The 1,153,433-nt window shown below is 39.2% G+C and overlaps 2 protein-coding genes, 1 long non-coding RNA gene and 1 other non-coding gene across 6 annotated transcripts; 1 reads left to right on the top strand and 3 right to left on the bottom strand.

Annotated features, from left to right (window-relative positions):
- FGF12 (fibroblast growth factor 12) lies at positions 324,431–937,485 on the bottom strand. 3 transcript variants are annotated; one of them, XM_005675116.3, is made up of 6 exons: positions 937,374–937,485; positions 937,082–937,224; positions 564,335–564,445; positions 521,772–521,875; positions 351,452–351,650; positions 324,431–329,089 (listed from the first exon to the last, which is right to left on the bottom strand). In XM_005675116.3, exons 2-6 carry the CDS (start codon positions 937,092–937,094, stop codon positions 328,971–328,973), a joined length of 546 nt encoding a protein of 181 aa, XP_005675173.1. In that variant the 5' UTR covers positions 937,095–937,224; positions 937,374–937,485; the 3' UTR covers positions 324,431–328,970. The 3 variants fall into 3 exon arrangements, with proteins under 3 accessions (XP_005675173.1, XP_005675171.1, XP_013819254.2); XM_005675114.3 differs by lacking the exons at positions 937,082–937,224; positions 937,374–937,485 and adding an exon at positions 612,028–613,073; XM_013963800.2 differs by lacking the exons at positions 937,082–937,224; positions 937,374–937,485 and adding an exon at positions 575,117–575,287.
- On the bottom strand, positions 522,512–522,583 carry TRNAC-GCA. The gene has a single exon. It is a non-coding gene; the product is annotated as a tRNA-Cys (tRNA).
- Positions 845,011–853,130, top strand: LOC106502093. Its single transcript, XR_001295670.2, has 3 exons — positions 845,011–845,032; positions 849,625–849,747; positions 852,846–853,130. It is a non-coding gene; the product is annotated as an uncharacterized LOC106502093 (long non-coding RNA).
- MB21D2 (Mab-21 domain containing 2) lies at positions 999,187–1,128,787 on the bottom strand. Its single transcript, XM_005675249.3, has 2 exons — positions 1,128,017–1,128,787; positions 999,187–1,002,248 (listed from the first exon to the last, which is right to left on the bottom strand). The coding sequence occupies exons 1-2, from the start codon at positions 1,128,225–1,128,227 to the stop codon at positions 1,000,984–1,000,986; spliced, it is 1,476 nt and encodes a 491-aa protein (XP_005675306.2). The 5' UTR covers positions 1,128,228–1,128,787; the 3' UTR covers positions 999,187–1,000,983.

Below are 1,153,433 nucleotides of genomic sequence, written 5' to 3'. Positions count from 1 at the left end.
TCCTTATTGACAAATTCAGACTTAAATTGAAAAAAGTGGGAAACCAATACACCATTCAGGTATGACCTGAATCAAATCCCTTATGACTATACAGTGGAAGTGAGAAATAGATTTAAGGGACTAGATCTGATAGACAGAGTGCCTGATGAACTATGGACAGAGGTTTGTGACATTGCACAGGAGACAGGGATCAAGACCATCCCCAAGAAAAAGAAATGCAAAAACGCAAAATGGCTGTCTGAGGAGGCCTTACAAATAGCTGCAAAAAGAAGAGAAGTGAAAAGCAAAGGAGAAAAGGAAAGATATAAGCATCTGAATGCAGAGTTCCAAAGAATAGCAAGAAGAGATAAGAAAGCCTTCTTCAGTGATCAGTGCAAAGAAATAATAGAGGAAAACAACAGAATGGGAAAGACTAGAGATCTTTTCAAGAAAATTAGAGATACCAAGGGAACATTTCATGCAAAGATGGGCTCGATAAAGGACAGAAATGGTATGGACTTAACAGGAGCAGAAGAGATTGAGAAGAGGTGGCAAGAATACACAGAACTGTACAAAAAAGATCTTCATGACCAAGATAATCATGATGGTGTGATCACTCACCTAGAGCCAGATATCCTGGAATGTGAAGTCAAGTGGGCCTTAGAAAGCATCATTATGAACAAAGCTAGTGGAGGTGATGGAATTCCAGTTGAGCTATTTCAAATCCTGAAAGATGATGCTGTGAAAGTGCTGCACTCAATATGCCAGCAAATTTGGAAAACTCAGCAGTGGCCACAGGACTGGAAAACTTCAGTTTTCATTCCAATCCCAAAGAAAGGCAATGACAAAGAATGCTCAAACGACTGCATAATTGCACTTATCTCACATGCTAGTAAATTAAGGCTCAAAATTCTCCAAGCCAGGCTTCAGCAAGACGTGTACCGTGAACTTCCAGATGTTCAAGTTGGTTTTAGAAAAAGCAGAGGAACCAGAGATCAAATTGCCAACATCCACTGGATCATTGAAAAAGGAGGAAAGTTCCAGAAAAATATCTATTTCTGCTTTATTGACTATGCCAAAGCCTTTGACTGTGTGGATGACAAGAAACTGTGGAAAATTCTGAAAGAGATGGGAATACCAGAAAACCATACCTGCCTCTTGAGAAATCTATATGCAGGTCAGGAAGCCACAGTTAGAACTGGACATGGAACAACAGACTGGTTCCAAATAGGAAAAGGAGTACGTCGAGGCTGTATATTGTCACCCTGCTTATTTAACTTCTATGCAGAGTACATAATGAAAAACGCTGGGCTGGAGGAAGCACAGACTGGAATCAAGATTGCCCAATAACTTCAGATATGCAGATGACACCACCCTTATGGCAGAAAGCAAAGAAGAACTAAGGAGTCTCTTGATAAAAGTGAAAGAAGAGAGTGAAAAAGTTGGCTTAAAGCTCAACATTCAGAAAACAAAGATCATGGCATCTGTTCTGATCACTTCATGGCAAATAGGTGGGGAAACAGTGGAAACAGTGTCCAACTTTATTTTTCTGGGCTCCAAAATCACTGCAGATGGTGACTGTAGCCATGAAATTAAAAGACACTTACTCCTTGGAAGGAAAGTTATGACCAACCCAGACAACATATTAAAAAGCACATTACTTTCTCAACAAAGTTCCATCTAGTCAAGGCTATGGTTTTTCCAGTGGTCATGTATGGATGTGAGAGTTGGACTGTGAAGAAAGCTGAGCTCTGAAGAATTGATGCTTTTGAACTGTGGTGTTGGAGAAGACTCTTGAGAGTCCCTTGAACTAAAAGGAAATCCAACAAGTCCTACCTAAAGCAGATCAGTCCTGGGTGTTCATTAGAAGGACTGATGTTGAAGCTGCAACTCCAATACTTTGGCCACCTCATGTGAAGAGCTGACTTCATTTGAAAAGACCCTGATGCTGGGAAAGATTGAGGGCAGGAGGAGAAGGAGACAGAAAAGGATGACATGGTTGGATGGCATCACACTCAATGGACATGAGTTTTGGTAGACTCTGGGAGTTGTTGCTGGACAGGGAGGCCTGGCATGCTGCAGTTCATGGGGCTACAAGGAGTCAGTCATGACTGAGAAACTGAACTGAACTGAGCAATGAAGACCCGTTAAGTTAGCTCTTTGCTATATACTTTTATTCCAAAATTATAGAATGCTTTTGTCAGGAATGACAGTTGAATTAGTTAAATACTTTTTCTGCATTTTTTGAGATATCAAGAGTGTTTTATTATTTAAGCTACAAGTATGGTTTTAAACATAGATTCATTTTCAAATATTAAACAAACTGCATTTTTGGTTGTTATGTGTTTTAACTTATATTTGTTTTTGTATTTGATTTGCTAAAATTTTGTTCCAAATTTTTAGTCACGTTGTTTCAGGAACTTTTTCTGACCTTCTATATGATTATTTGTTACTTGTGTATTTGTGAGTTATTTAGAGGGGTATTGAAATCTTTAACTATAACTGTGGATTTGTATGTTTCTCCTTGTAATTCTGTCAGATGCTTCCTTTATCTGGAAGCTCTATTAATGATATTCAGATTTATTATCTTGATAAATTTGCTAACTTATTATTATTGAATAATTTTCTATTCCTGGTAATATACTTTTATATATAATCCAGTTTTATATTAATATAGCCATCCCAGCTTTCTCTTGATTAGTGCCAGCATATCTTTTTCTAACTTTTTGCTTGTGTCTTTAAATGTGAAGTATACCACTCCAGTGTTCTTGCCTGGAGAACCCCAGGGATGGGGGAGCCTGGTGGGCTGCCATCTATGGGGTTGCACAGAGTTGGACACGACTGAAGCAACTTAGCATACTTCTTGTAGGTTATTTATGGTTGGGTTCTGCTTTTTCTTCCAATCTGACAGTTTTTGCCTTTTAGTTGAGGCTTTTAGTCCATTTTCATTTAATGTGTTCATTTATATAATTACACTTAAATCAATAAACTGATCCTTGTTTTCTCTTTGTCCCATCTCTCTCTCTCTCTCTCTCTCTTTTTTTTACCATTTGCTCATTTCAACCTTCTTATCAATTAATTATGTCTTTATAATTCCATTTTCTCTCCACTTTCTTATATATTCTGCATCTCTTAAATTAGGTATTGCTTATGGATTTATAGTTTACATCTTTAACTTATCACTGTCTAACTTCAAGTGATATTATACCACTCTGAGCAGCACTCATTCTATCTATTAATTACCCATCATTAAAGTAAGACCCATCTGTGTGTTCTATCTAATGTCCTGTAGATTTCCCATTCTAGCTGGTGAGAGATAGCAGTATTCACAGCTGTGTTGAACACTGGATATTATTTCCTTTAATCCTGTGGCTGTTTCCTCAACCTCAGATATTTTTCTTAAATACATACACAGATCAATTCTAAGCTGAATGCATAAGGGGACTCTCTGCAGAGATCTGTAAATCTTTATGTGTCCAGCTTTCTCCTATTTAGGAAGTTTAGCTACCTTGGTTTTCCTAGTCTCTCAGGAAGTCTGAGAGGCTCCTTCTGGCTTATCGATTTCCTGTTGCTACTATGGGCTTCCGAGGCACTAGTGGTAAAGAACCTGCCTGCCAATGCAGGTGACATGAGAGCCAGTTCAATCCCTGGGTCAGGAAGATCCCCTGGAAGAGGGTGCAGCAGTCTACTCCAGTATTCTTGCCTGGAGAATCCTATGGACAGAGGAGCCTGGCAGGCTACAGTCCACAGGGTAGCAAAGAGTCGGACAAACCAAAGCAACTTAGCTAAAAAAAAAATAAAGCTACGAAAGCAAATATCCACAAACTTGGTAACTTAAAGCAACACAAATTTATGATCTTATAGTTCTGTAGGTTAAACGTCCAACATGAGTGTTACTGTGCTAAAGCCAAGGACTCAGCAAGGCTGAGTTCCTTTCAGGTTGCTCCAGGGAGAACCCTCTCCTTGACTTCCAGTTTGTAGAGGATGCCCAAATTCCTTGGATTATGTCCCGTTCTTCCATCTTTAAAGCCAACAATATTACATCTCTATTTCTTTAGCCATTTTCCCATAGTTACATCTCCTTCTATCTCAGAACTGAACTGGGAAATTTTCTGATTTTAAAAGACTCATGTGATTAGATTTGGCTCATGCAGATAATCCAGGATTATCTCCCCATATTAAAGTTCTTTATTTAATCAACATCTACAAAGATCCTTTGCTTGTAAGTTAATATATTCACACAGATTCAGTGGATTAGGAAATGGACATCTTTGAGGGCAACTACTCAGAGGTTAAAGCATCTGCCTGCAATGCAGGAGACCTGGGTTCAATCCCTGGGTTGGGAAGATCCCCTGGAGAAGGAAATAGCAACCCACTCCAGTATTCTTGCCTGGAGAATCCATGGACAGGGGAGCCTGGTGGGCTACAGTCCACGGGATGGCAAAGAGTCGGACACGACTGAGTGACTTCACTTTCACTTTCATTCTACTAGGTTTTTCATCACTACAAGAAGACCTAGAAACTTTCTCAAGTCAATACACTCGAGAAGTAGCTCCTGTGGCACCCATGTCTAAAGACTTAATGTCCTTCATTGGCTTATATTCAGTCTTTACACTGAAGTATCTTGTGCTTTGTCTGTTTTTTTCACTTGTTTCATGAGAAAGTAAACCCAACCTTTATTATTCCATCTTGAGTAGAAGCAGAAGTCCTTCACACCTTACTGTTTTAAACTAAATTTTCTTGATTTCTCATTAACTTGGGTATTTTTTAGTTCTCTTTTTCTTTTGTCTATTTGCTTTAGTGAACTCAGATTTCTTTTTTTTTTTTTCTTTTGCTTTTCTATGTGTTCTTTTGATTTTTCTACTGAGAAGTTTTTCTTTTTTTCCTATAGCTTTATAGAAATTATTGATATGCATTGAATAATAATTTTATCAGTTGTGTAGAATATACATATTTTCTTCCAGTATATGATTTATTGTAGCCTTATTTGTTTATGGAGAATTTTTATTCAAAGAAAGGTTTACTATTATTATAAACATATTTATCTTATTTTGAGGATCTGTATTTGAGACATCTTTCCCTGTCATGCAGTTGCAGAGAAATGCTGCCACATATTTCTCCTAAAAAGTTAAAGATTTTTTTTCACATTAGGTCTTTAATCATCTGAAATTTATTTCTGTGGTATGAAGTAGAGAGTCCCATAAATTTTATATGAATAACAAACTATACCATTTATTGACTAATCCATTATTTTCATAATGATTTATGAATCTTATTGCCATTTCCTTTAGTGTAGTCTCTTGGTGATGAATTCTTGCTTGCTTGAAAAATACTTTGATATCACCTTCATTTTTTAAAGGATTTTCCATCAGGTAAATAATTGTAGTTTGACAGGTATTTTCTTTTAGCCATTAAATATGTCATTCCACTGATTTCTGATTTTCATTGTTATTGTTTAAAATCATTTATAAAATTCTGCAGTTCTTTTGATTCCAACTTTCTTGTCTCTGGCTACTTTAAGGTTTTATTTTTGTATTTAGTTTTCAGAAGTTTTGCTATGATATACTTAAGTTTGATTTTCTTTGTATATATTCTGCTAAGCTTAATATAATTTTTATTAATTTTGAAAAATTCATGGCTCTGGCCTAGTATCTCTTTTTTCCCTCTGTTAATCTTCAATCTTATATGAACCTCTTTCCCATATTTCATTTATCTTTGGATTTGTTTTGTATTTTGCATCATTTCCTTTGTCTCTCCATGCTTTAGTCCAGATATTTCTACAATCCTATCTTCCACATCCCAAATTCTTTTTATCGACTGGGCCTAATACATTAGTATGTCCATGCATGGAGCACCAAATCATTATATTTTAAGTAATGACTTCCCTGGTGGCTCAGACGGTAAAGCGTCTGCCTACAGTGTGGGAGACCTGGGTTCAATGCCTGGGTCGGGAAGTTCCCTGGAGAAGGAAATGGCAACCCACTCCAGTATTCTTGCCTGGAGAATCCCATGGACGGAGAAGCCTGGTGTCCATGGGGTCGCAAAGAGTCAGACACAACTGAGCGACATCAGTGCATACAACAGAATTTCTGAATAATTCATTTTTTTATAATTTTTACTCAACTCTCATGACTAGCTCTTTAATTTATGAAATAATTTGTAAACATTATTTAACATATAAATAATTTTGAAGTATAGTTCTGATTTTAAAATCTAAATTTCTCATGCATTTCTTATTATTATTTTCTCTTGATTATCAGTCAGTTCTGTATGGCTGATTATTTTTTATAGAGTGCTAGAAAATGTGGATAAAATTTTAAAAATTAATAAGGCTCTGAATGATGCTGTCTTCCTCCATGTATAATTTACTTTTCTTTCTGGAAGATAGTTTAAGCCATTCGGGAACTGAATTAGCTACTAATTGAGCTTCAATTCCAGTTATTCATTATAGAAGAAGATGGCAAAATGCACCCCCCAAAACTCAGAGTTGAAAGGCAATAAGCATTCACAGGAAGTATATACCTATTGGAGCTAAAAAATCAAGAACAAACTTTTTCGTGAAAGAGGTGGGCTCTGAATAAGATCTGTATGAATGGTTAGGAGTTTGACATACATAGCTTAGAATCATAGATTGAGGAAGGGGAAAAGAGATAAATGGTCAGAAAAAGTGACTTTAAAAACATACTTAGGAGATTAATCTAATGTATTAAAACACATAGATTCCTTTGTTGTGCAGAAGCTTTTAATTTTAATTAGATCCCATTTGTTTATTTTTGCTTTTATTTCCAGTATCCTGGGAGGTGGGTCATAGAGGATCCTGCTGTGATCTATGTCGGAGAGTGTTTTGCCTATGTTCTCCTCTAGGAATTTTATAGTTTCTGGTCTTACATTTAGATCGTTAATACATTTTGAGTTTATTTTTATGTATGGTGTTAGAAAGTGTTCTAGTTTCATTCTTTTACAAGTGGTTGACCAGTTTTCCCAGCACCTCTCATTAAAGAGATTGTCTTTAATCCGTTGTATATTCTTGCCTCCTTTGTCAAAGATAAGGTGTCCATAGGTGCGTGGATTTATCTCTGGGCTTTCTATTTTGTTCCATTGATCTATATTTCTGTCTTTGTGCCAGTACCATACTGTCTTGATGACTGTGGCTTTGTAGTCGAGCCTGAAGTTAGGCAGGTTGATTCCTCCAGTACCAGTCTTCTTTCTCAAGATTGCTTTGGCTATTCGAGGTTTTTTGTATTTCCATACAAATTGTGCCTTTGGGATGGGAGAAAACAATAGCAAATGAAGCAACTGACAAACAACTAATCTCAAAAATATGCAAGCAACTCCTGCAGCTCAATTCCAGAAAAATAAACAACCCATTCAAAAAATGGGCCAAAGAGCTAAATAGACATTTCTCCAAAGAAGACATACAGATGGCTAACAAACACATGAAAAGATGCTCAACATCACTCATTATCAGAGAAATGCAAATCAAAACCACAATGAGGAACCATTTCATGCCAGTCTACAAACAATAAATGCTAGAGAGGCTGTGGAGAAAAGGGAACCCTCTTACACTGTTGGTGGGAATGCAAACTAGCACAGCCACTATGGAGAACAGTGTGGAGATTCCTTAAAAAACTGGAAATAGAACTGCTTTATGACCCAGCAATCCCACTTCTGGGCATACACACCGAGGAAACCAGAATTGAAAGAGACACGTGTACCCCAATGTTCATCACAGCACTGTTTCTAATAGCCAGGACATGGAAGCAACCTAGATGTCCATCAGAAAATGAATGGATAAGAAAGCTGTGGTACATATACACAATGGAGTATTACTCAGCCATTAAAAAGAATACATTTGAATCAGTTCTAATGAGGTGGATGAAACTGGAGTCTGTTATACAGAGTGAGGTAAGCCAGAAAGGAAAACACCAATACAGTATACTAATGCATATATTTGGAATTTAGAAAGATGGTAATGATAACCCTGTATGTGAAACAGCAAAAGAGACACAGATGTATGGAACAGTCTTTTGGACTCTGTGGGAGAGGGAGAGGGTGGGACGACTTGGGAGAATGGCACTGAAACATGTATAATATCATATAAGAAAGGAATCGCCAGTCTAGGTTCGATACAGGATACAGGATGCTTGAAGCTGGTGCACTGGGATGACCCAGAGGGATGGTATGGGGAGGGAGGTGGGAGGGGGGTTCAGGATTGGGAACACATGTACACCCTTGGTGGATTCATGTTGATGTATGGCAAAACCAATACAGTATTGTAAAGTAAAATAAAGTAAAATTTAAAAAATAAAAAAAGTAAACTGAACTTTTCGTAAAAAAAAAAAAAAAAACACACAGAGAGAAAAATAAGCTTTTTATTGTCATCCTCCTGTTTTCTGTTCAGTTCAGTTCAGTTCAGTCGCTCAGTCGTGTCTGACTCTTTGCGACCCCATGAATTGCAGTAAGCCAGGCCTCCCTGTCCATCACCAACTCCCAGAGTTCACTCAGAAAGTGTTCTAGTTCATCGAGTCCGTGATGTCATTCAGCCATCTCATCCTCTGTCGTCCCCTTCTCCTCCTGCCCCCAATCCCTCCCAGCATCAAAGTCTTTTCCAATGAGTCAACTCTTCACATGAGGTGGCCAAAGTACTGGAGTTTCAGCTTTAGCATCATTCCTTCCAAAGAAATCCCAGGGTTGATCTCCTTCAGAATGGACTGGTTGGATCTCCTTGCAGTCCAAGGGACTCTCAAGAGTCTTCTCCAACACCACAGTTCAAAAGCATGGATTCTTCAGCGCTCAGCCTTCTTCACAGTCCAACTCTCACATCCATACATGACCACAGGAAAAACCATGGATAAGCTAAAATCATTCTTGGAAATAGACATGGCTTGCCTTAATCAAGTGAGGAATAAGATGCAGTGGTTTTCTTACTATACTGGTTGTCTTTCTATACTGAATATACTGAATACTTTATAATACTGCCATTCTTAATGTGAAGACCATTGCTACTACTATTCTGCAACACATTATCTCAAAGAGGGAAAACTTTCTTTCTACATTGAACACATGATTTTAAACATTAACTATTTAAATCATACCAAACCTTCATCTCAGAACCTGATAATTGTTTTTGTTTAAACAGAACCTAAATCCTGAGAACATGTTTAATAATAGAACATGGAGCAACTTTTCCTTCATAGCTTAGAATATCATCTGTAAAATTGGAATTTAGTGATTTGTCTATTTATTAATTATTAACACAATATCTTTATGCACCAGATAGTTTCCTTATAACATAATAGTACTTTCATCATGGGAATGTTGTGAAAAATAAATAATTTTATATAGGACTTGCCTCAAATGACTAGCATTAAAGGCTTCATAAATGTTCAGTTATTTTATTGCTAGCCAATTTTTTATGTAGAGATTTGTTTGATTATTCATTTGTAAAGTACATGGAAGTTCAAGAAAGAGAAATAAAGATGTTTTCTGTTTTGATCTTATTGAAGAATTTAGGAATATTAATGTATGAAATCACAATACTTCAGTACCAAATATTTACCATACATATGTGCACATACACAAGTTTTTTCTCACTTTATTTTCTTCTCTTTCTTTTTTTCTGAATGCCTAAGACGGCAAATATATCATATGCTTTGCCATAATAAATGATACTTTATAGGAAATATCTCTCATGCTCTGCTTAATTATGGAGAAGTATTTTTTATCAAAAGGTACAATTATGGAGGTTTAATTTACTTAGATCTCTTGTTCTCTAGATGATACTCCCTATCTCAATTCCATGTTATCTACAATGTCTTATTAGCCCAGATTAGCTCCTGAGATATAAGATTAATGTCATGTCTAGAGATGTATGTGCATGCATGCTAAGTCACTTGACTCATGTCTGACTCTTTCTGACCCTATGGATGGTAGCCCACCAGGATACTCTGTCCATTGGATTCTCCAACTAAGAATACTGGAGCGGGTGAGTAGGTTGCCATGCCTTCCTCCAGAGGGTCTTCCTGACCCAGGAATACAACCCATATCTACTGCAACTCCCGCCCTGCAGGCAGATTCTTTACCACTGAGCCACTGGCGAAGCCCAGAAAGGTGTACTTAAGATATTTTATCTACTTAATCCCACCTTCTAAATATCTGATTCTTATTTGCTCAGAATTATTATCTTTATTTCATTTCAGAGACATCTCTTTTATTTTTCCATACCCAGAACAGCTGAAATTTTTTCATACTTATAAAAGATGGCAGACAGTATCAAGAAAAAGGCCTAGTAACACAGTTGAATGCTCTTCTAATATTTTCCCCCTGGAAAAACCAGTGTATCCTTAACACTAGGAAAGATCTATTGTATTTATCTGCAATGATCTCCTGACTATAGCATAACAGAAAGTGAAAGTGTAAAATTTCATTAAAAATTCTCAACTCTTTACATAATTTATTTTATATCATTCTACCTTTTAGTTCTAGAAGGTACTGCATTTTTAAATTTTTATGTTTGAGATATCTGTGACTCTCAGATAATCAAGAACTTATGTAGATTTCAAATAAAATATTTATTGATTTTCTACTACTTGGTAAGTACTATGATATGCTCAACAGGGGACATATGGATAGCCAGACATGATTTGGTCCTGTGGGAATGCAAAGTCTTGTGGACATGCATTGGTTTATGATACTCTGCCTTACTGTGTCAACCCCACCCTTATATGCTTTCTTTGTGATGTTTTCACTGGGCTGTGCAAGTCATGTTTCTACTTTGCCTAGATGTCTCCCTGATAGATCTGCTAATGAGGAGTGCTAGAGAAAAATGAGGAGCTGAGTCCCACAGCGTGCTGTTCTCTGTTCCTGTCCACACATGCCAGCAGCATCTGTTTAATTCTGGCAGTGGCAGTTGATAGCCACTTTCTAGTTTTCTCTATTCACTCCAGAATTGATCTTATTGTGCTCCCTTAGAAACAAAACCAGTAATTTGAGTGCCAGCTTCACATTCTCTCCTCTGAGATGTTGACGTCCCAGCACAGCTGAGCAGCAACTTCTCAAAAGAGGGCTAAGCCCCACCTCTGAAGAGCCTTCTTCAAGTTGTAGAGTTTTTTCTGGTTTTTTTTTTTTCATTTAGGACCACAGTTTAGTTTTTTTTTTTCTAATTTTATTTTTTTTTATTTTTTAAATTTTAAAATCTTTAATTCTTACATGCGTTCCCAAACATGAACCCCCCTCCCACCTCCCTCCCCACAACATCTCTCTGGGTCATCCCCATGCACCAGCCCCAAGCAAGCTGCACCCTGCATCAGACATGGACTGGCGATTCAATTCTTACATGACAGTATACATGTTAGAATTCCCATTCTCCCAAATCATCCCACCCTCTCCTTCTCCCTCTGAGTCCAAAAGTCCGGTATACACATCTGTGTCTTTTTTCCTGTCTTGCATACAGGGTCGTCATTGCCATCTTCCTAAATTCCATATATATGTGTTAGTATACTGTATTGGTGTTTTTCTTTCTGGCTTACTTCACTCTGTATAATTGGCTCCAGTTTCATCCATCTCATCAGAACTGATTCAAATGAATTCTTTTTAACGGCTGAGTAATACTCCATTGTGTATATGTACCACAGCTTTCTTATCCATTCATTTGCTGATGGACATCTAGGTTGTTTCCATGTCCTGGCTATTAGAAACAGTGCTGCGATGAACATTGGGGTACATGTGTCTCTTTCAATTCTGGTTTCCTCAGTGTGTATGCCCAGCAGTGGGATTGCTGGGTCATAAGGTAGTTCTATTTGCAATTTTTTAAGGAATCTCCACACTGTTCTCCATAGTGGCTGTACTAGTTTGCATTCCCACCAACAGTGTAGGAGGGTTCCCTTTTCTCCACACCCTCTCCAGCATTTATTGCTTGCAGATTTTTGGATCGCAGCCATTCTGACTGGTGTGAAGTGGTACCTCATTGTGGTTTTGATTTGCATTTCTCTAATAATGAGTGATGTTGAGCATCTTTTCATGTGTTTGTTAGCCATCTGTATGTCTTCTTTGGAGAAATGTCTATTTAGTTCTTTGGCCCATTTTTTGATTGGGTCGTTTATTTTTCTGGAATTGAGCTGCAGAAGTTGCTTGTATATTTTTGAGCTAAGTTGTTTGTCAGTTGCTTCATTTGCTATTATTTTCTCCCATTCAGAAGGCTGTCTTTTCACCTTGCTTAGAGTTTCCTTTGTTGTACAGAAGCTTTTAATTTTAATTAGATCCCATTTGTTTATTTTTGCTTTTATTTCCAGAATTCTGGGAGGTGGATCATAGAGGATCCTGCTGTGATTTATGTCTGAGAGTGTTTTGCCTATGTTCTCCTCTAGGAGTTTTATAGTTTCTGGTCTTACATTTAGATCTTTAATCCATTTTGAGTTTATTTTTGTGTGCGGTGTTAGCAAGTGATCTAGTTTCATTCTTTTACAAGTGGTTGACCAGTTTTCCCAGCACCACTTGTTAAAGAGATTGTCTTTACTCCATTGTATATTCTTGCCTCCTTTGTCAAAGATAAGGTGACCATATGTGTGTGGATTTATCTCTGGGCTTTCTATTTTGTTCCATTGATCTATATGTCTGTCTTTGTGCCAGTACCATACTGTCTTGATGACTGTGGCTTTGTAGAGTTTTAAAAACATCTACCCCTTCCCTTTCTTTAACCTAATTTCTAAGAATGGTTGCTTCCTCCAGAAAGAAATAGCTCTTTATTATCCCAATGTTTTTTGTTTTGTCTTTTTAATCTTCTAATAATCAATAACCAAATAATTATGTACATTTTTTCTGTTAAATATTTGGTGTGTTTTACATTTTCTTGACCGGACACTAATTGATGGAGAGCCACAGATACTTACATTGTTGCTGTTCAGTCGCTCAGTCATGTCCAGCTCTCTGACCCCATGAACTGCAGTATGCCAGGCTTTCCTGTCCTTCACTGTTTCTTGGAGTTTGCTCAAACTTATGTCCATTGAGTCAGTGACATTTGTATAAATGATTCTAAAACAAAATAATCAGTAGTAGATGTTCTATGATACTGATTATAACATATAATGGAAATAAAAGGATGAAAGACAATTTCGTGGCTACAATGGTTCGTGGACGGTTTACAAGACTTTTAGATTCAAATCAAGGCTGATGCATAGAGAAGAAATTGGTGAAGCATATATGAAGCTTGTAGTGTGAAAATATAGGGCTTTCAGAAAAAATAAATTTAAAATAACTATTTAAAATGGGTATTAAGTGCTCTCATATAACCGGACTATGAAGGCATAAGAAGGTATAAGAAATTACTGGAAGAAAAGATTTTTTTTTTAATGTGCACAAATTAGCAGCATACTATTTAATTCAAAATTAGCAATGATGATTCTGGAAAAAGAAAAGATTTTTTAAAGATATTTTGGTACCAACTTGTTGAGCTTAATGTTAAGCTAATGAATTTGTACTTACCTTGTATTTAGTAGGAGCTTCGTATTTAGCAGGAGGGCATTCAAGCTTCTTGGACAAAGTCACATATCCAAGTCTATAATTTAGAATGTTTCTCCAGGCAGCCACTCATGGATTGAATATTGAAGGGTTTGACTTGTTTCTTTAAGAAAGTATTGCAATAGTTCAGGGGATAGATGATGCTTTAAACTAGGTTAGCAGCAGCAGAAGTTGAAAACTCAGCAGAAGCAAAGCTAGTTGCATAAAAATAAAAATGCTACACAAGCTCCCTGAACTTCTGAAATAAACGTGTGTTAAAAACTTTTTGAAAAAGCTGTTTAGTATTATAGAATAACAAAGCAAAGATGATGTCTTTAATCAATATTCTATATATGACAAAGACTTTTTTTGTTGTTGGGAAGTTCCAATTTCTGTTTTCTTTAAAAATTTTCTTTCCCCAGACAGTGAAAGTTGTCTTTATTTTTGTTTTCTTTAGTTTGAAGCTTCAGGCCAATAATTCTGAACTCATAGTTTAAAATAACACTAATCAACATAAAAGTCACATTTTTAGGATTCAGCTGCTATGAGGACTCAGAACACTAAAACAGAGTCAAAGGTGAGATATTTTCTCTCTCCTCCACTGACTTGGTGTCTTGCCTTAAGCAAATAGTTTTATGCTTTGTATCCTGTCTATAAAGTAGGTATATTAATAACTTCCTTCACCTCGATTTCTTAGGAGTTTTAGAACTAAGTAAATGCCTGTAGGAATATCTCTACTCTCTACAGAAAATATATTTTTTCTCTCTTAAGTAAGGATTAAGTAACAGATTGTAGTGTCTAATGTCATTAAAGTAGGTTGATTTATATTGGATCATCTTTGCACAAACTTTTAAAAAAGTAAAAAGGAAAATCAAACAAAACAAAACACTTGTTCCATAAAAGAGAAATATGACCCAGCACATCTGCATTATTTTTAAGGCCTGCATGAATTTTGTTTTTGTTGTATTTTTGTCATGAAGTGATAATTTTAAGATTTGAAGGAAGCTTAAAGCGTTTATAACTATCTGTACTCTAATATCCATCTCCCCTCTCTGCTGCATTCCTTCCAAATGGTCAACTGGAATTTGCCTGCAATCTTCTGCTTAACAAGAGTGTAAGTTTTCTCCTAAGGCTTCCCTCTATCTTTGAAGCACCAAGGGAAGTTTGTTTGTAAAACAACCTACTCAATTCCTCTAAATTTCCACTGTTTCTTGGTGGCTCTACCTTTTGCATTCCAAAGAGCAAATGTAGTTCCTCTTCTACACAAGAGCTTTCAAGTCTTTAAAAACACAATTTGCATGTTCCCTTCCATTTCACTCATCAGTAACCCACTATACACCTGGTTATGTTTCTTATCTCGTGATAACTATCTCTTTCATTTGAAGGATGTGTGATATATTCCATGAATCTCTTACTGGTAGTTGTAAGGGCTTCCCTGGTAGCTCAGATGGTAAAGCGTCTGCCTACAATGTGGGAGACCCAGGTTTGATCCCTGGATCAAGAATATCCCCTGGAGAAGGAAGTGGCAACCCACTCCAGGACTCTTGCCTGGAAAATCCCATGGAGTGAGGAGCCTGGTGAGCTATAGTCCGTGGAGTCACAAAGAGTCAGACATGACTGAGTGACTTCACTTCACTTCACTTCATAGGCATCATAAAAAAGAGTCATATCCTTTATTTTCATGTCAAACATATCTTCAAAGCACCCTTGGCACAAAGTCATAATAACAAGTTTATTGTATAGTAAAGAATACATTAAATAGCAATTCTCTTACCCAAATATGACCTTTGTAAAATTCTTTGTCTTTGCCATCAAGTTCCAAACTTTTATTGTCCTTCACTTCTTTTGTAATGGTGAAAATTTAAGATCTCCCTTTTTAGATCTCATTGCCTTTGCAGTGTGTGTACATCTTGAAGCTCCCATACAGATGCTCTTTCCAGTTTCATGAAGCCTCATGTAGGTGTACTGCTTCTAGTTCTTTTGAGGTCTGTGCCCACCTGTGGCCCTGGAATTTATTTAGGATTCTTGACCATTCCTCTGTTATTGTGAAATATCGCAAAATCTTAGCACAAGCAGAAAAATTTAGGTTTCCTAAAATACGTGAGAAAAATCCTAGTACCTTTCTCTTGCTTCTATCTTTTCTTCTCTCTGCTACCACCATTGAACTCACTCTTGTCCTTCCACCTATACACACCCTCTACTCAACAACCTCATAGATTTTTGCTATTATAAAAAACAGTACTTTTGGCCTATCCTGGAGGCATATGTTTGAACATGACCCTGAGGCAGAGACAGTCATTGGTCTAAATATTTAACTGCATACCTTCCATAGCACCTGTCATTTTCCAACTGGTACTACTACGTGTCCCAGTCTGGCATGTAATCAGGTCATATGCTCTCTAATGAAATGAAAATAGACATTATAGGTACTACGTCCTATCCTGAATCATAAAAGTTCCCTCAAATTTTTCCCCCTGCTCTTTTCCTCTCCCTTTGGCTAGATTGACAATAATGATAACCTGAGAAGACTTAGTTGTCACATATCGAAGACAGTAGACTTCCCAGGTGGTGTAGTGGTAAAGAGCCAGCCTGCCATTGAAGACATGGGTTCCGTTACTGGGTCAGAAGTTCCCCTGGAGTAGGAAATGGCAACCCACTTAAGTATTCTTGCCTGGAAAATTCCATAAAAAGAGGAGCCTGGTGGGCTACAGTACCTGGTGTTTCAAAATGTTGGACATGACTAAGTGAATGCGCGCACACACACTGAAGACAGCAAAGCTTCAGGCAATATGGGTCCTGAATGACTATATAGAACAGTATCTTTTTTCTCCTTGACCCTGAACAGACATTATGAACTATTTTAAAAAAAGCGGGGGTGAAGGTGGGGGGGTGGAGTTCTAGTGTATTGAAATCCTTATACTTTTACTAGAGCACGTTTATTTATAACAACAATGCCAGTCCTGACAGTAATTCTCTGGGCCAGGTTTATTTCAGTGTGCATCACTGTAGGAAAACTGACAGTAATGTGAAACTAGAACATTTCACTGTTGTCTAATTTGATGCTCATAACATGTCCAAGAAATAGTTGTAGATTGTTGACCTGGAAGGAATTGTCAAGTTTAGCGGTTTCTAAAAGTTTTAAGCTGCCGAATCCTCTCTTCGAATGACACTTTGTTGAGTCCTGTATAGAGAATGGATAAAGGTGAAACATTAATGGTTAAGATATTAGAAGAGTGAGAAGTGTATTGGTCTCAAATAAATCAACAAGATTCTTTCCTTGAATAGTTGCCCCCCTCTCCCAGTTTCATCTGAGGCCCTCCTTGGACCTTCCAGGCCTCCAAAGAATACTGTTTATAACTCACTTATGGGTGAGATAACTGAAGCTGTGAGATTCAGTTTTATGAGACAAACTGAATTGATTTTGTATCACACTTGAATTATCCTGCCTTTGTGCTATTACCTATCCTCCACACTCTGCCTGGGATGCTGCCTCTTAATCTTTCTCTCTCTCTTCTTTTTTTTTTTTTTTTTTTTTGGTTGTCCTAACCATATATCAAAGTCCATATCCTTGAAGCCAGTATTAGTTTTCTGTTCTGCCACAAAAAGTTACAACATATTTAGAGACTTAAAATCATGCAAAAATTTAACTTCACAGTTCTATGGGTCCAAAGTCTTGGATAGATCAACCGGATCCTCTGTTCCAGGTTTCCTTAAGCCAACATCAAGGAGTTGGCAGTGTCGTATTTATCACTGCAGTCCTTGAGGAAGAATTCACTTCCAAGTTTGTTCAGGGTGTTGGTAAGATTTATTTCCTTGAGGTGCTGATATTTGCTCCCAGAAGGCACTCAGCTTCATGATTTTCATGTACCCACCCCCAGCAAAGATGGGTCACACTTTGAATCTATTTGCCTTCCCTTCTGCTACATTTTTTCCTCTCCTGCCCTCATGGTGCAGAGATAGCTCTACTTTTAAGAGCACATGTGTTTACAGCAGGCCCATCAGAATAACCCAAAATAATCTCCCCAAATTAATGCCAATTGATTAGCAGCCTTAATTACATCTATGAAGTCCCTTATGTTCATATAATATAACATAGTCACATAGCATAACTCAGGGGTGGGGCAGGGGATAAGAAGGTTCATGTAGCCAAAATTCTGCCTACCACAAAACTTTTCCTGGAAAACCATTCAAAGTGAGATTATCTGCATTAGAACTGCATCTCTCTCTCAGTGTCTCTTGTAGTGCACTTACCTTAATCCACCTCTATTACAGTAATTTCTGAAATTGCCTTCATTTTCTTATGCAATTGTAAGATCCATCTGATGGCGGCTAGTCATAGTTTTACCCCTTTAGTATCTAATATAGTTTGGATACTATGAAAATTGGATGAGTTGAATTGAATAACCCAAGTCACACAGTAAAAGCAGAAATGGGGCTAAAATCAGAGCTAGAAGAGGACTTTGAATACAGTATTTTCTCTTTAATACTAAGCTGTCGCTCAAACGTAGGTGTGCCTTGCTCATTTATTTCAAACCTGTCTGCATAAACACTGTGTTTTGTCTGCGTACATAAATGCTAAACCGAGCACATGGAAAAGGAGTGACAGAAAAGAAAACATGGCTATGTTGCATTCAACCCTCACCCCCTACTCAAGAATTGGCCATTATCTATAGACATGGATATTTTTATTAAAATTTAGGGAAACTTTATTTTTCGGTAAAGGAAGAAGATATAGGCTTCTGTAATGGCCTTTTATAATCTTGAATTATCTATAGTCAGGGCTGAGCAATCTGGTACTCTCTTCTATAAAATGCTTCAGTGAGGAGTCATGCTCAAGTCCCAACAAATTCCAAAGTGTTTCTTAGATGCCACCTTCATTTTGAAACATGCCTGTGCTCTGAAGGCTTTTTCTCCTTTCCTTTTTTAGTTGCTGTCCTGCCAGGATCCTATTTGTACATTCTAGAGGAGAATTCCTCATTTTGGTAGAGTGATTCTGCTCCTATGTGTGGCTGACACTGGACCTTTCAAAATGTAACAAGTTGGTCTTCTGGGACTGAACAGAAACAGTAGAGGGGCTGACAGATGTAAAAACCATGGCTTTGCTGTAGAAACCATGGCAAACAGAGCCTATCTACCACTTTCCCACAGTAGCAACGGCAGCAGTGTGCTATCCTAAGCCCTGAACCAGAGTAGGAAGGTGGGGAATTCAAGAAGTGGCCCTGCAGTCCTCCTCCTTATTGACCTTTGGTAAATTATATACTTTCTCAGCCTCAGCTACCTTAGTCACAGAGGGAAACATACTTATTCAGGCTTACTTGGAAAATGAAATGAATGTGCTTTGTGAGTTATAAAGTACCAAGAGTACTTTTATAGAGTAAGACCCCATTGTCTTTTAAGTGTACATGGAAATATAAGTAGCAGCAGCATCACGCGTTTTCCAGAGAAAATTAAAGAACAGGTAGGTTCCAAGCAGCAGATTAACCAAAGACTGAAGGTGAGACTTCAAAAGGTCCTGATTCCCATTAGACTCATTAATTCCCTCTTGTTTCTGGGGCCAGACTGTTTCTCTACAAGATTACTGCCAATAGAACATGATGTGTGTCATAACTGTAATTTCTTTACGTTTTCTCAAAATTAAGTGGAGAGATTTATTTATTCACTATTTCAAGAATATTTTTTAAATGTTCTTATATTGATCACATCTTCATATGTTAACTCTCACCAGTATTTATGACTTCTGATTAGTCTGTTGATGAAGTTTGCCTCAATGTTTGATCTGAGGAGAATTTCTTACATCTGCTAAATTTTTATGTGTTTATTCATTGATTGAAAAAGGACATTTTTGACAACTATTGCCTTAATCTGGGACTGGTGTTAAACTAGAGCTGATCACTTTAAAACTATTTTAAGAAACACATGTTTGTTTGTTTTTAATCTATAAATATCAGACTTATATAATGTGTGCTTGCATTCTCTCTCATGTCCGACTCTTTGAGACTCCATGGACTGTCGCCCACCCAGCTCCTCTGTCCATGGAATTTCCAGACAAGAGTACTGCAGTGAGTTGCCATTTACTTCTCCAGGAGATATTCCTGACCCAGGGATTTTACATGAGTCTCTTGAGTCTCCTTCATTGACAGGGAAGTTCTTTACCATTGCACCACTTGTGAAGCTCATAATAGTCTCACTTAAAACACAACTTACTCTTTACAAACAAATAGACAAGCAAAAACTGCTTAAAAGAATTTCCTTCAAAATAATTCAACTGGCCAAGTGAGAGGCCAAAGAGAATAGGACAAATAGAAAATGAGTTGTAGATGAAACAAGATTGTTCAAGGAACTAATAATTGATGAAGCTGGGGTTTTTTTTATACATTTTAAATTGTCCATAATGGATGCCAAGGAAATCTATCTTATAATAAAATTAAAGGTTAGTTCAGTTATTCAGTTTTATCTGATTTTTGAGCCCATGGACTGTAACATGACATGCTTCCTTGACCATCACCAACTCCCGGGGCTTGCTCAAACTCATATCTATCGAGTTGATGATGCCATCCAACCACCTCATCTTCTGTCATCCCCTTCTCCTCCTGCCTTCACTCTTTCCCAGCATCAGGGTCTATTCTAATGAGTCAGCTCATCACATCAGGTGGCCAAAGTATTAGAGTTTCAGCATCAGTCCTTCCAATGAATATTCAGGACTGATTTCCTTTAAGATTGACTGAATTGATCTCCTTGCAATCCAAGGGACTCAAGAGTCTTCTCTAATACCACAGTTCAAAAGAATCAGTTGTTCAGTGTTCAGCTTTCTTTATGGCCCAGGTCTCACATCCATACATGACTACTGGAAAAGCCATGGCTTTGACTAATAGACCTTTGTAGGCAAAGAAATGTCTCTGCTTTTTAATATACTGTCCAGATTTGTCATAGCTTTTCTTTCAAGGAGCAAGCATTCTTTCCATTTCATGACCACAGTCACCATCTGCAGATTTTGGAGCTCAAGAAAATAGTCTGTCACTGTTTTCATTGTTTCTTGATCTATTAACCATGAAGTGATGGCATCAGATGCCATGATCTTCATTTTTTGAATATTGAGTTTTAAGACAGCTTTTTCACTCTGTTCTTTCACTTTCATCAAGAGACTCTTTAGTTCCTCTTCACTTTCTGCCATAAGGGTGGTGTCATCTGCATATCTGAGGTTATTGATATTTCTCCTGGCAATCTTGATTCCAGCTTGTGCTTCATCCAGCCTGGCACTTCTCATGATGTACTCTGCATATAAGTTAAATAAGCAAGGTTTCAATGTTCAGCCTTGAATAGTGAAGTCGCACAGTCATGTCCGACTCTTTGCAACCCCATGGACTGTAGCCTACCAGGCTTCTCCATCCATGGGATTCTCCAGGCAAGAATACTGGAGTGGGTTACCATTTCCTTCTCCAGGGGATCTTCCTGACCCAGGGATTGAACCCGGGTCTCTCGCATTGGAGGCAGACACTTTAACCTCTGAGCCACCACAGAAGCCCCTATTCAGCCTTGATGTACTCACAAATAAACATTGATATAATTTGAGAGTATAAACACTTGATCTTAAGAATGCCTGTGCCAGGTTATCAACATGGAAATACTTTCAGCAGTTTTAAATTGCATCCAGATGAAAGAGCCACTTAATTCTTGATAGAGTTAATAAATGGCAAAAATCTTCTATACAATTAAAAACTTAAAGGTTAGCAACTAATCCTGAACGTAGATCTTTGAGCTCAGAAACCATCTTGGTTTATGACCTATCTTTGTCCTGGTATCTAGATGTGAATATCATTTTCCTCTTCTACAGTCCATTTTCATGAGGGTTATTTTGTATTACTTGGAGACTTTGATGCTCAAAGAGTATCATAATTTAACCTACTAATGGATAAAGATGGCTTGGCGTTGGTTTCTGGACTTAGAATTTATTAACGTCTGTCTTTATTTTAAGACTGAATTTCTTTTTGCATGAGTGATAAAAAGAGTTCTAAAATATATATACATATTTAACCAGTTGCAATTTCTTTATTAAAGAAGATGCCGAAAATTTTGACAGGAGTTATTTTCATAGTCTCTCTTTCAGAGCCACATTGATCCATCTTTCTCTGTGTCCTGCCCTCTAACTTTCGCATCAATTCTTTTGCAAGATGTTTGATGACAATCAACTGCTCTGCATGAGCTGCAATAAATTCTCAAATATAAGAGTAAGCAGAATTGGAAGTATCACTCTTCCAGATAAATATGAAATGTCAGTGCTTAAAAGTCTTGACAGGGTACATAAAATGTCTTGGGAGACAGTGTCCCCAGAAGGAAATCTTAATTTGATCATCATGTAATGTACTGTATAAGGTTACAGCAAAATATTTTGTATAACCATATCAGTAAAATACTGGCTACCACACAGAGACACAGATTAAACATTTTTCAATCGGTATTAATATCAACTCTTGGGCCTGAACTTTTATTCAGGAAGAAAACATGTGAAAAAGTCTTAATGTTTATAAGAGATTTCATTTTATGTGAGAAATCTCACATTTTATTCTCCTTTTCACACAAAAAGCCTAATGATCACAGGTTGCTGTAGCAGGCAGATGATGGTCTGTTGTATGTTAATTTTTCAAGTTTGATAAGAACAAAAATCATTCAGACGTCTTGAGGCTGAATCACCACAGAATTCAAATAGTTTTTATACATTATAAATTCACGACTTGCACCACAAAGATTAAACATTTAACACACTGAAGAATCTGTACATACTAGAAGCAGGTGGTCAAGCAGTGACTTAAATCACCTATACAAGCTGATTCTGCAACTGCAGGCAGGTGTGCCTAGAGTCCAGTGAGTACAAATTGCAGTCAAAATTCTGAGAGTGTCCACCTCAAAAGCCTTTACCACAATTGGTTTTCCACTACAGGGACTCTGGCAACTGGGGACTCATTACTGGATATTCAGAATAGGTCGGTGATCTTAAAAGGGAAGACACATACATGAGTTGCCAAGTTACCATATTTGGGGTAAAAAGACAAACTATCCTGAGACAAAAATAAAAAGAGAAAAGTAAAGGAACTCTTGCTATGAAGCTAGACTTCTGGACCTTCATGGGACTCATTTATTAATTAATTCATTCACTTATCAATTCAGAGTGTAAACTAACAGGAGAGGCAAAATTTCTGATTCGGATTTTGCAGGTCAGACAGAGAAGGAAAAGGGCAGAGCTTTTTTTGTTTTGTTTTTTAAATTTAAATTTATTTATTTTAATTGGAGGCTAATTACAATATTGGTTCTGCCACACATTAACATGAATCCACCACGGGCGTACACATGTTCTCCATCCTGAACCCCCCTCCCACCTCTCTCCCTGTACCATCCCTCTGGGTCATCCCAGTGCATCAGCCCCAAGCATCCTGTATTGAACCTAGACTGGCGATTCATTTCTTATATGATATTGTACATGTTTCAGTGCCATTCCCCCAAATCGTCCCACCCTCTCCCTCTCCCACAGAGTCCAAAAGACTGTTCTATACATCTGTGTCTCTTTTGCTGTCTCACATACAGGATTATCATTACCATCTTTCTAAATTCCATATATATGCATTAGTATACTGTACTGGTGTTTTCCTTTCTGGCTTACCTTACTCTGTATAACAGACTCCAGTTTCATCCACCTCATTAGAACTGATTCAAATGTATTCTTTTAATGGCTGAGTAATACACCATTGTGTATATGTACCACAGCTTTCTTATCCATTCGTCTGCTGATGGACATCTAGGTTGCTTCCATGGCCTGGCTATTAGAAACAGTGCTGCGATGAGCATTGGGGTACATGTGTCTCTTTCAATTCTGGTTTCCTCAGTGTGTATGCCCAGCAGTGGGATTGCTGGGTCATAAGGCAGTTCTATTTCCAGTTTTTTAAAGAATCTCCACACTGTTCTCCATAGTGGCTGTACTAGTTTGCATTCCCACCAACAGTGTAAGAGGGTTCCCTTTTCTCCACACCTTCTCCAGAATTTACTGCTTATAGATTTTCGGATCGCAGCCGTTCTGGCTGGTGTGAAATGGTACCTCACTGTGGTTTTGATTTGCATTTCTGATAATGAGTGATGTTGAGCATCTTTTCATGTGTTTGTTAGCCATCTGTATGTCTTCTTTGGAGAAATGCCTATTTAGTTCTTTGGCCCATTTTTTGAATGGGTTGTTTATTTTTCTGGAATTGAGCTGCAGGAGTTGCTTGTATATTTTTGAGATTAGTTGTTTGTCAGTTGTTTTATTTGCTATTATTTTCTCCCATTCTGAAAGCTGTCTTTTCACCTTCCTTATAGTTTCCTCTGTTGTGCAGAAGCTTTTAACTTTAATTAGGTCCCATTTGTTTATTTTTCCCTTTTATTTCCAATATTCTGGGAGGTGGGTCATAGAGGATCCTGCTGTGATTTATGAGTATACTACCCAAAGCAGTCTATAAATTCAATGCAATCCCTATCAAGCTACCAAAGGTATTTTTCACAGAGCTAGAACAAATAATTTCATAATTTGTATGAAAATACAAAAAACCTCGAATAACTAAAGCAATCTTGAAAAAGAAGAATGGAACTGGAGGAATCAACCTGCCTGACTTCAGGCTCTACTACAAAGCCACAGTCATCAAGACAGTATGGTACTGGCACAAAGACAGAAATATAGATCAATGGAACAAGAGCAGAACTTTAACTTAGAAAATAATGATAAATAAGAGGGGAAGGCAGGGAGGGAGAGTGGGAAAGAGAAAGATTTTAAAAGCAATGAATTTTTAGTGTAATAAAGAAAGTATATTAAAAGTAAAAGAAAAATTACCTTTGTTTAACATAGGCAGCTATACCCAGATTTTGTTATTTAACTCCTCAAAAGAAATATAACATTCATATTATCTATGAATTTAATATGTGAACTGCCTTTAGAGCTTACAGAAGATGCAACTCCACCAAGCTACAAGCTGCAAAGATGTTTTCAAGCTATTTTTCTGTCCAGCTTTTAAAAAACTCTTTAATAGGTTATCATAATTAATTCATAATGCAGTAACTATTTTAAATAAATTGCACTTATCTACATTAATTACAGCCTTTCAATTCCTGCAAATCTATTACTTGGATAGAAAATTATAGATTGTCTTATGTGGCCTTAGGGGACAGAACTAGCTACAGTAAAATTTGGTTTAATATAAGAATAGCCTGCTGAAACTTCGGTTGTCTGACACAGTAATGAGCTACCTTGGAAGCTGTGAGATAGCTGCCATTAGAGTTATTTATACAGACTGAAAAATTGCTTTGTAGGCTATGCTGTAGGTTTTCTACAATATGTACAAGAGGTACCTTTCCCCTTAGGTCTTACCAATAATTTCAGGGTTGTATAACATTAGAAAAACATCACAACTCAGCCACAATTGCAATGTAAAATTTAGTGCTCCCTGACCCCACCTCACCTTACCAGTTTAACACACTGCATTCTGCATTAATGCAAAATGCAGCACTAGACCCTTTAAGCTTTAGCTTTAACCAGTACAACACATTTTGTTCTGATTTTGGAGATTTAAGTCCTGAAAAGGAACTAAAGATATCTGATGTTAATTGGAAGGTTAGTCATAGTCTAAGAATTTCTAATGACTAAATAAAGTTAAAGATTCAACCCATTCTGATATGCCTTCTCAGAAACTCTTTGGTACATGAGAATTTATATTTACATATGATATATGACAAATGACCAGTCTCCACAGCTTACTGCAAACTAGATGACTGATTACAGAATCTAAATCCACTGGAGACTGTCCATGAAGACAACATGTAAAATTATATACTGTGTCTTTAAACCAGGACCTAAGGCTCAGAATTGCCCTTGACTTCAAAATTGTCTGAGTGAAAGGGATCAATATTCAATTTCGCAAAGATAATGCAATACCTTGGGGGGGAAAAAAGGTTTATCAGAAACTTTCCAAAGTATAAGATTTGGGGATATGGAATCAAACCTTGAAAAGTTAAGCAGCTAGAAAGATTTTAGGAGACAGCTGCTGGATTAAAGACAACTTCATTGAGGCAACAATCACCCTGAATGTTGCCAGGTCATTTTGGGTTCTCTAGTCTCTCCCAAAATACAGAAAGTACTATATACAATTGCAGAATAATGACAGCCAGCCCACAAATGAATTGCCTCTTGAAATGACACAGGGCGAATCTTTATTATAGGAAGCCAAGTCGTTCCTTCTGTTATTCCAAATATAAAATTAAAGAAAGGACAATGATTTGGCTGACATTTTAAAATAACTTTAAAACATTTCAAATAAAATGGGACATGTGTATGGTAATGTTAAATAAATGGTACAAGGTAAGGGATAACATTTTTAAATAATTTTCATATTTAAGGGGTTGGGAAGATGTGAGTAGGAATCTTCCTTGGTCAAGATTTACAATAAGAAACTACAGTTTAAAAATCAACCATAGAATTTAGAATTTCGGGCTCAGAAAAGGCATGAGATTGATTGGTTAAATGTTCTATCTAGTACCACCTTCACTGTACAATTTGATGATTAATTCCAACATGCAATAATGTAGAACTTTATAAGCCTCCAAACAGTAGTTAGGCCTTTATAAATCTTTTATTTTTATACAGCTTTAATCAAACCTATGGTTCTATGATGGAGAAGGCAATGGCACCCCACTCCAGCACTCTTGCCTGGAGAGTCCCATGGATGGAGGAGCCTGGTGGGCCGCAATCCATGTGGTCGCTAAGAGTCAGACACGACTGAGTAACTTCACTTTCACTTTTCACTTTCATGCATTGGAGAAGGAAATGGCAACTCACTCCAGTGTTCTTGCCTGGAGAATCCCAGGGACGGGGGAGCCTCATGGGCTGCCATCTACAGGATTGCACAGAGTCAGACACGACTGAAGTAACTTAGCAGCATGGTTCTATGAAGACCTATAAGACCTTCTAGAACAAACACCCAAAAAAGCTGTGTTTTTCATTACATGGGACTGGAATGCAAAAGTAGGAAGTCAAGAAACACCTGGAGTAACAGGCAAATTTGGCCATCGAGTACAGAATGAAGCAGGGCAAAGGCTAACAGAGTTCTGCCAAGAGTCACTGGTCACTGGTGTTTGCACTGGTCATAGCAAACACCCTCTTCCAACAACACAAGAGAAGACTCTACACATGGACATCACCAGCTGGTCAACACCAAAATCAGGTTGATTATATTCTTTGCAGCCAAAGATGGAAAAGCTCTATACAGTCAGCAAAAACAAGACCAGGAGCTGACTGTGGCTCAGATCATGAAATCCTTATTTCCAAATTCAGGCTCACATTGAAGTAAGGGGGGAAAACCAATAGACCATTCAGGTATCACCTAAATCAAATCCCTTATGACTATACAGTGGAAGTGAGAAACAGATTTAAGGGACTAGATGTGATAGACAGAGTGCCTGAGGAACTATGGATGAAGGTTCTTGACATTGCACAGGAGACAGGGATCAAGACCATCCCCAAGAAAAAGAAATGCAAAAAAGCAAAATGCCTGGCCTTACAAATAGCTGTAAAAAGAAGAGAAGTGAAAAGCAAAGGAGAAAAGGAATGATATACCTATTTGAATGCAGAGTTCCAAGGAATAGCAAGGAGAGATAAGAAAGCCTTCCTCAGTGATCAATGTAAAGAAATAGAGGAGAGCAATAGAATGGGAAAGACTAGAGATCACTTCAAGAAAATTAGAGATACCAAGGGAATATTTCATGCAAAGATGGGCTCAATAAAAGACAGAAATGGTATGGACCTAACAGAAGCAGAAGATATTAAGAAGAGGTGGCAAGAATACACAGAAGAACTATACCAAAAAGATCTTCATCCCCCAGATAATCACGAAGGTGTGATCACTCACACTCACCTAGAGCTGGACATCCTGGAATGTGAAGTCAGTCGGGCCTTAGAAAGCATCACTATGAACAAAGCTAGTGGAGATGATGGAATTCCAGTTGAGCTGTTTCAAACCCTAAAAGATGATGCTGTGAAAGTGCTGCCCTCAATATGCCAGCAAATTTGGAAAACTCAGCAGTGGCCACAGGACTAGAAAAGGTAAATTTTCATTCCAATCCCAAAGAAAGGCAATGCCAAAGAATGCTACTGCACAATTGCACTCATCTCACATGCTACTAAAGTGATGCTCAAAATTCTCCAAGTCAGGTTTCAGCAATACATGAACCGTGAACTTCCAGATGTTCAAGCTGGTTTTAGAAAAGGCAGAGGAACCAGAGATCAAATTGCCAACATCTGCTGGATCATTGAAAAAGCAAGAGAGTTCCAGAAAAACATCTATTTCTGCTTTATTGACTATGCCAAAGCCTCTGACTGTGTGGATCACAAGAAACTGGGGAAAATTCTGAAAGAGATGGGAATACCAGACCACCTGACCTGCCTCTTGAGAAACCTGTATACAGGTCAGGAAGCAACAGTTAGGACTGGACATGGAACAACAGACTGGTTCCAAATAAGAAAAGGAGTATATCAAAGCTGTATATTGTCACCCTGCTTATTTAACTTGTATGCAGAGTACATCATGAGAAACGCTACGCTGAAGGAAGCACAGGCTGGAATCAAGATTTCTGGGAGAAATATCAATAACCTCAGATATGCAGATGATACCACTCTTATGGCAGAAAATTAAGAAGAACTAAAGAACCTCTTGAAGAAAGTGAAAGAGGAGAGTGAAAAAGTTGGCTTAAAGCTCGACATTCAAAAAACTAAGATCATGGCACCTGGTCCCATCACTTCATGGGAAATAGATGGGGAAACAGTGGAAACAGCAACTGACTTTATTTTCTGGGGCTTCAAAATCACTGTGGATGGTGATTGCAGCCATGAAATTAACAGACGCTTACTCCTTGGAAGGAAAGTTATGACCAACCTTGACAGCATACTAAAAAGTAGAGACATTCCTTTGCCAACAAAGGTCCATCTAGTCAAGGATTTGGTTTTTCCAGTAGTCATGTATGGATGTGAGAGTTGGACTGTAAAGAAAGCTGAGTACAGAAGAATTGATGCTTTCAACTGTGGTATTTTAGAAGACTCTTGAGAGTCCCTTGGACTGCAAGGAGATCCAACCAGTCCAACCTAAAAGAAATCAGTCTTGGGTGTTCACTGGAGGGACTGATGTTGAATCTGAAACTCCAATACTTTGGCCACCTGATGTGGAGAGTTGACTCATTTGAAAAGACTCTGATGTTGGGAAAGATTGAAGGTGGAGGAGAAGGGGACGGCAGAGGATGAGATGGCTGGATGGCATTACTGACACTGGACATGGTTTTGGGTGGACTCCGGAAGTTGGTGATGGACAGGGAGGCCTGGCGTGCTGCGGTTCATGGGATCTCAAAGAGTCGGACATGACTGAGTGACTGAACTGAACTGAACTGAATCAAACCTATCTTTCAGAAATTTTTATCATTGTTTATAACTTCAGAATAAAAGCCCCATGTATGAAATCCAATACCTCCTCTATATGTCAGCCTGTCTGGTTTTCTTCTCCCAGTGCTAAGATCCTCAGTCTGTTCAGGATTGTTATACTTGTGTTTGCCTCTCCTCACCCTGGTAGGTTTCCTCATGGCCCTTTCTGGATTGTTAGCATCCATCCGTGGAGAAGGCGATGGCACCCCACTCCAGTACTCTTGCCTGGCAAATCCCATGGACAGACGAGCCTGGTGGGTTGCAGTCCATGGTGTTGCTAGGAGTCAGACACGACTGAGCAACTTCACTTTCACTTTTCACTTTCATGCATTGGAGAAGGAAATGGCAACCCACTCCAGTGTTCTTGCCTGGAGAATCCCAGGGACGGGGGAGCCTGGTGGGCTGCTGTCTCTGGGGTCGCACAGAGTCGGGAATGATTGAAATGACTTAGCAGTAGCAGCAGCATCCATCTGAATTGAAGGCTAGCCACAACTTCATAAAAACTCTGACCAGTTCAAGGTAGAGTATGTTTTAATCCCAATATTCTAGATCTCAATTCTATGGATGTGGTCATACTCCCCTTGAAGCAGAGACCATACATGAAAGTGAAAGTCACTCAGTCATGTCCAACTCTTTGCAACCCCAGGGACTATACATTCCATGGAATTCTCCAGACCAGAATACTGGAGTGGATAGCCGTTCCCTTCTCCAGGGGATCTTCCTAACCCAGGGATTGAACCCAGGTTTCCCTATTGCAGGCAGATTCTTCACCGGCTGAGCCACCAGGGAAGCCCACATGGGTGCAAACAATCCTTTTACCTTTTCTCTCCTTGCCACATAGCTAGCTGCATTTCTCAGACTCTTCTGCAGTTAGGTAGACACGTATGACTGAGATCTGACCAAAGGAATAAGTCTAGAGGTCATATATTTCTTCTAGGTATGACCTGTTCTCACAAGATTCTTGTGTACTCTCTCTTCTGTCCCTTGTTTCTTGTCTGTGTGTTAGTCACTCAGTTGTGTCTGACTCTTTGCAACCACATCGAGGGTAGCCTGCCAGGCTCCTCTGTCCATGGAATTCTCTGGCCAAGAGTACTGAAGTGGGTAGCCATTCCCTTCTTGGTCTTTTGGTTTAAGAGAAAGCATCCCACAGAGTCCTCAGAGTCCATTGGGATGGCAAAGGTATAAAAAAGAATGACTCTAAATCTTTGAATAAAGTTATACAGAAGAGACTCCCATCTCACTGTCTACCTTCATCAGACTATTAGAGAGTGAGTAATACACTTTTATTATGTTAAGCCACTGAGAGTTTGGATATTCTTGTGAAATTTGAACTCAGATGGTCTCAATACAGAACACACATGTTAATACGTCAACCAGGGAGTAATTACAGTGCTTCAAGTGGGGCACTGGTTGACAGACCTTTTCTCTTCAGCTTTCCTTGTTGAAGATCTCAAGAGATAAGAGTAAATTATGCCTTAATCCTAAATGTTTAAAAGCTGATGTCATCAGCATTTTGGGTGTCATGACATACTTTCTAATTCTAGAATTTGTGGCAGCATCCACTTGAAGGTGTTAAAGACCCAAGTCAGCAGCAAACAAATCAAGTTATTATGATACAATCACTGTAAAAGATAACAATATCTCTCAGTGTCTACAAAAGCTTTGCCAAGCATCACATAACTTACTTATCTGTTCTTCTATGTTGTGCCTCTGTTTGAATAAGTTTCCTTATTACTCTCAAGCTCTCCTTAAAAACGTTCACATCTTTCAGTAAAGCAGTCTATCTTTACGACTAGGGTGCCAGCTTCCACTTGTGTTGTGTTCCTTCCTCATTGGTTTTGAGATATTTTGTGTGACAGGGACTTCAAAGATCGATATTCTGTATGACAGATATTGTCAGTTATAGTGAAAGTGACAGTCGCTTAGTCATGTCCAACTATTTGTGACCCCATGGACTGTCTGTGGAATTCTCCAGGCTAGAATACTGGAGTGGGTAGCCTTTCCCTTCTCCAGCGGATCTTCCCGACCCAGGAATCGAACTGGGGTCTCCTGCTTTGCAGGTGGATTCTTTACCAACTGAGCTATGAGGGAAGCATCTTGTCAGTTATATTAAGTTGAAAAAAAATAAATTTTGCACATTGATCTAAATTTTACAGAACATTTGTGAAGGGCTTGCCCTACAGTAAAATACCACAGCATACCTGCTAAGAACAAATTGAGTTGGGTAATATTTTCTGGGTAATTTTTTCTAAAAATGAAAAAAAAATTGTCTCTCTGTTGAATAATCCTTTTTGCACTTTGTTTGTAGCAATTTGAAGTAGACCCTGCATATTACCAATATAACAAATTTTTACAATTACATGTATGTAATTTGGGTATGTTTTGTGTATGTACATGTATGTTGCTCAGAGGAGACCAGTAGAATGGCTAGAAAGTTGTAATTATTTTGTTAAAAATGATTTCACTTAATTTCAATGTCATTTGTATAAACTTATGCTCTGCCACACTCTCACCCAGGAATGAAATAGCTACTTTCAGCTTGCAACCAGCTCAGCCAGGCACTGTATCTCACCTACCCCATTAGTAATGTTGCATGTGATTCCAGAAGCTCAAGAATCACTCCAAATGTTGCACATCCTGGAAATGTGTTTGACCTCTTCAGGCAGTTTGTCTGACTTTGATGGATTGATACTAAAATTAAGGTCCTCAAAGATCTTCAATATTATATCACTCTACACTCGGCCACATCTCATCATGTATCTCTTTCCATTACTTTAATACCCATGCCCAAACCACATCAAACTATTCACTCTTCTCTTTAGGCTGTCTCTTTTCACCTCTGTGCCTTGGCATCTGCTGAGATCTGCTTATAATACCTTCACCTGCACTGTTTTATGCAATTCTGCTGATTTTCCATTATCAGTAGAAATGCCTTCTTTTTTTGTTTTCTTATTTCTTCCTTTGTTAGAAATTATTATTTTTGCCCACAGATTTCTTTGTTGTATAGCTCTTACAGCAGCACTTACAGTATTTTTTCATGTGCTGGATTATCATTCTTACTGGATAGTAATATACACAGGATCAGGAATCACATTTCATTCTTCTTATATGGTCCAAAGAAGTTCTATATAGATGTGCTCAATATATGGATTATGAAGCAAGTGAATGCCTAGACAATTATAAATGTGTCAAAATGTGTGTTTGGAAGAATTTTCAAATTGCATTTTAGACTTATTCTAAAGTTTCAAGGAAAAAATTAATAAGCCTAAACTGATTTCTAAAAATGATTTGGATAATTTAGATGGACTGAAAAAATTCAAATTGTTTTTAATGAAACAGCCAATTTTATTTAAATTCTCCAAACATTATACTCAATATGTTCATTGTTTCTAAAATGCTTTACTTTTATATAATGGCTTATTTCACCTATATTTTATAGTTTTTCATGAGAAAATTTGAATTTATTTTTTGATGCAAATTTCTTCCTTTAAAAAAAATAGATGCTCATGTATCATCATCAATAATCAATAAGATCTCAGTCTTAAATCCCAGAATTAACAGAAATGAAGTGTAAATGGTAGAGGTGTGAAGTGTTAATGAAATGGTAGAAACTGTAAAATAATCTGTAACACTTTTTTCTGGATACTCACATGGATTATTTTCTTGACTTCTGGTTTCTACTCAGCTTTACCTATATAAAATGGTAACTTCTCCTCTCCGCAATTTCTAAACCTTATAGGAAATTCTATTTTTGTTATCTCCATTGCATTGATTGTCATCATAGGGCATACATATTTACTTTTATATTTGATTACTATTTGTCTCTCTTTATTAGAATGGAAATTCTCATGAGGAAAGAGAATATGCCCTTTTATTCATTTTTGCATCCACATTACCTTGAAAAGTACCTGAAACCTAGTAGCACTCATTATATTTATGTTGAATGACTACATTGATTAATTTAACCCCAGTTCTGGATCACTCCTTAGCTAACATTTACATTATTCCTCAAAAACAGAAATAAATCTAAATAATCATTGAAGGCCCATTAGGTGACTTTAAGCAGAAATATGTTGCCTAGCATAAACATTTATAAATGTCATGCATTTAGAAATATTACTTAGCTTTTGAAGTTTTAAGTTCCCCATCTATCAATACAATGAAAATCAAGAGCCGACCTTTAAGGTCCAGTACGGAGCTAATTGAGATAATATATGTAAAGCACATAGCTCAGTGCCTGCCACACTATAAGAGCTTTACAAAATTAATTCACACCTCTACCAGCTAGGGACTGAGCAAGTACATGGGGACAGATACAACCTGGAAACAGTACAAAAGCATATTACTAAGTGCCAACCATGTATTATATATGGTGAATATTTTGGTGGGAAGAGAGAGAGATGGAGACAGAGAAAGAGAACATAAAGTGAAAAAGGTATGGTATCTTAATCCAAGAACCTTATAATGTAGTAGAGAAATGGACACGTGATTTACACTAACTTCAACAAGCCTAAAAAAAATAGCATAGTGTGGGAGAATATATTGGATTTGGAGGCATAAGACATTACTTTGAATCCCAGTTTCATTAATTACTTCTTGGGTCATTCTGAGTAATATATTTTTACTTCTCTAAATTTATTTTATCAACTGTAATAATTTAGTTGTTAATAATACTGCATTTGGAAAAGTTGGGAGAACCCGGGTCTCCTGCATTGCAGACAGACGCTTTACCGTCTGAGCCACTAGGGAAGCTCATTAAATGAAGATGAGTTCTTGGAGAGTTTTTAGTAAATTGCAAAACTCTCATGAATAAGGTTCAGTATATTTACAAGAAACATTGGGCATCCTTTCCATGGTACTCCCACTGTGTGTATTTCCTGTGTGTTTATTAGCAGTTATCTTGCATGATCACACATTAGTATGTCTCATCAGTGAAGTGAGAGTTCTCCAAGGGCAGAGATTATTTTATTCATTTCAGTTTTATGATGACTCTTTAATAAATAAATTTTGAAGGAAGGAAGAAAATGTAAGAAAAATGAGTAAATGATTATAATAAAAGTATAAGCATGAGGGAGGGAATAATAAATGTCGACTTGCATGGAGGAATAGAAATAGAGAAGACTTCTCAAAGGTGGCATATTTGAATTGAGTATTGAAAGTTGAACTGGCTTTTGACAAGCAGAGGATAAAAGAACATAATGTGCAGTGAAGTTTCTTCAGCTGGTTTTAAAGGATAGGCTTCTAGGGACTCATAAACTAATTATTTAATTTTATGTGTTTATGCATTTGTTTCCAAGGGACCATAGTTTTCTTCATACTCTCAAGGGTATCAGTGTCACAATAAAAAATTAAGAATGACTAAGGTTGAGGGAATAAGATGAGCAAACACAAGTTGTGGGACAGCCAAAACAAAATTAGGAAGTAAAAATTTGTTATAATTAGTTTGCTCACTCTAAACTTTAACATCTAAAGACTTTGAAGTTTAAATTTTCTTCTGAAAAATACGTAACAGAAATTGTCTTATGCTTCTAAACTCAGTACCAACTAGCTTTATAAATGCCACTGCCTGATCTGTTATTAAAGACAGTGTAAGTATAGTCCAGAGGGAAGGCAGATAAAAACCATTCATTCAAAAGTGCCCATTTATTGATTCACAGCAACTCCTGAAGTTTTCTTGATTCTCTGATTCTCACTTATTTTTAAACAGCAGGATTTTAGTCTCTGATTGTTTCCAACTGAGTCCTGGCCTCCTTCCCTATATTAGAGAACAGCTGGTTGCCTCTGGTAATCCCAACTGTAAATGCTGAGCTAAAGATGAGCTATAGAACACCATGTTTGGAGAAAAGTTAGATCCTCATTTTAACAGAGTCAGAATTGTTCCTGCTGTTGAGGATGGCAGTGATTACTATGCTAATTGCAATTTAGAATGGCTTTGATTTTTATTTGTTTTGTTTTCCTTATAGTCAAACAGCATTTAGATTTCTCCTTTATGCAATCTATTAAATCACTCAGAATTACATATTCTACCACAAATCTTATAAAGAGGACATGATGTCTAATGGGAACAGCCTCTTTCATATAAAGGTCTCTCCAAGGAATAGTTTGCTGAGTCATCTGATAGGCCCATTATACTCCTTATTATTAATATATACTTGGGATAGGTTTATCGGCAGTATTACTTGCATTTTCAAAAGTAGTTTCATAAATTGGAAAGTCCAGTTTACTTGGTTAGCAAATTGAGATGTTTCACTTTTAGCCTCAGATAGTTTCACTCATAGAAACATGTCTTATCTTAACTTCTTTCTGCTGAGTGAATGAAGATATACTGTAGTAAAAGGATAGTCAAAAGGGAAGAAATGATACATTTGGCATTGAAAACCCTATACATTTTTGTAGCAGTTTGTAGTTTACAAAGTACTTTTGCAGAATGTGACATACTGCAAAGTGGGTAGAATTTGGATTCAGAGAAATCTGTATTTTATTAGTGGATTTAGCTTCCCAGGTGGTGCCAGTGGTAAAGAACCTGGCTGCCAATGCAGAAGATTCAGGAGACTCAGGTTCAATCCCTGAACTTGGAAGATTCTCTGGAGAAGGAAATGGCAACCCACTCCAGTATTCTTGTGAGAAATCCCATGGACAGAGGAACCTGGGGGGCCACATTCTGTGGGGTCACAGAGTCAGACATGACTGAGCATACACACATTAGCACTAGCACTAGAGTTTATTAGTAAAGTTACAAATTCACTTACTCATAAGCTTCAGTGTTATTGCCTTTATAAAGAGGATCATCCATCTGTCTCCTCCATCTATCAGCTTTATAGGGGGAATTGACTGGAATTAAATAAGACATGGTAAGTTAAAGCACTGATAAACTCTGAATACATGCAGAAGTTAAACATCATCATCATCATCATCATTTCTTTGAAGCTATTTAAGAGGCTATAATTTCATATTAAATTAAGGTGGAAGTTAAAAATCATTGCATATTTTTCTTATGATAAGCAAATATTAAATATGCAACTAAATTTTTCATGCAGTTTATTTTAGAGAGCCCATATTAGGAGAAAGTAAGAAAAAGAATCATCAGTGAGATTAGTGTCTTGAAAAAATAAATTAACTCAGTGTGGGAAAAATAAAAACTTACCTTGCTGCTTGCTGCTAAGTCACTTCAGTCATTTCCGACTCTGTGTGACCCCATAGATGGCAACCCATCAGGCCCCCCCCCCATCTCTGGGATTCTCCAGGCAAGAATGCTGGAGTGGGTTGCCATTTCCTTCTCCAATGCATGAAAGTGGAAAGTGAAAATTGAAAGTGAAGTCGCTCAGTCGTGTCCGACCTTCAGCAACCCCATGGACTGTAGCCTTCCAGGCTCCTCTGTCCCTGGGATTTTCCAGGCAAGAGTACTGAAGAGGGGTGTCATTGCCTTCTCCAAAACTTACCTTAGGTGTGCAAAAATATACAAGTCAAGGCCTGAGTTGTAGGAAAAATAAGGCATAGAACCAGAGAGTAGAGAAATAATTTTTTCTGCACTGATATCTCTTGATGAGATCAGATTAAAAAGCTTGGGAGAAGCTCTATCTCTAGTTGTCAAGATTTGTGAGGGATAAAACTATCAACCATTACTATTCAGAGATTGTTATTTTCTAAGATTGAATTAAATAATTTAAAATGTTAAGGATTGGGAATATATGAAGGGAAGTAGAATATAGTTGATTTATATGACTATGAAAAAATTTTAAATAGTTGGAAAAATATCCAAAATTTAGAAATAAGACAAAATATGATTGCGTGTCTTTTCATTGTAATACTAGAGCATTGTCTAACAGTCCTTCATAGTAATTTTTTAATTACCTAGCAGACTTTCCCTTTTATTAGTGTCCATATTCTGAGAAGTTGCCTATCATTTTTTATTTATCTTTTAATTGAGTAAAGATTCAAATGAGTCTGCCCTGTAGAAAAGATAACTCCGTATATTTTATTACCCCAGTGGACCCTCTAACTTAACAAAATTATTCCAGTATGAATTTCCCAACAGATTATATAAATCTTGGTTCCTCAGGTGTTCTTTGAACCATGCTATTAATTCTTCTATTCATGTATTAAACAATGTCTGGCATGCATTACTCTAAAATTATATGCAAATTTTTGAAAAGTTTCTTTTTAAATGGCACCTTTATGTTTTGTTTTATTTTTGTACTCAACATTATCTGCATACTTTTTCCCAAACTTCAAGCACATGACAACAAATTTGGCAAGTCTGTGTGTTTTAATAGAACTTGACTTGTACTTTGCATTTATATAGCATTATTTTACCAATTTTTTTCACCCTAATCTCATTGACTTGACTTTTGATAATAAGTGGAATTATTCTCACACTTGACTGAATGAAGTGATCAACAAAAGTTTTAAAATTTGGATGATATTAAATTTTAAACACCACAAAGGATATCTGCATAAGAAAAGCAATAAGGATTTTTGACAAGATGGTGATTAATGAAATATACAGGCTCCCTTCTCAAATTCCAACTTAGGACACACTAACAATTTAAAAGCAGTTGAATATAAATTAATCTAATAAACAAATTCTTTAAATAAGTACCAATACCCTTGGATTGAAAGAAAATTTGTTCCCAGTCAGTGCTGGAATGATGCTTGGTAGAAGCCTGAGGTGGTTAGAAAGCTGCCATGCAGGACGTATCAAAGAAAAGCAAAAGTGAACTAGGATAGTTGTTTTTTTGGAGACAATACAGAGATAGAAATAGAAATTGATAAATGTTTTAATTAAAGTTCTCCTGAGAAATAGAACTAATTCTCTAATATTATGATATCAGTCTCTCTCACTTTCTCACCACCAAATGGTGGGAGGAAGGAGGAATTTTTCACGAAATTAATTTAGAGATAAAAGGATAAGACTAATAAGAGAAAATATGGGCAAATATCCCCATCACTTTAATATGACAGAGAAAATCATCTTAAGAATCCCCAAAATACAAACTGTAAGACACAAAAGAAGGGACTATTATATCAAAATTAAGAACATTATGTTATTATAGGACAGCATTGATGGTGGAAATACAGAAAGGCACAACCACTCAGAATACTATATGACAGTTTTTTAAAGCCAAGCATAGTCTCAGCCTATGATCCAGCAACCAACCACCCCACTAGGTATTTACTCAAATGAGTTGACAACTTATGTCCATATAAAAACCTGCAATGAGTCTTGACTCATAATTTTCAAAAACTGGAAGCAACCAAGACGTTCTTCCAAAGGTGAATGGATGAACAAACTGCTGTATCCATATCACAGAACATTATTTCACAGTTTAAAAAAAAAGTGTTATAAAGCCAAGGAAAGGGATGGAGGAACTCTGAATGCATATTGAAGAGTCCATGTCCAATCCAAAATCCTGTGTAATATTTAAGTCTTGATTATAAGCAATTACAAAGCCTTTATCTTGTCCTCAGGAAAGAAAGCTGCCCTCCTCATATCAGTCTTAATATAATTTAAGGGAGTTGTATTCAAGTACTCAGGGCCTGCCCATCTCCACCCTGGCTGGTCTGCTCTTAGATGTATTCCTGCATTCCTACTCTAAATGCCTAAAGTTTGAGACCTGCTTATATGGAGGGAGCCCTCTGCCAAAGCCTTTCTCAGATACTTCTGCCAAGACCACCTTATTGGAGGGCCTTGAGACGTTTTTATCCACTCTGACTCTGTATTCAGTACTTTTCCATTCCTAGCCTCTTCTCCCCCCTCTGCCCCAGCAGGCCCATAAAACAGCAGGAACTTGTTCAGGGCTCCCATGGTGGATTCTCCCATCTGCACTAATACATCTGACCTTCCTCTAGCACAATTCCATGGGAAAAATTTAACTGTAAAGGAACTGGTGTTTTATCCCGGTTAGCCTCTTGCTTTCAACTGTACTAAATGATTAAAGGCATGACTGTTCCTTTCATTTTGGCTCTTTGCCTTAACTGAGCACCTTAACACCTGGCAGCTCAGCTTTGTCCAGTTCACCTAAGCTCAGTTCTTGACACAAATTGCCTAGTAAAACACACCATACTGTCCTAAAAAGGCTATGTACATTCTGTACAACTCCAACTATATGGCATTCTGGAAAAGGCAAAACTATAAAGGTAGTAATATATCAATGGTTTTCAGACTTGTAATGTGATAGCATGGCTGGGTGGAGCTCAGGGGATTTTTAGGGCAGAAAAACTGTTCTATTGGGTTGGCCAAACAGTTCATTTGGGTTTTTCCATAAGGCGTAATGAAAAAACTTGAAGGAACTGTTTGGCCAACCCAATATATATATAATACTGTAATGATGGATACATAACACTATGTATTTGGCAAAAACACAGAAGAGTATAACACAGAATGAAACTTAATGTAAACTATGAACTTTATTTAATAATAGTGTATCATTATTTGTTCATCAATTGAAACAAATGTACCATGCAAATGCACAGTGTTCGTAACAGGGTAAACTGTGAGAGGGTGTTGATGGGTAGGAGAAGAATATTTATATGGGAATTCTCCTTGCTATTCCCTCAATTTCCTGTTAAACCTAATACTGCTCTAAAATTCTTTATTAATTAAAACAATTATGACTACTTTTCTAATTTTCCCTTAGAGCTGTCATGTAGGGAAACCCTGGTGAGACTATAGTACTAGATAGACTGCCAGACCAAGGTTTCTTCTTCCTGAGTCATTGGTCATAAGGAATATCCCCTGAGACCATAGATGCGAATTAATAGAGAGGAGATATGGGGCATGAGCTCAGGCCATTGGCATCTCTGCCATTTTTTCCCCATTAAACTTATGCCTTTAGAACTTTCTCAAGTCTATCTCCATTTGATGATGGAATGCTACTGTGTACATTCAACTTTATTACTTGGTAGGTCAGAAAATACTCAATTTGCAATGAGCATCCCAGGTCACATGGTAACATGTGGGCCTAGTGAGCCAAAACACTGTTTTTCAAAAAAATGGTTAAATGTAGAGGACTATATAGCTTTTCTCCAAAACTGTGAGGTCTGTACCATGATGAACCTATAAATGCCTGTGAAATTATCCATACCCCATTCATATTTGTCACAGACAGTCCAAGACCATCAAATTTAAACTGTTATGTGGCCCAAGCGTCAGAATAACTTGCCTGGCAGCCTGGACCTAGTGCATATATTTCTCTGATTCTGAACCCTACTCAAGACTGGCAGATTTTTGGATTGATTATTTTATCAAAGCCTAAGTAGCATCCCAAATGAGGTATATTTTGACTCTAAAATCCAAAGAAGGTCATTAGATGTTGTACCTTTTTTTCTTAGCTGCCAGATGCAAGAACTTCATTTCTTGGATTGAATGGAGGATTTCAACATGTCTCAGATCACTAATTTCCTACAAATTTCATCAGCATGGAAGTTTTCCAAATTTTTATTGGATTTCATGGCTCCAAATAGTCAATTGATCTCTTAGAGGAATTATATCAGATAGAGACCCAATATTGCTTTCTATCATTAACAAGTTGACTATTTAGAAGCAGATGGAGCTAGATATACTTCATTAGTAGGAGTCCATGCTGTTGGACCTATGTGTAGCTTCTGTTCTGCCTCTGTGACCACTCTATTCATGTGACTATCAATCATGGTAGTTCTAGGGTGTATAGGTATATGTGTGTGTTCAGTTAATCAGTTGTGTCTGACTCATTGTGACCCCATGGACTGTAGCCAATCAGGCTTCTTTATCCATGGGATTTTCCGAGAAAGAATACTGGTACTGATTGACATTTTCTCCTCCAGAGTATCTTCCCAACCCAGGGATCAATCCCACATCTCCAGTGTCTCCTGCACTGACAGGCAGATTCTTTACCACTGAGCCACCTGGGAAGCCCCTAGTTCTGAGGTGGCTAATGATTAATATTGGATAACATCAACCAGGCAAGTCATTTTAACCACTTGATTGTTAAGTGATTCTTTTATGATGGGTGTTAAGAGGTGGTGTGAAAACTTTATGCTTACCCTTTTGAGTCCAACCACATGGCTTTACCTCTGTGGTAAAACCACATACATTTACCTTGTCACTAATTATCTAGTTATTTACCTTCCCACTCTTTAACAGATGACCAGGCCCTTGATCACTGTCAGGAACCTATGCACAGTCTCAGTTCAAGCTGCTTTTACTTCTGCACAAAGCAGAAGGTACACCAATTGCAGCTCTTCTGCTTGGGAGCCACCATCCATTTTTGGCTTGTACCCAAGTCTTGAGCTAAACTATCTGCAAATTGAGTTCAAGTTCCTTCCTCCTCTTTCAGCTGCTCTTACCATGGCTACTGATTTTCTCCAAGTCCTTCTGCTATTTATGGTTTGGTCATAACTATTTTCATTCAAGGTTTCCATGGGATATTCTGACTCCTGGACTCAATGATTTCACAGATTCTTTTACTTTACTATAATATCTGTACTTTTTGACTTTCAAGAGAAATTTAGCAAATGTAAATATTGCACTGATAGTTTAATCATATTGCTATTTTCTTTTTATTTTGTCAGAATCCATAAAGAAAAGAAAGGAGATGGAAACGATGGGGCTCAATTGGTTTATGGTTATATTAAAGGAGATTGTAGTACAAGTGATGGTTTTATAAGGGTAGAATAATTTTAGAAATGTTTGTGTCTCCTATGAATTATTATGGAAATTTAGTGTCTCTGTTTTTCTATTGAAAATATATAACATGGAGACAGTAACTAGTATTTCTTCCTAACCACTTAAGTGATCAAATATAAGTGACTATCACATGAAAATTCTTCATTTAGCACTCTAGACAAGAGTGAAATTTATTGCTGAAGTTTTCAGCTTACCAATTTTACAGTATAGACACTTTGAGAAAGCTTATATACATCTAATACCATTTTATGAAACAAGGGCATGTTAATGAAATTCAGAAAGCATATAGAAAGATGTTACTTGCCAAATGTCAATATATAACTTAGCTCTGTCACTGACATTTAAAAAAAAAGATATGCAGTTTAATTTGAAATTGTATAAGAGTTCTCTATTGTGTTCTTACAAGATGAACATTACAGATTATTTCACCAGAAGCCTTTTTTTTTTTTTGAATCATGATGCTTTGAACAAGTTTATAGAAATCCTTCTATTCAATCACATGCTCATTCAGTAAAATTTGTACAAGTTAAAAGGTCCTGGGACAGCAGAGGCAAGGAGAGTATAGTTTCCTTTTAGAAGCAGTCCAGTTTAGGAGTGAAGTCATTAAACAGTAAATAGTTGAAAGCAATGTGTTAACTACTCCGCTGCAAGTACTTCATTAAGAATCACTATACTAATTCTCCTAATTCATCTCCTACTTCTTTTCTTCTAACACGTGACTTCTCATATGCTCACCTCAAAGCCAGTCCTTAGACAAATCAAACATACTCTCTTCTCAGGGACTTTGCATAAGCATTTGTACATAAACACTTGAAAGTCAGGAAAGAAGTATGGGCTGATGATGGAGATTTGTAGAAGGGGAAAATATATAATAAGTAAGATGTTATGTAGAGAAATAAGAATATATTATATAGTATTAAAATAGAGCAATGGTAAAACTATGCTTCAGTATCCCAAGAATAAAATCAAAGACATCGATTAATAAAACTAGGGAAAGATATCTACAAGACCAAAGGCTAACTAGGGGAATGTATTGGAAGTCAAGGAAAATAACTGATGATTAAATACAAATGTAAATGCCAGAAAGCCATTATTGAAAAATATAAACTCTATTGTGCCAAGAAGGAAATTTCTAATTACTTTTAGGCAAAATTACAATGGGACAGCAGAGGTAGAGTCCATTTTGCAGTGAGTGGAAGAATGAATGAGCTAGGAGGAAGTGAAAATTGAGCATAAGATTTTCCTTTTAGAGGCCTGGCTCTGAACAGAGAGCGGAAAACAAGGCAATAGCAAATGGTGATTTTCCATGAAAGTAATGAGCTAAAGCTTGGGGGGCTACCATTCGCTTGGATCCCCTGAGTGCAGGGCATTGCTGAGAGGTATAGAATATTCTGTGCCAGTTGCAAAATGGAACATTTCCATGTAAACACTTCTTATAAATTCCCCCAAAGATCTCAGAATAAAAGACCTGAATATTCCAGTCCTTGTTCACTGTTAGAAATTTATGTTTTTCATAACAAACACTTATTTGCACCTAATCTTATGTTTATACTTTTCTGTTTTTTTTTTTTTTCTTAAAGAAGCACAAACTATAATAAGTTTCAAAGCTTCCAAAATCTAGGTCCATCTAGCAGTGGTAAGTAATAGGAAAGAGTTTTCCTAGAGTTTTGTTTTTTTTTTTTAAAGCATGGTAGAAATGTGACTGTACTTGCTGAACTAAAAAGAACTTAGATGCATCCCGATGTTCATAGCAGCATTATTTACAGTTGCCAAGACAGGGAAACAATATATGTCCATCAACAGATGAGTGGATGAAGCAGCTCTGGTGTGTATATATATGCAATGGAATACTACTCAGCCATAAAAAATGAAATTTTGCCATTTACAACAATATGGCTAATTGAATTGAAGGGTATTATACTAGTTGAAACGTCAAACAAATAAGAAAAATACTGTATGATGTTACATATATGTGGAATCTGGAAAATATAATAAGCTAGTGAATATAGTAAAGAAGAAACAGACTCATAGATAGAGAACAAACTAGTAGTTACCAGTGGGGAGAGGAATGAGGGGAGATGCAGTATAGGGGAAGGACAGTAAGAGATCTAAACTATTAAATAAATCCTATTTCCAAATGTCACAATTATAAGATTACATATTCAATATGAGTTTAAAAAAGAAAGGATTAGAAAGTTAAGAGTTGTTGAAGACTTAAAAGAAGAGGAAATGGCAGTGCTTGGACATTTAAGAAGCAATATATGGGATATAGAATAAAAGCAATGAAAGGTACCGTTTCCTCCTTGCTTTCCTCAAAGCAAGATTCTTTGCTTGAACAAACTTTAGTTAAGCTCCTTAATTTCCTCCTAGAGCCACCTGTGCAATTATTTTAAAAATACAGTTTTAGCAAGAACCCTGGTAGGAAAGTTTAACAAGAACCCTCCATCTTCAACATGTGATCAGTCATTGTATCTGATGGGATTTCTTATCCTCTACCATCTTTCAGTGATGCCTGATCACCCTGGACCATCTTCAGCAAAGAATTCTATTAGGTCAGTTTAGATAGAATCTTGCTTCCCCTGATCTTCTTGGTAATTTTCTAACCTCTGGCTCCCAGCCTGCTCCTTCATTACAAATTGTCCCTTGTCCATGTTGTATTTGGAGTTCAGTCCAATCTCTCTCCATCTTAGTAATGTCCCTATACCTATCATGAGGGTCCTGAATGAAGTCTGTCTTACCATCTTTAATAAATTTCACCGACTATTTCTTTAACATTCTAGATCTCATTAGAAGGAGACAAGGAATTGTTAGGATAAAGGTAAGATATGCTGAGAGAGTTGGGGAAGGGTAGTCTTGGGCAAGGTAGTCTTGCCTTGCTCTCTCAAGGATAAATGGAGTGAGATTGAATAGGGAGAAGAGAGTAAGAAATAGGGTAAATTGAGGAAATAAGAGCTAAAAATGTATTTTAAAGTTCATCCAATCTACTTTTTGTGTTTTTTTTAATCTTTGATATGAATCATTTTTGAAGTTTTTATTTAATTTGTTACAATATTGCTTGTTTTATGTTCTGATTTTTTGACTTTGAGGCACGTGGGATCTCAGTTCCCCAACCATGAATCAAACACACACCCCATTCATTGAAAGGTAAAGTCTTAACCACTGGACCATCAGGGAAGTCCCTACTTTTTATAGTTTCAGAAGACAAAACTTAAACTCAGAATTAGACCTAGAAAACCAAGACCATTGTTAGCAACACATACTCTGGAGTTAATCATCTTTGTAACAATCAAAAAAAAAAGAGAAAGAATATTTGTAGACATAAGCATAATAGAATTCAGGGTGTATTATCATTTAATAGCTAAGAACAAGAAAGGCATTATTGGAAAATATCTTTGTTAGGATTAGTAAGTGTGACTTGGTACTAACTTCATTTTCCCCCAATATTTACAGCTTTTTAAGTAACAGACATCATTTCAACAACAAATTGAAGTCAACTTCTTTCATTCACAGATATGCAGAAGAACTGTCCATGTACAAGCTGATGAAACGCCCTGCACTTGTGATGCAGTGGAAGGAATACTGGACTTACAGGTAACTATCCATCTTGGAATCCTGGATCAGCTACATATCTTTGTGTGCAGTAAATGCAAGTCTTTTGCTAAATACTTCCACATATTTTAGATATTAATTAATTATATTCAGGAAATGATTATACTTGCCTCAAATGATATTAACCAATCATTTATTACTTACATTGTGTGAAAAATTAGGGATAGATTCTAGATAAAATTTTAAAGCATCCAGAAAAATAAAAAGAAACAGGCCACTGAAAAGTATATCAAGAAATTCTGCTGCAAGATGTTGTACTGATGTTATTGATACTTGGAGTCAACAGGCCTAATCTCTAACACCTCTCATGTCACGTGGGCTTTGGCAAATCAAGAAAACACTGTGAGTTTTAATTTATTCATTTTAAGTGTTTGGTAATAACTGCCTGGTTTAATGTTTAGTAATAAAAAATAAAATTAAACCATTATTATGCATTGTTGCATCAAAAATTTGATATTGGGTGTGTTCTTTGGGGTTAATTTGAAAAGCACTGTCTATCTATAGTCTCTGCTAGTGCTCACATCCAATTCTGAAGAGTAACAGTGATTATTGTCTATTTTATTAATTCAACATCAGGTTGGTCTTGATTGTGCTGTTATATATTCTTCTACACATATCCTATTTATTCTGCTAGACTGTGAGTAAATTGAGGACAGATCCTTGTTTGATTTATTTCTTTTAAATTCCTCATGTTTGTATAAGAGTTGGCATATACTATAAGTTCAATAAATGTATGGAGTTTTGGTCATGATGATGAACAGGAATGGAAAAATATTGCATCAGCTCTAATAGTTGCATTTGTCCAGAAAACTGCAATCGTGATTTTTCTTTTTTTTTTTTTCAAATTTGAAATGCATGTAGTAGATTATAGTGCACCCCACCACTCATTCACTTGTTCAGTGAGCATCTATCAAGCATATTTATAGGTGGTATAGCCAATGCTGCAGTTCAGAGTGTAGAAATAATCAGATACAACTGATAAGGTTATTCACATATTTTTCTTAACACAAAGAAGAAGACATGCATGTGTCAAAAGATACCATATATGTCAGAAATGAAAGAAAGTATTAGAAAAAAGAGACTCAATTTCCAATTTCTTGACATAATGTTATATGTTGAGAGTGATGGAGAAGGGTAGATTGAGTCCTGCCTTACTTTCTCAAGGATAAATAATATTAAGACCTAAAGAAGGGCAATTAAATTTCTCATGATAGTATATGGTAGGCACGAAAGTAGAGATAAGGCATGTGATCTACAGGGAATAGCAAGTAGAAAAAATATGTGATAAGGAACTCAAAAAATAGTGGAAAGAAATTAATAATGATGCATCACAGAGACTTGAGATTCTACTAAAGAAATATTTAAATTGTACATATGAAGGAGCCAGTTTGATTTTTTGATTCAGTATAGGATATGGTAAGAATTATTCAACAGTATCCATTGTCTAAAACGAAGGCTTGAAGAATTGTGTCCTATTCTGAGGCAGCACAATATTCTTATTTTCATAAAATTCTTTAATGTATAAGGTGCACAAAAATTGATTCTAAATTTAAAAAGAATGGTGAAAAAATAAGAGGAAAGAGGGAAGTGGAACAGCACTGAGTGTTGAAATACCAGTTCATTGTTTTGACAAGTTTTTTATGTTTTGAAGATTTACTTTCAGGGAAAGAGAATCTAGCACTACCAATATCCAAAATAGAGATGTGATTCACTGTCTTTATGGAAGCATTTGTTTTTGAGATTTCCCAATTACCTTGGCTATGTTTCATTTTTCATATCTGCGCAATGAAGATTCTTATCAAAACTCTATTTCACATAAATAAATATCCACCATCAAAAGACAAACTATCCTTCATGTGTTTGAATGTCATTCTGGCAAGTTTTGAAGGATTATCCATATTGATTATTATAAAATAAAAGAAATGAACCAGAAAAATAAATAATAGCCTTGCCCAGAATGGTGAGAAATGCCAGTGTAAACATTCAACCATAAGAAACCATGGTTACTTTGGTCAGCACTAATGACAAATGAACAAGGGCACCAAACAAAGAACTCAAGCTGCTAAAATTTCAGCACATTTAGAATTATATCTTGTCCTATAATGCAAATTAAATGGAAACTTTTGAAATGCAACTATGTAGAATGATCATTAGACAACACCAACATCTGTGCCTCTATTCCATTAAAAATATTTAAAATATTACTCAAAGACAAAGATATTACATGAAGTTTGCAATGTACAGTACCAAAATAAGTGCACAGCCAAAACCACCATTTGGTAACTTATTCTAACAAATAGTCAAGCTTGCTTGTGAGTACATTACACAGTCAAGAAGGCTGTGCTTCCTGGCTCCTACTGGTTTTCTCTGACATTTCTATCCCAAGTACTAGGCTTGTTGTTACTCACCCACCAAATGATCTGTCTCTCAAGACCTGTATATTAGATGCCTTCAGTGTCCCTGTTCTCTTCTGGAAAGCAGTTCTCTCCTGATAGTGTTTCACAACAAGCACACTGTTGCTTTCTCCCCTAGAGCTGTCCCTCCAAGCTCATTCTGGGAGGGCAAGTGAGGCACTGAAGGAGAGATTTAAAACTGCTGAGTGGAACCCTTGGCCTGTTACAGACATAAGCTGAGGAATAAGAGATCCTACTGCCTATAATAATCACAGAAAACTAGTCAGTCTAATCAAATGGACCACAGCCTTGTCTAACTCAAAGAAACTAAGCTATGTGCTGTGGGGCTACCCAAGAAGGGCGGGTCATGGTGGAGAGGTCTGACAGAATGTGGTCCACTGGAGAAGAGAATGGCAAACCACTTCAGTATTCTTGCATTGAGAATCCCATGAACAGTATCAAAAAGCAAAATAATAGGATACTGAAAGAGGAACTCCCCAGGTCGGTAGGTGCCCAATATGCTACTGGAGATCAGTGGAGAAATAACTCCAGAAAGAATGAAGGGATGGAGCCAAAGCAAAAACATTACCCAGCTGTGGATGTGACTGATGATAGAAGCAAGGTCCGATGCTGTAAAGAGCAATATTGCCTAGGAACCTGGACTGTGAGGTCCATGAATCAAGGCAAATTGGAAGTGGTCAAACAGGAGATGGCAAGAGTGAACATCAACATTCTAGGAATCAGTGAACTGAAAAATGGACTGGAATGGATGAATTTAACTCAGATGACCATTATATCTACTACTGTGGGCAGGAATCCCTTAGAAGAGATGGAGTAGCCATCATGGTCAACAAAAGAGTCCAAAATGCAGTACTTGGATGTAATCTCAAAAATGACAGAATGACCTCTGTTCATTTCCAAGGCAAACCATTCAATATCACAGTAATCCAAGCCTATGCCCCAACCAGTAATGCTGAAGAATTTGAACGATTCTACGAAGACCTACAAGACCTTTCAGAACTAACACCCAGAAAAGATGTCCTTTTCATTATAGGGGACTGGAATGCAAAAGTAAGAAGTCAAGAAACACCTGGAGTAACAGGCAAATTTGGCCTTGGAATATAGAATGAAGCAGGGAAAAGGCTAATAGAGTTTTGCCAAGAGAACACACTAGTCATATCAAACACCCTCTTCCAACAACACAAGAGAAGACTTTACACATGGACAACACCAGATGGTCAACACCAAAATCAGATTGATTATATTCTTTGCAGCCAAAGATGGAGAAGCTCTATACAGTCAGCAAAAACAAGACCAGGAGCTGACTGTGGCTCACATCATGAACTCCTTTTTTCCAAATTCAGACTTAAATTGAAGAAAGTAGGGGAAACCACTAGACCATTCAGGTATGACCTAAATCAAATCCCTAATGACTATACAGTGGAAGTGAGAAATAGATTTAAGGGACTAGATCTGATAGATAGAGTGCCTGATTAACTATGGACTGAGGTTCTTGACATTGTACAGGAGACAGGGATCAAGACCATCCCCATAGAAAAGAAACGCATAAAAGCAAAATGGCTGTCTGGGGAGGCCTTACAAATAGCTGTGAAAAGAAGAGAAGTGAAGTGAATTCGCTCAGTCGTGTCCAACTCTCTGTGACCCCATGGACTGTAACCTAGGCTCCTCCCTTCATGAGATTCTCCAGGCAAGAGTGCTGGAGTGGGTTGCCATTCCCTTCTCCAGGGTATCTTCCCGACCCAGGGATCGAACCCGGGTCTCCTGCACTGCGGGCAGACGCTTTAACCTCTGAGCCACCAGGGAAGAGAAGTGAAAAGTAAAGGAGAAAAGGAAAGATATTAGCATTTGAATGCAGAATTCCAAAGAATAGCAAGAAGAGATAAGAAGGCCTTCCTCAGCGATCAAAGCAAAGAAATAGAGGAAAACAACAGGATGGGAAAGATGAGAGATCTCTTCAAGAAAATTAGAGATACCAAGGGAACATTTCATGCAAAGATAGGCTCGATAAAGGACAGAACTGGTCTGGACCTAACAGAAGCAGAAGATCTTAAGAAGAGGTGGCAAGAATACACAAAAGAACTGTACAAAAAAGATCTTCACAACCAAGATATTCACGATGGCGTGATCATTCATCTAGAGCCAGACATCCTGGAATGTGAAGTCAAGGGGGCCTTAGAAAGTATCACTATGAACAAAGCTAGTGGAGGTGATGGAATTCCAGTTGAGCTATTTCAAATCCTGAAAGACGATTCTGTGAAAATGCTGCACTCAATATGCCAGCAAATTTGGAAAACTCAGCAGTGGCCGCAAGACTGGAAAAGTCAGTTTTCATTACAAACTCAAAGAAAGCAGTGCCAATGAATGGTAAACGACTGCACAATTGCACTCATCTCATGCGCTAGTAAAGTAATGCTCAAAATTCTCCCAGTCAAGCTTCAGCAATACCTGAACCGTGAAATTCCAGATGTTCAAGCTGGTTTTAGAAAAGGCAGAGGAACCAGAGATCAAATTGCCAACATCCACTGGATCATGGAAAAAGCAAGAGAGTTCCAGAAAAACATCTATTTCTGCTTTATTGACTATGCCAAAGCCTTAGACTGTGTGGATCACAAGAAACTGGAAAATTCTTAAAGAGATGGGAATACCAGATCACCTGACCTGCCTCTTGAGAAATCTGTATGCAGGTCAGGAAGCAACAGTTAGAACTGGACATGGAACAACAGACTGGTTCCAAAAAGGAAAAGGAGTACGTCAAGGCTGTATATTGTCACCCTGCTTATTTAACTTCTATGCAGAGTACATAATGAAAAACGCTGGGCTGGAAGAAGCACAAGCTGGAATCAAGATTGCTGGGAGAAATATCAATAACCTCAGATATGCAGGTGACACCACCCTTATGGCAGAAAGTGAAGAGAAACTAAAAAGCCTCTTGATGAAAGTGAAAGTGGAGAGTGAAAAAATTGACTTAAAGCTCAACATTCAGAAAACGAAGATTATGGCATCTGGTCCCATCACTTCATTGGAAATAAATGGGGAAACAGTGGAACCAGTGTCAGACTTTACTTTTTAGGGCTCCAAAATCACTGCAGATGGTGATTGCAGCCATGAAATTAAAAGACACTTACTCCTTGGAAGGAAAGTTATGACCAACCTAGATCGCATATTAAAAAGCAGAGATATTACTTTACTAACAAAGGTCCATCTAGTCAAGGCTATGGTTTTTCCAGTAGTCATGTATGGATGTGAGAGTTGGACTGTGAAGAAGGCTGAGCACTGAAGTATTGATGCTTTTGAACTGTGGTGTTGGAGAAAACTCTTGAGAGTCCTTTGGACTACAAGGAGATCCCACCAGTCCATTCTAAAGGAGATCAGTCCTGGGTGTTCTTTGGAAAGAATGATGCTAAAGCTGAAACTCCAGTACTTGGCCACCTCATGCAAAGAGTTGACTCATTGGAAAAGACCCTGATGCTGGGAGGGGTTGGGGGCAGGAGGAGAAGGGGATGACAGAGGACGAGATGGCTGGATGACATCACCAACTCGATGGAAGTGAGTTTGAGGGAACTCCGGGAGTTGGTGATGGACAGGGAGGCCTGGCGTAATGCAGTTCATGGGGTTGCAGAGTCGAACACGACTGAGCATCTGAACTGAACTGAACTGAACCTCCTGTCACTCAAGCAGATAATTCTGTACCATATATTTTTGTAGATTTCTTAAAAGGTCGGTGGAGAAACAAACCCCTGCTGCCCAGAATGGTGACATTAATACTAAATCCTTATTTATTTATTTATTTTTTCTCTTCGTTTGCTGCCTCCCTCTCCCAGGAATTCCACTATGGTTCTCTGGAACTGTCTTGAACAATTCATCACAAATCCTTTTCTTAATCTCTGGTCTGGTGGAAAACCAAGCTAACAGAGAATCTTTGAAATGTGTATATGACTTCTGCCTTCCTCAAAGCTTTCAATACCCCCTAATTCCTGAGGCAATATAGTCCAGGCTTCCTGTGTGAGGCATATAAAGTCTCTGATGGCATGGATCTTACCAAGCATGTTTGTGTCTTCCTCCTCAAAAGGTATTACCTTGGAATACTGGATTGCCAGCAATAACACTTGATGTCATGATGATGTATGCATCTACCCTTCACTTTTTACTACTCCTAGGATGTTTTCTTCCACCCTCTGGAAAACTTATGCACACACTTTGTTTAGCTTTTCTCTACTCTTTAGACACCATATCTCACTTATTCCTTTGTCTCCAGGAAATTCTGTTGCATTTAGCATGATGGTGTTTAATGAGCTTGTGTGTGTCTGCATTCCCTATACTTTGCTCAGGTCCACCCAAAACTGATCCTTTATTCCATTTTTAATTCCCATGCACTCTGCCATGTTTGATTCATAAAATGTAGTCATAATCATGTATCACCAGGTAATGGTTGATATATGAGTTTCACACCCTCTCCTGTTTAGTGAATCAATGTGTCACTTTCTGTTGATATTACTAACTCTCTTTTCAAACTTTACAAGTAGACCTCTGAACATGTCTCCTTCAGTAACTCCTGAGATAGCAGACATTCTGGATGATTGCAGAAAATGGTCACATAGTTTGTGAAGAAGTGGAATTTGCCTTCTCTTTTATATAAGTAAAAGTAAATTGTACATGCCAGGTAATAAGTGATATATTTGTCTGCAATGCTGCTTTTTGAATACAGGCAAGTGGAAAGCTCGCTTAAAGGAATTAGGTTTAACATTAGAGTGAACATAATTAAAATTTAACTGACTAATGACACTGATGCAATCTTTGTTGTTTGAATTTTTATCATCATAGAGATGTTGTCCATATTTAGAGTAATACAAAGACATTAATTTCAAATTCACAAGATTCTAGTTTTTCATAAAAGGAGATGAATTGGTAGAGAAAGTGGGAGAAAAGATATTTCCTAGAGGCTCAGACAGTTATTCTAACCTGAGGTGTTTCCTTTCGTTTTTATTTATTACAAGAAGAATGTCTTAAGGAAAGATTGGCATTAATTTCACTGATTTAACTAACAAACTTGGATGCCAATTAGTGATAAGTGGAAGTGAAAACAATTGGAGTCACATCTAAGAATTCACAAAGTTTTGTGAATCACTTTAATCTTAAGACATGAGCCAAACAAATACCTTAAAAAACAGCAGACAATTCCATTTTAATTTGAGTTTCAATCATAGTACTGCCCCCCAAAGCTCTTTAGATCTTTAAAACTCAGGTTTCCATCTTTCATCTCCATATGGGCTTAGTTTATTATTTAGAATCACTTGAATAATTTTAAAAATTATTAGAGTAGGAAAATTCTCATATAAACTAAAATTGCTAAATTTTGTTTTTAATAGCACTGTTTGCAATAGACTGAAATGAAAACAAATAAAATATTCTTAAATACTAGAAGACCATGAAAGAATGAAAAAATGAATTTTGTTAAAAGCAACACAGACTAAGGTCATAGTCATTGTATTGAGTAGAGAAAGGCAGACATGAGCATAAATTGTATGATTCTATTTACATATTTCTCAAAGGAAATATGAAAATAACAGAATGCAAAACTTAAGTATATGACACTTCAAAATATGCACATATATATAATTGCAATCACAAAATGAAAAGGAAAAGAGTAAGGATAGGACAGGAGTACTTGAGGAAATAATAGTCAAGAATTTTCAAAATCTGATGAAATTCCTTAGCCCATAAATTCAATTATATCAGAAACCCCAGGCAGCATAAATTCATATAAACCACATCTAGGTACATCAGAAAATTAGAAATTAGGTAAAATGTTAATATACCAAGAAAAACAGGGAAAAGAAAAAGGATCATAATCTATGACTAATTATTCAACATAAGCCAAAAGAAAATTAACTTCTTAAGGGTAACAAAAATATGTGAATCTAGAATTTTATATTTAGCAAGATCTTATTTACTAGCAAGATTAAAAGCAAAATAAAAGTGCCATCACACACACACATCCACACATGCACATGATTCAGTCACCAAGAGATATACACTCTGGGAAATATTAAAAGGATCCTGAAGAAAAATAATCTCATATTCAACCATGGGGCTGAGGAAAGTATTGAAGTTTAGAAACGTTAAACATATGGAATATGAAAATAAATATTACTTATTTAAAACAATAGTATACTAATAATAGTGATATGTGAATTTTGAACACACATACAATATAAGCAAAATATTATGAGAAAACAAGAACACTAAGTTCACAAAAGTAATGAAACAGTGAAAATAAGATAATCTTGTTATGTTGAGAAAATTATAAAGTACAGGTTTAAAGCAGATAGTAATAATGAAAAACGCATATAGTAATTTCTAGAATAACCCCTAAAGGAAGAAGAAAAAGCAGTATAATTTAAAAGAAAATCAAGAATGAAAAATGCAAAAGTAAAGTGATTTATAAATTCAAAATATGAAAAAGGAAGAATGCTAAAATAAAAAACAGATAGCCCAATGATGAGCTGAAGTCTAATTACACTGGTAATTACATTAATTGGAATTTATTTATATACATCAAACAGAAAATAAAGAATATAAAATTCTACAAATGTTTAAGAGAGAACTACATGCTGTTTCTTAGAGACATACTTCAAATGTAAGAACAGAGAAAAGCTGATATAAAAAGTAGAGAAAGACGTACCAACTGTAAGAAAGCTGGTATAACTATATTAAAATCAGAGGGAAATAAAATATAAAAAGGGACATTTTGTGAAGACAAAGTAAATTCAAAAGAAAGATTTAATAATTCTAAATTTTATTCTATCAAATAACATTGTCAACATATTTGTAACAGAACTGAAGGAAATTTTGATAGAAGTAAAAAAAGAGATGGACAAATCAACAATCCTAGTAAGGGATTTTTCACATATATCCCAGAACAGATGGAGATTTAAATGAAACCACGTAGTTTACATGTCAAATGGCAAAATTTAATGATGATACAGAAGTACAAATTAACCAATTTGAGCTATTTGATGTGTATAGTAAAATTCATCCACCAACTACTGAATACAATTGTTTGCAAATATATAAAAAAGCCATTTGTCAAAACAAACCATATTCTGGACCTGAGAGTTAGTCTAAAGGAAAATAAAAGGGTATCTTCATAATCATGGGGTGAACAAAATTTTTTTATAAACAAGATACAAAAAGAAAAGATCAATAAATTGAATTTTATTAAATTTACATTAAGTGAGCAAAAGGCAACACAGAGGTGGAAAGAATGTATTTTTAATACACATATTCAACAAAAGACTTTTCAGAATGTACAAAGAATTCCAAACAATCAGTAAAGAAAGGGTAAACAACCCAATAAAAAAGGACAAAAGCAAAAAAAGAAAAAAGAAAAGAAATGGGGCAAAAATTCTTTAATAAGGCACTTTACAAAGTAGGATACCTAAATAGGTCAACTCTGAAGTCTTCAGGGAAATAAAAATTAAAACTACAGGAAGGTACTCTGAGAATGGTTCTGATGAAAAAGACGGAAAATACAAAAAGTGCTAGCACAAACAGGACTGTGTTAGATTGCCGATTTGAGTATAAGTTTGTAAAACTACTCAAAAAAAAAAGATTTTTGGCAATATTTACTGAAATTAAAAACATGTATGCCTTCAGTTCAGTCGCTCAGTCATGTCCGACTCTTTGCGACCCCATGAATCGCAACTTGGCCAGGCCTCCCTGTCCATCACCAACTCCTGGAGTTCACTCAAACTCACATCCATCGAGTTGGTGATGCCATCCAGCCATCTCATCCTCGGTCGTCCGCTTCTCCTCCTGCCCTCAATCCCTCTCAGCATCAGGGTCTTTTCCAATGAGTCAGCTCCACATGAGGTGGCCAAAGTATTGGAGTTTCAGCCTCAGTATCAGTCCTTCCAATGAACACCCAGGACTGATCTCCTTTAGGATGGACTCAGTGGATCTCCTTGCAGTCCAAGGGACTTTCAAGAGTTTTCTCCAACATCACAGTTCAAAAGCATCAATTCTTTGGTGCTCAGCTTTCTCCATGGTCCAACTCTCACATCCATACATGACCACTGGAAAAACCATAGCCTTGACTAGACAGACTTTTGTTGGCAAAGTAATATCTCTGCTTTTTAATATGCTATCTAGTTTGGTCATAACTTTTCATTTCATGGCTGCAATCACCATCTGCAATGATTTTGGAGCTCCCCCCCAAAAGTCTGACACTGTTTCCACTGTTTCCCCATCTATTTCCCATGAAGTGATGGGACCAGATGCCATGATCTTAGTTTTCTGAATGTATGCCTTAGAACACATCAAACTAAAGAGGAATAAGTGCTTATATCCATCAAAAGACACATGCATGCATAGCAAAGTATTATTCACCGTAGCCCCAAATTAGATAAACACAATGTGCATCAGTGGTAGAATAGATACACCATGGTATATTCATTCTATGGAGCAATGGAACATGATGAACTAATCTTATATCCAATAACATGAATAAATATCCTAGACATAACCTTGGGCAAAAGAGGCCAGACCCAAAATATTAAGATAATAGTATACATAAGTTCATTTCTACAAAGTTTAAAAGCAGACAAAAATAACCTATGATAATGGAGGTCACCATAGTGATTATCTTTGGATATCAACTAGAATTAAGCATGAGGGACATTTCAGGGTTGTTGGTTATTTTATTATAATTGGCACATAAATAATTTATTGAATTTAATGTGTTTGCATTTTCACTGGATATGTTTTATAGAATAACATAGCAAATATATATTAGAGAAAAGGCAATGACAAATGTGTAATATCTTGCTAGCAAAACTCAATTATAATGTTTTATATATAAGTAGTTCTTTATATTTTACAGTCCTTTCCCAAACATTACCTAAATCAAATCCCCTCAATAAACATGTGAGTTTAACAAACTATCTTTCTGTCTTTTTTTTTTTTTTTTAAGGTTGAAGCTAGGCAGATGATGCATGGATAGTAGGCTGAACATTTACATTTGGGAGAAAAAAAAACTGCAATATTTCTGAGTTATAGAGTAGTTTTACACATCAGCAACCAGAACCAGAACTAAAGTCATATGTTTTGACACTGAAGCTTAAATATTGGCCTCTATGCCAAATCTTAATCATAGAACGTAGAAGTCCTGAGTCCTATGTTAGCTTGCAAATGCTCATAAAACTTTTCCAATTTTGAGTTCAAGTACTTGCCATTTGCTTGATGACTCTGAACAAGTCATTTTCTTTCTCTGCTCATCATCAGTAAAACAAAACTAATTTCATGTTGATCTCAGATGAAAGTTAATGTTGTAGTAGTATGAATAAATGCTGCATAACATTTAAATCCAAGGAATGCTTCAAAAATCATTTTTTAGATCTTTGTTAAAAAAAAAATCCAACTATTCCTCCAGTTCAGTTCAGTTCAGTCACTCAGTGGTGTCCAACTCTTTGTGACCCCATGAACCGCAGCATGCCAGGGCTCCCTGTCCATCACCAACTCCTGGAGTTTACCCAAACTCATGTCCACTGAGTCAGTGATGCCATCCAACCATCTCATCCTCTGTCATGCCTTTTTCCTCCTGCCTTCAATCTTTCCCAACATCAAGGTCTTTTCAAATGAGTCAGCCCTTTGCATCAGGTGGCCAAAATATTGGAGTTTCAGCTTCAACATCAGTCCTTCCAATGAATATTCAGGGCTGATCTCTTTTAGGATGGACTGGTCAGATCTCCTTGCAGTCCAAGGGACTCTCAAGAATCATCTCCAACACCACAGTTCAAAATCATCAATTCTTCAGGGCTCAGCTTTCTTCACAGTGCAACTCTCACATCCATATGTGACTACTGGAAAAACCATAGCCTTGACTAGATGGACCTTTGTTGAGAAAGTAATGTCTCTGCTTTTTAATATGCTGTCTAGGTTGGTCATAACTTTCCTTCCAAGGAGTAAGCGTCTTTTAACTTCATGGCTGCTATTACTATCTGCAGTGATTTTGGAGCCCTAAAAAATAAAGTGTGACACTGTTTCCACTGTTTCCCCATCTATTTACCATGAAGTGGTGGGACCAGATGCCATGATCTTAGTTTTCTGAATGTTGAACTTTAAGCCAACCTTTTCACTCTCCTCTTTCATTTTCATCAAGAGGCTCTTTAGTTCTTCTTCACTTCCTGCCATAAGGGTATTGTCACCTGCATATCTGAGGTTATCGATATTTCTTCTGGCAATCTTGATTCCAGCTTGTGGTTCATCCAGCCCAGCGTTTCTCATGATGTACTCTGCATATAAGTTAAATAAGCAGGGTGACAATATACAGCCTTGACGGACTCTTTCTTTTTCCTATTTGGAGCCAGTCTGTTTTTCATGTCCAGTTCTAACTGTTGCTTCCTCTATTTCTCCAATCTATGTTAATAAGATTATCTTTAAAATTAAAGATAAGTATAAAACTTTTTTATTCATTCCTGAAATAGACATTTAAAATTTTCCAACTAGTTGAATTCTTGGCTCCTTAAAACTTATGGTAGCAATAGTTTGGGGGATTTTGTTTTGCTTGCTTTAATTGCTTTGATATTAAGATTACCCCTGTGATAGAGGGTGGACTTAACCTCAACTTCTCTTACAGACATCTAAGTAGAGCAGGAGAGAATATATCTAAAATTTCATCTTTCTATTTACTGCTAACTTCTGATGAATATTAGGAAATCCTTTTATCAGTATATTTAATTTCTTCATTTTAATAGGACCATATCAGGAAAATTATATGTAGGTTATATGAGGATCAACTTGATTTTTACCCTGCCAGACATGTTTATCCATACATATTCATATTTCTCTCTCATGACCTTCTAATTAGACCTTCTAATGTTTGGCCTCATATTTAAAAAGTAGATGACTTGACTCACCATCAGCATCTGGTATTTCTTAAGAGAATTTTTCATTAATGATTTTTCATTAGGTTTTCCATGTCCTTATTTTAGTCTGTGAAGTATTCAGATGTTCTTATACTTTGTGTGCCAAGGACTTTCTGGTAGACAGAATAATGAATGACCCCACCCTACTGAAAAGATGTTCATATCCTAAAATCCTGAACCTGTGAATATGTTAATTTAGGTGGCAAAAGAGACTTGGCAAATGTGATTACATTAAAAAATTTTAAACAGTGAGATTATCCTGCCTAATCACATAGATCCTTAAAAACAAGCATCTTTTCTGGCTGAGATCAGAATTAGAGGGAAATATGACTATGAAAGAATGGTCAGAAACATACAACACTGGTGTCCTGGAAGATGGATTAATGGAACCATGTACCAAAAAATATGGGTATCTTCCAGAAGCTGGAGGAGTCCAGGGAAGGGAGTCTCAAATAGAGTCACCAGAAAAGTGCACAGCTCTGCCAGCACTTTGGTTGTGGCCCAGTATTCTGACCTATAGAACTGTAATATAATAAATGTGTGTTGCTTTTTCAGTCCCAAAATTTGTGACAATTTCTTAGAGTATCTATAGCAAAGTAATAGAGACTTTTCTTAGTAAGTGTGGTAAACCTGTAAAATGTGTAACATAATACTTCATACATGTAACTTCTTATAATACTTTAAAACATGTAACATGAAACTTCTTACAACACTTTAAATATGTAACATAAAATAAATAGATATAAAAAGGATACCAAAATATGAAAAACCAGCTACCAAATGTTTTGAAAACCACATTTGTGATAAAGTGATACATACATATACAAATGTATACAGTATACATATATATAGTATATATGCTATGCTATGCTAAGTCGCTTCAGTCGTGTCCGACTCTGTGCAACCCCACCAGCCCCACCATCCCTGGGATTCTCCAGGCAAGAACACTGGAGTGGGTTGCCATTTCTTTCTCCAATGCATGAAAGTCAAAAGTGAAAGTGAAGTCGCTCAGTCGTGTCCGACTCTTCGTGACCCCATGGACTGCAGCCCACCAGGGTCTTCTGTCCATGGGATTTTCCAGGCAAGAGTACTGGAGTGGGGTGCCATTGCCTTCTCCAATAGTATACATATTAATATATTTATGTATGTATATCCAATTATTCATAATCATGTATATAAGCACAAATCATGTTTTCAATATCCAAAGCACTTGTAGTACAGTGTTACAGATATGGTCATGTTATAGATGTGCTAATTTCACTATGATGAGTTAATTATATTCCTGACAGAAAAATTCTGAGTAAAATATATTTCAATTAGAAGTTAATGAAAGTAAAGTGTTTTTTTTTTTTTTTTAATCACACCCAAGTTTTTTGGCCCTCTGAACTTTATTCATGGATCTCTTGCTAAGAATACCTGTTTCATTGCTAAGGATCAAGAAATATTAAGTTTAAACTTAATAACTTAGATTAGAAAAGAAAAAGATGACCCTGATGAAGTGTGATTTTGCTTGACTCTTTGTGATCCCCTAGACTCTAGTCCACCAGGCTCTTCTGTCCATGGAATTTTCCAGGCAAGAATACTGGAGTGGTTGGCCATTTCCTACTCCAGGGCACTTTCTGACCCAGGAAGTGAACCCATGCCTCTTGTGTCTCCTGCAGTGGCAGGCAGATTCTTTACCACTGATGACCATGGATGAAATCTGATAAGGGATACACAAAGGAGACTGACAGTCATTCTTACCAAAGTTCTGAGCTGGTTCTTGAAGGACAGGTGTGACTTTGCTTTACTCAAGGCCTTTCTCCTAGAGTCACTGAAATTCTCATCTCTACCCAATTCTTTAATTACAAGTCTAGAAGATAGAAGGAGTCTCAGAAGCCTTAGCTTCATTAGGCTGTGAGAATTTGTATCCTATCATGTTCATCCAATCAGGATTGTTCCGGGTATGGAATAGATGGTTAATTTTAAGACTCAGTACAGCTATCATTCAAACTAATTCCTAACAGAAAATCCTGCTGAACTTTTGACCCAGAATATGGAAGTTTTCTTCTCCTAATTTCTGAAAGAGTGAAGGAGTTTTACGTCATTCTACTCAGAGGTTTTTTTCTCTGGTCCTTTACCACATGTAACTTAAGTTTTGTCAAATCTCTTGAGGGAAAGTTCAGTCAAGGATTTATCCTTCCTCTAATGATCTTTTTGTCTAAGTGACATAAACTACAGAAGGACTATTTAAAAATTATTCTCTTCCCAGTGTGTTATGTGAGCCCTGAAACAAAGTAAATGTCTCGTTGTCAGAACTTGACGCACATTCAAAGTCCCTCCCATTTCCATTGCATCACCGCAACCCAACATGACCCCTAAACGCTTGACTGGTTTCTCCTTCTCACAGTCAGGTTCTTCTGCCAAAGACAAGTCTAATCCTTATACTTTAACTGGGATATATATATGCCCAGAAAAGAAAATACCTAAGGTTTACTCATCTCAGAAGGGCCCTTTTTGTGTGTGAAAATTTAGGAGCCCTTGCTCCTAAAACTTTCCAATCCCCTAAAACTATAATCCATGTGATTATTCTTCAGTTTCTGGTTTCACAGTGAGACTGTTGGTCTGCCATGGCCTATGACATCTTAGGCAGAAGGAAAGTCTCCCTGCTATGTCCTTTCTAAAGGTGTACCTTTCTTTCAGTGCTGAACCTTGCCTACTTGTAAATCTAGAGCCTTTGGAAGCATTTTTTTAAAGTAAGCTTTACGTAATACTTAGGTAACAACTCCCAAGGAACACAGTGCTGATTTAAGTGATCCTGTTATCTCCTGAAAGCAGGTCCTATTCTCAAGTAGATTAGCACTGCAAATGCCTATGAGGAAACTTTTATGTTTATAAGAGATTATCAGTGGGACTCCTTTCCTAGCACATTCCTAGCCACATCTGGGACATTTTTATGTAGATTGCATATAGCGTATGCAATCTGTATCTAATGTGTATCTAATAGTTTGATTTTTTTCATTAATATCTTTTCCAATTCAGAGACCATTCATTTGTCAGCTGCTTTAATGCACTAAAATTTTACAGTTTATTTGTTTTTTTTTATTTCAGATCTTTTCAACTTTATTTCTGTCTATGGGTTAGTTGGGCTTCCCTCATAGCTCAGATGGTAAAGAATCCACCTGCAATACGGGAGACCTTAGATCGATTCCTGGGTTGGGAAGATCTGCTGGAGAAGGGATAGGCTACCCACTCCAATATTCTGGCCTGGAGAAATCTATGGACTATACAGTCTCAAAGAATTGGACATGACTGAGCGACTTTCACTTCACTTCATTTCATGGGTTAGTTGCTTTCTTAGCTTAAATGTATTCATATGACTCTTCTCTCAAAGTAAAATTTATTAAAGCTCTTAGAGTCAAGTTATTGAGCTCCCTGAAGTCTATCTGCTCTGCTGTGTTATATGATACTATCTGTTTAGATAAGAGTTTCTATTTGATGTTCAGTGTTTTTATTTGAATTATTCTATGTAAAAGGATGATTCTCTTCATTAGAGAGTCCTTTAAATGGTGAGTAGTCAGTACTTGACAATGACTGTTTTTAGCACCTGAAGTCATTGTAGTGGCAAAAAAAATATTTAACTTTAATACACTTGGATTATGCCATATTATCAAGGGATATGATTTTGTCTTTGCCTACAAAGGGTTTCAGTAGATAGAATTGGAACTTAGTAATAAAGTTTGGTTACCATGCATGCAAATTAATATTCAGATCATTTGAAGCAAGATCACCAGGTAAAGCCCATACAGGTTCTAGATAAAGAACCTAAATTAATGACAAGGCCAAATAAAATGTCAGAAAGATAGCATTGATTGTTGGGGACCGTGGAAAACTATTGCATCTGTAATCTCTTTTATTGGGCACAGCATCATTAGAATTTCAGTAAATTGTATCTGTCTAGAAATGCAGATCCAATGTTAAAGACCCTCAGATTTTTCTAAATAAGCCATATTTTTGTGTCATATCTCCTGATTATTTTTAAAGAAATGGGCTCAATTAACACACACACATAAACACATATGAGTCATTGAGTACTAGCTTCTGTTTTAAAATAATTATCTGTATTAAATTAGACAATCAGAACAAGCAGATCCAGTACCATTGAAAATTTGTTCTACTATGTGTGCATTTATAATTGATCAAAATTTTTAAGGCCCAAAACATTATAATTCTGAATGAGTTTTTAGTTTTAATCACAATTTTTTGTCATATTATAACTAATTTAACTTCCTAGACCCTCATATCTTCAGCCTGATCTTATTCACTCATCCTGTCCATGTTTATTAAATAAATTCTATGTGAAAGCACTGGTGTACATGACAAGGATACTTTATAAACAAGGAGACCAGTCCTACCTTTAATAGTATTTACATGTGAGCTTGATCATTAAAATAGAGGTCTATATATGCTACATAATTAAAGTAACTTTTTTTCAAATAAAAAAGTAAAAAAAAAATCATGAATACAGATAATTGCCAATGCCTTTATTGTTAAAAACAGCTAAAACCTTCCATTCCTTATCTGAAAAAGAAATGCACTTATCCTTTCATAACATTTCAATCTCATCTAGTAAATGTAATTAGTAAAATTATTTGAATTCTGAGACTGGAAAAAAAAAAAGAAACATTTCTTCAACATGAAAAGATCTTCAAAGTCACTAGTGTTACGCTTAAGAGTTTCTGATGAAGCTGTAGAGTTAAAGTGAAAAATTAGAAAATACTTTGTGACTTTAATGTTGCCCTATTTGGGTTAATTTGTGCCTACATTGTAAAAAAAAGTGTGTTCATCATTCAGTTGTGTCCAGCTCTTTGCAACCCTATGGATTGTACAGAGACCTTAACCCCCCTGGATTGTAGAGATCTTAAACATAGCTTCTTACACATTGGCTGAAGATTATTTCTCTTAATATAACAAAATAATGCATCTCTGGAGAATTAAGACATGTGATCTGTTGAAATAAATGTTTTAAAGAGATAAAGGCAAACTAACATCATTTACTTCCTGTCTTCCCAGTGTGTTCAGTTAATCTCTAATAGAGTTCAGACAGGCAAAATATCAGGATATTGGCTCTTATTGGTCTTTATAGTTTGTTTGTTTGTTTGTTTTTTCCCTATAAGAAAGTAATGGGGGTCATTGTTCTCTATGCCCATGTGCTCTCTGCTTTTGGGTAATGGCCCTGTTATTTCAGAGCAGAGTCAGGCTCAACAATTCCGTCTGTCTTAATAACACAAAGCCATCTTCCATACAAATGGGTATGCTTTAGGATTGGTTTTTCTGGCTAGTGGTTTGTTCCAAGGCAAAAACACTTGGCACAAGTTAGAGAGGATATTGTTTTCAATGGACAAGAAAATAAAGGTTGAGCCTGTCACTGTCTTTTATATAATATTTGTTATAGTGTTGAATGGCTTGCAGTTGATGGGCCTTCATGAGCTACAAAACTTGGACAAGTTAGCACAGGAAAGACAGGTCCACTCTGTGATTCCAGTCAGCTGTGAGTTAATGACAAGGGAATCGGGATGTGATTAAGGGGCTTTGATGTTCTTTCGTTGAATCTGCCTATTGTGCCTTGTGAATCCTTGCATATATCTCATTTTTTGAACCCAAGATCACCGATATAATTTATAGGCCTAGTGTGAAATGAAAATGTAGGACTCCAAGTTCAAAATTATTAGCGATTTTAAAGTGGCAACAACAATCAAGCCAAACTGAGGATCCATTTAAGAACAGGATCTGTGCAGCTGCAACATCATATGCCCATGAAGTTGACCATACTAAAAAGATATGGTATTTATTTATAAAATCATATTTACAACCGTGTGTACCTATTCTGAGCTAGAATGATTATGAGGCTCATCTTGAATTTGATATATGTTGCAAATTATGAAGAATAAATAAGATAGCATAAAGAGTTGCCAAGTTTTACTAGATAATCCAATGTTGTATATTTCCTTATCTGTGAGGACTAGATTACCTTCAGTACTTTCTTCTAGATCACAGTCTCATAAAAATTGATTAACAAGTAATTGCTATATATTCTGTAACAGATTTTTTCTTGAAAGCCAACTGTATTTGGAAACATACAGGGACTGTTGTGAGTGTGTATCTAAAGGGGAAAAAAAAGCAGATGTGAATCAGAGATATACACTTGCAATAGTGAATAAAAAGCTCATATCATGGGAAATATTAAGTGAAATGATTAAGGGATGAATGAGTGAGTACTGACAGACTGGCTGATGAACTTGTTCCACAAGATTAAAGGAGGCTAACAGTAAATAAATGCTAGAGAAACAGAATAAACAGAGAATTGCACCAAAATTACTTTTGATTTGTTGTGATATATTTTACCATTCTGAAATAATGCTTCATCCCAAAATTAGATGATATGGTCTGAAAAAAGGGAGAACTGGAAGAGAATCAAACCATAAATAAGATAAATGTGGCAATATTTTTCTTTACTTTTACTACTTTGTTAGTATGTTTTTCCTCCTGTTTTTAATGTTTATAACTACCTAGGGTATCGGAAATTTCAAGCCTTTGAATCACTGAAATTAAAACAAAAAATATTTTTTTAATCTATCCATTTTTTAAATTTTATTTATTTTAATTGGAGGCTAATTACTTTACAATATTGTATTGGTTTTGCCATACATCAACATGAATCCGCTGCAAGTGTACACGTTTTCCCCATCCTGAATCCCCCTTCCACCTCTCTTCCCATACCATCTCTCTGGGTCATCTCAGTGCACCAGCCCTGAGCATCCTGTATCATGCATTGAACCTGGACTGGCGATTCATTTCACATATGATAATGAGTGATGTTGAGCATCTTTTCATGTGTTTGTTAGCCATCTGTATGTCTTCTTTGGAGAAATGTCTGTTTAGTTCTTTGGCCCATTTTTTGATTGGGTCATTTATTTTTCTGGAATTGAGCTGCAGGAGTCACTTGTATATTTTTGAGATTAAATATTTGTCAGTTGCTTCATTTGCTATTATTTTCTCCCAATCTGATGGCTGTCTTTTCACCTTGCTTATAGTTTCCTTTGTTATGCAAAGCTTTCAATTTTAATTAAGTGCCATTTGTTAATTTTGCTTTTATTTCCAATATTCTGGGAGATGGGTCATAGAGGATCCTGCTGTGGTTTATGTCAGAGAGTGTTTTGCCCATGTTCTCCTCTAGGAGTTCTATAGTTTCTAGTCTTACATTTAGATCTTTAATCCATTATGAGTTTATTTTTGTGTATGGTGTTAGAAAGTGTTCTAGTTTCATTCTTTTACAAGTAGTTGACCAGTTTTCCCAGCACCACTTGTTAAAGAGATTGTCTTCTTTCCATTGCATATTCTTGCCTCCTTTGTCAAAGATAAGGTGTCCATAGGTGTGTTGATTTATCTCTGGGCTTTCTATTTTGTTCCATTGATCTATATTTCTGTCTTTGTGCCAGTACCATACTGTCTTGATGACTGTGGCTTTGTAGTAGAGCCTGAAGTCAGGCAGGTTGATTCCTCCAGTTTCATTCTTTTTTCTCAAGATTGTTTTGGCTATTTGAGGTTTTCTGTATTTCCATACAAATGGTGAAATTATTTGTTCTAGTTCTGTGAAGAGTACCGTTGGTAGCTTGATGGGGGTTACGTTGAATCTGTAGATTGCTTTGGGTAGTATACTCATTTTCACTATATTGATTCTTCCAATCCATGCTGCTGCTGCTAGGTCACTTCAGTCGCGTCCAACTCTGTGCGACCCCATAGATGGGAGCCCACCAGGCTCCACCATCCCTGGGATTCTCCAGGCAAGAACACTGGAGTGGGTTGCCATTTCTTTCTCCAGTGTATGAAAGTGAAAAGTGAAAATGAAGTCACTCAGTCATGTCCAACCCTCAGCGATCCCATGGACTACAGCCCGCCAGGCTCCTCCGTCCTTGGGATTTTCCATGAACACGGTATATTTTTCCATCTATTAGTGTCCTCTTTGATTTCTTTCACCAGTGTTTTATAGTTTTATATATAAAAGTCTTTTGTTTCTTTAGGTAGATATATTCCTAAGTATTTTATTCTTTTTGTTGCAATGGTGAATGGAATTGTTTCCTTAATTTCTCTTTCTATCTTCTCATTATTAGTGTATAGGAATGCAAGGGATGACAATATGTAAGACGAATGCTAACAAGTATGAAAGGGGAAATTAACAATAACACAATAATAGTGGGAGACTTTAATACCCAACTCACACCTATGGATAGATCAAACTTAACAAAGAAATTAAACAAAGAAACACAAACTTTAAATGATGCGATAGACCAGTTAGACCTAATTGATATCTATAGGACATTTCACCAGAAAACAATGAACTTCACCTTTTTCTCAAGTGCACATGGAAACTTCTCCAGGATAGATCACATCCTGGGCATAAATCTAGCCTTGGTAAATTTTAAAAAAAAAATTGAAATCATTCCAAGCATCTTTTCTGACCATAATGCATTAAGATTAGATCTCAATTACAGGAGAAAAACTATGAAAAATTCAAACATATGGAGGCTGAACAACAAGCTGCTGAATAATCAACAAATCATAGAATAAATCAAAAATGAAAACAAAATATGCATAGAAAAGGATGAAAATGAAAACACAACAACCCAAAACCTGTGGGACACTGTAAAAGCAGTGCTAAGGGGAAGGTTCATAGTAATACAGGCATACCTCAAGAAACAAGAAAAAAGTCAAATAAATAACCTAACTCTATATCTAAAGCAATTAGAAAAGGAAGAAAGGAAGAACCCCAGGGTTAGTAGAAGGAAATAAATCTTAAAAATTAGGGCAGAAATAAATGCAAAGGAAACAAAAAGACCATAGCAAAAATCAACAAAGCCAAAAGCTGGTTCTTTGAGAGGATAAATAAAATTGACAACTCACTAGCCAGACTCATCAAGAAACAAAGGGAGAAAAATCAGATCAGTAAAATTAGAAATGAAAATGGAGAGATCACAACAGACAACACAGAAATACAAAAGATCATAGGAGACTACTATCAGCAATTAAATGCCAGTAAAATGGACAACGTGGAAGAAATGGACAAATTCTTAGATAAGTACAACTTTCCAAAACTTAACCAGGAAGAAATAGAAAATCTTAACAGACCCATCACAAGCATGGAAATTGAAACCATAATCAGAAATATTCCAGCAAACAAAAGCCCAGGTTCAGATGGCTTCACAGATGAATTCTACCAAAAATTTAGAGAAGAGCTAACACCTATCCTACTCAAACTCTTCCAGAAAACTGCAGAGGAAGGTAAACTTCCAAACTCACTCTATGAGGCCACCATCATCCTAATACCAAACCTGACAAAGATGCCACACACACACACAAAAAAAAAAACAACTACAGGCCAATATCACTGATGAACATAGATGCAAAAATCCTTAACAAAATTCTAGCAAACAGAATCCAACAACATATTAAAAAGATCATACACCATGACCAAGTGGGCTCTATACCAGGGATGCAAGGATTCTTCAATATCCACAAATCAATCAATGTAATACACCACATTAACAAATTGAAAAATAAAAGCCATATGATTATCTCAGTAGATGCAGAGAAAGCCTTTGACAAAATTCAACATCCAGTTATGATAAAAACCCTCCAGAAAGCAGGACTAGAAGGAACATGCCTCAACATAATAAAAGCTATATATGACAAACCCTCAGCAAACATTATCTTCAATGGTAAAAGATTGAAAGCATTTCCCCTAAAGTCAGGAACAAGACAAGGGTGCCTACTCTCACCACTACTATTCAACATAGTTTTGGAAGTTTTGGCCACAGCAATCAGAGCAGAAAAAAGAAATAAAAGGAATCCAAATTGGAAAAGAAGAAGTAAAACTCTCACTGTTTGCAGATGTCATGATCCTCTACATAGAAAACCCTAAAGACTCCACAGAAAATTTCTAGAGCTAATCAATGAATGTAGTAAAGTTTCAGAATATAAAATTAACAGATAGAAATTCCTTGCATTCCTATCTATCCATTTTTATATATGCTTTCTTTATAACTGACTACATATCTGATTACTACATTCCAGAACCTTTAGATGTCTCCCCAGTGTTCCAACAGTAAACTTACTCCTACTTGCCATCTTTTCACTGCTTATTGGATTTTCCAAACTTCTGCCTAATTAAGCTTTATAGTATCCAGGTCTGTTCAAACCAGACATAATTTAAATCTTGTTTTACTAGCCTACAGATAAATTCAAATTATCATTAATATTATCTACAGCTTACCTTTTCTTCATCTTTCTGTATTTTCACTCAATCACTTCACGTCGCAGTCATACAAAACTACTCACAATTCCACAAACACTTCATGAACCTTCTAGTCCCCAGACCTCTGCTTAGAATATTATATTCCAGTTCACCATTCCACTTCATCATTCAGCAACTACCTTTACTCTAAAGAACACACAAATATCACCTCCTTTTTAGGTACTTCCTTGATGAGTTTTGAAGAAGAGCGAGTCCTGTGGTTTTCATGATAATTGTACTAATTTCATCTGTTACTAGTCAACTTTGCTGTGGAAACAAACAACCTTATACTTCTTTTTTTTTAAAAAAAGAAAAACAGTTTCTGTTCTTGCTCATATTTTGTTAGGGTTGTGAATTGTCTGCAACTCTACATCAGGCAGCAGTCTGTTACAGACCTACCCTCCTTGTCTTCTTCCTTTAGATTTCAGGGAGTTTGTTTGTTTGTTTGTTTCCATAAAGAGACTGGAAAATGTCCATTAATGGAAAATTAGAGTTAGTTTACTTTAGAAAGAAAATAGTAGAGTCCTTTCTGAATGGGTTACTTGTAAAGCCAATATCTGAGGAACAAGGATGAGCCATCTTTATGAATATGGATGAAAAACCATTTCAGGCAGAGATAATAATGATAATAAATATAAGAGTTCTAAGACAGGAACCAGCCTGGACTGCATCACTGGAGAGGAACAGAATGAGGAGAGTGAGAGATGAAGTAGAACAGGTTATTAAGGGTCATCCTCTTCCTCCCTCCTTCTTTCTCTCTCCCTCTTAAAATCAGAATAAGGATTTTGTGTGTTATATTAATTGTGATAGAAAAGTATTGGATAGTTTTAAGCCAGTGTGATGAATGTGATGTATGTTTAAAGAATATGTTCTATATGTTAAAGAAATACTGGCTACTGGGTAGTAAATGTATTATGATGGGGCAAGAGAAAGGCAAACATGTAGAGGCAGGAAGAAAGCAGTTAGTAAGCTATTGCAATTGTCCAGGCAAGAGGTAATCGTGGCTTATACTGAAGTGTTGGCAGTGGACCTAGAGCATGTGAGGAAGTATGAACCCTTGACAAGAACAGTTCATCTTCTTCACTGAGAGAAGGGTGTTATATATACTGGTTGTGACAACATGGGGACCTTCTCTTACCAACTGCTTGTACTTTCTAAATTATGTGACAAAGTCAACAACTGAATGTCAGTCAGAGAATTTCTTCAAACTAGAAATCCAAAGAAAGAGAAACATAACATAGTTACTTTAGGGAGAAAGAAAAAAATTTCAGGGAAGTGTACCAGAACTGCCAGGCAGTGTTCAAGACTCATCTGAGGTTTGTCACCAAGAATCTGCAATGAAATAAATCAATGTGGTTTTGTGTCTTTCATCATCAAAGTTTAGTTTTCCCAAAACTGATAATTCCAGGCTTGTATAAAAGAGGAAAGAAAGGTGGGAGGGTTAGAAATATTTGCAGAGGAAGGGATTAAGGGAGGTGAATAACAGTGAGGTGCTTTTATCCATTCAGGCTACTGTAACAAAAATACCATAAACTGGATAGCTTACAAACAGGAAATGTTAGTTTCTCAGAGTTCTGCTGTCTGAGAAGTCCAAGATCATGGAGCTGGCAGATTCAGTGTTGGGTGAAAAAGCCATGTTCCTCACTGGCTGCTATCTTCCCATCATAGCCTCACATGGTGGAAGAGGGCAAGAGAGCTTTCTTGGGTTTCTTTCATAATGGCAATAATCCCACTTATGACTGCTCTGGCTTCATGAGCTAATCACCTTCCAAAGGCTCCATTTCTGTATACCGTTAATTTGGACATTAAGAGTTCAACACATGAGTTTTTGAAAGGATACAAATATTCAATATATGACAAAAGGAAAGGATAGGATTAATTGATTGCCCATATCAATGGAATTTTTTAAAAGTTGAAAAAAAATGCTATACCAGTGAGCTAGAAGACTAGGAGGTATAGGTCACAGTGTTGAAGGTATAAATTTGAGACTTTTCTAGTAGTAAAGCTATTGGGTAAGCCATCAGTCAGTGAAGAGAAGTAGCCAGAGGGTGAGAAGGTGAAAGTGACCATGAGGCAAAGCAGATGGTTAAATCTCACAGCATTGGCTTTAAAAAAGCTAAGAGAAAAGAGTTTGGAAACAATTTTTGAAGTCGGAGAAGGAAGGCAGGAGAACACTGACTCTCTCATCCAGACCCTGAGGCACGGGGAGCTTAAGGAAAGAAATGATCATCCTCATAAAGAATTGCATAGAAAATAGTAACATTAGGAGAATGTTTAAGAAAATAAGGGCTATTGATGATTATAGGTCATGAACTCAAAATAATAGTGGAAATATTCAGAAGGGGGAAAAAAGTCTGTGAATAACTAAGTCAGTGAAGTCAGTGCCTAAATAATCTTGAGGGTAGTATTATGGCACTGATACTTCAAAATATTTAAATAAAGAAGGATTTAGATATTTGACAGTGATTAGGGACCTGTGGAATCAGAGGAGGTAAAACATCTTTCTAGGGTTCCTAATCTGTAGGTTTATTGAACTGACAAAGATTTAGATTTTTTTACCCATTATTTTGGAGAACTCATTTGGTTATGTAACAGTTGATTATATGTCTGATTTTTCCACATGTGAAGTTTAGGATGTTTCTTAAAGGGATCTTTTGGGTTGGGTCATTCTGTATATTTTCCAGTAAGAATTTCTATTAATCATTTTTTAATTAATATGTTCTAATTAATGCACCTATCCTTCTTGAATGACTGAATAAAAATTATTTAGGATGGCAGAAATCCTTCACACATCTCAGGGCTTTGCTGTAACTTTCATGATGTCTGAACACAGACTTATTTAAAAGTAAGTCAAGCAGTCAAAACCAAGAAGACAGCTGGGTCTACTAAACACTTGCAGTTGCATTTCAATAACTCTCAATATCTAAAACATAGTGTTTCAACAAATTCCAGATGGTTTACAATCTGTTTTTCTTGTGAATTATTTTTTTAATTTGGAAATATTTTAAACATATAGAGATGCATAAAAAATAACATACAATAGACATGTGATTGGTTTCTCCATAGATTTAACAGTTATTAACATTTTGCCCTACTTGCTTCACAGGCTTCTCTTCTGGATAAGGTATTATAGATAAAGCTAAATACTCCCTTTTCTTTTTCCCCAGCCTTACTAATATGTGATGGACAATAGCATTGTGTAATCTTCAGGTCTGTAATGTAATGATTCGCTACACATGTTTTCTTTCAAATATTTAGCACAATAAGGTTAGTTAGCACATCTTTCAGCTCACATAAGTACATTTTCACTGTTGCCATGATGAGAATATTAAAACTTTATTCTCACAGCAATTTTAAGTATACAATATAGTATTATTAATGATAGTCACTATGCTGTAACTTAGATCCCTAAAATGTAATCATTTTATAACTGACTGTATCGATAGACCAAAATCTCCCATTGCCCTAAACCTCCACCCCTGCCAACTACTGTTATACTCTCTATTTTTACGAGTTTGGCATTTTTAGATTCCGCATATAAGTGAAATTATACAGTATTTGTCTTTCTCTGATCGACTTATTTAACTGTTTTTCCACACTTTCCTTCCTTTGTTCCTGTACCAAACTCTGTGTGAGGTCCTGGAGCTTTAGAAATGTCCAAGTTGCAGTTTCAGCCCTGAATGTGCTGCACAGGGTGTCACTCTGCAGGAATGCAAGAATCAGGCTCATTTGGATTTAATTGCCTAATCTAACTTCTTATGTTTACTAAGGAGTTACAGCAGTGTCATTTCTCACCCCCACTGCTATTTTCAGTTAGCCATTATTCTTTTCGAAATCTTTACGAAATCAATAGACCTTTCTGAAGGGCCATTCTTCTTGGTATGAAAACAAATGCATCTCCATTCCTCTTGAAAATGTTAAGATTTATCTCTAGAAAGTTATTTTAATGTGCTAGAGAGATCTTTTAAATCAGAAACTATTGGATTTTTCATTCCAAATATTTTACTTGTTAAGCAAAGCAATTCCACAAAAATTTCGGAAGAAAAAAAAAAAAGCAGTTACAGTTTTATGAATTGCTTAATTCAGGTCCAAAATCATAAAATCATAAATGCAGTGGCAGGAAAGTACTTCACATTGTTCACAGGTATTAACAGATGTGATGGATAAGACCATCCTTTTTTCATGTGATCAACCATTGTTGTTGTTTAGTTGCTAAGTCGTGTCCAACTCTCTGTGACCCCATGAACTATATAGCCTGCCAGGCTCCTCTGTCCATGGGATTTCCCTAAAGGAATACTGGAGTGGGTTGCCATTTCCTTCACTAGGGGATTTTCCCAACCCAGGGATTGAACCCACATCTCCTGCATTGCAGGCAGATTCTAAACCACTGAGCCACCAGGGAAGCCAGTGATCAACCATAGTTTGCACATATTTTCCCCTCAAAGCTAATTTTGTTTATATGCACAAGCAAGCATAAGCAAAAGATTCTCTCACAAGTAACTTTATCTGGACATGAATAGACATGTTTGGACTGCCTTGGTTTCCCATCTAACTTCCTTAAACTTACCAATATTGGATTTCAGCTTTCTCTCTTTCACTCCATTCTCCAAGGCAGTATATTTATATTTATGTAAATATACAATCTTTGTATTTAAGATGAATGTTAAACATTAATTTCCCTCAAGACAAGCTCTCCTGATACTGCAAGGTTTCTGTTTCACTTTATTATCTCCTTCCTCTCCTTTACCTCCAAGTGTTCTCTCTACTTTGGATGTTTCCCTCTGTTCATACCAATCCTCAAGTTTTGCCTTCCTCAGCCAAAAATATAAACATGCTCTGTTTTGAATCTGTACCCTTCTCCCTCTGTGGTCATCACCCTTGTTCTCTTTCTCTTGCCAGTCACGCCTACACTTTGAATTTCTAGTAATCCCCACCCCTCTCCCAACATTCCACAGCCCACTTGGTGCTTTACCCGAGCTACCCTATTGAACCAAATCGTTTTCATTATGTCAACAAAGGCATTTTGTTGTTGTTCAGTTGCCCAGTCTTGTCCGACTCTTTGCAACCCCATGGACTGCAGCAAGCCAGGCCTCTCTGTCCCTCACCGTTTCCAGGAGTTTGCCCAAGTTCATGTTCATTGAACCGGTGATGCTGTCCAGCCATCTCATCCTCTGACAACCTCTTCTCCTTCTGCCCTCGATCTTTCCCATCATGAGGGACTTTTCCAATGAGTCATCTGTGTGCATCAGATGACCAAAATACTGGAGCTTCAGCATCAGTCCTTAATTGAATATTCAGGGTTGAGCTCTTTTAATATTGACTGATTTGATCTCCTTGCTGTCCAATGGACTCTCAGGAGTCCCATGTACTAAGGCATCCCATGTACTAAATTCAATGAATTCTCTATAATCCTTGTCCACATTGACAGTACTGGACTCTGGTGACCAGTTTTTCTCTCCTTAAACTTATTATTCTGTTGAGTTCAATAGCATCCTTTCTTTTTCAATTTCCATTTTAATTATTCACTCTAAGCCTCGGTCATTAAATTTTCTTACTCTGCCTACCCTTGGTATCCTTCTGAGCTATTTTCCATCTTCTATGCTTTTCTCACTTCTGTTCCATTTCATAGTTTTAATGAGGATCTATGTATAAATGACTTTAAAATCTGTAAATTTAGCCCCGACATTCCTCCAAGCTCTATCAGTTCAGTTCAGTCGCTCAGTCGTGTCTGACTCTTTGCGACCCCATGAACCGCAGCATGCCAGGCCGCCCTATCCATCACCAACTCCCGGAGTTCACTCAGATTCATTTTCATTGAGTCAGTGATGCCATCCAGCCATCTCATCCTCTGTCGTCCCCTTCTCCTCCTGCCCCCAATCCCTCCCAGCATCAGAGTCTTTTCCAATGAGTCAGCTCTTCACATGAGGTGGCCAAAGTACTGGAGTTTCAGCTTTAGCATCATTCCTTCCAAAGCTCTATACACATGTACTGTGTCCACAGGATATTCTCAATACTCCAAAGACATACTCATTTCAGAATGTTCAAATTATCAATATACTTCCCTTCCTTATTTTAAAATTAATTTTTCATTATAATTCTCATATGAATGATCAACACCACCTAGTAATCCAAACTCAAGCCTGAAAATTATTATTTACTCTTTTAACCTCTTACCTCCATACTAAAACATTTATTCATTCTGATCAATTTTGTGTCCCCGATTTTTTAAAATATATTTATTTTTGCCATTTTCACTGCTATTTCATTGTCACCACTGCTCTAGAAATGTGTCTATATCTCCAGTGCTGCTTGTTTTAACATATCACAATTTTGTGTTTAAATGCCTTTATCACTTTACCTTCCTTGAATCTTTTGAGCTATCATCAAAGACTTATTTCTCTAGCCCCTGAAGAACTTCCTCTATGTTTTCCGTAACAAATGTTGCTAAAGTCTTGTACTTATTGACAGAATCTTCTCCTTTTTATGATGTAATAACAAATCATAATTTAAAATACATGTTAAGTTACATGTTGCATAAAGACCTGTGCTAAATTGCTCAGCCTTTTGCCTTGAGCTGTGTTGTGCCTGGTTTTGCCCGACTCTTTGCTGCCCTGTGGGCTGTAAGCCCACCAGGCTTCTCTGCCCATGGAATTTTCCAGACAGGAATACTGGAGTGGATTACCATTTCCTGACTCAGAGATCAAACCCGAACCTCTTGTGCCTCATGCATTGGCAGGCAGATTCCTTACCACTAACACCACCTGGGAAGCCCCTCAAAGACCTATAGGATATAAATATACATGAAATTGCAAGATTTTAAAAATCTTATATTCAGACCTACTAAATTCACAATTCTAATTACCACTGCATTAATATTTGGGAAATGTATTTATATTCAGCTAAATTTTAGGTATAATTAAAGAATGGTTTGGAATTTTAATTGCTTTCTACCAAAGAAATAGGTCTCCTTGATCATGTTTCTGGGTACATATTGACACTGCTTCCACAAAGGGTGTAGCAACAGAGTGACAGGAGAGCTGCCACCCATTGCAGAAGACGACTCTTCTGCTGGTTTCTGAGATGTATATTCTTGGGAACAATGGGCTGTTGCTCTGACACAGACAATCCCATATTATCATTTATTCAGAAAAATACTATCCACAGCAGGAAGAAACTAGAAAGAACTAATTACAGTTATGAGGCCACATTCTAGAGACAATTAGCACATCACAGAGCATGGGGAGGGGGGGTGTGCGTATATTGTACATCAAATGCCTGATGGGGTAATGGGAGAAGCCTTGCATTCGAGAAATGCTTGAGAAAAGTTTGAGAAATGTAAAGTTCATCTTTTTATTACCTGTATTATCTCAAAGGTAAAGTTTAATAAAATGGCAGAAGTCTTAAGAGTTATAAATGGTCACTTAAAGTGGCCTTTCTTTAAAAGAAATCTTAATAACAACAAAAAAAAGGAAACATGAATATAAGAAAGGAAAATCTTGTGAGATCTTTGGATAGAAAATCTTAATATATAGTAAACACAGAAACATGAGAAGACTCCTGCTTTATTCTAACCTAGTAATAGCACTCTTCATTTTACTGAAGTTTCAACTATAAAAGTAACAATAATATGAATTGATAATTATATACGTTATATAAATCACCTTTACCTTTTCTCATCATCCTCATAGCAAACCTGGAGATTAAGGTAAATAGATAGATAATAGATAAGGCAGATATTAGTTACCTGGATTATAAGGATTTGAAGGGAGAAAGACAGCCTCAGAGAGATTGAGTATTTTGGTCAAAGTCTAGTAGCTTATAAGTGATAGAACTACAACTTGATTTCAGTCCTTCTGACCCCCAATTCTATGCCCTTGTTCTTTCTATTAAGTGACAGAGCCTGACTAACAGTTACCTTCAAGGCTTTGTACTCTAAGAGAAAATTTAGCCTCATAAATATTTCTCACTCCAAGGAATAGCGAAGGTCAGCTGATTCAGTGTGTTCTGTTGATCTAACCTGTCAGCATATTACCTGAGTGCTTCCAAATCTGAGGAAGCTTGACCATAAATAAATAACATCCCAAACAAGGCTTACCCAAGAATGGCTTCTCTAGACCTCTAATGATGCTGATGCAGCCAGTTATGGAAGAGACTCCTGCTCCAATGAAATGATGTTCTTCTTTATTATTATTAAGATAAAGCTACATAAGTGATACCTCATGGCACTAGTAGTGAATAGATTACATGCTGCTCTAAAAAAATTCACAGCAACTATTTCTTTTTCTTTCTTTTTTATATACGCTGCTTATTTAGTGTGTTTGTTTAATTTTTGGTTGGATGACATTATGGATGAACCACACTGAATTTGATTCTTGTTTCAAGTGCTCATTCAGTTCAGTTCAGTTGAGTCGCTCAGTCGTGTCCGACTCTTTGCGACCCCATAAATTGCAACACACCAGGCCTCACTGTCCATCACCAACTCCCTCAGTTCACTCAGATTCATTTTCATTGAGTCAGTGATGCCATCCAGCCATCTCATCCTCTGTCGTCCCCTTCTCCTCCTGCCCCCAATCCCTCCCAGCATCAGAGTCTTTTCCAATGAGTCAACTCTTCACATGAGGTGGCCAAAGTACTGGAGTTTCAGCTTTAGCATCATTCCTTCCAAAGAAATCCCAGGGTTGATCTTCAGAATGGACTGGTTGGATCTCCTTGCAGTCCAAGGGACTCTCAAGAGTCTTCTCCAACACCACAGTTCAAAGAGATGTTATGGGGAGGGAGGTGGGAGGGGGGTTCATGTTTGGGAACGCATGTAAGAATTAAAGATTTTAAAATTTAAAAAATAAAAAACTGAAAAAAAAAAAAAAGCATCAGTTCTTCGGCACTCAGCCTTCTTCACAGCCCAAATCTCACATCCATACATGACCATTAAAAAAACCATAGCCTTGACTAGATGGACCTTAGTGGGCAAAATAACATCTCTGCTTTTGAATATGCTATCTAGGTTGGTCATAAATTTTCTTCCAAGGAGTAGGCGTCTTTTAATTTCATGGCTGCAGTCACCATCTGCAGTGATTTTGGAGCCCAAACAAATAAAGTCTGACACTGTTTCCACTGTTTCCCCATCTACTTCCCATGAAGTGATGGGACTGGATGCCATGATCTTCGTTTTCTGAATGTTGGGCTTTAATCCAACTTTTTCACTCTCCTCTTTAATCAAATGCTGCAGAATTAGTCAGTGGCAAATATTACTCTGTTTTTACCAGGATATGTGGCCCTGAAGGGCAAGAGGAGAAACTCCAAAATCAAGAGGGGCCTCCTGGATTGTTCAATTTATTATACTAAATAGTTATATCCTACTGGTTAGTTTTTTCCAATTTCTCTAAGATTCTCTTCTCCTATTTCAAATGTTACCATGCAGGTAAAAATCACTGACACTGCTACCTTCCTTGTGAAGTAGTCCCATATTTCCCCATCATTCTCTGTTCTACCCCTTCACCCACACATACCATGCAGATTTCCTGTATAAGAGAATATGTTCATTATTACTTGTGTCTGCACTTTCTCTGCTACATTGATTGATTGAATTATGTCTGTACCTTTATATCTTCAATACCTTCTGTGGTAATCAGTCCAGTATCATGCAAGTTGTTGATCCTCAATTAATGTCTATTGTGTGTGTTAAATGAAAAATGGTGTCATACTACTGGAATATATGGCTATTACTTGAATCTAAACTAGCCTGATTTATATCTCTGTTTTTATTGATGAGATTTATGAAGGATTTCTCAATCCTTTCTTAAGGTTCTGTTGTTTTCCATTCAGTTCTTAATGTGTACACATCATTTGAGAGAACCTTTAAAAAGGCAAGAATAAGAGGCAAAAGGATACAAATGAACTTATTTACAAAACAGAAATAGGCTCATAGACCTAGAAAGTAAATTTACGGCTGGCAAACAGGAGGTGGGAGGAGGGATAAATTAGGACTTTGAGATTAACAGGTACACACTGCTATATATAAAATAGATTAAAAGAACAAGGACCTACTGTATAACACAGGGAACTATGCAGTATCTTGTACTAACCTATAGTGGAAAAGAATCTGAACAATATTCTTTTACATATAACTTAATCACTTTGCTGTACAGCTGAAACTAGCGTTGCAAAACAACTGTACTTCAATTTTAAAAATTGTTTAAAAAAGAATAAGAGGCACACACATTTGACTAATTCTGGAGACACAAATTCATATTCTGCAGCTCTCCTTGGTATATAGTACCCTACAAGTTAATATACTACTTATTGTTTTTGCCATCTACCATATCAACCTGCAACTCTGTAATTTGTACATGCCATTAACTCTTGAATGAAGCAGTTTTCTTTCCTCTCCTTTCAGTGGTTTTTCTATTTCAGAACAGCTCAGATATTACCTCCTGTGCAAAATCCTCCTTAATTCCTAAGAATTAAGGAGTTATACTACTCTTAGTGCTGTCAGAGCACTCTGGAGGTGTGTCTATTATGAAATTCTTTTATATTTTTTGTTTTACATGCATGCCTGTGTCCTCCCTAGACTATGAGTTCCTCTGGGAGTTATAGTCTTTCTATCTACAATGTCAGGCTTTTCCATTGGACTTAACACAAAGTTAATACTCAGTAACTACTCATTAATAATAAATTGGTTAGTTTTAATAACAGAAATTATTTATCATGTTTACACACAAAGCATCTTACCAAGTACTAATAGAAAATAAAAATGACTCAAACAAAGCCAAATTTTGGTAAAATTTTCATTAGGGGGACAAGGGAGATGAACATGGAAAGAATAATCAGAACCTGATGTGTGCCTTAAAATATGACAATTTCCATGGACAGAGAGGGAGTGAGGAGAGGAGTGGCAGAGACAAGGCCATTCAGGAATGAGCAAGCAGCAGGTTACCACAGGAAACTTTCCTAAAGTGAATTAAAGATAAACTCTATGTAAATAAAGCTGCATGCCTTAAAAGAAACAATGCATGAAGGATTAAAGTAGATTAAAATTAGAGACTACCCTCTGAGAGCCCAAATGTGCTTAGTGTTGTTCGAAATTAACTTAATGTACAAAAATTGAAATACGTGTCAAGGAAAAGAGAATAGCATTTGGCTGGCATGTTTTAGCCTCTCTCATTTAAAACAGCAAGTAACTGGGCATACAGTCACCCTGTAGCATGAATTTGTGTTATTAATTGTACCCATAATTCAGAGTTATGATTAGAGCTTAAATTGAATGTCTGCAGTGGAATTATGATTCACACTTAACCTCATCTTTTAAGCACTCTGTAGGGTGGGAACCTCAGTGAAGGGCACGATGAAGTTTCCCCCTTCCTCTGAACTTCGGAATGGTACAATGACTAACTTTCTGATCTTCTGGAGAAGTATAAGTGCTTGCCATGGCCAGGAGGCATCAGAAGATGTAGGTTACTGACACATGGAAGTATCAAAAAATGATCAGCACATTGTACATCAGTGACCTAGTGGAGAAACTGCAGAGAAGGTCCCAGAACATACAGAAAGTCACAGTAGAACTTAAAACATTCTGCATATGGAGAATATAATGAGGTAGAAAAGCAGGAGTCAGAGAGTGACTTCAGAGAACGGTGGATCTAAAAAAGATTGAGACATTGGATAAAAACTTCAACAGAGCAAGTGGAGAAGGAGCAACTAGAAACTGTTCTATTGGGGAGCTTTTCCAGAAGTCAGTCTCAACTGCTATGTTAGGGTACACTTGCTGCTGCTGCTGCTGCTGCTGCTGCTAAGTCGCTTCAGTTGTGTCCGACTCTGTGAGACCCCATAGATGGCAGCCCACCAGGCTCCTCCGTCCCTGGGATTCTCCAAGCAAGAACACTGGAGTGGGTTGCCATGTCCTTCTCCAATGCATGAAAGTGAAGAGTATGCCAAAAATTGCTACCAGTAAAATATCAAATTATTAAGTTATTTGTTTTGTAAATAAAGTATATATGTGTGTGTGTGTTTATGCTTAAAATAACATCACACTCAAAGATTTGCCTTCTAGTAGTGTCTTAGTGGGCTTCCCTGGTAGCTCCTGTAATGCAGGAGACCCCAGTTCTATTCCTTGGTTGGGAAAATCTACTGGAGTAAGGATAGGCTACCCACTTCAGCATTCTTGGGTTTTCCTGGTGGCTTAGATGGTAAAGGATCTGCCTGCAATGCGAGACCTGGGTTCAGTCCCTGGTTTGGGAAGATCCCCTGGATGAGAGCAGGGCAACCCACTCTGGTATTCTTGCCTGGAGAATCACCATGGACAATGGAGCCTGGTGGGCTACAGTCCATGGGGTTGCAAAGAGTTGGACAAGACTAAGCACAGCACAGGGTATCTAGGATAGAGGAAGTGCTGCCAAATTATACCTGGAATACTGCTTTTAACTGTATTGGCGGTTCTCAGTGTGAGGTATTCAGACCTCACTGAATGAGTGGAGCATCTCCCATTGTTACCCATCAAGGTCCTTTGACTCCTTAATCAATAGAAATGGATAAAAGGCCAGACAAAGAATTCAGGCAAAGCTTTACTACAACTCTTGCTGCAATGCTGCAGCATGAAGGAGAAACAAGTGCCCTTGCTCTCGCCAAGAGGTGAGGTGACCTGGTCCCTTAAATGTGGTGAAAGGGTAGGGGTGGATTGGTGGGCCAGGGAGGAGGTGTGGCTTAGGTGGTCTGGCCACCCCCTTAGACATACTGTGTTCAGGGATCATGCACTGTAACCTACTTTTGCTCTCAGCATCTCAGAAGCAGCAGTTGCATTTTGGTCTTTTTGTGTCTTATTGTTCATAATTCACCCAACTGCTCATACATGCAATTATTTTTAGTCCCTTATAGTTTCTTTATATTCTGTTCTTAAGGAAATGTTTGTCCAGGTACAAGTAGGGTAGTAAAGGGCCCAGGTCCCAGGTCCTAGCCTGTCTTACCATCACCTGGGAACTTGTTTAAAATGCAAATTCTCAGGCAGATATTATGAATAAAAATGTTAGGAATGAGGATCAGCAATCTATGCAGTAATAAACCCTCCTGGTGATCCAGATGCAATAAAATGTTTGAGAACCATTGATTTATAAGTCTGTAGGCAGTGCCTAATGTAGATGTACATTGACATACCTGTAAAGCAAACTGTTTTTGAATTCATACCCCAAATTTAAACATATAACAATATTAGTTTTATTTCTCTGAAGAATGCAATTATGCTTCTTAAAACTCTGGATAAACCCATGCAGACAGCAGCCCCTTTTTGTGTATGTAACTGAAGTTCACTATTCTTTTCTCTGATGAAGTGACCCACTAAAGAACAAGAGGAGGAACATAGCAATCATGATTTTCTGGTACAATTATCTCACTGAACACAAGGACAAGTTGCCATTAATAAACCTAATGGCATTAGAGGTCCAGGTTTTATGAGTGGGCTCCTCAGCCAGTTCCAGAGTTCCAGCACTTAAATGTGCAAAACAAAACATGATTAATAAAAGGGGTTTTATAATATTTTAATGAAAATCTTCCAGTGAAAAGTTTCTTAAAGCTTTCTGATTAGAAAACAAAGAAAAAAAAATAGTCTCCAGAAAACCTGAGGCTTACTTCAATTATAAAATCAATTTTTTCCCTTATCTAAGCAACTACATAAAGCCAAAGTCTGATGATGAAAACCAAAAACTAGTATGGCCTAAAAAATTGAGCATGCAAGCATAGGTCTATGTGAGCAGTAACACAGGATAGCAAACACATTTAAAATTCCATAAAAGTTTCCTGTGGGTACACTGTGCTAAATGAAGTCAAATGCTAAATGAATCTAGTCCCCAAGAGTTCCATATAACTGGAAAACCTACAGTGTATCACTGCAGTTAGAAAATGGTTATTTTAAAATTTGTCTATTGAAACTTTACTGACTGTGTGCATGTAAATCCCATTAAAGTTCATAGATGCTGCACATACAATCAGTGAGAGACACGCAACCCCCTAATGTTTTCTGTAATGAACTTGGACTCAGCAGGTAGGGGCTAATAATTACACAGCACAGAATCTGTATTAGATTGCTTGCTCAGTTTATGACTATCTGGTAACGGTGTGACACAGTGTATACCTTCTGTTTGAAAATGAGGGCAGGAATAATTTTGCAGATTGAAATTCAAACGTGGAATTAAATTCGTAGTCTATTTGTAGTCAGAGGATATGACTAGATAATGCTTCCAAAGGAAAAGCACAAGGTAAGTCAATATCTAAAGATGACACAAAATTTTAAAAATAGAGTAGCTGTCTTTTAATTACAGTAAAATCTGATAAAATAATATTAATATAGTTAAGGCTATAGGAATACCACCATACTATTATCCTATGTAACTTTGATAGAAATTTGGCTTTCTTTATGAGAAAAGTTCTGACAATATTGCATTAAAAACTTCCAAGTATTTTACGTCTTTCATTTAGAAATTCACTATCAGTAAATTATCCTAATAAATATTTCAAAATTATTTCCTAATAAATAGATAAATGTATGCATTGTATTGACGTTTTGACCATATCTTCTTAATGCAGAAAGACCAGTTTTTATTCTATAGGCTTTTTTTGAAATGTAATAGAGAGAAATGGAAATATAAAGAATATAAAATGTACTTAGGTTCATTCAGTCACTCAGTCATGTCCGACTCCTTGTGACCCCATGAACCTCAGCACACCAGGCCTCCCTGTCCATCACCAACTCCTGCAGTTCACTCAAACTCACGTTCATCCAGTTGGTGATGCCATCCAGCCATCTCATCCTCTGTCATCCCCTTCTCCTCCTGCCCCCAATCTCTCCCAGCATCAGAGTCTTTTCCAAGGAGTCAACTCTTCGCATAAAGTGGTCAAAGTATTGGAGTTTCAGCTTTAGCATTAGTCCTTCCAAAGAACACCCAGGACCGATCTCCTTTAGAATGAACTGGTTGGATCTCCTTGCAGTCCAAAGGACTCTCAAGAATCTTCTCCAACACCACAGTTAAAAAGCATCAATTCTTCGGCGCTCAGCTTTCTTCACAGTCCAACTCTCACATCCATACATGACCACTGGAAAAACCATACCCTTGACTAGACAGACCTTTTTTGGCAAAGTAATGTCTCTGCTTTTGAACATGCTATCTAGATTGGTCATAACTTTCCTTCCAAGAAGTAAATGTTTTTTAATTTCATGGCTGCAATCACCATCTGCAGGGATTTTGGAGCCCTAAAAAATAAAGTTTGACACTGTTTCCACTGTTTCCCCATCTATTTCCCATGAAGTGATGGGACTGGATGCCATGATCTTCGTTTTCTGAATGTTGAGCTTTAAACCAACTTTTTCACTCTCCTCTTTCACTTTCATCAAGAGGCTTTTTAGTTCCTCTTCACTTTCTGCCATAAGGTGGTATCATCTGCATATATGAGTTTATTGATATTTCTCCCTGCAATCTTGATTCCAGCTTGTGTTTCTTCCAGCACAGCATTTCTCATGATGTACTCTGCATATAAGTTAAATAAGCAGGGATGACAATATACAGCCTGGACGTACTCCTTTTCCTATTAGGAACCAGTGTGTTGTTCCATGTCCAGTTCTAACTGTTGCTTCCTGACCTGCATGTATGTTTCCCAAGAGGCAGGTTAGGAGGTCTGGTATTCCCATCTCTTTGAAGAGAGGTGAAAAGCAAAGGAGAAAAGGAAAGATATAAGCATCTGAATGCAGAGTTCCAAAGAATAGCAAGGAGAGATAAGAAAGCCTTCCTCAGCAATCAATGCAAAGAAATAGAGGAAAACAGCAGAATGGGAAAGACTAGAGACCTCGTCAAGAAAATTAGAGATACCAAGGGAATATTTCATGCAAAGATGGGCTCGGTAAAGGACAGAAATGGTATGGACCTAACAGAAGCAGAAGATATTAAGAAGAGATGGCAAGAATACAAGAAGAACTGTACAAAAAAGATTTACACCACCAAGATAATAACTATGGTATGATCACTCACCTAGAGCCAGACATCCTGGAATGTGAAGTCAAGTGGGCCTTGAAAGCATCACTATGAACAAAGCTAGTGGAGGTCATGGAATTCCAATTGAGCTATTTCAAATCCTGCAAGATGATGCTGTGAAAGTGCTACACTCAATATGCCAGCAAATTTGGAAAACTCAGCAGTGATCATAGGACTGGAAAAGGTCAGTTTTCATTCCAACCGCAAAGAATGACAATGCCAAAGAATGCTCAAACTACTGCACAACTGAATTCATCTCACAATGGCACCCCATTCTAGTACTCTTGCCTGGAAAATCCCATGGATGGAGGAGCCTGGTGGGCTGCAGTCCATGGGGTCGCTAAGAGTTGGACACGACTGAGTGACTTCACTTTCACTTTTCACTTTCATGCATTGGAGAAGGAAATGGCAACCCACTCCAGTGTTCTTGCCTGGAGAATCCCAGGGACGGGGGAGCCTGGTGGGCTGCTCTCTATGGGGTCGCACAGAGTTGGACATGACTGAAGCGACTTAGCAGTAGCAGCGCACGCTAGTAAAGCAATGCTCAAAATTCTCCAAGCCAGGCTTCAGCAATATGTAAACTGTGAACTTCCAGATGTTCAAGTTGGTTTTAGATAAGGCAGAAGAACCAGAGATCAAATTGCCAATATCTGCTGGATCACGGAAAAAGGAAGAGAGTTCCAGAAAAACGTTTACTTCTGCTTTATTGACTATGCCAAAGCCTTTGACTGTGTGGATCATAATAAACTGTGGAAAATGCACTTAATTTCTTATAAACTGAGCACACACATATAATCAACACCTATAGTAAGAAACACAAGACACACAACCTTCCAAGTCCCTGAGAAGCTCCCCTCATTGCACAAGATTAACAACTGTCTTGACCTACAACACACTTAGATTTCCAGTTATTTGTAACCTGAAAAAAAGATTAGTATTATTTACTTTTTTAAATGAATTCATTTTGTCAGTTATGTAGTGGTATTACATTTGGCTTGAAATTGCATTTATTTTATGACTAAATATTGAACATGTTTTCATTTGGCTATCTTCTTTTGTAAAATGTCTTTCAAGTCTTTGCTTATCATTTTCCTATTGACGTCTATTGTATTACCATTGTTTTGTTTATATATTCTAAACCTTATATATGGCCTTTATCACACTTAAAAGATTGGTAAATATTTCTCACTCTATTTTTCCCTTTCTCATTATCTTCAAGTTGTCTTTTAGTGAATGTGTGCTTTTTTGCTAAGTTGTCTCCAACTCTTTGCAACCCCATGGGCTGTAGCCAGCCGGTCTTCTCTGTGCATGAGATTTTCCATGCAAGAATAATGAAGAAAATAGGTTATTCATTTCCTCCTCCATGGAATCTTCCTGACCCTGGGATTGAGCCCATGTATACTGCATCATATGCCTTAATTTTAACTTGTCTAATTCATCTATTTTTGTTTACCAATTTTTGTGTGTCTTATTTATGAAAGCTTATCTCAATTCATTAAAAAATTCATCTACTTTCTTCTAAAATTCTTTTCATATTATATTTATATCTGTAATTTATCTATAATAAGTTAGTATTTGTATATGACTTGGAAAACCCAATTGTTTCAGAACTATTTACTAACTGAAAATCACCTTTCCTTACTATACCATAATGTTACTTTGTCATAATTTAGGTGATGATATATATTCTGGACTTTCTATTTTTTGCCTATTTATCAGTTCTTGTACCAGGAAAACACTACTAATATAGCTTTGTAGTAATTATTGATATTCATTAATATAAATATCCAAAAATTTTTTGTCTTTAAAATTGCCTTTAATATTGCTATTTGTGTTTCCACATAAACTCAAAATTACCTTTTAGCCATCCCACACTAAAAATAACTTTTGGGAGTTTTAGTTTCTTATTGACATTAAATTTTTAATCTGTATAGCAATTTATTGTAAATTGACAGTTTTATACATTGTGCCTTTCCATCCATGAACATAGTATTTCATTACATTTCTTTAGGTTTTCTTTTGTTTTTGCTTATAAAAGTATGTCATTTTCTGGTAAAAGTTTTGCATATCCTTTGTTAAATGTACCCCTGAGTATTTTTATGATATTTAAAATAACATTCATTTAAAATTTTCAACATGATTAACTTTTAATAGACTTTGTGTCCAACAATCTTACTACAATTTGCTTTCAGTTTTAGTTTGTAGAATGTTTATACTCATTTTTTTTACACTATTTTATTTTACTCTTATAAAAACCTTTTTTTTTTTAACAATATTGTATTGGTTTGCCACAAATCAACATGAATCCGCCACGGGTGTACACATGTTCCCAATCGCGAACTCCCCTCCCACGTCCCTCCCAGTACCATCTCTCTGGGTCATCCCAGTACACCAGCCCCAAGCATCCTGCACCCTGCATCGAATCTAGACTGGCGATTCATTTCTTAAATAATATTATACATGTTTCAATGCCATTCTCCCATATCATCCCACCCTCTCCCTCTCTCTCAGAGTCCAAAAGACTGTTCTATACACCTGCGTCTCTTTTGCTGTCTCACATACAGGGTTATCATTACCATCTTTCTAAATTCCATATATATGTATTAGTATACTGTATTGGTGTTTTTCTTTCTGGCTTGCTTCACTCTGTATAATAGGCTCCAGTTTCATCCACCTCATTAGAACTGATTCAAATGTACTCTTTTTAATGGCTGAGTAATACTCCATTGTGTATATGTACCACAGCTTTCTTATCCATTCGCCTGCTGATGGACATCTAGGTTGCTTCCATGTCCTGGCTATTTAAACAGTTCTTATATACGAAATGGTATTTTATGTTATCCTTAAATGACAACAGTTTTTTTTCTTCTTTTCCATTTGTATGTCTTTTATTTCCTTTTCCAATTGTAATCACTAGGATCTATAGTAAACTGTTAAACAGCAGTGGTTATAGCTGACATTATTGTCTATGGGAAGCTTTTAATAATCCATCACTGATATGATACCTGCTATATATTTTTAATATTCTCTTTATCAGATCAAAGTAAGTGTTTTGTTTTTAATTTGTTAAAAAATAGTTATCATGATTACATAAAGTTGACTTCAACTTTACTACATATAGAAGTTTAGAGAAAGCAATGTGTCATGGAACTTCTCCTTTGAGAGGTTTCTAGGTGTGTAAAAAATAAAATCAAAACTAAAAATGTATGAATTTATGACATTATAAAGGTAAGATGGCATCCGGCCCCATCACCTCATGGCAAATAGATGGGGAAACAGTGGAAGCAGTGGCAGACTTCATTTTTGGGGGCTCCAAAATCACTGCAGATGGTGACTGCAGCCATGAAATTTAAAGATGCTTACTCCTTGGAAGAAAAGTTATGACCAACATAGACAGCAAATTAAAAAGCAGAGACATTACTTTGCCATCAAAGATCTGTCTAGTCAAGGCTATGGTTTTTCCAGTAGTCATGTTTGGATGTGAGAGTTGGACCATAAAGAAAGCTGAGCACTGGAGTATTGATGCTTTTGAACTGTGGTGTCAGAGAAGACTCCTGAGTCCCTTGCACCACAAGGAGATCTAACCAGTCTATCCTAAAGGAAATCAGTCCTGAATATTCATTGGAAGGACTGAGGCTGAAGCTGAAACTCTAATACTTTGGCCACCTGATGCGAAGAATTGACTCATTTGAAAAGACCCTGATGCTGGAAAAGATTGAAGGTGGGAGGAGAAGGGGATGACAGAGGATGAGATGGTTGGATGACATCACCGACTCAATGGACATGAATTTGAGCAAGCTCTGGGAGTTGGTGATGAACAGGGAAGTCTGACGTGCTGCAGTCCATAGGGTTGCAAAGAGTCAGATACGACTGAGCGACTGAACTGATTGAAAGGTAAAATTGCTAGACAGTAGTCTAGCAAACTAATGTTATTTATTCCTATGGAGGTAATTTAAAGTAATTTTGCTGGTGTTATTTTTCTAACGTTTTTCTAATTTTTATTATTGAAAGAGGTTTTTTTTTTTCCTCAATGTGTTCATTTTTATCAGCATTGAAATGAGGGTCCTCATTGACTATGTTTTCTATAGAGTAAAATTTATTTTCTTATGTTTGTGTGTGCTCAGTCATGTCTAATTCTGTGAACCCATAGACAGCATCCCCCATCCAGCTCTTCAGTCTTTGGGGTTTCCCAGGCAAGAATATTGAAGTGGGTTGCATGCCCTTCTTTAGGGGATCTTCCTGATCCAGGTATCAGACCTGCATCTCTTGTGTCTTCTGCATTGGCAGGCAGATTCTTAACCACTAGTACCACCTGGGAAGTTGGGTTGTTTTTTTTTTTTCCTTCCCCACTCCAATACTCTTGCCTGGAGAATCCCATAGATGGAGGAGCCTGGTAGGCTGCAGTCCATGAGGTCACTAAGAGTTTAATACGACTGAGTAACTTCACTTTCACTTTTCACTTTCATGCACTGGAGAAGGAAATGGCAACCCACTCCAGTGTTCTTGCCTGGAGAATCCCCTGGACGGAGGAGCCTGGTGGGCTGCCATCTACGGGGTCGCAGAGTTGGACATGACTAAAGTGACTTAGAAGCAATAGCAGCAGCAGCAGCAGCATAGTAAATCTATTTAAAGAAGATAAGAGAAGATCAATTCATGTAAGACATAAAGTCAGATTTTTGGAGTCATGGAAACAAACTTTTGCATAATAGACTTTTATTTAAGTTGATTTACATAAGCAGACAATTTTTGTATCACAGATGTAAACTGAATTAATTGTTGCCATGAGATTTAAGATTTTGCTCTAAAGTAATTCAAAACTGAGAATTCATCAGCATATAAGCTTACTATGTTGGTTCCTTTTTGCCTGCTTTATAATACATAATTCAAAGCAAATTACTTGAATTTCAATGAAATTCCAATTTGCTGTGACCTTACCCTGGTGATTTTCAAAATTACCTTGGCCTTATGCCAGCCTAAAAGTGCTTATTAAGTGGCAGACTTTCCTGCTCAGCAACACTAAGAATAAAAAGAATCATTTGTTGATAGATTTTTGATGAAGAAAAAGCTAGATCTTTATCTTGTTTGGATTCTTTTATGTTTTCTAATTTTATAGATGAAGTAACAAGGTAGCAGAGAGACCAACTGACCTCTGCAAGGTCACAAAACTTGTAACCTTCACTAAATTTATTAAAGTAATAGCACTGGGATTTTTTTTTTTTTTTTGCTACTCAGAGAATCCTGATATTTCAAGATATAAAACAGTGTGAATGTTTATTATAATTCCAAACTCAGGACTTGAACTGTAGCTATTGCTTCTACTGAAGCAATGCATCCAGTTACTAATAAACATACACATATTCAATTAAAATCATGTGGGAGATAAGGCCAAAGGGAAGAAGGAAATGTGGAGAGAAATGATGAATGTTAAATATATTGAAATAAACTTTAGTATCTAAACATCTAATCCTCATTTCTATTCTAATTCAATGACATAATTATAAAATTAACTTCCTAGCTTATAGGCTTCTCTTAATTGACTTTTGCAAGATACTTACATGTCTGTGCTAACAGAAGAATGAATATTCACTCTATAACAGCCAACATTTTACTTATGTAGATTTCAAAGACATACTATCTCAATTAAAAGAAAAAATGAGATCCTTAAAATCTTAATCATTCAAGATCAAATTGAAGTGTTTTGTGGAGAAGAATAAGACTTTATGGGATATAAGATAATCAGCTGATCAGAAATTAATCAGTATTTTAATATTTTATTGCATATTACAGTGAAACACTTCAAGGAGAACCTTTATGCTATTCTTCCAATCTAAGGAAGGCAAGTTAGTTGAAAACTGAAAACACATTTTCCTACTGAAATATTTCCAACATTATGAAACAGGAGCTTGCCTTACATAACACTGATTATATACTATAGAAACCTTTCAGAACAAGTCTAACACAACCAGATTATTTTTATGAGTTTCCTCCATCTACCCTTGCTTTTAAAAATGTGAATAGCATATGTATAAGAGTTAAATATCAATAAAAATGATTAAAAGTAGATGATAAGGTGAATTGGTTAACAACCCAAATACTCAAAATAAGAGCTTAACCAGTTTATGTGTTATAAAATGTATGCAAATATCTCAATAGAATTCTCATGCAAACAATAAATCTAATCCAAGAAGTGCTACTGCTAACGTATAAGTGGTACAATTCCGAATTCCCATTATGTGTTTCCTTTTAATAGGAAGTAAATCTATGATTCTCCTTTAGCTTGGCAGGAATTCCCAATTAACAAAATTAAAATTGTCCCTAAGAATAGACCCTGTTGATCTGTTATAGTTGGCCCAAAATGAAGTGCATTTAGTTTTTCACTGATGCCAACTAAGAAATAAGTGTTTATTCTAATTTTCAAACTCTTTCAAACTGAAAACATTCAGCTAAGTACTAAGAGCCAATCAGATTATGGTCAATTTGATTTAAAGGGCTGTCCGATGGAGTCAACCAAGATGACAACAAAGGAATGTCCTGAATTTTTCTCCTACAAGGATACACTGATTGCATAGATACACATGGAACAATCAAGAGATTAGCTGAGAAAATCCTACACATAGCAAGAAAGAGAAAATAACCACATTAAACATGTAGGCAAGATCAAATCATGAAGAGATTGAATATCGAGGAGATTGAATCAGTAATCAAAAGTCTCCCAATAAACACAGGTCCAGGACCAGATGGCTTCACTGGTGTGAAAGTGTTAATCACTCAGTTGTGTCAGAGGCTTTGCAAACTCATGGACTATAGCCACCAGGCTCCTCTGTTCATGGAATTCTCCAGGCAGGAATACTTGAGTGGTTTGCCATTTCCTTCTCCAGGGGATCTTTCCCACCCATGGATCGAACCCTGGTCTCCTGCTTTGCAGGCAGATGCTTTACTCCCCGGTGGAGTCTGCCAAATATTCGTAGAAGAATTAGTATGACACCTTCTTAAACTCTTCTGAAAAACAGAAGAGAAGGTAATATTTCAAACTCATTTTATGAGGCAAGCATTACCTTGATACCAGTGCCATTAAGGACACTATAAGAAAAGAAAACTACAGATAAATATTCCTAATGAACATAGATGCAAGATTGCTTAAGAAAATATTAGCAAAGTGAATTTAACAATAGATTAAAAGGATCAGGCATCATGATTCAGTGGGATTTATGCCAGTGATGTAATGATGGTTCAACATCCACAAATCAATTAATGTTATACACCACGTTAGCAAAAAATAATAAGAAGAAGCTTCATATGATCATCTCAATAGTGCAAAAAAAAAGTATTTGACAAAATTCAGCATCCGGTCTTGATTAAAAAAAAAATTTAAAAACTTCTTAAACTGAGTATAGAGAAAATATATCCCAGAAAATAAAAGCCATATGCGACAAGCCAATACCTAACATAATAACATGGTGAAAAGCTAGACACTTTTCCTCCAGGTTCAGAAGACAAAGATGCTAACTCTTACCAGTTTTACTTCACATAATACTAGACATCTTAGCCAGGGAATTTAGGCAAAGAAAAGAAAGAAAAGACATTTAAATCAGAAAGAAAGAAGTATTGATAGAATTGTCTATGTTTGCAGATGACATAATATTATATATGGACTTCCCTGGTGGCTCAGACCTTAAAGAATGTTCCTGCAATGTAAGAGACCTGGGTTCAATCCCTAGATTGGGAGACTCCACTAGAAAAAGGAATGGATACCCCACTCCAGTGTTCTTGCCTGGAGAATCCTGTGAAGAGAGGAACCTGGCAGGCTACAGTCTATATAGTCTCAAAGAGTCTGAGGTGACTGAGCAACTAACACTTTCACTTAATTCTGTATACATAGAAAATCCTAAAAACTCCACCAAAAACTGTTCAGTTCAGTTGAGTCGCTCAGTCATGTCCGACTCTTTAAAAACCCATGAATCGCAGCACGCCAGGCCACCTGTCCATCACCAACTTCCAGGGTTTACTCAGATTCATGTCCATCGAGTCAATGATGCCATCCAGCCATCTCATCTCTGTCATCCCCTTCTCCTCCTGCCCCCAATCCCTCCCAGCATCAGAGTCTTTTCCAATGAGTTAACTCTTTGCATGAGGTGACCAAAGCACTGGAGTTTCAGCTTTAGCATCATTCCTTCCAAAGAAATCCCAGGGCTGATCTCCTTCACAATGGACTGGTTGGATCTCCTTGTAGTCCAAGGGACTCTCAAGAGTCTTCTCCAACACCACAGTTCAAAACCATCAGTTCTTCGGTGCTCAGCCTTCTTCACAATCCAACTCTCACATTCATACATGACTACTGCAAAAACCATAGCCTTGACTAGATGGACCTTAGTCGGCAAACTAATGTCTCTGCTTTTGAATATACTATCTAGGTTGGTCATAACTTTTCTTCCAAGGAGTAAGCATCTTTTAATTTCATGGCTGCCGTCACCATTTGCAGTGATTTTGGAGCCCCCCAAAATAAAGTCTGACACTGTTTCCTCATCCATTTCCCATGAAGTGATGGGACCAGATGCCATGATCTTTGTTTTCTTAATGTTGAGCTTTAAGCCAACTTTTTTCAGTCTCCTCTTTCAGTTTCATCAAGAGGCTTTTTAGTTCCTTTTCACTTTCTGCCATAGGGGTCGTGTCATCTGCATATCTGAGGTTATTGATATTTCTCCCAGCAATCTTGATTCCAGCTTGTGCTTCTTCCAGCCCATGTTTCTCAAGATGTACTCTGCATATAAGTTAAATAAGCAGGGATGACAATATACAGCCTTGACGTACTCCTTTTCCTATTTGGAACCAGTGTGTTGTTCCATGTCCAGTTCTAACTGTTGCTTCCTGACCTGCACACAGATTTCTCAAGAGGCATGTCAGGTGGTTTGTTATTCCCATCTCTCTCAGAATTTTCCACAGTGTATTGTGATCTACACAGTCAAAGGCTTTGGCATAGTCAATAAAGCAGAAATAGATGTTTTTCTGGAACTCTCTTGCTTTTTCCATGATCCAGTGGATATTGGCAATTTGATCTCTGGTTCCTCTGCCTTTTCTAAAATAAGCTTGAACATCAGGAAGTTCACAATTCACATATTGGCAAAGCCTGGCTTGGAGAATTTTGGGCATTATTTTGCAAGCATGTGAGATGAGTGCAATTGTGAGGTAGTTTGAGCATTCTTTTGCATTGCCTTTCTTTGGGATTGGAAAGAAAACTGACCTTTTCCAGTCCTGTGGCCACTGCTGAGTTTTCCAAATTTGCTGGCATATTGAGTGTAGCATTTTCACAGCATCACCTTTCAGGATTTGAAAGAGCTCAACTGGAATTCCATCACCTCCACTAGCTTTGTTCATAGTGATGCCTTCTAAGGCCCACTTGACTTCACATTCCAAGATGTCTGGCTCTAGATGAATGATCACACCATCGTGATTACCTGGGTCGTGAAGATCTTTTTTGCATAGTTCTTCCATGTATTCTTGCCACCTCTTCTTAATATCTCTGTTTCTGTTAGATCAAGACCATTTCTGTCCTTTATCAAGCCCATCCTTGCGTGAAATATTCCCTTGGTATCTCTAATTTTCTTGAAGAGATCTCTAGTCTTTCCCATTCTGTTGTTTCCCTGTATTTCTTTGCATTGATCACTGAGGAAGGCTTTCTTATCTCTTCTTGCTATTTTTTGGAACTCTGCATTCAGATGCTTATATCTTTACTTTTCTCCTTTGCTTTTTGCCTCTCTTCTTTTCACAGCTATTTATAAGGTCTCCCCAGACAGCCATTTTGCTTTTTTGCATTTCTTTTCCTTGGGGATGGTCTTGATCCCTGTCTCCTGTACAATGTCACGAACCTCAGTCCATAGTTCATCAGGCACTCTATCTATCAGATCTAGGCCCTTAAATCTATTTGTCACTTCCACTGTATAATCATAAGGGATTTGATTTAGGTCATACCTGAATGGTCTAGCGGTTTTCCCTACTTTCTTCAATTTAAGTCTGAATTTGGAAATAAGGAGTTCATGATCTGAGCCATAGTCAGCTCCCGGTCTTGTTTTTGTTGACTGTATAGAGCTTCCCTATCTTTGGCTGCAAAGAATATAATCAATCTGATTTTGGTGTTGACCATCTGGTGATGTCCATGTGTAGAGTCTTCTCTTGTGTTGTTGGAAGAGGGTGTTTGCTATGACCAACGCATTTTCTTGGCAAAACTCTGTTAGTCTTTGCCTTGCCTCATTCCGCATTCCTTCTTGACTTCCTACTTTTGCATTCCAGTCCCCTATAATGAAAAGGACATCTTTTTTTAGGCGTTAGTTCTAAAAGGTCTTGTAGCTCTTCATAGAACCATTCAACTTCAGCTTCTTCAGCATTACTCTTTGGGGCATAGACTTGGATTACTGTGATATTGAATGGTTTGCATTGGAAACAAACAAAGACCATTCTGTTGTTTTTGAGATTGAATCCAAGTACTGCATTTCAGACTCTTTTGTTAACCCTGATGGCTACTCCATTTCTTCTGAGGGATTCCTGCCCGCAGTAGTAGCGACTGGAGCAGTAAGCGCAGGCGGCTGTAACCGGTGCACTAAGCGCAGCTGAGAGGAGCTACCCCACGTCAAGGTCAGGGGCAGAAGCCGGGCGACCCCATGCCCATAGGGCAGTGGCCAAGTAGAGTAACCCACGTCCAAGGTCAGGGACAGCGGCCTAGAGTGCCAGGCTGTGGTGGTGCAGGAATGGCCGAGAGGAGCTGCCCCGCGTCCAAGGTCAGGGGCGGTGGCCAGGAGGAGCTACCCCTCGTTCAAGGCCAGGGGCGGTGCCCGAGGCCAGGCGCAGCAGCCGGGAGGAGCAACACCATGTACAAGGAGTGGTGGCTGCGTGGGCACAGGAGGGCCTAGAAGAGCCATCCCACATTGAAGGTCAGGAAGGGTGGCGGTGAGGAGACACCCCTCATCCAAGGTAAGAAGCAGCAGCTGCACTTTGCTGGAGCAGCCGTGAAGAGATACCCCATGTCCAAGGTAAGAGAAACCCAAGTAAGATGGTAGGTGTTGCAAGAGGGCATCAGAGGGCAGACACACAGAAACCATACTCACAGAAAACTAACCAATCTATTCACACTAGGACCACAGCCTTGTCTAACTCAATGAAACTAAGCCATGCCCGTGGGGCAAGCAAAGATGGGCAGGTCATGGTGGAGAGGTCTGACAGAATGTGGTCCACTGGAGAAGGGAATGGCAAACCACTTCAGTATTCTTGCATTGAGAACCCCATGAACAGTATCAAAAGGCAAAATAATAGGATACTGAAAGAGGAACTCCCCAGGTCAGTAGGTGTCCAATATGCTACTGGAGATCAGTGGAGAAATAACTCCAGAAAGAATGAAGGGATGGAGCCAAAGCAAAAACAATACCCAGCTGTGGATGTGACTGGTGATAGAAACAAGGTCTGATGCTGTAAAGAGCAATATTGCATAGGATCCTGGACTGTGAGGTCCATGAATCAAGGCAAATTGGAAGTGGTCAAACAGGAGATGGCAAGAGTGAACATCAACATTCTAGGAATCAGCGAACTAAAATGGACTGGAATGGGTGAATTTAACCAAAAACTGTTAGAATACAGAAATTCAGGATACAAAATTGCAGGATACAAAATCTACATACAAAAATCATTTGCATGTCTATGCATAAATGATAAGCTATCAGAAGGAGAAATTCTAAAACAAATCCTCCTACTATTTGCAGTTGTATCAAAAAGAATAAAATACTTAGGAATAAATTTAATCAAGGAGATGAAAGATCTATACAGTACTATAAAAGATGGATTAAAGAAAATGAAAAGAACACAAATATGTGAAAAATGTTCCATGCTCATGAACTGAGTACATGCAATCAAACACACATCTCGCTAGAAAGTTGTTGCTAATCAGAGGGAACAAATGTTTTAGTCAGTTATTTTGTGCTTTTCTAAGTATGGGAAGATGCAGGAAATCATAAAAATTTCTCCTGAAAATATCTAACTATCTGAGAGACTGTTCTGTCAGTTTTCCCAGAACACAGAGCACTTCCTTCCTCATCATTGCCCTGAATCTCTCCAAGGTTTACAGTAGGTCAGGGACTGCAGTGGCTAATAACTCACTTCTGGTAGAACCAAGTGGTGAGCGACATTCTGTAGCTGGCATTTGTCAAAGGGTACAAACTTTTAGTTGTAAGATGGATAAGGTCTGAGGGTTTAATATATATCATGGTTACTAGTTTAATAACAGGATTATTCATAATTGAAATTTGCTAACAGAGTAGAAGCTAAGTGTTCTTATACACATGCACAAAAGGTAAACATGTGAAGTGATGTATGTGTTAGTTAACTTGATAGGGAAAATCCTCTCAGAATACATTATTTTCTGTGTGTTTGTAGCAGAAGTTTTGTTACAGGGAAAAAGGAAAGAAGACTTCTGACATAGACGTCAGAAGGGGGATGAAGAGTGACCCACTCTCTAGTCTTATCAAGTCTTATACATATATATGTATATATACATACATATTTCATACCACCACACTGTACACTTTAAAAATCATACAATCTTATTGATCAAGTATATATCAGTAAAGCTGGCGTAAGCAAAGAAAAGCCAGAGTAATTTAAGGCTTTCTACAGATTTTTACATATCTATATATTTATAGTAAATGTTGATGGATTTTGCAGCAATTTAATTTTGTAATACACTAAATCGGCTATGGTATAATGGTTCCATACCAATTTTTATGCAGGATTTTCTCCTACACTCATGGGTTTGTAAGAGGCTAATGCTACCCAGAGACACCAGCCTGTAACACTTTGGCTTGGTAGAAGACATAGACATCCTCCCCACCCTTGACAAAGTGTCCAGACTCTGACATTGTGGAAAACTTGAAATATTCCTTACAGAAAGAGCTGTTACTTACCAATACTTTTACTCTTCAGCCTCCACATTGTCACCGGAACATTTTTTCTAGAGTACAAATCTGATCATTGCAGAATAAATGTAGAGCAGATCAAATCCAGAGGTGATTATCAGCTGTATTGTTTTCAGTTCTTACCTCTTGTGTAGCTACACTAAGATCCCTGCATGCTTCTGTGCTTAGCTGCTTGAGTCATGTCTGACTCTTTATGATCCTATGAACTGTGGCTCACCAGGTTCCTCTGCCCGTGGCATTCTCCAGGCAAGAATACTGGAATGGGTTGCCATGCCCTTCTCCAGGGGATCTTCCTGACCCAAGATTGAACACTTGTCTCCTGAGTCTCCTGCACTGCAGGCAAATTCTTTACTGCTGAGCCATCAGGGAATCCCCACAGAAGGTTTACCATTTCCCTATCACCTGAAAGAACCATTTTTTCTACGAATAGTTTTGCCTTGTTAATGTAAGTTATTACTTTTAGCATGTATTCTGAGTGTTCTGAAAATTTGTGCATTAGGAGTAAGTCAAAGAATAGAAGCAAAACTAAAGAAAGCAAAATTAGGTTACTTTTATGAGTAGCAATACTCCTATAGCAAAAAAGAAAAAGTACATCCTTTCTAATTCAGTTTTTATTTATTAACATGATTGATTAATAAATCTTTTGGCTTTAATATTTCAAATAATCTTCATTTTCACTAAAGGACAAAGATGACTAATTCTTCTCAGCAATGAGTCTAGGAGTGATAGAAAGTCATGAATCAATTATTTTAGTCCCATCTCTCTTGCTGAGTTGGTCTGTGACCTTCAAACATTTTTTTGAATGACCTGATTTATCCACTTATAAAACAGATAATTGTTTCTTTTACAGTCACTGAATTTTAGATTTTGTTATGTTATACAAAAATTTTAAAGCATCTTTATGAAAAGTATTTTTTAAGACACTCAATTCAAAGGAAAGTTGGGTCCTATGTAAACTTGGGTTCTGTTCTTTTTCTGAGCAACATTAATAACAAGATGTGAATTGATTCCTATCACTGCTTTTCCATATTATTCATTCTTCATTTCTTCACTCCCTTTTGAAAATGACTGCTCTCAACAGCTCATCTTATGCCATCCCCCATATGCACCTCAAGAAATGAGCAGTTTTCTCTTGGCATTGTATCTTCAATAGTTTATGATAGTGTCTGCTATGTTAGGGAATTCACTGATAAGTATAAACATTAGTGGAGTCCTTTGCTTAACCTTCACTGTTTTTCCAAGAACATTTATCTGAGAATTGTAGACTGAGAACTCAATACTTATTTGATGAATTGAATTACATGTAGATTAATAGATTGAAATACTGGAAACTTCGAATTAATATGAAGACAGATTCTTTCTCTTAAATCTCCTCAGTTAGCTGGTGAAGCAAACAAGTTTATTTGATATTCACAAACACTTCATTCTGCTGATTGTATATCACCCAAGTCATCACAAATACAAATCCTCTCAGATTTAATGATGTCTGTGAATAGAAGATGGAACATGTAGGACAGGGTAAGGAGAGCCATTTACCCTCAAAATGGAAAGCCATGAAAATAAAGAGAAAGGAGTCTTCAGTTCAGTTCAGTTGCTCAGTCATATCTAACTCTTTGCGACCCCATGGACTGCGGCATGGCAGGCGTCCCTGTCCATCACCAACTCCCAGAGTTCACTCAAGCTCACGTTCATCAAGTCGGTGATGCCATCCAACCAGCTCATCCTCTGTCATCCCCTTCTCCCACCTTCAATCTTTCCCAGCATCAGGGTCTTTTCAAATGAGTCACTTTTTCATATCAGGTGGCCAAACTATTAGAGTTTCAGCTTCAGCCTCAGTCCTTCCAATGAATATGCAGGACTGATTTCCTTTAGGATGGACTGGTTGGATCTCCTTGCAGTCCAAGGTACTCTCAAGAATCATCTCCAACACCACAGTTAAAAAGCATCAATTCTTCAGCTCTCTGCTTTCTATATAGTCCAACTCTCACATCCGTACATGACTACTGGAAAAACCATAGCTTTGACTAGAGGGACCTTTGTGGGCAATGTCTCTGCTTTTTAATATGCTAAGTTGGTCATAACTTTTCTTCTAAGGAGCAAGCGTCTTTTAATTTCATGGCTGCTGTCAGTGTCTGCAGTGATTTTGGAGCCCAAGGAAATAAAGTCTGTCACTGTTTCCACTGTTTCCCCATCTGTTTGCCATGAAATTATGGGCCCAGATGCCATGATCTTCGTTTTCTGAATGCTGAGTTTTAAGCCAACTTTTTCACTCTCCTCTTTGACTTTCATCAAGAGGCTCTGTAGTTCTTCACTTTCTGCCATAAGTGTGGTGTCACCTGCATATTTGAGGTTATTGATATTTCTCTCGGAAATCTTGATGCCAGCTTGTGCTTTATCCAGCCCAGTGTTTCTCATGATGTACCTTGCATATAAGTTAAATAAGCAGGATGACTATATACAGCCTTGAGGTACTCATTTCCCTATTTGGAACCAGTCTGTTGTTCCATGTTCACTTCCAATTGTTGCTTCCTGACCTGCCTACAGGTTTCTGAAGAGGCAGGTCAGGTTTTCTGATATTCCCATCTCTTTAAGAATTTTCCATAGTTTGTTGTTGTCTACATAGTCAAAGACTTCCCTGGTGGCTCAGAAGGTAAAGTGTTTGCCTACAATGTGGGAGATCTGGGTTCAATCCCTGGGTGGGGAAGATCCTCTGAAGAAGGAAATGGCAACCCACTCCAGTATTCATTCTTGCCTGGAAAATCCCATGGAAGGAGCCTGGTAGGCTACAGTCCATGGGGTTGCAAAGAGTCAGACACAACTGAGTGACTTTACTTCTTCACTTCACATAGTCAAAGACTTTGGCATAGTCAACAAAGCAGAAGTAGATGTTTTTCTGGGTCTCTCTTGCTTTTTTGATGATCCAGCAGATGTTGGCAATTTGATGTCTGGTTCCTCTGCTTTTTCTAAATCTAGCTTGAACACCTGGAAGTTTATGGTTCACATACTCTCGAAGCCTGCCTTGGAGAATTTGGGGTATTACTTTACTAGTATGTGAGATGAGGGCAATTGTGCAGTAGTTGGAACATTCTTTGGCATTGCCTTTCATTGGGATTAGAATGAAAATGACCTTTTCCAGTCCTGTTGCCACTGCTGAGTTTTCTAAATTTGCTGGCCTATTGGCATTTCCTAAAACAGAAACCAACTGTCATATTTATAGTGATTCATTTTTGGATTTCTTAAATCAGTATTTCTCAAAGTGCAGAATCTGTAACATCAGCATAAGCCCCTCTCCCCAGTGCTATTGAATCAGCCACTGAGAGGAAAATCCAGAAATTTGTGTCTGAAGCCCATTAGATGGCTCTGATGTAATTGAAGTTTAAGAATCCTTGTTCTAAATCATACAGGTAACCAGTTAAGAGAGTTAGGACTTGAACCTAGACGTCCAAGGTCAGGAAATTTAAATAAATAGAGCAAAAATCATACTATAAAATGTTGCAAGCCAACTAACCTTGTGCTTTTTAAGCAATACCCCCTCTTTGAACCATTCCTGAAGCTATTCATTTTAGAAAGACCATTTAGAAAAACATAATACTCTAGCCACTATGCATGTGTGCATGCGAAGTCTTTTCAATCATGTCTGACTCTTTGCAACTCCATGGACTATAGCCCACCAGGCTCCTCTGTCCCTGGGATTCTCCAGGCAGGAATACTGGAATGGGTTGCCATGTACTCCTCCAGGGGATGTTCCTGACACAGGGATTGAACCCACACCTCCTGCAGCTCCTGCATTGCAGGAGGATTCTTTACCTCTGAACCACCTTAGAAACCCTCTAGTCACTATACTCCCTGTGTCATTGGCATACTAGTCATTTCCCAGAATAAATTATTGACCCGATTTCTCATGGCTCGCTATATCCAAACCCATGCTATAGCCTCACTATGGACAGAGAGTGCTTCTCTGCCCCTTGACTGTTGCCTTGGCCACATGGCTTACTTTCTTTTGCTAAGATAAATGCAAAAGCATACTATTTGTGAGCACAGGCCTTAGGAGACATGTATGGCTTTTCTTGACCTTTCCTGCTTATGCCCGTCTTGTGAGACCATGTTCAGTTAGCCTGTTGGTCAAATTAGACACAGGAAGCTGGTTGCTCTGCTGACCTCCTGACAGTGAATAAGCATAGCCAGGATACCTGCCCAGTGTGAAGCAGAACTAGGTCAGCCAAGCTTCAACCAACCCAGAGATCTGAGTGTTATATCCTACTGGGATTTCATAATTATTATGCAGAAAATGCTATCCAATAAGCCCAGTAGAGAAATTAGAAGGATAATGGTTTTCCAAATGCCTCTGAGCTCTAGCTTTTAATAATTTGTGAAGTACTCTTTAAATGGTGAATTTAGATGTTCTAGTAGAAGGTAAATAAGATAACCATCCTCTAAGAAAAGTATATAATGATACATCAAACTCCACAGTTACTGTCAAAATATGTTTTAAAATTGTCTATGTTTCCAAGAGTAAAAAGATTTTTATTAATATGGGCTCTTCTTTCTAATTCAGGTGAATCAGAATATCTGAAAGTGTATACCGGGATTTTTTAAAATTAAAAATATATGTACACTAGTGACAGTAATAGAAAATGTTAGCATTGACCTCTATAATCATTGAGTCCAGATATAGAATTTCATGGTATATGCTCAACACATTCAGTAGATTACTGTATCAGTAACATAACATTAGTATCATAGCATCAGTACCATAACATTGTTATGCTAGCAAGTTCTCTAGTTCAGCACTTGTTAGTTTCCTGGAACATGACAACTGTTATTTCCTGCTTGTATTTAAATCAAATAAATTTCTGGTACTTTCATGTAGAAGGATGAGTAAGAAAAGTTTTTCTACCTTTGTGGCTCTAGGGTTTTTAGTTTATAATGAAAATATTTTAAAAATAAGGTTAAGGCCTACAAGTTTCTGGAATTTGACTACTTTGCTTCTCTACCGTATTTTTGTCTTCATTTATTGAGGTTATTATACAACTATGTTTCTTTGCTCAGTTACTGTGTAAATTGCATTGTTTAATTAAATGATGTTAATTCAATTTTACATTCCTGGCATAAATTACATATAGTCACAATCTGTTGCAGTTTTTAATTCTTTACTGAATTCAAATTTAGAGTATTTTATTGAGAAATTTTATGTTTAGACTTCTGAGCATTCAGTTCAGTTCAGTTCAGTCTCCCAGTCGAGTCCGACTCTTTGCGACCCCATGAATCGCAGCACGCCAGGCCTCCCTGTCCATCACCAACTCCCGGAGTTCACTCAGACTCACGTCCATCGAGGCAGTGATGCCATCCAGCCATCTCATCCTCGGTCGTCCCCTTCTCCTCCTGCCCCCAATCCCTTCCAGCATCAGAGTCTTTTCCAATGAGTCAACTCTTTGCATGAGGTGGCCAAAGTACTGGAGTTTCAGCTTCAGCATCATTCCTTCCAAAGAAATCCCAGAGCTGATCTTCCTTAGAATGGACTAGTTGGATCTCCTTGCAGTCCAAGGGACTCTCAAGGGTCTTCTCCAACAGTTCAAAAGCATCAATTCTTTGGTGCTCAGCCTTCTTCACAGCCCAACTCTCACATCCATACATGACCACGGGAAAAACCATAGCCTTGACTAGACGGAACTTAGTCAGCAACGTAATGTCTCTGCTTTTGAATATGCTACTAGGTTGGTCATAACTTTTCTTCCAAGGAGTAAGCGTCTTTTAATTTCATGGCTGCAGTCACCATCTGCAGTGATTTTGGAGCCACCCCCAAAACAGTCAGACACTGTTTCCACTGTTTCCCCATATATTCGCCATTAAGTGATGGGACCAGATGCCATGATCTTCGTTTTCTTAATGCTGAGCTTTAAGCCAACTTTTTCACTCTCCTCTTTCACTTTCATCAAAGGCGTTTTAGTTCCTCTTCACTTTCTGCCATAAGGGTAGTGTCATCTGCATATCTGAGGTTATTGATATTTCTCCCGGCAATCTTGATTCCAGCTTGTGCTTCTTCCAGCCCAGCGTTTCTCGTGATGTATTCTGCATAAAAGTTAAATAAGCAGGGTGACAATATACAGCCTTGACGTACTCCTTTTCCTATTAGGAAACAGTGTGTTGTTCCATGTCCAGTTCTAACTGTTGCTTCCTGACCTGCATATATCTTTCTCAAGAGGCAGGTCAGGTGGCCTGGTATTCCCATCTCTCTCAGAATTTTCCACAGTTTATTGTGATCCACACAGTCAAAGGTTTTGGCATAGTCAATAAAGCAGAAATAGATGTTTTTCTGGAACTCTCTTGCTTTTTCCATGATCCAGCAGATGTTGCTGATTTGATCTCTGGTTCCTCTTCCTTTTCTATAACCAGCTTGAACATCAGGAAGTTCACAGTTCACGTATTGCTTAAGCCTGACTTGGAGAATTTTGAGCATTACTTTACTAGCATGTGAGATGAGTGCAATTGGGCAGTAGTTTGAGCATTATTTGGCATTGCCTATTTTTGCGGATTGGAACACAAATGGACCTTTTCCAGTCCTGTGGCCACTGCTGAGTTTTCCAAATTTGCTGACATATTGAGTGCAGCATTTTCACAGAATCTTCTTTCAGGATTTGAAATAGCTCAACTGAAATTCCATCACCTCCACTAGCTTTGTTCGTAGTGATTCTTTCTAAGGCCCACTTGACTTCACATTCCAGGATGTCTGGCTCTAGATGAGTGATCACACCATTGTGATTACCTGGGTCGTGAAGATCTTTTTTGTACAGTTCTTCTGTGTATTCTTGCCTCCTCTTCTTAATATCTTCTGCTTCTGTTAGATCAAGACCATTTCTGTCCTTTATCGAGCCCATCTTTGCATGAAATGTTCCCTTGGTATCTCTGATTTTCTTGAAGAGATCTCTAGTCTTTCCCATTCTGTTGTTTTCCTCTATTTCTTTGCATTGATCACTGAAGAAGGCTTTCTTATCTCTTCTTGCTATTCTTTGGAATTCTGCATTCAGATGCTTATATCTTTCCTTTTCTCCTTTGCTTTTTGCCTCTCTTCTTTTCACAGCTATTTATAAGGCCTCCCCAGACAGCTGTTTTGCTTTTTTGCATTTCTATTCCATGGGGATGGTCTTGATCCCTGTCTCCTGTACAATGTCACGAACCTCATTCCATAGTTCATCAGGCACTCTATCGATCAGATCTAGTCCCTTAAACCTACTTCTCACATCCACTGTATAATCATAAGGAATTTAATTTAGGTCATACCTGAATGGTCTAGCGGTTTTCCCTACTTTCTTCAATTTAAGTCTGAATTTGGTAATAAGAAGTTCATGATCTGAGCCACAGTCAGCTCCTGGTCTTGTTTTTGTTGACTGTATAGAACTTCTCCATCTTTGGCTGCAAAGACTATAATCAATCTGATTTCGGTGTTGACCATCTAGTGATGTCCATGTGTAGAGTCTTCTCTTGTGTTGTTGGAAGAGGGCGCTATTCATTGCTAAAAGGAAATAAACTATTAAGCCATGATAAGACACAGCAGAAGCTTAAATGCGTATTACTAGGTTAAAGAAGCCAATCTGAGAAGGTTCTTCACTCTATTATTTGGCAGCCTGGGAAAAGCAAAACTATTGGGGCAATAAAAGGATCAATGGTTGCCAAGAATTGATGGGTGAGTGGAAGGATGAATAGGCAGAACACCGAGGATTTGGGGGCCAATGAAAAAATTCTGTATGATAACATAATGATGGATAAATATCATTATCCATATACAACAACAAGAATGAGCTGTAAATTTACACAATGAACTTTGGGTAATTATGATATGTCAAAGTAGGCTCATCGATTGTAACAAATACACCACTCTGATGTGAATGTTGATAAGGAGGGAAATTATGAGGTGGAAGGGATGGGAAATCTCTGTACCATTTCCTCAATTTTCTGTGAACTTATAACTGCTCCAAAAATTATCTGTAATAAAAGAGTTCAGTCTCTCATGAACAGCAAGAATAATAAATTCATATTCTGAATGTTTCATTCCACTCACAATGCTCTATTCTCACTTGTTTTGTGCTGTTAATTTTCTATACAGAAAATGACCTATTCTGACATTTTTTTGTGTTAGATAATAGGATCATTGAGGCTAGAAATTCTCTGTAATTTGGCTGAGACATGAGGGACACACTTAAGTCCCCATCACTTGAAAGGTTACCCACCTAAAAGCTATTATTTTTGAACTATGACCTCAAATTCATTATTTTTATAGGCTGAAATGAGAAGGTCTTTATGAATACTCCATCCTTAAGATTAAAAACTCCCTTCAAGAGCTCAGGAAATATGTATTACTATTTTATAAAAATATTTTAATTATTTTTGGAGAATAAAGAAATACATATAAGTGAAAATACAATAAGGTCCTTGGGAAATTTTCTAAAATTTTGTAATTTCTCCATTTACCTAAGTAGATACTTACTATGCAAACATCTATTAAAAGACTACTATATACCAAACATTAAGATGCATGCAAAGATAAATTCATCCTAATCCCTATCACTAGTGAGTTCTCAGTTAGTGGGTGTGGGGTGAAGCAAAGTATATTTATATCATTAACTACAGCCATAAACTTATAGGAACTGAACTACAGGGAAGAATTAAATATATGATATAACTGGTTATAGGAATCATGCTCTGCTATAAATGAGAAAACTCTTCTGATTCCTTGAGTTACAAATAGCATGTTAGCTAACTTGGCTCATAAATGTCTAAGCATCAGACCACTGGAATTAGAAATGGTCTTGGAATTCCTCATTTAAGACCATTCCACCTTTGATTTTTCTAAGCTAATGCCAAACTTAATATAAGCAGTTACTTAATGCACAATAAAAAATTCATTGTAGTAAAAATCATAATACAATTTTAAAAAGAGTAGCACGGGCTGATATTGATTCATCTCCAAGAAACTTACAGGCACCACGCTAAGAATTTTGTTGTTCAGTTGCTCAGTCGTGTCCGACTCTCTGCAACCCCATGGACTGTAACAGGCCAGGCTTTCCTGTCCTTCACTATCACCTGGAGTTTGCTGAAACTCATATCCATTGAATCAGTGATGCCATCCAGTCATCTCATCTTCTGTCATCCCCATCTCCTCCTGCCTTCAACATTCCCCAGCATCACATCTTTTCCAGTGACTCAGTGCTTCACATCAAGTGGCCAAAGTATTAGAGCTTTAGCTTCAGCATCAGTCCTTCCAGTGAATATTCAGGACTGATTTCCTTTAGGATTGACTGGTTTGATCTTGCTGTCCAAGGGACTCTCAAGAGTCTTCCCCAGCACCACAGTTCAAAAGCATCAGTTCTTCAGTACTCAGCCTTCTTTATGGTCAAACTGTCACATCCATACATGACTATTGGAAAAACCCCATAGCCTTGACAATACAGACCATGGTGGGCGAAGTGAAGTCTCTGCTTGTTAATACTTTATCTAGGTTTGTCATAGCTTTTCTTCCAAGGAGCAAGATAATACTCAAAATCCTTCAAACTAGGCTTCAAAAGTGCATGAACCAAGAACTTCCAGATGTACAGGCTGGATTTAGAAAAGACAGAGGAACCAGTGATCAAATTGCCAACATCCGTTGGATCATAGAAAAAGCAAGAGAATTCCAGGAAAACATTTATTTCTGCTTTACTAACTACCCTAAAGCCTTAGTCTGTGTGAATCACAACAAACTGTGGAAAATTCTTAAACAGATGGGAGTACCACACCATCTACCTGCCTCCTGAGAAACTTGTATGCAGATCAAGAAGCAACAGTTAGAATTGGACATAGAACAATGGACTGGTTCAAAATTGGAGAAGGAGTATGCCAAGGTTGTATATTGTCACCCTGCTTATGTAACTTCATGCAGAGTATATCATGTGAAATGCTGGGCTGGGTGAAGCTTAAGTTGGAATCAAGATTGCCAGGAGAAATATCAATGACCTCAGATATGCAGATGATACCACCCTTATGGCAGAAAGCAAAGAAGAACTAAAGAGCCTCTTGATGAAAGTGAAAGAGGAGAGTGAAAAAGCTGTCTTAAAACTTAACATTCAGAAAATGAGGATCATTGCATCCGGTCCCATCACTTCATAGCATAGATTGAGAAACAATGGAAACATTGACAGACTTTATTTCCTTGGGCTCCAAAATCATTGCAGATGGTGACTGCAGTCATGAAATTAAAAGACGCTTGCTCCTTAGGAAAAAAAGTTATGACCAACCAAGGCAGCATGTTAAAAAGCATTTTATATTTTTTATTTAATTATCACAATGGCCCTTTGAGATAGCTATTAATTTTATCACCTCAATAAAGATAAAATGAGGGTTAGGAAATTAAATCACATGCCAAAAATCACACAAGATCAGCAGGTTGGAAAGAATACACCCCAACAGTCATCTTCCAGAATCCTCATTCTTCCCAAGACCAGTCCTGTCTGTTATGTATGAGAGGGGAGGACTTTCACACTCAGGCTGGATACCTTTCTGCATTTCAGACGTTACCCCAACTGCACCCTTTACCCTATCCAGGCAGCCTATAGTACCGGTGTTACTGAGTCTAAGCTCACTGTGCTTACTGCAGAACAGACCAATAAATCTGAGAAATAAGGTGTTGAGGCAAGGAATATGACTTTATTAGGAAAGCTCACAGACTGAGAAAATAATAAATTAAGTCTCGAAACAACCATCTTGTTAGGAGCTGAATGCTGAGTTCTTTTATAGAGCAGATATGAGTGGAGGTAAGGAAATAAATGGCCAGCTTGTGGAAGGGATGTGTTAAACTTGTCTTTCCTGCAGACATTCACAGGTGGGCAGGGTCAGATTATCTCTCTGTGATCTGAACAAAAGGCACTTTTGTTAAACAGTAAGGCAGAGGGGCAGGATTCTCGGAGGCATATCATCATATATGATCATAATAACAAAAACAAATAAAAACTGGTAAAAGAAACATTTCCAACATGGACTCAGAATTGATTCTTCCTTGTAATACTTCCTTGCAAAAAAAGATCTTCATGACCCAGATAATCAGGATGGTGTGATCACTCACCTAGAGCCAGACATCCTGCAATGTGAAGTCAAGTGGGCCTTAGGAAGCATCATTACGAACAAAGCTAGTGGAGGTGATGGAATTCCAGTAGAGATATTTCATATCCTGAAAGACGATGCTGTGAAAGTGCTGCCCTCAATATACCAACAAATTTGGAAAACTCAGCAATGGCCACAGGACTGGAAAAGGTCAGTTTTCATTGCAATCCCAATGAACGGCAATGCCAAAGAATGCTCAAACTACCGCACAGTTACACTCATCTCACACGCTAGTAAAGTAATGCTCAAAATTCTCCCAGTCAGGCTTCAGCAATACATGAACCCTGAACTTCCAGATGTTCAAGCTAGATTTAGAAAAGGCAGAGGAACCAGAGATCAAATTGCAAACATCTGTTGGATCATCAAAAAAGCAAGAGAGTTCCAGAAATATATCTGTTTCTGTTTTATTGTCTATGCCAAAACTTTTGACTCTGTGGATCACAACAAACTGTGGAAAATTCTTAAAGAGATGGAAATACAAGAAAACCTGACCTGCCTCTTGATAAATCTGTATGCAGGTCAGGAAACAACAGTTAGAACTGGACATGGAACAACAGACTGGTTCCAAACTCGGAAAGGAGTATGTCAAGGCTGTATATTGTCACCCTGGTTATTTGACTTATATGCAGGGTACATCGTGAGAAATGGTGGACTGGATGAAGCACAAGCTGGAATCAAGATTGCCAGGAGAAATATCAATATACTCAGATATGCAGATGACACCACCCTTATGGCAGAAAGTGAAGAAGAACTAAAAAGCCCCTTGATGAAAGTCAAAGAGGAGAGTGAAAAAGTTGGCTTAAAGCTCAACAATTCAGAAAACTAAGATCACAGCATCTGGTCTCATCTCTTCATGGGAAATAGATGGGGAAACAATGGAAACAGTGACAGACTTTATTTCCTTGGGCTCCAAAATCACTGCAGATGGTGATTGCAGTCATGAAATTAAAAGACGCTTGTTCCTTAGAAGAAAAGTTATGACCAACCTAGACAGCATATTAAAAAGCAGAAACATTACTTTGCCAGCAAAGGTCCATCTAGTCAAAGCCATGGTTTTTCCAGTAGTCATGTACAGATGTGAGAGTTGGACTATAAAGAAAGCACAGTTACTTTTGAACTGTGGTGTTGGAGACGACTCTTGAGAGTCCCTTGGACTGCAAGGAGATCCAACCAGTCTATCCTAAAGGAAATCAGTCCTGAATATTCATTGGAAGGACTGATGCTGAAGCTGAAACTCCAATACTTTGGTCACCTGATGCAAACAATTGATTCATTGAATAAGACTCTGATGCTGGGAAAAATTGAAGGCAGGAGGAGAAGGGGATGACAGAGGATGTATGGTTGGATGGCATCACTGACTCAATGGACATGAGTTTGAGTAAACTCCAGGATTTGGTGATGCACAGGGAGGCCTGGTATGCTGCAGTTTATGGGGTCACAAAGAGAGGGACACAACTGAGTGAACTGAAATGAACTGCAATACTGGTAAGGGCATAGACTTCAAAGACAGATATAACTGGGTCCAAATGCCTTGCTGCCTTACCCGCAGCTTGCCATTTTACCACTTTACAAGTAATGGAGATAACCATTTTATGTTGTTGTGAGACTTAAATGATATATAAAAATTGAATTATAATGAAAAGGATCATGTTACCTCTGTTTCTTAAATATACTTGTACTTCTCCAGTTTTAGGTCTTTTCTCACCTTTTTTCTTCTGCCTGGAAGATCTTTCAAGTTAAGTCATTTCTCAGAATATTCTCTATGTGAAAAACATTTTAAGCTATCAAAATTCAAACCATCCTTCAAGTTCCAACTTATATTTCACTCCCTGTGTGACTCCATGACCCATCTCTTCCCTGAGGAATAAGCCTGCCTTCTGAATCCACAGGTATTATTCTTAACACTTACCATAGTTTGCCTTATATGAAATGGATGGGCGTATGAAGCACCAAGACCATAGATTCTGTCAGTTTGTCCTCCTTGTTCTCCCCACTAGAGCCTTACATAGTAATTTGTTTAGAATAGTTACTCCATAGAGGTATTGGGGCTTCCCTGTGGCTCAGACTGAAAAGAATTTGCCTGCAATGCAGGAGACCAAGGTTTGATCCCTGGAAAGCACCCTGGAGAAAGGAATGGATACCCACTCCGGTATTCTTGCCTGGAGAATTCCATGGACAGGGGATCCTGTCAGGCTACAGTTCATGGGGTTGTGAAGAGCTAGACGTGACTGAGTGACTATCACTGATTCAGAGGTTTATTGAAGTGAGTTGTTTAGATTTAAACTATTAGAAGTTTGATATTCTATGCAGAAACACGCAAATTAGGATGTTCTTATCCCCTGCAGAGACTGTAGCTGACAGAATCAATTGGATGACAGCTCTTTACTGTCTCTCTTATTTTGTGCACTTAAATAGTACAGAGGAACCTTGTCTACATTATGTTGTTATGTATCTTTATTGCTTTTTACAGTCTATGTAGACAGAAAAGGGCAAATCAACAGTAAGGCCTTTTAGACAAAATAAGGTCTAAGCTTGTCATGACCTACTCACTCAGTCATTATTCTGAGTATTCCACAGACTCATCCTGCCCTTTACAAAATGTGGTTATGCAGTCTATTGTCTTCATAATATCATTTTATTTACAATATTTGCTGAACAGTGCTACTAATTAAATGTGTGTGTGTGTGTGTGGTGTGTGTGTGTGAACGCGTGCGCGTGCGCATGCGCGCTCGGAAGGTATAACTATGATAATTTCTCTTTTTGTTAAATGTAAGTATCATGATAATTTCTGAGTGTTTGCATATAAAGTGAAAGACAGTGAAAGTCAATTAGTCACGTCTGACTCTTTGCAACCGGATGGACTATACAGCCCGTGGAATTCTCTAGGCCACAACACTGAAGTGGTAGCCTTTCCTTTCTCCAGAGGATCTTCCCAACTCAGGGGTCAAACCCAGGTCTCCCACATTGCAGGTGGATTCTTTACCAGCTGAGCCACAAGGGTTTGCATCTAAGATCCATAATACTTAGTAGGACTTTAAATCTACTCAACATTGTAAGGTTTCTGTGCCGGGAAATCAAACAGCAACCTGCTTAAAAATCTATAGAGAAAATCATCCAAGAGATAGCCACTATTAAGTAGCCTTTGAGACAGACGGATAGCATCTGCCACACACCGATCTTTATGTTTTCAGCCCCATTTCTCAGTATTTCCTCAGATGAACACATAGTGCATGTAAACTACTATCTTCACTGCCAGTTCTCCTGCGTTCAAGCCTTTGAATACACTGCCCATCAGGACTGTCAAAAAATAAAAATTCCATGGGCCAGTTTAATTACTGCCTCTTGAATCCCTCAACATTTAATAATAATTTTGGTCCTCTGCCTGTATCTCTTTAAATCACCCTTATTCTGTCTCTCACATATTATTAATACAAAAGGGATAAGCATGTTAAAAAAGATTTTACTTAATACTTATATTGACCCAAAAAGAAAATAATAATATTCCATTTGCCTGGCAGGCTACAGTCCATGGGGTAGCAAAGAGTCGGACGTGACTGAGCAACTGAATACACAATATTCTATTTATTTATACTAAAAAATGTGAGGACCAGAAAGGTCAAATAACTTGCCCAGTGGCACCTAGCTTGAAATTGGCAGAGGTGGGATCCAAGCCTAAATTATCTGTCTCTAGAGATCAAATTGTTAACACTGCTCTACTGACATCCTTAAAGTGACTTCTATTGTGATCTGTATGTTTTATCCCTGCTACTAGACTCTGTATTGCTCTGCGGCAAAACTTGTGTAAGTGGTTCTTTATATATAAGTAATTTGTATTCTTCATTTGTAAATAAATACTTGCTCTCCATACCAAATTATAACCCTATTAGGATTTCCTGTTGGCTCTCAAAGGCTGCAAAGGGAAATAGGGACAAACAAAAGGAAATGTTCATTAACTAAAACTTTGGATCACAGAAAGAACACCTAGTCTCCCATAGTTTCTAAAAGAAAGCCTAATTATTGCTATTCATTTCTTACCTTAAATGTGTATTAGCATAGTTAGAAATTTCATTTTCAAAAAAAGATTAAAAACAGCAGAAAATAACTCTAAAAATTGATTTAGAACATGCTAACTCAATGTTGCTAAAACATAACTTTACTCAAATGGGCGCAGATATTAAACATTTAAATGTGTATATTCACTATATTCTATAAATATTTAAATAATATGATAATGTTAGGTAGATCATTTTAATATGGAGAATTAAAATTGGGAAACCAGAGTTATAATAACAGTAGAAGCATATTACTCACTATAGGCTAAGTTGTTGATTTTTTTTTACACCACATATATTGGCATAAATAATTCAGAGAATGTTTTATTCAAGGACATAGGACATAAACAATAAAAATTTGAAAAGGGACATAGAAAATAAGAGCCAGTGCTAACAGAAAAAAAAATTGGTATTATAATTTATAAAGTATCAATTGATACAAAATCCTGGTATTTTGTGCAAAAATCAAAATAAGAATATAATAAACTCCTAGATGTTTATCACAAAAAGGTACTAACTGTGGCTTTAAAAAGGATACAGGTTTTACTAAAATGAAATTTAAAATATATTTTATTTGGCATGTAATATCTATTTTTGAGAGTAGAAATTCTCAACCACAAATTTGTAACAAATATGAAATCTGATTTATTAAAATATTTAATGATTTCTGTGAAAGTGAAGAATACATTTAAAATAACTCAGTGGAGGCTTCTACGAGAAATATGAACTGAGAGGAAGAGACCAATCCATTTCAAATATGTAAACATACATCATATAATTTGAATCAAATTAAAATTTATAATGTATAGAAAGAGAAACCCCTTAGGTAATTATGTCTAAATATTACATTTCTCATTTTAATTTTTATTAGACTTTTCCTAATTTATGCCTAGCTAATTCTTCTACATCTTTTACTCTAACCATCATCTTATAATACAACCACACAGAAATATTTGAAATTCTCTCAATATGCTTGTTACTTCTTGCCTTCGTGCTCTTTTACATTTTTTTTAATAGAAAAAATGTCTATTCTCCATATCCTATAGGATATTAATCAGAATCTCTTTGAAAAATCTCTTTAATGCACAGATAAAAGATCAGTTTGTTTCTCCTCTCTGTTTACACATTTTAATAATTGTTAAAATAATTACTTTGCATTGGTTTCTCTGAAAAGATCTGTAAACTCAAGAGCATGGGATATATTTTGTTCACTTTAAATTAATATTTTATATATAGGATTTATTAATAATTCTATGCTGAATAAATGGTCCATTTCAAACCATCAGAAACTGGACAAGTGATAGAATGCATTATTACCGAAGAGTGGATATAATGTTAATCTTTGAAGTAAAGTATTAGGTAAAACCAAATGGTTCATAAAAATAGTTATAAGACAGATTTTTCACACTAAACTTAAAAGAGTGATTCTACTTGTAGGAATTGCCCAGGCCACACCAGGGTGTGGTGGTGGTGTTGTGTAGTTGCTAAATCATGTCTGACCCTTTTGTGATCCAATGGACTGAGCCAGCTGGGCTCCTCTGTCCATGAAATTTCCCAGGCAAGAGTAGTGGAGTGGGTTGCCATTTCCATCTCCAGGAGATCTTCCCAACCCAGGGAACCTTAGCAGGCAGATTCTTTACCACTGAGCCACCTGGGAAGCATACTCTACCAGATAAGGGAAAATGATCGATACATTTTGCTGATTATACATTCTAATCATCCACCCAATAAAGAATTTCTCTCTTTTTTTTTTTTTTTTTTTTTTTTAGTTTTTCAAAACAGTTCAGTTCAGTTGCTCAGTCATGTCCGACTCTTTGCAAACCCATGGACTGCAGCACGACAGGTTTCCCTGTCCATCACCAACTCCCAGAGCCTGCTCAAACTCATCTCCATGGAGTCGATGATGCCATCCAACCATCTCATTCTTGTCATCCCCTTCTCCTCCTGCCTTTGATCTTTCCTAGCATCAATGTCTTTTCCAATGAGTCAGTTCTTTGCATCAGCTGGCCGAAGTATTGGAGCTTCAGCTTTAGCATCAGTCCTTCCAATGAATATTCAGGACTGATTTCCTTTAGGATGGACTGGTTTGATCTCCTTGCAACCCTAAATAATTAGAATGTTGACACTGTACTCAAGTTGTTAAAGAATGATTTGTATAGAATTTCCAGATACTCCCCAAGAGGAAAACACATTGGGAAATTCCAAAGGCTTATACAAGACAGACTTTTAAAAGCAAGCAGCAACTTCTGTCTGCTCAAGTTCTTGCCTGTAAACATTGTAAGGAAGGCAAAACAACAGAAATAATATGAATGGATTGATGGAGAAATAAGTTTCTTCATGTTGCTTGAAAATGCTTAATTCATCTGTTTAGTTATTCCCCTTGCTTGCTATTATCTTTAGAAGCATTTCTCTCCTAAGAAATAACCATTTTACTTATAGTTTGTGATCCTCCTTTTCAAGGATCTGCATTTGTCCAAGTCAGGACAAGGCTCTAGTACATTTAGAATAGTTGGCTTTACTTCTCTTATTCTCCATGGGGTATCTTGATGATTAGGAATTGTTGATTAACTGCTTTCAATGTGTCAAATATACTTTTTACTTTATTTTTTCCATTTAGTTTAATTTTTATTTTATATTAGAGTATAGTTGTCTTATAATGTTGTGTTAGTTTTAAATGTATAGCAAAAAGATGCAGTTATACATATACACATATCCATCCTTTTCCAGATTCTGTTCCCATATGGGTTATTACAGAATATTGAGTAGAGTATCCTGCTGAAGCACTTTTTAGAGATGAGTGCTATTAATACACAGCAGATGCTCCATAAAAGTTTCAATACATGGGAACTTGAGGGAGAAGACTCAGAAATGTATTGTTTTGTCAGATTATTCTGAAGGTCATATCTAAGAAGCTACTATTTAGAGGATTCCTTAAATAAAATGGTTGAATCTGGCATTTTAAGATTTATATTTTGAGAATATTTTTGGAAATAAAACTCAATAATAAGATGAACTATAATATTATCCTACTTTTATAAGCATACCAAGTAATTGGTTAAAATTTTATTGGCAGTTAATAGTCAAACAGATAAGTGAGACCCCAAATGTCAAAGGCTAAATGTCACTCACTTTCAGTTTCAGTTCTAATAAAATCAATGCTCTATGTACTACACAAATCCTTCCACCATCTACATTCTAAAATGCTTGTCTCCACACAAATAATTTAGTATGCATTATTTTATATCCTTATAAAGCTTATTTCACCTAGAGCCAGACATCCTGGAATGTGAAGTCAAATGGGCCTTAGAAAGCATCACTACGAGCAAAGCTAGTGGAGGTGATGGAATTTCAGTTGAGCTATTTCAAATCCTGAAAGATGATGCTGTGAAAGTGCTACACTTAATATGCCAGCAAATTTGGAAAACTCAGCAGTGGCCACAGGACTGGAAAAGGTCCATTTTTTTCCAACCCCAGGAAAGGCAATGCCAAAGAATGCTCAAACTACCACACAATTGCACTCATCTCACACACTAGTAAAGTAATGCTCAAAATTCTCCAAGCCAGGCTTCAGCAATATGTGAACCATGAGCTTCTAGAAGTTCAAGCTGGTTTTAGAAAAGGCAGAGGAAACAGAGATCAAATTGCCAACATCTGCTGGATCACAGAAAAAGGAAGCCAGTTACAGAAAAAACATCTATTTCTGCTTTATTGACTATGCCAAAGCCTTTGACTGTGTGGATCACAATAAACTGGAAAATTCTTCAAGAGATGAGAATATCAGACCACCTGACCTGCCTCTTGAGAAACCTATATGCAGGTGAAGAAGCAACAGTTAGAACTGGACATGGAACAGCAGACTGGTTCCAAACAGGAAAAGGAGTACATCAAGGCCCTGCTTATTTAACTTTTATGCAGAGTGCACCATGAGAAACGCTGGGCTGGAAGAAGCACAAGCTGGAATCAAGATCGCCGGGAGAAATATCAATAACCTCAGATATGCAGGTGACACCACCCTTATGGCAGAAAGTGAAGAGGAACTAAAAAGCCTCTTGATGAAAGTGAAAGAGGAGAGTGAAAAAGTTGGCTTAAAGCTCAACATTCAGAAAATGAAGATCATGGCATCTGGTCCCACCACTTTATGGGAAATAGATGGGGGAACATTGGAACCAGTGTCAAACTTTATTTTGGGGGCTCCAAAATTACTGCAGATGGTGACTGCAACCATGAAATTAAAAGAAGCTTACTCCTTGGAAGGAAAGTTATGACCAACCTAGATAGCATATTAAAAAGCAGAGACATTACTTTGCCTACAAAGGTCATGTATGGATGTGAAAGTCGGACTGTGAATAAAGCTGAGGGCCGAAGAATTGATGCTTTTGAACTGTGGTGTTGGAGAAGACTCTTGAGAATCCCTTGGACTGCAGGGACATCCAACCAGTCCATTCTAAAGGAGATCGGTCCTAGGTGTTCTTTGGAAGGAATAATGCTAAAGCTGAAACTCCAGTACTTTGGCCACCTCATGCGAAGAGTTGACTCATTGGAAAAGACTCTGATGCTGGGAGGGATTGGGGACAGAGGATGAGATGGCTGGATGGCATCACCGACTCAATGGACGTGAGTTTGGGTGAACTCCAGGAGTTGGTGATGGACAGGGAGGCCTGTCGTGCTGCAATTCATGGGGTCGCAAAGAGTAGGACACAACTGAGCAACTGAACTGAACTGAACTAAAAGCTTATTTTACTTATTCCCCTCAAATAGATTAAAAAAAATATTTATAGTTACCAACACCTAGGAAATGGCAGTATTATCTTCTGCAGGTTTTTTCACTAGTTTTATAAAGTATGCAAAGCATACCCTAAGCTATCTAATTAATAGGATTTAAAGACATCTTAACTTATTCATATATTCTAATCAACAGATGCTTACAAATATATAATCAAGGGCAATAAAATCCTGTTTAGTCTTAATATGATTGTGAAAATGCCTTAAAAAGAGTCACCATTTGTTTGCCACTTCCAAACGTGATCCAAAACACTTGACCGACTAAACTTTCCTCTTCTGCATGCCCTTCTCTTACTTCTGTATCCTATCCAACATCAGAGGAGAAAGCAAGTGTTTTGTCTGTTACCTTGAAGTCAAGCTGTTAACAGTTCTGTGTGCCTGGTCCCTCAGCTGTGACGTATCCTAAGGCAGTTTGAGAAACAGAAGTAACAAATAAACAGGGAGGAGAGTTAGGTACTATACTAAGAATTTTCACATATGTTTCACTGCTGCAGTGACAATGCTCTGAAAAGCAAGACAGTTCTGAAAACAGGTTGCAGAGCATCCATTTGCTTCCCCAAAATGTAATGACTAAAATTTTTATAGGAACTTGTTTAATATTTGGAGGAAGGTTTTCTAGTCCATGATGAATGCCTATAACTGAGGATCAAATCTAGAGATTAAGGATCCACACAAAATGTTTTACTACAAATAAAATTCCCTGTTAGTGGAATGAATAATCTGTATTTATTTATACCTTGCTCGTGATCATTTTGAAAGCTACAAATTCAGCAGTGACATATGGTACATCCAAAAGGCCTAAAAAATCTAAATTTTTTTGACAGAGATGTTCTTTGGCTTTTTCTCACTATTCATGTTCTAAATACTGCTGTGATAAAACTACTTTTATGGAATCTCAAAATAAAGACCTAATAAAATACTACACTGTCTAGAAGTTTCTATAATACTATAATCTGTCTACTACATCTAGACATGTGATTCCAATGAAAAGGTATATGATATAATATATACTTGCATCCCTCAATTTTAACTAAATTTAAATTCCAGACTTCTTTGCTGGAGTTTGAAACTTCTACTTACTGCCCTGGTTCCTCTCTGTAAACGCATCTTAGCAACAGTGATTTTGAGATAGCTATTCCGTTGAGATCTCAGATTATCAGAGGGTCAAATCTGACCTGCTATCACTGTTATTAATCTTCCTTTCTCGGTGACAGCACTCCTTCTGGCAGTCTCTGAGTGTTACAGAGGCATTGTAGTTCAATCATCCAAAGGGAGTTTCAACTTTAAAAATATATCCTTTTAGTGCAGTGGAAGAATGTACTGTAATTTAGGGCAAAGGAAGGCAAGCCATTTTCTAAAAGGTCATTTCAAATGGAAATCATAATAAAAGTGTGAAATCTTTATTTCAGCTCTAAGAAACATCTTTATTTTTTTATGGCTACAGTTTCACAACGTTACCAATATCCTTTTTTATTCACTTGACAAGCATTCAGATGGTAAAGAATCTGCCTGCAGTGTGGGAGATCTGGGTTTGATCCCTGGGTCAGGAAGATCTCTGGAGAAAGAAATGGCAACCCACTCCAATATTCCTGCCTGGGAAATTCCATATACCAAAGAGCCTGGTGGGCAAAAATCCATGGGGTTATGATGAGTCAGATACAACTGAGTGACTAACACTTTCACTTTTCAAGAAAAAAATCTTTATTATTTGTGGCTACAGTGTTGCAGCATTACCAATATCCTTTTGTATCCATTTGACGAGTTTTAGTAAAATTATGAAAAGCAGCAAATCATCTTGGAATTTTAGAAAACATACTATATTGGATAAGGACACAACTTCTCCTCAGTATGGTTCCTAGTCTCCTCCTTCTCCTATTTCTTGCTATTCAGTTGCTTATTTTATTTCAAAGTGACTTTCATGGAATTAGAGCATATTGAACTAGAAAGGAATATTGAAAGCATCATGCTGCTGATAAGGAAATCAAAGCATAGAGACTCGAGTGATTTAGCCAAAAGCAGACAGAGAAGTAGTAGAAGTGCCTGATTTTCTTCTGGGTTTTGCTGCTTTATATCATTAAATGATATATGTGCTGCTGCTAAGTCACTTCAGTCATGTCCGACTCTGTGCAACCCCATAGACTGCAGCCCACCAGGCACCTCCATCCCTGGGATTCTCTAGGCAAGACTACTGGAGTGGGTTGCCATTTTCTTCTCCAAATGACATATATGCCTGTGATCAAAATAACTTCTGGATTTTAAACAACAATAGAACTGCTATTATGTGACTAACAAAGGTACCCAAACATGCTCAAGCCATTTGATTTCCTCACTGTTATGCAGCTTTCCTAAATTATACATTTACTCTATGTCCTTGGCAGTTTTTTTTAAACGTTTCAGCATTCTCTACTCAGTGTCTGTCCGGAATGTCAAAAAGCTGGCAATTATTGGATTTTTGGCATCGTGAACAAATGAATCAATGTTTTCTTTATCTCTCTCTTATTTGGGAAGCAACAGAGAGATTTAGCGACAGACAGGCTTCCCTGGTGGTTCAGATGGTAAAGAGATCTGCCTGCAATGTAGGAGACCTGGGTTCAATCCCTCAGTCAAGAAGATCCCTGGAGAATGGAATGGCTACCCATTCCAGAATTCTTGCCCAAAGAATTCCATGGATGGAGGAACATAGCAAGCTATAGTCCACGGGATTGCAAAGAGTGGTACATGATAGAACAGTCTAAGAAACAATGACTTGGAAAAATTCTATTATTATTATTGTTATTATCCTACTATAATTATTATTATTTATATTAATTTTTGATCAGTAAATAAATGTGTGGAACCAACATCATCCCTTGTTGATGTATTTTTAAAATAGGAGTCATTATACCACTTTCTTTAACCAAATTTTTGAAGATAAATTTTAACAAATTGTAAATACATCTTCATTCTTAAAGCCAATATTCTGAAGTTAGAAATAATAATTCCACATAATTCAACATTTTTTCTATTATTTTTTTTGAAAATACTTTGTTTTGATACTTATTTCATATGCCAGGCAAAATACTAATGAGTTACAGGATCCAAAATTGAATATAATATGGTTCTACTCTCAAAAGAGGTTTCATCTATTGTCTAAATAAGAGACATTTAAACAAATAAATGGCAACCCACTCCAGTACTCTTGCCTGGAAAATCCCATGGGGAGGAGTCTGGTAGGCTGCAGTCCATGGGGTCGCAAAAAGTCAGACACGACTGAGCGACTTCACTTTCACTTTCCTGCATTGGAGAAGGAAATGGCAACCCACTCCAGTGTTCTTGCCTGGAGAATCCCAGGGACGGCGGAGCCTGGTGGGCTGCCGTCTATGGGGTCGCACAGAGTCGGACACAACTGCAGCAGCAGCAGCAAATAAAAGTAAAGTGTTAAATCAGGGATGATATGAATACAGAATGCTACAAAAAATGCGTTATAATAATATGAATAAAATAATGTGACTGTAGTGTGGGGTACATAAAGTTTTGTGGATGGAACACTCCAAAAATATTTATAATAGCTTATATATTCTCAATACTTTCTATATGTCACATATAATGCTAGGCACTTAGCAAATGGTATTTCCTAATAAGAATAATAATCCCCATTTTGCAAAAGGGGAAACTAAAGACTATATAATCAGGCTCACATCAAAAGGTTATAGAACTTATCCAAGAAGATGTAACATAAATGACAGAAGTAAGATCGAAGTGAGTAGAGCCTTATTCAAAATCTGCATATACAACTATATTTGGTGAAACAGACATAGCTTTTTCAGAGCTAGTTTGTAGATGTTCATTGAATTTTACATTAGAAAATTTGAAATTTATTTAGTAGTCAAATACTGCATACAATATCATTTACTTGTTATGTGATCAACTAAAAATTCTAATTTTGCAGCTCCAACATTGCCTTACAGAATACTCTGTATTCCAACTCAAAATTTTAAAGCAAGAAATATTATCAAAGATATGACACCAAAAAAATAACGTTCAACTAAAACTTTTTTATAATACAGTTTCATTTTGTCATGTTTCCTTGCAATGTTTCTTTTTTTTTAACAAAATAAGGTGACATCACTTCACTATTATTTTTATTTAAATTTTAATCAAAATTAACTGAGATTATTTTAATAATCCAATGGTACAAGGAGTCTCATAGAAAAGCAATAATTCACTACCCTAGCATGTATTTTTACCAGTCTTGCTCCACAGAGGTAACCAATAAACCTAAGTCAAAATTTTATTCTATTATATCTTAGTTTATGAATGTAGTCTTTGTCTCTTAATTTTATGCTAAAAGGTAAGAGTTTAGTTTACTTGTACTATCACCCTATCTTTTTAAGTCCAGTTTTTATGTCACTATTCTAATTTCTTGTCATTTCAATATTCAAATAACATACCTACACCCTGATTTTTTTTTCATTACCCATAGACTCCCCATGTGCTTCCCTATCCATAGATACCCAAATAGCTCTCTATTTAGCAAGCAACCCCAGAAACCCTTCCCAAGGTCTGTCTCTTAAACATCCCTATACGTTTTTAGAGTGATTAACATGTATATTCTACTTGGAAACCATACCCATCTTTCAAGATTTGACTATAGATTGATTCTAAAACTTGGCAACCAAAATCACATCATTTACATTTTATGGTAATATAATTTTTTTCTACTAAAAACTGAAAATTTGTGCTAGAATTATCTTTCTTCTCTTTGACTCCAACATCATAATTCCTATGCTTCTCTGTTCTTACTGCCAAATTTCAAAGGATTCTTCTGATTTATGCCAGCAGCCCTGAATTAATTTGTATTCCCCCAAGCTAGCTCTAGGGTATTCCATATGACTATGAAAAGAGAAAAAAAAATCTTACTTTTTGAAGACTTTCAATTACATCCCCTGTTTTATTATCACATGTTACCATCATTATCTGGCTCATTGTCTTCTCTGAGTCCAGAGCCTCACTGATGTTCAGCAAATCAAACTGACTCTCTCAGCCTTCAGTTTACCTTAGGCATAGTCCATCTTTTATCTTTCTCTGCTATGTATCAGTCAACATTTCTTCCATCTTTATTCTGTCTACTAATATGTCTACTTGAAATCTTTGGTTTATTATTTCTCTCATTAATTTTCTTATCTTTCTTTTATTTTAAAGCAAGAGGAATGATATGCATACCACATTTCACTATCATGAGTCAGGAGAAGTACTAAATTTGGGATTAATTGAAAACATCTTTTCAGATTTTGCTCTTTTCGTTTAAAGCTTCCACACTCTTTACTTATTCTATAGTTGAAACTTCCTGAAATGACTAATGCAAGCAATGTCAGGACTGATTCAGATAGTATTGCTATAAAAAAAATAAGGATACCAAGAAATGGTTATAGTTTTCCAATGGTTTTTAATGAGAACGCATTCTCTCCCCCACTCTTCTTCCTCTACTTTCTCTACAGTATATCAGAAGAAGTCACACGAGTCCTAACGGTTTGCAATTTGTCTCCATTTAAAATAGACTTTGTTTTTTAGAAAAGTTCTAAGCTGACTGGATAAATGATCAAAAGAGACAAAGAGTAATCACATCCTTCTACCCCTACATGGGCGCAGCCTCCCCCATGATCAATATTCCCCCAGGAGTGGTAAATATGTTACAGTCAATAGACCTACATTGTCACAACACAGTTGCCCAAAATTTACGTTATGGCTCACTCTTGATGTATATTTTATGGATGTGGATAAATATCTAATGACATATATCCTTATGGTATCATGCAGGGTATTTCATTGTCCTGAAAATACTCCATGCTTCACCTATTCATCCCTCCACCCACCCCTAAATCTTAGCAATCACTGATTTTTTTATTGTCTTCATTTTGTCTTTTTCATAACATCACATTGTTCAAATAATACAGTATGTTATCTTTTTAGATTGTTTTATTTTACTTAGTAATATGCATTTAAGACTTCTTCTTAAATGTCTTTTCATGCCTTGATAGCACATTTCTTTTTAATGCTGAAAATATTCCCTTATCTGGGTGTACCAGTTTACCCATTCTCCTACTGAAGGACATCTTGATTGCTTTCAATTTTTGGCAATTATAAATAAAGCTCCTATAAATATCTGTCTGAAGGTTTGCAACATTTGTACTTTTTCTTTGACATAAATCTGTAATGTACGAACATTTATTTATGATGCAAAATACATCCAGACTCTGAAATTACAAACCAATAATGCTGAAATACATTTATTTCAAAAGTACAGACTTGAAATATCCTACATAGGCAAATATACATACTTTAAACCTCTAGGTATTCTCATGACCTCCTTCAGCTATCAAGTAAAATTTTGGCAATTCTCTCAAGCAATGTCTGGCATGAATTCAAAGTGGCATATATAAACCTCTTTGGTACCACTGGAAAATCATCAAAGAGGTTCTCCTCTGTTAAAAAGACCAGATTCATCTAAATTGGACAATAAATTTAAAGTGTTAATTTATGGATTAGAATAATTGTATAGAAAAACTCAAAGCTAGGTTCTTTTTTTTTCCCCCAAGGTCTCCTTGAGTGCAGTTTGTTAACTATTCAGCCATTTGATCAATGTTTCAGCTACATACTGACAATTCCATTTCACATTTTCATCTATCATCTTTGGTCAGTTTCTTCTGGGTTTTAAGACCCTCACATATAATCACTTAACCAAGTGGGGCATTGCAGCTCCCCAGTTATGTGTTTGAAAAAAAAAAGTGATTCAGTTTATCACGCTCCCTTTGTGTCTATAGAATTTGTATAACTTTTCATTTGCTTCTATAGGATAGAAGATAATTGAGTCTAAAATCTACCATTTTTCTAGCATCCTTAAATTCTTCAAAATAATGGCATAGTATTCTCCCCTTATCCTATGGGGATGCTTGTAACTCTATTTAGTTACATGAGTCCACATCACTTCTAGTAAGTCTTCAAGTATAATTTGGTTTTGGAAACAACTTTTGAGATCTCTTTCCACTTTAATATCCAAGATTCACACAAATATCCAGTTCTTTCTAATGTTGTCATTGTGTGTGTGTGTGTGTGTGTGTGTGTGTGCGCGTGCATGTGTGCGCGCACACGCTCAGCATGTCTGACTCTTTGCAACCCCATGGACTGTAACCTGCCAGGCTCTTCTGTCCATGGAATTTCATAAGCAAGAATAGCAAGGGTTGCCATCACCTCCTGCAAGAGATTTTCCCAGCCCAGCGATCAAACCCCTGTCTCTTACGTCTCCTGTATTGACAAACAAGCTCTTTCTCACTAGCATGATCTGGGAAACCCATAACACTTCTCCTTAGGATGTCTAAAAATTTATTTGTAAAATAACAGGAGAGATACTTTCTATTTCTCTTTCAAACATGGAATGCTTAGATCCATAGTCCTAAATCTAATCCTGTTTCTTTGTTGACTAATAATTACCAAGAGTTACTTAGAGCTCTATCTATAAAATCTACCTTCTTTTTCTCTCTGAGATAAAAGAGTTGTTTTGGTATTGTGAAAACAAATAGAGAAAGGTAATTTCAGCTCTCCATTTATTTTGATCACACTTAAAAGCCTCTCACAAAATATTACTCATTCAGGCATGGAGACCTTGCTATTATAGAGCTTCCTTTTAGCTCAAGAGCAAATTATTTATGTTCTGATTGAGATGGTGAGTTTCTGGACTAAATCAAACACTGCTTCTGTGGATGGAATTCTACTTATCCTCAGTACTTTGGAGAAAGTCTTCCAAATCTCTCACAGATGAGTGCACATAATTCTAATAGCAATAGATTGAAGTATTCACATCTGCTCAAAGAAATATAAAAAGTCCCCCAAAGGACATATTTCTACCCAGGAATAATAAAAGACTTAAACTGATTTGTCTTATCAGGCTGATTGACACATTTATTATTAGCTGTAAAGCAGGATTGTTTTAGGATGAATATGTTGGATATCTGTTTGTTCTAGTCTTACCATCTTCCTTTTCTATAATAAAACTCTATGGTGTAAAAATTCTAGTGTATGAGAGTGACTATCTTCAAAACAGGTGATTCTTAACTTCAATAATTTGATGTCAGTCTTGTCTGATAGGTTTTGAAATGCATTGAAAATAATGTTATTAATGGCAAAGTTTATATTAAAAATAATTTGAAAGTTTCAAATTATCACAATAACCATTTTATTCTACTTGCATTCCATTCTGCTTTACTTGAATGAGAGACAAAGAAGAGAGAAGTACTAATAACACAACCTGTGGAATTGGTTGGAATAGAGTACACTCTACAATCTATGTTACAGTCAACAGTGAGCAACTGTTATTCATGTACTATATTTGTACTTTAATTTCTTTTAAAATCCCGTATTTGTTTCATCAGACTGAGGGTATACAGATGGAATGTGCTTCCCTATGTGTGCAAATTGTCATATTTTCTCTTTGCCTATTTTGATTCAGAATATCACCTCCTTATGCTTTCTTGTGGATTCAAATGGGTCTATCTTTCCATTTCTTCTTTGCCTTTAGCTTTTAACAGAAATGGTATGGACCTAACAGAAGCAGACAGTATTAATAAGAGGTAGCAAGAATACACAGAATAGCAAGAAGGTAGCAAGAATACAAAAAAGATCTTCACGATCCAGATAACCATGATGGTGTATCACTCACCTAGAGCCAGACATCCTGGAATGTGAAGTCAAGTGGACTTTAGGAAGCATGACTATGAACAAAGCTAGTGGAGGTAATGGAATTCCAGTTTAGCTATTTCAAGTCCTAAAAGATGATGCTGTGAAAGTGCTGCACTCAATATGCCAGCAAATTTGGAAAACTCAGCAGTGGCCACAGGACTGGAAAAGGTCAGTTCTAATTCCAATTCCAAATAAAAGCAATGCCAAAGAATGTCCAAACTACTGCACTATTTCACTCATCTCACACACTAGCAAAGTACTGCTCAAAATTCTCCAAGGCAGGCTTAAATAGTACATGAACCATGAGCTTCTAGATGTTCAAGCTGGATTTAGAAAATACAAAGGAACCAGACATTAAACTGCCAACATCTGTTGGATCATTGAAAAAGCAAGAGGGTTCTAGAAAAGCATCTACTTCTGCTTTATTGAATACCCCAAAGCCTTTAACTATGCAGATCACAACAAACTATGGAAAATTCTGAAAGAGATGGGACTACCAGACCACCTGACTTGCCTCCAAAGAAGTCTGTATGCAAGTCAAGAAGCAAAAGTTAGAACTGGACATGGGACAACAGACTGGTTTCAAATCGGGAAAGGATTATGTCAAGGCTCTCCCAGGACTCGGTGATGGACAGGGAGGCCTGGCATGCTATGGTCCATGGGGTCACAAAGAGTTGGATATGACTGAGAGATTGAACTGAACTGAACTATATATTGTCACCCTGCTTATTTAACTTATATGCAGAGTACATCATGCAAAATGCCAGGCTGGATGAAGCACAAGATGGAATCATATTTGCTGGGAGAAATATCAATAACTTCAGATATGCAGATGACACCCCCTAAAGGCAGAAAGCAAAGAACTAACAGCATCTTGATGAAAGTAAAAGAGGAAAGTGGAAAAGTTGACTTAAAGCTCAACATTCAGAAAACTAAGATCATGGCATCCAGTCCCATCACTTCATGGCAAATAGATGGGTAAACAATGAAAACTGTGACAGACTTTCATTTTGCAGGCTCCAAATTCACTGCAGATGGTGACTATAGCCGTGAAATTAAAGATGTCTGCTCCTTGGAAGAAAAGTTATGGCCAACCTAGCTGCTGCTGCTGCTAAGTCACTCCAGCCATATCCAACTCTGTGCGATCCCTACCTAGACAGCATATTAAAAAGCAGAGACATTCCTTCGCCAACAAATGTTCATCTAGTCAAGGCTATGGTTTTTCCAGTAGTCATGTATGAATGTGAGAGTCGGACTATAAAGAAAGCTGAGCACTGAAGAATTGATGCTTTTGATCTGTGGTGTTGGAGAAGACTCTTGAGAGTCCCTTGGACTACAAGGAGATCCAACCAGTCCATCCTAAAGGAAATCAGTCCTGAATATTCATTGGAAGGACTGATGCTGAAGCTGAAACTCCAATATTTTGGCCACCTGATGTGAAGAACTGACTTATTGGTAAAGACCCTGATGCTGGAAAAGATTGAAGGCCGGAGGGGAAGGGGATGACAGAGGATGAGATGGTTGGATGGCATCACCGACTCGATGGACATGAGTTTGAATAAGCTCTGGGAGTTGGTAACAGACAGGGAAGTCTGGCATGCTGCAGTCTCTCAATTAGATCCTTGTTAGCAGAACTGAAACATGCTCTGGGCTCTCCTTTTAAAAGAAAAATATAAGTCCCAGCAACAATAACCAAAATATCTTCCTTTGAATCAATATTTTCTCTGTTTCTTCTCTACCTATTTAAAGCCATTTTTGAAAAACTTTAGTTTATACTGCACTAGTAATTTCTCACTGTCTCCTAATTATTGTTCAAATCACTCCAGCCTAGTTTCCATTACGCCCTTGAAACCAGTGTTCCCTAAGGTCACCAAGGAGTGTCAAGTCACTAAACATAATGAACTATCTTCACCCTCTGTGTAATATGAATTTTGGTGGCATTTGATATAGTTTATCACTTGTTTATTCTAGAAAATATTGTTTCCATTTTCTTCTATGATCCAGCATACTCCTGAGTAAGTCCCTCCCTTTCTCAATTATGTGCTCAATCTGTCCATTAAATATATGTACTTCTTTAAGGCTTACTCATGTTTTCTCTTTCACAATAAGCATTTTTCCTAGAGAATTTTGTTCAGCTACCACACAAATGCAGAAGTTTTTCAAATTGATATTCCCATCCTAGAACTTTTCATATACTTGTCGTCTCCACTTGAGTATGTCCAAAACCAAAATTATAGTCTTCTCTCCATTATAACCTACCTGGTCATATCCTATTGCCCCTATCTCATTGTAAGATCCCATCATTCATTCAAGTCACATAAGTTGATATCTTGACATTTCCTTTTTCCTCAACCACTACATCTTGTTTCCAAGTCATTATTAACTCTTGTCTATTCTACCTTATAAATATCTTAAATCAACCCTCTATTTTCTAGCTTTTAGGCTACCATTCTAGCCTAAGTAATCTACCCATATCTTGACAAAAACTCCATCATCCATTCTGGTCCTCATCTATCTAATTTTTATTACAGACAGTGCTAATTTTGAATCACAAATCATATTATCTCTGACATATTCTTAAAAGAGTTAAACATCTTTCTATTGTGTTCAAGATAAAGGACAAACTTTAACGTTGTCTGAAGGATGCTATATGGTATGACCCTGTACATTTTTAGCCTCATTCTATAGCTTTTTGCCCTCTCCTAACCACTCTACATAGAGCACGCATCAATTTTCTCTCTTCCAGGAGTGATAATTCATAGAATCCTTCTTGTTTTTCCACATGGACTATGCAATCACTGCTCAGTTTATCATAGTGATCAGCACTGTGTTATGCACAAATGGCAGGATTGTTTTTGTCTTCATCTTTTAGGATTCCTCATCTTATAATATAACTACTTCTTTTAGATCTCTACACATCTTTCTACATAGTTGGTTGGCTTTTGGGGCTTCTCTGGTGGCTCAGGTGGTAAAGCATCTGCCTGCAATGCAGGAGACCTGGGTTCAATCCCTGGGTCGGGAAGATGCCCTGGAGAAGGAAATGGCAACCCACTCCAGTACTCTTGACTGGAAAATCCCATGGATGGAGGAGCCTGGTAGGCTACAGTGGATGGTGTCACAAAGAGTTGGACATTACTGAGCAACTTCACTTTTATTAATTCCCTTGGACTGCAAGGAGATCCAACCAGTCCATTCTGAGGGAGATCAGCCCTGGGATTTCTTTGGAAGGAATGATGCTAAAGCTGAAACTCCAGTACTTTGGCCACCTCATGCGAAGAGTTGACTCATTGGAAAAGACTTTGATGCTGGGAGGGATTGGGGGCAGGAGGAGAAGGGGACAACAGAGGATGAGATGGCTGGATAGCATCACGGACTCGGTGGACGTGAATCTAAGTGAACTCCGGGAGATGGTGATGGACAGGGAGGCCTGTCGTGCTGCGATTCATGGGGTCGAAAAGAGTCGGACACGACTGAGCGACTGAACTGAACTGAAGCTCATTTATTTAACAGGCACTTAAGCACTGGTCAGTAAGAATTTTTTTTTTTTTTTGAAGTTCTGACATCAGGGAAAGGAAGTCAGAGAGCAGAGCCCAGGTTTTAAAAACTGATTCTGCTAATGAGGTGGCGATGAAGAAACCCTGTGTAATGCTCTGACTATCCTCATGTGTTCCATGTATTCTGCAGTCCAACTGTGCAGGTTTCAATCAGGAAAAAAAAAAAAAAACCCAGAAGATTCACTTTCATATTCCCCCTTTACTTTGCTTTTATCAAACTTCACCCTTGGTAATCAACATAGTATCTTTTAAATGTTTGAAAAAATATCACTTTTGGAGAATGTGATTAAAGGGAGAATTTGCTTCTTACATAGTAGCCCCACTGCCAGCATTAGAGCCAGCTTCAAGCACAAATAAAATAGAACCTCAAGCCGAAAGCACCGACTATCTATAACAGAATCATTTAAAGACCATTATAAAATCTTGTTAATTATACATAATTTTTTTAAGCTTTATGCTCTTCTGTTAATTTAGTGACACTACTAATTTCCAAGCCCCCATTGTGTCTCGCCTTCTGCACACTGATGCTGCCAGCATTATCTCAATCTTTCTCTGGTAAAAAAAAAAAAAAAAAAATCTTTACTGCTCTCCCAATGTACCAGGAACTTTCCACAGATTGATATCTTTAAACAGGATATTCCCTTTGTCCAAATACTCTTTCCCTTCTCTTTCTTCTTTTTTCTCAGACTCTTCAAAAGTGAGCACAATGGTCACCACCTGATGATGCCTTCTCCATGTCCCCCAGACAGAGTTAGTCATTCTTTCATGATTATTTCCAGAGTATACTGTTATTGCTTGGGTGTAGCACTGTTGTTTTTAGTGTGTTCTCATTAGATTATAAGTTACATATGGACAAAAACTGTGTCTTATTCATCTTCACAAACAAAATACATTGCCTTGCAAATAGTAGGCATTCTCTCTGTGTACCCTGACTAAATGCAAGATAAGGTATAATAAGATGATTTGAAATATGACATGTTAAAAATTGTATCTAACTTTCCTAAAGGCAAAAAAGCAAAAATAATTCTTTTAAAAATAGAAAATTAAGTAATAGCAACAACAACAACAACAACAACAACAAAAACCTCTCAGATTAAAAAGGTACAAACTGTCCAGCCACAGATCTAGTACCAGCATACATTACTGAGAAACTACTGAAGAGGAAGGATCACATGTAGATACTCCCTGGGGATATGTGGCTACTTAGAGAGACACCTGCCAAAATGCTATGGCTGATCTTCCCTTTTGGGAAAATTAAAAAAATAAACTTCATTTGACCTGTTTCAGACACTCATTTGAGCCCTACATAACATACCTAAGCAGTACCCCAATTTTTCTGCCTAGTTTCTTGCCAGAAAAGTCAGGCATTCCTTTTCAAAGTGAACCAACTAATTTAATTTGAAAGTGTTCAATCTTTTCAACTATGGAAGAACAGGAGATCTAGTAAAAAATATGCAATAGTTCTCAGTTTGTAACCCTTGCATACACTGAAATAAATATAATTAGTAAAAAAGTAATACAAATATGTACAATAGTTTACATTCTATGCGTGGATTTCATATTATAGGTCTCTTCTATGCATGAGAAAAGGGAGTTAAAAGTGGTTTATTGAAGACCTACCTATTAGTTAATATTAGAAAATAGTTTATTAAATTTCACATCCAGTGCTTTTCTTCTAGAAGTTTATCGTTATCCTTCAGATCATGGAACACATATTGCAGAGACCAGAGTTAAATATCATTTCTAACAAATGTTTTCTAAATGTTGACACAGATAAAACAAAACACCACATTTCTTATAAACCGAGCTTTAATTTCTCATAAACTATTTAAGACTTTTAATTTGGAGGTATAATTTAAAACTGTATGAAACACTTTTTTTTTAAAAAAGTAGGAGATAAAATTTAATAAGAACATTATACAGATGTCCTACAAATTATTTTCTGAATAAAGTGTATAACCTTTTATTTAAAGTACACATAAATGTTGGCCTTGATCCTAAAATATCCCATTATCTTGGACTCAATATAATATAAAAAAACATTATTTCATTCATTATACTTCTGAGGGTTGTTTCATTGAGAAGACACAGTATCAGTATCAGTTCAGTCTCTCAGTGGTGTCCGACTCTTTGCGACCCCATGGACTGCAGCATGCCAGGCTTTCCTGTCCATCACCAACTCCCAGGAACACCAAGGAGGCGATGCCATCTAACCATCTCATCCTCTGTCGTCCCCTTCTCCTCCTGCCTTCAGTCTTTCCCAGCATCAGGGTCATTTCCAATTAGTCAGTTCTTCACATCAGGTGGCCAAAGTATTGGAGCTTCAGCTTCAGCATCAGTCCTTCCAATGAACTCCCAGGACTGGTCTCCTTCAGGATGGACTGGTTGGATCTCCTTGCAGTCCAAGGGACCCTCAAGAGTCTTCTCCAACACCACAAATCAAAAGCATCAATTCTTCAGCACTCAGCTTTCTTTATAGTCCAACTCTCACATCCATACATGACTACTTTAAAAACCATAGCCTTGACTAGATGAACCTTTGTTGGCAAAGGAATGTCTCTGCTTTTTAGTATGTTGTCTAGGTTGGTCTTAGCTTTTCTTCCAAGGAGCAAGGGTCTATTAATTTCCTGGCTGCAGTCACCATCTGCAGAATTTTTGGAGCCCCAAAAACTAAAGTCTGTCACTGTTTCAATTGTTTCCCCATCTATTTGCCATGATGTGATGGGACTGGATGCCATGATTTTAGTTTTCTGAATGTTGAGTTTTAAGCCAACATTTTTCCTCTCCTCTTTCACTTTTTTCAAGAGGCTCTTCAGTTCTTTGCTTTCTGCCATTGAGAGGAATAAGTAGCTTTAATTAACTCCTTGGTTGAGAAGTAATTGTTTGAGGCAATGTACTGGCTTTGGCTCAAACATAGACATTAGTACTATACTGGGGAAAATCAAAGTAATTATTCTAAAAGTGAAAGTTTAAGTCGCTCAGTCATGTCCCACTCTTTGGGACCCCATGGACTATACAGTCCATAGATTCTCCAGGCCAGAATACTGAAGTGGGTAGTGTTTCCCTTCTCCAGGGGATCTTCCCAACCCAGCAATCAAACTCAGGTCTCCTGCATTGCAGGCATGTTCTTTACTTGCTGAACCACAAGGGAAGCCCAAGAATACTGGAGTGGGTAGCCTATCCCTGCTCCAGGGGATCCTCCTACCCCAGAAATCAAACTGGGGTCTCCTGCATTGCAGGCAGATTCTTTACCAACTGAGCTATCAAGGAAGCCCTAATTATTCTGAACTTGAGAACAAATATGAAAGCAACAAAGATATGTTATTTATTTATTTATTTTTTAGTTTCCCTGCCTTCTTTTGATGTTTGCACCTTGAAAGCTAGATCCCCTCTCTTATTGCCCTTCTTGAATTGTATGACAAGAACCTTTTGATCCAATGACATCCTTCCCCCAAACCATCTTGAGATATACATTTTCACTTGATTTTTACTTGCAAGATTTGTGTAAACAAATATGAGTGTCAATTATTTTTATAAATTTGCCTAGACCCAAAAAAGAGATTTATTAATCTGCAGTCCTGTCCATATTTGGAGTGTTCCAAAGAGTTAGACCATTTTTGACTCTGTTCAAGAAAAAAATAATTGGTTCACTAGAATGATGTGTTATCTCTGTTCCATTAAAGTTGACAAATATATTCTTAGCCGATTGAAGGGTATCTTATTTGATGGTTTCTCTCTTCTTATAAACCAAATGTTTCCCTTTAGTACCAATTACTATGACTTTTCTCCTTCTCTGCAATAGAATGGTACATTAAATGTTTTCCTCAGAATTACATAGGGATACATTTTATTTATTCAAGCTAGACTATGTCCCATTACCATCAAAAAGTGCAGACTAGCTAAACACAGGAAGATATTGTAATGGTTTGCTTTTTATTTGCTTTCTTCCAGGTTCTCCTCTAGCTAATACATCCAAGATTTTCTAGAACATGTTTTTGCACATATTAATATACTGCTATGAGAACTTCATGTGCTGTTCATTACTTATAAAATCAATCCCAAGTTACCAGCTTGTCTTTGCAGTCTCCCTGCAGCATGTATAATCTCTTGCCTATTTTTAGCTAAATTCCTAAAAGACAGAATTGGAAAATTTAAACACTGGCCATTATTATTCATGCAGGCATGTTTAATGAAAAAGGGTGCACTGAAGATACTGGAGATTTTCGTTTATTATTTGCTTTTAAAGAAAAATTGTATATTTTTTCAAGCAATGTAATGCTGTATGGATTAGACCTGATACTCTTTTTGAAGTAATTTAAGGCAAAAATCTTCTAGCCCAGGAGCTGAGACTCAACTAATTCCTCAGAAACCATGGATCGCAAATACATGGTCAAGGATACAGTTAACTTTTGTATATTTTCGCATGTGTTTAAAAAGAGTGTGGTGCTTTCCAGTATTTTCATGCTATTTGTATAGTGTACAATGACAGGGAGTACCATTCATATTTATTTGATGAATGTAGACATTTGTAGAGCTGTGTGATGGCTTGGCTACACAATTATATGTGGTGATGCTGAAGTTATTGTGTTCTGTGTCCAATACATATCCTTGAAATTTATTCTGTTGATGTCGATCATGCTGTTTACAATTTTGATATCCTTACTGAAATATTTATTCATTTTATCAGTTACTGAAAAGGTATGCTAAAGCTCTCCACTGTGATTTGTCTACTTCCTCTCATAATCTTGTCAATTTTGGCTTATTTACACTGAAGTTACATTATTAAGATCTTACAAATTTAAACTTGCTATATTTTTTTGGTAAAAGAAATCTTTATTGTTATAAAATTATCTTTTTATAGTTAAAGAATACTTTTTTCCTTTAAGTCATTTCCTTCAATTTCAACATAGTATCAACTTTCTCAAAATCGTTATTTACATGGGAAGATTTTCTTCATGTTTTGCTTTCAGTCCTTCAGTGACTTTATATTGTACATCATCTTTTTAAAAAATTGCAGTTACTTACATTTTGAATTTGTTTTCAGTCCAATATAATAATTTCTTAATTTTAAATAAAATACTTTCACTTCCATTTATTATAATGACACATATTGAGTTTATAGGTATTATCTCAGTCTGTGTTTTTTTTGCATGTTACTTTTTACCCACTCCAGTATTCTGGCCTGGAGAATTTCATGGACTGTGTAGTCCATGGAGTCACAAAGAGTCAGACGCGACTGAGCAACTTTGTGTATGTGTTTCATCCTTTCTTGCCATTTATGTTTTTTTTGCTTTCTGGATTGATCCTTTCATCATTACTGCCCCATTGTTTCCTGTGCTGGTTTGGAAGGTATGCATTTACTAATCATTCAGAGATACTCTGGAAATTATAAGATACGTAAATAATTTACCAATACATAAAACTAATTTTCTCAACAATGTGAGAACTTGAACGCTTTCATTTCTCACTCACTCCTGACCTAAAACTGTGCATTTTCATTCTGTAATATTTAACACCTAAAAAGCCATTGTTTTTGTAGTCAATGTTCCACTGAAACTAAAGTTTTATCTACATATTACCATTGAGATTCATTTCTTCTTATATTTCAAACAATATTCCTAAAAATGGATATTGTTTTATATATCATGTACAGAATTGGCTAAAATTCTTGAATCTGTGGATTGGATTATTTCATCAGTTCATGAAAATTCTTAGCTACTCTCCCTTGACTTAGTAATAATCTCCATCTTATTTCCTTCCAAATATTTTAGAATATCTCACTCTTAATCACCTTTTATTTTTTGCTTTCTCAGTTCAGTTCAGTCGCTCAGTCGTGTCTGACTCTTTGTGACCCCATGGCCTGCAGCATGCCAGGCTTCCCTGTCCATCACCAATTCCCAGGGCTTACTCAAGGAACACCAAGTTGGTGATGCCATCCAACCATCTCATACTCTGTCATCCTTTTCTCTTCCTGCCTTCAATCTTTCCCAGCATCAGGGTCTTTTCTAATGAGTCAGTTCTTTGCATCAGGTGGCCAAAGTATTGGAGTTTCAGCATCAGTCCTTCCAATGAATATACAGGACTGATTTCCTTTAGGATGGACTGGTTGCATTTCCTTGCAGCCCAAGAGACTCTCAAGAGTCTTCTCCAACACCACAGTTCAAAAGCATCAATTCTTCTGCACTCAGCTTTCTTTATAGTCCAACTTTCACATATTGCTTTCTATGCCAAATTAATTCACAAAAACTTTCTTTAGCTGTATCTAAACTCCTATATAATTCTTCCTATTGATTTTTTTAATTGAAGTATAATTGACTTGGGCTTCCCATGTGGTGCTAGTAGTAAAGAATGAGCCTGCAATGCCACCCACTCCAGTATTCTTGCCTGGAGAAACCCACACACAGAGGAACCAGTGGGCTACAGTCCATGGGGTTGCAAAGACTTGGACACAACTGAAGCATCTTTGCACAGCACATAATTGACTTACAAGGTATTAGCTTAGGTGTACAACACAGCAATTCAATATTTCATATATTACAAAATGATCACCACAATAAGTTACCAGCTGTTAACATATGAAGTTATTAAAATATTATTGACTATAATCCCTGTGTTAAATATTACATCCTTACCACATTTATTTTATAACTGGAACTTTGTACCTCTTAATCCCTTTCCCCTATTTCACTTATTTCCTAACACCCTTCCCTCTAAAAATCACTTATTTTTTCCTGTATATGGGTCTATTTTGTTTTAATATTTTTTTTTAGATTCCACATAGTAGTTAAATCATATGGTATTTGTCTTTCTATGTCTGACTTACTTCATTTAGCATAGCACCCTCTAAGTTCTTCCATGTTGTTGCAAATGGCAAGATTTCATTCTTTTTTATAGCATGTGCCATTGAATTCACATTGTGAATAATGTTCCATTGTGTGTGTGTGGGTGTGTGTGTGTATCACATCTTTATCCATTAATCTGTCCATGGGCACTTAGGTTGCTTTCATACCTTGCCTATTGTAAATAGTGCTGCAGTGAATATAAAATCACAAGTGTCTTTTTAAAAAATTATTTGTTTTTATTGGAGGATGATTGCTTTATAATATTGTGATGGTTTTTGTCATACATAAACATGAATACACCACAGGTATACATGTGTACCCCATCCTGAACTCCCTTCCCACCTCCCTCTCCACCTCTGTGTTTTCCCTAGGACTGGCTTTGGGTGCCCTGCTTCATGCATCAAACTTGCATTGGCCATCTATTTTACTATTGCACACAGTGAAGCAAGTCAGAAATAGAAAGACAAATGCTGTATATTAATGCATATATATGGAATTTAGAAAGATGGAACTGATGATCCTACATGCAGGGCAGCAAAGGAGACACAGATATAAAGAACAGACTTTTGGACTCAGTGGGAGAAGGCGTATATCTTTCTGAATTATGTTTTTGGTTTCTTCTGAAAAATACCTAGAAGTGGAATTGCTGTGTTGTATGGTAGTTCTATTTTTTTTTTTTTAAGAAACTCCATACTAAAAAAAAAAAAAAAGAAACTCCATACTGTTTTCTATAGTGATTGTACCAATTTACATTCCCACCAAAAATACATGAGGGCCTCCTTTTCTCCACATCTTCATACCACTTGTTATTTATTGTCTTTTTGATATAGCCATTTTGCCAGGTGTGAAGTGATAACTCATTGTAGCTTTGATTTTCATTTCCCTAACGCTTACTCCTTGGAAGGAAAGTTATGACCAACATAGACAGCATATTCAAAAGCAGAGACATTACTTTGCCAACAAAGTTCTGTCTAGTCAAGGCTATGGTTTTTCCAGTGGTCATGTATGGATGTGAGAGTTGGACTATAAAAAAAGCTGAGCACCGAAGAATTGATGCTTTTGAACAGTGGTGTTGGAGAAGACTCTTGAGAGTCCCTTGGACTGCAAGGAGACCCAACCAGTCCATCCTAAAGGAGACCAGTCCTGGGAGTTCATTTGAAGGACTGATGTTGAAGCTGAAACTCCAATACTTTGACCACCTCATGCAAAGAGTTGACTCATTGGAAAAGACCCTGATGCTGGGAGGCATTGGGGGCAGGAGGAGAAGGGGACGACAGAGGATGAGATGGCTGGATGGCATCACAGACTCGATGGGCATGAGTCTGAGTGAACTCCGGGAGTTGGTGATGGACAGGGAGGCCTGGCATGCTGCGATTCATGGGGTCACAAATAGTCGGACATGACTGAGCAACTGAACTGAACTGAACTGAACTGAAATATTAGTGATGTTTTATTTGGGGTTCTTGAAGGTTTGTATTTCTGGAAATTCCAGTGGTTTTGTGAGTTTTCATAGTTTTCTATATGCTTTTCATTGCTTCTAAATATGTAAGCTTAGTAAACACAGTTATGTAATTACCTGGGCCTAACTATGTGAAGTATTTCAGATCTGTTTCTGCTGGTTTTATTTATGGTATATGTTTTTTTCCATGGGTTTAGTTATGTCTTACACTGAGCTGCTTATGTTGGTTGAATATGTTTATGGGACTACTTGAAGACCCGATAAGCTGACTTTTCTTCTTCAAGTGATCTAGAACCAACAGAAATCACTTTAGACAGATTGGTTTTGTTTTTCGTTTGTTTGTTTTTATTGTTATTTTCTGTTTTGTTTGTTTGCTTTTGACCATCCAGGTCATATGAATTTGAGTTGTATTTCAGCTTGGTGGCTGACTTTATTTAATATGTATAACACCCCTGGGATAGATATGGTGGGTTTGTTCTTTCCTTCTTTCTTCAATGGGTACCAAGGAAATATTTCCTTGGATTCTGTTATGATTGAGCTGAGGAAGGGTTATAGTTGACTGATGTTGTAGCCTTTGGATTCCCAGGTTCATATAACAGTGTACTTAGGAGTTCCACCCCAAAGAATCATGGGCTAGACTTGAAAGGATTGCATTTACACTCTTCACTAAAAGTTCTGAGTTCAAAAGTTTATTGAGTACTCTTTCTACTGTGAGCTTTACACCTTCATTTACACCTGTCCCTAATAATTCCTATAATCACTGAAAACAACTTCCCATTTGAAAAGTCTGTAATTCCATAATTAACCATGGACTCTCTTGTGAAACTCTGCCTCTCAAAGGTATGGAAACTTAGACTCTTAAGAGTTGGCAGCAATCCTTACAGTTCTTTTAGTATAATAATGCTTTAATATTTATACATGCATTTTTTTTTAGGCATGCATGTTTTCATTTCTCAGAAATGTCATTAAGCACCTCAAAGGTAGAGGGGTTTTCTCTTTCATTTCTGTTCTCATCAGTAGGGTTCTTGGTGCTTCATATGTACAGATTTGGATTTATTTTAATGTGGTAGTCTGAATTTCCTAAAGATATATTCCCACTCCCTAAGAAGGTGAAAACATTAGAGCAGATTCAAAAGGCCTAAACATATCAAATTAAGCTATTAAGACATTTGCTTTAATTATCAAAGATGCAAATGCAATTTGATATTTTCTTTAATCAGAGAAAATGAACACTTTTAAAGTTGGTTCTATATTTTTCTCTAACATTTAGACTTGTCCAAATATTTCTAAACTTCCATCTTGTGAGTACAGCTATACTTTATTTATGTGTCTCTTCTTTATATATCTATCTAGCCTGCTACAATATAACCCAAAACATATACACACACAAGCACGAAAAGACTGTTTTGCTTAGAATCAAGAAAAAAAAAATCCTATCTTGGTTGTTTTTTAATTTCAGAGAAAATAAGAAATTTCTTGAAAGTTAAAATGTAATGAGAGACAGCATAGATAAGCAGACTGGAGTTTAGAGACTTAAAATTTTAATGCCAGTTATTTATGTCTGTCTTCTAAGATAAATCTGCCTCTAAGACTAATCTGCCTCCATAATCAGGGTATTGGAATATCGTGGGGTGTTTTAGGAATAATGAATAAAAATTAAGTAGTAATTTATGTTTGCAAAGTATTATATAAATGCTAAAATATACAAATCATTTGAAGTGCATACTTAATATACAATAAATGATATGCCCTATTTTTACCAATTTATGATTTTTTGCCTCCTAGTCAAATAAAGTATGATAAAAATTTCCACCAGATCCATGGCCCACTTGAGAAGGAGAGTCTTACAGTAGAGAACATCTGTGGAAATTACTAGCTTGAAATGTATTGACTTTCAGAAGCTGGAAGGAAAGTCTGACCTTTGAAGGGTTTATCCTAATGGTGTGTTTAGAGGGATGCTCCACAGAGTTCAGTAGAAATCAATACAAAACTTCATTAGAGTTTCTTTTCTCCCCACTGGCAACATATTTCTAAATGTGAAAAGATAAAATAATGCCCAGCTCCCTAATGATTGCACTAATCTGAATTCTCAGGATAGGCTTCAAATCTTCATTAGCCTTACTTGTTAATCCACTATGAATACTGGTGATCCTTGGACTGCACAGCAGTCAGAGGAAGAATCATCTTGGTTTACATCTTGACAACTGAAAGTTGCTAGTAAATTTAGACTGTATTTGTGGAAAAAAAAACATTTTTTTAAATCAGTTAAACTCACTTAAATTTTGAATAGATTTAAATTAATTGATGTGCTCTGCCACTTTTTAGTTAAACTTTTCTTCTAGGTCCAAAAAGGCAATAATTATAAAATATATCTTAAAATATTCTATAGCCATATAATAGCCAGCTGATCTTCAGATAATGGGTTAATGATGACTACATGAATGAAACAATATTATGAATGATAATTTAATACTTATGGTTTATTGTGTGTGTTGATTTTCTCTCTTTCTTTCTTTTTCTTTTCTTTCTAGAAATATTTAATACAGACTAATACAATAATCTGAAAAACCTGGATCAGTTAAATGTCTGACTTCATTGCCCACTGGATTCAATAAACTGAATGGGGTCTTGTACAAATTCCGGAAGGGATACCTGAATAACTCCTGCTCTCATGGAACACCAGGTTTAAGAGAGAAAGAAGGCATGTGTGTAATGACTATAGCACAGATCTGAAAATAATGATCACAGAAATGGTGGTGCAAATATTTTGAGAGTTCAGAGATGATAGGTTGCTTTTAGAAGTGACTTAAAGTGATTTCAAACATTTACAGGAGGAGAAATAGCTAGAGAGTGTTTCATAGATAAACTAAGTAACATAAAAACCCCACAGAACTAGAAAAATGCAATTTGTAAAGGTAACACACGTCTTTGGGTTTTCAGTGGAGAGTGGTGCTTAGGAAAATTGAACCAGAAAGAAAAATAATCGTTACTTTGAAAAGTTGATGACTATTACTTTTATCTGTACTTAAAATTCTTATTTTCAGTGTTTAAAGAAGTAAAGCCTGTTGTGGTTGCCAGAGTGGAGGGCTGGGTATGGGCAAAATGTGTTAAGTGGGTCAAAAGTCACAAACTTCAAGTTTAAGTCATAGGGATATAATACACAGCATAGTAAGTGTAGTTTAACAATGTGTGTGTGTGTGTGTGTTTGTGTGTGTAAGTCTCTTCAGTCGTGTCCCACTCTTCACAATCCCATGGACTATAGGCTCCTCTGTCCATGGAATTTTCCAGGCAAGAGTACAGGAGGGATTGCCATGCCCTCCTCCAGGGGATCTTCCCAACCCAGGGACTGAACCTCCATCTCATGTTTCCTGTGTTGGTAGGTGCATTCTTTACCATTCGTGCCACCTGGGAAGCCCTTTATGTAGTATACCTGAAACTAATAAAAAGTTATATGTCAATTATATTAATAACTCAAGAAAAGGAAAAAAAATAGAAAGCAAGCCTGTGGACTTAAAATTGCAGAAAGCAATCATAATATGTTTTCCCTTTCTTTGCTCCTGGGGATAGCCTTGATAAAGTATACAATTTAGTATTTTTCATGTCTAAGTTTAAAGATTTTCTGCAGTGAAAGTAGGCTGATTATTTTAGTATCAATCAAAAGGTTAGATATAAATTATTGATATTGTGGAACTCAAAACCATTTGGAAGTGGAGCCCATGAAAGTCAGCTGTAGGTTTAAGGTCAGGCCTTGGCATCAAAGAGGGAAATATTTGAAACTGACTTGTATACAGCTGATTGTTCAGGCAAATCCTCTGCGTGGGACATGATAAATAAAGCTGGCTTGCTCTTGGCTTGTGACAGACAATGGCAGACAGTCTGAGGAATCAGTGTCTGTTTATCCTCCATCGTTATATGGAGTGGGTCTGTCATGCAAAACAAGAGGTGACATCGGGATACTCACAGGTAGGTAATTGTCAGCAACAAACTTCATGGTGTTATTGTGAGTATAGTGGAAAGAACTTTGGACTTTGGATGAAAAAAAGGATTTGAATGACAACTCAGCTTTAGTTGGAATGACAGGTCTATCACTAGCTGTGACCTTGACCAAACCTGTGAATCCTCTGGGATTCAGTTTCCTCATCTTTCAAATAGAGATAATAATTCCTGGCCTATCTCAAAGGATCAAAGAGATGACTAGATGGAATACAGAGTGTTTTGAAAAGTTTCAGCTGCTAGAAGGAGCTGTAGTTATTTCAGAGTCCTCTATGTAATTTTGAAAGCCTCTATTAAAGAATACCTGACTTGTGTGATGGTGATGTGGGCAAGTTTCTTAAATTATTGTGCTCCAGTTTCCTCAATTATAAAATGGGAATAATAACATTATCTACCTCTAGGGTTGTTATGGGAATTAAATATATATATGAAATTGCACAGTGCTTAGAAGAGTACCAGACATGTAAGTTCCATTTAAGTATCTGTTTAAGTAAATATACATGCACATAAATATATAAGTACATACATAAATGCACATCAATCAATAAGCAATCCATCTCAGGGTGTTTCCAACAGGATGTAGAAGAGAAAAATCTTCAGATATAACAGAGATGGTAATAGGTTAAGACAAGCAGGAAGAAGAAGAGTCACCTCTTTCCCCTCTGTACTTCATCTTGAGTTTCCCTCTTTACCTTTAGAATGCTCTTTTTCTTTCATTTTTTCCTCTCATTTATTACTTTTCTGGGCTTTTGTACTTTTCTTTCTTTTTTTTTTTTTTAATCTTGTGGAGATGACCCCATTGAGAGCAATGGCTACAGGAACATATTTTAACTCCAGGTGATAGAGGCATCCAATGGGTCTTTAATAACCAAAGTGATTTAATTAATTTTTTATTTGATAAGGTTCACACAAATTTCTCCTAGACATAACAACCAGTATTCACAGAAGCAAAATCTCCCTGAAATAAGCTTTTCTGGGCTGCTAGATAATGTTGCGGAGAAGGAAATGGCAACCCACTTCAGTATTCTTGCCTGGAGAAACCAGGGACAGAGGAGCCTGGTGGGCTGCTGTCTATGGGGTCACACAGGGTCGGACACAATTGAAGTGACTTAATAGCAGCAGCAGATAATGCTGCTCTTATCCATAGTAAAATGCAAGAAAAGCCACCTTTCTGGACAGTTCAGAGAAAAAAGCCCATTCAGAGTTTCATTAAATTCCCATTACATCACCTAAACTAACTGCTGGGTATAGCACAGTGTTCTCAAAACCAATCACATGTCTCAGTAAGACTTTATTACAATTACTCCTTATTTCCCATGTGTGTAATCACTTAGTGCATGTGTCTAGTGGATCCAGTAGCTGAAAACTAGGGTGAAATGTGTGTCTTCCGATGTTTTAGCACTGAAAGAACTTTCTCATTTGCTCCTCTTCTTCTTTACCCTATCGTTTATAACAGAAGTGCATGTGGGAAAATCAATACTTTAGCACTGAGGGCTAATCGCCAATTAGAATGTTTTTCATTCTGAATCTGGAAAATATGTGGAAAACAGGAGAAAATGCAACGAAATGTAAATTCTAAAATCTGCCATTTTTAAGTCTCAACCAAGCAGTAAATTTTAAATCAGTGTTCTGGGCAAATTTTCTTCACGCTTTTACAACAAATATTTTGTGCAAGGCCTTTGGAAAGCATCTAGCCCATCTGTTTTTATACTCAGTTGTTATCAAATATATTTTTTTATCAATTGTATTACAAGATTACAAGTCCAATTATCTATCTGAAAGAGACACATTTGATGTAAATACCACATAATATGGAAATTAATTACTTCAATTGTCTTTATAACTAACTTAAAATGACTGTATCATTTGTAGGTACCAGCAACATATTGATTTGTTCTTTGTTTTATAGGATTTTTTTGTTAGATATTAGAAAACCTGTATTCCTGAGACAGAATGTTTCAGAAAATAAACTCATATTTCATATGATTAGCTGGGAAATATCGACACTTTCAGTATTTCCAGATTCTTGTATTCTTGTTCAGAAACTACCTTTTATATAGTAATTAGTGCTGAACACCATTCTAAAATTTAATAAAAAGTTTGAAATGAAGATGTTAAAGTAAAATTTTTCATAATGCCTTTCTAGTTATTTTGCGTCTCCTTCCCACTGGTTTTTCTCCCCATATTCTGGTTTAAGCTTCATTGCTTCTCATGGGAATGACTGAGACTACTTCCTCACTAGGTTCTCAGTCTCTATACATTCTCCTCCCCTTCAGCCCACACAACGTACGCCTGCTAGGATACTTATCCTAAAACATAGCCTTTGCTCAGATTCCCCCTGGTACAAATGACTTTAAACTCCACCATTTGCCAATAGACCCAGATTCTACTTCCCGGACCTGATTTTAAAGTTACTGTTTTATTGCAAATAGACTGGACTATTCACAATTTTGTAAACATATTTTTACTTAAGTGCCTTTGTGTCTTTCTTGAATAGAATTTCTTGCTGGCTGGCTTTCTTATCATTCAATTCCTCCATTTTTATGTGGTAAATCCTACCTAATTATCAAGTGTCACTTTTATGACCTCTTCTTAGATGCTCCTCCACCGCTTACCACCTATGTTATATAGATTTTTCATCTTGCACTGCATAATTGCATCTAAGATGCTATGTGCAAGGTTCTGTGTGATGTTACCTGTGTTATAGACTCCAAAACTCTGAAGGACAGTAATCTGCCTTAGTTGTCTTTGTGTAAAACACAATGCCATGAAACATAGCGTTCATTTATTTGTTCTGCTGTTAAAGATATGTTGAGAACCTCTCAAGTCATTTGCTGTGGTAAGCCATGAGACTATAAAGATTTACAACACAGAATAAGGGCAGTAAGCCTATGAGATAAGAATTCTAAGTCTCTGACATCAGACAGTCAAGGTCTCAAATCCTATTACACACTATTTGTATTAGGGGACACACTTTTTGTATTAGGGGACACAATTTGAGTATTGTGACGGGGTTTGGGACCAATAATAATTTTATATTACTAGGATTTATTGAAGTATTCAGTTTAAAACTTCTGGTACCTATGATTTGCCCATTTTCTTCCTTTCTTTTTCAGTCTCCTTAGCGTGCATACAGCTTATCAGGGGAAGCAAAGCCAAATTAAAAGGTTAGGAAATAAGTGTCAGTTATCATAATAGACCTCTGTCCAACACAGTTTCAGAATCAGATAAATGTAATTTCTAAAATTCTGACCTGGATCAGAGAAACATTTACAGAGTTACATCTGTAGCTTTTCTTCCAAGGAACAATCATCTTTTAATTTCACGACTGCAGTCACCATCCACAGTAATTTTGGAGCACGAGAAAATAAAATCTATCAATGTTTCCACTTTCTCCCAGTCTATTTGTCATGAAGTAATGGGACCAGATGTCATGATCTTAGTTTTCTGAACTAAGCTGAGATTTAAGCCAGCTTTTTCACTCTCCTCTCTGACCATCATCAACAGGCTCTTTTTTTCCCCCTTTGCTGTCTCCTATTAGAGTGGTATCATCTGTAATTCTGAGGTTGCTGCTATTCCTCCCACTAATCTTGATTCCAGCTTGGGATGCATCCAGCCTGGCATTTTGCAAGGTGTATTCTGCATGAAGTTAAATAAGCAGAGTAACAATATACAGCCTTGACATACTCCTTTCCCAATTTTGAACCAGTCTGTTGTTCCATGTCCAGTTTTGACTGTTGCTTCTTAACCCACATACAGGTTTCTCAGGAGGCAGGTCAGGTGGTCTGGTATTCCCATCTCGAAGAATTTTCCACAGTTTGTTGTGATCCACACAGTGAAAGGCTTTAGTGTACTTAATGAAGCAGAGGTAGATGTTTTTTTCTGGAATTCCCTTGCTTTTTCTGTAATCCAGAGCATGTTGGCAATTTGGTCTCTGGTTCCTCTGCCTTTTCTAAATCCAGCTGGTGCATCTGGAAGTTTCTAGTTCATGTACTATTGAAACCTAACTTGAAGGATTTTGAGCATTACCTTGTTAGCATGTGAAATAACAGCAATTGTACAGTAGTTTGAACATTCATTTGCATTGCCTTTCTTTGGGATTGGAATGAAAACTGACCTTTTCCAGTCTTGTGGCCATTGCTGAGTTTTCCAAATTTGCTGACATATTGAATGCAGCACTGTAACAGCATCATCTTTTAGGATACCTCTGGATAGTTTAGGATATTTCTAAATTTTCTTTTTACTAAATTGCTGCAATATGATTTATAAGTATGCATATATCCATTCATCATTAAACTTATATGTCAGTATTATTATAGTAGAAAGTTGAGTTAAAATTATTGGATTTAACAGATAATGCCCAATTGTTCTCTGTTGTAGACTGAGAACAGTCCTCCCAAATTGAAGTTGAAATCCTGATTCCCAGTATGATAGTATTAGAAGTTAGGGCCTTTAGAAGTAATTAGGCCATTAGAGTTGGGCACACATGAATGGGATTAGTTCACTTATAAGAATAATTATGAGAGCTTTCTCTCTCTCTCTCTCTGCCATGTGAAAGTACAAAGAGATAAGGGCAACTAATAGAAAAAAAAATTACCAAATTTGATAAAATTACCAAATATTTACTCCTTATAAATTGTGGTGAATAATTTCCAATTATAGTGAATCAGAACAATTAAAAGGAAGAGGAAAAACAGGCATATTCTGCAGATTGCATAGAATGCTTTCAAAAATGTATTTTGTAAGTGTAGTTCTGTAAGTTGAGGTAATAATGTCTTTATTAAAACAGCAGAGTCTCAGAGGCACACCCAAGTGTGAAACTCCCAAGGGCACATTCTGCATTAATGATTGGCAGAGACAAGGGGCTACAGCTAAACTGCTCAGACAAGCAGTCTTTCCAGATATTAGATTTAACTGTGCCAGGAAAGAGAGAAAGCTGTGAGTTCAACTTAACTTAGCTGTTATTAGTGACAGTCAGCTCAAGACAAATACAAACTAAATCACATTAAAAAAAAACTGGCATATATTAATAAGTTTTATAAGAAGAAAAGGCTTCTGCTGAATATTGATACACTGAGGAAAGATAGTGATGAGAGAAATTGTTGAGAATTGATGAGAAATTTCTGAAAAAATTGGTGATAAGAAATAATCATAAATGTGAAAACATAGCATTAATGCATTTTTAATCTAAAGATAAATAAGAAAGTTAAATTACAAATAAAAAATAGTTAAATAACAGATTAGAATAATTATGCTAAATGCAGAAGCCTGATAATACACATACTGAAGCTTAGGATATTCCCTAAAAGAATTTACACGAGATCAAGTGAACTTCACTCAAGAACTTCACTCAGAGTTCACAGAAGCAATGTGAACACCTTATGTGATTTTTGCACAAAGATTTTAAATAATTCCTTCATTTAAAAAAGAAATAGAGGACATATTGCTCATCTTAATTTTAAGCCAGTTTCATAAATTAATTTCTAAGAATTTTTCCATTTCAGTGATATTTTCACATTCCTTACAAAAGATTATTTTCACATTAAAAAACAGATTTTTAAAGTAAAATTGGCATACAATAAATTTCACATTTCTAAAGTATAACATTTGATAATTTTGATGTATTAATATATTATTCCTCAGGCTCCTTGAACTCGGCACAATTATTTTGGGGTTCATCCATATTGTTGCATGTGTCAATAATCCTGAATGTATTGTAATTTGTTAACCCAATCAAATATGGACATTTGAATTGTTTCTAGTTTGGAATTATTATAAACAAAACTGATTTTACACATCTTTGTATGAACATAAATTTTCACTTCTCTCAGGTAATTAATAGAAGTGGAAAGGCAGGATTGTATAAGAAGCATATGTTTAACCCTTTAAGAAACTTCCAAGCTGTTTTTTAAAACATAGTATTTAACATTGTTTACCAGCACAGCATGAAAATTTCATCTTCTCCATATTCTTTTCAACACTTGGTAAGAGCAGGCTTTCTAATTTTGGTCACTGTAATACATATGAAATGGTATTTCATTGTGATTTAACTTGTGCTTTCCTATGACTAACGTCAGGGCTTAATCATCACTCATATATATTCTTTTAAAAAATTGCTAAAATCTTTTCCCCAGTTTTTAACTGAATTGCTTAATTTCTCAATAGTGAGTTTTGAGAATTCTGTCTATATTATGAAAAAAAGTCTTTCATCAGATATACGGGATATAAATATTTTCTCAAAGTTTGGCTCCTTTTGTCTTTTCCTGTGATGTATTTTATTTACTGTTTTGAACTTCCTGCTTTTTGAATTTTTTAAATATTTTTTATTGAAGGATAGTTGCTTTACAGAATTTTGTTGTTTTCTGTCAAACCTCAACATTAATCAGCCATAGGTATACATGTATTCCCTCTGTTTTGAGCCTCCCTTCCATCTCCCTCCCCATCCCACCCCTCTAGGTTGATACAGAGCCCCTGTTTGAGTTTCCTGAGCCATACAGCACATTCCCATTGGCTATCTATTTTACATATGGTAATGTAAGTTTCCAGGGTACTCTTTCCATACATCTCATCCTCTCCTCCCCTAGCCCCATGTCCATAAGTCTATTCTCTATGTCTGTTTCTCCATTGCTGCCCTATAAATAAATTCTTGAGTACCATTTTTCTAGATTCTGTATATATGCATTAGAATATGATATTTATCTTTCTCTTTCTGACTTACTTTACTCTGTGTAATAGGTTCTAGATCATCCACCTCATTAGAACTGACTCAAATGTGTTCCTTTTATGGCTGAGTAATATTCCATTTTGTGTGTATATACCACAACTTCTTTATCCATTCATTTGTTGATTGAAATCTAGGTTGCTTCCATGTTCTAGCTATCGTAAATAGTGCTGCAGTGAACGCTGGAATACATGTGTCTTTTCCAATTTTGGTTTCCTCAGGGTATATGCCTAGGAGTGGGATTGCTGGGTCATATAGTGGTTTTATTTCTAGTTTTTTAAGGAATCTCCATACCATCTTCCATACTGGCTGTATCAATTTACATGCCCACCAACAGTGCAAGCTGCTGCTGCTGCTAAGTCACTTCAGTAGTGTCCAACTTTGTGCGACTGCATAGACGGCAGCCTACCAGTCTCCTCCGTCCATGGGATTTACCAGGCAAGAGTACTGGAATGGGTTGCCATTGCCTTCTCTGAACAGTGCAAGAGTGTTCCCTTTTCTCCACACTCTTTCTAGCATTTATTGTTTGTAGAGTTTTTGATAATGGCCATTCTGACCAGTGTGAGGTGATATCTCATTGTAGTTTTGATTTGCATTTCTCTAATAATGAGCAATGTTGAGCATCTTTTCATATGTTTGTTAGCCATCTGTATGTCTTTGGAGAAATGTGTCTTTAGGTCTTTTTCTCGTTTTTGATTGGGTTGTTTGCTTTTCTGTCAGTGAGTTGTATGAGCTGCTTGTATATTTTGGAAATTAATCTTGGTCAGTTGTTTAATTTGCTATTATTTTCTCCTATTCTGAGGGTTGTCTTTTCACCTTGCTTATAGTTCCCTTTGCTGTGCAAAAGATTTTAAGCTTAATCATGTCTCACTTGTTTACTTTTGTTTTTATTTCCATTACTGTAGGAGGTGGGTCATAGAGGATCGTACTTTGATTTATGTCATCAAGTGTTCTACCTATGTTTTCCTCCAAGAGTTTTATTGTTTCTGGTCTTACATTTATGTTTTTAATCATTATGAGTTTATCTTTGTGTATGGCGTTAGGAAGTATTCTAATTTCATTCTTTTGCATGTAGCTGTCCAGTTTTCCCAGAACTGTTTATTGAAGAGGCTGTCTTTGCCCCATGGTATATTCCTGCCTTTTTTGTCAAAATTAAGGTACCCATAGGTGCATGGGTTTATTTCTGGGCTTTCTATCTTGTTCATTGGTCTATATTTCTGTTTTTGTGCTAGTACCATACTCTGTTGATAACTGTAGCTTTGTAATATAATCTGAAGTCGGGAAGGTGGATTCCTCCAGCTCCGTTCTTCTTTCTCAAGACTGCTTTGGATATTTGGGATCTTCTGTGTTTTCATATGAACTGTGAAATTTTTTGTTCTAGTTCTTTGGAAAATGCCATTGGTAATTTTATAAGGATTGCATTGAATCTATAGATCATGTTTGGTAGTACAATCATTTTCACAATACTGACTCTTCCTACCCAGGAGCATGGAATATCTCTTCATCTGTTTATGTCATCTTTGATTTCTTTCATTAGTGTCATAATTTTCTGTGTACAATTCTTTTGTCTCCTTAGGTAGGTTTATTCCTGATATTTAATTATTTTTGTTGCAATGGTGAATGGGGATGAATCCTTAATTTCTCTTACTGATTTTTCATTGTTAGTGTATACAAATGCAAGTAATTTCTGTGTGTTGATTTAGTATCCTTCAACTTTGTTAAATTCACTGATTAGCTCTAGTAATTTTCTGATACTATCTTTAGGGTTTTCTATGTGCAGTGTATGCCATCTGCAAACAGTGAGAGCTTAACCTCTCTTCTGATCTGGATTCCTTTTGTTTCTTTTCCTTCTCTGATTGCTTGTCACTAGGACTTCCAGAACTATGTTGAAAAATAGTGGTGAAAGTGGACACCCTTGTCTTGTTCCTAATCTTAGGGGGAATGCTTTCAGTTTTTCACCATTGAGAATAATGTTTGCTGCAGGCTTATCATATATGGCCTTTACTATATTGAGGTAGGGTCCTTCTATGCCCATTTTTGTTGAAGAGTTTTAATCATAAATGGGTGCTGAATTTCATCAAAGGCTTTTTCTGTATCTATTGAGATTATCATATGGTTTTTATCTTTCAATTTGTTAATATGGTGTATCACATTGATTGATTTGCGTATATTGAAGGATACTTGCATCCCTGGAATAAATCTAACTTGATCATGGTATATGAGCTTTTTGATGTGTTGGTGAATTCTGTTTGCTAAAATTTTGTTGAGGATTTTTGCATCTGTGTTCATCAGTGATACTGGCCTGTAGTTTTCTTTTTTGTGTCGTCTTTATCTGGTTTTGGTATCAGGGTGATGGTGGCCTCATAGAATGAGTTTGGAAGTGTTCCTTCCTCTGCAATTTTTTGAAAGAGTTTTAGAAGAATAGGCATTAGCTCCTCTCTAAATGTTTGATAGGATTCTCCTGTGAAGCCCTCTGGTCCTGGGCTTTTGTCTTTTGGGAGATTTTTTATCTCAACTTCAATTTCAGTGCTTGTAATTGGGTTGTTCATAATTTCTATTTCTTCCTGGTTCAGTCTTGGAAGGTTGAATTTTTCTAAGAATCTGTCCATTTCTTCCAGATTATCTATTTTATTGCCATATAGTTGTCCATAACAATCTCTTATAATCCTTTATATTTCTGCATTGTCTTTTGTAACCTATCCTTTTTCATATTTTATTTTGTTGATTTGATTCATCTCTCTTTTTTTCTTGATGACTCTGGCTAAAGGTTTGTCAATTTTATTTACCTTCTCAAAGAACCAGCTTTTATTTTTATTAATCTTTACTATTGTTTCTTTCATTTATTTTTCATTTATTTCTGCTCAGATCTTTATGATTTCTTTCCTTCTATTAACTTTTTTATTATGATTCTTTTTCCAGTTGTTTTAGGTGTACAGTTAGGTTGCCTATTCATTGTTTTTCTAGTTTCTTGGGGTAGGATTGTATTGCTATAAACTTCCCTCTTATGCTTTTGCTGCATTCCATAAGTTTTGAGTTGTGTTTTCATTGTCATTTGTTTCTAGAAATTTTTTTAATTTCCCTTTTGATTTCATCAGTAACCTATTCATTATTTAGAAATGTGCTTATTCTCCATATGTTTGTGTTTCTTACAGTTATTTTTTTCTTGTAATTGATATCAACTCTCATAGCATTGTGGTTGGAGAAGATGCTTGATATGATTTCAGTTTTCTTAAATTTACTGAGGTTTGACTTGTGACCCAAGATGTGGTCTATCCTGGAGAATGTCCCATGTGCACTAGAGAAGAAGATGTATTCTGCATTTGGATGGAATGTCCTGAAGATATCAATGAGATCCATCTCATCTAATGTATCCTTAAAGACTTGTGTTTCTTATTAATTTTCTGTTTTGATATCTGTCCACTGGCGTGAGTGGGGTGTTAAAGTCTCCTACTATTATTGTGTTACTGTCAATTTCTCCTTTTATGCCTGTTAGTGTTTGTCTTATGTATTGAGGTGCTCCTATGTTGGGTGCATAGATATTTAAAATTGTTATGTCTTTCTCTTGGATTGATCCCTTGATCATTATGTGGTGTCCTTCCTTATCTCATGCAATCTTATTTATTTTAAGGTCTATTTTGTCTGATATGAGGATTGCTACTCCAGCTTTCTTTTGCTTCCCATTTGCATGGAATAGATTTTTCCATCCTCTCACTTTCAATCTATATGTGTCTTTAGATCTGAAGTGTGTTTCTTGTAGACAGCACATATATGGATCATGTTTTTGTATCCATTCAGCCAGTCTTTGTCTTTTGGTTGGTGCATTTAATCCACTTACATTTAAAGTAATTATTGATATACGTGTTACTATTGCCATTTTCTTAATTGTTTGAGGTTGATTTTGTAGATCTTTTTTTTTTTTTTTCTCTCTTGCATTTCTTGACTATGTAAGTCCCTTTAGTTGTAAAGCTGGTTTGGTCATACTGAATTCTCTTAACTTTTGCTTGTCTGAAAAGTATTTTATTTCTCCATCAATTTTGAATGAGATACTTGCTGGGTACAGTAATCTTGGTTGTAGATTTTTCCCTTTCAGTACTTTAAATATATCTTGCCATTCCCTTCTGGCCTGCAGAATTTCTGCTGAAAGATCAGCTGTTAAGCATATGGGGTTTCTCTTGTATGTTATGTGTTGCTTCTCCCTTGCTGCTCTTAATATTCTTTCTTTGGGCTCAGTTTTGTTAGTTTGATTAGTATGTGTCTTGGCTTGTTTCTCCTTGGGTTTATCCTGTATCAGAATCTTTGTGACTCTTGGACTTGACTATTTCCTTTTCCATGTTGGAGAAATTTTCAACTATAATCTATTTAAAAATTTTCTCATACCCTTTCTTTTTCTCTTCTTCTTCTGGGAGCCCTATAATTCGAATGTTGGTGTGTTTGATATTATCCCAGAGGTCTCTGAGACTATCCTCAGTTCTTTTCATTCTTTTTCTTTATTCTGCTCTTCAGAAGTTATTTCTACAATTTTATCTTCCAGCTCACTGATTCATTCTTCTAGTTCAGATGTTCTGCTACTGATTCCTTCTAGAGTATTTTTAAGTTTAGTAATGTTGTTGTTTGTTTCTGTATGTTTATTCTTTAATTCTTCTAGGTCTTTGTTAATTGATTCTTGCATTTTTTCCCATTTCTTCAAGGTTTTTGATCATCTTTACCATTGTTATTCTGAATTCCTTTTCAGGTAGTTTGCCTATTTCCTCTTCATTTATTTGGACTTCTGTGTTTCTAGTTTGTTCCTTCATTTGTGTAGTATTTCTCTGCCTCTTCATTATTTTTTAAAACTTATTGTGTTTGAGGTCTCCTTTTCCTAGGCTTCAAGGCAAGTTGAATTCTTTAGTTGAAGAAGGTTTAATTCTTTCTTCCTTTTGGGTTCTGCCCTCCTAATATTGGTCCAGTGGTTTGTGTAAGCTTCTTATTGGGTGAGATTTGTGCTGAGTTTTGTTTGTTTGTTTTACCTATGATGGGCAAGGCTGAGTGAGGTCATAATCCTCTATGCTGATGATTGGGTTTGTATTTTTGTTTTGTTTCTTGTTTAGATGAGGTGTCCTGCATAGGGTGCTACTGGTGGTTGGGTAATGCTGGGTCTTGTATTCAAGTGGTTTCATTTGTGTGAGTTCTCACTATTTGATACTTCCTAGGGTTAGCTCTCTGGTAGTCTAGGATCTTGGAGTCAGTGCTCCTACTCCCAAGGCTCAAGGCTTGATCTCTGGTCAGGAACTGAGATTCCACAAGTGATTTGTTAAGGCATTAAGTGAGATTAAAACAAGTATCCAAAAGTGAGAAATCAAAGATGAACCACAGACAAATGGCAGTTACAAAATCACCCAAATAATAATTAAAATAATGGAACACACACACATACACACACATATATATATACTCATGAGCAAAGTCAACACAGTCCAACAAAAACAAAGTAAGTAGATTGACCCAGTGAACAAAGGAAATCAAAAATTGTATTTACCAGTTGAGAAGAAAACTAACTAAAGCACAAACTGGAAAACAAAACTAAAGCAAGGTGCCAAGTAGGAAATAAAGCAATGAAAATAAGACTAACAAATATGTTGAGAGGAAAGAAGAGAAAGAAAGAATAGATAAGCAAAGCTAAATAGAGGTAGATGAAGAAGATTTATATATGTTAAAAATTAACTGCAAGGGGAAAGAACAGTAGGAAAAGCAAAAGGAATAAATGTAGAAAAAATAATAATAGGTTTTAAAACTTAAAAATTAAAATAAAAAGAGAGAGGGGGAAAAAAGGAAAACTCCACAGAACTGCAGAAGCCCAGCATAGAGGCAGATGTTTATAACAATAAAAAATGTGACTGAGAAAAAAAAATAAAAAACACTCAAAATCTTAATTGGATTTCCTAGTGCCAATAAAAATGACAACTACAACAGAGGCGGGGCGTGGGGTGGGGGGAGGAAAAAGAAAAATATTCCAGAAGATTCTACAAAACAAGTCAAGAAAATAAGAATAATAAATGTTTTTCTTGAGTCACTGTTGTTAGAGTCCTTTCCCTCACTGGGAGCCACAGTCTACCACACCTCGCTAAGATGTCCTCCAACACTGTGCTGATCTCTGCACTTGCTGTGGGGGAAGCTTAGATTCTAATCTGGTCCTACTCCTGTATGTTCTTTCCTCCAATGTCCACAGCTATAAGAACTAGTATGTTTTCTTTTGTGGGAGTTTGGGGCTTCCCTGGTGGCTCAGAGGTTAAAGTGCCTGGCTGCAATGTGGGAGACCTGGGTTCGATCCCTGAGTCAGGAAGATCCCCTGGAGAAAGAAATGGCAATCCACTCCAGTATTCTTGCCTGGAGAATCCCATGAATGGAGGAGCCTGGTGGCCTACAGTCCACGGGGTCGCAAAGGGCCAGACACGACTGAGCAAGTTAACTAGCTTTAACTTTCAATAACCTTTTATGTATTCCATAGACACAGAGCCTGCCTAGTTGATCATGTGGATTTAATCTGCAGCTTGTACAGCTGCTGGGAAGGTTTTGGGTCTTCTCCCTTAGCCACACTGCCCCTGGGTTTCAACTGTGGTTTTATTTCCACCTCCACATGTGGGTTGTCCACTGGGGTTTGCTCCTGAGGCTGCCTTGGAGGACTTGGGTTTGCCTCTGTGAGGGCCAGGTGTGGAGGTGGTGCAGCTGCTTGGGTTGCAGGGGTTCTGGAAGCACCAGGTCATCAGGGGAGTTGGCAGCTAGGGAAGCAGGATATACAGTGCTCTCATAGGGTATGGCAACCAGTATTTGCCAATACACTTCAGTATTCTTGCCTGGAGAACCCCTCTCCCTGAGAGAGAAGCCTGGCAGGCCACAGTCTAAAGGGTCACAAAGAGTTGGACACGACTGAAGCAACCCTGCATACATAGAAGCAAGAATTTTTTTGCCTGTGGCAGCTCTGCCCCAGTGAGAGTTGAGCATGAAGGTGACCCAGCTGCTTGGCTTATGGGGACCCTGGAGGCACCAAGTGTGCAGACACCCTCTGCTGCTGCAGGAGTTATGCAGAGTCTATCAGAGTCTTTTTCTTTCTTTCTTTCTTTCTTTTTTTTTTTTTTTTTTTTGAGTCTTTTTGTAGCTGACAATCAGAAGGCCTCTTTGGTTAGTCTTTCTCTATAGCTTCACCCATTCAGGCACTTAGAAGGCTCTTTTGCCTAGGGTCATTCTCTGTTGTTTGGCACATCAGGCACATAGAAGGGCCCCCCTGGCTGGGGTCCTACTCTGTAGACCAGTGTGTCAGGCGTTTGACGGGCCAGCCTCTCTAATGTTCATCTGGCGTCGTGAGGAGAGAGAGGCTATGGTGATGGCTCCACCCACTAAGCATGACTCAAGAGTATCCCCTTGCTTCCATGGCTGCCCAGCTTTCCTCCACAGGCATTTCCCCTCACAATCTCCTCCCTCACATCCCCTCAATCCCTCTCTCTGCCATCAACAACAGCCCTCACCCTGGGATTGCTTTGCAACCCCTAAATTCCAGCTCCCAGCCACTGCACCTTCCAGGGAACCAGCATTTCTGTTCGGGGTATGTATGGCTCCGGCAAGGACTGTCTGATTCTCATTCTGTTTGAAAGTGAAAGTGAAGTTGCTCAGTCATGTCTGACTCTTTGCAACCCCGTGGACTGTAGCCACCAGGCTCCTCCATCCATGGGATTCTCTAGGCAAGAATACTGGGGTGGGTTGCCATTTCCTTCTCCAGGGGATCTTCCTGACCCCGGGATGGAACCCAGGTCTCCCACATTGCAGGCAGATGTTTTAACCTCTGAGCCTATTTGAGGTCAGCTGATCAGATCAGCCTTTCACAGATCAGCTGTTTCACTCAGCCTTAAATGTTTCTCTTCTGACTCAGACAATTGCCCAGATGTGGGGATCAGACCCCTGCTTCAGTTCCCCCACCGCTGAGGGCAGGTCCAGTCCTACCAACACTCCTGTTTTCCCCCCTAGTTCCTTCATCCTATCGAGTTTTGCGTGGTTCTATATTATTTTTTTCCACTGGTCAGGTACTCCTGTCTGCTCTTAGCTGCCGTTCTGCATGCACTTCTGTGTCTGAAGGTGTATTCCTGATGTATCCGAGGACAGAGATGTACTTCACATCCACCTACTCCTTCACCATCTTGTTCTCTTTGAACTTCCTCATTTTTTCTTCTCTTAAAAATGTGATTTAACGAACCAGAAACACAAGCCTTCCAGTTTCAACTCTGACATGTAAAGTCCAGAATTGTCACTCTCATTGTTACAAGAAAAAGCTGAACAAACTGAAAATCATTTTTTCAGATGAATCAGAGAATTGTTTGTGGACGTGTGTCATCAACTAGCTCCCAATTACATTTTTCTATTAGTACTAATAACATATTTTCATATTTATTCATTAATTGGAGTAGTTCTATTCTCTACAATTTCTCCTGTTCGTTTTTCATTTTATTTTTGTCCTTATTAATAAATTTACTTCAGATATTCAAATTTTTAATTCTTTGCTAGATTTATATGTTGAAAATATCTTCTCCCATGTTATGACTCAATATGCATATTTTAAGGCATTTTTTGGATTTTAAAAAGTTCATAATTTTAATTACCAAATTTAAGTTATAAATATTTTCCTTTATTGTGTGTGCGTGTGTGTTTGTGTGTGTGTGTTGTGGCTGTGTGCTTCATGTAGAAAACACTTTCTACACCAAGATGAAAAAATATTCTCCGTTTGATTTTTTAATCTATTTATAGTTATATTTTTTATATTTATGTATTTAATGTAAGTAAAGTTGATTTTTACATAAAATCTGCAATATGGGTTCAATTTCATTTTTTAATTTAAATAGCAAATGGTCTTGTACTGTGTCGAATCTCATACTGCTTACCATGACAGGATAATAAATCAAGAGTCAAGATGTTGGGGCAAGGAATAATGACTTTCTTTGGAAAGCCAGCAAGCCAAGAAGATGGTGGACTATTGTCACACAAAAACCATCTCACTCTTAGAATTCAAGTTTCTTTTATGTTTAAATGGGAGAGAATATGGCTGGTTGTTATAAATTTCTTGGTGCCTGAATCCTTTGTTCTTACAGCTGTCAACATAGGTCTGGTCACAATATTCCTGTAAGCCTCCAACAAGACAAATGTTTGGCATTTGTTCTGCAATTATTCTTCCCTCAGTTCTCCAATTTTTCATCTTATATCAATGAAATGAGTTATACCTTTAAAGGTCAAGCCTGAGGGCCAGATCTGTGAGAATGGGCTATCAAATGCATTTCAGGCTATATAGTCACCATTCCTTTACAAAGGTGTAGAACCAGCATGACTAAGGCACTAGTAACAGAGCACAAAGGTTAGAGCTAAAGGATCTAGTATGAAGTCAGTTTTGTTCTTCTCTATTACATTCTCATTTAAATGCTCAAGTTCAACCTTTCACCAATGACCTGTTAAACTACCTCTATCATATCAAGTACCCACATATATGTAATTCTGTTTCTGTGCTGTTAATTCTGATCTTTTGGTCTCAGGATCTAAACTTAGCTTAATAACACACTGTTAATTACTACAGTTTTATAGAAAGTTGTGAAAATTTGTGAGGAAATTTGTTACTCATGGTTATTTTGACTATTTACATTTCTTATAAAATTTAAAACTTTTGTTAGATTGTATTGAATGCTTCCCTCAATGGGTAAAGAATCCACCTGCAATGCAGGAGACCCAGGTTGGATCCCTGGGTTGGGAAGTTCCCTGGAGAAGGAAATGGCAACCCACTCCAGTCTTTTGGCCTGGGAAATCCCATGGACAGAGGAGCCTGGTAGGCTGCAGTCCATGGGATCTAGAAGAGTCTGACACGACTAAGCGACTTCACTTTCACTTTTCACTTTCATGCATTGGAGAAGGAAATGGCAACCCACTCGTGTTCTTGCCTGCAGAATCCCAGGGACGGGGGAGCCTGGTGGGGTGCCGTCTATGGGGTCACACAGAGTTGGACATGACTGAAGCGACTTAGCAAACAGAGTTCAGCAAAATTTCATAATTTTCTGTAGGAAATCTTATGTATTTCTTTCTTGAATCACCCCAAGTAGTTTACTTTTTATGCTATTTTAAATGCTATACTTTAACTTAAATTTTATTTTATAACTGTTTATTCTTACATAGAAATGAAATGATCTTTGCAGTGATTCTATTGGAGAAAATTTCTGATTTATTTTTCTTAATTGGTATAGTTTCTTAAATAACATATTTTATTAATTATATTACTTCAGTTCAGTTCAGTCACTCAGTCGTGTCTGACTCTTTGTGACCCCATGAATCGCAGCACGCCAGGCCTCCCTGTCCATCACCATCTCCCGGAGTTCACTCAGACTCACGTCCATCGAGTCAGTGATGCCATCCAGCCATCTCATCCTCTGTCTTCCCCTTCTCCTCCTGCCCCCAATCCCTCCCAGCATCAGAGTCTTTTCCAATGAGTCAACTCTTTGCATGAGGTGGCCAAAGTATTGGAGTTTCAGCTTCAGTATCATTCCTTCCAAAGAAATCCCAGGGCTGATCTTCTTCAGAATGGACTGGTTGGATCTCCTTGCAGTCCAAGGGACTCTCAACAGTTTTCTCCAACACCACAGTTCAAAAGCATCAATTCTTCAGCACTCAGCTTTTTTCACAGTCCAACTCTCACATCCATACATGACTACTGGAAAAACCATAGTTTTGACGAGATGGACTTTTGTTGGCAAAATAGTGTCTCTGCTTTTGAATATGCTATCTAGGTCGGTCATAACTTTCCTTCCAAGGAGTAAGCATCTTTTAATTTCATGGCTGCAGTCACCATCTGCAGTGATTTTGGAGCCCAGAAAAATAAAGTCTGACACTGTTTCCACTGTTTCCCCATCTATTTCCCATGAAGTGATGGGACCAGATGCCATGATCTTCGTTTTCTGAATGTTGAGCTTTATGGCAACTTTTTCACTCTCCTCCTTCACCTTCATCAAGAGGCTTTTTAGTTCCTCTTCACTTTCTGCCATAAGGGTGGTGTCATCTGCATATCTGAGGTTATTGATATTTCTCCCGGCAATCTTGATTCCAGCTTGTGTTTCTTCCAGTCCAGCATTTCTCATGATGTACTCTGCATAGAAGTTAAATAAGCAGGGTGACAATATACAGCCTTGACGTACTCCTTTTCCTATTTGGAACCAGTCTGTTGTTCCATGTCCAGTTCTAACTGTTGCTTCCTCACCTGCATATAGGTTTCTAAAGAGGCAGGTCAGGTGCTCTGGTATTCCCATCTCTTTCAGAATTTGCCACAGTTTATTATATTACTTAATAGACTTTAACTTTTAATGGTTTTTGATTTACAGAAATAGTGAGCACATAGTATAGAATTCTCATATTTATTCCATCCTCTACCACCACACACACACAGTTTCCTCTATTAACATTTTTTATTAGTATGGTGGATTTATTAACTAACACAACTAAAGAACAAATATGTTATTTGCTGAATCAGTAGTTTACATTAAGTTCACTGTTTGTGTTATACAATTCAATTGGGTTTTGATAGATACATATCATCACAAGTCTACCATTATGGTATCATACATAATAGTTTCACCATCTTAAAATTCTCACCTCTTCCTCTCAAAGCTTTGGCAAACACTGCTCTTTTTATTGTCTCCATAGTTTTGCCATTTTTCAGAACAGCGAATAGTTGAATGATATAGTATGTAGCCTGTTCAGATGGATTTCCTTCACAAAGGAATATGCATTAAATGTTCCTTCAGGTCTTTTTGTAGCTTGATAACATATTTCTTTTACTCATTGAATAATACCCCACTGGATGTAACACTATTTGTTTTTCCTTTAACCTTTGAAGGACATTTTGGTTATTGCTTCCAAATTTGGGTGATTATAAATAAAGTTGCTATAAATATTAGTTTGCAGATTTCTGTGTAGACATAAATTTTCAGCTCAGTGGAGTAAATATCTGATTGTTGTTGCTGGATCATCAGGTTATGCTATGTGTTTCATTGTGGCAGACTGCCAAACTTTCTTCCAAAATAGCTGTACTGCTTTGCATTCCCACCAGCAATGAATCAGAGTTCTTGTTGCTTTATATCCTTGTCAGTATTTGGTATCATCAAGTTGTTGTTTTTCTTTTTTTTTTTTTATTTTTTTAAAAATTTTAGTCATTCTTATTTGTGTGTAGCTGTATTTTATGCTTATTTTTGTTTACAGTTCCCTAGCAATTTTCCCAGTGACAACAATTCTCAGCTGGATCTAAAAAGAGTTGTTGGTTTCTAGTTTGTTCAGCTGTCTGAAAATGTGAAAATGAAAGCGACTACTTCCAAACTCCTTATATATCAGGGCTGCAACCAGATGTTCTCCTGATTTGTTTTTAATAATTAAAAGTCACATTCAATATTTACTTTTATGTCATAGTCAATCATGAGACATTAAGTATATTCACTATCATTTCATTTATTAATATTATCTATGTCCTGTAGACATGTGTGATCTTGCATTTATTCACTTAAACATTCTAAGACAGGCTTAAGTATTTGGGAAAAAATGAAGTTTTTTTTCCTTAAAGTAGCATCTTATACCTTCCAATGGATTCTATCTCATTTTGGAAACAGAAATAGTAGTTTTATTAGCTACACAAATCAACACAATTTTTTATTCAAGGGGAAAATATGTCTTTTTATAGCCTTTCTCTTCTGATAAAGTGTAAATTTCCTTTTGTAACTGCAGAAATAACATCACTTTATTTTCATATCATAGCCAACCATGGCAGAAGCTCTCAAAATGCAATATGAAATTTAATATGATTCAGTCACTTAAGAAACATGCAAAAATACCTATTTCTGCTAAGACATAGAAACAATTAGAATTATTTTAAAACCCTTCAATGTGAAATTTAAAAAAATTGAACAAATATTTATAAGAACTTTGGAAGTAAATTGAATTTAGAATCCAATCTTGGCTCTAAAAGTTGTTAGATTCAGAGATTTCTAAATCTCATTTCTCTAAAATATGAGCAATTAAAAAAAATACTAGCACCTTCAGATGACAGGGTTTCCAGAAGAGTGAAATGTGATAATAGGCTAGGAAGTTTATTGTTATAAATACCATACTAAGTATATGCTATTATACTCAGTTCCCAAAGCTATTATATCCATGAGAAGGAGGGAAAAAAGAGCAGGATGAGGTGAAGAGAAGAAGGGAGGAAGGAAGAAGAAAAAGAGTGAGCTTAAATATTTTACCAGTTTCTAATGACCATCATAATTAAAACTAAATTCTTCACCACGCAAATAAATACCTGTAACATCATGTAATGGCCCCCAGATGATTCCACTTCAAATTCCAAAGATATATCTTTTCCTGGATGAAGTTTTCACTTCAGTTCATAGGGAAAAAAATACTGGAATCAGATTTTCAGGGTTATAAATTTAATATATGGTTGTGAAGATAAAGAATGCAAAAATATTTTTTCTATCTGCTTGATTTTCTCATAATCATAGCAAAGAGCAATCGACTGAAATGTCTTCTGTAGAAAACAGTTCCCAGAATAGTAAATGGCACACCTGGGCAAAGCTAGGCATAAAAAAATAGGAAGAATCCTAAATATACATTCTTATATATCTCCTAAAAAAACAAATATTTGTTTCATAATATCAATGTCATATTCACATCAAAAAAGATGAACAAAATTTCTAAACATTCATTAGGATATTTCCAAATATCGAAATAACCATTTGCATATTTACAAATATTCAAATACCCATGTTGAAAATTGTCTAGTTATTCCCAAAGATTATTTATAGTTGGTTTATTCAAATTGGGATCCAACAGTCACACATTACATTCAGTTGTTGTATCTTATTAGTTTTCTTATACCTAAAAATCACTTCCAAACTTCTCATCTTTTTTAATGATATGGACTTGATGAGCCAACTGTCAAATATTTGATTTCTTACTCACTTAACTCGCTCCTTTATTGCCTAGATTTCCAATGAAATAAAGATTAGCTCTAATCAGAGAGATGTTGTGGGGAGGGAGGTGGGAGGGGGGTTCATGTTTGGGAACGCATGTAAGAATTAAAGATTTTAAAATTTAAAAAATAAAAAAAAAATGAAAAAATGAAAAAAAATAAAGCTTGAAGATGAAAAAAAAATAAAGTTTTGAGTTACATATATTCAATTTTAAAATGTTGGTGAGAACATGTCATTAGTGATGGTATATAATTTATGTTGTATCAACTGAAACCACACCTGGGAAGAATTTGTTTTATTGTGTGATGTTTAATTTTTATTTTGTCTTTAGACATGTTTATCTCTAGACATACTGAGTTTAAGGTGCTGTGGGCATTTAGATGAGTGGATCTGATATATAGTTAAATATTTAGATCAGGAACTATGGAAATTTATGTGAGTTAGAAAAAAAATGATAGATTTAAGACATCAAGATATAACACAATCATGCAAGGAGAGCATAGAGAGCAAAAAGATAAGGGCACCAAGAAGGGAAGAAGCCTAGGAGGAGCCATACTTAATAGAAAGGCAGAAGATGAGACAGCAAAAAAAATAGAAGAGCATGGAAACAGATAGCAGCATATCTCCAGTACTTTCTTGTTCCTAGAATAATATCATGAGATTGGATTGTTCTGAGGGAGAGGGCGTGGTTAAAAACAGTTTTATTAAAGTATAATTGATATACATTCAGTGTAACATTTTAATTGCTGTATTATTTGATAGCATATGTACAATAGTTTGTACATATGTACTTTGACATATGCACAAACCTTTGAAACCACCATCAGGATAGTGAACAGTTTATCTTTCCAAAGATTCCTTATTCCCTATTCTAACTTCTCCCTCCTACCTCTCCTGACCCTCTGACTCCTTAGCTAATTACTCATCTGCTGTCATTATAGATTAACTGGTATTTTCTAGAGTTTTACATAAACAGAATCATATAGTACGTACTCTTTACAGTCTGGCTTCTTTTTTCAGCATAATTGTTTTGAGATTTATCCATACTGTTGCATGAATAAATAATTCATTCATTTTTAGTGTGAAGTAATAGTCTATACATGACAATTTGTTTATACATTTACTTGTTTTTACAACAAAGTGAAAAGTGAAGCTGCTCAGTCATGTCCGACTCTGCGACCCCATGGACTGTAGCCTACCAGGCTTTTCTGTCCATGGAATTTTCCAGACAAGAATACTGGAGTGGGTTGCCATTTCCTTCTCCAGGATATCTTGCTGACCCAGGGATTGAACCCAGGTCTCCTGCATTGTAGGCAGACACTTTACTGTCTGAGCCACCAGGGAAGTCCATAGTAAATCATACTACTGTGAAAGAAAGTGAAGGTGCTAATTGCTCGGTCATGTCTGACTCTTTGCGACCCCATGGACTGTAGCCCGCCAGGCTCCTCTGTCTATGGCATTCTCCAGGCAAAAATACTGGAGTGGGTAGGCATTCCCTTCTCCCCAACCCAGGTGTTGAACTGGAGTCTCCTGCATTGCAGACAGATTATTTACCATGCGAGCCACCAGGGAAGCCCAAATTGCTTTAGTCAAGCATGGTTTGAACTCCTACCATTGTCAGTTCAGTTCAGCCACTCAGTCGTGTCCGACTCTTTGCAACCCCATGAATCGCAGCATGCCAGGCCTCCCTGTCCATCACCATCTCCCGGAGTTCACCCAGACTTACATCCATCGTGTCCGTGCTGCCATCCAGCCATCTCATCCTCTGTCTTCCCCTTCTCCTCCTGCCCCCCCAATCCCTCCCAGCCATCAGAGTCTTTTCCAATGAGTCAACTCTTTGCATGAGGTGGCCAAAGTACTGGAGTTTCAGCTTTAGCATCATTCCTTCCAAAGAAATCCCAGGGTTGATCTCCGTCAGAATGGACTGGTTGGATCTCCTTGCAGTCCAAGGGACCCTCAAGAGTCTTCTCCAACACCACAGTTCAAAAGCATCAATTCTTTGGCACTCAGCTTTCTTCACAGTCCAAATCTCACATCCATACATGACCACTGGAAAAACCATAGCCTTGACTAGACGGACCTTAGTCAGCAAAGTAACGTCTCTGCTTTTGAATATAGTATCTAGGTTGGTCATAACTTTCCTTCCAAGGAGTAAGCGTCTCTTAATTTCATGGCTGCAGTCACCATCTGCAGTGATTTTGGAGCCTCCAAACATAAAGTCTGACACTGTTTCTACTGTTTCCCCATCTATTTCCCATGAAGTGATGGGACTAGATGCCATGATCTTCGTTTTCTGAATGTTGAGCTTTAAGCCAACTTTTTCGCTCTCCTCTTTCACTTTCATCAAGAGGCTTTTTAGCTCCTCTTCACTTTCTGCCATAAGGGTGGTGTCATCTGCATATCTGAGGTTATTGATATTTCTCCCGGCAATCTTGATTCCAGCTTGTGTTTCTTCCAGTCCAGAGTTTTTCATGATGTACTCTGCATATAAGTAAAATAAGCAGGGTGACAATATACAGCCTTGACGTTCTCCTTTTCCAATTTGGAACCAGTTGGTTGTTCCACGTCCAGTTCTAACTGTTGCTTCCTGACCTGTATACAGATTTCTCAAGAGGCAGGTCAGGTGGTCTGGTATTCCCATGTCTTTCAGAATTTTCCACAGTTTCTTGTGATCCACACAGTCAAAGCCTTTGGCATAGTCAATAAAACAGAAATAGATGTTTTTCTGGAACTCTCTTGCTTTTTCCATGATCCAGTGGATGTTGGCAATTTGATCTCTGGTTCCTCTGCCTTTTCTAAAACCAGCTTGAACATCAGGGAGTTCATGATTCACGTATTGCTGAAGTCTGGCTCGGAGAATTTTGAGCATTACTTTACTAGCATGTGAGATGAGTGCAATTGTGCGGTAGTTTGAGCATCCTTTGGCATTGCCTTTCTTTGGAATTGAAATGAAAACTGACCTTTTCCAGTCCTGTGGCCACTGCTGAGTTTTCCAGACTTGCTGGCATATTGAGTGCAGCATTTTCACAGCATCATCTTTCAGGATTTGAAACAGCTCAACTGGAATTCCATCGTCAGACACAGAGCTAATTACTGAATTGGGATAGTGAACAAGAGACAAGCTCTCTGTCCTTGTGGAGTTTATAGTTAAACCCAGGAGAAATAAAGCATATGTCCATGCAAAGACTTAAGTACTAATGTTCATGAAAGCTTTACTGGTTTTAAGCTCTACTCAATGTTTCTTTCTTTCTTTTTTTTTTTTTTTTACCAATAAGTAGAATGGCTGAATCATATGATAGGGTTTAAGAAACTGTCAAACTGTTTCCTAATCTCATTGTACCATTTTACGTTTCTGCCAACAATATATGAGAATGTCATTTCTAATACATCCTGACTAATAACTCATATGATGTGAAAGTTGCTCAGTTGTGTCCAACTCTTTGTGATCCCATGGACTACACTGTCCATGGAATTCTTTAGGCCAGAATACCAGAGTGGGTAGCCTATCCATTATCCAGGGGATCTTCCCAACCCAGGAACTGAACTGGAATCTCCTGCACTGCAGGCAGATTCTTCACCAGCTGAGCTATCAGGGAAGCCCTAATAACTCATATTGTCAGTAATTTTAATTTTAGTCATTCTAATTGGTGTGTGCTGCTGCTGCCTAGTAGTAGGGTCTCATTATGGTTTTCATTTATATTTACCTAATGGCTGATTATGTTGAGCATTTTTTCATGTGATTATTTGCCGTCTGTATCTATTCTTTGGTAGAGTCTGTTAATCCCCTTTACTGCTAATTCTTATATCTGTGGCAAGTCTGAGTCAGTTTCTATTAATTGATCGTTTTCCTTATTATAGATCTTTTTTTTTTTTCCTACTTCTTTGTATGCCTGACAATCTGCAATAGATGTAAGTCACTGTGAACTTTACTTTTCTAGGTAGGTATTTTTGTATTCCTACAGATATTCTTGAGCTTTGTTCTGAAATACAGTTAAGATACTCAGGAACATTTTCATCCTTTAGGTTTGTGCTTTTATGATTTGCTGCTGCTGCTGCTAAGTCACTTCAGTCGTGTCCGACTCTGTGTGACCCCACAGACGGCAGCCCACCAGGCTCTACCGTCCCTGGGATTCTCCAAGCAAGAACACTGGAGTGGGTTGTCATTTCCTTCTCCAATGCATGAAAGTGAAAAGTGAGAGTGAAGTCGCTCAGTCGTGTCCGACTCTTAGTGAACCCATGGACTGCAGCCTATGATTTGCTAGTTGGATCCTAAACAGTATTCAATCTGAGCTATTTGATCTCATTACTGAGGCACAACGTTTCTGAGTACTTTACCTAATGTTACCCCCATGATGAGATTTTCTGATCTAGCTGGTAAAAAGTCATAGTCCCTGGCCTGTTTGACCTAGGGTTCTATCGACCCCTAATTCTTTTGGTAATTTCTTTCCCCAGCCTCCTGTAGTTTTTTCATCCATAAGTAGTGATCATTACTCTACTTAATTATTAAACAGAACACCCTACAAATCTCAAAGCTCTGTCTCTGTACAAATTGCTCTTCTCCATTACTATACCCTGAACAGTCTCATGCCCAGGAGTCTCAGCTCTGTTTGCTTAACTCAGATTTTCTGCAGAGTCTGCCTTGGTCCCCCCTCCCTGTGCCAAATCCTAGAAACCTCCTCAACGGGTCAGTTGGGGGATATAAAAAATTACTGTTTTTACATATTCATCTGTTTTTCATATTGTTACTGGTGGGAAGGTAAGTAAACTTCCTGCCACTTCATCATGGCTAGAAGTAGATGTTCTGGCTCAGTTTTTAAATTCCTGTTGTCATTCCTTTTCATTAAAAAGAGAATATCTGGCTCTTTAATTATACCTCTTTTTACAACTTGGGGGAACTACTATGTCCATATTTGTAAGGAGTGCTGTTTTTACATCACCCTAAGTTCAGTCATTAACATTTCCATGACCATAACTCAATTAGTTAATCTCTCATTTCACTTTGAAATTAAAAATTATAATGCTATTGAGATGTCTTATGGACTCACCTAATACCAGCAGGGGAAAAAGTTAATCTTTAATCATCCCTTATTTTTGGACATTTTGCTGGAAAATTATTTGCCTTAACTGATTTTTAATATATTAAAAATTATCATATCTTTCTAAATAATTCAACACATCCAGTATTACTTTTTAGTTAAATAGTAAACTAAATTTAAGGAGATTTCTAGGTTACGTGACAAGGGAATTCGGTAGAGCTCTGCCCTTGTTCCTATAAAAATGCTTATTAAGAGAAACAAACAAAGAAAAGAGCCACAGAACTATAAACTAAATATGGAAGAAAACATATGCCAAAATCCAGAGGGACTTTATCCTAATTACATTAATTATGAGGAAAAGTTTAAAAACACTATCATAAAATAGGAACCGTATGCTCCATCTTCTGATAGGAAATTGTATGAACAGCATCAAAGAAGTTAGAAAAAGACATTCATTAAACTCTATTGTTCCCATAATTCTGGGATGGGAAGGCTTAACTAACCTGAGAAATAAACTGCAGCTCTCTAATTGCATAGGAACTCTCTAATGAGCACAGGAGCTCTCTAATGAGCTCATTTCCAATCTAGTCCCCTTACATTCATCATCCTTCTCTTTCAAAATCCCAGTGGAGATTGCAGCTCTCCAAAACATGAATAAATAAGTAAATGCTGATCATAGAAATATATGAAAGGTGGCACATGGAGTCTCAGAACACAGAACCAAAAAAAAAAAATTACAAACTAGGATCATTGACAGGAGGAATTATAGAAACAAGGCACACGGAGAAATAAAGCCGAGGGTCTTGAGTCCAAGTTCCAAATATCTGCCCTTAAACTCCATTCAATTTACAAGCTACATTTTGTTTGTAGTTCATCTTCTGTAAGTCACTTTCTTCATTTAAAAAGAAGATAAAATGAAATAAAGCATGTAAAAAGTTAAGCAAAGGATAGTAAACATTCAGTAACTTAATTATGGTTATCGTCATTGTCATCACAATCATCATTCCTTATTCCCTTATTACTCCATCATCATCCCCATCATTATCATTCCCTTTATATTGTTGTACAGAAAAAGTTTAATAGCAAAAAATCATCCTAGTGAGAGAGAAAAAACACATGATAAACCTAAAACAGGATATTAGGTTCAAAGTCCTAGTTAATAATATAAATGTGCAATTACCTGGACTGTGTTTATACGTCTTCCTCGGAAACCTGTCATAATAGTACAGATCTTCAGTTGTCTCTTCAAGAAGATATAGCTAACAATGCTATAAAGATATTTAATATGATTTAACTACTTCTCATTAAAACCCTGAGTATATTGGAAATAGATATTTCATTCATGTAATAAGGAATGTGTGTGATTCTGAAATCCAGTGCCAATATTACACGTAAGGAAGAAACACTAGCAGCACATCCTTAAGTCAGAAATAAACAGCAAGAAAACAAATAAAACCTCTAGCTATTAGAAAGAGAACACTTTTCTCATTTTCCATTAATAGTAACTTTTACTTCAAAACTCTAAAATTTCTTTTGAAAAGCCCTTGGAATTAATGAGAAACATAAATAATATGCTAATTAGACCAAAGTAAATCCCTGGTGCATTGAATTTTGAAAATAAAACTGCTTAACTAAACGAAAATATGGACCAATTTTTCCCAATATGGGGAAAACACATTTTAAACATAAAATCAAAGTTAACACGGATAAGATTCAAACATTTTTTATATTAAAAGATTTAAAAATTATGTATCCTAAAACAAAAAAGAAAATACAAATTATAAAATAAAACAATTGAAAAACCTTGTATAAAAGAGCTAATTTCTTGGTAATTAGGGAGTTAATACAAATTCACAAGAATCAAAAATATCCCTTCATATCAATGGGGAAGACATAGATTTATGGTTTATTAAAAAAGTTTACTAATACATATATGAAAATAAATAGTAATCCAAGCAATGAAAGACGAAATAATATATTTGCTTGAGGTACCAGCAAATATTTTCTGAAATATATAAATTAATATTCACAGTGTATGCTATTAATATTAGTAAAGCATGTGTGCATGCTTGCTAAGTCCCTTCAGTTGTGTCCAACTCTTTGCAACCCCAGGGACCATACATAGCCTGCCAGGAGTGGGTTACCATGGCCTCCTTCAGGGGATCTTCCCCACCAAAGGACTGAACCTATGTCTCCTGAGTCTCTTGCATTGACAGGCAGGTTCTTTACCACCAGCACAACCTGGGAAGCCTTTAGTATAAAATACTCATATTTATCAATGATATTTAGTAGTTTATTATTTTATTATATAAATGATTTTATAAAATATTTTATTACTTTATTTAGTAGTAGTAGTTTATTATATTCAATCTTTTTCATAAAGCAAATTTGTATAGATTATATTACTCTATTAAATATTCATAGCAAACTTAGAAAATAGGTATTTATGAACATTACTTACAAAAAAAAATAAATATAGAGGCACAGAGCAATTAAGAACTTATCTAAGCACACAATTAGCTAGAGGTAAATTGAGGTTTTAATTCACGTGGTCTAATTAAAGATTTCACTTAGTCAATCACAATATTACTCAGAAAATCAATACAAACTTTTCTGAAAAGAGGTTTTTAGCACATAATATCAAAGATTTTTAAAAATGCATATTTTTTTACCTCTTAATTTTTAGACTTATCACCCAAATAATCAAAAATATGAACAAAGGCTTAGACTTAGAGGTGAATAACACACATTATTTATTAAAAATAAGTGCATAATATTAGAATAGTTAAATAAATTATGATATACAATTTGTGAAATATGATTCAATCATCAGCGTATATTAAGCCAAGTTTTCAGTATTACAAAAGTATCTGTGATACATATGACAAAATGAGAAACATAAATAATGCAAGCAAGGAAAGGAATAAAAACACAAAACTCTGAATAATTGTTATCTTGGATTGAAAAGGTATTTACAGTACTCTCTAAGTTGAACACTCACCATGAGTTCTTTATCTCACTACCATTATTTACACCTCTTTATGCTATAAACATTTTATTTATACTTATTAAATGTTTTATAAAATACTTTAAAGACACAACGCAATATAAAGGGATACATTGAGTATGATATGAATATTTTTACAGCCCTGTTAAAACCAGGTTATTGCTCTTGATAGTTACATTATAGTGCTTCTTATTTGTTCTATGACTCAGCTTATTTTCCCTATACATGTTGAATGTATCAGATTTCCAGTTTCTGATAATGGCAGCTAGTCTGTCACTGAAAACAGTAAAAAGCTCTGGGAAAGAACAGAGAGCTGAAAATACAGGGAAAATGTGATTAAGCTGGAACCCAAGAGGAAGCGATAAGCTAAGTGGAAGGTTGAGGCTGGAAGCTGCTTTTACTATGAGGACATTTACCTAACTTGACCAGGAACTGACTTTTGCAGTTTGAAGGAAAAAGGCCAAATCTCAAGAGCTACCAAAATTGGGGAATCTGATAGGCAGTTCCCTAAGTGACAAAATGATGCCTTCAGGACAAATATGAATCAGGAAAAAATAATTCCAACCTGTCTAACCCAACTATACAGCATTGTGGAGGTTTACTTTGATGCCCATGTATCACCTTAGTCCTAGAAAAATGATATGACTTTTTCAATATAAAGAAGCAAATCAGGAGCAAAAATGGTTCTTGAACCGAAGTCTTGCTTTTTAATTTTAATGCTGTTTGCATTAACCAAACTGTAGATGATTCAGTTCGGTTCCGTCGCTCAGTCGTGTCCGACTCTTTGCGACCCCATGAATCGCAGCATGCCAGGCCTCCCTGTAGATCACCAACTCCCGGCGTTCACACAAACTCATGTGCATCGAGTTGGTGATGCCATCCAGCCATCTCATCCTCTGTCCTCCCCTTCTTGTCCTGCCCGCAATCCCTCCCAGCATCAGAGTCTTTTCCAATGAGTCAACTCTTCACATGAGGTGGCCAAAGTACTGGAGTTTCAGCCTCAGCATCAGCGCTTCCAATGAACACCCAGGACTGGTCTCCTTCAGGATGGACTGGTTGGATCTCCTTGCAGTCCAAGGGACTCTCAAGAGTCTTCTCCAGAACCATAGTTTAAAAGCAGATTATAGATTATATAACCTCTTTTTTAAAAAAATTCATATCTCTTACACAGCATTCCCTGTTCCAGATGGATATAAGTATAGCCCAATGTTGAAATAATATATTCAGAGACCACGTAAGTAGATTTCTGTGGAAGAATGGCAGTAATGACAAGGGTGTTAATCACAGTGTCCCTGGATGCTTTACTCCTACCTACCACCTTGTACAATAATTATGGTCTTCTGGCAAGCAGAATGTTTTAAGCATTTTACAAACCAAAGAATATCCTTCCAAACTAAGGAAAGGATAATATGTAATGAATTCCCAGTAGCATCTCTCTGCTATGGAGCTATCAATGTTGTTTCTAAAATTTCAAGTCTAGTGTAAACTATGTTTTCCTCATAAAGACTGACATGGTCTTTCGATCCTACAAAAATAGCGGTAAGATAATTCAAAGACTCTATGCATGATTAATTTAGAAAGATTAAAACTTAGATTCTTGAGATGAAAAAATGCCATGGTTCAAATTTCTCTCTACTTAGGCTAATGATTCTCAGTGGAAGGGAGTGGGAGATTTTGCCCTCCAGAGAAAATGTGACCATTTATGGAGATATTTGTCAGTACAATACTGGGAAGGGTGTTGTTCAGCATCCTCTGTGCTTAATAAAATATCTTACAACAAATAATTCTATGTTCAGATATGTCATTAGGTGCTTAGGCAGAGAAACTCTACTTTAGGCTGAGATTATTACTGACTTTCTACAGGCTAAATTTAATTTTTTAATAATTAGTGATGGTTTTGTTTTATTTTACTTATCATCAAGTAGTTATGTCTCCCAGTGGAGGAACTTTCTTAAAATCATCTGTTGGCCAAATTTTGATCTCTTTCATTACATTTTATTCTCCATTCCTCATAGGAAGAGATGCGATTTTCTGATTAGCAAGTTGGAAGAAGGAATTGGACATGCTTATTTCAGCTCTACCATCCCTCCTTTCTCAGAGATTGCTCAGAGATTGCTATAAGAGATTGCTTATAGATGTATGCAATGTAGAAATTTTCTGTTTCTCCTTGTCTAGTTACCAAGGTAGCCCACATCAGGAAGGCCTAAAGTTATCCATTCATACCAGTAACTCAATGTGGAAGATTGTTTAATTCAAATAAAGAAAGCTGACTGGCTGCAGTTTGGCTAAACAACAAACTGCAGCCATTAAGCAGGTTTGTTAATCTATATCTTTTAGATTCCTGGATCCTATTTCATAATTGGATTAGAACTCAAGTAAAGAAGAAAAGTTTAATCATGTATCCTATCCACTCTTACAAGCCCTATTTTCCCAAGACTTTCTACCACTCTGCCTTCTTTACGTTCATTCTCCCTCCATTATGGTTTTGTTTATCTTTCTTTTATTTTCTGAACTATTCCAGTTATCCATTTAATATCTGTTTATACTCCTGTCCATTTCCAGTCTACCTTCATGCTCCACCATATTATCCATAGCATAATTCTGATGGCAAGAGTCTTTTAGGAGACCAGTTTTTCCTCTAATTCTATCCATGAGGATACTCAAAAGTCTTAGCATTATTATCAGGCATCTTTTCAGCCTGTTCTAACTTCACCTCAAATTTGCACTCCAATCAGATTGAAATAGTCATAATTCCCCTTACATGCTCTATCCATGCCCACCAGTAAAGTGAATATAGTATGAACTTAGACTCTAATGCGACCATAGAACAGTGATTTAAGCTCTCTGCCTCTATTTTCTCATTTATAATGAAAAACTATTTATCCTTGACTTTCTTATCTCACAAGAGAATTATGAGAATTAAAAAATATACATGAATGCTGTATCAAATTAATGCAACTGTAAGATGATAATATAGTAATATAATAGTGAATGTACATAGCTCAAAACTATACAGGCAAGATTTTATAATTGCCAATGATCGGCAAGATCTCTTATTATAATTGTCTATATTTAATTTGTAAAAAATTAATACTAAAAGTTTGAATTCTGGCATTTTCTAATCTTGTCATAAATTTTGTGGTACATTAACATTTGTCTTTTTCAATTTTAACAGAAAAGTGAAACATTTTAAATTGTCAGTGTTTATTAAGTATGCATTTATAAGGTTCATGTAGATTTAGAAGTTAATACTTCTTTTAAGATGAATATGTCTGGAGCCTTGAGCATTCACACATCAATGCAGTGAATAATAATGTCCTCTATTTGCATAATACTTTCTCTCTGAGTGCTCGAAGCACTTTACATATTACAAAATTGTGCAAATTAATACCCATGTATAAACTCAGAACTAAATACAATCAAGCAAAAATGTTAATTTAAAGAAGAAAATAGCTCTGACAAAAATATTGTAGGTTTTTCAGTGATAACAATAGCTAACAATCATAAAGTAACTGCCATAAGCCCTGAAATTACTTTTGGGGGGATGGGGCCCTCAAATCTTCTCAATACCCATGCAAATTATTATCTCCCATCACAGATGAATGAATTAAGAATCTGAGAGGTTATGCACAAGGTTTTCCAGGCACTAAGTAGTAACTCCAGAGAAGGCAATGGCACCTTAATCCAGTACTCTTGCCTGGAAAATTCCATGGACGGAGGAGCCTGGTGGGCTGCAGTCCATGGGGTCGCTAAGAGTTGGGCATTACTGAGCGACTTCACTTTCACTTTTCACTTTCATGAATTGGAGAAGGAAATGACAACCCACTCCAGTATTCTTGGCCTGGAGAATCCCAGGGATGGGGAGCCTGGTGGGCTGCCATCTATGGGGTCGCACAGAGTCGGACATGACTGAAGTGACCTAGCAGCTGTTCAGTTCAGTTCAGTTCAGTTCAGTCACTCAGTCGTGTCCTACTCTTTGCGACCCCATGAATCACAGCACACCAGGCCTCTCTGTCCATCACCAACTCCCACAGTTCACTCAGACTCACGTCCATCGAGTCAGTGATGCCATCCAGCCATCTCATCCTCTGTCGTCCCCTTCTCCTCCTGCCCCCAGTCCCTCCCAGAATCAGAGTCTTTTCCAATGAGTCAACTCTTTGCATGAGGTGGCCAAAATACTGGAGTTTCAGCTTTAGCATCATTCCTTCCAAAGAAATCCCAGGACTGATCTCCTTCAGAATGGACTAGTTGGATCTCCTTGCAGTCCAAGGGACTCTCAAGAGTCTCCTCCAGCACCACAGTTCAAAAGCATCAATTCTTCAGCGCTCAGCTTTCTTCACAGTCCAACTCTCACATCCATACATGACCACTGGAAAAACCATAGCCTTGACTAGATGGACTTTAAGTAGTAAGTCTAGAATTCATGTCCATAAGTTTCCACACAACAGTTCCACATTCCTCACACACATTCATAGTCTTGCTAAATCTGTAAAATTGCACATGGATGTTTCCAAAACTTCTCCTAGAATGTACTCGTTCAGCTTTGTAACATGTATAATGAAAATGTTATGAATATCTCAGCAAATATCTCCATATACCAGAAAGTGAAAGTGGAAGTCACTCAGTCGTGTCTGACTCTTTACAACCCCAGGGACTACGCAGTCCATGGAATTCTCCAGACCGGAATACTACAGTGGGTAGCCTTTCCCTTCTCCAGAGGATCTTCCCAACCCAGGGATCGAACCCAGGTCTCCCACGTTGCAGGAGGATTCTTTACCAGCTGAGCCACAAGGGAAGCCCCCATGTAACAGAGGGAAGAGTTTAAATCCAAAAGGGAGAAGTGAATATTTCCTGTCAAGTATCAAGTATGCAGTAAAGCTAGTACCAGAATCAAAATATTCTGAGTTCCAAACCAGTAATTTGTTTGGTTTTCTGATAAAAAAATAATTTCTACCTAGATACAAACATAACTTGCATGTAGTGAGCACAAAGTAAGTAATAGTTAAATTCTACTAGAGCTGGAAGGTATAAAGTAAAATGCAGTGTTTCCCAAATGTGGGCAAATGGGCAGGTCAGAATACTGAGTAAGGTATGACCCTGCAGGAAAGAAGGAAGAAAGTTAAGGAGCGAAGGGGATAAGGAAGGAAGGAGGGACAAAATATCACATACTGAAAGGATTTCAGCTAATAAAAGACAATTTTTCTGGTAACACTCAACCCAAATCGCATTGTTTCCTGCCTCAAATTCAGAAAAAATAAAATGTATATCCTTGGAAGCCTGTTTAACCCCTCTGTATGTAATTCATAATAAGAATGATGCTACAATGAATATATATCTTTTTGAATTCTAGTTTTCTTAGCATATATGCCCAGGAGTGGGATTATTGGGTCATATAGTAGATTTATTTTTAGTTTTTAAGGAATCCCTATACTGTTCCCCATAGTGGTTATGTCAAATTACATTCCCACCAACAGTGCTGGACGCTTCCTTTTACTCCACACCTTCTCCAACATTATTGTTTGTAGATTTGTTGTTGAGGGGTTCTCTGTGATGACCTAGAGAAGTGAGGTGGGGGTATGGGAGGAAGGTTCAAGAAGCAAGGAATATTTGTTTACGTATAGCTGATTCCAAGGTGGCGCAGTGGTAAAGAATCTGCCTGCCGATACAGGAGACCCAAGAGACACAGGTTTGATCCCTGGGTTGGGAAGATCCCCTGGAGTAGAAAATGACAACCCACTCTAGTATTCTTTACTGGAGAACCTAATGGACAGAGGAGCCGGCGTGCTACCATCTTTGGGTTCCCAACATCCATGGGTTCCCAAAGAGTTGGACATGACTGAGCACATGGACATAGCTGATTCATTTCTTTGCTCAGCAGAAACTAATAAAACATTGTAAAGCAATTATACTCCAATAAAAAAATAGCATAATTATGAACCCAAAGCAAATTTTCAAAAAAGAGTGATGCTGGAGCTCCTTGGCTAGCTGAGCATATTTACATTTGAGGGAGGAATATCTCCTGAATTTGCAGCATTTGGACCAATCTGGTAGCTCAGCTGGTAAAGAATCTGCCTGCAATGCAGGAGGCCCTGGTTCAATTCCTGGGTTCAGAAGATCCCCTGGAGAAGGGATAGGCTACCCACTCCAGTATTCTTGGGCTTCCCTGGTGGCTCAGATGGTAAAGAATCCGCCTGCAATGTGGGAGACCTGTGGGTTTGATCCCTGGGTTGGAAAGATCCACTAGAGGAGGGCATGGCAACCCACCCCAGTATTCTTGCATGACAGAGGAGAGTGTTCTTGCATGACAGAGGAGAGTATTCTTGCATGAGTATTCATGCATCCTCATGGACAGAGGAGCCTGGCAGGACTCCAGGGGGCTACAAAGAGTCGGACTTGACTGAACAACTAAACACAGTGCAAAAGTTACTAAGAAGAAATTGTTGGTTTAATGGAAATACAGTTGATGAAGTCTTGTATTTGTGACAAAAGTCTTATTTTTTGTTAAAAAATTTTGAGTACGTTTTGACCAAAGCTTTGGGAACTCTACAACTAGTGAGTCATATAAGGATGTAACAAGTCTGATATAGGTTCTTGTGATAAATCAAGGGAGCTAAAAAGATACAAGCAGAAAAGAAGAAAATGAACTGTAACCATGTGAAATCAGTACTCTAAGGAATCTAACTAAGCATGAGGCTTTAACTATACACTGATGTTGGACTGATCATTTTCCTGGGAGTTTTATATATAACAGTCTCCATATTTTTAAGAGAAACTGGAGCAACCAAACAAAATTTTAGAATTTTATTTCATTTGTATTCTTTTAATTAAGATATAATTAAAGATGTATAAGATTTAATTAAGATATAATGGGTATCTTATAAAGAATTATAAGATTTAAGATATAATTGATATATAACATCATATTAATTTTATTGTATAACATAATGATTTGCTATGTCTCTATATTGCAAAATGATTACCGCAGTAAAGTAAGTTGATGTCAGTCACCACATAGTAACAAATTTCTTTTCCTGTGATGAGAAATTTTAAGATCTACTCTCTTAGTATCTTTAAAATGGAGAATACAATATTGTTAACTAGCATTAACATCCTGTATGATACATAACCAGGGCTTATTTATTTATCAAATTTTTAATTAAAACATAGATGGCACAGGTTTTGGGACTGTATCACAGTCACAGATTGAATTCTGGAAACAAGCAAAAATCAGAGATTGAGATGCAAGATTTTTTAAGTATAAACACATGTGAAGGAAGGTGGAGGAAATGGCAGTGTTCAGAGGAAGGAAAACTGAAATCCACATGGGATCAAGTCTGGCCAGTGCAGTAGGGAGTTCTGAAGAGAGTGGTTCCTTAGAATGTTCTCTGATAGGACCAACATTCCTGGACATTTACATTTGAGGGGAAAATATCTCCATACCTTACTTAGTTATGTATGCAGGCAGCCCAAGAAGGTTGAGACTTCAGATAAGTTGGGATCTGCAGTTGAGGCAGACACTGCAGGAGTTGACAGCTGACCTCCTGCAGCTAGTTAGTGAGTCCTTCTCTGAGGGGTTCTCAGTGTCATACCATGCATGCGAAAGAAAAACTTCATAATATTTACCTCATCTTTATTTTAAATGTCAATATTTGGTACATCATGCATTTTGCATTAATTTTGATTTTTTTAAATATTGCATTAAAATCTTTATCTTGGATACCAATATTTTGGGGCAGCTCCCACCCTTACATTTTGTAATCCTACTTCCCGCCCTCTTCATCCACCATGTTCTTTAGAGAATGAGATGACAACAAACTTTCATTCCAAGTGTTTTCTCTTCCAGGAGATCTTCCAGAAGTTTTCATTCTAATAGGGAGATAATCAACAGTTTGTTATAATAGAAAGTTTCTCTTGCCTGGAAAATCCCATGGGTGGAGTAGCCTGGTAAGCTGCAGTCCCATGGGGTTGTCAGACACGACTGAGCGACTTCACTCTCACTTTTCACTTTCATGCATTGGAGAAGGAAATGGCAACCCACTCCAGTGTTCTTGCCTGGAGAATCCCAGGGACGGGGGAGCCTGGTGGGCTGCCGTCTCTGGAGTCACACAGAGTCGGACACGACTGAAGCGACTTAGCAGCAGCAGCAGCAGCAATGTTAAACGGAAACTCAGAAAAACTGAGTTTCTTTGTCATTTCTATCAGCTGTATAGAATAAGTCATTCTACCTCTAATGCGGCTTTCTTCTGGTACCTAAACCCCAGTAGGCATGGCACTTGAGGGAATTTAACATAGATAGATGCCATATGGCTTAAAGAAGATTAGGGAATTTTATTAGCCACGTAGCATCTACCATATAAGTGGGTGTCAGGCAAGATGCTGGTATTAGCTTGAATAAGAAAGATGTTCTCAAAGATTTTACAAGTATCAATAACAGAATATTCTCTCAGTTCCTTTCAGTTCAGTCACTCAGTCATGTCCAACTCTTTGCGACCCCATGAATCACACCACGCCAGGCCTCCCTGTCCATCACCAATTCCCGGAGTCCACCCAAACTCATGTGCATCGAGTTGGTGATGCCATCCAGCCTTCTCATCCTCTGTCGTCCCCTTCTCCTCCTGCCCCCAATCCCTCCCAGCATCAGAGTCTTTTCCAATGAGTCAACTCTTCCTCTCTAGATGCTTTCAAATCCTATTCAATCCATCATCAATGCAAATCATGTAGTGAAAATGTCAAGAAAAGAATTTTCTAGTACCATCTTTTCAGGAGCTTTTTCTCCTTTAAGGCAACATGATTTTCAAAGCCACAATACATTTAACACTAGATTTTAAAGCATGTATGAGATACTATTTCCTATGGGGAAGAAAGGCTATTTGAGATAAAAATGATTTTGAAACACAACACAATTCAGGTTCCCTTATCATGAAGGCTACCTTTATCTCTTGTACCCTTTTCTCTACTAAGGCTTTAGCTGTCAGACTGGAATCAGAAAAGACGTGACCTGGAAGAAGGAAATACATAGCCTGTCTCATCAGTGGTCTAGGAAACATCTTGAGTATACAAAAAGAAAAATGTATATCTTCTGCCTAAGAGTTTGTGGGAGAATAAAGGATTTCATTTTGCCAGCAAAGGAGAGGGTAAGGTGGGTCTGCCTATCTTTCATCCGTGGGTCAAAGGACTAGAGGAGAAAGATGTGTTGGAGATAACTGAGGGAGATACTGAAAGCAGCGGAGACTGTGAAAGGTAACCACTGCACATGTCAGTCTGAGGCCAGCCTGGACCATCCCCAGCCAAGTGTCCCTTGCAGCATGGCACTGCAAGGCAAGGAGCAGGCTTCTTTTTTACTTTTCCAATAGGGTGAACAATTGTCCTACTTTTCACAGAATTATTCCTATTTTAACACTGAAATTCCCGCTTACAGGGATATCATTCAGCTTTGGCTAAACCAAACAATTTTCCAACTTATTTCCAAAGCCACACTTATTTCCTCTATGTAGAAAGGACTCAAGATTCCTGTGTTCCCACAGGGACTTGCTGTGCAGATTATGGCTGATTTAATAGCATCTGTCCTTGCATGGAGTGGACCATGTTAATACAATAAGCCAACCTCATGGCAACACCTTGGTATGAACAGTTCAGACCTGAGCAAGACAGGCTTGTGGCAGATGTAAAAAAGTTATGTTGTACCTATATGAAGCTACATGAAACAGGCCCTATAGAAGACAAAAGAGAATAGATCAGAAGTTATACCACTGATAACCTTGAACTGCCAGCACTGGCAGACCAAACAGTAAGGCCACTGATAAAAAATATCTATAGTTAAAGGTATACAGATTATATAGCATATAGATCTGAGACTCTCTATTCATTTTTCCTTCAAGGATATATACCTATGCTTTCTGAGACCCCTGCTTCTCTTGAGGAAGAATGTCCTCCTAGGTTCCTCTCTGATTCACTCTGCACCATTCACACCCATCTGTTTTACCTACAGACTTCTGAATCGTCACGATGTCCCCTGGTCACTCCCAATCATGTGAGTTTAAAATTGAATTCAACTTAATTATCTCTACTAATCAAATCCTGTTCATTTATAGGATGGAACATTAAATGACGAGCAGAATGCTTAAAACATAGTAGGGCCTAATAAATAGTAGTTGTGTCATTATTGTAACTATTAATCCATTAGTAATTAACCCCCTTAATTTAATGTTTCTCTCCACACTCCACTGATTCTCTACAGTGCTTGCCACATATATCTCAGACTATCTGTTCTCCTCTGTCATTTTTACTGTCATCATGTGCTCATTAATTTTCATCTATTATTTCTGAAATTTCCAACTGAATTTACCTGGGATTCATACTCTGCATTTTGCTTCAGGCCATACTAATACAGGCCATGGCATAATGAGTTTAACACTGTTCTTAAGAGCTTGGACTGTGGAGTTAAACTGTCTGTGTTCAAATCCTGACTAGCATGGTTTAGTCAGAAAGTTAGTCATTTAATTACAATCTCATCTGCAGTGTGATTATACTATTATGTCTCCTCATACATTTTTAGTAAGAGTTAAATTAGGTTATACATGTGCATCACTCAGAACAGGGTCTAACACTTTGTAAGTGACTTGAACAGTTTCCAAAATAGAATTAATGGTTCGATTTGGACCATAAGATATTAAATACTCCCCTAATTCCTGAGATTTATTCAGTGTTATACTATTTTTAAAATTCTATTGTAATAAAAATTCTTATAAATTAGAACATGTTCAAACCACATTTTAAATCTCATAAATAGCTTTATTCATTCACATATCTGCTAGCTGTTTAAAATAATATGCATTTCATAAAAGTTGCCAACTGAGAATTTTTTTTAATATTTTCCAAATTAAGGGATAGACATTTTGTTGCTTAAATTTTAATTTTGTAATTTCAGTAACTCGTATGTATTGGAAAGCTAACTTAATGTTTATATGATTTGAACTCCTATCACAAATAAGAAAGTAAGGCCAAGAAAGGTGGAATTACTTGTCAGATACCATACAGTCATTTAATTCCCAGTCCAGAAAGGAGAACCCTGGTCTCTCTCCTCCAATTTCAACTGGAGTTCTTTCAGTGTTAGTTGCTGTTATCCATTGTATTTGCGTTAATTATTTTTATATCCCTTACCTTATGTTGACCATTTTTAGAGAAGAAAGAGACTATATTTCCTACTAGTGCTTTGATTAGGGCACCTTTTGAGTAAATAAATATTGAATGATTAAATAAGTGTGTGAATCACATGCCAAATAAACAGTGCCAACATAAATTATTAAGACTTATTAAACAAGCCAAAATTATTTTAACATCCTTACCATGTTTATCACTGCAAAGTCACAACATTAGTTTGAAGATATAAAAGCGTTTATTGATAGAAAAATAAAACAGGCAGAAATAAAATTTTAAAGATTAACCTGAGGGTAGAAAATCAGGAAATTAAGAGCCTTCCCCAAAGGAACATAGAGAATGTGTGCATAAGTATAGGTTAAACATCAGAAGACGGGGGGAGTGTGCTTTGCCATTTGAAGGAATTCCTCATCTCAATTTAAAGTATCATCACACCATGCTAGGACATGATTGTTTTACTGGAAAAACTGGGTTTAGGATCAAGGCCAAATGTCCCGAGTTTTCCTCTCCCTAATGTGGGTGAGTCTTGCAGAAGTAGAATGAGCCCTTGAATCTGTTTGCTGTACTGGACACAGGTTATTCATTCATTTAACTTGTATTTATGGAATAGTTATTATGTAACAGAACCGCACTAAATTCTGGGGATAAGGGAGTGAACAAGATAAATAATTTCCTTGCCTCAAGGAACAATATTCTGCTGGGAGAGACTAACATTGTACACCAAAACAAGCAAGAAAGCAATGACAGGAGATGTGATAATGAGGAACTAGGCTGTAAGTGGGAGTAGGTAGAGTTGTCCAAAAGGTCTTTCAGAAGAAGTAATGCTTAGCTAAAATGATGTGCAATTATGTGCTAACCCATAGAGAGAAAGAGGGCAAAGGAAGATCCACATGTGGCAAATAATCTGCTAGTTTTTAAAAACCTCAACCAGTTCAGCAGAACTGAAACTATGGATACTAATGACTAGACAGAGGCCAGATCTGGAGAGAGTAAGCTAAGTTAAGGAGCCTGGCATTTATTCGCTCACACTGGCAAGCTGTGAAGGATTTGCAGGCAAAGGAATAAATGTTCAGATTTGCTTTTCACAAGGACAGACTGGGTCTAAATAGGAAAAGGAGTACGTCAAGGCTGTGTACTGTCACCCTGCTTATTTAACTTATATGCAGAGCACATCATGAAAAACGCTGGGCTGGAAGAAGCACAACCTGGAATCAAGATTGCCGGGAGAAATATCAATAACCTCAGATATGCAGATGACACCACCCTTATGGCAGAAAGTGAAGAGAAACTAAAAAGCCTCTTGATGAAAGTGAAAGAGAAGAATGAAAAAGTTGGTTTAAAGCTCAACATTCAGAAAACGAAGATCATGGCATCTGGTCCCATCACTTCATGGGAAATAGATGGAGAAACAGTGGAAACAGTGTTAGACTTCATTTTGGGGGCTCCAAAATCACTGCAGATGGTGACTGCAGCCATGAAGTGAAAAGATGCTTACTCCTTGGAAGAACAGTTATGACCAACCTAGATAGCATATTAAAAAGCAGAGATATTACTTTGCCAACAAAGGCCCATCTAGTCAAGTCTATGGTTTTTCCGGTAGTCATATGGATGTGAGAATTGGACTGTGAAGAAAGCTGAGCACCGAAGAATTGATGCTTTTGAACTGTGGTGTTGGAGAAGACTCTTGAGAGTCCCTTGGACTGCAAGGAGATCCAACCTGTCTGTTCTAAAGGAGATCAGTCCTGGGTGTTCTTTGGAAGGAATGATGCTAAAGCTGAAACTCCAATACTTTGGCCACCTCATGTGAAGAGTTGACTCATTGGAAAAGACTTTGATGCTGGGAGGGATTGGGGGCAGGAGGAGAAGGGGACGACAGAGGATGAGATGGCTGGATGGCATCACTGACTTGATGGACATGAGTTTGAGTGAACTCCGGGAGTTGGTGATGGACAGGGAGGCCTGGCGTGCTGTGATTCATGGGGTCGCAAAGAGCCGGACATGACTGAGTGACTGAACTGAGAATTTCCCTGGTGGCTCAGAGGGTAAAGCATCTGTCTACAATGTGGGAGACCTGGATTCAATCCCTGGGTTGGGACGATTCCCTGGAGAAGGAAATGGCAACCCACTCCAGTACTCTTGCCTAGAAAATCCCATGGATGGAGGAGCCTGGGGCAGGCTACTGTTCATGGGGTAACAAAGAGTCGGACACGACCGAGCGACTTAACTTGGTGATGGACCTAACAGAAGCAGAAGATATTAAGAAGAGGTAGCAAGAGTACACAGAAAAACTACACACAAAAAAAACTTCATGACCCAGATAATCATGATCATGTGATCACTCACCTAGAGCCAGACATCCTGGAATGCAAAGTCAAGTGGGCCTTAGGAAGCATCACTACGAATAAAGCTAGTAGAGGTGATGGAATTCCAGTTGAGCTATTTCAAATCCTAAAAGATGATGCTGTGAAAGTGCTGCACTCAATATGCCAGCCAATTTGGAAAACTCAGCAGTGGCCACAGGACTGGAAAAGGTCAGTTTTCATTCCAATCCCAAAGAAAGACAATGCCAAAGAATATTCAAACTACCATACAATTGCACTCAATTCACATGCAAACAAAGTAACGCTCAAAATTCTCTAAGCCAGGCTTCAACAGTATGTGAACTGTGAACTTCCAGATGTTCAAGCTGGTTTTAGAAAAGGCAGAAGAACCAGAGATCAAATTGCCAACATCTGCTGGATCATGGAAAAAGCAAGAGAGTTCCAGAAAAACATCTATTTCTGCATTATTGACTATGCCAAAGCCTTTGACTGTGTGGATCACAACAAACTGTGGAAAACTCTTCAAGAGATGGGAATACCAGACCACCTGACCTGCCTCCTGAGAAATCTGCAGGTCAAGAAGCAACAGTTATAACTGGACATGGAACAACAGACTGGTTCTGAATTGGGAAAGGAGTGCATTAAAGCTGTCTTTTGTCATCCTGCTTATTTAACTTATACGCAGAGTACATCATGAGAAATGTCAGACTGGATGAAGCACAAGCTGGAATCAAGATTGCCGGGAGAAATATCAATAGCCTCAGATATGCAGATGAAACCACCCTTATGGCAGAAAGCGAAGAAGAACTAAAGAGCCTCTTGATGAAAGTGAAAGAGGAGAGTGAAAAAGTTGGCTTAAAACTCAGCATCCAGAAAACTAAAATCATGGCACCTGGTCCCATCACTTCATGACAAATATATGGGGAAACAATGGAAACAGTGACAGACTTTCTTTTCTTGGGCTCCAAAATCACTGAAGATGGTGACTGCAACCATGAAATTAAAAGAAGCTTGCTCCTTGAAAGAGAAGTTATGACCAACCTAAACAGCATATTAAAATGCTAACATTTTATTAAAAAGCAGAGACATTACTTTGCCAACAAAGGTCCGTCTAGTCAAAGCTATGGTTTTTCCAGTAGTCATGTATGGATGTGAGAGTTGGACTGTGAAGAAGGCTGAGCGCCAAAGGATTGATGCTTTTGAACTGTGGTGTTGGAAAAGTCTCTTAAGAGTCCCTTGGACTGCAGAGGTATCCAACCAGTGTGTCCTAAATGAAATCAGTCTTGAATATTTCATTGGAAGAACTGATGCTGAAGCTGAAACTCCAATACTTTGGCCACCTGATGCAAAGAAGTGACTCATTTGAAAAGACCCTGATGCTGGGAAAGATTGAAGGTGGGAAGAGAAGGGGATGACAGAGGATGAGATGGTTGGATGGCATCATCAACTCGATAGACATGAGTTTAAGTAAGCTCCAGGCATTGGTAATGGACAGGGAAGCCTGGCCAGTGTGTCTCAGAGAGTCGGACACGACTGAGTGACTGAATTGAACTGAACAATCATCTATCAGTCAACTGGAGGATTCATTGGAGTTGAGATACACTAGAACCTGGGCAGCTCTGCTAATTCATTTAAAAAGTGGTAAGGACCACACCTGAGATATTAATAGGAGATCTGGAAAAGTTAAGGGAAGAGATTAAGAGACTTAGAAACATCTTCATTTCTCTTTTATAACAATTATCATTCTGAGTTCATTTGTTTTCTTGTCTGTCTTCTTCATCAAAGCTCAAGTTCTTTGAGCACATTATACTTATCTTATTCCATGTGTATGTATGATGCTTCTCAAAGAATTTGCACATAATAATCACTTTTTATATCAATTTGTAAGTGACTAAATGAATAAAACAATCTTATACAGAAACACATTCTTCCTATGTCCTTTTATGTGCAATGCCTGTTTGCTATGTAGAACTGCTCCATTTTTCAGATGGGTAAAGTGAGGCTGATGTGGGGAGAGGACTGTCTTATTACGCTGTCTTCATGCCCACTTTTCTCTTCACACACCTGAAGTGATTTGTCAGGAAGGGAAAGAATATTCAAGCAGCAGCGTCATTCTCAGTTCATAGCTATTCCTCATTTTCTCCAACTTTCACTTAGGTAACTTTTAAAGACAATATTTCCATATGTGTTTAACTTCCCAGGGTTTCCCTGATAGTTCAGTTGGTAAAGAACCCATCTGCAATGTAGGAGACCCAGGTTTGATTCCTGGGTCGGGAAGATCAGCTGGAGAAGGGATAAGCTAGCCCCTTCAGTATTCTTGGGCTTTTCTTGTGGCTCAGCTGGTAAAGAATCCACCTGCACTGTGAGAGGCCTGGGTTTGATTCCTGGGTTGGGAAGATACCCTGAAGAAGGTAAAGGCTACTCCCTCCAGTATTCTGGCCGAGAGAATTCCATAGACTGTATAGTCCAGGGGTCACAAAGTCTCGAACACAACTGAATGACTGTAACTTTCACTTCCCAAGGCATGATATTTTGTTGTTATTTTCACAGAATTAAAAAAGTAAAAAGAATGAAAGTGGATTCAATATTCCATGGTAGTTTATTTTGGTCTCAAGTCTTGAAATACTTTAGCAAATATTTTCTCTGGTCATGTATGGATGTGAGAGTTGGACTGTGAAGAAAGCTGAGCACCAAAGAATTGACGCTTTTGAACTGTGGTGTTGGAGAAGATTCTTGAGAGTCTCTTGGACTGCAAGGAATTCCAACCAGTCCATTCTAAAGGAGATCAGCCCTGGGATTTCTTTGGAAGGAATGATGCTAAAGCTGAAACTCCAGTACTTTGGCCACCTCATGCGAAGAGTTGACTCATTGGAAAAGACTTTGATGCTAGGAGGGATTGGGGGCAGGAGGAGAAGCAGATGACAGAGGATGAGATGGCTGGATGGCATCACTGACTTGATGGACGTGAGTCTGAGTGAACTCCAGGAGATGGTGATGGAGAGGAAGGCCTGGAGTGCTGTGATTCATGGGGTCACAAAGAGTTGGACACGACTGAGTGACTGAACTGAACTGAACTGAACTGAACTGAACTGAACTGAAAGACCACATTGAATTGAAAGCTTTCTTAAGTTACTCAGTGCCATGAATACCGGCATTGCAGAACAAACATTTTGCATATTGACTGTTAAAATTTAATTATTTTAAAATTATGCATCTGATGGTTTGTGCATATTTTACCTTCATATATGCTGGATAATGTATTATTTTCTGAAATAAATATAGTTACAAAAGGAAGGTTCATTGGAGAAAAGTTTATGATGACAGTATTTGAACAAGGTTATACAGCACATCTTGGAGAAGGCAATGGCACCCCACTCCAGTACTCTTGCCTGGAAAATTCCATGGACAGAGGAGCCTGGAAGGCTGCAGTCCATGGGGTCGCTGAGGGTTGGACACAACTGAGTGACTTCACTTCCACATTTCACTTTCATGCATTGGAGAAGGAATGGCAATCCACTCCAGTGTTCTTGCCTGGAGAATCCCAGGGACAGCGGAGCCTGGTGGGCTGCCGTCTATGGGGTCGCACAGAGTCGGACACGACTGAAGCGACTTAGCAGTAGCATACAGCACATCTAGTAGCTACTTGCCAGAGAAGGCGATGGCACCCCACTCCAGTACTCTTGCCTGGAAAATCCCATGGACGGAGGAGCCTGGTAGGCTGCAGTCCATGGGGTCGCGAAGAGTCAGACACGACTGAGCGACTGCGCTTTCACTTTTCACTTTCATGCATTGGAGAAGGACATGGCAACCCACTCCAGTGTTCTTGCCTGGAGAATCCCAGGGACGATGGAGCCTGGTGGGCTGCCATCTATGGGGTCGCACAGAGTCAGACACGACTGAAGCGACTTAGCAGCAGCAGCAGCAGCAGCTACTTGCATCTATACCCTTACCTTTGGGTATAGTAATACAGTAGCGAATGATATAGTAGTGTAGCATTTTTGTTTCATTTGTCTTTCTTCATTATTCTTGTACATACTACACTTTGAATCAAAAGTCATTTATAATCCCTTGCTCTCTTTCCTTCCTTTACTACAGGGTTAGTAAAGGATAAATTAGAATCACCTAGCTAGCTTTTAAACTTGAAAATTCCTTAAATAAATGTGTGTGTGTGTGTGTGTGTGTGTGTGTGTGCTGTGCTTCTGCTCATTCTCTTCAGTCATGTCTGACTCCTCAGTTTCCTCTGTCGGGTCCGACTCTTTGCCACCCCATGGACTGTAGCCTGCCAGGCTTCTCTGTCCATGGGAGTCCCCAGGCAAGAATACGGGAGTGGGTTGCCATGCCCTCCTCTAGGGGATCTTCCCAACCCAGGGATCAAACCCACGGTGTCTCCTGAGTCTTCTGCATGTCAGGCGGATTCTTTACTGCAGAGCCACCCAAGAAGGCCATGAAGGTAGAATACTTGTATCTTATTTTTCTTTAATCAATAATACAAAAGTTTTGCCAGGATATATATGTTTATTTTGAGAGAGTGTATATACTAATATATATACACACACATATATATATATGTTTATATTGACTTTTTAAAAGATAACATTCTGTAAGGAAAGCTATATTTAACAACATAAGGGAGGATTCATATATCCTTTTAAGCTCAGTTTTTTCACCTGTAAAATAGGGTTAATATAAGCCTAGTTATAGGTCTATTGTGTGTATTAAATTTAATAATCCCAATAAAGTGCAGAACATGTAGTTTGAGGCATAGTCAATAAATGTTAGCTGGAATTATTTCATATTGTTACTATTGCCATTATGATTTGATAACTTTCTTCTTCCCTTCCTTTTGTCTCTCTCCGAAGACTGTCAGTTATCTACAGGCTGTTGGTTTATTCACTGGCCATAACAGTAATAGCTTTCACTTTTCACAGAACGCTGCTGTTTTTCTCCTCACTCTATAATAGTTTCAACTTTATGACCTATAATATTGATTTGATACTTTCAATGAAGATTAATATTCTGCTATTTTACTTTGTTTCTTTTTTCATATCCATTTTCACAGAAGCCACATCTTCCTTGATTTTAATGACGATCTTAAAATAGGTCTGGAAGGTTCCTTTGGATCCAGCAGTAGCATATGTTCAGAAGTTACGTTATTCTTTTGAGTCTCCTGGATGTTGTGTTTGCTCTCTTATTCTTTAGAATTTTCTATAAGGAACATGGTGATTGTTAAAGGATTTTCTTTTTTTTTTTTTCTTTCCCTGACTCATCTTCAGAAATGACCAAGCCTTTATCACTGGACGATCCTTGGTATTTCTCTGAGTCCACTTAGGCGGTGATATAACCTTCCTTGAATACTTAGAGAGGAAAGATTGAATACTGAGAAAAGATTGATGTATATAGCTTCTGTATCTCAAGCTGGCTTTCACCCAAAGCACTCTGCTCTACTGAGGTAGCCTCTTTCTCCACCTCCTTTGGGCTGGTTCTTCAGTCTAAACTGATGTTAACATAGTAAAAGCATACTTTCTAGCAAGCCTTGGTACTGTGGCCTGCCCATTTCTGTTGACCCCTGTGGTGTTTTTCTTGTGAGGATCATGCCTCCCAACTGCCACAAGCCCCTACAGGAATCCAGTACTTACAAGAGACTGAATATATACAAGTATCACAGCCAGTCCATGTGTAAAAGTAGCACCCTGACCTACAGCCTGGTGCAACCATCCGAAGAAGCCAACCTATTATCCAGAGTAATCAATCAAGGAGGGCCAACTGCTGGCTATAGCAACCAACCCAGGAAGGTGAACAATAACCCCTGCATCAGACAAAATGGCCAGGACCTGATGAATAACTGTTAGTTTCCTTAATATTTGCTCCTACTTCTAATTTGGGATCAACCAGAGAAAGCCAAATAGGTTACCTAACCAATCACATCAGATGCCTAGCTCCTAGTTAGCCCATCTCATTCGCTTATACCAGTAACATCTCAATCAGGACATACCTGAAGGCTTCCTGCTTTTCTATTGTATTGTCAGGCCACTCAAGATGGATGTTCGCTGGCTCTCTATACATTCTCTGCCCAACCAGAATCTGTTTCACCTACACCCTACTCACATGACTGACCTTCCTGTGTGCTTGCTCCAGGCCCCTGTTAATGATAGCTTATAAAAGGGATCATAGCTTATCAAAGCTTATCACAGCTTCCCTGGTGGCTCAGATGGTAAAGCGGTAAAGTGTCTGTCTACAATGCGGGAGACCCGGGTTCGATCCCTGGGTCTGGAAGATCCCCTGGAGAAGGAAATGGCAATCCACTCCAGTACTATTGCCTGGAAAATCCCATGGACAGAGGAGCCTGGTAGGCTACAGTTCATGGAGTCGCAAAGAGTCGGACACAACTGAGCCACTTCACTTCACTTCACTATCAAAGGGATGGCAAGAGATGGGCCCTTCTTCGATTCCTTGGTAGCTAACGAACTAACCTGACTTCAATTTCCCCTGTAACTGGCAATCTCTCCTCCCTTGGCCCCCTGAATGTCCCCACCCAGTAAAGACTGCCACCTTGTCCTGCTTGTCCACTGTACACGTGGGTTGTTGCTCCAGAGCCTTGCTTCAGTCGTGTAAACTCCCCCATCCATTAAACCACTGATGTCTCTGTTGCTCCCACAGGGCTCCTTCTTCAGTCTTGATGCTGGACAAGCCCAGGCCTCGTAGGCCTGCGGGGTGCAGCCCAGTGTCTGCTATGAAGCTTTCCCACTCCTCTGCCTGCCTTTAAGTCTCTGTCACACACAAATGGTGATGACTGACTCCCTTGCTGTAGCAAGCCCTGAATAAATAGGCTTTTCTTGCTCTCATGTAAATGGTCTTCATTTATTTTCACACTAATTGCCCTGTTGAATTCTGGGCCATATAGTTTCTATCTAGATAAATAGATAGGAATCAACTAATCTTTGGAGGAACAATGTATTTTAAAAAGAATAAAAGATATGACATAAAAAACTAAAAATTTAAATAGTTTATTGTTATTCATTTGCATCTGATTCAATTATACTATTCATTATTTTATGATTATTATTTTTCACAGTTTTTTTTTGCCTTTATGGATATTTTAGTGGAAAGTTGTTAGAAGGTGCTTGGTGTCTGCTACTCACCAGACACCAAGGTGTCTTCTATAGTTCTATTTTATTATGACACAAGTTCTGGAACACTAATTTCAATGTTAATAATGTGTTTTTCAGGCTGACAAATTTGACTCTTTTGCTATACCCACCTATAAACACAGACACATACAGTTCCAGTGATTAATGAATCCCATTATCCAGATCATCCTGTTTATTTTTAAAGTTTACCTTCAAATGTATCCATATTTTAGGTGACAGTATTCTCTCTCTTGAACTAACCATAGCCGATTCACTGAAGCACCTGGCTGTCTAATAAATCTTCTAATTAATAGGATGCCTTCTAATTTTTAAAAAATGTATTTATTTCCCACATTACGCTGCTAATAGCCCTGTAGCTTTTATAAATAAATGAGGACCTAGCACTCACACATATCCTGAAAAGAAGAAAGACATCAGGCTATTTAAAAACCTGATGCGATCTTCTTTTTAGCTCTATCAACTGAGAAAAGTTAAATTTCGCAACTTGTGTTTGCTGTGTGAGTAGTCTGTTTTTATTTTCTCTGTTTTTCACCTCTGCACACAGACTTGTGTCCTTGAGACACAAAGTAATTTAGAGTGGCTCTTTGGTATTCCTGGTAATTCAACCTTGATTTTCTATTGTACACTCCAAAGCTCAGTGTGAAACATTTATCCTACTTAATCATGATAATGTAGATGCCAGAAGGAATTGAGCAAAGCAGCAGTGCAGGGAGGATCTGGCCTCAGCTAGGAGGAATCCTGGCTCCTTTGTTTTCCCTTTTAACTTCCTTTGCATGCATCCCTTTTCAGCACCTTACTATTACATGTGCTTACTGCCTAAGACTATCCATTTGCATTCTGCTCCAATCTAAAATCATTTTTCTTACTGGCCGAATCTCACCAATGTATTACATATGATGGTGAAGTTAATAGAAAGATTTTTCCCTCTCCAATTTATTTAAACTGATTTACTGGTGTTAACATGTTCCTTGAGGCATTTGACTTTCCCGATTTCATGAAAACACAGCTTCTTGTTCAAGCTGACATTCACATTGACTCAGGGAATTGCCTGTTTTCAAACACATAGCTAGTTTGGAGTCAGCTAGTTTAGTATCATGCTAAGTCCTCTATCATTTGATTCATTTTTTTTTTTTTTTTAGTATTTTGGCCACACAGAGTGGCACACAGGATCTTAGTTCCCTGACCAGGAATCGAACCCACATCCCCTGCAGTGGAAGCACAAAGTCTTAAAAGTTGGACCATGAGAGAAGTCCCTGATTCATTTTTTAATAGTCTTCCTTCTACCAAACAAGAATATAAAACAGGAGTATGTGTTTTACTAAGCAATAAAGTAAAGTCAGTAAAGCAAATAGTAAAGTACTGGAGAGTTATTAATAATAATGATTAATTACAATGTAAACTGGAGAGTTATTAATAATAATGATTAATTACAATGTAAATGTGAATTATAATTATTGTCAGTGTGCCAGGCACTGTGCTAAGAAATTCATACTTCACAGCAGTTTTGTGAGGCACATATCACTATTACCTCTGTTTAACAAAAAGAAGCTGACTCATCAAATTATTAAAATACTTGCTGAACACCACGTAATTCCCAATCTAAATTTTTATTTTGATTGGAGTGTTATTTCTTTGATTATTGAAAAAAATGACAATTGACAAGATAAAGTCTCATATAAATTTTATTTCTTAAATACAAGTATGTGTGTGCTAAGTCACTTCAGTCATGTCTTACTCTTTTCAACCCTGTGGACAGCAGCCTGCCAGACTAGAGTGGGTTGCCATACCCTCTTCTAAGGGATCTTCCATACCCAGGGATTGAACCTACATCTCTTTGGTCTCCTGCATTGGGAGATGGGTTCTTTACTACTAATGCAACTTGGAGAGTCCTTAAACACAAGTATTAAAAAATTAAGCAGGAAAAGATAGGAGAGGGAGCGATTGAATTGCATTCATGTCCTAGCTAGTTTTAAAGAAATACTTTTTATTTCAAATCTGATATTTTTCTGTATGAAAGATTGAAATAAATCCCAAAACATCTCACAGTTAAGGTCAAAAGCATTTAAGGAGTCAAAGTTGGCTGCCTTCAGAATCTATTTTGTCAAGACTCCATGTTACCTCCCCAAAACTCTCACTCTCTGATTTATTATCTTTGCTTCCTTGGGAGAGTCCATGAGCCTGTTTTTTTCATCTGTAAAATCAAGATGTTTAAAGGGTTGTAAGGATTACAGAAGATCATAGCTGAAAAGTGCTTAGACAAGTGCCCAGCACCTTCTCAGCCTTTTGTCATCTGCTATCTATCAGATGGCATTATCATACTGGATTTGCCCACACTGGCATAGCATCCTTTTTTTCTTTCTTGCTTTGGCTTATTCTCTATCACAATTCTATTTTGGAGATGAAGATGGAGTCTGAGTTGATATCTAGCATGGCATAACAAAAATACAATGGAATGAAGAATTTGAGACCCAACTCTCATCTGAAGTTTTCTGTTAACACAGTATGACACTGAGAATATTATTAACCCTCCCTGAGTTCAAATTTACCCTTAAAGAAAAATAAGGTGGTAACAATGATTTCTGATATCAACCACCTGGCATTGGGCCCATCTTCACAAGCAAGGTCCTCCGTAAGACTACCCTTGCTTCAAACAGCAGCCACAAATTTGTGTCATCCTCCCTTCTAACCAGCTGGCTACAGAGTTAGGGGCTCCTACTATCTTCTCTGGACTTCCCTGGTGGCTCAGAGGTTAAAGTGTCTACCTGGAATGCAGGAGACCAGGGTTCGATCCCTGGGTCGGGAAGATCCCCTGGAGAAGGAAATGGCAACCCACTCCAGTACTCTTGCCTGGAGGATCCCATGGAGGGAGGAGCCTGGTAGGCTACAGTCCATGGGGTTGCAAAGAGCTGGACACAACTGAGCGACTTCAATTGCTTACTTACTTACTCACTTACTATCTTCTCAGTTTCAATAATATGATAGAATGAGGCACAGAACTCAAGGAAAGCATTATGCATAAGATTACAGTTGTATTATAGCAGAAAGCATATGGATCAGCACCAGCCAAAGGGAGAGAAGCATTGGGTAAATCTGTGAAGGTTTGTATGTAAGGATTCCATTGTTCCCAGGGTTGTATTACCTTCCCAGCACATTGGTCTGTGAAAATATTTGGAGTATTACTCACCAGGGATGCCCGCCTGAACTTTGGTATCCAAAGTTTTATTGGGATTTTGTTATATAAGTATTACTGATTTAATCATTAAAGGCTGATATGGCGTGGCTTAAAGCCCCAGCTCTTTAATCACATGGTTGGTCTTTCTGCCATGGCCAGCTCCCATCCTGAGTCATCTCCTTAGCATAAGCTATCTAGGGGCTCATGATGAGTCACCTTGTTGGTATAAACTATCAGGTGTGCCCTAAAGTGTTCAGGATGAACAACAAAACATTCTGGGAAATTCCAAAGATTTTCAGGTTGTCTACCAGGAAGTGGAGGCAAAGTCCAGCCACAATTTTTATTACAGGGAAGGTAATACAAAATATGCTTTCTAGAAGCCCTTCAGTTCTACTTCTTACTCTCTATTCGAAAGGTTTAGTAATTTTTTAATGGAATAATAAGAAAAATATAAAGCAAAGGGAATGTGGGTAAAGCAAAAGCTCTCTTTTCCATGACTGCCTTTCACAAAGTAGGCACAGAAGGAAAAGATGATTCTGGAATCAAAAACATACTCTGACTGGGAAAAAAGTGACAGTGAACTAACGTGGCCAATAGCTTACTGGTCCGTTATCTAAAGCTTCAGTTACATTTCATTAATCATGAGTCAGTTGTATTCATAGTCTTACATCCTGAGGACCCTCTAATTATGTAATAAAGCCTTTAGAATTATAATAGATTATGACTCAGTTCCCACCTCCAAGCTTTCATTTTTAAGTCTTATGATCCATCCTCTTTCCCATGCAAAACATGTTGAACACTAATGGGCTGTTCCACTTATTAGATGTATGAGATAAAAAGTAGTGTCAACATAGCACATAAAACTTAAACATACTCCTTTTTTTCTAAGCCATTCCTGAAGGAATAAGAAACTCATTGGAGCAAAGTAAATATTTTAAATATATGATAGTAACTTGCTTCTTACTCACTACAGTCATATAATAAATCATCACAGCCTTGCTACTCTTTACTAACACATGATGTCTTCTTCTCCTTTTTTCTCCCAAGCAAGTAGATAGAATATCAGCCTGCTTTATGTGTGTGCACATGTGTAAACGTGTGTCAGGGTTACATTCTTTATGATAAGATTAATGTGTAATGGAAATGAACAACTTTCATTGAAAGAGTTAAACAGGCATACTTTCACATATGTGTTATCTTGTTCAGAGGTATAGGAGGCTAAAGAAAAGTTCTCTGTGCTTTTTCTTGTGATGGAATGATTTTTGGATACTATATACTGAGAAGCTTTTAAAATACCAGTTTGAGTTTAATAGATGTTATATAAGGAGAAAATATTCCTAATATATAGTGTGAAACCTAATAAGAATACATCTTCAGTTCCCTTTTCCATTCATTTATTTAGCTAATATGTAGCCTGACTAAACTAGGCTACGTCCTAGCAGCAGAGATATACAAAAGGTCTTGCTCTTCTGGTATTCAACAGGTGTTGACAAAGTAGACATGTTCCACAATTTACTTAAATCAATTTGATGATGTTAACATGTTTTATGAGGCATCTAACCTTAAGGATCCCACTTAGGTATATCTTCTTCTTTGAGTTGGCAAAAATACATGTCATACATATATATATATATTTGTATGTGATACAGAATATCAAAGAGTTGGGGTGGGGGGGGTGGTACTGAGAAACATATTTTACCGATGTGCTATCAGAAAATCCTTCACAAAATAGTGTCATCTCAAATGACATTCTTAAGGAAGCAAATTAGATAAAGCAAGGGATGAAGGCTGTTTCAGTGAAAGATAACTTGGATGCCTTGTGACCACAAGGAGTCGAGAACTGGACTATTAAGTGAATGTAGGGAATGAAAATAAATTGGACATTACCAGGAACTAGGAGAAACTAAGTTTAGATAACTACTATAGATAGAGCAACGGAAAGGAAGATGCCAGTCACAGAAAGAAGCCTCTGCTGCTGATTAGCTACTGAACTCAAGGGCGGGAATGCTGTTCTGGTCTGCAGAATGTCTCTGGAGCTTTCACATATGTGATCTCCTACAACTGACCCGTGATGAATTCACTGGGTTGACAGTGACCATCCATGGTCATCACACACGAGCCTCCCTCCTTCTCCATTTCTCTATTCCTATCAGTTCTGTAGCCTCATCTAATTCCTTTCTGTGTCTTCAAGTCTACACTTAACTTTCCTGTTTCTGGACAAAACTTCTTCCCCTTTCTAGAATGCTCTGTTCACTTCCTCCTCAGAGCTGACTTTTCAAACCATTCTTTAAAGCCTTTCCAAATGATCCAGGTTGAGGTTAATTTGCCTTTGTCCTTGGAACTGTAACATGTGCAACTATTTCAACATATCATTGTCAACCTTACATCACAAATAGCATGTTTTTCCCACAGACGATAAACTCTTCAGGGGTAGTCACCATAGCTGGATTCTCAATATTCCCTATGACCTTGTTTGGCACACAATGTATACATTTAGCCAATAGCATTTAAACTGAAGAATATTTTTAATAAATTTGTCAAAGCATAAATCAGGCCTCAGCAATAATTTGATTTTTCTGTACCTGTAAGACAGTCTTTTAAAATATATATTAACCTTTATTCTAGAATTTTACCCAAAATAGAAAACATGCTATCAGTTAATGGAGGACAAAAAATTCAGGTACAAGCTTATCTTTTTTGGTACTTCAAACTATAAATTCATTTTTCATTTTCAAAGCCACAAAGTATGTTCTTTGATAGCGAGTCCACCAGAAGGCTTTACTATACAATTTTATACTCTTTTTGTTGATGTACCGAGATGTTATTGCTTTATGAGCTATTGCCTATTAATAGACATTCATATTGAGCAACATCTTTTGCATAAAACGTTCCTGCTGCTGCTACTGCTGCTGCTAAGTCACTTCAGTCACATCTGACTCTGTGCAACCCCATAGAGGGCAGCCCACCAGGCTCCCCCGTCCCTGGGATTCTCCAGGCGAGAACACTGGAGTGGGTTGCATTTCCTTCTCCAATGCATGAAAGTGAAAAGTGAAAGGGAAGTCTCTCAGTCATGTCTGACTCTTTGTGACCCCATGGACTGCAGCCCACCAGGCTCCTCCGTCCATGGGACTCTCCAGGCAAGAGTGCTGGAGTGGGGTACCATCGCCTTCTCCGAAAATGTTCCTGAGGAAATACAATTACTTCAACATTATTATTAAAGCAGTAAGAAAATGTATTACTCAAGTAAAGGAAAATCCTATACTAATTACATTCTTTTTGCTCCTAGTATCAAATGCCCTTTAACCACTAATAGCTCTTCTGTACAAACTGATTTCTCCCTCTGTTTTGTCCCTTCGTAGGATTTAACTCTAAAAACATCTACCACCCTAATTTGCCATTTATGATTTTGTGTTATAGTTTGTAAATAAACCTGATCTGTCTCCAGTTTTCTTTAATGTGGTGAAGAGCTATCCTTACTGTCTGATTTAGAAATCATATAGGTGATACCCTGTTTAGAGACAGATATAAATTATTTGCTGTTTAAGTTAAAATTAGAAGTGTCAATGAGATGGTCATTTATAAATATATCAAATTAAATTCTTTACATAATGATCATTTGCTGCAGTGTAGCATCAATATGATTTGCTTAGATTTTATGAATTTTTATATTTTATCTTTTAATAACTTCCTTGGGATTATTTTCCTAAGAATAAGACTATAACAAAGAAGGAAAAAGGAATTAAGCAGAATCAAAAGAGCCTGATAAACCTGTTTAAGAGTCAAATGTCTCTCCATATATCTAAAAGGAGCTCAGACTTGATGTTTAGGTCCCCTCTCTACTTGAGTTTTCTAGGAGATGGCTCTTTAGTGCATTTAGCCATAAACTACTCCAGTAAACCTGGTTTTCAAACATCCATCTGATTTTCCACACATTCTTCATAAGTTATTTGATAATTTTATACACTTGGGAACTTATTTATTTTTAAAATAGTTGGCTATTATTGTTTTACCTACCTTGGGAGAAATTATTCTTTTGGCTTGATCGATTTGGTCCAGCCTAAACAGCAATCATCTACCCAAAGAAGTAAGCAAATAGACATTCAGTAAATGAACAGAGTGGTCTCTTCCTATGTTTGGAATATCTTCCAATAGGAGATTTAAGATTTTTAGTTCATTTGTTAACCTCTAGCAGTTCAAACATTCTCTTTATTCTAATATAGTAGAAAAAATCAGCAATATCCTGCTGACCCATTTACGCCTAATAAAAACCTATATTTTAGGTGTCAAGCAATACTTCCAGGCCTCAATGGCATCCCACTCCAGTACTCCTGCCTGGAAAATCCCATGGATGGAAGAGCCTGGTAGGCTGCAGTCCATGGGGTCGCTGAGGGTTGGACATGACTGAGAGACTTCACTTTCACTTTTCACTTTCATGCATTGGAGAAGGAAATGGCAACCCACTCCAGTGTTCTTGCCTGGAGAATCCCAAGGACAGGGTAGCCTGGTGGGCTGCTGTCTACGCGGTCGCACAGAGTCGGACACGACTGAAGTGACTTAGCAACAGCATACTCATCGCAGGGCTGCCCTGGTGGGTCAGTGGTAAAGAATCCACCTGCAATGCAGGAGACGTGGGTTCCATCTCTAGGTTGGGAAAATCCCATGGAGAAGGGTACAGCAACCTCATGTGCTAAATGCTTTGGTCACATCTGACTCTTTATGACGCCATGGACTCTAGCCTGCCAGACTCCTCTGTCCATGGAATTACTGTTCTAGTCACATAGTCCCAATTTTTGAGTGTGCCTATTGAAAGCTGCAGCTCTATTAAATAAAAATATGGTAGGACTATGTCTCACAGTCAAGATGTCCAGAATTATATTTTATACCTGATATGGTAAATTGTTACTTTTGTTAGATAAAAACAGGACATTAATTGCCTATCTAGTTAGCAATCTTACTTCTGGAGACATTAACCCTCTGCAAAACTTCTTTGGACCAAAGTTTGAAAAATGAACCTATTGGAGATTGAGAAATTGCTTTCTTATAGTCTTGCCTACGACTTCATGAGCTCTCACTCAGAACATTACCAAATTACTGGAAACTATCAGTTCAGTTCAGTTACTTAGTCATGTCCTACTATTTGTGGCCCCATGGACTGCAGCACACAAGCTTCCCTGTCCATCACCAACTTCCAGAGCTTACTCAAACTGATGTCCATCTAGTAAGTGATGCCATACAACCATTTCATCCTCTGTTGTCCACTTCTTCCCCATCTTCAATCTTTTCCAACCTCAGGGTCTTTCCAAATGACTCACTTCTTCACATCAGGTGGCCAAAGTATTGAAATTTCAGCTTCATCATCAGTCCATCCAATGAATATTCAGGACTGATTTCCTTTAGGATGGACTGGTTGGATCTTCCTTCAGTCCAAGGAACTCTCAAGAGTCTTCTCCAACACCATAGCTCAAAAGCATTAGTTCTTTGGCACTCAACTTTCTTTATAGTCCAATCCTCACATCCCTACATGACTACTGGAAAAACCATAGGTTTGACTAGATGGACCTTTGCTGGGAAAGTAATGTCTCTGATTTTTCATATGCTGTCTAAGTTGGTGATAACTTTTCTTCCAAGGAGCAAGTGTCTTTTAATTTCATGGCTGCAGTCACCATCTGCAGTGATTTTGGAGTCCAAGAAAATAAAGTCTGTCACTGTTTCCACTGTTTCCCCATCTATTTGTCATGAAGTGATGGGACCAGATGCCATGATCTTAGTTTTCTGAATGTTGAGTTATAAGCCAACTTTTTCACTCTTCTCTTTCACTTTCATCAAGAAGCTCTTTAGTTCTTTGCTTTCTGCCATAGGGTGGTGTCATCTGCATATCTGAGGTTATTAATATTCTCCCAGCAACCTTGATTCCAGTTTATGCTTCATCCAGCCCAGCATTTCTCATGATGTACTCTGCATATAAGTTAAATAAGCAGGGTGACAATATACAGCCTTAACATACTCCTTTCCTGATTCAGAACCAGTTTGTTGTTCCATGTCCAGTTCTAACTGTTGCTCCTTGACCTGCATACAGATTTCTCAAGAGGCAGGTCAGGTGGTCTGGTATGCCCATCTGTTGAAGAATTTTCCACAGTTTGTTGTGATCTACACAATCAGAGCTTTGGCATAATCAATAAAGCAGAAATAGATGTTTTTCTGGAACTCTCTTGCTTTTTCAATGATCCAACAGGTGTTGGCAATTTATCTCTGCTTTCTTTGCCTTTTATAAATCCATGAACATCTGGAAGTTCACAATTCATGTACAATTGAAGCATGGCTTGGAAAATTTTGAGCATTACTTTGCTAGCATGTGAGATGAATGCAAATGTGCGATAGTTTGAACATTCTTTGGCATTGCCTTTCTTTGAGATTGGAATGAAAACTGACCTTTTTCAGTCCTGTGGCCACTGCTATGTTTTCCAAATTGGCTGGCATACTGAGTGCAGCACTTTCACAGCATTATCTTTTAGGATTTGAAATAGCTCAACTGGAATTCCAGCACCTCTACTAACTTTTTTCATAGTGAATCTTCCTATGGCCCACTTGACTTCACATTCCAGGATGTCTGGCTCTAGATGAGTGATCACACCATCCTGGTTATCTGGGTCATGAATATCTTTTTTGTGTAGTTCTGTGTATTGTTGCTACCTCTTCTTAATATCTTCTGCTTCTGTTAGGTACTTAATATTTTTGTCCTTTATTGAGCCCATCTTTGCGTGAAATGTTTCCTTGTTATCTCTAATTTTCTTGATGAGATCTTTTGTCTTTCCCATTCTATTGTTTTCCTCTATTTCTTTGCATTGGTCACTGAGGAAGCTTTCTTATCTCTCCTTGCTATTCTTTGGAACTCTGCATTCAGATGGGTATATATTTCATTTTCTCCTTTGCTTTTTGTGTCTTTTCTTTTCTCAGCTATTTGTAAGGCCTTCTTAGACAACTATTTTGCCTCTTTACATTTCTTTTTCTTGGGGATGGTTTTGATCACTGCCTCCTGTACAATGTCACAAACCTCCATCCATAGTTCTCCAGGCACTCTCTCAGGTCTAATCCCTTGAATCTATTTGTCACTTCCACTGTATAATTGTAACGGATTTGATTATAATCTAATCAAATATGAGTACAAAATGAAGCAGGCCAATGGCTAACAGAGTTTTAGCAAGAGGACGCACTAGTCATAGCAAACACCCTCTTCCAACAACACAAGAGAAGACTCTACACATGGACATCACCAGGTGGTCAATACTGAAATCAGATTGATTATATTCTTTACAGCCAAAGATGGAGAAGCTCTATACAGGCATCAAAAACAAGACCGGAAGCTGACTATAGCTCAGATCATGAACTCCTTATCACCAAATTCAAACTTGAAGAAAGTGGGAAAAACCACTAGACCATTCATTTATGACCTAAATCAAAGCCCTTACTGGAAACAATACCACAATGTAAAATATATCATAGGTGGAGTCAACATGTTTGTGTTCACATTCTGCAGATAAACTTACTATGTATATGTACTTATGAAATATGATCTACTTATCTGGCCTCCAATTTACTTATTTGTAAAGTGTAGATAAAATCTACCACTCAGATTTGCTTTGGTGATTAAACAAAGTAATGTTTCATCAGAAAGAAAGTGAAAGTGTTAGTCACTCAGTCATGTCTGACTCTTTGCAATCCCCTAAAACTGAAGCCCGCCAGGCTCCTCTGTCCATGGGATTCTCCAGGCAAGAATACTGGATTGGGTTGCCATTCCCTTCTCCAGAGGATCTTCCCAACTCAGGGATCAAACCCAGGTCTCCTGTATTGCAGGCAGATTCTTCACCATTAGAGATACCCAGGAAGCCCCAGTGTATCATCAGGTGTTTTATAAATCATGAACTGTCATATAAATGTATCTTACCCTTTTACACAGTATATAATTCTTGATTTATTGGACACTTATTTTTCAGTTCACAAAAGATAAAGACAGGAAGCAAAAAGGAAGCAAGAGCAAGAGATATACTCTTAACTGAAAGTAAGTATATTATGAAAGAAATGTTAGCTGACCTTCTCAAACTAGAGAAGTTCTTAAAGCCACAAAAAACTAGATTACTCTATAATAGCATAATGAATATTCATAAAGATAAACCTGCAAGATCAACAAAAAAAATGCCAATGCCCCATGCTATATAAATCAACACAGGATGTTATCCATTTTCAAAAGACTTTTATAGAAAGAAAATTTTAGAATATAATTTGAAGTTTCTAAACAATTTAATTATATGTAATATCACATTCTAATAGCTTTTGAGTAAAGGAGGTCACATTGAACCTAGTGCCTGGTGATGAGTCACCTTTCAAATCTCCTTACAAAAAGATAGCTCACATCTCATTAAAATTAGAAGCATTTATGAAATATATGCTGTTTGATATTGTCTTCTTTGTTGGAGAGAAATTGTTTGTTTCCTTGTGTCACATAAAAGTAAATTCACTGGGCAAATACAAAGGTCTAGGTAAGTGAAAAAGTAGATGAAAATTAAGAAATGATGCCACACTGCCTATTTCTCACTTTAGTTAATATATAATTTCTCATTTTTACCCGATACATTTAATTGAATCATGACAGTTACTCCTGCAGCCAGAGGAGATACCATAGCTCATAGAAGACTTATTTTAGAAAGAATTTAGAAGTTGGTTCATCTTACTAGAGAGAAATTAACATATCAGTATGGAGTTTGTTTTATTCTAACCTCAATGAATACTTGCCATAGCTGAAATAATCTTAGTACTTTAGTTAGTAGGCTGTGTGTGTTTATTAAAAAATGGTTGAAATCATTTTTAGAAGTGGTTTAGTCTTTAAAAATGTTTTTTAAAGGTTGTTTTAAAGGTGAATAGGTTAAGAGTCTTGTGATAGATGCAATAAACAACGGCACATACTGTGTGAAAATCTTAGAGATTTAGGAGAGTTAAACATAAGGTGTATCAGAGGAATTATAGGGAAAAAGTTTGGAAAAACTAAAGGGCTTAGGGTCAGACCATCTGGAAACTTTAATATCAGGCTAAAGCACTGGAATTACACTGCCAAAAGTAAAAGAGAAACCACTGAAAGATTTTGAAATCAGTCAAAGTAGCATCCTGCTGCTGCTGCTGCTGCTAAGTCGCTTCAGTCGTGTCCGACTCTGTGCAACCCCAGAGATGGCAGCCCACCACGCTCCCCCATCCCTGGAATTCTCCAGGCAAGAACACTGGAGTGGGCTGCCATTTCCTTCTCCAATGCATGAAAGTGAAAAGTGAAAATGAAGTCGCTCAGTCATGTCTGACTCCTAGCGACCCCATGGACTGCAGCCCACCAGGCTCCTCTGTCCATGGGATTTTCCAGGCAAGAGTACTGGAGTGGGGTGCCATTGCCTTCTCCAAGCATCCTGCTAGTATTGCTGAAAAACTAACCAGGTGGAATAAATGAATTAGAATAAAAAGAACTGAAAGAAATAAGAAACTGGATGGAGCTCTTGCAGTTGCTCAAAGAAGCAATAATAATACCTCTTTAAAGTAATAGCTAAGGAATGGAGAACAAGTGATAAATCTTCCTCTCTCCCCATTTCCATGCCTATTGTCAAAGCAACAGGATTTGGCAACTAATTAGATACCAGACTCTAGGGATTTGAAGTCAAAAATCATATCACTATTTCAAGAATGGGTGAATGGTAACTCTACTAAGGTTGATGGATACCCCATTAAACTTCTGATAGAAAAGATATGATTTCTAAGAAGCAGCAAAGCAAACAGCAACCTTGTAGTATGACCATATTGATTATTTCCAAGGCATGTATATGCATTTATTGTGATACAACTTTGTTTGAGCCTGCAAGCCTCTAGTGATTATTAACTTACAGTGTGAAATGTAAAACGATATTTGAAATGTATATATTAATTGTAGCTAGAAAACTTTGTGATACAGTACTTAAAATAGCAAACTTTTGGTTGGTTACATTTATTTTGAGATTATTTATAACTGCCACTGTTGTTTATATGTTGTTTACAAATGTTAATATGAAATATAAAAGATTTCATAGCATCACTTTAAAAGGCATCTGTCAGACTTTTGAAAAATCATGTTTCTAAGCTAACTTTTCAAAAATCAAGTATTTATTGAAGATCAAAATCACAAGATTCTGTTTTCCTCTCAGTACAGTGCTTTTTTGTCATGCCTTACCCTGTTTTTATCATCTTTTCCTTTGCAACTGAGTAGACTAAAACAGCGGACTTGAAAACAAAGGGAAAATGAGGGTACTTTGTAAGGAGACATGATTTGTCAATTCTCATAAAGGCAAGTGATAAAAAATTACCCTACAAATTCTGTTCTACAGTTCTACCAGGTCAGGAAAAAGAGCACCACATTTGTGGAAGCTTTTGGACTATTAGGTCACTTACAGAAAAAATAATTAGAACTACCCAAAAAATTAAATAATGTACACCTTGATGAGGTAAATTGCAGAAAGTGTAATTTTAAAAAAAGAAAAACTTTTAGTGGATGTGTTTAATACCCAGCATTCAAAAAGATTACCAAAAAAAAAAAAGAGAGAGAGAGAGAGAGAGCGAGATAATATAGGGAAATTTCCAAACCTTAAGCAAAGAGAGGTTTAAAAAAATTTATAGAGAAAACCAAGAAACAACACTCAAGAAGTACACCTATAAATTAGCAAAGCAAATGGTATCAGTCCTTGATCCAGGGAGAGTCCTAATGCCGTAGAGCAACTAGGCCCATGAGCCACAGCTACTGAGCCAGCCTGCTGTCACTACTGAAGCCCGAGAGTCTGACTCTTTGCAACCCCATGAATCGCAGCACGCCAGGCCTCCCTGTCCATCACCAGCTCCTGGAGTTCACTCAGACTCACATCCATCGAGTCAGTGATGCCATCCAGCTATCTCATCCTCTGTCGTCCCCTTCTCCTCCTGCCCCCAATCCCTCCCAGCATAAGAGTCTTTTCCAGTGAGTTAACTCTTTGCATGAGGTGACCAAAGTATGGGAGTTTCAGCTTTAGCATCATCCCTTCCAAAGAAATCCCAGGGCTGATCTTCAGAATGAACAGGTTGGATCTCCTTGCAGTCCAAGGGACTCTCAAGAGTCTTCTCTAACACCACAGTTCAAAAGCATCAATTCTTCAGTGCTCAGCTTTCTTCACAGTCCAACTCTCACATCCATACATGACCACAGGTAAAACCATAGCCTTGACTAGATGGACCTTAGTCGGCAAAGTAATGTCTCTGCTTTTGAATATGCTATCTAGGTTGGTCATAACTTTCCTTCCAAGGAGTAAGCATCCTTTAATTTCATGGCTACAGTCACCATCTGCAGTGATTTTGGAGCCCAAAAAAATAAAGTCTGACACTGTTTCCCCATCTATTTCCCATGAAGTGATCCAGCAAGCCTCAAATTACCTACGGCAACAAGAGTGGAAATTGTCAAATACAAGTCTTAAGACTTTCAGTTGCCCTCTTAAACCTTTCTGTGGCCACAGTGATCCTCAAGTCATTTAATTTTTTTTTCTCTCATCCTATTTACAAACCCTAAAAATGTACAGAGGCATTCTTTCTCTGCCAGCATAGAACTAAGATACTCCCAAGATTTAACTGTGATGTATTCAACCCAGAGCTTGTACTTGAGCACCGGGAACCATGACTTTGTCTTTCAGTATGACAGAGAGGACCTTCTTTCATCTCACTACTTATTCAAAACCTAGAAACTAGAGATAAAGAATAAAAGATCTGACAAAATATAATCTCTCCTCCTATTTTCCCTCACCCTTAATTACAGTTTAATGATTCATTTCAACCTTTCTTCAGTACATAAATGTGAGTGAGTGAGTGAGTGAAGTCGCTCAGTCGTGTCCGACTCTTTGCGACCCCATGGACTGTAGCCTACCAGGCTTCTCTGTCCATGGGATTTTCCAGGCAATAGTACTGGAGTGGATTGCCATTTCCTTCTCCAGGAGATCTTCCCGACCCAGGGATCGAACCTGGGTCTCCTGCATTGTAGACAGACGCTTTACCGTCTGAGCCACCAGGGAAGTCCACATAAATGTATAGAACTTCAACAAAGCACACAGTAGTAGTAGTAGTAATAGTGGTGGAAGTGATGGAGATGGTGAAGCAGGAACTTTTAATCTCCATGATTTATGCTGGTTTGGCCTTTCCCAAAGGCATTGCTTTGGGAACCAAAATACTTACCACAAACTCTGTATGCTCCATAGGGAAATTAGTAGACTGTAGGTAACTATAGTGCAAAGCTATTCCAAAGGCTTCTATATCACTTTGGGAAAATCAAAGTCTCTTGTGAAACTCTAAATCAGAATCTTAGCACTTTTGATAAATCAGTTCTTACCCTACATTATAATTAATGACTCCTTCGAAATTGCCATTGGTTTCAACATTTCTGGGTAAATAAAATATTGTTCTATCACATGGAAACAGAACATGGAGATTGTTTGCTTTTTCATGGTTACCATGTGACAAACTTAATGACAAAGTCACAGTTCTTAAAAGCATAAAGTTCAGACTTGGTATGTATTAAACCAGGAATGCTTTTGCACTCTATGCACTGATGACAGCCTTTTACCTTTCAAGGAAGCTTATCAGAAAAAAGAAAAAATTAGTGAAAAAAGAAAAAATTAGTGAAAGCAAGAAAGAAAATTCAACTAAATTAAACTTACCAGAGCTGTTCCAATTCTTGAGTTATATCATTCTATAAATTGAAAGATATCATGGGGCTATATATGGTACTGAAAAAAACATCTTTGCTTTAAAATGAATTACTTAAGTTCAAATTCTTCATCAAATATTTGTGTAATCTGTAGTTGGTCAAAGAACATCTATGTTTTCCATTTTCCTCAACTGAAAAATTATATTTAAACTGGTTTGATTGTAACATAAAATCCTGAAAAGATTCTTATAAAAATCACATAAGATAATAGGTTTGAAGGCTCTTCAATATTATAAAGGGCTCTTTCAATGTGTGGAACATCTACTTGTTAGTTTAAAGCCCAAGGCCATAAAGAACCTGGAGAAGAAGAGGGTGAAATAATGGTGCCTCAGGCTGATAGTATAAGCCAGAATGCCTATAGTTACCAAAAATGTGGTTTTGTTTGGGAAGTGGTGAGTGGTCATATGCAATAAGAATGTAAAGTCAAGTATAATGTAGAGGTAGACAAAATAAGTTGGTGTCTGATCATGAAGGGCCTCAGATGTTATGGTACTCTTCAGTTCAGTTCAGTTCAGTCTCTCAGTCATGTCTGAGTCTTTGCGACCCCATGTACCACAGTGTGCCAGGCCTCCAAGTCCATCACCAACTCCTGGAGTCCACCCAAACCCATGTCCATTGAGTTGATGATGCCATCCAACCATCTCATCCTCTGTCGTCCCCTTCTCATCCTGCCCTCACTCTTTCCCAGCATCAGGCTCTTTTCAAATGAGTCAGTTCTTCACATCAGGTGGCCAAAGTATTGGAGTTTCAGCTTCAACATCAGTCCTTCCAATGAATATTCAGAACTGATTTCCTTTAAAATGGACTGGTTGGATCTCCTTCTAGTCCAAGGAACTCTCAGGAGTCTTCTCCAACACCACAGTTCAAAAGCATCAATTCTTCAGAACTCAGCTTTCTTTATAGTCCAACTCTCACATCCACACATGACCACTGGAAAAACTATAGCCTTGACTAGATGGACCTTTGTTGACAAAGTAATATCTCTGCTTTTTAATATGCTGCCTAGGTTGATCATAACTTTCCTTCCAAGGAGTAACGTCTTTTAATTTCATGGTTGCAATCACCATCTGCAGTGATTTTGGAGCCCAGAAAAATAAAGTCAGCCACTGTTTCCATTGTTTCCCCATCTATTTGCCATGAAGTGATGGGACTGGATACCATGATCTTAGTTTTCTGACTCTTAGCCAACCTCAAACTTTTATACAGTTAAGCCCCAGGGTCAGTTTTCAGGGCTTGAGATGATTCTCCTTTGCAATAGGTCCAAGAAATCAGACTGCCTTCAGGGCAGTTGTCAACATGTACCTCATAGCATTCCATTCTAGGCTGTTTATATTTCTGTTCCCTACCCATTCCTATAACAAAGAAAATTCAACAGATAAAAAAGTCTCAGTATAATTTCAGGCAGGTATAAAGTTTTATGCTTTTTTTTCTTAATGAGGAAAGTTGCAAAAACACTACCTACTAAATTCAGATTTGTATTTGATCACACTAGAAACAGTGTAAAAGTATAAATCAATTAATACTATTAAAACTTAGTTGTCTAAATAACTGTTAAATTATTAAAAGGCGTGTGTGCAATAAGGGCTAAGTCACTTCAGTCATGTCTGACCCTTTGCAAGCCTACGGACTGTAGCCCACCAGGATCCTCTGTCCATGGGATTCTCCAGGCGAGAATATTGGAGTGGGTTGCTATGCACTCTCCTGGGAGATCTTCCCGACCCAGGGATCGAACCCACGTCTCTTCAGTCTCTTGCATTGGCAGGTGTGTTCTTTACCACTAGTGCCACCTGGAAAGCCCATTAAAATGTGTAGGAAGGTTAATTTTTTTGCATCCCAAACTAGAATATTTTTCCAGAAGGATGGCCTGTTATATCTAAAAGTTAAATCAATCTTAATATTGAGAAATACTTATATATTGAAAAAGTAAGAGAAAATATCTCTTGAAAGTATTTTAAAATTGAAATATGTTATTCTAGGTTAACATATTTGGCAAGTACACATAATTCACACAGCAGAATGAATACCAATAAGCAAAATCTTTGTAAAGTATTTTAAATTATAAAGACTATTAGCTTTTCAGACAGATATAATTATTTGATAGAATAGAGCAGTAGAAAAATAAAACCTTGACATAGTCTTTGATGTCAAATTATGATACCAAAATTGTTGTCCTTTTATTACAGAATAATTGGTAGCATTGAAGGAAAAACAATCGCCTATTCTTGGCTAGGTGAAAATAAGATTAGATAAAAAATAATTTCTTCAATTATGAAGACAGACTTGTTTTTATATTATAGGAACAAATATCGGATACTCATGTCTCAAACAGTGAACTACCATAAATGGTAGTTGATTTAGGGAATAGTGGTAATTTAGAGAAGGAAGTATTTAGAAAAGTGGAATTCTCTTTCTTTCAATTTTAAAAAAATTCAAATTTGGTGGAACCTAAGTTCCAGTTATTAAAGTCAATAAAAGGAGGAATGAGGGGCAAAAGATCACTTTCTTTTTAAGCAAAAACCATTTGAGAATAGCAGTGCCCATTTTCCTAAGGTGCACTAGATCTTTTCAGAGTTATTTTATTAATACCTCTGGCAATCATTCCTTCTATTTATCTTCTAGCCTTCAAGTTATTTTTCCTCTGTGCAGAGATTATGCTGAAATCAAATTTTTTTTTCAATCTTAGCTATATATTCTTTGGAATAACATATGCTATGAGTCTGATCTTTCTGTCTTATTTAAGTAATTTAAATATATAACTGGGAAGAGATTTATAAATTACTAATTCAGTTTTCTCAGACTATAGAAACACTAGAGAAAGAATGTTAATTTGTCCACGGTCAGTAATGTCTGGTAAATATTAGCTCAAAACCCCAATTTCTTGGCATCTAACTCAATGACTTCAATCTTCCTCTTAAGTCAGAGGTCCCTACCATCATTGCCATTGCTTCGTATTTCCCCAAGAATGTATCTCACATTGTAATCCATATTCACTCAAAGGTAAAAAAAAAAACTAACTTTAATAATTAATAAGTTAAATACTTTGTATTAAAAAGTTACTATATCAAATAATTGTTCATTTACAACTTACTCAAAAGCTTTATCTTATTTGGGCTCAGATTGTGATTACTCTGTATTCTCAGTTTCCCTTACCTCACAAACTCTTTAAATACCATTTTCATTGCATTCTCACTATAATACTTAAGTGTATTGTGTCAGTATGAAGAAGCACACTTTTGCCACTAAATGTATTAGTCTCCATAATACGTTTTGTAAACATAGTAAACATAGTTAATGTATTCCTGTGAGAGATTTTGGTAATGTTTTGCTAACAGGCATCAGGGTCTATCATGCATAACTAATTTCAGAGATATATTAATTATTTCACTTTGTTGTTGTTGCTGTCCAGTTGCACAGTTGTCTCCAACTCTTTGCAACCCTGTCGACTGCAGCACACCAGGTTTCCCTGTCCTTCACTATCCCCTGGAGTTTGTTCAAACTCATGTCCATTGAGTTGATGGTGCTATCTAACCATCTCATCCTCTGCCACCTTGTTATTTCTTCTGACAATCTTGGTTCAAATTATCCCACTTTAGTAAGCTATATTAATTATTCTATGGCCAGATACATCAATATTCCTCTTCTCAGAAAATTTCTTTTTTCATAGAAGGTATTTATTAATATGCCTTTCCTCGAGACATGAATTCCTGCCCTGGTCTCTTGCATTGAGAATTGAATGATACAACAAATCATATTTAAATATGAATCCAGTAATAGAGATAGAGAAGCTAACCACATCTTAATGTGGTTAGAGACCACTGGAATCACAAAAATCATGTTGAAAGATTGATCAATAATTAACAAAAATCAATCTTTTTCTAGAGATTCATTGGCATGTACCCAGTCCCATTTGTATCCTCTTTTTCCCCATAGCATTTTGCTTTTATACACAAAATAGTTTCTTCAAATGAAAATATATTGCAAACCCCAATATGTGAAAGAAGTAGAGATTTGTTGAAATGCTTGCCTGATCAGAACCCTCCCCACAATTCACATGCTGGAGGCTGATGTTTCTCAGAGGAACACAGAGGACTCCAAAAGCACAGCTGAAGGCACAAGAAAATTGAGACTTTAAAAACTATTCTTGAATTAGAAGAAAAGAAGGCAGTCAAGGACGTATCAGCTCATTATCACCTATAAGGGTAGCACCCATTCTCCTACCCTCTGATTAAAACCATTCCTGACCACATGCTCCAGACTAATTCAGTTTTAGTAATAACACTGACTGAAACTTTGGATACATGCCAAAAGCATTCATATTCAAGTATTAGTAATTTTGTATTTCACTTCTTAATTTCTCTGTTACGTATGTATTTACTGAGAAGTAGAATGAAACTTTATTTAGAGAAACATCAGATATTCACAAACTGAAATTTAATGGGCCTTGGAGTCCAGCTATACTGCTGCTTAAAAAGTACCTGATGCTCATTGTATGGTAAATACTGAACACCAGGAAGAAATTATCACCGGAACTCCTAAAACAAATCTTTGCATAGTTCTTGGTCATACATATGACCATTTGTTGTATAATGTTTTAAAAGCTTTTATCAACTCATAATTTTTTCTGAGGTTACGGTCAGTTTGGGCTTCCCTGGTGACTCAGTGGTAAAGAATATGTCTGCCAAGTAGGTGACAGGGGTTCAATCCCTGGGCAAGGACAATCCCCCTGGAGAAGGAAGTGCCAACCCAGTTCAGTATTCCTGCCTGGGAAATCCCATGACAGAGGACCCTGGCAGGCTACAGTCCATGGGGTCACATAGAGTTGGACACAGTTTAGCAGCTTAACAACAGTTATGTCACTTTGGTCAAGTAAGCAAGTCCTTGTAACCTCTTCAATAACCATTTACTTGAATATGTTGGTGAACTGACTTATTATTTAGATTTTCTGTATCTACAGCTACACAGAAACCCAAAGTGTTCATCTTTACTTCTTCATAGTTCAGTGACTTTTTTCCCCATGTGGTGCCACTTCACCCTCCATTTCAGGATTAGTTTCATGCAAACTTGATTAACAATCCAGACCTTAGTGGGAAGCATTGTATAGAGCTTTGGATCAGTACTAAAGAGACACACACTCAAACCAACTTGACTTCTGTTCATATATCCCAACTCTAAGAAAAGAGCCCCTGCTTAGTGTTAAAGACAGCCATCTTAAATAATGACTCAATTCATTCTCCTGTATCTGGGTCCCTCAAAGATAAATTGTGGCCTTTTCCAAACACCAGATTAGGTATTTGATCCCCATTTCTAGCTGTAAGGTCATGCCAAGTACTGGGACTGTTTCCTTTATGAAAGAGCTAGATATACCTGTGGAGGAAATTTCTCAGCATCAAATTTTCGTAAGGAAACCATGAAAATCATGTTTTGATAGATAGCTTACGCATACAGCCTTTCAGTCAGCATAGTTAGTCATCAAGTATTTATTAAATATCTATTACATTTCTGGCATCGTTTTCAGTCAGTTCAGTCACTCAGTTGTGTCCGACCTGTTGCAACCCCATGCACTGCAGCATTCCAGGCTTCCCTGTCCATCACCAACTCCTGGAACTTACAGTACTGTCCATTCCATTGAGTTGGTGATGCCATCCAACCATTTCATCTTCTGTCGTCCCCTTCTCCTCCTGCCTTCAGTCTTTTACAGCATCAGGATCTTTTCAAATGAGTCAGTTCTCCACATCAGGTGGCCAAAGCATTGGAGTTTCGGCTTCAGCATCAGTCCTTTCAATGAATATTCTGGACTGATTTCCTTTAAGATTGACTGGTTTGATTTCCTTGCAGTCCCAGGAACTCTCAAAAGTCTAAGAACCTGGATTATTATAAGAAAGCCAGAAAGCCGAACAAATAGAATAAACTTCCTAGGCTGAGACACAGTTGAAGGCTGAAAATTGCCTCAGCCATTAGCAGTCTAACTCTGAGAATTTTAGATCCAAATGGCAGTGTCTCTGAAGGTTTCTGATTTATTTGTTGCCATATCCCAAAAGATAATAGCCCAATAACTAGTTTTTGAATGGCACTCAACAAACATTTGTTGAAAGGATGAATATGAAAAGATACCAACCTATGGGTTTAATATTTTTTAAACACTTGATAATTTCTACTTTAAGTTTTGCCTCTACCAATTCATAGTGATAAATCTATAAGCTTCACAACACTTGGGGACCTTATCTGTTGAACATACCAATGGATCTCTGTACTTAATATTGGCATATGTTCAATTAGTTTCATTAGGTGAATAATACTCTCCTAGGTCTTTCTATTCTTCCTCCATCAGGAAATAAAGCCCTTGTTTCAATTTAAACCACTAAGGTATAACTCTATGTTATTGCTTATCCTCTTTTCCAAATTTCTCAAAATACTCACATAATTGAATAAAACACTTAAACCAAGTATTATCCCAAGAGCCAAACTGGAACATGTTGACAAATGGGGTTCATAACCTTCCTCTAATCCATCATTCTTTCTGAATTTCTGTACTACATAAACGTACCCATCACCCCCAGGCTCATAAACCTGAGTCATCTTTGCTTGTTTTGTCTCCTTCACACCGTATATCAAATTGAACATAAAGTTCTGCCAAATCTCCTTCAAATATATTATGCAACAAGTATTTAATAAGCATTTATGATGTCCAAGACACTGTAAGAGGCACTGATAGAAAACAATGACCTCTAATATCAAAAAGCTTACAATGTCATAAGAATATTAGAAACAGACAAATGATTAATATGCTACAGAATAAAAAGATTCTCTAATGAACGTGAATGTGCAGTATATTCACACAGGATACACCATTCTCTTGTAGAAGCTCAGTAGAGGCTATGCCTATTTTAAATTATACAAAAATGTATTATGGAGAAAGACTTTGAAAATACAGATGGAGTTGAAGATGTCATGAGATGTTGCTTAAATAACATGTGACCATAATATATGTGAGCAGTATAGACTGATGTCAATGAACAATGGGAAGACAAGAAAGTGCCTCACTTTAAGCAATGCTATACAAGGTTAATTCATAAAATCCATCATGTTTGCAACACACAAAAAGAAATTAAAATCAGAGATTAAAGTCCAAAGGAAAATATGTGATATGTACATAAACCTAGGTAACTATAAGAATAAGCAGACAATAGATAGGAGATGTAGAAATTCACCAGGTTATATTTAGAAACTCTGCATTTGGTAAGGAAGAAAATGATTTGGTAACATAAAAAGTGCTTTCATGATATTATCTCATCTTGATGCTCAAACAAACTTTTAAAATAAAAAAGATACAGTTTCATGTTAATAGAATGCAAACTGAGCCTAAGCGATGTAAATAATTTGCTTAGGGTCATCACAGATACTCTAGAGGCAGAGTAGAAACTGACCCATGCTCGCTTGTTGTCAGTGTAGTTTTTTTTATTTAAAAGTACAGGAAGAAGATAATTGGAATTTAGTCAGAATTGAGCTTTTCCATTTCCACAATCCAAGAAGGAAGAAAAGGATCTTGGCTCTAAGTGGCTCACCCTAAATAGAACTATTGCCTGCAATTATCCATTTATTTAATCCGTGTCAGAACATATGAACTAAAGGAAATCAGTCCTGAATATTCATTGGAAGGACTGATGCTGAAGCTGAAACTCCAGTACTTTAGCCACCTGATGCGAAGAACTGACTCATTTGGAAAGACCTTGATGCTGGGAAAGATAGAAGGTGGGAGGAGAAGGGGATGACAGAGAATGACATAGTTTAGACACTATCACCGACTATGGCAACCCACTCCAGTACTCTTGCCTAGAAAATCCCATGGGTGGAGGAGCCTGTCCAGGGGGTCACAAAGAGTCGGACACGACTGAGAGACTTCACTTCTCACCGACTAAATGGACACCAGTTTGAGTAAGCTCCAGGAGTTGCTGATGGACAGGGAGGCCTGACGTGCTGCAGCCCATGGGGTAGCAAAGAGTTGGACAAGACTGAGCGACTGAACTGAACTGAACTGAACTGAGGATATTTTTCAGAGGCAGTCCCGCCCTTCAGAATTCCGGCATGCTGCACCTGAAACCGCAGGCTTCTCACTGGCAGCTATTCCCCTGACAGACTGTCAAAAGAGGGCGCTAGAGGGAGGCTGCAAGGCTGGAAGGCAGGACTTACCCCAGAGATTGTTATTGTTGTTGTTTACTTGGGGGATCTCTGTCAGTTTGTGTTTTCTGTGAGAAACGCCTATGCCAAGCTTTGTCCCCAGGATGGTAGAAGTTGTCTCTAGAGCAGCAGAATCCCCTTCTCAGAGATCTGAGGCACCTCTTCTGAGCTCTACCTCACCAGGCAAGGAGGAGCAGAGCCCTCTTCTTATAAGTCCCATTTTCAGATCTACAGGACCCTTTTGCCCCTGTTCTCTGTTCCCTCAGCTGTAGGGGTAGCAAGGCAGTAGCTGCTGGCAGCTGCTGCTTCTCTTACACCTTTGAATTTTTCTTTTATTCTTCTAATTAAAATAATTTTCATTACATCGTCTGTATCTGATGATCAGTGTGATTTCTGTTTCCTGTATGGACTATAATTCATCTAGTTTCCTAAGACTCCCCTATTAACCAAATATATAAAGGAGGACTTCACTTGCCTCTTCCTAACATCACTAAATATTAAGTATCTGCCCCGAACTGTAACCATCCCTAACATCTCTAAAAGTTCTAATGCTGGCTTGACAAAAAATGTGCTTCTCAATATCCAAGCAAAATATATTCCTCCTGGTTTATATATATATACATACACACACACACATACACACACACATACACACACACACACATATATATGGTTTATTGTGATTTAGGCAAGGAAGCATAGAGAGGGCTTCTTTTCTATGCATATGGTTTTAAAATGCCCTCTCTATGCTTCCTTGCTTAAATCATCATTATCTATCATTTTTTTTCTAATTTCTTTATCTTGAATTACCATGTAATCAAAGCATTCCCTGGCTAGCTACATAATTTCCACCCACTGGAATGATTTTTATTTATAGAAGTCATATAAAGAATATATATTGATAAAATATAATCACACATCATATATTATATTATGTAAATTATAATATGTTTATATAGCATAATAATACAGAGAATGGTTTTCTACCTTCAAAAGAATAACAAATAATTTATCATTTGTTTTTATTGTTTAGTTGCTAAGTCATGTCTGACCCTTTGCAACCCCATAGACTATGGCTCACCAGGCTCTTCTGTCCATGCATGAGATTTCCCAGGCAAAAATACTGGAGTGGATTGCCATTTCCTTCTCCAGGGGATCTTCCCAACACAGGGATCAAATCCACATCTCCTGCTTGGCAGAAGAATGCTTTACCACTGAGCCACCAGGGAACCCCAACACTCAGAAAGTGCTAAAACAAAATTGTTTATCCATTAAGTGGAATATTATACAGGTAATCAGAGTCCCTTGAACAGCAAGGAGATCAAACCAGTCAATAGTAAAGGAAATCAGTCCTAGATATTCATTTGAAGTGCTGATACTAAAACTGAGGCTCCAATACTTTGGCCCCTGACACAAAGAACTGACTCTTTGGAAAAAACCCTGATGCTGGGAAAGATTGAAGGCAGGAGGAGAAAGGGATGACAGAAGATGAGATGATTTACTGGCATCACCAACTCGATGGACATGAGTGTGAGCAAGCTTCAGGAGTTGATGATGGACAGAGAAGCCTGGTGTGCAGCAGTCTATGGGATTGCAAAGAGTTGGACACAACTGAGTGACTCTACTGAACTGAATTACAATATTAAGTACAGAGATTTCTAGTAACATGGAAAAAATGATTGTGACAATGTATATGAACAAATCAAGTTATCATGTGTGACTATAACATGACCCCTACTATATAAAATTCATTGAAGAAAAACCGTTAAAAAAAAAAGCCAAAATGTCAATAGGAATTACCTCTAGTTAGATCATGCATAATTTCTTTTTGACTTCTAGATACTATTATAATCAGAAAAAGAGAAAGGAGCAAAATCTTATTAAATACAAAAGGAAATTGAGTGTAGTATATTTGATTACCTTTTAATTTTCTTCATAGTCCATTACCATTTTCCACTTTCTTCTGTAACCTCACATGGTCCTTAGAAAAGGAAATTTTGTCTACATTACTCCAAATGTATTCAAAGGATCTTATGTAGTCCTCTGAATGCAGTAATGGTGGCAGGCAGATGTCAACCAGTTGGAGTCACTTTTCTAACTATAATTTCCCAACGTTTTTTCAAGATTTTCCCAACAGTTTTCAAGATGATATCCTCATCAACACAGGGTAATGAAGAACACAAAAATTAGAACCAGAAGGCTTAGACTTATTTCTGGTTTTAATATTTTCAAACAGTGTAACTTTAGGAAGATCACTTCACTTTTCTGAAACTTATTTACGACTCTGGCAAAATATCTTTTTTGAGACCTCGCAGGATTGTTTTGAAGATTAATGAAAGAGATTAAATATGCTGTTAAAATGCTATATAAACTGAAAAAAAATCACATAAAATAAAGTCTCTTTTCTTCAAATTATTTTCCTTTTAGGAATACTTTACTCAAAATTCTTAAAACCACATCATTCCCCAAGCCTATAAATGTTGTTCCAAAAGTAACAAATTGACAAAGTTGTTCCCTTTTTGTAAACATCCATCATAATACTACATTTTGAGTACAACTAGATTATAAATAATTGGAATTTCCCCGCCCGGAGAAGTACCTTTTGGAAATTTCGTCTCCTCTCTCTCCTGTTCCTTGCTGTCGTATTTAGGTATATCACATAAACCTGTAAGATGACATACATAAACACAGACAAAACATTTGTTTAAGATGAAGAGCTATGTCCTACAAGTAGACTTCCCAATGAAGCAGGTTCCCGGAAGGTCTATATTGCTATAATACATCTTGCTTGATCACAGTCAGCGTAAGTCATTTTAATGGACTCATTATTCCCACCTTCCCCTGTTTGGGATTCTGAATTTTAAGAACATATTTCACAGAACACTTATCACAAATATAATCAATGTTAGGGAAATACTTCTGCTCCTGTTGCCAATCCTATTTTCATACAGGCCTTTCATTATGTGAATAAACGTTTTCAATATTAATAATGCAGAAAAATAATAACAATATATGATGATTGGATTTAATAAATATTTAATTATTTTCATATTACCTACTTGGCATTCAGATAGTTCAGTTCAGTTCAGGTCGGTTCAGTTCAGTTGCTCAGCCGTGTCCGATTCTTTGCAACCCCATGAATCACAGCATGCCAGGCCTCGCTGTCCATCACCAACTCCCAGAGTTTATCCAAACCCATGTCCATTGAGTCGGTGATGCCATCCAACCGTTTCATCCTCTGTCATCCCCTTGTCTTCCTGCCCTCAATCTTTCCCAGCATCAGGATCTTTACCAATGAGTCAACTCTTCACATCAGGTAGCCAAAGTATTGGAATTTCAGCTTCAGCATCAGTCCTTCCAAAAAACACCCATGACTGATTTCCTTTAGAGTGGACTGGTTGGATCTCCTTGCAGTCCAAGGGACTCTCAGGAGTCTTCTCCAGCACCACAGTTCAGAAGCATAATTCTTCAGCGCTCAGCTTTCTTTATAGTACAACTCTCACATCCATACATGACTACTGGAAAAACCACGGCCTTGACTATATGGACCTTTGTTGACAAAGTAATGTCTCTGCTTTTTAATATGCTGTCTAGGTTGGTCATAACTTTCCTTCCAAGGAGCAAAGTGAAAGTGAAACTGAAGTCACTCAGTCGTGTCCGACTCTTTGCGACACCATGGATAGTAGCCTACCAGGCTTCTCCATCCATGGGATTTTCCAGACAAGAGTACTGGAGTGGGCTGCCATTTTGGCTGCAGTCACCATCTGGAGTGATTATGGAGCCCCCAAAAATACAGTCAGCCACTGTTTTCCCATATATTTACCAGGAAGTGACAGGACCGGATGTCATGATCTTAGTTTTCTGAATGTTGAGCTTTAAGCCAGCTTTTCCACTCTCCTGTTCCACTTTCATCAAGAGGCTCTTTAGTTCTTCTTCACTTTCTGCCATAAGGCTGGTGTTATCTGCATATGAGGTTATTGATATTTCTCCTGGCAATCTTGATTCCAGCCTGTTCATCCTCCACCTCAGCGTTTCTCATGATATACTCTGCATATAAGTTAAAAAAGCAGAGTGACAATATACAGCCTTGATGTACTCCTTTTCCTATTTGGAACCAGTCTGTTGTTCCATGTCCAGTTCTAACTGTTGCTTCCTGACCTGTGTACAGGTTTCTCAAGAGGCAGATCAAGTGGTCTGGTATTCCTATCTCTTGAAGAATACTTTACAGTTTATTGTGATCCATACAGTCAAAGGCTTTGGCATAGTCAATAAAATAGAAATAGATGTTTTCTGGAACTCTCTTGCTTTCTAGCTGATACAGCAGATTTTGACAATTTGATCTCTGGTTCCTCTGCCTTTTCTAAAACCAGCTTGAACAGCTAGGAGTTTACAGTTTACATATTGCTGAAGCCTGGCTTGGAGAATTTTGAGCATTACTCTACTAGCATGTGAGATGAGTACAATTGTGCAGTAGTCTGAGCATTCTTAGGCATTGCCTTTCTTTGGGATTGGAATGAAAACTGACCTTTTCCAGTCCTGTGGCCACTGCTGATTTTTCCAAATTTGCTGACATATTGAATGCAGCACTTTCACAGCATCATCTTTCAGGATTTGAAATAGCTCAACTGGAATTCCATCACCTCCACTAGCTTTGTTAGTAGTGATTCTTCCTAAGGCCCACTTGACATCACATTCCAGGATGTCTGGCTCTAGTTGAGTGATCACATCATCGTGATTATCTGGGTCATGAAGATCTTTTTTTGTACAGTTCTTCTGTGTATTCTTGCCATCTCTTCTTAATATCTTCTGCTTCTGTTAGGTCCATACCATTTGTGTCCTTTATTGAGCCCATCTTTCTATGAAATGTTCCCTTGGTATCTCTAACTTTCTTGATGAGATCTCGTCTTTCCAATTCTATTGCTTTCCTCTATTTCTTTGCATTGATCATTGAGGAAGGCTTTCTCACCTCTCCTTGCTATTCTTTGGAACTCTGCATTCAAATGGGTATATCTTTCCTTTTCTCCTTTGCTTTTCCCTTCTCTTCTTTTCACAGCTATTTATAAGGCCTCCTCAGACAGCCATTTTGTGTTTTGTGTGGTGTTTTTTTGTTTTTTTGTTTTTTTTGCATTTCTTTTTCTTAGGGATGGTCTTGCTCCCTGTCTCCTCTACAATGTCACGAACCTCCATCTATAGTTCATCAGGCACTCTGTCTATCAGATCTAGTCCCTTAAATCGATTTTTCACTTCCACTGTATAATCATAAGGGATTTGATTTAGGTCATACCTGAATGATGTAGTGGTTTTCCCCACTTTCTTCAATTTCAGTTGGATTTGGCAATAAGGAGTTCATGATCTGAGCCACAGTCAGCTCCCGGTCTTGTTTTTGATGGCTGTATAGAGCTTCTCCATCTTTGACTGCAAAGAATAGTTACCATGATTTTAATGTTATGGAGATGTCTTATGCATAGACTGCCTGAGCTTCCCATTGTTGTTTATGTCTGACTCCTTTGCCGTCCCATGGACTGTAACCTGCCATGCTCCTCTGTCCAAGGGATCTCCCAGACAAGAATATGGGAGTGGGTTGCCATTTCCTTCTCCAGGGGATCTTCCTGATCCAGGGATCGAACTCACGTCTCCTGCACTAAACCACTGGGGAAGCCCAACCTCTCCATAGAGAAATATATTTTTTAAGGCTGAGATGGTAAGAAAGTGAAGAATGCATCTTCATTTTCCCCTTATAGGAACAGGCCAACAAAACTGAAAAGCTGTAAGAATTCATAGAGGTTAATTGTTTCAAACTTCTTCCCAATTCTGAATGCTCTCAACTGCAATCAGACTAGGTCATCTCTTGAATATTTCTTGACTTGAGATAAAGTACACATGTACTTCAAGGAAGTCTGTGCTCTTGGATGGATTCATCTATTTCCTTCATTCAAGTGTTGAGGATCTTCTAATACAAAACTTAATGGGAATAGATGAGATGAGCCGAGATGCCTGCTGCTCACGAAGTGCCTAAAAATGAGTTGATATTCACCTGTTTGTTGTTCAGTTGCTCAGTCGTGGCCAACTCTTCGTGACACCATGGACTGCAGTATGCCAGGCTTCCCTGTCCTTAACTATCCCGGAGCTTGCTCAAACTCATGTCCCTTGAGTCAGTGATGCCATCCAACCATCTTGCCCTCTACTGTCCCCTTTTCCTCCTACCTTCTATATTTCCCAGCATCAGGGCCTTTTCCAGTGAGTCAGTTCTTCACATCAGGTGGCCAAAGTATTGGAGCTTCACCTTCAGCATCAGTCTTTCCAATGAATATTTAGGGATGATTTCCTTTGGGATTAACTGGTTTGATCTTGCAGTCCAAGGGACTCTCAAGAGTCTTCTCCAACACTACAGTTCAAAAACATCATCAATTATTGGTGCTCGGCATTTTTATGGTCCAACTCTCACATCCGTACATGAACTACTGGAAAAACCATAGTTTTGACTATGGTTCATCTCTAATACACCACTAATCATACTCTACTACACATGTGATACTGTACCTTTCTTCTAGATGGAATTTAAATTTCATGAGAGCAGAGTCCATGTTTATTAGTTTTCATATCCAGCACTGAATAAATATTGTTTAATAAGTGAATGGGAGGATAATAACTTTTAGATAGTGACTTTATATTGAACAGAAATTACTGTTTAACTTACACATGATGAGACTATTTTTATCTTCTGAAACTGGTATAAACATTTCCCATCTTTCCAAGGCCAGCCTAGTTATCATAGATATCTTGTAATACACTCCTGTCTTCTACAAACTAATCGTCCTCTGTTCCTTTGTTTCTTCTCTATTCATGGCAATGTTCTGACTGTTCAAAATATTGATTATCTTCTCTGGACATGCTGTAGTTTGTTAACATCCTGACTTATCAAGGAATAAAACAGAAATAGGAGAAGATGTATAAAAAGAATGGCTTATTTGCAAACTTTAAAAATTGTGTTTTTAGCTTGGTAAGTAGCCTGAAAATGGAAAATAAAAAGTCTCAATTGCCAGGAAAGAAAATGTGAGTTGGAGAACTCAGATGTTTTTCCTGGCTATTTATCCTCCACTTTTGGCTTGTTTTACATAGTCCAGATCCTTAAATTTTAGTTCCATGCATTTCTTTCCATTTAGATAAGAAGCGTACTTATAAGGACTGAGTTTCTGACAATATAGTGGTTAGAGATCTTGATTTAGACTCCATTAATTTACAGAAACATTTTTAGTCTTCACTAGTGTTTGGTTTCTAAGACCCAGAATTGTTTTCTGAGATTTCAATGTGCGACTTTTGATGAAACAATGGCACGTGTCATTGATATTATGGTTATTTACAAACACACTCCAAGCTAAGTCTGGTATAACTTTTAAGGTATATCATAAAGCAAATAAGCAACAGATAAGATCATTTCATCCCTTTTCCCCACAGCTCCACCATTTTTGTACCTCCAGCCTATCAAGTGCCTCTTCTCCATAAAGTCTTTTCTCATGTTTACTCAAAGATAATGGATTTTTATTTTGCACGTGGCCTCTCCATAAGATAAATCCTCACTTTCAAACAACAAATACTGAAAAAGAAAAACTTAAGACTAGTTTGGGGATTTTTTTTTCACTTTGAAATGAAAGGGGAAAAATTAATTGGCTAGTTTTATTATATCTCTGTTGATAAAAAATTATGCAAAAAATGGTATTTATATTTTTGAGAACTATGGATGATATAAATCACGCTTGAGGAGTTTGGGGTTTGTAAGTTTTGTATGGAGTCTGTAATTTCTTATTCTATAACTGTTTTGAGGAGAATCTAGGAAGGCACAATAGCTAGAATACTCCCTTCACAGTGCAGCATTATGAGCCCATAAGGAATCATTTTATTCATAAAATTCATTTATGGATATATAAAAACACTGTTTTATAAATACTTTCCATACACTCATTCTATTTTTCTTTCCTGTACGCCACAGTAGGCAATTGGTTACAAAGAAAAGATCAACTTCATTCAGAGAACCACAAGTGTTTTTGTTTTTACAAAGGTAGAAATGCAGTTTAATAGATCTTTGCCTGCCACATTTAAAAATGAGTGTGACTTGCAGGGAAATGGGAAATGGAAATAGTAAAGGTGATAAATAAGCTTTACAATAAACTTACAAATAAGGAAAACATTAATCAAGCCTTTTCAAATGAAGCATTTTAAATGCAAAAAGAACAAGTACAGAGAATCCCATCTTTTATACATGAAAACAAAAAAGACAAGGTCTGTTAAGAAATAAAATTCAAATTTCATAGGCACACATTTCTCTAGAGTCACTAGATGTGACAGAAGATCTGAGTTTTTTTCTGTGATTCTCTATCATAGAGATTGATTGTAATCCACTGGTAAAAATAGTTAACTCATATAAATCTATTTTTAAAAATTGATTGATGAAATGCATGCTAATATTTGTATTGCAGAGTTTCTAGAATAAATTTATTTACTATTGAGATACAGCTTTAATTGAGACAAACACCTATCTATGCTCTTCTATAGTTGTCAGTCCAGTCAAAAATGTGAAGTTTACTAACAACTCTACTTTTAGCATAATATATTCTTAAATCCTACCCACTTATTAATAGTTATATAGTTAAAAAAGCAGAGTGCTGATAGATCAACCTGTATTGATTCTAGCTCCAACACTCATTAGAAAAGCAACTTAACGCAAATATTTCTCATGGACCCCATGGACTGCAGCACACCAGTCTTCCCTGTCCTTCACTGTCTCCCTGAGTTTGCTCAAACTCACGTCCATTGAATCAGTGATGCCATCCAGCCATCTCATCCTCTGTCATCCCCCTCTCCTCTTCCCTTCAATCTTTCCCACCATCGGTGTCTTTCCTAATGAGTAAGCTCTTTGAATCAGATGCCCAAAGTATTAGAGCTTTAGCATCAGCATCAGCCCTTCTAATGTATATTCAGGGTTGATTTCCTGTAAGATTGACTAGTTTGATATCCTGTCTATCCAAGGGAGTATCAAGAGTCTTCTCCAACACCACAGTTCAAAAACATCAATTCCTTGGTACTCAGTGTTTGTCTTTTTATATATAAATTTATTTATTTTAATTGGAGGCTAATTACTTTACAACATTGTATTGGTTTTGCCATACATCGACATGAATCCACCATGGATATACACGTGTTACCCATCCTGAACCCACCTCCCACCTCCCTCCCCATACCATCCCTCTGGGTCATCCCAGTGCACCAGCCCCAAGCATCCTGTATCATGCATTGAACCTGGACTGACAATGCATTTCACATATGTTAATATACATGTTCCAATGCCATTCTTCCAAATCATCCCACCCTCTCCCTCTCCCACAGAGTCCAAAAGACTGTTCTATACATCTGTGTCTCTTTTGCTGTCTCACATACAGGGTTATCATTACCATCTTTCTAAATTCCATATATATGCGTTAGTATACTGTATTGGTGTTTTTCTTTCTGGCTTACTTCACTCTGTATAATAGGCTCCAGTTTCATCCACCTCATTAGAACTGATTCAAATGTATTCTTTTTAATGGCTGAGTAATACACCATTGTGTATATGCACCACAGCTTTCTTATCCATTCGTCTGCTGATGAACATCTAGGTTGCTTCCATGTCCTGACTATTATAAACAGTGCTGTGATGAACATTGGGGTACACATGTCTCTTTCAATTCTGGTTTCCTCGGTGTGTATGCCCAGCAGTGGGATTGCTGGGTCATATGGCAGTTCTATTTCCAGTTTTTTAAGGAATCTCCACACTGTTCTCCATAGTGGCTGTACTAGTTTGCATTCCCACTAACAGTGTAAAAGGATTCCCTTTTCTCCACACCCTCTCCAGCATTTATTGCTTGTAGACTTTTAGATTGCAGCCATTCTGATTGGTGTGAAATGGTACCTCATTGTGGTTTTGATTTGCATTTCTTGATAATGAGTGATGTTGAGCATCTTTCCATGTGTTTGTTAGCTATCTGTATGTCTTCTTTGGAGAAATGTCTGTTCAGTTCTTTGGCCCATTTTTTGATTGGGTCATTTATTTTTTCGGGAATTGAGCTGCAGGAGTTGCTTGTATATTTTTGAGATTAATTCTTTGTCAGTTGCTTCATTTGCTATTATTTTCTCCTATTCTGAAGGCTATCTTTTCACGTTGCTTATAGTTTCCTTTCTTGTGCAGAAGCTTTTAATTTTAATTAGGTCCCATTTGTTTATTTTTGCTTTTATTTCCAGTATTCTGGGAGGTGGGTCATAGAGGATCCTGCTGTGATTTATGTCAGAGAGTGTTTTGCCTATGTTCTCCTCTAGGAGTTTTATAGTTTCTGGTCTTACATTTAGATCTTCTTTAATCCATTTTGAGCTTATTTTTGTGAAGGTAAACTTCCAAACTCATTCTATGAGGCCACCATCACCCTAATAACAAAACCTGACAAGGATGCCACGAAAAAAGAAAACTACAGGCCAATATCACTGATGAACATAGATGCAAAAATCCTTAACAAAATTCTAGCAAACAGAATCCAACAACACATTAAAATGATCATACATCATGACCCAGTGAGCTTTATCCCAGGGATGCAAGGATTCTTCAATATTTGAAAATCAATCAATGTAATACACCACATTAACAAATTGAAAAATAAAAGTGATATGTTATCTCAATAGATGCAGAGAAAGCCTTTGACAAAATTCAACATCCATTTATGGGAAAAAAAAAAAAAACCTCCAGAAAGCAGGAATAGAAGGAACATACCTAAACATAATAAAAGCTATATATGACAAACCGACAGCAAACATTATCCTCAATGGTGAAAACTTGGAAGCATTTCCCCTAAAGTCAGGAACAAGACAAGGGTGCCCACTCTCACCACTACTATTCAACATAGTTTTGGAAGTTTTGGCCACAGCAATCAGAGCAGAAAAAGAAATAAAGGAATCCAAATTGGAATAGAAGAAGTAAAACTCTCACTATTTGCAGATGACATGATCCTCTACATAGAAAGCCCTAAAGACCACCAGAAAATTACTAGAGCTAATCAATGAATATAGTAAAGTTGCAGGATATAAAATCAACACACAGAAATCCGTTGCATTCCTATACACTAATAATGAGAAAATAGAAAGAGAAATTAAGGAAACAATTCGATTCACCATTGCAATGAAAAGAATAAAATACTTAGGAATATATCTACCTAAAGAAACAAAAGACCTACATATAGAAAACTATAAAACACTGGTGAAAGAAATCAAAGAGGACACTAATAGATGGAGAAATATACTGTGTTCATGGATTGGAATAATCATTATAGTGAAAAACAGTATACTACCCAAAGCAATCTATAGATTCAATGCAATCCCTATCAGGCTACCAACAGTATTTTTCACAGAGCTAGAACAACTAATTTCACAATTTGTACGGAAATACAAAAAACCTTGAGTAGCCAAAGCAATCTTGAGAAAGAAGAATGAAACTGGAGGAAGCAACCTGCCTGACTTCAGGATCTACTACAAAGCCACAGTCATCAAGACAGTATGGTACTGGCACAAAGACAGAAATATATATCAATGGAACAAAATAGAAAGCCCAGAGATAAATCCACGCACCTATGGACACCTTATCTTTGACGAATATACAATGGAAAAAAGACAATCTCTTTAACAAGTGATGCTGGGAAAACTGGTCAACCACTTGTAAAAGAATGAAACTAGAACACTTTCTAACACCATACACAAAAGGTATTCAGTGTTTTTTTATGGTCCAATTCCCACATCCATGTATGATTACTGGAAAATCCATAGTCAAAGCTATGGATTTACATGTGGCAAAGATCTTTTCTTCCAAAGATCAAGCATCTTTTCGTTTCATGGCTTCTGTCACCATCCACAGTGAATTTGGAGCCCAAGAAAACAAAGTCTGTCACTGTTTCCATCGTTTCCCCATCTATTTGCCAATAGATGAAGTGATGGGGCCAAATGCCATGATCTTAGTTTTCTAAATGTTGAGTTTTAAACCAGCTTTTTCATTCTTCTCTTTAACCTTCCTCAAGAGGCTCTTTAGGTCCTCTTTGCTTTCTGCCATTAGGGTGGTGTCATCTGCACATCTGAGGTTATTGATATTTCTCTCAGCAATCTTGATTCCAGCTTGAGCTTCATCTAGCCTGGTATTTCTCATGATGTACTCTGCATAAAAGTTAAATAAGCAAAGTGACAATATACAGCCTTGACATACTTCCTTACCAATTTGGAACCAGTCTGTTGTTCCATGTTTGATTCTAACTGTTGCTTCTTGACCTGAGTTACAGGTTTCACAGGACGCAGGTAAGATGGTCCAGTATTCTTATCTCTTTAAGAATTTTCCAGTTTCTTGTGATCCATACAGTCAAAGGCTTTATTTATTTTAGTCGATGAAGTAAAAGTAGATGTTTTTCTGAAATTCCCTTGCTTTTTCTATGATCCATTGGATGTTGGCAGTTTGATGTCTGGTTCCTCTGCCTTTTCTAAATCTAGCTTACATCTAGATGCTATCAGTTCCTGTACTATTGAATTTTAGATCCTGTACTGTGGAAGGTCAACATATGTACTCCTCCACAGTGAGGAGTCACCTGACAGAGATGTGTCACTTAGTTATTCTAAGGGACTACTCTTTATTTATTTATTTACTTTGAGTATTGATTGTTCAACTTTTCTTTTGACACTATAAAGGCTGCCTACCATATTGCTAATAAATTATCTTTTAGTCTAAGCTAACTACAGTAGCTTTCCTTTTCTTACAAACAATCCAGCTGATATATTACCAGTTCTAACTAGTGTACAACTGATTTAGTTTAGAAGGTAGTTTTATGGGTATAATACAAATATAACTACTAGAATATTAATATCAGCCTGGTGGGCTGACAGTTTTTGTATCAGCAGTATTGATAGGAAATGATAAGGTCACAATTACTGTTAAAAAAAAAACCTCTAATTCAACTCAGTTTAAATAGAATCTTCCTTTAAGTCTAGAAATACATGAAGAATGAAAGCACTGAACACTGACCCATTCTGCTCTCAGACATAAGACAGACAGCCTGTCACTGAACCTGCTGCAACCACTCTTATTCCTACCCAAGAGGTTCTGAGTTCTCAGCTGTTGATTTGCAAGCCATGAATCTGTCTGGAAATTAATGAATCAGCTTCTGGCAATGTCACTTCCTCCCTCTGTAATTACCTTGACACATCCTTCCACAGAGATCCCCCAAACAATACTGTGCAGGCTGAAGTGTGTTATGTAGAGGACAAAACAATTTATATCCAAATAATGTCATAGAAAAGGTTATCTTTTCAAAGTAATCTTATCAGGAAAATTCCACTGTAAAACTGTCTCCAAACTATTGGTTCAAATTTTTCACTGCAAAGGTAGAGATGAATTGTTTGATAAAAAAAGTGTATAACTGTCTCAAAGATATTCAAAGTTGGATTCCATAGTTACCCAATCTCATTTTTTCTCAATTTTTTTAGAATTTCTTTAATTCAAGACCTGGCAGTATAAGATTTGGAAATTGAGTACTAGAAAAATTCACATCTAAGATGAGTCAGCTGGGAAGAAAGCTTGGAATCTAGAGACACTTGAACCTCATCCGCATTTCTAATCTTTCTACTGGGCTATGACTAGCCCAGTTTCCTTCTTTTCTTCTTGATTTATTAATAATTAGCGATATAGGAAAACTTTACAACTCCCCTTATCAGTGTTACAAGAATCCTGCATATAACACAGAGAGGCCCAGGAATACGACTATTATGTGACCAAAATTTGTTACACAATTGTAACATTATTTAAATTGTTTTTCTATGAAAACTCAGCCGATGATATTCTGGTTACTTAGTGACAGAATACAGGACAACTCTGGCATTTCAACCATCCAAACAGCACAAATAAAAGCAAAAAGTATGACTATAGTAGATGAATATTGTCCTGATTCTAAAAAATAAAAGAAAACTAACAATTTTTAAAAATTGGATTCTTGCAAGCCTGAAGACATATTTTGAACCTTTGAGATCTGTAAGAAAACCAAGATCTTCCAAATCCAGGATGTGAAATAACTGTGCATGCATGTGTGCTAAATCACTACAGTCATGCCGACTCTTTGCGACCCTATGAACTGTAGCCCTCCAGGCTCCTCTGTCCCTGGGATTCTCCAGGCAAGTGTACTGGAGTGGGTTGCCATGCCCTCCTCCAGAGGATCTTCCTGACCCAGGGATCGAACCCAGGTCTCTTACATCTCCTGCATTGGCAGGCAGGTTCTTTACCTCTAGTGTCCCATCTGTTTATGAATGGACTAAATATAAGATCCAGTCTGGATGATAAATGCTGGAGGGTGAGCGAGCCTTCAAGAATAATTACAATGTGTTTACATTTTGATGCTATATAAACCTAGTAACACTATTTGTAATCATTCAGTAGTGGGAAATAAAAGTATATGTCACAATAGCATCCAATGAGAATTTATGTAATTTTTATTTTGCTAAAATCAAAAGAAGTACAAATAAATTGTTCTTGGATCCTAGGCTTCCATAGCTTCTTTAGATAAAAGGAAAAAGTGAACAAGGAAAGGACTGAATCTGTACGAAACCACTATCAATGAGTTACATAAAGTCTCATGGGAAGTTCATGAACCATTTTTGACAAAAATGGAGAGAGACTGCTATCACCAAGTACATTTCTATTCTGGCTAATTCCAAACATAACTTTCCTGGGAATTAGCACTAACCCACACTAACTCAAAAGTATTTTACAAGTGGTTGGTATTCTGACCCAGTTTCATGGGGTCAGTTACATTTTAGTAATAAGACATGAAGAAGGAGTTTGTGACTCTAGGGTACACATTGACTAAAACTTTTTATATTTACAGACATGTTAATCTCTTAAAGGTGTGGGTGGCAGGATTCCTCCTTCCTCTCAGGTCTTTGAAGTGGGTGATAGACTCAAACTAGGGATTAATGCTCTTCCTATATTAAACCTCCACAAGGGCATCCATGGACAAATCTCAGTGATTCTGGAATCAATTTTAGTCTCTTAAATACCTGTACCTCTGTTAAATTAGAACACTTTTTGATATTAGTGTCCTTTAGGGTTAGTAATTGGATATGCATCATCATTTTTTAATAACTATCTTTCCTCTTAGAATTTCTTCCCTTTGTCTGTTATTTTCCTTTTTGGGGGAGGATCTAAGCTCTTGGTTCTGAGGGTGACCTGATATAACCTTGCTGTGTATTTGAGCTAGCATAAAGATTGCCCTAAAGAATTTCCTACGGAGACTCTCCTTTGTATCTGATATTTCTAAAGGTAATATCAGATGAGACCCTGAGCTGATCCCTGAATCCACCCGGATATTTAACCAAGTTAACTTAAGGTAATTTCCTATCCAGAGATTTGATGTCTTTATGAACTCATTCTTAATCATCTCTTAGAAGGTCAATTAACTTCACCTTTTTCTACATATGCCAGCTAACAACATCATGTATGACCTTGACCACAACAGGCCTGTCTAGATAATATAGGATTGAGTATGTCCAGGTCTGGAAAAATAATTGACAGCACATAGCCTGTTGAAGCTGAAAGAGCAGTGTCATTTCTGTCTGTGAGGGCAGGCACATTAAAACATAAAGGCTAATCTGTGGGCTCACAGAGCCCCACTAATCCTTGCCAACCATAAGCTGCTTTGCAAATTTTATCATGAACTGCAAAGCTTGTTTGCAGCTCTCTAAAAATTACAGAATCACTGAAATGTTTGGTTGGAGGACCCCATAAGGTCATTGACTAACAGAGTTTATTAACCTATCTCTAGTCAATTTTCCTTAAAGCATTTCTGACAGAGGAGAAGATTCTCTCAGTCTCAAATTTCTCAAGGGAAAGACAGTCCCTAACCTCTTTTGTAGTTCCTTCTTTCAAAAACATTTCAAAGATACAAAATTTTTTTCTTATTGTTAACTTATACCTTTGCTTTAAAAAAAGAGCTTCTTAAAAATTAAATAAGGCAACAGTCCATTGGGGTTAGAAGAAAAAATAAATCCCATAAAAAAATACCCAATCTAAAGAATGGATATGTTAAACTATATCCATGATTTTTTCCTTGACTCTTATTTTAAACATTTGATGATGCTTTGTGTGATGGAATTTTATCCATATATCCATATCTATAAAGCTCTTTGTTATTACTTCCCTATCTTTCCAGGCTTACTTCTAACCACCCTCCTTCCTTTCAATTATAAAATTTCAAACCAGCCAGTACCAGTTGTATGATGATACCAAAATTTACCATTTTTTAATTTCTCGATCTGGAAAAATAATTTTGTTCCCTAAGACACATCTTTCTTACTTTTCAAGCTTCACTGACCTCATTTCAATCCTGTTTGCCTAAATCATCCCCAAACACAATCCCTTCTATTAGGTATCTAGAATAGGTGATATACAAATATATGATTAATTCATACATATTTCTTTTATATAAGGTCTCAGTCAGTTCAGTTCAGTCACTCAGTCATGTCCGACGCTTTGTGACCCCATGAATCACAGCACGCCAGGCCTCGCTGTCCATCACCAACTCCCAGAGTTCACTCAGACTCATGTCCATCGAGTCAGTGATGCCATCCAGCCATCTCATCCTCTGTCGTCCCCTTCTCCTCCTGCCCCCAATACCTCCCAGCATCAGGGTATTTTCCAATGAATCAATTCCTTGCATGAGGTGGCCAAAGTATTGGAGTTTCAGCTTTAGCATCAGTCCTTCCAATGAACACCCAGGACTGATCTTTAGAATGGACTGGTTGGATCTCCTTGCAGTTCAAGGGACTCTAAGAGTCTTCTCCAAGACCACAGTTCAAAAGCATCAATTCTTGAGCATCCAACTTTCATATCCATACATGACCACTGGAAAAACCATAGCCTTGACTATATGGACCTTTGTTGGCAAAGTAATGTCTCAGCTTTTTAACATGCTCTCTAGGTTGGTCATAACTTTCCTTCCAAGGAGTAAGCGTCTTTTAATTTCATGGCTACAATCACCATCTGCAGTGATTTTGGAGCCCCCCCAAAAAATACTGACAATGTTTCCACTGTTTCCCCATCTATTTCCCATGAAGTGATGGGACCAAATGCCATGATCTTCGTTTTCTGAATGTTGAGCTTTAAGCCAACGTTTTCACTCTCCTCTTTCACTTTCATAAAGAGGCTTTTTAGTTCCTCTTCACTTTCTGCCATAGGGGTGGTATCATCTGCATATCTGAGGTTATTGATATTTCTCCCAATCTTGATTCCAGCTTGTGCTTCTTCCAGCCCAGCGTTTCTCATGTTGTAGTCAGCATAGAAGTTAAATAAGCAGGGTGACAATATACAGCCTTGACGTACTCCCTTTCCTATTTGGAACCATTCTGTTGTTCCATGTCCAGTTCTAACTGTTCCTTCCTAACCTGCATATAGGTTTCTCAAGAGGCAGGTCAGGTGGTCTGCATTCCCATCTCTTTCAGAATTGTCCATAGTTTGTTGTGATCCACACAGTCAAAGGCTTTGGCATAGTCAATAAAGCAGAAATAGATGTTTTTCTGGAATTCTCTTGCTTTTTCCATGATCCAGTGGATGTTGACAATTTGATGTCTGGTTCCTCTGCCTTTTCTAAAACCAGCTTGAACATCTGGAATTTCACAGTTCATGTATTGCTGAAGCCTGGCTTGGAGAATTTTGAGCATTACTTTACTAGCGTGTGAGATGAGTGTAATTGTGCAGTACTTTGAGCATTTTTTGGCATTGCCTTTCTTTGGGATTGGAATGAAAACTGACCTTTTCCAGTCCTGTGGCCACTGCTGAGTTTTCCAAATTTCCTAGCACATTGAGTGCAGCACTTTCACAGCATCATCTTTCAGGATTTGAAATAGCTCAACTGGAATTCCATCACCTCCACTAGCTTTGTTCCTAGTGATGCTTTCTAAGGCCCACTTGACTTCCTATTCCAGGATGTCTGGCTCTAGGTGAGTGATCACACCATCGTGATTATCTTGATCATGAAGATCTTTCTTGGTCATGAAGATCTTCTGCATATTCTTGCCACCTCTTCTTATTATCTTCTGCTTCTGTTAGGTACATACCATTTCTTTCCTTTATCAAGCCCATCTTTGCATGAAATGTTTCCTTGGTATCTCTGATTTTCTTGAAGAGATCTCTAGTCTTTCCCATTCTGTTTTTTTCCTCCATTTCTTTGCATTGATCGCTGAGGAAGGCTTTCTTATCTTTCCTTGCTATTCTTTGTAACTCTGCATTCAAATGGGTATATCTTTCCTTTTCTTCTTTGCTTTTCACTTCTCTTTTTTTCACAGCTACTTGTAAGGCCTCCCCAGACAGCCATTTTGCTTTTTTGTATTTCTTTTCCATGGGGATGGTCTTGATCTCTGTCTCCTGTACAATGTCACAAACTTCGTCCATAGATCATCAGGCACTCTATCAGATCTAGTCCTTTAAATCTATTTCTCACTTTCATTGTATAATCATGAGGGATTTGATTTATGTCATACCTGAATGGTCTAGTGGTTTTCCCTACTTTCTTCAATTTAAGTCAAATTGACAATAAGGAGTTCATGATCTGAGCCACAGTCAGCACCTGGTCTTGTTTTTGTCGACGGTCTAGAGCTTTTCCATCTTTTGCTGCAGAGAATATAATCAATCTGATTTTGGTGTTGACCATCTGGTGATGTCCATGTGTAGAGTCTTCTCTTGTGTTGTTGGAAGAGGGTATTTGCTATGACCAGTGCATTCTCTTGCCAAAACTCTATTAGCCTTTGCCCTGCTTCATTCCATAATCCAAGGCCAAATTTGCCTGCTACCCCAGGTGTTTCTTGCCTTCCTACTTTTACATTCTAGTCTCCTATAATGAAAAGGACATTTTGGGGGGATGTTAGTTCTAAAAGGTCTTGTAGGTCTTCATAGAACCATTCAACTCTAGTCTCTTTCAAATTAAGAATCAGATCTTACATTCATTAGCATCATTAGTGGCTGGTAAGTCATTTGCCCTCAAATATGCAGAAGCTTTGTGGCCAGTGTCTAGTGACTGTATTGACCCACTTTGGATTGACAATTATACAGAACACTGAAACTTAGGATGAACTAGTCATTCCCATATGGTTTTCAGCATCTTCATAAAATGCATTCTTCCTGAAGGTAAATGAGGTTTCTCAATTTTGTGCCATTTCCAACAGCAAGAGAAAATCTAGGCAGTAAAATATGTAGTCCAATATCAACAGGACAGTGTCAAATATCAGGACAATCAGGACAATGTCAAATATCATTACAACCACGAGGAACAACACTTAAAATCTGGGCTATGAAAGGAAGTCTGGGATATACTGTCATATACTTATGATCTGTAATTTACCTCCTTGTTAGTAGCAAAGATGGGTTGAATAAATTGAACCCTTCCACTGGCCTGAGAAGGAGGAAACAATTTTCCTTTATTTTATATTTCCTTAACCAGCACATGAAGCCTAATAGCTAAGCTTAGGGGCTTTGAATAATATAAACTTGGGATCTTAAGTTTCTCATATGTTTTAAACTGTAATTTTCTCATCTATTAAATAAGAATAATAAGATGGCTGATACAGAGTTCTTGTGAGAAGTAAAATAGCTCAGGGCCTAGTCCATGATATACTCTCAACAGATGTACACTGTCTCATCATTTTCCACTCAGAAACCCAAGGCCAAAGGTTAGGGCCCATGTGTTACACAAACTCTAGGTATAAATTAGATTGTCATCTGTTACCCCCAGGCAGATCTGGCTTAGTAAGAGCTAGTTGTGTTGTTCTATTTGTATCATTAGTCTACATCTTTCCCCCCTCCACCTTCACTTCCCCTGACTCTGTGACTTCTCTGTTCTACAGATTCTACCTCAAGTGCAGCTTAAAGTTCCTCCTGTCTCAGCAGGAACAGGAGCAGCAATCTGCCAACCACTAGATCCTGTGTCTCTCTAGATTCCTAGCTTTGGATTAGCACAGATAATTTGATTATCACTTGGCTGCAAGGCCTAGCTTCTCATCCTGGAGCATTTAACACTCTCCAGATGTGAATATGGCAACCCACTCCAGTACTCTTGCCTGGAAAATTCCATGGACGGAGGAGCCTGGTAGGCTGCAATCCATGGGGTCATGAAGAGTCAGACACAACTGAAGAACTTCACTTTCACTTTTCACTTTCATGCATTGGAGAAGGAAATGGCAACCCAATCCAGTGTTCTTCCCTGGAGAATCCCAGGGATGGTGGAGCCTGGTGGGCTCCCATCTATGGGGTCTCACAGAGTCAGACACGACTGAAGTAGCAGCAGCAGATGTGAACAAGCACTTTCTCACAAATTTGATTTTACTTAGTATCAAAGTCTTAAGACTTTTCTTTTGCAAACTAGACTAAAGCATGGTTTAATATTGCTACTAATCAAGAACGGGAAAAAAATTGCTTAACTACAATTGTTAAATGTACGGTTAACCCATGACTCTTGATGAAGATTTTTCCCATAATCTGGAAGTCTTTTAAACCTGAAGCTATGTATTCAATATTTAGAGTGCACAAAATCTCTCTGTGTTTGTTTAAATGTATTAAACAAAAGTTTATTTATTGGCAATGTGTGTCAGGCGCAGTCATTTTTTAGTTTAGTGTAGTTCTTTTTAAACTTTTTTACTGAAGTATAGTTAATTTGCAAAGTTAGTTTCTGGTGTACAGGAAAGTTATTCAGTTATAAACATATATGTGTGTGCTCAGTTGTGTCCAACTCTTTGTGACCCCCATGACTGTAGCCCCCCGGGTTCCTCTGTTCATGAGATTTCCTAGGCAAAATAACACAGTGGGTTACCACTTCCTTCTCCAAAAGATCTTCCCGATCCAGGGATCGAACCCACATCTTCTGCATTGGCAAGCAAATTCTTTACCACTGTCCCACCTAGGAAACCCAATATATACACATACATACATATATATTCTTTTTCATATTCTTTTCCATCATGATTTTATTATATCGACTATAGTTATCTGTGCTATACAGTTGGATCTTGCATATCTGATTTTTACATAGTAGTTTGTATCTGTTAATATCAAACTCCCAATTCATCCCTCTCCTGCCCCACCGTTTACCTTTGGTAACCATTAGTTTGTTTTCTAAGTCTGTGAGTGTATCACTATTTTCTGAATAAGTTCATTTGTATCATATTTTAGATTCCACATATAAGTGATAACATATGATGTTTGTCTCTCTCTGACTTACTTCTCTTAGTACGGTAATCTCTAGGTACATCTATGTTGCTTCAAATGGCACTTTTTAATTCTTTTTTTAGGCTGAGTAGCATTCTATTGTGTGTATCTATCACATTATCTTTATCCAGTCATCTGTTGATGGGCATTTCCATGTTGCTTCCATGTCTTGGCTATTGTAAATAGTGCTGCAATGAACATTGGGGTGCATGCATCTTTCTTGATTATGGTTTTCTCCTGATACAAGCCCAGGGGTGGGATTGCTGGATCATAAGGTAACTTTATTTTATTTTTTTTAAGAAACCTACATACTGTTTTCCATAGTGGCTGCACCAATTTACATTCCCTTTTCTCCATACCCTCTCCAGAATTTTGTATGGAATTTCTGACGATGGCCATTCCAATTGGTGTGAAGTGATAGCTCACTGTAGTTTTGATTTGCATTTCTCTAATAATTAGCTATGTTGAACATCTTTTCATGTACCTGTTGACCATGTCTGTGTCTTCTTTGGAAGAATGTCTGCTGGTCTTCTGCTCATTTATTTATTTTGTTGTTGCTGTTAATGAGCTGTATGAGTTGTTGGTATGTTTTAGAAATTAAGTCCTTGTCAGTTGCATCATTTGCAAATATTTTCTTCCAGTCCATAGGCTGTCTTTTAATTTTGTTTATAGTTTCCTTTGCTGTGCAAAAGCTTAAAGTTTGATTATATCCCAATTGTTTATTTGGGTTTTATTTTCACTGCCTTGAGAGACTGACCTAAGAAAACCTTGCTATGATTTTGTCAGAGAATGTTTTGACTATATTCTCTTCCAGGACTTTTATAGTGTCATGTCTTATATTTAAATGTTTAAAGTAATTTTGAATTCATTTTTATGTATGGTGTCAGAAAGTGTTCTAGCTTCATTAATTTACATGCAGCTGTCCATCGAGTATCTGACTACCACTTGCTGAAGAGACTGCCTTTTCTCCATTGTATATTCTTGCCTCCTTTATCAAAGATTGATTGACCATAGTTTGTGGATTTCTTTCTGGGCTTTTCCTTCTGTTCCATTGATCCATATGTCTGTTTTTGGGTCAATACTACATTGTTTTGATTACTGTATCTTTGCAATATCATCTGAAGTCTGGAGGGTTGTGAAGTTCCCAGGTGGCTCAGTGGTAAAAGAATCTGCCTGCCAATACAGGAGATGCAGAAGTCACTAGTTCGATCCATGGGTCAGGAAGATATCCATGGAGAAGGAAATAGCAACCCACTCCAGTATTCTTGCCTGGAGAATCCCATGGACAGGAGAGGCTGCTGGGGTCAAAAAGAGTTGGGCATGACTGAGCACGCAAAAAGCTCACACACATCTGGGAGGGTTATGCCTCCAACTTTATTAATTTTTCTCAGGATTGATTTGGTAATTCTTGATCTTTTGGTTCCATGTAAATTTTAGGATCTGTCCCAATTCTGTGGAAATGTCATGGGTAATTTGATAAGGGTCACATTAAATCTGTAGATTGGTTTGGGTAGTATGACCATTTCAGCAATATTAATTTTTTCAATCCAAGAGCATAGTATATCTTTTCATTTCTGTGAGTCATCCTCAGCTTATTTTATCAATGTTTTTTTGTTGTTGTTGTTCTTCTCCCTTCAGTATTTTTTTTTTTTACTTTACTTTAAACTGGGACTGACTATACAGAGTGAAGTAAGCCAGAAAGAAAAACACCAATACAGCATACTAACGCATATACATGTAATTTAGAAAGACGGTAACAATAACCCTGGATGCAAGACAGCAAAAGAGACACAGATGTATAGAACAGTCTTTTGGACTCTGTGGGAGAGGGAGAGGGTGGGATGCTTTGGGAGAATGGCATTGAAACATGCATAACATCATATAAGAGACAAATCTCCAGTTTATCAGTGTTTTATAGTTCTCAATATCTGTCTTTCACCTCTTTGGTCAGGTTTATTCCTATATGTTTCTTGCCTGATTTTTGAAGGGATTTTTTGTTTGTCTGCTTCTCTTACTGATATTTGTTAGTAAGGAGAAATGCAACAGGTTTCTGTTTGTTAATCTTGTATTCTGCTGCCTTACTGAATTAATTTATCAGTTCTAATAGTTTTTGTGTAGAGTCTTAAGACTATGTTTATTTTCATGGAAATAAACATAAATAAAAAACAAGATTTCTAGCCAAATAGGTGGCTGCCTGGTTTTCACTAGAATAAACTGGTTTGCTGTTGTTTTTCAATTTGACTTCTCTGATCTGCGACACGAGTAAAAGTAACTGGCCTACTTTCCTGATCTATGAATTCTCATGAAGTCACCAGCAAATTTTCTGACCTGCGTAGGATAGTATTGTGCAACTAAGTAACTTAACTCTAATCAAGATGAAAAACAAATTGACATTCAATATTCTTCTTAATTTTACTCTGAGTACATATTTCTCTGTACGTGTGTATGTAGGTCTGTGATATGTTATTTTGTTTTGTTTTTTGATAAGTATTTTTCAAATACTTAAGCTATCTCTGGTTCCAGAAAGTGGTTTCCAAGCTGGAAACCACTTAATTGAATAATCTCACTCATAAGAAGCCAAATTGGAGAAGAAAATAGATCTAGAAAGGAGATATAACTTGTCTTCTGTTAATGAGTCATAGGCAAACCTAGTTGTAGAATCGAGGTCTCCTTATTCCTGCTCTCAAAGGCCCCGTTAAGCTCTAAAAGTCAGTGTATGCTTTTCTAGCACTTCCTCTATTCCAACCTTTCACTCACATTGAAACCTCTAGAGGAGAACAATTTTTAATAACATTTTACTCATAGTTATTTTTAAATTGCCCTATAAAAGGCTATATGAAAATATGTCTACACACATTTTTATAATTAGTTCTAGGAAATTGGTTAGACTATTGCCTATTTTTCTTTCTACACTTATATTTCATCAAAGAGATTTAAAATTGTATTAATATAGCATGTTGATCTTTAAGTGTTATAGAGCCTAATTGTATATATAGTGTGTCGGAAGCCATTTCTCTCATTCGGGAATTTTAAGTAAACAAAATATATGTACTCCTGTTGAAATGGATTTGTTTTATTGCCCTAGCAAATGAAAGTCGCATCCGACTCTTTGCGACCCCATGGATAGTCCATGGAATTCTCCAGGCCAGAATACTGGTATGGGTAGCCTTTCCCTTCTCCAGGAGATCTTCCCAACTAAGGGATAGAACCTAGGTCTCTCACATTGCAGGCAGATTGTTTACCATCTGAGCTACCAAGGAAGCCCAATACTAATAGCAATAATAACAATAAAGTAATTCTAGAACTTGAACTGACATAAGTTCCCAAATTTTCATTAGGAGAAACTGGAGTAGGTAACCTATTCCTTCACCAGCAGATCTTCCTGACCCAAGAGTCGAACCGGGGTTTCCTACATTGCAGGCAGATTCTTTACCAGCTGAGTCACAAGGGAAGCCCTTATTCAATTAAAAAATAATAGCAAAGCCTCCTGAGAAATTTAAGCAATGGCAAATGTTAAAATGAAAGCTACACCAGCTCTAGAAAGTGCGAAGGAATCTTTTAACAAGTTTGAATGATCAAGATGTATGGTTCCAAATACCTTTCATGCTCAGAAGAGGCTCTCTCTTCAGTACAGAGTTTGATGTGAACAGTGACTGTCTACATCACTGAGAGTCTCTGCTACTCTAAACAGACACATCTTCAGATGGCAGCTTTTAAATTAAATGATTCAAGAGCAAATATACTTTGAGTAATGAAATCACTATCACAGTATGATCTCATGCATATTTGCATCAGACTCACATAGGATGCTTGTTAAAATTTCAGTTGTGGAGATTCAGCTCAGACCTAATGAATCTGAATTCCAGAGATAAAAGGCTTCAGATGGAAGGAAATAACAAGACTGTTTTTTAGACAAAGTTCCCTAGCTGATTCTTTTGTTTCACACTCTCCATCTAGTAAAAGCATTCAGCTCTCCTCACTAGCTCTGTCAGAATCTCGGATCTCTCCCACCATAAGGACAACAAGAATAATAACAGCAAGTTGTGTGTTAGTCACTCGGTTGATCTGACCCTTTGCAATCCCAAGCACTGTAGTGTGCCAGGCTCCTCTGTCCATGGGATTCTCTAGGCAAGAATATTGGAATGGGTTGTCATTTCCTTCACCAAGGGATCTTCCCAACCCAGGGATCGAACCCAGTTCTCCCACATTGCAGGCAGATTCTTTACCATCTGAGACACCAGGGACACAATAATAATAGCAATAATAACAATAAAATAATTCTAGAACCTGAACTGACATAAGTCTTTAATTTTTCATTAGGAGGAGAATCTAACTTGTGAATTCAAAGACTTAGTAGATCCCTCTTAACTGGAGTTTGAGTCTAGGAAGTACTTATTTAGATGGAATCACTTGTGTAATTACAAGAAACATTTGGTCATGTTAGTTGCAGGTGTTCAGAAAAAAATTTCATCTTCAAGAATAGAGCATAGTTATCAGGTTAAAAATGTAAAACCTCCTCTCAGAAGCAATCATTAATTGAGTTTAGCTATAATATTGCCTTTGCATTTTGGCTGATTATTTTTGAGGGAAGTCAGTTGTGTGGTATGTGGTGTGTGTGTATGGTTTTTCTTGAGGGGAGAGTGGTGTGCCATAGTTAATAAAATATCTTCCAGTTCTTTAGCTTCAAGGTAGAGACAAGCTGTCCAAATATGAATTTCATAGGTTTAGTACCTGACATAAATTAGATTGAGAGGAAGGAGAAAGTTTAACAGAAATTAAAAATAAACCCCATAACATCTGTACTGGGTCTTTTCATACAGTAACTATTCCCAATAGCATTGTTAGGATGACTTTCTAAAGAGTGAATGTGGCACCTGGTGTTCTTTTGCAAGTTGAGACAGCATATCATATTTTTATTGGATTGACAGGAGACTAGCCAAATTAAGTCAAATCACTAAATTATATAAAAAGCAATTACAACTAAATGTATTTACTTTTGAATGCAAATAAAATATTCTGATGATTAACTGAAATTATTCTAATTTATTTGGTTTCATTTGGTTTGTAAATTGATTTGGTTTGACGTTTTAGCTTAAAGGAAAAAAAATTTAAACTTAATCTTTAAAACAAAACATTGGGTCATCATAACTGTGTGTTTGAGAGAGACTACACGTGTGAATGTGTCTATAAAATGGGAACCCTCATGATTATTGAGATCTTTGCTGATCAATTTAGCAAATTTAGCACGTGTGGTGCTTAAACGTGCAGAATCAGCATCTCTTGGGAGCTTGTTAGAAACGCAGAACCTCAGGACCCATCCCTGTCTTATAGAATCAGAATCTTCATTTTAATAAAATCCCCAGATGATTCAGATGGATATTACTGTTTTAAAATTACTGGTTTAGACCATAATATAAACTGCCTCTTTATAAATGGTTTGAAAAGCTATTTTTAAAGTAAGATTGGGTTTGGCTAAGGACCCTAGACAAATGAAGAAGGTATAATGCCACAGCACAAGACGACTTTATAGCTATCGGAGTCTTTGAAACCATCTTATCCAACCCTTCTTTTTCATTGGTTAAGAAACAAAAGACTCAAAGGATGAAATGACAAGGATAAGCAACAGATAGGACACTGAAAGATGAACTCCCCGGGTCAATAGGTGCCAAGTATGCACCTGGAGGTCAGTAGAGAACTAACTCCAGAAAGAATGAAGAGATGGAACCAAAGCAAAAACAACACCCAGTTGTGGATGTGACTGGTGATGGAAGTCTGATGCTGTAAAGAGCAATATTGCATAGGAAAGTGAAATGAAAGGTCCTTGAATCATGGCAAATTGGAAGTGGTAAAACAGGAAATGACAAGAGGGAATATCGACATTTTAGGAATCAGTGAACTAAAATGGACTGGAATGGGTGAATTTAACTCAAATGACCATTATATCTACTACTGTGGGCAAGAATTCCTTAGAAGAAATGGAGTACCCATCATGGTCAACAAAAGAGTCCAAAATGCAGTACTTGGATGCAATCTTAAAAATTACAAATTGATCTCTGTTCCTGTCCAAGGCAAACCATTCAATATCACAATAATCCAAGTCTATGCCCTGACTAGTATACTAAAGAAGCTGAAGTTGAACAGTTCTATGAAGACCTACAAGACCTAGAACTAACATAAAGAAAGATGTCCTTTTCATTATACAGGACTGGAATGTAAAAGTAGGACTGAAAAATATCTGGAGTAACAAGCATATTTGGCCTTGGAGTACAGAATGAAGCAGGGTGAAGGCTAACAGAGTTTTGCCAAGAGAATGTACTGGTCATAGCAAACACCCTCTTCCAACAACACAAGAGAAGACTCTACACATGGACATAACTAGATGGTCAATACCGAAATCAGATTATTATATTCTTTGCAGCCAAAGATGGAGATGCGCTATACAGTCAGCAAAAAGAAGACCAGGAGCTGACTGTGGCTCAGATCATGAACTCCTTATTGTCAAATTCAGACTTTAATTGAAGAAAGTGGGGAAAGCCACCAGACCATTCAGGTATGAACTAAATCAAAACTTTTACAATTATACAGTGGAAGTGACAAATAGATTCAAGGGACTAGATCTGATAGACAGAGTGTTTAAAGAACTATGGACAGAGGTTGGTGACATTGCACAGGAGTCAGGGATCAAGAACATCCCCAAGAAAAATAAATGCAAAAAGGCAAAATGGTTTTCTGAGAAGGCCTTACAAATAGCTAAGAAAAGAAGAGAAGTGAAAGGCAAAGGAGAAAATGAAAGATATACCCATTTGAATGCAGAGTTCCAAGGGGCCTCCAAAGTCACTGCAGATGCTGACTGCAGCCTTGAAATTAAAAACGGCTTGCTCCTTGGAAGAAAAGCTATGACCAACCTAGACACATATTAAAAAAAGCAGAGACATTACTTTTCCAACAAAGGTCCATCTAGTCAAACTATGGTTTTTCCAGTGGTCATGTATGGATTTGAGAGTTGGACTATAAAGAAAGCTGAGCCCCAAAGAATTGATGGTTTTGAACTATGGTATTGGAGAAGACTCTTGAGAGTCCCTTGGACTGCAAGGAGATCCAACCAGTCCATCCAAAAGGAGATGAGTACTGAGTGTTCTTTGGAAGGACTGATGCTGAAGCTGAAACTCCAATACTTCAGCCACTTGATGTGAAGAACTGACTCATGTGAAAAGACCTGATGCTGGGAAAGATTGGAGGCAGGAGGAGAAGGGGATAACAGAGGATGAGATGATTGGATGGCATCACCGCCTCGATGGACATGAGTTTGAGTAAACTCCAGAAGCTTGTGATGGACAGGGAGGCCTGGTGTGCTGCAGTCCATGGGGTCACAAAACAATCGGACAACCAAGGGACTGAACTGAAGTGAACTGAACTGAACTAAGGTCATGCAGCTGTTTAATTGCAGAGCTAAATCCTTTGGCCACATATGAAAAAGATCCTGATGCTTGGTAAGACTGAAGTCAAAAGGAGTAGGGGGTGGCAGAGGATGGGATGGTTAAATAGAATCCCTGACTCAGTGGACATGAATTTGAGCAAACTCTGGGAAATAGTGGAGGACACAGGCCCTAGCATGCTGCAATCCATGAGATCAGAGAGAGTTTAACAGGATTTAGCAAGTTAGCAACAACAACAAAATGCGAACTCAGGTAGCTTTGCTGCTGGTTCAGAGTAGAGGGAAAGCAAGACTCATGTGAAAACAATAGTGTAATTTGAGTTGGTTTTTTTAGATATTTCATGCTAGAAAGAGAAGTATCATGCCTGATCCTCACGTTTACCTCACAAAAATATACATATATACTTATTGCTTGCTTATTTTGCTTTTTTGGTTTATCAGATGACTGGGGCAAGCTGTCATCTCCATCTAGAAGCAGACTTTAAAGTCAAATTTCTCTTTAAAACCTGTCTTTTTCTAGATCTACTCATCTTGACCATTTTGTCTTCTATGACTGACCTGTCATTCTAAAGCCAGTTTGTTCCCCTGGTGACAGAGGAGCTCACTAAATACACAGAATATTGTGGGAAAAATAGGTTGCCAGGGATCCAGGGAGAAAGGCCCTTTTCAGGGAAGGAGGCCATTGAGGGTGAGGACAATATTTTTATTTTTATTTTTATTATAATTTTCACTTGATATTGCAGCATAGTTGATTTACAATGCTGTGCTAGTCTCAGGCTTACAGTAGAGGGATGCAGTTATACATATGTGATGGAATATTCAGTTCAGTTCAGTCACTCAGTCGAGTCAGACTCTTTGTGACTTCATGAATTGCAGCACGCCAGGCCTCCACCAACTCCCGGAGTTCACCCAAACCCATGTCCATTGGGTCAATGATGCCATCCAACCATCCAATTCTCTGTTGTCCCCTTCTCCTCCTGTCCTCAATCTTTCCCAGGATCAGGGTCTTTTTAAATAAGTCAGCTCTTCGCATCATGTGGCCAAAGTATTGCAGTTTCAGCTTCAACATCAGTCCTTCCAGTGAACACCCAGGACTGATCTCCTTTAGATGGACTGATTGGATCTCCTTGCAGTCCAAGGGACTCTCAAGAGTCTTCAACACCACAGTTCAAAAGCATCACAGCGCTCAGCTTTCTTTAGAGTCCAACTCTCACATCCATACATGACTGATGGAAAAACCAAAAGATCTTCATGACCAAGATAATCACGTAGTGTGATCACTCACATAGAGCCAGAGATCCTAGAATGTGAAGTCAAGTGGGCCTTAGAAAGCATCACTATGAACAGAGCTAGTGGAGGTGATGGAATTCCAGTTGAGCTATTTCAAAACCTGAAAGATGATGCTGTGAAAATGCTGCACTTAATATGCCAGCAAATTTGGAAAACTCAGCAGTGGCCGCAGGACAGGAAAAGGTCAGTTTTCATTCCAATCCCAAAGAAAGGCAATGCCAAAGAATGCTCAAACTGCCTCACAATTGAATTCATCTCACATGCTAGTAAAGTAATGCTCAAAATTCTCCAAGCCAGGCTTCAGCAATACGTGAACTGTGAACTTCCAGATGTTCAAGCTGGTTTTAGAAAAGGCAGAGGAACCAGGCATCAAATTGCCAACATCCGCTGGATCATGGAAGAAGCAAAAGAGTTCCAGAAAAACATCTATTTCTGCTTTATTGATTATGCCAAAGCCTTTGACTGTGTGGATCACAAGAAACTGTAGACAATTCTGAAAGAGATAGGAATATCAGACAACCTGACCTGCCTCTTGAGAAACCTATATCAGGTCAGGAAGCAACAGTTAGAACTGAACATGGAACAACAGACTTGTTCCAAATAGAAAAAGCAGTACGTCAAGGCTGTATATTGTCACCCTGCTTATTTAACTTCTGTGCACACTACAACATGAGAAACACTGGGCTTGAAGAAGCAAAAGCTGGAATCAAGATTGGGAGAAATATCAATAACCTCAGATATGCAGGTGACACCACCCTTATGGCAGAAAGTGAAGAGGAACTAAAAAGCCTCTTGATGAAAGTGAAAGAGGAGAGTGCAAACGTTGGCTTAAAGCTCAACATTCAGAAAACGAAGATCATGGATCCAGTCCCATCACTTCATGGGAAATAGATGGGGAAACAGTAGAAACAGTGTCAGACTCTATCTTTTTGGGCTCCAAAATCACTGCATATGGTGACTGCAGCCATGAAATTAAGAGATGCTTACTCCTTGGAAGGAAAGTTATGACCAACCTAGATAGCATATTCAAAAGCAGAGACATTACTTTGCCAACAAAGGTCTGTTTAGTCAAGGCTATGGTTTTTCCAGCGGTCATGTATGGATGCGAGAGTTGGACTGTGAAGAAAGCTGAGTGCCGAAGAATTGATGCTTTTGAACTGTGGTGTTGGAGAAGACTTTACAGAGTCCCTTGGACTGCATGGAGATCCAACCAGTCCATTCTAAAGGAGATCAACCCTGGGATTTCTTTGGAAGGAATGATGCTTAAAGCTGAAATTCCAGTACTTTGGCCACCTCATGCAAAGAGTTGACTCATTGGAAAAGACTCTGATGCTGGGAGGGATTGGGAGCAGGAGGAAAAGGGCATGACAGAATATGAGATGGCTGGATGGCATCACCGACTTGATGGATGTGAGTCTGAATGAACTCCGGGAGATGGTGATGGACAGGGAGGCCTGGCGTGCTGCAATTCATGGGGTCGCAAAGAGTCGGACAAGACTGAGCGACTGAACTGAACTGAACTGAACAGAACTGACTAGATGGACCTTTGTTGACGAGGTAATGTCTCTGCTTTTCAATATGCTGTCTAGGTTGGTCATAACTTTCCTTCCAAGGAGTAAGTGTCTTTTAATTTCATGGCTATAATCACCATCTGCAGTGATTTTGGAGCCCCCAAAAATAAAGTCTGACACTGTTTCCACTGTTTCCCCATCTATTTCCCATGAAGTGATGGGACCAGATGCCATGATCTTAGTTTTCTGAATGTTGAGCTTTAAGCCAACTTTTTCACTCTCCTCTTTCACTTTCATCAAGAGGCTTTTTAGTTCCTATTCACTTTCTGCCATAAGGGTGGTGTCATTTGCATATCTCAGGTTATTGATATTTTCCCAGCAATCTTCATTCCAGTTTGTGCTTTTTCCAGCCCAGTGTTTCTCATGATGTACTCTGCGTATAAGTTAAATAAGCAGGGTGACAATATACAGCCTTGACGTACTCCTTTTTCTATTTGGAACCAGTCTGTTGTTCCATGTCCAGTTCTAACTGCTGCTTCCTGACCCGCATACAGGTTTCTCAAGAGGCAGGTCAGGTGGTCTGGTATTCCCATCTGTTGAAGAATTGTCCACAGTTTCTTGTGATCCATACAGTCAAAGGCTTTGGCATAGTCAATAAAGCAGAAATAGATGTTTTTCTGGAACTCTCTTGCCTTTTTGTTGATCCATCGGATGTTGGCAATTTGATGCCTGGTTCCTCTGCTCTTTCTAAAACCAGCTTGAACATCTGGAAGTTCATGGTTCACATATTGCTGAAGCCTGGCTTGGAGAATTTTGAGCATCACTTTGCTAGTGTGTGATATGAGTTCAGTTGTTTGGTAGTTTGAGCATTCTTTGGCATTGCCTTTCTTTGGGATTGGAATGAAAACTGACCTTTTCCAATCCTGTGGCCACTGCTGAGTTTTCCAAATTTGCTGGCGTATTGAGTGCAGCACTTTCACAGCATCATCTTTCAGGATTTGAAATAGCTCAACTGGAATTCCATCACCTCCACTAGCTTTGTTCATAGTGATGCTTTTTAAGGCCCACTTGACTTCACATTCTAGGATCTCTGGCTCTAGGTGAGTGATCACACTACGTGATTATCTGTGTTGTGGAGATTTTTTTGTACAGTTCTTCTGTGTATTCTTGCCACCTCTTCTTAATATTTTCTGCTTCTCTTAGGTAATAGATTTAAGGAACTATATCTGATAGACAGAGTGCCTGATGAACTGTGGACAGAGGGTCATGACACTGTACAGGAGACAGGAATCAAGACCATCCCCAAGAAAAAGATACGCAAAAAAGCAAAATGGCCGTCTGAGGAGACCTTACAAATAGCTGTGAAAAGAAGAAAAGCAAAAAGCAAAGGAGAAAAGGAAAGATATACACATTTGAATGCAGAGTTCCAAAGAATAGCAAGGAGAGATAAGAAAGCCTTCCTCAGGGTTCAATGCGAAGAAATAGAGGAAAACAATAGAATGGGGAAGACTAGAGATCACTTCAAGATTAAATATTACTTAGCCATAAAAAAGAATGGAATAATGTCATTTGCAGCAACATGGATGGACCTAGACATTATCATACTAAGTAAAATAAGTCAGATAGAAGAAGAGAAATACCATATGATATCACTTACACATGGGATCTAAAACAATAATACAAATAAACCTATTTACAAAACAGAAACAAACTCACAGATTTAGAAAACAAACTTATGCTTACCAAAGGGGAAATGTGGGGAGAGGGGTAAATTGAGAGTTTGGGATTAACAGAGATGGGAATACCAGACCATCTGACCTGCCTCCTGAGAAATCTGTATGTAGGTCAAGAAGCAACAGTTAGAACTGAACATGGAACAATAGGTTGGTTCTAAATAGGAAAAGGACTACATCAAGGCTGTATATTGTCACCCTGCTTATTTAACTTATATGCAGAGTACATCATGAGAAACGCTGGGCTGGATGAAGCACAAGCTGGAATTAAGACTGTTGGGAGAAATATCAATAACCTCAGATATGCAGATGACACCACCATTATAGCAGAAAGTGAAGAACTAAAGAGCTTCTTGACGAAAGTGAAAGAGGAGAGTGGAAAAGTTGGCTTAAAGCTCAACATTCAGAAAACTAAGATCATGGCATCTGGTCCCATCACTTCATGGCAAATAGATTGCAAAATAGTGGCTGACTTTATTTTGGGGGGTTCCAAAATCACCGCAGATGATGACTGCAGCCATGAAATTAAAAGAAACTTGCTCCTTGGAAAAAAAGCTATGACCAACCTAGACAACATATTAATAAGCAGAGATATTCTTTGCCAACAGAGGACCATCTAGTCAAGGGTATGGTTTTTCCAGTAGTCATGTATGGATGTGAGAGTTGGACTCTAAAGAAAGCTGAGCACTGGAGAATTGATGGTTTTGAAATATGGTGTTGGAGAGGACTCTTGAGAGTCCCTTGGACTGCAAGGAGATCCAACCAGTCCTTCCAAAAGGAGATCAGTCCTGAGTGTTCTTTGAAAGGACTGATACTGAAGCTGAAACTCCAATACTTTGGCCACCTGATGTGAAGAACTGACTCATGTGAAAAGACCCTGATGCTGGGAAACATTGAAGGCAGGAGGAGAAGGGGATGACAGGATGAGATGATTGGATGGCATCACCGACTCAAAGGATATGAGTCTGGGTAAACTCTAGGGGTTGGTGATGGACAGGGAGGCCTGGCATGCTGCAGTTCATGGGGTCGCAAAGAGTTAGACATGACTGAGTGACTGAACTGAACTACTATATATAAAATAGATAACTAGTAAGGACCTATTGTTGGAGAAGGAAACAGCAACCCACTCCAGTGTTCTTGCCTGGAGTATCCCAGGGATGGGGGAGCCTGGTGGACGGGTCACACAGAACTGGACACGACTGAAGCGACGCAGCAGCAGCAAGGACCTATTGTATATCAGACGGAACTCGACTCCATTCTCTGTAATGACCTGTATGGGAAAATAATCTGAAAAAGAATGGAGATATATATGTCAACTAGAAGTTTCACCTTGCTGAGTCAGAGATAAAACCTGGATAAGAGCAGATCCCTGACCACAGGGATCTCTCTTAAAGCTGCGCTCAACCAAGAATGGAAGTGCGCTCATCCACAAATCATTGGGTTATTGTGCTGCTGAGCAGTTTAGACTCGTGTATAACACACGGTGAATGCTAATCTTCACAAAACATTGATCAAGCTGTACATGTAGCAGAAATTTTGAGATGCGATGAGTCATAGAGGAATAACTACTGGAGAATTTAAGGGAATATTTTTTAAAATATTTATAACATGAACAAGATGCAGTTCTTAAGTTGTATAACATTAGAATTTTAAATTCTATTTAGCATCTAAATTATACTTTAAGAGTTAGAGAGCAACAATAATGGTTAAGTAGCAAATTATTATCTCAATCAGTTATGCCTCTTCTCTTCTGAAGTTTTATGACTGGTCAATGTAACTACCTTACCTCCTAAGAGATTAAAGTAATGGGGGTTTTAGAACTGGGAAGGAGGCAGAGGAGACAGAGGAGGGGAAGGGAGAAGGGGAAGGAGAGGAAAGGAGAATTTTTCTCAGTTGAAAATGGTCAGACTGACCCCCAGGCTCAGGGATCACACTTCTCCCTTTACCCACCCCTCCTTCTTTGATGATCTCATTCAGTCCCAGGGCTTTCACCAGTATCCTCAGGGCGAAAATGCTGCAGTTTGCATCCAACCTGGACCTCACTCCTGAACTCCATGTTTCAATGCTGTATGCTACATCTTCACTTGGTTAACTGATGTCTCAAATGAAATATGTTGTAAATGGACTTCTGGTAGTCTCCTCATCTCCCTCATCTGCATCTCCAGACGTGCTCCCATTCTCAGTCAAGCCATTCTCTGCCTACCCGTGTTCTTAGTCCAGAAGCACCTGAGGTTGTCCTTGATGTCCCACTTCCTTTCAAACTCCATGTCCTCATCCTCACCAAAAAAGATAGTCATCATCTGCCTATTTACCATTTCAGGCCAGCTGTCATGTCTCCCAGCCCTGGGATAAGAAAAAGGATGACAAAGAGAAAGGATAAGATACCGTGAGATATGTGGGCAGGAGGAGAGGGAGAGGAGGAGGAAAGCAGAAGTGAAAGAGGAATAAAAGCCAGGATATTTAACCTAATTTTTCAATGTAAAGAAATAGGCACATAGACAGCTTAATTATATATTTCTTTTCCTGATGTCCTTCTAAGATTGAATTTGTTCAACTGATGCGTCACCTTCTGTGCATTTTTAAATGATTTCTAAATATTATATTACTCTCTCCTGGCACTTCAGCAAACACCCAGAAAAAAATTCATGTGCAACTGCAAAATTATGTAATGGGCACAGTACTGTGTGTAAATGTATCTACTTCAAATAACCAGTAGTAAAAATTCTTGGGCAGGCTGACTGTGCAACACGCATACAACACTCCACAAAATATTTTCAGATGGAAATATAGGGGCCCCAAGCATATATATATATATATATACTAAGTCACTTCAGTCCTGTCCAACCCTTTGTGACCCTATGAAAAGTAGCCTGCCAGGCTCCTCTGTCCGTGGGATTCTCCAGGCAAGAGTAGTAGAATAGAATAGGTTGTCATGGGGATCTTTCCAACCCAGGGATCAAACTCACATCTCTTCCATTTCCTGCTTTGGCAGATGGATTCTTTAATACAAGCACCATCTGGTAAGCCCTGGGCCAAGCATGCCAGTCTCCCACTATGCCCTTGGGTTCCTCGGTGTGAACTCCCTTTCTATCTTACTTCAGTCAAAATAACATCTCTTTCCTCCTCCCCGCTTTCTGACTCTGGAAGGCAACCAGCCTAAGAGCGGCAGCTGCCTATCAAAAGACTGCAGCTTAAGCACCAAACGCCTGGTAATGTCAGTGACATAGAATCTGTCCCAGATATACTAGAAGAAGAAAATATAAAGCCTTCTCAAGGATGTTATTCATTACGTTCCTTATTTATTTGCTGTTTTGTTTTCATTTATTCATGGACCCCCCCCCATTTTTTTTTGGTTTTACATTGGTTCTGGTTTATTAGAAAGTTTCAATGCTTTTATATCAGTGTGAGTTTACCAATTCTCACATAAAGACTGACATTTCTTAATGTATGTGAGTTTTAATGAAATAATGACAAAAATAGTCCTTTTGAGTGTGCATATTTGTCCTGTCTATGTATTTATTTATTTACATTTTTATTTGATTTTGGAATATAGTTGATTCAGTTATACATATACGTGTATCTATTCTTCTTCTTGGAGAGGGAAATGGCATCCCACTCCGGTATTCTTCCCTAGAAAATACTATGGACAGAGGAGACTGGTGGGCTACAGTCCATGGGGTCAGATACCACTTAGTGAATAAACCACCACATTCTTCTTATAATCTCTTCCCATATATGTTATTACAGAATACTGAGTAGAGTTCCCTGTACTGTTACACAGTAGGTCCTTAGTTTCTTTTTTTAGTCTTTAATTTAAATTTTATTTTATATTGGAATGTATTTGACTTACATTGTGTTAGTATTAGTTTCAGGTGTACAGCAATACAATTCAGTTATTCATTTATATATACCTACTGTTATTCTCCAGAATGTAGATGGTTCATTCTTCTCTCTAGAATTTGGATTACAATGTAGTTTTCAGAATTAAGCTTGATAATATAGATAAAAATATATGAGTATGAAGAACTTCTGGTTCTAAGAATGTGAAAGGAAAAGCCAGAAATGTCCCACAGAGCAATCCAGACGTGTGCAATAAAATAGTGCTACTCAGTCACTAAGTCATGTCTGATTCGGTGACCCCGTGGACTGCAACATGTCAGGCTTCCGCAGGCTTCCCTATCTCACAGAGTGTGCTCAGATTCATGTCTGTTGAGTCAGTGAGGCTATCTAATCAACTCATCCTCTGCCACCCCCTTCTCCTCCTGCCCTCAATCTTTCCCACCATCAGGGTCTTTTCCAGTGAGTTGACTCTTCACATCATGTGGCAAAGTATTGAAGCTTCAGCAGCAGTCTTTCCAGTGAATATTCAGGATTGATTTTCTTTAGGACTGACTTGCTTGATCTCCTTGCTGTCCAAGGGACTCAGAATGGCTGCTATCCAAAAGTCTACAAGGAATAAATGCTGGGGAGGGTGTGGAGAAAAGGGAACCCTCTTACACTGTTGGTGGGAATGCAAACTAGTATAGCCACTATGGAGAACAGTGTGGAGATTCCTTAAAAAACTGGAAATAGAACTGCCTTATGACCCAGCAATCCTGCTACTGGGCATACACAGTGAGGAAACCAGAATTGAAAGAGACACATGTACCCTGTTGTTCATCACAGCACTGTTTATAGTAGCCAGGACATGGAAGCAACCTAGATGTCCGTCAGCAGATGAATGGATAAGAAAGCTGTGGTACATATACACAATGGAGTATTACTCAACCATTAAATAGAATACATTTGAATCAGCTCTAATGAGGTGGATGAAACTGGAGCCTATTATACAGAGTGAAGTAAGCCAGAAAGAAAAACACCAATACAGTATACTAACGCATATATATGGAATTTAGAAAGATGGTAACGATCACCCTGTATGCAAGACACCAAAAGAGACACAGATGTATAGAACAGTCTTTTGGACTCTGTGGGAGAGGGAGAGGGTGGGGTGATTTGGGAGAATGGCATTGAAACATGTATAATATCATATATGAAACGAATCGCTTCATATGCAGGATACGAGATGCTTGGTGCTGGTGCACTGGGATGACCCAGAGAGATGGTATGAGGAGGGAGGTGGGAGGGGGGTTCAGGATGGGGAACACGTGTACACCCGTGGCCAATTCATGTTGATGTGTGGCAAAACCAATACAATATTGTAAAGTAATTAGCCTCAAATTAAAATAAATAAATTTATATTTTTAAAAAGTCTTCTCCAGCATCACAGTTTGAAAGCATCAATTCTTTGGTGTTCAACCTTCTTTATGGTCCAACTCTAACATTCATTCATGATACTGAAAAAACCATACATACTGAAAAAACCATTCATACTGGAAAAACCATAGCTTTGACCATCACTTTGTCAGCAAAGTGATGACCCTGCGATAAAACATGGGCAGCATTCTTTTATATGCACACTGAATTTGTAAGAAAGAAAAAAAAATCCCACACAATGAGAAATGCAGGGCCATCTAATACTGAAACAGTGAACTAATGAGCTGAAGCTGCACTGCCTGAGGGAGACTGTGGTCTAACAGCACTTGTGCTCTGACAGCCACATGTGGGGAGCAGAGGAGGCCTTGGGCCCCACGTGAAATGAAGAATTGGAAATGAGGTTCCTGAATTATGTCTGGATTCATATCTGTCTGGCCATTTTGGAGAATAGGAATCTAGGAGAAGTTGCCTATCTCTAACAGGGCTTAGAATAAGGAAAATATCTTTTAAGATACTGTAAGCTGAGGCCTGTGCCTCATGCTTATTACATAAACACATGTACACACTCACACACAGAAAGGGAAAGACAAGAAGGAGAGAAGTTTAGTGGGATCTGCTTTTTTTTAATGCCATAAAACTTGTATTAGTCTTTAACTAATAAGTCCTTTACCTACTAAGGCAGGTAAGGACCTTCTTGAGCAAAAGAATTCGTATGCAAAGGCTCTGTCACTGGCAGCAACTGGGCATTTTAGGGGAATCAAATGAGGTCCAGTGGAGACAGGTGAGGAAGCAAGAGAGAGACAAGAACTGAAGAAACTAGAGGTAGCCAGAGTGTGAGATCATGCATGCAAACAACTACAAATTATCAGACTGAACAAAACTTGAGAACTGACACATTTGTCCAGTGCTAAATGCTTAAAATTAATGGGTTACTGTAATTTGCCAAGTGAAAAACTGTCTCACTAATATTTTAGACACGTCTATGGCAAAGGACTACATTTATATCAGTGACATTACTTGAACTCAAACGCCAAATTTTGAGCCAAGACTAATTCTATTGATAGTTCCTGGGGAATTTTCTAGACTTAATGTTGCCTTGAACCAACTGAGTACTGTGGTAAGTAGATTGCCTCCCCTAAATATGTCCATTTCTTAATCCCCCAAGCCTGTGAATGTTAATTTACAGAGCAAATGAAATTTTGCAGATGTGATTAAGTATCTTGAGATGGGAATATTATTCTAGATGATCCAGGTGGATCCAATGTGACCACAAAGTGTATGTAAGAAGGAGGCATGAGGGTCAGTGTCTCAGAGGGAGATGTGACCAAGGAAGTAGAGACTGGAGTGATGCTATCACAAACAGAGTGCAAACAGAATCAGGAGCTGCAAAAAGCGAAGAGCTGAGTCTTCCTTAGAAGTTCCAGAAAGAATACAGTCCTGCTGACCCACCTGAGACCGCTGACCTCAAGAACTATAAGACAATCCATTTGTATTGTTTTAAGGCACTAAATTTGTGAAAATTTGTCCCAACAGCCATTGGAAACTAATGTAGGTACCTACACAGTGTGAACGAGGGGATAAGGGTAAAGTAATTGCAAAGACTTTTTTATTTGTACTTCATTCCTTTTCATTCATTTATTTTTACCTTTTTATTCTGTATTGGGCTATAGCCAATTAAAAATGTTGTGAGAGTTTCAGTTGAACAGAAAAAGGACTCAGCCATACACATACATGTATCCATTCTCCCCCAGATTCCCCTCTCATCCAGGCTGCCATATAACATTGAGCAGATTTGCCTGTAGAAAATAGTAGGTCCTTGTTCTTTATCCATTTTAAATATAGTAGAGGGTACATGACCATCCCAGAGACTTTTTAAACAAATAATATTGATAAAGACACATGCAATCCACAATTTCTACAATTCAACAATAGAACTGTTCTATCTTATAGAGTAGTCACTAGTGGAATGTGGCTACTGAACATTTAAAATATTACTAGTTCTGATTAAGATGAGCTAAAAGTGTAAAATACACAATGGATTTTTAAAACTTTACTCTGAAAACATGATGTCAAGTATCTCATTAATAATTTTACATTGATTACATGCTGAAACGATAATATTTTGAATAGATTATGTGAAATAAAATATGTTGATAAATGGATTTCACCAGTTTCTTTTTACTTTTTTTAATGCGACCTCTATAACATTTAAATGGGCTTCCCTGATGGCTCAGATGGTGAAGAATCTGCCTGCAATGCAGGAGGCATGGGTTTGATTCCTGGATCCGCAATATCCCCCGGAGAAGGGAATGGTAACCTCTTCTGATGTTTTTACCTGAAGAATCCCATGGACAGAGGAGCCTGGTGGGTGACAGTCCCTGAGCAAGCACACACACACAGACTTCACAAATGTTGTTAAACAAATGAGTTCATGTATAATATACGAATGTGTGCTACTGCAGGGTGAACACGAGTATTTTTCACATTTATTCAAACCACCAAAGTGAACTGTGTTTTCTCTGACAATTTTTATGTCTAATGTTCTTTGAAATTTTGTTATAAACCATGTTTTTTCAATCTCATCTTTTGTTTTGCATCTCTGGATATGGCACTATTTACCTCTCTCCCAAGCTAAACAAACTTTCCTTGGATTAGATTAATGTATCTGAAAGGATGAAAAATGATTTTGTTCATCTTGGCAAACACTTTAATACTGCTCTCTGTTGCATATATGGCAAGAAAATAAATTGGACACTAATCAAAATTAATAAAATAAATCTGTTCACTGAATAGTAAAAATATTAATAAATATGAATTTTAACAAGTCCCTTATAATTCCAAGCTTTGAAACCTCCTCCAACTGAAATATTTTTAAAGTGTGTTCTTGCCTGGAGAATCCCAGGGACGGGGAAGCCTGGTGGGGGGCCGTCTATGGGGTTACACAGAGTCAGACACGACTGAAGTGACTTAGCAGCAGCAGCAGCAGCAGCATATCACTTAAAAACTTACTATAATCAGCCTAACTTATTCTTGCTTCTTAGTAAATTCTGTTTTTTACTTAATTAGGTAAGATATAAATGCTCCCTCCCTGAAAAAACAAACAAACAAAAACACTGTATTTCGGTGACAATGTTGTATAACTATATAGTTGTTGAGTATGTATCATAAAGAAGAAATGAATAATATTAAAGGTGACATAGAAATTATGATTGCAAACAAATTATAGGTATAACCTTGAATAAGTGAAAGGTGGGTTTGAAAGTCACTTCCCTGGCCGCCCATTTGTCGATTAAATTTATCTCATCTGTGAAAGTCTGGCACCACAATTATCATTATTCATGTAATGTACAAAGATTCATTCTAAGTGCCACGTCTGTCTCCTTTGCATTTATCCCAAATGCATTTAAAGGACAATTGTTCTTAAAGCATAACTTAAAAATCAGCTTTCAAGTTCTATTTTCATTTGCAGACTCAAATTAAAATCCAAAGATCTTTTGTTCACAAAGTAAGTCCAGCGAAGATGATTGCAGCATATTTAAAGTGTCTAAGTCTTAATTGAAATTATTATAAAATTTGGTCCTGTTGAATGACAAGTAAATTCACTTTCTTCTTTATTAAAGTCCCCAGTAATGGAAAGAACTGAAATTATGTGCTTTCTAATTATAACACAATGTAAAGTACACAACTTTTAATGAAATTATCTTGCCAAAACAGAATTAAGACATTAGACCTAACTTTCAGTTTATCAAAAATGCAGGAGATATAAAAATAAGTTAATGACATAAGAAAAAGACTATGAGAGATTTCATTGGCTATCCAGTGATAAGACTGATTCCGCTGCAGGGGTCATGAGTTTATCCCTAGTTGGGGCACTAAGATCCTGTATGCTATATAGCGCAGTGAAAAAAAACAAATTAGACAACTATGAAACATCAGGTAAGATGTTAGAGAAAACTGGTCTGGTGATTTAGAAGAGTCAATGCCATGGCAAAAATATGATCTCTTCTTCATTAAAAGATGTAATAATCTAGTGCTTGAACCTTAAGTATATTCTAATTTGTAAAAAGAAAATGTAATAAGTGTTATGTTTGAGGTAAATAGGAAAATTTGCATATAGCCTTGATAATAATTACCAATTATTTGAGGAAATATCCAATTTCTTATGTATGACATTGATAGAGTGATTTTTTTAGTGGAATGCCATTCTAATAAGGAAATTCATATTGAAGTACTTGGGGATGAATTATGAATGTATGTAACAATTTTTCTTTATACTGAAATTTTTATAATTAAAAAGTTGAGAAAATGAGTTTAAAATAATTTCTGACAATTCCTAAATGTATGTTTTAAGTTCCAGATTGTTTTGCTGAGTTTTAGATGGATATTGTCAACTTTTCAATTTTGATTTAGATTTCAAAGCATGCATGCTGAGTCACTTCAGTTCTGACTCTTTGAAACCCCAAGGACTATAGCCTGCCAGGCTCCTCTGTCCATGGGATTGTCCAGGCAAGACTACTGGAGTGCCATTCCCTCCTCCAGGGGATCTTCCTGACTCAGGGATCAAACGCATGTGTCTTATGTCTCTTGCACTGGCATACAAGTTCATTACCGCTAACGCCACTTGGGAAGCTCTAGCTATCAAAGAGGCATCTCCAATTTTCCATGACCAAACATGAGTTTGTGATCTTTCCCTACAAAACATTTCTATCTGTGGTCTTCCTCATCTCAGATGATAGAAATTTACCTTTTTAGTTGCTTTATGCTAAAAATCTTTTTTTAAAAAAGCATTCTTTACCCCATTTCTTCTCTCATTTCATGTAAATACGTCAGGAAATCCTGTTGACTCTAAAATCAAAATATATTCAGAATCTGAGTACTTCTCATCACCTCCACTGCCACTATTTTGTCTAAGTCATCATCTTAACTTCTTGTTCAAATTCTTCCCTGTCTCCTTAACTGCCCTGTTTTCCTCCTTGCCAGTTGCAGCCTGTTCTTAACCAGCACCTAGAGTGACCCATGTCAAGGTTCAGTGCTCTTAGGCTAGGAGTGAAGTTTTGCCATCTTTAACATAACACCTTCACAGCAGTTTGGGGTTTTGTCATTTCATAGCTGATTATGAGGAGACCAAGTCCAGCAAAAGCACCTTTAAGGAGAAAACCTGAAATCTTCATACATCAATGTCTCTCATGGGCTCTTGGTCAAATTTGGCCACAGGATCACATTTAGCAGTAAAAGAGACTAGGAACCATAGTCTTCTGTTGAATGATAATGAGTCTAGCAAAAGTGAGAGTATCTGTTACTAAAGAAATCATGAGAAAATATACACTAGGGGCTTTCAGAATTTCCCTCAGTTAACTATTCTGGTTACCTAAGTATCTTTAAATTCACTACATCCAGACCAAAATCCTGGATTTTGTAATGGGCATTTCTCTTCATCATATCTGGATTGGCTCTTCAAAATCAATCTGTTGACTAACTGACAAGCTAGTTCTCTCTCTTCTAATATATACTGATAACATAGGAACAGCTATAACCATATTAAAATGAGCATATCGAAAAAGGAAAGAATGGGAAACAGAGTAGTCAGTGTTTCATAGCAGTTATCAAAGCTCAGTGGACAGAAATCACACAAAATTTCCTCCCCAGGCTGTGGGGTAGTTTACTTGGTTCATCTGTCTGGCTCCCCCTAGTTTCTGCCTTTGGGGACTCCCTCCTTTATTTACTGCTCACCACAGTTCCTGCTTCAAAATATCTTTTTCCTTTCTTACATGAGTAACTCTGAGGTGGGATGAGTGGAGAGTGTTCTCTCTTTGGGGACTAGGCAGCTTCCACAACCCACTTTCTGCCAGTGACAGTCTGTGGGCACCAGTGCTGCTCTAGGGGTCAAACATGAGGCCTGTTATAGAAAGGTTAATGGTTTCATTGACAGTACAAATTTTCAAGGGTTTAGTACATGTAAAAGGTAGCACGCCCAAATATCTCAATAAGCCATTATTATAATGAAGTGGAAGTGTTAGTCGCTCAGTCATGTCTGACTCTTTGTGACCTCATGGAGTGTAGCCCGCCAGGCTCCTCTGTCCATGTAATATTCCAGGCAAGAATACTGAAATGAGTTGCCATTCCCTTCTCCAGAGGATCTTCCCAATCCAGGCATTGAACCCAGGTCTCCTGCATTGCAGGCAGATTCTTTAATATCCCTCCTTTATTTACTGGCTTCTAAGTTAGGCCTATATCTTTTAAGTCAAAAAGTTTAAATGGCTTCAGGAAGGAAACTGAAATAACAGAAACAATAGATGTCTTTGACCTAATCTTTTCTTAAATTTTTTTTAATTTATTTTTTTTAATTGGAGGTTAATTACTTTACAATATTGTATTGGTTTTGCCATACATCAACATGAATCTGCCACAGGATAACTCTAGGTATCATGTTACCTTTTGCTGTTTGAGGCACAGATAGTTATATTTTTTAACTTTGAAAGATCCCGAATCCCTGGACTTTCCATCACTTTAACTTTTTAGCTACAAAGAGATTCTCCCTCTGTATGCTCCTATGAGAATCCTGTTTCTCTTCATGAAACAAGGCCAATTCTGGTTGGTGTCCATTAACTTTTTGTAGTTACCTCCAGCACGAGTCAGTACCAATTCTGTGGCCAGGATGGCAGAGTAGTAAGACTCTGAACTCAAGTCCTCCCATGAACACACCAAGACCACAGCTATTTACAGAGCAAATATTGATGAGAAAGACTGAAGACTAGCAGAAAAGTTCTCCTATAACTAAAAATATAAAGAAGGAGCAAAAGGAAAAAAAGAGAAGTGGGGAAATAAGATTCATACCCCGGGTGTGTGACCCACAATGGAAGAATAATTATAATTACAGAGGTTTTCTCCAAGAAGCAAGGGGTCTAATCCCTGAATCAGCTCCCCAGTCCTGCACCAGAAAGACAAGCCTCCAGAACACTTGGTTTTCAAGGCCAGCAGAGCTTACTTTCAGAAGAGTCAGAAGGCTGTGGGAAATAAAGACTCACTCTTTTTTTTTTTTTTTAATTTAAATTGGTTTTGCCATACATTGACTTATCCACCACGGGTGTACTCACTCTTAAAAGGTGCACACAAACTCACACATTCCAGGACCCAAAGCAGTGGCAATAATCTGAAAACAGCTGGAGTCAGGCATACCAATGGATCTTAGAGAGCCTCCCAGAGAAGCAGGAGGCAACTGGAGCTCACCCTGGGGCCATAAGCACTGGCAGCAGCCATATGGGGGAGCACATTCTACCACTAAGACAGTGGTGCTGGCAGGGGACATTTTGGAACGCTTCCTCTAGCTTTTTAGGGCCAAGACGCAGAACTGCACACCAACCTGTGGGTACCATTACTAGAATGCCTCAAGCCAAGCAACCCTACCCACCAGCAGCCTGAGGGCCCACTGAACCCACAGCCACCCAGGGCCCAGCCCCGTCCACCAGAGGGCTCAGGACCCAGCCACCACACCAGTACACTGGCACTAGCCCTGGAATCTGCTGCCTGCCCCCCCACAGGAGGAGACTTAGCCCCAGGAACGCAGCAAGCCCTCACCCTGCTGTATCAGGACCCATATGATACAGCCATTTCCCTCCTGGATATTTCTATTTTCCCTTCTGAAGAAAAGAGAAAACATTAGCAAGAAAAGATGTATGTACCCCAATATTCATTGCAGCATTATTTATAATGGCCAAGATATGGAAGCTGACTAAGTGCCCATCATTAGGTGAACAGATAAAGAAGAGGTGGTATATAGGTAGGTATATAGATTATATAGCTATATTACTTAGCCATAAAAAAGAATTAAAGCTTACCATTTGTGACAATATGGACGGATCTAGAGGGCATTTTACTCAGTGAAATAAGTCAGACAGAGAAAGACAAAGACTGTATGATTTCATTTGTATGTGAATCTAAAGAGCAAATAGACAGCCATGCAAAATATAAACAGTTATAGATACAGAGAACAAACAAGCGTTTGCCAGAAGGGGATGAGATGGAGGAGAACAAAAATACTCAAGGGAGATTAAGAGGTACAAACTTCCAGCTGCAAAATAAATGAGTCACGAGTATGAAATGTATAGTTTGGGGAATACAGTCAATACCAATACAATATCTTAGTATGGTGACAGGTATAACTAAACTTAACAGTGATGATCATCTTAAATTTTATAGAAGCATTGAATCACCATGTTGTAGGTCAGTTATACTTCAAAAACATACAAAGGACTAAGCATACAAACTCATTAAAAGAGAGAGAGAAGGTTTGTGGTTGTTGAAAGTGGGGAGTAGGGAAGGGAGAATTGAATGAAGGCAGTCAAAATGTACAAACTTCTAGTTATAAGATAAATAAGCACTAGGGATGTAATTTATAGCATAATGAATATAACTAACACTGCTCTGTGTTATATATGAAAGCTGTTAAGAGAGGAAATCTTCAATTTTCATCACAAGAAAAAAATTGTTTTCAGTTCTTTTAATCTTATATGAGATGATGGGTGTTCACCAAACTTATTGTGCTAATGACTCCATGATGTTTGTAAGGCAAATCATTATACTGTACACTTACAAAGTGCTGTAAGTTAATTATATCTCAGTAAAACTGAAAAAGGAAATACAAATTAATTCAACACCAACATATCATGTTATACCAATTAAATTAGCAAACTAAGTCCCCATCATTAGGTGAATGGATTGGAAGATGTGGAATATATACAGACATATAGATATATTACTCAGCCATAAAATGAACTAAAGCTTGCCATTTGCAACAACATGGATGACTCTAGAGGGTGTTATACTTAGTGAAATAAATCAGACAGAGAAAGACAAAGATTGATTCCATTTATATGTAGAATTAAAAAAAAAATTCTAGTACTGATTGCTGGTCTAAACTAAAGTGAAAATTGTCATACTTATTCATTATTGTTGACAGTGCAACTTGGTATGTTTTAGGACTGGTCTGTGGAAACATGACTCAAGAACTGTAAAAGGGTTCAATAGAGCAATTGTGCTACTGAGAATGTTACTTAAATGGAAATATGGGGAAGAGCTACATATGCAAAGATGTTTATTGCATCATTATTTACAAATAATTGAAATCACTCAGGAAGGATGCTGCTAAGTAAAGTACAATTACTCTATGAAATATAAAATATTAAAATGATAATTTTGAAGATTATGTAGCAATATAGACAATGCTTGTCCTGAGTTCAATAAAACAACAACAAAAAGGCATAAGTAGCAGCCAACACACAGACTCATTCTGAATTTTGCCATTAATTTCCTCAGAGCTCTCGCCTCAGGAGCACATGATCTGCCTTCCAGGTTATGGCAACAACAGTTTTAACAGCCACTTCACTACAGCGTAATGGCATTCTCCAGTTCCCAACTCACAATATTTGTGAATTTTCCATCTGCCACTTAGTGCATTTCACATGTAATCAGAGTTTTCATAATAAGAGCCCACTTCCAGGGCTTTTTTTTTTTTTTTTTTTTAAGGATTTCTGAACAATTAGAGCTCTAGAAAGATATCCCAAAGCACACTGGCTTTTTACAAGAAAAATGTTTTGTCTCTAATAGAAAGGTTTAGAAGTGAGCAAGCCAAGACTGGTAGGGAAAGTTCCAAATATGCTCTAAGTCATTACCATTATCCAGCTACCACAGAGGAGAAAGCAGAGCTTAAAATAAACTTCTTAAAGGAGATATCCAGGAAGTTGTATATATTAATTCCATTTGTGAATCACAGATACAAACTTAGTCACATTGGCATACCTAATTGAGACAGAAACAACAAACCAGAAATAGGGTACTCACGTGCTCACCTAAAACTTTAGTGTTCCATTATTAAAAGAGGTAATAGGTATTGATCTTTATCACCATCACCTTTGTACCCACTACTCTACTGAACACTAAAGGTATAATAGACAAATACTGAGCAAGATATAACCCGTAGTATTACAGAATGACTGGATTTTAGAGGCACCACCTCTATATTCTATTCAAAATTGTATGAAACATTAGCTCTCATGTAAAATCACTGCTAACTTTGAAAAAAAGAGATGGATAAAAGACACATTCCTGTGAATAAAGGGAGAAGTTGGTCTTGGGCAAAAAATGGAGAGAAATAAAATACTCCTAGAAAAGAGGCATGAGAGGCTGGAAAAGAAGAGACATTTGCTTGAGGATAAAATGACAAGTGAAAAATCATATCTTAATACCTGGGGAAATAAAGGTAAATTTGATAAGGGATAATTACTATCTCTGTATAAGGTGTAATAGACACAGGGTTAGTATACTTCCAAAGAAGGATGATTTGTAATAGGGGTGCTAGTGGAGATTTTATTTACACCTAACTACATTTGTAACTACAAATGTTACTACATTTTTCAGACCAAATCTCCCTTTCAGGGTCCAGACACACAATACTATACCTAAGAGTAACTGTTAATGGCTCACAACTGTATCTGTGTCCAGACTGTCCTCATGCTGCTGATATCAAATTTATAAGCCTTCTTCCCTAGGGGCTGTCCACTTTGAATAACCAGTGGGCTGAGCATAAAAGCCAGACTCTTTGCCTAAAATTTAGAGTGACATTTAAAGCCATCACAGTTCTAGAGACCACCGCTTCATTCCATGAGTGGGCTGGGATCTCTTCCATGAGTGGGTTGGGATCTCTGTTTTGATTACATCACAGCTTAAATTCTTCCTTTGACCAAATGATACTTCTCTCACTTCCATATGAGTGGCTTTCCTGGTCTGACCAACTCATTTTGGAAAGCAGAATTTCTCTCAAAGGTAACATACTTCTGAAAATGGGTGAGCTTCACAGGTAACAATGTAGTAATACTCTTCCTTTAAGGATCTCACACTGTTCCATGGCTTAACAGATTTTCAAGGCCACAGCTCACCAAGAAATTAGTGTCTGGCAGTAACCGCCAGACATCATATTGCAAGTTTTTGTAGAATTCTCAACATTGGATCAACAACTTAGCATGGCAACCATCTAAATTTCCCAGTTGACAGATGAAGAAGTTTAGCTCATCTGTGTGATGACACTCACTCTCTCCTGAGAGAGCAAGGTCATATATGTCATTGTGATGTTCTCAGCTTCTATTCAGTACTTTGAATATGATATTGCTTGGAAAGCATTTATGGGAACTTAGAAAAGCTGGGGAGAGAAAGGGCTAAAATAAACAAAATGGGAGCCATTCTGGATTCCTCCTTTAAAGTTACTTCCAATGTTAAGTTAGTCACTAACATTCTAAATTCTAGAGCCTGCATGTCCTTATGATTTATATTTTCCTTTTCCTTTACATTGTTATTGCTTAAGTAAAGGCCCTCATCATTTTATAGCTTCCTAATCATTTACTTAATTCATTCTGCACATAACCAAAAAGATCATTCTAAAATAAATAAATAAGAGCAAAGATATCAATAAGAAGGTTTCATGTTATTTCTATTTTGTAAGCTTTCTATGAAGATAAATTCCTTGCCCAAATGTCAAACCATTTTATACGGGGAACTTTCTCTGCTCCCCACACAAGCTGCTGCCACATCCTCTTGTGCACCTGGCCTGGAGTCACGCCAGCTACCTTCCTCCCAAACGTGTCCTTCCTTCTGTAGTATGGCTCTCCTTTGCTAGGAATCTCCCTTCTTTCATTTTTCACTCACTTAATTTAAAATACCACCTCATCATCCTTAGATTAAACTATCACCTCTTTTAAGGAACATTCTCTATTTTTTTTTCCTTTGCCATTCAGTGTTTGAAAATGTCTTCCATGACTCCAGCTGTCTGGAAAATTAGAAAATGTGTTTCCTAGTGAAGAAGGAGCAACCCTATCAAATTTGGAGAATGATAAAGAAAAGAGGAAACCTTCCAGTTGAGGTAAAGCACTCTCATTTATGGTAAAACATGAGAAATGAATATTAAGTTAACCCCTAGAGGGAACTCAGAGATTTTAGAATAAAATGTAAACACATACATTACAGGAGAAGGTACTTGGTGTAGTACAGATATAATGGGCTTCAAAATACTTTCCAGATCTCGCTCTCTTTATGTCAGTTCTCATTATCCACAGTAGTTATGCTCTATAAAGTTGGAGCAAACACTGATTTAGCAAATACTGAAGCCTTGCTCTGAGAGGAAATAGAAAGTTAAGTTCTTGCAAGGCCAGGTCACATTTTTGTCAACCAATCAATACATAACCTTATTTTGCATGTGGTTTTAAAGACAACTTGTTTAACATAAATTGTTGCTTCAATAATATTGACCTATAGTTCTATAACTATAGCTTGTATCTGAATTAAGCTTATCTTTAATGAAGCTTAACTAAAACACCCAAGGCACATTTGCAGCTGTCTTGCACTTTGGAACACTAGACAACACTTCAACTCTACACTTGGGAGACTATTTCACAGTGAAATCATCAACAAAAAAGCACAAAATGCAAAAGATATGGCATCACACTGACCAAGGAAAGGATACTTGTTTACTGCATGATAGATGAAACAAGAATGTAGAGCATAGCTTTGTTTTAACCTCCAGGTGGTAATCTGTTGAGCAGCTCAAACTTTTGGGGGCTGAGTGAGAATGATGCCTATATAAGAGCCATGAGGTCGGATTTGGGGTTACAGATAAATTTTAGTGAGTAGGCAAATCTAGAAATACAGAAGAGGTTAATAATGAAGATCACCTGGATTCAAATTTAGTTTTGGAATATTCAAGAGAGAACCAAAGACTTGTCTTCTCTTAGGAAGCAACACTTTCCCAAACTATTAAATACATTATATCACCTATTGGTTTACTTCTTCTGGAGAGGTCAAGAGTTTTATGCAGGGATTGTCCAAATCAGGGCAGGGAAGGCCAAGAAAGGAATAACAGTTTGTGAAGATGAACCAGATTAGCCACCACATAGAAGATGATGAATACTTGCTGCAATGATATGTGTGTTAGTTGCTCAGTCATGTCCGACTCTTTGTGACCCCCATGGACTAGAGCCCTCCAGGCTCCTCTGCCCATGGAATTTTCTAGGCAAGAATAGCGAAGTGGGTTTTCATTCCCTTCTCCACAGGATCTTCCTGACCAGGGGTTGAACCCAGGTCTCCCTCTTCACAGGCAGATTTTTTACCATCTGAGCCACCAGGGATAATTAAAATGGCTGCTTCTCTAATTATTTTCATATAGAGTGTTTCCTTTTCTTTTAATGCACCAACAATTCTTCTTTTATTTGCTCTAATCTCCTTTGAGAAATACCCTTTGCTTCTATAGCTAAACTTTTTATTTTAAAGTGAACCTAAAGAAATACTCTTTATTTCCCATAAAAAGGTAACATGTAGGTTTTTTTTTTTTAATCGTGATTTTTATTTGCCAAAAACGTCTCTTTTTAATAGCACCACACGTGACAGTAGTGATGGCTATTCACTCAACGACTGTTGCCCTATTTGTCCTTCAGTTTAGGATCTGTGACAAAAACAGGCCATCTCCTCCCTCAAACCGAGCACTTTTCTCTGATGTCATGGAAAAGAACCTTTTTCCAAGTCCTCACTGGATTTTCCCGTTCAGTGTTTAGCCTAGCAGAACCAAAGCACGCATGTTATTAACCAGATGTTCTGCATAGAATTAGAAACCCTGAAATAATGGACAGCCAAGCCCCCTTAGAAGGAAGCGTTCATGCAGACCAATTTGCTCTCTGCTTTACACCCAAGTTGCATGAGGTTATTTACAACCTATCATTTACCCCCTGAGTGGGAGGAATGCTTCACATATTACCAATAAAGCAGTGTAATATAAAGCATTCTACTCTCCAACTTTGGGGTTTCAGTTTCCCGCATCCTCTCAAGGGAAAGGGTAATGCTTAACTGAAAATTTGGCATAAAATTGATTCTTTTTTTAAAAAGTGATGGTAGCAAAAGTAGTAGCAAATGAAGAAAGGGTGAGCAAGAGTGAGAGAGAAAGAGAAGGATGGTGGTAGGAGAGAAAATATGTGAGCAGAAGGGTTAGTAGTGTCAAATACTGTTAAAAAAACAAGGACAAGAAGGACTAGCCTAGAAGACTTTTGATTTGACATCTCGGGTTCATTTTCTTGCTCTAGGAAGACCTTGAGGTAGTCGCGCTGAAGGATAAAGGAGCATGTTACGGGTGATGGAGGCGTGCAGCCTGAGTGCTCTCATCACTGGGCCAATACCACATTGCATGCCTCTATTTTACATAATCGTTTTCAAAAGAATAGTTTCTCATGCAACATATCCTCAGAAATTAATACGAGAATCTGTATGATTCATCTTTCATCCATCTGTCTAATTTTTTAATGCTCTTCAACTCTTTGTCTCAATCAACAGTACCCACTCTTCAAATGACAGGAATAAAATTATTCTGAAAAGGTTTGATAAGGACCTTTGATGTGGTAATCCTTTGTTTCTTAGTTGGGTAATTACATTCATTTCTATTAATCTTCATTTTTTATCAGACTGGGGAAATCGACTCAATAAATACAGAGGAAAATTCTCAAATATATATTAAAACTTTTATATATGTCCTATACATTAAGAGAATGCTAGAGAATCTGAAGATGGACGTTGAAGAAATCGTTATTTGAAATGTTCATTAAAAAAATTCTGTCTGTGAAACATACTTCTACACATAAAGGAAGGAAAGGAGGGAGGAAGGAAGGAAAATAAACAAGGGAGGAAAGAAAGAAAGGCAAAACAAAAGCCATTTATTTAGAAAAGCAAACCTTGCCTCATTCTTTGGAGTAAATGTTTATGGAATATGCCTGTGAATTATGCTAGCTGTGTACCTAAATGCAAAGGGAATGTGAATAATCTTACAAATGTGGCAGGATTCCCACAAACCCCAGAAACCACACAGCCCAAACAGCTAGAGCTCAGTAGGCTTTTAACAGGACAGTTTGTCTCAAGAAAGGTCACAATGACCTTACCAATTGCTGAGTCTGTAAATAAGTAATTATTGGATTATAAAGCAAAGAGTGCCACGGATTGCCTAGTCTGAAAATAATAGCATAAAAGAAAATCTATTCCTTGCCCATACACCAATTCCCTCTTGAAAATACCCCTCAGCTCCCAACACCTTAAGTTGAGACAACAGGGAAAGTACCATCATTTGCTGAACACGTACTATGTTTCTGACACTTTACAGATATAATTGCAGAGTGCTGTATCTCATTAATACTACATACAAGGGGATTTCTGCCAAGAAGAAATTATTCACAGCTATTATAATAAACACATAGAGCTGTAATGAGGATTAAAAGCATACTGGGCTCAGAACTACACAGGGAAAGGGGCAGGAACACAGAGAAGGTCGGGACACAGTGCCCAGTTAAGGATGAGACTTAATCATGACAGAGAATGCCCTCCACCCCCTGCAGGCTTGTACATATCAAGTAGCAAATAACTTGCTAGAGATAGATCTCTTGTGACGTGCAGCCAGCTGGAAATGGGAACACCAAACACACACACACTAACCCCTAGCATACTAAGTGTGAAAGATGGAAAACAAAAAGATGGAGAAATCAGGAAGGTAGCCAGAAAAAGAAAAAAAAAAAAAAAAGGGACACCATGCACACAAAGAGGAACCAAGATTAGAATGATGGCAGACATCTTTTTACAGAAGTCATACAGAAAACAGTGGAGTTTCTAACTGGGTTGATGTGCCTCCAAGTGAAGTCATTGTGTCTGGGCAGGAGGAGCTGGAGGAGGCCTGGGGCCCCAGCCCCACCATTACCCTGCGACTATGGCTATCACCGCCCTTGACACCCCTGACTCTGCAACCCAGACACAGCCCCCGGGTCCTGGCTCACATCTGTATGGGGGTTGTCACTGTACCTTCCCCAGTGACTGTGAGGGTTAGTCACTCAGCTTGTCTTCTGGTTGCGGTCCCCTCAGTGGCAGCTGCTGGGGTGGCTGGAGCCCCTTCTCACTGGAAGATCAAAGGAACAGATCGATGTTCAGAGGCAATGAATTGGTGCCCTGCTGAGCCCAGACATGCATGTAAATTTCTTACTCTCAAGATGTTTTTTTTTTTAATGGCCCTAGTTTTTCCAGATCATGTTGTATCTCACCTAGGCCTCAGGCTTGAGCACCAGTATTTTCAGTAAATCTGTCCTATTGATTCTAATTTCAGTCAGGGTTAACAATACTATTCTGAAAGGGTAAAAGAATAAAGAGAAAGTGAAAATGACATAAAAGGTCAAAAATTAATAAGCAGAATAAACAGTCACTTATTTATATCTGCCAGAAATTTCATATATACAAAATACATTCAATAAAACCCTTTTGTGTGGGTTTCAGCAGGATTACAGATGATACTGTTGAAAGAGAATGTGACAAAATAATAGCTATGTCTGGGTAATTGCACAGAGACAAAGTGTTTCTCTGCTTCTTTATATTTTTTGCCTCTCTCCAAAGCAGGTTTATAATTGCTAGTTTATAATCAGGAAAAATAAATTTAAAAGACACAAAGAGAAAAATGTGCCTTCTAAGTAATTCTTATATACTTAAGCATGAGGAACTTACTCCTGCCCTGGAGCAGGTCCTTTACAGGTAATCCAGGTGGCAGAGGTACCTTGCTAAACAGCACACAGAGATGTGAATCAAAGAGGAAAATCACCTTTACCTTTGTCTGAGTTTGGAGCTACCAAGATTCCAAAGCTGGCTTATGCACAACTAGCAACTCTCTCAACCGTTTCTAGAAGCGGACATCATTGGACAACTGGCTTCACTTTGGACTGCCTGAGTCGGACACGACTGAGCGACTTCACTTTCACTTTTCACTTTCATGCATTGGAGAAGGCAATGGCACCCCACTCCAGTACTCTTGCCTGGAAAATCCCACGGACGGAGGAGCCTGGAAAGCTGCAGTCCATGGGGTCGCTATGAGTCGGACACGACTGAGCGACTTCACTTTCACTTTTCACTTTCATGCATTGGAGAAGGAAATGGCAACCCACTCCAGTGTTCTTGCCTGGAGAATCCCAGAGACAGAGGAGCCTGGTGAGCTGCCGTCTATGGGGTCGCACAGAGTCGGACATGACTGAAGCGACTTAGCAGCAGCAGCAGCAGCAAGTTACTAGAAAACTGCCCATTCAAAGTTGATACCATGATTCCGTTCTATTCCTATTTGTTTGACCCTTGAATCCACTGAAACATCTTCATTTGAGTGAGCTGTCCTTTGGGGAATGGAGGACTAAAGTTCAGGGTCAGTCTTCGGCTCTTATATTGATTCAGTCACCCAAGGACTTCAAGCACAACTGTATAGGAGTATAAATTAGAAACATATACAATAAATTCAGAATCTTTCCACCTACCTCCCCAAGTTCCAAATCAGTATAATATCATTTTGTAAACTTGCCAAGTTTATCCTGTAGAGATGTTTTGGTTTAAAGGAAATGAGCCAACATTCTTAAATGGGTTATTTCCAGTGAGAATGCAGAAATTCATATTCTCTGAAACCACTGGTTCTAATGGTAAAACGTAGCCAGGTAAAACAAGTAGTTAGGCACAGTCGAACTCATTCCATACTCTCTTTCAGTTCAGTTCTAGTCAGTAACTTAGTTGTGCCTGACTTTCTGTGACCCCATTGACTGCAGCACACCAGGCTTGCCTGTCCATCACCAACTCCCAAAGTGTGCTCAAATTCATGTCCATCGAGTCGGTGATGCCATCCAGCCATCTCATCCTCTGTCTTCCCCTTCTCCTCCTTCCTTCAATCTTTCCCAGCATTAGGTTCTTTTCCAAGGAGTCAGTTCTTCGCATCAGGTGGCCAAAGTATTGGAGCTTCAGCTTTAGTATCAGTCCTTCCAATGAATATTCAGGACTGATTTCCTTTAGGATGGACTGGTTTGATCTCCTTGCAGTCCAAGGGACTCTCAAAATTCTTCTCCAACACCACACTTCAAAAGCATCAATTCTTTTGCACTCAGCTTTCTTTGGAGTCCAACTCTCACATCCATACATGACTACTGGAAAAACCATAGCCTTGATTAGACGGACCTTTTTTGACAAAGTAAAGTCTCTGCTTTTTAATAAACTGTCTAGGTTAGCCATAACTTTCCTTCCAAGGAGCAAACTTCTTTTAATTTCATGGCTGTAGTCACCATCTGCAGTGATTTTGGAGCCCAGGAAAAGAAAGTCTGTCACTGTTTCCATTCCATTCCACTGTTTCCATCTATTTGCCATGAAGTGATGGGACCAGATCTCAAGATCTTCATTTTTTGAACATTCAATGATAAGCCAGCTTTTTTACTTTCCTCTTTCAATTGCACTAGGGACATTTTATTGCCCAGTTGTTATAGACCATATGAGTTTATAACATTTGATTATATCTTCAGGAGTGTGTACTCCTTGTTGATGAAAATGGCAAGAAACAAACTAAAAAAAACTAGGATAATAACATGCTGGTAAAAATCCTAGGATAGATTAAGTCAGAAGAATGACTGAAGTGAGACCTCAGAATCTTTGAGCTACAAAATGTGCTAGGGATTACATTAGGCTTATGAACTATTTTATTCCATTTGCTATTTGTAATGATATGGGTATTATTAGTATTATTTGTTATACTTTATAGATGAGTTTTAGAGGGAGAGAGTACTTCTCCATAGCAGCAGAGGTTAAGATGGCAACCCATTCTTTATGTTATCAGCCACAGACTTGGCCAATGGAAGGAAAATGTGGACTCAGACAGAATGTCTTTCAACTACCATATGCTAAGATTTCTCCATGTTACAAGAATTTGGGGTGTTTTGTTCTCTACTGTATCGATTTTATCTGAGTACTAAACAAGACTCTTGCATCCTGAAAAAGTTAGCACCCTATAATCTAGGGGCTAGATAATCATAGGATAGCAAAGCCAGAAAGAATTTAGAAAACATCTGGTCCAATCATTTCTAAAACTTTTACTTTTGGAACAAGAACACCTCAAACAGAGTTTTACCCAGAAGACTCACATATTTAACAGATAACTATAGCACTTCCCTCACTGTTGTGAAGTAGAGTCTAAATCACTAGCATTCATGTCCCTTCCTCAGTAGCTCCTATAAAGGAGGCTTCTGGTGTACCTCTCAGAACCGTGAAGGAGAAGGGAGTACTGAAAAAAAAGTCCTAAATAAACCTAGTATTATCTGAAGAGGGGATCTAAAAAGTCTCAGATCATACAGAAATTCAGTGATCAGAGTGGAAAATGAAAGAGCTCAGGCCACAACTGAGACATTGACTCAGCGTGAAAGACAAGGAAAACAGTAATAACCCCTGCTCTGCCAACCTCCCAGGGCTGCGGTGAGATATAAGATAGTGCAGTTTAATATGGAAAGTTTGAGAAAAGGAACACTCATGTTATTATTATCTTATTATTTTTTAATGTGAAAAGCTCTGCAGTCTAGCTATGCACTATTTGCATCACTCAGCAGTGTGCTCGGCAAAACTATCATTTCATCATCTCTGACTATTATATTTCGAATTTTCAGTTCATATGCGTGGTACTTCCCTTTTCTATAGCCAATAATAAAATAAAGGGACCAGAACCTGTGATATACCAGCTACTTCTTTCAGAGGCCTCACAGTTCCTGCCACCTTGAAAACTGCATCTAAGTTTCTGAAAAACCTGGCCTGGCCAATCTGTCCCTTATCTTCTGCTTGCACTGCAGGTGCTATGACGAGCTGTTTGATGGGCCCAGTTGCAGCCTGGTTCTTCCCAGCAGAGAAGGGCCTGTCAGCCTCTCACTCCCCTTGGCTCCACTCCAGTGAGTCAGCCTCTCCACCACCCCCTCTACCTCCTGGCAGCTGGAACTGAAGGCTGGAAGTTGGTGGCCAACTGCGGCGCCTGGCTGTTCTGTCTGCCACTAATGACTGCCCCCGCTGAATCAGGGCTCTATCGCTGTACCTTCCCTTCAAAAAGGTCCAAGTGAAAAGAAAGGAAAGGCCATTCTGACCTCTGATCTACATTCCTGCCCAAGTGTACAATGCTGTTTTTGACTATTTTCCTGTGTTTAGTAGGCACTAGCAGACTGAGTGTAGAAGCAGGTAGGTGACCTTCTTCAGGCCTATTAAACTAACCCTAGAATTTGGAAAAGAACTGTGCTACTCTGACCTTGCTACCCTGGAAAAGTAAAGAGAAGGGTAAATGTAGGCCTGGCTGCTGTTCACTACAATAAAATATAAAACATGACACTTCAGAAGTAAGGCATTTTTAAAATCTTTGGGATTTAACAACCCTACCTCTGGTGTTCAGTCACCTTTTCTATGGTATTCAAAGTTTGATTAGAAAAATCAGGTGCAAAGACTGTACTTGGCAGTGACTTTAATTGCCCCAGAGTTTTGCATCTGTGGACTTCCCTGGTGGCTCAGAGGGTAAAGCGTCTGTGTACAATGCAGGAGACCCAGGTTCGATCCCTGGGTCGGGAAGATCTCCTGGAGAAGGAAATGGCAATCCACTCCAGTACTATTGCCTGGAAAATCCCATGGACAGAGAAGCCTGGTAGGCTACAGTCCATGGGGTTGTGAAGAGTCGGACACGACTGAGTGACTTCACTTCACTTCACTTCACTTTTTTGCATCTGTAAATCCAGCAGGGAACATAGGCTCAGATAACACCTCATAGCTTTCTAAAGGTAGTGCCGTATTTCTCTCTTTTGATCATCATTACAAGCCAAGCTTGACACCTATTATTACTTCAATTAGAGAAATGAAAAGATCAAGCTCAGAGAGGTGACAAGATTTTCCAAGGTTGCACAGCAAGGACCCACTTCTCCCCTGTCATCCTCTGGCGCTAACACTGCATCTCTTTCCGTCTCTAACAACTTCCACGTTTGTTTGTATGTTGCCCAATTCTAAGGAGGAATCGCATCCTGAAGTTCAGAGTTCATTGTTCAGAGGAAGTAGATTTATAAACATATCTTGGGAAATGGGCCCTTTTTCCTAATTATTTTGAAGATGCTGCACCTGCTACTGTTGGTTCCACACAATGTCCTTTGCCTCCTGTCTCTTAGCTGGTACCTCTCCTCTCTGTAGAATTCTGCAGGTTCATCCACTGATAACTGCTTTGACTGCAGCTTTGCAGGGAATTTTCCTTCATGAGGGTTCTGTGAGTCCCTCCTTGAGAATCAGCAGCTCAAACAAAAATAGTACACAGCAACAACAACAACAAAAATTAAATAAAATACAATAAAAATGAAAACATGTTGCTTATGTTCTGAACTTCTTAAGGAAAAAAATGAAGGGGATGATGCTAGGATTGGGTGCCCAGCAACCTGCCCCTGCCCCTGCCCCTGGCCTGGTCTGCACCCCTGATTGGAGTTTGCCCAATGGTGGCAGGACTTCTGTCCTTCCTACCTGTCCCAGTCTCCTTCCCTTCTCCACCAGTTTGGTCCCCCACAATTTAAAAATCACCATTTTCTTAAAACTGTTTATATCAACACACTTGTTGGCATGGATATTAAGGCAAGTGCATAATGGCTGGACTGTTTAAAATATAATCGAAAACAATTTAGATGATACAAACAAACATTAACCCTTCATGAGATATATGGTCTCGTTTCCAAGAACTGCAAAATGAGGTACAAAATAAGAAGCTCTTATATGATGAGGAACAAGGAAGAGACAAATGAAATATCTGCTTGGCTGGGGTAACATAGTCAACCTTTTAGGGGGTGAAAGGGCCAGAGTTAGCTTGGCATTTGGAGATTGGCTGATGGGGAAATACTGCATTTCTGTGCAGGTGGACCATGTATAGGGAAGGCAAAGTTATCAAAGTTTTGGTTTGCTGACTGGGCAGGAATGGCTCCAAATGGGGTCTAGGAAGTTATTTCAGCACAACTAATATGCATACCTCTTTCTAGAAAGACATGGCACTTGGGACAGCAAAAAACTCCCAGAGTTAAGTGCTTGAAACAGGGCTGGGGGGTAGGGTGGGGTGGATAAGGAAAAGCACAGCCTGTTCTGGCTTCTCAGACTTTGTGAGGGGGTGGTCACTGCCTTTGTGTCCCTTTCCTTTTGAGAGTGCCATTAACTACCAGATAACTGGTTCTTTTCTTTCCACTTTTCACTGTTACTCATATGAGTGATATTTCCTCTTGCTTTTCTTTCACACTAACTTTTCTCCAAACATTTTCTTAATTTGCCTCCATTCTTCTATTTGTTGAGTCCTACATTTCACTCCTTTTCCCCCCTTTTAGACTGCCAAGATAATTCATTATTTCTTCCCCAGGAAAGTACACCTTCCTTTACCCAATCCTCCCCCTTCCATCTTGTGATTTATGGACATCTTTGTTCTTCACTTCTTTTTCCTTGGAAGTTATTTAAAAGAATTTTTTTTTTTTCTTTAAGAGTATATTTGCTCTTTAAGGCTCCAGTTTTTGTTTTTGTTTCCAAAGTCTGTTCACAAATGCCAGACAGTTTGATACAAATAAAACAAGTTACCAATTGTTTTCACAACAGTGAAAGAATAGACCATGGAAACTGGTTAATGGAAGCTGCTGGGACAGAGGTCCTGCTGGAAGTCTCCTCCTAATCTTTTCTGATAAACATGCCTTACAGGGAGATAAGAGAAATCAAAGGCTGCTTTCTGAGCCCTGTAGTTTTGAAGTCAGCCAGTGTGGTTCCTGGTAAATGCCATTTTAACTCCCTTCCAGATAAAAAAGTCTGACCCTCAAAATCAAATATTTCCTCGCTATTCCCGCAGGCTCCCTTGTCAAACCCTCTGACTGACTGAAAGCACCAAGCACATTGTGAAACAAAATCTTTTGACCATAGGAGGATCAAGGAACATGTTCCCTGGAGAACAGGTGTGGTTTTATGCAAATGAGCAGCTAACATCTTCAGTGTAGCTTGACTTTATTTTATGCATTAACTGGGTTCCCTAAAAGATTAATGAACATGAATATTTATGGGGTGAATCATACTTTGTCATAGTATGGCACTGTAACTATGGAAGTCTAATACAAATGTTAAAGAAGATTAGAGGCCAAATTTAAATATCATAGTATGCAATTTGAAAAAGGCTGCCTTGGATAATTTGCAATGATATATATTTATTTCCATCAGGTCAAAGCCCATGAAAAAGCAATCACAGACCATGTAGATTACCTTTGGGCATTCATGAAAATATGCACAGTAAATAAATCATTCTGAGACTCCCTACTTCATCTTAGCTCCAAGAATTCACTTTAGCTCAAAGAAACAAAGACTACTTAAATAACTCCTAGAAGTTCAACAGACTGTCAAATACACAATATAAATATTCTACTTTGCTTATTTATCTGTGGCTCAGATGGTAAAGCGTCTGCCTACAATGCGACAGACCTGAATTCGATCCCTGGGTTGGGAAATTCCCCTGGAGAAGGAAATAACAACCCACTCCAGTATTCTTGCCTGGAAAATCCCATGGATGGAAAAGCCCGGTAAGCTGAAGTCCATGGGGTTGCAAAGAGTCGGTCATGACTATTGTTCTCCAGAACTCCAAGGCCATAAATAAGTAAAGCCAATCACCTAAAGGCCCAAAACAAATTTTCATAAAACATTGTAAGACAATCAGATAAATTACATATTGGCAAAGAATTTTGAGAAATACTATTTCTAGAAAATCGTGAGGAAGATAAGCAGCTTAAGTATAGCAGCAAAATCAAAGCAGGAAGTAAGCAGTTTAGTTAATCTTTTCTTCTAAATCATCACAGTTTTTCCCCCCCTCAGATGATCTCAGGATCATCAAATTTATTGTCAATAGCCCTAACTTTGAAGGAATTGTTATTTTTAAAATGCTTCGATTTCTTAATTTAAGATACATGAAAATGGTGCTGGCTAGGGGACTTTTTAAACGAAATCGTCTAGGAAGATCTGATAAGATGATGAAATGATGAGAATTCAAAAAAAACATGACAGAATGGGAAAAAATATTTTTTTTAATTGAAGTAGAATTAGAACTTGATGCAAGTGTCCTTGAAGACAGGAACTCAGAGAATGACTCGTCATGTCTAGTTGAATGCTTAGATGGATGATCTTTTGCAACAGTTGATAAGTTTATTTTCTTACTGAACCTTTAATCTTAGAGAGTTCTAGACTTACAGAAAAACTGTAAAGGTAGTACAGAATTCCCATGTACCTACACTTAATTTCCTGTGTTATTAATATCCTACATTGTGAATGTGAATGTGAAGTCACTCAGTCGTGCCCGACTCTTTGCTACACCATGGATGTAGACTATCAGGCTCCTCAGTCTGTGGAATTTTCCAGGCAAGAGTACAAGAGTGGGTTGCCATTTACTTCTCCATGGGATCTTCCTGACCCAGGGATCGAACCCGGGTCTCCCACATTGCGGGCAGACGCTTTACTGTCTGAGCCACCAAGGAAGCTTTATGTCAGTATGGAGTATTTATTTGTTAGAAAGATTGAGTAAACATCAATAATTTATGAGTAACTAAAATCCCAACTTTATTTAGACTTCCTTAGTTTTTATCCTAATGTCTGTTTTCTGTTCCAGAATGCCATGTAAATTACAAGGTTCTAATTAGTTGGCATGTCTCCTTAGGCTCTTCTCATCTGTGGCAGCCTGTCCTTGTTTCTGATGCTCTGGCAGTTTAGAGGTGTACAGGTTTCCCCAGCCATTAGCAGACATCTTATGAAACATTTTGTAAGTTGAACTGGTGTAAACTGGAGGGGCAATTACCCAAGGGCAATTCCCTAACATCTTACTAACACATACACAAAATAAATCAAGATAAAGCATGGAACAGACACAGTTCAAAGCATGTCTGCCTGAGATTCAGATGCTGAGTGTAGTTCCTGAGGAAGGATCTTGGCGGTGCCACTCTTCCTGCTGGCTGCAGAGCAAACACTGAACACTATTTTTGCTTTTTTGCCCTTCACTGTAAAAATGAAAATGCTCTTTCCTCTAGCAAAAACAGATACTAACATAGGTCTTTCTTAAAAGCAAAGGGGCATCAAGAAAATGTCAAAAAGTGGAGCATACCTGCACTGTGATTAGGGTTTTTGTAGAATGACTCTCAATTGGGATTTGTGGGATGATTTTCTCCTGATTAGACTGGAGTTAGTTATAGAATTTGGAAAGGATGACCACTAAATACAAGTATCAGTTACACCATATTCTCCAGAGTACATATTAACAGCATGTTTATCACTGCCATCAAGTAATCCACATGGATGAGATAGTGTTTGTCAGTTTTCTCCATATTAACGTTACCCTCCCCCAACTGCTCAGTAGTAAAGAATCTGTCTGCCAGCGCAGGAGACCCACTGGGTCTAGAGGATCCCCTGGAAAAGGAAACGACAACGCCCTCCAGTATTCTTGCCTGAAGAATCTCCATGGACAGAGGAACCTGGCGAGCTACAGTCCATGGGGTCACAAAGTGTCGGCTACTACTGAGCCGCTAAACAACATCCCCCGACCGCACACTGTAATTTTTGTGCAGCCAAGACTTACAATGTGGGAAGTTAAGTTCCATTCCATTAAAGGCAGAGTTTCTACATAAATTATTTGGACTTCTCCTGCATGGCAGATTTGTCTCTTCTCTGCTAATTATGTGCTTTCATTCAAATATTTGTTTATGTCAATATAAACTCACAAATATTAATATTTCACTTGGTCTTATAATCTAATATTACTTTTATTGATTTTACGGCTCAGACTGCTCCAGATTTGGCCATTGGAAGTGCTTTCAGTTGGTTCCTATGTCCTTCAGGCATATCAGTATCATTGTTACGTTTCATTTTGTTTTGTTTTTAAGCACTTCCTTATTATCTGGCACTGTAAGATGCTCCAGATCCATCTAGCATATTTCCTTCCTCAACTCTAGAATCAATCTTTGCTCCAAGGAGCCCTTTCAGTGGATAACGGTATTAGAAATCACAGGGCACTAAGTGTGCTCATTGCTACTGGAAGGGGTAATATCTTTTAGGTATTGACACAGCAGAGTTGTATGTATGTATGTTCTCTAACCTTATATATGTATATCTGCATAGATTTCTATGCATCTGTGCCTATGTTAAATTAAACATGAGTTAATTAAACTCATGTTAAATTAAACTCATGTTAAATTAAACTGATGTTTCTGACTCTGGCTGATTATGACATGGGTCATTCTAACTTCTTCTCACTGTTTATCTATACCCTCTACTCCAATAGTGAAAAATCTGACTCTCAGTGACTACCATGCATTCACTTAATTGTTCATTTTCAGTGTAATGAATAGCCATGTCTGGATTGGCAACCCATGACCCATTAGAAACAACTTTATCAACTAGAATTTGGCTTATGTTCAGTTTCTTTTGCCTTTAGCCTTACAGACTCGGCTCATTTTCAAAGTTATTTAGGTCATCACTTCCTCCACCTTCATACCTTTCATACATTTTTAATACAGTTAGTTTGTTTTGTCACATGCTGCATTATGTCATGGATTCACCATAATGTCCTAAATAATTTTTATATTTGCATATTTTAAGGAACACGCATAAATTTCTATGGTTTGGTATAAATGCATAGTGTCATGTGTCAACTATTACAGTGCCATTAGAAGAGACTTCCCTAAGTCTCTTCCTTAAGACTTCCCTGCTCAATCCTCCTCACTTCTCCCAACCCCCAGGCAATCACTCAACTTTCTACCATCTCTGTAATTTTGCTTTTTCTAAATGAAATATAATTTTAATTATGCAGTTTGTAGTCTTTTTACACTATTTTTTTACACTTCAGTTCAGTTCAGTAGCTCAGTCATGTCCAACTCTTTGTGACCCCATGAACCGCAGCACGCCAGGCCTCCGTGTCCATTACCAACTACCGGAGTCTACCCTTAGTTATAAGCATTTCCATTCTTTTGTGTTTTTTTCTGGCGTTTTAACTCATTTCTTTTCATTGTTAATGAGAAATTCATTGCAATGTTTTCCTTGTTTCTCTCTGGGTAAACTTTTTCCCATTTATCCTAGCTCTTTTTAAGATTTTCTCTTTTGTTTTCTTTGATTTGAATATATATGATAATATTTAGATGTTGCTTTTTTTTCCCACATCTATGTTGCTTACTACTCTCTGAACATCCTGGAACATTAGTTTGGTATCTGTTTGGAAAGTTCTCATCCATTATTATTTCGAATATTTTTTGTTCCATTCTTCTTTTTTTCTGTTATTCAAATTATACACATTATACCTTTTGAAACCATTTTATGTTTCATGAATGCTCTGGGTTTTGTTTGTTTTTCATTCCTTTTTTCTTTGTATTTCATTTTGGGAGTTTGTACTGACATATCCTCAAGCTCATTGATATTTTTACTCATATATTTCAAATCTATTGATGAGCACACTAAAGGCATTCTTCATTTTTGTTAGTATTTTTTATTCCTAGCATTTCCTTTTGGCTCTTTATTAAGGCTCCCAAATCTCTGCTTACATTGCCCATCCTTTCCTGTATGTCATCTACTATTTTCATTAGAGCTTTATATTAATCATAGTGAACTTACATTCCCTGTCTGATAATCCCAACCTCTCTCTCATATCTGAATCTATTTTTAAGGATTGCTTTATGGCTTCGGACTGCTTTTTCCTGTCTTTCAGCATATCTTACAATATATTTCAGAAATTTAGTCATGTGATGTTTGACCATATAGTGTTAGAGTTTATGTTAACCTGTTTAGGGGTTGAGCTGTATTTAATATTTGGTGAAATTGTTAAGTGTCAGAGATTTCAGATTCATCTATTGTCCTTGTTTTTGTGTCTCTCTTGACTGGCTTCCCTTTTTACTCCTCAGAAGGAATCTGTATCTTGAATCTCTTTCAGCTGTAATCACTGATGTTATACTGGAGCCCTCCTTGGTTGTGGTCAGGTGTGAGAAAGGGGACGTGTTGTATAATTCTAGGTCTACATTTTAGTGAACCTGTTCTTAATAATCACAGTTGTCAATCCAGTAGAACAGTTTTTGTTTCTTTAGATGAGATAAGAAGATCAGAGCAGCCTGGACTAGAAGAAATGTCCTTACCCCAGGTGGGTTAAGGTTCTGGTAAGATCTTTGCTCCTGAAGGCTAAGAACTTTTTATGAACAATGCTCTGACTTATTCCACAATGATTATTCTCATCTTTTGCTTTCTAGAGAAATTCACCTTAAGAATCTTACAGGGTTCCTGAATACAGAGCCCATAAATATGTGTCCCTCACTAAGACAGTCCCTAGGAAATTATAATTCTCATATTAGTCCAGACTCAACCTCCAGCAATTTGTCAAAATTAGCATTTAAGTGTTCTTACCAGCTAATGGTTCTAGTAGCTTGTACTTCATGTGAGTAAATCTTAGCTATTACACTCTGGGTTGTCCTGTCTTCTCCAGATTTAAGGGTAAAAATTTGCCCTATGGTCTCAGTTTTCTAATGGGCATTAGAAAAATCATTGGTTTTCAAGATTGTTTTCAGCGTTTCCTTATTGTAATGATGGAGATGTTGACTTCTAATTTCTTTACAAGTCAGAGCTGAAACTGAAAGTCAATAAATCAATTTTAATGTATTAATATTAAAAGTGAGGCTCCTGGGGTATATCTAAATGAATTTTTTCTTAGAAGAAAAAAGTTCTTTTTTTTTTTATTTTGAACTTTTTCAACTCCTCCCTGGAATTATGGAGTCCTTGAAACAACAGTAGATGATATGATCTTCCATATGTATATTGGAGGAGAAAACATTGTCAGTGTTTTAAAGGATAAAGTCACTCTACTTATTCTGTTTTAACTATGCATGAGGTTAGGGTGGTTGGTAATGACCAGTAAGTTTATGAATTTCTATCAAATAAATCACAGCAGTGAGCCTTTTTGCTTACCTACCTCAATTTCTAATGCCTTAGAAAAGGACCCACCAAAATGAGACTGTAATAAATGTTGGCCTGATCAATAGATATATGAGATGCTCCTAAGAAGTAGAGTTGACATTAATGGCTTCCTAGACACATCAGTTGTCCCTCAGCTTCAGATAAATTAACTTGTGCTTCTATATATACCCACTGCATTATGTCAAACTCCTTTCAGATAGATACCCTCAATGTAGTTTCTCAAACAACTATCCCCATTCTTCTCCTTCACTGACCGCTCTATCTCCACCATAAAATCTGTAAAGAATGACCTCTCAAGGATAAAATAGGTGTGTGTGTGTGTGTGTGTGTGTACACACACACACTCTACTTGATCTAGCTACCAAGGTTCCATTTTAACTTTATAAGCTTTTGCAAATGACTAACTTCCATCAGTTCATTCTGTGTTTTAATACCACCATCTCTCCTTAGTCATTGTGAGATATGGTCTTAGTTCAGGCTGCTATACAAAAATATGGACTGGTAGGCTTAAACAACAAATATTTCTGTTTCAGTTCCTGGGGCTAGAAGTTCAAGATCAGGATGTCAGAATGATCAGGTTCCTGGTGAAGGTCCTCTTCCTGCTTTCTTATTGTTTCCTCACATAGCAGAGTGAGGGAGCTGTTCTTTTTTCTCCCTTTAAGGACAATAATTGGCCTTGGAATATGGAATGAAGCAGGGAAAAGGCTGATAGAGTTTTGCTAAGAGTAAGTGTTGGTCATACCAAACACCCTCTTCCAACAACACAAGAGAAGACTCTACACATGGACATCACCAGATGGTCAACACCGAAATCATTGATGATATTCTTTGATTGATGATGGTATTCTTTGCAGCTAAAGATGGAGCAGCTCTATACAGTCAACAAAAACAAGACCAGGAGCTGACTGTGGCTCAGATCACGAACTCCTTATTGCCAAATTCTGACCTAAATTGAAGAAAGTAGGGAAAACCACTAGACCATTCAGGTATGACCTAAATCAAATCCTTTATGATTATACAGTGGAAGTGAGAAATAGATTTAAGGGACTAGATCTAATAGAGTGCCTGATGAACAATGGATGGAAGTTCGTAACATTGTACAGGAGACAGGGATCAAGATCATCCCCATGGAAAAGAAATGAAAAAAAGCAAAATGGCTGTCTGGGGAGGCCTTACAAATAGCTGTGAAAAGAAGAGAAGGGAAAGCAAAGGAGAAAAGGAAAGATATAAGCATCTGAATGCAGAGTTCCAAAGAATAGCAAGGAGAGATAAAGCCTTCCTCAGCGATCAATGCAAAGAAATGGAGGAAAAGAACAGAGTGGGAAGGACTAGAGATCTCTTCAAGAAAATTAGAGACCAAAGGAAAATTTCTTGCAAAGAGGGGCTCGATAAAGGACAGAAATGGTAGGGACCTAACAGAAGCAGAAGATATTAAGAAGAGGTGGCAAGAATACACAGAAGAACTGCACAAAAAGATCTTCATGACCAAGATAATCATGATGGTGTGATCATTCACCTAGAGCCAGACATCCTGGAATGTGAAGTCAAGTGGGCCTTAGAAGCATCACTACGAACAAAGCTAGTGGAGGTGATGGAATTCCAGTGGAGCTATTTCAAATCCTGAAAGATGATGCTGTGAAAGTGCTACACTCAATATGCCAACAAATTTGGAAAACTCAGCAGTGGCCACAGGACAGGAAAAGGTCAGTTTTCATTCCAATCCCAAAGAAAGGCAATGCCAAAGAATGCTCAAACTACCTCACAATTGCACTCATCTCACATGCTAGTAAAGTAATGCTCAAAATTCTCCAAGCCAAGATTCAGCAATACGTGAACTGTGAACTTCCAGATGTTCAAGCTGGTTTTAGAAAAGGCAGAGGAAGCAGACATCAAATTGCCAACATCTGCTGTATCATCAAAAAAGCAAGAGAGTTCCAGAAAAATATCTACTTCTGCTTTATTGACTATGCCAAAGCCTTTGACTGTGTGGATCACAAGAAACTGTGGAAAATTCTGAAAGAGATGGGAATACCAGACCACTTGACTTGCCTCTTGAGAAACCTATATGCAGGTCAGGAAGCAACAGTTAGAACTGGACATGTAACAACAGACTGGTTTCCAATAGGAAAAAAAGTACATTAAGGCTGTATATTGTCACCCTGCTTATTTAACTTATGTGCAGAGTAAATTATGAGAAACGCTGGGCTGGAAGAAACACAAGCTGGAATCAAGATTTCCGGGAAAAATGTCAATAACCTCAAATATGCAGATGATACCACCCCTATGGCAGAAAGTGAAGAGGAACTAAAAAGCCTCTTGATGAAAGTGAAAGAGGAGAGTGAAAAAGTTGGCTTAAAGCTCAACATTCAGAAAACGAAGATCATGGCATCCGGTCCCATCACTTCATGGGAAATAGATGGGGAAACAGTGGAAACAGTGTCAGACTTTATTTTTGGGGTCTCCAAAATCACTGCAGATGGTGATTGTAGCCATGAAATTAAAAGACGCTTACTCCTTGGAAAGAAAGTTATGACCAACCTATACAGCATATTGAAAAGCAGAGACATTACTTTGCCAACAAAGGTCCATCTAGTCTATCGTTTTTCCAGTAATCAGGTATGGATGTGAGAGTTGGACGGTGAAGAAAGCAGAGCATTGAAGAATTGATGCTTTTGAACTGTGGTGTTGGAGAAGACTCTTGAGAGTCCCTTGGACTGCAAGGAGATCCAACCAGTCCATTCTAAAGGAGATCAGTCCTGGGTGTTCTTTGGAAGGAATGATGCTAAAGCTGAAACTCCAGTATTTTGGCCACCTCATGCGAAGAGCTGACTCATTGGAAAAGACTCTGATGCTGGGAGGGATTGGGGGCAGGAGGAGAAGGGGACGACAGAGGATGAGATGGCTGGATGGTGTCACCAACTCAATGGACGTGAGTTTGAGTGAATTCCGGGAGTTGGTGATGGACAGGGAGGCCTGGGTTGTTGCGATTCAGGGGGTTGCAAAGAGTCAGACACAACTGAGCGACTGAACTGAACTGAACTGAACTGAATCTTATCCTAGGGGCTCCAACCTCATGAACTTCTCTAAACCCTTTTACCTCTGAAAGGCCCCACCTCCTAATATCATCTTATTAGGTGTTAGGGTTCAACATACAAATTTAGGGAGTGACCAAAATATCCAGTCCATAACAGATATGCCCACCCATACTCATCCTACTCCATTAAGGACTAAATAAATAGACATTGTATCATATACACAGATCAGAACTCTTCATATGGTTAAGATGGTAATTCTCCCCAAATTTCTTTATAGATTAATTGTAAATTCAATCAAATTCTCAGGTTTCTTTTTTTTTTTTTTTAGAAATTCACAAGTTTACTAACTCAGAAAATATTGTCAACAGTCAACATTTTAACACGTTCAGAGAACATTTCCCCCACCCCTTGTCCTTGTTAATCAAGTGTTATTTAGCAGCTCTGAGTTTAACCATGTGCTCAAAATGCAAGTCCTTTGAAAAAAAGGTAAAGAAGGTTAAATGCTTATTTCCGCAGAACCAGAGAACAAGGACCCAAGAAAATTTAGGCTGTGACTAAATTCTGACTGAACACTGTCAGAGCCATGTGACTCTACATGGATAAAAGTCCATTCCTCGAAGCCATGTCTGAGAGAATTTGTGAGCACTGTATACTTCTTTTATCTTATTTAGCTGAATCAAATGAGAGCCTGCATATATTTATCACCACATAAGTTTATCTGCATACAAACATCAATGTATCTCAGAAAAACAACTCATGGCAAAAATTCTTGTCATTTTTGTTTTATTCAACTTTTCCATGTCATTGATTATGCACTCCCTACTCCAACACTAAAAAACTAAGTTTCAGAATATAACTGATGATGGCTGAATGTTGTTCAGCAGTGAACAGAAACCAGGAATAAAAGGCATATCTGTGACTGTTGATTTAGTGTTTGTTTTTCCCAGTGGGATTAGAAGATTTTGACATCCATTGACCAAGGCATCCTTAAAGGTCTCCTAAGATGGACTAAACTTTAGGCAGGATTCTTTCTGACCAAAGGCTCCCCTAACCTACCTTTTCTTAGACCATCTACTTTAGAAAACTTAACCATTGTAATTTCTTCCCCTGACTCTGAGGTGTAAATCTTCTTCCTCTGGTCTCTTCCCTTTTAGATTCGAAAAAGAGAGGACTTTGGTCTCCCAGTCTCCCTGGGGAAGATAAAAACTTAACTTCACTAAGCATCAATTAGCAAAAGCAGATGGTCTAGGCACAGTGACCAATCTTTCCAGCAAGTCCTCCAGTACTTTTCCATTAAAGTGTGTGTGTGCTCAGTTGTGTCCAACTCTGCAATCCCATGGACTCTACAGCCTGCCAGGCTCCTTGTCCATGGAATTTTCCAGGCAAGAATACTGGAGTGGTTTGTCATTTCCTGCTCCAGAGAATCTCTTGACCCAGGAACCAAATCTGCATCTTCTTGTCTCCTGCATTGGGAGACAGAATCTTTACCCCCGCACCACCTGGGAAACCATTAACACACCCCTGCATTTAGAAATTCTCTTTAGTTTCAGTGAAATTAAATTCACTCTCTCCCCCACTGCTATAACCTTGACCCCTACTGCAATAGTCTTGATGAAGTTTCCTTGCCAACAAGTAATCTGATGCAATTTTTCTTTATCAATGCAAACTAGTTATTTGCTATAATAATGTGCAACCACGCAATGAATTTCAGCTTGCAAAGTGATTTTGATCTCATATATTATTGTAGCATTGTAAGACTGAATTAATATCCCCATGTTCAAGAAAATGAACTTAATATTCATAGAAATTAATTCTTGGCTAATGTTGCAATTATTAAGTAAGAGTTAATAATTAAACCAAAATTCGAACCCAGAGCACTTACGTCCACATCAAGATCTCTTCCACCTGCATCTCACCAGCATTTTTTCTCTAACATCTCAGCAATGTTATGTTCTACAAAAATATTCAGATATTTAACTATGTTTACTAGTTATCAATCCTTCCTGAGTGGGGATTGGAGAAATCTATTTTAAAATCTTCTGAGCGCACACTTATTTGGTGACCTAATATCATGGCTGACTACGCAAGTAGAAGACATTGTATTTTTCCCATCAAAGCTTGACACCCATGACTACTAATGAGATCATACTTATTTTGTTATATTGCTATTAGTACATGTATTCCATTATATTGCATTGTACACACCATCTTGTAGACTCATGGAGACAGACTTTAGGCGGAAAAAGCCATTTGCCATTTATTCAGCCATAAGTGGAGCTAAGACTTAATTATGTGTGCTTTCACTAAAAATGTTTAAACACTATTTTCTTCCTCATGCAATGCCTTCTTCACTATTATTTGAATAATGGAAAGCATAAGAGTTTTTAAAAAATGTAATTTGCCTTTTTCTATCTCTTCCTCCCCTCCCTACTGAATCCTCAAATTAAAATTAGTTAAAACATGATTTTCCTGGGAATCTCTAATCTTGATAATAAATGACTGTGGAACTGCTGAAGCGTGGTATGCTAGTCTTTATCAGGCTGCATAAGCAGTACCAGAATGGTTTGAATAATTATGAGATTATCTGCCAGTTTATGAAGAGAACTAGGAGACAGACAGAAAAAACAGGCTACATGATCGGCATCTATAATTAAGTGAGGCAACTGTCACGTCTTTCTCTCTGGCCCGAGTGCTGGAATTTTAAACATCAGAAAAATGGAAAAGAAAACCAAAATCTTCATTTCAGTCATTTGAACAGAATCCATGCAGAGGAAATTACCCAAAATGAACTAAGGAAAATACAACTATGTACACATGTGCTGTGCTGTGCTCAGTCTCTCGCTCATGTCTGATTCTTGCAACCCCCAGACTGTAGCCCACCAGGCTCCACTGTCCATGGAATTCTCCAGGCAAGAGTACTGGAGTGGGTTGCCATGCCCTCCTCATATACACATACATAGGTATACAAAAATATTAAGCTGACCTTGGTGTTATCTTAAGAATTAAATATTTAACCTAATAAACTATTCTGATTACTTGAAAGTAACTGTATATGTCAGATCTAGGTGGTCTACTTTTCTGATAGAAATATTTGTCCTTCTGATTTTGAACTTATATTGCATAGCCTTTTGCATTAGAAGCAACTATAAGATTTCTCAGTATCATGGGGTCAACATCCAAAGCAATGGTGATTGTCCTATAAATGTGAAAATTAATACTGAGAAATGTATTTATACATAGAAAATTGTTTATAGCATATTAAACTCCTGCTTTTTGGTATCTAGTTATAATAACTGGAAATCCCAAATTATTTCAAAGATCATTGTGAAAGCCTAAACAAAAATAAAAACAAATAACATTTAAGCTTGGAAAGTGACAACATGGAATGCTTCAGAAGACAGGATGCTTTGGCAGTTTCAAACAGATAATAATTTCTTGAGGGCATGACTCTTGCCTCATTTATATCTTTGTTTAGCCAAATTTCTTAGTGTGAAACCTCACACAAAGTAAGTGACCAGTAAGTTCTGAGTTTACAGTGTCAAACCTTCACAGACAGGAACTTTTCATCTAAATATGAGTTGCTTCTGTGTTGGAAAAGTCTACTACTACAGGCATTTGGTTGTTAAAGAATAAAAGCCCATGCTGACTTCATATAAAAATGATTGTCCACTTTGTTGAATTCCTTCAAACATCTTCAACAGATTCCCTTCTTTATACTGAAATCCTCACAGCAGCAGAGCCTCCATGGTACGCGGAGTATTTAGTAGACCTAGCACTTTACCTACAGTAATTACAAGATATCTGATGCTTTTCTTCAGTCCTCAAATGACATAAGCAACCCGAACTTCTGAGCAATATTATCAAGAGAAGTACTTCCCCAACGGTTCAGTGGGTAAAAATCTGCATTTAATGCAGGAGAAACTGGAGACACGGGTTCGATCCCTGGGTCTCAAAGATCCCCTGGAGAAGGAAATAGCAACCCACTTTACTATTCTTGCCTGGAAAATTCCATGGACAGAGGAGCCTGACAGGCTACAGCCTATAGGGTCGCAAAGAGTCGGACACAACTGAGTGACTAAGCAAAAAGCACCAAGAGACTAATACAGTGAGAGCTAACTATACCTGCTGTGTTCTGAGTCCTATCCCTGATGAAAGATTCTTCTGTGCATCTCTTGCAAAAACTTCTTGTTGCTCCACCTCAATTAAAATCCTCAGGAGCCAAGAACCTGAGGACCTTGAGGTACCTTTCTAATGTGGGGGTTCTAGGAGCTCTAGAGTTCATAAATCCCACAGTAAACCCCTTTAGAGTAGAGAGAAAATGCAATTTTATCTCACCAGCAGAATACCACATGTGCTCAGAACAAGAGAAAGAAAGCTCGACTATTATTTTCAAGACCTTTAGGATAAACCTCATTTTCTCAGATGCTTTTCATAAGCATACCATGAGAATCATCATTAGTGGACTCTCTGGCACTTCTTTCTTGCCTAGAGAACTAAAACTTTAGGAAAAGCTGGAAAAGGAATCAACATCCAGGCTGAGTTAGGTGAGTTGGAGAAAAATTTGCCTCATTTTTACTTATAAACATCTCACCTTCATGAATGTGATGTTAAAAATATTGGGGGAAATTGCATTTTAACGAGGTAGACATATTCTTATTTTAATTGGTGAGTGAATCGACAGATGTAGACGTTCGTTGCCTACAGCTTTAAGGTACTATTTTGGAGAAACAGTGGGAAAAGCCTTAGTTCAATGATGTCCTAGATGATTACTGACACTCACGCAGGCCAGCTGTGCTAAAGCACCTTTTCCTCTGCTGGGATAATTTATTCCCTCCATGCTACCACCTCCTGCAGTTCAAGAGAACGTATATTTTAATTTCAAGGATGAAACAGAGGAAAAAGATCTGGAGATATACATAAACTTTCAAATGATCGCTTCTTCAGGGATAATAAAGAAATCTATTACTTAGAAAATGTCTCTTATTAACATATTCACGTTTGAATCATAATAAAGTAAATAATGCAGCAGAAAGTGTTACTTTGTGAAATCTGTTTAACGTTTGGCTTAAAAGAAAGAGTGAATTTGGAAAATACAGAATATATACCAGTACTAAGTAAATAGCAGATCGTGGCAAAACATTTGTGATGCCATCTCATATTTATTTATATGTTAACTTTAGAGTTTTATCTGCTTACATCTGTGTAACACTGTTAGGACAGATAATTTAAGGTTTTTCTTGCTCATGATGGAATTTACAAGGCATAAAGATAGAGAGAAGTATTCTTTCCCAATCAGAAATATTCTACATGTGGTGATCTGAGTAACTCTTCTTGCACTAATGACTGATTCTTATTTTTGCTTCTTTAGCTTATACAATATAATTTAAGAGTATACATACTAAAACCAAATCATTCTATCTGGCACTCTAGGTGCATCGGCAGTGAACCTGACATGATCCTGCCAGACATGATATGAAAGAATTTTCTTTGTGGTGAAGGATGATATGTCATGTTTAGATGGTAAGAGCTACAGCTATGTGCATTTAATGTATCAAATATGAAGGAAGACTCATTGAGGAGGCTGGGAGATATCAATAGTTTATAGAGAAAAGAATAAACATTAAGCAGAAGTGGGTTAAATCTCATTCTGTGTGTTCTGAGTCACTCAGTCATTTTTGACTCTTTGCAACCCTATGGACTGCAGCCCGCCAGACTCCTCCGTCCATGGGATTTTTATTTCAGGGGATCTTGCTGACCCATGGATTGAATCCCCGTCTCCTGCTTTGCAGTTGGATTCTTTACCCATGAGTCACCTGAGAAGCATTTGCACTCTCATTACCCTGTGCTTTTATGCAGATAACACTGTCTATACATGAAATGGATATTTGGCTTGAAAAAAAGTAGATGTCAGGCAATGTAACTACATAAGATTTTGATATTTAGCATATACAGCATCCTGCTTTCAGAGGCAGAAGAGAGTAGTCGATCAGTACATGCACTTTAAAGCACAATTGCTAAGGAAACGTGGTTGGTCTCTTCTAGGGTGTGTGAGTCTGGGTATATTAGTTTACCATCCTAAGTTTGCTTCAGCATCTGCAAAGGTTCAGAGGATGATTGCTAAAGTTTAAATCATGTAAAGCTTTTAGTTCCTAGCATGTGAAAAACACACATGAGTGTGAGTTCTTATTATTTAAAAAGGATCAAGATGATAGCATTAAAATACTTCCAAGAAAAAAATAGATATTGTATATTAACATATATATATGGAATCTAAGAAGATGGTACTGATGAACCTATGTACAGGGCAACAATGGAGATGCAGACATAAAAAACAGATTTATGGACATGGTGGGTGGGGAGGAAGGAGAGGGTGAGGTGAATGGAGACAGTAACATGGAAGTGTATACACTATCTTGTGTAAAATTGATAGCAAGGAGAGATAAGAAAGCCTTTCTCAGCAATCAATGCAAAGAAATAGAGGAAAACAGCAGAATGGGAAAGACTAGAGATCTCTTCAAGAAAATTAGAGATGGACATTTCATGCAGAGATGAGCTTGATAAGGACAGAAATGGGATGGACCTGACAGGAGCAGAAGATATTAAGAAGAGGTGGCAAGAATACACAGAAAAACTGTAAAAAAAAAAAAGAGCTTCATGACCCAGTTAATTACGATGGTGTGATCACTCACCTAGAGCAAGACATTCTGGAATGTGAAGTCAAGGGGGCCTTAGGAAGCATCACTACAAAGAAAGCTAGTGGAGGTGACGCAATTCCAGTTAAGCTATTTCAAATCCTGAAAGATGATGCTGTGAAAGTGCTGCGCTCAATATGCCAGCAAATTTGGAAAACTCAGCAGTGGTCACAGGACTGGAAAAGGTCAGTTTTCATTCCAATCCCAAAGAAAGGCAATGCCAAAAAATGTTCAAACTACCGCACAATTGCACTCATCTCACATGCTAGTAAAGTAATGCTCAAAATTCTCCAAGCCAGGCTTCACCAATACATGAACTGTGAACTTCCAGATGTTCAACCTGGTTTTTGAAAAGGCAGAGGAACCAGAGATCAAATTGCCAACATCTGCTGGATCATGGAAAAAGCAAGAGAGTTCCAGAAAAACATCTATTTCTGCTTTATTGATTATGCCAAAGCCTTTGACTATATGGATCACAATAAACTGTGGGAAATTCTTCAAGAGATGGGCATACCAGACCACCTGATCTCCCTCTTGAGAAACCTGTATGCAGGAAGCAACAGAATTGGACATGGAACAACAGATCGGTTCCCAATAGGAAAAGGAGTACTTCAAGGCTGTATATTGTCACCCTGCTTATTTAACTTATGTGCAGAGTATATCATGAGAAATGCTGGAGTGGATGAAGCACAAGCTGGAATCAAGATTGCCTGGAGAAATATCAATAACCTCTGATATGCAGATGACACCACCCTTATGGCAGAAAGTGAAGAGGAACTCAAAAGCCTCTTGATGAAAGTGAAAGAGGAGAGTGAAAAAGTTGGCTTAAAGCTCAACATTCAGAAAACAAAGATCATGGCATCTGGTCCCATCACTTCATGGGAAATAGATGGGGAAACAGTGGAAACAGTGAGAGACTTTAATTTGGGGGGCTCCAAAATCACTGTAGATGGTGATTGCAGCCTTGAAATTAAAATACACTTACTCCTTGGAAGGAAAGTTATAACCAACCTAGACAGCATATTAGAAAGCAGACACATTATTTTGTCAACAAAGGTCCATCTAGTCAAGGCTATGGTTTTTCCACTAGTCATGTATGGATGTGAGAGTTGGACTATAAATAAAGCTGAGTGTTGAATAACTGATGCTTTTAAACTGTGGTGCTGGAGAAGACTCTTGAGAGTCCCTTGGCCTGCAAGGGGATCGAATCAGTCCATCCTAAAGGAGATCTGTCCTGGGTGTTCATTGGAAGGACTGATGTTGAAGCTGAAACTCCAATACTTTGGCCACCTGATGAGAAGAGCTAACTCATTTGAAAAGAGCCTTATGCTGGGAAAGATTGAGGGCAGAAGGAGAAGGGGACAACAGAGGATGAGATGGCTGGATGGCATCACCGACTCAATGGACATGAGTTTGGGTGAACTCCGGGAGTTGGTGATGGACAGAGAAGGCTGGTGTGCTGTGATTCATGCGGTCACAAAGAGTCAGACATGACTGAGTGACTGAAATGAACTGAACTGAACTGGACTGAACTGAACTGAACTGAATGGGAGTTTGTGTATGACTCAGGGAACCCAAACTGGGGTTCTGTGACAACCTAGAGGGTTGGAAAGAAGAGGGAGGTAGGAGGAAGTGAAAAGAGGGCGAGGATACATATATACCTATAACTGACTCGTGTTGATGTACGGCAGAGGCCAACACACTATCGCGAAGCAATTTTCCTTCAGTTAAAACAAATAATAATAAAGCTTAAAAAATACTTCTCAGAATATAATTCTAAAAGTAAAATCTTGTCATTAAAGTTTTGGTAATACACAAACCACTTCCTTTGTCAATACTCTGACTGATATTCTCCTAAGAAATCATGATGATTATTCTCTATTTACCTTTCAGTTTAGTTACCAAGAGGAAAGAGTAGGAGGCAAGCTTCAGGTACACAAAGCTTTATGACCTACATTTCTACGGTTAGAAGTTGCCCACAATTCTTTATACAGAGATTCGTGTGAGTATAGAGCTGTTCGCTATCAATACAATTATTGGTTTTCCTATTTCTCTCACTGTTCAATGTTCTTAATGAGGTGGGGAAAATCAGATTTTCATTGCTGTAAGTGACCTGGATTGTATGAATTATTTTTTTTTTCCTCTTTAGAGCTAGTGTTAATAAAACATGGGCACATCCTACCTCTCTTTGTAGGACTGTGGAGATAAATAAAATAATTGGAAGTAAGCAGCCCATTTGTTTTCAACTTTAGTTTTCATTATTTTGAAAGCTCTGTACTTAGTTTTGTCAGTACTCTGTTCACTTTCCACCATTCCCACTGGGAATGGTGCCCAAAACAACCAGACTCCAAAGTATGTCCACATGAGCCTTTCATCCTTGTCCCTGCAAGGCACCTCATGTCTGTTCCTTTTTATGGAATGCCTTACAGCCACCTTTGGAAATCTAAGCTCAAATCAGGGTAGGCTTATTCTCTTCTCCAGGAGATCTTTCCAACCCAGGGAGTGAACCCAGGTCTCCCGCATTGCAGATTCTTTACTATCTGAGACACCAGGAGAGCCCACACTAACTGAATGATTTCAAATTTGATGTTTGGTTGTCTATTTGTAACTAATTCAAATGCAAAATTTGAAAAAGAAAGTATCAGTATTCCAGATTGCTGTTGAAAAAAATACCAAAATTTGAGTAGCTTAGAACAACAGAAGTTTATTCATTCAGAATACTGGAGCTAGATGTCCAAAATCAAGGTGTCATCAGGGTCATCCAAGCCTCTGTGTAGAACACTTCCTTGCTTTTTCCTATCTTCTAGTGGTGGCCACAGATTGTTGGCACTTCTCGGCTTGCAACTGCATCAATTCAATCTCTGCCTATGTTCACTGGCATTATCCCTGTGTGTATATGTCTTCATGTGGCATTTTCCTCTTCTTATAAGGATACCCAACATATTGAATTAGGACCTATCCTAATGACTTCATTTTAACTTGATTACATCTGCAAATACCTTATTTCCAAATAAGGATACATTCACAAGTGCTAGGGGTTAAGAATTCAGCACTTCCTTTCTGGGGACAGAATTCAACCCATAACCAGGAATTTTACAAAGTAGAATATTGATTACAGGTATAAAATATTATTTTCATTTTTACTTCCCCTAAACTCCTTAGAATAATGCTTCAAATATAGTAAGATAGTAGAATACATATTGATTTGAATTTAATTCACATTTTACTCTCATAGTGACATTACCTACATTATATTTCCTTGATAACATTATGGAATAAAGTTCTAAGTTTAAAAACATATCAGGTTCTTATGATGACTGTTGTTATCCAGTGGAATGAAAAGGATTTTTCTGGAAATCATGGTTAATTTCCTGCTCAATTGAGTATAAATTTTTGGAGTCAGGAAATTCTAGGCTGTATTTCTCTGTGCGTTTTTCTTCAGTTTCCCAAATCACTATTTCACCTTTAGAGATTCTATTGATTTTCTTCACTGTGTCACAGCTTTGGAAACATGAATTTGCTAGTTACTTATAAAAGTCACCTAAGTAGCCATCTGAGAAGCTGATTACATGAGTTGTGAAGCCAGTGTGACCTCATATCTAGATGTCTGACTTTGGAGATCTCTGTAGTGGATCTTCTTGTCCTTACAGGCCCTCTCTTTCCCCAGTTGTTAAATAAAAAATTTAGAAATATTTGATATAAACACTACTTTCCAACAAAAGTGATTGCCTTTTATGATGCATCCATGCCATCACACAGCATTACATATGTAATCTTAACAAATACACATTAAGAACATATATATTTACAACTAACTCCAGGTAGTCTTTAACTTAAATTATATGAATATAGGCACGTTATGTTAAGATTAAACTTTAGATTTATTTCCTATACCTAATGATACATGAAAATATGGAAGTTTCTTTTTCAGAATTGGGTAATGCTAATATTTGTGGTTATAGACTTGCTGAATAAATAAGAAATCTAATTATATTTTATAATTTTAGGTCTGCTGCTCCTGCTGCTGCTAAGTCGCTTCAGTTGTGTCCGACTCTGTGCAACCCCATAGACGGCAGCCCACCAGGCTCCCCCATCCCTGGGATTCTCCAGGCAAGAACACTGGAGTGGGTTGCCATTTCCTTCTCCAATGCATGAAAGTGAAAAGTGAAAGTGAACTCACTCAGTCGTGTCCGACTCTTAGTGACCCCACGGACTGCAACCCACCAGGCTCCTCCGTCCATGGGATTTTCTAGGCAAGAGTACTGGAGTGGGGTGCCATTGGTCTAGTATCTGGCAATTCTGACTCTTAGACCAGGATTTCTTGACATGGTACAACACTGAGACTTAATTTTCAGCTTCAGTGCTAGGTGCATATTTATTATTTCTTAGTTATTTTAAAATGTATTTCTGGTTATAGGTGATGCTTCTCAGATAGAACAGTCATCTTATTTGTACAACTACTTGTCAACCCTTCTGCAGTAGAAGGGCTCATCACACTTATCATATGCAAAATTGTACTTAACTGATGGCTAAAAGTTTTGAAACTAAAGCTCCTGGATTTTGTTAATTTTATTTAATAAAACAATTAAGCTATTTTCTTTATAATCCGTGGAAGGTTATCTGCTAAGACAATGCTCTTACAACTAAATTGTCTAATTGAAATATGCTCAGTCTGTCTGAAATTGCCACTGAAGCATTTTACTGCTGCAGACCAGCAAAACTTGGAAGGGTTTTGGATTCATCTAACAACTTGGGAGACAGATGGTGTGAAAAAGATACAGATGTAGCAGCTTCCATTGACTCTTAATATGCCCCATTTTTGTTGTCTTAAGCATTTTCACCAGCAAATGAAATACTTGTTTTGCTAAACTCAATGATTTGCATATTAAGTTGAAGAAAAACACATAAACCAATAACTTAAAACTGCAGTCATTATTATTATAGGGAGGAAATTTTCCAAAAGAAATCCTGAATTTTATAAAGCATAATTATTTCATTCCTCACTAATTCATTTACATATTTATTTTATATAATAAATAATTTTTGAGAACCTGTCTTGGTAGGCATCATGATAGTCACTTGGGGATGGGTATACACATAATTAAGCTGTAATTCCTGCTCTTCAAGGACATTTTAAGTAGAAAAAATAATGAATGGAAAAACTCCAAACTAGTTAAAATGTGGGCAATGTCATAAAAGCCAAGTGTCAACAAAATTCAGACTTTGGAGAGATTATTTGTGGGAACTTTGTAAGAAAAATAACATTTAAAATAGAATTTGAATACAAGGTTGATTTTAACAAATGTAGATAGACATGGCATTTCTTGGAAACCTAGACTAGAATTAGCAAAGCAAATGGAAGGAAATACAACTATCTGAAGCAAAGATAAAATTGGAAAAGTTGCTAGTTTTGAACTTTGATTAAACGTATTGAACTTTACTCACTAAATAATAAGAAACCACTAAAAAAATTTTGAGTAGAGGAAGGTTGGGTTTGGTGAGGTTTATTTGGGATAGTATATAGGATAGTTGATATGTGTATAGCTCTTGAAGGAGCAAAAAGTGTAAAGCAAAAAACAATGCAGGAGGCTGCAAAAAAGAAGAGTTCATTTGAGGTCTTAAGAATTACAGTTGGATTGACACAGCTTCAGATAAAACCAAGAATATGTTCTGGGAAAGAGAAAGAGGTAAAGACTTATAAAGACAAAAGATGGTTATTAAAAGTTGCCTGATGAGAATTGTGATTAATTCAGATGCAAATCAGGAAATATTTGCCCTTAAGGAATTACCAATAATTTTAGGGTAAGGGTCCAATAAGTATCTTGAGTTTTGGCAGATGTTCTGGATGATTTCAGTAGGACACTTAAGTGTCAAAAGGTCAAATTCCATCCAGGTTCAAATGAATGTCCACAAGTCTCCTAGCACCATTTTAGAGCATTCTCTTAGCCATACCAATTCCATTTCTATTTTCCTTTCACAAGAGCCTGATGAGAGACTTTATTTACTGAAATTGTCTAGAACAGATGAGTGAGAATAAAAACAAAAATAAAGGGGGAGCCAGAATAAGTTTAAAGAAAAAATAAGTATAAGGCTTAATGATTGATTAAATCAGGAAATATTTACATTTAAGGAATTGAAGTGCAGGAGACGTAAGAGACACAGGTTCGATCCCTGGGTCAGGAAGATGCCCTGGAGAAGAGCATGGCAACCCACTCCAGTATTCTTGCCTGGAGAACGCTATGGACAGAGGATCCTGGCAGGCTATAGTCCATGGGGTGGCAAAGAGTCAGACGTGACTGAAGCGACTTAGCACACACATAGGTGGTGGAGAAAAGCTGTGAAACAAAAATGTCGAAAAAGGCCAGGACTAAATCCCAGAGACCAGGAAAAGAACTGCTTTTCTGTCCAAAATAAAAAATCAGGTAAAGTCACTGATTTAAGAGGGAATGTAGAAAATAATTTGCATTATTTCAAATAGCATTGTCAATCAAAATATAAGGTGAGCCCATTTATTTTAAATATTGCATTAGCCACATTTTCAAAAGTAAAAAGAAGCAGGTAACATTAATTTTCACAATGGCTTTTGTGTATCCCAGTGTATCCAAAGTATTGTTATTTCAATATGTATGGCATCACCGACTCAATGGACCTAAGTTTGAGTAAGCTCTGAGAGTTGGTAAGGGACAGGAAAGCCTAGCATGCTGCAGTCCATGGGGTCACAAAGAGTTGGGCATGACTGAGTGGCTGAACTGAACTGAACTGAATCAGTACCAAAATTTATTAGATATTTTACCCTAGAATTTGTCTTATGCCTTTAAAAATGATGTATGTCTTATGATTTTTGAACATCTAAATTTAAATTAGGCTCCTTTCAAATGCTCAGCAGCCACATGTGACTAGTGGCTATCATTTTGGATGAAGCATTTTCAGAAAGTCATGTGAAAATATCCAAGAAGTTGAATGGAAAGTTTTCGCCATCAGATGGAATTACTTGTGTTTATGGTGGTGATTAATAAGACAGACTCAGATTATGGATACACATGACCTCCCCCCACCTTTTCCTTGTCTGAAAGGGTACAAATGTAGGCTTAAAAATAATGGGTCCTTTGTGAAGCTTGTTGCTATGTTGTTCAGTTGCTAAGTCATGTCCAACTCTCTGCAACTCCATCGACAGTAGCAGAGCAGGCTCCCCTGTCCTTCAATATTTCCTAGTTTTTCTCAGATTCATGTCCATTGAGTTGGTGATGCTATCTAACCATCTCACCCTTTGTCACCCCCTTCTCTTCCTGCTCTCAATCTTTCCCAGCATGAGGGTCTTTTCCAATATGTTGGCTCTTTGCATCAGGTGGCCAAAGTATTGGAGCTTCAGCTTCAGCATCAGTCCTTCCAATGAATATTCAGGGTTGATTTCCTTTAGGATTGATTGGTTTGATCTCCTTGCAGTCCAAGAGGCACTTAAGGGTCTTCTCCAACACCACAATTTGAAAGCATCAATTCTTTGGCACTCAACTTTCTTTATGGTCCAACTCTCACATCAATACATGACTTCTACAAAAGCCATAGATTTGGACTTTTGTCACCAAAGTGATGTCTCTGCTTTTTAATTCACTACCTAGGTTCGTAATAGCTTTCTATTCAAGAAGTAAATGTCTTTTAATTTCATGGCTTCAGTCATTCTCCGCAGTGACTTTGGAGCCCAATAAAATAAAATCTGTTACTGCTTCTACTTTTCCCCCTTTTGTTTGCCATAAAGTGATGGGACCAGATGCCATGATCTTAGTTATCTGAATGTTGAGTTTTAAGCCAGCTTATTCTCTCTCTTCTTTCACCCTCATCAAGAGGTTCTTTAGCTGCCACAAAATAAAGCGATAACAATTACTGAACATTCCTGGAGTAAACTGTGTTTGTGTACATTGTTTTTTTTCATTTTGGATTTGTCTGTCAGTGATTATTTCATTTTCAGATGACTCCAGGGAACTTGGGCCATTACCATTGTATGCAACACTCTGATTTTCCCAGAGCTTGCCAGCATTTTGATTACTCATTACTAATGCTATCACTGAAAGGGAAGACAGTATTCTCTTTCCTGTCCATCCAGGAAACCCTAGACCAGGAGAAGAGAATTAAGGCCGGGTCAGATTCCAGACCGATCATCCTCAGAGGAACAATTTTTAAAAGCCAGTTTAAGGAGTCTGAGTAAAGCAGATAGTGGTTCATAACCTGGAAAACTGACTCCTTGGGGAGTTCTTTCCACAGTCCCTCAGAACTGATGTCCCTGGTGTCTGTGTCTTTTTCTTGGGACACACTGAGAGTTGTTTTGACTCCTGCATCAAATTACTTTCATGTTTGTTTCTAGAACATTCAAAATGTGATAAATGAGGGTGGATTAATGTAATTTAAGAATAGGGGTTGGGAAAGACTTTCCCTGAGTAAAAATCTTTGAGAAGGTACCTGAAGGAAAAATTAGGAAAAAATGAAATAGATGTTGGAGGTGCCATTAGCAGAGAGAGGGAAGAAAGGATGATGGTGAGCTATGGTCCATGGGGTTGCAAAGAGTCGGACGTGACTGAGAGACTAAACGGCCACAGTGGCAACAAAGATAGAAGTAGGTAAGATCACTAGGACAATGAATAGACATGTAAGATGGGTATCATAGGTGTATTCTTGGTAAATGTCCATATTTCCATGCACAGGAGGGATGACAGGAGTGAATGGAGTAGAACCAAAAAAATTTTGAATGGGTAGGAAAAGAAACAACACAAGGAGTGTATATGACCAAAGAAATGAAATATTTGAAAATTGAAAACTGCACAGCAGTCACATGATAAAATTTACAAGGAATTTGTTAAACGGATTTTGAAAAACAAACCAAAATAAATTGATTTAGCTGTACGTTAGTATGCTTAGCAAGAGCAAATTTAGTAGTAATCACCAATGACCTGGCAAGAGTGTCTTGGAGAAATGTAGGCAGACTGAAACAAATATAATCAGTTCAGTTCAGTCCAGTCACTCAGTCGTGTCTGACTCTTTGCGACCCCATGAACTGCAGCAGGCCAGGCCTCCCTGTCCATCACCAACTCTCAGAGTCCACCCAAACCCATGTCCATTGAGTCAGTGATGCCATCCAACCATCTCATCCTCTGTGGTCTCCTCCTCCTGCCCTCAATCTTTCCCAGCATCAGGGTCTTTTCAAATGAGTCAGCTCTTCGCATGAGGTGGCCAAAGTATTGGAGCTTCACCTTCAATATCAGTCCTACCAATGAACACCCAGGATGGATCTCCTTTAGGATGGACTGGTTGGATCTCCTTGCAGTCCAAGGAACTCTCAAGAGCCTTCTCCAACACCAAAGTTCAAAAGCATCAATTATTCCGTGCTCAGCTTTCCTTATAGTCCAAATCTCACATCCATACATGACTACTGGAAAAACCATAGCCTTGACCAGATGGACCTTTGTTGGCAAAGTAATGTCTCTGCTTTTTAATATGTTGTCTATGTTGGTCATAGCTTTCCTTCCAAGGAGCAAGCATCTTTTAATTTCACCATTTGCAGTCACCATCTGCAGTGATTTTGGAGCCCCAAAAATAGTCACCCACTGTTTCCACTGTTTCCCCATCTATTTCCCATGAAGTGATGGGACCAGATGCCATGATCTTAGTTTTCTGAATATTGAGCTCTAAGCCAACCTTTTCACTCTCCTCTTTCACTTTCATCAAGAGGCTCTTTAGTTCTTCTTCACTTTCTTCCAAAAGGGTGGTGTCATTTGCATATCTGAGCTTATTGATATTTCTCCCAGCAATCTTGATTCCAGCTTGTGCTTCCTCCAACCCAGCATTTCTCATGATGTACTCTGCACATAAGTTAAATAAGCAGGGTGACAATATACAGCCTTGACATACTCCTTTTCCTATTTGGAACCAGTCTGTTGTTCCATGTCCAGTTCTAACTCTTGCTTCCTGACCTGCATATAGGTTTCTCAAGAGGCAGATCAGGTGGTCTGGCATTCCCATCCCTTTCAGAATTTTCCACAGTTTATTGTGGTCCACACAGTCAAAGGCTTTGGCATAATCAATAAAGCAGAAATAGATGTTTTTTCCAGAACTCTCTTGCTTTTTTGATGATCTAGCGGATATTGGCAATTTGATGTCTTGTTCCTCTGCCTTTTCTAAAACCAGCTTGAACATCTGGAAGTTCACGGTTCACGTATTGGCAAATTCTGGCTTGGAGAATTTTGAGCATTACTTTACTAGCGTGTGAGATGAATGCAATTGTGTGGTAGTATAAGCATTCTTTGGCATTGCCTTTTTTAGGGATTGGAATGAAAATTGACCTTTTCCAGTCCTGTGGCCACTGCTGAGTTTTCCAAATTTGCTGCCATATTGAGTGCAGGGCTTTCACAGCATCATCTTTCAGGATTTGAAATAGCTCTACTGGAATTTCATCACCTCCACTAGCTTTGTTTGTAGTGATGCTTCCTAAGGCCCACTTGACTTCACATTCCAGCATGTCTTGCTCTAGGTGAGTGATCACACTGTCATGATTATCTGGGTCATGAAGATCTTTTTACTTGACATAAAATATCCATTCTAGGTATCTAAAAGGAACAAGTGATGAAGCCAAGCTGCTGGAGGTCTTGGGGACAGGAAATCTTCAGCATTATTTCTAGTTGTTTATTAGTGAAAATAAAGAGTTGTCATAATAATGTGAATATCTGTAAGAGATGAGGATTGGTTGCTCATTTGTTTAAGATTGTTAAATACAAACATTTCTATAGGCTAAGTGATCAAGAGAGAACAGAATACAAAGAAAATTTAAAAAATAATAGAAGGAGAAAAAAATCCAAAAGAGAGATAAGTTTTTCTTATTAAGATAGAGGGAAGAAAGATTAATAGATTTATAAAAATGTGTATAAAATATAATAAAAAGAAGAGGTAACTAAAATAAGTTTCATTTGTCTGCACTTTCCCTAATACAGTCATTTGTACAAAAAGGTAAGGACAGCAGTTAAAAGTGGAAAAAAAAAAAAAACTCTTTTACAACTAGAGAGTCAACTGAAGGAAAAAAGAAACATTGGGGAAATAGCTGTAACAGTATGGGTTTGCAATAAACTCAATTAACAGTTTCATGAATTTCTTCATTTGCTTTTAATTATGAATTGGGAGATAGCTGAACTCAAGAGTTGGCATGGCAGAAGCTCACTGGACAAGGGGTTTATTTTTTCCCCAAATTTTAACAATTGTTTTTCTGCATATTACAGGCTAACACGAATTTGTTACAATTTTGCAATAGCTTGATTATAGCATTTCTCAGAGATATCCATTATCCCTGTGGAAGAGTAGTGTATTTCCAAGAGACTTAAGCAAAATAGTCATATGTTTAGCACAACTTCTTCACCTTTCTCTTTGCACTTGAATGGATTTCAAGAGACCCTTGATCAATGTTTTCCTCATTGACAAAAAATCTTCAAACACATCTTGAAAGAGCAATCGATACTCATTGCTGAAAATCAGAATTATTTAACCTTTACATGATGAAGTCAGAGCCTCTCCGATTTCGCCTTTTATCACTTATAAAATGCTTGAATGATATTGTACTTTGTTAAAATAAATAAATTTGAAATCGAAGTGTCTCACAAAATGTATGAATAAGAAGCAGATAAATATACATTGCTATTTTGTGAAATGAAAATATGAGAACAGCTTCTGTGAACTATGTAGATCAGCTGGTAAACTCACAAGGTCAAAAGGCTGCAATTGCACACCCTCGTACACAGCCAAAACTTGTAACTTGGTCCTTAGCCAGGGACCACACATTTGACTCTTGGTAAACACCTCAAGAATTAATACCTTTTCTATAGGTCCAATGATGGTCATGGTAGAGAATTTTACGAATGAGAACAATTTGGGGCCGTTGGAAATTTTATGAATGAGAACAATTTGGGGCCGTTGGGTCTTTGAATCAAGACACCTATCTTCTAGCCCCGACTTCACCACGAATTAGCTAGGAAGTCAGAATCAATGCATTCATTTTCTTTTTCATTCTATCATGGATCCATATACTTATTACATAATTCTTAGCGTACAGTATGTGCTAGGCAATGCTCTAGGTGCTAGCAATTCAGTGATAAACAAATAAAGGCCACACTACGTGCAAGGGCTCTGCCAATAGTCCTAATAAGCTTTTTTGGATTTTAAACTGAGGGAGGAAATCACTGAAACTTTGCAGCAGAAAGTAATATAATTTGGTTTATGTTTTCTAAACCTCACACTTTATTTTATCCATAATGTACTATTGTGGATACAAGAGTGAAAGCAATTCCAGACCATTTCCACAGTCATTACTTGATTGGAACATGCAAAGGAGACAAGGAAGTATTGTAGGGCTCATTCTGTTACTGAAATTCACTGACATAGCACATTGAGTTTATGAATAAATACTGACTAGTGACAGAGGCAAAACGAGAGTATAGTTTATTAGTTCTTCTGATACTACTGCTTCATCTCAGTAGGCAGGTATGAGTATGCTCATCCAAACAGCCACCATGTACATTAAGCTCTGTGCACATAATTGATTTCACAAAAGTGCAGAAACGTTAGTTTTATCTTAGAAGAGTGGACCTACACAATGTTCCTGGCTCAGAGACTGACATTTCTCAGTGGATGAACTTGGACTTGAAACTCGTTTCCTCCTGTCATGATCTTCAACCAGATTGCAATTTCATAACCATCTTTACTTCCATCATGTCTCCAATCACCTAACCATAAGAACCTCTGAAACTCATTCCTTCACATTTTACACTGTTACTAGTTAACTTTTGCGTTATCTAGCTTTTATCTAGCATTTCTGTTTCTTCCAGTTTACAAAATTTTAGCCCTCAGTAGCTTTCGCACACTGGGGAGTTTGAAGACACAGTTATGAAGAAGAAAATTCTTCAGGATATTCACAAAGAAGCAGGAGATATGTTTAAAACATAGATTTAATGCTGCAAAGCTAACTACTCATAAAATGCTTAATAAAGAAGTCTCATAATTAATTCGCTAAACTCCTGGAGGAGTGAGGGCAGGTTTCATAAAAACAGTAACGTTTGAGTTGGCTCTTAAAAAAGGAAGCTGGAATGAAATTCAGTCTTTATCCAGATTTTTTTTCATCTCTTAACATCAGTGCTCCTTGAATTAAGTTCTTAAAATGCAGTTCTCATCACTGTGAAATTATCTTCCCTTCAGTATCTAAGCAAGAGGTCCGTCCATATTATGCAACCCAAAGCCATTGGCATGACGCTGCTTCCCTGTTCCTGCCTCATTTTTCCCATGGAGTTTCTCATTGTACAGTAATATACCACTGTTGCTCAAGATTATTTTAGGGCAACAGACATTTTTAATAGTAATGGTTTTGAAAATAGTTTTTAGTAGAAAATATCACTAGTATATCAAGCTCCAAAGCTTAGAACAACTTTAAAAAGTAAAATTCAATGTACAGTTATTTAAATAAAAACCAAATAATTATATTTTGGTATATTTGGCCAAAAGCTTGGATAGAGCAAAGATGCAAATATCATTAAATCACTGAAGTTTGGAAAATTCCATTGTAATAGGTGGCCTTAGAATATTAACTATCAAACACCACCTGATAACACTTCAAGAAACCTTGGCCATATCTTGCAATTTCATAGCCTTGTGTCTCTCCTCAGGCCACTTCTTGTCTTGAATGCTGGTTTCTTTTATTCAGTTTGTTGTTGTTGTTCGTTCAGTCACTAAGTTGTGTCAGACTCCGTGCAACCCCATGGACTGCAGCACACCAAGCTCCATTGTCCTCCACTCTCTCCTGAAGTTGGCTCAAATTCATGTCCACTGAGCCTTTATTCAATTATCACCTCCTTTTCTAACACCTAGTTTGTATCTTTTGCTATAGAATTTAATACATACTCTGCTGCTACTGCTAAGTCGCTTCAGTCGTGTCTGACTCTGTGCGACCCCATAGACAGCAGCCCACCAGGCTCCGCCGTCCCTGGGATTCTCCAGGCAAGAACACTGGAGTGGGTTGCCATTTCCTTCTCCAATGCATGAAAGTGAAGAGTGAAAGTGAAGCCTCTCAGTCGTGTCCGACTCTTAGTGACCCCATGGACTGCAGCCTATCAGGCTCCTCCCTCCATGGGATTTTCCAGGCAAGAGTACTGGAGTGGACTGACACTGCCTTCTCCGATATATACTCTAGTATATATTAAAACAGGTTTTGGTATAGTTATCATCTCTGCTGTGCTGGAAACTCCATGAAAGGAAGACTTATATGGGATGTATTCCTGGTTGTCTGTTCTGAGCAGAAGGCCTAGCTCACACTTCCCAATGGGTGAATGAATGAGAAAGTATAGTGTCGGTGTTTAGTTTCTATTTGCTGAATTGACTTGATTAGGCCACTGAAAAATTGAGCTCCCTCAAGTATCCGTTGTTAAATGTCACTTCAGACTTAGACAGCAGTGATGAATCATGGCTTCTGAAAGACCATATTTAAAATAAGCATCCGTTGCCTGGGAACAGAGCAAGTCCTCCCAACAGTTTTATGGATTATCTTATCAGGTTAGCTCATATCAGCAAAAAACCTCTATGAGCATGGGAAAGAAAGAGAGAGAGAAGAGGAAAGAGAAAATCGTCATAATCTCGATGGTCGTTTGTATAGAATTTTACCATTTCCTTACACTTTCTTCACCTCCGATTTCTATCACATGATAGGTATTATTATTATTAATGGTAGTATTTGTTTTTGTTGTCGTTGACTGCTTTGTGACCCCATGGAATGTAGCCCGCCAGGTTCCTCTCTCCATGAGATTTTCCCAGAAAGAATACTGTAGTGGGTTGTGATATTTCCTTCTCCCAGGGATCTTCCCAACCCAGGGACGGCGCCTGTATATCCTGCATTGGCAGTCAGATTCTTCACCACTGAGCCACCAGGGAAGCCCCATAGTGGTGGTATTATTATTGTAATTCTCATAATCCACTAAAATGATACAAATAGAAGTAAAAATAAAGTACCAACCTGCATCCTTGCCTCCTTGCCTTCTTTATTTTGTAGATGTTCACTTTTATGTTATTTTCTTAATTCATAAATCATAACTATTTTAGATCAAATTTTATATCAAGATGAAGACCAGTTTTACACATGGGTAACATATTCTACTTATAAAGCTGTTCCATCAGAACTTCCATTTGGCCAAACATGTAATTCACTAGAGGAAATTAACTTTTAAAATTATGTTAGAGTAATTTTTTTAATTAAATGATTTAGATATGCATTTAAATTATACACACATTATGTATGCATATTCCCTCTAATAAACAGATTTGGATATGATCTGGAAAATTGTTTTGAGGACTAAAGACTAATTCTAAGCACTTGATATATGAAAGTCTACTTTTTTTTCCCCAAAAAACCTAATTACTGAAGAAAATTTCCGGGATATTTCATAGGATATGTGTGCAACACTCTCTTTTTTCCTACGCTGCATAGATGAACTAAGTTCTCATGGAACTGAATAAGTTTCTTCTAAGCCAAAATTGTCAAAAAGATCATAAATCAAAGAAAGGAAAAGGAAAGTTCTCAGAAAAAAAAGAAAACTATTGCCTTTTCTTTACTGAAAGCTAGAATGAAATAACTCAAGTAATATATCAGACAGAGTTCAATCCAGGAAGTAGAAACCCTAGGAGTACTGTGGTTTTATTATAGCAGTTGGATATTACCCAACTGTGAGATAAGCTAGAAATTAAGTTTAGAATGAAGAAGCTGGAAGATCAGAATAAAGTTAGTAAGCAGCCTTCCTGAAGCACTGGCAATGATGGAAATATTAGGGCTTGCACAGGAATCTGGGAAGCCAGTCAAACCTGTCTGCTGATGTGTGACTATGACAGGGAGCTGATGGGAAAATCTATGAAATGGTTCTGCCTCTGGATCTTATAGTGAGTCTAGGGTTGCAATTGGTCATTAGTGCCAGCAGTCAGAAAGAACTGGGCACAGAGCCTGAGTTAGTGAAGACACACTGACACCCTCCAGGTCTATTAACCACAATGACCTTCAGAGCCAAGTAACTCCTGCTTCACTTCTGCCTTCTGCCACATCTTGCAAAATTTTAGTTTTGGTCAACTCTGTCAGGAAATGAGTCCTAGAAACTGTAGTTTTAGCTTTTCCAATTTACTCAGAAAAAAAAGAAAAAATCACCAGCTTTTCAAGTTCAAATTTCTTTGAAGCGTTAGTGTTTTAACGCTATCAAGTAAATAGAATGTATGTTCTAGAGAGATTCTGATTCTAATGTGTATTGGATGGAATATACTTTCTAAAGTAAAAGGAAATTTTAAGTAAACACTGGATAGAATTGTCAATAATAATCAGAGAGGAAGATTTCCTCAAAGATCTTGCATAATATAGCGGTATAAGGAGAATCCATATTAAGTAAGACACCATGGTCTGGTGGCTCAGATGGCAAAGAGTATGCTTGCAATATGGGTTTGATCCCTGGGTCAGGAAGATCCCCTGAGAAGGAAATGGCAACCCACTCCAATATTCTTGCTTGGAAAATCCCAAGGACAGAGGAACCTGGCAGGCTACAATCCATGGGGTTGCAAGGAGTCAGACATGACTGAGCGACTAACACATATGGTTATAGAAAAACAACTGCTTGAATCCTATGATATATTGACTTCCTCAGTTTGTCACATTTGGACTAATATTATAGTTCAGTTTATCCATAACCAAGAATCAGTTTTCACCACAGAACAGCTTTCTGAATTTTCACCATGGAAACTGGAAACAAATGGCCCCTAAAATAGCCAGAGTTCCAAGATGAAACTTATCCAAGAGCAGTGAGTGGCAATGTCAATTCATCTGGATTTACGACTGAGCGACTTTCAGTTCCCTTCACTTCTTTAAATGTATGGATTGTGTGAGCTCAGTTGAACCAGAGACTACCCTTTATCAGCTATGAGAGCTTTAGCAAGTCACTTTCTCTCTCTCATCTTTCTATTCTTTGTTCACTTAATCATTTACGCATTCATTCAAGCAGCATGGCCGGCTACAGTTCATGGGGTCGCAGAGCTGGACACAACTTTGTGACTGCATAACAACCACCAACTATCTACTTGATTTTTTATTGTATTACCCAATACATATGTTTCTTCACTAGAAGGGGTCCTCCACAGTTGGTGCTTTGAAGACAGTCAGTATGTTTTGCCATCCTAGATCTCAGAGAGTTCTTAAAGATTCAGCGAAGTCTCCCCTGAGAAAGATAAAATTAATTAGAGACCTGAAAGTAATTACTTAGTCAAAAAAGTAGAGACTACAAGCGAGGAAAAGAGATCATTGCTGAGTTGAGAATGGTAAAAATAAAAATGTGTTTTGCATGAAGTCATCAATGAACTCAGCAGACATTGGGAAACATTTCATTTTCCCCAAGCTGAGACCCAGTGATGGAAAGAAATGCCATAGAAGAAAAAAAGAGACAATGGCATCAGCAGGAGTCTCAGAGAAAAGGAAAAGTGGTGTCTGACCACGTGGGAAGCTGCAGGACTTCAACAGTGTTTTGCATTAGAGAAAATTCTCTACAGATAGTATGAAAATATTCAAATAAAAGATAAGAGGCAGGGTGAGAATTTCAATAATCTCTTCTAATCCTTTCATTCTGTTCTTCTAAATATTGCTTCTAATAAGTGAGATGTGGCTACTGAGCACTTGCAATGTAGCTGGTCTGAGCTGAGATGTGCTGTAAGTAAAAAATTCACACCAGATTTTGTAGCCTTAGCATAAAAAATGCAAATATATTATTAATAAATCTTATATTGATTCTATGTTGAGATTTAAATGTTTTAGATATATTGGGTTGCATATATTATATTGCAAAAATTATTTTTCACTTCTTCTTCATATATGTTTAATGTAGATACTAGCAAATTTAAAATTACATATGCAAGTCTCATCATTTGTCTATTGTCAGTGCTGCTCTAAATCATTTGCTCCCTGGGTAACCACAGAATGCTGAAGATTCTTCTAGAGTTTTTGCTGGCCAAAAGGGGAAATCTTCTTTCTAGTAAATCAGTATACTACAGAAGGTTACATTTATCCCTGAGATGATACCCACCAGTATCTGAGACAGAAACCATCTAACTAGGTTATATGCTGTACAGACTTCAGGAGAGCAGTTTAGAAGATTATGTGGGAATTAAAATATATGCACATAGCCTATTGTGTATCAACAAGATACATGCTCAGAGAAGACTCCTACACACCACTTAGAATACTGGCTTAAATTTTTCCACCAATAAAATCACTTTAAATAAACAAGGGGAAAAAAACTAGCAATAGTACAGTGACTGCCACATACTGTAGCTAAATGGCAAGGATTGTTTTAGAGAAAATGAATTTTTCATGAGTGTTCTTTAAAAAATATCTTGCCAGGATTTTTTTCTTTGATATGGCCAGCTAAAAAAATCCATTACATCCTATTGAAATTTATGATTAATCTTTTGCATATTTGAAACAATTTGAAGAACACATTAAATTTAGCTTTGTGCCAAATAGCTGAACATACCTCATTCTGCCCTTCAAAGATCTCATCGTCCAATAGAAGAGATTTTTACACAAAGAAATAAAATAGTGTAAAAGGTTGAATAATCAAATTACATCTAAAAGTACATATGAAACCAGATTCTGAGAAAAATCGTATTATTTACCTACACTGTCTATGTTTTTCTTAAGAATCAGACGACTGCTTATAGTTCAGAAAATCTTTAGCTACTTTTAAAAACTCTCAGTTATCTTCAGGAACTGAGCCTTAATTAATAAGTTAATATTTTCTTTGGAGGGTCTGTCAAGAATGGTATAATGCATGTGTTTTTACTGGCCCTTTATTCTTCATAATTACTGCAAGGAAGTCGAACTTTTTCCAATATTCTTAAGTCTTCTGGAAAAGAATATTTTATAGACTTTTCTAGTCACTATGACTCTGACATAATCAAGTATGATGAATGTATTGATTTACAGAAGAAATGCACCGTGAGTGGCAGACACTGCAGATGCACCCCCTGGGCCCGCCTACTCTAAGCCACACGGTATATTTTGCCGGAGAAAAGGAGGCCAGAGGTTTGACTTTATGAACCTCTTGTATACTGATGGCCAGCTTTTATATTTCTTTCAAATCACTAAGCTATGTCTATGACTTGTAGAATAATGTTGAATTAAGGACCATTTTCTCCAAAATTTCTAAACCTGAATCAGTGGACTAAACAGAAAGGCTGTAACTCACTACCTGCTTTTTAAAATAATTTTATTTATTTATTATTTTTGGCTGTGTTGAGTCTTCAATACTGTGCAAGGGCTTTGTCTAGTTGCAGAGAGCAAGGACTATTCTTTGTTGCTCTGCATGGGCTTCTCATTGCAGGGTGCTGTGGGTCACAAGCTCTAGGGTGGGCAGGCTTCAGTAGTTGTGACACGTGAATTCAACAGTTGTGGCTCATGGGCTCTAAAACATGGGCTCAACAGTTGTGGCTCATGGGCTTAGTTGCTCCATGGTTGTGGTACCTTCCTTTACCAGGGATTGAACTGGTGTCCCTTGCATTCCAAGACAGATTCTTAACTACTGGACAACCAGGAAAGCTCAGCTATCTTCTTTCATTAAAAAATACTATTTTGAAAATCATATTTTGAAAGCCATACAATGTTACATTTTATATTCAGGTAGAAACTAGGTTGGATGGGGACATTTATTCTTCTTCACGTTATCCGGGATTAATAGAGTATTGGGATATGTAATATTTGCTTTTTATTTCTCCTGGATTTTACATTTCTAATTGGTGTATGGACTTTGAGGAAAAGGGGAAGACTTTTGGTAGACTGATGAAGTAGGGTAATTAACATACAAGTTCAGTCCAGTTCAGTTGCTCAGTCGTGTCCGACTCTTTGGGGACCCCATGAATCGCAGCACTCCAGGCCTCCCTGTCCACCACCAACTCCCGGAGTTTACTCAAACTCATGTCCATCGAGTCAGTGATGCCATCCAGCCATCTCATCCTCTGTCGTCCCCTTCTCCTCCTGCCCCCAATCCCTCCCAGCACCAGAGTCTTTTTCAATGAGTCAACTCTTCGCATGAGGTGGCCAAAGTACTGGAGCTTCAGCTTCAGCATCATTCCTTCCAAAGAACACCCAGGGCTGATCTCCTTCAGAATGGACTGGTTGGATCTAGGCATCATTAAATTTTTGGAGTTTTAAAGACTGTCAGTTGTCCAGTCTAGATACGATAGAGTATCAGTCAATTTGTGTTTTGCATCAAATAAAACCTGGACAAGATGCATCAAAAAGCTCATTGAGGAGTCTTAAAAATAGCAGGCAAATCTGGGAAGAGATCTCTGATTTACTGATGAATTAATGGTGACTTTACCATTTTTTTTTCCAATATTTCTCAACCAACACTGCAGCAAGCACAAAGGATTAGACAGAGAGCTCAGGAGAAGCCCTATAGTACTCACTCGAGGAACAGAAAGGGAACATTTTTTAGATAGAGTCTGGAAATGCCCTACTGCAGTCCTGTCTCTTTTTTTCTGTTCTCCCAGGACCTGACTCCTAAACAACTGTGTGTTATAACGGGAGCCCATAGAAGCCAAAGCTCTGAGTAAGAGAGCCTTCCTCTACTTTCAGCAGAGGACCTGTAGTTCCAAAGAGGCGGGGCCAACCATTGTTGTTTTTTTAAGTGTCCTCACTTCATGGGAAATAGATGGGGAAACAGTGGAAACAGTGTCGGACTTTATTTTTGGGGGCTCCAAAATCACTGCAGGTGGTGATTGCAGCCATGAAATTAAAAGACGCTTACTCCTTGGAAGGAAAGTTATGACCAACCTAGATAGCATATTCAAAAGCAGAGACATTACTTTGCCAACTAAGGTCCGTCTAGTCAAGGCTATAGTTTTTCCAGTAGTCATGTATGGATGTGAGAGCTGGACTGTGAAGAAGGCTAAGCGCCGATGAATTGATGCTTTTGAACTGTGCTGGTGGGAGAAGACTCTTGAGAGTCCCTTGGACTGCAAGGAGATCCAACCAGTCCATTCTGAAGGAGATCAACCCTGGGATTTCTTTGGAAGGAATGATGCTAAAGCTGAAACTCCAGTACTTTGGACACCTCATGCGAAGAGTTGAATCATTGGAAAAGACACTGATGCTGGGAGGGATCGGGGGCAGGAGGAGGAGGGGACGACCCAGGATGAGATGGCTGGATGGCATCACTGACTCGATGGACGTGAGTCTGAGTGAACTCCGGGAGTTGGTGGTGGACAGGGAGGCCTGGCGTGCTGCGGTTCATGGGGTCGCAGAGAGTCGGACACGACTGAGCGACTGAACTGAACCACTGTTTAACTGGAGAGATGGACTCCCTTCAGAAGTGCCCTGAAGAGCAGAATAACTAAAATCACAGCTCTCTACGTGAAGGATGAAATAGAAAAATTCCAAAGAACCAGAAAGTACGGACACAAATTATGGAGAGGAAGGAATGCAGGAAATCAATCCCGAATCATTGTTTATAAGCATCCAACTCATTCCCAAACAGTGCACACACATAGGTCGGATGCTATTAAGCATGCAAAAGACTTTGAGAACTGAGCATATTCACCACCGTCCATTTCCAAGACTGACCACTAGGTGGCATATACACCAGGAAGATCCAAATGGCATATGAATGGTTTGAAAAGTTAACTGGAACAAGGAATTCAGGAGGCTGGTTCAAACTTAAGGTCTAAATCTAACCAGTTTGACTACATACAAAAATAAAAATTTCAATATTCTCCGTATGATTGAAAGTAGAGTCAGGGTCTCATATATGATATAATATTCTAAATATCCAAGGTATAATTTAAAAATTACTTGGCATATGAACTACCAGGGAAATCTCAACTTGCATGGGAAAATGAAAATCAAGATACCAATGATGGGATGACAAAGATGTTGGAATTAAATGACTCTTGAAACAAAAGGAAAACTAGAAAGCATGCCAAATAAATAGAAGATATAAACAAGAACCAAATGGAAATTTTAAACCTATAAACACAATGTGCTAAGTTGCTTCAGTCATGTCCGACTCTTTAGACACGACTGTGTAGCCTGCCAGGCTTCTCTGTCCATGGAATTCAACAGGCAAGAATACTGGAGTGGGTTGCCATTTCCTTCTCCAGGGGATCTTCCTGACCCAGGGCTCAAACCTGTATCTCTTATGTCTTCTGCATTGGCAGGCAGATTCTTTATCACTAGCGCCACCTGGGAAACATAATAATTGAAACCAAAAACAAAGCCTCCATTCACCAGCTCAGTACCAGAACAGAGGTGACAGAGGAAATAATCAATGAGCTGGAGGGTTAACCAATGAAAGTGATTCAATCTGAACATCAGAGAGGAAAATAAATTGGAAAAGTGATAAGAGCCTTAGAGATCTGTGGGATAATAACCAAAAAAATCTAGCATTTATCACTGGAGCCTCAGAAAGAGAAGAGAAAAAAACGTAGTGCAAGAAAAATATTAGAAGAAATAATGGTCGGAAATATCTCAAATTTGACAAAAGAACTATACATACAAATTCAAGAAGTTCAGTGAATTTCAAACAGAACAAACAAACAATTCCACTTTCTGACATATCATAATCAAACTGCTGAAAATTCAAGAGAGAGGAAAAAAAAATCCTAAAAACAGCCAGAGAAAAATGCTGCCTTCTCAATAGGAGAACAGCCACAGGAGCCAGAAAGAAGTGACATTACAGTTTTCAGTGGTTGAAAGAGAAAATGCTGTCAACTCAGAATGCCATATCCGATGAACACGTGCTTCAACAATACAGGTGAAATAAAAAACTTTCAGATAATTCCTGGTGAGTTTTCCTGATTAGGTAATCCATTGCCAGTAGGCCTGCTCTAAATATACTGTGAGAAAGTTCTTTAGATTGAAGAGAAATAATATCAGAAGGAAGCCCAGAACATTAGAAGTGAAGAAAGGACAGCAAAACAGCAAACTTTGGGTGTAAATATACTTGGTTGCGTCCCTGGTAGCTCAGATGGTAAAGATTCCGCCTGCAATGCAGGAGACCCAGGTTCAATCCCTGGATCAGGAAGGTCCCCTGGAGGAGGGCATGGCAACCCACTCCAGTACTCTTGCCTAGGGAATCCCCATGCTCAGTACCAGAATAGAGGTGACAGAGGAGCCTGGCGGGCTACAGTCCATTGGGTCACAAAGAGTTGGACACGACTGAGTAAGCACAACCACACATACTTGATTCGAGCTTCCCTGGTGGCTCAGCTGGTGAAGAATCTGCCTGAAATACAGGAGTCTAGGGTTAGATCCTCAGGTCAGGAAGATCCCCTGGAGAAGGGAATGGCTACCCACTCCAGTATTCTGGCCTGGATAACTCCATGAACGAGAAGCCTGGTAGACTACAGCCCATGGGGTCGCTAAGAGTCAGGCATGACTGATAGACTAACACATTTTGAAACACACACAGATAATTGATTATTCTATTTAGTTCTTTAAAATACATTTGTGCACTGTAAACAGAAATTCTAATGTTCTCTGGTAGGGATTTTGATGTGTGTCTAGAACCACAGTATAAAGAGAGACACAGATTTTCAATATAGATAAGGACTATTAGACAATGAAATTAATCCCTGCTCTGTGAACTATCTCCATTTTACAGTGGGGAAACAGGTATCGAGGGGAGTTAGCTTGTTGAAGATCCTATAGCAATCAGATTGAGGTGAGAGTTTTTCTAGCTTTCTAGGTATTATCACCTACTAGTTTACCAAATACTGTATTCCAGCCCTCTAGGATACTGCTGAGATTAGAAAAGAAAGAGAGAGAGAGAGGGAGAGAGAGAGAATTTCTGAAGAAGAAAGAAGAGGGGGAGAGGAAGGGAGGGAGACAAAGACAAAGTAGAGACAACTTGGCTGTATTCTGTCAGCACTGAATTCAGAGCTCACTGGAATGGGATTCCTGAGCCTGAGCCAGGGGAGGTTGCCACTCAGAGATCCACTGGAATTAACCAGTAATCATACCAGGAGAGAGTCCAAGATGGATGAACTGGCATTAAGCTGTATAGTGATCATACCAGGTCTGACCCAATTTCCAGACTCCTACTGTTGGAAAATAAAGGACCTAGTTTCCCCAGGCTTTTCCTGAAAAGAGTTGGCTGGCACTCCAACAGAGGCAGAGAAAGTGAGCTGACTCCCAGGTGTATTCTTTTGATGTGAACTTCTGGTGTTCAGCGGGCTCTAAGTACTGGACCTCAGGACAACCTGATATGAATTTCTGACTCTCCTTTTCTGATCACTGGGGCAAAGTCAAGGGGACTTATGAGCCTTGACGAGTCACGTTTCTGATGGAAATGATAAAGGTAACGACGGATGAAGCATAGAGAAGACCGGCTACATAGTAACACACAGAAACAAACACCACTGAGATACTTAGCTTCCTGGAATGGATACAGAGAACTCTTGCTTGTGACAGAATCAATCCTTGTACATGTAGTAGAGGAAAATTCACGTGTTACTTCTTACTTCGTTTCTGAAATGTAGTGCTGGGAAGAGAAGAAAATATCAGGGGTGACCTTTTTTTTTTTTTAGGGGACGGAGTGCTCTGAGTGAAAGCAGGGAAAAAGCTATTATAACTTAATTCTGTCCTGGGAATTGATGATCTGATCCAGAAAAGACAGAGTACGACACTAAGAGATATCTTATAGCCAGGATTGCACTGTCAGAGAAAAGTGAACTTCTTTCCAAGTAACAGTGAAGCCTGTCTTGGGATGTTCAGTGTAAATAAAGTGGCATTGGAGAGGCAAGTAAAGCCAGTTTTCCATACAAGTCTAGGTATTTTACTGATGTCCTTGACAACCTTAGGGGCTACTTTTTCAAGACAGCAGCCATACTTACTGACCTCGCCCAGATTCGAGTATCTTGTGTAGAAATAAGCACCCATTAAATGGGACTGTTTAAATAAGCATCTCTGTGGACTCAGACAGAGCTAACTGTCCTTGAACCAACTCCAGATATATAGTGTGCTTAGTCATTCAGTCATGTCTGACTCTTTGCAACCCCACAGCATGTAGCCCACCAGCCTCCTCTGTCCGTGAATTCTCCAGGCAAGAATGCTGGAGTGGGTTGCTATTTCTTACTCCAGGGTACCTTCTCAACCCAGGGATCACACTGACATTTGTGTCTCCTGCATTGGCAGGCAGATTCTAACCGTGACACCTGGGAAACCCCAGATATACAGTAAAGTAACTAATATAAATTGATTCCCTGGTGGCTCAGCGGCAAAGAATCTGTCTGCCAATGCAGGAGACTCAGGTTCTATCCCTGGGTTGGGAAGATCCTCTGGAGAGGGAAATGGCAAACTACTCCTTATTCTTGCCTGGAAAATCCCATAGACAGAGGAGCCTGGAGGGCCACAGTCCATGGAGTCACAACAGAGTTGGACACGACTTAGTGGCTAAACAACAACAATCTGAAATATAAGGCCAAGTGCCTTATCAAGAAATCTCTAAATATATAACAACACCAACTCTGAGATTAGGCTGTTTCAGAAAATGGCAGGGATATAGCAGTGGCTTGGCATCTAACAGCACCCGCATTTCAGATTGTCTAAACTTCATCAAAAAGAGTGTCTTCTGCTCATAACACTTATGGATATTTACAACTTACAAGTAGTCTAGAAATCCAGATTCATTCAGCCTTGAATAGGTGTTTAATAAATATTAGTTATTTTTTAGGAGTTTATTTAGTAGTTTATCTCATCAGCCTATACAGACAAAAATCACTTGTCTGTACTCCAAACCAATGACATCAAGATTTTGAGGGTCAGTGAGCCTAGATTTTGAGGGGGTGTGCGCCTAGATTGAGCTTTCCAAGTGGCTCAGTGGTAAAGAGCCTTTCTGCCAATGCAGGAGATGTTCCCTGGGCTGGAAAGATACACAGGGAAGGAAAAGGCAACCTACCCCAGTATTCTTGCCTGGGAAATCCCATGGACAGGGGAGTCTGGAGCTCTACAGTCTGTGGTGTCATGAAAGATTCAGACAAGACTTAGGGACTAAACAACAACATTATATCTACTGGCAGTTGTCCGTCTAAGACTGGGGAGCTTAAATTATTCTAATATGCAATCAAGATTAAAGAACCACTGAATAGGTCCTTCAATAGAAACAGAATAGGTCCCCCCATTTCCTTAAATAAACAGAAAAAGCCTGAAAATGAAATCACTTTATGTATTCTGATTGATGATTTAATTGTTGGAATCCTTCACCTGGAATCCAGGTATATACATTTGACCAGAACTTGGATATAGTTGTAGAGCAGAGGTTGGGAGAGGCAGGAAGAGCCGGGGGCGGGGGGCGGGGGGCGGGGGGGGGGGGAGATAACCACTCCAGTTCCTGCTTTTAGAACCAAGTTCCAGATAACTGCACCGTGTGCATCTGAAAGGTGGATAACCACCTGCAAGTCCAAGGACATATACATTGTCTGTGTTCTAACAGAAAACAGTCATTGCTTTTTCAGCCAGGTGAGAAATAGTTCTAACGTTCTATGTTGGAGAACAGGATAGTCAAGCAGGCCAGGATCATTCTAGTTCCTGATTTCATGCTTAGTTTGCACATGTGCTGAGATGTGCCAGTACAGGCTGAACGGGGTTGTACCTCAGTAAGACTTTTAAGGAAGGGTATTGCGATGGCTGTTTTCCTATTTAACCAGATATGCTGGGCCAGTAGAATCTGTGATAGTGCATTCCAGGGTTATCCAATAGAGGAAAATGAACACTCAAAAACTTAGGGGAAAAAATGTAAACCATGGGACTTCCCTGGTGGTTCAGTGGTTAGGACTCTGCATTTCCACTGCAAGGAAATGCATTTCCACTCTGCATTTCCATGAGTTCAATCCCTGATAGGGGAACTAAAATCCTGTATGCTGTGCAGCATGGCTAATAAAAATAACAACAGTGAATCGATTATAGGCTTACTATGTGCCAAATACTATCCTAAGGGGTTATATTAACTACTTAACTTTTTAAAAAGTAACCTAGTGAACTAGGCAGTGAGCTAAGGCAGTCATCCAAGTGGTAAGATAATTTGAAAATGGACAGAAGGAGGAAAATTATTATGCAAGTGTGTAAAAATGTGGGTGATAGAGACAAGCCAAAGCATTGACATATAATTCATATATTAAGGACCTCCTGTTACTGTGTTTTTGTGGATGTCTCTGTGTGCTTCTCTGGGTCATGGACATATTTTTGAAGACAACAAATTCGAATGGAATGGCAAGGTTAATACATGAGTGTAATTGTAAGAGACATAGCACAGTGATTAAGATATATTATCTTCTAGATAAGCTTGTCAAAAATGATTAGAAAAATAACAATACCAATAATATTTTAAATTCCCAAGAAATACAATTGTGAAAGCTGATGCTCAGAGAGTTCATGTAACTTCAAACAGAGTATATCCCCTCCTCTGCAGGAAAAAAAAAAGCTGGAAGCTAGTGGAAAATCAGGAGAATTTGAGGAAAGAAGATACACTAAATATTTGATGCACACCCAGTTGCTATTATTAGGCAAATACAAACAAAAAACACTCTCAGGTTCTTAAAAACTCAGAGATTTATCAGATTTATCAGCTTATTAAAAACCTTTTAGAGTGTTACCAGAACACTCACTGCAAGTTGACTTAGAGAAGAAAACACTGGATATAAATTTGAAGAGATCTGGAAACTATTATTGAAACAAGTAAATATTTAAATTTTTAGAATGAAACAATGAAACTAGTGAGAAGCTATTGATTCTGATAAGTGTAATTAATGTAATTATTGGAGAGAATGATGATCAAATTAATGGAGACTCAAAGAAGATAGAGAATTGAAAATAGAGCAAAACCATGTACCTTCTGTAATAGCATGTATTTCCTATGGTAAAGACTTTTCATCAGGATGATCAGCTCTAATATCTCACCCCAGGTGAGATGAGATAAAGTGAATTGTGTTTTATTCCTGAAAACAGTCTGATCTGATCACACAAACTAGGTATAATCACACGAAGTAGAGGATTGACAGCTAATCATTGAATGGAAACTTTGTAGTGTATCTGGACAATTCTGAGCTTGTATCTTTGGGGTTAATGCTTCTCAATGATTTAATCAAGTTAGAATTAGTCTATTGACAAGCCTCCATCTCCATTTAAGTCATACAGATGAAAAGGTGAAGAAAATGTTTAGGTGTTTTGACAGAAATGAACTGGAATGTGAAAAAATTTTTGATGAGGTCATCAAAAAATACATGCAGTCTTAATGTGATTGTTAGACTATTAAGAGTGAGGGAATGCCTCTTGACTAGTTAAATTATATAAGGAACACCGTGTTGTATTAAGCATTCCATATTAATAAAATTTGTTCTGAGTAAAACAGAATACTACAGAAGCAAAACATTTAAATTTCTGAAAATCTTTCACAAGTAGGGAATAGTTGAAGAATGTCACTCAGTCATGTCCAACTCTTTGCGACCCCATGGACTGGAACCCACCAGGCTCCTCTGTCCATGGAGTTCGCCAGGCAAGATTACTGGAGTGGGTTGCCATTCCCTTCTCCAGGGGATCTTCTCAACCCAGGGATCACTTTACAGGCAGATTCTTTACTATCTGAGCCACCAGGAAAGCCCAGAGAAATACCAATAACCTTAAAATATCTGTAGCCTTTCTTGTAGGTGGAGGATTAAATTAACATTGAGTAGCCCTGAGTGCCTGAATGCTTAGCTGCGCAGTTGCGGCTGACTCTCTAGGGACCCCAGGGATTGTAGCTCGCCAGGTTCCTCTGGTCAAGGGATTTTTCAGGCAAGAATACTGGAGTGGGTTGCCCTTTCCTTCTCCAGGTGATCTTTCCAACCCAGGGATTGAACCTGCATCTCCTGTGTCTCCTTGCATTTGCAGTGGATTCTTTACCCACTGAGCCACCAGAATAGCCCTAGAGAGTGAAATTTAAAAGAATAGTAGACACTACAGAACAAGTTATGAGAAAGAAATTTATAAAACCATTACTGTCCCCAAACGGAATATGATGCTTGAGAGATTAACTGTCATTCAGAGTGTTCAAACACAGGCTATTATCTGCACAGAGGATTCAAGAATGTTATGCATGGCTACCCCAGGTGATTCTGATATAGCAAATAGTCCTGAATTTATGACCTAGACTGAGTATTGAGAGATATTTTAAGATGAAGTTTTTAATGGCCTCATCCAAACAGTGTTTTTACAGGAACAGAAAAGTAGATATGATATAGACCTCTGGTTTACAATAGCCAAACTGCTTTTTCTAGTCCTCTGACAGTCATCTAAAAGCATTGGACATACCAGGTATAGTGTCTGTGTGTGTGTGTGTGCGTGTGTGTGCGTGTGTGTGTATGCATGCACACGTGCACTCAGTCATGTCCGACTCTTTGCGACCCCATGGACTGTATCTTATGAGGCTCTTCTGTCCATGGGATTCTCCGAACAAGAATACTGGAGTTGGTTGCCATGCCCTCCTCCAGGGGATCTTCCCAACCTAAGGATCGAAACTGTGGCTCTTATGTCTCCTGCATTGGCAGGAAGATTCTTTACCAGTCGAGCCACTGGGGAAGCCAGTACCAGGTAAACTGAGTTGTCAAATGGGCCACTTTTCTTTAAAACTGCAGCTCTTGTCTGCCTTCTTCAGGCAGTAGGCAGCATGTCAGTCTCATAATCTAAAATTGCAGCTCTTTTATATCTTCCTCAGTGACCCACACAGTGCCTTTTGCATAGCAGACATTTAATAATGTTTTGGGAACTGAATCTTCAGTTGCCTTTGTCTTCCTTATGGTTTATGGCTGCAGCTTTAATTCATTAGTACTTGCATTTCTCTGCCAGTTTTTAGAATAGCCAATGAGCTGTGATAGGATATACATTCATTAACAGATAATGGAAAGTTTGCTACATAGCATACATTTCCACAACTTCTTGCTAAATGGACTCTGAATTTCATTCAAGTAGTCACCCCTCATCTATGCAGACCTGTATCTTTGGACAAGTACATCCAACCTAAAAGTCTAGAAAAAGGCTCTGGTTGATTTAAACTAGTCAACATGTCTCAAATTCCACGCCACAGTGGCTTATTGTATGGGGACCCACGGCTTAAACTGAGCCAGTCAGATTCGGGGAGATGTTTCCTGGGGAATTGTGAGAGAATAGGTGATATAAATATTTTGTATCTTGCAACCTGTATAAAGAATTCTGAACTCGGTGTGTGTGTTAGTCGCTCAGTCATGTGCAACTCTTTATGATCCCATGGACTGTAGCCTACCAGGCTCCTCTGTCCATGGACTTCTCCAGGCAAGAATACTGGAGTGGGTAGCCATTCCCTTCTCCAGGGGTTATTCCTGATCCAGGGGTGGAACCTGGGTGTCCTGCATTGCAGGCAGGTTCTTTACCAAATTCTTTATCTCTGAACTCAAAGAAGGAAGTTATTAAACATGGAGTGGCAGAGTTAAGAGAACTACAGACAAATTCAGCATTTGTGGTAATGATGTTGTGATCTCTAGACAAAGGACTAGTGTGGTTTGGGCCTTCTGCTGTGAGCAAGCAGAATTGTCCTAACAGATCCAAAGAGTACAGTAATGAAACAATGAAAAACTTTTAATTTTTACTTCTTTCAACTCAGTCCCCCCATATCTCTCTGAACATTCATTCTTTGTTTCATTCACAAGGATTTCCGAGATAAGTTGTGTTTTTTGTTTCTCTGTAACTTTTTTTCAAATTATTTCCTCTATTGGTGGGGCCCTTCGGTGTCTTTCATTACTCTGTATCTATCCCCTTTTCAACCCATGTCTTTCATCTAGGCTAGATTGTCGCAACATCAGTTGTACATAAAATCTTAATAACTATTGTAGTACTTACATTTGGGTATTACATTATTTATGTCTGCCTTTTTGGATTTTTTTAGACCATAATTTAGTTTATGATCCCTAAACTCGACTAAGGATCTAGTTATTAAAGTATGAATAAATGAATATGCTCTAAATGGATGTGCTCTAGTTCTTAATTCTAAAGAAAATGTTAGGTTTACCACAAGTAGCTACAAACTTAGAAAGTTATTTCTACTTTTAACCACAGTGTTCAATAACAATTTTGATTCATTTTCCATCCATAAATCCAGTTTTGATTTTTTTTATAAGACACAGCACTTTTTCAGTGACATATTATAGGATACATTTTAAAAGGAAAGAGACTTCCCAAATAAATTTAATGTTAGAAAAAAAAGTGCAAGTATTTTCTCTGCATGCATACGCATCTCAAGATTTTAATTGCTTTTTACTTCAGGAAGGTTGTGATGTATAAACATTTTACAAATTCGATCTCAAAAAACCAATGATTTGAGTAATCTGTGTTTAATGTAAAAACAAAACATTAATTTGTTTGGTTTCTCATACAATGCATTTATTAAACATTTCAGTCTCAATCATTTCTTAAGATGTTAACATTTAATGGAGCCTAAAACCCGCTCTATTCATGGGAGTATATTTTGGACTTTTGAACAGCTTGAAGAAAAAATTAATGCCACAGTCTTTAGGTTGTGCTTAGAGCAAAGACAAAAAACATCCACTCATTCTTTCCAACTAATAAAATGTCTAATGATGCAGTTTCTACTATGACATTATTTTAAATTTATTATCATAGTGTTAAATATATTTTTGCTTCTGTTACTGAAGCTCAATATATCATTTGTGAACATTAGTTACTTTCACTTAATTTAGATTTTAAATGTTGATTTTTAACTTGGGTTCCAGGAAAATTCCAGAAAAATGAATATCTGCATTTAGCACGTATTTTTTTCTTGCCCTCAACTATAAATTTTATGACTTACCAGGGAATCTGTCAGGAAGTACAATTCTTCAAAATCCCTTTTTAGAAATAAAAAATAGCTATTTCTGCATCAAAGAAGGGATTCAGAATTACTGACATTCTGAAGGAGTGTGTGCTTTCATTATTGTTCCCACCTGTTTCTTTTATATTATAAAGTGGCAACTTATACTTAGAAATATACACATATATATGTATATATATATAAAGTTTTGCATTCAAACCTCTTTATCTGTAATTACCTACAACGAAAGAACACAAATCAAATAAAACTCTATAGAATATATCCTTATTTCAGAAGCGTGTGTATATATACACATATATATTTGTAAAACAATTCACTGTTTTGAAGGTGATTTTGATTTATAAAATGCTATTTACAAGTTTATGACAGAGAAATAATCTCAGCCTTTTATGATATTAAAATAAGCAGGGGATTTTTATTCTGGAGTGTGTTTCACCTGGTACAGATGAAATTGAGCAACATCATGGAAACCCTTCTTGGAGTGTGACCTTAGAGACGAAGCCTTGAAGGTGAAATAATAGATTTGCTATTTCTGGGTTCATGTTGAAAAAAAAATTACTGTTGATGTAGTCATGCTTCTCCACCAGGGAATTACTGGTCCCAAATTAGGACTGTCAAACTTTTCAACTCACAGTAAGATTCTTCATCCTTTACTTTTGTCTTAATACTCTCATCTCTTGTAGTGGTACCACAGAACCAATCATCTACATAGAATACCTATCAACAGCATTGTCATTTTCTTCAGTATAAGAATTTTTCTAACAGCTATCTGGATTAGAATGAGGCCCATAAAGCATCATTATTTGTGTCAAATTAATGTCTTTTTATTGTGCTAATCCATAATGACTGAAAATGTGCTATGAAATTCATATGCAAAATTCAAAACTCAAACTATTACCATGATCAAGGATAAGCTGACCTGCTGTCCTCCAGTTTTCTGAAGCATAAAATCTCTGAGTTAGCCAAGGGAACTTCAGCACCATTTTGTTTCTATAGCTCAGACTTCTAGCTTAATCATTAGTAAGGTATATTGGCCAGAAAACTACTTTGTGAGATTCTCAAAAGTTTCATTTTCATTCTTAAGCCCACTGATTTTGAAACATGTTATCAATACAATAAGGACTCTTGGAAAAAGCACATTTTACCTTATACTTACATAGTCAATTACAAAGCTTTACTGAAAGTCATAATTTTCCTGAGACTATCCCAGTGCATTTAAGGAAAAAAAAACAAATTTACTTATAGGAGAACAAGTAATGGGTGAATTGAGACCCAGAATTTGGATGATGAAAATCAAGATATTTTGCATAAACCTGAAAAGCAAACCATTTAAAATGGCTCATATTTTTGGAAGGAATAGAATAATAATATGTATATATTTGGTAATATTTTAAAAACCTAGATAGTGAATACTGAATTCTTCTATTAAAGATTTTATGTAAAAAATAAGCAGCAGTTAGGCAAAAGTTCACCCTGTGCTCTAAACCACAGCTTTTGTCAGGTTAATCTGTTAAAGAACTTCAGATTTTCAACCATTTATTTTCTGAAATTAAGTATAACTTAACAAAGCTAATTTCCAATGTTTCACGATGGTGAACATTTGCTTAAATGATATGGAGAAACACAAAATACAAACTGGGTAGTTAGAACTGTCTTCAGGGCTTTCAGAAAGGGGGAAGACGTGCACCTAGATGTGAGATGATAAACAGCCATTGTAAATAAGGGGAAGACTTTTGCTGGAGATTCATATCTCTATCATATTTTCCATAATATTGAACTAGATAAGATATACTCTATCATGAAATCATCAGTATAATTGAGAACACTTTGTGAAACTGTCAACTGTGTCACTTGTGAGCTTGTGATGTGTGTATATGTGTGGATGTGTGTATGACCAAAAAGCTCAAGTCATTTTATGCTAAATGAGCCTGGGAGCCATTTTGTAGAAGCTTCCTTTTTATTTTTTCAAAAAAAAATAAATAAGGCTTTGTGCTTATAATTTGATTGGTCCTGGAAGTGACAGGTGCGTTTATAATCAAGTGGAATCAAGAGTGACAAGGAAAAATAGAACTAGAGTTGTATTTCTTTTTTACAAGGGCATTCTTTTCCTAGAAGAATAACATTATTTTCTTTAATTTAAATGCCTTTATTTCTTACTTTCCAAATATTTGATTAAACAAATATCCCTTGCAGATGTGTGTTCAAAATCCTTGCTGAGATGCATAACTTTTATTCTTTGCAACTGATTACACAAATTCCTTCATTTCATTTTCTGCTTACCTCCTGATAAGAGAAATAGAATACTTGGTGAAGGACACCGACCACTAATGACTGTGTGGAGTGAGGGAAATTACAGTGACTTTGAAAGAATACAGCAACCAATGACAAGGTCATTAAAGTGAGGGCCTAGAGTTTCTGCAAAGTGTATATTTTAGGGAGTATTTGGAACAGTACATGCTGGACGGAAGAGCTATAGGAGAAGTAACATGCTAAGTCTTCTCATTGATAACATCCATAAATCTGCATATATTTCTTAACATTCTGTTTTGTTTTGTTTTGATTTGGATGTCTCTACACCATTCCTGATTTGTAGGACCAAGAAGATCTATTTTTTTTTTCCCCAAGGCAATTGTACTCATTTCTTCTCTAACATTTCAGTATTGCTAAATATGCATTTGCCTAGTCTTACATTTCTTTTTTATTATTATTACTTTAAGTTACTCACACAACCCTGTTGTGTGAGCCACAACAGGAGCTTCTGTTGGAACCATGGCTGTTAATTCAGTATTATTTCTCAATGCCCCTTGAAAATCCAAGGTATAACAATTTCCTTCTGTGTTCTAGGAGACAGACTTGTTTTCAATTAGATTTATAAATGAGGCTATCTAGCAACCAACAATTTACTGGCTTCATAAGATAGTAAGTTAAGAATTTCACAGCCATGCCTCCCGATTCCTTGGTGAAATTTGGAAAATGCTACATACAGAAAACTTAGTAAGGTACGAAGGCAAATATTGATATAGCTTGCTTGCACCAACTTCTTAGGATTTATTTCCTTATGTAAAACACCTTTTCTTTCTTTTCTGCTGCAAGAAATGGTATAAAACTCTCTTCTAAGACAGCTAGACATTTACCTATACTCTTAAAGGTGTCAACAAAATAAAACAAACAACAAAAAAATCAGATCAAATGGCAAAACCACACAAGTTACATATCACTGCCAAGGCATGGCAACAACAAAGAATTTCCTAAAAGTTACTTCAATCTTAAAACAAGAAATTTTTTTCTAAGTGACTAAAGAAAAAAAAAAATTGAGCTCCTGAATTAATACTTTTAAAAAAAATGTGATATTCTTCTAGGAGAATCTGAAACTCTTGTTAGGAAAGAATGAAATCAGCTAATAGCACTGAATTCAACATATGATTTGCATAAAACAATCTTAAATATTGATTTCAGGAATAAAATTTTAAAATAAAATTTTTCTTGATGTTAAATTATTCCTGGCTATATACCTTATAGGCACTAGAATCTGTACTTCATACATGTTCAATATTATGGTAAAAAAAATCCTGGAAACAGGCTGCAATTTTGTGTCAATTCCAAATGCCCAAGGAAAATACAAATTCAAAACACACATCACAGCATTATCCAGAGTTTAAGCCATTTAGGATATTACATCGATTTGTAAGTTCAATTCTCCAAAACCCTTTTCTTTAAGGTAATAACTTTATTTCGTCTTTATTGTATTTATGTCTTCATTACAATTAGTCCTCTATTAATAACAGCACAGTTTGTTTTAATGCTTGTGGAGTCTTGGTTTATTTTTTCCTCTGCTTTTAGGTGTGCTAATCTTTGTGCATGTGCGTTTTCTACCACATTGCAACAGGCAAGCTTTGGTTCAATTTTCTTGTCCTACACAAAGGAAGATTTTGAGTGCAGAATCTTAGCCACTAGGTCCTGGGTTGTCATTTTATTTTCCTCTCCTTGGGTGGATTTATTGGAAGGAAATGGGTAAAGGGCAGGGGGAGAAAGGGAAGGGATGACAGAGGGACAAAGGGACGAGTTCTCAGCTATGTCGACTCTTGATTCACAACTTTGCCTCCATTCATGGTCGGTGTTCCAGAACTTTTCCTTGAACGCCCTTGTTTCTCTCCAATTTCATGTAGTGATGGCTCTCGGTACATACACACTGGAAGGCAAAAAGCACATTAATTACTCACAACAATAGCGGACATCAAATTCAGCCCCAATAAACATCTCAGATTTGAATTTATTTAGTGTTCATTCTCATCACTAGCTCTTTTTCCTACCATGAAAACGAGTCTTAACTTAAAATATTTAATGGATACACAATTTTTTCTAGTTCTATCAGTCACACCCTTTTAAGTCTTCCTGAGCTGCAGACATATAAGTGGTTTCTGTTGCCTTATAGATAAGGCTTAATAAGTTTTTGCTGTCTACTAACCTATGTAACAGGATTTTTATCTAGAGTGAGAGGAGACATCGGGAGTATAACATTTAAAGGGAGGAAAGACATATCTTGTTTTTCAGACTTTAGTCTGCAATCTAGTTCTGATAGAGAAAAAAAAAATCTTATTTATGTGATCTTTTAATCTTTACCTTACTACAAGAAATATGATACTGTTATATCAATTGAAATTTTAGTGCCAAGTTTCAGGGTATCCTATATAAGAAATGATAATAGGAGAGAGAGCAGAGAAGAAAAAAAAAAACAACGCAGTTTTTCCAATTTCTTCATATTTCCCTCACCTAAGGTAATGAACATTCTATGGCTTCTTAGTTATTGATCAATAGGAAATGTGATTATGCAACCTTGAGGTTTCAGTTTGCATCTATATAAACAGTTCTTTTTATCTTCTATTGTTTTGTCTGGCTCTAAAGCTCAGTCATCTGTGAATTATCACAGCTCTTGCTAGATTACTGCATAGAAAGAACAATGTTTTTCAATTCACAGTTACTCTTGTAAGATAGCATCTATCAGCATATTGAGTACATTAAAACAGATTCATTTTACTGTCATGAGACAAATGTGACTGTATATGAGCATATGAAATATTTACTTAAATATCAAGAGATAGTTTCATCCTTGACTTAGGAATAAACAATTGCATACCCATATCTGTTGAATAATCACTACAGTACCTTGGCAATCTGAATGTTATTTCCAATCAAATTGCTTCTTCCTATAGGCTTTGCCCTGGGACTGGAAACCTGAGCATGGCCATGAATAAATAGATGTTGTATGGTGCTGAAGAGCACCAATTTAGGAGACACACTGTCTGGTCCACTTCCACACTCAGCCACTTTCTAGCTCTGTCCAATTGGACACCTAGTAAGCATCTAAAGATGTATAAGAAAAATGAAGAAGCTGATCTCCTCATGAAAATTCTGAATAAAAGATTTCAGAGAACACAGTGATAAACAGTTTTTACTGAAGATACATTCTAAATCCAAAACTAAATTAAGAGAGTTAAGAGACAAGTAAGTTTCTCCTCAGACTAGTTCAGTGATGAGGAGATGGGTTTCTTGCAACATCTGAGTAGGAGGGCTTCTTAAATGTTCATGTGCATTTGAATCACATAGGGGTATTATTAAAATGCAAATTCTGATTCAGAAGATCTATAGTGGGCTTAAATTCTGCATTTTTAGTAAGTGCCCAGGTGATGCTGATGCTAGCAAAATCTGAACCACACTGTGGTTACTATAAAATATATATAAAAGCATGTTGATTCAGTATATCATATATAAGTATTATATGGATTTTAGAATGAGATTTTAAAATATTTGTACTGAATGACCCCTCCAATATCCTCAAAGGACTAACTACCTTTGGCCTCACTAGCAAAGTGTACATAGGAAATTAGTTTAGAAAGAATAGATCCTATAATTTTCAGATAGTACTAGTAGGTAATTCAAGGGTCTGCTTTTCTTTTACTAAAGGCAGAAGATCCTTGCATAAGATTCTGTTAAACTCTTGAAATTCTTCAAGCCTAATGTCTCTTGCATATATTTCTGTTTTGGGAAAGTGTCAAAATCCCCCAAACTAAATAATATGTCTATGTGTGCAAAATATATAACCATGTGTTTATAACTGGTTAGTGCACATGGGAACCCAGAAGATGTAATGAAGTGATTGGACTGGAAAGCAATTTATATGATGCCATAAAGCCGTTTTTCCCTACTCTGTCACCTAATCAGCTTTGAAAATCCCCAAACCTGACCTGGGGCTTCCCAGGTGGTGGAAGTGGTAAAGTATCCACCTACTAATGCTTTCCTGGTGGCTCAGATGGTAAAGAATCCTCCTGTAATGCGGGAGACATGAGTTTGATCCCTGGGTTGGGAAGATCCCCTGGAGGAGGGCATGGCAACCCACTGCAGTATTCTTGCCTAGAGAATTCCCATGGACAAAGGAGCCTGGTGGGGTACAGTCCATAGGGTCACAAAGAGTCGGACACAACTGAGTGACTAAGCACAGCACAGCTAATGCAGGAGACGCAATTGATCCCTGGGTCAGAAAGATCCTGGAGAAGGAAATGGGAATCCACTCCAGTATTTCCTGCCCAGAAAATTCCATGGACAGAGGAGCCTATAGTCCATGGGGTCACAAAGACTATGGACTGCTAACTATGGACTCCTAAATCAGTCTCAAAGAATGAAAAAAAAATCTAATAAATTATAAACAATAGATTTTTGGCATGCAAATTTCTAAACTTCAGTTTAGAGACACAAAGAATATTACTCTTAATTTCCATTAAATAATATATTTTATAATTTTTGTGCTTGAATTTCTTAGTGTTGTAATTTCTTTTTAAAGTTTCCTTCTGTCATACACTCTACCCAAGACATTTGTTTTTAACTTATATCTTTTTTTGCTATTTCCCACTTACATATAAAATACCTAAGTTGTGATAACACAAAAGGTTGCCATTATAATTATCACTGCAAATAACTTTACTAATAATGTAATCCTGCTGGCCATCCAAGTAACAAGTCCCCAGAGTTTTCCAAGTTGGCATCTAAACTTTTTCAATGTTTCTGAAACAGTAAAAGTCACCAGTGTCATAGCAAAGTGTGCAGCTTGCTCTTTTTAAAGGACAATTCAATCACAAATTTTCCTGTTTTTCCATTAAATGAAGTAGTAAAATTCCAGGTTTGAAAAAAACTGTTCAAACTAGCTGGAAAATTAAAAGTAACAAAACAAATAAATTTATGTTAATTTCTTGGTCTTCAATTTTCATTGTTACTTTCAGGCTCTCCAATGCCAAACAAGGGGTATAAATCTCAATCAAATTTTAGAATTAAAAGGTAATTAAAAGAATATGATCTAATTCGAAAGCCAAGAAAGAAACGACAAAACACTTCTCCCAATATAACTTCCTTTGATAGTTGTATCAACACTCCATAACTGTGCTATTCTGTCTGAAAGATACATAATAAAATGATGACACAGAATACAAGAAGAAAACAAAGCATAACTGTACTATAAAGTGCATTATACGTCCAAAATATAAACCAAAATTACTGTAATGTACACAATAATCACAATGATAATCTCTAAAATTTGCATGCCAAAAATACATATATTTTAAAAGATTTTTAAAAATACTTTCAGACTGATTTACCAGTCCATATTCAGGTTATGAAATTCCAGCAGGGCTATTTAAAATCTTAAAAGATGATGCTATCAAATACACAAATTTGGAAAGCTCAGCAGCGACCACAAGACTGGTAAAGGTCAATCCTCATCCCAATTCCCAAGAAAGGCAGTACTAAAGAATGTTCAAACCACCAGACAATTACATTCATCTCTCATGCTAGTATGGTTATGCTCAAAATCCTCCAAGCTAGGCTTCAGGATTACATGAAGAGAACTTCCAGATGTTCACGCTGGGTTTAGAAAAGGCAGAGGAATCAGAGATCAAGTTGCCAATATTTGCTGGATCACAGAGAAAGCAAGGGAATTCCAGAAAAACATCTACCTCTGTTTCATTGACTACACTAAAGCCTTTGACTGTGTGGATCATAACAAACCATGGAAAACTCTTAAAAGAGATGGGAATACCAGACCATCTTACTTGTCTCCTGAGAAACCTGTATGCGGGTCAAGAAGCAACAGTTAGAACCCTGTAAGGAACAACTGGCTGGTTCAGGATTGAGAAAGGAGTACAATAGGCTGTTTATTGTCACCCTGTTTATTTAACTTATATGCAGAGCATATCATGCCAAATGCTGGCTGGGTGAGTTAAAAGCTGGAACCTAGATTGCTGGGAGAAATATCAACAACCTCAGATATGTAGGTGATACCACTCTAATGGCAGAGAGCAAAGAGAAACTAAAGAGCCTCTTGATGAGGGTGAAGGAAGAGAGTGAAAAAGCCAGTTTAAAACTCAGTATTAAGAAAAAACTAAGATCTCAGCATCCAATCCCATCACTTTGTGGCAAACAGAAGGGGGAAAGCTGGAAGCAGTGACAGATTTCCTCTTCTTGGGATCACTGCAGATGGTGACTGTAGCCATGGTATTAGAAGATGATTGCTTCTTGGCAGGAAAGCTATGACAAACCTAGACAGTGTGTTAAAAAGCAAAGACATCACTTTGCTGACAAGACTAATGTCCACATAGTCAAGGCTATAGTCTTTCCAGTAGTCATGTACAAATGTGAGAGCTGGACAGTGAAGAAAGCAGAGTGCTGAAGAACTGACGCTTTCAAACTGTGGTACTGGAGAAGACTCTTGAAAGTCCCTTGGAAAGCAAGGAGATCAAACTAGTCAATCTTAAAGGAAATCAACTGTGACTGATGCTGAAGTTAAAGCTCCAATACTTTTGGCCACCTGATGCGAAGAGCTGACTCAGTGGAAAAGACCCTGACGTGGGAAAGATTGAAGGCAGAAGGAGAAGAGGGCGACAATGATGAGATAGTTGGAAGCCATCACCAATTCAATGGACGGGAATTTGGGCAAACTCTGGGAGATGGTGAGGGACAAGGAAGCCTGGTGTGCTGCAGTCCATGGGATGCAAAGAGTCAGACACAACTTGGTGACTGAACAACAAGTCAGATCTAACTCTTTGCGACCACATAGACTGTAGCCCGGGATTAATCCCTTCAATAAATCTATTATTTCAGAGTCTTCAAAGCCATTTATTTATTTTCATAGTCAAACTGTCTTTAAATGAACTGTAACAACAGACAGAATTTTGCATTTAACCCTAACTGGGATTAACTGACTTCTCAGTCTGAATGACCACAGAGGGATGAGATTCTCATATAGAACCCAAACTGGCATTTGATTGTGAAGATTTTCCTGGATCTTGCTGGGGAGTACCAAAACCTGTCCAGGTGGAAATTCAAAGCCATTTTAAACTGACCAACTAAATATGATAACCAGGTGAATAAAGTAGGTGAGAAATTCCTCTCCTCATTTTTTAAATATAAAAGAAACGAAGTGACTTCCCTAAAATCAGATGGTGAAGAGTAGCAGAGCCAAATGAGAGTGTAGGATTTCAAAGTCTTAATCAAAATTTCTTAATAAAAGCACAGAAACAATTAGTCAAATAAGCGGTGCAAATAATTGTCTTATACCAGACAATTTTAAAGTTATTTCCATATATTAATCTAGATCCAAGCTGGCCTCATTTCTACCAAAGATTCCTAATGTCATTAAAAAAATGGAAATGAAAACAAATTCAGGATGCCTATTTAAAATAAATAGGTAACGAGTATTGGCAAGTAGGTGGAGGAACTGGAACCACTGTACACTGATGGAAGGAATTTAAAATGGACAGCCACTGTGAAAAACTAGACAATGATTTGCTCAAAAAATCAAGCATAGAATTACCATATGATCCAGATATGTCACTTGTGGATATATACCCAAGAGAAATAAAAGCAAGGGTGTGAATAGTATTTACACAGCCATGTTCATAAAAGCATTACTTGCAATAGCGAAAAGGTGCAAGCACCTTTGGTTGGTTGAACCAATGAACAGATACACAAAAGGTGGTATATGCATACAATAAAATAGTGTTCAACTTAGAAAGGAAGCAAATCCTAACACAAGCGTGCATGAACCTTGAGGACCTAAAGACAAAATGAAATAATAAGCCACTGGGGAAGCCTAAGCTAGGCATAAATGGAAACATCTTATGATTTTACTTATGTGGGATATCTAGAGTAGTCATATTAATAAAGTCAGAACATAGAATGTTTCCAGGGGCTGAGCGAAGGAAGTATGCAAGTAAATACTTAATGGGTACAGTGTTTCAGTTGGGGAAGAAGAAAAAATTTTAGGGATGGATGGTGGTGATGGCTGCAAAACACAGAAATGTACTCAATGGCACTGAAATGTACTCTTAAATTGGTTAAAATGGCAAATTTCATGTTGTGTATATTTGCACAACATACTTAAGAATTATACATAATTTTCAAAAGTCACACACACAGAAACAAACACCTTACATGTAAGCTGTAAACAAAGAAGTGACTATTAAAATCAGAGATGTCCTATTTGTATGGGAAGAACCAACAATTCCCCAATAGTCAACAGTATCAGTCTTAGAACTGTGCTAAGAAAAAGAGAATTGAGATACACTAAGGATATAGGACTGGGAAGAAAGCTGAGTGCCGAAGAACTGATGCTTTTGAACTGTGGTGTTGGAGAAGACTCTTGAGAGTCCCTTGGACTGCAGGGAGATCCAACCAGTGCATCCTAAAGGAGATCAGTCCTGGGTGTTCATTGGAAGGACTGATGCTGAGGCTGAAACTCCAATACTTTGGCCACCTCATGCAAAGAGTTGAATCATTGGAAAAGACCCTGATGCTGGGAGGGATTGGGGGCAGAAGGAGAAGGGGACAACAGAGGATGAGATGGCTGGATGGCACCACCGACTTGATGCACATGAGTTTGGGTGAACTCCGGGAGTTGGTGATGGATAGGGAGACCTTGCGAGCTGCGATTCATGGGGTTGCAAAGAGTCGGACACGACTGAGCGACTGAACTCAACTGAACTGAAGGATAAAGGGCTGGTGAGACGATAGGGAAATCTGATGAAAACATCCTAGGCCTTCGCTATCTAATACAGTATCCATTTTGCCTATGTGGTCACTGATCACTAAAAATGTGGCTACTCCTAATTCAGAAGTGCAAGAGGGATAAAATAAACACTGAATTTTAAAGACCACACTAAAAATTACATCTCAGTGGTAATGCTTTATATTACTTACATATTGAAATGATAATATCTGAATATACTAGATTGAGTACATTATTAAAATCCATTTCATGTTTATTTTTTATTTTTAAAATATGACTACCAGAAAATCTTAAATTAATAGAATACTTAGCTCATATTATATTTCTATTACACAATGCTCTCTTAGAAGAGTTTGCTCTTCTCTGGAAAAGAAGTGTCTTGATAAATGTCAAGAGCTTCCCAGGTGGCTCAGAGGTAAAGAATCCACCTGCCAATGTAGGGGATGTGGGGTTTGATCCCTGGGTTGGGAAAATCCCCTGGAGTAGGAAATGGCAACCCGCTCTAGTATTCTTGCCTAGGAAATTCCATGGACAGTGGAGCCTGGCAGACTACAGTCCATAGGCTTGCAAAGAGCTGGGCATGACTTAGTACACATGCAGGATTAATCTCAAAGCTACCAATTACTATATGATGGGGAGGGGAATTGAGAAAACTTCCTGACCTGACTGACCTGACCTCCATGCGCACACTTAGAAGAGACAGAGTATATTGGATTTCTTTGATGGAATGACCTGGTTCACAAAGCCTTTACTGACCCTTTCAATTTGGCTTTACTAATATTGCATCACTTGGATTCTATTATAGTATTTTCTTCTTTCCTCTCCTCAAATTCCAATTACTCTTTTGCTGGCTGATATCCAAAGAAGAATTTGTTTTAGTATTAACTTGTTCATTCATTCTATGAGCAGAAACAAACTGCTTTGTACCAGGTGCTCTGCTAGATTCTGTGGCAACTGCAAGAAATGATCTGATTCCTGCCCTCAAGGAGTTCAAGGCCAAGAAAGAGAGCATAGACATGCACACAGATCACAGAGAGGAAAGGGCCACAGCAGAGCTGAATGGGAATGAGTATCTAAAATAGCTCTTTAATGTTGATTTAGCCTTGAAGGAGGCAAAGGGTTTAGAGAAGTGGATGGGCTAATAAGTAAGAATGAAGGGATGGGACTGCCAGTGGTTAAGAATCTGCCTGCCAATGCAGGGTACACGAGTTCGATCCCTGGTCTGGGAAGATTCCACACACCAAAGGGTAACTAAGCCGGTGCATGACAACTATGGAACCAGTGCTCTAGAGCCCATGCTCCACAAGAGAAAGCACCACAATGAGAAGCCTGCTCGCCGCAACTAGAGAGGAGCCCCCACTCACCGCAGCTAGAGAAAGCCTGCACACAGCCAACGAAGGCCCAGTGCAGCCAAAAATTTAAAAAAAAAAAAAAAGAATGAAGGGATGAAGTGCAGGTTGTCTAAGAGAAACAGTGACTGCTGAAGGACGAGATAAAACTGAGGTGATGAGGGACGAGAGTGACCGAGCCAACTAGAGTCAGACCTTCTGAAGACCAGGAGAGAGGATTTAAGCCTGGATTTTGGTACATATCCGCCTGAATTTGATAGTGAACAAACAGCTAATAATATGCCCATCAAGTATATGAGTGTATAGGGAAAAATCTATTCAATCTCTTTATCTATAAAAATGTCCAACTATGTTTACATGACATGACTACAGCCAGGCAGGATAGTTAAGGAGAATCAGTCAAATTGACTCTTACTGCATAGATTCCATAAGGAATGGATGGCAACATTTCAAACTTCTATCAGTTGTTCTGATGCCTTGCAAACACCATCTTATTTTCTCAGGAACAAACCTAGCTGAGGTACTATTACGTGTGAGACCAGCTGCGTATCTAATATATATAGTTGGCTATCTGTATCCAGGGGGTTCTACATCCTCAGAATCAACCAAGGATTGGAAAACACTCAATTAGAAATTCCAGAAAGTTCCAAAAAGCGAAACTTGAATTTGTCCGGATCTAGCCATCTAGGGGGTCGCACAGAGTCGGACACGACTGAAACAACTTAGCAGCAGCAGCAACCATTTACACAGTGTTTACATTGCATTGAAATGAAGTAAAGTGAAGTCGCTCAGTTGTGTCTGACATTTTGCAACCCCATGGACTGTAGCCCACCAGGCTCCTGAGTCCGTGGGATTCTCCAGGCAAGAGTCCAGGAGTGGGTTGCCATTTCCTTCTCCAGGGGATCTTCCCAACCCAGGGATGGAACCTGGGTCTCCCGCATTGTAGGCAGACGCTTTACCATCTGAGCTACCAGGGAAGCCCTACATTGCGTTAGGTACTATAAATGATCTAGAGATGATTTAAAGTATCCAGGAGTATGTGTGTAGTATATATATGCAAATACTATGCTATTTCATATAAGGGACTTGAACATCTGCAGATTTCAGTATCAGCAGGGATTCCTGGAATGAACCGCAAATACTGAATGATGACTATACTTGACATCTAACATATTTTAAGTTCCATAATTTTGACTGTTATTGAAAGGTGGGGCTCTCTTGGTTAAGCTAACTAACATACTGACACGGGCTATCCTTTTGTTTTGTGGGGAGCATAAGAAGAATAAATAGTAAGTGATAAATCAAGAATTACTAGTTCCACATATAAGAATCCTATATATTTGACTGTACACTAAAAATTAATCACAGCTTTTTATAGCTATTGGTACTAGAATTTTAAGTTCTGGTATTAATTTCCAATTATCTATTACTAAGCAACTGTGAAAAACCTTTAAGAAACATTTCTAAGGAACCATCTAGATGCTGATCTTCAACAGTTACATATATTCTACAGCTCCTAAATTGTGCTTCTCAAATTCTCCTGTCCCGTGTAAGTCAAGTTTTTTCTTCCCAATAATTGATTCCTGATTTTAATTTGCAGTAGTTCAAAGGACTTTTCCATCACTTTCTATTACAATAAGATTTTATTTCCTTATAAAACATATTTATTAGTGTAGGCCTTAGAATTTTTAAAAATCTATCTGACTTTGAATATTTTCTTCCAAAGTGCTTTGCTTTATATATTCTATCCACTACAGCTATGAGAGCAAAGTTTGATATTCCAGTTATTTTGATATTTCTAAATTGAGAATAAAGTGAATAAAACAAAAAATCTAACTTACTATATTTCTTGTCCTCCCAGCTCCACAAATCTGTTTCACAGAAACTCAGACTCAGTGCTACCTTAGATTTAACAACTGGAAACAAATTCTCTATGGGAAACTTGGGATGTTACTATCTAATCATGTATCATTCAGAATCCTATGGGCTTCATTTGTGATACAGGCTTTATTTTTAGTGGGCATGATTTAATGGCCATTTGTTGGTACAGAATTGATTTCTTTGGTGTTACTTACCAATTTAACTTCATATTATTTTTACAAGTTTCAATATCCAAATTTCAAGAATGCTTAGTATCCTAATATAATACCCGCCTGATTAACAATGTTACTTCTCCATCACATGGCTCTTCTGGGTTGTCTTGATCATATTTCTTGCTCTTTTTCAAGTATGATAAAATATACTTGCTGTTTTTTCACCCCACATAATGTTTCTGAGATAAGTATGATGGTTCCTCTAACACATGTGATATCATAATGTCATTGCTTTTGTTTTAGTTGCTAAGCCATACCCAATTCTTTGTGACCCCATGGACTGTAGCCTTAAATTTCCCAGGCAAGAATACTGGAGTGGGTTGCCATTTCCTTCTCCAGGGCATCTTCCTGACCCAGGGATTGAACCCACGTCTCCTGCACTGGCAGGTAGATTTACTGCTGAGCCACCAGGCAAGCCCTAGTTTTGGATAAATGGTAGAAGGAGATAATGCTTTGAAAAGGGAAGTATTTCTGTATGGCTCTTTAGAACTCTTTCTTCAAATCAGTTTTCTATTTTCCCTCTTTTCTCATATATGTTTAAATTTCTTCTTCTTTCCCTTCTCCCTCCCCCACTCTTGCTCTTCCTCCTCTTCTTCTGAAAGTTTCATTTTATTCATGTTTTGACTTTTCTTGATTTATAGTACATTGGAGCAGAAGGGTTTATCCCAGGTTTCGGCATAAAAATGAGGCAGAGATTTCATGAGAGAATACTCTTCCTTATTTGCAGACACAGGGACAAGTGAGGGTTTCTAATAAAATAACTCACGTTACATATTGTTTTAAGACATGGCATCCATTAGGAATCCTTAGTTCACCCCTTCAATATGAAGAGGACACACCTGCATGATTGACACCCATAACTAAGTGACTTGGTGTAGCAAAGGCTGTCATTTTCACAGCTTCCTGGGAGATCGTGGCCATACGTCTATAGAAAGTCCTGCAGTCCTGTTATCAACTAAAATTCTACACTTGGTCATAACAAGACCATAGGCTACCAACTTATGTTAACATATGGTATTTGTTCTATTTAAATTTTGCTTTATTTTTAAATGCAAGATTGTGCCATTAGAAAAGAAAGAGACCAAACATATATCACATATAACACATATATCATCCTCTCTTTGTGAGGTTACGTATGGGTCTTTCCAGGATTGACTTTCCACTTAGTATTTTTCTATTCGATTCTTTCACTTGTACCTCTGCTGTGAATGTAGTTATCAGAATCAGCAGGTGTCCCTTGCCATTATAATAGCTCAGATTCCCTGTTTGAAACACTTAACATTCAATAGTTGATTTTATTTTAGTTATCTTACATTTCTCTTGAAAAACAAACTAAAATAATGTCTTTCTTAAAACTGAAACCCCAGGGGTTGCTGTTATTTATAAACCAAACTATAATAAGTCAGGTTCCAGGTACCATCCAAGGGGTATTCCTCTAAGAAACTGCTGTCTTCTTAACCATTTGTTGTTTTAGTCAGTAAGTCATGTCTGACTCTTTGTGATCACAGGGACTAGAGCCCACCAGGCTCTTCTTGCCCATGGGATTTCCCAGGCAAGAAGACTGGAGTGGGTTGACATTTCCTCCTCCAAGGAATCTTCCCTGACCTAGGGGCAGAACCTGCATCTCCTGTGTCTTCTGTATGGGCAGGGGGATTCCTTATTGCTGAGTCTAAGCTAATATTAATTGAGCACTTACTCGGTATCTGCACTTTATATACAGTAAGATTATTTTAAATGACCTTAGACAGTTTAATTGATCCCTTTCTCAGTTAAGGAAACTGAGGAGCAGAAAAGGTAGTTTGTTTAAAGTCATTCACTGACATAAACAGAATCAGCTTCAAATTCATGTGTGATTAGCTCCAGAGTTCCTGCTCTAAGCTTATAGTCAAACAGCTTAATGAGTTTAGAGAAAAAACTTAGTTGCTTGGTCTCAGTCAAAATCTTGATCCCAGGGACTTCTCTGGTGGTCCAAGGGCTAAGACTCCATGCTTCCAGTGTAGGGGGCTGGGGTTCAATCCCTGGTCAGGGAACTAGATCCTGCATGTAACTTAAAAGTCCCACGTGCCACAGCTAAAGATCCCGCATGCTGCAACTAAGACCCAGTGTAGCCAAATAAATATTAAAAAAAAATCTTGACCCCAAACCTCATGGGGGTGCTCAGAACTTCGTGGAATCCTCCTCCATTTCTCTAGCCAATCCCCTCTCCCGGTCTTCCATATCTCTCCTTCCTCCTCAAACTCTGAAAACTGCCTCATACCCTCCTTAGACTCAGGAAATAGGCTTGCTTTCTTTCCTTTTCCTTTCTCTTTTTCTCCTTCTCCATTTATCTCTCCCTCTTCCCTTCCTTTTTGTCAGTAACGACACTCTGAATTCACTTAGAAAATACATGCAGAAGAGAAAGCATTCATATTTCCACCAGAAAAGTTATACAAACCTGCACACATCTGCTTGTGCATATCCTGGCTTCCTGCTTGTTAAAAATGCTTGAACTCTTCCTGTTTCTATTTAAATCTAGACTTAACTTTGCCACTTGTGTACTTGATCCCATCCCCTCTGGTCAGTATTACTCAGTGACCCTCTCTCCTATAATACCAATTTCCCCTTCTCCCCCATCAGTCTATAAATATGCTAAATAGCTTTAAACAAACAAACCCCAACACATAGCCACCATGTTTCTCTCCACCTTGTGCTCCATTTCTCTATTTTCCTTTTATAACAAGACTCCTCAGAAGTGTCATTTAATATTACTTTCTTCTTTCCTTTAACTCTTGTTACAACTTCTATCAACTCCAATTAGACATTCCCACAACTCCTCTGAAATCAGTCCTGTGAAGTCACTATTGAATGTATGGTCAGTCCTCTTTCAACAGCTTGCTGGATGCTCTACCAGTATTTGGTAGAGATAACAACTCTAATCTTGACTTCCCTGGTGGCTCAGTTTTGCCTCTTTCTAGTTATATGCACCCGGAGAAGGAAATGGCACCCCACTCCAGTACTCTTGCCTGGAAACACCCATGGACGGAGGAGCCTGGTAGGCTGCAGTCCATGGGGTCACTAAGGGTCAGACACAACTGAGCGACTTCATTTTCACTTTTCACTTTCATGCGTTGGAGAAGGAAATAGCAGCCCACTCCAGTGTTCTTGCCTGGAGAATCCCAGGGACAGGGGAGCCTGGTGGGCTGCCATCTATGGGGTTGCACAGAGTCAGACACGACTGAAGCGACTTAGCAGCAGCAGCAGCAGCAGCAGCTATTTGGACCTAGGTGAGCTATGTAACTGCTCTTAAACTCAGTTTCCTGATGTTTAAAATTGGGATAATATTCTTAATCTTAATGTTTCCTCCCAAAGTGTCACTGACTAGCAAATGATACTCTTGTTAGGAGGAATGTTGAAAATAACAAAAAATCTTTCAAATGTTTTGAAATTTGTACTTAGCAAATTGTAATTTTGCACATAGTATATAGTACAACTGCTACTGATTATTACTTTTATATTACTGCTGGATTCTTATAAATCATTAAAAAGTTGAAAGTTTTGATAATTATTGAAGAAACTAGGTGTAAATCTTCGAGAGTCAGTATTTCTCTGGACTGAAGAGTTGAGAAACTTGAGAGGAAGGCAACTGTAATTGTTGCTGACGGATTCTGTTTTCCAAATGGAGGCAAGATAATTCCAATTTCTAATAAAACTCATAAATGACACTTGATAAAGAACCCTCATGTTATATCAGTTTCCATCAAAGAGGAATGAAATATGACTAATCTTTTTATTACTACCAATTTAATCAAATTTTCCTTGGCACTCTGTAATTTCCAAGAAGTGGAAAGGTTAGATTGCTCTGTTAGTTAATGTACCATTAAAGAAACTTAATTGTCTTAATAGCAGATCATGGAAGAGTGTGGGCAATTAACAGGAAGCAATTTCACACCTTAATTAATGTCACAGAGAATCCCTTTGGAACTGTAGAAGAACTTTAAGTGCTGGTTCAGAAGCAATGCATTGCCAAAGGGACGCACCCAGTGTGCTGTAAATATTTATTATAAAGAGTTGGGAGACATCATGAACAAAAAGATCTGTACCTTCATTTAGAAAGAGATCAGAAGCAGTATTTGTGTGCATGAGAGAGAGAGAGAAAGAGAGAGAGAGAGAGAGAGAGAGAGATGGAAGAAGAATGTGTCACGGAGAGTAGGAGGGCTTTATTGAAGATTAAATTAAAAACCAGAGAAAAAGCTGCATTGAATGAGTTACAGTGGTTTGGGGGAATAAGTTGTCACAGGCTGGCAGAGATCCCACACTCAAAAGATGGAAAGAGAGAGAGAGAGAGAGAGAGAGAGAGAGGCTGCTATTATATTTTCTGTAACGAAAACTATCAGGAGCATAAAAGGTACATTTTTACTACATCTCTGTTTTTTGTCTTTTAGTATTGTTGGGGCCAAAAGACAATTTTGGAAAAAACAAGTCATCTAGTTTTCTTTCAAGTTAAATGACATAAAAACATCAAATAATTTGCCATTAGTCATCTTCTCAATAGTAGCTTTACAAAGTCATGACTCCTGATTTATTCACTTCTTTGGTGTCTTAGTACATAGTTTTTAAATAGATTATTTTCCCTCCAAATTCAATTTTCATTGTCTCTAATACTTTGTTCAATACCATGCCTGACAGCCTTTCTCCAGTACCTAACACAGTAACACAATGTCCAATTTCCAAGGGAAAATGGAAAAGGCACTTTGCATTGATCTGACAGATTTGAGAAATCCAAACTTCTTACAGTGTCTAATCTTCATACTATTTCAGTGAAATAGATGGAATTTATAATCAACTGCATTTCCAGAGATAACTTACTTTGAAGTAATAAATTATTTTCTCAAAATTACTTAGTAAATCATTGGTAAGATTTTTTTTAAGACATTTATCTGGATTTATTAGCGGCAAAGTCTATTTTCTTCTAATTTTTAAATTTATTTATTTTAATTGGCGGCTAATTACTTTACAATATTGTAGTGGTTTTGCCATACATCGACATGAATCAGCCATGAGTGTACATGTGTCCCCCATCCTGAACCCCCCTCCCACCTGCCTCCCCATCCCATTCCTCTGGGTCAGCCCAGTGCTCTGGCCCTGAGCACCTGTCTCATGCATCGGACCTGGTTGGCAATCTGTTTCACATATGGTAATATACATGTTTCAATGCTATTCTCTCAGATCATCCCACCCTCTCCCCCTCCCACAGAGTCCAAAAGACTGTTCTATACATCTGTGTCTCTTTTGCTGTCTCTCATGTAGGGTTATCGCTACCATCTTTCTAAATTCCATATATATGCGTTAGTATATTGTATTGGTGTTTTTCTTTCAAGGTAACTTCACTCTGTATAATAGGCTCCAGTTTCATCCACCTCATTAGAGCTGATTCAAATGTATTCTTTTAAATGGCTGAGTAATATTCCATTGTGTATATGTACTACAGTTTTCTTATCCATTCATCTGCTGATGGATATCTAGGTTGCTTCCATGTCCTGGCTATTATAAACAGTGCTGCGATGAACACTGGGGTACACGTGTCTCTTTCAATTCTGGTTTCCTCGGTGTGCATGTCCAGCAGTGGGACTGCTGGGTCATAAGGCAGTTCTATTTCCAGTTTTTTAAGGAATCTCCACACTGTTCTCCATAGTGGCTGTACTAGTTTGCATTTCCACCAACAGTGTAAGAGGGTTCCCTTTTCTCCACACCCTCTCCAGCATATATTGCTTGTAGACTTTTGGATAGCAGCCATTCTGATCAGTGTGAGATGGTACCTCATTGTGGTTTTGATTTGCATTTCTCTGATAATGAGTGATGTGAGCATCTTTTCATGTGTTTATTAGCCATCTTCTTTGGAGAAATGTCTGTTTAGTTCTTTGGCCCATTTTTTGATTAGGTCGTTTATTTTTCTGGAATTGAGCTGCAGGAGTTGCTTGTATATTTTTGAGATTCTTTGTCAGTTGCCTTGTTTGCTATTATTTTCTCCCATTCTGAAGGCTGTCTTTTTAACTTGCTTATAGTTTCCCTCGTTGTGCAAAAGCTTTCAAGTTTAATTAGGTCCCATTTGTTTATTTTTGCTTTTATTTCCATTACTCTGGAAGGTGGGTCATAGGGGATCCTGCTGTGATTTATGTTGTAGAGTGTTTTGCCTATGTTTTCCTCTAGGAGTTTTATAGTTTCTGGTCTTATGTTTAGATCTTTAAACCATTTTGAGTTTATTTTTATGTATGGTGTTAGAAAGTGTTCTAGTTTAATTCTTTTACAAGTGGTTGACCTGTTTTCCCAGCACCACTTGTTAAAGAGATTGTCTTTAATCCATTGTATATTTTTGCCTGCTTTGTAAAAGATAAGGTATCCATAAATGAGTGGATTTATCTCTGGGGTTTAGATTTTGTTCCACTGATCTATATTTCTGTCTTTGTGCCAGTACCATACTGTCTTAATGACTGTAGCTTTGTAGTATAGCCTGAAGTCTAATTGATTACTATCAAGTTAATTTCTTAGTGATCAATTTGGCATAATATTTGGTATTACCTCTATTAAGTCCATTTAGTAATTTAACCTAGCACTAATGTACAACCATCCTAAGAGCAGTAGGAAAGCTAAGCATGTAAAATGTTTAATACATTTAATTCCACGGTGTCAGAATGAGAATTTACTCTATATTAGATTTGTTGTGGTTTAGTTTCTAAGTTGTGTCCAACTCTTTGTGATCCCACTATGTCAAAGAATTTGCTCAAATTGAGTTGGTGATGCCATCCAACCATCTCATCTTCTGCCACCCCTTTCTCCTTTTTCCTTCAATCTTCCCCAGCATCAGGGTCTTTTCCAATGAGTTGGCTCTTCACATCAGGTGCCCAAAGTATTGGAGCTTCAGCTTCAGTATCAGTCCTTCCAATGAATATTCAGGTTGATTTCCCTTAAGATTTACTGATTTGATCTCTTTGCAGTCCAAAGGACTCTCAAGAGTCTTCTCTAGCACTACAATTTGAAAACATTGGCACTCAGCCTTCTTTACAGTCAAACTCTTACATCTGTACATGACTACTGGAAAAACCATAGCTTTGACTCTACAGACCTTTGTTGGCAAAGTGATGTCTCTGCTTTTTAATAAGCTGTCTAGGTTTGTCATAGCCTTCCTTTCAAGGAGCAAACATCCTTTAACTTCATGGCTGCAGCTACTATCTGCAGTTATTTTGGTGCCTAAGAAAATAAAATCTGTCACTGCTTCCACTTTCTCTCCCATTTGCCATGGAGTGATGGGACCAGATGCCATAACAGATTAGACTTCTAAAATATATAGATCATAATAATTTGAATATATTTAAATAATTCCTATGGCCAGATAGGGTCAAAGTAAGCATAGAAACACCAAGGTCAGTTTAGAACACCAAATCTCAAACCTAGTTGCCATCAAAATTACTTAGACAATAAAATCTGAATACTTGGGAGATTTGACCTAAGAATTGGTACTTTTAAAACCACTACAGGCGGTTCTGATACTAATGCTTGGGAAAATATGATCTACATTATACTACTGGAACTTTATTCAGATTCTATTAGTTTAAAGCAATGGTTCTAACAGGCAGAATGAATAACTGTAACTGTCCTAAAGGTGTGTGAGTAAAGGTATGTACATGTTGTGTTAGTCTTATCTTCCCACTAGAAAATAAATTGGTAGAAACTGGTAAATGTTCTTTGAGTTCAAATTTAGTATTTCTATAGCAGTGGCTTTTAACTGATATTTACTAATTTCACTTTAGAAATATATTTCTCACTCAAGGATTAAGTTCTTGAACCTTAACTCTTAGAAAGCACTCACACTCTTTTCAGGAGGAAGAAATTCAATTCTGAATATCCAACCACCTGCAGGAGCTGAGCAATGAGCTCTTTGCAGGAGGAAGGAGGAGAAGAGGAGGAGACTGTCTCTAGTTCTTTGTCAGAGAGTATTTGGCTTCTATATTTGAAGCTAAAGGGGGAGGTCACCATCAAGACAATTTAAATCTGGGGAAGCTACTTTTCTGTGGTGTGAACAATGCTTTGAAAGGGCAAAACTAGGAATGGTGAAGCCTGCACTGTTGTCTAAAATTCCAGGGGAGGGTAAGCACAGGTTGATGTGCAATGTACATGGTAATGGGTTTAAATATCAAGTCCATCTATCTGTCTGAATAGATGCTCTTGCAACCCCTTATTAACACTGCCTATCTTCTAAACACAGGATGGAAGGTGAAGCTGTGAAGGGAAAGGGGCTGGTCCCTAACAATTGCAGAGCCATAGAACCAGTCCTGGACAGCAGGTTTGTACATTTGGCTCGTGAGACAATAACACTTTGTTTAATTACACTGATCTGAACATGGGTTTTGTGTTGTACACAACTGAATCTGATTCGAACACTTTTTGGTTGTCTTTTCCACATTTGTACTGAAATCCAGCAAATGTGAAGAATTAAGGCAGCTCTCAAACTCAGAACATGGTGATAGTATACATTCTGTTATAAATTTGTACATGGTCATTCACACCCAAGAAAAGGATTCTCTAGCTACAGTGCAGACAGAAGTCATGATTAGGAGGTTTGGTTACAGGTATTTTATTTTAGGAGGGACAGGGTATGAAATGCATTATTTATAAAAGGAATAAATAAAACACATGGACTTTACTTTTCTGCTTTCATGAATTTTCCAAAATTGTTAATGAGCATGCACTACTTTTATTACAACAAGAAATCAACTTAAATGTACAAATAAAAATGGTTCAATAGTTTTAATAGTTTACTCATACTGCACCTGGAGTGGTTCTGTCTGCCTAATCCCTACCTCCTGTCTCAAATGTTCTGAACCTGTCCTAGCCTTGAAGATGTGTTAAAAGAACAACTTTCCAATGTCTTTCTTTTGGTGGAAGTGCTGGCTCTTTCTATAAATCTCAATATCATTTCTGGCAACATGTAATAAATCAATTTTTATATTAAATTACTGTCATTAGTAAACATACTTAGTATCTCCAAAAATATGAAAAGTTTTCTGGAGCATATAGTTTTTCCCTGTTTTGTATCTATCTACGCATTCATCCATTCATTTACTTGTTCACTATCCAATTAACAGTAATTATTGAATTTCTCTCTACAATATGTCAGATGTTGTACAAGATACAGAGTATATGAGAAAAATAAAACATCTGTACAGCAATTGTGGAAAACAGTATGGACGTTCCTTAAAAAGCTAAAAATAGAACTGCCATTATTGTTGCTGTTCAGTCACTAAGTCTTGTCTGACTCTGCAACCCCATAGACTGCAGCACATCAGGCTTCGCTATCCTTACTATCTCCTGGAGTTTGCTCAGACTCATTTCCATTGAGTCAGTGATACTACTTAACCATCTCATGCTCTGCTGCCCCCTTCTGCTTTTGCCTTCAGTCTTTCCCAGTATCAGGGTCTTTTCCAGTGAACCAGCTCTTTCCATCAGGTGTCCAAAGGACAGGAGCTTCAGCTTTAGCATCAGTCCTTCCAATGAATATTGAGGGTTAATTCCTTTAGGATTGGCTGGTTTGATCTCCAAGGGACTCTCAAGAGTCTTCTCCAACACCACAGCTTGAAAGCATCAGTTCTTCTGTGCTAAGCCTTCTTTATGATCCAACTCTCATATCCATACATGACTACCAGAAAAATAATAACTTTGACTATATGGACCTTTTTCAGCAAAGTGATATCTCTGTTATTTAATATGCTGTCTAGATTTGTCATAGCTTTCCTTCCTAGGAGCAAGCCATAAGACCCAGCAATCCCACTGTGGGGCATATACCCTAGGAAAACCACAATTCAAAATGATGCATGTACCCCATTGTTCACTATGTCACTATTTACAATAGTCAAAACATGGAAACAACCTAAAGGCCCAACAATAGATGAATGGATAAAGACGTGGTACATATATACAATGGAATATTACTCATCCATAAAAAAGGAACAAAACTGGGCCATTTGTAAAGATGTAGATGGACCTAGAGTTTGTCATACAGAGTGAAGTCAGAAAGAGAAAAACAAATATTGTATATTAATGCATATACGTGGAATCTAGAACAATGGTCCAGATGAACCCATTTTCAGGAACAGAGATGCAGATGTACAGAATGGACATATGGACACAGGAGAAGGGGAAGGGACCAACTGGAAAATTAGGATTGACATAAATACACTGCTGCTGCTGCTGCTGCTGCTGCTGCTGCTGCTGCTGCTGCGTCGCTTCAGTCGTGTCCGACTCTGTGCGACCCCATAGACGGCAGCCCAGGCTCCCCCGTCCCTGGGATTCTCCAGGCAAGAATACTGGAGTGGGCTGCCATTTCCTTCTCCAATGCATGAAAGTGAAAAGTGAAAGTGAAGTCGCTCAGTAGTGTCCAACTCTTAGCGATCTCATGGACTGCAGCCTACCAGGCTCCTCCGTCCATGGGATTTTCCAGGCAAGAGTACTGGAGTGGGGTGCCATTGCCTTCCATGTGTACAATAGAGAGCTAGCAGGAAGCTGCTATATAGCAAAGGGAGCTAAACTCCATGTTCTGTGATGATCCGGAAGGGTGAGTGGGGGGGGCGGGTACAGAAGGGAGTTGCAAGAGGGAACTGATTCACTTCCTTGTACAGCAGAAACTAACACAACATTGTAAAGCAATTACATTCTAATAAAGAAAAATAAAATGTAAACAAAGTAATCTAATCATGGATAAGAAGAGACAGAGACAGATTTAATACAATATGATAATCTCTAGCAGATAGAACAAGATACAATAATAAGGTAACAGAGTGTTTAATTCTACTTGAAGGAAGTCAGGGAGACCCTCATAGAAGTACTGACTCCTTGAATTAATTTTTTACAAGGTCTGACAGGCATTTCCCAGGCACATGAATAGAATTTTGTGACAGAGAAGAGCAAAATACCTACATAAGGCCCAAAATAGTAAAAACATATTAGAAACATAAAAAAAAAAAAAACCGTAGAACAGAAGAAAGTTCTGTTTTGTGTGGTTAAAAGCACAGTGTGTGATGGGAGGTTGGAGGGGGTCTAGAAGCTTTGAATGTCACATTTCCCCCCAGTGCTTTGAACATAGTATTGATTTACCAAGTGTTTGCTGACGGTTACAGTCCTTTGGGATCTATAGCAGGCACTGTGTCCCTACACTGTCCCTTCTAGACATGGGACAGCAAGCCTGGCTAAATCACAGAAGAGCAATGCACTATTTGCTATTTGCGAACAAATTCTCATTTCTTCAGACAAGGAAGATGAACTAATGTTTTAAGTGACTATAATGTGACTTCTAGAGAAGAGTGTGTGTTGGTAAATGTCTAGACCACTGCTGCTTTTTCAGTCTGTATTAAAAAGCTTGACTGAATATAGTACATGTGCGGTTACCCCAATGGTATGTGTTTATCCTTCTTAGGGGACAAGTTGCCAAAAATGTGTTTCCTCAGCATTAAATTACTTAGTCCACTCATCAACTGAAATAGATGAGCACCATATTATATGATCAAGGGAGGGGAAGGCATAGGCTCAGTGGGGAAAGATAAAATTTTAAAACTATAATATTTATTATCACAGTAAACAGAATATTTTCTTTCTTGAAAAAATACAAAGAAAACTGAATACATCAGATTGTGAAATTTGTTCACAATAATGTAGCAATTAGGATACAAATATATTTCTAAAAGCCTTGATAAAACTTTAGAGCACTATAATAGTATTATTGGTTTTTAAAGAGTATAGCCTGAGAAATTAAATCAGTGAGTTCATTAAAGAAAGAAATTATATTTCAAATGGTCACGGCTACTATTTTTCTACTTTCAAGAAATTCTAGCCTCTATATTGAAGCAGTTTTTCTCTAAGTGCCAAGTATTTGTAATAGATTTTTTTTTTATAGGAAGTAGTACTATTGTATTTTCTGAATCTTTGTTCTGATCTGCTGCAGTAAAAACAATCTCCCCTGAGTGAAAGGACAAAGAGCAGAACTGGCATTAACACACAGATCTGGATCTAAAGAAAAGAAGCTCAGCTCATACCTTCAATAGGTTTTGGTACAAAATGTGATGAGGGCTTGGTTTTCTTCACTCTGTTCCCCTTCATAATCTGACCTTCCTTATTGAGTCCCAAAAACCAAGCTCGGCCTGATTCTTGCTGACGGTACAGTGTGGAAGAATAGATCACATAGTAGTTTTCAAACACAGATTCCTTAAATTTGCATTCTGGAGTGAAAACATCCTGCAGAAAGATAAAAAAGAAGATACAAAAGACAGAAAGCTTTTAATAACATATCAACAATAAGCCTGAAATATAGGCCCTCTGTTCAGAAAAAAATGAGAAATAATTGCATGTAATTTCTGTTAGCATTTGGTTATAAAGATTTATCATACAAAATCAAGAAACAAGACTTCCTTTCTAAACAACCTTTTTACTCCACAGAACACAATTGCCCAAGCTTGAATCATTCCTTGGGCTAAACTAATATCATTCAAGATTGTGCTCAAGTCCAAAATTAGACCTCAGTGCAATGTTTATAAATTTAAGAGAATGGTTATTATGCATTTTTGTGGCCCTTAGCATACGAAATGTAACACTGGAAATCAAAATATAACACAACCACAGCACATGCAGGCTTGAGCAGATGATTTTTAAGGGAGAACCCTATATATTCATAAATCTGTTAAACAGCCAAAGCTTGTAACATAAAGTCACCTAGTATACTAGCTGTTTTCTTAATGTCAGTAACATTCCGATTAACTTCTTTGAAACATTTTTTTACTTACTAATCAAGATTTCAGGTAAAGATACCCAGGAAAATATTACTATTACATTGTCTGATCTCTAATGAAACATAGAATGAGCAATTTAGTTCAAGAAGGAACCTTAGTAGTCCTCTACCTCATCTCTATCACTTGATAAGTGACCATCAAAAGGTTATATGATTAATATAAAGTTAAACAACAACAAAATAACTGCATCCATGCCAGAACTTGCATTTATTGCTTCATAAACTTAAGTTTACCTTTTCTACCTGAGTCTTGTTCAGGGACTTACAATGAGATTTTACAATCAATACAATAAAATCAAATTTTAACAAGCCAACTGAACAAAATGCATTTCATGGAAAGAAGAAATTTTTCCCCTTCAAAGAGAAACAGAAGAAAAGCAAATGTGACTGCATCTTCTTCAGTAGTAAACAAGTAAACAGTCCTTCAAGGAAACAAGAACTCTACATGCCAAACATATTCACAACGGTCGCTGTGTGTCTTCACTAAGTGCTAGAGGAATCTCTTCCTTGTAACTCTTTCAATCAAAGATGGCAGTGATTTAATGCAGTTCCATATGGGGTTAAGTTACCGAGGAATATGTAGGACTAAAGCTGTTAAAACCATGTCCTTGGAGGTGATTCTTCCAGGCTAGTCCCGTAGATTCCTTTGCAAAGAGCTACAGTGATGCATCTATGTGGACAGATGAAGGTCTCTAATGATAAAGAAACCATTGAGAGGACTCTGTTCATTTTAAATGGTTCAAAAATTATAGGCCCCAAAAAATGTGACTAAAAAATATGAGAAGGGAAATGGAAAGGTAGTTTTACATATTAAAATAACAATAATATTTAAATAAAAATTATTATATTGATAATAAAAACATTATGTCACAGAATACTCTGTTTTAAGTAAACTTGGTGGCTTAAGAATTGACTATGTGGTGCCATTTCATATCTGCTAAGATGGCTATATCAAAAAAGACGCATAATGAAAAGTATTGGTGAGGATTTAGAAGAACTACAATCCTCATCCCTTGCTGGTAAAAATGTAAATAATGGAGCAGCTGTGGGAAACAGTTTGGTAGTTCCACACAAGGTTACACATCCAGTTACCACATGACCTAGTAATTCTACGTCTAGGTATGTACCTGTGAGAAATGAAGATATATGTCCGTATGTGACCTTGTATACAAATATTCATAGGAGCATCATTCATAATGTGGAAACAATTAAGACATCTATTAATGGATAAACAGATAAACACATATGATATATCCATACAATGAAATATTATATGGCCTTTAAAAAGGATGGGGTACTGATTCAAGTGACAATACAGATGAATCTCAAAAACATTAAGCCAGATACAATAGGTCACATGTTGTACGATTCAATGTGTATGAAATGCACAGAACAGGCAAATACAGAGACAAGACATGGATTAGTGGCTGCCAAAAGCTGAGGAGATGGGTAAATGGGAAATGACAGCTTTCTTGGAGAGACAAAAAGTATCCTGGGATTAGACTGCACAATTTTGTGGAAAAAAAAATTGAAGAATATAGTGTAAAAACATGCATTTTAAGGTAGGTGAATTATAAATAATTTAAAAAGAAAGAATCATAAATAAAAAAGAAAGAATCAGAGTAATGAAGTGACTAGAGAAAGTGAGGGGGAAAATGAAACTATAGTATATTCCTTGTCTGGCAACACAAAACATCCTAAGTTATAGTCCTGTGCTCTGGACAATGGGCTCTCTTATGACTCTGTCTCAGTATTATTAGGACAGAGTTTAACAACTGTCAAAAGAGGGAATCAAAGTGATTCAAATTAAATTTATAAGATAAATTAAAAGTCCTGGCTTCCTTCCAGTACTAGGTTGTAAAGAGTTAGAAAAAGCTAAAAGTTCACTACAGATTTTACTAGCTCTACTTTTAAAAAACATATCCAAATAACTGCAAAGCTTTTGTTCAATACTAATGAACCCTAGATGCTAAGGGACTCTACAAAACTCAGTGAATAAGTTCTACATATAAGATCTCAGACCTTATAACAGGAATTAGGAGAAATATAGGAGGCAAGGAATTGTGTGTAAATATACCTTAAAATACATGTAATACCTATTTAATTCACAGAAATACGAACATTTGGAGATAGAAAGCTGCTTAGTGATAGTTCAATTTGCTGCCTTTATTTAACAAAGTAATAGAAGCCCATGATGGTGAAATAATTGTTTTATGAGTTGTAGGCTATTAGGGGCAGACCCAGACCCTGGGCTAGAACCTGGACTCTGGCTACCAGTTCAGTGCTTTCTTCCAGTGCCACACAAGGCTTCCTTCCTATTTTGCCAAGCCTGCTTTAGGTACCAAGCTGTTGACTGGAGGCAAGCCATCATTAAACCCACGCCCACCTGGTAGAGTTACAATGTTGTCTTTCATACATACTCTTATTTAATAAATAGTGAACTCCAAGGTTTCCATTTAGTTTCACAACTGTTTAAAGTCAGCTCCTAGAAAAGCAAAAGTCCAGTTGGATAGGGACTAAAATACTGGGGCATGAGCCAGTAATCAAGCCTGTGGCACGGGCTGAGCCTTAACATTCTGAGTTGGCAAATGGAGATCCCAGATAGAGCACTCCAGGTCATAATCAGATGTAAAAAGTCAAGTGGAGTATCCCATTTAAAATTTTAAAGAGGCGATTCAGAGTCAAAATTCAGAAATGAGGCAGTGATAATATCTGGCTGGTGGCAGGGCAGGGGAACATTTCAGGAGGAAAAAAAAAATGGCAAAAGCTTCATGCAGGCACTTCTGTGGGGGCAGAGCCAATCTCCTAGAAATGGGGAGGAAAGCCTTAAGAACACTGAGCCAATTTGGGCAGTCATTCTAAGTGCAACCTTTATAATATGCTCACAATTTTCGTTTCAATATAAAGTTGGGCATCAAAGAATTTACATCCTTGTGATTACCACACTATTAGTGTAATGAGAAATCAAGAGTCTTTTACTTGAAATAGGAAAATTGGGGTTTTGCTTCCAGACACATACATATTAGCTGTGGGACTTTAGGTTAGTGGTTAAACGTCTTTGAATTTTATATTTTCAATTGTAAGTTATTTTAAGGAAAATAAGATGATGGCTCTGAAAGCATGATGTAATGTACTTACAGAATTAAAAAAAAAAACTCCAATGCACTATTATTCTTAATTTTTTTTCTTATGGCAAGGAAAATAGAATCAATCATGTAACTAGACATTTAGTTCTGTTTTGTCACGTGTGTGTATGCACTTAGTCACTCAGTCATGTTAGACTCCTGAAAACCCCATGCACTGCAGCCTGCCAGCCTCCTCTGTCCATGGAATTCTCCAGGCAAGAATGCTGGAGATGGTAGCCATTCTCTTCTCCAGGGGTTCTTCCTGACTCAGAGATCAAACGTAGGTCTCCGGTATTGCAGGTGGATTCTTTAACATCTGAGTCAACAGAGAAGCCCAAAAATATTGAAGTGGGTAAGTGTATCCCTTCTCCCATGCATCTTCCCGACCCAGGAATTGAACAGGGGTCTCCTGCATTACAGGCAGATTCTTTACCATCTGAGTCACCTGGGAAGCTCTGTTTTTTTCATAGATGATTATATTTGTTCCAGCATCCAGGACCTTATACCATAAATTAAGCTTTATCCTACACAGATTGTTTCCACTATAACTAAAACAAATAACACGTACATGTATTTTTAAAAATCATTGAAAGCCTTTAACTTCAGCTTCAGTTTTCATTCCAATCCCAAAGAAAGGCAATGCCAAAGAATGTTGAAACTACTGCACAACTGCACTCATGTCACATGCTAGCAAAGTAATACTCAAAATTCTCCAGCTAGGCTTCAAAAGTACGTGAATCATGAATTTCCAGATGTTCAAGCTGGATTTAGAAAACGCAGAGGAACCAGAGATCAAATTGCCAACATCTATTGGATCATTGAAAAAGCAAGAGAGTTCCAGAAAAACATCTATTTCTGCTTTATTGACTACACCAAAGCCTTTGACTGTGTAGATCACAATAAAGTGTGGAAAATTCTGAATGAGATGGGAACACCAGACCACCTGACCTGCCTCTTGAGAAACCTATATGCAGGTCAGGAAGCAACAGTTAGAACTGGACATGGAACAACAGACTGGTTTCAAATAGGAAAAGGGGTACATCAAGGCTATATATTGTCACCCTGCTTATTTAACTTATGTGCAGAGTACATCATGAGCAACGCTGGACTGGATGAATCACAAGATGGAATCAAGATTGCCTGGGGAAATATCAATAGCTCAGATATGCAGATGACGCCACACTTATGGCAGAAAATGAAAAAGAACTAAAGAGCCTCTTGATGAAACTGAAAGAGGAGAGTGAAAAAGTTGGCTTAAAGCTCAACATTCAGAAAATGAAGATCATGGCATCCGGCCCCATCACTTCATGGCAAATAGATGGGGAAACAGTGGAAACAGTGACAGACTTTCTTTTCTTGGGCTCCAAAATCACTGCAGATGGTGATTGCAGCCATGAAATTAAAAGACGTTTACGCCTTGGAAGAAAAGTTATGACCAACCCAGACAGTATATTAAAAAGCAGAGACATTACTTTGCCAACAAAGGTCCGTCTAGTCAAGGCTATGGTTTTTCCAGTAGTCATGTATGGATGTGAGAGTTGTACTGTAAAGAAAGCTGAGCACTGAAGAATTGATGGTTTTGAACTGTGGTGTTGGAGAAGACTCTTGAGAGTCCTTTGGACTGCAAGGAGATCCAACAAGTCCATCCTAAGGGAAATCAGTCCTGAATATTCATTGGAAGGACTGATGCTGAAGCTGAACCTTCATTACTTTGGCCACCTGATGCGAAGAACTGACTTTTTGGAACAGACCCTGATGCTGGAAAAGATTGAAGGCAGGAGGAGAAAGGGGTAGCAGAGGGTGAAATGGTTGGATGGCATCACCGACTCGACGGACATGAGTTTCAGTAAGCACCAGGAATGGTGATGGATAGGGAACCCAGGTGTGCTGCAGTCCATGGGGTCACAAAGAGTCGGACACGACCGAGCTGAAAGCTTTTAACAAAGACTGAGGCAGTCATATACATTCAGAAGAAGCTCTGAGGTTATAAAAATTATGTTCAGAATGACAATACATCTAATGTGTAATGGAGACAGGCAGGTTTTGAGCCAAGGTGATAAAATCCTAGACTTTCTCAATAGATAATGTGTAACTGAATACAATTGAAGCGGAGTAAATAATTAGTATAAAGAGGGTTCTTTTTCCTTTTGTAAAACTATCTGCTGCTTGTGCTTATCTCATGAATAATATTTGTTTACATCTATAGTCCTGAGTGTTCAGTTCCACCTAGGTACATAGCAAGGCTCATAGAATAAACGGTTGTTGATGAAACAAAAACATCTCCAGATGCACATCACGTGTGTAAATCTATGAGATGCTAGGTTTATTTGTCACATTTATTACTTCAAAATCTTTCCAAATCTTTAAGTCGTTTAGCTTAAACTGACCTTGATTTCAGTAGAATATGAATATGACCTTTGATAGTGCTTTGAAATTAATTTTGAGCACTCACCTTTTTAGCAGCATTTGCACAACTCTTTTTGTTCTAGCATTATATGAATCATTATATGTCCAATTCTTTTCACATTCCAAATGCCTATTCACCCTAATGTTGTCTTGGAATACCCATGCATTTCATTCCAGATGATGAGTGAAGAGTGAAACACTAGTTAGGATCAAGGCCACCACTCGGGATCCTTTTCAGTCTGTGCCTATCCATCCAATTCTAAACTACTCTCTCCAGAATTCTTCTCTCTGATTCCCATCTTCACAGTTTCATACTCTAGCTTGATCCCTCTCCTGTGTTTCTTCCTGCTCTTCTCTCTGTACTTAGATCGCTGATATCCTACTCAGGTTCTGGCTTTTCCTATGAGTCTCAGGCTCTGCCACTGCACAAGATGAGAGCCTTCCTTCCTTCTTCGCCAGCCTCTAATTGTGCCCGTTGCCCCTCCATTTGAACGGTATTCTCCTTTAAATGTATCATGAGGAGCAAGGAGATAGAAATTTAGGGAATTTGATGGCTGTAAGGCTAAAATGCATTTCTTTCATGCTTGACTACCACTGCCAACAGTGTTGTCATCACACACTAATTCCTCAACATGCCCACACTTTCTAACCCTCAAACTGTGTTCAGCTCAAGTTGTCCTCTCTACTTCTCTATTTGGTAAAATAAAGAGAAATGCTCTTCCTTTCTTTAGCTTCTCATTGTTTTACTTTTTTTTAGTATAATATCTAATGGACTGTGTCTTCTTTCATAATGGTTTTTCTTGTTTCTGTCCTAAACACTGAGAGCTTTTGCTCACAAAGACACAGTCCTTATCAGAAGTCCAGCATATGTAACACTCAATTTATTCTTGTTGAAGTAAATAATAAAAATATGTTAAGGAAACCACAAAGATTATGTGATAAAATGAACTGAATAACATTTTTAACTCTTTCTTTATTTGCATGATTTTGATTGTGCTATTTAATTTTGATATATCTTTGTTTCATCATCTATAAAGTAGGGGCAATAATTCTTATATTTAAAAACTTGGTGAAGATACTTAATAACTGCCCTATTAGCAAATTCCAGATATACAATATAATGTGGTGAACTACAGTCACATTCTTGTACGTTAGTCTCCAGAACTAATTCACCTTGCATAAATGAAAATTTTGTACCCTTTTACCAACATCTCCCCATTTTTCCCTCCCCCAGGTTACCAACATTCTACTCCCTGCTTCTGTGACTTTGACTATTTTAGATTCCAAATATCTAAATTCCACATGTTTGTCTTTCTGTATCTGATTTATTTCATTTTCCCCAATATCCGACGAGTTGTAGAAAATGGCAGATTTCTTTCTTTTTAAAGTTGAACTTCATATATATGCTATATACCCTATCTATTATCTATTTATCATCCATCCATCACATTTTCTTTACCTATTATCTGTTGACCAGTACTTAAGTTGTTTTCTCATCTTGTTTATTGTGAGTAATACTGAAATAAATTTTGGAGTGCAGATATTTAAGATCCTGATTTCATTCTCTTTGGATACGTTCCCAAAGGGGATTGCAGGATCATAAGACAGTGTCATCACAACAAATAAGAAAGAAAGAAAATGGTAGCTATGGATATGCTAATGAGTTTGATGTGATGAGTATTTCACAATGTATATGCATATCAAATTATCAAGCTGTAAAACTTTTAATTGCCAACTCTATCTCAATAAAGTTGGAAAAATCCACCATGGGTTACATTCAAGAACAGCTAAAATGAGATAACAGATAATGCCAAGCGTTGAAAATGATGTGGTGCAACTGGGTCTCTCATATGTAACTGATGGTAGAGTAAACTGGTAAAACCACTGATAAGCTATTTGGCAGTAGTGATATATGTAGGTATATCCTATGATTGACAATTCTATTTCTGGATTTATAGCCAAATGAAACCTGTCTAGCTCTGTATTTATTAATCAATCAGTTTATCTATTACTATCTTTAACTATCCCCCCAAAGACATGTATAAGTATGGTCATAGTAGCACTATTCATAACAACCCCAAGGGGAGACAACCCAAATGCCTGGGTATGTAATATATTCTGACAACAAGATACTACAGAACAATGAGAATAAACAAGCTACAACTATAATAATACGGATGATTCTCACCAACATAATGTGGAGAAAAATAAACCAGCTACATACAATTTATTTCAATTATATAAAGCTCAGAAGCAGGTAAAATCAATCTATTGTAGAATTCAGGACTGTTCATGGAGAGTAATTAGTGAGATGGAGCAAGGGGAAGACTTTGGGGTGCTGGCCATGATGTGTTTCTTGGCAAATCGGTTCACCTCTTTGAACGTCAACTCCTTTATCAAAAAAATGAAGGTATGTTTACTACAGACTCATGGGGCTATAAAGATCAAATTATATAACCTATGTACAAGCTATTTGAAGACCCATACAATTACTTGAAATCATTTCTTTTACATAGAAGACTCTGACTTCATAACTTAAAACATGAAAGTTTCTATATTTCATGGTGACAATTACATAGAATACATTTTTTAGAAGAAAAGAATGTTACGTGATTTAACAACAACCACTTTTTGCTCCTTCTAGCTTTACTAAATGCATGTTAAAATGCATGCTTTCCAACTCAAGTAGGAATCCATGACTTGTATAATTCTGTATGATTAATATAATTAAATGGTACCACAATTATGACTCATCTTCATCTGGTTCTTTGTAGAGCCCCATTTCTCTCTCATTGCTCTAGCTCCAATAATCCATGGGATGAAAGTGCACTGAATTAATGAATACTCATTGCACTTCAGCCATTGGTATCCTTGTTGTTTCTCAAAAATAACAAGCACAAACCATCTCAAAGTGAAAGTGAAAGTGAAGTCGCTCAGTCAGGTCCAACTTTGCGACCCCCATGGACACTAGACTCCTCCGTCCATGGGATATTCTAGGCAAGAGTACTGGAGTGGATTGCCATTTCCTTCTCTAGGGAATCTTCCAACCCAGGGATTGAACCCAGGTCTCCCGCACTGTAGACAGACGCTTTACCCTCTGAGCCACCAGGGAAGTCCCACACAATTAATACTCTTTCTTCATAGAAAATCTTCAATAACATATTAACTGGCCTGCTCCCTCATTTCCTTCAAGTCACTGCTCACGTCTGAGTATCTCAGAGACCTCCCCTGATTACCTTACATAATTCAGCACATCCTCCTGTCACCTTCTAATTCTTCACCTTGTTTTCTCCTTTACAACCGAACATTACCGGGATAAGTTTTATGAAGGTAATTACTATATTTCCCTCAAATTCTCAACAGTCCTTAGAATTAAAAAACAAACAAACAAACACTGCTCCAACAAAATAATATGATGAAAAGACATCCTGAGACCTGGATTTTTATTCCTGTATATCTGTAATTTGTGTTCACATTGGGATGATCATTTTCCTTAGGCTCCTTGTTCCCCTAAATGAAAAAGTGTTGTTTGTTGAACAGGCAACCTAAAATGTTTTTTTTTTTTGACTTAAACCTTCTATAGCTTTATCATTCATATTAAATAGTCACATAATTTCTTGAAATTAAGCAGTCAAGATAAAATTTTGTTATTTCAAAAACAGTGTTTACTTACCAGAGAGAAATGGTAGTGATATTGTTATTAAGAAAACAAAATGCAAAAGAAAAGGTAATATGAGAAAATAAACTTTGCTATTATATAGGTAATTATGACTATTTAGTCTCCTTATGAAATGTAAAAATTACTGATTTTTCAAACATATGCTAGATACAAGGAACTCTCTTGTTCTGATTTTTTTCCTTTCCAATTGTAAACCAAAATCTAAACTCTTCTTAATGTTCAAACACATCTTTCCTGTTCACTGTAAACTTTGCTTATTGGGTTGCTTATAAAGAAGGAATCAAGTACTTGATGATTCTTGCTACACAGTTTACATCCAACAATTCCAGAGACCCACAGTTCCTTTAGTCTTAAGCTTTGGATATTTGGCTGTGAAGGGTTCGGGTTCGCTAATTTCATTAGTGACTTTTAGATGCACAGAGCTTGAAAATCTTTGGAATATTAACAGTTGCTTTGTTAACTGTGTTGTCAGACATAATGATATTAAATCAAGCAAGAGAATTATTGTTTCCCATCCTGACAAGAGGCAAAGAAAATGCTGAAATACATTATCTTAAATGAAGCATTTTTTGAAAACTGAACTGCTTTGACTAGAACAAGTCTAATTTTATAACTGAAAAAACTGCCGATAAGGGAATCTTTATATACTTTTGAGATATATATTCTTTACTGGAAAACTCTTAAGTTAATTTCTCTAAAACTAAAAGTTCTTTGTTAACACTTTCTTTGCAAAATCTTATAAGGAAACAGGGTAAATTTATATCACCATAAAATAATGAAAACTGTAGTGTATTGGAAACCTAATTTTGGAGGCATATAGACACAAATGGCACCCCACTCCAGTACTCTTGCCTGGATGGAGGAGCCTGGTAGGCTGCAGTCCATGGGGTTGCTGAGGGTCGGACATGACTGAGCAACATCACTTTCACTTTTCACTTTCATGCATTGGAGAAGGAAATGGCAGCCCACTCCAGTGTTCTTGCCTGGAGAATCCCAGGGACGAGGGAGCCTGGTGGGCTACCATCTATGGGGTTGCACAGAGTTGGACACAACTGAAGCGACTTAGCAGCAGCAGACACAAACATTCATCTCCCTGATTTTTAAACTTGAACAAGTTACTTAATTTCCTTAATTTTTTTATCATCTGTAAGTTAACACTAATCATACCTTCACTGTAAGGTTATGATTATTAAATAAGAAAATGTAGGTATGCTTGGGACTGCCTGCTGTCCAGTGGTCGAGACTTTACCTTCCAATGCAGTAGTATAGGTTCGATCCCTGGTATGGGGGCTAAGATACCACATGGCCTCCCAGCCAAAAAACCAAAATTAAAACAGATGCAATGCTGTAACAAATTCAATGAAGGCTTAAAAAAATGGTCCACATCGACAACAACAAAAAAAATCAAAAATGAAAAAAAAAAAGACAACAAGGTTATGCTAAAACAGTACCTGGTATATTACTTTATTTGCTTTCTCATTACAATTTTCAGGTGATATTTAATATCACAAACGAGAATGGGTTCCCCTGAGCAGTAGGTTGAGAAAAACCACTTTCCTTATGGAATCTTAATTATGTGTCCTGAGTGTCTCTTCCTTATAAGAAGCTAATCAAGGTTATACTGCTTAAGGTTCAATCTGGTCATCTACTTACAGAGCACACAGATAAACGTGACCATTTCTCTTTTTCTAGTGGAGGATGTCTGACATTAATCTGAGATAAGTAATGTGATGATATTACTTTCTAATGAGGTTTGATACAACACAGCCATCATTTGACTTACCCTTTAGCCAGAAGCCTGCAAGTCTAGTGGTGGAGTGAGCAGAGAGAATTAGGAGAAGACCAGTGGATAAGGGAATATGAAAGTGAAAGAGACAGTCGCTCAGTTGTGTCTGACTCTGTGACCCCATGGACTATACAGCCCATGGAACTCTCCAGGCCAGGATACAGGAGTGGGTAGCCTTTCCCTTCTCCAGGGGATCTTCCTGACCCAGGAATCGAACTGGGGTCTCCTGCATTGCAGGCGGATTATTTACCAACTGAGCTATCAGGGAAGCCATAATGGAATATACCATGTTGCAGCTTACTGTTCTCACCAGAATTATTTCCAGAAGTCCGAATGTTCTAGAGACAGAAAGCATGCACTGGGGGGAGCAATGCAATTCTCCAAGTAAAAACATCATTAATTCTTATGAAGTGACCATGTACACAGTATGTGACCAAATATCCTTTACGATTGAGTCTGAAAATCAAGTCAGAGGGTATACTGAATACCCTCAACACATTTATGTAAAAGGTTGTGTGCCTCTGGTGCCTCAATCTCTGTCTTCCTTTCTGGGGATAAGGATGAAGGTAGGAAGGTTTTCAAATTCCCCTATTTCAAGCTAAACAGTGTTAAATCTTTTAGAAAGTCACTTTGAATACTCTAACCTGAACCTGAAGTCCTGAAGTCGCTCAGTCGTGTCTGACTCTTTGTGACCCCATGGACTGTAGCCTGCCAGGCTCCTCTGTCCATGGGATTTTCCAGGCAATGGTACTGGAGTGGATTGCCATTTCCTTCTGCAAGGGATCTTCCCAACCCAGGGATCGAACCTGGGTCTCCCACATCATAGACAGACGCTTTACCGTCTGAGCCACCAGGGAAGTCTAAAGGACTTCCCTGAATACTCTAAAGGACCCCAGAAATATCAACTAAGCATAGAAATATGTTTTTTAAAACATGAAATTTCCCAATTTAAAAAATTTAATCTGTCAACTTCAATGAAGTCACAATAATCAATATCAAACTTAATTTTCTTTTATAAATAATTATAAAACTGGACAAAGTAGATGGGAAAGCAGTTTCCAAGCACTTGTCAACTAGAATTGCAGGGTTTTCTTCGAGAGAAGGAAAATGCATTGAGGTGTGCACCATATTAACTCTGGCTTTTTTTTTCTTTTTAAAATTTATTTTATTAAAGTATAGCTGATTTACAACCCCGGCTTTCTTCAAGGTGCACTTTTCAACCTTGATACGGAAAGGTGAAGTTGAAGTATAGCCAGCTGATTTTTTGAGCTATGGTATTAGAAACTGGAGTCTAGAACTACTATGGGGACTTGAGTTTCTGCAGAAAGGTGCCAAAGAAAAGAAGACTGGTGGCATTAAGGGTAGGAGTCTGTATGGGAATTTCCTGAGGGTCCTGTGTTTATGAATAGACTGCATATGCTCAGAATAAGATTCCTCAAGCTAGCATAGAATAGCTACTGCAAGTTTGAGAACTGAATAAACATACCACAGTTGGGCAGGGCTGGAATATGATGAACTTCTAGACAAGCCAGAAAGGAGAGACTTCAATAAACACATTTGACATTTGTTGAAGACCTCAAAAGACTATATTACTCTAAATAAGGTTTTCCTCCAACCCCAGGCTAAAGACAGAAGCAAAATAATCAAGACCCAAACATACACACACACACACACACACACACACACACACACACCCCGATAGGGTCAAGAAAATCCATTATTTTTCGATCTGAATGTCAGGAAAAAGGCACACTCATATTATACAAATATCAAACACACAATAAAAATTATAAAACATGGATACAAGCAAGGCAATGTAATCCATAATTAAGCAATCAACAGAAAAGACCACAAGATGACCTTGATGTTAGAGTTAATAGACAGGATTTTAAAATAGCTCCTATTAATATGCTACATGACTTAAAGAAAAAGGACATAATGAGTAAACAAATAAAAAGTATCAGTGAAAATTGGAAGTGATGATTAAAAGAAAGAAACAACCTGTCTAGAATTGAAAAGAACAATATTTAAGAGAAAAATCCTGGATGTATTTATTGACAGATTACAAGCTAGCAAATAAAAGTATCAATGAACCTGAAGACAGAGTAAGTGAAATTATCCAGGCTAAAACAGACAGATAAATATTTAAATCCCCCCAAACATAAAACAGAACCAGTAACCACTGACAGTACCAAACTGTCTAGCTATGTTAAAGAAAAAGAAATAGAATTAAGTAGAAAAAAATGGTTAAAATTTATCAAATATGGTAAAAATAAAAATTTCTTCTGATCCACATCAAAGAAGTTTAGCACACTCTGAGCAGGAGAAATAAACCAAAACTACGCTCCAAGCACATTATAACCAAACTTCTGAAAGACAGAGAAAATGTTAAAATGACACAAAGAAGGTACAAAGACACAGGAAACACAGGCAAACCATGGCAGCTAGAGGACAATGGAGGGAAGCCATTAAAAGGCTGAAACAAAAAACAAGTTGAATCTACAATTCTATATCCAGTACGAATATCCTTCAAAGCTGGCAAGATAAAGTAAAAATATTTTCAAACAAACAAAATGAGTGAATTCATGTTTAGAAGACTTGCATTATAACGGGTTTGGGGTTGGGGAGACCCTCCAGAGAAGGGAACGGCTACCCACTCCAGTATTCTGGCCTGGACAATTCCATGGTCTGTATAGTTCATGGAGTCGCAAAGAGTCGGACACGACTGAGCAACATTCGCTGTACTTTTGGACTTCCCTGGTAGCTCAGCTGGTAAAGAATCTGCCTGCAATGCAAGAGACCCTGGTTTGATTCCTGGGTTGGGAAGAACCCTTGGAGAAGGGATAGGCTACCCATTCCAGTATTCTTGGGCTTCCCTGGTGGCTCAGCTATAAAGAATCCACCTGCAATGTGGGAGACTTGGGTAAGATCCCTGGTTTGGGAAGATTCCCTGGAGAAGGGAACCCACTCCAGTATTCTGGCCTGAAGAATTCCATTGACAGAGGAGCCTGGCAGGCTGCTGCTCATGAAATCACAGAGTCAGACATGACTGAGCAACTTTCACTCACTTCCAGTATAATAAACGCTAAAAGATACTATTTGGACTGAGAGGAAATTACACTGGATGGAAAGTAGGTTACATAGGAAAGGATAAATACCACTGGCAATCACAAACATGTTGATAAATATAAAAGAACATACTTTTTCTTCTTTTAATATTTTAAAGCATAAATAGCATTGCACTGAGAGGGCTATAACATAAAAACATACACACAAAAATGCAGAAAGAAGAGAGGTTTAATTTAAATATATTATTTTAAGATTCTTATAGTATATGTGAGGTGTTTAACATTAATTCTAAGTCAACTATCATAAAGTAAGAATCACTGCTGTACTTTCTACAGAAAGAACTACAAATACAAAAGGGTAGAACTAAGAAGGCAACACAGGAATTAAAACGAGTCATAAAAAGCATTAATTAAACAAAAATAAATAAGAAGAAAAATGGAAAAATAAAAGTGAGTTGAGATAAATAGAAAACAAACAGCAAGGTGGTAGTTTAAATCCAATCACAGTGATCACCACATTCATTGCAAAAAGAGCATCCACTCCAAGTGGAAGGCAGAGCCTGATAAAGGCTGTCTGATCAAAAATGCAAAGCTCAACAATGTATTATCTAGAAGTGACAACCATAAGTCTCATAGAGGTCGAAAGTAAAAGTGTGAGGAACATATACCCAAGTCAACAGTAAGGACAGACTTATGCATGCTCAGTTACTCAGTTGTGTCCAACGTTTTGTGACCCCATGGACTGTAGACCACCAGGTTCCTCTGTCCATGGAATTTTCCAGCCAAGAATACTGAAGTGGGTTGCCATTTCCTACTCCAGGAAATCTTCCTGACCCAGGAACTGAACTCATGTCTCCTGTGTCAGATTCTTTACAATTGTGCCATCTGGGAAGCCCAAGCATAGATTTGGCTATAGTAGGATCAGACGAAACATGCTTCAAGACAAGGAGTACTATCAGAGGTAAAAAGGAACATTTCATAATAATCAAGGTTCAGGGCATCACGATCCAGACATAATAATTCTATTTATGTAGTTGTCCTTGGACAGTAAGGAGATCAAAACAGTCAATCCTAAAGGAAATCAACCTTAAATATTCACTGGAAGGACTGATGCTGAAGCTGAAGTTCCAATACGTTGGCTACCTGATGCAAAGAGTTGACTCATTAGAAAAGACCCTGATGTTGGGAAAGATTGAGGGCAGGAGGAGAAGGGGACCACAGAGAATGAAATGGTTGGATGGCATCACAGACTCAATGGATTTGAGCAAAATCCATGAGACCTACCCATTGACTCTCTTCTGGGAATATGACCTGCAATACAATAGCACATATTCAAAATGGAGTAAGTTCAAGACTGTATTCAGGATAAAGATGTTTCTAACATGAAAATACTGAAAAATAGAAATGTCCTTCAATGAGGGATTGGTGAAATAAATCCTGGCATAGTGATACAATGCAATATTATAAAGCTGCTAAAGACAATAAAGCAGTTAATTAAGGACTCCTTTAGAAAGATCTCCATGATGCACACACAGTTTGATAAAAGAAGAAATCTATAAATGCATATTTGTACATATCACCATTTGTATTAAATACACACACTTAAAATGCAAACACACATGAATTTGTACATTCTACCATTTGTGTTCAATGTGCACATACACACAAACAGTTATTTGATTGTGTTATGTTTAGAAAGTCTTTTGAAGTATATACTAGAAACTGATAATATGTTTGCCTCCTGGGAAGAGACTTGCGGTGGATGGAGAATACAGACTTACTTTCCTTTATGCTTGTGTTACTGCTTGAAACAAGAAGTTAAACTAACAAGGAAAAAAAAATTTAGACAAGTGAAACAAATGCACTAACAAAATGTGGCTCTCAGACCTCTAATAATGAGTGCAGTTGTTTTCACTCTTTTACACAGGTGTCCCGTATCCCCAGAACCACTAATTGAAGAGATTGTCTTTTCTCCACTGTATATTCTTGCCTCTTTTGCCATAGATTAATTGACCATTAGGGCATGGGCTTGGAATGAGATGGTTAGATAGCATCAGTGACTCAATAGATATGAGTCTGAGCAAAATCCAGGAGATAGTGAAGGACAGGGAAGCCTGGCATGCTACAGTCCATGGGGTTGCAAAGAGTCAGACATAACTTAATAACTGAAAACAACAATAAGGGCATGGGCTTATTTCTGAGCTCTCTATCTTGTTTCATTGATCTATATGTCTATTTTTGTGCTAGTACCATACTGTTTTGATCACTGTAGCTTTGTAGAAAATCTTAAGTCAGGGAGTCTGATTCTCCCAGCTGTCTTCTTCCTTCTCAAGATTATTTCGGCTATTCCAGGTCTTTTGTCTTTCCATGCAAATTTTAAAATTATTTGTTCTGGTTCTGTGAAAAGTGTCATTGATATTTTAACAGAGATTGCACTGACTCTGTAGATTGCCTTGGGTAGTATGTACATTTTAACAATATTGATTCTTCCAATTCAAGAACACGGTATATCTTTCCATCTGTTTGTGCCATCTTCAATTTCTTTCATCAGTGTCTTATAGTTTCTGGAGTATGTTCCCTAACACCCTGTGCAAAAATAAACTCAAAATAGATTAAAGACCTAAATCTAAGGCCAGATACTATAAAACTTGCAGAAAAACATAGGCAGGACACTCTTTGACATACAGCAACATTTTTTTTGGATTTGTCTCCTAAAGTAAAATAAATAAAAACAAAAGTAAAGAAATGGGGCATACTTAAAAGCTTTATCACAGCAAAGGAAACCATCAATAAAATGAAAAGACAACCTACTGAATGGGCAAAAGTTTTTGCAAATTATATAACCTTATATAAACAAGGGATTAATATCCAATGTATATAAACAGCTCATGCAACTCAACATCAAAAAAAAAAAAAGCAAACAAACAACCCAACTGAAAAATAGGCAGAACTAAATAGATATGTTTCCAAAGAGGAAAGGCAGGTGGTCAACAGGCACATGAAAAGATGCTCAACATCACTAATTACAGGGAAATGCAAATCAAACCACACCAAGAAATCACTTCATGCCTGTGAGAATGACGAACATCAAAACAAACAAAAAGCAGGTAGCAAATGTTGGTTAGGATGTGTAGAAAAGGAAACTCTTGTAAACTACTGATGAGAATGTAAATTGCTGCAGCCACTGTGAAAAACAGTATGGCAGTTTCTCAAAAAACTAAAACTAGAACTACAGTATGGCCTAGAAATTACACTACAGGACATATATCCTAAAAAAAGCTGCAAAACACTAATTCAAAAGATATATGCACCCCAGCGTTCAGAGCAGTATTTCCAATAGACAAGATATGGGAGCAACCTAAGCATTCATCAGCAAATGAATGGACAAAGAAGATGTGGTACATATATACACGTTAAAATTCTGCCATTTGTAGCAACATGGACGGACTTAGAGGGTATTATGCTAAGTGAGAGCCTCTTGATGAAAGTGAAAGAGGAGAGTGAAAAAAACTGGCTTAAAACTCAACATTCAAAAAACTAAGATCATGGCATCTGGTCCCATCATTTCATGGCAAATAGATGAGGAAACAGTGACAGACTTTATTTTCTTGGGCTCCAAAATCACTGAAGATGGGAACTGCAGTCATGAAATTAAAAGACATTTATTCCTTGGAATAAAATCTATGACAAACCTAGATAGTTTATTAAAAAGCAGAGATATTACTTTGCCGACACAGGTCCAGCTAGTCAAAGCTATGGCTTCCTGTAGTCATGTATGGATGTGAGAGCTGGATCATAAAGAAGGCTGAGTGCTGAAGAATTGATGGTTTTGAACTGTGGTGTTGGAGAAGACTCTCGAGAGTCCCTTGGACAACAAGGAGATCAAACCAGTCCATCCTAAAGGAAATCATCCTGAATATTCATTGAAAGGACTGATGTTGAAACTAACCTTCAATACTTTGGCCACCTGATGTGAAGAACTAACTCATTGGAACAGACCCTGATGCTGGAAAAGATTGAAGGCAGGAGGAGAATGGGACAACAGAGGATGGGATGGTTGGATGGCATCATTGATTCCATGGGCATGAGTTTGAGCAAGCTCCAGGAGTTGGTGATGGTCAGGGAAGCCTGGCATGCTACAGTCCATGGGGATGTAAAGAACTGGACATGACTGAGCAACTGAACTGAATTGATGCTAAGTGAAATAAGTCAGACAGAGAATGACAAATACTGTATATTATCTATATGTGGAATCTAAAAAAATACAAAAATTAGTGAATAAAACAAAAAAGAAGCAGATTCAGATATCGAGAACAAACTAGTGGTTACCAGTGAAGGGTGGGTAGGGGAATCATAGAGGTGAAGGAGTGGGAGGTACAGATTATTAGATGTAAGACAGGCTCAAAGATGTATTGTTTAACACAGCAAATGTAGCCAATATGTTGCAATAACTGTAAATGGAAATCAACCTTTAAAACTGTATAAAATTTAAAAACTAACAAAAGAATATAGCCAGTACAATAGGGTTTCCCTGGTGGCTCAAATTGTAAAGAATTTGCCTGCAGTGTGGGAGACCTGAGTTCAATCTCTGTGTCAGAAGATCCCCTGGAGAAGGGATGGCAATCTACTCCAGTGTTCTTGCCTGGAAAATTCCATGGACAGAAAAGCTTGGCAGGATTGTAGTCCATAGGGTCGCAAACAGTTGGACACGACTGAAGCGACTTAGCAGGCACACACATGCAATAAAGGGTTTTCTAGGGGGTAACGTGTCACCAAGAAATGTGTTCTTAGTCACTCAGTCGAGTCTGAGTCTTTGCCAACCCATGGCCTGCCATATTCTTCTGTCCATGGAATTATCTAGGCAAGAATACTGGAGTGGGTAGCCTTTCCCTTCTCCGGGGCTCTTCCCCATTAGGGATCAGATTCAGGTCTCTTGCATTTCAGGTGGATTTTTTACCATCTGAGCCCCCAGGAAAGCCCATGTGTCACTAAAGGGATGCTCTATAACTATCCCCACTATCATTAAGGAGAAACAACCCCAGAATTTGCTTGTGTTACTTGTTCATTGAGTTTAAATTACACTTTTGTTTAAACATCTTCTTGGCAGTGATTACAGTGCTCAGTGACTGAAACATTTCTCAGTGAGGAACTACTGTAATGGTCAATGAAAGAAAAATACAGGCTGGAATGCACCATGACTACAGAGCACCTGCGATGTGGGATTGCTGTTTTATTGCTGTGAGGCATAGCAGATACCACAAATCCTTTTCTTAATCTGAAAAAAAGTGTAAGAAAAAAAGGCAAAGCAAAAGAATCCTGGTATAATGCAGGTACCCAGCAGGTGTGAGTAGATTGAGGCTTGATATTATATCCCTTAGCAGTGCTCTAAAACCACCTCTCACAGATGTGTTCTGCTCAGTCTCAATTAAGCCTGCATGCACCATAACACCAGCCACTTTCATTTCAACAGCCTAAAGAGTAATCTGCTAGACAAACAGTTCTGATAGATCTAAAAAGCTAGAGCTCTGGGTTTTTTTTAAAACATCTTTGCTGCAATGCTTCTTGCTGTGATAATGACTCCTCAGAAGGATAATTCAAAGTAAACATATTCACCACTAAATAGGAATGAAGAGAGAGGGCTTGGATTGCTTTTTACTTTTCTTTTCTACAGTCCTAGGTTATTGAATAATATAATCTACCTCTATCATGCTTCAAATAAATTATCACTCAGACAAAGAGATGATAAGCATATTTTTTGGCTTCATAAAACAAAGAAAGTTTGTAAGTTCTGTTCTTATGATTAACAGAACCCTTGAAATTTAGGGCTTGTAACATGTAGTCTGATTCTCCATTTTACCGATAAAGAAATAAAGGTTCAGGGCTTCCCTTGTGGTTCAGAGGTAAAGAATCTACCTGTAATGCAGGAGACATGGGTTTGATCCCTGTGTCAGAAAGATGCCCAGGAGAAGAAGAAAATGGTAACCCACAACAATATTCTTGCCTGGGAAATCCCATGGACAGGGGAGCCTGGCGGGCTACAGTCCATGGGTTGCAAGAGTCAGACATGACTTAGCAACTAAATCATAACAAAAATCACCAATGGGAGGAAAATTACACAGTCAAGATCATGCTTATAGGTAACAGCAGAGTCAGGAATGGAATACAGTCTTCTGTCTGTCTCTGGTTATGATTTCTGTGCTTTTATCATTAAGAGTGATGAGGTGAAGCAGGCTTTCCCTTATAATCGTGCATATTTTCCATTAATCAGATGACTTTGACCAGTGTGCTTCAGTTACTGTCTGAAGCGCAGTTAGTATCACTGTGCTTACCTGTTACAGTGAGGACACTGTTTTTAGCCATTTTGGTTGTAAGTAGTGAGATTTTGCTCCCATGACTTCACCAGATGATTGCTCATATGACTGCCAGATGAGCACTGGCAAAGCAGGAGGCAGAAGGCAGAAAGAGGTGATCATTTAAATACAAACAGGATAAAAACAGTAAACTTGACTGATGGATTGAATAGGGATCGTGGATGGAAATCAGATTATATTTTTCCAAGTGGACTGGCATTTGTGTAAAAAGGGAATACTGGGTGAAAGAGGAACTGGCCCATCCAGCATTTAAGTAGGTTGGCTGTAAGTTTACAGCCATCCTACTACCTAATGATCCTATCAATGCACATTTTTAATTTGATTAATTTATAATTCAGGACTCATGAGTTAATCCTAGAGTAATTTTCTTTTGCATACTAAAAGGTGACAAGTCACTTAATTAAAGCATCTTCTCAAACCCAACAAAAATCATAGACCAAGGAAACGATTTTGCAAGCATGAACATTTATTTACCTATCTTCCCATTTGTATAGTTTTTGGCTACAAATACAGAAAAGGAAAAGACTCATATATGTGTGGATAATTCTGATGTCTTTACCATCAGACTGCTAAATCATGTCATCTGTCTGCATCTATCTTCATAGGTCATTTGTTACATACTTTTCATCACCAATAGATTCCATCATAATATTTCATTTGTTGTTTCTGCTGCACTTTATATGTGGCAAGTCCTCTCACCTATATTTGCAAATCCAAATCTCAATTATTCTTAAAGACATGATTTAAATTCAACTCCCTTCAGAAAATCATCTCATCTTGTTATCTGAAAATCAGCTCATCCTCTTCTGATTCCAACAACAGAAATGTATCTGTGGCTTTCAACATAATATTCGCTTTTATTGCATATTTTGTATATCAATATATGTTTGCAAATATGATCTTACGAAGTACAACTTATTTGTGATCAAGGTATTTCTTATATTTCTCCTTGAATCTTAGCAGTACCTGCACTGGGAGCTTCTCTATAAATGTTTCTGAATGAATGACAGAATGAATGAATGAATATAGCCTTTTCCCAATGTCTGAAAAAGTTTAATGAAACAGTCTTTGCAATGGTTCATCAACCATAGTACAGATATCTTAAAGAGTTAAACTTCCTTTGAACCAGAATACAAGCAAAATTCAAAAGTCAACCACTTACATTTTTTCTTTTTATTTATTTCTTTATTTATTTTTAATTTTTATTTTTACTTTATTTTACTTTACAATACTGTATTGGTTTTGCCATACATTGACATGAATCCACCATGGGTGTACATTTTTAAATTTCTTTATTTTATACCTAAATCTTAAAAGTTACAGCTAGCAATCAATAGACTAATTGCCTAAAAGGAAATACAATTTTTCCTTTCATAAGTATCTGGAAAAGGGGGAAATGTACTTTTAAAAAGTAAACAGGAGTGTACATTCTCAGGGAGCCGATAACATGACAGAATAAACATGCGTGTGAAACAGCATTCTTTTCACAGTCTATATTAGCTTACAAAAGGAAGATTCCATGTAGGGTGTCTATAAGAGATACTCTTTCTTTTTTTTTTTTTCCTTTTTTTTCTTTTTCTTTTTATTATTATTATTTTTTTACTTTACAATATTGTATTGGTTTTGCCACACATCAACATGAATCCACCACGGGTGTACACGTGTTTCCAATCCCAAACCTCCCTCCCACCTCCCTGCCTGTTCCATCTCTCTGGGTCATCCCAGTGCACCAGCCCCAAGCATCCTGCACCCTGCATCGAACCTAGACTGGCGATTCGTTTCTTATATATTATACATGTTTCAATGCTATTCTCCCAAATCATCCCACCTTCTCCCTCTCCCACAGAGTCCAAAGGACTGTTCTATACATCTGTGTCTCTTTTGCTGTCTCACATACAGGGTAATCGTTACCATCTTTCTAAATTCCATATATATGTGTTAGTATACTGTATTGGTGTTTTTCTTTCTGGCTTACTTCACTCTGTATAATCGGCTCCAGTTTCATCAACCTCATTAGAACTGATTCAAATGTATTCTTTTTAATGGCTGAGTAATACTCCATTGTGTATATGTACCACAGCTTTCTTAAATTAAGAACCAATTATGTAAAAATTCAAATATATTTTAACTTGATAAAAGCCATTAATACATACTAAGCAAAGCAAACAAATGGTATCTGGGCCTTGAGGACTATAAGTACAGTCCTAATGTTTCATTTTTTATGTTAAACAGCCCATTCTTTTGATATACCTTCAACTGTCACATTTCCTATGCAGCTCATGTCTACATACATCCACTACGTCATATAAAATATTACATAATTTTCTGTTACTTTTTAAAAAATTTGTTTTTTAAAAAATTGAAATATGGTTGATTTACAATGCTGTGTTAGTTTCAGGTATACAATAAAGTGAATCAATTTTATGTGCATATATATGTATTTTTTCAGATTATTTTCCCTTATAGGTTATTACAGTATATTGAGTACAATTCTTGTTGGTTACCTATTTTATACATACTAGTATGTATATGTTAATCCCAAACTCCTAATTATCCCTCCCTCTCTCCTTTGGCAACCAGAAATTTGTTTTCTATGTCAGTGAGTCTATTTCTGTTTTTGTATATAAGTTCATCTTATCTTTTTTTTTAGCTTTCACATATAAGTAATATCATATGATATTCGTCTTACACTCTCTGGCATATTCCATGTAGTATGATAATTTCTAGGTCCATCAGTGTTGCTGCAAATGGTGTTATTTCATTCTTTTTGTGCTGATATCATTTGTATGGAACACAATAGCTCCCAGATAGCCAAAGCAATCTTAAGAAAGAAAAATGGAGCTAGGGGAATCAGGCTGCCTGACTTCAAACCTATACTACATACCTATAGTATTAACACAGCTGATGGTCAATTAATCTATGACAAAGGATAAGAGAATATATAATGGAAAAAAGTCTCTTCAATAAGAGATATTGGGAAAACTGGACAGATACATGTAAAATGTTCAAACTTTACTAACACCACACATAAAAATAAACTCAAAATAGATTAAGGGCCTAAATATAAGACCAGAGGGGCTTCCCTGGTAGCTCAGTTGGTAAAGAATCCTCCTGCAGTGCAGGAGACCCCTGCATTCTTGGGTAGAGAAGGGTTTGATTCTAGGGTAGGGAAGATCCGCTGGAGAAGGGATACACTACCCACTCCAGCATTCTTGGGCTTCCCTGTTGGCTCAGCCGATAAAGAATCCACCAGCAATGCAGGAGACCTGGGTTCGATCCCTGGGTTGGGAAGATCCCCTGGAGAAGGGAACGGTTACCCACTCCAGTATTCTGGCCTGGAGAATTCCATGAACTGTATAGTCCATGGTATTGCAAAGAGTCGGACACAACTGAGCAACTTTCACTAAGACCAGATAGTATAAAACTCCTAGAGGAAAACAAAGGCAGAACACTCTTTGACATAAATCACAGCAATGTGTATTTGGATTTGTTTCCTAGAGTAATGGAGATAAAAACAAAAATAAGCAAATGGGACCTAATTAAGCTTACAAGCTTTTGCACAGGAAAGGAAACCAATAAACAAATGAAAACACAAACCTACAGACTGGGAGAAAATATTTGCAAATGATGTGACAGGCAAGAGACTAATTTGCAAAATATACAAAGAGCTCATACAGTTCAAGAGCAAAAACAAATGAACAAATAAATGAATCAAAAAGTGGGCAGATCTTAAACAGACATTTCTCCAAAGAAGACATACAGATCTCCAGCAGGCAGATGAAAAATATATATATTCAAAATCACTAATAGTTAGAGAAATGCAAACAATGAAGTTTCACTTCACAGCAGTCAGAATGGCCATCATCAAAGTCAACAAGTAATAAACGCTGGAGAGGTTATGGATAAAAAGTAACCCTCCTACACTATCAGTGGGAATGTAAAGTGATACAGCCACTATGGAGAAAAGGATGGAGGTTTTCAAAAACTAAAAACAGAGCTACGATATAATCCTGCAATCTCACTCTTGGACATATATCCGGAGAAAACCTTAAAACCTTAAGTAGGAAAGATACATGTACCCCAATGTTCACCATAGCACTATTTATATTAGCCAAGACATGCAAGAACCTTAAATGTCTATCAAAGGATGAATGGATAATGATGTGATGTATTTATACAATGAATGGAATATTACTCAGTCATGGAATGCTATTTAGTGTATACTGTAAACAATTTTCCTGTATATATATGTTTCTGCACCCATTAAGCTCAATAGCAAGAAAGCTATACTTATTTTTTTACATTTATTTTTTCTAATCAAGTCATTTTTAGAAACTATCAAACGAATAAAAAGTTTTATGTTCAGGTCACTGACTACAAAAACCTTCAGCTCAATTTCTCTTGAATTTTAATTCTTTGAATGCTACTTTATCTGAAATAATTTGATCTGTTTTATTTTTTTATTTGTATGCCCCATGGAAAAAAATGGGTTGACAGATTAAAAAACAACTGAAAATTCATTGTCTAATTTGAGTCATATCTCCTTTTCCATTAAAGCTCAAATTCTTTTTATCTACCTATAACTTTACTCTCAAAGTTTGGGGTTTAATTATTGATGAGCTGTTAATATTTGCCTTTGCTTTCCCCAGAAATGTGCCCAATGCTCAAACTTCTTTTTTCACATATTTTGCAGGTTGGCATTTTAAATATTTTTTATCCTTAATAGAAGTCTGGATTATTAGAGATGGGGTTGAAAGGAAACGTGGAATTTTTCTAAACCATTTTATAAAAGGAAAAAGGCCCAGCATTGAAAGCCAACCTCAACACTGATGCTGTTCTAACTGAAGCCAAGTGGCAAAGTGTCACAGCATTTCACCAATTTAGCTTGTATTCAGTCTGAATAGAATCTGACCATTTTCTTTAATAGACTCAGCACGCAAATTTCTAGAATTCATCTTTTGAAAAGCTGTATTTAAAACTACTGTGTGGGAGAGAAGAACAATACATGAAGGAGATATTTTGCTAGACTTGATAAGTTTTAGTTTCTGATGTTTATACACAGTCTATGAGCAAAAATTCATACTGTGCATCATTTTTATTCTTTCTCATAAACAGGAAAATAAAACTATAATAATATATTTGCCTGTATTCTCATGTTCAATGTATATTTTATATGTAAATCAGTCAGGGTAGGTAGAGAAAAGGAAGGTTAATGTGAGGTTGGTAAAATAGTGTATCTGGTATTTAATGTCTGGGTAGCCACTAACAATTATGTAATTCACATACTCTTTCAGCTAACATTTAAATTATGTCCATGTTCTAATCAAATAATGATATATATATTAACAGACAGCCCTGGTAGTCAGAGTTCACAACATTATGAGGCAGAGAGTTGAGTATTAAAATCCCCTCTTGCATAAGGATCTAAGTCAAGAAGAGCTTCCTGAAAGAGGCTGTATTTGACCCCTGAGGAATGCATGGTTACTTAGTAGATGAAGGGGAATAGAATGGGAAGAAAATATTCTGTACAACAATATTCAACTTACAATATTATAGTATCCCAGTAATCATACAATTCCACAAATGAAATCTAGAGTCCGGAGAATCACTAGTGAGATAGCCTGTCCTAAAATATAGTCAAATGTCATGAATTCTAAGCACAGAACTTCCATGATCCACTCACCCTAACACATTAAGGAGAAGACTCTTCTGGCTTTCCCAAAGGATAGTATGCGATTAGAGACTGAAAGTATACTCATGCTTTTCTTTTAAGTTTAAGTTGTTTTCTAGACATACTAATGACCTCCAATTAGAGAATGCTGTGGCTCAGAGGTTAAAGTGTCTGCCTCCAATGCGGGAGACCCGGCTTCTGTCCCTGGGTTGGGAAGATCCCCTGGAGAAGGACACGGTAACCCACTCCAGTATTCTTGCCTGGAGAATCCCGTGGACGGAGAAGCCTGGTAGGCTACAGTCCACGGGGTCACAGGGTCGGAAACGACTGAGCGACTTCATTATTCTATTCACTATTCACCACTAGGTGGAGTGATGGTTTGTTGTTGACTTTGTTTTAGTCTCTAAATCATGTCCCACTCTTGCAATCCTACAGACTGTAGGCTATCAGGCTTCTGTGCCCATGGGATTTGCCAGGCAAGAATAGTGGAGTGGATAGCCATTTCCTTCTCCATGGGATCTTTCCAACCCAGGTCTCCTGTAGTGGCAGATGGATTCTTTACCACTGATCCACCAGTGATGGTGACTTGGTTGGAACAGGTTTTGGTTGGTACACTGAGAAAGAGAAGATTACAGGTCCCATGATTCCTATTTCTTTTTTTTATATTTTTTCATTTTTATTTCAAAAACTGTATTGGGCAGTTAAGAAATACACTTAAAAAATAAGCTTTTAGAAAGAATTAATTCTAAAATACGATATTTGGATTAAGACACATTTTCTGAGAGGTAAAATGAAACACAGGAAAACCCAAGGGTTTGGTATCAAACACAAGGTTTCCTTGCTGCCCTGCTGATTATTACTTGGGTAAAAGTCAGCTTCTTAATTTTTATTAGCCTCAGCCTTCTCATATGTAAAACTAAATAATTATTCTTACTTTACATTTTTGTTAGAAGATAAATAGAACCATATATGGCTTTGGGGAGAATGTGGGTAACCAAGCAATCATGACCCATGAATATGTTTAATTTCAAATTTTTTTCAAATTCATAAAATTTCACATAGAAATATTTTTAACTTCTTATGAAAAGCCTAAAGTTCAGGCTACACTGGGTTTTCATTGCCCACTCTACTAATTATTCAAGTTAAATTACCTAGATGTGCCTCTCTCTATCTCAGGCTCTTGGCACTCGGGTTTGCTATCATATAATATGTACTATATGATAGATCACATATTATTTGATACAATAATAGACTCTTGAGAGTCCCTTGGACTGCAAGGAGATCCAACCAGTCCATTCTAAAGGAGATCAGCCCTGGGATTTCTTTGGAAGGAATGATGCTAAAGCTGAAACTCCAGTACTTTGGCTACCTCATGGCGAAGAGTTGACTCATTGGAAAAGACTCTGATGCTTGGAGGGTTTGGGAGCAGGAGGAGAAGGGGATGACAGAGGATGAGATGGCTGGATGGCATCCCTGACTCGACGGACGTGAGTTTGAGTGAACTCCAGGAGATGGTGATGGACAGGGAGGCCTGGCGAGCTGCGACTCATGGGGTCGCAAAGAGTCAGACACGACTGAGCGACTGAACTGAACTGAACTGAACTGAACTGAATATCTCCTCAGTAACAAGCAAACAAACAAAATGCCATTTACAACTTGCATCTGGCATAAGGTTTTATATTTCAAAAATTCCCATATATTTAAAAAACTATTTTAAAGGAAAAGTGATTTGCTCACTGAAAATATTTTTTTAAGCAATCACACTTTAGAAGAAAAACTTAAGGATTTTAACAGAGCTATAACATGTTTTTTCACGTGACCAAATTTATACTGATGATTAGCTTCTTACCAATTTTAATTCTGACTCCCTTTTTGAAATACTCTTCTAAAATTTCAGTTGGGTCACTACTGGCTCCCACAACCCATGAAATACATCTGAATACAAATATGATGATATTAGTGAAAAGGTCTTATGAATTAAAATGCAGCAAGTCTGTGCAAAGGATTATCATTTATGCCTGTTACTCTGAAGAATGATGACCTTGTCAAAGAAACATTCATTATTTCTGTCCATTTCTTTGAGCTATCTTAAGAATGAGCACAAGAGGAAGCACAGATCTTGTGGAATTTCACATGGATCAACAGATTTTGTGAAATTAGACAAGATTCTTGTAGTGACACCCCAATCATTTTTTCTGGAGGTCTATCTTTTCTTCATCAGTTTTTCCAGCATTTGTGACTCTTCTGACATAATATGGAGAAGTATACTAGTATTTGCATATGTAAAATATTGAAGCTGTAAACAAATAACAGGGATAAAGAGAAACACACAAGATAGGTAAAAGCTTCTGCAAAAAATAATAAAATTGTTTTGAAAAATTTTCTACACTATTCATACTCTGTGTTTTTTCACATGGACATGAGATAATACTGTATGCCTCTAAGCACACAGAGTAGACAGTAATAGTTGTCTCAGTTCTAGTATAAATTTTAAGGACAAACTCTGGAGGTTACATTTAATCTCATTTAATACAAAATCTTACTTGCTAAATGAAGAGCTAGTCTGGTTAGAGCTTGAAGTGTTGATCCTCAAACTTTCACTTAGTGGAGAGAATCATTTGATTACTGGTTCTGTGATCTTCTTACAAACTGACCAAAATGGAACTATTGATTATGGGCTTTTAAGTAGAAAGAGAAATCTCTTCTTTCTCTCTCTCATTGCCTCTCATACTTACATACACACATATCTTTCCCTGAATAAAATTAAATATTAAAAAATAAGGGAAAATAAGCCCCAGGGTCCATCAATATCTTATCTATTCCAAAAAAGGCATACTGAATTCTCATTCTCAGCAGAAAGAAAACAAATTATTCTCTCACAATACATGATTGGCCTTAAGATTAACTTTTCATCAAGACTTTATTTCAGCTAAAGTAGATAGCATTTCAATGATCAAAGAGAAAAAAAATCAGAGTCAATCAATTTTAAAAGGTTATTTCAAAGACTGTACCTAAAAGAAAAAATTTGAGATTTCTTGTTTAAAGGCTTGGATGAACACCATGTTTTATAATGCCTTTAGGCACAGATTTTGAATGAGCATGTTAAAACAGAACAAGATATAGAACCTTGGGAGTCAGAAATCTTCATAAGCAATTGAGGTAAAATGTCACCTTTCTTTTTAGCCAATATTTGGAGCTAATTAGTTAAGAATACTCAATGGGACAGTAGAATTTTCACATTGGCCAGAAGAAAAAAATAATCCCATCCACACATGAAAGTATTTAGCTTCAAGTTTCCTGAAGAATGTCAAATACAGATGGAATTAATAAAAATATTCTAAGCTTCACATTTCTTCCTTTCCTTCAAAAATAATATTCTAAATGTAAACTATCACAGTAGACTTGACAGCATTTTATAGCATTCTTTACCCCCTTTTCAGTCCATTTAATTTTCTGTGACAACATGACAGTCTTAAGCACTCTTTCTCAAACACAAACACAAACTAGGATATAGAATAAATTATAGATTAATTTTTTAGAGGCCATATTTGCAAAGACAAGCGTCTGTTTTCGCAATAGAGTTATCACTACTGCTGCTGCTGCTAAGTCACTTCAGTCGTGTCCGACTCTGTGCGACCCCATAGACGGCAGCCCACCAGGCTCCCCCATCCCTGGGATTCCCCAAGAACACTGGAGTGGGTTGCCATTTCCCTCTCCAATGCATGAAAGTGAAAAGTGAAAGTGAAGTCGCTCAGCTGTGTCTGACTCTTAGCGACCCCATGGACGGCAGCCTACGAGGCTCCTCCATTCATGGGATTTTCCAGGCAAAAGTACTGGAGTATGTTGCCATTGCCTTCTCCCTGCTTAAGACTAGAGATCAGATTTGTGTTCCTTAGAGTGTCTGGTTTTGTATGATAAAATATACAATTAGGAGAAATCTATGGAGAGTTAACTTTCCAAAAATATTTCTCCTGTAACTAATCATTAAAAATGAGAATAATGAATGCCTACTCATTGCTTGCTGTGAATTGGCCAAGTATAGTCTTCACTTTGAAAGTCCATGCGCAATTTTCTATACATCTTTCCAGAAAGTCCTAGTATGAAAGAAAAAAAAATATTTTTAGTGATATATTTGGTTTATAATTCTGTATTCTTCTCATTGGAAAAGTCCCTGATCCTGGGAAAGACTGAGGGCAGAAGGAGAAGAAGGTGCCAGAGGATGAGATGGCTGGATGGTATCACCAATGAGATGGACATGAACTTGGGAAAACTTTGGGAGATGGCAAAGGACAGGGAAGCCTGGCATGCTGCAATCTATTTGGTGGCAAAGAGTCAGACACAACTGGCTGACTGAACAATAACAACAACAATTCTTCTCAGCACCTAGATAAAAAACTCTGGACAGTTACTATGAACTTCAGGATCAGGCAACCAGTTTAAAATATTTGTAATATGTTTTCCTTTGCTGACCTTTAAAAATGTTTAATATGTTGTTATTTTTCATACTAAGGATGCAATGAAATCTGAATTATATGAAATTTAACTTTGGATGTAACATAATTTGGGAGCACTACTTCTTTGTTCTATTTCCTTTCTTTCTAAGTTTTTATAGACTACTTTCAGCTAAGCATCATAGAGATTATAAGGGTTAGTAGCCCATGAATTAGAAAACAGTGGATGGAAAGCTACAGTTTTCATTACTGTCCAATCAGAACAGCATGAGGAAAGGAGATTATTCTCTTTACAGATTCCTTCAGGGTCTTCTGAATGCCAATCTACAAAGCTACATTTTTTTTCTTTTTAATTTTAACTCTCATAAAATCTACATATTTGCTGTCAACAGATTTTTTCATTCCAAGGCTTTGTTGCAAAATGTGAAAAGCAAGAAGAACCTAGAGGTAATTCTGAAACATGCAGCAATTTCAAAGACAAAGAGGCGAGCATCTTGCATTATGATAAAAAAGATATGCTAAGCAAATTATTCACACAAATAGAGAATGTTCAACTTTTTTAACACCACAATGCTTTCATGCACCTAATGAGAAGTAAAATGTTCACTGATGGTCACTAGGGAATTAATGGCCTTTAAAACTGACAATATAGTTTTTCCATTACTTTATTTACTTAACATTTATTCTTTAGTCTATAACCTGATTATAAATGAAGCTGCATATTAGATTGAGTGTGGAAACCACTGAGAAAATGGATAAAAAAAACAATATCAGTAAATAATGTTTACTCAATTTGTAAATGTTCAGGTTATATCTTGTAACTTTGCTTACATCATCTGCAAAATAGGATGAGAAAAGGGAGGAGACAAGATCATCTCTAACAGCTATTGTAGGTATAATAGCCTATGAACTCAGAATGCTAAGGACACTGAAAAGAAAAACTGAGTTGAAACAAATATCAGTGATATAATAAAAGTTCAAAAAAATCAGCTCTTTAAATCTGATGTTGCCCAAATTCCTAAGCTTACAATAACCAATATCATCACTCAACTGCCCAAACATATGTAAGCAACTGAGAAATGTTTTGGAAACACCCTAACCATTTCTAATAAACAGTTAAATATGATTCAGATGCTGGTGCACATTTCCAAAGAGAAATTTCATATTGTTTTACTTAACCCCTCTTTTGACACTTCAAGTAGCACAAGGCACAAATCTTATCTTTTAGGGTAATTTCTTCTTTACCAGGCAACGGTTCATTAACAGACTGTTTCCAACTTATGTAAACTGGAAAATCTTACATACATGCTTTTTAGATAAATTAGAGTCCACTTAAGTTTTAAACTAATGAAGCTTGTCCTAACACAGTATCAAGGGAAATATGTGCAAGATACGTGAACAAATGGGAAACAGATGAAGTCAATAACAATGCTACCTGAAATTGAGAAGCTACTCCACCTCTCTTGGTCTCAATTGCTTGATCTGTAAATTGGGGAAGTAGAATGAAAGGAACAAGATAATCTTCAAGATCTTTTCCAGGTACAGGACCTAACATTCTAAAATGAAATGCTAGTAAGCCTGGAAAAAAGAACTGAGTATTGAGTGCAGTCAGCCTTGATCTATTCATAGTGAAGTGAAGTCAAGTTGCTCAGTCGTGTCCGACTCTTTGCGACCCCGTGGACTTTAGCCTACCAGGCTCTGCCAACCATGGGATTCTCCAGGCAAGAATACTGGAGTGGGTTGCCATTTCATTTCACCCAAGGCTAGCATTTCATATAAGACATAGATCAGACTAGATCAGATGTCTTCTATATTTGACATGTCTTATTCTTTTTTTTTTTTCCCATGGTTTGGGAGAATAGGGGGTTAGGTAAAAAAAAAAAAAAAAAAAAAAAAAATCATACTCTCTAAAAATACCCAGTAGCTTTCTGAAGTCAGTAGACAGATAGACAGATGAAGGTCAGATATTGATGCTGCCATTCTTCAGAAGCATGCCACAGAATATAGAAAGCCCACCTAGCAGTGATTGTTTTGAGAGTCAGTGCATAAAGTTTAGGAAATAAAGGAGAAATATTTGACCATTTGCGGAAAGCTAAATGCTGTAAGTGGCTATTAAAAGACACCATAAACAACATTCTTTGTCAATCTAGAAAGGTGAAGAAAAAAGATAACCTACCTGTGAGATCTACCTGCTCCCTTTCCCTCCCTGTCTCAAAACAGTGAAAATAAAGCCGTTGTATCAGGTACTCTTAGGCCAGGAAAACTCAGGAATAAAAGCATCACAATCCTGGTGGAATGAAGGGTATTTTCTCCATTGATGCCCACAATGATTCATATGTCAAGGGCCAACTGTATACATATACTGACTGAAGTGCTACCCAGTCAATTTCCATGAGATAAAAGGTTTGTTTTGCTGACTCTAAAAAACAGCAGTGGTAAAGAGACCAATCAAGAAAGCAATGGAAATTACTCATGTTTTAAAATATAAAGATATCAAAGTCATAATGAAAACAAGAATATAATCAAGCAGGAATGAAAAACACCACTATGAACTATTTTTTTTTCCTTTCCAGTTTATCCTGGAAAAAATACTAGACTCAGGAGATATATATTAGTATGTTCGATACTAAGAATGAAATTTCAATATAGAAAGCCAAATAAATTTTCAAATTATTTTCACTGTATGTATATGCTAACTCTTCTAGCATATTCAGATACCAGCAATCATCAAAGGCTTACAAATGTACATTACAGCATGAACAATTGCTTGGTGAGCACTAATATGCTCACTAACTCTCCCACTAATATGCTGTGTGATCCTGAACAAAACATAATCCCTCTCTCTTAGCCATTAAAATGGAATAGGGAATGAGGATAACAGAATATATCTAGATTTTTTACAGACCACGAATTTAGTTTAATTTCATTTTCATGCCTTTAAAGAACACTTGCCTTTTTCAAAAATAAAATGTCAGTGTCTGTTATTTCACTTGTACCTCACCATAACTCCAAGGGGTAAGCTCAAAAACTAAGACTGAGAAAGATGATACAGCTCAACTCCAACCACAAATCTTGTTAAAACATAGAGCTGGACATGGAAGCTAGTCTCATAGTCATCCCGCCTCAGAGTCATTCCTCTTTGTATATCACCAACATTGATCAATAATTAAAGAAATATTAGCATAAAAACTCATTAAAATCATGTTTACACTTTTAATAACTTAAAGTTATATTTATTTAACTTGATGCCTCATTAGCTTATTGGAGTCATTACTTCCTGTCAGTCAGAGAGAGTAAATGAGTGAATATCCTTCACAACAGAATAAGCAGAACTGTAATTAATGAATTTGTTAATAAGGGCCTCATGTTCACACATATTGATTTCAAGATAGGAATATACAGTTAGAATGTGTAGGGAGCAACATTGTTCTCTTCTATTTACCAAGAATAAATAATTATTAAAAATATATTCTTTTATAAGTTCTATTCCTAATAGTCTCTTATATATGAACATTCCTTTAAAGTCAATAACTTGTTTCTGAATCATGTATGCTGTCAAATGTTGCATTTATTTCATTTAGATGATGAAAGCAGATATATCAAAGTTACTTTCTACACATAAAGAGCTCTGTCACTGAGGTTCCTCTAGAGTTGGCACTTGAGTTTTTAATACATGGTAGTAAAATTAGAGGAATTTTAATTATACAGCCTCACAAAACTGTTCCCAGTAGGGGTTTTATCATTAACAAATTCACATGAATTTTGAAAGTCAGAAATGTCTACATCATAAAGTAATATAACACAATTCTCTATTTTTTAATTAAAATTTTTTATTGACATACAGTTATTTTACAGCGTTATGTTAGTTTCAGGTATAAAGCAAAGTGAAACATGATTCTCTTTAAGTCCTTACTCAACAAATGATAGGAGAATTGGCTTAAACATTCAATTCTCCATTATTTTATACTCCAACAAAATAAATTCTAAAAAAAAACCACATGACATACATAATGCTATAATATGGTGAGCAGTTATCCGTGCAGAGCTGACAAACAAATACAAAAACGCTATTAAAACTTTACAATGCTTTTATCTTTACCTTCTATATTTTCAGTGTTTCCTTCAGCAGTGAAGTGGTGCTCAATGGTGACAACACAACGCTAAAATATTTTCACTGATTTAGACATGTTTATTTTTTAAACTGGTCCATGTATTAGGGAAAAAAGATTTAGTCAGGACAGGTTGGATCTTTTTAAAAAATGTTTTTTGGGGATAGAAAAATTAGAAGATTGGGATTAACATATACACACTGCTGCTGCTGCTGCTGCTAAGTCGCTTCAGTCGTGTCCGACTCTGTGCGACCCCATAGACAGCAGCCCACCAGGCTCCTCTGTCCCTGGGATTCTCCAGGCAAGAACACTGGAGTGGGTTGCCATTTCCTTCTCCAACGCGTGAAAGTGAAAAGTGAAAGTGAAGTCGCTCAGTCATGCCGACTCTTAGCGACCCCATGGACTGCAGCCCACCAGGCTCCTCCGTTCATGGGATTTTCCAGGCAAGAGTGCTGGAGTGGGGTGCCATTGCCTTCTCCTACATCCAAAACAGGAAAGCAACAAGGACCTATCATATAGTAGAGGGAACTATACTCAATACTTTGTAATAACCTATTTATGGAAAATAATCTGAAAAGAATATCACTTTACTATTCATTTGAAAGTAACACAACATTAAAAATTAACTTCAATTTAAAAATGCTACATTTTCAAGATATGTTTTCAAAAGTTTACCTCTGCATATGTATGTGTGTGTGTGTACATGTACACTAGATTAAAAAAAAAAGTGCCTTTCCAGTCTAGATGATTAGTAGGACTAATTGGGAATATTTTTCCTATCAAGTTACTTTATACGCATTTGTCCTATAACCTGTTTTCACCTTGACCAAGACTGATTATCTTTCTAAGTAAGATCTTCTCTTGTGAAAAGTAGACTTCCTGGTGGCTCAGATGGTTAAGCATCTGCCTACAGTGTGGGAGACCTGGGTTCGATCCCTGGGTCAGGAAGATCCTCTGGAGAAGGAAATGGCAGCCCACTCCAGTACTCTTGCCTGGAAAATCCCATGGACGGAGGAGTGTAGTATGCTACAGTTCATGGGGTCGCAAAGAGTCGGACATGATTGAGCGACTTCACTTCACTTCACTTCACTTGTGAAAAGTAATTAGAATTATGTGAAACTAACTAATGAGGTACAAGTTCATTTTCAGCTTTACTGGAAAGTGTCAACAAAATTAAGATTTGGAAGACCAAGTTGAACTGTTCTGTAAATACTGTCTATACGGCTAAGAACATGGTACATTTAAAACAGCTTAAGCATGTCTGATAAAGGAGTCTGCTTATATTCTTAACTATGGTATCAGTCTTGGGAGTTTCTGAGCCCTCCCTGAATACTTTTAGTACTTTAGTACAATTGTACTTTTAGTAAGTAAAGGTCAAGACTTCATGTGGCTGAAAAGAATCATGTCAATTGATGGATTTGAGCAATTCATGGAAGGTTAAATAAAGGAAATTTGATTAATTTATTGTTTATAATTGCTTGATTCAAATTATCAACTGCTGATAGATGGGATTTTCACTTCTCAATTAGTTAAGGTGCCAAACAAAAGCCAAATACTGAGCTGGAAAAAATTCTTGAAAAGGTATCCTTGTAGTCCATGTCAACCCTTGTTTGTCTTTTGGCCTAACATTAGCATATGTGAGCACACAGATGGAAGAAAATTCCATTTTCCTTATCATATATCAGGTAAGAATCTCAACATGCAATGTTCTCCAATAGAACTTTCTTTAATGATGGAAATGCTCAATTTCTACACTGTCCAATACTGAATCCACAAGCCACTTGTGATTACTAAGTACTTGAAATGTGGTTATTATTACTGAGCAACTAAATTTTCAGTTTTAATATGATTTAATTAATATGTAAATTTAAATGGTCATATATGTTTAGTATTTATTGGGCATCTCAGCTTTAAAGTATTAAACATTAATCACACTTTCCTGGAATCAGAATTATGAAGAGAAATGCCCCAACCAGGTAAACATAGTACCTTTTAATAAGCAGTAAACTCAGACTGTAGCCATTTGCCCAAGTAGCAAAGTATCAGGAAGACATCCTTCTTCAGATTTGCACTGGGACTGCCCATCACTCCTCAGAAGTGCATACAACTTTGCTTCACTAGCCCCTGCATTTTCTTGGTTAGAGATGATTACTATCTTCTGCTCTCCTAAGCTCAGCCTGCTCCCAGTCCCTAAAGCAGGTGCAGCCTAAGAGTGGATTGTTGCTCAGTCACTCAGTCATGTCTGACTCCTTTGCAGTCCCATGGACTGTAGCTTGCCGGGCTCCTCCATCCATGAGATTTCACAAGCAAGAATACTGGAGTAGGTTGCCATTTCCTTCTCCAGGGGATCTTCCTGACTCAGGGATCAAACTTGTATCTCCTACACTGGGAGGCTCTTTACCATTGAGCCACCACAAAGGCCCTTAAGAGTGGATAAGGGCAGAAATATACTGCATTATCTTTCTGAAGGACTTATTATGACATTCATAAGAAAAATGGCTAATTTAAGGGAATTTAGAAAATCAAAGTGTAACAAGCTGTTGAGTATATTTTTGTGTGGTCCCAAAATTGTAGTTAAATCCAAGATTAAAATATGCAGCACTAAGTACCCCACATTCTACATAAGCATTCCAGAATTAGAGTCACATACCCTATCTTATAGCACATACCAAGAGAGAGAATAATGACCACCAACCACCATTTTACCTTTTCCTTCCATATCAATAGGAAAGGGTTCTCTTGGAGTTAGGCCTTTTGAGAAACGCAGGATTCATGAAGACAATCAATTTCCTCCCCTCCTTGTGGGTTAGGAAAAGGAGATTACATCCCCTTTCTCTTTCATCAAACTTGAGTTCCTGCCAAGGAAAGACTGGCATGCTATTCTCTGACTGGATGCTTGCTAAATTGAGCAAATAAGTATCTCTGTCTTGACAGTGTAGCTGAAGTAGGAAGTGTTCTTAGAGGAATATGACTTGAGTCATCTGAAGTTTGAGGGCTATGAGAAAATAGAAAATGTGCTCACTTCTGATGTGGAGACTTTGAAATCAGAGTGTCTGCTAGAAAAGATCGTGGAGCAGACCTTGCAGTAGTGTGTAAAGAAGAAAAAAATGGTGATACGCCCACTCCATCCATCTCCACATCCCTTAGTAGATGAAGAAAAGACTCCTGGATTCTCCTTGTTTCTACATGCTGAAGACCCACTTGGCTATTGGTGAAAAATGGGATGCTCTACCCACTCTAGTTGTTAGGATTGTGTGGCCTCCCTGTCCATCACCAACTCCCGGAGTTCACTCACACTCACGTCCATCGAGTCGGTGATGCCATCCAGCCATCTCATCCTCTGTCATCCCCTTCTCCTCCTGCCCCCAATCCCTCCCAGCATCAGAGTCTTTTCCAGTGTGTCAACTCTTTGCATGAGGTGCCCAAAGTACTGGAGTTTCAGCTTTAGCATCACTCCTTCCAAAGAACACCCAGGACTGATATCCTTTAGAATGGACTGGTTGGATCTCCCTGCAGTCCAAGGGACTCTCAAGAGTCTTCTCCAACACCACAGTTCAAAAGCATCAATTCTTCGGCACTCAGCTTTCTTCATAGTCCAGCTCTCACATCCATACATGACTAATGGAAAAACCATAGCCTTGACTAGGTGGACCTTTGTTGTCAAAGTAATGTCTCTGCTTTTGAATATGCTATCTAGGTTGGTCATAACTTTCCTTCTAAGGAGTAAGCGTCTTTTAATTGCATGGCTGCAGTCACCATCTGCAGTGATTTTGGAGCCCAAAAAAATAAAGTCTGACACTGTTTCCACTGTTTCCCCACCTATTTCCCATGAATTAACCTCAGTGGTGGAAAATCTTATCCTCTGTGTATATATAGGTTTTGGAGACAACCTACACCCAATTTTGTACATTTCACATGTTTTAGATATCAATCACAGTGCTAAAGTCTGAAGACAGAGAATGTTATATTAAGATAAAACACCTAGCCTTCAGCAACAGACATAGGTTTAAATCCAGGCTATAAACATTATTGGTAGTATGGGCAGAAAAAGCTCCTTAGCATCTGTGAACATTCATTTATTCATCAGTGAAATGGAGATTATACCTTATAATTGTATTGAGAGTTAAGGTATAGTTACTTAAACTATACCTTATAATTGTATTAACAATATATTATTTGCAAAGTATACAGTATCTGGGATTGAGTGTACATTCAAATGCTACTCATACCCAACAAATAAAGATTTATTACGTCACAGCTTCTAAACTTAAAGTCTAGTCATGGAGACAAAGATATAATAATAATTACAATAAAATGTAATGAATGCTCTCAGATGTGAGCCAGACTGTTATGAAAATAAAGAGACAGGTGACTGTCTTTCTTTGTGGAGTTGGAATGGAGATATTTGAGCTGAGTCTTACAAAAGGAGAAATTCTTTAGGTAGAAGAGGTATTAGACACAGAGCAATCCAGGCGTGGCCAAAAGCATACATTCAGAAGGATGTATTTGGACAGTGGGAGAAGTGAAGTGTTCTGGAGCATATGCCATGTGGAGGGAATGGCAGGAAAAGCAGTTGAGGCCAAAATGTCAAGGACCATCAATGCTCTGCTAACGGGCTTGGCATTTATTCAGCAGGCAACAGGGATCCAGCAGAGGTTTTCAACAGAGCAGTGAAATGAGTGGATTTGTTTTTTAGGAATTATTTCTCTGGCATCACAGTAGCTGATGAACTGGGAGTAGAGAGAAAGTGGTGTCAAGACTTACAGCAACAGTCTCCTAACTGGGCTCCCTGACACCATTTTAGACATGCTGAAGTTGAGGTGCCTGCAGGATACTTGGTGCAAACTACATTCACAAAGCTAAACATAGGAAAATCCCACTTACAGCCAGATAAGTTCCAGAGTAATTCCTGCAAAACATTCCTGCTTCACAAAAGGATTTACTTCCCAATCTCAGAGTTTCTTTAAATAGAAAAAAATTTGAGTGCATTTAGGCATTCCTTTACAGTTCATTAGCTACTGATAAAGATGGAGAAAGTTAAGAACTCTTAAAGATTTGCTTTTCCAGAGTTCTTATTAAAAATCATCATGGAATGAAAACAAAATTTTTGAAGTTATCATGCATCAGTGGGAAAAGGAATCTGATTCATTAAAATGTTCAGATGTACTAAAATTTATAGAATAGCTATTCTTCCTAAGATGAGGTCAATGTGCATCATGACATTCCATAGAAAGTACCCCACAAACCTTCAACACAACAGGTCAAAATTTTGAGAGAAATCTCTTCAGTGAATACCTTCAGAACATTCTTTGAGCCATCTTAACTTAGCTATTTGTCTATGAGTGTCTCACTGTGGACATATAATTATACGGTATGTCTTCTGTAGCACCTTATCCTGAACTAACTCAGAGAATCACTTCTTGCTAAAGAAAAATTCTGTGGCAAACTGAATGTTGTCTCTCAACACCAATTCTTATTTTTCTCTCTGGTAACAAAATATGTATTTTTAAATAGATATACTATAGAAACCGGGCATGGAAGAATGGACTGGCTCCAAACTGGGAAAGGAGTACCTCAAGGCTGTATATTGTCACCCTGTTTATTTAACTTATATGCAGAGAACATCATGTGAAAGGCCAGCCTTGATGAAGCACAAGCGGGAATCAAGATTGCTGGGAGAAATGTCAGTAACCTCAGATTTGCAGATGATGCTATCCGAATGACAAAAAGAGACAAGGAGCTAAAGATCCTCTTGATCAAAGTGAAAGAGGAGAGTGAAAAAGCTGGCTTAAAACTCAACATTAAATAAGCTAAGATCATGACATCTGGTCCCATCACTTCATGGTAAACAGATGGGGAAACAATGGAAACAGAGACAGAACTTATTTGGGGGGCTCCCAAATCACTGCAGATGGTGACTGCAGCCATAAAATTAAAAGACACTTGCTCCCTGGAAGAAAAGCTATGATAAAACTATACAGCATATTAAAAAGCTGAGATATTACTTTGTTGACAAAGGTACATATAGTCAAGGCTATGGTTTTTCCAGTGGCCATGTATGGATGTGAGAGTTGGACTATAAAGAAAGCTGAGCACCAAAGAATTGATGCTTTTGAACTGTGGTGTTGGAGAAGACTCTTGAGAGTCCCTTGGACTGCAAGGAGATCCAACCTGTCCATCCTAAAGGAGATCAGTCCTGAATATTCATTGGAAGGACTGATGTTGAAGCTGAAACTCCAGTACTTTGGCCACCCGATGCTAAGAACTGACTTGTTGCAACAGACCCTGATGCTGGAAAAGATTGAAGGCAGGAGGAGAAGGGTACGATTGAGGATGAGATGGTTGGATGGCATCACCGACTTGATGGATGTGAGTTTGAGTGAACTCTGGGCGTTGGTGATGGACAGGGAAACCTGGTGTGCTACAGTCCATAGGGTCACACAGACTCGGACAGGACTGAGAGACTGAACTGAACTGACTGATACTATAGAAATAAGAAGACATCTGTGACAAGCCTTCCTTGCATTCATATGTGCCCATCTCTCTAAATTAGGGTTAATAGAATAGTAACAAAACTATGTTATTGGACTCTCAGAAAAGCTGATTTAAAATTAGCTGCTTAGGCTTGAAGGAAAACATTTGGTCATTCTTTGCTTCTTCCTTCTGCCATTGTGGAATGTAGATGTAATTCGCTAGAATTTCAGCAGCCATCTTGAAACAAGAGGTAATGAATGCTGTCACTGAGGATGGAAAAGCAGGAGAATAGAGACCTGCATCTCCAGTGTCCTCTGAAAATCCTACGTCAGCTATGATTGTATCCCTACAGACCATTTTTATGTAATAGAATAAACTATCTTGGTTTAAACCACTAGTATTATGAATTTCTGTTGTTATATTACTGTGAAAATTAATCCTACCTGACACACATCATATTAAAATAGAACATATTTTTGTCTACATGAGCTATCAGAATAAGAAAGCACAAGATGAATTAAGGAGAAATGTACTATCATTCTAAGTTTTCCAGTTTGACAGATAATGATGAGTATAAGAATATCCCCTCATACAAGGACAGGATTTTAGAGATAGGAATTTTATCCATGACCACATTTAATCCTTGATGTAATTTGTGATAAAGCAGCAGCATTTCTTTTCCCCATGTAAACAGATGATGGAATTAAAACTCCAAGTGAACTGCCCAAGGTCAAACAACTGTAACTGATGAAGTTAAAAATCAAACCCTTTAAAAAAAAAAAATCAAACGCTTCGACTTATAATTTATTGCTTTTATGCTGATAACTTGTAGGTCCTACATGAAACATGAAAACTAGTGATACTGTTCTATGCTATTAGTTACCTGATTGACTTATATACTCTTCTGCTTGGAGGAAATAAAAATCGATTTGGCTTCAGGAGTTTTCCACTGAGCTTTGGTTTTGGTCATGTTGGAGTATCAGTGACTAGACTTAGCTTCCTGACTTTAAACAACCAAAACCAGGCAACGGTTTTCAGCCACTGGAAAACATGCAGTGAACAGCTGCCATCCATGGAAAAAGAAAGAAGGAAACAAATGTGCTGAACATTACCACTGCTCCAGGAAGAAATTTCTAGGCAGCAGCACAGAAAATACTTGGACAGCCCACAAAACTGAGTTGAGAAAACAAATTGGAGTTCGAGGAACTAACTGGCTATAACTCCAGGGCAAAGTACTGCAGGGGAGGAAGAAAGCTCAATTTCTGCACAGCCTCTTAAATATTTGGATGGGTACTGACCTGCACATGTGTAAGAGGAAGCTATCCATGTCAAGGGAAAGAACCACTAGAAATCATTCTTGGAACTCACATATAGCTGGGAGTCAAGTCCCCACAAATCAGAATGGAAAGAACTGGTAGTAAAAGAAGCTTTGGGAAAAGTTCTAAAAAGAAAATTACTTTGTGGTATTTTCATGTTAATAAAATTTTGGAAAATTCAATATTATGGGCTCAGAAAACAGGTGGAAGAATGAACAATTATATAACCATACAGGACTTTATGAAGTTGAACACAGATAAATTGCTTAACCTTGGTATCTATCAAAGAATTAACCAAATAATTAAAGATTATTATTTCTGAACCAAGCACTGTCCCACATATTGGGGTATAGCAAAGAAGAGATAAAAAATGAATGAACAGTTGTATAACCATCTAGGACTTTATGAGGTTGAACACAGATGAACTGCTTAACCTTGGTATCTATCAAAGAATTAACCAAGTAATTAAAGGTTACTATTTCTGAACCAAGCACTGTTCCACATATTGGGATATAGCAAAGAAGAGATAAAAAATTGTCCTCATGGAGTTTATATTTTGGTAGAAAGTGGAAGGAAGCCCATAAATATAATAAATATTATACTTGAGGTCTTCCTAGGTGGCGCTAGTGGTAAAGAATCTGCCTGCTAATGCAGAAGAAGCAAGACATTAGGGTTCAATCTCTGGTTTGGGAAGATCCCCTGGAGTAGGACACAAAGAGTCAGAGACAACTCACACACACACACACACACACACACACACACACTGCATTTGAGGAAAGAAGTGCTATTCAAGTATCAGAGAATAGAAATGGGAGTAAAGTGTCAGGATATATTGAGGGGGTGCTATAATTTTAATAGATTGATAGATCCATTAAGGTGGATGAGACCAAAGCCCAGAAATGATGCCCAGCATAGCTGGAGAGAAATCAGCAAAGAAGAGAGCAACAAAGAGATGAGGGCATAAATATTGCAAGGCATCGGATTCTCTAAGGCATTGCAAAGACCTTAGAGAAGTGGAAAGTGCCTTCCAGTGGAAAGGGGAGCCACTGGAGGGTTTAATGCAGAGACACACATTGATGTTTCATGTATTTTGAAAGGATATGTAGGCTGCTGTTTGGATTAGACCCTGATAGCTCAGTTGATAAAGAAACTGCCTGTAACACAGGAGACCCTGGTTCAATTCCTCGGTTGAGAAGATACCCTGGAGAAGGGATAGGATACCCAATCCATTATTTTTGGGCTTCCCTTGTGGCTCAGCTGGTTAAGAATCTGTCCACAATGCAGAGACCTGGGTTCAATTCCTGAGCTGGGAAGATCTCCTGGAGAAGGAAAAGGCTACCCATTCCAGTATTCTGGCCTAGAGAATTCCACAGACTGTATAGTCCATGGGGTCACAAAGAGTTGGACAAGACTGAGCAAATTTCACTCTCATCAAGGAGGCAGTGGTAGAAGCGGGAAGATCAGTGAGTAGGCTACTACAGTACTCCAGAGGAAAAGTGCTAATGGTTTGGATTAGATTGGAAACTGCAGACAAAGTGATAATTAATCAGATTATGTTTAGAGTTGAAAAACTAAAACTGTAAGAGTTTTCTAAGAGATTATATGTGGGGCATAAAAGAAAAAAGAGGAATTAAGGATGGTTTTAAGACTCAAATTGTGGTTGGTTGGTTTTTTAACCAACTAGAAATGCAGAGTAACTATTAACTGAAAAGGAGAAGACAGTGGATTGAGTGTCTTTGGGACAAAAGATCAATTATAGATGTAAGAAATCGGTGACAGCTGAGTTGGTGATGCCGCAAAACCTACTTCAAAAAGAAATGCTAAAAACAGTATAAGATCCACTGCGTGGCAATTTCTAAGTGCTTTAAAAAAATCACAACACAAAAAATTTTTTCCTTTCCAAAGAACACAATAAATCCTACATAATTGCAGATTTCAAAGGAAATGAGAAAACACAAAAGTTTAGACTCTTGCTGCAAAGTGAAGTCTCCCACGTTAGATACAGGAACATTAAACAGCCTACGGTGTTCCCCCAAATAGCCCATTGTGTAACTTGAGCAATATGTATTTGCAATTTAACTTCTGTTTTGCCTAACTTTATTTTGTAAATGCATCCTCTTCATGTTGCAAGACTGTCAGTTGATGTACACTTGCACAGCAGTGCCTACCTTTAAACACTGAGATCTCAGGCAAATGGATGCTCTTGGAACTGCTTATTGGGTTGCAAACTGCTGGGTTACTCTCGTGATTAACAGTTCTTCTTTCCTGGCCAATAAGAACAGGAAGGTTATAGAGTCCTAGGATTTGGAGTTGGAAACAAAGATGCTAATCAGGTAGATTGTTCTTTTGTAGATGTGGAAACTGAGGACTGGAGTTGGGAAGAAATGGGCCATCAATGTCAAAGTCTGATTAGCTCAGTTAGCTGCTTTCAGACAAAAATGTATTTCACTATGTTATGTAAAAATGGTTGGGGAGAAAATGGTTAAGTTCAAACAACTTGTTATTTCGAAGACTGCAGGTGACAAGAAATAATTTTTGCTGCTGTCTGCTCAGCCCCTTTCCCTCACTGCTTGAAAATGCAGTGAACTGGGCCACTAATTTACAGTGCAATTTGCACAGCAGAAAACGGAGGTTTCTGTTCGAGACCATTAAAATCAAAGGTCACATTTAATACCAACCTTTTATCCTGCCTGGACTCAAAGCGTTTCAGAATTTGTCGTTTAAGAGTCATAAATACTGTGCCTCCTTTTGTCGTATCCTGGAGACGTCATCTCTCACATTTATTTCAACACAAAAATTTACAGAAATGGAGAGTTTAATGGAAAGAAAAGGAAAGAAAGTAAAAGAAAAAAAGGTAACCTGGCAGTCTCTATTAATGATTTCAAAAGCTTGTCCTTGGGCTTTTGTGGGGATAAGATGGTTAGCATCAATGATGTATAATATAAAGAGAAATATAGACATTGATGACCTGTCTGTTGTGACAAGTGTACTTGTCAGAGCTGTGTGCTCCTTGCCAGTCCTAGAAATGCTATGATACCAACTGTTTTTACCCCATGTTCTTCCTACAGCATAGCTTGCCAGCATACGATGTGCCAATTCTTGTGTGTACTCAGTTGCTAAGTCGTGTCTGACTCTTTGCGACTCCATGGACTGTTGCCCACCAGGCTCAGACTTTGTCCATGGTACTTCCCAGGCAAGAACACTGGAGTGGGTTGCCATTTCCTTCTCCATGCCAATTCTTAATCAATGTTAAAATTCTGTAGAAGAGGGTTCCACACAGAACGTTCTTACCCTTCTAGCAAGGAAATGCCAAATGCCGTCACTCTCCCTTCTTCCTCTAAAGCACAACTTTCCCAGGGAGCCAGAGCACTAAGTATGCCTCCCACTCTTTTTGGAAACTGCGTTTGTAGTCAGTAAAAAGCTCTGCATAAATCAAGAGGAACCACCCTTTGGAAAGAGAACAGCTTCTATGTGTTTGGAACTCTACAACCAATATGAATATCCTCTGGCAGGAATTATTAAGCTCTTGTGTTTTACAAATGTTCATTTCATTTTACTTCTTTGTGTATAAATATCCATCTTATTTCATTTGCAAAGCCATTTTAAGGTAAGTATTATGATGCCACTTTCATGATGATAAAACAGCTTTCAATATGTAGTGATTTACCCAGATCATATTGTTTGGAAAGGGGCAAACCCAGGTCTTAGGTCCAGTCTAGTTTTCATTTTACTACATTTTAACCTACACGTCTAAGGAATTTACAGTACCTGTTAGGAATTTTATGCTACCAAGAATTGATTTATCAAGTATGACAAGAACAGTGTCCCTCTGTGGCCCAATGGACAGAACACAGCTCAAATCTACCTGGAGACCATATGATGCAACTGCACTCTCTCCTACTGAAGGTGCCTGTGGTGCCTCTCAATAAATCGGATGTTCATGGCCCATTTATTCCTATGAAGCTTCCATTCTCACATGGAGGCTGTGGTCATGTGACTGTGAGTACGCTCAGCCTAGTCTCCAAGAACCGAACCCAGGATTGAAGGACTTCCTGGGGAGACAGGGCAAAACAAACCCAAATCAAAGAAAGAGAATAGCGTATTTCCTCAAACAGCTACCTTCCTCCCTGTCCATCAGTGTAATTCACAAATATTATTATGCATGTTACAAGACTGTTAAACTCTTACTTAGGCCATTTATCAGTCCACAGGATGCACTTTCTTCAATGAAGACCAGAGCTGCAACAGTAATTAAGCACCTACATGACTGCACATCCTGCTTCACAAGCATTTACTAATTCTTGTTTATTCTTCACAATAACCATGTGAGATCAATTTCATATTCATTTTATTGATGAGAATATTAAGGATCAGAAAAGGGAAAATATTTACCCAGTATTTCATATTTAATAAGTGAGAGGACCCAGAATCACAGCTCTGATTAATAATGAAAGGTAACAGTGAATCTTCGAACAAGCACAATAGCTTTGTTCCACAAATCTTTGTGTGTTAGACTTCTTTTACTTGCAAATGCTCTTTTTGGGACTGGTGATGGTGCTGTCAAATATTCTTGCTAAAGGAAGACCTAGAATGAGGGGAAGTGACTGCACAGAGCCTCCATCATCATGCAGTCTGCTGCTGCTGCTGCTGCCAAGTCGCTTCAGTCATGTCCGACTTTGTGTGACCCCATAGATGGCAGCCCACCAGGCTGCCCCGTCCCTGGGATTCTCCAGGCAAGAACACTGGAGTGGGTTGCCATTTCCTTCTCCAATGCATAAAAGTGAAAAGTGAAAGTGAACTCACTCAGTCGTGTCCGATTCTTAGCAACCCCATGGACTGCAGCTCACCAGGCTCCTCCGTCCATGGGATTTTCCAGGCAAGAGTACTGGAGTGGGGTGCCATCGCCTTCTCTGCATCATGCAGTCTACATACTCGTAATTAGAGTAGGAAGGGACGCTCTAACTACAGACTGACTTTCAGCTCATTCACATTTTCCTGGGATCCAAGTGGTTGTTATGACTAAGTAACTTACAAGAGAGCGAAAACCAACACAGAGGAAGGGAGCTGGTGACTGACTTGTTAAAACTTATTTAAAATGTCAAATCATAATCGTTAGATTTTCCAGCTTGATGTTGGGTCAATTGGCCAAATAGTGGTCTTAAATATCAATGTTAGGACAAAGCTAAATAATGTAGATAGTTGTGGCCATGTAAGAATGGTTGGAAAGGAATGATTTTAGGATCTTTCATTCTATAAAGAATAATATTTGCCAATTAGAACTGAGTTATATGAGTTCCATTTCTTTGTATACCTTCACCGGCAACCCAGATCTGTTAGGAATGAAGAAGTTACTTTTCAGTAGCTGACAGCACTGTTGGCAGAAATTCCTCATGTTCTCAGTTCCTCCAAAATCCACTGAAGACAGTTGTCTTACCCCAGATCACAGCTTACTAAACTCCATTTTGGAGTCTGGTTTCCTGAGCCAATGATGAAGAGAAAGGAGAGGGATGAATAATACTCATCTTCGAGGAACTGTAAAAAGCCTGCCTCATCCTCATGCCACCAATGCAAGGTGATAACGCTTAATGTTACAACTGATGGACTTCACATGGCAATATTTCATCAGAAGAGTTAAGTTTCCTCAATCGAGATTTTATTTACTATTCATTACCCATAGCATTCCGCCCTAAATTTAAGAGCCTGAGTCATTGTCCCATGGACCTCAAAGGTAAAAAAAAAAACACAATAAATCAAAGACTGTTTAATGAAGGGACCCACTTCACAACACTCCGTTTGATTTGAACCTGTTTTCTCTTAGCAGGCCTTCAATTATAAGGCTCTCCACATGGCTGAGGGTCATCTTTGGATAGCTTAGATTGCCCTCTCTTATTTCCTTCAAAATCTCTTTCCCCTGCAGAGAAACTTCTGCCATTTTTTTCTTGTTTTATTCTTTAAAGTCATACATGAAAACAAATCCAACTCTTTGATAGAATTCTTCAGCTACATAAAAACAGCTTTCCAGTTTCTCTGAAAACTTCATTTAACACTTTCAGAATTTTTAACCTTTGCTTACAGGACTTAAATTGACTCCTTCTTCCCAGGCAAGAATACTGGAGTGGGTTGCCAAATCTTCCTCGAGGGAATCTTCTTGACCCAAGGATCAAACCCAAGTCTCCTGCATGGGTAGGCAGATTCTTTACCAGTGAGCCACCTAGGAAGCCCACAAGGCACCATACTAGACCCTATGAACAGAATGAAGCTCAGAGTCCAGAATAAATTTAAGAAAATTTACTTTCCTTCCTGAAACTAATTTCCAGGCCATGGTCACAAAGACAGTTCAGTGTATTTTTATATCCTGAGACCCCCCCACCACCTCCAAAAACATAATCTTTTCCTGCAAAAGAATCTATAATTCATCTCCTCCCATTAACTTTCCTCTAGGTGATTATTTCTTTTCTTTCCAGGCACAAAGAACTATCCCTAAATTACTGTTAACCTTAACATCTTATAAATTGGACAGCTATTTGTTATCTACACCCCCATGTAATGGAGTTTATTCCTTGTTAATCCTGGCCTGCCCTATTTTACTGCTAATTCTCTTTAACAATAAGAGAGATATTATTTTCTGAGCTCTTAGATTGAATATGCAAAAGAAGATTTCTCTTGATGGGAAGTAAATGAATTTACACATTGTTCTCTAAAATGTAATATGTACTATGTGTTTATATATATATATATAATATATATATATAAATATAACCTTGTTTTTCCTTAATATATTGATGTCTTCAAACCCTATATTAAAGAATAGTTTTTAAATGCCAGATAATTAGAAACTTCTGTAGATATCTTCATTTTAAAATAAATCATCAAGAACTTTTTCTAGGAAATAGCAAAAAAAAAAAAAATAGGGTTGAAAAGAATTCCCAGATACACATATCTTTTTAAAATTTTACATTTGAAATAAAGTTTAATCCATAAGATTTGGGAGCTTTAAAGAATCTTCAAGACCATCATTTTGAGATGAGAAAACTGAGGCCCAGAGAAATGCAGGATTTATTAAATCTGCTACAGAAAGTGTATAGCCAATGAGGACATAAACTCTGGCATCCAGTCTATCACTTCATTTCACAATAATGTTTTTTCCTTGACTGCACTGGATGAGAAACGTTTTAATAATTGAATGTCAGGGGTGTGACAAGATGAACCCATTGAAGCAAATAGTTTGATGTGTCTAGTTATGTTTATCTTATAATCTGTGTGTCAAGGAAAACATATTTACAAATGGAACTTGCTATACATTAAGAATATAGCAGGATAATGATTAGGAAAATTTGCTTTAAATCAGATAGACTTGGATTCAGATCCCTACCCAGCTTCCTGACCCTGAGCAAATCACGACTCCTGGTCTTGGTTTCCTCATCCCTTATTGGCTTACTTTGAAGATAAAAAGGAGTTAATATGGCTAATGCACATAAAACAGTACCTGATGTAGTAAGCACTACATGAGTGTCTGCTGATGTTTTTGTCATTGTTACTATTATTTCTAGGCTCAAGAATTAACTTTTTTAATGCTCAACGCGTTTGTTTTCAATAGTCAGTCTTTTCAGTTGGTAATAGCTGGCAACAATATCAAACCAAAGCAAAGGATCCTAGCCTAGGAGAGGTGAGTACAGGAGTTTGTTACTGTGGGTAAATGCTCTCTACTTGTTATGAACTGAGAAATCAGAGAAAACACATGGATCCATACAGCATTTGGGGACATGTCTCAGTGATTATTGAATCTTCTCAACATCATTTAAAAATGCTTTTATGAATAACATATAATTAAGCCTTAGTAGTAAGGTTTTTTAAGCAAAACATTGAAAGTCAAAATGGAAGATATTTTTCTAAAAGGCTTTGCTATAAAGTTTTATAAACATACACAATGTGATTAGTTCTTTCTCCAATTTTATTTTAAAAAGATCAAGGTCTGATTACACAAGTAATATAAAACTAGTGACATCTTCATGAGTTCTAACCAATATTCTATGTCAGAACACTTATAGTATTAATAGATATAAAGAGTAAAAGTTATTACAGATAAATGGAAATCACTAAATGTGAGTTCATCTTGTGGGAGGGTATATGTGATTGTGGGGAATACAACAAGAAGAGACAATGGCATCTTTTGGGCCAGTTAATCAGGATGATAGAATTCATTGCTGCACAAAAAGGTACTTTGACTAAAAATGGGCAAAGGTAGAAAAGAATTTTACATAATATTCAAATATTTGATTTCTTAATCAGAAGATATGACTTATGGTTTTTAGTCTGGCTACCCATTGGGATCACATGAGGAATGAACTTTTAAAAAAGAAGCCATTCTGAATTGTTTAATAGATGTGGTATGAGCCCATATACTAGGATGCTCTTAAGGCTCCTCAGATGATTCTCATGTGTTTTATGGTACACTTAGCTGGGGCACAGAGTAATAAAGGCTCTCCAATTGGTTGACTAGAAACATCAACATCACCTTGGACTCTATTAGAAATGCAAAGTATCAGGCCACACACAGACTTACACAATCTCTTCACAAGAAATTCTGGGAGTGGGAAGATTACTCTGTCCAGCATCAAAGACCCTCCTGACCTGGTTCCTATCTATCTTTCTACCCCTTTCTCTTATTATTCTACCTCCTTCCAACCTTAAACGCTTCTTTTAACAAGGCTTCCAGGTGATTCTGGTGCACCCTCAAGTTTTAGAACCACTGCACTGTAACATAGACCCTACATATCTCTAGTAGTTATTGGAGCCTATTCTCACTCAGTTAAGTGACCTACCTAGTGCCTTAGTTTGCATTTGAAGACCCCTAATTGAGCTCACTTCCACTTTACCTATACCTAATCTCAGTGTTTCTGTTTATGACAGATAACTGTAAATGTCTTCTTTCTGATTATGACAAATGAGTACCAACCAACCTTCAGGCATCACTGTCCTTTCTGGTGCTGACGCTACCTTCTCCATATTACTCACAATCATTCATTCTTTACAGATTCCACAGCTGCTTTCCAGTTCAGGCTCTCATTACTTCTTATCTTCACTATTGAAACTGTTTCCCAACTACCTTCCCTGCCTCTAGTACCTACTCACTCCAATCCATCACATATACTGCTGACAGTTTAATCTTCCTAAAGTGCAAGCCAGGTCATAAACTCCCTCAGCTCAGAAATCTTCAGTGACTCACCATTGAATAAATTCCATCTACTCTGTCCAGCAAGAAAGACCCTCCATGACCTGGTTTCTGCCTATCTTCTTTCACCTTTCTCTCACCATTCCACTTCTCTTTGAACCTTAAATTCTAAATGACTTACTCTTCCCCAAACTTTCCCACTCTATATTTATTTTTAACCTTATGTTTTACCTAATGCTTTCTTTCCACCTGGATTGTTCAAATTTCATCTTCTGTTATCACCTACTCCAAATTCTTCTCACATTATAACTGTCTCATAATTAATCAGGAACTAGCATTCATCTACTGGGTTAACAAAGAGTTGGTAACTGCCTTCTATGAACTATGCTGTAATTTAGCTGTACTAAATTCTAGATGAGTGATATATTTGTTCATTGAATAAACAATAGCCTAAAAATCTACTGACCAACATGTTTTCAAAAATTCCTTTAAAAAATTAAAAGACAATTGGAAACTTGATATTCAATATTTCAGTAGCTTACTGAAAAAGAAAATTTGGGAAACCTCTCCTTTCCGTTTTCCAGGTGGCTCCTCTATCACCACTCTCTCTATCAGGGGAAATAAGACACAGTGAAGTCTTCTGAACATGTGTCCAACTGCAAGCACCTGAAAATACAGTACCCCAAGCATGAAAGACAACGGAGCAAATCAACACACTTATGTGACTCTATGAGAAGATGACTTGAATGAACAAGTATTGGTAATGGAATAAGATTGGGTCGACTGGATCTCAGTCAAACCTGGCAGCTGATGTATACGTTTGGTGCTATTTGGATTCTATTACAAACATGCAATTTTCTGGACCCCATCTTTATTTGGGTAGGATAACATTTTTTCTCTGATAAAGCTCTACTCCCAACTGAAACTCCCCTATTCTTACCTAATTAGTGATTTTTATTTCTTCTAAATACTTTCCAAGTTCCAGAGATCAGTCAATGGGAAAATGGTAACTAGATTTAAATGTCATGCTTTCCTAATAGCAATTAAAGTTTAATAGAGCTTGTTTCATGTGCTGTAGGCTTTATTCAAATGAAAGATTCTAGTGTGCCTCGTGGGCGTCATGACAGTACAAAGAGGTATTTGGTATCTTTAGACTGTGACACATGTCAGACATCTCAGAGGTAAGAGAGAGTGAAAGAGATACCAAGAGCAAAGAAACCAATCGTCTGGGTCCTCAGAACATCCTGGTAGCTCCCCTGGTAGCTCAGATGGTGAAGTGTCTGCCTGCAATGCAGGAGACCTGGGTTTGATCCCTGGGTCGGGAAGATCCCCTGGAGAAGGAAATGGCAACCCACTCCACCATTGCAGTATTCTTGCCTGGAGAATCCCATGGACAGCGGAGCCTGGGAGGCTACAGTCCATGGGATCACAAAGAGTCACACATGACTAAGCGACTTCACTTCACTTCAGAACATCATCCCTGGAGAAGGGAATGGCAACCCACTCCAGTATTCTTGCCTGGAGAATCCCATGGACCGAGGAGCATGGAGGGCTTCAGTCCATTAGGTAACAAAGAGTCAGACATGACTGTGTGACTACCACTTCAGAACATCATAAATAGTCCTTCAAATAACTAAATTTTAGATGACATGATTCAGGAAAATCTAACGATGGAGCAAACTAGCAGAACAATGTCCATGGATAACATATAGAAAGAAATACAGTTCAAGTCTTAGAAATCTAAAAGTAAAATGTAATTCAGGTCAACAAGTATTTACTGATCCATAAAATATAGGAAAAACATTACTAAGATACTTGAGATGCATTCTTTATTTCCAGTGATAACTAGAAGTATAAAGATAGGATAAATAATTATAAAAGAACAATTGTTATTCGAACATCGTAAAATTAAATGGTACAAAGATTTGGAGAAATAAAACAAAAAAGCAACGCACACATACACACACACAAAACAAGAGAAAAATCTCTTAATGAAACAAAAAGATAAGCATTTGAAATGCCTTATAATTTCAATTCAATTTTGATTATAAAATTAGTAGTAAGAAGAGGAAACCACAGAAAAAAAAGAGAGAAAGAGAAATGTCAACTGTGATGCATATTCAGGCCCTACTTATAAACTCAGGAGAGAAGAAAAGTAAATTGAGAACCGAAGTGGAAGATCGGACTGGAAAACCTGGCGGGGCCATATTGAATAGGATGTGAATATGGGAATAAATTATAACTGGTAGGTGAAGGAAAACCAATGAAAGGCAGGTTTCTTCTTCGCTTATGATCAAAAACGCCCCCTGAAAAAATATTCATGATAATCAACTCTACTGGAGAGACTCAGATAAAGTTTCTTTGGCTGAGAACTGAGCTCATGAGAATGTCCAGAGAAGAATCAGCTTTCTTATCCTTGGATATGATTATTCTTGGATTATAGATTTCTTATGTCAATCCTAAAAGGTCAACATCTGGAACTTAATGAGAAAGAATGATAACTGGTATTTGTTCTTGCATATCAGATTTTACATTGTTCTAGTGTGGTGTTCCCTGGGGGCTAGAATTGGCAGATAGGAATTGAATGGTAAAAATATGTTCTTTTCTTTTCTCAATGATAAAAGATAAAAGGCTACTATCAATACAGAACACTTTCATAGTGTATGACACAAGCAGAAATCCAAACATGTTTTTATGACTCTCTTGTCTGTCACCTTTCAATTCACCCTGATACAACAGATTGGAAAACGGAGGATGCATTCAATCCACCAGCTTGACTACTACTGTCACAAAAGGACTGCTCACACTGGCTCTTTTCAAATACAGGCTGAAATTCAGCACACTTTCATTTATCATTTCTGCAAACTGAACAAGGCATTAGAGTTCAGAAAAATAAATGTTGCATTACAAATCTATATCTGTATTACGGGACAGTGGAAGATCTCCTCCAGACATTTTATTTCCTTTTCCATTGGATAGCCCATCTTTATTTCCTCCCTATATATTCTGCACTACACCTCTGGCCATACTTTCCCCTAGATTAGGGGTGGGTAGCTTAATACAGTGACTCAAGAACATTAATTTTTCGGCCATAATAAAATCACATTAAAGGAATCTTGGAATTATCTAAGATAAAACCAGCTTCTTGCAGTTTTGCACTTTCAACACATTTTACTTATCAAAGGCGCCTGAATGCCGAATATTACAGGTTACCTAGGAAACTTACAGTGACTACACTTAAAAACAACACAAAGCCCTTTTAATGAAGCAGAATGCCATTTTAAAACACTCTATTTTGGGAATGGTAAAAGAAATAGTTAACAAGTAAATATTAGCACACAGAGTCTCTTCTACCCAGGTTTTCTTTTTCGCATTAATCTTTAGTTGTCTGCTATTTCTGTCACCGAGTTGCAGTTAAAATATACAAGTAAAGAATATAATAATGGACCATAGGCAATGGTTTTTAGTATCAGCTGTGCTGCAGTTCATGAGATCTGACCCTGAGGTCCCTCATATTGGGTGATAAATAAATTGTATGTCTTTAAGCACTTATTAATCTAGGGTGACTACACATTTAGTTTCCTGGGTATAATCCTGGGTTTTGCCTGAAATCCTGGCAAAATGCTTAATGGCTCTACTTGAAAATTATTCAAGTTTAAATGATAAATTATGTGGTTGCCTTAATTATCTATTATATCCAAAATGGACTGAGGAATATAGAACTGAACCAGGATAATTAGTGTCCCCAAAGAGTTACAAATGTATACTCCGACAGAAAAAAATGCAAAAAACAGCATACTACATTATTTTATGCATGTGTGGTTAGTTGCTTCAGTCATGTCCAACTTTTGGCAACTTCAGGGACTTCAGCCTGCCAGGCTCCTCTGTCCATGGGATTCTCCAGGCAAGAGTACTGGAATGGGTTGCCATGCCCTCCTCCAATATTGTTTTATATTTTCTACTAAAATAATATAATGTTACATTATTCACTATTATGAAGTGACAAAAATATTTTTTTCCAAATGTTTCTGTCTACTGCAATAAATTGTGTCAAGAAGACACTTTCCCATAGCCCATTAGATGAAAAAAGATAAAATATCTACAGCGCAGTTTGTTACGATTCTGCAAACCCACAGCAGCTTGGTTAGCAACAAAATCAAGGTCACCTTGGCTCCTGCCCAATCCTAAATATACCAGGGAGAGCCTGCCTCAGGGTTAGGATTTTGTAAGATATCCTGAGTGTTGTTGCAGTGTTTTCTGAAATCCAATTACCAAATCCATTATTACTACCAGACAAACTAATACAGCATTTCTGTATTTTCAAGATGCAGTGCACAACACAGCTTAGCAAAAGGAGCTTGAAAAGTGCTTCTGGATGATTCTGGTGGTGATCCTGGTAGTAATGATGCAGAATTCCATTTCTCTAGTTCCATTTCTCCATTCCATTAGTCTAGTCAGTTAAAAACGAACATGAAGTGCCCCCCGCCCCCCGCCGAGCTCACAACTGAAAGAAGGCATTTTTCTTACCTTTTTTCAGTAACCCTTGTTATATACAGTAAATAAAAATTATACTAATATGACTGTAAAATGAAAAGATATTTTAGGGTTCAAATCTGTCACCTTTTAGTTCTGTGTGCTTGACCATCCAATGCTTAAATATCTCATTTTTACAATTAAAAAATAAAAAAAACCTAGAACAAAATGAAAGAAAAAATGTGAAGTGTCTGGCATGATGTTGGTAAAAATTATATCTGAATGTCAGTTCTCAAATGTACATAATAGCCAGAGTAACCATGGTTACACCTGCCAGTGAGGTTCTTGCAATGACCCCTTCTAATGCTAGTAGGTTAGAGCAGTTTTTAACCTCTAGTATGTAAATGAATGGGCTTCCTCAGTGGCTCAGGGTAAAGAATTCACCTGCAGTGCAGGAGACTCAGAAGACGCGGGTTCCATCCCTGGGTTGAGAAGATCCCCTGGAGGAAGACACGGCAACCCACTCAGTATTCTTGCCTGGAGAATCCCAAGGATTGAGGAACTTGGTGGGCTACCGTTAGGGTTGAAAATAGTCCGACACGACTGAATGACTGAGCAGGCATGCATGTAAATGAGTCAGTTGAAGTACTTGTTAAAATATAAATTCCTAATGCCACATAGAAAATTCTGATTTTCTGCATCTAGAAGATGTCCAAGGACTTTTTATTTCTTACTAGAACCTGCCCACCCACTACCACAGATCACACTTGCATAAATTCAAGTTAGAGAAACTGAAGAAATGAAGCTTAGCCACAATCTCAAGGCTGAAGTTTCACATTGAAAAATATAGTGAATCACTTAACAGCTCCTTCTCTATATCCTGTCAGCAACCCAGTTCGTCCCAAACTGAATTTACCTCAAACCTTGAAAATTTTATAGATTCAAGTTTATAGCTTTTCTACCTCGAAAGCAAAATGTACTCATCCTCCAATGTGAATGTGAAAAAATTAAAACCCTGCTATACTGCTGGTGGAAACATAAAATAGTGTAAGTGCTTTGGAAACCAGTTTGGCAATTTATATAATTAAAAACACTATAACCATGTGAGTAGCAATTCCAGTCCTACATCTATACCTGAGAGAACTGAAAACGTATGCTCACGCAAAAACTTGTGCATAAATGTTCATAACAGCATTATTGATAACAGCCCCAAACTGGAAACAGATACGATGTCTATCAACTGATTAATAAATAAATAAAATGTGGTTAATGCAATCATGCATCCAGTGAAATATGATTCAGCCGTGAAAATCAATGAAATACTGATACATGCAACAGCAAGGACAAAGCTTGAAAACACTATGCATGATACAGGATGCTTGGGGCTGGTGCACTGGGATGACCCAGAGGGATGGTACAGGGAGGGAGGAGGGAGGGGGGTTCAGGATGGGGAACATGTGTACACCTGTGGCGGATTCATGTTGACATATGGCAAAACCAATACAATATTGTAAAATAATTAGCCTCCAATTAAAATAAACAAATTTAAATTTAAAAAAAAAGAAAGAAGCCAAACATAAAAGGCCTAATATTGTATCTTTCATTTTTATGAAATGTCCAGAACAGGCAAATCCATAGGAACAGAAACTAAAATAGCAGTTGCTAGCGGCTGAGAACAGAGAAGGCAATGGCACCCCACTCCAGTACTCTTGCCTGGAAAATCCCATGGATGGAGGAGCCTGGAAGGCTGCCATCTATGGGGTCGCACAGAGTCGACTGAAGCGACTTAGCAGCAGCAGCAGCGGAGGCAGCAGCAGCAGCGGCAGCTGAGAGAGGATGGAAATGAAATGGGGAGTGACTGTTAATGGGTATGGTTTTTTTGCGGGGAGAGATAAAACTGACCTACTTGTACAACTTCGTGAATATGCTAAAATTCATTGTACTGTACACTTTAAAAGAGTGAATATTTGTTATGTGAATTTATTACAGAAAAAATGGTTCAAATGGTTTCTGAATATCTCAAAGAAAACTCTACACTTCCCACCTTGCCATGCGGGACCCATTCTGTTATAGCCCCTCTTCTTATGTCCTGTTCCCAAGCCTAAATGAACCATTGTTCTTAAGTACTAGGGCATGTTTTCCCTTGGTTTGTATATGTATACAAAATATGCATATTTTGCATATGTTTGTTTCATGGGCAGTTACAATAATGTGTCACACAATGTCAGTACTACATGAATGCTGAGTAAAAGAGCAAACTTTTTTTTCCCAAAAAACACAGTATGCCTTAATTTTTATGTCATAATATTCATTTTAAACCTGAATAAGTAGAAGTCCTTAAAATAAGTAAAAAAGCAGGATTCTGTCCTTGGCAAAAATATCATAAAGTGCCATTACTGCAGACATAAATAAATAAATACACACCTACGCACACTGCACACAAAAACCACACGCACCAACACAGACATGTATGATACAGGAATGAATAAGCAGATGTTATCCAGTCTTACAACCACCCTGTTTTTTCCTGCTGCCATCAATAAAATCACTATCTTTGCAGCAATTTTAGAAAGAGAAGTAAAACCCAGGAAGCATAACTCTTGTACTTACTCACATTTAGAAACTTAATCCCATATCCTGTGCCTCTGTCCTTTGCTTATGCAATATGCTTTGCTCTGTTCTTATGAGGATGCCAGTTCAATTTTCTCTCTCTAGAAGTAGACTAGTAAGTAAGCAGAGTCAATATCTGAAATGTATATTGATTGCTTCCTCTATTACCCTTTATCTGATTATTGGAATATTGAAAGCTATGTTTACCAAAGAGAAAACGTTTTTTTCTACCTGGAAAAGCTACAATTCCACTTAGTTTATGTCAAAAACAAAATCCACCACACCACAGTAAGTGAACAGGAGATAAGTAACAAACATGAAACTGGAGGAAGAATTGACTCGAAATCAAAGCAAAGCCTAGGAATGAAGACTTATCCCCAACTACCCATTATTGATAAATACAGGTCAATTACTTCTTGTAGCCCATGATACATAGTCATTACTTTCAATTGGTACTTAAAATGGATTCAACTTCAGCAAAAATTAAATTGAGAAACATTTTAAGAGAATTATAAATAGCTGGAGCAAGTAAAAATGCTTTTAACTTTTTTATTGTGGTAAAAGTCACATAATATAAAGCATATTATTTTAACCGTATTTATCTGTACAATCCAGCAGCACTAAGTACATTCACACTGTTGTACAACTCTCACCATCATCCCTCTCCCAAATTTTTCACCTTCCTAAACTGAAACTCCAGCCCATTAAACAGTAACTCTCCATTCCCGCTCCCCACCCCTCCAACCCTGGCTCCTGGCATCTACTGATGTACTTTGTGACTTTATGAATTTGACTATTCTAGGTACCTCATATAAGTGGAATCAAACAGTATTTGTCTGCACCTAATGTATATTGGACTGCATTTTTAAGATTATATTAATACATGTCTTACAAACAGACTTTCTATAGTTCCTTTTTTTTCCCCTTTGCTATACAGTAGGTTCTCATTAGTTATCTATTTTATACCTGCGTGTGAAGTTGCTTCAGTCGTGTTCAACTCTTTGTGACCCTATGGACTATGGCCCTCCAGGCTCCTCTGTCCGTGGGGTTCTCCAGGCAAGAATACTGGAGTGGGTTGCCATGGCCTCCTCCAGGGGATCTTTCCCACCCAGGGATCAAACCCACATCTCTTACATCTCCTGCCTTGACAGGTGGGTTCTTTACCACTAGCGCCATCTGGGAAGCCCATTTCATACCTAAATAGTGTATATATGTCAAACCCAATCTCCCAGTTTATCCCACCCTTCTTTTTCCACCTTGGTGTCCATACATTTGTTTTCTATGTCTGTCTCTCTCTTTTTTAATGAACAAACTTTTAGTTTTTATTTTCTACTTTTCTGCGTTTTCTTAGAAAAGTACATATTACTTTAAAGTGTGTTTTTGTTTAACCTAGAAAATTAAAAAAAAAATTAGAGATGACATTAACCATATATCACTCACTAGCACTGCAGAAACCCTATGTCCTGACATCATCATTCTGCTAAGCATATGTACACTTGCTCATACACTAACAGTCAGTAGAAACTGAAATATATTAAATGTAACTGACTCTGCTCTTACCACAGCTGTATTCCATCTGCTTAGCAGGTATGCCAAGTCAACTTGTCAAGGCTCATCACCTTGACACAGCAAACACAGTCAAAATCATTCAAAATACTGGGAACTTTATCACAATCACAATGCCCTCAGGTATTTTTTTCTTCAGAACAGGAAATGATACATTCTTGTAGTATTAAAGATACAAACTAAATCAGTGTCACTATTTTAGGGAAAAAAATATACTAAGAATTGAAAGTCATACTCCAAGGAAATGTACAATCCATATTTACTTAAGGCACTAGAAAAATCAATATTTATATTAAAGAAGATCACCTGCTCCACTGACTTACACTCTAGTGTTGGCTGCATTTTTTTAAGTAATTATCTAGTACAACTAACTGTCTAATTCTATGCTTATGAGAAAGGCAAGATGGGAAGCCAGACATTATGAAAGCCTGAGTTTACTGTAACAGATTTCAATCACTTAGGTTAACCCATTCAATTCTCAGAATAATTTTTGGAGTTACCTGGGCAGTATAATCCTTGTTTTTCAGTGTATCAAACATTTTCAGGCTATACAGGGCTTAAGATACTCTGAGATTTACCACCCCATAACTAGGAGCTCTTCAAGAGTATGGACTTTCCTACACCAAGCATTAGTGGTCTAGCGTTGGGCACAGGGTTGAAATACAATAAATTTTATGAATCTAAATGAATGAAATTGCCAATAACTGAGCACTGGAGGGTTAAACACACACAATTAATTGATGGAAGATTGAAATTTGAACTCTAATAAAATGTCTTTCTACCTTAACAAACTATACTGGTATAATCTTTATTGACTCTATGTAAAGAATAAAAATTGGTGGGGAAAAAAGAAAAATGGTATTTTCTTCCAATTGACGATAAGGAATCCTCACATTTATTTTTATAACTGACTGACCTCATTCAGACAGGACATGAAAGGGTTTAAATTTGTATGCAGATATTCTGGCTCCAGTAGTTTTCTGCCACCTTTTAACTGCTCATTAGATAATCCTGTAAGTGATGATAATTACAGATTTTTATTTCTTAGACATTTTAAAACTATTTTTAGAATAGCATTACCATGTCAGAAGCCAAATATTACTACTAAAAATACAATGCAATAGTCTGAAAATTAATAATCGACTTTTCAGACTGAGAAGAGCAATTTTTAATAACATAAAGTGAGGTTAATATAAATTCCTATGAAAAATGAAAAAAATGCTATTATAAAGAATTTTAATGATCAAAGGATATAAACTAAGGCATATTATTATCATACAGCTTTAGAACATTCTGTAAGTGAAAGAGATCTGTTCATAATGTCTGAAGAATAGAGTTCTTATCCTATATTTACTAATTAGCAGTTCACACACTTGAAAAGCTGGAAAAAAGTCACATTCACGTTAGTTCTCTCATCTGTAAAATAAATACATCTCCTTTTACATGCTTTCAATAACTGTAAAAATTAGATGATATATTATGTAAGAAAGTATGTTGTAAACTTCAAAGTGCTGTGTACATGGTGGAGCTTATTATCTAATATCTTGCTACATAAACAATGCAGCAGGATCAACATCCCTAAGAACTAAACTAAAGAATTCCAGACCCCATTCCAGACTGACTTAATCAGAATAAATATTTTAACAAGCTCATTGTTGACTATAGGGATGTGTGGTTATCCCAAATATGTGATGTAAAACATAGGTAAATCCTTGGCCCCTTACACAGACATGTATTTGCTGTTACTCTCTTGTACTCTAGTTAAGCATCCTCTACAAATCAAGAGTATGTTGGTCTATAGGGGTTTTTTGATTAACATTTTATGTATCATTCTGATATATTTTATACTTCATATCATTGGAGGGCAGGGATTGCCTTCAAATATGTAGTTCATTGCCTAACAAACAAATGTGTAAAATATACCTTTAAGAAATACTAATTCTATAATCTGGCAATTAGAGAGAAAAAATGTCTTTGATGTAGAGCTAATAGTAAGAAACTCTCAATAACAATAATTCTGGTGTACCTGGAGATCCTCTGAATAGAAACATAAAAGGTTATTATGTCATATTCTTGAACTCCCATATTTAATTTTGATGAGATCTGATGTCAGATTGACCTAAAATTCGTGATGGAATAAATAAAAGCATTCTTCCCTTTTATTTATTGTTTTTTACATGCATAAGGGTAAAAGCCTCAATACATAATCTTAAAATGGACAAAAGGAAGTCATGAAATGCGAGGCATGACAAATAAGATCAATTCAGCATATCAGGAAAGATGACCTCTCAGATTGTGGAAATAGAGTTGAAAAATAAACACAGTAGATATGGTCTCAAAATTTCAAAATGAGAAGTGAAAGCTTTCATAAAACTAAACACGTTAAACTAAGGATGACCTACTTAAGAAAATAATTTCCCTTTCTAATCTTTAAGCACTTGAATTAAGCAGTTTAGATTTATAGTCTCTAGACATTTCTAAATTTGATTAAATGTGAAAAAAAATGAAAGTTCACCTGGAATAAAAATTTTGATTAATTTTATCTCTGGAAAAACATCTACACTATTCTCTCAGACCTTGGCAATGATTTTTGACAGAATTCTGAATTCTCTGTATTTTAAATGCTGTTGATACATTATGGATGCAGCTTTCAGTCATGCTGAACAAACCTTGCATTGTACAGAAAATCTGAAAATGACTATTTGGAGAGTGACAAGCCCCCTTTTTACTAAGCTAATATTTAAACATTAAGAGTCACAGAGCATCGATAGCACTGAGGAAGATAAGGTACTGTGCAGGTCAGGAAGCAACAGTTAGAACTGGACATGGAACAACAGACTGGTTCCAAATAGGAAAAAGAGTACGTCAAGGCTGTATATTGTCACCCTGCTTATTTAACTTATATGCAGAGTACATCATGAGAAACGCTGGACTGGAAGAAATACAAGCTGGAATCAAGATTGCCAGGAGAAATAGCAATAACCTCAGATATGCAGGTGACACCACCCTTACGGTAGAAAGTGAAGAGGAACTAAAAAGCCTCTTGATGAAAGAGAAAGAGGAGAGTAAAAAGTTGGCTTAAAGCTCAACATTCAGAAAACTAAGATCATGGCATCCGGTCCCATCACTTCATGGCAAATAGATGGGGAAACAGTGGAAACAGTGTCAGACTTTATTTTTTGGGCTCCAAAAGCACTGCAGATGGTGATTGCAGCCATGAAATTAAAAGACGCTTACTCCTTGGAAGAAAAGTTATGACCAACCTAGATAGCATATTCAAAAGCAGAGACATTACTTTGCTGACTAAAGTCCGTCTAGTCAAGGCTATGGTTTTTCCAGTAGTCATGTATGGATGTGAGAGTTGGACTGTGAAGAAGGCTGAGCGCCGAAGTATTAATGCTTTTGAACTGTGGTGTTGGAGAAGACTCTTGAGAGTCCCTTGGACTGCAAGGAGATCCAACCAGTCCATCCTAAAAGAGATCAGCCCTGGGATTTCTTTAGAAGGAATGATGCTGAAGCTGAAACTCCAGTACTTTGGACACCTCATGGGAAGAGTTGACTCACTGGAAAAGACTCTGATGCTGGGAGGGATTGAGGGCAGGAGGAGAAGGGGATGACAGAGGATGAAATGGCTGGATGGCATCACCGACTCGATGGACGCGAGTCTGAGTGAACTCCGGGAGTTGGTGATGGACAGGGAGGCCTGGAGTGCTGCGATTCATGGGGTCACAAAGAGTCGGACATGACTGAGCGACTGAATTGAACTGAAGGTACTGTGCAGAACTCCCAATAAACACTTTAAATGTGTATTCTCATGTATTTAAACTAGGACTGTTACAGTGAAAGGAGGTTATATAAAACTAGGAAACAATCATATAGCAAGTGTACATTAATCAGTTCATACAAGAAGAATGAATCCCAGAAGCAAATAGAGGCTATACTCAGTACTGCCTACTACTTACGATATACAGAGCTAATTCCTCTGATGAACTTGATTCATTCACTGCTCAATGTCACAAACATAATTCTCACCAAATACTCATAAAATATACCTCTAGAATTCAGTAGTAAATCAAATATGTCTTTGTTGTTGTTTCTGTCCATTCACTGGGCAGATCTTTGAAACCCAGACTGTAAGATGCAGGGCTCTCCTTCCTACTAACAATGAAGGTAATGGATGGGTCATGAGTTTGTCCATTAATCTATCAGGCCTAGTTGTTTCTCTAATGATCTCTATCTCCCAGGGTGAGTTGATTTTTTTTTCTCCAGTCTTCAGTTTTGTTACCTGGAGAATAATATGGCAAGACTAAAAAAAGAAATAGAAGTTTCATTAAATGGAAATTCTTCAACTGTCTCATTTTATGTGCATAAAATCCTGCCATTAGCACTGCAAAGAGTGCTGGAGGCTCAGGGGAAGAAGTGAGTTACCTTATTAAAGGAAGTACAGCTGGGAGTGAATCCAAAGTCTTTCTGTTAAAAGTATCTTGCTTTCTGTTATCCTATAGGAGCTCCAAAGGTTCTTGACAGTTTCAAAGTTTCTAAGTCAGTGAACTCCTCTGGCCACCCCACATGTAATCCTTCTGAAAAACACTATCAAAGGCAGTCTTTGGACAGTGTTGTATTGTGACTCATCCCAAGTCAAGCCTATTCTAACCGAATTCTCCCAATTCTGATGGGAAGCAAATTGCCTATGAACAGTACTCAATTGGGAAGGTAGCCCAGTGTCCTGGAAAGAGCAGAGGCTTTTGAGCCATGTGGATCAAGCTTCCAATCCTGAAGAGCCTGCTCAGTGCAGAACCTTTCCCAGTCTTTTGCACTTGCAAAATACACTTGTCTTTCACATATAAAGCACCCAAAATTGTGCACAACTCAAAGTATCAATTGAGTCCAATAAATATGTGTATGATGAATAAAATATTGGTTCTTTTCCATTCTCTATTTGGTTTGTATACAAATGATAGCACTCAATCATTATAACACTATTCAAGATTAATGGTAAAAAAAGAAAATGCTAATGGGCTTGTTTTGTTTACACTGACTATCTCAAAACTGCTGATTTCAATAAGTTTATTCTTCCAACTAAGGAACAAAGGAGTAATCCCTGAACTCCTGAACTGAAACTGATGAAGGGAGAAGCTACTGCAATTCAGCCTGCTCTTTTAATGCCAGATTGTGACAAAACTATTAATTATGTGAAATTTATTCTAGCAAGAGCTCTCCAAGTGTGTGACAGACTGTTAATTCTGCTGACCATGGAACTCAAATTCCAAACAAGTTTAAGGTTGGGAAACCCAGTGAATTTCTGAGGGCTTAGTGGGAGTGGGGAAAATAAAAGGGAGGACATGTATTTGACAGTAAGGGAGCAAGGGTGGAGATCTCAGAAATAATAAAATCTTTTCATGTAAGTTCAAGATCTGGCATTGCAGATAGAACAGAACGCAATGAGGAAATTTGTCTTATAAATTTTTCATAGACCCTGTGCAAGTTATATCCCTAACCTTATGGAAGTCCATTAGAGTCCTGGAAACTCAGAGGAAAGAGGGGAAAACAGGTGCATTCATGCTTGATTTTTCCATATGTTTGTTACTCAATAGAAGGACAATGAGTGATGAATCCTATACCTAATGACCATATACTGGAGAGCTTTTTGGATTTTTCTAACCCAGCAATGAAAATATTGCCATTCAAAAAAAATAAGTAAAATCAACATTAGTATAAGGCTGTGATGACTTGTCTGAAATTCCCTAATATCCTACATCTACTAAAAAATCCTAACTTTTCACTGAATTAAGATGATCTTATGATGATAAAATTATTTCTTACTCTGAAAATCAACTAAAATGTGTTTACCTGCTAAAACAAAGGATGATTATATGCAACATAAATAAGCTTAACTTCTATTATATGCAAAGATTTTGCTAGGAGTTGTAAGGGATAAAAAGACATATCAGAAGTATTTGCTGACGTCAAGGTTCTTGAAATCTACTGAAATATGTGACCTAGTGCACAGTGATTGTACCACACAATTTTCCATTTCCATCCACCCAAATCCTGCTTCCTCTCAGTTTTCCATGTCCTAATCCTTCAAGGTTCAGCTTAAATACTATGAAAAACTGCGCCTGATATTTTGTCCGAAATAAAAATTCTACCTCAAATTACTCACAGCTCCTTATTTCTATTTTTAAATATTACTTATAATTTCTAATTTTATATTATCACTATACTCTTGGTCACAAAAAGGACATGACTTATCTTTTATTTGTTAAGGTATGTCCCTTTAAAGCAACTGCTGCTGCTGCTAAGTCATGTCAGTTGTGTCCAACTCTGTGCGACCCCATAGACGGCAGCCCACCAGGCTCCTCTGTCACTGGGATTTTCCAGGCAAGAGTACTGAAGTGGGTTGCCATTGCCTTCTCCGTTAAAGCAACTAATCTGAAGGACAAAGAAAGGATCCTTCGGAGCTGTCAGGAAACAGGAACAAGTCAATTACAAGGAGGGGAAAAAAAAAGTTGACCTTAGAGCAACATTCAGTTCTAGAAAGCAGTGGAGCAATAGCCACAAAAATCTTCATGGGAAAAAAAAAAAAACAAACCAAGTATTTAATATCCAGCCACAGTATTGTTCAAGTAAAAAAACATAAAACAGTTTTTAACATTCAAGAATTCAGGGGATATTGTCTCCATGAGTACTTCTTGAGGAACAGTTTCATCCAGCAAAGATATTTTTGGAAAGACTATGTAAAAAGATAAGGAAAGTTGAATCTACTTATTTATGGAACAAATTTAAACATATGCAAGGATTAAAATGATAGGAGAGAATGTAAATGTTATATATCCTGACCATGGGTGAGAGAGTGAATTAGTATGGTAATTTTCTCACCTCAAAACCAGGGTTAAAAGATATTTTTAATTCTTTAAAATAAGTAATGGGATATAAGTATTTAATAGCTCAAAGTAAAACACTAAGAAAGATGACGTCATTAGCTGAAATTAGCTGGAGGAAAGGAGGATGGGGAGAATAAAGAAGAGTAAAAATATTAATCCCATCATTAATTATAGAGGAGAATCAAATACTGTTTAAACAAATAGAGGATGTGTTCTAATCTTCTAGAACATAAAAATTTAGAACATAAAAATTATACTACGTCAAGAATACCAACTTTCCAGTTCAGAAGCAACACATACACACACACACACCCCACAGTAAGCAAAAATAAAGTACAATAGCTTTAAAGACAGAAAAGCATAATATGAAATAATATACAATTAATATTAAATATATATTCCCTAATAACAGCAACAAGAGGGCAGCATGGTCTGTTTTGCTCACTGCTATGTCCCTAGCACCTGGCACATTGTCTGGCTATTGATTGGCATGAAAAAATTCTTAAAAGAATAAATTGCATATAGGCTAATCTCATATATTAAAGAAAAATACTTTCAAGTGGCAGCAAGCCGCAAAACTCACTTTGTACTATATAGATGAATAATACCTAAAATAAATTCTTCTGAAAATTTGAGATGGAAGACCAAGCAAATGCAAACAAAAGGAGAATGAACATCATTATTGTAATAATAGTCAACACTGAATTCAAGGCAAACAAATGTTCTTAAAAAAGAACTGTCGCTACAAGTGATGAAATGGACTTTTAACAAAACTATGTATTAATGGGCTTCCCCAGTGGTGCTAGTGGTAAAGAACCTGCCTGCCACTGCCGGAGACATAAGAGATGCTGGTTCAGTCCCCAGATTGGGAAGATCCCCTGGAGGAGGGCATGAAAACCTACTCCAGTATTCTTGCCTGGAGAATCCCACGGACAGAGGAGCCTGGGTGGTTACAGTCCATAGGGTCACAAAAGTCCGGCATGACTGAAGTGCTTTTGCACAGATGCATGTATTAATAGATTAAAGAGCTAAGACTAGATAGGCACTAAATACCAGAGTAGCAGCATTCATAAATTTAAACACATAGTAATTGAGACAGACCAAAGTAAAAACCTAACAGGGAACTTTTCTTTTTACTAGTGGCTACAGAACATTCACAATAATTTACTTACTTTTGGTTACACACAAAACATAGGTAAAATCAAAACAGGAGAAAGAGCTAAGGCAACAGTCTCTGATGACATAATGAAAAAACTAGAAATTAATGAAACTGGAAAATGACATCTAATATTTTAAAGTACTCTTACATACTGTTACTGTTTAGTTGCTAAGTCATGTCTGACCCTTGAGACTTCATGGACTGTAGCCCGCCAGGCTCCTTCTGTCCATGGGAATTTCCAGGCAAGAATACTGGAGCAGATTATCATTTCCTTATCCAGGGGATCTTCAGGATTGAACGATCTAACCTGCAACTCCTGCACTTCAGGTGGATTCTTTACCACTGAGCCACCTGGGAAGCCCCTTTACTCTTACATAAAGATCAATACCCAAATTACACTGTATCTCAAAACCACAGTGAAAATACACTGCTTCAGAGACTATGGGACATAGCTGAGACATTGCTTAAAGAAATGTCATCATGTTAAATATCCAAGTAAGGAAACAAGGAAGATAAATGAATTAAGCATCTATATTTAGACTTTAGCTAAAAGGTTAACAAAAGCAGAAGGAAAACCATTAGAATAATCAAAACAAAAACTAATTAATTATAAAGGAAATGACAGGAATAGTAAATACATACAAAAGCAGAATTTTGAAAAATAAAATAATATAAATACATGAATACACTTTTAGCTGCCAGGATTTCTTGGCACCTTGGCACTCAGGAAAAACAATTCTTTGTTGTAGGTGCTACCCTGTTCATTATATTGAGCAGCATCCCTAGCCTCTACTTACTAGATGCCAGCAGCCACTGCCCTCAGCCCTTTGTAACAGCCAAAACTGTCTGTGGACATTGCCAATTGTCCCCTTGGGCTGGGCATTGTCAAAATCGCCCCAATTGAAACCACTGACCTAGCAAAATCAAAAATAAACAGAAAAATTTGAAACACCTAATATAACAAATGATAATGAATAAATGATTAGTTAGAGAAAATAAAAGAATAAAAAGATACCATTTTATTAAACTGCAAATTAATATGAAGCATGGATAAAATTGATAATATTATAGAAATATCAAATTAACAAAAACAGAAAATCTAAGATGTCTGCCAAAGAAGACAGAAAGTTGTCAAAACTCTAACCATCTAAAGAATTATTTGATCCCTCTTATTTAAGCACTGTTCCATTCTTTTGCATACATTTGGCCATATAACTGGATAAGAGAAAAAAAACTTAAAAAACCATTAAGGGGATAAAACAAGTATTTTTACTTAGATGATGCTTTGCAAGTGATACAATTGTACAACTTAAAGAAAGGCAGGGTTTACAGTGCAACTATTGAAAACAATGAGACTTTATAAATTGGCTCAGTATAAAATTAACAAACAGAAATCATTATCCTTTATGAATACTAATCACCTCCAATAGAAGAGATCAATCGGTAAAAGACACAAAATATTTAGGAATAATACCGATAATAAATTTTCATAAAATATACAGAATAAAACAATAGAAAATTTGAGAAAATTGAAAAACTGATTCTGTAATTCATATAGAAAAATAAGTCAGAAGGAATAGAACAATCATGAAAAAGAAGCTTAATTTGGCAGCAGAGAAGGAAAAAACAAACTTATGATACTAAAAAACAATAGAAAGCTACAACATTTAAATCAGTGTGGTGAAAGAGAAAGTTGCTCAGTCATGTACGACTCTTTGCAACCCCATGAACTATTCAGCCCATGGAATTCTCTAGGCCAGAATACTGGAGTGGGGAGCCTTTCCCTTCTTCAGGGGATCTTCCAACCCAGGGACCAAACCCAGGTCTACCGCATTGCTGGTGGATTCTTTACCAGCCGAGCCACAAGGGAAGCCCAAGCATTTGCAGGGGCGGGGGTGGGGGTGAGGTTAGCCTATCCCTTCTCTGGGGGATCCTCTTCACCCAGGAATCAAACTGGGGTCTCCTACTTTGCAGACAGATTCTTTACCAACTGAGATATCAGGGAAGCCCATCAGTGTGGTACTGGGACTCAAATAAACAGTCAGAACAATGAGACAGTGGTAGAAGTACAGAAATCCACACAAGTAAAAATGTGTTTCTAATATGACATCTAATATTAGTGGAGAAAAGACAGATTTTACTTAAGAAACTGTGTTGAAACATTTGGGCTGATTTTGGAGAAGACCCTTGAGAGTTCCTTGGACTGCAAGGAGGTCCAACCAGTCCATCCTAAAGGAGATCAGTCCTGGGTGTTGGGAGGACTGATGCTGAGGCTGAAACTCAAATATTCTGGCCACCTCATGTGAAGAGTTGATTCATTGGAAAAGACTCTGATGCTGGGAGGGATTGTGGGCAGGAGGAGAAGGGGACGACAGAGGATAGATGGCTGGATGGCATCACCGACTCGATGGACGTGAGTTTAAGTGAACTCTGGAAGTTGGTGATAGACAGGGAGGCCTGGCGTGGTGTGATTCATGGGGTCGCAAAGAGTCAGACACAACTGAGCAAATGAACTGAACTGAACTGAACTGATGGTAAAAAAACTTTTCTTGGGTTAAATTCCAAGTACACGATTTAAGTATAAAATTTTAAACTATAAAATTTACATTAGGCATTTTTAATGAACTTAAATGACATTGGAGTGATGAAGTTATTCTCAGTATGATTTTTACAAATCTTGGAAGTTAGAAAGATCAATAAAATGTTAACTTTATGTTGCTGAATCTGTCAAATATTTAGTATTCATGAAAATACAAATATTTCTTGGTTACAAAAAGCACCATAAACTAAGCCAAAAGGTAAAAGGCATTTTCAAGGACTAATTTTCCTAATATATAAAGAGTTCATTTAGAATAAGTAATAGGCTGAACACAAATACCAAGGGCAAAGAGAGGTGTTAGTAAAGCTGTGGAAAAATTGACAGTGTCATATATTGCTTTAGGAAGTATAAATCTCTACTCTATTCATAGAGGTCAATTTGGCAATACCTAGCAAACACACATGGAGAAGGCAACGTCACCCTCTCCAGTACTCTTGCCTGGAAAATCCCATGGATGGGGAGCCTGGTGGGCTGCAGTCCATGGGGTCGCTAAGAGTTGGACAGGACTGAGTGACTTCACTTTCACTTTTCACTTTCATGCATTGGAGAAGGAAATGGCAACCCACTCCAGTGCTCTTGCCTGGAGAATCCCAGGGACTGGGGAGCCCGGTGGGCTGCCGTATCTGGGGTCGCACAGAGTCTGACACAGCTGAAGCGACTTAGCAACAGCAGCAGCAGCAGCAGCAAACACACAAATGTTTATTTTCCATTTCACTTCTAGGAGTTTACTCTATAGATAAACTTTAAAATGAGGACACATATTTGTATCAATGCTGGTTACATTACAGAAAATGAAGCAAACCTTCCCCAATATGAGACTAATAAAACCACATATGGCAAAGTCTATGATGCAATACCACAAGACTTTCAAAGTACAGAAACTTCTGGTGTACTGATGGAGAATAATCTCCAAGAAATACAGTTAAGTAGGAAGAGCAAAGTGCAGTGATAATGTGAAGTGTGTTTCTCTTTTGTAACAAACTGAAATAAATAGACAAATCTGCTTATATATGGGAAAAAACCACCACCACCTCCGGACTAGGAAGCCCATAAGAAAGAGTGGTGGGAGACAGGTGCAATAAAGATGTTAAGTAAATACAGAAAGTATATACTGTCTCATAGCTTATGGTTACTTAACAGTAAATACTGTTAAGTAAATATTGTTTCATAGCTTATTGGTTTTGGTTAAATGAATACACTGCCTCTTTTTAAAAGGGAATAAATCATTTGGTAAAGTATTGACAAAAGTCTGGTTTGATAAATGCGAGAGAAGAATGCACAATAAGATCAAATCAAGTCAAAACAAATCCTGATTTTAAAATCCAGATTCCAAGACTAGATGATTCTTTTTTAACTAAAATGCATGTTCCAGATAAATTCAAAAAACAGAGTTATCAGTACAGTTTTCCTCTATTGATCCAGAGCACTACATGTCTGAGTCTTCCTGAACCAAATGGTTTTCTCCACATAGACAGAACACTATCTGCCAAACAAATCAACATTTTCCTTTTTTGAAGACTCTAATTCTGAGACTCCTATGTGATGCCCTTTTCTGCTCACTAAGTGAAAATCACCCCAAATATTGAAACAGGTAGTAACTACATACTTGATCTAGCACAACTTACTATTTATTTAGCAAACATTTATTGGCTATCAATTACATGTCACATAGGATGCAAGAGCCTGAAAGAGAAAGGTGAAAAGACATGGTCTCTTAAGGGACCATGGAAGGAAATCATAAAAGAAGGAAATGGCAGTATTTAACACAATTTGATCTGTGTTACAGCAGTAACAGGTTTCCCTGGTGGCTCAGTGCTAAAGAACCTGCCTGCCAATGCAGGAGATGGGGGTTTGATCCGTGAGTTGGGAAGATCCCCTGAGAAGGAAAAGGCAACCCACTCCAGTATTCTTGCCTGGAAAATCCCATGGACAGAGGAGCCTGGCAGGCTACAGTCCATGGGGTAGCAAAAGAGTCAGACACGACTTAGTGATTGAACAACAACAACAAATAGCAGTAGTCATGAACAAGTACAGTAGGACGCTAGAGGAGAGTCTTTTTAACAATTCTTGAAGACATAGAAAGGGCTTCACAAACTGGAGTTAATTCTACCTCTGCCAGACCTAAAGTCAGAATGACAGCCAAGCCCTTGCTTTGAGGTGCTGAAATATGAAAATATTTAATAAATATATAATAGCAAAAAATGTGATTAGTGTGACCAATGAAGTTTGGACTTCATGGTTTGAGATTTCCATTTCGTATCCACTTTATTCATCAACTTTCAATAAACTGATTTAGTGACTGTGGCAACAGTCATCAAAGCCAAAACATTGGTATGTGGGAGAATTTATGTCCAAGACATTATAATTCACAGTCTAGAATTTTCTGATGAAGCTCATCTCCTTAGAAAATTCCATATTATTTAATACCTTCAGAACACAAACACAATTTCAAAACATCTAGCAGAGATTATAGCTTTAGTTTTCAAAAGCATGCTCCAAAAAGCATTGTTCCAATGCTCCAACACAAGGTAAATACTCATAAATTAAATACATGAATATCATCATTTATCTTCATAGAATAATAATTACCAGCATGAGTTTACAAAAATCAACAAAAGAATCACCGTGACTATAACTGACGTCAATAACCATTTTTAAAAACAGTCGAAGGGAAATAATTCACCTTTAACATAAATGAGGGATTCCCTGGTAGCCCAGTGCAGGAGATGTAGGTTCGATCCTTAGGTTGGGGAAATCCCTTGGAGAAGGAAAAGGCAACCCACTTCAATATTCCTGCCTGGGAAATCCCATGGACAAAGGGGCCTGGCAAGCTACAGTCCATAAGGATGCAAAAGGGTCAGAGAGGACTTAGCAACTAAACAACAACATAAATGGAGAGAATACAAATGCATAATATGGGGCAAATACGTAAAAGAAGCAAATTCTTTTTTTATACTGGATCTTCAGGGACTCACCACCAAGCATAATCATTGTAAATACAAATTGTGCTGAATCGTGCAGTGCTGCCCACGGAGTTCTGAAAGTCTGAATATATTGTAGATGGAGACATACTTTCCTTGACTGAAGATTTAAAGAACTCATTTCTCAGATATTATGACAGCCTTTTCTATGTAGGTCTTGATTCTATTTGATGCAAATGTTAAAGTGATAGGAAACCTAAAGCAACTGTAAAGAAACAAAACATGTTGAGGATAAAACTTGGTGAGGTGAGGGTATGCGGAGGAATGCTGACAAGAGCTGCTTGCTCAATCCTGTAGGCACATTTCCAGTCTAACCCCAAATGCTCAACAAGCAGATTTACTAATTTGGCATTCCCCAAAAGACTTCAGCACTGAATAATTGTTTCTTCATTGTAAAGTATTAAATTTGTAGGTAATTTTGTCTTTCAGGCTGGCTACAAAAACATTCATTCAGAGGCTATTAGTTTAAAGGTTATTGTATTTTGTAGTTGTCCATGCATGCAATCAGATTTAGCTCAATGGACTCTGCTCACCTCACAAGCATGCATACAACAGTATTTAAAGGTCAGCCAACTTTCACTCTGTCAAAACAGCATAAGGAGAGAGTACCAGCAATGTGGATCTGTATTATGGCAGATTTTGCTGACAGCTTTCTGAAATCCACACTTAGAGATCAGAAGCATGAGCAAAACAGCTCAAGGTCAAGAATTTAATTAATGCTTCCATTATATGTTTATGGAGTCTAAAATATTTACGAGGAATGTATGAAAAGCTGAAGATGTTAAATCTGGAAAGGGATCAGGGAAGAGAGAGTCAACAACTCTGTGTGGCTTAGTGGAGAAATTAAGACCAAATGACAGAGGTGGATTTTGGTTCTAAATAAGACCTTACCAATAATGAGGGATGTTGAATAACGGAAAATGTTCAGCTTCTGAAAGCAGAATTTCTGCTATATGGGTAAAGCAGATAATAGATTAATACTTAAAGAGTTATTTATTAGCACTCATACTTTGCTAAGGTATTTAATTATCTGATTCTTCTAGACTGTCTCTTTATAGTCTATGATCAGTCATGAAAATTCTCCAGAAGGGATAAATGGCTGAGAATTTTTTTTTTTTAGGTTTCATACTACTTGGTATCATTGCAGCCAAATTATCAACATCAATTTCCTAGAGGAAAGATTCCACCCACCCATTAGGTATGATATACAGATTCAAAAGGGGTTGATATAAAAATCACAAATGGGAAATTAATAAAGATCCATTAGAAACTTGGACATGTTTAATATGCACACTAAAACTGAAACGCTGTCTCAGAAAGCAACCTGGATAATGCTCAAATGTGTCCTTGGAAGCTATTTTAAGATGTATAGACATGGCTCAGTACAGGAAGTTTTCACGTTCTCCATGCAACTGTTTTCACCAAGCCTAACATCTTCAAGTTACCTGAATTTAGGAAGTATCACTGTTCATGTTGTACAAGTATTAACACTGAATATACTTATCACATTCTCTGGCATGTGGCTTTAAGCTATCCTAAGTATTTCAGATAGTTAGGCTTTAATGTTATCCAATAGTTTCCCTTTAGTTTTCTTTAATAGCCTTCTGGGCTAACAGTAATTTTAAAATCTTCACAGAGTAATTTTTTAGAGGGCATAGTATTTTTCCTAATGTAAATAAACTAGTCTATCATCAAGTCCTAGCTAGTTGATGAATCATGTTTACTATTGCCACTTTTTAACTACCATTACAATTGTTGATTATTTATTGGCCAAGAATTTCCAACACTTCAGTTTTAGCAGCCATTCTGCAGTTAACATGAGACTTGGTTATCAAATGCATGATAAATCAGTCCACCACAGCTAAAATGGAATTGTTCTAATTATTAAATTATGAATGTCGTGGCATTCTTTATTGTATAGCCTATATGGATGTAGCACACTGTATAACTGTAATTATAATCATGCGCTCTTTCAAAGAGGGTATGTGAAATAACCTTCATGGTCCTTAGCAGAGTCTTCACAAAGTGGATGTTCATTAATTGCCAGCTGAACTAATAAAATATTATCAGAGAAAACTCCACTGTGAAGCAAGGATTCTGTTTTCAAAACTTTCCTATAATTATACTTACATACAACACTGTATGCAGCAGATACCCAATAAACATATGTAAGAAAAGATTGTTTAAATAATTGCTGTGAGCCCAATTTGTATTATAGTACAATTTCCTGACTCAGCCCTTCTATAGTATTTAAAATATAGTCATGCACTAAGTGGGTTTCATGAAGTGTAACTTCATAAACTGTGGGAAGGGTCAGGAATATTATCTTTAGATATGCAATACACACACCTTAGGAACAGAGGATTTTTTTTTTCCAACACATGAAAAGAATCTGGTTCTCATGAATGACTTTCTGAAAACTCCAGCTTTCATTGCTAGTGAACAAAGATTATTTGGGGCAGTGCTTGAAAAGACATTATTTACTGATTCTTTTGATGAGTTGAGACTACTTCCACACATAGTATCTTCAGGATGGAAAGAACAAACTTCTTTTTCTGATTATACCATTATTATAAAAACAGGACAGGTATATCAGGTGACCTTCTCAGTGCTATCTGAAAACTGAGGCAAACATTTTAACCCATATTCTATCCATTCATACATGACACTGACCAAAGGCAACGTGGAGCTCCTTTCAAGCAGTTTGCACCAGAAACCATTCACGGCATGATTGCCTTTGCTGTAATACAAAAAGGACCCAACCAGTGAAAACCTGGAGTTCAGCCAGAACAGGAGGGTATTTTAGACATGGATGTCATTGCTCTAATCTTTAAAAAATGTATTTAAAAACAGCATTGTTATTGATTCATATATTTATACTCAGTTTTCCACTGTTCTTAGTACTTAACCTGTGTACCCATATGGATAATCTAAAACACTGAGAATTCCAATAACATTTATATTAAATCTAGATTTAAATCTGACACATAACATAATTTTTCAGGGGATGCCAAAATGTGCCTATCTATTTTTGTTTTATTCTGATAACCTTTAAAATCTGATTCTGTGGCCATGAATATGAACATTTGGGCATGGGAAAAATTTCCCAGAAATATGCTCCTGATTGTGGAGTGTACTATAGCATTAAATATATATTGTTAAATAGCGACACAGAAAAAAAATGAGTCAAAATTTTGATGGATTTGACATAAGTTACAGTTAGGACAGATTAAAAAAAAACAACAGAGCATGTTCATAATTGGTCACTAGAGAACATCCTCAAGAGAAAATCATGCATAAATGATTTTCCATAAAGAAATATTATTAAGTATTATATAAGTTAAAATGCTATGAAGTGATGGGACTGGATCTTACTTTTCTGAATGTTGAAAGAAAGTGAAAGTGAAGTCACTCAGTCGTGTCCGACTCTTTGCAACCCGATGGTCTGCTTCCCACTAGACTCCTCCGTCCATGGGATTTTCCAGGCAAGAATACTGGAGTGGGTTGCCATTTGCTTCTCAAGGGGATCTTCCCAACCTAGGGATTGAACCCCGATCTCCCATATTGTAGGCAGATGCTTTACAGTCTGAGCCACCAGGGTAGTTGAGCTTTAAGCCAATTTTTTCACTCTCCTCTTTCACTTTCATCAAGAGACTCTTTAGTTCCTCTTCACTTTCTGCCAAAAGGGTGGTGTCATCTGCATCTCTGAGGTTATTGATATTTCTCCCAGCAATCTTGATTCCAGCTTGTGCTTCATCCAGCCCAGCATTTCTCATGATGTACTCTGCATAGAAGTTAATTAAGCAGGGTGACAATATACAGCCTTGACGTACTCCTTTTCCTACCTGGAACCACTCTGTTGTTTCATGTCCAGTTCTAACTGTTGCTACCTGACCTTCATATAGGTTTCTCAAGAGGCAGGTCAGGTGGCCTGGTATTCCCATCTCTTTAAGAATTTTCCACAGTTTATTGTGATCCAATAGTCAAAGGCTTTTGGTATTGTCAATAAAGAAGAAACAGATGTTTTTCTGGAACTCTCTTGCTTTTTTGATAATTCAGCTGATGCTGGGAATTTGTTCCTCAGCCTTTTTTAAAACCAGCTTGAACATCTGGAAGTTCATGGTTCACGTATTGCTGAAGCCTGGCTTGGAGAATTTTGAGCATTACTTTACCAGCATGTGAGAAGAGTACAATTGTGTGGTAGTTTGAGCATTCTTTGGCATTGCCTTTTTTAGGGATTGGAATGAAAACTGACCTTTTCCAGTCCTGTGGCCACTGCTGAGTTTTCCAAATTTGGTGGCATACTGAGTGCAGCACTTTCACAGCATCAACTTTTAGGACTTGAAATAGCTTAACTGGAATTCCATCACCTCCACTAGCTTTGTTCATAGTGATGCTTCCTAAGGCCTACTTGACTTCACATTCCAGGATGTCTGGCTCTAGGTGAATGGTCATACCATTGTGGTTATCTGGTCATGAAGATCTTTTTTTGTACAGTTCTTCTGTGTATTCTTGCCACCTCTTCTTAATATCTTCTGCTTCTGTTAGGTCTATACCATTTCTGTCCTTCATCGAGCCCATCTTTGCATGAAATGTTCCCCTGGTATCTCTAATTTTCTTGAAGAGAACTCTAGTCTTTCCCATTCTGTTGTTTTCCTCTATTTCTTTGCATTGATCACTGAAAAAGGCTTTTTTATCTCTCCTTGCTATTCTTTGGAACTCTGCTTTCAAATGGGCATATCTTTCCTATTCTCCTTTTTTTTTCCTCTTCTCTTCTTTTCACAGCTATTTGTAAGGCCTCCTCAGACAGCACTTTTGCTTTCTTGCATTTCTTTTTCTTGGGGATGGTCTTGATCCCTGTCTCCTGTACAATGTCATGAACCTCCATTCATAGTTCATCAGGCACTCTGTCTATCAGATCTAGTCCCTTGAATCTATTTCTCACTTCCACTGCATAATTGTAAGGAATTTGATTTAGGTCATACCTGAATGGTCTAGCAGTTTTCCCTACTTTCTTCAATTTAAGTCTGAATTTGGCAATAAGGAGTTCATCATCTGAGCCATAGTCAGCTCCCGGTCTTGTTTTTGCTGACTGCATAGAGCATCTCTATACATGGCTGCAAAGAATACAATCAATCTGATTTCAGTGTTGGCCATCTGGTGATGTCCATGTGTAGAGTCTTCTCTTGTGTTGTTGGAAGAGGGTGTTTGCTATGACCAGTGCATTCTCTTGGCAAAACTCTATTAGCCTTTGCCCTGCTTCATTCTGTACTCCAAGGCCAAATTTGCCTGTTACTCCAGACGTTTCTTGACTTCCTACTTTTGCATTCCAGTCTCCTATAATGAAAAGGACATCTTTTTTGGGTTTAGTTCTACAAGGTCTTGTAGGTCTTCATAGAACCATTCAACTTCAGCTTCTTCAGCATTACTGGCCCGGGAAAAACTTGGATTACAGTGATATTGAATGATTTGCGACAGAGATCATTCTGTCGTTTTTGAGATTGCATCCAAGTAATGCACTTTGCACTCTTTTGTTGCCCATGATCGCTACTCCATTTCTTCTAAGGGATTCCTGCCCACAGTAGTAGATATAATGGTCATCTGAGTTAAATTCACCCATTCCAGTCCATTTTAGTTCACTGATTCCTAAAATGTCAACATTCACTCTTGTCATCTCCTGTTTGATCACTTCCAATTTGCCTTGATTCATGGACCTAACATTCCATGTTCCTATACAATATTGCTCTTTACAGCATTGGACTTTACTTCCATCAAAGTCACATCCACAAATTGGGTGTTGTTTTTGCTTTGGGTCTGTCTCCTCATTCTTTCTCGAGTTATTTCTCTACTGACCTCCAGTAGCATATTATGCAGCTACTGACCTGGGGAGTTCATCTTTCAGTGTTCTTTCTGCCTTTTCATACTGTTCATGGGATTCTCAAGGCAAGAATACTGAAGTGGTTTGCCATTCCCTTCTCCAGTGGACGATATTTTTTTCTCTGGTGATGGCATCCGGTCCCATCACGTCTTGGCAAATAGATGGGGACACAGTGGCTGACTTTATTTTGGGAGCTCCAAAATCACTGCATATAGTGACTGCAGCCATGAAATTAAAAAACGCTTACTCCTTGGAAGGAAAGTTATAACCAACCTAGACAGGATATTAAAAGGCAGAGATGTTACTTTGCCACCAAATGTCTGTCTAGTCAAGGCTATGGTTTTTCCAGTAGTCACGTATAGATGTGAATAAAGAAAGCTGACAACCAGACAATTGATGCTTTTGAACTGTGGTGTTGGAGAAGACTCTTGAGAGTCCCTTGGACTGCAAGGAGATCTAACCAGTCCATCCTAAAGGAGATCAGTCCCAAGTGTTCATTGGAACGGCTAATGTTGAAGCTGAAACTCCAATACTTTGGCCACCTGATGTGAAGAGCTGACTCACTGGAAAAGACCCTGATGCTGGGAAAGACTGAGGGCAGGAGGAGAAAATGACGATAGAAGGTGAGACGGTCGGATGGCATCACCCACACGATGGACATGAATGGGTAAATTCTGGGAGCTGGTGATGGTTGGGAGACCTGGCATGCTGCAGTTCATGGGGTCTCAATGAGTCGAACATGACTGAGTGACTGAACTGAACTGAATAAGTTAAATTATATAACTGTGGTGTTGGAGAAGACTCTTGAGAGTCCCTTGGACTGCAAGGAGATCCAACCAGCCCATCCTAAAGGAAATCAGTCCTGAATATTCATTGGAAGGACTGATGCTGAAGCTAAAACTCCGATACTTTGGCCACCTGATGCATAGAACTGATTTACTGGAAAAGATCCTGATTCTGGGAAAGAGTGAAGGCAGGAGGAGAAGGGGATGACAGAGGATGAGATGGTTGGATGGCATCACTGACTCAATGGATGTGAGTCTGAGTAAGCTCTGGGAGTTGGTGATGGACAGGGAAGCCTGGCGTGCTGCAGTCCATGGAGTTGCAGAGTTGGACATGACTGAGTGACTGAACACTGAACTGAAGTTAAATTATAAAGTCTATTTTGTGCCTCAAAATTCTATTCATACTTTTTACATTTAATTAATGAGAATAATGTTCATACATTGCTAACATTAATTCAATGGGATTTCCCAGGCAGGAATACTGGAGTGGATTGCCATTTCCTTCTCCAGGTGATCTTCCTAACCTAGGGATTTAACCTGGGTCTCCTACTTGACAGACTAATTCTTTACCACTGAGCCATCTGGGAAGTTATATATTTAAAGTATAAAACATGATGATTTGACATAAATATATATATTTAAATGATAAATACAGTCAAACTAATTAACAAATCTCCTTGCATAATTTCAGAGCACCTGAAATCTATACTCACCTTCTTTCCTCTCAGAGCAGTATGTGCTCCGTGAAAATACTGCCATTGGTTGTACTGTCTGGTACTGAGTACTCTGATTCTGCTGGAGAGTAAGTTGTGTTTCTTAGCCATAATCATGCTGTATATTGCCTTTAATAAATCTACTATACTATTACATCCTTAAATTTGACTGTTACATAGGAGTATCAGCTGATCCAACAACTTTGAAAATATATTTGACACTTTCTACTAAAACTAAACGTATATCAACTATTTACCCAGAAATTCTATTCCTATGCAAATTCCAAGGAAAAGTGACTATACATTCCCACCAAAAAACCATGACTAGAACATGCATGTAGCAGCTTAACCACAATATCCCCAAACTGGAACTAACTCAAATGTCTATCGTTAGAACAGATAAGCAAATTGTGATATATTAAAATAAAGGAATATTACATAGCAATAAAATGAATTAACAATAGATAAACTAATTTACATGGGAAATCTCCATATTTTCATTTTTACTGTGAATCTAAAGCTGCTTTAAAAATAAAATCTTATATTGAAAAAGGAAACAAAAACAAACAGAAAACATAATGAATCTCAGAAACATTAATTTGAACTAAAAAAGAGAGATACAAATGAACACCTATAGTATAAACCTATTTATATGAAGTTCACGAAAAAACAGGAATAATTTGTATACTAAAAAAATCAGAACGGTTGTTATTAGTTTTTGGTAGGGAGTTTGTGAAACGACACTAGAAAAACTTCTGGAGTGATGGATAGGTTTCCTGTTATCTGCATGGTTGTTACACAGGCGTTTTTACACTTCAGGTTTGAGCACTCAAATATAAGAGCATATAACTATTTAGGACAGTCTACACCAGGACTTTCCTGGTGGCTCAGACGGTAAGGCATCTGCCTACAATGTGGAAAACTGGGTTTGATCCCTGGGTCAGGAAGATCCTCTGGCAAAGGGAATGGCAACCCACTCCAGTACTCTTGCCTGGAAAATCCCATGGTAAGCTACAGTCCATGGGGTCGCAAAGAGTCAGACACAACTGAGCAACTAAACTTTCTTTCTTTCTGCATTAGGTATTCATAAAAGAACTGGGAATACCCTGGTAAACAAGATAACAATAGCACCTCTATTTTTCTTGATTTTTTAAAGATAGACCAGGAGTTACGTAGTGGATTTTTTTTTAAATTGGGAATATAGTGCTTTGAGCTTCGCGGGTGCTCAGCGGTAAAGAGTATGCCTGCCAAGCAGGAGATGTAGGTTTAATCCCTGTGTTGGGAAGATCGCCTGAGAAAGACATGGCAACCCACTCCAGTATTTTTTCCTGGAGAATCCCATGAGCAGAGAAGCCTGGCAGGCTACAGTCTGTGGGGTCGAAAAAGAATCAGACATGACAGTGACGAAACAGCAACATAGTTGCTTTACAATGTTGTGTTAGTTTCTGCTGTACAGCAAAGTTAATCATCTATGCATATACATATCCCATCCTTTTTGGACTGATTCACCATTTAGGTCACCACAGTTTCTATTCTCTATACCTGGCACAACAGCAGGCACATATTATATCATTACTAAATGTCTTAGAATAATGTCTTCATGAGTTTATAAAAAAAAGAAAAAACTATTTACCGCTACAGTCATTAAGTATAACTTAGATTTGTCTCCCCTTCATAGAGTTTCTTAAATACAATTACCAGGCTTTGTTCACTACCACAAATAACAACCTATGACATGTATGATGTCTTCTAAATGGAAAAAGTAAGAGGATTTAATAATACCACACTGTCCCTATGAAGTTATACTCAAGAGAAATCAAGTTTAACCTAGAGAAAAAACAGTTAAAAAGATAAGTCTATCTTCAAAATCATGAAATTATATACTTTATAATGGGAATTTTGATCAAATATTCCCTAGATTCAAAATAAGCAAATCAGAGACATTTTGCATGGAGCCAAGGAAGACATTCTTTATTGACAGGATGATGAAACACACAGGCTCTTAAGAAAGGATATGGTATTTCCAACTCTAGAGTGACAGAGGCAATCAGTTCAGTTCAGTTCAGTTCAGTCACTCAGTCGTGTCTGATACTTTGCAACCCTATGAACCGCAACACGCCAGGCCTCCCTGTCCATCACCAACTCCCGGAGTCCACCCAGCTTTTCACAGTATGAAAAGACAGAGGGAATAAAATATATGTATATCTAGATTAGCTGCCTTTAACTAGAATCAATGGCTCTGTCAAGGTATCTTTTATTGTCAACAATTTCAGAAATAATTACTTGTCTCTAAGTAACACAATGATCATCTTAATTTGATGTCAGCCATAGCAAAAATTGTGAGTGGATAATTAGGAAAAATACTCTGAAAACTACTGCTTAATTCATATAAGACACATATCTCAATGAAACTGAAAAGAAAAAGAATACAAGAAAGATTAATGATAAAAAAGCATTACCTTAAGTGTGATTCTCATGTTATTGCATTCCTAACATTGCTCACATCATATCCTCAAGGAATTGATTTGTTCTTAATGCCAAGGAAAGCAACAGAAAGGAACTAAATCCTATTGACAAGTTAGCTGTTTAGTAAATATTTTAGTAGCATAAATCCAATCACTTGAAAATGTATTTATGAATTGATCAATAAACTCAGAGAGAATTTCTGACCAATGACATATAAAATATATCAAAAAACCATCTGATCTCCTAACTTTTGCATTGAAGGTAAAATATAACCTGACTCTGGATAAAAAAATATGATTTGAATTCCCAGAGCTCCTGGAACCTAACTAAAACCATCCTTTTAATACTCTTAACCTCCAAAAGAGGTTAATATTTTTAAGAGAAGATAGATCATTTTATTGATCCTGGACTCTGCTTCCAGACAAGGAACAAATCTTATGGAAGAAAAGGGAAAGAGGAAATAAGACAATATTGACAAATCATGAATCCTGGCAAGCGTAATATAAATTACATATGATTAATAAAAATGTGGCAATGCGGGAGGAAAAAAGGATGAAACAAGGAAGGAGAAAAGGAATTACTCAATTTAGCTTTGTTGTTGTTTAGTCACTAAGCCATGTCGCACTCTTTTGTAGCTCCAAGGACTGTAGCCTGCCAGGCTCCTCTGTCCATGGGATTTCTCAGGCAAGAATCCTGGAGTGGGTTGCCATTTCCTTCCTCGGGGGATCTTCCCGACTCAGGGATTGAATCTGCGTCTCCCACATTGGCAGGTGGATTCTTTACCACTGAACCACCAGGGAAGTCCTAATTTAGCCTTAGCCAATAGAAACAAACCAAGACTTTGAGGGAATTAGGATGTTCTATTGATGTGTCCAGAAATATTAATATGAACTAGAATCAATATAGCAATATAGAAATTGATATAAAGAATTGAAAAACAAAAAGGTTAGGTGTGGCTAACGGAGAAGAAAATGGCAACCCACTCCAGTACTCTTGCCTGGAAAATCCCATGGACGGAGGAGCCTGGTAGGCTGCAGTCCATGGGGTCGCTAAGAGTCGGACATGACTGAGCGACTTCACTTTCACTTTTCACTTTCATGCATTGGAGAATGAAATGGCAACCCTCTCCAGTTTTCTTGCCTGGAGAGTCCCAGAGACAGAGGAGCCTGGTGAGCTGCCGTCTATGGGGTCACACAGAGTCGGACATGACTGAAGCGACTTAACAGCAGCAGCAGCAGCAGCAGCAGCAGCAGGTATGGCTAAAGGCTGAGTTTGAAAGAGAAGATGTGGTGGTCTTGCTCAGTTGTGTTCAACTCTGCAACCCCACGGACTGTAGCCTGCCAGGATCCCCTGTCGATGGGATGTTCCAGGCAAGAATACTGGAGTGGGTTGCCATTTCCTTCTCCAGGGAATCTTCCCAACCCAGGAACTGAACCTGCGTCTCCTGTATTGGCAGGCGGATTCTTTACCACTGAGCCACCAGGGAAGCCCAAAAGGGAAGATGGTGTCATTTAAATTATATACTGAGCCCTACCATTTCATTTATTTTTTGATAGGTAAGAAATGGACTTATTTAGAGAGAAACACACTCCACAGACAGTGTGGGGTCCTACCGTTGCATATTAATCAGATGAAGCTTCTTAAAATTAGCAGCATAAAAAAAAATGCAGGAAATTTTTCTCAAAGAATGACGGCTATGAAAATTACTCACTTAATAAAGGGAATGAATCATGTATAATATTTGTTATTCATTTACACCTGTTTAAAAATAGCTATATATAATATTACCTTAGTATTATGATGCATTTTTGTAAAAAAAAATATGTGTTCAAATTACATGTGTGTTACTGCTATTTTCAATACAGTGATAGCGATATTTGATAAGTTTATCACTCTGGATAATCACAGAATCTATTTAGGAAACATATACAGAGAATAACTGCATAAATTATGATACGAGACTAGCAATAATCTGTAATTTACCTTTGAAGTCAAAATACCTGATTCCACAAACAGGCAAAAGCCAAGATTCTAGAACTAATATAGAAACATGAAAAGATCAAGTTGGAAAATATTAAACGTTTACATTTAAATATAGACTTAAACTTATCTAAGAGTTTACACTATGAAAAGTTTAACAATGCAATCAAAGGAAGTTAAAATAAGTAAACAAGTGAATACTCTTATGATTTGGTTTCAATAATATATCTAATATTTGGAATATTAGGTAACATTCCACAATACAATTCTGCTAAAGTTCTACTGAAATTATATCAGGTCACCGGCTAGGATAGAAGAGAACTATTACTGTGAAGTGTAAGAACTTGAACTCAGGAGTCACAGGAATAGAGTATGAATTGTGGTTCCACCACATACCAACTGTAAGAACCCAGGAAATTTCTTATCTGTAGATGCCTTGGTTTCCTCATCTCTGAAAAAGAAGTTAATAAACTTCCATAACAGGTTATAGTAAGGATTAAAGGAAATAATACAAACAGAGCATTTATCAACCTGCTGGACATAGTGTATGTGACTTCACTAGAGAGTTACTTTTGTTAAAGTAATAAAAAATTAAAATTATTAATATTATGCACACTGTGAACTTTTCCCAATTACTGTTTTTCAGGAAAAGTCAATAAATAGGTCTAAGAGTGAGGCATACATATTAAAATTAGAATCAGAGGAGAGAAAGCATTTCTGAGTTTTACTACTAGACACTTTCTAAGTTGATTGATAGGGGCAAAAATGATTATTATACTCAGGAAAGTTGGAATTATCAATGCACTAAGGTAATAATGTTGATGTGTATATCACAGCATAAGTTTTTACATGGAATTAAATTCACATTTAATGTGATAAAATAAAAACGCACTTGGATTCAAATTAGATTCTGTCTTACATATCAGAGATAGGCACAACTTGATTTCCCACCTCGATGAACCATCAGGCAAACTTAATTTAGTTGTTTAAAAGCAATCAATAACAATTATATTTTCCAAGGACTAAAGTTATACTTTTCTCATTTCTGACTCCCAGTTTTTAAAATAAAAAGAGAAATCTGTTACATTTAATCTAAACACAGCCAAGCACATACATTGTTTCCTAAAGAGGTATGCATTAAGCCCATGGAAGCTCTCCATTAGCCATTAAAGTCTTTCCTGGAGTAATACAGCATCTAATGAGTACACCCACCTGGAGGATTCTGTTTGTTATTCTACAGTGAGGTAAAAATAGCTCATTTAATGAGATTTATAGAGCTTTATGACATGAATTCTGGTCGGGAGAGAAACTGCACATCACTGCTATGGCTTGTCTGGTTGTGCTATACCAGATGATGAATTCATTGTCATACATATTCACGTTCAGGCCAGAGAATAGTGAACCGAGCTGCTGCTGCTGCTGCTGCTAAGTCACTTCAGTCGTGTCTGACTCTGTGTGACCCCATAGACGGCAGCCCACGAGGCTCCTCCATCCCTGGGATTCTCCAGGCAAGAAAACTGGAGAGGGTTGCCATTTCATTCTCCAATGCATGAAAGTGAAAAGTGAAAGGGAATGGTATCCAACTAGCTACAATAAGACAGAGTCTTTGTGGCTCCTCCATCCCTGGGATTCTCCAGGCAAGAAAACTGGAGAGGGTTGCCATTTCATTCTCCAATGCATGAAAGTGAAAAGTGAAAGGGAATGGTATCCAACTAGCTACAATAAGACAGAGTCTTTGTGACTGAGTCTTTCCTTTGGTTTCAAACTCTTGCTTTAAACATTGAGATAATGTTATGATATTTAAATAACTGAAACTCTCAACAATCTAACCAAATATACATTGTTCTTTGTTCTTTTAAAGAGAGACGATCTGTAAGGAGGAGAAAGCTTTTGGTAATTTTGCAATAATTTATCCTCATTGATTTCTACACTCTATTCAAATTTCATGTTGCATTTACGCATACACAGAGACACAGACATACACACACAAATCTATAGCTAACAGACTTGATATATGTGGACAGTTATATATTTATATATATTTACAAATATAAATTTAATTATACATATTTAATTTACATATATTTTGTAAAGAAACTAGGATATTCATGAATATGTTTCTTTAAAAATGATGCATACTAATTTACATGCTATTTAGCATAGTATATACTATACATTGAATGCATTTAAAGCAAAAACATTTTTAAAACTTCTTAAGTTTATTTTGGGGCTTCCCAGATGGCTCAGTGGTAAAGAACCTGCCTGCCAGTGCAGGAGATGTGGGCTCAATCACTGGGTCAGGAGAAGGAAATGGCAACTCACTATAGTACGGCTGAATGGCTTTAAAGCAACTCTTTACATATTAAATGCAGTTACCAACATATCCATAAAATGCAAAGGAAAAAGAGAAAGAATTAAGTAAGGTGAACACAATTATGTTCAAACAAAAGCCCAAACACATTGGATTGGAACAAAGAAATTCCAAGTGCACGGGTAAAATGCAGTAAGTCCCTGACATGCCACATATGAATATGCACTTTCCATGAATGAAAGGTAAAACAGATTTAATGGAAATGTTTATAAATGGAGTGTGTAGGGAGGTTGTTTATACTTTCTTCTCTAAGGAAATCTGTGAGAGTAGTTTATAAATATTTCCTCAAGGGAAAAACACAAATAGTTTTTCTTTCTGTGTAAGATATAAAAAATATGAATCTTTCTTTGCCACAAAGTAATGAAAACACTTTAACTTTAGATAATGGTTAAAGAAAAAGTTTAAGCATATGAAAAAGCAATGAAAATAACCCAGGTGCTGGATTTCACGATCACTCCATGGACTCAAAGGTAGGTCTTAAGGACAATGCCAGAATTCTTCATCATTAGCCCATTATATAGGAGAGGCTGTGTGTGATACACCCTTGGATTTGTCTCTAACTGCCTTCATTGTGTGTGTGTGTGTGTGTGTGTGTGTGTGTTTGTAGACAGACATTGCAGTAAAATATGTAGACTAAATATAAGCTTATTATACAACCAATAACCTATTCTAGGTTAATTTACTCTTTTTTTTTTCCCTTCTCCACCTCAACCTTCCATTTCATGAATCATCCCCATCTTAATGATCAATATCCAATTGTCAATCCAAATCACCATGTCAAAATGCCCCCCTGGATACCAAGCTAGCCTTGCCCTTTGGCAAATACCAAACCAAATGGATTGCCAAACTACATCAGGGTAGTTTGATCAATAATATCAGAGACAAATTTATCTATACTGAATATACCTGGATTTCCCAATAAGATTGTATGCCTATATAGACAACTATATTTTATACATCTTTGATCTGCCACAAATGTCTTACTGTGTCTAATTACTAATGCCAAGTCAATGGTTAAGAAATCACAATGAGAGGAATTGTCTTTATCTTCAACTTGTTTAAATATGTAACACATTTAATTGGGACTTTTTCCTGCCTCAGATTTAACTGAGAAACCCAATCAGTAGCTATCACAATGCATTCTGTGGGTTCACAATGCATTCTGTGGGTTCACAAATTTCCATATACAGTATTTACATAGGTGATGAAAGGGAGCATGCTCTATTCTCTATTACTCTTGGCCCCCTGAGATACAACAAGATTTAAACAGAGGTCCAAGGTTCAGAAGCAGGATTTTAGATAAAACTGCTTATCAAGTTTTTCCAGAAAAAAAGCTATTGCGGTGCTGTTATCTTTGCCACACCCATGCAGAGGAAAGTTTGAGGAGTGCAACTTCTCAGCAGGGGAAAGACACATCTGACTCACATCTAAGAAAGGTAAAATTTTACTAAGACCTAAGCTGTGCCAAAGAGACAGACAGATGAGAAGAGTAAAGGAGGGAAAAGGAGGGGAGGAGTCGCCTTGGATAGGCTAAACTGGAGTCAAAGGAGAAAGGCTTTTCATCACAAAGAGATTGGACTTGCGTCACAGTGTATGCATTGCTGGGGACAGATCTACAAAGGAAACACCTGCAATAGAGATGCCAGTTAAGGAACTGCAGGGGAAAGCATCTGGCAGGGAATCCTTAAAGATCTCAAGAGAGGAGTCATGAGAGAAAGCTTTTCTGTGAAACTGGTCTACTCAAAGACAGCAACTTTAAACACATCTGCCAAGGCTGGGTACTGACAAAATTGAGGCCAATGAGACCTGTACTCTGCTTACTAATTCTCTCCCCTCCACAAAGCACCTCGACTCTGGTAGAGCTCATATAACTGCTAAATAGAAAGCGATAGTAAGAGACTCTAAGAAAGAAAGGTTTAACTGTTAATAAATCAAGTTCAAAGTGTGGGTTAATCCCTTAGTCTATATGCTAATTACTGAACCTACACTGTTGGTGACTTCGCATGTCAGTAGGGTAGCAGAGATGCTATGGGCCTGCTGGAGATTATCTCTAGGAATAGATTAAAATTACTCCTCATTGAATAAAATACAGAGAGGGGCAGTGGGAGAAAAAAATATCTTTTGTTTACATCATAAGACATATTTTTGACATACACCTTAGAAATAGATTAGGCTTTAACGTGAACTGTGAACTATCAGATGTTCAAGCTGATTTTAGAAAAGGCAGAGGAACCAGAGATCAAATTGCCAACATTCACCGGATCATTGAAAAAGCAAGGGAGTTCCAGAAAAACATCTATTTCTGCTTTATTGACTATGCCAAAGCCTTTGACTGTGTGGATCACAAGAAACTGTGGAAAATTCTGAAAGAGATGGGAATACCAGACCACCAGACCTGCCTCTTGAGAAACCTGTATGCAGGCCAGGAAGCAAGAGTTAGAACTGGACATGGAACAACAGACTGGTTCCAAATAGGAAAAGGAGTACGTCAAAGCTGTATATTGTCACCCTGCTTATTAAACTTATATGCAGAGTACATCATGAGAAACTCTGGGCTGGATGAAGCACAAGCTGGAATCAAGATTTCCAGGAGAAATATCAATAAGCTCAGATATGCAGATGACACCACCCTTATGGCAGAAAGTGAAGAACTAACGAGCCTCTTGAAAGTGAAAAAGTTGGATTAAAGCTCAACATTCAGAAAACTAAGATCATGGCATCTGGTCCCATCACTTCATGGCAAATAAATGGGGAAACAGTGGAAACAGTGGAAGACTTTACTTTCTTGGGCTCCAAAATCACTGCAGATGGTGACTGCAGCCATGAAATTAAAAGATGTTTAACTCCTTGGAAGGAAAGTTATAACCAACCTAGATAGCATATTAAAAAGCAGAGACATTACTTTGTCAACAAAGTTCCATCTAGTCAAGGCTATGGTTTTTCCAGTGGTCATGTATGGCTGTGAGAGTTGGATTATAAAGAAAGCTGAGCACCGAAGAAGTGATGCTTTTGAACTGCGGTGTTGGAGAAGACTCTTGAGAGTTCCTTGGACTGCAAGGAAATCCATCCTGTTCATCCTAAAGGAAATCAGTCCTGAGTGTTCATTAGAAGGACTGATGCTGAAGCTGAAACTCCAATACTTTGGCCACCTGATGCAAAGAGCTGACTCATTTGAAAAGACCCTGAGCTGGGAAAGATTGAAGGCAGGAGGAGAAGGGAACGACAGAGGATGAGATGGTTGGATGGCATCACCGACTCAATGGACATGAGTTTGGGTAAACTCCAGGAATTGGTGATGAACAGGGAGGCCTGGCATGCTGCGGTCCATGGGGTCGCAAAGAGTCGAACACAACTGAGTGACTGAACTGAACTGAACGATTTCCTACTTAAATTACTTTTATGTAGAGTCAGATTATAAAACACTTAGTAAGTCATTCTTCCTGCAGCCTCTGGGAAAATTTGACCTGTTTGTCCTTTACAAGGAAAGGGATGTGTAAAAAAGAAAATAATAGCAGTGGCCCTGGAAATTTTTCCTTATGGGTTTTTCTGAGAGGTTGATCAGCTGATTTTACTAGGGAGGGGGTCGAATGCCAAAGACAACAAAAGTTGCCATCTTAATACTTGAAGAATTAGAAAATATATTTAGAAAGAAGCTTGGTATGTCAAGAGGAATAGAAAGAATAGGTTCCCAAAGAGGCTCTTGAAACATTGTTAAAATTCATTCATTTGCTTAACATTAAAACCCAGCAATTAGCTAACAAACCTTGGTGACAGACTGCTATTAATTTTGTGCTGACTCCATACATGTAAATTAAACCATTACAAGTTTCCCATGTGCTGCCTCTGACATTTGTTTTGTACAAGTAAGCCAGCAGTGGGAGGCATAAACTTTGCTCTTAATTCCCTTGGCAAGTGAGCTGCTGATCACTTTGTTAATTTTCTGGAAAGACATTCAAAAACTACTTTTTGAGGATTAAAAAAAATGTTTAACACAATGACTTCAAATGAACGTGTCTTATGAATTAAAAGTTATAATATTACAAAAAGTTTTCACAACAGTATATACAACAGTATATCAGAACAAATAAATTTCTAACATATAAAAATTCAAGTTAAGACCTTGGTCAACAGTCTATTGATTTTAGGGTCAAATGGAAAAACATGTGAGTCTAAAGATGTCCTCTGAAACTCTGCTGCCTTCTAACAAAGCATCCTATTCCTATCCTTCTCTGACATGAAAGTACTGGAGATACTTATAATTAGAGTCTACAATAATATATTATAAAATAACATAAAATGATAATTATTTTCCCAGGAATAATCAAAATCATGTTTATTATAATTTTTAACCTTATGAAATCCTAAAAGTATATTAGAGAGTTCTATCACTTGCTTTTGACCATTTAAAAGATCTAAAAGAGAAATAGCTGGTTATTTTTAAATGAAGTAATATATGGGAAGAAAAGATCTTATATTTAGAGAACTTTCTCATCCATGATCAAGTAAAATTCATAAATTCTCCACAAAAATCCTATGATTTTCTACTCATCTGTAGTTTTGAGGTTTCCACAAAAGACTGAGTGCTCCAAACACTTAGCCTGCTTAAACAATCCTCTTAACCACAGTTTCCACTAAAACTCCAAGGACCTGATAAGAAGAACCTGATATATAAACATGGGCAAGTGTTACCTATGATTCTGTATGGTCTTGAAATGCCTGATACATAACACTCGTTCTGTCCATATCCTTCTTCCATACCGCCTCTACTTTCCCATAAAGAAACTGTCCTGTGTATGACATGATATGTTAGGCTTATTTACCTTTACAATGGGCATCCATCACACTGTCTGCTTCAAAAGCCACTGTTCTGAAATACTAGGTGGCAGATACCTGTTACCAACCATGTGCATTCCACTCACATTTTCAAGATTTTTTAGTCAAGCTCTGTTCTAGGTACTTTAGATATACCCATACCAAAATAGATAAAAATCCCTAAGACCTACACTGCCCACACCCCAGGCATACATACATTCTTTACAGAAAAGAAAAACAAAAAAGGACTGAATTTCCAAAACCTGGAAACCAAATGGCATAACATCTCAAAATTAACCAAAAACTCAAACATTTTACTTCTTTTATAATGCCTTGTACTTAAATCATTGTCATTAGCATCAGAACTTAACTCCTCTTTGAGCTACTTAAGTACAGGATTTGTATTTTTCTATTCTGTACATTCCCTGCAAGCCTAGCAAAAGAGTGAGCGTGTTAGGTGTTCAGTAAATGTAGAACTGAATTAAGCAAAGTGATACTAAGAAAGGTAATTTTTTTAACAAGTAAAGTATGAGATCATTTTGAATATCTAATGAAGCCAAATATAACTACGTCACAGACAGTGGTTTAGTCAAGTCATTCACAGATAAAAAGTTCCCTAACAAAATCAGCCCTTAATTTATATTTTTGTTATTGAAAATGTGATGCTTAGAACATCAATGTTGGCCCCATCAATGTCCCACCCCAGACCTACTAAAGAATCAGTCTTTAGCTTTATAAAATCCCCAAGTAACTGAGATGAACACCAAAACTACATGTTAAAGTCTACTGGTTTTGTTTTTAAAAATCAGGAGAAACAGAGGAAAAAGAGAAAAAAGAATACCTATGTCTGACCACACTCCAAATCTATTAAACGTGAGTATGAGTTCAAGGATGATCTTTTTACTTTTAGCTCTCCATGGAATTTTCACATACAGACAAGTTAAGAAGCATTGATTAAAACAATATATTGGCTCTGCAATGGAATTCTCTTATTGAAGTAAAAGAAACTGAGTTTTAAAGTTCAAATCAGAACAAATAAATTTCTAACATATAAAAATTCAAGTTAAGACCTTGGTCAACAGTCTATTGATTTTAGGGTCAAATGGAAAAACATGTGAGTCTAAAGATGTCCTCCGAAACTCTGCTGCCTTCTAACAAAGCATCCTATTCCTATCCTTCTCTGACACAAAATCGTCTTAATTGATAAGCATCAATAAGAATAATGAAAATGAGCTTTAGAGCAAAGATCTGTAGAATTATAGCAAACTCTCCTTACTGGGACTGAAGAGGAGCTAACCTGTGTTATATTTAATCTTTAAAGACTGAAACACTCATTTCTCTTGGGGAAAATCAAAGGAATCAATCCTTCCATCATGTGAACTAAAACCTCATTTTGAGTTAGGCTTTTGCTAATAATTTAGCATAAGATATCCAGGCTTGTTTTCATAAACCATCATAACTACACAGCACATCAGAAATCTAAATAAGGAATAAATAAATGCTCTTCTAACTCATAGTAACTAAATTAATCTAATATTTTGTGTTAATTCATGCCATCAACAAAGTGTATTTCAAGGATGCCTTTTCTCAAAAGCTATAGAATACAACCAGTTGGGTACATCATATTTTTGACAAGTGTTGTCAGAACAAAGTTAGGAAATTATTGGTTCACATTCAGGGTGAGATCGAAAAGAGACTAAAAGGAAAAACTTGGGTTCACAATAAACATAGTAGGGAACTGTAATACACGGAGTTCTATTTTTAATTCTGTCACAGATAAAAAGCAAAAAAAAAAGTTCTAAAAATAGGGTAAATTAATTCAAATGATTCATTATCTCATTTTATCTGTGTATCAACCCAATGAAATGACTATCATTACTCCACTTTCCAGAGGAAGAATAAGAAGGAAGGATAGACAAGTTTCCAAGGCCACTCTTTACACTATATTAAGTGGAATCTTCATAATCATTAGACTCTTGGTACCTCTGAAATCAGACAGACCTATATGAAAAGTTCTAACATAAAAGTGGTTATCAAGACTCTACTTTTAGACCAACAAAGATAAAATTCCACAGTCCAGTCTGAGGAACAGGTAGGAACATGTCTAATAAAACTTAAAATGTTCCCGGGATCCACTTTCCGAAGCCAACAGCTTTGTGTTTCTCTTTATAAGAGTACTGGTCTGCCTCAGAGATATTCAGGTGTACTGGATCTTGCTAAGTATATTCAAGTATGTTGGATTTCATCAATGCTATCTAGGAATATCATCCGGCTTACATCATGTTCACTATATAAATAAGTTCAACTTCAGGGACTTTTTCTTATTTTTTAATCAAAAGGAGGCCATCAAATATAACTCAATAGTTTTTAAATAGATGACACAAAAAAGCTTTTGCTCTTTAAAGATAAACAAACCAGGTGACTTAGGGTATATCATATCTTTGCTCACTTCAAGAACAGGCCTGAACATACTTCTTGGTTCAATAATAGAATCAAAGCCTTATCTCAGCTGATTTCCTGACCTGTTATTTTTCAACAAATGTATCTGTATAAAGTATAGTTATGTCTAAAATGATATGCTTCAGTGTTGGGAGTACAGGGCCACTGGTCACTCAAATTACAGTCCAGAATTCCCAGCAGGGCCACTTATGGAGACTAGGAGTCAAGTGGAAGACCCAGGAGCTATGTGATACACCCAGGATCTAGGTGTTTCTCCCACTAGTTACTTTTCATGGTAAATATTTATTAATCTCCTGTTATAAGCCATCAGGGGTCAGCAAACTACATCCTGCAGGACAAATCCAACCCACCACTTATTGCTGCAGGGCCATGAGTGAAAAATAGTATTAACCCTTTTAACCATTTTAAATGTTAAAATGTTAAAACATAACATTTTAAAATGTTTTGAAAAATCAAAAAAGAATATTTCATGAAATGTGAAAATTGCACAAAATTTCCTTTTCAGCATCCATAAATAGTATTATTGGAATATAACCAACTTCATTCATTTCTGTATGGTCTATGGTTGCTTTCGAGTTACAGTGGCAGAGGTGAATAAGTGTGACAGAGATTGTGTAAATGTGAAACGTATCAAATACTTATTGTCTGGCACCTTAAGAAAAAGTGTGCCAACCACTGTGCTAGACACGGTAATGAAGAAGAGAAATACAATCTTTCAGCTTAGCAAATACGGCAGTGATTCTGCTGCCTGCACTCTCTTTTGGCCTGAAAACAAAATAAATCTCTACAGGCTTCCATTTCTTTCTCTGTTTGTGGGGACAGGAAAAGCACTTGGCTCATAGGAAAAAGTCCATTTTGCCTGGTGCTTAGCACACAGAAAGCATTCAGTGAATCACTGTTTTTCGTCCCGTTGGAAGTCCTAGCACTTTGCCCTTCTCTGCCTACAATGACCCTATCTTCCCTTCAAAGCCCTGATAAAAAGCTTCCTCTGCATGCACTCCTCTATGACCTCTCAAACTTAAGTTACTCCCTCTGTTCCCAGAGCATCCTGTTTACCGGTGTGTTACAGTAAGATCCACAATCTTCCTTGTCCTTCAGTTATTTATAAGTCCCTCCTTAGAAGCAGCGATCATTTTCTTATTAATTTTGTAAACCCCATAACATCAAGCATAGATAAGTCATTGTATAGAGGAGACAATCAATTAACATTTGCTGAACAAACAAAAAATTGAAATTGCACAAGCAGACAACCATGCGGAGATGTCCAAATTGGTGCAGTGGTAAAGAGCCTGCCTGCTAATACAGGAGACACATGCTCATCCCTGGGCCAGGAAGATTCCCCTGGAGAGGGAAATGGCAACCCACTCCAGTATTCTTGCCTGAGAATTCCCGTAGACAGAGGAGCCTGGTGGGTTATAGTCCACAGGGTCACAAAGAGTCAGACATGAATGAGCAACTGAGGGTGTGCACACATGCACACACATACACACACAAAATCCCTCCCCAATAATAGACAACTTAGTAGACAAACCGGGAGTCTCACAGAAACTCATGGAAGGGCCAATACCAACCAACATGAAATATTACACTCTGTCAAGAACACAATCTTGCTATATGTTCCTTACAAAGTCACAAATTCCATTCAAAGCTTTCTTGTCTAAATTATAAAATGTTGGAGCAATTGTCAGAGTTAGTGCAGGCATTAGGAAGAAAAAAAGGTAACTAGTAAAATTATTATTTCAATTAGAAACTTTGAAATTATTCCACTTTTCTGTGCTGCGTACAGTCTTACTCCATCCTATATTACAATCCAAGTGTTTTATTAACTGTGCTTCTCAAAAGTCAATTTGCTCTATTTTTAAACCCCACACACAAACATACACATATGCCCACACACATAGACATACATTTTTACAGCCAATAAAAGGGAAGAGAAAGTCAGGGGGAAAGCAACAAATGTGAATTACATCTCAATAAAGCTTTTAATAAAGTTAAAGGCAATAAAAACTGATTTTAAAAGTGGACCAAATCTCTTCTCATTGGTTATTTGCTTCAAGAGAACAATGCCTTGAAGAATCAGGAAACTATGTGTCATGTCTATTTAAATTCTTGCTACCTGTAAGTTTTTTAAATACATAATTTTATTTATTTAATTTTGGTTGTGATGGCTCTTGGGCTTCCCTTGTGGCTCAGCTGGTAAAGAATCTGACTGCAATGCGGGAGACCTGGGTTTGATCCCTGGGTTGGGAAGGTCCCCTGGAGAAGGGAAAGGCTGCCCATTCTAGTATTCTGGTGGAGAACTCCATGGAGTGTATGGTCCATGCAGTCACAGAGTCGGACACGACTGAGCGACTCACTTTCATGCTAGGTCTTTGCTGCTGTGGGGGCTTTTCTCGAGCTGTGGCAAGCGGGGGGCCGCTCTTGGTTGCAGAGCATGGGCTTCTTACTGTGACTGTTTATCTTGCTGTGGAGCACGGGCTCTAGGGCACATGGGCTTCAGTAGTGGCAGCTGCAGTCTAGAGCACAGGCTAAATAGTTGTGGCACATGGGCTTAGATGCTCCATGACATGAGGGATCTTCCCAGATTAGGGATCAAATTTGTGCCCCCTGCACTGGCAGGTGGACTCTTTTCCACTGAGCCACCAGCGAAGCTCTACCTATAGGTTTGGATTATGGGAAACCTAAAAGATGGCTTTCTAAACAAGGACAACTGATTTCACAATGAAAAGAAGAGATGTCACCAAGATGCAAAGGAAATTTATTTGAGCCTTGGTCCTGGAACAGGTGACTTTGTCTGAGAAGGCAGGTTACTCTGATGATTACTGCACCTCAGATAGCAAAGGCTGACCAGCTTGCTGCATGGCGGCCAAAGGAAGAACCCCCAAATATCCCAAAGATCTGTCAGTTTTATGACAAACATAATGTGCAAGATAGAGCTGAAGACCCAAAGCAAAATTCTTTTTCATTATACTCCTCAGTGACCATAAATTGGAGGTTTTTAAATGCTTGTGTTACCTATTTTCATTTCAACAATATATCTGAAGACTTTATTATAAGAATTTCCAACAGCATATTTAGAAAACACATTAGAAGGGGTCCATCCACAAGATTCTGAAACTATGTGCAACAGACTACCTGTTATCACCTGTCTATGTATTATTTGCCATCTATTCGTCATCTGTTTATCTATCTGTGTATGTGTTAGTTGCTCAGTTCTGTCTGACCCTTTGATATCCATGAACTGTAGCCTGCCAGGGTCCTCTGTACATGGGATTTTCCAGACAAGAATACTGGAGTGGGTTGCCATTTCCTCCTCCAAGGGATCTTCCTGACCCAGGGATCAAACCCACATCTCCTGTGTCTCCTGCACTGCACAGATTCTTTACCCACTGAGCCAAAGGGGAAGTTTATCTATCTACCTATCTATAATAACTGTATAGCCTTATCTTTTCCTGAAACAGATCAATGTAGATATTATAGTAGTCAATAGCTTATAGACATTTAAGACTATTTGATAGAAACCACAGGAACCCTCCCTGTCAAACTGCTCACTTGCACATATTTAAACTTGATATAAAATTTATGGAAGTTATGCATCAGTCTAAACCCATTCTTGGACTCCAAATTAAAAAGGTTTATAAAACTTCTTTAATCATAGGATATAATTTTACACAATTCATACTCATTAAGATACCATTATAGATAATTTTGCACCCCCCAAGTTACAAATTTCTCACAGTGCATCTTTAATAAGTTTAACATAAATCACAAGTTTCTCCTTCTCTATTATATAGTTTATATTCCATGTGGTGCTTCTCTTCCTGCCTTCAGCTATATTCTTTCCTTCTATGAACATTTCTGCTCCTCCAAGGGATGGGTAGCTGCAGGTTTTCAGGTAAAACCTTTTATTTTAAAATATATATACACAGCCCCAAACAATACTATTAAAGCTCAGAAGTTCTCCCTAATGTTTAATATGATTTTTCCTATACTGATTACACCGGTTATCCCTGCTACATTTACATTATGAACAGATTACTCAGTCTGCCATCCTCTGACCTACATATTAGCAAATCCTCCTACTTACAATTTTCCATGAAAGCCTTATTCTTTAAGCATCTATTCTCCCCACTCTCTGGGCCTCTCTGGTAGCTTTTACCAAAACTAAACTTAACATCACACTTCTGGGAGTGGATTTTCAAATGGGGTAAATGGCTATACTGGACAGAGATCATCTCTCTTTCGTAATATATGAAACATCTTTTTTAATAAAGTTTGAACTTTGTACTCAAATGTTAGACATTACTAAGTCATATTTTTATATAGTAAAAGCCATATGTTAGAACATTAGAGGAAATTTTAAAAATGTGTCTCTTATGAATTTCAACAGTGTTGAGTAATTTTATTTTTTTGTATATTCTCTTTCAGCTTTTTACATCCACTCAGTGTTGCTGCTGCTGCTGCTGCTGCTAAGTCGCTTCAGTCGTGTCTGACTCTTTGCGACCCCACAGACGGCAGCCCACCAGGCTCTAGCATCCCTGGGATCCTCCAGGCAAGAACACTGGAGTGGGTTGCCATTTCCTTCTCCAATGCATGAAAGTGAAAAGTGAAAGTGAAGTCGCTCAGTTGTGTCCAACTCTCCGCGACCCCATGGACTGCAGCCTGTCAGGTTCCCCTACTCATGGGATTTTCCAGGCAAGAGTACAGGAGTGGGTTGTCATTTCCTTCTCCAACTAGGTGTAACTGATGTGAATATACACATTTGTTTGCTGATCTTATATAAAGACTGGTTAAGTATGACCTCGAGAGACACATTATCTAGCTTTGAATCCCTGACCCAGCAGTTACTAGCTCTGCAACCTTGCTCAGTTTCTTCATGTATATCTCCATGCTAAGTTGCCTCACTCATGTCTGTCTGTGACCCTATAGATTGCACCTGCCAGGCTCATTTGTCCATGGGATTCCCCCCAACAAGAATATTGGAGTGGGTTGCCATGCCATCCTCCAGGGGATCTTCCCGACCTGAGGATGGAGCCCATGTCTCTTACGGCTCCTACACTGGCAGGCGAGTTCTTTACCAATAGCGCCACCTGGAAAGCCCCTTCCTGGGTATAATATATGTGTAATAATCGCATCTATCTCTTAGAATTACTGTGAAGATGTATAAATGTACAATGCTTAAATAGTGCATGGCAAATGGAAAGGGCCTAATAAATGTTAGCTAAATACATATTATGACTAGTTATTCATTCCCTTATAGAACATTAGAATGGAAATGCTTTTCTTAGTTACATAGTGTACCTGATAACATTTAATGGCTACAGAATATTTCTATACCTATGTATGACTGAATTTATTTAATAATTTCTGTACAATCAGCAAAAACAAGACCAGGAACTGACTGTGGCTCAGATCATGAACTCCTTATTGCAAAATTCAGACTTATATTAAAGAAAGTAGAGAAACCCACTAGGCCATTCAGGTATGACCTAAATAAAATCCCTATGATTAAACAGTGGAAATGACAAATAGACTCAAAGGATTAGATCTGACAGACAGAGGTGTGAAGAACTATAGACAGAGGTTCAAAACATTGTATAGGAAGCAGTGATCAAAACCATCCCCCACAAAAGTAAAATGCAAAAAGGCAAAATGATTGGCTGAAGAGGTCCTATGAATAGCTGAGAAAAGAAGAGAAGCAAAAGGCAAAGAAGAAAAGGACAGATATACCCATCTGAATGCAAAGTTCCAAAGAATAGGAAGGAGAGATAAGAAAGCCTTCCTAAGTGAAAAATGCAAAGAAACAGAGGAAAACAATAGAATGGAAAAGATTAGAGATCTCGTCAACAAAAGTAGAGCTACCAAGGAAACACTTCACACAAAGATGGGCACAAAAAAGGACAGATACTATATGGACCTAACGGAAGGGGAAGAGATTAAGAAGAGGTGGCAAGAATACACAGAGAAACTATACAAAAAAGATCTTAATGACCCAGATAACCAGGATGGTGTGATCACTCACTTAGAGCCAGACATCTTAGAGTCTGAAGTCAAGCAGGCCTTAGAAAGCATCACTACAACCAAAGCTAGTGGAGGTGATGGAATTCCAGTTGAGTTATTTCAAATCCTAAAAAGATGATGCTGTGAAAGTGCTGCACTCAATATGCCAGCAAATTTGGAAAACTCAGCAGTGGCCACAGGACTGGAAAAAGTCAGTTTTCATTCCAATCCCAAAGAAGGGCAATGCCAAAGAATGTTCAAACTACCACAAAATTGCACAAATTTTACATGCAAGCCAGGTAATGCTAAAAATCCTCCAAGCTAGGCTGCAACAGTAGTGAACTGAGAACTTCCAGATGTAAAAGGTAGATTTAGAAAAGGCAGAGGAACGAGAAATCAAACTGCCAACATCCACTGGATCATAAAAAGCAAGAGAATTCCAGAAAAATGTCTACTGCTGCTTCATTGACTACATCTAAGGCTTTGATTTTGTGGAACACAACAAACTATGAAAAAATCTTAAAGTTATGAGAATACCAGACCTTACCTACCTCCTGAGAAACCTGTAAGCAGGTCAGGAAGCAACAGTTAGAACCCAACATGGAACACCAGACTGGTTCCAAATTGGGAAAGGAGTATGTCAAGGCTGTATATTGTCACCCTGCTTATTTAACTGATATGCAGAGTACATCATGAAAAATGCTGGGCTGGATGAAGCACAAGCTGGTATCAAGATGGCCGGGAGAAATATCAATAATGTCAGATACACAGATGACACCACCTTTAAGGCAGAAAGTGAAGAGGAACTAAAGATCTCTTGATGAAGGTAAAAGGAGAGTGAAAAAGCTGGCTTAAAACTCAACATTTGAAAAATGAAGATCATGACATCCAGTCCCATCGTGTCATGGCATATAGACGGGGAAGTAATGCAAACAGTAACAGACTTCATTTTCTTGGGCTCCAAAATCACTGCAGATAGTGACTGCAGCCGTGAAATTAAAAGATGCCTGTTCCTTGGAAGAAAAGCTATGAGAAATCTAGACAGCATATCAAAAAGAAGAGACATTAACTTTGGTGACAACGGTGCATATAGTCAAAGCTATGGTTTTTCTAGTAGTCATGGATGGATGTGAGAGTTGGACTGGAAAGAAAGCTGAGCACTGAAGAACTGATGCTTTTGAACTGTGGTGCTGGAATTGACTCTTGAGAGTCCCTTGGACTGCAAGGAAATCAAACCAGCCAATTGTAAAGGAAATCAGTCCTGAATATTCATTGGAAGGACTGATGCTGAAACTCCAATACTTTGGGTACCTGATGGGAAGAGCTGACTCATTGGGAAAAAAAAAAAAAAAAGATCTTGATGTTAGGAAAGATTGAAGGCAGGAGGAGAAGGGGATGACAGAGGATGAGATGGTTGGATGGCATCACCGACTAGATGGACATGGGTTTGAGCAGATGGTGAATGACAGGGAAGCCTGAGGTGCTATAATCCTCGGGCTCACAAAGAGTTGGATAAGACAGAGCAACTGAACACCACCACCATTACCACTGGATAGTTAGGTTGCTTTCATCTTTTGCTAGTACAGCTAATACTGCAAAGAATATCTTCAGGTACATAGCTTTTTTTTTTTTACTTGGAATTATTTTATTAAGATAAATTTCTGTAAGTTGAATGGATGAATCAATGAGTTTGAACATTGCTACTGAGTCCTATATGACAGAGAAACAGCATTCGCTCAGGTCAGTGTCCAGGTGTTTCACTCATTTAGGAGAACATTAAATATTGGTACCACTGAAGTATTACTAAAAGAGAATACCTTTCATGGGGTTGCAATTCCAGCTCTGCGGTCCACATCCTCCCATCTCTAAAGGTCAATGGAGTCAAAACCCAGTGTTACATAGAAAACTTTCACAATGTAAAATTCAAGCCCCTTCTGCTCTGATGACCACAGAGCTTTTTTGTACAGAAATAAAGCTTTTCCTGTTGGTCTTGGAACAATTTCCACAGCTCCTGAAAGGTGGAAGCATTTTTCTTCCTTCCAAGGAGCCTTAGGCTGCATGGAATGTGGCACATAATTTCCTGCATCTAAGTTGTTAACTGTTAAATAAACTCTTGAGCAAAGAACTAGACTTTTCATGAAAATTTCTGCTCATTATCTAATTATGTCAACATTTAATAAAATTCCTGTTTTCCCTTTCTGTCATTTGACAAAGTGAGCAAAAGGGGGAAAAAGGAAAAAAAAAATCCCTAAATCTAAATTATTATGAACCACAGCAGTACTCATGAAGGGTACTGGGAAAGAAATGGAGTGCATTACAGGAGCTGATGAATTAATTCTAGATGAGTCATTTCCAAAATGCTCATGAGAATCCACATGTATTATACTTCATATATCTTTCATAATTTCAGCAAAGATAAAATAAAATGAGAAATATGTTTCATTCAACAAATAAGCAAATACTTATCTAATATGCATGTTTTTCCATATTATAGATAGGATGATGCTATGATGAAATTTAAAAAAAAAAACAAATAAAAAATACGCACTAATTTAATGGAAAGAATAACAGGGAGATACAATTGGTATTGACAAGACAGTAAAATTCCACTAAAACACCTCAAATTCAATTCAAATTGAATTGATGAATAGGTTTTTTCTTTCCATTCTGAGTTTCTCCACTGGATTATTGGCAGTCTGACTCATTCCATGCCATGGAGATGGTTCTTTAGAATACTGGACCATGACCAATCAATTAGACATTGCCACAAATTTCTCTCCAAGTATCATCTAAAAGTCATTAACTTTGGGCACAAAACATGACGATCATTTTATGTGTAGGAGATCTGTGCATCCTTTTGGAATACCAAGGAAGTATGAGACCCTTGCTTGAAACTATCAAGTTTTCTTCATTTCAATGCATTTGCTGATATTTGCTACTGAATTTAGAGATTTGAATTCTCTTCCAATTCTTTTATCTTGTGTTCTGTATCCTTTACTCATTAAACACTTCTTGAGTCTATGTCAATACCTGCAGTTTTCAATGCTATGCTGCTGTTCAGGTGCTAAGTCATGTCCAACTCTTTGTGACCCTATGGACTGTAGCCCACCAGGCTCCTCTGTCCATGGGATTTTCCAGGCAAGAATACTGGAGTGGGCTGTCATTTTCTTCTCCAGGGAATCATCCCAGGATCAAACTCATGTCTCCTGCTTGGCAGGTGGATTCTTTAGCACCTCGTTACCTGGAAAGTCCCATTCAATGCTATAATCACTTTGTTAACCAGATATATTGTTGATTAATTCTCAATTCATTTTTTGAACGTTATGACAACATGACTGGAAAAACCTGATTTGCCTCTGGGGTGCTGAATTAAAACTTCCAATGAAGTATCCCACTCATATTAAAAATTCAACGTATAAAAATCTAGCTTGCCATTCCCCATCTACCTCTCTGACCTGACTTTCCCTTTCATCATCCTCGGTCTTCCCTCTCTCTGCTAATGGCACCTACGATATCTATTTCATCCCCTCCTAACTTTGCCCTCTACACAAAGATTGCTATTCGGGGGAAGTCTTTCTCAATCCCCATTCCTAATTACATCAATCCACCCTCGTTTAATAGGTTTTGAATGTTATAGAAACAAACATGAAAGTAATTTAACACAGAAGTCAGAAAGACTTTCAGTGTGTCCCAGGGAAGAGACACATAAGCCAGGGACATCAGTTCTAAGGGACTGTGGAAAGAATTCTCCAACGAGTCACTTTTCCAGGGTATAAACCACTACCTGCTTTACTCAGACCTCTTAAATTGGCTTTTAAAAATTGCTCCTCTGAGATTCCAGACTCTCTGACCTGGCTCTACTCATTCCTCTTCTCCTGTTCTAGGGTTTTCTGGATGGACAGGAGAGAGAATACTGACTTTCCTTTCAGTGATGTTATTAGAAATGAGTAATAAAAATGCTGGCAAGTCCTAGGAAAATCAGAGTGCTGCATTAAAAAGTTAATGGCCCAAATTCCTTGGAGCTATCTGAAAATGAAATAATTACTAAGGGACAAATCCAAAATGAAAAAAAAAAAAATTGTACAAACACAATTTACCCCAGGAATTTTCAATAACTTTTATTGCTTTTTTTGTGGCAGCTAAGCATCACAAAGGGCCCATTTTTCTCAAGCCTACCTTTGTATCCCTTCAGACAGAAAAGGGTAGTGGGAGGTTATATATATATATCCATAATCTGAGTCTGTGCAATTGCTATGTTGCAGCGTAATCTATGAAATATTGCTGCATGATTACAGACATAGAATGTCGAACTTAATTATAAGAAAATTACAAAACACTCCACCAACTGGATATAAATCCTCAACAATGGAAAAAGGGACTGTTTGTGTATGTATATGATACACTTGCCACTGGCTTATGTGATCTTTCCCTACTTGGGCAGGATAAAGAAGAAATTACATACAGACGAGGCTCAATATTTATATGTATTTGTCATAAAGTCTCAAGTTGCTTCATGTTTCCGTGTGTCAGAGGATCTGCACACTCTTCTTTATCACTGGAAATGCCTCAAAGAGCCCAACTGACCACAGCCACTGCAAAAATATTCAAAGATAAAACTGCACGGTCCCTTCCTCATTTGATGTCCTATGACTTGTGATTTGCTAAACTTAACAAGACATCACTTTCATACCTTACCTTACAGACAAACTCCTACCCAGTTTTTTTTAGGAAAAGAACAGCATCTATCTCAATTACCATCTCTTTCTCAAAACACTCTTAGATGAGCAGAAAACACTGGTGAATAAATTTTAAGAATCGGTTTCTTTAGATTGGATTCAGGGTAGGAAAAAAGTGGGTAGAGTTTAAAAGGCCATATTCTCCACAGATTGAAAAGCAAGCTAGTTTTATCACTTTTGTGCATAGCACAGAGGATTTCTGTCTGAATCTCTTGGGATTTTCTTTTTTTATATGAATATCAATCTCCTCTTTTAATAAAGGTACTAAACCACTCACACTGTTATATAAATGAGTTAATGGGAAAAACCCATGCAAACATTTGCACTAGGCACTCTAAGTTTATAGACATGGATACAGTTGAGAGACACTGCCACTCCTGATGTCAAAGAGCTCCTTTGGAACCGGGCAGGTATGAACAAAACACAACGATGTAAAGAGTAAAAAGAAAATGTCACAAAATACTTGGAAAAAGAGTGAGAAGGGCTTCCATGGTGGCTCAATTGGTAAAGAATTTGCCTGCAAAACAGGAGACCTGGGTTTGATTCCTGTGTTTGGAAAATCCCCTCAAGAAGGGAATGGCTACCCACTCCAGTATTCTTGCCTGGAGAATTCCATGAACAGTGGAAAATAGCAGACTACTGTCCATGTGGTTGCAAAGAATCAGACATGACTGAGCAACTGATACTTTTAAATCTCACAAAATACTTACTGACTGAAAACAAAGGAATGAAACCCTAGAGGCCTCCTGTGGACTAGAGGTGGTTTGTATCACAAGAATTTGGAGGCTCTCAGAGAGTCTGGCATGCTGGACTCTACTTACATCAGTAGCTCATGTTGTGCTCAGATTTAAGCTCTTGCAGTCAAGCCCCATCTCCTCTCATTACTGGTTGCTTTCGGTCCACATTTGTGACCAGACGGCAAACATTCCCAAGGCAGTGAGTATTCTTTCTCAAGACTTGGCAAACGGCCGGTCCTCAGGAAATGTTAAATGAATGAATGTATTTCTGACAGTAAGGGTGTCAGACTTAAAAAAATTCACTTCCACTTCTATAAAACTTTTGCTTTAAAAAAGCTGGCAAAAATAATAGATGAAGGGATTCAATCTCTGAGTACAACCTTGAGACAGCAAGTTGTGAGATTGGTTTGTCTGCTTGCTGCCTATGCCCTTCTTGCTTGGCAGCTTGATTCAAGGATTTGAATCTTCAGGATGTCAAATAAGTGATTTAAAAAAGTAAAACTGGAAACACTGAAAAATGCCTGTCATCAGCATCATAATGATTGATCACCATTAGCCAGATAATTATACAGGCTGAGGAAGATTGTTACAAATATGAAACCTCAAATAGATGCCTCAAGGTTAATACATCCTAATTACCTTTTGTGACATCATATAAATGCTTCTCTATTTTTGAAGGTAAGTCTAGAAAAATAGTAGAAAATAAAATCAATAATTTCCTATATCCACAGAGATAATGAAATTATCAGATAAATCTTCTCCATATATTTTTACCTGTCTACACAGAACAGAGTGCAAATTCCCCAATACAACAACCTCCATGAAATAACATATGATTCCAGTAAGCACCCTTACCAAAATATCAGGGTGAGGAATTCAGTGACAATTATATATGTAAACAAAATGTGTACAGTAAACTATATCAAAAATAGATTACCTGGCAAAACTCATAAAATACTTCATATTTGCCAACTGTTTACATATTTCACAATTTTTCAAAGTGTAGTTGTTAACTAACTTCAGAGAAGCTATTCAGTAATAAAAACTGGAAAGTCCTTAACCTGGTAGCAGGCCATTAAAAAAAAAAAAAAAACTGTGGCAGCTACGACAGTCAGGGTTTAAAAACTGGCTGTGATGAGAGAGAGAAAGAGACACATTAAGGGTGGAAAAGAAAAAAACAACAAATATCTGGCTTCCACTAACAGCTGGTAATCTAATTGTGTGGCTTTTCTGAAGTTGAGGCCAGTAAGATGTAAATACTTTAAGCAAATATAAGCGTTTGCTCAAATTGGCATGACCAACTTCCAATTAGGAATATATCAGGGACACAGTGTGACCCTAAAGAAATACAGTTGCTTAAAACAGAAAATTTCTAAATGAACTCTGTTCCCTGCATACTGGGCTTCCCTGGAGGCTCGGTGGGAAAGAATGCACCTGCCAGTGCAGAACCCTCAGATTCTAATCCTGGGTCAGGAAGATCCCCTGGAGAAGGCAACCCACTCCAGTAATCTTGCCTGGGAAATCCCATGGACAGAGGAGCCTGGTGGGCTACAAACCAATGGGGTTTCAAAAGAGTCGGTCGTGACTTAGTAACTAAATAGCAACAAAACCCTTCACATTAGCCACCATGGAAAGCTTCACATTCTTTTTTCCAACACCACACTTCAAAAGCATCAATTCTTCAGCGCTCAGCTTTCTTCACATTCCAACTCTCAAATTCATACATGACTACTGGAAAAACCATAGCCTTGACTAGATAGACCTTTGCTGGCAAAGTAATGTCTCTGCTTTTGAATATGCTATCTAGGTTGGTCATAACTTTCCTTCCAAGGAGTAAGCATCTTTTAATTTCATGGTTGCAGTCACCATCTGCAGTGATTTTGGAGCCCCCCCAAAATAAAGTCTGACACTGTTTCCACTGTTTCCCCATCTATTTCCCATGAAGTGATGGGACGGGATGCCAAGATCTTTGTTTTCTGAATGTTGAGCTTTAAGCCAACTTTTTCACTCTCCTCTTTCACTTTCATCAAGAGGTTTTTTAGTTCCTCTTCACTTTCTGCCATAAGGGTGGTGTCATCTGCATAACTGAGGTTATTGATATTTCTCCCAGCAATCCTGCTTCCAGCTTGTGCTTCCAGCCCAGCATTTCTCATGATGTACTCTGCATAGAAGTTAAACAAGCAGGGTAACAATACACAGCCTTGACATACTCCTTTTCCTATTTGGAACCAGTCTGTGGTTCCATGTCCAGTTCTAACTGTTGCTTCCTGACCTGCATATAGGTTTCTCAAGAGGCAGGTCAGGTGGTCTGGCATGCCCATCTCTTTCATAATTTTCCACACTTTATTGTGATCCACACAGTCAAAGGCTTTGGCATAGTCAATAAAGCAGAAATAGATGTTTTTCTGGAACTCTTTTGCTTTTCCATGATCCAGTGGATGTTGGCAATTTGATCCCTGGTACCTCTGCCTTTTCTAAAACCAGCTTGAACATCTGGAAGTTCACGGTTCACAAATTGCTGAAGCCTGGCTTGGAGAATTTTGAGCATTACTTTACTAGCATGTGAAATGAGTGCAATTGTACGGTAGTTTGAGCATTCTTTGGCATTGCCTTTCTTTGGGATTCGAATGAACACTGACCTTTTCCAATCCTGTGGCCACTGCTGAGTTTTCCAAATTTGCTGGCACATTGAGTGCAGCACTTTCACAGCATCATCTTTCAGGATTTGAAATAGCTCAACTGGAATTCCATCACCTCCATTAGTTTTGTTCGTAGTGATGCTTTCTAAGGCCCACTTGACTTCACATTCCAGGATGTCTGGCTCTAGGTGAGTGATCACACCATCGTGATTATCTGGGTCATGAAGATATTTTTGGTACAGTTCTTCTGTGTATTCTTGCCACCTCTTCTTAATATCTTCTGTTTCTGTTAGGTCCATACCATTTCTGTCCTTTATTGAGCCCATCTCTGTGTGAAATGTTCCCTTGGTATCTCTAATTTTCTTGAAGAGATCTCTAGTCTTTCCCATTCTGTTCCTTTCCTATATTTCTTTGCATTGATCACTGAGGAAGGCTTTCTTATCTCTTCTTGCTATTCCTTGGAACTCTGCATTCAGATGCTTATATCTTTCCTTTTCTCCTTTGCTTTCTGCTTCTCTTCTTTTCACAGCTCTTTGTAAGGCCTCCTCAGACAGCCATTTTGCTTTTTTGCATTTCTTTTCCATGGGGATGGTCTTGATCACTGTCTCCTGTACAATGTCAGGAACCTCTGTCCATAGTTCATCAGGCACTCTGTCTATCAGATCTAATCCCTTAAATCTATTTCTCACTTCCACTGTATAATCATAAGGGATTTGATTTAGGTCATACCTGAATGGTCTAGTGCTTTTCTCTACTTTCTTCAGTTTAAGTCTGAATTTGGCAATAAGGAGTTCATCATCTGAGCCATAGTCAGCTCCTGGGCTTGTTTTTGCTGACTGTATAGAGCTTCTCCATCTTTGGCTGCAAAGAATATAATCAATCTGATTTAGGTGTTGACCATCTGGTGATGTCCATGTGTGGAGTCTTCTCTTGTGTTGTTGGAACAGGATGTTTGCTATGACCAGTGTCTTCTCTTGGCAAAACTCTATTAGCCTTTGCCCTGCTTCATTCCGTACTCCAAGGCCAAATTTGCCTGTTACTCCAGGTGTTTCTTGACTTCCTACTTTTGCATTCCAGTCCCCTATAATTAAAAAGACATCTTTTGGGGGTGTTAGTTCTAGAAGGTCTTGTAGGTCTTTATAGAGCCATTCAACTTCAGCTTCTTCAGTGTTACTCGTTGGGGCATAGGCTTGGATTACCGTGATATTGAATGATTTGCCTTGGAAACGAACAGAGATCCTTCTGTCATTTTTGAGATTGCATCCAAGTAATGTACTTTGGACTCTTTTGTTGACCATGATGGCTACTCCATTTCTTCTAAGGGATTCCTGCCCACAGTAGTAGATATAATGGTCATCTGAGTTAAATTTACCCATTCCAGTCCATTTTAGTTTGCTGATTCCTAGAATGTCGACATTCACTCTTGCCATCGCCTGTTTGACCACTTCCAATTTGCCTTGATTCACGCACCTGACATTCCAGGTTCCTATGCAATATTGCTCTTTATAGCATCAGACCTTGCTTCCATCACCAGTCATATCCACAACTGGGTATTATTTTTGCTTTGGCTCCATCCCTTCATTCTTTCTGGAGTTATTTCTCCACTGATATCCAGTAGCATATTGGGCACCTACCTACCCGGGGAGTTCCTCTTTCAGTATCCTATCAGTTTGTCTTTTCATACTGTTCACGGGATTCTCAAGGCAAGAATACTGAAGTGGTTTGCCATTTCCTCCTTCAGTGGACCACATTCTGTTAGACCTCTCCACCATGATCCGCCCGTCCGGGGTGGCCCCACACGTCATGGCTTAGTTTCATTGAGTTAGACAAGGCTATGGTCCATGTGATCAGATTAGCTAGTGTTCTGTGATTATGGTTTCAGTGTGTCTGCCTTCTGATGCCCTCTCGCAACACCTACCATCTTACTTGGGATTCTCTTACCTTGCACATGGGGTATCTCTTCACGGCTGCTCCAGCAAAGCCCAGCCGTGGCTCCTTACCTTGGATGAGGAGTATCTCCTCAGGGGCACCCCTCCTGACCTTGAATGTGGAGTAGCTCCTCTCGGCCCTTCTGTGCCCATGGAAACTGATAGAGCAAGTCAAATCTGAGGGGTAGTCATAAACCACCTACAACTTTTAATTGGCTCCATGAGAAAGCACTCTGTAGAAACCTCCATCCACAGGAGTAACTGTGACTACAAAACGAACAGAAGATAAAGATGGTTTCCCAAAGCAAAGAATGTCTGGACTGTAGTGGGGGCACCTATTTGGCCAATGTCCTTTAGGGTCTTCATTTCATGCTTTTTTGAAAATAAGAATTAAGGAATACAACTGATATACATATACATAGTAAAAGGATCACTGTTGTTGTATAGTTGCTAAGTCATGTCCAACTCTTTTGCAACTCCATGGACTGTAGCTCACTACACTCCTCTGTTCATGGGATTTCTCAGCAAGAATGCTAGAGTGGGTTGCTATTTCCTTCTCCAGGGGATCTTCCTGACCAGAGATTGAAACCGTGTCTCATGCTTGTCCAGAGGATTCTTTGCCACTGAGTCACCTGGGGACCCCAAATGATTATTTCTTGTTCAGTCGCCAAGTCGTGTCTGACTCTTTGCAACTCCATGGACTGCAGCACACCATGTTTCTCTGTCCTTCACCATCTCCCGGAGTTTGCTCAAACTCATGTCCATTGAGTCAGTGATGCCATCCAACCATCTCATCCTCTGGCATCCCCTTTTCCTCCTGCCTTCGCTCTTTCCCAGCATCAGGGTCTTTTCCAGTGAGTCGGCTCTTTGCATCAAGTGGCCAAAATGGCCAAAATACATTCCAGCTAATTAACATATGATCTCCTCACATAGTTACCATTTGGGTGTGTCTGTGATGAGAGCAACTAAAATCTTCTTTCCATTGACAAGAGGAAAACTTTTTACTGAGTCACCAAGAATGTTGCTGGTAGAAGCTTTGACTGTGCTGCAGTACTTAGTACTGTTTCCATGAGTTTTTACACATCTTCCCTCCTCCCATGTGTTCAGAGCAGTGAAGCCTGCCTGAGCCCACCCTTTTAATGGGGATCTGGCTGTTGTAATTCTCCCCCAACCCACTCCATAACACCAATTTTCAGTCTGATGCTGTGATCAACATTTCAGCTTATCTATGAACTATATTCAACACAGTTCTTAGAAAACTAAAAATTAGGAATTTCTTAACAAATTGATGGAACAGACATCATTAGATAACAGAATTTTTTAAAACTACAAATTTTAATTAAGGAAATCAGAATATGATACATATGAATTCCAAAGTACAATGGTAAAAAATATGGAAATTTAAAACTACATAATGTGAAAACTGGTTATACTGCTCTAATTTCCTAAGGAAGGTACAGAAATTTTAAGGGTGAGATAGAGTTTTCTTCATCCTAGACCTGGAAAAAGACCTTCAACTGGACCATTCAGAGACCTTGATCTTCTTTCCATCATATAGCAAACCAATATTAAAATACATCCCAGCCCGGGGAAAGCTAGAGAACTAGGGAGAGGAGCTGGCTGAGGGGTTATATTTTGGCTGACCTGCATTTCCAAAGTTGGTCAAGGCAAACAAAACTGTGCCTCAGACACCAGATGTAGACCACATAGCAGAAACAGCCAGCCTGGAGTCATTCTAATTCTCATCTAAGACGATAGGATGGGAGGGTGCTGCTCCAACACAAAAATGTCTATCTAGAATAGAAACTGGAAAATCAAGAGCTGACCGGAGAGAGACGGTTTAAAGATTAGAATCAATCACTGACCTGTGGGTACTGCAATTGCAGAGCCCAATAAGGGAAGTCTCTTAAAAAATCCATTAATAATCACAATAGAGTAGGAGTTACCTTCTAATACTTTCTTGTGGCAGCACCAATTAAGTAAGCACTCTCTACCTCCCGTCCTGCACCTCCTTTTCCACTCTCCAAGGAGCCCTGCAGGGATCAGTTGGTGTTTACAGTGTGGGCAACAGAGGTGAGAGCAAAGTCAGGTAGCCTCCTGCACTTATTGCCCAGTTAGGTCCTGACTCAGGGTAAGAGTAGGGAAGAAATAACCTTTGAATAAAGAAGTGGTTATATTATACTGGGCTGGGCAGTATACATTTACTAAATGAATAAGTGTTCTACACCTTAAAGAAAAGTAATAGAGGTGATCCAGACATATAAAGAAAAATCTTCCCAGTGTACACATTTTTAAAGGACAGTGAAAAAAAATCAAATTCTATTTTGATTTCATCTTCTAAATCATGCTTGTTTAATGTATGAGTTCCCATATATTTCTGTTATGTATCATATACATTCCTGTAGAGAATTTAAATTAATCCTGGCAGGGACTCTGTGAGGTAAATGTGCCTCTCATTTTGTAGCTGAGAAAACTGAGTCTAAGGGAGATCCTGTAAGGCCATTAATAGCCAACTTTAATTGAATGACCACATGCTAGACAGTCATCTAAGTGTTTTATATAATTACCTCATTTAGTTCTCATATCAACACTATGAGCTAGCCACTATTATATTCCTCATTTTACAAATCAGAAAAACTGAGGTCCAGAATTATAAAATCCACAGCCAGCAACTGATGGGCTGATAATTAAACCTAACCAGCCTAGCTCCAGAGCCCACAGTCCTCGGCACCGAGCATGTAACTTAGATACATTCAGATATGGCAAAGCCTAATCTGAACCAGCGATTCTGAATGGGTTTTCCCCTTTATCAATTAGTAAGGGCCCAACTGCATCATAAAGAATAAAGCAGAAGATGAAAGGAAAAGATGGGAGAGCAGCAGGTCTGTCGCTGCCTCGCTGTATCGTGGTTTAGTCTCTAAGTCGTGTCCGATTCTTGTGACACCACGGACTGTAGCCCTCTAGGCTCCTCTGTCCATGGGATTTCCCAGGCAAGAACACTGAAGTGGGCTGCCATTTCCTTCTCCAGGGGGATCTTCCTGACCCAGGAATCTAACCCGAGTCCCCTGCACTGCAGGCAGATTCTTTACTGACTGAGCTACCAGGGAAGCTGTATGGTGTGTGGTAAATAATTTCCCTTCTCTGGGCTTGTGCTTCCACATCTATTAAATTAGGGGAGTGCACTGAGGAGTCTCCTGGGGTCCCTTCTAGTTGTAGATTTTATTTCCAGCTCTGAAAGAATACATGCGTGGTGGGCAGGTAAATGTATATTAAATTACATAAACAATTTAGCTCAATGTCTGATATGGCTGAAGAGACACTTCTGAAATTTACATTCCCCTAAAAGATCTTCTTTTGAAAAACCATGATCTTAACATGCAATCAAAAAATATTCTTCATAACATGTCAACTAGATGAAAATGTAAAAGATCAAAGAATGCTAAATGTAAGTTTTTAAGAGAGTGTTATGGGGTTATATACTTAGTTCATTATTATTATTTTTAGAACTGCACAGCTGTTTTGGCAGCTTGTTTTGTGAATTCTACTTTGCAAATATAATGAGTTTTTTTTTTTTTTCCCAAAAACAAATTTTAGTTAATGGAGCAGATAACACATTTATTTCCTTGACATAGCTTAGCATTAAACAAGAAATGCAACAAGACTTTAGAGTTTAAAATTTGAAACATGGTATTTAGCATTTTTACTTGCTAGTTATAAGATTAAAAAAATAACTCAATATTTTAATTTCTTTCCACATATTTTAATGATAGTATCCATGATTAGAGAATATTACTGTTCAGAATTTCATTTCCTGTCATGTATATCCTTCCTTATTTTAAAGTCAATAGTTATGTTACTGCCTCTCCAAAACAAATCTTAAGTAGCTGAGCAAACACTTATCATATCCAGCGTGCTTTAGGAAGTTACTATATGCCATATACACTGCTCTGAATGCTTCTTGCTTATTGACTTATTTAATCCTCACAACAACCCTATAATGAGGAACTATTATGAACCCATCTGACAAATGAGGAAACTGAAGTAGAAGGAGTAACTCATTCAGGGTTAATCAGTTAGTGAATAGATGAACTAGCACATGACCCAGACTATTGATAGGGCTTTCCAGGTGGCGGTAGTGATAAAGGACCCGCCTGCCAATGCAGGAAATGAAAGAGACGTGAGTTCAACCCCTGGGTTGGGAAGATTTTCTGAAACAGAAAATGGCAACTCATTCCAGTATCTTGCCTGGAAAATTCCATCAACAGATGAACCTGGTGGGCTACAGTTTATGGGATCACAAAGAGTCAGACATGACTGAGCACAAGCATACATTACTAGGTACAAAATAAAACCAACAACCAAAGAGCTAGAATATTCTAATTTTTAGTCAAAATATTTTATGCTTAGAAGTGAACCATCAGATGAGTCTCACTTAAGGCTTGTCGGCTTGTCTTAAAAGTATAAAAATACATGACTTTTGTGAAGTTTTATTTATTTCTTAGATTCTGTTTCATTCCAAAAAGGATTTGGGAAGATCCTGCTTTCAAGAGTTTTTAACATATTTTTCAACTTTTAATTTAACGCACTGATTTATGAGGTCTCAGTACTCAGTTGCGTGTTTTCCTTGTATTTTCTAGTTTCTCACATTCAGTACATGTGGGCGTATTAGCTTCCTAAGGCTGCCATAACAAACTACCACAAACTGGGTGACTTAAAACAACAGACACGCATTGTTTCACAGTGCTGGAGACTAGAAATCTGAAATTAATATATCTGAAGGGCCATGTTCCTTCTGAAGGTTTTAGGGAAGAACTGTCTCTTGCCTTTTGCTAACTGGGGGATTTGCAAAAATCCTTGGTGTTCCTGGGCTCATAGCCCCACACTCCATTCTCTGTCCATCTTCCTGTGGCCCAGTTCCCTGTGTCTCTGCTCTCTTTTTCTTCGAAGGACAACAGAGAGTGGATTTAGGGTCCACTCTAAGTCGAGTACGACAGCACCTTCTTTGTTGACATTGCTGTTATGCTGGGTCTTCCTTGCTGCATGTGGGCTTTCTCTAGTTGCAGTGCGTGGGGGTACTCTTCGTTGCAGTGTGTGAGCCAGCTGCTGCTCACAAGCTCAGCAGTTGTGGCCCACGGGCTTTGTTGCTCAGCAGCATGTGGGATCCTCCCAGACCAGGGATTGAAGCTGTATACCCTGCATTGGGAGGCAGATTCCTGTCCACTCTACCACCAGGGAAGTCCCTGATAGTATCTTGAGATTCTTAACTAATTAGCTCTGCCAAGACCCTGTTTCCAAATAAGGTCACATTCTGAGGCTCAAGATCCACATGAATTTGGAGGACACTATTCAACTCACTACAGGGGTGAGGAGATACTGTGGCCTTGGCAATAAACTGTCCTTTTGTAATGTCTCTGAGATTCTCTTGATCAAACACAGTATCCATGTAACGACTTCACAGAGATCCCCATGTCTGCCATAGGAAGCACTGAGACCTCAGCCTGAGCAATTGGCAATATATGGAGAAAATAGGTGTCAGACATCCACGACTGGAGTAGAGGGATAGAGCTAGCCCTCTGGGTGAAATACACCAAGGGCTCGCCGAAAGCATAACAAGTATGTATGTGGCTTCAGACCTTCCAAATCGACTCCCTGTGGTCCTCAGACAATCCTGTGGTGGAAAGGTTTCAATGTTTCCAGTCCCCATACTTTCTGTAATAGCCTCCTGACAACACTGCAGAGGCTGGTATGGTAATGACTGTCTATTTGGAGATTTTATACAGTGCTGTTCCCATAAATCCCCGATAATAGGCCATTAGAAACAAAAACAACCTAAGCTCATCTCAACAGCATGACAGACAGAGCAAACTTCTATTCATTTATTGTCTCTGCTTTAGGAACATCAATAAGTGATATATGATATTTTTCATAAGGGGTTATGAGTAAAATGTTTATTTTAAACTATCATGGAATTATATTTTCAACACCCATTCTTTGACCTATCACTGCTAAATATTAAAGAATAATTATCCAATTAAATCAGTAGACTGTAAGCTCCATTTATTCTCAGATTAATCCCTAATATTTAGATAAATATCTGGGATGTAGTAGGTGTTCAACCCATTTGAACAGAAAGAATGAATAAATAAACTATACCTAAAGGAGAAAGTGGAAAGTGCAAAATTATTAAACTCTTAAATATAAACTATATTCCCATTCATTAATATAATGGATAAAAATTTAATTGAGCTATTTTTCATTGTGGATCCTTTTCTGTTGTGTGTCAGCACTCAGTACTCACTCACCCTATGAGATGCTGTTTGAAAAATTCCTTTAAAAAGAGCTGCATTTGCTATGCCCAAATTAAATAATAAATATGTATGATATTTGTCTTTTTCTATCTGACTTCAATTAGTATGATAATTTCTACATCCATCCATTTAGCCACAAATAGTATATGATATCACTTAAATGTGAAATCTAAAAGAATGACACCAATGAACTTATTTATGATACAGAAGTAGACTCACAGACATAGAAAACAAACTTATGATTACCAAAGGGGGGAAAAATAAGGTGGAGAGATAAATTGGGAATTTGGGATTAATAAATGCACACTTCTAATATATAAAATAAACAACAAAGACCCATTGTATAGTAAGGGAACTATATTAAATAGCTTGTAATAACCTTACATAGAATATCAAATATGTCTTTTTAAAAATTTTTAATAGTTGTCCTACAATTTGCAATATACATTTTCTACTATGCAAGTGCACTCTCAAACATGTACTGGCTCAGGCAGTGCATGTACCTTAGAGCAGAGTATTACCAGTTCCTCCTTCAATCCCTTTATAACACTGCTGTCATTTACTTCACTTATCCATAACCTATAATCATGAAATACATTGTTGTTGTTATTAATTTGAACAGATAAATGAAGAATAAAAAAAAGATTTTATTTTGTCTCTATTTATTCCTTTCAGTTCAGTTCAGTTCACTAACTCAGTCGTGTCCGACTCTTTGCGACCCCATGAATCACAGCACGCCAGGCCTCCCTGTCCATCACCAACTCCCAGAGTTCACTCAGACTCATGTCCATCGAGTCAGGGATGCCATCCAGCTATCTCATCCTCGGTTGTCCCCTTCTCCTCCTGCCCCCAATCCCTCCCAGGATCAGAGTCTTTTCCAATGAGTCAACTCTTCCCATGAGGTGGCCAAAGTACTGGAGTTTCAGCTCTAGCATCATTCCTTCCAAAGAAATCCCAGGGCTGATCTCCTTCAGAATGGACTAGTTGGATCTCCTTGCAGTCCAAGGGACTCTCAAGAGTCTTCTCCAACACCACAGTTCAAAACCATCAATTCTTCAATGCTCAGCCTTCTTCACGGTCCAACTCTCACATTCATACATGACCACTGGAAAAACCATAGCCTTAACTAGACGGACCTTAGTCGGCAAAGTAATGTCTCTGCTTTTGAATATGCTGTCTAGGTTGGTCATAACTTTTCTTCCAAGGAGTAAGCATCTTTTAATTGCATGGCTGCAATCACCATCTGCAGTGATTTTGGAGCCCAAAAAATAAAGTCTGACACTGTTTCCACTGTTTCCCCATCTATTTGCCATGAAGTGATGGGACCAGATGCCATGATCTTTGTTTTCTGAATGTTGAGCTTTAAGCCAACTTTTTCACTCTCCACTTTCACTTTCATCAAGAGGCGTTTTAGTTCCTCTTCACTCTCTGCCATAAGGGTGGTGTCATCTGCATATCTGAGGTTATTGATATTTCTCCCGGCAATCTTGATTCCAGCTTGTTTCTTCCAGTCCAGCGTTTCTCATGATGTACTCTGCATATAAGTTAAATAAGCAGGGTGACAATATACAGCCTTGACGTACTCCTTTTCCTATTTGAAACCAGTCTGTTGTTCCATGTCCAGTTCTAACTGTTGCTTCCTGGCCTGCATACAGATTTCTCAAGAGGCAGGTCAGGTGGTCTGGTATTCCCATCTCTTTCAGAATTTTCCACAGTTTATTGTGATCCACACAGTCAAAGGCTTTGGCATAGTCAATAAAGCAGAAATAGATGTTTTTCTGGAACTCTCTTGCTTTTTCCATGATCCAGTGGATGTTGGCAATTTTATTCCTTTATGTAGATCCAAATTTCTGACCTTTATTTTCTGTCACTCTGAAAGTTTTCTTTTAAGTCAGGTCTACTGACAATAAATTTCCTCAAATTTTGTTTGAGAAAATCTCTATGTGTCCTTCAAATTTGAAATATAATTTTGCTGGATACAGAGTTCCAAGTTGGTAACTTTTATTTTCTTTAAGCACTTTAAATATCTTACTCCATTCTCTTCTTACTTACATGTTTTCTGAAGATAACTCTGATGTAATTATTTTAATTTTTATGCCATAGATAAGGTGTTCTTCTAACTTTCTCTAGAGTCTTTCAAGAAAGCCTCTTTTTCTTTGATTTTCTGCAGTTTGAATAGAATGTCTTGATGTAGATTTTCTAGCATTTTTCTGCCTAGTGTTCTCTGAACTTCTAGATCTGTGGTTTGGTGCCTGTCATTAATTTTGAGAAATTCTCAGACATTATTGCTTCAAATATTTCTTCTATTCCGTTTGTTTTATCTTCTCATCTGGCATTCCCTTTACATATAAGTTATATCTTTTGTAACTGTCCCACAATTCTTGGATACTCTATTCAGGTTTTATTTCTCCTTGATGTGAAGAGCTGACTCATTTGAGAAGACCCTGATGCTAGGAAAGACTGAAGGCAGAAGAAGAAGGGGACAACAGAGGATGAGATGGTTGGATAGCGTCACCAACTCAACAGACATGAGTTTGGGTAAACTCCGGGAGTCGGTGATGGACAGGGAGGCCTGGCGTGCTGCTGCAGTCCATGGGGTCGCAAAGAGTTGGACGCAACTGAGCAACTGACCTGAACTGAACTGATTTTTCAGTTTGAGGAATTTTTATTAACATGTAGCCAATCTCCTTCATTCTTTCCCTGGACATGTCCAGTCTACTACTGAGTTCATCAAGGCAGTCTTCATTTCTGTTAGATGTTCATTTGTTTGTTTATTTTCTAGCATTTCCTCTTGATTTTTTTTCCAATATTTTTGATTATGTTACTCATCTGTTCTTCCATTCTTTACACTAGAATCCTACATACTAATAATATTTATGTTAAGATTCTAGCTTGATAATTGCAAAATCTCTGCCATATCTGAGTCAGTTTCTGATGCCTGGTTTGTCTCCTCTATGATTTTTTAGCCTTAAGCACGCCTTGTAATTTTTGTCAAAAGCCAGGCATGATGTAGCAGGTAAAAGGAGCAGGTCTTTAGTGTGTAGTTTTATATTATTTGGCTAAGAGTTAGATATGCGCAGTCTCCAGCAATTCGTCAATTACATTCTTACCAGCTGTAACTTCTACTCCTAGTAAGATCTGATTGTATTTTTCTGTCTTCCCAGTTTTTAGCTGGTGGTTTGCCTTCTGATCTCAATTCTCTGATAGATCTAAGGAGAGCTGCTGATTTTCAATTTGTTTAACCTTTTTTCTTGTTGAGAGGATGGAAGTGATGACTTCAAGCTCTCTACATGCAGAACCAGAAACTGGAAGTCAGCAGTTCATTTCTCACTGGTCATCCCATAAATTTTATTTTTCTTTCCATTTATATGTGTTGCTCCTTTTGCCGGAATGCCCTTCCTCCTTTTCACAGAACAATAAGAGCCCAGCACTTCTCATTAATCATTCATGTATTATCCCACTCTGACATCTTCACTAAGGAGATTTATTCACAACAAAACAAACTACGTGTTCTCATACAACTAGGTACACAGGATGACTGCATCACTTGTCACATTATATTATGTTTATATTATTTACAACATTATCTATGATATAGGTACACACTGTGAGCAGTGACTACAATCTATAGTATGCTTAGAATTAAATATGAATAAATAATTTACTTCTCTATGGATTCCCAGTGTCTCAGGTCTGGCTTTGATTCACTTGATACTTGCATTCATCATGAGCTAGGTTAGATCGTCACTAAGATATTATTTTTTTAAGCTTGAAACTCTGTGACTCAGTCTTACTTCTCACATAAAGGCTACAGAAAGTTAGTAAGATGGTTCCAGAGAATAATGCAAATTAGTAACATATACTCATGAAAGCCTGAAGATTGATTACTGCTGCCCAGTGTTTATTAAATTCCCTATTAAGGTTAAAAAGAGTTTGCAGATGACACAAACTTTGCTACCACAGTAATGCAGGTTAACATCACTCACCTTGGCATTTTCAGTGATTCCTCCCTTAGAAGGTTTGAAATAATTTTCTTTTAATCAATCTATATATAAACCAGACAGCTCTGAACCAATGCTTATCTAGCTTGAACGTGAAATAAAAGTCTCTATCTGAAGACTGGCTTCCTTGCTGATGGTGACAGGAAGAAACTTACCTAGTTACCAAGGTACACATGCAACTAAATTGCTACCTTGGAAAAGCAAAATATTTGCAATTTTGCAACCATAACTTCTAATCCTTAATTACCACAGGATTATATATCAGAATCATATTCTGGCATGTTAAATATGGAAGAATCCTGAGATATTTTCCGATCCTCTTCTCTCATTTTATCAAGTAGGGAGTTTATTGTTTTTATTGGGAAATATACCAAAGCCTAAAAAGGGAAACTACAATTTATGGCCCATAGAAGCAGAAATATTGGTACAATAGTTCTACAAAATCTCCAGAGTCTAGAGAGGTGACTGATATAAAATAAGTATTCCATTAGTATTAGCTGAATAAAAATGAAAGGACTTCTCAAAGTTCCAATATAAATTAGAAGCTAAATTGGGAACAGAGCAAGGTCCTTGATGCCAAACAGGTGACCTTTCAATCACATGATGCTTTTTCCCAGCAAATTCTACCTCTTTATGGTTATTCTACATATGTTGGAAGATGGATATACAAGAGAACCAAAGGACCAAAATAAGAAATGATGCTTCTCAATTTAAGATTAAGCTATATATAAAAGTTTATCATAAACTATACAATATCCAGTATGGATGTTCTAAAATGTTAAATTATTGTCAGAAATAAGTTACTTTGCTGCACATGAGAATGATATATATGTTTCCCTTCAAATAACTAGACTGATTATATGAATAATAACACATTTAAACAAAAATTCAAACTGTAAGTGTAAAATCCTCCTAATTTCTAACTCACAGAAGGTATTAGACAAAAGCTAATAACTATTGAAGATTTATCTTTGTTTAAAGTCAAATTTCATTTTATAGCAATTTACAACACTATAAAAAATCATCATCTAGAATATTCCAACTCATTTACCTTTAAATTTGGTATACTCATGCGTTTTTTAATTAATTAATTTTTGTATTTATTTATCACTGCACTTACTTATAAATAACTAAAATTTATTGATTTCTGGTTGGGTCTTCTCTTGTGGCGCACAGGCCCTTGAGCATGCAGGCTTCAGCAGTTGTGGTGCACGGGCTTAGTTGCCAGGCAGCATGTGGAATCGTCCTGGATCAGGGATTGAACTCACATCCTCTACATTGGTAGGTGGATTCTTAACCACGGAACCACCAGGGAAGTCCTATTCATGTTTTTAAAGTTAGTTTGTATTGGAGTATACTTGCTTTACAATGTTCTGTCAGTTCTTTACAGCAAAATGACAGCAAAATGAATCAGCCATACGTACACATATAACCTCTCTCTTTTGGACTTCCTTCCCTTTCAGATAAGCGCAGTGCATCATAGGGTTCTAAATGAGACTGGATTGTGGAGGGAAAGCACAGAGACATACAACTTAACTCCTGCGCACGCACACGCGGTAAGAAGGAAGAAGCACAATTCTATTCACTGCCTGCTTCATGCAGCCTAAGGCTCCTCCTTCTCTTCCCATCACATGTGACCAACACCTCTGAAACAGAGTCTGGCGTCTCCATCTGACGCACAGACAGGGGCCAGCCATTCTTTCTTTCATCCCCGCTCTGCCAGAGAACCTCTGTGTAGCTGAATGGTAAAGAGCACTTGGAAATACTTTACTGACACAGCTCTGTTCACAGGTAGGCTCTAGTTCTAAGGTCTATATTCAGAGACCCAGAAATAACTCCACCCCTTTGTCTGAAGCCGACACTGAATTCTGCTATGCAGCTTTTCCAATTACTAGGCACTGGCCATCACTAATAATGAAAACGATAATTTGGTCTTCCTTTGTGCTGTGGTCTTTCATTTTCTACTGGTCAGAATCTGGAAAAGAGGCATCAGTAATCAAGACCCAAACTTCAGCATCCTTTCTAAACTAGCAAGTTCTTGATGGCAAGAAGTTATGAAGTACTTGCCTTTTACATTTGATGCTATCTTGATGACCATATGGTACCTTACACATCATGGATGATCAGTTAGTATTGCTAAATGGACATCTGGGTATTCAAACACTTTGAGATCTTTGCTGAAATATTCTTCAATTACAATTGAGTTGTCCCCTACCCTGTCCTTCAAATAATCTTTACCCCAGAAATTCCCAAAACAGTCATTTAAAGAACAGTATTAGCTTTATAATTTGCCTCCCCAATAATATGAGTCTCTAGGTAGCTGCAGGGAGGAAGATTAGAAAGCAGAAGAACAAAATGTATAAATCTGTTGGAATTTTTGAGAGTTGGGCCATACTGTAGAACTGCCTTGTGTCTAATATTCCACAGGGAGAGAGTAATGTTTGTCATGATTCTCATGGCAGATCAGTATAGTTGAGAGTAAAAAAAGAACAAAACTCCAAATCTCATGCTCTCAATAACTCAGAAAACATTCAACTCTGGACAGACTATTGTAACATATTGGTTTTCGAAGAGTTATAGAATCATTGGGCTAGAAGTCTTAAATCGAGTCCTTGAAACCACTTAGAAAACAACTGGAGAAGCTAGACCTTTGACTCATTGGTCCTGGTTATGCAGAGAGCTCTGGATTCCCACCAGACTGGTGATGGCACCGGGCTATATATGCTACTGGGACTCAACAAGCTAGACGGACTGCCCAAGGGCTACCTCAGTTAGGCTTCCCAGGTGGTGCTAGTGGTAAAGAACCCAGCTGCCAATTCAGGGAACATAAGAGATCCAAGTTCAATCCCTAGGTCAGGAAGATCCCCTGGAGGAGGGCACAGCAACCCACTCCAGTATTCTTGCCTGGAGAATCCCATAGACAGAGGAGCCTGACGGGCTGCAGTCCATAGGGTCACACAGTGGCAGACACGACTGAAGTGAGTTAGCATGATGAGTGAGTAGGGATGAGTGAGTACTCAATGTTCAAAGACAGATTACGGTATAAACATACAATAACCTGCCCCCACTACGTGGGTTTTAACATGACCTGGAAAACAAAGGAGCTGTTTAAGTCTTGAACTATGATCTGATTTAAAAAAAAAAAAAAAAAGCTACTTCCGTTAGTTCTTACTGCCCTTAGTGTATGTGTGTGCTCAGTTGTTCAGCCATGTCCAGCTCTTTGTCACCCCATGGACAGTGCTCGCCAGGCCCCTCTGTCCATGGGATTTGCCCAGCAAGAATACTGGAATGGGTTGCCATCTCTTCCTCCAGGGTAGTAGGTCAGGAATTAATTCCTATGAGATTGCAATTATCTTCATTTTACAGATGAGGTATCTGAGACAAAGAAATAGAGGAATTGGCCATAATCATATAATTCATAATGAGACAAGTCAGTATGAAAATTCAAGCTTCCTGGATCTTCAAATCGAGTGCTCTTTTCACTACAATCGCAAATCACTTACTGTCAAGAATTACTTTCTAGATCAATAAATTATGAAGTATATCAACTTATAGCGAACAAGCAATATAAGTAAATGAAATATTATTAGATGTAATGTATTACTGTTTCTGTTTAAATGGCTTATGTAAATAAATAAAATAAATATTTCTCTAAGAATCCAATCATATGAGTATAGTTTTGTTACTGTTCTTTTTTTCTTTCATTATAAACTGAAAATTCTTTTAAATTCTGCAGATCTGGCTTCATTTCCTACCCCCTATAATAAAAGCTGAAATGTACCAAAACCTAATTATAATTTTAGTTTTGATGTTCATGCTGTGAACCACCTTTTAGTTCAGACCAGCATAATTATTTTTATGGATACCCTTAATAATTTAAAATTCTTGCATGAAGCAAATGAGACGCTACCTCTTTGTAAATACATCCTGTTGTTAGAGTATTTAAGTAAGATTCTAGACGATTTCAAGGCTATATTGTTTTAAGTGGAAATAACCAGAGACAATCAAGCCAACTAAGTGCATTCATTCACTCTGACAATAAATGTTTGAGTATCTAGTATGTGCTTGCTGTTGTTCAATCAGTAAGTTGTGTCTAACTCTTTGCAACCCCATGGACTGCAGCACACCAGGCTCCTCTGTCCTCCACTATCTCCTGGAATTTGCCCAAATTCATTTCCATTGTGTCAATGATGCCATCCAACTATCTCATCCTCTGTTGCTCCTTTCTCCTCCTGTTCTTAATCTTTCCCAGTATCAGGATAATTTCCAATGAGTCAGCTCTTCACATCAGGTGTCCAACGTCTTGGAGCTTCAGCCTCAGCATCAGTTCTACCAATGAATATTCAGGGTAGATTTCCTTTAGGATTGACTGGTTTGATCTCCTGGCTGTCCAAGGGACTCTCATGAATCTTCTCCAGCACCACAATTCAAAAGCATCAATTATTTGGCACTCAGCCAACTCTCACAGCCATACATGACTACTGGAAAAACCATAGCTTTCACTATACAGACCTATCTGCTAGAGACAGAGAAATGAACATAACCTGGTGCCTGTCCCTGAAGGGATCAGCTTAGGAGAGGAGGATATATATTCAGTTAAACCAAAATGTATCTTAGTCCCTGATATAAGCACAGAATGTCTGACAGAGAAAGCCATTAATTATGCTAAAGCAAGTGAAGATTTCAAAAAAGAGTGATAATTTAACCAAGTCTTGAAGTAAGAGATGCTTTTGGTACATTATAAACTTAAAGAAGCTGAGGAGAAAAAGGATTAATCCCAATGCTCCAAATGCTATGTTATCAGATGTCTGGCTGTATCTTCCATCTTATGTGTTGCTGGCATCCATCAGAGAGAAGTGAATTTTGTAATGCAATTATTAGAATTCTTTTTTTCTTCAATATGTAGCTTCCTTCAGGTTTCTGCCAAATCATGAAACCCTCCAAGTCAAATATGCATCAATGGTAGACTGGAAGGGTTTGGAAGAGTTTCCGTTCACAGTTACTAGTGCTGAGCACTGTGGTGTTATTGAATTATAGAGGATTTAAAACACCCAGAAATCTTTTCTTCTTTTTGCAGTTACTCAGAGTGATCTACGGAGAAGGCAATGGCACCCCACTCCAGTACTCTTGCCTGGAAAATCCCATGGACGGAGGATCCTGGTGGACTGCAGTCCATGGGGTCGCGAAGAGTCGGACACAACTGAGCAACTTCACTTTCACTTTTCACTTTCATGCATTGGAGAAGGAAATGGCAACCCACTCCAGTACTCTTGCCTGGAGAATCCCAGGGATGGGGGAGTCTGGTGGGCTGCCGTCTATGGGGTTGCACAAAGTCAGACATGACTGAAGCGACTTAGCAGCAGCAGCAGCAGCAGAGTGATCCAGAGGCTGGCTGAATTGATTGATTTCTGGAATCATGACCAGAGTTTTGGTTGTTGTAGTTAGGTGGGCATACTAATACAGAGGTTTCTATCAAGGAAATTTTTTTTTTAAGTGGACCATTTTTAAAGTCTTTATTGAATTTGTTACAATAGTGTTTCTGTTTTATGTTTTGATTTTTTTAGCTCCCCAAACAGGGATTGAACCCATACTCCCTGCATTAGAAGGTGATTTCTTAACCACTGGACTGCCAGGGAGCTCTCAATGAATTTTTAAAGAATCCTCAAAAAGGCACATATGAGAGGATGGGATGGACATATGCATGAAGTCAAATGAAGAGAGTTCATTTTATTAATTGCAATAGTTTATATTTTAAAAACTTAAGATAATTTTATTTTTGTTTTGAATGTGCTCCTGATATTATTTTTTTTGGCCAAGCTGACTTTATTTCATCACTAAATGATCAAAAATTATAATCGTTCTGCAAGAGTAGAGGAGAGCATTAGCTACTTATTAGAATTTCATGGCATATACATTTGCTTCTGAGCCATAATGCCCACCTGTAATGTATAGAAATACTACTGCTTATTGCAACAATGACTTCCCTATAGCTCAGACAGTAAAGAATCTGCCTGCAATGCAGGAAACCCAGGTTCGATCCCTGGGTTGGGAAGATCCACTAGAGAAGGGAATGGCAATCCACTCCAGTATTTTTGCCTGGAGAATCCCATGGACAGAAGAGCCTGGCAGGCTACAAGTCCAAGGCATCGCAAAGAGTCGGCAACAATTGAGCAACTAACACTACTAAGCATTATGATATAAGTCAGTTCTGTTGGGCAAAACATTATCATCTATACTAAACTTTCAAAATATCTTCTTTAGAATTTACTTTCCATCTGATTCTAAATGATGAGACCATCTACAAAAGAAAAAGACACTAATGTAGAAAATTAATGGTTAAACATAAATGGAATTCTGTGAATTACTCAGAAAAATTAGAGACTTGGGAATTTAAAAATAAAATCTATTATTTGGCTATCCTAGACTTTTTCCTCCAAGTAATTTCAATACTACCAATCATCCCATCTGTATCTCTTTGCTTAACTTTCAAAATTTAGATCTAATCATACACCTTGCCATTATACTTTAAACAGTCCTTGATTTCCTGATTCCCTTAGTCTTATTTCCTTCACTTTCATCTATACTGAACAACTAAGTACTAAATATATATTATCTCCTTTTCTAGTTGCATTCTCTTTTTACATATTGTCTTCCCAAATAAATCAAGGAGGAATGGTATCCTGTAATTTTTTTTTTTTTTTATACTGCCATTCTTGCCTGGAGAATCCCAGGGACGGGGATCCTGGGTGGGCTGCCGTCTATGGGGTCGCATAGAGTCGGACACGACTGAAGCGACTTAGCAGCAGCAGCAGCATGATCCTTAACACAATATTAACTAAGTACAGAGCTTTGTTTAGAGACAGAAGTTAATAATCTGTAAAATTCAACTTATTGTGTTTTTTTTGTTTTTTTTTTAAATTTATTTTTTTATTTTTTAAATTTTAAAATCTTTAATTCTTACATGCGTTCCCAAACATGAACCCCCCTCCCACCTCCCTCCCCATAACACCTCTCTGGGTCATCCCCATGCACCAGCTCCAAGCATGCTGTATCCTGCATCAGACATAGACTGGCGATTCAATTCTTACATGATAGTATACATGTTAGAATGTCATTCTCCCAAATCATCCCACCCTCTCCCTCCCTCTGAGTCCAAAAGTCCATTATACACATCTGTGTCTCTTTCCCTGTCTTGCATACAGGGTCGTCATTGCCATCTTCCTAAATTCCATATATATGTGTTAGTATACTGTATTGGTGTTTTTCTTTCTGGCTTACTTCACTCTGTATAATCGGCTCCAGTTTCATCCATCTCATCAGAACTGATTCAAATGAATTCTTTTTAATGGCTGAGTAATACTCCATTGTGTATATGTACCACAGCTTTCTTATCCATTCATCTGCTGATGGACATCTAGGTTGTTTCCATGTCCTAGCTATTATAAACAGTGCTGCGATGAACATTGGGGTACATGTGTCTCTTTCAATTCTGGTTTCCTCGGTGTGTATGCCCAGCAGTGGGATTGCTGGGTCATAAGGTAGTTCTATTTGCAATTTTTAAAGGAATCTCCACACTGTTCTCCATAGTGGCTGTACTAGTTTGCATTCCCACCAACAGTGTAGGAGGGTTCCCTTTTCTCCACACCCTCTCCAGCATTTATTGCTTGCAGATTTTTGGATCACAGCCATTCTGACTGGTGTGAAGTGGTACCTCATTGTGGTTTTGATTTGCATTTCTCTAATAATGAGTGATGTTGAGCATCTTTTCATGTGTTTGTTAGCCATCCGTATGTCTTCTTTGGAGAAATGTCTATTTAGTTCTTTGGCCCATTTTTTGATTGGGTCGTTTATTTTTCTGGAATTGAGCTGCAGAAGTTGTTTGTATATTTTTGAGATTAGTTGTTTGTCAGTTGCTTCATTTGCTATTATTTTCTCCCATTCAGAAGGCTGTCTTTTCACCTTGCTTATATTTTCCTTTGTTGTGCAGAAGCTTTTAATTTTAATTAGATCCCATTTGTTTATTTTTGCTTTTATTTCCAGAATTCTGGGAGGTGGATCATAGAGGATCCTGCTGTGATTTATGTCTGAGAGTGTTTTGCCTATGTTCTCCTCTAGGAGTTTTATAGTTTCTGGTCTTACATTTAGATCTTTAATCCATTTTGAGTTTATTTTTGTGTGCGGTGTTAGAAAGTGATCTAGTTTCATTCTTTTACAAGTGGTTGACCAGTTTTCCCAGCACCACTTGTTAAAGAGATTGTCTTTACTCCATTGTATATTCTTGCCTCCTTTGTCAAAGATAAGGTGTCCATATGTGTGTGGATTTATCTCTGGGCTTTCTATTTTGTTCCATTGATCTATATGTCTGTCTTTGTGCCAGTACCATACTGTCTTGATGACTGTGGCTTTGTAGTAGAGCCTGAAGTCAGGCAAGTTGATTCCTCCAGTTCCATTCTTCTTTCTCAAGATTGCTTTGGCTATTCGAGGTTTTTTGTATTTCCATACAAATCTTGAAATTATTTGTTCTAGTTCTGTGAAAAATGTTGCTGGTAGCTTGATAGGGATTGCATTGAATTTGTAAATTGCTTTGGGTAGTATACTCATTTTCACTATATTGATTCTTCCGATCCATGAACATGGTATATTTCTCCATCTATTAGTGTCCTCTTTGATTTATGCATTAAGGTTAGATCTCAATTACAGGAGAAAAACTATTAAAAATTCCAACATATGGAGGTTGAACAACACACTTCTGAATAACCAACAAATCACAGAAGAAATCAAAAAAGAAATCAAAATATGCATAGAAACTAATGAAAATGAAAACACAACAACCCAAAACCTGTGGGACACTATAAAAGCAGTGCTAAGAGGAAAGTTCATAGCAATACAGGCATACCTCAAGAAATAAGAAAAAAGTCAAATAAATAACCTAACTCTACAACTAAAGCAACTAGAAAAGGAAGAGTTGGAGAACCCCAGAGTTAGTAGAAGGAAAGAAGTCTTAAAAATTAGGGCAGAAATAAATGCAAAAGAAACAAAAGAGACCATAGCAAAAATCAACAAAGCCAAAAGCTGGTTCTTTGAAAGGATAAATAAAATTGACAAACCATTAGCCAGACTCATCAAGAAGCAAAGAGAGAAAAATCAAATCAATAAAATTAGAAATGAAAATGGAGAGATCACAACAGACAACACAGAAATACAAAGGATCATAAGAGACTACTATCAGCAATTGTATGCCAATAAAATGGACAACGTGGAAGAAATGGACAAATTCTTAGAAAAGTACAATTTTCCAAAACTGAACCAGGAAGAAATAGAAAATCTTAACAGACCCATCACAAGCACGGAAATTGAAACTGTAATCAGAAATCTTCCAGCAAACAAAAGCCCAGGTCCAGACGGCTTCACAGCTGAATTCTACCAAAAATTTCGAGAAGAGCTAACACCTATCCTCCTCAAACTCTTCCAGAAAATTGCAGAGGAAGGTAAACTTCCAAACTCATTCTATGAGGCCACCATCACCCTAATACCAAAACCTGACAAAGATGTCACAAAAAAAGAAAACTACAGGCCAATATCACTGATGAACATAGATGCAAAAATCCTCAACAAAATTCTAGCAATCAGAATCCAACAACACATTAAAAAGATCATACACCATGACCAAGTGGGCTTTATCCCAGGGATGCAAGGATTCTTCAATATCCGCAAATCAATCAATGTAATTCACCACATTAACAAATTGAAAAATAAAAACCATATGATTATCTCAATAGATGCAGAGAAGGCCTTTGACAAAATTCAACATCCATTTATGATAAAAACTCTCCAGAAAGCAGGAATAGAAGGAACATACCTCAACATAATAAAAGCTATCTATGACAAACCCACAGCAAACATTATCCTCAATGGTGAAAAATTGAAAGCATTTCCGCTAAAGTCAGGAACAAGACAAGGGTGTCCACTTTCACCGCTACTATTCAACATAGTTCTGGAAGTTTTGGCCACAGCAATTAGAGCAGAAAAAGAAATAAAAGGAATCCAAATTGGAAAAGAAGAAGTAAAACTCTCACTGTTTGCAGATGACATGATCCTCTACATGGAAAACCCTAAAGACTCCACCAGAAAATTACTAGAGCTAATCAATGAATATAGTAAAGTTGCAGGATATTAAATCAACACACAGAAATCCCTTGCATTCCTATACACGAATAATGAGAAAGTAGAAAAAGAAATTAAGGAAACAATTCCATTCACCATTGCAACGAAAAGAATAAAATACTTAGGAATATATCTACCTAAAGAAACTAAAGACCTATATATAGAAAACTATAAAACACTGATGAAAGAAATCAAAGAGGACACTAATAGATGGAGAAATACAACTTATTGTTTTAATGTGCTGAGTTATCTGGTGTATTGCATCAAAGAAGATTAGAAGCAGCAACTATGAGAAAGGCTCTGAAAGCTAACACACGTGAGAAGAGATGCCATGGGGAAAGCTACCCAAGGTAGTAAAACCACTCAGCCCAAAGAGACTGGTGTCACTGAGTGGAAGGGCAAATAAATGCAAGACCGGAAAAGTCCTTGAGAATATAACTGAAAAAAGCAATATATACAGCTAGATTTCAAGTTCAACAGCTTTGCATTTAATATTTACAATGTGCCAAAAACTATGCTAGAACCTGAGTTTACAAAGGTTGACATGATGCTTGGATCATCTGCTTTTGAGACACTATCTTTTGATATTAGTGGAAAGAGACATGATAATATTTTCAAAACAAACTGGTGAATGCGATGATAGATGTAAGCATCTTAAAGGATGCATATCAAAGATACTTTCTTAGCTGTTTAAAAAGGCATTATCATCCCCTCAAAAAGTTAAAGAAAGACCTTTTAGATGAAGATTTCTGCCAAAACTGCTTCAGGATTGGGGGGTGTTAATTATAGAAATAACTTTAGGTAGATGTGAAAACTTTTCAAGCAAAATGCAGATCTTGAAAAATAAATTTGTGAATGGCAATACTACTCTGTGAGAAAATGATCCATCATTCACAAAATACAAAATACAAACAATTACGTAAAAATATTCACAGCAAGGAACCAGAGCAATTTATGGCAATTAATGCAGATTATGCCTGGTTATCAAGAAATATTATCAAAGCCAAAGCACAATAATATAAGCCATCTGGGTGTCATTTAAGAGAAAGACAAAGCAGAGAATCTATTCCCCCAAGGGATTCATAAATCTTCCTTTAAGAATTAGATTTATGCCTATGATTAAAAAAACTTCACTAAATTATAGTATAATCTTTGTTATAGATAATATCCAGATTAAATTTATGTTCAAAACTCAAATGATACTTATCTTAATTGATGCTTCTGCATTTTCAACAAAAAACCTGAAATCTCTTTTCAGCTACCCTATTTCTTGAATCATCAATTGTAGAGTTTTCATAATTATAATTCTGGCTATGATATACATACTTCAGCAAGTAGAGCTCAAACACCCCTTTTAGTCATGAGCTGTCAATAACTAAATAGAATCTTCAAGTAATGAGTCTATCTCAGAACTAGCTTGGGTTGGTTACCAAGGCACATGGACTATTTTTTAAAATTCACTTTTCTATTTGAGATTGTACTTTAAAGACTGAATGCAAACCATATACACTCAAAATATAATCACTCTCTTTGCATTTTAAATGTCTTCAACTTCATTGCTTACATGTGTACTATGTCTTGTATGCTAAGCTTTATATCAGTCAAGAACTACCAATTTTGATGTCAAAGAAGACTTTATGTCAGAGTGCCTGTGCTTTCTCAGCTAAAATTGAAGTTATTCACCAATACTCATGCCTATTAGCACCAGTACACTTTTTCAAGAAACTGGGTGACTTTCAGGAAAAATACTGATAATCATTCAATAAACCGAAGGTTACATTTTAAATGATTTGTTCAGCCTCAGTCTACATTGAAAATTGATTTTAAGAGCAGCTAAACATTGTTCAATCATTTAACAATTATTTCAGGTATACCTATTGTGCCAGGTCCACTCTAAGTCTTAGGACACAGGAATAAATAAGACAGATAAGTTCTTGATCTCCTAGTTTATATTCTACTAGAGGAGTCAATCAGTACCTAGATAAACATATAAATGGCTTCAGACAGTGACAAGTGATATAAAAGAAAAACAAAATAGGCAATGTGATGGATGATTGGGAAAGACAAGAAAGCATCTTCCAGCTTTTATGCCAAAAAGAAAGAGAAGAAGAATAACAAGAAGGGAGCAGTCACTGTGAAATATGGAGGGGAATAAAGCAAACCAACAAAAAAACCAAGAGGATTCAAACAGACAAAGAACATTAAAGTCAACACATGTGAGGAACAAACTGAGATCTTGCTGGCTATATAGAGAGCTAGCTGGCTCCAGCCTGCAGAAAGAGATGGGTGAGCCAAGAGTAGGACTGTGGATACCTTTGCTTATTTTTTGCATTATGTGAATTCTACTTTAAAACCTCTGTTTAATAACTATAAAATTGGGGCATGCGTGCATGCTGGGGCAATCACACCTAATTCCTAAGCCTCTGGTTAATATTAATTAGTGTAAATAAGGCACTTGGCACATATTAGATGTTCAATAAATGTCAGTGCCCTCTTCACCAGGGAAGTAAACAGATTTACCCAGTGAGGATTAAAAAGAGACATCAGATCCAATTATAATAACACTTATTTTATAACACAGCTGACCATGCCTCATTCAACCTTCCAATAATCCCACAGAATAGGTTTCATCTTCCTGTTATGAATGAGAAAACTGAAACTCAAACAGTTCGACTGGCATTTGCAAAATAACTGCATGTATAGGAGCTTGGATTTGGACCCAGGTCTCTTTGAATATCTCATTACAAGACCTGTGGTTGCACTGCACTTCTTACTAATAATATCTATACATTTGATTAGCCCATCAAAATGGCTTCAGATAAAAAGGTAAGGGCTTTTAATAAAATAGTGAAAGAAAGGGAAGTTGTGGGAGCTACATGTGTCTACAGAGGACAACTCTTAGGAGCAATGGGATCGAGAGCAATTTAAGCTAGATAAGCCCAGCTCTGCAGCATACCATTTATTAGCCATGTAACCTAAATAAATTTTTCTTTTCAGAAATCTAGGTTCTCATCGATTAATAGTAATCTGGAATTAACAACAGTATTTACAGCACCATAATGTGTTAATAATTTGATAAAATACTACATGCAAAACACCGACCATACTATGTGGCAAATAGCAAGCATTCAATAATTAGTAGCTACAGTCAGTAGAAAGGAACTTCTCATTTGCTAAAAGATTTCACCAATCTATAACTGGCAATTTAAAAAAGACTGTCATTTCAGAATACAACCAAATATCACAAACGATTTCTCATTTTTGCATGGTAATACTATCTCCATGAAAAAAGTATACATATTCAAGCTAAATGATATGCTCTCTTTTTTTATTTTTTGCATTAAGACTTCTAGTCTGTGGCACTAGTGGTAAAGAATTCTCCTGCTAATGAAGGAGACGCAAGAGACATGGGTTCGATCCCTGAGTTGGGAAGATCCCCTGAAGAAGGAAATGGCAACCCACTCCAGTATTATTGCCTGGAAAATCCCATGGACAGAGGAACCTGGTGTGCTACAGTCTGTGGGGTCACAAAGAGTTAACACAGCTACACATGTACATTGCCAACACATAGACGGAGCCACAATCTATATAGATTTGTGGAACTATAGAGAAGCCGGGACCTGTGAAACTCACTACTGCTTCTGCTGCTGCTGCCCAACATGCAGCATCACAAGGTTACCTGTGATACTCTGGGGTTCCTACTACATGAATCGAGGAGTCCCTTACAAGAGTTACTAATCTTACAAAAGGGATTCCTTGATAATGTGTAAGACTTTGGGGCAGAATAGGCATTTTGTGACTGAGGATTTGGACCTCAATTCTGAATAGCCTGCAAAAATTATTAGAAGCCTTTATTTTGTAACATACCCTATAATTTACTGATCATTAGAGCACTGAAACTATATCACCATTATCTCCAGGTAGCATCTTAGGGCTTCTAGAGTCCTCAGAGTCATCACCTCATTTGAACCTCATGACAACCCAATGAGATGGCACACTGAGGATTCGAATTCCTGTTTTATATACTAGGAAGCAGAGGCTCACAGAAAACTGATTTGCCCAAGCTCCACTGCTAGTAAGTGGCAGGATCAGGACTTAGCCTCTGAGATCCCCACCACATCATAACATCAAGATACGAGATATGTATCTTTTCATGTGATAAGCCGGAAAATTCCATTTTCTATAGAGGGCAGGTTCTTATGCTGTATTTTAGTAAGGTGACTCCTTGTTCAAAAATAAGAATGCCTTCCCCTAGTTATGTACAGATCATGGTTTAAAATCTGAGAGGCTCAAAATCAGCTCTGCTCTTGTAAGCTATAGTTTTGATTTACCTACACACACACACTCACACACACATGACATAGATCTATACATATCTATACATACATGCATATACATGTGTATCCATTTATCTATCATCTAGTACTCTCGCCTGGAAAATCCCATGGGCGGAGGAGCCTGATAGGCTGCAGTCCATGGTGTCACTAAGAGTCGGACACTAAGAGTCGGACTGAGCGACTTCACTTTCACTTTTCACTTTCCACTTTCATGCATTGGAGAAGGAAATGGCAACACACTCCAGTGTTCTTGCCCGGAGAATCCCAGGGACAGGGGAGCCTGGTGGGCTGCCGTCTATGGGGTCGCACAGAGCGGACATGACTGAAGTGACTTAGCAGCAGCAGCAGCAGCAGCCTACATATATCTTGTCATTGCGTGTCTGTGTGCTCAGTCATGTCTGGCTCTTTGTGACCCCATGGACTGTAGCTCTCCAGGCTCCTCTGTCCATGAGATTTCGCAGGCAAGAATACCGGAGTGGGTTGCCATTTAATCCTCCAGAGGATCTTCCCAATTCAGGGATCAAATTTGCATTTCCTGCGGATCCTGCACTGGCAGGCGAATTCTTTACCACTGAGCAACCTGGGAAGCCCACTCTGCCTTTATCTCTTATTTATTAAATAGCATTAAATTACCATCTCCCCAGTTCATGGACTATACATTACTGATATATGAATAAATGACTTTTTCTATGGTCATCAGGTAATTTAGTACTCATTGACAAGTAGAATTTGGGGGTATTAAAAATATACACATATATTAAATTATTAATTTAAAGAATTTAAATATCAATTTATTAATTACTCTGTGGACTTAAGAGTTTGGAATTCTTGTGGGCATTACTATTTTTTAATTAGCATTGTATCCAGAGAAGTGTTCTAGGATATTTTCCCACAAATCTGACTTTTTTTCAAATACTTTGGTTTACTGATATAGCTCAAAAGGTGTATATAAATAGGTATAATTGTGAGAAACCTATGGAAATAAGTAGGGAAAATAACAATATAAAAACAAGTTAGCCATAGAAATACTGATACATTCTTTCCAAGTTTCAAGACAAAATACTAAATGATCTAACCTCTAACAATAAAATCCTAGAGGAACAGATTGTGAATCTTAATTAAAAGGAAAAAAAGTATTTTCCCAGAGTCCTCATAAAAGCAAAGTGTGCTATAGTTGACAATATTTGTATCAAATTAGCATTGGAACCATGTGTCTTAACCCAATTCAAAATACCATTTAAGTGGAAATAGAAAAGCAATGGATAACGATTTCACAGTCAAAGCTCAAAATATGTGCAGTGGCAGCCAATCAAAATATGAAAATGGCTAAATTCACGCCAAATTTTGGTTATACCCACACTAAGTTTAAAACCACTCATTATCTTTGCTCAGAATCAGAAATTTGTTCAGCATGATAGAAGTCACTTTCTAAGGGCTTATTTTATTCATGTATTGACCCAAGTAGTCATCACTAAGCCAGGTATTTTCTTTTCAAATGTGTAATAGCTTTGTATTGGGCACAGTATCAAGAATAGGAGCAGATATTTTTCTCAGTGTTCACAGACCCGTCTGGCATCATATAGTCACAGACATAAGACAATATGTTTCACCAAGTCAGCATCCAAAAGAAACTAATAACATAGGAATATTGAAAAAAATCATTTTTTTAAATATCTATACAATTGCCTTAAATATCTAAAGTACTGAAATAAATAAGGGAAAATGTTTTAAAGATCTATAGTTTCAATCAGTTTCTCTTTGACTGTCTATCTAAATGTATATATATGTTCATGTGTATGTAGATGTGTGTACATATATACATGCATATAGACACACACACTAGCTGAACAACTCACTTCTTAAGAGGTGATTTTGATCAGAAGTCTCTCAAAATTTCATTTAGATTTCCTCCACTGACAGATGAAAAAGAGAGATAAAATGGAGGGGAAAAGATTTTATTTAAGTCAATCAAAGTTTTCTCTGGTTAATCTGATTCTGTGCCCTTGTGATGTTTTCTGAAGGAAAAATAAAGGCAGTGTGAAGAAGAAGAAAAACTTTTTCCCTTGGGAAATAAAATAAAATTATATGAAACATTACTTGCTACAATTTTTGAACAGAAGAGAAAATGAAATGTAAGTGTCTGGGGATTTCCAGTCCTCTCTCCACTGCTAAATTCTAACCTAATTTAAAAGGGCTTTCTAAAATAAAAAGTAACACATCTTTCCATCTCTGCATTCCCACATCCTCAAAGCCAGTTTGATTTAGGGGTTATGCTACTATTTTGATTTGCTACCAGTTTGAGATCTCCTGAACCTAAAAGAAGTGCCAAATTCAGTTGAGTAAAACACCACTAAACTGGAATTCTCAGAGTACCATATGCTGGATTGCTACTTACAATTTAATTAAAGATTGGGAGGTTTTTTTTTTAATACCTTTCAAAGTCTACTTCTTCTTTTGTGGGCATTTTTCTAATACATAATTAGTATCCCTCTGCCTTTTCATCCATTCCAGATTGCTTTGTCTAGCTCTCACACCCTGTTACTGCTGACACTCTTTCCTCTTTCTGTGTAGCTTCCTGTCTCCCTAGACCAAGAAACAGAACAATCTGGGTTGGAAGAAGTATAGATATCAGGTCACATGAAAATAGAAAAAAACCATTCACTTGTAAGTAAAGTACAAAACATTTCATACAAAGACACAGTAATTTCTCTTTGGAATAGTTAGGGTATTTTTTGTTGTTTGGTTTTTCTTTTCTTTTGCCCTTTTTTAAAAATTGTTTCCTTTCTTCCTGGTTTTCCAATATATTTGTTTGGAGAGAGTATTAGCTGGAGCAGTAAACATATGTAAATATTAAATAAAAGAATAACATAAGCAACAGTAATATTGCAAGTGAATAAGGTCAAAGGAACCTTAATTGGATTCCTTTGAGAGTTCTTTTGGGCATACAGAATAAAGAAGTTGTGAAAAGTCTTTGGTTTCCTAGGACATAGATCCTCAAAACATAGCCCATAAGACTGTCTTCAAATAATACCACAGGAATCCGGCAGAACCCAACAAAATCTAGGGGTCTATGCAGATGTCAGTACACGGTGTCAAGGAACACAAAATGATGGGGATTTGCAGGACAGAGTTACCCAGAGAAGGGTGCCATAAACCCTACCATGCTCCTGTGCTGTCTTGCCAGCTCTCACTTTCTCTCTCTGGCTTACAAGGCAAATCTATCCAAGAGAACCCTGCCTAGAGCCTTCTGGCCACGCATGGCACTCTTTGGCCTGGATCAGTGGCAGAGCTGGAACCAGAAATCAGATTTCCTCACTCCTGGTTCACTTATCTATCCACTACAAAACAGGGTGAATGTTAGTAGATCATCATGACCTTTGAAAACCTTTTGGCCTCAACTGTATACAGACATCTCCAGGCCTCACTCAGCTATAATCACTGTTTATGATTGTAGAGATTTTAGATGCCATCTCCCATAGAACAGATAAGACCTCAGAAAAGGAAAATATGTTAAACTTAAGAAGAATTCAAAGACAGGACATCCAAATATGGATGGATCAGATTAAGGTCTGTATTTCTCTCCTGATATTCTGTTCAACTAGAGGAACCAATTATAATCACAGTAGGAAATTAGACACCAAAAAAATCTTTAAATAGAGAACTACAGCAAAATACAACAATCCAGAATGGCTGCTTTGATGAAATGCTTTTCAAAGTAAATTTAGACTTGTTCTTTAAATAATAGTCGATCTCATATCAAATCATTTCATCCCTGAAATATTGTCAGAATCAAGAGTTTATACAGACACTATTTTTATCACAATCATTCCCATACTTGACAGCTACTCCAATACAAGTCTGGTTATAAAAACACTGCAATACAAATATTTCATATTACCTTTAAACCAGATCTTCCAAAATTGTCATGATTTAATAAGGAAAATCTCAAAATAGCTTAATATTTATTTTTCAGTTTCATAGATTATTTAGCCCTTTATAGGTGGCTCAGAGGTTAAAGCGTCTGCCTGCAATGTGGGGGACCTCGGTTCGATCCCTGGGTCAGGAAGATTCCCCTGGAGAAGGAAATGGCAACCCACTCCAGTATTCTTGCCTGGAGAATCCCATGGACAGAGGAACCTGGTGGGCTACAGTCCACAGGGTCGCAAAGAGTCGGACACGACTAAGTGACTTCACTTAAAGAACATTATTATGCCTTCATAATGGATGAAATCATTGCTTTTTAGAAATCAAGCACATATAAGTAATCTATATTTTTGTAGGAAACTTTCACTATCCCTTAAGAAATTTTATGCAAATTTGATACTTTCAAATTTGAAATCGAAAGAAAAGATCTTTCAAGTCCCAGCCTTACATTTCCGAAGAGAACATGATGGAGTACTGGAGTGGTACAATCTAATTCTTATCTTATCTGCACTGATATCACTATTCCTAAATACCTTCAGCCCAAGCCCAGGCTTACACACAGGTTTACAAACAGAATAAAATCCAAGTAGTCAGCAAAATGCTCCAAAATGAGACAGCCTAACTTCTTTCAAACTGCTTTGTGCAAGCTCAATTATCTAGGCTTCCTTTGGCACAACGAAGATGTTGCTCATCTTTTACTGCCCCTTCTACCAGCACCCATTATCAAGAATAAGTATACTACTAAACTTGAGGTATAGGTGTGCCTGCTTCCAAGAACAAATAAATAAAGAAGAAAGAAGAAAACCTATTTGGTTAGAATTGTCCTGCAATCTGAGTCATAGTCCACAAATGGGAAAGCTTCATTCAGTTTTCAGAAAATATGCTAAAACAAAAAGTTTTTTAAGAAAGAAAATACAGTATTCTGAATTGCTTTCCTGTTTGAAGAGAGAAGAGAAGTGTATTCTCTGGTAACTGAAACTCCAAGACCACATTCCATGTTGTTCAATGCAGATTTCTTGACTGGCATCACAAGCAGTGCTGCAATGTAATTATTTTTAATTGCCAATTCACATATCTAAAGCAAAGGAAGTATGAGGCTCCCAGAGGTACTGTTCTACAGCAGGAATTTAATACATCAATGCAGGCTTTAGCAAACAGGGGCTTTTGTCAATATTTCACTGGCACATCACCCAAAGTATAACAACACCACTTAGAATTTATATAAGCCTTTCATTTGCAAATTACTTTACAATAATTAATCCTCAGAATATTCAGTGGGGGTGGGTGGGTAAGGGAAGGAGAAATAGATTATCAAACAGAAGATTTCAAGCAAGAAATGGTTTGGATAAGCCCACAAAGGAGCTATTCTGAGATCAAAATAGAATCTCTACCATCCCCCAAATCAGCAGTCCTGTTTTGATATAATTCATATGTCTAATATTTTTTAGGCTCTGATAGCAGAGTCACACTGTTTTCTTTATGCCCACTGTATTTCTCAAAAGTTCACTTCTATACTTCAAAGACTGTTAAATTTTTAACAGCTGCAGACTTTTTTCTATACATTCTCAAAATGGTAGCATTCCAGCTTCCCAGGTATATATTCTTTAGCACAGAAAAGATATTTATATGTGTTATTATAACTTAGCCCATCCATGCCAGGCAGCAAATAAAAGTTCACCACATACGTACACCCAAGATTGAATACAGCACATGGCACACTGCAGCTTAGCAGTCATTCCAGAAATCATTATTGAATACTCTTTCAACTTTATTCACTCATTCATTCATTTCTCAATTATTTAGCACTACTATTTGCAAGATACTGAATTAGATGGTTTAGAAAAATGAAGAAAAAAACCTGTCCCTTAAAGAGACAGATAAGTGAAAAGTGAAGATGATTAAGGACACAATAGAGGCATGAGCAGAGAAGGCAATGGCACCCCACTTCAGTACTCTTGCCTGGAAACTCCCATGGACGGAGGAGCCTGGTAGGCTGCAGTCCATGGGGTCGCTACGAGTCAGACACGACTGAGCAACTTCACTTTCACTTTTCACTTTCATGCATTGGAGAAGGAAATGGCAACCCACTCCAGTGTTCTCGCCTAGAGAATCCCAGAGATGGGGGATCCTGGTGGACTGCCATCTATGAGGTCGCACAGAGTTGGACACGACTGCAGCAACTTAGCAGCAGCAGCAGCAGAGGCATGGGAGCATGAAAGGAAGAATAAATATTTCTATCTGGTGACGATTCAAAATAGCACTTCACAAATAAGGCAGTTTTCACTTGGGTTTTGGACAGGAAGAAGAAATGGAAGAGGATTACCACAGACTAATGAGCTTTCCTGGTGGCTCAGATGATGAAGAATCTGCCTGCAATGTGGGAGACCCAGGTTCGATCCCTGGGTGGGTAAGATCCCCTGGAGAAGGAAATGGCAACCCATTCAATATTCTTGCCTGGAAAATCCCATGGACAGAGGAGCCTGGTGGGCTATAGTCCCCATGGGGTCACAAAGAGTTGGACACAACTGAGCAACTGAGTGCAGACTAAGGAAAACCCAAGATGAAGGAACAGCTTTCCTGCTCCCATGAATAGGAGGAAACTTACAGTTAAGATACTATCACTTTTGCCTACATCCTGTAAATTCAAACAGGATCCATGTCTCTGAGAAATGCTGGTTGAGAATGACTTGTGACTACCATAAAAACTGGCTGGATGTAAATGTATGTTTCTATAGTTCTTGAAGACAGAGATCATTCTTTCATATATTTTAAATACTTCTGACATTTCCTCTCCTAACATATATTACATTAAAAAATGAGGGAATTCACTCTTATTTTGAACATAAAGCTGAAAAGTATTCAGTACCATAATTACTTAATATGAAAATATGTAATAAGTATACATGTTTTCATAGGCTCCAAAATCACTGAAGATGATGACAGCAGCCATGGAATTAAAAGACACTTGCTCCTTGGAAGAGAAGCTATGACCAACCTAGACAGCATATTAAAAAGCAGAGACATTGCTGACAAAGTTTCGTCTAGTCAAAGCTATGGTTTTTTCCCGTAGTCATGTATGGATGTGAGAGTTGATCATAAAGAAAGCTGAGTGCTGTAGAACTAACTGTGGTGTTAGAAAAGAATCTTGAGAGTCCCTTGGACTGCAAGGAGATCAAACCAGTCCATCCTAAAGGAAATCAATCCTGAATATTCATTGGAAGCATGATGCTGAAGCTGAAGCTCCAATACTTTGGTCACCTGATGCGAAGAACTGACTCACTGGAAAAGACCCTGATGCTGAGGAAGACTGAAGGAAGGAGAAGAAGGGGATGATAGAGAATGAAGTGGTTGGATGGCATCACTGACTCAATGGACATGACTTTGAGCAAGTTTGGGGAGTTGGTGATGGACAGGGAAGCCTGGCATGCTGCAGTCCATGGGGTCACAAAGAGTTGGACACAACTGAGTGACTGAACTGAACTGAAGAAGTATATGGTAATTTTTCAAACATATTGTACCTTTAATTTTGCTTTAGGTATTATACAAGATATGGTGTAGTCTCTTAAAATGAAGTCTAACAATACTGTCACACTGTAATTGCTCAATAAATCCTTATTAAATTTAACAGTCCTTGATGAGTTTATAATCTGAGGAGTATAGGTGAGACTCTAGACAATGTGAATGACTAGAATGTTACATCAATGTTTATGGCACAAAGCACTGAATCAGCATTTTAATTCAACTCTTCCAGATCCAAGACTAAGGTGCTTTCTTATGTGCCATGACATTATATTGATCCTATTGGATATATCTTTATTGGCAGGACTTAATTTCAATGTCAGAACTACAAAGCTGTCTTCAATGTTACATGCCAAATGCATGTAACAACCTAATAGAATTCTCACTAGGGTTTGAAGCACAGCCTAGCCACCAGCCTTCTGCATGCAGTCCTCTGCATGCTTTCTTTTCCACATCTGTCCAAAAGCATGTGAGCCAACTGACTCTCTGATGTTTCTTCCAGTTTAGACAGACTGTGCTTCATTACCTAGACTCTGTAATGAGAGAATGCTCAAATCCCTCCATGGGATGCAACTGGAGGCAGTTAATGCATTGCAGGGGTCAAAGATATAAACATGTTTTTGTCTTTGTAAGCCTGGCTTTGATACTCCTGAATTTAGCTGTTTGAAGATTGAGGAGAATATTGCACCATAGTCTGCACTTGCTAATTTACTAAATACCTTGGGGTTGGTATTGGGGGTTTAGGAATGGGTGTCTACTCAGTCCAGACATAGTACTATGTGCTCAGATTTCAAAGTTCATAAAATGTGGTCCTTAAACCTTTAGACATACAATTAGCTTAGTAATAGAAATGGCCAAGAAAAAAATAGTTGGCAAAATGAAAATACCATATGTAAATAAAGACATGAAAACTATATTTCATGTTAAGAAAAGACAGTTTGCTCTTGGAAGTCCCAAAACAGAATATAAATGAAACATTTTGAGGACACAAAGAAGGGAGTGAATAGAGGTGCATGTGGAAAATTTTGCCCCAAGTCTTACACTGGAGCCAGATCTTAGGGGATGAAGAAGAGTTAACTAAGCAGCATGTAAAACATTCCAGGGAGACAGCTCACGATATGCAAAAGCAAGAAGGGGAAGAATGAACATAATGCTTTTGCTTCCCCAGCATCTATTTCAGTCACCTTGCAGATAAACAGGATTTTAAACAGGGGAAGCCATCCAAATCGAACAATTCTCATTCTTTCATCAAAATCCTGAAGAGACTATTTAAAGCTCCTTTTGTAATCGCCAGGAAAATGATGTGTATCCTTATGTAGGAGAAATGGCTCTTACTTCTTTTAATCAAACAATATATCACTATCCCACTAGAGCTGGAACCAAGTTCTTCTGCATTTCAGATGTTAATTGGAATTTACTTATTCTTTTGTAAAGTGCATGAATACGGTCTGTCAGCAACTAAACAAATTTAAGCAAAGAAATGTAAACGGACAAAAATGGGCTTCATGAAAAGCGATGAAATGCATCAAAATCAGGGATTCTGTCAGCCTGGTTGACAAAAACATTGACTTGAAGGATGTCCTTGCCAGGTTAGGACACGTTCTTTTTCTGGCTACTGTCAACCTGGGCTCAGCTCCATCAGAAATGCCGCCTGGCTGGCAGCTGCTGAGAGATGGCAACTCCTCCTAGCAACAGATGAAACCAATCGAAAGCCAGCAGCAGTGATCTTTGCTGTTAAGTGCAGTGACATCTCATTTATCTGGCAACTCCAGTGAAGACTGTATAATGCATAAGATAATTACTAAGAGACTAAAATGTACATTCCCACGCATAAGAAACCATGAGATTTCAGCCAATCTGATTGGAAAATTGCCTAAAATGAGACACTTCTATGTACGTTTAAATTATGACAAGACATCAGAATGCAGTGAACTCTGCTTAGGTTTTGAAGTAAATAGACCTGAAGTTAAAAGCCTTATCTCTTAAAAAGGGATAAATAACCTGACCTAATATACTTCATGGGTTGTGTGAATAACAGTGGATGTCAAAGCTCTTTAAAACTACTAAGCACAACATGTAAATAAATATTATGACATTTTCTTATTATTAGAGACTCAGTATTTAATATAGTCAATAGCTTCATCTTCCATATGGGTCATCTTGGGTAAATCACTTCATCTTTATTTCCTCACCTGTCCAAGAAAGATAATGCTAGGACATAATGCAGGGAGTTGCTGTGAAGATTGAATGAATAAATTCATAGAGTTCAAACATGTAGTAGGCATTCAAAAATGATAACTAACGTAATAACTGTCATCATTTTCATTCCATCATTTAATACTGTGGGAACCTGAGGGGTTGTTAAATTGGATAGAGCTATTATTCCTACTCAATGGCCCCAAAGCAATGAGCTATAGAACCAAAACACACATATCTAAGGGATCTTGAACAATATAAACCCTCTACAGCTTTTTGACATAGGAAGTTTATCCCCAAGCTTTTTACATTTCTGTTGGGCATCAGGAACTGACTTTGCTTCCACTTGTCCCCTCCTCATGTAAGTTCTCCATTATTCCCTGAAATTACTATTTTCCTTCTCTGCACATAAATACAAATACTGGATAGTCTTTGTAAGTTGGAGTAAGCAGTTGTGGCAAGTATGAGTTCCTCGTGCTGCTGCTGCTGCTGCTAAGTCACTTCAGTCGTGTCCGACTCTGTGTGACCCTAGAGACGGCAGCCCACCAGGCTCCCCCATCCATGGGATTTGCCAGGCAAGAGTACTGGAGTGGGTTGCCATTGCCTTCTCCGATGAGTTCCTCATAGGTTTTACTAAATAGACTATCTGTTATTTATCTTATACCTAAATATCTTATTTATCTTACACTTAAAACTTGATCACCTGCATAGGAAGGAGGGGTTAGGAGATTTTGACTATGGGACCTAAAGTAGTCAGTTTCTCATTCCACATTCAACCCCATTTATTTATATGTAGTAATTTTTAATATTAAAAGGTATGAAACATTATCACATATACCATATTTTATGTGATATGACAAAAGTATCTTTAATACAGTTTAGAACAGGTTAAAATGACTAGTATTTTCCTGGTTGCAAATCACTAGGACTTACTGATACGAACTACATTTTCAGGCCAAGACTTCAAATATCCTCTCCATTTCATAACCTCAGTATTACACTTCAAATATTGCTAATTCTATACTCAGAACTTTGGCAGATTCCACCCTGAATGTCTTGATTTTTTTATTACCACCTACTCTGCCAGCCTATGGGTGTCGCTGGTGGCTCAGTGGTAAAGAATCTGTCTGCCAGGGCAGGAGATGTGGATGTGATCCCCAGGTTCAGAAGATTTCCTGGAGAAGGAAATGGCAACCCATTCCAGTATGCTTACCTTGGAAATTCCATGGACAGAGGAGCCTCGTGGGCTACAGTCCATGGGGTTGCAGAGTTGGACACAACTAAGCGACTAACACACACACACTCACTGCCAGCCTATAAGCTCCTTTGAACACATAAGTTCTATATACTTCTTTGTATTACAGGCATTTAAAGCATTTATCTCACTTTGAATATAATATGTGTTTAATGAGTGTCTGTAAAAAAAAGATTATACCAAAAAAAAGGGAAGAAGGAAGGGTTGGAGGGATGGAGAGAAACAGAGAGAAAAGAACAAGGAAGGATGGAGGGAGAGTGGGAAGGAGAAAACAAGATGGAAATGGAAGAAATAAAACAAAAAGAGCTTTGAGACACAGGAAGTCTCAAAAATGGTCATAAATAAAATCCTTGGATCAATTTGCATAGGCGTATAACAGTGGGTCCTATTGTATACCATCTCTTCATGCTTGGGATGGTAGGTACCACTATAAGATACAAAAAAAAAAAAAAAAGAGTAAATTTAACACACTTAATTCTTACATAAACTAAAAAGGCTAAATATAAATTAAATTTTAAACAGAGATAGTGTTCTTTTGCTTTTTTCTTTTCCTTCCCAGGAATACAGGTTGAGATGCCCTTTCTCTGACTGCTTCCCACTCCACTTCCCAGTTAAACTCTCTACTCTCAGTTCTTACATTTTCAAAGCAGTCTTTACCCTTCCAGACACATACTACAACCAATATTCTAGTCTCATATGGAAAATAAACAAAGAAGTTAAATTTCTTAAATGGAACTCCTTAACTACTGCAAGCGTTAGTCTCTCAATCATGTCCAACCCTTTGCGACTCCATGGACTGTAGCCCACCAGGCTTCTCTGTTCATGGGATTCTCCAGGCAAGAATACTGGAATGGGTTGCCATTTCCTTCTCTAGGGGATCTTCCCAACCCAGGGATCAAGCCTGGATCTCCTGCGTTGCAGGTGGATTTTTACTGTCTGAGCCACCAGGGAAGCCCCACGGCAAACAAAGGACTGCAAGCAAAGGAATATTCATGTTTCAAGTAAGGAAAGGAAAGGAGACTTAGGTATGAAATAGGAAAATCTTAGATAGGACACTGGTATTAATGATCCCTATCATCTTTGAGTAATTTTCCATATTTCTAAAATACTGATAATTATACTGGTCTGATAAACCTCTCTGGGGTTTTCATATGGATCTAATCACACTACAAGCATGAAAATTACTTGAGTATAAATAAAAATAATGCACACAAAAATGCACAGGCAAGAACAATTTCTGGATGATGTTTTTGCTTATGTGAGTTCTATCATTGGGAAGAAGAAAAATAATTTGGAAACTTCTGCACAAATTGATCCATTCTAGAAGCCTTAATAACCTACTGATTCCCACAACCTCAACCCTCCAACTGAGAAGAGTTGGAGGTTCTGATTTTCCAATGATGGAGAACGGGCATATTTTTCTGAGAGGCATCATGTTAATCACCAAAAATTTGGCCAATAAAATATGCTCTGTGTAAACAGAAAATGAGATATTTTAGAAAAGGGTCTTTGGTAGATAAATTGCGGAAAAACTAGATATAGACTGAGCCATCAGAAGGGAGATAAGTGGAACAAGTGAGAATACAAAATAGGGATTTGCTTAGAATGTACAATAATGAGAAGGTAAGCAAACTCTACTGGAAGAAGGTTGAGGCTGACTCAAGGGAAAATAATTAGCAAACGCAAAATGAACTTCTAATAAGTGTCTAAAGAGGAAATGCCAGTAAGGGAGAACCTTTCATAGAAGAAAATTTCCTTGGGACTTATAGAAATGACTATCAAATGCAAGCAGAGAACATATGATGAGAACACTGCCAGGAACACCATCTTGGTTCCTGTATATTACAGCCGTACTTAGCACAGATTCAGCTTATTATGGATCTAATTCAAGCCATCCATTGAAACATAAGACCAAGGCCGTTATTGGGCAAATATAAAGTGAATGAAAAAATACATTCCTCTAGGCTTTTTATGTATCAGAAAAGCAGGTAACCCAGTGTTAGAGATCAATCAGAATGATCATAAAACTGTTACCTACAGGGATTAAAAATAACCAATGCTTAAAACTAAATCAATATCAGGGAATTTCTTAAACATATATTTCTAAAAACATCTATTTCTGCTTTATTGACTATGCCAAAGTCTTTGATTTTGTGGATCACAATAAACTGTGGAAAATTCTGAATGAGATGGGAATACCAGACCACCTGATCTGCCTCTTGAGAAATATGTATACAGGTCAGGAAGCAACAGTTAGAACTGGACATGGAACAACAGACTGGTTCCAAATAGGAAAAGGCTGTATATTGTCACCTTGCTTATTTAACTTATATGCAGAGTACATCATGAGAAACACTGGGCTGGAGGAAGCACAGGCTGGAATCAAGATTGTCAGGAGAAACATCAATAACCTCAGATAGGCATATGACACCACCCTTATGGCAGAAAGTGAAGAAGAACTAAAAAGCCTCTTAATGAAAGTAAAAGAGGAGAGTGAAAAAGTTGGCTTAAAGTTCAACATTCAGAAAACTAAGATCATGGGATCCGGCCCACACTTCATGGCAAATAGATGGGGAAACAGTGGAAACGGGGGCTGACTTTATTTTTCTGGGCTCCAAAATCACTGCAGATGGTGACTGCAGCCGTGAAATTAAAAGACACTTACTCCTTGGAAGGAAAGTTATGACCAACCTAGACAGCATATTAAAAAGCAGAGACATTACTTTGCCAACAAAGGTCCACCTAGTCAAGGTTATGGTTTTTCCAGTGGTCATGTGTGGATGTGAGGGTTGGACCATAAAGAAAGCTGAGCACCGAAGAATTGATGCTTTTGAACTGTGGTGTTGGAGAAGACTCTTGAGAGTCCCTTGGACTGCAAGGAGATCCAACTAGTCCATCCTAAAGGAGATCAGTCCTGGGTTTTCATTGGCAGGACTGATGCTGAAGCCGAAACTCCAATACTTTGGCCACCTCATGTGAAGAGCTGACTCATTTGAAAAGACCCTGATACTGGGAAAGATTGAGGGCAGGAGGAGAAGGGGACAACAGAGGATTAGATGGTTGGATGGCATCACCGACTCAATGGACATGGGTTTGGGTGGACTCCGGGAGTTGGTGATGGATAGGGAGGCCTGGCGTGCTGCAGTTCACGGGGTCGCAAGGAGTCAGACATGACTGAGCGACTGAACTGACCTGAACTGAAGAGGTAAGTGAATTAATTTCCCCAGCGCTGTATTGTTGATCAATACATCCTACAGTGAATAGTTTCTTGCTGACCCCAGAGAATCAACTAGTAATTAGCAAGGGTAAACCAGGTCAGAAACTAATAAAATATCATTTGCACAGATTATAATATCATGCTTTAGGATAGATATATATAAACAAGAGTGAGCTCTGAATGATAAAGGGATTTAAAAAAAAAAATCCAGGTCTAAATTTCTATTTTCTAATATGAAAAAAAGGAAAAAATGAACCAAATGATTTACAGGTTTCCTTCAATTTACAAAATTTAACAACCCTATTAATTTAACAACCCTATTAATAACCCTTTGTTAATTTATTTATTAAATCATATTTATTAACTTTCTTGTGAAAGAACTGGAACTGGTTAACATTCTCATGAAAACTATGATCATTCCTATAGTATTTAATTTTTTTCAACAAATATCAGAGAGAAATAATAATTTTTGCAAACAGTTTTAAAGCCCTTACTGGGCATCAGTCAACCTTCTAAGTAACGGAAGATAAATAAATAGATAGATACATAAATAGATACATGGATAATGATTGAGATAGAGATAAAATGAACATAGAGGTAGAAAAACTCTAGTGTATGTAATTAACATAATTCTCTGTGACTCCAGATTGCAGAGCTAGGGCCAAAAATGGCACAATAAAGAGAAGATAACCCTAAAAGTCACGTCCAGTGTACAGTTCAGGTTAGAGCCCTCATTCTTAGAGATGTTTCAGCAATAATCAGGTTCTAACTTTTGTGAACATTAGGAAAGGAGCCACTGACTTAGTCTGAAAGTGAAGTTACTCAGTTGTGTCCGACTCTTTCTGATCCCATGGACTGTAAACTACCAGGCTCCTCCGTCCATAGGATTTTCCAGGCAAGAATACTGGAGTGGGTTGCCATTTCCTTCTCCAGGGGATGTTCCTGACCCAGGGATTGAACCCAAGTCTCCCACAATGTAGGCAGACATTTTACGGTCTGAGCCACCAGGGAAGTCAACCTGACTTAGTCTATCTGACCTCTATGATCACTTATTAATTGAGAGTCTATAAAAATAAAGCCAAAATAGGCACAGTACTAGACAGCAAAGATAAAACTAGTAGACCCGGAAGATCTTTCAATACTACGAAGATAGTTAAAATAACAACAACAATAACAAACAGTTGATTGTCTGGGGAAGCAATTGAGAAGAGTGCTAAAGAGTTTTTGCAAAATTGATTTACAGATTTAGGTACAGGGACTGCAGTGAACTAGCCAAATAGATAACTGTTCAAAGAGTTATATTTACTGCCACACAAGATGAATCATACCTCTTTGGGGAATGTTTTTTTGGAAACTTCATTTTCCATTTTGGACTACTGGATCATTCTCTCAAAAGAGTTTGGTATGTGGCCAATTACTTTCCTCTGCATTTTTCACTTGAGACTTGAGGGCTCTACAACTCCCCTTTCCATTTTCACATAAGGCATCTTAGTGAGGATTCTGCCTGTGTCCTTTTGTTTTGTAAATATTAAGGCACCAAAACCATAGCCTGTTTATATATATAGCTTTGAGAATGAGGACCAAGAAACACAGTTTAAAACTCGTAAGAAAGGTATCCTTATTATAACAATCTACTACTCTATAACCCATATTATAATAATGCCAAATTTCTATTGGAATAAAGAATTAGCAGATATATTAACATTTTTCAAGAATAAAACCCACACTCTCACAATAGCTGTATTTATAATCATGCATTAGAAAGGCAAACAAATATACCCTGAGAAAAAAACTGCAGAAACTAATTTCTGACCATCCCAATCACAAAGCTCAATACCTCACTTACAACATCGAACCTAATATGATGTTAACCCATGTTGGAGGGTAAGTGACACTGGCAGACCTAGTGGCAAAACAGACAACCTAAAATATAGTTCAAGCTAAATAAGGCTTTTAAAAATTACTAAACCTTCCTATGATAAACCATAATGGGAAAGAATATGAAAAAGAATGTGTGTGTATGTACAACTGAATTACTTAGCTGTACATCAGAAATTAACACAACAATGTAAGTCAACTACATTTTAATTACATAAAGTTTTAAAAGATACTAATCTGCAGCAAGGCTAGTGATGGAGCACTAGTAAACCGCAGGTAAATCATTTTAAGAAATCAAATTATCTGAATTTTAAATATCCCAGCATTACATAATGGAAAGTGTCTTAGAATGAGCATTGGAAAATTAGCTCAAGGTTAGCTTGTGACATCAGGCAAATCCCTAAAAGCCTCTACAGCAAGTACTTCCTAATCCATAAGATAAGCACAATATCCTTTGCCTTTGCCTATTTTGGAGGTAGATATCAAATAAAATAATGGGTATAAACATGCTTTGCAAACCATAAAATTCAGTGTAAATATTACATTTCATTTATAGAAATATTGCTTCTTTCATATGAGTAAGTTGAAGGATCACCCTCAATTTATCACACAGAATAACAATAACTCTATTTTTGATGATCACATTTTAAAGTAAAAGTGTAAACCATAAATATATCTAATAGACTATAAAAACAACATGTAAAGGCAAGGAGAAAAAATAAAAGATCACAATAAGCTACTATTGGAAAGAAAGTCTGCCTCTGGGATTTAGACCACAAAGGGGAAAATCAAACATAGCTCATGTCACTCTCGTTAAGAGTAAATCCAAAATATTTAATTTGGTATGAATTTGAGTGGCAAGGGTCAGGTCACAAAGTTTTCCACATCTCTGAAGAGCAATGGGAGCCGACACAATTGTTAACAGACAACTCCATCACCTTTGCTGATGGATGATGGCTTGGGAAAGTATACAGAAAACTGATAGATGGAACTTCAAGGATGAATCTGATACAGGATTTGCCTTCAAGAGGCTGATAGTTTCGTTCTGGAGACATAATTACAAACTGAACCTGAGGTAGAACAAAGAGATATGAGAGAGGCACAAGCAAAAAGCTACGGAAAGGGAAGGAAAGGTAGGCTTGATGTTTTTAGTTTCAATAAGGGCAATTTCACGGTGGAAGGATGTTGGATCTTAAAGAATGAATGAGATACATATTGACACACAAATAGAGCGGAAAAAGGCATTAGGACTGAGTGCGTGGAAGGTAAGATATATGAAATGACTCAAAAGGAAAAGAAAAAGAAAGAAAGGAAAGGAAAACATGTCATAAAGGGAAATGAAAATGTAGGTGAAACCAGAGTTATGTTGGGGCCAAACTGCTAAAGTGTTTTGAACGCCAGCCAAAGAATTTTAGATTTTATAATATGGGTCACTATAATTCATCGAAGGTTGTGGAGGCAGCAAGTGGCTACTTTACCATTAAGAGAATGAAATACAAAATAATGGGAGCAACATAAGGAACCCTTTCAAAGTCTGAAGGAATGGAGATTTGGGGGGAAGAGAGAACAGACGTATTGAACGAAGTCTAAAAGGAGAACAAAAATAAGTAAAAGCACCAGAATATTTCCACTATAATCAAAACAAACAATGAATTTTCAGATGAAAAATATACATCCTACTCTGAGATATATCTCTTGTTTTGCCAAATGTTTTGACATTTACGGGGGATAGAAAGAAAATACTGATTCTAATGTGTGTTCATTATTGATTTCAGTGTACTATCTATTATTTTATCTTTTAAAGTTCCTCTAAAAAACTTACAAAGCAGATATAATGCACTAGACTTAAAAAATTTAAAAAAAGAGGAACATAGACATAGGAAGTAAATCACTTAAACTCAACCAGCAGCAAGAACAAAATTACCACCCAAGTATGACTGAGTCCACACACTGCTCACACCATGCCAGACAGCTGGACCAAAGCATGAGAAGTCTTTGAGGGCGGTACGCCCCCACAGAAAATGCGATGTTCCATCAGAGACTGAATGGCTATACAAAAACAATAACCAAACGTTATTTTAGACTAAATTATATTGAGAGTTTTCAACGCTTTTAAAACTTTATGTATCTCCATATTTGTTTTACAGCATTTCTATTTTTTTCTTTCTTCAGCCATCAAGTAAACTATACAAGGCTAACTAGATATAGGATATTTAAAATGGGAAGTCTTTTGAAAATGAAACCTCATCCAATTCACTGAATGAAAGCAGTATTGATTGACCTAGCCACTGGCCTTGAAAACAAACATAATGAAAGCTGTAATGAACACAAAAGAGTGATGGTGAAATAACTCTGACAATGCCGTGAGATGAAAGGTAGATTAATAGCCATGCTTCACAAAATAGGATTCTATTATGACTTGAGATGCGGTTATTATGTCTAATGATGTAGAAGGTGAAACAAGCTACACTTAGAACGGAAGATACATGTTGCTCCTCAACTGCATGCTATTTTGGTTTCTTAAAGATGATCTTCAAGTGATTCTATCATAAAATGCATAAATCAAAAATAAATATTTAATTTAAAAGTATATCTTGATATATTTATTTTTCTAAATATCCCTATGGGTTTCAAACTTCAATTAAAGCCTTTTTAAAATATTCATATTTAAAACAGCACCAAAATTTGAAATTTCCATGTGTATTAACAAGTAACATGTTCTGCTGCAAGGCACTAAAAAGTGCATTGCTAAAAAGATACATATATTTCTATACCTTTTTCCATTAAATAGTGCCAAGATGCAATTTTAAGGTACAAAATATTCAAGAATCCTTCACAAAACATTTTTAAATTGAGCCAAAGAGAGAAAGAAAAATATATTCTTGATTTAAACATATAGCTATCCCAAAATACCACCTCATTAACAGATAGGTATAAATTTTTAAAACTTTGACAATAATAATTTAAAAATCTAAGCCCAGTAGATAAATTAAAATTCACCAGTTCCAACAAATATTAATCTTATAAAAGCTCTTCTCTCATAGCTAGTACTTTGTGGTCAGAATCAATGGTGTTTACAGTTGTGGGACACATCTTCACAAAGAAAGCATAAATTCTCCTCTGCTCTCATTTCTTTTTCCACTTTTTGCTCCAACACCAGAGTGTGAAAGTTTTATCACACCCCATCAGTTGTGAGGAAATTCACACCTTTGTGTTACTTTCAACAAACAAAAAATACAATTCAATTAATGTGTATGGAATCCATTAGGGGAAAATAATCTTATTTACTTTTTAATCTCTATTAAATCATGATTAAATTGATACTTCAAATAGAATTAGCTTTTTAAATAACAGCACTGTGCCCTGCTGCGCTTAGTTGCTCAGTTGGGTCTGATTCTTTGCAACCCAGTGGACTGTGGCCCGCCAGGCTCCTCTGTCCATGGAATTCTCCAGGCAAGAATACTGAAGTGGATTGCCATGCCCACTCCAGGGACCTTCCCAACACAGGGATTGAACCCAGGTGTCCCACATTGCAGGCAGATTGTTTACCGCCTGAGTCACCAGGGAAGGCCAGCAACAGCACTACTGAGATGTAATTCACATGCAGCAGTTTACCCAAAGTGTATAATTCAAAGGTTTTTAGTATAGTCACAGAGTCATACAGTCATCACCACAATCAGTTTTAGAATATTTTCATTACCTCAAAAAGCACTCATAACCTTTAGAAGTGACCCATTCCCATTCAGCACAACACAAGCATTAATTAACTTCCTGTCCCTATGGAGTTGTCTATTCTGGATATTTCATATAAATGGAATTATATAATATGTTGCCTTTTGTGACAGGTTTCTTTCACTTAACATATTGTTTTCATGATTCATCCATGTTGAGGCATGCATCAATACTCTTTTAAATGCTAAATAATATTATATTAAATAAATATGCCACACTTTATCCATTCATTAGTTGATGGACAGGTTATTTCCCCTTTGGACTACTATGAATAATGCTGCTATAAGTATTAACATACAAAAGTGCTTTTTTTTTTTTTAATGGACATATGTTTTTATTTCTCGAGTATATACCTAGTAATGAAATTGCTGGTTCATATGGTAACTCTATCTCTAACCTTTTAAGAACTGCTAGACTCTTCCAAAGCGACAATAGCATTTTATATGCCTACTATCAGTATAATAAGGGTTCCAATTTTTCCATATCTTCACCTATACTTGCTATTATCTTCTTTAATAAAGCCATCCTAGTGGGTGTGAAGTGGTGGTGAGTCCCTATGGGTTTTGATTTGCATTTCCTTGATGTCTAATGATGTTGAACATCTTTTCATGTGGCTATTAACTATTTGCCTATCTTTATTGGAAATGTCTATTCAAATCCTTTGCACATTTTTAATCTTTTTACTTTTAATTGCGAGAGTTATTTATATATTCTAAACACACATTCCTTATTAAATGAATGAACTGCTAACTTTTCTGCCTTTCTGCGAGCTGTCTTTTTCACTTTCTTAATTGTGTCTTTGGAGGCACAAATGTTTTAATTATGATGAAATTTTTTCTTTTGTTGCTTACGCTTTTGGTGTCATGTCTGTGCAGCTACTGTTTAACATAAGATCATAAAGATTTAGGCTTTCTTCTAAGAGATTTATAGTTTTAGCTCCTGCAAGTTTATGATCCATCTTAAGTTCTTCTTATATGTAGTGTGGAGCTTTTAAAATACATATATTTTTGGAAATGTGCTACTAATTGGGTTTCAAGGTTTGAAAATAATGCCAAAGAAGTCATTTCATTGAAAAAGCTGAGAAAGTTCCTGGAAATTTCTTAGGAATATTAATAATAAAGACAGAATTCCTTGAACATCATATGAAATTTTTAAAAACATGCAACTTTTTCCTGGATTCAATGTAAAAGGAGTCAAAAAACAAGGATAATACAAATAACAGAAAGAAATTCATTGTAAGAGTTCATGTACATTTAAAAATTAAAAAATATGCCAAGACATAAAATGCATTATGTTTCTATAATCCTGCTTCCTTCCTTTAATAACTCCTAACATTGTCATTCTTTTATTATAGTATGAAAGCAGTGTTTGTCCTTTACCTTTCTCAAGATTGGAGCACCCAAAATAGTACTCAGCACATGATAAATAAAAATATTTTAAATAGACTATGAGTAAACTAATATATATTAGAATTAAAAATCCAGGTATAAAAGTTATGATAGAATGGATAAGAACAATAATATTTATAAATATTTATTCCTATGAATGTTTTGCACTTATTTCTGCCTCTGCTAGTATCATTCTTCCTCTGTCTTGTTCTTTCTTTTCATTCTTTAGGTTTTAGCTTGAATAACATCTCAAAGAAATTTTCATGGCATTCCTGTCACGATTAGTTTTCTCTATTATTCTCTATTACTGAAATATGTTTTCCTTTTATAAAACCAATCTTAAATAATAAATTCCCACATTTATTTGACTCCACATCATCTTGTGTTCCTACCACAGTAGAAGTGCTTTTCATTTTATCTTCAGTGCCTAAGACAATCTGTGCCACACTAAGAATTCGAAATAAATAGGTCATAAATTGTTGGTTAAACGGGAGCATGGAAAAGTTGCCGATCCCTGGAGTTTCAGGAACAGTTATAGTGAAACCACAGGCAAAAACACAACCTTACAAGGCAATATGCCATGTTCCACTCCATTACGGCTTTCAGTTCCCTCACGACTTTTCACAGTTCCCTACAGAGAGAACTTTTACCCTCCAATGAAATGAAAGAATGGAAGGTGAAGTAGTAACGCTTATTCATCTTTGCCCTTGTTACCAAGAGAAATTTGGAAGTATCTAGTAATCTGTAATGAAAACTCAACAAGCAGAAAGCTTCTGTCACCAAATTCCAAGTAATTTCTAATCTATCTGGACCTGAATAAAAGTACAGGTAAGATCTCTTCCCTTTAGTCTCTAGAGTTCAGTATTTTAGTCACTGGAGTTCAATATCTCAGAGGAGAGAGTCATTATTTTTTCAACCAAACTTACAGTGATTCAGAAGATCTTATGTGAAGAAACTACACATGCAGATCTATTATTCAATATGCTCACCTGCTCTCTGTCTCTCTGACTCTCTTGTCCCAATGTCTTACATTATCTACACTTATATTTTTGGTCTGGAGAAGTGTGGCAGTTGTTGGGTGTCTACCCAATATCCATTTTCTCCTCCATATTAACAGAACAATGATTTTGTTGAATATGGCAGTGTCTTATTGACAGCCACCCCCCCCAAACTTTTTAAATTGAAACATTTCCCTACACTCTTTTCACTTAGGGGTGACTATGTGACATGGGCTTCCCTGGTGGCTCAGAGGTTAAAGCGTCTGCCTGCAATGCAGGAGACCAGGGTTCAATCCCTGAGGCGGGAAGATCCCCTTGAGAAGGAAGTGGCAACCCACTCCAGTATCCTTGCCTGGAGAATCCCATGGAGGGAGGAGCCTGGTGGGCTACAGTCCACGGGGTGGTCATCACTGGACGTCACTATGGATATTTCTGCAACCTCTGGGAAAGTGTGCTTTCCTGATAAAGGCTTCATCTCTTTCTCTGTGCCCCCTTTTACTCCCCAGAATGTATACATGTTAGCTAAGGATTTAGGAGCCATCTTGCACCATGAGAAGAAAATCAAATAAACGTAAAGACATTGGCACCTCTATCTATCTCCAGAATCTGGTTACGTGAGAAACCTTAAACCTATCATCCCTTTAAACCATTGCTATGGGTATCTTTTCATACTCACAACCATACTCAATCACTGAGTGATACAGGAAAATAAACTTAAGAAATTTACCATTAAAAGTTGGTTTTGGAAAGGAAATCAGAAAAGGAAAATTTCAAGTTATTCAGTGAGATTTCATGCTTATATTGACATGTAATCACCCACTGAATCATATGTAGGATCATGTATAATCTGACTATATAATTATTACCCAAACCCTAATCCAGACTCCTCTAAGGGTCAGTTACTTACACTAAGACATCAGACACAAATTGGAATGCTCCTGGATGAACTATGACACAGGTACCCATGTGAGACTGATGTTTTCAGTGGCCTCAAAATTTCTTTGTTTTCATTTAGAGATTTCTGAAATATATGTCAGTTTTGACATATACATTTCTATGCAGCTAAACCATTTCCCCAATTTAACTACTAGATTTTAAAAATCTATGCTGCAGAAACAAACTTTAAATGCACCATAAATACAGTAAGCTGTAGACTTGAATTCTCCTCAAAATGTAGCATTCTGTGACCTGTCTTTGTCTGACAATTGTTCTAATTTGACCAGCTATCAATATGCTTTTTTATTTTGCTTTTTCTTGTTTTTTCCTCAGTGCTGTCTATTTAATTAGTGGACTTATCTTCAGACTTAGTCATAAAAATGAACTGCTTATGTTTCTCTGCTTTCAGTTCAGTTCAGTTCAGTTCAGTCGCTCAGTCATGCCCAACTCTTTGCGACCCCATGAATCGCAGCACGCCAGGCCTCCCTGTCCATCACCAACTCCCAAAGTTCACTCAGACTCATGTGCATGGAGTCAGTGATGCCATCCAGCCATCTCATCCTCTGTCATCCCCTTCTCCTCCTGCCCACAATCCCTCCCAGCATCAGAGTCTTTTCCAATGAGTCAACTCTTCCCATGACCTGGCCAAAGTACTGGAGTTTCAGCTTTAGTATCACTCCTTCCAAAGAACATCCAGGGCTGATCTCCTTCAGAATGGACTGGCTGGATCTCCTTGCAGTCCAACACCACAGTTCAAAAGCATCAATTCTTCGGCGCTCAGCCTTCTTCACAGTCCAACTCTCACATCCATACATGACCACTGGAAAAACCATAGCCTTGACTAGATGGACCTTTGTTGGCAAAGTAATGTCTCTGCTTTTCAATATGCTATCTAGGTTGGTTATAACTTTTCTTCCAAGGAGTAAGCGTCTTTTAATTTCATGGCTGCATTCACCATCTGCAGTGATTTTGGAGCCCAAAAAAATAAAGTCTGACACTGTTTCCACTGTTTCCCCATCTATTTCCCATGAAGTGATGGGACCAGATGCCATGATCTTCGTTTTCTGGATGTTGAGCTTTAAGCCAACTTTTTCACTCTCCTCTTTCATTTTCATCAAGAGGCTTTTTAGTTCCTCTTCACTTTCTGCCATAAGGGTGGTGTCATCTGCATATCTGAGGTTATTGATATTTCTCCCGGCAATCTTGATTCCAGCTTGTGCTTCTTCCAGCCCAGCGTTTCTCATGATGTACTCTGCACAGAAGTTAAATAAGCAGAGTGACAATATACAGCCTTGACGTACTCCTTTTCCTATTTGGAACCAGTCTGTTGTTCCATGTCCTACCTCTCTATTCTACTCAAATCTCAACTGATTACTTACTAATTTTCCCTCTGCATTTAGCATTCATAACTGCTTCTCTTTTCCCATCCCTTAAGTTTATCAAAGGCATGGCTTATAGACTTATTTTATATATTTCCCTCCAAGTGAGTTATATAAGGAGATATTTTGAAAAATGTCCCCAGAAGTAGAAAAAAGTGGCCCAAGATGGGGGGCAGAGGAGAAGAAAAGTTGTTGAGTCCTATCTTTTGATCATTTATTCATTACAAACCCAAGAAATAAGTATATACGCGAATGAAAAATTCTTACCTTGGTTTTGGAGGGGAACAGGCAAGGGAAGGCAGAAGTAATAAGAGCAGAGAATCTCTTTTGGGAATCAAGCTGGCCCAGAAAGCCACAGTAAAGTCCTAACTCCACAGAACAAGGCCACTGGGAAATCCTTCAGCAGACATGACACGGAGAACAGGAAACAAATGGAGCTTTAGCTTTCTTGGAAAGTATTAAAACTCTGAAAACTGATTTGCTCCATTGTCAGTTTATCAGGTTAAAAAAAAAAATGCAGCCCACACTGGTTCACACAGAAGGGTAATAATTGGCTCCTACAACTGAAAACTTCAGTGGTAGGACTGGCTCCAGGTATGTCTTCATGTACAATGTCAAAGGATGTGAACAAGACCTGGTTTCTCCATCTTTCCACCTGGAAACATTCTGTCTTCTGAATGTTGGAATCATTCTAAGCCATGATTTCTCCTTGTGTTTTGTTTTTTCTAATATAATTATTATTAACCTTAAAATCTTTATTGGATTTGGTGTAAAACTGCATCTATTTTGTTTTGTTTTTCTGGCCTCAAGGCATGTGGGATCTTCGCTCCCCAACCAGGAATTGAACCTGCACTCCCTGCACTGTAGGGTGAAGTCTTAACCATAGGACCATCAGGGAAGTCCTTCTCCTAGTAGTTTTAAGACGGCTGTAGCTCTTGATCCTCTAAGTTCTAAATTCAGTTTAAAAGAGAGAAAGGAAACTCTCCTTCAACAGATAAAGTCAAGCCTTTGGTCTGAAGTTAATTGGCTCTAACTTAATGAGAGATACTCTGCAACCAACCTCCCACGGCCAGGGTGGCTAAAGATATTAGATTAGCCAAACCGGGAATAACCACTGAAAAGAAGGGTAGCATTACCCTACATGAACTTCATGAAACGATGATAAGAAACTGATTTAGTCTACAATGAGCATCTTATTTAATATATCTATTACTACTACTTGCAGCTGACACTGAGCACTAACTGTGTACTAGGCACAGTGCTAGGGTTTTACATGTATTGTCTCATTTAATCCTTGCTACAACACTATGAAGATGGTATTTTCATTATTATCTCCATTTTATATATAAGGAAACGGGGTCTAGAAGGTTAAGAAATCTCCCCAATGACACAAAGGAAGTAAGTTACAGAGTTGTGATTCAAACCCAGTTTTATTTATAAAGATTTCATTCTTACATACTACTTAATACTACCTGATTCACTAATGAACTAAAAAACACAACTGAGAAATTTGGGATATATGACTACATGTTGGCCTAATGTGCCCAATGGCAAGGTAGAAAGACAAAAATCTAACTTTTTTCAACAATCTAACATTTTCAAATGATTCAACCAAAGGTTCTCGTTAGTACTACTCTTAGAATCTTAATCCTATTTTTACTTTTCATAAAAAATGCTACAGGAAATATATAATACTTTACTTTTCAATAAAAAAATACTACAGGAAATACATATGCTAATTTTTACAATTAAGACTAGCTCGGAGCTAAAGTATTAACATTTTCCAGAAATTATAAACTCTTGGAATAAATCCAATACCACTTATTACTGAAAACATCATAAGGTAAAAATGGATGCTTATCATCATTCATTCCTTACAGAAAGTATAACTAATAACCTGCTGATTCTTTCTGAAGAAAAACAACCTAATTCTAAGCAAAGCAATACAATTTCACGTTATATGTTCGCAAGCAACACAGCCAGATTCTCGAGCTGTGTTGATCAAAATAACCCAGTTAATATACATATATATATATATATGAGGGTTTTTAAAAAGTAGGTAAAATAAGCAATTTCCTAGGTACTATAGCCAAAAATCAACCTAGGATGAAAAAGAAATATAAAATTCAAGAAAACTTCAAGTATATGAGAAAAATTATGCAAATGATCTAATCTGAATATTTGACAATCTAATTGCTAGACAAGCCTCTGTGGTTTGGCTTTTGATTTCTCTCTATTCAGGCACCATTAACTTCAAAACTCTATGATTCATTTGGCATTAATGGCTAAGGTGTTCCCCCTCTCTCTCCCCATCTCTCCTTCAATATTAGACTTTTCAGAGACACCATTATCCAAGAAATAATTCTGCATATACCTTAAATTCCATGCATTCCATGAGAAAGTCAGGTGATGGAGAAACTCAAATTCCAGAGTGAGTAACTCTTTTGTATCTATATTCCAGATGCGAGCATGGGTGAGTGTGCTCAGTTGCTCTTGCAACCCCAAGGAGCCTGCGTGCCAGGCTCCTCTGTCCATGGGATTTCCCAGGCAAGAATACTGACGTGAGTTACCATTTCCTTCTCCAGAAGATCTTCCAAACTCAGGAATGGAACCTGCATCTTCTGCGTTTCCTGCATTGGCAGGCAGATTTTTTACCACTGCACCACCTGGAAAGTCTTATAGTATATATTAATATATATTAAATATGATCACTGACTTCAAGGAACTTGTATCAAAATTAATAGATAGGGCATGAAAATAATTCCAACAAAAGAAAGGAAATATACAGATAAATGTCCTACTAAAGTGTAAAATGTGGGAGTTATTTTTGGCTGCAGAAAATGAGAAAATTTTTATTTATCCTCAGTGATGGAAAATTTTGGACATTTATGATAGTGGAGAAGAAAAGAAATTAGAGGTGTAAAATAAAAAAATCCTAATGCCATTTTGTGGGCATAAAGCAGTCCTCTTCCAATAACTCCCGAAATTGGCTTTCTCTTTTCTTCTTCCTCAGAGACCCCTTCTATATATCTCAATAAATTTTGACTCAGTTTTTCAATGTAAAGTCAGTATCATATTGCAATCTCAACATTGTTCTTGCTGAAGCATCAGATTTAGGTATAGAATTCTAAAGGTAGTGCCAAGATATTATGCTGTAACAGTATGGAGTCACACATCTTTAATTGCAACAGCAAATAGGATAAGCAATGTTGATTTTAAAAATAAACATTAAAATATATAAACAACAAGAGCCTACTGTTTACTACAGGTAACTATATTCAATATCTTGTAATAATAATATATTAACTAAAGCATTATTTACAATAGCCATGATATAGAAACAACCTGTGTTGATCAATAGATGAATGTATAAAAAATGTATATATACATATGTGATATATATATATATATATATATATATACACACACACACACACACCACACGTATATATACATAATACATACATCCATATGGGAGCTTCCCAGGTGGCTAGTGGTAAAGAATCGCCCGCCAATGCAGAAGACATAAGAGACATAGGTTAGATCCCTGGTTTGGGAAGATTTCCCAAAGAAGGAAATGGCAACCCACTCCAGTATTCCTGCTGAAGCATCAGATTTAGCTATTCCCATTCCCATTTCCCAGGCATGGAAAATCCCACTACAAAGTAGCCTGGCAGGCTACAGCCCATGGGGTCACAGAGAGTAGGATATGACTGAGCAACTGAGTGTGTGTGTGCGCACACACATACACAAACACACAGACACACACATATATATAATGGAACATTTAAAAGAAAAATAAATTATTTAATTTGTAACAACACTGTTGGGTCTAGAGAGTATTACACTAAGTGAAATAAGCCAGATATAGACATATACTATATGATCTCACATAGTTGTGGAATCTATTAAATAAAACAACCAATGAAAACAGATCATAGATACAGAGAACGAACCGGCAGTTGTCAGATGGGAGGGGGTTGTAGGATTGGACAAAATAAGTGAACCGATGAAGAGGTATAAGATTTTAATTACAGAATAAAGAAGACCCAGAGTTTTAATATATAGTATAAGGAATATGATCAATAATATTGTAATAACTGTATGGAGACAGGTGGTTACTAGACTTCCACAGTGATTATTTCTGAGGTATATGAATTTCTAATCACTATGTAGATCATCTGTAACTAATGTAATATTGTATATACACTGTATTTTTTTTTAATGCTGCTACTATTTTAAACAAGATGCAATGACAGACATAGCCTCCTTATGAGAGAGATAAGACCAAGCAATACTCTTGCCCAGGCCCCCTTTCCTAACCCAATGCTATGCTAGGATTCGAGTCTTGAAATGACTCAAAATCTTTTTCTAAACTAAGGCCACTGGAGGTTTGATTTGTTGTTGTTGTTGCTATTTAGTTGCTAAGTTGTGTCAGACTCTTTGCAACTCCATGCTCCCCAGGATCCTTTGTCCATATATTCTCCAAGCAAGAATACTGGAGTGGGTTGACATTTCCTTCTCCAGGAGATCTTCCTGACCCAGGAATTGAACTCACGTCTCCTGCGTCTCCAGCACTGGCAAGCAAATTCTTTACCACTTAGCCACCTGGGAAGCCCCAGAGGCTACACAGAAGCAATCAAATATATGGTGGAAATTGAGGGCAGACTTAAAAGGAAGATTATGGAGAAGAAAAACAAAGAGAAATGGGCCTGCGGAACAAAATTCAAACATATGCAGAACTAACTCTAAATCATAATATAATCTGAATCTTATTCTAAAATTGACAGCTAACAAAATCATCAATTGAAACATGAATTCATTACAAAAGCAATTAACTTTATGGAAAAGTCTAATAAGTATTATAAGAATTATAAGTATTCAAATAAGTATTATAAGAATGCTCAGAGACATAAGTAAGTTAATAACTCTCTGTAAAAAGAGCTAGATAGTAAAAACAGAAATCAGTCAAGATCAGGTAGATACGGAATGGAAACCATTAGACATCCAAAACTTTAAAGCACAGTGACTGAAATCACAAAACAGTCGGCATCATTTCTAGAGTAGATAAATTTTCAGGTTTCTAGCGAAAGTCACTTAAATACTATCAGCACAAAAGGCTGGAAATTGTAACAGAGAAATAAAATGTATATGGCAAGAGTTAAAACTTTCCAAAATTAAAGAAGTCTGATTTCTTTGGATTGAAAGTGATTCTGAATTTCTAACAACTTAATATAGATTTACAACGAGACATTATAGTGAATTTGCAGAACATGAAGTATAAAGAGTAAAAATTTATTTAATTTTCCACATAGATAATCTACAAAGAAGAGAATATTAAACTGACAGCAATCTTCTTACAGTCAACAACAGATGGCAGGAAATCAATGGAATATAATTTTCAAAGTGTTGGGGAAAATATAGGTCTACTAAAAACTATGTAACTACCTGAACTATAATTCAAGACTGAAAGTGAAAGTAAAGTATTTTCACAGGTACTAGAAATGAAGGGAATTCACAGTCTATAGACCAACAAACAGAAGAGGATTTTGTTTAGAAGAAAAGTGAACTCAGAAGGACCAAATTTGACACACAAGAAAACTAAACCTATGTGCACAGAAATTACTTTAAGATTCACAAATTTAACTTTTACTATAGAATAATAACTGTGCATATTTTAGTTTAAAGTGTAAATAGTCTAATTCCTGACAAGAATGGTAGTATTTACTAGCGAAGAAAACATACCAAGGTCTATCAGCTGTTTAGAAGGACAGAAATAAATATATTTTATTATTCAGCAAACTATTTATGTATGTTAAAAAATATAAATACTTAAAAGGCTAGGATTATAACCTACATTTACAAACTAGCAGAAGAATACAGATAGAATAAGAAAATGCTTCAATAATGTGAGAAAATAAAATAGAAGCAAAAAGTGCAAACTATGAGGGTAAAAACAAATCCAGATGCATCAACAATCTCATTAAATGCTTATGTATTAAAATCACCTACTAAAATAAAGACTTTCAGAATGGATTCCAAAACCTTAGCTCTATGCTACCAGATAGTCCCTTGTAGTAAAGTAATAGTCCTTGATAGTAAAGCAGTAGTCTTTACTACTCTCTCTTTTGTCTTGTGATAAAGGAGCAGGGGAATCAGAAGTAGCAAGGGAATTAATTCCAAGCTTAACTATGAATACAGACAAGGTAAATGACATACATGCATGATATCATTTGAGAATTCCTCTTGGATTCTAACTGAGCTTCTTCAGGATCTCTAGGGTTTGCCCTCAGAAACATATCATCAGTCCCCCTGCACCCCCACCTCTAATTCCAGGAATGGACCTTATTGGTATGCTCGGCTATACTGTTTACCATAAAGTAGGAAACTGCTTTTCAAATAACTTCAAGCCTTAATATATACCAAAAGCACCTCAAGAAAGCCTGTAACAGCCTGTTTTTAACTCACTGCAAGGCTCCTGGCCATGCTAGTGCTCTCTTGCTGAGACATGCTACACACACAGGAAGGAAAACAAGTATGATGAAGCCTTGATACCCAATTCTCTTTCAGGTGTGCTTCTCCCAATACTGGCCCCCTTTTGTCCTGTCCCTGGAGAAAGGCATGGCAGCCCACTCCTGTATTCTTGCCTGGAGAATCCCATGGACAGAGGGGCCAGGCGGGCTTCAGTCCCTAGGGTCACAAACAGTCAGACACGACTGAGTTACTATCACCACTTCGTCCTGTAACAAAGGGACAGACAGTAGGAAAAGCTAGTATAAAATTAAAAACCACCATTTCCTACTATTCGTCCTATCTAGAAAGAGACTGATTTTGAAAGTAGGGACCCTGATGCCCTATGTCAGCGATGCCACGCTTATAATTAAGAACACTGTTCCAGTAGCCTAGCAGTACCACACAGGAAAAAAGTTGCAAATGCTTGGTAAATTTAAGCATAGAGGTAAACTAAAACTCTAGGTACCCAAATCAGGTAACTCAACAGGTTTTACTAAGGTGTTCGATCAATTACAAAAAAAGCACCTATTGTAACACTCTCTAGTCAAAAATTTCTTAAAATCTCTCCTATGGGATCCCTGTATTTTAAGCCTAGCTCTCAGCCACAAAGACAGAAAAACTGCTTCTTTAAAAGTGTTGCCACACATGAAGTCCAGGTATGCCATGCTGAATAGCTCAGGCGCCTCTTCCAGGAACTTTGGGATTGCACCCAACAACAGTGACCCTTCCCAGTCCCCACCCTCTTCATACACACACAGACAGACAGACAGACACACACACACACACACACACACACACACACACACACACACACAGGCTCCTACACAGCTGCCACATGCTACAATACCATTGTCAGACAATACTTTTTATTTTCCTTCTTCCCAGACCTTTGGAAATGACTTCTGGTTCAGAAATCTGAACTCTAAAGTTTGTGTGGAATTACAACCTGAATTATGATCTTTTAAATAAATATAAAAATGAATAACAACCTTCTAAATAGAGACATAAACATGGTCTACTTTCAGATGTTTACTTGATGACTGGTTAAATTCTTGAATTAATAGTATCCTAAGATCACCTAAATGTTTTAGCTTGTAATACATTAAAAAATATATTTTTTAAGTTTCACTAACTGGAGTCATTCAAAACAAAACCGGCTAACTTTTTTTCTTATTTTAATTCTCACATTTAAAATACAGACTCACAATAATTGAACATTAAGAAATGTTAGAATTATGACACATTAAGTATGAAAGCCCATTGTTTTAGCCAAAAAATGTATCTACCTTTAAGAGTTAGTTTGAGTTAGAACCATTGAGAAAATGTACATGTACACATCTGGTATATAAATGCATATTCAGATATGAACCTGTTCAGGAGTAAAATAGCAACTTTAAGAACGTTAATAAGAATGAGAGGTGGAAGCAAGCATAGGGTACCAGAGATTCATTTTCTATATGGAAAATGTTTAATAAAAGCTGTTTAATAATTAACTGAGAATCTAGTAGGCATAAGTGAACTTCCTGAATAACTTAGTCTATTTACTGAGATCATAGACAGAAAGGTGGAAATCTGCGGTTTTCAAGGATAGTTCTGAAATATGTAATTTCCTTAGGATATAACAGGAATTACATACATACACAAGATTCAGTGTCGTGCACTGTCTCAGTGCATAAATTATTATCTTGAGAGTGAGGTTATTAACTGCTTTCAAATATGCCAGGGCTCATAATGTAGCTACTGAGGCTGCCTAATTTTAACAGTTTTAGATGTAAGAGGGATGTTTGACAGCCTGAGGCCCAACACCCTCATTTTGAAGGTTTGGAAATTAAGTCAAAGAGAAGAGATGACTTTCCCAAAGGAATACAGTAGCCGAAATGCAAATTAAACTCAAATAGCTCAGCCCTGAATTCAAAGCTCATTTCATCAATTCTCCAGTTATCTGAGGAATCTGACACATTAGGTACTACACAGTTTTGTTAAATACAAACAAAAACACAGTTTATTCTGAAAGGTTTTTTCTCTATAATAAGTCAGAGAAGATTCCCAGACAAATTCAAGAATTCAGCTTCCTAAACCATCCACTGTGTTTGAAAGAGAAGTAACAGCATAGAGGAAAAATGTCGTAAGAATTAAATATAAAATTCACAAGATTATCCTCTAGAAGTAGAAACTGGAAAAAGAGACTTTATATCACAGGAAGAGTCGCTAGTTCTTTCTTAACAAAGCATGATCTTTAACATTATAAATTATAAAATTTGTGTAGTAACACTGACACACTGGGTCGGAAAATATAAAATGACTTCAACTTGTAATTTTTCTCCCTAAAATATGGTTACTTCATTATCTCTCAATGCCAGTTTCTGTGTGTGCGCGAACACACACATACACACACACATGCACAAACACCAAGGTACTTACTGAGCTGTAGAGATAGCCTTCACCATTCATGGCCACATAGAGGCTGGCCTTCACCCCTTGGATGGCCACCACACGCAGGCCCACAGGGATTAGATTGAAGAGGGCTAGAGGGCAAAAAGAGAGGAAAAGATAAATGACCTTTTGAATTTATCATCTTGCTTCTTAAAATGACTCTTTTGAGGATTAAAACCTATGAGCTGATATTAGTTGGTGGGGGAGAGTTCAAAGAATGAGGAGAACTGACTTCTTGTTTCTGCAGCATGACTAATTATTAACACTCTGTGACTTCAGGTAAATCACATAAACTCGTCTGTAATAAAGGGATTAGACTAGAAGGACTCCAAGCGCCCCTCATGGATCTGAGAGTCCAGGATCTCCACTCTACAGAATGAACATACGCTCAAGTAGTATAAGATGATTTTTCCTAACAAACAAATAATTTGAACCAAAAAATTCTTAACAGAAGAAAACACATTTCGAATCATAATTAAAAATAAAATGTGATCTTCATAACATATGCTTCATAACATATGATCTTCTTTTCCCTGTGGTCCTGAACACTGTTTTCTTAAACACACAAGATGAAAGCAAAAACCACTGGCTTATACTTAAAATGAAGTCGCTCAGTCGTGTCCGACTCTTTGTGAACCCGTGGGCTGTAGCCTACCAGGTTCCTCCATCCATGGGATTCTCCAGGCAAGAATATTGGAGTGGGTTGCCATTTCCTTCTCCAGGGGATCTTCCCAATCCAGGGATTGAACCCGGGTCTCCCGCATTGCAGGCAGACGCTTTAACCTCTCAGCCAACAGGGAAGCCCCCTGGCTTATATACTTAACTAAGCTAGAAACAGGAAAACAGTTCTCTTTATTTTTAACCCACTCCAGTGTTCTTGCCTGGGGAATCCCAGGGACGGGGGAGCCTGGTGGGCTGCCATCTATGGGGTCACACAGAGTCGGACACGACTGAAGTGACTTAGCAGCAGCAGCAGCAGTAGATAGATGGATCAATGATTGCTAGAAAGCTTAAGCTCTGATGGACATATTGTATATTAAATATATACATATATGTCCATATTTATGCACAAAACCATTAAAAATCAACTTCATAAATTTAATTAAATATCCGACGATAAAATGAGAATATGTTTGTAGTCTTTCAATATTTGTGTTGTCCACTACTGAAAATATTCAACAGTCTCCTTGTCTACTTGGAGAAGGTACATAAATATCAGAAAGAAAATAAATAAGATGATCTAATTCCTTCAAAAGTGTACTTGTATAAATTATATATCCCTATACAGCACTATTTTAGTTAACACTGATAAATACAAAATGAGCGGAAGCATAAAACATTATCTCTATCCTGAAAGAATTCATATTACCTAAAGTTGGAAAGCAACCATATAGCTAGGCTGTATAGATGGCAACATGAATGTGAATGAAATATTTATAACAACTAAATATTTATAACATAAGAGAATAGCCCTGTAGTTCACTTTAACATCCTGCCTTAGTTAGAAGTTCTTATCTATCTTTTCTACTGATAAAATTCCCATCAGTTCTGGTCTCAGTCTTGAATATAATAAAAATATATATGTATATTTTCTGGGGTTCTCTCAACATGGAATAGTAAGCCAAACATACACATACACACACACAAGACACAGACACACACACACATAAGACACAGACATGTACACAGTATTTGGCTTTTAGTCAAATGTTCAACTGATAGTTCCAAAGGATCAAGCCTAAGACCACAAGTTTAATATAGCAGTATTCAATTCCTAGATATTGGACCAGTCTCTTTGCCTCTGAATCTTTTTTCTGATCTGTCATGAAAGCTGAGACTAAATCTTAGCAGATGCTTAACAATTAATTGGTACCACAACTTCAACTTGTTTTTGTTCCTCCCATGTTCTTACAATTGTCCTTGTGTTACTGAAATGGAAGTAGTATAAGACCTTAAAGTCTAGTTGGGGAGAGAAAGCTAAGGCATATGGAATAATCTGATACAGTGTATAATGTATTTCTATAATTAAATGTAATATATGCATTCTATATATATATATTCTCTATGTACAGAAGTTCAGGGAAATGGAAGATCTGTGATCTGAAGTGTTCAAGAAATGTCTCACACAGAAGAGGAGACCCAAGTTGACACTTGAAGAAGGGACAGAAGGTGAGTAGGCGAAGATCAGAAACATTATAGTAGGGCAGGAAGTGAGTTTCTGTAGGGTAGTGCATGTGTATAGGAAGGGACTAACAAATTGAAGGATCCGATTCATACTGGGGAATGGGCAAGAACACCTTGGAGATAAAGTAGGGAGAAAATACCTGAGAGTCTGTCACTCCCATCTTAGAGATCTAGATTTTATCAAATGGGCAACAAGAAGTGTGGTGTATAAACATTAAAGCAGCAACACAGATAACAAAAGAGTGGGAGAGATTCATAGACAGAGTAGTTTCTAAACTCAACAATCAGAAGCGGCGTGCCTTGGAACCATTTGTTTACTCTCTGCTTTAGTTTTCCTGTCTGTAAAGTGGGCATAATAATCCTTAATATGTAGAACTGACAGAAGAATCAAATACACTATCACATCCTTGACATAAACAGAGATGTGTTCTCTCTATTAAAGAGCTATTTGTCATTGACATATGATTCTTCTGCTTGTCAAATAAGGTAACCATAAGGTCTGATATAAATTGACATATCACCTCACCTGTATCTACTGAGCTTATATTCAGAAGATCGCGTACCACTTTTAAAATACTACTTTATTTTTGTGCGACACAATTTTCAAAGTGTTGATGAATTCATCATTGTATTTGACCCTCACCCATCAACACCATGAAGAATTTAGGACAGAATGATCAGCCTAATTTTTAGAAGAGCAAACAGGTTCAGACAGGTAATCCTGGTGGAAATGCAACTGAACAAAGGTTTTCTGGCTCTCTAATGTGGTTATCTGCCCCAAATATCCTATTTCCTCCTCCTCCTCTTTTAAGTTTAATTTCACCTAATATCCATTCTCATCTTCTCAAAAGTAATAGAAAATTTTGCTAAATTTCCATACATAGCCTGTGTCTAACTGTGGCAATGGATCAGTACTGGCCAGTGAGATGTAGGCAGAAATGTCTTTGTACTCCTGAATATCCGTTTCTTCAAGACAACTGCCCTTTGCCCTCTTCTACAATTTTCCCTATTGCTGTTTGGATGGGGATGAGGTTAGGGTTACTGGGTTATCTCAGGCCATGAAAACAAGGGCTGCCCCCTGAGAGGGTGATGACAAGTGAACTGTAAAGAGTTGGGCCCCTGAGGACTTTGTGGAGCAATGGCACCAGTCCAGCTTTCAATTACCTAGGTCTGGCTTTTATGTGAGAAAAATACGTCCTTGTTACTTTAGTCTGTGCAACCTACTTTAGTTACTTTGGTCTGAGCCAAATCTACTTCTAACCGATAGACATTGGGAACAAACGTAGAGTCAACACATGAAGTACGAACTACATTTACACACTGTAAATAAATGCAACCACTGGAAAACAACAAGTTCAGTGATGATACTTATGAAAAAGAGTAATGAAATCCAAAATTGTGCATAAATGTCTTTCTAAAGTAAAGATTTCCCAGGACAAATGCAAAGAACATTGGTTCATTTAGCGAAAACAGGATTTTAAAAAAGCAACTATAAACCTTTTCCTATCTGAGAAGAGTAAGAAAACTTCTAAAGCAAGACAGCGACAAAAACAAGAAACTTGTGTGAAAGTTTTATATGAACCATAAGGTGATAATGGCTTTTAGATGGTACGCTTTGGGAGATTTAGCAAGTTCATTAAAAACAAAATCAGTAAACAATCTGGAATGAGAGTTTTCAGTGGTAAAAGCTAAAAGCTATTCTCTTTGGGAGGGTCTGCATCTGCCTCTTAAAATCTTGAAGAATGGCAAATGACTTCTTCTGATCTATTATGTATCTTCCACAGAACTCTGGCTCCAGCCCTTTGTTACTTAGTGACAATCCCTCCTATATCTCCAGTCTTCCTTTCCATTCTCAAAGAGCAACTGGGTCACACCATTCTTCCAAGTCCCTTTCCTCTACTCATGCCAGTTCCCTGCTGTCAGTTCCCTGCTTGATTCCTCAAGTGACTATTCATCATCTACAGGACAGATCCAAAGCCTTTACTCTGACCCTCAATGCCCTTTACCACCTGACTGTAAACCACACTTCCAGTTTATCACCTGCAACTTGTTTCATTCATCATAAGCAGTTTCACAGAGCTTTCTGCCATGTCCTAAGTTTCCCCTTGATCTTAATTAAACTAGATTGGATTCATGGTTCTTTTGCCCTCTCTTTTTGGAAGATAGGTTTTTGGAAACCCTATCTTCTCTATTTAACTGGACCATAAGTCTTATCCAAACCCTTGAGAGATAAGTTTCCTTTTCTATAATTATTTATTTCATGGGCATATCTCTGCAATGGTTTTTGGAACACAGTAATAGAGTTATTTGCTTACACATCTGTCTCCTTCTTTAAGGACACTTGAGGGTAAGTTTATGCAATGTCTACCCTAGTTCTATGTACTTACCTTATTTTCAGTAAATATTATTAATTTTAAGAGTCATGAAAAGATTATTTCTAGGAATGTATAAAGAAAAGTTGCTTTTTAAGATGAAAAGGAAATTAAAAACTTAAAACATCTCAGCTCAATATTCAAGGTTATTTATATATAACCTATATTTCTGCTCTACTGCACTACTCATTCTAATATATCTATTTACTGCTTCTAGTAATTTGATCTTCTTCCTCCCTTCTTTTAACTTCATGTTTTTCTTTACTTCACTGCCTGTGCTTGCAATGTCATTCACCCAATATCTTCATATGGAAACCCATGCCAGGCTTGAAATGATACACCAAATACCAAGTGCTTTTTCTCACTTCTCAGCTCCCCTAATCCCAGATCTAGACTATATTTATCACAATTTTTATTTTCTTTAAAAATATCTTTTTTCCCAACCACAACTAGTTTATAAGCTCTCCAAAATAAGCATCATATCTAGATCACACTTGTACAATATGGAGAAACAGAGAGCTGGAGAGGAAGAAAGAGAGAGACACCCAGAAACAGAGAGAGAGAGGTTAAGAGAGAGAATAAGCAGGATGGTACACATTCTGCTTATATTCGGGATATCGGTAAACATTCAGTCAATAAAGACTACAATTATAAGCCACATAAGAGTCCAAGCATCTAATATGACATTCAAGCATCTTCTCAACCTTGTTCTTTCCAAAATGAGTATTCCATTCTAAATCTTACATAAATCTGACTCATATTTTGAAAAAAGAAGTCATAGAGTTGGTGATCATGAGATCCATAACAAGCTCAATCACTGAACCACACAGAAAAAGGTAAGGAAAAGAGATGATAAAGGGAAACAATAGTTTATTCAACACGGTGTTAGGAAAATTAGATATCCACATCCAAAAGAATGAAATTGGACCCTTATTTCATATCATACTCAAAAATCAACTGAAAAAGTATTATAGATCTATACATAAACCTGAAACTGCAAAATTCACAGAGGAAAAGCTTCTTGACATTGATCTTGGAAGTGGTTTCTTGGATATGACACCAGGAGCACAGGCAACATAAACAAAAATAAACAAGATTACATCAAAGGTAAACCTTCTGCACAACAAAGGAAACAATCAACAGAATGAAAAGGCAATCTAAAGTATGGAAGAAAATATCTATAAACCATAATCTGGTAAGGAGTTAATATCTTAAATATATAAGTACAACCCAATAGCAAAAATGATAATAGTAATAATACAAATAATCCAATTAAAAAGGGCCAAAAGACTTAAGCAGACATTTCTCCAAAGATGAAATACAAATGATGAGTACATGATAAACACTCAACATCACTAATTATCAGGGAAATGCAAATCAAAACTACAATGAGGTATCACTTCATACCTGTTAGAATGACTACTATTTAAAAAGACAAAAAGATAACAGAAGTTAGCAAGGATGCAGATAAACTAGAAACTTCAGGCACTGTTGTTAGGAATGTAAAGTGTTAGTTGCTCAGTCATGTTCAACTCTTTGTGACCCCATGGACTGTAGCCCCCCAGGCTCCTCTGTCCATGGATTTCCCAGGCAAGAATACTGTAGTGGGTTGCTATTTCCTCCTCCAGGGGATCTTCCCAACACAGGGATTGAACCTGTGACTCCTGCATTGCAGGCAGATTCTTCACTGTTTGAGTCACCAGGGAAGTATACATATGTCCAAACATCAAATTGGATACATTAGACATTTAGGTATTTTGGGTATGTCAATTATACTTCAATAGGTTTTTTTTAATGTAATGAAGGAAATGATAGATGAACTGCAGTAATACACCCAGTTCTCTATTCTTGCCTATATCCATGTGCTTTGCCATATAAATTTGCAATCCTCTGAAAGGATATTTTGTCCTACCCCTTGATACGGGGGCTGAGCCCTATAAACTTGTTTTGGCCAACAGAATGTTAACCAATGCAAGCAGACTCTTGAAAAAGAGCTCCAGTTGGCTTGTTTATGCACTTCCTCTCTGCCGTGGCATTGAAAAGAACATGCAGACTCTCACTGGTCCCAGAAAAGGATGTAAGACATCTAGAGAACAACAAAGTGGTCTCACTTATGTATCCAAGGCCATTCTAGCTTAACAGAATGATGGATAGCCGACCCCTACAGATGTAAGCCAGACAAGATCAGCAGAGCTGCTTAGTCGACCACCCCAGACATATGAAGACATAAATACTTGCTGATATATGAAAATGGGGCTATGTGATTGTTGGGTACATAGCATCACTGTAGTAACATATAAAATGAATAGCAAGTTATTTACTGGAGGACCTGGATAGTGGATTTGAAATGTTCAAAATCTTATAACAACAACAAAAATTTTCAAATTTGGTAACAATCTTTAATAGGTATTTAAATGAGCAATTATGAGCTATGAAGCTAAGCAAACTTTAATAAATTAAAAAATAATAATAATAAAATACCATTGTTGATTATTGAATTATTTTTCTACAGATAATCTATTATAAAAACTGTTAACATGAAAATATATTCAAAGATTAAAAAAAATAACAGAAATGTATAGACCTGAATGGGCTTCCCTGGTGGCTCAGACAGAAAAGAATTTGCCTGCAATGCGAGAGACTCAGATTTGATCCCTGGGTCAGGAAGATCCCCTGGAGAAGGGAATGGCAACCCACTCCAGTATTCTTGCCTGGAAAATCCCATGAACAGAGGAGCCTAGTGGGCTGCATGGCATCACAAAGAGTCAGACACAACTGAGTGACTAACGAACATTTTCACTTTTCACTATAGATCTGTATACATCAAATAATTAAAATATTTTATTACTTCCTTGGATTTTATAATTTTGTGATAGGTTTCATCTCTTTAAAATTTAATCTTTTATTGATTTATTTTCTCACTCTACCTAAATTACATTTCACTGTATTTTTTTTCAAAGGTTATACCCCAAATTATATAAGCTTTAGGACCTATAAAACTTAAGTCAGTCTCAGATTGAAATTTAAGTGTAACTAATGAGAAAGGAATAACTGAAAAGATTTTATTCCTTGAATACTTACTTTTTTTCAGGCATCATGCTAGTATATTGATATGCAAAATGTCATTTCAAAAATAAACTAAACTGACTACTTGGCTTTATTTCAGGATTTAAAAAGTCCTCATTTGAGTGGGATGTGGGTACAAAATAACAATAAAAAAATGAAGGGAATGAAAAGTGCCACACAAAATTTGGAGTAAGATTCTATGGCCTTAGTTACCAAAACTCTCATACAACTTCTTGTAAATATCTCTAATCAAAAGTCACTTATTCTTTTCATTAAAGTTTATTGAGCACTTAGGATAGGTCACAGGGCATGCTTAGGCTAGGAAAACAATGACATACATATCCAACAGATGTGGTCCCTGAGGAATACACCTTCATCTGTAAATCTCTCTGACACTCCCCCTATTCTGTGGGCAAGCTGAAGGCACAAGAAACTGTTATTATTATCCTCATTGCCTAGCAACGACATTTTAGAAGCATCTTGGTCTTAGAAGCCACTATTCAATATTTGCCAAATAAATGAATGAATCAGCAGTGGTTTCTCTTTAAGCTTGCTTATTCACAGCTTTTCTAGGTCATATTTCCATAATCAAGCATGTAAGAAAAAATGAAATATAATACTTACCACACATGGAGTGTATTCAAATATGGACTCTAAAGGCAAAGCCAGAAAACCTGCATGGTAACAGAGTTTGAGAGGTAGGAGCATAGGATGCATAGGGCCGATATGTGGCGGCGGGGGCGGGGGGGGGGGGTGGCGGGTGTTGATGCAGGTTTTGTAGAAAATGAAGAGGAAGGGAAGAATCTGGGGAATCTGTTACAAATAAGATACTGGACACCATGTAAGATTATATTGGACTGGGGAAAAAGTACTTTTTAAGAAATGCTATGTAATTTTTTTTTAAGATTTTGGAACAACTTTGTTGGCTAGGTCCTTTCTTTTTTTTACTTTAAAAAAATTTATTGAAGTATAGTTGACATACAGTATTATGTAAGTTATATGCAAACAACAGAGTGATTCATAATTTTTAAAGGTTATATTCCATTTATAGTTACTACAGAATACTGGCTATGTTCCTTGTGTTGTGCAGTAAGTCCTTATAGCTGGCTTATTTTATACTTAATAGTTGATACTTCTTAATCCCCTACTACTATCTTGCCCCTCCACTCTTCTAGCTCCCCACTGGTAACCACTAGTTTGTTCTCTATATCTGTGAGTGTATTTGTTTTTGTTGTTGTTATATTCACTTTTTTCATTTTTTAGATTCTATATATAAGCAATATCATACAGTATTTGTCTGTCTACTATGTGATATAAAAGTGTTATGTGCTTATTCAATTTAACTTCCACCTGTTATCTACACAAGTTATCTCAGTGACAAAACAGTGACAAGCTGAAACATACTGGAAAACACTTCACGTGACAAAGAATACACAAAGAAGAAAGGAAGAGGAAGAGAAATAGGGAAGGAGAGAGGGAAACCAAAGTTCATTACAAATTCTTTGCAACAGATAAATCCAGTGTCCTTCCAAGTAACTTCTAAGGACAGGCTCTTATTGCTTGGAAAAATGAACAGATTTAAAAGAGTATATTTGTCTTTTGAAATACTGGGTTGAATTTGCAAAGATGCAGAGAAAAAGATGCATTTTCTGACTCACTAAAAGCCCAAGTAAATTTATAGTGGAAGATACTGAGATAGAACAAAGATATATGGGTGTACAAAAATAATCTGTGTACTCAATATCAAATTGTCTTAAAAATTCAATACCATTTCCCACACTTACGCTCTCAATAAAGATGTTTTGTTAGAATGTAAGTAATATCATATCCGACAAAATCTTAACCTAAAATTAAGTTGGTATCAGGTTATTTTTCCCTCTAATTTCACAGTCTGTTACAATAACACTTGCAATTGTAATATTTGTGATAATTTTTGTAGGTCACTTGATTGGTTTTGTTAGTCATAATATATATTTCTGGTATTTATCATTTAACTAGATAGTACCACTGAGTAAATGAACATGAATTTCAGCAAATTCTGAGAGATAATGGAGGACAGAGGATCCTGGTGTGCTATAGTCCTGCTGCTGCTGCTGCTAAGTCGCTTCAGTCGTGTACGACTCTGTGCGACCCCACAGACGGCAGCCCACCAGTCTCCCCCGTCCCTGGGATTCTCCAGGCAAGAACACTGGAGTGGGCTGCCATTTCCTTCTCCAATGCAGGAAAGTGAAAAGTGAAAGGGAAGTCGCTCAGCCGTGTCCGACTCTTAGCGACCCCATGGACTGCAGCCCACCAGGCTCCTCTGTCCATGAAGTTGCAAAGAGTCGGACATGACTTAGCAACTGAACAACAAAGGTCAATTTTGCCCCTCCCCCTTTTCAATAGAAAAATGCTATTATTGAATAGTCGGCAAGCTAGGAGATATTATGAGCTCTTAAATCCTCCAACACAAAAGCAGTTATATAAAGTACAATGGAGTATTCACTCAGACAAATGAATTATCCTCTTTTCCTAATTTCATGGCATTCCATACACAGCACTTATCACATTGCTTAATCATATTTATGTCTTTGCCTGAGCCTCACGGCAAACTAGGGATTCTTCAAAAGTATGAAATTATGAGTACAGAGTACATTGCATAGAAGAAGCTGAAATGATTGTGGTCATTGAATTTAACCTCAAAAACAACATTTCTTACAGAAATTAAGGGAAAGATGTAACTGTCCTGACTTCTTTAGCGTTAAGTCAAGAAATCAAGACTGAAATGAAGACTAAACTCCAGAAGATACAGCTCTAGGTCACGAGCCCTAGTTCTAACATTTGACAGTTCTCACATTGATTCAAAGGAATAGTAACTCCCTGAAATTTCATATCTGCTCTGAATATTTCACCAATTTACCATGCAGATCAATTAAGATAACAATTTTCACAAAAACTTGTTAAACTATAAAAGCAAAATACAAAGTATTATTGATATCAGTGGGGGTGGTGTTATTTAACCTCCAAATCTAGAGCTTTCACAATGGGGGTGGGATGGCGGATGCCTGGGTTATCACTGCCTCATAATTTAAACTTCTTAAAATAACCAATACAGTATTATAAAGTAAAAAAAATAAATTAATTAAAAAATAAAATATTGCAAAAAACATATCATGGGAGGAAAAAATATATTTCATTTTATATGTTTAAGATCCAGTAAGCAAAAATAACTATATTTAAAATAAAACACACAAATAATGTAAAAATCAACATAATTTCACCTATGTTGATTCAGTACTTTTAATATAATGCCTTACTTTATAAACAACTGATCAATTAATTCAATTGCCTGCTTTATTTTCCCCACTGAATTTACTGACTTATGGAACTGATTAGTTGTGTGGGACTTAGAGGCTTAAATTTTTTCTTCCAAGCATTGCATGCTATGCTGTCACTTCAGTCCTGTCTGACTCTGTGCAACCCCATGGACTATAGCCAGCCAGGCTCCTCTGTCCATGGGGATTCTCCAGGCCAGAATACTGGAGTGGGTTGCCGTGCCCTCCTCCAGGGGATCTTCCCAACCCAGGGTTCAAACTCACATCTCTTATGTCTCCTGCATTGGCAGGCAGGTTCTTTATCACTAGCACCACCTGGGAAGCCCAAGCATTGGCTAATAGCAAACACTATGGATTTTCAGCTTAGTGAAAATGAACAACATGATGACCCCCTTCTTTGACAACAGCTGGTGGAAATATTTGCCATAGCTCGGGTAGAAATCCTGCCACTAGCTTTTAATCCTGATATTATCATATAACCTTTCCTGTGTTACTTCAAAGATGTTCAAAAACTTGCATAATTAACAAGTCAATTCAATCTGATTTTTTTTTCCCTTAAGGTGAAAAATGAAGCATATCACTACTGATAATGAAAGCAAATGTCTGTCATCACTCATCTGCTGTAGCCTATTTGTCTTGTACAGAAGATTTATCTCACATTCCATTTGAAAAATTCAGTGAACAGAACAGGTATCAGTCCATAAGATCAATGGGTAAAAACACCCTCAAAGAAATCTCTGAATATTTTGAAGGCTTTAGATTTGTATCTTCCACAAATCTGCCATCAAACACTATGTTGCCAAAACTGACACCATGGTCTATTAGGTTTGTTCATGAACTCATCACCTGTATTCTAGGCACTGCAGTAGTGTAAAAGACAGGCAGGATACCTGTCATGATGATAATGAAAGTCTAAAACAGAAAAAAAAAAAATCTACACGTGTACTCTTCCGCCATCTTTACATATGAGGGCACTGAATTTAGCTCAAAACTATGGTTTTGCCAAGGTCATGAAGTCAGCCAAGGAAGAGCTACAGTGTGCGCTTAGCTGCTATGGGCTGTAAGGCTACATAATTCTGTTTCTCTTAAGAAATAGAAAAGAAATTCTAGTAGATGGTTGGGTGGCATCAATGACTCTATGGACATGAGTTTGAAAAGCTCCAAGAAATAGTGAAGGACAGGGAAGCCTGGCGTGCTGCTGCTGCTGCTGCTGCTAAGTCGCTTCAGTCGTGTCCGACTCTGTGCAACCCCATAGACGGCAGCCCACCAAGCTCCCCCGTCCCTGGGATTCTCCAGGCAAGAACACTGGAGCGGGTTGCCATTTCCTTCTCCAACGCATGAAAGTGAAAAGTGAAGGTGAAGTCGTTCAGCTGTGTCTGACTCTTCGCGACCCCATGGACTGCAGCCTACCAGGCTCCTCCATCCATGGGGTTCTTCAGGCAAAAGTACTGGAGTGGGGTGCCATTGCCTTCTCCATGCTGCACTGCATGTGGTCTCAAAGAATAGGACATGACTGAGTGACTGAATAACAATGTAACTACAACCTAAATAGCTATAAAGAAAGTGAGGGAAAAAATGAAATTATAATAAATAAATTTATAAGCCTCAAGATAATTTTTTCAACCAAGCAGAAATGTCCCACCCAGAAAATACAAAACCTGGAGTTCTCAGTTAAAATTGCACACAGGCAACGCAAGTTAACTTGCTTAAGATGGTTTAGATATGTTCAACCAAAGCTTTGCATTTCATTATCATTAATCACCAAAACAAGAAAGCACTTTTGAAAATTTATGCACATAATATTGATGAGTAATTATACTTAAAGAGTGGAAACTCAGTGAAAAAGCCACAAAGGAAACATTCACAACTCCACTTAATTTTTTTGTTGCATTTACACTCAAGTGTTCTATGTACTGATCTCAATGAATATATATGTAATATATGTACAGTTGTCCTAAAAATATTAAGTGGATCTAGAGAAATAAATGCAGTAAGAAATTTTTAGAAATGTAGGAGAAAAATGTAAAAAATAAGAAGATTCTGTAATTAACTTAAAATCTCTCTTTCAGTCCCTCATCACTAGAATCCCACTGCATTTCAGTCTATTGCAATGCTCAGGAACTTTCACTGGTCCCCCACATCATAAAATATAAGCTCTAAACTCCCTTATGTGTCAGTTAAGGCACTGTAAAATATGGTGCCTTTGACACTTCCTCACAATCTCTTTGCTTCATCCAAATTAGTTGTTGTTCGGTCGCTAACTCGTGTCCGGCTTTGCAACGCCGTGAACTGCAGTATGCCACACTCCTCTGTCCTCCACCAACTCGCTGTGTTTGCTCAAATTCATGCCCAGTGAGTTAGTGATGCTATCTAACCATCTCATCCTCTGCTGCCCCCTTCTCATTTTCCCTTCAATCTTTCCCAGCATCAGGGTCTTTTTCAATGAGTCAGCTCTCATCAGTTCATTTCTCTCCAATGCGGCAATCTCCACTAGGTGATTCTGTGCTTCCTTATCTGAAATACAGTTCTCCTAATTTTAGCTTGAATATTTTGGTCCCATTCTTCAAGACTCAGTTTCAAATCTGCTTTCTTTGAGCATGGTGGCTTTGGGGAATGACTGCCATCTTTGGGCTTCCCTAGTGGTTCAGACAGTAGAGTCTGCCTGCAGTGAGGAAGAGCTGGGTTCAATCCTTGGGTCAGGAAGATCGTCCAGAGAAGGAAATGGCAACCCACTCCAGTATTCTTGCCTGGAAAATTCCATAGATGGAGGAGCTTAGCAGGATACAGTCCATGGGGTCGCAAAGAGTCGGACATGACTGAACAACTTCATGTCACCCATCTCTGGAATCTGGTAATTGTTCTAAATCACTTGGCAGCACTGGTGCTACCTTGAAATATTAAATTTTGTTTTACATACAAGTTCAACCTCCTCTAATATCCTTGGAGCAGATATTACACTGCAGTCACCTTTATAATCCAGCAACTAGAAGCCAGTTGGCCCTCAATTTGTTGGAGTTAATGAATGAAAATGAAGCAGGTACCTGGCAGGCATACATGACACTCTAGTCATTTTGCTGTGGTTGCCTGAAGCTGCATCTTAAGATGCTGCTTCAATCTCGGCCACAATAAACGTTTTGAGAACTTACTGATATCTGTTGCAGAAGACTCAGGAGGACCTATTTATTGGTTAATCTCCATCTTGAGGGCCTCCTTTTACAATAAAATATCATGGAAGACTCCATAAAAGGACAGCGATGATTTGCACTGTACTTTAAAAAAATCTCATTTTTTAACTGTCTCAGTGATTTTTGCTGCAGTATTACAACCTTCTGAGGAGTTGTTGTTTTAATTCTGATGCCCTACACCCATGGCAACTAAATTAAAATCTTCAGTTGGAATTTTCAGGATTAAAACTAGGTATCAATATTTTTTAAACTCTCCAGATGATTCCAATGTGCAGCACTGTTAAAAAGCAATTTCATATTCAATAGGTCTGAAGTGGTTCTAACAAGCTCCCCAGTGATGCTCAGTTTAGTTCAGTCATTCATTTGTGTCCGACTCTTTGCAACCCCGTGGACTGCAGCCCACCAAGTTTTCCTATTCATCACCAACTTCCAGAGTCGCCAAACTCATGTCCATTGACTCGGTGATGCCATCCAACCATCTCATCCTCTGCTGTTCCCTTCTCCTCTCGCCTTCAATCTTTCCCAACAGCAGGATCTTTTCCAATGAGTCAGTTAGCATCAGGTGGCCAAAGTATTGGAGCTTCAGCATCAGCCATTCAAATGAATATTCAGGACTGATTTCCTTTGGGATTGACTGGTTTGATCTCCTTCCTGTCCAAGGGACTCTCAAGAGTCTTCTCCAACACCACATTTCAAAAGTATAAGTTCTTTGGCGCTCAGGTTTCTTTATTGTCCAACCCTCACATCCATATATTTCTACTGAAAAAATCATAGCTTTGACAAGATGGACCTAAGTTTGTCATAGCTTTTCTTCCAAGGAGCAAGCATCTTTTAATTTCATGGCTGCAGTCACCATCTGCAGGGATCTGACAAAACGTGGTCCACGGGAGAAGGGAATGGCAACACACTTCAGTATTCTTGCCCTGAGAACACCACCAACAGTATGAAAAGGCAAAAAGATATGACACTGAAAAATGAACTCCCCAGGTTGGTAGGTCCCCAATATGCTACTGGAGGAAAGTGGAGAAATAGCTCCAAAAAGAATGAAAAGGCTGAGCCAAAGTAAAAACATGCCCAGCTGTAGATTGACTGGTGATGGAAGTAAAGTCCATTGCTATAAAGAACAATGTTGCATAGGAACCTGGAATGTTAGGTCCATGAATCAAGGCAAATTGGAAGTGGTCAAACAGGAGATGGCCAAGAGTGAACAGCGATAATTCAGGAGTCAGTGAACTAAAATGGACTGGAATGGGCAAAATTAATACATCTACTGTGGGCAAGAATCTCTTAGAAGAAATGGAGTAGCCCTGATAGTCAATAAGAGTCTGAAATGCAGGATTTGGGTGCAATATCAAAAACAACAAATGATCTCTGTTCGTTTGCAAGGCAAACAATTTAATATCACAATAATCCAAGTCTAGGCCCCAAACAAATGCCAAAGTAATGCCAAAGAAGCTGAAGTTGAATGGTTCTATGAAGACCTACAAGACCTTCTAGAACTAACACCAAAGAAAGATGTCCTTTTCATCACAGGGGACTGGAATGCAAAAGTAGGAAGTCAAGAGATACTGGATTAACAAGAAAGTTTGGCCTTGGAGTACAAAATGAAAGGGCAAAGGCTAACAGAGTTTTGCCAAGAGAAAGCACTGGTCATAGCAAACACCCTCTTCCAACAACACAAGAGACTACTCTACACATGGACATCACCAGATGGTCAGTACTGAAATCAGGTGATGCTCCTGTATACCAAATCTTACCAGCCCATAGATCAAAGGTAGGTGTGGGCAGTAGTGGGCAGGTGTGGGCATCTCCCATAGCTTATTGGAAAGGCAGAATCTCAGACTCCATCTAAGACCTGCTTAATCAAAATTTGCAGTTTAACAAGATCACCAGATGATCATTCTGTACTTGCCGTTTGAGAAGTACTGTTCTAGAGGGTGGTTCTGAGAGTTGGTTTTGTGAACATGTTAGAAGAAATACAAACACTCTGGCCCTTCCATCAGACACACATTCTGGATGAAGGCCTCCAAATCAGTAGTTTAACAAGCCCTCTAGGTGATTCTAATGTGGACTAAAGTATAAAATGTAATTTTCTAGAAGAAATCAGTTTCTACCCTTGACTGCACTTTGTGTGTGATTTTAAAGGCATACTGATGCCTGGGTCCATCCTAGAAGATCCTGATTTTAGTGATTTGGGCTTGTAAAATGTATCCAGATGATTCAAATGTGCAAAAAATTTGGAGCCACTGTTCTAGAAGACTTGGAGATAACGGGGGTGGTGGTGAATTGTCTTCCTTTGCATCTTAATAGGACTTTCCCTGATCAGATTATCAGAAGAATCCAAAAACTGAGAACAAATATGTAATTAGATGTAATTAGACTCATTCTCCCTCCACATCCCCTAGGGAAATTTCAAGTACCCTGGGGTTTGTTGTTCAGTTGCTAAGTCGTGTCCCACTCTTCTGCAATCCCATTGACTGTGGCCCACCAGGCTCCTCTGGGATCTCCCAGATGAAAATACTGGAGTGGGTTGCCATTTCCTTCTCCAGGGGATCTTCCCGACCCAGGGATCGAACCTGCGTCTCCTGCACTGGCAGGCAGGTTCTTTGCTACTGAGCCACCATCCTATCTAAATTAGACTTTGAACAAATAACCCCAAAGATGGGAAGGCTAGGTCCAGGACCTACATGAGACTGAATTATAGATGAGGTTCCAAAAAGGCTGTCACACAGTTCCTCAAAGCTCTATTCAAATCCTGTATTTTCCCTGAAATCACTCTGCATCAAGCTTCAAGTAATATAAACTTCTACTCTTTAGATTTTCCAAAGCACTTCCTTCTAAGAGGGTAAATCTGCTAATACATACGTGAAGTCTTCACATATAACTCCCATTTTGTAGGTGAGAAGCTATGGCATCAATGTGCTAAGCAAACTGCCCAAGTTTATGCAGCTGCAAAATGAAGAAATGCATATTAATATCCTCAACAGTATGTCTCTGAAAGTCTATGGACTATTCACAACACCACACTCCTTCCCCATGTATCAAGACTGATCACTGGAACATACAAAAACAACAATAGAAACAATGACTCTGGCAATATCTAAGCAAGAGGAAACAAACAGACGCTTTCTTTAGGATATTTTAAAAAATTCAATTATAATACTATGGAGTGGGCTTAGTAATACTAGACAGACATATTTGACATGGGTGTGTGCTCCGCATTCTGCCTCAGTGTCAGGGAAAGCAGATGTACTGAGTGCAACCTCACTCCATCCTGGCTGGCTGCCTACTCAATACCACTCTATCTAGGCTACTGAATAATACATGGAAATATATATACATACACAAACATACACAGCCTACACACCTCAAACTTCCCAAGGCAGATATATTTAAAAGGCAACCAGATATCCAAGATCTTTAAAATTATTGTATAATGGTTTACTATTTCTAAAAAGATCTTGCTTTATAGTATAAACACATCAAACATATTGAAGGAAAATCCTCTCCAGTTCAAAGTTTTGCCTGAAAAACACTGTAATATTTTATAAGTAAGCAATATTCCCTACATAATACTAGTCTTAAGTGTTGTGAGAAGAATGCAGTGGTATGATTTTTTATGCACTAGGTAATATTAATTGATGTCCGACTCTTTGTGACCCTATGGACTGTAGCCCACCAGGCTCCTCCTTCCATGGGTTTCTCCCGGCAAGAATACTGAAGTGGGTTGCTGTTTCCTTCTCCAGGAGATCCTCCCGACCCTGGGATTGAACCCAGGTCTCCCGCATTGCAGGCAGACGCAGGCAGACACTTTAACCTCTGAGCCACCAGGGAAACCCCAATATTAATGAGGAAAGAGAAAATAGGTATTCAACACAGAACGGTAAAAGCATTAACTCTGGAACTAAATTTAGCTCAGTTCAGTTCAGTCGCTCAGTCGTGTCCAACTCTTTGCAACCCCATGAACTGCAGCAGGCCAGGCTTCCCTGTCCATCACCAACTCCCGGAGCTTACTCAAACTCATGTCCTCACGTCAGTGATGCCATCCAACCATCTCATCCTCTGTGGTCCCCTTCTCCTCCTGCCTTCTATCTTTCTCAGCATCAGGGTCTTTTCCAAACAGTCGGTTTTTCACATCAGATGGCCAAAGTATTGGAGTTTCAGCCTCAGCATCAGTCCTTCCAATGAGTATTCAGGACCGATTTCCTTTACGATTAACTGGTTGAATCTCCTTGCAGTCCAGGGGACTCTCAAGAGTCTTCTCCAACACCACAGTTCAAAAGCATCAATTCTTCAGTGCTCAGCTTTCTTTATAGTTCAACTCTCACATACATACATGACTATTGGAAAAAACAAAGCCTTGACTAGATGGACCTTTGTTGGTAATGTCATGTCTTTGCTTTTTAATATGCTGCCTAGGGTAGTCATAGCTTTTCTTCCAAGGAGCAAGCGTCTTTTAATTTCATGGCTGTAGTCACCTTCTATAATGATTTTGGAGCCAAAAATGAATAAAGTCTCTCACTCTTTCCATTGTTTCCCCATTTATTTGCCATGAAGTGATGGGACTGGATGCCATGATCTTAGTTTTCTGAATGTTGAACTTTAGGCCAACTTTTTCACTCTCCTCTTTCACTTTCATTAAGGGCTCTTTAGTTGCTTGTCGCTTTCTGCCATAAGGGTGGTATCACCTGCATATGTGAGTTTATTGATATTTCTCCCAGCAATCTTCATTCCAGCTTGTGCTTCATCTACCCCAGAATTTCACATGATGTACTCTGCATTTAAGTTAAATAAGCAGGGTGACAATATACAGCCTCGATGTACTCCTTTCCCAATTTGGAACCAGGCTACTGTTCCATGTTCTATTCTAACTATTGCTTCCTGACCTGCATACAGATTTCTCAAGAGGCAGGTCAGGTGGTCTGGTATTCCCATCTCTTTCAGAATTTTCCACAGTTTCTTGTGATCCACACAGTCAAAGGCTTTGGCATAGTCAATAAAGCAGAAGATGTTTTCTGAAACTCTCTTGCTTTTATGATGATCCAGTGGATGTCGGCAATTTTATCTGCCTTTTCTAAATCCAGCTTGAACATCTGGAAGTTCACAGTTCACGTATTGCTGAAGCCTGGCTTGGAGAATTTTGAGCATTACTTTACTAGCATGTGAGACGAGTGCAATCATGCAGTAGTTTGAGCATTCTTTGGCATTGCCTTTCTTTGGGATTGGAATGAAAACTGACCTTTTCCAATCCTGTGGCCACTGAGGAGTGTTCCAGATTTGCTGGCATAGTGAGTGCAGCACTTTCACAGCATCATCTTTCAGGATTTGAAATAGCTCAACTGGAATTTCATCACCTCCATTAGCTTTGTTCGTACTGATGCTTCCTAAGGCCCACTTGACTTCACACACTAGGATGTCTGGCTCTAGTGAGTGATCACACCATTGTGATTATCTGGGTCATGAAGATATTTTTTTTTTACAGTTCTTCTGGGTACTTTTGCAACCTCTTCTTAATATCGTCTGCTTCTGTTAGGTCCATACCATTTCTGTCCTTTATTGTACCCATCTTTGCATGAAATGTTCCCTTATATCTCTAATTTTCTTGAAGAGATCACTAGTCTTTCTCATTTTATCATTCTCCATTTCTTTGCATTGATTGCTGAAGAAAGCTTTCTTATCTCTCCTTGCTATTCTTTGGAATTCTACATTCAAATGGGTATATCTTTCCTTTTCTCCTTTGCCTTTAGGTTCTCTTCTATTCTCAGCTATTTGTAAGGTCTCCTCAGACAACCATTTTGCCTTTTTGCATTTTTCTTGGGGATGGTCTTGATCATTGCCTCCTGTACAATGGCACGAACCTCTGTCCATAGTTCTTCAGGCATTCTGTCTAGCATATCTAGTCCCTTAAATATATTTCTGACTTCCATTGTGTAACTGAAAGGGATTTGATTTAGGTCATACCGAAATTGTCTAGTGGTTTTCCCTACTTTCTTCAATTTAAGTTTGAATTTGGCAATAAGGAGTGCATGATCTGAGCCACATGAGTGCAAGAGTACATGATCAGCTCCCAGTCTTGTTTTTGTTGACTGTATAGAGCTTCTCCATCTTTGGTTGCAAATATAATCAATCTGATTTTGGTACTGACCATCTGGTTATGTCCATGTGTAGAGTCTTCTCTTGTGTTGTTGGAGGAGGGTGTTTGTCATGACCAGTGCGTTCTCTTGGCAAAACTCTATTAGCCTTTGCCCTGCTTCATTCTGTAGTCTAAGGCAACATTTGCCTGTTACTTCAGGTAACCTAGACAGCATATTAAAAACCACAGACATTACTTTACCAACAAAGGTCCGTCTAGTCAAGGTTTTGGTTTATCCAGCAGTCATGTATGGATGTGAGGGTTGGACTGTAAAAAAAGCTGAGCACCAAAGAAATGATGCTTTTGAACTGTGGTGTTGGAGAAGACTCTTGAGAGTCCCTTGGAGTGCAAGGGGATCCAACCAGTCTAACCTAAAGGAGATCAGTCCTCAATATTAATTGGAGTTTCTGATAGTGAAACTGAAACTCCAATACTTTGGCCACCTGATGCGAAGAACTGATTCATTGGAAAAGGCCCTGATGCTCTGAAAGATTGAAGGCAGGAGGAGAAGGGGACCACAGAGGATGAGATGGTTGAATGGCATCACCGACTCAAAGGACATGTGTCTGAATAAACACTGGGAGTTGGCAATGGACAGGGAGGCCTGGTGTGCTGTAGTCTGTGGGGCTGCAAAGAGTTGGACACAACTGAGTGACTGAACTGAACTGAACTGAACTGAATTTGCCTGGATTCATGGACCTGACATTCCAGGTTCCTATGCAATATTGCTCTTTACAGCATCAGACTTTACTTCCATCAACCATCACATCCACAACTGGGTGTTGTTGTTGCTTTGACTCTGTTTTTTCACTCTTTCTGGAGTTATTTCTCCACTCTTCTCCAGTAGCATATTGGGCACCTACTGACCTGGGGAGTTCCATCTTTCAGTGTCATATATTTTTTGCCTTTTCATGCTGTTCATGGGGTTCTCAAGGCAAGAATACTAAAGTGTTTTGCCATTCCTTTCTCCAATGGACCATGTTTTGTCATAACTCTCCACCATGACCCGTCCGTCTTAGGTGGCCCTACACAGCATGGCTCATAGTTTCATTCAGCTATGTTTCATTGAACTAAATTCACTGAGGTCAAATCCTAGGTCTACCATTTAATATTCATGTAATTAATTTGTTAAATAATTATTTGTATGACCATGGATTAATTATTCCAACTTCCCTTGCCTCAGTTTACTCATTTTCAAAGTAGGAATAATTATAGCCCCTGTTTTATAGGATTGATATAATACTTAAATGAGTAAAAATTATAAAATTTGCATACCTGTACTAGACACGTTAGAAAGTACTGGGTAAACATTACTTATTACTACTAATGTGGCCCAAACTCATACATTAAGAAATAATGTTTGGCACACCAATGACCATTTTATTTTTCAAATCCCTCACTTAAAATATGTATGGGGATACTTCAAGGTAGTATGCTCTGGAAAATATTGACCCACATGAGAATTAAGTTTTGATTTATGCCTTATTCAGTTGGTGGCCACAGACTGAATGCATAATTGAACCAGCCACATTTTAACAAATCCCAATTCCATTTGTTAAAATCTATTCAGTTTGAGAATGGAGCTAAATTTGCATACTCTCTCAAGCAATAATTTATATAGAGAAAGGAACACAGGTTATGGATCTTACAGAACTGAATTTTCCTCACTCTATCTTGAGCAAATGAACTCACTTCTTAGAGCCTCAGAATCAGGCAATTTTGGAGAAATTTTAATAATTTCTAATTCATCAGAACTCTAATACCCCTTTCCACTACTTTAAGAACTCTCTGGCTGCCTTTCTTTCTTACCCTTAAAGCACCTGAGTGTATATTTTCATTTTCCTGCAACATAAGCTTAAATGTAGCTGCTGGTCCTAGTTGAATAATAAAAGCAATGGCTCCCTCTCTTCTGGGTAAATGTACCATTTACATACTTTCAGAAAATGATGCCTGTGTAATTATCACCATGAATATATATTCACATAAGACTCTGAAGATATATTTAAAACTGCAACAACAGTGTCTTCTTTTACTATTACTGCTATAGAGTTCAGTTTTCCAGACTAAGCATACAGACTCAACTTTATTTCTAGTTTCATAATGGAAAATGACTTCCTTATCCATCTTTTGAAATCTCTTAAACTGTCTGTCTCTCATTCTCGAAAAGATAAAAAGAGGCAAATGTGACTTAATTTGCATTAAAACTTCAGGCTAAGTGTTGTCTGACAAAATCCTATTCATTTTTGATGAGGCCATTCTCTTATTCATCTATTCAACAAATACTGAAAACCTACTATGAGCCAAGCACTATTCTAGGTGCTGGGCCCCTGTGGAGCTTATATTCTAATTATGCCTTTAAATTTATATGGGAGTCTGATGATACATCTCTTACTATGAATTAATTACTATGAATTTGTTACTCTTCTTATCTATTGTCAAGGCCCTGTTAAACACCAACACATAAATAAGTCAGACATAGTCAGTGCCCTCAAGGAACTTATAACTTAAAGAAAGTGGATGCATCAATAGAGATTAAACTCCATAAATATCTTGAGATGTATAGTGTATGCAGAAGAAAAAGCAAGACTTCCAGTTAAAAACATCAGAAAAATTTCTCAAAGACAAAAGGCAGTTGGTATTATTTTTAGAGGATAACATAATCACTGGAGAAAATAACATAAGCAAAATTATGAATGAGGGAAATGTGTAGTGTATATGGGGACTATTTTAGTGGGGTAGGGACATAATAACATAAGTAAGTATATTACATAGTGGTAAATAGTGGGAAAAAATAAATAAATCAAGCTGCCAAGGGAGATAAAGTGTTGAAGATAGGGATTGAAAACATATATAAATTAACCAGAAAAGACTACTGGCATGGCAAAAGCCTTCACTTTTTTAATTGGAATATAGTTGATTAACAATGCTGTGTTAGTTTCAGATGTACTACAAAGTGATTCATTTGAACATATATTCGTGTCTATTACACTTCAAATTCTTTTCCCGAATAGATCGTCATATAACACTGAGGACAGTTCCCTGTGCTACACAGTGGGTCCCTGTCAGTTATCCCTTTTAAAGATAGCAGAGCGTACATGTCCATCCCAAACTCCCTATCTACCTCTAACTATCCCGCCCACTTTTGAGTAAGGGAATGAAGATGATGAGGGAGTGTGCTATTTAGATATTTAGAGGAAGAACATTTTAGATGATGGGGAAAGGAAGGAGCATGATTGGTGTGTTAAAAGAACATCTGGAAGACTAGCCAAAAGAAAGAGGAAAGAGAATAGTCAGGAGGTAATGGGTAGGATTATGTAAACCTTACTGATCATGGGATGAATTTGTCTTTTACCCTTAATGATGTGTAATGAAAGAGATCGAGCAGAAAAGTCAGTTTACCTGACCCATTTTATTCTTTTTTAATCTTTTTTTTTTAATTTTACTTTATTTTACTTTACAATACTGTATTGGTTTTGCCATACATCAACATGAATCCGCCACGGGTATACACATGTTCCCAATCCTGAACCCCCTTCCCACCTCCCTCCCAGTACCATCTCTCTGGGTCATCCCAGTGCACCAGCCCCAAGCATCCTGTATCCTGCATCGAACCTAGACTGGCGATTCGTTTCTTATATGATATTACACATGTTTCAATGCCATTCTCCCAAATCATCCCATCCTCTCCCCCTCCCACAGAGTCCAAAAGACTGTTCTATACATCTCTGTCTCTTTTGCTGTCTCGCATACAGGGTTATTGTTACCATCTTTCTAAATTCCATATATATGTGTTACTATACTGTATTGGTGTTTTTCTGACTTACTTCACTCTGTATAATCAGCTCCAGTTTCATCCACCTCATTAGAACCGATTCAAATGTATTCTTTTTAATGGCTGAGTAATACTCCATTGTGTATATGTACCACAGCTGACCCATTTTAACTAGGCCCCTCTCACTGCTGTGTGGATACTAAGGGGGGAAAGCCTTAAGTACAAGTTTACTTAGGAAGATATTGCAATAGACCAAAGATGAGAGTAGTGTGGACTAGGCAGTGACAACAGCAATGCTGTTGTTCAGTCACTCAGCCGTGTCTAACTCGCTGTGACCCCATGGACAGCAGCACATCAGGCTTCCCTGTCCTTCACTATCTCCTGTAATTTACTCACACTCATGTTCGTTGAGCTGGTGATGCCACCCAATCATCTCATCCTCTGTTACCACCTTCTTCTCCTGCCCTCAATCTTTCTCAGCATTAGGGGCTTTTCCAAAGAGTTGGCTCTTAGCATCGGGCGGCCAAAATACTAGAGCTTCAGGCTTCAGCCTCAGTCCTTCCAATGAATATTCCAGGTTGACTTTCGTTATGATTGACTGGTTTGATTTCCTTGCAGTCCAAGGGACTCTCAAGAGTCTTATCCAGCACCACAGTTCAAAAGCATCAATTCTTCGACATTCAATCTTCTTGATGGTCCACCTCACATCTGTACATGACTACTGGAAAAATCATAGCTTTGACTGTACAGAGAGGTGGTCAAATTCTGCATCAGTTCAGTACAGTTCAGTACAGTCGCTCAGTCGTGTCCGACTCTTTGCGACCCCATGAATCACAGCACACCAGGCCTCCCTGTCCATCACCAACTCCCAGAGTTCACTCAGACTCATGTCCATCGAGTCAGTGATGCCATCCAGCCATCTCATCCTCTGTCATCCCCTTCTCCTCCTGCCCCCAATCCCTCCCAGCATCAGAGTCTTTTCCAATAAGTCAACTCTTCGCATGAGGTGTCCAAAGTACTGGAGCTTCAGCTTTAGCATCATTCCTTCCAAAGAAATCCCAGGGCTGATCTCCTTCAGAATGGACTGGTTGGATCTCCCTGCAGTCCAAGGGACTCTCAAGAGTCTTCTCCAACACCACACTTCAAAAGCATCAATTCTTCAGCGCTCAGCCTTCTTCACAGTCCAACTCTCACATCCATACATTGTTGAAGGTAATTTTACTATTGTTTTTGAAGGTAAATTTACTATTGTTTTTAAATTCAATGCAAAAATCATTGTACTATCTGCTCTCACAATTTTGCCCCTTTTTGTAATGTGTTTAAAAAGGAAAGTTTCAAGTTTTTGAGAAATAAAAACAGAAATCATTGCCAATTTACAGGCTTTCTAACATTCAGATTTGTTAACACTGGAGATAACCTTTCCCCAAACCTCATTGTACAGACTAGAAATGCAAGGAACAGAGAGCTTACATGACTGAAACAGGATCATACAGATAATTAAGGATAGGACTTGGACTGGAAACAGGTTATCTGAATGAAAAAGCCCAAGCTACTCTGCCTTACAATTGGTGATACTTAAGTGGTATAAACTCTTCCTTTGAGTTCTTACTTATTTTTGTTTGGTTTGGTTTTGATTTCACAAACATTGAGAGAGAACCACAGGTATCTCAAATTCAAAAGTCTTCAGGAATCAGAAAGAGAAAAACAAATATATTAACATATATAGGTGGAATGTGAAAAAACTATCTATATAAGATTTAGACAATCTTGGGCTTCCCCGGTGGCTCAGGGGTAAAGAATCCACCTGCAATTCAGGAGCCATAGGAGACAAGGGTTCGATCCCTGGGTCAAGAAGATCCCCTGGAGAAGAACATGGCAACCCACTCCAGTATTCTTGCCCAGAGAATCCCATGGACAGCGGAGCCTGGCGGGCTGCAGACCATAGGGTCGCAAAGAGTCAGACATGACTGAAGCAACTTAGCACACACGCATTTGCAAAGCAGAAATAGACAGACAGACCTAGAGAACAAACATGGATATCCATGCAGAAAAGGGGTGGGATGAATTGGGAGATTAGGATTGACATATATACACTATTGATGCTATGAATATAACATAGATAACTAATGAGAACCTACTGTAAAACACAGAGAACTCAGCTCTGTTGTGACATAAATGGGAAAGAAATTTTTTAAAAAGAGAGGATATATATATATACATATATATATATATATATATATATATATAGAGAGAGAGAGAGAGAGAGAGAGAGAGCTGATTCACTTTGCTGTACAGTAGAAACTGAAAACATTGTAAAGCAACTATGCTCCAATAAAAAGGAAAAGTCTTTAGGACCAGGCAGGTAGGAGGAATTGTAGGGGAAACTAGATGCATCCATTGCTTGGATACACTCATTTTTCTCTTGAAGTGTGCCAGCTAAATGAAACACATCTGCATAGCCCTCCTATAAGGGATCTTGGAAAATATCATCACTATTCTAAACAGAAGGGCAAATAAGGATGTTATTCTTTATCTACACAAATGCAGATAAGGAACTGCAATATAATGTATGATGTACTGTCGTATAATGTTTCTGCAACTGAAAATGCACACAGAAGGTTCAAACACAATAGAGTGAAGAGAGGAATTACTGTGGGGTTTTGTGTGAGGTTGGCAGTTGAAGGGATGGCTGGAGAAAGCTTCATAGAGACAAAAGAGATAACAGTTTTCAAGAATTCTGAAGGGTAAGAGTGATTCACCAGATGGATAAGATTTGTGAAGTCATTCCAAGCAAAAGGAATTAGCATGTGTAAAAGCTCTGAGACAAAAACTATGTAATATATGTTTACTTATATCATATTATTGGCTTTCCAGGTGGCACTAGTGGTAAAGAATCCACCTCCTAATGCAGGAGACTCAAGAGACCAGGTTCGATCCCTGGGTCAGGAAGATTCCCTGGAGAAGGAAATGGCAACCCATTCCAATATTCTTGCCTGGGAAATCCCATGGACACAGGAGGCTGGCAGACTATACTCATTTGGGTCACAGAAGAGTTGGACACAACTGAGCAACCAAATATTACTATATGTGAATTTTTTAAATTATTCCCCAACCTAAGTTTGATCACGTAACCAGCCTAGAACTGAGCTCTGACTCTCCAGGAAATGTAATAAAAATGAAACAGATTCCACACATTTGAGATTCTAGAAAGTCTGAATTTCAGTATGCTTTTCCATCTACCTGCAGAGCCGTGCTTTCCCTATTACATTAGGAATTAGGTTCCCATAGAACTAGGTTTGACAGTTCCAAGACAGAGACTGCCTCATTAGCAAATGTGAGCGCTTCACATCCAGGATGCAGAGGAGAGTGCCCATTCATACCTCCTGCAGTGCATCAGAATCATCTGGAAGGTTTGTCAAAACATACTGCTGAGCTCCACCACTGAGGTTCTGATTCACAATGTCTACCATGAGTCACAAACTGCCAGACATGACTGAAGTGACTTAGCACCATGAGTCTCAAGAAAATCAATCCTGAATGTTCATTGGAAGGACTAACGCTAAAGCTGAAGCTCCAATACTTTGGCCACCTGATGTGAAGAGCTGACTCATTTAGAAAAGACCCTGATGCTGGGAAAGATTGCAGGCAGGAGGAGAAGGGGACGACAGAGGATGAGATGGTTGGATGGCATCACCGACTCAATGGACATGAGTTTGAGCAAGCTCCGGGAGATGGCAAAGGACAGGGAAGCCTAGAGTGCTGCAGTCCAAGGGGTCGCAGAGTTGGACGCAACTGAGCAACCGAACAACAACAACAAACAAGTTTCCAGATGATGCTGGTGCTGGAGGTCCAGGGAGTGCACACTTTAGGAACAACTGATTTAGAGTCCTTTCCAGACCCTTCAGCTTAAGCACTGAGTTCTTTCACATTACAACAGCTACCACTGTTAAGAACTCTGCTGCTGCTGCTGCTAAGTCACTTTAGTCGTGTCCGACTCTGTGCGACCCCATAGATGGCAGCCCACCAGGTTCCCCTGTCCCTGGTATTCTCCAGGCAAGAACACTGGAGTGGGTTGCCATTTCCTTCTCCAATGCATGAAAGTGAAAAGTGAAAGTGAAGTTGCTCAGTTGTGTCTGACTCTCTGCAACCCCATGGACTACAGTCTACCAGGCTCCTCCGTCCATGAGATTTTCCAGGCAAGAGTACTGGAGTGGGTTGCCATTGCCTTCTCCATTAAGAACTCTACTGTTAAAATGGTCCCTGTCTGTAAGCTCCTGGCAAACAAGGACTCTGACCCCTACTGGGGAGAATAATAACAACAACAATGGACAACAGTTAACCAGGCTTTTGGCGTTATTTTAGGCACTTTTCATGAATCACCCATTTAATCTATACAACAATTCTATGATCTATGTACTATTATTATCCCCACTTGCGACAACATGAACTATAGGCTTCCAGGCTCCTCAATCCATGGAATTCGCCAGGCCAGAACACTGGAGTGGGAAGGCATTCCCTTTTCCAAGGGATCTTCCCAACCCAGGGATTGAACCCAGGTCTCCCACACTGCAGACAGATTCTTTACCTTCTGAGGCACCAGGGAAGCCCAAACAAATGAGGGGATTAAGATTTACGTTAAATAACTAACTCTAAGGCATAGAATCTCAAGTCAGCCTGGATTCAGTTCTGGCTCTATCATTTATGTGTATAACTCCCCAGATCTTTATATACACCTTGAGAATATCACATAGGAATTTGCAAACTGAAGATTTCCTGCCAGTAACATACCTTTAAGAACAAATGGTATTTATGGAAGTGGAATCTGTCGATCAGATTTTCTGAGCACACATTTACTTCTATATGAGAATTAAAGGAAAGACTATAAAAAGCTTACAGATTCTCTCTTCCTCTCATTTTGTAAAATCAGAGATTGCATAAATCCCAGATAGTTTATGTGACTTGCTGAAGACCAACGCACCATTCACCTCACAGTGCTAGGAGAAGGCTAAAGATAATATAAGTCCTTAGTTCTTCTAGGAATACACTTGGTGACATAGCTCCCATAAGATTCTTTAACCACTATATACACTGTCTATATATATAAATATGCCACATATAGTCACAGAGCAGCTAGGAAAAGGACAATCTCAAATGGCTCATGTTTTACTTTACTGACCAGAGGGTAAAAGTCTTAGGGTCAAAAGGAAATACATAAACTGGTACAATGCCAAGGTTAAAAAAAAAAAAAAAGGCTGAGGAGTTATTTCCGTATGAACACATGTGAATGGGTAAACTATTTGAGGAAATAATTGGTTCTTGTTCAAGCTTTCCGCAAATATTATTTGAAGGAGCAGTCTTTAAAACTGAAACACATTCAACAAAAACAAATTTCTAACAAACATCCATCACTTTTCTTCTAGCTATGAAAGCCAAAACGCAATATTTTTTCTTTATTTAAAAAAAATCAAGTGACGTAACTGCATTCATAAGCTAAGACTGAATATTAATTTTGCTCTTTAAAAGGCATGCCACTATAAGAGTAACAACATTACATGTAACAAAGTGTTGCTCAGAATTATATAAATAACCTTGCTTAAAGAAAATCAGCAGGATAACGCACGAATTTCTTTTGCTTTTCATCCGACTTGTAGGTGTGATTTCACACATACAAATTGTGATATATTCTTAAAGTATAGACGACACTAGAAGAAAATAATATCCCCCTAACTGGATATGGCACAGCTTTTGATCGCCCATGACTACTATAATGTATATGTTTGAGTAGGTGAAAGTGATGTCGATGTCCAGAAAGGTCCCTTGTTAAGAAAACAGAACATCTTTACAATTATTTGCAGAATCCCTTATGTCCTTAATGATTTTCCTCAACTAACAATTTGGATCATGTTTTTGTTCATCGTTTAGCAATACAGAGCTTCTGTTGGGTTTGGCTGTGTCTATATACTTATGATTGGTGGTATCAAAACATCATATGTTTAGTATTGTATAGAAAACATAGCTGGATGAGTAAATTTTTAAATTTCCACTTGGATTCATAAAACTCAGATACAGGCCTTTTTGAAAGATACTTTTTATGCTGAAATCATAGAGAACTTAATACAGTCATCAAATCTAAAGAAACTGTACTTGTAACTAGTAGCTAGGAACACAAAATATTAGAGGCCTAGAATCAAAAATTAAGAAATAAAATTATAGATAAATTAAACATAAAGTATAAAAATCAAACAATTCCTTACTAAAACATGGGAGGGTTTTTTCTTTTTTTTTTAATAATCTTGGAATGAATGAAAGCTTTCTAAACAGAAAAATTTGAAGGCATAAATGCATATTTAAAATAAAGTAAAATAAAGCATGTCAAAAAATTTAAAGACAACAAAATGAGTGAAGGCATTTACAATTCACATAACAATGAGCTGATTTTTAAAATATAGATTTCCTGCAAATGATAAAATAGACACTTAATATAAATAAATGTAAACAAACATTTCATAGAAAAAGAACTGCAGATGGCTCATAGAATATATGAACAAGTGTTCAACCTAACATATAATAAGAAAACAAAGTTTATGATTTTAGATAACAAAAAATCAAAAGTTTGATAACACACTGTGTTGACTAATAAGGAAACAGCCACCCTCAGTGTAAATTTGTATGATGGAGAATAAATAGGTATTTTTCAAAGACATAAAAAGCGCAAAACCTTAACCAAACAATATCTCTTTTAAGCATCTATCCAAATATGCTTGCACACATACAGAATGACTTCTGTACATGGATATTGTTTATAGCATAGTTTATATTAGCAAAATTAGAAAGAACTAAAATATACTTCAAGAGGAAACTAGGTTAAATAAAGTATCCTATTTAAATATGTCCTAATATGGAAAAAGTCTTGTAGCTACAACATTTAAAGTTATGAAAAAGTACTCAACAAGATGATGGTAGTGGTTTAGTCACTCAGTCGTGTCCAACTCTTGCGATCCCATGAACTGTAGCCCACAAGGCTCCTCTATCCCTAGGATTTTCCAGGCAAGAATACTAGACTTGGTTGCCATTTCCTTCGCCAGAGGATCATCCCCACCCAGGTATCAAACCCAGGTCTCGGGCTCTGCAGGAAGATTCTTTACCGATTGAGCTACCAGGGAAGTGCTGGTAGATAATAGACAGATATAGAAATATTAATACACATATATGTATAATATTGTGTATGTCTGTAATGCACAGACTGCATCTGAAAGAATACCAAGAAATGTGGCCAAGTGGCAGAGAGGAGAAGCACAGAAAGTCTCTTTTGACTGTGTTAATGCGTTCTAGCCAAAGAAATACATCCACACATCTGTGGTTGAACAAAGTTGGGTTTACTGACCCTCAGTAAAGAAGAAAAGTAATGCTCAAAATTCTCCAAGCCAGGCTTCAGCAATACGTGAACCAAAAAATTCCTGATGTTCAAGCTGGTTTTAGAAAAGGCAGAGGAACCAGAGATCAAATTGCCAACATCCGCTGGATCATGGAAAAAGCAAGAGAGTTCCAGAAAAAACATCTATTTCTGCTTTATTGACTATGCCAAAGCCTTTGACTGTGTGGATCACAAGAAACTGTGGAAAATTCTGAAAAACATGGGAATACCAGACCTCCTGATCTGCCTCTTGAGAAATCTGTATGCAGGTCAGGAAGCAACAGTTAGAACTGGACATGGAACAACAGACTGGTTCCAAACAGGAAAAAGAGTACGTCAAGGCTGTATATTGTCACCCTGCTTATTTAACTTATATGCAGAGCACATCATGAGAAACGCTGGACTGGAAGAAACACAAGCTGGAATCAAGATTGCGGGGAGAAATATCAATAACTGCAGATAAGCAGATGACACCACCCTTATGGCAGAAAACAAAGAGGAACTAAAAAGCCTCTTGATGAAAGTGAAAGAGGAGAGTGAAAAAGTTGGCTTAAAGCTCAACATTCAGAAAACAAAGATCATAGCATCCGGTCCCATCACTTCATGGGAAATAGATGGGGAAACAGTGGAAACAGTGTCAGACTTTATTTTGGGGGGCTCCAAAATCCCTGCAGATGGTGACTGCAGCCATGAAATTAAAAGACGCTTACTCCTTGGAAGAAAAGTTATGAGCAACCTAGATAGCATATTCAAAAGCAGAGACATTACTTTGACAACTAAGGTCCATCTAGTCAAGGCTATAGTTTTTCCTGTGGTCATGTATGGATGTGAGTTGGACTGTGAAGAAGGCTGAGAGCCGAAGAATTGATGCTTTTAAACTGTGGTGTTGGAGAAGACTCTTGAGAGTCCCTTGCACTGCAAGGAGATCCAACCAGTCCATTCTGAGGAGATCAACCCTGGGATTTCTTTGGAAGGAATGATGCTAAAGCTGAAACTCCAGTACTTTGGCCACCTCATGGGAAGAGTTGACTCATTGGAAAAGACTCTGATGCTGGGAGGGATTGAGGGCAGGAGGAGAAGGGGACAACAGAGGATGAGATGGCTGGATGGCATCACTGACTTGATGGACGTGAGTCTGAGTGAACTCCGGGAGTTGGTGATGGACTGGGAGGCCTGGAGTGATGTGATTCATGGGGTCGAAAAGAGTCGGACACGACTGAGCGACTGAACTGAACTGAAAGAAGAAAAATACACACCATGGCAGGACTGAGGTGTTTTAGTTAGTACGGTGTAAGCAAGGACTTTCAGATTTGGTCTCAAGTGATTTTTAAGGAGAAAAAAAAGCAAGCGGATTTATTCTGGGTTGAATGCTCTATGGATGCAGGTATAATTCTATAATTGGATATCTTAATAATTCTTATCTGGATGGCAAGAAGAATATAGTAACATCAGTTCCTGGCAATAAAGCTGTAGCCATCTATATAAACCAGGGTAAAGCAATATTTGATCATTTTGTAGTTTGGACATCTTTCTTGTTTTTGTCTACATTCAGATGTAATTACAGAGTGGTCTCATTTTCATCCTGATCCATCACGGTCACAATGGCCTTTTCTGATCTGGTGTCCTATGAAACTGTTTATATTCAACAGAAGCACACCAAGGCCTGCTGGTAGTACCAATCCAGCTCATGGCTGTTAAGCACTGTTTTACTCTTTTTCAACTGTATACCCTTTTATGTGCCTTTATAATTTTTTTATCATATATTTATCTATTCAAAATAATTTTTAAACGAATCTTAAGACTGAAGGAGACCTTAAAAGTCAGTGAGGTCTGAGACCGTCGCAACCATCATCATGTTCTTCACCTCCCACACCAAAGGACTTTTGTTTTTTGTGTTTTTTTCCCATAAATCCTCTACAAGTACTAGTACAGCATCTGCTTGACTATCTCCAGTTTCACCATTGTACTCATTTATCAGGCAGCTCATGCCATAGTCAAGCGGCCCTGAATATTTTTGTTCAGAGAACAAAGGGAACAATGCATTTGGTTATAATATTTTAATTGTTTTCACCCCAGCATGTTTGACCTCTTCAAATGTATCTTCTTCTATGGTAACCAGTGAGCAGAATAATTACCTTTCTAATTTTATGTAAAATATTCCTATTAATACTCTCCCAACTGCAATTGTCTTTTTTGTGTGCCAGTGTTTCAACACTGTTCTGCATCTTTTATTATCATTACATTTGCAGAGATTTTTATCTGTTGCTGCTGACAAACCCATTTGGCTTTGTACTCAATTACATGTAATTAGTCTTTTCTTCATGAACAAAAGATCAGGTGTCCTATTAATTCAATCCAAGATGCTATGGTAAGGTTGGCTGGACCCAATGATGTCTACTGAACCAAACATCACACTTCTGACAGATGCTCATAGTAACAAGATTTTTTTTCAAACAATCAAATGCTTTTACTCCTGCCCACACAAAGTACAGAAAGAAAATGCATTTTAACAGCTTAGAGGTTTATAATTTTCTATTAAAAAGCATGACTACAATTTAAAGCATTCTCTGATATTTTTGCATCAATCCACACTCAGAAAAGGTAAAAATAAAAGTAACTTGTTTTCACTGGAAAATTTTAATTAAAATATTTGGGGGGGGGTGGTATCAGAAAAAAGTACATTAGTCGAAAAACTGGCAAAATCGGAATAAAGTCTATAACTCAATTAATAGTACTTACCAAAGTTAATTTCCTGGATTTGATCATTGTAGTGTTGTTACATAAAGTGGTGCCCATTAGGGGAAGCTAGGTGAAGTGTACACTGGAATTTCCTATGTTATTCTGTAATTTCTCTAAAGTCTAACATTATTTCAAAAGGAAATATTAAAAAATACTTAGGTGGATAGACAATGATCTACAGAAACTTTTACACATATACATAAGGACAAATGAATTCATTTGTTTCATCTTTTGTTGAATGCTTACTATGTATTAATGATTATTCTAGATTCTAGATCAAAACAAAATCTCTTCAGTCAGGAAAATTATATTCTCTGGGGAAAGAGATAAAAAATTAACAGCAACAATATACATTTTAGGTCATCATAGGAGCTACAAATAGAAGAAAAAACTGGGGTAGCAGAACAGAAAGGTCAAGGTGAAATGTTTAATTTTATTAAGGATGGCCAGGGAGGCTTCTTCAACATCTACAAGATATATTTTAGCAGCACTGTTTGTAACTGCCTTAAAATATAAATGCTTATTATCCATCAAAAAGAGAATGGATAAATTATTTTGGTCTGTTCATGCAATGGGATACTTTACAAAAATGAAAATGAATAATATAAAGTAAATATATCACTATATATCATTGGATGACCTTGATATTGGGGGGAAAATACATAAAATTATGTATGGTAATGTTCCTCTTAAAGTTTAAAACCATGCAAAACAATGTCAAAAATGATGTATACAATATATGCATCATGTATATATGAAAAATGTACTTCTAAACCTGAATGGAAATTTTTTAAAAAAGTCAAATTCAGGATAGTTGTTATACCTGGTACTGAAGGGGAAAAGCAGGATTCCACCATTTCAAGAGAGCATACTGCAACTTCAGATGTAATGATGTTTTAACTAAATGTTAGGCCAAGGGTTGGGTATCCAAGTGAATTTAGTAAGTTTTATTATTTTGTATATTTAATCTCCTTTTAATACCAACCTTTCAATAAATGTAAACAGTAGTTTATTTTAATAAAAGATAAGATATTTTAAGTTTGTGAACTTAGTTTCTAAAAGTATGTGACCAAATGTAGTACCCTCAGTGTGTGTGTCATACATAATGCCATTATCCCTATAACTACACACACCTATATATACACACACACATCTGTTTGTATATCAGTTTGGTTCAGTTCAGTCACTCAGTCGTGTCCGACTCTTTGCGACCCCATGAATCGCAGCACACCAGGCCTCCCTGTCCATCACCAACTCCTGGAGTTCACTCACACTCACGTCCATCAAGTCAGTGATGCCATCCAGCCATCCCATCCTCTGTTGTCCCCTTCTCCTTCTGTCCCCAATCCCTCCCAGCATCAGAGTCTTTTCCAGTGAGTCAACTCTTCCCATGATGTGTCCAAAGTACTGGAGTTTCAGCTTTAGCATCATTCCTTCCAAAGAAATCCCAGGGCTAATCTCCTTCAGAATGGACTGGTTGGATCTTGCAGTGCAAGGGACTCTCAAGAGTCTTCTCCAACACCACAGCTCAAAAGCATCAATTTTGGTGCTCTGCCTTCTTCACAGCCCAACTCTCACATCTATACATGACCACTGGAAAAACCATAGCCTTGACTATACAGACCTTAGTCGGCAAAGTAATGTCTCTGCTTTTGAATATGCTATCTAGGTTGGTCATAACTTTTCTTCCAAGGAGTAAGCGTCTTTTAATTTCATGGCTGCAGTCACCATCTGCAGGGATTTTGGAGCCCCCAAAAATAAAGTCTAGCACTGTTTCCACTGTTTCCCCATCTATTTCCCATGAAGTGATGGGACCAAATGCCATGATCTTCGTTTTCTGAATGTTGAGTTTTAAGCCAAGTTTTTCACTCTCCTCTTTCACTTTCATCAAGAGGCTTTTTAGTTCCTCTTCACTTTCTGCCATAAGGGTGGTGTCATCTGCATATCTGAGGTTACTGATATTTCTCCTGGCAATCTTGATTCCGGCTTGTGTTTCTTCCAGCCCAGCGTTTCTCATGATGTGCTCTGCATAAATGTATACATTTACATGCGGTTGTCGATCTACATTAGCCATTGACCCAGCATTTGGAGAGACAGCACTTTCAACTATTTTCCTAAACACGTTGAAGCAAGTGTTTCTGTTAGGCCACACTTTCACCTGCCTGCCACTGCTCTATGATAATTGTCATGCGCTCACAGGACAGCTGTCTGGGTTACAGCTGCATCCTATTAAACTAGGTATGGCTATTTGGCTCACTTGAATCTATCTTCATAAATTTATAATTTTTCAATCTTTCTTTAAGTTGGGTGGCTGGTGCTGACAGAGGATACTAATGCTTTCAACTCCAGCCACCACATCTTATAGAAAAAGAAACCAGATCAAGGGATGCCTCAGAGACAGCAGGGGGTGACACAACTAAGTAACATCCTTGATGCTTTCCATCTATACTTGTAGCTTCACTAAATTTGCATTCAAGTTCAGATGCAATAAATGGAAATTATACATGGAGAGGAAAGCATCCTTATTCATCTGGACACAGGGAAAACCTTAAATCATTTAAAGAATGCATTTCCACAAACAGAAACCAACAATGTGAAACACAATAAGCAAATCAACTCCTCAGCAGAAAATGGGCTCAAATTGTCTATAATACGATCTTTTCTTTATTGTAATTCATATTTTGTAACGTGTAACATTAAGTAAACAAAGAATAACTTAGAAGGGGTGGATAGGAGCATTTTCACACTCTAGGGATCATTGGAGAAGGCAATGGCACCCCACTCCAGTACTCTTGCCTGGAGAATCCCATGGGTGGAGGAGCCTGGTAGTCTGTAGTCCATGGGGTCGCTAAGAGTCAGACATGACTGAGTGACTTCACTTTCACTTTTCACTTTCATGCATTGGAAAAGGAAATGGCAACCCACTCCAGTGTTCTTGCCTGGAGAATCCCAGGGACAGAGGAGCCTGTTGGGCTGCCGTCTATTGGGTCGCACAGAGTTGGACACGACTGAAGTGACTTAGCAACAGCAGCAGCAGCAGGGATCATAGAATTTCCCTCAGATCGGTGTTTTTCCCTGGTGGCTCAGCTGGTAAAGAGTCTACTCACAGTGCAAGAGATCTGTTTTCAATCCTTGGATTAGAAAGATGCCTTGGAGAAGGGAATGGCTATCCACTCCAGTATTCTTTCCTGGAGAATTCTATGAACAGAGGAGCCTGGTGGGCTACAGTCCATGGGGTTGCAAAGAGTCAGACATGACTGAGAAACTAACACTTTCAACATAAAATATCAAGCTTTTAGATTACCTTATTCAGTTGGATAGAATGTCAATCTGACCACAAGTGAAAGAAACAAAGAAAGTGAAAGAAAGTCTGACCCAAAAAACCACATTTATCAGAAGACAACTCAACTGGGTATAGATTTAATGAGCATTTACTATGTGGCCAGTGACCAGTAATAAAGATCTAGCAGTGAATACAAACTTTGGGAAACAATATAATGTTCTACATATTTTTAGAAAACTAGGAATTTCCTCCCCAAGTACCTATATATGATTATGCAGAAACTGAAAGGTATGATGAGAGTGCTCATTCCTGACTCTGAGGCTTATAATAAAAATGCTTCTGAAATGCAAATACACTCTGTCAGACCTTGATGATTTGGTAATTATCAAACTTGTCAGCCATATAGTTAAATTAGTTAAACACTACTTTCAGAGATGTCATAAATAATCTTTTAATACTTTGAAATTTCATTTCAAAAAATTATAAACAAAATTGCATTTCTACTGGTATTTTATCATTTTATTATCATATAAACTGTAACATATAATATTTTAATATAGTTTTTTTTAAATCAATAAATTTGGCCTCAGTCAAGATGAAATAACATGTAATATACAAATGTATATTTCAATATTTACTTTGAGAAGTAATTTTATTCTTCCAGAAATGATGTTCTAAGACTTACTATCCGTTCAGTTCAGTCACTCAGTCGTGTCCGACTCTTTGCGACCCCATGAATCACAGCCCGCCAGGCCTCCCTGTCCATCACCAACTCCTGGAGTTCACTCACACTCACGTCCATCGAGTCAGTGATGCCATCCAGCTATCTCATCCTCTGTCGTTCCCTTCTCCTCGTGCCCCCAATCCCTCCCAGCATCAGAGTCTTTTCCAATGAGTCAACTCTTTGCATGAGGTGGCCAAAGTACTGGAGTTTCAGCTTTAGCATCACTCCGTCCAAAGAAATCCCAGGACTGATCTCCTTCAGAATGGACTGGTTGGATCTCCTTGCAGTGAAAGGGATTCTCAAGAGTCTTCTCCAATACCACAGTTCAAAAGCATCAACTCTTCGGTGCTCTGCCTTCTTCACAGTCCAACTCTCATATCTATACATGATCACAGGAAAAACCATAGCCTTGACTAGATGGACCTTAGTCAGCCAAGTAATATCTCTGCTTTTGAATATGCTATCTAGGTTGGTCATAACTTTTCTTTCAAGGAGTAAGTGTCTTTTAATTTCATGGCTGCAGTCACCATCTGCAGGGATTTTGGAGCCCCAAAAAATAAAGTCTGACACTGTTTCCACTGTATCTACATCTATTTCCCATGAAGTGATGGGACCGGATGCCATGATCTTCGTTTTCTGAATGTTGAGCTTTAAGCCAACTTTTTCACTCTCCTCTTTCACGTTCATCAAGAGGCTTTTTAGTTCCTCTTCATTTTCTGCCATAAGGGTGGTATCATCTGCATATCTGAGGTTTTTGATATTTCTCCCGGCAATCTTGATTCCAGCTTGTGTTTCTTCCAGTCCAGCATTTCTCAAGATGCACTCTGCATATAAGTCAAATAAGCAGGGCGACAATATACAGCCTTCAGTTCAGTTCAGTCATTCAGTCGTGTCCGACTTTTTGCGACCCCATGAATCGCATCACATCAGGCCTCCCTGTTCATTATCATCTCCCGGAGTTCAGTCAGACTCACGTCCATCAAGTCTGTGATGCCATCCAGCCATCTCATCCTGGGTCGTCCCCTTCTCCTCCTGCCCCCAATCCCTCCCAGCATCAGAGTCTTTTCCAATGAGTCAACTCTTTGCATGAGGTGGCCAAAGTACTGGAGTTTCAGCTTTAGCATCATTCCTTCCAAAGAAATCCCAGGGTTGATCTCCTTCAGAATGGACTGGTTGGATCTCCTTGCAGTGAAAGGGATTCTCAAGAGTCTTCTCTAACACCACAGTTCAAAAGCATCAATTCTTCGGTGCTCTGCCTTCTTCACAGTCCAACTCTCACATCCATACATGACCAAAGGAAAAACCATATCCTTGACTAGACGGACCTTAGTCGGCAAAGTAATGTCTCTGCTTTTGAATATACTATCTAGGTTGGTCATAACCTTTCTTCCAAGGAGTAAGCGTCTTTTAATTTCATGGCTGCAGTCACCATCTGCAGTGATTTTGGAGCCCAAAAAAATAAAGCCTGATGTACTCCTTTTCCTATTTGGAACCAGTCTGCTGTTTCATGTCCAGTTCTAACTGTTGCTTCCTGACCTGCATATAGGTTTCTCAAGAGGCAGGTCTGGTGGTCTGGTATTCCCACCTCTTTCAGAAATTTCCACAATTTCTTGTGATCCACACAGATAAAGGCTTTGGCATAGTCAAGAAAGCAGAAATAGATGTTTTTCTGGAACTCTCTTGCTTTTTCTATGGTCCAGCGGATGTTGGAAACTTGATCTCTGGTTCCTCTGCCTTTTCTAAAACCAGCTTGAACATCTGGAAGTTCACGGTTCATGTACTACTGAAGCCTGGCTTGGAGAATTTTGAGCATTACTTTACTAGCATGTGAGATGAGAACAATTGTTCAGTAGTTTGAGCGTTCTTTGGCATTGCCTTTCTTTGGGATTGGAATGAAAACTGACCTTTTCCAGTCCTGTGGCCACTGCTGAGTTTTCCAAATTTGCTGGCATACTGAGTGCAGCACTTTCACAGCATCATCTTTCAGGATTTGAAATAGCTCAACTGGAATTCCATCACCTCCACTAGCTTTGTTTGTAGTGATGCTTTCTAAGGCCCACTTGACTTCACATTCCAGGATGTCTGGCTCTAGATGAGTGATCACACCATCATGATTATCCAGGTCATGAAGATCTTTTTTATACAGTCCTTCTGTGTATTCTTGCCACCTCTTAATATCTTCTGCTTCTGTTAGGTCCCTACTATTTCTGTCCTTTATCGAGCCCATCTTTGCATGAAATGTTCCCTTGGTATCTCTAATTTTCTTGAAGAGATCTCTAGACTTTCCCATTCTGTTCCTTTCCTCGATTTCTTTGCATTGATCGCTGAAGAAGGCTTTCTTATCGCTTCTTGCTATTCTTTGAAATTCTGCATTCAGATGCTTATATCTTTCCTTTTCTCCTTTGTTTTTTCGCCTCTCTTCTTTTCACAGCTATTTGTAAGGCCTCCCCAGACAGCCATTTTGCTTTTTTGCATTTCTTTTCCATGGGGATGGTCTTGATCCCTGGGTCTCCTGTACAGTGTCACAAACCTCAGTCCATAGTTCATCAGGCACTCTGTTTGTCAGATCTAGGCCCTTAAATCTATTTCTCACTTCCACTGTATAATCATAAGGGATTTGATTCAGGTCATACCTGAATGGTCTAGTGGTTTTCCCTACTTTCTTCAATTTAATTCTGAATTTGGTAATAAGGAGTTCATGATCTGAGCCACAGTCAGCTCCTGTTCTTGTTTTTGTTGACTGTACAGAGCTTCTCCATCTTTGGCTGCAAAGAATATAATCAATCTGATTTCGGTGTTGACCATCTGGTGATGTCCACGTGTAGAGTCTTCTCTTGTGTTGTTGGAAGAGGGTGTTTGCTATGACCAGTACATTTTCTTGGCAAAACTCTATTAGTCTTTGCCCTGCTTCATTCCACATTCCAAGGCCAAATTTGCCTGTTCCTCCAGGTGTTTCTTGACTTCCTACTTTTGCATTCCAGTCTCCTATAATGAAAAGTACATCTTTTTTGGGTTTAGTTCTACAAGGTCTTGTAGGTCTTCATAGAACCGTTCAACTTCAGCTTCTTCAGCATTACTGGTTGGGGCATAGAACTGGATTACTTTGATACTGAATGGTTTGCCTTGGAAACAAACAGAGATCATTCTGTCGTTTTTGAGATTGCATCCAAGTACTGCATTTAGGACTCTTTTGTTGACCACGATGGCTACTCCATTTCTTCTGAGGGATTCCTGCCTCAGAAGTAGTAGATATAATGGTAGTAGATATAATGGTCATCTGAGTTAAATTCATCCATTTCAGTACATTTTATTTCGCTGATTCCTAGAATGTCGATGCTCACTCTTGCCATCTCTTGTTTGACCACTTCCAATTTGCCTTGATTCATGGACCTGACATTCTAGGTTCCTATGCAATATTGCTCTTTACAGCATTGGACCTTGCTTCTATCACCAGTCACATCCACAGCTGGATATTGTTTTTGCTTTGGCTCCATCCCTTCATTCTTTCTGGAGTTATTTCTGCACTGATCTCCAGGAGCATGTTGGGCACCTACTGACCCGGGGAGTTCCCCTTTCAGTATCCTATCATTTTGCCTTTTCATACTGTTCATGGGGTTCTCAAGGCAAGAATACTGAAGTAGTTTGCCATTTCCTTCTCCAGTGGACTACATTCTGTCAGACCTCTCCACCATGACCTGCCCATCTTGGGTTGCCCCGCGGGCATGGCTTAGTTTCACTGAGTTAGACAAAGCTGTGGTCCCAGTGTGATTAGATTGACTAGTTTTCTGAAGGTTGGCAGTGAGGACATACCCTTCATCCAAGGTAAGGAGCAGCAGCTGCGCTTTGCTGGAGCAGCCGTGAAGAGATACCCCACGCCCAAGGTAAGAGAAACCCAAGTAAGATGGTAGGTGTTGCAAGAGGGCATCAGAGGGCAGACACACTGAAACTATACTCACAGAAAACTAGTCAATCTAATCACACTAGGACCACAGCCTTGTCTAAAGACTTATTATAGTATTCTTACTATTTGGTTCTAGGATTAAAACACTACCTTGCGCTGGAAGGTAGCCTTGTTTCCGTTAATACTTAACATCATCCTGACTACAAACAATGGAATGAGAGGAAATTCTTGTCCACTGAGCAGTCAGAACTTCTTCAAGCCTCCGACCTTCTTATCGAATATATAAGCTCTATCCATTACTGTCTGTTTGCTATAAGAATCATACCAAAAAGGAGAAAGGAAAAGACAACTAGCTTACTAGTAGTTCAACAGTTCCAAAGGCAGCCTGGCTGTGCTTTAAGTCTAAGAGACACTAAGCCATACATCTGATTGTAATTGGATTGCACGAAGCTAATGTTCCTTACTGTAGTCACTGTTTTCGTCTTTGGTCCCATCGATGGTACCATCTGGGTGCATCTGCAGGAAATATCCCTGCTGGCTGAATAACCTTGTCACAATTCCTTTCAGCTGGGGTTCTGCAAAACAAAATGAAATGATTATTCAAGTTTTTATTTGGTTTGTAAAAATGCACACTTGCAAATTATCAAAAACATCCCCTAAGTCAATGCATAAATGCCAGTGGTTTAAATACTGAAGTAACTATTTGGGAAAAAGGGATTTTGGTAACACAGCTTTACTTTTTTTCTCTCTCTAAAGGCAGATCCATAACATTCTGCAACAGTAAATCAAATATAAATGAATAAAACTGAAAGTGAAAGTCAGTTGTGTCTGACTCTTTGTGACCCCATGGTCTATACAATCCATGGAATTCTCTAGGCCAGAATACGGGAGTGGGTAGCTTTTCCCTTCTCCGGGGGATCTTCACAACCCAGGGATCAAACCCAGGTCTCCCACATTGCAGGTGGATTCTTTTACCAGCTGAGCCACAAAGGAAGCCTAAATGAATAAAAGCTAATTATGATTAGGAAAATACAGAGGTGTGCTAAAAAATGGGTTATTTTTCTCCCTTGTGCATCTAGTGTCTGGCTTCAATATACCACCAAGCTTGTGGTCCATTCCAGAATACTGCTCAGACCAAACTGCCAGTGTAATGCCTCAGCTTTCAGCAGTCATAATCAGGTCCTGGAAGACTTCTATTTCTGCTGAATGATAACCATCTATCAGAAACCCCTGGTTTTAAAATTCTAATCAAATTCAGTCTTGGATGAGATCCATAGAATAAAGTTAAACCCTCCATGGCCATGAGATGTCACTGGAAAGTATCTGGAAACAGATTTCATCTTCAGTAAATACATCACCAGAGTAAGACCCAATACCATGTAAGTCATTTTTCCAGTACAAAAAATAAATAAATAAAAATCAAGCCATATATATTTCTGTAAATATTTCAAACTAGATGTGGTCTTCAGCTTTTAAAATTCCCTACACACTAATACCATCAAACTGATCTTTGTATAATACATTTGAATTTTTGTATAGCTGCTAACCATAAATATTTAAAGCTTTCTCATTGTGGTACTAACTGCAGCAACACTCTATTTTCTACAATATCACTACCATCTTTGTCTCTACTTTAGTGTTTGGTAAAAATTAGACTACTCCAGCACACTTATAGGGGGCTTTCCAGGTGGCTCAGTGGTAAAGAAGCCATCTGCCAATGTGGGAGATGGGTCAAGAAGATGCCCTGCAAAGGAAATGGCAACCTGCTCCAGTATTCTTGCCTGGAAAATCCCATGGACAGAGGAGCCTGGAAGGCTACAGTCCATGGGGTAGCAAAGAACTGGACAGGAATGAGCGACTCAGCACATGCACACACAAACATGCACCATATTTACTGTCCTAATTATTCCATTAAAATTAGTAGTAAAAGAAAAATGCTGCTTCAGCTGACAAAAAAAATGAGGTGAGGATGGGAATCATATGATTGGTGATGTAGTTATATGTTATCTTCAAAAGAGCAATCAAGGAATTTCAACTGAGAGTCAGTTCCTTCACCAACTTATTAAATCAATAATTATTCAGAATCTCTTTTAGGTGGGGGGGCAGGCAATATGCTAAGTACTGTGTGTTAAACTAAACACATTCATTGATGGTTGAATCTAAATAAGAGTTCCAGTTAAGGATTAAGTGCAACAAACTCTTTGGGAACAGACCTGCTCCCTACGACCATCATGTCTTTTACACCTACGACTAGATCACACATACTTGGGAATGCGAGGTGACGCCTGTATAAACATATCTTCTACAAAGCAGTCCTAAAAGTAGAAAAGATGCCCCCCGCAAAAAAAAACTGGTAATTATGAAGCAGGGTATTAAAGAGAACTAAACTGGAAATTAGGCATTCTGATTGATAACTATGAATTAACACTGTGGGTTAAACAAATTCAATATATTTTAAATGTGTAGGCATTACTCAGACTGGGGCTTTGTAACAACCTAGAGCAGTGGGATGGGGAAGAAGGTGGCAGGGATATTCAAGAGGGTGGGGGACATAGGTATACCAATAGCTGATTTATGTGGATGTTTGGCAGAAACCAACACAATACTGTAAAGCAATTGTCCTTCAATTAAAAATAAATAAATTTAATTAAAAAAATAATTTTATGCTTTAATTTCCTCACCAATAAAATCTGGAAGTTAAAGTAAGTGATATCTAGGTCCTTTCTATGATTCTCTATTGATGTTGAGCAACTATGACTTAAAGTCTCTTTGACTTGAGAATCTTCTTCTCTAAAGAGTGCCAGAAATCAAACCACAGATTCATTCTGAATGTGCTGTTTCTATGCCCGCCCCACCCCAACAAGGGATATGTAGGAGAGCACATATTGATAGCTAGCTAAACTCAATGCAAAAATATATATTTGACCCCTACCATCTAACAAACCCTTATCAACCTTCTCAGGCTCAGTTCCAGATCACTTCCCCCAGGAAGACTTGGCTATTATTAAGTGTGAGTCACTTTTATAATCAGAGGAAATAAGAATGTCTGAGCTTCTGCCGACAGGTAAATGCTACTGCAGTACATTCAACCCTATATTTGCACTCAGGAGACTCAGCTTTGAACCACAATTGCTGTGGGGTCTTGAGCAAGTCACTTAGTATCTGAGGCTATTCTCCAATCTGTATAATGGGAAAAAATAATTCTTATGCTATCTATCAACATTTATAATTTCAGATGAATAAATAAATGTAATAGTGTGAAATGAAAAGCCCCATAATAATATAAACTCTGCTGCTGCTGCTGCTAAGTCACTTCAGTCATGTCCAACTCTATATGACCCCATAGACGGCAGCCCACCAGGCTCCCCTGTCCCTGGGATTCTCCAGACGAGAACACTGGAGTGGGTTGCCATTTCCTTCTCCAATGCATGAAAGTGAAAAGTGAAAGTGAAGTCGCTCAGTCGTGTCCGACTCTTAGTGACCCCATGGACTGCAGCCTACCAGGCTCCTCCATCCATGGGATTTTCCAGGCAAAAGTACTGGAGTGGGGTGCCAATGCAAGGTCTAATTTTTCAACCCTGAAAATTGAGAAACAGTTTAAGTGAGATAAAGGGAGCATTTTACAAATAGACTTGTCTCCTGATTTACATTTTAGTAAAATATTGAGTTCTTAATGTCACTAAAGTAACCAAAAGACTAGCAGCAGATGATAGAAAAGGACAGAAGGAAGGAAAGGGACAGCTGTCTTATAACTCATATTTTATTTCTAATAAATTTGATCAGATCACCTTAAGAAGTCATATTTTGGCTGGTAATGAGACACATGGCAGCTGAATCATTAATGTCTGAAAATGATTGTTTGTTTTTTTTTTCCAAGCTCCTCTTTCTGTAGTGGTAATTCTTTTGCTATGGTGAAGCTATCTCTTTGTTGGGACCCTGGGAATTCAGGTTGGTAACTCCTGTTCACGATAATGAGCACTGGGCTTGTACATCAACCTCAACTGCAGTGCCAGAACAAGGTCAGAGTCTGAGTTTTAATTACATGATGATTTATGAAAGTGAATGTATTATACTATAGCTATTTCAAAGGAGATCTGATCATCTAGTAAACAAATGCTCTGAACCTAGGATGTGTAATAGAAAGGAGTATGGCCTGCCTGACAGGGCTATACCTTTATTATCATCAAACCCTATCAACCTTTACAGGTTCAGTTCAAAAAATCACCTCTACCAGGAAGATGTGGCTGTCATAAGGGAGGATCACTTTTATAATTGGGGGAATAAAAGAAAGTGTTTTGTTGTATTTTAAAGAAAGAGGTTTAAAAATGAGACCAGTTTTTGGGACATCTAACATTCTGGGTGCATTCAATAAACATGCTTTATATTTTTCAGACTATGCTTAGGGATCTAGCAAATCAGTAAGACCTGTGCTGTCCTCAGGGAGCACCTAGTCTAATGCATGGAACATACATATATATAATACTATGTGGATAACTGTTAAATTATGAATGGAAGCAGAGTGGTGTGATACCATAAGGAGCAAGGGACTTGATGAAGGCACCTCATTTGTCACTTGAAGAGTGAATGCACTTTCACAGGCAAAGAAACCAGAGGAAGAGCACTGCAGACAGACAATGGGTAAAGGGGAAAATAGCACGGCAGACTTTGGCAACGATGTAGAATCTGGCCCAGGTATAATACATGGCAGAAGTTTTCAAACGCTGACAGGTAGGTAACTGCCTATTCTCAACAAATGTTCATAGGTCAAAAGTGAAATAAGAAAAATAAGGTCAATGGAATAAGTTTTATTAAGCTAATTTTATATTCAATTGATATGCTTCTCCTTGATTCTAAGATTATGTTTCCCATTATATTTTCATTTTTTAATGAAATGATGGCTATATTATTAGATGGTGACAAGACATGGGTTTGGTTTATTCCCTTTTGTACTCTGAAGTAGTGCAGCAAATACTGCTAGATTTTTCTCCAAAATCCATTTCCTCTTTTTCCTGGGCACCCAGCTAGACCATATGTCCTAGCCTCGCTTGCAGTTAGGTTTGGCAGATGAATGAGTGTCATATGGAATGTTAAGTGGAAGTGATGTGTGCCATTTTCAGGCCAAGGCTTTTAAAAGCAAACATTCTCCTCCACATTTTCCCTTCCTTATTGCTGGCTGGATTTAGATGACAAAGCCCTAGAAGATGTCAATAAAATAGGAGAATTCTGGTGGAAAAAAAGACTACAGCCATCAGAAATATCCACCCTGGACAGTTAGGTGAATAAGAACTAGCAGTGGGTATACATAGTGACTTCCTTCCTAAGAGAATATGAAAAGGGGATGGAGGGTGGGAGGTTACCTCACAGTGCAGAAACCTGACACATAAGATGCTATCTCAGCCAGGGGGTCAGGGTTAAGGTCAACAGTCATGAAACATGCTGATAGCACCTACCCTTGATATGACGTGAATGGCACTTTACCTCTGGGATCTTCCTCCCCAAAACCCATAACCCCAGTCTAATCAGGAGGAAAACATCAAACAAATCTCAACTGAAAGATATTCTACAAAACAACTGACAAGTACCACTTGAAACTGCCAAAAAATTAAAAGGAAAAAAAAAGAAATTCTGAGAAAATGTCACAGCAAAAAGGAGCCTAAGGAGATACAACAACAAATGCAATTGGTGTCCTTGATGTGACCCTGGAACTGAAAAAGGACATTAAGCAAAAGTTGAGGACATCTGAATAAAGTATGGATTTAAGTCAATCATAACGTATCAATACCAATTCACTAACTGTCACAAATATACCAAATAAATGTAAGATGTTCATATGGGAAACTAGGTGTAAGATACATGGGAACTCTTTGTACTATTTTAATCTTTCTATAAATGTAAAAGGATTTTAAAATAAAAACTTTATTAAAAATTATAATTATAGCCACAAAAGCAAGTAAAAAAAATGTTACCTTCAAAGAGGTTGGTAAAAAAATAAGGTAAAGCATAGGACCTCAAGTTTAGCACTGATTCCCTTCAGGATGACATGGCAATTTCCACAGAGTGTTTGACTTGTGGAAAGTCAAACACTTTCCACTTTTGACAGCCACTCAGAAAAGCTGATACCTGAAGGAGTTATCTAGACATTCCTGCTGCCTTAATGTGTGGTGCTATGACGTTGTTACCTAAGTATATACTTGAAATCAGAACACAGTCAGAGCCAAGGGAACCTGATCACACATCTCAAATGAATACTAGATTGCAGGACAGAATGAATTTTTTTTTAATTGAAAAGGAACTTGGAAGCCAACACCTTCATTCTTCAAAATACCTTCTTTCATTAACATCAAAGACAGAAAATAAAAACTGAGCCTCAGAGGGAAAATGTCTTGTCCAAGGTCATCCAGCCAACACATGGATGAGTTAGGATAAGACTCCTTTCCAATATACTGAATGAACATCAACCTTTCCTTTCCAAAGAACATCCATGACATAATCTGTAGCTTGTGTGGGCTTCAGAACTGGGACTAGCTGGGGTTGGGTGGGTGAGGAGAGGAAAGCAGAGAAGAAATGAGAAGGAGGAAGGGGAGCACCTAGGTGTGCATAAAGTGTGCATAAGGTGTGCATAAGTCACATCAGTTATTGAAGTGTGGGAGTGACAAAGGAAAGGGGTTATGGGAAGCTGCAAGAAATATATATGTCTGTGTGTGTGTATGCATATATTAGATATTAACATATTTGTACCCGTATAAAACACAATATAAAATATGTATTACATGTTGTTTAGTCGCTAAGTCGTGTCCAACTCTTTGTGATCCCATGGACTGTAGCCCACCAGGCTCCTCTGTCCATGGGATTTTCCATTTCCTTCTCCAGGGGATCTTCCCAACACAAGAATCAAACCCATATCTCCTGCAATGGCAGGCAGATTTTTCACCATTGAGCCACCGAGGAAGCCCCATATATACATACATATGATACTAAAATTGGATTGTGTTTATCTAGGGCCAGCCTGTTCAACATTTGTACCTAAACTTAGAGAAAGTGTCCCCATGTAAACTCCAATGTAAAATAAAAAATATAAGAGTGATCCCAATTTTGTTATGGAAGTCATATCCAGACAAGTAACAGTACTTATTATAATAATAATAGTAATATATTATATTATATTATATTATATTATTGGCTGAACCCATCTACTTCCTACCAGGCATTTCCTCATGATTTTACTACAGTTGTATCTGATACTCACTACTGAATGTGTAAGGTACTTTTTCTCATTGGTCAGGTGAGATGATCATGATTCATTTACCCAAGGTTATAGAACTAGATTCTCCAGGCAAGAATACTGGAGTGGGTTACCATGCCCTTCTCCAGGGGATCTTCCCAACCCAGGGATCGAACCCGGGTCTCCCACATTGGAGGCAGACACGCTTTAACCTCTGAGCCACCAGGGAAGCCCAGTTAAGGAAGAGAGAGGCATTCTCCAGCTCTGTTGGGTCCCTTTAAGAAAGACACTGGTGAAACTGAAACATGTCCAGAGGAATAGGAGCCAAATAAAGAGGGTACAAAGGACTGTCACATGAAAAATGGCTGAATGAACAGTGGATATGCAGCCTGCACAAGGGAGGACTCAGGGGACAGGAGAGCTGTCCCCGCTTTCTTGAGAGTATAAGTAGGAAGACAGAAGTAAGAAGAGGCCAATTTGTTCTGAGTGGCTCCACAGGGACAGAACTAGGGCCAGTGGGTGAACATTATGGGGAGGCAGGTAAAAAAAGGACCTTTCTGTAAACTGTATTCACAAAGAGAACAAGCTGTCTAAGGAAAACAGTGAGTTTGTTGGCCCTGGACAAAAGCAGAGACAAGCAGAAAAAAAGCTACAGGTCAGGACAGCAACGAAGGGCACAGAGGTCTCCGAAAGCTAAGGCATTCTGTGCGGCAATGAGAGGTCCTTTCCAGGCCTGAGGTCCTGGAAAGCTTTGCGATAAGCCAGATGGCGGTTAAACACAAGCTCACATTTCTACTTCTTAGTGTGTGCTTAGAACAGGGAATTGAAAAGACTGTTGAACAAGCATTCTGCGAATGCAGAGGTCTTTGTAAATGTTAAGCACGCTTTGTGTGGTAATTTGATGGCTTTTTTTTTTTTTTAATCAGTCTCTGTGGGCTTACAAACAGACCCTCAGTATCAAGGTTTAATGTTGCCCATTTAAAGGAACTGAGATTGAAGAGGCTGTTAAATTGTGATTCTTGTCAAGTGCTTCTGGGCCTCATACTGCTGCAGATTTCAAAATTAGATTATCAGGGTTGGAAATTGTTCATAAACAGATATACTTCTGACAATCACAGCTAAAGGGTATAGACTAGGGCACATTTGCATACCATACATCAAAGCCCCAGACAAATCAGAGATTGATACAGGAAGACACTGGAAAGAGGACAGAATTTATCTGGACTTTTGAATACACTGCAAAAATGACAGTCACACTAAGCTGGGGGAACTTATTCAAAATACTTGTTTAGGAAAAAAAGACACAGGCCTGAGACCCCACCTTCACTCAGGAGACTGCAGTGAATAAGGCAGAGATGCCACATCATGGGAAGTCACAGAACCAGCAGACTCTGTCTGCTCAGTGGGGTGAAGACTACCATGTCTTGTCCTGAGTCCTCAGTCCTCTAGCAGGTCAAGTGAAGGTGACAGATGCCTTCAGCAGTTACCCTCCCTGCTGCTGCTGCTGCTGCTGCTAAGTCGCTTCCGTCGTGTCCAACTCTGTGCGACCCCAGAGATGGCTGCCCACCAGGCTCCCCGTCCCTGGGATTCTCCAGGCAAGAACACTGGAGTGGGTTGCCATTTCCTTCTCCAATGCATGGAAGTGAAAAGTGAAAGTGAACTCCCTGAGTCGTGTCCGACTCTTAGAGACCCCACGGACTGCAGCCACGGAAATTCCCTGTAACAATAATAATCCAAAGAGGACTCTGTATTTATAATTGCAAATCTATTTTCTCAACCAGCAGATACGAACAGCACATTTTATCCAAAAAACAAGGATGTACTGAGCACCAGACTTTCCAATAGTTATTTTAGGTAGAGGGGATAACTAGTGATAAGCTCATAAAACAGCTCTTGAAAAAGAAATGCCCCAAACCTGATTTTCATGGGACTGATTTCTAAGGGGTCAATCTTCCCACCATGGCTGATTCACAACTAACATTTGACCTCACTGGATGCAGAGCTGAAGCAGACAAGATGCACATTCCAGGTTCCAGCACAGCGCTGAGTACAGCAGAGCACAGCCATGAAGTTTACATTCTAACTGGGAAGACAAGATGGAAATGAACAATTCATATACAACACTGTTTTCTGTTGTAAAGGTACCATGACAAAATGAAGGCGATGGAAAAGGATGGAGGGTCCAGGGGATGAGAGTGTTACTGTGGACAGCACGGTTAGCAGCGGACTTGACCAAGACCTGATGAAGAGCCCTGGGGTAAGAGCTAAGAGCATCCAGAAACAGGGACAGGAAATGCAAAGTAATGCTAATGCTTGAAAAGACTGGGTACCAGCAGATGAGAGGCTCTCTGAAGATCCTCCTCTTGACCAGGAGCTGGCAAACTACAGCCCTGCTGCTGCCAATTCTGTAAATAAAGTTTTATTGGAACACAGCCCATGTTCCTTCATTCACACATTTGCCCCTGGCTACTTCTGTGCTACAACAACAGAGATGAGTAGTTGCAACAGAGGTCCTACAGCCTGAAAAGCCTAAAATATTTACTAACAGGCCCCTTCCAGAAAAAGTCGGCCGACCCTTTCTTTAGACCCTGATGATGTAGTTCCTGCTGCTCGAAATGCCCACCTCATCTGCTGCTTAGGCCCAGAGCTGCTCCCCACCCCTCCAGGCTGTCTTCCACTGGGCCTTCCCTGACACCCTGAGGCTAAATTAATCACTCCCTCGGGCACAGGCGAGGACTCCCCACACTGTCACAGCTGTTTGCTTATGCTCTGTCTCCGCTGCTGAACTAGGTTTAGCTCCTCGATGGCAAGGAGCTTGAATGATTCACGACCCTGTCCCAACACCCAGCACAGGGCCAGGCACAGAGTAGGTACAGGCTGTTTGCATGTGGACAGAAAGGAGGTAAGTGATAACTGGGATTTTCCACTGTGACGGTGACTTTTAGAGGAGCTCCTCATTTGTAAGAGAGTTGTGTAAAGCCTTTGAATACTTTCAGTGCCTTTCCTCCCTTTCAGTGCCTTTCCTCCCTTTCAGTCTCAGCCCCTCCACCCTGAACGCAGTCTGACAAGCACAGCAGCATCCTCCATAAACCGCACATACTCCAAAGCCCTGAGTTGCCTCCCACTTCAGCGGCAATCAAGTGACCTTGAGACAGGCAACTCTCAACCTTCATGCTGCCTCAAAGCTAAATGGAAAGAAAGGACACAGCTTTCCAAAGTATCCTCTTCACTAAAGCAGTCTGGGCTGGGAAGATGGGGAAGATCGGAGAAGCAGGGCAGGGAAATGCCCATCAGATGGGGTTTCTGTGCTGAGCCAGTTTTATTCCTTGTACCATTAACCCTGTCCCTCCCAGTTTCCTCTCTAGAGGAAGATGCTCGTGAAAACTTAAAATAACTCAAATACCATTTACTGACTTCCAACACGCACTAGGTGCTGGGTACAAAAATGAGTAAGATGCAACTCCTGCCTTGACAGCACCCACAGCCTCGTCGCTGAGGCACACACACCATAAACCATAACCAAGTGCTGTACTAGGGAAACAAACAAAATGCCATGAAATCACAGAGCAGGGCTGCTAAGCTGACCTGGGGTGGTGGGTTCTAGGACAAGAAGCAGTAAAGAAAGGCTTCGGAGTTGAAGCAACATTTCAGACTTGGCCTTGAATAGGCAGGGCAGTTGTGCTTTGAGCAACATTAGCAGGAGGGCCAGCCCCATGTGAGACACAAGCTGCGCATATTCAGAGAGTGTACAAGTGCACGAGACAGGCCAGGGTATGGGGAAATAAAAGGTGCACACAATGGCTGGAGGTAACAGCAGAAGGGAAATATGGATCCAAGGCACTTGAGGTTCTTTAAGGAGCTAATAACATGTATTTTATCCTTTAAAACAATGAGCTCCAAACTCTTTCGTGCATATATCTCTATCTGTGAAATGTTAAATCTACAACCTCCATATGAAAAGAAGCAGGGGCCTGTGAGGGCTTCCCAGGACAGAAACCATCCCCCGCAATGGACCTTTGCTTACCTTTTGTCTGCAGAAAAACTTTAGTCAAAGAAGAAATTTTATCAGAAAAATGAGAAAATACAGAAACAAAAAAAGCAGTCAAACAAGACCAAATAATCATAGCTTAGTCATTAAATAAAGTCAAGGACTTTTAGTTCCTCCTCAAGGACGACAGATAATCTTCAGAGCCATATCCTTTGAGCTGTTTTGTAGACACTGAAATCCAGGTGGAAGAAGTTAACTACATGATGGCCAGGCTATAGCCATGATACAAGGTGCCACAGTTCTGAGAACTGGCCTCAGAGCAACGGGAACAAACGGACCCTGAAACTGAAGACTAACTGTACTTTGAACAGTCAAGAGGATGCGGACCAGACCACCGCACGACTAATTTCAAGACGACTGTGGCTGTCAGAGCGGCCGTGCTGTTTCTGCATAGAGCACCCCCCTCTGTCCATGCACCCCTGAAATTCCCCTTTAAAAAGCTCTCGTCCAGTGATCGTCACGGGGAGCTGGCCTTTGGACATGAGTCTACTCTCCCTGGCAGATGCCAGCCTCCAAAATAAAGCAAACTTTCAAAACAAACTTACGGTTACCAAAACGGAAAAAGGAGGGGGAAGGGATAAATCAGGAGCTTGCTATTAATATACACACATTACTATATATAAGGTAGATAACCATCAAGGGCCTAATGTATGTAGCACAGAGAACTCAATTCACTGTTCTGTATTAACTTATATGGAAAAAGAACCTGAAAAAAAAAAAAAGGATATATGTATAAGTGAGTCAATTTGCTGTACACCTGTAACTAACATTGTAAAGCAACTATACTCAAATAAAATTTTTAAAAATCCAAAGATACAAATAAGATTTTTTAAAAAAAGCAAACTTTCCTTTCCATAAATCTGGCCTCTTGCATATTGGCTTTTGCGTGGCAAGTTGCTAGACCTGAGTTTTGGTAACACATGTATATATATTTATTATTTGTAAAGTACATGCAGGTACTACCACATACATTATACATATATTATAAATTAAAGCTCAAATGTTTTAAAAAAGACCAGTACTAAAAACACACAAAAAGAAAACATCCACATAACAAAGTTTGTCTTGAGAAAGACAAACATCAGTAGTGTGGAATCAGTCAATAAGGAAACTGAAGGATTTTAAGCCTGGGGATAAATTATGAGGGCAGTATTTTAGAAAGCCATGCTGGAGAACAACAGAGAAGGATGACTTAGAGGGCATAGTGCTGTGGTCCGAGAAGCCACACGGGAAGCCACTGACATATAGTGAAGCCTTCGGAAGGGAGTGGCAGGGACGGTGGAGAGAAGTCAGCCTGAGGACTGCTGGTGCTTGGTGGGCTTGGGAGATGGAGCATGTGTAGACTCCCTTCAGCTCTGGAAAACTGTATGACCTCTCCTCCAAATAAAAATCTATCATTGGCCTTTAAGGGAGCCCTGTGTCAGAGTAGAATACCATGGAATATCATGAAATATGAGGGGGGGCGGAGCTTAATGTGAGCATTCCTAGGAACCCAAATGACTTCTTTGCCTTTCTAATGATTTGCATTCATGAAGGAGGGTTTGACTCTGGTCAACCTCCCTGAGTCACAGCTCTTGGTCTTCCTTATACTATCATCCAGGGAAGGGGACCTGAAATGAGCCTTGTCTTCCAGGCAACTCAAGAATGAGCTCCAGAGAACGAAAATCATGAGATATTTCAAACAGAAAGGTAATCCTACAATCTGAAGATTTTAGAACCAGAAAAGTCCTTCAAAATGATCTAATTCTACAGATGAAGAAGCAGAACACAGAAGAGAGTAGAAACTCCATTACAGCTAATACCTGGAATTGGGGCTTTTTAACAGACCATGATCCTTCTGTGCTGTGTCCCTTTAAATAAAATCATTTTTTCATACCTCTCACAGGTGTCCTGGCCTTGTCCCAAATGAGCTGTGTGGTATCCAGAAAGCTATTTCATTTCTTTGTACACAGGCATACTTTGCTTCTGGCGAAATCGTTTGAATGACTAGGACCTATTTCTGAAGACTGTTCTGAGGAATTATGAATATATACTGTACCAGTGGGAAGTGGAGGTTCAAGAGGGAGGGGACATATGTATACCTACGGCTGATTCATGCTGATGCATAGCAGAAACCAACGCAGCATTGCAAAGCAATTATCCTTTAATTAAAAATAAATAAATTTGTTAATAAACAATATACATTGCACCAGTGGAATGCAGGGACAATACAGGGGTGTGGGAGTAGGAGGCACAGACAATTTGGTGTAAGACAGACTCAAGGATGTATTGTACTACACAAGGAATATAACAAATATTTTGTAATAGCTTTAAATATAAAGTAATCTTTAAAAACTGTAATAACTTCTTTAATGTTTTAAAAAAGAATACACATTGTAATTTGTTCAACAACCTGCAAGTAGCCTTGACTGTGTAGTAGATTTAACTCTCAAGATAGAATTAATGTGGTTTGGAAGACCCATATTAGGAGCAGTAGCAATGGGCAAATTCTCCTGAGTTTCATTCACTGATAAAAATTGCCAAACATTTACCACATACCAGGGGCTTTCCAGGTGGTGCTAGTGATAACCCGCCTGTCAATGCAACAGACAGAAGAGATGCAGGTTTGATCCCTGGGTCAGGAAGATCCCCTGGAGGAGGCCATAGCCACCCACTCCAGTTTCTTGCCTGGAGAATTCCATGGACAGAGGAGCCTGGTCGGCTACAGTCCTTGGGGTTGCAAAGAGTCGGGCACGACTGAAAGGACTTAGCACACACACACTCCCGCATACCACATACCAGGTGGTATTTGCGTGGACTATCTCTTTGAATTCTCAAAGGAATAATTGAAGGCAGATATTGGGCCTCTTTTCAGATTAAGAAACTGAGGCTTACAGAAGTTAAATCACTTGTTCTAAATCACAGAGGTAATAAATATCAGAACCATGGGTCAAAGCCAGAACCCTCTGCTCTGTACACCTTCTCTCTGCTAATCAGTTGTCTGTTGAAGAAATCTAACGGGCTGATATTCCTCTCTTCTTTCTTTTTGGTGATCAGCCCACAGAAATGGTAGAAACCTATGAAGCGATGGACCTAGAATAAACAGCAAACGCTAAGCTGGAGTTAAAACTTTTGGCATCCTAGTATAAAAAGGAAAAAAAAGGGGACGGGGAGTATAGACACTTCCATGCATCCAAATAGTCTTCTGTAATAATAGCATCCTCGCTTGGCATAGAAAAATCTGCTCAGTTAGTCTTAAGGCCTGTTTTTCACAGACACATCTTTTGGCACCAGAAATAAATGAACAGAGGAGCACAGGCATGACAGTTCCCTGACATCAGAGGAGCAGCACTGTTGGACCTGTCCTAAAACTGTCGTGTATCTCAGAGGAAATCTTTTCATTCAAATTGGCAAGCTTGGGGAATTCCCTCATATACCACAAATCTAAATTACCTGCAGGTAAAATGCCATTGTTGTAAAATGTGATCTTTGTCTGTCATCTTTTTTATAGTATCCACCAAGAAAAATCTGCAGAGTCAACCAGAGAGAGCTGAAGAGGTAATAATACTTTCTGCAGAAGAGTCATTTAGAGTTCCAACAGCATATTCATCAGTTTCAACTCAGCAGCAACTTCAGGCCAGGCAGGATGGTGCAACGGAGAACAGGTCAGGAGATCTAGACACCTGGGGTTTCTTTCCAACTGTTGGCTCCTCTCCATCCCCACCGTCAACACCTTGATCCAGGCCATCACAGCTCCCAGCTAGATTCCTCCAACATTCACCTACAGTTCACCTATACTCTTACTCTATTTCCCTTCCAAACCATACCATTACTGCAGAGTTAATATTTTACAGGATAAATTGGATCACATCACTCTCCTGCTTAAACCCTTTCATAGCTTCCCATTTCATTTACAATAAAACGTCAAACCCTAAGCATGGCCTGGAGAGCTTTGCACCATCTGGCTCCTGTCTACCATTCCATCATCATCACAATTTACTTTCTCCTTGGCTCACTAAGCTCAAGGTACACGTGCCTTCGTTCCCTTCAGACCTAAAGATCTTTGCACATGCATTTTCCTTTGCCTGGATTGATTTCTTCCTAAGATAAACTCAGGTTTTAGCTTATATGTCACTCCACAGAGGTCTTGCCTGAGCCCCCAACCTAAATCTGCCTTCATATTCAGATTCTCTGCCAATACATTAATTTTCCCCCTTCATAACATACATCCTAATGTGTAATTAGATACCTATTTTTCTTTATTTGTTTAATATCTATTTCCTCCTCTATAGCACCCATGAAGGTGAGGTCATGTTAGTCTTACCCTTCACGTTATACCCAGAACTCAGTGCCACTAACATAACATAAGGAGCAAACAAATATTTGTTCAATGTACTGATTTCCTCTCTCTAGGATTCAGACTTCAACTATGAAATGACGATTTGGGAATAAATCAGTGGCTGGAAGTTTATAATCCCAGAAACCTAAGGGACTTATTAGTACAAACAGAGACAACAAGCTCTTTGCAATGAATTAAAGTAAAAATGAAAGAAGTATATTTAATAAGAATTTTTTAGAGATTATATCACCATATATTAATAAAGATTGTCAAATTCTATTTAAAATATACAAACTGTAATAATGCAATTCAATAATTACATGATATAACAATAAATACATAAAAAAGTAGAAATAGTTATCAAATGTGGATGGTACACTTGTGATGTAAATATGGATCAAATTCATATTTAAGGTATATGCTATACCTCAAATTCACCTTGGGAGGGTCTCAGTTGCTTTCAACTTGGAAGTAACTGAAAGAGAAGTAAAGGAATTGTCACTGTGAATGATTATGAGGGGCCATTATAGATGCACAGATGAAAAATTCCATGGACAAAGATACGAGCCTGTGGTATCAGACAAGAGTGTCAAGACAGTACTCGCAAGAGTTATCATGGAACACCCATGGAAAAACAAAAGCAAAAAAAGCCTGATTCTCTCCTGGCCAAAGCCAAGAAGCACATACCTCAGGGTTCAGTGCTACAGGGATTATTCATAGCCAGTGATTCTCCCAAATTTTTTAGAGGAGGCCAGCTTGACTTTAATACCATTACCTACTTAAAAAATTGCCAATGGTTTCCCTTTGGTATATGACACATTCTAGTAACAAAAGGCACAATCTGTCAACAAGTAAAATTTTAAATAGCCATATGTTTGTTGGGAAAAACAAGTAAACATTAAAACATACATTAAATTTTATCTGTGTGCTACAGAATTAAAAATTCATTTTCTTTTGCAGGAAAAAAATCATTTTCATTTGATACTTCAAAATCTTTCACTTTGTTCTATAAAAAAAAGCTTAATTTTAGAATCTCTGTGTTTTGTTTCTAAATGACGAGTTAGGAGAATAAATGTGAAGCTCTTTCCAAGTATTCACACAAAACCCATTCTGCATGTGGATCATCTTTATTGTCATAAAAGGGAAACCAAATTAGATAGATGTTCATGAGACTTTCTCTTTTAAGTTTCCATTCAGGCTCTATAAACTTTCTGATGTGCTGTATAAGAATTCTGATCAGTGATTTTAATTTAAATTTCGGTGACGTTTACCTTGATTACAATTTGCAAATTAACTGTAAGTTTACATACTCATTAACAAATTCCTTTGAATTGTTTTTAACATGAAATAAGTATTTCAAATATGTGAAAAATAGATAATAATAACCTCAACAAATAAGTTAACATGAACCAGGGACTACCAAATGATTTTGATTCACAGCATTTATTAATTCAAACTTTACAACAGTTCTACAAGGATTTTTTTGGTTTTGTTTTTGTTTGGTTTTGTTTTGTTTTTCGCTTCATTTTACAGTGATGAGATTAATGCACAAGGAAATAAAGTAATTGCCCAATTTCCCACATTCCCACATAAAAGGGCTTTTATGATTTGAGCTCAGGAAGTCTGGCTCCAAAACCCACAGGGCACATTTCCATTCTCTGCTGCTAAGTCACTTCAGTCATGTCCGACTCTGTGCAACCCCATAGAGGGCAGCCCACCAGGCTCCCCCGTCCCTGGGATTCTCCAGGCAAGAACTCTGGAGTGGGTTGCCATTTCCTTCTCCAATGCATGAAAATGAAAAGTGAAAGTGAAGTCGCACAGTCGTGTCCGACTCTTCACAACCCCATGGACTGCAGCCCACCAGGCTCCTCCATCCATGGGATTTTCCAGGCAAGAGTACTGGAGTGGGGTGCCATTGCCTTCTCAGATTCTCTACTATCTCAAATATTTATGAACTCACCATCCACATTTAATGAAGACTAACATTTTCCATAGTTGCCTCATCTTTTTATATAATTAAAATATTCTAAGCATCTCCTTAATTCCATTATATTACCTTCCAAACCACACCCAACCACATTTCTGAATTTGGTATGTGTAGCTTTCTCGTTCATACGTTTGTTCCTTTACTCCCTCTTTATGTATCCCCTCAAACTACTTAGTGCCTGTGCATTGTACATTTTTACATAAAAAGTACCTTGCTGTGTGTACCATTCAGCAATTTGATTATCTCACCAACATTTTATAAACATTGCGTGCTTGGATTTTCAATTTTCATCTGATCCAAACGTTCCTTAAGAGCTCACTATAATCACTTTACATTCATTGTAATTTCTGATTTAGCTGTTTTTATTTCCATCATCATAGTGTGTGTTTCCTATTTACATTACATTTCTTTCCTTTTCTACTCATCCTTGTATGAGTGCATGCTAAGTCACTTCAGTCATGTCCAACTCTGTCCCATTCCACGGACTGTAGCCTGCCAGGCTCCTCTGTCCATGGGATTTTCCAGGCAAAAATACTACCCCCTCCTCCAGGGGATCTTCTTGACCCAGGCAGTGAACCTGCCTCTTGTATTTCCTGCATTGGCAGCAGGTTCTTTACCATTAGCACCACCTGGAAAGCCCTTACTTACCCTTATGTTCTTTCAATTGGGTTGATTTAGTTTTCTTTATCACTTCCTAATTTTCCCCCTCGTCTTAATTTGGAAAGTACAGTCTATTCCTATCAACTTAGGGGTTACTTTAAATATTTTTAACATAAATTTGTTATTTAGCAAACTCCAAGTATAAGTGTTACCACTGAGCTTCTACCAAATAATGCAAGCATCTTCCAAATCTAAAATCCTCTCATTTCATTTCTATCACTGAATAGATGTCTAGTTTCTTTTTAAGCCCATGAAAACATTGCCTTAGGATCTTTATTACTGATTACATAGTAAATATAACAACATGTTTTCCATACATTTTGCTCACCATTGTACTTTTAACCCCTTCCCTCTAGATTCAACTTTGCCTTTGTGAACCAATAAGAAGAAACTGGAGAAGGAAATGGCAACCCACTCCAGTATTCTTGCCTGGAGAATCTCATGGACAGAGAAGCCTAGTGGGCTACAGTTCACGGGGTCGCAAAGAGTAAGACATTACTGAGTGACTTGTCATGACTTGGCACAATAACTTGTAAATGGTAAAGCTTCTCAGTCTATGCCATGGAAATTGCTTTTCCCTTTCTTTCTTTTGATTTGTAGTTAAATGGATATGCTATATCAAATGATGGTTACTTTCTCCCAGCATTCTGAAAATACTAGCCCATTGTCTTCTAGCAACCATTATTGCTGATGACAAGTCTGCAGTAGGTCAACCTATCATTCACTAGTGGTTAATCTTTTTTTCTCTGGTCACTTTTAAGATACTTTCACCTTCATTGTAATATGGTTTTACTACAATTCAAATGAGAAATTATTAAGAACTTGATGAGATAAAGTCACATGAAATTTTCAGTTCTGAAAATTGTTTTACATCTTTCTAATGTAGATGATCTAACATTATATTCCTTATTTTCCAGAACTCCTATGTCATGCATGTTGGAACTTCTCCTTATATACCCAATATATCTTAAATACTCATTCAATGATTTCTACCTCTCTGATCCTGAGTGATTTCTCTGATTTCACCTCCAATCCAAATATTTTCACATATTTTCAAATATACTTGGGTATAGTTTGCTTTTGAACACATGCATATTTTTTCTTACCAATGAAATTACTATCTAGCTATTTTTATATCTGGAGTCTACTTTTTTCCATACTGCCCTATTTCCGCTTACAATTTCTCCTTCTTTTAATTATTAAATATTTAAAACTTTCTTAATTTAACCCCTTCCCTGATCTAGTATCCGGAATTCAGGGATATAAATCCTACAATTAGCAGTGCTCTGTCTTTGCATGGTTTCTATCTAAGATTTTCTTAAATGAAAGTTGTTTTGTACTGCCTTGAACTGTGAAACCATGAGGAAGGCTTGTCATGATACTTTGTGGATTTCTTCAACTGCAGAGAAGTTTTTACATTAACTTCTCAGACTGGAAATCTTGCTTAACAGGGAGGGTTGTTAATATTTTAAAATGTGATTTCAGACCTCGCCCCAGGAAGTAGTCCTGTTCAAGGTTTCTAATTCCTTACAGGTAACACTGTAAGGTAACACTAACAACCTTATGTAAGTGTCAAGTTCCTTTCAGTTTTCCTTGACAGGTGGAGAATGTTCCTAACTCACCATTTTTCAGACAGAGCAGTGTCTCTTACACATTCCAGTCTGCCTAACACAGATCTGAGGACCCATCCCCTGGGCATGCATGCAGGCTAACCCCAGTGTCCAACTATTGATTCCCATGTCTGGTTCTATAATCCCCCATGAGGCACACGAAATCAGTTTCTGCTCATCTCCATGAATATAAATACCTCTTCATTTCTGGCAGCCGAGGAGTTCCCCTCTTTGGTTTTCAGCTCAACTATGCATTTCAATTTTTGCTGTTGTTGTTATACTCTTGCCAGCAGAACCATCTATTTTTAAATGGGAAGCAGAGTCCTTTTGTAACAGCTCAGATTACAATACTCAAAGTCTTATCATTTCAACATCCATGTTTCCTATGCTTTCCGTCTTTAACAAACGGCACATAACAAGGATAACATTGAAACTCTGTAATCTTCAAAACCATCACTGGAGTTAGAACTGTGCCATCAAATTAAGAAAAAGGACTAAAGTCACAAGCACACTTATCTGATCTCTTCTATGTGTCAGAGAGCCATTCATTCAGTAATCGAGAGCCTAACAGAGACAGGAACTAATAATCAAGGGGACTGGAGTACAGTAGGGAGCTCATTAATTATATGTTTCTAAACTTTAAACCTGAAAGGATAATTAACTTTTTAAATTATATATTTGATTGCTTTAAGGAAAATAATACATATAAACAGATATCATTTTTCCTAAAGGACTGCACACCCCTAGTTGAGAAAACAATCTTATTCCCTTTCTTTATTTTACAAGTGAGGGGGTAGAGCCCCAGTGCAAAAATAACTTTTCTTATATTATACATTCATCAAAATTAAACCCGAGCTTTCTCCTAAATATTAAAATAGCTCTTCTAAAAATTCAAAGGTATGGACATGACTACTTTGCACTTAGAAGCTGACCAAATAAATCCCCGACTCTTGATAAACATAATTTTAGTAAGCTTTATTCAAGATTTCTAAATGCAATAGAGCCAGCATCCATTTTTCATGTTTTAGGAAAATAGCTGAGAACATTCCATAACTGGTGTTAAGTGTACATTCTAATTTAAGAAAATAATATTTATTTGTTCTATCTTACATTTTTAATCTTTCTTCCAACTCTGCAGAACAAGAAACACTTCTTCTCTAGCTTCAGTAATTCATACCTACTTTTTCTCATGCAGTGTTTGCTTTAGTCACTAATTCATGTTGACTCTTTCACAACCCCATGATTTGTAGCCTGTCAGGCTCCTCTGTCCGTGGGATTTCCCAGGCAAGAGGACTAGAGTGGGTTGTCATTTCCTTCTTCAGAGGATCTTCCCTGACCCAGGGATCGAACCCATGTCTCCTGCATCAGCAGGTGGATTCTTTACCACTGAGCCAGCAGAGAAGCCCAACTAGGTAATAAATACATGTGTATCTGACTATCCATGTAATATGTTAATAAATATAAATTATAACATACATTCTGGAGATAACCTAGGCAGAATGTCAAAAATGTCTCTTTGTACCCTGATATCTACAGTAAGGACAAAAAGAACACTAAAAACTTTAACTCTTTTAGAAATATTCAACAAAACAAGGATATTTACAAGTGCCTACTTCCTAGAACGGTATGTTTTACACTCATAACACAGCCATCACACACACACAAATAATTGTGGATTTTTCTTAAATTTCACATACCGAAGGATACTGCCTTATTTACCTAGTTTAGCGATATTAGTTTCTAGTCACTACGCATTAGCATCAATACACTATCAAAAGAAGTCAACAGAAAGAACACTGGGTTAGAAGTCAGAAAGTTTAAGTTCTAATCCTTGCTCTGCCATTTAAGCAATTCACGTCATTCTTCAGTTTTCTCAGGTAAGATTAAAGGAGTTGGATTGTCACAGTGATTTCTAGATATTTTGTTTTATGGTTTTAAAACAATAATGGTGATAGGCTTTAGGCTTATGATTTTATTATGTTTTAGTTACTGGGTACTGCCAAATACCCAGATTTGAACAGATTAATATACCACAGTGATGTATAACAGAGATTGTTATAGCATGGTGCTTGGGGGGAAAAAGCAGTCAGAAATTAATAACAAGATTTAAATTAAAGGCTGTGCCAAAAATCTGTAAGAACACTAAATCATTTCCAACTTTAAGCTATAATAATTAATATCCACTAATAATTAAGTGGGTGATGTGTAGTTTCAGTTCCAGGTGCCCAAGCTTCCCTTTCTTGTCTCATTATTAAGAATTACAACCAACTGTGCTGCAGATAAACCTTTAAGCAAAGCATATTTCATCTGTTTGCTTAATGGACTGGCATCTTCTTGGAATTCAGAGGACTGGAACTTAATATTGGTTGTGAGATAATTTACGGTTGACTTCAACATCCTCTCTCTCACATTGGGAAAACTCTCAGTCTATTTCACAGTCTGAAAGTTTATTTCATTTGCTTAAGTGAAAACATTCCAAGTGACATTCTAGAATCCTAGAATCTAGAGGATATAGGGAAGGTGGTTATCAGGGTAGAAACTGGCAAGACAAAACAAACAAACTACACTATAAACACTATGGGGGGGGTAACAGTGATGCTATTTCAAAAATGGTGTCTTGTCTAGGAATTAGAAAGACAGCAAAATAACCTGGGGGAGTCAGCCCCTAATTTTTCTAGTAAGGATTAAACAGAAGTCCTTACAAGCCTTTACACAACATTGTTCAAGGCAGTTACCTCATTATCAGAATGGCTTCCCTCTTCCTCACTGTATAGTAGCAAGGGAAAGAATACTGTGTTCTGTCAGTCGGTGCTATCCAAAGATGAGATAATGCAAGCCACATAGGTAATTTTAATCTTCTAACAGTTATATTTAAGAAAGGGAAAAATTGCAAAGTTATTTTAATGATATTTTTATTTAACTTAATATATCCAAAACATGTAATCAACATAGGAAGTATTATTGAGATATTTTGCATTTTTTCTTCATGCTAAGTCTTCAAAAACTACTGTGTATTTTTACAGTCACAACATATCTCAACTTGAACTAGCCATTTCCAAGGGCTCGAAAGCCACATGAGTTAATGACTCCCATATTAGACAACAGAGTTCTAGATAAATGCTCATCTTAACAGATACATTTCTCCAAAAAGCAAGAAAGTGCCTGAAACATAAAACAATAATTATCTGAGACCATATCATGATTCCTCAGAACAATTAAAACCAATAACAATAACCAAAGATCACATAAGTTCTGAAAAATACATTATCAAAGGAAGATGCAAGACAAACATCATATCCCAGGGCTCCTGCCTACCTGCCTGCCCTCTTTCCTTCCATTCTTACATTGGTCCTTCCTTCCACCAACACTCTGGCCTTGGTATCATGCCAAGAAATATAAATGTGAACAAGACAGTTAAGGTCAGAGCCCTCATAAAGATGACCGTGTAACAGGAAAGAGGAAACCTAACTAAATAAGTCTACAATAAATTAATTACAAATATGAGAAGTACTCCAGAGGACTCCTGGCTGTATGGTGGATGAACCCAACCTAGCCTCAAGGGAGTTGCTGTGGACTGAATGTTTGCCTCTCCCAAAATTTCTATGTTGAAACCTTAACCTCTAAGGTAACAATATTAGGAGGAAAGGCCCTTGGGACGTGAACAAGTTATAGGACTCTGCCATGAAGGGGACTAATGCTGTTATAAGAGGTTCCAGAGAGATCCCCTTCCCCTTCAACCCTGTGAGGTTACAGGAAAAAGATAGCCATTAGTGTGGAGGCAGGCCCTCATCCGACACTGACTCTATGGATCTTGTGATTTTAGACTTCCTGGCCTCCAGAACTGTCAGAAGTCAACCACTTTATGGAATTTCTGTTATAGCACCCTGAACAAACCAAGACGGGACTAAAACACAGCTTCCATCAGGACATAATACTGATGATGAAGGAGTCCTCAAGAACAAGGAGGAATTAGCTTGATGGAGCAGGTGGATAAGGAAAAATGTGGGAAATGGAAATTAATAACATTCTACACGAGGGAAGCAATATGAGAGAACAGTTCAAAGACAGAAATTACTCTGATGAGTTTAAACAATTTAAACTACTGCTGGAATTTAGAGACTAAGAGTATGAAACATAGCTTGAGATGAGTTTCAATCATTCAGAATGTTATAAACCATGCTGAAAGAAGCATGGAGTCATTTGAGGAGCTCTGGACTGAAAAAGCAGAAGATACATGGGACACATAGAAAAAGCACTTTAGAGTATACCTCTTTTTCTACTTACCCATCAATAATCCACTGATACAGGAGGTCTACCTATACCCAAACTGGCCACCTCTTTCCCACCTATGCAATGGTGCAGAACTTCAAAGACATAGCTATAAAAACCTAAACCCCACTATACAAATATAGCTTTGATTTTATGTACCTTTTGCCCAAGAATAACAGCCTTCCTTTTCTTATCAATTATTAGTGTTCTTCAATACTGCCTATAGCAATAACAAAATACAACACTATAAAAAAGAAATCACAAATCATTCAAAGAAAGCAACTAGCTTGCCCAAGCAACAGAATTCTTTTTTTTCCTCCTTTGCTAACACTAACCTAGAACAAGTAACCAACTCAAATAAATTATGTAACATTTATCATTATATAATTTATATGGATTATTTTCCAAATACAGTATTCCAAAACCTATAATTATAAAGTTTAGATTGTAAAAATGCCCTGTAGAAGGAAAGCCTATATTTTAAACTTTAACTTTCACAAAGAGTAATGGAAAGACACTGAAAACTTTGGAGCATAAAGATGACATAATCTAAGTCATATTTTAAAGGCTCAGTAGAGATTCCAAAAGAAAATAACAGATTGAAGGCCAGGCAGGGAGATAAATTAGAAAGTAACAACAGTGGACCAGTCGAGGGATGACAGAGTTTGATTAGTGTTTGGAAACAGAGGGTAGTTTAAGATGTAAAAATGTCTTGACATAGTTATTAATTGCATGCAAGCAGAGGAGATGCATGAGAGGGCAGTACAAACAGAAAGCATAGGTATGGAACCATGGCACCACCAGAATATTCTTATAAGAAATAAAGTAGCTCTTTAACTGAAATATTCCTCCCAAATTAGCGACATACTTCCCAGCATGTCATGAGAAACAAAATCTAAAGTTTATAGTTCTCTGACCAGGTGAAGATCCCTCTCTCCTTATGGCTACATTGACCACTGAGCTTGGAGTGCCTCTGTGAGATATCAGGGAGGTGATAGAGAGCTGTGCATGGTAACTTGGATCCTTATTCTTCTATGTATGTCTTTGCATGGCGCATATGCCGCTGTGAAAATTAACCAAGGGATGAAAAGGCAGTCCTAAAAGTGGGCATTACCAGTCTTTGAACCCATATATATCTTGGTGGTCAGACCAGGCTTAACACATCAAGGATGAATCGAAAGTTTCTGATTTAAACAAGATGGATATAGGTGCCATTTTTTGAAAAGAGGAACACTAACAGAGGAATAGATTTGGAATCAAAGTTTCAAATTCAGTTTAGGGTATTTTCAGTTTGAGGCACCAAGTAGAACTTGGCTAAACAGATTTAAAGCTCAGAAGAAAGTTCTTTACTGAGGATATAAAGGTGGCAGTGGTTGACTTTTGAGAAACACTGAGAGCACGTTTTCAGTGTTTAGTACCTAGAGTTGAGCTTTATTTATTCCATTCCAAAGAAAGAATAAATAGGATAAGCTAATTAAGGAGACTAAGGAGAAACCAGAAAGATTGGAGTAAACAACATTCAAAAGGAAGGATTGGGTGCTACCAAGAGGTCATATAAAGGAGGACTGGAAATTACCCCCTAGATTCAGTAAACTGGAGGTTATTAGTAACCACTGCAAGAGAAGTTTTTGGGTTTTTTTGTTTTTTTAGTATTGAGGGTAGAAGCCAGATTAGAAAGACATGAGGTGTAAGGAAGGAATGAAGAAAAGTTGATAATCAATATATTGTTAAGTTTGACCATGAACAAAAAGAAAGTAAGGACTTGACAAAGGATTGGGGGCTGTGGTAAGGTTATCTGTCTGTTTTAGAAGGATTTAAGATTTAAGAAAGATTTAGAATCTAAAATAACAAGCCTTTAAGAGAGACGGGAATTAAAGGTAAAGTATCCTTCTAGTGAAGGTCGAAGGGGATAAAATTCAGAACACAGGAGACTGGTCTCAGCTAGAAGGGAAAAACAACTTCATTATAACAGAAGGAAAGGAGAGAACAGATGTCAATTTGCTTATTCAGATATGAAAGCTCCCAAATATGACAGTTCCTTTTTACAGCAGGTGATTCTCACTCAATTTCCAGTACATACATGAGCACTCTGGTGGAGGGTGGGGGGAATGTACGCATACACATACATATAAATAAACATACACACACACACACATATATACTCTCAACTACATGGAGCACCTACTGAGTTATGACAGGTTTCTCACTGTCAAGTTGCAGGGGTATCATTCAGAGCACCATCTGCACAGATAAATCTGGAAGACAAATTACCTGTGTATTCCTATGGCAGGCCAGAGTAAAATGGGACTTATTCAGAGACTTCCCTGGTGGTCCAGCAGTCACGACTCCACTCTATCGATGCAGGGGGCCTGGGTTCGACCCCTGGTCAGGGAACTAGATCCCATATGCCACAACTAAGAGCCTGAATGCCGCATCTAAGACCTGGCACAGCCAAACTTTAAAAAATAATAACAATAATAGTAATGGTAAAAAAAATTCCAGAAAAGGGACTAATTTGAATGTCAGGAGAACTGACTCTGTTCCTAACTGTGACACTCTCATTTGGGGTAAATCACTTACCATCTCTGTTTTATAACGTCCACATCTGTATAGAGTATCAACAGATGATAGATAATGGATGGAGAGATAAGTAGGTAGACAGATTCAAAGAAGAAGGAAGAAAAAACGGCTTTTCAGGAAGCATGTGCAAAGACATAATTATGAATGGGCCTGTCACATTTAATGAATTTCATTGTAGCAGTGAGTTTCTACAATGTCCTGAGCAATATATACTGGGATATGTAGAGTGTCAAGTATCTCATTACCATGGAGCTCCTTCTGTTACTATTTACTTTTATATTATGGCATACTAATACTATATTCTATATTTCTGTAGATTTTTCTAATCTAAATTATATATATATAAGACTTTATATATATATATAAAACACCACTTTAATGGCAGAAAGTGAAAAGGAACTAAAGAGCCTCTTTGTGAGGATGAAAGAGGAGCATGAAAAAGCCAGTTTAAAACTCAATATTAAAAAAAAACTAAGATCATGGCATCTGGTTCCATCACTTCATAGCAAATGGAAGGGGAAACAATGGAAATAGTGACAGATTTCCTTTTCTCGAGCTCTGAAATCACTGCAGATGGTGACTGAAGGCACAAAATTAGTAGACGATTGCTTCTTGGCAGGAAATCTATGACAAACCTAAACAGTGTATTAAAAAGCAAAGACATCACTTTGCTGAAAAAGGTCCATATAGTCAAGGCTGTGGTTTTTCCAGTAGTCATGTATAGATGTGACAGCTGGACCATAATGTAGGCTGAGCACCAAAGAATTGATGCTTTTGAACTGCGGTACTAGAAAAGCTCTTGAAAGTTCCTTGACAAAGACTGAAAGCAGAATGAGAAGAGGGTGACAGAGGATGAGATGGCCGGATGGCATCACCAACTCAATGGACATGAGTTTGAGCAAACTCCGGGAGATACTGAAGGAAGCCTGGTGTGCTAAAGTCCTTGGGTTTGCAAACAGTCAGACACAATTGAGCAACTGAAACAAATGACCGTGAAACAGCCCATGGTCAAGTTTAAATTTCTTGCACTTCGAAGAGAACCTGTAGCTCAGCTCATAGCTCAGCCTTCTAAGGTTCCACATCCCCAGAATGTGGTACAGAATAAGGAAGCATTAACCTTCTAGACTCCTGAAAGAAGGCCAGAATGGAATTCAGGACAAAGGCCCTCTATCTAAGAATTAGAAGATTCATTAGTACTCATTATATTATATGGCTTAAATTAAATAAAGAATAAATTACATAAACCTAATTAGTAGCATCGGCTAAACACAAACACAGTGTCCCTCTCTCCAGAGCTAATTCTTTGGTTCCAAGTTGACTTAAATACATATTGCTCTGTGAGCTTCTCATGGTCCTGGATATTCTTTTTGATAGTTTGTGTGTTCACACGCTGTGTTTATTACTGTCTAATTATATACCAAGCCTGTGCTTGCATGTGTGAGCATACACACACACACACACACACACACTACTGCTGGCTGCAGTCTTCCTTGGGACTGTATCTCAAATATGATTTGTGGCAATTACTGTTTGAATCCAATTTCATTATTTGATTTTTTTTTCCTACATAAATTTCTTTGTCATAAGTTCTGACAGATTTATGACACAGGAATGCCATGCTTATACATCTCGCCCTCCAAAACAACATTTAAATCTTATCAAAAATACTTTCCTCATTTTCTTAAATTTACTGTAGAAATAAAGCGCTATCATCCACTGAAATGCAGATGAACAGTGAACGTGAAAGCTAAAAGAAGACTCAGATATCATTATTATTCAAATGATTATGTAATTTTGACTTTTTCTACTTTTCCTTCTACATCCATGGCAATGCATGAACAGAAACAGAGAAACATGGAAAGAACACAAATTGAAAATGACCAACTGGTAGGTGCAAAAATAAAACTATTTCTGATCTACTCAATAAAGAGGCTACTGGGGAAGATAATCTTATATAATCGAATACTGGAATTTAAGTCAAAAGCTGGGGGCGGTGCAAAAAGAAACTAAGAGCTAATGAACATTTACTATGTTTCAGGCAAAGGATTAGTACCTTCCTATATTTGATTCTCCTCCATAAGGTTGACACTAAGCCGCCTGGTACTCTCTTATCTCTAAACACTGCATGTGGTTGTAGTAGCTACTTACATGACACCATGGAATTCTGCAACAATAACATGAATAACAATGATATGAATACGAAAAAGGTCAAATATTAGTAGGGATCTGCACTGTGTTTGAAAAAGAATGTAGGAAAACATCTAGAGTGTTCGTGTCTCAGAGGTAGGTGCCTGTGTTGCAAATTCAAGGACGGAAATCAGATCCCATTATCATCAGTGAATCGGAACGTGTTCTGGTGTGCCTGCCTGTGGGAAAGCCCTATAACGAAGCTGGTGAATATTTTATGATGCTATCTCAGAGGAAGAACACAAATGACACCTCATAGTTGGCCTTTATTTGATTTCACAGAAGAGATGTGACAAGTGAAAGACCAGTTAAGAGTTACTCAGAAGCTTCGAGTTTTAAGGCACTGTAAGCATATCTAACCATTTTGTTAGATGATTAGACATCCAAATATGTCTTTCTCTTAGGTTTGGAGAAGGAAATGACTTATTAATAAAACTAATTCAGAAAGCCTAAGTGCTTGAATAATCTTTGATAATTTTTTTTAATTTGGTAAATCCAAATTTACTTTCTTTTTTAATATAAATTTATTTATTTTAATTAGAGGCTAATTACTTTACAATATTGTATTGGTTTTGCCATACATCAACATGAATCCGCCACGGGTGCACACGTGTTCCCCATCCTGAACCCCCCTCCCACCTCCCTCCCTATACCATCCCTCTGTATCATCCCAGTGCACCAGCCCCGAGCATCCTGTATCATGCGTCGAACCTGGACTGGTGATTCATTTCACATAGGATATTATACATGTTTCAATGCCATTCTCCCAAATCATCTCCTCCTCGCCCTCTCCCACAGAGTCCAAAAGACTGTTCTAGACATCTGTGTCTCTTTCTTATGTCTTACTTCATGCTTTCAAATAAATTAGGATCCTTATTTTCAGTAAGTAACAAAACAAAAATGTAATGACTTTAAAGTTTGATTGTAGCTACTCAATTATTTTAGGTAATTGAAAGCACATAAAATACAAGTGTTTATGAAAATAAGCATAGACAAAAACAATCGAAATCAGTGTCATGGAATTTCAACTATAGAAAAGGAACTGTTATATTGGAGGGCATCAGGATTTATATTGCACTTCACTTACAATATATGAAGTTATAGAAACTGACATGTTAGATGTTTTGTTTGTTTGGTGTTTGTCTAGTGAAATATAATGTTATGCCAGATATTGTGCTAGATTTTGTGTGGCTACAATTAGAAATCACATACTAAAAAAAATCAGTCTATTAAGGGAAATATATGACTTAAAAATACATAATTTCAATACAGTGATAAATGGAATGACTTTGAAATAAAGGGAATATAGAGGTAAAAGCAAAAATTTTTTAAATAATAGCATTTGTTTTTTAATCAAAACCATCATTACCTTATTTACATTTTTCCTATATTTTGTCTTTTTGAAAGCAACTTGCTATGTGTTGCCAGACTGTGAAACACTACAAATAAGTAGTCTGGTTTGGAAAATGTTTTTGAAATTCATTGTTTAAAAAAATTAAACATACAAAAGAGAAGAAAAACTTTTACCCATATCTTAGGAAATATAAAGCAGTGTCAATTTTTTTTCATTTATCTCCTGATACTGATGTCTGTGGTACCCAATTATTGAAAAAAGAAGTCAAAAAAATTACAATGAAAGAAAGCCAATCAAGAAAAAAATAAAACAAGGTAATCTTATAATATGAAACAGGATTGAATGGCTAACAAATGTGAAAAAACTTAATTTAATAATGTCTAGTCCACAGTATTTCCCTGAAATCTAGGACTATCTGGACTCACCATTTTCTCAAAGGGAAAGTTAAGAACCACTAACATTAATTTTAATGCTATCCCTTCAGCCTGAGCACTTCCTCTCTTAATTCTAGATTTTAAAACACAACGGAGCATTCCTAGTACCTAGTATTAACTGATTTCATAAAGTGAAAAGAAGCAATAAGCAGAAGGTTAGATCAATTCTATTTTATTTCAATTCTAAATAAAATCAATGTTAAATCTTCACTTGATACAAAATATTAAGGAATATGTATTCTCCTAAAAGTGTATTAAGTATAAGCTCCACCTTTCAAAATACATTATTTCTATGACAGGTTAAAACCCAGGGGTCAGATACAACTTACAATTAGCTACATGATGGCAGAAAATTCAACCTAAGGAATAAATGATGAAATAAATATTTTATGTCTGATTGCAATCATCATCCAGAATACGTGGGCAATAAAAAGAACTACCTATATTTAAATATCATATTCTAAGGTTTTTGTTTGAATTTCAACTATTTAATATAAACGAAGATGGTTGCTATGATAACATAGGTATATAAAGAAAGAGCTCTCATAGGCTGATTCATAATCATTGACTTGATTCCCTTAGTTTATGAAAAACAGCTTCCCTGTGGCTCAGATGGTAAAGCATCTGCCTGCAATGCAGGAGACCCAGGTTCAATCCCTGGGTCGGGAAGATTCCCTAGAGAAGGCAACGGCAACCCACTCCAGTACTCTTGCCTGAAAAACTCCATGGACTGTCACCTGAGAAGCCTGGCAGGCGACAGTCCATGGAGTCGCAAAGAGTCGGACACGACTGAGCGCCTTCACTTCACTTCACAAATATCTATGCATATTCCTTCCACAGAATACATTCAAATTGACTGCTGAGATTGCAGATTGGGTGGAATATATCAAAATGGAAGGACAGGAAAGAGTCTTTAGTGCTATGTACTTCCGAGTATCAATAACTGCTGGGACAGGCAGCCAAGCAGCCTCCCATTTCTATTCCTTGTTTTTATCACCCACATTAACTCCTATTGAAATCTTTCCAGTCTTCCTTGGACTGGCTTAGATGTCACACTCAAAGTAGGGATGTGGATAAATGTACTAAGAGGGAGATAAAGACCTTATTCATAAAGACCTGATGAATAAGGTCTCAAGAAATCATGGTAATGTTTAGATCATTTAAAGGTGCTTTTATAAACAATTGGGAAACTATGAAAAGGTTTTTATGGGGAAGTAACATGATATTAACGATGTCTTTTAAAAATTGTATGCAAAGGCTAATTAAGGATGCAAGAAAAGGGAAACTCAGACTTTACAACATCCAGGTTAATAGATAGGTATTCTCTTAAAAGTGTATTAAGTACAAGATCCAGCTTTCAAAATGCACTGGAACTTCAGGTTATAACAAAAAGCCCCTAAATTATGGCAGTGACAAAAGAGATGGATAAACGATAATATTGAACAAAGATTATCAGCTTACCTGATGTTAGTACCTGATCCATCTTACTATCCCTTATGTAATATTTCCTAGAAAGTCCTCAGTTAGTGCTTGATAATAAATTTTGTTTCTTTTTTTAAAAAAAGCTTTGTAGAGATCAAATCAATGAAGTTGGTAATTGGATATGACAGTAAAGAGAGATGAGTCAAAGATAAGAGTGGTTTCCAACTTGGCAGACAAGAAGGTTGACATCAGGAAACTACCAATATTTGCTAAGTGCATACTAGTTATCATAAACAGTGTCATTCACTGAGATGGGAAATTCATAATACAAAGCAGACTGAGATTTGGAGGACCACAATAATCAAATTCAAAATAAAGAAGGTTACATTTGTGTTAGCAGTAGAACCATGTGAAAGTCAATAGCATGTAGTTGCAAATTTGGATGAGGAGCTCAGGTATTAACCTCAGAAATATAGAGGAGACAGGTGAAGTCAATAAAGATGAGTTCATCCAAGAAGAAAATACAGCAGAGAAAGGAGAAAACAAACAGACAACAACAGCAAAATAGAAATACCTCTATTAAGGACATCATTCAGCTAACAGAAATATTCACTACAATAATCCTGGTTTTATGGACTCACTGTCCACAGGTTCAAAGTTCAGCAGAAGGAAAAAACTATAAAAATCAATTTTAAGAAACTGTGTATTATGACTAATGTATCTACAGCAGAAATGAATGCATAGAAGGAGAAGATGGAGGAATTTACTTGGGAAATAGGTGTGAATGATGAATGTGGCTTGCATGAGCATAAGGAGACAACGGAGAAGGCAATGGCAACCCACTCCAGTACTCTTGCCTGGAAAATCCCATGGACGGAGGAGCCTGGTAGGCTGCAGTCCCTAGGGTCACTGCGTCGGACACAACTGAGCAGCTTCACTTTCACTTTTCACTTTCATGCATTGGAGAAGGAAATGGCAACCCACTCCAGTGTTCTTGCCTGGACGTCCCTCCTCCCAGGGATGGAAGAGCCTGGTGGGCTGCCGTCTATGGGGTCGCACAGAGTCAGACATGACTGAAGTGACAGCAGCAGCAGCAGCAAGGAGACACAAAAGAAGCATTGTATTGGGACTGGTAAAATGTATATCCCTTCACTGCATTGGTGTATGAACTGAAACATTAAAATTGTGAACAAGATATGCTCAGAACGCTTAAAACTAGACACAAAAAGACCTTTGAGCATATAGCTTCCTTGCTGGGATAGCTACCCATGAAAGTTCCTGAATCAATTCAGATGAGGTCTAAACCAACTTGAGACTTAATTCAGAATGCAGACAAAATCCACTTATGAAAATCCAAAGAATTTTGTTAACATTAAAAAATAATAAAATCTTTACTATGAAATTATAAAGCCCTTTTCTCAAAGAGCCTGAAAAACAGCAGTTGCAAGAACAGGTAACCAAATATTACTGTGCAGAGAGATAAAGTGATCTCTTAGAGACCTCACAGAAATTCTAATCTAGACTGAGTGCATTTTACTCTAGGTTTATCAGACCAAACCTGGATAGTGATGTTTGACTCCAAGCAACACTCAATAGGAGCTTATCCAGAGGCAGGTAATCAAGTTTACCAACACATCTACTATATGTCATGCAATTTTATATACTATAAATCTTAAATGTGACCTTGTGTTATACACTTCAAATTCAAGGAACAGGCCAAGCTTATTGGTTCAAAAGGTGAAACTGAATTTCCCCTATGTATAGTGTAACCATACTGCTTAGATAAAGAATTGGAAAAACTAAAGAAGAGAAAAAAAGTCAAATGCCAACAATACCTATGAGAACAGATGAGATGGGTGACATACATAAATGAAACTCACAGAAATGATAAAATCTCATTTTAGGCAATATTTTAATTATACTCTTTGAAATCTTACATTTTTATCACTAATGTGCACCAACTGTCCATAATACAAATAATGACTGCTAAAAGTATGTCATATTTGATATTCCATAAACATTGGTTTCTTCCTTAATTGATGAAGTCTTGGTAGAAACGTATCAAAAAGGTATGTCTTAAAGTCTGAGAAATCTAAAAACTTGATAATTAAGGCATGACTTTTCTCTCTACTACCATTCCCATTTCAATGGCACTTTTCCATTGTTTAATCTAAAACCGTCATGAAATATGATGTTTCACATTAGCTTATTCAAAGATCAGTCAACTTTCACTCCATGTCACATAGTTCCTTTTCCTGTCCATTCTTTTTTTATTGTTAACTTCTCTTTGAGGCTAGTAAATAACTAAATGTCATCTATATTAGGATAAAACCTAGTTCTTATTAAAATCTCTTCAGTGCTAAAGTCCAAACCAACGCAATAGTCTATTTTCAATGCCCAATAAAATGCTAAAAACTAAAATAATACAAAGAAAATTTAGAAATACAGTCAATATTTGTTCAATTAAACTAGTGGATATAAGTACAAATAAATACTACAGAGGAGAGCAATTAAACAAAAGTATATGTATTCTTTGCTATTCCCTTAATAAATCTTCTAGAGTTTCATGTCCAACATATCATTAAACTATTTACTTATATCTGACATCCAAATATCTTGGAATCCAACAACCCCTCCCCTGTAAGCCTTAATACCAGAAATACACATCGAGAATGATAAAGCTGAAAGGGATCTCAGAAACCATCTGATACAATCCCTTTATTCTGAAAATGAGAAAACTAAGCTGAAGAGAAGGGAAAAAAACTTCCTCAAGGTCAAAAAGTCCAATGCCGTTTTTATGATACTGTTACCTTAGACTGACTCAAAGGCCTCTTTTATTTATATCTTCTTAAGAAAAAGGCAGGGTTTCAAACCAAGCAAAAGAATAAATACAGAGGACTGCAGCATACACAGAAGACTTACTTAACGCTGCTATCAATAGCTTTAAGGGTGAGAGAAGAGGAAAGAAGAAAAGCCAGTGAGGTAATAAAGAGTTGACAGAAAGCAGCTTTTTCATTAGACCAAATCAATACTGTACTCCTCCATTACTTACAGCTTCACCAGCAAAAGTGAAACCAGAGTGACTATGTTCCCTCCAGAGTATTTAACACTAAAATGACTTGTTGGTCTCAACTGTAAATGTAAGGACCAGGCATGACTGAATTTGAAATCAATGGCAAATTTCTCATTAACCCAATGTGAAGATACCAAAGCCAGTCAAAATAGAAATGGGCCTTTTTCCAAATTGGCAATGCCACCCACTTCCCCTCCATTTCTGGAGCAAAGGGATAAATTAATACAAAGTCCTCTCTCCTTTACCATTTCCATAGAAACTCCCCCTTTATAAGTAGCTACTCTGCTGAGAAAGAGGAAAGAGGAAAAATATATACCGAGTGAAATAAGGATGGCAACTGGGAGTTGGGTTGGGGAGGAAGGAAAAGCATAAGTGCTAAGTATTTATTTAATAGTTAAACACCAATTGCCCATAGATTAATGATATTATTGTACTGCAATATCAAACAAAATGAAATTAATATTAGCCAAAAATACTAATTCCTTTTCCTGTTCAGTATTTTCTTGTTTGTGTAGAAAGTCCCTTGAAATTTGACTAGTCCTGGTGTCATGAACCCACCAGTCACCAACAGAATTCATTTCATTTGGATGAATTATTTCTGACCACTTACTATGGAAATAGCATTGACATGATCTTATTCTTTTCCTATAGGAACTCACGCTCCAATCACAGGGACAGGTACTTCCCACAGTAAAAGACAAGACAAACTGAACTGCAGATGACTATACACCAAGTGAAGCCTGGGGCAGGTAGTGAATCATTCTACTTGGAAGGGTTTGAGAAGATCTGGCAGAAAAGATGGGAGTTGGGCTGGGCCTGGAAGAATAGGCAGAACTGCAGCAGCTCTGGGAAACGAAGGGCTGTGTTGAAGTAAAGGAAAGGTTAGTGTAGAAGTTAATAGCATCCGTGATGGGAAAAACCACTACAAACTATGGAACCGAAATGGACAGATGCTGTAAACGTTCCGTTATGCCAACAAGGCTGGAGTTGGCTAGAGAACTGTGAGAAGACAGGTAGAGAAAGAATCTTGATTATGCAGATATTCATGTTGATAATATATATAATCAAACAACATGCTCTGAGCCAGGTCTTGAGCACATATGCATTTTTAAAAGATTTTACCTAATTTTTTAAAATTATATAATTATTGTTATTTTTCTTGAAATTTAGACATTACAGGAGACACTGTCCAGAAGAACACAGCAAACCTACAACTTGGAACACAGTAATACAAATCTGGCCAGAGTTAACAAATCTTAATTACAGATTGCCCTACAGACAAAGAACAGGTACTTCCTCATTATTGCCGTATTCCATTCCCAAGCACAGCCACTCAATAGGTGTCTGCTAAGATAACTTGACTATAGACATGTAAAAACAACCACCAACATTTAAATTGCTCAAAGCAAAGAACAGGTAGATAGTCTTGCTACCAGCAGCAGGCAATGTCCCATTGCTATAGCTATGGTGTAGCAGTAAGACATAGGCTTGTTTATAGACTTTAGCTTCTATGCTTGCTCTGCCTTTTGTAGTTATATGACCTAATTTACCTCTTCAGAGGCTCACGTCCCTCCCCCATAAGGTGGGTGATTGTAATGAGTGCTGACGTTTTCTAATGCAAACTTAATAACACTTTGAGTCATATACCCCAGTACTTGGATCTCCCAAGGCTGATGTCACAGTTACCCATCCTCAAGTGCAGACATGTAATTGCATGAGACAAAAGCTTCAGACTTAATGTTTGCTTAGCATGATAAAGAGAACAGGCGGAACCATGCTGTGCTTTAGGTAAAAGTAACAGGAGCCAAGGATCTCCCATCTTCAGGTTCCCAACCAAGATGGTGGTCCCATTAGCAGAAACATGCATGCGTGAAGTCACTTCAGTCATGTTTGACTCTTCGAACCCACCAGGCTCCTCTGTCCATGGGAGTCTCTAGGCAAGAATACTGGACTGGGTTGCCATTCCCTCCTCCAGGGGATCTTCCCCACCCAGGGATCAAACCCAAGCCTTCGATGTCTCCTGCATTCGCAGGTGGGATCTTTACCACTAGCGCCATCTGAGAAGCCCAGTAGAACCATGAGTGGAATCCAGACTGAAGAAGCCATGTAGTAAGCTGGAAATGCAACCCAGTAAAACCCCAAAATATGAATTACGTGGAAGCACTCAGAAACACATGAATTCAAAGTGCTTTTCCCCCTTAGTGCCTTTTCTCACAACCTGTAGGTGGAGAGAGAGGAGTAAGCAGACCTCTCAGGATACCAGAGCTTCAAGATGCTACCAGCTACTTTCCTGAGCAAAAGTTACAGAGAAGAGCCCTGGTGCCTATCAGGGGAAAACAGGGTCAGTAAGGAGGCAAGGAGGAACCCTCTCCACCATTCTGAAAGGAAAGTCAATTTCCAATCTTTCATAGCAATATCCCACAAGAAGGCTACAGAGGAAACCAAGGCTTCTACCAACATGCCTTCCTTTCTAGAATTCTGAGCTTCTGAACCATCAACTCATTTGCCACTTATGCTTCACTTGATGGTTACATTCTGGTTGCAAAAATCCACTGCAGTCCTCCCTGAATTAATAAAGCAGGACAATAGCACAACTTTAACTCTCTCCATCATGAGAAACTTCGGTTTCCTTGAAGTTTGACACATCAGTCTTTTCATCATTTTTTAATTACTGTTTTCATCATTTTTTAAATTAATTACAAACACTGACCATTCTTTTCTTTTCTATCCTCTTTAGGTGATTTTGGGTGGCTCTCCTATCTCAAAGTCTTCTCCCCAACATAAGATTACACATGGTATGGATAACGGGACAGCTCAGCTAGAGCCACGCATCTAAACACAGAATCTGGCGCTTCCCCGGTAGTCCAGTAATTAAGAATCCACCTCACAATGCTGGGGACACAGGTTTGGTTCCTGGCCTGGGAAGATTCCACATGCCCCAGGGCAACCCCATGCACCATAACTACTGAGTATGCACCGCTAGAGCCTGTGCTCCACAAGAGAAGCCATGGCAATCAGAAGCCCCACACACCCCAGCTAGAGCCCAGCCCTCACTCACTGCCACTAGAGAAAACCCACATGCAGCAACAAAGACTCAATGCAGCCAAAAATACATAAAATAAAAACTTAAAAATAAATATATTTTTTAAAAATCTGACATTTCTTCTACCCAGACAATTTGATTATGGATCCCTACTTCAGGTACTTATTTAAATTTTGGCCCCATTCTTAATTATTGAGGAATATTATCTGATTCTGGGGCACTGTAAAGGTGATCTGGGTCATCTTCTGAATTCCCAAAATTTAAAACATTCAAGTCACCAGTAACAATATAGAAAAAAATCTTCTAGAAATTTTTGTTTTTTTCTTTCTATAATAATTTATAGAAGCTCACAGATTTTCTTTCCTGAATCTCATTCACACTTTGTTTTAATCCCCCTTTTTACCTTAGGTTTTAAAAATGTCTGAAACACTGTGGTATACTGGATTTAATTCCTAATTTTGTAAGGCCTAAACTGGAGTCAAAAGAAATTAAGACTGATATTTTAGGTAAAGAGATGTTTAGTAGCACATTTTAGGTAATTAAACCATGGGATATAGTTAGGAATGTTCTAAACAGCACACTAGGAAAATGGTTTTTTTATATTTCCTATGTATGTAGGAAGCACAGAGCAGATCAGATGAGTATTTCATGTCCTGGTCATGAGTGTTCCTCCTGGGAGGAGAGGAGCTATTTAATGACTTGTCAAACTAAAAAAGCCCTTAAATATCCTTTAATATGGTACCATCGTTTTTCAAAGAAAGACACTGAGGCTCATTTCCAGTGCTAGCAGAGTAGAAAGGAAAGGCAACTAGAAAAAACAAACCCGACTTCAAGCGCAGACTCTACTTCTTACTAGTCTTGGGGATTTGAGAAGCCCCAGGCTTGCTATATCCCACCGTCCTAGGGTGAAAACGAGATACTCACTTCAGTATCCCTCTTGCTCTGAGGCTTGCCATAAGGTAAGGTTCCATGAGTCCTCATCTATTTAACAGCGATCAAAGAATTGCAGTAGCGCAGGCAAGATGCTAGTGCTGAGAATTTGGTGAACAGGGCCCAGGTCCTGTCCTCGGGAACTCACATGCTGGTGCGGAAGATGAGGCACAGGTACACATAATGCGGCTCAGGCTTTGGAAGCCATTAAACACAACAACCGGAGAAGACAATGGCACCCCACTCCAGTACTCTTGCCTGGAAAATCACATGGAAGGAGGAGCCTGGTAGGCTGCCGTCTACGGGGTCGCACAGAGTTGGACACGACTGAAGCAACTTAGCAGCAGCAGCAGCAGCAAACACAACAACATCATTGTAATTAAAATTTGTGTGCAGTTTCTAGACAGCATAAATGTATTCTAAAGGTTCTTTATTGTTGTGTAGTCGCTAAGTTATGTCTTTCCCTTGTGACCCCATGGACTGCAGCCTGCCAGGCTCCTCTGTCTGTCAGATTTCCCAGGTGAGAATACTAGAGTGGGTTTTCCTTCTCCAAGGGATCTTCCTGATCTGGGGATCGAACTAGCCTTTCCTGCATCTCCTGCATTGGCAAGCAAATTCTTTACCAGTGAGCCACCAGGGAAACACTAATGAATAAAATAATTAGTTTTTGTTTCAGGGTCACAAGGTATGAAGTGATGGGACTTGAACAGGTTGGTGGTACTCAGCCTTGGCTGCACGTTAGAATCTTCTAGGAGGTAAGAAACAAACAAGCAAAACTGATGACTAATGTCTGGAACCCAGAGCAGATACAAGAAATCAGATTTTCTGGTTGTGTGGCATTATCACATTATAAAAGCTCACAGGTGACTTGATTCTGCAGCTAAGCTGAGAATCGCTGGCCTGTATAATCTCTAAGCTCTAGCGTTTTGTGATCTGACTACAGATTCTATTCGTCCCATGTCATTCTCTTCCAGGAAACTAGATTTGGTCTTAGACCTTAGAGTTTCTCTAATGACCTCTGAAAAGTCATTAAGAAAAGACTGTATACAAACTCCAGTGGAGAGGCATTAACAGAGTATGATTAGAAGCAGGGAGCCTGGGGGTGTCTAAGCACCACAATAAGCACTAATCAAATGACTAACAACAGTTGGACGAATAAGGAGAACTTTACAAAGTTTATCTTGTCACAGTCACTTGGTTATGCAAAGACCACTGAATCTAACCCAGGCTCATGAATAAAGTTCACCTAGGTTCCACATGTATAAAAGTCACATTCAGAATACATTCAGGACTGAACTATGTCAAGTGTCTTTAACATGCAATACTCCATTTCAATTTTAAAGGACTAAGAAAAAAACTATTTAGGTTTCTGACTTTTCTTAATATTCTTCTCTGGTTCACTCCCTTGGTCGGGAAGATCCCCTGGAGTAGGAAATGGCAACCCACTCCAGTATTTCTTGCCTGGAAAATTCCATGGACAGAGGAGCCTGGGGGGCTACAGTTGATTGGGTCACAAAGAGTTGGACACAACTGAGTGTTTTTCTCTGCCTAAAACATATTTCCTTACAGGATTACTCTTACAAGGTAGCAGCTATAGATCAATGGAGGAAGGTAAGTTCCCTAAAGAGTTCAAGAATAAAGTAGATAGCCTTACACAGAGAGGGTATTCAGGATCTTCACTATATTGTAAAACTACTAAACAATAAAAGATACCATCACCTAACTTTCCACCTTAGCATTCCACAGTGCTTTGTAATTTGGGAAGGATATGCATCTGACACATACCAACCCTGCTTCTCCCCTAGTTTTCCTGCATCTTAGCACCACTCCCTACTGAATTGTTTAGCCAAAAATCAATCATCCAGACATCTTACATGCTTTTGACTTATATCTATTATCAGGCTCAGCTCATTCTACCTCCATCTATTATTTTCATATCCATGACCACTGCCATAATGTTTTGTGTCAACATTATCTATACCTTCGACTGGTCATTCTCCAACTTTCTGGTTTCAGGAATCCTTTTACACTCCTAAAAATTATTGAGTATCTCAAAGAGCTTTTGTTTACGTGGCCTATATCTTTCAATATTTACTGTGTTTAGAAATTATGACAAAATGTTTCAAATATTCATTAAAAACAAGCCCATCATATATTAAACAAACAGGTGTTTTAATGAAACATAACTGTTTACCAAAACAAAAATGAGTGAAAAGTAGTTTATATGCTTTCAAATTTCTGTTATGTCTGCCTTAACAGAAATCAGCTGGATTCTCAAATCTGCTTCCTCATTTAATCCCTTGCAAATGTTGTGGCTTAAGCATATAAAGATAACCTGGCCTTACACAGATACATAGTTTAAAAAAAAAATTTAATAGCCTTTTCAGATGATAGTGGATATATCATATAACCTTGGGAAAATCACACTGGACACTTAAGACAATGAGTTTAAAAAGATGAATAATTAGTATTAGGAAATATCATTATAAACCCAGTTTTAACCTTGTGGACCCACTAAAAGGTCCCCAAGGAGCTTCCAGAGCCTGTGTACCTCACTTTGAGAACTGCTGTCCCCAGCTGCTTCCCTGGCCTCCTTATGATTCTTTAACTTCCCCTCTCGCTCCCCTATAATCCACTCTTCTCTCCAAAGCCAGAGTGTCCATTTAAATACACAGGCCACATTATATCACCCCCTACTTCTGACTCTCTTTGGATTCTAGATTAAAATCTCTCTGCAAGCTTCCAAGGCCCGGCACAACGCTGCCCTGCCAAGCTTTCCAATGTCACCCGGACCACTTGCTCCCATCACTCCAGCGACACTTCTTCTAAAGCACCGAATACCTCCTCACCTCAGTCTCATGCAAGCTGTTCTCTTCTGCCCTGAATATCTTCCACCCTTCTCTGCCTGCCTCAACCTTCAGAACTCAGCTTAAATGATTCTTCCTCAGAGAGATCTTTCCTAGCCAAATGCTAGACATAGTACTTTCATTTTACAAATCAGCACACTGAGGCTCAAAAATGTTAAGAAATTTGCCTAATGTTCTCACAAATAGTATTTCCAGAATTTGGATTCCGATCCCACACCAACATCCATGTACTTAATCACTCTGCTACACAGTCAACGCTCACTGAAAAAAAATAAAAAAATTATTAAAAAAAAATTTTAAACACTAAATCCTACAGGGCTCTCCTGCATTTGTTATTAACCTCTTTGCATTTGAAAACATCTGAAGCAATGGTTTATGTTTACAGTGAAGAGTCTTCCCCTCTGGACCTGAGTCTCCCAGTGAGTCCTTAGGTGCCCCAGGTGGCAGCCTTTGACATCTCCAAGGCTCCCACAAGCAGAGAGGAACATCCCAGCCAGGAGCCTGGGAACTGCCATGACAACGTAGCCACAGAACTGCTTCTTCAGTACCTGGAGACCTTCACCAGCCTCCCGGCTTTACTCCTCCTCCTCACAAGAGATGCTCCCGGGGGCTCTAGGTATACCCAGAGCAAAGCAAAATGACACTCCATATTTCCTTGAACTCTATCTGATTCCCCCCAACTGGAGTGTCCCAGCTTTGAATCTCGCTGAATTCTTCAGATTCTGCCTCTTAGCTCAAGGTGGTGGGAGATAAAGACAGAGGATCTGCAAGGTGGAGGCTGGTGGTCCTGGAGCAGTTTAGCCACTCCCTGACTCCAGGAACCTGAACAAGTCTGTCTACTACTTTGAGGCTTAGTTTCATTTCAAAGACGGTATCATGCCAGTAGATTGCTATGAAGAATTAAAGGGGCAGAAGTTGTGAAGAAATTCTGTAAATCCTGGAGTTGTTTCGTCAAGGAAGGTATCATTATATACGGTTAACTTATAGATATTTTGCATTCTAAGGCTCCTCCCTCTCACAGATGCTTAGAAAGTGACCTTGGAATCAGAGCCCTTTAGATGTGCTTCATTTCTCTCTGGATAACAAGTCAAGTCATGTAGCTTGATAGTAGGCCATCAGATAGAATTCAAAATGTCGTATGTTAACTTTGTCTCTATGTCTAATCAGGCTATTTATGAGAGTTCTCACAAAATCTATAATAATTCAGACGGAGGTCATAGTGAATACACATTATGACAAAGTACTCAAAAAAAGAGATGAGAAAAAAAGTAATCGCTATTTACAAATTTCCCAAACTAAATCAACACAGTAATATCTATGCAAAAAATATGCTCTCAACAAGAATAAAAGCTATGTAGTTTTTCACTAGTAAGTCCAATACTTTCCTTAAACTGCACTTGTAAGAGACAAAGCTTTAGTTTCTAAACATCTTCCAAAATATTCCTATTGCTTCCTCAAATACAGACAGCCTCATTTCCTGCAAATTGTTTTTCTAACTCTGTTCAATATCAACTTCATTAAAACTTTAAAGACTTAATCCTGAGTTATGGCTTGATGAGATCTCTGTGGGATGAAAGAAATCAAGAGATCACAGTAGCAACTATTTTAAAATGTTCTTACAATGGAAACATAATGTTGATGAGAATGCACTGCTGTAGAGAAAAGATTAAAACACACACATACACAAAACATCATTTTAAACCCTAGGGTGGGTTTCTAAAACGGAAACCTTGTTTTTTTTTTCAAACAAGCATCAAGCCAAATATCATTTAATTAGGCTGATTTTGTAGTTCGGACATGAGTCATACTTTTATAGGAGAAAATATAATAAAACTACTTGCTATAAATGTAAAGTTTCACTGGTCATGTGAATGTATTCTTGATCCGTACATTGACCAGAATGATTTCAATTTATAAAAATGTAATTTATATTCTTTAAGTCACATGATTAAGCATTTCCCCCTTTTTTGTCAGTTTTCTTCTTGAAGTTTTTATTTTGTGATATTTCCTTCATCAATGTCAAAGGATATGTTTGATAGTAAAATACTGAATGAGTATGCTAGTAAATAGTATACATCCACCAAAACAAGTTGGAAAAATACTAAAATATTTTGAGTAACCATAATTTTTATATCAGAAACAACGACTCAGAAACAAGTAGAAACAAGAACTGAGAAAAATAAGACAAATGAAAATCAACAAAATTTAGTAAAATTATAATCACTTCTTTGATTTATTTTATCCAGTCATTATAAACATACTACATCATTCTTTAAAACAAAAGTAATATAAAATCCAAAGCTTAAGCTATGAAAGCTATCTAATGTTTTTCAGGTGAGGAATTTTATTGATTACTGATTTTTTGTTAATGCCCCAGTTTAAGTGAAAGAATTAAACTATAGAAAAATAATAAAAACACTGATTAAAATACAGATTTAAGCTTATCTAGTAACTCTGTGCTTTAGACTTTCCTTTGAAAACTCAAAGAGTGATACTAATGACCTCCAAGATTTCTGGCCACTCCAACATTTGAAGATTCTATAAACACTTATCCCTTCCTGATGGGGAATGCTATCTATTACACGCAGCAACTCCTGAGTGGAAAACATAAATAATTCTAGAATTAACCATTTCTTCAGGCGTTTCTATTCAAGAGTAAAACAAATGCCGGAATTGAGTAAGCCATGTAATTCACATGGCAAATTAAATGGTATCAACATTTAAGCAAATATTCGAGCAGCTCATACAGGTATTTCACATATAAATAACAAGTAATGTAAGGACTGTAAGAATGTTCTTTTCTTACGTTCTAAAGGCTTTTCTATGGTTCAGTGACCTAAGCCAACGTGCCAGTGTTCAAGGTCTCCAACATTTCACTTCCAAAGACCCACAGTGCACACAGGGCTATGGGACTGACTGTTCCTGCCCTATCTGTATGTCTTCACTGTGGGATTTACTTCTATATGCACAGTGCTGTAGGATGGTCATTTTAGAACCCCGATTGCTTGACTTAGCTTATGTCTCCTTCTGCCAGTTATCTCCTCTATAAGACCACATTACTGTTCTAATTACAAAATAAGAATCACAATCCTTAATGGTAAAAATAAACAATCTATAAAATTATTCACAGTCTTTGACAGAGGACACTACTTTTTTTGTGTTGTGTTGTAAAATACACAGGCAAGAAAAGTCAACTGGATCGAGTTCTAGCCCCAATCTTACCACAATCTAAGCTGTGCAATCTTGTATAAACCACCAACGTGTTCTGGTTCAAGGGTTTCTTACCTAAGGCAGCATTTTGCTACACAGTCCCAGGGTAAGCCGCCACGTGTGCTCCAGGGATGGCGTTCACAGTGCATCTGAGGCACCCTGTGGCCCTGGAACTCTGTGATGGGAGAAATGGCCCTGCCAATTCTCATGTTTTCACAACGCAATATCATGATTTTAAAATCTGAGACCTTTACTATGTGATTTCAGTATTCCCTCTGCATTTATGAGGTTTCAACATCATATGTACTGGAACTAGGTGAGCTAATACAAGGATTAAGAGACTCTCGGTGTGTTAGCCCTGAAATCAGAAAGACAACTGCGGCCTTTCCCATCCAATATCTGACTTAGTTCCCTGTCTCAGGCTCTCTCCCCTGGCAAGTCTGGCCCATGAAACTTGTGTCTCAGTGACAGAAATTCAGAGTGGAAATTATCAGGATGAGTTATTCCATTTCACCACTTTACCATTTGTGACTCAGTTTGTATTTCACAGGAAATGGCTGAAAAAGCCATTTAGTGAGTTTAAAGGATAAATCAAATATTAAGTGAACATAACATCAAAGAGCTTATAAAATAGATTTGCTCAAATAGTTTTTTCCTTTTGATGTTTACCAACTTCCTCCCAATCCAGCTAAAGAATTCTCTCTGGAGAACTGAGATGTGGAAGGTGCTGTCTCTCTATAAATAGGCTCCTCTCAAGCTATGTGAATCATGGTCACTGACAGCAAATCAAAAGATTAGTTATTTGGCTTTGTTAGTAATGGTAACAGATACTATCATCTTCCCCAAAAGTTTTGTTGCACCCTATGCTCCCATTCTTCTAAGCTACGCTTCATAACAAACTCAGCTCCACAGTGGACAGATACAGGCATGTTGCCCTTGCACTCAGCAACTCTTAATAGGTCCTGTCATCTCTTTGTCAGATTATTACTGTGACACTTAAGCTAAAAGAATCCACCAGTCATGATCCTCTTTGCCAAAATGTACACTAAGTAGATGAGAAAGAGGAAAAGAGTAAATGAACAATGAAAAAACAATAAACTCAGCAATTTCCTCAAAGTCTCTATTTTCTAATCAGATGCCAAGGAAAAGGCCACAGGAAGCAGTTTCCTTAGGTAAAATTAAGCCATGCAAATCACTGGTCTCCAAGTCAACTTCAACAAAGATCAGGTGAGTTTATACTATCCATTCACAAAAACAATCCACCTAACATTTAGATTACCCTTGTTCGTTAGTAAGAAGGCTGACTAGAATCTATTCACAAAAACTAGAGTACAAGAACATAGTTCAGAGACTAAGATAGCAAAGTCACACGGAATTAAGAGCCTTGAAGTTCTTTGTAGACCACATAAGCCCCGAGAGAAGATGGCCCCCAAATGATCCTTGCATGACAATATGAAGAATTTCATTTTCCCCTAATATGAGTTATTTACTATACAGCGATAACTCTAGTTTTTTGCACATATCTTCCCTTTATACAATACACAGGCCATACAAACTGGATATAAAATGACAGATTTTAGTAGCTTCTGCCTTAAGATCATAATTATTTTTGTTTACTCCTGAAATTTACTATTTCATCAACATCACGGGTAAGAAAAAGAGCCCACTATGGAATGAATAATGTCATGAAAACTCAACAGAAAAATGAGATGGAACAGCTTCTTTACAAGTCTTAATCACAAATTTCTAAACTAATTCTGAGCCCCACTTGTCCAGACTTTTCAAGCGTGTTCTTTACCCAATGACCCCAGCCCATATGCTTCATTCCTGAAACCCAGGAGAACATCACAATCAGAACTGCAAAGATGAGAACCTAAACTAGTCAACTGGTCACCAAGCAAGCTTTCCTTCTAGACTGTATTTGCTTTCAGTTGTCCACAGCAAGGGTTAATCATCTGCAGATTGCAAATGACCCTGTGGGCCACACCCAGGGAGGCACTAGACCTTGGAAATTCTGCTTTCTTTCTCTCAAGATAGCCTGGCTTAAATTGGGGATAATCACTCTGAAATTTTGAGGTATTCAATTTCCCTTTGTAAACAGAGATACAGCAAAGACTAACCATTTGAGTTTAAAGCCAAAGAAAAGAATCAGCTTCAGAAAGGCCAGGCTAAGATCTCTGATAAGTCTAAAGTTTCCTTTACACTCACTGAGACCAAACTGCAGATACTATGTTGTTCCGTGAATGTCCCAAAAGTGTGAGTGTGCAAAGATGGGAGTAACAAGACAGAAAAGTTAATGAGCAGAGCCATTTGGAACAAGGAGAGAAGCAGCTGGAAGAGAATAAGAAAAGGAGGTCTGGGTGAAAAGAAGTGAAAGGGCATGGGTGAAAACGAGGAAGTGAGAAATCGATCAGAAACATAAGGAAGATTCCACATCATGTGCTGCCAAAGAAAGAGTTAGAAAAAGACAATAAATTTAAGTTCATCTTGTGCCTACTGTCTATTATGTGTTAAGATTGCACTGTGTTATGAGAGATATAGGAAGGAAGGTTTATTTACATTTAGGTTCTCAGGAGGTAGATTAAACACTGGATGGATGGATGGACAGATGAAGGGATGTATGAGAAATAGAGATGGAGAATGAGGTGGCCACTGCCCTCAAGGACTCTACAGGCTCTATGGGACAAAGAGCATGTAAACATGTAACTCTCATCCCAATCAAACCGTGGTTTCATCGAGGTATAAAGTGTTTTCCTGAATATGGGACAAGAAGCTATTAGCTAACAGGGAGTGACTGAAAATCTAACTGAAAATTGTGGGAGAACGAGGGCCAGAATGGAAGAGGGGGATCCTGGTTCTCTTCCATGAATGCCCCTAGATGCTTTGCCGAAGGGGAGGGGGGTGTTAGCCACTAGGGAGCCCACCGTCAGGGCTTCTACTGACCTGGTCTCCTCCTCACTGGCCTCTTGCGGCCGCTGCAGAAGCGCACTTTGCTGAATACCCCGAGGACGTGCCTCTCGCACAGGGAGCGCCCGTCTTTGCTGGGGCTGGAACGGCGCTTGGAGGCCGACACCCGGTCGCTGTTGGACTCCCTCGCCTGTCGCTTCTGCCGGATCAAGGAGCTGGCTATCGCTGCAGCCATAGCTGCTCAGCGCGGGCCCCAGGCCCCGGGCTCCACTGCGCCCTCGGGATCACGCTCCGCCGGGGCGAGGGCAGGACCTCGGCGGCCTGGAGGGACAGGGCAGGCGCGAGGAGGCAGTGCTAATATTTGAGAAGGCTGCAGTACCAAAAACCCGGCGCCCACAAGGTTAGTCAAGAGTCTGGGCAGTGGCGACAAAATGTGTGAAAATCCAGATGTAAACTTCCCCAACCTCTGGCGGCGGGGGCGGGGCGGTCCCAGGCCTTCCTGTTAACTAGACTCTTGCATCTCAAACTTGCACCCCCAGGCGATCCGCGTCCAGGGGGGGCAGTGGGGACTTTGGTCACACTGCGTTCGGAGTACCAAGTGGAAAGGGAAGAATGATGTCCAAAACAACAAGCCGTGCCCCTGTCGGAGAGGCGCAAGCGTTGCAAGGTGTCCAAAGTGTTTCTACACACACATACATAGAAAACCCGTTTACAAAGCAAGAGTCTGGACCGCGGCGGGTAGCGTGCCCCCGGTAGAAAATGCTAAAAAGTGAATAAAACGTTCCTTTAGAAAACAAGCCACCAACCGCAAGAGAGGAGAGGAAGGCAGCAATTTAACTCCCTGCGGCCCGCAGTTCTGGAGATTAGGAGGTCCGTCCCGGCTGGGTGAGGTCTACCGAATGCATCGCCCCGGCTGCGGTTCTCCGGGGGCCCGCCGCCCGAGTTCTGGGATTCCGAGAGGCGCGAAGTGGGAGCGGTTAGCTGGAGTCGGGGTAGGGGCGCCTGGCGGGGCAGATGTTTCCAGCTGCGGCGAGCGCGACTCCCCGCCAGCAGAGCTGCAAAGAGAGCGGGAGGCGAGGGAGGAGGAGGGCAAGAGGGAAGGGGAGGGAAGGAAAGGAGGAGGGAGGGAGGGAGATCCTCCAGGGCCAGGCACCCTCCGGGAGAAACCCGCGAGAGGCGAGCGCCGCGGAGACGCGGGGTCCCAAAGAGCGGGCGCTCTTTCTCTTTCCGCTTTTTTTCTGGCACAAGACGGGCACAGTTGGTGATTATTTAGGGAATCCTAAATCTGGAATGACTCAGTAGTTTAAATAAGCCCCCTCAAAAGGCAGCGATGCCGAAGGTGTCCTCTCCAGCTCGGCGCCCACACGCCTTTAACTGGAGCTCCCCGCCATGGTCCGCCCGGGGCCGCCGCACCGAGCCGCTCTCCGCACAGGCTCCGAGACAGCGAGAGAAGGAGGGGGCGCCCTGGCGGGCTCCGGATCAGGTCATCGCCGCGCTGCCCCGGCCCCCCAGCTCGCGCGGCTCGGCAGTCGACAGCTCACAGGCAGCAGATCAGATGGGGATTATCCGCCGGACGCGAGGCCGATCACTCCGTCCCGCGCGGCCCATCCCGGCCGAGGAAGGAAGTGACCAGCGCGCTGCGAACACCCGCGCGGCGGCTCGGGTGGGGCGGGGGCTGGCTGCGGGTGACTTCGGCTCCAGGAGGCTGCGGCTCCGCTTCGGAGCTGCCCACCATGGTCTGGCGCCCGAGGCGAAAGCGGGGCCCCTGGGCCGCCGGGCTTGGGGGCGTCGGGAGGCGGCCGAGCGCACCACCGGGGCCCTGGGGGCCGGACGCAGACTCTGGGGCCGGGGCCAGGAAGCAGGTGCGGTTTGCCGTCTACTCGCCCAACTCGCTGCGCGGGTGGCCGCTCAGAGCCGCCGGCTAGCGGGGTGCCCCCCGCCGCCGCCTCCCTGGGCCCCAGAGGGGGCGCTCCGGGCGGAGTCCCATTTGGGGGCTGAGGCTCCGGGCACGCCGAGCCGCACCGGCTCCTGGGCGCCGCCGCCGCCTAGCCGGTTCGCTCGGCTGGAGCGCTAGCTCCGCAGGAAACTCCAGGCAGGGACGACCGCCACCGAGACGGAGGGTGGGACGAAGGGCGGGAGGCCGCCAAAGCACCTCTGGCACTGCTCGCCCACCCGCCGCGAGCTCGGGAGCGCCCAGGTGGGGCCAGGCTCCCGGAGCGCAGGGAAGCGCAGCGCGCTCGGAGCCTCCTCCCCTCCCTCGCGCCCTCGGCTCCCAGACTCTTCCCCCTCCCTCCCGTCACCCCTCTCCCCCTTCTCCGTCTTCTGTCTCTCCCCTTTTCTCCTCTCTACGCAATCCTACGTGATTGAGGTTTGGATGAGAAATTCTCAGAGGCAGAGCGAAACAACTGCAGCTCGGATCGGCTCAGTCCCATCCCTCCCCCGAGAGAAAACAACACCGACCGGTTAGAGGACCCCGATGCACAAAGAGAGGTTGGGGTGGGGGAATTGAGAGAAAGCGGTCTGAAGTCTCTCCAATAAGCTGCAGCACGAAGAATTCTGTTTTGAAAGGAAGGTAGAGGACACTAGAGAAAGTAATGATGGCCCCTTGGGCCCACCTTCAGCTCATTTTGGAAAAGGAAAAAGTGTTTCCACATTCCAGGAACCCAGATTTCTGGGTTCGATCCTCCGGAAAGCTGCAAAACAGACTCAATCTCTAAAATGAGGGACCAGGTGAGCACTCTGCACAGAAGGGAGGATGCAGGTGGAGAGAGTGACTGTGGGCAAGGGCAGTCAATAGCCAGCTCTGGAGGGCAATCAGGTCTCCAGGAGTGCTTGTGGTGACCGCTGGACACTACTGAAAACTCAGCAGAGGAGAAAATGTCACCTAAGCTAAAATGCAGCCTGAAAAATTTTGGAAACATAAAGGAGTAGCCATGCTAAGGTGTGGAAGTGGCTGTTGTGATACTAAGTATCATTCTTCAACCAGTCTTCAAATATGCTTAGTCCCTCCCCTTTACAGACATTCCCATAAGCCACCAGGGTAGTGCCAAAAGATTTAATGGGTGATTTCCAAGCAGAAACAGGTGTATGCTGGAAATACCCTAATAGTAGGCAAGGGACATGAATGTCAAGGAAACTACTGAGAATGGATGTAAGCCCTGTAGAGGGTCCAGGAATCCTCCAGATTCCTAGCAGAATGAGAACCGAGGCCTATGAGGTTGTTTAGTGCAAGCACTGTTAAACAGCCCCACTGCATCTGGGGGGCCCGGACCTTTCATGCTGCCGCTGGGTATAGCAAAGGCAGATGGGTTTACAGGGCAGACATCTGGAGGAAGATTAAATAGGCAAGGCGCCATGAGAAGGGGGAATCCCAACTGTCAATGGGGAGCACACATCCCCTGCAGCAGTTCAGGGTGCCTGCATAAAGGGAGTGAACTTGGGATTCTGACAATATATAACAGACAGGGGAGATACACACACACACACACACACACACACACAGCCCTCTTCTCCAAAAGTGAAGCCAGCCAAATACATTTTCAAAAGTACATCTGAATGTGGTAAGGGAAATTACTGAAAATCAGTTGGTAACACTGTCAATTAGAGAAATATTCACATTTCACAGATAAAATTATGTATTTTCCTTCCTTGGCTGCCACAAGATTTGTCTCCTTCTTGAGGAAGGCAGGCACAAATAGCACTGGCTGGCTCTGGGGGCTCCTTGCCTCTTGCAGTTCAACACTCAAAAAGAAAAAGGTCAGCTAAGGTGAGGAATCTAGATAAATGGGCAAGAGAGGAGTATATAGTGAGGCCTTGAAGAAATCACCGCTAAACTCTGAGTCTTTTTCTTATCCTCAAAATGGGGACAATCAGTCCCATCTACCTCCCAGAACTGAATATGTATGTGCAAGCATTCTGAAAAGTGGAAAATGCCAAATGAGTAAAAGAGATGATGACAGTGTTTATTTTTTTAAGAGAAAGCATGATATTCTTCTGAGATGCTTTTTTTAAATGTAGATTCCTGATGGTTTCTCAGAATGTGAATATCTATGAGTAGAGCCCAGGAATTTTAAGTTTTTAACAAGTTCTTCAGGTGTCAGAGTTCAAAAGGTATATAGATATAGATATACAGAGATACATTTTTCAATAACACAAAATCCTAGAAGAGAGAAATAAACTCAGACTCTCAAAAATTAATACACTTCACCAGACCTGCAGTCTTATGCCCACCAAAAAAGGCCTGGAAAGGGCCTTTCTCTAATCTTTGAGTGTTTTGATTTTTTTTTTCCTGTGGGTTTATGACAAAGATGTTTCGATGCAGAAGGTAACCAGTGTAGCAGCACACGATAGAAGAGGGTGATGAGAGAAGAGAAGAAAAAGCAGATAACACTTGCTGTTTGAAGTTTTCCCTGTCTTGACAGCATTGTTAGGCATTTATAGAACAAAATGAAAACAATAAATGCTACCTTCCTGAAAGTGACACTCCATGTCTTTAGATCTTTACTAAAAGAATGTGGTGTTTTTGATTCAATTAAACAACAAAGACTACTTTTTCCCTTGTACTACTGCAGCTATTGTCAGGGTACATTTTAGCTATTGAGCACTTTCAGTTATCATCAGCATCATTTTCTTCACTTCTCCAATGAGAAGAAGTTAATATAGGAAAATTTGAGAAGTTACATAGGACCTATGTACAAGGCTCTTAAGATCAGAAGCAATACCCTAGTTAATCTTTTTTATATTCAAAAATTTATTACTTTCCTACCTGGGCCACTAAGTCTCATAAGTTTTCCTTCATGGTTAATAAGACATTTCTGATATATTTGCATTTGGGGGGGTGGGTAGTCAGGAGGAAATTAAATCAACCCACTGATGATTTAATTAAAACAATCAGGTCATTCTGAAGGGCAATATCTCAGGGATAACAATACCTTGACTTTTATGCTTTTTAAAAACAACTTAAGAATTTCCATTTACAGTTCTGAAAACATCATAGTTGGAAGCAGCTGAATTACTTGGAGAAAGTTGCCAGATACACATTGAAAGGATAATTATATTTATATTTCTGACCTACCTTCAAACAAACAAAACATAGTCTTAATCATCTCTATATTTTAAAATCATCTCTGTATTTTAAAGGGAAAAAAAAAACAGAATGTTGAATAGTCTTTCCCTTATTCATAGGCCAAGTCTTTCAACTCCTAAATCAAACTATTAGGACCACTGCATTCATTCACTTGAAAGCTTGAACTGGGCACACATTGCATCCAAGGCCTGTTTCAGTTACCAACTCTATACATCTCTCTATTCTCCCTGCCTTCACAAGCTTATAGTCCAAGCCATCATGATCTTATCTGGCTCCTGTCTTAATCACCTACTTGCTGTATGCTACTGCACAAGCTATTCAATCTCCAAATCACATCTGCAAAATCCATCAATGATAATGACACAAGCAGTTCCTTACCTAACTGGGCTGCTGCAGGCTCAAAGAAGATGAGATAATAATGTAAAGTACTAGAATGAGCATGCCATCATTAAAATATCCATTTAAAGCAAGGCCCTGCTATAAAATCCAGACTTGCCAAAACATGAAAACATACCTTGTGATTCAAACATATCATCATTCACTCGTGGACATAATGTATTTAACAAAGGCTGGAAATCCACTTGAAATGAATGATTAACTTTGACATTGTAGTGGCAAATAAAATTTTCATTAGTGGAATATTGTCAATGTCCTTGTCTATCGGAAACACAAAGGAGTCTAGCTCTGCTGATATATCATCCTGATCTGAGATCAGGCTCCTGACTCAAAGCTTGGGGAATATGAGCTCACCAGCCTCCGAAATTGCATGCCTGACAGGTAGAAGAAGACCTTTTCTCCATGAATGCTGTCCCACACAATGGCTGTACTTCGATTTCCTTTTCACTGCCAGATTGTCAGTTAAAATAGGCTGGTTACAGCAGCACAAATGATTTCTTTCTAATAATTTGTGATTTCCTTTATGGTGCCTTATTCAACAGTTTAACAATTACTACATGTGATATGTTTGTCTGGTTTTAGTCATCTCTCAAAATAAGAAAGACTTAATTCTTCTTCATGACACAGATTAAAGTTAGTATCCTTATTGCCCAAGTAAAGAAATTATCAATGTTTTAAAGAATATCTGTTTAAATAAGAAATATAAGCTATAACTATGGTGAGCCAGGGCTAAACTCCCTGCGGAGTTCTAAGTGGCTTCCAATTATTGATACAATGAATCCTCCCTATAAGGCATGTTTTCTCATTATTCTCATTTTATAAATTAAGAAACTGACACACAGAGAGGTTAAGTTGCTCAGTCAGCCACCCAGGTAAGAACTGGCAGAATTGAAATTTAACTAATTTAATTATTTCCAGAGCTCCTTTTTTACCCTCTATGTTACACTGTATGTCAACAGAAGCATGATGCTATAAATAACCATGTAATTCAATTAATAAAATAAGAATATAATCATCATTTGCATTGATAGTCTTTTTACTGTTTAGAAATCATCTTCCCATGTATTATCTTATTAAGGCTTTCAACAATCTGGGAAGGAAAATTAATGAGATAATAATAACCCAATTTACAAATGAGACTCTAATAAGTGATGTAATCTCCCAAGACCTCACAATAGATGAGTGAAGATACGTGAGTTTAATCTAGGTCTCCTGACTTCAGTGTGTCTCATGGCCCAGCTGAGCTCACATAAAGAAAAAACTGCACTGATGACTTAGTCGGTAAAAAATCCACCTGCAATGTAGGGGACTGCTTGCAGTGCAGGAGACCCTGGTTCAATCCCTGGGTCGGTAAGATCCCCTGGAGAAGGCAATGGCAACCCATTCCAGTATTCTTGCCTGGGAAATCCCATGGACAGTCCATGGGGGCCTCAGTCCATGGGGTCACAAAGAGTCAGACAGCCCTAAGTGACTAAACCTGCACAAAGAAGAAAAGATGAGAATGTAACATGTCCTTTCATTCTCTGACTTCAGCCCTCCCTGAGAAGGATTTCACACCTTGTAAATGACCTTGAAGAGATCATTCTGTGTGGGAAAGGAGTGCAGGCCTTAAGTGTCCCAAATCTTCTCGCTTCACAGCTTTTACCTATCTGTGTGGAGGGGCTAAGGTGGTTGTCTCCTCACTCCTGGCATAAGAGGGTATCTTTGGTTCTGAGACTGTGGCCTCCAAACACTCACCTCCTTAGTTCAGTAATTTAAGTTGAGCTTCATGAGAAAACTACAGAAAAACTAAATCAAAACAGAAAGTAGAGAAATTTATAAGTTATAAATTTATAAAGTTACACTTCTTCCCTTCTCATTCCTTAAAAAAAAAAAAATGTACATTGGTTTGGCTTGAAACACAGATCTGGCCCTTGGTTATTTTCCTTCCTAGCTGGATTGAGGATCTTTAAAAACTGCCCCCAATTGATTCTCCATCATTTTTTCCCTTTCCTAATTTCCAGTGCCACTGCTTCAGTGATACCCCTTCCTTCTAGATGAGGAACGTAGCTTCAAGATCCTCATAAGAACGTAAAACCCATAATGACAAGAAGTTTGTCTTTTTTATTTATTTTCTATCTCCAGTTCCTAAAATGTTAGTATATAGCACACACTCAATAAATACTTTAATGAATTAATTAATGAATTTATCCATCCATCCACTAATCTTTTTAAGTCAAAATGAAACATTTATTCTTATACAAAGAAACAAACTCAGCTAATTCAAGGGTAGCCTCCACATTTCCAACTTGATCATTTTGCTTTATAAATACTCTTTAAAATCTATCTAAATCCCATCTATTTATTAAAATTGTATATGCTTAGAGGCCACATGGTATCCAGATTTCTGCACTGACCAACTTCCACCTCCTATATTTAGGTGTATAGTTTCAGTTCTTATATTTCTCTCTCTCTTTTCTCTCAGTCCCACCACCCTCTCTCATACACACACACACACACACACACACACACATTCAGAGAAGAAAAGGAATATAACAATAATGAAAAGAGAGCACAGAATTGATAAAATGTCAATTTTTAAAGGCTCAGAATATGATCAAAATGACCTTAAAATGGTTTGATAATCCTAAAATTCATGCTGTCACCCATCTGTACTGAGCTGCTTTCTCCACGGACCTAGTTGCTCCATTTCTAAATTTAGATTCCAAATTTTCAGGGAATGGATCTTGTTGAAATAGCAGTCTCTTCCAGCATCCAGCACATGACTGACAGTCAAATTATATTATTAAAATTGTCATAAATTCATATTTTGTCCCATGTGCATGTAGCACTGGACTCCGTGAAAATAACTATTGATCCTATTTGATATTCAATAAATTTTATTGGATACATATTTGATATTGAATAACACTGTATTGGAAATAACTGAAATATCCAAACCAGCTAGAGAAAATTTTCAGGGGATCAAATGGAAGTTTAAACAAGGTGACCAGTAAGGTCATTTGTAGTCCAAACTGTTTAGAATTCTCCAAAATTAAAATGTAAATTAGAGGGCTTCCCTCGTGGCTCAGTGATAAAGAATCCGTCAATGCAGAAGACACAGTTTCAATCCCTGGTCTGCGAGTATCCCATATGCCGCAGAGCAGCTAAGCCTGTATGTCACAACTACTGAGCCTGTGCTCTTAGAGCCCAGGAAATGAAAACTACTAAGCCTTCGTGCAGCAACTACTGAAACCCCTGTGCCCTGGAGCCTGTGCTCCACAACAAGAGAAGCCACCACATTAAGAAGCATGCACACTGTCTCTAGAAAGCAGCCCCAACACGCTGCAACTAGAGAAAAGTCCACACAGCGATGAAGATCCAGCACGGCCAAAGAGTAAAGAAATCAAAACTTTTTAAAGAAATGTAAATTAGGAAGAATAGGTGATTTAGAATAATCTTTCCTTGCATAAAGTTATTTTGTCTGAGCCTAACTTTGTTTGCCAGTAAAATGACTTAGATTAATTAAAGTAATATGTTGAAAAGATAGCATTGGTTTCTGAAACAAGGAACTGTATGAATGAGTGAAAAAATGAATGAATGGGCAGACGAGTAGATAGATGGATAGATGAAAAGTAGCATCATTCATCTACAAACCTCTAAATTCACATTGTTAGGCTAAACAAAATAGCTCAAAATAAGAATATCTGGCAAGCTTCCTTTTGGAATACTGTTGAGAGAATTCCACAGTAGTAAATAAAAGCACTTAATAAACTTCTAAGTCATTCACTTACCAATTATTTTCACATAAAATTATATTCTCCTGTGATTAATTTTGCCCACTAATTCACCATATGCAACATGAAATCAAGAGGATATTGGTGTAGATGGCTGTTTGTTTATGCAATCAAGGCCAAGATGCATAGATGAATAGATAGATAGATATAGTTATAAACATGCATTTTAGTGGTCAGATATCCAGAAAAGAATAAGATGACTGTATAAGCACGTTTATTTAAATGGCATTTGAAGCAAGAAAGAGCAATGATATTTTTGTAATGTTTTGGATAGGATATTACTTTTTAAATATACAGTATTAGCTAGAAGGGATTTCATGAGGTCATCAATCCATTCTAGACAATATATACATATTGTAATCACTAGAGACCACAGAAAAGAAATTTCTTTAAAAACTAAGCTAGAAAATTATCTCCAGTTAGTTGAATATGTAAAGAATACAGCAATGGAGAAAAGATCCATTCTATTCTCTTCATTTTGACAGTTCTTCCTCTCATTCCTAAAAAGGAAAAAGATAAGGAAATAGCCATAGCTAGCTTTTAAAAGATAAGTAACCAGAAGCATTTATTATTTTCTGAAAAAAAAGCTAGGGAAAGAATGTTGACTTTATGTTAAAAGTAGAAACAGAATGAGGAAAATCATGATTTACATTTTTTGTGCCCGTGAGGCTCTAGTACCTTACTTTGACAATAGTTGACACTCTGTAAATGTATGTTGATTTAATTTGACTTGAAAGTATTAAATGTTCAGAATGAGTAAGAACAGTCTTGACTTTTACCTTAGGCATATTTTTATTAATAGTGGTATCATCATTAATCTCTGATAGCATCAGGTAAGTAGTGGCTATGAAAAAGAAAAGAGAGACACAAATATCTGATAAATATAAAGAAAAACACATGGCCTTAATCTAGTAATGTGTTTTCTCTTATCCTCTTTATGAACCTAACACAGATGTCAGGCTACTTTTTCCTGATGGTGCTACAATGACAAAATCCTAGTGTAAACTCACAACACTCTTGAAAGGAGAAGGGTTATTCCCTTAAGTGAGTTGGAAAGTCATCGTTTCAGGCATCAGATAAGAAAGAGATGTGGAGTTGGGAAGTGCATTTAACTCAAGGAAGAGGCATACCTTTCTTTTTTTATCTACATTTTGAGTAGTCCATCTACACTTAAAGTTTTTCTGACTGTCAAGTGAAGATATGTTCTCTACCAAACAAAATGAGGGTAGAAACTATATAGGAAAACACTCTCATAGAGACTTCTAATATAGTAGTCTGCAGCTGTAAACTCCAGAGAATGAACCATATCAAGTTATCTAGATGTTAGTTGTAAATTATCTCAGTGATGTAATCTCTTTCGTTACACACTGGCCTTCAGCATAGCTTTCAGTTCAGTTCAGTCGCTCACTCGTGTCCGACTCTTTGCAACCCCATGAATCGCAGCACACCAGGCCTCCCTGTCCATCACCAACTCCCAGAGTTCACTCAGACTCACGTCCATCGAGTCAGTGATGCCATCCAGCCATCCCATCCTCTGTCTTTTCCTTCTCCTCCTGCCCCCAATCCCTCCCAGCATCACAGTCTGTTCCAATGAGTTAACTTTTCGCATGAGGTGGCCAAAGTACTGGAGTTTCAGCTTTAGCATCATTCCTTCCAAAGAAAGCCCAGGGCTGATCTCCTTCAGAATGGACTGTTTGGATCTCCTTGCAGTCCAAGGGACTCTCAAGAGTCTTTTCCAACACCACAGTTCAAAAGCATCAATTCTTCGGCGCTCAGCCTTCTTCACAGTCCAACTGTCACATCCATACATGATCACAGGAAAAACCATAGCCTTGACTAGACGGACCTTAGTCAGCAAAGTAATGCTTTATATTAACCCAAATTTTTATTTCAGTTGGAGAAGGAAATGGCAATCCACTCCAGTGCTCTTGCCTGGGAGAATTCCATGAACTGAGGAGCCTGATAGGCTACAGTGCATGGGGTCTCAAAGAGTCGGACACAACTGAGCGACTTCAGAGTTTTATTTCAGTCAAGGAATCATTGGGTTCTATAATTTCAAGCTTTTTAGTTCAAATCACATAAAAACATCAACTTAAAATTCTATATTCGTAGTATGTGTTAGAAGTATTTGATTAAAAACTCTCATCAAAGTGGGTTTAGAGGGAACATATCTCAACATTAGAAAGGCCATTTAAGACAAATCCATTTATATGCAGAGTACATCATGAGAAATGCTGGGCTAGATGAAGCACAAGCTGGAATCAAGATTGCAGGAAGAAATATCAATAACCTCAGATGTGCAGATGACACCATCTTTATGGCAGAAAGTGAAGAAGAACTAGAGTCTCTTGATGAAAGTGAAAGAGGAGAGTGAAAAGTTGGCTTAAAGCTCAACATACAGAAAACTAAGATCATGGCATCTGGTCCCATCACTTCATGGCAGGCAAATAGATGGGAAAACAATGGAAAGAGTGGCAGACTTTATTTTGGGGGGCTCCAAAATCACTGCAGATGGTGACTGCAGCCATGAAATTAAAAGACGCTTACTGTTTGGAAGGAAAGTTATGACCAACTTAGATAGCACATTGAAAAGCAGAGACATTACTTTGCCAACAAAGGTCCGTCTAGTCAAGGCTATTGTTTTCCCAGTAGTCATGTATGGATGTGAGAGTTGGACTATGAAGAAAGCTGAGTGCTGAAGAATTGATGCTTTTGGACTGGGGTGTTGGAGAAGACTCTTGAGAGTCCCTTGGACTGCAAGGAGATCAAACAAGTCCATCCTAAAGGAGATCAATCCTGAGTATTCACTGGAAGGACGGATGCTGAAGCTGAAACTCCAATACTTTGGCCACCTGATGCGAAGAGCTGACTCATTTGAAAAGACTGTGATGCTGGGAAAGACTGAAGGCAGGAGAAGAAAGGGATGACAGAGGATGAGAAGGTTCGGTGGCATCACTGACTCAATGGACATGAGTTTGAGTAAACTCCAGGAGTTGGTGATGGACAGGGAGGCCTGGTGTGCTGCAGTCCATGGAGTCGCAAAGAGTTGGACACGACTGAGCAACTGAACTGAACTGAACTGAACATCATACTCAAAAAGCTGAAAGCCTTCCTGCTAAATTTATGAATAAGACAAGGATACTCACTCTTGCCACTTCTATTTAACATAATACATGAAATCTTGGCTGCAGCAACCAGACAAGAAAAAAGAAAAGATATGTGAACTGAAAAGGAAGAATGAACTGTAACTATCTGCAGATAGCATGGTATTTATATAGAAAACCCTAAAGGCTTCACCTCAAAACTATTAGAACTAATAAATAAATGCAGCAAAGTTTCAGGATACAAAATTAACACATAGAAATTTGTTGCTTTTCTATACACAATAGTGAACTATTAGAAAAGAGAAAGTTTAAAAAGAAGCAACTGTTTAAAATCACATAAAAATTTAAAAATATCTAGGAATAAACTTAACCAAGAAGGTGAATGACCTGTACTCTGAGTACACAGATAAAGAAAACTGATGGTGATACAAGGAAATGCAACAATACCCTATACTCTAGGACTGGAAAAATTAAAATTTCTAAAATGACCATACTACCCAAATCAATCTACAGGTTTAATGCAATCCTGATAGAAATATTATTACATTTTTCACAGAACTGTAAAAAATAATCCTAATATTCGTATGGAACCACAAAAGACCCCAAATTGCCAAAGCAATCTCGAGAGAGAAAAAAAAAAAAAAAAAAAAAGAGCTGGAGGTGTCACTCTCTCAGACTTTAGACTCAACTATAAAGCTACAGTAAATAAAAGTGTAAAGTACTGGCATAAAAAGAAACATATCAATGAAACAGAATAAAGAGCCCAGAAATAAACCTACATACCTATGGTCAATTAATCTACAACAAAGAGGGCAAGAATATATCATGGAGAAAAAACAGTCTCTTCAATAAATGATGCTGGGAAAACTGGATATCTACAGTAAAACAATGAGATTAGACCTTTTTCTCACACTATATATAAAAATAAATGGATTAAAGACCTAAATATATTATCAGAAACCACAAAACTCCTAGGAAGAACATAGGAAGAACATTTTGACATACATTTCAGCAATATTTATATATTTTTTGGATCTGTCTCCAAAGGCAAAAGAAATAAAAGCAAAAATAAACAGATGGGACCTAATTAAACTTAAAAGCTTTGCACAGCAAAGGGTATCACTGACAAAATGAAAAGATAAGCAATAGAATGGGAGAGAATATTTGGAAATTATATAACTGATAAAAGGTTAATAGCTAAAATATATAAATAGCTCATACAACTCAATATTAAAAAAAAACCAAATAACTCAATTTAATAAATGTGTAGTAGACCTAAAGGTACAATTTTCCAAAGAAGATATATAGATGACTAATAAACACATAAAAATATATTCAATATCACTAATTATTAGAGAAATGAAAATTTAAAACTATCACTTCACACATCTCAGAATGGCTATCATCAAAAAGCCTACAAATAACAAATGTTGCCAAAGATGTACACTTTTGGTGGAAATGCAAACTGGCACAACCACTACAGAAAACAGTATTAGGACTTCTCAAAAAGCTAAAATAGAACTACCATACAACCCAGCAATTCTACTCCCAGGTATATCTCCACAAAAATTGGAAACACTAATTCAAAAAGACAAATTGATCCCAGTGTTCATAGCAGCTATACTTATAATAGCCAAGACATGGAAGCAACCCAAGTGTCTATCAATAGATGACTCGATAAAAATGATGTGATTATATATATATTAGAATACTGTATCTGTGAGTCCTTAGTCACTCAGTCATGTCCGATTCTTTGTGACCCCATGGACTACAGCCCACCAGGCTCCTCTGTCTATGGGACTTTCCCAGCAAAAATACTGGAGTGGGTTTCCGTTTCCTCCTCCAGCAGATATTCCTGGCCCAGGGATCAAACCTGTATCTCCTGCATTGGCAGGAAGATTCTTTACCACTGAGCTACCTGGGAAGAACCATAATAGAATATTACTCAGTCATAGAAAAAGAATGAAATTCCGTCATTTGTAGCAAGATAGATAGACCTAGAGAATATTATGTTCATGAAATAAATCAGACAGAGAAAGACAAATACCATGTGAAATCATTTATATCTAAAATATAATACAAATTCGTGTAAATAGTAAAACAGAAACAAACTCACAGACTTAGAAAACAAACTAGTGGTTACCAGTAGGGAGAGGGAAGTAGGAGGAACACACTGGGGGTATGGTATTAAGAGACACAAACTACTATATGTGACAGACAAGCAACAAGGATATATTGTATTGCACAAGGAATTATATCCATTATCTTGTAATAATTTTAATGGGGTATAAACTATGAAAAAAATGGATCACTGCTATATGCCTGAAACTAATATTGCAAATCAACCATACTTAATTTTTTTTTAAGTATTAGAAGGAAAGAAAGGATAGGGTAGGAAAGAGAAGGGAAAATAACACTTACTAAGCACCAGCTCTGTACAGGTTCGTTTACTTAATCCTCAGGGTAACCACATAAGGCCAACATTGCTATCCACATGTATAATGAAAAAACTGTAAGTCAGAAAAAACTGAAGTATGAGTCTGGTCAAGAATTCAAATATAGTTTGCAGTGAGGAAGTGAAGTCTCTCAGTCATGTCCAACTCTTTGTGACCCCGTGGACCGTAGCCCACCAGGCTCCTCTGTCCATGGAATTCTCCAGGCAAGAATACTGGAGTGGGTTGCCATTTCCTTCTCCAGGGGATCTTCCCGACCCAGGGATCAAACCCAAGTCTCCTGCATTGCAGGCAGACATTTTAACCTCTGACCCACCAGGGAACTGACACCAAATCCAAAGCTCTCTTCGTACGTTTTTAGATGATGAATCCACAATATGAATTTAAAAGATGATCATTTATACCCTTAATGTGTTAGAAAGGTTAAGACAACCCATGAGTTAAGTCCACTCAGAATTCAAGTCGCAGGTGTTCCTGTTGTTCTCTGGTGATCATGATCTCATTTGAAGTACTAGCTTAATAACTAGAGCCAGGGATAGAGAAATGAGGAAAGCTCATGTCTGTCATCAAATATCTGACATGTTCTTATTGAAAAAACAGGTATCTTATGTGTCCAGAGGCAAACTTGTATTCCATAAGCAGTTATATACAAAGAAGTACAGACTAAACATCAAACGTGAGTTCCCCATCGTCAGAGACATTCAAGTCAAGATCAGGAGGCAAAAACCACAAGAGGAAGGTTTTCAGAGCGAAAATGAGTATTCTATAAAATGGTTACAGTCGGCATTGCTGGGGTAGAATCAAAATCACTATAGGATGTATCCAAGGCAAAACTTGGCAAAACTTTCTTTTTTTTTTTTTTTAATAAGAATGTAAAAGGGTAAGCTTAATGGATGGTGAAACTCATTACTAGTGGGGAAAATTAACAGTAAAATGGAGCAAGATTCAAGGAGACTGTCAAAGGAAGCATATCAGGACAACCCTCTGAAGGAAGCACAGAGCTAAGATTTCTTCTAAATAGCACGAACATGTGTCACAAAGTCTATATAACCGATCAAAGGTGGCACTTAACGAACAGTTGAAAGGGTAAATGCTGTTACCATAGCTGTAGCATTCTAGATTAAGGGCAAGAAAACATATGAACCTATGAAAATGTGAGTAAGGAAAGCTCCTCAGGAAAGGCCAGTGTAAAAAGCCCCTAAGGGGATTTCCTTTCTGGTCCAGTGGTTAAGAATCCACCTTGCAAAGCAGGAGACATGGGTTCGATCCCTGGTCAGAGAAACAAGATCCCGCATGCCACAGAGACACTAATCCCATGTGCCACAACTATTGAAGCCCATGGGCTGCAACTATTGACCCCACGTGCCACAACTAAAGAGTTCATGCGCTGCAACAAAAGATTCTTCACGATGCAACAAAGATCCTGTGTGGTGTAACTAAGACCCAAGGCAGCCAAATAAATATCTAAGAAAGAAAAGTGAAGTCGCTCAGTCGTGCCCGACTCTTTGCAACCCCATGGATAGTAGCCTGCACCAAGCTCCTCCGTCCATGGGATTTTCAAGGCAAGAGTACTGGAGTGGGTTGCCATTTCCTTCTCCAGGGAATCTTCCCAACCCAGGGATCAAACCCAGGTCTCTCACATTGTAGACAGACGCTTTGCCGTCTGAGCCACCAGGAAAATATTAAATAAATATATAATAAATAAATAAATAAAAGCCCCTAAGGTGTGAGTCAAAACCATAGTGTATTGTATAGAGGATGGTCACTGATCCTTCTGGATGCTGCTCTCAGCAAGAAAGATCCCACATTGAGGTAGGATACTTTAAAGTAACCAAAAGTTAACAAGCTAAACAAAGGAAAAGGACTAGGAGGGCAAAGAATAGTGTTAGCAACTCAATGAGTTCCCTGCACAGAAGGGTTTCTGTAGGTAAACTGTGAGGTCCATCATGGACAGTGTGAAAATACTTATTTGTCCTGAAGATGCAGTTGTCTCCTACAAGATGGACAATTACTACTATGAGTAATCATAAAGAAATCTGGAGACTCAATTTACAGTAGAAAGCAGGAAATATTTAAATCTATGTACACATTCACAGCTTTGAATATTGTATCTTTGATATTATATTTTAGAATGAAAAAGGAGAATCACAACTCTGGAAAACTTAAAACCAATTTGAAAAAAACTTATATACTGAGAGAAAAAGTCTCACAAAATAATTTAGAACTAAATATCCCAAACCACAGTGGGGAAGATGGAAAGACATCAGAAGGCAGACTGCAGGCTGTCACACTGAAGAATTTGAGGAGACAACCATCGCACTTCTTTGACAATTTTTACTTTACTGTATACAAGGTATTATCTTCAAAATGGAGAGTAGGGGAGAATAAGACGGCGGCGGAGTAGGTGGACGTGGAGTACATCTCTCTCCACGGACACATCAGGAATACACCTTCAGACACAGAAGGGCACGCAGAACACCAGCTGAGAGTGGACAGGAGTACCTGGCCAGTGGAAAAGAATATATAGAACCATGCACACCTTGGTAGGAGGAAAGAACTAGGGGAAAAAACAGGAGTGTTAGTAGGACGGGACCTGCCCTCGGCAGGTGAGGGAACTGAAGCAGGGGTCCAATCCCCACATCCGGGCAATCGTCTGAGTCAGAGGAGAAACATTTAAGGCTGGGAGTGGAACAGCTGATCTGTGGCAGCCTATACAGAATGAGCATCAGACAGTCATTGCCGCAGCCATACATAACCTGTACAGGAACACTGGTGCCCCGGAAGGCACAGAGGCTGGGAGCTGGAGTTAGGGATTGTGGAGCAGTCCCAGAGAGAGGGCTGCTGTTGACTGCAGACACTGATTGAGGGGATGTGAAGGAGGAGATCATGGTGGGAAATGCCAGTGGAGGAAAACCAGGCAGCCATGGAAGCAAGCAAATACTGCTGAGTCACACGCAGGCGGTGGAGCCATCACCATAGCCACTCTCTCCTCACCTGCCAGCATCAGCAGCTGAACAATAGAGAGGCTGGCCCATCAAACGCCTGATGCACTGAACTACAGAGTAGGACCCCACCCAGGGTGCCCCTTGAAGTGCCTCACACGCCAATCTGCAGATTAGGACCCCAGCCAGGGGGGCCCCTCTATGTGCCTGACGTGCTGAACAACAGGAAGGACCCCAGGCAAGGGAGCCCCCTCAGTGCCTGAACGGGGCAGAGGTACAGAGAAAGACTGGCCAATGAGGCCTTCTGATCGTCAGCTACAAGAGGCTCGAAAAAAGACACTGATAGGACCATAACTCCTGCGACAGAGGCAGTGCGTGTCCCTGCACACTTGGCGCTGCCAGGGTCCCCGAAAGCCAAGCAGCTGCAACACCTTCACACTCAACTCTCACTGGGGCAGAGCTGCCACAGGCAAAAAAGTCTTGTGTCTATGCACCCAGGGTCACTTCGGTCTTGTCCAACTCTTTGTGACCCTGTAGACTGTGGCCTGCCAGGCTACTCAGTCAGGGAGGTGGGGTTCTCCAGGTAAGAATAGTGGAGCACATTGGCCAAACCTGGAGCCTATTGGCCAATACTGGTTGCCATAGCCTTCTAGAGCACTATATTTCCTGCTGCCCTAGCTGCCAACCTCCCTGAGTACCTGGTGCTGCCAGAACTCCTGCAACCCAAGCAGCTGCACCACCTCCACACCTGGCCCTCACAGGGGTAAACCCAAGCCCTCCAGGGCAGCCTCAGGAGCAAACCCCAGTGGACGAGCCACATGTAGAGGTGGAAAAAAAAAAAAAACAACACACAATTGAAACCAAGGGGAAGTGTGGCTAAGGAAGAAGACCCAAAACCTTCCCACAAGCTGCACAAGCTGCAGATTAAATCCACACAATCAACTAGGCAAACTCCATGTCTATGGACTATATAAAAGGTCACTGAGAGCTCCCACAAAAGAAAACCCACTAGTTCTGATAGCTGTGGACACTGGAAGCAAGAACACACAGGAGTAGGACCAGATTAGAATCCAAGCTGCCCTCACAGCAGGTCCAGAGATCAGCACAGTGTTGGAGGGAATCCTAGGGAGGTAAGGTGGACTGTGACTCCCAGCAAGGCAAAGGACTCTGACACCAGTGATTCAAGAAAAACATTTATTATTCTTATGTTTTGACTTGTTCTATAGATTCTTTTGGATTTTTTTCCCTATTTCCTTTTTTCTTCTTCCATTTTTTTTCCTTTTCTGTTTTTATAATTTTAATTTTTAAAACTTTTAAATGTATTAATTTTTTCTACATTTATTCCTTTGTATGCCTTTCCTACTGTTCTTTAACCTTTGCAGTTCATCTTTAATGTATATAAATCTTTTTCATCTACCTCTATTTAACTTTGCATATCTATCTTTCTGTCCTTTCCTCTCAACATATGTGTTAGTTTTGTTTGCAATGCTTTATTCCCCACTTGGAACCTTGCTTTAGTTTTGTTTTCTGGTTTGTGCCTTAGTTAGTTTTGTTCTTAACTGGTAAACACAATTTTTTATTTCCTTTGTTCACTGGGTCAATCTACTGTACTTTATTTTTGTTGGACTGTTCTGACTTGGCACATGGGTATATATGTATATGTGCATGTTCCATTATTTCAATTATTATTTGCCTGATTTTGTAACTATCATTTGTTAGGGGTTCATTTTGGTTTCTCGTTTTTGTATATTTATTTTAATCTCACTTAACGCCATAACAAACCACTTGTGCAATCTTTATTCCTGATCAGAGATCAAGCCCTGAGCCTTTGGAGTGGGAGCACTGACTCCAAGACCCTAGTCCACCAGAGAACTAACCCTAGGGAGTATGAAATAGTGAGAACTCACACAACCGAGACCACTTGAATACAAAATGTAGCATCATCCAACCACCCTGTGCAGGATGCCTCATCTAAGCAACAAACAAAACAAAAATACAGACCCAATCATCAGCAGACAGGATTACCACCTCCTTCAGCCTTGCCAACCAAAGGAAAAACAAACAAACAAAAACTCAGCACAAATCTCATCCTCTATGAAGCTTACACAAACCACTGGACCAACCTTAGGAGGGCAGACCAAAAGGAAGAAAGAATTCAACCTTCCTCAAGGAAAGAATTCAACTTTCCTTGAAGCCTGGGAAAAGGAGACCTCAAACACAATAACTTTTAAAAAAAAAAAAAAGAAAGAAAGAAAAGGCAGAGAAATACTACACAAATCAAGGAACAAACTAGAAACACAGAAGTTCAAATAAATGAAGAGGAAACAGGCAAACTACCCGAAAAAGAATTCAGAATAATGATAATAAAGATGATCAAAAACCTTGAAAGCAAAATGGAGAAAATACAAGAATCAATTAACAAAGACCTAGAAGAATTAAAGAATAAACATACAGAGACAAACAACACAACTACTGAAATTAAAAATACTCTAAATGAAAGAAAGTGAAGTAGCTCAGTTGTCTTTGACCCATTGCGATCCCATGGACTGTAGTCTACCAGGCTCCTCCATCCATGGGATTTTCCAGGCAAGAGTACTGGAGTGGATTGCCATTTCCTTCTCCAGGGGATCTTCCCAACCCAGGGATCGAACCAGGGATCTGCAGTGCATGCAGACGCTCTACCTTCTGATTGAACAGGGAAGCCCCAAAAACACTCTAAAAGGAATCAACAGCAGAAAATCTGAAGCAGAAGAATGTCTCAGTGAGCTGGGAGATAAAATGTTGGAAATAACTTCTGAAGAGCAGGATAAAGTAAAAATGAATGAAAAGAACTAAGGATAGTCTCAGAGACCTCTGGGACAATATCAAACACACCAACATTTGAATTACAGGGCTCCCAAAAGAAGAAGAGAAAAAGAATGGGTATGAGAAAAATTTTTAAGAGATTATAGTTGAAAATTTCCCCAACATAGACAAGGAAATAGTCAATCGAGTCCAAGAGGCACAAAGAGTTCCATACAGGATAAACCCAAGAAGAAACAAACCAAGACACATACTAATCAAACTAACAGACACTAAACACAAAGAAAGAATATTAAAAGCAGCAAGGGAGAAGCAGCAAGTAACATACAAGGGAAACCCCACATGCTTAACAACTGATCTTTCAGCAGAAACTCTACAGGCCAGAAGGGAATGGCAGGATATATTTAAAGGACTGAAGGAGAAAAATCTACAACCAAGATCACTGTATCCAGCAAGGATCTCATTCAAAATTGATGGAGAAATAAAAAGCTTTTTGCGACAAGCAAAAGTTAAGAGAATTCAGTACCACCAAATCAGCTTTACAACAAATGTTAAAGGGACTTAGATAGTCAAGAACTACAAGAGAAAAAAAAATCTACAAAATCAATCCCAAACAATTAAGAAAATGGCAATGGGAACATATATATCAATAATTACTTTAAATGTAAATGGATTAAATTCTCTAACCAAAGAACCCAGACTGGCTGAATGGATAAAAAAACAAGACCTGTATATATGCTGTCTACAAGAAACCCACTTCAGACCTCAAGACACATATAGACTGAAAGTGAGAGGATGGAAAAATATATTTCACACAAATGGGAAGCAAAAGAAAGCTGGAGTAGCAATCTTCATATCAGACAAAAGTAAAGTAAAGTAAAGTCGCTCAGTCGTGTCCGACTCTTAGTGACCCCATGGACTGTAGCCTACCAGGCTCCTCCCTCCATGGGATTCTCCAGGCAAGAGTACTGGAGTGGGTTGCCATTACCTTCTAAATAGACCTTAAAATGAAGAAGATTACAAGAGATAAGGAACGATGGTCAAGGGATTAATCCAAGATGAAGACATAACAATTTTAAATATCTATGCACTCAACATAGGAGTGCCTCAATACATAGACAAACACTAACAGACATAAAAGCAGAAATTGACAGTAACACAATGTTAGTAGGAGACTTTAACACCTCACTCACACCAATGGACAGATCATCAAAACAGAAAATTAATAAGGAAACACAAGTCTTAAATGATACATTAGATGAGACGGATTTTATTGATATCTTCAGGACATTCCATCCAAATGCACAAGAATACACCTTCTCAAGTGCACATGGAACATTCCCCAAGATAGACCACATCTTGGGTCATGAATCAAACCTCAGTAAATTTAAGAAAACTGAAATCGTATCAAGCATGTTTTCCAATTACAATGCTATGAGACTAGATATCAATTATAAGAAAAAAACTGTAAGAAACACAAACACATGGAGATTAAACAACATGTTTCTAAATAACCAACAGGTTACTGGAGAGATCGAAAGGGAAATCAAAAAATTTCTAGATACAAATGACAATGAAAACACAACAACTCAAAATCTATGAGATTCAGCAAAAGCAGTTCTAAGAGGGAAGTTTATAGCAATACAATCCTACCTCAAGAAACAAGAAAAACAATGAATAGACAACTTAACTGTACACCTAAAACAACTGGGAAAAGAAGAACAAAAAAAAAATTAACAGAAGGAAAGAAATCATAAAGATCTGAGCAGAAATAAATGAAAAAGAAATGAAAGAAACAATAGCAAAGATTTAAAAAACCTAAAAGCTGGTTGTTTAAGAAGATAAAATTTACAAACCTTTAGCCAGACTCATCAAGAAAAAAAGAGAAATCAACAAAATTAGAAATGAAAAAGGAGAGGTTACAACAGACAATTCATGAATACAAAGGATTTAAGAGAATATTCTGAACAACTATATGGCAATAAAATAGATAACCTGGAAGAAATGGACAGATTCTTAGAAAAGTTCAGTCTCCCAAGAATGAACCAGGAAGAAATCGAAATTATGAACAACCCAATTACAAGCACTGAAATTGAAGCTGCGATCAAAAATCTCCCCAAAGACAAAAGCCCAGGACCAGAGGGCTTCACAGGAGAATTCTATCAAATATTTAGAGAGGAGCTAACGCCTATCCTTCTAAAACTCTTTCAAAAAATTGCAAAGGAAGGATCACTTCCAAACTCATTCTGTGAGGCCACCATCACCCTGATACCAAAACCAGACAAAGACAACACAAAAAAAGAAAACTACAGGCCAATATCACTGATGAACACAAGTGCAAAAATCCTCAACAAAATTTTAGCAAACAGAATTCAGCAACACATCAAAAAGTTCATATACCATGATCAAGTTGGGTTTATTCCAGGGATGCAAGGATTCTTCAATATACACAAATCAATCAATGTGATACACCATATTTACAAATTGAAAGATAAAAACCATATGATAATCTCGATAGATGCAGAAAAAGCCTTTGACAAAATTCAGCACCCATTTATAATTAAAACACTTTAAAAAACAGGCATAGAAGGAACCTACCTCAACATAGTAAAGGCCATATACGATAAGCCTACAGCAAACATTATTCTCAATGGTGAAAAACTGAAAGCATTCCCCCTAAGATCAGGAACAAGACAAGGGTGTCCACTTTTACCACTATTATTCAACATAGTTCTGGAAGTCCTAGCTACAGCAATCAGAGAAGAAAAAGAAAGAAAAGGAATCTAGATCGGAAAAGAAGAAGTAAAGCTCTCACTGTTTGCAGATGACATGATACTGTACATAGAAAAGCTTAAAGATAGTATCAGAAAATTGCTAGAGCTAATCAGTAAATTTAGCAAAGTTTCAGAATACAAATCAATACACAGAAATCACTTGCATTTTCCTATACTAACAATGAAAAATTAGAAATAGAAACTAAGGAATCAATTCTATTCACCATTGCAACAAAAAGAATTAAATATCTAGGAATAAACTTACCTAAGGAGACAAACCCCACTCCAGCACTCTTGCCTGGAAAATCCCATGGACAGAGGAGCCTGGTAGGCTGCAGTCCATGGGGTCGCTAAGGGTCGGACACTACTGAGTGACTTCACTTTCACTTTTCACTTTCATGCATTGAAGGAAATGGCAACCCACTCCAGTGTTCTTGCCCTGAGAATCCCAGGGACGGGGGAGCCTGGTGGGCTGCCATCTATGGGGTCGCACAGAGTCAGACACAATTAAAGTGACTTAGCAGCAGCAGCAAGGAGACAAAAGAACTATACACAGAAAATGATAAGACACTAATGAAAGAAACCAAAGACAACATAAACAGATATTCCATGTTCCTGGGTAGGAAGAATCAATATTATGAAAATGACTATACTACCAAACACAATCTACAGATTCATTGCAATCCCTATCAAAACACCAATGGCATTTTTCACAGAACTAGCATGAAACATTTCACAGTTCACATGGAAACACAAAAGACCCTGAACAGCCAAAGCAGTCTTGAGAAAGAACGGAGCTGGAAGAATCAACCTTCCTGACCTCAGATTATACTACAAAGCCACAGTCATCAAGACAGTATGGTAATGGAACAAAAACAGAAATACAGACCAATGGAACAAGACAGAAAGCCCAGAAATAAACCCATGCACCTATTGATACCTTATTTTTGACAAAGGAGGCAAGACTATACAATGGCGCAAAGACAGCCTCTTCAACAAATGGGGCTTGGAAAACTGGACAGCTACATGTAAAAGAATGAAATTAGAACACTTCCTAACACCATACACAAAGATAAAATAGATAAAGACCTAAACATAAGACCAGAAACTAAAACTCTTAGAGGAAAACATAGGCAGAACACTCAATGACATAAATCAAAGCGAGATCCTCTATGATCCACTTCCTAGAGTAACGGAAATAAAAACAAAAGTAAACAAGTGGGACTTGATTAAATTTAAAATTTTTTGCACAGCAAAGGAAACTACAGGCAAGATGAAAAGGCAACCCTCAGAATGGGAAAAAATAATAGAAATGGAACAGCTGACAAAGGATTAATTTCCAAAATATAAAAGCAGCTCATACATCTCACTGCCAGAGAAACAAACAACCCAATTAAAAAGTGGGAAAATGACTTAAACAGACATTTTTCTCCAAAGAAGACATACAGATGGCTAACAAACACATGAAAAGATGCTCAACACTGCTCATTATTAGAGAAATACAAATCAAAACTACAATGAGATATCACCTCACACCAGTCAGAATGGCCCTCATCAAAAAGTCTACAAACAATAAATGCTGGAGAGGGTGTGGAGAAAAGGGAACACTCTTGCACTGTTGGTGGGAATGTAAATTGATACAGCCACAATGGAAGACGGTATGGCAATTCCTTAAAAAACTAGGAATAAAACCACAATATGACCCAGCAATCCCACTCCTAGGCACATACCCTGAGGAAACCAAAATTGAAAAAGACACATGTATTCCATTGTTCACTGAAACACTATTTACAATGGCTAGAACATGGAAGCAACCTAGAAGTCCATCGACAAATGAATGTATAAAGAAATTATGGTACATATACTCAATGGAATATTACTCAGCCATCAAAAAGGAACACATTTATCAGTTCTAATGAGGTGGAGGAACCTAGAACCTTTTATACAGAGTGAAGTAAGTCAGAAAGAGAAAGATAAATATTGTATTCTAACACGTGTATCTAGAAAAATGGTTCTGAAGAATTTATTTACAGGGCAACAATGGAAAAACAGACATAGAGAATAGACTTATGAACATGGGGATAGGGGAGGAGAGGGCAAGATGTATGGCAAGAGTAACAAGGAAACTTACATTACCATGCGTAAAATAGATAGCCAATGGAAATTTGCAGTATGGCTCAGGAAACTCAAACAGGGGCTCTGTATCAACCTAGAGGGGTGGGATGGGGAAGGAGATGGGAGGGAGGTTCAAAAGGGAGGAGATGTAAGTATACCTATGGCTGATTCATGTTGAGGTTTGACAGAAAACAATGTCAAGCAATTATCCTTCAATAAAAAATAAATAAACTAAAAACAAACAAACAACAACAAAAAAAACTAGAGAGTAGGCATGTGTCCTACCAGGAGGCATTTTTGAGAAGAAAGGTGTGTGACTACAGAATGGTCATTTAACCTTTGTGTCTCCATTTACTCATTATAAAGTTAGAAAGTTTTAAAAGAATAACTGATGACCTGTATGTTTTAAGTTCTCTAAAGGACCCTTTTTGGAAGTGTCCTGGAACCAGGAATCACATTCAGTTTTTGATATTCTAAACAAGAAAAGAACATAGATTATAAGGTACTCAAATATTGTGCTGACCAAAAAGTTCATCTGAATTTCCCTGTAAGATGTAACAGGAAAACTGGAACAAATTTTTGGCCGACCCAATGTTCTATAGGACCACTTACTTGAAAAAGAAAGGACATTAGTAGCTATAGCAAAGACTGTCATGGGGAAAAATGACTCTGATGCCAATGATACTCTCTGAAGCTGCTAAATGCTCCCAACTTTGGTTCAAAATGAGTTCCTGTATCTCTGAGCGAGTGCTGGTGGAGGAGGGATAAGAAACAAAGCAGCTAACTTCAAAGATGGCCCAAAACAAAATAAAGCTGTTCCCATCATAGGCGGACGTTAGAGGCTGTGGTTGGTTTGGGTTTTGTTTTTTTTTTTAAACCTGTGTGCAATCTTAGATGACTGTTAAGAAGCAGTTTTGCAAAAATACAGATAAAGAAATAATTCTAAAGTGAGGAGAGTCAACAGAAGCAGTCTGTTCCTAGCTTAAGCTGAAATCTCACTTTAATGCTACTCATTCAATACGGAACCTTGAACAGATTATTCCTTCTGTCTAGGTTTCTTTCCTTTTCTCATATTTAAAATAAGATTAACCAGATGAGTGCCAAGGTTTCCTCCCTCTCTAAAATTCTATGACTTTATACACTCTCCCATATCATACCAATTATGTGAAACAAACAAAGCTATTCCCTTTTATCTTCCTTTTAACTGCAGGGTAGTTAAGTAAAGTAAAAAGAATGATCAGTTATCCTTTACTTCATGGCTTATAACTAGGTGCCCTCAGTTCCCAGAACTAAACCTTACTGGTTATCTTTTACAACACAGCACTTCTCTATAACTCTGGATAGAGGCAACAATAATTAAACCAAAATTTTTTTTAACCAAATATTTTTAAGTGCTAATTATTTACCAGGAATTACTCAAAGCACTTTATACGTAACAACCGATTTAATTCTCACATCAACACTATGAAGTAGGTATCATTATTATCAACAAGGAAGAGATGAGCAAAAAGTTAAGCGACTTGGCTAAGGTAATAAGGTTATAAAGGAAGTGATCAGGATTTGAACACAGGAAGTCTGGACCCAGCCTTTTACTGATACATCAGTCACCTCCCTGAGATGTGGGTGCTGGTGGTTGTGGGGGAAGAAGAAATGGTGGTGCGGTGGTGATAGTTGTTGGAGCTCTTCCTTTTTGTCCTATATGAAAAACAAAAAAGATGTAGCCGGGCAGAGTGGGAAAACCTGATATAAAGGATGTTCTCAAATAAGAGCGGTTGGGAGCAGGCTCATGCATTTTCTTTATCTTATGCATGAACTGGGAGACTGGCTTGAGAAAAAAAGTCTTATCACAACTTATGATTTAAATGTTTCCAAGCAGTTAATCCTCACAAAAATCCTGTAGAACAAGCATGATGGAGATTATTATTATACTCTTACAAAATAAAATATTAACAGAGGTATAAATTCAATTAGTCAGGATAATAGCTAAGAAGTAACAAAACTAGAACTTAAAACTGTTGACTTGCGAAGGGAAGATGTCCTCTCCACTTTGTCACTTCAGTTCTAACGCCCCTTTCTAGGTCTGACAGTTTCCCCTGATCCATTGAACTAATTGTCTTCTCTCTCTCTTTCCTTATTGCTCAACCAGAAATTCACCAAGGAGAGGATGCTAGCAGCTCTGAGCTTGCACAGGATGCCTTACCAGGATTGGGAATATAGCTGCCTTTGTCCAACAAACACTAGCCATCCAATGCCACGCTGTTGTCCTGCAACCACCAGAAAGTAATCCTCAATACTGACATCCCCATGATCTATAATCCTAACGGAGCCCTGTCACAGCACAACATCTCACTACAACTTCCTTGAAAACTGCAAGATCTATTTTGCTTCTTAAGCAAAATCAGGCCTAAATGTGTCTCACTAATTTTCTTCTTTGATAGAGAGCCCCCTGTAGCACAATCTGTGTAAATTAAAGTGTGCATGGTTTGCTAATCAATTCTCCTAAAGCCAGTAAAATGTGTGTAAGATTTAGAAAGAAGTGTACTGGCAATATCCATAACATGCCAACCTTTAATTTTCTTTTTGGAATATTCATTCTTAGGGAGCCACTGTAATATATATGTATCTAGAAGAGCAACTTAATGCAGCATTAAGTCACTAAGTTCTGGAGTTGTGCATTTTAATGCACGACTTCTGTTAACTTATTGAAAGAGCCTGGGAAAACTGCTTAACTTTTTGTTCCTTATGATCATTAGGAAAAATACAAGTGGTGGGTTTTTATTACAGAAATTTAGATACAGAACCACAGAATCTAAGAACTGGAATGAAAAGAATCCTAAGAATCCTCCAGCCCACTGCCCTCATTCTAAAGATTATGAAACTGAAGACTGGGAAAGACATGCCTTTAATCACATAGTTATTGGTGACTGAAGACAAAATACAGTTCAGTATTCCTTCTTCTAAGGCCAGTGGTTTCTCTGGTATAAGATTTAATTTTCAAATAAAAATCATGATTTAGGCTTTACTTTTTAAAAATGAAAACTACTATGAAGAGTATGACTCCCATTCAATCCTCACAGCCATCAGCTAATAACTATCATTAGTATTATTATACACCCGATTTATATATGCATAAACAGAAGCTCAGACCGCTGAGGGAGTGGGTTAAGATGACATTCCTGGCAAATAATGGCATTAGCTTTGATTTTCTAAATTTGAAATTCTATATTTATTTCATTGGACATTTTCCTCACCCTTGAATTTTAAGCTTACCTGGTCCTGGTAAGACCAAATTAATTATAAAATCTTCATTAATGAATATTAATGCTTTCAGAAGGAAGGAGTGGGGATGGATGGCCTGGGAGTTTGGGATTAGCGGATACAAACTATTATACAGAGAATGGATAAACAACAAGGTCCTACTGTATAGCACAGGACTTACATCCGATATGCTGTGATAAACCACAATGGAAAAGAATACATATGTGTATAACTGAATCACTTAGCTGGACATCAAAAACTAACACAACATTGTAAGTCAATTATACTTTAATAAAATAAATTTTAAAATAGGAATGCTTTCCCCCAAAATGCCTCCCAGTGAGCACGTACGGCAGTACTTTTTCTATCTTGCCTTACTGCCTACTTCCCCTCATCCTCTTCATCCAGCATCTATTTTCTAATAAAACAGGATTCTGTAGAACCATAGGAATTCTCTTACTAGTTTATCACATAGGACAAGACTCATAATTCTCTTTGTAACCATGCAAGTATTATCAAAATACAGAATTCTTTGTCATGCTAATGAGAATTTTCTTCACCAGGTTAGTTCAGCTTGCAAAACATCTGGCGCAGCATGTCGAGAATACATGTGAGCCTGAAAGGCGGGACACTAACTTTGCCTTGGGATCTTCTCTGACAGGTAATTTCACAGCAGGCACTGCCTTTAATATATGTATTAGATGATAGTCATATAAGTAATTTCTTTAATTAGATTGCCCCTTCTGCTTCTCTGACTTCAAAGATTAAATTAAACCCCAAAGTTGCAACTCATTGCTGGAGTAGTCATTAGCCTGCAGGTCATCTTTTAAAAGAACCACAGCTTAGGGAAAATTTGTTGAAGAAATAGATTTGCTTCTGACTTGAATCACATGCTAGGGAAAGAGTGTGGCCATGTTTCTATAACAACTTACCTCCAGTGTGTGTTTCTGCATGTGTGTGTGTGTGTGTGTGTGTGTGTGTGTGTGTAGAAACTTTAACTGCTAAGGGATGAGATGAGAGTTACTGCCTAGTTCTCTACCAAAGCAACTATTTTCCTTTCCTTCTACACTTATCTGAACTCTATTTTTATCAATCCATACAATTCATCCATCTCTCAGTCACTGGGCACTTACTACATGCCAAATTGCTTAGCGTGTAAGGGACATAAAGAAAATAAACCATTGTTTATTCCCTCAAAAAACTTACTATCTAGTGCATGAGCCCAATATTTGATGTGAGAACCATGAGAATAAAAAGCCTCTAATGAAAGGTAGACTCTGTGCTGAGATGTGCAAGAGAAAACTCTTAGTTGGAAGAGACCTTGCAAGGTTTCATCAGGAAGTGACTTGAGAACTGCCCACTCTACAAGATGCAGGACATGGCCTCCCAGAAAGAGGCTGAAAGGCCCCCAAAATGGAAACAAGAGGAGAAGAAAAACACAGAAAGCCGGGTTCTGGCAGGCTGTGAAGTCCTCCAGGACAGGAACCCTGTGTGTCTTGTGCATTATTACATCTTGTGTGCACAATTCATAAAACTAAACTGATCAAACAAAACAAGAAATGAAAGAACTGTATTGGAAGAATGCTGATAGTTCAGTGGGTTCAGAAAATAAGATGCATGGAGACACACTGTAGAAATCAGTTTCCAAAAAAAGAAAAAAATTAAAAGTGATGAATAGAATGTATTGCTATGGAATTTGTGTCTCCACTTGAAAGCATCAGAGAGCTACTGAAAATTTCTTTAAATGACTGTGATACAATTTAAGTTCTCTAAAACTGCATCTGTTAATAAAAGTGATTAAGTAAGTGTAGTACAACAGTGTTAGTAGTAATCAGATTCAATTCATTACATTAAAATTTAATTGCATTAAACTAAAACTCAGTACATTAAAATTATATGAGGATGGAAGTGTTTACCACAACTTTCTTAAATGGATATAAATAGCATAAGACTCCAAGAGACTAAGTTCCAAGGTGTTACTCTTATACCAACTCAACAGTTCTCTACAAATACTATTGAAAAACCCAGGTGGACACATTTACCTGTTTTCATAAGGAGAAAAATAGGTATAGACAATCTGCAGGCTTTCCCAAGGTCATATACGGAAAACAGCATAGGACTAACAGTGAGAGACCTGAATTTAGTTCTGCTTCCACCATTAATTAACTTCTACCATTAATTTACCCCAAGACCCAGGACCTTCCTTCCCCTTTCTGAGCCCCAGACATGTCATCTATAAAAAGAAGGGGCAGACTATCCCCCATGGCCTGCTTTAGCTCTGATGGTCTCTGATTTTAACAAGGTAGCTGGGATGAGGACTGTAGAGATGGCCCCCAACAGTGTCCACACAGTGCAGCAGGAGGCTGGGGTATACTCTAGTAATGAACCCCACAGCATCTTCTTAGGAAAAAATAATATATCCTCTTTTTTGTTCATCTAAAAATAAACAGATGAAGGTACAATATAAAAGATGAGGCAGGAAGCTACTGTACATCGAGGCTATAGTCTGAGAGTCTGTGTACCCCTAAAATTCATATATTGAAACCCATATAATGCCCAATGTGATGGTATTTGGAGATGGGGCCTTTGGGAGGTGATCATACAGACACCTCTGGGAGATTCCTCGCCCCGTCCTTCTGCCATGTGAGGTTAGAGCCAGAAGACACCATCTATGGCACCAACCACGAAATGCTGACGTCTTGAACTTGGGCTTCTTGGCCTCCAAAACTGTGAGGGATAAATTGCTTTATAAGCTCCCCAGTTATAAGCGACAATGTTTTTGTTACAGCAACTCAAATGGACTAACACAACTGAAAATAAATTAGGGTGCAAATTTAGAAATTTGAGTAGCTATTCAAACAGATGGGTTTCATTATACCCTAGTTGCTGTGCTACGTGCTAAGTAGCTTCAGTCGTGTCCGACTCTTTGCAACCCCATGGACTGTAGCCCACCAAGCTCCTCCGTCCATGTGATTCTCTAGGCAAGAAGACTGGGGTGGGTTGCCATTTCCTTCTCCAGGGGATCTTCCCAACTCAGGGACTGAACCCACGTCTCTTATGTCTCCTGCAATGGCAGGCAGGTTCTTCACCACTAGCGCCAGCTGGGAAGCCCATTACACATTATGCCCTAGAGATGATGACCCTATTTCAGAGGATGGCAATTCAGGCAATTCAGTATATTTACTAAAGTTCTTTGTTAACTTCCCAAATTATTTCAGAATTATAGGAGATAAAAAGCATGATACAAAAGTAAGATGGCAATACCCTAGTGACTATATTAAGAGATGGGGAAACAGTGCACACATTTCCTCTTTAGCTGTGCTTGAGAGAGAGACACTTACGTGAAAAATATCAGAATCTGAAAGAACCAAATGTCTCAAGAGAAGAGTTTTTGACTCATCAGAATCCTGATTTTAAACTCTAACTCTTTAACTAAATAACTATGGAATCTTAGGTTAATTACTGACATTGTCCTTAGCTTGGTAGCCATCTTGGAAATGGGAATAAAAATACTTGCTAATATGATTGTTTTGAGGAATAAGTGAGAAAATAAAGCAGTTACTCAGCATGGTTCATGTCATATAGTAGGTGCTGAATAAATGGTAGCTATATCTATAATGATGCAATTACCTGAGACTTTTCAGTAACATTTAGAGAGTGATGAGAGTAAGTGAGAGTAAGTATAACATTTTGGCATGATATATGTGTTAGTATCTAACATATTCTACATACTCAATAAACATAAAGACAGTATTTTAAATCAGCATAGAATTTTCAATCTATAATTTGCATTATCTGAATGGAAAAAAGAAACAAAATGTAGGGCAGTCTGAAGTTAATTCTATTCAACACAGTGAACATTTCCTTCCTTTGGGAAAGACACATGAATAAGGTATGGTGATTTCCACATCACTTCATTTAGTGTCCCAATAGTATGTGTTATGAGAGGAGATGTAAGCACCACATTGAGAAAAAAAAAATTCAAGAAGAGATACTGAGAAGCACTTAAATGCACTCGCTGGAACAGTCTCGACAGACTGTGATTGTAACTAAGACTCAGCAGCAGGGAGTAGAACCCTTCTGTGTTATTTCCAAGAAGCAGAGAGACTCACTGCAGCCACCTGCAGAGTAGCAGGTATGGGAAACGCAGCTTCCTTTTATGCCTGATGCCTTCTGAACAAATATCCCTGCTAATTCCTGTTTGTTTTGACCAGAATGCAGAGCCAAGGCACTCAGATAACCAGCAACCGACAAGGTCTTCGAGCCTCAACTGTGATTTTCCAACAGAGAACAAAAGGATGTTAATAATGTAATAAGTTGGATCGGGTGGAAAATGCTTTCCTTATTCAAGCCCCTTGAGACCCTTCATAATGGCAACTTATCTTGAAAACCCTTAACAGGACTTACCCCTCTGCCTTTTTATGAAGGTCATGGGTACTTTCTTATTTTCTTATAGCAAAGGCAGCTTCTTGCCTTGCATTTTATGCATATATGTCTTACCCGTATCTTAGCTCCCCTCCTAGGCTATTTCTTAGAAGGCAGGGAATCTAACGTTCTCACTTAGAAGCAGGTGTTTTAACTTCCTTCCAAATACATGTTGGAAGAAAGGAAGCAGTGGAGGAAGGACGGATGACGGAGGAAAAAAAATGTTTAGATGCAGGCAAATAAAATTAATTTCTACCACTCTCATAATGATGTTGATTTTTATACTTCCAAGTTGCCAAACAAGTAATCCACAGAGAGCGCTCCTTTAAAATTATAAAATATTCCGAATATGAGGAATAAAAAAGAAAAACAAAATAAAACAAACCACTACTTAGGATGTTATCAACACCTGTCAATGAATCTTATCTTTGGTTCTCATAATTTAGCGATGCCTCAGGAGACGGTGGAGGAAAGTTCACATCTAGATTTATCCCATACTTCCCCAGCCTGGTAATGATGTCAGAGTTTCGAAAGAGTACAACAAGAGCGAAAAAAACCTATTATCCAATACCTGTGTATTTTGCAGACTTATGAAATTAAAAGATGCTTACTCCTTGGAAGAAAATTTATGACCAACCTAGATAGCATATTCAAAAGCAGAGACATTACTTTGCCGACTAAGGTCCGTCTAGTCAAGGCTATGGTTTTCCTGTGGTCATGTATGGATGTGAGAGTTGGACTGTGAAGAAGGCTGAGCATTGAAGAATTGATGCTTTTGAACTGTGGTGTTGGAGAAGACTCTTGAGAGTCCCTTGGACTGCAAGGAGATCCAACCAGTCCATTCTGAAGGAGATCAGCCCTGGGATTTCTTTGGAAGGAATGATGCTAAAGCTGAAACTCCAGTACTTTGGCCACCTCATGCGAAGGGTTGACTCATTGTAAAAGACTCCGAGGCTGGGAGGGATTGGGGGCAGGAGGAGAAGGGGACGACAGAGGATGAGATGGCTGGATGGCATCACTGACTCAATGGACATGAGTTTGAGTGAACTCCGGGAGTTGGTGATGGACAGGGAGGCCTGGGGTGCTGCAGTTCATGGGGTCGCAAAGAGTCAGACACGACTAAGCAACGGAACTGAACTGAACTGAAACAGAATAAGAGAGGATTTCAGGAAATCAATTATTGTGGCACCTTAACTTCAGATGGAAAATCTGAGACTGTGTCCTTAAATATTTCATAAACCTTGAAACTGTCATGACTCTGCAGACAGTAACTCTTCTGCCTGGAATTACCTCTCCTTTGTTTGTCCCAGCTGAGATGTCACCTCCCCCTCGACACCTTCCCTGATTCTCTCAGTTTATTAATCCTCCTTTAAGCCTCCTGGATCACTTTTACAGACTATCATGAATGCACTGGTATATGCTGGCTTTCTCAACTAGATCATGAGTTCCTTTTGGGCAGGAACTATATTTATCTTACCCACCACCAAACTCCTAGCACAATGCCTTTAAAAATACTTCACAAATTGATACTGAATTGAAATATCCAAGTTTTACAAAAAGAGATGGGGGAAGAGGTTGGCATCAGGCTCATAACTTCCTGGAACCTACAACACCTGACTCTTACCAATAAGACCCTCACAGACTAATCATTTTAAATCATAAATCACAGTGGAACCTTCTTAAAGAGAAGCTTGTGAAGGATAACTGAATACTGATTGCATTGTCAGGAGGGCAGGAGAGAAGCTGGTTTTCTATGGTACAGCATCTTAGAAAGAGAAATGGATTGAAAGAAACAAGGCGTCCTTTCTTTCCTCCTCCTCTTCTTCATGTGCTCCTCTTCTGTTTCTTTTGGATAAAAATGAGGTCTTAACAGCTACAGCTTAGAAAGTCACTTACTCCCCTCAACTTCTATAGTGATTGCTCCTTCTCCAAAACTGTCTGCTTGCACTTTACCTCTAAGGCAAGATGTACCTCAAAGAGAGCCATCATGAGAATAAAGGGCAAGAGAGGTGGTCACATGTTGATTCTTGCTGGTTTAAAATACCATCTTTATTACTTTTGATGTGGGTTGGCCTATGCTTTGGTGTTTGTTGATCTTAACACATGAGTTAAGGTAAACAAGAGTATTTATAGAGTTGAGAGGATATCTGTTCATGCCATTCTGAAAAAGAAAAACAAAAGTGTTGTGCCGTAAAATACTACCAAGGATAAAAATTAGGTATAGACATAAAAAACAAACATGATTACTGAAGAGGAAAGGGCAGGGGAAGGGTAAATTGGAAGTTTGGGATTAGCAGATACAAACTGCTATATACAAAATGGATAAATGACAAGGATCTACTTATAGCACAGAGAACGATATTCCATATCTTATAATAATCTATAATGGAAAAGAATCATAAAAAATACATGTATAAGTACAACACCAACTGAATCAGGTGTTTTGCTTACACCTGTAACTAACACAATATTTTAAATCAACTATACATCAATTTGGAGAAGGCAATGCCAACCCACTCCAGTACTCTTGCCTGGAAAATCCCATGGACGGAGGAGCCTGGTAGGCTGCAGTCCATGAGGTCGCTAGGAGTCGGACACGACTGAGCAACTTCACTTTCACTTTTCAGTTTCATGCATTGGAGAAGGAAATGGCAACCCACTCCAGCGTTCTTGCCTGGAGAATCCCAGGGGCGGCGGAGCCGGGTGGGCTGCCGTCTGTGGGGTCGCACAGAGTTGGACACGACTGAAGTGACTTAGCAGCAGCAGCAGCAGCATACTTCAATTTTTTTAAAGAAAAATATTAGATAAAAGGCATTGCAACAAGTAAACAAATAAATGTATCTAGGATATTCCAGATGCTGCCTTCACAGTCATACACAATGGGTTTTCTACGGTGATGAAATTATCACCTCAGATGCCACCATTTTTGTTCAGTTCAGTTCAGTTCAGCCACTCAGTCGTGTTCGACTCTTTGCAACCCCATGAATCGCAGCCCGCCAGGCCTCCCTGTCCATCACCAACTCCCGGAGTTCACTCAAACCCATGTCCACTGAGTCAGTGATGCCATCCAGCCATCTCATCCTCTATCGTCCCCTTCTCCTCCTGCCCCCAATCTTTCCCAGCATCAGGGTCTTTTCAAATGAGTCAGCATCAGGTAGCCAAAGTACTGGAGTTTCAGCTTCAACATCAGTCCTTCCAATGAACACCTAGGACTGATCTCCTTTAGGATGGACTGGTTGGATCTCCTTGCAGTCCAAGGGACTCTCAAGAGTCTTCTCCAACACCATCTCAGATGCCACCATTTTTGTTAAACCTTAACAATTTTAAGATAAGCTCTTTTGGGGAGGTATTATAATTACTTTAAAAATCAGGCCTTCCTTTGCCCACCCATGTTCATAGCAGCACTATTCACTATAGTCAAAAAATGGAAGCAGCCCAAATGTCCATGGGTGAGTGGATAAACAATATGTGGTACATACATTCAGTGGAATTTTATTCAGCCTTAAAAACAAAAGAAATCCTGACACATGGCACAACATGGATGAACTCTGAAGACATTATAGCAAGAGAAATAAGGAGTTCACAAAAAAAGATTAAAATTGCATGACTCCTCTGATATGAGGTACCTAGTGGAGAAGGCAATGGCACCCCACTCCAGCCTGGAAAATCCCATGGACGGAGGAGCCTGGTAGGCTGCAGTCCATGAGGTCGCTAGGAGTCGGACACGACTGAGCAACTTCACTTTCACTTTTTACTTTCATGCATTAGAGAAAGAAATGGCAACCCACTCCAGTGTTCTTGCCTGGAGAATCCCAGGGATGGAGGAGCCTGGTGGGCTGCCGTCTGTGGGGTCGCACAGAGTTGGACACAACTGAAGAGACTTAGCAGCAGCAGCAGTAACACACATCATTTAGTTTTTGACTGCTACTCTTTAAACAGTTACTGTACAATGTACAAATATTTCTCCAAATAATAGAGAGGTTGGCTAGAAAGCACTCAATTCATTAATTTAGCTCCTGTGATGTGTAATGTAATGTATTTGGCACTGAATAAAAGGAGGAAAGAAGGAAAGCATTTCAGTGATTACTATTTTTTAATAGAAAACATCATCAGGAGGGCAGTCCTAGATAAGTCCTAGCACAAGTAAGGAAAAATAAGATTCATATTGATACAGAACCCAGAAACTCCTTTAATACTATAACCAGTATATTGAGGTCATACTTGTTACCTGAATGTCTGAAAACCAGAGTTTTTCAACAGTTGAGTCTGTGCTCAATACTAACCATTTCTAAATTCCACTGAACATTTGCTTTTTTCAAAATATATCTGAAGTTGCCTGTCAGCCCCAAGCTACAATGGAGTCAAATCACTTGCCCCAAACACCATACATGTCATTTAAAGAAAAGAAATCTTGTAAGCAAAGGACTGAAGGAACAGTGATGGCATGAGTTACCTTGAGAACTCCAACCCAAATGGGGTCCAAATGGAGAAATAATTTGGATCACTCTAACAAAGGCAAACACTCCTTTTACCACCATGATGAACCTCAGAGATAAACTCTCCACGTACACAGGAGATGGGGTCTAAATAGAGAAACCTTGATGGTACCTGCAAACAGTAAGTAGTAGATGAAACCTTTAGATTTAAAGTTGTATCAGTTTGATTTTCTCAGAAGTCAAAATAGAAAGGAGCTGATTAGATAGATCTTAGCTAATGGGATGAAGCAAAATATCTTGTTTTCCTGGAAGTAAAGCTGTATTAAAAGAAAAAAAGCGTGAAAGAGAATTTTTAAGTATATACCACTTTATTCTTGTATTTCTATTGCAAATGTGTCTAGAAAACTAATAAAACCAAGAGCCTGTTTTTACCACTCTTATTCCACTTGCTATAATCAAAAGTGACAGGAAAAAAGTGACAAATTGGTTCAAAATAAAAAAGCTGCTGAAAGGAAAACAATTCTGATAAAATCACAGAATCCTGAGGTTGGAAGGGCATGTCATCCAACTCCTCATCAAGCGACAAACCTTTCCTGAAAATCTCCACTGATGGACTGTCACAGCCTCCTGAGACCTCTCCTGCATCTTAGGTCAGTTATGACTATAAAAATGCCCTTCTAATATTAAAAGAAAACACATTTCTCCTGGCCTCAGTTCCACCATTTGGGTGCACTGGGAATTAGTCTAGCACCTCTTCCTTGGGGCAGCCTTTCAGATTTTTGCAGAGAGCAACACTGTTCTTTCTGTTTCTTTCTCTGTTAACAAAACACCCTTAGTTCCCTTGGTCAGTCCTCAAAATCACCTCTCCCACCTGAATGCACCTGGTTTTCAATAGCTTTCTGAATTTAACACCTCTGTCATCTCTAAATAAGATAGCAGAGAGTTTGGGTCAATTTTAACTCTACCCATTAAAAAATGACTTAAAATTTTTTGACTTCATAAAGGTTGGAAATCACTTATTTGTGCATTTCAACGTTTATTACTATAAAATGCAACAATCTTTTATATTACCTAGAAATGTTGACAAAATATTAAACTCATCATGTCAACTTGTCCCCTTAAATAGGAAGTTGCAGCGTTAACCTCCACCTGGCAATTAAACAGGAACGTTGGGCCTTCTCTTTGACTATAACCTCTCCGTCACACGACCCCAACCATAGTGCATGCACACACACACACACACACACACACACACACCTACACACTTTGCTTGATATTATCCCCACAATGTCTCCTTGTTGCCGCCTTTCTATTCCCATGGCTACATCCTCATCCAGGCTTCCGTCAATATTCACATGGGCAGTTCTACAGACCAGGTCTGCCCAGGTCAGTGCTGATGGCTTTTCACCTTCACTTCACATTCTTTAAGGGATTTATCTCAACAATCAACATGCAGTGCTTACTTAACATTCAGTGTTCCCTGCTTTCCTCTTAGGGCTGGTATGAAATAATGGACGAATGGTTTTAACCTGTAAACCACTAAGTTATCTTCTGCCCACCATAGTCTGTTCAAGTAAGCCCCATAATCCTCTCCTTGTCAGACAGCATCCTCCTTCCATGTACAACCTCCATTCTTTAGTTCCCTTCACCTGGATGGCCTCTCCTACTTTTCTGTCCATTCAGATCGCACTGCCCACTTCTTCCAAAACCCATTCCCTACATGAAACATTTCCCAATACCTCCACAAATGAAATATATGTGTATATATATATATATTGCTACTGCTAAGTCACTTCAGTTGTGTCCGACTCTGTGCAACCCCAGAGGTGGCAGCCCACCAGGCTCCCCTGTCCCTGGGATTCTGCAGGCAAGAACACTGGAGTGGGTTGCCATTTCCTTCTCTAATGCATGAAAGTGAAAAGTGAAAGTGAACTCGCTCAGTTGTATCCAACTCTTCGTGATCCCATGGACTGTAGCCCTCCAGGGTCCTCTGCCCATGGATTTTCCAGGCAACAGTACTGGAGTGGAGTGCCACTGCCTTCTCCAAAATATATATATATATATATATATATATATATATATATATATATATATACACACACACACACACACACACATATATACATATATATATACACACACACACACACATACACACCCATATACACATATATATATATATACACACACACACACATATCCAGTGGTATGCTGTAATGCTATCCCCTGTCAAAACAAAACAAAATAAAACACAGCCAATTCTGGGTTTTTGTTTGCCTGCTTCTTTTATTTTGCTCATACATTAATACATTCTCTAATTTACAGTAATATCAATGCTACTCATCATTTGTGTTCTTCGAAGGAAATGGAGTTTTACTTGTTTGTTCACTTTAGTAGGAAAGACACTGAGAAGGAAAGAAGTGATTTTAAGCTTTACTTCTTTAAGAAATAATTTGAGTTTGGAAATTTAAGAAACTGTGTGTGGAAATGTTGTGAGGGAGGGGCTCCCAAAGTGAAAGCTGCTTAATTGATCATCACTGTAATTACTGTAAGGCACCCTCTGAATTTCAAGTAATTAAGTGGATCAGGGCTGCATAAGAAACACAAGTTTCCAGCGCAGTGAAAATGACTCAACATTTAGAGATACCTCCATAAATATTGTCAAACTAAATAGCAACCATTCCCCCCTGTCATAACCTCCACTTTCTTTAAAGGGTCTTGAGATCTAAAAAAAAAAAAGGCTCAGCTTAAATTCAACCTCACCCAAGTAACCTCCCAAATCCCCAAGTCAAAGATAATCCTTATTTTCTTGTGCTTCTGTGGTACTGTAAATAGCCAATATACGGTAGCCTATAAAACTTGAACTGAAGTAACATGACTGTATACATAGAAAAGATTTTATTTTTAATCTATTGATAAATAATAGAATTAAAAAGTCAATTTAGCAAGGTTGCTGATTACAAGGTGATTAAAATAAAATGCAATTACATTTTATTGGCAACAAACAATAGTAAACAATATCGTTTATGTTGTTGTCATTTAGTCCAACTCTTTGTGACCCCATGGACTGCAGCATGCCAGGCTTCCCTGTTCTTCACTATCTCCCAGAGTTTGCTCAAACTCATGTCTATTGAAATGGGGATGCCATCCAACCATCTCATCCTCTGTCGCCCCCTTCTCCTCCTGACCTCAATCTTGCCCAACATCAAGGTCTTTTCCAAAATCATCACATATTCATGAACAAAAAATTTAAGAAAAAAAGACCCCTGCATAGAAAACTACAAAGTATTACTGAGAGTAATTATAGGTCTAAATAAATGGACAAAGCATGTTCATGATTTGGAAATCTCAACACTAAAAATATGCTGATGTATAGACAAAAAAAATCATAATCAAAATCCTAGAAGAAATGTGTGGCAAGAGTAACTTACTAAGGGGATATATAAGTGAAAAGGACCAAGAATTGATACGAAAATCTTAAAGAAGCTGGAAAGTTGAGTGACTTTATACTACAAAATAAAAACATCTATTTTAAAGGGACTTGATTAAAACATTGATTAAAACAATGAAGGATTGGTACAAAGACAGACAACTAGACAAGTTGGACAGAATAGAGTCCAAATACATCCTCAAATATATGAGGCTACCTGATCTGATTTATGACAATGGTGCCATTGAAAATACCAGAGGAGGAAGGAAAGGTATTTTTAATAAATGGATCTAGGTAATTTGAATATCCATGTTGGAAACAAATGTATCTTAATCCTTACCTTACACCATATCCAAAAATCAATCCCAAAGAAATTTTAATTTGAATGGCAAAACAGTAAAACTCTGCTGCTGCTGCTGCTGCTGCTAAGTCGCTTCAGTCATGTTCGACTCTGTGCGACCCCAGAGACGGCAGCCCACCAGGCTCCCTGGTCCGAAGGGATTCTCCAGGCAAAAACACTGGAGTGGGTTGCCATTTCCTTCTCCAATGCATGAAAGTGAAAAGTGAAAGTGAAGTCGCTCAGTCATGTCCAGCTCGTAGTGACCACATGGACTGCAGCTCACCAGGCTCCTCCGTCCATGGGATTTTCCAGGCAAGAGTACTGGAGTGGGGTGCCACTGCCTTCTCTGCAGTAAAACTCTAGTACATAATAATTTTTAGGCAGATGTCCTCATGATCTTTGGTTAGGTAAAGACTTCTTAAACAGGACACAAAAAACACTGATCTTACCAAAAAAATTGCCAAATGTACTTTTTAAATTTTATGATTTAATGTTTATCAAATTATGTTTATCACACAATAACTTACACTCATCAAAAAGCATTATTAAGTGAATAAAAAAGGCAGGCTCCTGAGTGGGAGAAGATATTTGTAGTATACATATCTGTGTCTTTTTTTAAAAAAAGCTTGAGTTATAGTAATTTACAGTTTATAATATGTTCTTTCAGAAATCACTTCATTTGATGCTTTACAAATGTCCTTACAAGACACGTTCTACAGATGGGAGAAACTGAGGGTTAGAAAGCTGAAGAGACTGGTAAACAGAAGCACTGGAGCCCAGGTCTGCAGACCAGATCTAGTGCTCAGGCCCCGCTACCACAATATTCTTTATAAAACCGACTGTGTAGAACACGTTCCAGGCTCCCCAGGTGGCTCAGTGGTGAAGGATCAGCCTGCCAACACAGGAGACACAAGGGATGGGAGTCCAGTCCCTGGGTCAGGAGATCCCCTCGAGTAGGAAATGCAACCCGCTCCAGTCCTCTTGCCTGGGAATTTCCATGGACAGAGGAGCCTGGTGGGCTAATTTCTTTAAAGAAAATAAAAAACTTCAAGTACACTGCTGCATGTGTGTATGAAAATCACTTTCGTCGTGTCTGACTCTGCAATCCTATGGACTGTAGCCCATCTGAGCCACCAGGGAAGCCCCCCAACTTCCTCTTGGCTGGATTCCAAAGATGGCAGTGACAACTGCACCGCTGCCCTGCAACAGGGAAGAATGATAACGGAGACGGCCGAGAGGGAATAAAACTGGCAACTTTGCATAACTGCAGTCAAGTACCCTGCTTTGGCAAATTTACCAAAAATATAGGGACCTGTGACTACAATACCAGGACCCCTCCCAGGGCCATGAAAGGGTTTATACAAGTAAGAAAGCCATGAAGCTAATGCTTGAGTAGCCTCTCATCAGCAGAGGTAAAGGACACCAGTTTTACCTTGAAAACTGTGAGACAAGTCAAGGTGTTCCTGGAATGAGGAAAATGAGGTATGGAAAGATTGAATAAACTACCCAAAGTCTCACAACTAGTAAAGGGTGGAGGTGGAACTGAACCCAAGCAGCCCGAACCCAGCTTTCACCTTCTTTACCAGTATGCTAGCCCTCCTGACATTGGAACAAGCTTACAACTATATGTGTGTGTGTGTCTGTGTCTGTGTGAGTGTGTGTGTGTGTGTACACACATGAATGTGAGTTTGGCAGCAAGGAAAGAAAACAAGTATTCTGTGATTCATTATTAATGTAATGTAAGTTGACTTTTTTTTGAGTTCTTATTTGCTTACAGTGACAGCTTACAGCAACAGAGAATGGGTCTTGGAGTTGATGCTAGGGACTAAAACAGCAGTCGCTGCTACTGAAAAACTAGTTGAACTCAGCAGTGATTGAAAAGTCCATCTCAAGGCTTTCTCCCCAAAACACAGCATACTACTCAAAACCCCCATCACTAGAACAATTATCCTCCAATTAAAAATAAAGTTCTAAAAAGTATTTATTTTAATGAATACTGTTGAAACAACACAGTTTAAGGAAAACACACCATGACTAATGCATCTACTTCTTTCAGTTGGCCTGAGTAACCCTCATAGTTTTATTCTTGCCCTTATTGAACACCTACTTCCTGCCAGGCCCTGTGCTAAGTGATGGGGCTCTAAGGGCAAGAGAGGAACACGAACCCAGGATGGAATATCATCATATCCCCATCTGCAGGAGGCTCAGTCTCATTCTACCTGGTGACCCTACGAAAACTGATAAGGAGTAAAAGCCCCCTGGGCCCAAAATGATACATCCTGGGGTAGTGATGTACCAGAGAGAAACACTTCCTTTTGTTGGGACACAACAGCAAAGAGTCAAAGTTCAGCGCTAAAAATCAGTGGTTCTCCAACCTTCACACACATCAGAATCACCTGGAGGGCTTGTGAAAATAGAACGAGGGCCCTCATTCCCAGATTTCTGATGCAAGAGGTGTGGGGTTGGGCCAAGAGTCTGGAGTTCTAACAAGTTCCCAGGTGACGCTAAAGTTGCTGGTGTAGGGCCCACACCTGGAGAGCCACTGTTGGAAGGGATGATTATGAAGTGAGCTGATTAGCAAGGGATGAAGCGCCAACGTTTAAAAAGCTCCCCGGGTGTACTAATGTGCAGCAGGAGAGCGGAGCCACTGGATTAGATTAGATGGTGTTACTTCCCCAAAATAACTGCACATACTAAGAAATACTTTGAAGCTTACATCTATTTCTGAGCATCGTGCCTGATTAACGCTTTGTTTCTGTCGGTTCAAACTTGTAGACAAAGCTATGCTTAGGATGACATTTTCCAAAGACCAGAATGCAGCCCGTATTTTTCGATTGTTGAATACATATTAGGCGCTGTGTCTCCCAACACTGTACTGGATGCCAGAGAACAAAAAGATGGGGACTCATCCTAAACTGATGTGTGCTAAAGGACGAAAAGATTATTTAATAACCTACTCATTGAAAGGTAAAAGCAAACATGCTTTGAGTGTTCCTTTTTGCTGTCCAAGAAGCTCAGACTTTTCTCTTTAAAGATGAGAAGCTATAGAGGTTTTTAAAGATAAGACAGATGTACTCTGAATTGCATCTTTGTTGTATGCATCTTAAATTCATTAGAAGGTCCTTGGATAAAGAGATGCTGGGAGAAATGATCATAATTAAATAGCAGAAGGGAGAGGAAGAGGATGAACTCTGTGGAAAAAAAGGAGGAGGAAACAGGAGTCATTAAGGAGGCTAGTGACTTGAGAAAGAGGCTTACAGCTACAAAGATTTTAGTAAACACTGACAATCCCAGTTTCAAGATCATTAGGAAAACAGAAATACTATTTTAATTAAAAGAGAAAGACGCTACTTGTATAAAGACCTAGTTGGGTAGCAGCATTACCCTTTAGCCAGCAGTTTTAAGGAAAAGCCAGTGGAATTTATGAGTCAAGAGAATATTTGCTAGTAACCCCAATTCCAAATTTACTTATTTCTTCCCTCTCCCATAATTTGGAAACACCACTGAACAACCACTCTACTTAAAATCTCCAGCTCCTTCAGCTTCAGGCACTGCTTCATACTCTTTGCCTCTCCCTTATTCATTTCCTGTCTTTCTTTCTCCTGTCCTTGAATAAGTGTATTCTCTAAATTCTATTTTTCTTTGGCTCCCATATCAGCTCAATTGACTAAAAAGACTTTTCTATAGGGAAAAATCTAGTCTTTTTCTCTCCTACAACTATCCTGAGATTAAGCCTCTCATTTCCAAAGGCCTTCTGGCCTATTCCTTAGGCAACTCAAACTGGAGGGCTCTATTTTATTCATTTTTACCCACTGATGAGATCCTACCATTCTTTAAAAAAAAAAAAAAAAAAAAAAAAACCTCACATGTACTATGAAAGCATCCCCGATTCTTGCTGGATGTGATTCTCAACCTCAAACTTTCTTCATTCATCTAACAGTATAATGAATGATAGTCCAAGACCTTCTAATTTCACCTCTCTTCCAGATGTTAAATTCAGTGAGGACAAAAAAAATATGCCTTGTTCATCTGCATATGTACAACCTAAAGCTTGTGCTTATCATTTGTTAAATTGATTTGGGAGCACAAAACTGCTACAAAGGGTCTCTTTTAAGGCTTCCTGAAAACTTACAGCCAATTTAGAAGAAGCCAGGAAAAACAGGAGAACAGACTTGGTTCTTTTTATCAGTCAAGAGGCAGAACCAGAGACTCCCAGGCTTTTATTTCCTGATGCCAATCAAATTAGATCACTAGTTAACAAGTCTCCCTCAGCTCCAGCCTCAGAAGAGTAAAAACCAGAGTAAAGTACTCAGAGAAGAGACAGGTTTGCTGCTGTAATCAGGCAGATATCACTAAGAAGGGAAACATTCACGCTAAAACCAGAAAATTTACCAGAATTTCAGCAAAAGAAGCTTACGCTTGACCAATACATCATCACAGTGACATTTGCAGTGTTACCAAGAAAATCAGTCTGCAGGGCTGTAACATTTATTTCAGAGCTCCTTGGGCCAGCAGCCCTCTCTGGCTTTGTACATCTTTGTAGTTTCAGAGAAATGGAGGTTGACCTGGGAGAAGCACCTCCCTAGGGCTGAATCTAAAACAAGAGAGTCACAAAGCATGGGTGACCCTCAGCACTGCAACACTAGGTATGTGGGCCCAGTCACAACTGGGACTGTCCTTTGCAGTGGATCCTTGAGAGTCATCCAAGACACAGCACAACCAACATGGGATTGTCTGACTTTATCACATTCTTATGGATATTCATAAATGGCAATTAGATTCAGACTTTAGGCCTAGAACACAAGTGAGAATGTAAAAATTGCCTGAAAGTTTTTCATTGAAATAATTTTATTACAACAGCCCCTTCTGATCTAACCTTTATTCTTTCCTGTTAACACAGATTCTGCCACTATCAATATTCTTTATATAGATTTTAGAGCCTTCACTGTTGATCCAGACCAATATTTCTTTATGTCCTACACAAGGCAGAGCTCTTTTACCCATTCTCAGCAGAGCTAAAAAGAACTTCAGACTTTTTTCAGTAGAATTCAGCTTCCAATGAAGATTGCTTTTAAGGCACACCTTAATCTCCCCTTCCTGGAATCGGAATACTCTCACTTTTCTTAGACTGTTCAATCAATAAATATTCAGAAATTTCCTTCTATGTGCTGGGCACTGTGTTGTGCTTGAGAATACGACGGTGAGCAAAACCAGACCTAACTCGAGTTTCAGTTGAGCTGAGAATCCAGCAATGGGAGAGACAGACACAAATTAAAGGTAAAATTGCATCTGTGAAGAAAGAGAGGTGCATGGTTGTGTGAAAGTATACTACCAGGAAAGGGGAGCCAGGGTAGTCTCTACTGGAGAAGCAAAAGTTTAGCTCAAGTCCAAGGGCTCAGAATGGAACACTTTTTCAGGTTGGGGAAAGGGGAGGTGGAGAACATATAGAAAGATTCTATGGTGTGAGAGCATAAAGAATTAGCTAATTTTTTAAAAGGACTGGAAGAAGTTGTCTTTATAAACCTTTGGAAGAAAAATACCTTTGTTAACTGTGTAATAAGAAATCTTTTGAAAGATTTTAAAGAGTTGGTGAGGTGAAATGGAAAAGAAATGCATTTTGAAATGTCAGTCTGACAGCAGTCTGGGAAAATATCAACGAGAGGGGGCATTTAGTCCCATGATACACTGGTTGGGAGTATTTTGCGATCGTCTATGTGAAAGAAACAAGATTAAAGTGGTGGCAGTGGAGGAATTCATGATTAGTCAGATGGAGTATGGGGTAGGACCAACAGGAATGAGTTGAGAGTGATCTCTAGGTTTCTGGAAAAACCGGAGAGTCTGAGTTCCATTCACTGAACGTGACAACTCTGCCAGCAGGCGCACTGTGAGGAACAAGATCATGAGACTGAATGTTGATGTGTTCAGCTTCAAAATCTTCCTGCACTAACACTCTTCTTTACCCTAGTTCTTAAGTATCTCTTAAATTAAAAAGAAAAGGAATTTCTCATAAATTAGAAGGCAAAAATATATAGGCGGCATCTCTCTAAATCTTGTTTTACAGATGGTAAAAGGATTCCAAACATCTGCTACATTTGAAAATCCAAGTCTATTTACTCTTCTAATATATGTTAATCACTCAACAAATTGAAAATGAAACAAATGATGCCTTACTCACCAGACACACAATCTAACTCATCAGTCACTATGAGCATCCATAGTGAGGCTGATAACATTTCTTCAGTCCATTAAATATTATACACTAATTTGATAATGACATTTGACTTAACAGTTTTACTTACATTTTAATGTATGCAATGTCTCTCTCAAATTAAATGTAAGCTCACTGATAGGAGCCACAGCTCACATTTCTAAGTCACTGTAGAAAATGCTCTAGTATAAAGTAGCTCAATCCATATACAATAAATACCATACATTTCCCAATCCTTGATACTGTTTTGAGCACTGGTAAGGGTAAAAAAATGGTTCCAAATAGGAAAGGAGTACGTCAAGGCTGTATACTGTCACCCTGCTTATTTAACTTCTATGCAGCAGCAGCAGCAGAGTACATCATGAGAAACGCTGGACTGGAAGAAACATAAGCTGAAATCAAGATTGCTGGGAGAAATATCAATAACCTCAGATATGCAGATGACACCACCCTTATGGCAGAAAGCGAATAAGAACTAAAGAGCCTCTTGATGAAAGTGAAAGAGGAAAGTGAAAAACTTGGCTTAAAACTCAACATTCAGAAAACTAAGATCATGGCATCTGGTCCCATCACTTCATGGCAAATAGATGGGGAAACACTAGAAACGGTGACAGACTTTATTTTGGGGGGCTCCAAAATCACTGCAGATGGTGACTGCAGCCATGAAATTGAAAGACAGTTGCTCCTTGGGAGAAAGGTTATGACCAACCTAGACAGCATATTAAAAAGCAGAGACATTACTTTGCCAACAAAGGTCAAAGCTATGGTTTTTCCAGTAGTCATGTATAGATGTGAGAGTTGGACTATAAAGAAAGCTGAGTGTTGAAGAATTGATGCTTTTGAACTGTGGTGTTGCATAAGACTCTTGAGAGTCCCTTGGACAGCAAGAGGATCCGACCAGTCCATCCTAAGGGAAATCAGTCCTGAATATTCATTGGGATTTCTGATGCTGACGCTGAAACTCCAATAATTTGGCCACCTGATGTAAAGAGCTGACTCATTTGAAAAGACCCTGATGCTGGGAAAGATTGAAGGCAGGAGGAGAGGGAGATGACAGAGAATGAGATGGTTGGATGGTATCACCGATTCAATGGACATGAGTTTGAGTAAAATCCAGGAGTTGGTGATGGACAGGGAGGCCTGGCATGCTGCAGTCCATGGGGTTGCAAAGAGTCGGACACGACTGAGGGACTGAACTGAACTGAAGAGTAAAATGATATATGGCAGAAAAAAATTATATTTAGGGTGTGCGTGCTAAGTCACTTGAGTCGTATCCAACTCTTTGCAACTCTATGGACTATAACCCACCAGGCTCCTCTATCCATTGGATTCCCCGGGGCAGGAATACTGGAGTGGGTCGCCATGCCCTGGAACCTGCATCTTTTTTGTCTCTCATATTGGTAGGCGGGTTCTTTAGCCCTAATGCCACCTGGACTTAGCATTGGTAGGCGGGTTCTTTAGCCCTAATGCCACCTGGACTTAGCATTGGTAGGCGGGTTCTTTAGCCCTAATGCCACCTGGACTTAGCATTGATAGGCGGGTTCTTTAGCCCTAATGCCACCTGGACTTAGCATTGGTAGGTGGGTTCTTTACCCCTAATGCCACCTAGACTTAAATTCTAATACCAGTATTACCCTTTAACTAGAAAAGTGAGCAAATTATTTCACTTCCCTGGGCTTCAGTTGCCTCAATTACTAATCTCTGAAGACTCAATTCAATGGGATCCTATACATTAAAGAACAAGCATTTATCACAGAAGTCAAAACAAAACAGCTTTCCATATCCTGCTTGATTAAATGTTGGCACAATAAAGGTGTGAATGAATGTATATCTGAATGAGTGAAGCTAATGGAGGATGTAGTGAGCAGAAAGGATATTAATTAGGTATTCAAACCAATTAGGTAATCTCGATCCTAATCCCAGCTGGGCTTCCCTCATAGGTCAATTGGTAAATCATCTGCCTGCAATGCAGGAGACCCGTGTTTGATTCTTGGGTCGGGAAGATCCCCTGGAGAAGGAAATGGCAACCCACTCCAGTGTTCTTGCCTGGAGAATCCCATGGACAGAGGAGCCTGACAGCTACAATCCACGGAATCCCAAGAGCTGGACAGGACTTAGCGACTAAACCACCACCACCACCACCAACCACTTCAGCCACTGACTCACTCTCTCTGTCAGTCTCTTCTCCTCTGTGCCTTGGCTTCCTCACCTATGAACCCGGTGATGAAAGCCACCTATGAATCCCAGTGATGTGCACATTTTTTCTGACACCCTATTGTCACAGCCCCAGAGGCAGGGAGTCACAGAGAAAAGCTCTGTACTCAATGATAACCCTTCAAGAATGAAGAGAAGGACAATACAAGAGTATTATTCATTCCTGGTGTAAAAAGCCCTCTTCAAGCGGGAAATGGCAGCATTGAGATTTACCCTTTAGACCCAGTCTGTATTCTCTCCTTCCTGTGCAAGGGACAGTGAGAGAAATTCTACTTTAGGAGACAAGACTGTGAAGTGAATCCTCAGCAATTCTAACACCAGAACCAAAGGCTGGCGTCCCAAACGCTGGCCTGGGCTTCTAGCTCAGCAACTCCAACCTCTAAGGAATTCCTCTGTTTATAGTTCAAAGGTGCACACTTGTACCAGAATTGTACTCCTTGGTCTGATTAACTCAATATACCATTTACTTTTCCTAGAGAAAGACAATTTAAAAACTGTCTTTGCGGCTTACTTGTCTTAATTGCATCAATTGTTCATGTATTTTAGAAGCTTCATTTCTGCCTCTCATATATCAAACAGATCAAAGTTCCAGTGTCACTGAATGGTGCCAAGACAATGGTACCAAAGTCATACTTCAAAGTAATTGAGATGAGCTCTAAGGAAAAAATCCATTATTATTATTATTATCAAGGAGAAACACAGAGCCATGCACTTGTTACTAATGGGGCCTATCCAATGATTGCTTAATAGCTAAAAGGATGAGTTTTACTTGGGGAAACTGGATTTTAGCTAAGATTTATTACAGAGAAATTCAGACATGTGCAATGATATCCATCCTCTTTGTAACTTGTGTAAACATTATAGTTACTCAGTAGAACCTCAAGTGAGGTTTTCATCACTCTGTGCAGTTCTCAAAATTAGCTCCTGAATCCAGATTTGAATCAACACTGGGATATGACAGAATGGTATGTTCTCTGTCTTACATAAAAATCTTCAGAAAATATAGATAACCCTGTATAAGATATACATTTTACAAAAACATAAATAACATGAAATGTAGGAGGGTAATAAGACAAAGGGCTGGAAAGGCTGATGGAGAACTTTGAATACTTAGCTTAGTAGTTAACTTTATCTTTCAGGCTATTGATTTTGAAAAACAGATGTGGCATAATCGGCCTTCTGCTTTACAAAGTGCAGCTGAATAATCTGGCTTACTATTTCAAATAACATTTGTCTAGGACCTGAGTTCAAAAGTTAGATCCATATTCTTTACAAACTTAGGGGGAAAAATATTGTTTTTAAAAATTGTTTTCCATTTTTTAAAAAATGAGATGAACATTTCAGATCAGCAAAATCTATATTTTAGCAAAGATTTTGCTTTTCCCTTCATTCTCATATTTAAGGTATTTATTTGCTTCATACAAGCTAAATTTGAAGGAAATCCCTTCTCATGGTCAAGTATGGCTCCACGACGTGTGTGCAAGGTCCCACAGCCTATGGGAATTCAGAGCCTGACACGTGGAGCAGGTGGCAATGAGAGGGTTCAAACAGAAGAGCTGAGAGGCATGCGCACCAAGGGTCCAGCACTGGCCGGCTGCACCTGCAGCCAGGCCCCAGGCTCATCCAGGCCCTCAGACCTCTGCCTCAAACTCAGGAGCCACAGATCACAGAGGTCCAGAAGTCCACAGCGCTGCATAAGGCAGTACGGTTTCACTGGATCATAGACACCAGCTGATTGTGAGAAGGAAACAGGAAACTGACCATCCACCTGGCTACCGTGGGCTCTTGAGCCAGGCGCCATATCTTGGACCAGCATGCCACCGCCCATGTTCTCTCCAGGGCTGTCCAAGCTGACCTTGACAGCTGACCTTGGGAAAAGGGCAAGAAAGACTTTTCCTTGAGCCTGGAATCACCATCTGCCCACTTTTCTCTCCTCTCACCTCCCAATATTTCCCATACAGTGTGTTTATTCTCTCAGACCTCATTTCATTTCTTTCTCTCTTTTTTTTTTCCTGTCTTAATTTTTTCTTTCGTCTTTTCCCCCCCTTGCCTTTGTGTGAGGTTGCTCTTCCGGTTTCTATTTAGCCAATTGATGCTAACATCGGAACAGGATATTGCGACCTCCAGCATTTAGACGAGACTGGAACAAGTGAACAAAGAGCACAGCATATCGTCATTCCTAATGTTCTAAGAGTAATTCCCACAAGCCTGCTGGTAACGCTGACAGGATCTCCCAGGCTCTCTGCTTTTAGATCAGCCTCCCCAGGCCAACTCACCCGCACGGAGGCCAGAAATGGTGAGAGGGCGCCACCTCGTGGGCTCAATGGAAGACGCCTAACTCTAAGAACTAAACGGAGTTTCCCTTTGTCTCTCAAAACACGTATAAGTGAACTGGATTTTAAAACGCCTTGAAAACTTTCCAGTTACTGAAGTGAAGCTGGAAGTTATGAATTCTCTGTCCTAGGTATTCTCTGAGTAGCAGCAGAAATATATATACCATGAATCTGTTCTTAGGTAAAATTCAAGGTGAAGGACAACCCTGGCTTCCCTTCTTTAATGAAAGGATTTGGAGCAGTCAGAAATTCAAAGAAAAAGGAGCACTAATTATGCAGATTACATGCAAATAAAATGTACACAGTATCTGAGCAGGAAATTTCACCCCTGCTTTAGAGTAGAGCACTAATTACTACTCTTCCTGTATATCTTCCCTGAGGACATCGCTTCTTTCCTTGGAACTAACCACTCATCTTACAAAATCCAGTTACTTTTTTGTATTTAATACCAGTCCTCATCATAGGTATGATTTATGGACCATTTTCGTTGAACTTAACTATCATGTTTTCTTAAATTGCAGTTTCTTGGGCCCTACCAGACATTAATTAAATCAGAATTTCTGTGGCTGTAACAAAGGAATGGGCATTTGAGGGTAGCACCCATTCTGTGTACTACAATTAGAGACCCCAATGCTCTCTGTGTCAGGTCCAGAAATTAAGCAATTTAAGAAGAGAACTTCCCTGGTTCTTGCATAATAGACGGATTCCAGTTTCTTATAACACCTTGTCTAGAAAGCTTTCTCAATTTATTCCAGAAAACTCAAACAGATGCCTCTCGCTTGTGAGTCCTTCAGCCTAGTCAAAAGAAGTCATTTTATTCCATCTTCTGTCTCTTTGGTGAGATATCCTGGAAGGTGGGGGCTCTTATTCATCTCTTAGTGGAACCCCAAGACACAACATGCAGCAGCATATTACACGTGGCAAAGTTTCAAGAGTTCATCCCACACTCTGTTTGAAATTGTACTTGGGATCTTCTGGCTTCAAATAATTAGCCATCAAGAAGACCTGCAACACAGAAAACATCCTTCCATCCATCTTAAAAGAAGTAGACCACTGCCCCCTGGAAAATACAGTCCTTCCCCTCACCTCCATCCAGGGAGGGACCAAGACACACCAGTCAAGCTGCAAGTGTTTTTCTCTTTGCAGCGTCCCAGGAATTCTGAGTGACAAAAGAAACAGTCATCTGCTCCACAGCCCAGCAATTGTGTCATTAAACAGATTGGTCCGCAATGACAGAAGAGGCATTCTTTTGTGACAGGCAAGTGATATGATTTGTTTTGATTCCAGACATTGGCAGAATCTGTCTGGAATACGTGCATCTCATTTGATGTTGCAGGTTTATCAACAGAAAACTGAGTCTACAAGCCAGACACTGAACAGAAGTACAAACATTAAGTGACTACTTAAAAAGTCATAGTTTTGTCTTAGCAGAAATGATTAGAAACTTTTTTTTCCTAAACTATGTGACTGCATGCAAAATGAAAAACACAAATTGTTATTCTCTAGACAAAACTGCTTTCAGAATAGTTAAAATCAATGTGCCTTGACTATTGGAACATAACCAGAGTTCTAGGTTAAACACCTGGAGTTCATTGAGCTCAACATGTCCATTTCTAATAGTGATACCTCACAGAAAGTATTGAATTTAGCAAATGTTCACGGAGTACCAACTCATGCAATGAGACATTTGAGGCTATAAAATGAAGGAAGGCAGGCATGTAACCAATTGGGTAAATAGGGATGGTGTGATAGACTAAGTCATGTTTTATGTGGGCCTTAACAGGATGCACAGTCTAAGAAGCTGAAGCAGAGGAAATCACACACACAGCGACTAACAGCAGAGATGTTTCTTCTTTAGTGCCCATCCCTCTTTTCTCCATGAGGCATCCATCCGCCTGTAGAACCCATTCGACACCAGCTCTCAGATCACTGGCTTGCTCACCTTGAATGATCTTTCCCAGCCCCCACCTACCAACTCAGTTCCACATCACATACGGCTTCTGCAACCTTCTCCTCAGAATCCAGCTCTGACTCACAGTCTCCCGTCCTTTCCCACATCACTCTTGAACAATCCCTCAGTCTCACTGAGATCCATAATCCATTGTTCTCACCACCATCCACCATCAAATGCCCTATCCTTTCACAACCGCCAAACACACACTCATCTTAGCGGTCTTCACTTAAACAAAACAGCTTTTCTAGCAACAATCCTGTCTCCTGAGACTAGATGTGGTTTTCTCATTACATATGCCTTTATAGTATATTGGATTTCTTCCTCCTTCAACTTAATCTTTAGAATGACTACTTATATTTTGTCTTCCCTGGTAAAAGTAAGACAGAAATCATTGCCCTTCTTATATGCTGGTATATACCTAGAGCACTTGGCAAATAATTGATGCTTAAAAACCACCTGTTGAACCAAAAAACTGTAAAGCCCAAAGTGGCGAGGCATTGAGAAACTTGGGGTTGTCAGGAAATCTCAGGCTAAAAGGACAGGTTGGAGCGATTTTCCCAAGTTCCTGGGCACTCAGATAATTGGGTTGTTATTGTCTAAGTAATGGAAACATAATGGGGTATTTACAGATGAAGAAGCCCTCCGGATATTCATTTTTCTCCATAACTAATACAGCTGATTATAAAAACCATTTATTGCAGGAAATTTTTTCAATGTAGTGAGGTAGAGAGAAGAAAAACAAACCATTTCTACAATTCTACTATTTAATGAGTTTTTCCCCCTACCAATTTTTCAGACATTTGTTTTACACACTGGGGATAATACAGTGCAGCCAAGCTTGGACCCTAATTTGTTTCCACTCGGCATTGTAAACTAAGCATTTTTTCTTATCATTTAAAAACTTTTAGTAAGCTTCATTAAATGGCTATCCAACCTTCAATCATGTCACTATATTACTTTTCCTGATTATTTTCCTATTTTTAAAACTTAGGTTTTTAACCATTTTAATGTTTTATTGAAATATCATGTAGTCAAGTACATAAATATTAATGGTTCTGTTCTGTAAAATTTACAAATATCTACTCCCACCTAGAGGGCTTCCCAGGTGGTTCAGTGGTAAAGAATCTGCCTGTCAAGCAGAAGATATGGTTTTGGTCACTGACCCACGAAGATCCCTAGAGAAGGAAATGACAACCCACTCCAGTATTTTTGTCTGAAGAATCCTGTGGACAGAGGGGCCTGGTGGGCTACAGTCCATGGGGTCACAAAGAGTCGGACAGGACTGAGCCGACTGAATCACCAGCACCACCCCCACATAATTACAATTCAGAACAAGCTCTTAAATATGAACAGTACCCAAAAGCCTCCCACACAGCCTTTCCCAAAAGTGTAATTCTGACTTATAGCACCATAAATTAATTTTACCCATTTTTGAACTTTGTTTTGGCATTTATAATCTTTGATATGGTGTTGCTTTTGCTCAATATTATGTCTGAAAGATTTACCATGCTACTGTGTGTAGCAGGGCTTCATTCATTCTCACCTCTTCAATGTATTTCACTTTATGTGTCCATTCCACTGTTAATGGACACACGGTTTCTCCCCAGGTAGAAGCTATTAAATATTACAAATAGATTCCTATTATTAACTACATTTTAATCTAGTCACAGATTAAAATCTATGACATAATCCATTCGCAGATTAAAATCAATGGCAAGGAGATCAAATCAGTCAACCCTAAAGGAAATCAACCCTGAATATTCATTGGAAGGACTGATGCTGAAGTTGAAGCTCCAATTCTTTGGCCACCTGATGCAAAGAGTCAACTCACTAGAAAAGACCCTGATGCTGGGAAAGATTGAAGGCAAAAGGAGAAGGGGGTGGCAGAGGATGAGATGGTTAGACAGCATCATTGACTCAATGGACATGAATCTGAGCAAACTCTTAGAGACAGTGAAGGACAGCGGAGTCTGTGATGCTACAGTCTATGGATCGCAGAGTTGGACACGACTTAGTGACTAAACAACAACAAAATGTTTGGCCTAAAATGCACCTCAAATGGTTTCAGCAACCTACTAATGCTGAGGAAGATGGACTGTTCTTTCCTGAACATGCCTCATCCAATTATTCTGCACTATATGAATAAATCACTTTATTTTTTTAATTTTTATTTTTTAACACCAAAATCATTTTATATTGGGGTGTAGCTCATTAAAAATGTTGTGATATAAACAAATGTGCTAGTTTCGGGTGAACAGTGAAGGACTCAGCCATACATATAACGTATCCATTCTCCCCCCTCAGCCATACATATAACGTATCCATTCTCCCCACCTCAGCCATACATATAACGTATCCATTCTCCCCCAAACCCCCCTCCCATCCAGGCTGGCACATAACACAAATCACTTTCTGATGTGAAAACGAGACGATCAACTCCAAGTCACCTTCTGCTTACCTGCTCTGCACTTCTAGCACCAAATGCATGACTACCGAGGGGCAACCAAATATACAGGATACATTCACCAAAAAAACAGAGATGAAGCACCAAACCAGCATAGTAACTGGCATACAGACATTAAAAGTACAAAGTAAATATCCATTTTATCCAAGTTACAGCACTGTGATAACTAACCTGGCCTGAAGAGAGATTGTGTTCTAAGTTAGATGCACAGATTTTGGAATAAGAAAAACCGAAATGTGAATTCTGGTTCAACTCCTCCTATTTGTATGGTAGTGGTAAATTACCTTATCTCAAGTCCTCATTTTTAAAATGGGGTTAGTAATACTAATGTTAGCAATACTAAATGCATTTATAATGCCTGCCATATAATTAGATTTCAATAAATATTATTTTTTATACTAATAGCCACCAACATGCAGTGCATTTTAGCCTAGGAAGCCAAAATAAATTTAATTTCAGGTGCAATATTAATCAAACAGAATCTTGAAATAAATTCCTTAAAAACCAGAATGCTGCAGATTTCCAGGTTGCAATCTATCCAAATCCACTTTGGCACTGCAAACTATATCAGTATCAGGTTTAACCACATCAAATCATAATAAAAGTAACAGTGAATTTTTGTTTGAGATATTACAAAGTGCTTTTAAATTCAAAATTAATTTAATCACATTTATACCTTTGGGGATAGGTCCTCCTCTGTTCCAGTTAACAACTGACTGTATCTTGATTTAAATCCATTCTTCATTATTTGCTCTATAATGGAGTTGCTCCTTGGAAGAAAAGTTATGACCAACCTAGACAGCATATTAAAAACTACTTGGCCAAAAAAGATCCACCTAGTCAAAGCTTTGATTTTTCCAGTAATCATGTATGGATGTGAGAGTTGGACTATGAAGAAGGCTGAATGCCGAAGAATTGATGCTTTTGAACTGTGGTTCTGGAGAAGACTCTTGAGAGTCCCTTGGACAGCAAGGACATCCAACCTGACCATTCTAAAGGAAATCAGTCCTGGGTGTTCATTGGAAGAATTGATGTTGAAGCTGAAACTCCAATACTTTGGCCACCTGATGCGAAGAGCTGACTCATTTGAAAAGACCCTGATGCTGGGAATGAATGAAGGCGGGAAGAGAAGAGGACAACAGAGGATGAGACGGTTGGATGGCATCACCAACTCAATGGACATGAGTTTGAGTAAACTCCATAGTGATGGACAGGGAAGCCTGGCGTACTGCAGTCCATGGGGTCACAAACAGTCACACACGACTGAGCAACTGAACTGAACTGGACTTGAACTTTTTTCTCCCTTTTACAGCAACCACAATATTAAGCTTTGTCAGTAGAGGGCGCTGGAAAAAGGCATTTTCCTTCTGGCTTACAGTGTATTACGTTGGATTGATATTCTTATTCTTACTGCACAGAAGTCAGCAGCTATTATGTGAGGAAAATCTAGTGGCTCTCTGCCCAACCATGTGCCCTGAACATGCATTCCCCTAAGTGAGCTTGTGGCACTGGCCTGAGCCCAAAGACCACTTTGGCGTTGGTCTGCCAATCAGACACCACGCACCCCAGGCCTTACATTACCCTGCTGGTGAACAAGTTCCTGATAATCGCTATCTCTCTGTGTGGGCCTGCCAATGCTCTGCTCCTGCAGAACCTACGCTTTCTCCAGCATCAGACTTCCGTAGAGTGCAGTTACCCCAATGGCCCATGCCTACAGAGGGGGGCTCCTCTAGCCCACCAGACTTTCTAACAGGTCCCAAAGGTGAGGTACTTCAGTGACTTTTCCATCATCCAGTGAGCCATGGCCATGCCTTCTCCAAAAAGGTCTGAATCTCTGCCGAGGATGAGGTAGAGGCTCTTCCTTAGCTTTATGCAGAGCAGCACTCCTTATATTTGCTATTTCTACTTCCATAGAACTTTGCTGCTGCTAAGTCACTTCAGTTGTGTCCGACTCTGTGCGACCCCATAGACAGCAGCCCACCAGGCTCCCCCATCCCTGGGATTCTCCAGGCAAGAACACTGGAGTGGGTTGCCATTTCCTTCTCCAATGCATGAAAGTGAAAAGTGAAAGTGAAGTCGCTCAGTCGTGTCCGACTCAGGGACCCCAAGGACTGCAGCCCACCAGGCTCCTCCATCCATGGGATTTTCCAGGCAAGAGTCCTGGAGTGGGGTGCCATCGCCTTCTCCATAGAACTCTACTTCTTGCCAATTCCCTGTTACTTCAATCCATGTCATAGTTAATAGCTCCTATATAAAACTTTCCTTTTTCAATTACTGTGTGGTTTCTGTCTCTTGATTGGATCCTAACTTGATATCCTATCTTATAAGATGAAGAAATCCATCTGCAGCCCAGACAGAGCCAAGATCAAAACACAGAACTTCCAATTCCAAACCCTCTTGATTTTTCTACTACACTAAAACAGTCTTTTCATGAATAAAAATGTATCAATTAAGAAAGAAAGAAATTCTCTAAAATGATTAACATCAGTGTCAACTTTACAGCACTCCCCTTTCAACTCATTCTCTTAGACACTCAAAGACAAAAGCAACACAGCACAGTATAAGCCATACTGGGACTATGTACTACACAGAGACAAGGTTAAAGGACCCTATTAAGGAGAAAAAGTGAAGACTGGAAATAAATCCAGATTTAATCATAAAGCAAATTCTGGAAGCTACACTCAATACTCAAAACAAATAAAACTGAACAGGACACCAAGTATTAACTAGACACCAATCAGGTGGCACCAGCGGTAAAGACCCCACGTGCAATGCAGGAGCCGTAAGAGATGCAGGTTCAATCCCTGGGTCAGGAAGATCCCCTGGAGGAGGGCATGGCAACCCACTCTAGTATTCTTGCCTGGAGAATCCCATGGTTGAGAAGCCTGGCGGGCTACAGTCCATAGTGTCACAAACAGTCAGACACGACTGAAGGCACACGCATGTCTTTATAAAGGTAACCCCTGGGAGCCTCCTTGACCATTGCGTTATGCGAGAACACACCAGAAGATGGACATCTATGAACCTGGAAGTAAGCATCCTTTAAATCTGCCAGTACCTTGATCTCGAACATCCCAACCTCCTGAACTATAGAAAATAAACTTCTGTGGTTCACAAGCAGCCCAGTCTATGGCACTTGGTTGCTCACGTGCTTAGGCATGTCCGACTCTTGCGACCCCACGGTCCATAGCCCACCAGGCTCCTCTGTCCGTGGGATTTCCCAGGCAAGAATACTGGAGTGGGTTGCCATTTCCTTCTCCAGGGGATCTTCCTGACCCAGGAATCAAACTTGCCTTTCCTGCACCTCCTACACTGGTAGGCAGAGTCTTTACCACTGTGCCACCTGCGAGCCCAGTAGCAACCCAAATTAAGATACAAGCAGACTTGTTCCTTTACGTATGTATGACGTCTTTCATCAATTTCTGAAAACCTTCAGTCAACTATTTTCTCAATTATTTATCTTGTTTCCTTCTGGGGCTCCGGATATACCTGGATATGTATTGTGTCCTTTGTATCATTTAATCTTTCATATTTTCCATTTTCTTTTCTCCCTATTATTAAAATCTATCTAGGCAATCACTTCATATGCGTGCAATCACTTCATATATGGCTTCCATTTCACAAATTCTCTTGTCAGTTGCGTCTTATATGCATGTAAACCATCCACTGAGTCTTAATTTCACTTAAAATTTACATTTTTAAAAATTGTAGTTGATTCTTCTAATTATGTCACATTTCAAAACCCCATCTTTCTTCACATAAAGGTTTTTTTTAAATCTTATTTCTGAAATATTTTACACAGAACTCTTTAATATTCTGAAACTGATAATTCTAAGATATTAAGTTCTTGGTTCCTAAGGGCCTAAATCTATTATCTGTTGCACATGTTAACTCTGGGGCTTCCCTGGTGGCTCAGACAGTAAAGAATCTGCCTGCAGTACAGGATACCTGGGTTTGATCCCTGGGTTAGGAAAGGCCCCTGGAGGAGGAAATGGCAACCCACTCCAGTATTCTTACTTGGAGAATTCCATGGACAGAGGAGCCTGGAGGTATACAGTCTATGGGGTTGCAATTAAGAATGGTCTCATTTTAGACTTTGATAATATTTCATTGAAAGCCCAAATTTAATTGAATCTAACCCCTTACAGGATCTGTCTCTTAAGGATGGAATTTAATAAAGGAAATAGAAGTATTCTAATTGCTTATGATCTTATTTTAAAAGAATAACTGTCATTGCTTTCCTCCACAAAAGATAGGCAATTTTTTTTCAGTCAAGAATCAAAGGATGCTACTTATCCGTGACCACGTCTGCCAGCGTGGGGGAAGGGAAGGGTCTCTGCTTAAAGCATTGCAGTCTCACCACTGCAGTGTACCCCAATATTATTCTCCCAATCACACACTCATATTTATCTTTGTCTTAATTAGTCAGTTAACCAAGTCCACTTGCTTAGATCAAATTTCACTAACTTTGGTTTAAATTCCATTTATCAGCTCAAGGTATTTTTCTAAAAGAACAATATGACATCTGTATAAGAAATACATCTTTAGAACCAAGGAGATTTTGTTCTCTGTGTGCCATATTCTTGGTCTATAATTTCCTTTCTCATCAAAATTTGTCAAAAAAGATAAATATGGACATATCCACATTTTTCTGAACAAGAAAGGCTTGCATGTTCTAATTCCATAGTTCTCACACAAAAATATAGATATTTTTCGGTATCATCATTAGACTAAAAAATGAACATAGAGAGTACCTGGTACAAATGTAGTCTAGGAACGTTACACATTCAAAAAGAGAGATAGCCATAAAAGAAAAAACAGTGGAATGTTTAGCAGAAGGAAAAAAACACCCGTAAAAGTTCACAAATAAAAGATCTACTTTAGGTGGTTAAAAAGAAACAAGGCTCAACAGTGATGGGGGGATTTATAGGGATGCTGCATTTCAGAGTCAGCAGGGAAAGTGAGACCGTTTCCATGAGAGGCAGTAAAGACAAAAACAAAGCAAAGCGTGAAAGGCACGTGCACAAGATTACATAGTCCAACCCCTTATTATACGGTTAGGAAAGGAAAAGCAATGAGAGCATCAGCCATTAGCCAGGACTTCACCAAGCTAAGAGAGGGCACGGGGTTTCCCTTGCCGTCCGCTCGTTAGGACGCTGTGCTCCCAGTGCCAGGGGTTGCAGTTTCGATCCCTGCTTGGGGAACTAAGATCCCACATGCTGTAATGCAGCCAAAAGATAGAAAGCAAATAAATTAAAGTCAAAAAAAGAAAGAAAAAGAAATGGCACTGTTGGTTCACTACTGCAGATCTAAGGGGACGATGACACTATAGAGAAACGACCAGTTGAAACTCAGAAGATGTCTAGCATATAACCAGACAATCCACTGTAAACTCAATTATAAAAGAGATACTACAGGTTCACAACCAAATTCTATCTCTACTAAGACAGAATATTTGACATTTAATTGTTCTGTAAAATTACAGATGCATTATTATCATGCTACAGATCAATCTAGTTCTTCATCTCTGCTTTCCAGGGCTATGTATAAAATAATCTGGAAAACCAAATTCATTCAACTATGGATCAGGGCACACTTGGATTTAGGAGACAGAAGGTTGGCCGAGACTTAGGGATATCTCAACCAGAAGCGTGCTTCCAAGCAGAACTAGCAGATGGAGTCTCATTACAATTAGATAGTTCTAAAAGATACATTAAAATATTTTCAAAAGATATAGTTCTTATTACAAGTGTGATACATGCTTATTATACAAAATTTAGTGGATACATTTAAAAAATAAATGAAATTACTTAAATCCCACCATCTAGAGATAACTAGCGTTAACACGTAACACTTTGTATATGTCCTCGCAGTTTACCCACTTGACCCCCCCCCCCCGCCTCCTTCCTCTCTCTCACTCACTTTCTCTCTGCCGTCTCTATCTACTGCTCTCAGCACTAGGTGTTTGCATCGGCACGAACCATTTTCTTTCCAAAATCCTGGCTAATTATGTACACTAAAATTGATACCTATTTTATTCCCACTTTCGATTAATAACGTTAAAAACTATTCTTTAACAATTCATTTAGAGAACAACTATTTCCTGAGCACTCACTCCATGCCAGGAGCCAGACTGGTCACCCCAGTCAGAGTCTCTTTCTGATCTCACTGTTCATCTTCCTCAGGCCAAGTCAGCACGTACTGAGTCTGGTTTGTATCAGAAGTCCTTTCATGTTCCCACCTCCATACCAGTCTCTCACCTCTTCTCTGGCAAGGACTGAAGGCAAGGCCCCCGTCCTGCAGGGCTCCGCTCTAAGTTTCGGCCACTGTGGATGCTTAGTAAGCATCCTGGGGTCTCAGTTAGACCACTGCAGTAACAGAAATACCACTGTGGGAAGACATGGTACACATGGACTATCACGCTCCTAGATTACAGACATAAAATCTATGCAGGCAGGGGCTCCGTGTTATTTATTTTTGTAGCACAATTCAGTGTATTCTGTAGGCATTTAGAATTAAATTCTCAAATTCTGTGGCTGCTCGGTTTCACTAACACTGTTAAGCTAATAAACTTCCCATCAGATCTAAAAATTAAGCCTCAATTTGTGCTGCAAATGCTAAACGGCAAGGCCATGAAATTTGGCATTTTCTGTTTCTGATTCTCATCCATTTCAAAGGAACTGCCGAGCACTTAGGAGACAAAAGCTGGTCAAATAAAGTTGTTTCATGCCTACTAAATATGAATGCCATGTTCAAAATAGAAGGATCTGGAAAACGCTACACAGTAGCAGCAATCACAAAACTATGAATCTTATTTCATCTATTCTGTGTCTGTGGCCTGGTTCCCATGGGAACCAGACACATTTTTAACCTGTTTGTTTTAGAAAAAAAGGCACCATTTTGTATGAGGCTTGCACTTAGGCATGCCATGTGCAGTGATTCAAATGTTAAAGTAGATTAATAATAGAGCCAATTTTAGAATGATTGCATGGTTTCCAAAAGAAAAAAAATAATTTTGAAAATGTGTGCGCCTTCATTTAAATTGGTTAAAATATCATGACGCTTATATTTGTATACTTTCAAAAATTCTTACTAGTCATGAAAAAATAATCTGTGTGTGTATGTGTTTTAACATTTAAAAAGTCTTTAACACTTTCCATGCAAAGAAGCCTGTGTTAGACATTAAGGCTACAAAGATGAACTAGGTCAGATCTCACCCTGAAGTCCTGTAGAATAAGGAGCACAAAAGCATTTATGACCATATGACATGGCAATAACAGAAATAAAAGGAACAGCTGGGTGGGTGGGACAGAAGGTGAAATCAACTCTACCTTGGTGGTGGAGAGTGCTGGGGATACTTTGATGACAATTATGGACTTAATGAAAAAAGAAAACATTAAATCACTGGTCATATAGGCCAAGGGAAAATAATGCTCCAATCCTTTCTTCGTTGTTTTACTTTCTTCTTTTCCATAAAGAAATAACTGCACTAACCACTTGGACAATACAAATTTACTCCCATTCATCTTCAAATTGGGCAAAAATAGAGAATTCTTCTCAAATTCAGAAACCTGCCTGGACTGAGCTAGGTGAATGACAGTAAAGCTCAGAATGTCCACTGAAAAACATGCAGGCCTGCTGGGCTACGTGGCTGGCAAAAAAATCCAGTGCCTTCTCCGCAGAGAATTCTACCTCCTAACATAAGAGTAAAATAAACTGCATGTGAAAAGGAGGCCTACAGATTACTAGAGTTGATTTGAGTCATACGTGGGGTCATCCAGGTAATATTTACTTATATAATAAATTAAAATTTCAATCTACTGGTCAGATCTAAGTCATGCTTGACTACAGAAGACCTTTTAAGGAGTAGGGTTTCTTTAAGTTCCTAGGAGAACTGAATCATTGCTCTAAGCAACTCTTAAACTCTTAATTAACCCATGTAATTAGAGGGACAGCAGCACAGTAACCTTAGATTTCTCAGGTTAACAATTAGTGCATTCAACTTCCTGAGAAAGCGTAATTCAGTGATAGGCAGTTCTGAAAATGCAGAATGCTTGGAGGAAAACCAGTTTAAGAATAAAAATGGAGGCTTGATGGTAATAAACTCTGCATTTCCCGCCCTGATAGCCATCTGATATCTCCCAGGTTCAATAAGGTCCCTCTTCCCTGCTGTTCCTACTTCCCTGTCAATATTCCCTTTCCCATGAGGCAAGCGCTACATGGTTGCCATGAACCCTCACCAAAGGAAACCACTCTCAGGAGACAAAACACGTTCTCTCCTTTCAACCCCTGAAGTCTGTTTCTCTCCCTCACTCTGGGATAGGAGACTTTCAGCTAAACTGATTAGAATTTTAACAGGAATTTGCAGATTCCTCCAATAAACTTACGACAGATCCTTGTTGTTTAGTTCCTAAGTCCTATCTGACTCTTTTGCAACCCCATGGACTGTAGCTCAACAGTTCCTTCTGTTCTTGGAATTTTCCAGGAAAGTATACTGAAGTGGGTTTTCATGCCCTCCTCCAGGGATCTTCCTGACCCAGGGATTGAACCCACATCTTCTGCATTGACAAGCAGTTTCTTTACCACTGAGCCACCAGGGGACAAATTTTTTTTTTGACAGTTTTGCTTTGGAGCAAACAATGAAAGTAGGAAAGAAGGATTTTAAACCCATAGGAAACAGCCAATGATACAAAACCCTAGAACCATCAAAATAGCAGCTGTAAAAGCTGCTTCCGTGCAAAGACAGGCATGATAAATGACAGAAATGGTATGGACCTAACCGAAGCAGAAGGTAGTAAGAAGAGGTGGCAAGAATACACAGAAGAACTATACAAAAAAGATCTTAATGACCCAGACAACCATGATGGTGTGATCACTCATGTAGAGCCAGACAGCCAGCAGTGTGAAGTCAAATGGGCCTTAGGAAGCATCACTACGAACAAAGCTAGTGGAAGTGATGGAGTTCCAGTTGAGCTATTTCAAATCCTGAAAGATAATGCTGTGAAAGTGCTGCACTCAATATGCCAGCAAATTTGGAAAACTCAGCAGTGCCCAAGGACTGGAAAAAGTCAGTTTTTATTCCAATCCCAAATAAGGGCAATGCCAAAGAATGTTCAAACTACTGCCTAATTGTACTCATTTCACATGATAGCAAGGTCATGCTCAAAATCCTCCAAGCTAGACTTCAACAGTACATGAACAGAGAACTTCCAAATGTACAAGCTGGATTTAGAAAAGGCAGAGAAACCAGAGACCAAATTGCCAACATCCATTGGATGATCGAGAAAGCAGGAGAGTTCCATATAAACATCTGTTTTATTGACTATGCTAAAGCCTTGACTGTGTGGATTACAACAAACTGTGCAATACCAGACCACCTTATCTGCCTCCTAAGAAACCTGTATGCAAGTCAAGAAACAACAGTTAGAACCAGACATGGAACAATGGACTGGTTCCACATTGGGAAAGGAGTGTGTCAAGTATGTATATTGTCATTCTGCTTATTCAACTTATATGCAGAGTACATCATGCAAAACACTGGGCTAGATGAAGCACAAGCTGGAATCAAGAATGCAGGGAGAAATATCAATAACCTCAGATATGCAGATGACACCATCCTTATGGCAGAGAGTGAAGAGGAACTAAAAAGCCTCCTGATGAAAGTGAAAGAGAAGAGTAAAAAAGTTGGCTTAAAACTCAACATTCAGGAAACTAAGATCATAGCATCCTGTCCCATCGCTTCATGGCATACAGGTGGGGAAACAATAGAAGAAGAGAAAGACTTTATTTTCTTGGGCTCCAAAAATCACCGCAGATGGTGACTACAGCTATAAAATCAAGACACTTGCTCCTTGGAATAAAAGTTTGTCTATGACAAACCTAGACAGTGTATTAAAAAGCGGAGACATTACTTTGCCAAAAAGGTGCATAGAGTCAAAGCTATGGTTTTTCTAGTGGTCATGTATAGATGTGAGAGTTGCTGCTTACAAACGCTTCTCCCCCAAAGCAGCTTTTTGTTGTTGTTGTTCAGTTGCTCAGTCATGTCCGACTCTTTGAGACCCCATGGACTGCAGCACACCAGGCTTCTCTGTCCATCGCCAACTCCTGGAACTTGCCCAAACTCACGTCCATCAAGTCGGTGATGCCATCCAACCATCTCATCCTCTGTCATCCTATTTGCCTCCTGCCTTCAATTTTATATATGTGCTACATAAATTTTTACATATGTTATATATTATAATAACAAATGACACACAAATATGCAACATGGCCAATATGATCACTAAAACTCAACGTGAAAAATATCACGGAATAAAAGACTCGTGTACTAGGCTTTTGAGGATCCACCCTCAAACAAATAAGTGCATAAATTTACCAGTCCTAAACCCCAAAGTAGGGGGCATGCCCTGCATCCAGCAAGCTCCTCAGAGGTGCTGGATCTTCCCTCTAAGTCTCCACAGTCATCACTTTACCATGATCCCCAACCCTGTATTTATAGTAATAGTACTGTCCTCTCCCACTGGATTCGGGCCTCTCTGAATTCAGAGCCTATGCCTTTCAAGGTCTGTGGAATCTTTCTGTCACCCTCTGTGACCAGTGCAGTATTCAAAAAGGTTTGTTGAATCTAATATAAAAGGCAGAGGGAACTGGAAAGGAATTTCTTTCCATTCTTCCTCAACATTTGAAAAGTACTATTGGTGATGCTAGGGGTAGAGAACCCACCTGCCTATACAGGAGACATAAAAGATGCGGGTTCAATCCCTTGGTGGGGAAAATGCCCCAGAGGAGGAAACAGCAGTATTTTTGCCTGGATAATCCTATGGACAGAGGAGCCAGGCAGGCTGAATCAACTTAGCATGAGCACAAGCATTTTTTTCTTACTTAAAAAATACCCACCTTGCATTTAGAAAATATTTTATAGTTGGCAATTTCTCTCCCATCAATTATTTAGCTTCCTTCTTGTTAGAGCACTTTAACATGGTCAAGGAAAGGTTTATAAGGCTCAGAGAGATGAAATGAATTTCCCTGAATCATCTGAACCAAACTGGCTAAGAAGCCAAGTATTTAAATTCCTACATGCTGCTGCTGCTGCTAAGTCACCTCAGTTGCTTCAGTCCAAACTCTGTGCGACCCCACGGACTGTAGCCTACCAGGCTCCTCCATCCATGGGATTTTCCAGGCAAGGGTACTGGAGTGGGGTGCCACTGCCTTCTCCAAAATGCCTGCGTACCTCCAACCAATTAGTGCTGCTACTAACCTTTCCTTTTCAACCAAAGTACATATGTTTATTAAACACTGGGTATGTTTCAGAGTTTAAGTGACACAGGTAAGAGCTTCCCTTATAGCTCAGGTGGTAAACAATCCACCTGCAATGCAAGAGACCCTGGTTCGATTCCTCGGTTGGGAAGATCTGCTGGAGAAGGGATAGGCTACCCACTCCAGTATTCTTGGGATTCCCTTGTGGCTCAGTTGGTAAAGAATACACCTGCAATGTGGGAGACCTGGGTTCAATCCCTGGGTTGGGAAGATCCCCTGGAGAAGGGAAAGGCTACCCATTCCAGTATTCTGGCCTGGAGAATTCCAGGGACTATACTGTCCATAGGGTTGCAAAGAGTCAGACACGACTAAGCAACTTTTACTTTCACAGGTCAGAGATAGAGCAGTCAAAAAATCAATAAGCTATGATCTCTGCCCCAAGAAGCTTAATGACATCAGTATGATAAAACACACACCATGAAGGACATAATTTTTTCATAGGTTGAAGCTTACCTGGAAAATGCAATCATATAAACAAAAGGATATTTCTTTGGATATGCACTGTAAATCATGTAATATTTATAAATAACAAATGCAGTGTGAATTCCATTGGCAGGGATATCTTTTAAGAATTGAAGACATGCCAAAAGCATGACCTACATGCATCTTTCCAATTCACAAATCACAGGCCTGACCTCAAAGAAAACATAAACAGAATTTTCCTAGAACACATCTGCTGAATTTATAGTGACAATTGAAAATACCAGCATCATGATATCAAAAATAATCAGTATTACAGAACAAGTGAGTGAGTGAGTGAGCACTCAGTCATGCGTGACTCTTTGCAGCCCCATGGACTGTAGCCTGCCAGGCTCCTCTGTCCATGGAATTTTCCAGACAAGAATAAGGAAGAAGGCTGCCATTTCCTTTTCCAGGGGATCTTCCCCTCCCAGCATCAAACCCAAGCGTCTTGTGTCTCCTGCATTCGGAGGTGGATTCTTTACCACCGCACCACCTGGGAAGATTCTATTAAATATTCTAAAATAAAAGAAAAACAATTCCTGTGAAGGAGTAATAGTAATTAAATTATATTTTATTCTTAAAGGAAATTACAAGCTTGTATCTACCAAATTCTGGCCAATATTTTTATACCATATGGTTTCTCATTTTTTAAAGAATTATATTTGTATTCCTATAATGCATAAAACAGAGATTATAACTGAATTCAGTTTCCAAATATCTGACTCAAATATCTAAGTGTGTGAAATATTTAAAATAAACAACTTTAAAGACTATTGAACAATAAGGGAAAACATTAAATAAAAAACATGGCTTTGTTTTGTTTTAAAATAGAAAAGATCTATTTTTAAAATTCACTAGTCACCAACAGGAAGTACATAAAAAAGATATAGCTAACAAATATTGTAATTAAGAATTCCTAATATTAACAAAACTATGGGAATAAAGATTGCTCTTGACAGAGGTTGTGACAGGGATCTGTGTGGTGGAGAAGGTATTACCAAGTTCCTCTAATGGAAGAGTTCGCTGTGAGGGCATTAAACACAATGGTCCCTGACTTTTGATCTAGGCGCCTATGTGTGAGATGGAAGTGAAAATGAAAGTGTTCGTCATCTCCAACTCTTTGTGACCCCTTGGACTATAGCCCACCAGGCTCCTCTGTCCATGGAATTCTCCAGGCAAGAATACTGGAGTGGGTTGCCATTTCCTTCTCCAAGGGATCTTCCTAAACCAGGGATCAAACCTGGGTCTCCTACATTGCAGGCAGATTCTTTACCATCTGATCCACCTGGGAAGCTCTCTATGGGGGAGAGAGCCTTAAGCAAAAAAAAATAAGAAGAAGAAGAAGAACTTTATGTACAACGTTGCACATGATAGTGATATGTATAATGATCCACTTAATTGCCTTTTAAATGTAAACAACTTAAATAGCCAACCACATAAGAGAAGCATTTTACAAAACCCACAGCTATAATGGCTTATAAAAAGCCTGCAGGGGCATGAAAAATAAGGCATATGGTGAGTTCATGAAAACATGCTATCATGCCCATGCTATCACGCCCGAGCTATCATAATAAATAAAGCCCCAGGAATACAGGGGACACAACATCACAAACACTAGAGAGACCACATTGTTTCAAGAGGTCACTCTGAGTGGCCGGCTCTGTGTGGTTGCTGTGGTCTTCCTCTTGGAATTATCAGTACTCTCCATAGCGGAAAAGCAAACCTTGTTTCCGTTCACTGAGAAGGCTGGCTATTGTCTTACCTTTGGGGAATGAACTCTTCAGGTGTACCTACTCATCCAGGTAAGCTAACATCACCATGGCTCATGGCAAACATGAGCCATCTTCTCAGGCCAACATGGTGGCTGACTCTAACCTGGATGGGGCTCTGGACTCTGCTGCTAAAAGCTGTAGGCCTGATAATGAACCCCTGGAAAGCATTACAGCAGAGGGAAAAGAGCCTGGGAGTAGAGCTTTAGATCCCTGACTCGCTTTAACCAGAGCAGCTACTACGCATCTGTCTGTTGTTTCCTTTTAGCAGAGAGAATCTCTGCTGTCCATGTCTCGATCACAGCTCTCTCCAGTGGACTGGGAACAGAAGGTACAAGTCTGTCTGAATGTGTTAAAGAAAGAGGGAGAGGTGTGGAAGGGGAGACAGGGGGGTGCTAAAAACACCTCTCAGAGGTCTAGATGTGAAGAAAAATGTCCTGTGGCTGAAAGAGTAAAGCATAAGTGCAAAACAAAAAAGACAGTTTCTAGCTCATTTTCATAGTTCTGAGGTTAGAGAGAAAAAAGACATCTCCAGTGATTTTTGTTATGGGTTTCCTTATTAGACATCGCATATATAAGAATTAATATGGCATATTACAACTTTGACTTAACATAATAGCATTTCTGGGTATATTAATATTCAGTTTATATTAATGCAAGCTCCCTTTGAGCCTCTAAATTCAAACAGATTAAGTCCCAGTTAAAGAATACCAACTTCCAGTTATAAAATGAAAAAGTTCCGGGGCTCTACTGTAGAGCATGGTGGTTATAGATAATACTACTAATCTATACTTCAAAGTTGTTAAGAGAGAAGATCGTAAAAGTTCTCATCACAGAAAAGCAATGGTAATTATGTGACAGTAGGGAGGTGTCAGCTAACTCTATGGTGCTAAGCATTGGCAACATAAAGTATATAAAACCAACACACTACATCTTAAACTTACACAATGTTATGACAATTATATCTCAATAAAGCTAGGCAAAAAGTCCCAGTTATTCATTAAAGGCTATAGGGGAACTTTACCCTTCTGGAACTTTCGGTTAAGATAAATGCAATTAGCTGGTTAGCTAGCTGGTAATGCCTTAAGAGGGCATTCCCGAGTTCTCTGATTTGAGTCTGCTGAAAATCAGAATTTCTCAAAGAAATACTCAGCCTGGCAACAGAGATAGATTTAAATACCTTCCAAAAATCCCAAGGTTTAAAAAATATCATACAAATATACAAATAATGCAAGCAGAAGCTGAGAATTAACATATATAGATCCTGTGAATACATGAGATTCTATGAATGATGACACTGGCACAAAGCCAAGCATTTAGGAACCACAGAATGTGAAATATGGTTCCCGCCCTTAAGAAATTCATAGTCTCACAAATCTGAAGGAAGTCAGAGAACAAACCTTTTGAAAGCTAGAGAAATAATTGTTAAATAGCATCTGAACTATGCAACAGTTATTTTGGAATCAAGCTTCTAACCACACCTCTGTATTCTCTCTCTCTTCTGTATTGTCTATAACCAATGATTGTAACACCCTATCAACTCACTGTAGGTTTGCTGTTGTTGTGTAGTCACTTAGTTGTGTCCAACTTTTTTGAGACCACGTGGAGTGTAACCCGCCAGCTCCGCTATCCATAGGGTTTCCCAGGCAAGAATACGGAGTGGGTTGCGTCTCCATTTGCAGGGGATCTTCCCAGCTCAGGGACTGAACTTGCGCCTCCTGCCTTGGTAGGTGGGTTCTTTACACTGAGCCACCAGGGAAGCCCCAAGGTTCTGAGACAAAATCAATAAAATAAACCCAAGACTCTGCACTCAGCATCTGTCGCAGCAATCTTGGCTAGGCCGTTTCAGCTTGGGGCACTGTAGAGAAAGTGTTAATAAAACAAGCCCAAGGCTGCTGTCTCTGGAAAGGCTGGCCCTCGGCTGGCATCCAGGAACTTGGCTTTTGGAGGATTCCTTCTGTTCCTAACTGATAACGGTGGTTCACTGTGCACAGACACAGTGTGAATTTCATTGAACACCTAATCCCTTCCAGGAAGTCTAGAGTCTTGGTAGTCGCTCTGCAGAGGGGGCCTGTGTGACCAGCCCCACAATAAAATCCCTGGGTACCGAGTCTGGAATGGACTTGTCTGGGCAGAAACATTGCAACATGGTACTGTGCTTTTCTCTGCTTAGAAAGAAGCACACTTGTGTTCCCTTAGAGGACAGAGGGTATCAGGGCCTATGCACAGATTTCTACAGACTCCACCTGTCTCTGCCTGCTTAGATCCTACCTTGTGCCCTTTCCCTGCATGAACTTTGGTGGTAAGCACAACCACAGGCAGGCTTCCCAGGTGGCTCAGTGGTAAAGGACCCACTTGCCATGCAAGAGCTGCAGGAGACCTGGGTTCGATCCCTGGGTCGGGAGGATCCCCTGGAGAAGGAAATGGCAGCCCACTCCAGTGTTTTTGCCTGGAGAATCCCATGGACAGAAGAGCCTTGGGGGCTACAGTCCATGGGACTGCAAAAAGTCGGACGCAGCTGAGCATGCATACATGACACGCAACCATATGCAACACGTAACACACACCCTGGGTCTTTCTAGCAAATCACAGAATATGTGGGTAGTTCCTCAGAACTACCCTAAAACAGGTATCTGAACCCACATATGTGCACTCAGAGACAAAATCTAGCACTGATAACTTCACTCATGCACAAGAGCCCAGCACCAGGGCACAACACGCCAAGCGCATCCATCCAGAGTGAGACCAAACATACTTCCATTACCAAAGCGCCCCTCCTGAAGGAGGAACAGCTCGGCCCCTGAGGGCTTCTGTATCATTGATCAGTTTCTGTCTCATCTCAGTTCAATCCATGATTACAACCAAATAAGCATATGAATTCTGAAGGATCTTTCACCTCTAAGGCTGCTGCTGCCAAGTCACGACAGTCGTGTCCGACTCTGTGCGACCCCTAGACGGCAGCCCACCAGGCTCCCCTGCCCCCAGGATTCTCAGGAGTGGGTTGCCATTTCCTTCTCCAATGCATGAAAGTAAAAAGTGAAAGTGAAGTCGCTCAGTCATGTCCGACCCTTAGCGACCCCATGGACTGCAGCCTACCAGGCTTCTCCATCCATGAGATTTTCTAGGCAAGGGTAATGACCCTGTAATTTCTGGATTTGTTTTGTTTCTGGCTGTGCAGTACCTAAAGGTAGCCACACGATGGCAGCAGAGTATTAATTTAGTCATATTGAGCGCCTCCTGGGTGAGTAGGACACCCAGAGCTCTGTAGAGAAATGTTGCAACTATGTACCTTCCTTAAGTAAGAAGCATTCACTGGTAAACTATCTCCCACAACTGTCAGTAAACAGCTACAGAGAGTTTTAATTTAAAAGACCACATGACTGTAAATTCATAGAGGTAGATGATTGTAAGTTCAGAGAAACAAAAGCTAAAAAGACCTTTAAAGATTATATACTTTTCTAAAAGATGGGCCTCCTGTGCTCACGCCCAGTGCTTTATTGCTGGGTAATAGCAGAGTGAGAATGAGAAAGTAGATCTGACTCCCAGGCCAATATCCTGTACTTAACACATAGCAAAACTTTCCCAGAAAATGCATTTGAACTGAAAATTCAAGAGATTCACAAAGAAATTCTATGCCTTCAGGCCACTGGATTTGGTGTTCAGTGAGGACACCAAGTACAAGTGGCTCATTCTGGAGAGTGGGCAAACCCTGACACAGATTCAAATACCCACTTTTACACGAGTATATGACATGGAATCTGTGACTGCAGAGGTTAAATTTTCCTGTTGCTCTGTGGTTCAAGGGCTATATTGTGTGTGTGTGTGTGTGTGTGTATCACATATATATATATTATCATATATATCATGTTATATATATATTTTTTACTTTGAGCTAATTTTAGATTTATTAAAAAACTGAAAAATTCAGGTAGACAGTACCTATATACACTTCATCCAGCTTCTCCTAATGTTAATGATTTACAGACACATGGTACAATGTCCAAAACCAGCAAATGAATACGGGTATGTATGTATGCGTGTATGTGTGTGTGTGTGTGTGGATCACATCTTCTCCATTCATCCGCTGATGGACACTCAGGGCTGCTTCCATGTCTTGGCTACTGTAAACAGTGCTGCAATGAACATGGGGTGCATGGATCTTTTCAAATCAGTGTTTTGTTTTTTCACATACATGCCCAGGAGTGAACCTGCTGGGTCATACGGTAGTCCTATTTTTAGTTTTATAGGAATCTCCATACTGTTCTCCATAGTGGTTGTACCAATTTATATTCCCACCAACAGTGTAAGAGGGTTCCCTTTGCTCCACACCCTCTCCAGCATTTATTATCAAATTACATTTAAATGCAATTTAGTTGCATCTCCTCCATTCTGTTAACAGTTCCTCAATATATCCCTGTCTTTCATGATCTCAATACTGTAGAATATTGATAGTAATTTTGTAGACTCTCCCACAATGCAGGCTTACCTGCTGTTTTGACATGATTAGATTGGGGTTATGGACTTTTTTGGAAAGAAAACTTCAGACATAATGTGTGGCCATCTCATTATATCAAGGGATTAGTGACATTAATATGTCTTATAACCAGTGATGCTAACTTTGATTACTTGGTTAAGGTGACATCTGGGGTTTTGACCATACAATTATAATCTTTCCATCTGTAGTCAATGTCCTGGGGAAGATAGTTTGAAATTATACAAATGTCCTATTTCTCACAGAACACTCACCCACTGATTTCAGCATCCATCAGGCCCCTAACCTGCAGTCAAAATTACTGTGAAGTTTCTCTAATAGTGATTTTTCCATTCCCTTCTTTCCCTCGACACTTATTAACTGGAATTTCCCTATAAGAAAGAGCAATCCCTTCTCCCTCATCTATTTATTTTTGATCATTTATTTATATCTGTATGGATTCATGAATATTTATCTTATCTTATGGATTAAAACCTAATGCTATCATTATTTATTTTCTTGCTTAAATTGTCCCAGTGTGTTGACCATTAAAAGAGCCCCGTCAGGCTGGCCCCTTTGTTGGAAGCCAGCGTGAGGAACTCCGCCCATGGCAAAGGTCATGAGGAAGGAAGCTTGGCATACGCAAAGGCGTGATCAAGCCTCAGGAAACCCCCTGTTCCAGAGCATCTACCCCCAAAACCAGAGTACTTTACGGGGAGCTCTCCCCCATAACCATTTCTCTCAGAGAAGGAGTTAACCTGCAGCTCCAGTTAATAAAATTTCCTGGGCGTGACAAGAGTGTTTCAACTTACGAACTCTGGAGGTTCTCTGGCCTACCTGATCAGGCTCGTCCGGCTGCATGTGATTGTTTACAGCCTCCCAACAGTGAGAGGCACGGGATGTTTTGAAACTTTCTAAATACAGACTCTTTTGAGAAGTTAGAAGATCATTAGTATAGTATTAGTAGGATGATTAGGAATTATATTGGTGAAGGGTTTTTTCATTTATCCTGCCAATAATTACTGCTGATTCCCTGCCCTGGGTGTGACAAGGATGTCTCAGGTCAAACCTCTCTGCTGACAGACTAGCTCGTGTGTGTGTGACAACCTCTCAACCATAAACAGCACAGAGAGTTTGGAGTATTAGCGTAGGGCTTTTTTCATTGATGAGTCAATGATTGCCATCAGGCCTCCATATCCTTAGGCACCTGGGAATATATTAATCAATGTATTTGGAATATAGAAAAGGAAATATAGTAGTTTTTGATGTTAGCAATACTAGACTTTTGAGTTAATGAATTCTCTCTTTTATTATAGACCACTGTACTTTGTTATAAATCACTGTGTCCTTGCTATGCAAAAATGTAACTTTATCACTATCTTAAGACAAAATAGATCTTAAGGGGAACATTGGTGAAGGGTTTACATTTGTTGAGCCAATATTTGCTGCTAAATTTCCATATTCCTGCCCTTATAATGAATATAACTAGCATATAGGAGAAATAAGTATTAACCTTTAAGATTAATCATGTTAAACCTTAGGTTAAGTAAATTCCTTTCTTGATTGTAACTCACTACACCCTCACCCTGTAGGAATGCAACTTTATTTGGAGGATGGTGCCTGATTTAAGAAAAAATCACCCCTGGAAAAATAAGTTTTCTGGTTAATTGACAGGTATCAGAAAGGGCCATAAAATGTCAGCAGACCTCATGGCTAAAAAATGATGAAACTCATAAGACCTTTGTATAATTTTATATGAAGCACCTGATTGTGACAAGGGTCAGGTCTGCTGACCCCTGCGTGACTCTGTATTCATCCCTATGTATAACAAAAAGGTATATAAACAAACCTGAAAAATAAAGAAATCGGATCAGTTTCTGGAAAGACTGATTCCCCCGTGTCGTTTCTTTCTCGCTCCCGATTTTCCTGGCTGAATTCCCATCTGAAATGTGGGTACTCACCAAGCCTGCTAATTCTGCCTGGGTTTCTGCGATCGGACTGGGGAGGCCTCAGTGCCTCCTCTCCTTTGGGAGAATGGAAAGACGCCTGTGGCTCACGTAGGTGGTGATTGGGATTCCATGTAAACCAGTTATTCAGCCTCTTTTCTCCACTAATTCTCCTACTACACTATCTGTTTCTAATCTCCCTCTGTATCTGTAATTAAATAAGTTTCTTCCAGGACGCCGACTCCGTCCCAACCTTCAAATCACCCTGGATCCACTGGGGCTGGCCCCCGGCACCCCTTTGTTCTTCAGATAAGCCTTCATCCCTTTTCAAACACTTCCACATTTTTTGGTATCACTACATTTCCCAACTCATCTTATAAACCCCAGACTGGAATCAAACATTCCTCCAAGATGTCCTGGCTCCTTTCATGCATAGTTACACATCTGTACTACTTCATCTACGGTATGTACAGTAAACACTATGAGTTCCTATCAACGCCTCTAAATCCAACTGCACACCACAGGCGAATAAGCCTTCCTTCTTTGTTTGTAACTTTTTTCCTCCAGTGATGATGACCTGGCAGTCAGAAGATAATCAACTGTGGAGTCTGGCCTCCACCAATCACCTGCTCCGCCACGACAAAGGAGTGTGTGCTTACAAACGGCGTAAGATACTGTAAGATGGAAACTAAGCTAAGTGATACTAAGGAAGGATGTGCCAAGTGGCTCAGAGAATCCACTCTGCTACATACCCAGGTCTATAAAAGAACGTGAATTAACGGCCACTGCAGTATTGCCTGTAGCTGCGGGAACTGAAGGCACCCTAGGTGTCATCACTGTGTTGGAAAAGGAAAATGTAACAGGTACAAAATGTGGGCTATGGTGCAAGAAACTAGGCACACGGCAACATGGGTAGACCCCTCACCCCAGTGCTGAATGAAAAATTAGAAGGAAATAAATAAGAATACCTTTATATAAATTAAAGATACATGCCTACGTTAAGCACTGTGCATGTTAAAAATCTGTATATATTTGGCATGCACTGGACCCTGCACATTATGCCGGGAAGGGGAATGGGAGTGGAAACTGGATAAAAGGGGAAACGCATTTTAGGATAAAATAAAATGAGAGATATGTTTTCACTGAACTGAGAGGATAATGTGTGATGAACTGAAGGGTGCAATTAATTCCAATTTCCTCACTTGAGGTAAATATAAAAATAGGCAATGTATATGAAGTCAGTGAGATAACCAAAAGGCTAATAACAAAATCAATTATTTGATTTGAAAATAAAACTTTCAGTCATATTAAATTTATTGTCATCCCAAGCCTCAAGAAGCTTAAGGGCAGGAACGATTTCTTTTTTTCAGTTCAGCACTGAAGAGGCGCTAGCTCAACATGACACGTGAGAAATGTTTAAATGCATTACAAAGCTTTGAATATACAACATGAGGTCTATTAAATATATCATGAGCATGGAGGAGTTTGATAACTCTCATGAATGTTCATCAGGATCGGCATGCACTTAATAGCCTGCTCGGCTCAGAAAGGTCAATTTCTTTCCACAAGAGAAAACGAATCTCCTTTTCCCGTGTTGCCACAGCCTCTGTGGCATCCCTCGGTCTTCTGGACAGGGGAAGTCTGTTCCCTCCGCACCTCTGGGGCAGCCGACCCTGCCCTCTGGACTGCTCTGCCTCCACAGGCTCATCTGGCAGGCTTTCCAGCAGATGGCCCTTCTCCCAAAAGCCTGCCTGACCCCCCAGTTGCTCCCCCATCACTCAGGACTGGGCCCCATGCTGTTTTGTTTGTGTTCCCACTTAATGCCTTATATTTTATATGGTCGGTTTTCACTCTCTCCGCTAGCTGGAGTGGGTAGTCTTGACATGTTCTCATTGTCACATTGTCAGTTCTAGGAGCAGCGTCTGCAAGAACTGAGTGTCTCATAAGTGCTTTGCTCAAGTGGCAGAGAAACACTCCAACAGGAAGGTTTCACTCAGATGCAGTTTCCCTCCCTGAGACAGAGCCTGCCTGGGGTGCACACCTCTATTCCTAGCTTCAGAAGCCACATAGTGAGTTGACTACTGCACTTGACACTCGGGGAAGATTATTTTTTAAAACTTCCCTCTGATAGGCCATAAAATTATTTTTAGTATTAACAGTAAGGAAAGAAAAAAATTTCAAGTGGCAAAAAGTGTATTTTATTGGCCTCTATGCATAACCAAGCCAGTAAAAATTAAAAAATGATATGATAATAAAAAATAAAATAACTGCATTAATGCCTTTTTTTAAATAAAAAGGACATATAATGGGTTGGCCAAAAATTCTATTTAAGTTTTTCTGTATAATCTCATGGCACGTACAGGTGGCTGAGTGGTAAAGAATCTGCCTGCCAAGTAAGAGATGTGGGTTTGATTCCTGGGTCAGAAAGATTCCCTGGAGTAAGAAATGGTAACCCACTTCAGTATCCTCACCTGGAAAATCCCATAGACAGAGGAGCCTTTGGGACTGCGGTCCATGGGGTCTCAAAGAGTCAGACACAACTGAGCAACTGAGCAAAGTTCTTCTTATGGAAGAAAGAACTCAAACCTTTTGGCCAACCCAATATATGCCACAGTTAATTCACTGTTTTAAATTTTACACCCAAAAGCTTTCTGAAACATAACAGAATTGAAGTAACTTCAGTTTTTGCTCATCAAACCCCACATTACTACTGTTTATCTCAAATCCACTCCTTAGATCCAGGAATACATAGACACAGGCACACACAGCACCCACATCAGCTGAAATACTGAGTGCCCAGTAACTTAGTCGTGTCTGACTCTTTGCAACCCCATGGACTGTAGCCCACCAGCCTCTTCCATCCATGGGGATTCTCCAGGCAAGAACACTGGGGTGGGTTACCATGCCCTCCTCCAGGGGATCTTCCCAACCCAGGGATCAAACCCAAGTCTCCCGCATTGCAGGGGGATTTTTTTACCGTCTGAGCCACCAAGAAAGCCCAAAATACTCTGAACCATTATTAACTTATTCTCAAAATGAACACACATATCTGAGTTCACACATATCTGAGGACTGACTGTATTCCTGGGAGGTTTCCAAATTAATATCCATGTTGAATACAGTGTCTTAAAAGATAAGTAATTTTTAACTCTTTATTGGAATATAGCCAATTAACAATGTTGTGACAGGTGAACAGCAGTGACTCAGTCATATATACATGTAAGGAATAAGTAATTTCAAGGGTGCTAATTCCAAGTTCATGCATGCAATCTTAAAACGCAACTATAAGCAACTGCAGTAGATTTTTTTCAGGGGAGAAGATGCTATTGAGCCTTGCCTGCACACACTGATAATCAACACATATAGATTTTATTTGGATTTATCAATGCTTTTAAATCTTATATGGACAGTGTACCCCCTTGTTGCCTGCATCAGGATGGACTCCCTATCACCCCCTCCTGCTGTACTATGTGAAGTTGGAATGAAATGTCTTGTTTTCTTTGATAACACTTTCGTAAGAAACCCAGATGCCATCCCATGTTGTTACCTGGATTTTTCTCCCTGATTCCTGCCATCTCTTAGAGTCCAAAGATCCCCAAAGGCCCCACAGCTCAAGGACCTCCAAAATAAAAACTTGAAGAATTATAATTTCCCAGAAACTCCCCAAAGGTATAAACATCTAAAGAAACTTCCAGCTATCACAAAGAAGAAAAGGGAAGGGGACATAAGTCACACTCTCTTTGCTCCAGCAAGGGGACTGACCCCTAAGTCTCTTGCTCTCAGGGGCATTAAGAATAAATAAAAAGTCTGTGTCTGTATGACTTCAAGTTTGTGCCTGCTATTCCTCGTAGATGGTCCTCCTAAGCATAAGTTCAATTTCTTCCTAAATATTCCCTATTCTGTTCAAGTATCATTTGTTCTGTGAAGTCTCTCCCTATCTCCATGTCGGCTATCTCCTGCAGGATCAAGAGCCATTTGGTTACCTTATTTTTAATGCTATTTCTGTACTTGAAAATTTTTCTATAATTTGCATGCATTTCACTCTACTTACTGTGATTTCTTTGAGTGCAGAACCTTTGCTTTTACTCATCTCTGCAACCCTCACTCTTACTGTGTGTTCAATAAATGAATAAATGTTTGAACAGAGGAAGTGGAGGACAGAAGACACGGTATGTTTTGGGACCAAATGAAGCTTAGCATCAGAGAGAAATTCTGAACTGCACCTCATCCTTCAAACCACTGAGGTTTGACTTAACCTTGGCTGAGACTAGTTTGTGGATGTTTATACTGATTTAGTCCCATACTTACTTCCAACAAGATTTTTAAACCAGCTGACATTACTTGAAACTGTTTATCATGAGTAGATGATTACTATAGACACAGCAACCAAAGACACAGCAGTCATCAGAGCCTGCGTACATGGGTGGAGAATCCAGGATAATAACTAAAGAGTGACTTAGGCTGACTATACCCTACCTAAAGCCATCTAGTCAAAAGAAAAATAATGATGATTGTTAATTATTTACCACTATTTTGTTTTTTCAAACACATAGTAAATGAGTAAGAGTGAAAACCCAACATTGCTTTGTTAACTATAACAGTATTGTCCTCAACAACTTGTTCCCCTTCTACTCACTGTTTTGTGACTTGTCATATATTATTTGGGACAGGACCACATTCCCACTTCATCGACGTTGGGCTTGGCCATGTGACATGTGTTGGCTAAAAGAACTGTGTGAACAGATGTTTGCTCTCATTAAACAGAAATTCTCAACATGAAGCATGGTTTGGCTCAAGCTTTCTTATTCTTGTCCTCCATCATAAGAACATCATTTCTCAACAGGGGTTACCCTTTCAGCATGAATTCCAGGATGTAAAAGGTATATGAAACAGAGCAAGGACTTATGACCTACAGTACTCACGGAATGCAAGTATGAGTAAATATTTACTGTTAGAACCCACTGAGGCCTGTGGGTGTGTGTTACACAGCACAGGGAAGAAAACCAGGCAAATACATCAGTTCAGTTCAGTCACTCAGTCGTGTCCGACTCTTTGCAACCCTATGGACTGTAGCACACCAGGCTTCCCTATCCATCATCAACTCCCGGAGCTTGCTCAAACTCCTGTCCATTGAGTCAGTGATGCCATCCAACCATCTCATCTGCTATTGTCCCCTTTTCCTCCCACCTTCAAATTTTCCCAGCATCAGGGTCTTTTCCAATGAGTCAACTCTTCGCATCAGGTGGCCAAAGTATTGGAGTTTCAGCTTTAGCATCAGTCCTTCCAATGAACACCCAGGACTGATCTCCTTTAGGATGGACTGGTTGGACCTCCTTTCAGTCTAAGGGACTCTCAAGAGTCTTCTCCAACACCACAGTTCAAATGCATCAATTCTTCTGTGCTCAGCTTTCTTTATAGACCAACTCTCACCTGCATATATGACTACTGGAAAAACCATAGCTTTGACTAGACAGACCTTTGTCAGCAAAGCAATGTCTCTGCTTAATATGTGGTCTAGGTTGGTCATAGCTTTTCTTCCAAGGAGCAAGCAATTTTTAATTTCATGGCTGTGGTCACCATCTGCAGTGATTTTGGAGCCCAAGAAAATAAAGTCTGTCACTGTTTCCATTGTTTCCCCATCTATTAGCCATGAAGGGATGGGAACAGATGCCATGATCTAAGTTTTCTGAATGTTGAGTTTTAAGCCAACTTTTTCACTCTCCTCTTTCACCTTCATCAATAGGCTCTTTATTTCTTCATTTTCTGCCATAAGGATGGTGTCATCTGCATATCTGAGGTTATTGATATTTCTTCCAGCAATCTTGATCCCAGCTTGTGCTTCATCCAGCCCGACATTTCGCATGATGTACTATGCTGCTAAGTCGCTTCAGTCGTGTCCGACTCTGCAACCCCACAGACGGCAGCCTACCAGGCTCCCCCATCCCTGGGATTCTCCAGGAAAGAACACTGGAGTGGGTTGCCATTTCCTTCTCCAATGCATGAAAGTGAAAAGTGAAAGTGAAGTCTCTCAGTCGTGTCCGACTCTCAGCGACCCAGTGGACTGCAGCCTACCAGGCTCCTCTGTCCATGGGATTTTCCAGGCAAGAGTACTGGAGTGGGGTGCCATTGCCTTCTCCAATGATGTACTATGAATATAAGTTAAATAAGAAAGGGTGACAATATGCAGCCTTAATGTACTCCTTTCCCAGTTTGGAACCAGTCCATTATTTCATGTTCGGTTCTAACTATTGCTTCTTGACCTGTATACAGATTTCTCAGGAGGCAAGTAAGGTGGTCTGGTATTCCCATCTCTTTCAGAACTTTCCACAGTTTGCTGTGATCCACATAGTCAAAGGCTTTGGGGGTAGTCAATAAAGCAAAAGCAGCTGTTTTTCTGGAACTCTCTTGCTTTTTCTATGATCCAGTAGATGTTAGCAATTAGATCTCTGGTTCCTCTGCATTTTCTAAATCCAGCTTGAACATCTGGAAGTTAATAGTTCATGGACTATTGAAGCCTAGCTTGGAGAATTTTGAGCATTACTTTGCTAGCGTGTGAGATGAGTGCAATTGTGCAGTAGAATATTCTTTGGCATTGCCTTTCTTTGGGATTGGAATGAAAATCGACCTTTCCAGTCCTGTGGCCACTACTGTTTTCCAAATTTGCTGGCATACTGAGTGCAGCACTTTAGCAGCAGCATCTTTTAGGATTTGAAATAGCTCAACTGGAATTCCATCACCTTCACTAGCTTTGTTCGTAGAGATGCTTCCTAAGGCCCACTTGACTTCCCATTCCAGGATGTCTGGCTCTAGGTGAGTGATCACACCATCATGGTTATCTGGGACATGAAGATCTTTTTGATACATAGTTATTTTTAATTTAAGAGAAGGGAACGTATCATATGTTTTTTTTATGATCTGGCACATTAAGTACTAAATAAATATTTTTGTATGACTATAACTCTGCAATAAGGTAAAACAGGTTTTGTTTAATGATATAAAAGTTAAAACTTTAAAAATTAGTTTCCCTTTGTCCCTCAGACATCTGTTGTTTTTGTCAGTTCAGAATCTCTTTCCTACTTCCAGCAGCAACATCCGCCCCTTTTCAGGGACAAGTGATTTTTATAAAGTTTCCAATCACAGAACACTGGCCTCACAGGCCACAGAAATAGGTATATAACCCAGAGTTAGTCAATCATAGCATTGTATTTTCTCTTTCATAGCAAGGGGTACACAGGCAGGAATATTAGCTAGAATGATAGCCTTTTGCATCTTCATACAGTGAAGTGCTTGGATAAAACTCTCTTTTCATGTTCTGGGTTCACAGGTACAGTGGTCTTCAGCCATGCCCAAACAGCATGGAGAGAAAGGGAACCAACAGAGAAAAAGAGAGAGAATAGTAGGAGTAACAGAATGCTCTGAAGGCTTTTAAGTCCTATGTCCAGTCCCTAAAATCACACATCTAACCTCACTCATGCAGCTCTTTTTTTCTGTGAGCAATCCTGGTATCCTTCTAAAAATTCCCTGTTTACTTAAGTCAATTCAAATTGAGGTTCTGCATCTATAACTAAAGAAATGCTACTAAACGCAGCTCAAGAAAAAGCAGCTTTAAACCACTGGTTTTATAAAGAAAAACAGAGCAAAATATTAAAATGATCCATCCAATCTAAGAACTTCGGTTTTAAAATATGAGTCTCTTGTAAGCCCGTATAAGAACTCTAAATCAATGGTCTGTCCTGGCTCAAAGTTAGTGAGGACTGAGTGAGGGCTGTTCCCAAGCCTTTCTAGAGCTTCCACCCACACCCAGAGGATCCTCTCCCCTTAACCTGTACAGGCTGATCAGTTAAATGACGCACTGAGAAACAGGCAACTTGTGTAGATATCAATAGAGTTCACCTGGGAGTGCAAAGGACATGGTTGCAGACCTCAAAGGACCTAGAATATCAGCTTATTCCTTGATTTTGCTTCTAGAAACACTGAAATACATGCAGCAATTATAAATAAGGCACAAAAGCAAGAAATGTCTTCACACATTGATAGGAGGCAGTAAGGGGCTTCCCAGGTGGCGCTATGGTAAAGAACCCGCCTGCCAGTGCAGCAGACATGAGAGACACGGGCTGGATCCCTGGGTCGGGAAGATCCCATGGAGGAGGGCATGGCAACCCACTCCAGTATTCTTGCCTGGAGCAACCCCAAGGATGGAGGAACCTGGCGGATGGAGCAACCCCAAGGATGCAGGAACCTGGCGGAACCTGTAGTCGGACACGACTTAAGCAACTGAGCACACAGGAGGTGGTAAAGCTAAAATTAGGGGAAAAGCCAGAATCCATAAAATGATTATGGATTACAGTATCATTAGGACAAGCCCAGTTCTTCCAGACACAACTGTCTCATATCATGGTTTTTTTAAAGAAAAGGGAATGGAAAGATTAAAAATCATTGCGGAAGTTGTTCTTGTGACAGAGAAGTCTGAAGTGACAGGTCATAGCCTCTATGTATCTAAAATATGATCCTGATCAAATAGCCATAAAACATCCTTTTGCAAGTTCACTACTTGTAAGCCTAAAATCATTATAGTCAAAGAGCTAGATAGCTATAGATAAAATCCTGCTGAAAAACAGCCTAAGGAATCCAGAAAATAATATTACAACTTGTGAACTCCCAAAACTATCATCAAACAGCCAAGAAATAAAATTATTTGATCCCCATGCAAGCCTAAAGCTCAAAATATTGACCAGTGAGACAGATCCCAGAAACTCACCTGGACAGACTTTCCATGCATCACATAAATAGTGTTTCAAGGCTCACATGGGAGGTTTTATACTTTAAAGAGTAGGAAAACAGAAATATAATAATGATAGCTATAATTTTGATACCTTTTTTCTATATCCATTTATATAAAGGGATTGGCACAAAGCCTATCTCATTTACTCCTCATAGCAACCTGTGAGGAAAATATTCTCTTTGTTTAAAGATGACAGAATGAGCTCTGAGGTCCTGACTAATAAGCGGTAGAATCCAGATATGAACCCTAACTGTTCGACTCCAATGCTTGACTCTTACCACCCCTCTCCATGACCCCTAATGAATTCTTCATCATTTTATAACAACACACAGGAATTACTTAAGAAATATCCAATAAATCAAATAGCATTAAGTCTAAAGTCCTCAAAGCCATCAGCAATATGCTCTCTATTTTGATGGTATTAATTTTCACAGTGCCTTCTTATGGAATTACCACTGAAAGTACCACCATCACAAGAAAGTACCAGAAAAGCAGCTTAAAATTTAGGATCTGAAAACAGAAGGGTAAAGCAGACTTTCCCAAAGTGACTCAGTAAGGATTAGAGAGGTAATGGGCTGTCTAAGTTTGTTGGAAGAGAGGGTATCCAGAGGAGTTAGTGAGGATAGAGAAGGTAAGATTGATTATAGCCAAATTATAAATGAACTTGAATGATCTTTACCCTGAAAGCAATAGTGACATGTTGAATGGGTCCAGGGTTAATAAAATTGGGACTATATATGAGCAAATATCCTATAAAGGCTTTCTAATGATTGAGACTGGTATCAGACTAGATCCCATGCTGCTGCTGCTGCTAAGTCACTTCAGTCATGTCCAACTCTGTGCGACCCCAGAGACGGTAGCCCACCAGGATCCCCCATCCCTGGGATTCTCCAGGAAAGAACACTGGAGTGGGTTGCCATTTCCTTCTCCAATGCATGAAAATGAAAAGTGAAAGTGAAGTCTCTCAGTCGTGTCCGACTCCTAGCGACCCCATGGACCACAGCCTACCAGGCTCCTCCGTCCATGGGATTTGCCAGGCAAGAGTACTGGAGTGGGTTGCCATTGCCTTCTCCAAGACTAGATCCCATAGGGCACTCCTAAGTTACAATAATTTGAGGTGGGTTTATTTACAAAGAACTGACTACAGAATGGGGAGCAAAGTGCAAGGAAAGTAGAAGGAGAGTGGAGAAATTCATGGCTAGCACCAGCAGAGCTCTACTAGCTTGAAAGAAGAAAAAGGAGTTACTAAAAACCAGAGACAGCAAAAGCTGTGCAACCCATATTACCCAGAAAAGAGTTATGACCTTCTGTCCCAGGCAGCTCTAGGTGGCTTCACAAGAACAAATACTTGGGATATCATTCTCTCTCCCTCTATCTCCTGCCAAGTGAAGTGAAGTCTCTCAGTCATGTCCGACTCTTTGCGACCCCATGGACTGTAGCCCGCTCAGGCTCCTCTGTCCATGGGATTCTCCAGGCAAGAATACTGGAGTGGGTTGCCATTTCCTTCTCCAGGGGATCTTCCCAACCCAGGGATCGAACCTGCCAAGGGGGAGATAAACCCAATAAACAGCCAGAGTCTATAGGAACCCCTTGGAGAACTCACACAGGTCAGCCTCTTAGGTAGAAAGCAGAGATATGAGAATAGAGAGGGGACCTGAAGGCACAAACAAGATTATACAGTTCAGTCAGTCAGTCAGTCAGTTCAGTCTCTCAGTCGTGTCCGACTCTTTGAGACCCCATGAATCGCAGCACGCCAGGCCTCCCTGTCCATCACCAACTCCCAGAGTTCACTCAGACTCACGTCCATCGAGTCAGTGATGCCATCCAGCCATCTCATCCTCTGTCATCCCCTTCTCCTCCCGCCCTCAATCCCTCCCAGCATCAGAGTCTTTTCCAATGAGTCAGCTCTTTGCATGAGGTGTCCAAAGTACTGGAGTTTCAGCTTTAGCATCATTCCTTCCAAAGAACACCCAGGGCTGATCTCCTTCAGAATGGACTGGTTGGATCTCCTTGCAGTCCAAGGGACTCTCAGGAGTCTTCTCCAACACCACAGTGCAAAAGCATCAATTCTTCGGCGCTCAGCTTTCTTCACAGTCCAACTCTCGCATACATGACCACTGAAAAAACCATAGACTTGACTAGATGGACCTTTGTTGGCAAAGTAGTCAGCTCAAAGTCTTCCAAATAACAGAGAACATTCTATTGCAGTAAGGTGTACAATTTTAATTGTATTAACAGACAATAAAGAGTGAGCAGAAACAATGAGTGAGCAAAACAGCCAAATTTATTACTAATGTACAAGATACTTTATTCCCAGTGATTATGTAACATAATTATATTTTTATATTGAATTCATTTATATTGAATTTCAAGTCTCTACAAGGATACCGGTTCTTCAGGTGGGAGGTAAAGGAAGGGATGGGGGACGAATCAAGACTGGCTCAAAAATATACACAGAATGATTTGATCTAGTGTGGAAAATGAGCTAAAAAATTATTCATACTAGACAAATGAGCATGGATAGTTAAGAACTAACTGTCCCATGAACTGCAAGGAGATCAAACCAGTCAATACTAAAGGAAATCCTGAATAATCATTGGAAGGACTAAAGCTAAAGCTGAAGCTCCAATACTTTGGGCACCTGACGCAAAGAACTGACTCATTAGAAAAGACCCTGATGCTGGGCAAGATTGAAGGCGTGAGGAGAAGGGGATGACAGAGGATGAGATGATTAGATGGCATCATTGACTTAATGGACATGAGTTTGAGCAAGCTCTAGAAGTTGGTAATGGACAGGGAAGCCTGGTGTGCTGCAGTCCATGGGGTCGCAAAGAGTGAGACATGACTGAGGAACTGAACTGAACTGAACATATTGATATTAATACTTTAACATGCTGTTTGATCATATCCATCTTTCAAGTTCATAACAGAAAAGAAAGTTCCTATAAACAGAAACTTCAGTGCTTTGTAATCAGGAACTAAGTGACTGTACTTTACTTTACATCATTTAATTAGATACTCGATTCGGTTCTTGAGAAATTGATTTTGCATGTGGGTACCAATGGGTTACAGGTTTATGCCACTGGTAAGCACTCTGGCTTGTGAAAAGTATAGACCAAAGTTCTATATTTAGCTCTGCCAAGAACTGATAAAATTAAAATACCGTTGGTATGTAGTAGGGGGGGTTCCATGGTGGTTCAGTGGTAAAGAATCTGCCTACAATGCGGAAGACACAGGAGAGGTGGAATCAATCCCTGGGTTGGGAAGATCCCATGGAGAAGGAACTGGCAACCCACCCCAGTATTCCTGCCTGGAGAATCCCATGGACAGACGCACATGGCAGGCTACATTCCATGGTGTCACAAAGAGTTGGACCCAACTGAGCGCCTGAACACAAGCACAAGCTTGTAGGAAGTAGGCCTGAGACCTAGTTCGATTTCAACTCTCTGACCTTGGGTGAGTCTTTTGACCTTTTCAAGGTCAAATAATATCTTTTCTTTAAAAGATGTATATATCTTTCAAAGATATATAATAATGTCTTTTCTCTATCCAACCTCTCATAGGAAATACATATTGAAAACTTACAACTTTCCAAGTACCATTTTTATCTCCCTTACTTATCACAAAGGGCTTCCCTGGTGGCTCAGAGGTTAAAGCATCTGCCTGCAATGCGGGAGACCTGGGTTTGATCCCTGGGTCAGGAAGATCCCTTGGAGAAGGAAATGGCAACCCACTCCAGTATTCTTGCCTAGATATTCCCATGTATGGAGGAGCCTGGTGGGCTACAGTCCATGGGGTCGCAAAGAGTCGGACATGACTGAGCAACTTCACTTTCACTTTACTTATCACAATAACCTAGGAAGCTGGTACTCCTGTTGTCTCCATTTTACTGATAAGAAAACTGACTCTTGTTACCTTAGGTTAAGTAACTTACCTATAATCTTGCAGCTAGTAAGAGATAAAGTCAGAATTTAAACCCTGACCCTAGTCTGACTCCAAACCATACACTACATTACTATGTCCCTAACCCATAATAATCTTTTGGGGTTCAAATGAAACAACATATGACACCTTAAAGTACTGTGTAAAGTGCAATGGCAACCCACTCCAGTACTCTTGCCGGGAAGGTCCCATGGATGGAGGAGCCTGGTAGGCTGCAGTCCACGGGATCTCTAGGAGTCAGACACGACTTCACTTTCACTTTTCACTTTCATGCATAGGAGAAGGAAATGGCAACCCACTCCAGTATTCTTGCCTGGTGAATCCCAGGGATGGGAGAGCCGGGTGGGCTGCCATCTATGGGGTTGCACAGAGTCGGACACGACTGAAGCGACTTAGCAGCAGCAGCAGTAAAGTATTTTAAAATGTACAGATTTTTATCTAATAAATGCCAACATCCATCAGTATTCCCTGAGTAGAACTTTCCAGAAACTTTTCTCATCACTCTGTACATATGTAACTTTTCAGGAACTTTTCTCATCACTCTGTACAAATGTATCTTTACTGTATATTAATGATTTTCAGTCGTCCTGTGATTGAGATAAAATTTTCAAACACTAGATTGCATGACAGCATACTTCAAGCCATTAAAAGGTGAACACTCTGAAAGAAAAAGGAAATTTACAAAACTGAAAATTATACCTTTTACATTAATATCATTAGTTGCTCTTCAGATGTTAGTCACTGTATCAGTATAACTGCTGACTTGCATAAACTCCAAAGAAAACAGTTGTCCCTACTCCAGTTAGTATGCAACACTCCAGTGGCATTATCTTGATGTTCTGCTATGTGTCTGAATTCTTACTACAAATTTGCTCTGCTCAGAACCTGCTCACCCCACATTTCCACAGAACAGACATCATAAAACAGAATAAATCTCTCAGAGCATGCATTGATCAAACATGGCAGCCTAAAGGAGGCATGCTATTTGAAAAGCACTGTCAAACAACATGCACATAACTGGTTCACTCTGCTGACAGGAGACACAAACACACTATGGTAAAGCAACTACACTCTAAAAAAATTTAAATCCATGCAGAAGCCTGAAAAACAAAAACCAAAATGCCATGCACATGTGTTCTCCTCTACAGCTCAACCCTGCTCCCTTTCCAGTTCCTCTTTTGCTGGATACAGGAAATGAATTCTCTTTTGCACAGGCAATATGCCTGCATCTCCCTTCTTCTCCTCATAATAAAGGAGGCCACTGGAAACCACACAGTTCAGCCTACATTTAGAGTCCAGCACCCTCATCCTTCCAGCAGACATCAGTAGCTTTGAGAGAAAGAGCAGTAGGATGAGTCCCCGAGAGATGCCTACCTGCCAAAAGTCCCAGCCTCTATCTGGGTCAGATGTTATTGCAATATGTAGCCAGTAAGGTCAATGAACTCTTAGCAACACTGATTTAGTCAACTTCTTTATTTCAGTTGTCCAACTCAAGAAAACCTGGGCGACAGTAAGCATTACCTAGTTTCTTGTTCACCAAACAAAATGATACATGAAGAAAAGTCGACAAACTCGCCCGTCTCCCACTAATAAACCAAAACAAATAAAGGCATATTCCTTGCTCCTGAATGGTGGGTTTGTGTAAGATGGAGAGGAAAATAGAATAAATCTATTAACCTAGTCTGATTAAACAAAATCATGTTTTATGTTTTCATAATAATGCTGCCTGCTTCATTCAATCCATTTTAATTGACTGCCTCCTGGGTGTGTGTGTTCAGTTCAGGGACTGAAAAATCTAAATTACTTCCCCACCCCCTAGAATATTAAGGTTATAATGTTTATTAAAAGAGCAAGATGGATGAGCTTAAAAAATAAAAATTATCATTGATGAAGACTCTAAAGAGGATAGCATATAAATTTAGAAAATAGCCTTGAGTATTGGGGAAGGGTTTGCAGCACAGGTACAAGCCAACCTGAGTTTAAAAGAAAGAATTTGGATTGGGAAAAGGGATAAAGATTTTCTGGGTTGTCATACAGAAAGTGGAAAGATAAAAGCAGAGAGCACATCAGTACTCTGGGAACAATCAGTTGGCACAAGCAAGTAGAATTGCTGAGTATAAAGAAAAGAGATCAGAAAATCTAGTGATGCTCCAACTGAAACAATTTTAGTGCTAAATGCTGATAATGGGAGAAACAGAATAGAGGAAATAAATGATAATGAGATTTTGCAAAAGAACCTCAACATTCTTCTCACCCTTGCCTGTAACATCCATTCTTTCTTTGATAAAACCAGTACCATGGGATCCTAACATTCCACTTGGTATCATCATACGGTAAATCTCAACGTTAAATTCCTTCCTTCTTCTCCAGAAACAATTAACAAGTTGAATGTCAGTTTGAGAGTCCATAACCGATCCCAGTAAGTCACTCAGAGTAGAAATGATATGATTTCTGTGCTCACCAATGGAAAAAAGTATATGCTGGCTAATAGAGAAGATAGCCCTCTCTTTCAAGAGGAATCTGAGGCAAACAGGGCTTCCATGTATAGAAACAACAAAAGAATAAGGTATTTTTAAAGTGATGTTGCCAATTGAGTGGAATAATTACTAAATACAGAAAGCAAATATGTCACAATGGGGAAACATTACAAGCACTTCCAAATCTCCCTAAACAAAACCAACATAAAAAGTTTCTACCCAAAGTCCTGACACTAGCAATATGAGACAGAGCAAAGGCCATCCAGAGCCACGGCGTATGTAATACACTTTGTTTGTTTGCTTTTTTAAGTCATTCATTTCTTAGAAGGGACACCAAATAAGTTGCTCTTTTGACATTTTCCAACTGCTATTAATTGATCAACGTATTTTCTTCGTCTACTTGTTGAGCTAACACAGATTAATTACTTCAATATGCACTAAAAATTAAATCAAAGGAGATGGCATTCTAAATGGTCAGATCTAATCAGGGAAGAACAGCGCTGTTTAATGCTCTGTATGCTTAATTTACTTTTCTAAAACAACATGCTGAATTTAACCTCCCCGCCAAAATGAAATAACTATAATGCTGACAGATGAAATTTTTCATTCACTGCCTGTCTTATTCAGAATATCGTATATAAAAGAAATTTCACTTCAAAGGCCTCTAGGGTTTGCTGAGTAAAGACTTCATTAGCAGTCTCCAAAACAAATTTCATATAAAGGTATGTTGACATGAGTTAAAAAAAAAAAAAAAACTCTTTAAAATGAGAAAAAAGCATAAGTGGCTTGGATGGCTTACAAAATATCTTTTATCCTGATGTGTAGTAGACACTTGTTTTTCCTTTCACTATTAACTGGACAGCAAAAATTTTGTTTTGACAGGATTTACCATTATCCCCCAGCTTAGGGATAAATCCTAATAATCTGTATCAGCCAAGGTAATCCTACCCATTTAAGTTTGTTTAAGATAAACTAAGTCTATAGCAATTAATGAAAAACAATTCTCCAGTCACAGAGATTTTTTAAATTTTTGTTCAGTTATACACACACTGTCCCTCTGGATAAAGTTCCAATTTGCTTCAGGCAGCATCCTATCTATACCCCATCTACAACCACAGCTGGAATCAGCCTAAGAATGAAAACTGCAGATGTCTTGCCCATCTGAGCAAGAAATGAGAAGTCAAGCTCCTGATAAGAGAGTTATATATCACTAGGCCAGCCAACACTGAAATCTAGTCTACTTCCGGATTTTTCAGTAAAGCTAGCCAGATAACCTTCTTGGTACTTAAGCTACACTGAGTTATATTTTCTGTAAACTCTAGTCAAAAGCACCTCTACCACTTCATTTTGTGTGATGCTCAATTGTTCTCAGAGTCTATACTCATCAGAGACCAAGAATAAACCTTAAGAGTCTGTTAAGCATATTTTTACTTATTTAATTATGAAGAGGCCAAGAGGCCATCTGAAGAAGGTAGGATGATTTTAGAAGCTGCAACTAATGGGGTCTCCTGGGTCCAAGAGTTGGATGCTATATCATTATCACATACTAACCTCACCACTGCTGAGAATGGTAAGAACACTGCGCATCATTACGGGGGATCATTATGGGTTTCCAAATTTGGGTCTTGAACCTCAGTCACAGAAGATACTGCATCCTTAGTGTTTTAGGAACCAGAACTAAGCAAAATGCATGTGAGAAAAAATAACATAAACATATTTATATACTACATAATTTTTGAGGATCTATGGATCCTCATTTAATGAATGATGAAAAATTACACTGAGAAGTGGACAGGTACCACTGCAAAGAAGAAAAGTGTGGCATATGAATCTTAAGATATGGTTAAATTCCTGACTCTGTTCCTTGTAGCCTGTGACTATGTGCAGATTACTACAACTTTCTGAGACTCTTCCCCTCACCAGTAAAAGAAAAGGATAATTTCCCAAAGTTATTAATAGTTGATAAAGAAGATGTACACACACACACACACGAACACTACTCAGCGATAAAAAAAGAATGAAAATAATGTCATTTGCAGCAACATGGCTAGGCCTAGAGATTCTCATAGCAAGTGAAGTAAGTCAGAGAAGACAAATGTCATAGGCTATCACTTGCATGTGGAATTTAAAATATGATACAAATGAATTTTTTTAACAAAACAGAAACAGACTCACAGACAAAGAAAATAAACTTGGTTACCAAAAGGCAAAGTGAGTGGGGGAGGGATAAATTACGATTTGGGGATTAGCAGATATAAATTACTATATATAAAGCAAACAAGGTCCTGCTGTACTGTACAGGGAACTATATTCAATATATTATAATAAACAGGATGGAAAAGAAAATGAAGAAGAATATATATATATATGGTGCCAGTGGTAAAGAACCCCCCTACCAATGCAGGAGACATAAGAGACACAGGTTCAATCCCTGAGTCAGGAAGATCCCCTGGAAGAGGACATGGCAACTCACTCCAGTATTCTTGCCTGGAGAATCCCATGGATACAGGAGCCTGGCAGCTTACAGTGCACAGTGTCACAAAGAGTTGGACACAACTGAAGTGACTCAGCACACACAGATATGTAACTGAGTCACTGTGCCATACACCAGAAACTAACACAGCAACATAAATCAACTATACTTCAATAATAAAAAAAGCTCTATCAATAGAATGACATGAGATAATGTGAAAGAGCTTCATAAATTCTTCATTATTTACAAAATATGATTTCCTCAAAATGAATAGCATCTAACCTGGCTGGAAAGACAAAATGGGCATGGTAAAGCACTGATTGACTCATTTCCATGTTCAAAGTTTTCAACTTTCCATTGTCTACAGAATAAAGACTTTAGAATAGGATTTATTGTCTTGTACAGCCTGGCTGCAATTTATGCTTCCTGTCTCGTCTACTACTCATTTTTATAAGTTCTAATGGCCAAGGCTCTGCAGTCCTTCATTTTTAAGCACCTCATTATTCTCTGCTTTCCTCACAGATAGCCACTTAGATCCTTTTGTTCCTGTTATTTTTCCTCCAAGGATTCTCCATTTTTGCCTGCAAAAATCTGCCCATGTCTCAAAACCCAGTTCAAATGCTACCTCCTTCATCAGACCTCTATGTGCTCAGTCATGTTCGACTCTTGATGACCCCATGGACTGTAGCCCACCAGGCTCTTCTGTCCATAGAATTTTGCAGGCAAGAATACTGGAGTGGGTTACCATTTCCTCCTCCAGGGGATCTTCCCAACTCACGGATTGAGCCTGTGTCTCCTGCAGCTCCTGCCTTGGCAGGCAAATTCTTACCACCTGCGCCACTTGGGAAACCCTAACCTCCTTCACCAGGATTCACATACCATCACTAATTATAATCCCTCATTCTTTAAATTCCTATTGCCCTTTATAGGTAACTTACTTGTTCTTAAAGCAAACAAAGTCAAATAAACAAACAAACAAAAATTTACATAATGGTTGCATGTGAAAATATCTTATTTCTCTTAGTAGACTATGAACCCCTTATGGGTAGAATATATTTCACGTGGTTATATTTCCTTGAGATGCTAAAACGAAACCATTCACAAATAGATATTTAGCAAACATCAATTCAATTGACATACACATAATAGAAGGAGAAATGACTCCTAAAATACAGGGGTGAATTAACGTTATAAGCTGCATATGTAAACAATGAAAATGATTCACACCACAGAGTGATCATTGCAGTGTCAGTTGCCAACAAATAGAAGTGTGGTTAAGGTAGAGCTTGACAGAAATATAGTATCTGGGTTAATTGAAAGGAAGCTGAAAGACATTCCAGATAGAAAAAAAAATACACACACACAGAGGCTACTGTATGAGTTTCTTTGGTGGCAAAGGCAAGAAAGTACTCATGCAACAATCACATGGGCTATGATAAATAGCAAGAGGAAATAAGAATTGTTGTAAAGCCAAACTATGAATAAACCCAAAGCTTAAGGCTTTGGCTTTTTCACTTTGGATATGAGGAAGCCATTATTTTCTTAATCACATGTAGCATATGTGACTGTGGAGCAAAGGTTCTCATTTCCATGCAAAAGAGCACCCAACTATCAGATACAAGAGGATCATTCCATTCCCCTGAAAAAAGACACATCTGTTTTTCTTGATTTAGACTTGCTCTAGAACCTGCAGACCCTTCAATCCAGGTTAGCATATGACAGAAGTACAGGGGATGGATGCTGACCACCCGTCACATCTCTCCACAGAAAGCAAGCTACAGCCTGCTGTTCTGCCTTCATTACTCTCCAAGGTAAAAGATTCATTATACACAAAACCAATTTTCAGAATGTGAATATCTCTTTTAAACTAATACCAAAGCAAATGGTTGGCTGTGAGAGCTAGAATGGGAAAAGTGTGCATTTCTCTCTATGGACCTAGGCCTACAGAGGTGGATAAAGGGTTGAGCACTTTCTCACTGCTAAATGAACCAGGCCCGCCTTAAACAGCTCTAGGAGGTGCTACTCACATTGTATTGCTATTTACGCAAATGGAATCTCCTGAAGCACAATTCCAGAAAACCCGAAGAATGGTGCTCCCAGAACTATTGGCCCTTCCCCAGGCCAAAGGTCAGTTCAAAGACAATGCATTTACTAGAGAGTCTCTTCTTTGTATTTTTATTTTAAGCCTCTGTGTTTCAAGACTGGTCTAGAATGTCATCTACCATAGTCAGTGCCCAGGATTCTGGGAGTTGAAACATAGTCGGATCTTCTAATATATTGTTTCTTAAGTAAAAGGTAGAGTAATGGGTGCCCATGAAAATTTAAATTTTAAATGTTTTATTCATACACACAGATATATATATCCATTTATGTGTGCTCAGTCACTCAGTCTGATCCTTTGTGACCCCATGGACTGTAGCTCACCAGACTCCTCTGTCCATGGGATTTTTCAGGCAATAATACTGCAGTGGGTTGCTGTTTTCTCCTCCAGCGGATCTGCTCAACCCAGGGATCACACCCATGTCTCTGGCAACTCCTGCATTGGCAGGCGAGTTCTTTAACACTTAGCCACCTGAGAAGCCCATATCCTTATATATATTATACACAAAAATATACGGTTTGCATATATATATATATATATATATATATATATATATATGTCTATATATTTGAAGGTAGACAAATTCTAGGGCAACTGGCTGATGACTTTATAACTGATTATTGACACAAAATTTTGGAGCAAATATTTCTGGCTTTGATTATGATCTGCTTTACTCAAAGTAAAGGTCAAATGAAATCACCATGCAGCAAATAAAAATTGTTTGTGCTAGTTCAAACAGAGAAAAATGGAGTAATCATCTGACTTTTGAAAACTCAAAAGTAGTCGTGTCTCAGCAGTAAGACGACATTTTATTTTGCTGGCAGATGTATTACAGAAATCCCAGCTCTGAGCATACCATTATTGCAACAACTCATTCACAGCAAGAATAAATAGCAAATGTGCAATGAGAAATTTCTCTCTTCCCAAGTCCAACTAGTTCACATAAAATAAAGTAGTGTTCAGTAACACTGCCTTTATTTTGAAGTGAAAAAATTTTGGAATGATACATAATTCAATTTAACATTTTAGAGTTTCTAGCAGGATTTGGTTAAGTATAAGGTCAAATACTTCTATTAACAAACAAAACCAGAAATTATTAATTCTATTTAATATACTTATGTGAACAGGTACTATCTGCATATGCATTATGGAAAAAAAGCACAGAAACATTTCATATTTCATCTGAGAAAATTTTATGTCACAGAATATTACCTGTAACATTAAATAAATATTATTCATTTGAACTGAACTGCTTTTATATAGATTTGTTTATAACTTAATTTTTAAGCAAATTGTATAATTTTACAAAAGCTATAAACAAGAGACATTTATACCAATATATATTTTATTATATATTTTTCTATATTATATATATATTACATTTAATGTAATAAAAATAACTTAAAGTGTACTGAATGGCCATCAATACAATTTTTCATTAATGAGGCAAACACCTTACTTAAATTTGAGAAACACTGCTCTAGATGATATAGGCCCAAAGAATTCAGCACCATATCAACATATGAAAGACACAAATCTTTCAAGTCCTCTTACGCAATGATCTATTCATTCATATTTATTAATGTCTACTGTGTATTAGACATCTAAGCTTTATCAGTGATCAAGATAGACATGTTTCCTATCCTTATGCTGGCTTAAAATCAAATTAGTTCAGACAGATAATTAATATGGAAACAAGTAATTTTTAAAAGCTCAAATTACATTCAGCTTATGGTATGAATAAAGAGGAGCCTATGATAGAGTAACCTGGAGGACCAGTTAGATTAGATGATCAGTTCTATTTGCAATTTTTTAAGCAATCCCATTGCTGGGCATATACACCAAGGAAATCGGAATTGAAAGAGACACGTGTACCCCAGTGTTCATCGCAGCACTGTTTATAATAGCCAGGACATGGAAGCAACCTAGATGTCCATCAGCAGATGAATGGATAAGAAAGCTGTGGTACATATACACAATGGAGTATTACTCAGCCATTAAAAAGAATACATTTGAATCCGTTCTAATGAGGTGGATGAAACTGGAGCCGATTATACAAGTGAAGTAAGCCAGAAAGAAAAACACCAATACAGTATACTAAAACATATGTATGGAATTTAGAAAGATGGTAATGATAACCCTGTATGCGAGACAGCAAAAGAGACACAGATGTATAGTACAGACTTTTGGACTCTGAGGGAGAGGGAGAGGGTGGGATGATTTGGGAGAATGGCATTGTAACATGTATACTATCATGTAAGAAACGAATCACCAGTCTATGTTCAATACAGGATACAGGAGGCTTGGGGCTGTTGCACGGGGATGATCCAGAGAGATGATATAGGGTGGGAGGTGGGAGGGGGGTTCAGGATTGGGAACTCATGTACACCCGTGGCAGATTCATGTCAATGTATGGCAAAACCAATACAGTATTGTAAAGCAAAATAAAAATAAAAATTTAATCATCTAAAAAAAGATTAGATGATCAGTGGGAGCCTGTTAGAGAACATAATGTTTAAGATGATTACTGAATGAAAGAATGAGACACTTAGTGGACACAGGCAGAAAGGGGAATTATTTAAGATAAGAAAATTAAAATGTATAAAACTCTACTATAGGAAAAATTTGGCATGTCCAAGGAAATAAAAGAAGAAGACCATATCTGAGAAATAGTGAGCTGGTGAAGAAAGGGATAAGATGAGGTTGCAGAGGCAGGCAAAGAGCATCATTCAGTCTTGAAAACCATATTAGGAGCTCTTACTTTATTATGAATGTAATTGGAAGCCACTGAGGAGTACAAGTAGTGGAAAACATGATCCAATTTTTTAAATATCAGGCTGAAGTAGGTAAAATAACTAGATATGCCATTGACAAAACACCAAAGACTCACTGGTCGACAAGGATAAAGCCTTTTTCACTTGAAACCAAAACTGCCTTAAAAGAAATCAGAGTCAAAGCCGTGTTTACAGGTGTTTTTTGTTTTAATTTTGAGTTGCCAAAATCATTAAAATTATAAGATGTCATCTTAAATGTCTGTATTTTCTGCAACTGTGGAATTGATTTTTCATTTCTGGAAACTCCAGTAACATGAAGCCTGCATTCCTGCAGAACCAACTGGCTGGAGTTGATCAGTAGCTGCTCCATTTCTCCATTTGAAAAGTTCTGTAATTTCCTGTTTGTCACCGTTCTCCCTCACTGCCTAAATACTAGCTTATTCATTCACTTTTCCCACCTGTTAGATGTATCTAGATGCATTTTATTTTGTCACCTCCTCTTAGATACTATGGCAACAGGCATAATTCTTGGGAGCTGTCCGTAGTGCTGACTCAAACTTTGGTATAGCTCAATATCCGCGTGCATGCATGCTAAGTCGCTTCAGTCACGTCCGACTCTGCAAACCATACAGTCCATAGACTGTAGCCTGCCAGGCTCCTCTGTCCATGGGATTCTCCAGGCAAGAATACTGGAGTGGGTTGCTATGCCCTTCTCCAGAGTCTATTCCCAATCCAGGGACTGAACCCATCTCACTTGTGTGTTCTGCATTGGCAGGTGGGTTCTTTACCACTAGCGCCACCTGGGAAACCTTAGTTCATATCAAACCTGATATTCTAAGACCTGACTTTTGTTCATTTACCAACCCCTGATTCTTTGTTCATTTGTCTTTTCAAGATCACACTGAAACATGAAATACGAAGTTACCCTGTCTTTGTGCTCATTCACAGCCTAGTCCTTAGCTTCAGCTCTGCAAGCCATTATCCTAAGACTCAAACTCAATGGTTTGACCATGGTTCTTTCTTAAAACACTCACATGTGGACTCTGCACTGTTTTTACATCTACTGTTCAAGTCATTGCTGGGCTCTTGGAAGGGTGTTGTACTGTATGTACAATCAAGTGTTTGCACCTGCAGTAGGAGTGCTTTAGAATTTAACTGTAAATTTAAAAGTAAAGTACAATTTTTAATGTATTATATATCATGTGCAACCTCTTAGTTTGAGATTAATTGAAGCCTGTTTCTAGTTCATTCTCCTTTTACATCATCTGCTTAGAAAGCACAGGCATTCAGTTGTCATGAAAAAACTCCATGAATAAAACATGGTTCTACAAAAATGTGGTCAGACATTTTAATTTGTTCATTGCTCTACCTCCAGTACCCATAACAGTGGCGTATGGTAAGCTTCTCAGTAAATATTCTGTTAATTTAGTGAATGAGTGTTAGCTATTAGACTAAGCCTACTATTGTTCTTTGGACATAAGAAGCTACACAATGGAAAAATATGGTTGTACTCTCTGATAAAAATCTCCAAATTAATAGGAGTATAGTCTATAACACATCTCCAAATATTCCCAATTACAGGACTGTGAGCTATAGCTTTTAGTTCACATGCTGCTTTCCTAAGCCTATTTATATTTTGGATCTGTTTAATGAAATTTGTCCATTGACATCTCTTGATAAAAATAACCCTTCTGTTGGTTCTACACATTATATTGAAACAGACCGATGGATAGTGTAATTATAAAACATCCTGGGGAACATTTCCTAATATGGAAACATTTCACTCATCGCTAAGAATTACATATGAAATAATAATTACACATGAAAATAGAGTTACTCAGTGAACTGTACTCAATGCTCTGTGGTGACCTAAACGGGAAGGAAATCAAAAACACAGGGAATACATGTACACACATGGGCTTCCCTGGTGGCTCAGTGGTGAACAATCTGCCTGCCAATGCAGGAGATGGAGGTTAGATCCCTGGTTTAGAAAGATCCCCTGGAGAAGGAAATGGCAACTCAGCCCAGTATTCCTGCCTGGGAAATCCCGAGCCTGAAGTGAAGTGAAGCCGTTCAGTCATGTCCAACTCTTTGCGACCCCATGGACTGTAGCCTCCTTGGTCCATGGGATTTTTCCAGGCATGAATACTGGAGTGGGTTGCCATTTCCTTCTCCAAGGGATCTTCCCAACCCAGGGATTGAACCCGGGTCTCCCGCATTGTAGGCAGTCGCTTTACCTCTGAGCCACCGGGGAAGCCCCCATAGAGGAGCCTGGTAGGCTACAAATCATGGGCTTGCAAACAGCTGGACACGATTTACCGACTAAACAACAACAATAACTGATTCACTTCTGAGCAGCAAAAAATAACACGACATTGTAAAGCTACTCCAGTGAAAAATTAAAAAGAAAATAGAATTACCCAAATATCGCTCAACTCAGATCTGAATTGCGCCTTCCAACCACACTCATAATCTCTCTTCTTCCTCTCCCTGAGCAAAACTTCTTGGACAGAGCAGATTTTCATCACACTCAATGTGAAATTAAATTCTCTCAGTCCAACAGCTCTAGTTGCATCAGTATCACATTGGAGGTGACAGAGTCATATTCTGTCTTTTCTCTTTGGCTGTACCCAGTACAAAAAACTTCAGCCCTCAATAAGTTAATAATGCTGCCATATCACCAAATACAAGAATGAACAACCAACCACTAAAGACAGAAGTATGTTTCATGAACTGTAACTGAATAAGTCCTTTATTTTGTTATCATAAATTGTCAGGAAACATCTTCTAGACTGACCTGATTTCTAAGACTTGCTTAAAACAAAGAGAACCTCATACAAATATTTTTTTTTCTCTTTTTAGGGCACTACATATGAGTTTTCAATACAACATCTGAACCAGTGTTCTGTCCTTTTATGAATTAACTCAACTGATTTCATGACAAATTAATTTGTCAGAAATCAACAACTGCAGGTTAGAGATAGAAATAAAGTCCCATGAAAGACCAAGTCGTGGCTATTTTGGACCTGTTTAGCCTTATGATGGGATGTTTTAATTTACGCATCATAGAAATCTCTTTACACCACTCTGCCTATAATTGCAGCAGCTCACAATGCTTGCTTGCTCTTTAGTTTCACTTTATTCTAGAAAAGCTGGTAAAAATTTATGGTTTTAAGTTGCAAAAGCAAGATCACCTTAAGAGATATTATTGATATTATTATAACAGTAAAAATAAAAAGCCTTAGTGAATTTCAAATCATCAAATGGAAAGATATACTAATTTTCTCTATAAAATGTCTGATTTTCCTATGGGAATATAAAAATTGCTATTACATAAAACCTTATCCCCTATCCCTTTCTTCCCTCTGGGGCCAACATTGTTATGGAAGACTCATTTAATTGCCTATTTAATACCCATGTCATCTTTGCTGAGAGTTCCAGTGTTCTCAAGGCAACAATATAGTCTCCAGCAATGGATGGTAATCAATAAAAGATAATCAATACTATACCCCAATTTCCCAGCCTCACTTTCAGCTAGGGGTAACCCACCTATATTAATACCAACTGGTAGAAGTCTTTGTTGGGATGTTTAGGAAACTTTTACTCTCTTGATGAAAGAGAACTGATGTGGCTCTGTCACGCTTGCTTTGAATTTAGATTTGATATCTGGAGCTACAGATGAGCACGTATGAATATAAATGGCAACATGCTAAGGATGCCACAATGCAAAGACAGCTCCTAGATCCTAAGAGGCTTTGTTGAGTTTTGAGTGAAAGCCAGCAATATGCCTACTTCCAGACTTCTCAGTATTTAAGAAAAACCAATCCATCTGATTAAGACACTTACTGAAGTATCAGTGACTTGCTTTTCTAACTGATACAATTATCTCTCTGTAAAATAGCTCAGGGATTCTCAACAATAGCTTCTTTCTCTTTGTCTCTCTCTCTTTCCAAATATACATTCCACTATAGCTCTCAAACACAGTGTATTCCTGCCATCTAAATTGCTCATCAGTTTCTGAATTCTCTCTGCAGCCCAGCAGGCATGGGTCCTGTAAATGTAAATGGTTCCTCTTCTATCAATGAAGACATTAGTCATCCTTATTTTTCCTCCTCAAAAGCTATATTAGTATAGGCGTATTCCATGACTCAGAAAATCCACTCCTGGGACTATTCCCAACAGAAATGCATATATATGTTCACAAAAAGAGATACAAGATTGTTGATAGCAGCAATGCTCACAAAGACTACAAGCTGTAAACAACCCAATGATCACCAACAGTAGAATGGATAATAAATGTGTGGTATATTTACAGAAAAGAAAAAAAAAAGAAAGAAAGAACAAACTAGAACTGAAGCTACAAGCAACAATTTATGTCTCTGGGAATTCCCTGTTGGTTTAGTGGTTGGACTGCAAGGAGGTCCAACCAGTCCATCCTAAAGGAGATCAGTCCTGGGTGTTCATTGGAAGGACTGATGTTGAAGCTGAAACTCCAATACTTTGGCCACCTGACGGGAAGAGTTGACTCACTGGAAAAGACCCTGATGCTGGGAGGGACTGGGGGCAGGAGGAAAAGGGGATGACAGAGGATAAGATGGCTGCATGGCATCACTGACTGGATGGACATGAGTTTGAGTGAACTCCGGGAGTTGGTGATGGACAGGGAGGCCTGATGTGCTGTGATTCATGGGGTCACAAGAGTCGGACACAACTGAGCGACTGAACTGAACTAGTGGTTAAGACTACATGAGTTCAATGCCAAGGGCCCAGGTTTGATCCCTGGTCCAGGAACTAAGATCCCATAAGCTGTACATTCAAGAAAAAAATTTGTCTCACAAACATAACATTAAACAAAGTATAATGTATTACTTTATTTAATGTTTTAAAACAAGCAGACTAATCTATAGTGATAGAACAAGATAACTGCTGCCCTTGGGGACGGTAGTGACTAGATAGAAGCACAGGACAGAGTTACAGGGATGCTGATAATATTTGGGTTCTAGTCTCCATGATGGTTACATGGATGTGTTCACTTTGTGAAATTATACCAAGCTATACATTTGCCTTTCTCTCTATGTAATATTTAAATAAGAAGTTTTCACAAACAAACAAAAAGGTTTACCCATGGCAAAAGTAATCATTAACACAGCTGCATTTCTCCCACTGGACAACAAAGAGATCCAACCAGTCAATCCTAAAGGGAATCAACTCTGAATATTCATTAGCAGGACTGATGCTGGTGCTGAAGCTCCAATACTCTGGCCATCTGATGCAAAGAGCCGACTCACTGTAAAAGACCCTAATCCCGGGAAAAATTGAGGGCAGGAGAAGAAGGGGGAGACAGAGTATGAGATGGCTGGATGGTATCACGGACTCAATGGACATGAGTTTGAGCAAAGGTGAAGATAGTGAAGGGAAGCCTGGCATGCTGCAGTCCACGGGGTCGCAAACAGATGGACACAACTGAGCGAATGAACAACAACAATTTCTCCCATAATCCTTTCTCTGGTTTCCTCTTTCTTTCAATTCAACTTTTTTCTCTCTTATTCCTCCATAGAATTTTGTCTCTACCTACTTTTTTATAGTAGCTTTATTTTTTCCTGATTTTTAAATTTATTAATTGGAATATAATTGCTTTACATTGTTGTGTTAGTTTCTGATGTTCAACAATATGAACCAGCTATACGTATACATATATCCCGTCCCTCTTAAGCCTCCCTCCCACCTACCCTTTATCCCACCTCTCTAGGTCATCAGACAGCACTGAACGGAGCTCCCTGTGCTACTGAGCAGCTTGCCACTAGCTCTCTCTTTCACACATGACAGTGCATACATGTCCACGCTCATTTCCCAATTCGTCCCACCCTCTCTTCCCCCAGCTCCCCATGTCCGCGAGTCTGTTCTCTGTATCAGCATCTTTATTCCTGTCCTTTGTCTCTACCTACTTTATAAAACATAACCCGGCTACGTTGTATTAAAGTGTTTGTATATGTAACTCCCTCCAGCCCCAGAAGACTGTGATCTCCCTAAAGGCAAGGATCACATCTGTGTCGTCTCATTCTGCAATGCACAAATTAGGTCAGGAAACATCTTTGAATGGTATTTTAATTCAAAACAGCTTCTGAGGAAATATATGCAGCAAAGATCACTTGTGTTTTTAAGTTTACACAATCTAATAAGATGAAAATGTGAAACTCTGAAGGCAGCTGCAGTATAATGGAAGATTCATTGCATTAAAAATGAGTCACTTCATTTGTAAATCTTCACCTGCCACTCATTTAAGATGTGGAGATTTACATAAGTAACTTCACCTCTCAAATCCGCAGTTTTCTCACCTGAAATATGAGGAAAATAACGTTTGCCTCACAGACACGCTGTGTCATGAGAGTTGATGCATATGAGTGTTTTCTAAACTATACAAACCAGAGGCATTGTTCTTCATGGTCTAGTACTTCTTAGCCTTATTCATGTCATGAGTACAACACACCAACGCTCGCGTAAAATGACAAATCTTCTTAGGGCTGGAGGACAGAAACTATGGACACTGGTTGTAAAGCTGTACTCCAGAAAACCATTAATTCATTAGCATTAATTTATTTGAATTAAAAATTATGGCTTAAATGGGATCAAGATTTTTAGTCTCACATGTAATAAGGGTGTCTCTACTGGTAAACTGAGCTCAATCACAAAAAGTAGGTCTGTGAGACAGATTAACCCAAGCACCATCTGAAACCAAACAGGAGTATGATCCATCCTATTAAGTAACCACACCACAAACTCAAATTCCCAAAAGTGAATTTATAATACTGTGTTTATTTATGTTTATGTGGGCCTTTGGGTGGCACTACAGGAAGAAAACTCTAAGCAGCTTTTATTTACATCTCACATCTCTAATGAGAAGTTGTAAACAACTGATCAATAGCTCAGCAGGAAAGAAACACTTTTTCACACACTTCCCTAATCACCTCTTCTAGTCTGGATATCCTTAAAACCATTAATATATGAACATAACCTGATTCATTTATTTTCTAACAAATTATTTAATTCTTTCCTCCATACTTCTCCACAAGAGAAAATATTTTTAATAAATATATATGTGTGTGTGTATGTCTCTGTGTGTGTGTGTGTGTGTGTGTGTGTGTGTGTGTATGAGCAAGGGTATGATCTGGTGTTCTCTCTCTTAACTTACTGAGACATCAGTAGTAGGATGGGGAGGGTGGAGAGGAAAAATAACTATCATCCATCATTACATTAGCAGAGAGTCTGTTGAAAGAGTCTCATTTTTTCAATATTCCCCAAAGCTTGGTGAATATATTATACATATCACATATAATATTAAAATAACTACTTTTACGTTAGAAAAAAAAAGCATATTAAACTTCTGATTATACAGATATAGTTGGCTGAGATGAGGCTAAACTGATGTTTTAAGTGTGTTGATTTAAAGTAATGACAGGAAGCACACAGTACAGAGAAATTACACAGGAGGTGTACGGATGTCTAGAGAGTCGTGGCTACTGGGCTAGCTGACATTTGCTCCTGACATTTCACTCATATTCAATTGCTCAGTCATGTCTGACTCTTTGCAACCCCATGGACTATAGCCCACTAGGCTCCTCTGTCCATGATTTCCCAGGCAAGAATAGTGGAGTGGGTTGCCATTCCCTTTTCCAGGGGATCTTCCTGACCCAGTGATGGAACCTGTATCTTCTGTGTCTTCTGCACTGGCAGGAAGACTCTTTACCACTGAGCCACCTAATTCACTAGACGTGGGCAAAGTCACTTTCAGGATGCTGTCCTCTGGGTCAATTTTAAAAGACTACTCAAATTCATATCTAGGATAGTAGAGATACAAAGTTATGCTGTAAGGTAAAATTACGTCCAATATAATTGAAAACTGATTATCTCAACATGTGATATTGGGAACTACAAATCTGGGAGACAAATGGAAGTGTGGAGAGTTAGAGGCTGCCCCAGACAATGGGTGGCAGGAATCCAAGGCCCTCATCTGGGTTCTGAGACTGGGTACCTTTTAGCACACTCCCTCCGAGAACCTCAGCTTGCTCATCTATGTAAGAATTAAACTGTCTCCTCCCAACAACATCAATCTAGGAGTCACAATTTAAAACATTAACTCTGCATTAGGAGCACAGTTAGCTGTTAAGTATGACAAATGGACTTATGGTTAACTAAGCGGCCCGTAAATTAAATCGTGGCTTCTTCCACTCAATTTATGCACTTATTCAGAGCTCTAAGTTGAGGAGCTTTGTTCTTTTACAGTAAATTTTACCCCATCAAAGGAAGATAGGAAGAGTCCTTAGACGCTAACATTTTTTTTCCTGTCATTTAGTAGAGACCAAGCTACATACCAGTGATACAGATCCGACCTCCTGGATCAGAACAGAAGGATAGAACAACATGTACTCAGGGATCTACCTAAAGGTTTGAGAATCAAAGGAGCAAGTTTTGTGTCCCAGTCACCTTTGGAACTAAATTCAAAACCTTTTCTACTGCTTGGCATAACCAACAACTACCCACATCTCTGTAACCTTCCCTCAACCTCCATTAGAGCTCTGAAAATACACTAACTCTTCCTCACATAAAGTCTGCGACTGGACACAGAGTACTAGAGCTGGAAAAGACTTGCTGGGTCATCTATTTCTGCTTCACATTTGATGTTCAAATCCCTCTGCAATATCTCAATAGTCATACAGCATCTGCTAATACGGTAGGAGTGATTAGAAAGTCAAAAGCAGCCAAAGCTTTCATTGTGCATTCTCTACACCTGCATTCATTGTTCTTCCTTTCAAATTCAATCCTCCTCTTCCTTGAAATCACCAGAATATCAGATCTGCTATGTGGAATATCAGAACATCAAATGAGTCTACTTTGGTCTCCTCTTCTCTAAGCTAAATATCATTATGGCCTTTCAGTTCAGTTCAGTTCAGTCGCTCAGTCATGTCCAACTCTTTGTGACCCCATGGACTGTAGCACACCAGGCCTCGCTGTCCATTATGGCCTTTGCACTGCAGCACGTCAGGCCTCTCTGTCCATTATGGCCTTTACCTACTCCTTTTAAGTCACGATTTCAAACCTTTTTAATACCCTGGTCATTATCTCCTAGATGTACTCTAGCGCAGCAATCCCCAACCTTTTTGACACAAGGGACTGGTTTCATGGAAGACAATTTTTCCCTGGATGAGGGGCTGGAGGATGCTTTTGGGATGATTCAAGTACACTGAATTTATTATGCACTTTATTTCTATTCTTATCATATCAGTTCCACCTCAGACCATCAGGCATTAGATCCTAGAGGCTAGGGACCTCTGCTCTAGTGTCATAATTTCTCTTGGGAAACTTGCTATCCAAAACCAATTATAATCTCCTCCTTCCCACCTGCAAGTGTCTTGTAACCAGCATGGTGTATCAAGGTACAACCTGCTGTATCATTTTATTCCATCTCTCATTTGTGATTTCTTTCCCAATTTTATGGGACACAGATTGAAACACAGTTGTAGTGCAGAGAGAAGCACCCGTGAAGCTCTAGGGCTTATCTCCATATTTGAAACTGCTGTAGGAAAAATTTAGAGGTTCAGGCTAACATATAATGTCTAATTATAATTTGAATGTAATACAAAAATATAATTCAGTTCAATAAATATATTTCAAAACTCATTCTAATCTCTGAGGAAAATTAACAAAGTAATACTGAACAAAGCTAGATACCTACATATGCATTTTTATATGTGTATATATATGTAAACAAATACATTTTAATAAGCATTATATTTTAACCATCAGTTGCATCACAAATGACAGGGAGTATGAAGGATCACTTTTCCTAGATATTTGCGCCATGTAGTATAAGACTGTTCATAAAAGCTATTTTTCAGAATTCACATCAACAACTATATATTAGTTCAGTCACTGCATCGTGTCTGATTCTTTGTGACCCCATGGACTGCAGCACACGAGGCTTCCCTGTCTATCACCAACTCCCAGAACTTACTCAAACTCTCATCCATTGAGTCGGTGATGCCATCCAACCATTTCATCCTCTGTCATCCCCTTCTCCACCTGCCTTCAATCTTTCCCAGCATCAGGGTCTTTTCTAGTGAGTCAGTTCTTTGCATGAGGTGGCCAAAGTATTGGAGTTTCACCTTCAGCATCAGTCCTTCCAATGAATATTCAGAACTGATTTCCCTTAGGATGGACTGGTTGGATCTCCTTGCAGTCCAAGGGACTCTCAAGAGTCTTCTCCAACACTACACCTCACAAGCATCAATTCTTTGGTGCTCAGGTTTCTTATTGGTCCAATTCTCACATCCATACACGACTAGTGGAAAACCACAGCTTTGAGTAGATGGACCTTTGTTGGCAAAGTAATGTCTCTGCTTTTTTAATATGCTGTCATGGTTGGTCATAACTTTTCTTCCAAGGAGTAAGCGTCTTTTAATTTCATGGCTGCAGTCACTGCATCTCCAGTGATTTTGGAGCCCCCAAAAATATATACTACTCTATACAAATACGCTATAGATATACATATATGCTGTCACAAACCTTTATCGGTCTTGAAATGCTTCCCATTCATTTGAACTTTGTAACTCTAGGATGAAAGCAGGGAAGGCCTAGCACACTTATTTTCATATGAACACACAAAACTTTCCCAAATTCATGTGTTTTGTAAACTACAGAGCCAAAAATACAGCCCAGACCTTTGGATTCCAGATCCAAGAATCCAGTGTTAGAACCTAGTTTGGTTCTAAGACTTAGCACATCAGGTGTAAACCTTAATGCTCCCCGTTGACCCAATTTCTTGCCCATGCTTGCACTAGATTTGGCAGTCTTGTGGATATTTCTGTGTGTCCCACAGAAGAGAAAAGCACGTGACTGTCACTTTTTCAATGGGTAACTATTTGCTTAAAATCTTAATCAGAGTGTTGCTAATCACAGACTGTGAGAGCCAGATACTTCCATTAACATCCCCGTGGAGAAACCACAAGGACTCCAAAAACCATTAGCTGCCTCTAGTGCTGCGTGCTAAGAGCACTCTTAGGGGGTAAATCCACAAACAAGAAAAGCCAAAGCTAAGAGATTAAAGATTTATAAAAACTCAAAACTTACAGCCCCATCTTCCCCACCCCAAGTCACTGGACTCTTGCCACCACTGCAGTACACTGTGTTACCTAAAACAAAAAGTCTCATTTGATGCACTGTGACATCAGAGAGGGGAGGGATGGGGTGGGAAGTGGGAGGGAGGTTCATAAGGGAGCAGATACATGTATATCTATGGCTGATTCACGTTGATATATGGCAGAAAGCAACACAATATTGCAAAGCAATTTTCCTCCAATTAAGAATAAATAAAAAACAAAAGCTTCCAAATCTAGCTCACACTAGAGTCACTGGGGAAGCTTTTAAAAAATATAAGCACATGGGATCTTCCTAATACATGGGAGGTAGACTGTAGGAGAAGGTAATCTGTTTTTGTTTTTTTCTTTAACAAGAGTCTGACGTGACTATGATGTATCTGATCCAAGCCTAGAATGTGTTAATCATAGGAAGTCAATTACTCTTGCAATGTCCCCAATCTCTCTCCTGCCACAACTTTCCTTTTCCTAGACAATCATTCTCATTGGCATATAAATATGTCATAATATTTTCATAAAAACAATGTTCCCTTTTACCCTACATTCCCTCATTTCTCTACACAACTTGACTGTAAAACTCAGATTTTTCTATGCTCCTTCTATCCTCTCTCCCACCTTCTAGTCTCTTGAAGCCATGCCACTAAAACTTTCACACCCACCTCTCCCTTGAAACGGCTGCACACGATCCATGTGATAACCTCCACATTTCCCAATCTAAAAATCCATTCTCAGTCTGCACCACACTTATCTGACCCAGCTGGTCATTCTTTCTTACCACTTTCTTCACTTAACTTTTATTCCTACACTCTCCTGAATTTCCTCTACTTCTCAGACTAGTCCTTCTGAGTCTCTTTGGTAGCATTTAGCTCCTAATGGCTACGTACTGGAGTACTGCAGGCTTAGTCCTAAGATCTTTTCTGTATCAACACTAACTCTTTGTGTTACTGAATACAGTTATAGGATTCTAATACCATCGGCATGCTGATTTTTCATACATTCATGTCTTCAGCCCTGGACTCCCCTAAATTCCTGACTTTTATCTCTCTATTCAGTGCCTATCTTTGTGCCTGCTAAGTCTCTTTGTGTCTGACTCTGTGCAACGACATGGACTGTAGCCTGCCAGGCTCCTCTGTCCATGGGATTCTCCAGGCAGGAATACTGGAATGGGTTGCCATGCCCTCCTCCTTCAGGGGACCTTCCCAACCCAAGGATACAACTGGTATCTCTTATGTCTAACCTGCATTGGCAGGCGGGTTCTTTACCACTAGCACCACCTGGGAAGCTCTATTCCTTATTCTATATCAAGTTGAACACATTCAAAAACAGAACACTTGAGTTTATCTCCCCAAAGCAACTCTACCTTTCTTTGTTTCCCAACTCAATAAAGAACATCCCTCTTCATCTACATGCTCAGGCCTAATTCCTTGAGTCACTTTTGATCTCTCTTTTTTTTTTTTTTCTCTAAATTAGCAATCCTATCAGCTCTACCTCCAAATATATCCCAAATTAGACCATGTCTCACCGCCTAACACATTTTGACTCTATTCCAAGCCTCTCACCAGAAATACTGGAATAGCCTCCTAAACAGTCTCCGTGATGCAGTCTACTATCATACTGCAGCCAGAGTGATCCATTTCAGTATAAATGGCTTTTCACCCTCCTGTTCAAAACCCTTCTATGACTTTGCATAACCCTCAAAATAAATTCCAAAATACTTGCCACAGCCTACAATATATAAGTAATATCCTTTCCTACCGTTTTCCCTCATCTTGCTCTTGACACGTTGCCCTTCTACCTCATCTTTGAATAAGTCAAGCTTTTCTCTACTTCAGGGCTTCCTAGGTGGCTCTTTACAGTAGTAAAGGACCCACCTGCCAAGGCAGGAGACGCACGTTCAATCGCTGAGTCAGGAAGATCCCCTGGAGAAGGAAACGGCAACCCAGTATACTTGCCAGGATAATCCCATAAACATAGGAGGCATGCGGGCTACAGTCCATGGGGTCGCAAAGAGTTGGACACAACTTAGCACTCGGCACGCTTGCATGCATTCCCAGCTCAGGATCTTTGCACTTGCTGCTCTTCCCAGCTAGTGCCAGTTCTCCGTGAGTAATTGCAAGCTTGATCTCTCACTTCCTTCAGTCTCTACCTAAGAGCAGTTTCCTTAGAGAAGACTGCTGTATCTAAAGAGATCTTCCTTTCTCTCTCTAGTCCCTTAATGGGTATATTTCTCTTTATGGCACTTACCACCACCTGACACTACATTATACGCATGTTAGTTGTTTATTTATTTATTGTTTTACTTCTGCACCAGAAAGTCAGCTCTTAAAATAGAGATTGTTTTGCGCACCACCGTATCCCTAGCAATTAGAATAGTACCTGGCAAAGAGTAGGTCGTTGATAAATGAGTGAAGGAATGAAGGAAAGAATGAGCAAATTTAGCCTGAAACACATGCTCTCTCTTGGCCCTCTGCCTTAGCGCATATTTTCCCCTTTACCCAAAATGCCCTTCCTCATCATTTTCTATGCAAGGTGGATGCCTATTTATTCTTTAAAATGCATCTCTGGTAGCATATTTCCCTGAAGCCTTCCCAGATAAGCCTCCCTAACTACACACACACACATACATACACACACCACCAAGCAGAAGGATCTGCTTTCATCTCTTTCTGTTTTCAAGATAAATTGTTTCTACCTTTAGTCTAGCACCTACCGTTTTTTGCTTATATCTTCTCTCCCTTGCCATACTACGAATTACTTAAGGCAGAAGTTGACTTACCTCTAAATGTCCAATGCCAAGCCATACTGAGAACCCAGTTATGCCAAGACTATGTCTGATTGCCAGTGCTCACATAGCTATTACTATTTCCTCTTGTCTGTGCTAAGTTATTTTTATTAGAAGCTGCTGTTAATAATGTGATTATTTCACCTAAAAGTAGCTCATTTATTCTCTCTGCCTCACAGACAAAAGTGCCTGTAGATTTCAGGAATTAAATTCTAATATAGTGTATATTTGATATTGACTGAGAACTAAGTGACGCAAGCCCTCAAAATAGAAGTCAGCCTAGATACTGGAGTATATTACCTCATCCTAGTTACTAGCCATGGGTGAAAGAGTTTAAAGTAAGGTTAAATCAATAAAATGCCTTAACCTCTATCATACTGCCCCCACTTTACAATGAAGACTGAAAAGGTACTATATTGTTGATGGGAATAGTATCCTTTTCAAGCAGTATCAGAAAAGGGTGGACCAGAAAAATGCACAACAGATGTGACAGCTATTGGAAGATATAATTCTTATGCCAAAGAAGCTATAAATTTCATGTTGATAAAACTGGCTTCTGCCATTAAGTGCCTCTCTCCAAGACAATGCAAAACAGAGGTTTATCTTATTTCCAATACAGTCTTGGGTCACAAATGCATTGAATGCAATAAACTAGAAATGGTATATCTCTATTAGCTTTTTAGCTTTGCCACTTAGCATGCATACTATTTCAGTTAGATTTCAAACAGTGCTTTGATGGAGACAAGGATGATTTTATGCACTTTATACTGATGAGGATTTTGAGGTTAGAAACTCAACACAGAGGTTAAGAAATTAAGTTCATAAAATAAGTGAATGAACGAAACAGATTCCAAATTAGTGTCCATATTCCACATACTAAGAGTTAAAAGTCCTGGATTCAAAATGATAGTCACTTAATTGTGTCCAGCTCTCTGTGATCCATGAACTAGCCCATCAGGCTCCTCTGTCCATGGAATTCTCCAGGCAAGAATACTAGAATGTGTTGCCATTCCCTTCTCCAGGGGATCTTCACAACCCAAGGATCAAACCCAAGTCTCCTGCATTGCAGGAGGATTGCAGGAGGATTCTTTACCTCTGAGCCACAATTCAAAGGTCCAGCTAATTCAAAGATACCCTGATTCAAAGATCCAGCCAATTCACGCAGATATGGGGCTTTGGATACTTGTCTTGAGTTTGCTGGGACTGTTTCTTCAATTGTCAAATGAAAGTGTATCTTCAATTCTGAAAATTGTTGCTAGGACCTAAATATTATGATTCTACATTTTGAGTCACTTATGCTGTATGCATAATAAGATAATTGGTCCCTCCTCATGAGAAGACGACAACACAGGCATTACATTTGGCTCCTAACATCCATGTTGTGAGGATGACAGCAAGGTTCACTAGAATCACTGAAACCTGGTCACGTCAAAAAACCTTAGGAGGTCAAGAGATCAATCAGTACAAAGCCTTACTCAGTCTTAATATCTGCATTAGAAACGTACTTCTGTCTTTCGAGGAATCTGGCTATTTTCAGCTCTATGGAACCTGCTAAGGAGGCCCAGGTGGCTTGCAAAGTAGAGCTGACAGAGATCTGAAATCATGGGACAGTCTCAGCCCCCACCTGTTTCTCATTTGTTTTTCCTCTTGAGTATCTAGAGGGGTTTGCTTCAGCCTCAAGCACTCAGTGCAGTTCCAGCTCAACCAAGAATTACTTCCTCTCAGTTCAAGAGGTAAGATGACAAAGAACTCCTACTCGCAATTCCCAAGAGAGGGTCAGGGATGGTGTCACATACAAAGGGAAACAGACATTAGACCGTTCTCAGGTGTTTCGGTAGCCCCACTGATACAATCAAACCAAACCCCTAAATACTAAGGCAGATCCTGCAAATTCTTTGATCCTGCAAATTTCTTTGTCCACTGTGCAACAGCCTCAGTCAAAAGAGGATTCCTTTTTTTAAACTTTTTATTTTATATTGGAGTATAGTTGATTAACAATGTTGTGTTAGTTTCAGGTGTTCAGCAAAGTGAATCAGTTATATCTATACATATATCTATTCTTTTTCAAATCAGTTTCCCAGTTAGGTTTTTACATTATATTGAGCAGAGTTCCCTGTGCTATACAGTTGGTCCTTGTTGTTTACCCATTTTAAATACAGCTGTGTACATGTCAGTCTCACACTCCCCAAGATGACTGTGTCTTAGTGAATCACTGACCTCTCCAGCTGAGGGACCGCTCTTTCTCAATACCCAATCACCTCTGACAGCAATCTAAGACTAGACAAAGAGAGGTTTTTTTGTTTTTTTTTTTTTCCTAGTTAGCTTGGTGCTATATGTAAAACAAATCAAGGAATATTAGTTAAGCAAGATTGCTCCTCCCACTATGAGTCAATAAACGTTCTGTTGCGCATGATAAGTGTCAGAAAGTATTCTAAAAGATTCATATATATTAACTCATATTGCTCCACACCACATCCCTTTAAGGTAGGTGCTACTTCTGTTATTACCATTTTATAAATGAGAAAAGTGAGGCCCTGAGGGGTTAAGAAACTTGTCCAAGGTCACACAACTAGTAAGTCTCAGAGTCACGTCAAACTCAGGCAAACTGGCTCCATAGTCAATGCTTTCAGCCACAAACACAGATTCCCTCACTCATGGCTTCAAGTTTCTGAACTTGATACATTTGGATTAACAGGAATGAATTTCAAAAACACATAATTGAGTGAAAAAATAAGATATACAGAGGCAAGTACAGTTCAAGCCCACATCTATAAACTTCAGAAATACTCAAAACAATATCATACATGATACCTTTTAAATTGGGCTTCCCAGGTGGCGCTAGTGGTAAAGAACCCGCCTGCCATTGCAGGAGATGGGAGAGATGTAGGTTCAATTCCTGGGTTGGGAAAATCCCCTGGAGCAGGGCATGGCAACCCATTCTAGTATTCTTGCCTAAAGAATCCCATGGACAGGGGAGTCTGGTGGACTACAGCCCATGGCGTTGCAAGAGTTGGACACGACTGAACTGACTTCATGCACACACGCAGGCACGCATGCACCTGGACACACACCAAAATCATTATAGTTGTTACCCCTGAGGAAGAAAGGATGCTAGAATAGTGCTGGGGGTAGTTCTAAATGATTTTCATTTTATCGGTAGTGGTTGACTTCTTCAAGAGAATCTGAAATGCATAAGGCATAATGCTAATAATTTGCTCATGCTGAGTCTCAGGTATATTAGTGTTTATTATATTAATCCTCTGGCCATTTCTGTATTTCAACCTTAAAAACAAACTACACATATTTTACCTCCTCTTTCTTCTTGTGCCCTCCCAATTCCAATTTTGGTTGAGATAACAAAATCCAGAGTATTGCATCTTGGAAAACAAAATCATAATGATGATCCATGCAGGGCTAGAGCCTAATGTAATCTACAGTGAGTATATTGCCAATTTGATGAAAATAAATTAACAATCTATTAGAACTTCAACTGAGCACATGTAAACAAGCACAGCATCAAACAGTAATTATCAGAGAACACAACCTAAAAAAATACGGAGGAGAGTTTGTCTCTACGACATACTTGGCAGTCTCTTCTAGAATAAGGACAAGGCTAACTAAGAATGACACACTATAGCTAGACACTAGACATCACTGGTACCTTAATTAGGATAATTTTTGCACAGCTATTATCTCCCTTAGTAAGAATGAGTTATTTTAGAACAGGGTTTGTGTAGCCATTGACTGGCACATGGTTGGGTTTCATTAAATGCTGGATGAATAAACATGGAAATGAAGACATGTTCCATAATATATTTGATTTAAACACTACAAAATATTCAACTTTGAGCAATAGGGTGGTAAATGAGGCTGAAGCTTAAAATTCTTGTAACTGGATAGATAACACTTTAGGAGGATGGTAGTGATTTGTATTCCCTTAGATAAAAATCAGAATTTCCCCTTGTCATAGAAATTCCTTTGTTTTCAGACAGACCACCTTGTCAAGCCTTTCCAACCATACAAATATGTCAACTTCCTAGTCTCTGTCACTACAAAATTGCTTCAACCATTGAAGCAGATGCTTCTATCTGAGATATATTTCTTCAGTAATTTAAATAGGATATATTTTGAACAGAACCAAGTTCATGCAGAGTTAAAGAATCCTCCCCTGCATTTACTGTGTAAATTTCCTGTGCAATTTGAAAACCATTGTTCATTCTTAGAAGATCTGTCTTATTTGTATAAAGCGTTTGTGAGGCAAGATCCTGCAGGACCGATGCACTCTGCAATCTACTTTGAAAGATACATGGTAGAAAGGTATGCTACCTAGACTGATATCTGTTACTCCTCATCTGGTATTATTTAAAATGGAATAACCCAAACATTTGGAAATGTGCTAATAAGTACACAAAACCAGATGTGTACTGGTTGCTCCTCTAGACCAGGAGTTGCCAGAGCATGTCTTACGTTAGGAGTGTTTCTCCTAAAGGACACACATGCTCCTCTAGACCAGGAGTTGCCAGAGCATGTCTTACGTTAGGAGTGTTTCTCCTAAAGGACACACATGCTTCACACTCAGCCACCCTGTAATAAAAAACCAATGAGCCTTGGAAGAGGACTGAATTGAATACCCTTATTCTTTCTTTGAAACCTGAAGGAGTAGTTCCTAGTCCTGGGGAAAACAAAGAATATCCATTATGCAGAGGATTAGATGGCATCACCGACTTAATGGACGTGAGTTTCAGCAAGCTCCAGAAGCTGGTCACGGACAGGGAAGCCTGGAGTACTGCAGCCCACGGGGTTGCAAAGAGTCAGACACGACTGAGCGACTGAACTGAACTGAGAGATAGGACAGGAGCTAAACAGAGATGACCAGACAGCTCTCGCAAAGAAGGACACAGCCTATGGACTTTCTGAGCGGTGATAGTCAATGTAAGTCTATAGATTTCCATTCTTGGCAGTGCTATACACCTCTGCTTTCCTCAAGAATTCAGTAAATTATTCTGAAGCCCCACAGTCTGGTTTTCTTTAAAATTTGAAGAGAAGAGTAACAAAGCTCCTGCATCTCAGTGGTTCCGAGTAAAGAATATTGACAGATATCAAATGAATACCAGGACATGTTTGTGGAACATGGAAATATTCCTCAATATTTCCAAGAAACTACCTGGTGAGAGAAATACAACAAAGGAATAATAATAATTAAAATTAAAAAACCAGCAATCCACTGAAAGAACCTAGCTTCCAGGACTTGAAAATAAATTAAAATGAATTTACTTACTGCTGAGGAGGTCAGGAATTTTTTTCAGTTACACTGATTCTACAGTATTAAAACATAGTGTGACTTTCAGTTCCTTCCCATTTGATCTTCTAAATAATCTACCAACACAATAGAGTTAAAACTTGAGCAACATAAACTATTAAGAATAAGTGTTACTATCTTTAATTCTAAAAATTCAGTTATCAAAAGTCACTTAAAGAATATCATCCAAATTACCTGTTATAGCCAAATTACTCTGCAATATCACTTTACATTTGCTTCTATGGATGAAATAAAACCCAGAATTTTCCTTAATGCTGTTCATATTATGATATTTATTAGTTTTAAGAAAACAAACTGGAATCTTTGCAAGTGAAATTGGCTAGATACAGAGTCCTATTGCTTTTTACCAGAATAAAGGCCTGTCTTGAACAATAAAGAAAATTATACGTATAGATCACAATTTTAGATATATTCTAAGATTGAGTATGGCACACATTTTTTTTACCTTAAATTCAGAGAAAGACTAAGACAGGATAAATCACAGACCAACAGCATGCATTTGGTATTTTATAATACCAGGAGAGGGACAAAAGGAAAGACAAAGAAGAACAGGAAATACTAAATGCCGAGTACCCAGGATTTCACAGGCTAAGAACCTTACAGATACTAATGCATTTAAAATCTTTAGACCAACCCTATAAATTCAGAACTATCATTAAGCACCATTTTGAGACATATGAGACACAGGGAACTATCACACAGAGCCAGGAAAATATTATATGGCTGTTAAAAGTGTAAGTTACTTTAGGATATAGGGACGTATCAACACCCTTAAAAATAGTTCTGTCTTTGAAAGTTACATGCTATGAGAGTAAATTTTTGCTCCCACTTTTCACATTCACTTTTGGTCCACAACAGGTTTTTTGGCCCTCTCCAACAAATGGGAAGAGAATCTATGCCCTTCCATCTACCCTTCTCACTCCATTCCAAGGAAGAGGAAAAACTTATCTGATTGCTAAGAGAAAAAAATGGGGCCAGTGAAGCTTAGCCTGTTGTGGGATCTACCTGCTCAGAGGCTAGACACATTCTGAGCTGCCAGGTAGGCACATGTAGCTCAGGACCCAGACCTGACTTTACAGGTAAATGTTGGGAACCAGGTGGTGCAGTAGCAAAGAATCTGCCTGCCAATGCAGGAGACACAGGAGATGTGGGGAAGCAAATGGCAACCCATTGCAGTTTTCTTGCCTGGAGAATCCCATGGATAGAGGATCCAGGCAAGGTACAGTCCATGGGGTCACAAAGAGTCAGACACAACTGAGCGACTAACACACACAAATGATTAGAAACAATGCAGAAATGCACAAAGTTCAAAAGAATTCTCCTTTCCCACCGTCCCAAAAGTATCTCTCTCCTACTATTCACTGCTTCACTATTTGCTATTAACAGCTTCTTGCAATTCCTCTTAGAAAACAATATTTTCCAAATATTTAGATATGAGTATTTCTTTCCATATTTAGAATAACTGTTTAAGTTCATGCAAAAAGAAACAAACAAGGCATATAACTTGTGTGTGATAACTTATGTTTTTAAAACTCACACACCACGAAGGGAAGGGGTTATATCAAGGTTATGGTTGTGTAAGTGATTTTCTTATTCTACAGAGACTACATTTTCAGTTTCCTGCTATGAGAAGAAAATTGCATAATCTAAAACATGTATCACTATATAGTTTTTAATTATAAAAGGAACATATTTCCATTAAAATTCAAATAATATAGAAATATGTAAAGCAAAAAGCAAGTCTCTGCCATCAAACTTCCTAAAGGTAACTGCCATTAACAATTTTGAATGCACACACACACACACACACACACACACACACACTTGCATAAGTGCACAGATATTTTAAATAGAGATACATTTATAAATTCAAATTTTTTCAGGAGAAAATAAATTTACATAGACGTATAAATCTTCACCTGGATAAAGTTTGGTTCTCTAATCTGTATTATATAACTATAAAGAAAAATGCCATTCTGCCTAAACTGTATTGGTGTCTGGAAGACAAAGGCCAAAACTAGTGATTGATATTCATTTTTCATACCATGGCAGTTTAAGAAACTATACCACCAACCTTTCACATTGTGTTTCACAATTTCCAGGCCATCTCCTTGCACCAAGTTGGCACAAAACATTACTGCCTGGAATTCCCAGTTATTAACCTGGCTCCAGACTTCGGATAGCTGGAATCAAAGGCCCATTCACTACCTCCAGTATGAGTTACTTACAGAGTGCTAAGATGGGCAGGGGATAAGTGGTTCATCACTCTCATTTTGAGAATGGCTTTATAAAGACTTTATCAATGTTGTCTACCCACATGTTCCTCAGTGCCAAGGTCAGATACTGAGCCAACACAGCGATTCACTGATTCTCAAGTTCCTCCAAGTTAAGCAAATAATTAGTGCTTTAGAGAATGATCCAGCTAGCAACTACCCCTCTCCCCTCAAAAAAGAGATTCATTTTGTGCCACGAAGTTTTATTTAAAGACCATGCAATCGAATCCCAGCTGGCTTCATTGAAGCAGCAACGTGGGCAATCAGTGACACCAACTGCAATGCTATCGTTTCTATAAACAGTAATGAGAGGGGGTAGGATGGTACTAGAAGCTTATGTATAAACAAGAAAGATCATTTCAGCAAGAAAGACTTGTCTTCGCAGATTCACAGTATCTTTCTGATATTCACCCTAGGAAATATAAATACCCTGCAACACTTAATGGAATTAGAAATAATATTCGGACATGACATTCATAACGTTGTACAATTAAAATAACAGTGTAAAGGTAGCAATTTCATAGACTGAACTGTACAAAGGAAAGCTTCATTGTTTCAAGATATTCCAGGGAAATTAAGAGAACAGGCCTATAAGTATTCCCAGCATGTCTCTTTCTAACCCTGATACCAGAGAATAAACCTTGCACCTTTCTTACAAACTGATGTGTTACATCTGGGTGTGAACAAATGGACTTGGGTTGAGGGGGGGACAAAGAAGAGGCATAACACACATAACTAGGCAGGACATCTGAATATGAGCAGTCATGAGTAGGCTTGAATTGAGTTGTAGGCTAATTCTTTGTAAAAAAAAAATGCTTTTTCATGTCTGCTTCTTATTTTTATTCAAACACACTCTTCCAATAAAATAAACAGAGATACTATTCTTCTCCATTAGAGCCCCTATCTGTACCATCCAGCAATACCTTTTGAACTCTTAAATGCTTTAACAAGCTCTGGGAGATAAACACAAAACCCAGGAAGAATTAATTATTCCTTCCTTGGGATCAGGTAAGAGACTGTTAAACTATCATAAACTGATGCTCCCAGGCACTCCACTTTGGGCACGTATCATATACTGCCTAATATGGCAGTTCTTGCTTGTCCTTCTCTCTCTCTCTGCTGGGTTTCCTGTGCCTACCACAGAACCTAGCAGCAACTGGTATTCAAAGAATATTTGCTAAATTTAAAAAAATGGCAACCCCTGAAGTCAGAGACATGTTTCTTTAACTTTCATTCCTAAGATGGATAAAGAAAGGAAGAAGGGAGGGGTGCCAGCTGTGGAGGGCTATTTGGCATGACACATACATCCTAGGCTTCCAAAAGTCTGACTTCACTCCACTCTTTTGCTTTACTTAACCCAAGAGGCAGGCAAATGGACTGCTGCTCCATGACCCAGATGGAGCATTCAGCCCAATTCCTTCACCATAAAGTACTGCCCTGGTTTTCTCCACATGCACACAGCTCTTAGTTTATAAGCTGAGAGAAAAATAATTTTATTTGCATTTTCCTTTGTCTGGAAAAACTGCAGCAGAGATGAGAGCTGCCATGTTAGCACTGTTTTTCAAGTAATGCAGCTAGTTCGTTTAGGAACTCAGGGGCATTAATAGGTATTACAGTTTCCATAAAGCAGAGTAAGTACAAAGGAGCACCAAAGTCCTTAAGCACCTTGCAAATAAAGTACCACTTTGAAAGCATAATCTCAAATATCAGCGGAGCGTCACTGCATTTTGGGGAGGGAAGATGAATATCATTTAAGAAGCAACGTACTCACTAGTCTCAGAACAACCACTAACTTACTGCTGCTGCTGCTGCTAAGTCACTTTGGTAGTGTCCGATTCTTGCAACCCCCATAGACGGCAGCCCACCAGGCTCTGCTATCCCTGGGATTCTCCAGGCAAGAGTACTGGAGTGGGTTGCCATTGCCTTCTCCACACTAACTTACTAGTTGATGACAAAACCCCATACTTTGGTACGCTAAACTAATTATTTAAAGATTATGAAAGGAAACCAATACATCGATTTATTATATACTACAGACGGTATCATAGAGAAGTTAAAGTGATTGACTAGAAAGAATCTTAAACTGAGCCCAATAATCCTCCATTAAATTTTATTATGTTAAACTCTACTGCCTTACTATCCATCAGGATAGACCAGATAACAAATGACCTTAAAAATCTAAGTTATTTACAAAGAGAAGTTTTTAACTTCTCTAATGTGCTAAATCCCCACCAAGGGTCACACAGTCCTATTACTACTGACACTCAGGGACACAGACTGATGGAAGAACCACTACCTTAAACATCATCAGAAGGTCAGAAGTAGAGAGAATTGTGCTCTGGTTATTAACGCTTCCACATGGAAGTGAGGTGTGTCACTTCTGCGCATGTCTCCCTAGCTAATACAAGTCATAGGACCACACCTAAGTTCAGGGAAAGCTGATAATGCCATATATCCTGCAACATGCCCAAGAGAAAAACCCAAAATACTGGGTAAACAGTGGTAATGCCGACTACATAGGCACTTAGCAAATTGTTTTTTAAAGTACTGCAAGACAAATGAACTAAGAATAAGCACTAAGTTTTTGAATTTCACACTGAAGATGTCATGTAAAAACAAAAATCCCTTTGAAAATGAAAGCCATAAAAAACAATGATCATTTTGTATATTTTATGTTTCACATTCATTTTACCCATTGGAGCAGTATTGAAACAGTGAAGAATTTTAGACTTACAACATAAAAACCTGCTCAAATAAAGATTCTATGACAAAGGTACCTGTAGTCAAAGCTATGGTTTTTCCAACAGTCATATGAGAGTCAGTGTGAGAGCTGGACCATAAAGAAGGCTGAGTGCCAAAGAACTGATACATTCAAACTGTGATGATGGAGAAGACTCTTGAGAGCCCCATGGACAACAAGAGATCCAACTAGTCAATCCTGAAGGAAATCAACCCTGAATATTCAATGGAAGGACTGATGCTGAAGCTGAAGCTCTAATACTTTGGCTATCTGATGGGAAGAGCTGACTCATTGGAAAAGACCTTGATTTGGGGAAATATTGAGGGCAGGAGAAACAGGCAACAGAGGATGAGATGGTTGGATGGCATCACCAACTCAATGGACATGAGTTTGAGCAGACTTCAGGATACGGTGAAAGACAGGGAAGGCTGGCATGCTGCAGTCCATGGGGTAGCAAAGAGTCAGACATGGCTGAGTGACTGAACAACAGAAAGTAAAGGTAGAGTGGAGCTGAAAACAGCTGCATAATGCCATCTTTGTAGGAGATCCCTTCCTGGGAAGTGAACCAAAAGCAACAGCCACTTTGCCATGGAACATTCTCTCTTGGATCAGTTGACTGTCCTGTGCAGGAGCTAAAGCCTGTACCCCTTACATACATACTCCCTGGTGCAACCTGACTCTAAAGGAGCAGTCTCAATTTAGATGTCAGCACTATACTTGAAAGGAAGGGTCTGCCTGGGTTTTGGCTGTGTGTTTTTATTAGGATGGATGAGTATTTTTGCCTAGTATTTCAATCCCCCATCAAAGCCACTTGATGTGGGTGGACAGTTCAGTCTCTAGACATTTGATAATCCTCTATGCTATCCGGCTGAGTAGCGCTAATTGACCAATTATCACAGAGGAGTGATGACTATACACAGAAAGAGAAAAGACTAAGATTTGACTTTCCGGAATTGCTCGGGGTAATAAGACAAGCACATTGCTTCCCCTGGCTAGGTGTGCGTGCATGCACACCCACACGCACACATGTTACTACTACTACCACAGGGACCAAGTGCCAAAGTGCTGCTATCCCCTGTCAGGCTGATGCCCACTGGAGCTTTCTCAGGGTCTCCTGAGGTATCAGAATGGTCTTTCCTGGTGAAGTGATGATAAAGCTGTAACCTTAACACCCCGCTGTCATAGAATTCTTCTGCTTTCCTCTCAAGTAGATCTTGAGAGAAACAGGAGTAGGCATTAAAGCTCTTGTTTTAATCTCTGAGCTTCCATTTCTTTGTAAAAGTCCCAACTCTAGAGAAAAGTGAATCTGCTTTACTCACCCTTTAAGCTGAAAATATAGTATTTTACCAGGTTAATAAAAATGCCATATACTCTGAACAGAATTGTTTAAAATTGTAAATGTATTACCTGTCTTTTAACATATAGGCTCCCATGAAAACAAAAACAAACAATTTTTATTTTGAGAAATGGAAAAGAATCATAACTGACTGGAAATAGCCTTAAACAATCTATTTAATCTTGTCCAAGATTGTCTTCTATTTGACATTTTATTCTATCTCCATTCTACAGAAGTACAAAGGATTTATAAACTAATATAATGGATAAATTAGACAATGTAATAATATTTGATATTGTAGACGAAAGATGAGAGTAATAAAATATTTTTATTCTACTAAGAAGCTCAAGAATTAGTGATAATTATTTTGTATTTTCTTAATACTACTTATCAAATAAAACCTAAATAGAATATTAAAATATTTATAATTTCAAAAGTTCAACAATCTATCAGGAGAATCTTTTAAACTCTTATTACAAATTATGTTACTTTTTTACTGTGGCCCTTAATCCCTCAACTGTAAAATGATGAGGCAGAAGTAGCTTGCATAAAACCTTTTACTCCACGTTAACATGGCTCAAAATATTACTGTATTTCTCTTCTGGTAAATTTAAAAAATTAAAATTGTGCACTCCAGCTCTATTTATATAAATTTGCTCCATGAAAATGTATCTGATATCTTTACTTCATTTTGCATTCACAAACTGGGCATAACATATCATGTAGAATTGCTCATACTAACAGTAAAAGTCACATGGAAGAAATCACTTTAAAATGGAACACAATAATAATATCTAAAATATACTGAGCATGTTATACATGGTAGACTCAAAGTTCTTAGCACAATGCCTGGCATACAGTAAGAACTCAATAAATCTTTGAAAGTGTGAAACTGTTAGTCACTCAGTCATGTTCCACTCTTTGTGACCCCATGGACTGCAGGCCGCCAGGCTTCTCTGTCCACAGGATTCTCCAGGTCAGAACACTGGAGTAGGTAGCTGTTCCCTTCTCCAGGGGATCTTCCCAACCCAGGGATCAAACCCTGGTCTCCTGCATTCCAGGCAGATTCTTTACCATTTGAACCACCAGGGAAGCCCCAATAGATCTTTAGCTGTTATTAATTCATTTAATCTTTACCCCAACCTATGAGGTAAGTACTATTATCAAAGTAATTTACATTTCTGCAAGGTCATGTAAGTTATCCAAGATTATAAATTAATAAAAGCCACAATTCCAACAAAAGCAATAGAGTGTCCAGAAACAATCACTTAGCAATTCTACACATTACCTCCTTCTGGGGAAAGGGTATAAAAGGGACCTTCGTCTTTACTTGTGACTATACCCTTCTACAAAAATTCCTCTAGAGTGACAGTTCCCTAAATAACCAAACACCCCACTAAATCACAATGCATATATAAAGTGTAACAGTTTTCATATGTTCACATGTTAAATCTAGGATTCAGTAAGAAATAGGAAGCAGGCTAGAGCTATCATTATTACTACTTTTTTCAGATGAAAATACTGACTTTGAAAAATCCTCAGTAATTTTATTGAAACTGCTTTATAACTGAGTCTTCTGACTCTAAGTCTCATGATTTTGCAACAACCTATGCTTCTCCATGACACATAATATCATCTCTGTTTGGATCTGTTACCCTTTGAAAGACCGATTCTGTATGTAAATGAACATGTTATCTATTTTTATAAGAAGTTTTTATCATACACCATATATACCTTAAAATTTTTCACATCTAGGAAATAAATACCCAAGTTATAGTCTGTTCATGTTTCACTTCATGTAGATAAGGAAAACTGAAATAATATTAACATACATCTCTGTTGGCTTCCTGAAATATGTATTCAAAACATAAAACTTCAACATCAAGCATGTTCATTTAGAATATAGTGATTTGATATTTTTCAGTACTTATAAATATGGTGGCAAAAGATAACGTCTAAATCATCTTCTGAACTGAATAAAAGTCGATATGAGATCTCACTGCTGAGTTCATTTCAAAAGTGTATGTTCTACTTCACATATAAAGTATCTAATTAATTCTTTTAAAACGTTTTATTTTTCATTTACAGTGGTGAGGAAGCAGCAAGTCAACGTTTTAGAAAGGATGAATGAAACCTATATATATTCTAATCTTTCCAAATATAATCTTCATAGCTCCAGTACAGACTGAAAATAGGTACTTAACCAAATGAATCAGATCCCCCAGAATAACACATGAAGTTTTAAACCTGAACCCTATTATAATATCGTTAAATTTTTGAATATTAAAGTTACTTGGAATTAACGGACCAAAAATTATTTTACAGAGGCACGTGTTTAGACATAATTAGGAGCGCCTTTTCTCTCTCCTCACATCCCGCCCCCATTTTGTAAACAGAAAACCAAAAGACACAAAACTTGGGTTAGCATTTGCAAGACTACTAGACAACCCCCTTTAAAAAGAACTTATAGCATAAAAAAGAAAGAGATGGACAATTTAAAGTGTGGTAAACAGCTCACTTCATTTCCAAGGCTTCAGCAGAAAAGAATCAGACTTGGTTGTAGGTGTGGTTTTTTTTTTCTTTCATTAAAATTTTTAATCGTTTTTTCAATATCGCAGGTCATTAAAAGGGTCTGATTTTCTTACTTTCTCTTCCTGAGCTTTTTCCTGAGGGACCTAGTCGGCTAAACCCAGACCTAACTGGGGCTCTTTTGTTTCAGCATCAGTTCAAAGATTGCTTGATCTCCAGGGCAAAACGTACTCTCTGACGATGGCAGTATGCCTACTTTCCAGACAAAACAAGAACAATGAAAGATAACCTGCGTCGCCAGCCACCTGTTTAAAAGTCCCCTCTCCTGTCGAAAGCATCGGCAACTTCTCAAGAGGAGACTTTGAGCAACTCCAAGTCGCACGCCGCCCTCGCAAGTCACAAGGAGAGAGCCGCGAGGAAGTGCGAAAGCAGGTCACTGGAAGCGCCCCTCGGAAAGAGACCCGCGGGTTCCAGCTCAGGCGCTGGGCGACAGCGAAAGCGTTCTATAAAACAAGGATGACTTCAGGGATTTACGAGGAGGGGAAAAAAATCCAAAGACAGAACTGGCGACGGGGCCATGATCTCACCCCAGTAAGGAAACGCCTTCCTTCCATCATTTACAGCGCTGATTAAAGGAGCAGAGGGGGTAGCAGAGAGGGGACCAGAAGGAAGGAAGAGGGCTGGGCATCTGCAGGACTGGGGCTAAGGAAAGAACATTTTCTCACCACTTAGGCTGCTGCTGGACCTCAGGCTCCTTCCACAGAGACACTGCAGCATATGCACTCCTTTCTTCAAAGAAAGCTCAAGAATCTTCATGGAGAAGCGCGTGTGCGGGGTTGGTCAACTCCCCGCCCACCTCCGCTAATTGTCCAACCAAAAGGCGGCCTGCCTGGGGAAGCCGGGTCCCACATCCATGGTGCGCGCGTCCCGGGCGCACAGCGGTTCGCACGTCTGCCCGGTCGGAGCCGGGGCCCGGAATGGGGCTGGGACTGGAGCGCGGCGGGTGCGGGGCTGGGGCAAGGCTGGGAGGAGGAAGCGCCTCCCGGCTGGGGGCAGCCCCCGGGGGAGCGGGAGGCGCGGCCACACCCCAGCGGGCTCGGCCGTGACACTTTGGGACTTCCCCCAAGGAGGCGGCGAGGCTGCGGGCGGGCAGGAGCGCACCGGCTGAACGGAGGACGTCACCGTGGGTTCGTGCCCCTTCCAGGTGCGAGCGCCTGGAGGGACGAGGGCGGGATCCCCGAGGGCCCTGGCACCCTGTCAGCTCCTATCCTCCGCGTCGGGCGGTGAGTCCTGGGCGTCCTCCTCCCTGGGTGCCCCCGCCGTGCGGGGCGGCGCGGAGCGGAGCGGAGAGGGGCTCCCAGGGCCGGAAGGCAGCGCTCCCGCGGGCTGCGCGCGGGCTGAGGGCGACTCCGGCGTGGGAATCCGGCGGAAGGGAAGCGCCCGCAGGAAGGGCTGGACCCAGGAGGCTGCCGAGCGTCAGAAGCGACTCCGGGGAACAGGGGGTGGGGGTGGGGAGGCGGGGATGTGGAATGAAGAAAGCTCTAGGGTTCGGGCGCGCGGAGAGAAAGGGTGCCTAGGCGTGGGCGTCTGACCGATGTTCTGTGACCTTGGGTAAGTCCCATACCACCCTGGGCGTCACTTTTCCCCTCTGTAAAGCAGGGCGGGGAAGACGGTGCAGAATAGAGAATTGGCAGCTGCTTGTTGGTCACCGGGCTTCCCAGTCTCCTGGAAAAGCTGAGCACAGGTGCCATGGGAAGGCGGGTGCAGGTGGAGTAAGGGGGCCTAGAAGGGAAGGCCATCGTACAGAGGCCTTCCTGGACGCTGTAAGGAGAGGCAGGTGAGGCGGAAAATCTGAAAACAATAGCAATGTTTTACTTTGACGCAATGTTCTGTCAGGCTCTGTCTCTGCCAGTTGGCCCCAAAGATGACCAGGGAGCTTCCCTGTAGTTCTAAAGGTCTCGATTCCCGGCCCCCCACCCCCACCCCCAGCAACAACTGCTTTAACTTTGCCTTTTCTTTCCTTTCTGTTTCTTTTCCCTCCCCTCCTTCCTTTTCCTTTCTTCCTTCCTCCCTCCCTCTGGGCCTCTCCCTCCGTTCTCAGAGGCTATCAATGCCCTTTTGGAAGTCTGATGGTGAGGCAGGAATGCTGGTGTTGCTACCAGAGTCCATCCTATCTGGAATGTCAAAGTAAGAAGGGACCTTAGAAGACACAGCAATACAGCAAGTGGTTAAAAGCACAGACACTGGCAACAAGCAGCTGAAGTGAAAATTCCTATTAACTGTGTGACCTTGAACAAATCTCTTAACTTCTTTGTGCCTCGGTTTCCATATCTCTAAAAGAATTAATAATACAATAGCATCTACATCTTGTACCCTTTATTGAATGTTAAAAAAAAAAAACTCAGTACAAAATAACTACTATAATAGTGTTAGCCATTATTATTACATAGCTTCCAACCTGTAGGGTTTTCCATCACTCTCACTTTCCCTTGAATGCCAGCATCCATTCCAGTGTCTGTCTCTGCTTGCACAGTTCAGGTAATAGACTCACCAACTCCCCAGGTAGTTCATTGCACAAAACCTATTCTAAGATTTACCCTGATGTTGAGCCAAAAACTTATTTGACTTTCTTTCTACCCATTGCCTCCAGGCTACCTCGCACTAGCTGGTTAGCTCTTCCCAGCAAGAGAGTGAAAAGTGGTTTCATCACCCCTTTCCTCTTTCTCTTCTCTAGGCTGATCCTTCACAGCTCCTGTGGGTTTCCCTGGAGATTGAAGCTTAAGGTTGCAGTTGCCTGGAAAAGTTAAGTCTCTTCCTCTTTCCTCTCAAAGGTGATAGAAGAAAGCCAGAACGTCAGGAGGGTCTTTTGAGCCCTCAGCCACCACTGGCTCCACATTCTCTTTCAGAATTGAGCTCCAGGCAAGGTCATTTGGGGTGGTTCCAAGATTCAAACAGGTATGTCCAGGCCTACCTTCCTGTGGGGCTTCCCTGGTAACTCAGCTGGTAAAGAATCCATCTGTAATACAGAAGACCCTGGTTCGATTCCTGTGTCAGGAAGATCCCCTGGAGAAGGCATAGGCTATCCACTCCAGTCTTCTTGGGCTTCCCTAGTGGCTCAGCTGGTAAAGAATCCACCTGCAGTTTGGGAGACCTGGGTTCTATCCCTGCATTGGAAAGATCTTCTGGAGAAGGGAATGGCTATCCACTATTCTGGCCTGGAGAATTCCATGGACTCTATAGTCCATGGGGTCTCAAAGAGTTGGACACGATTGAGCAACTTTCACCTTTCACTTTTTTTCACCTTTCCTGGTAGCTCAACTGGTAAAGAATCCACCTGCAATGCAGGAAACCCTGATTTGATTCCTGGGTCAGGAAGATCCTTGGAGAAGGCATAGGCTACCCACTCTAGTATTCATGGGTTTCTGGTGGCTCAGAGGTAAAGAATCCACCTGCAATGCGGGAGACCTGGGTTCTGTCCCTGGGTTGGGAAGATCCCCTGGAGAAGGGCATGGCAACCCACTCCAGTATTCTTGCATGGAGAATCCCCATGGACGAAGAAGCCTGGCAGGCTATGATCCATGTGGTCACAAAGAGCTGGACATGACTGAGTGACTGAGCACACACACAGCTTCCAGTCACTCCTTAGTCCCCTTGTTGAGTGCAATCACCCCAGTTCTGTGGGCTCCACAGTCCTGGAAGAACTTGCTAAAGCTGGAGAGGTAATGAGCCTCAGGGCAATCTGGGCCATGGCCCTTGTCGTTCCAATCTCTGTGGAGATTAGTGAGAAACTTGGCTCATCTGGGGATTTTACCCATAGAAATTCCCCATGGAGGGAGAGATAATTAGCAAAAGGAAAACATCTAAAAATAGTCCTTCCTGCTGCAGCAGAGGCAGAGAGCTTTCCGGTAGAGCTCTTCTGGTCTGGAACCCAGTGCCCAGAGCTATTTTATACTTTAGGAGAGAAAAAATATTCCTTGAAACGTACCAAAAGAATGGGAACTTGAGGGAAGTGAGCAAATCACTGTCTGATTTAAAACACCCATGACCTCTGGAGCACCAGTTTTCATATTCACAATAAACCTCTCTGCCTACCTGGCAAGGTTGTTGCAGGGATTCAATGAGATGAAACATGAAAGAGCTTTGATGATTCTAATTATCTTCGAAAGATGGAGTGCTCTTGTCAACTCCCCTGGGTTCTAGGTGCTTCTTGATGGTCTAACATAGTGGCTCTTTTACTTGATTATAGAAAAGCTTTATGTGTGAATCTTTTGTCTCCTCAACAGACTATAAACTCTTAGAAAACGGGGCAGGAAAGCCAAATCTGTCACAGTTAACATTCAGATGGTCGGCTGTCTTGTTTCACTCTGTCACAGTGATTCTTACCGCCAGGTATACTCATCACAAAGAGAGCAGATCATCACAGTAGTTAAAAAAAAAAAAAAAAAAAGAACTGGGGAATCACACTTATAGATTTGTGTGTGTGTGTTATTGAACTCTCAGAAGAGTTTAGATTAAACCAAAGAAAGCATATAACATTTCAATGCAAAATATTTTCTTACTATATAACATGGATATTTGACAAAAGTAGGTACAAAAGAGAATTGATCAATGGAATTGTATTACTTAGACTGAGCTTTACAAAAAAATAAAGAGTTTTGCCCTTATCAGATTTGCATGTACATGCTTGTTAAAACAGCTGGTAAGGTGACATCCAGTTTCACAGTCCAGTCAGGCATGTCGATGCAGTCTTCCTAAAGTATATTGGGCAGATCTTAAGAAGACTGCATTTTTACACATACCATACATCCAAAAGCAAGACAAAACAAGCAAATAGCAGTAGCCAGGAAAGAGGCACATTTTAGTCTAACCAAAACTTGGAAATTTTCTACTTTCTGTGTATTATTCTATAAAGTGAAGTGAAGTGAAGTCGCTCAGTCGTGTCCAGCTCTTTGCGACCCCATGGACTATAGCCTACCAGGCTTCTCCGTCGATGGGATTCTCCAGGCAAGAATACTGAAGTGGGTTACCATTTCCTTCTCCAAGGGATCTTCCCGACCCAGGGATCTAACCCCGGTCTCCCGCACTGGAGGCAGATGCTTTAACCTCTGAGCCACCAGGGAAGCCCATTATTCCATAAACAAAAGTCAAATTTTTTACTAGCAATTATATTTTTAATTTTAAATTAAAGACATGTAATAACCAAATTTTAAATTATAGTATCTGTCTCTAATTAAAAATTTTTAAGTTAGATATTCTGTTTTCTTATTGACCTTGGACCAACTCTAGCAGGTGACTCACTGGTGTGATTTCAAAATGAAATCATTAATCACTTTCTGAGAGGGATTGGGAAATCTGGTACATAATTATAAGTGAACTTATTTAAATTCTTAGTATCTATATTTTTCATTTTATAGAGTTATATACTCACAGTTTGTAAAAGTTAATAATTGTATGAGGAAGTTCTGAGATTTTTAAGTGGTAATTTATCTAAAATATTTCTGTTCCTATTAAACATTGGAATCTGTTGACTCTTGGCATCAGCTGTTTAATTAATTAGTGTATTTATCTGTTTGGAAGTCTACATTGAATCAGTAATAGCATACTAAGAATATTGCCAGGCCTGAAAAACTTTTAATGAGTATATTTAGTGGCAAAATGTCTATCAAAAGAAAGCAACTGTATCTAACAAAGAAACCAAACCAAACCATAAAATGAAGCATGAAAACCAGTCTGATAGTTAATGTAGTATCTTTGTTCTATGATATATGTCTAGACCACTGACTGCCAGGGTAAAAACTTGGTCTGCATCTCATGTCTTTAGAAATACTCTCAAATCCAGTTTTGATAGGCAAGGCAACTGTCAGAGACTGGATCTTTGTATCTCCCTTAAATTCATATGTTCAGTTCTCACCCCTAAGGTATTGGGAAGTGGGATCTTTGGGAAGCTTAACCCTCATGCATGGAGTCAGTGCCCTTCTGAAAGAGATCCCAGAGAACTTTCTCTCCCCTTTCTCTATGTGAAGACACAGAAGATGGCTGTCTCTGAGCCAGGAAGCAAGTCCTTACTACCGCCGGATCTGCCAGTGCCTTGATCTTAGACTGCTTAGCCTCTAGAGCTCTGAGAAATAAATATTTGTTGTTTAAGCCACCTAATCTATGGTGCTTCTGTTACACCAGCCTAAACAAAGATAGCAACAAAATCAATCTTATTAGCTGTGACAAAAACAGTCATTGGCACCACACTTATTTTTTAATGATATATATGGCCTTTGACTGTGTGGATCACAATAAATTGTGGAAAATTCTGAGAGAGATGCGAATACTAGACCACCTGACCTGCCTCTTGAGAAACCTGTATGCAGGTCAGAAAGCAGCAGTTAGAACTGAACATGGGACAACAGACGGGTTCCAAATAGGAAAAGGAGTATGTCAAGGCTGTATATTGTCACCCTGCTTATTTAACTGATATGCAGAGTACATCATGAGAAACGCTGGGCTGGAAGAAGCACAAGCTGGAATCAAGATTGCCGGGAGAAATATCAATAACCTCACATATGCAGATGACACCACCCTTATGGCAGAAAGTGAAGAGGAACTAAAAAGCCTCTTGATGAAAGTGAAAGAGGAGAGTGAAGAAGTTGGCTTAAAGCTCAACATTCAGAAAACTAAGATCATGGCATCTGGTCCCATCACTTCATGGGAAATAGATGGGGAAACAGTGGAAAGAGTGGCTGACTTTATTTTTTTGGGCTCCAAAATCACTGCAGATGGTGACTGCAGCCAGGAAATTAAAAGATGCTCACTCCATGGAAGGAAAGTTATGACCAACCTAGATAGCATATTCAAAAGCAGAGACATTACTTTGCCGACTAAGGTCCGTATAGTCAAGGCTATGGTTTTCCTGTGGTCATGTATGGATGTGAGAGTTGGACTGTGAAGAAGGCTGAGCGCCAAAGAATTGATGCTTTTGAAGTGTGGTGTTGGAGAAGACTCTTGAGAGTCCCTTGGACTGCAAGGAGATCCAACCAGTCCATTCTGAAGGAGATCAGCCCTGGGATTTCTTTGGAAGGAATGATGCTAAAGCTGAAAGTCCAGTACTTTGGCCACCTCATGTGAAGAGTTGACTCACTGGAAAAGACTCTGATGCTGGGAGGGATTGGGGGCAGGAGGAGAAGGGGACGACAGAGGATGAGATGGCTGCATGGCATCACTAACTCGATGGACGTGAATCTGAGTGAACTCCGGGAGATGGTGATGGACAGGGAGGCCTGGCATGCTGCGATTCATGGGGTTGCAAAGAGTCGGACACAACTAAGCGACTGAACTGAACCATGCTATCAAATTAACTACTAGTGTTATTGAACTTTCACCATTTTTTCACCCTAAAAATGCCCTTTTTCTGTTCCTGGATCCAGTTAGATTCCACCTTGTATTTCGTTGTGAATCCTTCAGTTCAGTTCAGTTCAGTTGCTCACTCGTGTCCGACTGTTTGTGACCCCATGAATTGCAGCACATCAGGCCTCTCCGTCCATTACCAACTCCCAGAGTTCACTCAAACTCACGTCCATCAAGTCGGTGATGCCATCCAGGCATCTCATCCTCTGTCATCCCCTTCTCCTCCTGACCTCAATCCCTCCCAGCATCCGAGTCTTTTCCAATGAGTCAACTCTTCACATGAGGTGGCCAAAGTGCTGGAGTTTCAGCTTTAGCATCACTCCTTCCGAAGAACACCCAGGACCAATCTCCTTTAGAATGAACTAGTTGGATCTCCTTGCAGTCCAAAGGACTCTCAAGAGTCTTCTCCAACACCACAGTTCAGAAGCATCAATTCTTCGGTGCTCAGCTTTCTTCACAGTCCAACTCTCACATCCACACATGACTACTGGAGAAACCATAGCCTTGACTAGACGGACTTTGTTGGCAAAGTAATGTCTCTGCTTTTGAATATGCTATCTAGATTGGTCATAACTTTCCTTCCAAGGAGTAAGCATCTTTTAATTTCATGGCTGCAATCACCATCTGCAGTGATTTTGGAGCCCAAAAAGAAAAAATCAGCCACTGTTTTCCACTGTTTCCCCATCTATTTCCCATGAAGTGATGGGACCGGATGCCATGATTTTGTTTTCTGAATGTTGAGCTTTAAGCCAACTTTTTCACTCTCCTCTTTCACTTTCATCAAGAGGTTTTTTAGTTCCTCTTCACTTTCTGCCATAAGGGTGGTGTCATCTGCATATGTGAGGTTATTGATATCTCTCCCGGCAATCTTGATTCCAGCTTGTGCTTCTTCTAGCCCAGCGTTTCTCATGATGTACTCTGCATGTAAGTGGTCTCCTTCAATCTTCGGCAGTCCCTCAGTCTCCTTGTTTTCCAGTACTTTGAAACTTCTGATAAAAATTGATCAAATGTTTTGTGGAATGTCTTTCAGTTTGAGTTCATGTAATGCTATCTAAATGATTAGTCTGCCTTTACTGATTTTCAGGAGGAATGCTACAGAAGTGATGTTGTATCCTTTTCAGGACATCATTATCAAGAGCTGTGGTTGTGGTTGATAGTTTAGTTGCTAAGTCATATCCGACTCTGCGACCCCATGGACTGTAACCTGCCAGGCTGTTTTGTCTATGAATTTCTCCAGACAAGAATACTAGAGTGGGTTGCCATTTCCTTCCCCATTGGATCTTCCCAACCCAGGGATCAAACCCATGTCTCTTGCATTGCTGGTGGATTTTTTACCGACAGAGGCACCAGAGAAGCCCTATTAAGGGCTACATGATGTCAACTAGTGATATTAACATTAATCACTAGGTTAAGATGGTGACTGCTAGGTTTCTATTCTGTCAAGTTGTATTTTATTTTCATTTACAGTTGATAAATATCTTGAGGAAGAAACTCTGAAGCTGTGCTAATATCTTGTTTCTCCTTAAACTTTCATCCACTAATGTTAGCATCCATTGGTGGGTCTTACTTGCTGTAATTATTACTGAGCTCTTTTCCTAATAGTGGCTTTATATTTTCAAGATTCTTTTTATTCTAATGGAAATTCTTCAGCAAGAGCTGTCCATTCTCTCCCAGTTACCTATTTAATCAATTATTTATTCATTACAGTGTGATCTGAGGAATATTTATCTATAGGTTATAATCTAATGGGCTTCCATGGTGGCTCAGACAGTAAAGAATCTACCTGCAATGTAAAAGACCAGGGATCAATCCCTGGGTTGGAAAGATCCCCTGGAGAAGGAAATGGCAACCCATTCCAGTATTCTTCCCTGGAGAATTCCATGGACAGAGGAGCCTAGCTTGCTACAGTCTATGAGATCACAAAGAGTTGGACACAACTGAGAGGCTAATATGCATTTTATAATCCAATATTACCTTTATTTATTTTGTGACAAATTGTTTCAGCTTTAGCCTTTAGGAGATACTTCTGGTTGGCTCTGGTGTCTTTTTACTAGAAGTTCCTTAATTTTCTTGCATCACAAGATATTCCAAGTTTATCTTTTATCTTCTTTTATTGGAATTAGACTCCAGTTAGTCTAATTCTTTTTATTGGAAAATAGTATTTATGAACCAAACTCTGGGTGCTAAGTGTGCCCATTTTTACAGGGGTGTCATTGATCCTAGATTCTCTCAATGGAGAAAGCTAGGAAATAGATGCATATAAACAAACCCATACATACACATAGAGAATATTTATTTCTATATATACGTCCCCCTTTAGAGACATCTGTATGTAGAATATCTATGTGTAGATTTATCTATATGGAAATGTACAATAGATAGATATCTATAGATAATAAGTATAGATATAGACGGCTAATATGTATGATTGCAATCCATCATCACAAGTTTCATTTTAGTCTTTGCCCTTTCCTTACTTGTAACTTCTTTTCCCAACAGTGAAAAAATTGTATTCTTTACAGTATATTCACTTATTCATTCAACACTAGTATACACTTAAAGTAGTTACATAATTCCTATCCGGAGTAACAGATTTACTACTACAGTACAGTATGTATGCACGTTTGTTTGTCTTTAATCTTATATGGTCAAAATATTATTTTTGATTTGGCTTTTGATAGATTTTTATTCTCCATTCTCTTTAATGTAGTTTAGTTATTAATTTGGAATCCAGTTAGATTCATTTATCTTTTCTTATCTTATATATTGGTTGATTTTAATTATTAATAAAATTAATTATACTTAATTACTTTATTATTTGAGTATGTAAAACCTGCTATGTTTTGCTATGGTTCTAAGAGTCAAAGCTACAGAAAAGCATACTCCAATAAGTTTTACACCCTCATCCCTCCTGTCCTATCCCCATTTCCCATTTCCCCTTCTTTCTGCTCCTTTTCCAACAATCCTTTATAGGTAACTGATCTCTTTAATTTCTGATATATGTTCCATAGGTTTCTTTTGCACAAAAGGGCACACACTGTGCTATTTTGTGGCACTTGGGTTATTTTCAATATTTTTCAATTACAAACATTACTGCAGTAAATAACTTATGTAGCATTTTCATCAGAGAAGGTGATAGCACCCTACTCCAGTACTCTTGCCTGGAAAATCCCATGGATGGAGGAGCCTGGTAGGCTGCAATCCATGGAGTTGCGAAGAGTTCGACACAACTGAGCGACTTCACTTTCACTTTTCACTTTCATGCATTGGAGAAGGAAATGGCAACCCACTCTAGTGTTCTTGCCTGGAGAATCCCAGGGATGGGGGTGCCTGGTGGGCTGCTGTCTATGGGGCCGCACAGAGTCAGACACGACTGAAGCGACTTGGCAGCAGTAGCAGCAGCAGCATTTTCCTATTGCTAGAGGTATATCTTCAAAATAGAGTCTAGAAATGAGAATGCTGAGTCAAACAGCAAGTATGCAGGTAGTTTTGTTAGCTACTGCTAAATTTCGCTTCAGAAGCTTGTGGGAGGGGGGCCAGTCCCTCCCACCAACACACTGCAGCAGCAGCTATGGCCCTGCCAAAACAGGAAGGCTGATGCTTCTCACATGGGAGACACCTTGAGAATCTGGCTCTGGTGACCAGGAAGGATTGTGCTTCTGAGGCCCACAGGACCTCTCCTATAAGGCCATACCTTCAAGAATATAAGTGGTAACTGATTTACCTGATGTATGGAAACAAGCAGAGAAAAGTGGCAAAAATGCAGAGAAAGTGGAATATGTTCCTGTTGTATTGAAAGAAGACAAAACTTTAGCAAAAGAACCACATGAAGATAAGCAGGCTACCTGATAGAGTTCAAAGTAATGGTCACATAATGCCCACCAAACTCAAAAGAAAACTGGATAAACTCCATGAGAACATCACCAAAACATAAGTACCAAAGCGAAGTGACAGTTGAACAGAAAAATGCACAAGAGCTGATTGGATGAGGTAGAGGGACAAATAAGCATGCTAGAAGATAGTAGTAGAACCCATCTAGACAGAGAGCAGAATAAAAAATAATTTAAAAATGTAAAGATATCTTCAGGGATGTTTGTGACATCATCAAGCAGAATAATGTTCACACTATAGGGTTCCAGAAGGAGAAGAGAGATAAAAGGCCTAGAAAAATTATTTGAAGATGTAGTGACTGAAAAGTTTCTTAATCTGGGGAAGGAAACAGAAATCTAGGTCCAGGAAGCCCAGAGAGTTCCATTAAGATGAAGCCAAAGAGACATGTACCAGAGACATGTTATAATTAAAATAGGAAAAGAATAAAGAGAGAATCCTAAAAGCAGAAAGAGAAAAATGTGATATGTACATGGGAAGCCCCATAAGGCTATCGGAAGATTTTTCTGCAGAAACTTTATAGGCAGAGGGAAGTGGTGTTATTGAAAAGGAAAAGTGCTGAAAGGGAAAAACTTCAAATCAAGAATGCTCTACCCAAAAAAGGTTAATATTCAGAATTGAAAGAACAATTTAGAGTTTCCCAGATAGGCAAAAGATAAAGGAGTTCATTACCACTAAACTAGCCTTACAAGAAATAATAAAAACTTCTTTAATCTAAAAAGAAATTACAGTAATTATTAATAACAAAAAATGAAAGCAAAAACCTCACAGGCAAAAATAAATAATGGTAGTGGATCAATGATATATAAAGCAAGCATGAAGGTTAAAAGACAAAAGTAGTAAAATTTAAAATATAATAATTAGTTAAGGTTTACATTAAATAACAAGATGTAAAAATGTGTCATCAATAGTATAAAATGGGAGTGAGGGCAGAGAATTAATATACAAAGCTTTGCTGCACAGAACTCCAACACTTTGAGGCTCCTCTGTCCATGGGATTCTCCAGGCAAGAATACTGGAGTGGGTTGTCATTTCCTTCTCCAATAAAGCTTTGAAATGTATTCAAATTTCAGTTGCTACCAAATTAAAACAGTTATTTTTAAAGGGTATTACATGTGAGCCTAACAGTAACAACAAGGAAAAAACCTACAGTAAATATACAAAAGAATATGAGAAGGAAATCTCAAAATAACACTAAAGAAAACCACCAAAACACAAGGAAAGAGATAAAGAAGAAAGGAGCACAGAGTAACTACAACACAGCTAGAAAACAATTAGCAAAATGACAGGAGTTCATATTTATCAATAATTACTTTGCAATGGGTTTATTTATCAATCAAAAGACAATGAGTGGCTGAATGGGTAATCAAGACCTATCTGTCTGTTGTTTTAGAGAGACTCACTATTAAAGTGTAAACACAAATGTAAAGGGATGGAAAAAGATATTCCATGCAAATTTTGTCCATATCAGACAAAATAGACTTTAGAACAAAGACTGTAATAAAAGTCAAAGAAGGGTGTTACATAATGATAAAGGGATCAATGTAGTAAGAAGATATATAATTTACAAATACAGATGCACCCACTATAGGAGGACCAAACTAGAGAAAGAAAACATTAATACGTATGAATTTCGAGGAAGTAATGTTTGCTTATTTATCAAAACTCATCACCAAAATAGGGTCACGTTTCCAAATAGGTGTCCTCAGTCCTAACACCTGAACACTTCTTGATCCTAAAAATCCCATGGATTCTTTCAGACCGAGGACAAATGCCACAGTGCTGTCTCTGGAAAATCTTCTCTGATGTATCCTCCCCTGTTCCTCAAATCAATCACAGTTTCCTAACACACTATAGTCCCTCTACCATAGAATTTATCTTATTCTGCCTGCAAATGTATATATTCCCTAAGAGATTACGGGCACCTTCACCTAGACATTTACTTATATCTCTCTTTAATTATTTTATATCTTAGTACTTAGAACATGTAATAACTAATTTATTAAATATTGATGAAATTAAAATTAATATTTAAATTAATACCAAATATTAATGTCTATTAATATGGATGAAATGAAATAACATAGAGACTGTTACTGTGAACTTTCCATTGGGGAAAATATTTTCAGTTGTACATTAAATTAGAAAATAATAACCTACAAAGAATTGAAAGATATGAGCAATGTAAGAGATATGATGCACTTTTTAAACATGTGAAAAGTCGTAAGAGTCACTCACAATAAAGAACTACAGGGGAAGAGATCAAAATAATGGAGTGAGAGGACACTGAGCTCATCTCCTCCCGTGAACATATCAAAAATACACCTACACAAGGAGCACTTCTCACTGAAAACAAACTGGAGACCAGCGAAAAGACTCTTCTACACTCAAGACTGTAAGGGAGATATACAGGGAGTTGCGTAGGGAGGGAAGAGAGACCAGCGACTTGGGACCCCTGCCCCTTGGAGGGGACACAGTAAAGGAGAGGCATATCACAGACTCAGAGGTCTCCCTGAGGCGAGAGGTTCTAACCACATGCTGGGCACTCCAGCCCTGCGACCTGACTCCAGAAAGTCAGCCTTAGGACCTGACTCCAGAAAGAAGATTCTCCTCAGCTGGTTTGAAAACCAGTGGGGCTCATAGAAGAGCTATAGGAAACCCAGAGTTCATTTGTGGAGAGCGTGCACATACTTGTTTATTCCCGGGAAAGGGGGGAGGAACAGATTGAAACTGCTCAGGGCTCTGGCCAGCGTCCCGCGATTGCCCCAGTGTGTGTCCTGGTGCCTTTAGATCTGGAACAGCTCCCGGGTAGGGCAATGGCTTTGCTGCCTTGCCAAGGAGACAGCACATATGAGAGGGACAGGGCCAGCTGGGCCCAGCACTTCATCTGAACCGGGTGAGGGCAGCCTTTGCTGGTGTTCTTGGCGGCAGTGATTAGAAGCTCCCTGGAACTCTGACTGCTGTGCCAGGACCATGCCAGTGCCTGCCCTAGCCCACACCAGGCACCCAATCAGGCCCTTCCAGCTCCAGCAAAGCTCCCCTCTGGGGTAAAAGTATTGTTGCCATGAGAGGGGGAAGTGCACACCCAGAGAAAAGAGAATCAGCTCAGACCTAACCCTCAAGGCTTCTACTCCAGCACCTCGGGACCTTCTTTCACTCCTTGCTGGATGGTGGCAGCCACTGAGAATAGGAGGAACCGAACTCATAACCAGTTCTGGCTTCCGTCTCTCCATCTCCAGTCCCACCTCCCAGCAAAGTGATAACACTGCATCACACGCCAGGGGAAGATGTGATCCATGCTCACTCCTCATCCAGCTCTGCCACAAAAGTCACTGGGCAAACACAGTCTGCAGAGGAATGCTCCCACACAAGAACACCCGTTCAAGACAGGAATAGGTAACTACTTTCACAGAGACAGAGGAAGTTACACAGACTTATAAAGCAGAGGAGTTTATTTCAAACAAAAGAACAAGAAAAAAAAACCTGGGGGAAAAAGCAACTAATAAAACAGAGATAAAGAGTACAAAGCCTTAGTAAAAACATACTCATTGAACTTGGGGAAAGAACAAATGAACACAGTGAGAAGTTTAACAAGAAAGCAAAAAATATAAAAAGGAACCAGTAAGAACTAATAGATAAAAACATGATAGAAGGGAATAACTGCAGACAAGGTGATACTGAGGAATGCATAAGTGATTTGGAAGGCAGAATGATGGAAATCACCTAATCAGAAGAGAAAAAAAATCAAAAGAAAAAAGGGAGGACAGTTTAAGAGACCTCTAGGATGACATCAAGATATTAACATTTGCATCATAGCAGTCCCAGAAGGAGAAGACAGGAAGAAAGTGTTAAACATGTATTCGATGATATTATGGCTGAAAAATTGCCAAACCTGAAGAAACAGACATCCCAGGTACAGAATGCACAAGTTCACACAGATCTATATGGGGAGTATCATAATTAAAATGACAAAAGTTAAAGAGAAAATTTTAAAGGCAGGAAGAGAAAATAACGTCTCACATAGAAGAGATAACCTTTGCACCTGGTAGAATCTTTGCAGGACAGAAAGGAGTGGTATGATAGATTTAAAGTGCTGAAAGGGAAAAAGCTATAATCTAGAACACTCTATTTAACATGGTTATCTTTCAGAATTGAAAGAGAGATAAAGGACATAGACAAGCTCAAACTAAAAAGATCATCAATATTAAAAAATTGGACAGTCTAGAAGAAAACAGGTGGTACTAGTGGTAAAGAACCTGCCTGCCAATGGGTTTAGTCCCTGGGTTGGGAAGATCCTCTGGAGGAGGAAATGGCAACCCACTCCAGTATTCTTGCCTGGAGAATCCCCTGGACAGAGGAGCCTGGGGGACTACAGTCCATAAGGTTGCAAAGAGTCAGACACGACTGAAGTGACTTTGCACACACACACATGAAAACTGGGCAGCTGCATGTAAGAGAATGAAATTATAACACTTTCTCACACTGGTATACAAAGTAGACTCAAAATGGATTAAAGACCTAAATGTAAGACCACCAAAACCCATGAAATTCCTAGCAGAAAATATAGCTAGAACACTCTTTGACAAAAATCTTTTTTGGACCTGGCTCCTAAAGCACATGACACAAATGGGACATAATTAAAGTTAAATATTGTACATTATCACTTTTATGTTTAAAACAATGGAACGAATAAAGATTACTAAATAAACATAGACTTACATGTAAAATGAACAAACTAGTGGTTACCAGTAGGAACAGGGAAGGTGGAGGGGCAAGATACAGGTAGGGGATGAAGAGGTACAAACTACTATGTATAAAATAAATAAACAAGGATATATAGTACAGCGCAAGAAATAGGGCCAATATTTTATAATTTTAATGAAACGTACTAAGTCACTTCAGTCATGTCCGATTCTGTGTGACCCTAAAGGACTGCAAACTGCCAGGCTCCTCTGTCCATGGGATTCTCCAGGTAAGGATACTAGAGTAGGTTGCCATGCCCTCCTCCAGGGGTTCTTCCTGACCCAGGGATAGAACTTGCATCTGTTAACGTCCAACCTGCATTGACAGGGGGGTTCTTTACCACTAGCACCACCTGGGAAGCCCTAAATAGAACAAACATAATCTATAAAACTATTGAATCACTATGTTGTTTATCTGAAACTGATATAACACTATATATCAACTACACTTCATTTAAAAAGAGAGAACTACAAAATATACCAGCAATAAGATACTATTTTCTAACTACCCAGATGTCAAAGATGCCAGTATTTGAGAATCCAGTGTACAAGAGAGAATGGAAATGGTAATTCTGAGGTTTATTAACCATGAAATATCACCTTCCTTCATACACAGTCTCTGCTCAATACATAAGGAAGTGCCAGGAGCCAGCGTGAGGAATCCCACCCGTGGCAAGGTCATGCGGCAGAGATCTGATGGGCAAGGTCGAGTCAGATCTCAGGGCTTCCCCCTGGTATTTCCTGAGCATGTACCCCCCAAAACCAAAGTCTGCCGGCCTTTGTACTCGGCTTTTCCACTCTTCTGACACACCCTGGAAAAAGTCAACCCACGGCTTTAGTCTTCTGCATTTGAAAGGGTGTTTCAATCCCAAAACCCCTCTGATGGCTTTCTAGCCTGCCTGCAGGACTCATACAGCTGCGCATGTGATTGTTTGAGGCCTCCTGACCGCAGGAGGCACCGGAAGCTTAAAACATCCTAGGAATGTAGGGGCTTCTGAGGAGTCAAAATCATTAGAATAGGACTGATTAAAGGTTTCATTTGTTGAGCCAATACTTGCTGCCAAATTTTCATATCTTTTATTTGTAGAGATAGTTGGTATATAGAAAAATGTAGTAGACCCGGTATTAGTAACATTAGATCTTTGAGTTAAGTACTTTCTTTGTTATAACCCACAGCACCTTTGTTCTACAGGAATGTAAATTTATTTAGTACTTAGAGGGTGATGCAGAGTAAAGAAAAAACACTTCCAGGGAAAAGGAGTTTTCTGGTTGATAGACAATTACCCAGGAAGAGAGCCATAAAAATGTTAACAGGCTTCTTGGCCAGAAGATAATGTAAACCACCTGAGACCTTTTGTATATGGGAGGGTATGCAAAAAGAAAGCCTGGTCTCAATGAGAGTCACGACTGCTGCCCCTGCATAACTCTGCATATTCCATTATTTCTTTCTGTACAACTTGGGGTATATAAGCTGATTTTGCAAGTGGAATCTTTGGAGTCTTGCACCGATGCTGGGCTTCCCTATGTCGTTCTTTTCTCCCCTTTTTCGGCTGAATTCCCATCTGGAGCGGGGAGGCTGACCACATCTACTTACTTGCCCTGGCTGCTAAGATCCATGCGAAAGGGGGCCTAAGGCGGGGCACCCTTCGATATTCAAGTGGGCGATGGTGGCCTAACATAGATGGTGCAAACCTCTTGTCTCGAGGTTTTATTGGTTTTCCCCGTAAACCAAGTTATTCAGCCTCTTTTTCTCCACCTAAATTTCCTACTATACTATTTCTTCCTAATCTAATCTTATCTTCCTATATTAATAAATAAATAAGTTTCTCCTCGCCTATGCCATCCCTGCTTCAAATCACCCTGGATCCACCGGGGCTGGACCCTAGCAAGGAAGATCAATAACTAGCTGCTGAATTGAATGAATATTTCACCCAGTGTTGTAGGTTACTGTCAAGACTGAGTTAACTATATACTGTAGTTCATCTGCAGATAAGGCCTTAATCAAATTTATTATAAACTTACGTGGAAATTATAAACAAAAACAACATGTATCATGCATTCGATCCTTCCTGAAAATAAATTACACACCCAGCTAATGATTTCAGCCATGAGAAAAATACAGGAGGTCTTGATAGGAGTGAAAAGAAACTCAGACCAGGAGAAAAGCAGCATTTGGAACAGTTTCATTGACTAATCTAGCACAATCATCCTGGAAGACCAACAGACCAAGACCTAGGAGAATAGGTTTCTGTAGTACCCATCAGAAACGTCTTATGCTTCTACACTGCACAACTGTTTCCCTTTCTGGTTTGACAGGTTAATTATCAAATAATGAAAAATGGAAAGATCAGAAATACCTGGTTTCTATAGCTTTATGCAAGTACCCAATCCTTTGGATATGTAAATTTGGGGATAAAGCTTCCAGTAGCTAGCACTAGATAACCTTCTTTGGCATCTGGGCCTGTGTAGATTTTCATTTAGATTCAAATATTATTTTCATCTTAGAGCTATGTTCTCTTTGGATCCATTTCCAAGCACAGTGGACAAGACTTGTACTTTCAAATCAGAATGGACCTGGCTTTATTTCTCAGCCCAGACATTTAATAGGTGATGTCACTTCTCCAAAATAAATTTTTTCTCATTTGCACAATGGAGGGGCTATTAATAATCAAATCAAATAAATATTTCTACATAGAGCCTGCCAAAGAGTGATCAGTTAATGGTGGTAATGATAGTGGCGGTTGGGGGTGGGGGCTTTTCTGACATTGATCACCTTGGGAAAACTTTGCCATTAATAATCTTTTTCAACTTAAAGATATATTCAGCAACATCAGTCATCTGTTATGTGAGATTATTTCTATAACTTCTATGCTACATGCTGTATAGGTAATTAGGAACCATTTTTGTTTAAGGAAAGAAACTTAGAAACTTGGATTTTTAGACATCCCAGTGCACCAGCCCCAAGCATCCTGTATCCTGCATCAACCTAGACTGGCAATTCATTTCTTACATGATATTATACATGTTTCAATGCCATTCTCCCAAAAACCAATACAGTATTGAAAAATAAAAAAATTAAATTAAATTAAAAAGAAAATTGAATTTTAAAAAAAAAAGTTTTGAGGATTTTTGCTTCATCAAAACTCTAAGAAATTATTGCTAATGGACATAAAATTTCATTTGGGGTTGATATAATGATCTGGAATTAGACAGTGATGATGGTGGCACAGTATTAGGAATATACAAAACCACTCAACTGTACACTTTACAGGGGGTGAATTTTATAATATCAATCACATCTCAGCTTTTAAAACTTCTATAAGGAAAATAATTGGGCCTCCACAAGATGGTGTGTCCGTGCGTGCTCAGTCACTTCCGTCATGTCCGACTCTTTTCCACCCTGTCGACTGTAGCCCACCAAGCTCCTCTGTCCATGGGTTTCTCCAGGCAAGAATACTGGAATGGGTTGCCACACCCTCCTCCAGGGGATCTTCCCCACCCAGGGAAGGAACCCGAGTCTCCTGCATTCCAGACGGAATCTTTACCATTGTGCCACCAGGGAAGTCCAGCAAGATGGTATATAACTACAAAATTATGTGATGATTCCTTTTCCTTTTTCTCTTTCCATTTTAGTTGCCTTTCTTATCTGGATGGAAGGCCACTCCAAGTCCTACCGATTATAACTGTCAATCTTTACAGTAGTCTCACAGGAAACATTTGAGATCTCAGAGCTCTAAGTTCCTCAGCTCAAATCCCAGTGTTACCAGTTGAGTGTGTTCAAGCACAGATGAACTTCTCTGAGCTTCATTTTTCTTATTTGTAAAGTGAGGTTAATGACCTGCCTTGAAGAGTTGTTGTGGCAACAATATATGAAAGAAATAAAGAAAAGTGAGTGTTTTATGCAGAGTTTAGCACTTATAGACTCCTCACAAATAAGAGTTTCTTATTTCCTTTATCCCAAGATCTTCGATCTGATTCATAAGGATTGGAACATTTCTATAAGAGGTTTTTTAAAATAAGGACATGGTATAAATCATCCACTGGTCATCCTTATATATAAAATTTATAATATGGAAATGTAAATATCTTTCTTAAAGATGGATTCTAAGGCTTTAAGGTCATTAACAATGTTTCAGAATTTCAGAATACTTGGCAAGCAAAGAAATGAAGAGAAAATTCGGAAAATCATTCCCCCTTCCATTCTCCACCACATGCCTGATGCGTCACTGACACCTCGTGCTGAGGAATATAAGTAGCTTCTGCTTAGGAGGAGGTGTTAGCATGATGCCCGCTTATTCAGAGAGTGTTTTTTGTTTATTTATTTGTCATTTTTAATCCAAAGTATCACCTAGACACTCAGCATTAGGGCTAAATTCTGGATTAGCAAGCACCAAAATCATGCCTTAGCCATTTCATTAGTCAATAGGTACAACTATCAGAAAGGCCTACACTGAAGGTGAAAAAACAGCCAGCACCAAGATTTCAACAGTTACATATATGTTAAATACACACACACACACATACATGTGGGTAAAAGAGAGTCTGTGAGCATAGACACAAAAATGTGCCAGTGGCTACTTCCCACTGGTGAGTATGGTGGTTACTGGGAATGGAGGGGAAGCAACAGAGTACAGGGCTTCCCCAGTGGCTCAGCGGTAAAGAGCCGCCTACTATCAAATGAGGGTTCAATCTCTGGGTCAGAAAGATCCCCTGGAGGAGGGCATGGCAACTCTTTCCAGTATTCTTGCCTGGAGAATCCCATGGACAGAGGATACTGGCGGGCTATAGTATCATGTATGTAAAGCTAGAGACACAGTGCCTGGGGATCACTGAAACACTCAATAGACATTATCATTGATTTCTACTCCTGCATCTGCATTAAATTTTCTACAACTATTGTTGAAGACTTTTAAAATCAGAAATAAATATTATTTGTTTTAAAAAATCAGCATAAAAAAATAAAAATAAATTAAAAAATAAAAAATCGGCATTTTTTATGTTCATAAGTCATTTTTTAAAGTTATTTTTAGTTGGCAGATAATTGCTTTACAATAATGTATTGGTTTCTGCTGTATGTAAGTCATGTTTTTTTAATTTATTAGAATGACAAATACTCTTAAGGTCACAACATCAACAAATACTTCTTTCCTGACCCAATGTATGTGCTTCATTCTCAGATCTTAATGAAAGCCATAAAATGTTTGTAAACATGCTATTGTTATTTACAGTTCTTCTGAAGTCAAATGGAGAAATTTTCTAGAAAAGCATCAACTATGGGTTGGATGGAATTTCCTGATTCCCTGCACAGACTTCTAGGGATTGATATACTACTTCTACTTCCAGGAAGTGGATTAAGCAGTATCTCCGAGGCACTACCAAGCATTCTTTTTGAAAAGTGTACCACTTCACAGTTTTACTACATATGCCTACCAATGCTTCCAACCCTTCAAATGACATGTTTGAAAATGAAAATAAAATAGACTCTTATTCCTGAGTCTAGGGTCTAGGGTCAATTTTTACAAGCTTAGGAAAAGTGTGAGATCAACCAAGTATCCAGATATTCTAAGAAAAAAAAAAGACTGAGATGGATAATTTTCAGAGTCAGTTTATTAATTCCCAAACTTTTGCAGCCACACACACACACACACAAAGACACACCACACACATATACATCCTTAATTTTTCAATTCATTTTCCTAATCTAATTAGAACACATTATTCTGAAGGGAATAAGAACACAAATAAATAAATTATTGCTTCTGATGGGGTTTTTTGGTTTCCCAAGCAATTTTTGCATTTTCAAAACAGAAATTTAGGGACATCAAACCTGGGCAAGACTTAGGTGGCACAAGCTGTATTAGCAAGCTTCATTCACAATCTTAAATTGCTTTCTCTAACCCTATTTCTCTGAAACACCTTCACAAGGAAATAAATGATGGATGTATATATCTATTTTCAAAAGGTATTTCATCTGACATCATTATCTTACTCAAAGGAAAATATCCCTAGTTTCACAACTGTTTGGGGAAAGAAATTTAAAATAGTGTGTGCTCAGGAATACAAACAACTTTTGATAAAACATTGTTGAATATTTCACTCCCTTCTTCAAAAGCTTATTCTGGTTTCTTTATAGCCTAAAATAGACTTTCCAACATCTTTATCTTGACATTCAAAAACTGGCACAATTGTTACCTAACTTTCTGACCACAGTTTCTCCAGTATCCCATCACATATAATTACTTCAAGTTCACAATTCCATATCTGAAATACCTATCACTGGTTATGTATTTAGATTTTGAGGATACAAGCTGGTATTTTTTAAAAGTAGTACAGTGAATGTTTAAAGTATTAGCAAAATCTCTGTGTGTTGGAGCAGTTCAGTTAAGTCGCTCAGTCGTGTCTGACTCTTTGCAACCCCATGAATCGCAGCACGCCAGGCCTCCCTGTCCATCACCAACTCCCGGAGTTCACTCAGATTCACGTCCATCGAGTCAGTGATGCCATCCAGCCATCTCATCCTCTGTCGTCCACTTCTCCTCCTGCCCCCAATCCCTCCCAGCATCAAAGTCTTTTCCAATGAGTCAGCTCTTTGCATGAGGTGGCCAAAGTACTGGAGTTTCAGCTTTAGCATCATTCCTTCCAAAGAACACCCAGGGCTGATCTCCTTCAGAATGGACTGGTTGGATCTCCTTGCAGTCCAAGGGAGTCTCAAGAGTCTTCTCCAACACCACAGTTGGAGCAGAACTTATAATAAGAAAAGCATTGATATTTCTGCAGCAAAATTTACAAAGATTCTCATAAGTGGATTAAGTAAAGATTATTAACAGCCTCGTGTCAGTTCAGGTCAAGTTGTGCCACCAAGTAAGTCTGCTGTAACTTAAGAAGGAAACAATGATTTTCAGAGCTGCTCAGAAACTGTAGAGAATGGGTTGTGAGCCTGCATGTGCTTCACTTGAACATAGATCTTTGAACTTTTGAGCTTTTGTTAATTTGCTTTCTGTAGCCAAGTAGATCCTCTGCATCTCTTCTAATTTATTCAACTCCATCATGGGCCAGTTCAAATATCAACCCTTCCATAGAGCCTGAAGTCAGAAGATTCATCTTTCCTCTGTTGTCTGCTGTTTATTTCTTCTTCCACACTAGAAATTCCTTAAGAAACAACCCTGTGTGTGCTTTGCCTTTGCATACGTGATGCCTAGCAGTGTATTTTCCTCAAAAGGGTAAATGAATTGATTAAGCAAGCCTACCCAAAACAAAACTATTGACAAAGCAAGAATTATGACGTATCTCTATTTCTCTCTATAAACCTGGATTTTTACAGAATGACCAGTTTCTGTTTTTTATTAAACTAGTTTTACTCAGAATATATCTTTCTGGTCAAATATTTTCTAGCAAGGCTGAGAAATGACAACCCACTCCAGTATTCTTGTCTGGAAAATTCCATGGACAGAGGAACCTGGTGGGCTACCGTCCATGGGTTCGCAAAGAGTCCGACACAACTGAGTGACTTCACTGTCACTTTCACTTAGATTACACTCTTTATTCTTAATTATTTCCAGAAGCAGGTTTTAGTGGGTTAGAAATGTATCTTCTTAGTTTGTATTCTTTTTAGTACTCTGTAGACAATTGAGGGTTCCTTAATGAATTAATATATGACTAATAATAATTATTATGGATAAAGATAAATAATTCTTATATTAAATATTTAGGTGAATGGAATAACTATTTTTCTAATATTGGAGATTAGGGAACATATCTGCAAACTTAATTTGTACCCTATTATTTAAATTTGAGGGGATACAGTGTAGTTCCTTTGCATTCCAGCTTCACTACCTTATGCTGTTTATGATTTTATAGTTTATTTTGGTAATTTAGCTGACTGTCATATGAAATGATAGTTTGACTCATTTTGTAATAAAAGAATTATTGGGATATTTAAAAAGGAGACAAATAAGAAATGAATAAAATACTTCCCATAATATGAATAACAATAGAAATAGTATATTGTATGTATTTTGGCTATGAGGATTGAAGAATAACCCTAAATAATTCCTATATCACAAGATTAATAAATCAAATATGGATTTTCCACATATGGTATCATTTTTCACATGGCATAGTTATATGATATTAGGCACAAAACTAAGCAGCATTTTGGGGGTATTAAAACAGCCAACCTCTGTGATCTGTTTCAGTCAATGTGTCTGTAAGTCTGGGTAAGAGCTAGACATCTATTTCTGGAACCATCACCGCAACTACCTTGTCTGGGCTTTGACTTTTCCTGCTCCTGGGGACTGGATGGAAAGTCAGATGAAGAAGCTTGAGGACAACTTGAATCACCAGTGAGCAGATACCAAGACTCACAGTGGATCCACCAAAACATGTCTGAAGAAAATCCTACCCTCCGTCCCCCCACCTAGTAGAAAAGACCCCATGAAGATCGAGAACATCTGATCAGTGTTCTGATCAGCAGCCTGAAGTGTAGCACTGCATGGCATTCCCATGCCAACAGCAGCTGTCTGAGGAAACAAATACTACCAGTTGCCCCCTCGTGTAGGTACAGCCGAATGCTGCACTCTATCCCCACAACTACATATGTATAAGCTCTAATTATCGAGACAAGTATATCAGTTCATCGTTGACAAACACATTTTCCCTGGCATTGTATTTCAGGAGACATTTATCACGTGCATCCATAGTAAAAGGGCAGTGAGAGCCTTAAAGCACACAGTCTTCAACAGCAATTTTGGAATAATGTTCCAATAACCCAGGAAAAATCTTTCCTACATGACCATTGCTCTTTGTTTCTCCATAGAAAACCCTTCACAATCATGTACATACCTTTCATGAAATCTTTACTTTCTAGCTAAGTTGTGAATTCACAACTGCTATCCTTAGGGCTGGCCTCTGTCTAGAGGAGGATGACCAGGTGACACCTACTTCTACTTTATTGACTATGCTAAAGCTTTTGACTGTGTGGATCACAAAAAAACTGTGGGAATTCTTCAAGAGATGAGAATGCCAGACCACCTTACCTGCCTCGTGAGAAATCTGTACACAGATCAAGAAGAAACAGAACCGGACATGGAACAACAGACTGGTTCCAAATTGGGAAAGGAGTATGTCAAGGTTGTATATTGTCACCCTGCTTACTTAACTTATATGCAGAATATGTCACATAAAATGCCGGGTTTAATGAAGAACAAGCTGGAATCAAGATTGCAAGGAGAAATATCCATAACCTCAGATATGCAGATGACACCACCCTTATGGCAGAAAGCAAAGAGGAACTAAAGAGCTAAAGGTGAAAGAGGAGAGTGAAAAAGCTAGCTTAAAATTCAACATTCAAAAAACTAAGATCATGGCATCCAGTCCTATCACTTCACGGAAAGTAGACAGGGAAACAATGGAAACTGTGAGAGATTTTATTTTCTTGGGCTCCAAAATCACCGCAGATGGTGACTGCAGTCATGAAATTAAAAGACACTCGCTCCTAGGAAGAAAAGCTATGACCAACCTAGACAGCATATTTAATAGCAGAGATATTACTTTGTCGACAAAGGTCTGTCTAGTCAAAGCTATGGTTTTTCCAGTAGTCATGTATGGATATGAGAGTTGGACAATAAAGAAAGTTGAGCACTGAAGGATTGATGCTTTTGAACTGTGGAGAAGACTATTGGAGAAGACTCCTGAGAGTAGACTTCAAGATCAAACCAGTCAATCCTAAAGGAAATCAGTGCTGAATATTCACTGGAAGGACTTATGCTGAAGCTGAAGCTCCAATACTTTGGCCACCTGATGGAAGAACTGACTCATTGGAAAAGACCCTGACCTGGGAAAGATTGAAGGCAGGAGGAGAAGGGGATGACAGAGGATGAGTTGGTTGGATGGCATCACCGACTCAATGGACATGAGTTTGAGCAAGCTCCAGGAGTTCGTGATGGACAAGGAAGCCTGGCATGCTGAGGTCCATGGGTTTGCAAAGAGCTGGACACAACTGAGTGACTGAACTGACTGACCAGGTGACACATATTAAAGAAATTGGAAATGCAACAGCTAGAGAAATTAACTCCCAGAAGAAAGTAAAATCATCCATAATATATTCAGAGAGCTCTTTCATAGATAAAATATTGTTTAATTGTTCGATGCAGCAGTCCCCCAGCCAGCTTAGGGCAAGATTTTAAGGAGACAATTCTCAACTCGATATCAGAAAATCTTTCTTTCCTTCCAACCACCCACAATTGAAGTTACTTGTTTCTGCTCTTAGTGAGCTTCCTGTCACCATTAGAGAATATTTAAGCATTGGGCAAAGGAATTTGAACCACGTGGCTACATTCTCTGAGATAAATTAGGTCTCAGAGATTTTGACAAGAAAAGTGGTCCAACCAGACTGACTCAAGGCATAGGGATCTATATGTTCTGAACAGAGTCTACCCAAAGAAAACAGAGAAAAGCTTAACATTTCTCTAACTTGAGGTTGGATAAAATTAGCTAGCTATAGCCATTGCCTCCTAAATGATGAAAAGAGTAGTATAGTGAAAAAACTCCTGACTTTTGAGTCTGGCTAACTTGGAAGGAAAGTTATGACCAACCTAGACAGCATATTAAAAAGCAGAGACATTACTTTGCCAACAAAGGTTCATCTAGTCAAGCCTATGGTTTTTCCCGTAGTCATGTATGGATGTGAGAGTTGGACTATAAAAAAGCTGAGCACCGAAGAATTAATGCTTTTCAACTGTGGTGTTGGAGAAGACTCTTGAGAGTCCCTTGGACTGCAAGGAGATCCAACCAGTCCATTCTAAAGGAGATCAGTCCTGGGTGTTCATTGGAAGGACTGATGCTGAAGCTGAAACTCCAATACTTTGGCCACCTGATGCGAAGAGCTGACTCATTTGAAAAGACTGTGAAGCTGGGAAAGACTGAGGGCAGGAGGAGAAGGGTATGACAGAGGATGAGATGGTTGGATGGCTTCGCTGACTCAATGGACATGAGTTTGGGTAAATTCCGGGAGTTGGTGATGGACAGGGAGGCCTGGCGTGCTGCGGTTCATGGGGTCATAAAGAGTTGGACATGACTGAGCAACTGAACTGAACTGAACTGAACTTGAATTCAAGTCCTGGTTCTGTCATCCTATTGTGTGATCTTAGACAACTTATATAACCTCTCTGAGTCTCAGCTGCTTCATCTAAATATAAATAAGAACTCCTTATTACAGAGTATTGTAAGGAGCCCATAAAATGTTATACATACAGAGTTTAGCACAATGTTGCTGCTAAGTCGCTTCAGTTGTGTCTGACTCTGTGCGACCCCATAGATGGCAGCCCACCAGGCTCCCCAATCCCTGGGATTCTCCAGGCAAGAACACTGGAGTGGGTTGCCATTTCCTTCTCCAATGCATGAAAGTGAAAAGTGAAAGTAAAGTCGCTCAGTCGTGTTTGACTCTTCGTGATCCCATGGACTACAGTCTACCAGACTCCTCCATCCATGGGATTTTCCAGGCAAGAGTACTGGAGTGGGGTGCCATTGCCTTCTCCGAGCACAATGTTAGGCTTAGAATAAAAACTAAATAAACTGAAGTTATCATCATTAATAGTGTAAGTGCATACCACAGCAAACAGCCTTTAAAGATCGTCTGTGGAAAGATCAATTTCAGATACATTCACAAATAGAGGAGATATTTAAGATGAGCTGTACTTTTAAAATCCGTAACGTGATTGCCATTGGAAATTTCTGCCTTTAAAAAAAGGGGGGATGTTGTGACAGATTCTTGCCTGAAAAATCCCATGGACAGAGGAGACTGGCAGGCTGCAATCCACAGGGTCACAAAGAGTTGGAAACAGCTGAGTGACTGAGCATGCACACACAACCATTGTAACAGATCAAAAATATATGAAAACCACAATGGAGAGCAAGGATTTGACAGTAGTTATTTGATTCAATTCTTATCTCCTTAAGCCTATGAGGGGATGAACTTTGTTTCTCCTATTCATCAGTGTATTTCCAGAGACCAGAACCATCTCTGTCACATAATTGATACTCAATAAATATCTGTTCCCATAAATACTATAAATAAATATGCATAAATAGATGAGTATGGGCTTCCCTGGCAGCTGAGATGGTAAAGAATCTCCCTACTGTGCAGGAGACCTGGGTTCTATCCCTGGGTCAGGAAGATCCCCTGCAGAAGGGAATGGCAACCCACTTCAATATTCTTGCCTGGGGAATCCCATGGACAGAGGAGCCTAGCGGGCTATGGTCATGGGGTCATAAAGAGTTGGACACAACTTAGCAACTGAACAATAAAACAAATTGTAGCTGATGAATCTTGTTTTTGTATACAAACTATAGCTTCATTGAGGGCTCCCCTGGTGGCTCAGACAGTAAAGAATCTGCCTGCAATGCAGGAGATCTGGGTTTGATCCCTGGGTTGGGAAGATCCCCTGGAGGAGGGCATAGCAACCCACTCCAGTATTCTTGCCTGGAGAATCCCCATGGACAGATGAGCTTACAGGCTACAATCCATGGGGTTGCAAAGAGCTGGGCATGACTGAGCAACTAAGCCCAAGCACAGGTTACATTGCAGTAAATTGGTCACATGGACATGATATTAAATTCTCTTCAACTTGCTGAATACAAATGGAATCCAAAACCAATACAAACACTCCCCAACTTATAGTTCTTCAAAATATTTCATTTGGTTCAAAAGATTCATCCACTGTATGCTGACCATAGAGCTGGCCAGGGTTATCTTTTAGTCACTGCAGTTCCAAACATCACTTTCTTCTCTATAACCTCTGCTACGTTTTTCATCAACACATGCCAGGAAAGAATGCTCTATATTCCTATTAAAGTATTTTCCATGCATCAGCTAGGAAATTTACTGGAGGCTTTTGTAGTTGCAGAAGATAGATGGCTAGAATCAGAAGTGAAGTTAAAAAATAAACTGAAATAAGAAACTTTGAAATTATTATATGATTTGGTTATGACTTCCATAGCTATATGTCTAAGTAATTTTGACTGATATCCAAAACCATACACATTTGCAGTTTTGTGTTAGGATATGCTGAGGAAGAGTTGGGAGAAGTTGATCATGCATGAAAGATCATGTATGCATTGAAAGAGAACTTACAGCTCTTGTCAGTTGGATTGGTGACAATGGATAACATGAAGGGATTTAAAGGCCCAGTTCTCAAAGCACTGATACATGTTCACAACACAAAGCATGAAGTGGAAACACTTTTTAAACTTCAAATTCACATAAGAATATTAGAATTGATAGATTTAAAATATTACAAAGTTCAATGCCTTCACTGTGTAAGTGGAAAAAATTGAGGCTCAGTTGAAGGGAAATGAATCACTCAAGAAATTTGACAACTAGCAACACACAGTGACATAATTTGGCGCAGACCTCAAGACTTTCATTTCTAATTCAAAGCATTTCACTTCATTCCCTCCTGCTTTACCAACTGAGTGACTATCACCTGTGTTTCCCTTGGTACTACCATGAGTCATCTACCATACTTAGCATAAGGATCAGTAATTTCACAAAATATGCATTAGATTGCCCAGGCTGAGAAATTTGGGCATTTTATCATATCAAAGTCACTGAAAGATTTTAATTCAGGTTTGCTATAATCAAATATGTATTTTAAAAGGATTACTGTGATACCAGTATGGAGGTGAAGAAGACCAAGTTGTTCTGAGAAGTTGCCAGGTCTAACCTGTGGCAAATACAGTGGAGATAAAGATAAGAGAACAAGTTTGGATGCTTAGGACATGTAATTGATAGAATGTGGTTATTAATTACAAATGAGAAGTGGAAGAGAGAAAGAGGCAATGATATACAAGCTCCTAGCATTATGGTAAGTAGATAAGGAGCTCAAAATCAAAAAGGAGACTTATGTAGACATTTTTCATTCATGAGAGAATAATGGCTATTCTCAGCAGAATGTGTGAAGTACCGCATATGGCAAATAAATTAACATTGGAAAAGAGATAAGGAAATGAATCACAAGGAATGTAGTATGTCATGTTTGCTAGGACATAAAGAAAGGGAGAGGGTTTCTGAAAGAACAAATAGTCACAAAACTAGAGTATCACATCAGACAGTGTAGGAAGGAAGGGCAGAAATGCAGGTTGGAGCTACATGATGGAAGATTTCTAATATGTAACTGAGAAGTTCAGAGTTAATTAAAAAAATAACAGTCAATGAAAGTTTTTTAATGGATTGAACAAAATGAAATGTTAACATTAACATATCTCAAATATTTTGAATAACATAAATATCTTTTCTTCTTTCTGTAAAAAAAGGCAAATTTTTGCTCTACTGAATTTAACTTCCTGTCCCTTTGTTGCTTTTGTTCAGGTAGCTAAGTCATGTCTGACTCTTTGTGAGCCCATGGACTGCAGCATGCCAGGCTTCCCTGTCTTTCACTATTTCCCTCCTGGAGTTTGCTCACATTCATGTCCATTGAGTTGGTGATACTATCTAGCCATCTCATCCTCTGCTACTGTCTTCTCCTTTTGCCTTTCCCAGCATCAGGGTCTTTTCCAATAAGTCCACTTTTTGCTTCACATGGTCAAAGCATCAGAGCTTCAGCTTCAGCATCAGTCCTTCCAGTGAATGTTCAGTGTTGATTTCCTTTAGGGTTGACTGGTTTGACCTCTCTGCAGTCCAAGGGATTCTCAAGAGTGTTCTCCAGCACCACAATTTGAAAGCATCAATTCTTCAGCACTCAGCTTTATTTATGGTCCAACTCTCACATCCATACATGACTACTGGAAAAACCATAGCTTTGACTAGATGGACCTTTGTCAGCAAATAATGTCTCTGGTTTTTAATAAGCTGTCTATGTTTGTCATAGCTCTCCTTGCAAGGAATGTCTTTTAATTTCATGGCTGCAGTCACCATCTGCAGTAATTTTGGAGCTTAAGAAAATAAAATCTGTCACTGCTTCCCCTTTTCCCCTTCTATTTGTCATGAAGTAATGGGACCAGATGCCATGATCTTAGTTTTTTTGAATGTTGAGTTTTAAGCCGGCTTTTCACTTTCCTCTTTCACCATCATCAAGAGGCTCTTTAGTTACCCTTCTCTTTCTGCCCTTGGAGTGGTATCATCTGCATATCTGAGGTTGCTGATACTTCTCCCAGCAATCTTGATTCCAGCTTGTGAGTCAACCAGCCTGGCATTTCGCATGATGTACTCTGTACATAAGTTAAAGAAACAGGGTGAGAATATACAGTCTTGTCATATTCCTTTCCCAGTTTTGAACTAGTCTGTTGTTCCATGTCCGGTTCTAACTGTTGCTTCTTGACCCGCATACAGATTTCTCAGGAGATAGGTAAGGTGGTCTGGTATTCCCATCTCTTGAAGAATTTTCCAGTTTTTTTGTGATCCACACAGTCAAAGGCTTTCAAGTAGTCAGTGAAACAGTAGATGTTTTTCTGGAATTCCCTTGCTTTCTCTATGATCCAATGAATGGTAGCAATTTGCTCTCTGGTTCCTCTGCTTTTTCTAAACTCAGCTTGTACATCTGGAATTCTTGGTTCATGTACATCTGAAGCCTGGCTTGAAGGATTTTGAGCATAACCTTACTAGCATGTGAAATGCATGTAACTTTGAGATTTAGACTCACTTAGGTTCAGAACCATAGCAGCCAAGAATGGATTGTGTATGTCATATTCGATGAAAACAGAACAGATAAAGCTGTAGAACTTCTGTTGCTAGCCATGGCAAAGTAACCAGCATCAGACTTACTTTTATGACACATACAACTACAAATCTGAACAAAATCTATTAGGAAACTATTTCTTGGTGCTGGGTAACAATACAGAAATATGATCCCTGATAGAAGGGGAAAATATGAAGTGAGCTCCACATTAATTCGAGCTTTTCATCTGAGGCAATTTTCTGAGCTAGAATGGAAACTAGAGCCTGAATGGAGAAGAATGTCAATTTCACTGAGATAAGGAGGCACAAATCAGAGTTTGGGGTGGATGAAGAAGCTTGAATTTGTGGGACTGAGTATTAAAAAGAGGTAGCTGCCTGGAACAAGGGAACCAAGGAAACCTCTAAGAGACTGTCTTCAAGTCCTTGGCCAAAATAGGGACTACTCATACACAGGTGAAGACTCTGTGAAGCCCTCAGAGAGCAGCTGCTGCAGTGCTAAGTCCTGGGTTCAATCTGCATGGAGGGAACAAGACAGTAATCAGTGCTCAGAGATGTCCAAATTCTAATCCATCCAGAGTGGAAAAGCCTTGCAGAGGAACTTGGACATAGAATTGGGATGCCAAAAAGATCACGCCTAGGAGTGAAGGTCATATCCTCCAGTAAGAGCTACCTCAAAGACTAAGGACAAAAACAGAAATAAAGCATAAAACCAATTTTAATAAAATCAAGAGAAACTACCAGTAGCTTAATCACTCACCAGAATAAAAGGAAACTTCTTCAAAGAAAAACAGCATACTGTATGTTCTCTACAAATACCATTCATCATAATCTAGAATACTTACAAATATTCTAGCCCTGGAAAAAAGCAGGGAAAAATGGAGCTCACAATCAAAAGTCAAAGAAGTTAATATAAACAGATCCTAAGATGTCAAAGATGTTAAAAGTTAGAAGACAAGCACTTTGAAACAACTACTATATATATGATCATAAATAATTGTTTTTAATTTTTCAGTTAAATTCTAGAACTGAAAAGTACTGTACTCAGATACATTTATGGGGTAGACTGTAGCAGACTGGACACTGTGAAAGAAAGGTCAATACACTGAAGACATATAAATAAAAATTAACCAATTCTGAAGACAGAATTTAAAAAGAACAGAGTCTTGGTAGTTCAGGTAATCCAAATAAATGTAATCTAAGTTCCTAGCAGGTGGAGAAAAGAAGAGAAAGAGAGAGAGAAACAGGAAGAGAGAGAGTGGCGAGGGGGTGGGGGGCTGGGCACAGAGAGAAAAAGAGAGAGAGAAGGGAACAGAAAAAAAATGTGAAAATTCCAAATTTGTTTTAAAAGTCATTCTGCACATCTACACCTACATATCCAACCCTAAGCCATGTAATGAAAAAGAGACCTTCAACCAGGTATTCTATAATCAAACTGCTGAAAACAATGATAAGAAAGTCTGAGAAGCAACCATAAAATAAAAATATTACATACAGGAAATTAATAAGAATGATCTGACTTCTCATCAGAAAATAATAGAGGCTAGAAAACCTTCTAAAAGCAACTTGAAAAATGTTGAAATTTTAAAACAATTTTTAGCTCAGAATTCTATACCTTATAGAAACAATATTTCAAAACTGAGGATAAAATAATTTTTTGATAAACGCAGGCTGAGAGAATTTGTTACTTACAGAAAGTGCACTACAAAAAAATGATAAACATGTGCACGTTTTTGTGTTGATGTGTTTTCAGTTTATTTGGGTAAATATCAAGGAGTATGATTCACATGGTAAGAGTATGTTTGGTTTTGAAAAACTGACAAATTATCTTCCAAAAATTTAGTAGCACACCTGTAAATAACCCAAGCAAAAGAGAAACTACCAGGGAAATATTTGAAAACATAAATGAAAATAAAGCATAACATCTGTGTGATGCAGCTTAAGCAGGTCTTAGAAATAAATAAATTTTAAATTCTCATGTTAGAAAAGAAGAACATATTCAATTCAATAATCTCAGGTTTAATTTCAGGAAGATATAAAAGTAGAGAGAATTAAACCCAAATAAATCAAAGAAAGGAAATATAAAGAACAGAAACCAATGAAATATAAAACAAACAATGTAGAAAATTAACAAAGCTAAAAGCTTTTTTGGAGTAACTACTAAAATTGTTAAAACCTGCCTACCACAAGCAGATAAACCACTACCGCAAATTTCATGTGCATATAACATGCATAAAAAGAGACTGTTATGAACATTCTCACGCCAGGATATTCAAAGGAGAAAAAAATCATGAATTTCTTGAAAAGTGTAAATTTTAAATTGACAGAAAAAGAAAATGTGTAGAGTTCTGTGTCTGATGAATTTTAAATTTGTAAATAAAATCCTTCTCACAGAGAAAGCTGCAGGCCCAGCTGGTTTTATTGCTGAACTATATCAAACATTAAGGAAGGGGAAATACTAATCTTAAATAAACTTTCATAAATTAAAGGAGGAAAGAAAACTTAGCCCAAACTGACAAAGCTATTAATGGAAAGAAAATACAAATAAATATCCTCATAGACATTGGTACCAAATAATCATTAATAAAATTCTAGCAAATCAAACATGCATGTGTGTGTACTAAGTCACTTCAGTTGTGTTTGACCTTTTGCAGTCCTATGGACTGTGGCCTGCTAGGCTCTTCTGTCCATAGGATTCATCAGGCAAGAGTACTGGAGTGGGTTGCCATTCCCTTCTCCAGGGAATCTTCCTGACCCAGGGATTGAACCTGGGTCCCCACTGTAGGCAAATTCTTTACTGTCTGAGCCACCAGGGAAGCCCTGATAATTCAGTATAAAACAAAAAAATTTTTAAATGAATGGATAAACTAAATGTAGTATATTCATTCAGTGGAATATTTAGCCACAAAAAGGAATGAAATACTGCTTCATGCTACATCATTGACAAACCCTGAAAACATGCTAAGTCAAAGCAACCAGTTGTGAAAAAACAGATATTATATGATTATATAATATACCCAGTAGGCAAATCTATAGAAACAGAAGGATTTGTGGTTGCCAGGGATGGGGGAAAGGAGAGAATGGGGAATGACCTGGTATACAATGACTAACCTATATACAAACTTGGGGACAAAAGGAAACTTTGGGTGATAGTAACCCTATGTCTAAATAATCCCCCCTCTCTCCAAATATATACACATATATACATATATATATATATATCTTTCTGCAACATATATACTTATGTTCTATAAATCAACAAGACAAAGACAACACAAACTTAAAAATTAGTGAAATATGTGAACAGTCATTTCAAAAAAGATATACAAAGGGCCAACAAGCAAATTAAAAGGTTTGCAACATTATTAGTCATCAGATAAATGCAAATCAAAATGATGATGCCACACCACTTCATTTTTTAAAAGCTGAGAACACTCTAACTGGTGAGGAGGTGGACCAACTGGAACTCTCATATTTTGAGAGTGTACTATGTTAACAATGACTAGAAAATAACATTTCTAAAAATCACTTACAATAGCATCAGATTGGAAAGTTTGGCAGTTCATTATAAAGTTAAAAATACACCTACACTGTGTCCCAACACTACCACTCCTGGGTTTTTACACAAAAGAAATGAAAACATAGCATAAAATACTTGTACATGAGTATTTCTATTAGCTTTATTCAAATTAACAAAAAACTGGAAATAATGCAAATGTCTAATAAAAATGGATAAATAAATTATGGTATATGTGTACAATACAATGGTAGACACCCCAAACTTTAAGGTCCCTCTCATCTTAACGTTGTATGACTAGGATTAGGCATTTCAGTTCAGTGCAGTCCCTCAGTCCTGTCCGACTCTTTGCGACCCCATGGACTGCAGCATGCCAGTCCTCCCTGTCCATCACCAACTCCTAGGGTATACCCAAACCCATGTCCATACAGTCAGTGATGCCATTCAACCATCTCGTCCTCTGTCGTCCCCTTCTCCTCCTGCCTTCAATCTTGCCCAGCATCAGCGGCTTTTCAAATGAGTCAGTTCTTCGCATCAGGTGGCCAAAGTATTAGAGTTTCAGCCTCAGCATCAGTCCTTCTAATGAATATTCAGGGATGATTTCTTTTAGGATGGACTAGTTGGATCTCTTTGCTGTCCAAGGGACTCTCAAGAGTCTTCTCCAGCACCACAGTTCAAATGCATCAATTCTTTAGTGCTCAGCTTTCTTTATAGTCCAACTCTCACATCCATACATGACTACTGGAAAAACCATAGCTTTGACTAGACAGACCTTTGTTGGCAAAGTAATGTCTCTGCTTTTTAATAAGCTGTCTAGGTTGGTCATAACTTTTCTTCCAAGGAGCAAGTATCTTTTAATTTCATAGCTGCAGTCACCATCTGCAGTGATTTTGGAGCCCCCAAAATAAAGTATGTCACTGTTTCCCCATCAATATTAGCCATGAAGGAATGGGACCAGATGCCATGATCTTAGTTTTCTGAATGTTCAGTTTTAAGCCAACTTTTCCACTCTTTATCCATGCTATGCTCACAACTCACACATTCATCACTTGCCCATACAATTATGGTTTTGCATACACAATCTTATCTTTCTCCTGACATGCTTCCTACTGCTGGCAATAGCTGGATATTGGAGACGGAAGAGAGCCATTGCTATGCTAAAGTCACTTCAATCACATCCAACTCTTTGCAACCCAATGGAGTGTAGCTTGCCAGGCTCCTCTTTCCATGGGAATCTCTAGACAGGAATACTGGAGTGGGTTGCCATTCCTTCTCCAGGGAATCTTCCTGAGTGGGGTATCAAACTGGTAGGTCTCTTATGTCTCCTGCATTGGCAGGTGGGTTCTTCACCACTGGTGCCACCTGGGAATCCCAGGAGGAAAGCCAGGTTAATTTCAATTCTGATTACTTATTAAAGAGGAAAAATCAAGCTAAATCCAAAGAGGAAGAATGGTATGTTTTAGGATGGTATCTTGATTGGGACTTGTAGAGTTTAAATATGTGAATACAATTATATCCAAATAAAGGATTTAGGTGGTAGCTTATTAACAAGTATATACTATTGGTGTCTTAAAGAGAGAAACTATATAATTATTCAATATTTAAGTCTGCTATTATCAATAGACAGATATAGTAATAAGCAGTATACTTTAATAGTTAAAGCACAGATAGACTTTGGAGCCAGATTGCCTAGTTTAAAATCATAACTTCTCCATTCCTCAGTTTTCTTTTCTGACAAAATGGGGGTCATAAGAGTACCCACATCATAGAGCTGGTATAAGGCTTAAAAGAATTCATCTCAAGTTTAAGAATAGTTTATAACAAGATATGTGCTTTTGTAATTAATGGATGATTTTCTTTTTTTTTTAAGTTCAAATTTTCTCTATATAGCGGAGAATAATATCAGTTAGTTTTACGGGAAGAAAAGTTTTTTTAAGAAGATAACGGTTTTGGATTAAGATCATATCTCCAAAGAGAACTGAGGATATGGTCCAAAAGTACAGAATAGAAGATGTGAAAAATAAGAAGAGAATGGAGTCTATCTTAGTTGACTGGGCTACTACAAAAAAATAAGGTAGCTCAAAAAAAAAAAAAACCCAGAAATTTATTCTTTAGAGTTTTAAAGGCTAGGAAGTACAAGGTCACATCAGTCTCATGTCGTACTGAGATAAAGTGAAGGACTGAGGGAGTGATCAATGACTAGCAAAAATGGATGAAAACTCATGATACACAAATTGAACCAGTTCTGCCCAAGCAGTGACTTAAGAGTTTGAGGTGTCTGGGAGAAAGAGAACTCCCTTAGAAAATTACCAGAAAGAAGATGAGGAATGAGGGATAAAAATGCGATCCAGTTTTATTTCATCTCAAAAGATAAAATGATTCCTAGGTTTTATTTGTATCTACTTTTTAAACATCTGTAACATACTTACCATCTCTGATGGCAACTGGCACCATTTTCTGTAGAGTAAGTTAGCACATGTAGTTTTGAGTAAACATGGAATGAATGAATAAAAGAGAGAAATATTATGTGCAGTGAGATGTATTAAGAGAGATGAAATTCCCCTTGAGGAACACTTGGAGAAGGCACAATCTCTATGTCACTTTAACGTAACTTGAATTTAGAGAACTCATAATTATTTATAGGGTGGAAGAATGAATGTACCATAAAAATATGTACCCATGGGTGAAAAAACAGGACAATGGGACAAAGTCTGAAAACTAGACTATGTATGGTCTTTCTAGAACATCTAAAAGCTCTGGCTTCTCTGCCTCCATCAGGGAATACATTTCCAGGTCCACTTTGCACTTCAGGGACCCTATCTTCTCAGTAAGACTTTTCAATGCAAGCCAGCCCCTGGAGCAGCAGGTGGTTTGCGGTATGTCAGAGAATATACTACTGGAACAGAATAGAATCTTTGTTTTACCTACTACAAGCTTAAAAAAATGTTTGGCCCCTGTGGCGTCCAGACCATCTATCTCCACACTTAAAACAACACAAATGCACCCAAAATCGGTGAGCGCAGTTCATCGTCACGTAGAGCACTGTGGACAGAAGGGCTACTGCAAGTCAAGGCTGATGCAACAGCTGATGATAGAGAGGTGAGCTTGCAAGTCTGCATTTCACTGGGTTTGGAACTTTTGAAGTTTTCTGTATTTTGATGCTCAGAAACAACATCTCAGAATTGAGACCAGACAATAAAGAATGTATTTATAGCATGGAGGTCACTTTAGATATCATCACCGACTCAACGGTCATGAATCTGAGCAAACTCCAGAAGACGGTGGAGGACAGAGGAGCCTGGTGTGCTGCAGTCCATGGGGTTGCAAACAGCCCGACACAATTTAGTGACTGAACAACAACACTTAAAAATGTCAACTTGAGACAAACTGCGTTGATTCGACACAGGTCTCACCTTCTTCCCTGCTGTGGGACTTTCCTGTCTTTGTTTCTTCTGTATAAAATGAAAATGCTAATGATACCACTGATCTCAAGCTGCTGTAAATATTAAAGTTTCCATAAGAAGCATTTTGAATAGAGTTTATCACATATTAAATGCTCAGTAAATATTACTGTTTATTAACTGTGTATATACAAATTTGAAAAAATTTTGTGTTTTAAAAAATCATAGTATAGCCTTAGGAACATTTTGATGATGGAATGAGAGTTCCAAGACATAACCTGAATATACTATCAACAGTTTAGTGCTTCTTCACCTGTTTAAACAAAAAAATTATCAAATGACTACAATGTAAAAGCATTATTAATTTGAAAAATGCAAAGACAATCAAAGATGGTCTTGCATTTGAGGAATTCACACTCTAGTAGAGAATAATAATAGCAAGTATTAGTTGAACACCAACTAAATACTAGACACTGTGATCTGGATTAGTTTATCTAATCTTTATCACAAATACATGAAGTAGATGCCACTGGTATTGTCATTATGCAGATAAGGAAATTGAAATATGGAGGATTTAAGTAACTTGCCCCAGGTATCTCTTCTGAGCCAAACTAATGGAGCCAGGATTCAAACTCTAGCTGTCTGGTTCCATGTCTTATTGTTAAACACTACTCAGTATTGCTTTTATAGTGCTTCATAAAACATCATCTAGCACTGTGTGCAAGATGAAAGGAAAAGAAGAGGTTATGGAGATAAGAAGGCCATCAGTTCAGTTCAGTTCAGTCGCTCAGTCATGTCCAACTCATTGCAACTCCATGGACTACAGCACGCCAGGCTTCCCTCTCCATCACCAACTCCTAGAGATTGCTCAAACTCATGTCCATCCGGTTGGTGATGCTATCCAACCATCTCATCCTCTGAGGTCCTCTTCTCCTCCTGCCTTCAGTCTTACCCAGCATCAGGGTCTTCTCCAGCAAGTCAGTTCTTTCCATCAGGTGGACAAAGTATTGGAGCTTCAGCTTCAGCATCAGTCCTTCTAATGAATATTCAGGATTGATTTCCTTTAGGATTGATTGGTTTGATGTCCTTGCGGTCCAAGGGACTCTCAAGAGTCTTATCCAACACCACAGTTCAAAACCATCAATCCTTCAGTGCTCAACTTTCTTTATTGTCCAACTCTAACATCCATACATGACTACTGGAAAAACCATAGCTTTGACTAGATGGACCTTTGTCAGCAAAGTAATGTCTCTGCTTTTTAATATGTGGTCTACATTAGTCATAGCTTTTCTTCCAAGGAGTAGGTGTCTTTTAATTTCATGGCTGCAGTCACCATCTGCAGTGATTTTGGAGCCCAAAAAATAAAGTCTGTCACTGTTTCCACTGTTTCCCCATCTATTTTCCATGAAGTGATGGGACCAGATGCCGTGATCTTAGTTTTTTGAATGCTGAGTTTTAAGCCAGCTTTTTCACTCTTTCACTTTCATCAAGAGGCTCTTTAGTTCCTCTTTGCTTTCTGCTATAAAGGTGGTGTCATCTGCATATCTGAGGTTATGGATATTTCTCCTGGCAATCTTGATTCCAGCTTGTTCTTCATTAAGCCAGGCATTTCACATGACATACTCTGCATATAAGTTAAGTAAGCAGGGTGACAATATACAGCCTTGGCATACTCCTTTCCCAATTTGGAACCAGTCTGTTGTTCCATGTCCATTTCTAACTGTTTCTTCTTGACCTGCCTACAGTTTTCTCAGGAGGCAGGTAAGGTGGTCTAGTATTCCCATCTCTTGAAGAATTTTCCACAGTTTGTTGTGATCCACACAAAGGCTTTAGCATAATCAATGAAGGAGTAGATGTTTTTCTGGAATTCTCTTACTTTTTCTATGATCCAACAGATGTTGGCTATTTGATCTCTGGTTCCTCTCCCTTTTCTAAATCCAGCTTGAACATCTGGAGGTTCTCAGTTCACATACTATTGAAGCCTAGCTTGGAGAATTTTGAGCATTGAACATTACTTTGCTAGCGTGTGAGACGAGTGCAACTGTGTGGTAGTTTGAACATTCTTTGTCAATGCCTTTCTTGGGGATTGGAATGAAAACTGACCTTTTCCAGTCCTGTGGCCACTGCTGAGTTTTCCAAATTTGCTGGCATATAGAATGCAGCACTTTCACAGTATCATCTTTTAGGCTTTGAAATAGCTCAGCTGGAATTCCATCACCTCCACTAGCTTTGTTTGCAGTGGTGCTACTTGAAGGCTCACTTAACTTCACACTCCAGGATGTCTGGCTCTAGGTGAATGATCACACCATCATGGTTATCTGGGTCATTGAGATCTTTTTTGTATAGTTCTTCTGTGTATTCTTGCCGCCTCTTCCTAATATCTTCTGTTTCTGTTAGTTCCATACTGTTTCTGTCTTTTATTGTGCCAATCTTTGCATGAAATGTTCCTTGGTATCTCTAATTCTTGAAGAAGACCATATCCTTATTGAAATGGTCCAGACAGGAAGTAACGGGCCAGAAATACACACTAGCCATGGTGCTGAAGATTACGGAGTAAACGAAAGTGATACTGTATAAAAGGAGCTAGCAAGACATGATGACTGCCAGCCTGTGAGGAACCCAGGGATAGTTGAACAATTACTTTATATGCAGGAAATGTTGGAATACTAACAACAGGATGGGATCAGTGCTTTCGTCTCTCTGAATGCCCCAATAATGTCTGATGTCTCTGACTAGCCTGTCTTTTTATCTCCAGATTTACCTGCCATAATTTTCCAAATTATATTTCCAAAATTACTCATCATAAATTCTATCAAATAAGAGCACAGGAAGACATTAGATAATTTCAGAGGTATAGTTTCCATTACTTTATTGTTTTAACAAAAATCTTGGAAAGTTTATAGTTAGAAAGTCCATTGCTAAAATTGGGCATAAAAACCAATGACACAATTACAAGGAAGGCCACAAGATGGCAGCAAAGTATAGCATAAAGGCAGCCTGCGAAGTCATCCTATAGGGCTCTTTGTATTAAATACTCTCAGCTTTCATTTATTTTGTATGTACGTATTTGGTGCGTATTTATCCACAGCTACAACAGCTATATAATCATTGCCTCTATATAGCACTTCATAATTTACAAAACTCCTGCCAACAATATCTCTCATCTGATCCTCGGAGCCACATTGTGAAGTCTACAGGTCAATGATCATGACCACCCTGGAGAAAGTTTTATCCCACATACTTAAGTCATTTCAGAGACTCAGAGGTGAGTCAAAGCTCTGAACTTTATCACTGTTTCTATTAAGATGTGCTTCAGAGAACAGAGAACATGAAGGGTCATCCTGTACCCACAACTTCAGAGAGAAAAAAAATCTTAAGATTTTCAGTAGAACTGAGAATATTTTAAGGCACTGAGGTCTGTAAGGAATTTGGAGGGAAGAAAGAAAAAAAGAAGAAAAGTGAAAGGGCTTTCTTTTTTTTTTTTTTATAACAGCAGTAAAATTTTTCTCAAAGGCAATTACGAAGAAGCAAAATTGCAAAGAAATATGCCAGGATGGAAGGGACAGAGTTATCCTTCAAATGCTAGTCATGTACGTTTCCTAGGGTTGCTATAACAGCACTAACTTGGTGGCATAAAGCAACAAGTTCAGAATCAAGGTGTCTGCAGGGCTGCACTTCCTCCAACGGTTCTGGGGGAGAACCTTCCGTCCCTCCAGCTCCCGGCTCCTGCCCTTGCTAGGCCTTCTCCTCTATGTGCCTCCCTCTCTGTGTGCTTCTCAGGACACTTCTGGACTGAGGACTCACCTGGATCATCCAGGCTGATCTCACCTGGAGATCTTTAATTATACTTGCAAAGATCCTTTTTATCCAAATAAAGCCCCATCCCCAGGTACCAGGGGTTAGGACTTAGGCATAGCTTTGGCAGGGGGAGCGGAGTCACCATTCACCATTCAATCCACTACCATGCTGCCAAGACTTCACCCCTCCCCGCCCATGGTGGGGTTCACAAACTTACATGTTAGAGGCCCCCTGACCCTTCTGATTGGCACAGAGCAAAGGGACAAAGTAGGTGGTTAAATAGTTAATCCCACTTGGGGATTGTAAGCAGAAAAAATATGGGAGACCCCTGTAAGTTAATGATTACTCAAGAGAGCGGTTGTACATAACCACAAAACCAAACAGGCTTGCTTAACACAAAGCGATGCAACAGAGGCATAAGACATGCCCCAAACAACAAAACAGTGGTGGCCTGAGACCCACATCCTGCTCAGTGAGCTCAGTAAGTTAATGATCCCTAGCACATGTTCTCTGCACACATTTAAAAAATGATCATTTGTGGACCTGGCTTGACCATGTAGGGACAAGAAAACTTCCCTGCTCAACCTGGAGGAGGAGCTGATGATGCAAGCATGACGTCTACTCAGGAAAGACAAAGTTCTTCACCCCCTTCTCGCTTTTACTTTGATCATAAAACTGTAGTCAGTTAAGTTCTTGCAACATCTCTCACCCACCTACTTGTAAGCCTCACAAGCATCTTATTCTATTAAATAACAAGTCACTTCTTATCTATCATTTTGCCTCTTGCTGAATTCTTTTCATCACTGAGACATAAAGGATTATGGTACCAGACCTATTCGTAACCCCTGAAAGGACACCCGACGGTTTCACTTCCTCATGTTTAGCTGTTACAGAGCAACATCATCTGATTTCTACTCCTGAGTCTGTGCCACTGTGTCCTCTCCTTGCTCAGTCTCCTCATCTGTAAAATAGGAAAGTTAGACCAGCCAATGGTCACAAAGTCAAAAGGATGCTGAGTTTGAGAGAAAACTAACACAGTGGGCTTCAGAAAAACAAGAGTCTTTGTATCTTATGCCAATCACTTGTCACATTGTGGTGGAATATCTTCTTTCCTGTGTTAGCTTTGGGAGGTCTTTTGTCTTTACATTTTACTAAATATCTACTTTGTGGCAGATCTGGCTCTAGGTTCTCAGGCTATAGAGATGAGCAAGGAGGAATACTTCTCTCAGGAACCCCACAGTCCAGGAAAAGAGACAGATATGCAATGGAATTTCTGCAGTCATGGGTGAAAGTGCTAAGGAGAGGTCCTCTGTATATGTGAGCAGAGAAACCCAAGTGACCACTCTGGGCTATGGGTGGGCTCAGGGATGAGGAAAGTCCTTGTTGAGGGAGGCACCTAAGTTGATTCTTGAGTGTTGAATACATTTCATCAGTTAAGTAAGATCATAGAAAATAGCACACACAGAGCAATCACAATGTCTAAAGACGCTAAGATGTGAAAGAGCAAGTGGATAGGTGCATCTGGAAAAAAAAGTCTGCTAAAGGGAAAAGGGAAAGGATGTTGTCTGGAAAAAGAGCTGCGATCACTGCTACCATCATTGAGCACATGCTTCAAACACCATGCCGAACACCTTCATACATGATACAGTTCTTATAGCTACAGATCTTATGTCTGTTTAGGTTTAGCTGGGCTGGGATAACTCCTAAATCTCAGTTGCTTCATCCAGTGACTGTTTTCTTATCACCCACACATAATCTGTTAGAATCTGGTTCATTCTCCAGGGCAGCTGCCTCCTAAGTGTTGTCTCAGCATTCAGTCTAAATTCTCATAGCACCTTCATATCAACATGTGTCTTCACATTTGCCAAAGGAAAAAGCAAGCTGGAGAGCCTGATCCCAGGAACTGAATGCCTCTACACGGAGGTAACACACACCACTTCTGCTTATTGTTTTTTCAGATTCTGCAGGTCACTTGGGCACACCTAACTTCAGAAAAGAAAGAAATGTAACATCCAGAGTTAGAAGAGAAGCAGGTACTGGGAAAGAGAAGTAGCTTACTACAGGTAGCTACTATTATCCTCATTTCACAAATGTGGAAATAGAGACAGAGAAGTTACTCAAGGTCACACAGCTGGCAACTGGCAGAAGCAGGACTTGAACGCAGATGGGTCTGACTTCAGACTCCACACTTTTCTTTACTGGGAAATGCATATGCCGTGTCCAGATGATTTGGACTTCATCCCAACAGTAATGGGGAGGTTATTGAAAGGTTGTAACAGGGAGAACACGCATCCTATTTGTATTTTAGAAAGATACATCTGGAAACAGTGACCGGTGAGGGACAAAACTGAGGATGTGAGTTCCACTCCAACTCTTAGGACAGCTTTCAGACAGTGCCTGTTCTGGGGATTGTAAGGGGGCAGCAGATCCGAAGGCCACTAAGAGTCAGAGTCGAGAGGTTTTAATAAATATGTGATGATGAAAATAAAGGATAAATAGAATAAAAATGATAATGAAAAGGGAAGGAGGGACAAACATGATGAGCTGGGTCCCGGCTTGGGCAACTAGGAGAACAGAAGCGCCGTTTAACAGGATGGGGATTAAGTCAAGCATCAGGCCAGCGGTGCTTGTTTCTGTTTTCAGTGGGGTTAGGGACTTACGTAAGTGATTCAAGTCTGAACATGTTGAAGCTGAATTTCCTATGAAAATTCAAGTGAAGAGCTCCAGCAGACACTTAGGCATATGCATCTTAAATTTATTTTAAAAGACTTTAGTTATAGGTAAATATTTGGGCAAAAAAAAAAATGCAAAAGTGATAGTCCAAATCATATGACTGATGAAATTACCAGGAGAGAGAGGGGGAAAAAAAAGAAACAGGAAAAAAATAATGTATGAGGGAGCAACCAGTCTGGAATACAGAGGTTTAAAATGTCTGTAGGGTAGAGAGTTCATTGTACTCACCTTTGATCTCTCCACTTAATTCAAGGCAGAATCCAAAAGATTTTCCTGACTACAGTTGGCTAAATTTATGAAACAGAAAACACGCTAGACTGGGCAACATCTGGAAATAAGATCCAATGAATGCATGGCACCATATTGTCTACACTGAACAGGACGAAGGTACCCAAACTTCACAGTCCTAGAAACCAAGCCACACATACACACACAATATTTTTATCTTTTTATGAAATATTTTTTATTCGTTTTGGCTCATTACCAAAGAATATATATTTACTGTAAGTAGTAGTAAGAATATGTGTAAGAAAAAGAACGTAAACTAGTTGTAATACTAGCACATCCCTTCCTAGGCTCACTTTTTTGGCATGGGGGAAAGCTAGAAAAGCAAAGGACTTAGTAATGGAAAGGGGAGGGGGGCAGTCGGGGAGTTCTATTTATTTAGGGTTCCCTGATTCCATTAACCTTCTGATGCTTCAGAGCCTGTCCACACCTTCTAGACTAGGCTCCGCTTTCCTTTCTCCCATGGGAAGGGGGAAGAAAAAGGAATGTAGCGTATTAGCCACACGTAAATATCTTTGGTTAAACTGCTGTGAGCTATTGCTGTTGTTAACACAATGGGCTGGCAAAGTCAAATGCGAAACCCTTTCTGCAGAAGCGACAACAATGACTACGTGAAACTGTTTTCTGTGCTGAAGCAGAAAGCGAGGCATTCGGGAAAGTCACTCTTTTTGCAAACATCGCGGCCTGTGAGATCTGCCCAAAAAAAGAGCTGATCATATGCCTGTTATCCCAAAATAGCACCTTCCTCCATTATGCCGAGGTTCAGCGCAAAACTGACTCATGCGGCTCCGGGATCGCTGCCAGGGCAGAGCGCCGAGCATCCGAGCCCGCGGGCCGCGCGGCATCAACAGGCGGAGACACCGCGGGACCGGACTGCGCGGGGTCCCTGCGACGCGTTCCGGACTTCGGCTTCGCAGCCAAGAAGGCGAGAGCTTTCAGTAGCCACCGTGTTAGAGCGTAGACATCTCGGTGGGGCTCTCGGGCCTTATTAACAATCTGTCACAACCGGTTCTGCTCCGAATCTGCTCCCTGTTCCGGGGCTGCTCCACACGGCCAGCAGCTCAGTTCCTGCGCGATCCCGCATCTGTTCTTCGACATCAGCGCAACCCGAGTCGCTTCTTCGCCCTCACCCAAGGCCAGGTCACTACCCTCCTCAACAGCAGCCCCAGGTCTCCACCCTCCTCAACCCGGTTCAAGCTATCGCGTCCCCTGCCCACACCCCACAGCGGTTTGCCTGGAGCGCTTCCACCCACGGGTCATCTCTCTCCTCAGAACTCTCTCTGGACCCCGGTGTTTCTTAGTACTATTAATTTCTTTACATCCTGCTGTAATGTCCTTCCTGGTCTTTACAATCGTTCTTAGACACTGAGTTATCCACAAGGCCTAGAATATGATAGCTAATTTATGGAACAAATGTAATGTATTTCTGTATGTAACAAAAATAATGAGGATGAGTAAGCAAACTGAGACTCTTCAGAACCCTCACATATATTGATAGTAATCCAGATCTCAAATGGAAGTTATTAGTAAATGTGGCTCCTATTTTTCCTTTCCTTTAGTTTTCCTTTCTTCTTGAAAGATGTTTAAATTGCAGAATATGAGCTCTTTTCTGTCTTCCATCCTCCCAGATCATGTATCTAACAATCTCTAAATGATTCTTGGTCTTCAACCCTTGATTAGATTCTCTGCCTTGAGTACCCAAGTGATCTTCAGGAAGTGCTTTTGAGAAACTCTTCTAGCTGGGAAATCCACCATGATCACAGACAGATCCAATTTCTATGTACTTTTTGTTATTAATGGTGCTGATGAGCTTGCAGTTGATTTAGGAGAGAAAATCAGTGCTAGAACTCATCGAAAGGACATAATAAAGGAAAATGCATCATGTAAGAGTGACAAGTTTTATACTGATCAACAAAATCCAAATAAATACAAATCTTTCATTCCATACAAGCTTATGGTATTTCAACTTCTGTATTGAAACTCAAGGATTCTTTGCTAAAGTTTTACACCAGTGAACATCATTCTTTTAGCCTAAATACATAGAAATATAATGCTACAAATTGACCTCTTGATTACTTTGGAAATTCTCTACAAGCTGTAAAAGAACACCATAGCTCAACACAGCGATTCACAACAATAATTTCAATTTTTTATATAAAATAAAAAATCCAGGGGGAATCACTGAGAGCAAAATGACACTTTACAGAGCATTTTAAAAGCCTACAGAGAAAAAATAAGGATCATTTAATAGTTGTATTACTTTACATAGAATGTGCTATGCTGTACTAAGTTGCTTCAGTCAGGTCCAACTCTGTGCAACCCTATGGACTATAGCCCGCCAGGCTCCTCTGTCCATGGGGATTTTCCAGGCAACAATACTGGGGTGGTTTGCCCTGCCCTGCTCCAGGGGATCTTCCCGATCCAGGGGTCAAACCCGCGTCACCTACGTGTCCCGAGTTGGCAGGCAGACTCTTTACCACTAGCACACCTGGGAAGCCCTTACAAAGAACAGATACTTAATACATATTAGAAGAAGAAAAAGAGTGCGAGAGGGAAGGATGATGATGTATAGCTCTAGGAACAAAGAAACAGCATTTTCAAAGATTTTTTGATACTTGGATCAGCCCAGGTCTGAGTGATAAACAAAGGTCTGTACTAAAGAGTTTCATGCTACATTCAGTGGTCACATGTAAGAAGGTGATTTGGGGAAGATGCTCCTTTATTTTAGGAAAGGGTTCTCATTCTCAAGTGCTTATGGAACATACTTTGGACTGGCCTTAAGCAGAATTTTTGGAAGAGGGGTGATGGTGGTTACTTGTGCAGTTTAACAGAAAAAAACAGCATAATCAATATACCTGTGATGGTTAATTTTATGTGTCAACTTGACTGGGTTACAGGGTTCCCAGATATTTGTTCAAATATTATTTGGGTATTTCTGTGAGGATATTTTTGGATGAGATTAACGTTTCTATTGGTAGACTGAATAAAGCAGATTGTCCTGTCCAGTGTGGCTGGGCCTCATCCAATCAGTTAAGACCAGAGTAGAATAAAACACCCATCATCCCACTGCCAGTAAGAGAGAGTTCTGTCAGACAGCTTTTGAACTGAAACTCTGGCCCTTCTTGTACTACAGGAACTTCTAGTCTTTGGACTTGAACTGAGACATTAGTTGTGTAGATTTTAGACTTGTCAGCCTCCATAATGACATGAGCCACTTCCTTCTAATAAGTCTTTATATGTAAATATATACGTATTTTGGACTTCCCAGGTGGTTCTAGTGGTAAATAATCCACCTGCCAATGCAGGAGACACAAGAGACACAGGTTCAATCCCTGGGTTGGGAAGATCCCCTGGAAGAGGAAATGGCAACCCATTCCAGTATTCTTGCCTGGAAAATCCTATGGACAGAAGAACCATGGGATTGCAAGAGTCAGACACTAACTTGGTAACTAAACAACAGCAATTGGTACATAAGACCTACTTAAAATTTGAAAATAATTACATTGAGTGAAACAAGCTACACACAAACACACGCAAAAAGTACTTTCTGTATTATTCCATTTGGATGAAATTTTAGAAAAGTGAGCTAAGCAATGGCAGATACTCTTCACCAAAGAGGTGAAGGAGAAGTTCAAACAGGAATGGGGGTATGATTGTCACATTCATTTCTTTTATTGCTGGGATGGGTTCATGTCAAAACTTGCATCATTTAAAATATATCAATTATACCTTTACAGAGCTTTAAAATTTTAATGTAGAAAAGTGATCAAGATGTTGGCTCTGTCCTGCTGCACTCATGTTTGGGATGGAGGATGTTCCCTTAGCCAGTACTCACAGCCCAATTGGAGAAGGGCTGGAGCAGAGACATGGAGGAGGGATCTGAAGGCTCTTGCTCTCTGCCTCCCACTAGAGGGCGCCCACGTTGGAGAATTTGTTTTCCGTTTTCCTTTGTTCCCTTAGTCATTAGATTTGTCTTTGGTATGTCCTCTTAAGCCTACTTCCTTACTAATTAAGACTGATATAGTTAAGATACATGGCTTCCCCGATGTCTCAATAGGTAAAGAATCCGCTTGCAGTGCAGGAGACACAGGAGATGTGGGCTCAGTCCCTGGGTTGGGAAGATCCCCTGGAGGAGGACATGGTAACCCACTCCAGTATTCTTGCCTGGAAAATCCCATGGACAGAGGAGCCTGGTGGGCTACAGTCCATGAGTCACAAAGTGTCAGACACAGCTGAGCGACTAACACTTACAGTTAAGACAGAGACTTCCCAGATAAAGAACCTGCCTGCCAATGCAGGAGGCATAAGAGATACGGGTTTCAATCCCTGGGTAGGGACGATCCCCTGGAGGATGGCATGGCAATCCATTCTAGTACCCTTGCCTGGAGAATCCCATGGACAGAGGAGCCTGGTGAGCTACGGCCCACAAGGTCACAAAGAGTTGGAAACAACCGAAGTGACTTAGCACAGCACATAGTTAAGATCTTGTCTAGATTTCTTTTTCTAAGTGATTGGGCCTAATGATAGACTTTACACTCCAACATATAATTTGCAGGACTGTTAAGATTTGAACTGCTATATGAAGCACTTAGATGCCACTTTGTAGGTACTTAATACAGTATAATTATTATGTTAATAATATTGTTAATACTATCAGGTTATATTTATGATAAGGATAAGGAAGGTCACTGAAAAGAAATAACTAAGTTTTTCTTTCATCAATAGATTTGCTCTTCCTAATGACATTTGAGATTGTACTTTCACCATCTGAGTAACCTTAGTTTTAAATAGTCAGATAAATCAGGTCACTGTGGGAAGGGGTGAGTTGAGGTTAAACATTAACAAATCCTTTGGGAGGTCAGGTAGTTGAATAATGCTCTTTCTCAGTACCTTAATGCAGCCTTTCTCTGCTAAAAAGGAGGAAAAAAAAAAAGAATCACTGTTGCCTTTGGGTGTGGGTTACAGAAGTCGAGTGTGGGGAAAGAAGAATCCCTAGTTTTCTAATTTGTAAAACAGTTTCACATTCACCATCTCATTTCATCTGCACAGCAACTGCATTGTAACCAAGGAAGGGGATGTTACTCCATCTCACAGATGAGAGACCTGAAGGTAAATCAGAGGAGGCGACTTGCTGAATACCACACAACACACTCAGCATTAGAACAGCTGACCCTAAGTCTTGTACATTTTATGTAATATTCAAATGTTCAAGAAGAGAGACTGATTAGAGAAGAATATGTGATAAGGAAGTACTTTGTGACTCAAAGAGTAATGTTTTATAAGGTACCGAGGGGAAACCAGGTCGATGTCTTTAAGTACTATGGCCTCTTATAAAAAGAGAATGATTAAGTAAATCATGATAAAATGCATCAGACGGAGCCTTTAAGAACAGTTAATGACATGGGAAAGTGCTCACATTTTAACAACAGGCTTGAAAAGCAGAAAAGAACAACAGTTTAGCCCCAAATCTGTTAGGTGACAGAGCAAGAGAAAGAAATTACCAGAATATGAATGGCAGCCAGGATCTTCCTGGTGTTAAGACTGTAAGTGTCTTTTTTTGTTGTTGTTTGTTTCTTTATTCTATTTTATATTTTATTTGAACAATGGACATACGTTGCTGTTCTTAGTGCAGGAAAAGGAACTATGTTTTTAAGTGAACAAATAGTTCTAACAGTCATTGTACATGATTTCCTAAATATTTGGCCCACTGTCCTGTTGATTTCAATTCCAGCAGCAAAATCCTCACAAAGGGTATTGGTAACAAAGTGGAACACGATCCTGACAGATTTACCTGGAGAACTATGTGCCTTTTGGCAATGCCAAAGAGATGAAGCTGGAACAGACTTTAATAAAAAAAAAAAAAAAAAGCTGAGACAGAGAACAAAGGAAGAGGAAATGCTGCCATATGGCACAGAGGGACTCATTTAAAACTTAGGAATTGTAAATGGAGACAGATCAAGACTAAAGGAATATGGAGGAAGTGACTGAAGCTCATCAAATAATCTATCATAGATCTAATCCCACTGAATTTTAATCTCTCTAATAATAACTGATTTATTCATCTTTCTGACCTCACAGTGACATGCACAGTACTGGCAAATAGTAAGTATGTCAATTGTAGTTGTAGGTTGAATAACATGCCCGTATTCAAAAAATCTTAAAATCCTAGTGTGGGGGTGGTTAGGTAAATCCCTAAAGGTATGCTTTAATTTATTTAAAAAAGGTTTCTTTTTCCATGACAAGAGGTACCTGTAGGTATATATATTTGGTTCCAAAAGAAGGTGCAGGCAGATAGTAAGGTCTGGTAAAATGAGTTATTGGAGGTGAGGGGGGACAAAGTATATTTGAAAATAGCAACACTGTGCATTCACCTCATGAAGGACAATCATGGTCTATGAAAACAAAAAGATCTTTTTAGTACATTTGTCTGAAAAAGAAAATAAGACTCTGGTTACCTGTGTTATATCAGATTAATAATAAGTAATAATAAAGGCACTCACCATATATTCATAGCAATTACAGTATGCCAGGAACTGCTCTAAATCTTTACATATATAAAGGTAGGGAAGACTCTCAGGTCGGGAGGATCCCTTGGAGGAGGGCATGGCGACCCACTCCAGTATTCTCGCCTGGAGAATCCCATGGACAGAGGAGCCTGGTTGGCTACAGTCCACAGGGTTGCAAAGAGTCAGACACAGCTGAACCGACTGAGCATGCATGCATATATATGTGCGTGTGTGTGTGTATATATATATGCATTATATATATACTAATATATATACTAATTTAATTTAATTATATAGTATATATATCTACTAACATATACTAATTCTCACAAAGGTGCCTGTCAATGAGTCCAATTTTTCTCCTGCCTGATCTCTTCATTTTCTTAGGGAGGGAATTGAAGCGCAGGAAGATTAAGTAATTTGCCTAAGGTCACAGCTAGGAAGTAGCAGAGACAGGATTTGAACTCAAGCTTCTGTCTCTAAGAGTCTGTATTCTTAATCCTCTACCATCCTTCAAGGAAACCTACCAACGATGTGCAATCTACACATACATGAGAAACATACTTATTAATTGCTCTTCTTCCTTAATTCCAAGGAAATTTTGTCTCCCAAGGTTGATCTGTAGCAGGAAGTATGCCTTCGCTAATTGCCCCTCTTAACTCCCATGACATCAGTACCACTGGAACCACACGATGGAGTTCTGCTATAACATGTCTGATCTTACATGCTTGGCATTCAGCTTTCTTTTGAAAATACTACCTTTTCACTCAAACTCTCAAATGTAAAGAAAGAACAACTTTCCAGGCAATTAATAGGAAAATAAGAATTGGGTCACCATATGTGAAATATTTTGGGGATTTGATTTTAGCGTTCCTATCGCTGCAAAGTGAGTAAGCTCATATTATTCCCACCTGCAAAGGAACAGCCTTCATGAACTACATTTTCATCACATAGACACACACATCCACTTTCTATAAGAATGCTCAGCCCATCTGCTCACATTTAAAAATATAAATTGAAGACCTCCCACGCTGCCTTGGTTTGTAAAATGTCTATCACCAAATCTTTATTCTAAGACTCCTGTAGGTCTATGATTTATTTTCCTTTCACTTTTCCTTTAATGATTTTCACTAGTTCTCTTCCAAATACCTGATGTTTATAACGAAGTTTTCTCTCTTAGACAAAGATCTCAAAAGGGCAGGATTGCAGTATTGCCTCCATCTGAAATGTGTCTTCATTTTGAGGAAAATGTTTACTATTTGGGAAAAGTCTTCTCTGAAGCCTGATACGAAGCCCATGCCCAGGATGGCAAATTAGGATGCTCTATTTCTTCTCAAGTTACAAGACTTAGTTTCAATAGCACTAGTGAAAAATGACCCTTCAAATAGACACACAGAAGACAAAATTGTGTAGACATCTCTTGTATTTATTCAAAGCTCATTCCCTAAAGATATTTTAAGAGATTAAAAACTAAGTTGCACATACCTGTCCCTGAACAAAGAGGTGGAGATATTGTTGGGGTGAGTACCCCTTCTATCCCCATGGAAATACCCCCCTTAGGTCGGTAGGCTTATAAGAACTATATCCACACGGCTGTAAACCACATTCACCCATTCATTCATTCTCGCAGTTCGACTGTACTGAGTGCCATCTGCTGGGCGCTCATGGCAATATAGGGACACAGAGATGACAGATCCTGCTCCCTGACTTCTGAGGAGGGAGGAAGACCAGCACTGGGCTTCTGACTTCGAATTCAGTGCTCCCTCTTTTCCTTTTTTTAAAATCTGAGATATGTAATGCTGTAGCCGACTCCTTTGTTTCCTTCAACTTACTTCTTTTTTGTGTGTATAGGTGCTTTACACAAAACCTTACGCAGTGAACCAGTTCAAGTTCTAAACAGTGCCATGTGCCCGGCTGCAGAGATGACCACCAATGCATGGTAGTACAGCAAAATACTAGAATTTGTCAAGGAGTCAAGATTTCTGCATTTTGCAAATGCTACTGAAATCCTTATTTTTAAAAATGTGATTCAAAGACTAAAATTGCTTCAGACTTTCCCTGAAATCCAACTCCAGGATTTTTTTAGGATACAGCTAGAGACCACTGAGCCGTGGAGCAGGCTTTGGTGAGGGAATGTGTCATAATGTTTAAACACGCAGGCCTTACAGTACAGCTCCAAGTCAGCTCATGTCTGCTGAGGGCAATTTGCCTGTGTCCCACTTTGAGATTTTTCAATAAATGCTGCTCAATAAAGAGTCTTAAAGATACTAATTCATATTGCTACTGCTAAGTTACTTCAGTTGTGTCCGACTCTGTGTGACCCCACAGACGGCACCCCACCAGGCTCCCCCGTCCCTGGGATTCTCCAGGTAAGAACACTGGAGTGGGTTTCAATTTCCTTTTCCAATGGATGAAAGTGAAAAGTGAAAGTGAAGTCGCTCAGTCATGTCCGACTCTTAGCGACCCCATGAACTGCAACCCACTAGGCTCCTCCATCCATGGGATTTTCCAGGCAAGAGTACTGGAGTAGGGTGCCATTGACTCATTCATATTAGGAAGTGTTTAATTGGGGATTGGGTTGTTTATTTGAAATCCACAGTACAAATGATACAATGGAAATAATCAGAAATGTGTATAAAATGTCTATCAAAATATTCTCTTTTATAATAGAAAAAAATTAGACACAATATGTTCAATGATAGGAGAATGATTAATTATGAGATTGTGGTTGCACAGATAATTGTGCTGCCATTTAACATCACATAAGAGAATTTCAATGATGTGGGCCAATAAACACCGTCTATGACAAAGTGAATAAAGTAGGTAGAAAAGTGTAAGATCCAAAGTGTGTTCAAATATATTTCAACACATCTTTAAAAGAGATGGGAATAACATATGCAAAAATATCAAGAATCTTAACTGATCAGTTGGACTCCCTAATATTCCTCAGTTTTGTCATGCTCTTTCTCATGAGGGTCTTCACATGTTCTGCCCGCCCTAGTTGAAATGCTCAACTCTCAGTCCTCCTTTCACTCATCCTTCAGGTGTCCACTTACATCACTACCATCCCATGGGCTCCACCTCATCAGCTGCTCTGGGGGTATCCTTCTTTGGCATCCTGTACCCTGTAGTATACTATTATTACATACTTTTTTTCAATTGTTAGTTCACTTATCTGAGAGATAGTTAACTTCCCAAAGATTTACACTATGTCTCTCATGCTTAAATCTGTGGTACTAACATATATAGTTCATAGTCAAAAGCAAATCTATAAAAAGAGTAAATTATTTTTTTTTTTCATATCATTTTCTAAATTATACACATTTTCTTCAATAAAGATCTATTTCTTTTGCAAGTACAAAAAGGATAAATGTTGTATACACTGTTATTGCCATTGAAGATCTTCATTAAAATGAAAACATTTTAGAAGTATTTAAAATTTTCCATCCTTCAGACTCCAAAAGGCCTGATGGCTTCTTAATCTATCTAAGGAAACTATAATTCAAAATTTCCCTACATCTTTCAGAATCTAAATGGCATGGTGAATTTTTAATCCATCAATGTGATGAGCACATTTACTCTAAAATACCATCATGTTGAATTAGCTAAAAGATTATAAGCAGATAGGAAAATGCCTGGAACTGTGGACACCTTTTTCTCTTTGGGGTATTCAAGTGTTCTGTTGGACTCAATGTTTGACTCATTGACAATATTTTCTGCTACATTTATACTTGTTCAGGGTTTATGGGAAAATAAAATAATGCTAGGTCCAATAAAATAGAATCCTTCTGAATCATTGACTACTAGAAGCTAAATGTATAATAACTGTGCAGATGCTAAACTGAGTTCAACATAATTCACCTTTGCAATAAGCTTTGCCATTTTATTTCAGAATTACTCAAATTATGATAGCTTTAAAATAGCTTGAAGCTTTTAAAAATAATTATGGCTATATATTTAGGATTTTTATAAAGTTATTTTTAGGCTTCTAGCAGATCTTAGACTATTAATATAAAATCAATGTTTATATTTTATTTTTTATCTCCTTTCAAAGTACATTCTATAAATACCAATGAAAGCAATTGACCTATAAAAGAGGAAAACAAATAAGGTTTACCTACTTAAGGTTAAGATTGCTATCAATACCATGGTTATTCATTCTTATTCCTGGATTACTATTTCCCAACTTTTCATACCATAGCTTATCAAGTTAGAAAGAGGATGAATGAGCTGACCCTGGACAAGGATGGAGCCTTCCAGCTACTGAGCCCTGTTTGATGGGGTCTAGCACAAAAAGAAACAAAAAAGACATCAAATGCCATGTTAGAAGTGAGCACAGTCCTAAAGGCCTATTGCCAAGATGGCTCAAAGAGCTTTAAAGCAAGGTGGAATCTCAGACCTGATGTTTGTGAATAGAAGACAGAGCAGATAATGCTTTCCCAGCCATAAGAAGAAAACCCTTGTCTTGCTGTCTTTGTGACTGTAGATTACAGAGATTTGACTGTGGACCAGAATCAAGGTGAAGACAATGAAGTCAGTGCAAAGGCCTCTGCCTGCCCTCTAAGCTTCACTTGACGTTGCCTGTCTGAGCTCCCCAGAATACCCCGCAAGGCCCACCCCTCAGTCTCCTTCCTTCCTCCCATCCTCAGATGCCACACACACGCACATTCTGCACACTACCCTTGATGCTCTGATTTTCTCATTTTGTTGCTCCTTCCATCCCTACTCATCACACAGAGCCTGACCTAAATGAGATTTTATCTGTTCCTCAGTCTTTCCAAACATTCCCCTCCCTTCACATACTGGTTCACATCTCAGCACCCCATCTCTCCAAGTCACTGGTGAACATTACTCTCATCTTCTATTACATTCTCCACAGAACCTAGTCTAGTGTACAAAACGTAGTAGCTACAGAAGATCTAACGGGACACAGCTGAGTTTAATGATATTCTTGCTTAAAATATTTATACTTTTCCAATCATCTTCACAATATGATCTGTTTCCTTGGTAGAGAAAGTAGTGGTTGGTCTAAATGAAAACTTTTAGCAAAGAGAGTGAGACTTCTGTTGAAGTGAGTTTGGTTTGCTCTTGTGGTAGTTTTCAGCCCTTTGGAAGCAGTAAGAAAAGTTTTAAAATTTAAGACTTGGTTATTAAGTCACAGGTAACAGCAGAATCAGATCAAATGGTCACAGCCTGGACCACTGGAACTGTTCCCTGGGGGTACCACACTCAGACAGGAATCTAAAGAAGGCATCAATACTAGGATTCCTGTCTCTCAAGACATTTTTATAAAGATGTTATCTCCTAATCCTGAATTTTAAGTTGAGCTTGTATTATAGGCCTTAAAAAAATCTGTTTCTGAAATCATTGTTTTATCTTTTTCTCTGGTAGCTTAAATCCTGGGGAAAATTCAGGCTAACTTAAGGAAGCCTGCTGAGCTGCTCTGAAGAATCAGATTATGCTGATTTAAAAGAAAAAAAAAATCTGATCTCATAATCTTCTTTAGAAATACATAGGAACACCAAACTGATTTACCATGGATAATGGAGTTAGATGATTAAGGTATTTCTGATTCCCATTTAAGGGATCTGAGACCAGCTTTATCCTATGCCTATATCTCCACTAACATTTCCTTTATTCTTTTTTAGAAAAAGTAGAAGAATTGAAAAATTACTAGAAGATTAGCCATTCTACATTCTACACTCTTCATTCCTAATTACTGTTTCTCTGTAACTTTTGTTAACCACACCTCCCCCTCCAACCACTGATCATTTCTGGAGGGCACTTGCATGTATGGAAAAGCTGTACCCTATTTCTTCATTGTATGCCAATTTTCTTCTATCTAATATGAAACTTGTCACAATCACTGTATATAGTACTTGAACTTATTTTTTTCACCAATCATGAAGACGTAATTGTAAGAATTTGTATCTGGAAGGTACATTAGAAATCCGTTTGGGAAAGAGTGACCCAGAGAGGTCTAGAGATTCACCTGAGGCCTCAGGTGTACCTATGGGTCCAGAAGCAGACTCCAATCTGTGGGTTCAGAGCTCGAGGCTCTTTATATCTAATGGGTTGCCCTACTGTTGCACTGACCTGAACTGAATGATGGAAACTCCAGTACTTTGGCCACCTCATGCGAAGAGTTGACTCATTGGAAAAAACTCTGATGCTGGGAGGGATTGGGGGCAGGAGGAAAAGGGGACGACAGAGGATGAGATCACTGACTCGATGGATATAAGTTTGAGTGAACTCCAGGAGTTGGTGAACTCCGGCAGGCCTGGCGTGCTGTAATTCATGGGGTTGCAAAGAGTCAGATATGACTGAGCTACTGAACTGAACTGAACTGAACTGTTACTCTTATGTAGTGGTTTGGCTTTATCTAGTAGCATACTAACATTTCAGCTGTCTTTCCTATCCCTGACTTTATCAGTCAAATTTGTAGACAAAATCTGATATTCCTCCCCTATTCATCCTGGTTGTACCAGCCTGTAATGCTGAACTAATGTCTGCTCCCAAACTGTCTTGCTATCAGCTTCTAAGATTCTTTCTTTTCTCTGCTCCCTGTGCTTGGCCAAGCCAACTCCTCAGGTTCTAAGTCTCTCTTGGGCTATTACTCAGTGTTACTTTTCCTTTATTGATGAACCTGTAAACCTGCCAGTAAAACTCTGCTCCTCCACAGAGAATGTCATTCCCATCTCCAAACGGCATCCATTTTTTCACAGTTTATGCCAGGCACTAATTGGGTGCCTTGTTGAAGCCAGTGGATCAGTTTAAGACAAAATGGGGTTCAATAATTTAGAGATAATTCTAATTCCGGAAATAGGTTTATTCTGTTGGATTTAACAACAAGTGAGAAAAGGTCACTCTACTTTTAATGAAGTAAAAGTGGCAATAGCAAAAGTTAATTCAATATTTAAGGGACAAATTGCAAGCCAAGTCAGTTCCTTCTATGTCAGAACCAAATAACACTTATAAAGTGCCTTAAAGTGCTGGGCACTGGGCTTCCTGCCTGTTACACTGGCTTTTATGTGCCATTTTAACTTCACAATAACCCTAGGAGCAAAAGAATTAAAACCCAGGTCTGTCCATCCTGAAATATCTGGATTTCCTACAATATATAATGAAAACTTGCCTCTTCCTAGCTGGGCGTAGGGGTAGGAGTGGTGCAGTTTCAGATATATGATCAAATCCAACTCTTATCCGTGGTTTGGCACCATCTGGTTAACAATTTTCTTGCTTCTGTTAAGTGACACAAGAAAGTCCAGGCCCATGACTGGTTGGGACTTCTGACAGCAGCAGTCATTCTGGTACCTGTCTTACCAGCTTGACCCACGGAGATGGATCTTGTAGAATTCTGAGGTTCTTCAGCTCCCCACTTCCTGAGGAGGGGTCGCCTGCTGTTCTCTGACCTCCATGCTTACTGCACACACAGCAGCCCCCAACAATACACAATCAGCAAAATAAGAACTGTAAGAATACTTCAGGAAATGGTTCATTTCCTTATATGAAGATGGGAAAGGGATCATCTGTACTTGCAGAAGTGGAGTATTGTGTCTAGGAGTTCAGCTTCACTGATGAAACTCCCTCATTACTTATATTTAGTTGAGTATATATATGTAGTTGAAAATGAAGTAGTACCTCTAAGAGCTGGTGAAGAGAGCATATAATAGTAGCTGTAATAATATATGAAGATATGATATTGTATTGGACATAAATTATCAGATGAGAAGAGCTTGATATTAGAAAGTGGGAAGTAGCCTATAAAAGGAAAATTAATTGCTATCATGATGATTACTGTATATAAAAATTTGTTGAACACATATGTGAAAGGGCACTGTTCAAAATCAAATGAAGAGGCTGGCAGTGATTGCTTACTATGCCCTACTTATTTTTTCTGAGTAGAGAATGGTTGCTTAACTCAGATGGGGTATGGGTAATAAATAATATACAACATCCATAAATTGGAATATTGAGGCAGACAGACTTACCTGTGTCGGATTCCTGGCTCTCTACTTGCTAACTTTATACATTTACACAGGTTAATTTTTTTCTGAACCCCAATTTCCTCATCTATATGTAGGATAAAGGGTGGTTACTGCAAAGATTAAGTAATGTAAAGGTTCAGCACAGTGCCCAGCACAGTGATCTTTAATAAATAGTAGTTGTGCAATTAGCTATTATTGACATTATTATTATAAATTCACTCAGAAATGGTGCTTGAAAAGCTGACAAACATTATTGGGAAGATGTTGACTGCCTCTAACACATTCTCTGCTGCAATATGGCTTCACCTGGGCTGAACAAGGAGTGTGAAATCAGGAAGCAGGACTCTATTTACCTCCAGATGAAGGCCTCAGAGTACATTTCATCCTCTCACCTTAGAAGAGAAACTTCAGTAAAAAAAAATACTTGCAAGTCTGGATCACTCCGTTGAGAGCCATTTATTTCCAGTGGAAATATAATATATATAAAGCTGTATTGTAGACCAAACTCATTTTCCTTTCTTTTTAAATCATTCAGGTGTTTCTATTAAAACATTGAGAAGGTTACTTCTTGTTGGTAGTTTCAATTTGTACACATTCCCCTATATCCCTTCTCTATAAATCTACCAATTTATTATTTCAGAAAGAGTATAACACAATGAGTCCTAAAATTTTTGGAGTCACTGACCTCTGGGGATCTCCTCAAAATATTGTGGATATTAGTACATACTATATGGAAATATAATACATACATATATTATATACACATACATACAAAATATCTTGTCTAAATTTTGGGGAATTGAAGACCCTAAGTTAAAAACTCTAGGCTTTAAATCAGTTTCAGAATCACATTAAATCTTTAAAACTAATGCCAGCAAGGCATTCAGTGGGAAAGTTCTCTCCATCCAGCACTTCCCTCAGTGAGAAGATATTACCTTCTGGTAGCAATGGAGCCATTCAACCTCAACATAGAACTTAGGCCAGAGTGGTATTCAAAATGGCTGCCAATCAGTGCGGTGGAGGCACAAATCAATCAGAATAGATGGCGTTAGTGCTCAAGTTAGTTCCTTAGTTCAAGTTAGTGTTCTAGAAATTAAAAGAATAAATGTAATCGTTTTACTTTAAAAGCAGTTGTATGTATCTGTGATCCTATCAGCTGTTCTAGGACTTACCTGGACTGTGGAGGCCTGGAGCCAGGCAGCCCTGGCAGAGGCTAATGGCTAATGTGGTGCTGATAGGAGAGTCCTGGGACAATAGAGTATGGTGTATTTCAATCTTATAACATTCAGGACAGCAGTATTGGTGGGTACCACCTAAACATCAGCTCTATGGTTAGGTATAATAATGAAAAAATCAGTTCATGCTCAAAATCCACTTGAAATACCCTTGCAAACATGGAGAAAGAGAAAGAATTTTCAATCCTAAAATCTTGAGCACCACCTTCATAGTGGCTTCCTTTGAAGCCCTTCAAAGTAACTTACACAGGACTGGGAAATAGTTTCTTGGAGGGTACAAACAGAACCTTGGCTCACCAGGACTCAGGAGAAAGGAGCATGACCCACAAGAGACTGACCCAGACTTGCCCGGCAGTGTCTAGGAGTCTCCAGCAGAGGGTGTGGGTCAGTGGTGGCCTGCTGAAGGGTTGGGGACATTGAGTGGGACATTTCTGCATTACCTCCACCATTGTTTGGCCCCAGGTAAATAACAGGGAGGGAACACAGCTTAATCCAACAGAAAATAGGATTAAAGATTTACTGAGCATGGCCCTTAGTCAGTCTCTCCCATCAGGAAGCTTCCATAAGCCTCTTATCCTTCTCCATCAGAGGGCAGACAGAATGAAAACCACAATCACAGAAAACTAACCAATCTGATCACAAGGACCACAGCCTTGTCTAACTCAATGAAACTGTGAGCTATGCTGTGTAGGGCCACCCAAGACAGATGGGTCGTGATGAAGAGTTCTGACAAAATGTGGCCCACTGGAGAAGGGAATGGCAAACCACTTCAGCATTCTTGCCTTGAGAACCCTGTGAACAGTATGAAAAGGCAAAAAGATAGGGCACTGAAAGAGGACTCCCTGGGTCAGTAGGTGCCTGATATGCTACGGGAGATCACTGGAGAAATAACTCCAGAAGGAAGGAAGAGATGGAGCCAAAGCAAAAACAACACCCAGTTGTGGATGGAAGTAAAGTCCCATGCTGTAAAAAGCAATATTGCATAGGAACCTGGAATATTAGGTCCCATGAATCAAGGTAAATTGGAAGTGGTCAAACAGGAGATGGCAAGAGTGAACATTGACATTTTAGGAATCAGCAAAATAAAATGGCCTGTAATAGGTGAATTTAACTCAGATGACCATTATATCTACTACTGTGGGCAAGAATCCCTTAGAAGAAATGGAGTAGCCATCATAGTCAACAAAAGATTCTGAAATGCCATACTTGGATGCAATCTCAAAAATGACAGAATGATCTCTGTTCATTTCCAAGGCAAACCATTCAATATCACAGTAATCCAAGTCTATGCCCCGACCAGTAATGCTGAAGAAGCTGAACTTGAACTGTTCTATGAAGACCTATAAGGCCTTTTAGAACTAACACCCAAAAAAGATGTCCTTTTCATTATAGGGGACTGGAATGCAAAAGTAGGAAGTTAAGAAACACCTGGAGTAACAGGCAAATTTGGCTTTGGAGTACGGAATGAAGCAGGGCAAAGGCTAATAGAGTTTTGCCAAGAGAATACATTGGTCATAGCAAACAACCTCTTCCAACAACACAAGAAAAGACTCTACACATGGACATCATTGGATGGTCAATACCAAAATCAGATTGATTATATTCTTTGCAGCCAAAGATGGAGAAGCTCTATACAGTCAGCAAAAACAAGACCGGGAGCTGACTGTGGCTCAGATCATGAACACCTTACTGCCAAATTCAGGCTTAAACTGAAGAAAGCAGGGAAAATCACTAGACCATTCAGGTATGACCTAAATCAAATCCCTTATGGTTACACAGTAGAAGTGAGAAATAAATTCAAGGGATTAGATCGGATAGACAGAGTGCCTGAAGAACTATGGACAGGGGTTTGTGACACTGTACAGGAGACAGGGATCAAGACCATCCCCAAGAAAAAGAAATGCAAAAGCAAAATGGCTGTCTGAGGAGGCCTTGCAAATAGCTGCGAAAAGAAGAGAAGCAAAAAGCAAAGGAGAAAAGGAAAGATATACCCATTTGAATGTAGACTTCCAAAGAAAGCAAGGAGAGATAAGAAAGCATTCCTCAGTGATCAGTGCAAAGAAATAGAGGAAAACAATAGAATGGGAATGACTAGAGATCTCTTCAAGAAAATTAGAGATACCAAGGGAACATTTCATGCAAAGATGGGCTCAATAAAGGACAGAAATGGTAGGGACCTAACAGAAGCAGAAGATATTAAGAAGAGGTGGCAAGAATACACAGAAGAACTACACAAAAAACATCATCAAGACCCAGATAATCATGATGGGATGATCACTCACCTAGAGCCAGACATCCTGGAATGTGAAGTCAAGTGGGCCTTAGAAAGCATCACTACGAACAAAGCTAGTGGAGGTGATGGAAATCCAGTTGAGCTATTTCAAATCCTAAAAGATGATGTTGTGAAAGTGCTGCACTCAATATGCCAGCAAATTTGGAAAACTCAGCAGTGGCCACAGGACTGGAAAAGGTCAGTTTTCATTCCAATCCCAAAGAAAGGCAATGCCAAAGAATGCTCAAACTACTGCACAATTGCCCTCATCTCACACACTAGTAAAGTAATGCTCAAAATTCTCTAAGCCAGGCTTCAACAATAAGTGAAGTGTAAACTTCCAGATGTTCAAGCTGGATTTAGAAAAGGCAGAGGAACCAGACATCAAATTGCCAACATGGGCTGGATCATTGAAAAAGCAAGAGTTCCAGAAAAACATCTATTTCTGCTTTATTGACTATGCCAAAGCCTTTGACTGTGTGGATCACAACAAACTGTGGGAAATTCTTAAAAAGATGGGAATACTGGACCACCTGACCTGCCTCTTGAGAAATCTGTATGCAGGTCATGAAATAACAACTAGAACTGGACTTGGAACAACAGATTGGTTCCAAACTGGGAAAGGAGTATGCCAAGATTGTATATTGTCACCCTGCTTATTTAACTTATAGGCAGAATACATCATGAGAAACGCTGGGCTGGATGAAGCTCAAGCTCGAATTAAGATTGCAGGAGAAATATCAATAACCTCAGCTATGCAGATGACACCACCCTTATGGCAGAAAGTAAAGAAGAACTAAAGAGCCTCTTGATAAAAGTGAAAGAAGAAAGTAAAAAAGTTGGCTTAAAACTCAACATTCAGAAAACTAAGATTATGACATCTGGTCCCATCACTTCATGGCAAATAAATGGGGAAACAATGGAAACAGTGACAGACTTTATTTTGGGGGCTCCAAAATCACTGCAGATGGTGACTGCAGCCATGAAATTAAAAGATGGTTACTCCTTGGAAGAGAAGTTATGACCAACCTAGACAGCATATTAAAAAGCAGAGATATACTTTGCCAACAAAGGTCCATCTAGTTAAAGCTATGGTTTTTCTAGTAGTCATGTATGGATGTGAGAGTTGGACTGTGAAGAAGGCTGAGCACTGAAGAATTGATGCTTTTGAACTGTGGTGCTGGAGAAGACTCTTGAGAGTCCCTTGGACTGCAAGGTGATCCAACCAGTCCATCCTAAAAGAAATCAGTCCTGAATATTCATTAGAATGACTGATGCTGAAGCTAAACTCCAATACTTTTGCCACCTGATGCAAAGATCTGACTCATCTGAAAGGCCCCTGATGCTGGGCAAGACTGAAAGCGGGAGGAGAAGGGGACTGCAGAGGATGAGCTGGTTAGATGGCATCACCAACTCAATGGACCTAAGTTTGAGTAAACCCCAGGAGTTGACAAACAGGGAGGCCTGGCATGCTGCAGTCCATGGGGTCGCAAAGAGTCAGACACAACTGAGCAACTGAACTGAACTGAACTGAACTTGAAGCCCTTCCAAAAGGCTTCCCTTGTGGCTCCGATGGTAAAAGCATTTGTTGACAATGCGGGAGACCTGGGTTCGATCCCTGGTTAGGGAAGATCCCCTGGAGAAGGAAATGGCAACCTACTCCAATACTCTTGCCTGGAAAATCCCATGGATGGAGGAATCTGGTAGGCTACAGTCCACGGGGTCACAAGCAGTTGGACATTTTCTTTGTGGCTCAGCTGGTAAAGAATCCGCCTTCAATGCAGGAGACCTGGGTTCGATTCTTCTGTTGAGAAGATCCCCTGGAGAAAGGAAAGGCTACCCACTCCAGTATTCTGCCCTGGAGAATTCCATGGACTGTATAGTCCATGGGGTTGCAAAGAGTCGCACACGACTGAGTGCCTTTCACTTTCGCTTTCATAGTATATCGCTGAAAAAGACAATAAGTAAACTTATTTTCACTTTCCTTTTTGGCTATTTATTTATTGCATTATTTCTTGTTATCAATTTCTTTGGGCATCTATGATTTCCTTGAAGTTTTATAGCACTTTTGAAAACAGTGACATATTAAGGAACCCAGTGTATGGTGTTGCTGCTGCTGCTGCTGCTAAGTCGCTTCAGTCGTGTCCGACTATGTGTGACCCCATAGACGGCAGCCCACCAGGCTCCCCCGTCCCTGGGATTCTCCAGGCAAGAACACCGGAGTGGGTTGCCATTTCCTTCTCCAATGCATGAAAGTGAAAAGTGAAAGAGAAGTCACTCAGTCGTGTCCAACTAGTAGCGACCCCATGGACTGCAGCCTACCAGGCTCCTCTGTCCATGGGATTTTCCAGGCAAGAGTACTGGAGTGGGGTGCCATTGCCTTCTCCGGTGTATGGTGTTACAAAATAAAAATGAAAATGATATGAATAATAATGGTATTATGAACAAAAATAATTTTATAATAATACGAACTTTGGGGCTTTAGACTTTGTGTGTTATTTTACATATATCATCTCTTTAATCTATGAAACATCTCAGGATACAGGGCTTATTATCCCCACTTTACACATGAGAATATTGGGGTTCAGAAAGTTGATACATTCAAGATCTAAAGATAGGAAGCAGAAGACAGTATTCACTCCTAAGTCTTTTGATTTGGGTCGGCCATCTATGGGGTCGCACAGAGTGGGACACGACTGAAGTGACTTAGCAACAGCAGCAGCAGGCCTCTTTTCACTGCATTAAATGATCCTGGAATTTCTGTGCAGAAAGTCAACAAGTAAATCATAATGTTCTAGAGATTTAAAGAATAAAACATATTATCATTTTACCTTATTAACCAGTTGAATGTATTTGTGATCATATCTTGAAATCTTAAGTGAGAATCTTAAATCCTTTTAATACGAGACTAACAGGGGTATAATAGAGGTTCCTGGAAATCCATGTCAACCTCCTGCCAGGGTCAAGAATTTCATATTTTATTAGCTTATTTTCAAAGCTTAGTCTTCTGGTTTTTGTGTTATAAACATCCAGGTCAGCTATAATGCCCTGGAGGTTCACCACTAGAAACTAACATAATTGCTACAGGAACGGGTAAGAAATCATTCACATAATCAGATTGTGCCAAACTGTCAGATGATACAAAATTTTCGGAAACTTGCAAATCATGAAAAGCAAGAAGAGAAACAGTGCCCTGTAGGTTACTCTCAAATCAAACAGGCAAATTCTATTAGCCTATTTCTAAGCTTAGGTCTTATTGGCAGACTTGGTATGTCTGATACAAAACTGCTATTATGTAAGTTACACTGAAATGCAGTAGGATTCCTGGCTGGAGGGAAGGGATAGACAGCAGAGGATGAGCTGAGAGAGAACTTAGGTGAGATTCCCAAACTGGCTGAATGACAGAGACAGAAGGAAAGTTAGCAATCCCCTTTAGTCCCCTCACTTTAATTAGACTGACTGATGCCCAGAGGACAGAAATTACCTCCTCAAGGCCACATGGTAGGTGGTGGTTTTCAGTTAAAAACAGAAGATTTTAGGAAAAGGACTGAACAAGCAAGTTCTATATTTTATGGGAAAGGAGAGGGTAAGGAAGTGAGCGGAGGAAAGATAGTGTTTATTATCACCGTATAGATATCCTTGGGCAAAATTCACATTTCTCTTCTCTACAAGCTGAAGGTTGGCATTGTTTGTATCACTATACAGATGAGAAAAATAATCATAGGGATGTTTTTAAAAACTGCTCAAGGCCCTTAGACTATTAAATGGTCCAGAGTGGGGATTCTGACCCTGGTTTTTCCATCTCCAAGGCCTTGGCACTTTGTTGTATAACCACTGTATTCACCCAAAACTAAAGCCACAGATATCCAGTCCATGCAAAATTACAGAATGAGTGTTAAAGTCTAGATACCATAGTGATCTGTCCTGAGCTTGTATGTGTATAGAACCAGGGAGGTGTATTGCACCAGAATATATAGAGAACAGTCCTGAATATTTATCGGAAGGACTGATGTTGAAGCTGAAACTCCAATACTTAGGCCACCTGATGAGAAGAACTGACTCATTTCAAAAGTCCCTGATGCTAGGAAAGATTGAAGGGGGGAAGATAAGGGGACGACAGAGGATGAGATGGTTGGATGGCATCACCGACTCAACGGACATGAGTTTGAGTAAACTCCAGGAGTTGGTGATGGACAGGGAGGCCTGGCATGCTGCAGTCCATGGGGTCACAAAGAGCCAGACATGACTGAGCAATTGAACTGAACTGTTATAGACAATATTAAAGAGAAATGTCTGAATTATGAAAAATGTTAGGCCTAAACTGCCATTCACATTGTTGGTACTTTATAGATGACTAAATTCATTCAGAAAATATATATAGTTTTCAGGAAATTAAATCCTTACAATTCTAATCAATTTATCCTTAACCAAAATTTATGTTACTACTACAGTAACAACTGCAAAAAATTCAGAAATGTTTCTAAAAATGTGAAGGTTTTCTTTTCTGCAGCAAAACATTTTTTTTTCCTGCAGTACATGAAAAACTGGATAATGTAGACACGTATTTATTCCAAATCAAAAAGCCCACAGAGGTCAAGTGCTGCTTGAAATTTGTCAAAAATCATTTATACATTCATCTTTAAAACAAATCACTTCCTTTAGCTTGAAGGCCAATGATAGAGATTTGGGTCACAATTACTCATGCTCCATTACTTTCTGTTTGACACATCAGGAGATTAGCACATGTATAAGACCTTGCCACATTTTCTTGAATTATTTATTTTATGAAATACAGATTTCTGGTCCTCAGATTTCAAACCATTCTAAACACGGCCCCATCAACTTATGGCTCTAGTTTGAAAGAACTGCAGATTCCAGACAAATTGGTGACTAACTTACTTGCTGTTCCCTATGCATCCCTGCTTTTCCTCCTTCTCCTATGCACTTGATGGACAGCTCTCTCCATCTCAAACTCCCTCCTCCTCATATCACTTTCTAACACTGGTCCATCTAGACATCTCTTCAAGATGACTTGCCTTCCTTAGTCCAGGGGGGCCTGCTTCCCACATTTTCTATTCATATCCTTTCCATGTCATATTAGAAAACACTCAACGTAATCCTGACTATTCTGCTCCATTTGGAGAGAGAAAATCCGTGAGGGAGGTAGTATCTATAGAGACGAGGCAGAACTTGGGTCCTTCACAGGCAAGATCAGACCAATGCAGCGCCTTTCCCTAAGAAGAGAACTACCTGCCCCCATGTGAGTAATCCTAAGCATTGAGACTTTGTAGTTAGCCCTTTGGATGATGAGTCAAAGTCCCTTCACATAGCATTGGAAAAAAAAGAGAGAGAGAGATTACATTTGGTACAGATGAACCTCTTTGCAGGTCAGGAATAGAGACGCAGGCATAGAGAGTGCACCTGTGGACGCCAGGGGCATGAGGGGGAAGGGCAGGGTGGGATGAATTGGGAGATTAAGATTGACAAATACACGTCCATGTGTGAAATAGATAGTGAATGGGAACCTGCTGTATAACACAGAGCTCAGCTCAGAGCTCTGTGATGACATAGAGGGGTAGGATGCGGGTGGGGTGGGAGCAAGAGCCAAAGGGAAGGGCATATATGGCTATATATATAGACTTCATGTATAGCAGAAACTAACACAATTTGACTTCACTGTATAGCAAAAACTAGCACAACATTCTAAAGCAACTATACTCCAATAAAAAATTGCTACCATCAAGGGGTCTTAAGCATCAGGACATGTTCAGCTTCTAGTTTTACTGCCTTAGCTTCTAAGATGGAGAAGGCAATGGCAACCTACTCTAGTACTCTTGCCTGGAAAACCCCATGGACGGAGGAGCCTGGTAGGCTGCAGTCCATGGGGTCACTAAGAGTCAGGCATGACTGAGCGACTTTACTTTCACTTTTCACTTTCATGCACTGGAGAAGGAAATGGCAACCCACTCCAGTATTCTTGCCTGGAGAATCCCAGGGATGGGGGAGCCTGGTGGCCTGCCATCTATGGGGTCACACAAGAGTCGGACACGACTGAAGTGACTTAGCAGCTTCTAAGAGTGAAGGAAAACATAAGAGATGAGTAAAACCCAAATGTGTTATTGTATTTTCTAAGGGATTATACCAGAAAGTAGGGCCTCTCAGGTGGCTCTAGTGATAAAGAACCTACTTGCCAGTGTGCAAGGTGTAAGAGATGCAGGCTCGATCCCTGGGTCGGGAAGATCCCCTGGAGAAGGGCATGGCAGCCTACTCCAGCATTCTTGCCTAGAGAATCCCATCAACACAGGAGGCTGGCAGAATACAGTCCACAGCGTCACAAAGGGTCAGACACAACTGAAGCGATTTAGCACACACACAAACCAGAAAGTAGCCAGGTGGCGGCAGTGAGGGGGGAATCAACAGGCATGGCCCTAGTCATCTGCCTTACTCTCATCACTCAGCGGGGTTCAGTCCAGGGTCAATCAGGCCTTTTACCTCGAGCAATGCTCTGCGGTGGGTTCAGTGTATAATCACCCTCCTCATTCATCATTCACGCAGACAGTAAAAAGTCATTTAAAACCCATATGAGCAAGGCAGAGTGCCAGATGCAGGGGCAAGGGATGGAAAAGGAAACAGCTTAAAAAGGTTTCAGTTGCCATAGCCAGAAACTCCAATAACTTCAGAGTTAAAGGAATTATAAAGATTGTCTCCACAAGCCCTTTATTTCACAGATGGAGAACTTAAGACCTTGGAGGAGGATGGGTATTTGGGTGTGGGTAGAAGGAAAGCTGAGCCTAGACTGTTCCTACCACAAATAAAATTGGAAGATATAAGCACATTTTTGCCACAGTTTCAAATCACAACTGGTTAGCCAGAAAAATTTACAAAAACAATTATGCGACTACCCTTCTCATTATATCTTGCCACAAATTGTGTAAACAATAAAAATAGAGTACATGGGGGGAGTGTGCAGGGGGTAGACTCTAAATCAGAAAATAACCCTGGATACTTGAACACCTTTCCCTGTGTTGTTGGAGATTGCACACTTTTTACAAAACTCTGTTAGGATAAGTTCTCTTCACTGGAAGAGGCAATTCTGTTTTTGTGAATTGCACCTGTCTCTTCTGGCATCCCCTGGGGCATCGTTAGAACTATCTGGTCTTGATTGTTGGAATGCAATCCTTTTCATCTTCTGCTACCTGCATCTCCAGCCCTGCCATGGACCCTCATAAACAGATATTTCCAGACTGGGTTCTCTGGGTCTTAGCCACAGATCCTTTTGCCCTGCTGACTTTCTTTCCTCTACCATTGCTTCCTTGTCAGGGTTATAGGAAATCTCTGACTGCTCACTATGCTGTGTGCACAAGGATCTGAGAACTGGCCCTCTTGTCCATTTTCTCAGGCTCCTCACCCCACTGGAGCTCCTCCGCCATCTTGGCTTTATGCAGAGCTCCACCCCTCTCCATGTGGCTTGGAGTTGCCCCTGCAGATCCAAACCTTCTGCTCCAGAATCCCCTCAAGCTTATCTAGCGATCCCATCTTCCCTTGATCTCCAAATCTTGACCTGAGGCAAAAGGGAAAGGGTGCTGGGCATTTCTGGGAGATGCTGGATGTCAGCTCAGCTCATAGCTCCTCTGATTGCTTCTTCCAGCCCTTTAGTCACAGTCTTGTCCCCTTCTCTGTTTTATGGTGCTGAGTCACTATTCAAAATACACCCAGGTGCTAATAATTCCTCACCCCTCTAACCACCACCGTAATAGTCTGAGACACCAGGAGGCTTCACTTGTCTCCTTATAGTTGCCTCCATACTGGTCTCTGTTACCTCCACTGGTTCTCCAGAGTCTGTGTTCATGACAGCAGCCACAGGGATTCCTTTAAAAATGTAGGTTACATAACTTGCAGCATCATTCCCCTGCTCCACAGGTACTCTCTACTGGCTTCCCCTTAACTCTGAGTAAAGTCCAACATTCTGACATTGACCCGTGAAACCCTATGTAACCTACCCTTCCCTCCTCTTCTCTGGCAATACTTCTCTCTCTGCTCAGGCCCCAAATACCTGCATGACTTTTCCCTTCCTGCCTTCAGGACTGGTCAATTATCCCACATCAGAGAAACTTTCCTTCCCTCACAACCATATATAAAATGGCTACGATACCCCTGTGACACTCCTTGTCTTTCTGCCCCTTTCTCCCCATGGCAGTTATGACTATCTGATTTATTGTTTACTTGTGATGCGCTGCTTGTCCGACCGGGTAGCCATCAGCATGTAAACTCCATGAGAACATTTTGTTTTGTTCACTACTGCGTACCTGTCTGTGCCTGCTACATTGTAGATGGTCAATAAATAATTGCAGGAAGAGTGAATAAATGAGTGAATGAATTCTTAACTCAAATTCACCCAACTTTGGCTCTTTATATGCAAAAACAGTGTTTCGGAACAGGGGAAAAAATCCCACAAGCAACCTCCATTGAATTTCAAGTCTGTTTCTGCTTGTTGTGCCCTTTAAAAAAGTCTAAATGAAACTCAAAGTTGAGCATTAATTTCTTTGCTCTGGGTTGTACATGCCCTTCTTCTGAGGCTTGAAAGATACTGGCTCATTGGGTTGAAGACTAGAACAACAAGGGGAAAAGCAGGATGTAAAATCCTCTTTTATGAAAATCCTCATACCTTATCCCTCTACTTAGGAGTGTTGTAATAAGGATTTAAATGATTTTGGTTTTACTTCACCTAAGCATCTCTTTCCTTCACATCTCATCTTGAATTCCTTAAATACTGATAGGGTAAGCAGCTTGTATCTCAGGTTAAAATTATAAAAGAAAGCAGGGTACACCAAAGCAAAGCTGCTGAAATTTTCTTGAAGAATACAGGGGAAGCTGAGGACTCAAATATCTGGTAATGACATTTGAACAAGAGACTGCCCTGTTAGCTCTGCTTTCAAAAATTGAATAATAGGCTTTAATAATGAAATACAGAATGCTTAACTGGACACAATGGGGGAAATGAATCAAATGGGTGGCATCAAATGATGAATAGAATATTTTTGGAATTTTCAAATTCAATAATGGTTACTACCTGGTTTGCAAGGTGGCAATCCACAGTCATCTATCCTCAAGTTCATTTTATCTAGTCTATATTTGTTGCTGGAAAAATTTCGCATATAAGCCCTGATTCTCAGTCTCCTTTCAAAAACTGAAGGTCTGCTAGTCTTACTTGTGAAGAAAAAATTATCCAACATTGGAAATAACTCAAAAATATTCCTACATGCTTACAGTCTTAATAGAGCACTGTCTAAACTTTATATGGCATTAACAATTCTTGACTCAATGGACATGAGTTTGAGCAAACTCTGGGAGGTAGTGAAGGACAGGGAACCCTGGCATGGTGCAGTTCATGGGGTTGCAGAGTAAGACATGACTGAGTGCCTGAACAACAACAAGATGTGTACAACTGTTGATGGTAACTGAAGGAAGGAAAAGAGCAACTATTGTAAATTTATCATAAAGTCAAGGCTCAGATCAATGACTCCATTTTTTGTTTGTCTTCATTTTAAATTCTTGGATGGAAAGAAAGCCCTAGAATCCTCCCCAGAACAGTGTCTAACAGAAACTCACAGTATGAGCCTGGCAAATATGTAATAACTTACAGTGTATTTCCTTCTCTTTTTCGGTTTTACAAAAGTGAAAGTAGAAGTTGCTGAGTCATGCCCAACTCTTTGCAACCCCATGGACTGTAACCTGCCAGGCTCTTCTGTCCAAGGAATTCTCTAGGCCAGAATACTGGAGTGGGTAGCTCATCCCTTCTCCAGAGCATCTTCCTGACCCAGGGATCAAACCAGGGTCTCATGCACTGCAGGCGATTCTTGACAAGCTGAGCTACTAGGGAAGCCCACTTGGTTTGACAATGTAATTTTTAAATGTCTAGCAGCAATAAAGTTTATTTAACCTCTCAATGTGGATTAGTTTTACCCAATATCAGCAAATATTGAAGAAGTTAGGCTGTGTCTAAATAAAGCATGTGGTGACTGGATTTCCTTACGGGGAAGAGGTGAAGATCACTCAGTCATGTCCGACTCTTTGCAAGTTTGGATTTCCTTAAGTACCATAATATAAAGAGTTCTGATATAAAGCAATGCATGTGTCTCTGGGGAAAAAAAAAAAAAAACAACACAAAACCTAAAGTTCTTCAAAATCATACCCTAAAAACAGGGAACAAGACACACAAACCTGTGCAGCTTTGACATTCAGTGTATATCTATGTATTCTGAAGCTTTCCCGTCTTTCACAGGCATTATCTCCTTCAAGGCTGACAACAATCCAAAGAGGTAAATAGGACAGATGTATCACACGATGTTTCAGAAAAATCTGCTGGGTCTCAGAAGGGTCCTGTGGCTTTCCCTGGGAAGCATAGCAACACATGTGGCAACACCAAGGCTAATACTTGATTTTTTGTCTTGTGTATTTACTGACACACATTGTTGGCCAGATTGATAACACCATTAGAACTTATGGTAAGCTAAAAGATTCTTAAAATACAGTTGGACCTACAATAAAAATCTTTTGCTTACAATAGCAGAAAATATCTATTTTACTAAAAAAAAAAAAAAAAATGTGTTGTATAGCCATTTGACAGTGACTACCTGGAAAAAGATACTAAAGATCCATGCATCCAATTGATCAGCTTCAGATAGGAGAGGAGTGTGCTGACTTTTCTGGAATTTAAAATTTTGCAGAAAGAGAAGATAGAAAGGGAATATGTGAGAAGGGGGTGGATGTTGGAGTCCAACAAATCTCTGCTCTGTCATTGACCAGCCACGAAACCTTGAAAAATTGTCTTACCTTCCTTGCCTATAAATCACATGTAGATATGAAGACATATATTTCTGGAAAGGGTTAAGCAAAAATACATTTAAAAAAAAGAATGAGCATATGAAGTACCTAGTCAAGGGCCTAATTCCTACCTCCACTTCAATTCCTTAGAAGGGCAGAGGAACACACTAGAACTACTAGGATTTAAAAATTAAGAAAGATGTTGGATGAGTATCTGCTGCTCTTCCCACTGAATCGTCGTAATTCTGTTGAATTGTTCAAGCAACAAACCATAGCATATACCAGAAAAAGCAAATCCAGGCTTCTTATTGCAATGCTGATACAATTCCCCATAAATGGCTACAGGAAGAAATTGTCACCGCCTATTAGCACCACCACAGGTGATTTAAATGAATAAGTCAGGTGTAACATACTGTATATTCATTTGATGGTGTTGTGGTGCAGGGATCAATGACAAAGAATAAGGCAACAGCTTGAATTACAAAGGAGAAAAGGGGAGAAAACTGGATGAATTGCATTCATCCTGGATGCAGAGATGTTATACAATTACAAGTGGCTTGAAAGGAAATCTACATAATTGCCATCTGCATGGACCTGGAAGCAAATTGGAAAGGGTGGCTGGGGCGAGGGAGACAGAGAAGAGAAATCTGAAAAGCTGGCTGCTCTGCATTCCAGACACAGGGAGATTTCCTCTGCACACAGCGCCCTGACTAGACTTGCCAGTTATGTGTATGACAAAGCAGAAAACAAATGCACGGATGAAAGTGCTGAATTCATCCTCAGACTCAAATACACCTTATGAGGAAACAGGGAGATGCAGCTGGACAGCAAGCTGGCACTTTGATGCCAACGATGCTAGGATAGATGACATCTCGGTGGCTCCATACATTTTCCCTGGTGCGCATGCTCAGAAATGGTACAATGGACAATGAAAACTGAGTTTGTCTGAATCAGAAATACTAGAAAACAGACATCACTTTGCTCCCTATTGTAAGAACCTAGAAGCCTCCAGCTGTGCTAAAATGGACTACCCAGTACTTCCCTGGTGGAGATGCAATAGCATTTCTGTGATTAGTAATAAAACATCAGCCCTCCCTGGCCACACTCATTACTACATGATTGTAGATTGTATTACAGAAATCTAACCAACTACCCTTAGAAAAGCCTGACATTACACGGTCCCCCAGACACCCACACCACCACTGAATCACAGTGAGAGAAAAACAAACTGCATTTCCTGTGCATTATTGAAAGAGAATGATTTATACTGTTTGAGAGGCTGATTTGTTCACACTCAGCTACGTTGAGCCCTCTACCTGGTGGATATCTTGCTCCTTGTGTGATTCATAATAATTCCAAGTATTTATCAAGTGCTAGGGAATGGGAAAAGCAATTTACATGGATAACTTTTCCCCCTCTACAGTACAAGCTGCAATGAAAGCTGAGACCCTGGTTGACTCATTACTTGGGAGCACAGGAGGTTTTGAGTCTCAATATCCTTATAGAATAGTGTTTCTCAAGCATATGCATCTCACACCTACAGGGATTTGTTAAAATGCCGATTCTATGTAAGCAGCTCTGGGCTAGAACCTGAAACTCTGTGTTTCTAAGAATAACCGGGTACTGGGATAAACACATACTGCCCTATATTACATGTGCATGAGTGCTAGGTTGCTTCAGTCATGTTTGACTTTTTGCGACCCTACAGACTGTAGCCCTCTAGGCTCCTCTGTCCATGGGATTCTCCAGGCAAAAATACTGGAGTATTCCCCTTCTCCAGGGAATCTTCTGACCCAGGGATTGAATCTGAATCTTTCATGTCTCCTGTTTTGGCAGGCAGGTTCTTTACCATTAGCACCACCTGGGAACCTGCCTTATAGTACAGGACACAGCAAATAGCAGATGTCGTATAAAGTTAAATGGACCAGAGTCAAGGTCAAGGGACATAGATTAGCCAACCATGTTCCAAATTCAAGAAGCATCAGGAACTAGCTAGATTTCCTCCAGCTCTAAATTCAAACTTACTTTTTATGAATGTCAACTTAAATCCTATGGACCTGAGTTTGGGCCTAAACTCTGTCATTTACTAACTCTAAGATCCTGGATAAGTTAATTTCTCTGAACCTCATTTTCTTAGCCATAAAACAGCTAGACTACCTATAGACTACCCATACTACCTGTTTAAATAGTATCTACCTGAGAAGGTTGTCATGAGGATTAAATGAGATAATACACTTAAAATACACAGTACAGGGCCTGGCATCTGGGAGATAATAAAAATGACAAAAATCAATATTATTATTTCCATTTGTGCAAATATCTCTAATTACTAGTTTCTAACCTTAGCAGAAGGGTTAGAGTGATTTTTATGGGGGAAATATTTATTCTTTTACTAAATTATTAATAAGACATGCAGGTTTCCCTGGTCACTCAGCAGTGAAGAATCCGTCTGACAACGCAGGAGACACAGGAGATGCAAGTTCGATCCCTGGGATGAGAAGATCCCTGGAGAAGGGCATGCCAACCTGTTCCAGTATTCTTGCTTGGGAAATCCCATGGGAGAGAGGAGCCTGGTGGGCTCCAGTTCATGGGGTTGCAAAGAGTCGGACATGGCTTAGTGACTAAACAACAACAAAATTAGTACATGTTTATTAAGGGCTTTTCTGAGCCAGACATAGTCTAGTACTGAGGACTCCTCATTTAAGAAGTCATAAAATGACCATACTTCCAAATAGCTGACATTCCAGCAAGAGGGGAAACAATAAATAATTATTAAACATGTAAATAAATATGATGATAAATGCTTTTTTAAAATGAAACATCCAACTCTATGATCTTCTAGAAAAATCAAAACTATGGCAGGAAAAAGATCAGGGTTGCCAGGGTTTAAGGGAAGGAGAAATGAACAGGTGGAGTACAGAGGATTCAGGGCAGAGGAACTATTTTTCATGATACTGTAATGGTGGAACATGTCATTATATATTTGTCAAAAGCATAGAATGTACAATGGTTAGCCCTAATGTAAACTATGGACTTTGAGTGATTATGATGTGTTAATGTAGGTTCATCAATCATAAAAAAAAAAACTACCTTTCTCATGCAGAATGCTGATAACAGGGGAGGTTATGCATGTGTACGGGCACGAGGAGCACAGGAAACACTCTGTACTTTCCGCTCAATTTTGCTGTGATTTTAAAACTGCTGTAAAAAATAAAGTCTATTTAAAATGAACAGAAGGAAAAAAGAAGAAAGGAAAGAAAGGAAAGAAGAGAGGGAGGGAAGAAAAGAAAGAGAGAAAAAGAAAGAGGAATCAAGAAGATAGAGAGCAGCTAATAGAGGGGATGGATAGGATGAGGGGTACTTGAGATACTGTGGTCAGGGAGGTGGTGTTTGCACAAAACTTGGATGATGAGAAGGAGCCAGCTATAAAGCCCACCCCTTACCTTTTCCCCTAGGTTTTAAGCCCATGTTGTGTCTGTGGATGTGTTGAAGGTTGCACATATTCTCAGAGGTGTGACGTGGAACTGAGTTGGCTGATGAGAAATGTCTGTTCTAAGAGCTGAACAAGCTATCACCATAGTAATTGTTCCACTCAGTTTCTAAACAGCAAACTTGCTGAGGAGAGGACCTAGGATTCCACTCTGTGTATGACCCAGGCGAACACTGCTGATTATGCATCTGCCTTTGCTAATGAAATTAGCGCACAGTAATAACAACTGTCATTCACTTGGCACTACTTGATCTACGTGCCACGTATTTGACGCTCACCAATTCATTGACCAGGGCTCTTCTGATGGCTTCAAAATAAAGCATCTGTCCGCAGTGTGGGAGACCCAGGTTCAAGTCCTGTGTCAGGCAGATTCTTTGCAAATGGCTACACGCTCCAACATTCTTGCCTGGAAAATACCATGGACAGAGGAGCCTGGTGGGCAACAGTCCACAGGGAAGCAGAGTCGGACACGACTGAGTCACTAACACTTTCAATTTTTTTCATCACAGGAAACCCTGTAGCAAAAATGATTATTCTTTTCAGTTCAGTTCAGTTCAGTTCAGTCGCTCAGTCGTGTCCGACTCTTTGCAACCCCATCAATCGCAGCATGTCAGGCCTCCCTGTCCATCACCAACTCCTGGAGTTCACTCAAACTCACGTCCATTGAGTCAGTGATGCCATCCACATCTTATCCTCTGTCGTCCCCTTCTCCTCCTGCCCCCAATCCCTCCCAGCATCAGAGTCTTTTCCAACGAGTCAACTCTTCGCATGAAGTGGCCAAAGTACTGGAGTTTCAGCTTTAGCATCAGTCCTTCCAAAGAACACCCAGGGCTGGTCTCCTTCAGAATGGACTGGTTGGATCTCCTTGCAGTCCAAGGGACTCTCAAGAGTCTTCTCCACCACCATAGTTCAAAAGCATCAATTCTTCGGTGCTCAGCTTTTTTGACAGTCCACCTCTCACATCCATACTTTCTTCTTTTACACAGAAATGAGGCATAAGAAGTTATATAAACTGCCCAAGGTTACACAGTTACTAAAAACCAGAGCCAAGATTTGAACCCAGGTCTATGCTACTCCAAGTTCAGGCTGCCAAATGGCTTCTAACCAGGGAGTCCCTTCAGCAAACTTCCATCTTCCCTCCAAGTCAGGAACATAAATCTTCTCCAAAACAATGTGCTATATCCCAGAGCAATCGCAATAGCAGGCTGAGCAAACAGTGTGAATATAAATGCTTATTACTTGAACCTAATATCAGAGACACAGCTTCCAGGACAACATATGCAAGCACATATCTGACTACAACTTTACCTTTTATTTCTGATACTTCTCCCTGAATTTTAAAAAGTTTTCACTGTGGGACTACAAAGTGCATCATTAGTCAGCCATCCATTCGAGGACATAAGAAACAAGCTATTTGGCTAAGGGTGGGGGAAAATGCAAACAAAGCTGCCACATCTCACAGCAATTCCCATGAAGAAACTCACATGCGTCCAGGGAGACTATTAGGGCCCTTAGAGGCATGTGTGAGGAGCAGCTCTGCTGAGACGGGAGCACAGGTAGGGTCTCTCAACATCTCAGAAAGAAAACAGAGGCTGGAGCAAGCGGACAAGGAAGGAGGAATGGGGTGGTATTTGGGGTTAGTGGAAGGGGAGGGGTTTGAGATGTCATAGTTGAGTTCTCATCCTGCTGTTCGCTAGAGCTTTTGTTTCTTTATAAAATGCTGACAATAACACCAGGGTGAGGAAGGCTATATGATGTGATTGCTGTTACCTATGCCGGACGCATTGCATGCTCCGCATATAATACCAGTTTCTTTATTGGAGTAAAACATTTTCTCCATTTTCAACCCACTGTTTTTAAAAAATATGTTGATTACTACTCCTGTTACTTCGGTACACGCTTCATTACTTTTATTTAAATCCTTCAATTATTTGAATAGAACTTTGACAACTGCAAAAAGAGGCATAATCATTTTGTTTATGGAAATTTTCTTGTCAGACCTTTCCATTCTAATGCCAGCAATAAGAATAGTTCGCACTTCCTAAGCTCTTACTCTGAGCCAGTCATCGTCCCAAAGAGACTAAATTCACCTTCACAAAAACCTTGCTAAGGAGATGCATTATCATCCCCATTTTACAGATGAGGAAACTGCAACACTGAGGATTAAGTAGTTTTCACAAGTCACATATCTAGTAGGTAGTAGAAACAGGACTTCATCTTCCCTTAGTTATGGGGAAGAATGTTCACCAGAAAGAGAGGATTAAGTACCAAATCTGATGCTTTAACCCCTTATGAGAAGCCATCAGCAAGATGTAGAGCCTGCCTATAGGTTCGTACAAAGCCTCCTCTCCTGTGACAGATCTTTTTTTTTTTCATTTTTTAAAAATTCACTTTTTTAAATTAAATTTTTATTTTTACTTTATTTTACTTTACAATACTGTATTGGTTTTGCCATACATTGACATGAATCCACCATGGGTGTACATGCGATCCCAAACATGAACCCCCCTCCCACCTCCCTCCCCACAACATCCCTCTGGGTCATCCCCGTGCACCAGCCAATTGAAGGATAATTGCTTTACAGTATTGCATTGGTTTCTACCAAACATCAACATGAATCAGCCATAGGTTTATCCATGTCCCCTCCTACTTGAACATCTCTCCCACCTCCCTCCCAATCCCACCTTTCTGGGTTGTTACCAAGCCCTGGTTTGAGCTCCCTGAGTCATACAGCAAATTCCCACTGGCTATCTATTTTACATATGGTAATGTATGTTTCCATGTTGCTCTCTCCATGTCTCCCACCCTCTCCTTCTCCCCTCAACCCCAACAGTGTCCATAAGTTTGTTCTCAATGTCTGTGTCTCCATTGCTGTTCTGCAAAAATGTTCATTACTACCATCTTTATACATTCCTTCTCACATTTTTAGCCAGATAAACAATTCATGCTGGGCAGGGCCTAGACCCTTTCCAAACCCCAGCAAACAAAAAAGGCTGCAAACTCCTTCTGACTTTCTGAAAAGGTGCTTTCACATCCAGAAGCAGATAATTCCACTATTTCTACTTGACTGTGAACCTCTAAATTGCTGACGATTGAATAATGCAGCCCTCTGGAAAAATCCAGGTCTCAGTTTTAAGTCTCTAACTCTGATGCCAATTTGATAAGCAGTACAGACATAACATGGCTCTTCAAGTCGTCTAAATTTACCAGCTCTGAAAGATTTAATTCAGAAGTCCATAACAGCATGGTCAGTTCCACATACTCTGGCATTTCACATACCTAGCGAGGCAGGCTTAAAGAAGATACTAAAAAGACACGTGCTGCGCTTTAATGGGTATCCAGCTTGAGGGGAGAATCTATAGTTACTATGAAAGGCTGCATTCCTTTTAGATAGGGTTCTTATCACTCCCTTCTGCCCCTTGCCTACTTTTAATGATTGGGGTATCAATAGGTCAAATAAACTAAAATTCTGCAAATTCTATTTGTTGTACAGGCCTGGTGTATTGATTCTGGACAGTATGGCATAAACTTAATCCAGCTAACTGCTTCAAGTGATGGACGATGATCATCCAGGCTCTGAACGTACGTGATCAGATCTCACACAACAAAGGTTTTCCTAAAGCTAATTATGAATTGGGGGTAAAGCATGTCAAAATTATAAAAGGATGCGTTTGTGGGGCTGCCTCTTCCCAGGTTCCAAACAACCTTTGACTTATGGTTATTGATTCTTATAGTGCTTCCCAGATGGCGCTAATGGTAAAGAACCTGCCTGTCAATGTAGCAGACATAAGAAACCCACGGGTTTGATCCCTGGGTCAGGAAGATCCCCTAGAGGAGGGCATAGCAATCCATTCCAGCATTCTTGCCTGGAGAATCCCATGGACAGAGGAGCTTGGCAGGCTACAGTCCATAGGGTCACAAACAGCTGGACACAACTGAAGCAACAGCATGCACGCATAGTGCTAGGAAGCATCTGAACAGCAGAGGGTCGTGAACTTAGGAATGGGTCTTACTCTGTATGACTGCTGTCTCAGTGTCTGTGATAAACAGTGGCTCAAGACATTGCATTTCTACACCCAGGAGGTGAGCGAGCATCATGAGGTCAACATCATTTCCTAAAATTTTATAAGACAGCTAGATTTCTTCTTTGATTCCACTACTCTGAAGCCTCAGCAAGGACATAGCTTCCAAGGTAGAGGCAAGATGTTTGAAGGCCAAGAATCTATAGAACCCATAAAATAGCTGCTTCATATGTTGCGTGATCCTGTATCCTGAGTGCAAGGTGAAGTTATCTGAAATGGATGAAACTGACTCAGGAAGTCAGAGCCAAATTTTCTACTTCTTTTATATTCTTCTCAAAAGGTCAGACACAAACCCAGGCACAAAATTTGTATTCGCTACACTTGAACAGGTTTAAACCAACATGGTCAAACCATGACCACTGAAGTATGGTTTAATTCATACTCAAGTGTAAGAAGAATTGATACTCAGTCAGATGCTTGACTGTATGTGTTATTTGCAGGGAGCATCTATTATGACTAGTCAGTGTCTGTGCTTGGCCAGCTATGAAATATTTTGCTTATCACTCATGATCATTATTATTCATTTTCAACTCATTGTGATGATTTGTGCCACTATCACGTAAGTTTTCAGTCCCTGCACATTGAGATAATTTCCAGAGTTTCTAAGGATCACAGATCATAGAATCTCAGTATTGGAAAGGATGTTCAAATATCTATTCACACTCTCTGCTAGGTAACAGAAACCCTCTCTTCAGCTTCTTCAAGAAAGAGCTTCAAGAAATGGAAGCTGTCTGTGCTTGTTAAAAACAAACCCCAATTTTCTTCTTTCATTCTGCATTGTTTGCAATTGTAAAAAGGGAACCAGAAGTTCACACAAGAAAATCCAGAAGTTCCAAGAAAATCCAGAAATTAGAGCTGTTACAACACATGTCCAGGGACAAAAATGTGTATTCTTTCCCATCTTGTCACACTGGTCCATAGATCGAGGAAGAGTCACAAAACCTGAGCACTGATACCACGGGTTGAAATCACCATGATCTCACTTAGATTACTATGATTGCATAGTATCTGGTCTCTTTGCTTCCACCCATTACCCTCTTCAGTCTACGCCACATGATAACCAGAATGGCCCCGTTAGAACGTCAGGTCAGGTCGTTCCTTGACTCAAAACCCTCAATGAATTTCTATCTCTGTATGAATTAAAGCCAACGTTCTTACTACTCCCTATAAGGTCCTGAAAGATCTGCCCTCTTCCTTTCTCCTTTAGCTTCATCTCTTTCTCCTAACCTCCTGGCTGTACCCGGAATACACCAGGTAGGTATATGCTTAACGTCTCAGAGCGTTTGTTGTTACTGTTCCCCTGGCCTGAACACTGTTCCCCTGGCCTGTCCCCTCGATTTTCACTCACCTTTCATTGTTTACTCAAATATCACCTTCTTAGCAGAGCCTTGGCTCACCTACCCATCTAAAAATTGCAGCCTTGGTCCACTCCCTATACTATTTCCAGCTTTATTTTCCTCTTTGGCACTTATTGTCACTTTATATATTGTTTTCACAACTAGATTGCGACTTTGGTGAGGACAAGGACACTGATCTGTTTCATTAATTAGCATACTAGCATATTATCAAAGCCTAAAATAGAGTCCATCATAGAGTAAGCACTTAATCATCAGGTATGGAAGGAAGGAAGCCATGCAGTGCCTCTGGGATTACAATCATGCTTGGCCTTTGGGCCACCACAGAGCTCTACATATACCCATTTATCTCAGCAAGGGAAAGTTGAAACTAAAGCTAGTTCTTCACCATGAAAACAAACCAGCCAGAGAAGTAGACTAATGGCTTTATTTTTAAAAAGATGCTTCAAGTGACTGGATGAAGTAAGTTCTGGTTCCCCTTCCATGAGCTCTCCCTTGGGGTACTCCTGCCTCCCTGTCTTCTTTGTAAGTTCCTCACATTTTTGGACAAAAGAGTTTTGCATTTGTTGATTTATTGAGTTTGCATCAGGTTGATAGCATTTTACATCATTTGGAAGAAACAGAAGTGAAGGTTTGATTTATTTGTCAACTTAGGATGTTCTTATGTGTCTTAATTAAAAACAAGTAAATGATTAATAAAGGAGATTGATTAAATAAATTAAGATGGTTCCATATGATGAAATACTTTGCAGAATTAGAAATACCATGGGAAAAACTTCACCACATAATAAGATAAAAATGTTTTGAGTGAAAGATGCAAATCTATATATGATATGAAATAAGACATATAAGTTGTATCTATTAAACAAGATTTTGAGTGATATTTATTTTCTCCTTTAACTTATACATGTCTTAAATCTTCTAAGGTGAACATATATTAATTTCAAAACAGAAACAATAAGAAAAGCCAAAACCAATAATTTGTGATATTTTTGATAGAAACCAAATAAATAGAAATTAGTTTTCTTTACAACCCTTCTACAAGAAACATGTTACTTGATGTCCAAATTTTATTTTGAGATTTACATTGGCTTAACTATTCAGAGTTGAATGTTTTCAGACATTTTTAAGCAAAAAGCTAATTTATGCTGATAAAATACTTTGGAACCACAGTCTGTGCCTTAGATGAATAATACTGAAAACACAAGATGGTGACCTTGGTCTGCTCAGTTTTCTTGCTGGGAAGATGCGTTATTCCTTTTGCTGCTCTTTTGCTGATTTTTTGTTTTGCTTTCTTTCTTTTTTTGTTTTTAACTTCAAAGCAAAAAAGTTTTTGCTGACCAGTAGAAATTATTGAAGTCAATTATTCCTCGAAGACTTTCTTTGCACAATTTCTCTGCTGAAAAATTTCTCAGAAAAGAGATTAGTGACTTTATTGTTCAATTTGTGCCTTATTGATTTCCCCCAAGCTCTTTCCCATTTTGTTTATGAGCATTTTTATATTAACAGCTCTTATGGTAGAGGAAATAATGTAGACAGCCTCCTCACAGGTGCACCAGAGATAACTTGCCCTGTTTTATGCTTCTAGAACATTGTGATGAAAAGGTGTTTGCTGCACAAATACAACAGTGAAAACTAAGAACTAAACTATATGGGATCCGCTTCATTTCTCCTGATCTGACTGAATGATTATGCTTGGAATTTAAATACATGCAACAGATAAACAGTCCAGTGAGTGACCCTTCTATGGAATAAATGCTCTTTGACCTATAGATGTTCGATACAATTCCCAAAGATTTACAAATAGTTGCCTAGAGTTAAAGCATGTTCAAAGTAAAATTAGCTATGGAACAATTTCCTCAATCATCCCTCCAATTAAGGGAAGTGGAAGATGACTGATCCCAAGTGCACAGGATAAGCAAACCTCAAAGACACATTCCTACCAATATTTATATTATTGGGAATATCCAAAACAGAATCTTTGATGGGCGAAATTCCATGTGACCAGGCTTAAAAATTCAAACTTTTCTCAGTAATTATGTGTAAGATCTCAAAACATCACTAACAAGGCCATTAAATGAGGGAATATAAATTAACTCATTTCTCAGTAACAAGAATGATCAAGTAACATTCCAGGTAACTTGGAATGATGGATAGGTTACTTATTGAACCAAAGTCATGGTGGCATGTGGTGCCTGGCATCCTAATATTCCTCTCCTTCCTCACTGCTTCTCACTAGAAACTACGGTTCATAACTCCCACATGTACAGGCTTGCTTTCAGGAATATGGGGATGAGAAGTTCTATTTATGTAGCCTTTTACTGTTGTTTTTTCGTTTAGTTGCTAAGTCACGTCCAGCTCTTAGGGACCACATGGACTATAGCCTGCCAGGTTCTTCTGTCCATGGGGCTTTCCAAGCAAGAATACTGGAGTGCGTTGCCATTTCCTTCTCCAGGGATCTTCCCAACCCAGGGATCAGACCCATGTCTCCTGAATTGGCAGGGGGATTCTTTCCCACTGAGCCACCTGAGAAGCCTGCTTGTAGCCCTATTACAGACAATTTTATTTCTAAATAATCATTTTCCGCATGCCTTTATTTCTTTTATCACATTTTAAGAATTTTTCCCTCTAAGGGTCAGTGTTCACTGTGGTTAAAGTTAAAATTATTTCCTCAAAATTCTCCCTCTTAAATGAATCCATGGTATAAATCCTTTGTTCCTGTGCCCTTATACTTTTAAATCTAGACTAAAATGGAGACAATAGAACAAAAGTCTTAGACTCAGAATGCTTTTAACAGGTGACAAAAAGAAAAAAGCCTAGAGCCCCCAAGCATTTTTTAACCTATAAAAGACTTCAGTGGTGATTGGAAAAGGATTTGAGCTGCTCAGGAAAGAGAAACACTATTTAGTTGAAGCTAAACAATCTGTCTTTTTCTGCACTATTCCTTAAAAGTGCTCATTACTTCAAATACATTGATAGAGCCAAATATGTTTTCCTCTTGTTGCTATAGGTGTTTAGATTTTTTAAGCTAAAATTCACTTTTTTTGGTAGTACTAATTAGAGTTTAAAAGGAAACACTTTAAAAAGTGTTACTGAATATTCTCTATGCTGTAGTAAGGCAAGGGAAGAATAGAGAGATTTCTGTCAACAGGATTTCAGGTAACTTGCCTTTGAAAAGTGAAAGAGATAAAGGTTTTCTGTGCATTCCTGGACATTCCTGGATTCCATTTACCCCAGACTCAGGAAGACCGGAGTACTTCTTACTTTTAAGAAACCTCAACTTTGGATTGGCCTTTGGATCCTTTTTTTCCCTTCCATTATATTGCTCTCTGCTTAAGAATTTTTTATGAAAATAAACTTATCTTGAGTAGATCTATGTTTTCACTTAAATAGTCACAGGAAGGAGATTCTCTCTACTGTTAAAATATCTATTTTGCACCTTCCATGAACCAAAAGTTCTATTGGAAGCGGAGGCACACACTGAAACAGCTGCCGTCTCTGCCCTCATGGAGTTTAGCCTAGTTTTCCTGTGTCTTTGCTTTTATGACATGAGCAAAATATTATAAACTTTCCTGTAAGATTTTAAAAGAGATTATTCAATCTACGAATACTTCTGAAAGTGAAAGTGAAGTGACCCCATGGACTGTAGTCCGCCAGGTGCCTCTGTCCATGGGAATCTCCAGGCAAGAATACTGGAGTGGGTTGCCATTTCCTTCTCCAAAATACTTCTAGTATTGTGCAAAAATAAACCATTACTTACACACTTAAACATGTGTGTGTGCATTTGTCTTCTACAAGGAAACAAAAGTTTGGAAATTCTCCTTTTTCTATAATTATAAAACTAAGATTTCCCATTATACAAAGACATTTTAGAATGTTGCAAGTTAGTTAACTGGTAGTGTCTTGAATCATTTACTAACAAGTTTTTTTCTTTCTTTGAAAGTATGTAACTCTAATTCTCTGTCTCCCCTCTACACACATGTATATGCACACACATACACACACACACACAAAAAACCTACTATGTGTTAAATGCCATTTTGATTAACTGGCAAACTAAACATACATGCTTAAAAATGTGTATTATATATATATAATTTTTAACACATCAATTGTAATTCACAGAGTCCATTATGAGGAAATAATCATAGAAGTGATTAAAATTTATATATAAAGATATTCATCCCAGGGGGGAAAAAAGTGAAAAATAATCTAAAAGTCCAACAAAAAGAGAATGGTAAAATAAATTATGATATATTCATGGGCTGGAATATTATGCAATAATTAAAACCAAAGGACATTTAATAGCATAGTAATATATGACAGATGATAAAGCAGAATAGAAAATTGTTAATAATCAATAATCATACATATGATAATATATTTCATTGGTTAAAGAAGATTAGAAAACAGTATGCCAAAATATTAAATGTTTAAGAGTATTAGTATTATGAATCACTTTAATTTATTTGTGATTATAATAACATAACTTTAGAGTTCTATAATAGATAGTTATTAATTTTGTATTTAGACCCATTATGTTATAATAACTTATAATGGAATATAATCAGCAAAGATACTGAATCACTATGCTATCCACTTGTAACACAATATTGTAAATGAACTATACTTCAACCAAAAAAGTATATTTAGAAAAAACTTTTTATTTTAAATATAACTATGTATAACCTTAAATGTACTATATTGATAACAACTATATTGCTTATTTGTCATACTGTATACTATATTATATAGTTGTCATATGTAATCTCTTCCAATGGTGCAAATTTTATCAAAAGAAAAAACTTGGGTTGTATTTGATTATTTGAATCATTAGTGAAGAAAAGAAAGTGTACCACATTGTCTCAGCCTCAGAGAAGTTTCAAAATTACTGATGATTTATTTGGTTTATTTTTGTTTGTTTTTATTATTTCTAAAACATTATATCTACCACTACGAAGCAAAAGATGTCAAATGATTCTTGCCCAATACTAAGATACTTTAATGTTCACCTAGATACACAGCTCCTCGAATTACAAAAGCTTCAGTGATATAACAATTCTCAGATTTATTATGACTCCTAACTTTATTGTTTCTAATATTTAAAAACTTGAATAGCCCTGGATACACAGAGACTTTAAAGAATAGACTCAGAAATTTATTGCTTGAAGAGAACATAGAATTAGTGCTGAAAAACTTTTATCTAGAATATAAGCAAACTGGAGATAAAGGTGATATGGACATTGATATTTAGAGAAGAGAATATTATTAGCTCATCTGTTTGACCCATGAAAGGCAATAAAGTAACATAATCATTTTCCAATTTAATTGCTAATAGAAGTCTTCTGCTATGTTAAGTGAAACCTTAGTTACTTCGTTACTCTGTTGTAACTCTCTGCTGTCTATTATCTCCTGCTTAGGGTGATCAGTTTATTTCGTGATTTGTCTGTATCATCCATCCTTAGAGTGTTAAGTTAAATTCAGGGTAAATAAATGAAAATAAAACATGAGAGAAAAGGCAAAAGAGGAATGTTCCATTCTACAAATGAGAAGAATAAAAATGCTCTTCAGACACTAAAGGACAGTCATATGGAAGAGGGATTGAAAGCACATTTTTAAAAATTAATTAATTATATTAATATTCTTTATTGCACTGGGTCTTTGCTGCTGCCTGTGGGCTTTCTCTGGCTGTAGCAAATGGGGGATATTCTTCATTGAAGTATGGGGGCTTGCAGTGGCTCCTCTTGTTGCAGAGCATGGGATTTAGGGTATGTGGGCTCAGTAGTTACGGCACACAGGCTCAGTCGTTCCACGGCATGTGGAATTTTCCTGGGCCAGGGATCAAACCCATGTCCCCCACAGTGGCAGGAAGATTCTTTTCAACTGTGCCACCAGTCCAGCACATTTTTCATAGCTCCAGAAGGCAACAATCAGAAAATAGAGAAGTTTTTGTAAACAATGTATCAGTTCAATATAAGTGAATATGGGATAGTCTAGTTAAATGCAAAAGGAATTCAGACTTGTTTGTGCGTGTGCGTGATGTATTATTGGGAACTGGTGAGCCCATAAAGTTCTGTTGGGATAAACTGATTTCTAGTTAGGCTTTGATTTCAGGAAAGAACAGTAGGACCAAGGGGTATATGACAGGTCTGGAGAGAGACGGAAAGGAAATCACTAGAAAGGATATGATGGCGTCTGCCCAAAAGTGTAGATTACTTTCCTGGACTGCCTCCAGAGAAGAGGACTCAGTGGGAGGAGTGGTGAAGGAGTTGTTTTTCTGAAAAGCTTCACTGAGGACAGACTCAGGACATGGCCACGTAGGCCCCTGCTCAGGTAGCAAATGAGTCACAAAATTTGAGAGGTTATCTCCCACTTGTGGTTATCTCCCACTTGGTCCTTTTGGGAATTAGCCGGCAGCTCCTCTTCTAGTTCTGACATAAGCGTCTGCACAATGGGCAAGGCCATAGTCACTATAAGGCACCACCCGGACAGAGCGATGCTTCTCAAGCTTCAAGGTACGTATGATTCATCTGAGGATCTTATGAGAGTGCTGCTCCAGGTTAATGAGTCTGAAGTGGGACCCAAGATTCCAGATTTCAAATAAGCTCATGAGTGATGTGATGCTGAAGGTGTTGGTCCAGCAACCACCAGTTTACGGAGGCTCTGCAGCTGCCCTCTGCACATGAGCCAAGTTGGACACTCCTAGAAACACTGTGAGTACTAGTCAGTCCAGGCATCTCAGGAACACGGATATGGAAAAGGACAATAAATCTGGGCTGCTGATGTAGATATGACTCCAGATGTATAGCAGGGTAGATCAAAGCTAACTAACAAGGGGATGTGCTAACTTGGAAGATAATAAATTGTATTCTTTCAAGGTGTTCAAATTGAACCTAAGTAAATTTTTATCTCAGGAATTGTAGAAGACTCATTGAGGTGATGGCCAAGATTCTTATTCTACTTTCTTGATTCTACAGTGGAATCACCTAGGCTATAAAAGAACACTCGTAATTTGTTTGACAGTTTGCTGTTTTTTAAAGACAGCTCATGTTAAGGAATTCAAAGAAAAAAATGCTAAAAGTGAAGTAAGTTAAGCAGAGCATGCTGCCAGCGAAATTTGATTCCAAACCCACAGAACATCTCTAAGCTTCTCGCGTGTTCTATGACCTTATATTAGATTCCATCCACAGTTGGGCAGTAAATACCATTAGATATAAGGGAAGATAATAACAGATTTTCAACATTAATTACTATCGGTAAGAAGGAAGGAAGGAAAAATGAACGTAGGGAGGGAGAGAGAGAAGGAAGGGAGGAAGGAAAGAGAAAGATAAATTAAAGAAGGAGTGTGATGTTCAATAAGACGAGAAGAATTAGGCAGTGCATAAGAAGGGCTGCATATTCATGATAAATTTGAAAATTTTCCTCCCCAGTAGTGGAGCCAAAAAACATTATAACCCTCTGGCCCAGAAAGTGAAGCCTTTAAAAACTTGGTTTCAGTCTCATTCAAAGCTGCTAACTGCTAAGGCTTTTAGATCAGATTCACAGATGGGAAAGAGAAAAGTAATAACCCAGTTCAATTACAAATGCTGCTTCTGCCTTTATAGATCAGTCTGAGTGTTTCACAAACACTGAAAAAAAAAAAAAAGGGAATATTATCTGCTCTTTGCCTGAGAACAGTTCAAAAAACTGACATCAAATTAATCAAAGCCCCTACTAGGTTTGAAGACCTGGTTCACAGTCTGATCAAGGTTACAGAAAGATACCCAATTCAAAAAATAGTATAACATGCTAACTACTGAAAATCAAATATATATATATATATATATACATATATATCTCACTGAGGAAGGCTTTTTTATGTCTCCTTGCTGTTCTTTGGAACTCTGCATTCAGATGCTTATATCTTTCTTTTCTCCTTTGCATTTTGCTTCTCTTCTTTTCACAGCTATTTGCAAGGCCTCCTCAGATAGCCATTTTGCCTTTTTGCATTTCTTTTCCATGGGGATGGTCTTGATCCCTGTCTCCTGTACAATGTCATGAACCTCATTCCATAGTTCATCAGGCATTCTATCTATCAGATCTAGTCCCTTAAATCTATTTCTCACTTCCACTGTATAATCATAAGGGATTTGATTTAGGTCATACCTGAATGGTCTAGTGGTTTTCCCTACTTTCTTCAATTTAAGACTGAATGTGGCAATAAGGAGTTCATGACCTGAGCCACAGTCAGCTCCCGGTCTTGTTTTTGCTGATTATATAGAGCTTCTCCATCTTTGGCTGCAAAGAATATAATCAATCTGATTTCCGTGTTGACCATCTGGTGATGTCCAAGTGTAGAGTCTTCTCTTGTGTTGTTGGAAGAGGGTGTTTGCTATGACCAGTGCGTTCTCTTGGCAAAACTCTATTAGCCTTTGCCCTGCTTCATTCCAACTCCAAGGCCAAATTTGCCTGTTACTCCAGGTGTTTCTTGACTTCCTACTTTTGCATTCCAGTCTCCTATAACGAGAAGGACATCTTTTTTGGGTGTTAGTTCTAAAAGGTCTTGTATGTCTTCATAGAACCGTTCAACTTCATCTTCTTCAGCATTGCTGGTTGTGGCATAGGCTTGGATTACTGTGATATTGAATGGTTTGCCTTGGAAATGGACAGAGATCATTCTGTCATTTTTGAGATTGCATCCAAGTACTACATTTCACACTCTTTTGTTGACCATGATAAAGGACAGAAATGGTATGGACCTAACAGAAGCAGAAGATATTAAGAAGAGGTGGCAAGAATACACAGAAGAACTATACAAAAAAGATCTCATTGACCCAGATAACCATGATAGTGTGATCACTCACCTAGAGCCAGATATCCTGGAATGTGAAGTCAAGTGGGCCTTAGAAAGCATCACTATGAACAAAGCTAGTGGAGGTGATGAAATTCCAGTTGAGCTATTTCAAATCCTGAAAGATGATGCTGTGAAAGTGTTGCACTCAATATGCCAGCAAATTTGGAAAACTCAGCAGTGGCCACAGGACTGGAAAAGGTCAGTTTTCATTCCAATTCCAAAGAAAGGCAAATGCCAAAGAATGCTCAAACTACTGCACAATTAAACTCATCTCACACGCTAGCAAAGTAATGCTCAAAATTCTCCAAGCCAGGCTTCAGCAGTACATGAACTGTCAACTTCCAGATGTTAAAGCTGGATTTAGAAAAGGCAGAGGAATCAGAGATGAAATTGCCAACATCCGCTGGATCATTGAAAAAGCAAGAGAGTTCCAGAAAAACATCTATTTCTGCTTCATTGACTATGCCAAAGCCTCTGACTGTGTGGATCACAATAAACTGTGGAAAATTCTGAAAGAGATGGGCATGCCAGACCACCTGACCTGCCTCTTGAGAAACCTATATGCAGGTCAGGAAGCAACAGTTAGAACTGGACATAGAACATCAGACTGGTTCCAAATAGGAAAAGGAGTATGTCAAGGCTGTATATTGTCACCCTGCTTATTTAACTTCTATGCAGAGTACATCATGAGAAATGCTGGGCTGGAAGAATCACAAACTGGAATCAAGACTGCTGGGAGAAATATCAATAACCTCAGCTATGCAGATGACACCACCTTTATGGCAGAAAGTGAAGAGGAGCTAAAGAGTCTCTTGATGAAAGCAAAAGAGGAGAGTAAAAAGTTTGGCTTAAAGCTCAACATTCAGAATATTAAGATCATGGCATCTGGTCCCATCACTTCATGGGAAATAGATGGGGAAACAGTGGAAGCAGTGTCAGACTTTATTTTTGGGGGCTCCAAAATCACTGCAGATGATGACTGCAGCCATGAAATTAAAAGACGTTTACTCCTTGGAAGGAAAGTTATGACCAACCTAGATAGCACATTGAAAAGCAGAGACATTACTTTGCCAACAAAGGTCTGTCTAGTCAAGGCTATGGTGTTTCCAGTGGTCATGTATGGATATGAGAGTCAGACTGTGAAGAAAGCTGAGTGCCAAAGAATTGATGCTTTTGAACTGTGGTGTTGGAGAAAAATCTTGAGAGTCCCTTGGACTGCAAGGAGATACAACCAGTCCATCCTAAAGGAGATGAGTCCTCGGTGTTCATTGGAAGGACTGATGCTAAAGCTGAAACTCCAGTACTTTGGCCACCTCATGCCAAGAGTTGACTCACTGGAGAAGGCTCTGATGCTGGGAGGGACTGGGGGCAGGAGGAGAAGGGGACAACTGAGGATGAGATGGCTGGATGGTATCTCTGACTCGACAGACATGAGTCTGAGTAAATTCCGAGAGTTGGTGATAGACAGGGAGGCCTGGCGTGCTGCGATTCATGGGGTCTCAAAGAGTCGGACACGACTGAGCGACTGAACTGAACTGAACTGATATATATATATATATAAAGAATAAAGAACATTGATCCAGACCTCAAAAAAGGAAGAGATATTTCCAGGCAGAGAAAAGAGCATATACAGAAGCTGCGAGGAGTGAAAGCACAAGGCAGGATCGCCTAGGAAAGCTGAACCTGACCAGCGTGCATATAGGAGGTGCATGCAGGCTGAGGCTGGAGAGGTACATGAGGGCCTTAACCGTATTCCCACCAGTCACTGAGCACTTCCTCTAAGCCTACTTTCCTCTGAGCATTTCCTGCTGACACGTTTGAGGACTTGTCAAGATCATGGCCTTTATTATTTATCAGAGGTTTACCTGGCAACCCCCTAATTTGAGGACAACTACCTCCTCCCACCCTCGCATGATATTTTGGAATCCAAATATTAAGTTCAATCTGACAGTGTTTATGGTAAGGCTTTTGATTGTTTAATTTGTCTATAGGTGAGAAGTTTGAGATATGTTGCTTTTAAAGTGTTAGTTGCTCAGTCATGTCTGACTCTTTGTGACCCCATGAACTGTAGCCTGCCAGGCTTCTCTGTCCATGGAATTTTCCAGGCAAGAATACTGGAATGTGCTGCCATTCTCTTCTCCAGGGGATCTTCCTAACCCAGGGATCGAACTTGGGTCTTCTGAATTGCAGGCAGATTCTTTACCACTGAACCATCAAGGGAAGCCCCAGTTTATTTGACCATAAGCTTATTGTTTTGAAGAAGAAATTGGGACTCTCTCTTAGCTCTCTGCTTTCTTTTGTCATATCCTAAATCAGAAAACCATCTCCAGCTGGGCAAGTTTTCAGCCGGAGCAGAGGAACAGAAGTTAGCATCCTGGGATGATCAGTGCCCAGTCCAATAAGGCAAGGACTTCTCTGTGACTCTTGGGAGAAGTAGTTGAGGTGGGTTAGGAGGATGGAAACAATCTATTGATTGTTTCAGGCCTGGATAGTCTGTGGTCATTTAGGGTTGATGGGTGAGAAAAGCTTAATGGAACACCTCTTCTGACAACTCATATCCACACATCAACTCTCTTTGGTATCTCTTCCTTGTCCCCACTCCATTTCTACCCATCCCATCTCCATGCCCCTAATTGAAGGAGACATGAAAATCTATTATGGCTTTGAATTTAGGAAAAAAATCATGATTCAGTACAACAAGATTAAATTACCACAAACACACCCACATACACACGCACAAACACACTCAAAAAAAAAAAAAGTTTCCAGGTTTCAGTAGATTGATAAAGAGCCCATGTTCTTCTTCCTATTACGTGCTCTTGCAGCAATTGGAGAGTTTGCCAAAAATGCTTCCAGGATCCATATTTCATCTACCCCAGTGGATGTAACACACAAGAAATAGTCTGCATCCTTCCCTGCTGAGAATCATTTGCCTGGTGCATGCTCTACATAAAAACTACATGGTACGAAAAAATGCCACCCTGCCTAAGCCAGCCAGCATGCTTCCAACTTGTTTCCCAGAATCCTCACCTGACAAGCTGCCCACAGGAGAGGCTGACCATATAGTCACTCAAAACCTAATGGGCTGTTCTCCCCGGTCTATCATTCACTAGGAGCTTTTATTTATGACCCTCACCCTTATATTCAATTTATAAGGTCTATGCAGTCCCAGAATTTTCCCCAGGTTATATTCTTAGGTTCAGAATGTCTAAATTGTCCCCATACTCAGCTCTGAACTCCATATCAATGTAGTGGGCTCTGGATATATCTTGGAGAAAAGCCAAAAAAAAAAAAAAAAAAAACCTGGGATTTGGTTCCCCACATTTTGTGGGTGACCAAAGCATATCTCAGTAACCCACAAAACTCAGAACTGGGCTCAAGATCAGGAGGCCCAAGTTCTAGATCTATGGGCTCTGGGGGCATCACTGTCTCAGCTCCCATCTATAGTATTGGGGGCCCCCATCTGACTGTCACATATTAATTTCATATTTCTGGTCAGGTAAACTGAAGGAACATGATCATACTTGACTTGAAAATTTCAAATGTGCCAAATGTGCCCTGTCTTAAACTCCCCACTGTCTTTAATCCATTTCTGACTTTAATCCAGCCATTGTTTACATTTGGCTGTTGTTATTCTGTCGTTTAGTCATGTCTGACTCTGCATGCCAGTCTTGCCTGTCCTCCACTATCTCCTGGAGTTTGCTTAAACTCATGTCCATTGAATCAGTGATGCCATCCAACAATCTCATCCTCTGTCACCCCCTTTCCCCCTGGCCCTCAATGTTTCCCAGCATTAGGGTCTTTTCCAATGAGTCAGCTTTTCGCATCAGGTGGCCAAAGTATTGGAGTTTCAGCTTCAACATCAGTCTTTCCAATGAACACCCAGGATGGATCTCCTTTAGGATGGACTGATTGGATCTCTTTGCAGTCCAAGGGACTCTCAAGAGTCTTCTCTCGTACCACAATTCAAAAGCATCAGTTCTTCAGTGTTCAGTCTTCTTTATGGTCTAACTCTCACACCCATACATGACTACTGGAAAAACCATAGCTTTGACTATATGGACCTTTGTTGGCAAAATGATGTCTCTGCTTTTTAATACACTGCCTAGGTTTGTCATAGCTATTCTTTCAAGGAGCAAGCATCTTTTAATTTCATGGCTGCAGTCACTGTTTGCATTGATTTTGGAAACCAAGAATATGAAATCTGACACTGTTTCCACTTTTTCCCCATCTATTTGCCATGAAGTCATGGGACTTGATGCCACAATCTTAGTTTCTTGAATGTTGTGTTTTAAGCCAGCTTTTTCATTCTCCTTTTTCATCTTCACCAAGAGGCTCTTTGGTTCTTCTTCACTTTCTGCCATTAAAGTGGTATCATCTGCATATCTGAGGTTGTTGATATTTCTCCCAGCAATCTTGATTCCAGCTTGTGCTTCTTCCAGCCCAGCGTTTCATATAATGTACTCTGCATATGTTACGTAAGCAGAGTGACAATATACAGCCTAGATGTACTCCTTTCTCAATTTTGAACCAGTCCATTGTCCCATGTCCAGTTCTAACTGTTGCTTTTTGTCCTGCATACAGGTTTCTCAGGAGGTAGGTAATGTGGTCTGGTATTTCCATATTTTTAAGAATTTTCCACATTTTACCCACTCCCAAAATAATATGTGCATTTTCTCTCACATATCCTGCCTACATTTAGCTAGCTAATTTTCATAGAGAAGGTTTTTCCTTAAAATGATCAGTTTTCTCCCTAGTGGATAGCAGGTTATGTAAGAGAGGCTATAAGGAAATGGTCGCCTTCTTCAAAATTAAGTTTCTAAATAGAAATAGTTTAGCTATGTAGTATTACATGTAATGAGTATAAGCTTTGAAGCCTGAGTAAAGAATAGGGCTGTAATTCAAATTCTGTGGCTGTGGTTTTACACAATATAGGATAGAGCCCCTTATCTTCCCCACTTAGTTCTGGGAATAATAGCCATCCCATTGCAGGGCTATTTTAAAGATTAGAGATAATCTAGATAACACATGGAGCATAGTGCCTGTCACAATGTAGATAGTCTTACTAGTGGGAAAATGGTGTCTCTAATTTACAGAAGTAGCAAGATTAAGTTAAATAAATAAAGAAGAGCTTGGGCAAATACCAAATTCAAACAAAGAAAAAGGAAACACACAGAGCTTTGCCTGCAGCCCTAAGATCTCATAGATCTCAGAGCCTGAAGGGACCTCAAAAATCTGGAAAGACTGGCAAGATGCTAGGCACTGTACTCCATTGCCAACAGTGGAAATAATATACTTTGGGCCAGTAAGGAAAATGGGTCCATGTCTTCCTTTCCAAATATTTATTCCCTGAAGAGAAGTCAAATAGTGCCAGACTTACATGAAGAAAGTTGTAGCTGACTAGGACTGAAAAGTCAGATATTTAGAGTTGTTGCTGGTAGCCAGCTGAGGGAAAGGCCTTCCTCCCAATTCCTTTACAAATGCAAGCCAGATTCGAAATCTTATGGTTATCAAGTGGCATGGGCACAAATAAATATGCACAGCGTGACTTCCTTGGGCCAACTGGCATGTAGATGTAATCATTTCACACAGCACGCCCTCTTTCAGCCCAAGGGCACTGAGCAAAATGCAGCCGCCAGGAGATGGGAAGGCTATGGAGAGTGCAAAGCAAAGCAAAGTTACGGACTGGAGCTGAGTAACCGAGTCAAGTGCTCGTCTCAATATCACCTGGAGCCATTCTTAAGAAATGTTGCCCAGGAGATGAGACAACAGGTAATTAATTCATTTGGTAGAAGATGCCCTGAGCAGAAAGCACCAAAGTAGGAGTACAGTCTTTGAGGGAGAGGTTTCAGTCCTCCTTCTGCTCTAAGACACCCAAAGGATGCAAAACAGTCTCAGGGAAACGGTAATGAGAGAGAAGAAGAAGCAGAAATCTCCAAGGGAGGACATATGTAGAATTTGAAGGCTCTGAGCACTTCTGAAATGCCACTCTTTCCCTTTCTCTAGAATAACAGATCCAGGGGCCAGTCTTGTTAGTTCCAACCTTTACTAACTAGGAGAACCTGGGAAAGTCATTTAATTGCTCTGAAGCAGTTTACTTAAGCATAAAATAGGGAAATCATACTCATATTGTTTTGAAAATCAAACATGATAATGAACAAGCATAGATGCACTTTGTAAACTGTGAAATACCCCATGCCCAAAAGTAAACAGGTTAATACTCTTCTCTACCAGGTGAAGACCCAGACACACACTGCTTCTTTGGGCAGCCTGCCTCAGTTCAGTTCAGTCGCTCAGTCGTGTCCGACTCTTTGCGACCCCATGAATCACAGCACGCCAGGCCTCCCTGTCCATCACCAACCCCCGGAGTTCGCTCAGATTCATGTCCACCGAGTCAGTGATGCCATCCAGCCATCTCATCCTCTGTTGTCCCCTTCTCTTCCTGCCCCCAACCCCTCCCAGCATCAGAGTCTTTTCCAATGAGTCAACTCTTCGCATGAGGTAGCCAAAGTACTGGAGTTTCAGCTTTAGCATCATTCCTTTCAAAGAAATCCCAGGGCTGATCTCCTTCAGAATGGACTGGTTAAAAGACTGGCAGGTGATCAAGTTAGTATCATCTTCTCTTACAGACACAAAGGGGTGACCAAGTGTCTGGCTAGATTGTGATGCTTGTAATATATATTTAATATATGAGAAATACAACCAATCTATCCCTTCCCACCTTTCCTCTCTAGCAGTTTTCATTTACATAATCAAAGCATCACTCATAATTCAATTCACCAAATGAACATGAACTACATAACAACTGTGTGCCAGGTCCCCTGCTAGAGCTATAGGATATAAAGAGAAAAATAACGTAGTCCTTGCCCCTAGCTTATTCACATTCTAACAGACAGAAGAGACTTGAGAACAAGTACAGACAACAAGGCAAGAACCAAGGAAGTCCTGAATGAGGAGAGGACAGAAGGAGATATTATCTTTTTTTTTTTTTACTGTTAAGACAAAAGAAAAGAAACAATTTCAACAAATCAAATGTAGTTTTTGTTAATAGCTCTGGATCAAAGATCTGATCAGGGAGGATTAAAATGTTTGCTCAAGTTACATTCTGATATCTAGTAGCAGAATAGAGTGTCAGGTGCTATTAATCCTGATTTGGATATGATGTCACAAGGTCAAATTAATCCCTTCAAAGTTTCTTTAAACATAACGAGCTAAAATTATTGTTGGCCTTTTGTGCAAAGGGGACTGGTGTATGTTTTATACTGTTTGTTTCTTTGAATGCAGATGCCTTGGTGTTTCAGAGAGAAAAGCCTGATTTCTTACGAATGTGGGAAGCCAGACCTCCATTGTGCTCTTTCCTGTGTTTGCCCAGGGTAGAGGCTGGCTTCGTTAGGTATGTGGAGCATAAATGGGTCACACTTGGAGCAGACCCAGCCTGACACAGGAAGCTGCAAAAACACTAGAGAAAGGAAGTGATGTCTGATAACCCTGACTGTTATCCTGACTGTCTTTAGCTCTGAGGTTTTTCAAGGCACATCAGACCCTTTGACAATCACTTACGAAAGGCTGAGAAAAATCATGACTAGTTGCCAAGTGTTTGAAAATGTAATTATTTTATGGACTTTGGAAAACATGTTCAACAGTGTATAATCGGTTTTAAGATTGGGTTATCATAGCCTTAGATAGGAGGTTTTATTAAATATGAAAACACACTATATTTTGAGTTGTATCAGAATGGTATTTCAGGCTAAGTGGTTTAAGTTCCTTTTTTCCATATCTTCTCTTGAGTTGATAGCAAAAATTAGTGGAATGCACTGATGATCTTTATAGAAATATATATAGGATATTAAGATCTTTTTTTGTATGGTTCTTCTGTGTTTTCTTGCCACCTCTTCTTAATATCTTCTGCTTCTGATAGGTCTATACAATTTATGTCCTTTATTGTGCACATATGTGCACAAAATGTTCCCTTGGTATCTCTAATTTTCTTGAAGAGATTGCTAGTCTTTCCCATTCTATTGTTTTCCTTTATTTCTTTGCATTGTTCATATATATAGGACATACATTGTTCAGTAGAGGACATGCGCCCCCTTGTCAAATGTAGAATACTCTCTATTTAAAAAAGTTCTCATATTAAAGTAAATCAAGAATTAATAAAATCCCTACTACAGTGTGGCTGATATATATACCAAGAGAGCTTCAGTTCAGTTCAGTTCAGTCACTCAGTCATGCCCGACTCTTTGCGACCCCATGAATCGTAGCACGCCAGGCCTCCCTGTCCATCACCAACTCCCAGAGTTCACTCAGACTCACGTCCATCGAGTCGGTGATGCCATCCAGCCATCTCATCCTCTGTCGTCCCCTTCTCCTCCTGCCCCCAACCCCTCCCAGCATCAGAGTCTTTTCCAAGAGAGCTTAGACTTGTCTATATTAGGATGAGCATGGAAACAAATTAATTTAAATGAATAGTTATATATGTATAATTTATTTATAATTTAAATAAATATTTAATTCACATGGACCATCCATGTACCCATATTTTGGTGAGTATATGTTGAAAATTGTCCCTCTGCCCCAGTGTTACAGAAAAGCTAAACAATTACAGAATAGGAATTTTTAAAGAGGAGGAGGGAAAGAGACAAAGAAGGGATGGCTTCATTTATTTGAGTGTTCATACTTTTCCCACCTATGAATAGAACCAATAAACTGATTCCAATACAGTATATCTCAATTTTTCTCTTAAAAAAAATCACTGGATAGCAAAAATCTTGTTTCCATTACAAAATAATTATTGGCCACGGTCTTTTTTAAAGAGGATATTGGAAAAAAAATCTCTATAACAGGAGAAAACTGGTTTTAGGCAGGTCCATCAATTATAAATAATATATATAAATTTATTATCATTATATAGTTATTTTATGATTAGGTTGATATATTCACACAGTTTAAAATTCAAGAGGAGCAAGAGACCTTTTTAAAAGTATCCACCCCCTTTTCTCCAGCCAAGACTACCCTCCTATGGGAAAACCATTTTGTCACGTGTTAATGTATTTCTCCAGAGACGTTTTATGAATCTATTAGTAAAAAGATAACAGGTGGCAGACTACTCTCACAGTCTGGTACTTCTTCTTGGTCTACTTAAAAGACAGCTTACAGGCTAGTCCACATCACAGACAAAATGCTCTCCTGCGTTTCAGGCACACAGGGTTCCATTCTAAGCATGTGTGGTTGTTCAGTCACTAAGTTGTGGCCAACCCTTTTTGACTCCATGGACTGCAGCATGGCAGCCTTCCTTGTCCTGCACCACCTCCTGGGGTTCACTCAAATTCATGTCCATTAAGTCTGTGATGTTATAGAACCATCTCATCTGCCCTTTCCCCCTTTTGCCTTCAATCTTCACCAGCATCAGGGTCTTTTCCAATGAGTCTGCTCTTTGCATCAGGTGGCCAAGGTATTAAAGCCTCAGCTTCAGCATCGGTCCTTCCAATGAATAATCAGGGTTGATTTCCTCTACGATTGACTGTTTTTTCATTTTAAGTATATAAAATCATTTAACTGTTTATCCAATACTTTGTCCTTACAGATGATGCTGTGATGAATTATTTTATATATTCATCTTTCACACATCTAAGTATATCTGTGATGAAGTCCTAGAAATAGAATTTTTGGATTAAAATATGTGTATTTGTAATTTTAACTCATATTGCCAAAAAAAGAGTTTCTATCAATTTATTCTCATACCAGCTTTATATGATGTTTGTTAACCCTGCAATTTGGTCAATAGAGTGTTATACAATGTTCTTATCTTTTTACATTTGAGAGTTTAAAAGTGGTATATAAGTGTTTAATTTTAAATTTTCAACTTGCTTTTTTTCTTACTGTGAGTTTGAGCATATTTGCAAATGCTTACAAACCATTTGAATTTTCTTTGAAATTAAAAAAAATGCTGTATATTAGAAACAAAAATGATAAGCTAATAAATTCAGTTTCTTTTAATATCTTCTTAGAAGGTGATAAGAAGCATTAGTGATTATCATGAATCATCTTCATAGATGAATACAGATTCTATGCTTTTCTTGGAGCTTGAATGAATATAGAAAGAAAACAATCTCTATTCTCTGAAAACGTATTCTTTTTAAAAGCTGCATTTTTGCAAGCACTTTGTTAACATGTGTAGGAATCTAGATTATTTTAATAAGTATTTAAGTTATAAAATATTGAAAATGAAACATATTAAAAGAGAAAGGGAGAATGAACAAAAATGAGAGTAAATAATGAGCATTTATTAACTATTACATGTTTCTAAGCTTTAAAAATCTAATGTCACGAACTGCAGTTTTCATAGGATATTATGTTTAAAGGGAGAAAGATTGATAGGGTGATGGATAGCTTGGTGGATGAGATTAGATAGATTAGATTAAATTGATAAACTAGTCTACTGTTTTATGTGCATTCATAGAGTTTTCTTTCCCAGGATCACCCTTTTCTCTGACATGGTTGCAATGAGTCAGGTTTATAAAATTTTCTATGGTTGCCACAAGCACTACATTTTTAAGGCAAATTAAAGTTCTCTGAGAATAAGTAAATGATTACGTTCTTCAGAACATGACCCAGTAAATGATTGTGTGTCTCAGTCACTCAGTCATGTCCAACTCTATGACCCCATGGACTGTAGCCCAGGTTCCTCTGTCTAAGGGATTCTCCAGGCAAGAGTATTAGAGTGGGTTGCCATTTCCTTCTCCAGGGGATATTCCCGACCCAGGGATAGAACTCACATTTCCTGCATTGCAGGTGGATTCTTTACTGTCTGAGCCACCAGGGAAGTCCTCTCAGTTTTCAGACATAAAAATTCAGTTGTTGTTGGGGAGGAAACTGAGGCACACTGACCCCCCACCCCAGATGTTTATCTGACAGTCCAAGGTCTAGCGTACACCCTCCTGCGCTCCACCCCATCAGAATGAGCTGCAGACTTTTGCCAGTGGGGAGGATCTCAGGAGCCCACCTGGTGGCCTGTGCTGGGGGAGGCTGGCCAGGGTCAAGGGCTGCGGATGGGGGAGCAGGAGGAGGGGTGTGGTTGGAGGAGCAGCTGCTGTGTGTGTGCGTGTGGGGGGCGGTCAGCACTGAATAGAGGACCCCAGCTGGGATTCCATAATGATATCAATGGGGGACAGGCAGAGCCCTCTGCTGTCCAGATGGGGAAACTGAGGCAGCGACTCCTCCAGTCTTTGAGAGGGGAGGGGCCTGCCATCAACTAATAAGGTTCACTCATCTTCCCCAGGAAGGCACCGCAGCCCAGGAACTGCAGTGCCTTGTCAGCAGTCACTCAGTGAGACACAAGGAGGAACAGCAGCTGGGTCACCTGGCCGCATAGACACCCTCCACTCCTGCCATGCTGAGGGGCACCCTCCCCCACCTCAGCTGCTGGGAGAAGGAATAAATGATTAGAGTTCTCAATTCTAACCACCAGTTTATCACATCAATCTTTTACAAGTAACTAGCATATATTATCTCATGCTTGCATTAATGATTAATTTCCCAAGAAGTTAATTACCTACTGCCAAAATGAATAGTAAATATTTCTCATTTCTTTACTTCTGTTCAAGATCAAATCATATTCCTTAACTATAACCCTTAAAACTGGTCATAGTTAAAATTTAAAAATTAATTACTCAGTTCAAAGCATCTCTAAGGAAATTTGCAATTGGAAATAACTTTGTGAAGTCCATCTGTTCCAGAAATGGACTAGTTGTGTGCATTCTGCCTGTGAATTGAGCATCAACAGAAATTAGTCATGATTAAAGTCAAGTTCAAGTCAGACATTTTAACTTCCCTGGTGGCTCAGATGGTAAAGAATCTGCCCACAATGCAGGAGACCTGGGTTCATTCCCTGGGTTGGGAAGATCCCCTGGAGAAGGGAAAGGCTACCCACTCCAGTATTCTTGCCTTAAGAATTTCATGGACAAAAGAGTCTGGCAGGCTACAGTCCATGGCATCAAAAAGAGCTGGAAACAACTAAGCAACCTTCACTTCACTTCAGAGATTTTATATATATATATATGTATGTATGTATGTATTAATATAAAACATTTAAAATAGAAAATATCCATGATCATTGTGGAAGAGTTTTAAAATGCAGATGAGTATAAAGATGAGTAGTAGTATTATTACCCAGATAAAACTATTTAATATCAACTAAAATGTATGTGCTAGTATACTCTTAGAAGAGCTTGAGTCATTTTTTTAAAAAAAGAATGAATAGGTACTATTATACCCACATTGCACAGATAAGACTTTCACAGAGAAGATTAGCAATTTACCAGAGATCACACAGTTACTAAATATAGGATCAGGTATTTATGTAGATATGGAGTTTATGATACAAAGAACAACATATTATCTTTTTTATTTGATATTATGTGACATATTTTGGGGGAATACAATTTTAATGAAGGATGTAAAAAGGCTTATTATTTGAGCTATTTTTAGCTTCATTGCTATCACAATACTATATTATATACTATGGAAAAATATGTATATATAAATATAAAGGCAGAGGAACCAGAGATCAAATTGCTAACATTCACTGAATCATAAAGAAAGCAAGAGAGTTCCTTAAAAACATCTACCTCTGTTTCATCGGAGAAGGCAATGGCAACCCACTCCAGTACTCTTGCCTGGAAAATCCCATGGACGGAGGAGCCTGGTAGGCTGCCATCCATGGGGTCACTAAGAGTTCGGCACTACTGAGCAACTTCACTTTCACTTTTCACTTTCATGCATTGGAGAAGGAAATGGCAACCCACTCCAGTACTCTTGCCTGGAGAATCCCAGGGATGGGGGAGCCTAGTGGGCTGCCGTCTATGGGGTCGCGCAGAGTCGGACACGACTGAAGTGACTTAGCAGCAGCAGCTGTTTCATCAATTCTGCTAAAGCCTTTGACTGTGTGGATCATAACAAACTGTGGAAAACTCTTAAAAAGATGGGAATACCAGACCATCTTACCTGTCTCCTGAGAAACCTGTACGTGGGTCAAGAAGCAAGTTAGAACCCTGTTATGTAATAAATGATTGGTTCAGAATTGAGAAAGGAGTATGACAGTGCTGTCTATTTTCACCCTGTTTATTTAACTTTTATGCTGACCACATCATGAGAAATGCCAGGCTGGATGAGTTTCAAACTGGAATCAAGGCAGTTGGGAGAAACATCAACAAACTTAAATATGCAGATGATACCACTCTGATGGTGGAAAGTGAAGAGGAACTAAAGAACCTCTTGATGAGGGTGAAGGAGGAGAGTTAATGAGTCACTTAAAACTAAATATTAAAAACCCCACAATCATGGCATCTACCCTCATTACTTCATGGCCAGTAGAAGGGGCAAAGGTGGAAACAGTGACAGATTTCCTCTTCTCAGGCAGAGTGTGACAAACCTAAACAGTGTGTTGAAAGCAGAGACATCACTCTGCCGACAAAGGTCTGTATAGGCAAGGCTCTGGTCTTCCCAGTGGTCATGTACAGTTGTCAGAGCTGAACCCTAAAGAAGGCAGAGAGGAAAAGAATTGATGCCTTCAACTCCTGGACAGCCAGGCAATCAAGCCAGTCAATTTTAAAGGAAATCAACCCTGAATACTCACTGGAAGGACTGATGCTAAAGCTGAAGCTCTAGTATTTTGGTCACATGATGCAAACAGCTGATTCATTGGCAAAGTCCCTGATGCTTGGTAAGATTGAGGGCAGAAGGAGAAGAGGGTGTCTGTCAGAGCTAAGATGGCCAAACGACATCACCAAGGCAATGGACCTGAACTTGGGCAAACTTAGGGAAATGATGAGAGACAGGGAGGCCTGGCATGCTCGGTCCACAGGGTCGCAAACAGTCAGGTGAGTGAACAACAAAAATAAATGCATATTTCTGAATATTTTCTTAGGACAATTTCATAGATATGAAATTATGGGGTCAAAATATTTTAATACGAAAGTTACTTTCAAAAGCATAGCAATTCATACTCGGAAGTACAGTATAGAAAAGTATCTATTCTATCATCACCAACACTAGAGTAACATTAAAAAACCCTTTTGTTCAGTTTGATTAAAAAAGCACTAACAGGTTTAACTTGCTTATTTTAACTTGATTTCTAATTTATTCAGTTGAAATTTGTGTGCGACAATTGTAAAGTCACATGCAATTATAAGAAGTAATATAGAAAGTGCCCATGTACATTTCAACCAATTTTCTCCAATGGTAACATTTTTTAAAACTATTATAATATCTTATATCTATTATTATATATAATATTGTAATATTGATATTTATATAACCCACTGATCTCCTAAGTCTGAGTTGTCCTTCTGTGTGTATTTAGTTGTACATAATTTATATACTTTCATGTGTCCTCCACAACAATCAAAATACTCAATAGTGTTATCACTATAAGAATTTCTCACATTGCCCTTTTATAACCATACCCACCTTCCTTCCACCCACCCTAGCACTCCATCTTTAACCCTAGAAATCACCAACCTGTTCACTTCTAAAATGTTATATAAATGAATTTTTTTTTCACTCAGCCTTATTCAGTGGAAATCCACCCAGATTTTTGCATGTATCAATAGTTTGCTCTTTTTTATATTTGAGTAGTATTTCATAGTATGAATGTACCACATTTGATTGAGTCATTCACCTGTTAAAGGACATCTGAGCTATTTCCAATTTTTGGCTATTACAGATAAAACTGCTAAAAACAATTATGTACAGTTTTTGAATAAACATAGGTTTCCTTTCTCTGGAATAAAACTTAAGAATGTAATTGCAAGGTATACGGTTCAATGTTTAGTCTTATTTAAAAAGCTGCCAAACTCTCTTCCAGAGTGACTGTACAACTTTTTATTACCACCAGCAATAAATGAATGAATCAATTTTTCCACATCTTTGCTACCATTTGGCATTGTTGTTATTTTTTATTTTTGCCATTTTGGTACGTATAGAGGATATGTTACTGGCTTTTGAACACAGGGGCTTCCTGGGTAGCTCAAATGGTAAACAATCTGCCTGCAATGCGGGAGACCTGGGTTCGATTTCTGGGTTGGGAAGATCCCCTGGAGAAGGGCATGGCAACCCACTCCAGTATTCTTGCCTGGAGAATTCTATGAACAGAAGAGCCTGGCGGGCTACAGTCCGTGGGGTCACAAAGAGCTGGACATGACTGAGCAACTAACACTTTAACATTCACTTTCTTGAACACAGAGCTAAGAATCAGATATTGGGACTGTCTGCCATGAATTTTCTGTGTTATCCTGAGCAAGTCATTTCCTCTCTGGGATATAGTTTCCCTACACATAAACTAGAGAATTTTGAACAGTCCTTTCAATTTTAACTTTCTGTGAACCTAGGATAAAAATAGACTTCTATGATCATGAAGGCTTAGTACCTAGAAAGCATTTGTAAATTATACTTCTAACAGAAAAAATATTACTTACTGAGTAGGAAATAATCTTTCTTTAAAACCAGGTTACATGTGAACCTTAGGACTATCCCCCTGTCCCTAAATAATCCACAGCATAGAGTAAGTTTATTTACTTCCTCTAAGATGAACTCCAAGAAAGTCGCCCCATTGTCCCTCCTGGTAGTAGAAATCACCCAATCTCCACGACAACTTCATCTATACTTACCTATGAAGACTCTTTACTCTAAAGAATTTGAAATGCTAGGTAGATATTACTAAATAGGTTTCAGAAGTGCCTCATGGCATAGAAAAGGGATACCAGCGATTTCAAGAAAGCCAAATACTGCTTCTGCAAAAATGAACTCAGGGTCAGATAAGAATAGATTTGATGCTAGACCTATGATGGTTTGTGTCCATGCTGCAGCTTAGAAGGTGATTAAAAACTAGCTCTCCTTCATCACTTGGCTCCCAGACTTCAAGTGTGGCTTGAAAATAACATGCCAATAAACTTCTTTATTGAACCTTTGAGCATCATTCTAGTCTATGGATACAAAGAGGTAGAAAGGAAAATGACAGAGAAGGAAAATAATAAAAACATAATGTCGAAGAAACCTAAGTGGCTAATCCTATGTAGTCTTCTGTAGGTTCCTTCCTTAGGATCACATTGGTGCCTGGTACAGGCACAGATTTCCGGGATCCACTGCTGACTGTTTGAAGCACAGTCTTAGAGGGTAGAATCTAAGGGCATGTTCCTTGAGCAAGGTCTCCAGGTGATTCTGAGTAGCAACCCAGGGTCATCCCATGGCCTAGCCTTTGGGAACTACTAATATAGAGATATACTTTTATTTTACAGACAGAGAAGTCAGGGCAAGAAAGAATTCCCACCCCGCCCCCCCCCCCAGGAAGTCAAGGCCATACATTCAATAACTAGCAAAGGTAACTTTTGTTACCCACAGAGGAGCCTGGTGGGCTGCCATCCATGGGGTCGCACAGAGTCGGACACGATTGAAGCGACTTAGCAGCAGCAGCAGCAGCCTGTACACTTAATCCTTTGTGAGAGGTGGTTTCTAACAACAACAACAACAAAATTCACTTTTTTTTTTTTTTTTTTCAGGAAACTAAGGTCCAGCCTGTTTCTAAACTTCATCCATCCCACAGATGAGGCTAGGGCTATATTTCACACCTGCAGGCTCATTTTCAGTCCTTGTTTACTTTCAAAATTTTGTCTCACCATGTTTTGAAACAATATACTCAATTGGCCCCAGTCCTTGTTCTGGAGTTCATAAATGTCAAGTTCTTGTTAGCAGCCCATTCTTTATTTCACCCCCCAGCCCAGTTCCCAAGCTGTGGCCACTTTTTTGCCTTTTTTTTTTTTTTTTTTTTTTTCCTCACAACAGGGATATTTTTCTGCTAATCTACCTCATAATTCCAATGTCATCTGTCCATTTGCTGACCTTAACTTTTTTCAGTTCCCCTTTCATGGGTTGAAATGGGAGTCTGGTGGGCTACAGTCCAGGGGACCGCAAAGAGTCAGACATGACTTAGCAACTAAACAACAACAGGCGAGAGGCTGAACCCATTACTCTCATGACAATTGTCCAGATGTTTGAACTTGGCCCACCCCAAAGCACCTATCATTACATTTGGCCTATTGTGATGTAATGCTACAACTGCTTAACAATAACTGAAAATCATGTTAACATCATTTGTTCATCAGATTGAGCTCCTATTTGCACCCAAAGCTATATAATTTTCCCAAACCCTTGTACCAGACGAGCTGACAAGACTAGCACCAGGATGCTTCAGTCTACTCATTTCTGTACATCTTGCTGAAAGTGACCTAGTCTAGCTGATCTTGAGCTCTGGCAAATTAGCACTATGTGGTAATTGCCCATATTCTCTATTAGACACAGCACAATGAAGGCAGGTGGCAACACCCATTATACTTACCATTGTATTTCTAGAGGTAAGGCAATAGAAAAGAAACTAGGAGACTCAAGAAAGAGCAAAAGCCTCTTCAGTAAATGATGGAATGTAAATCTGAAAAATTCTTTGAATATTTGTAGTGTGACTGGGGGGAGGGACAGGAGCTCATCAGCAAGTAGAATCTTAAAATTCCAGGCATCTGGCTCCAGCAGCAATCCTTTTATTCACTTGGTAAATCACTGAACTGCTCATTTCAGCTTCTGTGTTACAAAAGAACACAACTCATAGTTCTCTCAGGAGAGCCATGAACACAAATTAGCAAATCTTTACCCAATCATCTGAAAATGAACTGAGCTAAATAGCTTTACACATACATTTTCTCCTGGAACTGTAGATGACACTCACTACATGGTACATGGCGTTCCTTTACCACCATCTAAGCCAGATTGGAAAGGAATGAGAAGGTGTGCTTTCGCTAGGAAAAAGTGAGTAGTAATTGAGGAGCCAAGCAGGAATGCAAACACCCACTTAGACTTTTATTTTAACTGATGTATGTATTTTACCCATTAAACCATAATATAACAATTTTGCTTATCTGTGGGCAAAAAGAAATGATTCTGCCTAAAGGAAAAACACTGCCAGGGAGCCCAAAACCATTCCATTTTGGTCAGAAGGCTCATTATTTTCCCCCCAGTAAGTACATATCTATAAAATTCTGTTGCCATTAAGTTTCAAATGCCAAGAAGGCAAGAGATTAGTTAGCTATGTATGGCCAGTTCTCCTGTGAGATAGCAAGCATAAGGTGCTTCAAGCTTTCCTTTGCACATAATTAATGCTTGGTAACTGCTAGGGATATTTCACTGTCCTAGAAAAGAGGTATTTAAATTGGCAAACACTTGTAGAGCACTTTACAAAGGACAGAGCTCTTCTTAATTTGATTCCGGTCCATTGAATACCCACGAAAACTCTCAGAGGTAAATATCATCATCCCCATTTTACAACTAAAGAAGTTAAGATTTGAAAGTGTATTTGTTTCCTAGAACATCCATAACAAAGTACCACAAACTAGATGGCTTAAAACAGCAGAAATGTGCTCTCTTACAGTTCTGGAGGCCTTAAGTCTGAAAGCAGGGCATGGCCACAGTTGGTTCCTTCTGGAGGTTCTGAGGGAGTCAGTTCCTGCCTTCTGGTGATTGCCAGCCGTCCTTGGTGTTCCTTGGCACACAGGTACAGTGTTCCAGTCTCTGCTTTTGTCTTCACTTGGTGTTTCCTTGTGTCCTCTCCTCCTCTTATGAGGACACCAGTCATTGAATTTCAGGCCAATTCTAATCTAGAAGGACCTCATCTTAATTGCCTGATTAACCTTACAAAGACCCTATTTCCAAGAAAGATCACCTTCTGAGTGTCTGAACAGACATGAATTTGGGGGAGACACCATACAACCCCAAATCATACAGCTCACAGGTTGTGGAGCTGAAACCCAAACAAAGGTCTATAGGGCTCACATTCAAACCACATACTTTTTCCATTAGGTTATGTTGCCCAGGTCACCAAGTCGGGATGTGCAGCTGAGCATGGGAGTCATCCTGTTTCACCTTACAAAGAGACCTTGCTTCATTTGACTTGTTCTAAATGACAATAGTTAACACAGCTTTATTGACTATGCCAAAGCCTTTGACTGTGTGGATCACAATAAACTCTGGAAAATTCTGAAAGAGATGGGAATACCAGACCACCTGACCTGCCTCTTGAGAAACCTATATGCAGGTCAGAAAGCAACAGTTAGAACTGGACATGGAACAACAGACTGGTTCCAAATAGGAAAAGGAGTACGTCAAGGCTATATATTGTCACCCTGCTTATTTAACTTATATGCAGAGTACATCATGAGAAACATTCGGCTGGAAGAAGCACAGGCTGGAATTTTGCTGGGAGAAATATCAATAACCTTAGATATGCAGATGATACTGCCCTTATGGCAAAGAGTGAAGAGGAACTAAAAAGCCTCTTGATGAAAGTGAAAGAGGAGAGTGAAAAAGTTGGCTTAAAGCTCAACATTCAGAAAACGAAGATCATGGCATCTGGTCCCATCACTTCATGGGAAATAGATGGGGAAAGAGTGGAAACAGTGTCAGACTTTATTTTTTGGGGCTCCAAAATCCCTGCGGATGGTGATTGCAGCCAGGAAATTAAAAGACACTTACTCCTTGGAAGAAAAGTTACGACCAACCTAGATAGCATATTCAAAAGCAGAGACATTACTTTGCCAACAAAGGTCCGTCTAGTCAAGGTTATGGTTTTTCCAGTAGTCATGTATGGATGTGAGAGTTGGACTGTGAAGAAAGCTGAGCACCGAAGAATCGATGCTTTTGAACTGTGGTGCTAGAGAAGACTCTTGAGAGTCCCTTGGACTGCAAGGAGATCCAACTGGTCCATCCTAAAGGAGATGAGTCCTGGGTGTTCATTGGAAGGACTGATGCTGAAGCAGAAACTCCAATACTTTGGCCACCTCATGCGAAGAGTTGACTCATTGGAAAAGACTCTGATGCTGGGAGGGATTGTGGGCAGGAGGAGAAGGGGACGACAGAGGATGAGATGGCTGGAAGGCATCACTGACTCAATGGATATGAGTTTGGGTGAACTCCGGGAGTTGGTGATAGACAGGGAGGCCTGGCATGCTGTGATTCATGGGGTCACAAAGAGTCGGACACATCTGAGCGACTGAACTGAGCTGAACTGAACTGAACAGAGTATTAAATACCTGTACAGTCCCCTACGCAGCCAACAGCAGCTTCGTTCAGCCACCAACAGAAAGCTCAGAGTCATTGTGCTCATGAGCCTCCAGAGTCACGCCTAACCATCACTCCCAATAATCACTCTCATATCTCAGTGTCTCTTCATGTATCTTTATGTTCAAGCAAGATGAGTTTCCTGACTGCCCCATACTCTCTTCTGCCTTTTCATAGGTTATATCCTTATTTATTCTCCTGTAATGAAATGTCCTTCCGCTCAGTCCATATCTGCATGCTCAAAATCTATTTAATTCCAAATTCATTCCTAAAAGCCCATGCCAGGTATATATTTCTCTATGCTTTCAGTTCCCAAGCACTGCCTCTTTGCTTTAAGATGGTATTAACCAAAATATAATTGAAATAATATTTTCCTTCCTTCCTCTCTTTGTATATATAGTACTTGCACATATACATGTATGCATATACAAACATGCATACACATGCTGTACATATCTGCATATGTGGGAATGTGCACACACACAAACACCTAGCTCCAAAAGTAGATGTCAAACTCTTAGATAGGAAGACTCACGTCTCTTTCTCAGAGTGGATATAGCAGTATATCCTACTAGGAAGGTGTTCAATAAATCGTTGATAAATGAATAAATGACTTTATATATATATATATAAGAATGAAATAATTGTGAGATATTAAACAACTGATTATAAGTATAAGCTCATACTTAATAAATAATGAGAATTTTTTAAAAAATACCATGACCTATTACTGCTGCTGCTAAGTCATTTCAGTCGTGTCTGACTCTGTGAGACCCCATAGATGGCACCCCACCAGGCTCCCCCATCCCTGGGATTCTCTAGGCAAGAACACTGCAGTGGGTTGCCATTTCCTTCTCCAATGCATGCAAGTGAAAAGTGAAAGTGAAGTTGCTCAGTCATGTCCGACTCTTAGCGACCCCATGGACGGCAGCCCACCAGGCTCCTCTATCCATGGGATTTTCCAGGCAAGAGTACTGGAGTGGGGTGCCATTGCCTTCTCCTATTACTACAATCCTAAAATAAATGGAAAATTCTTATAATTTAAAACAACCGAGAGTTACAACATGGTTGTAGGAGCTGTCCAAATCACTCAGCTTCTGTTTCAGTATTTAGAATGTTAGAGTTTTTCCAAGTACCTCCGGACTCCTGTCTTCTTCCTGTAGGCCAGGCCTAGTTGTGTTTAAGAATCTCCTTGTCAAAATCATTAAAATCCCCACGGAATTTGTTGTTAAAATTGATGGTATATATTTCATGCAGTATTACTGCTTTACTTAAGTACAACCTAACAGAGGCCTGTGGATTTTGCAGTGCTTCTTTGCAAACATTAATAACGTGGCATTGAATTCCCTAGGTATACCAGGACCTAGGAGTGCTAGACCTTAATGAATTTGTATAAAGCTTGTGACTTGGCCTGAGGTTGTGTATACACTAAGCCAGAAATAAAAGAGGATGATCAGTTATTTGATATCATTTAAGTTGATAAATTCATTCTTTAACATCTCAGCCACACATTTTTTTCTTTCTGTTCTTTTTTAGGTGGAGGGGATTTATTGTAATCAGGTGGCCATCATCTTAGAGCTACAGAGATGTTATCCTCAGCATTCATGAGGAAGTGTGCATAAGATGTAGAATGGATTTTCTTTCAATTAGTGGAATCATATAATCTCATGATACGACCTTAAAGATCATCTGGTTATTAACTCTTAATTGAAGATGTCTGTATCACAATATATCATACATTCTGTCCCTACCTCAAGGACATGATTTTTCTTTCTTGACAAATTCTACCAATTGACACTGTGTGTGCACTAAATCACTTCAGTCGTGCCTGACTCTGTGTGACCCTATGGACTGTAGCCTGCCAGATTCCTCTGTCCATGGGATTCTCCAAGCAAGAATACTGGAGTGGGTGACCATGCCCTCCTCTAGGGGATCTTCCTGACCCAGGGATCGAAGCTATTTCTCTTATGTTTCCTCCATTAGCTGGTGGGTTCTTTATCACTGGCACCACTGGGGAAGCCCATCAACTGTCGCTACCTGCAATGCAGTGAAGATTCTGATCCTGGGATCTGGAGGATAGATGGCACATATATACTGCAATAAATATTTATAAAATCTAAATCCAGGATATACTTAAGGTAAGGTAAGGTGAAGTCGCTCAGTCGTGTCCTACTCTTTGCGACCCCGTGGACTGTAACCTGCTAGGCTTCTCCGTCCATGGGATTCTCCAGGCAAGGCTACTGGAGTGGATTGCCATTTCCTTCTCCAAACAACTATGTACAGAAAATCACTTTATAAAATATGACTAGGATGATACCCTACAGATATTAGCTGCTGCTAAGTCGCTTCAGTCGTGTCTGACTCTGTGCGACCCCAGAGACGGCAGCCCACCAGGCTCCCCCATCCCTGGGGTTCTCCAGGCAAGAACACTGGAGTGGGTTGCCATTTCCTTCTCCAATGCATGAAAGTGAAAAGTGAAAGTGAAGTCACTCAGTCGCAACCAACTCCTAGCGACCCCATGGACTGTAGCCCACCAGGCTCCTCCATCCATGGGATATTTCAGGCAAGAGTACTGGAGTGGGGTGCCAATGCCTTCTCCCACAGATATTAGCACTAGTAGACTAAATACTCCTAGGTTGTTAGTTCTGAATATTTGGATATTTTGACATAACTGCCTTTTCCTATATGGTAGCCACTAGACACTCATGGCTACTTAAATTCAATTTGAAGTTCATTTTGTCAGTCTCACTTCAAGTCTCACATTCTAAGACTTCAAATAACCATGTGTGGCTAGTGGCTACTGTGTTGGATAGCACAGATACAGAACACTCCCATCACTGAAGAGTGTTCTATTAGACAGCACTGCACCATTGTCAACAACCAGTATAAACCATTAGCATTTCATGAGGGTGAAATCCACACAAGTCAACCCTTAACAAATGGTTTATAAATCTCTTCCAAGGTGACATTCCTAAACAAGTGTGGGTACAGATGAGTGTGTCAGAGTTGAGGTGATGGGGAGAAGAGCCATAGCTACTGGCTGCTCTGCCTGCTGAGTCCTTCTCTGTTATCAGGTGACCAAGCCATGCTGATCAGCAGAGGTGATTTGAAGGCACTGCACCCTAATGACTCAGACATCCAAGAGAAGAACAAAGATGTTATCAGCAGGTCTGTTCTAAAATCCTGCAGTGGTAGAATCTTCAATTGAAAGCACTAATGGAGACTAGCAGAGATACAGGGTGTTTGGAAAGGCAGAGAAAGAAGGGCAGTGGTGATGAGAGAGTGCTACTGGGAGGGAAGTGGCAGGAAATCAAAGACGAGCTATGCTGCACAGAATTACCTGGCAAACCACCTCTGGCCTGATTATCACGGGCTATCAGCTCAGCCCCACCGTGGATGACTGAGAGAACAGCTGATAAAAAGTTGTTTCGTTTATTCTTCCTTTTATAACATCTCTCTCTTGCTCCTTTTTCTTTGGATGAGGCAATGGAAATCTTGCTAAATGCTGACAATGCTTTTGGCTTTGTGATGACCCTTCAGCAATGCCAAGTTCCTCTTGCCCTCTTCTCAGGACTCCCATAATAGCTATGTTCTGCACCTCTCCTTGGACACCAAAGCCCGGGCTGTCTGGTATTTCCCTTAACCCTTTCACTTGCATGTCCTTTCAGCTTGAATACAACTGTAGGCTGTGGAGGACAGAATCTATGTCACATTGGTCTTGCTGACCCCTCACAGGTCTTAGCATAGTTTCCCAAACAGCTGGAACCAAAATGGCATTGCCCTTGCATGGCAGGCTCTGGAATTGGATGGCCTAGGTCTAAATTTCACCTCTGCTACTTGCTAACCATACCTTTCTTTCATAGAGAGACCTCCCTGCTCTAAGCCTCTGCTTCTTCTCTGTTAAATGGGGATAACTGTATTTCTAGGAAGTGATGGTAAAGTTTAACGGAGATAATGAAAGTAAAGCTCTTAACAGAGTATCCAAAACAAAGTAAAAACTCATAATGATCATTATTGGGAATTAAATAAATATTTATGTTTTATATAAATAAATAAATATATAAACAAATATATATAAATTTATATATTTTTATATAAATAAATTTTTCCTGTGCCTAATAATAGACATTTTAAAGCTAAGAGAGACCTTAAAATCTTCTTGCACAAACTCCATATTCTACATACAAGGAAACAGAGGTATACAGAGAACAGCACGTGCTTGCCCAAGTTCACAGGCCAAGCAGTAGCAGAGCAGGAGACTCAGCGTCAGATTGTCCGTCTCATCCGCTGCCTCTCTGAGATCCTATGGGTGTGCAGAATACACCATAGGCATTGTATGGGACAAAGTGTCAGGTGAGGGATTCTCTTTATCACACAAACCATATAAGGCCTACAAACAGTAGCAGATGCGTCATGGCCCATCACAGAGTCAGAGAATATATCTTGCCAAATGACAGAAAATGGCTACAATACCTTGGGAAGCCTGACTTTCAGATAGGTAACCTCAAGTGTCACACAAAATACTAAGGGTGGAGTCATTTTTCAAGGGGCTTCCCAAAAGACTCAGGTGGTAAAGAAATTGCTTGCAGTGTAGGAGATCTGAGTTCAATCCTTGGGTCAGGAAGATCCCCTGGAGAAGGGAATGGCAACCCACTCCAGTATTCTTGGTTGGAAAATTCCATGGACAGAGGAGTCTGGTAGGCTACAGCCAATGGGGTCCCAAAGAGAAGGAGATGACTGAAACAACTTAACATGCATTTTTCAAGGATTGAGGATTGAGCAGGATTGAGTGCTATCATATCAACACCATCCAATATGGATTTCTGAGCCCTTACTAAAAAAAATTTGTTTACTAAATGATAACATGTTTGCACTGACAATTAGACACTATTTCTGCTTTATTATATATGTTTGTATGTGTGTGCATATAAACACATATACATACACACACTGTATATATGCCTACAATTTTATTCTGTGCAGCAATCAAGAGATGCAAGCTCAGCTTTTAATAGTTGTTCCTAAAATTATTTGTGGGTCAGAACTATGAGGTTTTTGTAGAGGAAAAAGAAATAGGTGCTGGAAGTAGCATTTAATAACCTTTACCTTGTAAAGTGGGAAGTACTAATATAGCACAAATGATTAAGTTCCATACTTCTCTGGGCTTTCACTTACTCACAGGACAGTATGCACTTCAGCAGGCATGTCGTTGTTTAATCACTCAGTCACGTCCAGCTCTTTTCTGACTTCAGATTCTAGCCAGCCAGGCTCCTTTGTCCTTGCAATTTCCCAGGCAAGAATACTGGAGTGGGTTGCCATTTCCTTCTCCAGGAGATCTTCCTGACCCAGGGATCAAACTTGCGTCTCCTGCATTGGCAGGCGTTTTATAGCTCTTTCCTACCCGAGCCACACCTATATGACTTTAAATGAGTCCAGACACCCTAGAAGTGAAAATTTGACCACATTTTACTCAGAAGCAAATCAGGTATTGAGAAAATTTAAGGCAGGTGATTTGTCAAGCATCCCAGTAGCTGTTTCACAGGGTGTATGCTTTTCAAATGCTATGTATTTATTTATTGAATATTTTACTTATTTAACAGAGCTTCTATAGCACATACGCCTCAAGAATTAAAGTTGTCTTTGGTCTTTGCAGAGCCTACAACTGAAATCTTCAAAGCCTTTTTTTAATAGCTCTGTGTGTGTGTGTGTGTGTGTGTGTGTGTATCTCCAAGCACACTGTTCAGCTTCATTTCAGATGCAGGATCATAGGATACCAGAGCTGGAGGGGATCTTTTGGATTTCAGAGTGTCTTTGAAATTTTCTCTTAAGCAAAGAAAACCTTCAGATGCAAATTTAAAAGGAATCTTAATATACATAAGAAGAAAAAGCAATACATGGGGTCTTTGGGCTTATAAATCTTCAGTGTTTGTTGGAAAATACTTAACTGCTGAGAGAAACCCTGAAGCATCTTGTCTGAGTCTTCAATTCCAAGGGGCATATTTTGAGAACCAAGGGTACATTCTAATTTGATAAGGAGCCTGAGGCCCAGAAAGAGAAGTAACCAGCTAAGAGGGGAAGAGCTGAGTTTCTAAAGGGACAGCTTGCTTCCTGCTCAGTGCTTCTATAATAATATGCTGACTGGCTTTCATATTTGTAAGTGGACATCAAATGGCATGACATCTACAAATTGCAATCCCTTCCCAGCTAATTTGTGTATTGTGGAAGAGTGACACAGGGTCTCTCTCCAATGGCTCTTACCCAATTTCCCATGTTGACCAACATAAAAGGTCAGTTACAACTATTAGTAAATTTCTGGATATAACATTTTTCTCCTTTTAAACACAGCCTCAGCACTGAGAAAATTATAAACAGATATATTACTAAATCACTTATCTAATTGAAAAAATAATTGTCTACTGGTTTTTTTTACACTGATGGCCAATGCTACTATTAAATACTAATAAATTCTATAAACATCTAAGAGAGGGTAGCAGTGACTGGACACCTAATGACTCGGGGGGAGGAGGAGGGAAGATTGCATTAAAATGCGACCTGTAGCTTCATGTGCTCTGCAAACAAACTCAAATGTCAACTTGTTTCAAAATTACTGCCATTATATCCTAATAGCAAAACACCCACTGAGAAATACCTAGAGGAAATAATAAACAATAATAGCTCTTAGCAGTTGAATAATACATTTTGTCCATGGATTTGAAGTTCTTTGGAAGCATTCACTAATTAAGTTTCACCACATGCCCACAAGGTAGGTATTAGTTCCGTTTCATAGATGTGCTCATTTAGTATGAGTTAGAGCCCATGTTCCTGGGAGTTTGAAAAAAAATCCCACTGAAATAAAACATTTTCAGGTTCACTAGGCAATGCAGTGACAACATGGAAGCACCCCAAGTGATACCCAGGAGGCACTGAAGAATTTAATGCACACCCAAAACATCTCAAATAGAGGGAAACTTGATAAGAAAATCTGAACCCCTCAAGATGCAGAAATCAACCTCTAGTTACAAATGTGTTTAAAATATTAGAAGGCAAAAGCTTGCTGCAAGGGCTTTCATGGGTATATTTCACATATCACATATAAGTATAGATGGACTCCAAGAGAGGGAGGTTATCCAGAACCATTAAACCACAAGGTATTAGAAAAAGAAAGCTCCTAAGATTTGCAAATGTTTCTCCCTTGTTTTATAGGATGAGGAATGTGGCTCAAATGGTGGTGCAGTCAGGCCAGTTTGACATAGAATATGTTAAACCCTTGAGTACATAAATCAAAGTTTTGCTTAGTAAAAGTTCATTTTTGTTGATATAGATTTGTTCTAAATTATTGTTGCTCTTTAGTCACTCAGTCATGTCTGACTTGTTGCGACCCCATGGACTGCAGCACACCAGGCTTCCCTGTCCATGGGATTTTCCAAGCACGAATACTGGAGTGGTGAATTGGTAGTTGGCAAACTATCACCAATAGTCTAACTTTGTCCTGAAGCCTATATTTGCATAGTTTTTACATTTTCAAATGGCTGAAAATAATAAAGAGAATAATACATTGTGATAAGTGAAAATCATATGAAGTTCAAATTTTTGAGCTCATAAATAAAGCTTTACTAGAACACAGCTGTGCTCATCTGTTCATTGTCTGCACCAGCTTTCATGCCATGATGATAGAGTTAAGTAGTAGCAACAGAGAGCAGGTAGTTCACTGAGCCTCAAATAGTCACTGTTTAGAGCTTTATAGAAAAAGTTTGCTGAGAGATGTGGAAACATTCAGTACCAATATTAAACCTAACGAAATCTTAAAACTTAATGGATTAAACAGTCCCAGATTTGTTTAGAGAAAAAATGACGTACCTCAGAGATACGTTATATATTTATATGTACTTTTTATAAACTAGAGATAATCAAATTTTGACTTAGATCTTAGTTCTATTTACACACCCATGAGTTTATCAAACTGTTTCATTGACAATATAAAACATCTGAGAATTTTCCCTGATTTCTCAGCAGTCACCACCCTCTTCTCAAACTATACTTTTTCTATATGGTTCTTTACTGTTTAAAACATTTTCACATCCATCATTGCTATTTCCTTCTCCAATCATTCCATTAATCTCTCACAAAAATCTTACGAGATGTCAATGGAAAGAACTATTTTTGCTTTCCAGAGAGGGAAACTGAAGCTCAGAGCCTTCAGTTTCTGACTATCCTAAGAGTGCTGTGCCCTGAGCAAAAGATTCCTGCTCTGACCCAGAACCCAGGCCCTCCTGGGAAAGCAGCATTCCACCCGAGAGCGCAAGCACAGTCACAGCTCAGACGGGAAACACCAAAGATGAATACATGTGAGATGTTAAAAACACAAATTTTCATTCTCCCTATTTAGGTTTGTCTCTGAAAGGCTACTGTGGGAGGATTTTGTCTCTGTTTGGCTGGAGAGAGAGTTCAGGGGTACTTATAATTTTTTGTTTCAAATTTGTACCATGGACATGTATTACTTATGCAGAGAATAAGGTTTTTGTATTTCCAAACTAATATAGGATAACCAAGTGGCAGCATGTCCTGCCAGTGAGAACTGCCTCTTTCTATTTGAGGAAAGATTTCACATGGTTCCAGTTGTCCCCAAGGAAAAGAGAATTTCCAATTAAATGTTAATCTAAGGTCAGTGCAGCACTTGCCACAAAGCCCATTTTGATGGGCCACTTACTTGTAGCTTAAAGAAAATGACAGAGGACGTCACTGCTATCTGTCACTATGCCAGTCCTGGCACGCAACTGATGAGGGGCTTGAAAAAATGTCCTAATCTACCTGGAGTGCTATGCTTTTTTTTCTTTCCTTTTAGTCCTTTTTACCGCTAAATGCTGTAGTTTACAGAAAGACCAGCTATCAGTTACACTGTCTTACCAGTAGCAATTTGCCGGCAATACATTCACAATCATTATGTGTTTCTTTTTTTAAAATGTTGCACGAGAGTTTTCTGCACATAGCTGGAAATTGTGGTCATTTTTAAAAGTTAAGAATAGAGTTAAAATTATTAAGATAATTCTTTACTCTTCGAATCTTCTGAACATGTTGGGAATTCTCAAGAAGAGACAGATAATCTTGAGCTAGCTGGAATATATTTATTGATCCTGGGATGCTGGAGAATTTTAAAATTATGAACATTATGATTCAATGGACTACTGCAGATCATTTAGCCCAATTGTCTTAATCAGTGAGGAAACTGCCACCAAAGATGATTTTGTTCAATGTGAGTTCAAAAGCAAAAGTTATATATACATCCAATTTGCCTGCAATCTGGTCTCAACATACATTTTTAATCTTGTCCCCCATAAGATCTGCTTCATGTAAATATACCCACTATCCTTCAGCCTGCCCCGAACAACCATGTTATGCTTTTTCCTGCTTGTTCTTTCTGTAGGATAAGAAAGTTCTCTCTTATTTTTCATATTCATATCCTGTCCCCTCTTCAAGACTGTACTCCTTTGAATTCCTAACGTACTTTGTTGGTGGCCATTTCCAGTGCCACTTGCTTTTATTCATCCATACTTCTGATTTTTACTGTTTTATATGAATGATAGGATTATGAATAATTGATATTTTAAATTGTTGCCAGACCATATTTTTAAAACAGGAAAGACTGTTATACAGCAGAAGGCTTTTGGTGCCTACACTGTAATAAACAGCATCGATTAGCTCTCACAGAGTGGGTTGTGATGGTTCAGGAGTTTTCTTCTTTAGGGATCCTTGGACACTTAAGATATTTGAAGAGTAACTCAAAAAACCCTAGAACTTTTAGAGTCTAAAAGAGCCTAAAGGACCCACCAGGCCAAACTTCTAGTCTTATACTTAAATACCAAGGTCCAAAGAGGCAAAGTGACATAACCAGGACTAAAACTTGGGTTTCCTGTCATTTTACGCCCCTACTTTTTCCCACTGATCGTATTGCTTCCCCCAACAGCGTTTTTCAGCTGGTGATGTCTACTGCCAGAATGTTATATGTTTGGGCACTTTGCTCCTTTAAATATCATGAACAGAGAGTTTTAGAAGATTCCTCAGGAAACCACAACTTCACTATATATTTCAGTCAGGACATACCTCAGAGATCACAGAGACTTATCTGAATCCTCTAAGATTTTCAGACCTGGCCTTCAGCAGAGATGGGATGAAGCAGAGCCCACTTCACCCAGTCCTATCTCTAACCACAGTTGATGAAACTCTTATCATCTTTTTCATTAGTATTTGTAGAGCTGTTTTTTTGGACTCCCTTGTAATTTTATGTTGACTCCTATTTTATTGTGGTTTAACCATGAGTCACCAAAAATAAATTTTTATTTAATCAGTGACTCAACAAATGTTGTTAGTATATGTCAGTCACTATTCTAACCCCTAGGATGGTACAGTTACTTCTACTACTGTTAACAATCATATGATCAACAATGACTGTTAATGCTAAATGCTTACTGTATTCCAGGAACTGTATGAAGCATGTTACACACATAGTCTCACTAAATACGTTAAATGACTCACCCAAGGTCTAGGACCACAAGTAGGGATCAGAATTTGAACCCAAGTCAATCATCTTCTGAATTCCAAGCCTTTAAGAGGGCAGATTCTGCTCTTAAAGGATGTGTATCTAGTATCAGGGAGAGATTCTAGCACAATTACTGAAGCAATGTGGTGCAAGCTATCATTTAGGCAAGTAGATGGGGGCCACTGACCATGGAGGAAGGAACTCTAACTCTTCAGAGAGCAGTTAGCTAAATCTCTGAGGAATATAGGCCATTTGGGCAGAATCTTCAAGAATGACTAGGCACTCGTAAAGTAGACAAAAGAAAGAGGGCTTTGTGGATAGAGGGAACACTATGGGAAATGGTGCACTGTGTTAAACAAAAAATAGCAAGTTTGGGGGCCTCAAGACGTCTGGCATAACTGGAATAAGTGAGAAAATGGCTCCTGCTGAAGCTGAAGAGGCAGGCGGGGCCTTTGCAGGCTGAGCAGTGGAGTTGAGACCTCACCTGCAGGGACTGGATCATCAGTGAAGATTTTGAAGCACAGTGCCATGGCCAAATTGTAGATTAAGAAAGATCGCAGTGATGTGGACTATGGATTAAATAAGGCCAGAGAGAAAGGAATTAGGAAGATATCACAACTGCTCAATTGACAGAAAATGAGAACTTGAACTAAGATAGTGTTGATAGAAATAAAATACATACCAAAGGGATATTTATGAGACTGAATCAACTGAACTCTATGTCCAATTAGATATAAAGGGCTAAATTTTAAAAAAAGGAATCTAAGGTTATGCTCAGGTTTCCAGCTTAGATAATAAGAAGCTATTAAACTGGAAAGGTGGATCCAAAGTTGGAGAGGAAAGATCATGAGCCCCATTTAAGAAATGCTGACTTTGGTGTATGTGAGAAACATTCAGGTAGAGATGTCAAGATGACAGCCTACACTAGAATGGAGCGTCTGATATTTTTGGCAGAGAGGTGCCAAATGGGGAATTATTAGGACACAAGTGGTAATTAAAGCCAATTGCTTGTTCAACAAATATTTATTGTGCATCTATTATTATTCCAGAAACTAGTTTAAAAGGCAGGGATATGGCAGTTACAAAACTGGACAAAAAAGGAGCCTCGCCTTCTTGGAGTAAACAGTCTAATGGAAATTATGTTTTAAAGCACACAAATCAATCCATACTTACAAATTATGTTAAGTTCCACAGAGGAAAAATATAGAGTACCATAAAAAATAACAGGGGACATGTAATCTTGACTGGGGTTGGGGAGGGGGATGGTCAGGGAAGGATTTTCTGAGGTATGGAGCATTTAAGCTAAAGCCTACAGCTTGATACGGGGTTAGGTAAGTGAAAACCATTGCAAGTGGGAACTGGGTATGTAAAGATCTGAGACCAGAGCTGTTCAGTCTCTAAGTCGTGTCTGACTCTTTGTGACCCCATGGACTGTAGCCCGCCAGGCTCCTCTATCCAAGCGATTTCCCAGGCAAGTATACTGGAGTGGGCTGCCATTTCCTTATCCAGGGATCTTCCCTACCCAGGTATCAAACTCAAGTCTCCTGCACTGGCAGATGGATTCATTACCTCTGAGCCACCAGGGAAGCCTGAGGGCAGAGTTAGTTGTATGCAAAATACAGAAAGAAGGCTGATGAGGTTACAACACAATGCATCAGCCCAGGATAGAGAAAGAGGAAGAGGTGAGTTCAAGCAGATCTATTCATCAGAGAACGTCTGTATCTGTAGTTTGAGACACTGTCAGTCAATCAGTTAATCAGTCAATCAAAGCATGTGATACAGAAAATCACCATTTAATCAGAGAGGGAAGGGACTGAAAATTTTACCAAAAAAGCAGATTTATATAATTTCCAACATAGTATGATATCTAATAATAAGCCCCTTCTACTCAATTAAAATAAAGGAGCTGTTATTCATAGCTAATTTTTCCACTGTCAGTGTTCTCTTCTAGGAGGACAGAAGAGGGGACCATGAGGTATTTTGGTGAGACTAAAGATCTCACTGAATGAATAAACAAAATTTGGTATATCCACACAAAGGAATACATGAAAAGAAATGAAATGGCAATATACACTGCAACACAAATGAATTTAAAGACATTGTAAGTGAAATGAGCCAGGCACAAAAGGCCACATATTGTGTGATTCCATCAATATGAAATGCCCATAAGAGAAAAATCCTTCGAGACAAAAAGTAGAATGACGGTTGCCAAGAGAAACAGAGAGTGACTGCATAATGGATGTGAGGTTTTCTTCCACGGTGATGAAAATGTTCTGGGATCCAAGAGTGGTGATGGATGCACAATGCTATGAATATACTAAAACCCGCTGAATTGTATACTTTAAGAGGGTGAACTTTATGGTATGTGAATTATATACCAATAAAGCTGTTACTAAAAAAAAATCATATGGGACACCTTCCTGCCTTCTATTAGTCTCAAGAGGTGATAGGCAAAAGCATAAAGATTGACATATTCAGATAGCTAGCTTATATAGGATTTCACCAGAATTAATGTTTTAAAGCTGACATTACCTTTGATGAGCTGTGGTTGAATAAGTTATATCTATATTTAAGAATGACTGTGGAAGTTCAGTTCCATAAGATTAATTTTTTACCTGGAAAGATGATGGGAAAGCTTTCAGTAACCCATCACATAAATAAAGTGAAAAAGATAGAGTCCACGTGTCTCATAAAACATCGCTACTTACTGTCCTTGTAGAGGTACTATCAAGGAGTCTCTTCCCTTGTGCTGAATGATAAGGATGATAGATTAAAAATAAGGCAGAGATATAGCACAGTGGGGCTTTAAAGAGGATCTGGATTCTATTCCATATGGTCTATTTATCAATGAACCTGAAGATGTGTTTCACACACAATTTATCCTTCCAGTACTAACTAGTTTATTTCAGTCAAGAAAACCGAGAGGGATTTAAATCCATCCAACATTTTGAAAGCAGCCAAGGTAAGATTTAAATTTTAACATATTTCCAACTTCAGAAATGCAGTGACTTATCAAGTTGCTGAGTCCCCCTAATGTCAAATACTCAGAAAATACTGAGAAACAAGTAGTCTTGTCAATTTTTCAGTTTTCCCTTGACAGCTAATAATGAAAGACGGTTTACCTGGAATTCATATCAACATGGGGACCATGGCTTGACACTTTTATTTTAGACATTTAGGGGAAAATAGAAACATGAATATTGGTGGAGATTACATCAAACTAGCAAGCTCCTCAGAAAACAGGATACACATAAATGAATCAATAAATAGATAGGTGAGCTAGCAAACCAAGTAGAGAGCTGCTGAGGAAGTGTTAACTTAAAAATATTTATGAATAAAAACAGTATTTTATACATCTCAGAGTATTGTCATATCTATTATCAAATTTGATCTTCACATCTACTTTGTGAAATAAGCAGTGCAGAAAGAGCCCCTTTTCACAGAAGGAGGAAATCAGGCTTACCAGGGCAAGGCCAGTTTCTGCAGACCCACACTTCTGCACCAACTGGCATGTCCAGTTGCATGCCACCTCACGTCTTCTGATCTCAAGGTCAGTGTATTTCTAATGTGACACAGTATACTATCCTCATGTTGAGTACTGTTTTTATTATCACAGAATTAAAAGATACATACCATGGCTTATGGTATAATGAAAATGGTCTATGGTATAAAAACTGACTAGTGGCCTAGAAAATGATGTATTCTGAAAAACATTTGATTTTGTTAACTTTGTAATTGCTTTTATTTATTTTATAAAGAAAACAAATGCACTAAAACACCTACATAGACATGAAAAGAGTGTCTCATAGCACTATACGGTCAGATCTCAACTATCCATCCTTATAAGGACAAAGAATATCTAGAATTTTTTAAATCTCTTGCAATTTCAAATTCTCACATAAGTGGATGTTTTCTCTTTTGTCAGAAACAGACTATTTCTAAAAACCTACTAAACTTCCAGGTTTTACTGTTGTTGTTTTCTTCTCTCACTAGATAAGTACCTCCTGAATAAATGATAATTGCTTTGATTGAGGTTATTTACTGGTGTTTCTGCCTTCTGCTCCAAAATTTAGGAGAAATATTTTAAAAAGAGAGAAATGGCATCAGAAAGCAGCAAAAGGAAAAAATACTAGGGAAAAAATAATGCTTTCAGAAAGCAGAATAATTTATCCTGAGATAAGACTTTCAGTTGAGTAATACTCCAATGTGAACTAAACTTACAATATAGGATTAGAAGGCAATTAGGGATTTCCTCAAATGTGCAGTTGATTAATCTCCAAAATGGATTTTCAAGCAGATCAATGAACTCACTCTTGGAATTATTTCAAGTTATTATCTTTGGGGGACAGAACAGATGTTGAGTATGGAGAAAGGGGAATTTCAATCTTGAGCACTCACTGCATCATACTGAAAATCAGCACCACCAGGGTGTCCAAGTTAAAGGCTTTAAGTGGCTCTCCCCAGTTGGAGTTTTCTCAGCTCTCAGATCAATACAATGATAAGTGGCTACCATCTGATTTACCTGATAGTCCCCAGTGAAAAATTCATTATTACAACAAGTGATCTCATTTACCCTTCACCCGTCAACAGAGGATTAAAGAGAGCTCCCATCTGCAGCACATCCGTGAGTCATCTAAACAACTCACCTCATCTCCTTTGTGCCAACCTGTTATTTATTCCATTCTTGCATTTACTATACTTCATTGGAATAATTTAAGTTCATTTTCTCAATAGTCTGTAAGTTTCTTCCAAAGGAGATCTAAATATTCAACTTTGTATCATTAGCAACTACCACAGAGGAAATGTCCCATAAAAGCTCCTAAATGAAGCTAAAGTATTCATGACCTAAAGAATGCAATGTTATAGGTTAAAGAATAATGACTTTTTAAAAAATCTAAAATAAAGTAATGTGACCTATTACTACTATACATCTAATGGGACAATCCTGACTTTAAATATCCTGTCTTATCAACAAAGATTGATTGGCTAGGCAATACCATGATTTTTGAGAAAATACGAACAACATAGAAACAAAATGTAAATAACAGGTTTCACTGGTCAACATTTAATCCTAAAACAATGAATACAATGTTAAGTTAAACTTATTCCTAATGTCTCAAGTTGCCAAGAAGATTTTGGTGATCTAAACATAAAAAAAATTTTTTTTTCAGCTAAAATCTGTACATTTCTGTCCTTTATGGTCATAGAAACAGACATCTACCGGGAGCTCAAAGTGTAAATTCAGGGAAAACTCCAGAACACACACAAAAAACATCCAAATTCTAAGGTCTGTGAATTGGTAGAAACCCTAGTCCCATGGCTGGGGAACATAGCACACTGAGCTTCTCAGACTAACAGATATTTGTTGCAGCCTTTGGGTGGGGTTTTTGGGTTTTGTAAACTGGGCACCACACCAGCCAGGTGAAATTGTGTAGGTTACTTCTTACTGAACTGCAATTTCTCCTTTGTAAGATAAGGGACTTAGAAGGTATTTCTGAATGCCTTTTAGCTCTCGCATCCTATCAGTCCTTGAACTGTTTCACGTTATATAAAATGATGCAGGAGGTTGAGTGATAGTTTGCTGCTGCTGCTGCTAAGTCGCTTCAGTCGTGTCCGACTCTGTACGACCCCATAGACAGCAGCCCACCAGGCTCCCCCGTCCCTGGGATTCTCCAGTATTTGGATTGCCATTTCCTTCTCCAATGCATGAAAGTGAAAAGTGAAAGTGAAGTCGTGTCTGACTCCTAGCGACCCCATGGACTGCAGCCTACCAGGCTCCTCCATCCATGGGATTTTCCTGGCAAGAGAACTGGAGTGGGGTGCCGTTGCCTTCTCCATAACAAATAATAGACCCATCCTTTAATTTTCCCCTCCATTCCCTTGCCTTTGAAGACAAAAAACACCCAACCCCAAACCAAAATACTTTTCTTATAGGCAACTAATTTAATATGGACCAATAAAACATTGAGTCTAAAGCATTATTATTGCACAAAATGTGTTCAAACCACTGTTGCTTTGGGCCATTCTGGAATATGTACATCCTTTTGTCATACACAGAGCGTTAAGCAATTGACACGATACTTACATTCAAACAGAATTTACAGTTTGCCAAAGTACTCAAATACTGAATCTAATTTTATCCTCAAGAAATCTCCGATAGGATTCTTGGCATCAGACAGATAACGGAACTGAGGTCAGGCAACTAATAAATGTGGAGCCAAGATTCTATACTTAGTTTCAAATTCAGTATCATTCTGTATCGAAGCTCCCCGATGCTCCCCATACCTCCAGTCACACTATTCATAAAGAGGACTCTGCTAAGTGAGGGAAAGCTGATTAAAAGGTTTATATATTCATTCAAGAAATATTTGCCAGGTACCTACTCTGTGCAAGACCTTCTGCAAGATGTCAGGGAAAACCAGATTCCTCTGAGACCCTGACTTCCTGGTTCCCTTGCACTGAAGGAGAGATTGAAATGGATAAAACTATACGAGTTGGGCAGAAGCTATATGTGCCACAAAAAAATATAAGCAATGAGCTATGGGAGCACATTGTCTGAACAATCCATTCTGTTTATAAGAAGCAGAGAGAGCCTCTGGCATTTAGCTAGACCCTGAAGAGTAAATATTGCCACAAGCGGACATGGGAAGGGAAGGAATCCCAATGTGAAAAGAACAGTATGAGTGAGAGCTCAGATGGATGAGCATGCAAGTCTCAACTGGAGGCAGTTCTTCCGGCCAGTATGGGAAAGAAGAAGAGGGAATGGGTTCCAGTTTTGGGTTCCAGTTTGCTTCAGAGAAAGCCAGAGAAGCCTGAGGCTGAAAACTAAAACATCCTCCCTATGCTTTCATTCTCCAGGCTTTTCAAAGAGGATGCTCACTTGCTTGTGGCTTCAGAATATTTTTAAAGAATGCTTCTCACTCTGTTTTGTCCACTGTAGTAACATTGGTATCACTTGGCAACTTTGAGAAATGTACATTCTCAGGCCCTGGTCACAAACCAACCAAATCAAAAACTCTGGGGTAGGGTCCATAACTCTGTGTTCTAACAAATCCTATAGGTGATTCTGGTGCTTGCTCAAGTTTGAGAATCACTTCCTTAAAATATTTTTCCTGCTTATTAGTATGTGCCCCTTTTACCGTTAGGCATCCATTCTAGCCCCAAGCTACCTGACTCTCCTCCAAGTCTGCAGACTAATTCTGTGTGTGTGTATCAGTCTGCTGACCAAAGGTAAAATGGACTATTTGGGAATGAACTAAAAATTTATGCTCAGGTGCAGAGTCACTACTCTTCAGCACTGTTCAAGGGGAGATTTACACATCTCTTGCTGATTTAAGTAGATGTCATCTACGGCCCTGCTCTCCCTGGAATAAATGTCTTTTATGAAACTACTGTTAGCCATTCTATAACATATTTCAAATGGTTCACAAACAAGAATTGTGAACTATTCTCTATAGAACACTCCTGTCACATTCAAGTATGACAATTCTAGAGGAGAAACTGGGCCCATCCATTTTTTTCCCCTGTAATCTTCTGGTTTGGCTTAGAATTGTTCATAGTCTAGTTTGATAACTAATCACAAAGCTTTATGTCAGCACCGTGTAGTGATGTGTAGTGGTCACAGTTCTTATTTTCATGAAGTTAGTCTATTTCTTTGGAATGCTCAAAAAATGCTCTCACATTGCCCAGTCACCCCTAGGAGTTCTCCTGGTCCCTGTCTTAGGGAATTCCTTTCTGGAATGCTCACCCAGACTCACATTCTCTGCTAATAAACACCTGTCAAACCTGGGCTCAAATGCCACTATTTCTCACTCAGTTTAGTTCAGTTCAGTTCAGTCGCTCAGTAGTGTCTGACTCTTTGCGACCTCATGAATTGCAGCACACCAGGCCTCCCTGTGAAAGTGCTGTGCTCAATATGCCAGCAAATTTGGAAAACTCAGCAGTGGCGACAGGACTGGAAAAGGTCATTTTTCATTCCAATCCCTAAGAAAGGCAATGCCAAAGAATGCTCAAACTACCACACAATTGCACGCATCTCACATGCTAGTAAAGTAATGCTCAAAATTCTCCAAGCCAGGCTTCAGCAATATGTGAACTGTGAACTTCCTGATGTTCAAGCTGGTTTTAGAAAAGGCAGAGGAACCAGAGATCAAATTGCCAACATCCACTGGATCATGGAAAAAGCAAGAGAGTTCCAGAAAAACATCTATTTCTGCTTTATTGACTATGCCAAAGCCTTTGACTGTGTGGATCACAAGAAACTGTGGAAAATTCTGAAAGAGACGGGAATACCAGACCACCTGACCTGCCTCTTGAGAAACCCATATGCAGGTCAGGAAGCAACAGTTAGAACTGGACATGGAACAACAGACTGGTTCCAAACAGGAAAAGGAGTATGTCAAGGCTGTCTATTGTCACCCTGCTTATTTAACTTCTACGCAGAGTACATCATGAGAAACACTGGGCTGGAAGAAGCACAAGCTGGAATCAAGATTGCCGGGAGAAATATCAATAACCTCAGATATGCAGATAACACCACCCTTATGGCAGAAAGTGAAGAGGAACTAAAAAGCCTCTTGATGAAAGTGAAAGAGGAGAGTGAAAAAGTTGGCTTAAAGCTCAACATTCAGAAAACGAAGATCATGGCATCTGGTCCCATCACTTCATGGGAAATAGATGGGGAAAGAGTGGAAACAGTGTTAGACTTTATTTTTCTGGGCTCCAAAATCACTGCAGATGATGACTACAGCCATGAAATTAAAAGACACTTACTCCTTGGAAGGAAAGTTATGACCAACCTAGATAGCATATTGAAAAGCAGAGACATTACTTTGCCAACAAAGGTCTGTCTAGTCAAGGCTATGGTTTTTCCAGTGGTCATGTATGGATGTGAGAGTTGGATTGTGAAGAAGGCTGAGCACCGAAGAATTGATGCTTTTGAACTGTGGTGCTGGAGAAGACTCTTGAGAGTCCCTTGGACTGCAAGGAGATCCAACTGGTCCATTCTGAAGGAGATCAGCCCTGGGTGTTCTTTGGAAGGAATGATGCTAAAGCTGAAACTCCAGTACTTTGGCCACCTCATGCGAAGAGTTGACTCATTGGAAAAGACTCTGATGCTGGGAGGGATTGTGGGCAGGAGGAGAAGGGGACGACAGAGGATGAGTTGGCTGGATGGCATCACCGACTTGATGGATGTGAGTCTGAGTGAACTTCGGGAGTTGGTGATGGACAGGGAGGCCTGGCGTGCTGCGATTCATGGGGTTGCAAAGAGTCGGACACGACTGAGCGACTGAACTGAACTGAGGCCTCCCTGTCTATCACCAACTCCCAGAGTTCACCCAAACTCATGTCCATAGAGTCGGTGATGCCATCCAGCCATTTCATCCTCTGTCATCCCCTTCTCCTCCTGCCCCTAATTCCTCCCAGCATCAGAGTCTTTTCTAATGAGTCAACTCTTCGCATGAGGTGGCCAAAATATTGGAGTTTCAGCTTTAGCATCAGTCAACCAGATATAATATCTTGCTAGACAATACATCTCCGAGAATTATTTCTCTCTTACAGAGCTCTGTGGCTTTCTGCGAACACAGTGTGGATCTGTATTATTAAAAATATTCTAATTAGTTCCTGTATGCCCTGTAAGAAAACCCTGATGCAAATCATTTCTAATTAAGAAAAAGAAAATGCATCAAACATTTTAAAAAATGGAATAAATAAAACTCTTTCAATATCCATTCCTCATTCTGGACTTTTTTAATATGACAGTGCCACCTAAACTTTATAAAGATGCGAATGACCTCAGGGCTTTGCCATTGCCTAAAGAGACAGAGTATGTGACTTATGAATTTTAGATTTGGAAGGAGGTATGAAGGGACCTAGTGTCTTATGGAAGTCAGAAAGGCAAGTAAGAAGACTAGGAGTAATATATAGGTAATCTAGTTGTGCTTCCTGCTGCTGCTGCTAAGTCACTTCAGTCGTGTCCAACTCTGTGCGACCCCATAGACGGCAGCCCACCAGGCTCCCCTGTCCCTGGGATTCTCCAGGCAAGAACACTGGAGTAGGTTGCCATTTCCTTCTCTAATGCATGAAAGTGAAAAGTGAAGTCGCTCAGTCGTGTCCAACTTTTAGCGACCCCATGAACTGAAGTCTACCAGGCTCCTCCATCCTAGGTTCCCTTAATTAGTATTATTGGATAATATATTGTTACACTATCACACAGTAGAGAAAATTCTTTTTGAGATAATTGGTTACTGATAGAATATTTTTAGAGAAACAGAGTGTATTTGTTGTCTTTTGTTGCCAAGAATGGCTAAAATTTGATCTGGATCTAGATAATAAAATCAATACCAGCAACCCAATAGCACTTAAAATTTTCATATGCTTTTATATGTGATATTTTCATTTAAGGCTCACAAGAGCTCTGTCCTGTGATAGCGTCATGCCATAGGTGGGCATTCAATACATCTATGGGACAAAAACAAAACTCACTGACTGACCACGTCTTTCACTTTTCAGTAGAATGTTACAGTTTTCTACTTCATTTCCTGGGACAATGATAAAGAGTCCTTCCAACTCTGTACGTAAGCAAGAGGAACACATGTTTTGAATAAGAACTCACTATCAATGTAATAAGCAAGCTTCACTGTATAGAATATGAAACATCTTATTGAAGTCCTATTTCAAGCATGGTATACATAACATCAAAGATATACACTCCTCTCAAAAGTCTCTGTGTGGCAGAGATGTCTGTCCCCGACCAATAATTATTCTCATTTTCTCCTTTTTAACACTATCTTTATCCTGCTGGAAGCAGTAATACATCCAGCTGCATATCCCAGCCATCTCCTTGTAGGCAGTATCTAAACAATTTTTAAAAAATTGTTTATTGATTTACAACTGTTGTGCTAGTTTCAGGTGTACAGCAAAGTGATTCAGTGATATATACACACACATATATACTACATACACATGTAACACACACATATGTATACACACACATATGTTACATACATATGTAATACACACGTGTATATACACATATACACATATACTACATACACATGTAATATACACACATAGGTATATGCATACACACATATATACTACATACACATGTAATATACACACATATGTATATACACACATATATTACATACATATGTAATATACACACAAATGTATATACATGTATACAAACATATATATTGTGTACACATGTAATATGCACACATATTACACATATGTAATACACACATGTATATACATACACACATATTACACACATGTAATATACACACATGTGTATATGCACACATATACTACACACATATGCATGTACACATGCACATATTACACATGTATATACACATATGTATATACATATATACACACATTACATACACATGTAATATACCTATGTATGTATATGCACACATATTACATGCATGTATAATACACATATATGCATATGCACATATAAACGTATATCACACACATGTAATATACACATGTGTGTATGCACACACATATTACATGCATATGTAATACACACATATGTATATACATATATACACATATATTACACACATGAAATATACACACGTATTTGTACATATGCACACATATATTACATACATATGTAATATACACACATACATATATACATATATACACATATATATATATATATTCTTTTTCAGATTCCTTTTCCTGATAGGTTATTACAAAATATTGAGTACGGTTCCCTGTGCTATACACTAAGTCATTGTTGGTTATACGTTTTATATGTAGTAGTCTGTATATATTAATCCCAAACTCCTAACTTGAGAGGGACTTACAGAAAAAGAAAATATTACATTATCAGGTCCTCCTTTCGCCCTTCTCTTTTTCTCCATATTTTTAATTGAAAACTCAGATGTGATGATGGAACTGCAATAGACGGACACCTTTTGACCATGGGGTGACCTTGAGGATGGAAGCTATACAACAGGAATGGCAGAGACAATGATGAAATCATAAACCCTTCATACCAGCCTTGGGCTGCTTACCTCTTGACTTTTGTGTTAAGAGAAATTTAATTCTACTTTGTTTAAGTCATTATAACTACAGCTCTTTTTTACTAGCTGTCCAATTTAATCATAACTGATGAATCTCTCCAAATATGGACAGGCTAAGGAGCCAGAAATATTTGATTATGATTGAATTTTAGAACTAAAGCCCAATTGATTAATAGATGGGCCAGTGTTCCCTACTAATGTGGGCTAAAAGAAGCAGATGATTTTTTCCTAAATGAGGCGCCAGAAATGGAACTTTAACAGGAGTCTGAGTCATGCCAGAAAGAAGATGATGCTGTCTGGAACCCTGCATAATCATGCAACAAAGGTGGGGGTGGGAGGTGAAGAGGTGAGTTAAAGCAGGAGAAAGTTAGAGTGAAAGGCTAATAGAGCAAGAAGGAAAGGCAAGCTGTTTGGAGCTGGAGGGGCAGGCATCACTAGCCCCCAGACACATGGAACTAGAAAAGAAATTTATTTACTCAGGTGGTTCAGAAAAAAATATTTTCCTTCCCCTCCAATAGCTGGCATAGGACTTAAAAATTGGTACATGTTCAGTAAATATATATGGATTTATTTAAAGCCATCCAGGAAATTAGGCCTTCTCTGGTGGCTCAGACAGTAAGGAATCTTCCCACAATGTGGGAGACCCAGCTTCGATCCCTGGGTTGGGAATGGATCTCCTGGAGAAGGGAATGGCAACCCAGTTCAGTATTGTTGCCTGGAGAATTTCATGGACAGAGGAGCTTGGGGGTGGGGCTACAGTCCATGGGGTGCAAAGAGTCTGAGGCGACTGAGCGACTAACACTTACACTTTTCTGGAAATCAGTGATGAAAATTCACCTGAGAAGCCCCGTTTTCCAAAGACTGCATAGAATATACCATTTCACTCCAAATCTTCATTCTCCTTTAACTGTCACTGAATAACATCTAAATTATAAGAGGAAAAGATACACATAGAGGTAACTGAGATAAAGCAGGTATGTGTCATCAAAGTCTCATAACACAAAGGGAATGAAAATTTAAAGACTCAGTATTAATTTTTCACTACCATTTAAAACTCTACACTTGATATTTACATATTTGTTTCTCTAGTACAGTGGTTCTCAACTAAAGCGATTTTGCCTTGTAGGGACATTTGGCAATATCTTGAGTGGTTTTCAGTTGTTACAAGTGAGGTAGGGGGAGGCACTACTGGTATCTTGTGGGTAGAGGCTGGAGATGCTGCTAGCCAACCAACCTACGATGTACAGGACAGCCCCCACCCCCAAAAAAGCTATCCTGCTCTAAACACAGTAACAGTGTCAGCTACTTCAAGGTTATGGATGGCATAATATCCCTAGAGTTGACACTCTCTTAGTTCATGTAATATTCTTCAAAGCATTCAACAAGAAAACACTGAACAGTTTAGGATCATAAAAATGTGATATACAGTCTATATTTCTTGGTATTACTCAGCTTCCAATGTATTTCCTTATTCACAGAAGGCTGGAAATAAGTAATAACCACAGTGATTAAATATACATTATTTGGCAGGCACAATGAAAAACCTTTATAAAGAAATTCCATTGAATTGATAGAACACTCTTGAGGAGTAGATGCTATTAAAATCATGTTATGGAAGAGAAAGCAAAGCTATGAGAGATGAAATTCCATGCAAAGGGTTACAGAACTTATCAACAGCAAAGGATCTTAGCATCACAACTATAGGAAGCTTAATGTACACTCCCGAGATGGTTGTTATTCTGGATACCTACATTCTCTAGTGAGTTAAGAGGGTTTTTCCCCCTTTAAATCTCATAAAACAAAGCCTTCTTGCACAGAATGCTTTCTGAAATGCACTATACATTTCTACTCTGGATTAGGCACACGATTTTGGACAAAATTTAATCTTGATATGCCAAGACAATTATGAGGAATATTCACACTGCCCAGAATTGCAATGTTCGCTGGATCAACTGGCATGTGCAGAACTTCTGTCTCTTCATTAGGTGGTCCTGAGGCTTGCAGAGTTTTTCTGACTGATTTTTATCACTTTCTTGGTCTCTTTTAACTATAGCCACTGTGGGCATCACCAGGTCTATTAGACTATATGTACAATTAGATCCTAAAAGAATCTCCCACAATGTGTTGGGGGGGGCAGGGAAGGAAGATGGGGAGCAGTGAAGAGGGATGAAGAAAATGTAAACTTCAAGGCACCAATTTTCTCTCCTCCAAATTCGTTTTGGGTTTATTTCCTAGTTTGCAACTGGGTTCCAGCTAGTTGAGTTTGCTGGATCTGTAAGCTTTAGACTCATGAGGTGTTACAATTCTGGACATTTTAATCATCATAATTTAGAAAATCCCACATTTGGCTGTATTATAATGGGATTTGTGCCATGCTTTCACCACACTAAGCGCATCTTTTAACACAAACCTTAATTTATCAATAGAAACACATTTCTTATACATATCCAAATAATGCCTTTGGTTTTTAAACATGAACCTCCACATTTTTAAATTTAAAAAGAGATTAAAATACGAATGAATTTCCCAGAACTAATAAATGTAACCATATACTATGAAGTTTCAAAGTCTGCTTTACTCTGGAGGAAACTATTTCTCCAATGAGGCCCACCACATCAGTTTTTGTTTTATTTTTGTTCCACCATTGTTCCTTTGGAGAATGGAAAGGACTCTTATCAGCACTTTACAATTGCAGGTGCAAAACGGTGCAACTCACAGAGATTCTGTGAGGTTTAACTACGACCAAATACAATCAGACACATCAACGATTCTTGAAGATTGTAAGAAACCATGACAAACCTTGCTGTACACCTAAAATGAATACCACACTGCTAATCAACTATGAATATAAAATAAAACTCTTATTAACCAAAAAGAGCATGACAAATCTGCTAAATAACCCATCAGTGCATCATTTAAAAAAAATCACATTTAAATAGATTTCCTGTATGGTTTTATGTCGTCAGTAAGTGGTGCACTGGACTTGTGCTTTGGCAGGCTGAAAGCTGGCATTGGAGCTGCTGGCGTTTGGGTGTCCAGAATGTGGCGTGTCAGAGCACTGCCTTTCTTCTGCTTGTCGCTTGCCTCTTTCAACTCAAGATCAGCTACTGTTTCGTGACAATGTTCCCTTGGGAACCTGAATGCTGCTACCAGCAGTTTTATTACATTCTGCCCTGACTTTGTGAGGCTGAGCAAGCTGTAGCCTTTGTACTAAGACCATCTTGGAGAGCAGAGCAAGGCAGAGTTGGGAGCATGTTAATTAGTAAATGAAATTTCAGAGTGCATTAGCTTTACCCTAGAAAGCAAGACATTTGACTTATTTGGAAAATAAAGGGTTATCCTGAGAAGCAATAAACATTCTGCTTGTCTCTTAAATCATAGTTTTATATAACTTAGCTTTCCAAAGAAGATAATTTATTCCTCCAGTTGGAAGAGTCTGTATAAAACTACCAAGGCAGTTAAGATGATATAAAAACTTGTTGGCTACATATCAAAATAGATATACAATTAGGGATTGAAGATATAGTCATTGAAAAGCTGGCTGCATATTCCTGTGAAATCTTTACAGGGCTTTGCATTTGCTCTACAGTAACCATCATGGTACATTCTAGAAAGTCAGGTGCCAGGTCCTTTGCAAAGTACTTGGGATGCAAAGATAAGTCATATTTGGACCTGTCTTCCAGGGACTGGTGGTAGAGCCATGAGCTGCTTCCCCATGTGCTCTGAGGGGAAGACAGAACAGGACAAATCAGGTTTGAAAATCGCCACAAGATTTTTAGGTTCAGCGGCTGTTGCTAGGTTTCCACTTATAGAAACACATGAGCTGAAGAACAAATACCTTCTCTTCTAAAACAACTCCAAGAAATTACTGTGTTGACCTTAAACAAACAGACTCTCAGATATTTACCCAGCAAAATCGGGTTTACTTGGGATCAGCAGAGAATTGCAATTTAGGACCTGCAACCACGTGCAAGCTCTGCCACGGCAAGTGAAGGAGAAGCTTTTACAGGAAAGAAAAGGAAGGTGGGAGGGCTAGAGTAAACAAACAGTCCATGGCTTTCCATTGACTGAGTCCTCGCCAGGGAAAAAGAGGAGTCTTTCTTCTTCCTGTTGGGCTCTGCTATCTTAGCAGGGCATGACAGCACCTCTCTTTGTCTCCCAACCTTATTTAACTGAAATTTCTGTTTATTAATTTTTTACAATAGCTACTGAAGATAAGTCTGTGGTGATACCTTTAGTGTGACATCTTAAAGAATGAAGTGTTGATACATCTTGAAGTGAAGTGTTAGTCACTAAGTTGTTTCTGACTCTGCAACCCCATAGCCTGGGGCTCAGGCTCTTCTGTCCATGGAGTTCTCCAGGCAAGAGGACTAGAGTGGGTTGCCATTTCCTACTCCAGGGGATCTCCCTGACCCAGGGATCAAACCCAGGTCTCCTGCATTGCAGGCAGACTCTTTACCATCTAAGCCAGCAGGGAAGCTCATGATACTTCTTATGGCACCTCATTTTTTTTTTTCTCTCCACATTCCATTAAAATACATAAAAAACAACACTGTGACTTCACATCACTATAGCAATGGAAACTAACAGCTTAGCAACAACCTTTCAACATCTGGGAGAAACCCATACTCATCTGCATGGGACAAGCGTGTGACCTCATCCCCAGCTCAGGTGTCCACACAGCATCAGGCAAAGCAGCACAAGTCACCATTGCCTCTCACTGTGTGCCTCTTCGTACATCACAAAGAGTGTGCATCATTGCACACTCATCTCTATCTCAGAGATGCAGAAATGAGAAATCTGACACCCACCTCCCCATTCACACAGCAAGAAAACAGTTTGCAATACTATCCAAAATGATTTGGGGTCTCCCCTGACATTCATCAGCATTGATAGTTTCTCTAAAATGAAAGTTTAAAGATTGTAATGCCCAGTGGTACAGAAAGGCCAACTAAGAAAAGAACAGAAAGTTGGCAGTGGGTACCCAGGGAAGACTGGAAAATCTTGACAGTTGTATACTCTTCCTCAAAAAATAAAGACTGAAAAGTGTTTCAGATCACTCAGGGAAAGTAAAACAAAAAAACCTTTTCACAGCAAAGGACCAGGCTACGATGGTTAATTTTAGTTTTCAACATTAGGGGACCAATGGATGCCTGGATGGTTGGTAAAACCTTATTTCTGGATGTGACTGTGAGAGTATTTCTGAAAGAGATTAGCATTTGCGCTAATCAACTAAGCAGTTCAGATGGGCCTCATCCAATCTCTAGAGGGCCTGAATTGAGCAACAAGGTGAAAGATGAGCACATTAGATATTTCTTTGAGCTGAGATCCTCCATCTTCTTCTACCCTCAGATGTTGGGTATTGGCATTTCTGGGTCTCAGGTCTTGGACTCAGATCTAATCAAACCACCAGCATTCCTGATTCTCCAGCTTGGAAACAGCAGCAATTATCCAGGTTCCTTTGGGAACCTATGGACCTCCATAATCACGTGAGCCAAAAGATATCCTATTGGTTCCATTTTTCTGGAGAATCCTAATATACAGGCATTGGAAGCAGAAGATACCTTCTTATTTGAGCAGACCTCTACCAAGTGATCTTCTAAAAATTAGTGAAAGTCTTTGCACATCAAATAAGCCACCAGCTTAATACCTGAGAGATGGAATGTATTACATTCGCATGGAAATCATTGATGAATAAGGGAAACACAGAAGCCTAGCTTTTGAAAGACTCCATGCTCAGATCCATGATCAAGGAAGATTTGGAAGGGACAGCACAAGTGGGACCCAGGCTATAATATGTGAACAAGTAAAAATTGCTCTGAAGGTGTCAAAAGTCATTTTAAAAAATATTTAACATTTGAAAGATACAAGAAAACTTGGAAAACATCTGTGTTCTTTCAAGCAAATAAATGAAATAGTAGACTTGTTAGGGTAAGAGGTGAATGATGATACTAAAGAAGAAATTATATTCAGTCTGAAATTATTAGGGAACCTAGCCAAGAATAGCAAGGTATAAGAGTCAAATTAATTCCACTTTGAGAAAAGAACAAACTTGGTAGTGTAAAAACAATTGTCATTGATATAAAGAAATTTCCTCCCAAATCAGAAACTGAAAATTATTGAAAGGCAAGATCATGTATACAACAAAAACTATAGATTTATTTGTATCAGTAATTTCTATCCCCAAGAAATAAGTCTTACCTAATGGAATAGAAGTAACAAGCAAGAAATAAAGGAAATAGTTACTGAGTAGAAGACCAATCAGAGTCTGAGATCACCATGTTCCAGACAAAATATTACCAATATGGAAAAGAAAATGGTGAAAACAATGGCATTTTGAAGGTGAGCCTTCTGCTACCCAAAATCAATGAGAGCCAGCCCTGGTGATTCCTTGGGTTCTCTGCCTTCAAGCCAGAAGGATCCTGCTCAATCATAGCTTTACCACTTACAGCCCACATAAATGCTGCTTGATACTTAGTATCAAGCTTGCCATAACAATGCTACTTCAAGAAGTTTTCTCCCCTCAACACATCCGCCTCCCTAGGGAAAATTTCCTTTCACTGATCTCCTCCTGCATCTGCCATGGTCTGAGCGACTTTCTCATTTCCCACTCTGTATCCCACAGCCTTTATTCATCAGGGTGCATACAATAGGAAGGGCATAAGGGAAGGAAAGGAAAGATCAGAGAAAGAGGGATGCAGCTTAAGTTCGTCCTCCCTGGAGTAACAGCTGCTGATTTCAAAAGAGAACCATGACTAACTTTTAATAAAATATCCCCAAAGACATGTGACCTTCATCCTCTAGAGGGCGAGATCCTAGTCTTGCTAGAAAGGCAGGTTTGCCTAAGCAGGCTAAGCATTCCCTTTGTTAGATTATTTCTGTCACTCATTTTTATTACAAATTCATTTCACAAATCTGAATCACTGAAAAATCCAAATGAATAGCTTCCAATAATTTCAATAAGTACATTAGCCACCACATTAATTAACACTCTAAGATGATCTTTCCCATAGGCGTACCTGAAAGCAACCTAGGTTAGAGTAAGTCTCCAGCACAATCCTTTTCCATGAGACAAGCTGACATTCTACAGGCTTTTACCTTCTAGAGCAAGCTGACCTGCCTCCTCCACAAAGAGGAGCACTGGGTGTGCTCAGATTCTCTTAAAGAGAGCCCAGTCTCTCTTGAATTTGTGCAGGTCCCAATGCCTAAAACTGGGACTTCTACAAATAATGCAAACTTGAAGCAGCTGATTCCCCCTGATTACTGAGTATCATTTTCATTATAGATTAGAATCAAACCTTTACAGTAAATCTTTCTCTACGAATATTTTCCCCTTCCCCCTTTCAATGTCCTATCTTCTCCCTGTAATTAAACCACAATTATAGTTTTTAATTAAATAATGACCTCACAAATGTACTTATCTGTTTTATTTCCAAAGATGCTTGGGAGACCTGCTTCTCAGGAAACCTAACTTCTACTCCAGATTCTTCTACTAACTCTGTGTGACCCCATCCACCATAGCCCGCCAGGCTCCTCTGTCCATGGAATTCTCTAGGCAAGCATATCGAAGTGGTTTGTCATGTCCTTCCCCAGGGGATCTTCCTGATCCAGGGATTGAACTGGGTTTCCGCACAATAGGCAGATTACCATCTGAGCCGTCAGGGAAGCCCGAACTAAACTAGTGGCCACACCCTTCCTTTTCAGGTCTTAAGGTAACAAGGTTGATTGATGAAGGAGACCAGGGCAGAGTTCTGGTTTTCATGCTGTGCTCTTTTCAGTCATGCCACCAAACTCAGCAAGAAACAACATACCAGCATGCCTTGGAAAAGCTGGGTAGAGAGGAAATAGCAATCAAGTAAGGTAATTTGTGTGGCTATTCTTTGTAAATGTATAGTTAACCACATAATTTTTTGTGGTGAGAGTGAGGGAAGGGTCTGCAAAATGAAAAGAAAATTGGATTTTAAATTGAAAGAGTTGAGCATAATTGCAGTTCAGGGAATGTCAGTTTTATATAATAGTACTCTTGCAAAAGAGTTGTTCTGAAGGTCAAATGTAATATAATACTTCAGCCAAAGCACCTACCACAGAGTGTAGTATACAGTAGACTCTCAATAGATGAGGTCCAAGGCTGGTAGGTAGCTAGTCCTCTGGTCTTCCACACCCCACAAAACTGGCCTCCTTTGGGGTCTATGAAGCTTTAGGTGGGCGAGTCCCCTCAGCCAGATACGCTGGTCCAATCCCATTTGCCCCTTCCTGGTCATTTCCTTGAGGGTGGGTAGCCTTTCAGCAATTTATAGCTTTCCTGATTTAGTGGGTTCTTATGTCAGAGAAATCACTTAGAAGCTAAATTATTATTGTGAAGCATAAAGAAACATGTTTAAGCTGTCAGAATATTAAACAGGTTCTGACTCCTATTCAGTGTCATTTTCCTTCTCAGAATGGTTTTCTTCCAGCTGCAGTCAATAAATATTTTTGGCAGAAGAGATGCTAAAGAAAATAAAACCTTCCAGCATGTTTCCAAGGATTTCACTTCTGCCTATACATGTAGATACTACAATAATCATAACAATATCCATTTGTTCTGTGCTTTGCAATTAACCTAGCATTTTCACTTGCTTTATATAACCCTATTAGGTAGATTGGTAGGCAACAATTCTCTCATGTTATACAGGAGGCTCCTGAGGGTCACAGAAGCCAAATGAGTAGCTCTAATTCATACACTGATGAGTGAATGAACAGATCCAGGCTCTAATGACCTGGAGACTAACCTGCTCTCCAACACACTACCTGCCTCGGCTTTTCTTAAGCTGTATGGTAAAGGAAGTGGATGGAATTTGAAGTTAACCAGATCCTCCTCACTGTAGCATACTTAAACATTTCATTTTGCCAACCAAATAAACCCATCATGAGATATTTAAAAAGACATCTTTATAATAAGATGAAGAGATCTTAAAACCCAATGAAACTGTCCCTGTTTGAGTTAGACAAATAGTAGCAACTGAGCAGCATTGTGAGCACTTCCTGTTTTAAATAAGCCATGTACTTGCCACGTGTTTGAAACCACTCCCCATAGTTATTGAAGGACCACACAGATTCTAAGTTAGATCACAGCACTAACATTACCACCAGCATTAGTTCCTTAATTTATACCAAAAGATGTTTAAAATTACCAAAAAGCAAAAAAAAAAAAAAAAATTTACCAAAAAGCCAATTCCACATCAATTTGATTGTCCATTATTATTTCTTCTGCAGGGAATACGGAATCCAGTACAAATCTAAGTGATGTCTGCTTTCTAAATTTTCAGTAACATTTGGTTTTTGTACAGCTGAGTAATACCTACTAGTATAAAAGAACTAGAATACAAAGAAAAGCATAAAGAAGGAAACCAAATTATCCAGAAAATGCACCCAGAATTCAGTGAGATTTCTAACACATTAGTCCTGAAAATCCAGGAAATCAGGACCATAGTTGATTTAAAGGTAATCATAATTATGATTTTTGCATTAAAAAGCTTGAGCTTTTCACTGAAATCCAGCCAGTTTCAAAATACTTCCTAAATGCATGTTGTATGTTAGAACTAAGATGGTAGGGAAGAGTGAAAGAATGAATCAAAAACAATGCGTTTTTATAGGGTTTTGAAAGTGACTAAGTTTGAAAGAGAAGTCATTGATTAAAGTCATGGTTCCTGAAACAATCATGGGAACAGGGAAGGAAATGAACACTGAGCCAGAGATAAGCCAAAGCCAAGGGAACAGGTTGCTATGCTATCACTATGATGATAAATCTGAAATCAATAAATGTGTGTGGTTTGCCTAAAGTCTCAAATAGGTGGGACCAGCACCTTAAACATCATTTCTGGTTCATGTACTCAGTTCAATTAATTATGGATGAAGGACTTTCACAAAGAAAATGTAATCAATAATGGTGCAATTGAATTGAAAACCAAAGGACCTGTTTCTTTGTTTTCAGCTGAGTTCATACATCATTTAATACCACTAAGAAATAATCTTCAACAAAACCAATACAAGCTAGCTGTGAAATGAAAGATAAAGAGATTGTTAGAAATAGGGCTTCCAGCTGGCGCAGTGGTAAAGAATCCTCCTGCCAAGCAGGAGACACAAGAGATGCTGGTTAGATCCCTGTGTCCAGACAATTGCCTGGAGTGGGAAATGGCAGCTCACTCCAGTATTCTTGCCTGGAAAATTCCATGGACAGAGGAGCCTGGTAGGCTACACCAATATCTCTCAGTCTGACAATAAAATAAATATGAAGGAAAAGGGGTGCTGTGTCATTTTATAATACCTTCCTATTCTGTAATCAATTCAGGATGCTATCTTAAGTTTTACAAATCTTTTCTACTCAGTTTCATTCAGATTTGCTTAAGAATTTGTTTTTACCCTCTGAACTTACTCTAGAAAGCAACAAAGAGTTTATCATTTTTGCTATCATTTCCAAATTCACCAGAAATATACATGTGTGCTCATTTGTAGTCAGAATATTTCAAGAAGAGTTTACAAGCTTTCTTCCCAGAAATTGCGTTAAGTCATTTCTCCAGATGCAAGTTGAAACACAAATACAAGTGTTATGACTACTCTTCTGGCACTCCAAAAATATACCACAAACAAGTGCTTTTATGAAACATGGTACTCACTCATTTTTCATAGAACAGGGTCTATAGTCTAACTTTTAGAGTAGGATTGTAATTGTAAGAAGATAAATTAGTACAGCTGAAAGCTGCCTTGGAGCTCTTTAAGTCCGAAGCTTGTTTAACCTGAGAACTTTAAAAAAGGGAAAAAGCCTTGTTGAAGCTGGGTGTTGAGTGCAAACGTCCTAATGTCCTGGCATGTAATAACCATGTAATAACTTCTGCAGAAGAACCCACAAAAAATTGTTTTTCAGCCTCACTGATTCTGTAATACAGCCTAGTAATCAATCAAACAATAATTATTTAGAGCATGCTAAGAATATGATTGATATTGCTTTAGTAGATGAGAGATGAAAAGACTATGATAAACTAGATAGAAAATATCATGATATTCTGACACAAAACAAGTTTATTACGTGGCTAGGGGACACACAAAAAATTATGTGATTCAATGATATTACTCACCAAGTTATATAATATTCATTCATCAATTATACATTGAGCAAGTACCGTCTATGTGTCATGCACCGTGCTAAACGCTGGAGTTCAAACAGTATTCGAGGATTTCCTGAACTCATGGTGGAGACAAGCATGTAAACAACTGTAGTAAATGCTTTAACAAAGGAAGTATAACAGCCTAGAAGAAAGAAATGTTTCTGTAAAGGTCACCAAGAACTTGACAGCAGAGGGCTCACCCGAGCAGTGTTTTAAAGGATGAGTAGAACTTCAGTGTGCAAAGAGATGGGGAGAAAGTGTCCCTGATAGAAGAAATAGCACAGAGAAAGACACAGGTAAATAAGAGAGCACAGCACATATGCGGAGTTCCAAGTGTGGCAAATGGAGGAGGGGGTAGGATAGGAGGCTCAAAAGGGAAGTGGTGGTGGTGGTGGTGGTTTAGTTGCTAAGTAGAATTCGACTCTTGCAACCCCGTGGACTGTAGCCTGCCAGGCTCCTCTATCCATGGGATTCTCCAGACAAGAATACTGGAGTGGATTGCCATTTCCTTCTCCACAAAAGGGAAGTAGGAGGAAGATATTGACACATATCTGACACCCCACATTATTTTGTTAGGGCTTTATCCTGAAGGCTATAAAAGGCAATGAAAATCTAGAAGAAAGACTTTATCGGACACATACAATGAAAAGATACAAATCATCAGTTTCATTTCTGAAAAAGGTAATCTAGGGATATAACAATGGATACATGTAAATATTTAGTTATAAAAATGTTTATCATTGTGATATCTGTAATAAGAAGAAACTAGAAACAACCTAAATGTCCAAAAATGGATAATTGCTTTAATAAGTGTTGGTAGATTCCTATATAATTAATAAATGTATCAAGATAGCAAGTTAATTACATACCAAAAATTCCCTCTTCCACTCTGAAATTAGAAATAACTGATAAAATAATAAAAAGAAATGAGAACATAAATTATGTATAATTGAAACAGAATACTGTTAAAAAAACAATGGAAAAAATCTGCATGGCAGAAATAAAGAGGCAACCCACAGTGACAAATAGGGACAAAGCTACTATTTTAAGACCATTGAGAACAGTAGATACATTGGATCAGGATTCTTAATAGGAACATGCAATGGGGAATTAATATGACTACTACATGGTAGGAGGGCAGAGATGGGCGATTCAAATTAATCCAGAATCTGGAACTGTACTGCCCACTTGCAAAAAGATAATGGCAAAACTTTTCTCATTTTCCTAGGGCCACTCTACGGAAAGAGGCAGAAATACACTGTAAAAGTGGGATATGGGTCTATGTAACATAAGGACACAAGACTTGGAATTTACTATCCCCAAAGGGGAAACTCAAACTGAATTTCTATCATAAAACCAGATTTGGAACTGTGCATTTTGTAGAACCCAGATCCAAATGCAAAACTCCCCTATGGAAGTGGAGAGAAACTCCCCAAATTGGAGAGAAATTCCCAGAAAGAAGAAAATATTTCAAGTAAGAATTTTAAGACACATGATGAAGCCCAGCAATTATGGCATAAAATAATCTGACCCAACAAACACGATATTTCATACCCATAAAATAGAAAAAAATAGATGAATCTGATTAAGAGTTTTTAAACATAGTATTAAGATCTTTGAGATGAAAATCATGATATAAAACTGACATTATAAAATAAGAACAGGCAGTTTGGAAACAATAAGCAAATAAGATTAAAAGATGACTGAGCGACTAACACACATGTACAATAGGTATTGCCAAAACTGACAGAATAGAAGCAATGTTGCAATCACTGAGAATTTTCCAGAACTGAACACCAGCATAAGTCTGATTGACAGATTTCTGTAACTCTTAATATATGGTCTAGAGAATCCCAGAGGCCTGTGGAATCTTTTCAGGGTGTCTACAAAATCAAAACTATTTCTGCAATAACATTAAAGTGTTCTTTGCCATTTTTATTATCAGTCTCTTATGATAATATGTTTTCTAGAGGCTCATGACATGTGATGACACTGCACAATGAACTATGGCAACATCTGGAAGATCTGCATAACCCAGTGGACCAATGTTTTCCAGATGGTCAATGTGACCATTAGGTAACACAAAAAAACATAATACACTGGGGCAAGAGAGCCATTCAAAGTAGAAGACAGACCAATGTAAAAGAGTTTAAAAAAATAACATGTTGAGTTCTGGTACAGTATCAGAAAAGCATACCCACAATTACTTGAAAGAACTAGTGAAATGTTCCTCCATTTCCAACTATACATCTGTATGACGCTGGATTTTCTAAATATATCTTGACCAAGAGTATTTGCCACAGATTGAATGCAGAAACAGATATGAGAACCCAGCTGTCATCCATTAAGCCAGACATTAAGAGATTTGCAAGAACATGAAACAATGCTGTTTTTCACACTAATATTTTTTTAAAACATAGTGATTTTAAGAAAAATAAATTGCTTACACTAACTTAGAATCATATACTTTTATTCAGTTCAGTTCAGTTCAGTCGCTCAGTCATGTCCGACTCTTTGCCACCCCATGAACTGCAGCATGCCAGGCCTCCTTATTTTAATGAATTATTTACTATTTTCAAATTTCTGTTTTAATTTCTAATAAGGTAAATTTCAATAGATAACTCAAACAAAAGCTCACTGGAATCCTCATAATTTTGAAATGTGTAGCTCTCCTGAGTCTAAAAATTTTGAGGAATGGTGGCATATGGATCATGTCTGACTCTTTGAGACTCTATGCTGCAGTCCACGGGGTCACAAAGAGTCAGACCTGACTTAGCGACTGAAAAACACGGTGACATAATGGCAAGATCATGATATGATGCATAAAATGTTAAATAGTATATAGTGTGTGATCCCGTTTTTAAATATGCATATATAAACATAATTTGTATACATGATAAAAATGCTTCAGTGCTTATTTGAAACTTACTACACATTAGGCAATTTCCCCCTCTATTCTTTATGTGCATTTGAATTTTCTATAATACGTGTATTTAATAAACATTATTTAACAAATGTTATCTTGGCACTGGGCTAATAGCTGTGACTAGAAAAGACATGGGCCCTCCTCACCTGAACCTCACAGTCAAGCAAGGAGTTAAGAACAAATCAAATACATACAGTACTTAATATCAGATTATAAATCTTGATTAGTTAAAGAATAACTGCAGAGAGAGGATAGAGGACATAATTTAGTTTGAGAATAAGGGAAGACAGATAGACATATTATAGCTCTCATGCTGATTGAGTGTGAAAAAGCTGATTGAATAAGCATGAAAAAAAGACAGAAGGCAAATGCATCAAACATGCAAACCAGCAGAAATGAACAGAATTCCAGCAAGTGCCCCAAGTGCTAAACAGATATGGATGCCCTTAGTGATGGATGGGGCTAGGCATTTAAAGGAGGTGACTTGAGACCTTTTTTTCTGGAGAGGTCCAAAACAAGTTATCTCAGCTAAATGTACAAGGTTTATGGAGGGACTGAATTCAGAGTAAAACACCTATTGGAAAAGCAGAAATCCACAGTATGGGTTTCAACATTGAAAAGCAATCATATCTTCATTTGCTATGGAAGCTAGGTAGATTTGTACAGATTCATTGAATAATATTCACCAACAACAATGATTTAGAAGTCATAGAATTAAATTTTCAGTTTTTTATACTGGCAATTTTCATCCTCTTCTCTTGTTTTTTGGTTTGTTATTTTTAAAAAAATTCTAAAACTAAATCAAGCACTCCTAAAAAATGCTGAAAATACAAGTAAATGTTCATTTATTTTTAAAATTACATAACAGTAGATGAGCCTTTTAATGAAAGTGAAAAAGGAGAATGAAAAAGTTGGCTTAAAACTCAACATTCAGAAAACTAAGATATGGCATCTGGTCCCATCACTTCATGGCAAATAGACGGGGAAACAATGGAAACAGTGACAGACTATTTTCTTGGGCTTCAAAATCACTGCAGATGTTGACTGCAGCCATAAAATTAAAAGACACTTGCTGCTTGGAAGAAAAGTTATGACCAAACTAGACAGCATATTCAAAAGCAGAGATATTACTTTGCCAACAAAGGTCCATCATGGTTTTTCCAGTAGTCATGTATGGAGGTGAGAGTTGGACAATAAAGAAAGCTGAACACTGAAGAATTGATGCTTTTGAACTGTGGTATTGGAGGAGACTCTTGAGAGTCCCTTGGATAGCAAGGAGATACAACCAGTCCATCCTAAAGGAAATTGGTTCTGAATATTCATTGGGAGGACTGCTGGTGAAGCTGAAACTCCAATACTTTGGCCACCTGATGTGAAGAACAGACTCATTAGAAAAGACCCTGATGCTGGGAAAGATTGAGGGCAGGAGGAGAAGGGGACGACAGAGGATGAGATGGTTGGATGGCATCACCAACTCAATGGACATGAGTTTGGGTAAACTCTGGGAGTTGGTGATGGACAGGGAGGCCTGGCGTGCTGCAGTCCATGGGGTCGCAAAGAGTCAGACAGGACTGAGCAACTGAACTGAACTGAGATGATCCAAAATAACCTAAACTTAGCAAAAAGCATGGCCCATACCTAGGTCTTTCTTCATTTTATGTTTGCTAAAGGAAGCTTAATGAACAATGTCAATGACACGCATACATGACTGGTTTACCAGCTAGTTTACCCTAGCTGCCACTTTCTGCAGTTCTATGAAGGTTAACTTAAACCAACAGCAACTGTCAAGAGGTTCAGCATAGTCTGCTAAAATGAAGATTGATCTAGGACATAATGTAACAGAAAGGATAAAACATTGGGATACATCTACAGGCAGATCACCCTTTCTAAAAATACTACAAGTACAGTAAATGGTCTTGTATTCCTGGGCAGAGCTTTATTGATTGTTCTCTGACTCACAACTGCTAAAACATGACATTAATGTATATTGAATTTCCTACCTTCAAGGAGTCTGCAGTCTAGACCATGGTTATTTTCACAAGTGCTCACAGAGATACATCGAACCCAGGTCTCCCGCATTGTGGGCAGATTCTTTACCTCTGAGCCACCAGGGATGTCCATACAAAGCACAATAGCAGCCAAAATGATAATTTAGTTCAGTTCTCTATGAGGCATCACAGAGGTGACTGAGTTCTGAAGATGTGTAGAAGTTTGCCAAGCAGAGAGAGGATGAGTAAAACGCGAGGACAACCTGGGCTGAGCAGTGTCAAATACACGGTGTTTGGCTCAGCTAGATCTTAGATAGTTATCTCAGACAGGGCATCACTTGCATTTACCTCATTTATCACCTTTCATCTTCATCCTAGCATGAAAACTGGAATATCATGGGTGTGAAAATCAGTTTTGAGCAAATGAATGGAGGACATGGAAATGGGAAGGGGCAAAGGGCTGTTGAGAAAGGCAAAAGCCAGACTACGAATGGTTTATATACCAAGGAGAGGAACTCAGATTACCCTACAGAGCCTCTGGGAAAGACAGTAGGAAAACACTGAAGGAGAATTATGCGATTACATAATTATGAATTACAGAACTATGTGAGAATTATGTGCCTGGTTGTAGAATAGAAGATGTATTGGAGAAGGCAGGAGTGACAATCAGGGGACCTAATGAATGGTTAAGAGACATTTTAAGATGATACAGTCTGCTGGTTATTACTGTGGGATGAGGAAAACAGGACACATAGAAGTCAATTTTTTAAATGTTTTATTTTGTATTGGGGTATAGTATGCAGATCAGGAAGCAACAGTTAGAACTGGACATGGAACAACAGACTGTTTCCAAATAGGAAAAGGAGTACGTCAAGGCTGTCACCCTGCTTGTTTAACTTATCTGCAGAGTACATCATGAGAAACGCTGGGCTGGAAGCAGCACAAGCTGGAATCAAGATTACTGGGAGAAATATCAATAACCTCAGATATGCAGATGACACCACCACCCTTCTGGCAGAAAGTACAGAGGAAATAAAAAGCCTCTTGATGAAAGTGAAAGAGGAGGGTGAAAAAGTTGGCTTAAAGCTCAACATTCAGAAAATGAAGATCATGGCATCTGGTCCCATCACTGCATTGGAAGTAGATGGGGAAACAGTGGAAACAGTGTCAGACTTTATTTTTCTGGGCTCCAAAATCACTGCAGATGGTGATTGCAGCCATGAAATTAAAAGATGCTTACTCCTTGGAAGGAAAGTTATGACCAACCTAGATAGCATATTGAAAAGCAGAGACATTACTTTGCCAACAAAGTTCTGTCTAGTCAAGGCTGTGGTTTTTCCAGTAGTCATGTATGGATGTGAGAGTTGGACTGTGAAGAAAGCTGAGTGCCAAAGAATTGATGCATTTGAACTGTGGTGTTGGAGAAGACTCTTGAGAGACCTTTGGACTGCAAGGAGATCCAACCAGTCCATTCTGAAGGAGATCAGTCCTGAGTGTTCATTGGAAGGACTGATGCCGAAGCTGAAACTCCAATACTTTGGCCACCTCATGCGAAGAATTGACTCATTGGAAAAGACTCTGATGCTAGGAGGGATTGGGGGCAGGAGGAGAAGTGGACAACAGAGGATGAGATGGCTGGATGGCATCACCCACTCAATGGACGTGAGTTTGAGTGAACTCCAGGAGTTGGTGATGGACAGGGAGGCCTGGCATGCTGTGATTCATGGGGTTGCAAAGAGTCGGACATGACTGAGCGACTGAACTGAACTGATAGTGGATTAACAATGTCATGATAGTTTCAGGTAAACAGCTGGATACATGTATAGAAATCAATTTTTATTTTTATTTTTTTTCCTTTGTAAACCTTTATATGGTAGATGCATGGTGTGGGGGTGGTGGAAAGAGAGAAAATGAACTGAATTTACAATGTTGTGTATATAGAACAGTGAAAAGGAAACCTCTGTTTTCCAGAGCCTGTAGTTTCGAAATAATTTCTATTTCTTAGAGTTCAAAATCCACCCATTCTTGTTTAGAAAGTATACTTTCATATCAGTTCAGTTCAGTCGCTCAGTCATGTCCGACTCTTTGCAACTCCGTGAATCACAGCACGCCAGGCCTCCCTGTCCATCACCAAGTCGGGGAGTTCACTCAGACTCACATCCATTGAGTTGGTGATGCCATCCAGCCAATTTTTAAAGACAAAAAGTTCATGAGACTTTTGATGGAAACTCCATGGATTAGTTATGTTCTCTAACTACCAGTTTCCTAAGAGGTCAGAATACCCAATAAACAGTAGAAAAGCATCAGATGAGTAGGTGGGAAAAACCATCATTACTCACCAGCTGTGTGACTTTGGGCCAGGTGGGTGAGTTTAACACTTTCCCTACTGTAAAATGGACATGCAGCGTCCTCCTTGCTCCCTCACACATTTTCCATAAAGATCACAGGAGGTAATGAATGGGAAAGCTCATACGGACTGGAAACAGTCCTCTAGTGAGGTGAGAAGCTGAAGCCCATTGTGAAATGGAGGCATACCACAAAACATCCTGGCCCACAAAAAGAAAGAAAATTTGGAGATCATAGAAGAAAACTAAGCCCATACCTAGTACTAAAATCACATAATTTTAAGTTAATTGTAAAGGACTAAATAGCTTTTCATTATAAAATTGACTAAAATGAAACTATCACTCCTTAGGTTACCATACCAAGGAGCTCATATAGACAAATTCCTTTATCTCATCAGTGAAGAAACGAGACCCAGGGAAAGAGTTTGGCTTACTCAATGTTATAGCAAGTTAATGGTTAAGGCAGAGCTAGAACTGTTCTGTCTTGACTTCCAGTCCGATAGTCATTTATAGTAAACTGCCTAAGTGATAAAGATGGGAAATAATGTGGAAGTTCTCTGTGTTCCATAGAGATTTAGAGTTGTAAAAAGGGCCTAGGATAGGGTGGGAGATAACAAAAAGAAACCAACCTCTCCAGCACATACCTCCCTGTCCAACTATTTTGAGGACTGTTCTGGATCTTTTAACAAAAGCTTTGAAAAATAAGGTTCTCCTGCTGCTGAAAAATAAGATTAAAATCACTACAGTGTCAGGATTTTTTTTTTAATTTGGTGTGAGCAAACTTGAAAGTTCCCAGTCAGTGAACACATATTAAAATCATTACTGTACGTGGATACCCATCCATTCATCTCTATTTACCTCAAATCCCTGCATACATATTGCCAATGCAGTTTGGAAAGATGCATGGAGTTTTTATCCATGACTAATCATCACATTTTACCACTGCAAGCACAAGAGGACAGATCAGTGAGAAGGCTCCGTTATTTACCAAACTGTTGAAGTGATAACGCAAACACTAGGATTTGTTTCTGTTTAAAAGTAACAGAGCATGGAGGGGAAAACTGTGTGGGCTTCTTTTTGCCTCCCTTATTAATCAATTCGCTTACATTTCCATAAATGTTTCTGAGCTTCCCTGCCGCCAAGTTGCTGCCAAGGAGTCTATCAGTGCCATAGAAATACGCAGCCCAGGTACAATGATGAAGTTTAGAACCCTCGGCACTAAAAAGAGCTGGAAGCATTCCATGAGGAGTAAAGATCTGGCCCCGATCCATTGAATTCCCTCATCTTCTTTCCCCTGCTCAGCTCAATTTAAGGGCCCATTTCAAGAGCTATTACTATGTGTCAGATTCTCCTCAAGGCATACTGGGAGATACAGAGGAAACAAAGTAGGGAGATAGGCTATAGCACAATATAAAAGGCAGTAAGAGATCTGCATGCATATGAGAGGTGCAGTTGCTTGGATTCAGGGGAATAGCCACTTCAAGTTGAGGGCTCTGGCTAGGAGAAGAGGATGTCTAAAACCAGGCCTTGGTAGAAATTGAGCATTAGAAGGCTAGTTTTGTCCATGAAATGAGTAACTATGGGTGATTCGCCTCCCTGAATCTCCTAAGCATGGGGAGGTATTCTCATCACTGATTTACTTTCTGCAGGTAACGTGGTCACACCAGAAGGTTGCCTAGAGGAGGAGCCCCACAAAGAGGACAACCACAAAGAGGACTAGTGTGTTAGCAAGAAAAATGCAAAGAATGCTATTTTGTATACAGAAGCACAGTAAGCCTTCTGCAATCTTGAAGACTATATTCAGAGACCTTTCACAATCACCCAGTCCTTGAATCCAACTCAGCCGAATGTCAGTGCTGGGGGTTTTAAGACTTGGCTCTCTCACTGAGAAATCACTCCTACAACTAGCTTTGTAGCCCAAGTAATTCACACTCATGCTCAGGATTTTTCATGCCCTATCTCATTTAATCACTAGAACAACCCAAGTGGCAGTTATTGTCCTCATGACAAATGACTACATGCCATAATTATTACATGACAATTACATGATAAATTATTACATGCTGGAAACTCTGATCAGTTGCTTTCTAAATAATCAAAACCTCATGAAGATCAAAAGTGTTGATGCCAAAATCTGGCCACTACAACCCACAGAAGGAAGAAACTAAGCGTTTGTGATATACTTTTAGAAACTATATAATCCATCTAGAATTTCATTATTCATTGGCAAACAGATCTAACACATCTTACAAGAACAAAATGATACATAAATGACTGTGATGGTTTATTGAAATGAAATCTTGAGCTTGAAGACCTTCTCTGTGATTAAAGGATAGTTACTCATCTCCAAACTCCCATTTTCTTCAACTGTATGAAGGGGAAGGAAGAGCAGTAGATTTTGTGATCCCTAAATTGCTTTCCACTACCAAAAATTTTAATGATAATAGTAATAAAGTGAAATCGCTCAGTCATGTCCAACTCTTTAGGCTCCTCGGTCCATGGAATTCTCCAGACAAGAATACTGGAGTGGGTTGCCATTTCCTTCTCCAGGGGATCTTCCCGACCCAGGGATCGAACCTGGGTCTCCTGCATTGTAGGCAGATGCATTACCATCTGAGCTACCAGGGAAGCCCCATATAATTAGAGGAATAAAAGCCCTCATTAAATGAATGTTCTCCAGTCTATAAATCTTCTGAGATGCAAATGCTCTTTCAAGAAAAGACTATAACCTGTTACTTGACATTGGTTGAGAGACAGGATATTGAGGTGGGCATGCTTTTTCCAAAAGGAGAAAATGGAATCTAAGGAATAAAGAGCTGTGGTGTGTCCCAGCCTTAGGCATAAATGTAGAGGATAGTAGCCCACTGGGGTTTGCAGTTACTGTCAACACAAGAGAGTAGGGAAACATAGAGCAAGGACTTTGCAAGAACATTGTATCCTTTCTTAAACTCTGCAACCTCCCCATGTTTTTATTCTTTACATGGCCATCTGTCCACCAGTGAGTTCAGTGGTTTTATCCTCAGAATGGACAGGGCTTAAGTACATGTTTTCAGGAGCAGAAAGAAATGGGTGAACCAGGAAAGCTAGTATTATCCTGTATCCCAGGGGTAGAGTAAGCAGTAGGGGAAAATCAGTGGAGTGACTGAAGCCTGTGGATAGCCTGCGTGCTGGCAGAGCCTGGGACAGTCCTGGGGCAAAGCAGCAGTGGGGCCCACCTGAGGTGCACCAGGGCCCCTGACATCAATTACATGAATGCATCTGGTCTACTGAGCTCATAGCAAGTAGATTATTCTGAATCTATGAAGTAGGTAAAAGGAAAATTATTCTTTAAAAATTTTTTTTAGAAGGAAGGATTTATTACTATCAACAAATAAGGAGAACACTGGGGATCTTTCCCAAAGCAGTGTCCCCCTGAATAGCAAAATTGGGGAAATTTTAAGCTAAGAGTACATGTATTTTCATGAAGGGGCTTGAGCAGAGGAAAATTCAGCATTGAACTGGGGCAGAATTCAACAGATTCCCTAAAAAATATCTTGTTTTAAGTGAGATTATTTAAGAACCAGAATTTAAGATCATTTGTATAGTGACATGAATGATGAAGAATCTTCACATTTATTGTTTTATAAGATGATCATATAACTCATTATGCAAACAAGCATTTTTGGGAGTACAAGGAGATGCTATTAATTGCCATCCAAGACAATAGATATAAACACGGACAGATGGTCTCTCTCTTCATCTTTGGTCATTGTCCACCATTTCAGCAGATCCATTTTCACAATCCTAAGAAGGGGACAGAATGGAGATTTTTGCGCCTGCTTTATAGATAAGGAATCTGATGCTCAGAGAGGCGAAGCATCTTGCTCAATATACACAGATAGTAAGTTTATGATATTTGAAAATGTTTGCTCTGATAAAATACACACATGTATACAAAACATGCAAAAATAAATTAAGAATCTGAATGTCATGTGTGTCTATAAAATAGGTTACTAAGATGCTTGAAATTCAACCTTCCCCAGGTGTACTTCACAGGTACTCACTAAAGGCTCAGCAGATCAGGGAAACAACTCAGATCTGTGTAGTGTGGCTTATCATTTGCTTCGGTTGTGCTGACAGGTGACATCTGGTGCTGTCCATGCTCCAAGAGAGTCCTAAATCTAAGACCTCACTTCAGACAATTGACTGGAGGGTTACACTTTTGACAAAGCCTGTTCATATGGAGAATGTAGAGGATGATGGCAATGATAGGAATCCATTAAACATCCACAAAACCAGAAGGCTCCATGAGTTTTCTTGACAGTTAAAAGCATAAATCAGTTCTTCCTCCCCTGTTGGGATAAGTGCTTGGAATTATCTGTTGGGGGAGTCCTTGGCCCAGCTCACATCACTAGAAGCCAAGAGGCTAAGTATGATGCTATTAACCAACATAAGACTTCCTTGACAGATTGGGAGAACTTCAGAGAAGGATGTACGAACTAGTCCTAGATAAAAGAAATATAAGAGAACACCACCAAATCCCCTATTTATATAGGAGAAGAGGCCTCAGAGTCTATGTGTCTGAGTAAATTGCAACTTTCAGGTAGAGCTGGCATCACCCCATAGGTTTCTCATTTCATGGTTCACGGCTGTCTTCAAGCAATGGTATATGGGACTGAATTACAGTGGATTCATTATATGCGAAAGTGTTAGTTGCTAAGCCATGTCTGACCGTTGCAACCCCATGGCCTATAGCCCTCCAGGCTCCTCTGTCCATGCAATTTCCCAGACAAGTATACTAGAGTAGGTAGGCATTTCCTTCTCCAGAGGATCTTCTCAACCCAGGGATTGAACCTGGGTCTCCTGTATTTTCTGCATTGCAGGCAGATTCTTTACCATCTGAGCTGCTGTTGCTAAGTCACTTCAGTCATGTCCGACTCTGTGCGACCCCAGAGACGGCAGCCCACCAGGCTCCTTCGTCCATGGGATTTTCCAGGCAAGAGTAGTGGAGTGGGTTGCCATTTCCTTCTCCATTACCCTCTGAGCTACCAGGGATTATATGTGAGTGTGTGGGTTGCACTGAGCATTCCCCAAATTCATATGCTGCAGCCCTGACCTCTAGTATGGTTAAAATATAACCATATTTATAGATAGGGTCTTTACAAAAGTAGCTGAGCTAAATGAGGTCATGAGGATGAGCTGTAACCCAATACATTTGGGGGAAATTTGGAGATAGACATGTGCAGGGAGAACGCCATGTGAAGGTGAAGGCAGAGGCAGGGTGAGGCCTCTACCCTCCAAGGAACAGCAGAGATCACCAACAGGCCATCAGAAGCTTGGGGTGTGGGTCACAGAGCAGATTTTCTTCCACAGCCCTCAGAAGGGACCAACCTTGCTGGCACCTTGATCTTGGACTTCTCGTCTCCAGAACTGCGAAAAAGCACATGTCTGTTGATTAAGCCACTCAGGTTATTATGTTTTGTTAGAATAGCCCTCACAAGCTAATACAATGTTTGGGTAGACACACAGTGTCTGGTAAGCCCATGGCCCACAATCTGGATTGGCTCACTCCACAGTGACAGGCTGTCTTCCTGACCCCAGCCCAAACATACATCACAGAGATGGCATAACTTGGTGTAGAATGAATAGCTCATTACCCCCAACCATACACACAAAAATGGCATTCCACAAAAATGGCCTCTACTCTTTCCTTACCTTTCAAACTATAACCCTCCAGATAACCAGCACTCTTTTGGCTCTCATATGGAGGGTTGACTAAATGTAATTCCAGAGGCAAACCTGAGCCCAGCATCTACAATACCTTGTGAAGTGAAAGGCTGAGGGGACTTCACTCCTCCTCGCCATCCCTTATCTCACCTCTGCACAAGGATGGACCAGACAGAAACCCTGGATGTTGTAGCAGGCAAATTCTACCCCATGCAGTGATGCCTGGGGCATTTGATACCTATACACAGAGTTTCCTTTGAACTGTATTTCCAATTGCTCCAATGAATAATAATTTCTAGTCATTTTGCTAGTTAATTCAGTATATTGCTTTTCTTTTTCTTCTAACAGGAAGATACAAATGACTCCAAAGAATAGGAAACTCTAAATTTAGAAATAGGGGAGAAAAAAGCCATTTGGTCTATGCATGAGCAGAATGCCTTGGTACTAATGTGGATGAAATGTGACCCTTACTCTCCGTTTTTTAGTGCAAGTTGCCTTTGAGTAATGCAGAAGACAGCTTCTAGCATGTTTTTATCTTACACAAAGGCACTACCATGGGTGGGCTGCCTGGCATTGGTTGTTCTGAATTAGGCAATACTAGCTTATAAGTTTGAAACAGATTGATTGAGAATCCATTAGTTAAAAGAGTAAAACACTGGAATCATTTTCTGATCAAATAAGATCTGGCACTGTATTCTTGACCAATACAAAGTCATTCCACTGAGCCTAGTTGGGCTCACTGTCTAAATGCTTCCTAGAACTAGTCCACCCTGAGCAAAACATCATCAGAACATTTACATTATAGAACACCCACTTCTGGGTGTGTCATGCAAGTTGCCATCACAATACTTAAAGACGAAATAAATAACACCTACAGGGGCCCTTACTATGTGCCAGGCTAAGTGTTCCAAATGCGTTTCATCTATTACTGTGTGCTTATCCTCACAAGCTTGTGTAGTAGAGGCTCTTACTGTTCCCGTTTACAGATGAGGGACCTGAGTCAGAGACAGAAGGGTTAGGGAAATTGCTCAGATTCACACGGCAAGAAAAGGGCAGGTACAGAATGTGAGGCCAGGCTGGCGGCAGAGCTCACACTCTGCACTGGTAGCCACCGTGGTTATTGTATCTGTCTCCTCTCCCTCCCACCCCCTCTCTCCCATTGGGAACTTTTCAAGGTCAGGGACTATTCCTCTATGAGCCTTGTTCTCTCATCCCCTGAATTTAATGATCGTCCTTAAATGATTCAAACTCATCCATGACCCTATGCTCTAACCAAGAAGCATTCTCTCCCTCCAGAAAGTTCCTCTTAGACCATTTGCCAATTCTTGCCCTGTAGTTGGTAGCTGTTCTTAAACCTCCCTCCTTTCCCCACAGTTCATAGACGTGCAAAATTCATGTCTGAGTCACACCTGAAATTTCCTCAAAGCCCACCATATTCCCTTCCATTTACTAAGGATTCCTCCCTAACCATTTATGAAGCAAATGAAAACAGGGTCAGTTCCATGGTTTAATGCAGAATTCTAGGGCCTTCCTGTAAGCCAGCCTGACTTATATCCACTATAACAAAATCTTTGACAGCGCCCCCTAGGGTAAGAGGAGGATGTGGAATTCAGCTTAAAGCAATGGTTCTCAAATTCAAGTATGTTTCAGAACCCCCTGGAGGGCTCACTCAAACACAGACTGCTGGGCTCCACCCCAGAGTTTCTGATACAGGAGGTCTAGGTTGGGGCCGGAGGTCTGTACTCTTAATAAGGTCCCAGGTAAGGCTAAGGTTGCAGGAGCGGGGACCACCTTTGAGAAGCACTGCTCTGAGGAGCCTGGCGGGCTACAGTCCGTGGGGTCACAAAGACTCAGACACAACTGAGCACAATTGCTACAGCTACTATGCTACTCCAGATTCCTGTTTTGGAGAGTAGTAAGTATTTTAAACACAAAAGAAAGAAGTAAAAAAAGCAGCAACATCCTAGTAAAATAAGGATCGGGAGGAATAAAGGAAGCGTGCAAGGCCAGACTTGCACGGGTAATGTGAGCAGCTGGGTAAGGCCGCAGAGTGAGATGTGCATGGTGGGGCTGGGAAGATCAGCAGAAGACAGAGAGTTCAGCACCATCTTCAGATCATAAGGAGATTTGCATAAAGCTTCTCTCATGAGGAAGCCCAGTGTACTACCACCACACCCAGGGATCAGACCTAATGGCAAGCACCTTATTGTCCTACAGCTGTTAAACCATGGCAGCTGCTGTGTGCCATTTCTCCATGTAGTTGTTCAGTATCGGGGATCCAGCTGAACAGGCAGTGGCGCTTCAGCTTGGAGCCTGAGAGGTTGTTCTGAGCTGTAGTACAGAATTACAGTATAATTCTTCCTGAGCTGGAGAATATAAAATTCTCTATCTCATCCTCTCTGCCACCAGAGGAATGTGTGCTTGTAAAACCTCACAGTTTCAAAGACGAAAATAACAAAAAACAAACCTCTTTTGCTCCTGGGTTGGCAAAAGATTTCCAGACTGTGGGCTTCTTCCATTAATAGAAAAAAATAACTGGTCTCACAGGTCCTAATCCCTCAATGCTAAGAAAGCAGTTTTCAAAAGGCAGAAGCAGGGGAGGGACTTTGGAGGGCCCTTGGCAAAGTCTGAAAGTAACGGTCAGTGCTTCAAACCTTTCTAACACAGAGTGAGACCAAGTGGAGCACTTAGAAGACTCACGCCATAGCCAGGTGCCAAACAGGACCGAGAGGGCGATGCCTGCTCCAGAAGCAGACGGTGCAAAGGAGACGGGACTCTGCCCGGGGCCCAGGTTGATGAGGTAAAAGGAGCTTGAGGGACTATACACCCAAATAGGCTAGGGTGGTGACGTAGGAGGTGGTGACCTCTGGTTGGGAGGTGATGGCAGGAAAGGGAAATGAAATCACTGAAATGAAGACGCTATTGCAGGGGTTATTTGGGTCATTACATGGTCAAAGCCAAAGAGGTTAGATGGTGAGATGAGCTCTGGTGCAGACAGAAAACTCAGCAACAGAGATCAGCGAATGCACAGTGGGAAACCCAGGAAGGGACGTGAGAGGCATTAGAACAGCCCAGACAGAAAAGCTCAGGTGACTTGCTTCTTCTCTTTAACTGTAGCATGTATATTTATAAATGAATGGATTCTTCTCTATTTGATCTGAGGGTCTCTCACTCCCAAGTATACAAAGAAGTACCTTCTTGCATTGATTCAGTTCACACACAAAAATTACTATTTATTTAAGCGTACTAAAACAAAGCACATTCTATTTGCCAAGTAGTTTAGTGCTAGACCCATAATAAGAAGTAAAAATGACCTTACAATTAAGGTTTCGGTTCATGAGCTGCCAGGATTACAGAATGGGGAGATTGGGAATCTGCCCTAAATTAGGCTAAATAATTTATTTACATAAATGTATTTAATAAGGGCCTGGTGCTGGACTCAGCTAGGGCTTCCCAGGTGGTGCTAGTGGTAAAGAACCTGCCTGCCAATGCAGGAGATGTAAGAGGCAAGGGTTCCATCCCTGGGTTGGGAAGATCCCCTGGAGGAAGGCATGGCAACCCACTCCAGTATTCTTGTCTGGAGAATCCCATGAATAGAGAAGCCTGGCAGACTACTGCCCACAGGGTTGCACAGATTCGGACACAACTGAAGCGACTTAGCATACACGCTAGACTCAGCTAACCAAGTCCTCAGGTTGTTCTGATGTTCAGTATTGTAGTCAGCTCAGGGATGGCCTGTAAGCATCACATTCATTCAGTACTGTTCCTGACTGCAAGCCACCTGACTCAGTATAATACAGAGCATAGAATCCGTGCTTTATTGTAAATGGCAGAGGGGAGAAGAGGTACTGCCAGCAGGAGCAGGGCTATCCATAACTGCAGACAAGAAGTGATGCGCGTCGGAACTGAGATAGTAGAACCAGAGGGACATCACCATCTAAACTAGGGATGACAAAAGGGTACATGGAGTCTAACTGGGTGAGGAGAGGGCGATCCTGAGGAGAGCTCTCAGTTTCTGCTGTCAGGACCTGGGAGACTGTGTTGCCATTTGGCAAGTTGGAAAAAAACAGGGAAAGGGGAATAATACAGGAGAGGATAAAGTGTTCAACCCAGGCCTGTAGAGCTGAAGGGGTTTGGGTCTGAACTTCATGAGACTATTCCCACCTGGAGACATACAAGTCATTGGAGTACAGAAGGCAATTGAATACAAGGATTAGATTATATCCTCAAGCAAGATAAACTGTGGAGAAGGCAATGGCACCCCACTCCAGTACTCTTGCCTGGAAAACCCCATGGACGGAAGAGCCTGGTAGGCTGCAGTCCATGGGGTCGTGAAGAGTCAGACACGACTAAGCGACTTCCTTTCAATTTTCACTTTCATGCATTGGAGAAGGAAATGGCAACCCACTCCAGTGTTCTTGCCTGGAGAATCCCAGGGACGGAGGATCCTGGTGGGCTGCTGTCTATGGGGTTGCACAGAGTTGGACACGACTGAAGTGACTTAGCAGCAGCAGCAAGATAAACTGAGGTGGTGAGAGTGTCAGAATTGCACTCTGATATAAGATAAATCTACCGGACAATAGTTATAGATCGGTCGCACATGTCCTTAGGCAAAGGATTGGATTCTAAACATCTATAAGAGTTCTCTGGCTATAGTTGCTGGTGTGCTCTGGCAGTAGCTGGAGTGTTAGGTGATTTCAAGAGATCTGCAGCTGCCATCACTTTAAAATCATGATTCTTATGCCGGTGTGACGAATGACATGAAAAACCATTCTGAGATGTCAGAGAGGACACGCTCATCTGCACTGGCACCTCCTAACAGGGCTTTAAAAAGAAACACTTCCCTGCTATATTAAGCAGCTGTTACAAAGTTTGAAAGAAAATTTCTGGGGGGCAGCTGCCATCACTCAGGTGGTGACTACAGCCCTGCCTCATATATCAACTCTTTAACCACTACTCTGTGGGGCTTATTTTTATCATTCTCTAGCAATTCAAATGCTTATCATCCAGAAAATCCATTCCTTTTTTCCTTCCTACAGGCACAGAAAACAGAATTGAAATCACCGGCACAACTGAGCCAAAACAGATTAAAGCTTGTTCTAATGCAAACTCAGTCTCTAAGCTTCTGTGCAGGTCTAAGCATCAAGGAATTGATCACATCCAGCAAGAAAGAAAAAAGAGAATCTGTCTTTCTTTTGGAAATGTCAAATTAAGTTCTAGAACTGTTCCCACCTTCTATGACACAGTAAAAGGTCATACTGCTACCTCAGTGGTTGAATGGTCTGAATGCTTGTGTCCCTCCCAGAATTCACATGCAGCCATGAAATTAAGACACTTGCTCCTGGAAAGAAAAGCTATGACAAACCTAAACAGCATATTAAAATGCAGAGACATTACTTTGCTGACAAAGGTCCATCTCGTCAAAGCTATGGTTTTTTCAGTAGTCATGTATGGATGTGAGAGTTGGACCATAAAGAAGGCTGAGTGGCAAAGAACTGACGCTTTTGAACTGCGGTGTTGGAGAAGACTCTTGAGAGTCCTTTGGACTGCAAAGAGAGCAAACCAGTCGATCCTAAAGGAAATCAGTCCTGAATATTCATTGGAAGGACTGATGCTGAAGCTCCAATACTTTGGCCACCTGATGCAAAGACCTGACTCATTAGAAAAGACCCTGACATTGGGAAAGATTGAAGGCAAGAGGACAAGGGGGCATGAGATGGTTGGATGCCATCATTGACTCCACGGACATGAGTTTGAGTGGACTCAGAGATGCTGAAAGACAGGGAAGCCTGGTATGCTGCAGTCCATGGTTTTGCAAAGAGCTGGACACAACTGAGTGACTGAAAAACAACAACAATCTATGGAACATTGTCAAGGCAGTCCAAGCTCAGACAGCAGCACTCAAATTGTGTTGTTCTACGAGTTACATTGCAGTATTTGCTCTCCACACAGCATCCAGGAGTCCTCTCTGGATCCTGAACCAGTAGATTCAGGGTGGGTCCTATAAACCTGCCTAATTCAACTCTACCAGGTAATCCCTAAGCAACTGATCCATAGGAAAACTGAGGAACACTTTCTCTTCATCTCCCCATAGGTCACCACTGGCCCAGCTGCAGTCCTCAGCTGACTGCATTTCTGGAGCTAAAATGGAAACATACATCAGACCCACCAGAAGATCTGTGGTATAACATTAGCGAGCAGTGAGTAATCAACACGGGTAATTTGGTACAAAAACTGATCAAAGACTCCTCGACTCCACACGTGTCAATCAAGACCAACTGATCAGGGTTTGTTTTTTCATTTGGAAAAAGGTCAAGCAGCTGCCTGTTTGCTTTTTTTCTCTCCAGGGCCATTTTAGGAAGTTCCTCTGTTCTGAACAGCTGCTCAAAAGTATAACGGATCCTTGTAGGAAAGAGACTGTGGGACCATACTCCAGAGGTGACGGAAATTACACTCTTTTCCAGTTTTTGCTTTCCTCTAATGGAAAAGAAAATACGAATAGAAGTTTCTTCCTTCAGTAATTCAAAATCAGGGTAAAACAAGTATTTTGGCATTTTGACAATAAGCAAATTTCTGTTCAGTGTTATGATCATATTGGTCTCTTTTTCATCAGTGTCATAACGTACATTTTACACCACTTTCAACATGAATCAAAGAACTCATTTCCTTTATTTATTCAACATTTTGCAAGGCAAAGAATCTGCCTGCCAATGCAGGAGACATCAGAAACGCAGGTTCAGTCCCTGAGTAGGGAAGATCCCCTGGAGAAGGGAATGCCAATCCATTCCAGTATTCTTGGCTGGAGAATCCCTTGGACAAAAGAGCCTGGTGGGTCACAAAGACGGAAGAGTCCACAGGGTTGCCAAGTGTCAGACACGACTGAAGCGACTTAACACACGAAAAGTGCCTAGCACATAGTAAGCACTATGAAAATCTCTGTGAAATGAAATTAAATTCAGTAAGTATTTGAGTGTTGACAACATGTCAGGGCCTGAACAAGGACATGGAGACAAGAGGTGCCGTTCTCAAGGAGCTCCCAGAGTTGTGTTGACAGGAGGCAGATATTTAACAAACTTCAGACAATGTCTTAGTTACCATGAGAGGACACTGGGACTATACTGGGCTGAGGGGGAGGGGGAATAAAATGGGAGCAGATACCAGAACAGAGTATTAAAGGATAAGCAGCAATCTGCCAGGTAAATGGGATGAATGTGAGAGGGAGAGTAGGTTTTCAGGCCAAGGGTACAGTATGTCTGGATGATAATAATAGTGCAATATCTTTAGTGTCCACTATATACAAGGGCTGTGTTAAGTAATTTACCTACTTTTTTATTGAACCCCGACAAGAGCACTTCAAAGCTGGCCTCACCATTATCATTTTAGAAATTATGAACTTGAGACTTCAGACGGCTTATGGTGTATTTTCCAAGAATTTACAATAAGTCGCAGACCCCATCTGTCTTTCCAAGACTGGAGCTGCCCTAGCGGTGTCTCAGGCAGGATCAGGGATTTTGTGAAAGAGAGAGTTAAGAAAGGATTTGGAAAGTGATGGCAGGCAAAGAGAACTTTTCATGTGCTGCTGCCGCTGCTGCACTTCTAAATAGGAGAGACTTGAGCAGGTCGATAAGCTAAGCCAGTGGAGAACAGGGATGAAAACACCAGAGACCTTGGAGCACGGTGCTGATGCAGCAAAGACACAGAAGGTGACAGGACCCGGGGTGAAAGCTGCCCAGCTTAGAGTGGAGGGTGAGCCGACTCTCGTTCTGAATGAGCACTAGAGGCAAGTTCACACGTGACAAACGGGTTTAGAAAGCTGAGATTCAGACCAAAATGCAGGCCCTTATGACCTCAGCCAGGAAACCAGAGCAGTCAGTGGAAGAGGCCCCCCACTGCTCCCTCTTCCCACCGCCCCAACAAAGCACCCCGGGTGAGCACCCACCACTCTCCTTTGCCTGCCTCATGCCTCGTATCCAGGAGCTCGGCAGGTGGTGTCACTGTTTGTTAGAATGTTCACTCCCATTTGTTCTCGTTTGCCTTTGCTACTTGAAGTAGGTCACCTAAGGTAGCGTTTCCTCAACTCAGGGATTTTTCCAGTAAGGAAGACAGCTCCGGTCTATCTGAAGACCAGAGCTCTGGGAAAAGAATAGAGTCACTGAGGAGACGATGGAAGGGGCTCTTAAGAACATCTGCTGCTGCTGCTAAGTCGCTTCAGTCGTGTCCGACTCTGTGCGACCCCATAGACGGCAGCCCACCAGGCTCCCCCGTCCCTGGGATTCTCCAGGCAAGAACACTGGAGTGGGTTGCCATTTCCTTCTCCAAGGCATGAAAGTAAAAAGTGAAAAGTGAAGTCACTCAGTCGTGTCCAACTCTTAACGACCCCATGGACTGCAGGCTACGAGGCTCCCCCATCCATGGATTTTCCAGGCAAGAGTACTGGAGTGGGGTGCCATTGCCTTCTCCGCTTAAGAACATCTAGGTGGGGGTAAAATTTCCCTTTGGATGAAGAATCTATCCAGGAGAGTGCAGAGGTGAAGTGGGTGAATGATGGTGGCATGGCTGCCTGGGGAGTGCAACTCAGGCAAAGAAGAGCTCGGTAGCAGTCAAGATGCTCACATCCCAGGCATGGCACACACTCCAGGGCAGCGGCTAATAACTGCAAGTGCTCTGAGACTCATAAGACCCTGGTAGGACCTGGACTATACCTGGCAGGAAGGGAATAAGGCCCAATAATTAATTTATCACCAGGGAGAGAGAAAGAAACTCAGATTTAGGTTGATTTCATTGAAGGAAGGGCTTCCTTGGTGGCTCAGTGATAAAGATACCTCCTCCAAGCAGGGGACACGGGTTTGATCCCTGGAATGGGAAGATCCCCTGGAGAAGGAAATGGCAACCCACGCCAGTATGCTTGCCTGGATGATTCCATGGACAAAAGAGCCTGGCCGGCCATGGGGTGGTAAAAAGGTCAGATATGACTTAGTGGCTAAACAAAGACAAAGACACAATTGAAAGAAAATGAAAACATATTTCTTTTGCCTCTGAGTTCATAGGTTAAAAGTCACAGTCAATGCATTGTTCATTTACTGCTTCAGATATAAACCAAGCACTTTCACCTGTGTCTTTGCATACACTGCCCCACCCCCATGAAGGCCCCTCCTCTGGAGACTGAAGGTCCATAGGCTGCCCATCTGTCATGAAAGGACTCAAATGTCACCTCCCAGGTTGAGCCTTCATCCTTAGGGTGGAAGGAGGAGTGTCCTTTTGTCACCCATCATAGTTTGCCCTGGGCACATGCATACAGTCTATTAACCCATAGGCTCCTACAGAGAATCTCATTCATCACTGAGCCCCTCCTCCCACCTGCTAGGGTGACCATCATGCACATAGTAGGTTCACACTAAATAGAAAATTTTTCACTGAACTGACTAATAAAATATGAAGATTCACTGCACGATTAGTGAGCTTTTGTTACTTTAAGAATTATAGCTCAGGAACTATGAGTCACATTCTTTAAAATTCTATTAGAACTTTACCTCTCCCAAAGCATGATTCCTGCAGATGAAGTGCTGTTTACTAATGGACTCAGTTTCGCCTACCTGTTGGGTAGATTAGTCAGCAAAAGATGAAGCACTCACTTTCTGTGTGTCATGTCAGTGACATCTAGGCCCAGTTTTACAGCCTTAAAATGGGAATATGAGTTCCAAGGTTGGAGTAAGCTATGGTGAATGGTGGGCTGGGAAGGTCTCTGCAGACATGACAACTTCATACACATTTCTGGGTGGTACTGAGCCAGACGTCATCTGCCATCCCATAATCGTGAGCAAGGTTAAGGGGGGGAACCCATTCGTACCCAATTAGCATGTCCTAGCTGTATTCTCTTGGTTGCCTTGATCTGAATCTGCACCCCTTTCTTTCAAAGAAGCTAAAAAGATTTTGCAGAGAAACCTAGTGCAAGAGACTGATGCCAGCAGTTCTTATCAGATTCACTCGTTATTGGCTCCTTGCGAGCAATGCTGCAGAGCTTTTCAGGGTGTTTGCATTTCCAGAACCAGCAAGCAGATGAGGGAGGGCCCAGGGCAGCTGGTGGACAGAAGAACAGAAGGTGACAGCCCAGCTTCAGAGAAGAGGGGTTGCTTTTCCTTTGAAGCTAGTACATTGCAGATAAGCTACGAAGGGTCAATGGAGAGGAAGGAAGTGAGTGGAGCCAAGAGACTGCTGGTCCAGAAGACACAAAGCCTGGGAACGATCCCCCCCACTTCACTATTACTAACATGACTGACCCTGCCTCAGTCACCCAACCATGCTGCTCCTCCACTTCCTTACTGTAACAGGGAGAAATGATTGCCCCGTGGACCGACTGCAAAGCTTCTTAAATTTTAAAGGCTAGAGTCTTAGTAAATGCAAATTCTAGCCTACTAGATCTAGATGAGGCATTTCTAATAAGCTCCTGGGTGATGCAGAGCTGCTGGTTTACACACATCATTTCAACAATAGGGCCATATAGGCTTGCAGAGGAGACAATGAGGTAAGGGATAGGAAAATGCATTATACACATAACTAATATATTAAAGAAAGCTATTATGATTAGCAATAATAGAAACAAGTGCTTTTTCTGGGTCTACATTTCTGGTTACAGCATTTCCTTAAGGGTGCTTGCATACCTCACCCTACCCTGAAGATCTGAAACTCTCCCCCAGCTCTCAGTTTCTTCTCAGGACAGCTGGTTCCAGCTCAAGGGCTGACTTCTCCTGCTGACAGAAGCAGTGGGATTAGCTTTTCCCAGAAGGCAACGGGCTAATGCAGATTTACCAATGCAGTGAATCCCCAAAGGTTACTTGCAGGGGCTCTGAGGAATCTTGTAGAAAAACATACAGCTCCTTTAAAAATGAAACTTGATCTGGCTCTCCAGCAGTTTTTCAGAGGTCTCCACCAGACTTGCCAATAGGATCAAGAGAATGCCACCTCTTGCAAACCCGTTGCGCTTCTGTCTTTCCTATCAGTAATATGAGGCTCTTGCAACATCAGAAGAGGTATTCACATTTTCTCCTGGGAAATTATCTGTACCATCTCAAATTTCTGGTATCCAAGGGCATTCATGAGCAGGTCAACTCCCAGCCTCAGCTCAGAATTCCAGAGTATTCATTGTTAACCTGGCAAACTCAGGTATTGGTAGTCTGAGGGAGCTGGTTTTGGTGAGAAGCATTCTAGGTTAGGAAGAAGGTAGGCTGAATAGTCCCAGGGGTGTCCTTTTGCACATCTGAGCCCTGAGATCTGTCTGTGATGATAGCTGCCAGCAGGAAAAATGGGGCCAGAGGATAGAGAGGTACAGTGGCCTCACGAACCTTCATCCCCAACATTCTCTCCTGACTGACTTCACAGCCTCCTTGCTGCCCAGCATACCTGCTGGGCATACTCCTACCTCAGAGCATCTGCACTGGCTATTCCCTCTACCTGGAATGCTGTTCCTCCAAATGATCAGGTCCTTGCTTGCTCCTGGCTTAATCCCTTACCTAGTCCAGATCCTTGCTCAAATATCACCTCTTCAGTGAGGCCTTCCATGACCCATCTAAGTAAAATTCTAAATGAATCTCTCAATGTCTCCTAAAATCCCCTTCTCACCTTCCCAGCTCATTTTTTTTCATGGCACCTTATACTATCTGACATATACAAAATGTTTTACTTCTTTGGTTGTTTCTCCCCTATAGCAGAAAACAAATTCCATGAAATGAGAAAATTTTGTTGATTTTCTTCATGTAGAAGAAGAAACATGTCTGCATTCGCTTATGTAGACCAGTGCTTAGCACACAAGAGGTCCCAGAAATATTAATGGCTGAATAAATAAACCTTTTAATAAAGTAACTAATTAATTAATAATAGAGTCATTAAAGTCTTGAATTTCAGGCAATGTTGCTCATCATAGCTATGTGAATGTTTCTAACAAAATTGTTTACTTAAAGATTTAGTGTTCTGGACCAGGAGGTTAAAAAACAGAGTAGGTAAATCTAAATTCTGTTTATAGTCTGCAGCTATGTAGGTATATAAATTCACATAGGCTTCTCTCCTAGCCTTAGTCTCTAATATAAAATGTAGGAATTACACAAGATTCTTAAGTCTCTTCCAAACAGCAACATGATATAATATTAAAAGTACAACTAGCAAGGCTTCATACACAGCAATGACAACAAAAAGATTTACAGAGTATGAACTATGTATAGTACAGTATTCTTGAGACTTGAAGGCCATAAAGGTGCTAAACATAGATTCTGGCTCCAATATAACTTACTACCAAGAGCAAGAAGAAAAAAGACAAAAAATGTAATGAAAATTTAAATATTAATCCAAAAAGATTGATTAGATTCCTACATTAAGCAGGAATGATGAATTCCCATAATCCTGCCAGTTCCATAATTTACCTTTGCTTCTCTGGAGATTTGAAAGGGTTAGATACTTGTCAAAGGTGATCAAATAGCAACAGAGAGCTTACTGTTTTTATCATCTTCTCCCAAAAGGTGATGATCACTTCTATTTTCCAAAGAGAAACCAGGTAACCCTGGTGAGAAACCTGAATTGTCAACAGCCCCTCAGCCTCTCCAAGCGCTCATCATATTGTTCTTCTCTTTTTTAAATACTAGTTCCTTTGTCTCTTTCAGAAAAACTCTTTACGCTAATGCTATTAAGAGAATTATGTGTGATGAGATGCCTTCTCTCATCCTGTCTAAAGATGTGTATGCTAATTTTAAGTCCTTAAAAAACTGCCATCACTATTTCCCAAGGAGGACCCATAACACATCCGTAACTTTTAAATGTTTTCTCTTTCAAATGTTTTCTCATTTCTGGTTCCTGATCCTTACCTGCCACCAAATACCAGCTGTATCTTTTTCATTTGGATTGAGGTTTTATATCTGTCCAATGAGAGGTTGGGCAAAACAGCATCCAGGCCATTTGTAAATCTATTATCTTGTTATACTTCATGTTTATCACAACAAGGAAATCTGTCTGGACCTCTCTGCCCTTTCCTTTCTTACACAATCTGAAATCACAGAAAAGGAGGCAGTTAGTAGTGACCATGGCTCTCAGAAAGCAATACTTGCTGAGACACTAACATTATGGCTGGGTATGAAAAATTCCAACCAAAGTTCAGTTGTGGTGGGGTATGAGACACCCACTCCTACATATTTATTTATAGCTCATAAGAGAAGAGCACAATGATCTAGGACATAACAAAAACTTCATAATTTCTAACTGCTAATCATCTATAATCAACAAATCTATTTGTCCTTGGCCATACTGGCAGAAAGCCAGTGATCTAACAGAATAAATCATCATCTGCAATACTTTGAAAGAGGTACATTTCCCAATTTATCCTGAGCTTGATCTTCCACCCAAGCATTAATTCAATTTTGTGTAGTGAGCAATGAAATCCACTGCACTTTTGATCATAAAGTCAAGCACTCAAAAGTAGGGCAGAAAGATGGAAAAGCTGTTCCAGAAGAGTCAATAGCCCTTCCTGCAAATTCTCTCTCCACCACTCTCTCTGAGCTTCCGATTCCTCAGCTATAGGATGAGGGGCTGGTCAAACGGTTCCCAGGTCTTCTAAGTCAGTCATTTCATTGTACTGAACCATTTTCATTGCAAAGGAAATCTGTTTGAATCTCTCTGCCCCAAAAGTAACAACAGAACTTAAAGATAACTTGTGAGATCATTTTATTCAGACATAAGTAGAGATAACTTAAAAACCCAATGGTCATCAATTCCTGTCTTAAAAGACAAATAAGACTCAGCAAGAGTTCCCCCTGCTGAATCTCTGTCCCACCAACACTAACAAGAGCTCTCCTTTCTGTGCGGGAAGGGGAGACTACAGTGCGCTTCACAAAAGCACTTCAAAGCCTGAGCGTGGTAATTAGCACGTTTCCTGAGCTCCCTGTTTTTCAGGTTAAGCAACTTTAATTCCTTAACCTGTCATTAAAGTGCTCATTTCACACACATGCTCTATTTTTATTAGGTTCTTCTAAATTGCAGAGTCCGAAAACGGACACAGTGCTATAAAAACATCCAAATGATATAGACTATAACCAAAGATCACATTCACACAGCCAGAAAAATTATGCATCTTTAAATAAATTGTATCCACAGTTACTGAAATTTAAGATTTGCTATATTTAATGTGCTCAGATAAAATAAAATTAGAATTTTATTTTGCAATAAAACAATCTTAAATAAAACCCTGTAGTATCATAATAAAAAGATGCATTTCCTCTTTAAACGATTTGTCACTAAAAATTGAGGCGGTGACAAAGCAGTGACTTCTCAGCACCATATTTCCTTGTTTTATGAGTGAAAGCCACTTACCATACTGGAGTAGATACATTACTAAAAATGCCACGAAAGAGTCACATTTCTTTGAATATTAGCAATGTACAGTTCTAGCAACTCTGGACACAGCATTGATTATATTAAAAGGCATTCATGGAAAAATACTGTGTGAACAGCAAAAGGGAGATGAGAGAATCTTCAATATCAAATGACAGTCTACTTGCTGCAGTCTTTAAACAGATTTTGGCTGTGACCTGGTGGCCAAAATCTCATCCAAGAGACCACAATTATAGTCCTGATTTTGTACTTGAGCAAGATACTTCTTTTGTGAAAATAACTTTTTTTAAAAAATAAGGCATATTGTATGCATTATCTATCAAGTTAGATAATTGAATTGAGGTTTCTTCTAGCTTTGTGATCACAAACCAATGTGCTATAAGTAATAGTTAAATTCACCTTGAAAAGATACATGGAATTAAATGCCTACATTATACAAGTTGGGGCATATCTTATAGTTAATAGGAGGATATTCATGCTCAAATATAAAAATTAGTCCATGTCACTTAGGGCAAATTGTGAGAAATTTGAGCACTGGGGTACTACCTTAATTAAAACAAACAAACAAACAATATATCTTACTGGTATTTTCTCTACATTGCTTGGGCTTTAGGAGTTTCAAGGATTTCAAACTGATTTCCAAAAGAAGATATTTTGTTCTAAACCTGTCAAGAGTCTGTGCTATATTTAAACAGGTTAGTAAATGGGAAAACATTTATAATCTATAAAGCACTTTAAAGATGCTATATTTTTTAACTTCCCTCCTCCTCCTCAGCAAAATTAATCTCTCCTCATCCTGTACTGTTGGAAATTTGTTTCACCTCTCATAAATTTTAATCCATGCTCTTTTCTACAGTATACCAACTATCCCTTTGATTAGGGATTATCTTAACTAATTTGAGCATCTACATGGCTTAGCATAGTGTAAGATTTGTAACAAATACTCAATACTTTTTTGAAGGAAAAAAGAATTAAAATTACTAGAGAATATATGACAAAATGTGCTTTAGGTGTCATTGACAAAATTTCTCATACAGAATCTCATCTGTTTTTAGTACTTCGCCTCCTCTAAATATATACATTCCTCCTGAGGAAAACCAAAAAATTCAGAAGATAGAAGATTCCATTAGGTCCCTTTCAGTGCTTGAAGAATTAAGCCTTGGCGCATTCCTTAAAATAACTCCGTAAAATTATGCATTCAAGATATATTGTTTGGGGAAGGGGCAATATAAGGGATGAGGGAGTGAGCACAAACTACTGCGCATATTGTACAACACGGGATTATCTAGGATGTCCTGTACAACACAGGGACTATAGCCAATATTTTGTAATAACTGTGAAAGGAAAGTAACCTTTCAAAACTGCATACAAGTAAAAAAAAATTTCAATCAAATATATAAAGTATGATTGGACTAGTGTTAATGAAAAAAAAATGCATGTTATAAGAAATCAAAGCTACATGGACGTGAAAGAATTTGGAAGCAATATTAACAGTGATTGTCCTTAAGTGGATGCTGCAATTTTCCCTATAACGTTCACATGAAGAACATAAATTTCCATCACGAAAAAATAAAACACAAAATCAAATGTGTATGCACACACACACACACACACACACACATATGTGGTTCATAATTGGTAAAACTTCCATTTCAATAATCTAAACATAATGACTGCTGCTAAGTCGCTTCTGTTGTGTCCGACTCTGTGCGACCCCAGAGACGGCAGCCCACCAGGCTCCCCCGTCACTGGGATTCTCCAGGCAAACACCAGAGTGGGTTGCCATTTCCTTCTCCAATGCATGAAAGTGAAAAGTGAAAATGAAGTCACTCAGTTGTGTCTGACTCCTAGCGACCCCATGGACTGCAGCCTACCAGGCTCCTCCGTCCATGGGATTTTCCAGGCAAGAGTACTGGAGTGGGGTGTCATCGCCTTCTCTGAAACATAATGACACCCCTAAATGACTAATCATCTCTTATCAGCTATACTCAAAATAAAAAGAACCATAGCTTTTTTTTTTTGGTTTTTTTTTTGTTTTTAGTAGATGGCAGTCTCTATATCACCTTTGCTTCAACCCACCTCATATTACCATTGACGCAATAGAAATGCAGGAGGCAGAGTGCCTTTGCCAAGGTCACGTCAAGTCACTGAGTCCTGAGCAGCACCAGGACAGACTCCAGATCACCCGACTCCTAGCCCAGTGTTGTTTCCTTCCTTCCTGTCCTCTCCGATTTATTCATCCAGAACTAACTGACCAAGCAGAAACAATTGGGAATAGTCAGACATCTATTAATAACAATTTGCTTTTATATAGTACCATATAGTTTACAAAGCACTTTGCATACACTTTATCTGCTTGATTCCTTCTCAAAACTCCAGAGAATAGACCACTGACTTCCATTTATAATCAACTCAGGCATAGACAGGTAAACTGATATACCCAAGGTCATGAGCCAAATTTGAGCCCAGACTTTTTTATGAGAAATTTAAGTCCATGTACATAAATCCACGGCAACCTCTGTTTCAGAAATACAAAGAAACAAATTATTCTACCATAACCCTAATTTGTATCCTATTAAGCCAAAATTCTAAGGGGACTGCCCCAGTAACTTTGTGAAAGGTTCATAAATAGAAAGGCTAATTTTGAAAGAACCTTAACATTAACCAGATGAATAGACTATGCAAAAGTAATAGATAAATTGAGAACAAGAACAGGACAACCCTGAAATGCACAACCAGCAGAGTGATTAAGACATCAGTGACAAGAAAGGTCTTCATTGCGTACTTATTTCAGCCCTCACTTTTTAAAAACTATTTTTTAAATTAACTTTTATTGGAGTATAGTTGCTTTATAATGTTGTATTAATTTCTGCTGTCACAGCAAGATGAATCAGTTATATGTATCCATATATCCCCTCTTCTTTAGATTTCTTTCCCATTTAGGTCACCACAGAATACTGAATAGAGTTCCCTGTGCCATACGGTAGGTCCTCATTAGATACCTATTTTATACATAGTAGTGTATATATGTCAGTCCCAATCTCCCAATTCATTTCCTCCCTTGATGTTCATGTGTTTGTCCTCTGAATCATTGTCTCTGTTTCTGCCTTGTAAATAAGTTCATCTGTACCACTTTTCGAGATTCCATGTATAAACATTAACACACAATATTTGTTTTTCCCTTTCTGACTTACTTCATTCTGTATGACAGTCTCTAGGTCAATCCACATCTCTGCAAATGTTACTACTTTGTTCCTTTTTATTCAACCTCTACTTTTGAGTGGAGGAAACTAAAACACCTCTACCACCAACCCCAAAATGTAGAAATCCCAGGGTCTTTTGAAAAATAAAAGATATGATAGGTGTGACTCTGGAAATGCCACCCCTTTTGTACTGGCGCTCTCAAAAGCTCCTGAGCAGTACAGTCTGTTCCTCAGAGTCACTGGGGTCAGGAATGTAGGAAAGGCAAGAATCAGAGTGTGAGGCATGCAGAGCAGTCTTCCCGGGAGCAGACAGGAGTGGCACGTCCAGGCTCTCAGGGGAGGGAAGAGAAAACCAGCAGACTGGGGACAAGGCACAAGTACAGGTGACGATGAAGCACATGCCGTTCCCCATGGGACGATGAGAACAACAGAGAAGAGGCTGCTCTGTTGCTCATTTTCAAAAACAGGAGAGAAATTGCTTCCAACAAGAAGAAGGAGGAAGTTTTTACACCTAACCAGATTTCAAAGGGAGGAAGATCAATAGTTCTCTTCCATGGACAACAAGCAGGCAAGTCCACAGTGAATATGCTCCATTATTTAGAGAGCTACATTTGAGCTGGGGTGAGATCTGAGTGCTGTTTAAACAGGAAGGGAAGGGAAGTGGAGGCTGTGTACTACATGAATGTCAACTCCAAATCTTTAGCTACTTTCAGTTCAGTTCAGTCACTGAGTCGTGTCTGAGTCTTTGCAACCCCATCAATCGCAGCACGCCAGGCCTCCCTGTCCATCACCAACTCCCGGAGTTCACTCACACTCACGGCCATCGAGTCGGTGATGCCATCCAGCCATCTCATCCTCTGTCATCCCCTTCTCCTCCTGCCCCCAATCCCTCCCAGCATCTTTTCCAATGAGTCAACTCTTCGCATAAGGTGGCCAAAGTACTGGAGTTTCAGCTTTAGCATCATTCCTTCCAAAGAAATCCCAGGGCTGATCTCCTTAAGAATGGACCGGTTGGATCTCCTTGCAGTCCAAGGGACTCTCAAGAGTCTTCTCCAACACCGCAGTTCAAAAGCATCAATTCTTCGGTGCTCAGCTTTCTTCACAGTCCAACTTTCACATCCATATATAACCACTGGAAAAACAATAGCCTTGACTAGACGGACCTTTGTTGGCAAAGTAATAGCCAAGGATATAATGGAAAGTGCTATGAAAACCAAACAAGAAAATATTATTATAAAATCAAGCGACTTATATTTTATTCACTCAATGAACTTTCTATTCTTAATAGAAATGACCTTAATATGGAGACTCCCACAGATGGAGGAGTGTGTAGGCTACAGTCCATGGGGTTGCAAAGAGTGACATCACTTAATATGGCCAAGTCACTGGAATGACAGAGAGAACATAATCTTTGCCTTCATGATGTTCATACCCTAGAAGACAAGCCTGACAGGCAACAAAGGAACTATACATACTGCAGTGAAGAAAGAAACACTACCAGGAGTCAGAGGGCCAGAGGAGGGAAAGACTCTTCTCAGCAGAGAACCAAGAAAATCTTTCTTAAGAAATTACAATCTAATTATTTGTGTATGTAAAAAGTTAATGTACTTGGGGAAAATGTATCAGATCTCTTTCAAGTTGTTTTGTTTTGCTTTTAATGAGTAATATAACTATTACTACTGTTACATTACTGATAAATAACTATTGAACAAAATGTTTTTTTTACAGTTCCTAGCTTCCCCATAATACACCATTTGCTAATAGTTAATTGTCATGAAACCACAAATTTAACAGAACACATTATATTCTTAAATGTTCATTGAAGACAACATTCCCTGCCTCTCCAAAATGTTTAAATTTTTTGTTTGTACATCTGTTGTGTGCTTTCAAGACAATGCAAACATGGGAAAATATGAAAAATATATTGTAAAATAGTAGAATCAAAGCTGGATCTAGGAAGCTGTCTCCTGAATTTGCTGAATGAATTTAAATTCAGTCAATATTAACCTGTGCAAATAAAAAGAGACCTATTGTTCCAGTTTAAGAACTGGCACTGCTTTCAAAATAAATCCTGAAAACTTCAAATTATTCTCTCTTCCTGATATTACATGAGAGTTTGGAGTTCTGTTCCTATATCTAAAGCATAGAATAGATCATTCATTTGAATTATTGTTTTTAAAGAAATACTCAGGGCTTTTTAAAACGGGTACTTCCAGATCTCTGCGACTCAGAGCCATTGATTAAAATCTGTAATCATATTTATGAATAACTGGGCTCTAAGATGGGGGCTTAATATGCTTTAATAGATAGAAAACAGTATGGAATTCAATAAACTACTTTTCATCCCTTACTTTAGGAGGATTGATTTATTTTTTTCCCTGGGTCTTAGTTTTTCCAGCTGAAATGAGTTAAAAATGAATTCTAAAATCTCTTCTGACCATAAAGATGTTATCACAGTGCTGGGAAGTTAGTAACTTTCCTGGTTATGAATTGGCAAGACCATTTTTTTTCTGGGAAGTTATTGAACTGAGAGAGCAAAGATGCATTTCCCAGCAAGAATCTGAAGGCAGACTTGATCTCCCATTCCACAGAACCTCTAGCACTTGTTAATCTTACCATATTGCATTTTGAGTACTGTCAGTCTTCCATGCTAGTGTTGAAGGTTCATAAGGTCAGAACTGTGTCTTACTCAATGTTTTGCCAATGCCCAACAATGCATGACTCAGGTTAAGTGTCCAATGAATGCCCAGGTGGTGGAATAATGAATAATCTGTCAGAGCAATGTAAAAAAAAAAAAAAACGCCTGGAATGATCTTGGTAGTTCTCTTAACCTTGTAACTCTTGAGGTATTTACATGGTGTTTTCTCAAGGGAAGACCACTTTAATGACCCTGATGTCTGAAACCCTAACTATGCTGGATAAACAGAGGAAATCAGTGAGGCCACTGCTGAGAATCCCATGAAAAGCTATCTCCAGGGCTTCTGAGTTGAGATTATCTTTCCATAAGATTATTTAGTATCTTTTGAAAGTAAAGACCTTTAAGTAAAGATAATAAAGTAGAACATAGGCTTTTCCTTTCATTCTACCTAAAACACACTGAAAGTGAAAGTGACTCTGTTGTGTCTCACTCTTTGGGACCCCATATACTATACAGTCCATAGAATTCTCCAGGCCAGAATACTAGAGTGGGTAGCCTTTTCCTTCTCCAGGGGATCTTCCCAACCTAGGGATCAAACCCAGGTCTCCTGCATTGCAGGCAGATTCTTTACCAGCTGAGCCACAAGAGAAGCCCAAGAATACTGGAATGGATAGCCTATCCCTTCTCCAATGGATCTTCCTGACCCAGGAATTGAACCAGGGTCTCCTTCATTACAGGCAGATTCTTTACCAACTAGAAGTACAATAAAGGGGTGTGTGTCAACCATCAAATTTGAGAAATGAGAAACCATCTGGTGAAGCTGTAAAGGATTTAGCAGACCTGAGAAAACTGAATTCTAAGTCAGCAATGTGGAAAATAATAAATACCTAACTTGAAATGCAGACTCTTCAAAAGTTTAGGCAGTGGTAGCACCAACCTTGTCTAGAAAAAGGATAAAATACACAGAATTGGTGGACAGTTTGTTTTTAAGAAGATATTACAACCTTAAACCCTCTCTTAAACTTTGACCATCTAGACAACTGCTGTCCCCAATCCCAGTAGAAGACTCAAGATTTGTTCTTTGTAGAGGATAGAAGAGAGGCTTTCTGTACAGTGGGCAGAGGTGGTACCACATTGAAAACTGAGAGATTAAATGAACATTTACATGCTAATTGCTCAGACCCAGGGAAGCCTGGCAGCCATGTCCTTACCATCCAGGCAGGAGAAAGTCTTCTTTGAGGAATTTATAAATAATAAGAAGCAAGACCTAAAGATACTGACATCAGGAGTTCCAGAGTGAAAAGTCCATGAAGATGACCATATAACTCAGATCATTACCAATAAGCCCCACCCACATGAGCAGAACTTCCAGTCACCTTTCTAGCGTGCTCATAAATATGAACGGACAACAAACATAAAAACATCTATACAAAATCTCTAACATGAAATACTGAAATCAAAACAATAATAATTTTTAAAAGCCAACTGGAAGTAAAGGCTATGGAAGAAGATGGAAAACTTATTAATATCAATATAATATTAATTATTATTAATATTCTAACAAGGTATTAGAAATATTGTCCCTGTGAAACAAGGCAGCATAATATAAAATCAAATATTCAAAGAAAAACAAGGATCTTAGAAACTACAAGTCTGATGTCAGACTTAAAAACAAGAAGATTAGAAGATAAACTAGCGCCTATCACCTAGAAAATAGGGGGCAAATGTAGAAGAGATGAAAATAGGAAAGAAAATGCATTAAAATAAAAACATTAAAATACAGGATATCAATAAGTAACAAGATTCCAAAAAGTCAGAACCAAACAGCAACAACAACAGCAGCAAAAACAAAACAAAGAATTCATCAAGGGAAATATTTCAGAAAACTTCTAGAGTACAAGTTTCCTCATGAAAGACACTAAGTACCTAGTATAATACGAGAAAATGAGACTACAAGAAGGCAAATCTCAGTAAATTTTTAGAACTCTTGGAAAGAGTAAGGCATGTGCAAAAAATAAGGAATCAGAACCTCACAAGACCAGAACAACAAAACTTGAAGGGAGATGACATTAGATTGGTGCCGTTTAAATTCTGAAGGAAAATTATTTTTAACCTAAATTCTATGCCTAGCCAAATTATTGTCCAGATATGAGGAAAGAATAAATGAGTTTTCAGACATGCAAAAAACCCAGATAATTTAACTACTGCTGCTGCTGCTAAGTCACTTCAGTCGTGTCTGACTCTGTGTGACCCCATAGATGGCAGCCCACCAGGCTCCCCCGTCCCTGGGATTCTCCAGGCAAGAACACTGGAGTGGGTTGCCATTTCCCTCTCCAATGCATGAAAGTGAAAAGTGAAAGTGAAGTCGCTCAGTCGTGTCTGACTCTTCGCGACCCCATGGACTGCAGCCTACCAGGCTCCTCTGTTCATGGGATTTTCCAGGCAAGAGTACTGGAGTGGGTTGCCATTGCCTTCTCCGAATTTAACTACTAGGTATCTTTTTTTGTCAGGAAATTGCTAGAAAATTGATCCCACCAAAATAAGTTAACTAAGACAAAAGAATGCAGAGGATACAAGAAAATAAGAGATACAAGCAAAGAGACCAGCAGAGGTTTTCCAGAGTGATTGAAAGGAAGATTCCCTGGATGAAACCACTACATGGGGCATGAAAGGAAAAGCAGACAAACAGAACCAAGTTGGAAGGTTCTGAGAGAATATTCCAAGATGAACTTACCCTGAAAAGGGGAACTTGATAAATACTTGTGCATCTGAATGAGATGAGATTCACAATACTGGTAGAGACTTGATAATGAAGATAATATAGAAAGCTGAACAAACAAAAACAAGACCACTATCAACCATGGGGTGGGGGGAAATCTTCAGAGAAAGGAAGAGTAACCATAGTTTCACTTGACTTAGTCATGAAAGGTATTTACACAATCAGAACAATGTACCTACTAAATACTGATCTAACCAAAATAACAATGACAGCCCTAGGAAGACGGCAGGATAGAAATAATGCCTGTTGTGGTGAGAATGTGATGATAAGAGAGAAAGGGAAAGTTCATTTCTACAATGAAACATCAAAAATAGAGCTAAGAAATTGAAAGGCAGTAAGAAAAGACTGTTATTTAGAATACAGAGGCAAATAGCAAAAAGAATTGAGAGTGATTATCTCTGGAGAGGGGGAAAAATATTGTGGGAGGGGGTCAGGATTTGCTATCTTTGATAATACACTTTCTATTACTTGGACAAAAATGGCAAGCGTAAAAACAAAAGGAAGAAATCACCTCAAATTGTATTCAAGAGGGAGCTTTGCTGCACCTCTCTTATTCCAGAGGCATTTCTAAAGCAATGAGGAGCACAAGAAGCGGCACTGGGTTCCCCACACCCTCGCATCTTTACTAACACATGAATGATTAGATGGTCAGTAGAGATCAAAAGAGGTTGCTCAGAGAAAAGACAAGGCTGTCCTTGCCATCTGCCTAACCATTGCTTATGGCTGTGAGAGGAAAATCATCTGCTGACCTTCATTTTCAAAATCTTGTTCATAAATCTTTCACCGGCCAGGCTGAGACTTCTCTATACAAGGCAGTATTCTAGATTTCAACCGCTGATTATGATTATGTTCAAACTGATTATGCTCAGTTTGGCAGGAAGTGTCTTCCTGAAACAGTTTTAAGACTTCGATCCAAAAGCAGTATCTTTGTGGGGCTACCATATTTTATAGTTCTATATTGAGTTATCACTAAAGGCTCAGACTGAAAGTGTTATGCTTGGAATTCATTTAAACCTTTAAGTAAACCTGAATCCATCAGACTCAGCAAAAGCTATGGCTAAGAGTTTGTACCTGAGGTTATAATGAGGCAGTTTTGAGATATTTAAAGATAGATATATTTTGTTGAGTGCTACTATATGTCAGGCAGTGTGATAAACACTTTCATATACTATCTTATTTAATCCTCAGAACAACTCTATGAATAAATACTGTTATTATCTCCATCATGTAAAAAAAAAAAATCTAGACTAGGATGACTACGAACCTTGCCCAATATCTTTCACAAGGAAATAGAGAAAAATCAAAACCAGAATTGGGCTCAAAACCCGCTCTAATTCCTCTATCTTCTCTAAAGAGAAATAGCCAAAATATCAAAATATACCGCTGAAAGAGGGATGGTAAAGTTGAAAACAAGCATATTTCTTATGCTGAAGTATATGAGTCTTCATAGACTTCAGGAGAATTTGAAGAACTTCACATAGCATGGTTGGAAAATGCAGGCATATTAGTACCTGTACAGAGTTTGTCTTGTCATTTGTAATTCTGAGAGTTGATAATTTATAGATCACTGGAGAGCAATTTTTGAGCCTGACACATTTCAAAAATATTTTTGGACCTTCCTGCTACAATCCCAATCTAAATGCAAAAATTTCAGGGAATTGAGAGCCAAAAACTGAATAGAAATAAAATTCACTCTTTCATTAAATAAGAAAAGTGTGTCAGCAGTAAAGGTTGGCAAAGGTCACAGGGTAAAGTAGTGGATCACAGCATTTCTTCTGGCCACGGCAGTGTGCTTACAGGTATACCTTGCTTTGCTCAATGGATGTTTTCTTGAAAAGTTAAGGAATAATTGAAGCTTGCAAATGGGATTGTACTCCAAAAGCCCTGGAAACTACTTTTTAAAAGATAATCGATACTAGTTAATAATTTTGAAATGTAAGGTATCATTATCTACATTACATAATTTGTAATATGCTGCCATAACTTTCTTCTAACTCTTCATTCTATTATCAATATTCTTCATTCACAATATCCTGGTCCCAACCCTATCTGTTTCATGAGGGCAGGGACTTTGTCTTCTCACTACTATATTCAGCACCTAGAACAGTGCCCAGCTCATTAAATATTTGTTAGATGAATGAATTATTTAATCATGTGACCCTTCCTAGTTATTACCTGTATGTTAACAATGCTGTACCTTTCTTTATGCTATTACATCAGCCTGGAATACTGTTCCAGTGTTTCAGTTCCATCCCTTCTGCATGACCAAGCTCAAATGCCAACTCCTTTCTCTGTATTCCCATGGATTATATTTCTGTAGCTGGTATAATAGCAGAAGGGATAAATCTTGTATTATTCATTGGTTCCTGGTCTATAACACCTAGCCAGAGTAAAATGCACAGAAGATATGATATTAAAAGTAAATTTAAAACTTAATCTAAATTTTCACATGCATTACCAGCTGTCAGCTCTTCCTAGGCTTCTGTTGGTGTCTATCTTCAAAACTTAGTCTGTGAGATCTTTGTGAGGTCAGAAACGATGTTTTTTTTTTTTTTTTCTCATTTCTAATCTTGATGACAAGCAATGTGACTGGCAAGATAAATCCAAACATGTATTATTTGTATACACTATTAATAACATATTTGTGTTAATTAACTAACTGGAATGTGATCATGGGTAACACTGGGGTGATGCGATCTTATTTATTCTTTTAAGCTATGGAATTCTTTCATGAGAATGCTACCCCATGATTCCTTGTTCTGGTATTCCTCAATGATCAGCAAAACGTACATTTATTTCTAGATACAAGTAAAAGAGAATCTTAAACTACATTGTCTATACCAGGGGTTCTCAAAGTGTGATCCCTTAAATAGCAACATCAGCATTTCCTAGGAACCTGTTCGAAAATGTAGGTCTCAGGACCATCCCAGGACCACTGAATCAGAAACTATAGGAGATCCAGAAATCTATTGTGTTATAACAAGTCTACAAGTTATTATGATCCATACTTAAGCTTGAAAACCCCTGACTGAACACAACAGGGAAGAAAGCTGTTCTCCCTATTCTGCCCTGAATAATGGAGTGTTCCCTGGACCTACCCAACAATGTCAAAATTCCTATCACATCCTTCCTCTTCAGAGGAAACTCAACTTCATTTTAGGCTGGATAACTGGAACAAATAAGTAAAATTTTGATCAAAAAGATCAGGGAATCTCTTTCATTTCTGTCATTACACTTTAATTTTTATAGCATGACTTAAATCAATAGGCCTTAAAAACTATCATTGTAAACCATATACCACATCTGCGTGGCATTCTGCTGGTTCCAACCAGAGGAGAAACACTGTGGGAATTAGAACTAGGCAGAATGAAGGGAATACGAATGAGGAAGCAAGGGTCAGCAGTCTAAAGAAAATATGAAAGAAATGGACTCTAGGCCGATCACAGCCTGTGTCAAAGTAGGGAGGGTGGGCGATAATGGGGACGGGAAGAATCTGTGAGAATAAGAAAGTGGCAGCAGCCAGCATCAGATAGGAATCTTGTCCTGCATCAGGAATGTTCACATGTGGTAGAGTGAAGGATACTGAAAGTAGTACTTGGTTCTAGGCAAAGGGCTAACATGATAGTGAGGAGTTTAAGGCAAGAATACAGCTCCATACAGGAAAAGAGGAAGTAGAAAGCCTAAGAGTCAGAAAATAATCACAACAGCAACAGGTGTTTATACTAAGAACTGATGTTATGCTTGGTTTGTTACATGAACATAAAATGTATTTATTATATATTACACATTAATATATGGGCCTTCCCTGGTGACTCTGAGGTAAAGAGTCTGCTTTGGGTCAGGAAGATCTCCTGGAGAAGGAAATGGCAACCCACTCCAGTATTCTTGCCTGGAGAATCCCATGGACAGAGAAGCCTGGTGGGCTACAGTCCATGGGGTCAGAGTCAGACATGCCTTAGTGGCTAAACCACAACCACACATTAATATTAATGTATATACTTTAATGTAATACATTAATATACCTTAATGTATATTCTTTGCCTCTTTCATCTTGAAAGATGAATTGTACAATAAGGAAGCAAAGACTCAGATGTATCTTGCCCAAGTCATAGGGACTAACAAGTTGTTAGTTGTGTGTCTGATTTTAAGTCCTGTAATCTTTCTACCATACCACTGAGCTTCCCAGATGAGCAGGACAGCCGTTCCAGGTAAGGTGAGAGAAGGAAGGAGCACCCCCGCTTACTCACCTCTGGCACGTGAGCACTGGTGCTCTCTCACAGCCTCCTGACAGCGGGCAGGAGCTCCTCATGCTTCCCCAAGTTTGCTCTCACTGGCCCAGGGCTTGGGTGAGCCTGAGCCTTCAGAGATGACCCTCCAGAAGGCTAATAAGCTGCACACATGATACTGCATGTACACAGCTGGACTAGTTTTCACGAACAAAGGAAGGCTAGTTGACTTACCAGAGCAAAGTATATCTTAGATTTTGAATTGTGGTTAAGCTCACAGACTGAAGCCTGTCTGCTCTGTACTAGCTACATGACTTAGTCAAGTTACTCCATGTCTCTATGCTGGGGTTTTTACTCCCTAAAATAGGGGTAATAATAGCTCCTGCCTCACTGGATTGTTATGAGGATTAAATGAGTCATTATATGTAAAGCACAGTACCCAATACATAGTAAAAGATACATAAGCACAATTTCAAAAGACTGTTATCTCCTCAAATGTCCTTTCAGTGCCTCACATGAATAAAACATGAACTATCAAGCATAAAGATTTTTGCTTAGTTCAGTCTTAGGTAGACCTGCTTAAAAAGTTTATAACTGACCCCAAAATCTAGTGGGTTGTTTTTTAGTCACTAAGTCGTGTCTGACTCTCAGCAACCCCACTGTCTGTAGCTCCCCAGGCTCCTCTGTCCATGGAATTTCCCACAGGAATGCTGGAGTGGATTGCTATTTCCTTCTCCAAGGGATCTTCCCAACCCAGGGACTGAACCTGCAGCTCTAGTGCCTACTGCATTGGCAGGCGGAGTTCTTTACCACTGAGCCACCTGGGAAGACTATTTTATACTTTATTGAAAAAAAAATACTGAAGAAAGATTTAAAAAAGGAAAAAGTCCTTACAATCCAATCATCATGACCCAAATGTTACCATTTTTTACATATTACCATCTATGTCCATGGACATACAAATTCCACATTATTATAAGTGGTACGTATATCTGTATGACTATTTTTTATAATTACCATCATATCACAAGTATTTCTGACAATTCATGTTCATAAACATGTTAATGGCTGTTAAATATTTCATTCCATCACTGAATTTTATTCTCTGCACAATCAAGAAATTCAGCTTATTAATCATGAAACTCAGACTTTGGATAACTTTTATCTGGAAGTAAAAGACATCTTCTTCTATCTAAAATGATCAGTTGCCAGTCAAACATCAGAAGAGAGAAAATGAATTTAAACTGTTTGAAGACAATGAAGCACTGAGTGCAATTATTTTTTAATGTCACAAATGATTGAAAATTAAAAATAAATCAAATATCCTTTCTATAATGTTAGTAAAACACTCAACATTTTGACTCCTAGGCATTATTTTGTTTGTCTTTGCTTTTTTTATGGGAGAAGTACTGGTTACAGTTGGGAGAGCGGAGAAAACCGTATCCACCAAATCAAGCTCACATAAGACTAACACATAAATAAACTACTCTTATTTGTCAAGACACATGAGATAGGTGAAAAAAAATTACAAAAACATAATGCGCAATCTGACAAGCAAAAATGCCACTAAGTTAACTAAAGACATAGTAGAGACCAAGGAAAACAACCATAAATGCTTAAACAAAACATAATCACTGTTGTCCCTACATAAACACTCAAAAATGCTGGTTCTTACAGTCCCATAGATGAAGAACCTTGCCTCTGATCCATCCGTGTTTCACAGAAGAAAGAATGATAGAGAAAGGAAGTGACCAGTTCAAACTCACACAAGGAGTTGGGTCAGAAAGTCGAATTCAAGTCCAAGTTTCCAGACTCAAGCCAAGATCCTACTGCAGCCATGCATTGGTTCAGACATACCTGGACCTGTATGTGGTCACTATCACGCAACCTACAAACTCCAGCCAAGTATCCATTTTCTCTCAACCTTTGTGTGCACATCAGCTTCCCTGGTAGCTCAGGTGGTAAAGAATCCACCTGCAATGTGGGACACCTGGGTTTGATTCCTGGATTGGGAAGGTCCCCTGAGAAGGGAAAGGCACCCACTCCAGTATTTTGGCCTGGAGAATTCAGTCCATGGGGTCGCAAAGAGTCGGACATGACTGAGTCACTTTCACTTCACTTCACTTGTGTGCACATGGAACCAAATTAGTTACTCTACCTACTTCAGTTGCTCAACCCAGCTGTGGACCCAACAAATTCATTCATACAACTCACAGCCTGAAAACACTAGTTCAAACCTATCAGGGGCTCCTTAAGAATTAAAGTGGTAATTATGATTACCCTGTTTTATTTTCTATAGACACCAAGTCTAAAAGGGATCAAGTAAAGGAAGAATACAGACAAGCTGAACAAAGCAGTTTCTTCCTAATAAGAAAGTAGAAATCAATAGGTAAATAAAGTTATATACATTCTTTAAAAAAAGAAAAAGGTTTAGGATACTGAGGTCGAGAGAGGAGAAAGATTTTTCCTAAAGTTCCTCCATTGAATTAGAGGGACTAAAACCAGAACCCAGGTTTTCTAGCATCTGGTCTAATATTAGTTTTATTTTATCAGAACATGCACCATATTTTTTATGCCTCAGCAAATCACCCTAGCATACAGTTTCATAATCCCACCAGTTTAAAAAGCTTACCCTTAGTGAATCTAACACATAGTAGGCACTCAATAAATACTGCTTATTAAATCAATCAATCAATCATTTTGCTTGAAAATTGCCTTGGTTGTCTCCCTTACCTCAGTATCATTGTGGATATTGCTATACTTGTATTATTGGTTTTCTTTTTATGCTGATGCAAAATTCATGTCATCTTATTTTGAACTATTTGTAGGCTTGCAAATACAGCATGTTTTCTATGACAACCTTTTTTCTTGACACATAGCAAATATTTCTCTTTTAAATCCCAGAAAAGGAAAAAAAAAAGTAAATCAAATACAATTTTAAGTAGTTCTGGAAATGTTAAAAATATCTGGAAATGAAAGAATTGCCTCTGTAAAAAACGAAAACAACTGCTTAAATAACCTACTTTTAAACTTTCCAGATTTTTAACAATTAGAATGATCATGTAATAAGCCCTGTGAAATTCTCTAATTTGTAGAGCATCTAAACCCAATCTAGCATGTGAATGAGACTAAGGACAAAAACACCTCAACATTATTTTTTTTTAATCAGAATCATCTACATTTTTTGCCTTCAAAAAGTTAAAAAGGAATTTCTAATTTTTATTGCAGTGAGGTTTGCTGGACATATTTGGTATCAGTGTTTGAGGAATTGAGAAAAACCTGATTGTTTCACATAGGTGATAGTTGTAGGAATGAATGGGGACTAAAAGACATGCTATTAGCAGATTGGTGTTGCTGCTTCCTGCTCGTTAAGGAAATCTTGGTGTGTTATCTTCTCGATGGCCTCTGAAAGCTTCTAGAGTTTTTCCTGTAGTCTAGTCCCTTTCAACTGCATCTCAGGCTAATGGCAGTCCACAAATAGTAGGGAAACAAGACTGACCACAGAATAGCAATTTCCCTTTCCTTTTTGCCCAACAATGTTTAAAGCTCACTTTCAATTATCTGTACTCTCTGAATCACTGGTGGTGGGATTTGTTTCAGGTAAAAAGCCAGGCAGAGTATATGCTTTTTAAAAAGTCAAAAAGAAAAGCTCTGTTGAGAGGCAACAGGTGTCCCTTGGGACTTCTGCCAATGTACCATCAGTTGCATCACAGCAGCAAAACTCCATGGCCTCCCTGGGTGGGAGTCCCAGGTTCCCAAAGACAGGGAGATGGAGACTGTTTCAAAAAGTAGCTGGAGAGAATAGCAAACTAAAATTAGAACTATAGACATAGATACTAGAACAAAATCCATCATGTTCTGTATGCAAGGATGCTGATGAGGACGAAGACACTGGGAGAAGTGATGTGTCTTCTTGGGCTCAGACACATGCCATCTATTTACATGTCTGGTTCCTAACCCAAGCCTGTAGGGCAAGAATTGGTTTCCCTCTTCTACACATATGTTCTCTTAACACTACAGAGGGTGATAATAAAAATCAAGGTCCTGGCAGTAGGAGTCCTGTAGTATTTCTGACAAGGATACACGTACATGTTACAATTTCATATTGCTCATCCTGTAGCTTATCTATTGATTCCTAAGTGAGAGTGTACATCCTAATCACATGAGGTGCTTCTTAAATATCTGAGTCCCAGATACCACAGGGTGCCACATGATTCAGACGTGCACCCCTGACTGAAAATCCTGTTACCAGTCAGATTTTACACAATCAATGTTTTAAATCCAGTCAAGGTATAATAGGTATTTCTGGTGGCTCAGTCGGTAAAGAGTCTGCCTGCAATGTGGGAAACCCTGGGTTCGATTCCTAGGTTGGGAAGATCCCCTGGAGAAGGAAATGGCAACCCACTCCAGTATTCTTGCATGGAGAATTCTGTGGACAGAGAAATCTGGTGGGGTACAGTCCATGGGGGTCATAAAGAGTCAGACACGACTGAGTGACTAACACAAGGCATGACATTTGACCCAATGCACTTCCATTCCCAAACCCACAAGATGTTATATAACTGACTTGAAACTATGTCTGAGTAACAAATATAAACTCACATTTTTGAGGAGTTACTGCAAAAAATATATATAGAATAACAACAAAAGAAATCCCTTATTGGTAAAGTAAAGCCTTTGCAGAAGTCAATGAAGATAATTTATAGCAGCAAGCATGCTTGCTCCTAAAACTACAGAAACAACAAAGGATTAATTTTTCCCCTCTAGGATGAGATCCTAATGAAAAGAAAACACAGCTAATAATAATGAAAGACAACACAGCTACTGATAATGAAAACTTTGATTCTAAACACTAAATGCTTTATTGGTTTGAATTTAATTTCATAATTATGATATTATGGTATGGGACTTGGGGTAGGCGCAATAAGTCTTGTTTTACAGGAAAACAAAGATGCATTGCCCAAGTTACTTAGCCTTGAACCTCAGTTTTGTTATCTACAAAATGAAGTTAATATATCTAGTCACAAGTTTTTAAGTGAAGTGAAGTCGCTCAGTCGTGTCCAACTCTTTGCGAGCCCATGGACTGTGGCCTATCAGGCTCCTCCATCCATGAGATTTTCCAGGCAAGAGTGCCATTTCCTTCCCCAGGGCAAGTTTTTAAAGATGACATATATTAACAAGCCCTTTGGAAAAAACACAGAATGTCTCATGAATGTTATTTACGGTTGTTAATATGACAAATCAAAAGCCTAATATTAACAAATTCAAAGTAACATAACTATTAGTCATTCAGGCACAAAACACCACACCTAATAGGGTCAGAAGCTTAACGGGATAAAAGGACAAGAATAAGGGAATGACTGGAGATAACAAACGGCTATCCCCAGGCTTATTTCTTTCTTTTTTTTTTTTTTTTGTGGTTTATACACACATTTTATTGAAAAATGAAAAGCAAATAATGTTTTTTTTTTTTTTAGTTCTGCAGACTTTTATTTATTTATTTATTTATTTTTAGATACAATTAATGTTCATTTGCTGTTGTATCTTTTTTTTTTTTTAATTTTAAAATCTTTAATTCTTACATGCGTTCCCAAACATGAACTCCCCTCCCACTTCCCTCCCCACAACATCTCTCCAGGCTTATTTCTAATGCCACCAAGCCTCATCATTAACACCCAGCTCAGACAATAGGTTACTAGCCAGGTAGCTAGTTAGTTGGAACAGCTTTTAGAGTAGTATTCAGCAAGAGTTCACATGTTCTCCCACACAAAAATTCTGTTTAAAGAAACCAAAAGTGAAAAAAAAAAAAAAAAGAAACCAAAAGTGGAACAAAAGGCAGACATTATTGCTGTGGAATATTAAGTGCCTCTTTAGAGGTCATTAATCATTACAACTTTATATTCTAGCCACCTGGGTAACTGACTAGAACTCTGAGAGATGAAAGGAGAAGACACATACATTGTTAGAAATCAATAGCTCTTGACCTGTTCATTTATCCTCAGACTAAAAGCTTCTGGAGGGCAACCCCAGTGCACTATTCATTATCTCCATCCCATGCATTTAACAATAAGCCTGCAGTAATGTGGAAACTCATTAAATATTTTGAATTAAATGAAATGAACTCCCTCTGATATTTAAGAATCTTTAAGTCTTTGCGGGCCTATATGCAGGTCAGGAAGCAACTGTCCAGTTAGAACTGGACATGGAACAACAGACTGGTTCCAAATAGGAAAAGGAGTACGTCAAGGCTGTATATTGTCACCCTGCTTATTTAACTTCTATGCAGAGTACATCATGAGAAACGCTGGGCTGGAAGTAGCACAAGCTGGAATCAAGATTGCCAGGAGAAATATCAATAACCTCAGATATGCAGAGGACATCACCCTTATGGCAGAAAGTGAAGAGGAACTAAAAAGCCTCTTGATGAAAGTGAAAGAGGAGACTGAAAAAGTTGGCTTAAAGCTCAACATTCAGAAAACGAAGATCATGGCATCCAGTCCCATCAGTTCATGGGAAATAGACGGGGAAACAGTGAAAACTGTGTCAGACTTTATTTTTTGGGCTCCAAAATCACTGCAGATGGTGACTGCAGCCATGAAATTAAAAGACGTTTACTGCTTGGAAGGAAAGTTATGACCAACCTAGAGAGCATATTCAAAAGCAGAGACATTACTTTGCCAACAAAGGTCTGTCTAGTCAAGGCTATGGTTTTTCCTGTGGTCATGTATGGATGTAAGAGTTGGACTGTGAAGAAGGCTGAGCACCAAAGAATTGATGCTTTTGAACTGTGGTGTTGGAGAAGACTCTTGAGAGTCCCTTGGACTGCAAGGAGATCCAACCAGTCCATCCTAAAGGAGATCAGTCCTGGGTGTTCATTGGAAGGAATGATGCTAAAGCTGAAACTCCAATACTTTGGCCACCTGATGCAAAGAGTTTACTCACTGGAAAAGACCCTGATGCTGGGAGGGATTGGGGGCAGGAGAAGGGGACAACAGAAGATGAGATGGCTGGATGGCATCACTGACTTGATGGATGTGAGTTTGAGTGAACTCCGGGAGTTGGTGATGGACAGTGAGGCCTGGCGTGCTGCAGTTCATGGGGTTGCCAAGAGTCGGACATGACTGAGTGAATGGACTGAACTGAAGACTCAGACAGGAAAAGTGACTTGTCCAAGGTTACACCATTAAAGCTGGGATAAGAACAAGGATCTCCTATGCTCAGTGCCTGTTCTGTTTTTTACCGTGTTATATCTTACTCATCCTACAATGGTCTTGGAGCTTTAGTTGTTTGCTTTTTAACCACAAAGCAGCTTTTTAAAAAAATCACTTTCTGGCTCTGATAAACTAGTTACTGCATAGACATTTCCCTTTCCTCTTGCAGAGTGAACCATTCTTGTTTCAGGGAAATAATTATTCTAGGCATGCAACCATGCTGTCGTTTCAGTCATGTCTGACTCTATGCAACCCTATGTACTGTAGCTCGCTAGGCTCCTCTGTCCATGGAATTCTCCAGACAAGAATAATGGAAGGGGTTGCCATGCCCTCCTCCAGGGCATCTTCCTGACCCAAGGGTTGAGCCTGTGTCTCTTGCATCTCCTGCATTGGCAGGCGGGTTCTTTTACCACTAGCATCACCTGGGAAGCCCACTTCTTTCACCTCTCCCAATTTATAATCTCCTGGATGTGTGAACATGGCATGATAAACTAATGAAGGCTATCCAATCTAACATATAATCTGAATCCCTACTATGTAAATGAAAATGTTTTATCTGGTGCAGGTACCTGGGCAGCTGCAGGACTGTTAGAACTTCATATTATGCCCACAAAAAAAGTTAATCTATGAGTGAAGATTTGAGAGTGAGATCTTTAAGATCAGAGACTACATCTTAGCTCTCTTTTACATTCTCAGAACACAGCAGATGCTCAATAAATGCTTGTTTAAATAAAGAACATAAAAATTATAATGCTGATTGTAAGAAATGCAGTATGAGAGGGACAAACAGGGACTTAGATCATATAAAAATATACCAGTAAATATTAATTAGATGCAAGGAAGATCAGGGAAGATCTTGTGGAACAGGAGGTACAGCAAATGGATTCTAAAAGAATGGAATAGAGGCTCATGACAAGGGGATGGAGGTAAGCTATATTCACTCTAAGATGTGCTTTGATTTAAGCAGGCCAATGTCACACTACCGTGGGTTAACACCAGGACATTTTAAGGAGTTCAACAATGAACCTATAGAAAAAGCATTTAAAGATAATTAAGGGGTTGAAATTAAATGGCTAGAGGAAGAACAGAGAAGGTATTTTAAATGAGTCCATTTTCTGATAATACTATGAGGCAAGCAATTTCTTTGGTATTTCATTTCCATTCTTTCCCAAAGCAACCAAAAACTTACAACATGATCACGTATCAGATGCTTCCATATTGATTAATAAGATGATATCCCATCTTCTATACTCAGATGTCCAGAGTGGTGTCATTCATAGATACAATCAGTCCCCTAAGGTCTAAACTAGTGCTTCTTAAACTTTAATATGCATACAAATGACAAGGAGATTTGGTTGAAATGAACATTTGGCTCAGTAAGTCTGGAGTAGGGCCCAAGATTCTGCATTCCTAACAAATTTTCAGGTGATGTTAATACTGATTGTCTATGGACTACATTTTGACTAGCAAGGTCTTAGACCAATGTTTAACTTTGACTATCAATTTGCAACACTTGAGGAGCTTTTTAAAAATACCTATGCCCAGGTTCTGCAATAGAATCAATTAAACCAGAATGTCTAAAGGTGTGACCTAAGCATCTTTATCCTTCAAAACCTTCACAGGTGTTTCTGATAAGCCCAAGCTTGCAAACCTAGCTGAACAAAGAAAATATGTGATACAGGCAGGTTGGGAAAAATACAGAAGAGAGAACCTCTTTCCTCACAGTAAATCAACGCTTCTCAGACTTTTATGGGTGCACAAATAATCTGTGACTTTTAAAAAAAATCAGATTCTGATTCAGTAAGCCTAAAGTTCAAGATTCTAAATCAAACCACATTTTGATTATCAAAAGTCTAAATGAGTGATTCTTGAACACTGTTGCATCTGAGATCTTTAAAAAAAAATCTATGCCTCTCTCCCACCTTAAAATTCTGATGCAATTGATGAAGTGTTTGACCAGGCATGAGGAGGTCTAAAAACCATACCAGATGATTCTAAGGTACATCAAAGTTTGTGAACCACCACAAGGCACAAATTCTGTCAAAGCTGTTCAGATTGTGCACCAATCCAAATCTCTGAAGCAACATTAATTACCATGGTACATAAGGATCATTGAAATTATATCAGAAATTGACTGCTGGATCAATTGATTCATTTACCTCTCTTCCTCGTCCTAATAACAAGAAGTGATGCAAAACAATAAGTAAGGAAGCAAAAAAATTGACCTTATTTGTAAATAACTGATGCTTAACTTGCTGAAGACTCTGGACGAGTGCTCTAAGAATGGTTTTGAAATGCTGGAGATAAGGTGAAGGTTGTCAAATGCTGGCAACAAGATTCAAAACTAAGTGGGCCATTAGCTTTTTTTCTAGGATGAAGAACTCTTGAACTCTCAACTGAATCATGTAATAGCACTTTGAGCATTGAAAGAGTATCTAGTAGGAAAAAAAAAGTATATATGTTTACATTTGAAAATGTCTTCCCGAAACTAAACTTGAATCTATTAGGGGAAGAAATTTGTACATGGCAGCATAAAGTATCAATACTTAAGGTACAACAATTCAAATGGGATATGGATATACTTCTCTGAATACACATTTCTTCTATAATAAAATTTCAAGTTAGCTACCATTTTTAGCTGTGCCATTTGCATCAACTCAGAAAGTGAGGTCAACATGTAATTCACCACTATTTATATGATCACTATCAGGCTAATTCAGTTTTGCGAAAGTCCATGAACCAATGCGTATGAGGACTTTCGCCATGTCTTTTGCCTGAAGCAATTATGGTACCTCTGCAAAATGACCACAATATTGGCTTGGGGCAAAATTATTCATTGCCTTTGAGTTAGTGCTGTGATTCACGCCTGTATCATGCCTGCTGTAGATTGTTTAGAACTTCTAGCATGATTCTTCTCAGATATACTTCTGAGATTTTCCTTTCTGAAATCCCAAGCCTGGCAGAATAACTAGAATGCTACTGTTATCAGTATGAGATATAAACCACCTAGAACTTTGTGTGACATGTAGCATATGTTATAGGTAAAGAGAAAAAAAAATTAGTGATAAGAGATACATTTTCTTTTTATGATGGGCCAGGAATTTGTGTATAAATTGAAAGCAAAATGTTACAAAGAACGTTTGCCAAATAACCAAGTTTAATATTCAAATAGCAAGTATTCTCTAAATAATAATAAAAAAAAGCTTCTTAGTAAAATGATACTCCGTTGTTAATTTCATGTTCTAGAAATACTTAATCAACTGGAATATTACAGACATCTATGAATTTTTGACTTCTAGTTTTAAAATGGATTCTATAGTAAAGTTAATAAATATATGCCTCATGTATATTTATTGACATGGGGTCTCTTCTATATGTACATCTCTGTTAGTCAAGGAAATGCCCATCAGCAAATCATAGGAATAAAGTATCCCAATTAAAATTTGCCAGCTTGTCTGAACCTATGTTGATTCAGTTATTTTCACACTAGAAATGCTTACCTAAGTTGAAATACTTAACTCATAATTAAATACTTTATTGAACATGTACCTGCTGTCACTTGACACTTTAGTTTTACTAATCAGCCCAGAAATAGGTAACCCACCACCACTCCCTGATCCTGGGCACATTACCACAATGACTGACATTCTTGGTTTAAAAATAAAACCTTGTTTCAAATATAGCTTCTCGAGTTCTGGGTAATGAATATAGTTTCAAAAAAGTTGACATCATTTTTTCTGATTTCACCACGATTAAATACATCCAGTATTCCTACTGGATATCTGACCACATCACTCAAGACTCTTGCAAGCTAGTGGGCATTTTAAAGAGGAGGAGGAGGAGGAGGAGGAAGGGACCTGCATAGATGGAGTTAAACCCAAAGGCTATCCAATCCTACAATTTTAATAGTCATTTTGTTTATGTGAGTTAAATATGCCATCAGAAGTTGATTTTTACAGTTCATTTACCAATTAGTGTGTATACATTATGCAGATTTGCTTATGAGGAAAATATTAATATATACATATCCAGAACTAGTATATGCATCATGCCTGGAGCCAAGCAGTACTCCGATACACTGTTCTTCTTAGAGGTCAGTTCTAACGCACACTGTTTCAAATAGACCCAATTTCTCTGCTGATATATATTCAAAATGCAGTGGGATGTGGTCATACACACCCAGAAATACCATCTTCATGGGGTGGGGGTGGAGAAATCCAAACATTTTTTTTCTATAGCAATGCATTATTGGATATCAGATACAAACGTGCCTGTCAGCAATCCTAAGGTAAATGAAATATATTTATGTGAACCCATCCAATCCATTCTACAGAAAAGAAATTGCTTTATCAACACATCTCGCCTCCCCCACCGTCCAAAGACTCTTCCCACCCCCCTACCTAAAAAGAAAAGAAAAAAACTCATCACACTTCACTACGCAACTGATGGAGTATTAAACACTGTCTTCCAAGCTGTGGGAGTTAAAAAGAAGTCGCCTTCCTGCCACACTTCCCTGGTGCTGCAACGGACATAGCATCTCCTCCTGTCGACCTAGTATGATGCTCGCTCCCCAAGCACTGCAGTCCCCTCGCTGAGGACTGCCCTGGCCACACGCACATGCCGCGGGAAGTCCCCCGATGGGGACAGCCACATACCTTTGCTCTCCATTTCGGTCCCTTTCGAGTGCTGGGAAGTTCAATGGAAGTTGGCCGGAAGATGCGGGCCCGCTTCAGATTCCCAAACCCGGGAAGCCAATCTGATGATTTCGCCCGTACTTCCTTTCTTCCCCTCAGGCTTCCTGAAAGATGGGATTTCTTAAACCTTGAAACTGCAACCAGCCACCAAAGGACACTTAGCAGCAGCAGCAGATTGCCTCTACAGGGGAGAGGTTGCGACCTGGTATTCATATGCATGCACGGAGCCCGCTCAGCTTGTTTGCTTTTTTACCTGGGTCTGGAAGCAGCAAGCAGGAGCTGTCCTCGGAACGTGGTGCTGCAGGTGTAGTGACAGATCATCCCACTTTGCTCTCTGGATGGACAGCAGATTTGCATGGGCGCTGGCACGCATGCGCAGGGCGTCCCCCCTCCCCTTTTCGCCGCCTCCCGCTCCCCCGCCCTTCTTTGCTTCTCTCCCCAATACGGTCCTTAGTTATCCCCGCTGAAGAGCTGTAGCGTTCGGTCACAGGGAGCGCTGCTAAAAATAAACGCTGGACCGGATTTTCCTTTGCAAACTAGCAAATGGATTGGATTGGGATTGTGTATCAATCCAATACGATTTTCCAGACGGGATTGCGGAAGCCTTAGAGGAAACCGCGGTCTCCGAGCTGGGTATGGTTTTATTCAGAAGCAGAAAGGAGGAAAGAGGAGTGTATTTGCGAAAACCGTGTAATGGTCACAATTTGGGGTTCTCTTCCTAGTTGCTGCAGTAACTTTCCAGGTGTATGCCTCCTCTTCTAACCACTTCCCCCACTGACTTTACGGTTCTGTTTGTATTTCCATATCTGTTTCGTTTTTTCTTCCGGTATAGAGTGGGAGTAGCCCTGGACCTACCAAAGATTAATATTCGCCTGCTGCTTTGCTACTCAGACTGAATTTTCTTGCCTCCCTGATATCCCTTTGGCCTCCAACTCAAAACTGTTCCATGAACAGGCTACAGGGCTTCTAAATTCTCCGAACAAAGACACTGAGGACATCCTGGGGGTGCTTTTTAGCTTCTTTCCAACAGTCTACCAAGATGCAGAGAGGCATCTTGGCAAGGGTAGAGAGGCCCTTTATTGATACGAAGCTGTGTACATAATCATTTTTATAAAGATGAAGAAGAAAAATATTTTTTCTTGTATAAGGTACTAGAGAAGGGTTCAAAGCCAAAAATACTTTATAGCGCTCTTTTCATAGAATATTTTTAAAGCCCATACTATGATCAGTTTATCTGCAACCTGTGTAATAGGGCAATATTTACTACCTTTTTCTTTTTCAATAGTCCAGATTCTCCTGAGAGATAACTCTCTCTTTGAGAATAATAGTCTTCTATTCTCAGACATGAAAATAAACCTAGAAAACTAGTATATAGGATGGCTAAGGGAGGAGCTGTGCAGGTTAATCTCATATCCCCGGTTACACAAAGACCCCTCCACAGTAAACTTCTAATCCCAATTTTCAAAACATTGAAATACAATAAAATATACTGCCAACAAGAAACCTGAGTTAGACTATAATTCTGTCTTCCTCTGGTGATTCAAAGGGCATCCTGAGATTTCTCCAGTGCCTTCGGGCCATGATTACAAATATTAATCATAATGGCTCAGCCAGACATGGACATCCTTGTGGAGGAGACCTGTTGATAATTGCCATGGCTCAGCAAAGCCTGCCTCCATTCAGCACTGGAGAATCAAAACACTTGAGCATGGGATTACAAGTTACATCCTAGGATCTACCAAGCTTTAGGCTCTCTTATTGCATGCCCAAGAAAATATTTGGGGGGGGGGGGAATCACAAAACTCAGTATTTGTTTACATTTTGATAGATTTTTGAAGTAGGCTATAGTGAGAGTAGACCCTTAAGAATAATAGAAAAGTAGATCCTTAAGAATAATAGTGTCTTTGGGATAAATAATTCCTGCTCCTAACACTACACCCATTACATGTTCTTTTCCTCTCAGAACTTTTAGAAAAGGAGATAGAGTCCATCTGTGCACACCTGTAATATTTATTATTTTACGAATGGAGAGGCAAGGAGGGCACTTGACAAGACTCATGTAGTGGAGCAGAACCAGACTCAAAATCTAAGAGTTCTGGTAGCAACTCCAAGATGATTTCTTACATAACCACATCCCCACTATCTACAGTGAATGGGAATGGGGAGAACTTCTGATTTCATAAATTTTCATTATTTTTACTCATAATTTCAAAAACCCAAATGCTTCAAAATGCAAAATCCATGGTATGACATTCAAGACCTTTCTATTACCTGGATCCAAACTACCTTTCAGGTCTTCTCCAAGATTAATTCCTACACAACACTTGCTGTTCAGTTCAGGTCAGTTCAGTCACTCAGTCGTGTCTGACTCTCTGCGACCCCATGAACTGCAGCATGCCAGGCCTCCCTGTCCATCACCAACTCCCAGAGTTCACCCAAAACCATGTCCATCGAGTCAGTGATGCCATCCAGCCATCACATCCTCTGTCGTCCCCTTCTCCTCCTCCCCTCAATCCCTCCCAGCATCAGTCTTTTCCAATGAGTCAACTCTTCACATGAGGTGGCTAAAGTTTTGGAGTTTCAGCTTTAGCATCAGTTCTTCCAATGAACACCCAGGACTGATCTCCTTCAGAATGGACTGGTTGGATCTCCTTGCAGTCCAAGGAACTGTCAAGAGTCTTCTCCAACACCACACTTCAAAAGCATCAATTCCTCGGCACTCAGCCTTCTTCACAGTCCAACTCTCACATCCATACATGATCACTGGAAAAACCACAGCCTTGACTAGATGGACCTTTGTTGGAAAAGTAATGTCTCTGCTTTTTAACATGCTATCTAGGTTGGTCATAACTTTCCTTCCAAGGAGTAAGCATCTTTTAATTTCATGGCTGCAGTCACCATCTGCAGTGATTTTGGAGCCCAAAAAAATAAAGTCAGCCACTCTTTCCACTGTTTCCCCATCTATTTCCCATGAAGTGATGGGACCAGATGCCATGATCTTTGTTTTCTGAATGTTGAGCTTTAAGCCAACTTTTTCACTCTCCTCTTTCACTTTCATCAAGAGACTTTTTAGTTCCTCTTCACTTTCTGCCATAAGGGTGGTGTTATCTGCATATCGAAGGTTATTGATATTTCTCCTGGCAATCTTGATTCCAGCTTGTGCTTCTTCCAGCCCAGCGTTTCTCATGATGTACTCTGCATAGAAGTTAAATAAGCAGGGTGACAATATACAGCCTTGACGTACTCCTTTTCCTTTTTGGAACCAGTTTGTTGTTCCATGTCCAGTTCTAACTGTTGCTTCCTGACCTGCATATAGGTTTCCCAAGAGGCAGGTCTGGTGGTCTGGGATTCCCGTCTCTTTGAGAATTTTCCACAGTTTATTGTGATCCACACAGTCAAAGGCTTTGGCATAGTCAGTAAAGCAGAAATAGATGTTTTTCTGGAACTCTCTTGCTTTTTCGATGATCCAGCGGATGTTGGCAATTTGATCTCTGGTTCCTCTGCCTTTTCTAAAACCAGCTTGAACATCTGGAAGTTCACGGTTCACGTATTGCTGAAGCCTGGTTTGGAGAATTTTGAGCATTACTTTACTAGTGTGTGAGATGAGTGCAGTTGTGTGGTAGTTTGAGCATTCTTTGGCATTTGGAGGGTGGAATCCTTCAAGGTCATCCCCATTTATAAAAAAAAAAGAAAAGGGTCTATCCACCACCACCCTGAATGGGAGAGAATCTGAGGGCAGAATTTCTTCATGAAAGTGTCAATAAGAAGTCATTTCACTGGTTTTGATGAACTTGCTTGATGATGAAATTGGAAAAGGGAAATTAGACTAGTAGCCTGGTAATTTGCTACTTCAAGATGCCAAGAATTAGATGGGACTAAATCTCTTGTATTTGGGGTACCCACTTTCACTATCAAAAACTGCCCTAGTTTGAATGATAAGCATAGATAAGAATATGATAAGCATAGATAAGAATGACAAGCATAGAATTTATATTACAAAATTGAATAAGAGTAGCACTATCAACACTGACACTCCAGGTTAATTCTGGTTAACCTGTGTAATTGATTGGTTATCTGGGCATATTCACTTTCTTTGGCTTTTCTATTCTCTACTAGAATGTAGATAATATACAATATACACTATTGGGATTAATTGACATCAGTGTATTGAATTATAATTAACAATTTAAAGAGCTCTGCTAATATGTCAAATTAATTACCAGTCTACAAAGATTTTTTTTCCTGTACATTTACTGTGGTCTTCTAGAAGTGGTGAATATAAACTAGGAGGAATCTGTGACCTTTTCATCTAATTATTTTCTTACTATTCATCTTTTATAACAGATGCTCCAACTCAAAAATTTTTAAAATTACAATTGACCGTTTAAAACTCTTTTTGCTGATGATACTAAGATCAACTCATGACTGTAAGTGGATCGTCACTGTAAGATGGAACACCTCACAGTCTCTACTGAGGATATCATTCCGAACCGTCACCAGAGTGTGAGCTCAAGGACAAGAACCATGTCCACATGTTCACTATTATATCTTCAGCATCTAGAACAGTGCGTGGAACTTGGAAGGTTTTATTTAATACCTGATTGAGAAAATGAGAGTTTGATGAAATAAAGCTTTCTCCTTCGCCACAAAGCCAGTTCATTTGGCAAACAGGATACAGCAGTCAGCAATCCTAATGGCATAAACAGAGTCATAAGTTACCTGCAAGAGCAGAAAGATGATCACAGGCAGTTTACAAATGTGCTCAGTGTTTGCTCTTGGACAAAGACCATAATTAATAAGGCCTAGATTCAAGTAACTCTTAAGCTGGCTAATAGTAGAGCCATGCTTTCACATAGAGTCTAGGAGTCTGGAAGAATTTAGCTATAGAGGAAGGAATAATAAAGTAAATGAGAAAAATTTCAAAAGGCAGAAAGGTAATATGTCAATGTGGCAAAGCCATATGAGAATGACAATGCTATAGAGATGGGGTACTGTCCCTCAAAGAGCAGACATAACTTGCTTACATACTATGTGCAAACTTTGCATTCTCTTTCTTGGATAAAGGTAAAATTACAGTCTCCCTTCTCTCCCTACACTGTTGGTTGGAATGTAAGTTGGTACAGTCCCTATGGAAAACAGTATAGAGTTTCCTCAGAAAACTAAAAATAGAATTATCACATGAGCCAGCAATCCCACTCCTGGGAATATATCCAGACAAAACTATAATTCAAAAAATACATATATTCCTTATGTTCTTTTCCTTCTAGTAGTCACGTATGGATGTGAGAGTTGGATCATAATGAAGGATGAACACCAAAGAATTGATACTTTTGAGCTGTGGTGTTGGAGAAGACTCTTGAGAGTCCCTTGGACTGCAAGGAGATCCAACCAGTCAATCCTAAAGGAAGTCAATCCTGAATATCATTAGAAGTACTGATGCTGAAGCTGCAATACTTTGGCCACCTGATGCGAAGAGCTGACTCATTAGATAAGACCCTGATGCTGGGAAAGATTAAAGGCAGGAGAAGGGGACAACAGAGGATGAGATGATTGGATGCCATCACTGACTCAATGAACACGAGTTTGAGCAAGTTCTGGGAGATGGTGAAGGACAGGAAAGCCTGGCATCCTGCAGTCCATGGGGTTGCAAAGAGTCAGGCATGACTGACTGAACAAGAGTCCTTATGTTCCTAGCAGCACTGTTCACAATAGGCAAAACATGGAAACAACCTAAATGTCCATCAAAAGATGAATGGATAAAGATGTGGTATATGTATACAATGAAATACTACTCAGCCATAAAAAAAGAATGAAATAATCCCATTTGCAGTAACATGGATGCAACTAGACATTATCATACTAAGTGAATAAGTCATAAAGAGAAAGACAAATGCCAGATGATGTCACGTATATGTGGAATCTAAAACATGATGCAAACGAACCTATCTACAAAACAGAAACCAACTTGTGGTTGCCAAGGGGGAACAGGGGACGGGGAAGGATGGACTGGGAGTCTGGAGTTGGCAGATGCAAACTATTACACTTAGAATTGATTAACAAGGTCCTAATGTATAGCACAGGGAACTATGTTTAATATCCTGTGATAAACCATATAGGAAAAGAATATAAAAAAGAAAGTATATTGATGCTGGCAAAGATTAAAGGCAAAAGGAAAGAGGACGACAGAGGATGAGATGGTTAGACAGTATAACTGACTTAAGGGACATGAGTTTATGAAAACTCCAGGAGATAGTGAAGGACAGGGAAGCCTGGTGTGCTGCAGTCCACGCGGTCATAAAGAGCTGGACACAACTTAGCAACTGAATGACATTATATGTGTGTGTGCCTGAGTCACTTTGGTGTATAGCAGAGATTGGCACAACACTGTAAATCAACAATACAATACTTTTAAAAAATTTAAAAATTACAGTCTCCCTAAGAAGAAAATGGCAAGTGATAAAGTTTCAACAGTAATGTTTCAGGTTGCAAGTAAGTATGGAGGTAAGTAAGGAGCCCTCTGAAAGATAGAAAGTGGCAGAAGAGGATATAGATCATTTGGGTGAATTTTGTCAAGGAATCACCTGTCCACATGGTTTAACAGTGATTTCTCTAGGGACAATTAAAAGTCTAGAGAGGCTTGCAGAGCAGTGAGGCAGAATAATGATGCATGGGTAAGGCATCTGGAGGCCAAATGACAAACACTTTTGACATTTCTTGTTAAGGACTTTGTTCACTTGACAATATTAGAGGTTTATATACAAGCCATCAACTGACCATTTCAAGGCCCATTTGTTATAGTGGCATTGTTGTTTTAGTTGCTAAGTCTTGTCAGATTCTTTAGAGACTCCGTGGACTGCAGCCTGCAAGACTCCTCTGTCCATGGGATTTCCCAGGCAAGAATACTGGGAAATTCCTTCTCCAAAGGATCTTCCTGACCCAATAGGTCAAACAGGAGTCTCCTGCTTAGCAGATGGATTCTTTACCACTGAGCCACCTTGGAAGTCCATTATTCTGGTATAATTCCCACTTAAAATGGGATGTGTCAATCTCATTAACGTTTAGGTCTCAAGCAGACACAGGCTGAAATTAGTCGAAATAGAATATACTTGGAAATAACACTTTTCAACCGGGGATAGGAAATAACATGGCAAAATGACATGTAGAAGTTACTTCTCGAATCTGGTTGTGATCATATTAAAGACCAGCACAGTTTTTGAGTTCTGGTGACCAGAGTAGACCAAAGGTATGTCAAGTTTTAAAGATGCACCAGAAAAATATTGCCTCAAAGAAATGTAGACATTTTCAATAAAGCCATTTCCTCATCCTGTATACTCTTCCTCAAAATTCCAAATACATGAATTGCCAATACTTTTTCTGGTTAAAAACAGCACTTGAATAAGCATTACTAAAAAGTCAATGAATATAACCAAAGCCTGCAGTTAATTCATTGAAGAAATATTTAGGGAAAGCTTTCTACATGCCAGGTACTCATCTAGGTTTCGGGGTATGTAGTCTGTGGACTCAAAGTGTTCACACCATAGTTTCACAACTATAAAAAACTGCAAAAATCTTATAGTTCAAACATGTATTACATAAAAGTTGAGTGAGTTGAAGACAAGGACCTACTGCACAGCACAAGCAGCTCTGCTCAGTGTTACATGGCAGCCTGGATGGGAAGAGAGTTTGGGCAAGAACAGATACATACACATGTATGGCTGCGTCCCTCTGCTGTTTACCTGAAACTACCACAACATTGTTTGTCAATCAGCTTTACCATTGCGCAAAATAAAAAGTTTAAAAGAAATAAAAACTACCAGTGGGAAAACTAATAAATAGATAATTTTATATATCAATGCTCAAAATAAAAACAGAAGAATGCAAATAACAAGTATTAGAAGTATTTTTAAAGATTTATTTATGAAGTTATAAATATCATAAGAAAGTATTATGAATAATTAATGATAAAACATTTTAAAAGTTAAGTGAATAAATATCCTAGAAAACTATTATTTGAAGTTATTCAAATATGACTAGAACCCTGAATATACCAATAGCCATTAAAATGATTAATAAAAATAAATCAATATAATATTGTGAAGTAATTAACCTCCAATTAAAATAAATAAATTTTTAAAAAATAAATAAAATAAAATAATTCCCTCAGAAAAATAAAAAATAAAAATAAACAATGATGATTCAACATTTGGGAGAAAAACAGTGAGTTGAGGCCCAGAGTAGGGGAAAAAACAACTTTTCCCAAGTCAAGTGGTGAGTTACAAACAAGATTGCTGCTGCTGCTGCTAAGTCGCTTCAGTCATGTCTGACTCTGTGCGACCCCATAGACAGCAGCCCACTAGGCTCCTCTGTCCCTGGGATTCTCCAGGCAAGAACACTGGAGTGGGTTGCCATTTCCTTCTCCAATGCATGAAAGTAAAAAGTGAAAGTGAAGTCACTCAGTTGTGCCCGACTCTTAGCAACCCCATGGACTGCAGCCCACCAGGCTCCTCCATCCATGGGATTATCCAGGCAAGAGTACTGGAGTGGGGTGCCATAGAAGTCTGCTGATGCCTCACTTCATCACAGTCTTCTCTAAATGATATGCATTCTTTGTGTTAGAGGACTGACCTTTTGTATTGACTTTATTCAGAACTCTGTTCATTTCACTGAAGTTCTCACTGAAGGGCTGAAGAATGGTAACTAGCCCTAACACGTTACCAGCAATAAACAACCTCCATAATGTATTCTGCATAATGCTTAATGGATGTGGCACAGTGGATCATTTGAGTAAAGAACAACAAAGATTTCTTTCAATACCAGTTCTCTTTCTTGACAAACATCTTTCTGGTTTATGTTTATATTCAAATCCCAATTCACTCAGCGGCTACAGCTACCCAGGAAAAGAAAAATGCAGAAATGAAGCAATTAGACATATTACTATTACCAAAAACCCACTATGAGAAAGGGAAGAAAAGATTAATGAGTAATTTCAGCCAACTGAAATTAAATAAGAGCCAAAGAATATAATAGCATAATAGTTTCCACAGGTGTATTAACCCAAGGGCATCACTAACAGGGACTTGGAGATTCATGACCAATTGCTGATAATACTGACACCCTTACAATTTACCACAAACAAAAGAGATGAATGGATTTTTATATTTGCTATCTTTCAGAAAAGCATTTTCCAGATTTTTTTCACATTGCCTTTTTTTCCTCTTTAATCATTTTATCCCACTGAGATGATTCTATTGGACTACATGTTAAGGAAGCACTGATAAGGGTTGTAGACAGAAGCAGAACCAAGCCTGTCACTCTGCACAGGGGGTTCTCATGCAATTTCAAAGCCTTGCTATTGCAAGACTATGACTGAGGCCCCCTGGCCCTCTGTCAGTCAGTTAATATCTGCCTCAATTTAAAATATCTATTGCTTTTCACATGCTTTTCATTTATGCCTATATATTCAGTTCAGTTCAGTTCAGTCGCTCAGTCATGTCTGACTCTTTGCGACCCCATGAATCGCAGCACGCCAGGCCTCCCTGTCCATCAGCAACTCCCGGAGTTCACTCAGACTCTCGTTCATCGAGTCAGTGATGCCATCCAGCCATCTTATCCTCGGTTGTCCCCTTCTTCTCCTGCCCACAATCCCTCCCAGCATCAGAGTCTTTTCCAATGAGTCAACTCTTCGCATGAGGTAGCCAAAGTACTGGAGTTTCAGCTTTAGCATCATTCCTTCCGAAGAAATCCCAGGACTGATCTCCTTCAGAATGGACCGGTTGGATCTCCTTGCAGTCCAAGGGACTCTCAAGAGTCTTCTCCAACACCACACTTCAAAAGCATCAATTCTTTGCGCTCAGCCTTCTTCACAGTCCAACTCTCACATCCATACATGATCACTGGAAAAACCACAGCCTTGACTAGACGGACCTTAGTTGGCAAAGTAATGTCTCTGCTTTTGAATATGCTATCTAGGTTGGTCATAACTTTCCTTCCAAGGAGTAAGTGTCTTTTAATTTCATGGCTGCAATCACCATCTGCTGTGATTTTGGAGCCCAAAAAAATAAAGTCTGACACTGTTTCCACTGTTTCCCCATCTATTTCCCACGGAGTGATGGGACTGGATGCCATGATCTTCGTTTTCTGAATGTTGAGCTTTAAGCCAACTTTTTCACTCTCCTCTTTCACTTTCATCAAGAGGCTTTTTAGTTCCTCTTCACTTTATGCCATAAGGGTGGTGTCACCTGCATATCTGAGGTTATTGATATTTCTCCCGGCAATCTTGATTCCAGCTTGTGTTTCTTCCAGTCCAGTGTTTCTCATGATGTACTCTGCATAGAAGTTAAATAAGCAGGGTGACAATATACAGTCTTGACGTACTCCTTTTCCTATTTGGAACCAGTCTGTTGTTCCATGTCCAGTTCTAACTGTTGCTTCCTGGCCTGCATACAGATTTCTCAAGAGGCAGGTCAGGTGGTCTGGTATTCTCATCTCTTTCAGAATTTTCCACAGTTTATTGTGATCCACGCAGTCAAAGGCTTTGGCATAGTCAATAAAGCAGAAATAGATGTTTTTCTGGAACTCTCTTGCTTTTTCCATGATCCAGCACTGACTAGCAAAACCCTTCCAAATTCATCCAATAAACATTATTTCCTTCTCTCTGGAGAATTGCAAGCTGTTAATAATTAATACCTGTTATAAAGAGGCTATTGGGGAGGGTTGAGACTTAATTCTGGTATCTTCCTCTGTGAAAGAAAGGACTTGGACAGAACAGTCTGTATGACCCCTAACTGCATATGGACCACAGTAGCACTCATCAGAGAGTACGGTGGCCCTTGGCTATCACACAGGATGTCACTGCTCTTGGCGTCAATGTCAGAGCTCATGGGGCCGCTAGCGCTCCTCTAGCTCAAGTCATTTAATTTAAATATGACAGGCCTGAGGCCCTCAGAGGGGAAGACTCTTGGGTCTGAACTTGAAGTTCCTTGAATCCAAAGTCAGTCATTTTAACCATTAACTTACTGTCTCTTTACTACTTGCCCATTTTTCATGTGAGTGAAATACAAAGTACTTGAGTACCAAAATAGATTGAAGAGATGAAAGAGTGGTCTCTTTCCCACTAATGCCAGTTAACTAACTTAACTTAACAAAGAGTTACAAATCCCATCAAAACTGTCTCCTTCTGCACCCACCTCTCTGCCCCTTTCTCCCCTCTTCTTACTTCTTTCGTTTTCACCGCCCACATCACAACCACCCAAGCTGGCAGATGACTCAAGGTGGTAATAACTAAAGGAGAACAAAACTTAATTTCCTAGACCTATGGTCCTAGATAGAGACATTGCCCTCACTCTTTCTCAGCCTGGGAAATGTACTTATACTCCAAAATCCAATTAAATTTTTCGTGAGAAAATGTCTCTGAATCGCCATATTATTTCCTATATTTTCATTCATATCTATCATTTACCTATATATCTGTCTCCGTTAAGGTTCAGTCTTCCTATCACAGAGCAGTGTCCAGCATATAGCAGGCATAGAGTAATCATATCCTGGACTCATTAATGAGTGCATTAGTGGGCAATTAACAGAGAAGGCAATGGCACCCCACTCCAGTACTCCTGCCTGGGAAATCCTGTGGACGGAGGAGCCTGGAAGGCTGCAGTCCATGGGGTTGCTGAGGGTCGGACAAACTGAGCGACTTCACTTTCACTTTTCACTTTCATGATTGGAGAAGGAAATGGCAACCCACTCCAGTGTTCTTGCCTGGAGAATCCCAGGGATGTGGGAGCCTGGTGGGCTGCCGTCTATGGGGTCGCATAGAGTCCCCATTTCACGACTGAAATGACTTAGCAGGAGCAGCAGTGGGCAATTAAATGAATGATGATCCAGACTGTTTCTGGAACTTTCCTTTCAGTTGACTTGTTCATTCACTACAGCTCAGTAACAAATAAACATGAGCTTTGAATATCAATGCTTATGCTACACTGGACCTTCTACTGAGTGCCATAATGTTGCTCATTAACTTGCTGTATTCTTGTTCTTCCTGAATCTCCAGAAACAAAAGTCTTCACTTTTGTCTTCTGAGATTTGAACTTTCCTTACTCTTTATTTTGTATCCCTCTGGTCTCGGGGTGTCACACTTCCCTAACTGCCCACATTTCCTCCCGCTACCACACACACACAGTTCTCATTAACAATCTTTAGGCTTGGCTCCATAGACCTCCATGAGCAGAAGCTCATGAGAATCCTAACTCAGTCTTGACTGAGAATCCTAACTCAGTCGAGAGCTGGAGGTATGATTTGGGCAAAGTAATGCTTGAGTGACAAATATTCCATAGATTTTGATTTTGTTGTTTCAAGTCCTGAATGTAACGGAATGGTACTGTTCGATCTTATTACCCTTTTCCTTTAGTTTTGTCTCTGGTATTATTTCTTATTTTAAGCAGGGAACTGAAAGTACCTTGATTCTTGTTTTTCTTCCTGAATAGAGGGTTTTTCTTTTCCCCCTTGAGTGAAATATTAGCTTCCAAGGCTAAATTAGCAACATGTATCAAGAATCCACCCAGAATATAAAAAGCCACTTTACCTTTCTATTAATAATAATGGATGTGGCATTTTCTTGACTGAATGTACATATGTTTGAGAAGTACATTTAGAAAGAGGATGTATTCTTGCAAGATACATTACGGTGCATTTATAAACACTGTTTCCACATTGATGCACATGCCAAATCATTTGCTGCTATTACACTCAGCATTATTTGTTCTGGATAAGAGTGCCAAAAGATTAATGTCTTTTAAGTATAGAGAAGGGGCTTGCCTGGTGGCTTAGATGGTAAAGCGTCTGCCTACAATGTGGGAGACCTGGGTTCGATCCCTGGGTTGGGAAGATCCCCTGGAGAAGGAAATGGCAACCCACTCCAGTACTATTGCTGGGAAAATCCCATTAATGGAGGAGCCTGGTAGGCTACAGTCCATGGGGTCACAAAGACAGAAACTAAAATCAAGGCATCTGGTCCCATCACTTCATGACAAATAAATGGGGAAACAATGGAAACAGTGACAGACTTTATTTTGGGGGGCTCCAAAATCACTGCAGGTGGTGACTGCAGCCATGAAATTAAAAGATGCTAGCTCCTTGGAAGAAAAGCTATGACTAACCTAGACAGCATGTTAAAAAGCAGAGACATTACTTTACCAACAAAGGTCTGTCTAGTCAAAGCAATAGTTTTTCCAGTATTCATGTATGGAGGTGAGAGTTGGACAATAAATGACGACCCTGTATGCAGGACAGCAAAGGAGACACAGATGTGTATAACGGACTTTTGGACTCAGAGGGAGAGGGAGAGGGTGGGATGATTTGGGAGAATGGCATTCTAACATGTATACTATCATGTAAGAATTGAATCGCCAGTCTATGTCTGATGTAGGATACAGCATGCTTGGGGCTGGTGCATGGGGATGACCCAGAGAGATGTTATGGGGAGGGAGGTGGGAGGGGGGTTCATGTTTGGGAACGCATGTAAGAATTAAAGATTTTAAAATTATAAAAAAAATAAAATAAAAAAGAAAACTTAAAAAAAAAAAAGAAAGAAAGCTGAGTGCTGAAGAATTGATGCTTTTGAACTATGGTGCTGGAGAAGACTCTTGAGAGTCCCTTGGGCTGCAAAGAGATTAAACCAATCAATCCTAAAGGAAATTAGTCCTGAATACTCATTGAAAGGACTGATGCTGAAGCTGAAACTCCAATACTTTGGCAATCTGTTGCAAAGAACTGACTCACTGAAAAAGACCCTGATGCTGGGATAGATTGAGGCAGGAGGAGAAGGGAATGACAAAGCATGAAATGGTTGAATGGCATCACCGACTTGATGGACATGAGTTTGAGCAAACTCTGGGAGTTGGTGATGAACAGGGAAACCTGTCATGCTGTCGTCCATGGGGTCACAAAGAGTCAGACACAACTGCGTGGCTGAACTGAAAAGATGGACATGGGAGAATCACTAATGGAATGGTGCCTTGTTACACTTGAGATTTTAAAATATATATATATTTTTTCAAAGGTGGCGATCATGTAACAGGTGTCACTAAGGCCTTAAATGAGGGACCACGGGAGTCTGAAAGCTATCAAGCTGAAAGGAAATGAAGAACAGGAAACAGGAAAATCCTCTTTTAGTCCAGTAGATAGGGCTTTACGCTTTCCCTGCCAAGGGCTCAGGTTCAATCTGTGTTTGGGGGAACTAAGATCCAAAATAAAAAAAAAAAGCAATAGTTCATCCATCTTTTTGACACACTGCAAATACAGAATTCAGAAGAGAAATCAATGGGAAAAAAAAAAAGATTTGCTCCTATATAGCATCAGAGAATTTTTTTTAAAAGATAATATGGTAATGTAGGAAATAAAACAACTTTCTTAGACCCCTAAAAACCCAGTATAAGGTGCTCGACTAGCTTATATTTATATTCATGTATATTGTGAATATCATATATTGAATTTAACATCTTAGTCAGCCTAACATCAGGCTAAGTGCTTTGTTAGTTCAGTTCAGTTGCTTAATCATGTCCAACTCTTTGCGACCCCATGAATCGCAGCACACCAGGCCTCCCTGCCCATCAGCAACTCCTGGAGTTCACTCAAACTCACCTCCATCGAGTCTGTGATGCCATCCAGCCATCTCATCCTCTGTCGTCCCCTTCTCCTCCTACCCCCAGTCCCTCCCAGCATCAGGGTCTTTTCCAAGGAGTCAACTCTTCGCATAAGGTGGCCAAAGTATTGGAGTTTCAGCTTCGGCATCATTCCTTCCAAAGAACACCCAGGACTGATCTCCTTCAGAATGGACTGGTTGGATCTCCTCGCAGTCCAAGGGACTCTCAAGAGTCTTCTCCAACACTACAGTTCAAAAGCATCAATTCTTTGGTGCTCAGCTTTCTTCACAGTCCAACTCTCACATCCATACATGACCCCTGGAAAAACCATAGCCTTGACTAGATGGACCTTTGTTGGCAAAGTAATGTCTCTGCTTTTGAATATGCTACCTAGGTTGGTCATAACTTTCCTTTCAAGGAGTACGTGTCTTTTAATTTCATGGCTGCAATCACCATCTGCAGTGATTTTGGAGCCCCCCCCCCGCCCCCACCAAAAAAAAGTCTGACACTCTGACACTGTTTCCCCATCTATTTCTCATGAAGTGATGGGACTGGATGCCATGATCTTCGTTTTCTAAACGTTGAGCTTTAAGCCAACTTTTTCACTCTCTTCTTTCACTTTCATCAAGAGGCTTTTTAGTTCCTCTTCATTTTCTGCCATAACGGTGGTGTCATCTGCATATCTGAGGTTATTGATATTTCTCCCAGCAGTCTTGATTCCAGCTTGTGTTTCTTCCAGTCCAGCGTTTCTCAAGATGTACTCTGCATAGAAGTTAAATAAGCAGGGTGACAATATACAGCCTTGACATACTCCTTTTCCTATTTGGAACCAGTCTGTTGTTCCATGTCCAGTTCTAACTGTTGCTTTCTGACCTGCATACAGGTTTCTCAAGAGGCAGGTCAGGTGGTCTGGTATTCTCATCTCTTTTAGAATTTTCCACAGTTTATTATGATCCACACAGTCAAAGGCTTTGGCATAGTCAATAAAGCAGAAATAGATCTTTTTCTGGAACTCTCTTGCTTTTTCCATGATCCAACGGATGTTGGCAATTTGATCTCTGGTTCCTCTGCCTTTTCTAAAACCAGCTTGAACATCTGGAAGTTTACAGTTCGCGTATTGCTAAAGCCTGGCTTGGAGAATTTTGAGCATTACTTTACTAGTGTGTGAGATGAGGGCAATTGTTCTGTAGTTTGAGTATTATTTGGCATTGCCTTTCTTTGGAATTGGAATGAAAACTGACCTTTTCCAGCCCTGTGGCCACTGCTGAGTTTCCCAAATTTGCTGGCATATTGAGTGCAGCACTTTCACAGCATTATCTTTCAGGATTTGAAACAGCTCAACTGGAATTCCATCTCCTCCACTAGCTTTGTTCGTAGTGATGCTTTCTAAGGCCCACCTGACTTCACATTCCAGAAAGTCTGGCACTAGGTGAGTGATCACACCATCATGATTATCTGGGTCGTAAAGATCTTTTTTGTACAGTTCTTCTGTGTGTTTTTGCCACCTCATCTTAATATCTTCTGCTACTGTTAGGTCCATACCATTTCTGTGTTTTGTGTACACTATCTTATTAGATCTGCATATGAACACTAAGAAACTGAGACTCCAAGAAGGTATATTACTTGCTCAAAATACACAGCAAGTTAGCTCTAGACTTAAAAATCCAACCAGTCACTTCCCGAATTTAAATATTTGGCCTTTGCACATGCCTCACAGACATATACTGGGTAGATAAGACATCTTCCACCACAGTGTTTGGATAAACTAGGGCTATAGGAGTTTAAGAAAGACAGCACATTTCTTTACCAGTCAGAGAAGGGGCAAGAAACCTTGGAAGATAAAAAAGCCTTTCCAGTGAAAAAGGGAAAGCCATTTCTAACAGAAGTTTCAGCATTAAACTCTAAGTGGAGAGAGAGAGTGTAGAGTAGATTTGAGGTGTAGCAAATAGTGTGGTGTTCCTGGAGTGGGGAGGGGATGAAGATGAAAAAGTTGCTGAACAGATGAGGGGGCCTTAACACTTCCAAGATTCCCACTAGGGACACAATCATTACCAGTTCCGAGGGGCCAGTTTTAATTTCTGTGTCAATGGCTTTTGCCATTTCATGTAGTTGTTAACAGTGTTGGAAAAGAGGAGTTGCTTGCATGGAAGTGCCTTGTGGTATAACTTATTTACCTCTACTAAAATCCTGGGCATACTCTCCACTGACTGTTTCCATACTTATACTACAAACTAGCTCTCTGTTTGCAAAGGCTGAATCTTGTACCTGTGTTTTCTTCCAGACCTACCCCCTTCTTTTGTAGCTCCTTTGAGGGTCCCACCTTGACTTTCCAAGTTGTTGAGATTGCACAAAAGAAATATGGGACACATGCAAATTCAGATCTTTGCCCTTTGACCTCACCCACTGAGCAATTTGATCTGGGATTCTCCTCCTTGACCACCACCTTTGCAGCTGAGTTGCTTTCACCTCACCTCCCTAATCAGTATGATGCCAAGATCCAGCTTCTGACCTTCCAGCTGTGCTTTTCTCTCTCTTCCTTAACTCTGAGCTCTGGAACAGCCTTCAGGATAGCAGCCCTTCTATCTCGATGTCTCCTGGGGCATCTGCTCCCACAGAAATCCCATTGACTCTCCCATCTGTCCTCTGGACGGGGGAATGAAGAGAGCACTTGGCAGAGAGCCTGAATAGCGATAGTACAATTTATTAGCCACTTACCCCATGCACTGTGTGTTTTGTATATATTATTTCCAGTGCTTACAACTCTTCAAGATTGTGAATGATTATTCCTAAGATTCACAAGTGTATAAGTCAATAAAGCTAGCTAGAGCGGTTAAACCTCACATGTGGTTGAACTTGGTAATCACTGGCGAACTGGATTTCAACACTTCTCTCCCACTGCTCTTTCTCACTTAAACATTTGCTCCTTTTAGTGTTTAATATGTTACTACTACAATAAACATGAGAAATTGTTTTAATTTGAATGTTCATAAAATTATGCCAAGAAATGAAAAATAATCCTGAATGTCTGTGCTCAGGAGAACTAAAGTAGGATAAATACTACCAAGTAGTTGAACTCTTATTATTCTCAAGAATATGCTAATATTTGAACTAGTTTATCAATCCACTCTGGTGGATATTTAAATCAACAGTTGTAAAATTCTACATCATGGAAGAACACATCATTTCCCTACTTCCACAGCTCTTGATATTATTAATAGGTATGGGTTAAGCCAGCAGATCTTTTTAATCCTTGTTTACATTCATGAAATGGTGTGACATGTATTAGAAATAACTGTTTGGTAAAAAGTGAGGCACTCTGCAATACTAATTTTGGCAATCTTTAAAATCTAAAGATATGCTTAGCTTCTATTTTCAATTCTGTCAACAAAAGGTAGTTATTATTAACAGCAGTTTATTTTATGATATATTATTTATGTATTATTATTATATAATATTACATTACTATCATTATGATTTATTCTCAGCTTAGCCTAAAAGAACCTTCACCACTACATTTCCAGCCCACACCCCAGCTCTCCCCATGCTTATCCTTGTCTCCAGCCGTGTGCCTCCCATCATTGCCCCAAGGGCACTGTACTGCCTCCTGCCTCTGTGCATGCATCTGTACTGCCCTTCCTGCCTGTGAAGACTCCAGACTCCCTTTGCTTTCTGGCTCAGCTGGTAAAGAATCTGCCTGCAATGTGGGAGACCTGAGTTCGATCCCTGGGTTGGGAAGATCCCCTGGAGAAGGGAAAGGCTACCCACTCCAGTATCCTGGCCTGGAGAAGTCCACAGGGTCACAAAGAGTCGGACACGACTGAGCGACTTTCACTTTCATTTCACTTTCACTTAAAATCCAACACAGGCGTCAGCTCCTCCAGGAAGCTTTCCTCTTATCCTCCAGTGTTATTCGATGCTCGTCACTGGGCTCTCATAGAGCCCCATACCTGTGTCCTTCATGGCTAACACTGCAGGGTGACCTTAAGTATCCCCTTTCAGAATGTAAGCTTTTCAGAGGGAAAGCACCACAGAATCACACATACAATATCGAGCGCAGTGCATCATCACATCTAACAGACACCAAAAAATATTAGTTGAAGGCAGGAAAGGGAAATTTCCAGAAGGAAAATCAAGGCCCATAGCACTAGGCCCTGCAATGCAGGAGACCTAGGTTTGATCCCCGGGTTGGGAAGATCCCCTGGAGAAGGAAATGGCAACCCACTCCAGTATTCTTGCCTGCAGAATCCCATGGACAGAGGAGCCTGGAAAGCTATAGTTCATGGGGTTGCAAGAGTCAGACACAACTTAGCGGCTAAACCACCACCACCAAACCAAGGAGAAAGGGGATTCTATAACTCAAATGAATAGCCAAAATAAACATGAGAATTTTCCTTTTTGTCTTATCCAAGCCAATATATTATTTATCAATAAAACCAAAGGTCTATTATAGTTATTGAATTTCTAGGGCCATTTTGCCAAAAGCAAGCAAAGTATTTGTGGTATTCACACATCTCAATCAAAGCAGTGGTTGGAAAAACCATTATGATAGATCTGAGTCCTTATTCATCAAGAATTTCTATATCATTCTTTAATTGAGAAGAAGTCAGATTTCCAGTTGTGCAGGGCCATCTATGGCATGTAAAAGACTGGATGAATTGTGAAATAGTAACTACACATCAAGGATTTAGGATGTACATGAGCAATCATTAAATTCTCCCCAGTAGCACTCCCACAGTATTGTGCCTCCAGTTAGGCAGAAGTAAATAAAGCTGGCTGTCACGGTGATACCAAAGGACCTTTTCCAACAGCTCTTGCCTACTCCACTCCACTCTGCGGTGGAGGCCTGCAACAGAACTGCTCGAGGTGCCCAGGAGCAGCTTCTGCTTTCCTGTCCCTAGAACAGCGTTCACCTCTGGAATGTGCTCTTCCCACTCAGTCTTTTTGGTAAACAAACAAACAAAAAGATATACTTTATTGAAGTATAATTGATACACACAAAAAAACTTTACATAATTAATGTTCATGATTTGATGTGTTTGGACATATGCACACACCCTTTAAACCATCACCACAATCAAGGTAATAAACATATCCATTATCTCCTAAAGTTTCTTTCTGTCCCTTTATTTTTATTGTTGGTAGTAGCGGGTTGTTTTGTCTTTGTGTGTGGGTATAGAAATACTGGGCTTCTCTGGCGGCTCAGATGGTAAAGAATTCATCTGCAATGCAGAGACCAGGGTTCAATCCCTGGCTGGGGAAGATCTCCAAGACTCGGACACGACTGACTCACTTTCACTTTTTCATGAAGAGAATGCTTAACATAAGTTCTACCCTCTTAACAAATCCTTAACTCCATGACATAATATTATCATAAATAATATATAATGTATACATTATGTTGTACAGTAGATTTGTAGAATTTATTCATCTTTCAGAACTGAAAGTTTATATCAAGTTGAAAAATCTTTTTTTGCCCAAATTCTTCTGTTAACCTACAAAGCTATCAAAATACCACAACTTAGAAATAAAACAAAAGAGAAAAACTTGCCTGGTTCAACCAAATTCTCTTTACTCTCTTTGAAGAGTTATGATTCAGGTAAACAAATCCTGTCAAGAGCTACGTGTTGAATGAGTGGCCCCTTCTAAATATTTTTGTATGTTCCTGATCACTCCACAGTGAATTTTTGGAATGAGCCTTGTCATCTCTGTGTCTTTCTCTAGGTCCATAACCCCTCAGCAAATGTGTCATATTCACTGTAACAATCATACCATTGGAAATGGTACGAATGATCTATGTCATTTCCGTATTCTGGCTAAAGCTGTGGATGCTCACTCAGAAGTGTTGGTAGGAAATATCTCTGAGCACCTACGAGGCTGAAAATGGGAAACATGCCTCATGCTCCTTTGTAGCATCTTGGGCTGGATGACCACATCTTTGCTGACTCCCTGCTCTCTGAGTCACCTGTACATGAAAGGGGAGCTTTTATCCCAGCATCTCAAAAATCCTCCACTTGGAAGAAAGAGCCTATTTTCTCTGAAGGATAAAAGTGAAATTGCAACCATGGGAAATGTGTCTCACCCAGGTGCAGGGCTCTGTAGGAGTCAGCTCTGAGACAGACTCACATGTCTCTCAATCAATAGGCCACTTTGAAACTTTCCTCTCCAAAATGTCTGAAACCGAGCTGACCAAAGCAGCTCAGAAACCTAAGGCATGTAACTCAGGTCACACAATGTGCCTTTCAGTCACTGACATCATCTCTTATTATCGACAAACAAGGCAAAGGCACAGTTTGCAGTAGATGAAGACACATGACTCAAACCAAAGGTGCTCGGCTTCAGTTCCTAAAACGATTATTCTTACTTAACACAGTGTGGCCACTACCTACCCTAATCTCTGAGCTGCACCCTGTCTGTGCATGCGGCATGTACAGTCCCTTTTCTTCTATGGATCTGCAGTTTCCCCTAAAGAAACAGGACCTTAACAATATCAGCAAACCACCATCAAAAATACTGCCTAACACTTAGTAGGCTTGCAGTAAACATTTGTTGAATTAATGATTGAATGGAAATTGACTGAGGATCGATGGGTCCAACTTTTAACAGCTCTTGAGCTCAGAGGAAAGGTACTCTGTAAATTAGGACTCAGGGCTGTTAACACGAGTTGGCTGCTGTTCAACCCCATATTGGGTACGATATAAACTTCTAAATACAGTCTGTACACTTAGAGGCTCAAAGGAGCTCTAGAGATTGCATTTATATCCCATGTAAATGACTTCTGAAATAATGATAATGATAACCCCTTTTAGTTGGAGTTCTTTTCAGTTCGCAAAGCACTTTCACATCCATTATCACGCTGGCCCCTCCCAACAACTCTGTGGAACTGATCTTATCATCTTTAGGTTGAAGAAACTGGGCTCAGAAAAGGAAGGTGACTTGTCACACCAGCTAGTAAGAAACAAAACAGGATCTCAACATTAACCCTCCCCAGGCAGTATTTCTGGTACCACATGGCACCTACCTTTGAATTGATTTCTTTTTAAAGAAACAAGAATCATTCAGCCAAGTCAGTTTAGTTTTTGACTGGACAAGTCTCAATGATAACTTTGTAAAAAAGTATCCCGCTTTGAAGATGGATTCTTGTTTCTTCTTTCTAATCTGGATTCTTAACAGGTATTATGTTGCTTTTAAATCTTAGTGAGTTGGGGTTATAAGGGACCTCAGAGCTCATTTATCCCTTCATTCAGATATCTATTATGATCCTACATCACTGTGAAGTAAACACACAGTTCTGGGGAGGGCATAGTACATAGTGATGTGCTTGCCATCCAGGATCCCAGCTGGGCAAGAGCACAGGATATGAAACAAAGTGGAAATTGATAAGCAGAATCTGCAAGTCAAAACAAGTGACTGCTTCCAGTTAGGACATTCAGGGAAAGCTTCATGGCATTAGAAATACAGAGAATTACACCAGTGAGAACAGATCAAGGAGAGAGGGACTTGGAGATGCAAAAGCAGAGTCAGATTGCCTTGTGGGCAGGAGAGAGAAGTGGGGATTTTTTGAGTACAGTCAGCTGCCATACCCACAGGTTCCACATCCAACCAACCACAGAACAAAAATATTTTTAAAGTCCCTAAAGTTCTAATTGGAAAAATTTGAATTTGCCACACTGGCAACTATGTACACAGCATTTACATTGTATTAGTTATTATAAGTAACCTGGAGGTGATTTAAAATACATGGGAGAGCTGGTGCATGGGGATGACCCAGAGAGATGTTGTGGGGAGGGAGGTGGGAGGGGGGTTCATGTTTGGGAACGCATGTAAGAATTAAAGATTTTAAAATTTAAAAAATAAAAAAAAATTTAAAAATTAAAAAATAAATAAATAAAACACATAAACAAGAAAAAAATAAAATAAAATAAAATACATGGGAGGATGTTCATAGGTTATCTTCAAATACGGTACCATTTTATATAAGAGACTTGAGCATAAGCAGATTTTGGTATCGCAGGGGGTCCTGTAACTGATCCCTTGCATACATACCAAAGGATGTCTGTATGCAAAGGGGTGGCGCTACAGAAGGCTGGAGCCAGATGGCAGAGGGCCTTGAATGCCAGGTTCATTTGCAGATGAGGAAACCAAGGCCCAGAGAGATCTGGCTCTCCTCTTTTCGTCCCTTTCTCTCATACATTTCTGAAACTGCATCTGCTAATATCTTCTCAGCTGTTAACAACAAGGAAAACCAATGTCTTGACTAACAAAAGCTAAAACACTTCCTGGGTATTTTTTCCCCAAACATCACACTGTCAAAAGGTAGAAAATACTACTCAACCTAGGCCCACACACTAGCCTTTGGAAAATGTCTGGATGTGAGACAGGTCACAAGTGTGTTTTCTCAGGGAATGCTTCAGCTATCTCCACTTGACTGTGGCACCTCATCCCACGCTAAGCTTCCTCACCTCCTTCTACTTCTTCCAGTGTGCTTGGCTTGAGCATTTCATTGGCCCTGTCACACACACGGGTGGCTTCACATTTCCTGTAACTTCCCTAGTCCCCTCTCTGAACCTGGTATCAGCAACTTTTGCTGTCTGACACAAGGCATAAGTAATTTGTGCACCTACAACTGGCCATAAGTAATGCCCTTTTCTTGTGAGCACACAAGTGTACGTGTACTTTTGTGATGCTGTGAAGAGCAAGACAACCCTGAAACCAGTCAAGGAATGAGGCAGAGTGGAAAGAGCACAGGTAAGGCAGCTAGGGAATCAGAAAACCTGGTCTGGTCCTTTCTTCATAGACTCTAGTTTGTTCTGTGACCTTGGTCAACCAACATCTGTCCTCTCTGAACTTCTTTAGTTCAGTTCAGTTCAGTCGCTCAGTCATGTCCAACTCTTTGCAACCCCATGAATCGCAGCACGCCAGGCCTCCCTGTCCATCACCAACTCCCGGAGTTCACTCAGACTCATGTCCATCGAGTCAGTAATGCCATCCAGCCATCTCATCCTCTGTCGTCCCCTTCTCTTCCTGCCCCCAATCCCTCCCAGCATCAGAGTCTTTTCCAATGAGTCAGCTCTTCGCATGAGGTAGCCAAAGTACTGGAGTTTCAGCTTTAGCATCACTCCTTCCAAGGAAATCCCAGGGCTAATCTCCTTCAGAATGGACTGGTTGGATCTCCTTGCAGTCCAGGGACTCTCAAGAGTCTTCTCCAACACCACAGTTCAAACGCATCAATTCTTTGGTGCTCAGCTTTCTTCACAGTCCAACTCTCACATCCATACATGACCACTGGAAAAACCATAGCCTTGAGAGGACAACAATAATATCTAGCTGACCAGCATACAGTTCAGGTTTGTCTTAAGTATCTAATAGTTTAATGGATATGAAAGTTGTCTATAAGCTATCCATTGCTGAGCAAACTGGAGTCCTATTATAATTATCATGACTCATCTTGTCATTTATAGGTTCAGTATTAACCATAAAAGGGACCTCAAAGATCATCAATCCCAAGTCTTTTGTTTTCTAATAAGGAAGCAAGTCTAGAGAAAGGGGAAGTGACATGTTCAAGTCACACTTGAAGTTAATATCAAGTCTGAAACTAGAGGCATGACTCCCAACCCCAAAGTCACTGTACTAAAACCAAAGTCTATGCTATCAAGTAACCTCCCAAACAAGGCCTGTATGGGACTTAAGGTATTTTTTCAGTGATAGTTTATGTGTTGATCCAGAACAAAGTAAGGGAAGCTATTCACACCATGTATACTTATATGAAAAAATGAAGCACACAGATCAAGTGATTGGGCAAAGTCCCAACAAGAAGAGATGAATAAGAAGGAAATAGCAGAAAGTCAGCTTCTCCCTGTCGGTCAACCTTCCAGGTCAGACGGCATTGCCAAATTCCTGAAACAGCAACATTCTTTTTGCTGCTTCAAAATCACAAGGGCTCTCCTCCTCAGGAGACTCCACAATACACATCCATATATTTGAGCTAAACATTTCATTTGAAGAGTCTCATGACCCCACTCACAGAAATTTGAGTCTGGCAGACACAGGATGGCCAATTTTGCTCAACTCAGTCACCTTCTCACTCTTACCCATTCTGCTGATTTTGGCAAAAGCTCATTTCCTGGGAACTCTGGGCAGACAATCACCTCTGCTTAATCTTACTCCTCCCCCAGCCTCCCCATCTATGATATCACATGTCATTTCAGTCCATGAAACAGAAGGTTCTCTTTAGTATAAATTCTAACTTACCAGTCCAATACCTTGGGGGTCACATGTGTTTTAAGAACTTATACTTATTTGGGTTTAGAAAGATAGTTCAGGACATTTTTATTATATACTACACAAATCTCTGCAGGATCTGGGGAAGGATCTCATAATCAAATGCTTTACTATTTCTTCAACAAAATATTTAAATATTCTTAATAAGTGGGCAAAGGAAGGACTATAAACAGCCTTGTTTTTTGACAAGTCAGGTTTTGCTACTAAATGCACACTTACAGAAACATGGTCAGATGTCCAAGCTTTCTGGACTTGGGAATTGCAGATAAGCGATGTGTATCTGCAGTTTCTCTGTTTGTACAATCGCTCAGTTTAAGTCAACCAACATTGATGCTTCCATTTGTCTCTCTAAGAGAATTATCAGTGTTAGTGGTCATGTACGAGACTGATTTTTCCTGTGGACCTTTGCTTTCTTCATAAAGAAACACCACAGAAAATAAAATAGGTGTAAGGTAGGGTGTCATTATTGGTTGATACTTTTGCCTCTGTTTTCAAGAGTGGCATCTTTGGTGTTAGCAGAGGGACCAACTGCCTGCCTTCAGGTAAATTATCAGTGTGACCATGGGACGGACAGAAAGACAGAGACAGGGGTCTGCTCCAAAAATGATTCTTCTACAGACCGAGTTTTGTCCCTCCAGAACCCATAAGTTGAAGCTCTAATCCCCAAAGCAACTATGTGGAGATATAGTTTGTAAGGAGGTAACTAGGTAAGGTGAGTTTATAAGAGGTGGCAACCTAATGCAATGGGATTAATAAATACCCCTGTTAGAATAGACACCAGAGCTTGCTCACTCATGCGCACCTCCGGGCTGCGGAAGGCCACAGCAAGATGGTGGCTGTCCACCTGCAAGCCAGAAGAAAGTCCTCACAGGAACCAGTTCACTGGCACTTAGATTGTAGAGTTCCCAGCTTCCAGAAATGAGAGGAACAAATTTCTGCTGTTTAAGCTACTCAGACCGTGGTATTTTGTTATGATAGCCTGAAGTGACTAATACAATCATTGCTATAACTCTGCTTCTCATATTGACTATCTTCTTATGCTGTATACAGTCATGAGTTTTACTCATAGTAATTTTGTTTGGGGTATACCGTACAAGGCCTTACTATTTGTAGAACATTCGTTGAACATTGAGCTCAGTGTTGGAAGATCTAAATTCTAGATCTGACTTTCCCACCAGCTAGATGACTCTAGACAGGTCACTTCCTTTCTCTGGGACTCAGAGTTACAGACTGGATAATCTCGAAGTTTCCTCCTGCAATGATCCTCTAAGATACTGAGAATTTAACCACACTCAGTTTCCATTTCCCAGAATTGCTTTTTTGGCAGTCAGGAAACAACACAAGAATCGTTAGGCCATCCCTTCTCCTCACCCCAACCCTCAGGCCATTTTGATTGTTCTCACACTTCCCTCTAGCACCTTAGCAGGATCCATGGAGCTGTTTGTGTTGCTCAAGTGGAAAAACCACGTCATGAGTGTCCTTGTAAGCTTGACTGTGGTTATAGCTGCCCCAAGAATTGCTGATGACCTGCGTTTCTGAAAAGATGCTGAGATAAATGTAAATTATGGCAGGGTCAATTTGGGGGCAGGAAGTAGTTCTTCCCAAATTCCCCCATCCGGCAAAAGCCTACGAGGCAAGGAGGCAAAGATAAGGGAAATAACCTCTACATCTATGAACTACCTTCCCGTCAGAGGGCAGGTCTAGAAAGGAGATACAAAGGCACGGACACGACTTCTTCCACCAGAAGAGTTTTTGTTCTGCTTTGCTTTTCCCACCTTGCTTCTGGCCAGAGAGGCCTAATGCTGTGACTATTGCCCTTACGAGTCAGGCAGACAAGTGGCCACGTCCTCTGTCCAGCTATCATTTCTTCGCCTTTTCCTAAGTAAGATCTTCCATTCTGGCATTCAGTTCTTCCCCCTTTTCCACCAAACCCTTTATCCCCAGGTCTGACTGCACTCCCTTTTCTCCTTATCCTAACACATTAAAGCAACAGCAACCCTATAAGAGGAAAAGCTTAATTTTACCCTCTAATCAATGTTCAAACTGCAGTACAGCTGATGGATTATCACTGACATGAGCCGTACCATCTTTGATTTATATTGCCATGTCCCTCAAACTTTTACAGAAGTATTTCTGCCAGAGGTTTCCCATTCTGGTTGTGAATCAGAATCACTTGAAAATTTTGTTTGAAATGCAGATTTTCAGGCCAAATTGCAGACATCCTGAACCAGAATTCGTAAAGTGTGCTTTAGAATCTGCATTTTACTAAGCTCCCCAGTACTTCCTAAGTAACTAGCCTAATATGAGTCATGTGGAAGTAGTAATGTTGGTTTCTTGGTCACAGGAGCAGAGAACTCATGTCTTTAATTCTGATATTGGTGTTAATTCTCAATCTTTGTTGCATATAACAAAAATTCTAACTAGTTTAACCAAAAAAAGGGAGGATTTATCGTAAGGACACTAGAGTGGATCATGAAACACCAATAAAAAAATGCAGCTGGGCTCGAGAACAACTAGAAAGTCAGAACTCTGTCTCACATCGTGACTGGCGTCTGAATATCTACTTGGTTTTTCTGTCTCACCTCAGATAGCTTTCTTCCTCTTCTCAGCGACAGAATGTTAACTGCCATCATTTCCAAAGTGCTGCATTTAACAGACCCAGATAACTCTCTCTCCCTCTCCCCCTCCCCTCTCTCTCTCCCTCTCCCTTCCTCTCTCTCCTATTAAAGGATTTCTGAGTCCCGTGCTTTTCTTTCAGGTGGTTTCTTTGCCTGCTTACTATGGCTGGCATGAGGCTGACGCAGAAGCCCTCAGTCATCCTGTGGCTCGGGACCGATGGTGGCCACAGTTCTTAGAACATTGGGAAGTTCCTATAAAGGACAGTTGGAGGGAGCAGTGCTGGGTAAACAAAGCAATATGTGCACCCTCCAATGCCTCTCTCTCAGTGCTCATCATGGTGCTTTCTTTCTAATAAATGCTTAATGAACATTCATTAATCAGAGCACTGTGCCAGAAGTAGTCAGAAGATCTGATCCCTGATGACAGTACCAGTACCAACTAGCTGTGTAAACATCAACTCTCTAAATCAGTGTATCTAAACAGTGCAAATAACTGTATGGTTATTTGGTGGACAGAAAAAGTTCAAAAACTTATACACACTCCTTTATAAGTATGATAAACCACAAAAAACTCTATAAATAGAAGTACAAGTTTTATCAATCTTTAAAAATATATCTTTGGATTGATACCTTCCAATTAAGTATTAAAGACTTATGTCCCTGATTTAATAAGGTCACTTTATTTATGTGAATGCAAACAGAGTCTACCTTGTTTGAAAAATTTCCCTTTTATCAAAGTTATCTACAGTTTGAATATCATACTTCGATAGAGTCTACTTCTAGGAGCAAGTCTGAAAACCCACGACATGCTAAACAATACATGCTAAGCTCTTGACCCACAGGATCTCATTTAATACTGACAACGATCCTTTGAATTAAGTGTACGTAGTATCTTCAGTTTACACAAAAGGAATTTCAGTCTTAGAAAGGTTTGGATAACTTGCCCAAGGACACCCAGCTAATAAGTGGTAGAACCTAGACTCAAACCAATTTCTCAATAAAATCAGTGTGCTGAAATTTGTCTTTCTTAAAATGTCATGGAAATTTCTACCCAGAAACACATTACTGCTAATAGTTTCCCTATAAGTCACTTTAAGATATGACTACTAATTCAATAGTATCATTATAGCTAAAATATAGCACATTTCCCCCTCAAGACTGAAGCTGTAAGTGTTCTATACTGAATTATTCCCTGAACCTCATTCTGATATATTTTTAATTGAAAAACACTGTTTAGACTAAATGTAAAAAAGTAAATGGCAAAATCTGTTTATAAGCCAGATATAAAATGCAAGATGATTCTTAAAAGATTTTTTTCAAGACTGAAAAGAATTTTACAAGATTCAACTTGTAAATTACCAACAAATATATCAATTTTTATCTTAATTTGTGACACTTTTGGTCCCATGGCCTACCTCTACTCCTCTCAGTCTTTTCTCTTTTAGATGTAGCATTTTAATGCAGATTTTCAAACAAAATCAAAGTCCTCTGACATGATATAAATACTATAATGATTTTATACAGCATAAAATCATTGAACCATAGAATATTAGAGTCAGAGTGAATCTTAGTAATTATCTGATATAAACCAGTTAAAAAAAAACAAACTGAGACCAAGAGAGAAAACTTAAATAGCAAGTCTGTTTTCTTCTGTGTGTGTGTGCTTAGTTACTCAGTCGTGTCCCACCCTTTGCAACCCCATGGACTGCAGCCCACCAGGCTCCTCTGTATTTGGGGATACTCCAGGCAAGAATACTGGAGTGAATTGCCATGCCCTCCTTCAGGGGATCTTCCCAACCCAGGGATTGAACCCAGGTCCGTGGATAATTCTATAGAGAACACTGATTTAGAAGTCAAAAAACACAGTCAGATTGCTAAGTAGTATAAGTCAATTCCTCATTCTTATCTCAGTTTATCCATCTGAGAAAGATAAGCATGCATTAAATGATCTCTAAGAGAATCAAATCCCTTATGATTGTACAGTGGAAGTGAGAAATAGATTTAAGGGCCTAGATCTGCTAGAGTGCCTGATGAACTATGGAATGAGGTTCATGACATTGTACAGGAGAAAGGGATCAAGACCATCCCCATGGAAAAGAAATGCAAAAAAGCAAAATGGCTCTCTGGGGAGGCCTTACAAATAGCTATGAAAAGAAGAGAGGCGAAAAGCAAAGGAGAAAAGAAAAGATATAAGCATCTAAATGCAGAGTTCCAGAGAATAGCAAGAAGAGATAAGAAAGCCTTCTTCAGCGATCAATGCAAAGAAACAGAGGAAAAGAACAGAATGGGACAGACTAGAGATCATTTCAAGAAAATTAGAGATACCAAGGGAACATTTCATGCAAAGATGGGCTTGATAAAGGACAGAAATGGTCTGGACCTAACAGAAGGTAAAGGTGAAGTTGCTCAGTCGTGTCCGACTCTTTGCGACCCCATGGACTGTAGCCTACCAGGCTTCTCCATCCATGGGATTCTCCAGGAAAGAATATTGGAGTGGGTTACCATTTCCTTCTCCAGGGGATCTTCCCGACCCAGGGATCAAACCCAGGTCTCCCGCATTGGAGGCAGACGCTTTAACCTCTGAGCCACCAGGGAAGCCCAAGCAGAAGATATTAAGAAGAGGTGGCAAGAATACACAGAAGAACTGTACAAAAAAGATCTTCATGACCCAGATAATCATGATGATGTGATCATTAATCTAGAGCCAGACATCCTGGAATGTGAAATCAGATGGGCCTTGGAATGAATCACTACTAACAAAGATAGTGGAGGTGATGGAATTCCAGTTGAGCTGTTTCAAATCCTGAAAGATGATGCTGTGAAAGTGCTGCACTCAATATGCCAGCAAATTTGGAAAACTCAGCAGTGGCCACAGGACTGGAAAAGGTCAGTTTTCATTCCAATTCTAAAGAAAGGCAATGCCAAAGAATGCTCAAACTACTGCACAATTGCACTCATCTCACATGCTAGTAAAGTAATGCTCAAAATTCTCCAAGCCAGGCTTCAGCAATACGTGAACCGTGAACTCCCTGATGTTCAAACTGGTTTTAGAAAAGGCAGAGGAACTAGAGATCAAATTGCCAACATCTGCTGGATCATGGAAAAAGCAAGAGAGTTCCAGAAAAACATCTATTTCTGCTTCATTGACTATGCCAAAACCTTTGACTGTGTGGATCACAATAAACTGTGGAAAATTCTGAAAGAATACCAGACCACCTGACCTGCCTCTTGAGAAATCTGTATGCAGGTCAGGAAGCAACAGTTAGAACTGGACATGGAACAACAGACTGGTTCCAAATAGGAAAAGGAGTACGTCAAGGCTGTATATTGTCACCCTGCTTATTTAACTTATATGCAGAGTACATCGTGAGAAACACTGGACTGGAAGAAGCACAAGCTGGAATCAAGATTGCCGGGAGAAATATCAATAACCTCAGATGTGCAGATGACACCACCCTTATGGCAGAAAATGAAGAGGAACTAAAAAACCTCTTGATGACAGTGAAAGAGGAGAGTGAAAAAGTTGGCTTAAAGCTCAACATTCAGAAAACGAAGATCCGGTCCCATCACTTCATGGGAAATAGATGGGGAAACAGTGGAAACAGTGTCAGACTATTTTTTGGGGCTCCAAAATCACTGCAGATGGTGACTGCAGCCATGAAATTAAAAGACGCTTACTGCTTGGAAGGAAAGTTATGACCAACCTAGACAGTATACTCAAAAGCAGAGACATTACTTTGCCGACTAAGGTCCGTCTAGTCAAGGCTATGGTTTTTCCTGTGGTCATGTATGGATGTGAGAGTTGGACTGTGAAGAAGGCTGAGTGCCGAAGTATTGATGCTTTTGAACTGTGGTGTTGGAGAAGACTCTTGAGAGTCCCTTGGACTGCAAGGAGATCCAACCAGTCCATTCTGAAGGAGATCAGCCCTGGGAGTTCCTTGAAAGGAGTGATGCTGAAGCTGAAACTCCAGTACTTTGGCCACCTCATGCAAAGAGTTGACTCATTGGAAAAGACTCTGATGCTGGGAGGGATTGGGGGCAGGAGGAGACGGGGACGACAGAGGACAAGATGGCTGGATGGCATTACTGACTCGATGGACATGAGTCTGAGTGAACTCTGGGAGTTGGTGATGGACAGGGAGGCCTGGCGTGCTGCGATTCATGGGGTTGCAAAGAGTCAGACACGACTGAGTGACTGAACTGAACTGAAGAGAACTTCCACCTCTAGGGTATTTTTCCTTAATTTTTCTCACCCATAAAGCAATATGCAACTCTATATGACATATAGACTCACATCCATATTTCTTCTTATGCCTTGAATATTCATATCCACTATTCCAAGTTAACTCAATATCCAGAGTTTGAACTGATAAATTGAAAGCTACTGGTAGACCAGTTTCCTTAATTTTCAGTTTCAACCTCAAATCCATCCTGAAGAGACCACAGACCTTATATAATTTTCTGGAATATGGAATTTCAGTCTAGCTTCATTAGGCACTGTTGATAACCAGAACACAGGGCAATAAAAGAAGCTGTGTGTATTGGACCCTTTTGGCATAAGTGACAAAATCCCAGCAGTCTGAAGAAAAACGAGAATATACTGGGGGAATACATAAGTACCTTGTGAAATAACTCAACAGCAAAGCCACAACTGGCTTTAGGTACACCTGGAATCAGGTACATGAGACTCCTCAGAATGCCCTCCCCACTCCCTTCACTGATTCTCTCTAAAAATGGCTTCATTATTTTATTGCGATAGTTTTTACCCTTCCCCACATTTGGAAAACATGTCTTCCAACATCAATGACGTTCAACACCCTAACCTTTTAGCCCATAGAGTCACTGACCCTTCTCTTAGCCTGATGATCAAAAGTCTCCAAGAGGTGATTCGGACTTGGCTTGTGTTATGTATGCTGAGCCAAACAATTGAGGTCAATGGTTAGGGTCATGAGTTATTAATGTAGCGAATTCTCTTAAAAAGGAAGTTGATGAGAAAAGGGGAGATTACAGAAAAGAGCCCTTGCAACCTCATTGAAAGGTTTCTATTCCAAAGATAAAGTTCTGGGTTCCATGAGTACAACACTGGTGTTTCAAATCGAGGGGGAAGTTATTTTCTGATGTGTCTAGAATAACTGAAAGATAACAGGGAGCTTGAGATTTGCTGCAGCGGGAAAATTAATGGCTTGAGTGAAAGTTCAACCCAAGCACCATGCGCATGCATGCTGAGTTGTGTCCAACTCTTTGTGGCCCAGTGGATTGTAGCCAGTCAGGCCCTCTGTCCATGGAATTCTCCAGGCAAGAATACTGAGATCGGTTGCTATTTCCTTCTCCAGGGGATCTTCCCCACCCAGGGATCAAGCCAGCATCCCTATGTCTTTTCCATTGGCAGGTGGGTTCTTTACCACTAGCAACACCTGGGAACCCCAAGCACATTTCTACTCATATTGTACATGCCAATATGCTATGGAGATTGCAGTCTGTTTAAACTTTTTGAACAAAAAATATTAAGTCAGTCTATCAAAAGCCCTACTTTAGATGGCAATACAGTTTAAATTTACAGTGACTGACACTATAAATTAGTGTGAGAAAATATAATTTTTTATATAAATTCATCCTTAACACCTTTGGTTCAAGTGAAGTAACATATAATTATGTTTATTCTCAAAAAACGTCATTACTAGCTATACATTTCATATACTCAGTCACAGTTTACCTAAGATTTCTATTCCTTTTTCAGCTTGTTACCTACCACCCAGCTGGAGTTAAAAATACAAGCCCACGACAACAGGAGGGAATGTTCTGTTTCTAGACCCAGAGTAACCCAAGCTGTCCAATAATACATAACCATTTTCCTGGGTTGTGGGGGTTAGAGTAGCTACCAACCAGCACCCAGCATGGCCTGAAGAGGAGACAAGGAGAGCAACACTATTTCTCCTGTGCCAAGAGTCACGTCAACATTGTTTTCCTAGCAGTTGAGCATTGAGGAAGGAGGTTTGTATAAACAGTTGTTTTGATTTCTTCGACTTTTCTAGAAATGTAATAAATTTGTTAAAGATATTCTGGATGTGAGAGTTTTTTCTAAACTTTTTGAGTGTAGTTCTGGTTCACAGTAAGATTAAAACTAAGAGACAGAGATATCCATATATTCCCTGCCCCCTCCACACACATACGCAGCCTCTCCCATTATCAACTTCCCCCGCTTCAGTGGTACCTCTGTTACAGTCATTGAATCTACACAAAGTTACCATTTTCACCCAAAATCCATAGGCAACAATAGGGTTCACTCTTGGTAATATACATTCTACAGCTCTGAATAAACATATCTACCATGACAGTATCTATACTACTAAAATCCTCTGTGCTCTATTTATTTAATCCTCCCTCCCCACCAACCACTGGCAACCACTGTCTCCACAGTTTTTACTGTCTCCATGGTTTTGCCTTTTCCAACATGACTTAGTTAGTATATAGCACTTTCAGATTGGCTTGTTAGTAAATGCATTTAAGTTTCCTCGATGTCTGTTTATGGCTTGACAGTTCATTTCTTTTAGTACTAAATAATATTCCATTATCTGAATGTACCACAGTTTGTTTACCCAATCACCTATAGAAACACCTCTTGGTAGCTTCCAAATTTTGGCCATTATAAATAAAACTACCACAAATATCCATGCACAGGTTTTCTGTGAATATTAGTTTTCAGCTCCTTTGAGTAAATACAGTAGTACAATTGCTATACCATATGGTATTTTTATTTTGCAAGAAGTCACCTAACCATTTTCCAAGATAGCTATACCATTTTGCCTTCCCACCAGTAGTGAATGAGAGCTCCTGTTGTTCCAGATCTTTGCCAGTGTTTGGTGCTGTCAGTGTTTGGGATCTGGGGCATTTTAATAGGTGTATAGTGGTATCTTATTGTTGCTTTAATTTGCATCAGACAAAAAGCTCAATGGCACAGAATAGAGTGCTTAGGAATAGACCCCAAAAGAGAGAGCCAACTGATCTTTGACAAGAATAAAGGCAATACAATGGATAAAGATAGCCTTTCAACCAATGATGTTGGAACTGAACAACCATATGCAAAAAAAATGAATCTAGAAACAGACGTTACACACTTCATAAAAAATAACTCAAAATAGATCACAGACCTAAATGTTAAAGGCAAAACATAAAAATCCCAGATGACAATAACAGGAGAAAATCTAGATAGCCTTGAATTTATGATGACTTTTTAAGTATGACCCCCAAAAGTACTATCCATGAAAGAATTGATGAGCTGCATTTCATTAAAATCAAATTTTTCTGCTCTGTGTAAGACACTGTCAGGAGAATGAAGAGAAAAACCACAAACTAGGAGAACATATTTGCAAAAAGCCATATCTGATAAAGGACTCTTATCCATAATACACAAAGAATTTTAAAACTCAATAATAAGGAAACAAACCAACCAATTAAAAATGGACCAAAGACCTTAATAGACACCAACTAAGATATACAAATGACAAATAGCATGTGAAAAGGTGCGCCACCTTTTGATCATATGTGATCAAATCCAAGACTTTTAGTGAAAAAAAAGAACAGAGTATTAGTTTGTTCCATTTTCAATGATAGGTTGAGATGACTATTAGATTTCTTAGTAACAACTGTAACAATATTCTATCTAATGTTTTAAAGTTGATCTGTTAAAGATGTTTATTTTACTTATAAGATAACTATTTATTGGGAATAGCATCTAAGTTTTGTTCTCATTCTAAAAATATACTTTTGGTACTAGTTGAGTTAATTAAGGAAAATTGGTGAGGTCATAGCAGGTTAATTATCACAGTTTTTAGCATGTATAATCTCCCATGATAGTTCATTATTTTAAATAAATAGTTTTATATAACATTTTTTCAAATGAACTTAATTATAATAAATATAATCTCAAATGTATAAGCCAACTGCCTTTGGAATGATTAAAAATTGTAATGTTATAAGAAAATTTCCCTCACCCTTTTAGTAAACTGAGACATAAACTCCATTATTTTTTAAATAACTAAACACAGGTAAGTACAGATTTACTCTAATTTTGTGATAAATGAGGATATAGAAACATTTACCAACCTTTTCCTTTGTCTATTTAAACATGAGTCAGTAATTACTCCATCTTCCCTTCTCAAAAGCACTTGTGTCAACAGCTTATCAGGCCCCCAGGTTTCTTGTTTTGAAAAAAAAAAAGAAACTTACAGTCTTAGGCTTTAATCTTCATCCTAATTCAGGATAACTGAAATATATATTTAAGATCTGTAATAACGTACTTCCACAACACTATATAGTTTAATCAGAATCACAGAATAATAGAAATTTTAGAGAATGTCCAGCCCAAATCCCTTAGTTTTACAGACAAAACAAAAACAATACTGGAGAATGAAAAAAAATATGCTAAAAATCAGGACAAATTAGCCCAAAGTTAGACTAGGGATGTCAGACTTGAGAATTCATTGTTCTTCTGATTCCCAGATCAGTGAGTTCTGACCTGCTCAAACTTCTTTAAAATAATGTTTCCTTAGGGACAACAGAGCTAAAAGGGGCAGGAAAATATTGTATTCATGAGAATATACTAGGTTAATTTTCTGCTAGATGTTTGAGATACAAGCTTTGCCCTCAAAGAGAATGTAATCTGACGGAAGAGCTCAGGTAGACACATGTGAGAAATAAAATACAGCTTATTTAATTTAGATTAGAAGGAAACACTAGTGCATTTATTGGAAACAAATATAATCCTGAGAAATATACCTATGTAAGAGCAACTGATGATTTCTATCCCTCCTCAAAAATTAAGATCTCTTCATAAATATTACACACAGATAAAGGACAGGTACACTGGACACAATTTAGAAGGAACCAGTGGTTCTATGAACAACATAGAGAAGCAAAGCTGGCTCACAGATATGGGAAAATATTGCGATGTTCCCATAATAAAGGACACTGTGGAAGAGACAGCGTGACAGTGTGATGCCTTTGGTACATCTCAGACAGGTAACTTGACTCACACTGATAAAAATCATTTTTAAATGCTTTCCCATGTGCATCAAGAGACACAACTTTTGATGTCTTTACTTCTCAGGGCTTGATCGTATTCCTTCCTAGAGAAGAAATGATGCTAAAGGAGATCACAATATTTCAGATCATTTCAGGCTTCATAGATCAGCAGCAGCAGTTGAGTTGGACAGATCCTAAGTTGCCTAACTTTTATATACATTGAGGGCAGAGGAGTGGTGTATATTCCTATTGAGAATTATATCAGGCAAGAATGATGTATACACATCAGCAAAGATATTTTAAATGTCAGAAGATAAAACAGGAAAGAAAATGTTATCTAGATCAATTTTGGTGATTACTACTACAGTAAAAAACTGCAAAAAAAACTGGGTGATTAAGCTGTTTATCTTCAGATAACATCAAGTTCTTTGCAATGAAAGGGGATTTTAACTCTTGTCTGTTTGCATAATTTATTCTATTTTAATATCACACTGCAATAGTTCTGTTGTGTCTTAACAGTAATTGTTGCTGCAGTCGAGAATTACTGTCCTGGAAGCCATGTAGAAAGGGAATCTAGTAGGTTGCACAGTCTCAAGCGATGATAAAACATGTGTATATCAGATCATGCTGGTCCATGAGGAGAAAGATATTCAAAAAGATTCCTATCACATGCATCTGGGTAACTTAATAAGCAATATCTAAAACACCAAAATGTAGCAACTTTCTGATCTTTGATATAAACCAAGTATAAAGAATTAAATCATAAGACCTACCTAAAGGCAATTCTCAAGGGAATGAAAAAAAAAATTCAAGATAATTGTCCCCATTATTCTCAGAGACTTAGATCATGTTTTTGTCCTTTTTTGTGTGTATGGAGGGGTGGTTGTGCACATCTTGGTACTCAGACTAAGTGATAATATTTGTATGGGCACTCTAAAAAAAACTGAGTTGTTTTGGAGATTCTTTAGAGGGTTTGGTTAAAAAAAACTGTTAGATGTTTAAAATATATAAGATAAATAAAATCACATTAGGGGAAATACTAAGCATCAGATTTGATAAAATGTATGAATAAAATAATTCAAAATTTGAAAAGAAAGTTGAAATTTGTTAAAGATAAAATTTGTCAATAAAATTTTTATTTCAGGTCTTGTTCTTGAAATGGCTGATTCCTGACAAGACTTCTTAATGATGAGCTCTTCAAATTGTCTACAGACATCATCGACAAGAAACAATTCACAAAAGTAGATGATAAAAAATTTAAGGCCACTTTTCTACAATCATCTAAATATTTAAAACTGGGGAAATTACATTTTAAAAACAACTCTTCCTTAACTTGAATTAACAGATCTAATGGTGACTTCTCATGTGACTTGTAAGTGGAGTTTGAATGCAATGAAATTTTTTCATATCAAATATTTCAAAACAGTGATAATGCTTTAACTTGCAGATGGTACATGTATTGTTAGAACAGTCCTCTGGAGCTAGTTCTGACTCCACTTGAAGGATACTTTGGCCACAAAATTGACAAAAGCCTCCTCTATTAATAAAGACAGATTTGAAAAGTGTTATCACCAGGAGCTTACAGTCAGCCCTCCACAAACCCTTACCAGCTGCACTAATGTTTTCTGATGAACTGGAATAGGAACTTCTGTCTCATTGCATGTCTCTTTTTCAAAATGGTCATCCCCACACTTGGTACTTGGCAGCTGAGATGGAATCTAGCTGGGAGAGCACCTCCTGGACACTCAGGGCCTCTTATCAGAACAGAGAATGCCAGTTTTCATTCTTTGAGTTTATCAGTTGCCGTGGGGCACACCCTCCAATTCTTCTCCAACCACCCTACCCTCTGAGGAGTCTCTGAGGAGGCTGTTTTGTCCTGAGGAACTGGCCAAAGGGCTTTAGCTCTGGCAGAGCCTCATCAGCTATAAGCTGATCCATTTCTCACTGCTCACCCATGAAACTCTTCCCAGTACATTGGTTGGGAAGTTCTGCTTTAGCAAACAATTAGTATGTCTCCATGACTTTCTTTATTGGAGAAGGAAATGGCAACCCACTCCAGTGTTCTTGCCTGGAGAATCCCAGGGACGGCAGAGCCTGGTGGGCTGCCGTCTGTGGGGTCGCACCGAGTCAGATACGACTGAAGCGACTTAGCAGCAGCAGCAGCAGCAGCATGACTTTCTTTCACAGGCTTCAGTGTTCTCCAATTTTCTTAGGCAAGAGCTAGAGAGCAGCAAATTCAGGACTAGGAACTCTCACAAGATATCTGTTTTCATGTAGTCCAGCTGACTGACTGATGACTTCATCTATCTGTTTATTTGACAACTACTGACCAAGTGCTCTTTCTGTCCAGACACTAAAATAATCTAAATAGGCTGCAAGTGGAATTGAGGAGAGGTTCTAGGAGCCTTCACTTAGGCACTGGGAGTCTAGAATCTTAACTCTACACTAGAGCGATGGTATCACCCCCTACCCCATGTGTGCTAAGTCACTTCAGCTGTGTCCTACTCTTTGAGACCCAAGGACTGTAGCCCTCCAGGCTCCTCTGTCCATGGGATTCTCTAGGCAAGAATACTGGAGTGGATTGCCATGCCCCCATCCAGGGGATCTTCCCAACCCAGGGATTGAACCTACATCTCTTATGTCTCCTGCATCGGCAGGTGGGTTCTTTACCACTAGCACTACCTAGGAAGGCCATCACCCCTATCCCACATCATATTAAATATCAAACCAGCTAACCAGTGACGACCCACATTTGCTTTTCTCAGGATGTGTGTTACCTCTCCACTAGTTGATGTTTAAGGCCTATATTTCTCCAGACATGACTTATATATTGATACTAAGTGAGGGGAAATACCCAACTGCCAAGACATCTTCAAAACCTGGATCCTTTAGTACTTCAGCCCTAGAATTTCATGATGTCTAGCCCTCTCAAAGAGAATCTGCAAGGAAACAATGAACAGAAGATTGAATATCAAGTTGACCTACTTTATCTTTCCTGGTGAAGTCCCTCCTCCCCACCACTGTGCCCTAGCCTTGAAATATTGTAGCCAAGGGAGGGCTCATGTGGCTTATTTCTCTTGGGGCTTTTGGGCTTCAACCAAGTAATAAAACCTGCCCAATTTCCTACAAACCACGTTAGGCTTCATTCTCTTAAGAACCCCAAAGATCTACGAACTAGGGTTTTTGGATCTTATCTTCAGAGTATATTAACAGAGACGATATGCTCTCAAGGGCAGATGCACAGATGGCAAAGCTGACCACCTTGTCTTTCCTACGTCCATAGGATGTTAGGTTACAGCTCAGCCTAATAGCTCACCACTGCCCACGTGTACAATATATGCTTTAACAGCTCCCTGCTCTTTTCCTACTACTCATTCTCCAAGACCTGGAAACAAAGTCTCCCACGTGTGAAGTAGAGCCCTCCTCACCACCCTTCTTCCCCTGTACTCATTGTTCTTGAAATCTTGCGGTACTTTGGGTATTTCTTCAAGGCACTCAACACATGGTACTTTAATGACTTGTTTTATGTGTCTTAGTACCACACTGAGTGGAGAACCCACTACATCCCTCAAGGCCTTGTGCATGGGCTGAGAATGTACACATTACTTTCTCTATTCAACGGCTAGAAACCGACCTCCCATTTCTAGCTCAGTTACAGTTCTGCCTCTAGAGCATACTTGTATATATTTTCTTGATCCTGACATCCTGACACTTTTCTACTCTTGTCTTCTGGTCTTTCGTGCAGGCTGGATCCCAGGACTCCTCCAGACTCCGCCAGTAACTGCCAAGTAGATGGCAACTGCTACTCTGCTGCCCTCTAGGGGAACATGGCCATCACAGACAGGCTTTGGTCTACTGAAGATGAACCTAATCAAGATGAACTTTATCCAAGCTACTGATGGACCTACAAGAAAAAATGTTTATCTCTGTGAACAACTGCAAGTAATAGATACAATACTAACTGAGCCTCAGGGTTGAAACTGTTTTCCATAATACAGAGCTAATCTCAGCCTCTCAGACTCTGGCAATGGTATTGAGATACATCCATGTCAGTTGAGCTTCCTCACTATCTGGACATTTTCTTTCTGGTTAATCTTCAACACTTTCAAATAATTTCTCCAAAATGTTTGATCCCAGAAGAAGCATAAATGATGAAACACTAGGATTAATCTTTCGGCCTTCCCTTAAGTTTCATCTTCTATTCCTATTAGCCAATAGAAAAGCAAAATTAAAGTTATGTGGAAAGAATCTGAATTGTTGGGTATCCTTTCTAATTAAACTATTCACCATACAATGCCTATAAAGTGCTCTGAAAGTCATTAGCGAAAGTAACCTCTTGTACAGAAATGCAATATCTTAGAGAGGACAAGGAACTTTAAGTAAATGCATTCCAATAACCATCTCAGAAAGAACAGAAACAAAAGAATTGAATGTAGATGGAGTGGACAGTGAAGACATTTACACATCACTAGAGATTCACAATAAAGCCTGAAAAGAAATAAGAAGAACAGATTCTTGTAATGATTTAAGTTCTAAACTGGGAAAAATTTTATTCCTAAATTTGACATTATCTAACTGTTGCGATCCTTTAACGGACCAGAACCTGGCGGTCCAGAGTTGACGATAAGAAAGTGAAAGAGAGAAAGAAGCTAATATTCCCTGGTTTACACAGAGAACCAATAAAACCCTTGATCAGGGCTTGCACTGCTCTCGAAGGCACAGGGCACCCGCTCCAGGGGTCTTGGAAGCCCAGGCAGAAGAATGAGCTCGTCGGGTTTTTATGCTCCAGATAATTAGCCGGAGAAGGGGAGAGAGAGAGAGAGAGAGAGAAAAAGAAAGACACGGGGACCCAAGCCTCTGGTGGAGGAAGGGTGCTTTCATGATCTTTCTGTGAGTATATGTAGGCTGTTGTACAAGAAATTTCTTTCAACAATGATAAAGATCAGAAAACCAAACATACAGCAACCGTTACCAAGGGAACAAGGGATTAATAATGGTCACAAGGTCAGGAGACAACCCATATCTCAAGAAAGAGGGTCGAGACTAAGCAGTTTTGTCGTAAGGAGAATATTCACTGAAGGAGATTCAAGCCTGTCTCATCCTATGCCCTCAGTCCTGGGAGTGGCATGCACTCCACTCGTTTCTGTTGCCAGAAACTGACAAGACACAGAGGATTTATGAGAAACAGCATGTAGGCATCCTCCTGTTAAACATTCCCTGACATCTCACTTTGCAATTAGTGTATGCGGCAGTCAGTAAAGAAGCATATCCATGTACAGGAAAAACATACTCTGAGATCATTGGCCAAATCCAAGATCATGGACCTTTTTCTACTAAAATGAGAATATCACAAAATCATAAGTCATGACAAACCCATCTCTTGCATCCCCCAAGGACATCATCTATTAATGAAACTGTATGTCACTGAGCTGACAGAAGAGTACACTTGAAACACGCATAAATAACACAGAAAGAACCAAAACACCTCGTACACCTTCTTCACCGCGACACCAAAGCTAAGCAAGGAAAATCTAAGACATTTAACGATGAGCAGAATTTGGCAGGCTACATCAAAGTGACCGCAAGAATAAAAGAGGATTTAATAATGAAAATATTTAGCTAATGAAAACTGTCCATGAAACAACAATTAATGTAAAGAAAACTGTACCCAAATGCATCAATATGAATTCAAAACAATGAAAGAAAATTTTGAAGATATGTAAGAGCATTTAAACACCAACATTTAAAAATCCAGAGTAAAAATAAACAAAGAAACAGTGAGACTGTGAGACAAAAGTGAACTGAAGCTAGCATAGATTAGAAAAGATAAAATCTTGTCAAAGTAGCATTATATTACAAGGTGCCCCAAGGATTAAATAAAAGTGTAAGAAAACAACTGAACAATTACACTTTTAAAACAATATCTTTAACAATAGCATCAAAAGTCTATTATCTAGGAATAAACCTAATTAAAATATGTGCAAGCTCCGTAATTAAAACTGTCAAATATGATTGAGAAAAATTAAAGACAACCTTATGATGCAGATAAACCATATTTCAAGATTGAAAGATGCAATATTTTAAATTGTATCTTCTTCCTAAATTACTAAATAGTCTTCTTCACAAACTAATTTGTAGATTCAACACCACTGCAATCAATCCCAGCAAGTTGTGTGTGTGTGTGTGTGTGTGTGTAAACTGACAAAAGATTTTCAACTTTACATGGAAATGCATAAAACCTAGAATAGGCTTTGGAGAACAAAAAATTTAAAAGTCTTACATCTCCAGGTTTCAGGACTTACTTTAAAGCCACAGTAATTCACAAAGTATGGCACTGTCACTCAGGGGCACAACCCCAGGGTCTTACTCTGTACCTAAACTCTGCATGGTACAAGTCCACCTGTCTTCAGCAAGGGCACCTGGCATGCACCCCAGCCCCTCATTCTAATAAAAACCTCCCTCCAGGCAAACCTGGAGAATCAAAACTGACTCTTCTGTGTTTACATGACAGGAACAAGAGGCCTTAACCACAAGAAACTGGCACACGCTGGCTGAACTTTAAAACTGGAGCAGGAGTTGTTCTATAGCTTATTACCATCTCATTGTAATAAGATCTCCACGGCCTGCACCATGCGTGTCAAACCCACTTCCGACTCAGACGCTGAAGGACCATACAAGGGCAGAAAACAGGTGTGAACTGCACTTTGGGAAACTGTCACCCATTTCAATGAATCAGGATGACAATACACCCTCACCCCGTATAACCTCCTAAACCTTTGCCTATAAAAAGCTTGCCGCCACTTGTCATCTGGGAAAAAGTGCCTTCAGAGAGTGAGCTCCCCTTTCTCCAGTTCTTGGCCAATGAATAAGGTTTTCAGTTTGCTGCTACAAAAAGTAATTTCACCTTATTGATGAGAACAATAAAGGTAACAGCTTTCAACATAGGAGAAATCAACCATAAAACAGAGTAAAGAATCTAGAAATGTGTGTGTGTTTCTGTAAAATCACTTGGTTTTCAACAAAGGTTCCTTTGCAATTCACCAGAGATTGGTTGAGCTTTTAATACAATGGTACTGGGTCAACTGGATAGTCATATGGAAAAAATGTATATCTTAACCCACTACCTCACATGCAAATTTTAATATAAGATATATTATAAATCTAAATGGCAAAGATGAAACAATAAAACTTTTAAAAGAAATGAGAATATCTTTATGACATTTGAGGTAGGGAAAGATATCTTTATAATCATAAAAGAAAAGAACTAGAGAAATTGGACTTTGTTACAATTCAGTTCAGTTGTTCAGTCATGTCCAACTCTTCGGGACCCCATGGACTACGCACACCAGGCTTCCCTGTCCACCATCAACTTCCGGAGCTTGCTCAAACTCATGTCCATCAAGTCAGTGAAGCCATCTAACCATCTCATCCTTTGTCATCCCCTTCTCCTCCTCTATCATCCCCTTCTCCTCCTGTCAATTCTTCGCATGATGTGGCCAAAGTATTGGAGTTTCAGCTTCAGCATCAGTCCTGCCAATGAATATTCAGGACTGATTTTCTTTAGGATGGACTGGTTGGATCTCCTTGCAGTCCAAGGGACTCTCAAGTTTGCTCCAACATCACAGTTCAAAAGCATCAATTCTTCAGCATTGAGCCTTCTTTATAGTCCAACTCTCACATCCATACATGACTATTGGAAAAACCATATCTTTGCCTAGATGGACCTTTGTAGGCAAAGTAATGTCTCTGCTTTTTAATATGCTGTCCAGGTTGGTCATAGCTTTTCTTCCAAGGAGCAAGCAGCTTTTAATTTCATGGCTGCAATCACCATCTGCAGCGACTTTGGGGCCCCCAAAAATAAAGTCAACCACTGTTTCCATTGTTTCCCCATCTATTTGCCATGAAGTGATGGGACCAGATGCCATGATCTTAGTTCTCTGAATGTTGAGTTTTAAGCCAACTTTTTCACTCTCCTCTTTCACTTTCATCAAGAGGCTCTTTAGTTCTTCTTCATCCTCTGCCATAAGGGTGGTGTCATCTGCATATCTGAGGTTATAGATATTTCTCCCAGCAATCTTGATTCCAGCTTGTGCTTCACCCAGCCTGGCATTTCGCATAATATACTCTGCATATAAGTTAAATAAGCAGGGTAACAGTATACAATCTTGACGTACTCCTTTCCCTATTTGGAACCAGTCTTGTTACAATTAAGCATCTGTATATCAAAGACATTATTAGGAGAGTGAAAAGACAAGATATATACTGAGAAAAATGTTGACATTTATATGGTAAAGGACTTGTTTCTGAAATATATAGGGAATTCATATATTAATAAGGAAAACCCCAAAGACAAAACAGTTTCAAAAAGGGACAAATAACTTATATAGGCAGTTTACCTAAGAAGATATATGAATATCCAGTCAACATAAGAAAATTATATACTTTTAATAGAAAATGCAAACTTAAATGGCAATAAGATACCAATATACACTAAAATGACCACAAATAAATATGATAGTAGCAATATCATATGTTGGCAAAGATGTGAAAAAACTGGAAATTTCACACATTGCCATGGAAGTATAAATTGGCCAACCCTTTAGATAATTATTTGGGATTATCTAACCATCTGAATCAGAAAGTCTACTACGTGTAGAAGACTCAGACATACGCACACATACACGCAGCTGCTCAGTCGAGTTTGACTCTTTGTGACCCTATGGACTGTAACCCACCAGGCTCCTCTGTCCATGGGATTTTCCAAGCAGGAGTAATGGAGTGGGTTGCCATTTCCTCCTCCAGGGGGGGGTGTGTGTGTGTGTGTGTGTGTGTGTGGGGGTGTGTGTATGTGTGTGTGTGTCTGTGTGTGTGTGTGTCTGTGTGTGTGTGTGTCTGTGTGTGTGTGTGTGTCTGTGTGTGTGTGTAGTATACACACACCTGCAAGCAGAACATGTATAAAATGTACACGGGAGCTTTATTCCTAACCATTAACAGCTGTTAAAAACAGGCAAAATTTGGAAACTCTAATGTTACCAGATGGATTGCAAACATAAATGTGAAAAGACTATAAACCATTTAGAAGATAATATAGGAAAATAGCTTTAACCATCAGGTCAAAGAGATTTTTGTACATGATGAACAGTTTGATAAGCTTTATGTTACAATAAAATTAAGACCTACTTATCAAAAGATATTAAGAGGATGAAAACACACGGCAAAGAGGAGAAGATATTTGAAATACTTAAAACAATTTTACTCCAGGATTTATGTGCAAAAAATATGTGTGCATATGAGTATAAGGAGGCATGGAGAAGAATGTTTGTAATAGTATTATTTATAATAACTGAGAATCTAGAAAGAAGTCAAATATTTGTTACCAGAATCAGTTCATCTTACCTGACATGCAGCAAGCCAAAACACTAAGCAAGGAAGCAAGTCTCAGATCTGCGTCCCTTAAGGACCAGCAAGGAGCTCGGGGTATTTATGGGATAAAGGAGCAGGATGTTCAGAAGCATGGGGTGCATGCAGGGTGTGAACTCGGGGCAGGTGACTGGGGAAATATGTGATAATAGTCACTTTGCGCAGGTGTAACTAAGCTATAGGCCTTCCAAGGCCACGAGGACCCTTATTCGCATACCCAATTGGAGGGTCAGTGATCCTATCCAGTTTTATCCAGTTTTAACCATTTCAGCTCCAAACTAGCCTCAGCTGACTCCGGGTTCCTGGAAAACAGCTCTCCAGCAAGCATCTTATTGTTTAGAGTATGGGCAGCATGGAGTACATGCAAGTTTTTTTTGTAGCAACTGTAAAAACAACCTTGATTGTGAAGGCACCATGTTACAGGTGGAACAATTTAGCTAATAATTACCTACGGTTTCATGTTCACCAGGGCTTCCCAGGTGGCTTAGTGGTGAAGAATCTGCCTGCCAATACAGGAGACTCCAGTTCAGTCCCTGGGTCAGGATGATCCCCTGGAGAAGGAACTGGCAACCCACTCTTGTATTCTTGCCTAGGGAAATCCCATGGACAGAGGAGCGCAGTAGGCTACTGTCCATAGGGTCTCAAAGAGTTGGATATGACTGAGTTACTAAGAATACATGCATATTCACCAATAATATATAGTTAAGTAAACAGTGGTGTATTTCTGTAATGGAATATCAGATAGCATTGGAAATTAACAAACAACTTTCTGAAACGGACAATTCTCACAAACTCAAAGGGAAGTAGAGGAAATTGGCACAAAAGAATGATTCCATTTATACAAAATTCAAAAACACGGTCAAACTAAACTACATTATCTAAAGGTGAAGCAGCATGCAGAAATGCTACAAAGAAAGGCAAAGAAGAGGTTACAACATTTAGCAATGTTACATTTGTTAGGGCAAAGGGGGTTGTAATTGGGAAGAAGCACAGATAGGTTTCCAGGGTACAGACAATGTTCTATTTCTTGATCTGTGTACTCAGTCAGTCACTTGTGTCTAACTCTGCGATCCCATGGACTATAGCCCACCAGTGTCCTTTGTCCACGGAATTTTCCAGGCAAGAATACTGGAGTGGGTGGCCATTTCTTCCTCCAAGCGATCTTCCCAACCCACGGATAGCCTCCTGCACGGGTAGGCAGATTCTTTACCACCGAGCCCCTGGGAAGACACATTTCTTGATCTGGGTGGCGTTTAAATAAATGGCTGTTCGATTTCGAAAACGTTGTTAAAGTTAAGTTGTATATTTTATGCATTTTTCTAAGGGATATTACATTTCATAAAAAGGCTGAAAAAAACCAGTTTCACTGTCTATAATTACATGCTTACTCTTGGAAATATTATCTCACTCAGTTAAAGACTCTAATCTCAAAAGCAGGAAATATTTTTAAAGTTTCCCTTTCACTATAAAATACAAAATAGGACAGAAAATTTTATCTCAATAATATCAGTGATAGAAAATTATATCTCCCTATTATTCTCATTACACAGCCTATTTTCCTCTTCACCAGGAAAAAAAAATTGTGAATAAATTGGATAAAAGTGGACAAAGCTGGAAGGTTAGCAAGACAGAACAAAACGTCTTCATGAAGAAGCATCTCCTATAATTTTGTCAGGACCCACATGCTGAGTTGGAAGGTGACACAATGGCCCTTTCTAGCTCCTCATTAAAAAGGAAGGGTAGGAGCACAGAGTAAGAACTACTCAGTGACAGCACAACCCAAAAGAAAATGTAGTCACTACAGAATTTAGACCCAAACAATCAGATCATCACCCTCTATAGTAAAAGCTATGCAAATTCAAAGCTACTTTCTTCATAGACGTTTGCAGTGAGGAGACTGGATCCATGCCTGTTGGTTCACAGAGTGGTCGCCGCACACAGAAGCCGGAGAAAGAGAGCAGGAAGAGGCAGACCACTCCAGACAGGGTGGCAGTTTTAACTTAGGGGGCTTGTCAAGATGAGTCGATCTCCACACCTGCCCACCGCAGTCTTAAAAGTCCGTGCAGAGGCCTTAACGGAGTTGTGATGTATTCAGTACAGACGATGCCAATCCCATAATTCCAAGCTTTGTTTTCTCAAGGCTGTATCCTTGGTAAATGACTGCCACTGTGGGAATGGGGGGCCAAACATATATTTCAAGGGCAAGGGAGGAATTGAGGAGCCTCCAAATGCCTGGGTCAAGCTCACTGGCCAATTAGAGGTTACGTCCTTTTGAGGACCTCCTCTAACTATGCCTTTTAGCCACCTTTCACTAGCTGTGTAGCCTAGGAAAAAACAATTCGCTTTAAGCCTCAGTTTTGTCAATTGTAAAATGAAAGAAAATAATCTTCACCCTAACTAATCCCCAGGATGTTCTGAGAAGCAAATGAAAAAATAATTGCAAATTCATTTTATATGTAACAAAAAGGATAAACACATGTGAATTTTATAAGCTCTAAAAAGGTGATTTTTACATATGTGGAGTGAGTGGTGGAAACCAACATGGGTTTTTTTCAAACAATTCAAACTAAAACTATGAATCACTGGCATCAATAGTAGTTGCATAATATCCCTTGTGTGTACTGCAGTGGGATAGAGATAAGACTGACAAATGCTGCTCTAAAAGTTATAGTGGGGGTCAAATAGCTAATCAATGACTCATCTGAGGAGTACAGCATTCAACCTTCCAGAATTAGTTTAAGAAGTGATAACATCGAAAGGACTTGTCAAAAGAAAAATTCAGATTGTTTTGCCAATTTAGCCATTAATATCTGAGTATCTGTCAGTTTATTCAGTTAAAATAAATTCTTGAGAAACTAGGAAGCAAAGAACATGTTTTACTTTAATATCCTCAGCACTGCACAATGTCTGGCATATGATGTTTATTAAATGACTGAATTAAGTGGATGGTTTTGTCTGTCTTATGCCCATTAAATCTATTAAAAACTTTAAAAATGCAAATGTAGCCCTCCCACAACATGGCATCAGTCCTGGTTGATTTTAATGGATTTTCTTCAAATATTCAAGGACTAGATCATTGTTAATATTTAAACACTCTAAATGGATTTTTAATGGCAATCTTTATAATCAATTTCACAGGGCCAGTATTGATATTAAATTTTCCTCTATCACTGTAGTTGCAATCAACAAACTATATCATGGGATAAGAGTGGAAATCACATTTGCAGGAATGGGATCTCTGAAGAAAATCAGGAAACTTTACTGATGTACTAACATAATGGAAATAAATTGCATATTTCTAAAAGGGTGTAAAATATTAATCAATGTAACAGACTGCCTCAAAAATAACTGAAAAGGCTGGGACAAATTTTGGAAAAAAAAGAAAAACTTACTACTTTATAAAATAAAACATATATTCAAGATACAATAATTAAGACACTGTGGATCTGAAACAGAAACAGAACAACAGATGAGTGGAATAGAACAGTACATTGAGCTCCAGAAGGTCCACTTCAGAAGTTAACACATTTTGTGACATAACAATGAGAAAAAGACAGATTTACACAATGGTAGGAGGTAAACAGACTAACTTCATGAATACAGCAAATTAAACATTTAAGATGGCCATATACACAAACTCCAGTAGAATTACTGAATTAAACATAAAAAGAAAATATACATGAGCATTCTTACAACAAAATGCCTTTCTAAGAATCACTTTGAAATTAGTAATCATAAATGAAAAGAGAAGTAGATTTCAGGTAAGGAAAAATTCAATACTTTTCTATATGGAAAAACAATAATAACTAAAGAGCTGTAAAATGGTGAGGCAAAGATATCTTCACAAACTTTTTAAAGCAAACAGTTGAAAGCAACAATTGAAGCGAGGAAAAACAAAGTCCTTTTTGAGACAAAACTAGGAAACACCGATGCCCCACGTCACATATTTTTGAAGAATTCCTGCCAGGAATGGTAGAGATTGGACCAAGGAAGGGAGGAAGCAGAGGGAGCGTACTCTCTACAGAGCTCAAGTGGGGGCCGTGACAGGGCTCACAGTGATCACTGCAGAGCTCAAGTGGGGGCAGCTGATTCTAAACTATGAGGGACACGAAAGCGGGCAAAACCAATGAGCTTGAGTTTGGAGATGAGGAAGCAGCATCTGAGAGCCTCATTAGGAAAGGGAAGATTATGTGTTCAGTCCTGTCCAACTCTTTGTAGCCCGCCACACTTCTCTGCCCATGGCATTTTCCAGGCAAGAATACCTGAGCGGGTTGCCATTTCCTACCCCCGGGGATCCTGCTGCCCCTGGGATCGAACCTGGTCTCCTGCATTGGCAGGTGGACTCTTTACCACGAGCACCCCCTGGGTAGCCCTCAGAGCCGCACTGAATCTCCTTTAATATCACAGAGAAGCAAAGGAAGTAAGGACAAATGAGGAAAGAGATAGAAGAAAAGAAGCTTCCAATAGGCAACACTTGCTACCATGTACAGGGTTGGAAAGAATCCGTGATGAGGAAGAAGTTCGGCAGTTGCTAATCTTTCTCAGCCAAAACAAACAGGACTCAACCCCATACAACAAACCCTGTTTCATGCGGGCTTCATTCTGTGACATAGAGAATTCCTGGGTGTTCCACACTCCCCTATTACAAACAACTTGCCCAAGAATTTACCTCATTCAAAAACCAAGGTACTTGCTGTGGGTTGGGACCTCATGATGTAATTTTTATCAACACTTCCTGAAAAAAAACCACACACACCCACCGTTATAGGAAGGGAAAAGACACAGACAATATTTTCAGCAAGATCCCTCCAGCAGTATTTGTGACCAAGCCAGCAATAGCATTGGAGCCTGTATGAAATAACTGCTGTGTGGTGGAAGTCAACTACTATACCCTAAAAGATATCAAAATTAAAAAGTTATCAATAAGTGCTCATTCATAAGAAGAGAAGCTCCATCCTGATGAAAAACTAGTATGGACTGTTCTGAGAGAGAGCAACAAGGATAGACTTTCACAAGGTCAAAGTTCTGGTAACTACAACAACAACAACAGCAAGAGTCATATGGATGAAAAAGTGCTAAGGCTCTCTGGGCCCTTCCTTGAGAATTTCATCAGAAATAACAACCAAGAATTATTTTCCAGAAGGATAAAGCCCTATCTTGAGAGGAAAATATTATAAACACACCAAATTGAGCAGAGCAAGGACAATGAAAATTAAAAGAGCAAAGTCTCTAAGGAAGCAGATCCCAGAAAGCAGTGGGACAGCAAAACAGAGTCTAAAGTTTGACTTTGGAAATATGTTGTTACTACAAATTTGGTAATGTTTCTTTATGAATTCAACCAAAAATAACAGGGTAAAACAGCACTAATACATGAAATTTATTCAATACTAAAGTCATTTCAGTGACAACTAATGTTTGAGTCTCATGTACCTTCAAACTGCTTTATTCACTTCCCATGTTGGCCAAAGATAAAACATAAAATGATATTCTATTTCCACACAAATCTGCAGCAGATATATTCCCCAAGTTCAAACTACAGTTCCAGAAGCATTTTCCAGACTTCTGGCAAAGGAGAAAAGGAAAGGTATACCCATTTGAATGTAGCGTTCCAAAGAATAGCAAGGAGAGATAAGAAAGCCTTCCTCAATGATCAATGAAAAGAAACAGAGGAAAATGATAGAATGGGAAAGAGTAGAGATCTCTTCAAGAACATTAGAGATACCAAGGGAACATTTCATGCAAAGATGGGCTCAGTAAAGGACAGAAATGGTATGGATCTAACCAGAAGCAGAAGATATTAAGAAGACGTGGCAAGAATACACAGAAGAACTGTACAAAAAAGATCTTTATGACCCAGATAATGACAATCACTCATCTAGAGCCAGACATCCTGGAATGTGAAGTCAAGTGGGCCTTAGGAAACATTACTAGAACAAAGCTAGTGGAGGTGATGGAATTTTAGTTGAGCTATTTCAAATCCTAAAAAGATGATGCTGTGAAAGTGCTGCCCTCAATATGTCAGCTAATTTGGAAAACTCAGCAGTGGCCACAGGACTGGAAAAGGTCAGTTTTCATTCCAATCCCAAAGAAAGGCAATGCCAAAGAATACTCAAACTACCACACAATCGCACTCATCTCACATGCTAGCAAAGTAATGCTCAAAATTCTCAAGCCCGGTTTCAACAGTGTGTGAACAGTGAACTTCCAGATATTCAAGCTGGATTTAGACTTTGACTGTGTGGATCACAACAAACTGTGGAAAATTCTTAAAGAGATGGGAATACCAGACTACCTTACCTACCTCCTGAGAAATATGTATGCAGGTCAAGAAGCAACAATTAGAACTGGAAATGGAACAACAGACTGGTTCCAAATTGGGAAAGGAGTATGTCAAGGCTGCATATTGTCACCTTGCTTATTTAACTTATATGCAGAGTACATCATGCAAAATGCTGAACTAGATTAAGCATAAGCTGGACTCAAGATTGCCGGGAGAAATATCAGTAACCTCAGGCATTCAGATGACATACCCTTATGGCACAAAGTGAAGAAGAACGAAAGGGCCTCTTAATGAAAGTGAAAGAGAAGTGTGAAGAACTTGGCTTAAAACTCAACATTCAGGAAACTAAAATCATGGCATCTGGTTCCATTACTTCATGGCAATAGATGGGGAAACAGTGGAAACAGTGAGAGACTTTATTTTGGGGGGTTCTGCAGATGGTGACTGCAGCCATAAAAAAAAAAAAATAGATGCTTATTCCTTGGAAGAAAAGCTATGATCAACCTAGACAGTATATTAAAAAGTAGAGACATTACTTTACCAATAAAGGTTCATCTAGTCAAAGCTATGGATTTTCCAGTACTTATGTATGGATGTGAGAGTTGGATTATAAAGACAGCTGAACGCAGAAGAGTTGATAGTTTTGAATTATGATGTTGGAGAAGACTCTTGAGAATCCCCTGGACAGCAAGGATATCCAACCAGTCCATCCTAAAGGAAATCAGTCCTGAATATTCATCGGAAGGACTGATGCTGAAGCTGAAACTCAAACACTTTGGCCACCTCATGCGAAGAACTGACTCACTAGAAAAGACCCTGATGCTGGGAAAGATTGAAGGCAGGAGGAGAAGGGGATGACACAGGATGAGATGGTTGGATGGCATCATTGACTTGATGGACATGAGTTTGAGTAAACTCTGGGAGTTGGTGATGGACAGGGAGGTCTGGCATGCTGGGGTTCATGGGGTCGCAGTTGGACACCACGGACAGACTGAACTGAACTGTGTATGAAAGACTGGAACTATGTTTATCTTTTATTCCCATATGTGGCCCCTCCATAACTCCCTGTTAAGATTCTCCCTCATTCTACAACAATTTCCCAACCATCCTCATAATTTTATAAATCTTCTTAATCTTCAGAGCCTTCCCTAAACATTTCAACCCAAGATTTCTCCCTAAACTCAGCTCCTGTAATAATTATTATCTGGTCTTTTATTGACCCTTTCTGTATACATCTTTTCCTGCTAATTCTATTTCCTCTAACACAACCAGTTTCTCCCTGTATATGACATAAACTTCTTGAGGGAAAAAGTTACATCTTAGAGTGCAATCTGCAGCCACGGTTGGGAATACCTGAAACATTGGAAAATGTTAGCTGATAAACTACTTGAGTAGGTATTTTTAGTTACAAACATAAAAATAATAAATGAAGGACTGTGGAAAGACTCATCCACTCTCTGCTCCTACAAATTTAATTCAACCAACATTTCCTAGGTATTTCCTTACTTTTGGCTAGTCATAGAGAGAAACCTGAAATTTCCTCTATTCCCAGAAAATAAAATGTAAGGTAGAATTATTTCCTGCAATGGTTTTCAACTAGAGGCAGTTTTGCCCTGCAGGGATCTCAGTACTATCTGAAGTTTTTGTTTCTGAGACCAGAAGGAGCAGGATGCTATTGACATATAGTGAACAGAGCAAAAGGAGGCTGTTAGGCACCCTACCATGCACAAGGCAGCTGTCCACAACAAAGGATTATCTGACTCAAAAGGTCAATAGTACCACGGCTGAGAAACCGTAATTTACTGTGCCAATGTTGGGCTGAGATATGTGAAAAGAGTTTTCAATACTTTTCATCTTCTAAATTATTAAGTTTTCACCTGATTTATATTTTATATCTGCAAATCTAGGGTTGATGTTCTCCCCTTCCACTCACTCCCATTTCACTAAACTAAAAAGTTCATGAAGCTAAAAACTGGTTCTCTTCTTTCTCTGAGGTGCTCAATAACTGTTTGTTGAAAGGATAATTAAGTACTGAAATATTATCAAATCTTCCTGCACTCCCCCAACATTACTGGTTTAACACTTGCTTTCTATAACAACTGACCTTTTAATAAACTTGATGAACCTTTAGAGACAGTTACGTCACATGCTTCTTAATATTCAAGACAGCGGCAACTTTCCTTCAAGTAATTTCTATAGGAAATTCTAATATGTAAGGCAAATAAAAATAAGAGATGCTTCATTGAGTCAATGCAAGGGATCCAGAGGCTGACTGCCAGTCCATCCCTAAGGTTAACATTGAAAAAACCAACCCACTCAAATTACACTCAAGTAACAAAAGAGAAAACTGAAGCTGAAAGAGAAAGTAACTAAAGTCGGAAGGCTAGATAGTGGCAGATTACTCAATGAAGCTGCATTCATTAAGCACCCTAAAAGACAGAGGCTTCCCTGATGGCTCAGTGGTAAAGAATCTGCCTGCCAATGCAGCAGATGCAGGTTCAATCCCTGGGTTGGGAAGATCCCCTGGAGAAAGAAATGGCAACCCACTCCAGTACTCTTGCCTGAGAAATCCCACGGACAGAGGAGCTTGGTGGGCTATAGTCCATGGGGTCGCAAGAGTCAGATAAGACTTAGTGACTAAACAGCTACTTAATATTTTACTGTGCTAATATATGTGTTTTTATATATGAGAATCTAGGGCTGATGCCCACCCACCACCACATTCATCACCTAAAATCCATGAGATCCCTCTTCACATGGGAATTCAAAGCCTGGACAAAATCTGTGGATCAACCAGCCATAGAGACATTTCTTTATGAATCCTTCTTTCTAGTGAGACAGGTACTTCTCTGAGATCAATTTAGACAGGAAAAAAAATTTCAGGGCTTCCTTGGTGGCTCAGTGGTAAAGAATTTGTCTGCCAATGTAGGAGACATGGGTTCAGTCCCTGATCGGCGAAGATCCCACGTGCTGCAGAGCAACAAAACCCACGTGCCCAAACTATGGAGCCCATGTGTTGCAACTTCTGAAGCTCGAGTACCCTAGAGACCACAAGAGAAGCCTGATATATGACTCCATTTATATGAATTGTCCAGAGGAAACAACTATATAGAGAGAAAGTAGATTTGAGGTTGCCTGTGGCTGGGAGGGTTGGAAGGAAATAGGGGTTAACTCTTAAGGGGCGTGGGTTTTCTTTTACGGTGATAAAACTGCCCTAAAACTGATTGTAGAGATGACTGTGAGAGTCAGTAAGTATACTAAAACCCACCGAATTTTACACTTTAAATGAGCAAATTGTACAGTATGTGAATTATAACTCAATAAAACTGTTATTAAAAAAAAAAAGGAGAGAAGCCTGTGAACCACAAGAAAGTTGCCCCTGCTCTCCACAAATATAGAAAGGCCTGCCTAAAAATGAAGACTCAGCACAGACAAAAATAAATAAATAAAATTAACAATTTGGTTAACTCCTTCACTTGCACTTCTGTGCAAATAAATAATTATTGGTGGGGAGAATGTTGTTGCATAATGGTATTCTGAAATTAGGACAACGTGTAGCCTGAAAAAGCATAGCCTGTAAATTTATTTTTAACCTCCCTAATACTTATAATTTTCATAATACATAGCTCAGAAAGACTGTCAAAATATTTTTGGTCAGCTGGTGAGAATACTTAGAAGTTAGTGATTCTCTAACAAATAATAGGGAAGTAGAAAAGGGATGTCTAAGAGAATCTCACAAGGAGTGGCTGAAGCATGAAGTTGTGTATTTATCAGAAGATTGCAGGATATGTAAGAGAGGAAGGTAAGACACAGGCAATTTCATGTAACGACTGGAACCATTCAGCATTCTATGCAGCTGGCGTTGAAAACAATCTAAAAGACTCCTCTGGTGGTCCAGTGGTAAAAAAGCTGCCAGCCAGCGCAGGGAACATGCTTTGATCCCTGGTCCGGGAAGATCCCACATGCCCTGGGGCAGTAAAACCTATGTGCCGAAACTACTAAAGGCTGAGCACTCCAGAGCCTACGCTCCACAAGAGAACCCGGTGCATCGCAGCTAGAGCAGCCCCCACTCGCTGCAGCTACAGAAAGGCCACTCACAGCAACGAAGACCCAGCACAGCCATAAGTAAACAAAGGGATATTAATAGATGCAATTTTAAAATAAATAATTAAAAACAATCTGAAGAGAGCTGAGTCTGGGCAGAGAATGTAGGGAAAATGAAGCAGTCAAGGTCAAAGGTCAGAGATGTAGGCCAGGACCTTTTCTGTGTGGCTAAGGAAACCATTCACTTCCACTTTTCACTTTCATGCATTGGAGAGAGAAGGAACTGGCAACCCACTCCAGTGTTCTTGCCTGGAGAATCCCAGGGACAGGGAAGCCTGGTGGGCTGCCATCTATGGGGTTGCACAGAGTCGGACACGACTGAAGTGACTTAGCAGCAGCAAGGAAACCGTTCCTGGGCTCTCTGTCAGACTTTTATTGCAGTGGGAATTCCTAGTAATGTACTTTCACAGCCTTGAGAAATTTCATAGAAATAGCCCCTAGAAAATCAGTATATGTTAAGAAATTATGTTAATGATTATCTCTCATGTTTTTCTTAAGAATAATCTCCTTGTTACAAAGCCCAAGGCCAGACCCAGAAGGGAGTATGATTGGGATCATAAAAGCATGGAACTGGAATGCCGGGTCAGCATCAGGCATGAACGCTGCCTAGGCACTTGCTAATTGTTCTCGAGACTAGCCCAGAAGGGAACGGCCTGGGGTAAACACAAGGAGATCTGGATTATGTCAGTGTAGTCCAAAACATTTAGGGGTATGTGATTAACACAGCTTGTGTCTTGAGAAAGATAAGATCTGAGAAAGCCTTATAGTCTGCAATTAGGAATAAAAGCTGGACTCAAGAATGGACTCTACACCTCAGCCCAATAGAGGGTACAGGCCCCCTGATCCCATTGCACCAGATTTTGTGTTCTGTCTTCATTCTTGTTGCTTGCTCCCAGACCATTAGGGCAACATTTTATTATGGTTCTTTCCCACATCAGCCTAGAAAACCACAAAATGACTGGAAGTTCAGTGTGAAGCTGGAGTTACACTGTGATCGTATTAGAATCACAGGATTATAATGGAAGACACTGCCCCCCCAAAGTTTCCACCAGAAGGTGAACACATATACTCGAGATCAAATTTAAGCAGATTATATACCTAATCTACCTTCATGTCACTCATGTCACACAAACCCCCAAAAGGCTTTCTTACTCTTAGAATTCTTATATAAAAAAGTTGAACAAAACCAGTGCGTGAGTTAGCCAAGGTCAATGCTATATTTAGCAACTTGAGAGGAAAAAAAGATTTGTTTTCCAGTAAGATCCTTCTGTAAGCAATAGCTTTATAAAATGCAGCAAACACAGCTGTGTGGATGGCACAGATTTGTGCCTTTGACCACAAGACTGGTCTTGGGAAACTTTCTGAACAATGTCGCCATCCCCGGAGTGAAATTTTAAGCGAAGAGCAGGGAGAGGAAGAATATGAGATAAGTAAAAGCAATGTTTTTGCATTAATCTAGCCTCTTGGAGCACTGCCCCAAAATTCCATCCACCTCAGTTCATCTGCAGCCCTTGCAGGGGTCTACAAGTCCCACTTACCAGTCATAAATTGTCATCACTTAATCTTCCCTCCCATCTAGTTCCTATCTTTGTGTTTATTCTCCCTCTCCAGCCAACAGCTCTTCATGGAGAGGTCCTTAAGGTCACAAATCTCACTCCTCAAGTTATGATAAGAGCAAACAAGACCCAGAAAAGGGAAGAGGACAGTCACTTGGTGAATTTCAATGAGCATTATGGAAAGTACCTGCCAATCACCACAGAAGATCTGATGTGTTTATTGGAGGAAAGTATCAAGAGGGTGTAACCTCTAGCTGACCCTAGAGCTGGACCCTGGCAGAGGCTCCTCATCCTTCCTCTTGTCCTTGAAATGTATGGTCTGCCCACCATTCCCACACTAGGGGACATTTCAAGGACACAGCCTTGAGAGTCTAGTGTTGCTGAGACCATCTGGACTCAATATTGACTAAACCCCGTGACGGCCTCTATGGAAACTGAGATTCTGTAGGGGCAGGTATGAGATCTCCTCTCCCTGCAACCACCAAAAGAAATCTAGCCTCAGATATAAGTTCTCTTGCTTGTTAAACCTGCCATCTAGCAACCTGGAGTTGTCTGGCCCTTAAGTTGTTCGTTTAGTTTCTGAATTCCCTATGAAGTCATAACGAAAATCTTCAAATTCACCATTGGTAGGAATACTTCACATGTGATACTGCTACTTCGTATGTGGTCCATTCCCCACCCCAACCAGAATCTTTCCCACATGGTTCTCTCTCTTCTCCCAGGATTTTTCAGTGACAGAAAATTAACTTTCTCTAAATGATCCATCTACTCTGCTGATGAAAAGCTTCAAAGAAGAGTTTGCCCAAGGTTTTGTTATTTATATTTACATTTTATCCAAATTTAGGTCCTCTGTAAATGCACAGAATAGAATCTATTCTAAATAATAAGAATAGATACTAATATTAGAGTTAGGGTGGTACCATAATGACAAGTTCTTAATTTTGGAAACAGACAGATGGTTTCAGATGTTGACTCTGCCCTACTACTTAAGTGTCTATGGAACTTTGAATGAGTTATCTAATTTCTGAATCTTGGTTTCCCTCGAGCTATTGTGAGATGAAAATAGGTTCATGAGTGAAAGCATCCAGTAAGAAGATCTGCACCAAGTAGTCAATAAATGTTTGCTCTGCCTCCATACATGCTGGTGCAATTAATAAGATATTTTAAATGATATTCTGTAGAAAAGAATTCTCTGTGTGTAAATAGGTGGATTTATAAATCTGAAATTCAGATTATTTTGGAAACAAGCAATCTTAGATTGTGAAAGCCAGAAAAGAAGGGAACAACCTCAATTCTGCATTTCACGGATAAGGATGTAAAGTCAAAGAAACAAGTTTATGCTTCTATTCAGACTTAGCCACCTTAAGCTTCTGTGATAAACTGTTGGAACAGAAGATGACAGAAGAAAAATGTATCAATGTGCCCACCTTTCCCAAGTCACATTACAAATCCATTCATCCTAAAAAAGACAGGGAATGTGGTCTAAAATGCAAATATTTTCATCCCACCTGCTATGCCAAATTAAGGCTCAATGTGTCTTTAAAGATCTTTGAACAATAATTGTTTAATATGGGAGACGAACTGTGGTGTTGGAGAAGACTCTTGAGAGTCCCGTGGACTGCAAGGAGATCCAACCAGTCCATCCTAAAGGAGACCAGTCCTGGGTGTTGATTGGAAGGACTGATGCTGAGGCTGAAACTCCAATACTTTGGCTACCTCATGTGAAGAGTTGACTCATTGGAGAAGACCCTGATGCTGGGAGGGATTGGGGGCAGGAGAAGGGGACGACAGAGGATGAGATGGCTGGATGGCATCACCAACTCGATGCACATGAGTTTGCATGAACTCCAGGAGTTGGTGATGGACAGGGAGGCCTGGCATGCTGCAAATTATGGGGTTGCAAGGAGTCAGACATGACTGAGTGACTGAACTAAACATACTAACATTTGAGTTTTCTGAAATTTCCTCATTATCCCAAACCACACAGACACCAAAATGTATATAGTCTCTCTAGAGTTTAATGAATGTCAGGACCCAACTATGGATTCAAAACTAGTGGCTCAGATGGTACAGAATCTACCTGCAATGCAGGAGACCCAGGTTCTATCCTTGGGTCAGGAAGATCCCCTAGAGAATGAAATGGCAACCAACTCCAGTATTCTTGCCTGAAGAATTCTATGGCCAGAGGAGTCTGGTGGGCTACAGTCCATGGGATGGCAAAGAGTCAGACACAACTGAGCAACTAACATTTTCATTTTCACTTTCAAACTTAGCAAGGGTCATACAACATTAGTATAAAAATTTAGTGCCATATGGCAAAGTTGCAGTTTATTAAACATGCTACTTTTGAACTCACTGTCAATAGGGTATCATTATAAAATGGGTATACAGAAAGAAAAAATTAGTTAAAGTTTTTACAGCTTGATTTCTTCCATGTATAATGTATGTTTTCTGTAAATAGTGAAAAAGGATTTTTGCAATTAATTAACAGAAGGTAGAACTTAGGACACGCTGCAACCCGTTCTCCATTGGAGAATATTATTCTAAATAACACTTTTTACCTATTTGAGGAAATTACAGCCTAAGAGGTACATTTTCTAAACTGGCTATTTTTCTCAGAAAGGACCATTAACTAACTGGAATGAATCAGTTTAAAGCTATTAATACATATATATTTATATGATATGAATAACACAACAGGAAGAGGATGATGTCTATCCCCTTCCTTTAGTCCAAGTAGTAGTCAGAGCTCCATTTAACGGTAAAAAGGTTTACCTGCAGATTAGAACATGGGGAGTCTTTCTTCAACCCCCAATAATGACCAGATGGGAAGTAGAATAGCCACACAAGTGGTCCTTGGGCGACTCAAATGAAGAGGTTCTTGAGATCAAGCTTAGCAGATGGGAGTTCAGTGCCTTTCCTGAAGACAACCGCCAAGCTCTGGAGCAGCAGCCCTGAAGCCCCCTGACACAGCAGCTGCTGCCAAGCACAGCCTCCCTTTCCCAGCCAGGCCATCCTGTCCAAGGCTGAACTCCAAGTCAGGAAATTTTTCTCAGCAAGGTAATGATCTGATACCAAATAATCGATACTCACCTGTGCCCAGACAATGGGCTTAATCCTCCCGGTAAGTGTTACAAAACACCTTAAAGAAACATCCAATTCCTTTGGTGCTGTCAAGTGTGTGCGTGGTTTACAAGGCGTTGGTCAGTCGCTAGGGGCTCTTCACTGGGCCCAGAAGCAACTGTGCCTGAAAGTAAAATTAGCCACATATACCTGCCTCTTATTTTCCCGGAAATAACTCTGTACAGTAATTTCAGGGATGTTTTTATTTTTAAAATGACTGATCCTGTTTGGCTCCATCCACTGTGAAACCAATCATTACGTGCATCTTACTTCCACTTCAGCTAAGAAAGCCACAGATTCCAAAATAACTTATTCTTCAAATATGTGAAACCAGGTCCCATCAGAGAATTGAAATCCTGTTGAGTTATAGCTCATAAATTCCCACAACCTAAAGAAGAAGTTGTAAGTAATACTAAATTGATAACCTCTGCCTTAAGGCATTTTATATTGTACTTGAAACAGATTATTTTAACCAATCTTCAGGGCTTCAGAAGGACAGAAGTCAGTGATTTGCTTATGTTTCAGACAAGAAAAGGTACCAGACTACATCTCTTTTCTACTCACCTTTAAGAATGTCTGACTGAAGAGCCCTAGGTTCATGGCACTGATAGCAAAGCCAAGTGCTTCCTCTCCCACAGCCAGGGTGCATGTCGCTGGTCCAGCATACAAAGCTAGAATTGCAAGCACGTCCCTGAATGGAACAGACGGCATTGCATGCCCAATCTCTAACTAATGACTGTGGTCAGGGAAATGGCTATCTTGATTGGCCTACATCAATCAGGGTGCATGTCCAGAGCTGGGGATGAAGCTATTTCTCGAGAAGGACACAGATTACGTGGAGGATAGGTAGATACCAACAGGAAAACTGGAGACACGGAAGACTGGACACTGGGTTTTCACTATGTAGAGACATCTGGCCTGAAAGACAACAGCAAGCCCAGGGCTCTATCTACTGAAAATTACTAGGGGTATTACTAATAAGAAAACAGTTTCCAGGTTACAAACTAACAAATAACAACAAAACTCCAAGGCCAGTATGTTTCTTTTATTATTACTTTTGTTTGATTTAAGATGGTTGAATGTTTTCATTTTCATTCATAAGCATTACAATAATTCCCATGCAAAAACCAAGACTGCATATGCCTGATTTCAATTGGCCAAAATCTACCCCGTGAGACTGGACATTCAAGGTCAAAGTGTTGCTTGACCTTTCCAACAGTAGACAGCACAGTAATCCTTTGAGAGATGGGCAGGCCCCTGGCCTCCCAAACACTACAGTTTGAAATGAGTCCATACCAAAACAGGGAGCCGGTGCCTTGCAGCACCTAGACCTGGCAAGTAATTTCATTCTTAAAGACAGGACACCTCTACACCAAGGCTTCTACCCAGTTATTTCCTGGTTCCTGCTCTATGGCAAAAACCTGCTTTTGAATTGGCATGGTATCTTCTATTTGGGGATTAATATTCATTTTTCCTTCCAGTTTTTCTCAAAACTCTCAGAAGAACCAAAGAGACTCTAAAAAAAGCTTAACCCTGTAATGTCAAAAGAAATATGGTTGACCCTTGAATAATGTAGGGGTTAGGAACACTGACCTTGTGAGCTTGAATATCCATATATAACTTTATAGTGGACCTTCTATTCATGGTTCCAAACCCATACATTCAACTAACACATTTAGTGAAAAAAAATCTGCATATAAGCGAATCCACGCAGTTTAAACCTGTGTTGTTCAAGGATCAACTATACATACAAAGACAACTACTTTATCAATCATACATTTTCCCCAGCTTCAGATAAAAGTCACTCAGCAGGTATAAAGCTTGAAAAACTTCTCTCGGTAAGATAGGAACCAGGAAATTCAAAGAGGACAAAATAGGAACCCACATAAAGGAGAACTAAACAAACACAAAGAGTCATTCTATTGATTAAGAGAAATGAGCTAAATGAAGAAATGATAGCATTTCAACAGTAGATGTCAATTTATATTGAAACACACGCATTGGAACTCCGACAATGGCAAAGATTTCATTAGTGCAAATAACAATTGTAATGGTATGTTCATTAATAGGATTTAAATAAGGCTTCAAATAATTACACACACTAAAACTACCATTTGGAAACCTTAATTCTACTTGGAAAGTTGTCAAAGACACCCTTCCAAACCATCCAAAGTTCCAATTTGAGGACAATTACATTCAATGAAGTTGCTCCAAACATAATTTGTAGCATCATCACTTTCAAAGTCTACATTGTTTGGCAGAGAGAGAGAAATTACCCTGGCCACTGGTCGAAAAAAGTATCGACAAATCCAGCTAACGTACCAGGTAGTTTCCAGATTCAGATGATTTTCAAATATCTGCAGTGATGAACACTCATTAAAAAAATAAAGACAAAAAAGCAAAACAAAACATTGAATCCTGAAGTATCAGGAAGAGAGATTCCCCAATCCCACTAACAATTTTGCACAAAGTATGAAACAGAAAGAAGGGAGATAATTCATGGGCATTTCACCTATGGCTCAAGTTCTCCTTAAAAAAAAAAAAAAAAAAAAAAAAACAAGCACCAAACACCAAAACAAAACAATAACTACAAAAAGTAAACAGCAAAATCAGAGGCAGAATATGAAATAGTAATATACTGTTTCAGAGTCTGCACCATCCTGCAGAACCAGGAAACTTAAGATGTGTTCTTAACAGATCCAATCCAGGCTGGATATGTAAAAAAAAAAAAAAAAAAAAAAAAACCCGAAAGACGGCATCACAAACCACACTACATATTATGAGAGTTTTAGATCCAGAGCAAAAAAACAAAAGGCAGCAAAAATGCTCAGAAAAATTTGTCATCAATTCTGAAGTGGGGCCTCGTGACATCATCAGGGTTAATGAAGACAGAGATGGACTTTCCCGGATTCTCCGTCACTAGCTGCTGCAGTTTTCTGGCCAGACGGTCATCGGGCTGGTTGGGATCCCCTCCGTCGGACTGCGGGGAGGGGATGCTGGTGGTGCTCCCTCGCCTCTGGAGCTCCAGCGTCAGCAGGTTTGCTGCCTTGGCGTGCTCGATGGCAGTGCGCAAGTGCTCTGCTGGGTCTGAGCGGACCGAGGAGAGCTTCCGCGCCTGGAGCATGACCGTCTCCTCAGACAGGTGCTCCAGCATGTTGCACTGAGGGATGAAGTAATTGGGACACATCTTGTTGACCAGACAGTGTTGCAGGTCATCGATGAGGCCCAGCAAAAAGTGGGCTGCATAGTCTTCTTGGGCCAAGTAGTTGGCCGGAAGTCTGTCACAGGCCCAAAGCATCATGCTCCGCAGGTGGTAGGGGCTGATAGCCTTGGGCCGGGACAGGAGTTTAATGATGATGGCTTTGCAGGCCTGGTATGCCTGCATGAGGCTGCTGGAGATACACTTCTTCAACTGCACCTCACTCCTGGCAAAGGACAGCCGCCACTCATTGTCTTTCTTTCCTTTGTAGGAGCAAGCTGGTACCAGGTAAAACCCACTGATGACTTCTTCCTCCGTGATCTTGCCATCCCAAAAGTGGTTCTCCATCAGCCAGCTCTGGGCCACTGCCGGCCAACCTTTGAAGGAGACCACGGGGACGATATCATACAACATGCGACTGCTCCCCACACCCAGAATGATGGAGATGATGGTCCCATTCTTTTCCACTTTTTCCACCTTTGGCATCCCTCTCTGGGGTTTCTTCTGTATCTCTGAGAGGACAATGCTGATGGAGTCATAGAACCAGTCGGCCACTTTGGTTGGAGAGAAAAAGTAGTTGGTGGCACCGTTGATGTGATCTACGATGGTGCAGCAGTCTTTCCATTTACTGATCGTCCCCTCGTCGAAGAGCCGAAGGCTCAGCCAAGAGTGGCATAAGGCTGAGTGGCGCATATCCAGTGTCACAGGCTGATTACGGTCATGCAGCTTAAGCGCTGGCACCAGGAGAGTAAAGTCCATATCATAGTCGGTCCCCCGGGCATAGACATTAAGCTCATCCAAGTCCAGGTCTACCACGCCTTCTCGGACTCCTCCGGAAAGCAGCAGGTACTCGTTTGCCACTGGCAGTTTTTGGTCCAGCTTTTGCACCATTCCTAGAAACAGAAAGAGAAAACACGCTTACAGGGAGCACAGACACAAGAGTCTTATACATCAGCACAGAATATGCTGGGCTTCCAAGAGCCATTATTTGTTATCAATACAAAACCACATCTTACGCTGCTGCACAGGCCCAGCCAAGAGTACTTTGTTCATTTTTATCAGTGCTAGAACCCATCCTTTTCCAAAAGATGGGAGAATTATGCAGATTCTTCACTCATAGTGAAAGCAATATCATTTTCCATCATAAACCAGGGCTCCTCTTCCCTAGTCATCACCTTGGTTACTGGCATTGCCATCCCTTTCAGTCGCTCAGGCTGAAAACCTCAGTAAATTTCAACTTTTACTTGCCTTTCTACTGCCAAATCTTATCTGTATAACCTCTGCAATATTTCTCCCTCCCTCCCCGTTCTCCATCTCTGCTGTCATCACATAAAGCCTGGCTCTTTCATTTCTTGCCAAAGCAGTCACCCTTCCCCAGGCCTTCCTGCTGAAACATTCCTCTATACAAGAGGAGCTGTAAACACTGAAAGTGGGATACTTCCAGGGGGCAGTGAGGTCATGACTCTTCAAAATAATCCTAGTAAGTTACTGACCTTTTTCAATGTGTTGACACTTGAGCTGACACTTGATGGTACAAAAGAAAAGGAGGGCAAAGTTGCTGGTGCCTTAGCATTAGTCGAGACAGTGGCACCAACTGTATCAACAGTCACTGGATTCTTTATTGTTGGCATGCACCAGCATTAAAAAATTAATAATCCAGTTTCACTTAAAATCCTTAATAGAAAAGGAAATTGGATCCATTTTCTTCAGTCTCAAATTTCAAACCACCTTTCTGTATGACGAAATTGCAAACACTCCTGTCTCATACTAAATATCAATACAAAAGTGCTTCAAGAAAAGCCCTCATGTTTGAGTTGGAGGATAAATTAGCTGCTTTATTCATGGAACATCGCTTTTAATTTAAAGAACTACAGATACACTATGGGTATTTAGACTTTAGTATATGATGGACATTTTCTCAAAAACTGAACAAATTGAGGCTGTCTTCACAAAAACAACTGAATACTTATTGCCAATGAAAACACTGGGGCTTTTAAGAAAAAAATTAATTTAAAAACTTCTCTCCTGCACCATGAACTTAATATCTTCCCAAACTGTATATTTTTCTAATGACATTGGTAGTGAAACAACAAATGTGCTTTTAGGGGATGATACTACGAGTTCTTTGAAAGTTAAGAACCATCTCTCAAATATGTATTAAGCAGGAATAGAGGTCTGCACTCAGTGGGCACACAACTGAAGCTGTGACTGAATGACAAAGGAGAAAATTGAGGAAATTAGTAGGCTTAGATATGAAGTACTTATCCAAAGGCAAGACAGAAACAACTCTTCCACGAATAACATTTTAATAGAAATTCACTTTCCCTGACTCCTGTCTTTTTATTATGTATTTACGTGTGCTTCATTATCTGACAAACTATCAGCATCCCTCCATGACTTATTTAATATCTTTTCCTGAAAGATCAAAAGAATGACTTCCCACTATCATTCCATTAGTCATTGCAGTTACTTTTAATTGGCAGTTTTTATTCATAAGGCAATCCCAATGCAGATAAACTATGTATATGTGTCTGTTATCACTGTATTTCAGAATTTGGCATTCATTTATAAAAATGTGCTCTTTTCATCTTTAAAATCCTATTTTCCAAACAACAAATAGTAAAGGATCACTTTCTTTTTAAAGCAGTCAATAAATTATCCAACATTAGAGAGGCAACAATTCATCAGAGAGACTTCAGTGTACCTGACTTTTTTAGATTGTGCACACTCTCTGTGCTGTGATATGGCAACAGGATCCCTCTTCAATAAAGGATTTCTTGTCTCAGGGACTGGGGCTGTCAGCGCAATCCCTTAAGTCAGTGCAGTCTTACTGCAAAGAGACACCTCAACCAAGATCACATCCTGTGGTTGGGGTTAGGGTGACCGGCACACATACTGTAAGCAATCAGTATGGAAGTGCCCCAGTACAGGATACTCTGACAAGTTACTGGAATCCAGAGTTCCCAGTGGGATCAACTGAGGCTGTCACTGTACCTGCAAGGACACCTGACTTCACCCTCCACCTGATCCTGCTTCTTTTCCCTCCCTTCCACTGGTGCAGGTCCCCAGGGTGCTTCTTTATAACTAGTCTAACTCCATCTCAGGGGCTACTTCATGAGGAACCCAATCTAAAATGCTACATACTAACCCAAGCAGCCTTCACTACAAATCAGCACTGAACAATTTATTTTCCTTCTAAAAGTGGTTTTTAAAAGTCAGACAGCCACCAGAGTTGAAAGTTATCATAAACACCAAGACAAAGATGTTTATCTCACTTATCATATTTCAGTATTAATCTCACCTTGACAAAGTAATAACTACTACCACCCCAAGTTTTAGCAGTAGTTCTAAAAAGATAGGATTGAACTTTCAGAATTCCAGGTAGGTGCTGAAAATCATTTTCACTATTTTACAGACTCACATGGAGGTACAGATACTGTCAAAAAGAAACATTTCAACACTGTAAAGCAATTATCCTCAAATTTAAAAAAAAGAAACATTTGATATTGAAATAATTTACTCATTATTTCATATATTGTTTCACTCTAGCATTTGGAGTGCCACAAATATACATGGGGAAAACTTTGACATGCTGGGTTGCAATGTTAATACAAGCTCATGTGCCTGAAGCACAATGAAGCCAAAGAAACTGAAATGTTGGAGTCTGGAAGAGAAAAAGGTTTACTTTAGGGCCCTGCAAAGAGACAAGGTGGCTTATGCCATAAGAAGCCAGAAGCTCCCTGAAAGTTTTCAGCAAAGCATGTTTATAAGCCAAGTGAAGGACAGGGCTTGAGGGGTTGGAGGGGGCTGTTGCAGGATATGTGATCAGCTTGTGCACAATTCTCTGACTGGCTGATGCTGAGGGAACAAGGTGGTGTTACAGGGGTTGACTTTATCAGTCCTTCGGCTCCAAAAGGCCTTGGGGCTTGTGTGTTCCTGGTGATTAAGTGGTTAACACTTTCCATTTGTTGGAGGGGGAGAGGTTTTATACATTTGCAAATGTATATCAAGTACTATTATCTAGGTACTTTGCTGCTGCTGCTAAGTCGCTTCAGTCGTGTCCCACTCTGTGCGACCCCATGGACGGCAACCCACCAGGCTCCACCATCCCTGGGATTTTCCAGGCAAGAACACTGGAGTGGGTTGCCATTTCCTTCTCCAATGCATGAAAGTGAAAAGTGAAAGTGAAGTTGCTCAGTTGTGTCTGACTCTAGCGACCCCATGGACTGCAGTCTACCAGGCTCCTCTGTCCATGGGATTCTCCAGGCAAGAGTACTGGAGTGGGGTGCCATTGCCTTCTCCGATCTAGGTACTTTAGAAAGGAGATAAAGGTGAGGATATGGGGGAAGGCCCCATGGGGTCCTGCTTGGTTACAGCAATTAGTAAGAAGATCTGAATTGATTAGTAGCACTGTTATAGGGACACTGCACAAAATTCTATACATCCTTTGGTCCTAGGCAGGATCCAGCTGGCTCTGAGCATACTGGCCAGGATCTGTCTACACAACCAGAATAACATGTGCAGTAATGGGCTGGGGATAATTTGTTCACAAACCCGTCACTGAACTTCACTTGGACTGCCACAATTTTGTTCCAATAGTTACAGGTGAGGAAAACAAGCTAAAATTCCCTTCTGCCCTCTGCTGGATTAAAGAAGTTTTAACACATTTTCACGTATTAGTGGTGGTGGCATGCACTCAGTTGTCTCCAACTCGTGGTGACCCCATGGACTGCAGCAGGCCAGGCTTCCCTGCCCTTTACCATCTCCTGGAGTTTGCTCAAACTCATGTCCATCGAGTTTATGATCCTAACCAATCCTCTCATCCACTATCATCTATCTGCCTTCAATCTTTCCAAGCATCAGGGTCTTTTCCAATGAGTTGGCTCTTAACATCAGGTGGCCAAAGTATTAGAGCTTCAGCTTCAGCACCAGTCCTTCCAATGAATATTCAGGGTTGATTTCCTTTAGGATTGACTCGTTTGATCTTGCTGTCCAACGTACTCTCAAGAGTCTTCTCCAGCACCACAGTTCAAAAGCATCAGTTTTTTGGTGCTCAGCCTTTTTTATTGTTCAGCCCTCACACCCATATATGACTACTGGAGAAACCATAACTTTGACAATACAGACCTTTGTAGGCAAAGTAATGTCTCTGCTTTTTAATATGCTGTCTAGGTTTGTCGTTTCTGTTCTTCCAAGGAGCAAGCATCTTTTAATTTCATGGCTACAGTCACCGTCTACCTAGTCACCGGTGATTCTGGACCCAAGACAATAAAGTCTGTCCCTGTTTCCATTGTTTCCCCACCTATTTGCCATGAAGCGATGGGACCGGATGCCATGATCTTCGTTTTTTGAATGTTGAGTTTTAAGCCAGCTTGTTAGTGTGTACACTAGAATATTCCTTTTTCCTCCCAGTTGTTGCTTACGTACCTAAAATGTTGACCCTTCTTTCAGAATAGCCATATAATGTATTTGCCTAAATTTGGATATTCAGGAATTAGAATAATGTTGAACATTTCTTATTTCTTTAAAAAGGGAAGTGAGAACTTGAGCAGTAGCGAGAATATAGCTGAAGCTCATTTGCTAAGCTCTTAGGAGTTAGAAACAAAGTCCCAAAGGCCACACTGTTCCGGAAGCTGATCCCCCGAGACCTCCACATTTACATTTAGCCTGCCTGAGCCCATTAGTCTGCAGTTGTACAAATTATTTGGTAGCACAAATTGGAGCCTTCCCCAGCACTATACAAACTCAAATGCCCTCCTTGAAAACTTTCCTGGGCTAAGTATAAGTGAAAATCAGCTGACATCAGCTATCATCCCAGATGGGTTGCCAGGCAACGAAAACACAGCCAGGGGCTGAGAGGGAAAAAAAAATTCTACTGTACACTTTGGCTGCAGGCATTAGTTTCAACAAATGCCATCTCTGAACTGATCCAAGGATTTTTGTATAATTACAGGATATTTTTGTGATATCAAGTGTCTCTGACTGTGTAGCTATTAGTAAATTATCCAAAACCGTGAGTGAGAACAAAAGAGAGATTGAACACATAGCACTGGGCTTGTTAGCAGCAGAGAAAAAGAGGGATGGAGAAAGAGCTTATTCCCCTGGGTGGGTCTCTTCTTTACAGGGAAGCATTGGCATACGTTTGCTCTTAAAAGCAAAGTGAAACGGCCTCCCAGCCTCCCTTTCCGTAATTGATTTCAACTTATTTCATAGTTTCTACTTAAGAGGACCTTAACATTACCGTTTTAGGCACTGGGTCCGAAAGTTTAAGGACTGAGTTCCTGTCATCCTCTTAAGTTCTTTGCTTTACAACATCAAGTGAAAAATGGAACTCTGCCTCAGACTCCCTTATATTCCAGTGAATAAAACTTTTCCACATTCTGTTGAATTCAAATTAACTTCTATCACAAACATATAATACTGGATGGTTGACACAAGAACTAAGTGTCATTTGTCTTTTTCCATCTTCACAGCTTCACTGGCGTGCATATATGAGAACCCAACTAGTAAGCAGATGAGTGAAATTCGTACTTGTATGAGAAAGTGAAAGTGACATCACTCAGTCGTGTCCGAATCTTTGCGACCCCATGGACTGTAGCCTATCAGGCTCCTCCGTCCATGAGATTTTCCAGGCAAGAGTACTGGAGTGGGCTACCATTTCCTTCTCCAGGGTATCTTCCTGACCCCGGGATCAAACCCGTGTCTCCTGCATTGCAGACAGATGCTTTACCATCTGAGCCACCAGGGAAGCCCAGTACTTGCATAGATTCCGTAAAAAAAAAAAAAAAAAAAAAAAAAAGAATTCCTAACTATGGTGAGGAGATAAAGATCTATCAAAGAGGTGAAACTTTTATGTCTTGCAATTAAAGCTACAGAATACCTTTTACCTCTCTCTATATATCTTTGATTATGAATATAAAAAAGATTTCTATGTAGATAAAAAAGACCTGAATATCTCAATAGTATTCATTGTTTCATAAAAATACTATTACCTTTTCACCTCAACTTATATGAAATATCAATAACAGTGCCTTTATGGCACTGATCCTTAATAGTAGGAAGGGTACAGAATGGGATAAATTTGACAAAGTCCTTTTATGACTCTGATACATTCTCTAGGGGAGCAGTCTCCTTAGCTGTTAATAACTAATATAAAACCTTCTTGTAAGAACATAATAATTTATGCTTGAAATATGTTTGTCAAGCTTGATTGTCTCAGCTGCATTCTGAGAAGTGGGCATGGCCGTGCTCTTAAAAAGTCACCAATCTTTGGGATTTTTAATGACTTCAATTTGAGGAAAGTTTTTGCATTTTCTTTATTCACAGATAGAAATGATCTATACGATGTCCCTCACTTTATATGTGAAACACTTAAGTTCAGAGAGGAGAAATAATTCATTCAAGGTCACAGAGCCCAAGGGACAGGATAACAGGACTGTCTTATTCCCACAGTGGCGGTGAAGGTCAGAGTGGCACGCGCACACCATTCTCCCTGTGACAATACCCGACTTGACATGAATGCAAACTGGCTGGGAAGGGAAGCAGCAGAGGTCTCAAGGCAAAATGCCAGGTCTGCACTTCTGCTGCTCAAAGCTTTAGTGCGACCTTGACAGGCAGCAGATCATGACTGATCATCCGCATTTATCAGAAGGAAGAATGCACCTGATTTGTCTTACAAGAAGCTACTCATTTTTCCCAAATAAATACACTATGAAACCCAGGAAATATAGAAGTGAGACACCAACGGGGCTTCCCAGTTGTCAATAATCTGCTGAGTGATCACTAATAGTAACAACTATATGTTTTATTAATATTAGTCAGAGAGTCTGTTTTATTTGGCATAACTCTCAAGACAACTGCACACAATTTTTATTTTTTATTTGTTTTTAGCCATGCTGTGGCTAAAAATCTGGGATCTTGGTTCCCTGACCAGGAATTGAACTCGCACCCTATATGGAAAGTACAGAGTCTTAACCACTGACTGCCAGCAAAGTCCCCAACTGCATGTGATTTTATTTAAACCTTTTAGAGAACTGATTAAATCATGGATGGTAATAACCTACTGACTAAATATATATAGTAATAGGGCTGATTTGAAAGATGTCTCCTCAAAGAAGTCTTCCTTGATCTTTTCCCATCTTAAGACTAATAATGTCTGCAAAAACATTGGAATTAGAGCAAGACAGGCTTGAGTTTGAATCCTGGGTTTGTCACTTATTACTTAAGCAAGGCTGACAAATTATTTAAATTCTCTGAGTTTCCAATTCCTCATCTATTCAAAATGAACAAAGAAAACTGCACTTCTAGGATTGATATGAAATATCTAAGCACATAGCGGGCTTCCCAGGTGGCGCTAGTGGTAAAGAGCCCACCTGTCAACGTGGGAGACGTAAGAGACATAGGTTCGATCCCTGGGATCCGGAAGATCCCCTGGAGGAGGTCACGGCAACCTGTTCCATTATTCCTGCCTGGAGAGTCCCAAGGACAGAGAGCCTACAGTCCCTAGGGTCATAAAGAGTCAGACATGACCAAAGCAGCTTAGCACACATGCAAGCACATAGTATTGAGTTCATTCTCCCCATAAATTCTTCCCTTTCTCCACTACCTATAAAACTGGATTAGCCAAACAATTCCTGTCCCACAGAGCTGATAATCTATCTCAAGGCTCTGAGCACGTGAAGGCCTACGTAGCACGTTAGATGAAAGGACGTGACTGGAGTAGCCTTTCCTCCAGCATCCTTTCCTCCCTGCGCCTAGACTGAAGCTGGTCCAGGGATGCCTCCTCTGGCGGCTGCCATGGGGCAGCATGGCACACAGACTGGCATGTGGGGGTAAGCGGGATTCCAGCCCTTTCTTGTTTTGTCAGAACAAACGTCCCGTAAAATGAACAATCTACACACCCCTATAGGACCTTGAATTGAATTCTTACCTTAGCACTTTCTGTACCTATAATCATAGTGGCTGTATTCACAACTTACTGTCCCTCCTTAACAAGACAACAGCATACAGCACTTGGCACAGTAATGGGCAAAGAGGGTCAGTAAATGAAAGATGCTGTCACACTCCCTCGTCTATGAGCTCCCGCTGTCAAGGTTTTATTGCTGCAGGGGCTAATACAGACTTTGGGATGGGTGGGCAACTCCGTATTGGGTGTACTCTTTGGTTCAGTCAACTTGACTATTGCATCAACCACAACTTGAGAATCATGGTATTGGCCATATAATGTACTAGGAAATATTATCAGCACATCTCTATAAAATCAAAGATTAGGTAGGGGAAAAAAGTAAAAGCCTCTTTAATCTTTCTTAAAAATTAAAATTCAAGCTCTAAAAGTTCGTGGATGTTGGCAAAGCTTACTAAACTATTCTGAATAGAATAAACATGGATTAGACCTGGTTCAAGTACTAGTTATCGAGGACCAACCTAATCAAACACTCTGGGCCTCAGTTCCCTTCTGTGAAATGGGAGAATAGCAACTAAAAGCTTGTTTGGTGGCCAGGAGGATAAAACAAGAAAATACACACCAAATTACTTAGTATGTGGCCTGGTTCTTATGTGGCAATCAATAAACAGAAGCTTATGGAGATGTGCCCACATTATCAATATATTTTTCCCATCTAATAAGTCTTGCCCTTTTCCTCCTTTTAACTTCTTGGGATAGTTAAAAAACCTCATCGTTTCTACCAAGCAAGACTTATACTGACAAGACTCAAAGGACAGCGTCTCATTAGCGCCACCTAGCAGCCTCCCACAGCTACAACGGGGCAGGAAAGCTAGGTTTTAATTTACAAAAGGAGTGATCATTTCATTCTTGAAAGGTAAAAACAGTAGCAAGTGAAAAGCAAGAGTGATGCCAATATGGTATCATAAAGCTAAACAAGGATACATAAATTTATCAGCAATGACCAGACTGCCTCTCTTCTGGTCTTCAGAAGAAGCAAGAAACTTCTAATGGAGATGTTCAGGATTAAGTTAAATGTATCCTCCCTCGTAGATTGAAGGCAGGAGAAGGGGACGACAGAGATGGTTGTATGGCACATGAGTTTCAATGGACATGAGTTTCAGCAAGCTCCGGGAGATGGTGAAAGACAGGGAAGCCTGGCGTGCTGCAGTCCATGGGGTCACAAAGGGTTGGACACAACTCAGCAACTGAGCAACGACAACAACAACAAATCCTCTTTTGTCTCTGCCTGTGACAGCTGAGTCTGGCCTGTATTCCTTCCTCACTTGGGGGTGTATATGCAAACTGCTTTATGACCCTGAAACTGGAAAGCTGGGTTTGATAGGCAGGGGTAGAGTCTCTTATTTTAGAAGAGGAATAATGAAGGAAGCCAAGTCCGGTAAATTGCAAGGATGGAAGTAGGATTCAAAACTCAGATTTGATTTATTCATGCATGTGACCCATAGGTATTGGTGCCTCCTCTGGGCTAGCACTCTGTCAGATATTGAAAACTCAAGAGAAACCCACAGTCCCCACTGCATGATCCTTATCATGGAGTGAGAAAGCCAGATACAATTGCTTTGATCAGGAGAGACGAGATTACGATGAACCTAAAACTCAGATGTCAAACCGCAAAGTCTAATTTTTCATTCACACCATGTGACCAGCAGGGGTTGCTGGCTGGGGCTCTTCTTTCCTTCATCCAGGATCCAGACGGATAGAGTAACCCTCATCTAGAACCTCACAGACTCTTTACTGAAGGAAAAGGAAGCCCTGGAAGATCTCTTTCCAGCAGCTATATGCTTTGGCCTGGGAATGACGTCTATCACTTTCATTCACACATCGCTGGCCAAAACTAGTCCCACCCAACCCCAGGGAAGAAACTGCAGTTCTACCTCATTCAAGGAAAGCAGAGAGACAGAAATACCTGATAAGCAGCACAAACAACTCCCACACTAATCAAATAATCACACACTCTAATGAACATATAATTACAAGCTGAGATAATAACTTTGAAAGAAGTGAATAAAGGTCCTAGCCAATACACAGTGGAGGAGGAGAAGGGCAAACTGCTTATCCTGGAGGATGGAAAATTCAAGAGGACCATGAGATATACCTTTAAATATGTGATGAGTTGTCCTGGTAAAGAAGAAATGAACTTTATAATTCCACTAAGCAGTCTCATCTATAAATGGAAAACTCATCTATCTGGTATAATTTTCCAACAAGGCTGCCTACAGCGAGAGTGAACTTCCTGTTCCAACAAATAACCAATCAGCATCTTCAGCAGGGGTGAAGACTAAAAATACTAACATGTGATACAGCCTGAGTACAGATGTCTGCCAAGGTGGCTGCCCATCACCAAAGCCTACTGCTGAAGGCAGACAACTGTAACACAGACTCGTGTAGCCACATATGACCATCCAATGTGGGCTCCAGGACAGGCACAAGAAGAAATCCAGGCAAATCCTGTGTTCTAACACAGGAGGCTCTTCTCTCTCATCTGTGTTACTCTGTCATTTCTAATCTGCAGCCCAGCTGCTGTCCCACCCTCCAACCAACTTGCCAGTTTTACTAAGAGATCTCCATACTAGCAATAACACATCACAGCAAAAGAAGGACTGACTTTACAAAGCACATTCTCAAAGTATGTACATCTCATGTAGAGGGCTCTCTGAGAAGGGCACTAACGCTGATTGGCTCTGCTATGCATTAAGGCACAGACTGAACGTCTCACCTGTGTCATTTTCTTCTGTCCTCTTGGCACTTTCAAGTAGGTCATCTTGTCCCCATTTTACAGATGAGGAAATCAAGATAACTAACAGTTGAATGAACTGTCCATTGCCATAAAAACTGAGCTGGGATGAAAATTCAGGTTGTTATCATACTCTTTTCACTATCCCATGATGCTTTCCAGTCTTAAATGGACTCTCTTGAGAGAGTAAATATTTAATGTCTATGGACCTTTAAAACATTACAAGAAACAGTTAGTGGAAGCTTCTTTCTCTCTCCAAAAATAAATTCTATTTTTGAGGAAATGATTTTTAAAGCAGATTAAAAGCTTATTTTAGCCACCCCTGGGGAATGAAGTATTATGAGCAAAATGGGTCAAGGATTACAGGAAAGACATGATCACAAATGACTTTTTTAAGTGAACCTCTGGTGCTGTGACACACAGCAATGTGAGCACGCACATGTGTGCTGCAGACCTGACTCTCTGACGGTTCTAAATGAGCATGCCACAAGTGTTTTAATTCCAAAGGCATCCTTGGGATTCTTTCAGCCCCTCAAGACAATCTCTGAAAATGTTCCTATATATTCAAGTGCATAGCTTAATTTGCTTACTTTAATCCAATAGCGAAGCTTAAATTTTAAAGTCATATCCCCCAAGTTTTTACTACCAGATTAAAGAGACAGAGAGTGGTCAAGAGCATTATTACCAAAGGACATACTGACAGCAAAGCCAGAAGTTCTTACTGAGTTCTGAAGCAAGATAGGTTTTTTTTTTTTTTCTCCTTTATGGACATAATAGTATCTACCACCATTACTTTCTTCCTCCATGCAAAATTCAGCTCAGATATGCTGAACCATGGGGAAATAAGCATGAAGAATTCTATATTTTTTCATTGGAAAAAAAATAAATCAAACCAAAACAACACAAGTGTTATCCTTGAGTCTGCAGCAAGAGATATTCCCCTTGTGACCCAGCCTGAGGAAATACATCACTGTTGATTAAAAAGAGGCTCTACTAGTGGCTTAGACAGTAAAGAATCTGTCTGCAAGGCAGAAGACCCGGGTTCAATCCTTGGGTTGGGAAGATCCCCTAGAGAAGGGAATGGTAACCCACTCTGGTATTCTTGCTTGGGAAATCCCAAGGAGAAGCCTAGTGGGCTACAATCCATGGGGTCACAAAGAGTTGGAAACGACTAGGGGACTAACACCTTCACCTTCCAGCTATGGTCTACACGACACACTTAGAATAGCTACGTTAGCTCAAAAAATGACTGCAATTTATATAAACAAGATCCAGCAAAGGATTTAAAATCTGTCATTGGCTAGCATAACTCCTGTCCCAAATTTTATGTACTTTGGAAATTTTCAAACATACCAAATTGTAGAGATAATAGTATAATGAATCGCCATGGACCCACTACTCAGTTTCAACAATTACTTTTGCCATTCTATGTTTCATTTATCCCTACATTTTGGGGCTGTAATTCTTAAAAGTAAAGCCGAGATATATTCATTTTATTCATAAACACTTCAAGATATTTGTCTGACAAAATCTTAGAACTGTAACCATTTTTACATCTAAAGAAGATTTAAAATAACTACTTCTTATTACTATTATTGACTTCATTGATTTTACTGTTTTTCCTAATATGTGTGAATATCCGTGTGTGTGTGTGTGTGTGTGTGTGTGTGTGTGTGTGTGAGCTTGTTGATGCCATCCCTACCCTGCAGCCATGGTAGGCGATTTCCTACAAGACGGCAGCTGCCCTCCTCAAGGTCAGTGACTCTGCTCCTCGGCCAGAGGGTCATCTCTGCTCGGCACCACTGGGGAGGCACAGGGGAGTTCACACAGACACCAGTGGCGGGCAGATGAATCAGCAGACAAATGCCCCAACTTCCCCAGACTGTGGTGGGACAGTTCTAAGATGAGCACAACACAGCTTCCCAGAGGGTCCCACGAGATGAATCTGCTCACCAATAGCCCCTTAATTGGCTTTTCTCCCTTTGTCTCAACTGCTCTCCTTGCTCCCTCATGCTTCTTACTATCATCTCGCAAGTAAGCCACTACATTGTGAGTTTACTGGAATCCTTCGGGGTAAAATTTTCAGACCGATATACTTGGAGGGGCTTCCGAGGTGGCGGCAGTTGTGAAGGAGAACCTGCCTGACAATCCAGGAGACATAAGAGACGTGGGTTTGATCCCTGGGTTGGGAAGATGCCCTGGAGAAGGAGATGGCAACCCACTCCAGTATTCTTGCCCGGGAAATCCATGGACAGAGAAGCCTGGTGGGCTACAGTACATAGAGTTGCAAAGAGCTGGACATGACTGAAGCACTTCAGCACATATACTCGGATAGAGATGTCAATCTGACGCTTTTCCTGACATGAAGAGACACTCCAGAGCTACTAAATCTGCAACCAAGGGACTCCTGTTACATACTCTAAAGAGAAGAAGTGAGAAACTAGGAGCCTGTGAATAAGCTGACCATAAACTACGTGGCAACCTAAAGGCATCTCCTCTTGTTCTCCGAGAATAATTTAACTCTAGGACACTCTCCAAAGCACCAATTTTCAGCCAATGATCTTAGTCGAAGACTAAAAGAAAAGCTAAAAGAAAAAAGGGTGACCTAAGACCATAATTTAACACCTGATTTTTTTAAAAAAGATTATAACAGTGCATCTTTCCTTTGATGCCCAAGAACAGACCAGGGAAATAAATGGAGTCTCTTACAAAGCAATTTCCAACAACTGCCAGGAGATGGCACCAACACTCTGTTCATTTGCTAAGAGTTTCTGGAACCAAGTCCCTGGTGGCCCAGATAGTAAAGAATTTGCCTTCAAACTGGGAGACCCCAGTTCAGCCCCTGGGTCAGAAAGATCCCCTGGAGAAGGGAATGGCAATTTACTCCAGAATTCTTGCCTGGAGAATCCCATGGACAGAGGAGCCTTGCGGGGTATAGTCCATGGGGTTGCAAAGAGTCAGACATGGCTGAGCTACTAACATACACATACACACACACACAGACACACACACACAGACACACACACACAGACACACACACACAGACACACACACACACAGACACACACACACAGACACACACAGACACACACACACACACACACACACACACACACACAGACACACACACACACACACACACCCCTCTCAATGAAAGCTCTGGGGAGACAGAGGCTTAAGCAAGGGACTAAGGCTTGATGTGAGTTTCCCTGGTGGCTCAGTGATAAAGACTCTGCCTGCCAATGCAGGAGACTCGGATTCGATCCCTGAGTCAGGAAGATCCCCTGAAGAAGGAAACAGCAACCCACTCCAGTATTCTGGCCCGGGAAATCCCATGGACAGAGAAGGAGTTTGGCAGGCCACATTCCATGGGGTCACAGAGTTGGACACGACTTAGTGACTAAATTAAAAAACTTGATAAGACTATGAGCGACTGAACTGAACTGAATGCACCACCCTGAGACCTATTTGCCCTCAGCCACTCAAAACTTCTGTCTTTCGGCCTCCCAAAGGAAATGCGGTTATTCAGGAGCTGACAGTCTCCACCTAGGAGGAGCCCAGACTGAAAGATGCTTTGTCCGGGCAGGCAATATGGCTGTCAACTGATTCTTAAGAGTACCCTGCAGACCTTGTTGCAAAGTACAGTTTCAGCTCTCACTGCTTGCAGCTGGGATGAAATAAAGAAAGAAACCATGTATAAAGCTTCAGGGGCTAGGAATAAGGGAGACAGAAGGCGGAGGGAAGTTTTTGACATTATGAAGTTTAAGGCACTGCTCTTCATGTAAAACTGTTCATTCTGACTACAAACAAACACACACACTCAAAAATTTCAGGAGCCCAATATGAAACTGAGTTTTCTAAACCTGCCTTCAGTCCATTCATGTGCTCAGTCACTCAGTCATGTCTGACTCTTTGCAACCCCATGGACTGTAGCCTGCCAGGCTCCTCTGTTCATGGGATTTTCCAAGCAAGAATACCAGAGTGACTGCCATTGCCTTCTCCAAGAAATCTTCAAGACCCAGAGATCAAACCTGTGTCTCCTGCATTAGCAGGCAGTGATTCTTTACCACTGAGCCACCTAATCCAAATAAATGCTGTCTTACATTTACAGTGCTTTGCAGTTCCTAGAGAATGGTCACAATCCTTTCCTCATTTGTTCTCAGCAGTAATTCTGTGAAGAACACTAAAGTTCTCATTGTACAGGTATGGAAGCAGGTGCATGGTGGCCAAATGACCAGTCAAAATAAGTATGCAAAATAGCCACAGTTCTTTGGCCAAAACAAGATTAAGAATTAGTCTGACCACATATAATTATTTGAAAGATAGAAGGGTATGTTATTTGGGTTCTTTACCAAGTTATCAATTTGCTTGTTGCAGACTGAGCAGAAAGGGAAAGAAAGGGCTGAAAATGTAATGCTTGCTTTGCCGGAGGCAATCTACGGATGGTAAGTTTAGAGGTCCAAGTTATGCCTAGACTGACTGGGTTACCGACAAAATGTCCATCTTTCCAGGTATAAACAAAAACACATCAGTTATAGAAAGTAACTTGTCTTTATGTTTCAAATAAGGAGATACCTAAAATTACTACTTAATTTTTTTCTTATTGTTGTAACACCTATTATTAGTGATGATCCCTTGTCTATACTGTCTTTATCTTCATTTAACTTGGAAAAAAAAAAGTTATTTCATTGTACTAATACCCTCAATAAAGTTTCCAAACAACAAAGTACTTAACATCCTAAAAATCTGCCACTTCTAAAAAATAACATCTCAGTTAACAAGTCTTAAAATGTTCTCCACTGTACAAAGCTGGAACATTTCATACAAAAGTTGAGATTAGTACAACTATACCTATTCCTGGGGCTTCCCCGTGGCTCAGACCCTAAAGAATCTGCCTGCAATGCAGAAGACCCGCATTCGATTCCTGTGTTAGGAAGATCCCCTGGAGAAGGGCATGGCTACACACTCCAGTATTCTTGTCTGGAGAATTCCATGGACAGAGGAGCCTGGTAGGCTACAGTCCCCAGTCCATGTGGTCACAAAAAGTCAGACACGACTGAGCGACTAACACGTTCACACCCATACCTACAATTTAAGGACGGACTAGGGAACTGGTAGAGAACCCTCCTACGGATGCAGGATTTTTAAGACACGCAGGTTTGATCCCTGGGTTGGGAAGATCTCGTGGAGTAGGAAATGGCAACCCACTTCAGTATTCTTGCCTGGAGAATTCCATGGACAGAGGAGCCCAATGGGCTACAGTCCACAGGATTACTTAGAGTCGGACACGACTGAAGTGATTTAGTGCACACACACAGGGAATCAAATACACGTTTCCAAGGAAAAGAGACATGGAAAAAAGTCCTGCCAGCCTAATAAAGAGCAGAATCTGAGCCACAATTTTCTCCCTGATAATTACTTTCAGTGTCTAGATAAAAACATACTTTATTGTTTCAGCTTGAAAATGTTCACATCAAGAGAAGTTAGACTTGAAAAACATCTAGCCAAAAAGCCCTGTGCAGAGGTAGAAATTTGCAGTTTAAAAGCATGAGTAGCTCATTTAAAAGATGGTCAAATTGTTGGGGTGTTTTAAACTCCAGGGCAGCACAATAAAAAAAAAGTTAAAAACAGTCAAAAAGAGAGTCTCTTCATGCTGACAAGTCAAAGTGATACTTTGAAAGATGACTTCTTTCTCCTACTTTTCCTCCAACCATCAAAAATTACCAAGAGTCAGTGGTATGAGGATGAAAAGGGAAATTCAATATTCTAGCCTCAGAGATTATAAACTAAAATGGTGGCTAAGAGACATATAAAAGGGCTTGGTTTTGTTTTTGTTTTTTAAAAAAACTTTACACTGTTGAAGGATGTTCTTTGAACCAGTTGCCAACTTGGTAACTCGTGGACTCCAGGGGATGAAGTTGAAATTGTGTGTGTGCGCCATGCACAAAGAATGAGAATGAATCACAGAACTGAGCTCAGAGCTTATCTAAGGCTCCACAATGCAACTGTCATGGACTCAGTGTGCTGCTGAGGCCCTGGGCAAGGGTGACACAGCCCAGCACCTGCAGAGGCGCTGGCTGAGCCCTCGGTCCTGACCCTCAGCCCAGGGCTCTCTCCCCGCATGCCGGGGCCACTAGCCCAACAGTGGGAAAATCCTGGTCCCCATGCCCCACCCCAGAAGGACTGAAACATACTAAGGAGATGTGTGTGCTTTAAACCAGCAATTTTTAAAAATGCTTTTAAAAAATGGAGACTGTCTGTCCCCTCCCTCAATTTCAAAGCAGAAACTTTAAATACATGAACTCAAGAAAGGCAGAGAGGGCAGGTTAGAGGAAGGGGTACACTGGACCTGTGATTCTCTCAAACCTTGAAGAGCTTAAGATTAGCCATCCTTCAAATCAGGAAAAGATTTAACTTTGGTGGGACTTTTAGAAATATGACAGTAACCCCACTGTTTCTAGGTTTCAGAAACAGTGTTCCTTACTGATGACTCCCCAGTGTCCACATGCTGCTTGCGGCAATTCTTTTGAAATGGTGGAATGTCATACAACCACTGATAAATTTCTATAGCTTTAAGATCAACAGGGTATATGGAAGAGAAAGATACCTTAAGAGAGAGGGTGGATGATGTGATGGAGAGATGATGACTTTCAGTTCAGTTCAGTGGTTCAGTCGTGTCCGACTCTTTGCAACCCCATGAATCGCAGCAGGCCAGGCTTCCGAGTCCACCCAAACCTATGTCCATCGAGTCAGTGATACCATCCAACCATCTCATCCTCTGTCGTCCCCTTCTCCTCCTGCCCCCAATCCCTCTCAGCATCAAAGTCTTTTCCAATGAGTCAACTCTTCGCATGAGGTGGGCAAAGTACTGGAGTTTCAGCTTTAGCATCATTCCTTCCAAGGAAATCCCAGGGTTGATCTCCTTCAGAATGGACTAGTTGGATCTCCTTGTAGTCTAGTCTAGTCTCCTTGTAGAAGACTCTCAAGAGTCTTCTCCAACACCACATTTAAAAGCATCAGTTCTTCGGCGCTCAGCCTTCTTCACAGTCCAACTCTCACATCCATACATGACCACAGGAGAAACCATAGCCTTGACTAGACGGAACTTAGTCGGCAAAGTAATGTCTCTGCTTTGAATATACTATCTAGGTTGGTCATAACTTTCCTTCCAAGCAGTAAGCGTCTTTTAATTTCATGGCTACAGTCACCATCTGCAGTGATTTTGGAGCCCAAAAAAATAAAGTCTGACACTGTTTCCACTGTTTCTCCATCTATTTCCCATGAAGTGATGGGACCGGATGCCATGATCTTCATTTTCTGAATGTTGAGCTTTAAGCCAACTTTTTCGCTCTCCTCTTTCACTTTCATTAAGAGGCTTTTTAGTTCCTCTTCACTTTCTGCCATGAGGGTGGTGTCATCTGCATATCTGAGGTTAATGATATTTCTTCTGGCAATCTTGATTCCAGCTTGTTTCTTCCAGTCCAGCGTTTCTCATGATGTACTCTGCATATAATTTAAATAAGCAGGGTGACAATATACAGCCTTGACATACTCCTTTTCCTATTTGGAACCAGTCTGTTGTTCCATGTCCAGTTCTAACTGTTGCTTCCTGGCCTGCATACAGATTTCTCAAGAGGCAGGTCAGGTGGTCTGGTATTCCCATCTCCTTCAGAATTGTCCACAGTTTATTGTGATCCACATAGTCAAATGCTTTGGCATAGTCAATAAAGCAGAAATAGATCTTTTTCTGGAACTCTCTTGCATTTTCCAAGATCCAGTAGATGTTGGCAATTTGATCTCTGGTTCCTCTGCCTTTTCTAAAACCAGCTTGAACATCAGGAAGTTCATGGTTCACGTATTGCTGAAGCCTGGCTTGGAGAATTTTGAGCATTACTTTACTAGTGTGTGAGATGAGTGCAATTGTGCGGTAGTTTGAGTATTCTTTGGCATTGCCTTTCTTTGGGATTGGAATGAAAACTGACCTTTTCCAGTCCTGTGGCCACTGCTGAGTTTTCCAAATTGGCTGGCATATTGAGTGCAGTACTTTCACAGCATCATCTTTCAGGATTTGAAATAGCTCTACTGGAATTCCATCACCTCCACTAGCTTTGTTCGTAGTGATGCTTTCTAAGGCCCACTTGACTTCACATTCCAGGATGTCTGGCTCTAGATGAGTGATCACACCATAGGATATAGAAAAACTTGAATGTGAACCCTAGCTTTGTGGCATCTGGATAAGGACAGATGAGATCAGGACACGTCTCATGCCACACAACTGGGGGACTCATTTACATCTCCACACTCCAAGTTATTCAATTTGCTTTGAGTGAAAAGGATACTTTGCTAGACTCTTGCCAATTATTTTCAATGCTCTCTATCTCTCTCTACCCATCAGACAGTGGCTGGTTTCTGTCTTCTACTTAAACTTGAGGAACCCAATTGTGTAATCAACGGAAATCCTTAAAGTGCTCTGTACACACTCACCCTCGGACTCGGGAGCCCGTATGTGGGTCCGTGAGCATCCACTGTGGGGCTGACTGGCAGCCGAGCAACACACCTGTGGTGATGGGCACAATGACAGCTCAGTCCATGAAATCAAAATCACGCCACTTAGACAGAAGTGTACAGTTTCCAAAGCTATCAACTTACTGCCCAGGAGGTGAATTCAGGTGCGATGAGATTTAATACAGACACCCATATTCATACTGTGTCCCTTCCAAAAATTTAGTGAAATCAGGTTTCAATGAAGTGGGGAAAAGACTAAATGACAAGCATTCTTTTAAAAGATGATGCCAGAAAACCGAAGATGGCGGAGGAATAGGATGGGGAGACCACTTTCTCCCCCACAAATTCATCAAAGGAACATTTCAATGCTGAGTAAATTCCACAAAACAACTTCTGAATGCTGGCAGAGGACATCAGGCATCCAGAAAAGCAGATCATTGTCTTCAAAAACAGGTAGGAAAAAATATAAAAGATGAAAAAAGAGACAAAGGAGGTAGGGAGGGAGCTCTGTCGCAGGAAGGGAGTCCCGTCCCGGGAAGGGAGTCTTAAAAAGAGAGAAGTTTCCAAACACTAGGAAACACACTCGCTGCAGAGTCTGTGGCGAGCCTTGGAAGCACAGAGGGCAACATAACAGGGAAGAAAAATAAATAAATAATTAAAACCAACAGATTACAAGCCCAACGGTAACTCCCCCAGGGGAGAAGCAGCACAGATGCCTGCATCCACCACTAGCAAGTGGGGGCTGGGCAGGGAGGCGCAGGCTGCAGTGCTTTGTAAGAATCGGGCCGGAATGCCCTGAGTGTAACCAGAGCGAACTAACTTGGGCTAGCACACCAGACTGTGGGATAGCTACCACGTGAAAAGCTCTAACATAAGACACCGCCAGGACTGGGCACAGAACAAAGGATGGAACAGAAATAGCCGGCTGCAGACCATCCCCCTCCGGTGACAGGCAGCCAGCCGTAAGGGCTAGAAGGGGGCAATCACAGCCCCGGAGAGGCATTACCTACCAAACTGCAAGCAGGCTTCTTTGCTAAGTCTTCTTGGGGTTCTGGGCAGTCACCATCCGCCTGAGAAGGGGCGCCAGCGGTACACCCAGAAAACTGGGCAGCAGGGCCGGGAAAGGCGGGAAGTCGCAGCGACCGCGCTCGCCAAGCACCTGGGCTACTCGGACCTGGGAAGGGCACGAAACGCAGGCCCAACCGAATCTGCGCCTCTGAGGGCTACCCGAGAGCCGAGCCTGAGCGGCTTAGAACGGGGCGGTGCATGCAGCCTAGGGCCGGCCTCAGACAGTTCCCGGTGGAGCAACGTAGAGCCTGAGCAGTGTGCGCGGCGAGCAGGGGCAGGCCCAGCGTGGCTGAGGCACTGCGAGCGCATGCCAGTGTTATTTGTTTGCAGCATCCCTCCCTCCCCACAGCGCGACTGAAAAAGTGAGCCTAAAATAAAAATAGTGTCCACCCACCGCCCCCTTGTGTCGGGGCAGAAATCAGACACTGAAGAGACCAGCAAACAGAAGAAGCTAAACAGAGGGAACCGCCTTGGAAGTGACCCCACACTGCCCACAACACCAGAGAAAGTCCCAGATATATCTTTACTATTTTTACAATCATTCTCTTTTTTGTTGTTGTTGTTTTGTTTTGTTGATGTTGTTGCCTGATTGTTTTTTCTTCTTTTATTTTTCTTCTTTTTTTAAACTTTTTTAAAATTTTAAGTCCTCTATTTCTCCTTTAATTTTTATTTTTATAACCTACTATTACTCTAAAAAAAACCTCTATTTTTAAAGCAAACACCGTATATATATATTTTTGTGGTTGTTGTTGTTGTTTTAATAATTCTTGTAATCTTGTTTTTTTTTCCTCTTCTTCTTCTTTTCTTTAATATTGTATTTTTGAAAATCCAAACTCTACTCTAGATTTTTAATCTTTCCTTTTTGGTATTTGTTGTCAATTTTGTACATTTAAAAACCCAATCTTCAGTACCCAATTTTACCTGAGAGCGAGATTACTGACTTGACCACTTTCTCCTCCTTTGAACTCTCCTTTTTCTCCACCAGGTTGTCTCTGTCTCTTCCCTCCCCCTTCTCTTCTCTACCCAACTCTGTGAATCTCAGAGAACTGGTTACTGGCTGGATCTGTCTGTCTCCTTTTCATTTCCCTCTTTTATCCTCCTGGCCACCCGTTTATTTCCTCCCTTGCCTCTTCCCTGTATAACTCTGTGAACATCTCTGAGCAGTCCAGACTGTGGAGCACACATAAGGAAGTGATTACTGGCTAGCTTGCTCTCTCCTCTTTTGATCCCACCTCATCTCATTTGGGTCACCTCTAACTACCCCCTCCCTCTTCTCTTCTCCATGTAACTCAGTGAACCTCTCTGGGTGTCCCTCAATGTGGAGAAACTTTTCATCTTTAACCTAGATGTTTTACCAATGGTGCTATATAGATGGAGAAGTCTTGAGGCTACTATAAAAATAAAACCGTAAACCAGAAGCAGGAGGCTTAAGTCCAAATCCTGAGAACATCAGAGAACTCCTGAATCCAGGGAACATTAATCAATAGGAGCTCATCAAACACCTCCATACCTACACTGAAACCAAGCACCACCCAAGGGCCAACAAGTTCCAGAGCAAGACATACCATGCAAATTCTCCAGCAACACAGGAACACACCCCTGAGCTTCAATATACAGGCAGCTCAAAGTTACTCCAAAACCATTGACATCTCATAACTCATTACTGGACACTTCATTGCACTCCAGAGAGAAGAAATCCAGCTCCACCCACCAGAACTCCGACACAAGCTTCCCTAACCAAGAAACCTTGACAAGCCATTGATACAACCCCACCCACAGCGAGGAAACTCCATAATAAAGAGAACTCCACAAATTCCCAGATTACAGAAAGGCCACCCCAAATGCAGCAATATAACCAAGATGAAGAGACAGAGGAACACCCAGCAGGTAAAGGAACAGGATAAATGCCCACCAAACCAAACAAAAGAGGAAGAGATGGGGAATCTACCTGAGAAAGAATTCTGAATAATGATAGTGAAAATGATCCAAAATCTTAAAATCAAAATGGAATCACAGATAAATAGCCTGGAGACAGGACTGAGAAGATGCAAGAAAGGTTTAACAAGGACCTAGAAGAAATAAAAAAGAGTCAATATATAATGAATAATGCAATGAATGAGATCAGAAACACTCTGGAGGCAACAAATAGTAGAAGATAGGATTAGTGAAATAGAAGATAGAATGGTAGAAATAAATGAAACAGAGAGGAAGTAAGAAAAATGAATTAAAAGAAATGAGGACAATCTGAGAGACCTTCAGGACAATATGAAATGCTCCAACATTTGAATCATAGGAGTCCCAAAAGAAGACAAAAAGAAAGACCAGGAGAAAATACTTGAGGAGACAATAGTTGAAAACTTCCCTAAAATGGGGAAGGAAAAAATCACCCAAGTCCAAGAAACCCAGAGAGTCCCAAACAGGATAAACCCAAGGCGAAACACCCCAAGACACATATTAATCAAACTAACAAAGATCAAACACAAAGAACAAATATTACAAGCAGCAAGGAAAAACAACAAATAACACACAAGCAGATTCCCATAAGGATAACAGCTGATCTTTCAATAGAAACTCTTCAGGCCAGGAGGGAATGGCAAGACATACTTAAAGTGATGAAAGAAAATAACCTACAGCCCAGATTACTGTACCCAGCAAGGATCTCATTCAAATACGAAGGAGAAATCAAAAGCTTTACAGACAAGCAAACGCTGAGAGAATTCAGCACCACCAAACCAGCTCTCCAACAAATGCTAAAGGATATTCTCTAGACAGGAAACACAAAAAGGGCGTATAAATCCAAACCCAAAACCATAAAGTAAATGGCAATGGGATCATACTTATCAATAATTAACTTAAACGTAAATGGGTTGAATGCCCCAACCGAAAGGCAAAGACTGGCTGAATGGATACAAAAACAAGATCCCTATATATGCTGTCTACAAGAGACCCACCTCAAAACAAGGGACACATACAGACTCAAAGTGAAGGCTGGAAAAAGATATTCCATGCAAATAGAGACCAAAAGAAAGCAGGAGTAGCAATACTCATATCCGATAAAATAGACTTTAAAACAAAGGCTGTGAAAAGAGACAAGGCCACTACATAATGATCAAAGGATCAATCCAAGAAGAAGATATAACAATTATAAATATATATGCACCCAACATAGGAGCACCGCAATATGTAAGACAAATGCTAACAAGTATGAAAGGGGAAATTAACAATAACACAATAATAGTGGGAGACTTTAATACCCCACTCACACCTATGGATAGATCAACTAAACAGAAAATTAACAAGGAAACACAAACTTTAAATGATACAATAGACCAATTAGACCTAATTGATATCTATAGGACATTTCACCCCAAAACAATGAATTTCACCTTTTTCTCAAGTGCTCACAGAACCTTCTCCAGGATAGATCACATCCTGGGCCATAAATCTAACCTTGATAAATTCAAAAAAATTGAAATCATTCCAACCATCTTTTCTGACCGTAATGCATTAAGATTAGATCTCAATTACAGGAGAAAAACTATTAAAAATTCCAACATATGGAGGCTAAACACGCTTCTGAATAACCAACAAATCACAGAAGAAATTAAAATATGCATAGAAACGAATGAAAATGAAGACACAACAACCCAAAACCTGTGGGACACTATAAAAGCAGTGCTGAGAGGAAAGTGCATAGCAATACAGGCATACCTCAAGAAACAAGAAAAATGTCAAATAAATAACCTAACTCTGCAACTAAAGCAACTAGAAAAGGAAGAAATGGAGAACCCCAGAGTTAGTAGAAGGAAAGAAATCTTAAAAATTAGGGCAGAAATAAATGCAAAAGAAACAAAAGAGACCATAGCAAAAATCAACAAAACCAAAAGCTGGTTCTTTGAAAGGATAAATAAAATCGACAAACCATTAGCCAGACTCATCAAGAAACAAAATCAAATCAATAAGATTAGAAATGAAAATGGAGAGATCACAACAGACAACACAGAAATACAAAGCATCATAAGAGACTACTATCAGCAATTATATGCCAATAAAATGGACAATGTGGAAGAAATGGACAAATTCTTAGAAAAGTACAACTTTCCAAAACTGAACCAGGAAGAAATAGAAAATCTTAACAGACCTATCACAAGCACGGAAATTGAAACTGTAATCAGAAATCTTCCAGCAAACAAAAGCCCAGGTCCAGACAGCTTCACAGCTGAATTCTACCAAAAATTTAGAGAAGAGCTAACACCTATCCTCCTCAAACTCTTCCAGAAAATTGCAGAGGAAGGTAAACTTTCAAACTCATTTTATGAGGCCACCATCACCCTAATACCAAAACCTGACAAAGATGCCACAAAAAAAGAAAACTACGGGCCAATATTACTGATGAACATAGATGCAAAAATCCTTAACAAAATTCTAGCAATCAGAATCCAACAACACATTTAAAAGATCATACACCATGACCAAGTGGGCTTTATCCCAGGGATGCAAGGATTCTTCAATATCCGCAAATCAGTCAGTGTAATTCACCACATTAACAAACTGAAAAATAAAAGCCATATGATTATCTCAGTAGATTCAGAGAAGGCCTTTGACAAAATTCAACATCCATTTATGATAAAAACTCTCCAGAAAGCAGGAATAGAAGGAACATACCTCAACATAATAAAAGCTATATATGACAAACTCTCAGCAAACATTATCCTCAACGGTGAAAAACTGAAAGCATTTCCCCTAAAGTCAGGAACAAGACAAGGGTGCCCATTTTCACCGCTACTATTCAACACAGTTCTGGAAGTTTAGGCCACAGCAATCAGAGCAGAAAAAGAAATAAACGGAATCCAAATTGGAAAAGAAGAAGTAAAACTCTCACTGTTTGCAGATGACATGATCCTCTACATGGAAAACCCTAAAGACTCCACCAGAAAATTACTAGAGCTCATCAATGAATATAGTAAAGTTGCAGGATATAAAATCAACACACAGAAATCCCTTGCATTCCTATACACTAATAATGAGAAAGCAGAAAAAGAAATTAAGGAAACAATTCCATTCACCATTGCAACGAAAAGAATAAAATACTTAGGAATATATCTACCTAAAGAAACTAAAGACCTACATATAGAAAATTATAAAACACTGATGAAAGAAATCAAAGAGGTCACTAATAGATGGAGAAATATACCATGTTCATGGATCGGAAGAATCAATATAGTGAAAATGAGTACACTACTCAAAGCAATCTACAGATTCAATGCAATCCCTAGCAAGCTACCAGCGGTATTTTTCACAGAGCTAGAACAAATAATTTCACAATTTGTATGGAAATACAAAAAACCTCGAATAGCCAAAGCAAACTTGAGAAAGAAGAATGGAACTGGAGGAATCAACCTGCCTGACTTCAGGCTCTACTACAAAGCCACAGTCATCAAGACAGTATGGTACTGGCACAAAGACAGAAATATAGATCAATGGAACAAAATAGAAAGCCCAGAGATAAATCCACACACTTATGGACACCTTATCTTTGACAAAGGAGGTAAGAATATACAATGGATTAGAGACAATCTCTTTAACAAGTGGTGCTGGGAAAACTGGTCAACCACTTGTAAAAGAATGAAACTAGATCACTTTCTAACACCATACACAAAAATAAACTCAAAATGGATTAAAGATCTAAACGTAAGACCAGAAACTATAAAACTCCTAGAGGAGAACATAGGCAAAACACTCTCCGACATACATCACAGCAGGATCCTCTATGATCCACCTCCCAGAATTCTGGAAATAAAAGCATAAATAAACAAATGGGATCTAATTAAAATTAAAAGCTTCTGCACAACAAAGGAAACTATAAGCAAGGTGAAAAGACAGCCTTCTGGATGGGAGAAAATAATAGCAAATGAAGCAACTGACAAACAACTAATCTCAAAAATATACAAGCAACTTATTCAACTCAATTCCAGAAAAATAAACGACCCAATCAAAAAATGGGCCAAAGAACTAAATAGACATTTCTCCAAAGAAGACATACGGATGGCTAACAAACACATGAAAAGATGCTCAACATCACTCATTATCAGAGAAATGCAAATCAAAACCACACTGAGGTACCATTTCACACCAGTCAGAATGGCTGCGATTCAAAAGTCTACAAGCAATAAATGCTGGAGAGCGTGTGGAGAAAAGGGAACCCTCCTACACTGCTGGTGGGAATGCAAACTAGTACAGCCACTATGGAGAACAGTGTGGAGATTCCTTTAAAAAAATAGAAATAGAAAAGAAAGCTGGCATATCCGTAAAACAGTGAAACTGCAGAATGAAAGATGAACATTGTCCTTCAATTCTGCGCCTGTTGTATGCCAGCAGTGGACTGCTGGGTCTATCAGTCTATCCAGTTTTTTAAAGCTGAATCTCCACAATGTACATCCATAGTGGCTGTACTGTGCATCCACCAACAGTTGAAGAGGTCCTTTCGTCTGACCCTCTCCAGCATTATTGTGTAGACTTTTGAATGGCAGCCATTCTGACTGCTATGAGATAGTACCTCATTGTGGTCTTGATTGCATTTCTGATAATGATGAGTGAAGCATACCTTTTTATGTGTGAGCCATCTGTATGTCTCATTGTAGAAATGTCTGTTTAGTATCTTGCCATTTTTTGATTGGGTACATTTATTTTCCTGGAATTGAGCTGGAGGAGCTGCTTGTATATTTTTGAGATTCTTTGTCATTGCTTCATTTGCTATTATTTTCTCCCATTCTGAAGGCTGTCTTTTCACCTTGCTTATAGTTCCTTGTTGTGCAAAAGGTTTAATTAGGTCCATTGTTTATCTTTGCTTTTATTTCCATTTCTGGGAATGAGTCATAGGGATCCTGCTGTGATTTAAGTCAGAGAGTGTATTGCCTATGTTCTCCATCTAGAAGTCTTTATCACGTGTTCTGGTCTCACATTTAGATCTTGTAATACAATTTGCAGTTTATTTTTGGATATGGTGTTAGAAAGTGTATCAGTATCATTCTTTTAACAAGTGGTTGACCAGTTTTCCAGCACTGCACTTGTTAGAAGAGATTGTCTTTTCATCCACATGTATTACTTCTGATGCGCTCCTTTGTCAAAGATAAGGTGTTCCATAGGTGCATGGATTTATTGCCTGGCATTCTATTTTGTTCCATTGATCGTTATATTCCTGTCTTTGTGCAGCACCATACATGTCTTGATGACGATAGCTTTGTAGTATAGTCTGAAGTCAGGCAAGGTTGATTCCTCCAGTTCCATTCATCTTCTCAAGATGCTTTGGCTATTGAGGTTTTTGGTCATTCCATACAAATGTGAAATTATTTGTTCTATTTCCTGAAAATACCACTGGTAGGTTAGAATAGGCATGGCACTGATATCTATAGATTGCTTTGAGGTAGTATACTCATTTTCACTATATTGATTTTACTGATCCATGAACATGGTATATTTCTCCATCTATTTGTCTCATCTTGATTTTTCACCACGTGTTTTATAGTTTTCTATATATAAGGTCTTTTGTTTCTTTAGGTAGATTTATTCTAAGCTGTTTTATTCTTTTTGTGCAATGGTGAATGGAATTGTTTCCTTAATTTCTCTGTTTTCTGATTGTTAAGTGTATACGAATGCAAGGGATTTCTGTGTGTAATTTTATATCCTGCAACTTTACTAATATTCATTGATTAGCTTCTAGTAATTTTCTGGTGGAGTCTTTAGGTTTTCGATGTAGAGGATTATGTATCTGCAAACAGTGAGAGTTTTACTTCTTCTTTGTCTCATAGTCTGGATTCCTTTTTTATTTCTCTTTAAACATGTTGAAGATAAATATGCTCTCAAAATTATATTAATAGTAGTGCTGCATAGTGGGCACCCTTGTCTTGTTTCCTGAACTTTGGGCGAAATGCTTTCAATTTTCACCATTGAGATAATGTTTCTGGGTTTATCAAAATAGCTTTTATATACTGCTTGGTCATTACTATTCCTTCTTTCTGGAGGGTTTTTATCATAAATGGATGCTGAATTTTGTCAAAGGCCTTCTCTGCATCTATTGAGATAATCACATGGTTTTTTTCTGTCATTTTGTTATTATGTTGTATCCATGATTGATTTGCAGAGTATTGAAAGAATCCTTGCATCCTGGATAAAGCCCACTTTGGACAGAATGAAGCATTTTTTAATGAAAGTTAGTGGAATTCTGGTTTGCTAGAATATTGGTTACAGGAGTTGCATCTGATGGCATCAGTGGATAAATGGCCACTGCAATGCGTGGACATCAGCGCGGGTTTGGCTTGGGTGGGGAGATAGACTGAGTTGGAAGTTTACTTCCTCTGAATTCTGGAAGAGTGCATAGGATAGTGTTATTCTTCTCTAAATTTTTGGCAGAATTCAGCTGTGAAGCATCTAGTCCTGGGCTTTGTTTGCTAGAAGATTCTTAAGCAGTTTCAAATTGTCTGCACTGTGATGGATCTGAAGACTTTCTCATGTTTTCATGGTCCGATTTCATTTGAATACTGTCTTTTTGTTCTCTTTGAATTTGGTATATGAACAAAATGTAGTGAAACCCTTGACCCTGAATAGATTCTGTCTTTATAACCACACTGTGTGCTTCTAATGACCACGCAGAAAAGTTATCTGGATTGAAATCTTACCCTAAAACGACTGGTTGGGCCTCGGCCACCATGGTTTCTGAGTCAGTGGTTCTGGTGGGAACCCCAGAAGGTGCATTTTAAGCCTTCCTGGTTGATGGCTGATGCTGCTGGTCCGGATTCACATTTCAGACCTGGTTTGCTAGCCCTAATTTCTTCATGGAGAATGCATTTCAGTTCTACTAAAACCTGGCATCTATCACTGATCTTCCTTATCCAGTGCTTTGGGAGAAGGTTAGTACTTGTATTTGACTTTTCTCTTGTTTCTTGTGGAAAGCTGATGTTATGAACCTGTCCCTTAAGCACTGACATTTATACTGAAGTCCCATAAGGTTTTGGGTGGTTCAATTCATTTTCATTCTTATGCATAAATTTTTGGAAACCATCTCTGTGATAGAGCAACATCATGGATCAACAATTCAAGCAGCCTATGAGTTCATCTGAGATGACAACCTGACTTCCCAGGTGGCTCTAGTGGTAAAGAACCCACCTGCCAACGCAGGAGACATAAGCATGGTTCATCCCTGAAGATTTCCCTGGAGGAGGAACAGCATCTCAGCTCCAAAAGTGATTCTATGCCTGGACAATCCTATGGGCAGAGGAACCTGGTAGGCTACAGTCCCTGTGGCTGCAAAAGAGTGGGACATGACTTAGCATGCAGGCACACCAACCTGACTGCATCAGGAAACGCCCAGATTAGGGGGTCTGCAAGGTGTTTCCGGAAGAGATCAGCATTTGAACCGGAAGTCTCAGTAAAGTAGATGGCCCTCCCCAATGTGGGTGGGCAGCATCCAATCTGTTCAGGGCCTGAATAGAACAAAAAGGTGAAGGAAGGAAGAAGTCAGCCCTTTTACCTGCCTCATTTCTTGAGCCAGGATATCTTGTCTTGCCTTCTCCCATCGTCAGGCTGAAATTTACTCCATTGGCTCTCCCCTAGTTCCAGGCCTTCAGACTCAGACTGAGTTACAGCTCCAGCTTTCCTGGTCTCCAGCTTGCAGTCAGCAGATAGACAGAATTCTCAGCCTCCATAATTACAGCAGCCAATTCCTAATAATAAATCTGGTTTTATATCCTGCTGGTTCTGTTTCTTGGAGAACTCTAATACACAGCCATTACTTTAAAGATTTCTTTGAAAGACTGGAAAGTTAGAGTACTAGGTTTTAGTCTGGGTTCTGCCTCTGACTTACCCTGGACACACACTTGACCTTTCTGGGTCATACTTTACCATCCAACAAAAGGTATAGAGAGATAAGATGATTTCTAAGGTCCTTCTGAATGTAAAAATGCTATGGTCCTAGATGAGAACGTGAGCAGGGACTGGGGCTGGGAGCAGGTAGGTAGGTCTCAATCTAGGGAACAGCATCTCCCCTCCCAGAGCTGAGGGCAAGCTCTTTTATTCTGTCTGCATGGATCTACCAGCAGTAACCTGAGGGCCACATATAAGCATTGCCCACACTTCAGTACACATCAGTCCCAGAACCTAAGGGTGCCAAGGGTGCTAGCTCTCAGCACGAGCTCTCAAACATTCTGAAACCAAGCTCCATATTGGCTATCATTACTGCAAACAGTACATTTGTCATCATTAGACCACCAGAGCCCTATGCCATCCATTCGGTTGACAAATGCTTAAGATTCTGGCTCTAAAATATCTGCTGTATCATGCTCTCCCCATACATCCCATGAGCTTAGGCTCTCCTGTCCCTCACAAGGACAACGGTAACACCTCTTAATTGTCTCCATCATCTATCAGCATATGCAGACAAAAGGAGCTCCTTCCAGGGTAGCTCTGACCACTCACATGCTCAAAACCCTAGACGGTGACCACCATCCCTGCAGCCAAGGGCCCCCACATTCCGAGGGCAACCTCCATCCTATTTCTCTCTTATGCTCAGTGGCTCCAGTCCCAAAGTGGACCCCTCAAACTCTACTTGTCCCCTAATATTTCCTTGTTTTCCAGCTCCCAACCCTTTATTCATTCTCTCTTTAGGGCCTGCCGTCCTTGCCTTGGATCCATACAGTCAAAGCTATGGTTTTTCCAGTAGTCATGTAGGCATGTGAGAGCTGGACCATAAAGAAGGCTGAGCACCAAAGAGTTGATGCTTTCAAACTGTGTGCTGGAGAAGACTCTTGAGAGTCCCTTGGATAGCAAGGTGATCAAACCAGTCAATCTTAACGGAAATCAACCCTGAATATTCATTGGAAGGACTGATGCTGAAGCTCCAATACTTTGGCCACCTGATGCAAAGAGCCGACTCACTGGAGAAGACCCTAATGCTGGGCAGGAGGAGAAAGGAGCAACAGAGGATGAGACAGTTGGATGGCATCACCAACTCAATGGACACAAGTTTGAGCAAACTCTAAGAGATAGTGAAGGACAGGGAAACCTGGCGTGCTGCAGTCCATGGGGTTGCAAAGAGTCGAACATGACCTAGCAACTGAACAATGACAACATCCTTGCCTATAGAAATTTCACCAACTCCATCTAAAAGTTTTTTCCTCCTAACCTGCACAGCCACATATATGATTTCCTTTCTTTCTTTGTACAATCTTTTAATTACTCTGTTTTAAGAGATTTATGTGGTGCCTCATACCACAGCCATCATTCCTAAATTTCACACAAGACCATAAGTTATTTGAGGACTCACTCATGTCCACCTGAGTCCTGTGTTTAGGCTACTGACATCTAGAAACAGTTCAGCCTGATACAGAATGTCTCACTGTGATATAAAACAGCTCATACACAACTGGCAAATAGTGAAATTGTGTTAGCACAATAAAGTTAGTGTTAGTTCACATACAATTTTCCAAGAACATTAATATTTTGCAGAACCAAGGAACAGCCCAACAAAACATGCTCAAACATAGCAGACTGTATCAATCCACAGAGCTAATGGCGCTCAAATTCTCCTGGACTCAAATTGACATGTGATCTGTCATGGAAATACTTTTCTTTTTATTGTTTTCTATGATGTTAGTGCATTTTACCTTTGTCTACAAAATTCAACGTTTATCCTTTTTTCTAAAACCCTTTCCATAAAGCCACCTTCAACTTTTTTTCAAAGGTTAAACTCCTATACTAGAGTGATTTTTTTTTTTCTTTCTTTTTTCAGTATTGCTGTAGCTTTCGTTAACTTCTTGGTTACAAGGTCAAATAGGTTTGGGGTGATCTGCTCCTAACCTTGTTTTTCCTATAAACCCAGCTGTTTTCAGAATGCAGCTTCAGAGAACATGAGGATTTCACAGCCTGGGTACACTGTTCAGTTACATAAATGCCTAGAGTATTACTCAACTAGGGACAGAAGTTCAGTCGGCTGGTCGGAGGATAGTAATGTTTTACCAAGTCCCTCAGTACAAGTCCCCTGGGTGTCAATGGTTCAGGCCAGCTGCAGACGACCTGCTAATCAGAGACGTAGGGGTGGCACTCTTCTGCTGGAACCTGGGCATGAAGATACTCTTGGGGACAACAGAGCTGACCTGCACTGACCCTGGAACACTAGTGACTCACGCTTTTCCTGGAGAGCTGAGCACGTCTGAAGACGGCTGGTGCCAGAGATCCCCAGGTTTCTGAATGGGGAGAGGACATCTCAGGGCAAAGGGATAGAAAGTGGGAAGAGAAAAGGAGATAAAACGAGAGGTGGGAATCAATGTTTAGCAGGGTCTGCTATAAACCAGACATATGTACTTCTACACAAAATCTTTCAGTCTGACATTCTATCCTCAAATCGCAAACAGAAAGTCAGGTTCAGGGCTTAACAGTGTGCTGTAGTGACTAACACAAAGTTGCCTGAGCCCCACGTGTGGGCTTTTCACGGCAACGGTGGCTTCCAAACGGCGTGCCTCCAGCTCCTCGTAGTGAGTGAGGGTGGGGGCGGGTGGCGCGTAAGGAGACACTGCATGTGCCAGGGATGGGCAGTCCCTGGGCTTCCCAGCCCCACTTGAACCACTTATGTGTTTTACATATTGGACTTCCTCTGATGCTTCTACGTGAAGTAAGAGTCCTACGGTTTTAAAAGGGAGAAACAAAAAGCATTGAAAATCATTGCATCCTATCAAGCTGGCTATTTCCCAATTCTGCCTGAGGCTGGCCTTCAGCAGGAAAGTAAATCAGTTGCTTACAAAAGATTTAGTCTATACAGAATGCTGTTGCGGGGGTGGGGGCGGGGGGGGGGGTCCCTCAAATTCCCTGCTCTAATCAATCCAAAGCTCCAGAAAGACTTCACTTTATGCCAACTTTACTGGCTCATTTGACTCTCGCTCCCCATTTCCAGTGTTCCAGGCAGGCTGGGGGCTGGCAGTAGGGCAGGAGCCTGGAACACGGATGCTCAGGTCAGCACCCTGGGGAGAAGCCAGGATCTGAAGCCCTGGGGCCCAGTCTGAGGGAGGACACCCAGGCCCAGCCCTGGTGCTCCCTAAGAGAGGCCGATTCACAGCCCCCAAGAGAGCTGGTCGGACAGGCTGTTCTTTAATGTTCTTTCTGACTAAAAGGAGTGATTGTGTCTGAGCTGAGGGAAGGAGGAGGAGAGGTTTTAAGAGCAAGTTTGTAGCAAGCAAATGGACATAATGGATGGAAGGCTAATGGGTGCCGCTGGGTATACACCGCAGGCCCCGTGGACACGTGCAGAGGCAAACACAGACCTTGTGGGATGGGCTGTTTCTCTAAAACTCATGAATACTAACGAACAGATGGGAAAAAAGCGAAGACGTGATGAGTGCTGATGTGACTGAAGCAGAATGGAACAGAACACATCTATAATTCCCCTCAAGACGACAATGCCTAAAACATAGAAGTTTGTTTCAGGTCTTTCCAAGGACCTCTCCAAGTCCAGCGGGCTCTTCTGGTGGCTCAGTGGTAAAGAGTCCGCCTGCCTGTGCAGGAGACTCAGGTTTGATCCCTAGGTCGAGAAGATCCCCCTCCAGTATTCTTGCCTGGAGAATCCCAAAGACAGAGGGGCCTGGTGGCCTACAGTCCATGGGGTCGCAGAGAGACTTCGCGACTAAGCACCAACACAACTCCAAGTCCAGTTTCAGGGAAGCTCCGAGTTTCAGGGAAAGGATGTGCGGGGAAGTTTCTTTCAAGTGGTTAGAAAGAAAAGAACGGGTGCTGGATTTACAGCCAGTCTCTGGGCGATGACTGATCTGTCACCTGATATTGATTCTCGCCTCAGACAGATGGCAAGCGACTGCAGATGAAAGCACGCAGGCCTTGGTGACTGTTCAACCGGGGTCTGAATGCTTCCCCAGCATCCTGCCCTCCTGGCTGCAAAGGCCCATCCTCTTCCCCTGCGGGGCAGCTCAGCAGGCCTCGACTGCGCACGCCTGCAGGTACCACCCCCCGGGCACCTATGCTGCAGCCTTGCCATCTGCTTTCCATCCCTAGAAATCTATTTAAAACACACACACACTGAGGAGTGTGCCATGACGCCCCCTTCAAATAACAATGTCCCTGTCACTGATGTGAAAACTCTCCTTGATGCTGCTGTCTTCCAGATATTGCTAATGCCTGCATCCAACCACTCCTGGCCTTTTAATAACAGAGCTCATTTAGTGAACATCTACTTTGAGCCGAGGATTTTTAATGGATTACCATTCATCTTTATGCTGCCACTGAGTGGTTATGAAGAAATGGAAACTTGTGAGGTTAAATAATTGCCCAAGGTCACATGGTCTGTGGATCTGATCTTTGAACCCAGGTGTCTGTGCTTCTACTGAGGCACGGGGCATAGGGTCATTCCTTGTCAGGGGACATAGGAGCCCTACATGCTGAGTGGTGCCACCAAATTCAAATATATAATAAATATTTTGTAAAAAGAGGAAGATAGCTGACTTACAAACATCTCACACAGGTCAGTGGGAATGACTAACCACATCCCATTTCCCCCCATTTCCCCCTTTTCTTAAGCTCCTTCTCACAACTTCAGGGATATGACAAGGGAGCTAAAGCTTTCAAACACGAGGGGGTGCAGAAACGAAAGAAGCTGGGAAGTCGAGGGGCAGCCCGGGAGAACTGAACCTAGAGACAGATATTCAGGCCTGGATTTTCTCTTTTCGCTCTCTTCTTGCCTGAAATTTTACCCATTAGGTTCATTTTCACAATTAAGAAGAGAACATGGAAATTGCTTCTTGGACATTAAGGTACTAACTACTATTTCCTCCTTAGTATATAGAAGTGTTCAATAGAAGTGAGATACTCCCAGGCAGTGGAGACCACCTGCCTGGCTGGAACGAGAGGTCTGAATCAGAGTATATACTGTGGTTTGTGCTAGAAGGCCCTGAGGACAGGCATCAGAGACAGGGAGGCCCCCCAAGGCCAGGTCGAGGAAATGATGCGCTAGTCGCAAAACTGCTCCTCTTCCTCCCTCCTACACGGACTCCTACCCACAGCTCAGGCGAGGAAGACAAGCTTTAGGGCTCAGCTGATGACTGAATTAAAATGGCACGGGTGAACCAAAGCATTCTTTTTTTTTCACAAGGAAATGTGATCTGACTGCAAACAAACAAACATATATTCATCATATTCCTAAATGTGAGGCTACCAAGAGACATTATTCCCAGAAGCTAATTACATGAGCACAAACAAGCTTAACAGAATCAACCCAAAGGAAGATGGGGAGTGAGGGAATCTGCTTCGATTCTTCACTCCTACAGAAGTTGTTTCTGAATGTGGTTGAAGAGGAGAGCCTGTGAAACCCTGGAGAGTGTCTCTTCCTGTTTCACTTTAATTATCCGTTTCTCCTCAAAATAAGATGCAATAAAAAAAAGTAATATTAGTTCATTTCAGACCCCAATTTTTATAAGCATGGTGAAATAGAATTCATTATTAAAACTAGATCTTGCCAACTAACTTTATCATTTTTGTGCTTTTTAAACATTTACCTAGAAGTTATTCAACAGACACAAGAGCAAATGTAAATCACTGGTTTTGTGAAGTGTAAGGTCCAATATCAAGCAACCAGGAGGGAACATGAGATCCGAAAGGATGGAGAGGACCAGAAAAGGAAAGAGCCTGACATGCTCTCACTGAGCTGGCGATGCTCCCTGCAGACACTGGCAGACCATTTTATCTTGCATGGTCTTGCTTCTCTGTGTGCAAACGAGAAGGAAGCATTCATCACTCACATTCATCCATCACAAAAGTTCCAGGGTCCTTAGAGCGTCTAGTCTCACCACTTCATTTTCCAGATGACAACACTTAGAGATGAGAAAGCCAAAGCTATGCTGCCTATGGTTAAAATCCACAAAGCTAGTGAGTGTCAGCGCTTTGACCAGATCAAGGTCTCCTGTTTCTTAGACCAGCACTAACATGCTGGTATAAGAGTCAAGTTCGACCACACAGAAGTGCTTAGAAGGGCTATAAATGCACAAGCCTAAATCCTTTAGAGGACAGCCTAATCGTCACACTAATACCAATAATCAGTTAGCATACAGTTTCTCTAGTTTCTCCTAAACAGATATGACAGAAGGTTACAATATGATAAAAGTCATTTCTGATACACTTAGAAGCCACTCTAGTATTCAAACGTTAAACTGGCATTTTTAAAACATTATTGTCACACTGAATATCCTGAGTTCTCTATTTACAGGCAGATGTAACCAGACACATTCAAATTTTTTAAAATAAATCAAGATTACCTGCAAAGAAATTGTTCAGAAAAAATTTAGTTTTAATTAATGCCATACAAAAATGAATCCAATCTGCTTTAAAAACATTGAGTCTGATAATAAATGTCTGATAATCCCTAAAATGAGTTGTAGCTGGAGGATTCCTAAGGGAGTATAATCACAGCTTAACAAAATGCATCTCTCCAAGATAAAGAGTACTCTTCTGGCTCAGAGCTGAAGGGACAGAAAAAGGTTACCCATGGCTGGTTTGGACTTCAAGATTCACATATCTGTACATAAAAGGTTAATTTCAAAAGTTCAATACTTTTGCCAACCCATTTTATTCAAATCCATTTCTGCTTTTAAAGGAAAGTAACAGTAAAAGATGCTCAGTTGCGTCTGACTCTCTGCAACCTCATGGACTCTAGCCTGCCAGGCTCCTCTGTCCATAGGATTACGCCAGTAAGCATACTGGAGTGGGTGACCATGCCCTCCTCCAGGGGATCTTCCTGACCCAGGGATCAAACCTGGGTCTCCTGCATTGGTAGGTGGCTTCTTTATCACTGAACCACCTGGGAGATCAGAATTTAAAAGGTGGAGAAAGTGTAACAGTCACGGAAGTAATCACCGACTCCTATGTTAAAGCATAACAAAAATATTTCTCCTAGAAGGACATCTCGCAGATAGCCTACTGACCTTTAGGGCAGAAAGCCCTGGGAGGTACACAGAGGAAAGTCCATCCAAACATTCTTCCTCCCAATCTTCACCTTGTTTCAAGCAGCGACTTAAAATACTACATTCTCTGAGCAGCCTTCCTCGATTCCCTCGAGTTACTACCATGTGCTGCCCCAAGCTTATCCCCGAATACACTCTGCTTACTTATCCAGCTCCCAATTAGAATGTCAGCTCCTGAGGGTAGGGGGCTGGTGGTGTTCTGGCCTATTCCTTTCTTTATTTCTAGTGCCCAGCACAGTAACTGGCCAGAGCAAACATCCAACTGCCTATTGAATGAATGGAAACAATGAATGGGGGGAACAGAGGCTTGGATGAATGTGCGTGGGGGGGAATGCAATTCATTTCAGACAAATTCTCTTGCCACGCAAGTAAAAACACAGAGCAAGAAGAGACCTCAGAGATCATCTGGCCCAACCCCCTCATTTTCCAGAAGCCAAGTAATCCTGGTATAATACTACATGAAATACAAGTGAATATTTCAGAAAACATGTGAAAGAATATTAGGAGGAGCAAACAATCTAATAAACCAAGATACCAGCCCACACAATCTGCAAGCAGAATTTAAATGATCACAGTGTTCACAGCACTAATTTTATTTGGCTTCTCATCAGTGCCTTCAAAAGTGTCCACTTACTACCCAGCAGTGTTAAGTCTCCCTCATTCAGGCTCAATTACTTAGCATGTAGATCAGGCAAGATTCTCCCTTCCTCTCCTGCCTGTGTTTCTCCAGCTTTTCAATGCTCATTAGCACCTCCAACAGAAGGCTGAGGAAATGAAACTCCCATTTATCAATGTCAACTGTTGAACCAGCAAATTGCTGGTTCCCGCCCCCACATGGAAGTGTTTGGACAATTCTGAATCAACAAGATGTTGGCAGCTGTGTTCCTATGGTTCAGTAATTGCATTGTTTCCTACTGTGCTTTACGGGTTGTGAAATGAATTTATTAAACAATCTACACAAAGGGAACATGGTGTGGGCTAGTGGAAGCAGCTCTGAGCTGGTGTGAGGAGACTGTTCCACTTTGGCCACTAGCCTTGACGTCAGTTTTTCTAGTCCTCAGGCTCCTAACTACCTAAGAGGATAATTCTGCCCTAAGCCGCAGAGAAATCTCTGGCACGTAAGCCATTGTCTTATGGTGCTTGACAGAATGCACTAGAATCTGTAATTGACCACTTCATACTGGAAGACAAGGGTTATGAAAGGAAAATTCAGTCCACACACATGAAGTATATAATGGAAGGGATTTAAACATACTTAGGGTCGCAAGAGTCGGACACGACTGAGTGACTTTGACTACTACTTGACTACTAGTAGAGAAACCAATACTATTGTCTTTGGTAAGCTTGCCAGTTGGTGTTTTGCTAGCTGTCTTGGGCTATTAAAACCAGTCGGTGTTTTGTAAATCTGGTTGTGTGACAGAATGAGATGTTTAAGTGAAGATGAGAAACACTTGGTATATTATTACAACTGTAAAAGAGGAAAAACAAGTAAAGTTTTATAAAATCAACCCTAAGCCTCGTTAACCTTATTTCCATTAGTGTTAAACCAGACTCTCAAATCTCAGAAGGCAAAAGGGTTTGGGAACATCCCCAAAGAGCCGCCGTGCTGAGGGGTAGAAGGAAGAGTCTGCTCATTCGGCCCGTGTCCAACTCTTTGTGACCCCATGGACTGTAGACCACTGGGTCCCTGTGTCCATGGGATTTCCCGAGCAAGAATACTGGAGTGAGGTGCCATTTCCTACTCCGGGGGATCTTTCTGACTCAGGGGTTGAACCCGTGTCTCTTGCATTTCCTGCATGGACAGGCAGATTCTTTACCACTGTGCTACCTGGGAAGCCCAGGAAGGAGAGGCTCACTGGGCCCTAAACAGCTCAGGGTCTTTTTGGTTACTGGCGTATTTTCCTTTTTTTCCCCTGGATAATAGTGATGATAAGACTGGGAAAAAATATCTTCCCTCCAACTGGGAGTTTGGCGCTCATTCAGGGCCCATTGTTTCCAGTCGTTTCCCATCCCTTCTTAAAAAGCAAAAAAGTTCAAGTAAGGCGGCTTTCTCTCAAATTAAGAAGCAAAATTCCACTCCCTTCCAAATGCTGCAACCCATTATTTTATAAATAGGACTGGATTCAGGTCCACAATAGTTTAAAAGTCTATTCATAGCCCAGTGGTTCTGGCCAGGCGGTATAATGGCTGACACGTCATTACCCCAGGTTTGACCATTTCCACAACGGGTGTCATGACTGTTAATGTGTGTCACACACAAACCCATGGCTGCCACACGGAGGCCCATCACAGCTGGGCTAGGTGCTTCAGTTCCCAATCTCCTATCTATACTGTGCAGAAACCCCGAGAGGCAGGTACTAAGATCACTATTTTGCAGACAGAGAAGTAGTAACTCAAGGGCATGAAGTAAGGAAGAGATTTGGGAACTCAAACCAGGACTGGCTCACTCCAAATCTCACCAGCTTTCTACAAGATATTGCTGTGACTCTCTGGGATAATTTGTTCTTTCTAGACTGGATGACAAAGTCCTGCAAGGCACCTTTCCAAATAAGTTAACGGTCCTACACTGAGGTTTTTCTTCCCAAAAGTCAATGGAATATGTACATAGAAGTTCGTAGTTAGAGCTTTCTGTGCTCTGGTTTTGGCCGAATGCTAATTTACTCTCTAATGAGGAGTCCTCCAGCCAAACTGCAGGTCAACAGCCTGCTGAGCAGCACAATAGAGTGTGAGTTTTAAAAAGCCACCCATGGAGCTGTCTTCAGAGTTGAGGATCAACATTTAGTTCTCCCTGGCTGGAATGCACCATGGATTGAGACAGGAGGCCAGGGTTCCAGTTTATTTTTGCCTCAGGACTGGGGCTGAGAAACCTGTATTGCCAACTCACAACCACTATAACAATCCATTCCCTCACCTGGGGCCTGCTTCCTCGTCTGCAAAATGGGGACTCTGGACCAACTGATGTATTTTTTAAAGTCCAATCTACTGAGGTAAGACTTATATACAATCATATACACCCCTTTGAAAGATAGTTTGATGAGCCTGACAGGAGTACACAGTTTTATAACTAGAGCCACAATTAAGACACAGAAAGATTTCCATCATCCCCCAAAATGTCCTCATGTCCTTTTGCAGTCAGTCCCCTTCCCAAGCCCCAGGCAATCTCTGATCTGCTTTCTATCCCTATAATTTTATCATTTCCTAAAAAGCACACAGGTGAAAAAGTATGTAGCCTTCTATGACCAGTTCTTTCACTTATTAATAGTATGGAATTAATACTCATTCATGCTGTTGAACTCATCACATCAATAGCTGACTTCTTATTGTTGAGCAGTGTTTCCCTGTATGGATGTGATACACTTTGTCCATCTACTCACCAGCTGATGCTCAGTTTGGGTGTGGCTACTTTTTTGCTAATGTGAATAAAACTGTAGGCCTTTGTGTGAAAATAAATTCCATTTCTCTTAGATAAATACCTACTTAATGGGAGCATGCTACCTGAGCCATTTGTTAAGTGTAGGGCGTGTGTGTTTAACTTTCTAATCATGTGTCTCACTGTTTTCCCAGGGGCTGTGCCATTCTGCATTTGCACCAGCCATATATGGACTGGGTAGCCTCAGAGAATGACTGTGATGCCCATCAATGTCCCATGAATGCATTGACTCTTTCGGAGCAGAGGTCCCATCAAATGCATCTCGGTTGCCTTCATAGCACCAAAGACAGATGCGAAGTAAGTGCATGGACTCGATGCTGGGAGCCCTTTCCAGCTTTGGCAGTGCTGGCATTCTCTTCTCCCTTCTCTAGACGTCTTGTTCTGTGACAGCGAACGCTGAACACTTGCTTTAGGCTGAAATCAGTCTAGAAAGGCCTGCAAAACTGTGGAAACAAAACTGCAAAAATCAGTCTAGAAAGGCCTGCAAAACTGCAAAACACGCCTGCTGGCTGTGTAAGGTAAAGGCTTTCACCTCCCACAGGCGTGACTTCCTCTTCTGCAAACTGGAGGTGATCATTACCTTCCATGAAGGTTGTTGGAATATTAGGTGATGTCATGATATGTGCTCAACACACAGTAAGTGTCCAGTAAATAGCAATGCTTACCTTAGAAAGTTATAAAGAAATGGGAGGTGATAAATTGGACCTCCTTCCAAAGGTGCCCAACAACAATTAGAAATGTGAAAATGGAGTGTTCTGCTTTTCCCTGCAGAGACCTCACCATGTTTTCTGGATAAAATTTAAAAGGGTCATAGAGCTCCCTCTCCACATGTTAGGTTGCTGCCTTCATTCCTCTCCTTATTTACACTGTATATGCTGCCAAGTCACTTCAGTCGTGTCCGACTCTGTGCGACCCCATAGACGGCAGCTCACCAGGCTCAGCTGTCCCTGGGGTTCTCCAGGCAAGAACACTGGAGTGGGTTGCCATTTCCTTCTCCAATGCGTGAAAGTGAAGTCTCTCAGTCGTGTCTGACTCTTTGCAACCCCAAGGACTACAGCCTACCAGGCTCCTCTGCCCATGGGATTTTCCAGGCAAGAGTACTGGAGTGGCTTGCCATTGCCTTCTCTGTGTTAAACACATACATAGAGAGCCACATACATACATAGTGAGAAATGAACAAGAGAAACACAGGTCCTCTCTTGTTGAGCTTACAGTCTAACACATTCCTCTTAACTGATGTGTAGGAAGACACAGGACAAAAGTTTTGCCATGGGCCAAGAGGCAGAGCTTTCTAGATCTCAGCCAAGCAGCTTAAAGTGTGGCAGCATTAATGGGATTGCTTCAACTCGAATTTTCATTTTATTCAGGGAAATATGCTGTAGGGTCTAGAGTTTTTCTGAATGCTAATGTGTGTGTTTTAAAGAGGGAGGGAGAAGAAAGGCAAGCAAGGAGGATGGGGAATCCACTGATGGACATCTGAGCTCTGAATAATGCATTGACACGTTTCATTTTAAGCACTGTTTGTGTTCCATCCCACCCCCCCATGCCCTGCAAACTAATTGTCTGGATGTTTTGAGCGCCCAGCAAGCTGCCTGCCTAATGATGCCTGGGCTGTTAACAGCCTCATGCCTCTCTTTCCTTTAACCAAGGTAGTGAAGGGCTGGTTTCCCTAGTCCCTTCCCCAAAACCATTAGTCTCTCAGCCAAAATAAGAGGAGGGGCAAGTCCCTTTGAGAGAGAGGAGCTGTGGTTGCTGAGCAGCCCTGTAGGAGGCCTGCAGGGGCTCAGTTCACTTTCCTACTAAGAAAGTCCTTCCTGAACCAGGAGCCTAAGGCATCATGGGAGCTCGTTAGAATGCACTCTCTGGCTGGACACTAGACCTACTGAGTCAGGGGACCCCAGGAGTGTGCAGGCACATTAAAATTTCAGAAGCGCTAGAATGGGATATAAATCCCAGAGTTTTCATTCCATTTTAAGAATCTGACCACAGTAGATGAGATGGTCAAGCGAATTGGGATAAAATTATGTTGGAAAGGCAGTGTGGTGTGAATGAAACAGCCAACTCTGATGATCTTCACCTTCTGATATTCACACCCTGTGTAGTTTCTGCCCACACTGAATCAGGGTCGGTCTACAGCAAATCAAATGTGTAGAAGTGACAGCATGAGGCTTACAGGGCAAGGTCATAATAGGCACTGCAGCCCTTTCCTGGCTTGGTCCTTTGCATCACTTGCTTGTCACGGTAGAGGGCGGCATCACTATGCTGGGGGCTCTTACAAGAGCTTGCGGAGAGGCCCACATGGAGATACACTGGGGCCTCCCAGCACCATCTGCCAGTCATGTGAGCAAGTCAGCTCACAGGTGTGACCTCCAAGCCCAGCCAAGCTTTCAGGTGACTGCAGATCCAGTCAACACCTTACACGCTACTTCATGACAGACCGCAAGCCAGAACCACCCAGTTAAGCCACTCCCAAACACCTGATTCCAAGAAACTTTGTGAGCAAATCAATGTTTAATGCTATTTTAGTCCACTGAGGGCTTCCCAGGCAGTGCAATGGTAAAGAATCCACCTGCCAATGCAGGAAACAAGGGTTCAATCCCTGGGTGGGGAAGATCCCCTGGAGAAGGAAATGGCAACTCAATCCAGTATTCTTGCCTGGAAAATCCCATGGCCAGAGGAGCCTGACAGGCTACAGTCCATGGGGACACATGACTGAGCATGCATATGATATGAACCCACTGAGTTTTGGGGTACTGATTATTCAGTAACAGCTAACTAGAATGAGGACAGAGGGCTGGAGAGGGCTGGGTCTGAGACTAGGCTCCCCCAACTAGGAGTGGTTTTCCATCACCTCTTCACCTTCTTCATGCCTCAGAGGCCTCATCTATGAAAGGAACAAACACAGTTCATCCAATCTTTGACCCCTTTGAATATACAGATGCACCATTATCATTACAAACCACTAGGAAAAGGGTATCATAAAATTCATACAGCACTGGTTCTCAGATACCTACAAACCTTAGAGACTAACATTGTGGGAAGATGTGCATCTTAAAGTCGACGGAATACAGGATGATGTCTGTTCTGCTCACCGCATGGAGATGGTAGGAGGATCAACAGTACAACAGGGGCAGAGTGAACCGATGGGCAGCATTCTGAAGAACCCTTGCTTGAGAAAGGGGAATGACACTACGGTTCCAGACCAGCTAATTAAATGCGCTCTGCTGGGCTTCATCAGTTCACTTTTAATGCTCTTGCCTCAGGCTCCTATCACAATTTATGCTCAAAATGACTTCTAAAAAGCCCAACTGAGAGGGAAAAACAGTCAAGGAAAACCATCTATGGCAGTGCTCCCTAAACTTGCTGGAGCATAAGAAACAACTTATTGCATTTGTTAAATATACACCCAGGCCCTTTGCTAGAGACTTTGATTCAATAAATCTGGGGTGGGCACTGGAATCTATATTTTAGCAAGGGCCCCAGGCAGTTCTTATGAACACACAAGATTTAAAACACTGATCAAAATGAGATAATATCCATCCACTTACTAGAATTTTTTCTTGCACCAAAGTATAACAGGAAAGTACAAGTCTGGAATGCCTTAGCTATGTCCCCTTGCAAAAAAAAAAAAAAAATGCCTTTGACTTAGCATAAGGGTTTATTGAAGGTCAAAAATAAAAGAAAGAAAGAGAAACTATCTTACCAAGGAGTTTGCCATTGTTGGAAAACTTATTGAAGTCATGGAAATGTATACTAGTCAGTGCTTATAGTGTAAACATTTGCATAACATTAAAGGAAATATTATTAAAGAATGTATCTCCTGACAGGCTGACTGGTTTTTTTTTTTTTTAAAACTGAGGTATAATTGATGTATAATATAAGTTTCAGATGTATAACAGTGATTCATAAGTTTTATATGTTATACTCCATTTACATGCATATGGTGCTAAGTTGCTTCAGTTCAGTTCAGTTGTTCAGTCGTGTCCGACTCTTTGCAACCCCATGAATCGCAGCACGCCAGGCCTCCCTGTCCATCACCATCTCCCGGAGTTCACTCACACTCACGTCCATTGAGTCAGTGATGCCATCCAGCCATCTCATCCTCTGTCATCCCCTTCTCCTCCTGCCCCCAATCCCTCCCAGCATCAGAGTCTTTTCCAATGAGTCAACTCTTCGCATGAGGTGGCCAAAGTACTGGAGTTTCAGCTTTAGCATCATTCCTTCCAAAGAAATCCCAGGGCTGATCTCCTTCAGAATGGACCAGTTGGATCTCCTTGCAGTCCAAGGGACTCTCAAGAGTCTTCTCCAGCACCACAGTTCAAAAGCATCAATTCTTCGACACTCAGCCTTCTTCACAGTCCAACTCTCACATCCATACATGACCACTGGAAAAACCATAGCCTTGACTAGACGGACCTTAGTTGTCAGTTGTTTACACTCTTTGCAATCCTCCTAGGTCCATGGGATTCTCCAAGCAAGAATACTGGAGTGGGTTGCCATTTTCTCCTCCAGGGATCTTCCTGATGCAGGGATAGAGCCCGCGGCTCCTGCACTGCAAGCGGATTCTTTACTGCTGAGCCGTGGGGGAAGCCCTATATTCCACTTATACTTATTATAAAATATTATCTGTTCCCTGCACTGTACAACATATCCTTGTAGCTTATCTTAGACATAGTAGTTTGTGACCTGTTTCTTTTTTTTTTTTCCAATTACTCAGCAAAATTACTAAGCAACCATATTTTCCTTTTTTGCTTAGACTACCAGGAACCTTTCACCTAAAATTCATGCCCCCAAATGAAAACAATATTAACAATAATTAACATTTTTGATAGTTGCTGCTGTACAAGGCTTGTGAGGTTATGGATTTGTTGTGTATTTTAATGGTCACGTTATAGTCAAGTGCATTTTCTTAAGGTTTTCAAATCTTTTTGGAAGAAGGCAAGAAACAGATTTTAAAATCAATACTATTTGTTTTTGTTTTGTTCTGTTTCTAATCATGTTAAGACTAAACAACCACCAACCCGTTTCCAGGAACTCTTCGCCAAGTTACGTGGGTTGTCTCCTCTCATGCCAATCCCTTGGCCAGCTTTTAAAATATTATAGGAACACTAACCACATCTTGGCGAGGAAAGTCGATTTCTGTTCAAGCCAAATACTTATGAGAATAAAGAGAAAATAATTTTAGAGCAGCTTCTCAAAAGCTTCTTCTTGTCTCTCTCTGGTACATAACATCATTTTCTGACAATCTGACCCAATAATGGCAGCTGAGTCAGGTCATTAAAATCTTTCCCTGTAAGAACCAAAAAACACCACCTTCCACTTCATTTTTCAACATCTCACTCATGTGTTTTCAGTTTTGCAACAGAATTTCATCCTTGACCTGAACTTCTAAATATCTCACAAACAATAATTAAGTCACTAGAAACCTGCTGTGTAAAGGTCATTTTCTGACAGATGGGATACCGCTATAGAACATGGAATTTCTCCTCTTCCCCAGGCTGACAGAGCAAGACAACTCGGGGCAAGGATTTTCATAATCAGCATGGAGTCGGTACACAGCAAGCGCTTGGTCAGAGTGAAAGAATTGAGCTCAGGACCTCTGTGGTCCCTCAGATTCTCTGACTGAAACTCAGTCATTATGCAAGTAAGAACATCAAGCCCAAAGAACTGATCTCTCCCAAAGTTACACCAAAAAGGGAAGCAAGACAGACAGAAGTCCAAATTCTCTCTTTCCCCACCCACTGATTCTCCTTGACGTGACCTCTTAAACACAACCTCTGACTTCTCTGTCATATCCTTGTCTTACATTACCACTTCTCAGACCTTCCAATTTAGTTAATCATCTCCCTTGTTTCTCAACTCAGAATCAAGTTCTCTGGGAGAAACCTTCCAGCCTGGGGCAGGCTCCTTCATTACCTGCTCCCACACCTCCTTGACTCATATTCCTTGTAGAGAATGTATCCCTGCTTGCAACTGTATTCTCAAAACTGAAACTATTTCATGAAGGTCCAGCTTTCTCACTGAACTCCTTGAGAGTAGAAACATATACATGTTGCTGTCATTCACTTTTATACTCCTAGTGCAGGAAGCCTCACTCAACTGATTATTCACTGAATGAATACAATATTTTAAAACTCTCCAAATATAAGGAGTGGGTCAGTGGTACAAATATTCTGTCTCATGAATAGTAGAGATACAATAAAAGCAGCAAATCACTCCTATATAATATTTAAAGATACCTCTATTTTTGCACTGAGATAATTCACTCTATAAATAACATGTAATCGATGCTTAAACTCAGATGGCCCTGTTTCAGACTCTGAGAAAAATCGGGGCAGACTTCCTCTTTCAATGGATTCAACAAGGAAACGTTTATTATTTTAGCATGAGACTAAGACAAACTGGGTGCAGAAGGCGATGGCACCCCACTCCAGTACTCTTGCCTGGAAAACCCCATGGACAAAGGAGCCTGGTAGGCTGCAGTCCATGGGGTCACGAAGAGTCAGACACGACTGAGCGACTTCACTTTCACTTTTCACTTTCATGCATTGGAGAAGGAAATGGCAACCCACTCCAGCGCTCTTGCCTGGAGAACCCCAGGGACGGGGGAGCCTGGTGGGCTGCCGTCTATGGGGTCGCACAGAGTCGGACACGACTGAAGTGACTTAGTAGCAGCAAAACAAACTGGGACCACTATGTGCTGCTCACAGAATTTCACAGGATAGCCTGAAATTTCTGAATTATGTAGGCAACTGTTTTCTGCAACTGTTATGCAGACAACTGTTTTCAGGTAGAGGATACTTGAGAGGATTATTCTTACTCAATTTGCCTCTGTATCTTTAAAAAGTTTCATTAAAGCATGTAGCAACATTTGCAAATTTTATTCCATTTAATCCAGAAAAAGGGCCAGGTCACTTCTCTGATCCACAATTCACTTACAGATTCCGAAAAGAAATGACGACAATTTGATATCATTCTTGGAACATTTTAACAATCTGTTGTGTCTAAGACTGTTCAATTTGGTATCAAAGATCGTTTCCAATTCTAACTCTGAAATTAAACTTAAAAAGTAAATGGCTCACTACTGTTTCTCTCTCTTTTCCACCTGTTTAAAAATAACAAAACTTTTGTCAGTCTGAGGGTTTACTAGCCTTGATCCTACAACTCATGGTGAGAAACCTGTGCTTCTTAGGAAGACCAAGAACAAAGTGTTAAGAAAAGCCCTCCCTTGGACAAAAAGCTTTTGATTACAGGATGTCACTATTTGGGGAATGTTCTTAGCACATTGCCTGTGAAGCACCATTATATCTTTTCCTTCTTGGAGCTTGAAAAAATGTCCTACCACTCCTAAGTCGGGGTATCTCAGAGGTGTTGGAGTGAGGCAACAGTGATGTCCGAGAATACGCTTAGATGCTCTGATTTGGCTTTGAGTAGATAGAACTGGGTTATAAATCAAAGAGAACCAATTATAAGCATAGCACCATCCTTCCCTGGACCTCAGCCTCCTCTATCATTAAAGAAGGGGCATTACTCGTTCATCACTAGCATCTGCTAACTCTGACTCTACTAAGACACACAGAAAATCTCAGAGCTTGTTTCTGGGAAAGCAGAGAAAGGATCAGGTATCTTGAGGGAGTTTACTGTCTGCACTTCTACTAGAGCGGCCCCTGGGTGCCCTGCACCCCCTGCCCTCAGCCCATTGCTTCACAGTGGACTTCTAACACCCAAAGGTAATGTGGGTACTTGTTATGGGCTGAACTGTGTGCCCCTCACATTGACAGTTTGAAATGTGACTGTATTTGAAAACAGGGTCTTTAAAGTAGTGATTAGGGTGGATTCTAATCCCATCGGAGTGGTATCCTTAGCAGAACAGGAAATCAGACACACGGAGACTCAGAGGGAAGGCCATGTGAGGACACATGGGAAGGTCTCAGGAGAAACCAAATCTGCTGACATCTTGGACTTCCCGCCTCCAGAACTGTGAGAAAATAAATGTCTGTGGTTGAAGCCACCCAGTCTGTGGCATGTTGTTACAGCAGCTCTAGTCAACTCATACAATGCTGAACTGATTCACCCGTTCAGTTGAGAACTTGAATCTTCTTGTGTTTTTTTCTCCAATGAAAAACTAGTTCTACAGCAGGAAAATTAACATTCCCAAGGTCAAGAGTAGAGCTTATGAAGGGAAATGGGTAAGGTCAACAACCTGGACTTCTTTCCTTAAAAACAATACATATCCTAACAATAAAACATTGAAACTTGGCACAGGCATCAAAGAACTCATACTCAGGCCATAATAAGCTTGAATAACCAATTATAAATTCAGATTATGGTATTTCACTGAATGAAACCCCATGGTTAAAACATGGCCTGTTTGTATCCAGAAGAGATATTAGGACTTTCTCCCCTCCAGAAAGCCAAGAACTTTCCTCCAGGGAGTGCTCACCACAGCTACTGGCTCTCTCCTCTGCTCTATTCTTTCCCAAAGGGGCTTCCTGAGACACACTCAAACATAAGCCTAACTGTTTTTCAGGCTAAAACTAGGCATGGGACTCAACATCTGCATTGGAGTCTATCTTCATTTTCCTTTCCCGGTCACACACAAGACGTGAACAGGCAGTCCCCTGACCCCTAGGTTCCCTGCCAAGCCTGAGATGGGGCTCAGGGAGGGATCTAGCTGCATGCTCCCTACCACAGATGTGAGGCCCTGAAAGAGACTTCAAATGAAAGTATCCATACCACACCTTAATGGTCAAAACTGGCTTAAGGAAAAAGAGAATGGTTCTATTAATAATTCCCTGGTTCCTAAATAGACATCTTTCAGTAGTCTGCATCTGAACCATCTCAAAAGGGTTTGGTGTTTTATTTATTTTTTTTTTTAATTCAAACTTCAAAACCACATCCTTAGGATGTTCTATTTCACAGGTGGAACCTTGGACTGTGACTTTTAAGGTGACCCCCAGGTGAGTATGGGCTTCCCAGGTGGCTCAGCGGTAAGGAATCCACCTGCCAATGCAGAAGATGCAGGAGAAGTAAGTTTGAAGATCCCATGGAGGAGGGCATGGCACCCCACTTCAGTATTCTTGCCTAGGAAATCCCATGGACGGAGGAGCCTGGTGGGCTACGTACATGGAGTCACAAAAGAGGCAGACGCAACTTAGTCACTAAACAACAACAGGTGAGTATATAATTAGGAAACACTCAAAACTGCTGTACTTCTTTTTAGAGTTTAAAGAAAACAACTGAGAAGTAGCTGGTGTCTACAAATCATCATTCCTGTCACTGAGGCACCAGCCATCCAGTTCTATATTAACTTTATTCCCAGGTGGTGCTAGTGGTAAAGAACAAACCCGCCAGTGCAGGAGATGTACAAGTTCGATCCCTGGGTCAGGAAGATCCCCTGGAGGAGGGCATGGCAACTCACTCCAGTGTTCTTGCCTGGGGAATCCCCATGGACAGGGGAGCCTGCTGGGCTACAGTCCTTAAGAGTCGTGAAGAGTTGGGCATGACTGAAGTGACTAGCATGTACTGTGAGATAACAGAATATCCCAAAACTCAGTGGCATTTCTTATCTCTCAGTTTCTGTAAGTTGGGAACTCAGGTGTGGTGGGGTTGAGTATTTCTGGCTCAAGATTTTTTTTTTTAACCAGGCTGCAGTTAAGACACTGGCTGGGGCTGCAGTCATCTGAAGGCTTGAGAGGGGCTGAATAAGCCACTTCCAAAGTGTTGACCAGAGGCCTCCATTTCTCACTGACTGCTGGCAAAGACCTTAGTTCCTCCCCACCTAGGCTTCTACACAGGACATCCTAGGGCGATCTCTTCCCATGGAGCAAGTAACCCAATAGAGACACAAAGGAGGAAGCCACAGTGCCTTTCATGAGGCAGTTCCTGAAGTTATACATTATCACTTTCACTTTTCTTTATTCATTAGAAATAAGTCACTAAGTCGAAGCCACATGCAAGGAGAACAGAACAGGCCTCTTCTTTTAAAGGGAGAGTCGAAGAATTTTAAGCCACTGCAATTTCCACTACCTGTCATACTCTGAGAATGGAACAGAAACTAACAACACTAAAGCATCTCTGGTCTTGAGCCTGCCCTCAAGAAATTCTGAGAGCAGGGGTAGGAGAAAAGACCAGAGTACCCAATACTTCTTCTTCTTTTATGAAGTCAAGCTAGGGAACAGCCAGTTAGGTGAGGGGCAGAGGCACATAAATGTTAAATTAGAAGTCAAAAATGCTTCGTTGTGAGACCCAACTTCCTCAATTTTAGCTGTGGACCTCTCTTAGCCACTGAGCTACTACCCTCTTTATTTAAAAAAAAAAAAAAAAAAAAAGGAAAAAGAAAGAAAATATTTACTACTGGTGGTGAGGGGATGGAGTTGGAGGCAAAAATTCTACAAATTTACAAAGAAGATAAACTCCACGACAGAGCTGGACAAATAGCAAAGTGCTAGACATAATTGTAGTTACGATTACTAGCATGTTTCTCATAAGCAAAGGTACGCGGAGCAGGAGGTGACGAGGCCAGTCTATTCGGGTCACCTTACCTCCTTTTGCATGTGTCCTCTCTGGATTTGTACACTTTCCTTCTAGAAACAAACTAGCCCCTTAGTACTCTGTACGGAAATCCCACCCCCAGGACATTCATGTCACTGCTCTAAACTCTGTTTTCTTTCTGGTGGACATGTTGTACCTGTACTGCTTATAGAAACTGTGTCGACACAGGCCCTGCAAAATGTATCTAAACTGCTTAGTGCTACCTGATCAGGTAACTCATCTCCAGGACTTACAGTTGTGCCCCTGCATTTGCAAATGCCCACTCATACTGAAAGCAGGAACAGGAAGAACTGCAAATAAGTATGGACATCCTGGAAATATTCTGTGCCTATGGGGATGTCTATATACACACATTTAAGTATTATTTATCTAGACCTGATATATGCAAAATTAAAAACAAAACAGTGTGACAGAATTCTGCTGTGATTGGAACTGGAACTTCCTTGGAGCTCTCAAGAATCTGATTCAGAGTACAGTTGCCAAAGAAAATGTCAGTCTACACAGCAAACAACCTTATGACCACTGAGGAGTATGCAGGCATCTGAGAAAGCTCATTCCCAATTCTTTTTCAAATTCCTTTCTCCTTCTCCCCAGGGTTTTCAGACCCTTTAAAGAGATCCGAGAAATTCCACAGTTTGAGGGAAACTCATTGTGGTGAGGCATGTAATATTAAAGGATCCCATGGCCATGACAGGGAAGAAGAAAATGAAACGCATACCCATGCAGAGACGCAGAGACAAGAAAAGAGCCCGAAAAACAATACTCAAAACTCTTCCAGGCATTGAGGCGTGGAGGACATACCTAAATCAGAAGTATTGTTTTCAATGTATCTTTCATTAGTAAGTCGAAAATTCAAGGAGTATTATAAGAATAGGTGTAAAGATCTCCCGCAGACATGAAAGATTCTCATGAGAGGGAACACAAAAACTGGAGGTGTTCAAGTCTTAGAAAGCCACCTGCCATGCTCCCTTTTTGCAGAGAATAAAGAGAGAAGGGCTGAAATTAGAAACACTTATACTCACCCCACATTTTCAAAGTCAACCAAGAGGGACAGTTTGTTCAAAATGAAAAAGAAAATCAAAGCCCTTTTAATTCAACCACTATAACTTTATGTTTGAGGGTATAGCGAGGACTTTTTCTTTTTTGTTCTTTTCTCCCCTTCCAACAACCCCCATTCCCTGACCCTTCCTGTGAGGCTAAGTCAGAATATCTGGGGCAACTGACCAGGAGTTATTCCCAGTTAATATATTACAGCCCCATTCCAACAAAACTAGAAAATCCAGAGTCTGTTCTCAAGAGCCTTCCCTCGAGATGAGCCTTCCCTGTTTGAAACAGATGAGTGAGGTTTTATGGTCGGAAGTTTCTCGTGGGAGGTGAGAGGCTGCATCCCCCAAACGACCAACTAAGAAACACCCTGCAGAAAGATGGCACTGGTTTGGGACCTCTTAAGCAGCCTTGTCCAGTAGAACAGCCAGATATCAGAGGCTTTGATGAAGCAATTGTTGAATAAATGGAGGCCTAGAAGATGAGACTTTAGTTGATTAGCTCAACCTCTTAGAAACTTTCACATACAATGTGGGATTGTTAGATACACATATGTTTTGCAGTCATTGGGCACTACCAAGTTGCTCTTCTTCACTTCCGCTAAAGCTAAGCAGGTTGTAGAAAATATTTTTACAGAAAACACAAATCAGGAAACCATGTATATAATGGAAAGAACATACTTTTTAGATCAGAAAGACCTAAGGCTGAATTCATAAGCTCTGTTCTATGGCAGCTGATTGATTTAGGTACCTAAACCCACTCTGCCTTAGTTTTTTGCGTTCTTTTTTAAAGCCCAACAGGTTGTTGTGAAGATAAAATAAAAGTCTCCATGAAAATCACTTTGAATGAAGTAATGGAGCCACAACAATGAGTGAGACCAGCTTCTGATCCACTGAATGGAAAAAGACAGCAGAAGGACAGTAACCAGACTCCAGGTGGCTCCTGATGACCTCACCTTCTGGCAGCCACATCGCTCAGTGGCCATTTCTCACAATGCACCATGCTTGCCCAGTGTGACCAAAAATGGCAGTTTTCACTTCCAAGATTAGGAAACAAAATGCATTTCAGTTGCCATCTAAATTGGTATTTGTCTTTTTGTCTCTCCCTCTCTCTGATCATTCAATTTGGGAAAGCCAGCTGTCATCATCACCCAGCCCTCTGGAAAGGCCCAAGTGGAGAAGAACTCAGGTGTCTGGCCAAAAGTGTCATAACTGAGCTCAGAAATAGATCCTCCGGCCTCAGTCAAACCTTCAAATGACTACAGCCCTGGTCGAGACACCCTGAGTCAGAACCACCTGCCTATGCCACTCCCGGATGCTCAACCTTCTGAAATTGTGGGAGATAATAGATGTCTGCTGTTTTAAATGGTGGAGAAATCTGTTACACTGCAATAAATAACTACTACATTAGGTTACACATAGAGTTGCAAGGTTTAGAAGAGGAAGAAACCCTTGAAGGTTGAAAGCTGTTTGTCAAACAATTAATTTTGGATGGAAGGATGAGTTTGACAGGTGAGAGAGTAGTACTAGGTTACGGACATGAGTGAACCAGGCAGAGGGGCAGGAAATCACCAGACAGGTTCAACAGGCAGTGATGAGAGAGACAGAATGCCAGCCACCACATCTGCAACTTCCAATCCAGGACATGAACGGTAAGTTGGAACATAAAGAAGGCTGAGCACTGAAGAATTGATGCTTTCAAACTGTGGTGCTAGAGAAGACTCTTGAAAGTTCCTTGGACTGCAAGGAGATCAAACCAGTCAGTCAATCCCAAAGGAAATCAACCCTGAAAATTCACTGGAAGGACACTGCTGAAGCTAAAGCTCCAATACTTTGGCCACCTGATGCAAACAGCCAGCTCACTGGGAAAAGATCCTGATGCTGGGAAAGACTGAGGGCAAGAGGAGAAGGGGGTGACAGAGGATGAGATGGTTGGATGGCATCACTGACTCAGTGGACATGAGTTTGAGCAAACTCAGGGAGACAGTGAAGGACAGGGAAGCCTGGCGTGCTGCAGTTAATGTGGTTGCAAAGAGTCGGACACGACTGAGCTACTGAACCACAGCAGTGGATCCTTGAGATACTTAGGCAGTAGCTAGGACTGAGAGATCCCCCTGGTGGGCATGTAGAAGATGGATTAGCTACACAAAACTAGAGGCAAGAAATTCAAGCAGGAGCCTTTTGTAATGACCCAGGGGAGGAAATAAGGAGCTGACCCAGAGTGCAGCTGAATAAGAGCGCGGAAGAGATGAATGAGGAACACGTCGTGAACATGGTCCACCATGTAGAGTATGGCCGCCTACCAGAGCCTGAGGTGTGTGGGCCAAACGTGGTCATGTGATCTACGTGCAGAGTCAGTCACATGCCTGCAGACATCACTACCATGGGACACATACTTCAGTCAAAGCCTCACCATTCATGCATACCATGTGCTGCTCTGGCATTCAATGCATTGCACTATGAAATTGAGGCCATAAATATTGGAGGTGCTTTAGACACAAAGTTAGAGTGAAATGTGTAAGCTCTGTTTCCTCTTAAATCACCTCAAATGCAAGAACGGACTCCAAATGACACTGTTATCCCTAATAAAGTCAAATACTAATAAAAGAAGACACTGGAGGTGACATACAGAAAATTCAAAAGCCATCCTTCATGCCAGAGACAGGTCTGAGGGGGAAAGCCCTGAGAAACAATATTAGTATTATCAATCTTGCCCAGTCATCTATGCTACATGAGAAAAATCACCAAAATGCCAACGGAGAGTCAAACGACCCTGACGCTGTGGGATCATTGGGGTTCTCTGAGAGGTGACATTGCTCCGTTACACAGGGGCTGCTGAAGGCGCTGCACACACTGGGAGCAATGAGGGCCAGTCTGGTGAAACTAGAGCAAGGTGGCTGACAAAGGGGCCCCACCCGCTGGCCGACTGTCTTTGGCTCAGACTCTCCAGGGACCGGGGGAGAGAGAGAACACACTGTTAAGAGTGGGAAGAGCACACGTGGCCATCCCTCCCCACACCTGCAAGGCTAGTGCCCCTCTGGCTTACAACGTGCAGGAGGCCATCCGGCCCACACCCATCTGACAGCCAGGGAAACAGGCTGAGAGACATAAAGCTACTGGCCCATCACATGGGCCCGAGAGTCAATCAGCAAGACATGTTTTTCTCTAACCCCTGGCCCAGCAGTCTTCTCATATCCTGCCACCCTAGGGTGGAGAGGAGTAAGAAGATGAAGGAAGAGTCTTCCCAAGAGCCTCCAGGGAATGCACTGTGCTCTGACACTCACTTCTACCCAGAAACAAAACTTGAACCCTTCAGTTTTGCACACTGGAGCATCTCCGTGACACCGGCACACGGCCAGGTCCTGTGGAGTAGAGGGGAGCACGTGAGTGAATGGAAGCAGGGATTGGGGCAGCTGAATGCAGACAGAAAATGGTCAGAGCTGACTTACCAAAGGCTGACGATCAAGGGGGAGTGGGGAGCAGACTTCCAAGAGAAGGAGATGTTCCAAGGATCGTCAGGGTCCTGACAGGGGAGGTGGTGGCAGAGGCCCCTCAAAGCCTGGGAGGCCAGGATGCAGGCTGGCTCTAGGGAGGCCTGCGAGTGAAATCACTGAAAGGCCAGGTGCACAGACAGGCTTAGCCAAAATGGCAGAGGCTTGGAATTCAGAGAGACATGTGAAATTTATCTCCTAGACAATGGGAAGACACAGACGCTTTTACTAAGGGAGTAACTCAACTCAACCCCAGACAGGGAGAGGCTCCATCAGCGCCGTCTGTAGCTTACTGAAGGATCATCTGTCACTACGGCTGTCCTCGCAGGGGAGCTTCAAAAGAGGACTGAAGGCAAGCTCCTTCCTGCCTTCAACATGTCCCAGCAGAATGCCCATTAGCCTTTCAGGGAGCCAAAGTGCTAAAAACCCAGCTTCAGTGAGCTGTGCTTCTTCGACCGCTGTGATGACACAGGACTGTCATCACCGCTCAGGGACCAGCCCTGCTAACACCGTGCTGCCTGGGACTAAGGAGATGCCAAGCGTCCTCCTTGTCTCAAAACCAACAGAGGTAGGGATGCTTGCTCACGTAAACTAAAGTTGATGGAGTCACAGAAATACAAACAGCTCTCTGTTTGGGAAACAGTGAAATCTGTCACAGAGCATGTGTTCAATACATACATATAAACAACTTAAGCTGGGTCAGAGAAGAAAGAGCTCTGGACATTGGAAGGGAATGCCTGCATTCCCATTGCAGCTCTGCCACTGACCTGCTGCCCAGCCTGCAGGTGATTTCACTTTTCTGAGCCTTGGTTTGCTCATTCGTTACACAGAAATAAATACCCTCTACTTTGCCCACTTGTCAAGAAGCCTGGAGGGTGGAGTGGAGGGGGCCTTATAGCAGCTAGCCCGAGATGTGGGCAGCCAGGGCTACCTTCCAAGCAGAGTCAGACCAGGAGCCTCCTGGACATGACTCCCCCTCTGCAGACAGGGTCCCAGATGGCCAGATCTGGGCCAGGGCTCCTGTCCCCCCTCACACACACACACATAGCTATGAAGTCATCGCTCTCCTTTGGCACTTTTGCTTACTTCCTCTGCTGCTGTTGAAATACATTCTTGTGTCATCCGGGTTATGATTTCTGCTATTTTGTTCCTTCCAACTCTGCCTTCCTTGGTCAGAAACCTACTCTGAAACCACCTGGATGGGGTCCTCCTCAGGGTGGCTGGGAAGGTCAGACCCTCTCACTTACCTCATCCCGGCCTCTGCGATGAGGGGGCCTCAATGCCCATCAACACTCAAGTTTCTTTTTATTTCATCTATGGAGGGAATGAGTGTAGACCATTTTTGTCACCCCTGAAGGCTAGTTAGTGCTCATGTGAACTCTCCCTATATGTCGCGAGTCAGATCCCTCGCTTGTGTGGTTACTTCAGACGCATGAGCATCCTTTTCCTAAAACCTTTGGCAATCTCCATGTACTCCCCCCCAACCACCCCCCACCTGCCCCCCGCACCGCAGTGCTGCCCGCCTTGCTCCTTCCTGTCCTTTCAAAGCCTGACGGCAAATCAGCAGATACGCCACCTGCTAGCATGATGCCCAAGTGCCAATACAATCTGGAAACACAGGGAAGGGAGGCAAACCTACTTCTGTTCCCCAGCAGACCTCTTTCCTGTCATCTCTCCCCTCTGGAAAGCGGGGCCAGTAAGACCCCTGAGGGAGTCAGGGTGAAGGTTTAAGTGCCTCTATCACGAAGTTCTCGTGTTCTGACAGGCTGGGGATCCAGCAGGAGATGCAATGAGAATGCTTCACCCTGCTTCCCTGCATTAACCCCCCAGGGCCCCATTACAGCCTCTTCCTTCACAAGGATACCATTCCACATGGCCATGTTTTGCCTAAAAGAGAGAAGTCTGAATAAGCAAAGAGCCCCACTTTGATCTGCCAGGGAAAGTCTACTTCCAGGCCTCCCATCCCTCAGCCAGGCGGTTGGCAGCCTCCTTCCTCATTTCCTCCAAAGGGAGGCCAACAGGAATAAAGCTCTGGCCCTTTGTTCCCATTTGGAACTTTATCAATGGGTGATTAACTGCTTCTTAAATAAGGGTGATCCTCTTCTCACCGAAGATTAGCTGCTAAGTAAATCGGATTCAAAACTAAAAGAAACACATGTACTCATCAACCCACTTTCTTGGGAAGTTCAGAAGTTACAGACTAAGTGATGAGAAACCTATAGAGCTTTAAGAGAAGGATTACAGGGTGATGGGCAAGTCTTCTTCAAATGACACAATTTACTAAGTTTTTTCCACCATGTAATTAAAAGCCAGGGAAACAGCAACTCCAACCACTTCATCAGTTACTAGTCTTGGGAAGAACGTTACAGCATCCCTAACGCCTTGGCTCTCATGTCCCAGGACACAGTCAATGGTGACCTTTGTGGTGGAGACCACCTTATATCTATAACCACAACTGCCAACAGAGATGTTTCCTCTCCCATCTCCTGACTTCTGAGCATCCTCATCTATGCTCCAATCATAAATCCCCACACCTGACAGAAGGGTTGCAGAGGTGAGGGATGTTTTGGCCTCCTTAGGCCATAATTTGCATCTCAGCAGTTAATTTCTGCGCTCTGACAGGCTGATAACCTCTGCTCCATCCCCACCAAAGCACTCTGAAGGGAAGGCCAGGACAGGGACTCACAGGTCAAATTCCACTCCAGCCCACTCCCTCTCCCCTCCACCAGAGCTTGGAACAAGCAGCACACACCAGAGTCCACACTCACTTTATTGACTAAAACAATGCCTTTAGCCAAACCGTCATAAAATGATGACTGGATATGCAGCTTTTTCACCTGTCTGGTTTAGACTCCAGTCAGAGCCACTCCAAATTCTAAGAGTGATAACTGCTGTAAAGCTCATAGACATACCCTAGTAATGCATAAGCCTCTCTACCTTTGCATTTGATATACTCATGACAGTAATACAAGCAAAAGGAATGATATAAAAAACAATATTTATTGAGCACTAGATGCTAGGGCTTCCCTGGTGGTTCAGACAGTAAAGAGTTCACCTGCAGTGTGGGAGACCTGTGTTCGATCCCTGGGTTGGGAAGATCCCCTGGAGGAGGACATGGCAACCCACTCCAGTATTTCTCCCTAGAGAATCCCCATGGACAGGGGAGCCTGGGGAGCTGTGGTGCAAAGAGTTGCAAAGAGTCAGACACGGCTGAGTGACCAAGCACATACCTACACAGGTGCTAGGCTCAGAATGTTTCATATGCATTACTTCAGTGAATCTCCATAACGATCCTGTGAGGTCAGCTGTTTTAGTACCTTGTTTGTTTTCTTTTTATATCTAATTACCTGGTCTCCTGCTCCTTTTTCCTCCCACCATGCCACACACCACACACTTGCATCAATGTGCTCATGTGCACAGATACAAATCCACACCATGGGGTCAATGACAATGCTGGTGCTACTGGTAATGTTGCTCACCCCACTCGTAGCATCACCTCTTATGGAACAGGGAGACTGGAAATCTCAGACAAACCTCCTTCTGTTGGAAACACACCCCAAATATTCTGAACAAGAAAGCTGTGCGGTTTCACTTAAAGCCAGACAAACAGCTATTGTTTGGCTAAGCTGTGTTCAGAACATGGGGGAGGAAAGACCTTCCTAGAATAATGAAGGCAGGACCACCTATCATTTACCCACTTTGTATCAAGATGCGAGAGTGAGTATGATACAGGCACCTGTGTGCATGGGACCTTGATTTCTGCAACCAGTTTTGTTAAATGCCAATTAATTTAAGCTCTCCCGGGTGACCTGCTTTCAGGGTTTCCTGAATCCCTTTATTTGGAGGTAACAACCAGAGCCCAGCTGTGGGGAAAACGACCCACGTGAAGGCAGATCTCTGGGAATACTCTGGGAGGAGCCACTCCTGAGTCTTCACGGTCTCTGGGTCACAGAGCTGGAAGGAACCTAAGGCTTGATTAGTCCCCAAGATAAATGCACAGTCACTTGTCAAAACAAGATCCAGATGACTGGATGTCGGAGACCCAATATTATTACTTTGCTGATTAAGGGTTGAAAATAAACTCATCATCAGGTAAAGGTATGGGGTCTCCATTTAATAATTATCCAGAAATTAAGAAACACTCGATGTGTCAGACCCAATCTTTGGGGACATGCTTGACATCCTTCAGATTGCTCGCTCCCTAAAATCAAACGAAGACAGTAAAAAGAACAGGGACTTTTGAGTAGATTACAACTGGTTCCAGGAGGATTTCCCTCACGGTCCAGTGATTGCGAATCTGCCTGCCAATGCAGGGGACATGGGTTCCAACCTCGGTCAGGGAAGACTACATACACACAGGGCAGCTAAGCTCAGGCGCCACAACTATTGAGCTCGTGCACCCTAGAGCCCACACTCCGCAGCAAGAGAAGCCGCTGCTCGCTGCAACTAGAGAAAGCCCGTGTGCAACAATGAAGATCCAGAGCAGCCAAAGAAAGAAAAAGCACTGGTTCCAAATCCTGGCTCTGCCATGAGCAGTTAGGCATCATGGGAATGGCGCCTCTCAAAGGGTTATTTTACTTGTTAGGAAGCAGAAATGATAACAACTGGCATGAAGAGCTAGAATTCAATGAGCTAGCACATGACAAGATGTTTCCTGAAACACAGTAGGTAGGTACTTCATCTTCCTTCACTCCCAGGTTATGACACTGGAGCACCATAACACCCCAAATCAGAGTTCTTGCAGGACACACAATTCCCAGTTCAACACAGCACTAAACCAGTTGCTCAGACTGTTTACAAACTCAATAACCACATCAACCTAGTCGACAACTTACTTCTCACTGAACTACAACATTCTAAAGCTGTCTGCAGAGCACATTCCTCAGGGGACCTAGAAGGAAATGATTTGGAAACTATCTGAAAAATGTGAACAGTTGCATCCATTTTACATGGGGCGAAAATATTCTAGCTGAATAAGAGCAGGCAAAATTGACAAACAAATGAAAATTCCATCAACCAGATACAAATAGAAACTCCATTTGGGCTTAACTTCAAAGTACTGTACACTCTCAAAAATAAAATATAAGCAACCAAAATATATTTATGTCTACAGCTGTGACATTAACATTAGTGGCAGCTTGTTTACATGCCTCAGCCAAGAAATGCTTGTCCATCTGGTCACACAACCGGCATTATACACATATTTTAAAGTTACTCAAATATTTCCTATGGGTTGGTTCATGTAGGCAAATTTGGAATAAGTCAAGTGAAAATACATTGCAAAGAACCTGCTGAACCCACAGAAACCGACATTTTCCTTCCCACCTGCCAGTTAAATGCCTGTTCTGCTTCCTCATTCATTCACCCACCTCTACAAACATTTGCATTGACATTTTGCCAAAGAGTTATCCTACAAATCCCTAACAAGGAGAAGAGAAGGGAATACAACAATTATACATGAATTTCAAACACTGGTGGTGTCTTCAAAAAAATTCTGGCCCAGAGAAGTCCTAACATCAAGTCAGGATGTACAACATAAATATTGTACATTTATGTCACAGGAGGCTGTCCATTTATAGAGGCGATAATGTGACTTGTCTGAACCACTTCCCTCTTAAAACAAAGCTAAGATTGTGTAACAGACGTACTAGTCTGCAGACTGAAGGTACACTTCTGAGGTCATATTTCTAATCTGAAGAAAATCCTGTGAAATGGGATTTGTTGTTGAGTCGCTAAGTTGTGTCTGACTCTTAGTGACCTCATGAATTGTAGCCCACCAGGTTCCTCTGTCCATAGGATTTTGCAGGCAAGAACACTGAATGGGTTGCTATTTCCTACTCCAGGGGGTCTTCCCAACCCAGGGATCAGACTCGTGTCTCTTGCATTGGCAAGGAGATTCTTTACTGCTGAGCCACCCAGGAAGCCCTGTGAAATGGGATTAACCAACTTCTAACAGTTTAATATACTAGTATCCAGGAGCTTCATAATGTATGTATATTTCTTAAAGTATACATTTACTGTATACAAACTACTCTATACTAATTGCTAAATTCTCCTAGAACAAAATCCAAAGCCTGTCCACATACAGCCAGCAGGAAAATCCATCCCCATGACCATGGCAGTGGATAAGCTTCTGCTATAGAAAGTGTTATTTCCCCTTGAAGCTCTCACTGGCCACAGACAAGGAAAAGCAAATGTATTCAGAGGACTCCTGGGAGCTTAGCAGAAAACTCCAGAGTTTCCCAAGTTCTGGATCCACCAAAGGCATGATCTTTTTATTTCCTGAGTAGTTAATCTGCTTACACGAAGAAGTATACTTCGCATATTACAGATGCAGTATCATCATAAGATTCTCAATGATCCAGCCAGAGAGATCATTTTAAACCACGTGTGCAAATACATCTCGCTTGTTCCGTCCTAAAAAGCCGTCCTCCCACCGACCAGAGGGGTGACAAGCCTCGCTTTGCCACCACTTTCCTCTGCTGTACTCACACCAGCTACACGTGCCTCCTTGCTGTTCCTTAAACACCTTGAGAATTCTGCCCTGACTGTAAAATTCTCCCACAGTGTTCTCACAGGGCATCTGCAAGTTTGTGCTTTAGCATCACAATCTTACTCTGTTTAAAATTTCAACCTCTTCCCATTGTTAAGTGGCACTAGTGGCGAAGAACCCACCTGACAAAGCAGGAGACATAAGAGACGCAGGTTCGATCCCTGGGTAGGGAAGACCCCCGGGAGGAGGGCATGGCAACCCACTCCAATACTGTGGCCTGGAGAATCCCCATGGACAGAGGAGCCTGGTGGGCTACAGTCCGTGGGGTCTCAAAGAGTTGAAGATGACTGAAGCAACTTAGCATGCACATCCATTGCCTGTTACCCTGCTTTACTTTTTTTTTTCATGACATACACTGTAGTAAGTAAAAAACACAGTGATAATTCATTATCATGTCAGTTATTTAGTGCCTGGTGTCGTTTTCCCCTGCTAGAATGCTTAAGTTCCAAGACAGCGCGGGTCCTTCCCCATTTTGTTCAGTAGTGCGTGTCTCACACGCCTACACCACTTCCTGATGCCTAGTAGGGCCCATCACGTACGTGTTGAAAGAATAACTGAGTCGCCGGAGACCGAAGTGCTTTATCACAGAACAACTCCCTGGGGCTCTGCTAAGTCAGAGGTTCCTTAGGTCTGGAGATTCCATCTCCGAGGGCGGTCACTCTATAATACCATAGGAAAGGACCTGAACGGGACCCCTGGGAAGGACCCCAGGCAGACACTGGACAAAAACTCAAGAAGAGTAACAGAAATATGGAGAGATTTTGGGCAAGATATACACTCCCCCCAAAACTATGCCTCTCATCACTGCAGGGTTCAACACCTTCCGAGACACCCTACTGGATGGCCTCTTCAATGTGAGGTTCAAGGCCCTTCCATCTAGCACCCAGCCTTGGTATCTCATTCACTGCATCACTCATCACATGTGTGGTGAGCCGGGCACCACCCTTAGACCTGCATCTACTCCTCTACGTGTCAGCAGAAAAGTGCTGCCTGCCACCAAGTCTGGGCCCGCCCCAGCCCCACCAACATGCACAGACTGTCTGCAACCCTCAGGTTCAGCCCTGCCCACTGTCTGAGTCAGCCAAGACCAAACCTGGCAGTGAGCCAGGAGTCCCACCCATCTCCACATAGCCTTGATCACTTTCTCTGACCTAAACCCATTGTGCACCATAATCAAAACGGCACATAAGAACGATTCAGAGTACATCACACATAGTATCAGCCACCCCCAAACCACAAGCCACCCCCGACCCTGAGCTACCGACCCACACAGCAGTTTATTTAAGACCTTTGTAACCTTCTTCCCCGTGTTTATAATCACTTTTAAATGTTTTATGTCCTTTGACTTGTAATGGAGGTGAGGCTTAAAAGCACAGACTGTAGTTAAACCAAGTCTTCTCTGCCAATGACTACTGTGCCAATTATAAGGTTTAAGATGGTGATTATAAATGCACCTATCATAGGTTTGGTTAAGCATGAGGACAAAAGGATTGAAGAAGGTAAAGCTCATGAACAATGAATATAGAAACACCCCCAAGCAAACACTCAAGACATTACTCCCATAAATAAAATGGAATATATATCTACACAAAGGAATATTTGGCTATAAAAAGGAATGAAGTTCTGATACATGCTACAAAGTGGATGAACCTTGAAAACCTGCTAAATGAAAGAATCCAGAAACAAAAGGCCACATATTATCTGTTTCTACTTATAGGTGATGTCTAGAACAGGCAAACCTATATTCAGAAAGTAGATTGGTGGTTGCCAGGGGTTGCTGTGGAAGAAGGGGAAGGAAAATAACTGCCCCTGGCTATGGACTTTCTTTTTGAGGTGATGAAAATGCTCTAGAATTAGACAGTGGTGATCATTGCACAAGTCTCTAAGCAGACTAAAACCGCTAAATTGCATATTTTAAAAGGGAGGTATCATCCCGCCCCTCCCTCCCCATGAGCCTCCAAAACTAAGCCCAAGTCTTATTACTGTATCCCTCAAAGTCCCCTATAAAAAGCAAGACAAACTAAACACCAAATAAACTAAGGAACCAATGACAAACACGGAGCCAAAATTCTCTAGGAAATATCAACAAAGACTAGAACAACTAAGCAGCTGCAAGGAATGACGGGCCAACTTGGGCCAAGTTTGGTCCCCCAGGCAGGTGGAGCAACGCCAGCATACACTCATTCACTGTGGCTGAGAGGCAAAGGGAGGTTCTGCCAACAGGGGAAATGATCAAACAGCAGAACTTGGCCACATCAGTTCAGGATCAAAAAAAAGAGTGGGATAAGGGGGTCTATCACACTCTCTCAGTTGGGTTCATAATCAGAGTCCTCAATCAGTATGCCCAGCATCAATTTCCAACATGCAGACCTATTTATACTGTCTCCTTTTAATCGATGTAATGGCTACAAAAATAAATGAACTGGAAAGGAGAGTTGTAAGGAGAGAGAATGCCATAGGAAACAAACAGGCACATATTTCAAAGTAACTGTTTCTTTCCTGGAACTGGCAGGCAGAAGAGAATTCTTGAATATATTCTAGCACTCAGCTGAACCATCCTTGCCACCAGCTCCATATATTAATACATGTTCTAGAGATCATTTTCCCTGCAGAAATTTTTTAAGGAGGGGAAACTCAAGAGGAAGGAAAAATAAACTATAGTCTCAAATAAGAAAAGGAAATTAGTGTTTTCATTTTATGATGAAGAAAAAAAAAAAAAGTTCTTTCTTATAGCTCCCGGAATCTAAAAGCTCTTCATATAGGTCACTTAAAACAATCAGAACAAAAATAATGCGTCAGTATGGCTGACATAATTGGAAGCTGGATAAAGAAACAGGTGAAGCCCAGTCACAGTGAATCTTCAGAATGTGCCTTAGAACTTTCAGAATTAACTCCCCACCTTAGACTCTCAGGACAGTCTTTCCAGGTCACTTTAATCAAGATACCCATTTTCTCTGTCTGCAGCAATCTTAGCCCATTTCCAAATTACTCTGGGTTTGCCTGTTTCTATTTTCAAGAGCACTCAGAAATCCAGATTCTTAAAAGTGCTTTTAAACCACCTCATCATCTCTGATTTCTCTCAACTCTTTTTTCCCATTATCACCCTGAATCCTGCCCTCCCCGCCTTCCCCACTCTCTTCCATTTAATGGATAGAAAATGGAGCTCTGGAGAAGCTGTAAAGCAAGACAAAGACATCAGAGGTTACACTCAGAATGGAAATGAGGAGAGCCTCTGATTGCCCCTAGAGGGGTTGCCCCCAGGAGGGGCTACCAGGGGGTCTTATCAGAGGGCCGGTTCAAGGGGGTCAGACAGAGGATATCTCTCTTTAGCACAAGCCCTGGAGTCTCCGCACTTGGCTTTAACACTCAGCTCCCATACCTCCCCAGCGGCTCAGTGGTTTATAAAGAATCTACCTGCAATGCAGAAGACACGGGTTCTATCCCTGAGTGGGGAAGATCTCCTTGAGGAAGGCATGGCTACCCACTCCAGTACTCTTGCTGAGAAAATCCCATGGACGGAGAAGCCTGGGGGGCCCCAGTCCATAGGGTCTCAAAGAGTCTGAAAGGACAGGACACCCATACTGTTTAACTGTGTGAGCTAGAGCAGATCACTTGAGCTCTCTGCATCTCACTTACATCACGGGTTCAAGAGAATCCCAATGCCTATCTCACAGGAGAAATAAGGAAACACGGTGGAATCCAGACTCTAAGCACCATGAAGAAAGAGACTCAGTTTACCTTTTGCACAGCTCTACCCCAGCCCCAGCATCGCACTTGGCACAATGTCTAGATCATGGTTTCCTAGATGTTTCTCTCATCCACTAACAACTTGCTCCCTATTTTGAATCTAAATGGGGGAACTGATTGGAGAAGAAAAAAATAATGATGGCATCATCATCATTATTACCACCGCCCTAACACACAAGGAAAAAACATTAAATAAATTAAAAAATAATATCCTACAGCAGGCAGACAGGAAAAAGAAGTATTTGCATTTCATTACAGCTACCATGACTGCACACTCTTCACAATAGAAGAGATAAAAAGGAAGAAAAGGGAAAGGCAAAAAGAAATATGAATAAATAAAGAAATCTAACTGATATCCTAAATGTGTAATCAAAAAGAACAGGCCTTGGAATATATTATAAATTGAAAGATCTGCTCAGAGAGAAGCAATTGAAAGCCCAAATTGAACAGTCTCAGCAATTTGTGGGAGAAGAAATATTCTGAAATGGCATAACGTAGGAGCAAAGAACAAAGCATTTTTATCTGGCTCCCAAACAATGAAATGAACCTGCCAATTCCATGTGGAAGATGGGCTTTAAAGAACTGCAGCCGAGCCAAGGGAGCATTCAAAGCGAGTTGGAATTCATTAGATGCCAGAGGAGAAGAAGCAGCTACAGACTTTTTAACAGGCATCTCCAGCGCAGGCCAGAAGGAGCCTGAGGCAGCCCAGAACTGGCTGAAGACTCAGAGGAAAACTACTCTTTGATTAACCCATCTAGCCTGCACATCTTGCCCAGCTTCTGGGCTCCTTTCCTCCCATAGGCATTGCTAGTCCACATGGTGATAATCTCTGAGAAAACACAGAAAGGAGGCTAAGGAGGAAAAAGTCCCGGCTGCAGTTAGGAGGGCATGAGATCAGTTCTCACTCTGCCCCTCATGCAGTGAGGATGGAAATTCCTCCCTCTGAGGCAGTTTTCTCACCAGTGACATGGAAAAAGGAGGGAATGGATCACATCAGGATGTCAGTTCCTAAGTCAATGGGCAAAAATCAAATATGCTCAAAAGAGCCCTGCATGTATGCAGACAAACCTATAACCCAAAAAGATAAATGCACCCCTATGTTCATAGCAGCACTATTCACAATAGCCACGGGCTAAATGTCCATCAACAGATGAATGGGTAAAGATGGGGTACATATATATATAGTGGAATACTACTACTCAGCTGTAAAGAAAAAAAAAAGAGAGAGAATGAAACGCCATTTCCAGCAACATGAAGCAACTAGAGATTATCACACTAAGTGAGAAAGAGAAAGACAAATACCATATGATATCACTTATGTGTGGAATCTAAAATATGACACGAGTGAGCCCATCTATCAAACAGGAACAGAGTCACAGACATAGAGAAGAGACTGGTGGCTACCGGCGGGGGGCGGGGCTGGAGGAGAGAGAGAGCGGGAGGCTGGGGTCTTCATATGCTAGCTTTTATATCTAGAATCGATAAACAATAAAGTCCTACTGTATAGCACAAAGAACTATATTCAATATCCTATGATAAGTCAAAGTTGCTCAGTCATGTCCAACTCTGTGACCCCATGGACTATACAGTCCATAGAATTCTTCAGGCCAGGATACTGGAATGGGTAGCCTTTCCCTTCTCCAGGGGAACTTCCAAATTCAGGGACTGAACCCAGGTCTCCAGCATTGCAGGCAGATTCTTTACCAGCTAGAGTGGGTAGCCTATCCCTTCTCCAGCAGATCTTCCTGACCCAGGAATCAAACTGGGCTCTTATGCTTTGCAGGCGGACTCTTTACCAACTGAGCTATCAGGGCCTATCAAAGAAAAAAATATTTTAAAAAGAATGTGTGTGAGTGTGTGTATATATACATAGATATATGTATAACTGAATCATCTTGCTGTACAGCAGAAATTAACACACTGTAAACCAACTATACTTCAATTTTTAAAAAAATTAAAACTGAAACAAAGCACCTTTGGATATTCCTACACTCACCTGAACAGTGGGGTCCACATGTTTTAATGCATGCACCATGATACACTTGGGACCTGAGACCAAAGGCTAGAGCAGACTTGTGTCTCCATCAGCCATCTCCTGCCCCTAAGGACACTGTTTCCTGGTAGGACTCCAAACTCCAAGTTACCAGCACCATTTAAATTGCTCACTCTTTCCTTTTTCCCAAGTCATATTATTACACTTCTGTAATTTAAAGGGCACAAAATATAATGTAAGTCCTACCTCAATTGTTGTTTTGTTTAGTTGCTAAGTCATGTCTGACTCTTGCAACCCCATGGACTGTATGCAGCCCCCCAGGCTTCTCTGTTCATGGGATTTTCCAGGCAAGAATAATAGAGTGGGTTTCCATTTCCTTCTCCAGGGGATCTTCCAGACCCAGGGATCGAACCCACATCTCCTGCATTGGCAGGGGGATTCTTTTACTCCTGAGCCACCTGGGAAGCCACCCCCCCTCAATCACAGGGATATCTAAAAATCAAGAGGGTAAAGTAGATGTGAAAGCACTGCAAAAAGAACCAAGTGCTTTACAATTATATTATTCATCTGCTATGTCGCGAACTTCTGGAGGATTCATGAAAAAGGATTTCCAAGATCTAACACAGAGTCTTACAGACTTTCCAGGAATTCAATATATAATGGAGATCAATGGATGAGGCTATGAATCAGCTAACCGTCAATTTACCATCATCTCCTTCAGGGCTTCCCTAAAATAGCTCAGTTGGGAAAGAATCCACCTGCAATGCAGGAGACCCCGGTTCGATTCCTGGGTCGGGAAGATCCGCTGGAGAATGGATAGACTACCCACTCCAGTATTCTTGGGCTTCCCTTGTGGCTTGGCTGGTAAAGAATCTGCCCGCAATGCAGAAGACTTGGGTTTGATCCCTGGGTTGGGAAGATCCCCTGGAGAAGGGAAAGGCTACCCACTCCGGTAAAGAGCTGGACATGACTGAGTGACTTTCACTCACCTGCAGGTTCTACAGGGCACAAGATGGGTCCCTGGACCTGTCTGTAAGTATTCACAATCTAGTTGGAGAAGACACGCTCCCAGGATACACAGTGCCAAAGACGATACGCCTGCTGGTGCTCTTACAGCACACAGACCACAATACAGGCAGGGGGGCTACAGTCCATGGGGTCACAAAGAGTCGACGTGACTGAGCGACTAATGTCACATTGTGTGTGAGTCTGGGGCTACCAAAGTGGGCTGGACTTTGAGCTGGACTCTGCAGCATAGCACTCTGTGCAGGAGGACACCTGACCCAGGCTTTCACAACACAAAACCGAGGGACTCTGGAGCCAGGAGAGCTCTTAAAGAGTCAATTATTCAACCCCCTTATTTTAAGGGTGAGAAAACTGAGTCTTTGGACGGGGCTGTTGGGTAGTGGGCTCACACGGCAGCACCACCCCCCAAAGGCCATGGACCCAGAGGGGTCCCTGATCCCCTGCTGAACAATGCACAATACAGAATAGGTCTTGCCTCACCTCGCTGGGCACTGCAGTAAAACAAGCCTGTTCCCCAATCTTCACTCCAAAGTCACTTATTAAGCAACATGAGACAAGATGCTAGACAGTGTGGTGAGTGTGTGCACACACAGACACATACACATGCTCTCTCATGTGTCTTTGTTTCTCCCTCCTCCCTCCACTGCCAGATGGTTCCTGCTGCAATGGAGCAAAGAGGGTGCCTGAAGAAGGTCAGAGAAGGCGGCAGTATTTCCAAAGAGGGTGCCTGAAGAAGGTCAGAGAAGGCGGCAGTATTTCCAAAGAGGGTGCCTGAAGAAGGTCAGAGAAGAAGGCAGTATTTCCAACTTCAGATCCCTACTCAAGTGTCACCCTCCCAGAGAGGCCTCCCTCCTGGACCATTCGATTAAACGATAACCCCATCCCTGCTCCATCTGACACCCTATGCAGACACTGTTTCTCTTTCTCCTCTGAGTAGGATGGAAGGACCACAGACAGTGATCTTTGTCTGTTTTCCTCAGTGCCTCATCCACAGCACCAATCCATGGTACATACTCCAAGAAATGTTTATGGAAAACAATGAATAAAAACAGAAATCAGAGGCTTCAGAAAGAAAATATCATTTGACCTCATCCTGAAATGATGGATGGTACTCAGGAAAAAAAAACGATGCTGAGGTAAGTAGGGGCTAGAGTAGACACCATGGGTGCAGGAAGCAGAATCCTACCAGTTCCTTGTCCTAAATGGAAGATAAATAAAGGAAACTAAAGCAGAGATAATGTGCAAAGAAATCCAAAATGTCTAGGAAAGTGTTAACACATAATTCTGTATAGATAGAGCTAGAAGGCTACCACCCAATTTCAGGAGGCCACTTTGGTAGCCCCAGACTCACACATGACGTGACATTAGCTGCTCAGTCATGCCGACTCTTTGTGACCCCATGGACTGTAGCCCACCAGCCTCCTCTGCCCATGGGGTTTTTCAAGCAAGAATACTGGAGTGGGTTGCCGTTTCCTTCTCATGGGAATTGTCCCAAACCAGGGATCAAACCTGGGTCTCCTGCATTGCAGGCAGATTCTTTACCATCTGAGTTACCAGGGAAGCCACACGGGCCCTGTTAGAAAGCAATTCAGCAGGGGATCCGGGGAGGGCAGCAGGGGAGAATGATGCCTGAAGCCAGTGAGCGTAGCACAGGCCTTCAAGCTGTTGTTCACAAGGCCACGTGCTTCCCTGAGTCAAACCCCGCCTTGCTCTTCACTCTGCCTTAGCCAGCCCAGAAAGGCCCTCCTGCAGTGTTTTCCACCCCCATTCAGACCCTTGCCACAAACTCCAAGCAGAAAGTCATGGTAATATTGAGGGCTTTTTTTTTTTTTTTCCTTTTTTGGCTTCTTTTTCCCTAGTTATTTATTTTTTAACGTTGCGAAGACTGATTTGGGAAACAAGTACATTTGAATGGGAGAAAAGTCATTAGCATGCATATAAAATAAAGGCAGTAGAATATTGATTGTGGCAATTTAGGAAAGCTGGCACAATGCACCTCTCCAATTCACGGGAAGCTACAATCCACATTGCATATTAAATGGAGAGAACATGGCTTCAGGGTGCGGGCCACTGCGGAGTGGGCTGTTGGCCTGCCCTGTCTGTCTGTCCTCCCCAGGGCCAGTGCTTCCAGCACCACCCAGGACAAACAGGCGACGCAACCAAGGTTTGCAGCAATGTCTTCACCTACATCCCTGACTCCGAGGGTAGCCATTTCCACAAGAGCTAGCCCCATCTGGAATAAATCCACAGACACTAGAGAGCAGGTACCATCAACTGGTGAGGCAGGTTTTAAACACCAATTTTATTTCTCTTTCTTTATTCTGTACACAGAAGCAGATTGGTAAATAAATAATGGAAGCTGATGAGTTCTGAAGTGCTGGGGTAATTTAGAGGAATGTTCCTTAAAAACTGAAAGGCTATGAACTTTGTTCCTGCTTTGGGGACAGCACACACTAAGTGACCTTGGGCAAATCATCTGACTTCCGTGGGCCTCAGCTTCCCTTCTTGGCCGCATCCAAGTATGAATTAAATGGACACTGCTAGCTCACTGAACTGTAACAACCACTCCAGCATTCTTGCCTGGAAAATCCCATGGACGAAGGAGCCTGGCGGCTACATACAGGCAAAAGGATCACAAAGAGTTGGACACAACTGAGTGACTACACTTTCATTTTCTTTTTTTCTGAGTTGATAGTGCTATTAATCCCACTTAACAAAATAATTTTTCCAAATTCACAAGTAAGATGAAAAAGGAGGCCTCGTCGGACATTTGATTCTGTCCAAAATGTCCAGAAGCCATCAGTTCCTTGCCAAAAGATCCTTCGTCCTATGAGAAACGTCCACAAGCACCTTAGCTCCATGCCAAATTCAGACAGGATCAAATATCAAAACATTTTGGATGTTGCTCAACTGTCTCCATCTAGAGACATTTTGGATAGTACCAAATATGACCAAATATCAAAAAACCTTTCGGCATGGACCAAATGTTTTATGGACCAAATGTCTTATGAATACTTTGGATAGGATCAAATGTCTGCTAACTGAACCAAGAGTGTGAAATCTGTCTCATTTCCAGTCTCACGTCCTTAATCCAAACTCTAAACTCAGGTTATTACCTCCAAGCCCTTTCTGGTTCTGACCATCTAAGCCCTCATTTATTTATCTGTGTAAATTTGTTCAAACAGAAAGCATTGGGGCCACCAGAGCTGACTTACCTCCAAATAGCACCCAAGTATGGCAGGAACCCTCCCACCTAATGGTACAAAATGTGTTCTCTACCTCAGCAGCAAATCCGAGAAGCAGTAAAAAACTCTTAAAGCCCCAAATCATATCTGGGTCCTATTCTGATCAGCTGTCTGGGGTCACATAAGCAGTAGCATGACCTCTAACAAAAGACCCTTTTCTAGTGACAGCCCCTCCTTCTACCCTCCCCCATCACAGTCCATCATCAGCCAATGTACAATCACAGCCCTGTGATTCAGCTGTTTCCACAGACTGGGGCCACAGGCCAAGTGAAACAGAGAAGAGTATATCACACTAGGACCAGACCCTGCTCTAGGGGCCAAAATACTAAATGAGAAAAACAGAGTTTAGCACCACCATATGCAACCAAGAATAAATTAAATGTTTCAAGCGTTGTGTGTATTGTCCACTAAAATTGTGTGAAGTTGCATCAGTAAAAGTGGATTCCCTGGAAATAGATGTGTCTGCTTTGATTCCTGACTATATGACCCCTGGAAGTCTCATTTCATTTCACCCAATACACCCACAAACAGGAAGTTCCATTATTGTGGAGGAAGTTTGGAATGAAAATAAACCTGCAGGAAGACTTGAAGAAACTGGGAGGGGGTCGTGGAGGCCAGGAGAACCATCTTCAATGCCTGAAAGCTCTCCCTCCTCCCCCAAGAGGAGGAAGCATATTATTCCATATACACCCTGATTGTTGAATGATAAAGATGGCAGGAAGTAGAGTAGAGCCCAATTAAAGAAAAAGTTCCCCAAAAACTGCCTCCCAAAGATAGAAAATGTGCCTGTGAGCAAGGAACTCCCCAGTGCTAGAGGCACCGAAGCAGGGACTGAAAAACCATCTGGAGGAGAGGCTGAGGAGTTAAGGAGTTAAGGAGTCAAGCTTCCATGAATAAGCTGAGGGGCAAATAAGTCCCTGCACCACAATTACTGAAGCCTGTGTGCCCGAGGCCCCCTGCTCCACAAGGAGAGAAGCCATCGCAATGAGAAGTCCATGCACCTCAATGAGGAATAGCGCCTGCTCACCACAACTAGAGAAAAAAGCCCGCACAGAGTAACGAAGACCAAGCCCAGCCAAAGAAAAAAGATTCCATGATTAAAGGGATCAAAGTGTAATTTGCGTTGAACGGTGTCTTGCAAAAAAAAAAAAAAAAATCAAGTCTTAACTCCCCAACTCCCTTACCTGTCTGTGAATGTGCCCTTATTGGGACTAGGGTAGGATCATTGTGAGCAGGATATAGACAGGCTCCAGGCTAGGCATTTACAACAGGCCTCATGTTCACATTTCTTAGGGCAAAAAAAAGATGGGTTTCAGGCTGACACTTCACAACTAGCCTCCTGTTTGCATCTCCTGTGATAAGAGATACCAGACCACCTGACCTGCCTCTTGAGAAACTTATATGCAGGTGAGGAAGCAACAGTTAGAACTGGACATGGAACAATGGACTGGTTCCAAATAGGAAAAGGAGTATGTCAAGACTGTTTATTTAACCTATATGCAGAGTACATCATGAGAAATGCTCGGCTGGAAGAAGCACAAGTTGGAATCAAGATTGCCAGGAGAAATATCAATAACCTCAGATATGCAGATGACACCACCCTTACGGCAGAAACTGAAGAGGAACTAAAAAGCCTCTTGATGAAAGTGAAAGAGGAGAGTGAAAAAGTTGGCTTAAAGCTCAACATTCAGAAAACGAAGATCATGGCATCTGGTCTCATCACGTCACGGGAAATACATGGGGAAACAGTGGAAATAAAGTCAGACTTTATCTTTTGGGCTCCAAAATCACTGCAGATGGTGATTGCAGCCATGAAATTAAAAGACGTTTACTCCTTGGAAGGAAAGTTATGACAAACCTAGATAGCATATTCAAAGCAGAGACATTACTTTGCTGACTAAGGCCCGTCTAGTCAAGGCTATGGTTTTTCCTGTGGTCATGTATGGATGTGAGAGTTGGACTGTGAAGAAACCTGAGTGTCAAAGAATAGATGCTTCTGAACTGTGGTGTTGGAGAAGACTCTTGAGAGTCCCTTGGACTGCAAGGAGATCCAACCAGTCCATTCTGAAGGAGATCAGCCCTGTGATTTCTTTGGAGGGAATGATGCTAAAGCTGAAACTCCAGTACTTTGGCCACCTCACGCGAAGAGTTGACTCATTGGAAAACACTCTGATGCTGGGAGGGATAGGGGGCAGGAGGAGAAGGGGACGACAGAGGATGAGATGGCTGGATGCCATCATCGACTCGATGGACAGGAGTTCGAGTGAACTCCGGGAGTTGGTGATGGACAGGGAGGCCTGGCGTGCTGTGATTCATGGGGTTGCAAAGAGTCAGACACAACTGAGCCACTGAACTGAACTGAGATAAGAGATAGGTGGGTTCCAGGTTAGATATTTACAACCAGCCTCCTGTTTGCACTTCAAAATAGAAATAACAACATAAACAAGATAAATAGCCAGGCTTTGTCCCCTGAGTACACTTTAAGATAACAGTCTGGGCAGAAACAGAGAGGGATAAACCCTGTTTGAGTAAAAGATCAAGAAGTCATATACTTCCCTTCCTTGGAGCAAGGGAGCAGAGAGGCTCCTTGAGGTCAAAAGGAGGGGGGGCAACACCCCATAATATGAGATACCAAGGCCCATCTTAGGCCTCTGGGCTGGAATCCATCTTGGAAAAAGGTGCATACTCAAATTGGGGAGAGTCTTAGGGTAGGTCAAGTGTGGAAAAAGAAGCCAGATAATTGATATGGGGCTTCCCAGGTGGCGCTAGTGGAAAAGAACTTACCTGCCAGTGCAGGGCACGTAAGAGACTCAAGTTCAATCCCTGGGTCTGGAAGATCCCCTGGAGGGGGGCATGGCACCCCACTCCAGTACTCTTGCCTAGAGAATCCCATGGATAGAGGAGCCTGGTGGGCTACAGTCCATAGGGTCACAAAGAGTCAGACACGACTAAAGCAACTTAGCACACACTCACACATTCATGGATATACAACTAGGGCTTCCCAGGTGGCTCAGACAATAAGGAATTTGCCTGCAGTGTAGGAAACTCAGGTTCCAAACCTGGATCAGGAAGCTCCCATGGAGAAGGGAATGGTTACCCTTTCTAGTATTCTTGATGGAGAATTCCACGGACAGAGGAGCCTGGCAGGCTATAGGCCACAGGTCTGTAAAGAGTCAGACACGGTTGAGCGACTAACACAACACGACTAACACAACACGACACGGAACACTGCCCTATGTAAACGATTCCACCACTCTTCACTGCACCGGTCCCCGTTAGGAAGGCCGCCCACACCCTTCCTCTTAGGTGTGCATCTCTGCCTTGCTTTACTGTCTCTCCCACTTGTGCTGTGTCTCTAATAATAAACTTTGTATCTTTTTTTTTTTTTTTTTTTACAGTTTTTGCCTCCTTGAGAAATGCATTTTTCAATGAGAGCTAAAAAACAGAGGCAATTTGCTTCTAGTCTTTAGCCCTTGCTGGCCTGGTGGTGAGGATTCCTGGTTTTCATCCAGGCCACACAGGTTCAGCTCCTGGGCAGGGAACTAAGATCTCACTTCACGCCACTGCTCACTGCTGCCTCTCTGAGATAACTGCAGATGTAATCAAGTGAAGATGGGGTCCTACTACATTAGAATGGGCCATAAAGCCCAGTACCGGTGTCCTTTAAAGACGATGGGAAGCTGGACACCTCGACACAGACACACAGAGAGAAGAGAGCCATATTAAGACGGAAGCAGACACTGAAGTCATACAGCTATGCGACAAGGGGCACCAAGGACGGCCAGCAACCATCAGAAGCGAGGAAGAGGCTACGACAAGGTATTTCCTTAGGGCCTTCAGAGGAAGCATGGCCTTGCCAACTCAGTGATGTCAGAATTCTAGCCCCCAGAGCTGTGAGGGAATACATCTATGCAAAGCCACCCGATTTGCAACAATCTGTTACTGCAGTGCTAGGGAACTGATAAACCTAACAATCCCCGACCTGGGGACATTCTATCCATGTCTTAGGAACTTAGAGTTGTTTTCCAAGTGAAAGTTTTGATGGCATAATAGTAATTTTTGAATCAAACTGAATGGCAAGAAACTGGCTTAGCTTCCCCCTCTCCCCCCAACTCATGCATGGAGTGCTTAATATATGACAAAAATTCTGCTAAATCCTGAGGACACGAGGATGAAGGGGACACGATTCCCACCCTGGGAGAGGTCACTACCCACCTGCTATCATACCCTGACAGATGCCTTTACATCAGTGACGGCTGCTAACGAGACATGGACAAATATGGAGGTAAGGAAAGGAGGAGAATGGTCATCCATGGCTGTGGGCGGCAGGGAAGACTTTTTTTTTTTTGCAAACATTACATCTGCACTAGATCTTTAAAAAGTAGGTATTTTCCAGGTAAACCGGATAAGGAAGCTTTCTAGACATGACAGCCCCATACAGAGGCCTTGGAATAGCTCCTTCAGATATGGGTAGTTAGGGCATGTGCGTGTGTGTTAGTCACTTAGTTGTGTCCGACTCTTTGTGACCCCCATGAACTATAGCCGCTAGGCTCCTCATCTATGGAATAATTCTCCAGGCAAGAATACCGGAGTAGGTTGCCACTCCCTTCTCCAAGGGATCATCCCAAAACAGGGATTGAAGCCAGGTCTCCTGCATTGCAGGCAGATTCTTTACTGTCTGAGCAACCTAGGATTAAAAAAAATTCCAGAGTGATAAAGAAGCATCTTAATCTGTATGGGAAATAGTCCAGGAAACCTCACAAGTGCTTGGACAACCATGACTCCAATTTTTGACAGTCCTATTCGGTTCTTCCCCCCATACCCAGAGCACTACATCATTTTCACTGTTTCACTTTAGAGTAACTGGAATGCCAGAGTCCTTCCACCTCACCGATTATAGACCATCTTGCATCTTCCTTAGAGGATATCAACACTTAAAATACTCATGGGTAAAAAGATAGACAGAAGATGCATCAGATGGTTTCCCCCATCCCAACAGATTTTTAATCCATTCACTTCTCCCTACTCTGGCATATGGAGACGGGAGAGACAGAAACGAAACTGAACTAACAGCTGCTTCCCAACAGTGGAAGAGTGTAAGAGGATGTCAGTGTGTCACACATGACAGCTGTGAGCATTCTCAGAACTAATTATATAACCTCTGGGATAGAGAGCGTTCCTCCTTCCACAGCATTCTCTTTCATTCTGATAAAAAATCATGGAAGCCCAGAAGCATCTATGAGGTTAGGAGGTGGCCCAGGGGTTAGGCGAACTGCAAGTTAAAGCTGCCCCAAGGTTAGACCTCAGTTTCCTGACCCCAGGGTGCTCCTGTCTTCATAGCTTTGTGTGTCTGTCTTTTGAAGCATGTAAAAGGATGCTGAAGATGGTAAAATGGTTCTGTGGAAGTAAATGGAAACCATTCAACTTACAAGAAGAGTCTGTTGGAAGGGCAAAAAGACCAAGTTCTGCTTTCCTTTGTCCTGTAAGTATGTGAGAGAGATTTCATACATGCTATCAAAATAACCACATCGCCACATTCTGAATGCAAGTGTCTTAAGAAATGAGTTGAGGGTCAAATAGAAATGGAAGATGTGGGATGCATGTAGCTTCAGTGAAGCTCACGGAGCAGATCTGGTCCAGTAAACCCTCCAACTCCTCCCTGACCTCCCTTCATTCTACTAAGTTCAATATATGATTTCTGTGTCCAATATACAACTATCTGCCTCCTTTAAAAATCAAGGAAGTTGCTGAGATCAGTGGTAATGATGGAATCAACTCATCAGAAACTGAGAACAGAGTCACTAACACTTGTGCCCATGGACTAGTCCTTAAATATCGTTATATTAAACTAATTGTTCATCTTCAGGGCTCAGAACTTCTCCCACATGCTCAAGTTAAGAAAGCCAACTGCTAATTTTAAATAGAGACTAAAGCTGCAACATACAAGTATAAGCCGGAATCACATTTTTCCTGAAAGAACTAAAAATACTACCGGCATTGTCCCTCTATGAGGATTAAAAAACAAAAAGAACATCAATTAGATCGCATCTTCTGGTTATAAGATGTCTCTCTGATTAAAAAGGGAATTGATGCAAGGAAACAAATGAAGTTCACATTTATTTAATCTCCTCATCTCATCCTACCCCAGTCCAGTATGTGTATTTCAGGGATTTTTTTGCCTGATCTATAACATTAAAGACACAGTGCATCTCAGCACACATGCAAAAAGCTCACACATACACATGCTCATGATTCTGAATTGCAATTTTTTTCCAGATGCCCCAGGTTGTCAATGAATTCTAAACTAACTTAATTGTCTTGCATTTCCATGAAGGCAGCACCTGCTTTTGAGGCACTTGGGTGATCACATGAAATATAAAGATATAAAAAACAATCTGTCCTCATAACAGGTATAAGATGACTCAGAAGGAGAGAAGAAAGTTCTTGTCTTGGGAGAAGTCCACTGGTTTCCGGGGAAGTTACTGAAACACTAAGCATGCTTTCTGTCTCTCTTCTCTGGCCCCACATGCCTAGAAATAGGTGTCTCACCCTGTGTGCAGAAAGGCTGTAAATTTCCCCTCCTCCCAGAAGAGAAGGGGGAGCTAGGAGGGCCTGGAGAAAGTCTTTCCCTTCCCTCTCATCTCCTCTCCTGAGAACATGCACACCAGAGGACATGAAGCCAGAGGTTAAAGGGAGATAATAAGCCCCCAAAATACTGAAAATTAGGTTATGAAATGACTGACTTTAAAATAGGAATATGTCAGTGGCTCACTAATTAGTGGGAGGAACATTGGGATGGGGCTTCCCTGATGGCTCAGTGGTAAAGGAGTATGTCCATGCTACTGGACATACTGGACACATACTGCTAATGCAGGAGACACAGTTTTGATCCCTGGGTTGGAAACATCTCCTGGAGAAGGAAATGGCAACCCACTCTAGTATTCTTGCCTGGGAAGTCCCATGGACAGAGGAGCCTGGCAGGCTACAGTCTATGGGGTCACAAAAAGAGTCGATCATGACTTATCAGCTAAACAGAACACTGGGGTAAAGAGAGGAAAAGGCAGTTCGGATAAGCCAAGCTGTGGAACCCTCAGTCTTTTCCACGCAACCCTTCTAGTGAACAAAAATGCAACAAGCAGAGGAGTCCTTAGCAGCACAATTCAAATGGGCTCATGGGCTCATGCTCCTGCTCTTGGCTGAGGACAGAGTCCCAGCAGCGCCACATGGCCTACAGCTGGTGCACAGCGGTCTCCAAGCCCGACGAGCAGTACTTTGTCAGCATCTTATTTACAGAGAGGAAACCCCTTGTCCTGACTTCCCCTGCTCTGGGCCTCCTGGCTCATGGATACAGAACACCAGAAGAGGCTGCAAAAGGTTGTGAGGGCAGGCATTCTGGCTGGAGAGTGTATGGACTTAGGCCTGGTTGTTTGTTTCCATGCTGTTTCTGAAAGGAGGGCTCTTGAGAAATGAGGTCAGTCATTGCTTCTTTGGGGGCCTCAGGTGTTTTATCTGTGAATGGAAGAGACCCCTCTCCTCTGGAATCTGGGTGGACTCTGTGGCCACCTGATCAACCCATGGGAGGATGCTTTGTGGGTTTTCAGGCCCAGGCCTTAGGAAGCTGGCAGCTTCCACTTCCAGTCTCTTGGCACATTCACTTTAGAAGCCTTCACCTTTCACATAAGAAGTCTGACTTACACGGAGGCTGCCATGCTATGACAACTGGCCAAGCTAGTCAAGAGAAAGGCTACAGGTGGTCGGGAAAGATTGGAGAAGTGAGGGAAAGAAGCTTCTGGCCAGCTCACAACTGAGATACAGAAACCAGTGGCCAAAGCTGGGCTTCCCTGGTAGCTCAGCTGGTAAAGAATCCGCCTGCAATGCAGGAGACCCCGGTTTGATTCCTGGGTTGGGAAGAACCCTTGGAGAAGGGAAAGGCTACCCACTCCAGTATTCTGGCCTGGAGAATTCCATGGACTATATGTAGTTGCAAAGAGTTGGACATGACTGAGCGACTTTCACTTTTTCTCTATACACTGAATTCCTGACTCACAGGGTCACGAAATACAATAAACTGTTATTTTAAGCTATTAGATTTTAGGGTAGTTTTTAATGCGGTGATTAGTACTGGAAACAGGGACCTATAAAAGCCCTGCTAGCTCAAACAACTCTGATTTTGTGAACTTCGTGCATCTTGGCGGTCCTCCACGTCTTACTCCATCCTCACTAGGGCAGGCAAACCCAGAAGTCAAAAGGGTTGAGTGGATGTTTATGTTCACTGTCTCTGTCCATACTCCCCATTGCCTGGAAATAAGGTTTTCGTTTGAGGAATCACCTCTTCCCCACTCTCAGTCCACATAAAAAGAAGAGATTCACCTCCTATTGCACTAGGTGCAATCCCACCCCCATCTTTGCCCACTGGCCTGATCACCTCTGCTGGTCACAGTGGTTGCTTCAGGGGTAGGCAACTTATTTATTCAGAGCCAATGAGACATAAAGAGACTCTTGCCAGGTATGCTGGAGAAGAGGCCAAGATTTTACCCAATGAACCTGAAATAGAGAAGAGGCAGGTAGAGCAAACCTACCCTTGGACTTGTCAGTGATGCAGGTCAATAAATTCGTGTTTTGATAAACACGTTGATGTTAAGTTTTCTGACACTTTGTTGCTGCTGAAATTTCTAACTGCCAGTTAATACATTAACAGGTATCACTGTCCCTTGCTTTCTTAGCCAGTCAGGCATCAGCAGCAAAAAAAAAATATATATAATTATCTTGAGGGTGGACGAAGTGCGGGGAGACATACAGGCAACATTTTAAAACACATCAGGGTTTCACTTTCTGGTCTTTCAAATGACAAGATTGGACTGAGCTACATCAAGGGAAGGAAGAATTCTTTCTTTCTTAGAAAAAGAGAATCCTAGGAAGAACATGCCTAGGAGTCTGTTAGGGCAACGTTTCCATGCTATCTGCTACCACATCCAGTCATGGAAGGGCTTCCCAGGTGGGACCAGTGGTAAAGAATCCATCTGCCAATGCAGGAGATGCAAGAGGCTCGGGTTTGGGAAGATTCCCTGGAACAGGAAACAGCAACCCACTCCAGCATTTGTGCCTGGAAAATCCCATGGACAGTGAAGCCTGGCAGGCTACAGGCCTTGGGATCGCAGAGTCATGACTGAGTACTACCACTGCCGCTACTACTACAAAATCATGAAGAACTGAAGGCATCCCAACAGAGAGGTATTTGTGGCTAGCTGGACTTCCCTGGTGGCTCAGACGGTAAAGCGTCTGCCTACAATGCAGGAGACTCGGGTTCAGTCCCCGGGTCGGGAAGATCCCCTGGAGAAGGCAATGGCAACCCACTCCAGTACTCTTGCCTGAAAAATCCCATGGATGGAGAAGCCTGGTAGGCTACAGTCCACGGGGTCGCAAAGAGTCGGACGCGACAGAGCAACTTCACTTTAGCAAACTACCATAGAAAGCATAGTGGGAAACGACAGAGCGAATGAAACAGAAAGATTGGGGACTATGCTAATAACTGAAAATGCATCCATCTAATAAAACACTATACTGATTAAGCAGGCCAGACTAGTTATTAAACTAAATGTACCGTATTTAGTTATGAAACAAGAGGAGGAATGAAGTGGCAGGACTGGGTGATGAAAGAGACGGATGCAGTGAATGAAATGATCCAGCCTCTGAAAGCTGGCTCTAGCTGGGTTCTGATGCTCGAATCCTGTTTCCCATACCACTAAAATAAACCTCAAGCTAACATCGTACATGGCTGGCACCACCCAGCCTCTAATCACAGTGGCTGTGCCAAAGGAGAGAGAAGGCTGCCAATTATCCAGATAAGACTCTTTACTCTGCAAACCCCACCCTAAGAGCCCTTGACCTCAGCTTATACTTGGGGGTGATGGCAAGTTCCACAGAAAGAGTAGCTGCTCCCGCCACCATCAATGAGTCTATTCCAGCCTGCACAGGCCAAAGCAGCGACCTGCTGCTAACATCATGAATAATGGAAAACACCACTGCTCTCTGGGCAGCTACCAGCACGGTCTACAATCTGCCGAACTGAGAAAGGAAAGGGGATTGAACGGCAGGAAAGGGGGCGGCCACAGCACTCACATTCGATTAGAGGCGTGCGAAGCAATTCCCAGAGGGAAATAAATTGTACTGCAATAGTACTTTATGGATGACGCTTGAGTGGAGCAAGGACCTGAAATCTGTCAGAATGACTTGCTGAAGGAGGCCAATAACAATCATCATGAAATACATTATACAACCAAATACTGATAATCTTGGCCCAGAACTGCCAAGACATACAATGATCCCCAAACCATGCAATCACTCTCAGTGCCCAGAGAGGATTTCCCCAACATGAGTCAGGAAGTCCGGATGTGAACCTCAACTCCATTCCCCAGATGAGTTGCTCTCGGGAATGACACCCTCTGACTCAACTTCTTATCTGTAAAATGGGTGAATGAACCAGAACATCTACAGCACAGTGAGGACAATGAGGGAAGGCACTGGATCAGCGGGGTGTTCTGACCGCGCGCCCCTTGTATTTAAAAACACAAAACCACATTGAAACAGGCAGGTCCAAATATAGCTTCTAATCACATGCCTTGTTTAGGTTAAAATATATTACTTCCGAACTGAGGATGGTCTCCTCCTACATAACTCCACACAGCTGTCTTCTAATCGATGTGGCATAATTGGTCATCTTCATCCCCAGAGCAAATATCCAGTGTAACCTCTCAACCAGACACTATTCAGTTACCAGGAACAACTCTTAGTTGTGAGAGGTGGATAAATAACTTGAAGAGGTTATTATGAGGACATCAGTGGAGATTATACAAAAAAGAATTTCCAATTATAATGCTTTAATTCATGTGAAAGGTGAGCATGTTCATGAAGGTAAGGCTGAGTCATTCACCTCTACACACAATCCACCTTCTGCCCACCCCACCCATCGTGACAGTCCCCTGGCATGAAAAGTCACAACGATTTGTAGACTGAAGGTGTCCAGGTTCTCTGGAAAAAGAAGGATAGTAACTTGTCAAAAATCATGGTTATTGAGGAGTTGATGGGACCTGTTAAATATGGAATAATAATGTCAGAAAAACCGGACTACTATAAAGCACATACTTCTTTTTTCTGAACAAATCTTTCCCGAGCATTTGCTGTTTGCCAGGCACCATGCAGGAAGTTTTGGATACAATGGTGCCCAGAACAACACAGAACCTGTCCTCATAGGGTGTACCTTCTATGGAGAAGGTACAGGCAGAGATGTAGGAATAGAACAGAAAAATGTAGTCTCATCGATGGGCCCACTGAAGGACCTGAAGAATAGGGGAGGGAGAGGGCAGAGAGAGCATGTTCCAAGGTCTGAGTTAAAGGACCCTGAAAGAACCCAGAGTAGAGAACATGAAGAGAGTGGAGGCCTGAGATGATATTGGGGGAGTGGGCAGAGGCCAGGAGGTCCCTAAAGACACATTGAAGGGATGACTCTTAGAATTTCGAGACAGTGGAATGCATGGAAGGTTTCAAGCAGAGAAGTGACATGATGGGGGCAAAGCTTTATGGGGAAAGCAAGAGCAATCAGTCAGACTCTACTGGATGGTTCAAAAGGCATTTTGTTAACTAGAAATACTTGTGAGTATTAAATACATACAGTACTGAGTTCTAAAGAAAAACAAAGACCTGAACTAATCTTGTGACATAGCCTAGACATTTCATCTTTTTTTTTTATAATCATGATCCAAGTTCGTGACTCATACTACTGAAGTGTGGAAGCAATTCTTGCCTTGCTTTTTGGCTGTTTAGATTTAGATAAAGAAACATTTCTTCATTTACTGCTCAAACCACCACCTGTTTCCAAAAAGGATTTGAGCAATAATAAAGGTAAAAAGACAAAAAAAAAAAAAAGGATCCCAAGGGAAAGAGGAGCTCACTGCTGACCTTCTGCACCATCCCGGAGGCCCCTGGATCAAAAGAACAAAGCTCTAACTTTAGGGCCGAACATTTCAACACAGAGAAGAGAACCGAGGGTCAAAGGATGGTGAAAACTAAGGCAAAGAATCAGTTTCCAGGTTCTTTTCAGCCTCGTGTCTGGACAAGCCCCTCTCCCTCCATCGGACGAGCCAAACAGAATAAAACAATGGGAAAACCCATAACTTGATAGCATTAAAGGCTCCACACTATGTCTTTGAAAACAGAGGCCATGGCCAAGGTTTTACCCTATCAGGAACTTCAAGATGCACTTGTGGACACACATGTGCGTAGTTATTAAACGTGCCATTGGATTCTGATCTCTAGTGCCTTTTCCTTATGAGGCTCAGCCTAAGTGATTAGCTCCGCAAGCCCAACAGGTCCGCAGATTGGCAGTGCTCAGTAAGGTACTAAACATGAAATTTACCAGTTTAGAAGAAACCTACCCCAAGGAAGCACCCACCACTCCTGCCCTACACACTAGTCAGAAGGGTGAATGCTTATGTGCTTCATTCCCCAATCTCCCCCAAAGGAAGCCCATTCCCCTGGCACCATCTGCCTCCCCGCACCTTGACAACAGACAGGCCACTCTACAAGAAGTTACTATTGATATGATTACATTAGAGTTGAGTAATGGTTACCAGCACTCAAGGGTATAGCTTCAGAGACTTCAGGGAAAATTTCTAGAGTGACAGTTCTTGGTAACTGGAAGGGCCCCTGGACACCTCCTCACTTCACCATGTCATAGCACATAAAAGAGTGAGTATGACATTGGGATGAAGGGGCAGAGGCTTCCAGGGACAGAAGTCACCAGTCCCAGGAGGCCTCCCTGCCCATTCCCCCTCCCCAATTCATGGCCCCAAACTGAAAAGCTCTGCCTGAAGGGACCGCTGAGTTCAGCCTAGTCTTCCCTCCCTTCTCCTCCCATCCCCCAACACCCAACACTCAGCCAACTGCACAGCTACAGAAACCAAGCAACCTCTTGGTATTTCTCCCATTATCCCTCCCTTACCATGCTCTGGTCCGCTGTCCTGCTCTGTGAGCTTCACTCGATGGAGGCAGGCCACTCCCCTAGAACATTCCCTCCCTTCTTCAGCACTAGACACAACACTGGGAGATGCTTATAAAATGTTTACTCTGAAAATGCCTCCTATGGCCCCTCCAGGCAAACATGTGCTTCACGGTCCCCAGCCCCAGAGAACTCCTCCATCCTGGTGGTTTCCTACCTACTGACCACGCTTTTGTAAACTTCTCTCTAGGAAATGCTCCTCCATTCTCCCTAATTTGTGTGTGCCACCTTTCCTCCTGAGACCCTGATGGACATGTTGAACAATAAGAAAGTAGTTACGTAACATCTACAACACAACAGGCTGCACCATTTCAATAATGCAGCCGCAAGGTTCTTCTTCTATTAGGTTTGCTGCTGCTAAGTCGCTTCAGTCGTGTCCGACTCTGTGCAACCCCATAGACCGCAGCCCACCAGGCTCCTCCGTCCCTGGGATTCTCCAGGCAAGAATACTGGAGTGGGTTGCCATTTCCTTCTCCAATGCATGAAAGTGAAAGTGAAGTCGCTCAGTCATGTCCGACTCCTAGGGACCCCATGGACTTACCTATTAATATGTTACCCACCAAACATCCCCCTATTCTCCAAGTGCCAGCTTCTGAGGACTGACACTGCTGTACCCCCTAATACCATGCACAGGACCCCACATTTACAAGGTACTCAGATGTATGCCAAAGGGATGGATGAATGAATGAATAAAGGAATGAAAAATATTTGATGGAATAAAAAATTTAGAAAGCTGAATATGAATTAAGATTACCATATGGATGCAGAGAAAAAAGAAGTAAAAGAACATAAAGCTTGATTTTTGTTGTTGTTATTATGGCAAAGCTGTGGGTGGATTTTAATTTTTAATTTTTCATTAAATTCTCGATGTTTATACAGCAATAATACTTTCAAAAGAAAATATTTTTGTGTCACTGAAATCTGGAATGAAAAGGGAAGTGTAAAAAAATGCATTTATATATTTAATGGGTACACAAAGAGAAGACCGAAATAAACTTTCTCAAGAGACAACCAAATGATTAAACATTAAAGTTGACTTTCCCTCTGCACACAGCTATTAAAGAGTAATTAAGACTTTCCACTGTGTTAAGCAACCACTTGCCTAACAAAGTTGCCATAATCATGTTAAGACAAGGCAGATGGAATCAAATGAGATGCAAATGGGGCACAGTCCCCACATGGATTTATGACCCTCATTTTACTGCCAGCAGTTCTTCCCAAGCAAAGGACAACAGGCTACATACATTTATTTACTTCTATACATTTTTCAGATTCTACAGCTAGAGTGGAAACACTTCTAGACTGATGCTGGCGACTTAGATACTAGGCCCAGATCAATCACTTAGTTGTGTGACCCTCAGCAAGTTGTTCTACATCTAGAGACTCCACTTTCCTCGTGAGGAAAATCAAAGGATACGTGTCAAACTTGGGAGACCCTACAGTTCTGACAGTCTACACTCACTTACCTGCAATGTTAGCACACTGGATGGCAAAGGTGGAATGCCAACACAATTTCTAGAATGGTCCCAAGGCACTACCAAACTCAACAGGACCAACACTGAGCTCTCTCTCTCACCCTAAACCTTTACTGTCCTTCGCTGTGAATGCCTCCACTGTGTTCTGTGCCCAAGAGAGCAACGTGACCATCATCTTGGATTTCTGCTCTCTCCGTTACCACCCACATCCAGCCCCCTCAGCTGATCAGTTTCACCTTCCATCTGTCCCTTGATCCTTTCCAGTTTTCACCATAATTGCTGCTGCTCCAGCTCAGGTTCCTGCCATTTCTCCTGGACCACTGCAACACACAGCTAACCCGTCTCCTTCAGTTAGTCTATTCAATATGTTAGCAACGTGGTAACCACAGTGGTCTTTCTAAAGTACAATTCATGCACCTGCTTAAAACCCTTTCATTGCCCTGTATCTTGAGGATAATGACCTATACTTTGAGGTCAGTTCACAGGCTGCTGATTATTCACTCCTGTTGATTCCAGCCTCGCTTCTGGCCATTTCCTCCTTTCCCTCCACTGTCAGTCATGCGAAGCTCTTTGGGCTCCCCCAGGGGCCATGTTTTCCCTGGGCTCACGGCCTCTAAACATAATACACCCTCTGGTTAGAATGCTCTTCCTTTCCCCATTCTCCTACTTGTTGGTCTGGCTACTTTCTACTCTGCTTCCTACTCTTGGTCCTTCTGGCTCCGCTTTCTCCATAAACTTCCTTAGGGCTCCAAATCTGGGATAGGTGCTCTTCCTATATTGCTCTTGTAGCACCTGATGCTTTATTCAGAATTAGAATAGTCCATTTCTGAGTGAAACTTGAGGGGAGATGCTTGGCCATCACTTCTTTCCAGAATCAAGAACTATGTCTGCCCATAGTAATTAATACATGTTTATGGATGAATGCATGAAAGAGACAGAGGGAGAAGAAAGAAGTGAGGGGATAAAAAGCAACTCATTTTTAGGCAACTCTAAGACCCTGGACCACACAGGATTCATGTTAACCGGGACCCACAGATTCCATAAAGGCTTTGGCTGCACATTCATATTTTCTTAGAGTTCTAACTTAGGAGATGGAGTGAATTCTTAGAGATTACCACATCTCTTATTTTGTGTTGCAAGCCCATCAGTTTCCATTCTAGATGATTCCAAGCCCATCTTTAAAGTAATACCCATAACTATCTAGGTCACAATTTTTTTTTTATCTGAAATTAGGTTTTCAAAGTAAAGAAGTCTGATAATTATTCTGAGTGTTCAGAATCATTTCGAACTATTTACCCTCCACCAACCACATCATGTGTATGTGAACCTTTCTTCAAGGCCATTCCCAGTTTTCTACTCTGAGCTCTGTCCATCTCAAACACAAACTCATCTGCAAAGGCCTCCTTGGCCATCCATGTCAGTGACAAAGTTAGAGTTTACCCCACTGTCTTCCCATAATCGGAGAAGGCAATGGCACCCCACTCCAGTACTCCTGCCTGGAAAATCCCATGGATGGAGGAGCCTGGTAGGCTGCAGTCCATGGGGTCACTAGGAGTCAGACACAACTGAGCGACTTCACTTTCACTTTTCACTTTCATGCATTGAAGAAGGACATGGCAACCCACTCCAGTGTTCTGGCCTGGAGAATGCCAGGGATGGGGTAGCCTGATGGGCAGCCATCTACAGGGTCGCAGAGTGGGACACGACTGACGCGACTTAGCAGCAGCAGCAGCAGTATCCCGTAATGCTTCATACAGAGATCTTCTCATGGTCCACCCTGTTCATCTGTAATTACTCAAACATATATTGTCTATTTGTAGTTACATATTGTACATACATATTTTACAACATTTATTGGTAGTTATTCAAATGTTTGGTCACCCAATCTAGCTAAAAACCCTACTCAGTGCATCTTTACTAACAAGAATAAGTGACAGCTGAGTGACACCAGGCTACTCCTATGCAAGTAAACATTGCAGACTGATGCACAGATTTCACAATCTCTCTCTCGAGAGGTTTCCATGTTTAAGTTCTGATGGGCAGTTTTGTTGTAAGAACTTGGAAGGACCAAAAATACTAGTTGTTGAGAATTCAAGGTTCCCCTATAAATCATAACATTCCTTTCACACAAACCTACTACTGAAAGAAAGAGGGAAAAAAAAAAAAAATAACTACAGAAAGGTAGCATGATGCTGGAGAAAAAACATGGAATTAGGTAGGCACTGTCTCCAACCAAATGCTTACCATCCCCTTTTTCCCATCTTTCAACATCCAAAATGGAGAACATGAACTAAAAGACTTTAAAAGCCCTTTTGACTCTATGCTGCATTATCTACTTATAAGTTCTCTTCCCCCAGGCAAATTCAGTGGCAGGACTAAGTTATTAAAAAGGTGGACACAGATGAGTGCCTCTATAGACCTTTCTCCCCCTACAGAGAAAATTGGATGAGAAATAAAAAGCTTAACAACTTCTTTGATACCAGGTCCTTGCTTATTACCTTCTCTAGAATAAAGACTTATTCAGCAGTATCTTCTGGTCTAGTCTGCCCTTTCATGAAAAACTAACTTTTTTATGGCCTTAAAAAGCACCCATTAAGCTAGTGAGGTTTTTGAATGTCTGCATTTATATGAACCATGCCTTGCAGATCTTACTGTGAGAATCCCAATTCCACTCTTCAGCCCAAGCTACATGCATGCTGGTCATGTGGTGGGCATTTTGTGACAAAGAACAGGATCACTTTGTCAGCAAAATTCTAAAGGACATCCCCTACCCCCACCCTGCTCTGGAAAAAAAAAGAGAGAATAGTTTACTAAAGAAGCAATGACCAAACTGTCAGCAAGCATTCCTCATCTCCCTAAAATTCAGAGTCCAAAATGCACACAAACAGTTGCTAGCTAAGGCTGAAGGTTAAAAGCACCAAAATAAACTGCATCTTGGGGGTTAGGAAGGGAGAGATTCAGAATGATTCTCTGTCCCCAACAGTACTTAATAAAGAAAAAGGAGAGGCTCCAAAGGATCACAGAGACATGTGGCTCTTTTTAAGCCAGACACCACCAGCACAAGGGCTGGCAGCACTAACAGCCCTGAAATAAAAAAGTCTCCAACCGGACCTGGAGAAGATGGAGGGGTGGGGCCCATGGATGCTCCCAAAGTTAACCAAGACGCAAAGCATCTGAGCAAAGACAGTGACGGGAACAAACCCCCAAAGGCCTGAGAAAGGCAGTCACTGCTTCCTCCGTCTCCCATCTCCGTATTCCTTTCCAGTTGATTAAGTGAGACTATAATTTCTGCCAGAAATTAAAGAATGATTCAAGAGATTATGCAAATAAGAAACCTGAAGACAGGAAACCAATCACTGTGCAGCAGGTTGGAAGAAGGGGGCAAGCCAAAGAAAGGGGTGTCTGCTGGAGGGAAGCAAAAAGAATAACAACAACCTTTCTTAATCAACTCCTAGGCAGAAGCTTTCAACCATTCTAGAGAAATTTCCCCCAAAACAGATGAATCTTTAACTGAATAATGTCATCAGCAATTAAAATAGATCTGTATTGCGGAGAATATCTCAGAGCAAGAAAGCCTCTAAGTTAGCTCTTAAACCCACAGAGAAGGGAGCTTGCCCTACGCCAACGTCTTCAAATACCAAACCTCAGGGGAGGGGTGGAGAGGGTGAGCTCACTCTAAGAGGAGCTATGGACGTGGAGATCCTGAGCTCCCGAGGATTCCACCGGCTCCAGGAGGGGCTGCAGTGGTCATTCCTGCTGCGTCAGCGGATACTGCAGTGACCATATTAACAGCTGCAAGCTGTTCTCCGTAAGCAGAAACTGAGACAGAGTTTGGGGTTCACGATGTTTATCAGGGCTCAACCTTTATAAAGTATGGGGGCTTCCCAGGTGGTGCGAGTGATAAAGGACCTACCTGCCAATGCAGGAGATGCAAGAGACGCAGCTTTCATCCCTAGATACTGAAGATGGAGTAGGAAGTGGCAACCCACTCTAGTATTCTTGCCTGGCAAGTTCCATGGATAAAGGAGCCTGGTGGCTACAGTCTACGGGGTTGCAAAGGGCTGGATACGACTGAGCACAACAACCTGTAAGGGGAGGAAGAGGAGCCAGGATTGGGCAGAAGATGAGGTGGTAAAGCAACCTCTCAGTGGACACTCTACAGTCCAGGGAGCCTTCATACTCCATGTTGTCTGATATCACCAGATTTATCACCCCCATGCAGGTACCCAGGAAGGGCATGTCCTAGGGTAAGCAGCTCTCTATGCAGGCCAGCCCAAGGAGACTGTCACAGAGCTGACAGCTGGCACGAGGCCCTCTGCAGACCATGCTCTGTGCAGCTATCATCCAGCCCTTCCCTCAAAGGGGACCTGAGTGGTTCATCTCTGTAGTTAGCACTGCCACCTCATCAAAGACAAGCCGCCTTGACACTGATCATTAAATTTAAGAAAATTAAAAATATAATTTATAGTACTGGGCATATATTAATAGGAGTAAAATACAACCCAATAGGAGAATATTTTCATTTGTACTTAAAATAACTTGATAATCATTTCTCAGACTAAAGGAAAATTAATTGCAAGAAAAAGGTGCTCTTCCCATTTACTAAAATTTATGGAGTTATACATATCTGTATCTGTATACTAGTGAGTGAGTGACAGTCGTGTCCAACTCTTTGTGACCCCATGGACTGTAGTCTGCCAGGCTCCTCTGTCCATGGAACTCTCCAGGCAAGAATACTAGAGTGGGTTGTCATTTCCTTCTCCAGAATCTGTATACTAAGATAGATAAAAATGTATATAATTATATAAAGGATTGCCTGGATATTACAATTCTCTCTGGGTGCTGGGATTTCAGAGGCTTTCTGTTTTCTTCTTAACACCTTTCAGTATGAAATGAATTTTCTGTGACAAACATCTGTCTTTGTAAAAAAGATGCAAACTCAAAACAAAAGCCTCATTTCTGGACTTCTGTATTCCACCCATGCATCCAAGTGAGAACCACCATAACAGAGGAAGGAACCTAAGACTAAAGAAAGGTCTCGGATCTGGAAGTGACTCACCAGGGGAACAAGGGCTAATTTCTGGCTGCTCTGTACCTTGGTTTCCCCACCTGTAAACTAGGGTGAAGGAGCTGGAAGATCTCTGTAGAGGTCCTTGCAGGCCAGTGTTTTATAGTGAGAAGACAAATGTCAGGCACTCCTCCACTCCACTATTCTTTGAAATGAGAAATTAAAGTGACAGCCCTTCTCATGCAGTCCCCCAATACCCTAAATAAATGTTTTTCTTTGTTGTAAGAAATCTGTATTGACAGCCATGGAGTCTGTGCTATCAGTTACCAAAACCCTGCTAGGAAAAAGCAGGCTCTCTCCAGCAGGTTCAACTGGGGAAAAGCAGGCTCTCTCCAGCAGGTTCAACTGGGAAAAAGCAGGCTCTCTCCAGCAGGTTCAACTGGGAAAAAGCAGATGTGTACCTGTGGAAGCAAAGAGGGAGGCTTCTGGAGAAACCTGGCAGGTCAGGCCAGTGGGAGTCCTCCAAGTCAGATGAGATTTCTGAGAGCAAGGATCATCTGTCTCACTGTCTACCCTACCATCTCAGCACAAAACTGGCATTCAATAATTATTAAATAAATGAACAAATGAATGAATGCATATACTCCTAGCCTAAGAGTAATAACACTGAATATTAGCAAACAGTATGCAATGCTTAGAAGTAATGCAAAAGGAGGGCAGTATATTCTTTCAACCCCACACCGGAGTATACCTAACAGGCACACTCAAGGATTATTTGATTTCTCTACTGAGTTATAACTGTGTTTGATTGGCTGTGTCTGATTTGGGTTCAGGCTTTGTGAAGTTACACATTAACTTGTAGATTTTCATCATTATAGATGCATATGATTTCTGATTGGTAGAAAAGAGTCCCAAATGTTACCGTTTTATTGCCCTATAGGATGTAAACCAGTTTTGCATCTAGCCTAGGTAACATTCTTCAGTGCCTAGAACTACACAGTTGCTCTTTGTTCCAGCTTTATCTTCAGACTGGTTCCCTCATTTACAAGTTAAATACTTCTTTGACATGCTCATTTTATCTTTGTATGAGATACCTGCTTATAATTTTAAAAAACATAGACATTGAGAAAAGAAAGGCAAGAAAGATCTAGTTTCTAACCTAGTAAGAAAGTAAAACGTGTTCACATAAACATTTCTGTTTTAGGATGGAATGGGTTCTAGCAGAGATAGGTGAAAAGAGATGACAAGTACATGGAATTAAAGAGCTTGCTTCTAGCTTAGGTCACAGATAGGTTTAGTAGTTATTGTCAAAGATATATACCCTTGGCATTCCTAAAAGAAGTGGGCAACGGAAACAATCCATTAGCAGACATTAGACAAACTGCAGGGCAGTGCGCCTCTGTTACAGTGGGAAGGGTCAGAAGACTGCAATTCCAGTCTCAGGGATATCACTGTAATATCAGGAAAGCCACTTCTCTCTGAATGCCAGTTTCTAGCTCCAAAGCTATATGACTATTCAATAGTTCCCTGACTTGAAGGTTAATTCACCTCTGTTTCAGCTATCTTCATTCCCTATTTAGGAGCATCTCACTGTGGGAGACACAGACAGGAGGGGCTTTCATCAATAATCAAATGTGGATGAAGTCTCACGGTCCTCTCAGGCTTGGTCTATTTGTATGGGTGTCTCTGGACATCTGAGACTCCTTATCACAGCAAAGGAGCTTGACATGAGTCAAAACCATGGAGACTCATGAGGACACAGGTTCATACACGAGAGACCAGGTCCAAAGCTCTTAGCATAGGAATCTCATCAGACACATCGGATGAGACACTCCCTTATCTTTCAAAGTGAGGGTCTGGTGTCTACACAATGATGTTAACATGAAGTGGTACTGTAATTCCTTAGTGGCTACTGTATACATCCTAAATGAATTATTCCTTAACTTCAAACATCACTGAAGCCTAGAAGTAAATCATTCCATGATTTTGCACTAATCCTCTCTCCCTTTAACTATCTGCAACTGAAAAAGTGAACTTCAACAGTGCTGGGGGTTGAAGTGAGTAGAGGTACAGGAATTTGTTTCAAAACCAGCCATTGTTCCATCCTGACTGATGTAAAACAAGCATTCTGAGGTTGCACTGAGAATCTTTTTTTCTCAGCACATATATGTTCCCTCTTCCCATAACTGTCTCCCCCACAGCATCTACCAGAGCACCCTGGAAAGAAGAAGAACTCAAAAAATACCTGATGAATACCTAAATGAGAAGACCAAACCATGAATCACTTAGAGATGGAAAAGGACAGAATATCATTCTGACTCCAAAGAGGTAAAATCTGATACAGAAAGACTGAGTGACATTCGAGAGCCAGGAAGCAATGCAACTCTTTTGCTACAACTGGCACGATTCAGACCCTTACAAGATAATTATATATGTCTCTGGAAGATTAGAGGTATTTGAGAGTTGAGATAAGAGCAATAAATACGATTAAGAGGATAAAAATCGTTTCTGTGAGGGAAATAAAATCATAGCAGCAGAGGTTACATTAGATCAGAGAGAGGCCTTCCGGCTGTCTTCAGGTACCAATGTGCCTACAGTTGTGAGTTCCATTTAATTACTAACAATAAAACATCCACAACGAAGGAATCTTGATGCCAGACAACCTGCAGAAATAGCACATTTCTGAAACTCTTGGCAAGACACAGTCTATCAATTTTGTCAATGTGGCTTAATTAACAACATGTCTGTTCCCACCCCTAGCAAACATATTTTGGTTTAAAATCCCACGTCCTCCTCCTCGTTGCCAGAAAGAACATCCACAGCCATCAGTTTCAGTGCTATACTCTGCTCATGAATAAATATCAAGTTTGTGACCTTTATCACATCCTCTGGGCAAGGATTATTATAATGAGACCAGAGATCAGTGGTCTCCACTCATACAACAGGAAAACCCGGACGTGAGGAAGGCCGTTCCAAAGAGAAAGGTGATTAAACATGAAACAGTCCTCTGAGAAGCCCCTTACTCAGTGATCTTTAAAAGCACCATCTGTCTCGGAGGACCCCGCAGTAGCGCTGTCTGGGGCTGGGACAGCAACAGATGAAAGGTAAGCTCAATGTGCAGGCTCTGGGAGTATAAGATGCTTTCAAGGCCACAACAGAGCTGGGACTCTGCCACCTCAAAGCTTCCTCAGAAGCAGCAGAGCTATAAATTCCAATGGCATCAGAAATGACTCTAGCTGACTCTTAACAACTCTTCGGAAAGTCATCACAATCTATGTAGATAAGGCTGGCAGGGTACAGAAGACCAGCTGAAATTTGGGGCAGTCCCACACACTTCACAATTGGTTCCTTTTGATTTTTTGTTTTTTTGAAGTCTTGAACCCGCTCAGTTAAATTATTTGCATAATTTTTGTACACCGCATTCAAATTTTTGTCATAAGCTGGGGGCATCAATAAATCACACTAACATTTTTCACGTATTCAAGTTTACAAAACACGTGTTTACAAATTGACCAGTTTTTTAAAAGTCTTTCTTGTACAACATTTCCAAACATCCATAACAGAGATAATACCATGAACACTCATGTATCCCTCCAGCAAATCTTAAAACGTGGCCTCATTTCCTTTAGATTTTTGAGTAAGAGATAGATACAATGATTCCATTGTACTTAAAGTGCTGATTCCTACAGTGAAATGTGCAAGTGTCTCTCTCAAGCATGCATTCATACTTTTACTCCATGTGTAGTCATAAACAATGGACAGTAGTGGGGGTTTTTTTTGTTTAACATTAAATAAACAGTGTTGTTATACAAACCGTTCTGCAATGTTCTTTTCTAAACTTTATGCTTTTGACATTGACTCATGTTGAAAATGGGCTTCTCAGATGGCACAGTGGTACAGAATCCACCTGCAAATGCAGGAGACTCACGAGACTTGGGTTCAATCCCTAGGTCGGAAAGATCCCCTGGAGTAGAAAACAGCAACCTGCTCCAGTATTCTCAGCTGGAAAAATCCATGGACAGAGGAGCCTAGCAGGCTACAGTTCATGGGGTTACAAAGAGTTGGACACGGCTGAGCATGCACTCACACATGTTGAAAACATGACTAGTTCATTCATTCTAACTGCTATACAGTATTCAAATTTGGGCTTCCCTCGTGGCTCAGATGGTAAAGAATCCTCCTGTAATGCGGGAGACATGGGTTTGATCCCTGGGTTGGGAAGATCCCCTGAAGGAGGGCATGGCAACCCACTCCAGCATTCTTGTCTGGAGAATCCCCATGGACAGAAGAGCCTGGTGGGCTACAGTCCACGGTGTCGCAAAGAATCAGACACAACTGAGCGACTAAGCATACATAGCACATTCAAATTTAATTTAATTTTCAGAGTAATCTTGTGCCTGAAATGGTGAAAGGATAAACATTTTATCCAATTGTATGAAGCATTGATTAACTCTGACTTAATTCTTCTTACTCAAAAGTTCCATGCTTTAATTTTTTACTGCAAAATTCTTGATATGTGAAAGTAGAATAAGACTGGCAATTACAAAGTTTTCACACAAAAACCTTCCTGGCTGCAGCTCCATTCTCATTATTGTCTCTAGATTCTTCCCTGAACAAACTCTGCCACCCACTTCACATAGAGAAGATGGCAAACTGAATGCCTTGGTTTCCTTAAGTTAAACTACACTCTGGGAAATCTGAACAGCATTGGGGTATTTGATGCTATTTAATTCTAACATTAGATTAATTAACATTGCTATTAATTCTAATTAACATTAGAATTCTAGAATTAATTTTAACATCTTTTGAGGTGTAATGGTACTGTGGTTATGTTAAAAAAATAAAAACATGTTTAATATTTGCAAAGTTTGCTTTGCAAGATGAAAAGTTCTCGAGATTGGCTGCATGAAACGTGAATGTGGCACATAACCCCAGTGAACTGTGAATGGTTAAGTTGGTACATTTTATTTTTTTATATATTTTGCCATAAATTTTGAAAAAGGAAAAAGCGATCTTTAGGGGAAAATTACATGCTTGGGATTTGCTTTCAAATAATTCAAGGTGGGGTGGGGAGTTACTGATGAAAAACATCAGCTGAGTTGACAACAATTAAAGTGAGGTGATAGGTAAATAGGGATTCATTTTACTAGTCTCCCTGCTTTTACAAGTTTGCAGTCCTCCAAAATATAAAAACAAGAATTATAATAGGGGTTTAGCCCACCCCACCCCACCCCACCCCCCAAGTTTTCTTAACCAGTTATTTTTGTTTTTAAGTAGAAATAAAAAGCAGTGTACTTTTTGAAATGCTAATGGTTCTGAGACCTATTTCACCGGTTGTAGTTCTAGAATGGACAGTGTTTCTCAAAGTTGAATGCATGTGCATACGCTTCATCTTGGGACCTTGCTAAAATGTGGTTTCTGTTCAGCAGGACGAAGGTAGGGTCTGAAATTCTGCATTTCTAACATTTGCTGTGATGCTACTGGTCCCAGGGTCAAGCCTTTGCAAGAGAAGTCAGCAAAGCTTTATTTAGATTGCTTCTCTGGGGACTAGAAGAACGCCAGTACTGCAGCCATGATCTGAAGAAAGCTCTCCCCACCCTTTGCACCCCAGGACCAGGTACCACAGTACGCACTCAGGGGTAACCACCGAAACGGACCACAGGACAAAAACAGAAGAATCCAGGACTCAAGTTTGTTTTTTCAGGGCCAGTCTTGTACACTTAAACGCATTAACTAACAGTAAAAAAAATCTCACCCTGATAGATTTCTGCTTTTAAATCTATTGAGTAACAACTAAACCAAGAAACGTGTCTAGAAGTCAAAGCTCAGAGGCCAAGGCAAGACTTGGAAATCATTAACAAGCTGTGAGGTTAAAAGAGCAAAATATCTTGGAAACTAGTAATTCCATCTGATAAAAGAAACAAAATCCACTTAAGTATGCAATTACATAACAACCATCAAATCTCTGAGGAACCAAAAAAAAAGGCAATTTCTACCTGTAAAAAATCCTATCACAAAATCCAATTAGTTCAGCTAATGTTTTATGGTCATCAGGTAGACAAAGTCTTTGGTCCTCAGAGACTACTCTATTATCTGTTAGACTAGGCATGCCCAGAGGGCAGGGATTCTAATTTATAATCGAGGATTCCCTCCTTTAGCCAGTATGATATGCGATTAAGCCGTTACCATATGAGCTCACAGTTCCCTGAGAGCTTGCTAAATGCTGGGCAGGCACTAAGCAGTTTATATGAATTATTGTCCCTACTCATTGTCTTTTGCAATCTAATTACAACCTTCTAAATCCCTCCCCTCTTGGCAAATATTCTTCCTAAATGGTTCATTCTTGCTTCTCTCAGCAGGCAGCGATGTTGCACAGAAGGCACTAGCCCTCTGCCCTTTCAACTCCAGATTCCAGCTATACCCAAAGTATAGAGGAATGACTCAGAACACGCCCCTCCCTTACTATTCACACAGGCCAGGCAGGGACAGTACGAAAGAAACCACACCAGCCCTGCCTCAACAAGCAGACCAGTGGAAAGTCACCAGCAGAAAAATTAAAATATATTTACTCACCACCACCACCCTGACACACACATCCTATAATTCTGTTTAGAGCAGGCAGAGGGAATCCTTCTGACAAAAGGATTAAGGCAGTCTCCATTAAGATGGTTTTCAGGCTCGATCTTGAAAAATAGGTATACGTATAATATATGAAGGAGGAAAAATATGAACGGAGGCATGTGAGAATCTGAAGCAGGGAGTAGCTTGGAATGGCTGGCATGCAGAAACCCAGACAGATGGAGCTCCCTGGGGAAGAGAATTAACGAACTGGTTATTCTGAGACATTCCTTGGCCTGAATCTATACTTCTGTACTTAATCCTTAATTTTTACTTAATATGTGTTATTCTTTGTAAGATGTCTCACTGTGCCTAGTCCCAGAAATATTTCCATGAGACTACAGCCTGGAGGAAAAGGACAAGACACCTGTCCAGGCACCACCTGTTCTGCCCCAAGAGTGCATCATAGGATGTTAAAGAAACAGGTCCCAAACCATTTTCTAGACACTTGTTCCAGGGTGGCTAGAGCCCAAGCCAAAACTGACACCCAAAATAAGTCACAGAGAAGCAAAGCACCGTGAATCAAGAATACGAAGACTTAAAAAGTGTTTTATGACTTGTCTGCAAAATGTGCTACAGCAAAACATGATGATAAGTAAAAGTTTCCATTCACAATGAGAAATAATTTTACCAATTTGTAAATCGAGTCCGAAACCTTTCTTAGAAAGGCTTCAGGTCCTGAACACCTATATCCAGAGAGTGGACACTCAATGTAACAAAACAATAAAAAGTCTGGCTTAGTCAAAATACTCAAAAGAATTCAAAGTTCAGAAATGTATTCTCTGTAAAGGATAGGTTTCAAGAAATAAATTACCTAATGTTATTTCTGAAACATCACGTAGTCATGAAAACAAACCTTTTTACTTTTTTTTTATTCCCATAATACATGGAAACCAGAGCAATCTTTTTCTTGACATTCTTTGGTGGTCCTGAAAAAACACCTTCTTGGAATAAGTAACTGAGAATGTCCCTGCCTCAGTTATAGGAGAGTGGTTTAGTCGCTAAGTCAGGTCAGATTCTTGAGACCCCATGGTCTATAGCCCTCCAGGCTCCACTGTCCATGGAATTTTTCAGGCAGTGGAGTGGGTGACCATTTCCTTCTCCAGAGGATCTTCCCAATCCAGGGATCAAACCCAGGTCTCCCACATTGCAGGTGGATTCTTTACCAACTGAGCCACCAGGAATTCTTCTGTATGAAGACCAAATACATCAAAGTTGTCTGTTAATGGTAAAGTATGTGCAAACAAACAAACAGTCTCATTATTGTGTTGGCTAGTCTATTTTCACAGACCACAGTTGCCAGGGGAAATCCCCATGAGAAATACAAGGACTACGAAAATTTTTCCTACTGTTTTCAACTCTACTGGAAAATTATAATTTGAGTGAATCCTAAAAATTCATGATACCAGATAGACAAAGAGTTTCTATTTGTCCTTTAAAGAAAGCCTGGGATTCAGAGGGTGGCAGTCTTAGCTTTTAAATGCCTGATGGGGCACTGTGACAAAAGGTAAACCTGAGCTTCCTGCAAGATAATTCTCTAGGTATTGAAAAAGTCTGTTTTATAAGAAATGATTGAAGAAAATACCTTACCTATAATGTTAACAGTTGGCAAACCGTGCCTCTTCCTGACTGCACAGGTACAAACTTCATAAATTCTGAAAGCCATGGAGCCAAGTGATTGTGCTATCTTGTAAAAAATCTCTGAAATAACTGAATTTCAGCAAAAACAATATATGGCATGAGAAACGGCATGAAGTCATAACGGCTGCTCTCACATCTTCCCTGGCAGGTGGTTATGTTACAGAATCTACAGACCTCTCCCAGAGGCGGCTATCAGATCCAGGCAGACCAATGGGGAGAGGGAGAAAGAATGGTGATTTTAACATATTAATGATATAAAATCAAAGACTGTCTTCAGGGAAGAAAAAATTATGGTGACATACTCAAAGTTGTTATACGTTTAGAGGTCATTTTCTCATCATTTTTTAACAGCTTATCTCGAAGGAAAAGACCACCACCCAGGGGAAGATGAAACCAAAGATTTATTTAGAATACAAAACACACATCATCTTCAGACTCCTAGAAAGTTCTACTAGAAGCTTCCTGCTCAAATTAATTGGCTGAGCCATTTTATTTCAAATAGGTAAGTAAGGTCCTACCTTTGATGTTTCTGAACTTTCTGTCTTAGCCCCGTCCCCAAAAAAGGCAACTCAATCTTGGACATAATAAGTCCACATCTCGTCCCCCTCCCTTCCCCCTGTCCTCTCCCACAACACTCCCACACCAGGAGATGTCAGCACCAGCTCCACCCTCCCATCCTCAATGGCTGGTACCTTTGACCAACTATTTCTATCTTTCCAGGCTTCTATTTCTTTTCCATAACAAGGATGGTGGCCATTTGTCTCTGGTACCAACTGCACATCAGGCATTGGGCTAAGAATGTTTTACACTTAATTCAACCTCACAAACACCCAGTGAATTGCCATGAGGGTCAAGGAAGTTAAGACTCATGCCAATATTTTAGATAGGAAAAGGCCAAACGGGGATTTAAACCAAGGAGCTACCCAACTCCTAAGTCCTTGCTCTTTGATCTTTCCATATCTCTTTCATAAAAAGAAAATGCTGGCATGCTGACTGCTAAAGGTCCTTCAGATCTGATGTCTGATTTCCAATAGCTTTCATCTCCAGGTCCAGAATTTCATCATCTGAACTCATCTTGCCCATGCCTAATTACTTGCCTGCAGCATGCTCTGGACAGGAGAAGACAGGGATCTGAGGATCAGGGCAGCTCTGGCACTAGTACTGAATTTGCTTCTCTCCACCTGATGTCTCCCACGCAGCTGGGCCTCTGTGCTTCCTGTCACCTGCCTGCATATGTGCCAGCCCATCGCTCCCTTCATCCAAGATCTCAGGTCACTTCCCAGCCAGTATGCAGGAGAAAGGTTTAAAAAGTAGCCTATACTAAAATCCTTAAGATAATTCATGCTGACACTCTGCTTGATGCTTCACGCCTCAGTAACATTACGCATTAATTCAGTAACGTCTCAAAAATCACCATGTTTATTTATTCATTCACTTGTCCAGTGAAATATTGAGCACCTTCTCTTTGCCAGACACGGGTGGCAGTAAGATAACATTAGCCACATTTATATACATATGTGGACATATCAAGCCGAGCACAAAGTGGCAGAGAGCGAAGATTTTCAAGTCTGTGTTAAGCCTGAAATGATAATAACGGGATAATGCTCTCAAAACATCTCCAATAACTTATTCGCTCCATACCCAACAATACAAAAAGTGCTTTCACATACATTATTTCACTTAACTCATCAAGTCTACTATTTATTTTTAAGGAAAATAGTGTCCTTATATTTCCAAAATGCGGGGCAGTACAATCAAGTAAATTTTATCGAGAGTAGCTCAGAGTGTGCCGTGCTTAGTTCCTCAGTCCTGTCTGACTCTGCGACCCTTTGGACTGCAGTCCATCAGGCTCCTCTGTCCATGTGATTTTTAAGACAAGAATACTGGAGTGGGTTGTCATTTCCTTCTCCAGGGAATCTTTCTGACCCAAGGTTTGAACTGACATCTCCTGTGTCTCCAGCCCTGTAGGTGGATTCTGAACCCACTGAGCCACATCACCTTTTAAAACTTTTGATGATCCACAGACCTTCAAGGAGAAGGACAGAGTCCTACCCTATCTGCCCATCTGCACAAAAAGTACCAGGAGCACAGTCACCTCACAAACAGCAAATGTTCTTTATCCAAACTAGGGCCATTTCTTAAGCCACCTACTTTAATTCAATTCAACATACATGTACTCAATTTCATCTTTACGCCAGAATTTACTTTTTTTTTTTTTTTATCCTACATAAAGTATATGCTCCTAGGGATCTCAGTCTGGTCGTCAGTGGGGGATACAGAAGCCCGTGGACAGAGGAGCCTGGTGGGCTGCTGTCCATGGGGTCGCACAGAGTCGGACAGGACTGAAGCGACTTAGCAGCAGCAGCAGCAGAGAAAGGCAACAGGGAGGAAAAAAACCAAGATCATTTCCAGGTTACAGAGAGTAGCTTGATGCTGATGTGTGGATAACCTGACCCCATAGTGCCACAGTTTTACATGAGAAATAATAAATCTATATTTTGCTTAGTCATCTTAGGGCTTCCCTGGGGGCTCAATGGTAGAGAATCTCCTGTCGATTCAGGATACGCGAGTTCAATCCCTGGGTTGGGAAGATCCTCGGGAGGAGGAAATGCAACCTAGTCTAGTATTCTTGCCTGGAAAATCCCATGGACAGAGGAACCTCGAGGGCTATAGTCCATGGGGTCGCAAAAGAGTTAGACACAACTTAGTAACTAAACAACAACAACAGTGACCTTAAGTTTTAGTTGCTGTCATCTAATTCAAATGCGTGTTTGTCCCAAATATAATCAGAACCAAAACAATAGGTTTCCAAGCAAAATTCAGGCTGCAGACAGCTGACATATACTGCCTGGATTAGAATAACAAATGTACCAGGAGAGTTGGAAAAGCTTCACAAGAGGCACTGACTTTTCCTGTTTCCAAATCAGTAAGAGAAAAAGCACAAGAGGGATTTTGAAGAAAAAAAAAAATCAACTGTGAGAGAGTGGCAGTGACAGGTGTTAACAAGAAAAGTTAATGTCTTTGGTAGAAATACTAGTAATAGTACAGAAAAAGCTTGAACTGGTCTTCCACACAAGCTGTGTAACCTCTGCCAAGCTACTTAATCTCTGCGTCTCACTTTCCCCATCTAGAAAATGTGCTAGCAAAGACCAAGCCTCAAAACAATGTCAGCTAATTTTTATTGTTATAGAGGTGATGGGAGGCCCTTCCCAAAGTAAAAATGTGCTACATGAGAAAAGGAAAGCTCCAAAAGCTGCAAACACAAGGCAAAAATATTAGCAAATTACTTCCCAATGGCTTAATCTGATTGTAGGCATGTTACTTAATCGGCTGAGCCACTAAGGAAGCATTATTTAACCCATCTACAACTTAATTCCTGGTTTGGCAGGAGGGGAAAAAACAAAACTACTTACCTCACAAGATTTGGGGATAGAAGCACTTTGCACACTATTATGCGTCAAATATTCCAATTATTAGCCCAAATATTAAATATGAAATCTCTATTTCACAAAATATATGCATAAGACCACCCAAAAGCACATGAGAAAGTGGTTCCCTGTTGCTCAGACAACCCCCTGCTTATCATCATGAGCTTCCAAAGTAACTTCACTCCCAACAAGCTCCCTGGTCCCCACATCCCCCAGGGGATGGGAGTTCAGAGACTTTTCTCCCCATTTTACAGATGAAGATTTAGAAACTGGGTCTCTGAACTCCTAACCCAAACACATCCCCATGGACTACCCTGCCTGCCTATAGTAGCATATTTAATCCTAGGGAGAAAGGCCTACAAAACCTTAATATAGGAGTCTGCCGAATTCTTTTAATTTTCAGTCATTGCTTATTAATACAGCCAGTACAGGCAGACTTGGGGCTAATATTACAGAAACTGAAAAGCAAAAAGTAACTATAATTACCCTATTGCTTCTAATAGAGCTATACAACGGACACAGAATTATGTACAGAGGGGAGAAAATTGTATTAGACACCTCTAAACCTTTGAAATTGTGTTACTTAGAACCTTGGCAAGTGAGCAGGAAGCATTTAAAGATGATTAAGATGAATTTCCCACTTGGTATACTACTTAATTTGCAGGAAAATATTTGGCCGTCACCTTCAGTGTAAATGGCCTTCGAAGGGCCTTCCACAGTGAAGGCACGGTCTGCTCAGGACAAAGCCCTGAGCTTTTGTACCCCTGCCAGCAGCAGGGGCCAGGTGACCAAACCCTGACAGGGACCAAACTCCCCTGGAATCTCTGAGTCACTCTTCTGAGAGCCACAGGAGATCTGAGCTTCTCCGTGTGTCTTGTGACATAATACCAGGACTCCCTCAAATGAGAACAGAAACCACTCTCCAGACACTCCCTCAAAAACTAACTGCCCCCAAATCAGCCACTGCAGCAGGTCTTTAAACTGAAACTTTAAGACATAGAGCTATTTGACAGAAATTTTGGTATCAGTTAAGAAAGGGATGATTCCACTTAAGGAATTCTAGCATCATATACTAGGGTATCCCAATTTCTTCATTTGACAGCTGGAGAAAGTTGGGGCTGGAGGGAGGAAGTGACTTCTGAAGATGAAGACACACAGCAAGTAATGGAATGAGGTGGCCAATGTCCGTGATACAAAACGATGTTCCTTTTCCTGGAACACCTGAGGAACATCCTAAACAATCTGAGCCTTGCTGAGGCAGGCTTTGCTGGCCATCTCTGAAAGAGCCAGCCCAAGCATCTCCCACACCCAGGCTCTACTTTCCTCGACCGGTTTTGGAGTCCAGCATATTGTCACCCAGCTTTTTTATCAGCCCTCTACCTGGTTCCCCTGAAGACAAATAACAGAGCCTTTTCTGTCTTGGAAATCTCAACCTCTCATCACAAGCTGCTAGAATCTTTTAAGAGGCTCCCCAAGAGGCAGAGCAGTAAAGAATCCGCCTAAGAATACAGGAGATGCAAGAGACATGGGTTAGACTCCTGGGTCAGGAAGATCCCCTGGAGTATGAAATGGCAACCCACTCCAGTATTCTTGCCTGAGAAATTCCATGGGCAGAGGAGCCTAGTGGGCTACAGTCCATGGGGTCACAGAGAGTTGGATACAGCTGAGCCAGTGAGCACAGACACACACACAGGAATCTTACAAACTTGCTGCCCATGATCCATAATGTACAGACTAATTTTCTTTCCTGAGAAAAATTCCTCAAACAGGAGATGAAGCTCCATCCCTGCATTCACACTCCTTCCTCCCACACTCCCTCCCTCCACCTCCCACCTGAGTAGCAGGAACAAGCATCTGACTAGAGATGCCCCATGCCATCTTGCAAAGGGAAGGCTCCTTAAGGCTTCTTCTCATCTAATCACAACACAAAAACGGTAAGATTGAGAAGAAAGATAAGGATTGGCCAAAAAAAAAAAAAAAAGCTCCTCTTTATCTGCCATCTTGGAGCATATTCTCAAGCCCTTTTCAGCCTCTTCAAGATTCTTCTTGGCATCCAATTCATCATCAGCTCCAAGCTGATCATCAGTCCTCTCCACACAACAGCCAGTCACAGGGATTCCCTACAGAGGCAAGAAATGAAGAGAAGTGGAAGCAGTGGGAGGACCTGCTAGGAAATCTCTCCGTGGCCCCTACATCTCAAGGGACGTGTAGGAGTGAAAGTCTCTTCCTAATACTTTTACTTCCAGTTCAGTGCCCACCTTCTTCACTTCACTAGCAGGTGCCCAATCTCCAGTACCACTCTGAATTCTCAAAAGGATTAGTGTAACCTTAAACTCCATATGCAGACTTTTAAGAGAATGTTCCATATTCTCCTATACCTGAATACATACCGCAACCACCTCTAAGTCAGGTCTCCCCAAAACTATTTCCCTAAATGAAAACTATTAGTATAAGCATCAGATTTAAAACTTCAGCTTTATTTTAGTTACTTTAATCCAGCCGAGCCAAGAGCTTTCTGATTCATGTAGCCCATCATTATCGGGGAGGTTGCTCTGTTCCCCTCCTGAAGGCCACTTGGGCTGGGTTCACAGACTGATGAATTAAGAATCATGCTGATTGGTCCTACACTTTTGGAAATTTCTGAGAAACAAATAAAGGCAGAAGAAATTTCTTTTAGTTTCCTGGAAAACCTAGCCTTTTATTTATAAAAGTTAAATCAATAGGAGCCCCACAGTACCTACTTCAGAAAATGTTCAACCAAAATGTTTGTTGAAAGATGCATGCAGACAACTTATGATTCTCTGTTCACAGGCTGACCTATTAATCCCATTTAGAGGAAGTAAAAAAGGATTTTCAGCCAAAAGCTAGAAGAAAAGGGCAGTTCCATGTACTGAGTTCCTCATTTAACATATTAAACATGCACTAATTTGATCCTACGAAGTTGGCATTCTCTTCAAAATCTTTAAAAATTAAAACAGTATCAAATTAAAAGGTGAAATATTCTTTTATCCATGCTTTATGAACAAAGGATCAGAAAGGATAGTTGGCTTAAAGTCACACAAGACACAGTCAACGTCACATGACCATCCAGTAACTGATTCAGATCTGCCTGACCCCAAAGTCTACATTTTTGTTCTCCAGTGTCCACCTTAGTGCTTGTAATCTCAGAGACTGACCTCTCCTGTTTATCCCCTCTTCTGTGGCATTGATGCCTACCCTCCCTTCCAGATCCAGAATGACAAAAATAACTGGTACGGTTCTTCTCAAAACAATAAAATTTATTTGATCCGCAAGTCTGGATACAAAGATATTGCTGCTAAAAACTAAATCCTCCATGCTAGCCTGGTACCCTGTTAGCATTTCATAAATGTGAGCAATGCTATGGCTGGCTAGTTACTGAGCATCTCCACAGGCAATCAGGCAGCTCCAATCGTTTGATATTAGGAGTTCAACTTTGGGGTTTCTTGGGTGTCACTGCAGGAGCTTGCCTATGGGACCTCCAACAGGAGCAGAGGACATGAGATGAAAGGATTAAAGCTGCCTCCAGGCGTGACGCGGGTAAGAAAGGGCCCAGGAAATCAATAGCTCTTCACATATTTCTACACTGAACATCTAGGTATAACAACATATGATAGATTCCTCCATAACAGAGAAAGAGAAACAAGACAAGGAAAAAGGAGACAGGGGAGTTATAACAAACATGTACCATCAGACTGGACAATCTTCCTTCTGGAGGTCCAACAACTCTGTGAGGCTTCAGAGGTATTTAAAAATGACAAATGACAAAACTGAAGTTTAGAGAAGTTATCCAGTTTGTTCAAGGTCACTAAGCTAGTCAGTTAACAGTGAGGAGCCGAGGATACAGGTTTCCCGACTCTGGACCCAGGGCTCTTTCGGCTCACGAGCCGCTACAGAGCTGGAGGTGGCTTCACACACATATTACTAAAATCACTGGGTTTCTCATTTCCATTCTACTGGGAACTTGCTATATGGCAACACAGAGTGAGAACTGTGACAAACCAGAAAAAAGGGGGCACTTCTAAAGGACACAGCTGCTGTCCAGTACCAGGTGACTATGAACAGGAAATAAGGTATAGTCCTCATTCTTCAAATTGGAAATCTAGTTTTGTGAAAAACCTGCCAACTTTTAAATGTTTGTTCTATTTAAAAATACCATGTTGGTCGAATCAAATACATATAGGAGAAACCAAGCCCACAGGAAACCAGTTCTAAATGTGATGCAAATTTGCATAGTAAAAGGCCAGACCATGTGGTTGGTTCCTGACTAAAGGGCCACAAAGGCATGGGGTTACTGGTGCCATAAATCCATGTGCTCACCAAGCACTCTCTCTCAAGCCTACATACTGCTATTTTTCAAGTACATAGATGCTGTTATGGAAAAAACTCAGTCATTTACGAGGTGAGCTAAATTCATAGGCGCTTTCTATAACTACTCATTTTTCTCAAATAAACTGACAGTAAAAATATAACCACTACCATTTGAATGCTCATCAGTTTTTAATTAAAGAAAATACCCTCATGTTTAGAAAAGGTTGGAAAATATTGAACTAGATAATACCTAAAGCATACACATTTTAATTCCATGACTGTAAGCTGCAAAGAGGTGGGAGTCTAAGAAGATAAGTCCCTTGAACACACCAAGGTATATATCCTTAAAACTTACCACACATAAGGTCATCTCAATGGCTATTGTGACCTGTATTCTACCTAACTGCTCAAGTTCAAGAACAAAAGTGAAGTAGCCATTCATACTAACAATGTTTATTGAACAATTACATTTCAGGCAAGTAGAAAAAGAAAAATAATAATAGGTCCAAGACAAGCTATCATTGAGCTTTAGCAACAACGGGAAATGTCAGACACCAATAATACAAACTCATAATGGATCAGTGCAATTAAGACACCTGTGAAGCTAGCGTGCAGGTTCCGGAGAATATGACCTGTCCTGGGCTAGCCTGAAGGGCCTCCTGGAGAAGTAATATTTGGATGAAACTGAGATCACTTAGGGAAGTAGAAATGACAGCGTTGGCTGCATGGGCGAGTGGAGGAGGGATGGGGCATTTCAGGGAGGGCCTTAGTGGTGGGGATGTGGTATTTCTAAAGAACTGAAAGGCCAGAGTGGCTGAAACCAAGAGTGTGCGGGCATCTGAGGTGGGTCTTAAAAAGGCCGAAAGAGACAGACACAGAGGCCTTCTACGCCTGTTCAGAATGTTTAGGTTTTTACTTTAAGAGAGACTGCATGTCAGTACCTTACACAGCACCCCTCTCTCAAAGCAGGTGTACAAGAAATATACAGTGAAACTGAAGGGGTAGTAGGAGGGGACGCCAGAAATGTAAGCAGGAGCTGGGTCCCCAACCCGCTGTAAACTACGCTAAGGCGTCTGAACTTTACATGAAGAATGATGGGTTGTCCCTGAGGGCTTAGGCCTATTTAAAAGGTGACTTAGCGTGGAGAATGGATTTAAGGGATGTGAGACTCAAAGCAGAAAATCCAGGGAGATTCCTGCAGTAACCCAGGAAACAGACAGTAATGGCCTGAACTAAGGTGGTGACCGTGGGAATGGGAAGAAGAAAACAGAGTCTAAAGGAGGAGGCAGAACGGACAGACCTCAGTTCCTTTTCAGCTTTGGAGTAGGAGCACGAGAGAGGGGCTCAGGATGACTTTCAAGTTCGTCTTCTGACTCTGGTTAAAGGTGGCATGGTTGATCGAGGAGGAGCAGAGATTCACGTTGGACACTTAGTTCATGGCACCTTTGGGTTAACTGAGTGGAACTGTGCAAAAGCCAGTCAAATCCAGGCTGGGGCACAGGCTCAGGAGGCAGCAAGAGAGCTGGGAAATGACTCAACAAGAGGATCAGAGAAAGTATGAGCAGAGAAGGAGCAGAAGCATCATCAAGGGCTGGACCAAGAAATACAAGTCCATCCCTCAAATGGAGATGGAGGAAAAAGGAGAAAGCCAGCAAGAGTGCATTGCCATGGAAGCCAAGGGGGGAGAGTTTAGGAGAGACTGATCGACAAGGTCAAGGTGGAGAAGGAAAGGCAAACCACAGCACCATGGTGTTCCCTTTTGGTTGGTATTTCCTTCAGGGCATTAATCTACCTATTTTTTTCACTGTCCATCTCCTTCTAAGACTTGTAACCCAATAACATGAAGATTTGTTCTTCACTGTATTCCTGCTGCCCACAGAGGACTTGTTGCACAGAAATTCTCTAAGATCTCTTTTGAAGGAATGTATGGAGAATGCATGGGTGCATGTTTAGGAAGGAACTGGTAACGAAGGAGGAACTACAGATGAAAGGAGCAGAAATCATCCCCCAGGAAGAGGGCTGGGCTGGCAGAGAGGATAGGACCCAGGAGACAGAAACAGAAGTAGGCTGGTCTTAAATGATACTCAGAAAGATCATTTCCCATCCATCCTCTTCCCCAAGAACCAGAGATTATAAAATCCTCTCCCATGACTTTCTACATGGCCATTCCCTGAGATTTTATTCCAGGAAAATCATGAGTAAGCAGTTAGGGGATGAGGCTTCCAGTTCTAATCCTGTGCATCGTGAGCATGAGATTTTCAAGAAGTGACCTCATCCCAGTGACTGATTTTTTTGCAGCATGATGCCAGTGTGCTTCAGTGGTTTAGGTCGAGACAGTGTACAAACATCTGCCCTGACAGAGCAGGGAGACAGGACAGGGTTTTTATTAAAGAATCATTCACTTCTCAAAAGTAGTCACTCACCGCACTAAAGAGAAGGGTCCCTCAGTTCACGTAAAACCCAGTTCAGTTTATAAATTTTGATTTCTTAGTAAATATCGTAAGAGTACTTTTGACATCTGCCTTTCACTAAAAAAAAGATCAGCTCCTCATTCTCCCTTCCCAGTGATAACCTTAACTATGTCCTAATTAAATGTTCTAAATCTGGAATGACATGGGGGGAAAGGGGGGTTGCAGAGCCTGTGCCTTCATAAGACTTGCCCTAATTTACTTAGCATCAAGGGCCCAGTTGACCTTTATCCAGCCTTAAATCAATCAATTAGCTGAGACACACCTTCTTTCTTTCAAAATGAGGAGACCACGTGGATAAGATGATATTTCACACAAATCACTTTCAATAAACATAAACCACAAGCATTAGAAGAATGTTTGCCCTGAGGCTGCCAAGAAAGGCCAAATGATAGAATAAAAAGGCTCTGGACCAGCAGCCGGAAGAATCATATTAGCAACTGGCTTGCACTGGAAAATCACACCAACCTCTTCTCTGCTCTGCCCTGCATTCCCTGCCTTCCATCATCTCCATCAACAATTAACACCACCTCATGTTTTATGCCAGAGCTTCCTAGGTGATGCAGTGGTAAATAATCCATCTGCCAGTGCAGGAGATGCAGGTTTGATACCTGGATCAGGAAAATCCCCTGGAGAAGGGAATGGCAACCCACTTCAGTAATCCTGCCTGTGAAGTCCCATGGACAGAGGTGCCTGGCTGGCTACAATCCATGGGGTCGCAAAGGGTCAGATACGACTGAGGAACTGAGCACAACAACACACGTTTTACACCAGCAACCAGCACAGAACCTAGCACGGAGATGGCACTCATGTTATGGAAAGGTATAAGGGGTTAAAAGCCCGACTGCTTAGGTTTGAATCTAGCCTCTCACCAGCTTGAGCAGGTAACTTAACTACTGTAATTTATCAGGAAAGTGAGGATGGTAGCAGCACCCCCATTACAGAGTTGTTGTCGGGATTAAATGTGTTAATGATTACAAAGCACTTGCAATAATGCTCAATAAACAGCAGGGAAGAGTTTCCCAATATGATCGTTATCACTGTCGTGGCCAGTGCGACCTCGAGCAAGTCACTGTCCACCACAGGGTTAAATTTCCCCACCAGAAGTGTGATGGGGTGGATGAACTAATCTCAGGAAGATCCCCACTAGCTTAACTCCTCTGTAATTCTCTGAATCCTATTACAATTCTCTAAATCCTCCTAAGGTTCTGAGCTCTCAGACCAGCAGCACAGAAGGAAGATCACCAGGAGTCTTACCAGCCCACAGAGCTGGACCCAGTATCTCACGGTCTGCTCAGCCAGCCCCCTTCCTTACTGTAGATAACAGACTGTTTAAGAGACGAAAATATTCACTATGATCTCAAACTGTACAGACAGCAGAGATGTGAGAAAAGGACACACAAGCCGGGGTGGGGGGCAGTAACAGACTAGGAACAAAGACAAAATGCGAACACGACACCCCAGAAACGCACTGTACCCACTAGGTTATTTCTTTAGCATTCTTCATCTGATAGCAATTAAAAAACTTCAAACTACAAGGCAGCTGTGTAGCAGGGAAACATACCCTACCTAGAAGTACAGCTTCTCAAAGTGACTTTAATCCGAGGCAGATGCTCTCCAGGGAGCAGACACTGCTGAGGCGACAGTCTCAGGTGCAAACACCTTTCTCAGGAAGCAGCCACTTGCTGGACATTTTACCTCACCTGCACTCTGCCCAAAAGCAGTCAAGAGTCAGAGTCAAGAAGATGAAGGTCCCTTTCCATTCTGGGTCTCAGTTTCCATTTCTGTTTAAAATGGAGGAGGGAGGAACTCAGGCCACCTAATTTCCAAGTTTCCTAACAGCAATGAAATTGTGTCCCGTCAACGATTTCCACTTTACAGGAGACATTTTTCTCAATGAGGTTAAAAAAGGAGATCCATAGTTATTTGCTAATTTTCTGCCTGAAGCTAGATTTCCTGGGTTCACATTCCCAGTCTACCACTAGCTCTGTGACTTTAGGCAAATTACTTAACCTCTCTGTGTTTTGGATAGCTCATCAGTAAAGAAGAAATAACACCTTCCTCATAGGGTGTTGTTGGCATTAATTTAGGTAATAGACATAAAGTATAAAGCACTTTGAACTATTCATATTGGAGTGTGGCTATTATTTTCAACTATAGTTTTCTGATTCAAAGGGAAAATTTACTTGGAAACGGTATCCTAGAAGTAACACAAACACACACACAGAGCAGGTAGACGAGAATCCTGGGTTCTAACCATGATTCTGCCCCCAGACTAGCTGTATGTAATGAATGAACGCTGGCCCTTCTCTAGGCCACAGATTACAAATCAGAGGTGAGAAACTGGCAGCCATGGTGTTCTGTCTGACCTACAAGGGAGGTGAGAGGTGATCTTCACCAGTGCAGCCCCCTACTCCCCAGCATCCCTGACTCTGAAATCAAGAACCAGCTGGCACTCACCACCCTGCCCACCACTTTCCTTACTGCCCAGTCCCTGATGGGCTTTTGGCTCCCAGGCTAGGATTCTGAGAGACAACCCCTTCTCCAGGGGCTAGGAGCCCCTGGATGGCCATATGCCAGTGGAACTGTGTTGTTCCAGATCAGAAACACAGCCTGCATGAAAGCAGACTGCACACACCAAGGGCACAGCTGAAAGAACAAACTGTTAATTTTCTTTATTAATCACATCACCATTCGCATAAGCAGCTGTTATTATGAACAGCTGCAGCTGCTAAAAGGCTGATCTTGAAGCTAGAAAAGTGCTTCCAAGTTGCATACCAACAATGGGCAAGTACAGACCTGCAGTCTATGGGCTTGGTTCTTCCCACTGGTCCTCAGTGCCTCTCTCTGACCAGAAATTCTTCCTCCATATCCTGGGGTGGCTATAACAGGGTGGGATAAGGGAGGTTTCTAGAATCAGCTTAATACAAAGAATTTGAGGTGAACGTCAAAGGACTTCAATCCGATTTCACCTCAACTATTTAGTGACCCTGAGTGTGTTACTTCTCTTGATTATCGGTCTCTTCCTATGTTAAAATAGACAATAATAATACCTACTTTTGGGGGTTGTTTTAAGAAGTCAAAACTAGATTATGCCTATGAAAGTATTTTGTAGACTGTGGAAGTTCAGATGAAAAAATAAAAGCTTATCATCTTCCCATGAAAACTGCAATTTGACCCATAAATCATCTAATACAGAATTCACTGTTGCTGACTTAGGGCTATCAGAGGTGAAATCAGAGAATCACATGGCTATAAAGGGCCTTTTGAAGACCTGTAACGCAACTTTGACTGTGTGGATCACAATAAACTGTGGAAAATTCTGAAAGACATGGGAATATCAGATCATCTGACCTGCCTCTTGAGAAACCTATATGCAGGTCAGGAAGCAACACTTAGAACTGGACATAGAACAACAGACTGGTTCCAAATAGGAAAAGGAGTACGTCAAGGCTGTATATTGTCACCCTGCTTATTTAACTTATATGCAGAGTACATCATGAGAAATACTGGGCTGGAAGAAGCACAAGCTGGAATCAAGATTGCTGGGAGAAATATCAATAACCTCAGATATGCAGATGACATCACCCTTATAGCAGAAAGTGAAGAGGAACTAAAAAGCCTCTTGATAAAAGTGAAAGAGGAGAGCGAAAAAGTTGGCTTAAAGCTCAACATTCAGAAAACGAAGATCATGGCCACTGGTCCCATCACTTCATGGGAAATAGATGGGGAAACAGTGGAAACAGTGTCAGACTTTATTTTGGGGGGCTCCAAAATCACTGCAGATGGTGACTGCAGCCATGAAATTAAAAGACGCTTACTCCTTGGAAGAAAAGTTATGACCAACCTAGATAGTATATTTAAAGCAGAGACATTACTTTGCCAACTAAGGTCCGTCTAGTCAATGCTATGGTTTTTCCAGTGGTCATGTATGAATGTGAGAGTTGGACTGTGAAGAAAGCTGAGCACCAAAGAATTGATGCTTTTGAACTGTGGTGTTGGAGAAGACTCTTGAGAGTCCCTTGGACTGCAAGGAGAAGCAACCAGTCCATTCTGAAGGAGATCAGCCCTGGGATTTCTTTGGAAGGAATGATGCTAAAGCTGAAACTCCAGTACTTTGGCCACCTCATGCGAAGAGTTGACTCATTGGAAAAGACTCTGATGCTGGGAGGGATTGGGGGCAGGAGGAGAAGGGGACGACAGAGGATGAGATGGCTGGATGGCATCACCGACTCGATGGACTTGAGTTTGAGTGAACTCAGGGAGATGGTGATGGACAGGGAGGCCTGGCATGCTGCGATTCATGGGGTTGCAAAGTGTCGGACACGACTGAGCAACTGAACTGAACTGAATGCAACCTTTCTACACTGTCTCCCCTCTCCTCCAGTCCTGGAATGCTACCAGTAAGAGCCCAGACAAAGGATGGCCCCATTTGGGAAACCTCCAGTTGCAGGAAACTTGCTCCATTCCAAGGCAGGCAGTTCATTCCATCTACCATGGGCTTAATCTGAACACAGACCACTTTACCTTGTAGAGGCCAAGTCAGACTTGCTGTAATTTAAGCACCCTCAAAAGTTCTCAAATGTACCCACCCCAGGGCCTTTGCACATGTTGTTCCATCTACCTGAGTACTCTTTCATCTGTCCTCAGATGACCCAGTCCTTCTTATGCTTTTAGTTCAAATCTGTCTACTCCAGAGAAACCTTCTCTACAACTCTTCACTCCATCCTACCCAGTTACTGTCTATCATGATGATCTGCGGTTTTTGTTTTTATATTTCCTACTTGTGTGTTTATATCTTGCTGAATTCCCCAGAGAACCTAAGTCCCATGAAGACTTATGAGAGACTTGCTTCTCTTATTCACTACTTTGCGCTCTTATGATACAATAGTTGCACCATAGTAATCACATTAGTTCATGACAGACACTCAAACATATGTTGAGTGAATTTATGAATTAATGAATGCAAGCTTAATTCTATGCACATTGTAGATATTTAAATACTCAGAACAGAAACCTAAATAAGATTTATGCCAACTCTCACTCCTGACAACTCACAAGTAGTAATCATGTCTTCTTGTGTTGAGAAAAAATATATAAAAAAAAACAAACAAATTGAATAACAGCTCCCTAAGCCAGCTTTATTCATAGCAGCACTGTCCCTAGTAATCTGTCTCTTTATCTCATGCAAAGGGAATTCATGAAAAGGCACTTAAGTGCATGAAAAATAGATAGCTGTTTCCTGGAGACAGGGCCTGACATAATGGCATAATTATGGACTGTCCTTAAAGAGATCACTCAGCTGGCAAGTAGTCAACCAGGTCCACTGTAAATGCTGTCACAGACCCTCAGAACCAGATGAGTGAGGCTAAGAACCAGACATGAAAAATGCACATCTGTAGGGCATGTACTGAGCCATGGTGCCCTCACCCACTATGTACTCCTGGGCCAGTAGAGAGCAGAAAAGCCTGGAGAGGTATGAAAGTTGCTACCCCTGCCTGGGCTGGGGACACAGACTCACCTCAGCAACCATGAAAGATGTCTGGGGAGAAAAGCCACACGTTCTTGGCAGGCTGTGTGCTGGAGCAGAAAACACTGGAGATCTGGGTGGAGTCCTATTCTGTAACTTCCAACTGAGTCATATCACCTTCCAGCATCTCAGTATTCCCATCTGTAAATGGAGGTTACTAGTTCCTACACAATCTTTCTCAGAGGCTGGTCCGAAGAATAAAGCCACACCATACCAGATGCTAACGCATGTTGTAATCCACAAAAATGTACTGTAATTTACAAAGCACTGCACAAAAATAAATTGATGGCAAATTATAGTAGTTTATAATCATAAATAATTGCTGCAATTATGATTCCAGAATAGGCATCCAAACACCTGGAGGTTGACTGATAAGCACAAGGAACACCTTCATGGGAAAGATGACTTATGCTTTCTCTGCATCCTTTAAAGCCCCAAGCATGGGCATGCAAGAGGTTCACAAGTACCCCAGATGCCCAGGGAAGAAAAATCTGGATCTACAAGAAAGGGCACGTTTCCACAATTCACCATTTGCTGCTCTCAGACAACAAGCTACAGCAATTACTTGAGACATCTCTTAAACTGCCCTATCTAAGTCTCAAGGATAAATTATTAAAATCTAAGAAGAAATTTCCCTACCATAAACAGAGACCAGATCAAGATTTCCATCCTTGACTCCAGAGAAGATGTCATAATATGGCTTAATGAGAGGCGGCAATTATAAAGAGACAATGTCAGAAAGCGCCCGTGCCTTAACCTGATGTTTAGTTGTTAAGTTGTGTCTGACTCTTTTACAGCCCCATGGACTGCAGCCTGCCAAGCTCCTCTGTCCATGAGATTTTCCAGGCAAGACTCCTGGAGTGGGTTGTATGATATAAAAAGCTCTGCACAGAAGGGCTCTTTTAAAATGCATCAAGTCATTAAACTCTGTTAGTACCTACTGTTTACTCCACTCAGTGCTGCAAAGATAAGTGAGCAGGTATTATTTAGCCTATAGCATCGGGAATAGTGCACCAAGGGCTATAAAAGGGGACCAGGTATTAGAAGAACACAGAAGAAAAGGAAATTTTTTTCCTCCTGGGAGATATACAGGAAAGCTTCATGAGTCAAGTGGCATTTGAGCTGGGAGAAGAAAACAAAAGAGATGGGAATATCAGACCATCTGACCTGCCTCTTGAGAAACCTATATGCAGGTCAGGAAGCAACACTTAGAACTGGACATGGAACAACAGACTGGTTCCAAATAGGAAAAGGAGTACGTCAAGGCTGTATATTGTCACCCTGCTTATTTAACTTATATGCAGAGTACATCATGAGAAATACTGGGCTGGAAGAAGCACAAGCTGGAATCAAAATGGCCAAGAGAAATATCAATAACCTCAGATATGCAGGTGACATCACCCTTATGGCAGAAAGTGAAGAGGAACTAAAAAGCCTCTTGATAAAAGTGAAAGAGGAGAGTGGAAAAACTGGCTTAAAGCTCAACATTCAGAAAACGAAGATCATGGCCACTGGTCCCATCACTTCATGGGAAATAGATGGGGAAACAGTGGAAACAGTGTCAGACTTTATTTTGGGGGGCTCCAAAATCACTGCAGATGGTGACTGCAGCCATGAAATTAAAAGACGCTTACTCCTTGGAAGAAAAGTTATGACCAACCTAGATAGCATATTAAAAAGCAGAGACATTACTTTGCCAACAAAGGTCCATCTAGTCAATGCTATGGTTTTTCCAGTAGTCATGTATGGATGCGAGAGTTGGACTGTGAAGAAAGCTGAGCACCAAAGAATTGATGCTTTTGAACTGTGGTGTTGGAGAAGACTCTTGAGAGTCCCTTGGACTGCAAGGAGAAGCAACCAGTCCATTCTGAAGGAGATCAGCCCTGGGATTTCTTTGGAAGGAATGATGCTAAAGCTGAAACTCCAGTACTTTGGCCACCTCATGCGAAGAGGTGACTCATTGGAAAAGACTCTGATGCTAGGAGGGATTGGGGGCAGGAGGAGAAGGGGACGACAGAGGATGAGATGGCTGGATGGCATCACGGACTCGATGGACGTGAGTCTGAGTGAACTCTGGGAGCTGGTGACGGACAGGGAGGCCTGGCGTGCTGCGATTCATGGGGTCACAAAGAGTCGGACATGACTGAGCAACTGAACTGAACTGAACTGAACTGAAGAAAACAAAACAGAGATAAGATTTCTTTAGAAGCTGAGATTCTTAACTGCATCTGTGAACAGGCTTTTAGGAAGCCCTGCAAAAAAAAACACACGATATTTAAATGAACGATAAAATCACACAGGACTTCAAATAATTTGTATTAAAATACAAAACTTACTTTAAAAAAGACAAATATGTGACAGAGTACCATATGTGATTCTTTATTAATGCAGTCAATAAAATCTAGCAGCAAGTCTAACATCTACCATAATTTCAAAGCAGCGATGAATGTTTTTTGAGACGTCTATAATGTCTTTAATATGAAATGACAATGGCTGTGATTTCTTTTGGCAACAAAAGCAAGATACATAGATACTGCCAATACTACTATGGTCTGTTACCTACTTTTATAATGAAAGGAAATGCAATACTGCAGTTGTTGTTCAGTCGCTCAGTCATGTCCGACTCTTTGCGACCCCATAGACTGTAGCACGCGAGGCTTCCCTGTTCTTCACCATCTCCCAGAACTTGCTCAAACTCATGTCCACTCAGTCAGTGATGCCATTCAACCATCTCATCCTCTGTTGTCCCCTTCTCCTGCCTTCAATCTTTCCCAGCACCAAGGTCTCTTTTAATGAGTCAGTTCTTTCCATCATGTGGCCAAAGTATTGGAGCTTTAGCATCAGTCCTTCCAATCAATATTCAGCTTTGATTTCCTTTAGGATTGACTGGTTTGATTGCACTCCAAGGGACTTGCAAGAGTCTTCTCCAACACCACAGTTCAAAAGCATCAATTCTTCGGCACTCAGCCTTCTTTATGGTCCAACTCTTACATCTAGCCACGAGTACTGGAAAAACCATAGCTTTGACTATATGGACAGTTGTTGGAAAAGCGATGTCTCTGCTTTTTAATATGCTGTCTAGGTTTGGCATAGCTTTACTTCTAAGGAGCAAGCCTCTTTTAGAAGTCAATAAAAATAAAGATGTAATTTTTCCCTTTTCAAGTTCAGAGATTCAAAGTTATTGTTTCCAAGGACCCAAGTTAACAAATTTGGATAGAGAAAACGGCCCAAACAAAAAAGATATTCAGGTAAGGCAGGCCAAACCCTCAAATCTCACCAACAAGAAGGTTCTTCATCCCTCAATCGTTATATTACAGTGTCCTGTAATTTCCAAAACAGTATATTTTTTAAATAAAAAATGAGTGAAAGAGGCTAGAAAACATCTTTCCACAGGTTATATATAGTTTCTTTCTAAAAGTGGAATAGATGATAGCATATTGGTCAGTTTATTAAGAAATATATATATATATATATATATGCAATAGGAATATGTATGTAAAACTGTATGCAAGTATGAGTGACTGAAAGCATGTTTTATAAACATAGATGCCCAGAAAAAATTGTGCATCAAATATTAATAATAATTAGAATTCAGAGTTGATTTTACTTATATCTTTGTATTTTCTGTAATTGGAAAATGGGCCAAAAAATACCCCCAAATATTAGGTGCCTCAGGGTAGCACACACTCCACACAGTATAAAACAGAGCTGGTACAAGAAGTCAGAAACATCCTTCTTTCATATCTTCAGCTTTAGCACTGAATGCACCTGAACACAGGAGGTAGGCATAATTATTTGCCCCAATTTAACTATTTAGAAACTGAGACTCAGAGTCGTTATGTGACTTGCCCAAAGTCACAGAGAAAGTTACTGGAGAAGCTGAGACTAGAGTCCAGTTCTCCTGTCCCTTGAGAAGGCAGAATAGTATCATTGTTCAAAGCAAGGGCTTTTGCATCAGCCTGACCTTGGTTAAGTCCCAGCTATGTCACTTACTTGCTGGTAAACCTGGACAAATTCCTGAATTTTTCCAGTTCTGGAGTTCCCCATACTTCTTTACTTCAAAGGGTTATGCTGTTGATGGAAATTATCCAATAATGTGAAACCCTATGACAACCTCTGACATAAAGGAAACATTCTCATTTCAATCACTATGCCTCCCTGTCTCTGTCCCGGGGGAAGGATTCCAGCATTATCTTCCAGAAGCAGCAGATGTAACCGCTCGTTAGGCTCAGCAGCCCAGTTCTAGCCTCAAAAGTCAACTAGGATCAGCTCACTGTGTGTATGTGCAGCTCTACTGAACCAGAAATGCACAGTATCAGGCTGAACTGAACATGGGACAGGATGCTGGAGCGCTGAGCAGCCAGTCTGGGGATCTCTAGGGATTCAGATTCAATAGGCCTGAAAGGGGATCAGAGATTCCAAACTGTTAAAAAGCTCCAGGAGAGTCTAAAGAGCTAACATTCAATGACAAGTTCCTGGTTTGACATAAGAGACTCCACTATTTCTGTGAATACAAAAGGGGCCCAGTCTAATCACAAGCAACGCATCATCCAATGGCTGGCACGACAAGGCCTCATGGAAAGACCAGGGCTCTTCTGTCATGAAGGGCAGTGACTGCCTAGAACCATGGAGGGAGAATGGAAACCAACTCAAACTAGAAGCAAAAATAAATGTAGAGGGACTTCCCTGCCCCAGATGCATAATGTCTTCAGAGCTGGAACAGACTTCAAAGATGACTCTGTCTGTTATATAGATACCACAGCACATCAGTGACTAGAACGCAAAGGAAGTTACCAAGACTTAGCAACAATTCACAATAAATCCCCTCAGTAAAGATGGCTGGATGAATTCATTAAGGAAAGTAACTACCCGAAAGACAAGGCTTCAAAATGGCCTACTCCATAGACACAAAAAGTGTCTAAAAATATGGTAGATCTGACAGCGCTCAGAAACACCATGGGTCTGAAAGGAGACAAGAGTGAGCAAACCATTCTCTTTTTGGAGTTAATGGGCAAGCGGTAGAGGGAGGGGTCTCCCACTTGAATTAAAGTTTTTGCTCACTATTTTATTCTTATGACCCTGCATACTGCTTGGAAAACAGTATAACATTCAGTAATTACTCGCTGAACGCATGAATGTAAGAAAGACCTGTGTATGTACGGCTGAGTCCCTTTGCTGTTCACCTGAAACTACCACAACATTGTTAATCAGCTATACCCCAACACAAAATAGAAAGCTTAAAAAAAAAAGAGAGACAGGACAAAAGAGACCATCTCTGCTCCTGCAGGCTAAGCAGGGTACTGAGTGGTACAGCATTCCCCAGGGAGTGGGGCCTCTTTGGTTGTCTGGTCCAGAATTGATAGAAACAGACTGCCCATACAGTGGAAGGAACATGAGCTTTTGAGTCAGACATCCTTTTATAGGTTCAAAGGCAGCCTCTGTATGGTTTTGGCATAAGTACTTGACCTCTCTGAGCCTCAATGTTTCATCTTTAAAAGGGGATAATACCATTTACTTCACCTCTAAAAGAGGCATGATGATATTTATCCTTATAAAGTCTCTGCAAAAAAATTACATGAATAGATTTATGCAAAGTAGCTAGCACAAGGGCCAGTATACAGTATGAACTTAACAAATGGTAATGTGAGTTGGAATTAATCATGCCCTCTACAGCCAGAGCCTTTCTTCTCCTAAGTCACCTCTAAATATACTCTGTAGTCTTTCTGATAGGAAGCTGCAGAGATAATTCTAGTGTAAGTTCACTAGATTTTCTAAAAATGCCAATTTCTTAAAAATAAATAATAAAATCCTCTATACCTTCCTTTTTGGTTTACAAAGTAACTTTATATGCACCCATAACAATTCTGAAACCATGCATTACTATATCCATGTTTAATAGATGAAAATACTACTATCCATGTTTAATAGACAAAATTATTATTATCTGTGTTTAATAGACGAAAAAACTAAGACCACTAAGCCAGTAAGAGGCAAACTAAGACAGGAACTATAGGTTTGAACATTTATTATAAGGACCATCATTTTCTCAACCTGAAATTCAAAACAAATGATCCTTTTATGGAATAAAATATTCAAATTCAGATTGCTCCAGGACTCACCTCAAATGCTGCCTGGATTACCCTAATACTTACAGCTGAAATCAGAAACAAATTTCTGAAAGAAGAGGGAATGCTTTGTTTTTAAACAAAGTCCCTCCTTTGGATTTAATGCATCAACTCTTAATTATAAAAAAAAAAAGACCTAGAATCAGGCCAATGTGAGGTTTAAGCAACCTCTTCCACTTATTAGCCATGGAACCCTGGATGATTCTTAATCCTAGTAAATTTCAATATCTTTATCTGGATAATGGGAAAGCAATACCTACTCCTAAAGTTATGTGAAACTCCAGGCACCAAGAAGGCAGTCAGTAAGTGATGACTCCTCTAATGACCACACCATGGTACTAACCATTTGGACTGAAGGGAAAGTATAGGGACTGCTTGTTTCTTTCTGGTTCTTCTACCTTCTGCGTAACCCCTGTTCTGCATCTGTTCAATGGGGATATAACCAGTCTTCATCCAAGTTCAGCAGAGGAATGAAGATAACAAAAGAGCTGGCAGAGATACTATGCAAACACCAAATATTATTAAAACATTAATGAACTCTAGCAATTTCCCTGAATTTTGATAAATGGCATTTATTATGCACTGCCTCTCCCACAGTCTGGGCTCTCAAATATTAACTAGATAATAACAGCAATCATTCTCCAAAAAGACCAAGGTGTAGAGAAATAAAAAGCGAGTCTAGATGACTCCCACAAACACCTGCTTCCAAAGGAATCAGAATCTCCGGACAGAGAACGTTAGGACAGACCACAAGGCCACTGTGTGACCAGTAGTGGGCTCAGACCTACTCCACAGCATATGCAGACGTCCGCTTTGGTAGGACAGTGGAGTTTCCTGGTGCTGACAGGTTCCTGTTTATGACAAGTCTATACCACCACTTTGCTCTTCTGCATAAAGTTGCCTCCAATCTAGATAAAACAAAAAGGATCTTGGAAGCTGGGGGTGCTTATTCCAGGCTAAAAGTCTCAAACAGAGTGGCTGCTCCTGCCAATAGCCTAAAAAGAGAGGTAGTGTTATCCACAGTTCCATTAAAGAGGTTTGCACCAAATTTCCCTGTCATTTCATTCCGTGTGAGGGAATAATGCTTTTAAGCTGCTGACAATCCTCAGGTGCTGCTCCAACAGAGGCAGAACAAAGCCAGGAGGACTCAACCCCCTTATATCTCCCCTCACTCCAGCTCACAGAAATAAGGGCCTGGTCCCACCCCTGTAACACCTTAACAAGCTGAGGGTTATTAAGATACCTCATTCGCATATTCATTAAAGACTCTGAGCTGTGGCAAGTGAAACAAAGTGCACAAAAAGAGATTTTGTTTTTTTTAAGCCCAGCGAAAATCCACTTTAGAAAAAGTAAATCCACACAGGGACCCTTGCTGTCGCCAAACCTTCACTTGTCTAGAGCAGCCAGCACCTCATTAAAGGAAAGCAAGCAACACACAAATGAACGCAGCACCACACACAGGCAGGCTCATTTCGCCATCTGCCTTCTAGCGTCCAGAGGGCTAAGAGGCTTAAATGACATTCTCCTGAATTTTTCTCTCCTGCAGGTGGAAACATCAGATTCCCAGGGGGCGAAAAAGACCACTCTTGCAAGATTAAGTGGGTAAAAAGGAATAAAAGGGAATTTCATTTACCTGTCAACACACTCATGACATTCAACACAAAATGAATTAAGCAATAATTCATTTGCCATTCATATGTGGGTAAAGGCTTTGTGAAATCAGTGTATCAGCTGTGGGGTTAACACAGAAGTTCCTAATGAGCTGGGCATTTAAACTTAACCCCTTCCCACAGCCTCCCCTTTTCTGCTCCTTGAGTATCCCTTACTGATGGGGACCAAGCACCTTTTCCTAGTGAGCAACCTAGAGCAGGAGACATTGGAATTGATTTGGGGGCTGTAAGAACACAACGGGCAATTTCCATTAGACATGCTGAAGAGAGGCAATGATTAAACAACTTAAATAACTGCCCTGAGCATTCTCTGTGTATCCTCACCCTTCTGACAAGCACAGTGCTGGTTTTCAGATCTGAAAGCTTTGTAAGCTTCTAAAGTTTTCCTCTGGAATCCCATCCCACCACAAGATTAGGGAGTAATTTAAACACACGCACGCACACACACACACACACACACACACACACCCCACATTTATCTAAATACTAGCTGAATCGTCAAATATCTCAACAGAGTGCTTTCCAACCTCATACACAATCTAGGATACACTTGGGGAGAATGGAGCAAAAGGTAAAATCCAGCCCCAAGTTTTAATGTGCCTCATAAAACATCCCAAAACGTTACTACCCTCCGCGGCCACACGTTCAACTTGTATTACCCACTTCTTGGGCTGTGGGGAGGACGCAAACCGAGACGGAAGGTACACTCTGATAGAACCAGAAACCAGAGGAGGCAGCGGATGAAATCCAATAGATGGCAGGAGGAAGGGAAAAACTCAAGTCTTCCTCTGCAGTCAAAGACCTTTTCAATGAAATTTTCCACTACCTGGTAAATTGCCCAAGAATGTGTTTGTAGAGCTCACAGAGACACGAGTCAGGCAGCGCTACACTGGAGTCCCCCCAGTTCGGTGGAGTGTTAACCCCCAAGCCACGTACTGCATGGCAGCCAGAGTTGCCTCGATGGAGCCGCAAGCTACGTGGGAGGCTCCCACCAGCGGACTCCCACAGCACTACTCGGAACTACAGGATACTAGGGGATTATTCGATCGCCCTGCCCGGCTCAATTATTTTCCTATACACAACATTCAACAATCTGTTAAGGACCTGTAGGTGCCAGGCTGGGGGATGGGAGAGGCGGCTTTATTCTAATCCAAACGTCGCCGAGGTTCGAAACCCAGGACACCTCTCTCGGCCAGCGAACAGACAGCACACAAAGAGCAAGGGGCTGGCGATCCTCAGGGTCAGAGGTCTGAGCGCGGTCATTTTCGAGCTGGGAATTAGGAATTCTGAGATCAGCAAGAACCTTGGAGAAGCACCGGAAATGCCTCCAACCGCTTCAGTGGGAAATCTATTTGCAAATCAAAGTTGCAGGAACTCCGGGCGCCCAGCATACTCGAGCGGGTTACTAGGGAACACCCAACAAGTTTGGCCACCGGAGGCTCGGCGTGACAGCGCCGCGCCGCAAGACTGCTCGCAACTTGTCGCTCGGGAGCCGAGCCAGAGCCCCAGGCTGTCTCCGTTCCCCGAGCTCCAGAGAGGACCTGAGACTCGGCGCAGGGAAGGAGCACGTCCGTGCCTCCAAAGACAAATCCCTTCATTGAAGGCGCCGCGGGTTCTCTTCTGGACCGCGCGGCTTCCAGGGGCTTCCCCTCAACAGTGAGCCGTTTCACCACCAACGCTTCACCTGCCTACCACCCCCAGTCGGCGAGAAATTAACAAAAGAGTCAGTAATCGGGGGCGGTGCGGAAAAGGGACCCGGGGCAAAGTATAGTTAGGAGGGAAGGGGAGGCAGCTCAGGTTGCGGCGAAGAATGGGAAAGGCGGAACAGAGATGGGTTATACCCCAGGCACCTGGCTCCGGGAAGAAAAGAAGGAAAGAGCGCACGAGAAGGGGGAATGGGTTCTTTACCCTGTTTCCCATCACTCACACACACACCCCCCTCTCTTTTTCCTCCTTACCCAGCATGGAAAAGATGAAATCCTTAGCTGTGTGAATCTCCAGTGCTCTCTGGTCGTCATATTCCCGCTGGTCGTGCTTCGTAAATTCTTGGATGAGTTTGTTCAATTCCTCCACCCGAGCTCCCGACCTGAAATCCAGCTCCGGGAACGCAGGCTTGTTGTTACAGCCCAGGGAGGCTGCCTTGCTGGCGGTGGGAGCCGCCATCTTCATACAAAACGCGCCGAGTAGCAGCTCCGCGGCGGCGGCGGCGGCAGCACCCACCCCCGCCCCCCCACCCAGCCCCCCTGGGCCTCCTCCCCTCGTCGGCTCCTTGGCTGTGACCCCGGCCCGTGGGCGGGCTGGCGGGCCGGCGTCTAGGCGGGCGGTCCCGGCTGGGTGCGCTCCGGGCGTACGGGCTTCAGGAGGATCTGGACTGCAGGGAGAGTGCGTGTGTGGCCCCGACACCCTTTCCTGCGGCCCCAAGCCGGCCCAGATGCAGTAGGTCCCTGCCCTCCCCTGGCCCTCGCTGGCCCGGACTATAGCGGTTGTAGAGCCAACCTAAGCCTCCCCCGGGCGAGGAAAGTGAAGTGGAAACAATGTGAAATTCACCAGCTCTGAAATCAACAAGCTGCCGGCTCCGGTGTTACGGAGCCAGCACCAGCGTCCCCCATTTAAAGGGACAGCGCACCCAGTGGAAAGAAAAATAAATAAATGACAGAGGTCTGCGCTCCATACCACTTGCCAATCTGTACTCGGGCAGACGTGAGAGATGTAGATGTATTCTTTCTCTGCCTCCACTCCCTTAGGGGGCAGGGATTGCCAAGCGCCTGCAAGGAAAAAGAAGTCTTCCTCTGTCTGATTTTAAGGGCGGTGTCCTGGGCGAGGGCATCCCTATGCGAGCGTTTCCGTCTCAAGAATTCCAGCGCCTTTAGTTGGTGAGGGAGCCCGCCTTAAGGAATGTAAAACCAACCTTCTGCCCTCTTCTGCACAGACTGCCAAAAATATTAGGATTAAACGTATAAAAAAGAGTGTCCTCCCTGTCCCGTACAGACGTTCCCATTAGCCACTATAATATTCCTACTTTTGCCCTAGGTAATTAAGTTTTCCTGGATAACAGCTTATTAAACTTAATATAGTGTCTTAATGATGTTCAGGCCGTTCCAATATTAAGATAGGAAAACCAAAGTGTAGGCGTGAGGAAGGAAACATAATTAATTGCCCCAACGTTCCAGTGAATGTTCAATGACGGTGAAAATTCTCATTTAACAGATAAAAATTTGAGCATCTACTATTTGCCAGGCAGAGTGCTAGAATCTCTGCCGACAGTGATAAGACAAAAGACAAGGTTCCTGAGATGGAGTCGTACTCAACAAGGCAGATTCTACCTAAGTCCACGGTCCTTCAGGTGTTTTTACTGTTTATGAGGTTTTTGACTCAGACGCTTAGGAGGCCTCCTACTCTTTGTTGTTCAGTTGCTAAGTGGTGTCCGACTCTGCGGTCTTAGAAAAGGTTTCTCTTCCTCACTAATTCTTCAAAACGCAACTTGTCTCTATCCCATAGGCTGGATATAAGAGCTTTTTCTTACCTGGGTTCTCATAGCCAAGAATACAAACTCTTCTGTTAGTTCAGGCTCTGTCTGCCTTTTCCTATAAAATAGAAGTGATAATTCCTATCTCATAGGTTGTTTTGAAGATTACATGAAATAAAGTGGGCCAAGCACTTAGTGAAATACCGGACACAATCAGTGCTTAATTAAATGTTAGCTACTACAATGCCTGGGTCTGGAAGATCCCCTGGAGAAGGAAATGGCAACCCACTCCAGTATTTTTGTCTGGGAAACCCCATGGACAGAGGAGCCTGGCCAGGGCTACAGTCCATGGGGTTGCAAAAGAGTCAGATATAACTTAGCACTAAAACAAAACAAGGACAACAACAAACCATGGAGGAGAAGGGTAAAAAAGTTTTTGTTAAGTGAATTGGTAATTTCTTTTTTCTTTACAAATTAAATGACAGAGTCAATTCCTTCTATGCCTTTTTCTGTAAGCTTTCCCTAAGACCCTACCCTAAGCTGGTGGCAAAATCTTTCTCCTTAGAACCTCCACTGCACCGTTTCAGAAACTTTCATATGCCTCTGATGAATTTTGACCTACTTTTATCATTGTTAATGCAAGTTTCAAACTATGAACTTCCCTAGGATGACTGCATCTTACTCATCTTCAGATTGGTCCCTGCACAAAGGTCCTCAGTGTTTATTGCATCAGGTGTTGAATGAAGAACTTTGGCATAACCAGTTAATTTCTTTTTGGGTTTTCTTCTCTTTGAAACAAGCTTTCTCACCCAGATAATATTAAAGAGGGAATATACATGCCCAGCTGAATGCTGGTGCACTTGATGAGGGAGTTACTTAAAACTCTGGCTTTTGCAGGTCTGCTGTGCTGCCCTGATTTCTCACCTGTGAGAGTATTACCATTATTTGTGCAGTGGAATAAACTATGTAAGCGGTTGGAACCACGATACAAATCGATCCACTCCCATCTGTCAGTTCTTCACTCATGATCAATGATAGCCATCAGTAAGACAGGTGGTTAAGGCACAATCATTTCATGGATCAGAATGATACTAATTCACCCATTCAAGCAACAAACTCCAACCTAATACAGTTTGAAAGAATTCAGGCAAAAATTCAAGGCACTCTTTCTTTGTTAATTTCCCAAAGTGTGAATGATCCAGTGCTCCTCCTTGTGATACTTATAGTCATAGAAATAAAACAGGTAGTAGAAATTATGCCTCAGCCATGAGTCTTGGATGTTTTGAATAAGGAAGTCAACAAATGGTCTCTCTGTTCTTCTATACTATCTGCTCACTTTCCATCAGCCAGATCAGAATTCTATGAGCTATTGACCTTCAGAGAGTCTGTGTATTTGAATAATCCTGAACAGTAAACTAAATACCTTTTAAGTGCTCTTATACAGCTACACTGTATAAGCCCGGTGGGCTGCCATCTATGGGGTCACACATAGTCGGACACGACTGAAGCGATTTAGCAGCAGCAGCAGCAGCATACAGCTACACTAAGATGATACAAATATCCTTTGTCCAACTGGCAAAACAGGGAAAGAGGACCAGGTCATAATTTCTTGAACTGGTCTTTTGGGAGACTTGAACCTCTGAGTTCCTGTAGACTGAGCTCCTCAAGGGTAAGTGCTGTCTCTTTACCTTCCTAAACACCACATTTAATACATTTCTTGGCTCATCTTATGACCTTAATTAATGTGTTTAATGAATGAACAAATTAACATCATCTCTCAAAGACCAGGAAGTCAACATTTAGGTGATTTGTGTGCTCCAGTAAAATATCTCAGTGTAAACTATCTATGGGCTTTCCCACTGGTGCAGTGGTAAAGAATCCATCTGCCACCGCAGGAGATGCAAGAGACACAGGTTCGATCCCTGGGTCAGGAAGATCCCCTGGAGCAGGAAATGGCAACCCACTACAGTATGCTTGCCTGGGAAATTCCACAGACAGAGGAGCTCGGCAAGCTACAGTCTACAGTGTTGAAACAGTCGGACATGACTGAGCACATACAACAACAATAACAAAAGCTATCTATGGTTTCCCAACAATCACTTGAGTTGTTATAAATGTAGGTATTTCTGCTTCTATTTGTGTAGACTTTTATTTTTCCCTGTGTGTTATGTGGCCTAAGAGAAGAAATGGAAATGGAGAGGAAGGTGAAGAGAAACAGAATAATTATTAGAAGATATTTAAGAGTGTCTTGGGAGATCCCCTGGTGGCTTAGACGTTAAACAATCTGCCTGCGATGAAGGAGACTCGGATTTGATGCCTGGGTCAGGAAGATCCCCTGGAGAGGGAAATGGCAGCCCATTCCAGTATTCTTGCCTGGGAAGTCCCATGGACAGAGGGGCCTGGCAGGCGACAATTCACGGACTCGCAAAGAGTCAGACAGGACTGAGCGACTAACAACGACAAAGAGTATCTTAGATTTGTAATAAAAACGCGGGTTTCTAGAGTGTTTCAGATGACTCAGGAAAGAACAGTAGAGACTACCATCTAAATAAGCACTAAGGCAGGTCATTCCTTTGGGCTTCCCAGGTGGCTCAGTGGTAAAGAATCTGCCTGCAATGCAGAGATGTAGGCTCAATCCCTCGGGAATTGATCCCCTGGAGAAGGAAATGGCAACCCACTCGAGCATTCTGGCCCAGGAAATCCCAAGGTAGAGGCGCCTGGACGGCTACAGTTCATGGGGTGGCAAAGAGTCAGACATGATTTAGGGACTAAAACAAAAACAAAAAACAGATCATTCCTTTACTTGTGCGTGCAGCATCAAACAGATCAAAGAAACTCCCAGTCTTTCCAAATTGCTGTCCCACTTAAAGGCAGCTGCTGCTGCTAAGTCGCTTCAGTTGTGTCCGATTCTGTGCGACCTCATAGATGGTAGCCCACCAGGCTCTCCTCCAGGCAAGAACAGTGAAGTGGGTTGCCATTTCCTTCTCCAATGCATGAAAGTGAAAAGTGAAAGTGAAGTTGCTCAGTCGTGTCCGACTCTTTGAGACCCCGTGGACTGCAGCCTACCAGGCTCCTCCGTCCATGGGATTTTCTAGGCAAGAGTACTGGAGTGGAGTGCCATCGCCTTCTCTGACTTACAGGCAGAAGCTAGCCTGTTACAGTACATTAGTTTGTGAAAAAACCTTTCTGCTTACTTCTCTGGGGCTTGTTTTTTTAAAATACAACTCTCAAGTTCTGTGGCAAACTCTTAGCCATGAATAACTGGGCTGTATTAAAAACAAAGTTCCACATCTATGTGATGAATTAACAAGATATAATTTTAAACAAAGATTGTCTGATATGGCAGAGTTTAAAGAGCAGCCCAAGCCACATGATCTGGCCTTCTTAGGCAGTTGAAGATTTAATAAAAGTCTAACCAAGGAAGGTAGCCAGAACTTCTTATGATTTGTAAACGTAGGCAGGAAAAAGAGGCAAACACCAAAGGCATGTGGAATGTTGATGGCAGAAGGTACTTGAGAGAGAAATTCCATCTACCACCTTCACTTTGAGATAGAACTGGGATACAGTAAGGGAAAGGACACTTGCCTACATAGCAGAGACAGTGTTATTCTATTTCTCATATTAACTTCAAATTTTAGTAAATATTTCTTGTGTTTCCAGACCACCAGAGAAGATGTGGAAAATGCTAGGAAACTGGATTAGAATCATAATAAAAACAAGAGTTGAGTGGCCCGTGGGCAAAATGGACTCACTGATCTTGATAAACCAGGGATCGCTAACATTTTGAGTTACTTAGCTACAATTTGTATGTTTCGTCCTACCAATAGGTAGCGGTCAGGGCTAGAGCTGAATTTCCAGGTGCACGCGACTTCATCTGGGGCAAGTTGGTAATTTTACCTCTGGCAAGATTAGGCCACTGAATTGTTAGTGAGGTCCCCAGAGCAGGGTGGATAAGTCATGACAGTATATTCAGTTCTAACACGGTGACCCCAGGGTGAAGCCCCACCCCTCTAACACAGTTTCACGTGGGCTCCTTTCAGTCTCTCCTTGAATCCTATGCCCTAAGAGCCCCCGGGGACCTGGGTGGTCTAATTTCCTTTGCAGAAACTGAAGCGATACAAATCACCCAACTCTGTCCTTTTATTCTCTGCTTCTGCTAAGCTCCAGAAAGCCAAATCTGTACCTGTGGAAAGAAGAAAATGGACTCTAGGATGGGGAATAACAATATCCAATAACAATTATTAACCATTGTCTTCCTTACAATGATGGAGCACTTTCTGGTTCAAAGAACTTTGCACATAAAGCTATTTATCAGATCCTCACAACCTCCTACAGAATAAAGCCGATTGATCAGGATTGTTATTATTATTCCAATAATAACAAGTGCTGCTCAGAGAGATGGCAATGTTTGTGAGGTCATCTGACTAAGTCATCTACCAGCTGTCTATTTACATATCATCTCCTGCAAAGGGTTTTTCCTGAACCTCCTCTGCTCCCTCCCCACCCACCTAAAACCCATATAGGTCATGGAGACTCCTTACAGACTCACAACTTTGAGCCCTAGCACTGCTGTTTCTCACACTTCACTGTAGCTGCCTCATAACTTGTCTGTCTCCCTCACAAAAATGTATGTTCTATGTGGACAGAGACCTTGTCTCTCTTGACTACCAACATGTCTGGCACTTAGTAAGTATTCAATACAAGTCTGATAAATGAAAAAGTAAATGAATGAACCAGGTGGCTGGCTCAGGCCCCAAACTCAGGTCTTTGATTTATGACCCAGGTTCATTCCATCAGAGCTCCCTAAACTCTGTTGTTAGCAACTACTGAGTCTTCGGAAAAACACTGACAATCTCTTGTTTTCGAGAGCTTTACACCTTACCTCGGAGAAGGCAATGGCACCCCACTCCAGTACTCTTGCCTGGAAAATCCCATGGATGGAGGAGCCTGGTGGGCTGCAGTCCATGGGGTCTGAGAGTCAGACACAACTGAGCAACTTCACTTTCACTTTTCACTTTCCTGCATTGGAGAAGGAAATGGCAACCAACTCCAGTGTTCTTGCCTGGAGGATCCCAGGGAGGGGGGAGCCTGGTAGGCTGCCGTCTATGGGGTCACACAGAGTCGGACACGACTGAAGCGACTTAGCAGCAGCAGCAGCAGCAGCAGCAGCAGCAGCACACCTTACCTAGCATTTCATACACAAAATCTGCTCCCAAAGCTTGAGTTGAGTTCCATCATGACAAACAAAACCTTTCCTTTCTCTTCTCTGTCTTTTAAGTGCAATTGAATAAATTTTATGACAAAATAACTTACAAAACATCAAGTCTAAATATTCATTATGTCCTTTTTAAAAACATTTTTGTTATTTGTTTATTGGTTGTGCTGTGTCTTCGTTGCTGCATGTGGCTTTCTCTAGTTGTGGTATGCAGGCTTCTTGTTGCAGTGGCTTCCCTTATTGTGGAGCACAAACTCTAGGGCACCCAGGCTTCAGTAGATGTGGCACACAGGCTTAGCTGCCCTGTGGATGTGGAATCTTCCCAGACCAGGGACTGAACCAGTGTCCCCAGCATTGCAAGACCGATGCTCAACCACTGGACCACCAGGCAAGCCAGTATGTCCTTTTTTGGGAAAACTCAGTTTACTTCACCTGTACATATCAGGTAGAAAAAGCAAATTTCTACCCTAGAAATCATTTTATTTACGAATGTCTTAACCTGCTTGACTGTTCTGGGGAAACCATGTGGCCCCTCTTACCAACCCCTGGACACTGCAGCATCCCCATCTAGCCCTTGAACTTGCCACAAGACCAGGCTCTAGGTCCTCTGCACTAATCCATATCCTGTCTCATATGTACCTTGGGTGCTGGGTCAAATAGTGAGGAGGTGTGTGTGGCGGGGAGGGTAGGGGGAGGGAGCCTGGTGGTGCACAATACCTTATCAGTAAAGATGTTTGGGAACGCAGGTAAGAATTAAAGATTTTAAAATTAAAAAAATAAAAAAATAAAAAATAAATAAAATTTTTTTAAAAAGGAAAGAAAAAAAGATGTTCGGTTTGGTTTGCTGTGAGCAATTAAATGAATTGCATCACAGGGGAAATTATATTATTTCTGAGTGGCTACAGAGGATGGTGCTGGGAGAGATGAGATGGGTGGCAGGAATGCAGGCTTCAGCTCAGGTACAGAAGCATTTTCTATCCACAGGAGCCTCTCTGCACAGAATATACTGCCTTCTGAGGTAGTAAACTCTCCCCATCACAGTGGTGTTCAGAGCCCTGTTACCCTCTTTCAGAGGTACACCAGAAGAGGTTCCACAGAAGTTGATAAAGAGCAGAGGCTTTGACCCTTGACGTGCCTTTCAGTACTGGAGAAGCTAAGTCTGTGATTCTTTTTCAGTTACTATAATAACTGAGAACTAGTTTCCTGCAAGAGACCTCCTCAAAACCGAACTGTATTTGCACTCTGAACACAAGGTGTTTTATATCCATTTTCACATAAGTTCCCAGGATCAAGGACTGTGTCTTTCTTTCTCTCAACTTAAAATACCTATGGATTTCATTGTTTCTGGCTTGCTTACTGTCCAATCTAGCAGGCAATTTCATTCCACCACCTACAAAGAAATTCTGTTGGTATAGACACCTGCCACACACATCACACACAAATTCTACATCCAAATTCACATTCAGAGAAGCTTTCGGGAGCAAGAAAAGGAAAGGATTTTCGCAAATATATTTATTTACACACTTATTTTATAATGATAGAAGCTGGCTCTCTGAGCAGGCCTATACAATTGAGCAGGGAATGGTAGTGATGCCTGTTTTGTTTTCTAAGGCCTGTCAAAAAATAATGATTCTCTCAGCCCTGTACTGTAACAAGTTTATTTGAAAACCTTCGCGTTTCCCCCAACAACTTGGCCTAGTACTGTACATGAATAGACGGAGTTGTTTCCCCTGATCCAAAACTTGGTGTGTTGTGTTGTGGTTCAAAGCTCATTTTAAATTCCAAGCTGTGAAACCTGCAGAGAGGGCATTTGAGAAAAATGCTGACACTCCTTCCGTTCTGACAATATTATCACCCACAATCATAAATATACTCCTCCATGCCTTCTCCGTCTACTTTTCCTGTTAGCAGTTTCTAAGTAGGAAAAAACGACCCCCAAACCTCTTAAATAGTTCTCTGTGCGTCTACACTGTCTAGTGGAGAAACAAAAGAAAAAGAGAGAGAAAAGGAGGGAAATACAGAAAAGAAAGGAGGAAAGAAAAAACTTGCACAGCCCACTTACTCTAATTTCCCATGATTCGCGTCTATTTAAACTGCCCTAGGACTGAGTTACGTGCATCTTATTGAGCCTCAGGATTTTTGTTAGGGAGAGGTGGGGGCATATAGATACACATTATGGATAAATAAATTCAGTTAAAAGCAAAGGATCAGACTCAGGAGATGGACTTGTATCTGGATTTTGCCATTATTTAGTCCCATGTGCATGCATGTTCAGTCATGTCCGACTCTTGGTAACCGCATGGGCTGTAGACCACCAGGCTCCCTCTGTCCATGAAATTTTCCAAGTTAGAATACTGGAGTGGGTTGCCATTTCCTGCTCGAGGGGACCCTCCAAACCCAGGGACTGGAGCCATTGCGTCTCTTGCAATGGCAGGCAGATTCTTTTACCACTGAGCCACCTGGGAAGCCCAAAGGAAAATCTTCCTCTTCTCTGAAACTCCTTTTCCTCAAATGCAGATGAAGAGAATTAAAGTGCCATCCAGGTGTGATGTTCTGAGACTGTGAGTCTGACAGGAAAAGACAAAGCAGTCTTGAACTGGGTACACTTTCTATCACATTGCGTTTATTAGCTTATTTTTCCCCAGTCTCTTCCTGCACAGTTGAATACTCCATAGTTGAACATGGTAGGAAATTTTTTTAGGTTCTTAGCGTTAAAAGCATTAGCCTGAAATCAGGAGAGGAGAATCTGTAACTGCATTATGACCCCCTCCTTGGTGCATCTTGGCTAATAGCCTTTTACTCTCTGCTGGCAGGGGATGGAGAAAAGCTGCTGTGGAAACTCACTCAGCAGCTTGGCCCTGGGGCATGGATAGATGGCCTCTGTGCTCACAGGGAGCAGCCAGGGCTCAGCAGGTGTATTCAGACTCCAGAAATTTTCCCCTCAGGAAGAGAGGAAACAAAGGTACCCAAAGAAATTACCCCAGCAAGTATTTACAAGAGGCTGCAAAACAGTGATAAAATAATTTTCTGGCCCTAAAATTAGAAGCAAAGGTTTGATGTTCTGAAGCCCAGGTGCAGAATGAATGTATATATGGCCCTTTATAGCCAGTTTATAAAACACAAGGAATTGTGGTTTTGACCAAAATGTCTTAAGGAGTCTTTATTTCTTTACAACAAAGTTATAAAAGGAGACTGGTCCCAGAAATCTGGGGCTGAAGTTTTCTTTAAGTACTCTGGAGAGGAGCAAATTTCTAAATCTCAGGTAGTAACTGATGATAGCATGAAGAACCATGAAAGGAATAACAATCACCACACAATAAATAATATTCAAATGTATGGGATGACAAAACTGGTTGGAAAATTAAGGATATTATGGCCAGGCAGGCAAATCACAGATATTAAGGAAGGGTAGGAGGGAGTTTAGATTTCTGCCAGACCAAAACCTAATCATTTGGATAAAAAAGATGAAGTGCAAAGAATGCATGTGACTTGCCTATGGGAACATAATGAATGACAGGTCTGGGATTTTTTTTTCCGCCATATATATCAGTACAAGAGCCAAAGAACATAAGGGCAAGTTCAAGCCTACTACATAGCCAAAGGCCTGGGGTGCTGCGATTCATGGGGTCGCAAAGAGTCGGACACAACTGAGCAACTGAACCGAACTGACATAGCCAAAACTGGTATTTTCTCTAAAACTGTATTTTTGATTTGTTCATTCTGTTAGCAGATATTTCTCGAACTTTTATTATGTGTCAGGCATTGTTCTAGGCACCAGAAATACAGCAGTGAAGAAAGCCAAAATTTGTGTCCCCTTGGAGCTTATAGTTCAGGTAAGTCTCTTCCATTTCTTTCCCAGGTTGAGTAGAAATTTTTATTTGGAGAATAATTGTCTATACAGATATTAATGGGATTCTTGTTCTAAGTCACTTAGTTTAAATGATAAACTGTATATATTGTGCTACAAGAAACCTCTCCATCTGTATCAGCCAGGGCTTTCTAGAGAAACAGAACCAATATGTACATAAGAGACTTATTTCAATGAATTGGCTTATATGATTGTGAGGGCTGCTGCTGCTGCTAAGTCGCTTCAGTCATGTCCGACTCTGTGTGACCCCGTAGACGGCAGCCCACCAGGCTCTGCCGTCCCTGGGATTCTCCAGGCAAGAATACTGGAGTGGGTTGCCATTTCCTTTACCAATGCATGAAAGTGGAAAGTGAAAGTGAAGTCGCTCAGTCTTGTCCGACTCTTAGTGACCCCATGGACTGCAGCCCACCAGGCTCCTCCGTCCATGGGATTTTCCAGGCAAGAGTACTGGAGTGGGGTGCCATTGCCTTCTCCGTGTGAAGGCTGACAAACCCCAAATCTGTAGAGCAAGCAAGTCCTAAGTCTATAGGGCAGGCTGGAAGCTTAAGCAAATGTTGATCCTGCAGTCTTGAGGCAATATTTCTTTAGAAAATTTCATTTTTGTTCTTTAGACCTTTCAGCTAATTCAAGAAAGCCCATCCATATTATTGAGTGTAATCTCCTTTATTTAAATTCAGCTGATTATAAACATTAACCACTTTTACAAAACACTTTCTGAGCAATAGCTATAAGTGTTTGATAAAAGAACTAGGTACTATGGCCCAGTCAACTTGACATAGAACAGTAACCATCACAAACCTTCTCTATAAATTTATTAAGTGCTTATTACATGCCAAGTTTTGAGGTAAATCATGCACAACCCCTGCTCTTTGAAGGAAAGGTGCATGTCATTTACTTCAAAAAATACATAAAAATATGCAGCTCTGTAAGTCCATACTAGAGATGTAAAGAGCAAGAGATGCAAACAACAAGTAAAAATCAACCCCAGCTTCCCCAAAGGAAAAAGAAACAGTGCTTTTAAGTAAAGAAATCAGGAAAAGCTGAAGACACAAATGACAGTTGACCTTGTCCTTAGGGAAGGGGTAAAATTAGAACAAGGAAAACGGGAGGGTTACTTCCTACTAGAAGAAGTGCCAAAAGTGTAGAGTCAGGAAAATGTGTGATGTATATAGAAACATGAAGTGGCTCAGGCGGGCTGGAAATATAGAGCATTCATCAAAACCTCTTTTATTTCGCTAGTGATTACTCAGTGCTTGTTCAAGTACTCATTCCAAAGATATTAAAACATTTCCCGATGAAACAGAGAGGTCAAGAGACTTCTCCAAAGTCACACAGAAAAACATTCATATACAAGTCAATGCCATTTTCTTTCAGAAGCTACTGTTGACTCTTTAAAAATGAATTTTACCATCCCTGAGAAAGGACACTATGTTTTATCTTTGTTATTTCAATTTAGCTATCTTTGGAAAACTCGCGTCATTCTTTGACAGATAAAAAAATTTACTGGGTCCCAGTTTTCAGTTGGCAACCCACTCCAGTATTCTTGCCTGGAGAATTCCATGGACAGAGAATTCCATAGTCCATGGGGTCCCAAAGAGTTGTGCACAACTGAGTGACTGAGGACTCACACATAGCTTTCAATGAGCATATAGGTATCGATGCCCCAAGCAAGATGTTTAGGGATTTATACATCATAAAATTAAAACCTATTACTTTTGCCACTCAACTGAGAACATTTCTTGGTTTAGTACTATAAATAAATTGCCGTGGTCAGGGGAATGGTACGCAGAAAGAAGGTATATATAGGAGCCACAGTGTTCACAAGAAAGTCAAGTTCACCCAGGACTCCTGTTATTTCACAGTTGTGTGCTTTGTGTGTTCCACTTACTATAGCTCCTTTTAGCCATCATGTTTCCATGCCCCAAGTCCCGCTCTCATTTCAAGGAATAGGTGTTGGTCTAGCAAGTCACTATGAAACAAACATGACGGGTGCCTTACTCTACTGACAGCCTCCCCTATCCCTGCATTAAAGTCAATCATCCTTTTGCTTACCTAGGAACTCATGTTTTCTACTAATGACCTAACTAGCCATGGGTTTGTTCCCCAAACTGATGATTTTATGGCACTCAAAACAATGCACCTGGTTTGGGGGCTAACGTAACACTTTTTTAAAAATTAAGATAATTATTGGAATTAGAGGATTCCAGACACTTGCTGAGCAAGTCTTTGCTCAACTCATACCCTGGGTGCTTGAGAAGAAACAAGTAGACCTGTCTTCTGCCTCGACGTCTCCTACTTTCCACTTTACGAAAGGGAAGCGGAGGACCCCAACCAGGAAGTGATATCATCAAGTGTCTGGTTTCATATCTCCATAAAGTGTATTACTTTAATTAAATCTATCAAAGAGGCTAGTAAAAGGAAGGCTGAGGAGAAATGAAGTTATTGATCAAAGGAATTAAATGAATGGACATCACCAAGAAGTGGATATTCACAGATGTGTAGACCACTCAAGGGCAATCAAAGTTCAACTTTCTCAGTGGATAGCTGGACATTTGCCCCATGATGATGTTCTGTTACTTCCAAAGGCGGGTAGAATTACAAGTGTCTAAAGGTTTAGAATCATAGTATTTTAAATTTGCATAATACTTCAGACTTATTGTGTAAAACCTCATCTTATTGCCAATAGCCACAGCAATCCTATAGGACAGGCAAACTGTAGACTCACAGAGTGTTGGCTTACATTTTGGAGGGCAGAGTTCAACCCTTCACAGTGGGTAAATAACTTGGGTAGCTGTGTGTCTAGGAAGCTGTCTGTGTTTGTTTCAGAAGGGCAAGTGTGGAGTGATAGACATGGAGCACCTTGGTGAAAATAAATGGTAATCACATCGACTAATGATCTTTATTAAATAAAATTTGTCCTTTAAGAGTGGGTATTAATCTACTGTAATAAGGTTTAGGATATTGTTTTTCATTCTAGCCTCACATTCCTTCAGATAAGGTCTGAATGTGGTAAGGTCACATTCCTTCAGATAACCAGCAGAGTCTCCCCTGAAAAGAGTGGAATCCTCTGGACTCCCCGGGTGGTCCAGTGGTTAAGACTCGAGCTTCCACTGCAGGGAGCATGGGTTCAATCCCTGATTGTGGAATGGAGATCTAGCACACTGCTTGGCACTGGGGAAAAAAAGAAAAAGTGAACATCCTCAGAAACAATCATCAGGGTAGAGACCGGGCTCAGAAAAGTACAAACGGTAGGTCTGAGGCAGGTAGAAAGAAGAGGCCTCACTTGCTTGCAATTGGAACTAGAACAGCTTGAAAAGTCAGAAGTCACTTCCAGGTGGGTCAGGCTTGCATCTGCAGGGTGGGTAGAGGGTAGAGCAGTAGTGGAGAAGCATCTGTTTCTTTCAGGGCTTGAGCGCACACAAAGCTGGGTGGGAAAGCCTGCTGATGTCGCTGATCTTTAAATTAGAGAGTGCTGTCTTGTGTGAAGAGTGCACAAGTGCTTTAGCAAGATACTCCCTTGGGAACAGGTAGTTTCAGGTGGCATGGTCTTGATGGGGACCCAGCCACTTCACTGTGGATTGTAATCCTGCCATTGCCTTCCTTGAGGGACTTTACTCTTGAGTTTGTTCAGACGGATTCCTTTGCATATTCTTTGAGGACTAATATTTCAATGATAAATTCATGGAAAGAGGAGGTGAATACCAGAAATTTCTTCTTGAGGTTCTCCAAAGAGGGAGTGTTTCCCACAGTGAGCCGTGCCTTTCAGGGTATTACACAGTCACAATATCTAGTCTATTTCATCCAGTGTTAGTCACTCAGTTGTGCCCAACTCTTTGTGACCCCATGGACTGTAGCCCACCAGGCTTCTCCACCATGGAATTCTCCAGGCAAGAATACTGGTGTGGGTAGCTATTCCCTTCCTCAGGGGATCTTCCTGACCCAGGAATCAAACCCAGGTCTTCTGCATTGCAGCTAGACTCTTTATTATCTAGCACAACTGGTTCATTTCATCTAACTGGAGACCAAATTACAGTTTTCAGGCCCGTGAAACCATTCTTTTTACCTGCCTGACTCTTCGTTGCCCCAACAACTTTTAGTAGCTAGAGATTTCCAAGCTTACATCGAGTCTGAGACAGCATGTCATTCATGCCTTAGTTCAGTTCAGTTCAGTCATTCACTTGTGTCTGACTCTTTGGGACTCCATGGACAGCAGCACGCCAGGCTTCCTTGTCCATCACCAACTCCTGGAGCTTGCACACACTCATGTCCATCAAGTCGATAATGCCATCCAACCGTCTCAGTCTTGCCTCAGTCTTTCCCAGCATCAGAGTCTTTTCCAATGAGTCAGTTCTTCGCATCAGGTGGCCAAAGTATTGGAGTTTCAGCTTCAAAGCTGAATTCAAGCCTCACAATCTCCACAAAAGGTTGTGGGATTATTCCCATTTTTCAAAGTAGAAAACTGAGGTTTGAACTGATGGTATAACTTGTCCACATGGTAGTCAGAAGCATACCTAGACTTTTACCTCTGTCTACTGCAGTCTAGCTCTAGGGTTTTGACCACCACACTGGCTACCTTCCTGGTTGCCTCCCCAAACACATGGTGATTCAGTGGGCAGGGTACTGGGTGGGAAGTGATATAGCTGACACAGTAGCCCTGATACCTGGGGTCTGTTGATTCCCAGCTGAATGACCTTTAGGGCCTCTGAGCCTCAGTTTCCTCCTCTGCAAAATGGGTATTATTCTTCCATCCTAGTTACAGTGTTTTTATGGAGGACATGTATAAAGATGGAATGTGAATAAAACCTCTAAAAATACTTCAAGATGTGAGGAACTGTTATACCTTAACTTTACACTTTTCTAGTATTTTTCAAGAATTAATGTGATTTGAGTTTGTGGGGGGAGGAAGAACCCGATGGAAGGAGGATATCAGTTATTCAGCCAACAAATACTACATACCACGATGCAATAGGAATAATGAAGAACAGGTATTTAACAGCTTCAGGACAGCTGATCTGTGAAGAACTTGATTTCTTTTTCCACACTTAAAAGAGAAGACCACTTATATCAGTTACTAGGAAACCCTCTCTGAATTGCTGTCTGAGGTATAACTGTTAAAAATGAAACAAAGAAAAAGGTCACCCTAACGCTAACCTCCAAGAAAGCTTTGGCCAATTCAGCACCTTTTTCAAGCTGTACATTTCCTCCCCAAATTGTCTACTTAGAAAATTATCTCCCTCTCAGAAGGAAAAAAAGAGTGTAGACTGTTCAAAATTTTAAATTCTGCTTCCCAAATAAATATCACTATTGAAAAGTAGATCAGCAAATATTTGCTGAGTGTTTTATGGGTTCTGTACCACATTAAGAATTGAAAGACCTGCAAGTGGTAAGGGTATGTATGGTGAGGCTGACTACCATTGTCTGTGAGACATGGTCCCCGATGTCAAAGCAATAATAATTTCCATGGAAGCTGTGCTATCAAGTGGAATATTAGGGGTTGACACAGATTAAGACATCTGACTAAAACCAGATGTCAATGAGAGAGAGATGCGTGGGCATTCTAAGGTTTATTTCTTGGATTAGGAAGGTGAACCCTTTTTGTGCAAGATTCTGCAAATGAAGCAGAGGAGACTTAATTTGGCCTGTGGGCAATTAATGAGCCCATTAAAGGTTTTGGAATAGTAACATGATGAAAAGATATGAAAAATCCAAACCAAGTGTCATAGTTAGGAGACTTTAATTTTGAAAGTTTTATTATCAGAAATAAATCAACTAAGCCAGGTGAAAACATGTCTAAGTAGAGAAATGTATTGGTCACATAACTAGAACATTCAAGTAGTGGACTTCAGTCATGTTTCTCCAGGCATTCAAATAATGTCATCAGCTCTCTTGATTGGCTTTATTCTTAGTCTCCATGTAATATTAAAATGGCTGTCTATGATGACCTAGAGGGGCAGGATGGGGGTGGGGTAGGGAGGCTCACAAGGGAGGGGATATATGATACTTAGAGCTGATTCACAGCTCTAAGAGCTGATTCCTGTTGTTGTACAGCAGGAACCAACACAATGTTGTAAAACAATTGTCCTTCAATTAAAAAAACATTCTATGATAAACCATAATGGAAAAGAATATTTAAAAAAGAATGTGTGTATATATATATATACATATACACACACACACACACACACACACACATATATATATATATATTTGTGTATGGGGAGTGTGTGTGTAAAGAAATGGCTCTCAGGCTTACACGCTGTTAGAGATTATGGCCTAGAGAAAAAGCCTCTGGAGAAGAAGTACCAGAGTGCACTCTGACTGGTCCAACTTAGGTCATGGGCTCATTTTTTGAAAGGTCACTGTGACAAGAAGCATGAAGTTGCTTAATAGGATGGGACTGGTTCACACTCAAGCTCTGAGGTAGGGGAAGTGACTCTGGTCAGGCCTTCTCCCCACTGCTTTAAGTGCAATAAGCGAGTAAGGTATTTACACAATGCCGGTGGACTTCCTTCTCAAAGGAAGAGATACTCGATGTATGTGCACACGCGCATGGGTGCAGCACACACACGTATCGCCCAAGCTTGACTTTAACACATTTGCAATCCAAAATAGAGCACCTCTCTTTTCTATAAACTGTAGTTTGTTTCTTTAAAAATTACTTTTATTCATTTTATAGGCACTCAGTGCTGTGAGTCATAGCTCTTGCTTTTGAGTACCTACCATAGAAGTTTCCTATTTCTCCACACACAGATAGGTTGAGTTCTTAAAGTTAGTTGTAAATCCTTTTGCTCAAAACTGAATCAGAGGTGTAGCAAAGCTGGATAATTGACCCTCAAAGTCACCTTCATAGTGAAGGATTGTCGTTAGGAAGGGATGCCCAGCCTGGAATGATATTTCCTGCTTTTTCTCCTGTGCATCGGGAGTGGGAGGCATCTGGTTAGTTCTTGTCAATGAGAAGTGTGAGAAAGGGATGTTTCTTCTGGGAGGGATGGTTAAGAGGTGGGAAAAGTTACGAGCAACCTAGATAGCATATTGAAAAGCAGAGACATTACTTTGCCGACTAAGGTCCGTCTAGTCAAGGCTATGGTTTTTCCAGTAGTGATGTATGGATGTGAGAGTTGGACTGTGAAGAAGGCTGAGTGCCAAAGAATTGATGCTTTTGAACTGTGGTGTTGGAGAAGACTCTTGAGAGTCCTTTGGACTGCAAGGAGATCCAACCAGTCCATTCTGAAGGAGATCAGCCCTGGGATTTCTTTGGAAGGAATGATGCTGAAGCTGAAACTCCAGTACTTTGGCCACCTCATGCGAAGAGGTGACTCATTGGAAAAGACTCTGATGCTGGGAGGGATTGGGGGCAGGAGGAGAAGGGGACGACAGAGGATGAGATGGCTGGATGGCATCACGGACTCGATGGACGTGAGTCTGAGTGAACTCCAGGAGTTGGTAATGGACAGGGAAGCCTGGCGTGCTGCGATTCATGGGGTCGCAAAGAGCCGGACATGACTGAGTGACTGAACTGAACTGAACTGATGCCTTTTCTAGAACCTCTTGCTCTATCTGTGAGGTGATTGGAGAAGATTGTCTCTAGGATCTAAAGTAGAGCTTTGTCATGAGACACAGAGTTCCTGGCTCTCTGCCAGGATGTCATCTGACAAGCATTACCTACATTGAATTTGTACATGAATGCAAAATATACATTTATGTGTTAAGTCATCTGACCTTAACAAGTAAGAAGGGTTTAATCTTATCACCCACAACCTCATTTCCACCACATACAATCATGAGAGTGATCTTCAAAATTTAAAAACCAATATTTACTTCTTCTTACAGATACACTTTTACTCCAACATTGTTCCCCCAAATAACCAATTTATTTCATATGCTGGAAATCTGTGGTCAGGCCAGTCAGTCAGTTCAGTCACTCAGTTGTGTCTGACTCTTTGCGACGCCAGTAACTGCAGCACGCCAGGCCTCCCTGTCCATCACAAACTCCCAGAGCTTGCTCAGACTCATGTCCATTGAGTCAGATGTCATCCAACCATCTCATCCTCTGTTAAACCCTTCTCCTTCTGCCTTCAATCATTCCCAGCATCAGGGTCTTTTCAAATGAGTCAGTTCTTTGCACCAGGTGGCCAAAGTATTGAAGTTTCAGCTTCAGCATCAGTCCTTCCAATGAATATTTAGAACTGATTTCCTTTAGGATGGACAGACTGGATCTCCTTGCTGTCCAAGGGACTCTCAAGGGTCTTCTCCAACACCACAGTTCAAAAGCATCAATTCTCTGGCTCTCAGCTTTCTTTATAGTCCAACTCTCACATCCATACATGACTACTGGAAAAACCATAGCCTTGACTAGATGGACCTTTGTTGGCAAAGTAATGTCTCTGCTTTTGAATATGCTGTCTAGGTTGGACATAACTTTTCTTCCAAGGAGCAAGTGGCTTTTAATTTCATGGCTGCAGTCGCCATCTGCAGTGATTTTTGAGCCCCCCAATATAAAGTCTGTCACTGTTTCCACTGTTTCTCCACCTATTTGCCATGAAGTGATGGAACCAGATACTATGATCTTAGTTTTCTGAACGTTGAGTTTTAAACCAACTTTTTCACTCTACTCTTTCACTGTCATCAAGAGGCTCTTTGGTTCTTCTCCACTTTCTGCCATAAGGGTGGTGTCATCTCTTCATCTGAGGTTATTGATATTTCTCCCGGCAATCTTGACTCCAGCTTGTGCTTCATCCAGTCCAGCCTTTCTCATGATGTACTCTGCATACAAGTTAAATAAGCAGAGGGACAATATACAGCCTTGATGTACTCCTCTCCTGATTTGGAACCAGTCTGTAGTCCCATGTCCAGTTCTAACTGTTCCTTCTTGACCTGCATACAGATTTCTCAGGAGGCAGGTCAGGTAATCTGGTATTCCCATCCCTTGAAAAATTTTCCGCAGTTTGTTGTAATCCACACAATCAAAGGCTTTGGCACAGTAAAAAAAAAAAAGCAGATGTTTTTCTGGAATTCTCTAGCTTTTTCCATGATCCAGCAGATGTTGGCAATTTGATCTCTGGTTCCTCTGCCTTTTCTAAAAACAGCTTGAACATCTGGAAGTTCACAGTTCATGAACTGCTGAAGCCTGGCTTGGAGAATTTTGAGCATTACTTTACTAGCATGTGGGATGAGTGCAATTGTGCAGTAGTTTGAGCATTCTTTGGCATTGCCTTTCTTTGGAATTGGAATGAAAACTGACCTTTTCCAGTCCTGTGGCCACTGCTGAGTTTTCCACATTTGCTGGCATATTGAGTGTAGCACTTTCACAGTATCATCTTTCAGGATTTGAAACAGCTCAACTGGAATTCCATCACCTCCACTAGCTTTGTTCATAGTGATGCTTTCTAAGGCCTTCTTGACTTCACATTCCAGGATGTCTGGCTCTAGATTAGTGATCACATCATCGTGATTATCTGGGTCATGAAGATCTTTTTTGTACAGTTCTTCCATGTATTCTTGCCACCTCTTCTTCATATCACCTGCTTCTGTTAGATCCCTACCATTTCTGTCCTTTATCGAGCCCATCTTTGCATGAAATGTTCCCTTGGTATCTCTAATTTTCTTGAAGAGATCTCTAGTCTTTCCCATTCTGTTGTTTTCCTCTATTTCTTTGCATTGATTGCTGAAGAAGGCTTTCTAATCTCTTCTTGCTATTCTCTGGAACTCTGCATTCAGATGCTTACATCTTTCCTTTTCTCCTTTGCTTTTCGCTTCTCTTCTTGTCACAGCTATTTGTAAGGCCTCCCCAGACAGCCATTTTGCTTTTTTGCATTTCTTTACCATGGGGGGATGGTCTTAATCCCTGTCTCCTGTACAATGTCATGAACCTCCACCCACAGTACATCAGGTACTCTATCTATCAGATCTAGGCCCTTAAATCTATTTTTCACTTCCACTGTATAATCATAAGGGATTTGATTTAGGTCATACCTGAATGGTCTAGCAGTTTTCCCTACTTTCTTCAATTTGAGTCTGAATTTGGTAATAAGGAGTTCATGATCTGAGCCACAGTCAGCTCCTGGTCTTGTTTTTGTTGACTGTATAGAGCTTCTCCATCTTTGGCTGCAGAGAATATAATCACTCTGATTTTGGTGTTGACCATCTGGTGATGTCCATGTGCGGAGTCTTCTCTTGTCCTCTTCATACACTATTCACAGCCTGTGACAGATCTCACTGGCAGGGTTACCCTGCTTCCCTTTAAATTCTTTAACAAACTCATGGACTTCTCTGTTCTGAATGAACACATGCCGCTAAAGCTAAGTCATACACTCAGGTGGTATTTTGGTTCCTCAGTCACTTTTTGTTGCTCTTCATGATTCTTGCTGATTGCCCAGGTAGAGAGAGATCCTTGCACCTGCCTTGTGAATAGCTCTTTGTTTTGAGAAAATTTCCTGCAGTCCCGTGAATTATGCCACTTAAAAATTTAAAATATACCATGCTTCATTTACATAATTATCACGTACCTCTTCTCATTAGCACTTGCAATACTTTCCTTGCTCTTGCATTTATTAAATACCATGGATTAATAATCTTTGCCAAACAACTTGAAATCTAAACACATAAAGCAAATATGCACTAGAATATGAAAAAGAATGTGCTGACCCCACCCCAAAGATAGCAACTGATGTCCTCTGTAAAAGGTGACCCCAACTGATGTATTTTGACATTGTTTTAGCTCTACTACCAGTTGTGAATGCTCTTAAATTGTATTATCTTGGAGTGTCAAACCTAGAAGCTTACCTCATTTAGTTAAATACTTACATTTTACACATGGGAAAAAAGTAAGAGGTTGCAGGGAGTAATGGATTATGATCATGTGACTAAAACTTTAATGTTAATGACAAGCAGAATTTAATAGCATGTGAAGATTTTCTAGAGGCCCTCCAGTCTGCCCCACCAACTTTTCATAATGACATTTTATTTTCTCCAGCACAGCTGCTCCTCCAAGTCCTCTAAGAAAATTCTATGTTTGCCTCATTCACAGGAGAAAGCATAGAGAGCGATTCACCTGGAGACACATTGGATGTGGTGTGCGTTTATGAATGTTTCATCAATTCTTAGGCTCTAGGTAATGGGCAAAAAAGAGAGAAGCTGAATAGGTCCATATGAACAAGATCCCTTAAAGAGAAAAGAGGAAAATGTTGGCATAGGGTTAGAGATGGAAGGACACTAAAGAAGCTGATGCTTTTCAGAGAATTCAGAAAGTGAAAGCTATTATCAATACTTCCTGTTTGCTCTCAGAATCCAATGCTGATTCATTTGACAGATAGCCGTGTCTGAGTTAGCACCAATTTTTCCCGCCATTACTGAATATTCCAGAAATCACTGAATAGATTACACTGTGAAAAATGCTGCATTTCAAACTTTTATATGAAATATTCCTAATGTCAATGGAGAGAGAAGTATTATTCATGGGCATGAGGATAAAGCCCAATGGAGAAAAAATTTCTGTTACTTTTAAAATGTGTGAGATTAAACCATATGCAGTTGCTATTTATATAGGCCTAAATGGTTGAATATTGGCAATTGCGTAAAGTTAAATATAAAAATTTCACTTTCTATTCACAACATACATGTGTTTATTTCAATATAAGGATAGAATTTTAAATTTCTTACCATTGAGTAGAATTTGTGGACCAGGAAGGTAAACCATGTTTGGCCAGTAATTTGAGTATCCTCTGGCAGTTTGAAGGTGGAAGAAAAGCAACAAACATCTCAGAGATGCTAAGCTAGACAGGGTAAGAACCATGAGGGAGGGACTGGACTGGCTGGATTCAAAGTCAAGTTGGTGATGGGGTTTGCAGAATGGTTAGAAATATAGGTATAAGAATGAACAGAATAAAGTTCCTCCAGATAATCTGATCCCCAAGTTATTTTAGTCTTGTCACCTCCACAGTGCTTGTCACCTCCACAGTATGCCCTGTGTCAACCATTTCTAGGAAAATTTAGAGACTCTCCATCTGGAGTTTTCAGAGACAGAGGTATATTCATAACAGGCAGGAACATCTATTTTGTCTTGATTGCTTTGTGTGTGTGTGTGTGTGTGTGTGTGTGTGTGTGTGTATGTGTGTGTAGGTGTGCGCATGCTAGGGGAATTTCCTGGGGGTAGAAATTGGATTGTGATTTACTGGAATAGTGAAAGCAGAGGATAGAAAGCAAAAGGCTAGAAACCAACACTAACTCTGGACAGTGGCTCTACGTATTTTGTAAGATGCCAGAAACTTTCCATTTTCCCCATTTAATTTCTGTTTGCTGATATCTGTTCCCTATTCTCCTTGGTTGTAAAATATTTAAAATTAGAGCTCTGGTGTCTTGTCCAAGGGATAGACTGGGAAGCAGTGGGAACTTTTAGACAGGGAGAAACAGGAGGTTAAGTTCTGTGAGGTCTAAGGCAATGAAAGTGAAAGAGGAGAGTGAAAAAGTTGGCTTAAAATTCAACATTCAGAAAACTAAGATCATGGCATCCAGTCCCATCACTTCTTGGCAAATAGATGGGGAAACAGTGACAGACTTTATTTTGGGGGGCTCCAAAATCACTGCAGATGGTGACCGCAGTCATGAAATTAAAAGACGCTTACTCCTTGGAAGGAAAGTTATGTCCAACCTAGACAGAATATTAAAAAGCAGAGACATTACTTTGCTGACAAAGGTCTGTCCAGTCAAAGTTATGGTTTTTCCAGTAGTCACGTATAGATGTGAGAGTTGGACTATAAAGAAAGCTGATCGCTGAAGAGTTTATACTTTTGAAATGTGGTGTTGGAGAAGACCCTTGAGAGTCCCTTGGACAGCAAGGAGATCCAATCTGTCCATCGTAAAGGAAATCAGTTCTAAATATTCATTGGAAGGACGGATGCTGAAGCTGAAACTCCAATACTTTGGCCACCTGATGCAAAGAACTGACTCATTTGAAAAGACCCTGATGTTGGGAAAGATTAAATGTGGGAGGAGAAGGGCACAACAGAGGATGAGATGGTTTGATGGCATCACCAACTCAGACATGAGTTTGAGCAAGCTTCACGAGTTGGTGATGGACAGGGAAGCCTGGTATACTGCAGCCTATGGAGTCACAAAGAGTCAGACACAACTGAGCGACTGAACTGAACTGAAGTCAATGAAGATAAAAAAGATCCTGGGTCTGAGGACTTGCTGTTAGAAAGATACATGTAGCAGGAGGAGGGTTCCTCAAAAGCCCTGTAAGGGCATGGATGCTTTGACCTGACACTCTGGTCATAAAAGTGAGAGTTCACCAATCTTTTCAGGTTCCACATAAATGCATCACTATGCAATAGCTGTTTTCTCTTTCTGACTTACTTCACTCTGTATGACAGTCTCTAGGTCCATCTACATCTCTACCAAAAGCCCAGTTTCTTTCCTTTTTATGGCTAAGTAATATTTCATTGTATATATATACCACAGCTACTTTATCCATTCTTCTAGAGGCACAGACATAGAGAATAAACGCATGAACAGCAAGGGAGAATGAGGAGGGGTTATGATGAATTGGGAGATTGGGATTGACATATATACACTGCTATAGCCGCTAAGTCGCTTCAGTCGTGTCCGACTCTGTGTGACCCTATAGACAGCAGCCCGACCTTGGGATTCTCCAGGCAAGAACACTACTATGTGTAAAATAGATAACTAATGAGAACCTATTGTATAGCTCAGGGAACTCTACTCAGGGCTCTGTGGTGACCTAAATGGGAAGGAAATACAAAAAGAGGTGATATAGATATATATATAGATATATATATATACACACACATATATATGATGTACTTTGATGTACAGTAGAAACTAACACAACATTGTAAAGCAGCTATAGTCCAATAAAAATTAAAACAAACAGAAAGATCAAATGGGAAAGAAAAGTGAAAGTACATAGGCATGTGAATATTGCCAGCTGTGTGGGTAAGAGCCTGGGGACAATAAGTCAAATCTTTACAGGAAAGAGCAGAGCATGCTTACACAGACTCTTGGCTCCTACAACCACGTGCATTGATGCCAAGAGAAGAGTAGCGAAGGGCAGCCTCATGAAAGGAGAAAAAAATCATTTGAAACCCAGCTAGGAAGAGAAATCAGTGTGATTTCCTTTTAAGATCCAAATTAATTCAGAATGTGGATTTCTCCATTTCTCAGAGTCATCTCTCAATTTTTCTCCACTCACATCTTAAAGAAGGGGCCCACATCAAGAAAATATTTGATCTACTCCATAACTGGACCAAACATTGAGTATTCAAGCCCTTATTTTATTTCAAAATGAATGTTTCTTGATACCTGGGCAAAATCTGATACTTTTCCTTTAATACATTTTCTTGGTCACTACTAGGACTTTAGAAAAAGCTCTCATTTGATTTTTAAAAGATAATTAGAAAACTGGATATCTATACAAAAGTAATTTTGTACCTCAGCAAAAGAGTATAGTCAGCAGATAATTCACTCCTGTGGCTTTTCATTAGCCAACTCTCCCTTGGGGCAATTTAGAGGTTAAGGCCCTTCTCATCCACTCTCTCAGCAGCTGTTGGAATTACAGCTGCATTTCACCAGGCAAGGGCGAAAAAGGATAACTCTCACCAGAACTAACCTTTATAATTAAGGTAGATGTCATTTATTACGTGTCTCATATGTTATTCATTTTAGGTCTATTATTTAATCCTCTCAACAACCCTATGAGTTAGAGCTCATTTCTATGTTAAAGGGAAGAAAAAAACAAAACAAAACAGGTTTGAGGATATTAAGTAGTTGCCCCGACTTACACAGTTAATAAATGGCAGACTGGTCATG

This window comes from Capra hircus, chromosome 1 (genome assembly GCF_001704415.2).
Source record: "Capra hircus breed San Clemente chromosome 1, ASM170441v1, whole genome shotgun sequence".
In the NCBI taxonomy this organism is placed as follows: Eukaryota; Metazoa; Chordata; class Mammalia; order Artiodactyla; family Bovidae; genus Capra; species Capra hircus.
Note: the sequence above shows the minus strand (reverse complement) of the source record. Positions and strands in the feature narration are given on the sequence as shown.

What these genes read in the sequence shown, in the direction of transcription:
- FGF12 (XM_005675114.3), bottom strand. Translation starts at nt 612,226, where the DNA reads ATGGCTGCAGCGATAGCCAGCTCCTTGATCCGGCAGAAGCGACAGGCG. An exon ending in GCCAGTGAGGAGGAGACCAG is followed by an intron (nt 564,446 to 612,027) that starts GTCAGTAGAAGC and finishes TTTGTTTTGCAG; the next exon opens with AACCCCAGCTGAAAGGAATT. An exon ending in AGACGAAAACAGTGACTACA is followed by an intron (nt 521,876 to 564,334) that starts GTAAGGAACATT and finishes TTTGCCCTCTAG; the next exon opens with CCCTCTTCAATCTAATCCCT.
- MB21D2 (XM_005675249.3), bottom strand. Translation starts at nt 1,128,227, where the DNA reads ATGAAGATGGCGGCTCCCACCGCCAGCAAGGCAGCCTCCCTGGGCTGT. An exon ending in TTTCATCTTTTCCATGCTGG is followed by an intron (nt 1,002,249 to 1,128,016) that starts GTAAGGAGGAAA and finishes TTCTGTTTCTAG; the next exon opens with GAATGGTGCAAAAGCTGGAC.